The following is a 1,153,433-nucleotide window of genomic DNA, read 5'->3' as shown; positions in this document are numbered from 1 at the left end:
TTGGAATAGTAATTTTTACCCCTTCGCTAGCCAGCACTTTCCCTACTGTTGCACTCTCTGGAGTGGGAATAATAATTTTTACCCCTACGCTATCCAACACTTTACCTACTGTCGCACTCTCTGGAGTGGGAATAGTAATTTTTACCCCTATGCTATCCAATATTTACTGTTTTAGTTAATGCAGTGTATAGTTTATTATTGTTTTTGTATTGGTTATATATATATTTTTTATATTCTTATTTACATTAATGTTGTATGTATGTATTTATAATTTATAAAATGTTTTTAACAATTTATAAGTTATAATATTTAATTGTAAATTTTATTAAGTAAGTATACATATTATAGTTTATATGTGTATGTTTTATTTTTTTTACATTATATGTATTACTTATAATTTTAAACATATTTTTTACTATGTTTATTTTAAATATATGTATTATTTATTTTATTTCACATTATTTTTAAACAGAGATAGTACTTCGATATTCTTGATCTCGATATTTCGGCTCCGATATTTTTGACGTCGATATTTTTGATGTCGATATTCTGTCAGTGATTCCCCTGGCACCATGGTGCCAGGTTATCTGCAGTGAATGCAGAATTGTTTTTGTGCACAACAACAATCCTTATAGGCATATTTCCCTTTCTACGTGTGATGCAAAATGCAGCATACGGAGAAATAAATATATTTCTCCTCGTTACCCCTCACCTGGAAGGAGTGGCATTTCAGCACATTCCAAGGGCTGCCATTTCTGGAGAATCTGGGAATGGGTCAAAAACCATGAGAGTTGCATAAGAACACCCATGCAACATCCATGGAATGCCTTCCCAGGGTAGAATAAGGTAATGCAGAGACTTGTGCTGCATTGCTGTACTCCAGATTTATGGAGCCACTCAGGGCCCCGTGAAGTGGCTTTTCGTACGGTAAACTTCGCGTATGAGCAATTCGTACGGAGAGCCACACAATCACATAGGGTACGGTTCGTACACCCCATGATCGTAGGGGTACGGTTCGTACACCTGCGATCATGGGGTACGGTTCGTACACCCCATGATCTTAGGGGTACAGTTCTTACACCTACGATCATGGGGTGTACGAACCGTACCCCTACGATCATGGGGTGTACGAACCGTACCGGGGGTCTGTTTTGCATGCACTTCGAGTCGAATTCTGCTTTTCCTGACATTTTGAGCTCTCGTAAAAAAAGAGTTGTACGGAGTGTTGACTGGATGAATCGTACTTGCTGGGTCGGAAAATGATGCTACGATCAATACGGACATCGCGTACTGCGCGTTCCGAATGCGATTCGTACGGATAATTGAGTTGTACGGGCTTTGGTATGATTCGGACGGAGAACTGCTTTGGGTACACATCGAACTACATCGTACGTACGGGGACGTTCGAGGATAAGATTCGTACGGGAAAAACGCTCCGTACGGCTATTCGTACATGATTTTACCGAATCGGAATCGGGCCCTTTGTCTTGTTCATAGAATTTAAAACCAACATAATGGCATTATTTTAATATTTCATGACTCTTTCATTGTAATAATGTTATTTTGGGTCTCAATGAAGGCTTAGACTTCGATATTGATACAATCTGACACACCCATAAATAATATATGTGTGATTTTCAAAATAAATGTTTATATATAAGACCTCGGTTGTACTTTGTGTTTTATTTTGACTGGTCTAATCTCCTTCGTCTACAAATAAGCATAGCATAATTTCTAATGCATTAAAATTGTGACTGTTGTTCAGTTGGGGATGCTGTCTAGGACAGTGCAGGGTTGCATGTCAACATTTGGGCTCAAACTCTTCCCTGTGTGATTAATGTATTATTCAGCCATTAAGTACAGGATAGGCACTACTAGTTCAAATGTTGGTAAAAAAGTATTCTGCCGGAGAGCAAAGTATACATTAACTGGCCCTGGTATCACTGACATTTGGTGCCATAGAGTTCAAATACCTTCAAATTTCTTGACCACGACGCAATTCTGTTTACTGTGCAGCAATAATTCTTTGAATTGGAAATGTGGTGCACTCTGTACTGCAGTATTATGGAGCATTTTCCAATCGACCCAAGAAGTCCACGGTAATTAGTTATTGTTGCAGAATTTTCATGAAGCAAGAGGAAAGAGAAGTGGGTTCCAGAGCACATCCATGTAAAAAATAACTCAGAAACACTGCAGCAATAGAGAATGTTCAAAAGTATGGTATGCAAGTGTGTGGAGGTCGGGGCTGAGTAGCAGGGAGACCTTACATGGCAAAGACATTTCTGTGTCAATCAGGGCTTCAGACCTCCGTAATACAACACTACTGGGGCAATATATGAAGCCCTAGTAGTGGAACCATGTTAACTCACAGCTTGCTTGGTTGTGAGCTTCCCACTGGGGATATTATGTTCACTGTATCAGTTCCAGTATATATTATATTAAACAGTGGTTCAGCGTTTCATACATCTTTGATGTGCTGTTCTACTATTGTTTTCAGGTAAAACATTTTAATAAATAATGTATTAGTCTGCAGGGATCCCATACCTAAAATTGTATATAAGTTTGAACATATATCTGCTTTTTACCCGATGCAGAATATACCAATACGTGTGAGGAAATTCATCCCCTTGTTCTAAAGATCCAAGCCTTCTTGCCTTTTATCATCAGATCCAATTTACTAACTAAGGCTCAGAGCTCTATTTGCATAAAAGTCATCATTGATCTTTCCCCTTCGTACCACCCATCAAATCTTTATCAGGTATTCCCTATGGAAATTTAGAGACCAATTTATCAGTTAGCATGCCTTCTTATTTTGGATGCTTATACCTCTGTTTATTCCACCCTTTCAGTCTCTTGTAAATAGATTTTGAACAACTGTCAAGTCAATACACAAGCTTTTGACTTCACAGGTAAGGTCTTATCTATCTAGACCTTTTATATGTCTGGGGTGTATGCACTTGGTACGTAATTCTTCTTTTTTACAATGCTTATTTCACTCCTGTGAGTTATTTCTTGTCTAATTATATCTTTTCTCTCGACCCGGGGTTTCTATTCTTCCATGTATTCTTCACCTTTTGGTATTAGGAATTGAAAATTATTAATATCTTGCAGAAGTGTCCATTTGGATACTGCTAGTCTAGTGGAAAATTCATATTTGGCTTGCACCACCAATTGCTGCCTCATGTATTATGAATGTACTGTAATGTGTTTTTTGATATATCATATATTGTTTTTTAGAAACTCCTTGGTGCTCTCCTGAAGAAGGCAGTTTTCCGGCCGAAACGCACTTAGAGATTGTCACCGATTTACTTGACATTGTTTGAAGATTTTTTGTCAGAAATCTATGACTACGTATATTGATGTGTTTTCTTCTTTTTTATTAACAAATATCCATGTGTGTTGTTTAACTTTTAATCAAATACATTTTAAGAACTTTTTGTGTCTAGGACCAAAATTGTAATTTTTACATTGTTCCCCCTTTTTTTAATACAAAACTGTGACTTTTATGTGAAATTCTGTTTAATTAAATAAACTTTGTTTATCTTATTTGTATTGTTTGTTGAATATCTTGAGGCAGCTGTACATTTGTGTTCATGCTTAACCTGATTTTAGACAGGATTTATGTGGGCTAGTAAAAATATCTGTATTAATACCACTGTATCAGTTCCTACACTTCTGTTCTTCCCTTTCTCTCTTTCTCTGCACATTTCCTTCCCCTTTTATGCCTTAGTATTGCCACTACTGCAGATCTCATGCCATTCGTCTGTGAAACATTGGCGTGCTCGAAGTCTCCTGTTTAACTGCTTCTTTCACCTTTTTATACTTTCCATCCTGCTGTCCTGACACTCCTGAGCATGGAACAGTCTCCCGGTCCCATGGTTGGTGACTGTGGGGACCTTTGGAACTTCGTAAAATCCTCTGACCAAAGACCAAGATCCACTGGAGAGTGTGGCTGCCCGTGGCCCACACAGTGCACCCTGGTAAAAGGGAGGCCACCTTAGTGCCGCATTCTGGCACTTCCTCCAAGGTCTTAACGCACTGGGACACCCCACAGGAGTCCCCCTTGTCCCAGTGGCCGTCCTCTTTGTTCCCCCCGCTGGACACGCTGTCACCCTCCCTACCTCATACCCAGTGTGCCGGCGGCTGGATTTATTTGCAATGTGATGAACTTATTGAAATGTTGATGTGTGTTGCAGGCAGAGTTACAGGGTTATCTGGAGGCTGATTGGTACATAGGGGTACCAGCTCAAGGAGCACAGTAGGTTTGCTCTATGCAAAACCCCAGGATCTTTACGGCAGGACCCTGGATGGAAACATCAGCGCCTCGCCAGTCCTTCAGGCGGTTGTAAGCCTGAACAAAGGGGGCTTGCCTTGCAACCCTCTGCCCCTAAAAAGGGCGTGCATTAAAATTTGGACTGGTGGCCCATGGTATTTAAGGGAGAAAATCCCAAGAAAAATGGTAGCACCGACTGGGTTGGCCAAGGTGCTGGCTGGCTCATCAGTCGGGTGAACAGCTTAGGTGACTCATTGCTGCCTGCCCTTGGACTGCTTGTAAGTTAACCCACCAGGTTGGCATATTACATGTATGAAATTAACCTGCAGCAAACTGTTTTTCAACAAACTTTATGTAGCGTGATTATTTAATGCAGAGTGTACTTACTACCTTACTAGGTTGCTGGGGAGGGTTGATGATATCAATACTATGCCACTAGCATTATCCATTGTACTAGGCCTGTGAGAGACGAGCATAGTATCCAGTGTCTTCCTTTTTCCTTCCCACACCCATGATTTCACGCTTCCTACTGGGGAGAGTGCCCTGGCTCTGAAGTTTTAAATTAAAGGTCCTATGGTCTCCTTAGAGAGGAGGTATGGTGGGTTATCATTGCAGCTCCTGTCACTAAGTTCTCACTATTTACATATCGTGATGGATTGTTAGACTCCCTTTAATGGAATGGCTCAAGCTATTGTGACAATTCAGGACAACTTGCTGGTCAGCAGACAAGTGCAAACCTTCTTCTTAACAAAGTTAATGGAATTAGTGGCAAAACTGCAAATACCTACAGCTGTGTTTAATGATGCTAATGTTGCATCTGGACCCTCTACTTCAAATTCCACTAATAAACCACTCAATCTTGTAGGACCTGGAGCCACTGCCACCTGAATTAACCTATCACCTTCGGAAAAGTATGATGGTGACCCACACTAATTTCCTTGTGGAACGCCATATCCCGGTATAATGTGACAAGCAAACCACCGGTGAACATAGCTAATAAAGAAGAGTTCCCTACTAAAAACATCCACTTCCACATTCCCGTGGCCATTACTATTCCTAAGAGTCTTTGTAAAACATTGACAATGATGAACTATGGTGTTTTAAGTTATTTCATTGAGAAGTCCTTTTGAACATATAAAGAGATCCATCTACAAGACTAAAACTTTCTGAATTCATCTTAGGGATTGATCCATTGATCTCTGTCAATGTACTTTGGGATATTAATTCTAACATAACGATGATGGATAATGGAAAAGCAGAAAGTTTAACCTTACATGTAATTTCCTATCCAGTGTTTCCTTTGGCATTAGGGACAACCTGGCTTAGAACCCATATTGTTTGATTAAATGAGTGGAAGAACAAATAACTCTTAGCTCTGATTATTGTCCTCAACATTATTGTCCTTGAACAGAGATGTCGATTTATCAAACACTGTCGTGCTTTGCCCCACAGGAGAAGTCTGAGATTTCCATTGACCCACAGATATAATCATAATTTGAAAGTGTTCAATAAGAGGTGGGATGATACCATACCATCACTTCATATTTAGGACTGTACCATGTACCTGCTCTCATAGGATAATATACCTCACTGGTGCAAGTATGATGCAGTCTTGAAAGCCGACCTTGAACTAAAACTCACCCAAGAATTCACTCATCTCTCCATCTCCATGCCTGGGGTGTTGATCCAATTTCCTTTATTCACAAAGCAGATGGTGACTTTCAACCCTATGTAGACTACAGACAGGTAAATGCAATCATGATCTGTAACCAATATCCTCTTCCCCTAATTTCAGGTCTATTTATTCAAGTGAAGACTGCCAAGATATTTTCAAAATTAGATGTCCTATGTGCATACATTCTGGTAAGGATGTAGGAAGAAGGTGAATGGAAGATGGCTTCAACACTATGTATTGGCATTATGAATATCTATTCATGCCATTTGGACTATATAATAGAGCAAAAGCCTTTTAGCAGTTTATAAATGATCTCTTTCATGACAGAGACTAAATATGCTAACTGTCATCTATTTCGATGATATCTTAATATTCTCAGACATATTGGAATATCAAAGTGTGATGTACAATTTCAACTCAGCAAGAACTATTTGTATGCTGAGGCAGGGAAGTGTAGCTCATAAACCAACCAGTTATCTTTCTTTCGATTACTTTTGAGAAAGGAATTTGAATGGATCCTGGAAAAGTCGAGGCGCTATTAGAATAGCAACCACCAGCAAGCTTTAAACAGATTGAGAAATTCCTAGCCTCTACTTATTTTTAAAGGCAGTTCATTGAAAACTACTCTCAAATAGTCATACCTATTAGTGAACTTATGAAAAAAATATATCGTTTCAGTGAGTATCAGAAATTGAACATGACTATTAAGCATTAGAGAAAGCATTCATCTGCACACTTATATTATGTCTCCTCCTACTAGGTCTCCTCCTACTTTTCCAACCAACACCTGTTTGTTTACATACACATCTTCAGATCCAAAAAGATCCCTATCACCATTGTTCCCTGCTGTCTACTATCTTATTCAACTTCTACCTGGAGCAATATGCTACTCTACTCTACTCATAGATAACAGCATCAATATTTTACCAGTACGCCGATGGTACGCAACTCTACTTGAAAGTATCATCTACTTCAGACACCCAATTTTTTAAACACAGCCTGCACATCATCTAGACCTGGAATTATTGAGCACCTAGATGAAAATCAACCCAACCAAGAAATAATTCCACTTATTTGCCGAGAACAACAAACAAAAACCAGTACAAACTTGGCTCAATGACATGAGCCTTGATAACACTGAGCTCCAATTTTCACTGAATTCCAAGAAACTTAGATTAAACCTGGACACCAACTTCATTGTCAAGGAACACACTGTCAAAGAAACAAAGATGGACTGGTACCATCGCTCTCTTCTAAAGGAGGTGAAACATATTTTTCCAGAAAACAACTTCAGACCAGCTGTGCAAGTCCTCACACTTTTGCATCTGGAGGAAGGTAAAGCCCTGCTTCCTGAACTTCCAGACTACGCACTGGCACCCTTTGAGGGTATTTGAATGCTGCATTGTGTGAGAAAACAGCGCTTGTTGCAGTGTCCCCTCACTTTTATCCATCCATGTTTGACTGATACTAGTGGCTACTGACCCTGATTATGCCCTGGGTCCTACTAACCAGGGCCAGGGGCAGTGCTCTGTTAAAAGATACATGATAATTGGATATAATTATCATTGGTTCTGACATCCTACCTGTAAGTAAGCATGGGCGGATTTTGCGGATCCACGATTCACGAATTTGCGGATTCATGGATCGTGGATCCGCAAAATCCGCGGATTTTGCGGATCGGCGGATTTGGGGGCGGGGCTTCCTCGAGTGTGTGGGCGGGGCCAAACGGACGGGGCTTCCATGCGAGCGCACATGCCTCTTGTGTGTATAAAAGGTCAGAGACCGATCAGAGCAGCAGATTAAGAGACAGAAGCTCCTGGTCACAGGAACAGCACGGGGATAGCGCTCGTGAAAGTCAAAGATGCAAATGCCTCTGGCCTGCATCACAGCGGATTTTCGATGGTATATTATACTATATTTGGGAAGAAGGCACCCTAAAAGGTCAGAGACCGATCAGAGCAGCACGGGGATAGCGCTCGTGAAAGTCAAAGATGCAAATGCCTCTGGCCTGCATCACAGCGGATTTTCGATGGTATATTTGGGAAGAAGGCACACCTGCCCAGCCTCCACAACGCTCACGATTGTTTTTGGGCTGATGAATGAGTCACTGAATTTAAGCTTCAACTAGGGCACATGCTTTATTGATATCTGCAAGTGTTTCCTGTTGAGGTTTATTTTTTGTGCCAGGACCGTCGTGCCAGAATGAATCCTGCCCTTCATATTTATTCAAGAAGACACCACCGTTTGACACCACCGTTTTTCCCCAACAAAAGTTCAAAGCCTAATTTACGATGGCGCCGGCAAGCTGCCAGCGCCATCCTGAAAAAGTTACTTAATTAGCTTCAACAGGAAGCTCCAACTGATAAAATAAAGCAGGCGCTCGAGCCCCTGCTTTATCTTATCTATTAGAGCTTCCTGTTGAAGCTAATTAAGTAACTATTTGAGGATGGCGCTGGCAGCTTGCCGGCGCCATCGTAAATTAGGCTTTGAACTTTTGACCGCGGAATCCGCCGCTCGCGGATTGCGGATTTTCGGTAAATTCGCGAGAGTTCGCGGACCGCGAATTTACCGAAAATCCGCAAAATCCGCGATCGGAGCGGATTTTGCGCTCATGCTTACCTGTAAGTCCCTAGTATTTGGTAGGGCACGTAGGTTTAGAGGCCCAGTATATTTAATGCACTTAAGTATGCACTGCTGTGTTGACTGCTGCCTTGCAGGCTGCTTTTAAAATACAAATATGCCCAAATTAGACTATGGAATTAAAAGTACTTCCAATGTCTTGGACTACCTTATTTTTACATATTAGTCACCCCTAAGACCAGCCCCGGGGTGCAATGTTAAAAGAAGCAGAGACATCATAAACTATGTTTTATATGTCCTGGAAAGGGAAACACTGCCAACTTCCTGTTTCCCCATTGTAGTACATTACCTCCATAGGCTAGCGTGAAAGCTTTATTTAACATTCTTAAAGTGTATCTTTTGCCAGGAGAGATCTAAAACAATAATTCAAAGTGTCACATTAATAGTTACAATGAACGCAGCAACTTGCCAAGGTTGGATTTATTATAACTATTATAGGAAATAAGTTACAGAACTGTTTTCTTAAAGTTACACAATTCAGCTCTGTAGCAGCTTCTTTTGATTGGCCAACCTTTAACAGACTGAGCCAATCTGACATAATGAGGTGTGAAGTGGTCTGAACTGAGACAAATGAGACACCTGGTGGGAGGAGGTCTGCTGCCTGCTAATGCCAGGACAGGAAGAGGGCAGGGTAGTCAAACTGGTCTTTGTAAGAGAGAAAGACTATGAGGACAAGAACTAGGCCCACTCCCACTTCCTACACCCCTTCCAGATGGGAGCGCTGTAAATAAATTAGTAGAGGGGTTGGTAGGGGAGTGTAGGGACACGCTAGCCACCCTTGTGGGTTATGTTAGCCAGACCTGCACTTCCCAGAGAGATTTTCTCCATTTTGATTTTTGTGGAACAGTGCTTTCTGGGACAAGAAAATGACACACCTCTAAGTAGGGGATCATCACAGAGGGTGACAACCTGCACCCCATTGGTCAGGGGTACCCCCGTCTTGCCAGCCCAGGAACCTGGAGAAATATGGGAGAGCTGTCGAGCAACTCAGATCCTTGACTGTGATATCAGTAGAAAAAGGACTGCCTCGCCGAATCCTGTTCTGCACCACATGATGACTGAAATCATAAGGAGTGCACCTGTGGGACTCACAAGGCTTCACAACAGAAGCATTTGCGTGTCTTAAAAGATAAGAAGTGGACTCCCTTATCAACAACAGGTAGGAAAGTCCTGGAAGGGCTACCTGCAACATCAACAACAAGGACAACTCCAGCTGACAAGCTTCACCTAAATTTTACTTGGATTGACCAGGTGCATTGTGGGAGTTGTAGTCCCAGACCCCAAGAGGCAAACCTGAACTTCTGAACCATTGGCTGGTGCTGTTGACCACTTTCCTGCATTAAGAAACACTTCTTGAAGTAAGTATAAAAGTGTTGCATCGCAAATGGCCTGAATTGTTGACTTTGTCCTAGTCAAGCGTGACCTTTATTAACCCCTCGAAAGCTATTTGTTTTTACGTGCTCGTTTTACTTTTAATCTTTAAAAATTTGATTCTTCCGTTTGCTACATTGAATTTTACTTTGGTTTAATTTTGATCATATTCCTATTTTTATAAATTGTTTTTGGATTTTATTGTGTGTTGTTTCTTACTTATTTACTATTTTGGTGTTTTTAAATACTTTACACACCTGTGTCCTAAATTAAGCCTGCCTGCTCGTGAGCCAAGCTACCAAGGATTAAGGAAGGATTAATTTAATGAGAGTTGACTGGACCTTATTTGGGATTGTGGTGCTATTACCAACTGTAGGTACCTACCTGCTCTACTAATAAACCACCTTCCAACACAGTACATTGCATCCGCAGTCTGAAGAAGTAAGATCATTTTAACCCCATCCTGAAGGAACTTCATGTGGTACCCTTGCCAGCCTACACCATCTTCAAACCCAGATGCATCATTTATAAAGCCATCATAACCAGCACCCCCACTTATCTCACAGTCTTATCTCTGGTTGGTTCTCGCCACACCCCAGCCAGAACAACATCAGACTACAAACAATTGTAAGAAAGAAAAAAACAAGGCAATAGGCCCTTTGCATCTCTGTACCCAAGCTATGGGACAAAATTCCTGTATCCTTCAGGACCGTAAAACACAACTTTAATCCGGAAACAAGCTGAAAATTCACCTTTTTAAAGAACACTTTGTCACAAAGCATTAACTGGTCATATCCAGCTACCTCTCCAAGCAATTATTGATTTTGCACTCATCTTGGATCTTGTTCAGCACTCAACTGCCTTTAGCATACATACATTGTTATATACATATGCCATACTAATTGTTCACAGCCTTTTTTGTAGAAACAGATACTTCCTCTTTTGCAATTGGTGCTATACTGTTCCAAAGATATCCAGAGACTCAAAATCCACCCCATGACCTGTTACTTTAGATCCTTAACAGCACCAGAAAATAATTAGATCATTTTTAATAGAGAGTTGCTTGCCATCAAAAAGCATTTACCTACTGGAGACATTATTTAGAGAGGTCTGAATACTCTGTGGCAGTATGAAATGACCATAATAAATTGAGGATGCCAACGCTAGACATGGAAGTTGGTTCTTGTTCTTATCACCGTTTGCCTACAAAATTATATGTAGACCAGGAATTCAACAAGGCAAGGTTAAATTAATATTTCAAACACAAGATGTTGAGCGGAGTGCTTTTCAAACATTCACCCCATGGCATTATATCTGGGTTAAATCCATCTTTCCTTTGCTCACCATGTCACTCCAGTTTGGACCCATCAATATGGAAATCAGCCTACAATGGAAACATTCAAGCCTGAACTGCCAAGCCAGGCCCTCTCTGGACCGGAAACAAGCATCATCGGACCAGTTTCAGGGCATCACCCCTCATCAGCCAGGCTTGCTTAAATCCAGTAGCACAGTGAACAAAAGACCGACCTCTGGGCATACCCTTGGCCATTAGGGTGACCCTAGCAAACACAATAGGGAGATCAATGGAGTCCTTACATTTTCAAACACTCACCCCAGTCAAGAGATCTGGGTTAAACCCATTGTTCTTATGCCCACCATGCGACCTCAGTTTGGACCCAGCCATAAGCAAATCAGTCTTGACCCTGCTCCCCATGGGAAAAGTCCAATCTGAACTGCCAGGCCAACTACTCCTTTGACCAGAAATCAGCATCCTGGGACCAGTTTAGGGGAATCTTCGACATATGTCACCCCGAGTGGGATGGGTATGCCCAGCCGTGGGTTCCGTGCTTGCCATGCCATTTGAATCAAGCTAGCCTGGCCTATGAGGGGGTTATACCCCAAAAACAGCACCAGGATGCTTGTTTCTGGTCATGGAAGGACCTTGCCTGGCAGTTTGGCCTGGACTGTTCCCATGGGGAGCAAGAGCAAAGATCATATGGCTTGGTCCAAACTGGAATAGCATGGTGAGCAGAAAACAATGATTAAGACCCAGATGTCTGTACTAGGGGTGAATGTTTGACTTTGTTCAGCATTCCATCCATCACTTGTTCTTGCATTTGTCCCTTGAATGGGTCAGGTATGTCCAGACGTGGGTCTAATACTCCCCATGCCACTGGAGTCAAGCTAGCCTGGCTGATAATGGGTGATACCCTGAAACTGGTCCACGGAGGACCTGGCTTGGCAGTTTGAGCTGGACTCTTTCCATGCGGAGCAGTGTCAAAACTAATTTGCATATGGCTGGGTGCAAAGTGGAATAGCACGGTGAGCAAAAAAAAATGGATTTAGGCTCAGATCTCTGTACTGGGGGGTGAATGTTTGATTTTTTTTGGCATTCCGTCAATCAATTGTTCTTTTTGAAATATTATCGCCACAAGGGAAGGAGGTACCACCTGATCCTCTTCTGAGGGTCTTGGCACCACATCAGTCAATGAGGTGCTCTAAAACTATGCTCCCTGAACAAATTTGACAACCGTGGAGGGAAGTTAATACTGGAAAATGGATACAGCAGCATCTGACAAGCAAGAAGCAATGCCGAGGGTTGCTTTTCAAGAACAATAAAGCATTCATTAAAAAAAACAGTTCCAAATAACCCATATCCACCTTTGTTATGCTACTCCCATGTTCATGCCATCTGGGTATAAGGAAGACGTAGGCCCTAATCTAAATTTGGCAACTGGGTTACTCCAGTACAAATGTGACAGATATATAATCTACCTTACAACAACTGTCAAAGGATACAAAACACTAATAATAAGGCAGACAGGATATCTGCCACATTTGTGATTTGGTTACCTGACCCCTAATCTCTAAATCAGGTCCTTAGTTACCAGGATTTTTTAGATGCCCAATATCAAGAATGCTGTCACAGAGTATGTTTCCAACTATGTTGTTGGTTGTCAGAATAACGGCTCTTATATTAAGCCTGATGACATGTTACAAGACTTTCCAATGCCACAACAAACTTGGTCACAGGTATTCATGAACTTTATTGTTGAACTCCTCTGTTCTGAAGGATATACTGTTTTATGGGTTACAAGAGACTGTTTTAGGAAATTAGGGCCAGATGTACGGCCCTTACTTGTTACGACTCGCAAATTGCAAAATACAATGTACAACAGTGTTACAGACACTGTTAGTGATTCCCAATGGAGTCGTAAATTGCATGTCTCATTGATATTCATGAGGCAAGCGCAATTTGCAACCCCATTGGGAATGGCTATCACTCCCAGGGATGGTGGCCTGCTAGAGTCAGCAGACCACCATGTCTGGGATTGCTTTTTACATAAAACAGTTTTTTAAAATAAATGCAGCCTATTTTTCTTAAAGGAAAACGGGATGCATTTTAAAAAAGAAAATTTAAACTTTTCGGTTTCATTTTTCAAGGGTAGGCAATGGTCTCTGGGCCACTGCTGCTCCTAAAAAATATTTTCTCACACACTCACAAATGGGAAGGGTTCCCCTGGGGACCACTTCCCATTTGTGAGTGGTTTACCACCTACTAGAAGTAGGTGGTGAACTGCGAGTGTTTTGGAGTCGCAAAACAATAGTACATGGCAGTGAGTCTCCCTATTAAGAAGGGACTCCCCTTCCTAATAGCAGGAGTCGCAAACGACCAGCAAAATAACATTTGTACATGCCATTACCCTTTTTTGCAGTCGCAAACGGGCTAATCTCCTGTTTGCGAGTGCAAAAAAGGATCGCACATCTGGCCCTTAGTCCTCTATTTTCTTTTTCAAAGCTTACTCGTTTTATTTGGAATTGTCCAATTACATAGTGAAGGGAGTAGTATTGCTCCATGAACTTCCTGAAGTCATTATAACAAATTGGTATATTAGTTCATGTCTAGATTTTGGAATACACTGTTTTAATTATAAGGCATGATCAATTTAAAATGTATTAGCTACCACCCACACACAGATGGGCTGACTGTGAGATTCCAGCTATTGAACAATACCGGTAGTGCTTCGTGTCAGAATGGGTCTTTTGGTCTGCCTGGTTGAAGTTGCTTACAATAATTCACTACAAAGGGGTTTATTTACCAGCCCCTTGCACCACCAGGATGTCACCTTTTCCTATATTAAAAGTGATGCATCAGCAGCGCAAGTGGCTTGTAAATTAACCTCATAGTCTTTCAAATACTCTACTTTCATTTGAACTTATGTATTTCACCCTAGAGTATGACCTTCTGTTTTTGGACCTATCAACAGACTATTGGTAAAGACCTTGCTTCAGTCTCTACTGCACATTCATAAGCCCGCTATCAGATATCTATTGGTAGCTAAGGCCTCCAATAAAAAGCATATGTACACACAATACCTTGATCAACTGATACCAGTGGGGGATTGGGCTGGCTGTCCATCACAAATTGAGCCATTTCAGGTTCTCATTCTAAGATTTCTCCACAATTTGTTTGTTCTTTCCTAATTGGGTTGGTGGATTCTGCAGGAGTTAAGCTTAAATTTCATAAAGAATAAACCATTCACGCAGTATTTCACATTACCAAGATTCAGTCAGCTAAGAAAATTCAAAACACTCAACCTTCTTCAGAAATTAAAGTTTAGGGAAATCCTGAAATTGAGGTTAAATACATACTAAGCTTTAGAATCAGGAAATATCATCTTCTGCATGCAGGTGTTATGATGTAGTAGACAAATCTTGGAAACCAGCGTCCTTAGTGCATGCCCCTAAACTATTTCATTTCAATTTTCCTCACAAACCAGCACCAAAGAACGAATGGGCTTATTTTGTGAAGGAGGGGAGACTAGAAGTGGTACTGTCAAGACCCACCAGAATAGAATCATGGGTTGCAGAGCAAATCACAAGGTTAATGGCAGCTCAGAAACACCAAAGCAGTCAGAAAAGCAGGAGAGTATGGAATACTGATCTATGAAGGCTGGTGCTGGGCCTGAGGGCAAGTCAAAGACAGGGCCAGGTCAATCATAGCTTCAGTATTACATAAGCAAACACTTCTGGGGCAGCATAGAAAGTGCCAATGGTAGAACCATGTTGCTTTGCAACTTCTTTTGTTGTATGGTTCCAAACAGCTGCTTTATAGTGTCAGGATCCCACATATTACAAATTATAAAAAGAATGTGCAATGGACAGGTGACCTACATCATGATAGTTCCACTACTATCGAATTGGATCATAAATGTGCAATAATAGATGACCTGCAACATCCCTTTTCTTTAGCAGCACTAAATTATAGCAAAATATAACATTAACAAAAGAGCCTTAGAAGTACAGGGTGGGACTGAAAATCTCAAAGCAGCCTTGGAAAAATGTTTCTGTCAGTCCCACACACAATGAGTGAGTGTAGTGAGTAAGGTAGATACTTTCTAATAGGTCTTGAGGGGTGGTCCTGAAAAAGAATCTTGGAAAAGTTCAGTCCAAGTGTGCATGTTATTGACCAATATATAAACAGAGTGTTTTACGAATTGACTGATCTTACACCATTATAAGCGTACTGCTATGGACGGACAAGGGAGATTACCAAGGGCTTGATTTAGGGTTTTGCAGATTACTCTATTGCAAATGGGGGAATAGCCCATATACCTCATTACAAGTGCCTTGGGGTACAATGGAATGATGTAAGGCAGATGGGATATCCATCAAAGATATGACAGAGAAACCCATCAGCCAAGCTTTAAATCAAGCCCTAAAATTCCACATCGGACACAGATAGACAGACTGAAAAGTGGAAATGTTATACTTAAAATAACTAAAAACCTTCCAACTGTGACTGTAAGCAGATTAGAATTTAGGCCGCTCTGCAGCACACCATTCCATACTAGGCAGACCCATACGCACACATGCCACCACTATATATATATATATATATATATATATATATATATTATATATATTTCGGTCCACATCCTCCGCAACGCCAGGACACCAAGACAGCGGTGCAGGTCAGGGGCAAAGGTAACCCTGTATCAATATTTCACTCCACAACGCGTAGCAAAACCACGCCAACTGCACTCGCCTCGAAAAGCTAGGGATCACAATTCAGACCAATAGTGCGCTTTCCCAATTATATTTATTCATTCCATTGCAGCATCGTGATACAAATACGGAAAACAACCCAACGCGTTTCGGCGAGGAAACTCGCCTTGGTCACGGGTGGTTTCAAAACAGTGAACAAACAATAAATAAAGTTTCACGTGAGTATGTAACCAAAATAAACAAAGGACTCAGAGCCTCAATGTGTCGGCCATCTTGGAGTGTAGTACGCTTATGTATAGAGAATGGCCAATTCAGTACATCTAACTAGTACATTATATACAGTATGAACATGTTACTATTTACAGTGTGTTCATTAATCCAAAGGACCATTTGACACTGCGTGCAAAATTAAACATTTTTCTGAAAACCTTGCATTTGTATTCTCAGATGGCACCAAATTAACATTATCACCAGTGAGTAGGCATATCTTATTTAGCCTGATAACAACCCTAGTGAGATAAGTGTAATCACAACTCATAAGTAACTCATTCCAAACTCAAGTGAGTTAAGATGCATTGGTTCTGACAATGTGGCATATTCACGAAATTGTTAGCTCAGGACGTGCTACAGCATGATAACAACACAAGTGAGCTATCAGTCTGCATTACAGACTGCGGAGAGAAGCTTAATACACGCCCTGATGATAATGATGCATAATACCATCAGCCTCTATGTTAGACTTGTTACCTCGCAAGTCAATAGTGTCACATGAACTCTGCTAAATTCTGACAGAGTAATGTATTTTAATTTACGAACTAGTTACATGTGGTATATAGTCCCAAGTGAGAGTAGAATAATACAAATATTCGATCCAATTCCAGCATCCATTCCTCAAAACGATTTTTCTCTGCATCTTTACAGTATCAGTGCCTACAGTTGAAACACAAAAACAGGGCGGGGCCCATCAGAATATACATAGTATAAAGCATACGAAGAAGCTCTCAGAATGGCCATGAGTCAACAACTAAGTGAATTAAACAGTGAAAACAAGAACATTAGTTAATAAACTTTACATTAAAAACAGCAGTAGGCACAGTATTGACCTTGGACGCAAAACCTAAACTCAACTAGAACAGCCTATATCCTATTCCCCTAGATGCCATTTCATCTCTTCCTCAGAGTTCAAGCCTCTGGGTATCTGAGTGTCCAGTTCAAGGATATATCTGTTCTCCATTTGTCGCAACTTGCGGATTTTGTCACCACCTCTTTTCATGGCCGGAAGTTTGTCAATTACGAAGAACCTCAACAGATTTCTGTTGCTTTTGTGTAGTTCCTCAAAATGACGTGCAATGGGCGAATTTTGGTCCTTATTCTCAATGGATCTCATGTGTTCCAAGACACGTTTTTTCGCGGCGAACATGGTGCTCCCTACGTACTTCCTAGCACACGGACAAATCAAGACATATACACAATATTCGGACAGGCATGTAAGATGTTTACTGATAGTTTTTTCAACTGCCTCGACTGGGAAAAAGACTTTTTTAATGTTCTGACTATATTTACATGCCTTACATTTCATGCAAGTGTAAAAGCCTTTAATGTCACTAGGTTTAGTTGTGTGCATGCTCACTTCATTTTTGCTTAGTTTGTCACTTAGGGAATGAGCCTTTCTATAGGTCATCTGGGGATTCTCGTTCAAGACATCAATCAAAGTACTTTCAGTCCTAAGTACATTCCAATGGCGTTTAAGAGTATTATGCACTTGCCATGATCTCGAGTGGTAAGTTGAAATGAACCTGACAGCCTCTTGACTGTCAGGGGGTTTAGACTCTTTATCAGAAACTAAGAGAGACTGATGACTGATGGCACTAGCTTTTTTCAGTGCAGCATCTATAATGGAAGATTGATAACCTCTTTCAGCAAAACGCTCTCTCATACACGCACTCTCACACAAAAAATCATCCTCAGTGCTACAATTTCTCCGAGCCCGGAGAAATTCACCAAAGGGAAAACTCTTTATCAGGTTTTTCGGATGTCCACTATCTGCATGCAGTAGGGTGTTACCTGCAGTTTCTTTGCGGTATAGATTAGTAGTCAGTTTCTTCTCACACACCTTCACATGCAGATCCAAGAATACCATACTCTCTGTATTCATGTGACCTTCCAATCTGATATTCTGATCATTACAGTTGAGGTCCCCAATGAAACTCTCTGCTTCGCTCTGTGTGCCTTCCCAAATGATGAACAAATCATCAATGTAACGCAGCCATAACTTCACATGGCTGCGGTACATCTGATGAGTCCTCTCAACTTGCTGCTCCCAGCTTGCCATGAAAAGATTCGCAAAACTGGGAGCAAAGCAAGTTCCCATCGCCGAACCTTGTCGTTGTCTATAATAGACGTCATTGAACACAAAAAAATTGTGTTCCAGGCAAAATCTCATCATTTGGATAATCATTTTAGAATGATCCAGATATGAGATAGATCTAGAACCAAGAAATTTCCAGCATGCTTTAATGCCATCCTCATGCCTAATAGACGTATAGAGACTACACACGTCTAAAGTAATGAGAAGGTAACTCTCCTGCCAAACAAAATCACTGATTTTGTTTATAAAATCTCTGCTGTCCTTGAGGTACGAGGGGACATTTTCAACAAAGGGTCTCAAATAAAAGTCAATGTATCTTGACGTGCTCTCTAAAAGAGAGCCAATCGAAGACACTATTGGCCTGCCCGGAGGGGTAGTAGGGTCTTTGTGTAGCTTTGGCAGTAAATATAAAACAGCTATTCTAGGGTGCCGATTTAACAAAAAAGAATATTCGTCCCATTCGATGATGCCACTAGAGCGCCAATCCTTAAGCATCTCATAGTAAATATTGTTACTTTGTTCAATTACCAATAGGGAAGATATTTCATAGCATTCTTTTACATTCAACTGTCTTAGACCCTCTTTGATATAGTTGTTCACATCCATAATAACAACATTCCCCCCTTTGTCAGATTGACGTATGACAATAGAGGGGTCATCTTCTAATGACTTCAAGGCTAATCTCTCTGCTTTGCTCAAGTTATCATTAGACCAACATTTCCTTTTTGCAAGCTCTTTAAAGTCATTGATAACCAGGGTCTCAAAAGTATCAATGCTACAAGCAGGTAGTGTTGGGTTAAACGTAGACTTGGACTTAAAATGATTTGGACAGTTCAAATCTGTTTTAAAACCCAAAGAGGTTGCTTCATTGGGAGTAATGTCTGGTGTGCCAAACTCCAAATCTCTCATAGCGATTAAAGTTTCCACCTCCTCAATGGTCTCTCTTGCTGGTTCAACATTGGAAACAGTCATAGCTACATTTTTAACCTTGAGCTTATTCCATTTATGCAGTCTCAACTTCCTTGTGAATTTAAACAAGTCTACACGTTCCTGAGAGTAATTGAAATTAGCCGAGGGACAAAAAGAGAGACCAAACTGTAGTACATCATGCTCAACTTTAGATAATATATGAGAGGAGAGGTTTACCACATTACGCCGGTTCATTTTCCCCGTATTTTCTTTTGACCCAGTGTTTCCACTCCCATCGGGGTTGTTGTGGTTCCGCTTGTTCCAGCCGCCTCTCCTGATTGGCTTTTGTTTTTTGGAGTATTTCCTCCAGGATTGCCTCTTCCTCTGCCTTTTCCTCTGTATCCTCTCCCTTGTCCTCGACCCCTGTCTATTTGCCAGCTTTGTTGCTGTATAGTCTGATTCATCATTCTGAATTCCGCCCAAAAATTTGAGGTCTTGTTTGTACTCTTGGGTGCAGTTTTAGGAGCTTGTAGTTGACCATCCTCCGATACGTCACTTTCCTCTACTTCCTCCTCCGATACTGGAGCCCCAGCACTGACTGCATCTATATTTGCTTGAACTCCCTTTCTTTGTAAATTGTCGTATTTACGACCAAAGGTGAATACACGACCTTCCTGGTAGTCAATTTTATCTCTCAGGAACTTTCTTTCTTTTTTTGCCACTATGTCATCTTCATGTCATCTTCATGTTTGATCATTTTGTTATTTATTTCCTCCATTTTCTTTGAGAAATTCTCAGTTGTGTCTTCCTTACTCAATTCCTCTTTTAAATCCATAATCATTTTCAATAATGACATACGTTCTTTCCATGCATGTTTGATTAGGATAGAGAGCATGCGATTTGAACAATCCATTAGATTCTCAGCCCACTCTTCCGCCAATTCAATATCAGGTTCCTCATGTGAGGGAGCAATTAGGATTCGCAATCCTCTGGGAATTCTTTTTTCCTCTTGATACTTCTCAAGGGTGATGGCCTCCCACCACCGTGATATTTCTTTACGTATCAGTTTCTCCAATTTTTGATATTTATTCAAAATTACTTTCCCAGACGACAATGGCTCCTTACTGGTAGAGCCGTTTGCGGTTTGCACAAACATGGTTTGAGCCCTCAGTCTCCTACGTGCCTCTGCATCTTCTTCCATTATTCTTAATCACGTGGGGATCCCCCCTCCAGCCTGCATAAAATATTTGTAATATTAGGAATAGCGCCTACGTTATGGTCACTTGAATACCCTAATCTCGAGGACCTACGCACCAGATCCCAGAATGTAGCTCTGCTGGAAATCGGGCGAAGGAAAGTCGCGTTTGTACTTTTTGTTGCCATTTCGATCAGAGCACCAGGGCAAAACCGATTGTACCCGTACTTTCGCTCAGACGGATAACTACAGTCTTGTGTGATGTTACAACACCCTTTGACTACACCACCGAAAGTAGAAAGTAAACGGGACTCACCCTCCACGGAGCACCAGGAGACTGCAGGCGTGCCCACCTCGTATCTCCCAGGCCCCCAGTGAGCCTAGATCCAGTGGTTGAAAGTCGTAGGGTTATGATAAAGTTTACGAGCTCCTTGCTCAGTGGCAAATACAAAACGCGGTCAACTGGCGGTATATTCAAATTTCGGTCCACATCCTCCGCAACGCCAGGACACCAAGACAGCGGTGCAGGTCAGGGGCAAAGGTAACCCTGTATCAATATTTCACTCCACAACGCGTAGCAAAACCACGCCAACTGCACTCGCCTCGAGAAGCTAGGGATCACAATTCAGACCAATAGTGCACTTTCCCAATTATATTTATTCATTCCATTGCAGCATCGTGATACAAATACGGAAAACAACCCAACGTGTTTCGGCGAGGAAACTCGCCTTGGTCACGGGTGGTTTCAAAACAGTGAACAAACAATAAATAAAGTTTCACTAGAGTATGTAACCAAAATAAACAAAGGACTCAGAGCCTCAATGTGTCGGCCATCTTGGAGTGTAGTACGCTTATGTATAGAGAATGGCCAATTCAGTACATCTAAAAAGTACATTATATACAGTATGAACATGTTACTATTTACAGTGTGTTCATTAATCCAAAGGAACATTTGACACTGCGTGCAAAATTAAACATTTTTCTGAAAACCTTGCATTTGTAATCTCAGATTTCACCAAATTAACATTATCACCAGTGAGTAGGCATATCTTATTTAGCCTGATAACAACCCTAGTGAGATAAGTGTAATCACAACTCATAAGTAACTCATTCCAAACTCAAGTGAGTTAAGATGCATTGGTTCTGACAATGTGGCATATTCACGAAATTGTTAGCTCAGGACGTGCTACAGCATGATAACAACACAAGTGAGCTATCAGTCTGCATTACAGACTGCTGAGAGAAGCTTAATACACGCCCTGATGATAATGATGCATAATACCATCATCCTCTATGTTAGACTTGTTACCTCGCAAGTCAATAGTGTCACATGAACTCTGCTAAATTCTGACAGAGTAATGTATTTTAATTTACGAACTAGTTACATGTGGTATATAGTCCCAAGTGAGAGTAGAATAATACAAATATTCGATCCAATTCCAGCATCCATTCCTCAAAACGATTTTTCTCTGCATCTTTACAGTATCAGTGCCTACAGTTGAAACACAAAAACAGGGCGGGGCCCATCAGAATATACATAGTATAAAGCATACCAAGAAGCTCTCAGAATGGCCATGAGTCAACAACTAAGTGAATTAAACAGTGAAAACAAGAACATTAGTTAATAAACTTTACATTAAAAACAGCAGTAGGCACAGTATTGACCTTGGACGCAAAACCTAAACTCAACTAGAACAGCCTATATCCTATTCCCCTAGATGCCATTTCATCTCTTCCTCAGAGTTCAAGCCTCTGGGCATCAGAGTGTCCAGTCCAAGGATATATCTGTTCTCCATTTGTCGCAACTTGCGGACACATGAGATCCATTGAGAATAAGGACCAAAATTCGCCCATTGCACGTCATTTTGAGGAACTACACAAAAGCAACAGAAATCTGTTGAGGTTCTTCGTAATTGACAAACTTCCGGACATGAAAAGAGGTGGTGACAAAATCCGCAAGTTGCGACAAATGGAGAACAGATATATCCTTGAACTGGACACTCTGATGCCCAGAGGCTTGAACTCTGAGGAAGAGATGAAATGGCATCTAGGGGAATAGGATATAGGCTGTTCTAGTTGAGTTTAGGTTTTGCGTCCAAGGTCAATACTGTGCCTACTGCTGTTTTTAATGTAAAGTTTATTAACTAATGTTCTTGTTTTCACTGTTTAATTCACTTAGTTGTTGACTCATGGCCATTCTGAGAGCTTCTTGGTATGCTTTATACTATGTATATTCTGATGGGCCCCGCCCTGTTTTTGTGTTTCAACTGTAGGCACTGATACTGTAAAGATGCAGAGAAAAATCGTTTTGAGGAATGGATGCTGGAATTGGATCGAATATTTGTATTATTCTACTCTCACTTGGGACTATATACCACATGTAACTAGTTCGTAAATTAAAATACATTACTCTGTCAGAATTTAGCAGAGTTCATGTGACACTATTGACTTGCGAGGTAACAAGTCTAACATAGAGGATGATGGTATTATGCATCATTATCATCAGGGCGTGTATTAAGCTTCTCTCCGCAGTCTGTAATGCAGACTGATAGCTCACTTGTGTTGTTATCATGCTGTAGCACGTCCTGAGCTAACAATTTCGTGAATATGCCACATTGTCAGAACCAATGCATCTTAACTCACTTGAGTTTGGAATGAGTTACTTATGAGTTGTGATTACACTTATCTCACTAGGGTTGTTATCAGGCTAAATAAGATATGCCTACTCACTGGTGATAATGTTAATTTGGTGCCATCTGAGATTACAAATGCAAGGTTTTCAGAAAAATGTTTAATTTTGCACGCAGTGTCAAATGTTCCTTTGGATTAATGAACACACTGTTAATAGTAACATGTTCATACTGTATATAATGTACTAGTTAGATGTACTGAATTGGCCATTCTCTATACATAAGCGTACTACACTCCAAGATGGCTGACACATTGAGGCTCTGAGTCCTTTGTTTATTTTGGTTACATACTCACGTGAAACTTTATTTATTGTTTGTTCACTGTTTTGAAACCACCCGTGACCAAGGCGAGTTTCCTCGCCGAAACGCGTTGGGTTGTTTTCCGTATTTGTATCACGATGCTGCAATTGAATGAATAAATATAATTGGGAAAGCGCACTATTGGTCTGAATTGTGATCCCTAGCTTCTCGAGGCGAGTGCAGTTGGCGTGGTTTTGCTACGCGTTGTGGAGTGAAATATTTATACAGGGTTACCTTTGCCCCTGACCTGCACCGCTGTCTTGGTGTCCTGGCGTTGCGGAGGATGTGGACCGAAATTTGAATATACCGCCAGTTGACCACGTTTGGTATTTGCCACTGAGCAAGGAGCTCGTAAACTTTATCGTAACCCTACGACTTTCAACCACTGGATCTAGGCTCACTGGGGGCCTGGGAGATACGAGGTGGGCACGCCTGCAGTCTCCTGGTGCTCCGTGGAGGGTGAGTCCCGTTTACTTTCTACTTTCGGTGGTGTAGTCAAACGGTGTTGTAACATCACACAAGACTGTAGTTATCCGTCTGAGCGAAAGTACGGGTACAATCGGTTTTGCTCTGGTGCTCTGATTGAAATTATCGAACTGGCAACAAAAAGTACAAACGCGACTTTCCTTCGCCCGATTTCCAGCAGAGCTACATTCTGGGATCTGGTGCGTAGGTCCTCGAGATTAGGGTATTCAAGTGACCATAACGTAGGCGCTATTCCTAATATTACAAATATTTTATGCAGGCTGGAGGGGGGATCCCCACGTGATTAAGAATAATGGAAGAAGATGCAGAGGCACGTAGGAGACTGAGGGCTCAAACCATGTTTGTGCAAACCGCAAACGGCTCTACCAGTAAGGAGCCATTGTCGTCTGGGAAAGTAATTTTGAATAAATATCAAAAATTGGAGAAACTGATACGTAAAGAAATATCACGGTGGTGGGAGGCCATCACCCTTGAGAAGTATCAAGAGGAAAAAAGAATTCCCAGAGGATTGCGAATCCTAATTGCTCCCTCACATGAGGAACCTGATATTGAATTGGCGGAAGTATGGGCTGAGAAACTAATGGATTGTTCAAATCGCATGCTCTCTATCCTAATCAAACATGCATGGAAAGAACGTATGTCATTATTGAAAATGATTATGGATTTAAAAGAGGAATTGAGTAAGGAAGACACAACTGAGAATTTCTCAAAGAAAATGGAGGAAATAAATAACAAAATGATCAAACATGAAGATGACATAGTGGCAAAAAAGAAAGAAAGTTCCTGAGAGATAAAATTGACTACCAGGAAGGTCGTGTATTCACCTTTGGTCGTAAATACGACAATTTACAAAGAAAGGGAGTTCAAGCAAATATAGATGCAGTCAGTGCTGGGGCTCCAGTATCGGAGGAGGAAGTAGAGGAAAGTGACGTATCGGAGGATAGTCAACTACAAGCTCCTAAAACTGCACCCAAGAGTACAAACAAGACCTCAAATTTTTGGGCGGAATTCAGAATGATGAATCAGACTATACAGCAACAAAGCTGGCAAATAGACAGGGGTCGAGGACAAGGGAGAGGATACAGAGGAAAAGGCAGAGGAAGAGGCAATCCTGGAGGAAATACTCCAAAAAACAAAAGCCAATCAGGAGAGGCGGCTGGAACAAGCGGAACCACAACAACCCCGATGGGAGTGGAAACACGGGGTCAAAAGAAAATACGGGGAAAATGAACCGGCGTAATGTGGTAAACCTCTCCTCTCATATATTATCTAAAGTTGAGCATGATGTACTACAGTTTGGTCTCTCTTTTTGTCCCTCGGCTAATTTCAATTACTCTCAGGAACGTGTAGACTTGTTTAAATTCACAAGGAAGTTGAGACTGCATAAATGGAATAAGCTCAAGGTTAAAAATGTAGCTATGACTGTTTCCAATGTTGAACCAGCAAGAGAGACCATTGAGGAGGTGGAAACTTTAATCGCTATGAGAGATTTGGAGTTTGGCACACCAGACATTACTCCCAATGAAGCAACCTCTTTGGGTTTTAAAACAGATTTGAACTGTCCAAATCATTTTAAGTCCAAGTCTACGTTTAACCCAACACTACCTGCTTGTAGCATTGATACTTTTGAGACCCTGGTTATCAATGACTTTAAAGAGCTTGCAAAAAGGAAATGTTGGTCTAATGATAACTTGAGCAAAGCAGAGAGATTAGCCTTGAAGTCATTAGAAGATGACCCCTCTAGTGGAGAGGTGTGGCTCACTGGTTAGAGGCAGCAGACCTGTAAGCAGAGAACGGCCCGGGACCAGGGTTCAATTCCCGACGCGGCAGGGTCTTGTACCAGGGTCAACGGACTCGATAATTCTCGCCTCAGTGCCTACTCTAACCAGGGAACACACTCGGTAACTCTGGGCATTAAGCTTGCCTCATCTCTACAACGGCCCCCCACAGACGCCGGGGATGCCTGGTTTCACCCTGGAGATACCCAGAAAGGGAGCATCTCACAGGGAAAACCAGGACGGGTTCCCCAGCGGTCTACAGCGCCAGGACACTCGGGTAGAGTAACAGTGCGCTTTACAAGTATCCCACATTTACATTTATTGTCATACGTCAATCTGACAAAGGGGGGAATGTTGTTATTATGGATGTGAACAACTATATCAAAGAGGGTCTAAGACAGTTGAATGTAAAAGAATGCTATGAAATATCTTCCCTATTGGTAATTGAACAAAGTAACAATATTTACTATGAGATGCTTAAGGATTGGCGCTCTAGTGGCATCATCGAATGGGACGAATATTCTTTTTTGTTAAATCGGCACCCTAGAATAGCTGTTTTATATTTACTGCCAAAGCTACACAAAGACCCTACTACCCCTCCGGGCAGGCCAATAGTGTCTTCGATTGGCTCTCTTTTAGAGAGCACGTCAAGATACATTGACTTTTATTTGAGACCCTTTGTTGAAAATGTCCCCTCGTACCTCAAGGACAGCAGAGATTTTATAAACAAAATCAGTGATTTTGTTTGGCAGGAGGGTTACCTTCTCATTACTTTAGACGTGTGTAGTCTCTATACGTCTATTAGGCATGAGGATGGCATTAAAGCATGCTGGAAATTTCTTGGTTCTAGATCTATCTCATATCTGGATCATTCTAAAATGATTATCCAAATGATGAGATTTTGCCTGGAACACAATTTTTTTGTGTTCAATGACGTCTATTATAGACAACGACAAGGTTCGGCGATGGGAACTTGCTTTGCTCCCAGTTTTGCGAATCTTTTCATGGCAAGCTGGGAGCAGCAAGTTGAGAGGACTCATCAGATGTACCGCAGCCATGTGAAGTTATGGCTGCGTTACATTGATGATTTGTTCATCATTTGGGAAGGCACACAGAGCGAAGCAGAGAGTTTCATTGGGGACCTCAACTGTAATGATCAGAATATCAGATTGGAAGGTCACATGAATACAGAGAGTATGGTATTCTTGGATCTGCATGTGAAGGTGTGTGAGAAGAAACTGACTACTAATCTATACCGCAAAGAAACTGCAGGTAACACCCTACTGCATGCAGATAGTGGACATCCGAAAAACCTGATAAAGAGTATTCCCTTTGGTGAATTTCTCCGGGCTCGGAGAAATTGTAGCACTGAGGATGATTTTTTGCGTGAGAGTGCGTGTATGAGAGAGCGTTTTGCTGAAAGAGGTTATCAATCTTCCATTATAGATGCTGCACTGAAAAAAGCTAGTGCCATCAGTCATCAGTCTCTCTTAGTTTCTGATAAAGAGTCTAAACCCCCTGACAGTAAAGAGGCTGTCAGGTTCATTTCAACTTACCACTTGAGATCATGGCAAGTGCATAATACTCTTAAACGCCATTGGAATGTACTTAGGACTGAAAGTACTTTGATTGATGTCTTGAACGAGAATCCCCAGATGACCTATAGAAAGGCTCATTCCCTAAGTGACAAACTAAGCAAAAATGAAGTGAGCATGCACACAACTAAACCTAGTGACATTAAAGGCTTTTACACTTGCATGAAATGTAAGGCATGTAAATATAGTCAGAACATTAAAAAAGTCTTTTTCCCAGTCGAGGCAGTTGAAAAAACTATCAGTAAACATCTTACATGCCTGTCCGAATATTGTGTATATGTCTTGATTTGTCCGTGTGCTAGGAAGTACGTAGGGAGCACCATGTTTGCCGCGAAAAAACGTGTCTTGGAACACATGAGATCCATTGACAATAAGGACCAAAATTCGCCCATTGCACGTCATTTTGAGGAACTACACAAAAGCAACAGAAATCTGTTGAGGTTCTTCGTAATTGACAAACTTCCGGCCATGAAAAGAGGTGGTGACAAAATCGGCAAGTTGCGACAAATGGAGAACAGATATATCCTTGAACTGGACACTCCGATGCCCAGAGGCTTGAACTCTGAGGAAGAGATGAAATGGCATCTAGGGGAATAGGATATAGGCTGTTCTAGTTGAGTTTAGGTTTTGCGTCCAAGGTCAATACTGTGCCTACTGCTGTTTTTAATGTAAAGTTTATTAACTAATGTTCTTGTTTTCACTGTTTAATTCACTTAGTTGTTGACTCATGGCCATTCTGAGAGCTTCTTGGTATGCTTTATACTATGTATATTCTGATGGGCAAAATCGTTTTGAGGAATGGATGCTGGAATTGGATCGAATATTTGTATTATTCTACTCTCACTTGGGACTATATACCACATGTAACTAGTTCGTAAATTAAAATACATTACTCTGTCAGAATTTAGCAGAGTTCATGTGACACTATTGGCTTGCGAGGTAACAAGTCTAACATAGAGGATGATGGTATTATGCATCATTATCATCAGGGCGTGTATTAAGCTTCTCTCCGCAGTCTGTAATGCAGACTGATAGCTCACTTGTGTTGTTATCATGCTGTAGCACGTCCTGAGCTAACAATTTCGTGAATATGCCACATTGTCAGAACCAATGCATCTTAACTCACTTGACTTTGGAATGAGTTACTTATGAGTTGTGATTACACTTATCTCACTAGGGTTGTTATCAGGCTAAATAAGATATGCCTACTCACTGGTGATAATGTTAATTTGGTGCCATCTGAGATTACAAATACAAGGTTTTCAGAAAAATGTTTAATTTTGCACGCAGTGTCAAATGTTCCTTTGGATTAATGAACACACTGTAAATAGTAACATGTTCATACTGTATATAATGTACTAGTTAGATGTACTGAATTGGCCATTCTCTATACATAAGCGTACTACACTCCAAGATGGCCGACACATTGAGGCTCTGAGTCCTTTGTTTATTTTGGTTACATACTCACGTGAAACTTTATTTATTGTTTGTTCACTGTTTTGAAACCACCCGTGACCAAGGCGAGTTTCCTCGCCGAAACGCGTTGGGTTGTTTTCCGTATTTGTATCACGATGCTGCAATGGAATGAATAAATATAATTGGGAAAGCGCACTATTGGTCTGAATTGTGATCCCTAGCTTCTCGAGGCGAGTGCAGTTGGCGTGGTTTTGCTAAGCGTTGTGGAGTGAAATATATATATATATATATATATATATATGTATGTATATGACAACTGCACTCGTCCAACATGAACCGGCACTCCCCAATGTCTCAGGGCACCACCGATCCAGTAAAAACTAGCCATCAGGTGAAAAAGATTTATTTATTCAAATTAGATGCATCGCCACCCGCATAACCGTTCGGCCTACTCTGAGGCCTTGGTCACATGACGCTGTAGATGGGACAGACTTATTTAAAGTGCTAGTGCGTGCTTGCGGAAACATATGATTGGTTCATCACAGGTGCCTGATAATGGACATAGAAAACATGATGAAATTATAAAGCGTATATATATATATACTAGCTGTTTGTGGCTATACAATATGTATTTGTGACTATTGTCTCTATGAGTCCCTTGTAGTTGTTGCGCAGCAAGCAAATTGATAGGGTCTGTTCGGCCTTTCAATTAAAAACACGCGCGTATTGTACACACGCGTATTCAAATCCAACATTGTGTATATATAAACACGCACTAATGTTGCAAAGTGAATCAACTTCTCCCCCTCCCTCCACCCACTTCCCGGTCTGCCATCCTGACACCAACTGTCCATCCTAATATATGTAGACTATTGTCTCTATGGGTCCTTTCTTAATGTTGCAAAGTGAACCAACTCCTCCCCTCTCCCTCCACCCACTTCACGGTCTGCCATCCTTACACCAACTGTCCATCCTAATATATGTGTACCATTGTCTCTATGCGTCCCTTGTAGTTGTTGCGCAGCAACCAAATCGAGAGGGTCTGTTCGGCCTTTTGATTAAAAACACGCGCGTATTGGAATCCAACGTTGTGTATATAAAAACACGCAAGTATTCGAATCCAATGTTGTGTCAAAATTTCAAAGCAATCGGTGAAGAACTTTCGGAGATTTGCGATTTTGAACAAACGAACATTCACATTTTTATTTATATAGATATATATGTAATCCCTGAATAGCCCTCATACAATGAGATTAATAGCTATTTTTTAAAATGTGAAGCGTTGATAAATTTTTAATGAGTACCCTATACTTACATGTATTAATTGTGATCCTAACTGAAATGTTTTAGTGTCTTCTGGACTTATATGTTAGTTTCCTAATAATGGGTGTTTTACAATTTCACATGGTTATTGTTTTATATTAGCTGAATTTCATGTAGGGCTCATATATATCATACCTTCTTCCAGTGAAGTCATAGACTGAATATTTCGAAGCGCATGGGAAAGCTCACCAAACTTGCAAAATATATTTGAGCCAATAACTGTTTCTTTTGACATCCATTGGACAGAAGGGTGCAATTGAAACAATTTAGCAACATCCTAGAACAGCTGCTTGGGTAAGCATATTTTCGATCTCCTTCGCATTACTCTTCTGAACTATCCCATTGTTCAGCATTGTCCTATGCCTACATGACTGAAGGAAACTGCGTAATTAATTTCCTGAAATTTGCTGGATTTGTATCTTCTTTCCTACTACAGCACCCTCACCTCATTCTGAGCTGCCCAATGAAAACCAAGTGGTCTGACATTTTTGGTGGTGACAGTGGGTGTCACACTGGAAACATATGGAGTATAATTGCGAAAAGTTTGGAACAGCGAAGGGGATTGAAAGCGTGAGTGTGACGCGACGGCTGGGACATTTGAGGACCGACTCAACCTGTGATGTTACACACAGCGGTGTGTAACATCACAGGTTGACCGGTGTGCTAGTGCAGTTTAAACCTTTTCTGCTAAAGGGTTCACGTCATCCTTCTGTGACTTTGCTGTTGCAGCAACATACTGAGACAAAATGCTGTCTTTAATGAACTGGAGCTGGTTACTTGGAACTTTGTTCAACTTTCCTGAGGGTTTGTATGAGACTCAACTTTTCCTATCGACACATACACTGTAGGAGTCTTAATTTGCCTAGGTTGAGGAAGATTTGTCCCCTGCCATCCCTTAAATCCTTTACTAATTTGACATTACAGCTCTATGCTATCTCATTCGTAATCCTCATGTTTCTTGATCTACAAAATCCCTAAACTTTGGAATTTAAACTAAAATCTGCTGATTCTATCTCATCATTACCTTGTGGGTAAATCATTTGGGTTTGAGACACTTATGATTACAATTGAGTATTACTGACTGTAAGCAGTTACATTTGAAGAAGCAATTAACATATTCCTAGTCCTTATTGGAAAATTGCCCATCCTATGAATATCCATTCCCTTCCAGCATAGATCAAGATCCTTCAGAAGACCAAGTGAGTGTAATAGGTAGCTAGGAGTTAAGACGAAAATTAGATGAAGCAAAGGTTTATGATAAAAATGTGGGCTCAGTGGATGCTACAACAGATTATTCATCTACTTTACTATAATATGACTGAAGCTCCCATTAGAGGAATGATCTGTGGCAACAGAAAACCTATGGTGTTGTCATCCCCCTGCTCCCCCTGGGGGCTACAACCAAACTTTATGAAGCAGAAACCAGACTCCAGGTCTTATGCCTCCCAGAGGTTTTCTCAGCTGAGAAAATGAGTAGTCAGTTGATGGTGAAGTAACGCAAAGGAAAATTAAGATGGGAGGTGAACGTATGCATGTTTGCATGTGAGTGTGTTTATCTATGTACGTAAGTGTGTGTGTTATTAATATAATGTTCCACCTATTTATTTAGAAAACTGCAATGCTAAATCCTGTTGCAAACCATCATATATTTCATACACATGTCAAGTAAATATTTAACATGAAAGTATTTTCAGTTAGATTTGAAACCAAGTCCATTCAACCAAGTGATAGCTCTTCACTTAAACAATGTAGAGCACATTCTGACTATGGTAAAAACACTGGGCCATATTTATCATTATTTCATGCTGCGCTGCATGAAAAGGAGAGGGCAGGAATGCGCCATATCCATTAAGATATGGCACATTTCTTCTCAGTGCCTACGCACAAACTGCTGCTTAGCACCAACGGAAAAGCCCTTTCATTCATCATGGTGCAAGGGTGCCTGCGTTGCAGACAGGATTCTTTTTGAGCAAGAAGGGACATCTTCGTACACCAAACAATCCTCTGAGGATTTTTTCTCATTCTACATGTGCTGAAGAATGATATATCTCTTTGTTATGCCTTGCCTGTGAAGTCTCTGTAAATCTGAGTATGCACCAAGATTCATGGGTGGCTGCGTGGGATCACCCATGATTCCCCAATGCAGTGCCTCCCTGGGGCAGAGTAACACAAGGCAGTCACTTGAGCTACCTTGTGTTATGCCAGATTTACCAAGCGACTCAGTGCCACGCAAGGTGGTCTTGAATGGTCTGGGAATTATCATCTTAGGTTCTAAATTGCCCTTGTGTTAGACTGAGTACTGAAAAACAGACATGAATTCTCATAGTGCATCTGCTTTTCCCATGGAAACATGAGGCAAAATCAGTTAAACCCACTTTGCTATTAACTTACTTACGAAGATTCAAGCTAACAGACTCGCACCCCTCATCCCCACTCCGGTCCATCCTGAGCAGAATGGATTTGTTCCAGCCTGTGACACTTCCGTCAACCTTTGTTGGCGGATTATACTCCTTGGGAATGGCCTCACTTGGGCTGCTTAGTTTTGGATAAAGAGGACATTTGACTCTCTAGAGTGGGATTATCTATTTGCCGCTTTGCCCAGATTTGGGATTGGGACCTTCTTCACTGGGTTAGTCCGACTGTTGTACAAACACCCAACCGTTCAAGTCAAAACGGGTCCCTACATTTCTGAGTCCAGTCCTGTGGGTTGCGGGAATCGGTAGGGCTGCCCCCTATCTCCCCTTCTATTCTCCCGAGCAATGGAACCCCTTGCAACCTATATCCATACTCATGTAGATGTGGGAATTCCCCTAGGAGATGGCACGCATACAATATCTCTATACGCAGACAACATTTTGCTATACGTCAGAGAGCTGCACTCCATCCCTGCCTCTCTGGGTTTGGCGCTGTTGTTATTTGCTACTATATCAGGTTTACGGATCAGAGAGCTAAAGTCTACCCTGTTCCACTTCTCTGTGTCTACCTCAGACCCGGGGTACTCTCTGGGCGGGGTCCCTGTAACTTGGTGTCTTGACACCTTCCGATATTTAGGTATCGGTATATATCGATATAAGGCTGATCTTTTTGATGGCAATATTACTAGAGCTGTGACCGCAATTCTATCCCAGATATCCTTTTGGGGGACTGACCCGCTATCTGTCTCTTGCAAGATTGCCCTCACTTAAATGGTGACCCTGCCTTGACATCTTTATTATTTTTAGACTCTGCCCCTCAACATCCCCCGCTTTTTTCAGCACGTTTGAGAAAATATTTAGGGATTTTATCTGGGGAACATCCAGGCACAGTGTGGTATATAAATAAATAATACCGGATCTAGGTTTTACTGGACATAGTAATAACAGATAGCTCAATAAATAAGAGTCAAGATTCGAGGTAGTAGGAGTTTGCAGGTTTAATACAGCATAAAGGACAGGAACAGGACAACCTGCACAGGAATAGGATGGCAGAGCCCTGCAGGGGGGACAGGGAATGAGCGCGCTAACTTTAATAACAATACACAAGCATATATACTAAAACAGTTGCAATTGCAATACATACAATAGGCGGAGCAGTGGGTGTGGTCAATAGCAGTCGCGAAAGATAAGGGTGAAAGTAGGTGTAACAGGAGGCGTATACATAGACATGTGATGTAAACGTAACAGAATATGTCATAAATGGGGCGGAACCATGGAGGGGGCTACCTAAGGAGCCGGGACCTCTAACCTAATGGTGCGCGCAAACTGACAATGACGTGTTACTAGGAGAAGCTGGGGGCTATGAACTCTGTGCTAGGAGCAGAGACTGAAGTCTAGAGAGTCAGGGCGACATGTACCTAAACAATATCTAGTATCTGATGTTTAGAGAACATGTTGATATAAACTAAGAGTCAGGAGGGGAGAGGCTAACAGACTCTAAGACTGGAGCATGCATTATTCTACATGTAGTACGTGATGAGGAATATTAAATGACCATTAATACAGTATTTCTCTTACATGGAGACGTAAAGGCTAGACTGTGACGGAAACTATTGATGCGATTCAGTAGCTAAGGAATGCAGAGAAGGAGGGCTGGACTGATAACTAGAATCATAACATACTCTTGGCAGACTCAGAGGCAGAGCCAGGCTGAACCGGGCACTGTGAGGCAGGAAGTAAGTGAAGGGTCGAGGATACAGGTGGGGGCTGTATCGCTCCTCAGCGAGGGCTCAGGAGACAGGAGCTGAATCTGGTGTCCAGGCCCTTTTGAGGCCTAGGAACGGGGACTTTACAATGAAATAACGTGCACACTGAGAAACGTGGCAACGTAGCTTTACATAGGCCTAATACTCGTAGCTTTCACGAGAACTGGAAACTGGCATACTAGAGATGGACACAACTGTAATTGCGTCTTTAATCGATCATGGGGAATACATATGCTTATTAATCATGCACATACAACATAAGATGGGGAACACGTAGGGACACAGAACATGGCAAAATTTACTTTTCCACATTCCCTCCTTGTCACTACGTTTCCATCAGGAAACATCAATATTCATGATACCATCTATCATTTCATACAGTATCATTTGCTCGTCTCGAATCTTCTTGGAACGGGATTTAGAACGAGACTTGGGACTAGGAATACAAGAGGTAGCACAAATGCCACAAATCGCAGGGCCACATTGTATACAGAGGCAGCAACTGAATATGATCGCTACTGCAATACCTAGAAAGGACAATACTTTCCATCCCCAGGCGGAAATTATATTCCAGAACCAACCGGACCATGTCCAGGTGCCTGGATCTTGGTGTAACATATGGGCTATTTTATGGAGTCTGGTTATAGCTGAATAAACAGACGGCGTGTTATTAGGAATGAAAATGCAGCAACTAGATCCGATGACTCTACAAGCCCCGCCCCTATCGGCCAGTATGACGTCAAGGACGAGACGATTCTGGAGCACGACAATTCTCATAAAGGATTGTTCTTCGGTTAAGTTACTTAGAGCAGAAGTAGTCTCAATCACTACTGCTTCGAGAGTTCTGGTTAATCTACGTATCAATTTACTATTCACGACAGTACCTAAATAGGGAAATACACCTTTATTGATATCTATGTATTGTTCTAGAGCAGTTTCAGTATAATCGACAATCGGGAAGTCTCTCTTGTGTCTGACATGTACTAGGTGGGAATTCCTATGATAGTCAGGTGGGGCTAGAAAAACTGGTGGCAGTAGGAAGGCAATGTAACAGGTTCCCTCCCAATCGAGGGGCAGACGAACGTATGCGGTCTGACCACAAACAAAATAAGAATGACGTGAAGCTTTAAAAATAGGTTTCCTACTGTCACTATACTTGACAATAGTAGTACAATCACTATGTCCTACATGTACGGAACCATTCTTTCTGACACATAATTCGCCTTTAACTGGTAGTACTGACATAGCAGGTAAGTCTGGAGTAGAATCAGACTGAACATTCAGGACCATGAAATTCGAAGAATAATTACCTAAATTATAAACTTCATTTTCTAGATCTAACCCTGTTCTGTGGGGAAGACCTTGCTTGTCTGGAAAACATGTACTGTTAAGAAAAGACATATCTGTTAAGGATGACGTTAACGTGGACCATGCTCCACACGAACCATTATGGGAAAATGGATAAGGAAAGAGTGGCAGAACTCCCTTCGGTGTCTGGAAAGGGGGGAGTCGACCACACACCCAACAATTAGTGGCATTGCTGGTCTGGTGTGAATAATGTAACATGCGGATAAAGGAATTATTACGCATAGCAAGACGGTAAGATAGTTCATGAGGAGGCAGATCACTAAACGTGTGCTCTACTGTATCATTAGAAGACTTATTTACATGAGAAACTGGAAAACACAAATAAAATGCATAACCTGTGCAGGTAGTCATGAGGCTGAAAAATAATATGAAACTTAGAAAAACGATACATCGGATTGAGTTTTGACTAACTCTCTCACTATGGGGGTCTATTTTATACATGTCAGAAACCGGTCTAACCGTTTCACCTAGGGGAGGACTTAGACAATCAAACTGGCTGACTTATTTTACTAGACCTTAACTTTTGCTTATACTCCTGTTGCGGAGTTTTCTCTAACAGGGAGGGTTCAGTATCATTGTCTTTTGCGGGACAGTCCTTAAGAATAGTACTTTGGCAGTCTTTCAAATCTTCAGGAATGTTCTTGGACACAGTCTTTAAACCATAAAAAATTTTCACATGAGACAGGTGGACCCAGCCCTTCCTGCCTTCCAGCTTGACGGCAGTACGGGTGGCCAAGAGGACCTGTCGTGGCTCTTTCCAACGAGGCTCCAGCGGACTTGAACGATCAAAGTTCCTCACAAGGACCAGATTTCCGGGAACGATTTCATGCGGTGCCACCTCGGTATTGTCTGGAAATGCGGCGGCAACCTGTGAACGACAAGAGTGTAGGGCAGACATCAAGGAAGCTAGGTAATCTGTCAGCATATTACTTGAAACATCTGTAATACTTCGGGGTCTAGGTGTACCCCACATATTAGGGGGGCGGCCGAATACGACCTCATACGGGGACAGACCTGATCTGGAATGTGCGACCATGCGCATATAAAACAAAGCGACTGGCAGAGCTACTAGCCAGTCTACACCTTTCTCTTTACATACTTTGGCAATGCGGATTTTCAGGGTCTGGTTATGTCTCTCTACGAGACCGGCTGCTTCTGGATGGCGTACACAATGGAACTTCCACTGGTACCCTAACAACAGGGAAATGTGTTTCATAAGCTCAGATGAGAATGGCTGGCCGTTATCAGAATATACGACCCTAGGGAGTCCATAACGGGGGAAGAACTCACGAACCAACTGCTTGGCAGTGGTCGCGGCTGTGTAATCTGGGACTGGATATGCTTCTGTCCACCTGGACAAAGCGCATACAACTACAAGGACATACTTGAAACCTCGACATCGCTCCATCTGAATATAATCCATCTGGAGGACTTCAAAAGGGTGGTCAGGGGGCTGGAATCCACCTTGTTCCACCGGGACACTTTTACCTGGATTGAACTGGCAACATATCATACAGGTACGGACTTTCTGCTTGGCTGCAGCTCGTAAATGCTTGTTGAACCAAATGTTCTGGATACTGTCTAACATAGCTTTTTCTCCTAAATGTGCTGGACTATGTGCGGTATTGATAATGACTTGAACCATAGAGTCGGGGAGAAACCATGTGGCTCTACCCTTCGTCAACCATCCCTGATCTGTCTGGACCCCTCCTTGTTCGGACCATTTCTTGATTTCATCGGGAGTAGCATGTAACTGGATATCTATGACATCTTGAGTAGGGTCCTTAACTGTCATGCATGTAGTCGGATCTGGAGTATATGTCTGTGTTGGATTAACTGACATGTCGGGAGTCTGTGCTGTAAGCTTGGCTGTGCGATCTGCTAGATCATTACCTTGAGAAATAATGTCAGTAACTTTCGTATGTGCTTTGCACTTCATGATAGCAATAGATGTCGGTAAATGTATGGCATCTAACAGAGCTTGAATAAGGAGACCATGCTGAATCTTGGTTCCATGAGAAGTCATGAAACCTCTCTCCTGCCAGAGCACTCCGAAGTCGTGTACAACTCCAAATGCGTAGCGTGAATCTGTATAAACATTAACTTTCAGGTTCTTGGCGTGTATGCAGGCTTGTGTCAGAGCAACTAGCTCTGCTGCTTGGGCAGACAGGATGTCAATACGGTGTGTTTCAATAACTTCAGTGTCAGTAGTCACTGCATACGCGGCTACTAGTTCTCCTGTACTTGTTCTCATACATGAACCATCCACATAAAGTGTCAGGTCGGGATCTGGTAATGGAATATCTGTCAGATCTTGTCTTGGCTTAGTCATAATGTTAACTACTTCCACACAGTCGTGTGTGGCAGGATTTGAATTAACTGATGGTAACAGTGTAGCAGGATTTAGAACGTTGCAGCGTCTGATTTCTATGTGTGGCTGGAACAGTGTCAGTTCATAACCTGTTAAACGTGCAATTGTCAAGTGCTGAGTCTGTGTTCGGTTTAAAAGAACTTCCACAGAGTGTGGAACTTGTACTGTCAAGGAATGTCCTAATACTATGGAATCACTTTGTCTGATAGCTAGTGCTGTGGCTGCAACTGACTTAAGGCACGCAGGCAGAGCCTGGGCTACAGGATCTAATGTGCTCGAAAAATAAGCACAGGGCTTGTATTGTCCTGCTTGATCTTGTGTGAGAACAGATAATGCTGTACCTTCACGTTCAGTGACGAAAAGTATAAAAGACTTACTGTAGTTCGGTGTAGCTAGAACTGGAGCTTGGCATAAAACTTTCTTTAACTCATTGAAACTAAGTGTATGTTCAGATGTCCAAGGGAGAACAGTCGATACGGCTGCCTCCTGTGTCGTTAACTGTATCAGTGGTTTGGCTAGAAATGCATACTGAGGAATCCATTGTCTACAATAAGAAGTAAGGCCGATAAAAGCACGTACCTCCTTCTGGGTCTTGGGCTGAGGAAGACTCGCTATTAACTGGATACGGTCTGGTGTCAACTGCCTACCCCACTTGGACAGTAAGTGGCCTAAGTAGATCACTTGCTGGACACAGAATTGAAGCTTTGAAGGGGACACCTTGTGCCCCATCTCGGCGAGAAAATACAAGACTGTAAGTGATGCTTGCTCGCAAGCACGTTCAGAACGGGCTGTGATCAGTAGATCATCGACATACTGGAGCAGGGCAGTGTCAGTTGGCATGTGAATATTGTCTAGTTGTCTCTTAAGTGCTTGACTGTAAATACTAGGACTTTCTGTGAAACCTTGAGGAGCTCGTGTGAACATATAGCTCCTTCCATTTAAACAAAATCCGAAAAGAAACTGGCTGTCTGGATGAATGGGGACACTGAAAAACGCGTTCTTGAGGTCTATGACTGTGAAAAATGAGGCTTCGGAATCAATGGCTGTCAATAGGGAAGAAATATCTGGGACAACTGGGTACTGGGGAATAATACATTTATTGAGCTCTCGTAGGTCAATCACTAATCGATATACTGGGGGTGCATTTGGATCAGTACGTTTCATGACTGGAATGATCGGAGAATTACATACATTGGAGTCAGTTTCTACAACTACTCCTTGAGCCATGAGCTCGTCAATAATTTTGGATAAGGCTGCTACAGCCTCAGGGGGCAATCTGTACTGTCTGATTCGTGGTAACACTACACCTGGCTTGAGAGTCACACGATGGGGTGTGATTTGCATATAACCAACATCAGTTGGACCTTGCGCCCATAGATGCTGCGGAACATTAGACAATCTTGGATCAAAATCTCGTAATACATAGTGACCCTTGAAGTCACGTAAAAACAATCGTATTCCCTCTGGGGAGCAGCAAATAACTGCACCTAATTCTTTCAGTGTCTTAATGCCTAACACATTTTCTGGACATGACTTCGTAAGTAATAGATCAGTAGTGCGGGACAATGGACCTACTTCTAGAGTAACTGGCTTAGATATCTCGTTTACAATAGGCTTTCCTGAAAATCCAAGGGAAACATTTCTAGAGCCTGAGAGCGGAGCCCCTGGAACTTCGGCGTGACTGATGGTCGTCCTACTTGCCCCTGTATCAATCAGAAACTTTCTGTCTTTCCCTAGTACTTGACTATGAACATAGGGACCTTCTTGATCTACAGGAATCTCGATGAGAGGCAAGCCTACCTCCCTCTCTAGGCTGTTTCATGAATACTGTTGGTACTCTGGATACTCTGACTGTGCATACTGGTACATCTGCTGTGTAACATGCTGTGTTGCAGCAATAGGCTGCGGTGCTGTAACTGTCTGTTGTGCATTCTGTGGCTGAGAAGTCTGTGAAACTTGTTCTTGTCTAGGCGGACGTGGTCTTTCTTTAGTCTTACCAATAGCTATATTATGTTTCAGAACTGCACACTCGTTTATAAAATGACCTGGCTGTTTACAATAATTGCATGTCCCTTTAACGGGAGCTGCAGGATGACTGGCTTGAGTCGGACCCCTCTTCTGACTGTCTTGTGGAACAGATTGTGCAACTAGTACTTTCATTTTCGTGTCTTTCATACGTTTTCTCTCGTGATCTTGCTCTTCTCTGATTCTATTCTGGTGGTACTGGAGCATCTGTAACATCTGGGACGGGGTACTAGCTTGCCATGTACTTTCGACTATCAAAACTCGATTCTTAACTTGTGGACTTGAATTCTCGACTAATTTAGTAACAAAAAGATGAGGGTACGACTCGCTACTCGTCTTCAAGCCACTGTTTATAATAAAGCATTTCTCAAATCTAGAATAAAAATCACTAGTGTCTTCATCTTGTTTCTGTTTACAGGCTGAGATTGCATCCCAGTCTTCCTTTTTAGTGGCTAACAATCTGGGCAAAACTTGTATTAACAATTCAGGTAATTCTTTACATTTCTCTCCAAGACCGGTACCTGGTACTCGTATCTTATCTTCAGCTTCTAGAACTGTCCAATCGATCTTTTTCTCTCCCACCTCCCAATCTTTTTCCTTGAGTTTTTCATATACCCCTGCGGGCAACAGGACTTTTAACATTTTAATAATATCTGGATACGTGTATTCTCCCATACGGAGCATGTCTTTTAATTCTCGGTGGAACCCTGCTGGATCTTTGTCGTGACAAGGAATTAATTTCTTCATCTCTAAGAGTTCCATCTTTGTAATCGGGGTGTAAACAAATACTCTTTGCATTTCACCATCTGTTGTCCTGACTGGGTGTACTTCTCGTAACGGATTCTGTCTATCTATGTAAAACGGTTTACTTTCTGGGGGTGAGACATGAACAAAATGCGGGTTCAAAAACATACTATATTTGTGACGCTGTTCTAAAATGACACTAATTAAATCGGTACCTAAACCTTTCCATCTATACTGGAGTAACTCGTTCAGGACATCGTGTAACGGACCTGGATCAGAATGTTGACCCTCATACAGAATAATGAGGTGCTGGACCATATACATACCCACCAGTCGTTGCTCGGCTGGGGGCAGTTTCAGAAACATTTGTGCCACTATTTCGTCTGGAAAAGTGGTAGAATCAGTAATCCATCGGACTGCTGATCGGACTAGTTCTTGTTCATGCATAGTACTTAACTCACTACAACCGATTCGTGATTTCAGAATATGATCGGTAGCTTGAAATACTTGTTCTAGAGAACCTTGTTCTGGTGCTGGATGATGAAAAACTGACTTGTGTTCTAGGCGTAAATGGCGGTCTGGAAATCTAGATTTTCCTACATACGCTATTCTAGCGGGATTCTCGTCGTCTACCTCTTCAGTAGAAGAGTCATTCTCTTTCTCGCTTACTTGTGCTGCTTTACGTTGTTCGTGTAACTTTATTATTTCCTTACGAATTCTCTTGTACATACTCTCTATACTACTGATAGTTCTGTGTTTACCCTCGGCTATATTATCACTCCACCTTGTCAGGATTCTCATTTCGGCCGGATCTTTGGTCGGATAATCTTGTTCCCTTATTAAACAATTAATCAGAAACTTTAATAGCATGAGCTGGATCTCAGCTTTCCTTTGGGACATGGCTTCGCCAATACTTTCTGGATCATTCCCTGTACGGATGAAACGATATATTCTGTCTAGATCTTCTTTCATGTCTGGTAGGGTGTCCAAATACCCGGTCACCCGTCTTACACGTATGGAATATATGACTGTACTATCATCACCTGCGACTGGATCATAGCGGCATTCAGTAAGAGCTCGTCGGATATCTGCAACGGACTTATATTTGGGCGTACGCTGTAACGCACATTCATGTAACTCGACTAACGTTAAACGTTGGTGTGGTGGCGGGGTACCAGGAGGACCTCCTCCTGCGGCCCCTAAACTGGAATCGTCGACTGATACTCTTCGTGCTGGCAGAGTGGCGGGCAATTGTAATGTAGGCTGGACCGGGGGTACCGTGGCAGGTACTCCGGTGTCTGGAGGAGCAGGATTTACATTGTTTACAGGGACTGGCGGAACAGGATTTGCATATTCTGGAACCGTGTCGTCCAAGTAGGACGAGATGAAAATATCAGCTGCGGTCGGTTTGTGACGTAGCTTGGTCGGAACTAATGGTGGCGGAAAATTACTGGATGCCTCCGGGGTCGCTTTCGGCAAGCCCTCGGCAAGAAGAGGATACATACCCTTAATGAGGGCATGCCTCTGTCTGTCTGACTGTTCGGTTTTGACTCGTTCACCTATCTCGATTAATTCCCTTTCTTGGGCTCGTTCTAAGGATTCTCTACTTAATTCTGACTTCCTGATTTCTTTTTCGGTTCTTTTATGAGATTCTTTGCGCCATAACTCGATGGCATCTTTCTGTGACTGTCTGGCTTTCTTTTTCCATAATGCTTCTTCTACTCGCATGATGCACTCGGCATCCCATGTACCCGATACGGGCCATCTATACTTTTCTTCTAACTGTTTGGTATACTCTACCCATAAATCTAGATACAATATGGCACTTATGCCATGCTTCTGATACATAAAATGACCTGGACTGTCCCTAGGCGGGACAGGAACTGCTGCTTCTAGCAGACCTTTTCTAGTTCTTAACTGACGTAGTTTAGAAAACCACGGCATGACTGGACTGTAATCTAGACACAATACAATACAAAATGAACACGATAATTACACCACTCTCATACCACGACATTAAAATACATGAAGAACAATTAAAATAACAGTTCGAACAGAATACTACCTGGAATACGGAAAACAGAATACATGAATCTTCTTGAGAACAGAACTGACTAGAACAGAAACTAGATGCACTGCTGAAACAGTACGAAACTTACCGGTCTCATAAAGAGACACGTCAGGACCCGCATCCACCGGAGTGGACACTTCGTTTTGGGATCTGTGTACCACCAAACCCCACGGACCAGAGACAATTAGATTGACCCTGTCTAGATACTACCCCAGCAACGGTACTCACCGGGCAGCAAGAACGGAAGGCCTCGGACTGGACTGGACTGCTTCGACGCCGGACGGACGAACTTCGGACTTCTGTTACGGGTGGGCCTCCGGATACCTCGGACCTTGGACTCTCGGCTTGGGCTCTGGTCGGGACTCGCCGCGTTCCTCCACCGCCTCGTCTGGATGCTGGACCGCAACCTCCGTCTCCTCCGTGGGCCTGAGGGATGCTTGAAGCAGAAATATCTGCACGTGCACGGTATGGTTCCGTCACGGCTGCAGAGGATCAGGGGGCATACGTGGCTTCACCGGCGCGTGGGGAAAGGGCAAGTCCCTATTCGGGCGCCATTATGTGGTATATAAATAAATAATACCGGATCTAGGTTTTACTGGACATAGTAATAACAGATAGCTCAATAAATAAGAGTCAAGATTCGAGGTAGTAGGAGTTTGCAGGTTTAATACAGCATAAAGGACAGGAACAGGACAACCTGCACAGGAATAGGATGGCAGAGCCCTGCAGGGGGGACAGGGAATGAGCGCGCTAACTTTAATAACAATACACAAGCATATATACTAAAACAGTTGCAATTGCAATACATACAATAGGCGGAGCAGTGGGTGTGGTCAATAGCAGTCGCGAAAGATAAGGGTGAAAGTAGGTGTAACAGGAGGCGTATACATAGACATGTGATGTAAACGTAACAGAATATGTCATAAATGGGGCGGAACCATGGAGGGGGCTACCTAAGGAGCCGGGACCTCTAACCTAATGGTGCGCGCAAACTGACAATGACGTGTTACTAGGAGAAGCTGGGGGCTATGAACTCTGTGCTAGGAGCAGAGACTGAAGTCTAGAGAGTCAGGGCGACATGTACCTAAACAATATCTAGTATCTGATGTTTAGAGAACATGTTGATATAAACTAAGAGTCAGGAGGGGAGAGGCTAACAGACTCTAAGACTGGAGCATGCATTATTCTACATGTAGTACGTGATGAGGAATATTAAATGACCATTAATACAGTATTTCTCTTACATGGAGACATAAAGGCTAGACTGTGACGGAAACTATTGATGCGATTCAGTAGCTAAGGAATGCAGAGAAGGAGGGCTGGACTGATAACTAGAATCATAACATACTCTTGGCAGACTCAGAGGCAGAGCCAGGCTGAACCGGGCACTGTGAGGCAGGAAGTAAGTGAAGGGTCGAGGATACAGGTGGGGGCTGTATCGCTCCTCAGCGAGGGCTCAGGAGACAGGAGCTGAATCTGGTGTCCAGGCCCTTTTGAGGCCTAGGAACGGGGACTTTACAATGAAATAACGTGCACACTGAGAAACGTGGCAACGTAGCTTTACATAGGCCTAATACTCGTAGCTTTCACGAGAACTGGAAACTGGCATACTAGAGATGGACACAACTGTAATTGCGTCTTTAATCGATCATGGGGAATACATATGCATATTAATCATGCACATACAACATAAGATGGGGAACACGTAGGGACACAGAACATGGCAAAATTTACTTTTCCACAACAGTCTCCATTAAAAAGCTCTACTTACCTGCCAGGCAGGGCGGCCTTACTACGCCATACTTTGAATACTATTATCTGGCCTCTTGGATGCAGTGGATCGCCAGGTGGATGACTCCCCGTCATTTGTCAGACACAGCCACTATGCGACCCACCTCTCACTCCTGCACATGTTCTACCCATGCACCCGACCCAGAAGCATGGACTCCCTGTTATTCTCAGTGGCTCACAAATACTACCAATGCTGTCTATTTATCACTCGCCCCACAAAGCTGTACACCCCAACCATTCCTTTGCTAAGGGCACCCAAGGGGGTAAACACCACCAACAGAGTTGCGGGACTGGGACACAGCTAAACTCCAAGACCCCGACAATCTATCCCAGAACGGTGTCCTTTTCCCTTATGCCGAGCATGTAGCAGAGGAGGGCCTGCGCCCAGGGCACTTCTTGCTGCAACGCTCACTCATTGCATCTCTCTCATCCAGATAGGGTAGCCTTTCCACAGAATCTCCTTTCACTCTACGGTCCAATACTTACATGTTATGGGTGAAGGAGGTCACTTGATCAAATGGTTCACAGTGTCAATCCATCAACATGCCGCATTCTCCGTCATCTCTTTGAAATTATGATGGGAGGAATATTTGAGATGTCCCCTCTCTGAATCTGAGTGGACCCCTGCTCTGGAAAGCCCCACTCACATTCCCTGCAACTAGCAATTCCGCCAGATCCAGTTTTTTTATTTTAGATTGTTCATACCTCACCCCGGCCAAAATTAATCACTATTTTCATCTCACAGACTCTGCCTGCCCATATGCCATTCTATCTCTTACACCTGATCAAAAGGGGTAGGAATCACAGGGTTACCTCTCTCTTCCTAGATCTGGAAATAGCTACTGCTAAACACCTAATCACAAAACGGTGAAGCTCACCGATTTCTCCACACGTGATAGCATGGCGTCGCTCTTTACTTAACTGGGCCAGGGTAGAGAATATCGCCTTCGGCAGGGAGGACCTGCTGGGCATCCACAAGTTCCCACTTGCTGACAGCTGGGGGACCATTCTTGCTGTACTACAGAGGATCGATCAAATCCTGTGAATTCTTCTGCAGGGGAGGGGGATCAGATCGCTGAAGAGACATAACTGGCCGAACTCCTCAGATACCGTGCCTTTGTGGAAATGCCGTAGGTAGCTCCACACTTGTGAGCTAATACATACATGCGAGAAAACCACCCCGCACACATGACATGCAACTGGGTAGACAGTTAGTGAAGGGCAGCAGCAGAGTCTCACCACCAGTTCACTTTCCCTTGCTTCGACTTACTTTGTCCTTGTTCTGTTGAATCCCACTCCCACTATTCAGATATGTGACATAAAGCTCCTGGATTCCCATGCATGCTCATGTACTACCTGGCGGCGCCTTTAACACAGCTGACATGGTACATAGGGCCAGATTCATCAAAGGGTTTTGCCCATTCTGTAGTCTATGGGAAAATGTGTTGATGCATATGGCCCATAATCCTTTAATGTAGGCCTGCAGATCTGTTTCCTAGCACACTGGATACTTAATGAATCTTGAACTCACCTTGAATTAGTAGTCTCCTTTGTTAGTATGACATGAATGCTATTGTCATTTCCTTCTGCTGTATTGCTCTAAAATGTCAATAAACCGTTTGCTTTAAAACAGTCTAAATTTTTCTGGAATGTCGTTGTAGTGAGCGCAGACAAAATATGGATGGGATGACTAGGGTTGGGGTGTGTATTGTCATGAACGTGCAGAGGCTCCACCATCCAGGGACAAGCTGGGTGTAGGCAAGTTCACTGCATTACTAGTATATATCCATCAGTATGAAGGTGCCCCATTCCAGTTCCAGTGCGCATAATATCATGTTAGAGCCCTCATTATATTCCGAATGGTATGGTTCCTTTGGCTCTGAAACATAAAGAGTACAGTGTAAGATTCCCTACAATTAGGGGTTGCTCCTTCCCCTCCAACCATTTGTACTGATTAATCTCTGTATCCCAGATTTCCAGGCATAGGGTGTCTATGCTGGCATTGATCCCCCTACCATGGGACTCATTTCCCCCTGCATGATTAAGGTGAGCGGCTGCGAAGTGGGATTCTATATCCGGGGGCTATTTGTCATTAAAAAAGGTGGCTCCAAAGATATCAAGGGCATCCCAGGGACTTATTTGTGCATTGGTGTGGTGGTCTTGTCACCTCCAGAAACCTCTTCTCTATGAAGTTACGTGGCTCAACAATGTCCTCCCCCTTGGTGCCCCTTCTGCACATCCTGTCTACCTCAGATTAGATATCACTAGGTTCGGTGAAGAGATATAGTGAAATGGAGTTGGTCTCATAACCACTGATGTTTACTAGTGCCCTATGGGGTTCTACTCTATGAAGTTGGATTTTCACCTTAATCCTACATAGGTACAGGTAGATTAGGCGTTTTGCTCTTTCAGTGGCTATTTGCTGGGATAGGTAAAGCCTGTCTGCACCTATGGCGTGTGGTATCAATGAACATATATCACATTACTTGTTTGTAGTTTGCGTGCCTATGGTAGTCATTTGTTGATTCCAGGTGATGTGTAGGAGTGCTCTTTTTAGTGCATGAGGCATACCAGCGCCTGGTTCGGTGTAAGTGTATGTGAGATAAGAGAGGTCACAGCACATGCATTGTAGGGATTTAGGCGCAAAATTGACAAGCTTAAGCATACATCTAGTTCCTGAGGGGCTCAAGAAAATACAAAAAGCCATAACTTTTGCCGTCTGCAGAGTCATCTTTGAGTGAGGTGTCTTTCGTTTGGGTGCCCAGAGGTGTCTTACCTTGATGCAGTATAAACAATGTCTTTCAAGAAAGTCAATGAATCTTGTATTGCTTTAGTGACTGTACTTGTGAAAGAAAGTCTTTGAAATATTTGATCGAAGAAATTACAGGGCGTGGCATTGTTGGTGCACTTTCAGCTTGACCAAGGTCCTGTCGGACGAGAGCTGTGGTTTTGTGAATTAATTTGGAAAAAACACATCATTAGGCAGTTATCTGGAAACTCCTGCGTTTACATTTTACCAATGTGCTCAATGGTTTAGCTGTAATCAAAAGATTTCCTCATGGGGTACTGAAAAGGAGATGCTATAGTTTTTAGGAGTAAGGTGAGTGCTAATCCGTTTTGACAGGTGCTAGACTTTCAAGAGAGTTAAACTGTTTTAATGCTGTTGTGTTTTGCTTTACCCCTCTCCTAGCTACTGGGGAGACCATACTATTTTCCTGTGGGCTGTTTCCGTTTAAAGGTGTGATGCTTTGTTTGGGGCAGAAGTGTTCTTTTGAGCTGCATGACTGCATGGAATTGTGAAGGGAAGTGGGTGTTTGGCTTTTACTTTAAATGTTCAGTTAAAACGTGAGTGCCTTTTGGGCCTCAGAAGGTGGCATGGAGTGAGGTGTGTCTCTAATTAATCTAAATTACGGGGCTATGCCCTTCTCTGGATGAGTCAAGGAACTTTGGGCGTTTTTTGAGATACTTTGTTCAGGTTTTTGGACTTGGTTTAATTTTGAGTGAAGGACACTGGAGGTGGTTGGAAGATTGTATGTGGACTCCCGTAGGTACCTGCAGGAAAATGGCTGGGACTGTGTATGTTTGCTGCGTTTTCCCTTTAAGAATCAGGGGTCTCATTGAAACTTTATATGCTCGGCCTGACGGTGGTGGCGCTAATACATTCAATGGATTTTCCTACGGACAGGTGTCATGTGATTGGATTTTCCAGGCTTTTTGTAGGTTTAATATGTTTTTATTGTCACAACTTTAGCACAAATTAGTATGCACATTTTAGATGCTGGAGGTAACCCCTCAATGGCACCAGTACAGAGCATGACTTTAAACAAAAAGGGAAAGGGAAGGGAAGGAAAAAAGAAACAGAAATACCCCCCCCCCCAATAACATCCCCCACCCTTCCCCAGTACCAATAGATGAGTAATGTACAATGTCAAGGGTTCTGAGTGTGTCACTCATTAGGTGCCCTCTTTTCCTCTTCTGAGGCTGAATCAGTGAGTCTTAATAATCACAAGTAGCAAGGGAAGTTTGGCTCTCTAAATTCCTGGGATAACAGCGCTATAAAAGGCCACCAGGTAGTTCTGAATGTGCCGCCCCATGCTGTGTGTATAAGGGTGAGTTTCGCCATCAGCAGGATGCCCAGAAGTGATGCAGCCTGGCCATGTGTGATGGTGTGGTGGAGGACCCTCAAAGCCATATAATGGTCTGGTGAATAACACTGGGCGTAGTTTGTGAAGTAGCGCTACGCGTAGCTACGCGAAATGCACTTCGCACTATGCGAGCCTCGCAAACTGCATAGTGCACTGTGAAAAATGCTGTTCGCACTGACTGCACAGTGCCGGTTGCTTGTCAGCACTGTGCAATCAGTGCAAACTGCATCTTGCACAGTGCAAGCGGTCGTTTTCTGCCGCTCGAGTAGATTTCTATTAGAGCGGCAGCTTTCTTAATGCAAGCGGTCGTGAGCATACGCGACCACTCGCAATGAGAAACCTGACCTCCCCACGTTGAGAAGCTCGCCGGGAGGTTTATTTTCCATGCTCGCGATCGGCAACTTGATGTTGCTGATCGCGAACGAGGAAAAAGTCTCGCCGGAATGTCATTTTGCTTGCTCGCGGCCGCCAACTTGACATTGGGGACCGCGAGCAAGCAAAAAATGACCGCTGCACTACGCTACACTATGCTGCGCATGTTTGCACTGTGCTATGTGCAATTCGCATAGTGCGAAGTAGCGCAAATTTCGCAAACTACGCGAGCGTAGCGTAGTGCTTTGCTCAGGCTTACTGGTGAGCACCCCGAGTGCTATTCCTATCTGACGGCCCCTACGTGATGCGAGGAGATAAGGGAGATAAGTGAGTGGGTTAGGGAGACCCAACAGAGTATACAATGTAAATGGGAGCTGTTTTTTTTAGGATATTACTGCCATCATGGCCATCACTGCCCTCTGTGTGTTGATGAACCTGCCTCCCGATCCTAGTGCTATATCATTTGCCTCGTTTTGGAACTAATGAGGGACCTCCAATCAGGGATAAACCCTGAGGCAGTGGAGAATAACATGGTCTGCCCAAAGTTGGACTTGGGTGAGCGGTCCTGGGTGCTTGCTTTGATACAGTGGCTGGGGGCCCACCCTACTCCCAAATCAGACTATCCGCCCCAGGTGGCGTGGTCAGCCAGCCTCACCCTGGGGGACCAATAGCAGTGAAAGTCCTGGGCCCCCTGCGGGCACCAGGATAGGGAATTCTAGTGCTGACTCCCAGTTGACATAGCATGGCTGTCCGGAAGGCTGGCAGTTGTGGCATGCAAGGAAATGTGACTGAAAGTGATATGAGGGGGATAGGTTGTTTTGGAGGATGGTTTTGTGTGTTTGTACTTTATGATTGTGCTGGGGCACTGCAACCCAAGACAGTCATCCCACCCTGCTGTGGCTGTGGGTCCAGTCCCTGTGGGACTGAGCTCCCTGCCTGTTGCAACAAGTGCCCTGAACCCTGCCAACAACCCGGTGAGGTGGCTGCGGCGGATCTCCTTGAAGCTGATTGTGTGTTGCATGTGCGTTGTTCTGCACTTGACTTGGGGGTGGATGTTCTTGTGGGGCTGTGCCAGTTCTATCCCATTCTATGGTGGTACATTTTTAGTTGGCACCGGTTAGCCATGTGTCCCATTCTGTAACAATAGTGACCCTCTATGACCCTGGTTTGGACCCAGACTCCCTGACTTCAGCCACCAGGACTGAGTGGATACCCTCTGGGGTCCATAAATGGAGTTCCTTTAAGATGGATACCATCTGAACATTTGCGGCTAGCGCGGCCCGCTCAAAGGCAGTCTCCTTGAGCTTATGTTGGACCAGTTTTGTGGCGTCTCTCTGGGCCTGGTCTTGCTTTTCCTTGTCCTTTTCCTGTCTCTTCCTGTAATAGTGTAGTATGTTGGCCTGTATTTTCTGTTATGGTTTGGTGTTTACCCCTACTACACTATGAAATCCAGTCTGGATCTCTGTGGGTAGCCCTCTCTTAAGGATGTTGTAGAAGAATGCGAGTAAGGAACCCGTGTTGGTCCAGGGCTGACCTGTCTACTGCCCCCATCGTTCTCTCATTCTGTCTAAGAATTCTCCTCAGGCTTCATGGTCTCTGCCATTTGTCCTCCTACTTCTGGGTGGTCGGGGAATATCTCCCTTAGAGCTGTCCAGATCTGATGTCTGAAGGAGTTAAATGCAGCCCTGTCATGCTTGGTGTTGATAAGCGTGACTGTGGGCTCTGGAGAACACTGTGTCGGTCTGCTCCATGATAAGGCTGCTGAAGAGGATACTGATGTGTCCTAAACCTATGTTTATACCCACTGTGTTCTTTTCAAAGAAGTCCCTGCTGCACCTTTCTGCAGTAACTGACAAATCCTGGTTTGGGGCAGCTCTGTCGGTTTTGCCCTGACATAGCACTACCATTGTCTCAAGCACTACTGCATGTAGGGGTAGTTTCATTTCAGATCGCCCCTTCCATGTCAAATGCCATCCTTGGCAATGGTCATGTCTTTCGGTTCAAGGGATCCCTCCTCTGGTCAAGGACGATCATACTGGTGGCCCTTCATTTTTGGTCCCGCAGGATAGTAGATGACATAAAGGTCACGTGAAGGCCTCATCCTCTTGTCTGGATACTAATTTCTTTAGGGTGCGTCTGTCTCACCAGCTGTCGGAGGAGCAGTGGAAATCCTCGTCGTCGATCTCCTCGTGCACATATAAGGGTGCAAGGGTGCCTTGCAGCTTCTTCTGTGTCTCAATTGCATTTCCGTTAGGCTTTCCTGACTACTTATCTACTGGTCAGCCCCACTCCTATGCCAATGCCAAGGTTATGTGCACGACTCAGTGAGGGCCTACCTCTCGACTCATCTATATGTAAGGCCCAAGGCCCAGCTCCTACTCCCTCTGGAGGAGAGGGAGTTGTCTCCCTTCCCTTCTGGACTTCCCAGGTGAGAGCAGTCTCTCTCTCTCTCTCTCCATCTTTAATTCTCATATTTTCTCTCACTCCCACTTGGGTTGCCTCCTTCTCCCAGTGCTACGTGCTGTTCTTCTGGGCAATTTATTGGCCTCAACCTCATTTCCCGATGGTTCCTTCATGCAATAGGCCTGCCAGGGTGGAGTGTAGCCTGTGGCTTCCCCTTTGGAGTTGGACTTTGCAAACTGGTGCTACTTTCTTCCACTCTATGGGTTGAATCACTTTCCAGTAGGGCCACAAACCTCTATTTGACCTTGTGGCAGCTGGTGGGATGCTCAGGAGTACATGCTCCCTGTTTGACTCGGACCTGATGGGCTGCTACCGATGGGTGAGGGGTCAAGCCCTGTGGATTTCTGGCACTGGACTTAGCCGGGACTGTCTGCACTCGGGCTGGTGGGAACAGCAATCCTCTTTGCTGCCCAGCGACTTGCTGTCTCTGGGGCGGTGAGCTGCTTCCTTGTCCAGTGGATTGGTTTAACCCAACACCGCAGCAACTGGGATGGCCGGCATCAGCGAAAGCATATCCCTGTCAGAGTATGGTAGGGGAGGTGCAGGTGCCTTGCTTACAGATGTCTTGCTTACACTCTTATAGAGTGGGGCCACCTCAAAGTTGGCCCACAGCTCTAGTAAGGCCTGCCTCTTAGTGTTGTCCTGTTAACCTGGTCTGAATGTGAGTCTTTGAATGTTCTATGGTGTTTGTATTGAACGTTTTCCCCTCAGGCCAGGGAAATGTGCAGTCTTTGGTATGAACATGCCACTCATGGCAGTGTTTCTCTAGTTTCCTAGCATGGGTATGAAACCTCGCTTGCATGTGGCTTAATGGAGCCGCCATGATGGATTGCGGAACTTGTTTTAAGGGTTTTGCAACTTTGGATTGTCTTGAGATTCTTTAATTAATTACAAATTCTACTCTCATTTTGGAGAACAGTGTAAACAGGGTGGTACCAAAAACAATCTCCTGGTTAGGAGCTCTGTAAACAATCAATGCACAGTAATGGACATTTAACACTAAACGATAGACAAATGCAAATGAAATAATGAAAACCTGTAACATAATGAAAATGTTTGTTCAGAGCAGCATAGGTCTTGTAGAAGTAAGCTAGCAGACATTGAAATCTGGTCCGTAAGACAGGATATTATTTAGTTAGATTTTAGACATGCATCACATTACAAAATATAACAGCACCATGATATCAATAAAATGCATAAAACGGAAAAATCTAATTGAGACTTAGAAAGAAAGTTTGACAGAAAAAATTATGATTTTTGTCTAAAATGTAGCCCCCTCCTAGCCCCTACAGCCAAAGGAGAGAGGATGTTCCACGTAGCACACAGAGCTATTTGAGCCTAATAGTCTGTTGCTATAGGCTCAAAGGACAAAAAATGTACACCAATTTGTGCAGAGAAAACGGAGTAACCTGACAATTATCAGCTCTCTGTGGCCAGACACAAGTTATACCTTACTCACTAAGGTCTGAATTTTTTTCCTACCATCCAAATTAGTCCCTATATCTCACCCAGTGGTAGTGGATACCGATTGTCTAATGCCTAGCGGTCCAAGCACAAATGAATAAGCCCATCTTTCACTTCATTTAGACACTGCAGGTTGTGAAAACAGCAGTCCCCAAGAAAAGAAATTTGGCAAAAAAATAAGATCAAGGTGGAAGCCCTATATAACACTCAGGGCCCATATGGGCATTTGTACCATGCCCAAATGTCCATTTGATCCCCCAATAACACCCAGGGATGAGACGTACCTCTGAACCACATCCAAAGTTCCAGGCGATCCCTACTAACACCCAGGGATGAGGCATACCTCTGATCCATGCTAAAAAGGTCCAGGCAACTCCTACCAACACCCGGGGATGGGGTGTACTTCTGATCCACGCTCAAAGGTCCAAGTGATCCCTTACTACCACCCAGGCACAAGGCATACCCTGTGGTCCCACTGAGGTCTTAAAACAGTAGTAGTCCGCCTTCGCCCTCTCTTGCGTGCTGACTAGGGAAAAAGCAAAAAATGATGTCCTAGTTTGCAATATGCCACTTACTGGGACTAAGGATCAGATGTTGTCTGTTACCCCAAGACAGCTGCCTCCAGATAGATCTCCTCGAGCAGAACTTCTATTCAATTATGGCATTTACTGACCGGTCTTTGCACAGATGAATCCATTCAGGCAGGGGTTCTTGTCCTTCTGCAGTAGTCGGGCTCGATAAACCAATCTCTTCTAGCTGGCTCACCAAAATGTTGCTCGAATATGAATTTAGGGTCGGAAATTGGTGACTGAATGGAGCACGTACATAATAAGTACAGCAGTGCGAGGAATGATAAGCACGCAAGGGCAATACCCCTAAAGGACCTAAAACCGGAAGTAGTCGAAATTACCGGTCAAGCAGAAAGTACCAATGACCCACACGATCTGATCGACATAAAACAATTGAGAGGAATAACAAAAAGGTTGAAAACGGACGGGGCGGCAGGCCAGAACAGATTGCCCAATGCACTATTCAAACACGCGCCAGACTTTTGGGCTGATAACCTTGCGCCAATATTTAATCTGATCTACAGTGAGAACAACGTCCCCAAATCTTGGAAAGGGAACATTATCCACCCAATATTCAAACAGGGAGACCACAATAAGCCAGAAAACTACAGACTGATATCACTGATTGATGTTGAGGCCAAACTACACGGATCATGCCTATTACTTCACCTTCAAGATTGGATGGACGAGACAAGTATAATTCCAAAGTTTCAAACGGGTTTTACACAAGGGATGGGTACCTTGACAAACCTGGCCACGTTGGCACTTCTAATTGAAAAAGCAAGTTAAAAAAAACTCGGGGGCATATTAACAAGGACCTCATTAAAATTATCGCCATTTTAGCGGCAGGAAACTGCTGTTAAAACAGCGATAATGGGCTTGCTAATATGCATTATAGAATTCCAATAGAAGCCCAGGTAAGATGTCCTGCACATCTGGAATTTTATAACGCATATTAGCAAATCCATTATCGCCTTTTTAGCGGCAGTTTCCTGCAGCTAAAACGTCGATAATTTTACCAAGGTTCTTGCTAATATGCCCCCTGCTTATTTGCATGTTTTGGCGATTTGAAAGCCGCATTCGACAAAGTAAGTCTCTGGGAAAAATTAAGAGCATGGAGGCTGCCGAGAAAATTACCGGATGCAATAATAGTCCTGCACAGCGAAACCTGGGCTAGAGTGAAACTAGGCGATGGACTTAACACCACCAGCAGTATCCGCACAGAGCATGGGCTAAAACAAGGCTGCGTCCTAGCCCCAAGTCTATTTAATTTATTTATGGCAGATATCAGTAAACACATGCAATCAGCCGACTGCCATCCGCCACATCTAGTCAAGGAGCCAATACCCTTCCTACAGTACGCAGACGATATCGTGGTACTGAGCCAAAGCCCCATCGGGCTACAAAGAGCGAGCAACAACTTAGTCATCTATCTGGACAGAGATTGCTTGGAAACAAATAAAGACAAAACTAAGGTTGTACGTCTTGCAGACCCCAAAAAAACCAAGTGTAAATGGTACATAAAAGGGACTCCAATAGAAGAATAAGTGGCCTACAAACACCTCAGTTTAAACTAGGGCGAGGCTCAACACAGAAAGAACACAAAATGGACTTGAAGGCAAAAGCACAATGGTTAATCTTTGCGTACAGACTCCTGAATAGAAAACTGGGCTGCCCAAGTCATGCACATCTTCTAAAAGTGATGGCAACACAAATTGTACCGAATTTGTCATACACCCTAGTAGTTTGGTGCGGCAAAGAGGGGGAACTGCTAAACGATCTTCAGACAAAGGTCTACAAAGCTGTTTTTTATTTACCAAAGTCCGCTGCTTCAGCTCAGGTCCAACTGGAATTCGGCCTTCAGAATCAAAAATTCCGGAGCATGAGCGGCTTCGTGAATCTATGCCACAAATTTCGGGTCATTGAACAATACATGCTGGAAAGAAATCAAAACCGAGATGAACCAAGGCATTCCACATTCATGGGCAGCATACCTGAGAAAATCATTAGCGAAACTTGACATACAAACAACATGGGACAGCCAGTTAGAGCGGGTAGCTTTGGGTAAATTGGTAAATAAAACATCAAAGAAGAAGTCTTTCCTAGAAGACAAAATAACAACCTCGAAATGCAGACATTGGTGGACCGTGATTAACTCTTACACATCAATAAAGCCTCAGGCATACTTTATACACATTTCAGTATCGAGCTAAAAAAGAGTTTCACAAACTACCGTTTAGGCATGCATGATTCGAAAGATCTACAACCATTCTGGAAAAGCAACCATCAAGCAGCACACTGTCTGTAACGAAACGCTAACACACCTGCTCTGTGCTTGCCCAGCAGTTAAGGATATAAAGAGGGGGCTTTTAAAACCAATTTTTAACTAATTGAATATTCGCACTTGCAGGCAAGCAGTGATACCTTGGCTGGAAGGATCCTCTATAATCCTGGCTGCCGGAGTGTTAAATACCTGGCAAAATTATGGAAACTTTTAAGGCAAGCGGATTTAGAGGCCACGAATAAAGCATGAACAAGGATGGCAGGGGCGTCGCATACATGGTCCACTAGCCTAAGCAGCAAGCGGGAAATTACAAATAATAAATCATAATCCACAGGATAACGGGAGCAACATAGAAAAATGGTTACGTTTGGAATTTAAAATAGACATTTTATCTCAAACAGGATCTAGCTAAAAGTAATCCTGGACATTTCCAGACACTTGAGTACTTCTGAAAGCTTTTAATAGAACCCGCACAGATCGTTTAAACTGTTAGATAACATTTTATGTGTATTATAATGTTATGCAGATTTTAAAATCTTGGTAACCATGACACTGAAAAGTAATATTCAATGGAAGATTAAGTTTAATACTTTTTTAAAGTGTAAATTGTAAAGATTTTAAGTAATCATAGACAATAAACTATTTGACTTGACATTACTTGAATTTATCTTAAGGAAATGAAAAGTCAAGAGGCGTTTGGCAAAAAAGGAACAAGTTTGTTTGATTAAATGCAGTGGCCGGGAGAGTCTCGACAGAATGCTTCTGAGGAAAGTCTCTCTGTGTTCAAAATTTTAGCTGGTTTTATACACAACTTGTGAAGCACCATAAAACGAGTTCTGCATTCTTAAAAGGCATCACAGTCATAAATAAACAAGTTTGGGCATCTGACACAGATAGCTCTTGACCTTGGGGAGAGCTATTGTGGGCCAGTGTGTACATATCCTGATGTCCGGCATGAGCAGCCGTGGCCCGTGCGGGTAAGAGCTGTGGAGTGGTGGGACCAGGTGAGAGGGGATTTTGACGGATGATGATGAGGTCAAATAAGTTATTTTTTAGATTTCCCAGGTCATCATCGTCTGTTGAAATTCCCCCCTACCTGTCCCCACTGCTGATCATGAGGAATGCTTAATCACTACATCTGATATGCATATCGTGCCCTTTTTCTATCTACATGTGGCATCTAGCTTTATGGTATTTTTGAGGCACGCAAGCCTTTGGCCAAATGTGTTTTGCTGGGGCCAATTGCCACAGACCTGTTTGTGGTGAGACTGTCTGTCTGTGGAATCGATCAAGGTAATCCCTGGGTGTTCATTTATCTTTGGGTTAAGAGAGGCCCCCACCTGTGACCTGTTATTCAATCGGCTTGGGTGCAGGTTGCAGGTCCAGCCTGACCACGTATCTCTGGCTCGGGGTGATGGGTAGGTCACCTTGGGTAAATCCCACAGCAATGGTCTGAATTCAATAGAAGTCCTGAGAATATTATGGCAGTCACTGGTGTTATTTTTATCAACATTCTGAATAGCTCATGTGCCGTGCCATAGCGTAAATTGGTATTGTTTTTATCAATATTGACCTAGGGATGCATTCCTAGAGCATGACTTACATTGACAACACTTATACTGGTAGGAACATTGGGCCTAATTATGATGTTGGTCGGACCCTGGGAATCTCTAAGTGCATCCCTTGAGGCAATTGGGATCTTAGAAGTTTACTCTTATGGTTGTTTGGGCACTCAGAAGAAAGTTTGGAAAATTTGAAATACTTTTCCTCCAGAGATTCAGAGCTTCAGCAGGAACGATTGGCAGTTCCACATCATTGAACTGAATTTCAGCTTTGTGTCGGTCAAGGATTCCAGCACCTCTGAAAGTTCTACTCTATGGGGGGAGGCAACAAGAAATCTCCAATACTCCAGCAGAACCAACCTACTTCAAGTATCTTGCCTTTGATTCCACAGCAGTGACTAGAATTTCAGCGGCGACCGCCAATGAAGGATTTTTCGTCTAACTAATTAACAAAGTCCATTTCTGCATTAGGACTCAGAAACTTTTTTTGAACTTTTTAATTTCCAGACTGTTATCAGGACCAATCCACTTGGTGCAGTCAACCAGGGCTCCGTTGCGTTCAGCCTTAGTTTATGCCTAGGTCCGATTCTAACACTCCTATAGACGATCATTGGTGATTTGTGCTTGCTAGTGCTATTTCAACTTAAGACTTTAAAAATTCATAGCTCCGGTTCCCCTTAAAAGATTTTTGTTGTTTTAGTGTCATTTTGTTTATTACATTTTACTCTATTGTTGTAATTGGGAATTGTATTGCTTTGCATTTTGACTTTATACTGTTTTGGTACTGCATACATACTTCACATATAAGTTAAGCCTATCTACTCTTTGCCATGGCTACTAGAGGGTTAAGCCCTTTCTTATTTAGTGACTTTGAGAGTACACCCTGACAAAATGTGTATTTATTCTTTGCAGTCAGAAGTCACACAACACATTTAACATGTTTTTATGCATCTTAAATTGCACCTTTCTCTATGTACATTTTAGGATCTTTGTGATCGAAAATAAAGTTATGATGATGAATAATACAATTTATTACATAGTCTGTTTTGAGAGCAACCACATGCATAACTAATATGTATCCGTCTGCAAAGAGAAATGTGCTCTGTCATGTAGAAAACCTACCATTATACTTTACCTTAGTCACCGCTAGGCATACCCTGAAAGCCAATAGGATTAGGTGATTAATCATTATATGAGGACATTAAATAAAAACAAATATTTCAGTGCAAATCTGCCAAATGGTAATGTCACTGTGGTGCCAAAGTTACATTTTCTATTGACAAGGCCTAATTGAGAATACCATGATATTTTTATATTTTCACATAGCAAAATTGTAGAAACGTGTTTGAACGTGAAACTGACTACTTAACCAGTTTAAGCTTTTTGGGAGGGGAAATAAACTCATTGCAGGACCGGAGGAATAACCATCCTTTCCACGTGAAGATTCAACCAGGAGGCCCAACAGGGTTCTCTCAAACATTTGCCTCTGCCTACAGCATGAGGGGAAGCTGGTCACATAGATGGTGGTTCCTTATTAATATAGGACTGGATCTGAGAGGGATCACAGTGCTCCTGGTAGGGCAGTATTACTTATATCATCTTGAATAGAGGTAAATGGGAAAGTGTACAGCCAAGTGGACCGGGAAGTGTTCAAATTGGTTGGGTTCTATGGGAATTCTGCCAGGACTGAACTTAGTTAATGTCCGATTACTTGCACGTGCATTGGATAAATATTGTACCTCACCATCAACTCTGTGCAATCAAGGCATTAGGAGGCCTAGAAGAAAACAAGTGAAAGAAGGAGAATCGTGACTGATCATCTGGAGAAAGAATCCTGAAGTGCACTTTTTCCCTCTCTCATCCAGGGACTAGAACTGCTCAACAAAGGTCAGCTGGCTGGGCTCCTGTTCACTCAATGAATGGCAAAAAAGGGTGAAATAGTGCTCCATCTTGTGTGGAAAAACCAGATGACCAGTTGGGAGTGGACTGCACTGAATGGATAGACACCTAGAGATCTAAAAGCCTTGCCTGGGGACCTGGCAGTGATGAAAGAGATACGGACGGGCTTTCCCAGCAGCAACAGGAATTGGGACACTTTGTTGCAGAACGAAGCACAAACTGAGAGTCATAGTTCACCTTTGAGTTTGCCACTATAGTCTCACTGTGGAACACTGGATAAAGCTAAAAAAAAGTTGAACATTCCAACAGAGAGGTAACTCAGTGGGCTGTAACAGTTTGCTAGGAACTTTCCCTTGTTTTTCTTTTTGGTCCAAGAGAAACCCCAGAGGATCATTTGTATGCAACTCTCACAGCCTAACGGTGACTTTTACATCCCTTTTGATCTGGATGTACTTTGACATTTCTCTATCTATACCAATTGTTCCAATTATATATTATTTAGCTTTTTTCTGTCATTTTGTCTATAATTGGTTTGGGAATTTTATTGTGCTGCGTCCTTATTATTAATGTTATTTGGTCATGCATGACCATTTCATGCATGCTTCTTGCTGCATATGCCAGAGTTTCCAAAAAATAAGAGAGTTTTTTGGTCAACTGTGTTATGTCCAAATAATATTCTGTTTTATTAAGTTGGTTAGGTGACCCCTCTAAATTAATGACACACTTTCCAGTAAGCAATGCAGCATCCTAAAGGTGTAGATCTATGCTTTCCAGACATCTGCACAGGAATTTTCTATGGGCTCAGTGTTTCTAAAGTACCTCGGACGTCTCAATGTTGACACCAATGGGAAGGAAGTGATACAGGCATTGTAGAAGGTTGTTATTTTACTGCCACTAGCCTCCAAGATGGATCTCTCCAGGGTCAAGTCCTGAAAAGAGAAGTGGGGGGACTAACCAAGTTGGACAGTACGCAAGTAACACTATGGCAAGTGACATTGCACTTGGCATCACAGGAAGTGACATCACAGGAAGTGGCATTACAACCCGTGACTTTATAGGAAGTAATGTCACAAGAAGTGACATCAGATCTTAAGACTTCACACATACGTTTAGCAGGTCTATCATTGGTACATTTGAGCATATTATGAGTTTCCATTCAAACACTCCTGATTTAGGCAGAGGATTCACGCTGTTCTAAGCTAGATACAAAACAATGATCGTTTTGTCAGCATAAAGCTTTCTTTAGCCACGGATTGAACAAACTAACTATACTGCTAGCCTACTCCTACAGACATAATATTCCATATGCAGCACATTTCCTTGCATATGTGATTTCTTTAGCTACCTGCGCTCTCCAGAGATGGGACACTCTCCGATGGAAAGTATGCCTACTCAGCCCCACCCACTAATTAATGTATCTGTGGTGGACACCTTCATTCATTTTACGAGATTGGGCTAATTTTCCACCAATAACCATGACCCAAAGCAAAACAGAAAGGTAAGAAAGAGAGATGGGAAAACAATGATGCAGGCAGAAAAAGGGATGAAAAAAGAACCTGTGAGTATAAGCAAGTGTAGCATAGTGAAAGAAAAGGTTATGGCAACATTGGCATTCATCAATAGAGCCCTAGGAAAAAGTTTGTGGCTCTTCATTTATGATTTTACAAATTACACACTGCCCCCAAAAATGTTACTTCCAGATTTAGCAGCAGGCATCTTTCATGTTCTTATTGTTGGCCTAACTTTATCTAAACCACACTCACAATCACCAGCATAACCTGACAGCCCACCCTGCAATCAATACCACCAGAATACCCACACAAAGAATGGAATATAAATTTCAGTTTAAGAGGTATCAGCTCCAAGTCAAAATAAGTGTAATCCATCCAATATTCAAGGATGAGAAGGAAATTTATTTATTTATTTATTTATAGTCTTGTATCGCGCGTGAATCAGCCCCGAAGGGGTATCTCCGCGCGTGGCTTCTGGGTGAGTTAAACAGAAAACTATAAATCGGAAAAGGTAGAGGGGAGGCTAAATTAATCCTGTGTGAATAGGTAAGTTTTCAGTTTCTTCCTGAAATTGAGAAGGTTAGAAGTTTGTCTTAGCTGGAGGGGGAGGGAATTCCACAGCATTGGACCTTTAAGGGAGGGGGCACGGCCACCCTGTCTTGCTCTGTTTACTTTAGGTACATATAGCAACATAGTGTTGCTGGAGCGTAGAGTGCGTCCAGGAGAGTAGGGAAAGAAAATATCTTTCAGATATTTGGGACCAGACCCGTAGATACATTTATGCATGATGCAGCAGAGTTTAAACTGAACCCGCTGTTGCACTGGGAGCCAGTGAAGGTGGGAAAGGAGGGGGCGGGAAGGGGTACGGGGGGAGCATTCAGGATAAGTCTTGCCGCGGTGTTCTGCACCACCTGCAGTCTGCGAAGTTGTTCCTGGTTGGCGGAAATGAGTAGACTATTACAATAGTCCGCCCGTCCAAGAACTAGTGCCTGAACCAGCGTCTTCCTATGGATGTTTGGTAGGAAAGGGAAGATACGCCGTAGAAGACCAATTGTACGGAAACACGTTCCCGCAACCTGACTGACATGATCTTTCATGATCAGAGTTTGGTCTAGGCGTACCCCCAGGTTTTTGATGGTTTGTTTAGGCGCTGGGACAGGTCCAAGCTCAGGTGGCCACCATTCCGGGGACCAGAGCAGGGTGGCCCCTCCAAACAACATGACCTCAGTTTTGGTCACGTTGCATTGGAGGAAGTTCTGGGCCATCCAACCCAATGGTGATAAAGGTAACTTGCATGAAAAAATCACATGCAATTCCAGTCACAACTAGCACATTCATGAAAATATTGGCCTTCAGAAGTAAATAAGACTAGTTTGCATCAAAAAACTACCCAAGTAGAGAGATGTAGGAACAGAGAGAGACACCACAAACGATGGCCAGTGATCAGAATCTGCACTAAAATATGCTCGCTAATGATAACTTTCCTAGACATATCACACTGCCAACATGGTGCACTGGAGACGGCATACTTGACTTACTTGTTTACAGTCAAATTTACCGTAACCTCATATTGAACAATCCAGTCCTAAGTAAGGGAGCGTGATCTTTCATTTCATACACTTCATAACTCTGAATTGCATCAGTCTTCCAGACCTAAGAGCATCATAACAACAACTTTAACCTGTGTTATTACCTTATGATACAGTACACTGAAAACTTTACAGCATTGCAGCAGTATGGTGGTGTGACAAGGGCAAACAAGAAGACCACCCATACCCTGGCAGAGGAACAGCTTGGCAAACTTTAACACAGCCATATACAGCACCTGTGAATTTTCAGAGCTGCAAAGGAGCAGCTTGTCTTCCTTTCAAGGAAAAAAGCTCTTCACCATTTAGGTGATTGGAACTGGTACATGAGGCACATAATTTCAAATGTTTGGAAGTCATATTTTGTTGTGGGGTGACAAATGTAGATGTGTCTGCACAAAACTGAAATATCTGGGTCAGAGAGGAGCAAGCAGGATTATGCAAGCCAGTCCTTATTTGAAGTGAAATGTGCACAGTTGCAGCATCTCGCTGCCACCCATGCTCCAACCTCATTTACCAGGAATTTAAGACAAAGCATTAACCTTTGATGTAAAACAGGAGGAATAGAAGAAATAAAGAGATGTCAATCTAATGGCTAAAATGAACAATGTGAAAACAAAAAACATGGGATCAATCCCAGCTTCCCAATTTGGCCAAATTGTGTGATCCTAGGCAAATCCCTCTTTTGTGCTTGAATTTATAAGCTGCAATGTTGCACCAATTGTAATGAGAATCTAGGCCACGCATAGGATGCACTTGACACCTGATTTACATGTGGCTTCTGCCTGCCAGCCGCACTCCAACCTCATGTGTCAATAATTAGAGGCAAAACATTAACCCATGATTTGAAATAGGGGAATAAAAGCTATATCATTTAGTGGCTGTGTTGCACAAAGTGAATACAGGAAACCTGTGTGCTGCCCATGACATCGGTATGCCAGGTGGGGGCTGCAGTAATAATTGAGGGATTTGTGTGCCACTGAAAATCCCAAAATAGAATTTGCATCAGGGTTGTGCCAGTACAGTGACACAACCCCAATGTGAAATCTGGGCTTCAACTTACACTTTTACTTTTTTTAATTTCTGCCACAAAGAAATTGGCACAAGGATAAACATAATAGTGAATATATTCTGCTTAATTGGCTGAAAAATCTGATTTTAAAAATATCTTATGGAATTAAGGCACCTGCTGCAGAGAACTTTGAGTTCCCAGTCTATCTGAGGGAATAATAACAATGGTAAGAAAACTTTGGTGGTTATCGCATTTGCTGGAAGGAGCTGTGTTTTGTCTAGTCCCACTTTTGACTCAAAGTAGCAAAGGGCTAGTGTGTTTACGGCAAAGCACATAATGTATCGATTTTTGTTTTATGTAGAACAGTAAGTGGGTTGCTGTTTTTAACTCAAAGATCCTTTTGTTACTTGTGGTTCTATTGTAATATTTCTAATATAGCAGAGTGAGCTATGAATGATGACCTGTGACTCCTACGCCTTGTAACCCTCACTGTCTTATATAACAGTTCCTGTACATTGATATACAAACTTCCATGATTTATTGTCAATTTAATGTGTACTTGTGAATTAAAGCGCGCTGACACCATGCATTAGGATGAGTAGTGCTGTAAGATAATTTAAATATGGTGGCATTTAAATTGTTATTTTGTGTAAATACAGGGAAAGGCCACCACATCTGACATTCCAGATTCAGATGGAAGAATTCTGATTTTTCAAGAGAAACAATGCTTTATTTTGGCTGCCTCCCACTTGAATTTGACACTGCTTCAAATAGATTCTCCAGAATATTTTGTTTCACTCTCCCGCTTTCCCCTTCTAAAATGTTGGCATGGACGATACAGGGACTGAGCAAAGTCAAAAGCGTGCCTCTATTAAATAAATGTGAAAAGATAACAAGGTGTGTACCTTTGTTTGCCCTTCACAGCATTTGCAACTAGGCGCGAGTCTCCAGATAGCTTCCAGCAAGGATACTCAAACAAAGGGAGACCTGCTGGCGGCCCCTTAAATGCGGCCTTTGTTACGGGTCGAGCTGGATTCTGAAAGAAAAAAGACCTCACACCACCTGCACGTTGTTGCACAGATCCAAAACAGACAATGTACAGGTGTTATGTTATGTTATTTTAAGCATTTTGTAAAGCGCAACAGCTGCCCAAGCAACAGGGCGTCCCGGCGCTAGAACCAACATAACCAACTAGGAGGAAGAAGAAGACCTACAGGGGGGGGAAAAGATGAGTTTTGATAGCTTTGCGGAAAGCTAGGAGGTTGTCGATGCAGCGGATGTGGGGGGGGAGGGAATTCCATAACTTGGCTCCTAGCAGTCTGAAGGAACGACCTCCTATGCGACAGAACTTGGTATAGGGGACCTCGACTAAACCTTGCCCTTTAGAGCGAAGGTTGCGTTGGGGGTTGTAGGGTGTGAGCAACGGGCGCAGGGGCTCTGGTCCTTCAAAATTCAGAATTTTAAAAGCAAAAATGAGGGCCTTGAATTGGATGCGAGCTTCCATAGGCAGCCAATGCAGTTTATGGATGGTAGCTTTTACGGAGCACTTTCTGGGTAGGCCAACTATTGCCCTGGCGGCGGAATTCTGAATCCGTTGGAATCTCTTAATTTCAGCTTTATTGGCTCCTAATAGCAGCACACTGGCATAGTCCAGCCTGGCTAGGATGGTCGATTGAACAATCAATTGCCTCGTTTTTGAGTCGAAGAAGCCTAAAATGGGATTAAGGCTTCTCAATAATCCAGTGCAAGTTGCGGCAACTTTCTTAGTATGAGCCTGGAACTTGAGTGTCGAGTCCATCCATACTCCTAGATTTTTTACCAAAGTTTTAGGGAGGGGGGCCGGACCCAATGAGCTGGGCCACCAGAGGTCACTCCAGTTGTTGGTGTTTTTACCCATGAGCAGCACCTCAGTTTTTCCTCCATTAAGTTGGAGGCAATTCGCGGTCATCCAATTGGCCACTGCTGTCAGTCCATCCCTAAATCTAGTGGCATCGGGGGACGGGGCTTCGTTGAGGCTGATGACCAACTGAGTGTCATCAGCATACAATGTCATTGTGAGGTCCCATTTTTTGGCAACTTCCGCCAGAGGTTGCATATACAAGTTAAAAAGTGATGGGCTAAGGGCCGAGCCTTGTGGCACCCCTTGTCCTATGTCTTGGGGTTGGGAAATGAATGGGGGGGCAGATACCTGGAAGGATCTGTTCGAGAGAAACGACCGGAACCATTCTAGTGCCGAATCTGTGACTCCGATGTTTTCCAGGCGTAGAAGTAGGATATCATGGGATACCGTATCAAAGGCCGCGCTGAGGTCGAGCAATATCAGCGCGGCACTTTTACCGGCATCCATGATTTTCCGCAGGTGTTCTGTAGAGGTAAGAAGAGCTGACTCCGTACTGTGACCCGGTCTGAACCCGTGTTGGGAAGGGTCCAGGATGTTGTTTGCCGCCATATGGTTATTAAGCACTTTGTTTGCATGGGCCTCCGCTAGTTTCGCTACCCATGGTAGCAATGATACCGGCCGGTAATTCTCCGGTTTGGAGGGGTCTAGGGTGGGTTTCTTTATAATCGGAGTAATCCAAGCCTGCTTCCAGCAGATGGGTACCGTGGCCGTGGCAAAAGAGAGATTAAGGAGTGAGGTTAAATAAGGGAGGAAAAATTCCAGTTCTCTCTGAAAGTATACTGGCCTCATAGGATCTGCGGGGGCGCCTGATTTTACTTTCCTGCATATTTTAGTTAGATCCTCGCAAAAGATAGCTGGTATGCAGGAGAGCCTAGAGCCGTCTAGAATTACCTTGGGAACATTAATGTCCTCTGGAAGGTTGTGGTTGAAGGAATTATAAATTGTCTTTACTTTTTCCGTGAAAAAGGTGGCTAGCTCTTCACATTGTTGAGTAGAAGTGATGTGAGAAGCGGGTTTGTCTCCATTCTGTAATTTTTTTACGATTTTAAAGATAGTTTTTGTAGGATTGGGGCTTATTTTGATCTCATTCGCGAAAAAGTCTGCGCGGGCTGTGCGTATGGCTTTATGATACGATTTGAGCTGGTCTAGATAAGCATTTTTGTCCTCCAAAGTGTAATTCTTCCTCCATTGACGTTCCGCCCTCTTACATGCTTTCCTCAGATTTTTCAGATTGTCATCGTACCAAGGGTTGGAGGGAGTGTTACGTCCTTTCGTCCACTTAGCCGGTATGATCGCGTCCAGTCCCTTGGTGAGCCAGTCCTGGAAGGCTGCATACGACGTTTCAATGTCGTTACTGCCCTCCAAGTTAAGCTCACCAAGGCTGTCCGCAAGGTTGAGGTGTTGGAGTTTGTGCTGAGGTGCTGCTAAATGTGTCCCGGAATGAGTTCAGAATATTACAGAGTGAGGCCCAAATTATTGGCAGGGTGGACGGTGTCCTTCCTGTGAAAATAGTGGGTGGAAGCCGTCCAACCGCATGTACCCCTGACTTATACCATGGACCTGTCCGTATATAGCCAGAGGGGTTCTGTGGGGACCTTTCCTGAGCAGAAATTCGACATCTCGCTACATTGTTTATAGGTCCTATGTTAGATTCCTAATCATTAACTGTGAAATTCTGTTAAAATAAATAACTCACTTCCCAACAACCGGCAATGGACCACTGACATAATGTAAATAATAACAATTTGTTTTAATACTACAGATTTAGCTAAACCTATCACTGAATTAAAACAAGCATTTGCAATGCAATAGGTCTTGCAGTTGTGAGAGTTTGAGGTATTGGCATTGTAAATGGCAATATCTTTAATTTACGTGTTGGTTTTTAAAACATAAGTAAAAGGCATTGTCATTTACAATGCCAATAGCTTAATCTCTAACAAATGCGAGACCTAGTGCATTGCAAATGTTTGTTTTATACTAATTAGAGGGAGGGAGTAGTCCATCTTGGGGGAATGGGAAACTAGCAGGCTACCTTTTGCTTTGATGATCTGCCCACAGGAGCTATTGCTCATTATGTAATGACTGTGGCAAGTAAGGCTCGGACTTGGTGTAATGAAGATTACCAGTAAGCAACCAGGGCATCATTGTTTATTGTTTTGAACTATGTTTTCAGAAGGAAGCAGTAGTGTGCCACCCAGCACCTTCACGATTGGTTGCCACTGATGCATGCACCCTCATAACGGGTGCGATTTCAGGGTATAAAGATGGTCCACACAAACTCAAACGAAGAATTAGCTGGGGCTAGCGTTGCCACCTGGCTGTGTTTTTTTATCGGCATGACTGTTATACCTGTATGACTGTTAGTACAAAAATGTGGATCACCTAAAGTCAGTATTTTTTCCCTTATCAGTACATGCTTTAAACTATAAATGTAAGAAGAAAACACTTTAAAATGTGTTCAACGGCTGCCTTAATGATCCCTGGTTCATAATGAAAGTAAAGTAAACAATGATTGAAAAAGCCATGTTAAAAATTAATACTGAAGATTTCATGTACATTTATACTGAAGACTCATGGCCGGGCGGGCCTCTGTAGAATCTTAGACGTGAACAGATGGCCGATATTTTTCTCTGGCAAGGTGGCAATCCGAGCTGTGACAAGGCCTCCTCATCTTTCTTTGGGCGGCTGGGCAGAGATAAAGAGAGTGTTGGAAAAGCAGGACTTTTGGGAGATGTCCCACAGAACATTGATCCACTTGACAGCTGCATCCACAGGTGTTTTCAAGGATGGATTTGCAGTATATCGTCTCTGAACCACAGTTCCCAGATTGCCCACGAGCTCTTAAAACGTATTTGCTACTTACACTGATTCAGAACCATAGCTTTCTGCAGGACCAGTTTGTGGGGAAAGTTTAGAATGCCTCAATTTAAAGTAAACTACAACTCCCAAAGGGCCAAGCGGGATATAAGCCAATGAGATCACACAGTCATACATTCTCTCCCAAAAAAGCTTTCCCCCAACATGTCATACTTGCGCGTCACATAATCTTGATCCACGCATACCTTCTTATTTGTTCCCGGCCCGGCACTGGATCCGAGAGAGCGCAACAGGGACGTAACACCCACAATGCAGCTATGCTGCGCCGGGGGCGGGGCTAAGACCGGAGCCACCATCACAGAGGCCTGCTGATGTCGTCACGACCATTCTGCTAGTGATACAGACGCCCCTGACTATGATGACAATGTCCACGGAAGTAAGAGCAAGCCTACAAGTAAGAGGGAAAAATCGAGGGGGGGGCGTCGGGGCACATTGACGGTGCCCGCCCCCTCAGTGATGGAAGCCCTGCGTGTGCCCGGTGAGTGGGGTTGGGAGGGTGTGTGTGTGGCGTTTGTGTGTGTATGTAAGCCATCCGTGTGCGGGGGGGGTGAGTGTGTGCGCGTGGGAATGTGTGTGCGCATGCGTGACTGTTGCTGTGTGTGTGTGCGCGCGAATGAGAGGCGAGAGGCTGCTGAATGTTGAACAGGAGATGTGCACATGCGCGCCCACAAGGTGAAATCCGCCGAGGGAAAGCGCGTGCATATCTCCTGTCCAACATTCCCGCAAACGGGCGACAAAAGGTCTTTCGCTGACGCGAGACCTAAAAATACTCAATATATTGAAGGACTGGCAGAACTATAAATTACTTTGTAATCTCCATTCTCAACTCATTAAACCTTTGTGAGTCACATTTCTGTCAAAATTCTTGATCACCAAGACCCGAGACCATGGGTTACAAACTCGACACTGCAGGGACCTCTGCCATACATAGAACATTTGCTACCTAGATCTTCCAGCAGCTGCTGTTCATGGTAATAACAGGAATCTCATATGACTGGAAGAAAACAACATAACATTTAAGACTTGATTAAGTTATCATGTCTCAATGCAAGCAAATAACAGCTTTTACTGCCAGTTTTCAGCCCCACTAGCATCTCCAGCTGGAAAGATTGAAACCGGCATAATGATGTATGCACTGCCCTCAAACCCATCTAAGAATCAAAGACTCTACATGCATAGTCATGTGCACTCCTGTGCATAGACACACAGGGCACATTTGACCGCATTTGCTAATTCTCCATTGGACTCACAACTGACAGCTATCCACACAAGACAGCAAAGATCAGAACAAAAAACGTCTTATTTCCCTTCAATCACCACATGATGACCCCCAGGCACTGCAATCAGCCTGACAACAAATGAGGAGTTTCCTACTCTCAAATCAAACATTTTGTAACCAAATCCTACACTCTTGCCTTGGCCTTGTATCCTGATGGTGTCCTGTCTTTACTTATGCAAGTATGGGTCCATAACAAAGGGGCTCTGGTTTGAAAACGCAAGTCAAGTGTTTGTAAAGAGAAGGTTAAAGCGGCTCATTTCATGCATAACCAAAGACCATAGGTTTAACAAAAGACACCCCATTTCCAGTGGTGTGACAGAGATAGCATTGCACTGGCGACTTCTTACCTAGGGTTAACAAATGATAGCAGAAAATAATAAAAACAACACATTTTTCTCCATACAAGATTAAAATGAAATGTCTCTCCTTTATTACAAATGCAGAAAATGAAATCATTACTACCAATAAGCAATCAAATTGGTTAGACAATTTTCTGTAAAACCAATCTATGTTTCCACAGTCATTACTGAAAATAAATGATTACATTTTACTCGTCTTGTAAATATTGCATGGGTGTTGTTGCAAAAACATTTTTCTATCATAAATGAAAACTGCTTGCCTGGTTGCATAATATGAAAAACAAAACAATCCATCAACAGATTTCATTTTAAAATGAATAAATGATGTTGCTAGAATTATATGTTTTCTTTTTCTCCTCCAATCTCGCCTTTATTATCATAATATGAATGGCATTTACATGCTTTTGGATGCATTTATCAGTAACCAAGGCTGGTAATGTATTTTAAAAGCACTTTGTCTTGCAGCCTTGTATTAGGGAATTATGGAAGAGCCCTACATAACTAAGCAACTACAAGGTTATCAAAGGAAGTGTTACGGGCATTTCAGTTCAGCAAATTAGAATGTTTTGGAAAGAATATGCTTAATTTTTTGGACCTTATGCAGCACTACAACATCATTGATATTCAGAGCTAAAACCAATAATGTCAATCTCTTATAAAAGAAATAGTAACCCCATTTACAAGGGTGTAATGTCCCAGATCCGCTATTACTTTTGCTCTATATTTGTGATATTTTAATGTTTGTTCTTGGTACCTTTAATGCAACACCTACCTTACAAGGTATTTTTCATGTAATCATTATATAGACATCTTTTTCTGCATTTATGTTTCAGGAGAGGGGTCGGTGCTGGGAGAAAAAGCAATGATTGGTTAATGAAGATGTTGACCTGTGTCGAATGCTATTAGTGATGTGTCGCAGCCTATTCTTTTCTATTCGGTCGAGACAGCAAAGTTAATATTTTCGGTTCCTTCATACATCTATTAGTTCACAAATTGCAGAATGATTTTACTCCAATAAGCAGGAAAAGGGGAATATGTTGATTATATGCATTACAAGATTCTATACTGTGCTGTATTTAGTAGAAAATTAATTATAGACGACTATATATAGTCATCGAAAAACTTAAGACTTAACTGAGTTTAAGCTTAAAACACAAGCCCTTAAACGCAAGGGCTATTGGCGATTAGGGTAACAAGGTCAATTTAACACTGGATCCACAATACATTATTTTATTATTGTTTGTTTCGGCACTGCACGATATATACATATACACGCTTTGAGCCTGATTCACAAAGGTAAACTTACACTTTTGTTTTTGTGTACGTTTACGATTGTAAACTATTCACAAAGGGATTTACGAGTAGTATATTTACGAGTGCTGATTCTCAGCACATTAAAACACCTATCTTTTTGTGTGCGGAGACTCCCCACTTGTAAAGATACTACTCATAAATCCCTTTGTGAGTAGCAGACACTGGTAAACTTACACGTAAATGTACATTTACCTTTCTGAATCAGGCTTTATTACTTCTTTACAAAGTGAACTTAATCTACAAATAGGGAGAAATCAAGGGATTCCGCTTTGTGGACTGTGCTCGTCAGAAAGGTATAGCTTTATCCAAACACATCAATCAGTCTGTATAAGTCAGAACAATGCCCCTTCAAACTTACAGTAACGCAAACATTACGCAAAAAAGTGCAGGAACCCTTGGGTAGTTCCCAAGAATTAGATGGAGAGCAAATCCTTAATATTGAACACTTGTTTACTTCTAGTGCTTATAGTAAACCATATTTTCAACTTTGATATTATTGTAGAAAGAAAAAAAAAGGTATACTTAGTTTCAATATTTTTGTTGACGTATTTTTTGCGGTCGGAGTATTTTTCTATAATAGGATGGTTACCTGATATGTTGAAGTCCGTATTTAGGTGAACGCATGTGAGGAAGAACAGGGGAAAATATGGAGATTCCACAGGGCAATGTGTGGGGGTTCATTCCACAATGGAAATCCCTGAGAATACCGTGCCAAGTGTAGACACAACACACGAAAAAGGTGAATCTCTCTTTAGAGGAGGAGCTGACATGGATTTCAGATTCCCTGAAGGCACACACAAAAGGGAACCATGTCAGAACTCACTCAGACATCTAGTTACTAGCTGAGATGGAAAGGCAAGGAAATTGTGGAAGACAGGGAAGAGGAGTTTGGGTTCATGCAGACACTAGACTGCACAACACAGCTTCAGTAGACATCCTCACCTCGGAGTTATCACTATAACTTCTGAGGTGGATAGGAAGAGTCAGTACTAAAGAACTTTTCTAACATGGACCAGATGTCTGGTAACATGGTATTTAGTTGCTGCGGTTGACTATTTCACATAAATTCCCACCGGTTCATCTGTCACTACACCTTTACTTTTTTCTATCTTTCCCCTAGCAGTTATGACTCTTTTTTAGTTCCCTTTATAGTGTCTTTAGTTCTATACATTTGATTTCCTCTTGGTTCTCTCTTTACTTTTTTGAATTCCTCAATTTGTGACCTTCATCCTGGGGTACAACGCTGGTATCCACAGTCTAAGGGGAGCTCATTACAGAACCATTCCCAATTACGATGGATATGTCTCATTCTAGTCTCTCTTACATTACCCTTAATCCAATGCTGTACTGCATTCTGAACTTTACTGTTTACTTACCTCATTTCTGGTCCTTTTCTCCATGGAAGTCCTTGGTATTAGCTGGGACAAATATTTGGAAGCTTCAATTGAATGAGTCAATTCCACCCTGTTGTACCTGCGATAGGCAAGCCCAGCACAAAGGGGGGTAGCTTGGCTTGAGTGACAAGGCGGTAGAAGGCTGTTGTGTTAAGCCGGCTATGACCAAATAATAACTCCCTGCACACCACACAAAAAGAAGGACACCACACCACTGTTATAGAAAAATACGTTTCGTTTATGTAAAAGTTCTCTGGGTTTGAAGGAAGTTCACTTAGGTAATCACATTCACATTTCTTACATGGGTTTGATTAGCTGTGTACTGGTTTCTCAGGAATAAATAGTTGGACTCTAATAAATAAATATACTGGATAAATATCAGGATTCAATACATTAGAATAAATATCAGCAATGACTGAAATAAATATCAGCAATGACTGGAATAAATATCAGCAATGACTGGAATAAATATCAGCAATGACTGGAATAAATATCAGCAATGACTGGAATAAATATCAGCAATGACTGGACAGTTTCCTAGCAGGTTAGATACTGATCGTTTCACATAAATATCACAGGGTCATTCTGGTATCGCTGCCACCAATTAATCACTTTCAGAGTAAACACATTACGTTTGTCATTCAATGCGGAATGCGTGCTCTTACAGTTTTTGAAGTGTTCACGGGTTCGGGCTCTCTGGGCACAAGATACGCGTGATAATCCCTTAGTTGCACTCACAACTCATTGCGCGTATATCTGGAAGATAAAGGCATAAAATGACTACGGCAATTACACTCCGCGGCCAGCCGGTTCAATGCTACTGCTGCCGGAGGAGTCTGTGCGCTTCTGTCAGCGCAGGTGGGGTTTCCGAAGGCGGCTCCAGTTCACGAGTCTTGGGACCGTCGAACGGGCTGCCGGAGGGGCCAAAACACCTGCGCGCACAGTTCAAAATGAGACCGCATCACAGTTCCACACCAACGCGGCAACTTCAGGGGTAGAGACGGCCCACTTCACTTCGGCGGCGCCGGTAAGCGCTCCAGTCAGTATGGCACTTCTCCCAAGGGCGAAGGGGGGTTCCAGGGGCTCCGCGATCCTCAATCCAAGCTCACTCACGGGGGGGGGTTCCCGCCCACACACCAGCTCCCAAGTCACTCGGGCAGGGCAGAGACAGTAATCTCGCCCAAATGAAGGCCAGCCTTTCCCCGCCCCAGCGCAGCACCTCACCTTCTATCCACAAACAGCGCGTCGACGGCGGTGGGTTCGGAGACGTCCGAACGCCCGCCAGGAGGCACTTAAGTTGAAGGTGGCACTTTTAAGAGTTGCATTTGCGATCTCACCACTGGGGGGCGGGGAGGCTCTAACTATGGCCAAAGTCTCTGAGGGGCAATTGGGCACTCGCTGACCAGGCGCTGAAGGCTAGAGGTCACTGCTCATGCTTCTGACTGGAACGCCAGTCAGGGTCCACGCCAGCAACCTCTGCTGCTCTTCTGCCTGCGCTATCAGCTGCCTCAGGGGGTTAACAGGGCAGGTGTCAATCTGGGGTCAAGTCCTCTTCTTCTGGTGTTCTTTGATCATTCTTCTATATTTTAATGGCCGCCAGGGACTGGGCCTTTTATAGCCAGTGCCCTAGGATGCCAGCACGAGCCAGAAGGTTCTAGAACCTTCCCTGGCTATGTCAATGACATGGCCTTTTCAAGGTATCTTTTTGGTCATTAGGAGCCACCGTACTGGGCTTCCTAAGGCAGCCATTTAGTGTACTTGTAACTCCTGAGGGGATTCCTGTCAGGTTTGCAGGTTACACAAAGTGTGCCAAAACCTTCAAAGGGTCAGAGGTCAGAGGGGCTCCAATGGGAGTCACTCTCATAGGGGACAATGGTGTCCACCATTTTAGGGTTGACAACCCCAGTTGGTTATGCCACCGGTTCCGTCAGGCGCCTTGTACATAGGTGCCAGGAACTTGGTGAGCAACTGGGCATCAAAGAGCATCTAGCCCCATGGGACAATACACAAAAAGGTCCTGGTAGACAAAGAAAAAGCGACAAATTTTAGGAGGCACGGGGGAACAAAATAAATCATAGTGTGAGGGGACTCTCAGAAGCAGACAGGTCTAACACGCGTCCCCCCCAGCTGAAAGTGGGGAGAGCTACCCAACCCCTTGGGAGTTCTCAACACTAAGGCTGAAATACCTGGAGAGACTGTCTGCATTGGCGTGGTCAGCTCCGGGCCGATGTTCCACCCGAAAGTCCATTCCCTGTAGGGAGATAGACCACCTCAACAGTTTTGGGTTTTCCCCCTTCATATGCATGAGCCAACGAAGGGGTCGGTGGTCTGCCTGAACCAGGAAGTGCGAACCAAACAGGTATGGTTGCAGCTTCTTCAGTGCCCAGACCACCGCAAAGGCTTCCCGCTCAATGGTACTCCATCTCTGTTCCCGGGGAAGTAGTCTCCGTGACAGGAAGACCACGGGTTGATCCAGACCCTCTTCATTGAGTTGCGATAGCACCGCCCCAATGCCAATGTCGGATGCGTCTGTCTGGACAATGAATTCCTTTGAGAAATCTGGAGCCTTCAAAATTGGAGCGTTGCACAATGCTTGTTTCAGGGTGTCGAAGGCTCGCTGGCAAGCCTCGGTCCAGATGACTCTCCTGGGTTGCTTCTTGGCCATGAGTTCAGTAAGGGGAGCCACGATAGTGCCATACCCCTTCACGAACCGTCTGTAGTAACCTGTGAGGCCCAGGAAGGCTCGGACCTCAGTCTGGGTCTTGGGGGGTTCCCAGGCCACGATTGCTTCAATCTTTGCCTGAAGGGGTTGCACCGTTCCCCGGCCCACCAAGTGACCTAAGTACACCACCGACCCCTGCCCAATCTGACACTTGCTGGCCTTGATCGTCAGACCAGCTTCTTCCAGGGCCTGGAGAACGTCTTGCAGGTGCTGCAAGTGATCCTCCCACCTGCTACTGAAGACGGCAATGTTGTCCAGGTAAGCAGCAGAGAAGGATTCCTTCCCAGTGAGGATCGTGTTCACCAGTCGCTGGAATGTTGCAGGAGCGTTCTTGAGCCCAAAGGGCATCACACAGAACTGGTAGTGTCCATCAGGTGTGGAGAAGGCTGACCTTTCCTTTGCTCCATCAGTCATGGGAATCTGCCAGTACCCTGCTGTGAGGTCAATGGTACTCAGATATTGGCCAGCTCCCAACCGGTCAATTAGTTCATCCGCCCGAGGGATCGGATGAGCATCGGTCTTCGTGACCGAATTGAGTCCTCGATAGTCCACGCAGAATCGCAATTCTGGCGTGGTGCCAGGTGGTGCAGCTTTGGGAACTAAAACCACCGGGCTAGACCAAGGGCTATTCGAAGGTTCAATGACTCCGAGCTCCAGCATCTTAGCTACTTCGCTTCGGATGCTGGCCTTCACCTTGTCCGACAGCCGGTAAGACTTAGACTTCACAGGTGGGCTGTCACCGGTGTCCACGTCATGAACACACAGATGGGTCTTACCCGGGACAAGGGAGAACAGAGGAGAGAATGACCCCAAGACCTGGCGACATTCCTCCTGCTGCTCCAGAGTTAGGGATGGTGAGAGTTTCACTCCCCCCACTGACCCATCCTTCTCTTGAGACGCAAACAGGTCGGGGAGAGGCTCAGTGTCCTCTTCCTCCGATCCATCAGTCACCATGATTAACATGACTTCGGGCCTCTCATAGTGGGGCTTGAGGCGATTGGCATGCAGCACCCTATGGGGATGCCGTGGGGTCTTGACGTCCACCAGGTAGGTAGACTTGCCCATCTTTTCCAATACCTCATAGGGGCCTGTCCAACGGTCCTGAAGAGCGCTCAGCTCTCCCGGCTCCATCACCCACACCTTCTGCCAGGCTCCAGCTCCACTGGGTGAGCGTTGTGGTCGTACCACGCTTTCATCACTGCCTGGCTGGCTTCCAAGTTGTCAGAAGCTTGCTTCCACAACTTAGCCATTTGGCTCCGGAAGGCCAGCATGTAGCTCACCACATCCTGGGGAACTTTCCATTGAGACTTTTCCCAGTAGTCCCTCACCAGGCTGAGAGGTCCACGTACAGGGTGCCCGTACAAAAGCTCGAAGGGGCTGAAGCCCACTCCCTTCTGCGGCACTTCCCTGTAAGAAAAAAGTAAACAGGGTAGGAGGACGTCCCATTTCCTCCGCAGGCTTTCGGGTAGACTTCTGATCATACCCTTCAACGTCTTGTTGAATCTTTCCACAAGGCCATTGGCCTGTGGGTGATAAGGAGTGGTGAACCGGTAGGTCACTCCACACTCCTTCCACATTGCCCGCATGTATGCTGACATGAAGTTGGTCCCCCTATCAGACACAACTTCCTCGGGGAAACCCACTCGGGTAAAGATCCCCATCAGGGCCTTTGCCACCCACCGGTGCAGTGATGGTTCTCAGAGGAATTGCCTCTGGATACCTTGTGGCATGATCCACCAGTACCAGGATAAACCTGTGACCGGAGGTTGTCGGTGGATCTAGGGGCCCAGCAATGTCGATGCCCACCCTTTCAAAGGGGGTGCCAACGACGGGAAGTGGTTCCAGGGGAGCTTTCAGCTTCATCGCTGTTTTCCCACTGGCTTGGCTTGACACACACGACCGACAGTATGCGTCGGATGCCACCCTCATTCGAGGCCAATAAAAGTGGGGGACAAGCCTGGCAAAGGTCTTGTCCTGACCCAAGTGTCCTGCCAAGGGAATCTCATGAGCCAACTCTAACAGGAAGGCTCGGTAACACTGTGGGACTACCAGGGCCCGTGACAATCCGTGCACTGGCGCCCTGGGTTCACTGTAGAGAAGGCCATCCTCCCAGTAAACATGATAGTTCCCAGACTCGTTACCCGCTGCTTGGGCTTCAGCCTGTTGCCTCAGACCCTCGAGGGAGGGACATTCCCTTTGTCCCTTGCTCAGTTCCTCCCTGGACGGACCTCCCTCCACTCGCCAATCAGCGGGGATAGGTAAGTTCTCCAACGGAACCATGTCCTCCTCCGTGGACTCCGGGTCCACCTCCGCAGGTGGCCTATCCGCCTCACGGGGCACGGACGTCGAGGCAGGCTCCTCCTGTCCTCGACATGCTCCCTCATCAGCAGCTACGGGGCGGGCCATTGTTCCAGACTCCGACCCCTGCGACTTCTCCTCTCGAGCAGTCGCCGACCTGGTACTCACACAGGCCCAATCAGGTGTACCCAGCATCTCAGAATGAGTCCGGTATTCCACCTCCTTCCAAGCATTGTGCTCCATATCATTGCCCAGCAAACAATCGACTGGCACGGCGGGGCTTACGGCGACTCGAAGTGGACCTGCAACCCCTCCCCACTCAAAGGGAACCTCGGCCACAGGATAGTGACCCATTCTGCCGTCAGCCATTGCGGCTGGATGAAGTACGCCTGGCATCACCTGCTCCGAGGACACCAGATGACTCCTTACCATAGTCATACTTGCTCCTGTATCTCACAGAGCTTCCCCTCTATGGCCATTGATGGTGATCCACTGCCCATACTTGGTAGTATTCGCGGGCACCTGGATCTTTGGAACCATCTCCCGATCACCCAGGGACACTAAGGTGACTCCCGCCCACTCCCTTCCCTTACTTAAGGACATCTCCTCCCCGAGCGCTACACTAGCGACTTCCGGGGCCTTTCCTCCAGTGGGAGGGGGTGGTCTCTTTGGGCATTTCGGGTCTCCTTTGTAATGTCCAATACCACCGCACTCAAAGCAATGGACAACCCTTGGCTGCTGACTCTGGCCAGGGTTAGGGTTCTTCTGCGGGTTAGCCTTAGAGTTGGAAAAGGTGTTTTTCCCCTTAAAGTTATTTTGGGGACCTTTGGAGAACTCTTTCTTATTATCTCCCCCCTCTTTCCTCTGGGGAGCGCCCTGTCCGGACTTCTGAGAATCTCCTCCAGTCCCCTTCGTAGACACTCGGGTACTCGCCCAAATGTCCGCCTCCTCAGCAAGCTTACGGGGGCAAGTAAGTTTGCTGTCTACCAGGTGTTGCCTCAGCTCGGGAAGACATTTCTCGAATAGATGCTCCTTGAGGATTAAGTCATACAACCCTTGATAGTCCTCCACCTCACTACCTTGGACCCACCCTTCCAGGGCTTTCTTGGCAAAATCCAGGAAGTCAACCCAATTTTGTGAGCTCAGCTTGTGGCTGCCCCTAAACCTTTGCCGGTATTTCTCGGGGGTCAACCCAAACTTCCTGATGAGCGCCACCTTCATGGCGGGGTAATTAACCTGTTCCTCCCGGTCTAGGGCCAATAGGGCATCCCTACCTGTCGGAGGCATGTACCGGTATAATCCACCACCCCAATGCTTCTCATGGATCCCATGGGCTCTTAAGGAGACCTCATAGGCTGCCAGCCACTTGGCTATGTCGTCTCCAGCGGTATAACTGGCGACTACGTCCTTGGGTAAATGGGGCCTGGGCTCCCTGGCAAATTCCTTTGACTCGACACCCTTCGGAGTGATGTTAGAGGCCTGGAACTCGAGTTCTCGTAGCTTGAACTCGTGTTCCATCCTTTTCCTTTCCATCTCCAGCTTGGACTCATGTTCCAACCTCCTCCCCTCCCTCCTTTCTTCCAACTCCATTTTTGCTATTTCCCACCTTAACAGTCTTTCCTCTCTCCTGTCAGCTAACTCGGTTTCTGACAACCCTCTTGATGACACACTGCTGCCCTCCCGCGAGGTTGCCTTGGGGCTGATTGACATCTCACCCACCCCTGGGGGACATTCCGCAGTCCTATCAATGACAGTACCTCTGTCCGATTCCTCCTCTTCCACCGTTCCCTCCGTGTGTGCTTCCACCCATGCTCGCAGACTAGTACGGAGCTCCTCTCTTTTGGCCCCTCGCCTGACAAACACTCCCCTCTCCTGACAGAAATCCTTGAGCTGGGCCACAGTAGAGGTCTCCAGGTCTGACATTTCGAATTCCATCTTGTCAGTGAAAAGTGTGGACCACCACCCCGAAGTAGGTGACCAGGATAAGAACTTTGAGGGTCACTTCCACCCACCTCCAGGAAAGAATTTGGAAAAAGCAAAATGTTGAATTTGAGGGCCGCTAGGAGAAAACTCCGGGTGTGTACCTGTGGTGCACACTGAATTATTATGGGGTTCAAAACAAGCACGGCTCGCAATCCCACCCGCTGCCACCAATTTTATGTTGGACCTGCGATAGGCAAGCCCAGCACAAAGGGGGGTAGCTTGGCTTGAGTGACATGGCGGTAGAAGGCTGTTGTGTTAAGCCGGCTATGACCAAATAATAACTCCCTGCACACCACACAAAAAGAAGGACACCACACCACTGTTATAGAAAAATACGTTTCGTTTATGTAAAAGTTCTCTGGGTTTGAAGGAAGTTCACTTAGGTAATCACATTCACATTTCTTACATGGGTTTGATTAGCTGTGTACTGGTTTCTCAGGAATAAATAGTTGGACTCTAATAAATAAATATACTGGATAAATATCAGGATTCAATACATTAGAATAAATATCAGCAATGACTGGAATAAATATCAGCAATGACTGGAATAAATATCAGCAATGACTGGAATAAATATCAGCAATGACTGGAATAAATATCAGGAATGACTACAATAAATATCAGCAATGACTGGAATAAATATCAGCAATGACTGGAATAAATATCAGGAATGACTGGAATAAATATCAGCAATGACTAGACAGTTTCCTAGCAGGTTAGATACTGATCGTTTCACATAAATATCACAGGGTCATTCTGGTATCGCTGCCACCAATTAATCACTTTCAGGGTAAACACATTACGTTTGTCATTCAATGCGGAATGCATGCTCTTACTGTTTTTGAAGTGTTCACGGGTTCGGGCTCTCTGGGCACAAGATACGCGTGATAATCCCTTAGTTGCACTCACAACTCATTGCGCGTATATCTGGAAGATAAAGGCATAAAATGACTACGGCAATTACACTCCGCGGCCAGCCGGTTCAATGCTACTGCTGCCGGAGGAGTCTATGCGCTTCTGTCAGCGCAGGTGGGGTTTCCGAAGGCGGCTCCAGTTCACGAGTCTTGGGATCGTCGAACGGGCTGCCGGAGGGGCCAAAACACCTGCGCGCACAGTTCAAAATGAGACCGCATCACAGTTCCACAACAACGCGGCAACTTCTGGGGTAGAGACGGCCCACCTCACTTCGGCGGCGCCGGTAAGCGCTCCAGTCAGTATGGCACTTCTCCCAAGGGCGAAGGGGGGTTCCAGGGGCTCCGCGATCCTCCCTCCGAGCTCACTCACGGGGGGGGGGTTCCCGCCCACACACCAGCTCCCAAGTCACTCGGGCAGGGCAGAGACAGTAATCTCGCCCAAATGAAGGCCAGCCTTTCCCCGCCCCAGCGCAGCACCTCACCTTCTATCCACAAACAGCGCGTCGACGGCGGTGGGTTCGGAGACGTCCGAACGCCCGCCAGGAGGCACTTAAGTTGAAGGTGGCACTTTTAAGAGTTGCAGTTGCGATCTCACCACTGGGGGGCGGGGAGGCTCTAACTATGGCCAAAGTCTCTATGGGGCAATTGGGCACTCGCTGACCAGGCGCTGAAGGCTAGAGGTCACTGCTCACGCTTCTGACTGGAACGCCAGTCAGGGTCCACGCCAGCAACCTCTGCTGCTCTTCTGCCTGCGCTATCAGCTGCCTCAGGGGGTTAACAGGGCAGGTGTCAATCTGGGGTCAAGTCCTCTTCTTCTGGTGTTCTTTGATCATTCTTCTATATTTTAATGGCCGCCAGGGACTGGGCCTTTTATAGCCAGTGCCCTAGGATGCCAGCACGAGCCAGAAGGTTCTAGAACCTTCCCTGGCTATGTCAATGACATGGCCCTTTCAAGGTATCTTTTTGGTCATTAGGAGCCACCGTACTGGGCTTCCTAAGGCAGCCATTTTGTGTACTTGTAACTCCTGAGGGGATTCCTGTCAGGTTTGCAGGTTACACAAAGTGCGCCAAAACCTTCAAAGGGTCAGAGGTCAGAGGGGCTCCAATGGGAGTCACTCTCATAGGGGACAATGGTGTCCACCATTTTAGGGTTGACAACCCCAGTTGGTTATGCCACCGGTTCCGTCAGGCGCCTTGTACATAGGTGCCAGGAACTTGGTGAGCAACTGGGCATCAAAGAGCATCTAGCCCCATGGGACAACACACAAAAAGGTCCTGGTAGACAAAGAAAAAGCGACAAATTTTAGGAGGCACGGGGGAACAAAATAAATCATAGTGTGAGGGGACTCTCAGAAGCAGACAGGTCTAACACACCCGGAGACCAAATCCACTATGTGATATTTCTTCACCCTTGTTCCTGTATAACCCTGATGCTTCCAAGGAGAGTGTTGTTTCCAAGATACTCAGTGCAGTAATTTAGGGACAGATGCACGTGCCGCTACTATGTTAACCTAGAATCTTTCCTCAAAACATCCGAATAAAATGCAATGTTTTGTATTTTTTGTTTTCTATTATTTTACTAACTTCGTCATTTTTTTATTTAATACTTTTCTATTTAGTATGTTGATTTTTTCACATTTATATTTGTTAAGACCTTATGTACACAACAAAAAAACTAATCAAAACAGTTCATATTTACAACAATACATTTCAAAGAATCATCATTCAAACTTTCAAACATACATCTCTCATACCATTACAAACAGCAAAAATATGAAATTTAAATGAGTGCTGGAATAAAAAATATTCACAACAAAGCCATTAAACAATTAATATTTTCAACAAAAGCCTATTTTGTTCCAGTTTATGTGACTTTCTGTATTTGGGCTTCTAAACAGTCTACGCTTTTCGAACTCGCGTTATTTAGGAGTTCTCATCAGGACCATAATCTCTCTCTCATCGGAATAAGGAGGAAGATGAATTGAAAAGGGATTTTGTTAAGCGCGGCTGCTGCCCTAGGGCGTCCAAGCGCTGAGAAGAAAAAAAGATAGTGCCTCATGATACAACAGCTTAGGAGTTAGTCTTATTTAATAAAGAGGAAGGTTTTGAGCTGCTTGCGGAAAGATGACAGAATAGAATTGGATCTTAAGTGTAGAGGGAGTGAGTTCCGCAGTTTGGCGGCATTGGAGGTAAAAGACCTGCCTCCTGCTCTTGATCTCCTAATCCAAGGAGCTACAGCCATGAATGCGTGGGCAGAGCGGAGTTGTTTGCTGGGGTGGTAAGGGGAAAGCAATGGGTGATTAATCTTGGGGCCAGTTTTCCAACAGGCTTGGTGGGAGATGCACATGGCTTTAAATTTGATTCTCTCCCTAACAGGGAGCCAGTGCAAAGTCCTCATCCCGGTTTCTACTGACCCTCTTCGTGGGAGCTGAAGCAGCGTGCGTGCAGAACAATTCTGAATCCGCTGGAGTTTTTGCAGAACGTATTCAGGCGCCCCTAGGTACAAGGCATTACTAAAGTCTAGTCGGGATTGGATTAGGCCTTGTATCACAATTTGCTTGGCTTCAAAGGGTAGGATCGGAAGGATTTTTTTCAGCATCCTGATGATTCCAAAGCAGGTCGCAGATATCTTGGTTGCTTGGGTGTTAAGGGTCAAGGATTTATCCAGCCAAACCCCAAGGCTGTTTATGTTATCTTTTGGGATAGGCAGCGTACCCAGGCTGATGGGCCATAAGAGGTTAATGGTAGACAGCGCTGGGGGGCCGAGTAGCATAAGCTCGGTTTTGTCATTGTTAAGCTTTAGGGACGATGCAGTCATCCAACTTTTGACCTCTTCCATGCAGGTAGTCAAGTTGATCTGCGCCGTTTCACAGTTCTTTTGTGCGAGGGAGACCACCAGCTGAGTATCGTCCGCATATGTGATGATTTTAATACCATATGGGCGAACGATCTCAGCCAGTGGTCTCATGTACACATTAAATAGCCTAGGGCTCAGTGACGAGCCCTGCGGTACCCCACAATCCAGAGGTTTACTTGAGGAGCAAAAGTCTCCATCAAAGACTTGGAATGTCCTTTCGCTCAAAAAGGATTTAAGCCAAGCCAATGCGTCCCTTGATACTCCAAGATTGAAGAGTCGACACAGCAGAGTTTTGTGGCTTACCGTGTCGAACGCAGCACTTAGATCGAGCAGGATGACTGCCACTGATCCCCCTCGATCCAAGATCCGCCTGGTTTCCTCTGTCACGGCCATCAAGGCCGTTTCCGTCCCATGTTTGGGGCGAAACCCCGTCTGTGAGGCATCAAGTAGATGGTTGCTCTCTAGAAACATTGTTAGATGGGAATTAATGTGTTTCTCCAGTTCTCCAGGATTTTGCTCACCCAGGGTAACAGGGAAATGGGGCGGTAGTTGTTAAAGTTAGTGGGGTCAAGGTTAGGCGTTTTCAGAAGTGATCTCACCATAGCTTGTTTCCAAGTAGGTGGGACACTACCTGTTGTTAGAGAGATGTTAAGAAGCTCCAGCAGAGTGAGGAGAATAATTTGGCTGGCTGCAACCATAGTGCATGGAGGGGCAGGGTCACATGGGGAACCTGATTATACTTGTTGTATCAAAGGTTCCAATGTTTCTAAGTCTAGCAAGGGAAAATGACCTAAGGTTATTTGGGAGGAGTCATCAGCTTCCATGGGGAGAAAGGGTCCATTGGTGAGGGGCTCCAAAACTGTGGCTGCAAATGAGGAATAGATTTTATTTATTTTCTGATAGAAAAATTCCGCTAGATCATTGCAGCGGGAGAGTGGATTGTCATTGGGAAGCATAGGTGGGGGAAGCTTGGTAAGACTTTTGACGATTTGGAAAATCTCTCTCGGTTTTGATCTGGCCGTCATGATTTTACCACTGTAGTAGGTAGATTGCGATGATTTTATTTCCAATTTGTAGGCTCTAATAGCCTCCCTGTACGTGACTTTGTCTACAGTGGCATATCCCAGGCGCCACTTTCTTTCAAGCTTCCTGCAGTGTCGCTTTTTCGCTCTAAGCTCCTCTGAGTACCATGGAGCTCTTTCTCGTGGCCTTTTTAAGCTGATTTTTCTAGAGGGGAGTATAGAGTCAAGCGACTTCCGAATCCAGTTATCGAATTCCCTATTATCTGATGAGGGATTCTGGGAAAATTATGGTCTGGAGGCTGCCAAGGAACTAGTCCATTGTTCTAGTGGGAGCCTAGACCAGTTTCTCATCTTTCGCGGAATGGGAGTGCAAAGAACTGGCCTATGAATCGACCAGATAAACGGAATTAAGAAGTGGTCGGTCCATGGAAGCGGAGTGATGGAGCCAGTCCTTGAGATCTGCAAAATTGCTGAATACAGGGTCCAGCAAATGGCCTTTAATGTGCGTTGGGGCTAGAACTAATTGCTCCAGCTGAACTGCAGCCAAACTCGCTATCAGCTCTTTGACCATGTTATCTGAGCTATTGTCAAAGTGAATGTTAAGGTCCCCTAACAACGTGAAATTAGAGGGAGACGAAGCTAATTCTGCTACAAGGGAGGGTAATGCAGTGTGAAATTGGTTCAGTGGACCGGGAGGGCGATAAATAAGGATCCCTTAGAAGCAGTCGTCAGAGGAGAATTTAATAGAAAAGGACAGACTTTCACAGTCAAGAATGGTGTCCAAGGTGCAATGGCACGAGTATTGAGCTTTGTAAATAATTGCAAGTCACCCGCCTTTCCCCTGGGCGCGATCCCTACGTGCAATTTGGTAACCAGGGGGGAGTGCTTGCACTAAATCGGGTTCGGAGTCAGAGGTTAACCATGTTTCAGTTAAAAAGACTGCGTCGGGTGCAAGTTCATCCAACAATAATGAGATTTCCATACTATGCTTTGGCAGAGACCTGCAGTTTAAAAGAAACATTGTAAAATTCTGCAGGTCAATTTTCTGCAGAGCAGTGATGAACCTCGGATTACAGTGTGGGCAAATAGAAGGTAGATCGAGGGGATAATAGAGATGACAGCAACTTGCTTTCGTGGGGGGTCTCAGATTATAAAGGAAGCCGGAGCTGTAGTGCTTCCCCAAGACCGTAGGAGGACCAGGGGTTATGGCCCCTGGTCCCGGACGGTCGCGGACGGGCGCAGACAGGCTTGCCTTAAGCGCGCCTTCGGCGCGCCCGCTGTGTGCGTCCGCTGCGCGGCCGGCGAGAGGTGCTCATTAAGCATGGGCGGATTTTGCGGATCCACGATCCGCGGATTTTGCGGATTTGCGGATCGTGGATCCGCAAAATCGGCGGATTTGCGGATTTGCGGATCCGCGGATTTGCCCTGCTGAATGAGTCACTGCATTTGAGCTTCAACTAGTTTCAGCGACTATGTGTGTGTTACTATGTAATCGCCCCGAGGGCCGCAGGGGTCCCTTGGGTGAGCTGTCCATCATAGTTGGTCAATGGCGGGAAGACGGTGCACACTGCGAGTGTGTGGGGGGGGCTTCCATGCGAGTGCACATGCACAGCTGATTTTCGACGGTAGATTTGGGAAGAAGGCACACCTGCCCAGCCTCGACGACGCTCACGATTGTTTTTGGGCAGATGAATGAGTCACTGCATTTGAGCTTCAACTAGTTTCAGCGACCATGTGTGTGTTACTATGCAATCGCCCCGAGGGCCGCAGGGGTCCCTTGGGTGAGCTGTCCATCATAGTTGGTCAATGGCGGGAAGACGGTGCACACTGCGAGTGTGTGGGGGGGGCTTCCATGCGAGTGCACATGCACAGCTGATTTTCGACTGTAGATTTGGGAAGAAGGCACACCTGCCCAGCCTCGACGACGCTCACGATTGTTTTTGGGCAGATGAATGAGTCACTGCATTTGAGCTTCAACTAGTTTCAGCGACCATGTGTGTGTTACTATGCAATCGCCCCGAGGGGCGCAGGGGTCCCTTGGGTGAGCTGTCCATCATGGTGGGTCAATGGCGGGAAGACGGTGCACACTGCGAGTGTGTGGGGGGGCTTCCATGCGAGTGCACATGCACAGCTGATTTTCGACGGTAGATTTGGGAAGAAGGCACACCTTCCCAGCCTCGACGACGCTCACGATTGTTTTTGGGCAGATGAATGAGTCACTGCATTTGAGCTTCAACTAGTTTCAGCGACCATGTGTGTGTTACTATGCAATCGCCCCGAGGGGCGCAGGGGTCCCTTGGGTGAGCTGTCCATCATGGTGGGTCAATGGCGGGAAGACGGTGCACACTGCGAGTGTGTGGGGGGGGCTTCCATGCGAGTGCACATGCACAGCTGATTTTCGACGGTAGATTTGGGAAGAAGGCACACCTGCCCAGCCTCGACGACGCTCACGATTGTTTTTGGGCAGATGAATGAGTCACTGCATTTGAGCTTCAACTAGTTTCAGCGACCATGTGTGTGTTACTATGCAATCGCCCCGAGGGGTGCAGGGGTCCCTTCAGCTTCCTGGCCACAGGAACAGCACGAGGATTGCGCTCGTGAAAGTCAAGGATGCAAAGGCCTCTATCCAGCACCACAGCTGGTTTTCGACGGTAGATTTGGGAAGAAGGCACACCTGCCTCGACGACGCTCACGATTGTTTTTGGGCAGATGTATGAGTCACTGCATTTGAGCTTCAACTAGTTTCAGCGACCATGTGTGTGTTACTATGCAATCGCCCCGAGGGGTGCAGGGGTCCCTTCAGCTTCCTGGCCACAGGAACAGCACGAGGATTGCGCTCGTGAAAGTCAAGGATGCAAAGGCCTCTATCCAGCATCACAGCTGATTTTCGACGGTAGATTTGGGAAGAAGGCACACCTGCCTCGACGACGCTCACAATTGTTTTAGGGCTGATGAATGAGTCACTGAAGTCACAGGAAGGGCATGTTGTAAATATTTTACGATGGCGCCGGCAAGCTGCCAGCGCCATCCTAAAATAGTTACTAAATTAGCTTCAACAGGAAGCTCTAATAGATAAAATAAAGCAGGTGCTCGAGCACCTGCTTTATTTTATCTATTAGAGCTTCCTGTTGAAGCTAACTTAGTAACTATTTTAGGATGGCGCTGGCAGCTTGCCGGCGCCATCGTAAAATAGTTACAACAGGCCAGCCATGCTTCAACTTTTGCCCCCGGAATCCGCCGCTCGCGGATTTGCGAATTCGCGGTAAATTCGCGGTAGTTCGCGGATCGCGAATTTACCGAAAATTCGCAAAATCCGCAAGCGGAACGGATTTTGTGCTCACCCCTAGTACTCATCATGTGGAGGAGAAGAGGGAGGGGCCGAACATCTATAACGTCAACCCAGCTCTACCCCCAATATGGCGGCGGCGTTTTTCCCAGTCCCAGCGCCTATGCGGCTGAGGGGGAAGTGTGTGGCAAGGAGGTGAGGATTGTGCAAATGAGCAGTTTCAAATCACAGCAACAAATACACGTAATAACATTTAAAAGGTTTCCACAATTTAAAAGCTTTAAAAATAGTTTTCGTACGCAGCTAGTCTCCCGGCTTCCGCCTCAGGAGGTTTCTATCCAATTCTGATAGGCGTGGGGGGTGGGCGATGCTTAAGTAGGTCTGTTGGGGTCGGGAAGTCCCAACAGCTATACCGTCAACCCAGCTCTACCCCCAATATAGCGGCTCCGTTTTTCCCGGTCCCGGCGCCTATTCGGCTGAGGGGGAAGTGTGTGGCAAGGAGGTGAGGATTGTGCAAATGAGCAGTTTCAAATCATAGCAACAAATACACGTAATAACATTTAAAAGGTTTCCACAATTTAAAAGCTTTAAAAATAGTTTTCGTACGCAGCTAGTCTCCCGGCTTCCGCCTCAGGAGGTTTCTATCCAATTCTGATAGGCGCGGGGGGTGGGCGATGCTTAAGTAGTCCTGTTGGGGTCGGGAAGTCCCAACAGCTATACCGTCAACCCAGCTCTACCCCCAATATGGCGGCGGTGTTTTTCCCGGCCCCTATTCGGCTGAGGGGGAAGTGTGTGGCAAGGAGGTGAGGATTGTGCAAATGAGCAGTTTCAAATCACAGCAACAAATACACGTAATAACATTTAAAAGGTTTCCACAATTTAAAAGCTTTAAAAATAGTTTTTGTACGCAGCTAGTCTCCCGCTTCTGCCTCAGGAGGTTTCTATCCAATTCTAGTAGTCCTTACTATCAGCGGTATTAAAGGTTGAAACTGAATGGGACACATCCACCCAGAGGCCAAATTCACTACAGGATCTTTCTTTACCCTTTTCCCTGTTTTAACTCCAGTGCAGTACTTTAGGGACTGCAAGGGTTTTTAGCAGGGCTAACAAGCCCAGAACAGAACCATGTGAAATTTAATTTCTACTGTGGTGATATCAGTCATAAGAATCAACATACCAGTGAACTTTTTAATGAATACACTATTAGGAACATATCATTATCACCATTAATGTCACTAGTTAAAATATTTTCCTTATTATAAGCAATAGCTACAGACAAGAACTGAGGGGTCCATTACGATGGGGGCGGACAAAGTCCGCTCGCCATTGCAATGGAGCCAGGGACTAACCGACTAAGTTGCGGCGGTCCTGCAATGCATATTATGATGCGCCCGCCACACTGGCGGGCGCATCCTGGGCCTATTACATTACGGGTGGAATTGCTGGCTGCTCCCTGGCCCGCAATGCAATAGGAGTGCGCACATCATTGCCATGCACTACATGGCAGGCACCACGTGGTGCCTGCCATGTAGTGCATGGCAATGAGGGGGTACCATAGGTACCACCCTTGTGCACCCCCACGCCCGACACCCTGGTGGCTCGCAACGTGCCCCCAACACCAGACACCGAATGCCTTTCCATGGAGGCAACGCCGCCATGGAAAGGCGAATCTCCGCATTCATGCAGCATAATATGGAGGGCGGTGTCTTGCAGACACCGCCACAATATTGTGACCCTTTTCCGCGGAAAAGCGGCAGACGGTCTTTCTGTCCGCCAGGGACCCCCCAGCCATACTAATATGGCGTGGGTCAATCAGGCATGGATGGCGGACGGATTGCCCCGCTGGGCCAGCAGTGGCTTCCGCCGTTGGCGGGGGCAATCTGCCCGCTACTCTAATGGGCCCCTAAGGTTCCACCCTTGAATAAGACGTCTGTAAATACAAGTCCCCTAGTAAATTTGAAATGCAATACGTCAACAGTTTAAGCTCATGAGCACATAAGTGTTGTTAGATTTGGGGGTCTCTAGTTGGCACAGGTAGGTACTTGTGACAAATAGAGACCCTCGCCTCTAGTCAGTGTAAGGGAGTACACTCCTAAAATAATCCCTGCTCACCCCCTTGGTAGCTTGGCACGAGCAGACAGGCTTATCTCAGAGGCAGTGAGTAAAGCATTTGTGACCACATACAGTAACCCAGCGACAACACTACAGATGGACACCACACAGGTTGTATATCAAAAATAAGTATTCTTTATATAGACTTAACAAAAGACCATAAACGACAAAAATCCACAATACTGTACTGAAAATGGTAGTTTTAGTTTAGTTCTGTTCAGTTCTTAAAATGCGACACTTTAAGTCAATGTACCTTCCGATGCATGACGCTTCCACAAAAAAAGTGTTGCAGCGATGGAAATGCGGCAAAGTTCCGGTGCAAAGAAATAAAAACGTGAAGATCTTCCGGATGCGGCATGCTTCTCCGATGTTGTGAGAAGTCTCAATTCGATGCTTCAGCTGAAGCGGCGACACCCTTGTTCAGCGATGCGACAGCCTCGGCTGCGGCGCTCTTCTCCGACGTTGCGAAACGCTTCCACAAAATGCGACAACTACAGCTGCGACATCCAAGATGCAACGGCAGCAGCTCCGACAGCGGCATGCTTCTCCGTGGATGCGAGGCGCTTCTCTTGATGCAGTGCAATACGACAGCTACAGCGGCAACATCCAAGATGCGACGGCAGCAGCAGAGACGGCGACACGCTTCTTCCTCGTTGCGAGACGCTTCTCTCGATGCGGTGCAATAAGAAAGCTACAGCGGCGACATCCAAGATGCGATGGCAGCAGCAGCGACGGTGCCACATTTCCTCTTTGTTGCGAGACGCTTCTCTTGATGCAGTGCAATATGACAGCTACAGCGGCGTCATCCACGATGCGACGGCGACACGCTTCTTCCTCTTGAGTTGCGCTTCCAGCTCCTTGCGACACACAGTGCCTCAGAAGGCCCAAGACAGCAGCAGGCACATCCCAAGGAACTCTGGGGAGCTGGGGTTTGAAGTCTGTTGTCCCTGAGACTTCAGCCGGAGGCAAGCTCTGTTCCGAGCCCTTGGAGATCCTTACAAGTTGATGAAAGTACACAAAGTCCCATTCTCCTCTCTTTGGCAGTTAGGCAACCACTGCAGGTCAATCCCCCAAGCAGCACTTCAGCTTAGGGATAGTCTCTCCTCAGTTTCTTCATGTTCAACTCCTCAGCAAAGGTTTCTTCTTGTTGTCCAAAAGTGATCTAATTTCTTGGGATCAGGGTCCCAATATTTATACCCAAAATCCTTTGCCCTCTGAGGGCAGAGGGACCATTGCCCAGTCCAAACCAGTTCTGGAGCACTCTGTTTACAAGACTCCTTCTTTCCTTTCATAGTGCAGGGCAGAGGCAGCAGACGCCCCACAGGAGGTGGAGCCAGCTTTGTGGAGGGAAAGCACAGCCCTGGAGCACTTTGTTGACATGATTCCTTCTCTTCTTTCACAGTGCAGGGCAGAGACATCACCCGCACCACAGGGGGTGTTGCCAGCACTGTGGGGGGCAGGCACAGTCCTATTCAGGTCCCAGGTGCAACTCCTCCCACCCATCTAGAATCAGATCTCTCTATTCACCACTGGGCTGACTCATTCTGTCTCCTGGAATTCCCCAGCCCTGTCACTCAAACTCCAGACGAGGAATACACATCCTAGCAGAGGCAGGCCTGGATAGTTAGATAAGAAAATACCTACTTTCTAAAAGTGGTATTTTCAAACACAGAATGTTAAAATCAACTTCACTAAAAGATGTATTTTCTCATTCTGAGTTCAGGCATTCTAAACTCGAATTTCTGCCATGTTCTCTGAGTCAGTTAGGATTATAAAATGCAATAATCTAACTGCCCATTCAGGCCTATGGAAAACAGGTAGCCTTGCAATAGTGAAAAACGAAAATGGCTGTAATTCACTATTAGGACATGCCACACACATCAGGGCTTGTCCTACCTTATACTTACAATGCACCCTGCCCTTGGGCCTACCATAGGGGTGTCTGATATGAAGAAAAGGGAAGGTGTAGGGACTGGCAAGTGGGTGTACTTGCCCAGTCAGCATGACAGTACCAGACTGCACTCAGGCTCTGCAATGGCAGACCTTAGACACATTTTACAAGGCTGCTGCTGTGGGTGGCACAACCAGTGCAGCAAGCCCACCAGCAGCATTTAGATTTACAAGCCCTGGGCACACTCGGTGCACTATACTAGGGTCTGACCGGTAAACCAAACCAGCCAATCATGGAATCACAAATTCAAAAAAAAGGGCCAAGTCCAACAAGTGTTTTGTGGACAATAACACTCATCAGAATAATGTAATTGATGCAATATGATAGTTTAACAGCCTCCGTAGGATGCAGAAATTTTAGTTTTGTTGGAACCCTTACTTGAACTTTTTGTGAAAGTTTTTTTATAAACTAAATTATATTAAAAGAAAACAACTTTTCGGTAGCAGAGCTTTGTGTATAGCACTGTTTGACATTTATTTCCTATATTTCTTGAAAACAAAGGTGGTGGTTCATATACTAAACATCAAACTAGGTATTCAATAGAATTTAGATGTCTGAGGGACTGATTTAGAGTTTGGCAGACAGGTTACTCTGTCATAAACATGACTGTATTACAAGTGGCTTTGGATGTAAAGGTCTTGTATATGGCTGACAGATGATATCCACCATGTGTGGGACAGAGAGACTTACCTGCCAAACTCTAAATAAGGCCCAGTATATTTGATGTCTGCTCTGGTATCAAATAAGAATATAATTATTGAAAATAAAAATCCCCGGAACTGGAATTAAGCCTACTCATCAGGTTGGGAATGAAAAGTAAAAACAACAGTTGATGGAAAGAATGCAGAACAATGTCATACATTCACCCCAGTACAGAGATCTGGGTCTAAAGACATTGTTTATTTGCTCACCATGTAATTCCAGTTTGAACCCAGCAATATGCAAATCAGTCTTGAACCTCTGCCCCATGTGACAGTTTAGCCCGAACTGCCAAGCCAGGTTCCACCTGGACTGGAAACAAGCATCCTAGGACTGCTTTCGGGCTTTCAGCCCTCATCAGCCCTCATCAGCCAGGATAGCTTGATTCCAGTGGCATGGAGAGCACGGGACTCAAGTCTGAGCATACCCGTCCCACTCAGGGTGAAAAAGCAAAAATAACAGTTGATGGACAGAAGGCAGAACAATGTCATATATTCAACCCAGTACAAAGATCTGGGCCCAAATCCATCGTTTTTTTTTCTCACCATGCCATTCCAGTTTGAATCCAGCCATATGCAAATCAGTCTTGACCCTGTGCCCCATGGGAAAAGTCCAGCTCGAACTTCCAAGCCAGGTTCTACCTGGACTGGAAACAAGCATCCTAGGACCAGTTTCGGGCTTTCAGCCCTCATCAGCCAGGATAGCTTGATTCCAGTGGCATGGAGAGCACAGGACTCATGTCTGAGCATACCCGTCCCACTTGGGGTGACAAAAGCAAAAACAACAGTTGATGGACAGAATGCAGAACAAGGTCATACATTCACCCCAGTACACAGAGATCTGGGCCTGAATCCATCGTTTTTTTGCTCACCATTCCATTCCAGTTTGAACCCAGCCATATGCAAATCAGTCTTGACCCTGTGCCCCATGGGAACAGTCCAGCCCGAACTGCCAAGCCAGGTTCTACTTGGACTGCAAACAAGCATCCTAGGACCTGTTTTGGGCTTTCACCCCCATCAGCCAGGATAGCTTGATTCCAGTGGCATGGAGAGCACGGGACTCACGTCTGAGCATACCTCTCCCACTCGGGGTGACAAAAGCAAAAAGAACAGTTGATGGACAGAATGCAGAACAATGTCATACATTCACCCCAGTACAGAGATCTGGGCCTAAATCCATTGTTTCTTTGAGGAACAGGGTCAAGACTGATTTGCATATGGCCATGTCTGAACTGGGGTGGCGTGGTGAGAAAAATAACGATGGATTAAACTCAGATCTGTGACTGAGGGTGAATGTTTTGCCAATGTGCAACATTCCGTCCTTAATCTTGTGTGTTTTGCTGTTCGCCCTATGTGGGAAGGGTATGCCCAGACGTGGTCAAGCTGTTAGGGCTGATGATGGCTGATAGCCATAAACTGGTCCTAGGATGCTTGATTCGGGTCCAGGAAAAATATGGCTTGGCAGTTCGGACTGGAGTGTTCCCATGAGGCACAGGGTCAAGGCTCATTTGCATATGGCCATGCCTGAACTGGGGTGGTGTGGAGTGCAAAAAAACGATGGATTTAGGCCCAGATCTCTGTACTGGGGTGAATGTATGACATTGTTCTGCATTCTGTCCATCAACTGTTGTTTTTGCATTTGTCACTCCAAGTGGGATGGGTATGCTCAGACGTGAGTCCCATGCTCTCCACACCACTGGAGTCAAGCTATCCTGGCTGAAGACGGCTGATAGCCAGAAACCGGTCCTAGGATGCTTGATTCCGGTCCAGGAAAGACATGGCTTGGCAATTCGGGCTGGACTGTTCCCATGAGGCACAGGGTCAAGGCTGATTTGCATATGGCCATGTCTGAACTGGGGTGGTGTGGAGTGCAAAAAACCATGGATTTAGGCCCAGATCTCTGTACTGGGGTGAATGTATGCCATTGTTCTGCATTCTGTCCATCATCTGTTGTTTTTGCATTAACCAAAATACAAGCATAATAATAAAACAAAAAATTAGGTACGACCACCCTCCTCTTTCTTGAGGGAGGGTCATAAATCGGGCAGCTCTTCGCTGTTTCCCTGGAGCCCACATATATCTGGCACACAATGATTGTAAATGTTGAGTTTGTTTACCGGATACCCCCAAGGGTACTGCCCTAAAGAAATACATAACCCTAGGCAGAACATTCATTTTAAGTACATTAGCTCTACCAACTAATGAGAGGTGCAAATTTTCCCACCTCTCGAGTGAGCTCTTAACTCCCCCAATAATATCACCACAATTGACCTCTACAATCTGTTTTACCGGAGTACGTATCTTAATGCCCAGATACGTGGCTTCGCTAACCACTCTAGGATCGTTGCGCAGTATTTGACTTGTACATAGGACTTGGGTTTTGGATGTATTCAGCTTATACCCTGATGGGATCCCAAACTTCTGCGCCTGATATTCTATTTCAGGTACTGCAAGACCTGTATTTGAGGTTATCACTAGCGTACATCAATACACAAAAATGGTCTTGTCGTACACTAACCCCTTCCATGCTCATGACAAGCTCAGCTCGTCATGGCATATACCTCTCAGGTGCTCATGACGAGCTGAGCTCGTCATGACCATACCCGTTTTCATTGCTGTCCAGCACAGCAGGGGAAACTCTCAAGCAGCGATGAGGCTAAAGGATATAATCTTTTTACTCCGTTCTAACATAATAATACAAGGGTTAATATACAGTGCAAACAAAAGGGGTGAGTAGGGACATCATTGTTGTGTGCCTTTAGAGATCAGAAATGGGGTAGTGGCCAAGATGACGGCGGGGTAGGCAGCAACTTGCGGAGCTTCTGCCCATCGCCCACCACTTATAGCATTCCATAGCATTCTCGTGATCCACCGGCCCGGGAATTCACGAGCAGAGTGCCCTCTGGGTCTCCCCCTGCCCTCAGATCCTGTGGGCCCCCCCGCGGCTGCCTGTGACTCGAGAGGAAGGAGAGTGACCGAGATGCACCGGAGCAGGCCTTCAGGCAGGGGCGGCACCTGACGGGGATCGCCAAGGCAAGCTAACTCTACGCGGGCCTGCTCCTCACGCAAGGGTCGAGGCTTTCTGGGCCCGGGAGAGATTGTGACCAGAGGCCCTGGGATTGCCTCTCAATTTGGTAGCGAGGCTGGTGCAGCTGCCCTGGGCTTTGTGAGGTACCCGCGGCGGCCCGGGATACCGCTGAGCCTGCCGCTTCCGCTTCGACCTTGGGCCTGCTGCGGCGGAACCTGGGGGCCTCTCCGCTGTCCCCCGGTGGTAGAGGGGGTGGCCAGCGGGGAAATCGCCAGAGGTCGGGGGACCGCCCAGTTTGGAGCTGTGCCGGGCCCCCGGTGGACTGACGGGGATGGTGCCGGGCCGACCTGCTGAGACTAGAGACTGAGGGGTTCCCTTCGACGGAGTGCGGCGTGCGCACGGTGGGCCTGGAGGTGTGAGCGGAGGCCCGCCGGATCGTGAACCCCGGTGCTGGCAGCAGAACACATCGCCGGAGAGGGGTGGTGCCTGACCCAGAGCCGGGGGTGGTCGCCTTACTTGGCCGGGATCCTCGGTGCTAACGGTGGAATACGGCATCAGTGGGGAGCAACGCCAGGCCCTGGGAGCTGCCTGGTAGCTCGGGCACACGAGGTGAGGAGAGCTGCGGAGGCGCTGGGAGCCCGTGTGCTTAGGGTGAAGCTTGGGGAGCGGAGACGGCTACGTGGGAGAGGGGTGCACCTGGGCTGCCCTGCACCAGATCTGTGGGCCTCACGGAGCTGTCAGTGGATGGGTCATTGGGGATCTGGGGGGCCCGGGTATTGGGCGGTGCTCGAGGGGGCCTCCCCGACCTGAGGCGTATGGCCTTGGCTCCTGGGACATTGGTGGCTAAAAAGGTGGAACCATCTCTGGGATATTGAACTGGCGGAGCTGCGACGGACGTGACGGAGGTGGCCACTTTACGACTGTTGGGGGGGGTCAGGTGACTCGGAGAACCTGCTGACAGGGATTGAGTCTCTCCTGGTGGAGCCTGTCCCCGGGGTCTGGCTGGGGCGCGGACTGCCTGGCTGCTGTCCCCAAATCAGTTGACTGGGGGTGAGTGTTTGTATTGTCAACGCTCCGTCCATCATCCCCTTTGGTTTTTCTTTGTTCGCCCTAAGTTGGCAGGGTATGCTCAGATGTGAGTCCCTTGCTTACTTTGCCACTGGATTCAAGCAAGCCCGGCTGAAGACGGCTGTAATGCCAGAAACCGGTCCTGGGAAGCTTGGTTCCGGTCCAGGGAAGACATGGCTTGGCAGTTCAGGCTGGACTATTCCCATGAGGCACAGGGAGACTGATTTGCATATGGCCATGTCTGAACTGGGGTGGCGGAGTGAGCTAAAGAACGGTGATGGATTCAACCCAGATCAGTTGACTGGGGGTGAGTGTTTGTATTGTCAACGCTCCGTTCATCATCCCCTTTGGTTTTTCTTAGTGCTTCTAAGACAGCAGGGGTGGCCATATTGGTCTCTCGCTCCTTCCCCGGTAGAGTAATACAAAAGGAGGCAGAGATAAAAGGCCGTTTGCTCACATATCAGTTTTCGGTGGGGGGGGGGTGTCTCTGGTCATCGGGTCCATCTATGCCCCTAATGAGGGACAAGTCAAATTCCTCTATACTACCCTACGAGATGCATCTTCTGCCTCTGATCGACACTTGTTGCTTGGGGGGGGACCTCAATCTGGTACTTGACAATGATATGGACTGCTCTTGTCAACGGAGGATGCAGTTGGGTGTTCTCCCATGGGCGGGTCAGACACACATAACTGACTTAGGGCTTTTTGACCTGTGGCGCCATTTCCACCCACGTACCCGCAGCTACACATTCTTCTCCGGGGCCTACAAGACATACGCACGCATAGACTACTTTCTTTGCTCCACTTCTCTTCGGGCCTCTGCGGCTGACGCCGAAATTCTGACCGCGTCACTTTCCGATCATTCACCTGTCTTGGCCACCTTTCGACTGCAGCGTTCCTCTCAGCCCTCAAGACAGTGGCAGCTCCGCAACACTCTGCTGCACCAGCATAAAGTGATTGAGCAAATTCAGGGGGCTATTTCTAACTTTCTGGCCCTTAATTCTAACCAAGACACCTCTCTAGCAGTTCAATGGACGGCCCTGAAGGCCGTCCTTTGGGGGAATTCATCACGATTTCTTCTGCTCAAAATTGGGGGCGAAGCAGCAAAACTGCAGAACTTACGCAAAGGGTGTCGGAGCTCGAACAGTTACACCAGCACCCCGGGGCTTCCCGCGCATGGCGACAGCTATGTATCGAGCGGAAACAACTTGCGGCGTTGGACCAGGACAGAGCTGAATACGCAGCTCCTAGGCTCTGTCATTCCTTTTACACCGGGGGTGACAAATGTGGCCGCCTCCTGCCTAATAAGCTACGAGAACAGCGACAACGTCAAGGAGTGCAACACATCCGAACGGCGGGCGGAGGAACTGTCTCGGATGACGCAGCCATTGCTGAAGCATTCTTGGACTTTTATGCGACCCTGTGCACTGGGGGCTGCCTAGATGCACGCCATATCGCTTAATATCTCGCGACGGCTAGTGGGCCCTCTCTGTCTCAATCCCAGGCCGACTTTTCAGATAGAGCTATCCAAACGGAAGAGGTAATCTCAGCGATATCCCGCCTTAAGCTGGGTAAGTCACCCGGCCCTGATGGACACACGGCCGCGTTCTATAAATCATTCTGCTCCCAATTAGTCCCCATACTGACGGGTCTTTTTAACACCTTCGCGGACGCAGGCGCCATTCCGGGTGAAATGCTGGAAGCCGCGATAGTCATTATCCCAAAGCCAGGGAAGGATAGGATGACTGGCGGGGCATACAGACCTATATCACTTTTGAATATCGACATTAAATTATACACCAGCATTCTGGCGGCCCGCCTGGCGCCATACATGGCCCAAATTGTGGAGCCCGACCAAGCAGGATTTATTCCCCAGAGGCAGACTAGTGATAACACCAAATGTATCCTCCATTTGGTAGAGAAGGCGTCCCGCACACAAGGCGAATATATGCTTCTGGCCATTGACGCCGAAAAGGCCTTTGACAGAGTGCACTGGCCTTCTTTGGAAATGGTTTTGATAGCCGCCGGCCTTGGGGAGAAATTTAGGACACGAATCCTGAATTACTTCCACCTACCCCAGGCAAAAGTTCGCGTCAACAGCCATACGTCCTCCCAGTTTCCCATCGGTAGAGGCACGAGGCAGGGATGCCCCCTGTCGCCTCTCCTTTTCACGCTCTATATGGAGCCTCTCGCACTTAGAATTCGGAAGCACCCTCTTATCACGGGGATTAAGTTTGGGGGGGAACATCCACACTATTAGTCTGTATGCGGACGACATTCTTCTCTCCTTATCGGTGCCAGTCACAGCCCTCCGAGCCCTTTTTGTTGAGCTAGATGCATTTGCGAGGGCATCCGGGTTTAAAATCAATGTAGATAAATCTATGGCGCTAGACCTCTCTCTCTCGCCACACACCCTGAGTTTCTTAAAAGAGGAATATTCAATTCATTGGGCAGACACAACGATCCCGTATCTGGGCATTCAGCTGGCATCGACCCCACAGGCCACTGCTGCTACAAACTATTCCCTCCTCCGCACCCGTATTCGTACGGAGCTTAGGCGATGGAAACATTGCACCATCTCCTGGTTGGGTAGGATCGCGGCCACCAAGATGACGATCCTCCCACAGATCCTATACATTTTTCAAACCCTTCCTCTCAAACCCCTGCTGGGGTGGATTCAGCAGACCCAGGCGGAGCTGTTGTGATTTATTTGGAGTGGTCGCAAGCCACGTTTTCGGCATCAGATTGCGGTCTTACCACCTGAGAAAGGGGGCGTGGGGGTGCCTGACCTCCAAACCTATTTTCACGCTGTTCAGCTGCGTGGAGTGGCAACAGTTGGAGACGGAGAAGCACTGGCTTTTTCAAGACCAGGCTGTCGCGGGTAGACCTTTGCAGGGGATTCCCTTCCTCCGCAAGTCACACCGACCCCCTAACGTGTATGCTTCATACATCACTGGCGTAGCCTTGGAGGTCTGGGATCGTACCAATCTCTCAGCGCAACTGACTACCTTTCCCTCCCCACTGACTCCGTTGTACGGTAACCCGGACTTTCATCCAGGTTCAGATGCCCATGCGTTCCAGGCTTGGCGCTCCTCCCCCTGCAGATCCCTGGGTCACCTCATCGATCTAAACGACATCATTCCTTTTCCGCAAGTTAGGGAGTACTATGGCATTCCCGAATCAGGTCGTCTGGAATATTTACAACTTCGCCACTGGGCTTTACTCCCACAGGTCAAACCGAGTGCGAAACGTTTGTTGACCCCTTACGAGAAGTGGTTAGTAACCAGTACCTCTGAAAGGAAAAACATTTCTGATCTGTATAAAATGCTACTGGCTAACACTGCTTATACACATAATGCAGGTCGCGAGCGTTCGGAGAGGGATCTAGGGAGGTCTCTGTCACACTAGGAATGGGAGCGCATTTACCATCGAGCGCGACACTCTGCTTACCATGCAGGCCTCACGGAGACACTAACAAAAGTTGCCACGTACTGGTACTACACGCCCGAACGCCTCCACAAGTTCGATCCACGTCGAAGCGACCTCTGTTGGAGGGACTGCAGGGAAGTGGGTACCTTGGAGCACGTCATTTGGGGTTGTAGCCTTCTGCGGCCCTACTGGACCTTAAATATTGGATGTAGTAGATTTATACCTCGAGATGCAGCTCCCGCGCTTCCCTTCCTACATCCTACTGGGCTTACCTAATCCTCTGACATACCCACTCAAATCCCAGAAAGGTCGGATGATTGCAATTGCTCTTGGGGCGGCCATACAAAATATACTGGTCAACTGGCGGTCCGCCCAACTCCCCTCACACACAGGTTGGCTTCAGAGACTTTGACTAGTGTTGGGCATGGAGAAACTAACACTTACGTTAGCCGGTAGAGGGTCGTACTTTCCCGAGCTTTGGCGTCCCTTCTTAACTTTGCTGGTGTCAGAATTCAGGGAATTAACATGTCCCCGATATCTGCGATTGCTCCACCTCCCAGATACTCCAATCCCCAGTGCCACTTCCAAGAGAGCCCGCAGAGCTCGCCGTTGAATTCTACGCTATCTTCTTCCCTATGTTTCCCTTTTCTTCTTGATTCCTGGTGGACGAGGGGTGGGTGGGTTAGGGAGGAGACGGGTGGGAGTGGGTGGGGGAGGGAGGAGAGGGGTTGGTTTTTTCAATTGTCTTTTTGTCTCTTTGGTTGAGCCGCTCCATTCTTATTACCAATGGTAACACTGTATTATGCAATTGCTGGTTTCTATACTTTCTCTCACAGGAGCTGAGGGTCTTGGAATTTGCTCGGTTTGTTGTATACTCAATAAAAAGATTTAAACCATAGAGATCAGAATTGTCTCAGAAGAGCGCCCCATTGAGCAGATTTAGCAGTGGGGGAGTGATATAAGGCCTGCAAGGCTTAAATATATCCCTGCCCAAACCCCATCTGCTGTAGGCCCCTCATAAAAAATGCCATGACACACGGTCGAAGGCTTTTTCAGCATTAAGTAAAACCAGCCCTAATTCTCTAGATTCTGCCTGTGCTATATCAAAAAGGGTCACTACTCTGCTTACATGGTCTACCGTCCCCCTTCCTGGTATAAAACCTTGTTGTTTTTTGGATACTAAGGGTGCTATAACTTTTGCCAGCCGTGTAGCCAACATTTTTGCATATATTTTACCATCACAGTTAAGAAGAGGATTTGTGTGAAAACTAAGGTCGGGGACAATCGATATTTGCCCGGCGGTATTGCCTCTGTAACCCACGAATTATTAATCAATGAAGAGGCAGGCGCTGGAGACTGGAAAGCAGGAAACAAGGTTTATTCTCTCCGGAGGAGAACACAACAAAACAGACAGCAGGTATCGTCATGAGGTGCTCTAACTTCATCTCTGAGGCCTGGCCCCTTATATACAGGTTTTATGGCTTTGTTACAGATTACATATTCATGGCAACGCTTTGATGTACGGAAAGACATTCCCGGGATATCCCCCTCGGGCCCGTTCCCACACACATTTACAGTAGAAGTCCCCACCCCGGTCACAACAGGTGATGGTTATCGCGCAGCTGGATATTCCGCCGATTCACGGAATGTGGGGGTTTGGTCGGATCTCATAGGGTGGGGGGCTTTGATCAGCTCGGGGGTCCTTTGATGAGGGAAGCCTTCTACTGTACGGGGAGGGGCAATAAACAGTATCGGCAGAGCTAGGTGTCGGCCTGGGAACGAGGAAGACAAACGGGCACAGGAAAAAGGGGGTTTTGCATCAAAGGATCTGGGACCATGTAAGGGAGGAAGGGAGGTGTCGCGCTGGGAACAGGATGGGGTTCTGAGTCGGGGCTGCGCTGAAGAGGGGCTTATGACCCAAAGCATGTGCGAGCGAGGGGGTTGGTCAGCGTGCAGGCTTGGTGAGGGCGAAGGGCTATGCTGGGGGGCCAGTGGCATGCAAAAGGGATGGTCCTGATCGAAGCACCTAAAATGGCGGGCTCGCACGACAAAGAGTGTGGCATCAGGGGAAAAGGGCAAGATGGCGCAGATAATGTTTACCAAACCGTACTAATTTTCCACAGTCCTCCCTTTAACATATTCAAGACATCTTGCTGGTTCATTTTCTATTCAGGTCTATTATGGTGGGCATAAGGAAAGCAGTAGGAACCCAGATGAAGGAGTCGTAAACATTTCATTTAAGATCTCGAGTTTTAGGAGGCGGGCCTATCGATAAACTTTGATAAACTTGTTTGCAGGAAAGTCACAGTAATGTAATACAAAAATGATTCTGTAGCGAGCAGTGAGTACATTGCATACAGGTTATTATATACGGGCTCCCTATATATTTGGTTGGAGCATAATCAATACAATGGTGGCTGGGAGAGAAACGAGATGTAGCAGAAACGATGATTGGGGGTGTCAATGTTCGAAGTTAATGAGTTCTCAGTACTGTTTGTCGTCCTTTGTTGGCGCTGTGGAGCACCGGCGGTGGAGCTAAGGGTCCAGCTCTATTCTAGGTCCCGTGTTGCAGGGCACGACCTTTTCCTCGCGTTTCTGGTCAAAAAGGTCTTTTTTTTCGCCCTGTGTCTTTCGGAGTCGATAGTCAAGAAAGTTCAGATGGAAGAAGAGTGTACAAATAGTCCATAGGGTAGGTCGGAGAAAAAGGGGATGGAGCAAAGGCCAGATCGGGAACAGACCAGGGGGCGGAGAATTTCCAGGTAGGCGGGCTCATGACTGAGTTCAGAGAGCGGGGACTTTTCGGCACACATTTGAACATTGAGCAGGGGCATCAGGTTAGCCCTTTCCTCTCACTTTGTCGGAAATAGTGCCTCGTCCTGCAGCTCCTTTCTGTCGCGGTCTCGCCTCGGCCAACGTCGCAGGTGTTCCAAGATCTGTAGTCAGGCCACGTGCTCCCACATCCGGTCCTTCTTTCCTCCGACAGTCGTACCCTTAAATGAGTTCGAAAAGACAGTCTTTAGAGAAGTGGTAGAAGAAAGTAATCACATAAGTCTATTTCTCTCCCAGCTCCAGGTAAATGAGAATAGAAACGTCCGTTATATTAGGGTTCACAACTGACATATAAATGATCGATGGCGGGCCTGCTGGATTTACTATGACTTTCCTTTACAACTATTTATTACAGTTACGACAGTTCATCTGATGGAGACCCACCTTCGTAATACGAGCCTGACAAAGCTATACCGTTCTCTAGGGCTTTATATTTATAAAGGGTGCTGTGAGCTATCAACATGATACTAATAGGTACCTTGCTGAGGGACGAACATAGGCTAAACATTTTTCATTCTATCAATGCATCTTGCCTTTCAACTAAACATTTTTCGCTTTCAACAGTGTTCATTGCAATGATTTTCTTCGCTTCGGTCTAATCCTTTAACTTTGTAAAACATCATTCCGGTTCCTATGTAGCCTCTTATGGCCTGATTACTAAATTAGAAAAGACAGGGGTCTAATGGGAAACGACTAGGGACATAGAAAACTGTGGTAAGGGCGTAAGTAGACCCATCTCTTATGACCGGGGGTGAGGGACAGTTTTATAACTCTCGTCTGGGGGCAGCTGATACGAAACAGGGGGCGTTCCTGGAATATGAGGATGTTTCGATCATTTTTTTTACTGTTTGGGTATTGCGACAATTTGGGACGGGGAAGGTCGCGTATTCTGAGGCATTCTATTTCATCATAGGAGCCGTTGACTTGTAGGACCCTTATTACGGGTCAGATTAGGGAACCTCAGTCGTCTTACCTGTCCTTTCCCTCATCGCCAACTCTCGGTTTCGTTAATTTAGCAGAAAGGAGAGGCAATGACACGGTCTCAGGGTGATTGTTTTAAAGACAAGTTTTGTGCAAATACTGGCGGTATTTGAAGCCAATTGGGTGGTGTGCTAGGGGTGGCGGTTTGCCAATTTAGGTGCTAGTCGTTCGGAAGAGTGAGAGTGTGGAGGAGAGAGAGAGAGAGAGAGAGAGAGAGAGAGAGAGAGAGAGAGAGATGTGCAACAATAGGCTAGATAGTACACGTGCAACATAGGGAGCGGCCGTGTATTTAAGATAGATTTATTCAGCGCATTACTCGATACAAGACATCGCAGGTCTGTGTTAGTATTTTGTAAGCATGCGGTTCAGGACGGGCGAGCATTAGGTCGGGTACGGGGGGCATGCGTTGAGAAAAAGGAAAAAGGGGGGCACCATCGTGTCGCCCTCCTTGCATTCTTGGTCCTTTGACCAGTCGAGTCAGCGCTTCAGTCACACACAAACATTCTCTCATAGTTTCATTCACACGCGACGTGTGTCCATTCACGCATCGTGGATTAAGGGTGATCATTTTTCATCGAGTCATACTATTTGTTGGTTTGTTTGTTACATTAGTAGTTTGTGGGTATGCTTAGGTGCCACCTTGCGGCGCTAGTCTGCTTCGTGTATCAGACATGGCAAGGCTTCAGATCTTCGCCATACCTCGGTTGTGATCTCTGAGGTAGCCTGCAGAGGGAGGAAAAAAAGAGGGGAAGGGGACAACATACGAGCATATTAAAAGCACGGGTACGAAAGTCTTTTACTTACCTCATACTCGTCTTATCTCCTTGGGATAGAATCCCCGAGGTTGTGGTTTCTGGAGTCAAAAAGGGGGGGGGGGGCAGTGCGTCCTTATAGGCTGTGAGAAGGAAAACGTTAGGGAATCAGAAGCACTTAGCGCGAAGTTTCTAGTTGGTAGGTGTGTTTAACTATCGGGGTCCTAAAATCTCTTTCAACGTTTGTGATGTTCCAAGGTTTATCAGTTCTCCGGCCAACTCTGTTTCCTAGTACCTTTGAGCGTCGCATCTTTATAATATTCTATCATTCACATCGTTTCACCTTTTACCCATCTTTTACATTACGCCATTTCGTTTTTACCCATCCCAAGAAGTCGGGGTCTTTCTCCATGTGCGAGTCCCGGAGTCAGTCGCATTTTTGACGGCGGAGTGTCGTGTCTCAGATTCGATCCTCCATCCGGGGCTGGGCAACCATCTTCTTTCAACCTTAAAGAGAGAGCAGAGTAGGGTGCACAGAAAGGAACTCTCCCGCCGATCCCCTATTTTAAATAAAGCATGCAATACCCGTTCATAATTTCGAAAACCTTTATTTTGCAAAATCATTTCAGTACATGGATTTATGAGGGTGCAGTCGTATTTGGCCAGACACGGCAATGGCTAAAGTGCGTACAGTGGGGGGTGTTGTTTTGCAGCAATAAAAACATTAGAAAGTTTTATTCATTCATTTGTAGGAAACTAAAACGTCTATCAATTGGCTGGGGGTTCGGGGGCAATTATTTCATGATTTAGAAGCATAGTCAGACTAGTTGAAATCAGATTTCCTATATGCATACCGTGTGCGTGCGTCATAAGCGAGGTTATACATCAGCTATATAAAAAATATAATACATCGTACATTTGTAATCAACATTTTTAACGGGATCCTTTTACATGTTCGTCGAGTGAGCTCTCCTTCTTTCTTGTCAAGTGTACAAAGGATCATATATGTCTCAGAACATCAAGTTTTGTATTAGTAAAAAGGAACACCACGAGGTGTTCGTAAGTCCCTATCGATACCGGCGCCATTTTGGGCGGGGCCGTTTTAGTCCGGAAGTAGCATCAGGGAAAATGTTTCCTACAACCGGCAGTTGGACCAGAGTCCTTTTCGGCAGTTCAAGAATTCATGCTAACAGAAGGAGTGGCTATGTCATGCTTATTTCGCTAGCGATCAAGGCAGTTGTCCCTTACCGGAAGCCTGCAGGAGCCGAGGGCTCCGCCGGGGACCTTTGTAGACTCTTCAAGGCTGCGGAGATGTTGTCGGAGGTGGGGGCTCGTGCCCCGGTGGGCAAGCGCCCGAGTTACATTGCTGGTCAAAGTTACTCTAGCGGCCGAGGCCCGCCTTCCAGCGGACCCAGACGCCATTTTGAGGCCCTGCAGCAGTCCCCTCTCGTCGAGACTGCAAGAGTGGAAGAGACCTTTCTGAGGACAAATAGGGAATGGAACTCTGTGTTGTGGAAGCGGGACGTTCGGCTAGGGTGCAGCTGTGATGCCCCCACTTGGGGGGGCAAGGGAGACTCGTTCGCGCCGTCTCCTTCTCCCGGTGCACTCCAGGCCGCTCTCTTTCATGGGCATGCACGATGGTCTCTCCACACCCTGTGCTCCACAAGGCCCATGCCCAGTGCTACGGAGGTATGGCCACCTGCGACGCACATTCGGTGCTGCGCAAGTATCGGTGCAGTCATTGCATATTCGGTGCTCCAAAAATATGGGCACCATTGCACGTTCGGTGCTGCGCAAGTACTGGGGCACCACCGCCTGGCTGGGGGAGTTCGGCGCTGGGCCGGGGGCTGGGAGACCTCCTATCCATGGAGGTGGGAGAGGCTCGTCCGCGTCGCCTCTTCCTCCCAGCCCAATTTGGACAAATTGTTGTGGAGGTACGTGCAGGACATCCCGCCGCCCAGAGCTGCTGCGGCTGTCACGGAGGGGAAAAGGAAAAGGTGTCTCGTTCTTCTCTGGACCGGGCTTCCTTAGGTTATCGGCTGCAGCCGGACTCAGTTGGCCCCGGTCCCTGGCCATTTGTGGCCGGACCGGGAGGACATGTGGCAGGACTGCCTGCAACTACCCAGGGCCGCTGCGGCCGGACTCCGCTGGCCCCTGCCTCTCCTCCGGCTCCCCCATACGTTAAGATTTCCTGACCAAGTGTTGGCAGCAGGGCCCGCCTTATATGGGTTGCCGCCGGTTGGGCGTAGCCGTAACCCTGCCCTACTTTGGAAGGTTCCAGAATGTGGGGGGGGGGGCGAATGTTCTGTTGACTTTCATTTTCTACAGTTTACCGTTCTTGTTTCTAGCGTTATTGTTTCTTGCTTGTTATGTTAAATAAAAGTTCGTGTTCATCAGTGGCTTACTGATTTCGTTTCCCATTCCTTTCTTTCCAGGTTGTTTCAAGCTAAAATTTCTGTTAACAGAGTTTATGTAACACGGAAGCACGTGCAGAGGGATGACGCAGATTCATACATTACGTACACACAAACTCAGACGGGGAGACAGTAAAAGTATGACACACAAGATCCAAAGACAAACATAAAAACAGTTATTGGCCATAATTATCTTTTTCCGTCTGTTAATTTAGAGCTAGGCTGGGTTCCCGTCTTTACATTGTCCGACCTAGGAAAACTCGAACATGTCGCTGAAATCGTTCTGGCGAAATCTGTGCCATCGGGCATAATCAAACGTGGTGGTTCTATCTGGTCTGTCCATGTGAGTCTGATTCTTCTTTGTCTCGCGCCTTTTCCCTTTCTGTTGGCCTGTTATTCCTGTCGGCCCTCTATTCCCACTCTTGCTCAGCCGAGTCGGGCATTGTGCTTTCCAGTGTCCGACATATCTACAAAAAGCACATTGATCTGGCCCTAAGTCTGGCCGTCCTGTGCGTAGTGTCGGGGGATAACCTTCGGGTCGTGGTGTCCAGGGGTTGTCCTGTCGATATATTCCTCTACCTGCTCTGTCCTCGTCTTTTTTCTGTCGTTGCATTGCCTCTTTTCGCCACATACCGAGACTGTCGAGCATAATAGGCGTTGTCTTATTATTACGAAGGGCTATTTCTAACGTTTCTATTTTATCAAGATCGAAGGATCCTACCAGTGGCCACTGTTTGTCTTGACTTTCTTTGGTATACCTGTGCCACAATTTATTATAGGCTATGGTAACTAATCCATAGTTTATGAACATGTCCTTATTAGGGGTGCCTTCCAGCGGAGCTAGATGATCCACCTCTAATAATCGGTCCGGGCTGAACCAATTATCAATCAGTGGGGAGAAGACAGACATGACGGCTCGCAACGAGGGACAAAAAGTCAGCACTGCCTATCTTATCACTGTGTGCAAAGACTAGACAGAATATTCTATTCTACGTTGTTTGCAGGCAGTGAATACCTCATGAACCAATAACAAATAATAACCAATAAAAAAGAACAACCAATAATAAAGAACAACCAATAATAAAGAACAACCAATAATAAAGAACAACCAATAATAAATAACAACCAATGATAAATAAACTAAAATGAAATCAATGGGGAGAGTAAGCAGGGGCGCAAAAGTCTGCGTCCTCTACCCTTTCACTATCCGTAAAGAGGAATCTGTTATTTCCTGTTTGCAGACAGAGAATCTCCAGAAGACAATCCGTGAACAGTAGTTCGGGGTCAAAGAACCCAGTTAATCAGTGTGGGAGAGGGTATCTCCCGAAAACCGTTAATAAATAATAGAATCAGTGGGGGAGAAAGATAGGCACGACGGGTGCGTTACCTATCCTTCACTGTTTGCAAAAGGGAAAGAGCCTACTGTTTCTCCGTGTGCAGACAGTGAATCTCCAAATAAGTCAAATAAAGAGTAATACTAGTATTTTCTGAACAACCAATACAATTATTTTGCAGTTTGTCGTGTTTACACGACCTTACCCGGACCGTATGGACAGTTTCTCGTCTTCCGAATCCAGCGCCCGTTTGTCCTCTTTTTCTCGTATTTCTCGCGGCACTCCTAATGGTTCCCAGTCAGGACCGTAGATCACTCGAGAGAGGTCTGTTCGGAACTAGTGAAGTTCGGATGATCGGCTGCCAGACGAGGGTCTATTGGGCAAGAGCTCTCCCGATCGTTGCAGTCATTCACTCTGTCGTCGGGACCTCTCCCACTGGATCCACGAGTCGCTGATGGGCCCCACGCTTGGGGCGCCAATTGTGAAAACTAAGGTCGGGGACAATCGATATTTACCCGGCGGTATTGCCTCTGTAACCCACGAATTATTAATCAATGAAGAGGCAGGCGCTGGAGACTGGAAAGCAGGAAACAAGGTTTATTCTCTCCGGAGGAGAACACAACAAAACAGACAGCAGGTATCGTCATGAGGTGCTCTAACTTCATCTCTGAGGCCTGGCCCCTTATATACAGGTTTTATGGCTTTGTTACAGATTACATATTCATGGCAACGCTTTGATGTACGGAAAGACATTCCCGGGATCTCCCCCTCGGGCCCGTTCCCACACACATTTACAGTAGAAGTCCCCACCCCGGTCACAACAGGTGATGGTTATCGCGCAGCTGGATATTCCGCCGATTCACGGAATGTGGGGGTTTGGTCGGATCTCATAGGGTGGGGGGCTTTGATCAGCTCGGGGGTCCTTTGATGAGGGAAGCCTTCTACTGTACGGGGAGGGGCAATAAACAGTATCGGCAGAGCTAGGTGTCGGCCTGGGAACGAGGAAGACAAACGGGCACAGGAAAAAGGGGGTTTTGCATCAAAGGATCTGGGACCATGTAAGGGAGGAAGGGAGGTGTCGCGCTGGGAACAGGATGGGGTTCTGAGTCGGGGCTGCGCTGAAGAGGGGCTTATGACCCAAAGCATGTGCGAGCGAGGGGGTTGGTCAGCGTGCAGGCTTGGTGAGGGCGAAGGGCTATGCTGGGGGGCCAGTGGCATGCAAAAGGGATGGTCCTGATCGAAGCACCTAAAATGGCGGGCTCGCACGACAAAGAGTGTGGCATCAGGGGAAAAGGGCAAGATGGCGCAGATAATGTTTACCAAACCGTACTAATTTTCCACATTTGGGCGATAGAACCCAGGTAGCTCAGACGGCTTCCCCTTTTAAAAAAAAATACAGATAGTAGCCTCAGCCCAGGATTGCGGTATCTCTCCTTTTTGTGCGGTTTGAAAAACCAAAAGCATATCCGATTTAAGGTCTTGGAAAAAAATTCTATACATTTCCAACAGGAGTTTATCTGGTCCTGCAGTTTTTCCTATTGTAAGACTATTAATGGCTTGATCTAATTCATCTAAGGTGATAGGCTCATCCAGCATCTCAACATCCTCCTGCTCCAATTTTCCCCACAGTGAGGATGGGAGCCCCAAATCCATAACAGATCGCCCATTGTCTTGCCCTGTGTACAATTCTGTATAGAAGTTCAAAAAAACCTTGAGAATTCCCTGAGGGTCATACACCATAACCCCAGCCATATTTGTTATCCCACTTATTCTTTCTTCAGCTTCCTTTATACGTAACTTCCGGGCTAAACACCGTCCAGTGGCCTCTCCATATTCATGACATTCTTTTTTAAAGGTTTGATATATTGTAGCAATTTCTTTGCTCCATTCCAGATTTATTTTAGCCTTACACCTCGCTAAGTTAGTTTGTAGTCCTGCAGTAATATATCCTGCAGCTAGCCCACTCGCCAATTTCTCTTCAGCAGTCTTAAGTTCATTATACAGGCCCTGCAAAGCCAACTTAGCTCATTTTTGTTTATAAAACCCATAGCTCTGAGTTTCCCCTTTAAACCTGGCTTTGAATGTGTCCCAAATAACCCCCCAAGACGCAGAGCACCGATTAAACTGAAAGAACTCCTTAAACCAAGCCTTCATATGCTCAATAAAGGCATCATCATGGGTGTGGGAGGTACTTTTGGGTGGGGGAGCATGGCATCGCTAGGACCACTAGTCCTAAAGCCTCATTGCAGGGGGGGGGGGAATTAGGGGGGTGCTTGGGGGGAAGGGTGCTGGTGGGATGAAGGGGCAACTTGGGGTTAAAAAAGGAAAATGATCCACAGCAGCAAGGAAAGGTGTAGAGTTTTGAGAATATCTATGTATGGTTCTGAGCGAGGGATAGTACTAATGCGGAACATATGGCTAAGATAGGCCTTCGAATATGTACATTGAATGTATGAGGGATAAATAACCATAATAAAAGGCAGAGGGTGGCTACAGAGCTACGTGTGATACAGCCAGATGTAGTGTGTCTGCAGGAGAGGCACATTCTGTGGGGGAAATGGAAGATTTTGTCAGAACTGGGTTATGTAGTATTGGCAGCATCACTGCTATCAAATATGCTCAGAAGGGTATCAATTTTAGCAATACCCTCTATCCAAACAATGGGACGAATATTGGTTGATGCACAAGGACCGTGGGCTATTGTGGAATGTAGGGTAGGGGAAGTAACATTTACCCTTTGTACAGTATATGGCACTAACTTTGATGAAGCCCTGATATTTGAATATCTAAAAGCTTGCTACATGTCCCACTCCGCTATTACTCTGTGGCAATTTTAATATAAACATGACTTATAGGATCTCAAATTCTGTGGATATATTTATAAAGGCAGGAAGCCCAGGGTATGTAAGGCCCTATGTCAACTGTTAGTCGACCACAGGTTGATGGATGTCTGGAGTAATCTGCATATGCAAGACCCGAGATATACGTTTTATTGGTATCCACATAATAAGCTTGTACGTCTTGATTACTTTTTTATATCCTCGTTATTATTTACAGGGCTAAAAATGTGTTTGTGTCCTAGGGTTACATCGGATCATGCGCGAGTAGCATTAGAAATTCCGAAATTTGGGGGGGTGCAGCCCTGAGAGCTTTCACTTTTGACAGAAACTATTTGCTGGGTGATGCCTTAATTGAGCATATGAACTCTTGGATAAATAGCAGTATATTTAAATATGTGTGTATGTAGTATTTGTTTAGTCTACAGCTCATAAAAAGGCAGTGGAGCACTGTACAGAGTTGAAAGCAAAGGTACAATCTTTGCCGGGGGATACTGGATTCTGAGAGTGGAGCTGCACTATTTATTGTGCTTCTATGTAGTATTCTTTAATCAGATGTGTCTTTAGCTCATTCCCTAATTAAAGAAGGTTAGGGAAGATTCTATTGAAGATATGGACATGGTTCCAGATTCTGAGTCCATAGAGGGAAAAGACCTGCAACCTATTTCTTTCTTTTGTACCCTTCATTGTATCCATTCTCATCGTGTCTTGGCTGTTGTCGTGTTTTTGAGTCCTATTTAAAATTAATCCGACAATTTGACTTTAATATTGGCTGGCAATCTGCATAACAACTATCTGGAGCTCTGCCCAAAAACTACCTCCCGATATTTCATACTTGATTTTTATATTTCTTTAAACTATTTCTACATACAAATATCAAAGTCTTGACCAGGCTGTATGTTATAAATCAGGCTTCTCATATACAGAGAGACTTATATTAAATTGTTTGCACACGTCATAGGTGATGTACTTGGGTTCTGGGAGGTGATGTCATAGGATTCTGTGGCAGTTAGGATTGTCATTACCAAGGTGTCTGGAGTTTGAGACACAGGTGCTACTGGGAATAAACATAGGAAGAAAAAGAAGTCCCAGAGAGTTGTGTTTTAATTACGACACTTTTTCTGGTAATGAGGATGGGATGCACCAGTAATGAGGATGGGATGCGCCAGGCACCGGACTGAGGTGCAGCTTGATTCTGTCAGTGACACCCCAGTGGATTGGCTCCTGAAATAACTTTTATTATTTTCATCACACTGCTTCGATTTTGTCAGTAAGTGATTATGCATGCTGGTAAGGACTCTATGTTTCTGCGAGGCTAAATTGTTAACTTTAAGTTGTTTAAACTTCGTTCCAAAGATAACTAGCGTGAGCCCCTGAGCACTTCCTTGGGAGTTTAAAAGTAGAGGCCTGTGAGTGAGAGCATTGCGCGCACTGAGAAAGTGATTGGCACGAGCCAGTAGATGTTCTCAGTACAGTAGATGTAGCTCTTCTCGCACGGAAGTTACGAAGGAATGTGTTGATGCAAACCTGAAGCTGACAGCTGATTGCGTGCTGTAGTCTTTATTGAGGAGGGCATCAGTTTTTCTTCTGTTGCTGTGATCAATATGCACCAGCCCACCATGGGAAGAGTCAAGGAGATCACCACGTGTGTATGAGCGCACCCTTCAACGAGAGAAAACCAACGGAAAAAAAACATAATTAAGGCGATCAGCATGTGTGTGAGCAATGAAAGGATACCAACGAAAAAATTAAATAAAAGCATAATCAGGATATCAGTGGGTGTGTGTGAGTGCATCTTCTAATGAAAAAAATAAAGAAAATACACAGTGTGTAACAGTCACACTTATTACAGAATATTGCATTCTTGACCTTTGTGCAAGTATGACGCATAGGATCAATTGCGATTCCAAGTGGACATGAACACATCTAAGCCAAACGTGCTTCTATTACTTGACATACAGCTTTTCCTCCTGTTCTCCAGTGGATTTCTTGAGCGAGTGTTGGCTGTTTCAAGAGTCTCTATGGTACAGCTCCGGTCCAGTTCTTCAAAGCATCACCTACTAGTTTCTTTTATTTGTTAATGTTGTTCAGCAGTACCAGTGTCAACCATCAAATAATGAACATAAGTCAATCAATAACCGTGCCAACTCCCTTCCTGATGCAACAAGGCGATCCACCCATTGAATGGCAGGATTGGATCGGGAGCTTTGAAAACAACATCTTGGCATTGGGGGCACAAACTTTTCACCGATTTTGAAAAAGCAATTTTGATGGGATATTTGGGCACTGAAGGACGGCATGTTTTCAAATGCTTGCACGAAGAATATAAAGATAATGGTAATGTGATAGAGGATGTGTTCAAAGAAGGTAAACTGAAATTACAAAGATTACAAAATTGCTTTGCCAAAGCAATTAACTTGGTTATGAGCTGCCACAAGTTTTACACACAACTGACAACACCATTGGAGCCAAATGATGATTTTGTTGCTAGGGTTGCGGGATCCGGCTGCAAAGTGGAAATTTGGTTGAATGTCTCTGGAAATAATTAGAGACCAACTGAATGTTTAGTGCAGGAGTGATGCAATTCAAGAGAAACTTTTGGCTGCAAGTGACCCCACTCTTAAGGATGCCATAAAAATTGCCAAGATTGTAGAGGGTTCGGAGAAATGCATGAAGGGAATGCAAAAAAGAAAGTCAATCTATCAAACTTTTGTCAAAATAAAAACAGTGAGAGGACAATCAATTAAAAGAGAAGTTCTTCAGCAAATCTACAAAATCTCAAAATGGCTGTTCATGTTACAGGTGCCGTCATTTTTCTCATATGGTTGACTCTAAAAACAGTTTTGCTATTGTTAAGGAGTGCCACTTATGTGGTAAAAAGGGTCACATCAAAGCACTACTAAGGGCAAAGAGTATGTTACAGCTGAAGGTCTGACAATATTGGGTTGGTCTCACCATTATGACCTACACATAATTGTGAATCCACGGGCAACAGAGCAAGTTAGGGTGGTTGATGAAGAGGAATTGGATGCCTTGCTCAGACTCTTTAAAATAGTTTTTGAGAACAGGATTGGTGAAGCTGAAGACTATGAATACAAAATAGTTGTATGGAGAGATGCTGTTCCGGTGAAACACACAGTGAGGAAAGTACCTTTGTCACCCTCGCAGAAGTTAAATCTATTCTTGACAATATGATCAAAGACAAGGTGATTAAACCCATGGAGGTGTCAAAGTGGTTGTCACCAGCTGTTGTAACAAAGAAATCAGATGGCTCTCTTTGGTTTTGTGTGGATTTGCACAGTCTCAACCAAGCTGTGGTTATGGACAGTTCCCGTTGACAAACATCAATCAGGTAATCTTTTAACTGTCAAATTGTAAGTATTTTTCAAAATTAGATCTCAGGAGTGCCTATCAGCAGGTGAAGCAAAAGACACACAATTGATGGACGGAATGCAGAACAAATGAAAACATTCAAACACAGTCAAGAGATCTGGGTCAAATACATTATTCTTTTGCTCACCATGCCACCCCATTTTAGACCTGGCCATATGCAAATCAGCCTTGACCCTGTGCCTCATGGGATCAGTCCAACCTGAACTGCCAAGCCAGGTCTTCCCTGGACCGGAAACAAGCATCCTATGACCGGTTTCAGGGTTTCACCCCTCTTCAGCCAAGATAGCTTGCTTCCAGTAGCACAGTGAGCCCAAGACCCACGTTTGGGCATACCTGGCTCAAGACTGATTTGCATACGGCTGGGTCCAAACTGGAATGGGATGGTGAGAAAAGAAATGATGGATTTGGGCCCAGATCTCTGTACTGGGATGAATGTATGACATTGTTCTGCATTCTGTCCATCAATTGTTCTTTTTGCATTTGTCACCCCGAGTAGGACGGGTATGCCCAGACGTGGGTCCTGTGCTCTCCATTCCACTGGAGTCAAGCTATCCTGGCTGATGAGGGCCCAAAGCCCGAAACTGGTCCTAGGATGCTTGTTTCCAGTTCAGGGAGCACCTTGCCTGGCAATTCGGGCTGGACTGTTCCAATTAGGCACAGCTTCAAGACTGATTTGTACACGGCTGGGTCCAAACTAGAATGGAATGGTGAACAAAAAAATGATAGATTTGGGCCCAGATCTCTGTACTGGGGGGAATGTACCACATTGTTCTGCATTCTGTCCATCAATTGTTATTTTTGCATTTATCACCAGGTGAAATCACATCAACAGTCCAAACGATGGAGGGCGTTTTCCAATTTAACAGGTTGCTGTTAGGGCTCGCTTCAACAGTCAGTGTGTTTCAGAGATTAATGGCAAATTTATTATCTGAGGTGAATAATGTGATCTTCTTCCAATATGACATATTGATCTTTGGAGAAAATGTTGCAGTACTCAATAAGGTGCTGCATGAATTTTTGAACTCTATCGCTATAGAAGGAATGACTCTATGCACAAACAAGTGTCAATTTCTAGTTAAAGAGATTGAGTACCTTGGTCACCTTATCACGGGTGCTATAGTAAACGTTAAAATTCCCATGGACAAGGACAAGTTGAGATGATTTATGGGTCTTTTGGAGTACTATGGAAAGTTTGTGAGAGATTTTACATGCAAATCAAATCCTCTGAATGAGTTACTAAAGTTACTTGAGTCGGGAGTTGCTCAGCAAACTGCTTTCCACCAGCTTAAAATGGATATTTGACATCCAATTTGGTTTGAGGACAATTCTCACAGAGGATGCAAGTGACATTAGGATTGGAGTTGTACTGTCACAAATGCATTATGGAATGGAGAAAACATTTGCTTTTGTTTCTCTCTCATTGTCAGATGCAGAACAAAAACTATTCAGTCATTGAGGGAGAAGCATTGGTTGCTGTCTGGACCACAAAATATTTATGTGTCTGCATTTGGGGTTCGAAAATGTATATTAAGTACTCATCACAAGCCACTGTTGCAAATAGTAGGGCTGAATGGCACGACAAAACGATCAGGTCAGTTAGCGAGGTAAGCTGTAAAATTACAAGAATATTATTCCGAGTTGGAATATTTGCCAGGTTGGAGAAACAAAGTGGTGGATTGTTTGTCAAGATTACCTGGAAATGCAGCTGCTGATTACCTTTTGAATCTGAGGTAGTGGTGGCTGATATAGAAGTTGCAACTAAAGATTTGAAAGGCTGTGAGTCCATGAATGAGTGGATGATGGCTATGGGTGAGGATGCGGTTCTGGAGGCTGTGAGAAAAAATGCTAATGGATGAGATGAGAAGGGAAATCACATTACCTTACGCTGTTAGATCTTTCCATAAAGTTACTCTTGGTGGGGAGTAGACTTGTCATGAGGAGGACAACATTTATATCACCGGCAGCTGTTAGGGAGAAGCTCATAAACTAGTACATGAGGGGCATTTGGGACAAACTTTCACCAACAAGAGGCTTAAAGAGAAATTACGGTGGCCAGAAATGGATACCCATACAAGAGAATAGATTGAAGCATGTGAAATGTGCAATAACTCAAAAAAAATCTGAGGGTTGGATTACAAGTGAGGAGGCATGACCAACATGTAGTTGAGGCTGGTGTTGTATGGGTGAAGCTGTGCTTAGACTTTATAGATCCATTCATGTTCTGTCCTGAGCATGAGAGATATGCTGCAGTATCGGTTGATGTCAGGTGCAGGTAGTTGGAGGTTGTTTTCATGAAATGTATCCATACCAAAGCACCGTTGCAGCATTGGTAGGGATATTTATAAGAGAAGGAATAACTTCTAAAGTAATCACTGACAATGGTACTCAACTTCCTTTGTGTGAGATGCAAATGTTCTCGAATGATTTGGGTATTAAACATGTATGTACCTCACTTCATAACCTCTAAAGCTTTGGGCAGGTTGAGTTGTTGAATCTTTTAGTGAAGATCCACAATGGAATTTGCGTATAAAGCTGGCTTGGATGTGCAGAGGGCTGTCAAAGACATGTTGTGGGTGCACTGCGCAACTATTAATTCTGGTAAAGGCAAGACAAAGTTCGAATTAGTGCTTGCCCGACAGCCTGGAACTGTATTTGTTCCTTCTTGGATGTGTGAAAGTGAAATGAAGTTGGTGGAGAGTTCAAAGGAGACATTATGAGGCCAACAGTTGATTCAGATTGGTGATTGGGTGAAGGTGAAGGTGAAACCTAGTGGTGTGAGTAGTGGTCTGTCTAAATTTAGAGGCCCCTATAAAGTAAGGAAGGTAGGTGGATATTTGGGTAATCTGGAAATTGGTCAGACGGAATCTTGGGAGAGCTGCTCTGTTTCAGAAGGATGGTAAAAGTGTAATGAAACACAGGATGGTTGCTAATAAATTATTATCAACAATTCATGAATCTGTCAGAAGGGTGATGTAGCTAGTTCAGGTTGCTGCACTAAAGAGTACAAGTGTATCTGCTGCTCGAGTGAGCAGACCTCCTGCTTGGTGGGGAGATTACGTGTGGGGTTAGGGTGCTTTCTGTTCTGTTTCTATGAAACAGGATTTCAGAGGTTTATGTGTTGGTTGTGTGCCTAGGTTGTGTTTGTATTGTCACTTTGCCGTTTTGTTCTGTTTTGTTGTTGATTGGAAGGGAGGAAATGTGTTATAATGTGGGCTTATCATTTGCAGAGAGACATTGAAAAGAATGTTACACGTCATGGGTGATGTAGTTGGTTTCTTTGAGGTGATGTTGTGGGTTCCATGGTGGGTAAGATTGTCATTACAAATTTGTCTGGCTTTGAAGACACTGGATGTTCTGCGCCCCATAAGCACAAGAAGAAGACCCAGAGAGTTGTGTTTTAATTACAACACTGTGCTACCGATGTTGATCTAAAAAAGTACACTTTATGGTCAGTCACTTGAGGCGCGTAAATTCCTGTACAGTATGCAAGATAGAATATGGGATTTAGGAATATGAAGTGGCATGCAGCCAGGCTCCAACCAAAATGCTATGTGAAATGATGGACAGGACCTTACATCAGATTGACTGGAAAAGATTGATTTGTAGGACCTTCCATGGGTTTCTGTCTCCCTCGAAAGATGGTACTGATGGTACAGGTTTTCTACTGCAATTTTAAACCATACAGCTGTAAAAACTATGCCCTTGCATCTTGCAGACATTTCTTATCAGACCACTTTCTTGGCTTAACCTGATGAAGAGCCAGTTTTTCCTCTCTGGAACCAGATCTGAAAACCTGTCTGAGTCTTCAAATCAAATCAAATGTATTGGTTCAGCATTACAAAGAAGCCATACAATAAAAACGTGCAACATAAATGTGAATAAAAGGAAACCCAAAATGTGTTGAGTCACACTGGTTCATTCGGCCAAAAACGCTCCCGGACACAGGAAAGCAGAAATGCAGATCTTGCACTGAGATGCAATTATTTAAAAGAGACTTCTGAATCCTTGTAACAGACAAGAAAAAAGTGCTGTGTGCGGTGAAAATGTTGTCTAGATAAAATAGCGAACTAATAAATACTTCATGAATAAATATGAAAGCTGTATAGTATGCTAAAAAAGGATATTACCATGAATTGTACAAAAATGCAACTCTGCGGAATACAAGTAATTGATGAAACTTAAGTGTCTGTACAATAAGTAAAGTAATTCATGCGATTACCAAGAAACATTTTCATCTGACAATGTGCAAAAGCAATTTGAATCAATAGCAGCAATTTATAGAATTAAAAAATTAGAAGTAATCCAGTGTACGACTCGTACTCCAATCAGAAACAACCTAGGACTTTAAAAGCGGAAAAATTGTCAGTACTCTTTGCTCAGAATTTTAAAAAGTAGTGTGTAATGTCATCCGACGGGGTAGCGTTGCAGTCTACCCGCGCTCGGAGGTATTACGTGAGAGCTGGCGCGTGTCGTCGCGCGCTAAGTATAAATAAAGAGGTGTGGCCCGGCTGCAGCAGTGGGGAATACACGGTTAACTAAGCACACAGTGTCTGGGTCTAATTGCGGCCGCCGCGCGAATTATTCAAGCGCTCGCAGCGCACTTCACACTGGCGACGAGGCGGTAACAAGCCCTGATTGCTGCCTTTGTTATACTGATATCCTTGAGTTGCCTGAGCCTTCAATCCAATTGGACGATTAATGGAAGCAAACCACTTATACAGCGTTTATGATTGTATATAGTCGCTGTAATATTCTGTATGAATTCATTTCAAAACGGTCGCTTTCCTGGAGAACAATTGTTTGAAACCTTGTAAATACCTTTACCGAATGTCACTCAACTGTTGTTTTTTGGTTCTTACAAATACACTTGGGACACTTCGCACTATTAGAGTTCTATTTTGTACATTATATATGTTTTATATGTTTTCTTTGAACAATACAAACTTATTTGTCATACAAGTCCTGGTGTCACGAGAGCTCTCTCTCTTTAACATCCCTCTCAAACCCTTAGCTGATATTGCTATTATGCCTTATAGTTATCAATGAATCTCAATATTCTATTCCACTGGAACCGTTGTTTTCTATATATAATGAGCCTTCAATCCAGGCATTGTAGCCACATGGGGAGCCAGCTGAACTGTGCAGGCCTGCTGTTGATCAGTGCAAGCCTGCTGCCTCCGGTGAAGGCCCTGCAGCCCTTGGAAGTGCCTGGGTGGACTAGGAGCCCTCTCTTGACCCCCTCTGTCTGAGCCCACGCACGTTAGTGCCCCATCACCCTAGAGGACGTGGTGTGAAAGTGAAGCCAAGCACCCAAAGAACACAAGGGAGAAGCCCGACTGCACCAACATCACTCTCGGACAGATGGCTGTCGCCACGCCCAGGAGGGAGGCAGTGCAAGTGCCGCGAGGTGTTACCGCATCTGCGTCAGAATGGCGTCGATCCCAGCCATTGAGCCCTTTGTTGTGGACGGTGCCCCCTCATCCCTCGCCCCGCGATGGGGGGACTGGACCAACTGTCTCCAGATCTATTTTGAAGGGGCAGGGCAGAGCCCTACTCCTCCACCTAGGGGCAAAGACATACACAGTATTTACTAAACACTCGTGGAGGCCACACCCAAAACGTATGTGACGCTGCTGAATGCCCTCAATGCGCACTTCAAGCCAATGGTGAACAGAGACTGCGAAAGGTTAATCTTTCGCCAGGCCAAGCAGGAAGCGGAAGAGTCACTGGATGCGTTCCACGGGCGTTTCAAGGAACTGGCCAGCACATGCGGCTTCCAAAGTAAAGTCCACATTTGTAAAGCGCACAATCACCCGTAAGGGTCTCTAGGCGCTGGGGGCCGTCGGGAAGATTAAGCGAGCTATTGCCCAGAGTCACATGGTGCTGGGCTAACCTGCCGCCGGAGCCGGGGATCGAACCGTGATCCCCAGATTCCAGCGTCAGTCGCCCTGGCCGGGGTGCCACACCTCGTCCCTCTTCCAAGACGAACAAGAGGAAATCCGTGGTCAAATAATACAGGGATGGTACTCGTCCAAGCTCAGAGTGCACATCCTTCAGGAGTCAGGCAAATCCTTGGCTAACATCCTCACCCTGGGCCAGTCCAAAGAACTATTGCAGTCCAGAGCATCCCATATGGAGGCTCCCCTCCACCGCCCTATCAAGACGGAACAAGTCAACGTGGTGGAGAAGGCGAACGTGGTGAGACCCAAATCTCACCAAAACCCAGGAACAAGACAGCAAGGCAAGAATAAGGAATGTGGCTACTGTGGAGGCACGCCCGATAGCATGCAGGACTGCCCAGCGAGAGGGAAGCGGTGCACAGTTTGTGGGTGGATGTACCACTTTGCCACAGTATGCAGGTCATCACAGTCCCAGAAATAAGCAGCACAGACAGTGGCCAAAACACAAGATAGTGAAGACATTGATCGTTGACACAGGAGACTAAAGGGTCCATTATGTATTTGTGGTAGACCAACCACAACGGAAGAGACAATGACTTCCAAGGCGCAGACTCAAGATCCACCACCAGGACGTAAGAGCCACCATAGATACAGGGGCCTCGATCGAACTGATGGCTGCCAGTGTATACAACCAACTAAACCCACGCCCACCTTTGCATGAAGCAAAGATTTGGGTATTTGCCTACAGACAGAAGACACCCATCCCACTCCTAGGATGTTTCAAAATGGAGCTTGGCACCAGGACCTCAAGATCCCCACCACGGTGTATGTGACCAAAGAAGGAAGTGGAATGCTGGTAAGCGGACAGACAGCAGAAGAGCTTTAACTGATCTCCTTTGCCCTGGCGGTACAAGAAGAGGATCTAAAGGTCATCATGGAAGAGTTTAAAGACGTCTTCAAGAGCATTGGATGCCTGAAAGGGAAAGAAGTCTCTCTCCACATTGACCCGTCAGTCCAACCGGTAGTGCTGAGGCACATGCGCATTGTGTTCCACCTGTAAAAGAAGGTTGAAGAAGAGCTGGAAGCACTTTTAGAAGCAAGGGGTTATAAAGAAGGTCAGTGGACCTACCCCGTGGGTATCCCGGATCGTAGTACTATGGAAGCCAAAACAGCCAGGGCAGGTCTGCATCTGTGTCGCCATGCGCCTCCCAAACGTCGCTGTAAAAAGGGAACGCCACCTAACCCCTACCATTGACAACATCCTAGGGGAACTGAACGGCGCTGTGTAGTTTTTAAAGATGGACTTGCGGTCCGGCTATCACCAACTGCCCCTACACCCGGACTCTTGATACATCACTACTCTCTCTACACACTTCGACCTCCGGAGATACCGACGCCTCAATTCCGGGATCTCGAGTGCCGCGGAGGTGTTCCAGAACACCATCCGTGAAGTCCTCAGCGGACTCCCGGGGGTTTTGAACATAAGTGACGACCTGTTGGTATATGCATCGTCAATGGAAGATCACCATTGTCGACTTCGCAGTGTTCTCCAAAGGATCAAAGAGTCCGGACTTACCCTGCACAAAGGAAAGTGCCACTTCTTAAAGAACGAGATCAGCTTCTTTGGCTACACGTTTTCCGACAAAGGAGTAGCCCCTGACCCCGACAAGGTGCGAGACGTCCAGGAAGCCCCAGCACCCTCCGACATCTCGGAAGTAAGGAGCTTTCTAGGGATGGTAAACTTCTGTGGGCGCTTTGTCCCAGACTTATCCAACCTCACAAAGCCCCTTAGGGAACTGATGAAGTCCACCACCAAATGGCATCGGGGCCCTGACCAGGAACAAGCTTTTAAAGACAACAAAGCATCCCTTTCGGCAGATACCACGTTGTCATCCTTCAACCCGGCCCGGCCCACCAATGTCGCCCTTGACGCCAGTCCCTACAGGCTAGGAGCAGTGTTTACACAGTTACAAGGCAATGGGGAGTGGGCCCCGATTGCATACGCGAGCCGCTCCCTGATGGACACAGAACATCGCTGCGGGCAGATAGAGCGAGAAGCAATTGTCATCCATTGGGCATGTCTATGTGTATGGCCATCCATTCACGACCTCCACTGACCACAAGCCCCTCATCCCCGTTTCAAGGGTCAGCATCCAAGCCTCCCCTGAGGATTGAAAAATGGATACTTCAACTGTATGGGGATGACTACTGAGTGGAATACAAGCTTGCAGACTACCTATCGATACATCTGAGGACCGCAACTAAAGCAGAAGAAGAGGATGCCAAGGACACTGAAGAATACGTCCGATTCATAGCGGAAAGATCCCGACCACTTCCGATGAGCCTTGAAGCTATCGTGGAAGCCACCCGGAATGATGAATGCCTGCAACTGGCCATTGTCGCAGTTCAAGCAAATGACTGGTGCCCCATTCAGTCCACCATGACCCGACTGACGCCCCAAGCAAAGACCATCCTGGAGTCAATCATGCGGATCAAGGACGAACTTTCGGTCGACAGCAGTGGTTGCCTACTCAGAGGTTGGCGACTGGTGATCCCATCAAGCCTTGCTCAACAAGCCATGGACCTCGCACACAGAGGACACCAAGGCGTGGTAAAAACAAAGAGTCCACTGAGAGCCAAGGTGTGGTTCCTGGGGATGGACATGATGGTCGAGCAGACAGTCAGAACGTGCTCATGGGGCCAGGTATCAGGCCAACCGGATCGTCCTCACCCCGTCATCACTGAGGACAAACCCTGATGGCAATGGGAGTACGTTAGTGTTGACTTTGGGCATCTTCCGGATGGGCGCTACGCCCTTGTGATTATCGATGATTACACAAAGTACCCCTAGATTGAAATCGTTGGAAGTCAAACAGCCACGGATGTGATTACCAAAATGGAGAAAACCATTGCAACTCACGGAATCTTTGAGGTGGTGAGAACGAATAATGATCCACCTTTCCAGGGGCAAGAAATTGCAGACTATCTCAAGGCCTCGGGCATTCAACACCAAAAAGTGACCCCATGCTGACCCCAAGCAAAGGGGAAGTAGAGAGATTCATGCGCACTCTCAAAAAGGTGATACGCATTGCGCACGCTGACGGAGCACCCCTAGAGAGAGCTATCTACAGTTTCCTGGGAGAATACCATCTGACGCCTCATCTCATGACCGAGGCGGCCCCGGGACCAGCAAGCATGGGTCGTGTGGTGCGAGACAGCATCCCTCATCACCCAAACTGGACCTCGCCTCAGATCGACACGGCAAAGGTCCTAGCCAACAGGACCAGTACCAATGACCAAGCCAGCGTTGACCGACGAACAAAAGCATCGACCATTCATGTGAGGTACCCAGGGAGCAAATTCTGGCTTCCCTTTGAACGACGGCCATGGACAGTGATCTGCCGAACAGGCACGATGATGACAGCCCAGAGAGGGACCGAAGAACTCACACGCAATATATCTTTCTTCAAAAAGGTACAGCCGATATTGGACAGTACGGATGCAAGGCCAAGTCAACAGTCCGTGAAAGAAGAGGTGGATGGTGGCCAGGGGATTATCCCCATGGAAGATCAGGACAGATCTGACTGAGGCATCCCATTGCAGTTCGGAACCCCAGACAGAGGACTGCCAGGGTCCTTAGTGAGATCTCCAGAAGGCTGGGTATCGCAGGAAGTTGCCCCGTCCCTACCATCCTCACGGGGAGAACATTCCAGATATGGCCTGAGGAGCAATCCGGCTCCCTCCTCCCGCCTAGCAGGGTTCATGGTGTGATGAGCCAAGGACTCGCAGCGGAAAGTGACTGGTAACAGATCTATATGTTTGATGTTTAGTTTATTGTTTAATAAAGGTTGGAAGGAATGTAATTTCCTCCGGCGGGGCAGAATTGCAGTCTACCCACGCTCGGAGGTATTACGTGAGCGCTGGCGCGTGTCGTCATGTGCTAAGTATAAATAAAGACTATATAACAAGAAGAGGGCCTGACTCTAATCAGTGAGTCCACTAAACCAAAAACCAAACAAGCTGCCAATACTGATGGAAATTTTAAACCACTGAATGAATAGTGCAAGGATAACCAAGCCAAGCACCCATATGCTTATTAATTGCTTTTATTTTCAATATTCAAAAGTTTTCAATTGAAAAACATATAGGGGATATATACATACATATGATACAAAACAAATAAATATCTACTACACATTATTAATTCCAATCATTACCCATTCAATTGTTCAACCATACACTCACACATATTCTAACTACACTCAAACAATCATTACACTTAACATACACCACAAAGTCCTAGTGGGCCAATCTAGATTTTTTTAAAAGAGGCCAAACCACTACCCAAACAAAATATTGCTTAGGGTATTTTAGAGTGTGCACCAGTTTTTCATATGAATTTTATTTTTTTAAACAACACAATTTTTTAACAGTGCCCCATAAGTCTTAATAAAAATAAAAGAACAATTGTTTGTTAGTGGCAACACCCTGAACACTTTAGGGGTTCTCATCAGGACCAGAAACCACTGTGGAGACAAAAAAAGAAAGAAAAACAAATAATCAAGACCTTACTCAAGTTTGTTTTTCGTTTGCGCTCCTTAGCGCCCACCATTGACCACTGCTTACCAATCTATAGTAAAAAGCCACCGCCGTGGACTTCCTAGGTTCTTGATTCACAGTGTATTCTAAAAACAGAAGAAACAGACAAAAACGTCCTGTAGTCAAGAACATTCAAAATCACATATCAGGTATGTCCTTTTGCTGGTGATGTCACTTACTTCCTCACAAAGTATTTCTGATGAGGGTTTAAATGTTCATGAATTCCAAAAAACGCTCTTCGCGCCAACATTCGGGCACCTGGACCAATGGCGATATAAACATGAAAATGTTAAGTCACTCTACCTGCACGTGACTTGTTTGAACAGTAGTTTTCATTCTGGCCAGATCCAACCTAGTACTGGGCATATCTGTTTATTAGGATGTTATCTCGCGAAGTACCCACAGATTCCGCCTCCCCTTGCCGTCATAAACTTGAAGGCTTTCACCCGCTGCGAACAATAAAAATTTACTTTTAGAAAATCCGCTCTTTTCCAAATGAGAACTGCCATCCCTCACAGTGGCCGCAGTTACCGTTCTTACCTTGAACTCCTGATTCCAAGTTCCTCACGCCGCCAATGAACAAATCATTTTAGTATGCTGACAGGAACTGTCACGTCCGTGCCCCGGAAGATAAATCATAAAGACCTCACGTTAAGCGTGTCTGCCGGAAGCGTTGCTCACCGGGTAATGTAGTTTCAAAGGTCATGCCGGAATGATGACCGGTAACTATAAAACGTGGAGCGGAGTGCAGCGCTGGATGAAACCTTTGATCTTTAGTAGTTGGAAATAGCGCGCTGGCAACCACAATTCCTTGAAAGGGTGGCAATTTGTAATAGCCGGACTTCTTGGCCCCTAGTAATTTATACAAGAGTAAGATGTTCAACACATATTTTCAAAAAAAGGTTGTTCATGTTCATGCCAGATCAATATTAGACAATTCAGTGGCCATTCCTTTTACAACACGGCACGGAGTGAAGTGCTTAATGGGACCCTCAATCTATAAGAGATGGAAATAACACACTGGTGACCTCAATTCCTTAGGGGGGCGGCAATATCCAATAGCCGGAGAACATAGCCCCCGACAGTTTATGCGAAATTATGCTGTTAAAAATATCTATAAAAATACATCTTACTGGCTCCGTTTTTTGGGCAATTTAAGTTTTGCCAACAGGTGACTCAAGGATCTAACCTATATAAAAGAAAGGTCGTATACATCAGGCCCATAATAATATTCAAATTCAATTGGATCGAGTAGGGCAATGCCTGCTCGAGACAAGCTTACAAATTGTACAGTTCAGAAAATTCATTCAAACCCGACACGGCCGTGTAGAATTTGAGTATAAGCATGGCTTCTCCTTGCGTTAACTTCAATTCAATGTCCCCACCTCTGGGATCACATTCTACCTTACAGATTAGTGTCCAGAGGATATCTCCTTCTACATGGGAGTTTTTTTTTTTTTTTTTTTAAACCTTTATTAGCGTCAAAAGGATATACAAGTCTAGGCCTACAACCAAATCGGCCGGCCTCAATATGTAAAGCGGTCAGAGGTTCCAAGGCAAACATTACAGACACAATCAGCAAGAATCAGAGGCAATACAATCGTAAAAAGGGGAGAAAACACATAGGAACCAGACGGCCAAGAAACAGGAGCAAAGAAGGTTAATTTTATAATATGGGGATAAGGGGTACGAGAGGCTCACTTTCGATATAGAGGAGTCCGAAGTCCCAAAACCATCCTCAGCGACAATAAGGGGGTATGGGGCCGTAATACAGGAGAGGCAACACAATACACACAGGGAGATAGGGATAATTCAGACACAATCGACACGTGATCATTATAATCTTACATGCCCACCACCCAACATCACAGCCGAGCCAGAACAGAGGGATCGGATATACATTACATCAAAAACTAACCCGTCATAGTGACCTCTAGGAAAAGGGGGGGGCGAGGAAAAAGGGGGGAGAGGGGGTAAAGAGGGGAAGGGGAGAAGGACAAGGCGGAAAAATGATAAAAGGAAATGAAATACAAAAATGAAAGAAGAAGACCACGCTGAAACAGGCGTCCCGTGGCGAGAGTACAGGAGAAAACAGGAGTATCAGCAACAAGGAGGGTACAGCAATCGAGATGAAAAGCAACCGACCCATAAGAGGAGGATCAACGACGCCACACACCCCACCCCGAACATACCATGGGAGGCAAGGACAGACGCGGCATTACTATAAAGAGATACAAAAGGGCCATAGAACTATAAAACAAACAACAAATAGAACCCAACCCACCCATCCCACTCTGCACCCCTGTAGAAGGCTATGGCCTACCCTTCAGACAGCGTGCCTGTCGCCCTAAACCAGAACCCGAAATATAGCAAGAAAAGAAAGAGAGAAGAACGAGACAAAAAGAAACATAAACAGAAATAAAGAAAACAGGAGGGAGGAGCATGAGAACAGAAATCAATACGGTCGGCCGCAGCCCTCCGCCCAACCAGACAATCACAGCAAAAAACAGACCAGGACGACACCATTTCAAGCGCCGTAAAACTTACAGAGAAGGGGACCTCCCACGAAGTCGCACACCAATAATCCACCAGGAGTCGTACATATCACTCCCATCCCTTCCGAACCACAAATCCCACCCACCACATGACAATGTGAAATGAGCTACTCAATACAAGACCAGCACACAATCGAAAAAAATTATGACTACCATGTAGACAAGGGGGGTCAATCGGTCCGCAAGTGAACAAAAGTCCGAGTAGAGAGTTTAAATGCATCAGCAATCGCAGCACGGGTGATGAAGAACAGGAGTTCAGTTTCGCCGTTTGGGAAAGCGAGGGGTTCTCTGCAATAGACAAATGCGTAGCCAGCGATGCAGGTGCAGGCGGCAGTCCACCAATATTTCTAGGCATCCGAGCCGAACAGGGCCGCGGCACAATGTCCAAGTCCCCGGGGTCAGAACCTCGAAAAGCAGGGAGCTCCAAAGTCACTGGCACACAAAATGATCGTCGATCAGCGGCAGCAACACTTGCAGCAGTCGAGGGGGGCGAGGCAATGGAGTCTCTGAAACAAGAGGGGGGCAAGAAGAAACGGTTGCTCAAAATGGCGGCAGATCGTGGCGGGCTCACAGGGACATCGGGGGCCAGGGATGCGCGCAGGGATCTCAGAGCTTCCAGGATATCTTTGACTGTAAGCTCACGCTCACCAGACCGGACCCCCGCGCAATCAGGCAACCCAAGCCCGCCGCCACGAGGCGATACAAGTTTCAGAGGGTCGGCCGCCATTTCGCGAAGTCAGCCCAGTCGCCACCCTCCGCGACTCTCAAAAAACAGTTAAAAAATGTAGGACTTTACAGAGCTCCGGGGGGTTCCCAGCAATGGCAGCCTTGGTGCAGAAAGGAGGTCCGCCCAATGCGGGTCTCCGCCTACACCAGCACCGGCGCCCCCAACAAGCAGAGTCCGGGCACAGAGGTCCAGGGCCGCCGGACACAGCAGCGGCGGGGGGGAACCCCTTCACAGAATCAGTCCCCGGTGCATCTCACCCATATCAGCCTCGCGGCCACCAGGGCAGGCCCGGATCAGGATCGCCGGGATGTTCGCACAACGGCTCTCATCATTGGTTCACTCTCCCGACCGGGGCCGACAGTCGTCGGATCCCACAGGCTAGGTCCCGGTCCAGGTTCCACGGAGGCCCCGGTCTTGCGGAGGGCACAACTTCGGAACCGCTGCACGTCGAAACCTCCGGGCCAAACGGTGAGTGCAAGCGAGGTGTTCCGTCTCCAATTCTCCGATAATGTGTTGTCTCCGGACAGGATATGATACAGGATATACGATCAGGCCGGAGGGCTGCGGGAGCCGAGCTAAAAGGCGACCATTACGCTCGCGAGCTTGGCTCCTCCCTCTACATGGGAGTTTTTGATCCAGTGATTTACCGTGACAAAATGATCTTCTTGGACATCTCCATAACAAAGGAAAATGGCCATCTGGAAACCAACACATATCAAAAACCCACTGCAAAAAAACAATCTATTGAGGTTCGATAGCTTCCATCCTAGACCACTGAGGGAAAATGTACCCTATGGGCAGTACCTAAGACTACGTCATAATTGCAGTAAAATCAGTGACTACCGAACTCAGGCAGCCACTCTAACTGAAGAATTGTCCTTAAGAGGCTATCCAGACCAGATCCTGAAAAAATTTCAAAAAAGAGTGCGTAATCAGCCCAGAGAAGCACTACTCGAAGAAACAACACATACAGTAGATGACATTCCTCTGACGTGTGTTACCACTTACAACACGGCATCTAACTTGATGACAAAGTCAGTCAACATACTTTGGTCCATTTTGAACACAGAAAACCTACATTGGGAGAAACCCCTTTTTTCCTTCAAAAGGTCCCTTTTTTAAAAGATTCACTTGTGAACACACACCCTAGGATCACTACCCAAGAGCCCATACAAACCATCACTATGGCCTGGGGCATGCCCAGTGTGGTGGGCCATTTCAAATGTGGTAGTTGTAGTGTGTGCCACCTCACAAACAACACTAAAACATTGGATCTAGAACCTGGCAAAGTATGGAACCAACGGACACACACAAACTGCAATAGTGAGAACGTGGTGTATCTCATAAAGTGCCCCTGCAACCTGTCGTATGTGGGAATGACCTGCAGGAAAGTTAAAATGAGAATCGGCGAACATCGCAGCACCATAAGATGCAGAAAATCCATGACGAAATTAACAGAACACTTCCTAGAGAAAACCACACTACCAATGATCTCAAATGGACAGTGATTGAGCAGATCAAGTCTGGACCTAGAATCCAACAGCGCTTGTTTGAAAAGGAACAGCGTTGGATTTATAGACATTCGACCAACAGAATTGGGCTTAACGATAACATCCCGTGGAACACAGTCCTCCAACGCTAAGGAATGCATGTTAACCTCTTTGTAGTATCCTTCCATCAGAAATATCCTTGGATTGGCACCCCCCCACTGAACTTACTGTGACTTATCTGGCCCAAAACTAGTTATATTTATTGCGGTTTTTTCACCATATAGGCTCACTGCCCTTCCCTTTGCAACCCTGGGAACCCAGGTCGCCTAGTTTATACATCCGCCCCCTGTCTCTATAGCAACTACGTGGCGTGCTCCCGTGCGTCACATTCCCTTGTGACCTCCCGGCCACGCCCATACCCGGAACTCTCCACTTAATGTCCTGGGGCTTGCCGATCGGGCTACCCTCGAGGATCCTGAGGACAGCGGTTAGGCACAACGGCCTTTTCCGCATTCCGGACGCAGTGAGTAGACGCGCTGAGGTTATGCTGGCAAACCTCGAGATCCTGCCGTTATTTGCCACAATATTGCTTCAGTAAGCGCGCCATTGCATTTAAGCTCACGACCTGTGCTCTCTTTCTTTATCCAGACAGACATGGAATCCCCAGCCTGTCCTCGTTTCCTATGAGGCACAATCTACTTGTTTTTCGAGTAAGCGTTTTTCCTTGATTTCCACATGTCCTCCCTATAGCGATCGCTATTTTTATTGAAAAGCCTACGCTCTGATCAGATTAATTACATACATGAAGCTCACCATTGATTTGTGAGCATTGATATTCCACTGCATGTGAATGCGTGTCAGTGGCATGTTTAATATAATTACACAGGTGCTATTGATAGTGTACATTTGGCACGAGTTTTTATATATGGCACAATGTGTTTAGGATTTGCATACAACCAGTTGTTCGATAAGGTGACAGCAGTGGGCACCACATACATTTGGCACGTGTTTTTATATATGGCACAATATGTTTAGGATTTGCATACAACCAGTTGTTTGATAAGGTGACAGCAGTGGGCACCACGTATATTATCGTAGTTGCACACCATTGCGCACCTCACAGATCGTTGTGATTATGCAATCTACATCAGTGATTGGATTCCCATTTCACCCTAACCATATCAACTTCGGGGGCTAGCATGAAGCACCAGACACCTAGAAAAACCACGTTACAGGCATGTACTTGAATGTTTGTTTCTTGTTGTTTCCTTCCACAGGTTTTAATTTTTCCCTGACTTCAGAATCTGGAAGTTCATCCGCCTGACTGTGACTAACAGTTAGGTCCTGAGGGCCGAGGGTTGGATGCACCTTAGCGTGTGCATACCGCCCAGGTTCTCTTATCACTTTTTGGTCCTGACGAAAACCTGGAAATGTCCAACACAGGTTGAAACATGTAGACCCAAGCACTTCTAACATAGATATAGTCGGTCAATCTAACCCACTCTGATATCTTGATTTGTTTTTATTGTTGTCCAGTACCTTCAGATTAAAGTTTTATTGAAGGCATACTGCGCAAATGTTTAAATCACTTTTTGCACTACACTCACAGAAATTACCCGCTCCACTGTAATTCAGGTGGCGCAGCACACCCGGATGGCACTCGGCTATCCAGGTGGGACCCTGATGATGAAGAATGTCACCAACCAGGTTGGTGAGTGAGGGGTCTTCTAAATAAGGAACATTTTCCTTGTGACTTCATCCCTTCTCCCTTCTCCATTAGGACCACCACCTGTTCCTTTGGTGATACTCCACCTTTTTGTTTATACATATTTGGTCTAGGGGACCAGGAGTACCTCCCTCCACATCGTGGAGAAACCCTTACTCTCTCTTTTTGTTTTTGACATGCTCCTTTTTACGACATGAACTTTGGCTCAATATGATCTTCGCACTATTTGCATGCCTATCCCTTTATAAACTCCAACGATAAGAAATATTTTATGATATTCTCACTTTAACATTATGAACACAGACATAGTTTCTTCGTACTCACACCGACAAGGACAAGCCTCTGTGAACTTTTGCTTCTTGTCCTCTCTTGTCTCCTGTTCTCATGCCGTAGTTTGAGACTTGCACCTATTTTTTAGTATTTTGATCCATTTGGCGCCTGTCTGATAGCCTTTCAAACTTATTACGTCACTTCTTGACAAACCGCTTTACCTCACGTGACCTTCTGCTGCCTCGAGGTTCACGTTTCAGCGTTTCTAATCCGGGACTTTACATTGCCCTCTCGAGAGGTTACTTAAGTACTTCCGTGTCATTACTCACGTGTCCGCATCAGGAGCACGGAGAGAATACAAAGTGGAACACGCACACGTTTGTTCCTGACTTTATTTTTGTACTTTCCCTCGACCATCCGTTGTCTCTTGCTGAACAATAGAGAGTGCCCATAGCTCACTCTATCCCCCTCTTCTCTTATTTCCAGACAGCGCCTCCACGAGAGGAGCGTTCGGCTCCGGTCTAATACCGCCTTCCTTTTCAAATCCTGCTCGGATCTTGCAGCTTTCAATTAATTTCAAAGTAAGTCTACGGCCCTTACAATTTATTTTATTTATTTCTCGCCCACCGGTTGGCCTTATTTTGGGTCAACATTTTACTGATATCAGTCTATCGATCTATATTTTCAGACAGAGCCACGTCAGAGAAGTGATCCGCTCTCTGCCAGGCCTCCTTCTAGCATTGATACGACCGGAGTGTATCCATTCATTGTGCTTGGTAACTACATTTCACCACTCTCCTTTTCACATTTGTTTTCTTAATTCATAGGAACCGCCCTTTTTTTAACTCACCCCCTTATCTCTCCCTTTCTAGAGTACATTAGCCTTCGCAGTACGGTGTTTTTCCCACTTTGTTGCCGTTTTTCCTTGATGAGTCCAAACGCCGTTTAATCCGGGGTTGTTATTATCACCCCCTGATCTGATGAAAGACGTTTCCTTTACTTATTTTTTCTTTACCTATTTAGTGTCACAGTTAATGCCTTCTTGCTGCCGATACATCAGAGTTGGAGACTCATTTAGCCTCTTTTTTCCACCCTTTTCCTTTGCAAATCCTATCTCTTCTCCAGATTTGTCAAAGCACAGTTACATCGCCATTAAGTCTTGGGCCCTGCCAGGTCAGAATTAACACCAGCGGAGCGGTGAGCCCTATTCCCCCCTATTTATTTGTTTATACAATTATTCATCTAATATATAACCCCTTCTTTTTTCATCCCCCTACCAACATTTTTCTAGGGTTCTGTTTCAGATTTTTACTTGTTCCTTTTGCTTCTCATTGTTTCTCACTTCCCCAGACTTCCCAAGAGACTTTTTGTCCCTTCATAGGTACAATCAACCATTTCACTTCAGCTTTTTACAACTGCATGTTTTTAATTTTGTGCATTTCCTCCACTATTTGGTGTGTAGTGTACCTGTTTTGTGCCTGCATTGTCTCAACACAGTTTCATGCCACAATTCACTCGGCCCTTCTCAGTTCCATTTCTTTCCCTTCCTCACAAACACAATGCCTTATAACACCACCTTAGTATGAACGATTTCAAGCACACTGTGATTCTCTCAGGGACCTTGAGGTTCTTTCCTTTTGGCATGGGTATTTGATATTCGCGAATAGTCTCCTTGGAGACAGGATACCATGAACTTTAATACCTGTGTATACTGTTATCTATTCCATCTATGTTCTTTGTATCTCCCCCAGCCCTGAGGAGTCGTGGGAATACAATCTCAAATGCGACGAAACACGTTTCGGCTGGTTCGCTTTAAAGAACATTAAACACTGCATCGCTCATGGACCACTTGAAGAATTGTTTATTTATTTATCCTCAGGCTTTGTTTTTCTTTGCTAATGTATATGTGTCCACTTTGACACATTGTGTTACATCCATTTGTTCTGTGCAAGGGCATACTGTTGCGTCTTTCTAGTGTCTTGGCGTTTGCCAACACACCATTGGGGGTTACAGGACTTATCCCCTCGCCCCATTGCACCACATCCCTATTTGAGAATTATGAAACATATTGCGTCCACAATTGGCAGTGTGCCCTTTCTTATTTCCTGACTAAAAACCCTTTTTAGCATGTAGAGTACCCTTCCTGGGCCAGTTTCACCTGTATTGGGACCTGTGTGGGGTCCTGTGGCTCCGGGTCTGCCGGCTTCCTGCTGGTTCTGGATTGGCTCCAGCTGTGCCTCCTGGGCTTAATGGCTGTTTTGGGCCTGCTCTATGGGGTGTTTTGCTGGGCGCTTCTTGGTTCTGGTGTCCTGGTTTGCTTCTGCCTCCCTTGCTTCACGGGATTTGTTCCTGGTGTGGGCCTGTTTGGGGGCCCCATCCACCCCTCTCTGGTTCGGGTGCGGTTCTGTGGTGCTCTTGCCTCTGTGAGGTCCTCCCTCCTGGCTGCGGGTTGTCTGGGGTTTCCTGCTGCTTGGCCCTCTGCCTTCTCTGCTTCCTCTGGCTTCCGATTTGGCGGTTTCCTCTGTTTCTTTCTGGCCCTCTGTGTGGTCCGGCGGTGGGGTGCTTAGGGTTCCCTGTTCCTCCCTGCCCTTCTGCTTTGGCCTGGGCGCTGCGTAGGCTCCTTCCGGGGTTTGGTTGGGCCTGCGGGTCCTCCTGCGTGGTTGGGTTGCTTGGCTCTGGTCCTGGCTTCCTGGTTCCTTTGGCGTTTGTTGCCCTGGTTTGTGCTGTTTTCTGGACTCCTCTCCGGCGTTGCTGGTGTCGGGCCTTGTGGGCTTTTGGTCTGGGTACTGTGCGCCCTGGGGCTGTTTCTTTTTTCAGCTGCTCCTGCTCTTGCTGCTTCCTTGGCCTGGGTGTGGGGTGCCTGTGTAGTCATCTGCCGTGTTGGCGTCTGTTTTTTTCTGCCCTCTGTGCCTGGAATGGGAGCTGCTGGGTGTTCCCGGTTGCTCTGGACTCCTGTCCTGCATTGTTTTCCCTGCCTTTTGGGGTTGGGGGTTTTTCAGGGGGTTGTGGCTGGTGGCTCTGTCCCCGCCCTTGTTGGGCTTGTTCGTTGTGGGTTTCCGGTCTTGTTGGCCTCCTCTTTGTTGGTCGGCTTTCGGCTGGTGCTTCTGGGAGCGTCTCACGCCTGTGGTCTTTGGGTCGGCCTCCTCTACCCCTGCTGTTCTGGGTTTGGTGGCATTCCTGGTTTGGTTGGTGATCTACTTCACTGTGGGGTTTTTGGCCTCCTGGGATTTTCTGGTGTCTTTTCCCTTCCCTGTCTTTTCTGTTTGGTTGGGGTATTGCTCCTGTTCGGCCCCTGCTTTGGACTCTCTGGGGCCGAGTCGTTCGGGTTGGTGGGGTGGGCCGATTTCTGGCCTTGTTGGTCTGGGTGCTTGTGCCTGTGCTCTGTTGGCTGGTCTTGGCTTCTTTCTTTGGCCTTCTTCAGGCAGTCGCGGTTTTCTCCGTGTCTTTGTGGCTGGCTTGTCCTGTGTGCCTTCCCGTTGGTTCTTGGCTGGGCGTCCGTGTCTGGTGGGTTGCTTGCCGTGTCCTTTGGGTCTTGGTTCTGGTTGCCCTGTCTCCGGGTTCTCTGGTTGGCGGCCTCCTTGTTGGGACCCTGGCCTTCTGTTTTTTGGGTTGTCTCCAGTCCTTATTTTGGACCTGCTGTCCTGTTCTGGGTTGTGGACCGGTTGTTTCCTGTGGTTCCCTTTTCCTCCTTCTCTGTGCTCCCTTGGGTTGCTGCTTTTGTTGTGGTTTCCTGGGTGTGCTTGTGGGTGTAGAAGGCCGGTTTTCTGCTTTGGTATTCTCCAATATGTTAATGAATGGGACGAGGACATAAGGACCTGGGGTAATGTTCTATTACTTACCGGTAATCTTTATTACCCCAGGTCCCATTGTCCTCGTCCCATTCATGTGCCCCTCGACTCTCAGGCGGCCGGCCTTCCTTTCTGGGCTTGGTTGTACAGATAGAATGATGGGTAAGAACTGCTTATGTACTCCCGGTGGGAGGGGCAGTGTTAGGGTCCCAGCATGCCTCTGCTCTTTTTTTCTGTCGGGAGATGGTTATCTCCAATATGTTAATGAATGGGACGAGGACAACTGGACCTGGGGTAATGAAGATTACCTTTAAGTAAAAGAACATTACTCTTTAAGTGCCAGATGGACAATGAACATAGATTAAAGTATAAAAAGAGGTCCCCATTGCCCATCAATTGTACATTACACTTAGCCACTCTAACACATAAACTTTTATCTGGTACATTTGTGTTTGAGCTCTGTTTAATATTCATGCAGGAATCAAGCCTTAATATGTCAAGTTTTATACTGTTTTAGAGGATTTTAATCAAATCTAGCACCCGTTTTCAAATTCCCAAAAATTAATATTAACTTGTGAACAAATGACTTTATAGGTTTAAAACAATTTTTCAGTGTACAATGAAACATATATTCGTCAGGTACACATATATGCTTACTATCACCCAAGAGGATTAAACAGATGGGCCCCAGTCACTTCACACTAGGTCCCTAGACAGTAGGTATATACACTCAGTGGGCCTGATTCACAAAGGTATGTTTGCATATGTAGATTTACTTTGTGTAGATCCACTCCATTACCTACTTGTAAATCTTCTCTATTCTACACCATATTCGAAAGATTAGAGATTTACAGATCGATGTAGAATCCCTATACTCAGATTAGGTGTTAGATTCTCATATTATTGAATTTACGAGTGGAATTTTGCTATTAACAACTTACCTTCCATCTTTTTCTGGTGATCTCTACCACTGGATTGAAGATGTATATGTAGGGAAATATAATTTTATAAAGAATAAATAGAATAAATGTAATGTAAAACAAAAATGTAGAATAATTTTAGACAAGTAATAATAATATAGGACTACTTAAAGAAAAAGATACATAGCACTATTTCCTAGAATTAACTTCATATTAAGTTGTAAATTCATTTGAATATATGATTTTTTAATAGTACTTTTGAACAATACTTTAAAATTAAAATCACCAGCCCTACTAACATTTTTATTTATATTAAAACTGTAACAAAAATAGGTGCCAGTTACTTTGTAATCATTTTAATACTTTTTATACCTTTTATACTAGGTTCAAAATGTGATTTAATTCCAGGTGTTTAGTATATATAAAAATAATTACATTTACCAATAATTATACTTGCATAAATGTTACTAATGTTTTTAAAAATATATATTTTAAAAATAGAATTAATGTAATGTATTGTGCATTATTTCCTAAGGACTATTAGTGCTATAGTTTGCCTTCATTGTTTCTATATGTTCTTTCTGTTTACGGCTTTATTAATTATTAATGATTTGTCCTGACTAGGAATTACTTTTCTTACTTTTGTCTGTGTCTTTTATAATATGAACCTGCACCAAATTGAATTTTATTTATCTTATTTTTCTGATTCTGTATTTGGATATGTTAATCTCTATGACTTGCTTCTCAAATAAAATTCTTTAAAAAAAAAAAAAAGAGAGAGCATATTGCAGTACCAGTGGTTGGCCATGATGGTGCTTAAATTTCGCCAAGCTGGAATAGCTAGAGTACATTTGTGACTATTACGGCTGCAATAGAATTAGAAGTGTATTCCATGAATTGCATTTGTCTTACTCTTACGTGGGTTTGTGTTTTTATTTGCTTGTCCCTCTTTTAACCCCTCCTTAAAGTTTCCTTAACCCCACATAGTCTGCAATAATGACTACCCATTTCCCACCACTCTCCCTTGTCCCGCCCATATTTACTACTTAATTGTACACTTACGTGTGTGGATATCTCTGCCACCAGGGAGGAGAGAGAGCTCCTCCAGGAAATTTTAGAGAGGCAGTGATCTCCCACTGTAGGTTTGTGAATTGCATCTTGTAGTGCATAAATCAGTACTACTAGAGTGCTAATTACATACTCCAAAGTGAATCCTGCTCAATAAGTTCACTGTTAAGGGTGTTAAAGTCCTGTTGGCCAGTCGTTCAATTCATATGCATTAATTATGTTTTCTGGTTTTTTTCCTGAATACTACTTTCTTTTTTTATGTTCAAAATGATTTTATTGAATTTGTTCAGAGAAAAGACACAAAAAGACAAAACAAAAAAAATATATGCCATATCAGTAATAGTACAAGTAAGGAATCAAGAACCGTTACAAATATTAGTCATAAAAAAGTGCAATACAATAAGCAATAATCAATCAAAGGAAAAACCAAAATCAAGGGAGGGAAGGGAGGAGAATATTTCATAGCATAATAAAGTTAAAACAAATTAAAGTTACCAGTAACATAGGAGAAATAATTAGAGCAATACATAAGTAAAACAGTTAACAATAAATAACATGAGTCATAACATTAAATATGAATCAATAGGGGACCAGAAAGATTGATAATAAATAGAATTATGATGAACTCTTTGTAACGACAATTGAGCACCTCTTCTTGTAAAGATAATCTATGACCACCAAGCATGAACTGAAAGAGAAGAAGCATCCTTCCAACAAAAGGTAATTGATTTTAACGCAGCTGAAACCAAAAAATTAAATAACTTTTCCTCTACATCTTCAAGTGGGTGAGTTAAAACAACTGATTTGCAAATTAATAATTTATAAGAGAGCAGGTCATTAATAGGCAAAATTTTCAATATTACATGCCAAACTTCGGACCAAAAGTTCATAATAACAGGACAATCAAATAACATGTGACGCAAAGATCCAGGACTCAATTTACAATGCCAACAAAGATCAGATGGTAATAAACGAGCATGAAATAAACGTAATGGAGTCCATAGGGAGTTATACAAAATATATGCATTAGTTTGATAAAGTAAAACTGGTAACCAACCAGAAATACTATTGGTCCAAATTAATGACCAAGAGTCATTAGAAAGGGAAATGGAAATTTCAGCATTCCAAAAAGTGGAAATTACATCAATGTTGGTGCCCATGGAAGAGGTGAGTTTTTTTATAAAACACAGAAACTGCTTTAGTAGATGTAGAAACAGTATTAAGGTAAATTATAAAATCAGCTGAAAAAGTAGAGGGAATACCATCTGGGAAGGAATCCAAAATGGAGTTACACAAAAATTGGTATTTAAGCAAATCAGACATTGGCAAGCTGAAGTGTAATTGGAGTTGAAGAAAGGGAAGAAAAGCGCCATCAGAAAAAACATCTTTGAGGTAAAGAATGCCTTTGGCAATCCATGAGGACCAAAAAGTGACATTTCTATTCAATTTTATTAGAGCACTGTGCCATAGTGATAAATGTACCGTACAAAGTAGGGGTGAGGCAAAATTAGAATCCAAATCATTAAAAATCAATCTGGATGATTTGATTATGGACGAGTAATGAACAACCTTAGAGGTATGAGACATGGTTAACAGGGAGGGTAGCGGGAAAGGTTTTACAAGTGATTGTTCGATATAATACCAGATAGGAGGCTTGATAAGAGGTGAGGTATTAAACCACAACGAACTTTGTTTTAAAATAAAGGCCTTATGGTACAAATAAAAATCAGGGAGGGCAAAGCCTGCTTGGCATTTAGGCAGTTTCAATTTTTCATAAGCAATACGAGGAGGTTTATTATTCCAAAGAAATTTGGACAACAGTTTATCAATATCTTTATAAAATTTTAGTGGAAATTGAGTGGGAATCATAGCAAGAGAATAAAATATTTTTGGGGCGAGATTCATTTTAATAGATTCCATTCTCCCCCACCAGGAGAGATGAAGGGGAGACCATTTAGAAGTTTTCTGTTTGACATATTGATATATAAAATCATAATTCAATTTTAATGTATCATGTAAGGAGGACGAAAACAAAATGCCACGGTACTTCAATTTGCTTTTTTGCCAAATAATATCAGGTGACGGTAACATATCAGGAGTACAAAGCACGTTCAAAGGGAAAAATTCAGTTTTGCTAACATTCAATTTATACCCTGAGACAGTTGAATATTTCGTAATAATGTCAAGTAAAACCGGAACAGAAGAAATAGGATTACTGATAAACAATAACACATCATCAGCATATGCTAAAGTTTTAATAGTAACATCTTTGATGGTAATCCCCTGAATATCTTCACACCTACGTATGTAATTAAGAAAAGGCTCAATTCCTAATAAAAATAAAAGAGGGGAGAGTGGGCATCCCTGTCGCGTGCCTCTAAAAAGGGGAAATGGAGGAGAAATTTGACCATTAATAAATAATCGGGCAGTGGGAGCAAAATATAAAGCCGAAACCATACGAATAAAAGAGGGACCAAAATTGAAAGACAATAAAGTTTTAAATAAAAACTGCCAATGAATTTTATCAAAGGCTTTTTCTGCGTCCAAAGCAATAACACCTGCCGGGACAAAAAGTGTGGAACTCTGCTCAATGACATGTAATAATGTTCTAGTGTTATTAGCAGAATATCTATTTTTCATAAAACCAGATTGATCTGAATGAATAATAGAATGGAGGACAGGGGCTAATCTAGAGGCAAGGATTTTGGCATAAAGTTTACAATCTTATCAGGTTTAGGGAGGACAATAATTAAGGCTTCCAAAAAAGAGCCCGAGATGGTGCCTGAAGAACCAAAATGTGAAAAAAGTTGGAATAAATGAGGTAACAAATGAGGTTGGAATTCTTTATAAAATTCAGCAGGGATGCCATCAGGACCTGGAGATTTATTCTTCGGGAGCGATTTGATGGCATTCAGAATTTCATCTGTAGTAATAGGGGACTCTAACCCAAGTCTATCTGAAGGAGAAATGTGAGGTAAATGACATGTAGTTAAAAAAGAATCAATTAAGGAGATATCACAAAAATCTGGTTTGCTATATAAGTTTGAATAAAAGTCTAAAAATTCTTGAGCAATATCATTATGGGAGAGTACAACTTTACCCTGAGGGTTCTGAATGGAAGTAATTTGTGTTTTATTTCTTTTAATACTTAAATAATTTGCAAGAAGTTTCCCAGACCTATTGGAATTAAAGCGAAATTTGGCATTGGATTTAGAGAGTTGTATCCCGGCCCTAGTACTAAGTATAGAGTTAAATTCATATCTAAGTTTTTGTAATTTAATTTTATATTGAGGGTCGTTGGAAGTAATAAATAAACGTTCAAATTTTGCTATTTGTTTCTCTAAAAGTTTAATGTTAGAGTTAAATTGTTTATTCTCATGAGCCATGATTGAAATTGTAGCGCCTCTAATGTAAGCTTTAAACGCGTCCCGTCTATTTACTAGAGATGTAGAGTCTTCAGGGTTGAACAAAAAGTAATCTTGAATCGCCTGTAGTAATTTAGGTTTGTGAGTATCATTAAGGACAATGCCAGCATTCATACGCCATCTAGTTTGCTTAGCAAAGGTGGAAGAGACATTCAAAACAAAAGAAATCAGGGCATGGTCTGACATTTCAATAACAGGATTAGTTGCAGATTGAATAAGAGAAAGGGAAAGTAGAAAATAATCAATTCTGGAATGGGAATTATGAGGGTTGGAGAAAAAAGAAAAATATTTATCAGTGGGGAAGTGTAGTCTCCAAATGTCAGCTAATTTGGTGGTATGAAGAAAAGCTTTAAAGGCATGAAAAACCTTGGATGGACGAAATCGGGAGGTAGATAGCCTATCCAACAATGGGTCAACAATAACATTAAAATCCCCTCCAACAATCAATGGAACTTTTCCTAACTTTAGAACTTCGGTAGTAATAGTAGCCCAAAATACGGGATCATCAGCTGTAGGGCCGTAAATATTAAACAAAAAGAAAATAGAGTCATGAATTTTAATTTTGACTATAAGATATCTCCCTTCAGAATCTGAAATCTTACTGAGAATTTGGCAATGTAGTCTCTTAGCAAAGAAAATAGCGACCCCATTCTTTTTACCTTTGGCAGGTGAGGAGACAATAGCATCTACCCATTTTTTATTCATGTACTGTAGAATCTTATCCTCAACATGAGTCTCTTGAACAGAACAAATATCAGCCTTAGAACTACCTAGATAATCTAGAATTTTCGTACGTTTAATTGGGTGTCTCAAACCCTTAACATTAAGAGAAACAATTTTAAAATTATGAATATTAGCCATCAGAACTTAGAGGGAAGGAGAAAAAGGAATCCAAACAAGAAGAAGGGAGAAATAGCCACGTGAAAGAAGTAACTCTATATAGAGAATATGAAAGGGGAAAACAGAAAAGAAAGATAAAGGAACAAACAACAAACATAAATAAGGACAAGGAAACGCACACCCGTTCCACAAGTATGGCCAGGAACCGTTGAAGCCCGTGAATATGAGAATATGCAAAGATGTGACAAGTAAAGTCAGACTAGACAAACTCAAGTATTAGGATCATAAGTATCCATAGATGGAGGAGCTTGCTGATCAAGAAACAGTTGAAGGTCGTCAGGACGTTGAAAAGATTTGGAGACATTGTCTTTCCATACACGCATCGTAGAAGGATCAAAAAGTCCATATTTAAATCCAAGGTGTGGCAGCTGTGGACAAAAGGCAGAAAACTCTTTACGAATAGCAACCGTTTCTTTGGCAAAGTCCTGGTGAATAAAGATTTTGGTTCCATTCATCAATAATGAAGGAATTTCTCTTGCAGCCTTCCGAATGAGAACCAAATGATGATGACGCAGAACGTTAAATATCAATTGCATGGGTTTAGTATGTCTGGGATTCCGATGGGAAGGGACTCTGTGGGCTTTATCGATCTCAAATTTTTCTGTGAATTTAATATTCAAAAGGCCCGGTAGGAGAGATTCAAGATATAAACGACAGTTTGTCCCCTCAACTTCTTCAGGCAAATTAAAAATGCGAAGGTTGTATTGCCTATTACGATTTTCCATGTCCAACAGTTGAGTATGCATTGGAACTATTTTGGCCAATAAAGGCGTGAAAGCGTCAAGTTTATTTTTATTATCCTGAATTTTAATGGCATTGTCAGAAATTTTCATTGACATAGAGGCCATATCTTTACGGACATTTTTGACTTCTGAGGCAATTGTATCAGTATTTAAGCGTAATGCTTTAATTTCCTCCAAAATTAGAGCAAGAGAAGGTTCTGAAGACTCTACCATCTTAGACTTGGCTGGAGGAGGAGAAACCTGCTGCTTCCTTTTATTAGTAGTGGAATTCTTAGAATCCATTCTGAGGTGAAAACAAGTCTCAACAATAGGTGAAGAATGATAAAGACAAGAAAACAGCCTCAAAATGTGAGAAAAATGATGCAAGTATTGAAGAAAACACCAGATATCTCCTCAAAACAACAGGTGCAGCAGCTAAATTAGACTGGAGGCGTGGCTAGGCCCAAGCCAGGCTCTGTCATAAAAATTTCTCCGCCTCCAAGCACTCAGAACCGGTGATACCTGCAGGAAAGACTGGGAGCAGGAACCATGGAGCCACAAATCGCACTTACGCCGAATGAATTCGACCCAAAGTCACTCCACAGGTCGAAAACAGCATAAGCAGGTAATCGTCGGCATTACCGCCGACTTTCTGACACAAAATTCGGCGTTTTTAGGAAAATCGGGCTGAGGGAGTTACGGAGCTCCGGTGGCGGCGGCCATCTTGATTGACGCGCTCGTGCGTCTCCTGAATACTACTTTCGATACCACAAGTTTCATCCTCCCAAGGGTAATGTATGGCAATCTAAATGATGGACAAACCAGTGTCCAGGAATATACATAAACTGTTCACCATAGTTTCCCAATTGCCATCTGCTGTGTTTTCATTGTCTTTATTTTTACGGTCACAGCCCAAAATTATGCAATTTTTTTTTCAGAGTTTTCATTTAATGCATGGTACAAACTATAGGCTGTCCAGGTTTCTCTAAAGAAGTGTTTTTGAAGTGTCTCATGGTGTACATACTGCTTTAAAGACTGTAATCAATAACCTGACCCAAAGGGTTGTCGATTTTGACTCTGAACTCCACTGGGCGACACTGGAAGCCAGGGACATGGTTTCAACACTGGATTTGTAATATCACGTTTCCAAAGGTTGAGGCATAATTTAGCTGCCAGATTTTGTAGTCTTTGGAAATAGTCTGTGACCTTCGTAAAATCCTACTGTAATCTAGCTTGAAGTAATGGACTAATCTCAGCAGTACACACCCCTTCAATTCCACTGAGTGTTCATTTTTCTGGAGCAGGTGCATTTTCCTGGACAAGGATGGTTGTAGATTTACACCTCTGACAGCAATATTAATTTAGGTGCAAAACATTGAACTGTATTAACTATAATTACCCGGTTTCTATAGCTTGGAATGCAGCTGATGGAGGGTGCAGGGCCCAATCTCTCAGGTTATTCTAAACAGTGCTTATTGTGATCATACACACAAAAGGTGATGTGAGGAATATTTTCAATTAGTCTAACACTGTCCATCACTTGGGGTAGCATTCTATACCATTATTCTTTTGCCCACCAAACCACGTCAGATTAGACCTCGCAATATGCAAGTCAGCCTTGATACTGCTCCAACAGGAACAGTCCAAACTAACAAGGTAAATCCTCTTTGAATCAGAATAACAGCAACCCAAGACTAGTTTTGGCCAAAAGAGCTGCTTCAGCAGGGTGCAGCTTGGTTCCAGTGGCATGAAGAGCAAATGACTGACGTCTGGGCATAGCCTTGGCCACTTACATCGTAACAAACACACAAAAGGTGATGGCAGGAAGGCTTGAAATGTGTCTAACCATTGGCAATTACTCGGGGTAGCATTCTATACCATTATTTTTTTGTCCACGATGCCACGTCAGATTGGACCCAGCCATATGCAAGTCAGCCTTGAATCTGTTCCAACAGGAACTGTCAAAACTGCAAGGTAAATCCTCTGAAGTAGAAAACAAGCAACCTATGACTGGTTTTGGCCTAATGTGGCCTCTTCAGCTGGGTGCAGCTTGGTTTCAGTAGCACAATAAGCAAACGACCCACGTCTGGGCCTAACCTTGGCCACTTACCTCGTTATTATTATTATTATTATTATTTAAGAAGCTTATAAAGCGCGCAGCTACCCCCGTCGGGGGTGTCCCGGCGCTGAGAGAGCAAGAATATCACCAGAGGAGTATACCAGGGTCCTGCCTTCCAGCCCATTGTAGCAGAAGCCCTCCTACTCAAGGTTGGGTGAACAGCCAGGTTTTTAATTTGCGTCTGAAAATCTGCTCAGACTCGATGAGCCTAAGGTTCAAAGGGAGGTCATTCCAGAATTTAGCCGCCGTCACACCGAACGTTCTGCCACCACTCCGGGCTAGCCTGAATCTGGGAACAACAAGTAAGCGTAGGTTATTGGACCTTAGGTTTCTTTCAAACTTAGATAGTTTTGAGTCTTTGGCTCGGGTAGGATGGGCCAATTCCATGAATGGCTCGAAAGGCAAGGGTAAGGATTTTATACTGAACTCTGCTCTCAGTGTGGGGGAGAACCAAGGAGCAGATGGGCGAGATCTGAAGGAAGTCATAGGGGCCAGGGGGGAAATAATATCTAGTGCAGAAGAGAGGGCAGAGTTAAATCTCGCTGTTTCCTTGTCCAGGTCTTCCAAAGGATTAAAATGATAATCCAAACAGGGCTTAATGGCCTCACTGGTAACTTTGGACCATTTGCGTCCTATATCTCTGTTACATCAAACACACAAAAGATGATAGTAGGAATGCTTGAAATTTGTCTGACCACTGTCAATCACTCAGGGTACCATTCCAACTCATCATTCTATTGCCCACCATGCCACCTCAGATTAGGCCCTGCATCCATATGCAAATCAGTCTTGGTGGCGCTTCAATAGGAACACTCCAGCACGATCTGCCATCCAAATAATAAGGGTTTTGTGTTTGCTCTTTTTCAGCCAGAATGTTTTTTTTATATAATCTATTGCAAAGTGTAGTCTAAGAAGTTTGTGATATTTGTTTGGCTGCTTTGGCTGACCGATTGGATAGTCATTGGGCATGAGAGTCATAAACATACATTTTGAGGCCTTGAAATGATTATCCAGTAGTTAGTGTAAGGGAAATATGTCAATTTTTGGCAACATGGATTGAAGAGAATAGACCATTTCAACACCACATGTCACGCTCCTGCTGAAGATTTCTCCACTGAGGTGCACTCTTGCTCTTTTTTGGTTGTAGAGGAAGGAGCAAATCCCAGGCAAAACTAGTCCCCTTGTCCATTTGTTGCATATTGTCCATAGACTATCCATGGCTGCTGAGAGGCCAGAGTACCAGAGTGGCTTGCTTACCTTCATCCAAGACATGGAGAGACCTTCCCTGACGTTCACAGTTACATGGGCCAGAAACTCTATTGTATGTTGTGTAGAAGACTTATTTCCTCTATAAATTCCTGTGATAGACTGGTCACCTTTATTCCCGGTTTTGGTGGATAAGGCAAGGCATATGGTAGCAGGACCTCTGCCAAGCAAATTTTATATAAGGTTACTTACAAAGCATGTAAGAAGCAGAGACTTCATTTCTAGTGACATTCTTGCTTCAACAGCCATAAAACCTCCACCGTAAACACTCAATCCACGAAATGCGTTTTCAGACTGATTGTCATTTGGGGCCCATCGGGAGACGGGGAGGGGAAGAACCGACCGGACACAGGTATATAGTGTGTTAAAGGCCGCTTTTATTGGAAACAGGTGCATCCTGAACATACCCCAAACCTTGGCCTTTGCCGCACAAAACTAGGCCTAACTAAATAAACACATATCTGCCAATCCCCCCACCCCCACCCCTAAACATTTCCCCAAACAACCTCATAAACCTCTTTATTATGTACACAAACGCCTGGCTCAATGTTTTATAACCTCTGCCCTATGTACACTCCCTCCCTTCTAACCAGTAAAGTTCCTTCCTCCTATCCTATCCCCCCATTATAACTAGAGAAAGCGCCAACCTCGAGAACACAACCCCAGCACCTGCTCCTAGCGACACACTCTTTACCCTACCACAGAACACACCTGTAACCAACAAAAACCCCTTGCTATCCCCCCCTTAATCCTATCCCTTCACCACAGGGAGGGTGGGTGGGACAAATAACTCCTAACCTAGCCCGGCTGCTGTGTCACTGTCCCAACTACTGGTGACAAGTGACCTAAAATGGCCGCTTATGTATCCCCCTAGCCCAAAAGGAGCCCAAAAGACTGCCACCCAGCCCAACCAGCCCAAAACATACCTTCCTGTGTCCTGCCTTCCTGTACCCCTCCCCTTCCTCCCGGAGCCCCAAATTCCCCGGGGGGGCGAGCCTCCCTCCGGTCGGCCACCCCCCGCAAAGCCCCATTGGGGCCCATCGGGAGACGGGGAGGGGAAGAACCGACCGGACACAGGTATATAGTGTGTTAAAGGCCGCTTTTATTGGAAACAGGTGCATCCTGAACATACCCCAAACCTTGGCCTTTGCCGCACAAAACTAGGCCTAACTAAATAAACACATATCTGCCAATCCCCCCACCCCCACCCCTAAACATTTCCCCAAACAACCTCATAAACCTCTTTATTATGTACACAAACGCCTGGCTCAATGTTTTATAACCTCTGCCCTATGTACACTCCCTCCCTTCTAACCAGTAAAGTTCCTTCCTCCTATCCTATCCCCCCATTATAACTAGAGAAAGCGCCACTCGAAAGCCTTTATTACTTTCGACCCCCCCCCTAGGACCTCTGCACCTTCGGATACCGTCTGACCCCTATCGCCCTGTCTACCGCCTCCTTCAACTGTACTACATAAAGTTCCATCCCGTACCTGGACAAATGTACCCCATCCTCTAAGAAAAAATATATGGCCCCATACTTTAACTCCGGGTGTTCCATTCTTCCCAATCCCTCCTTCTCGCAAAAGGTCCTCATCTCTCTGTTAATCTTCCTCCTAGTTCTATCAATCGCCCCAGGTCTCACAGCCCCCCTCCAGCATCTCCTCGGAATGAACTCTGACCAAATAATGTGACACCCTGCCCACTGTCTCTTGATCTCCAACAGATCCCTCCGCATCTGCTTCACCAAAGCCAAACCCTTACATTGCACCAGGTCGTTCTCACCCAGATGTACCACTAAAACATCCGGGCACACCCCACTCCGAACAATGTTATTTAACACCGGCACCAACTCGTGCCAACGCATACCCCCTTTTCCTCTCCAATGGCACCTAAACAACTGTTCGTCTAGTTCCAGGTTCAAATTCTTGCATTTCTCCCATTCGGCCTTTTCCGCTCTTTTAACAAAAGAATGTCCCACCACATAAATGGACACTGCCGCCACCGTAGGCCCCGCCACTGCACCTGAAAAGAGACACATGTAAGTACCAAGTCCGCACCCCTTCTCATTCCACCGCCACCCCTCGCAACCGGACGTACGTCTTAAAACAATCCGACTTCCAGCGCCCCAACCGCTTAATGTCCTCCTTCCCCCAACCCCGGCGCGCCGCCTCCGTCGCCGCCCCGATACGGAAGGAATGTGTCCCGAAGTCTTTTGGTTCCTCACCCATGGACCGCAGGGCGTGCCGCAGGACCCATAACAACTGCGCGGCCGTCACACGTCCCGCCTCACCCCTGTCAAAAACCTCCGTACCCGCCTCAGTTCCCCCGGCCGCTAACCGCCTTCCCCACGCCACTGGACACACCGCCTCCTTGTCTCCTGGCCCCAGTACCACCCACGTGCCCCTCTCCCTTTGATCGGTTTTGGAACGTCGCAGCCGCACGGCAACCTCCCTGCCCCTGAACTCCACGTCCCCCCACCTGACTCCCGCCTGCCCCTTCAAACCCACCAGCTCTGATACCCTAAAGGCCCCGAAGTACAACCACGACATCAATGTGGAAAACCGCACCGCCTCTTCCTGATCTCTACATACCACCGGCATTCGATTCAACAAGCCCTCCAGCATCGCCTCCGTAATAGGCCGTCTCTGCCGCACCCGGGCCCCTTTCTCTCTCTCCCAACCTTCCAAAAGACGCCCTCCCAATTCCCCCGCCGAGGGAGCATAGCCCCACCAAAGTTTACCCATAAACGCCACTCCCGCCAGTTTGCCCGCAATAGTCACTCTCGCCAAACCTCTGTCCATCAATCCCAACATGAATTGCACCACCTGTTCCTCCCGACGCCACTTGTCCCGCTGCCTTACCGCTCCAAAACGCAGAAACTCCAACCAGGCCTGTTCATAACTCTTCCACGTAGACACCGCCACAGACGACCTCACCAATCGAACGACCCGCGCTCTCCCACTAACCACATCTCCTCCGGCACCTTCGTCTTGACCGCCTCCGCCTCCGTGGCTAGCCCATGGAATCTCCGCCACTGTTGACGAGACAAAGCATCAGCAATGTCATTGTCCACTCCTGGCACATGTTGTGCCCGAAACAAGATATTGTTCTCCAGGCACCTCAACACAAACACGCGCATCAACTTCAGCACCTGAGGTTCTCTCGCAGACTGCCGGTTCACTACCTGCACCACCGACATATTGTCCACCTTGAACAACACGCGCCTATGCGCCAACTCGCGCGCCCACACAGTCACAGCCACCACCAGCGGGAACAACTCCAAAAAAGCAATGCTTCTCCCCCCCGCTTGCCATCGCTCCGGCCACTGTTCCGCGCACCACCGACCCGCCCAGTAGAGTCCAAAACCGCCGACTCCCGCCGCGTCCGACGACATTGTCACGTCCCACTCCCACTCCTCCGGCGGCGCCATGGGAACACCGTTGAACCTCTCCAAGAAAGCCAACCACATGCACAGATCCTCTCGCGCGCCCGCCGGCAACCGTACGTGGTGATGAGGCATCGACAGCCCAGACAACGCCAATCCCAACCGTCGACAAAACGTCCGCCCCGCCCGCACCACTCGGCACGCGAAATTCAGGTGCCCCAGCAAAACCTGTACCTCTCGCACCAACACCTTCCTTTTTGCCAACATGTCCCTCACCAGAACTACCATTGCCGACCTCTTGTCCTCCGGCAGGCGTGCTTCCATGGCCGCTGAATCGAGCTCTATCCCGAGGAACGACAGCACCGTGCTGGGCCCTTGAGTCTTCTCTGGCGCCAAAGGCACCCCTAAGTACTTCATTAAGTCCATAAAACTACACAGCCGCTGCTGGCAGTCCGTTGAACCAGGGGTACCCACCAGGAAGAAATCGTCCAGGTAATGCGTAATCGCCTCAGAGCCTGTGCGCCAGGAAAAAGCCCACTGCAAGAAGGAACTGAATCGCTCGAACAAGGCACATGACACAGAGCACCCCATCGGAAGCGCTCTATCCACGAAAATCAACCCGTCCAGCTGTATTCCCAGCAACTGATGGTCCTCCGGGTGGACCGGCAGCAACCTGAACGCCGATTTCACATCGCATTTTGCCATGAGCGCCCCTCGCCCCGCCGTCGTCACCAGTTTTCGCGCAACGTCCACAGATGAGTATGACACCGACGCCAAGTCTGCCGATATGAAATCGTTCACCGAGGCGCCCTCCGGCCACGAGAGATGTTGAATCAAGCGGAATTGACCCTGCTCCTTCTTCGGGACCACACCAATGGGCGAAATGATCAGATCATCCAAAGGTGCCACCACAAAAGGTCCCGCCATCCTCCCCTCTCTCACCTCTTTAAAAAGCTTCTCCCGGACGATGCCCTTGTGCGCGTTCACAGACTTCAGGTTCTCCGCCCAACGAGCAATCCGCGGACCCTCGTACCCCAACCGGAAACCCTCCCTGAAACCTCGACGCAGCACCGACGCATCATCCGCCCGCGGATACACCTCCAAGAGTGGTTCCAACCGATCCAGCCTAACCGGAGTACGAGCCTTTTCCCAAGGTACTCGCCCCCCCTCTACCCCCCCCTCTCCCCCTGCCGGGTCCAGGAGCCGGGGATTGACCCTGTGAGGGGCCTCCCCAAAGCCCCCAGCAGCGCGATTCGGGATGTCTTTTTCCACACGAGGAGCACTCGTGCCTAAACTTGCACGTCTGCCGGAGGCAGGAACCCCTGTTAAAGTCCCAACAGGGCCCCCCGCTCTGGAAGCTCCCGGCTCCCCCCGGCCCCACCCCCCCACGGGTGGGGCGAGCCGAAAAGGGCGTGGAAGTCAGTGGCAAACCACTGGCCGTGTAAATTGTGCGGCCAAATTTCGCCCCACTCATTGTCTGCTGGTAAAGGTCCGCATCCAACTCCCCCCACTTCGCCTCCGGGTCCGACGCCATACGCGCCCGAAACTCTTCATCGTAATGCGACCACGCATTGCCACCGTAAGTCACCTGCGCCCTCCGTACCACGTCCATGTACTTGAAAAGCGCCACCGCCCGGTCAGGATACTTCTCGCAATAAACGCTCGCATAGATTAAGAATGCCGCTGACCAGTTCTCAATAGTGACCGGCACCCTCGGCCGCCGTGCCAATTCCTGTTCCTCCTCCTTCGACCCTTCTTTTGCCATCAACTCCCTGTGTAGTAACCTAAATATCTCAACATACTCCCCCTTCCAAATCTTTTCCCTGGTCGCCAAAGACAAATGCGCCCCCAACGGCTTCGCCACACCCATGTACGGCAATTTCTTCACCAGAACGTCGCAGCTCTCTTTCCCCCCGACACTCGACGCAGCCTCTCCCCCTGACCCCCCGGCCGTCCCCGCGATCCCCGCCGCCGCGCCCGCAACCGGGCCCTCGCCGCTCCCCGTCGCTCCACCACTCGCTGCCACTAACGCACCGGAGGACTCGCCCGACCCCGCCGAGCCGCAACTCGCTTCAGTACACACGCCGGCATCCATCACATACCTACCCTTCACCAGTCTCACCGTATCCCCACCCTCCGCATCCGTCCCCACTGACACGTGGTGACCTCCAACACCACTACCCCCCGCCTTGCCTCCTTGAGGCGTGCCCAAGCCACTCCCCGACCCCGTACTGGTCTTACCTGGCGTCAAGGCTGGCGTCCTCACCGGATCCCGCCGCCTAACCAGATCCACAGGGGGGGCCGTCACTCGCGGCATCACTTGCCGGGGGCATTCCTGCAAAACACTGGCAACAACATTACAAACCTCCCCGTCCTCCCGCAACTCCCCGTCTTCCTCCGACTCCAACTCCGCACTCACTGCTTCCGCCACAATCCTACCAGGAGACACCCTACTCAACCCTGCTCTGGCCCTACACTCCGTCATCAAGGCCCCCAGATCTACACTCACTCTCCGTCTACCCTCATGTTGGTAAGCAGAAGAAACCGTTGCCTCGTTGCTCCATCCCCGTCCCCCGGCGGCCGGATCGACCCATCGGGAGGGGGGCGCTGGAGATCTGCTTTCCGTCCATCTTCGCTCCGACCACCCCAGGTCCCTCGTTGGAGCGCGACCGCCCGTACTAGGCAGAGCCGGCCCATCCACTCGGCGGGGTGGAGCCGCATGCTGCTCACCCGAGCCCCTCCCCCACTGCTCCTGCCAAGAGAAAAACGGGGAAGTCCAGCAAGCCGGGGCATAACCATCACCACTACCTTCCCAACCGCCTCTCCCCCCCGTCGCAGAATGTCCGCCCCTCCACGCCGGGCGACCCCCCCACCCACTCTCCCCCCACCCCCAGCTTCCCCCCCCGCCCGGGCCGCCCCACTGTCCTCCCCCCACATCCCCCCACCCACCCCACCCACGCAAATCCCCCCTGCTGCTCCCTCCCGCACCCTCCAAACTATACGCACCCCCGCTACGTCCCCCAAAAAACCTCTCCCCACCCCCTTCCTCCCCCACCCCCCGGCGCATCCCCCAACCCCCCACCTGCACCCTCCTACCCCCTTGCGCACCCCCTCCCCCCAGCACCCCCCGACCCCCACCCAGGGATACCAATCCACCACCTATCGGGTTGTCCTGCTCCTCCTCATCGCCCACCACCTCCTGTCCACTCTCACCCCCCACTCCTTCCTCCTCCTCCTCCTCCTCCGTCTCCTCGATGAGCAGCGGTGAAACCCCCCCAACTCCCTCCCAAACACCAAGCCCCGCCTCCCCTGTACCCCCCTGCCCCCCCTCCAACGGCCCTTCGCCCCTTTCCCCCTCCAAACCCCCCCCGTCTTCTACCACCAGCATCCCCAGGCCCCCGGCCCCTCCCCCCTCGCGTCCCTCGCCCACCCCCTCCCTCGCGTCATTGACAGGCCCTACACCCCCGACTACCTCCGCTCCCGCTCCTTCAGGGCCCTCCCCCCCCGCCCCCCCGTCATGTCCGCCCTCCCCCAACCCTACCGCGTCTCCCACAAAGACCAGCGGTGCCTTCCTGCACGGACCGCGCTTCTTCCCCGGAGCCTTCAGGCGCTTCGGCGCCCCAGCCGCCATGAGTCCGCCACCTCGCGCCGCCCTCTTCGTGGCTCCCGCCCCCTCCCCCTTCCGCACACGTGACCGCGGTGGGTCACAGGCCGCCACAGCTGCCGCGGCGCCATCCGCAGCGCGCCGCGGTGGCCTTACCCGTACTCCGGTGCGCAACAGATCGGTCCTCCCGGCCTCTCCCAGCAAGCGAAGAGCCTCCCGCACCCTTGGATCTGTCAGATCGTCCGCCGCCATTTCGCCTGCTCTCCGCGTCCGCCTGCGTCCACCGCGTCACCGACCTCCGCACCAATCAACCAGCGACCAAGTAAGTCAAATACGCTCTCTCTCACCCTACAATCTAAACGTATGCCAAACTAACCGTACCCACCACACAAAACACTATCACCCACAAATAACTCCTAACCTAGCCCGGCTGCTGTGTCACTGTCCCAACTACTGGTGACAAGTGACCTAAAATGGCCGCTTATGTATCCCCCTAGCCCAAAAGGAGCCCAAAAGACTGCCACCCAGCCCAACCAGCCCAAAACATACCTTCCTGTGTCCTGCCTTCCTGTACCCCTCCCCTTCCTCCCGGAGCCCCAAATTCCCCGGGGGGGCGAGCCTCCCTCCGGTCGGCCACCCCCCCGCAAAGCCCCATTGTTTTTAAATACCTTGGATTAGCAGTATGTAATACATCACTATATTGGTTCCCCTGTCTATCAGCTTCGTCGGGGGTTGTAGATGGTTAACCTGAGAGATGAGTGCTCGTGGCAACCAGCATTCATGCAAGGCCTATCGCCGGATCAGCAACAAAACGCATTACAACAGAAAGGAATATTTTATGTAGCACTCCCGTAGCTGTGCGATTAGCTACAACAATCTGGGAAACATGATAGCCGCCCATCAATATACGGTTATGCCGTATACGTCATTTATATAGACACAACAATCGTCTACGATGTATCTGCGACGCACGTTTTGTGCGTAAAACTGCTTACATAAGGGGGTAACAGTTCATCTCAATATACGAACAAAGAAACAAACAATTACACCGGATCGCTCGTACCCTAAAATCAGGAATGTTTTTGTCTGTATATTGCAGATTATTGCAGTGCTGTCGAGAGGTAGACCACGACAAATATAACAAACAAAATGGCTGCCTTAAGCAATGTATATGTATAATGATTACACAGGAACCGTTCTGCTAGTGGGCGAGAATCACGTGCCTGACCAACATAGCAAACACACACGCATATAAATGTTATTCGAATGCTATCGCGCAAGAGTTACAAACTAAAAGCATTGAAATTATTACCCTTTCTGTTGTATGAATGATACCTAAATTGAAATATCCCGTAGCAATATCGCTGTGATTATTACTGTAGTGGAAATGCATACTATTTTTGAACACGAGTTTCGTACATGTACCTGGCACGTCCTCCAGTGGCGATATGAAGAAACACACGTTCAATTTGTCATAATAAATATTGATATCTCTACGATTGCTGGTACTTGATTTCAGAACGGCTGGAAGGAAGGGGCTGCATGGTTGTTGACCAAATCTTGTTTTCAAGAAGAAACGCTGGTCTTCTTTCATGAATTGTCTCGGAGAATTAAAATGATCACAACTTATTTTAATTGGAAACATTTGCAATGATAGAATATCAAAAAAGCTATTTGTCATGTTGAAGAAGGACTGTTGATGGCAGTGTTATCCTGCGTTTCTCAGTGAATACGCTCGGTTAATATGTGAATCTAAAAATACAGCACTGCTGTCATGTTTAGAATCAATATAGGAGGACAGCGTGCTTTATTTTTGAAGAGCTTAACCGATTCTCCATGAGACCATTTCAATTTGTGTTTACTTTTTGCACCCTCTGTAATTGCCACAATCTGTAACCTGCTTTGCATTTAGACATGTCAGCTGTCACTGTGTGAGCCGTAGAAGGAGATAGCAATTTTTAAAAGCAAGTGACAGACATGCTTCTGGTGAGATAAGGAAGGTGTCATTTTTGAATTAATCCCGCATGTGTGGAAAAAGTAAATTGTGAATTGCAGTGTAAAGTGATATCACATTTATTTTGCATTGACTGCAGAATGTCTAAAATGTGTATGAACGTTTGATTTCCTGTGAATGTAGCCAATAGTGTGACATAATTGATTCATTCAATACAAATGGGCCTTGACAGGCTATTTATTGCAGATTAAAAATTCAATGCACAACGCTGCAGGAATCTGCACTTCTCTTGTCTTTACTTTACTTCACAACACCTCGAGATCTCCTGGTGAGGGCTTTGTACATATAATCAAAATCATACCCATTCAATGTGCCTTATTCTATGCTGCTCTGTCGGATATTAATGATTGTTCCTAAACAAGCACGAAGATGTTGAGATTGATAAGCGAAGTGTTACGAAAATAAAAGACGGACCCACGTGGTCGACCTTAAACAGTGTTGTTCCTCGAGCTTGTGAGCCTCGTTTACAAGCCCATTGCACCACTGGTGCCTCGTTTCTTTTGACACACCGCCGGCGCAATGGGCTTGCACATATTTACAAGGCCATGTAAAGGCCATGTAAAGTCATCCTGCATAACTTTTCATGACCTTGTAAACATTGGTCCCTTTCACGCTCTGCCCTAGTGGCATTCTATGGGTGTTACTATGTGTGTTCCCAAGCAATATCCTCGCAGAGGCAGCCCCCAACGGGGGCATGAGAGGCCGGCGCCATAACCAACGCCGAGACCCCGTAACAAGAACCGGTTTTCGGTGCCAAAAAGTGCCCCCAGAGCGGGAAGACACCCGCCCCCCACCACAGCAGCCGCCGGAGTGGCGCCAACCCCCCTAGCCAATGGGGGCCCTGGCGCCATACGAATGGCCCAACGGGGAGGCGAACACTAGCCAGGGCGAGGTATGATAGGGTGAGGATATAAGCTTGGCTCCCTCAGGTAGGCTCCTATCTTTTGGGAGCAGCACCGAGTAAGGAACTTTTGACCCACCCACCCACACCTGAGGAACAGCTATGCCGCAGGGCTGAGGAACAGGCATGACGTTGGCGGAGAACTGATAGAGCGCGCGAGGTCACCCAGCCAATAATTTCGCCGTTTCCGGCTTCGGGCCCATATACTTTCAATTCACAATATTCATTGACCGGGCGACTTCACGGGCTGCTATCAATTTGTGTGAATTCCCTACTGTTATTACTCAACGTACCCGACTTACCATCCACCGACACGGGTACCTATGACCTCAACGGATCAGGGAGCTAGCTGTAAAAGGAAAGGCAGCAAAATACAAACTCAAATGACATTCAATACTGTTGTAAAATGACCACGGACAACTGGAAGTTTTAAAAGCTTTATCTAAAGTTCGTTCTCATTAAGCATAAGATTCACAAGAATAAGGCAATCAATAATCAATATAATGAAAAGTACATAACTATAGAGAAATAAAGTCAGGGTAATCATGGAAATGCTAATATGAGATGCATTCAGGAAACGCTATGAATTTAAGGCAATAGTTCTTTAGACAGTTTAAGTAAGGCCGTCCTAGACCATATCAGGAAATGACAAACTGCAATGCAAAATATGATTTCTAAAAGGTAGGGTAACATGGGAACACGTTATGAAAATATGCAAATGACTTTACGTTTCAATAGTTGCGGCAAAAGCATGGAAAAATCAACATATGCAAGGGTATGTCTTTATTGAAGCAAAAGACAGAAAATAGAAAGGTGCAAGTTTAAAGAACTTAGAGCAGTATTTACCTAGACTGGTGTGGAAACCAAACCCTGGCCACGGGTCAGTTAAGGACAGGAAACCCTCAAGGAAGGATACCCCTCAAAGGACAGCAAGTGCAGAATGGACACCCAGGACAGGACAGGATACCCTCGGATTAGGAATCAGGACAGGACCTCAGGACAGGACAGCAAACCCTCAGGACAGGACCGCTCAGGACAGGACCGCACCCGCAGTTTGGAAGCAACGCCTGCGCTCCACCCTCTCTGCAGCTATCGATCAAGACCCCGATTGGGTCAGCGAACTCCCAGCAAAGTGCTTCGCCAGCACTTTAAGGTTCAGAAGTACCTTAGTCTATGGTCAATTTCGGACAGAGTGCTCCGCAGCTCCATGTATCTTCAGTCACCTATTGAGTACGATGGGTCAGTGACAGGTCAGCTAAACCAGACAAGTCGGACAATTCCCTAGGCGAACCCAGGGTAGATATACAGTTTGGGGACGGTGTACCACCCCCCAATGTTGCAAAGTGTCAGAATCCCTCAATTTGGATTGGTCCTAAGATAGGATTTGGGTAACACACCAATCAGAATACACTATTTGGAGGCCTTATTTACATCTCAGGGCACCGCCTAGCAAGATTGGGGTTCCCATTGGAAAGTTGCGCAGAATACAGGCAAAGAATACATTTTTGCAACATAATAGAACAATATTGTGACGTTGTGGGGCGAAGGTGCTGTTTCCCAGGCTTGCTTCTGGTATCAACCTTCTTTGGCAGCCATTCAATGACAAGATGCCTTTTGTCGAGTCTGCGCACAAGTACCCTCCAAGATGGCTGTCAGCTCAGTCAGACCCCCATTCCCCGCGGTACATGAAAAGTAAGCGAGAACAAATTAATACATAGAAATAACATTATGAAAACACATCACAGGGTTTGTACTTTCAACTTATCACTAAGAAATATACTTATGCAGTCTAAATGTTAGCTACATATAACCAAGTACAAGAGCAGTGGCACGAGCAGTACCACGTTATTGGCAAAGCTATGCATTACGCATGCGCAACTATTTCCCTCCAAATCTGCAAACACATCAGGACACGTGAGTGTTACTGACGCATGCGCAGACACTTACTTTCAAGCAGCGGCCATTTTAAAAGACTCAAATTAATTATTTTAGTAAAACACATAGGCAAGCTTCGGGAAACCTCGTTTAAACATAAAATAAACGTTAGTAAGACGTACAACTTATTATTGGATTACACACGGGCGAGGTTCATGAATAAAGCACGTCGCGATGCGAAGCTTTGCTTCATTAATCCCCTCTTTGATGATATTTACTATCATCACAAAAAATAAATGGAACCAGATGCCAACTTCTCACACCTTATACAGCTCTATTTCTTCCAGCAAACGATTCAATTTCTCTTTCTCATCTTTTGTAGGGTGAGAATTCTTCACCCTTTCGTAGATCTGATTATTTATCTCCTCCAATTCAAGCTCATCCACACTTCTTTTCACCCCTCTTGCATTCACTTCATGCTTTCTGGTATGCTTCCGACATTTGCAACAGACAAATATGAAGAATAGGATGAGACCTATAATTCCAATTGGCATCAGTACCTTGAACAATAAGCTTTTACCTACGCTAGCAAGCCAATGACCTACATTTGAGAGACCATCTACCAGTCTCTTCCAGGCACTGTCAACCTCGAGTGGTTTGAGTTCCTTTGCCAAATTAGTAATGTTTTTCACGTATCTTTTGAGCTGTACACTTTTGTCCGGAATATAAGTGCAACAATGTTGCGCCTTCAACATCCGGCAGACTCCGCCCTCTTTCGCTAATAAGGTATCAAGAGCAAGTCGATTCTGCAAAACCATTGATCTGATCGCAACCATTTCGGTATTGACCAGCAGAAATCCATGAGCTGTGTCGGTAGACAAGACATCCACTATAGTGGACAATTTGCAAATTCTGTGAGTGTTCAGAACCACTCCCACTCCAGGTATCAGTGCACTGAAAATACTACCCATTATTTCACCTACACTTTCTCTTTTACTACGCACTAAGCCATTAGTATTTTCACTGCTTCCAGCAACTCCATTCACATGGTATATTTTCGGGAAGACAATGCCAAAGTAGCAGCTTCCATACCAGTGATCCGTCAATTTGAAATAAGCCTTGTCCCCACAAATATAATAAATTCCAGGAAACACCGGCTCTGACCCATTTTTGAAACCCCAACCTCCAATTACCTTGTAATTATGTTCGCATTCACTGGAACCAATGAAAATGTTATTATAATAGCTAGTCTTCTCGCGGTGAAGACATAGCTTGCCTTTCTTTTCAAAATCCAGCAACAGAGCAGGACCCGCCCCACCAGTTGAGGTGCCTTCCATGTTCTCTGCCCACCTTGGTCTTTTCTGACTTTCGTCATTTGCCTTCTTTTGTATTTTAATTCTCCTTTTCTCTGCCATGTTCAGGAACATCTTTTCCTGCTCACGCAAAGAACAAGTCAAGTTATCTCTGTGTGCGTCACCTATGTCGATATTACCTATAGTCAGAAAGTAGTCTCCCATATATCGTATTACGTCACTTTTGGTATGTACAGAATTCAAGTTCCCACGTATGGGAAGTTCAGAAAAGATCACGTCATTGTTAGGGTAATAGTACTGTAACGGTCCTCTTTTGTAAAATAAACTAGCTAAAATGCTACAGGAGATTCCATATGTCAGCGGCAAGTGATGGTATGTCACGCCTTCAGCTACAGAGGTAGGTAGCTTCATGCAGACATAGCAATCTTCAATTTCCATAGTCTCTACATAGTGTATTAACAAGTTTGCGAAAACATTTAAGTGTGTCTTGTTCTTAACTCCATGATAATGTAGTCCTCCCTCATCTGGTGCTTCTAAGTCTTGTTTTGTTTGTCTCAGTGCTCTCTCATGTCTTGCTACACTCTGTGTTGTCAGCTCCTCACTGTCAGTATTTACACTTTCAGTAGGGACAATATTAGTATTTTTGCTCACAGCAAAGGGAATGAAAATTGTTAGTCCTATCCAAACTAATATCAGGACAACTATACTACATACACATACCTTGCAGCAAGTTTTGCAACAGCTGCGACTAGGTCTACCATTCACGTTTGAATCAGACATTTTGGCTCAGAAGAAGTTTCTCGACCCCTCTTTGTGACTTTACACGAGTAGCTTACTTTGTGCAAATTCACGGTGGCTCGTCTTCTTCTTCGTTAGAGTACTCAGGGACGGGATCTCCGTCCCTTTCGTCAGTTATATCAAGATCTTCAAAGTCTTCCAACACAAGTGTCCATTCAGGTGACTTGTACTTTTTGTTTTGTCTCTTTATTCGATCACTCCTTCTGTTGGAGATACCTTCTTGTTGTTTAGCTATGCGAGCACTTCTCCTTTCTTCTGCACGTTTTTCTTATACCGTTTTTATCCTTAGCCTCAATTTCTTGACAAATCCAGGCTCAATGTGCTTTCTTTTCTTAAGTCTTTTAGTTGGCACTTTGACTTCGTTTTCTTCTCTTGCCCTCTTGTTTTCATTAGTTTGTGGCAATTCTGCTACTTCGTCCCTTCCTACCTCACTAGTTCCAGGACTTGCATCTATTTCTTCTGCCTGGTTATTAATCTGGCCTTGTTCAGGAGAGTCTTGAGTTTGCTCTTCAAATGTCTCTGTTTCTGTTTCCTGAACACGTTCTTCTAATCCTATCTGATCCTGTTCAAGCACTTCGATCTCTGGACTTTCTTCTGCTCGAACTATTACGCTATGTCTAGTCTGTCCCTTCCCGACATCAGGAGTCAGTGGAGGAGTATCAATCACTTGCTCTGTATCCTTCACTTGTTCTGTATCAATCACTTGCTCTGTATCATTCACTTGTTCTGTCCCTGTCTGACCTTCTCCTTCCTCAGTTTTGATGTGAATCTCAAGATCCTGAGGTTCTTCGCCTGTGCCTTGCTTTTCCTCTCTAGTCCACTCTCTACCTTCCCAAAGTCTTTCACTTGTTCGAATGGGGTCTTCAGTGAGATCAATCAATGGTATCCACTCCTCTGGCCATATGCTCGGCAGCTCGTCTTCAGCTACTTCAGGCTCAGCTTCTTGGACCCCTTCAGCAGGCTGGACTCTTGGTAGTTCGTTATCAACTATTCTTGGGCCAACGTCTGCTGATTCTGCAGCTCAACTGGTACTGGGCTGTACGTCGTCAGCTACTTCTGGTCTGGCTCCTGCAGAGTCCTCCGCTGGACGCCCTTCGTCTTCAGGCTCCTCGTCTGGTAATACCTTCTGGGTGTGGCTGGCGTGTATCCAGCGTGGAACCCCTGCACACTTTACCGCTGTGGTACTTACCAGGATCACCTGACGTTTCTCTCCCCACCTTGGCTCCAGGCAGCTCTTCCGAGTATGCTTCTTTATCTTGACCCAATCTCCCGGGACCAGTTTGTGGAGAGGAGCCGTTGGATTGAGGATGGCGTCTTCTCCGATCTGGCGAGAGATAGAACGCACTGGTCACCCAATCTCTTGCAGTATTCAAGTACCAAATCATCAGTAATACTCAACAGTTTGCTTCCTGGCACCCATGCTTGTCTCATCACTCTTCCCATAATGATTTCATGGGGACTTAGGCCTGTCTTGCGGTCAGGAACACTTCTGAGTCCCATCAGGACCAGGGGCAGGGCCTTCACCCAGGTCATCTTAGATGCATCACACAGTTTTGCTAGTCTGTTTTTGATAGTTCCATTTATTTGTTCCACTATTCCAGAAGCCTCTGGACGGTATGCACACTGAAGCATTTGTGATATTCCAAAGGCCTTACAGAGTTCGGCGATCACCTCATTCTGAAAATGTAAGCCTTGATCTGATTCAATAGTGACTGGAACCCCGAACCTAGGTATCAGTTCTTTTAGTAAACACTTAGCAACTGTTTTTGCGTCATTTTGTGGAGTAGGGAAAGCTTCCACCCATTTCGAAAATAAACAGACCATGACAAGGACATATCGCTTCCCTTCACAACGTGGCATGGTGATGAAATCAACTTGGATTCTCACAAAGGGACCCCCTGACCTCCCAAATTTCCCCAGTTCCACCACAGTTTTCTTGCCTGGGTTCATCTTTTGACATGACAGGCACCTCTGGCAGAGGGACTCTGCTACTTTCCTGAACTTTTTACGGTACCAAGTCTGTTGGAACACTAGAATCATGGCGTCCCTACCAATGTGTGATCCTTCATGTATCAATCTCGCCATTGTGCTAAGTAAGTGTCTAGGTAACACAGGCATACCAGTTGGACCTAAGATGACACCATCCACACGTCTTGGTCTACACCCATCTTCCTTCCACTTCTCTCTCTCTTGCTAAGGTGCCGCCTGCTGCCACTCTTTCACTTCATCCCATGTAGGCACTTCTTCAAACACCTGAAGTTGGCAGCTGGTTCCTGTCCCCCCTCATTTTGGATTTACGATATACCGATCTCTGGCGCACCATTGGGCCACTCGATCAGCAAAATCATTTCCCAGTGATACAGTGTCCGTGCTCTTCTTATGAGCAACACATTTTACCACTGCCAGTTCCTTTGGTAACTGGATTGCCTCTAAAAGGTCTTGAACAACTTTTCCATTTCGAATAGGGGTACCTGATGAAGTCAGGAACTCCCTCTGTAGCCATAACTGGCCAAAGTCATGCACAACCCCATAACAGTACTGACTGTCAGTATACACTGTTATGCGTAGGTTTTTCCCAATTTTGCAAGCCTTTATCATAGCAATCAATTCGGCTACTCGTGCAGACTTTATGTCAAATAGATAACCTGCTTCTTCAATTTTGGTTAAGGAGACTACCGCATAGGCAGCACTCAGGCCTCCTTGTTCATGTCTTAGACATGAACCATCCACAAATAATTCCTTGTCATGCACAGGCAATGGTGTTTCTTTTATGTCTGGGCGTGGCTTGGTATTGAATTCTGTTAAATCAATGCAATCATGCTCATCATCCACCCCACCTTCCATATCCATTGGGTCGGGGAGTAAAGTGGCAGGGTTCAAAATACTGCACCTAACAATGTTTACATTTGCAGCACCCACAAGAATCCTCTCGTATTTAGTCAGCCGACTAGGGGTGAGATACTGAGTCTTTGTTCTGGTCAGTAAAATTACCACTCCATGTGGGACATACACAGTTACAGGATGTCCCATGACAATGGACTCACTCTGCTCTAAACTTGCGCAGGTAGCAGCTACCGCTTTCAGACAACCTGGTAATCCAGCAGCCACTGGATCCAGGGTGGCAGAGAAATATGCCACAGTCCTTCTGGTCGTGCCATGTTCTTGAGTTAGGACTGACAACGCGCAATTATCGCGAGTGTCACAGAATAGGGCAAATTCTTTGGAATAGTCTGGCATTCCTAATGCAGGGGCTGTACACAGACAATTTCGCAGTTTGGTGAAGGCTGTTAAGCTTTCATCATCCCATTCTACAATATCTGGTGTTCCTCTCTTGGTCATTTTTATCAAGGGCCTAGCTAGGACTGCAAATCCCAGAATCCACTGTCTGCAGTATCCTATCACTCCCAGGAACATTGTGATCTCTTTCTGAGTACGAGGTAACTGCATCTTTTGAATTATTCTCACTCTTTCCGATGTCACTTTCCTGACACCCTTCTCTATCTGGTGCCCCAGATATTTCACTGATTTTGCACAAAACTGTAATTTGTCAGGGGCCACTTTATGTCCCTTCTCACTCAGATGATTCAGTAGGGCAATGGTGTCGATCACACAATCCCTATGACTTTTAGACGCCACCAAGAGGTCGTCTATGTATTGCACTAGGACAGAGTTTCCAGGTAAGACCAAAGTTTCCAAACATTTTTTCAAGATCTGATTAAAGATAGAGGGGCTCTCTGTGTACCCTTGAGGGACCCGGTTCCAGACATACACGTGACCATTGAAGGCAAATGAGAAAAGAAATTTGCTATCTGGATGCAAGGGAATGGAAAAGAATGCATGACACAGGTCTATCACAGTGAACCACTCAGCATCCCAGGGAATCTGATACAGAATCACTGCTGGGTTCGGGACAATAGGGCAGCAGGGGACTACTATCTTGTTGACTTTTCGTAGGTCCTGCACTACTCTGTACTTGCCACTAGGCTTCTTGATGCCCATAATCGGTGAGTTGCATGGGCTACTCATTACTTCCTGTATGATGTTTCCTTCTAGCAATTTCTGTATTTCCAGAGTGACACCTGCTCTCACTTCTGCATTCATCCTGTAGGGTTTGGTATTGGGGTATACTGCATTGTCCTTGATTGCTATCTGTATGGGGTCCACGTTTTTCATTAACCCTACATCTTTCCCAGTAAAGTCCCATACCTCTGGCTTCACTGCTTCTTGGAGTTCTTTGGGCAAATCCTGCATAGTCATTCGTTTAATTTCTGAGTCAGGTCTGATTAACATTAATTTATAAATGCCGTCTTCATCTGGGGTCTGAATTTCAACACCCTTTGGTGTGCAAAAGATGGTACAGTTCATTTTGCACAGCAAATCACGTCCTAGTAAGTTCACTGGACTGGTGTCGCAAACGACAAATCTATGCATTTCCTTAAAGTTTCCAATTGAGATCTCCATGGGCTTGGTAACAGGAGTACTAATCAATTGATTAGATACACCTACTACTTGGATGGCTTCTCCCGAGAGGGGTAGGTTTGGAACGTCCACTGTTCTCACAGTAGAACGGGTAGCACCAGTGTCCAACAGAAAAGTGACATCGTTTCCGTCAACCTTTCCTTCAATGTATGGTCCGGACTGGTCTACCGGCAAGGAGGCGCCAAGTACGCACTCCTCGTCCTCCCCTCTCAGGCCCCGTCAGTACTGGTCATCACAAAGGAAGGTATCATTTAACAAATACTGCGAAGTTGCTGCATTTCTGTTCTCATTGCTTTCCCAGACTTCTATCTCATCACCCTCTGTGCCTTTTCCCTTATGTACTTGCTTTGGAGCTCGGGGCACCTGAACCGTTTTTACCTGTGGTTGAGTCTTTCTTGGTCTTTCTTTCTGCGTCTGTGGAGTTAAATCAGGTGTTTTGGGGTTATCGTCAGGCAAATAAGGACACTCGTTATGCCAGTGTCCAATTTCTCCGCACTGGTGACAGGGAAATTTCTTCATAGCCTCCTCCCTGCTCATTTTGGGCCGGGGCTTACCTCCTCCCCCACCCCCAGGACTTTGGTTCTGAGTGTTTTTGACCATGTTACTCAACTGTTTTTCCTGCTGTTCTGCGAGCTTCACTTGAGCCCACATGACCTTTTCCTTGAGCGCCTTTTTCCTTTCTGCCATCTCGTCCTCGCAGTACTTTGCGTACCGTAGGACCTCGTCTATCTTTTTGGAGTGCCAACAAATTTTGTTATCTTTTATCCACTGACAAATTTCAGGCTTTAAACCGTTTACAAACCTGTAAATGAAATGCGTCATATCCTTCATCTCGATGTTATCTATACCACTGTATGTTTTAAACACCTGCAACAGCCTTTCATAATAGGAGTGCACTGTCTCGTCTCTCTCCTGCGTTGTTCTATCTATCCTGGTCCAATCAGTTTCCTTTGCGGGCACCTTATTTTTCAAATGCAGCATTACTTGTTCGTATTTTTTCATCACTTCAATCGACGGCTCCCCTGTGTTGGAGTCCCTCGGGTACTCCTCACTAGGCCAGCCTATGGCTATTTTACACTCGGTCCATAGATCTACCGGGACCACAATATCGAAAAATCCATCCAGGTCTTTCCACAAGCATTTTTGCACCTTTACGAACCTTTCCACCTGCCGGTACCAGTCCACTGGCTTTTCGCGCAGTTTCGGGAAATCGTTAGTAAAGGACACAATATCCTGTCTGGACCATGGAACGTGTACATACCTCCCACCTGGTACTTCACGCATGGGGCATAATGTTTCGGGCTTGTCTACTTCTCTCAAAGGGAACTCAGGGGTGGCTTGTCTGGATCGAGCCTCATCTTTCTTTCGTGCCCACCTGCTTCTCCATTTTTCCACGTCTCCCCATTTTTGCAAAACTGCAAGCAACTCTTTAATCTGCAACTTTTTCCCTGACACATTCAAGTTCTCTATATCCTTGTCTGAGAATTCAGCTCTGTAAGGCTTTTGTAAGGGCTTGGATCTTGAAATATCTACCCCCATACTAGCTGCGGTGTCTGTCAGCTTTTCGTGGAGCACTCTGGTACTTCTGGTAAGGCTTTTACACATAAACAGCAACTCTTCTTCAGAGTAGGTGTTTAATCTGTCTAATCCCACATTTCCTGCCATTAATTCCTCTATTTCTACCCTCAGTTTGTAGAGGTCTAAAGGTTTCGTTTGCGGAGTCTGTTTTTCTAATTCACGACTCCAATTTTCAATTTCTTCCGGAGTTACCAAAGAAACACTCCTAGTACCTGACGTTGATTCTAATTTAATTTCTTTCGCATTAAAAGGATTATGCCTCTTCTGCACTCCCTTCCCGGTCTGCTTGTTTGGCAGGTCCAAGAACACAACTTCGGACTCGCACTCACTGGACTGATCGTCTATCAGTAGGGGCTCTTGCCTCGGCGGGGCCATGATTGGGTTCATAACTGGAGGGTTTGGACTTCCTTGATTATTCCCATACAACGGAACCACTGGTCCGATCGTTACCGGAATAGTCAAAGCCTCAGGACTAGCATTTAACTGGGAGATCTTCTGAATTATTTCTGTCCTCTGTCTAGCTATGGCCTCTTGCTCCCTTTCATCTAGTACTCTTCCTAAGGTTCGGTCAGGTATTATCTGTGGGGTCAGGTGAGGGGTAAAACTCGGGGCAGTAGGATGCGTTTCACTTGGTCCTCCACCATAATTTGGTTTTGGGAACAAAGTTCCGGTGCCAAATGACCTGCGCTCCTCCCCATATGGAGGCTGCAAAAAGGGCATTCCTGAACTTAATGGCTTTTCTTCGTTTTCATAAAGAGGTCTGGGGAAAAAGGCTCTTTCACGGGAATATTTTTCCTCCGGGCTCACGGGCATTCTAGGATATATATCTCGTACCTCCGCGGGTCCGGGATTCTCAAAATAGGGCAATCCTGGCCACCTCTGGGGGAGAAGTGTGGCTCAGTGGTTAGAGGCGGCAGACCCGGAATCTGAGATCGACCGTGGACCAGGGTTCGATTCCCTGCCTCGGCGTGTCTCGGGCTCATAAATTCCACGGTCTCGACAATTCTCGCTCCGGTGCCTCCTCGACTCACTGGGTCACACTCTGCGACTCTGGGCAATAGCTTGCTTAATCTCCACATCGGTCCCTCGCGGCGGGATGCCTGGCTTTCACCTTGTGGATACCCTGCCGGGGTTTCTCACAGGGGAATACCAGGACGGGTTCCCTAAGCAAGCGCGGAGATGCCCCAGGGTAAGTCCTGCGCTATATAAGTTTCATACATTTACATTTACATTTACCTCCCCCCCTCATTAGGGATCTGTCTTCCTCCTTAATAGATGGACGCTGGGGATTCTCTCCTACACTGGAAGGTCGGGCTCCCTCATTATAAGGGGGCGGGCTTCGAGTAAAAATGTCATCTAATAATTCATCGTCTGACTCCCCAAGCGCTCCCCAGTGCTTACTCTTTTCTGTCTTTTTCTCTCCCGCAGAAGGGGTACCTGCTGGCATCATGGGAAACAGACCCTCAACAATCATGCTCTGCCTCCACTGTTTCATCCTCTTGTCCCTGGTCTCTTGTTTCAGCCTTGGGTACCACTTGGTCAGACCTTTGTCCAACCGGGGTTTCTCTCTTTCAAAAGCCTCAATCTCCCATTCCTCTAATGCCTCATACTGCGTTAGTCTCGGTCTGGGATGCAATTCATTCATTCGGGTTCTCAAATTAAATAAAATCCTACCATTGAAAGTACCGTCTAACGGAAAAGCCAATATTCCGTCATCTTTTGTGTACTTTACCCAATTTTCCAACCACACACAGGTATTGTACCCTCGGTCAAACATCATGAACGAGGCGGGAGTATTCGGTGGCGGGACAATAACGCCCTCCCTGGACTTAATCGGTTTGTCTGTTTTGAAATAATTCTTTACCCTATTTACAAGGGACATTTTTCTCTTAGTTCCGTACATAATATCGTATCTCTTGGCTTTCCACTGATCCCTTTCAAACCCTTGGCTTCTTGGATCTGGTCTAGTCTCTGGACAATACGAGTGCCACATACGATTTCTACGCTTAACTCTGTTTACAAAGTCACCTCCAATCAAAACGCGCCTTACAATTTCGTGCGACCAATGAGGTGCACGCGTTCAAATAATTTCGGCCAATGGGTGCGCGGCCCCTTCGTGAGACTGTCCTCACGTTCCGGCGCTTCACCCCTCCTTTACAATTCCAGCCCCGCTACCCGCCCGCTGCTTCTACCAATCCCAGCGCGGCACGGAGTGACGTCAGAGACGCTTCACGGCTGACTCCCTCCCTTCACAAGGTAACGGAAACTTTCTTTCTTTCTAAAGTGCTAGTGCTTGGTTATTTAACAACGAATACACATTCGCCACAGTGCTCAAGTGTCTAGACAGAGAAAGAATTATTTACTGCAAGTAAACTACTTCCATTTACTTTTCACGCGCTGCGGGTAGATCTCTTCCGCCTACCCTTCACTCTAGCATCGGTGAACCTGTTATTCCCCTAAACTCATCCACTTCTCCGGGATATATCCGAGTCTAAGGTTTCCCAGCAGACCCCTCTGCTTTCACCCAAGCTCCGAGGAACCTGCTACTCTTCCGATGTGACCCTTACTAGGTTACGCCACTATGGGAATTTTGCCAATGAACCTCGTTACTGACATTTATTCACACATGTATTCAGAAAAACCCTAGTTAGTGCTTCCCGGTTATCCTAACCTGCACCTAACTTTTCCTTAAGCCTGCGACCTCAAGGCAATGGATTCTGTTCACCACTCGCCTTTTCAATTCCCCGGGGAGTTCGGACAACAATGAACGATACGGTTTACAAACGCATGGATTAATACATATAACAATATAAGAACAAGAATAACAATGATAAAACAATTCATGAATTTCAAAAAGCAACACCTTTCAAGAGAGTGATCAGTTCCCTCGGAATGGCCGCTTCTTGTAGCAGCATTAATGTACTAGCAGCTACCGACTTAGCTAGCCTAACTAATCCTGCCTAACCATCCTCTGCTAGCCAGAAAAACTGATAGAGCGCGCGAGGTCACCCAGCCAATAATTTCGCCTTTTCCGGCTTCGGGCCCATATACTTTCAATTCACAATATTCATTGACCGGGCGACTTCACGGGCTGCTATCAATTTGTGTGAATTCCCTACTGTTATTACTCAACGTACCTGACTTACCATCCACCGACACGGGTACCTATGACCTCAACGGATCAGGGAGCTAGCTGTAAAAGGAAAGGCAGCAAAATACAAACTCAAATGACATTCAATACTGTTGTAAAATGACCACGGACAACTGGAAGTTTTAAAAGCTTTATCTAAAGTTCGTTCTCATTAAGCATAAGATTCACAAGAATAAGGCAATCAATAATCAATATAATGAAAAGTACATAACTATAGAGAAATAAAGTCAGGGTAATCATGGAAATGCTAATATGAGATGCAAACAGGAAACGCTATGAATATAAGGCAATAGTTCTTTAGACAGTTTAAGTAAGGCCGTCCTAGACCATATCAGGAAATGACAAACTGCAATGCAAAATATGATTTCTAAAAGGTAGGGTAACATGGGAACACGTTATGAAAATATGCAAATGACTTTACGTTTCAATAGTTGCGGCAAAAGCATGGAAAAATCAACATATGCAAGGGTATGTCTTTATTGAAGCAAAAGACAGAAAATAGAAAGGTGCAAGTTTAAAGAACTTAGAGCAGTATTTACCTAGACTGGTGTGGAAACCAAACCCTGGCCACGGGTCAGTTAAGGACAGGAAACCCTCAAGGAAGGATACCCCTCAAAGGACAGCAAGTGCAGAATGGACACCCAGGACAGGACAGGATACCCTCGGATTAGGAATCAGGACAGGACCTCAGGACAGGACAGCAAACCCTCAGGACAGGACCGCTCAGGACAGGACCGCACCAGCAGTTTGGAAGCAACGCCTGCGCTCCACCCTCTCTGCAGCTATCGATCAAGACCCCGATTGGGTCAGCGAACTCCCAGCAAAGTGCTTCGCCAGCACTTTAAGGTTCAGTAGAACCCTAGTCTATGGTCAATTTCGGACAGAGTGCTCCGCAGCTCTCTGTATCTTCAGTCACCTATTGAGTACGATGGGTCAGTGACAGGTCAGCTAAACCAGACAAGTCGGACAATTCCCTAGGCGAACCCAGGGTAGATATACAGTTTGGGGACGGTGTACCACCCCCCAATGTTGCAAAGTGTCAGAATCCCTCAATTTGGATTGGTCCTAAGATAGGATTTGGGTAACACACCAATCAGAATACACTATTTGGAGGCCTTATTTACATCTCAGGGCACCGCCTAGCAAGATTGGGGTTCCCATGAGAAAGTTGCGCAGAATACAGGCAAAGAATACATTTTTGCAACATAATAGAACAATATCGTGACGTTGCGGGGCGAAGGTGCTGTTTCCCAGGCTTGCTTCTGGTATCAACCTTCTTTGGCAGCCATTCAATGACAAGATGCCTTTTGTCGAGTCTGCGCACAAGTACCCTCCAAGATGGCTGTCAGCTCAGTCAGACCCCCATTCCCCGCGGTACATGAAAAGTAAGCGAGAACAAATTAATACATAGAAATAACATTATGAAAACACATCACAGGGTTTGTGCTTTCAACTTATCACTAAGAAATATACTTATGCAGTCTAAATGTTAGCTACATATAACCAAGTACAAGAGCAGTGGCACGAGCAGTACCACGTTATTGGCAAAGCTATGCATTACGCATGCACAACTATTTCCCTCCAAATCTGCAAACACATCAGGACACGTGAGTGTGACTGACGCATGCGCAGACACTTACTTTCAAGCAGCGGCCATTTTAAAAGACTCAAATTAATTATTTTAGTAAAACACATAGGCAAGCTTCGGGAAACCTCGTTTAAACATAAAATAAACGTTAGTAAGACGTACAACTTATTATTGGATTACACACGGGCGAGGTTCATGAATAAAGCACGTCGCAATGCGAAGCTTTGCTTCATCAGAACGACGGGGAGAATGGTTGGTCCGGAGGCACACCGGAGGGCGGTGTGCTGGGACAGGAACACCCACCTTGGGATGCCGCACGGCTGGGCGAGGGGACCGAAGGACGGCGTGTAGGACCACTCTCTTTAGGATGCCTCATGGCTGGATGAGTCGGCCTACCAAGAGGGAGTAGCAAATGGAGACGGGGCACGCAGCCCAGCCCCCACCGGTTGGCAGGGCACAACAGGAGTCCAACAAGGTATCGAGTTGGGCCTAACTCTGGGACAGCTGCTACATCCCCCTCCCTCGGATGTATGTCGTTACAATGCATGCTTTTTCCACGCATGCCTTTACAACGCAGGTTTTACAACGCAAGTCGTTACAACGACTTGCGTTGGGGGGTGCTGGATAGTGAATAGTTTAATTTACTATTCCAACTCCAGTCCCCGTGGATAGTAGGGAAGGTTTTGGATACTAAATTAAACTATTCCCTACCCTACAGCGCCCTCCAGCGCAAGTCGTTGTAACGACTTGTGTTGTAATTTCTGTGTTGTAAAGGCACTGCATGGAAAAAGTTTCGTTGTAAAGGATGTTTCCCCCATCACTCAGAAGAAAGGGCAAACCCAACCGAACTAACTGTCAGTATAATTTGCGGGGACAAGTAATTTTGCAAATATAATGCGCAATATTATGCTGATTATGATAACGCAAAAACATGACAGACTACGATTGATAGCTTACAGAATGTGGTACTGAGTACCCAAAAGAGATACATGTATTCCTAATAAAAACTGCGGCCAACAAATGACCACCACAAGAAGTGTGTACGTTGGCTTATTAACAAAAAGAGATACAACATGTGAGGAATGCAATTTGTGTGTGCTGCATTCAACAGCATGCATAGAAAGAGGAAAACGAAATCAGTGATTGTTTTCGTGCAGGAAGGTATCCCTTCCTGCACATAAACAATAATCCCCGTAATGCAGGCATTCTTTCAACATGACGCAAGGGTGTGCGATAATTTCAGTTTGTGAGTGCATACAATTTGCACAAATTTAGAATAAGCTCTCAACAAGAATCAATTTTTTACATTGAGGAAATTTCAGTTGATTCCAGTTGAATTCTGAATGAGGTTTCAAACATTCCTGAAATCAACCAGTACAGCCCCCACCTTGGGTATGTATGGCCATCTGAATTCCAAGTTATATGCAGATTAAACCCACAGAACTAGTTGCTGAAAATGGTTTGTAGTTGGTCAGGTGCAATTTCCTTTTGAGAACCACTGTCAATTTTGATCAATATCAGAAATGATCCTTCTATGATGAGCTATCGTGCCACTCTGTTATCATTTCTGTTTTCACAAGATCGCTACTCATTTCTTATTTTATTTTACAATTTCTGATTCAGGAGCCTGATTTCCACCTGCTGCGTACAGAAAAATACAGTTTGTGTGTCTCATCTACAAGAAAATGATGCAGTGCGGCACCGCAAGCCATTTCGCTTTTCCGTGCTGTATCATTTTCAAAGTACAAGGATGCATCTTATTCACAACAATATGACGCATCCCTCTGCTTTACCCTGCACTTGCACAAAATTGGCTACCATGCGCCAGCGCAGGCACCCTTGCGTCATTTTGCAAGGGTGCCTGCACTACAGGGATGATCATTTTTGTGCATGAAGGGAAACCTTGCTGCACAAAAACAATCACTGAGTGCATTTTCCTCTTTCTGTGTGTGATTCAGAATGCAGCACGCACAAAGAAAGAGGAATAAACAGGATGAAATAAAAGTATTTCTTTTTGTTTTATATAGTGCAAACTAGACCCGAGACATTAGGGTATCAGAGCGCTTTACATGAGCACCAGTTTCATTACACACGGACACATTAATTTTTGTTAGGCACGGGGAGATTAAGGGATTTGTCCAGAATCACAGGATGTTGAGCGTCATTGTCGAGACTCAAACCCGGTTCCCCAGTTTAGAGGTCGAGCGCTCTAAAGGTAAGGCCACGTCCTCTCCCCTCCTTGTTGAATAATTTGTATGCCTCTCCTGGGGAGGCGTAGGATTCTGACACCTTATCAGTTTTACAAAATGTAAATCTGGAAATATCTCAAGTTCCATGGATGATGTATGGGAACACCCACAGCAACATGGATGGAATGCCACTTTGACACAGAGTAATGCGTGAAAGGAGCCCATATTTACAAGTCCATGAAAAGTCATGACGAGGCCTTGTAAATATGTGCAAGCCGATTGCACCATTGGTGCTTTTAAAAAAAAAGTGGCACACCTACGACGGAATGGGCTTGTAAATGAGGCCCTTAGTTAGCAGTGTGTCTTCGACTTGTTTTATACACATAAACATAAATATTTCATGTAAAACTGTAAATGTTACTTCTAGTCAAGAGAGGAGGGAAACAGCAATAGGGTTGGACACTTTGGGGCATATTTACAAGGGGTTTGCGCCACCCGAATATCACTTTTTTACCAATAATCCAGTGGCACAATGCCCTGCGTCATATTTACAAATTAAAATTAAGCCACTTTGCATGGCTTAATGCTGTTTTGTAAATATGGTACCTTTTCACACAGTTTTCTGCATGAAAGGGGCGTGCATTGGGTGTTGCTGTGGGTGTTCCAATCCAATACCCATTGCTTTTTGACGCTGCCCTAGATTTCCAAGAATCTGTAAAATTGAGGCAATGCCATGCCAAAGAAGGCATTAGATTGGCAAACTAGGAGAAATACTTTTATTTTTCCTCATTTATGTTTTTTTGTGTGTTCTGCATTCTGCAACACACATAGAACGAACAAAAGGCCTTCCATGCATTCCCTACAACACGGGTATCCTTGCACTATGACGCAAGGGTGTCTGTGTTGACACTAGGCAGCTATTTTTAGCGCCAGTGCAAGGGATTCTAAGTACAGCTCATCCCTGTGTTTTTAAACGACACAGCACAGTACTGCAAAACTTGCCGCAGCTCCATGCTGTGCCATTTTCTTGTGGATATACCCCTTTGTACAGCCAATACAGTTAGCGCAACCCAGACTTCTCCATTCACTGTCTCTCTTGCTTATGTGTGGTGCACCCTCCTTAAGCACACAGAACTTCATCCTCTACTCTCCCTGGCATTGGCTGACCTGAGAAATGAGACGATCCTCTAAATGAGCCTGCCACCCATAGCTTGTAGTTGAGGGATCGATTGACCATGGTCCACCATGAACTCTTAATGGACCGGCTGTCAGAGTGCAGCATTCAGGCCATGGCCTGGAAACTACTGTGCTCCTTCCATACAGAGAGAAATCAAACAGTTGCCGTAGACATGTTTACTTCCAAACCTCTCTCTCTCCCTTGTGGGGTCACACAGGGGTCCTCACTAAGCCCTACACTTTTGAATGTGTATGTCTCATCTTTGGCCCTATTGATTAGAACCTTCGGCTTTCACTTAACTTCTTATGAGGACGATACACAAAGAGTTGTGTCTCTACTGCCGAATCAGGAAATAAAGAGTGGTGAGAAATTCCACAATTGCATGCAGTCGGTAAAGACCTGGATGAGTGAAAGCTATTTAAAGTTAAACTCCAGTAAAACCGAAGTGATCATTTTAGAAACTGCTAATTTTCAGTCACCCAGATGGTGGCCTGAAGAATTTGGTATGTTTGTCAGGAAAGCAAAAGAAACTAGAAGTAGTAATTGATAATGGACACACCTTTGGGGATCAGGTGAACGCAGTCACTTCCTCTACTTTTCTGACTCCCAGGATGATAACAAAAAAAAATACACTTACTACACCAGGAAAGCCAACGAATAGTGATAACCTACCTCATCCTGTCAAAACTCAATTACTGCAATGGTTTATATTTGAATATCCAACAGCAACATAAGAACAAATTGCAATTTTTTCCTCAATTTACATCTGTACAAAAAAAAATCAGAAAGCTCCACTGGCTGCCAATAAGGCAGCGGGTCAGATTTAGATCCCTCTGTATGACCTTCAAGGCTCAGTATGATTGTGGACCAGTCCATCTTAGGCAGTGTTTCAGTTGGTACACTCCCAACAGAACTCTTTGCTCCTTAGGAGCGAAGTCTGTGATTGTGCCTAAATTCAAAAGAGCCAACTGGGGAGGCAGAAGCTTCCTTACCTACACTACTAGGGCATGGAATGAAATTCCTTTCCACATTCGGGCATCCCCAGACCTGCTGTAGTTTAGGAAAGCATTGAAAACTTGGCTGTTTAGCAACTAGTTTGGACCTGGGGTATCTATGTTATCTTGCTATCATGGCTATTTGAGCTAAGCGCCAGGACACCTTGGGGTAACCCTTGTGCTCTATAAATTAATATAACATAACTACATTGCACCTGCTACTGAAGTTGTAGACTGCTGAGTAAAGAGTGATTGATGCCTGCTACTGATGCGCATCGCCGTTGCTCCCACTTGTATATCTTTCAAGTAACCTACTGAGCAATTCTGGCTACCACTAATCACAGCGGTCTCCCACGAATCCTGCACCATTTCTAGGGTCCACCCCTTGTCCCTTCTCGTTTAGTTGTCCCAGGTGTCACTTGGATGTTACTGGGACACTCACTCCTCTTCAACTGGGCCTTCAGTTGTGATACATTGCCACTGCTTTTGCAATAACAGCAACCTGGTCCTGATGAAGGCCTGAACATTTCTACAGACCAAAACACAGTTGAATTTTACAGCGAAAACCTCAGCGCCATTTCTTCATGGATACCCACCTTGATATCCTTTTTGTATCATTGCTTGGGTATCCCGACTATGTACATTTCACCATCACTTGTTTTTTATTGCACCTCCTTGCTTTACAGACTACCTCATGTGTCACTAGCGCCGTCACAACTTTTCACGAGCACTTGTGCACAGTATACTACAGGTTACATGCAATTTAAAGTAACACAGTGTTACCCTCACATGTTTGATTATACAAAACTAAATATAACAAATATATGCATTTACTAAACTACATTCTATGTTATCCAAAAAATGTTTCTTGTCTCCCTGGTTTCTCCTTTGCTCCCAGAAATGAATGTGCTATTTAGAAATTGCCCTCATACTAACACCTTTGGAGACATTGGTGTATGTTACAGACTAAAGAGTGAGACAGGCCAAGGAGCAAAGCTAAGATGTATGTTCCTGTCGGTTCTCCTTTTAGGTCTGTAGTCTGTAATTCTATTCCTCCCTGCCCCATAGGGTCTCAGGAAAAATGAGCAACTGAAACAGGGTGCTGCTTTGCGACGGCATGGCCCACTGACCCAAGCGGAGGCACGGGTGTTCACACGAAAATTGGCAGCTATGGCTAAGTCATGGGCCGTGTCGTGGAAGGAGGAAAAAAGAATACAAGCTTGACGAATTTTACCAGAGCTCTCATTCAGAAAAAGAAATCAAGGTGTTTATAATGTATCCTTGCCTCACTTGACTGGGTCCAATACTTTACGCAACAAAATGCAATGGCAGATGTAAGAATAATGTTAGACCTGGCACCATTGGCGTAGGTCTCCCTTCCACTTTTGCTGTTGTCTCATGTATTTTTGCTGGTGTTAGATGCTTTGGGCACTGTGCCACTGCTATCCAGTGCCACAGTGCAAGTGCTCCCTATTATAAATTAATGTATTAATGAGTGGCTCCATGTTTGTCTATTTGGTTTACTTGTCAGACCCTAGTCTAGTGCACTGAGTGTGCCCAGGGCGTGTAAATCCAAATGCTGCTGGAGGGCCTGCAGAACTGGTTGAGCCACCCACAGAAGCAGCCTTGTAAAATAAGTGTAAGGTCTGCCATTGCAGAACCTGCATGCAGTCTGGTACCGTCATGCTGACTGGGCAAGTGCACCCACTTGCCAGTCCCTAAACCTTCCCTTTTTTCATATCAGTCACCCCCATGATAGGCCCAAGGGCAGGGTGCTTTGTAAGTATAAGGTAGGACAAGCCCAGGTGTGTGTGACATGTCCTCATAGTGAATTACAGCCATTTTTTGTTTTTCACTATTGCAAGGCTACCTGTTCTCCATAGGACAGAATGGACTGTTAGAGTTATTACATTTTATAATCCTAACTGTCTCAGAGAACATGGTAGAAATTCGAGTTTTGTATGCCTGAACTCAGAATAATAAAAAACATCTTTAAGTGAAGTTGGTTTTAATATTCTGTGTTTGCAAATACTTTTAGAAAGTAGGTATTTGCTTGTCTAACCATTAAAACCTGCCTCTGCTGGGTTGCGTATTCCTATGTCTGGTTTTGTGAGTGACAGGGCTGGGGAATTCCAGGATATAGGCCGAGTCACCCGGTGGTGAATAGAGAGATCTGCATCTAGATGGGAGGGAGGGGTTGCACCTGAACCTTGAATAGGGCTGCACCTGTCTTCCACAATGCTGGCTCCCCCCCCTGGGGAACGGCTGATGTCTCTGTCCTGCACACTGAAAGAAGAGAAGGAGTCCTGTAAACAAAGTTCTCCAGGACTGTACTTGCCTTCCACAATGCTGGCTCCACCTCCTGTGGGGCGTCTGATGTGCATGCCCTGCACTGTGAAAGGAAAGGAGAAGTCTGGCAAACAGAGTGCTTCAGAACTAGTTTGGACTGTACAAAGGCCCCTCTCCCCTCAGAGAACAAAGGATTTTGAGGTATAATTATTGGGACCCTGATCCCATGAAATTACATCACTTCGGACTACAAGAGAAAACCTTTACTGAGGAGACAAACCTGAAGAAACTGAGGAGAGACTATTCCCAAGCTGTATTGCTGCTTGGGGGAAAGGAACATTGTGTACTTTGCTTTCAACTTGTGAAGGATCTCCAAGGGCTTGGAAAAGAGCTAGCCTTCTGCTGAAGTCTCTGGGACAACAGACTTCACCACCCAGCTCCCCAGAGTTCTTTGAAAGTGCCCGCTGCTGTTTTGGGCCTTCTGAGGGACTGCGTGTCACAAGGAGCTGGAAAAGCGACTCAACAAGAAGAAGCGGGTCCCTGTCGCTGTTCCTGCCATCGCAACTTCGAAGGAGGGTGTCGCCGCTGGAACTGTCGCACTGCACCACATCGGAGAGAAGCGTGCCACAACGAAGAGGAAGCATGTCGCCGTCGCTGCTGCTGCCATCGCAACTCGAAGGATGCTGTTGCAGCTGAAGTTGTCGCACTGCCCCGCATCAGGAGAAGAATCTCGCAACAAGGTCAGAGCGTGTCGCCATCGCTGTACCTGCAGTCGCAACTCCGAAGGAGGGTGTCGCCGCTGGAACTGTCACATTGCACCGCATCGACCAAGAGCAACTCGCATCCCCGAGAAGTGCGCTGCCGTCAGAGCTGCTGCCGTCGCATCTTGGATGTCACCACTGTAGTTGTCCCATCGAGTGGAAGCTTCACGCATCGTGGGAGAATAGCGTCTCCGCTGGAGCTGTTGTCTTCGCATTGTAAGGGTGTCGCCGCTGCAGTCCACACATCGAACCGAGAACTTCTCGCATCCCCGAGAAGCGTGCCACATCTGGAAGATCTTCATGTCTTTATTTCTTTGTATCTGATCTTTGCCGCATTTCCGATGGCTGCGACATTGCTTGTTGTGGAAGCGCAACGCAACGCAACTTAAGGTACATTGATGCAGAGTGTCGCATCTAAGAACTGAACTGAACTAAGCTGAAATCTATCATTTTAAGGTAATCCTAGTGTGTATTTGTGTCGTTTATGGTCTTGTGGTAACTCTATATAAAGTCTACTTATTTGGGATAGAAAACCTGTGTGGTGTCCATTTGTAGTGTTGTCACTGGGTGACTGAATGTGGTCACAACTGCTTAACTTACAACGCCTCAGAAGTAAAGCCCTTCTGCTCGTGCCAAGCTACCAAGGGGTGAGCAGGGGTTATTTTAGGAGTGTAATCCCCTTATCCTGTCTAGAGGAGATGGTCCCCATTTGTCACAAGTACCTACCTGTGCCAACTAGAGACCCCCAAATCTAACATTGGTAGTCAGCGGTGAGGATTCTAGATTTGCATTTGTGACTCATGTTCAGTGACTGGTGAACACTACTTAGTGAGTGAAGACCATAAGGATACATACTTTTTGGTAGATTCCTTTTTGGACTTTTGTTCTATTTTTGAAAGATGCCTGATTCAGTCGTAGTAGAGAGAGCAGAATCCATAGCCTCTATTGATTTCGAATGGGAAGAAGAGAAGCTAGAAAGCTACAAAGTAAAGCACCTTAAGTATTTTTGCAAGAAATTTAAGGATTCCACTGCTGGGTGCACCAAGAAAGAAGAATTCTACAAGGTGCTGATGGCCATGGTAGAAGCAAGGAAAACCCCTAAAATTGAGGAGGGGAATGACCTGGCAATTGTGCAACAGGGAGAGCCATTGGGCTTAGGAGGAAGGAGAATACCTTCCCCTGCAGGTAGCAATGCTTCTAACAAGAATGTCTCCAGAGGAGTTGGAGGACAGACAGAGAGATCAAGAAGGCATGAAATGGAGAAGACCAAGTTTAAGGTGAATAGGCAGCTGGAATTAGAAAATAGAAGGTTAGATCTTGAGGAAAAGAAAATGCAGTTTGAGCATGAAAAAGTTTTGAGGAGTTGGAGTTTAAAACCAAAAGTTTAGAAGTTACTCCCTCTGGTGGCAGCATACCGTCAGTACATACAGAAAGTAGAGTATATATTCCCAAGGATGTGGTGAAGGAGTTTTATAAAAATTATGATATTGGTCAGTGGTTCAGAGCCTTTGAGGTAGCCATGTCTTCCCACCGGGCCCCTGAGAGAGATTGGGGAGCGGGGTTGTGGGGAAAGTTCCATAGTGAGCGGCTGGATACATTGTTAGACTTGCCTTCTGAAGTCTACAATTCATCCAGCCTCATGAAAGATGCATTGATGTCTAGATATGGGTTGAAACCTGAGCTCTATAGGCAGAGGTTCGGGAAATGCAAAAAGTTAGAAACAGTACTTGGGTTGAATATGTTACTTTCTTTTGCCGAGCTTTGGATGGTTGGGTGAAGGACAGAAAGGTTAATGATTTTCAAGATCTCTTTGATTTGATTGCATGGGAGCACTTGTCTGATAATTGTTTTCCAGAGCTGTGCCAGCATCTGATAGATTGCAAGCTGACTAGCCCTAGGAAGCTTGCTGAGGAGGCGGACCGCTGGATGAGCACCCGGGTCCACAAGGGTCATGTGGGAGACGCAGCCAAAGGTGGGCAGGGTCCCAAGCAGAAGAGTGGGGGGGACAAGGGTAAACAGAAGGAGTTCCGCAAAGTGCCCCAAAGTAGTCCCCAAGGGAACCCCGTGGAAGGTTCCTAGCCTCCCCCTGAGAGAAAGCAAGGGGTCCGACAGGTAGTCCTGTTCCCTAGGGGCCCCTGAAGTATTACAATTGTGGCGACCTGGGTCATAAGGCGAATTATACCAGGTGCCACCAGTTTGGTAAACAAGCACCCACTGGTGCTCCTCTCCGTCAGATGGCTAGTGTAGCCTTGGGGGAGGAGATTGATGTCCAAGGTGGGTGGGGTCCCACGCAGATGACCTTAGTCTCTTTAGGAGACAGTGAGATGGCCTCAGAGGCTCAGCTGCCCAGGAACACTAAGAAATATGGGCAGCGAGTGACTGTCAATGGCCAAAAGGTGGAGGTGTCCCTCATGCATTTTGCCGAGTTGTTAACGGCGATAACACAGAGAGTCATTGTCCTATGGCTCAGGTTCCCTTTGAGTGGGGTGGTCTCTGGTACTCTTAAGGTGACTGTGAGGCCCGCCATGCCTGTTGGGAAATTATTTAGATATCTCCCCTTTGGAAAAGGTGGAGAAAACAACTCCCTTGAAGATGGTTGGACTGCCTGACTGGGCGTGCGTGACCACCCGGTCAATGTCAGTCTGTAGGGATTCTCAAGAGGACCTGGATCCTGAGAGGGAGGCCCAGGAACCTGCCAAAGAGAAAAGTGGCGAGGGGAGCGGGGATCCAGCTCCCAAAGTTCCCACGGCCCAGGAGAAGGTAGAGCCTGAGGGGGATGCCCTGGAGCCTAACTGGGAGCAAGTAGCTGAACTGGGGGACAGCCACGGCCCGTGGAGGGAGTTACGGTGGGGCAGGGAGGCGGGGAGGGGGATTATCCCTATGCCGGTTTTTAGCACCCTCCACCCCGCCCCTCCCCATCCCCGCCTCCCTGCCCCACCATAACCCACTCCACGGGCCGCGGCTGCTGGGGGACCTGCCTGAGCTGACCCATTGGCAGCAAGGAGGAGGCCCCTCCAGGGAGGAATTTTTCAAGGAGCAGAGAGAGTGCCCTTCTCTTGTGGGCTTGCGGCAGGTCACACTTGATTTACTGGGAGAATGGTCTCCTGCATAATGAGCCTAAGGTTGCTGAAACTGGGTCAGCCCATGTGCAGGTGGTACCCCAGAGGTTCAGAGCCTTGCTACTGGGGCTGGCTCCTGATGTGCCGTTAGCAGGACATTTGGGGCAGGAAAAGACCTTTGAGAGGCTTGTCACCCACTTTCATTGGCCCCAAATGCGTAAGAGTTCTGATACTCATTGCAGGACTTGTCAGACTTGCCAGGCAAGTGGAAAGAGTGGGAGGAAGCACAGGGCTCCTTTCCAGCCATTCCCAGTGGTCAGTACCCCCTTTGAGCTGGTGGGGATTGACATTGTGGGGCCACTGGACCCCAAGACAGCCATGGGCAACAGGTTCCTCCCGGTCTTGGTGGACCATGCCACCCGGTACCCGGAAAGCCATACCTCTGAGGATAGTGACGGCCCCCGTGGTGGGACGAGCACTGATGGAAATTTTCTCCCGAGTGGGATTCCCTCGCGAGGTAGTGTCTGACCGGGGCACCAACTTCATTTCCAAGTATATGAAGTCCCTGTTGCAGGAGTGTGGTGTAACTTACAAGTTCACCACTCCTTACTACCCACAAGGAAATGGGTTGGTTGAAATGTTCAACCGGACCCTGAAAGGCATGATAATGGGTCTTAAGGAACCCATGAGGCATAAGTGGGACGTCCTCTTACTGTGCCTACTGTTTGCATACCGGGAGGTGCCACAGAAATCTCTAGGGTTCAGTCCCTTTGAGCTTCCCTATGGATACCCAGTCAGAGGACCTCTGAGCCTGGTTAAGGAAGGCTGGGAGCAATCTCCCAGGAAACCTCCCCAGGATGTATATAGCTCGATGCTGGCCTTCAGGATCCAGACTAGGCGTTTCAGGCAACTCGCTGAGGCGAATCTGGAAGCCATTCAGGAGGAGATGAAGCGATGGTATGACCTGAATGCCATTCTGGTAGAGCTTCAACCTGGACAGAAACTGTGGGTCATGGCCCCAATGGAGCCCTGTGCGCTCCAGGATAAGTGGACCGGACCATTTGAGGATGTGGAGCGCAAGAGTCCGGTTACCTACTTGGTGGACTTGCGGTCTCCTAGGAACCCCTTGAGGGTCCTACATGTCAACCACCTTAAGCCCCAATTAGAGCGGTCTGAAGTGGGTATGCTCTTGGCAACAGATGCTGGGATGTAGGAGGAGACTGAGCCTCTTCCTGACCTCCTGTCAGCCTCAGAGCAAGATGGGTCAGTGGATGGTGTTAACCTCTCTCCCACCCTGACCCATGAGCAACAGAATCACTGCCGCCAGTTGCTGGGACAGTTTTCTGATCTGTTCTCCCTGGTTCCTGGTGTCACAGATTGGTGCGTCCATGATGTGGACACAGGAGACAGCTTACCTGTGAAGCACAAATCTTACGGGGTAACTGACAGGGTAAGGGCTTGCATCAAAGAGGAGGTCTCAAAGATGGTTGCGCTAGAGGTGATTGAGTCCTCCAGCAGTCCTTGGGCCAGCCCAGTGGTCTTGGTCCCGAAGGCTGCAGCACCGGGTGCCACACCTGAACTCCGGTTCTGTGTGGACTACAGATGGCTTAATTCAGTCACAAAAACTGAAGCACACCCTTTCCCCAGGAGCTGATGAGCTCATAGATCAGCTAGTGGTTGCACGGTATCTCAGCAGGTTTGACTTAACATCTGGGTACTGGCAGATCGCCTTGACTGATGGGGCAAAGGAGAGGTCAGCCACACCAGATGGGCATTTCCAGTACCGTGTTATGCCCTTTGGGATGAAGAATGCCCCTGCCACCTTTCAGAGGTTGGTCAACCAAGTGTTGGTTGGACTGGATGAGTTCAGTGCCGCCTACCTGGATGACATCGCAGTGTTCAGTGCCAGTTGGAAGGAACATCTGCGCCACCTCTGGGAAGTGTTCATGGCTCTGCGAAAGGCAGGCCTCATGATCAAGGTGAGTAAGTGCCAGATCGGGCAGGGTTCCGTGGTGTACTTGGGACACAAAGTTGGGAGTAGCCAGGTGGCGCCCCCACAGCCCAAGATTGAAACCATCCTGGCTTGGGAGCCACCCAAAACCCAGACAGAGGTGAGAGCCTTCTTAGGTCTCACAGGGTATTACAGGAGGTTTGTCAAGGGGTATGGAAACATTGTTGCACCCTTGACAGAGCTGACTTCCAAGAAGCAGCCAAGAAAGGTGATCTGGACTGACACCTGTCAGAAAGTTTTTGAGGCCCTGAAAGCTGCCATGTGCATGGCGCCCGTGCTCCTGGCACCCAACTTCTCAAGAGAGTTTATTGTCCAAAGAGATGCTTCAGAGCATGGCGTGGGGGCTGTTCTGTCACAGATTAATGAGAAGGGCCTATATCTGAGGTCTTCAAACTTTTTGATGCTGAGACCCCCTTGTAATACCTTTCTAGGCGTAAGGACCCCCTTCCGACAAAAGTTTCTAGAAACTGGTACTCCTCATCATCAACTTTTGACAACCATAAATGCACCTGTTAGACCTCATCATATCCATCCATCATTCATCCACCCACACTTTCACACATCCATCCATCCACCCTTGTATCCTTCCATTCATACATCCATCATTTAACCATCCACCCTTCCATCCATCCACCCATCATTCATCCACCCACCTTTTCACACATCCATCCATCATTCATCCATGCAACCTTTTATCCATCCATACATCCTTCATCCATCTACCCTTTCATCCTTCCATCCATCCACCCTTTCATCCATCCATCCACCCTTTCATCCATCCATCCACCCTTTCATCCATCCACTCAGCATTCATCCACCCACCTTTTCACACATACATCCATCCTTCAGCCTTACATCCATCCATCCACCCATCATTCATCCATCCACCTTTTCTGTGCCTCTCTTACGGGGGGGATCAGTATCTCTCGGTGTCTTCTTCCTTCTTCTTTCCCGCTCATGGGAGGGCATCTCTGTGCCTCCCTGCTGGCGGCGGGGGACGTGTCACGGGACCCACAGCTCCAGGCGCTCAACATCCATTGAACTCAAAGGGCTACACTACAGCCTGCTCCCCCAGCCCCCCCCCCCCACTCTCCCAGCTCCCCCCCAGCTTGTGTTTGTGAGCCCGGCTGAAACATCTTCAGGGACACACACACAGCCACACCTGAGTACTTGACAGATCTTTAAAAGACCTTTTACTTGTTAATGAGGCGTTGATGTTTTTCAAACCTCGGTGTGAATTAGGCCTCCGCCGTGAGCACCCTCGATCAGCCCAATGCCAGGAACTGCACTCTGCAGAATCTGTGACCCCCTTCCTAGGACTCCACAACCCCCCTGGGGGTCGCGCCCCACAGATTGAAGTCCTCTGGCCTAGATCAACCTGTAGCCTTTATCAGTAGAAGGTTACTACCACCGGAACAGAGGTGGAGTGCTATTGAACGTGAGGCATTTGCTGTGGTCGGGGCACTGAAGAAGCTGAGACCATACATGTTTGGGAATCACTTCCGGGTTCAGACAGACCACAGGCCCATCAGATGGCTGATGCAAATGAGGGATGAGAATCCAAAGATGTTGAGGTGGTCTATTTCCCTACAGGGTATGGACTTTATAGTGGAACACTGCCCTGGTACAGAACACGCCAACGCTGATGGTCTGTCCAGATTTTTCAGCCTTAGTGAAGAGAGCTGTCAGGAGTTAGGGTAGTTCTCCCCACGTTTCAGCTGGAGGGGACACATGTTAGACCTGGCACCATTGGTGTGGGTTTCCCTTCCATTTTTCCTGTTGCCTCATGTATTTTTGCTGGTGTTAGTTGCTTTGGGCACTGTGCCACTGCTATCCAGTGCCACAGTGCAAGTGCTCCCTATTGTAAATTGATGTATTAATCAATTGTTCTGTGTTTGGCTATTTGGTTTACTTGTCAGACCCTAGTCTAGTGCACTGAGTGTGCCCAGGGCGTGTAAATTAAGGGTGGGCGTAGTTCACGAAGTAGCGCAACGCGAAGCTACGCGAAGTGTACTTTGCACTAGGCGAACTTCACATAGCACTACACGAGCTGCGTAGTAGCATGTTCGCACTGTGCAAGATGCATTTTCAATAATTGCACACTGCGAACAAGCATCCGGCACTGTGCAATCATTGAAAACGGCATCTTGCACAGTGCGAGCTGTAGTTTTCTGCCGCTCGAGTAGATTTTTACTCGAGCAGCAGCTTTCTCAACGCGAACTGGTAGTTTCTTGTCGCGAGCATGCACAACCACTCGGAATGAGAAACCTGACCTCCCGGCGTTGAGAGTCTCGCCAGAATGTCATTTTGCTTGCTCGCGGTCGCGAACATGACGTTGAGGACCGTGAACAAGCAAAAAATGACCGATGCACCACGCTACGCTGCACTACACGTGTTCGCACTGTGCTACGTGCAGCTCACGTAGTGCGAAGTTGCGCAAACTTCGCAAACTACGCGAGCATAGCGTAGTGCTTCGCCCAGGGTTAGTGTAAATCCAAATGCTGCGGGTGGGCCTGCAGCCCTGCTTGTGCCACCCACAAAAGCAGCCTTGTAAAATGTGTCTAAGGTCTGCCATTGCAGAGCCTGCATGCAGTCTGGTACTGTCATGCTGACTGGGCAAGTGCACCCATATCAGTCACCCCTATGGTAGGCCCAAGGGCAGGGTGCATTGTAAGTATAAGGTAGGACAAGCCCTGGTGTGTGTGACATGTCCTCATGGTGAATTCCAGGAGACAGGCTGAGTCACCCGGTGGTGAATAGAGAGATCTGCATCTAGATGGGAGGGAGGAGTTGCATCTGAACCTTAAATAGGGCTGTACCTGCCTTCCACAATGCTGGCCCTGGGGAGCGACTGATGTCTCTGCCCTGCACACTGAAAGAAGAGAAGGAGTCCTGTCAACAAAGTGCTCCGGGACTGTACTTGCCTTCCACAATGCTGGCTCCACCTCTGTGGAGCGTCTGATGTGCATGCCGTGCACTGTGAAAGGAAAGGGGTATAAATATTGGGACCCTGAAATTAGATCACTTTAGACTACAAGAAGAAACTTTTACTGAGGAGAGGAACCTGAAGAAACTGAGGAGAGACTATTCCCAAGCTGAAGTGCTGCTTGGGGGATTGGCCTGCAGTGGTTGCCTTACTGCCAAAGGAAGGAGAAAGGAACTTTGGGTACTTTGCTTTCAACTTGTGAAGGATCTCCAAGGGCTTGGAAAAGAACTTGCCTCCCTCTGAAGTCTCTGGGACAACCAACTTCATCCCCCAGCTACCCAGAGTTCTTTGGAAGTGCCTGCTGCTATTTTTAGCCTTCTGAGGGACTGCGTGTCGCAAAGAGCTGGAAACACGACTCAACAAGAAGAAGCGGGTCGCCGGTGCTGTGCCTGCCGTCGCAACTCCGAAGGAGGGTGTCGCCGCTGGAACTGTCGCACTGCACCGAATCAGAGAGAAGCGTGCCGCAACAAAGAGGAAGCGTGTCGCTGTTGCTGCTGCTGCCGTCGCAACTCCGAAGGTAGGTGTCGCCACTTTAGTTGTCGCACTGCACCGCACCAGGAGAAGAATCTCACAAATAGGTTGAAGCGTGTCGCCATTGCTGTACCTGCCGTCGCAACTCCAAAGGAGGGTGTCGCCGCTGGAACTGTTGCATTGCACCGCATCGACCAAGAGCAACTCGCATCCCCGAGAAGCGCGCTGCCGTTGGAGCTGCTGCCGTCGCATCTTGGATGTTGCCGCTGTAGTTGTCGCATCGAGCGGAAGCTTCACGCATCGTGGGAGAAGAGCGTCGCCACTGGAGCTGTTGTCGTCGCATTGTAAGGGTGTCGGCGCTGCAGTCCACGCATCGAACCGAGAACTTCTTGCATCCCAGAGAAGTGTGCCGCATCTGGAAGATCTTCACGTCTTTATTTCTTTGTATCTGAACTTTTCTGCATTTCCCATCACTGCGACATTGCTTGTCGTGGAAGCGCAACGCAACTTAAGGTACATTGACGCAGAGTGTTGCATCTAAGAACTGAACTCAACTAAGCTTAAATCTACCATCTTAAAGTAATTCTAGTGTGTATTTTTGTCGTTTATGGTCTTGTGGTAACTCTATATAAAGTCTACTTATTTTGGATATAAAACCTGTGTGGTGTCCATTTGTAGTGTTGTCACTGGGTTACTGTATGTGGTCACAGCTGCTTAACTTACAACGCCTCGGAAGTAAAGCCCTTCTGCTCGTGCCAACCTACCAAGGGGGTGAGCAGGGGTTATTTTAGGAGTGTAAGCCCCTTATCCTGACTAGAAGAGAGGGTCCCTATTTGTCATAAGTACCTATCTGTGCCAACTAGAGACCCCCAAATCTAACAAATAAGTGTAGAGAATTCATTGATGTTCAAAAGATGAGGGTGCCTGTAACTCAAATACTACCATTTTAATTGATCACTAGTGGTACTTTATTGCGGCCATCAGTGAAAGAATGTGCAATACCGGAATAGAAATGCTATCAAGAGCAAAAACCAAACTTCCCACAACATCACGATAATTCATTAGAACAGTATAACTGAAACTAACAACTTCAACATAACATTAGGATGGAAGACCTTTTGGTCGGGAACATCAGGGGCTGTCACTGTCTCATGAGTGTAACCATTGGATTGAATACCAGAATGCAAAAACCATCAGCGGAGAGTGTCGGCGGTGAAATAAAGCAGGCATCATGCTGCATCATATGACAGAGGTGGTTGGAATGCCGGCAGAGTATAGTAGTTTCCGTCCATTGATGTTAGTTAGCTGAAATCTTTTCCTTCAGGTAAAAATGTCTGTGCTCTACAGCATGCAGAAGTATGCAACATGCCAGTGCAATATTAAAAAAAATCAGAACTTCGGGACTTCAGTCGTGACCTATGCAGATGACACCCAATTGGTCTTTTCTCACAATCCTCACTCTGGCCCCCTTAACCCCCCTCCCCCCAGGCCCCTGGCTTGAGAAGATCGCCTCCTGGATGAATGGGATCAAAACTGAGATCCTGATTCTTGGCAATTGATCCAGCGCCCTTATAGAAAATATGTCCAATCAACACTACCCAACTCCATAATACTCACTATTAATCATAAATCACTCACAAGGCCCATAAACTAACAAGACATATTTTTGAGCAACTGAATCATATGACCTAATTAATAAACCCATTCACAATTTATATACACATTTATATACAACTACAGTATAATGACTTTACTATAGTTTTGTAATTATTGCATTTAATTCGGCCAATTAGGCAAATGGATCTGCTGATGGTAACTAATTTCATGAAATAACAAGGCCAGCTTGTATTTTCAAAAATCTTATTTATTAACTATTTATTAGAAAAAAAATGCATTATATTAGAATCTTTTTATTTAAGCTGCATGGTTTGAGGAATTGCAAATTAGTCAGACAGTTTCAAGCAGAATCAAATAGCATGTTTAAAGAAGAATAAACAGTTTTTTCATCACCAAAACCCTATTTCCCTGTCTAAAACTCACTTTGCCTAAAAGAAATAAAGAGTAAAAGTCATTTAGCCTTATTAATCCTTACGTGCTCCAAAGTGTCCGACAGCACGTCACGCCCTTCTGGATTCGGGAAGCGAGAAGCTGAAGAACCCCCTCCCTCCAAAGGGGTCAGTTTATATACCTTTTCCCCGAACTAATCTAAGTAAAATGAATACTTTTCTCAGCCATCCAAAACTCTGATTGGCTGTCACTTCGTCAGACCACAAAATGTCATTAAATTTTTGAAGCCCAGTTCCGACTCTCTCTTAGAGTCTATTGTCCCTTATTCTCATGTCACGTACCTTCCTCCAATTTGCAACATCTGAAATAGTCAGTCCGTGACTTCCTTAGCTTGACAATCTCTCTGCCGGTTCCTGACCTTGGCCAATCCGACCAAAAGCACGAATAGTTCATTGTTCAATTAAATTTGCATTTTTTCCTTTTAACACGGCAGAAACTTTCCACACTGGGCTCTTGTTTTCTCTGAGCAGGATTTTGCCAACTGCATAAAAGACGTACTAGGCCTCAAGCCTCTTTCTCAGTAACTAGTATATAAACAAACACAAAAGAATAATTAATGCAAGAATTAGAAATCATTCTGTTACCCACCCACCTTTGCTAATTTTTAACCCATTAGTCTAAGTTACCTAGCAGAAGCAAATAAAGCAACAAACAGATTTGTGCAACGTTTAAAACAAAAAGACAAAACATGAGCACACAGAAATAAGCACATGCCATTAATAAAAACAGCCGCATTTAATTCTGACAACACAATAGACAGAATTAGTTTATTATGTTTCACATGCAAGCACTTTGCACACAATTGCACATATATGAGCACACATATTAGTTTCCCGTGTGTAATGATCTGTACATTTTAATCTAGATTGGTTAGTAATTTCACTGCACACTTTATTAATATTATTATTTGTTATGAAAGTTTAACTTTGCGAGCTGAAATAAATATATTTCTAAATCTCGCTCCATCAACTCCCTCATCTGATGATTTTAAAATCACCAAACCACACCCAAAATTTTGCAAAATTTTATCTCATAGATGAACATGTTTGATTTTCACTGTGTTAGTATTTTTAAAGACTTGTCTCATCAGTTTGTCTACAATTCTCATATTGAGTTCTACGAAACTCTTCCAGTTCTATTTCTTTCTCTTGTTCGTTTCTGATCTTGTATATTCTCTTCTTTTCCCTTAGGTATTTTTTTCTCTTGTGTAACATGCAACTAATCTTCAACAACAGTATCACAAAAACTATAACTAATAAAGGTGTCAGTATTTTGCCAAGAATTGAACCACCAATCTCTTGAAACCAAGTTTTGATTGCTTGAAATCTTTTGGACAGACGTTCCGAAAAATCGTCCTCTTCTAAGGGAACAATTTCTGATTGCAACTCAGTGATATTTTTGATATACATCTCAATACCCTGACTCTTATCAGGGATATAAGTACAGCAGTGCTGGACATGTAAAATGCCACAGACTCCTCCTTCTTTTGCTAGCAAAATGTCTAAAGCAAGACGATTCTGCATTACCATAGACCGAATAGCAATGACCTCAGTATCCACTAATTGGAAACCACTAGCTGTGTCAGTTGACAATCTGTCAACAATTGTAGACACTTTTCTGATTCTACCTGCATTCAGGGTTATACCTACTAGAGGTATCACTGCTTCAAAGATGTCTCCCAAAATTTCTGAGAAACTTTCTCTTTTGTATCTGTTCAAATGTTTGCTGATTTCAAATGAACCTTCTGGATTTCTGTCAACATGAAATATATTTGGAAAAACCATTCCTACAAAACACGTCCCATACCTGTGATCTGGGAGTTTGTAGTAAGCTTTATCTCCACAAACAAAATAAATCCCAGGAAATATCGGATCCTTACCACGTTTGAATCCCCAACAATCCCCATGATTTGATAAGTGTCCTCACAATGACTCGCACCCACAAAATAATTGTCAAATAAAGTATTGTCTCTCCTAATACAACATTTACCACTAATTGGTTTATCTATATGTATAGCAGCATTCTCAAAAAATTTGCCATTAAGTTTCTCGTCCTCTTTCTGCCAGAACTTGGATTTGGTCTGTTTAAGCATCTCATTCCTTTTATAAATTGCTCTTCTCTCCTCAACTAAATTCAGGAAAGACTTTTCCTCAGATCTCAATTTACATGTCAAATTATTTCTAAAAGCATACTCATAGGTGAGTTCATTTGTCACAATGAAGAATTCCCTCATCTGTTTAGCTTGTTTGTGCTTATTTAGACTTTTCTCAATTTTCAGGTTTGCAAAAATGTCATCATAATTAGAATAGTAATACTCTAATCGACCTGTTTGATAAAATAAGCTAGCTATCACACTGCAGGTTATGCCATAAGTAAGTAGAAGCATATTATAAGTGACTCCCTCCGAAACAGAAGCAGGCAATTTTACACAGATATAACAATCTTTCACCTCCATGACCTTTTGCATATTCAGCCAAGAGTCTTGAAAAAGTATTGCTAGAAAAGTCACCAATAGATCTATCCTGATGAATCTCAGGATCATGATCAATAACTCTGTTAGTTTTGCCATTTGCACTATGATTATCTTGTTTAACTGAAGCGTTGCTCGTCATGTTGACCTTTTACATTTCCTTATCTATTCCAAAGGGAAAATGACAGCTAGAACTAACCATAATAAAATTATTAAGACCACACAAATTAAAGACATCTTACAGCATCTCTGAAGGATGGAGCATCTTGAACTGTTATTCACAAAAACGTAAGGCATTTCACTAAGTTTTACAAAGAAAAACAAAAATCAAAAATTTAAAATTGTCTAAATTTTCTAAATTCTAACACCCCCCTATTTTAGATATTTTTTTTTTCAGAAAACCCCACCTTCTAACAACTTTTCTTCGACCTTATGTCACAATTTGATTTCCAGCTAACACAATTTCTTCGACCTTGGGTCACCTAACACAATTTCCTCAGCCTTATGCCAAAAACAAAAACCGAAAAATTTAACAGAAAATACTTCAATCGTTGTCACTATTGTCATCTATTTCTTCCTGACTACTACTATTGATTTCCACTACAGGAGGAATAATTATATAAGCCAATTCAGGTGACTTATATTTCTGATTTGGTTTCACAATACTCTTTGCCCTTCTATTAATGACTTCTATTTTCTTTCCTGCCTCACTTTTCTTTTCAGGATCTTTTTGACTTGATATCTCGTTGATTTGCTCCTTTGATTTGTGTATCAATTTGAATTTCAGGCCTTCATTTTCTCCTGGCCAGTTATCACCTTTTCTTGGTAATTTCTTCTTTGGCTCTGTCACATTACACTCCAAGCTCTTTTTCTGAAATTTCTTATTTGAGAATCTTCATCACTCTCATCAGTTTCACTGTCAGAAATTTGAATTCTGGACTCAGGCACTTTTTTACTCAGCAGCTTCACTCCGTTAGGAACATCATCTTTATAGCTGGTACTTGGTAATTCGTTTTCTTCTTCTTCTTCAATTACCTTCAACGTCCCAGTTTCAGAATTCCTAATCCTGCTCTCAGAGCTTCTTTTCTGCTTTTCAATACTCTCCTGGTCTTGATTTACAATTTGATCAGACTCTTCTTCTGCTACTTTTTCTAGCAGATCTTCATCATTTTATGAGTCTTGTATCACAATTTCCAAATCTTTTTTATTCAGCGCTTCATTTCCATTCAAACTCTCCAGATGTTGACTTTCTTGTCGATCTTCAGGATCTGGATTTCTTTCAGGTTCTTCTTCAGAATCTGAATCAGCAGTAGTGTCACTCTCTTCATCAGAATTTTCAGGTGTAGGTACACGAATGGTATGACTTGCGTGTATCCACCTCTTCAAACCTTTGCACTTCACTGCATTTGTAGTGACAAGAATAACTTGTCTTGCTTTCTGCCACCTGGGTACTAGACAGTTTCTTCTTCGATGAACTTTTGTCCTCACCCAATCACCTGGTAACAGATCATGTGCTTGTTCTTTTTCTCCTGTTTGCACTTCAGTTCCCACCTGATTGGACACAGAAGTTACGACGTCAGGCAAATTCCTGCAGTACTCCAAAATGACGCTATCATTAATAGTCATCAACTTTCCTACAGGAATAAATGCCTGTCTCATAACTCTGCCCATGAGAATATCATGTGGGCTTAAACCTGTCATTTTATCAGGTGTACTTCTCAGTGACATCAAAACAAGTGGAAGTGCATCTGTCCACTTCATACCTGTAGCTAGGCACATTTTTCCAATTCTGTTTTTAATAGTTCCATTCACTTGTTCCAGAATACCTGATGCTTCTGGTCTATATGCACAATGAAGCTTCTGTTCTATGTTTAAAGCTCCACAAACCAATTGTAACAATCTAGTTTTCAAAATGTCTTCCACGATCACATTCCACACTCACCGGGAAACCGTACCTTGGTATTAAAAAGCCTTGGTATATGATTGGATTCATCCTTAAATCTGGAGGCACGGGCAACAAAGCTTGAAGAACTGTGCTATGGTATCCTTAGGATGCTTAGAAAAATCCTTTCACTGCTTCCACCACTATCCAGGAGGCTAGTGGTCCAGGCCTTCAAACTCTTTCATTTGGACTACAGAAATTCCCTCTATTTGGGAGCCCCAAAAAGGCCTTAAGGAAACTGCAAGTAGTACAGAATGCAGCGGCTCATATTCTCTACAATGTCCCTAAACATCACTCCGCCTGCCATAGTCTCAAATTTCTGCATTGGCTTCCAGTAGTGGAATGTGTTAAGTTTAAAGAACTCTAGATTGGCAAAAGGGTCTATTTTAAAACCAGGCCGCTCATCGCTTATTCCCTGATTTCCCCTTAGGTCCCTGAGTGAACTTTTCGCTCTTCTAACACCTTCCTTGCCAAATGCCCTTGTATCAGAAGATCGAGATGGGGAGGATGGTCTTTTCGTTTTAATGTTGCAAGGTGTGGAACTCCCTCCCCCCGAGATCAACCACGCTGGAACTCCCATTCTACAAACTACTTAAGACCTTGCTATTTTAGAATAGCCCCCACTGAGGTATTGGAAGAGACGTTTTGCACTGACAGTGCTGGGAGGCCTCCAGGTAGGCATCCGCTATATAAGTGCAATATAGAATAGAATATATTAGAGTTCCTAAAGTGGCACCTCTGAATCAGATGGCGCCAGACAACATTTCTAGTCAATGTATTCTCTTGATGATGCTCTCTCTCTCATTTATGCATCTCATAGACATTCTTCTCATAGAGCAGAGCTGATGTTTTTAATCACTGCTTCACCCAATGTATTCCTGCTATTGAGCACACACAACACTTGTTTGAAAATGATGCTTCAGATGAGCTCAGCAGTCCGTTTTGATTTAGCAGCATGTGTTTCAATAGGTAAGGGAAAAGCTTAGCAGATAGAGGTATAGCCTACCCCCTGTGCCTGGAATTTTTCCTCATTTTATTTTGCTCACAATTACATTTTTTGCCTTGCTCTGGGCCCTATTTTTGATGGAATTAGGTCTCTGTGCACAGTAATGCTGCTATACAGTGCTTTGTCCCTGCCCTTTTTTAGTGCTTTTTCTCTTTGCTTTATGCTTTTTTTCTCGTCAGTGCCCTTTGTTAGCACATTTTCTCTTTTTTGTACCTTTTCTGTTGTGTCACTGACCTTTGTTTGTGCCATTTTCTCTTTTTCACTGCCCTTCATTTTCCCCATCTTTTTTCTCTTCCTTATCTCACTCCTTACCTTTTCCCGCTGTCCCGCTTCTTACTCTCAATGCCCCTCAAACATCGCCCACTACTGTCTGCTTATCTCTCTCCTCCCAGGACTATCTTAATGGTGGCTGCAGCATAGATGGGCCGCTGGCACACTAAAGTAACAAGTCAAGCCCCTCTGTACTTGTATGTGACCAGTCAGCACCAGGAACCCTGGATCTTCTACCACCCATCTCTACCCTGCTGCAACCCTCTGCACCCTTAACTTCGGCTGCCACTCACTGTGCTGCTGCTACACCATATAGTACAGTACCAATGGTTCTTTCTCCTGCTCATCCTGTGAGTTTTCTTGGACACACCTGTATCCCACACTCACAGGTTCCACATAACAGCACTCAAAGGCCCACTCTTGCACACTCAATCACCTCTGCAATCACCTATACAACACTCCACACTCTCATGCATGCTTCTCAACATCAGTTTACTGACACGAAACACAACACAGACATCTGAAACCTGCTGCATGATCACATCCGGACATGCTGTTCTTCAACAAAACCTGGTTAAACCCTGCGGCGACACCAGACATTGCCACAGCAATCACCTCAGTCTACAAGACCACCAGGCAAGACAGACTGCACAAGCCTAGAGGCAGAATTGCCATCGTCCACAGGAACGCCATTATCTGCAACATCGTTGCTGACACTATCTACCAACATGAAAAACTTGTCATTAAAGCTGCACATCACCACCAACTTCACCTTAATTGGCACTGTCATCTACAGTCCACTAGGACTGCACACTAACTTCTCCAACATTATCAAAGAATACATCACACCAGTCATTCACACCAAAAGCAATTACATCCTGCCTGGAGACCTAAATTTCTATGTGGACAGCCTCGCCGGCACTGCCTAAAAAACTCTTCTGTATGAGTGTTTGTATTGTCAACGCTCTGTCCATCATCCCCTTTGGTTTTTCTTTATTCGCCCTAAGTTGGCGGGGTATGCTCAGACGTTAGTCCCTTGCTCACTTTGCCACTGGATTCAAGCAAGCCCGGCTAAAGACAGCTGTAATACCAGAAACCGGTCCCGGGAAGCTTGATTCCGGTCCAGGGAAGACATGTCTTGGCAGTTCGGGCTGGACTGTTCCCATGAGCCACAGGGTCAGACTGATTTGCATATGGCCATGTCTGAACTGGGGTGGCGGAGTGAGCTAAAGAACGGTGATGGATTAAACCCAGATCAGTTGACTGGGGGTGAATGTTTGTATTGTCAAAGCTCCGTCCATCATCCCTTTTGGTTTTTCTTTAAAAAACTCTTCCGGAAGGCCTTGGGAACTTAGGCCTCACCCAAGTTAAAGGATCTATACACTTTGCCTGACACCTCCTGAACCCCATTTTCATGTTTTCTTACAACATCTGAGGCAAAAAGTCCACACTAATCACCTGGACCAACTACGCCCTCAAAAAGTTCAGCATTCTCATCAAGTTCAAACCCACGTGAACTCCTGCTAGAATAGCTCACCACAACTGGAACATGCTGGACAAGGACTGGACCACTGCTCTCAATACATATCAACCCAAACACAGCAGCAACCTACATGAAGTTATCATGAATTTTAATAATTGGAACACCTTCTGTCCTGAAGCCTTGGCCCACGTCAAGCACAACAACACAAGATCCAGACATAAAAAATGTTGGTATATGAAGGAACTCAGATTGATGAAGCACCACTGCAAGCAACTAGTGCAAGGATGAACAATTCACAAATACAACAAAGAGAGGAACAAATTCATGCCCACGCTAAATCACTACCACCGTTTTCAGCCAACTAAATGGACCGCTTTAGTGGGCCAGGTGCAAAGAGAAGTAAGGACATTTTCCCCATTGTGAAAGATTTCGCATCAGGAGTGGCCTCCCCCAACTCAGCCACCCCCTCAAAGGGCTTCTGCAACAACCTCTCTGTGTAGTTCAGCAATAAATCATCACCATATACAGTAACTGCACCCTGCAACGGGACCGATAGAGCGGGTTATTTGTATCCCAACCTCATCCAAAGAGCCAAAATTTACCTCATGGCCCGACATTTCCCACTATGAAGCCATCACCATCGTGAAGTTCTTCCACTCAAGGGCTCTGTCAGACCCTTGCCCCCCCCCGTCCACATCCACACCATAGCAGAGGACTTCTAGCCATCAGCGCTATGCTAGAAACATGTAACAGACCTCCCCTTTTTGAAGAAACCCTCAGTAAACCAACTACAGACCAAATTTCCAGCTTCTTTACCTGAGGAAGGAACTGGAGAAAATCATCAACAAACAACCCACTAATTACCTCAAAGAACACTAACTCCTGGTCACCACCAAGTCCAAATTTAAACCCAACCACAGTACCAAAAGTGCCCTCATCACCACCTTAAAGACATATCCATGATACTGAATGGAGGAGACACAGCAGCCCTCATCCTCCTAGACATCTTTGTGGCGGTTGATAGGGTCTCCCATCCTCATCCAATGCCTGCATGACCTTGGAATTCAAGGTCCCTTGCTCCACTGGATCTGCTCCTTTCTGGCTGGCTGGTCCCAGTTAGTAACCCTGGCCCCCTTCACCTCAGTTGCCCAAGACCTCATCTGCAGAGTCTAACAAGGATCCTCCCTCAGCCTGACCCTCTTCAATGCTTACATGACCATTCCGGCTAGCATCACTTACTCTCACAACATCAACATCCTCTCCTATGACAACAACACATAATTTAACCTATCCCTCACAGACAAGGTGCCCAGCACTCGGAACAAGTTCAAGAAACGCATGACCAAAATAACAGACTGAATGAAGTACAACTGTTTGAAGCTGAACACCAACAAGATCCAAACTGTGATCTTCGGGAAGAGCTTATTACCCTGGAACTTCCCTTTATGCCCGCAGAGCCAGGACCTAGTTTTAGTAAGTGACTTAGCAGGGAAAGACCAGCGATATCTCAGCTTTTACAGCTACCTGACAAGGCAGTACCATTGATTGTATTGCAGTCTCCTCGGATCTGTGTGTTCTATTTAATAACTTTAAGAATATTGTTAATTGTTTTCGTAACCATTCTCCTCTCTACCTGAATCGGGATTTACACTTTAAGTCTGAGTGTGATTGCATTCAGCCAGGTGAGCTGGATTATAAAGAAACCAAAGACCTGAGGATCAAATGAAAGAAAATAGATGCCCCCTCTGTTACGAAAGACAATCTGTTTAGGAGCAAATTTGAGGAAGAAAACATTTTGGGAAAAGAGATGTGCAAAATGAATGCCATTTTGTTTCTTAGATTTATTGACAACATGTTCACACTATGGAGAGGGTCTTGAGATGATCTAACCACACCATTAACTGTGTTGAACCAAGTAAATGAAAGAATTCAATTTACAGATGACATAGATGGGAATACTATCACATTCTTGGATGTTCAAGTTGCTAAGGTACACAAAAAATTGGAAACCAAAATTTTCAGAAAAGTGACCGATAGGAATAATATATTACACTATAACAGCTTTCATCAGAAGGCTTTAAAAACCATTTGCCATATCCACAAATACTCCGAGTGAAAAGGATAGTATCTAATTGTGACACATCGAAGGAACAAATGGAGAAGATGCTCAAAAGATTTGATGAAAGAGGATACCCCAGAAAGGTATTGGAACAAGCCAAGACACGGAGTATGAACAAAACTAGACATAAACTACTTGGAAATACTCAAAAGGGTGAACACAAAAGAATGGTAGTAATTTCTAAATTTTAAATGATGAGTGGCCAATTCTGGAAATCAGTCTTACAACATTGATCTATACTTGCCATGGAACCTAATTTTAAAGGAATCTTTGCGGAGACACCCATCTTAGCATATCAAAGAGGAAAAAGTATCAAGGAAATGCTCACACAGACGAAGTGTAACATCCCAAAAAACTTACGCAAAGGGACAATCCTTTGATACAATTGCAATAACGGTAATAATATTATCAAAGGCACATGGATTACAAGGAACCAAAATTGAACTCAGAGTTTCCTCAATTTGTGATACAAAAAAATGTCATGTATTTACTCAAATGCCCATGTGGGCTAGTGTACATGGGCAATACCGAACGAATTATTAAAACTAGAGTAAATTAACAAAAAAGCAGTATCCGTACTAAAAAACTTGAGGTCGGTAGTAGCTAGTCATTTCGGGGAGAATGGCCACAATGTCAGTCAATTGAAATGTTTGATCTTAGAAATCATTGAGAAAAAGGAAGGCAAGGCCTACAACAACAGACTGCTCCAAAGGGAAAACCTTTGGATTAAATGCCTAGATGCTTTGAAACCTAATGGGCTGTAATGACATCTGTGTTTTTATCAGGGTTACATTTTCGCTCTTCTTCTATAATGGTTTAATGGTCGGCTACATGCCTTATAAAACTAGTAAAGATTTACTTGATTTATTGCCATGAATATCTTGCCACATGAACATAGTCCAAGATGGCCCCCGCTATGAGCGGTGTTAGTTTAACCACAATATGGCTGCTGGTCTAAGTGGAGTAGTCCTTCTTTGCTGGCGAGAGTATTACTAGCTCACGAGAAACCGACCCGATTGTATTTGGACTGCCGGATATTCGGGAGCGCTTTAATGATTACAACACACTAGTAATTGGGGAAACCGGGGGACGCTTGCGTGTTGATAGTACACTGTGAGAGGGACTTTGGTTAAGAATGAGCATGGTTGGACACCAATGACCAAGAATTGATCATAGTGGACACTTATGATTACAAGCTTCTACTCATGTCAACGAGTGATGTTCACTACGCACAAACTGACTGCATGTTTTAGCATACTTTGAGAGGCATTTATGTTCATAACATTGTGTCCAATCAACAATGAGTACACAGATGATGATTTCTTTTAATTCAATGTCGCTTTATGGGCCCAAATAGTCACCACTGTATTAGGAGCTGTGATCCAAGGTAATCCCTTTGGTACATGGAAAGAAGCAAATATAGACCCTATTTATAAGAAAGGGGATAGGAACCCACAGGGCTACCATCCAATCTCTCTCCTTGATTTAACTTAAAAAATATTGGAAAGAGTCTTTTTTTAACAAGATTGGATCATTGGACTGTAAGAAATTCCATCTTGTCCGATGTCCAATATGTCTTCCGTCCATATTTTGGGATTGTAGAACAATGTTTAGACCTTTCATTAATAGGAACATCAAGGCCAGGGAAAGAGCCGCACATATGACTTTTACGAACCTCTTCTGTGCCTTTGACAACATTAACTGATCTAAACTATGGGAAATTCTAGAAGTCATAAAGGTAGAGGAGCCTTTGATTCTTTTCCGTTAAAATCCCTATATGAATACTCCAGTCAGATAAGATATTACCCAAATGGAGAATGCACCTCCATATTTTTGCACTACATTAATGAACTGGAGTGCTTTCTTTTGCAACTAAGAGTGGATGTTCTGCAGGTGGGTAAATGCCCCATTCCAACCTTGCTTTACGCTGATGACGTGGTTTTATTAGGAAGGACTGCAAATGCTCTCCAGATCCTTTTAGATGCTTTTATTAGTTTTCTGAGAAATTTTGATTTAAAAGTTGATTTTAGTAAATCGTTCATAATGACAAGCGGAATGAGAAATCTAAATCTTATTTTATTAGATGAGAGGATGTTGCTAAGATTACAACTTTTAATTACCTGGGTATTGCGTTTGATAGCTCACTGCACTCTGGCCATCTGATACCCATGAGGTCTTAGCAATTTTTGATAGTAACAGAAGCCAACTTTCGTTTTGCCAGCAAGCTCGACCATAGGCCATTGAATGAGATGTTATAAATGTATAAGAGTAAATGTTTACCGGTTCCAATGTATGGGGTGGGTTTATGGGGCTATGCTAATTAAGCATGGGCGGATTTTGCGGATCCACGATTCGCGGATTCAGCGGATTCACGGATCGTGGATCCGCAAAATCCGCGGATTCAGCGGATTTGCGGATTTGGGGGCGGGGCTTCCTCGAGCGTGTGGGCGGGGCCAAACGGACGGGGCTTCCACGCGAGCGCACATGCCTCTTGTGTGTCTAAAAGGTCAGAGACCGATCAGAGCAGCAGATTAAGAGACAGAAGCCCCTGGTCACAGGAACAGCACGGGGGTTGCGCTTGTAAAAGTCAAAGCTCACGTTTTTTTTTGGGCTGCTGAATGAGTCACTGCATTTGCGCTTCAACTAGTTCCAGCGACCAAGTGTGTGTCACTATGCAATCGCGCCGAAGTGCGCAGGGGTCCCTTGAGTGAAATGTCCATCATAGTGGGTAAATGGCGGGAAGACGGTGCACACCTCGAGTGTGTGGGCGGGGCCAAACGGACGGGGCGTCCATGCGAGCATGCCTCTTGTGTGTATAAAAGGTCAGAGACCGATCAGAGCAGCAGATTAATTTTTGGGCTGATGAATGAGTCACTGAATTTAAGCTTCAACTAGGGCACATGCTTTATTGATATTTGCAAGTGTTTCCTGTTGAGGTTTATTTTTTTGTACCAGGACCGTCGTGCCCGAATGAACCCTGCCCTTCATATTTATTCAAGAAGACACCACTGTTGAAGTAATTTACGATGGCGCCGGCAAGCTGCCAGCGCCATCCTGCAAAAGTTACTTAATTAGCTTCAACAGGAAGCTCCAACTGCTAAAATAAAGCAGGCGCTCGAGCCCCTGCTGTATCTTATCTGTTAGAGCTTCATGTTGAAGCTAATTAAGTAACTATTGCAGGATGGGCGCTGGCAGCTTGCCGGCGCCATCGTTAATTAGGCGCGCTTGAACTTTTGACCGCAAAATCCGCTCCGATCGCGGATTGCGGATTTTCGGCAAATCCGCGAGAGTTCGCGGATCGCGGATTTGCCGAAAATCCGCAAAATCCGCGATCGGAGCGGATTTTGCGCTCATGCTTAATGCTAATATGGAAGCAACTCAAAAAGTAAAAAATTTGTTTCTATAAAGACTCCTCTCTGTTTCAAAGAGCATCACCACTTATATTTGCCGTACTGAGCAAAGGGTAAAATATTTATTAGACAATATACAAGTATCCCCTTTGTTTTTTAGGGATCAAGGTTTGGCTTTCTACAGCGGCATTTTTTTTGCTTCAAGTTTAGAAAAATTGCCTAGAACAAAATAATTCATTAAATAATGCATGGCTAATTTACACCAAGAATAGAATGACAGAGCTGGCGTTCCACAATATTTTCTAAACACTGAGATCATTGATAAGCATAGTAAACTCAGGATCAAAACTCTGTTTTAAACTATTGTACTAAGGAAAGAATGAAACAATCACATGATGTGTACTCTGTAGTCAAATGTACCCCTTAATTTCTACCCCTGCCATAGAACCATATTCAACTCTTTTAAGTAAATCGCAATATCATCTTACTCGTTTTTGCCTAAATGCTTTTCATATTTTGGTAGCGTTTCCTTTTCAGGGGGCCGGGCTGCAAATTTGCCCTTGTGACAATACATCCCAGAAAAGCACAATGCCCTTTACACTTTATTACACTTTAAACAGTACCTAGGGTAAGCATTGTACTGCCAATCTTGCTGTCCTCTACTATTAGATCTCATGAAATACTTACAGTGTCTTGATACACAGGACATTAGCTCTACAGTATTACATTGTATCCGTACAGTGCTAAAAAGGAGAAGCTGATATGAACTTTTGATTTGACTAATGTTAAAATGTTTATTCTTGTATGTATTTAAACAATGAATTAGATGAGTTGCTCTGATATTTTTATTGTAACTTTTATGGTATTCTACAGAATAAAATTGATGACTGATTCACTGATTCACTGATTGATATATTACCTACTGGTGGTCCCCAGTAGGTAGTTATAGTTAGGAGCTAGTTTCCATAGGAAAAGCATTTTTGTGACTTGGCTATAGCTTTGACGTTGTTTGACTAATCTGCATTAAATTTTTCCCAAAAAGTGTCACGGTGGGTACTATTGATTAGGAAAGCTTGGGATTGATCTGTGAAATGCAACCGAGAATTTGGGGCACTAAATAAGGTTGCATTTGTAATGTTAATTCCCATAGGAACCTTTTGCCACCTCAACAGCTCGAACCCCTTAATGGATTTACGCCACTCTTGGTAGGGAGGTAGATGCTGGTTCAAGGAAGTGCCTTTGGATTATTTTGAGTACATCTGTTCAGCAGTTTTTAAGAAATTGAAGTATAAAATGATAGTGATATCTCTGGCCGCGAAGGTTTTGCAATGAATTGTGAATGCACGCACCAACGGTAATGCTCTGATTGGCTGGATGCCCCCGGAATAGAAAGCTTACTCATGTTTGCACTGTACACTTTAACTAACTTTAGAAGCTGCTATATTGATATTTAACTTTTGTACTTTACCTTTCTGCCACCTTATTTTTGCATATCACACTTTGATTAACTTTATATGCTGCCATGAATTTATATTGTAGGTACTTCATACCAGTGCCTTCGAGCTTTTTGAGCGACCTATCTTACTCTTGCATTTTGCACTTCGATATAGCTTATGATGCTGCTATGTATATTTGTGAAATCTCGATGTCTCATTTCAATGACGGATAATTCAGCACAAAGTACTTAATGGTTACTTAGGGGCTGATTACGATGGTGGAAGGACTGGAGTCCATCCGCCATCGTGGTGGTACTGGGACCATCCGCAATATATGCGGTGGTTCCGCACACCAAATCAGGATGCGACCACCACCATGTTGGTTGCATTTTGCATTTAACAAAGTTAAAATGGCATGTTGTGCATTTCACTGCACTATGTGGCAGGCACCACACTGTGCCTGCCACTTGGTGCAGTGAAATGTAGGGGGGTACCATGGGTATCCCCCAGTGCACCCACACCTCCCCCAACACCAGGGGGGCTCGCAACAGGCCACCGGAACCAATATCCACCAGCTAGCTGGAGACAGCATTGTGATTTGGTGGACGGTGCCTGCTAGGCAACGCCACCATTTCATGGATGCAGACCGCTCCGCCAGATAATCGGAACTATTGCCTGTGGCGGGTCTGTGGCAGACGGTCTTTGTGTCAGACGCAGTCCGAACGCGATTTTCCCCGCCCTCGTAATGTGGCGGTCTGATTGCAGAAGGACCGCCACCGCATGGCTGGTGGTGTCGGTCCTTCTGCAATCATAATCGGCCCCTTAGTGTCAACTTTGGCAAGTATCTTAGATACGGTTAACATCCTTCCTAGTAAGAAAATGCAATAATATATGAATATATGAATATAAGGTGCCCTGGATATCGACCCCAGGGATAACCTATAGCTAGCAGCTTAGAAGTGCACAAGCAATTTGTGGAATTACTGTAATTTTCTTGCAGCTTTTCAGTGTTAGATTGCATGTCTCTATTTGGGCAATAGTGCAATAATTAATTTGGGCGAGTTGTTACTGATGGTTCAAACAGAAGGTGAAACACTTTGCACCTTAGTAACTATTTAGATGATGTACTGTATATACCTTGACGATAGCTGAATGTTGACAGGTTCAAAAGGCTAAAATATGGAGTGATATCCAGCTTGAACAAATCCACTTGTGTCAGGGGATGATAATATGGAAGATTCATTGGAGATGTGCGCTAAATGTTGTTGGAAGACAGGAGCAAGAGTATCTCTTGTCCTTAACAAGGGAAAGGGGTCAATGTCCCAAGATGTATGGCTGGAAGGCAAATATTCATGTGAATCCAATGATAAATTGATTGTATGCCATGTCATTTGTGTAATTGATAGTTAGACGCATTCCCTTTGGATATGCACAAATAGAGGGTACTTTACCATTGCTTTATACTTTCTCTCCTTCTTCTCCGCCTTCTCCTGACACATAGTGCACATCTACGTTGTCACCATTGGTGTTAAATTAGCATTAAAAAAGATAATGTTTGTTTCTTTATTTTGCAAGTTAGGCAAACACAGAAATACAAACAAGAAATACCCTATTACATGCTTTTTCTTTTTGTATGCATTTCATTTTCAAGGGGGATAATGAAAAAAGAAGTAAAATGGAGGGAAAAAACACAATAGATAATAATCAGCACAAACAGATAAAGGAATATTTAGTGAGTCAACCCTGATCCATACCATGCCACATAGTGTTACATTTCTGTAGTGCCCTAAGGCCTCTAGCCTTAGCCATAGCTTTTTCTCATTCAAAAATCTTGATACAAATGCTCCACCATTCTATTACATTGCACAGCTTTGGAGAAATCCAAACATGGGCTATAGCCAGTCTAGCAGTAACTATTAGTATAGCTATTAGTGCACCCTTTGCCCGATTAGAACTATCCCTGTAGCCCATCATTATCTCTCTGATGGTGAGGGCCCCATCCAATCCAAGACGGTTTCTTAAAATAGGCATGACTTCCTGACCAAAAAATCTCACTAACTTGGAGCACGTAGCAAACATATGAGTAATATTAACACCAAATTCCCCACATTTAGGACAACTCGTCCTATTACTTAAGTGCTGAGTCGTTGTTTGTTCCCATCTAGCTATCTTGTCAGTTATGTAGTACAACATACAAATAATTTTAAATTGTTGGAGTCTTAGCTTAATAGACCATACTGCATCTTCTACTGTAGAAAGTGCAGCCTCAAGAGTTGTAACAGGTATTTCCTCAACCAGAGTTGCACTCCATTTCCCGGCTAAAAGAACAAGAGGATTCAATATATCCTGGCTAAGTAGTCGATACCCAGCAGAGAATGCTTTATCCTGAAGAGATTCATGAAATAAAGCCAATAATTGATGGGGTTCCAACAACTTGAGCCCTTGTAACCTCACGATATAATCCCTAAATTGAAAATACTTATAATAGTGTTGGCGTGGTATGGAAAAAGAATCCTTCAAATCTTGGAAAGTATGAAAGCCATCACCATCATAGAGGTACGCTAGTTTATCTACCCCAAGGCGGGCCCACTGTTTAGTGATACTATCCTGAAATATGTCTGAAAGGAATGGATTATCCCACAGCGGAAACTTGGTAAAATAAGTCAGCAGAGAGTACGTAGTGACTATTTCCCGCCAAACAGTAGCTAAGCCCCTCATTGTCTTGAACCGTACTCTCTTGAAGAAGTTGGGATCATGTATTCATAAAGAAATCTGTAGCTATTCTGGTTTAGTAAAAGTTCATGAGTAAAGTCTTGGCCCTTATTAAAAAGAAGGCTACGAAATCTACTCGTAAGGGAAGCCCAGTAGTACAATTTAAAGTCAAGAAGTGCAAGGCTTCCTTGTTTAAAGAGGTATTTTAAGAATTAATTAGCCCGAGGTGCGCGCCTATATCCCCAGATGAAGCTGCCTACTATCCCATCTAGTTTCTTAAAAATCTAATTTGACAGTTTCAATTGAATAGACCTAAGCAGATAAAGAAACCTAGGAAGGATTGTCATTTTAACAATATTGCATCATCCAATGACACTAATAGGAAGCCTGTGCCAATTCTTACATTTCTTAACAGTCTCAGTTAACAATGCTTCATAATTTAATATAATGATGTTTTGGATCTGAGGGTTGATACAAATGCCAAGATATGTGGCTTCTAGACAATATCCCATTTTAGGGGTATCTGGCTTAAAGTTCAATAAGATCTGAGTCTTATCAATATTTAATTTGTATCCAGAAAAGGGACCAAATCTATCAGCCTCTTGAGTAATTAATTCAAAAGTCCGTGCTGGATCTGTCGAGAAAATTGCGATATCATCCGCATAGGCGTTAAGTTTTAGTTTGTTAAGTCCATAAGAACGTGGTTGAATTCCTTGATTCATCACAAGTACTTGAATAAAAGGTTCAAGATATGGATAAACCACAGGGGAGACAAAGGGCACCCCTGTCGTGTACCCCTATCTATCTGAAAAACCCTGGACTGTAGACCATCATAACTTAATTTAACCTGAGAGGAAAAATAAAGTGCCTTTACCCATATCAAAAAACAATCACAAATTCCCATTGCAGAGAGAGTAGGCCAAAGATAGTCCCATGCCACCCGATCAAATGCTTTGTCCGCGTCCAAAAGTATCATACCTAATTTAACATTAATTTGCTCAGCCAGATCGAATTCCATAATATCAATACTAATGTGGGTCGACGTATTTCTTCCTTTGATAAAGCCATGCTCATGCTATTGCCCAGAAACCAATTTCACCATTAATGGAGAAAAGAGATTAGCCAAAATCTTTGCGAACAATTTGGCACCAACATTAATAAGTGAAATCGGATGGTACGATCCACAAACTGTTGGTGGCTTCCCAACATTAATAAGTGAAATCGGATGGTACGATCCACAAACTGTTGGTGGCTTCGTCTTCTTTAAAATAAAAAACATATTTGTGTTATCCCAGGTGGGTGAATTGCTGAGTGATGCCTCTTATGAATGCCTTCATGAAATCCCATATCATGTGGGGAGACGCAGTGTCAGTATTGAAATGCAGAAATTCAAGTTTACCCATATGCAAAGTATACTCATCATCAGATAGCAAGTAACGTGGAAAAGAAATAGGTTGTCCTATCTTAACAGAAGGTGTCGGTTGAATTATTAATAAAATTGGATTATGGTCTTAGCACAAACCTCCATCTTAGCTGGACTTGGGACTGTGTTACTGACCCAGGCCATATCCAGCGTTGAATATTGCCTGTGTGAACAGGAATAAAATGTAAACCCCGGAGATTCTGGATGCAAAGCCCGCCAAACATCTTGTATGTCATGCAAACATGCAAGTTTCAAAATTGAAGTCAGTACTTTAGGCATCCTTGTGATTGGGCGCCGAGAGGTTGACTTTGAAGTTTGTTTCATGACATATTTAAAATCACCCATAACTATTAAAGTTCCCTGGAATTTGAGTAGAGTTAACATAAGCGTGTTAAAAACCACCGGGTCGTCTGCATTAGGTCCATAAATCACAGCTAAAGCATATTTAATGCCATGGACCTCCAATTGAACAATAACCATAATCCAAAAATGTACTAGCTAGTATAGCCACACCCCTTATTGAAACTGTTTGAGATGAGCAGACAACAAGACTATAGCCAAGTTGATTAAGCAATGTCCAATCCTTGTACGCTATATGAGTTTCAGTTAAAAAGATTAAAGGCCATATGTAGGTAGCCAAATACAGGTCGGTAATGGAGAAATTCGGTCAATTTCACCGTTACTGACTGGTAAATAGGCATGCGCGATGTAGGGAATGATACAGGAAAAAAGAGTCGGTAAAGACCGATTCCTCATTATCAAATCAAAATCTACAGATTCATAAATACCGAAACGGATAATACCGATTCAAATCAAATAGTGAAGCCGGAGCTGTAGATAGGCTTGTGTCCTTCTGTGTCTTTTCTCCCCCAAGTGGCAATACAGCTTCAATAAGTCCGCTCACCATATCAGTTTCTGGTGGATAGGTAGTTGACCCCCTTGGGTTGATTATAATGGAGGCTTTCCCAGAATGTAACACTTTTAGAATGGAGAGACCTACCCATGATGCAGAATGCATTGAGACAGTTTTTTCTGCCCCCTCTTTCTCTGCTCCTCCGACAATAGCGATTTCCGCGGTTCCTGAGCCAGCCAATACTGCGGCTGAGCGGGTGCCAGCACACTCACCCTTCGAGATGTTCCCTTTTGACGGTCCCATTGTCAGTATCCTGAAAGGGCAAGGCAGTCCTACAAGTGAATTACATTATGCCTAAACAAGAAGCCGGCAAGACCGCCCGGGACATCCAGTGGCAAACAGCAATAGCATTAAAAAAGATAAAAGGGAAAAGAGAAAAGAAAAAATTCCTGCCACATACATTTATGTGGTTGTTTGTAATATAAATGGCTTGTGTCCTATTGTTTCTTAATAAAGTTTTTGTTGTTGAGATACACTCTAGACAATATCTCTATGGCCCTGTCGAAGGCTATGGCTGAAACGCATAGGCCATTTTCACCTTGGTGCTACGTAATTACTAAATACATTCAGGACTTGGAGAATTACCTCTTTGGTGGGGCCGATTGCTGCAGAAAGTGTGTATATATGTATATATATATACTTGAAGATGAAAGATCACAAGAAAACAACAGCCAGCCAGGGCAAAAATCTGGATCCCAAAGGATACAATGAGTCACAAAGAAATAAAATATCCAAGAAAGAAGTGACTTAAACAGATAGATTCACCAAAGAACAAAAATATATTTCCACTGCAACGTTTCAGCTTCCGCCTTCCTCAGGTAGTTTCAAGATGGTAAGCTCAGTGGCTGTACAGATGACACAGCTGAATTTTCAAAAAGCATCATGAGTGACGATTCCATTTGGAATGTGGAATCAATGCAGTCCTGAGAGTTCTTGAGATATGCAGTAATCAGGTTGTATTGTCAGTAATGTTTAGTACATCTGGATGCAATGATTTTAAACGGTACATCCAGAAGTTTTCCCTGGAGTCCAGTAGTTCTTCCTTTGAGACATGTTCCACTGGAAAATCTTCAAATCGGATAGTGAATAATCCACAAGGTTAACATGATTGGCTACAGGCTGGTCAATTTTCTTATTAATTATTGCTGATTTGTGGTTCCTGAATCGTGTGCGGAGGTCATTCACTGTTTGGCCTACATATTGTTTTTTCACAACTTTGCCATTGGCACTGAATCACATAAATAATGCATGTTGAGCGACATGTAAGATGCTGCCTTATTGCATAGGCCCTTCTGGTGACATAACTAGTAACTGATGATGTTTGTAAAAGGTATTCACACGTGATGCACCTTTTAGAGTCACAGCAATGAACCCCTGCATTTGTTACAGCTTGCTTGAGTTCAGCTCTCACAATAAGAGATCGTAAATTTGGAGCTCTGCGGTAAGCAATGACTGGCGGTTTTGGAAAAACCTTTTGTAATTTTTCACAAGTGGACAGTAAGGAAATGTTTTTTGCATTATATTTCTGTAGTTGGGAGCTGATGGATGATAGTCAACTACAAATGGAGTTCTGTCACTTTTGTTTCTGGCGTTGGTATTCCAAATAAGTGCTTCCCTGGGTAACTGCAAAGACTTGTCAATTTGTTACTGTATGATATGCAGAGGATAGCCTCGCCTTCTAAATAATGTAGCAAGCTCCTGTAGATGGTCTTTACAGGTTTCCTCATTGCTGCAGGTGCGTCTTATTCTGAGTGCTTGACTGTAGATGATGCTCAGTTTAGTGTGATGAGGGTGACATGAAGTTCAGTTTAGATACAAATGAGCATCTGTAGGCTTGTGGTACAGATCAGTTGTAATTTTGTGTTCATGAATGGTGACTAGCGCATCCAGAAAAAGGAGATGATGCTTCTGTTTTGTATTGCTGCTGGTAAATTTGATGGTAGGATGGATATTATTGATATTAGCTGTAAATCGTTCCAATGTTCTACTTCCTGCATTCCATATTATAAATATGTCATCAATGTATCGTAGCCATACCAGTGGTTTGATGCTAGAAGTAGCAAGTATACTGTTCTCTAGTTTGCCCATGAAGATATTTGCATAGGATGGAGTCATCCGAGTACCCATGGAAGTACTTTGTATCTGCAGATAGTGTTTACCATTGAATGTAAAATTGTTGGATTTAAGGATAACTCTAGCAAAGTTGGTAAGCACATTTGTTGATGGTTTTTTCACAGTTCTTTTACTAAGAGCTTCAGATAACGCCATAAGCCCATCCTCATGTGGTATATTGGTATATAATGATGTAACATCAAATGTAGCCAGAATAGTATCATCATCAAATGTGTAGGTTTGGTTTAATTTTTCAATATTCTGAAGGAAGTGACTGGTATCTTTAACAAATGATGGAAGTTCCTGTACAATGGGCTGGAGGTGCAGGTCAACAAATAAAGATAGTCTCACAGTGGCGGTGTCATTGCCAGAGATGATGGGACTCACAGTGGCGGTGTCATTGCCAGAGATGATGGGACGGCCAGGATTGTTCATTTTGTGAATTTTGGGAAGCATATAAAATCTCCCAGGTCTTGGTTGGGGATGAACAAGTATATCTGCTGTTGTTTCATCAATGAGGTTTAAGCACCTGTACCTTACAACCATGTTTTTAATTTCTTTGTTCAAATCTTCAGTGGGATCAGTTTCTAAAAGTTTGTAAGTGTTGGTATCCATTAGTTGTCTCATTCCTTCCTCAATATAATCACTTACTTTCATGTCAACCACTGCATCACCTTTGTCTGCCGGTTTTATAATGACATCCATTCTCTGTTGAAGGAGGTGGAGAGCTTTTCTTTCTTCTTTGCTAATGTTATCAAAAATCCTTTTAGGTGTTGATTCCTTGATGTGTTTGTTGATGGATAAAATGTATGTATCAAGAACAGGATTTTTTCCACATTGAGGAGTCCATGATTTGGGATGGCGGAACTTCTTAAATGGATCTGGAAGGTAGCTTGGCAGATCAACATTAGAATTATTGTAAAAGTATTCTGCGAGTCTGCATCTTCTCTCGAAGGTTTTTAGGTCTCTCATCATGTTGGCCGTATTATGGTCCTTCGGTACGGGACAGAAATTGAGGCTTTTGCTCAAGAGGTTCAATTCACCTGGTGATAGGAGCCCTCCAGTCAAGTCAATAACTGAATCAGATTACAACAATGTCAAACGCACACAACATGTATCAATTGATTGATGTAGTTTCGTAATCAGTCAGTGTAAATATAAGATCCGACTCCGGTGTTCATAACATCTTGGGTGTTTTATTCATCCAGTATGGAACTTTGTTTTACAACATAACCAGCCGACACGTGTTTCGTCACTATCTGGGTGAACCCGTGACTCTTCAGGGCTGAGGAGTAATCGGATGAGTCTTGTGCAGTCGGACCGGTGATAATTCCAACCCGGTCCTAATCGGGTAAGTAGCTCAAAGACGCTCGAAGTAGTTGCTTCATATGCGTTTCAATGGCGAGGGTTGGTTGGTAAAGTCCGCCGCCGGGTGCGCGGTCGGAAGAGTTGGGAAGCAAATCCGCTAACCCTAACTCAGAACCTGCTATTGAAGATATGGGTGTGGCGGGAAATCACTGCTCGCTCGGGTAACTAAGACGCCTTAGTTATCCGAGCGAGCAGTGATTTCCCGCCACATCCGGGTTGGAATTATCACCGGTCCGACTGCACAAGCCTCATCCGATTACTCCTCAGCCCTGAAGAGTCACGGGTTCACCCCGATAGTGACGAAACACGTGTCGGCTGGTTATGTTGTAAAACAAAGTTCCATACTGGATGAATAAAACACCCAAGATGTTATGAACACCGGAGTCGGATCTTATATTTACACTGACTGATTACGAGACTAAATCAATCAATTGATACATGTTGTGTGCGTTTGACATTGTTGTAATGTATACAGAGGGTTGAGATCTTCTCTCCCTCCTTTCTCTGAGACAAGGGTTAGCTCAGATCAAGCAGCACCAACCAATGACATTCCATGAACTAACACCCTACCACTACCTGTAGAGCGCCATTGCATTTCTGAACTACTCTATAACCCTTCGCTGAACTTTAATAACTGAGTCAGATGTCTGGAAGGGTTGAAGCTGGCTGATGCTATGCAGTCTTTTTTGTCTTATAAATCTTCTGTTCTTTTTATGCTGTTTATTCACAGGGCTTACACTGACATGTACGTGTCTTTAATATACATATTAGGGCAAATGATTATCTAAGGTATTCATAAAAATAATATATTTCTACTTGTAATAAACTTATATTATTTTTAAATATATTTTCGCGAAGTCGCGTCGGGTGCGCGCTTCGTGAGCGCACGGTGCGCGGATCCCAACTGACCTAAAAAAAAAGATTTGATTGGTTCATAACATTTTCCACTGTAACTATTGAAGTACCCCACCAATTTTAATTATTCTCTTTGGAGCACTTGATGAGAGACATCTCTTCTTCATCCAGAGCTGGTTTTGAGATTTTTGGTGCTTTTAAAAAATTGCATTGGTGAAATGGCATCTGGTTCGCAAGCTCCTCATCATTCTTCAGATGAAGATATCTTGGAGGAAGATTCACCCAAGCAGAGGCCTAAATCAGTGGTATGGAATTTTTTCACCTTTACTGCCGGAGAAACAAAGGTCAATGCAAGAAAAGTCACATGCTTGCTGTGTAACAGGTTCCTGTCGCCAGGCAGTGACAATATTTACAACAAGGGGTGGTGAGGGACAGAGTCTCTGAATTAAGCAGAATACTCTCACCCAGTCAAGAGATCTGGGCTAGATCCAACACCGTTTTTTAGCTCATTGCACCATCCCAGTTTCAGAACCTGGCTGTATGCAAATTAGTCTGTCCCTGGCCCAGTGCATCATGGGAACAGGGCATACCAGACTACAAAAGCCAATTCTTACACTGGGACGGAAACAAGCTTCCGGGGACCGGTTTCTGGCATTACAGCCGTCTTCGGCCCGGCTTGCTTGAATCCTGATGGTGCAATGAGCAAGGGACTCATGTCTGAGTATACCCTTCCACGCATAGGGTGGACAAAAATATTTACAACAAGGGGTGGTGAGGGACAGAGTCTCTGAATTAAGCAGAATACTCTCACCCAGTCAAGAGATCTGGGCTAGATCCAACACCGTTTTTTAGCTCATTGCACCATCCCAGTTTCAGAACCTGGCTGTATGCAAATTAGTCTGTCCCTGGCCCAGTGCATCATGGGAACAGGGCAGACCAGACTACAAAAGCCAATTCTTACACTGGGAAGGAAACAAGTTTCCGGGGACCGGTTTCTGGCATTACAGCCGTCTTCGGCCCGGCTTGCTTGAATCCTGATGGTGCAATGAGCAAGGGACTCATGTCTGAGTATACCCTTCCACGCTTAGGGTGGACAAAAATATTTACAACAAGGGGTGGTGAGGGACAGAGTCTCTGAATTAAGCAGAATACTCTCACCCAGTCAAGAGATCTGGGCTAGATCCAACACCGTTTTTTAGCTCATTGCACCATCCCAGATTCAGAACCTGGCTGTATGCAAATTAGTCTGTCCCTGGCCCAGTGCATCATGGGAACAGGGCAGACTAGACTACAAAAGCCAATTCTTACACTGGGAAGGAAACAAGCTTCCGGGGACCGGTTTCTGGCAAGACAGAATTGATTGGTTCATAACATTTTCCACTGTAACTATTGAAGTACCCCACCAATTCTAATTATTCTCTTTGGAGCACTTGATGAGAGACATCTCTTCTTCATCCAGAGCTGGTTTTGAGATTTTTGGTGCTTTTAAAAAATTGCATTGGTGAAATGGCATCTGGTTCGCAAGCTCCTCATCATTCTTCAGATGAAGATATCTTGGAGGAAGATTCACCCAAGCAGAGGCCTAAATCAGTGGTATGGAATTTTTTCACCTTTACTGCCGGAGAAACAAAGGTCAATGCAAGAAAAGTCACATGCTTGCTGTGTAACAGGTTCCTGTCGCCAGGCAGTGACAAGAAATACTCCTGTGGAACAGCGAGTATGTATAAACATCTGCAGACCATTCACCCAAAAAATCTGGCACGAGAAGAAATGAGGCGTGCAGCAAAAAATCCACCACCAGGCATTGCTAGCACCTCTGGAGCATCCACTTCAGCACCACCAGTAGACATTCGCCAAGAATTTGCTTTTCTGCAGCAGCACTGCACTAAGTGCAAAACCATCATCTGTTATGGTGAACAGTCAATGGATGCTATTTGTGCAGCTCAACGGAACCACAAATACAATTTTTTTTAATTTTTAGTTTTTTGGAATGATGTTGAATTCCAAAATCTAACTGTTTACTTGGTTCCTTTTTTGTTCAATTTTTAAAAAAACACCAAAAAAATTAAAACATTGTTCAACAACTACAAAAGAAATAGAAAACACAAAAACTGAAGAAGAAAAAGTTCAGAACTACCTTATCTGGTTTAAAAAATAACTATAATTGCAGGTAATGTCTGAAAGTTTGGTTGAATGAATGTGTAGAGCATGATTGACTGAAAGTATGCATTAGTACTGAATGGTGAATTTATAGGGGCAGATCTATGAGGAAGTGCTGCAGTGTGACACTGTAAGACCTTTAGCTGCACTGCACTGTGGCACTTCTGAAGCACAGAGATGTGACATATTTACATGAATATGTCGCAATTCTTTTCTCCCTCTGCACTAGCACACAAACTGCAGCCATGCAGTGACGCAGGCACCCTTGCACCATGGTGCAAGAATATCTGTGTCGTGGGGAGATTGTTTTTGTGCAGGAAAGGACTACTTCCTGCCCAAAAACAATCACTAAAGGCATTTTCCTCCTTCAATGTGTGCTGTGGAAAAATCGAGGAGAATTGAAAAAATGTCACCTTGATGTGCCTCGCTACACCACCTCTAGGGTGGCGCACCATTCACACTTATCTACAGATTTACACTTTCTTGTAAATCTTGAGATGTGTTATTCCATGGGTGTTGTGTGGGAACAGACACAGCAACACCCGTGGAACGCCCCTTCAACGCAAATTGCTGCATTTGAATGGGTCGTATTTTCAGGGAGCGGAAAAGCCACGCAGGGTGACTTTTCCCCTCCTTGTAAATAGGGAGGAGTCCCCAGCGCCATCATTACATTACAAAAAGTGATGTACTGGTGGCACAGGGGGCTTGTAAATCTGGCCCATAAGTGCTGAGGTTTTGGCAGAGTGATGCAATAAGAACGTAGTGCTGGATGGCTGATTGACAAACTACATGAGACTGACTGGGGGTATCCTAGGCTGGATGAGTACTACTTCAGTATTTAGCGGAGTGTACCAATAGTATGTATCTGCTTAGAAGTTTGTAGGGATTGTGCACAGAATATTGTATGTGTACTTGTGTTGGTACCTAGGTCATTCTATGAGAACATCACTAGTAACTAGAATGATGACTGTGCTGCAAACAGAGTGCTCAGTTAGTTATAAGTGCTTAGGTATTGTCGCAATGAATGAGTCATTCTGCAAGTGCATAGACAGTGACTGGGTTTCTAGAGTGCTAGTAGGTGACAGCAGGATAAGTTTATAAGCGCTTATGTTTCAGCAGAGTTATTAGATAAGGACATGCTTCTGTCAAGATGATTGTACGAGTGGACACATACTCACAGTGTGATTCCAGACAAGCATGACTATTACTTGGACATTTGCAGGACTGACTCAGTAGTCTGCAAAGGGTTAACAGACTACATACATTGTGCACATTTGACTTACCACTGCTTGTCTCAATGCCTGAGTCATTCTGCAAGTGCATAGATAGTGACTGAGTTCCTAGAGTGCTAGTAGTTGACAGCAGGATAAGTTTATAAGCGCTCATGTTTCAGCCCAATTATTAGATAAGGACATGCTTCTGTCAGGATGATTGTAGGAGTGGACACAGACTCACCGTGTAATTCTAGACAAGCATGACTATTACCTGAACTTTTGCAGGACTGACTCAGTAGTCTGCAAGGGTTTAAGGGACCGCATACATTGTGCACATTTGACTGTAACACTGCTTGTCTCAATGCCTGAGTCATTCTGCAACTGCATAGACAGTGACTATGTTCCTAGAGTGCTGGTAGTTGACAGCAGGATATGTTTATACACGCTTATGTTTCAGCAGAGTGATTAGATAAGGACATGCTTCCATATGGATGATTGTAGGAGTGGACACAGACTCACAGTGTGATTCCAGACAAGCATGACTATTACCTTGACTTTTGCAGGACTGACTCAGTAGTCTGCAAGGGGTTAACAGACTGCATACATTGTGCACATTTGACTGTACCACTGCTTGTCTCAATGCCTGAGTCATTCTGCAAGTGCATAGACAGTGAATGGGTTCCTAAAGTGCTAGTAGTTGACAGCAAGGTAAGTTTATAAGCGCTTATGTTTCAGCAGAGTGATTAGATAAGGACATGTTTCTGTCAGGATGATTGTAGGAGTGGACACAGACTCACAGAGTTATTTCAGACAAGCATGACTATTACCTGGACTTTTGCAGGACTGACTCAGTAGTCTGCAAGAGGTTAAGGGACCGCGTAGATTGTGCACATTTCACTGTACCACTGCTTGTCTCAATGCCTGAGTCATTCTTCAAGTGAATAGACAGTGACTGGGTTCCTAGAGTGCTAGTAGTTGACAGCACGATAAGTTTATAAGCGCTTATGTTTCAGCACAGTGATTAGATAAGGACATCCTTCTGTCAGGATGATTGTAGTAGTGGACACAGACTCACAGTGTGATTCCTGACAAGCATGACTATTACCTGGACTTTTGCAGGACTGACTCAGTAGTCTGCAAGGGGTTAAGGGGCTGCATACATTGTGCACATTTGACTGTACCACTGCTTGTCTCAATGCCTGAGTCATTCTGCAAGTGCATAGATAGTGACTGAGTTCCTAGAGTGCTAGTAGTTGACAGCAGGATGAGTTGATAAGCGCTTATGTTTCAGCAGAGGAATTAGATAAGGACATGCTTCTGTCAGGATGATTGAAGAGTGAACACAGACTCACAGTGTGATTCCAGACAAGCATGACTATTACCTGGACTTTTGCAGGACTGACTCAGTAGTCTGCAAGGGGTTAAGGGACCGCATACATTGTGCACATTTGACTGTAACACTGCTTGTCTCAATGCCTGAGTCATTCTGCAATTGCATAGACAGATAATAGGTTCCTAGAGTGCTAGTAGTTGACAACAGGATAAGTTTATAAGGACTTTTGTTTCAGCAAAGGGATTAGATAATGACCTACTTCGGTAAGGATGATTGTAGGAGTGGACATAGACCCACAGTATGATTCCAGACAAGCATGACGATTGTAGGAGTGGACAGAGCTGCTTTAGAGCTGAATAACAGGTCAGCACAGCTGCTTTAGAGCCAGAGAACCAGGTCAGCAGAGCCGTTGTAGAGCCAGAGACCCAGGTCAGCAGAGCTGCTTTAGAGCCTAAGAAGCAGGTCTGCAGAGCTGCTCTAGAACCAGAGACCCAGGTCAGCAGAGCTGCTCTAGAGGCCGAGAACCAGCTCAGCTGAGCTGCTGTAGAGCCAGAGAAACCAGGTAAGCAGAGCTGCTTTAGAGGGAGAGAACCAGGTCAGCAGAACTGCTCTAGAGCCAGAGAACCAGGTCAGCAGAGCTCTTTAAAGGGAGAGAACCAGGTCATCAGAGCTGCTTTAGAGCCAAAGAACCAGGCCAGCAGAGCTGCTCTAAAGCCAGAGAACCAGGTCAGCAGAGCTGCTTTAGAGCCATAGAACCAGGTCAGCAGAGCCGCTTTAAAGCCAGAGAACCAGGCCAGCAGAGCTGCTCTACAGGCAGAGAAACAGGTCAGCAGAGCTGTTTCAGAGGGAGAGAACCAGGTCAGCATAGCTGCTTTAGAGCCAGTGAACCAGGTCAGCAGAGCTGCTCTAGAACCAGAGAAACCAGGTCAGCAGAGCTTCTTTAGAGGGAGAGAACCATGTCAGCAGAGCTGCTCTAGAGGCAGAGAACCAGGTCAGCAGATCTGCTTTAGAGTCAGAGAACCAGGTCAGAAGAGCTGCTCTAGAGCCTAAGAACCAGGCCACCAGAGCTGCTCTAGAGCCAGAGAGCCAGGTCAGCACAGCTGCTGTAGAGCCAGAGAAACCAGGTCAGTAGAGCTGCTTTAGAGCAAGAGAACCATGTCAGCAGAGCTGCTTTAGAGGGAGAGAAACCAGGTCAGCAGAACTGCTTTAGAGCAAGAGAACCAGGTCAGCGAAGCTGCTTTAGAGGGAGAGAACCAGGTCAGCAGAGCTGCTTTAGAGCCAAGGGACCAGGTCAGCAGAGCTGCTGTAGAGCCAGAGAACCAGGTCAGCAGAACTGCTTTAGAGCCATAGAACTGGGTCAGCAGAGCTGCTTTCGAGCCAGAGAACCAGGTCAGCAGAGCTGTTGTAGAGCCAGAGAACCAGATAAGCAGAGCTGCTCTATAGCCTAGGAAATAGGTAAGCAAAGATGCTCTAGAGCCAGAGAACCAGGTCATCAGACCTGCTGTAGAACCAGAGAAACCAGGTCAGCAGAACTGCTTTAGAGGGAGAGAACCAGGTCTGCAGAGCTGCTTTAGAGCCAGAAAACCAATTCAGCAGAGCTGCTTTAGAGCCAGAGAACCAGGTCAGTAGAGCTGCTCTAGCTGACCCTGACTGACTGACACTGACTGATTGACACTGACTGACACTGATTGACTGACTCTGACTAACGATGTCTGACACTGATTGACTGACACAGACTGACTGACACTGACTAACACTGATTGACTGACACTGACTGACTGACAATGACTGACTGACACTGACTGACACTGATTGACTGACACTGACTGACACTGATTGACTGACACTGACTGACTGACACTGACTGACTGACACTGACACTGACTGACACTGACTGACTGACACAGACTGACACTGACTGACACTGGCTGACTACTCTCTACTACTCTCCTACTCACTCTTTACTACTCACTCTCTATTAGTCTCTACTACTCTCTACTACTCACTCTCTACTACGCACTCTCTAGTATTCTCTACTACTCACTCTCTACTACTCGCACTCTACTACTCTCTACTACTCACTCTCTACTACTCTCTACTACTCACTCTCTACTACTCACTCTCTACTACTCTCTAGTAGTGGAGTGGAGTGGTGTGGCTCACTGGTTAGAGGCGGCAGACCCGGAAGCAGAGAACAGCCTGGGACCAGGGTTCAATTCCCGACGCGGCAGGGTCGTGGACCAGGGTCAGCGGACTTGATAATTCTCGCCTCGGTGCCCACTCTAACCAGGGATCACACTTGGCAACTCTGGGCATTAGCTTGCCTCATCTCTACAACAGCCCCCCACATTCGCCGGGGATGCCTGGTTTCACCTTGGAGATACCCAGTAGGGACCATCTCACCGGGATAGCCAGGACGGGTTCCCCAGCGGTCTACAGCGCCACGACGCCTCAGGGCAGCAGTGCGCTTTACAAGACACATACATTTACATTTACTCACTCTACTACTCTTTACTACTCCCTACCACTCACTCTCTAGTACTCTACTACTCACTCTCTACTACTCTCTCTCTTCTACTCACTCTCTACTATTTACTCTACTACTCTCTACTAATCACTCTCTACTACTCTCTCTCTACTACTCTCTCTCTACTATTCACTCTCTACTACTCACTCTCTACTACTCACTTTCTACTACTCTCTACTACTCACTCTACTACTCTCTACTACTCTCCACCACTCACTCTCTACTACTCTACTACTCAGCCTACTACTCTCTCTCTACTACTCTCTACTACTCACTCTCCACTACTCACTCTCTGCTACTCGCTCTCTACTACTCTCTACTACTCACTCTCTACTACTCACTTTCTACTACTCAATTCAATTCAATAAAGTCTTTATTTCAATTACTCATCATAAAAGACAAGTTCATCCAATTGTAAAACCAGTACTCCTTCACTTAAAATACATCATATAAATAGAAAGTGTTATACAAAATTCTTACTCCGATTTCCTCATATGTTTTTAAATCAGTATATACACATAATAAAACAGCATCTTACAATATGATTTGAATAGTTTAAAAAAACTTTGTGCAGACGTACTTTCAATTACAGGTACTTAAAAAAGGAACAAGTTATCTGCCTTAGTAACAGAACAATACAAATCATAGCTCAGACTCATACAAACTACTGATTCTCTACTACTCTACTACTCTCTACTCCTCTCTACAACTCACTCTCTACTACTCTCTCTACTATTCACTCTCAACTACTCTCTACTACTCACTCTACTACTCTCTACTACTCTCCACCACTCATTCTCTACTACTCACTCTCTACTAATTTCTACTACTCTCTCTCTACTACTCATTCTCTACTACTCACTCTCTACTACTCACTCTCTACTACTGTCTCTCTACTACTCACTCCCTACTACTCACTCTCTACTACTCGCTCTCTACTACTCACTCTCTACTACTCTCTACTACTCACTCTCTACTACTCGCTCTCTACTACTCTTTACTGCTCACTCTCCACTACTCACTGTCTACTACTCACGCTCTACTACTCTCTACTACTCACTCTACTACTCACTCTCTACCACTCTCTCTACTACTCACTCTCTACTTCTCACTCTCTGCCACTGTCTCTCTACTACTCACTCTCTACTACTCTTTACTACTCACTCTCTACTACTCACTCTCTACTACTCGCTCTCTACTACTCACTCTCCACTACTTACTCTCTACTACTCGCGCTCTACTACTCTCTACTACTCACTCTATTACTCACTCTCTACTACTCTACTACTCTCTCTACTACTCTCTCTCAACCACTTACTCTCTACTACTTGCTCTCTACTACCCGCTCTCTACTACTCTCTACTACTCACGCTCTACTACTCAATTACTCTCTACTACTCACTCTCTACTACTCTACTACTCTCTCTCTCTACTACTCACTCTCTACTACTCACTCTACTACTCTCTACTACTCACTCTCTGCTACTCTCTCTACTACTCTCTACTATTCACTCTCTACTCTCTATAACTCATTCTCTACTCTCAACCTCTCTACCTCTCTCTACCTCTCTCTACTTCTCTCTAACTCTCTACCTCTACCTCTCTACCTCTTCTTCTCTACCTCTACCTCAACAGCTCTACCTCTACACCTCTAGCCCCACTACCACTCTCTACACCCACACATATGCACATATATGTATACATATATATGCATACAAATATATTTATATATATGGATGTGTATATATACATACATATGAAAACATATATATAATCTGCATATCTATATAAATACAAATATAAATGCATGCATACATTCACATATACATATAGGCATACATATGCATGTAATGTACATGAAAGTTTGAAAAACACTAATAAAAGCAAAACCTAAAAAGCCACCTAATTACAAACAGAATTTCTTTAACGTAAACGAGGGTGAGACCTATTGCCTTTTCAATGCTTGTTTACTTTGGTTCCATCAAGAGGGCATTCCGATATGTCACACATTTGCCATAAATTCTGAGTGTTAGTACTCTAGTTGATCATTAGATATCTGTAGTAAAGCTACTTCTCACCAGGGAAGTCTGCTTCTGGTATTCAAAGTGCATGTTTCAGTCTGCATGTTAGAATTTTTTTAATAAAATAGAAGAGGATTTGAGGAGTCAAAATGTGCCCTAATTTCTTTCTGCAGCACTAATCATAATTTTATGGCAAAATGAAGCCCGTCATTTTGTTCCTTTGCAAATTAAATGTTTTAAGTGTTACCACTTTATTCCAAACAAGATAGCTTCAGGCGTTCGATACTTTTGTCATAAGTAAGACTTTTAGCGCTCTAGTTGTTCTTTAGAACACTCTGGGACATTCTGTCATTGGGCTATACTTGAGCTACACATGGGTGATATTTGTGCTACATTTGGGGTCTTTTGTTTCTGGTGGTCATCTTGGGAGACATATTTGTTATGAAGTTTCCTAATTTGCTCATTTACTACAGTCTCCTCAGTAGGAAATACTTTCAGTTTTTTACTTTGGTTCCATCAAAAAGGCATTCAGATATGTCACACATTTGCCACAAATTCTGAATTTTAGCACTCTAGTTGCTCATGAGATCACTGTAATAAAGCTACTGCTCACCAGGGAAGTCTGCTGCTGGTATTCAAAGTGCATGTTTCAGTCCGCATGTTAGAATTTTTTAATGAAATAGAAGAGGATATGAGAAGTCCAAATGTGCCCTAATTTGTCTTTCTGCAGCACTAATCATAATTTCTATGGCAAAATGAAGCCCCTCATTTTGTTCCTTTGCAAATAAATGTTTTAAGTGTTACAACTTTATTCCAATCAAGATGGCTTTAGGTGTTCCATACTTTTGTCATAAGTAAGACTTTTAGCGATCTAGTTGTGCTTTAGAACACTCTGGGACATTCTGTCATTGGGCTATACATGGGCTACATCTGGGTGATATTTGTGCTACATTTGGGCTCTTTTGTCTCTGGTGGCCATCTTGGGAGACATATTTGTTATGAAGTTTCCTAATTTCCTCATTTACTACAGTCTCCTCAGTAGGAAATACTTTCAGTTTTTTACTTTGGTTCCATCAAGAAGGCATTCAGATGTGTCACACATTTGCCATTAATTCTGAATGTTAGTTCTCTAGTTGCTCATTAGATCTCTGTTGTAAAGCTACTACTCACCAGGGAAGTCTGCTGCTGGTATTCAAAGTGCATGTTTCAGTCTGCATGTTAGAATCTTTTAATGAAATAGAAGAGGATTTGAGAAGTCAAAATGTGCCCTCCTTTTTCTTTCTGCAGCACTAATCATAATTTCTATGGCAAATTGAAGCCCCTCATTTTGTTCCTTTGCAAATTAAATGTTTTAAGTGTTACCACTTTATTCCAATCAGGATGGCTTCAGGTCACTGCATTAGAGAGCCGCAACGGGATGCCTGCTACGGAGCTCCACGCCTCCAAGAAGCCGGCTGTGACCTGTGATCCAAGGACCCGACCCTACGAATGGCGGAACGGACAGTGTCGGACGCGAGGCTGCTGAGCTAGAGCTGCAGCGTTTTCTCCTTTTTTCGCTGCGCCGCCTCCTGCGATGAATGCGGACGGACCCGGAGGAGACGCCTGGACTTTTGGACTGGATTGGAATGAATTTCGGGGAGCTTCCGCGATGTGTGTCACGCTGCTGAGGGTGCTTGCTGACTCAGCCCCCAGCTGCACTTCGCCCCGTTTCTCTGCCGGTACTGCCGGTACTGCTGCTGTTTTATTTCACCTCAGCATCTACTTTATTTTACCTGGGAAAAGCTGGAACGGAGGCGGATTGTCCGCCCGTAAAACAGGCAGACTCTGCTGCTACCACTGCTATTACTGCCCCCGGCTGTCAGATGAATTCTAGTCCTGCGCAGGACTTGGGTGCACAGTGAGTAATACCTGATAAATACCTGCGACCCATGTCCCATTTTTTGGCTTAAATTTGTTAAGGAGGATGCAGAAGTGCAGGGAAGGAGAGGTGTGGCTGTTATATAAGGGGCACAATGGGCAAACCTCAGAAGGAAGGGGAAGAAGAACCCTTAAAACCGAATAAAAACAGAATTGGCTCCCCACCAAAAAACAAAGACTCGTCTCGCTATAGCCAGGAAAGCAGCCCAAAAAGCAGCCAAAGATAGAGATAGAATTAAAGATAAATGTAAAGTGGAGAATTCAGCGGAAGACACTCTACCTGAATCCTCAGATGACGATGGTCAGCTTTCATCCTCCTCATTGAATATCATAGAGTCAAAGAAAACAGCTGCGAACAAAATAAACATTCTAAATGTATCCTTATCCCGTAAGCCAGAAACACCGATAGTGATATCTCCTTCCACAGTTACAGCATCTCCGGATCTATAGGGGAAGAATAAGAATGGATCTGGCGGCATAGGAAGCAAGGAGAAGAAGGATTTTCCTCTTTTTGCTAAGAGAATCACCCCAAAATCGATTCACCATCAAGTTCCGCAGGTTCCTACTTCCCCGGAGAAGCCTTCTACTTCCCTACCGATTAAGGACTTAGGTCTAACTGATGCATCCATGACGCAGCCTCAAGATCAGAGACCGGAATCTTTACTCGTATCTCCAGTGCAATCCTCCCAGACTGTGTTAAAAGATTTGGTAGGCAAAGGAACACCTGGTCAAATCTCTTTTCAAAATCTGAATATGCAAGAGGGTGCACAGGTGTCAGCAGAAGAAGATGTCCAGCTGAGTATCAATAAGAGCTCAAGGGTTTTATATGCAGACCCTGTAGCAAATGAAATGAATCTTTTAGGGTCAGAAGTTAGATATCAACTGGATATCTGTGAGATGTTGAATCTGATTCTGGACGAAATCCGAGAGATAAAACACAACCAACAAGTAGAGATAGCAACTCTTCACTCAGGAATGGATACATTCGAGGAATCTATGTTGGCATTTCCCAGTAGATTACAGGAGGCGGAGGCGAGGATCTCCGTCCTTGAGGACAAGGTAAATCTGGTTGTGGGTGAAGTTAAGGAGGCAGCTAAGAAGAAGGTCTCGTTAGAGCACAAACTTGAAGAGTTAGAAAATCACTCGAGAAAATTGAATCTCAGAATAGTAGGGGTACCGGAGGGAACAGAAGGCTCCGATACTATTCAGTGGGTCACCTCTTTTATTCAACATGCCTGAGTTTGAGGGTGATTTGACTATTACAAGGGCTCATTGGGTACCAGCACAACGTTTCGCAAATTCACCATTTCCTAGAACGATACTCTTAAATTTTGCTGATTTTAGGATCAAGGAGAAGATTTTGTCCAAGGTTTCACATCAACGGCAATTCTCTGTTTCAGAAACAATAAAATGCAGGATTTTCCCGGATATGACTGCGGCGGCTGCCAAAAGGCGAAAAGAGTTTGTTAAAATCTTGCATTTATTCAAAGCCAATGGCGCCCAAGCATCGATTGCACAGCAATCAAAGTTGAAGGTCCTGCTAAAAGGAAAGTTTTATATGTTCACTGATATTGAAGATGCTCAATCCCTCCTTAAAGAGATTTCTTCAGGGTCTAATGGCTGAAAATGTTGAAGGGAAAGAATGTTATTTTCTAATACCTTGGTCCGACTGAGTAGAATTATTTGGAGAGAGTGGGGTGATCCAGGGTTACGGGTCACAACAGGGTGTAATAAGAAGACACCCAATGAAGACAAAAGAGGGAGGAATGTGGGGAGCGTGGATGGGGAGGGGTGGTCCACATTCCGGGGGGGTTCAGGCTGGTGGGGGAAAACGCAGTAAAAAGGAAAATATGCAGTAGGATAAGTAATTGGATATCTAGTAATGGTCGGTACGGAATTTGGAGGACATTTTACAAGTTTCTAGATAAAATATAATTTTTGTGATATCCTGTCCATTAATGCAAATGGGTTACTGAATAAACAGAAGTATGGTGCTCTCTTGAAACGGGTAATAACTTTTAATCCTCAGGTGGTCTTTATCCAGGAGACGCATTTGAAGTCAAATGCCCCGAAGTTGTTTTTACCGAGATATTTCTCTCATGTGTTTTTTTCTTCAGCAGGGATAGCCCAGATGGGAGTATCTATTTATTTTGCAAGGAGTCTTCCATGGGAAATCTTACAGGTTCAAAGAGACTCCAGAGGAAGGTGGCTATGGGTTGCAGCGAAGTTGCTGGGGAAACCATTTAATTTTGTGAATTATTATGGCCCCATCCTCGACAATATCTCGGGCCTGATGGAGATTAGTGAAGTTTTAAGGGGCATTCCAGAGCAGATCAGACTTTAACTATATCCATGATCTGAAGAGGGATACTTCTAATAAGAACAAGAAGCAATTAAAACCTAAGACAAAACGTGTGTTCGAAGCACTTTTGACAGAATATCAATTACGGGAACCCTGGCGCTGTATGAATGCTGATAAGGAGGCCTTTACATGCTACTCTAATCGGTTACATTCGGCATCCAGAATAGATTTTTTTCTGATATCTAGATCACTTCAGATCTCAAGAACTGTGATAGGATGTAACCCGTTTTCTGATCATGGGAGGGTCGAAGTCGAGCTAGTATTAGGAGGAATTGAAGGGGAGCACCCCAGGTTGCAGCTGGATCGCACCTTTCTCCAAAATAAGGACTGGGTTATTGGATTTAAAGAGTGGGTGTTAGAATTTTTTTCTGTGAATAAAGATACAGCTGAGCCCTTTTCTGTATGGGGTGCATTCAAAGCAGCAGCCCGTGGTCAGATCATTGCGTTTACCATTGCTAAGGCAAACGATCGAAAGTTAAAAATATTTGATCTGCAGGCTGCTGCCGAGAAGGAATACGCTTTAAAACTTCATCAGCAGCCGAATCAATGGGACCAGGCTAGACCATTGCTAAGGGATATTTTCACTCTGGAGGAGATAAATAGTTCAAAAGCTTTTCAGCAAAGGGTCTATGAAGATAGTCAACTGGTGGGAAAGCTTTTGGCCAACTCCACCAGAAAGAAGCAGGAGTCATCTAGCATTTTGAAAATTCTAGATCCTCAAGGTGGAATGGAAACTCAGAGTGAAAAAAATTCAAAGATATTCCTGGATCATTATGAGAGAATTTATTCCTCAGAACATCAGGTAGAAGAAGCAATGATTCAGGGATATTTTGATAACTTAGAAATCCCTAAAATCTCAGAAACTCGAAATAATCAAATTGGGCGTGAGATAAGCTCTACTGAAATACATGATAGCATATGGGCAACATCGGGAGCAAAGGCTTCAGGACAGGATGGGTTCCCTATCGAATTTTATAAGGTCTTCATTAAAGAACTCGAGGCACCTCTGAAAAAACGTTTTAATTATATTAGATTAGGTGGTAAGGTTCCTGCAGTATACAAAGAATCCATAATTATAAGCTTCGTCAAAAAGGATAAAAACTCAGAGGATGTGAATTTTTATCGGCCGATTAGCTTACTGAACTCCGACTACAAAATACTTATGAAAATTTGGGCGCAAAGATTTGTCTTCGCGGCTCAGGAGGTAATCCATCAAGACCAGACAGGGTTCATTGCGGGTCGGTATATGGCAGCAAATACTGAATTTTTGATACAGGTATTAGATTATTTTATTATTAATTCGACTTCTGCATGTATATTAATGATTGATGCAGAAAAGGCATTTGATTTGGTTAATTGGTCAGCTTTTTTTTTTCTCTGGGTCACTTTGGATTCCCTGCTCCAATTATTCGAATGATACACAATATTTATGAGGGTGCATCGGCCCAGATAATTATCAATGCTAAGCAGGCTGGGAAGATTAAAATAAATCGTGGAACAAGGCAGGGTTGCCCTTTGTCCCCCTTGCTCTTCATTTTTTTCATTGAACCCTTAGTAACAAAAATAAGGGACAATGTTGCTATTCTTCCCCCCATCATCGGGATGTCTAAGTTAAAATTGTTCACCGATGATATTATCCTCTATTTGGCTCCTGAAAAAGGAATCATCGAGCGCCTTATGGAGGAACTCAAGGACTATGAGAAAATAGGGGGGTATAAGATTAACGAAAAAAAACCGGAAATTCTTACATTAAACACCAGTCTAGATTTTCTTCCGATTTATCTTCAGCCCCAAGCAGCAAAAAGGGTTCCTATTAGATACTTAGGTATCTTTGTGACCAGAGATTATGATAAACTCTTTGCCTTGAATTATATAAAAATGAAGAACAAAATAAAAAATCTGCTAGATCAATGGTGCTTACTTCCTTTGTCATTGATTGGTAGGGTGTCACTGGTCAAGATGTCAGTATTGCCACTACTTATATTTTTGTTCAGTAATATCCCAATTAAAGTCAAAGTTTTTTTTTTTAAAGAACTTGAAACTATGTTGAGAGGATTTATTTGGAACAAGAGTCAAACTTCCGGTGGTTCAACTATCTGTTGATCAAGGTGGTTTGGCTCTTCCCCATTTTAAGACTTATTATGAAGCAGCCTTTTTTGACATTGTGGCAGGATTACTAAGGACTAGACAGACAAGAGATAATTTCTTTCTTGAAAGAATGGTACAGGAAGCTGGTTTTCAAATTCCTATCTTTCTAAAAACTGCAAAGCTCCCCAAGAAATTAAGATACAAGACGATGAAAGGGTATACTTCAAGATTGTTGCTCCTTTTTAAAAAACATGGCTCTGATGGTTTTAATTACTTGAGCTTAACGGAATGTGCCAAAATGGGTCTTAAGATAAGCTCAAATCACTTAAATAACTGGAAACTTTCCGGGTTTTGTGAACTAAGGCATTTATTTGTACAAAATAGGGTAATTAGCTGGCATGAAGTTTTAGCCAGAACAAACAATCCCAGGCGACCCACGTTCTTTGAATATTTGCAGATGGTCTATTTTATTAGAAAGGAGATAGGTGGCGTACCTAATTCTCCCACTGCCTTGATAACAGCCCTGTATGGAGACAAAAATAAAGGCATAGGATTTTGGTATAAAAAGCTTTACTTTTTTAGATCTTCTCCAATAATAGATAGACATTTAGAGAAAATAAGCCTCTCGACACAGTGTATTTTTTCAGATAAGGATTGGGAGGTATTGTGCCATCTGGGAAATAAATTACTCCGGGCAGCTAACTACAAGAGAATGTCCTTTTTATCACGTTGGCTGGCATACTATACTCCGGAGGCCTTGGAGAGAATGTACCCTGAAGTTGAGAATAAGTGTTTTAGATGCAAAGCTATAGACCAGGGAGGATGGTGTCATATTTTCTTTTCCTGCCCAAAGTTGGAATCTTTTTGGAAGGGGATATTCGCAGATATTGAGCTGGCAATTGGTAAAGCATTTTTGCCAGAAGCTGAGGTGGCCCTGTTTGGCATATGTAAAGAGAGGAGCAGGTTTAACAAAACAGAAGAAGTATTTATTTCTATATCTTGTGTAGTTGCTAGGTCCTTGATTCTTCAAAACTGGAAATCCGGGGAGATTTCATCTCAGCTAAAATGTGTAAATAAAATGAGATCATGTAATTTTGAAAGAGCTTATGCAGGTAGGGTGGGAGCCATCACAAGATTTGAAAGAAATTGGAAATATTTTGAGAATTTGGAATTATTGAAGGGTAGATGATGAGGAAGGAGAGGAGAAAGAGAGAGCCGGCTTATTAATGAAAGTATTAGAATTTTTATTCAGAATATTTGCACTTTATTGTATTATTGCAGATTTTAGCTATTTTTGCACAATTTTGCACTAGCACTTTAAAAATTGCACTTTATTAGATTATATTACATTTTGCAGTTGCACTTTTTTGCGGTTTTGCACTTTTGCAGTGGTATTGTTTACCTGAAATTGCGGATTTTGCACAAGGGCTGCTGTAAGTTTCTATCAATCAATCAATCATGCCATTTGTATAGCCCACTACTCACCCGGGAGGGTCTCAAGGCGCTTGGGGGGAGGGGTATGCTACTGCTCGAACAGCCAGGTCTTGAGTTGTTTCCTGAAGGCGAGATGGTCCTGGGTCAGCCGAAGGTGGATGGGGAGGGAGTTCCAAGTCTTGGCAGCCAGGTAAGAGAAGGATCTTCCTCCGGCGGTGGCTCTTCGGATGCGTGGTATGGCTGCGAGAGCGAGGCTGGTGGACCGTAGCTGCCGGGTGGGTGTGTAGAAGGTCAGGCGGTCGTTGAGGTACTTGGGGCCCAGGTAGCGGAGAGACTTGTGTGCGTGGGTGAGGAGCCGGAACGTGATCCTCTTGTCGACGGGGAGCCAGTGCAGGTTCCTCAGGTGGCTGGAGATGGGGCTGCGTCGGGGGACATCCAGGATGAGTCGGGCGGAGGCGTTCTGGATGCGCTGGAGTCTTTTCTGTAGCTTGGCTGTGGTTCCGGCGTAGAGGGTGTTTCCGTAGTCCAGTCGGCTGGTGGCGAGTGCCTGGGTGACAGTCTTCCTGGTCTCGGTCGGGATCCAGCGGAAGATCTTGTGAAGCATACGCAGGGTGTTGAAGCACGATGAGGAGACGGCGTTGACTTGTCTGGTCATCGAGAGGGAGGGGTCCAGGATGAAGCCTAGGTTGTGTGCGTGGTCGGTTGGCTTGGGTGCGGTGCCCAGGGCTGGGGGCCACCAGGAGTCGTCCCAGGCGGAGGGCGAAGATCCCAGGATGAGGACTTCCGACTTGTCCGAGTTCAGTTTCAGGCGGCTGTCCTTCATCCACTCGGCGATGTCTTTCATCCCTTCGTGTAGGCAGGTTCTGGCGGTGTCTGGGTCTCTGGTGAGGGAGAGGATCAGCTGGGTGTCGTCGGCGTAAGAGATGATGTTGAGGTTGTGCTGGCGTGCGATGGCTGCGAGAGGTTTCATGTAGATGTTGAAAAGGGTGGGGCTGAGTGAAGATCCTTGCGGGACGCCGCAGATGACTTCGGTGGCCTCGGAGCGAAACGGGGGGAGGCGGACTCTTTGTATTCTTCCGGCGAGGAATGAGATGATCCACTCCAGTGCCTTCTCTTGGATACCGATGTTGCTGAGGCGCTGGACTAGGGTGCAATGGCAGACCGTGTCGAACGCAGCGGAGAGGTCCAGGAGGATGAGGGCCACTTTTTCCCCCTTGTCGAGCAGGGTCCGGATGTCGTCGGTGGCTGCGATGAGGGCAGTCTCGGTGCTGTGGTTGGCTCTGAAGCCGGACTGCGAGGGGTCGAGGGATCCGTTCGTCTCGAGGAAGGCGGTCAGCTGTCTGTTGACAATCTTCTCGATGACTTTAGCAGGAAAAGGGAGGAGCGAGATGGGGCGGAAGTTTTTGAGATCGGTGGGGTCCGCTGTAGGTTTCTTCAGGAGGGTGCTGATCTCGGTGTGCTTCCAGCTCTCCGGGAAGGTGGCGGTGTTGAAGGAGGCGTTGATGATGTTCCGGAGTTGGGGTGCGATGGTGGAGTCGGCCTTGTTGAAGACGTGGTGTGGGCAGGGGTCGGTCGGTGATCCGGAGTGGATGGTGTTCATCGTGCGGGCAGTGTCTTCGGTGGTCACCGTGGACCAGATGCGAAGGGCGGTGGTGGGGGGCGTTGGGTCGACGGTTGGGTGCGTGGGTGGGGCGCCGAAGCTGTTGTGGATGTCGGCGATCTTGCGGTGGAAGAACGAGGCGAGGGAGTCTCAGAGGTCTTGTGACGGAGTGATGTCGTTGGTGCCGGTGCGGGGGTTGGAGAACTCCTTGACGATAGTAAAGAGCTCTTTGCTGTTGTGGGCGTTGTTGTCCAGTCGTTCCTTCAGGGATTTCTTCTAGGTGGTGCGGATGAGCTGGTGGTGCTTGCGGGTAGCGTGTTTGAGGGCGGTCATGTTGTCGGTGCTCCGGTCGAGGAGCCAGGCTTTCTCGAGGGTGCGGCAGGTCTTCTTGGAGTCCTTGAGGTCGTCGGTGAACCAGGATGCCTTCTTGCTTCTGGGTCTATAAGTGAACCGGCTGTGTCCTTTTTCCTCTTTTTTAATCCTCTCCTTTTACTCCTTTTTTATCTCTTGTTAATTGTCTAAAAATTGTTTAATTGTTAAAATTTGATGTGAAAAATGTCTGTGTTTTTTTATTCTGTACCATAGATTTCCTATTGCTATGTTCAATAAAAAAATAAAAAGATGGCTTCAGGTGTCCCATACTTTTGTCAAGACTTTTAGCGCTCTAGTTGTTCTTTAGAACACTCTGGGACATTCTGTCATTGGACTATACTTGGGCTACAGATGGGTGATATTAGTGCTACATTTGGGCTCTTTTGTCTCTGGTGGCCATCTTGGGAGACATATTTGTTATGAAGTTTCCTAATTTCCTCATTTACTACAGTCTCCTCAGTAGGAAATACTTTCAGTTTTTTACTTTGGTTCCATCAAGAAGGCATTCAGATGTGTCACACATTTGCCTTAAATTCTGAATGTTAGCACTCTAGTTGCTCATTAGATCACTGTAGTAAAGCTACTGCTCACCAGGGAAGTCTGCTGATGGTATTGAAAGTACATGTTTCAGTCTGCATGTCAGAATTTGTTTTAAGGAAATGGATTTGAGAAGTCACTCAAAATGTGCCCTAATATTTCTTTCTGCAGCACTAATCACACTTTCTATGGCAAAATGAACCCCCTAATTTTGTTCCTTTTTAAATTAAATGTTTTAAGAGTTAGCACTTTATTCCAATCAAGATGGCTTTAGGTGTGCTATACGTGTGTCATAAGTAAGGCTGTTAGCACTCTAGTAGTTCTTTAGAACACACTGGGAAGCTGCAGTAGAACACAAAGGAATCAACTGACAGTATATGCCCTTGTTGGATGTACATGTTTTACTGAGAATGTCAGACTTCATTCTCACATGATTGAGAAAGATAATGTGAATTTACAGAAAATATGCTCTCCGTTTAGCTTATAGATCACCTTCCAAACCTCTATAGGAAAAGCATGGTAAAATAGTTTTCTCTCAAACATGATTCATGATATCCCAGCAGAATGCTTTTTCACATGGCAAAATCACCGTAGAACACACCGCAATTCCTAAAATGAGTATGGTACCATCAACAAATGATTTATAATGTAACTAAAGTCTTAAAACCTTTTATTAACTGCAATGCTTTTTAATGAGGTGCTATCATGTATATTGGTCCCAAGATGGCTGCCAACACTTCTTGGATGAAGTGCTGACAGCCAATCAGATCTCACGATGAGATCTGTGGTTAGGCTCTGCCCAGATATATATATATATATTTTTTCCTTTAATATCTAAAAAACCACTGAACAGATTTAGACCATTTAACAAAAAGGCACGTGTCTGAACGAAGGACTACCTCTTTGCCAAATTTGGTGTAATTCCGTTCAGCAGTTCGGGCTATAGCTGCGACTAAAGGTTCCTATGGAAAATTGCATAGGACCCCCATTTTTTCTCTGCCCTCGCTTGACGAATCACCCCGAGACTTTCAGGATAGGAGCTGGCCAAAACATTTGCCATAAATTCTGAATGTTAGTACTCTAGTTGCGCATTAGATCTCTGTTGTGAAGCTACTGCTCACCAGGGAAATCTACTACTGGTATTCAAAGTGCTTGTTTCAGTCTCCATGTTAGAATTTTTTAATGAAATAAAAGAGGATTTGAGTAGTCAAAATGTACCCTAATTGTCTTTCTGCAGCACTAATCATAATTTCTATGGCAAAATGAAGCCCCTCATTTTGTTCCTTTGCAAATTAAATGTTTTAAGTGTTACCACTTTATTCCAATCAAGATGGCTTCAGGTGTTCCTTACTTTTGTCATAAGTAAGACTTTTAGCGATCTAGTTGTTCTTTAGAACATTCTTGGACATTCTGTCATTGGGCTATACTTTGGCTACATCTGGGTGATATTTGTGCTACATTTGGGCTCTTTTGTCTCTGGTGGCCATCTTGGGAGATATATTTTACTATGAAGCTTGCTTATTTCCTCATTTACTACAGTCTCCTCAGTGGGAAATACTTTCAGTTTTTTACTTTGGTTCCATCAAGAAGGCATTCAGATGTGTCATACCTTTGCCATAAATTCTGAATGTTAGTTCTCTAGTTGCTCATTAGATCTCTGTTGTAAAGCTACTGCTCACCAGGGAAGTCTGCTGCTGGTATTCAAAGTGCATGTTTCAGTCTGCATGTTAGAATCTTTTAATGAAATAGAAGAGGATTTGAGAAGTCAAAATGTGCCCTAATTTTTCTTTCTGCAGCACTAATCATAATTTCTATGGCAAATTGAAGCCCCTCATTTTGTTCCTTTGCAAATTAAATGTTTTAAGTGTTACCACTTTATTCCAATCAGGATGGCTTCAGGTCACTGCATTAGAGAGCCGCAACGGGATGCCTGCTACGGAGCTCCACGCCTCCAAGAAGCCGGCTGTGACCTGTGATCCAAGGACCCGCCCTTAGGAATGGCGGAACGGACAGTGTCGGACGCGAGGCTGCTGAGCTAGAGCTGCCCCGTTTTCTCCTTTTTTCGCTGCGCCGCCTCCCGCGGATGAATGCGGACAGACCCGGAGGAGACGCCTGGACTTTTGGACTGGATTGGAATAAATTTCGGGGAGCTTCCGCGATGTGCGGCGTTTGTGTGTCACGCTGCTGAGGGTGCTTGCTGACTCAGCCCCCAGCTGCACTTCGCCCCGTTTCTCTGCCGGTACTGCCGGTACTGCTGCTGTTTTATTTCACCTCAGCATCTACTTTATTTTACCTGGGAAAAGCTGGAACAGAGGCGGATTGTCTGCCAGTAAAACAGGCAGACTCTGCTGCTACCACTGCTATTACTGCCCCCGGCTGTCAGATGAATTCTAGTCCTGCGCAGGACTTGGGTGCACAGTGAGTAATACCTGATAAATACCTGCGACCCATGTCCCATTTTTATTTAAGTGGCTTAAATTTGTTAAGGAGGGTGCAGAAGTGCAGGGAAGGAGAGGTGTGGCTGTTATATAAGGGGCACAATGGGCAAACCTCAGAAGGAAGGGGAAGAAGAACCCTTAAAACCGAATAAAACAGAATTGGCTCCCCGCCAAAAAACAAAGTCTCGTCTCGCTATAGCCAGGAAAGCAGCCCAAAAAGCAGCCAAAGATAGAGATAGAATTAAAGAGAAATGTAAAGTGCAGAATTCAGCGGAAGACACTCTCCCTGAATCCTCAGATGACGATGGTCAGCTTTCATCCTCCTCATTGAATATCATAGAGTCAAAGAAAACAGATGCAAATAAAATAAACATTCTAAATGTATCCTTATCCCCTAAGCCAGAAACACCGATAGTGATATCTCCGTCCACAGTTACAGCATCTCCGGATCTATAGGGGAAGAATAAGAATGGATCTGGCGGCATAGGAAGCAAGGAGAAGAAGGATTTTCCTCTTTTTGCTAAGAGAATCACCCCAAAATCGATTCACCATCAAGTTCCGCAGGTTCCTACTTCCCCGGAGAAGACTTCTACTTCCCTACCGATTAAGGACTTAGGTCCAACTGATGCATCCTTGACGCAGCCTCAAGATCAGAGACCGGAATCTTTACTCGTATCTCCAGTGCAATCCTCCCAGACTGTGTTAAAAGATTTGGTAGGCAAAGGAACACCTGGTCAAATCTCTTTTCAAAATCTGAATATGCAAGAGGGTGCACAGGTGTCAGCAGAAGAAGATGTCCAGCTGAGTATCAATAAGAGCTCAAGGGTTTTATATGCAGACCCTGTAGCAAATGAAATGAATCTTTTAGGGTCAGAAGTTAGATATCAACTGGATATCTGTGAGATGTTGAATCTGATTCTGGACGAAATCCGAGAGATAAAACATAACCAACAAGTAGAGATAGCAACTCTTCACTCAGGAATGGATACATTCGAGGAATCTATGTTGGCATTTCCCAGTAGATTACAGGAGGCGGAGGCGAGGATCTCCGTCCTTGAGGACAAGGTAAATCTGGTTGTGGGTGAAGTTAAGGAGGCAGCTAAGAAGAAGGTCTCGTTAGAGCACAAACTTGAAGAGTTAGAAAATCACTCGAGAAAATCGAATCTCAGAATAGTAGGGGTACCGGAGGGAACAGAAGGCTCCGATACTATTCAGTGGGTCACCTCTTTTATTCAACATGCAGTTCTACCTGAGTTTGAGGGTGATTTGACTATTACAAGGGCTCATCGGGTACCAGCACAACGTTTCACAAATTCACCGTTTCCTAGAACGATACTCTTAAATTTTGCTGATTTTAGGATCAAGGAGAAGATTTTGTCCAAGGTTTCACATCAACGGCAATTCTCTGTTTCAGAAACAATAAAATGCAGGATTTTCCCGGATATGACTGCGGCGGCTGCCAAAAGGCGAAAAGAGTTTGTTAAAATCTTGCATTTATTCAAAGCCAATGGCACCCAAGCATCGATTGCACAGCAATCAAAGTTGAAGGTCCTGCTAAAAGGAAAGATTTATATGTTCACTGATATTGAAGATGCTCAATCCCTCCTTAAAGAGATTTCTTCAGGGTCTAATGTCTGAAAATGTTGAAGGGAAAGAATGTTATTTTCTAATACCTTGGTCCGACTGAGTAGAATTATTTGGAGAGAGTGGGGTGATCCAGGGTTACGGGTCACAACAGGGTGTAATAAGAAGACACCCAATGAAGACAAAAGAGGGAGGAATGTGGGGAGCGTGGATGGGGAGGGGTGGTTCACATTCCGGGGGGGTTCAGGGTGGTGGGGGGAAAACGCAGTAAAAAGGAAAATATGCAGTAGGATAAGTAATTGGATATCTAGTAATGGTCGGTACGGAATTTGGAGGACATTTTACAAGTTTCTAGATAAAATATAATTTTTGTGATATCCTGTCCATTAATGCAAATGGGTTACTGAATAAACAGAAGTATGGTGCTCTCTTGAAATGGGTAATAACTTTTAATCCTCAGGTGGTCTTTATCCAGGAGACGCATTTGAAGTCAAATGCCCCGAAGTTGTTTTTACCGAGATATTTCTCTCATGTGTTTTTTTCTTCAGCAGGGATAGCCCAGAGGGGAGTATCTATTTATTTTGCAAGGAGTCTTCCATGGGAAATCTTACAGGTTCAAAGAGACTCCAGAGGAAGGTGGCTATGGGTTGCAGCGAAGTTGCTGGGGAAACCATTTAATTTTGTGAATTATTATGGCCCCATCCTCGACGATATCTCGGGCCTGATGGAGATTAGTGAAGTTTTAAGGGGCATTCCAGAGCATATCATACTAGGAGGAGACTTTAACTATATCCATGATCTGAAGAGGGATACTTCTAATAAGAACAAGAAGCAATTAAAACCTAAGACAAAACGTGTGTTCGAAGCACTTTTGACAGAATATCAATTACGGGAACCCTGGAGCTGTATGAATGCTGATAAGGAGGCCTTTACATGCTACTCTAATCGGTTACATTCGGCATCCAGAATAGATTTTTTTCTGATATCTAGATCACTTCAGATCTCAAGAACTGTGATAGGATGTAACCTGTTTTCTGATCATGGGAGGGTCGAAGTCGAACTAGTATTAGGAGGAATGGAAGGGAGCACCCCAGGTTGCAGCTGGATCGCACCTTTCTCCAAAATAAGGACTGGGTTACTGGATTTAAAGAGTGGGTGTTAGAATTTTTTTCTGTGAATAAAGATACAGCTGAGCACTTTTCTGTATGGGGTGCATTCAAAGCAGCAGCCCGTGGTCAGATCATTGCGTTTACCATTGCTAAGGCAAACGATCGAAAGTTAAAAATATTTGATCTGCAGGCTGCTGCCGAGAAGGAATACGCTTTAAAACTTCATAAGCAGCCGAATCAATGGGACCAGGCTAGAGCATTGCTAAGGGATTTTTTCACTCTGGAGGAGATAAATAGTTCAAAAGCTTTTCAGCAAAGGGTCTATGAAGATAGTCAACTGGTGGGAAAGCTTTTGGCCAACTCCACCAGAAAGAAGCAGGAGTCATCTAGCATTTTGAAAATTCTAGATCCTCAAGGTGGGATGGAAACTCAGAGTGAAAAAATTTCAAAGATATTCCTGGATCATTATGAGAGAATTTATTCCTCAGAACATCAGGTAGAAGAAGCAATGATTCAGGGATATTTTGATAATCTAGAAATCCCCAAAATCTCTGAAACTCGAAATAATCAAATTGGGCGTGAGATAAGCTCTACTGAAATACACGATAGCATAAGGGCAACATCGGGAGCAAAGGCATCAGGACAGGATGGGTTCCCTATCGAATTTTATAAGGTCTTCATTAAAGAACTCGAGGCACCTCTGAAAAAACGTTTTAATTATATTAGATTAGGTGGTAAGGTTCCTGCAGTATACAAAGAATCCATAATTAAAAGCTTCGTCAAAAAGGATAAAAACTCAGAGGATGTGAATTCTTATAGGCCGATTAGCTTACTGAACTCCGACTACAAAATACTTATGAAAATTTGGGTGCAAAGATTTGTCTTCGGGGCTCAGGAGGTAATCCATCAAGACCAGACGGGGTCCATTGCGGGTCGGTATATGGCAGCAAATACTGATTTTTTGATACAGGCATTAGATTATTTTATTATTAATTCGACTTCTGCATGTATATTAATGATTGATGCAGAAAAGGCATTTGATTTGGTTAATTGGTCAGCTTTTTTTTTCTCTGGGTCACTTTGGATTCCCTGCTCCAATTATTCGAATGATACACAATATTTATGAGGGTGCATCGGCCCAGATAATTATCAATGCTAAGCAGGCTGGGAAGATTAAAATAAATCGTGGAACAAGGCAGGGTTGCCCTTTGTCCCCCTTGCTCTTCACTTTTTTCATTGAACCCTTAGTAACAAAAATAAGTTACAATGTTGCTATTCTTCCCCCCATCATCGGGATGTCTAAGTTAAAATTGTTCACCGATGATATTATCCTCTATTTGGCTCCTGAAAAAGGAATCATCGAGCGCCTTATGGAGGAACTCAAGGACTATGAGAAGATAGGGGGTATAAGATTAACGAGAAAAAAAACGGAAATTCTTACATTAAACACCAGTCTAGATTTTCTTCCGATTTATCTTCAGCCCCAAGCAGCAAAAAGGGTTCCGATTAGATACTTAGGTATCTTTGTGACCGGAGATTATGATAAACTCTTTGCCTTGAATTATATCCTTCCTTTGTCATTGATTGGTAGGGTGTCACCGGTCAAGATGTCAGTATTGCCACTACTTATATTTTTGTTCAGTAATATCCCAATTAAAGTCAAAGTTGTTTTTTTAAAGAACTTGAAACTATGTTGAGAGGATTTATTTGGAACAAGAGTCAAACTTCCGGTGGTTCAACTATCTGTTGATCAAGGTGGTTTGGCTCTTCCCCATTTTAAGACTTATTATGAAGCAGCCTTTTTTGACATTGTGGCAGGATTACTAAGGACTAGACAGACAAGAGATAATTTCTTTCTTGAAAGAATGGTACAGGAAGCTGGTTCTCAAATTCCTATCTTTCTAAAAACTGCAAAGCTCCCCAAGAAATCAAGATACAAGACGATGAAAGGGTATACTTCAAGATTGTTCCTCCTTTTTAAAAAACATGGCTCTGATGGTTTTAATTACTTGAGCTTAACGGAATGTGCCAAAATGGGTCTTAAGATAAGCTCGAATCACTTAAATAACTGGAAACTTTCCGGGTTTTGTGAACTAAGGCATTTATTTGTACAAAATACAAATAGGGTAATTAGCTGGCATGAAGTTTTAGCCAGAACAAACAATCCCAGGCGACCCACGTTCTTTGAATATTTGCAGATGGTCTATTTTATTAGAAAGGAGATAGGTGGCGTCCCTAATTCTCCCACTGCCTTGATAACAGCCCTGTATGGAGACAAAAATAAAGGCATAGGATTTTGGTATAAAAAGCTTTACTTTTTTAGATCTTCTCCAATAATAGATAGACATTTAGAGAAAATAAGCCTCTCGACACAGTGTATTTTTTCAGATAAGGATTGGGAGGTATTGTGCCATCTGGGAAATAAATCACTCCGGGCAGCTAACTACAAGAGAATGTCCTTTTTATCACGTTGGCTGGCATACTATACTCCGGAGGCCTTGGAGAGAATGTACCCTGAAGTTGAGAATAGGTGTTTTAGATGCAAAGCTATAGACCAGGGAGGATGGTGTAATATTTTCTTTTCCTGCCCAAAGTTGGAATCTTTGTGGAAGGGGATATTCGCAGATATTTAGCTGGCAATTGGTAAAGCATTTTTGCCAGAAGCTGAGGTGGCCCTGTTTGGCATATGTAAAGAGAGGAGCAGGTTTAACAAAACAGAAGAAGTATTTATTTCTATATCTTGTGTAGTTGCTAGGTCCTTGATTCTTCAAAACTGGAAATCCGGGGAGATTCCATCTCAGCTGAAATGGTTTAAAAAAGATGAGGAGATCATGTAATTTTGAAAGAGCTTATGCAGGTAGGGTGGGAGCCATCGCAAGATTTGAAAGAAATTGGAAATATTTTGAGAATTTGGAATTATTGAAGGGTAGATGATGAGGAAGGAGAGGAGAAAGAGACAGCCGGCTTATTAATGAAAGTATCAGAATTTGTATTCAGAATATTCGCACTTTATTGTATTATTGCAGATTTTAGCTATTTTTGCACAATTTTGCACTAGCACTTTAAAAATAGCACTTTATTGGATTATATTACATTTTGCAGTTGCACTTTATTGCGGTTTTGCACTTTTGCAGTGGTATTGTTTACCTAAAATTGCGGATTTTGCACAAGGGCTGCTGTAAGTTTCTCTAAGTGAACCGGCTGTGTCCTTATTCATCTTTTTTAATCCTCTCCTTTTACTCCTTTTTTAATCTCTTGTTAATTGTCTAAAAATTGTTTAATTGTTAAAATTTGATGTGAAAAATGTCTGTGTTTTTTTAATCTGTACCATAGATTTCCTATTGCTATGTTAAAAAAAAAAGATGGCTTCAGGTGTCCCATACTTTTGTCATAAGTAAGACTTTTAGCGCTCTAGTTGCTCTTTATAACACTCTGGTACATTTTGTCATTGGGCTATACTTGGGCTACACATGGGTGATATTTGTGCTACATTTGGGCTCTTTTGTCTCTGGTGGCCATCTTGGGAGACGTATTTGTTATGAAGTTTCCTAATTTCCTCATTTACTACAGTCTCCTCAGTAGGAAATACTTTCAGTTTTTTACTTTGTTTCCATCAAGAAGGCATTCAGATGTGTCACGCATTTGCCATAAATTCTGAATGTTAGTACTCTAGTTGCGCATTAGATCTCTGTTGTGAAGCTACTGCTCACCAGGGAAGTCTACTGCTGGTATTCAAAGTGAATGTTTCAGTCTCCATGTTAGAATTTTTTAATGAAATAAAAGAGGATTTGAGAAGTCAAAATGTACCCTAATTTTCTTTCTGCAGCACTAATCATAATTTCAATGGCAAAATGAAGCCCCTCATTTTGTTCCTTTGCAAATTAAATGTTTTAAGTGTTACCACTTTATTCCAATCAAGATGGCTTCAGGTGTTCCATACTTTTGTCATAAGTAAGACTGTTAGTGCTCTAGTTGTTCTTTAGAACACTCTGGGACATTCTGTCATTGGGCTATACTTGGACTACATCAGGGTGATATTTGGCCTCTTTTGTCTCTGGCGGCCATCTTGGGAGACTTATTTGTTATGAAGTTTCCTAATTTCCTCATTTACTACAGTCTCCTCAGTAGGAAATACTTTCAGTTTTTTACTTTGGTTCCATCAAAAATGCATTCAGATGTGTCACACATTTGCCTTAAATTCTGAATGTTAGCACTCTAGTTGCTCACTAGATCACTGTAGTAAAACTACTACTCACCAGGGAAGTCTACTGCTGGTATTCAAAGTGCATGTTTCAGTCTCCATGTTAGAATTTTTTAATGAAATGAAAGAGGATTTGAGAAGTCAAAATGTACCCTAATATTCTTTCTGCAGCACTAATCATAATTTCAATGGCAAAATGAAGCCCCTCATTTTGTTTCTTGGCAAATTAAATGTTTTAAGTGTTACCACTTTATTCCAATCAAGATGGCTTCAGGTGTTCCATACTTGTGTCATAAGTAAGACTGTTAGTGCTCTAGTTGTTCTTTAGAACACTCTGGGACATTCTGTCATTGGGCTATACTTGGACTACATCAGGGTGATATTTGGGCTCTTTTGTCTCTGGCGGCCATCTTGGGAGACTTATTAGTTATGAAGTTTCCTAATTTCCTCATTTACTACAGTCTCCTCAGTAGGAAATACTTTCAGTTTTTTACTTTGGTTCCATCAAAAATGCATTCAGATGTGTCACACATTTGCCTTAAATTCTGAATGTTAGCACTCTAGTTGCTCACTAGATCACTGTAGTAAAACTACTGCTCACCAGGGAGGTCTGCTGGTGGTATTGAAAGAACATGTTTCAGTCTGCATGTCAGAATTTTTTTTCATGAAATGGATTTGAGAAGTCACTCAAAATGTGCCCCAATATTTCTTTCTGCAGAACTAATCATACTTTCTATGGCAAAATGAACCCCCTAATTTTGTTCCTTTTTAAGTTAAATGTTTTAAGAGTTAGCACTTTATTCCAATCAAGATGGCTTTAGGTGTGCTATACTTGTGTCATAAGTAAGGCTGTTAGCACGCTAGTAGTTCTTTAGAACACACTGGGAAGCTGCAGTAGAACAAAAACGAATCAACTGACAGTCTATGCCCTTGTTGGATGTACATGTTTTACTGAGAATGTCAGACTTCATTCTCACATGACTGAGAAAGATAATGTGAATTTACAGAAAATATGCTCTCAGTTTAGCTTATAGATCACCTTCCAAACCTCTATAGGAAAAGCATGGTAAAATAGTTTTCTCTCAAACATGATTCATGATATCCCAGCAGAACGCTTTTTCACATGGTAAAATCACCGTAGAACACACCGCAATTCCTAAAATGAGTATGGTACCATCAACAAATGATTTATAATGTAACTAAAGTCATAAAACCTTCTATTAACTGCAATGCTTTTTAATGAGGTGCTATCATGTATATTGGTCCCAAGATGGCTGCCAACACTTCTTGGATGAAGTGCTGACAGCCAATCAGATCTCACGATGAGATCTGTGGTTAGGCTCTGCCCAGATATATATATATATATATATATATATGTTTTCCTTTAATATCTAAAAAACCACTGAACAGATTTACACCATTTAACAAAAAGGCACGCGTCTGAACCAAGGACTACCTCTTTGCCAAATTTGGTGTAATTCCGTTCAGCAGTTCGGGCTGTAGCTGCGACTAAAGGTTCCTATGGAAAATTGCATAGGACCCCCAATTTTTTCTCTGCCCTCGCTTGACGAATCACCCCGAGACTTTCAGGATCGGATCTGGCCAAAACTTTAGATATGAAGAAACAGCTTTATTGACATGTTTCCTAGCTTTCTCAATCTGTGGACAAAATTGATTGGACCAGTTCCATTTCTGTCTTTGGCATATGTTAAAATAGGCAGGGGCAGTTTGGGGGAAAAGTGACATTAATTCTCCAACGGTGTCCTTCATAAGCATTTCCATACCTACCACAGTCAAACTGCCTAGATCATTGCCACCACAGTGCACAAATATGAGGTCAGGGTGTTGGAGATGCACAAAGGATTTAACCAATGGTATTATTGGTGCCACTTTAATCCTCTCTGTCCAATCCATTTAATGTCTACATTTGGCAAAGCTAAATCATTGTGTATACCTCTGTTTACTGCATACATTTTGCTCCAGAAAATATAGCTGTGTCCCACAATCCACACTCTAAGCAGCTTCTTCAACAAAGGAACGAAATGATTGGCTGTTTGAGAACATTATAGACTGAAAAGTAGGCTGCATGTTTCTGTGTTTTAAAAGCATGTTTCTTATTGATTAATAACAACTATTTGAAAGGAACATTACATAGGATAAGCTGATATTTTGAAAATTCAAGCACAATTGCTGTTTGGATTTGCAACATTGTGTGCTGAACTTATGACCTGTGTGTTCAGTTGAGTGTTCCATGAACTGTTACTATGGTAACAGGCATTAAGCAGAATGGGGGAAGGGTTGAAAGTTACGTCAATTGGAAAGGGTTGAAATGTGTAACCAATAGAAATGTGTTTTAGCATTTGAATTAATGTGGGAAGCAATGTGATTTGATATTTACATGTATATCTGTGCAGAATGAGAGGGAAAGTATGCCATTTTTTGGTTTTGCTAAGGGCAGTGCACTACAGACATTCTGTATAAGAAAATCTGGTGTGTGATTGAGATATTTCTTAATCTACAAATCAATTTATTTGAAAGGTGAGTTATTCATTTGTGAGGTGTTGTATGTGGTGCCTTTGTTTTTAATATGACTACTGTGTTTCTCTTACCTAAGTCCATGGAATAGCCTTGTTTGTCCAGAATCACACTGTGAATCTGTGTGTATTTGGGCAACCATTGTGAGAGAAGAATTTTGTTACATCATGTCTTTGCCGACACATAACTGCTTAAAAACATATCCTGTTTTCAAGTTTTAGTAGTATTAGAAGCCAGTCATTGCTTATGCATTCGCAGAATGAGGCAAGCATACACACTAGAGTGCAGTAGCGAAATGTGTAGAATGTGTGCAGTCACCTTACCCCTTCCAGACTAGTGAGTCTGTTTTGCTAAAGTCCAAGGAATAGTGTTGCTTGTCCAGAATTGCACTGTGAGTCTGTGTGCACTTGCCTGGGATGCCCTGAACCAAGCTTCGGTGTTACGGGATAGTAGGCTTTTTTGGTCCACGATTAATAGCCCTTTCCTTGCCAATGACGAGTTTCCTAAATTGTCAGCGCAGGTCAGTGAAGCCAATTGGGTTTCCCATTTTTCTGGTATTTTTAACCCACCCGGGGGAGATTCTGTCGGCCCTACTATCCCGACGTCTGAAACAGGGATACCTTTGGATATTACCCTATAAGAGGTGGTTACTTCCCTAAGCCAGAGCAAAGGAGGAAAGGCACCGGGACCCGACGGGGTCCCGGTCGACCTGTATAAATCTAACCCCACTCTCTGGTGCCCACTCCTGACCCAGGTGTTTAATGCATCAGTCCTGGAGAATACCCCTCCCACTTTTATTATGGCCTGTGGTAAAAGGGTGAAGTCTGTCATGCCGTTCCATTTTAACAACCATAATATTGAGGTAGTGGATAGGTTCTGCTACCTCGGTGTTACCTTTAATAATAAGGGGACTTGGTCCCAGGAGATCTCAAATGTTAATGGTAGAATGGCCAAAAGCTCATCTGGTATTTTTCGCTTTGCTGCAAAACTAGGGAGCCGTCGTATACCTGATATGGTAGACATTTACAGGCATAGATGTGCGTCTATTGCTCTGTACGGCTCTGGTATTTGGGGTTATAGTCAGCATAGAGTATTGCAAAATACCGAGAATGGGTTTCTTAGAAGATTGCTTTGCCTACCTCCTTCGGCACCTACTGTATTGTGCCACAGTGAGGTCTGTTTGAATTATCTGACTGATCTGATGGGATTAAGACCTCTTATGGTATGGAGGTCAACTTGGGCAAAAGAAGAGACTACTTTTTCCAGGAAAATTATCACCGATTGTTTGAAGTTGGACAAGGCCCTTAAGATTCCTTGGCTAAGCTATGTCTCTTCCACCTTTGGTGATGTATTTAACCTTGACATCATTAAGGATCCTTATTGTGTCGTTACCTTATCAAAAAAGGAACTTAAAGATGTTTTCATTCAAACTAAGTCTGATATGCGTAGGTTAAAGAGTATTGCCATGTCCACCTATGTATTCTATCATACCATTAAACCAGAAGTAAAGGGCATGCCTTTGTATCTAAAATTCATAACTAAACAGTCCCATCAGTTTGTTCTGACACGATTCAGACTTGGTATTGTCCATAACTTAGTTGCCTTCCCTGAGATGAAACATCATAGCCATTCCCCTTGTCCCTGTGACGGTCAGACTAGGCAAAGTACTCTGCATTTCTTGCTTATTTGCCCACTTTATATGCATCTTCGCCGTCTCTATCTTAGACCTATGTTTTTAAGATTTTCAGTGTATACTATTACCCAAGCCATGGAATTGTTATTTGCACTTGACTCTGCAGACATCTGTTTTTTTACTGCTACTTTTTTACTCAAAGCCATTTCTCACAGGAAAAGTCTGGTGTTTTAATTTTCCGTAATCTTTTCATTGCTGAGCTTTTTTTATTCTTATGTTTGTATTGTGTTTTATTGTACGCTTTTGTGATTGTTTTTAATAGTCGAATAAAGCTTGAAAATGAAAATGAATGAATGAGTGCAGTAGTGAAATATCTAGAATGTGTGCAGTCACCTTACCCCTTCCAGACTAGTGAGCCAGTTTTGCTAAAGTCCAAGGAATAGTGTTGCTTGTCTAGAATCACACTGGGAGTCTGTGTGCATTTGGGCAACCATTGTGAGAGAAACATTTGGTTACTTCATGTCTTTGTTGGCACATAACTGTTTAAAAACCTTTCATGTCGTCAAGTTTTAGTAATATTAGAAGACAGTCATTGCTTACGTATTCGCAGAATGAGTCAGGTATTCACACTAGAGTGCAGTAGTGAAATATGTAGAATGTGTGCAGTCACCTTAGCCCTTCCAGCCTAGTGAGTCTGTTTTACTAAAGTCCAAGGAATAGTGTTGCTTGTCTAGAATCGCACTGTGAGTCTGTGTGCATTTGGGCAACCATTGTGAGAGAAGCATTTGGTTACTTCATGTCTTTGCTGACAAATAACTGCTTAAAAACCTACACTGTTGTCGAGTTTTAGTAGTATTAGAAGCCAGTCATTGCTTATGCATTCGCAGAATGAGTCAGGCATTCACACAAAGTGCAGTAGTGAAATATGTAGAATGTGTGCAGTCATCTTACCCCTTCCAGACTAGTGAGTCAGTTTTGCTAAAGTCCAGGGAATAGTGTTGCTTGTCTAGAATCACACTGTGAGTCTGTGTGCTTTTGGGCAACCATTGTGAGAGAAGCATTTGGTTACTTCATGTCTTTGCAGACACATAGCTGGTTAAAAACCTTTCATGTCGTCAAGTTTTAGTAGTATTAGAAGACAGTCATTGCTTACGCATTCGCAGAATGAGTCAGGTATTCACACTAGAGTGCAGTAGTGAAATATGTAGAATGTGTGCAGTCACCTTACCCCTTCCAGATTAGTGAGATTGCTTTTCCACACGGGGAGCTGCATGTCAGCAGCTCCCCTTGTGGAAAAGCAATGCCGGCTCCCGAGGACACGGGGAGCCGGCGGGACCGTGGGGGCATTGGGGCTTCCCTCACGGTCCCCAACGTTGCATATAGGCACTGGGGTATGGGGTCCCCGGGGAGAAAAAAAATTTGTGGTAGGTGCTAAAAAAGTTTTACTGTAAAATTAGGAGTCGCGCTCCCAGTGAGGTGCTCAGCGCGGCCCATTGGTATGAACATGTTGGGTGCGCGACTCCCAGCGCGGCCACCTGGTGTGAACGCGTTGGGTGCGCGACTCCAAAACGTGTTGGGTGCGCGACTCCAAACAAAAAAAATGTAAAGTTTTTTAAATATACATCAAGCTTATGTGTTTAGATCTTGGGTGGCTCTAAAAAGAGCCCTTGTGTTTATTGAGAAATGTTGGTGCCTATAAGTAAGTACCCATGCAGTGTCTAAAGTTGATGAGGAAGACTCTGTTACCCTCATCTGTAAAATGTACACCATCTCTCCTAGAAGATGCCATCCATATTAAAATGCAGATTGTTGTTGTGAATGGACCCCATCGTATAATCTCTGAGATAAGCAGAAACAGCTTTATTGACATGTTTCCTAGCTTTCTCAGTCTGTGGACAAAATTGATTGGGCCAGTTCCATTTCTGTCTTTGACATATGTTAGAATAAGCAGAGGCAGTTTGTGGGAAAAATGACATTAATTCTCCAAAGGTGTCCTTCATAAGCATTTCCATACCTACCTCAGTCAAAATGCCTAGGTCATTGCCACAACAGTGCACACTTATGAGTTCAGGGAGTTGGAGATGCAAAAGTATTTAAACAATGGCATTAGTTGGTGCAATTTTAATCCTCTCTGTCCAATCCATTTAATGTCTACATTTGGCAAAGCTGAATCTTTGTCAATACCTCTGTTTTCTGCATACCTTTTGCTCCAGAAAATATAGCTGTGTCCCACAATCCACACTCTAAGCATCTTGAACGAGGTCTGGATGCACTCAGAAGGTGTCTGTATGTGAAATGGGCAGTTTGAAAACTAAGATTTTTATAAAATAGTGGATAAGATACAGTTTTGAACAAAGAAGAGAAATGATTGGCTGTTTGAGAACATTATAGACTGAAATGTAGGCTTCATATTTCTGTGTTTTAAATGCATGTTTCTGATGGGTTAATAAAAACTATTTGAAAGGAACATTACTTAGGATAAGCTGATATTTTGAAAAGTCAAGCACAATTACTGTTTGGATTTGCAACATTGTGTGCTGAACTTGTGACCTGTGTGTTCAGTTGAGTGTTCCATGAACTGTTACTATGGTAACAGGCATTAAGCAGAATGGGGGTAGGGTTGAAATTTTAGTCAATTGGAAAGGGTTGAAATGTGTAACAAATGTGTGTTAGCATTTGAATTAATGTGGGAAGCAATGTGATTTGATATTTACATGTATATCTGTGCAGAATGAGAGGGAAAGTATGCCATTTTTTGGTTTTGCTAAGGGCAGTGCACTACAGACATTCTGTATAAGAACATCTGGTGTGTGATTGAGATATCTCTTAATCTACAAATCAATTTGAAACGTGAGTTATTCATTTGTGAGGTGCTGTATGTGGTGCCTTTGTTTTTAATAAGACTGCGTTTCTCTTGCTAAAGTTAAGGGAATAGTCTTGCTTGCCTCAAATCACACTGTGAATCTGTGTGCATTTGGGCAACCATTGTGAAAGAAGAATGTGGTTACTTCATGTCTTTGCTGACACATAACTGCTTAAAAACCTATCCTGTTGTCAAGTTTTAGGAGTATTAGAAGCAAGTCATTGCTTATGCATTCGCAGAATGAGTCAGGCATTCACCCTAGAGTGCAGTAGTGAAATATCTAGAATGTGTGCAGTCACCTTACCCCTTCCAGACTAGTGAGTCTGTTTTGCTAAAGTCCAAGGAATAGTGTTGCTTGTCTAGAATCACACTTTGAGTCTGTGTGCATTTGGTTAACCATTATGAGATAAGCATTTGGTTACTTTATATGTTTGCTGACACATAACTGCTTAAAATCCTATCCTGTTGTCAAGTTTTAGTAGTATTAGAAGCCAGTCATTGCTTATGAATTCTTAGAATGAGTCAGACATTCACACTAGGGCGCAGTAGTGAAATATGTAGAATGTGTGCAGTCACCTTTCCCCTTCCAGACTAGTGAGTCTGTTTTGCTAGTCCAAGGAATAGTGTTGCTTGTCTAAAATCACACTGTGAGTCTGTGTGCATTTGGGGAACCATTGTGAGAGAAGCATTCGGTAACTTCATGTCTTTGCTGACACGTAACTGCTTAAAAACCTATCCTGTTGTCAAGTTTTAGTAGTATTTGAAGCCAGTCATTGCTTATGTATTCACAGTATGAGTCAGACATTCACACTAGGGTGCAGTAGTGAAATATGTAGAAGGTGTGCAGTCACCTTACCCCTTACGGACTAGGGAGTCTGTTTTGCTAAAGTCCAAGGAATAGTGTTGCTTGTCTAGAATCACACTGTGAGTCTGTGTGCATTTGGGCAACCATTGTGAGAGAAGCATTTGGTTACTTCATGTCTATGCTGACACATATTTGTTTAAAAACCTATCATGTTGTCATGTTTTAGTAGCATTAGAAGCCAGTCATTGCTTATGCATTCACAGAATGAGTCAGGCATTCACACTAGAGCTCAGTAGTGAAATATGTAGAATGTATGCAGTCACCTTACCCCTTTCAGACCAGTGAGTCTGTTTTGCTAAAGTCAAAGGAATAGTGTTGCTTGTCTAGAATCACACTGTGAGTCTGTGTGCATTTGGGCAATCATTGTGAGAGAAGCATTTGGTTACTTCATGTCTTTGCTGACCCATAACTGCTTAAAAACCTATCACTCCCCTTGCATTTCTCTAGTGACCCATTCAGCAACATGTACTAATCCATTCACTGCGCCAAAACCCAATCACTTATAAATTCACCTAGTCTTTTTGTTTAGTCAGTGCCCAAGTACTCATGCAGTGACCCAGAGCCTTAGCACATAGACTGCTTCAAACCCCTATCCACTGTGCATGTAGTCCTCTAATCACCTACACACTTGTCTGTCAGGCCTTTAAATCCCCAGTCAGTATCCATACACTCCTACAAACACCCTGTCACTTACCTTGCACTCCTCTAGCGACCCTTTCAGCACCATGTACTAATCCATTCACTGTACCGAAACACAACCACTTATAAATTTACCCAGGCTCTCTCCTTGTAGTACTCTAATCATTCAGTCAGTACCCAAGTACTCCTGCAGTGATCCAGGGCCTTAGCACATAGACTGCTTCAAACTCCTATCCACTATGCATGTAGTCCTCTAACCACCTACACACTTGTGTTTCAGGCCTTCAATTCCCCAGTCAGTATCCATACACTCCTGCAAATACCCTGTTACTCACCTTGCACTTCTTTAGTGACACATTCAGCACCATGTACTAATCCATTCACTGCGCCAAACCCCAACCTCTTGTAAATTCACCCAGGCATTCTCCTTGCAGTACTCTAGTATTCATGCAGTAATACAGGCCTTACAACATGGAGTGCTAGAAACCTCTGTCCAATGTGCACACAGTCCTTTAACACCTATACACTTATCTTACACACATTCATTTCCCCAGGTGGTATCCATAGACTCCAGGAAACACCCTTTCACTCCCCTTGCATTCCTCTAGTGATCCATTCAGCACCATGTACTAATCCATTCACTGCCCCAAAACTTAACCGCTTATAAATTCACCCAAGCATTCTCCTTGCAATACTCTAATCATTCAGTCAGTACCCAAGTATTCATGCAGTAATCCAGGCCTTACAACATGTAGTGCTACACACCTCTGTCCAACGAGCATGCAGTCCTTTAACCACCTATACACTTATCTTATACACCTTCATTTCCCCAGGCAGTATCCATGCAGTCCTTTAACCACCTACACACTTATCTTACACACCTTCATTTACCCAGGTGGTATCCATACACTCCAGCAAACACCCTGTCACTCCCCTTGCATTCCTCTAGTGTCCCATTCAGAACAATGTACTAATCCACTCACTGTGTCAAAACTTAACCGCTTACATATTTACCGAAGCATTCTCCTTGCAGTACTCTAATCATTCAGTCAGTACTCATACAGTGATCCAGGCCTTAGCACATGGACCCCTACAAACCTCTGTCCGATGTGCATGCAGTCCTTTAACCACCTATATACTTATCTTACACACATTAATTTCCCCAGGCCATATCCATACACTCCAGCGAACACCCCTTCACTCCCCTTACATTCCTCTAGTGATCCATTCAGCACCATGTACTAATCCATTCACTGCCCCAAAACGTAACCACTTATAAATTCACCCAAGCATTCTCCTTGCAATACTCTAATCATTCAGTCACTACCCAAGTATTCATGCAGTAATCCAGGCCTTAGCACATGGACTCCTACACATCTCTGTTCAATATGCATGCATTCCTCTAACCACATACACACTTATCTTTCACACCTTCATTTCCCCAGCCAGTATCCATACACTCCAGCAAACACCCTGTCACTCCTCTTGCACTCCTCTAGTGACCCATTCAGCACCATGTACTAATGCATTCACTGTGCCAAAACCCAACCACTTATAAATCCACCCAGGCATCCTCCTGGCAGTACTCTAATCATTCAGTCATTACCCAAGTATCCATGCAGTAATCCAGGCCTTACAACATGTAGTGCTACAAACCTCTGTCCAATGTGCATGCAGTTCTTTAACCACCTATACACTTATCTTATACACCTTAATTTCCCCAGGCAGTATCCATGCAGTCCTTTAATCACCTACACACTTATCTCACACACCTTCATTTCCCCAGGCAGTATCCATACACTCCAGCAAATACACTGTAACTCCCCTTGCATTCCTCTAGTGACCCATTTAGCACTATGTACTAATCCATTCACTGTGCCAAAACGTAACCTCTTATAAATTTGCAGTGAACCAGGCCTTAGCACATGGACTCCTACAAACCTCTGTCCAACATGCATGCAATCCCAAAATGTGTTTGTATAGTAATCGAAAAGTATAATTTATAAATTCATTAAAATAAATGTAATTATATTTATTTTTTACAGCTTTTGTTTATCATCATTAAAATAAACTTATCTTGCCTGGAAAAATCAAGAAAGAGAAAAGGACAGAAAAGTACAATTATTTGAATACAATTCAACAACAAGTATTGGATGACCAACATCATTTGGGGAAAAACAATAGGTGTTCCAGTAAGAGGACCAGACAATTCAAAGCCTATAAACAATGTGCACATTGATGAAAGTTCAAAGAATGCTTCAACAACTAAAAAGTATAATAAGGAAAGAAATGTACATAAAAGGAAATCACATTCAAAAGACAATATGTATGATAAAAGGAGAAAAAGTCAGTATTCAGAAATTAGAAAAAAATATTTTACAATAGAGTTGCTTCTAATTTGTTAAAATGTGAAGAAATACAAAAAAGAGCAGTAATTTATAAAGAGAAGAAGGAAATAGAAATTATTGTAGAGAAGGCTTTTGAGTTAAAAAGGAAAATATTCATTTTAGTGTTAAACAGAATTCAATCACCAATCCATTTTATGAAGGCCAAAGTAAGAAGAAAAGAGTAATTAACAGAACTCATTTTTGTGATATTTGTTTGGGTGAATGGAAACACAGTTCAAGTTCAGAGCCCTTCTTTAATAAAGAGAGTTATTTTCAGACCAATAATTTATTGCTTGCTGTTGATACCAGTGGTCGAGCTTATCAGGTTAGAAATGGTTGTCTAATTGACAAAGAGAAGATGGTTCCCAGAAATGCAGAAGAAGTGATAGCTGATGAAGTTCTAGGGAGACGTCCTAAAGCCCGAGTGTATACTCGGGATTGCAGTAATATTTGTAGTATACAACAGGAATCTATTGATATTTTATGCAATTCCTTACGACAATGTGGTACAAAAGTGTTAAACTAAAGATTAAGATGTAGCAAGGATTAGATCCTTGCAGAGTGAGAAAAAAACTGGTTTCCAAGGTCATTCTCTGGCTTGTTTTTCTAGAAAAGTATGTCAAAGTGTTTTTCATCATTTCAGGATGTTAGCAGTACATCATTCTAAAATTCTGAAGTTAGTCAGAAGATTGTATTACGGAAAAAGTCCAGCACTAATGTTAAATGAGTTGAACAGTGATCTTCTGGGTGGGTCAGTATCAGATGTGAAAAAGGTTTGTGAAGAAATTGAGTTTTGTTACTTTGGTCCTGAACAAGAGTGCCGAAACTGACACATTAATAGAAGAAAATGTTGAAGAGAATGTGCAACATACTACTACAAAAATGTTGAAGAACAAATTACAAAGTTTAAGGTGATTTCAGGTGAAAGGCCAAATTATTCTTGTATTTGTTGCCCCCAAACTCACTATAAAAATCAGACTAGGAGTGTTGATCTGTATTTAAAAAGTGAAAAAAATAATGATAAATGGAAGGAATTAGCAATGTATTTGCTGGTAGAGAATTGTTTTGATTTGGGTTTTGATCAGCGTATTTGTAAATATTGTTATAACAAATTAGATGAGAATAAAATGCCCGCTAGACCTGTCCATAATAATCTAGAGTTGGTAACTATTCCTTCAGAACTGATGGATTTAAATATGGATGAGTCTATTCTGATTCAATGTGTGCACCTATTTCAGGCTATTGTTAGTATGGAGCTTAAAATAGGTAAATTGTCTCCTACAGATTTACAGGGAGGATTAAAAGGAAGAGTTGTATATTTACCTCTAGATTTAAGGAAAACTATTTAAACTATTGGTGTAGAGAAAGTAGAAAGTGAACCACTAGTTATTCTAGTTAATGGTGTTCTTACTAAGAGTATGAAAATCTGGCAAGAATTAGTGGATGTTAGGAAAGTGCAAAAGGCAACATTGTATCTGATAAAAAACAATGAGTACTACAAAGATGTGTATGTGGGAGAAGATGAAATAATTTTAGGAGATGATACTGAAACGTCAATTGGTCAAATTGAAAAAGTGGACATGTCCAAAAGTGAAGAAATCTTTGAACATTATAGTGTACATCCGCTTCATTCAAAGTGATGGGCAATACTATTGAATTATTCCACATGAACAAAGCAAACGGAAGTCCCATGAGTGGTTGGGAAAACAGTTTGGAAGCTCGTTGTTTTCCGCAGCTGTTCCCAACAGGAAAAGGTGGATGATATGATCAACGACCTGTGCAGATTCCTGCATCTGAATATCGGACAACAAGATTGTATGCAGAAGATCCAAGATTTGACAATGTATCCCATATATATTTCATCTTTTGTTTGAGAGTGACTTGTCCGGACTTTCATATGCAGTCAACCGCATTTTGAAAACAGTATATCTTCAAAATGTTTCTGCAAAGGAATTTATGGATAAAGTACATCAGAGAGACGATCATTTAGAAACTCAGCTGATTATTTTGATGGCATGTCATCGTGGTACTAATTTATTGGTACCGTAGGCATGGAGAACTTAAATGTATGCTAAGGAACTTAGGAACTCCCACGTGGTTTCTTACCCTAAGCTGTGCTGAATATGCTTGGGATGATTTGCTTGAATTTCTTCGAGAGGCAAATTCTAATGTAAAAAATATTGAATACAAGACACCTGGAGAATTGTGCTCTTTGGATCCTGTTAATGTATGCAGATATTTCAATCATAGATTTGAAGCTATGATGTCTTATATCTGCAATGAAAAGAATCCTCATCTTGGAGAAGTTGTGGATTTCTTTTGGAGAAAGGAGTATCAAGCTAGAGGTGCTCCTCATATACATATGCTGATATGGATCAAGGATGCACACAAATTCAGAACTGATTCGATGATACTGTTTTGTCTTTTATTGAAGAATATGCCACATGTGCTATACCAAAAAGAACAGAAGAAAACAACTCAAAACAACAAGTCTTACAATTCCAAAGTCATCGATGTGGAAAATACTGTGGACGAAAGTACAAGTCTAAGGAAAAGTTTTATACCAAATGTCGTTTTGGATTTCCACGTCCTGTAATATCCGAAGGAAGAGTAAACAGTTTTATGTCAGCTATGAGACATGGCATCACTAGAAAATCTCCAAAAAATACATACAATTTGAGACGAAGTGAAGAATCAAAATACATAAATGAATATAATCCAGTTATTCTCTCAATGTGGAATGCTAATATGGATATTCAGTATGTTGCGGATAATTTCATTGCTATTGCCCGGCATGTGTCAGAAAAGACAGAATTGAAAGAAATGTGGGAAGAAATTTCTCACGAGAAGAGTCTTAGTAAGACATTATACAGTTTCAGTTTGAAGATTTTATCCCAGCAAGAAATTGGAGTGCATGAATGCTCAGATCGGTTATCATCTGCAAGTTTATACTCAAAATCTAGAAGAATTATTTGGGTGAGTCTAGCTCTTGCTGCAATGCAAAATTAAGTACTTAAATCTGTACAAGAAATCGAATATTTAGCAGAAAAAGATCCGGAAAGTACAGATATTGTCAAAACAAACATGTTGGACACATATTATCCAAATAGAAGTCATCATCTTGAGAACATATGTCTCTATGGAGTGCTGCAATACCACACTTTTAAATGGAATACTACAGAAAACATAAATGATGGAAATTATGCAGCGATTGGTTCCTTAGGATGATTGGTAAAACCAAAGGGAAGGAAATATGATTATTCACAGAAAACTGAGTTGTGATTTTCCTGATAAAAGGGAATTTTACTATTTAGGATTTTTGCAACTCTTCAAACTGTGGCGGCGTACAGAACTGCAATTACTTGGAGATTTTCAGAGCTATGAAGATTCCTTTAATGCTTGTAAAGATACCATACAATTACAGTTTTAGCAATTTATCTGAAGATGTTGAATGATGAAATTGATCAAGAAGCTACTATTGCAGCTGAGATTGCTAGAGACAGTTTTTAAGACAGTCAAAGTTATGCTCCACTGAGTCAAGATCCACTAGGACAACCAATTCTTGAAAATGAAATCGCAATTGCCATGAATGAAGTGGAAACAGCAATGCATCAATCTCAAGAAGATATTATGGACTTAGGAAATTTGGAAGAACAACTAAATGTTGAACAGAAAGAAAAATATCAGCAAGTGAGACAACAGATTGACCATGGATTTCTTCATGAAAAAAAGAATGCACATACACATCATTTCAACCTATCCGAGTGTATGTCAGTGGTGAAGCTGGAACTGGAAAAAGTTTCTTAATTAAAGTATTGACCAGTTATCAACAGAAAACAACTGACTCACATTTATCTTGTGTTGTAACTGCTCCAACTGGATTGGCAGCACACAACATTAAAGGAATTACATTACATCGTTTACTTAGGATACCTGTAGAGCATGAAAATACATTGGAATATAATAAACTATCAGGAGTGCAATGAAGTTTCAAGAATGCTAAAAAAAATTAAACTTCTGATTATTGATGAGGTAAGCATGGTCTCAAACATAATGCTTGCTTTTTGTGCATTTAAGAATGCAGCAAATTCTTAAACCAGAGTCTTCTTTGTAGGAAAACATGTAATAGTTTTTGGAGATCTACTGCAACTTACTCCCGTAAACGACAACCAGTATTTAAAACACTTGTGCATGAAAAAACCAGATAGTCTTTGGGAAGTGTTGGAAACATTAACATTTGGTCCTATTTGGAATACAAAGAACTCATTACAAATATGCGACAGTCAAATGATGTTGATTATGGAACTATTCTTCAAGATAAAAGAATGGGAGTACTGACAGAACATGGCACACAAGCTTTGCAAAGTTGGCTACTTACGAATTTGTTTCCAAATGAAAATACAGTTCCTGAAAAAATATATATGAAAATTGCAGAAAATATATCTATAATCTGCGTAATGCCAACACTGCACAAGTGTTCTATATTCAATGAACAATATTTGAACCTAGAAAATGAAGAAATAATAAAAATGGAAGCCATTGATAAAATAGCGCATGAAGGAATCACTATTATTTTGATGGAAAATTGAAAACACAATATGATTCTTTAGAACAATCGATATCTAAAACTGCTAGTTTAGAAAAGAATCTATATGTATGTGTAAACTGTTGGGTAATTTTAAGGGGTAATTTGGATGTAGAATAAAGATTAGTAAATGGAGCAATGTGTAAAGTTGTTGATTTTGGTCATTATCAAAATAGAGATGGAATTGAATTTTCAAAAATCAAATTTAATCAAATTGAAGAAGTAAAACAAATTGGTTGTTGTTCAGTTAATTTTTTGCTTGTCAAAGATTTATATGTCCATAGAAAACAGTTTCCACTTTCTCTGGCATATGCAGTGACTATCCATAAATCTCAAGGATTAAGTGTAGACAGTGCTTTGGTGAACACTGGAAGTACCGTGTTTAAAGAGTGTATGGCATATGTTGCTTTGACCCGAGTCAGAACTTTATCTGGATTGTTTTTGATTGATTTTGATGAGACAAAGGTTACTGCAGATGCAAACTGTGTAAAAGAGTATAATAGGTTGAGAAGAGCGTATGCTCCCGATTTAGGTCAATATCCTGTATTTGAAAAGCGTGTAGTAGGTCGAAAAAGAAGATATGGGAATATTTGTAGTGAAGTTATAGAGAAGGAAAAAATCAAGATAATGTTGAGATTGCAAGCATAAAGAAAAAGGACACTATTGAAGAGATTGTTGGTTATCAGTTTGAAAATAGTTCAGGTATCAACTGCTATGCTAACGTATTGGTCAATGTTGTTTTTTCTAGAAAGTTTGCAACAGCAAATTATGGAGTGTCGTGAACAAAGATTTTGTTCCTCGTTGCATTGTATTTATGAAATATTGAGAACTGATAAAAGTAAAATACAAAGCGTTTCTGATATTCGTAATCTTTTGGATATATGCTCTGGTTCTACACAATTTAGGCAGAATATCCAACAAGATGCTCAAAAATTTCTAATGTATATGCTTGCCGTATTGGAAATGCAGGAATAGAAATTGAAAATCTATTTGGCCTTTATTATAAATGGGACATCAATGTGAAAATTGTATATTTACCCGTAGCACTAACATAGATACTGAAACATTTATATATTTGACATTACCAGACTGTACAACAGTGTCTTTCAACAAACTAGTTGAAGCAGTAAATCAAACCATGTAGTGTAGCCAATGCAAATCAGAAATGTTATCAACATTATTTATTCGAAGATATGGACAATATATATTTTAATGATACTACGTTGGACAGCTGATGGAAGAAAATTGGAAACTTTAATTAAACATTTTTTAGCAAGTCAAGTATCAATATCAGGAAGACCTTTTGTAGCAGTAGCAATTATTTTCCATGATGGTACTTCAACAACATCTGGACATTACACGGACTATTTAAGTAAAGGATGGACATATTGTAATGATGCTCAATTGGTTTTTAAACAACGTTTGTCTAGCGAATTACCAAATTTGTATCTAATATTTTTAAAGCCAAAGTTCTAAGAAGATAATTCAACTTATGAGGAATATGTTAAAAAGTTTTAATACAATTACTATTGGACAATTTCAGTATAAAGGATTTCAGAAATACCATTTGGCCTAGAGGAAAGTTATAAATTCAAATTAAGGACTTTTTCTTGGACATTCTCACAGCTTATATTTTTAAAGAACATCATTTAAAGTATATGAAAATTATAAAGAATTGTACATTTAATTATTAATTCAGTTCTTTGAAATTGAAGAAAAAAATGTTAATAGAAGAAAGCATTTAATATATATGAGATTTGTATTATATGGTATGTTATTGACGATGTTGCTTTTATGGAATGTTGAGAAATAGTTGAGTATATTGTAAATATTTTTACATGCATTTGTTTTTTTAAACAATTTAATAGATTTTTTTTGCCTGCTGTTATGTGATGAGTAACATTGAAATCACTGTTTGTAGTGAATTTCAGTAAAAAAGGCAAATAAAATATTTTATATAATGTTCATATTATGTTGTGTTGTAAAAAAAAGAATATTATGTATTATAACTGATATTTTTCTTTTCTTTCTCAGATCCTAATTCTTAAATATGAAACTTTCAAAAATGTAAATTATAAAAAATAACTGAAAAAAATGTTTAGCATTTTTTCAAATCGACTACTCTCCAGGTAAGATTAACTAAGTATTAAAACTCACAATTGGCTGTTTTTGAACACTGGTGAAGAAAGGGGGGAAGGACTGAGTTGATATGTGTGCTAACATGCTCTGTGGGCGTTTTAAGTTAGGGGATAAAGTCCCCTTGAATTCTTAGGTTCCCTGGGGCCAACTAACCCACCAGATATGTACAAGAAGTACCAGAAAGTTGCATTGCAAAGAGGTGTAAAGTGGGGCATGGCCTTTAACCTCCTCACTGCAACACAGCTCTATGATGTTTAACAGAGGGACATGGTGGGCTAGTAGGATCCAGGGAGTTTCAGGATTAAAGGAGACTTAATTCCTCAACCTAAAACACTCCACAGGGTGTGTTTGCACATGTCACATCAGGCCCCATCCCTTTCCTTCACCACTGTGTAAACACACCCTATGACCTTTTTATGTTGGTAGATTAAGTCAACTTGAATCCTAAGGGTTGTAAGAGTCCAACTAGCTCACTATGTATGTCTAGTAAACACTATAGAACTGTGTTGCACAGAGATGTTAAAAGGGGCACAGCCTAGACCACCTCTCTGCAATACAGCACAGTGGTGCTTACTGGAAGCATGTATTTTATTCACAACAATGATATTATTTAATTGAATAGTCAAGTATCAAAGGAATGGCCTAAACAGAAAAAAACTAGTACAGCTGCAATATTCTATGCAGTGTGTATGCAAACTTCTAATCACCTACATAGAATTGATACACTCTTTGAAATACTCAGTTAGTAACTAAGCAGTCTAGGAAACTTTCTGTCTGTCTCAACCACTTTTCCATTCATCCATCCAGCACTATGTATGTATGTATCCTATCGCTTTGCCAACACCTAAGTACTTATAAATTTATGTTGGACTCTCTTTGCAGTACTGAAATTGCTCTAGTTAAAAGACATATACTTAAGGATGGGCCTAGCCACTAGTACAAGTCAATTTCTTATATACTATGCATGTAAACCTGTGAGAAGCTACAAAGTATTAATACACTCTTCAAAATACCCAGTTAATACCTATGTAGTGTTGGAATCCCTCTGTCATAGGATATGTGACCTGAAAAAAAAAGATTTGATTGGTTCATACCATTTCCCATTGTACCTATTGAAGGACCTCAACCATTTCAATCATTCTTCTTTGCACATCTTTGGAGAGATATTTCTGTGCTTACCTCCTGTCACTCTCATGCAATTTGTCAATCAATCAACTAGCAATATGTTCTTTTTGTAAGAGTCTGCCAATACCTAAACATTTATGGGGCAGATTTAGAAGCATCCTGTACCAACAATATGTCACTTTTTACAACATAGTGATGGCGCCAGACACTCCTTCATTTTTACAAGGAGAGGAAAAGGCACTTTGTGTAGCTTTTCTTCTCCATGTAAATATGATCTCATCATACACACCACTTTGCGTTGAAGGGGCATTCCATAGGTGTTGCTGTGGGTGTTTGCACACATCTTCAGATTTATCATAAATCATAAATCTGGAGATGTGTGTGAATGCTGCACCATCCTCTAGTTGGTGTAGCAAGGCAGAACAAGGAGAATTGTTTTCATTTCTCCTCATTTTTTCTCTTTCAATATATGTTCCATTGCACAACATACATTGAAGGAGAAAAATGCCTTCACTGATTTTTGTGCAGGAAGGTGTGTCTTCCTGCACAATGTGCAGGAAGGTGTGTCTTCCTGCACAAAAACAATCTCCGCACAACACAGATATCCTTGCACCATGGTGCAAGGGTGCCTGTGTCACCGTATGGCTGCAGTTTGTGCAGCAGTGCAGAGGGAAGCATAGACTTACAACATATTTACGTACATATGTTGCATCCATGTGCTTCGGAAGTACCACAGCACAGTGCAGCTAAAGAGCTTACAGTTTCATGCTGCAACACTTCCTTATAGTTCTACACTTATACATTCACCATACACTACTAATGCATTCATTCAGTCAATTGTGCACCACACATACATTCATCCAAACTTTCACACACTATCATACAAATACAGCTTTTCTTTAACCAGAGAAGTTAGTTTTAAAAATAAGGTTTTTGTTGTTTTTTTGTTTTATATTTTGTTGTATTTTTCTAAACGATTTTTTTGTGTGTTTTTTCAAACGAAAAAAAAAAAAGGATGAAAAAAACAGGAAACTTCAACAGACTTCTCTCCATAGGATATTAGTTTGTTGTACTTTACGCAGTGCTGCTTCAGTAGAGCAAATTTAGGGCGTATGTCAGGTGGTGATGGAAATGTAGAACTGCCAGAGGTACCAGGCACTGCAGGTGGAGGGTTCTGTTGTGCTCTCCTGCACTCCTCCCGAGCCAGATTCACTGGATGCAGAGTCTTCAGGTGCTTATACATCGAGGCAGTGCTGCAAGAGTATTTTTTCTCAGCACTATCTCGGGACACGACAAGATCACATATCTTGCAGGTTACTTTGGTGGCGTTCACCTTCTTCTGCCCCTCTGGATAGGTAAAAAACTTCCACACCACCGATACTGGCCTTTGTGGGCGTGGAGCTTCCGATACAAATTCTTCCTCTGAAGAATGTTCTGAGTCCTGTTGTTGCTGTCCTGATGCCATGTTGTCCTTCTTTTGAAAAATACCACGAAAAAAATGATGGTATTAAAGTTCTTCTAAGCAGAGATGTGTCTCCAAAGAAGCTCAAAGTAAAATGATGGAAATAGGTGGGGTCCTTCAATAGTTACAATGGAAATGTTATGGACCAATCAAATCTTTTTTTCAAGTCACATGGGATCCGTGCATCGTGCGCACAGGCAGCATGCACCCAACGTGAATTCGCGAAATTGCATTTAAACATAATATAAGTTTATTACAAGTAAAAATATATTATTTTTATGAATAGCTTAGATAATGTCTTGCCTAATATGTATATTAAAGACAAATACATATAATTTAAGACAATAAACCACGTCCAACACGTATACGACATCACGGGAAGCGCGCGAGCATCGCGTACAGTAATGCGCATGTGTCATGAATGCGCAGGAGCTGGAATCGCGTACCGGTCGCATAGCAATCGCCACAAAAATACGCACCCGTTGCACACCCTATGTGGATCCTTCACAACATTCCTAAAATGGCGGCTAGGTTCCGAACACTGATCGAGAAAGGTACGCTTTGGGTGCACGACTCAAAAAAAAATTTGAAAAAAAAGAAAGAAAGTAATTTAAATATATTACAATAAATATATAAAACAAAAAACACAATATTTGAGTTTCAATATAAAAAAAATCAATTTATATTAAAAATATATAAAATAATAAAAAAAATTAAATATGTAAACATAAACAGTTAAAAAACTAAAAAATCTGTATTAAAAAAATAAATATAACTATTATTACATTAAGAAATGATCATTTAAAAAAAAAAAACAGGTTTCAGACATATTATAGTTAGGAATTTGCATTTAAAAAACCTTAGAAATTCACTGAAAAAAAACATAGGTTTCAGGGCTGTTATAGATAGCTGGACATATCACTTGTACAAAACCATTGAAATTCCTCTGTTACAGTTAGTTCTACTAACTATAACTTGCGCGCCCGCAATCCACTGCTGATGATGTCACATATTACATCATTCATGACATGGTCAGTGACATCACTGATGACATCACTGATGACATCACTGATGACATCATCCACATGACCGTCTGATACACCTCATCACACAGTAGTATAACCTTTAATCACTCAGTATAAAATACAAAGAACCATTTTTGAAACCATTGACACACCAATACAAGTTTCTAAAAACCCACTCAGTGATTCTTAGATCTACACACACATCTAAACACTCACCTATAAATTCACTCATACACGATGTCACAAATCAATAGAACACTATCAAATGCACTTATACACCTATATCGACATTGACACACCAGCACACATCCTACTCACTTATACAGTCATCCTACTCACTTATGCAAACTATTGATCACACTTGCACTTATACAAAGACTAATTCATTTATTTATACAGATAGTAACTCGTACTTAGGGCCCCATTAGGATGACTGGTGGACATTGTCCGCCCGCCACCCTATCGGAGAACGGGACCGCCCACCATAAGGGCGGGTGTCCCGTGGAGGGAATTAGGATGTGCCCGCCACAGTGGCGGGCACATCCTGTAGTTTTAGCATTGTGGCGGGTGGTGCACTCTGCACCGCCCGCCACAATGCTGAAAATGCTTTTATGCATTTGCATATGCAAAGTGGCAGGCACCGCGCGGTGCCTGCCGCTTTGTACATGCAAATGAAGGGGGGTACCATAGGTACCCCTCCTGTGCACCCCCACCTCGGCCTTCACCAGGGGGGCCCACAGGGGCCCCCCAAAGCAAAGACCACCTGCCTTTCCGTGGCGGCATCGCTGCCGCGGAAAGGCACCTATGTAACAGCATCCAAATATGGCTGGCGGTGTCTGATAGACACCGCCCCCATATGAACCCTTTTCTGCCCCGGCCGCAAGGCGACCGGGGCGGAAAAGTGGCGGGCGGTGTTTGCCTCCTCTGCGGTCCCCCCGCCATTGTAATGTGGCGGGGGGAAAAGGGTGGCGGATGGGCATTTCTGTTGGGCGGATCGCCACCGACACCATGGCGGTGGCGATCCGCCCGACATGGTAATGACTCCCTTAGTGTCTTATAAAATCACTATTACAAGTATACATCATCCATACAGTCATTTACACAATCCCTGACTCTTATCTATAGTTATTTATATACAACTGTCAGATACACTGCCTTTTATTTTTTCTACTTTGTTGCACATGTATCACTAAGAGATATATTTGCTAATCAGCACAGTCATAAACATACTCACTCACCCAAACAACTGTTTCCACATGCGCTCTTAACCACATATACCTAGTGAATCAACTATTCACACATCTTTGCCTAGTCACACACCCGCCACCCAATCACACACACATTCACTGGCCCATACAAATATTCACCTAACTAATCAATATCTAATATAAACTTTCATGTAGCTAGTAACCAACTGATGTAGCAATTTACACAACAACAGACAGAGTGATACAGACATTCACACAATTTAGTCACTAACTAACATATTTACTGAGACACTTTAAATTTGTCACTTAAACAGTCATCATACAGCTACTAAATCCTTTATCCAGACACAAATACATCCAATGCAGATTGCTATTTATATAATACATATTTAAATATCAAACCAAACGACATTCACTGGATGATGTCATCAGTGATGTAATTTGAGATGTCATCAGTGATGTCATCAGTGATGTCACTGACCATGTCATGAATGATGTAATATGTGACATCATCAGGAGTGGATTGCGGGCGCCTGAGTTATAGTTAGTAGAACTAACTATACATGTGATATGTGCAGCTAACTATAACAGCCCTGAAACTTATGGTTTTTTCAGTGAATTTCTAAGATTTTTAAATGCTAATTCCTAACTATAACATGTCTGAAGCCTATGTTTTTTTCAGTGAATATATATTTATATATCAAACAAAAAGCGTTGCCCCCTTGGAGATGTCACTCTTGGATGAGTTACCGCTCAGACACCAAGGGCAGTTGCAGTCAAATTAGCCTTCTCACTTCCCTTATACGAATTGCCAAACGCGTTTCGAGAGCGATTGGCAATTCATATGAGGGAAGTGAGAAGGCCAGTTTGACTGCAACTGTAATATGATACTACATTTTTAACAAAACTTATAATATTAAATACGTATGCCAAATACCTACAAATATTATTTTTAATTAAATAAAGAATAATTTCAAAACAAATAAATATTTTTAATCAGAAATTATTTAGAAACAAAAATATTATGTATTATAGAAATTTACTTTTTTTATTTCCTACCCTATAACACAACAGAATTCACAACCCACATCCAGAAAAAACTTCCTTAATTAGCATAATTAATCACCAATTAAAGAAATGTAATTAATTAAAAAAAAATAAAACTTATGAAAATTATTTAACATCCCACACTTTACCCCTATCATCTCCCCAACCCACAGCTAAAATTAAACTGTAGAAAAATTAATTACACAATTAAAACCTATTTTCAACTAAGAAACTAATAGTATTTAACAACTAATTACAAAGTATGTAAAATTAATTTACTCTCCACACTGTACCCCTATAACAAGAAAACCCACACACAAAAAATATAAACAAATACCCTAATTAAATATAAAATAATTATTTAATATTAATGATCAAATAATTTTTCATTAATTACTTCGCACCCGTTACCCCTATAAACCCCAAAAACCCACACCTACACTTGATTGCACAAATTCCATATTTAATTTTCAATGAATTAATTAATATTAGTTTACAACTCATTTTTAATTAATTAAACATAAATTATTTCCCACACTTTACCCCATAAACCCCACAACCCACACCTAAATAAAATCAAACAATTACCATAATTATTTTTCAATGCATTAGTTATTATAAAGTAACTACTAATTATTAATCAGCCAGAAGGACGGTCACCCAGGCCCTTGTCACCAGTAGGATGGACTACGACAACGCAGGAACCACTGCCAAACTCCAGAAAAGGCTTTAACGCATACAGAACGCCTCTGCACGCCTTGTCCTTGACATCCCAAGCCACAGCCACATTACTGCCCACCTGAGAGATCTGCACTGGCTCCCCATCAACAAAAGGATCACTTTCAAGCTCCTCACCCAGGCTCACAAAGCGCTCCATGATGCCAGACCAACATATCTCAACAAACAACTCACCTTATACACTCCCAACCGCCAGCTTTGCTCCGCTGACCTCGCCCTCGGCGCTGTTCCATGCATCCACCGAACGACCAATGGCGGCAGATCTTTTTCCCACTTCGCCGTCAAGACTTGGAACACCCACCCCATCCACCTGCGACAGACCCAGGACCTGCTGACCTTCAGGAGACTTCTCAAGACCTGACTCTTTGAACAATAGCAGCGTCCCCCCCTTAGCGCCATGAGACCCTCGCATGTGAGTAGCGCGCTCTACAAATGCCTGATTGATTGATCAATTGAATCAATTAAACATACATTTCTTCCTAATCTTTACCCCTGTAAACGCCAGCACCTGCACCTAAAATCAATTACACAATTTCCATAATTAATTTTCAATCAATTAATTAATATTGATTAAGAATGAATTATTAATGAATAAAAAATAAATGACTTTCCACCCCTTATCACATAAACCCCACAACCCACACCTAAAATAATCAGACAATTACCATAATCAATTATCAATTAATGATGTAATATAAATTAACAAATAATTATTAATTAATCAAAAATACATTATTTCCTTCCCTTTATCCCTATAAACCATGCAATACGCACCTAAAAATGATTACACAATTACCATAATTCATTATCAATTAATGTATCAATAATAATTAATAACCAATTAACAATTAATTGCATATAAATTACTTCCCACAAGTAACACTATAAAATCTAAATAAATAAATAAATATTAATTTATTATAATTAAATTACTTCCCAACCAATTCCCTTATAAACCCACAACCCGCTACGGAACTCAAAAATGCAACATTTAATTAAAATAAAATTCAGAACTTCTAAAAATGTAACACATATATTTAAAAACATAAACAATACTCATACAAAAAAACTTGACATATTTTTAACCCCTTCGGCGCTGATGACGGAACCGCTCCGTCATCAGCGTCGGTTGAGCTGTGCTGATGACGGAGCGGTTCCGTCACTGCCCGCCCAGCTCGATAGAACGCTCATGCGCGGCGCGAATTCCGCGCCTGCGCTGAAGGTTCTATTGAGCGGGGCGGGCCGTGACGGAACCGCTCCGTCACGAGCACAGCTCAACCGACGCTCGTGACGGAGCGGCTCCGTCACGAGCATGCGGCCGCCGCGCGGCCGCTCAAAACCGTTAGCACTGCGGCGGAATAGCCGCCGCAGTGAAGGTGTTAAAATATAAACTAAAATACATAACATTAATTAAAAAATCGATATTTTAAATAACTATATTTTTGCAATGATATTTCTTACCTTAAATTCGATGATCTTGACCACTATATTCTTGCTGTCGATATTTCTGAATCACGATATTTCCAACTCGATATTTGTGTAAGTTGACATTTCCAACTCAATATTCTGTCTCAACACCACAAAAAGAAGTTGAGTGGCCAGGATAGAGTTTCAAAGGATAGAGTTTCAAAGGGGTGTGCAGACTGATCACACTACTTTAGTCCTGTAGGAACATTACGCATTGCCGGGGCCTACCCATATTTTAATTAGGCTAGAGCTACCACAGGAATAAAATAGATTACAGTAGCACCGCTCTAAACTTATTTTATCTCACTAGCCCAGTGCACTACCCAGCCCATTGCAGCACCGGCCTGACGTGTGTGAGGGTATCACAAAGAAAGACCTTCCTTTCCCTAGGAACTGCACACCCCTTTGAAACTCATTTCGTCCTGGAGATTGTGTGCAGGACCTGCCTAAATATAGCTCCTGGTTCCCCTTTTTTTGTGACAGACTGGCCAGGATAGAGGCTAGGAGTTTGGTCTCCATGTTTAACAACAAGATTGGGCTATATGATTCACAGTTAACAGAGTGTTTACCTTCCTTGAGGAGTGCCTCTATTGTTGCCTTCCAGAGGTCTAGCAGCAGTTCATAACTCTCCCCTCCCTCTTTGAACAGGTTAAGAAGATGAGGTCCCAACAAATTGGAATACTTTATAGAACTCCACCGGAATACTGTTTGGACCTGGTGTTTTCTCACTCGGCTTACCAGCTATAGCCTGAATTTATTCACTGTTAAACAAGTGCTTGGTTTCTAAAAAATATATATAAAGATACAAGTTTATTTTCCTAATTGGTCTCGGAATTATTCTTGAGTGTGTGTCTCATGTATTGCCTCTGTGTGTGACAGCAAATGCTAAGACTACCATCTGATAAGCCTAACACCTCACCTAGACTACCACAAAAAGATTATTCGAATTATCTGATTTCACCTCTACACGCCTATTGAGGACCCACTTGACTCTCTGCACAGTGTACTTCATTTGAATGCACTATATAGAAATCCAGCATTCTACATTTGGTGGTTCAACAATGGGATAGCAGATTTTGGATTTGCTGGAACCACTGTGTCAAATGATTTGATTGGTCTATTTTTTCCAAATTGCTAAAATTACCTGCTTGGGGCTTGGTTAAGATTCTGAAATAAACTATTTAGAAATCTAGAAATCTGTACTTTAGTTAAGACAAAGTCATCAGAGAAAGGCATTTTTGTTTAACTTCATAAAAAGGTCCCAACATTAGTAAAATAATGCCTAAAACCAGTAGCCAGGTTCAGGAGCTTGACCGGACCCCTTCCATGGACCTATGCCAAGCTCATCTGAAATGCCTTTGTAAGAGCTATGGAATCAAACCAAGCAAATGCCCTAACAAGGAATATCTCAGAGAACTGGTAGCTTAGGTTGAGAGAGATCACCCGGAACTGGTAGACCAGTCTGAAGATGAAGACAATATCAATGATGATGGTGTTGAGGATGGACTTGAGCCAGTCCCCTTAAACATAGCTGCGAGTCCCTCCAAAAAAGGCCCTCGTGCTCAAAAGGCTGACCAAGAGACTGAACTTAGAGACCTAGAAATAGAGTAACAAAGGAAAGAGATGGACCTGGGACTGATCTCTGGTGGCAGCATACAAATACATATGGAGGGTGATGACATCACCAAATGGTTGATACACAAAAAGAACACTGGGGGTCTAAAGCAACACTGTGTATGGCTAGCTATCCTTGACTCGAATAAAGCTTACGAGTCGGTGCCCTAATCACCCTAGATAGCCTGAGAAACGAAGTGCAGAATTACAATGGGTCTGTGTGCCAATTTACTCAATACCGATAGCTCATGAGTGGATCACCATCAAAATGAACTTCGTGATCAGTCCTATCATCTGGTTCACCATTATCAAGTGGTTGGTCCCTTGATCATCGAGACCACTTACCCACGGAATTGATAGTGGAGCAAAATTTAGTCCATAGGCACTTATGGACAGACATACAATGGCTGATCATTGATGGTTGTGAAATTAATGAAAACGCAGTGCAAACAAAAAAGGTGGTGAATGTAAAATAGAGTGGGATATCCTAAAAAAACTTTTATTAGGTAAAGGACAAACCCCCTAATTAAAATCAGAACAGTGCAGGCAACAGTGAAAACAAATAACTGTTGTTAAATAAGGCCAACATGTTTCTGCCTAGTGGGGCAAGAAAATCCCCCGGCTTTCTTCAGGGCCTCTGCTCTTGGTATGTTGCTACTGATATTGAAAGTGATATATATCATATATAAAACACAAATATCTTAGGTTGGAACAAATACAACCTGTCGGATACTGAATCTTCCTGATCAGTGGATGTATAAGCACATCTAAAAAGAGATGCAAAAAACAAATAAATCAACATCTACACGATAGATATACTGGACGTAAATGAAAACATGCACCATTCCCACAGTTCCCTGATTGAGGGATTTGGACTTAACAATTAGGAGTATAGAATACGATTCAGGGAGACTCAAAAAACCTCAGAGTCAGTCCTGGTGGAATTTGTCGACTTTTCAGTGAAAACACTAGGTTACTGGTTAACAGGTAACAATGTGAATGACTTTGAGGGGCTTCACAATTTAATTATAAAGGAGCATCTTTTGAGTAATTGTTACAATGAGAAGTTACATCAGCATCTAGTAGGCATAGGTCCACTTTCTCATATAGAGTTGGGGAAGAAGGCAGACCAATTGGTCAAAACAAGGATAACTAAAATTACTACTGGTGGGGGGGGGCAAAAAGAAAGAGTCCGAAATGATCCCCCCAGGAAAAGATGGTGACCAAAAAGATAAAAACAAAAAGAAGTCTTACTCAGGCCCCCCAAAAAACCTGCTCAGGAGGGTCGGTCCCAAAAATCATCACAGCCCAGGGTAAAAACTGGGATCCCAAGAAGGCTTGGTGTTTTAATTGCCAGAAACCTGGATACCAAACTGAAGACCCTACCTGTAAAAATAAAAAGAATGCCTCTACCACACCTGCAGTAAATGCGCTTGTGAGTCTCTAGTTGGGATCAAAGCTGTGCCCTGACCATGTTAAGGTGCGCACTGAGGCAACTCTAGTCTCAGGGAGAGACTAGAGCTACCCTAGTTGCCTGGCCCAGTAACCTGGAGGGTTACAGACAAGAGCCAAATATCAATGGGATTAGGGTGGATGCCCTCGGGCACACTGGGTCCAGTGTCACCATGGTGGCTGGGCCGCTAGTGTTCCCAGATGAATATCACCTAGGACAGACTTATACCGTCCTCAACGCTGATAATCAGGCTAAGGTGCATCCAATGGTCTTGGTGACATTAGATTGGAGAGGAGGTAATGGCCTCAAAAGGGTAGTGGTGTCATCTACTGTCTCTGTACAGTATCTGTTTGGAAATGATTTTGAACACTCAGCATGGGTGGAGGGAAATCCCATGCAGCAATACTGGGAATACCAGAATGTGTGTGTGTGTGTGAAAACAAAAGGGCAAAGCAAAACCCAAGGTAAAAAAAGTGTTGGAGCCTGAAAGGATGGAGCAACATTCCAAGAGAAAATGCAGGAAGACTGGGGCACCAGCTTCAAAACAGGCACCAGATCAAGTCCCCTCTCCTCAGGGAGAAGATTTGTCAGCAGTAGTTGGAACTGGGCCACAGGAGCTTTACACAGCAGAGCTCTTAGGACCAGGGGGACCCTCTAGGGAAGATCTGTGCCAGGGACAAAAAATGTGTCCCACTTTTGAATGCCTGAGACAGCAACCTGCTGCTCAGGAAAAGGGAAGTGTCAGTATTTCACCCTGGACCTATTGGGACTGGGTACCACTGAAAGAGTGGTAGGGCCTCAAACGTTTCCAGAGTTTCTCTTAATATTGGCCCATGACCTTCCCATAGCTGGGCATCTTGGCCAGAGCAAATGATGGAATTGGTTCGTTAACCATTTCTTCTGGACAGGAATGTACCAGAAGGTGAAGGAACTTTGCAAAAACTGTGCCACCTGTCAGGCTAGTGGCAAGACAGGTTGCCACCTGCCACCCCTTAATCCCACTTCCAATGGTTGGGGTACCATGTAAAAGGGTAGGGATTGACGTTGTAGGTCCCCTTGGACCTCCAACAGCATCAGGGAATAGATGTATTCTGGTGGTAGTGGATCATGCCACCAGACACCCTGAGTCACAAACTTCTCCCTGTGGAGCCATAAGCCATCACACAAATTCATTTATTCTTCTCCCACTTCACATAAATATCAAACTTATCCAAAACTCATACCCATAAACACAACCCCAAATGTAAGTAAAGTGCCACAACAGTGCTGAATATATAAATATATAAACTATTTGATAAAAATGAGTTATTGCATATTCAAATGAACATATAAAAACCTCTAGTGATTCACATTCATAGTAAACCATGCAATTAAAAAAAGCATTTCCTAATTCTTTATTGTTAAAAATATATGATATCATAAACATCACGTGCAATAAAAATACATCTAAAAAGGTAAACAAGGAGAAAATACACAAGACAATAATAAATTGCTAATTCATAAAAACTATTCCATACAGGTACAGGATTATAACAGAGTTCCCATCTAGTGTGCCAGTATGTTCTACAAATTTAGCTCTGTATATGCGCCGACTCGTTTTAATGGTTTAGAGCCAGTTCTGATCACCTTCTTCAAGACAACAAAATATTTCTCACAAATCAATGATTTTCATTAATACCAGTATACAAACATATAAATATTGCTATTACCAATCATATATAAACGCACATTACAAATTCATATACATAGGCTCAATTAAAATATCTAATCATTTTATCTATTAGGAAAAAAAAAATATGTATATTTTTGTTGTTGTTAGTTTGACTTTTTAAACTTTGATCAATGATCTTACATATAGAGGCCTATCATCTAATGGCCCTTGTCAAACTCAGGTTTAAGGGATAGCCAGAATACACTGCATGCTTCACTCATCACTTAACTCACGTCTCTACTAACATTTACACTTAAAAGAGTACAGTTAAACATTATTGTATCTTCACCACAATCAGTTACTGTTGTTCCTCAAGCCACATGCTCTTCATACATAATTGGACTTATTGACGGTTGTTCCTCAAGCCACATGCATGCTCTCCATACGTAATTGAACTTATTGTCTTCATCCATAATAATAGTTGAGTATCTTGATTTATCTAAACCCAACTGGGGGACCCCCTACTTCGGTCCTTGTTCTGTCTATTCAGTGTTACTCCAGGTCCGCTGCATTTACATAGACGGCCCATAATATCTGACACATTGAGGGAACTCACTTCCACGCCAAAACGATCTTTAAGGAAGACATAATTATAAATTGTAGCCCATGTTTCCTCTTTACTTATAACTCAATGAAAGCATTACCCAATCATTAGTCCTGGTAGAGATAGTTTACAGTGTTTCTAACTTTATCATAAAATTAGTAGATATGCAAGGATCTCTTTTGGAGTAGTGAACCTCCACATTTCCTGGACAATTCCTACACAAGAACGGGGCTTTTGGTAGCCTGATCAGTCCTCCCAGTGCCAATAAATCATTAGGTATATAATTAGCAAAACAGTCCTATTTTTCAGGATTGAAAAATCTACCTCCAATGTATTGTTATTATTATTTATTAATTCCTGGAGCACAACTCTTCTTTGCTATCTACTTATTCATCTCTCTGCTTAAGACTAGAAAGTGGCCCCCCATCACCTTATTTTTATTTAAACTGTTGCTGTTGCATTAGATGTGGATCGGCTGGGGCGTTGTACTTTTGTAACTTGCTCATACACTTATCTAAAATGTGCAGCAGGTTCTGTTACGCCCTATGTCGTAGCGCAGGCCAACTGTACTGATGTAATTTCCAGGTGCTCACCTACTAGCATTAGCTGTAATTTAGCCTCATCCCTAAATATGAATAATAATGATGGGATCTCTCTGCTCGGGGTCCTAATATTCACCTCACCACTCAGATCCATTCCTCTTACCTCAATGACGGTGTGCCACATACATGCGTCCGCATGTCTTTCTTTTTCTGATTTAATCTGTTTTAGATGCCACCTTGTTTCGGTGTGACGGATTTATGTACCACCAATCATCTATGCTTTTATCATAAAGGGCCAAGGCTTCTTCATACATTCAGCTCCATCTTGTAGTATATTCATCTAATGTCTAAAGCCAGTCTAGTAATTTCTAGGTGCCCACTTTTAAATATCAACGGCCTCGGTAGCATGTACTTTTAACTCAAAGACTTTTTAAACTGTTGACAGACTATTTTGTCTGTTGAAATATGCATCTCATCTACTGTGGAAAAGTGGGTCAGCCGCTTCCATTTAAATTGGGAACATTACAACCTCAGTTCTGTGACAACCAATGTTACACACAAAACCCATAATGTAATTTCTTCTCTGTACCTTAATATTCATATTGGGAACTCAAACTATTCCACCCTACTCGTACTCATTCATACATGTTCAGAGTAGCACCATCTTAATTTGTTTTTCACTACCATGTTAGAGGCTCCGATTTCTTAGAGCAAAAAACTATATTATTGATACCAGTGCCAGACTGTTTTAGTTCCCTCAGATGTGGGACCAGTCGGCCTCGCGCGGACAATCTAACAGGACTGTCACGCTGTAGCTGCTTTTGTAGAACTTTTGCTGTTTTAAAAAATAGTTTTAGAAGGATTGCTCGTTTTTTAACAAATTTTAAAATTGTCTGTGTTGTGGTGTTACATTATTAATACTGACTTCGTGGTTATCTATAATTGTATCCCACGCTCCCCCTTGCCCGTATTGCCTACAAACTTAGAAAGACCCCATATGACTCACCAATCGGGTGAATTTAGCGCTGCCTCACTCCCGACCGCCATTTGAGGTGTGGGCTTAGAAACGCTCCAGGGGCTAGCGCTCTAGTGTTTGTGAGTACCCTTTGCCACACCTCATTTAAAGATCAGTATGTTAGCTCGCAGCGCACGCGCGCAGCGTCGCGCCGGAGGAGCGCCAGAGGAAAGCCCGTCTGTGCCCGTCCGTGCTCTGGACGGGCTTAGGGCCAAGACCGCTGCCGAATTTAGGTATTCCAAGGATGAGCTACTGGCCATAGGTAGGAGTGTGGAGGGAATCTCTCAAAATGCTCTACCACAGTCCTCTGTAATGCTGGATTGTGGGCTGATCAATAGTAGATCCCTGGTAAAACATCACCAGGAAGTGTCAGACTTGCTAAATGACATGGACCTAGATGCCCTATTCATCACGGAGACGGGGACTAGTGTGGACACTTCTGTTGAGTTGGGTTTGTTGTGCCCGGAAGGGTATAAGTTATTCCATAAACCTAGGCCACTGGGTAGAGGAGGGGGGCTTGGAGTGATTTATAAAGACAAGTGGGACTTTTCCCCTTTACAGATTGACGGGATGGCGGGGGTGGAGCTACTGGGGTTCTCCTTGCAAGAACCAAAAGGTAGGATCCTGACTGGATTGCTATGTTATAGACCACCTGGTGCGGATACACAATACCAGGCGCTGTTTGACACTATTGCTGCCCTTGCCCTGTCTCACTCCAGAAGGCTGATTTTGGGAGATTTTAATCTATGGGAAAATGGGTCCTTGGGGTGCCATCTGAGGGGTCTGAAGGACATCTGTGTCAACTGGGGTCTTGATCAGCTGGTACAAAAACCAACTCACTCAGGGGGACATTTCCTAGATATGGTCTTTGCTAACCAGACTGAGACTAAGGTGATTGATATCCTACCTCAGTGCTGGACCGACCACTCCTTAATCCATCTACAGATCTCCATACTCATTGTGGGGAACGGAAGTGAGTGCCAGGTGACTTATAGGAAGGGAAGGAATTGGTCTAAACTACCAAAGGATAAAACAAAGCCTATCTTCATAAGCAACATATCCTACGATCCAGTGGAATCGGTAGACCTGAACTATCAAAAGTACTGTAAACACATCATAAATACCCTGGATACATTTGCCCCTCTGAAAAATATACAAAATAAGAGGAAACCATCTGCTCCCTGGTTTAATGAGGAGCTGAAATCCCTACGCAATGCACGCCGACAGGCAGAAAAGAAATGGCGTAGATGCTATTCAGTGCTGGATAAAAAAACTGCTGAAAATGGAACAGGCAAAATATAAAGGAGCTATTGCCAAAGCTAAGGCACTCTAATGTGGAAAAGTAGATTTTGCCATGTTCTGTGTCCCTACGTGTCCCCCATCTTATGTTATGTGTGCATGATTAATATGCATATGTATTCCCCATGTGCGATTAAAGATGCAATTACAGTTGTGTCCATCTCTAGTATGCCAGTTTCCAGTTCTCGTGAAAGCTACGAGTATTAGGCCTATGTAAAGTTACGTTGCCACGTTTCTCAGTGTGCACGTTATTTCATTGAAAAGTCCCCGTTTCTAGGCCTCAAAAGGGCCCGGACACCAGATTCAGCTCCTGTCTCCTGAACCCTCACTGAGGAGCGATACAGCCCCCACCTGTGTTCCTGACCCTTCACTTACTTCCTGCCTCACAGTGCCCGGCTCGGCCTGGCTCTGCCTCTCAGTCTGCCAAGAGTATGTTATGATTCTAGTTATCAGTCCAGCCCTCCTTCTCTGCATTCCTAAGCTACTGAATCGCATCAATAGTTTCAGTCATCGTCTAGCCTTTACGTCTCCACGTAAGAGAAATACTGTATTAATGGTCATTTAATATTCCTCAACACGCACTACATGTAGAATAATGCATGCACCAGTCTTAGTGTCTGTTAGCCTTTACCCCGATAACTTTTGGATTCTATCAACATGTTCTCCAAACATCAGATACTAGATAGTGTTTAGGTACATGTCGCCCTGACTCTCCAGACTTCAGTCTCTGCTCCTAGCGCAGAAGTCATAGCCCCAGCTTCTCCTAGTAACACGTCATTGTTAGTTTGCGCGCACCATTAGGTTAGAGGTCCCGGCTCCTTAGGTAGCCCCCTCCATGTTTCCGCCCCATTTATGACATATTCTGTTACGTTTACATCACATGTCTATGTATACGCCTCCTGTTACACCCACTTTCACCCTTATCTTTCGCGACTGCTATTGACCACACCCACTGCTCCGCCTATTGTATGTACTGTAATGCAATTGTTTTAGTATATATACTTGTGCACTGTTATTAAATGTTACGCCGATTCCGATCCTGCCCCGGCAGCGCTGCCATTCTATTCCTGTGCAGGTTGTCCTGTTCCTGTCCTTTATGCTGTATTAAACCTGCAAACTCCTACTACCTCGAATCTTGACTCTTATTTATTGAGCTATCTGTTATTACTATATCCAGTCAAAAATAGATCCGGTATTATTTATTTATATACCACATAATGGCGCCCGAATAGGGACTTGCCCTTTCCCCACGCGCCGGTGAAGCCACGTATGCCCCCTGATCCTCTGCAGCCGTGACGGAACCATACCGTGCACGTGCAGATATTTCTGCTTCAAGTATCCCTCAGGCCCACGGAGGAGACGGAGGTTGCGGTCCAGCATCCAGACGAGGCGGTGGAGGAACGCGGCGAGTCCCGACCAGAGCCCAAGCCGAGAGTCCAAGGTCCGAGGTATCCGGAGGCCCACCCGTAACAGAAGTCCGAAGTTCGTCCGTCCGGCGTCAAAGCAGTCCAGTCCAGTCCGAGGCCTTCCGTTCTTGCTGCCCGGTGAGTACCGTTGCTGGGGTAGTATCTAGACAGGGTCAATCTAATTGTCTCTGGTCCGTGGGTTTTGGTGGTACACAGACCCAACACGAAGTGTCCACTCCGGTGGATGCGGGTCCTGACGTGTCTCTTTATGAGACCGGTAAGTGTCGTACTGTTTTAGCAGTGCATCTAGTTTCTGTTCTAGTCCGTTCTGTTCTCGAGAAAATTCATGTATTCTGTTTTCAGTATTCCAGGTAGTATTCTGTTCGAACTGTTATTTTAAATGTTCTTCATGTATTTTAATGTCGTGGTATGAAAGTGGTGTAATTATCGTGTTTATTGTGTATTGTATTGTGTCTAGATTACAGTCCAGTCATGCCTTTGTTTTCCAAACTACGTCAGTTAAGAACTAGAAAAGGTCTGTTAGAAGAAGCAGTTCCTGTCCCGCCTAGGGACAGTCCAGGTCATTTTATGTATCAGAAACATGGCATAAGTGCCATATTATATCTAGATTTATGGGTGGAGTACACCAAAGAGTTAGAAGAAAAGTATAGATGGCCCGTATCAGGTACGTGGAATGCCGAGTGCATCATGCGAGTAGAAGAAGCATTATGGAAAAAGAAAGCCAGACAGTCACAGAAAGATGCCATCGAGTTATGGCGCAAAGAATCTCATAAAAGAACCGAAAAAGAAATCAGAAAGTCAGAATTAAGTAGAGAATCCATAGAAAGAGCCCAAGAAAAGGAATTAATCGAGATAGGTGAACGAGTTAAAACCGAACAGTCAGACAGACAGAGGAATGCCCTCATTAAGGGTATGTATCCTCTTCTTGCCGAGGGCTTGTCAAAAGCAACCCCGGAGGCATCCAGTAATTATCCGCCACCCTTAGTTCCGACCAAGCTACGTCACAAACCGACCGCAGCTGATATTTTTATTTCGTCCTATTTGGACGACACAGTCCCAGAATATGCAAATCCTGTTCCGCCAGCTCCTGTAAATAATGTAAATCCTGCTCCTCCAGACACCGGGGCACCTTTTGCAGTACCTGTTACCGTACCCCCGGTCCAGCCCACATTACAATTTCCCGCCGCGCCAGCACGAAGAGTATCAGTCGACGATTCCGGTATAGGGGCCGCAGGAGGAGGTCCTCCTGGTACCCCGCCACCACACCAACGTGTAACGTTGGTCGAGTTACATGAACGTGCGTTACAGCGTACGCCCAAATATAAGTCAGTTGCAGAAATCCGACGAGCTCTTACTGAATGCCGCTATGATCCAGTCCCAGGCGATGATAGTACGGTTATATATTCCATACGTGTAAGACGGGTGACCGGGTATTTGGACACCCTACCGGATATGAAAGAGGATCTAGACAGAATATATCGTTTCATCCGTACAGGGGATGATCCCGAAAGTATTGGCGAAACCATGTCTCAAAGGAAAGCTGAGATCCAGCTCATGATATTAAAGTTTCTGATTAATTGTTTAATAAGGGAACAAGATTACCCGTCCAAAGATCCGACAGAAATGAGAACCCTGACAAGGTGGAGTGATAATATAGCCGAGGGTAAACACAGAACCATCAGTAGTATAGAGAGTATGTACAAGAAAATTCGTAAGGAAATAATAAGGTTACATGAACAACGTAAAGCAGCACAAGTAAGCGAGAAAGAGAATGACTCTCCTACAGAAGAGGTAGAGGACGAGAATCCCGCCAGAATAGCGTATGTAGGTAGAACTAGACTTTCAGGCCGACATTCACGTCTGGAACACAAGAAAGTCTTTCATCATCCAGCACCAGAACAAGGTTCTCTAGAACAAGTATTTCAAGCTACCGATCACATCCTGAAATCACGAATTGGTTATAGTGAGTTAAGTACTATGCATGAACAAGAACTAGTCCGATCAGCAGTCCGATGGACTACCGATTCTACCACTTTTCCAGACGAAATAGTGGCACAAATGTTTCTGAAACTGCCCCCAGCCGAGCAGCGACTGGTGGGTATGTATATGATCCAGCACCTCATTACATTGTATGAGGGTCAACATTCTGATCCAGGTCCGTTACATGATGTCCTGAACGAGTTACTCCAGTATAGATGGAAAGGTTTAGGTACCGATTTAATTAGTGTCATTCTAGAACAGCGTCATAAATATAGTATGTTTTTGAACCCGCATTTTGTTCATGTCTCACCTCCAGAAAGTAAACCGTTTTACATAGATAGACAGCATCCGCTACGAGAAGTACACCCAGTCAGGACAGCAGATGGTGAAATGCAACGAGTATTTGTTTACACCCCAGTTACCAAGATGGAACTCTTAGAGATGAAGAAATTAATTCCTTGTCATGACAAAGATCCAGCAGGGTTCCACCGAGAATTAAAGGACATGCTCCGTATGGGAGAATACACGTATCCAGATATTATTAAAATGTTAAAAGTCCTATTGCCCGCAGGGGTATACGAAAAACTCAAGGAAAAAGAATGGGAGGTGGGAGAGAAAAAGATCGATTGGGCAGTTCTAGAAGCTGAAGATAAGATACGAGTACCAGGTACCGGTCTTGGAGAGAAATGTAAAGAATTACCAGAACTGTTAATACAAGTTTTACCCAGATTATTAGCCACTAAAAAGGAAGACTGGGATGCAATCTCAGCCTGTAAACAGAAACAAGACGAAGACACTAGTGATTTTTATTCTAGATTTGAAAAATGTTTCATTATAAACAGTGGCTTGAAGACGAGTAGCGAGTCATACCCTCATCTTTTTGTTACTAAATTAGTCGAGAATTCAAGCCCACAAGTTAAGAATCGAGTTTTAAAAGTCGAAAGTACATGGCAAGCTAGTACCCCGTCCCAGATGTTACAGATGCTCCAGTACCACCAGAATAGAATCAGAGAAGAGCAAGAACACGAGAGAAAACGTATGAAAGACACGAAAATGAAAGTACTAGTTACACAATCTGTTCCACAAGACAGTCAGAAGAGGGGTCCGAATCAAGCCAGTCATCCTGCAGCTCCCGTTAAAGGGACATGCAATTATTGTAAACAGCCAGGTCATTTCATAAACGAGTGTGCAGTTCTGAAACATAATATAGCTACTGGTAAGACTAAAGAAAGACCACGTCCGCCGAGACAAGAACAAGTTTCACAGACTTCTCAGCCACAGAATGCATCACAGACAGTTACAGCCCCGCAGCCTATTGCTGCAACACAGCATGTTACACAGCAGATGTATCAGTATGCACAGTCTGAGTATCCAGAGTATCAACAGTATTCATGAAACAGCCTAGAGAGGGAGGTAGGCTTGCCTCTCATCGAGATTCCTGTAGATCAAGAAGGTCCCTATGTTCATAGTCAAGTACTAGGGAAAGACAGAAAGTTTCTGATTGATACAGGGGCAAGTAGGACTACCATAAGTCACGCCGAGGTTCCAGGGGCTCCGCTCTCAGGCTCTAGAAATGTTTCCCTTGGATTTTCAGGAAAGCCTATTGTAAACGAGATATCTAAGCCAGTTACTCTAGACGTAGGTCCATTGTCCCGTACTACTGATCTATTACTTACGAAGTCATGTCCAGAAAATCTGTTAGGCATTAAGACACTGAAAGAATTAGGTGCAGTCATTTGCTGCTCCCCAGAGGGAATACGTTTGTTTTTACGTGACTTCAAGGGTCACTATGTATTACGAGATTTTGATCCAAGATTGTCAAATGTTCCGCAGCATCTATGGGCGCAAGGTCCAACTGATGTTGGTTTCATGCAAATCACACCCCATCGTGTGACTCTCAAACCAGGTGTAGTGTTACCACGAATTAGACAGTACAGATTGCCACCTGAGGCTGTACAGCCTTATCTAAAATTATTGACGAGCTCATTGCTCAAGGAGTAGTTGTAGAAACTGACTCCAATATATGTAATTCTCCGATCATTCCAGTCATGAAACGTACTGATCCAAATGCACCCCCAGTATATCGATTAGTGATTGACCTTCGAGAACTCAATAAATGTATTATTCCCCAGTACCCAGTTGTCCCAGATATCTCTTCCCTATTAACAGCCATTGATTCTGAGGCAATATTCTTTACCGTAATTGACCTCAAGAACGCATTTTTCAGTGTCCCCATTCATCCAGACAGCCAGTACCTTTTCGGTTTTTGTTTAAATGGAAGGAGCTATAAATTCACACGAGCTCCTCAAGGTTTCACAGAAAGTCCTAGCATTTACAGTCAAGCACTTAAGAGACAACTAGACAACATTCACATGCCAACTGACACTGCCCTGCTCCAGTATGTCGATGATCTACTGATCACAGCCCGTTCTGAACGTGCTTGCGAGCGAGCATCACTTACAGTCTTGTATTTTATAGCCGAGATGGGGCACAAGGTGTCCCCTTCGAAGCTTCAATTCTGTGTCCAGCAAGTGATCTACTTAGGCCACTTACTGTCCAAGTGGGGTAGGCAGTTGACACCCGACCGTATCCAGTTAATAGCGAGTCTTCCTCAGCCCAAGACACAGAAGGAGGTACGTGCTTTTATTGGCCTTACTTCTTACTGCAGACAATGGATTCCTCAGTATGCATTTCTAGCCAAGCCACTGATACAGTTAACGACACAGGAGGCAGCCGTATCGACTGTCCTCCCTTGGACATCTGAACATACACTTAGTTTCAATGAGTTAAAGAAAGCTCTATGCCAAGCTCCTGTTCTAGCTACACCGAACTACAGTAAGCCTTTTACACTTTTTGTTACAGAACGTGATGGTACAGCATTATCTGTTCTCACACAAGATCAAGCAGGACAATACAAGCCTTGTGCTTATTTTTCTAGCACACTAGATCCTGTAGCCCAGGCTCTGCCTGCGTGCCTCAAGTCAGTTGCAGCCACAGCACTAGCTATCAGACAAAGTGATTCCATAGTATTAGGACACTCCCTGACAGTACAAGTTCCACACTCCGTGGAAGTTCTTTTAAACCGAACACAGACTCAGCACTTGACAATTGCACGTTTGACAGGTTATGAACTGACACTGTTCCAGCCACACATAGAAATCAGACGCTGCAACGTTCTAAATCCTGCTACACTGTTACCGTCAGTTAATTCAAATTCTGTTACACATGACTGTGTGGAAGTAGTTAACACTATGACTAAGCCGAGCCAAGATCTGACAGATATTCCATTACCAGATCCTGACCTGACACTTTATGTGGATGGTTCATGTATGAGAACAAGTACAGGAGATCTAGTAGCCGCGTATGCAGTGACTACTGACACTGAAGTTATAGAAACACACCGTATTGATACCCTGTCTGCTCAAGCAGCAGAGCTAGTTGCTCTGACACAAGCCTGCATACACGCCAAGAACCTGAAAGTTAATGTTTACACAGATTCACGCTACGCATTTGGAGTTGTACACGACTTTGGAGTGCTCTGGCAGGAGAGAGGTTTCATGACTTCTCATGGAACCAAGATTCAGCATGGTCTCCTTATTCAAGCTCTGTTAGATGCCATACACTTACCGACATCTATTGCTATCATGAAGTGCAAAGCACACACGAAAGTTACTGACACTATTTCCCAGGGTAATGATCTAGCAGATCGTACAGCCAAGCTTACAGCACAGACACCAGGTATACCAGTTAACAAGACACCGACATCCACTCCAGAACAGACTACCTGTATGACAGTTAAGGACCCTACTCAAGATGTCATAGATATCCAGTTACATGCTACTCCCGATGAAATCAAGAAGTGGTCCGAACAAGGAGGGGTCCAGACAGATCAGGGATGGTTGACGAAGGGTAGAGCCACATGGTTTCTCCCCGACTCAATGGTTCAAGTCATTATCAATACCGCACATAGTCCAGCACACTTAGGAGAAAAAGCTATGTTAGACAGTATCCAGAACATTTGGTTCAACAAGCATTTACGAGCTGCAGCCAAGCAGAAAGTCCGTACCTGTATGATATGTTGCCAGTTTAATCCAGGTAAAAGTGTCCCGGTGGAACAAGGTGGATTCCAGCCCCCTGACCACCCTTTTGAAGTCCTCCAGATGGATTATATTCAGATGGAGCGATGTCGAGGTTTCAAGTATGTCCTTGTAGTTGTATGCGCTTTGTCCAGATGGACAGAAGCATATCCAGTCCCAGATTACACAGCCGCGACCACTGCCAAGCAGTTGGTTCGTGAATTCTTCCCCCGCTATGGACTCCCTAGGGTCGTATATTCTGATAACGGCCAGCCATTTTCATCTGAATTGATGAAACACGTTTCCCTTTTGTTAGGGTACCAGTGGAAGTTCCATTGTGTACGCCATCCTGAAGCAGCCGGTCTAGTAGAGAGACATAATCAAACCCTGAAAATCCGCATTGCTAAAGTTTGTAAAGAGAAAGGTGTGGACTGGCTAGTAGCTCTGCCAGTCGCTCTGTTTTATATGCGCATGGTCGCACATTCCAGATCAGGTCTGTCCCCTTATGAGGTCGTATTCGGCCGCCCCCCTAATATGTGGGGTACACCTAGACCCCGAAGTATTACAGATGTTTCAAGTAATATGCTGACAGATTACCTAGCTTCCTTGATGTCTGCCCTACACTCTTGTCGTTCACAGGTTGCCGCCGCATTTCCAGACAATACCGAGGTGGCACCGCATGAAATCGTTCCTGGAAGTCTGGTTCTTGTAAGGAACTTTGATCGTTCAAGTCCGCTGGAGCCTCGCTGGAAGGAGCCAAAGCAGGTCCTCCTGGCCACCCGTACTGCCGTCAAGCTGGAAGGCAGGAAGGGCTGGGTCCATCTGTCTCACGTGAAGAAATTTTATGGACTAAAGACTGTTTCCAAGAACATTTCCGAGGATTTTAAAGACTGCCAAAGTACTATTCTCAAGGACTGTCCCGCAAATGACATTGATACCAAGCCTCCCCTGGTAGAGGAAACTCCGCAGCAGGAGTATAAAAAGAAATTAAGGTCTAGTAAAATAAGTCAGCCAGTTTGATTGTCTAAGTCCTCCCCTAGGTGAAACGGTTAGACAGGTTTCTGACATGTATGAAATAGACCCCCACAGAGAGAGAGTTAGTGAGAACTCTAAAAGTTGCATTATTATTTTATGTTTTCTGCTATATCTCAGCCTTATGCTTACCTGCACGAGTTATGCATTGCATTTATGTTTTCCAGTTTCTCATGTAAATAAGTCTTCTAATACTACGGTAGAGCACACGTTTAGTGATCTGCCTCCTCATGAACTTTCTTATCGTCTTGCTATGCGAAATAATTCCTTTATCCGCATGTTACATTATTCACACCAGACCAGCAATGCCACTAATTGTTGGGTGTGTGGTCGACTCCCCCCTTTCCAGACACCGAAGGGAGTTCTGCCACTCTTTCCTTATCCATTTTCACATAATGGTTCATGTGGAGCATGGTCCACGTTAACGTCATCCTCAATTGATATGTCCTTTCTGAACAGTACATGTTTTCCAGACAAGCAAGGTCTTCCCCATAGAACAGGGTTAGATCTAGAAAATGAAGTTTATAATTTGGGTAATTATTCTTCGAATTTCATGGTCCTGAATGTTCAGTCTGATTCTACTCCAGACTTACCTGCTATGTCAGTATTACCAGTCAAAGGCGAATTATGTGTCAGAAATAATGGTTCCGTACATGTAGGCCATAGTGATTGTACTACTATTGTCAAGTATAGTGACAGTAGGAAATCTATTTTCAAAGCTTCACGTCATTCTTATTTTGTTTGTGGTCAGACCGCATATGTTCGTCTGCCCCTTGATTGGGATGGTACATGTTACATTGCATTCCTTCTGCCACCAGTTTTCCTAGCCCCACCTGACTATCATAGGAATTCCCACCTAGTACATACTAGACACAAGAGAGACCTCCCGATTGTCGATTATACTGAAACTGCTCTAGAACAATACATAGATATCAATAAAGGTGTCTTTCCCTACTTAGGTACTGTCGTGAATAGTAAACTGATACGTAGATTAACCAGAACCCTTGAAGCAGTAGTGATTGAGACTACCTCTGCTCTAGGTAACTTGACCGAAGAGCAATCTTTTATGAGAATTGTCGTGCTCCAAAATCGTCTCGTCCTTGACGTCATACTGGCCGATAGGGGCGGGGCATGTAGAGTCATCGGATCTAGTTGCTGCATTTTCATTCCTAATAACGCGCCGTCTGTTTATTCAGCTATAACCAGACTCCATAAAATTGCCCATCTGTTACATCAAGATCCAGGCACCTGGACATGGTCCGGTTGGTTCTGGAGTATGATTTCTGCCTGGGGATGGAAAGTATTGTCCTTTCTAGGTATTGCAGTAGCGATCATATTCAGTTGCTGCCTCTGTATACAATGTGGCCCTGCGATTTGCGGCATTTGTGCTACCTCTTGTATTCCTAGTCCCAAGTCCCGTCCTAAATCTCGTTCCAAGGAAATTCGAGACGAACAAATGATACTGTATGAAATGATAGATGGTATCATGAATATTGATGTTTCCTGATGGAAACGTAGTGACAAGGAGGGAATGTGGAAAAGTAGATTTTGCCATGTTCTGTGTCCCTACGTGTCCCCCATCTTATGTTATGTGTGCATGATTAATATGCATATGTATTCCCCATGTTCGATTAAAGATGCAATTACAGTTGTGTCCATCTCTAGTATGCCAGTTTCCAGTTCTCGTGAAAGCTACGAGTATTAGGCCTATGTAAAGTTACGTTGCCACGTTTCTCAGTGTGCACGTTATTTCATTTAAAAGTCCCCGTTTCTAGGCCTCAAAAGGGCCCGGACACCAGATTCAGCTCCTGTCTCCTGAACCCTCACTGAGGAGCGATACAGCCCCCACCTGTGTTCCTGACCCTTCACTTACTTCCTGCCTCACAGTGCCCGGCTCGGCCTGGCTCTGCCTCTCAGTCTGCCAAGAGTATGTTATGATTCTAGTTATCAGTCCAGCCCTCCTTCTCTGCATTCCTAAGCTACTGAATCGCATCAATAGTTTCAGTCATCGTCTAGCCTTTACGTCTCCACGTAAGAGAAATACTGTATTAATGGTCATTTAATATTCCTCAACACGCACTACATGTAGAATAATGCATGCACCAGTCTTAGTGTCTGTTAGCCTTTACCCCGATAACTTTTGGATTCTATCAACATGTTCTCCAAACATCAGATACTAGATAGTGTTTAGGTACATGTCGCCCTGACTCTCCAGACTTCAGTCTCTGCTCCTAGCGCAGAAGTCATAGCCCCAGCTTCTCCTAGTAACACGTCATTGTTAGTTTGCGCGCACCATTAGGTTAGAGGTCCCGGCTCCTTAGGTAGCCCCCTCCATGTTTCCGCCCCATTTATGACATATTCTGTTACGTTTACATCACATGTCTATGTATACGCCTCCTGTTACACCCACTTTCACCCTTATCTTTCGCGACTGCTATTGACCACACCCACTGCTCCGCCTATTGTATGTACTGTAATGCAATTGTTTTAGTATATATACTTGTGCACTGTTATTAAATGTTACGCCGATTCCGATCCTGCCCCGGCAGCGCTGCCATTCTATTCCTGTGCAGGTTGTCCTGTTCCTGTCCTTTATGCTGTATTAAACCTGCAAACTCCTACTACCTCGAATCTTGACTCTTATTTATTGAGCTATCTGTTATTACTATATCCAGTCAAAAATAGATCCGGTATTATTTATTTATATACCACACTTCAATGCCAATACTATTCTTCAGTCCCCTAACAGTACTAAAACCCTATTTAATATCATAAGGGTTCTCTCACACCCCACCTGTATGAGTAATAAGGTGGTTGCCACTCAAGAACTATGTGATGAGATTGCATCCCATTTTGAGGGAAAGATTGCTAAAATTGTGGGGGGACTGAAGGAGGAAAGGGCTAGCTGTAAAGAGGCAGTGGCACAGATAGAAGAAGAGGATCCCCTACCAATATTGTCACCATTGGAAAATTTCACCCCTCTTACAGAGGAACTCTTCTTTAGTCTGGCCCATAATGTGTCATCAGGGTCGCCTCTAGACCCCCTTCCGCATAGGATCTGGAAGGAATATGGTCCACAGCTGTTCCCCTGGATGCATCAGATTTGCCGCCAATCCCTCGAGGAAGGCACAGTGTCGGAAGCATGGAAGCAGGCAGTGGTTACCCCCCTGCTTAAAAAGCCTTCACTGGACCCTACTATTCCAGCGCACTTCAGGCTCATATCCCTCCTGCCCTACCCGATAAAAATCGTGGAAAAGGTGGTCAGTAGATCCCTGTCAGGATATCTGGAAGACAACTGTCTACTGGACAAGGACCAATTTGGCTTCCGCCCATGCCACGAACAGAAACTGCATTGGCAACCATGTTGGACACCCTCCGAATGCGAGCCGACAATGGCAACTCCTCAGTCTTGGTGCTGTTGGACATGTCGGCCGCATTCGATACGGTTAGCCATGCAGTTCTGCTAAGTAGGCTGGAAAAACTGGGCGTGAAGGGCAAGGCCCTGAGATGGATTCAATCCTACCTGACAGGCAGACAACAGGTGGTCACCCTAGCACCCTTCACATCCCCCAAGTCCCCAATCAGTCATGGAGTACCCCAGGGCTCCTCGATCAGCCCTATTCTTTTTAATCTTTATTTGCAGCCCCTGATCCCCATGATCAAATCCTATGGAATAGATCTGATAAACTACGCCGATGACACCCAACTGGTGTTCTCCTTAGAAGGAAGACAGGCGGTGACTGTGGAGACCTTTCAGAACTGCATGAGCAGGGTCTCCAGGTGGCTGAAAATAAACTCCCTCCAATTTAACAAGGGTAAGACAGAGGTAGTTTACTGCTCATCAGCTAAATTGAGTCAGCAACCCTCCTATGAGATCAGGCTTGCGCCGGGAGCTGACCCTTGCATCCCAGTCAAGACCGTGCGCAATCTAGGGGTAATGTTTGATGCAGATCTCCAAATGACTTCTCAGACCAATAAAAACCACCAGTGTCTGCTTTGGATTGCTTAAAGCACTCAGACAGATGTTGCCCCTTCTACCTGATGAGTCTAGACCACTAGTAGTTAGGAGTGTCATCCTGGCCAGACTGGACCACGGTAACTCCCTATATCTAGGGGCCCCCTTATACATCTTACAGGGGCTCCAGAGGGTCCAGTCTATAGCGGCCAAGCTGGCACTTAAAAGACCTCGCAGCTCCTCCACTACGTTGGCACTCAGAGATCTACACTGGCTGCCAATCGGGAGTAGAGTTGCTTTTAAGTCCTTATGTATTGTGTATAGAGCCCTGCACAACATGGGACCTATTCCCCTACAGGAAAGGCTCAACTTGTATAAGCCAACCAGGCCCCTGCGTTCCTCTAGCCTGGGTTTGGCAGCAACTACCAGGATCAGGAGATCGAGGATGGGAGGCAGAGCTTTCTGCACTTCCGCATCTAGGCTGTGGAACGTGCTTCCCCAGAACATCAGGCAAATTGACACTCTGCTAGGATTCGGAAAGAGCCTGAAAACATGGCTGTTCGCCAAAGTATAATTCCCCTGATTCTATTTATTAGATCTGGCGGCTGTTTTATATGTCATGACAGCCAGTGTATTGTTGTTCCATCTGACTACTTCCTGTTTGGGCGCCAGGATACCCGTAGGGTGACAGTTGCGCGATACAAATAATAAATACAATACAATACAATACTGTTTTAGTTCCCTCAGATGTGAAATAGATATCTGTACCCCATAATATCATCTATATGGTCTCACTTTTTTTGTATTATGGGGGATCCCAATATCTCAACCTATATCATCCAATATAGTTAAGTGAATGGCTCACACATGGTCCAATGTGACTGTGGCAAGCACCCCAGCCGTACAGTTCTATCAGCACATTTGTCGTTCTCAGTAGATTTGCTAATTTCTAAAGTAGTCAGTTCTTCAAATCGTGATGATCTATATGTAAGTACTAGGGCATTGCATAGGTTTTTATTTCGTTTGAAGGCGAAAAGTGTTTTTTCTAATTGCCTCTTCTCACCCTCATTCAGGTTATTCCAGGTGCTGTTCATAATATTTTTAATTTGGTTGCTCACTGCTGAGAATTGACTAACCTGTTGTTTTTTCATTTGCTATCCATTTTGTTGAACATGCCATCCTGGTTGAAAAATGGGCTCTTTTAAATGTATGGTTTATGAGTCTTTTCGGATAACCTCTGCCTTTCAACTTTTTCTTCAGTGTATCAGAATGTTTGTAAAAGTCTTCTAGCGATGAGCAATCCCTTAGTAATAAAAGAAATTGCCCAAATTGGATAATATACCCTGAGCTCCAGGATGGTATCTCGAGTAACACAGGTGGGTATTTTTCTCAGTAGGTTTTGTGTAAAGTTCCATCTCTAATTGTCCAGAGACATTCCTATTGGAAATATCTAAAACAATTCATTCTAGTTTTACTCCAGTGGGCTGTAAATTTAAGAATAGGGTCACCTACATTTAACCATTCCAAGAATTCTTCTAGAAGAAAATTAAAGGCAACAAGAGAGGACAGTGTCTTTAAACAGAAGAGGAAACTAAGAGAAAATGGTTTAGCTCTAGAATTAACACTGTAAGGAAAGGACTCAATTCGAGGGAGGACTGGATGAATTTACCAACTAATGGCCAGCAGAATCCAAGAGATGTAGGGATAACAAGCATTTATAAACAGCAGTCATGATGCCTATATGACTGGTCGACTGCACCCACAGAAATGTAGGGCTGTGGTGTTTGCCAAAGTCACATTGCACCATGTGAGCCAATAATATTATCCAATATAGGTTGAGATATTGGGGTGTCCGATGATACAAAAGAATGTAAGACCATAAGGATGAGATTATGGGGTACAGTTATCTTTATCAAATCTGAAGGAAATAAAGTAGCCTGATTCTCGTATCAATATTATAGTTACTTGCACTAAGAAATTTAAATATCTAACATGATATTGAACAACAATACAAGATGGTGCTACTCTGAACATGTATAAATGATTAAGAGTAGGGTGGAATGGGGAATGGCTTGGGTTCCCAATACGAATATAAAGGGGCAGAGTATGAAGGAATTTAAGAATGTTGTACGTAACATTGGTTCCCACGAAAGTGCAGTTGTAAAGCTACCAGTATAAATAGAAGCTCCTGACCCACTTATAACAGTAGGGGGGTTATGGAAGAGATGTATATTTTAACGGATCAAATAGTCTGTCAAAAGTTAATTTAGTCTTTGAGTTAAAAGTACATGCTGTAAGGCCGTTGTTGTTTAAAAGTGGGCAGTTAGAAATTACAAGACCAGCGTTAAACATTAGCTGAATATACCACAAGATGGAACTGAATGTATGAAGTATCCTTCGCCCTTAATGATAAAAGAATACATGATTGGTGGTGCGTAAATATGTCACACTGCAAGGAGGGTTGATCAGCCCTGAAACAAGGTGGTGCCTAAAACAAATTAAATCAGAAAAAGGAAAACGTGTGTACACCACACACCTTCATTGACGTAAGAGGAGTGAGGGAGTGAATATAAGGACCCCTGGTCAAAAGATCCATGAATATAAGTCATATTTTGGGAGGAGGCTAAGTGATGGCTAATGCTAGGAGGTGAGCACCTAAGAATTACATCAGTACAGTTGGGCTATGCCACGACATGAAGGGTTACAAAGACCCGGTAGGCATTTTAGATATTTGTAGGAGTAAGTCACAAAAATATGAAGCCCCAGCAGGGCCACAACTAATGCAATAACAGTCACGGCTGATGGAGCTAAGAGCAGTGGAGCGGCGGGCCGTGTGAGAGGGGATTTTGGGAGACGACCAGGAGGGAAATTTAAATAAATAATTACATTGCCCTCGTGGTCGTCTCTCAAAATGCCCCCTCACCCGGCCCGCCACTCTTACCGGCAGTGGCCACGGCTGTGCAAAAGCAACAATTTCAATAAAAATAAGAAAACAGGGGGCAACTTTCTAGATAATCCTAAACAAAGGGATGAATAAGTAGATAACAAGAAGTGTTAAGCACCATGAATCCTGAAAAATAGGACTGTTTTTATAATTAAATACCTAATACTGGTTTATTGGCAGTTGGAGGCCTGATCAGGCTACCATTAGCCCCGTTCTTGTGCAAGAATTGTCAAGGAAATCACAAGGTTTACTACTCCAAAAGAGTTCTTTAAATATCTACTGGAAAAAAGGAGACTCATTTTATGATAAAGGTAGGAACACTGTAAACTATCTATACCAGGACTAATGATTGGCTTACGCTTTGATTAAGTTTGAAGTGAAGAGTAAACGTGGGCTATAATTTATAATTATGTCTTCCTTAGAGATTTATTTGGCAGGTGACATGGGTTCCCGCAATGTGTCAGATATTCTGGACTGTCTATGTAAATGCCACGGACCTGTACTAAAACTGATAAGACAGAAGGAGGACCAAATTAGGGGGCCCCCTGTGCAGTTTAGATAAATAAAGATATTCCACCATTATTATAGATGAAGGCAATGAGACAATTACGTATGGAGAGAGCATGAAGTTTGGGGAACAACAGTAACTGATTATGATGAGGACACAATGATATTTGACTGTACTTGAAGTTTAAATGTTAGTAAAGACATGGGTTAAGTGATGAGTGAAACATGCAGTGTATTCTGGCAATCTGCTAAACCTGAGTGTGACAGGTGGCATTAGATGATAGTTATCTTTATGTAAGATCATTGGCCAAAGTTTGCAAAGTCACACTAACAACAACAAAAATATACATACAATTTCCTAATGGATAGGATGATTAAATATTTTTTATTGAGCTTATGTATATGAATTTGTTATGTATTTTATATATGATTGGTAATAGCAATATTTATATGTTTGTATACAGGTATTAATGATAAGCATTGGTTTTTGAGAAATATGTTGTTGTCTTGAAGAAGATGGCCAGAACTGGCTCTAAATTACTGAAACGCTTCGATGCATATACAGTGCTATATTTGTAGAAAATATTGGCACACTAGTTGGGGACTCTGTTATAATCAGGTGCCTGTCTTGATTATTTGTATTAACCCCTACTGCGCTACCGCGTTTTCCCGCTGTGCACTGATTTTTGAAAATCGCGCTGTTTATGACAAAGCCAGCTCGTCATCCGCGTAGCGCAGGTAACGCCCATGACGAGCTGGCTTTGTCATTAGCGCGGAAGGGGTTAATTAGCAATATATTAAGACAGATTGTACTGTCTTGTGTATTCTCTCCTTGTTTTCCTTTCTGATGTATTTTAATTGCATGTGATGATATCATGTATTTTTAACAATAGAGAATTAGGAGATGTTTGTTTTTAATAGGAGGTTCACTATGAATATGAAACACTGGTTGATTTGATGTGTTTATTGGTATATGCAATAGCTCTTTTTTATTAAATATGTTATATATTCGGCACTGTTGTGGCACTTTACTTAGGTTTGGAGTGGTATGTATGAGGGTTGGATAAGTTTGACATTTATGTGAGTTGGAACAATAATAAATGAATTCTTGTGATGGTTTATGTCTCCAAAGAGAACATTTTCTGACACGGAGCCCTGTGCCTTTGGATTGAAGGGTCCCTCTCATTTGAATTCCTTTGTACCATATACCCTGAAGCCATTCTCTTATGTAACACCACTGAACCTGCAGTGGCCAAGGCCCTCCTCGGTATATTTACTGAGGTTGGCTTTCCTTAGGAGGTAGTATCAGACAGAGGTACCAACTTCATGTCTGCATACTTGAAAACACATGAAGGCTGGGGGGGGGTGAGCTATTGGCTCACTACACCATACCACTTACAAATGGGCTTGTTGAAATATTTAACAAGACCTTAAAGACATGATTGTTGGGCTCCCTGAAAAATTCCAAAGGAGATGAGATGTCCTACTACCCTGCCTGCTTTTTTGCTTACAGAGGGGTGCCACAAAAGGGAGTAAGGTTGCCCCCTTCAAACTTTTGTTTGGACACCCAGTAAGAGGAACCCATTGTCTTTTCAAGGACGGATGAGAGATACCCAGCCAAGAACCAAAACAGGATATTGTGGACTATGTACTTGGCCTTCATTTTAGGAGGGCTAAGTACAGGAAAAAAGCAAACAAAAACCTTGCGGCAAGGCAGGCGCTCCAGAAGCTCTCCTATGACTAAAAGGCTGCCATGGTGGATTTCCACCCAGGGCAGACAGTGTGGGTTTTGGAGCCTTTGAACCCAAAGCCCTCCAGAACAAATGGACTGGGTCCTACCCTATCCTTGAGAGAAAAGGGGAGAAAAGGGGAGGTCAACTACTTAGTTGACCTGGGCACATGTAGAAACCCCAAGAGGGTGATATAAGTAAACCGCCTTAAACCCTACAATAACAGGGCTGATGTGACCAGGAGGCAGAGAGTGCGCCACTTCCTGATCTTCTTTCTCACAACCCTAAAGATGGGTCAGTTGATGGAGTAGTCTTTTCAGACGCTCTCACTGACCAACAGCAGACTGATTGCAGGCAAGTCCTCAACCAGTTTTCTGAGCTCTTTTCATTGATCCCTGGTCAGACTAGCTGGTGTACACATGATGTGGACACTGGTGACAGCCTACCTGTAAAAAACAACATATACAAGCAATCTGACTATGTCAAAAAAAGCATCTAAACTGAGGTAAACAAGATGCTGGAGTTGGGTTCCATCAAACTTCCCTTTGAGAGCCCCTGGGCGAACCCAGTTGTGTTAGTCCCCAAGCCTCCTTCCCAGGGTAGAAATAAAGAAATGAGTTTTTTGTGGGCTGTAGAGGCCTCAATGCAGTCACAAAAACAGATGCGCACTCATCCCCAAGAGCTGATGATCTTATTGACAGGTTAGGAACAGTCACATATCTTATTACCTTTGATGTCACATCAGTGTACTGGCAGATAGGTCTGACCCCTGGAGTCAAAAGAAAATCAGCATTTTCCACTCCAGATGGCCACTTTGGCTTGAGGTATGTCCATGCCACCTTTCAGAAGTTGGTGAACAAAGATGTTGTTGGTTTGGAGGCCTTTATAGCATCCTACCTTGATAATATTGTTGTCTTTAGCTCCACCTGGCCTGATCACCGGATCTTCTTCCTTGAAAGAAGTAATATGCTCAACACCCATTCCAAAAGCCCCAGATTACTCCAAGCAGTTCATAGTGCTGACAGATGCCTCTGAACTTGGGATAGAAGCGGTCCTATCCCAGACCAATGATGATAGTCATGACCAACATGTTGCTTTCATAAGCAGGAGGCGTCTCCTCAGAGAGCAGCACAGGAGTGCCATAGAGAGGGAAGCCTTTGCTGTGGTTTGGTCCCTGAACAATCTGAGGCTATATATATATATATATATTAGTTCTCACTTCCTTCTCCAAACTGATCACGGGCCTCTCTGATGGCTCATGCAAATGAAAGGAGAAACCCCAAACCGTTAAAGCGGTCCATATCCCTACAGGGAATGGACTTTGCAGTGGAACATCGACCTGGGACTGACCATGCTAACACAGATGGCCTTTCCAGGTTTTTCCACATAGATGATGAAGACTCTCTAGAGAAAGGTTAGTTTTCTCCTCTTTCATTTGGGGGAGTCATGTTCCTATATTTCTTGTAGGAAAGTGCCTCTTTTTGCAGACCTAGCCCCTCCTTTGGACTGATGTAATTTTGAACTGTTTGTGCACTGGGTCCCTGCTAACCAAGTGACCAGCACCAGATCTCCTTCCCAAAAACACTCTACCATGATTGATATAACTTCAGCTACCCCAGTAAGTCCCTAGTAAATGGTACTCCTGGTACCTAGGTCATGTGTACTGAAGAGGGTCGTATGGGGCTACAACACTGGTTGGGCTACCCAGGGCACCATACTAAGGCTATACACTATGCAATTTCAGGCAGCGTGAATTGGTGCAGGAAATTCTAAAGAGTTAAACTGGCACGAAGCCCTGTGTGCCATGCCACTGCATAAGTTATAGGTAAGCCAGCCCTACTGCAGGCCTATAGCCTTAAGGCATGGTACATTATACCTTATGTGTGGGCATATTAGCAGGAGCTGATATGCCTCTACAATGTCCATTCCATTTTGTGAGGAACATGTTTATTTTATGCCAAAGTTTAAGGTTTGTACGGCATCAGGGTAAAATGTCAGTGAGATTTATGCAAGTCACCCAATCCTGAATTTCTCTGTGTGTCTAGTTTTTTAACAGGTACTGGTTTCCCTGGATGCTTCCTGAGCTAGGGCGTTGCAGAAAAAGGGTCCCTTTTCAGTTGAAAAATGTGATGTGTCTGTGCTGCGTTTTGGGCTCTTTCCAGTACAGGCACTATGCCTACCCACACAAGTGAGGTACTGTTGGTTTAAGAAGACTTGGAGGAATGCTTGGTGGTTGGAAACTTGCGACTCCCCACAGATTGCAGATGTTTTTCTCACAGAGATGTGAGAACAATGTGTGCTATTCATCAAAGTTTGAGGTTTATAAAGGTTACTGGGTAGGAAAACCTGGTGAGAAACATGCAAGCCAATCCCCACCTTGGGTACCCCTAGGTGTCTTGTTTTCCTTAATGTACAAGTTTGCTAGATTTCCCAAGATGCCCTGAGATGCCATTTGTATCAGGAGATGCAGGGAAATGCTGGGTGGTAGGACATTTGTGGCTCCCTATAGATTCCAGAAGTTTTCCTCACAGAAATGTGAGGTAAAAGTGTGTTTAGTCAAAATTTGATGTTTGCAAAGACTTCTGGGTAAGATAACCTGGTGAGAGCCACAAAAGCTATCCGCCCTTGATTCTCCTTGGTGTTTAATTTTCACACATGTACAGGTTTCTTAGGTTTCACTTTGTATCGCCTGAGCTAGGGCCCAAAATCCACAACTACCAACATTGCAAAAAAAGGGTACATTTTTCAGTGGAAAAATGTGATGTGCCCACGTTGCATTTTGACCTGATTCTGGTCGCCGGAGGTAGGTTACCAACACAATTTGTGCCTTCCAAATGTAAACACGTGTGTAAAGAAAACAACATTTAAAAAAATGCCCTTTGTATCGAATGCTACTTACAAATTCAGAGATGTACAAATGGCCACTGTTCTTAAATTACATATCTTGCATCCATTTCAGAAACACATAGGGCGTCATTTATGAGGCCCCTTGCACCACGGGAGCGTCACTTTTTGTGACATTTCGTGTCGCAGGAACCTGCTCCATATTTACGAGGCAGCACTAAGCCACTTTTTTTGGCTTAATGCTGCCTCATAAATATTGTTCCCTTGAATGCAGTTTTCTGTGTTAAAGGGGCGTGCAATTGGTGTTGCTGAAGGCATTCCCAGCAACATCCATGGCTTTTTGACAATGCCCCAGATTTACAAGAAATTGGAACTTTGAGACAGTGCCAAAACCGTATGATTTCCCAGAATCAATCAATCAATCAATCAATCAGTGGCTCATAAAGAGCGCTACTCACCCGTGAGGGTCTCAAGTAGGGATGGGCACACTTTGCGTAGTCGTGATACGCAAAGCCCTGCAAAGTGGTAAAAAAAAACCAAAAGTTCTGCAAACAAGTGGATTTGTTTGTTCTGCCCGTTCGCAATGCTTTTTTCCTGTTCGCGACCGCTGTTTGAGTGCAAACAAGCAAAAAATTCCAAAAAGCTGCGAATCGCTGAATTTTTGGCAATTCTGCGTTCTCTGCGAAACACCAAATTATCCAAATTACCATGATTCTGCTAGCGGAACAGAATTTACCACCCAATCCTAGTCTCAAGTTGCTGGGAGGTGGGGGAGCAACTCTGGATCAGTTGAAAAGCCAGGTCTTGAGGACGTACCTGAACGTGTGGAGGGTCGGGGAGCATCTGATGTTCACAGGGAGCCCGTTCCAGGTCTTGGCTGTGATGTAGGAGAAGCATCTCCCGCTTGTTCTGTGTCTGCGGATGCAAGGGACCACTACCAGGGCAAGGTGAGTGGAGCAGAAGTTCCTCTTGGGTGCGTGGAAGGATACTCCCTCGTTGAGGTATTTGGGTCCTATGTTGTTGAGGGATTTTTAGGCGTGGGTGAGGAGTTTGAAGGTGATCCTCCTCTCAAAGGCAGCCAGTGGAGGTCTTCTAGGCATTGGGTATGTGTTTGTGACGAGGTGCCCGAGGACGAGCCTAGCCACGGCGTTTGGGATGGCCTGGAGTCTGTGCAGAAGAGTTCTGTTGATTCCGGCATATAGGGCATTTCCGTAGTACAGTCTGCTGGTTATGAGCTCGTGAGTGATGGTCCTTCTGCAATCGGGGGGGATGATGTTCCACAGGGAGTATATCATTTGGTGTTCATCACATAGATGGCAAGTACCTATACCTTTCCCCTAAGTGACTCAGATCAGTTTAAAATCCTTTTGTGAAATGTTAATGACTTGATGAATAGGCATAAGAAAGGGGTAGTAGTCATATATATATGTTAAGATGCCAGCTCCAGAGTTGGTGCTTCTGTAAGAGATTCACTGGGCAGGCATCCCTTTTCTCTGCCTTAATAAGGACAATATGTCTGCCTGGCACACCCAGTCTACACAGTAGCTATTTTGGTCTACAAGAAACCTCAAAGCTGAGAAGGCCTGGTTGGGGCCATTGGGTCTTTTTGTGGGAAATCAAGACACCCATGGTGAGAAATCGTTGCTTCTTCTTAACATGAATGTTCCCCCAAACTTCAGCAACTCGAGTTGAATGTGCTGGGACCCATACTTCTAGAGGCAGACGCCTATAGTAATGTAATTGGTTGGCACTTCAATCATGTAATGGACCAGGTTTTGAGGTAAGTCCTCCCAACCCATGACCTTGGCACAGGCACCAACATTATTGATGCCATTCCTACATGCACTGAAGCTCTAGATACCTAGAGATCAAAACACCCTGCTGATAGACAATAGTCCTTATTGTCAGGAGTGCATGGGCCCCTCTCCTGATTAGTTTGTATATTTGGCCCATTGGGTGAATGGCCAGCAGCACAGCAAGTGGAATATCTGTACAGGCAGCTCACAGGCTATGACTTAAATGGTGACAGTGGCGGGAGGAGGCACTCAAAGAGGCACCTGGGGCAGATTTACGAGTTCTGGTGCATCTTTGCAAATCAGCAGGGATGCACCAGAACAGATGCGACACGCAATTCCCTCCCTGCACCACCACAAATGCGTAGCATTTACAATGCGGCGCATCATGGGGCAGGGATAGGGTGATGCGTGTCGCATCCTATGGCCTAAGGGCCGCACATTTCTGGAGTCGTGTCACACGCACGACGCGGCTACAGCAATGCTCAGGGGCGCCCTATACCTAACATGCAGCATCACTCCTTACGCCTGCTTCAAGCAGGCGCAGGGTTTTGACGCAGCATAGACATAATAGTGACTCAGTGAAATCTTGTAGATTTCACTGCGTCACTTTTACAAGGCGTTCCTGCGATCGAACGCCCACCCTGTGCCGGAACGCCCACGTGAAACCTAACACAGGTTTCATGTGGCGCAGGGCTTTACACCGTGACGCATCTCCCTAGATGTGTCATGTTGTAAATAAGGCGCAACGTGGTGCATGGTTTAGGCCGCCACTGCGTCACAGAAGTGAAGCAATGGCGGTGTAAATGTGGCGCATGGGGCTTGGGGCTTGTAAATCTGGCCCCTGGTATATACACCGATGGGAACTTCAGGACAGAGAGGTTGTACATCTACTCCATGTAGCATCTTTCCTTTATTTAAAGGGGAAAAAATAGCTCATTATCTTCACAGATAGTGCTGTGTAAGGCATACAAGACAGTCATAAGGTACAAAATGTTATAGCCCATAATATACAATCTAAAACAGAACAAAAGAAATCTCTCGACGAGAGATTAAAGAAGCAGAAGAATGCTATATATATAAATGAGAGAGCAACCCATATTCCACCAGTTGGGAGTAAAGTTTACTATGCACTGACTCACAACATAGAAAAGAAACAACTTTTTTATTTTGTATTTCTTTTTTATTGGATAATAAAGACAAGACATTAACATTTCATGGTAAAGTAGCACAGTGCATTCGTACAGTTGTGATCATGTTGTTACAATAGACCAACACCCTCATTACATTATTTACAGTCGTCACTGCTTTATGAACACCTACATTCAAAATATGCTCAATCTTGCGGGGAAGAATCGTTAAACGGTGTAAACAGTATGCCTCTGCTTTTGTTCCATGCCCCCTAATCTTGGTCCACTTTTGTGGGCATCCTCTCCTTTTGTATATCACCCTCTCTGACTGCATGCACCAATCCATATCAGTCTCCCAGTCACGAAACTTGAGCCCAGTGACTCCCTTCCAGTATCTTACTATATTGCGCTTTGTCACCATGCATCCGAGGGAAACCCAGGTCCTCTCTCTTGCCATCAGGTCAGTTGCATCCCATATATTGAGGAGGTACCATTGGGGTGAGACCTCCATTGTCTTCCCGCAGACTGCCCACATTTTCGATGTTATGTGAGGAACTTAAGGCACCAATTTCAACCAGTGCTGCACTGGTATAATATGCTCTGTGTAGGAGCTTAAGTTGAATTAATTTAAACCGGGACTGATTTGCCACTTCTCGGGGGGAATGCCAGTGACTCCTGCGATTCTTCATCCTTCATCCTACTTGAAATAGGTGGTAATTGCGAGTGTTTTGAGACCGCAAGTACATGGGTTTGAGACTCGCTATTTGGAAGGGAACGCCCCTTCCAAATAGTGAGTCTCTAAACACTTTTCTTCGAGTCGCAATTCATTTGCGACTCGCAAAATTTTGTTGGCACATGGCCATGACATGTGCAAGTGGGTCGCTAAAATTGTTCATACATCTGGCCCCTAAAATCCTTGAAACAATTTGGCATTCCGTATAGTGAGTTATTTTCCCTTTGATTCAAAGACACCAGATTATATTTATGCTGCATTAGACGGCAAGACTTATTCTTCTGGAAATTGTATAATTGGCTGCACGATCTGAAGCTGGGAACAGAGCCTCTAGAGCTCCTGGCTATGGACACTGAAAAAGTGTTTGACTAAATAGATTGAAAGTTTCTTCTCCAAGCCTTGTCACACTTTGGTTTTAGCCCAGTTTTCCATAGCTGGATGGAACTCCTATATAGGAATCTGACTGTGATGGTGAAAGTGAACGCAGCACTATCAGACACTTTTACATTGGTGAGTGGTACCTACCCAGGCTATAAATATAGTTGGGCAAATCAACACTTTACAAGGCTGGGCCTTGGGACAGCACGATGCTGACACCTGATGGCACCAAGGCCTCAACTTAGCAAAACCAAAGGGGATGATGGGCGGAGTGTTGAACATTGCAAGTACTCCCCCCCAGTCAACTAATCTGGGTTTAATCCATCATCATTCTTTAGCTCACTCCGCCACCCCAGTTCGGACATGGCCATATGCAAATCAGTCTGACCCTGTGCCTCCTGGGAACAGTCCAGCCCGAACTGCCAAGCCATGTCTTCCCTGGACTGGAAACAAGCATCCTGGGACCGGTTTCGGGTTCATCACATCAGCCAGGCTATTTTGAATCCAGTGGCAAAGTGAACAAGGGACCCACGTCTGGGCATACCCTGCCAACTAAGGGCAAACTTAGCAAAGCCAAAGGGGATGATGGCTGGAGTGTTGAACATTGCAAGCACTCACCACCAATCAACTGATCTGGGTTTTTTCCATCATCATTCTTTAGCTCACTCCGCCACCCCAGTTCAGACATGGCCATATGCAAATCAGTCTGACACTGTGCCTTATGGGAACACTCCAGCCCGAACTGCCAAGCCATGTCTTCCCTGGACCGGAAACAAGCATCCTGGGACCAGTTTCGAGTTCATAACCCTCATAAGCCAGGCTATCTTGAATCCAGTGGCAAAGTGAGCAAGGGACCCACGTCTGGGCATACCCTGCCAACTTAGGGCGAACTTGTCAAAACCAAAGGGGATGATAGACGGAGTGTTGAACATTGCAAGCACTCTCCCCCAGTCAACTGATCTGGTTTAATCCATCATCATTCTTTAGCTCACTCCGCCACCCCAGTTCAGACATGGCCAAATGCAAATCAGTCTGGGCCTGTGCCTCATGGGAACAGTCCAGCCCGAACTGCCAAGCCATGTCTTCCCTGGACCGGAAACACACATGTTTTTTGCTTGTGGATCATAATCTCAACATCTTTCCCAAGGCAATACATCTCTTAAAATCTCGAACAAAGTATAATTATTTTGTTTTTAATTCTTTATTTGCGACTGCATAATATATCACATTATACAAAGATCTTTCCAACAATATACAGCCTTTTATCTTTCCACCCTCAACAGATTAACCAGATTTAGATGATAACTGCTTCACAATACTACTTCTGTAATGTATCGGAGATCACATAAATATTACCAGCACATAGAAGATGCGAGAGTCATGTATGAGGTGATCAGTCCATTGTACCACAGCTGGGTACGTCCAAGTTGTGTAGCATTGAGCCTAAAAAACATAAATCTTAACAGTTTCCCATCCCTCCCCGCTCCCCCACCCCGCTTCGTACGTCTCCTGGTTCCTCTGCTTAAAGGGCAACATTTCGTGGCGCGGAAACAATCTCACCTGGGATATTATGCTCGTATTTTACTGACTAACATGTGTGTTCCTCGGGGTCTATTCCCTATCTGATACCCCCACAACCCTCCTCCACATGATCCGTATCTACGAGTTGTCTGCCTGTGATGTCAGCAGCTCCATTTCCTCTAGCGCAAGCAGCATCCGTTCCCAGTCCTGCGCAATTGGGTATTTTCGCAGTCCCTTCTCTTCCTCTCTATGCAAGACAGTACTCTCCGCTCTGCCCCACCTCAACAGATCTGATCGCCACACTTCCAGGTCCGGAGGTCTAGCAGACTTCCACCTCATGGTTAAAGCTCTGGTTGCCAGCAGCAGTGATAGATCAAGGAACTTCAACTGGGCCTTATGGTGTTTGGGTTGTTTCCGGTGGCCTATCAAACAATATAACGCCTCCTCTGGCACCTGTAGGGCAGTGACTGTACGTAGTATATGACAAACATCCCCCCAGTATCTACGCAAACGTGGGCATGCCCATAGCATGTGAAGGAGGCCGGCTTCGTCTGCCTTGCAGCGGGGACAACAGTGGGGTGAGTCCGGGAACATTCTATGTAGCCTTTGAGGGGTGAGGTACGCCCTATGAAGTACCATAGCCTGTATAAATTTGAACCTAACGTTCCTGGACACCTTCCTGGGATGTTCAAGGATAATCTTCCAGGCTCCATCTGCTATAGCCTCCCCGTGTCCAATGTCCAGGTGTCTCTGAGTGCATTAAGAGATATGGCTGCGTGCTCCCAGATCCCAGTGTAGAGCCATCTCACTAAGTGGCCTCCAGTCCCCATGTAATAGAGTAGGTGTACCAATTTGTGTTGTGTAGGTTTAATCCGTGTCGTATATAGTGTGATACCGTGGCATGCATGATGTATAACCTTGGGGGAGCCCCAGTCAGTTGCAAAAAAGATTCGTGGTCTAACAGCGTGTCATCTCAAAAAAGTCCACCCACCGTGTCTACCCCCACCTCCATCCAGGGTTGCAGTCTACGTTGTGTCAGTCGTCCCTGTGGTGTTAGGATACCCACCAGAGGGATGTTGTCTGCGTAGGGCTTGGTCTCAGATGTGTACGCTAGTGCCTTCCGCCAGCACATCAGGGCTGTGTGCAGGAGAGGATGGCAATCCCGGGGGATCTTGGTCTTAGGTAACAGTAGGGAATGTAGCTCATCACATGCGAGCCGGTCTGTTGTGAAGTCGATCACGTGGAGATTCCTGCCCGCCACCCATCGCGCCAGCCACTGGAGCTGACTGGCGTAGTAGTAACTATGCAGGTCTGGCACTCCAAGGCCTCCCAATCTAGTGCCCAGTTGCAATTTTCGGAGACTGATTCTCCTCCGTCCAGAACCCCAATTAGGGTAATCAGTAACGTGTTTAGTGTATTAAAAATCTGTTGTGAGAGGAGGACCGGCAGGTTTACAAAATAATATAACATGCGTGGGAGCAGGACCATCTTAGAGACGGCAATTCTACCCATGACAGACAGGGGCAAGGACGTCCAAAAGCCCACACTGCTACGGAGACTATTAATGGCCCTCTTGACATTGCCCTCGATCTGGTCCTCGGGTACTCTATAAATATTAATGCCTAAATATTTGAATGTGGTCTGTGCTATTGGAATCTGGTACCCGCCAAATGGAATATGAGGAGGGTGTTGTATTTCCCTAAAATAAAAGCCTATGGATTTTGCAGGGTTAACGGCTAGACCAGACACGGTTTCAAAGCGATCAAAAATATTGACTGTGGTCGAGTGGTCTCCATCCAGGTCCCGAAAATATAATAAGATGTCGTCGGCATATATCGATATTAGGTTATGAGTCCCCCCGATGGAGATTCCCACCCTATCCACACGAGCTCGGAGGGCTATAGCCAGAGGCTCCAACGTCAGGACAAATAAGAGGGGTGACAGCGGGCAGCCCTGTTGGGTGCCTCTGTGGACCGAATAACTGTTCGAGATGTACCTACCGGTACGTGCCCTGGCCGTAGGGTCCGTATACAATAGCCGTATCCATTTTATTAGGGCCTCTGGAAAGCCAAAATGGCATAACACCTCAAACATGAACATCCACGAGAGGGAATTAAATGCCTGCCGGAGGTCTAGCGCGATACAGCCAGCCCGGGGGAGGTCTTGAGGTGTTTGCAGACATGAGGGCATGGAGTCTCCACGTGTTATGGGAGGTACTCCTACCCAGCAGGAATCCACACTGATCCCAGTGTATCCGGGCGGAGAGCTGGGTCTGTATTCTCAGAGCAATAGCCTTGCTGAGTATCTTGTACTCTGTGGGTAGCATCGAGAGGGATCTATAATTAGTCAGCTCAAGGGTATCTCTGCCAGGCTTGGGTATAGACGTGACTAGGGCCTGCATCGTTGAAACAGGTAAATGACCCAACTCATACGATGTCCTATAGATTTTCTCCAACATAGGCACCAGGGTTGCAGAGTAAGTCTGGTAAAAGTCCACTGGTAGCCCATCCATACCCGGTGTCTTACCATGGTTGAGGGATCAGATAGCCATCTGGATTTTCTGTTGCGTGATAGGCCCGTCCATCCTCGTCTGCTCGTCACGATTCAGAGTCGGGAAAGGTAAGTCCTGTAAGAAGTCCAGGATCTCGCTCGTATCATGCGTGGGGAAAGGAGCGTATAGTGCTCTCAGGTGATCACGGAATGCATTGTTAATTTCAGACTGCGTATGTACGACCCTCCCAGACCCATCTCGGAGCTGTATAATTACCGGGGGTTCAGGACTATCCCGTACCAGCCGGGCCAGCAGGGCACCCGACCTGTCCGCCTCAGCTTGTTGACGGCGCAAATATTCTTTATGGTCTATAACTCATGGCGTTTCCAACAGCTCCGCGTGTTCTATATTGCCAGTCTGCAGCTCCCCCTTCCGTCCGGGGTCCGCACTCACTTCCCTCTCCAAGACCTTCAGACGGTCTTCGACCTCGCAAAGCTTCTTGTGAATCTCCTGCCGGGCATCCACCAACTGTCCTATGGCAGCCCTCCGTATCACAGCCTTCATGGCATCCCACACCATTAAATTGGACGTTGCCGTGTCCCAGTTCTTCCGGAAGTAGTTGTCTAGGGTATCCGACAGCGATGCACGGAAGGGACCGTTATCTAACAACAGTGGGTTAAGTCTCCAGGTGGGCACCAGAGACGGCACTCTACCCCAATGCAGGCCGAGTTTCAGTGGTCGGTGGTTGGAAAAGGTTTTAGCTAAGTATTCCGATAGATTGCATCTGGACAAAAGAGAGCTAGAGCACAAGAACCTGTCGAGACGTGTGTGTAGGTTGTGTACTGGGGAGTAGTAGGAGTATTCTTTAAGGGTCGGGTGTAACGCTCGGCACACATCCACGATCCCCCATCCCGTAAGCCAAGTCCGGAAGGATTCCGTCAGTCTATGCACCTCGGTCAACTGAAGGGGAGGGTGTGATCTATCCAGGTCGACATCTAAAACCATGTTCCAGTCCCCACCAAGGATAGAGGGAATATCCGCCCAGTCAGCCAAGGCTCGGCCTACCTTGGCCATATTATTAATATTATTATAATTACATTTGTTAAGCGTGCAGCTACCCGAAGGTTTCCCGGCGCTAAAGAAAAACAAAGAGTGAGTAAGTTTAAGAGAAAATCAGGACACAACTTAAGTATTAAAAAGCCAGGTCTTAATTCCTTTACGGAATGTAAGGTAGCAGCACTCAGATCGTAAAGATTGAGGCATGGAGTTCCATAAGGACGGTGCCAGTAGAGCAAACGAGCGGCCGCCCATTTTAGCTCTATTGACCTGAGGGATCAGAAATTTGTTTTGAGTGGAGGATCTCAGTGTACGGGAGGGGACATAGTGCTGGACTAAAGAGGAAAGATATTTGGGAGCTTTACCCATTTTAATGTGGTGCATTATACAGAGAGCTTTAAATTTTGCTCGGTTCTCAACGGCAACCAGTGCAACTTGCGCAGATGGATAGAGGCCGATGCCCTGGCCGGCAAGTTACAGAGGAGGCGAACTGCCATATTCTGGACCACCTGAAATTTCCTTGTTACCTCCTTACAAGCACCCAGAAGCAGAATGTTCCCGTAGTCCATGCGAGAGGTGACAAGGGCCTGGACCACAATCCTCAGGGTATCAGCTGGGAGCATCCATGTGATTTTTCTCAGCCATCTTATGATGGTAGTACAGGTGGCAGAGACTTTTACAACATGTTGCTTAAATGACAGTTGGTTGTCAAAAGAGACCCCGGGGTTGCGAACTGAGGCTGAAGGGGTAGGAGTGGGACCCATCTGATGAGGCCAATGTTGAGGGCCCCAGAGAGAGGTGAGAGGACCGAATAAAAGTAGCTCAGTTTTATCGCCATTCAATTTTAATTTATGACTGTGCATCCAGTTGGCGATTTGCTCCAACCCGGACCGAAGAGAGGACGTCGGAAGGTCTTTATTGGTAGATAATGAATAAATGATTTGTGTGTCATCTGCGTATGAATATATCGTGAGACCTGCTTGCTCTGCCAAAAAGGCAAGAGGTCTCACGTAGAGATTGAAGAAAAGAGGACTGAGAATAGACCCCTGGGGGACACCGTGAGAGGAAGAAAAGATAGAAGAGACAGACGAAGAAGAAAAGACTTGAAAGGTGCGATTAGAAAGAAAACTAGCAATCCAGGCCAGGGCAGGGCCAGTGATACCCACAGAATTCAGGGTAGACAGCAAGATGGAATGGGAGACGGTGTCAAATGCGGCACTCAAGTCTAACAGAATGAGTGCCACAGTCTCCCCGCTGTCCACCTGTTTTCAGATGGTCTCAGACACACCGAGGAGTGTAGTCTCGGTGGAAAAGCCAGCCCTGAACCCAGATTGAGAGCAAAGTAAGAGATTAGAGGATTCAACGTAAGAAGTAAGAAGAGAGTTAACGTGTTTTTCCAGAACCTTGGAATAGCAGGGAAGTAAAGAAATAGGGCGAAAATTGGAAGGATTATTTGGGTCTGCGTTAGCCTTTTTTATCAATGGAACCACCATCGCATGCTTCCATTCATTAGGGACCGTAGATTCAACCAGAGAAGCATTTAGGAGATTTAGAATGATCTGAAGTATGGCTGGGTCCAGAGTACGCAGTATTTGTGGAGGCATAGAATCAAGGGGAGATCCGGATTTAATTTCCTTAAGATAGTTTTGAAAAAGTGAGAGCGAAATCGGCTCCCAAAAGTGCAGTGAAGGAACAATAATAGTTGGATTGACAGTATCAGTAGGAACAAGATTAGGCAAATGAGACACGGAAGCAGAGAGAACCGTGGGAGTAGCATCGAAAATAGCGTAAATCTTATCTATTTTCTCCAGAAAAAAAGTTGCCAAGGCATTACATTGAGTTGTGTCCAGACTAGGGTCTTTAGGCACAGAAGACATGCCTGAAAGATCTTTTACCACTTTGAACAGGGCCTTTGGCCGATTTTGAGCGTTAAGTATGGTAATATTGGCGTAGTTAGCTCTGGCGGTGTCACAGGCAGAGTGGTAGGCTCGCAAAGCGTCCTTATATCTTATTTTACTAGTCGCACAGTAATTGGAGCGCCAAATGCGTTCCAATTTCTTACAACATGATTTTTCAAGGCGAAGTGCCTCATTAAACCAGGGAGCCGGAGGATGGTGGATCTGTGATTTATTTCTCTGAGTTGGAAGGCATAAGTCTAGGGCTGATGTCAACCAGGAACTGACGACAGACACATCCTTCGTGGTGATGGTAGGGCACGTGGGTTTGAAGGTGTCAAGGTAGGTGTTCAGCTTATCCTTGTCTAGTCGTTTCCAATTCCTGCTGGCCTTATGGGGGTCTAGACCAGTAGAAGAATTGTTGAAAAATCAATAACAAAATGATCGGACCAGATAACAGGAGAGGAAGAGTGATAAGTAATACATTTGAGATTTGAAATAAGGGGATCTAATAAATTACCGGTTTTATGAGTAGGGCCGGAATTAAGTAGGTGGAGATCCAAGGCGGCCAAGTCCAGTAATAAGCGTGTGCTTATGGGGCAGGATGCTTGATTAAAATGAATATTTAGATCTCCCACTATAAGGAGATTAGTGGATTGTAAAATCAGAGGGGCAATAAGCTCAGGAAGAGCAGAGGCCCATGCTGAGGCTGAACCAGGGGGCCGATAAATGAGGATTCCTGTCAGAGTGAAAGAGGGAGAAAGAAGAAGTTTAAAGAGACCTGCTTCGCAACCTGGAAAGTCCAGGTCTTCCCATAAACAGGAAAACTCTCTTTTAAAAATGACAGCAATCCCTCCACCCTCCTTGAGAACACGATTTCTCCCCACAAAGGTGTAGTTGTTGGGGAGGGCCATGGCGATGTCAGGGCCAGAGCTCTCGTTGAGCCATGTTTCTGTGACGAACATGGCTGCTGGGCTGGATGACTCAAGGAGGTCAAAAATATCTCTCCTGTGCCTAGGGAGAGATCGACAATTGATGCTCATAAAATTCAAATCAGGGCATTTCGATTTAGTAAAAGGGACCTGATATATGGTAGACGGAGTGTCCCAGAATGTGGATGAAGAGGAGTCTGTGCCCGAGGGAGCAGAGTCAAGCGTGCGTAAGAGCACATTTAGGACATTTAAGTGGTGCATCAAGACAATTCAGGCTAGGGCCAAAAGAGCAGGGGGATGGTTGGAGACTCAGTAAGGCCACACGTGAATATCTGATATGAGGAGGATCAGAGCACGTGGCCCCTGGTCCCGGCCTGGCGCGAACGGGCGCAGACGGGCAGGACTTTGGCACGACTTCGGCGCGAAGTCGGTGCTCCCGCTGCGCTCGTCCGCTGCGCTCGTCCGCTGCGCTTCCGGCCCAAGGGAACCATTTAAGCTTGTGGGGCGGGAGGGGCCGAGCACTAGACCGCTCGCCGGCTCCTCGCCTCACACAAGATGGCGCCCAAAGTAGTCAGCCCAGCCAGACCTTAATCGTCTGTGGTGGGGGCTACCGCGCTACAAAAGAGGCAGGTAATATATAAAATGTAAGCGCCGAGTGCGCAATGGCAATGAAAGTTATTTTTTTAAAATTCTGGGCGAAAGTAGAAAAATAATCATTTCAAGCATACAATGTATGACAAAAGTTAAAATCAGAACCAGAGCGCAAACATCAGAGATTGTACAAAGCAGAGTCACGGCTTTCCGCCTCAGGACTTACTCACTCGGCTGTCATAAATGTCATAAATGCCATAAATGCCTCCTGTTCAAAATTCAGGGCATAAATGCTGCCAAGAACAAGCAGTGTACCATCTAGTGCCATGTCGCACCCAAATGGTAGCCCCTCTGGAGAAGGCGGAATAAGAAGTAGAGAAAATGGTTACCCTCCATCTTTTCCGCAAAGTGTGGGTTTCGGACACTGTTAAGTGTGATTCCTGTATGAACGTTAGTTGGGCGTGATTGCGTAGAAGGAATGCGTGGATCCTATATCTTTTCTGTATGGCCCCAAGCCCTCACACATTCCAGGTAGCCAGTCTATACTTTCCTATGGTGTCAGCCATACTCAGTCCCAAAGAAAGCGTAAAATAATGCCATGCCCTTCACGGCATCCAGAGTCCTTAACAACCAGGAGACGTACATCTTCCCACCCAAAAACAGAACTATTTTGGTGCAGCTGAGAAACCTCATTGAGCCGAACAAGAAAACCATAAACATAACAAACCAAGCATTGGTGCATGCGCCATTGGGGGGGTGGCCTAGCACTGTTCTAAACATCTCAACCGTTCGTTCCTACACTGCCGGCTCAACGGTGCCGCCAGGGGTGTCAATATCAGGAGGTTAATTCTAGATAGATTCTGGTGGGGCCCAACCAATAAATGTCAGATCTGACATTCATAGTGGGTCTACCCTCTGAGGATACTTTTTATGAAAGTATGTGTATTCCGGTCTTGGGCAGTACAAAGGTATATACCCAGGCCTACAATTATGAAGACAACCAAGGCTATTTCAACAGCAAGATTAAAAAGGTGAACACACAAAATGACAAAAAGTTATTTTCTGATATTTAAGAATTTAATTCTAGTGATAAAACAATTGATCAATAACATATCGACATAACAAAACTGATATATTGAATACACTTAATACATTAAAAAATTATTTTCATTCATCAATTTCTTAAAAACGACATTTGTTCTGATAGATACGCAGATTTACAGATATGGTCTTCCCAGATATTGTTGGGGGGGCTGTTTATCTCTTGAGGGCCCCCACTCTTGGCTGCCGTCAATGCCCATCACCTACATCCACTCCTACACGTCCGTAGGGCTTTCAAAGAAGTGTGTTTTTTTTATCATACACTATCTTGAGGCGAGCCGGGAATAGTAGAGCGTAGCGCAGCTTGGCCTTTTGGAGTTTCTTCTTGACCTCAAAATCAGAGGATTGTTGTTTTTGTACCACATTGGTATAGTCCGGGTACAGAGAGATGCGCCGGTTTTCATATTCTATGAGGGATTTTTCCCGGGCCATCCGAACAAAGTATAAATAATGCTCATATTGTCAACAATGTGAGGAATCAGAGAACAATGATACCCGGAGTTGTCCATTGCAGCTGTAGTCAATTGAAAAAAAGCTTTTAACTCAGGATAATGATTGGGAAGTCTGTTCCTTTGTAGTGCTGCTTTCCAAACACCTAATCCCATTGCAAAGTTTAATTGGTCATATTAGACCGAAGGCCTTAGGGGGCTTATCCCAGCGTTTTGCCTGCCTCCTTCCATTTTTATGACCTTGATTTTTGATGGCATTATGACTCAGTGCACTTTACCACCGCTAATCAGTATTACAGTGCTTGTGCTCTACCCTAAACATGGTAACATTAGCTTAACTCTAATTGGCATATTTAAATTACTTATAAGTCCCTAGTGAATTGCCATACATGTGCCAAGGGCCTATAAATTAAATGCTACTAGTGGGCTGCAGCACTCATTGTGCCTGACATGTAAATAGCCCTGTATCCATGCTTCAGACCTATTATTGTAGAGCCTGTATGAGGAGTTTACACTGCCACTGCGACCTGGCAAGATAAACCTCTTGAAAGGCCCAAACCTTCCCTTCTTTTAACAAATAAATCACCCTTCAAGTAGGCCTTGTATGACCTACAGGGCAGGATGCAGTGTATTTAAAATGTACGACAGCTACTTTTAAGTTTTACATGTCTTGGTATTGGAAAATGCAATTTTTGCGTTTCACTACTGCAAGGCTTCCATCTCCCATAGGATAACATTGAGATTACCTTATTACATCTTTTAAATGTTATTCCCAATTGTGAAGAGATAAACTTTTCAAGCTCGGTGTCACTAGACTCACAATTTAAAATCACAACTTTTTGTGAAGTTCAAATTTAAATTAAAGTTGAGCAAATGTCACTTTTAGACAGTTGGAATTTACTTACTTTTGCCAATTGGTGCCTGCTGCCTGTCTCTGTTCACTCTGGGATGGGTGACAGTTGGGCTTTGTGTATTCCCTCTGGACAACCACACACAAAGAGAGCTTTATGTGTGTCTTGATGCGCCATCCTGTGGGATGGGAGAGAGGAGCTTGGCATTGCCTTACACTTACACCTGAATAGGCTGTGTTCTGTCCCCACAAAAAAACTACATACCCTCCTGTAGTGAGTCTGGAGCCAGATCAGGAAGAGATGACCGCTGTGCACTTCAGAGCTTTCTTTGAAGACTCCCCCACTTCAAAGGCACAACTGGGTATGAGTACTGGACCAAGCTGTGGGTCTGCCCTACCAAGTGGTGCCACCCCAGTCATCAACCCTTGGAAGTGAGGCCAAAGGTGCTTCTACAACCAGAACCCATGCATCCCCATCAGAAAGAGTGCATGTTCGCCTTTGTGTGGGTCGGAGCTGGTGCATCTCTGCCTTTGCATGGTGGAGAACCGGCGGATACTCGTCGAAGAGTGGAACCAGTGCATCACACTGGGAACCAGCACATCTCCTTCATAATCGATGCATCACCGGATATGGGAGCAGTAGCCATGCATCTCTTTTGGAATGGTAAATAGCGCTCAGCACCTTGCTTCTCCTTAGGCGTGGACGTAAGCCTGGCTCAAGGTACTTTGCTTCAGCGCGACCAAGGGGGTCCCTATATCGACCATGCTCCATCGTGGTTGGCCTGAACTTTTAACTTTGTTCCTCTCCAGTGCAATCATATAACTCATTTATACGCATATTGCTTCTAACCACTATTTTACATTTATTCTTTAAAATTCATATCTCAACTTCTACTTGGTGGATTTTTGTCATTTTGATATTGCTTTATTTATAAAATTAAGTTCTATTTTTCTAACCTGGTTTGAAGTCCTTTTGTGGTGTTTTCAGTGTGTTTCTGTGTGAAGAGTTGCACTAATACTTTATACATTGCCTCTAAAGTTAAGTCTGACTGCTCTGTGCCAATCTACCAGAGGGTGAGCACTGGATAATTTAGGGTGTGTTGAGACTTACCTTGACTTGGATTGTGATTCCTGCTTGCATATGGTGCATACCTCTCCCAACCAGAAACCCAATTTCTGAAAGGCCACTTTTCAGTTGCTGATTATTGTATTTAGGCATTACATTGATACAATGAGGTACAACCTATTACCAGACAATGTTAACACATCTTAAAATGACAAAATAGTGACAAGGTTTGCCTTTTTTGCCATGTATTTTAATCAGCTCTGCTGCATAACTTAGTATTCCATTTCTGTATAATGTCAAAGGCCCTGCATACCCATCAATGCTCCACCATGGGCAATATTATTGTAGGGCTATGTAACCTGCTTCAGAATTCATATGGGACATGTTCTTGCTTCAATTAGTTGAGCTCCATAATGTGTTTTAAGTCCAAAGGCAACATTTTTCAAAATGCTCTATATACGATGTCTGTCAGTGTCCACCCTGTCCATTCCCAACTAATTTATTCGAACTTTTCTAATTCTCAAAGACCTCAATGTGCCCGTGAAATAGATCTTTATTGAACAATCCTAGCTCAAAAGGCTATTGAAAAATCATTTTTTTTTTCCTATACACTCCTTTCATTGTCCTAGGTCTTCAGTTTTCTTTAGTGAACGTTTCGATTGCTTTATATGAACACTAAGGGGCATATCATCAAGAAACGGCGTTAAAATTATCGCTGCTTTAGAGGCAGGACACTGCCGCTAAAGCGGCGATAATTGGCTTGATAATATGCCCTTGTGAATTCCCATAGAAGCCCTTGTTCTAGTGTGAACATGGTCTTCTATTGGAATTCTCAAGGGCCTATTTTCAAGCCCATTATCGCCACTATAGCAGCAATTTCCTTTTTAATGCCGTTCTTGATAATATGCCCCCAAACTCTTTATCTCTCACCCTGTTTTGAATATTTGTTGGCGTTTTTTCATCTTACAGCACTTTAAAACCATAAAACGACAATATTAATAAAACGTGAGCCAAAGTACCGGTTAGAATTAGATACTACGGCTTCATCTCTTTTAAATAGCTAACGCTATGTCTTAAGAAAGCTGGGTTAAAGCGCAACTTACACCCCTTTCAGTTCTTTCAACTTTATCCTTATCGCCCGCTGCACTTACGAAACGTGCACATTGGTACCTGCCACATAAAAGCACAAACAATACGTCAAAATATGTAGCACTTAATCATATGCGGGCTACATATTTTTTTGAAATGTTGGAAAAACCAATCTGCTTGTGACAGAAGCTGAATGACTCATCATATGAAATTGTTCACAGCATTACTTCTCCACGACACTGCAAATCTGTGTAGGTATATTGATTATTAGTAGTGCTCTTCTGGGCTGACACAGAGCACAATTTCGTTAGCCCAAGACTTCATGTGAAATGGAACATGATATTGAATCACTGATCAATTTTGCTACACACTTACATCATCAGCTGAGAAGGCATTCTGTATTCATAGGCAGGAACCATCTGTGACATTCAACAGAGATTCAATCAAACTGCTGAGCTGTGGCATGAATTCATGAATAGGTTGCTTTGATTTTGAAGTTATATTTCAAATCACATTCCATTCGGATTTCTTTTTTTATTTTTATTTTAATTTGTGAGGAATTAGGCCAGCGAGGAATGCTATGATATTTTCAGCTGATATAGTCTTAGCTGCTTTAAGAGTAAATGTCTAGATGCTGAGCATAATTATGTTTTTACCCTAAGAAATCTTCAAACCTTTATCCCACATGTAAACCGAAGTTGTTGTTGTATGCTTAGGGGATCTGTAATTCACATACAGAATTAATATGTTTTTCTATAAGTTTCGCCTGAGCCCCGGGCATTCTTTGTTAACCCTGGTCCTAGCAGGACATTATAACCTTCACATAAAAGCTGCAAAACGTGGATTTGTATGTTTTTCTTTTGTTACCTACTGTTAATATGGCGTTTTGTAGTCATGCCTGTCCTCGAAATATTAGAACTTATTTTATCAGCTACGGAAGGATATTAAAACTTTGGGATCAAATCAGAATATTGTTTGATCATACGTTTAGCTGAGTGGTGCAAAACATTGCAATTTGCAGCACAATTTACAAATTCTAATCTATGTCACAAACATTTTGCACTGGTTGAAAAAGGACAAATCAGTTTGAAACACGTTTACAGCGTTTTATGATACGGATGGGAACAGGTGGTATTTGACATCGATTTCACTCTAATGATTTGCTGAACAAGAAGTGGAGAAAACGCAGATACGTAATATCACTATGGGCGCAGAAGGGCACATCGTTGCTGGGGGGATTTTAACTATATTCAGGACCTTACCCTGGTGGACACATCCAATCACACGAAAAAACAACTTAAACTCAAAACAGAGAACATCTTTACTACTATAAAGCAGGATTTTCAACTAATAGAACCTTGGCAGAAAAATCATTCTGAGTTAGCTCAATATACGTGTTACTCACAGCGCTTTAAAATAGCATCACAATTGAATTTTTTTTAAATTATCTCAGGCAAATAGGTGGGGTCGTCTGCTATCTGGGCCAATGTATTCTCTAATCATTCAGCAATATCTATCTTTATAGAGCAGGATACTCTTACTATGGAAAGGCCGAGATGGCAGTTTGATAGGTCTCTGTTAACTAACCAGGTCTGGGTAGCAGACATGAGAACTTTTATAAAGGAGTTTTTTCTTGTCAATCGTAACACGCAAGAAGGCTTTGCAGTATGGGAGGCCTATAAAGCCACGGCACGGGGGCATATTATGTCATATACAGCTAGCCAAAATTGGCAGCAGGCTTTATGCATAAAGGATTTGCAGCTGGATGTGAATAATGCTACAAGGGTTTGTTTTAGGGTGGGGGGCCTTGAGGCCACCAAAAAAGATGAGGAAGGGACACGCAAAATCTAATGGATTTGTTTGTACTCAAGGAAATAAATAATTCAAGGTAATTCTAGCAACAATAGTATGAAGAGAATAATCAGATGGGAACATTTTTGGCCTGGTCTACCCGAATTAAATACAATAAACAAGCAATTAGGAAAACTGAGAACCCCGATACTCACTTGGTATGTCAAGGTGTTTCTGCAGCACAATATTAGAAAATATGAAAATACTTACCCAGGTACACTTTCTGATATGGAACAATATTATAGCTCTATCCATCTGCCCCAACCTCTAAGAACCCATGTGGATGCAATCTTAGCAAACATAACAGTCTCAATTGCGGACAAGCTCTCACTCCTCTTTCATCCACTGTATAACGCTGAGCCATCCATGGAACTGTGGTGCTGCTACATTGTTGCGCTGATGCTGCACACCACCTTTGATGCTGTGCTAGTTTGCTTGCTTTGTGTTGTGACTGAATATCTGAACAACCCATGTACGCTTCCTCCTGTCTACCCAGGAATGCAGCAGCTGATTGAAGATCCTTGACCACCAACTGCTATGGCGGTTTTGAAAGCTGCCTTCAATGCTGTGGACTTGCTCGTTTGTGTTGCGGCTGAACAGGCAGTGTTGGTCCTAATGAGTGATGGGGTGGCGGGGTCGTTGCTGCCACAGATAATACTGCCAGTCAGCTCAGGTGCATGGATTATGTCAGTGCCTCCTATTACAATGTGGATGCGAGTGCTTGGCCTTCCCATTATTCCGTGGTGAGGAGTAGCTGCTGTCAGTGTGGGGAATCGTTAATCAGTTCTGTCACATTGCCTCTCTCGCTTGGGTCTATTTGACCCTGATACTGCTGCCTGGCTACTACCTCCTGCCAACTCCTCGATCCCTGCCAGCTCGTACTGAATATGTTTGGGTGATTTGGGTGGTTTGCATTGCTCCCTTAAAATTTGTGGGGCCATCTGTAAGCCGCAGAGGACATGGCGCTTGTGCCCCTCCCCAGTGCTGGACACTACTGGGGACGCTCATAAATGCAAACTTCTGCACTTTGTTGCAGGAGCAGTACTATAACCAAAATTGGCCATCCGGTGATTGAATTTTTCACCCATTACCCTGCTTCTGCAATTGCTGCTAGTGCTGCTACCGCTGGTACCACTTTCGCATCAGAGGCCTCTCTGGCCAGCAATGTTCTGAACTTCCCCCATCACGATTCAGGAAAAGAATACTGTCATGGAGGGGGAGGTTTTTGGTTCCTTAGTCCTTAATCTCACTCTTGTTGGGTATTAAGCCATCCCAGTTGGATATCCTACAAGGATCTGAAATAACTACTCCCAATGCTGCCAGTGGGGTGGATGCATGTTTTGAGATGTTTTGCCTGTATTTTGCTGTATTTTTAGGTTTGTCTGAGGCTAGAACTTATGGTAATGTTGCAGAGGGGGGACCACCCACTGAGTTCGACTAAGGTTATGACACTGGTGAAGCTGCTGGGGGAGTACTGTCGGCCTTCACAAAATCAGTAATTTGGATGTGGCACATGGGTCAGGACTGCCTGAAGGCTTTGTCCATGAAATATTACTGCAGCTAATAGGCCCCCTTTAATTCTCTTACATACTGGCATGACCTCATACTTAGATAAATCTCACAGCAGTTTGAAGGAAACCCCAATTTAGCAATGGGCGGTTATATCTACAGGAACATAATAAATCTGAAGGAACACCTGAGAGTACAGGGCCTTCAGGAAATATGAAATCTGACTTGAGTTCGGTTGATGATAGAGCTAGCATGATTAAAGGTAATGCATAGACCACACAGTTCATACTAATCTAATAATCTGGACACAGAGGTCGGCCTTTGTGAGAAGGTAAGACCCTGTGGTCCAGGATTCCCAAATCAGATGAACCTTGCTACTACAGTGTCAAGGGAGTGGCAGAGCACTGGTGCATTAGGGAGTGGCAGAGCACTGGTCCCAGGGCAACAATATAGCTGGCTCCCCTGAACGGCCTTGTTTCCATCTTGCATCTGATTCAAACTCATCATGCTGAAACTTCTGTTCATTATGCCGATGTTTGAGCTGACAGTTTGCGATTGCAAAATATGATGACAGATTTAACTGGAAAAGTGACGATGTTGACTTCTCAACTTCAAAACCTTCAGCAGAGGGTGGTTGAGACAGAAGAAGCCAAAACGTATACATCACTGCTAGTCATGGAACATAACACCCAGATCCTGTCCATGTAATCTAAGTTAGATGATCTTGGAAATCGCCTCTGCAGCTTTAAACTCTGGATTCTTCTGGTTCCAGAGGGCAGAGAAGGCAATGACATTCTTCAATTTGTGGTACAACTGCTTCAAAAGGCTTTCCCTGACCTGGCAGATTGAGAATGAGATTGTCAGATCCAACTTGCGCATTGATTCCATTTGTCATCAGGGTCCAAATTTGGTGGCTCAGAGATAAGATCACGCCATATTCCAATCTGCGTTGCAAACTTTCTACTCCTGGTATATGGTTCCTACGTATTAAGAAGGACCGTGTACCTGAACAACATAAGCTTCAGAACCTGGGAACTCAGTTCACACATACCTTCAGAAAATGTTAGGTTGGTTCCTAGCTATCTCACTGTGCTCCATCTGAACCCATAACTCGGGTTCAGCAACCTCAAAAATGTCACTCTTTTATTTCTCAAGGAAATTGTGGACACAGATATCCCTTTTCGTTGTAAACATTTGCATGCCTAAGGTAAACATAAAAAGATATGGATTGGCTCTTTAAACTTTTATTTAAACAATTTTATTATATTCTAGACAGAATGTTTTGTAATTAACAGGCAGAAGAAACAAAACATTGTAACCAGCATTACAAGAATGGTGAAAAAGATAAAGAGTTCAACCATTATATATTTACTATACGATTATTCTCCTACTTTATACTACCTTCACTTTTGAGAGCATAGTGGGAGTCCCCCCTGTCAGATCCCTTTGGATAGCCTAGCCCCAATACCTGAGTATGATGTATCAGGAAGCTGGCGTGTGCAGAAAAGGCTATTGTCTTTTACTGGATAGAAATAGGAGTCAGAAGGACTGCATCCCAGCCCCAGTGATTCATGTTCCAGGACAATCCCAGCAGAAGTGCTCCTCTGCCCAATGCAGTGCAGAGGCTGTTTATATAATAAAAGTTCTGTTTCAATCGTACTGTGTCAAAGGTGCAGAGCTGATGCAATGGTTTGTCTGGAGCCGTAAAGCTGTCTTCAACTCCAACTGCCTCCAAGTACAAGGGTGTTCAAATGCCATGATAATAATGTGTGCCAAGACACAAGTTGCATGCATAATTGTTTATCATTACATTATCGTGTAAGTATCAAATGTGTACAAAAGTTACCAGCAAAAAATTATGTCAAGCTCTCTGACAAGCTATCAATCTCAAAGTGAAACCTATAAGTATCCCACCTTACATGTCGGGTGTAATCAATTCTAGAGAGAGAAAAAGGAGGGCGAGGTCTTCACAGTAGCTCCGCACTGCTAAGTGCAGGGAAGGAAACACATCCTTTTCTTTAAATAACTCACACACTCTAATAGTGTTATTCCTCATCATTGGGTTCACCCTTACTCCTGAAGGTCAGGGTGGGCTAATCGCTCTTCCAGGGAGCTCTTGCAGAGAAAAGACCAGGGGGCTTAACTAGAGATTAAAAATCCATCAACTTCTCCAAGGTATTCATTTATCGGCGGAGTAGTTGAGGAAGCATAACAATATATTAGTCTTGGGTTTTTACAATTTAATGGTCCTATGACCCTACGTCTTACCAACATGCTTCAGCCCTACTCTAAGGCCTAGATAAGTCCATTGCTCTTATCAGGGTAATGTGGGTGTATCTCCCTGGTTCGTGTAGCATATTACACTAGCCTGTAAATCAACAATAAGCATGCAGCCTTGTGAATGCTAAGGCAATAAATATACTTGCCCTCTTATTTTCCCATTGGGGTCCAATTGGAAAAAAATATATGTGCCTCTGTGTGTGTCTGTTTTTGTTGGTCACGCTTGCTTTTTCTGACTTTTTGTGCTATATTATAATCATATTATTAACATTTTTCACCCCTTGCATGCATCTCCCAGTGCAAGCCATTATGGTTGCGCTTAGACATCTCTCATTCTCACCATTACTCCAACGTTCAAGCAGTACTTAATTACATTATGAGCAATACACAGAGCACAGCAAATAGGGCAGCCATTTCATGTATGAATAACACTAGGCAGGCTAGCAATGAGGTAGTAAGAGTACATAGGCTTGTTGACCTTTCAAGAACCTCACATCCAATTTATCCAGACTTTACATACTGTTCCACTCCTAATGGCCACTATTCTAGGATTGACATGAGTTTTACTGTTCAGGGTTTAATTAATAAAGCTAAAGTTGATCTTTGTTCAAAGATGACCCCAGATCATAATCCCTTATTATGAACACTTCACACCACAACCTTATGCAAGAGTTGCGAGCATAGACCTTCCTTTTATTTTTATTGCTGGATTTCAAATATTTTAAAAGAATAAACTCTGAGCTCACTGCTTGCATTCTCTAAATACTAGCTCCTCTGGCCCCCCATGTCGCCTGGGATACTTTAAAGGCATATGGGGTGTGCCACTCAGCAATTTATTTTCCAGCAGAATAAGGATCAAAACAGGCCGAACACGGTCTCAATATTTAGAATTGCAGAGGTGGGACCTCCAGGCAGTTCTGGAAAATAGTCCTAATGAATCTAAGATTAGGGCCGAGCTGATAAAATGCCGGGGCACTCTAGACTGGGTCTAAAGAGATAAAGATGCTGCTGCCTATCTCAATGGCTGTGTTGCTTTATTTAAGTATGGTGAAAATGTGGGGAATGTCTTGGCTAATAAAATCGCTGAGAACAGGTATTTGAATATGGTCTAATGTATTTGTGCTGGCCAAGGAAATAAATATGAACCTCAGAAAATTCGCAGTCAGTTCAGGCATTTTTATCAAGATCTATATACAGAAAACTTGTGAGTTGGGTTTACAGATAATTGAATAACATATTTGTGCATCCAAGGTATCCAAGGTCATCCCTATTACTTCTCCGGAATTGGTGAAAAAAATCTCTCTTGAGGAGATTAGGTGTGCTATTAGATACCTTCCCACTAGCAAGGCTGCATGTGATGATGTGCTCCTGTAGAGTTCTATAAAATCTTTATAAAAATGCTTGTACCATTGTTCCTTATTCAATGAGCAAAACAAACAGATGATATACCTGAATCCTGGATCCATGCTAACATTGTGGTGTTTGTTATAAAGGATAAACCTTCAGTAGAGAGAGGATTTTATCATCCGATATCTTTGATTAATGATAATGCTAAAACCAATGCAAACGTTTGAGCTACTCGACAGCTCCAAGGTCGGACATTCCTTCATTACCATCTAGCGGACACATCCATGAATGCTAGAGAATCCTGTGGGCATATACAGCATATTCAACATTCCAATACGAAGTGGGCACAGCCCAGGTCTGTGCAGAGATGCGATATTACCCTGAGTGGTAAAGGCTAGAATTTAGAGGATAGTGCACCTGTTCCTTACACTTAGTGCCATATCCCCAATGCAAGCAAGAGCTTCACAGAGGCAAAAAATACCAGGTCACCAGACTCTTACAAATGTCTGCATAGATCCTCTGACCAGGAAACAGAGGGGATGCCTCAAGGAAGGAAGGCATGCTGGACCTCTGGGATAGACTGCCCCAGGTGTGTGGGCAAAAAATCAAATAAAAAATATTGTGACACAAAACTATTGTTTCAAGTATATTGTGATGTTAAAAATATCATGGACATGATACAATTAGCATTTTAGGTATTGCACTTATTATAGTTTTGTATCTTTTTGTATTCATTATAATATGTGGTAATGTATATCATTTAAAATGTTTATATTTGTTTAATTTGTAAAAAAAGAAAAGAGCAAAGAAATGTATTATTTATTAGTATACAATTGTTGTTGACTAGGTATATTTTTTATATTAGCTTCATTAACAATATATGGCTTTTAATCATTTTTTTAATTTGACCAATTTTTTTTATATATGATTAGAAAAAGGTAAAGTATATGTTTGAGTAATATTGTTCTTAAGTGTGTTGTACAAAAAGAAATATAATTATTGATATTTTTATGTAATGCAAAGGTTTAATGATAATGCTAATAATTTTTTTATGTAAATTGGTTATTTTTTTATTATATTTTGTTATTCGTGCCATTGTTTACTGTACAAATCATTTTATAAGTGGTATGTTATTTGAATATATATTTATTGTATTTATTATAAAAAATATATTTTCCATTGTAATTATATAGTTTATCATCATGTATTTCTAAGTATAGATTTGATAGTAACTATGAATTTGACTATTTGTATTTAGTATTATTTATTAAATATTATTATAATTTTTTGGGAGTGTTAAAGATATAGGGGCCTATTACAAAGTCAGGGAAACCATCTCAGAAAAGGGACCGACCGACCTCTGGTCGGCGATCCTGCCCGCCTAATCATGATGCAACCGAACACTGTTCGGTTGCATATTCCCATTCCTCTATGGGAGCTCATGTTATGGCTGTAAATTGGCCGTAACAAAAGCTCCCATATTGGAATGGGAATCTGTGTTCATCCCTTCACCGTGGGGTAGGCACCCCATGGTTCCTGCCCAACGTTGTAGGGATGAAAGGGGGATACCATAGGTACCCCCTCGGTTCCAACCTGGAGACCACACAGCCAAGGGGGCCCCTGCTAGGAGCCCCCATACCCGCTTTCCGACAGGCTTTCCATGTCGGCAAGCCTGACATCGAAAGCTTGCCAGATACCGAGTATCTTAATCCCAAGGGTGGTAAGGCCACCCTTTGTAATTACGGGTCGGCCTCCTTTTGGCCGTCGGAAGCCAGTCAGAATGACCAGGCCATTTAGTTTTCAACCACCAGCATTGTAATGCAGCTGTCAGAAAATAAACTGAGATGCAGCCCGGAGCCTTTCTGGGCTGCATCGTAATTGGCCCCATAATGTGTTAAATTTATTGTTTAAAGCTTAAAAACATGTATTTTACATTGGAATGGAACTAGTAATGTAATTGCTTTAGTGTCCAACATTATCCCCTAGTGGGTCACATTGGAATGGCAATAGTAAATCTAACTCTTTAGTGTCCAACACGTTCCCCTAAATGGCTTATAGTTAAGTAGGAATAGTAAATGTCGCCCCTTTAGCATCCAAAACATTTCTCTAAATTGCTTGACTTGAAGTTGGAATTTATATTGTCATCCCTTTAGTGTGAGCCACCTTCCCCTGCATGGTTTAGGTTGGAGTGGGAATTGTAAATGTCACCCAATTAGTGTGCAGCGCCTTCCCCTACATGGCTAAGGTTGCAGTGAGACCTTTATACGTCACCTCTTTAGTGTCCAAAACTTTCCCCTCAATGGGCTACATTGGTGTGCAAATAGTAAATGTTACTACTTTCGTGGGTAACACCTTCCCCTAGATACTTAAGTTGGGAGTGGGAATAGCAATTGCGATCCCTTCAGTATACAACATAACCCCAAAAATGGTTTTTATAGTAGTGGGAGTAGTAAATGTAACTATTACATTTTTCCCATACACTATTATTATTGCCTTTTTATAGCATAATTGACACTTTTTTTAGTTTAAAATTTTCCTTTATTTAGATGTTCATATTTTATTTAATGTACATACACATACATATTTTTAATAACATAAAAACTATTGTTAATTGTTTATTTTTCCAACTTGTTTTACATACTAGTATTCCACACATTTTCCTAAAACACATATAATTATTTTCTTTGTTTTTCATATTTGTTTGAAAAAGAAAACATGTTATATATTGTTTGTAAATTTTTCTCGTATTTGTATTTGTTAACATTTTTCAAAATATGGAAAATCATTTTAACCATATAAATTTGCAATACATACATTTATTATATAAGAAGTTTGATATACGTTTTAAAGTATATTATAAATAGTACTAGATATAAAGTTGATTGTTTTTATATTGCTATTTATTTTATAGTTCATATATTTAAATATAATTCATACCATATTTATTGACATTGTTTATGTCTTTTATAACATTGTTACATATTTTGTAAACTTTTTAAAAACAATTTTAGTTAAAGTTACTTTATGTTCTATATGGTAGTCTTTTCTTTGTTTTCATCTAGAGACCATTTTGTTATGATAAGTCTACTTTTGTTGTCCCTTAGTGTCATTTTTTGTTGTATTGCCCAACAAAAAAGAATAAAACTACCAACAACTAAAAATCGAGCAATCAGTAAACCAAATGAAATCTAAAGTAAGTATACAAACCAGTACATTGTAGGACATGCTACAGTGTAAAGTTACATTCTTTATAGACAACAAAGGTGTACACCATTAAGAAACAGTAGCAAAATCCCTATTATAAAACTCCTCAATACCTACAAAGTAACGCATAAACCTTTGCAAAGGTCCACCTCACCATACCTTAAGAATTTTCAAAAAATATATTAAAAATATATTTTTATACATCAGATGTATAAAATAGAAGTACCATAGAAAGTAAAAAACTGATTAAAACATGTAATAATTAATAAAAAAAACAACACAGAGGAAGAGGTGTGGTGCAGCGGCCAGTGCGGCTGACTCCGGAACACAGAACTCACGGTTCGATCCCCACCAGCGGCAGCAGGTTAGCCCAGCACCATGTGACTCTGAGTAAAAGCTTGTTTTTTCTTCCTGACGGCCCCCAGTGCCTTGAGACCCTTAGGGGTGATTAGTTCAAGCGTAACAAATACCAGGTTATTTATCACATCAACAATCACAAAGCATTGCCTTAGAAATAATCACAAACCAAACCAGGAAAATCCAACACATCGAAATGTAAAATAATACATTGCAATTACAGCACATGCACTAGATGATAAAAATATAATCCACCAAAAAAGCCCCCACAAAAAATAAAAAAGTTAAAAAGTCCAAGGTAAATGCAGTAATCCAAAGTCATAAGGAGCTATAAAAACCCTAAAAAAATGTTTAAAAAGAAATGCCCCAGAAAACTCAGAAAATCAAAGGATATAAAAATTAAAAATATTAATTTACCAGAAGCCAAATTAGTTTCCTTAACCACATTGGTGCTAAGGCAATTCCCGCTGGGTGCTGAAATTTAGATGATCCCATTGTTCATGACAAGGTCAGCTCGTCATAAGCACAGCTCCAGTGTACTGCGTGACGAGCTGACCTTGTCATGAGCATGGAAGGGGTTAAAAAACACAAAAACCTCAGGTATTTGAGAAAAAGTTTGATCCGTGAAAACTAAAAATACCCACTTATACTAACTGCGATGTTCAAATACACCATAAACATATAATTACAAACACAATGACCAACAATTACAATATCTAAAATAACACTACACAACTACCAAATTCTTAGTAGGCCTGATGCACATCACAACCAAACAAAAGAACACAAACTACATCTAACTAACCTACAACATCTAACTAACCCACACAATCAAAATGAACACTGTATATCACTTTGACTAACTCTACCTACATCCCACTACCCCAAAACCATTAAAAAACTTAGAAAAGGTATCCAAAGATCAGCAGCAAATGGGCTTCCACAAATTTCTAGTGTGTCAGTTGGGTTATCCCTCATGCGGCTTGGAAGGTATTGTGCCACCCTTCTACTGTGTTGTTTTTTTTGGCTCCTTGAGCTGTGGTGATGTCATAGACATTCCACCATGGTATTTGGAATATGGGTTGGCATCTGTGTCAGGCGCGATGCAGTCTGCCAACCAAAGTGTCTTCAACAAAGTCCACTAGAGGACTTAGTTTGTGTTTATTTGTTGATAAAAGGTCCTTTTTATAAGTAAGCTGTAAGGGTTTACTACCTCTGTTACAGGGACATAGACTAGTGCTAATAGTTTTTAGGGCTTGGGCCTACGCCACCACGAAGTGGGGGGCGGAGCTTCTGAGCTCTTATGCGTTCAAAAAAAAAAAGAATTCAGAAAGGGGTCCGGCTGGCACATTCCTTAGTTTTTTATGGCATCTGCCTAGTGATTCGTCTTCGCTGTGGTGTCTATTTAGTAGCGTTTACGTGATAGGCTATATGTAATGTACGCGTGCCCGATTTGGCATATTTTCGGCGGTTTCGCGCACGGCAGACTTATTAATCTTAATTAGGAGCTGTCAGAGTGCCCGTGTAATGCAATCCAGATGGTGCGAGCGCGTTCACCATTGCATTGCATACAAAAAAGTCATCTGATCTCTTCAGAGAGTGTCCGCAGGCGCTGTACGGGGCATTTTTTTCCAGGCGCGAGGGGTCTTTGTAAAATCGTAGACTGTGTCCAATGGCTGTCCTGTCCCGCTGCCAGTGCATAGCCCAGCTGCAAGAAATACTAACTGCAAAAGGCAAGACACACGTTACAGATGCGTGCCCGCAGTTTCCCTGGCAGTCTGCCCTCCCATTCTTCCTTTAGAAGGAAGCCTGTGAGGCCACGTGCCCCCCCCCCGGGCTAAATCTGGAAGATGAGCTCACCCCAGGCAGGCCTTGGGTTTGAGTTACAGGCCCGCCGGCTGCTGAGGGCGCCGTCTGGACATTATCCTTGTCAACTGTCTTTCCTCAGCAGCCGCCTGGCCTTAGCGTCCCCATGCTGCGCACGGGATCAAACCCTCTGTTTTGTAGGATTACATTTATTTGGGAGCTTGTGACCGTATGCTGTGTGTTGTCTGCAGATATTCGCAAGTGCCACAGTGTGTGCGTGGGGTCGAGGGGTCAGGGCACACGATTATAGGATATGCATTTCTAAGTGACTTTTTGGATGGAGGATGTGGCGCAGCGCCCACAGCTGCCGATTTTGGAGATTGGGAACCTGGCTTGAATCTCGGCGTCGGCTCAACATCCTGTAATCTTGGGCAAATCACTTAATCTCCCTGTGCCTACCAAAAATAAATGTGTCCTTGTGTAATGTCTATGCTCATGTAAAGCACTCCAATACCTTTGGGTTGAGTTTGCACTGGATAAAACTGCAAACAAAAAGAAAACGGAGCATGTTTGGAGGTGTTAAATAACCAACCATTGGAGGATGGGCTAACACTTCAAACAGTGCGGCAGAACGATGCTTAGGGCCACCAGAAAAATCCAAAGTGATTGGTGAAACTTGATAACAAATAAAACAAACAAGTTATAATACATGTGACACAATTTTTCGTCTACTGACCGCTCTTTAAAAAGGGAAATGAGTAATTTTACAACTAAAAAGTCGCTTTACAGATTTCAATGGAAAGCACTTTAGAACCAGTTTTCTTAAAGATTTCAGCAACCCCCTTTGACACTTTTTTTCTGTGAAATGACAGTGAATTTATTAAATATTTTAATTCCTTCTTCAAGTGAGTAGAGTAGTGAGTAGAGTAGTGAGTAGTGAGTAGAAAGTAGTGAGTAGAGTAGTGAGTAGTGAGTAGAGTAGTGAGTGGAGAGTAGTGAGTAGTGAGTATAGTAGTGAGTAGTGAGTAGAGTAGTGAGTAGTGAGCAGAGTAGTGAGTAGTGAGTGCAGAGTAGTGAGTAGTGAGTAGAGTAGTGAGTAGAGTAGTGAGTAGTGAGTAGAAAGTAGTGAGTAGAGTAGTGAGTAGTGAGTAGAGTAGTGAGTGGAGAGTAGTGAGTAGTGAGTAGAGTAGTGAGTAGTGAGTAGAGTAGTGAGTAGTGAGCAGAGTAGTGAGTAGTGAGTGCAGAGTAGTGAGTAGTGAGTAGAGTAGTGAGTAGAGTAGTGAGTAGAGTAGTGAGTAGAGTGTAGAGTAGTGAGTAGAGTGGTGAGTAGTGAGTGCAGAGTAGTGAGTAGTGAGTAGAGTAGTGAGTAGAGTAGTGAGTAGTGAGTGCAGAGTAGTGAGTAGTGAGTAGAGTAGTGAGTAGTGAGTAGAGTAGTGAGTAGAGTAGTGAGGTGAGTAGAGTAGAGTAGTGAGTAAAGTAGTGAGTGCAGAGTAGTGAGTAGAGAAGTGAGTAGTGAGTAGAGTAGTGAGTAGTGAGTAGAGTAGTGAGTAGTGAGTAGAGTAGTGAGTAGAAAGTAGAGTAGTGAGTAGTGAGTAGAGTAGTGAGTGGAGAGTAGTGAGTAGTGAGTAGAGTAGTGAGTGCAGAGTAGTGAGTGCAGAGTAGTGAGTGCAGAGTAGTGAGTAGTGAGTAGAGTAGTGAGTAGTGAGTAGAGTAGTGAGTAGTGAGTAGAGTAGTGAGTAGAGTAGTGAGTAGAGTAGTGAGTAGAGTAGTGAGTAGTGAGTAGAGTAGTGAGTAGTGAGTGCAGAGTAGTGAGTAGTGAGTAGAGTAGTGAGTAGAGTAGTGAGGTGAGTAGAGTAGAGTAGTGAGTAAAGTAGTGAGTGCAGAGTAGTGAGTAGAGAAGTGAGTAGTGAGTAGAGTAGTGAGTAGTGAGTAGAGTAGTGAGTAGTGAGTAGAGTAGTGAGTAGAAAGTAGAGTAGTGAGTAGTGAGTAGAGTAGTGAGTGGAGAGTAGTGAGTAGTGAGTAGAGTAGTGAGTGCAGAGTAGTGAGTAGTGAGTGCAGAGTAGTGAGTAGTGAGTAGAGTAGTGAGTAGAAAGTAGAGTAGTGAGTAGTGAGTAGAGTAGTGAGTAGAGTAGTGAGTAGTGAGTAGAGTAGGGAGTAGTGAGTGCAGAGTAGTGAGTAGTGAGTAGAGTAGTGAGTAGTGAGTGCAGAGTAGTGAGTGCAGAGTAGTGAGTAGAGTAGTGAGTAGAGTACTGAGTAGAGTAGTGAGTAGTGAGTGCAGAGTAGTGATTAGAGTAGTGAGTAGAATAGTGAGTAGTGAGTGCAGAGTAGTGAGTAGAGTAGAGTAGCGAGTAGGACATCACAGGCAGCAGCTGTGCAAGCTTCTTACACTCACAAGGAGACCACAGGCAGCTGAGGTGCAATCTTCTCCCACTCACAAGAACGACATCACAGGCAGCAGCAGTGCAAGCTTCTTACACTCACAAGGAGACCACAGGCAGCAGATGTGCAAGCTTCTCACACTCACAAGAAGGACATCACAGGCAGTAACAGTGCAATATTCTCACACTCACAAGGAGATCACTGGCAGTACACACCACATGAACACACTCCATAACACATAGCAACAATACATTGGCATTTACAATGCCATTAGCTCAAACTCAAATAAATCCGAGCCCGATTGCATTTCTAATGCTTGTTTTTTATTTCAAAGGCAAACAGTATTTTGCATATTCTACACTTAGGCAGATTGATGGAGATGTCTCCAAATGTTTTGATTAAAGTGGTAGCACCTTCCTTGAATGGCTATGTGTGTGGGTACACTTTGAGTATTATGGCATGCTCTAAGTTGATTATTATTTTATGTGGGCAGTGGTCGCTTGTTTTAATTCTAATTTTGTTTAGTAGATTGTAGCAAGTGCTACTTTGTTTATTAGGCAGCAAGGCATGTATGCAGGGTATATTGGTGTATTGATATTCACCATGTATAGTAAATATCTGAGTGAATATTTTGGGGTACATTTTGAATCCATGTTTGACATTGGCTTAGTCTTAATAAATTTTCTGCTGTGGCAAACATAGGAATCAATTTTTCATTATTTAAATTGTCATATATGAGGAAGAGTTCAATATTGCATGTGGGGGTTAAGTTCTCAGGTATTTAGATGTCTTTGTATCTTCTTGGTGCAGCAGGAAAGTCGCAGGTGGCTGGTGTAGTTTATGCAAGTAAGCATTTTAAAGTGGGTATAGCTGGTAGCTGTCCTGCGATGTGTTCAGGTACCTTAGGGAGTGTATCATTTAACATTTTAGTTGTTGGCTCTTGGGAATTATTGATTGCATCTTTTAAATCTTGAGGTTGCATGCCTTACTTCGATTTTGATTGCATTTGGCCAATCTCCACAGAGGAATGAAGGCCGTCGCAGACTGGATGAAGGACAGCAGACTGAAGCTGAATTCAGACAAAACGGAGGTCCTCATCCTCGGACCCACCCCATCAGCCTGGGATGACTCCTGGTGGCCCACATTGCTAGGCACTGCCCCGGAACCCACCGACCACGCACGCAACCTGGGGGTCATCCTCGACTCCGCCCTTTCCATGACCAAGTAAGTCAACGCCGTCTCCGTGTCCTGCTTCAACATCCTCCGAATGCTTCGCAGGATCTTCAAATGGATCCCCCCCGACACGAGAAAAACCGCCACCCAGGGCCTCGCCACCAGCCGACTCGACTACGAGAACGCCCTCTACTCAGGAACTACAACCAAGCTTCTGAAACGACTACAACAAATCCAGAATGCCTCAGCATGACTGATCCTCGACATCCCCCGACGCAGCCACATCACACCCCATCTGAGAAGCATTCACTGACTCCCCATCAACAAGAGGTTCACCTTCAAACTCCTCATCCACGCACACAAAGTGCTACACAACACTGGACCTACAAACCTCAACGACCGACTCAGCTTCCACACCCGCACCCTCTGCTCTGCCAGCCGCGCCCTCGCCTCAGTTCCTCGTATCCGGAAAACCACCGCCGGCGGCTGATCCTTCTCCTACCTCGCTGCCAAAACCTGGAACGCTCTCCTGGCCTTCAGAAGACTTCTCAAGACCTGGCTCTTCGATCAGTAGCAGCCCCCCTAGCGCCTTGAGACCCTCATGGGTATATAACGCACTTTAGAAATACAGTGATTGATTGATTGATTGATTGATTGATTGGGGAGGTTGTGTTCTCTCACATAATTAACACCATTGTTTATCATGGTAGCCCTTCTGTTACATGAATTTGAGTAGTATTGTGTGCAGTTGAATTCAACATTCTGGGCGCTTGTGTTTTCTCGGCTGTACGTGCAGCCCATGTGCGAGAGTAATTGTTTCCTTTTCTGTGAAATGATATATCTTGCTCTTTCTGTCATTCTGTCTGGAAATATTTTAATAAAATATTTAACAATAGAATACTACTCATTTTAATGTTGCATTGGTAATGTTCATAAAATATTAAGGCAATTGGTGTGCATTTTTCAATTACATATCTGTTGTTGATTGTAATTAAATTTTTTTCACCATTGAAAGTCTTCTAATGTGAATCAGGTATATATTTTAAATGTTTATTTGTTGGCAGTTTGCATAGGTTCAGGGTGTTTAGTTTTATGTATTACTTTTAATGTTTAGGTGACATCTAAAAGTGGTTTGTTTTTGCTTATTTTCATATTTGTTTGAGCGTTGCATTTTCTTGCAGGTTTTATAGGTTGTAGATGGTTTTGTACTGCTTATGTCTCTAATTTTAGGACGTGCATGCAGGAGCTTGCCTCCTGGATGGATAAGAACTGCTTGAAATTAAATGGCAGCAAAACGGAGGTGATGGTGGTGGGAGGCAGTTCCTCAAGCTGGTCGACTGAGTGGTGGCCCCCGGGCCTGGGTCCCACCCCTAAACCTTGCAATGAGGCTAAAAATCTGGGGGTCTGGGTTGACCCGGCTCTTTCTTATAAAGGACACATAAGAAGGGTAGTTGGTAAGTGTTTTGCTGTTCTGAAATCGTTACGTAAAACACTGGACCTTCTACCAACTGGGGCAATAAAGACCATGGTACATGCACTCATTACCTCACGCCTCGACTATGCTAATATTCTCTATCTAGGGGCTACCGTAAAGAGTCTGGGTCGTCTGCAGGTTTTGCAGAATGCCGCAGCACGGCTGATTTCGAACCTGCCCAGGAGGGCAGCCTTTAAGAAGGCTCTCAGCGCATTGCACTGGCTTCCAGTTAAGCAAAGAGTGGTATTCAAGTCCTTATGCATGTGTCCTCGCATCCTCAATAATGCTGGTCCCTCCTATTTGAGTGACCTGATTACCGAATACGTGCCCAGGAGATCGTTGAGGTCTAAAGGAACTGGGCTAGTGGTGATCCCCAACTTTAAGAGAGTCAGGATGGTTGGCCGCTCCTTTAGGGTGAGGGGCGCTCAGGATTGAAACAAGCTCCCACAATACCTTAGGCTGGAAAGCTCTGCGAGCATGTTTAGGAAATCGCCGAAAACCTTTTTATTCGCTAGCAGCGAGAAGTGGATTTACTGAGGAGTCTCTTGTTGCTTCCTTCTCACCCAGCGCGGGGACACGCCGAGATGGCGTAACCATTACGCTCTATAAATGTTTTTTATTATTATATTATTATTATGTAGTACCTACAGATTGGTATATAAATAAATAAAGAGAGTTTGATTAGATTTTTTTATTTTAATGTTTCTTTTAAGTAACTTACTTTCAACTTTGTCACACTTAAAAGTGAAGGCAGTTTTTCATCTTGGTATTTTTCTTAGCAATCTGGCAGAGTGCTGTTCTCTCGCAGCTTTTGAACCTTTATTACGGGTTTGTGGGCCCATAGGACCTCGAAACCTGTGGTGGCAGTACGACCACCACTACCACACTGCGGCCCGCCTGCAGTATTCCGACTGTGGTGGTCATGTAGAACCGGCTTTTGGAGACCCCTCCCCACTAGGAGAATCAAAGCCAGCGGTGCAGGGGACACCTTAGAATCTACGGATTCTTCTTGCATGAATCATACATTACCAAAGAGACCAGGACAACCAGCCGTGGAGGGAGGACAAGTTATTTATTAGCTCGAGCTAAGGACAGGGTCCCAGAATGGTACAAAGACAATTCTATGGAGACTGCTGCTTTACTCCGCAGCCTACACATATTTATAGCACTAGCCATGCCCATTTGCACAGTACAAGTTCCTTATTCAGATAAGTTCCTCATCTGACAAGTTCTTCGTCAGCCTTGTGTGGTGCAATCGTGACCAGGGGAGATCTGTCTCTGATTGCACAATGTACGCAGCCCCGTACTTCCTTGCCCAACTGGTGTGGTCATGGGGCACAGCCTCGTGCTTCTTCTATCAGTTGGTGTGGTCACAGTGCACAGCCTCGTGCTTCCTCTATCAGTTGGTGTGTGGTCACAGTGCACAGCCTCATGCTTCCTCTATCAGTTGGTGTGGTCACAGGGCAGTTGGTCGTGACAGGCTGAGTTGACAACAATGGACAGGATGTGGCTGAGTCTCTGGCACAACTGGGGGGATGAGGCACACAGGAAGCTTCTTGGAATTGGCTCGACCACAAGGAGCGGGGAGGGTTGTGCAAGTTTCAACAGGGACGTGGAAAGCAATTCTTCACCAGGTTGCCAAGAGCATGGCAACACAAAATGGAGTCATGTGGATCATTTTAAAATACATTTCAACAGTCAGACTGCCAAGAGATCCCGCTGGGCCGGCAGTCTGCAATCGACTGCACTATGCTGGCAGTGCTGCTGCCGGCACGGCCAAGCATATTGCAAGCTGCATTTTCATCGCCCTTTTCATGATGGCGATCCTGTATGCCACACTGTGCAGGAAGGTACAGTCAGTGGTCTGTCTACAGCGGTCTGTATTATAGGCTCTTCTATGAGCTTTGTAGACCGCCACAGTCTGACCACCACAACACTGCCCCCAGACCAGGATTTAACTCCTGATCTGGCAGGCAGAAACACCATGGGTTTGATGTTTTGAAATGTATTTTAGTAATTTGTATGTGTTTACAGTTTATTATATGGCTATAAAAATGCAATCTTCTAATAAGATGATTTATTTATTCATGCAGTTTAGTTTCTTTTAATCTAAACTCGATTAATTGTATATTTTCCAATATTTGATTAGATTGTTTGCTGTTTTAGTGTGCTCCATAATGTGTGTATCAATATTGTTGACATTTTGCAGATTTATAGATTTATTTATAGATATCAATATTTTAGATTACAATATTTGAGGTTTCATAATTAGTAGAAATATATATTTGTAACAGCAATATTGTGGTCACCGATATTTGTATTTTTGTTAATTAAGTAAGGATGGCAATTTTTTTGTAAAGATTATTATTTTCTCATATTTTTGGGATTCAATATTGTTTTCACAGATATTACATAATTGATCCCAGCCCCAAAATCCAATCCCTCATCTCTGATTACACCAGCTTGTAGGAGGCCTTATTTTTAAATTACTGTAATGCGATGTGGTAGTAGAAATGAGAGTACGTGTAAGGTCCACATTGGTTCAACTTTTTGGCAATTAATTGGTGTCACACATCTTGCAGTAATGCTCATGAAACATTTATTAGCTGCCTAGAGCAAACTACTTAGAAAAGGGGTCAAAAAAGCCTAACAAAAGTAATCTACAATATATTTTTGAAAGTTGTGACTGAATGAAAATGTTGTCTAAACACTAGAAAAAAAGGCCAGATCAGTTAGTTAAATTATGGTTAGGACAGTTTGAGTTATCTTTCCTGAATGACCCCCGCAATGGATTTGAACCTGTTATGTCTTCTACATCTAGTGTACATCCATATGCGATGAGACATCTTTCTTTTTGACTTGTCAACTGAAATTCTTCAACTGAACGAAGAAACAGTCTTCTTATCATGCTAGACCAAAAAAACTCTGGAACTAGCAGCTTTTGAACTAAAACCTTTAGAAACCATCATGTTATTTTGTGGTTAACTAAGCTAGACATTGATTGTCGTCAATATTTAAACACCTTAACATCCGCAGAATAAAAGACCTTTTAATATATATAATTATGGCATGTAAATAAATGAGCAGCTACCAAGGCCATCATCACCCATAGGACCCTTTGGGGTTTATTCCAATGGCAGTCAGGCGAGCGTCACACCGCCATCACATTGGGAGTGGGACATCCCAACAAGTAGTCAGTGGTCTCACCCTTCAGATCAGGATGCATCCCTTTTTCTATTGTGGCTTGTGATGTGGCCTGGGAAAAGGCTGCAGCACAAGTCATAATAGAAAGAGGGATGTTTTAAAACATCTATGAATCATGTGCCAGGTGCAGCGCATTGGTGTTTGGGGGCACCACATGTGCCCCCCAGGTCACATCTGGGAGGCCTATGGGGGGGACGACCCTGCCAGGGGCCTCGAAAGTTAGTTTCCAGTAGCCTTTCCATGTTGATTGGGCCACCATGAGACGGCTGTCACAAACTGGCATCCTAATCCCTATAGTGGTGCCTCCATAGCACAGTCTCCATTGTAGGGAATGAGGCTCTGACCGCTGCCACAATGGGTTCCTTGAGCCTGTTGGATGCTGTTGTCTTTCCACCCACCCCCCAAATCAGTCCAAATACCGGTATCATAATCCTGTATCATATGGTCTGTAGGTGGCGGTCCGGCCGACATCGTAATCGGGCGCTTAGTGTTTTCTAGTGTCTAGTTCGACCCTCACAAATTTTTTGAGTATTACTTTCTTAGCATTTTCTTCTAGGGAAAGTCTGCATTGATTTCTCATATAAACAGAAAAAAAGTAGATAGAAGGTTCTATACTGTAGTTCAAAATTCCCTTAGATTCCTTCTACCGTTAGTAAGTAAAGAAACAAATATTATAACATTTTAGATGTATTTGTTAGAACTAGGCAACGACTTGTGCCTACTGCCTAAATTTGACACAACTCAATGCTTATGTTCCTTGTAATCGAAAATAGAAGATATTTAAGGGTTGATTCCGATGTAGTTTGGAAGGGCTCCAAATCGGATTCGGGTTTGCCGAAGCAGATCCGGAACCCTTGTTTCTGACCGAATCGTACACACTTCCCAATGACCGATGCCAATGCCTGGGAACCATTAGGGCTGTCCGAATCAGTTCTGAAAGCCATTCGGACAGTTCAAATCTTTCGGAGCTGAATTGTACAGCTCTATGGTCTCGGTTTCTGAGCGAGCAAGTGCGATGACTGATTCACTTGGTTTCTCCAGAACAAATCCGCTGCTGGAACCTGTCTTTGGGAGCCCATAGCAGGCCCCCCTTCATCCACGGCCTTCCGAATGGGGCTCGCAGTGGTACCAAAGGGACCCACCTTTCCAACCATACACAGTGTGGCAGGCCAGGTTGCAAGGTTTTCCCAAGCCACCCCTTTCTTCAATGGGAGCCTGTGTTCTCTTACAGAACACAGGCTCCAATTGAATTCAATGGGAGTCCAGCCGAATCATATCCGGAAGCATCCGGATACATCCAAATCATTCGGTTGGACTCCCCCGATCCGAATCGCACAGAACGCATTCCGGAACCGATTCTGTAGGAATGCTTTCCGAACAACATCGGAATCAGCCCCTAAGCGCTTAAGTACCTCCATCACTCAAAACTATCAGATGACGAGATCCGAACTGAATGCAATACCAAGGCTCTTTGTCGTTTCAAAAGGCAGGGGGAAATTTGAGATTACTTATTTCTTTCTAGTAGTTCTTGGACAGAATGAATCTTCACAAAATATCTGAAACTGTTTATGGAAGCACTTTTGATTAGAGTCCCCTGCAATATTACAAACCTGCATAACATCGTGCCACTATCTAAAAATTCCCCAGTACCCAGCCCTCATGTCCTATTGACATTTTGAATTGTAGGGATTGGGATAAATAGTACAGACGTGGCATTTAAAAAGTGTATGCTTTACAACAGAGACTAAGAACTCAAAACAAAAAACTTGACACATGAACTTGAAACACCCTTTAGGATTAGTAATTCAGAGGAGTCGAGAAATCATTATCTTTGAGGTACTGATGCCAGGAGGTAAAGACAATTAATCTTTAATTCCCATACCTGCAGCCATAATTCTTTGAATAATGATTCTTTCATTCTCATTCTCTTAGTATGTGAAATAGTACAAGTCAAATTGGTCATTTTGAGTATGATGGCAGATGGTAAAGCTTTAAAAGCCTTCATCTATGAACCATGGCAGAAACATCCCACAACTGGCTTTCAGGATTTTGAGAAAAGGATAGAGGTAAGAACTAGGCATGGGGTCACTTTATAGAAGTTGAATTGCTTGTTTGACCCCTCGCCATACCTAGAAGACAAACAGGGCAAAGCAGGTACTATTTTTGTGAGTTGTATATCTCTGTTCTGACATGTGAGTGATCCAGCTCATTAGCTGTGAATTGAGAAATTCTCAGATGTCTGTTGCTGAAGGCTTAGGGCTCATTTAGGAGTTTGTGAATATAATGCAACACAGCAAGTCACCTTGCTGCGCTGCACTGCATGACAAGGAAAGGGCAGGACTGCACTGTATTTCATAGAATACGGCGCATTCCTGCTCTTTCCCATGTGCTGGTGCACAATGGACTGCTTAGCGCTAAATCAGGCACCCTTGCACCATGGTGCAAGATTGTCTTTGTTGCATGGAGGATTGATTTTGTGCAGGAAGGTGTCCTGGGAGGAATGGTCCTCTTTCTATGTGTGCTGCAAAATGCAGCACACGTGAAAGAGGAAGTAATTTTATGCCTCCCCTGGGAAGGTGTAAGATTTTGACACATCCCCAGTTTTACAAGTTCTAGTAAATCTGGGGAAGCGTTAAAATCCATGGAAGTTGCATTGGAACACCCAAGCAACACCAATAGAATGCCTACCCAGGGCAGAGTAACGCAACACTGCTATTTGTGCTGCATTTCGTTATTGCAAAATTTTGAAGCCACCCAGAGCCATGCAAAGTGGCTTTCTGTGGTTTCAAAAATCGAATATATAGGTTAGCTTTGCTCTTGCACCACGCGTCACCAATAGGCCCCTAGTTGTCTACATTTTCAAAACCCTCCTGCATTACCTACCTTCTGCTCCAAGCTTTGTTTCTTTTTTTCATTATTTTTTCAATGTCTTTATGTGAGGTGCAAGCATCAACACACTGCTACCAGGTTCTTCTTTTTTTCAAAACCTCCACCCTCTCAGCACTGCTCTCCACATTATTTGCCCAACCCACTACCATTATGGTGCTGTATTATATATACAGCACACTTTCACTGTGTGGGCCACTGCACACCTTTAAATAAGTGCGGCATTCGTAAACAGCAACAGTGTGTCATACTATAGTGAATGCGCTACCCCCAGGGCAGCCCCGAACTCGTGCTGCCCTGGGGGCAGCACATTCAAGTGAAATACTGAGCGGCTGCTTTAAAAGTCGGTCGGTGTTTCACTGTGCAGGTGGCAACCCACTTGCACTTTTAAGAGGGGAGAGAGAACTCCTAGCAGGCCTGCAAGGGGATGTCTGGGGGTACCTGGGACTTCATCTCCCTGCTCCAAAGGGGTGCCATCATGGTGTGCAGTGGCAGTGCACCACCTTTTTGTGGTGTACTTTCAGTGCGCCCCCTGACAGTTTATTTCCCTTTGCGCCAACGTCCATAATACTGCACAGACGCAGATGCAAAGTGTTTCCCTCATTTGCATGGGTCTATGCCCCCATGCAAATGAGGGAACAACCCCTTGAGATAGAGCTGGCACTACATCTGCACCAGTGCTATCTGTATTACAGAAGGGTCTGCAGTCCCTTCTGTAATACCAAAGTGTCCCTGCTGCGCACAAAGCAGGCTCTCATGACCATTGTGCCCTCGGGGCACTTCCTGTAGTACGGCACCTAGTGTTATTTCTTTTTTTAATTTTTTGTAAATAATCTGTAAGTATGCTTTACTGAGCCACTGGCTTCTTTTCCTTCTATTCCTTTCCACAGAGTTTTTTTTAACATGATGAAACCCATTGAAAGGTTGCCACTGCGCCTGTGTGCACATACAAAAACAAAAATACAAATAAAACTCAACAAAGCCAACACGTTCTCAGGAAAGTCTTATTGGCTTTGCCCCGATTCTTTGCTTTTACTTTTCTGCTGATCCTTCAAAAAAGAAATGAATGTACTCTAAAGTACCCTTTTGTGGCGTTACACATGTGTGATTTTCTTTTATTATCTGCTTAATATTGAAGTACCTCTAGGCTTGTATTGTCTACAAAGAAAAATATTCTGACAACAGGAGGCTTGTAATATATATGGATTTTTTTCAAAAGCAGGAGCCGTTTGAAGCACTTGAAGAATCAAAGCAAGCAATCTCTAGGTAAAAAACATCCCTCTGACACCCGTTCCATTGGCGTGAACAAAAAATCAATAGCAACTGGACCCCCAACTTATTTTAATGGAGCTTCTTCCTGCACTTTCATCTTTATCTGTATTAGTTTCGGGCACCGTTGTAGTTTCTGTGATCAAACGACTGACGAGTATATCAGAACAAGTGTGTTTAGCACTCATATTAAAACCTTTGCTTTTTTACCCGATTTGTGCACCAAATATGACCTTGAATCTCTTGAACTTTTCACCACCAAATGCCTTTTGCCATTAGAATAATTTATTAAAAGATTAGGTATAATTTTCAATCAAATATTCATTATTAACCAGAAGTACACTTTCCCGTGTACATCTATCAGCAAGGTTAACACATGTATATCTACTGTGACTGTAATAGGAGATTGGCTGCAGTATTATGCATTGCTCTCGATGTGTACACATGTATTTATTTAGTAGTGGGTCTTCCTTCAGTCTCCGTGGCTATCCTCTGAACCGAAACCCACCTCCCTTAGAGCAAGAACAACCTGCTTGTGTTAGTGTACACATAAAACAGATCTTGGTTTCAAAAATACTTGTGTTTACCGCACACAAAAAATACACTAAAACATTTATTAGCAGAAAACACCGACAAATATATAAATACACATACATAGTTTCACAGTTCCGAGAAAACAATGTCATGTGCTGTTTCAAACAACTGTACCTGGTACAGCCGCCACACCACACGCATACAAATGTAAAATAACAGTGATTGGAAGTTTGTACATGCTTCCTTCTTTTACAGGCAAGTTGTTCCCAGAATTTCTCTGGACCCCGCGGAGAGGGCAACTGTCAGGGCTGTCAATCCTGGCTGAGAAGGATTGAGGAGGACAATGCCAGCTCTGTGCTCGGGCTCAGACAGCAGACTCAAGCGTTTTCATCTCTCTTCCAGCAGCACTGTGGGACTTTTGTCTTCCTTCACTCTGAAAAGAGAAAGGAACAATTATGTTACAAACATTCCTTCACAAGGGTTTCATTATCTGAGTTATGCTCAGCCAGGGAAGGGAACAGATAGAGAAAAAGAATGTTACAGAGCAGTTTCACAGTAGGCAAAGCCACCCTTCCCCCTCGATTTGATTTTTCATTGAAAGCAGGATTTAGCAAAAAACATACATATTACAGCAAGCAATTAAAATGCACTTTGGGAAAATTGAATGTACCAGCGCTTCATTGGTTTTTAGCACTTCTTTGTATAAGCTGTTACGTGAGAAAAATGTCTTTTTCAAAACTAAAAAGTGAAACATCAGAAAAAATATTAGTTTATCAGAGCAAACGTGCCATTAGCATGAGAGTGTATTTTCATTATATTCTGTGCTTTCACTAATTGCTGTGAATGATGAGCGTTTCTAGGACCTGCGCCATTTTATCTCAGCCTAAAACAACAAATGACATCACAACTGGAGGACTGTTCTGTAGTGTTTCCTTCTGTCTATGCACTTTTGTAGCTCAGTGAATTGATTAAGGCGTACAGGAGTTTCAGGTAAACATCATATATACATACTCATTCAGTTTTTGAGAAATATGATTCAGTCAGTCTCTTCAGTCCACTTCATTGTGCTTTTAGATGTACTGGCTGCAATTTTCCTTTGTGAAAAAGAAGCGGACATGTGCCTCCCTATACACTAACCAGATTTTGAGCCGTGATTTCCTGCAGGTGTCCTGCGGTGCCATAGCAGGTGTGCAATGGGCCCTCCTAACCCCTAGTGGGCAATAAAACAAAGCCATAATGTGCGTGTGGTGGCTTTCTTTCTTCCCTGAACCTTGGTGCTGCTGCACAGAATTGCGGAGTAATGGTACTTGCATTGTAATGGTATGAGGAGTGAAGGTATGCGGAGTGAAAGTTGCGAAGTGAAGGTGTTTTACCGCTGCACATGATACACTAATGGGGGGATTTCGAGGGACGATGCAGAGGAAAAATTAAATAGATATTTAATTTTCCCTCTGCATCATCCCTCGAAATCCCCCCACATGTGGCCTCACCGTTGTTACCTGCACGGACCGCTGCCACACTAATGACAGCCACACACCTTGGCTCGTATTACAGCTAGGGTGCACTTTGCATGTTTGCACCATGGTGCACCTTAAAGCAGGCGCGCAGAGTGCAAACATGGAAAGCACGGCCTATCAGGAAGAATGCGCTGCCCTCTGGGCAGCTGGAACTCAAGCTGCTCCGAGGGCAGCACATTCAAAGAAATACAGAGTAGCTGTTGAAAAGCTGCTCAGTGTTCGTCTGTGCAGGCGGAAACCCAACTGCACTTTTAAAAGTGATTAGAGATCCCCTTGCAGATGGGTGATGTGAGTGACTGCACCCGCCCGCAAGGGGATGTCTGGGGGTCCATAGGAATCCTTTTCATCCCATTAGAGGGCTACATTTAGAAGGCACACTGAAAGTGTGCACCTTTTTTGTGTCTCACTTTCAATGCTCCTTCTAAAAGGCATGCTTGCCTCGGCGCCCATGTCAATAATACGGCGCTGGACCTAAAGGCAATTCCCATGACGGTGCCTGGAAAACAGGCACCAGATTGGGAACAGCAAAAAGTTCCATATTGTGCCCCCCTGAATGTATCCCTATGGTGGGGTGGCCTTGGGTGCCCTGAAGGGCCTCCTTTGTTCCTGAACCCCCAGCCTTGTCATGGCAGGGCTCTGCCATGAAAAGCCTGGCAGTCCAGGAAGTCGTAATATGCGGAGTGGGACTGCGCTAGTCCCTGCTCACCATATTGCATTGTGGGCTCCTGCGCCATCACCAGGGAATGACTGTTCGCTGGCACAGCCAGCAGTCCACCGCTGCAATTACTTTAGAGGTCGTAATACGGTGGACCGCCACTGCTGTGCCACTGCGAGTCTGGAGGTAGGAAAACCGGCAGACACGTAATCAGGCCCTTAGGTCCCTACATGAGGGATTGAATACTCTGTTAGTTACAGGGTAATTCAGTTGGATTTTGAAATCTGGAACTCACTCCTTAATTAACTTAAATCACAACCAGAAAGAACTAACCCTGTGCCCATCTGTAGCAAATATGTATCTGGGAGCGATGCTACCAAACAAAGATAAGGCAGCCACTTTTCATGTAATTCATAGTTTTAGGCCAAAAACATAGATATTAAGCAGCCTTTTCAGTCTGCAGCACCTTCAGACACATCCGAGTCATCTGATCTCATACATATAACAACAAATGTGAATATACAGTCCCAGAAAACAACGAGCTGTTGGCTAGAGGCTGTGGATGGCTGAATGCCTCCCACATCACACGTGGTTACTCATTGTTAGACCTGGGGGTGGTCTTTCCTTAAACTCTTTGCCTTCACCCCTCCTATTTTTCCTGAATTTGTTTTTGTTGGCGAAAGGACTCTGTGCACTTTACCACTGCTAGCCACTGCTAAAGTGCTTGTGCTCTCTCCTCTAAACATGGTATGATTGGCTTACACCTGATAGGCATATTTAAATTACTTATGTGACACTTGTAGAGTGGTATCTCTTATATTCAGGGCCTATAAATTAAAACCTTCTAGAGGGTCTGAAGCACATATTGCGCCACCCACTTAAGCAGCCCCTAAAACATGTCCCAAGTCTACCAGTGCAGCCTGAATGCAGTTTTAAACTGCCATATCGGCATAGCCGTATAACCCCCTTTCCAAGCCTTAAACTCACCTTTCATTGTCTATAAGTCACCCCTAAGTTACGCCCTATCTGCTCAGAGCACACGATGCATTGTAATTAAAAGGTTGGCCATGTACCTTTAAGTTTGACATCTCCTGGCAGTTAAAAACTTTTAAATCCATTTCTCACCAAAGAGAGGCCTACCTCTGATATGATATGATAAAATTATTTATTAAGCGCACGTTCACCAGCGGTTTGTTGGCGCTAAACGGGGGTGCGGAGCAGCGAAAAGTTATTAATTAAAAGACTGGGAGAAGAGCCACGTCTTGAGAGATTTTCTAACCAGTGGATAGGAGGGGATTTGGCGTAGCTCGGGGGGGAGGGTGTTCCAGAACTGAGGTGCCAAGAATGAGAAGCGTAGTCCACCATGTTTTTTCCCTTTGAATGAGCAAGGGGTCAAAAGGTTCAAGCTAGCAGAGCGAAGCACACGAGAGGGAACATAGCGCTAAATTCTGTTGGCGATAAAGGCGGGTCCATGATATGACAAGGCTCTATGGATCAGGCAGCCTAATTTGAAGAGACAGCACTGAGCAACTGGGAGCCAATGGAGACTTTTAAGCAGGGACTTCGCGTGGTGAGATTTGGGTTGGCCGTGAACAAGTCTGGCTGCTTGATTCTGTACCAGTTGTAGCCGGTGTAATTGATTTCGGCGTAGAGAGAGTTTGCGTAATCAATACGTGACATAACTAAGGCCAGGGTGACTTGGATGAGGGCCTCAAAGGAAAGAAATCTACAGATTTTTCGGATCCTGCGTAAATGGAAAAAACAGCTGGAGACTACCGAATTAATCTAGGTCTTCAAGGAAAGGTCGCAGCTGATTGTGACACCAAGACTTTTGACGGAACTTACTGGAGAGGTTAGAAGTCCCATGGAACGGGGCCAAAAGTTAGAGTTCCAAGGATTGGCTGAGGACCTAGTAAGTACTAGCTTAGTTTTATCAGGATTAAGTTTTAACTGGTTAAGATTCATCCAGTTTCTAATGAAGGTCATGGTTGATTGGGGGTTCTCTATTGCGGAGGGTGATGAATCGATAGTAAAGACAAGCTAAAGGTCATCAGCGTAGTTAAAAGTGACTACTTCTCTCTTCCATAAATCTAAGATCAGTGGCAAAATATACAGATTAAAGAGAAGGGGAGAGAGGGAAGAGCCCTGGGGGACCGCACAGAATAGCCTTTTTCTCTCCGAGGTGAAATTGGAAAGGCAGACAGCTTGGTAGCGGTCACTTAGGAAGGAGATGATCCATTTTAGCAGAAGGCCCCGGATGCCGGGGCTCTCACATAGGATAACATTTGGTTGCCTTAATACATTTAATAAGTGCTTACATTTGATTGAGAACATATGAGCATTTCATGTTTGGTGTTTGAGAAATTGTAATTAAATACCCTCTTTAATGGTAAAGTCAGATTTTAAGTTACCATTTTGAAAATGCCACTTTTAGTCACTTTTCTGGGTGAAATTGGTAGTTGGACTTTGCTTATTCCTACCAGACAGCCACACAATACAGGGATTATTTGTGCCTGGATGGGCCATCAAGGATGGGGCAGAGCTAGAAACAGCCAGGATAGGGGAGTCAGGAAATTTCTTGCATCTCAAAAGGAATTCTCTACTTTGAAGAAGGTGCCATGTACAAATATATTAGACCCCAAAGACCCACTATTCAGTTCACTTCCTGTACCCACAGAAGGACTCCCGGAGGACTGCCCGCAGTAATGGCATGCTGTGCACTACACAAGACCCCTTTACTGCACCTGAAAAGACTGCTTTGCTTCCTGGATCCTGCCTTGAACCATCAAAGGCCTGCCATGCTGCTTGAGCCCTGCTTCGTCACTTTAACCCAGGAATACCAGAGTGACTACCAGGGCAAGTTGACTGGCCTCTGATCACAGCCATGGGGATATAAAAGTCTCCAACCATCTTGAACCCGCACCTGCACTCAGACTGAGCAATTTACGGCTAGAAACTGCTCTGACAACCGAGAGAAGACTGGAACAAACCTGATTGTCTATCTGCCCGAGGTGATATGCTGGTTGATCTGACTTTGTGGCAGCTCCCACTACGTACTTCTCCATAACAGCAAATCCTGTTCAATCATCTTTCGGCAAATGAATATCTGTCCTCCTGGAACTCTCTTTCCAGGTTCGTCCAGCTGAAGATTTTCAATTTCCTAAAAACTTACTATGTCTGATTGTAGAAATCTTCACTGTGACTACATCTCGAGTAGTGCTTCCTGATAGTGATGCTTCCTCCTCAGACACTGCCTTCAGCCTTGCCCAGGTGAAAGGTACCTTTGTTGACCAATTTTCTTCAAAATCTTCTATGGCTACATCCCAAATAAGCTATGAGCTTGATAAGGCGTACTGCCTTCAATTATCCCATTATAAATCTCTCACCATTACTATTGAGTTTAAGACACCCCAACAGTGTGTACGATTTACTTTGGAGCATAGGATCCAGAGATGTATCATCATGATTCAACTAGGTACACTCCCTTTAAAGGCTATTACAAGAAAATGAAGTGACCTAGATGAAGTTAGAGGGGTATGTGATGAATGCAAAAACGGACCCAGGATTTAATACATGTTTTATATTTATGCTCGAATACGGAGGTAGTACAGGCTAGAAATCGTTTTTTTTTAAAACCCATTGTTTTTAGATATAACTTCCTCCTCTACAGACCTGATCGCTTTTTGAAATCTACACCGAATGAATCCATTTGTTATAAATTGTACTAATTCATGAAATCTGTTTTACTCATGTTTTAAAAGAGATATTTATAATATGGCTTTAGAAAAATGTTATAAAAAGAGATGGAATGATGTATTTAGCTTAATTGTTGATCTCCAAGTGATCTAAATCAATAAGATAAAATTGGATTCTAAGTCCAAAGGTAAACTCTGGCCAGACCAATCCGACTCAAGCTGTATTGCGGTCAGCCCTATTTTTTTACTTTGACCAGGTCTTTCACAACTATATGTCTGCTATTGACGCTTTGATCTTTTAAGCACTAGTGTTTACCTTAAACTTTAAAAATTCATAACTCCAGTTCTACTGTTTGGGTTTTTGTTGTTATGGTGTCAAATCGTTAATTAAAATGTACTCCATTTTATCGAAATTGGTGTGGGATTTTTCTTGTGTTGTGTTTGCAATTTATTACCGTTTTCTGGTACATATATACTTCACACATTGCTTCTTAATTAAGCCTGCCTGCTTTTGTGCCAGGCTACCAGAGGGTTAAGCAGCTTGCTAGTTTTGTGACTTTAGTGGTTCACCCTGACAGGGTCTGTGGGTGTTGATGAGGAGAGTTAACTCCCCACACAAAAACACAACTCAATTTCTCACTCTCACCATCTATGGTAAGCAAGGGTGTGTGCACAATTGGCACTCAGTGGGCAGACAGGCAGTCATATTGCATGTAATCAATGGGGTAGAAGAGATGAAATGCTGATCTGACATTTATATTGCGTCCTAAATATCATTTACAGAACTACCATCCCATTGCCTGTAGATTCTTTATTATTAACATCAATGAGGCAATACTTTTGTAAACAATATCTCAGAGATAAAATGTGGTCAGATGATATTTAGTCTAAAGTGATCTAGTGGATAGTGTTAAAAACTACTATAGAATGGAGTTCAATTAGAATGAGCTCAAACATTTTTACAATTCAAATCACCAGCACCAAGGGGTGAACACAGAATCATAATATGGGGTTGAGCAATTTAGTCTTGTTCATTCAAGGCAACTACCTTTGAAATACTTCCTATCTCACCCTTGCATGTGCAGAGTGCAAGGCAGGCAAAGGTGTGAGCCATGACCTCACTAGGGCTTGCCCAACCGGATTTGTCCACATTTGAGAACTGAAGAGGGACCTGGGGAATTAATTCACACTCAAAACTTGGCTTATTTTAGCCTAGGGGAGTTGGCTCTTGAAAGGTTGTATAGTTTCTCCTCAAATTGCAAATGTTAGTCTTCCACTTCATATTTGGCTCATAAGGTGTAACTGGCCAACAGTAGACCCTATCTCACTAATTCCATTACCTTACAGTGGCTCTGAGAGATGCTCCACTATTGCTTTCAGGTTGACAGTTTGTTGATAACACCCTGGTAGCTTGACTGTACCTCCGGGATTTGTGATGCAGTTCACTTCTGGGTGAACGCTGCATGGTGTTTATACCCTCATTGTATAGCAGTGCCCCCAGGGACCTTGTTATCCGTTGCTTCTGGGTGACTCATATAACTTATATATATACTGGTTGTTTATCAGTGTCTCTAGGTGTTGAGTTGCTGTTGCTTCTGGCTATAGTCCCTACAAAGTACTGCATGGTGGGCGCCATCTGTCCACACGCCAAGCACTTTATGATGGTTTTAACTTTAGAATATTGACCAAACCTAAATGGTAAGTGTATATGGCTGCATTTCTTCTTACTGCACAATACCTCAAACATATCTTATGCAACAAAGTTTACACCATCTAGTTTGTTCCACTTCTTTGACTTCTCGCACCTCATCCAGCACCTTGCAAAATATGTCAAAATGCATTCAATAAAAACCAGCAACACACTCTGAACTGGTTGTAAAAAACAATGCAAATTGGAGCCTTTTCTGTCCTTGTCAAGGTAATTAAGTACTATAAAAATGCAACAGCACAATATAATCACTGCTTATGAGACTGGAGCCCACGTAATCGCCAGCACAAGCCTCAGCCGTTCATCAGTATGTGCTATGTATGTGATATCAGGAAGGATGAATGAAGCTGGGGGGCTTTCGAAAGCAGTAGATTCAGATACAGAGTTACACCTCCAAGAAAACTGCAGATGCCCAGGGTCCATGTTGAGGCTGATCATTGGCCTGTCCTCCACCACTGCTTAGTTACAGACAGTTGCCTCTTTTGTATGGTGAGGATCAACAGAAAGAGGCAGAAAGGTGCCTGCTGCTGGCCTTTGACTGTCATGCTGAACTTGGAGCCACCATGTTACTGTTGTTGGTCTTTGGCACCTCAACTGGGGCTGGCCCCGGGCTGGGCGGAAAATTCGCTCCAGACATTCTTGGAGTCTGATCCCACCCACACTCCTCTGACAGTGTTTGCGCACATTCCTTTGCCTAAAACTCTGGCCATTCTCAAATCGCCTAAATCAGGGAACCCAGCTGACCCCTGTCTTGCCAGGCAGTTGACAGCTGTGGCGGAGGTAGTTAACCAGAAGTTAATAATATCATTAATTTGTCTCTGCAATCCGCCATGGTTCCTACAGAATGGAAACAGGCTAAACTACTCCGCCTGTTAAAAAAACCTTCATTTAACCCCAACATTTTGGCTAGCTACCGACCAATCTCACTCCTCCCGGCTGTGGCAAAGGTTTGTGAGAAGGCAGTCTACAAACAGCTGTCTGAGTTTGTCTGGCGCTCTCCACCCGGCCCAGTCCCGTTTCGGGGCCTCATACAGTACAGAGACGGCATTGGTCGAGATGAGGGAGGCTATTAGGGAATGCCTAGATTCAGGCGACAGAGCGGCCCTGGTTTTACTGGACCACTCTGCCGCATTTGACACGGTACCTCATCGTCAGCTACTTGCCCGTGTCCAATATCGGAATCGCGGGCCAGGTATGGGATTGGATTGATCCTTTTTGGCTAATAAAACACAGCAAGTGTGGTTGCCGCATTTTTCATCAACACCGAGAAGTATTACCACGGGTTCTTTTATGTCTATGTGACACCACTAATCTAGCTGATACCCAGCTGCTTTTCACATGGAAAAAAGATGATGTTTCCCTGGACTCAGCAAGAAACTGCATGACGGAAGTTTTTAAATGGTTAGCACAGGCCCAACTTAAACGTAACAAGGATAAGTCTGAGGTTCTCCTCTACGTGTCCTTCACACAGAATTTCAGGGATGACCTGTGGCCCGTGGGCTACCCTACACCAAAAACCATGGGTCGCCCAGTTAAAAACCTGGGGGTCTGGTTTTGCGGGGACCTCAGATTCCTAACACAGATCAACAAACTGGCTGGAGTGTGTTTCGGCACATTGAAACTCCTCAAGAAATGTCTGCTGCTATTGCTTAAAGCGGCAAAAGAAATGGTGACGTGGGCTCTCATTCTTTTGCGGCTAGATTATGCCAATGCCCTCTACATCGTCCTCCCCCGCTACCTGCTAAAAAAGTTACAGATCATCCAGAATGCGACCGCTAGAACGCTACTGTGTATTCTGGGTAGCTCAAGCGTTAAGCATTTTCTTCGTGATTTGCACTGGCTTCTGGTTGAGCAGCGCATTCAGTTTAAGTCATTGACCATTGCCCATGGTGCTCTCTACAAATCAGGACCTCCGTATCTCAGGAGGCGCTTCGATTTCTATGTGCCGTCTAGACATCTCCGCTCCACGGGACAATGTATTGCTGTTATTCTACACCACCGCCTCGCCAGAATGGGAGGTAGCTCTCTCTCTGTTAGGACAGCTATGGCCTGGAACAGCCTGCCCTTCGAGCTTAGGAACAACCATGACCTTAGGCTGTTTAAAAAGCTGTTAAAAACCTTGCTCTTTCATTAGTCTTCTTGCCGCTGTACTCTCCTCCGCTCCCCTCTGAACAGGATTTCGCGCCGGGACACTTCCAATTATCCGTGCGCGTTACAAATGGCGGATAACATAACATAACAGTGATCCCAGAGACAGATTACTTCTCTACAAAACAGAGCTGCATAACACGGCTGAGGGTGACAACTGAAGGGAGCTCACAACTGAAGAGAGATAACCCAAAAACTACACTCAGTGCATTTTTTCACGTTGTCTTAATTGAACAGAATTGTATAATCTTGGTCCAAGACTGAAAACTGTTTGCCATCACTAGTTCATAAATTAAATCAGGGGACAATTCAAATACCTAGGACAATGGGGCGAGGGTGTTTTGAGCCACGTATCTATTTATCTTTTGTTGGAGATATTTCAGTTTAAACCCAAAAATGCTACAAACATAACAATTTCAAATCCCAGTATTGCTTTGCAGGTTGTCACCAAAGCAATTAAAAAAGTTTTAGCTGCATGTCAATTGTATTTGCATTTTTGAAGTGCTTCATACCCCATTGTGAGGCACTTAAGTTCATAATCGGACAGTTAGCACGCTGGACCCTGAGAAAATACTGGGGTGAAACTTTATTCTATTTGCCCTGTATCTGTGTTTCAGGGTCGCCTATAGGTGACCAGAGATGTCATTTAATCGGGTATTAGGTCCCAAAGCTTAACAGTATGATGAGCTAGAGATAAGACACACTCAGAATATATTTCCTGCCTATTTTACTCTGCAGATCTCATTCTGAATGTATGGACTTGTGTCTCAAATGTCATGCCTGGCCAAATCTGACAGTTTCAGTCTTAATTCTATATTCAAAAGATCATCATATTTTTGATTTAGAAATACCAGAAGCAAAATAAGCAGTGGGCCCCAACTTAAAATGGTTCATTCATATCATGCATTTTTAAACCTACAGCTAAGACTTACGTCTTTTTTCCATTGTGTTGAAGTTTTCTTTTTTGGAGTATTCAAGCCCTTTGGCAGCTATCTGTTTTTCTGATTCAGGGTACACGAATATATCTGCGTTCCATGTAGGATTCGAACTGATAGTAGAACGTAATGAGCAGTGACAAGATTTTTTATTTTTCATGTGGATGTCAAAACAGAAAGATAGGGAACTCAATGGCAACCACTAGCAAACCAACACTGCAGTTGAAAAAATGTCTGATTTGTTTTGTTATGTTCTTGGGGGCATATTAACAACACATAGCGATAATTATCGCTAAACTCGCTTAGTGTGTTTTTTTCTATCCCTGGATTTTATTGGCATGATTGCACTGCATTAACAACGCTTTGTGCATTGGCGATCAGCGATGGCGGCCAAAAACCCCTTTAACACGAGAAATCTGGAGATAAATGATCAGCGATAATCGCAGAGCTCGCTGATACTGAAATGTGGATTTTACTTCACAATCCACCTCCCATGGGACATAATGCTAAGTCTGCTTTATTGTAGATGTTAAAATCAGGCAATAATGGGGGCTTAGCGCGAGTTCAGGCAACACTTCGCGGGTCCGCTACTGGCTTGTTAATTTGTCGAAGCAGTATCAGCGAGTATTGCAATGCTGTTTTCCTCAGGAATGCCTACTTTGCACCTAATTAGCGATGCAAGCCGAGGCGTTAGGAAATCTGTGGTTAACATGCGCTTATGCATGTTCACGGCACATTGTAAATATTGCAAAAATATGATCACCGCTTTTCAGGCGCTACGCGCCAGAAAAGTGGCAAAATGTCCGTTGTTAATATGCCTCATAGTTTTCTAGTAAACCCGTGTTTTTTTGGGGGGGAAGTGGAGGGGGGGAGTTTTATATATGGCGAACCTTACCCAAAGGTTTCAGGGCACTTTATGTGAGCACCAGTTGCGTTACAGACGGACACAATAATTTTTTGTAAGGCACGGGAGATTACTGTCAAGGCTGGAACTCGGTTCCTTAGCGTCGAGGTCGACGCTCCAGCCATTAGGCCGTATCCTTGTTTTTTACGAACATTTAGATACTTAGGTGCCTATTTATGTATAGAATGTCATAGAATGTATTTGCAAACCTGATTAGAAATGCAACACATTAATTATGTTCTCAGTGATATTCAGTATTTGCGCAATACTCATTGTGATGTGCTGTGCACAGGTTTTGTAATTTTATGTATACATGTATTTTGCTTGTTTTTCGATCAAGCATTCGAGACCTCTTGTATATAGTTTAGTATATACATATATATTATTATATACTTACTTGTGTATGTACTTTGTGGGCTTTGGAGATCATCCCTAGGACTTGTCTGCTTCCGCTTAGATTTAGATATTTTTGCCAGGAGGGGGACTTTAGTCCTGAAAATTTTGACAGGGGGGTCTCAGCGTCCAAAAGTTTGAAGACCTCTGGCTTTGGGACTTTTTTCTTCTATCCAACTGCCTCTATTTAACTGTCTTAATAAAAAAGGACCAGTAGAGGTCACTAAAATACCAGAACTGCTTTCTGCTGAGGGACTTTCTTTTTTCAATTTTTCTGGCAACTGCCTCTATTTAACTTTCTTGATAGAAAAGGACCAGCAGAGTTCAGTAAAATACCAGAATCACTTTAGCATTCGCTAGATTCCAGTCCATTGAAATTGTCTTCCACGAGCACCCGTAGACAATAATATTTTTTTCAAATTTTGTATTTTCAGTGATATGACCATCGAAGGCTCTGATTTTATATTAAAAACAGAGCATTGGATTATACCATTTCCAGCTAAAAGGCAATATTTCTCTCCATGTGTTCCCATACCTTCCGTGTCATGCATTTTGGTGATTGCTTTCCACCATGTTAAAGAACAGTAGATGTTTCACCACCGAGGTTAATGTGCGGCATAGCTAAATACATATAAGGTCCCAAAGGCGAGACCAAATGCACTGCAAATGCTTGGGGACATACTTACCTTTGCCGCCACCGCCGAGAGTCAGTCGGAATCAGCTGCAGGGAGCACCTGGAAGCTCCAATAGCCATCGCCGCCACCGCCAAGAGTCCCAAGGCACCGGACTCCGCGCCGCCGCTCCGGGAGACCACAAATCCCGGCAGGCAACGCGGCGGCGCGTGCAGAGTGACGCGCCTCGCGCCCAGAGAGCGCCAACGTGGGCTTAAAGACCGGCAAACCCCGCGTCGCGGGACGCGAGCGGGACGCCCGGGGCTAAGCCCGGGCAAAGGGCGGGCCCTCTGAGGCCCTCAGAGGTCAACAGTGGTCGGGCGGGCCACCCCACCAACACTTCTGAAAAAGGTTAGTCCCTAAATAGGTCTCCAATAATGGCTGATTGTACCGCTACATGCATAAATGTTGACATCCTTACTCAAGATGCAGAGTCCCCTGTAACATTGTTAACGTCGTTTGAGGCATTGATAGACACTGCATTCAACGAGATTGTTGAGACTGAAAGGAGATTTTCTATGGGTCCATTGAGCATAAATCAACCACATGCCGTGAGCAGTCTCAATGGCAATACCCACACCCATATAAATCCTGAAATAATCGTCGTAAAATCCTCACATCCTATTGTTGAAGTACCAATTGTCTTAGACGATGAGGACACCGTCACGTATATAGCACCAGAAGTGACTCTTGGCCATGCCCCAGAAATAACATCTATTGAGGCTGCTAACAAGGTACCTGGTAAAGTTGCAGCAAAGAGAAAGAGGGGCCCTGCTAAAATAACCTATAATAAACGGAAGCAGTCACTAAGGACTGTCAACCAACCAACTCCACAAAGCATGTGGAATAAGGGGAAGAGACAGAAGTTGGTCCAACACATAGCACCTATACAGGATCAACCGTATCTGGGTGATATGGTCGTTATAAATAACGAGGGGTCAAATCATATATCTATCTCCACCCAGACTGAGCCTCCCCACGGAAGTGACAAACTTAGTCATTATGCTAAATCAGAGGGGAACCTTATCGAGACTATTGCAGAGACAATTTTTAAAAATTTGGAAGGTCAAATGATCAAACAATTTAATAATATTTTTAAAAGACTTGATAAATTGGAGAATTTAATCAAAAACGAGGATGCAAAGAGAAAAGGCATAGCGAACTTGGACAAAATGAGAGTAGAACGTCTGTTAAAAGACCTTGAATCCACTACTCGTGTCACCACCACTGGTGACCACGGTAATATCAGGACAGTGGAACAACAAGCCATTTCTAATCCCACACAGTCTGTTACACCTAAGGCGACTAATAATAAGGGTACAACTGGCAGTAATCTGCCTGATCGTCAAACCAACATTCCCTTATTACCATGTAACCCTATACATGGGAACGTCACTTCATCCAAACCTTCTGTCTCCACTAATGATACAAGCGGAGTATTTATTAATTCCATAAAAAAGGGTATTACAGTGAAGCAGACCACACTAGTACAGAAGGGTCCTGTTAACTCCAGCCAGCACGATAAAAAGATCACGCATGAGGACAATAGACCTAATAAACATCAAGGCCCGGCCCTACATCTCCCACCTGAGGCCTGTCCTTATGTCCTAGTTCTGGCTGGTATCCCACCGCTTAAGGAAGATCAAGGAGAATCATGGGTTCAACTCCACAATAAGTGTATAGACTGGTTAACGAAGCACAAGGGAGTGGGGTATGATATCTCAAAAGAAATCATAACCACACGGCGTGTAACCTGGATCGGTCCCCTTTACAAAAATATCAATGGGGACTGTATTGTAATCAATTTTAGAAACCCGGGCACTGCAAAATTCCTGTTGAACTATAATCCTGGTCGACACGGCCCATCCACTGTGGTGACACCACTACCATTAAAATATTTCTACCGTCCTCCACACAAGATGATGCAACCCCCTCCAGTTTGCCCCTTGCAGAATAGGTTTGGAATCTTCCAGGACCTGGACACATTGGACTGACTGCCCACTAAAAAGACCAAACTACTTCCCGTGTGCCCTGAGGCAGTCCAGTTAAAGGAACCATCTCGAGAGGCGGAACCGTCAACACAGGAGATTTCTCCATCTAGTCCATTATGTGTTCAACAGGGACATGTTACATCTAAATCCGCCTCAAGTACTTACCAGGGTCCCAGTCCGAGGAACAATAAAGATAATAACCTAAGTATCCTCAGTTGGAACATTGCGGGCCTGAAGTCCAAGTTGGGAATTCTTTCATGGAGGGACTGTGTCAATTGTTATGATATATTGATGTTCCAAGAAACTTGGTGTGTGGAGGATCTATTGTTTGAGGGGTATAGCTGTCATAACAGGACTGTCCCGGTCCCTTTGGTTGGTCGTCCTAGTGGTGGATTGTCCATTTGGATAAAAATATGTGCTGGAACTAAAATCGACGCGCTACAGACAAATTGTCCTAGTTTTATGGCACTCTCGTATACCGAGCGGATAAAACTGTGTTTAATCAATTTCTATAATAATGATTTTTTGTCTCAACCTAACCGAAATTTTATTCTCTTATTTGATTTTATTAATGAAATCATGGATGGACAGGTATATGGGAAATTTGATGGCATTTGTTTAGGGGGGGATTTTAATGCACATGTACATCTAAGGAATCCCCCATGTAAAAGAGGAAAAGAACTGTTAGATCTTCTTGCTACTAGTGAACTTGTCAATTGCATGGAACATGTAGGTATGGAAGACTATGCATCCCCATTCCCTACTTTTATTGGACATGGGGGTGGTACAACAATTGATTATGTTTTCGTTTCACATGCCATTGCAAATTCATTAATAAGGGCAGAGGTAGTGTGTGAAATTCACAGTGACCACTATCCAATTGCCATCCATTTATCATTGCCGAAGGGTAAATGTCCAAGACGTGAAATAGGCGCAATGGGTTTGGAAGCTTCGACAGATAAGTTAAGGGTAATCTGGAAGGGAGTGGACAATAAGGGAATCCTGGCAGGAGTATGTAAAAAACATCCAAGTTTGATCCAAGATTGTCTAAGCACAGAGGACCATGGGACCAACGTGGTTAAAGCGTTCTCTGAACTCTGCACCACAATTAAAGGCGAAATTTCCAGACCAGCCTCTAGTAAGGCTGCGGAATCACCTAGATGGTTTGATGCCCCATGCTCAAAAGCAAATAGGATGCTTAGAGCTGCCTTAAAAGCTGAACCGAGGGATATACCACGGGTAAGGTTGCTCAGAGCAGAGTACAAGCGTGCTTTACGTACTAGATCAAATGATCTACTGAAAACCCACTGGGATTCCCTGGCACGATCTGCTGACCTAAAAGATACCACTGGGTTCTGGAAGGAGGTAAAGGAAATAAGATCTATCGGTTCGACCCTGACCGAAATCAATTGCAATATTACTGGTCCCATCTGGGTTGCACATTTTGGTAAAATCTATGCAACACCAGACAATCCTCCTTTACTGTTACCCCCCCCACACCCAATGTCTATTTCCATATCTGAGGTATTTGATGCCATTTTAGAAAGCGCCGGGAATAAAGCGCCTGGATCTGATGGGCTCTCTATAGACCAGTTAAAATGTGAGCCAGATTTTTGGGCCCCATTGCTGTGCAATGTTTTTAACAATTTAACTGAAGGGGAGATCCCGGAAACATGGTCACGTAGTATTATTGTTCCTATTTTTAAAAAGGGCGACAGGCTGGACCCTGGGTGTTACCGCCCAATTTCTTTAATAGATAATACTCTAAAAGTATTGGGGCGGATCTTATTTAAAAGGATAAGAACATGGACCGATGAGAATAACATCCTACATCCGAGCCAGTTCGGGTTCCGTAGCAGCGTCGGAACGGTGGAGCAATGCCTGAACCTGAACCTGATCATGGCAAAATACAATATCGCAAAGAAATCCCCTTTATATTTTGGTTTTATGGATCTGAGCTCGGCTTTTGATTTTGTTAACCGTTCCCGGCTTTGGTCTACCCTTCTTGAATATGGTTTAGATGACCATCTGGTACATTTTTTAGCTTTTTTACATCGTGATCTTAAAGCTTGTGTACGTGTGAATCAAATGGGTGAAGTTTCTGATGATATTAGCATTGGTAGGGGGGTCAGACAAGGGTGTGTGCTGGCCCCTCTCCTGTTTATTTTGTATATCAATAAGCTAAGCAGCACTTTGAGCACCTTAACTAGTGATGTGCCTTACATTAATGGAGTCCCTATACCCACACTTCTTTATGCGGATGATGCGGTCCTGATGGGCCGCACTCCCAAGGCACTCCGTATTTTAATTTCAGGTTTTGTCCTTTTTATGGCCGATTTAGGCCTAACAACTAATTTTAAAAAATCATTAATCATGAGCTGTGGTCCAAAAAATCACAAAATCCCCCAGATCATTTCAGGGTCAAATGTTTTAAAAAGCACCAGCACTTTTCCCTATTTAGGGCTGCTATTCTCAAATAGTGGTACGTGGCATGCACATGTTTCTTATGCCAGGAACAAGTTGGGCAAGTCTATTAATTGTGTAACCTCTTTGAGACAGCCCAACCAAGCTGATGTAATAACTTCCCTGGTCAAGATATACCAAACCCAATGTATGCCAACCGGCACTTACGGCGCTGAGGTTTGGGGTTATACCAACTGCTCCCCTATTCAAATAGAAGAGAATAGATTTTGTCGTAAGGTATTGGGGGGGGTTATCTGTTCTTCAACCTATGTATGCCACAATGAATTAAATATCCCTTACATTGAGGATTTTGTGAAGTCCAGACCAGCACTATTCTGGATAAAGATCTGGAACAACACGGCTGCTACATTAACCCGTGAAATTATTTTGGATTGTTTAAAGTGTGATAGGGGACACCATATACCATGGCTGAAAGCAGTAAAAGAGTGCCTTGTAAGTGTGGGCTTGGCTTCTCTGTTCACATCACCAAACCTAATAAACCGCTCCCATAAAACCATCATTTCAAGGGCATTGTATGACTTATATAGAGAAGAGCGTGATAGAAAGAACCTGACTAAATGCACGGTTGTAAAATATTTGGCCTATTCTGAACCACACGTCAAAAAACCTGGCCCACCGTATAGATACTTGCGTTTGCATCTTGGTAGATGGGTAAGGGGTTTACTGTTTCGCTTCCGAGACGGGAGTATAGTCAATCTATTGAACTTCCCGATGGGATATAATAAACATCTCGAAACCTTAAATTGCCCCTGTAACCCTGACCTGAAGCAAAGTCTTATGCATTTCTTGTTCTTTTGTGGTTTCTATAAAAAATTCACTGCACATTTTCTTATGCCCTACTGTAAGAAAAATGGATTAACTAATTTTAAATTGGCACTCCGGTCCTTTTTGGTATTGGGATCAGATGAAGTCATTTTTAGGATGAGTTGTTTTCTCAAAGCTGCTGTTAGATCGAGAATCACCCTTAATATTGATGTTTAACTATTGCACACTGCACTTTCTATTTTGATACCCTTTTTTATAATGGTTTAATAATGGTTTTAATAATTTTAATAGTGTTTTTAAACAGCGTTTTTAAATAATATTGTAAGATATTCTCTTCTTTTATAAAAAATTAAATGATTTACTATCACGAAGGGACATATGTTGTATAGCTGGGACATTGTAAATGGATTCTGATTTTGCTCGTTTGTTCTCGGATAATTCTCCAATTGCAACTGTTGATGAATGTTTTTAAAAATGTATTGTGTTTTTTCTGTTTGTACTTTTATGGATGTTTTTTTTACTCCGAATAAAGATCTTTTGACTTTTGACTTGACTTGACTGCAAATGCTTGTTTAGTATAATTTCATGCTTTTATGAACATTTCAGTGGGCTGGGGACTGCATTGGGTGGATAGTTTTGTCAAATTTGAAGATGTAGATTTCTCTGCAGTCAACAGCTGTGCTATAGGCACTTGGATTTTGCTATACTGGTGCCATGAACAGATTTTTGTTTTTCAAAAACAATCTATCAAAGAGTAAGTTGGTTAATTAAAAACAAAAAACAAATGACCTTACACTTTTTGAAGTTTACTCTAAGCACATGGAGGTTATTTCATAGTTATCCTGCTTCGGACCATAAGGCAACACCAAACAGAAAGAAATTATGTCAGAGAGTCAGTGCTACACAGGGCGGATGGTCTATGGCTCACTGACCAATGGCACATATCAGCGGGCCGTCAGTTAGGGCCCGATTCACAGAATGAACTTATGACAACATTCTAAAGTTACTACCATTTTGGTATTCACAGAATTTACTTACTACTTTTGGCATTCACAGAATGAACTTACTACTTTTGGTATTCACAGAATGAACTTACTACTTTTGGTATTCACAGAATATACTTACGACTACTAACATTATGTCCGCACCCGGGCCAGAATTTCCGCTTCCGGGCTGGAATTTACGGCTCTGTGGTGGAAATTAAAACTCCGGAGCGGAATATCCGGCTCTGCGTCTGAATTTCCGATTCCGCCCAGAATATACGATCTGTGTCCATTGATCATTTTAGCCAAGGTCAAACACCTGTCCAAGTGCCTACCATCACCCACCATGGATCAGCTGACACACTGCATCCAATCGCAGCCAATAGCTCCATTTTGCCATGATGAATGTTTCAAGTGCCTACCATCCCCCACCATGCTCCAGCTGAAGCCAATTAACACTAATTGACCAGCACCACAAAACACATAAAAGCAGCATACATTGAGGAAACAGGTTCGGACACAGAGAGTTTGTGTTCACAACGCTCACATTGCCAGAGAAAAATGGAACCAATGAGGAGAAAGAAGAACTTTACTGCAGAGGAGACCACCATGCTTGTGGAGTTCATAGTGAGGCACCACAAACGCCTATATGGACTCCCACCCTACTGCACCAGTGGGACACAGAAGGCAGCCCTATGGCAGCAAATTAGCCACTGTAGGACGAAAGGCAGAGGGTGAAGGAGAAGTACTCCAGAATTTAATTAAGCAGGATCCTCCCTGCTGCATACCCTGGACCCCACATCCGTCTCACCCCACTGTAGAAGGATATCCTTACCACAATACACCCCCACTTGGTCCATGGGCTGCCTGTCAGTGACATCCACTATGGGGTACCAGGTAAATGGGATGAAAAGAAAAAGTGCATGAAAAGATTGTCTGTGTTACACTGTCATTGTGAGTAAGGAACTTGTCCAAAGTGTATATAAAAATATAGTCAGAGACCCATGTGTCATCCTCTGTATGTAGCACCACAAGTCCCAGAATCCTTTGCATTAGATATGGCAAATCCCTCCTCCCTTTTGAAAACATGGGCACAGTACTGCTGCCGTACATACACAACCCTGCTAAGTAGCAATTGACAAATATTTGCAGGGATGCGCCAGTACCAATGCGACAGCAAAACAACCCTTGCGCAAACACGGATGTGTCGCATTTACATTGCACTATGACGCAGAGATAGACAGATGTGTGTTGCATCTGATGGCATTAGGGGGTGCTTTGCTGGAGTTGTGTCGCAACTGCAATGCAACTCCAACAATGTCCATGGACTGCCCATACCTAACGTGCTGTGCCACTCCTTACATCTGCTTTAAGCAGCCGTAAGGTTGCATTGCAGCGGCCTCTGAAAAATGACTCAGTGAAATCTTGTAGATTTCACTGCATCACTTTTACGATTCATGTCCCAAAGGAATGCCCACCCTGCCTACATCAAAGCTGGCGCAGGTTCAATGTTGCGCAGGGCTTCACAACGTGACGCTTCACCATAGATGCGTCACGTTGCGAACAATTTGAAATGTATTGTCTGTTGTACACCACCATTGTGTCAAAGAAGTGATGCAACAGCAGTATAAATCTTTATCAATGGGCTTGTAAACCTTGTACATTTTCTAATCCTAACTGACTAAGAGAACATGGTAGAAATTCGAGTTTAGTATGCCTGGACTCAGAATGATAAAATGCCTCTTTTAGTGAAGTTGGTTTTAACATTCTGTGTTTGCAAATGCCACTTTTAGAAAGTAGGTATTTGCTTGCCTAACCTTTCATGCCTGCTCTGCTAAGTTGTGTATTCCTTGTCTGGAGTTTGTGAGTGACAGGGCTGGGGGATTCCAAGAGACAGGATGAGTCTGCCCAGTGGTGAATAGAGAGATATGCATCTAGATGGGAGGGAGGAGTTGCACCTGAACCTTGAATAGGGTTGCGCCTGCCTTCCACAATGCTGGCTCCACCTCCTGGGATGCGGCTGATGTCTCTGCCCTGCACACTGAAAGAAGAGAAGGAGTCCTGTCAACAAAGTGCTCCAGGGCTGTACTTGCCTTCCACAATGCTGGCTCCACCTCCTGTGGGGCGTCTGACCCTGCACTGTGAACGGAAAGGAGAAGTCTGGTAAACAGAGTGCTTCAGAACTGGTTTGGACTGGACAAAGGCCCCTCTCCCCTCAGAGAACAAAGGATTTTGGGGTATAAATATTGGGACCCTGAGCTCAAGAAATTAGATCACTTTTGGAATACAAGAAGAAACCTTTCCTGAGGAGAGGAACCTGAAGAAACTGAGGAGAGACTGTTCCCAAGCTGAAGTGCTGCTTGGGGGATTGGCCTGCAGTGGTTGCCTTACTGCCAAAGGAAGGAGAAAGGAACTTTGTGTACTTTGCTTTCAACATGTGAAGGATCTCCAAGGGCTTGGAAAAGAGCTTGCTTCCTGCTGAAGTCTCAGGGACAACAGACGTCAACCCTCCGCTCTCCAGAGATCTTTTGGAAGTGCCTGCTACTGATTTGGGCCTTCTGAGGAACTGCGTGTTGCAAGGAGCTGGAAGCGCGACGCAACGAGATCGAAGCGTGTCGCTGTCGCTGCTGCTGCCGTCGCACTTCTGAACAAGGGTGTCACTGCTGGAGTTGTCGCACTGCACCACATCGAGAGAAGTATGCCACAACGAAGAGGAAGCGTGTCGCTGCTGCCTGCCGTCGCACTTCTGAACAAGGGCATCTCCGCTGGAGTTGTCGTATTGCACCGCATTGTGAGAAGAGTCTCGCAACAAGGAAGAAGAGTGTCGCCGTCGCTGTTGCTGCCATCGCACTTCTGAACAAGGATGTTGCCGCTGGAACTGTCGCATTGCACCACATCGAGGAAAGCGCTTCGCATCCTGAGAAGAGTGCCGCCGTCAGAGCTGCTGCCGTCGCATTTCTGAATAAGGATGTCGCAGCTGTAGTTGTCGCATTGTGCGGAAGCTTCACACAAATGTGGGAGAAGAGTATCGCAGCTGAAGCTGTTGCCATCGGACTTCTGAACAAGGGTGTCGCCGCTGCAGTCCACACATCGAACCAAGAACTTCTTGCATCCCCGGAGAAGCGCGCCGCATCTGGAAGATCTTCACGTCTTTATTTCTTTGCACTTGAACTTTGCCGCATTTCCCTCACTGCGACATAGCTTGTCGTGGAAGCGCTACGCATCGTAAGGTACATTGACGCAAAGTGTCACATCTTAAGAATTGAACTGAACTAACCTATCACTACCATCTTAAAGTAACAGTATTGTGTAGTTTTGTTGTTTACGGTCTTGTGGTAAATCTATATAAAGTATACTTATTTTGATGTAAAACCCTGTGTGGTGTCCATCTGTAGTATTGCCACCGGGTTACTGTATGTGGTCAAAAATGCTTTACACACTGCCTCTGAGATAACCCTGTCTGCTTATGCCAAGCTACCTAGGGGGTGAGCAGGGGTTATTTTAGGAGTGTAATCCCCTTATCCTGATTAGAGGCAAGGGTCCTTATTTACACAAGTACCTACCTGTGCCAACAAGAGACCCCAAAATCTAACATTCATTACCCACTCTGCCACGCCATTACATCCCCAACATACCACTGCTCCAACCTGCCCCGTCTGCGGCAGTACTTCACAACACTGTTAGCATGCAGAAGATATGGGAAAATCCCTGAAAAGTTCCAAAAGCACATTTCACATCCAGCCAGAGCACAGACAACTGCAGTAGCAGAGGTCCCTGCGTCTACTTGGAGGAATCGACAACGTCCAGAGCAAAGCATTACAACCTCACTAACTGGTAGGTCAAACTGGCCAGGAGTTGCTCAAAATGCATACATTGTCAGGAGACGACAGAGGGACATATTGTGCCCACCTATAAAAGTCAACCAGAGATGAAAAATGTGCTCATTACAATTGGAGTTATCAATGGACTCTCACCTTTATCATATGACATTTGTGAACAGAGAAAGACAAAATATAACATGTCCTGGCTCATCATGCCTTTGTAATTGTGGAACATAACATGTATTTCACCAACAGTCCCAGACCTGGGAATCCAATCCTATAATCGAGTGCCACAACTAGTCAAAAGGGTGACCGCACTATATTGTAATAGTGTCTGTAGACCTAATCAAGAAATCCTATTTGCACAAATATGGTAATGATGAACAAGCAGTGAGATACCAGTCTCAGTAGTATTTTAGTATTGACAATTCATCCACTGTCCAACTCCAAATCTTTCCAATATATATTAAATTGCACAGTACATGCAGCTAGTCATGTACTTCTTACATTGGATGGATTATTTATTGTGCATCAACAAAACACAATAGTGGACCTTACCGCTGGATTCGTAGGCATGACATTGTGATATAGGTTTCATCTAGGTAGTGGGCACATTCTAAGTCATATGTAGGATCACTCTTGACATTATGTATAACACACTTCTGCAACGGTGGTGCCTACAACTGCTTGTGCTCTGCCTTTGTGCCAGAAATTGAGTGCATCACATGTGGCTGCAGAAATGTAAAGTTGGAAAACACACTTATCATTGTAGGTACAATGTGGTCCTCCCAGAATCAAAGACACACACTGACTTCTGCTACAAGGATGGAGGTGACATCTGTTCAGGGACCACACACTGTTCCAGTGCCGGGCAAAGGTAAGTCAACCCTAGAATAATTCTGGCAGAATGCTTATTAATTGGGCCTTTCACCTCCACCATATGTTGTATGTGTTGTACAACACTGTTGTCCTGCATCACGATATGCTCACATATGGCACTTGAACACATGGCAGATCAGACCCTGGTGGCAAATGAGAGGATGTTACATGAACTGACCAAAACACAACAGGCTTGCAACTCAATGATAGGATAAATCCCTAGCAAAATATACATGGTTAAATCATAATGAAATTGGTATGGCTGAGGCACACACTAATGCCAGTTGTGTACCTCTGAGATGGGTGTAGGGACTGCTAAGGTGAATCTTCATGCAGTTACACCTGCAAAATAACTTGGCTGAGGAGCAACACGATAATCCAGTGCAGGCGGGAAGCCTCAAAGCTTCACAGCTCATCCGTAATGTGTGATCGTAACCAAATGTTGTTTTCTGCTTGTCTCCTCTTCTACTGTATTCACATGTATAGGTGAGTGTTTGACATATGAGGTTTGGATGTCTGCTGTACAAGGCACCATCCATTGTCAGCTAAGTAGTACCATGATTTTGGAAATAGAGTATGGGAACAGAGGACACTCAAAGGATGGACATAAGAAATCTGTGTTCTCCCGTTCAAAAATGAGCTGTGTGACCTCATGGGTAGGGAAGCACAAATTAGCAACATCATGTCCCTGACTACTGCACATCTTACACATGAACTCCTTTCTGACTTGTCAACAGACAACATTACACTCATGAAAAATGTTAGTCTAAATGGTAAAGGTGAAATCATTGTAATGCGGAGGAGTCTGGGTCATTTATGCTCTTCCTTGAAATATCAGTAACCTTCTCATACAAGTTTGTCAGTTGATGTGTCATCTTATTGATGTCAGTGCTGCATGGAGGTAACAGCTGGCAAATGCTACATGTGAACAGGTGCCCACATGTAAAGTCCATGAGGTAAACATGCTGCCCATTGTCCTGGATTATCCGCAAATGGTTATTGAGAATGACATGTTGGCTCATAGCTACCATCTGTTGTAATAAAATATGGACATTTATGTCTCATCACAGCTGCTGACAAGATATTACCACTGCAGCGGACAACATCCCGGGGGATGCATGACATCCTGACTGCAGCAGTGAAACCCCTGCGCACTTGTCCTTCAGGTAATTCTGGCATGAGGTGTGTCACTAGTTTAGATCACTAAGCCATGACAGAGTTCGAGATCCCCTTCTGCATGGAATCTACAGTTGTTGTTTACAAAGTGAAATCCAAATCAGGAGTGTCACATGTGCCTGTCTGTCAATTGGTGATGCAGATCATTGAGAATGTTGTCTCTAGCCTCTACAGCGATGTCTACAACATCTATGAGGAGACAGGTTCAGCAGGTTACACCAGGGGGGAACCCGAAGGGACAGAAGTTGTGGCTGGAGCTGGTGATTTTGCTAGTATTTTGTACATCTACGTGTAACACCTCAGTGCTATGGAGTGAGCGGTCATTTGTGGAGGTACCCTAACCAGGTCACATGATCCTCATCTGCTGATGCAAAGTACAGTTAATACAACCCTGGTGTTGCACCACATGTAATAATAGGTCAATCACTAATACAGTTGCAACTTCTGTGTTCCAGATGATGCTGAGTAAGAGGATGACCAGTGCTGGCCGACGGGGAATCAGAGGGGAGAATCCCCATATCCTCCAGGCAGTTATGTCGGCAGCAAGTCATGCTCAAAAGGAGGAGGAAGTTCCTGAGGACGTTGACTTTGTGGATGATGATGACTACATGTCCATCCACTCAGTGGATGACGATTCTGATGTCACGGCATCACATCTTCCGCCAAGCAACGTTTGTCTGCCTCCTCCAAAACAAACAATTCCCTGTCCTCAGCATAGATCAAACCAGCCACCGCTCCCACGCATCCCAACACAGACATCACTCCCTCACAGCCCTCACGTCCAGGACCGACATGGTGGTTCCCCTACCCGCTCTTCCCTACACAGTGTATCCCTGCCATCCTCTCCACCATCTGTGGGAAGTACCAGCCCTGTTGTGGTGCAGGTATCCCCTGTGCACCATTCTCCTGCCCACAGCCTTCCACCTGGCAACCCCCTGGTGTTGGACCTGCTCATCCCATCCATGGCAGACACCTGCAGAGGGGGCCTGCACCTGGCTAGGGTGGCCAGTGGGAGCAGGACTTCTTCCAACAGCAGGCAGATGTGAGGCAGGACATTCGTGCCGTAGGGGCTACCCTATTAGACATGTCCGGGTCCCTGCAGGACATGGTCCAATTCCCTCAGGTGGTGGACAGGGTGAGCCAAATTTGGATAGGATGGATAGAACTTGGCAGGACATGTCCAGGAATATGAGAGACCTGATATCCATCCAAAGGGAAGAGAGCGCAAGACACCATGCCTTGGCCTTGAAGATGATGGCGGGCATGCTGAAAGTGATCCAAAGTCTCCCTTCACGGTCAACACAGGTAGGGGAGCAATCATATCTGCCTGCAGGACAGCACATCCATACACCTGTCCCACCAACTGCACAGCACCACAGCAAAGGTACACATCCACACCAGCACCCTGAACAGGCACCCCACCACCTCCACAACCACAATCACCTCCTGTACAGTCACTCCCACCACCTGCACAACCACCCCCACCCCCTGAACGGTCATCCCTTCAACTCCACAATCACAATCACCCCCTGTACAGTCACTCCCACCACCTAAACAACCAGCACTTGTCCATGCACAGACACCAAATGTGCAGACACCATCTGCCCCTGCACATGTAGATCACCCTGTACAAAACCCACATACACGTAGGCGACAAGCTCAACCTGACCCCTCACAGCGATTATCCCCCCAAATTGCAAAGTCGCAAGCACGATTACCAGTGAGTGACAAGGGGCTCAAGACAAATTGACCACATGAATATGTGTATAGGAAAAATAAAGATCTACAAAAGTAATATTCTGTTGTGTATCATGTCCTGTATATCAATGTAGGTATATGTGTGTGTGTGAGACAGTCGCAAGTGTAACCTATCATTGCAACAAGCTATTATGTGCAGAGCAGATGACTCACCCAATATGTGTCCATATTCGGAACCAGACATTCAAAATGAAGTCAAACAAGTTAAAATAAGTAGAATTCCTCAGAGATATTTATGTAGGAACCGAAAATAACCATCCGTTTGGAAGGGAGAAAGGAAAACAAATGATGATCCTAATGCAGAAGCAGAAGGGAACATGGAGTGGTATGGAGCAAAAAAAGATAGAATATGTCAGGGAGCGTCAGGGAAACCAGTCTATTTACAAGGGGAAAATTAAATTGTTGTCCAGAACAACGTCCCAGTCAAAAAGTCAAGTGTCCTTCTGGTCATCCTCCAGGACCACAATGTCCAAATCCTCAGTGTCTAATGCAGGCACAGGGCTGGCTGGTGCAGGAGCAGTCACCACATGGGATCGTGACACACAAGCAGTTCGGGGGGAAACAGTGTGGGGCAAAGGACAGGGGAAGACATTGACAACGGTATGGGAAGGGATTTGGAAGACAAGAGACGGCATGGCTCTGTCCATGGAATTGACGCTGATGGTGAGGTGGTCCAGAGATCTGGCATTGTGCGTTTCTCCAGACACACTTGTAGCATGATGCGAGCGGACATGTCTGGTTGACCCTCACACATTCAACTCAAGTCCCCTGGCACAGCCACAGGAGGAACAACACCGGGAGGGGTCTGGGGGGGACAGGAGGGATGTGGTGCCTCAGGTCTGGTGCAGATATTGCTTTCTTGTAGGCGGCTACGAGGAGGTGGATAGTTTGCAGGGGATGCAGCTGAAGTCACAGATGGCATGGGGGACTCTAGAGGTATGGAGGGGCTGATGACAGGCCCAGATTGAGTGTTGGCCTGCCCCAGGGACACCTCTTCAGGACCCACTGGTGAAGATTGTGGGGGAGAGTAGCTCTCTACCATATCATGGTCAGAGGTGTCGGGTCCTTCACCCCACCTTCAATGTCCACAGCCTCCACCCGGGGCGTAGCACCAGAGTACTGTTCTTCCTCATTCCAGGTGGGCGCATTCCCCTTGCCTCCTGATGTTGAGGGTCCCTCCTCCTCCTCTTCTTCCTCGCTGGTGGAAAGAGTGTGTAGCCGCCGGAGCACTGATGTCCTCTTGCTCCAGACCTGTTCCTGCAGTTCTTCTATACCACCAGCTGTGCCTGCTGAAATGTAAGCAAAATCCTGATGTGGTGGTTGTTTCATGCAGGACGAGACACATACATAGATGAGCCAAGGTCAGAATTTGCTTTCCTCTGATCACAGTCTACAGTTGTCAGGAGCATCTCTGCTAATCAGCATAGATGCGCCAGAAGAGTTGCAACACATCCCGTGGCGCTCAGTTGGGCAGATGTGTGACGCATCCCCGGTGGAAAAGCGGCACATTGCTGGAGTTGCGTCGCAAGCGCGAATCAGCTACAGCAAGACCCGGGGTACCCTATCTCTAACATGCTGTGTCAATCCTTACGCCTGCTTCAAGGAGGTGCAGGGTTTTGAAGCAGCATGGCCCTAAAAGTAACTGAGTGGAAGCTTGTAGATTTCACTCAGCCACTTTTAGGAGGCATTTCTGTGCCGGAATGCCTACATGTGGTGCAGGGCTTTACAACGTGATGCATCTCCCAGATGCGTCACGTTGTAATTACCCCGCAGCATGGCCCTGGCTTTGCGCCGCCGCTTCGTCACAAAAGTGATGCAACAGCGGTGTAAAAGAGGCGCAAGGGGCTTGTAAATCTGCCCCTCAGTGTTTATGAACTTACATTACATGTATGTTTACTGTCATTTACTGAATTGAGTCTGACATGGACATCTCATGTGTATTTTTGTGGCTTACGCAACTGTATTGGCCAACCTTCAACCTTGTCATTTGTTATATCCTAAGGTTTACATGTATATGTGAATCAGCCTAGGTCCTCCTAGCTGCTCAGCCAGAGTGAGAGATGGTGACGGAATGTTGGTGTGACTGTGATGAATGGAATCCCTGGGTACCTCTCGATCAGAGAGAGCAGAGGGTGAAGCTGGGGGACTTTCTATCTCCATCCCTGTCTGTGCAATGTGGGGTCCCTCAGGGGTCGGCATTAAGCCCGACCCTTTTTAACATCTATGTGACCCCACTTGCCAGACTCATAAGATCTTTTGGGATGGAGGTAGTTTCCCATGCCGACGACACCCAGATCCTCGTCTCTCTCTCCCAGTCGGCCAGTTCGGCTGCCTCCAACTTTAGATCTTGCATGGAGGCAGTCGCTCAATGGATGATTCACAATTCATTGAAATTAAACGGGGAGAAGACGGAGGTCATGGTGTTCGGAGGAAAGGAAGAGACATGGTCGGCGGATTGGTGGCGGGACTCTCTGGGAGCCAGTCCTGTCCCTGCTATATCAGCTAAAAATCTAGGAGTTCTGATTGACCCCACCCTCAGCATGCGCCAACAGGTCAATAGGACAGTCTCAACCTGTTGGGGTATTATCCATGTATTGAGGAAGATCAGACACTATCTCTCTCAGCAGGCCAGAAAACAGATAGTGATTGCACTTATTGGCTCCCGTCTGGACTATTGTAATGCGCTGTATGCAGGACTAAACAAGGGTCTGCTACAGCGTTTACAAGTGGTCCAGAACGTGGCGGCCAAATTTGTTTTAGACCTGCCTAGACGCACCTCGGCCACATCCGCCACAAAATCACTACACTGGGTCCCCATTGAAGACCGGATCCTCTTTAAAATATTGTGCTTGACTTATGGGGCTTTGGCCAGAGGTAGTGCCACTGGGATCGGATCCATCCTGTCTCCCTATAGCCCCTCGAGGAATCTACGCTCTAGCGACAAGTCTCTTTTATCAGTGCCCCGCATTCGTAGAGCTAAATGGGGTGGCAAAGCCTTCTCCACTCTGGCACCTAAGTGGTGGAACGCTCTTCCGGGGGATCTTAAGTCCCTTCCCACCATGCAGTCATTCAGAAAGGCTCTGAAAACTCGGCTTTTTGCGAAGTCATACTCGTAGTTGTGCTCTGTCTTTCTATGTCCTGATCTGTTTTGTTAGGCGCCTTGATGCCTTCGGGTTTTAGTTGCGCACTATAAATTTTTATTTCATTCATGTGTGGATGACAGTTGGAGATGGGCTGAGCAGCTAGGCAGGCTGCTCCTGGTGGGGCTGGCGTAGGAGATATGAGAGCTGGGTTAAGGGCTGTTACATGGCTGATCCTTATTTGATACCACTTGACATGGATTAATAAAGAAAACTTTAAGAATTTAGAACCTGGCTACCAGTCTCTTCACGTACAAAATACAACATATTTTTGGCGACGAGCGGACCTGGACCAAAGCGTACATATGGATTGAATAGAAACCCAGAGACTACAAAGAAACCATTGTAACCAACGCAACTACTAAGAAAAAAGAAAATAACTATAATCTACAATTGGGGCTAGTTGGCGTAACAAATTTGGGGTCACACAGTTGAGGTAACCTTAGCCCAGGGAGCTATGTCAGGTGAGACATGGGATGTCTGTCATTTTTGGTCTACGCTGAGGGTTTGTCAGGGCGCCGTTTTCTTTTAAATTTAAACATGCCACGAGACCAGCTATGCCCGCGCTTGAGCAAACGTTCTGGGTAGCGTGCGCATACTGATCTGCATTGTGATGTGTCCAGTGCTCAGCGATCCTCTGTGACGACGTTACCTTTTCGTTGGATGTTATACTGCCGTCTAATGTTTGGGAGCGTCAACGCCTCTGGAACCACTCGGCACAACGTGATATGCGTGAGGCCACATTAGGTTTGGCAACTACACTGTTGTTTGATGTGTTATTGGTGCTCAATTTTTGCTTGACTCTGCCAACCATTCTGTCTTGTTTTCCTCAATAAAGTTTTTTGAAGGTGTCGAGTGGAAATGCTGACGTTGACTGAAGATATATTGTGGGTGAAACTTTTCCTTTGACTCGTTGCCACGGAATCATCCATTCATATGCTGTCTTTGCTCGAGGGTTTGTCCTGGCAGTGACTTTCTTATCACGTTTTAAGTTATGTTTCCACATGTACCTGCTTTCTGGTTCTACAGGAAGTCAATTCTTCTTTTTCTTGTATTGTGGAAATTGTTGTCAATGCACTGTGTATTGTCTCTGTCTCTGCCAATTTTGGGTGACCTCAATAGAGTTTTTCACGAGTTTCATTTTAGTGCACTAGTTCAGAGCATGGTTTATTCATGGGGTTCCATGGCTCTGTGTATTATATTTCTTTCTGTGTTTTTTTTTAATTTTGTTCCCTTGCTGAGGGGGAGTGCAGCTACAGCACAACTTGGGTGAGAGATCGCTCACCGGCGTGGGGCACAGTTCACTAGTTCTAGTGTTAGTGGACTTGTGTTAGGAATTATTACTATTTTTCAGTTTAGTATGTAGTGATGCCACAGTTTTCCACTGTTTAGCTTGCGACGTCCTAGTCTCCTGGAGGGTGGACATCACATGTTATTCCCAGTTGAGGGTAGTTCTGGTCTTGGTGGATGGTTCCCATCTTCTTATGTTGTGTTGGTAAGTCGCCTTGCGCTGCACTTCTTTTATGTTTGTATGTGTGTAAGTCGCCCTGCGCGTCACATGTTGTCCTGTGTAAGTCGCCCTGCGCTTTAGATGTTGTTGTGTGTAAGTCGCCCTGCACGTCACATGTTGTCCTGTGTAAGTCGCCCCGCGCTTCAGATGTTGTTGTGTGTAAGTCGCCCTGCGCCTCACTGTGTATACCCTCTATGTGGTCCATATTGTGTTACACATGTATTTGTAGTGTTGGTTCACCCTTGTTGTCTGTTTATGGCCTCGGGTGTAAGTTGTGGGGTGTGTGCACCTTTCACTACATTATTTTCTTTTGTGTTTTTGGGAAAGAATGGGGTTATTGCTAGTTTCAAATGTAATATTGCTGTTTTTCCTTCCCAATTTGACATTGTTTGATGGTTTATATCTAATTATTCTTAACAATTTACATGAGGGAGGATGGGGGATTTTGATGCATGTTTTTAATATGTTGTATTATGCCCATCTTTTCTTGTTTGCTTTGTTCTATCTTTGGTGATGTTTTGAATTCATTCTCATCCCTTAGTTATGAACCTTATCACCTTTTTGTGTATAGTTCTTTTCTTTTAAAATTGTAAGTTTTGTTTTCATTTTAAAAGGAAAGGGATAATGTTATATCCTAAGGTTTACATGTACATGTGAATCAGCCTAGGTTCTCCTAGCTGCTCAGCCAGAGTGAGAGATGGTGACGGAATGTTGGTGTGACTGTGATGAATGGAATGCCTGGGTGCCTGAGTGGATGTGTGGATGACAGTTGGAGATGGGCTGAGCAGCTAAGCAGGCTGATCCTGGTGGGGCTGGCGTAGGAGATATGAGAGCTGGGTTAAGAGCTGTTACATGGCTGATCCTTATTTGATACCACTTGACATGGATTAATAAAGAAGACTTTAAGAATTTACAACCTGGCTCCCACGTACAAAGTACAACATCATTCTTGTGATCTGTGTGTCCAGTCACTGCTACATGTGCCAGTTCCAAAACCAGTCCACCAAAGGAGAACATGAAGAGTCCAGATTTATTTGAATTTGGCCATTGATATGGAGTTGCAGCTATTTAACGTCTGGACAAGTGTCATCTGCTTTCTAGCATTGTATGGCACTAGACAAATGACGAATGAGGGTCACACATCCACATCGGGTCTGGGCTACTTCTCTAGCTACATTGTAAGTCTAGCCGTTTGCCGCCCCAACACATCATCGGACAATCTAGTGCCACATATTGGCTTTGTTGACTTAAAAGGTAGTGCAGTACACCGGTGAACAGTGGTGGGTCGTTGTGACAGCTACCTGTAAATGTGAAATGTCAAACAGGCCCCTGAGGCTGAGACATATGTCAGTGGACACACCTTGCAAATTTAGGAACACTTAAGAGTGATGCAAGGATCTGAAAGGCTGTCTTGACTCCATGACACATGATGATCTGTCTCTATTGGAACCCGAAACAAATGCAATGCAAGTCACAGCATTCAATACCCTTCGGCCTGCCATGAGCACACTGGACAGTGTCTGTACAATTGCTCATCCAATGCACACATCAGTTATGATTTCCTTGGTTCAATGGCAGTGGTGCTTTGCAGAGCAGACTTCAATATGAATGCACAAGTGTGTCTCATTTACCCAGTTGTCATAAAGAAACTACAACTCCCAAAATGCACTCTGCCCTGTACAGTCCATATGTCACAGTGTGCCTCCTTAATCTTGGTGACTGCTGCATGGACAAGGAATTGGTGAATGGAAGCATGGGACACACAATGGTACAGCACTCTTTCACTCACATCATACTCCCAGACACATATTGCATATGTTGCACTTACTAGGTCTCTGCTGCTCATGCTCCTCCAGCTGAGCATGGAGGGTCGTCCAAGCTGCACGCAGGACCCTCCTGTACAGTGGGGTGAGGCGAGGACGAAACACATGGTGCTGGGAAGACAGGCCTACCAGCTCCGTAGCCTTGTGGCGGGACCAGCATTTTAGGTCCTCCCAGTGCTTGCGGCATGCCCTAGCACTCCTGGTGTAGACTCCCACTGCACTGCAGTGCTCACCGATGTTGGCCCATAGCCTGGCCCGTGCTGCAGTGCTCAGCTGGTACTCAGGGTCCCCATATAGCTGAGGAAATGTGTCCAGTACCCCCTCTACCAAGATGTCTAATTTCCTTTCTGTGAAAGGGATGCTCTCTCTTCATACTCCTCAGCCATTTTGGGGGAAATAAGTGTGATGAGAGCAGCAGGATGTCTGAGGATCTGATCAGTGATGGAGGATGACTCAGAATGAAGACAAAATGGCTGCCAACTACTTCCTGTGATGTATTTCCTGTCTCCCACTTCCTGTATAACATTGCCTGTATGAAATTATGTGTTCTGGTTTATTTTCGGAGGTTACGGCCCGAAAATTATAGTTTCAGGTTCCAGAGTGTCGGGTCTGCACACGCGCATTACGCTTCAAAAGCCCTGACGTCAGTTATGTGCAATGGCCCGGTTTCCCAGATTCAGAGCTAGCCGAGGTTCCAGAGGTATGTGTAAGCCATGAGTTAAAGCAATGTTGTGCAAAACACAACAGGCTAATATGATCTTGCACACAACTTCTGGGGAGTACAGCAGCACACACCCTGTACGGTTGAGACATCTGAATCGCGACTTCAACAGACCAAAAGTGTGCTCTATGATGGCTCGAGTCCGTATGTGTACCCTATTGTACCAATGCTGAGGTACAGTGTTTGCATGCCTGTAAGGAGTGAGGAGATGTGGGGAGAGTGCATACCCAGCATCACCCAAGGAGGGAAGAAAAGTCAGTTGTTTACATTTCCCTCATTGAATTGCACAGGGCATGATCTATACGTTAGTACATGCAGTGTCTGTTGGGCCATGATTCTTAATGTACAATGGTTAATATTGGGGGGGAGCATGCAGACATTTCAATGACACATTTTAGTGCTTGGTACTTACCCAGTAGCCACATGTTGCCAAATTCTCCAGCAGCCATCCGCCGGGCAAGAGGTGACATGCGGAATATGAAGCTGTCATGGGTACTGCCTGGGAACACTGCATGCACATTAATGAACCTCCCACTGGCATCATAGACAGCTTGCACATTAATGGAATACCATCTGTGTATGTTCCAGAAGATGTGTGCAATGTGGCAGGGTGGCTGAAGGGCACATATGTACAATCAATTGCACCCAGCACACGTGGGAATTGTGCAAGGAGATATAAATCTCTTGCTGCCCTTTGTCTCATGGCCAGTGTATGTGGCATTTGTATGTGGTTGGGGTCTTTAGCAGTGATGCATCGCAGTACCTGATGCAGACACCACGACTGGCTCACCCGGGAAATGCCCACATGGTGACTGGAGACCCTTTCGAAAGACCCAGTGGCAAAGAAATGGAGAGCAGAAAGGATCTTGAGATATGCGGGTATTGAATGTGAGCAGCAGGTCACAGAGTCAAGTTCCTTCTCCCACTTACATACCATATCCAAGATGCCTTCTGGAGGGAATCGGTACCTGGCCCTTCCATCTTGCCTGGTCATTCCAAATAGGTTGATCCTCTGTCTGAAGTTCCTCTCTTCTCTCCTCCTCCTCCTCCTCAAGTAGTTTTGCCACATGGCAAGGGATAGTGCAACAAACACATTCAGTGACATGTTGAAAGGGTTTGTGTGTGTCTGCTCTGTATTTATACATGCTGCAGGGCTAGGATTGGCTGCAGTGTGTCAGCTGATCCATGGTGGGGGATCGCAGGCACTTGGACAAGCGTTTGCCCTTGGCTAAAATGATCAATGGCCACAGATCGTTTATTACGGCCCGGAATCGTAATTACTGCCGCAGAGCCGTAAATTCCAGCCCGGAAGCGGAATATCCGGCCATTGTGCGGATGTAAAGTTAGTAATCCTAAGTCTGTTATGTGAATACCAAAAGTAGTAAGTTCATTCTGTGAATGCCAATAGTAGTAAGTGCATTCTGTGAATACCAAAATGGTAGTAACTTTAGGATTTTATCTTAAGTTCAATCTGTGGATTGGACCCTTAGGATTTCTGTAAACTGAGCCAGCATATTCTTCGTGTCAGAAAAATCATGGTTTCCCTACTTTAAAGAGAGAAGGGGAACAGCAAGGGTACTGCAGATTTTGGTGGAAACTGTTTTTGGCGGTGTTTCCTGTATGCCAAACTCTAAATAAGGGCCTTAGTAACACCACATTTGTTAGTTAAAATGGATGTAGCAATTCAGAATTTTTGTTTCAGTGTATATTTTGCTTTCTGTGTGAATCATTGCGTCTTCGAAATCTATTACTATTTTTTCGGGAGAATAGTATTGTGTTTGGTAGATTATAGATAGGAGTTTCTGATATATTAATACTTTGTTTTGTAAAGGACCAAAGAAAAATGTTATATTAATTTGGATAAGTTGGCCATTTTGGGATCAAATTGAGCTAAAATGGTGGACAATCCTGTTCAGTATTCTGTTTCATTATTAATATCATCTAAGAAAACTCCTTCTATGTTGTTTGTGAAAGTAATGGAAAGTCTTTGTCAGCAAAGTTTTCAGGTGCAGGCATGTCTCGCTTCTCTTCTCTACATACCTTGACTATGGTTATTTCCAGTTTTAGATTAGTTAATTTGGCCAAGTATTTGAAGTGGTATTCTGGGTGAATATTTTTTAATATTTGTTCGAGTTCAAGCTGTTTAGCTGGTTGAGGCATCTAGCCTTGTACCATTATTCGAATTTGTGTCTTAGACAATGAAGGTGGATGATTGTGTTCTCTTATGATTTCAACAGTTTAAATAATGGTGATGGGTCTCCCTTTGCATCCATCATAGTAGTATGTAGTGCACTTACAGCTTTTGCATTCATTTACAGAGTTCTCTTTAAACTAGGTATACTAAACATAGTTTGATATTGGTTTCCCTTTTCGAAATGTTGTGTAACTTAGTTCAGTAGACATATTAAATAGTTTAAATAAAATTAATTTAGTGGGATAGGTTTGTGTATAAATTGATGTTATAATCAATTCATTATTAGTTTAACTAAAAATAGAATTTTTTAATGCACCCATTGTTTGTTTCCATCAATTCAAATCTTCGTTCCTCAATGAAATGTAGAAAATATCTTCTTTTGTAATAGAAGTAGGTAGAATCCTCTTTGGTTGCTGTTTTTGCAGTGGAAATTGGGTCACTGGTTGACTGAGGTGGGTGTCTTGGTCAAGCAAAAACCACAATCCTAGTCAGGGTAAGGCACACGCCAACCCCAAATTAACCTGTGCGCAACCCCCTGGTAGCTTGGCACACAGCAGTCAGGTTTAATTTAGAGGCAATGTATAAAGTATTTGTGCACCACTTCAAACAGTAAAACAGTGAAAACACCTCATAGAAAGATCCCACTTCATGATAGAATGATAGAGCTTAATTAAAAAAATAAAACATGGCCAAAATGACTAAAATCTAATCAGTAGAACCGGAGTTACGAATTGTTAAAGAATAAACTGCAATATAGCGCCTAGAAACACAAAACGCCAGCCGCGACTATCTGGTCACACTGGACCAGGCACCATTGGAGCCGATGAGGGGTGGGTCGGATACAGTCCGAGATTAGTCCCGCTGAAGTTTCACCTTCTCAAGTTTTGTGGCAAGAGTCCTGTTTCTGACGGCGAGGGTCACAATGAGCGAGGAGAGCGTCATAGGCGCCAGTCAGCATGGAGCAAAGAGCAGGCCAAGCATCCCAGATGGGCAGGCTAAAGCTTCACGTTGGTGGGCCTCCGTGTGCTGTCGATGTCGGTGTGCAAAAAGATGGGCCGACAGTGGCTCAAGCTGATTTTCGGTCTGAGTGGTGCAGTTCCGATGTGAGCAGGCCTGTCTGCAGTCTGGAAGGGCCCAAAAGCTTGATTTCAAGAGCTCATGAGCCACACCAAAGGTTCAGGACATAAGAGGCACCACGGGGGGTCAGGAACTCCCTGAAAATGGCTCCAGGAGCTGTTAAGGAGCTTTTTATGTCCCTTAGGCTCAAATCAGGAGCCCAGCAGCTCTGGGGTCCTGTGTTCAAGATGAAGTTGTCAGCCCTGTTCAGCATCCCCAGGCAAGAGGCAGCAGGTCAGCACAGCAGGGCAGCAGTTCCTTCAGAGCAGAAGTCCAGCATACTGGTAGTCCTTGTAGCAGCACAGCAGTCGTTCTTCCGGTTAGAGTGTCCACAGGCCCAGATGTGTACTGAAGTGTTTGTGTCTGAGATTCTTCTTTTATACACAATCATGATTTAGAAGTGGGGAGAAGCTTCTAGAGGCATGCATTTGAAGTGCACAGATACGCTGCCTTCCTTGCCCTGGCTCCAGTCTAACTACAGGAGGTATGCAGCCCTTTGTGAGGAGACAGGATACAGCCTATTGAGGTGTAAGTTATGCTTGGCCTATCTCCTTTCTCCCATCCTGTTAGTGATGGTCCATTCAGTTACACCTAAGCTCCCATTGTGTGTCATTGTATAGGAGGAATACACAAAGCCCAACTGCCAACTACCCCCAGTCATGTGACTAGAGACATGCACCAAATGACTAAGGCAAAAAAAATGCCAATTTTCTAAAAGTGACATTTTCAGAATCATAATTCAAAATCTGACTTTACAATAAGTCAGGATTTAAAACCACAATTCCAGAGAAACCAAACATGAATTAGTTACCTTTTCCCATTTTGGAATTATACTTATAAAATGAAATAAGGCACTTCCAATGTTATCCAATGTTATCCTATAAGAGAGATATGCTTTGCAGTTGTGAGAAATTGATTTGAGTTTTTTCACTACCATAACATGTAAAACTGAATAGTACACGTCCTACCTTTTGAATAAGCTGCACCCTGACCTGTGGGCTGTCCAGAGCCCACCATAGGGGTTATATATATGTATAAAAAAATGAAGGTTAGGGCCTGGCAAAGATTTTAGTTTGCCAGGTCAACTTGGCAGGTTAAAACTGCACACACAGGCTTTGCAATGGCAGGCCTGAGACATGTGTTAAGGGCTACTTAAGGGGGTGGCACACTCAGTGGTGTAGGCCCACTAGTAACATGTAATTCAAAGGCTCTGAGCACATGCATTGCACTTTACTGGGGACTTATAGGTAAATTAAATATTCTAATTGGGTATAAGCCAATTCTGCAACATTTTAAAGAGAGAGCTGAAGAGATCCTTGTGTGTATGCAAAACTTTCTTTCTTTAGTAAGAGCAAACAAAGTTTGAAGACTTGAGAAAAAGTACTTGTGTAGGTATGGAGAAAAATAGTAAGGGAGGCTGAGCGCTGTGGGGAGAGAAGTTGTGAGTCATAGAGTTTTGCACTGAAATTTGTCAGTTGGTGTGTTTTTACGCTGTGATTGGTTGGTGACATAGCCTTAAATCAAAAAAGGGGGGGACGGAAGAGCCTATCTTTAGAGAGGTCCTACTCCTGTGCTCCTCCAGGAACTAACATCAGGATTATCAGATTTGAGAAGTAATTCCTCTGCCAGACTCATGCACATATTTGTACTATTTGACCGGAGTATGTGTCGCTGAGAGATCTATATTTCAGATTGTAATGCCCTCACTCACCTGTAGGGGTGTCATGCTTCATCATTGGGTGCTCTTTGGAGTGACCACTTGTTACTAATGCTATCCTGGTACCTAAGGACCATACAATAGCACCACTGTTTTTACTTAGTCGTAGGGCCCAAACCTGATTAAATAGTTTGCCTATGGGCTCCTGTGCCTATTTTAAATCACTTTTTATACACTGAACTCACCACTCATACTGCCCACCTGCACTCATCATTTACGGCGTCCTCAGATCAAAAGAACTCCCCTAAAGCAGCCACCAGGCCCGTCAGGCATTGCGACGCCGACTTGACGAAGAGCGCCCAATGATGAAGCATGACACCCCAACAGGTATGTGAGGGCATTACGATCTGAATTTTAGATCTCTCAGCGACACATACTCAGGCCAAAATTGCACAAATATGTGTGTCTGTCTGGCAGAGGAACAACTTCTCATATCTGATAGTCCTGGTTGTTGACGTAGCAGTGTCGCACTGGGAGTGGAGCACTAAAAGTGAACTTTGAATTTGGATTTGTTATCAAAAGACTGTGGAAATAATAGCTGGAATTTGATTGGGTTAGCAGAAATTGTATGTATATGGAAACAAAAACATATAATTCAATAAATCATGTTGTTCCAGATTTAAATTGTCATTGTGAAATGTTTTCGAGTGCTTGAAAATTGGTGAGAGGGAATGTTACTATTACAGTACACAAAGGTTAAGAGGCGACTCCTGAGAGTACGCTTGCATACATTATGACTACCAAGCATGGGTTAAATACATGTGCTTGGCTACACCAATGGAGAAGGATTACTGAGAATGGGGGTGCTCTGAGTTTTCCTAGATAGGGGATATTGAACACGAGAATACTCGATCCTTTCAAAGGAAGAGTGCATGAGATGAAGCCACCATCTAGAGCCCTTCAGTATGAAGCATTAATGCTTGGGAGAGGAAAAAGGAAAAATACCAGAGGAGGACTAGCAGGGCAGCAAAGAATTATACAAATACCCAATGGGATGAACAACAGGGATGATGGAGGAAGCTATCATGGAAGGGACTATATTATATCCAGTTCTTACTTCAAAGAATGCTCAGAGGGGACCGGGCACAGATTCCTATAATAAGGAAAAAGGTGAGTCAGTTACTGATACAGAGGATGAAATATTGATACAGATGTTGACTTCGAGACCTCCACCACACATGACCCCAGCAGAGCAGAGTGGTACAAGTGCTAGTGCTAGTTTTATTGTGCTAACCACTCAAATACAGCAGAGTGCATCCCAAATTGAATGACACCTGCAGATATTGTAAATCACCCCAGCAGTAGTGCTTGACCACAAGTTGCTGTTCCAATGATGAATTTACAGCCATGGTGCCCAGTGTAGCCCTGGTACCTGTTATTAGTACTCTGTCTGTAACTCGGGTAATTTCTCCTCTACTTGTAGAAACTAGACCGGATACTCAAATAATTACTGGAGGAGTATCCTCTTCTGGATTTGTCCCTACTTCCCAAAACTCACAGATAGTTGCCTGGAAGACACCGTTAGATGGGGAATGATAGTACTTATAACTCCAGTCTAATCGGAGGAAATAGTTGAGACTGAGGAAGGATATATATCAGCTTGGTTTGAGGAAACAGCAAGATCTGGTATGGCAGAGATAGTGGGGACATCTGAGAAATCAGAGATTGAGAAATAAGGACCTATAAATATCTCACAACTGAAGGTTGAATTGAGAGAATTATTAATAAGGGGGTGCCTAGAGGTGAACACTAGGAGTAGTATCAAAGGAAAGAATACATGCCTGTGCAAAGAAGTTATGAGGAGAGCTGCTTTAACTTGTGATAAAATTAACTGAACTTGCTCAGAACCTTAGGGAGGAAAAAAATGGACAGAAAAAGGGACATGGGGACGACACTAAGCCAAGGGTAGATATAGCGACGTTGGAAAAGACTACAGAGTGCCATCAGTGTCACAGATTGGACACTGGAGACGCGAGTGCCCTTATAACCCTGCAGATCAGGAGCAGCAGGAGGAGGAACTGGTGCAGGAACAGGTGCCTCAGGTGACGAAGACAGCAGTATTAAAGACCAAGTCGATCAAAGGGGGGACCTCAACTCCTCGAGTACAGGTTCCCCAGCCACCAAAGATATCAACAGGGACTCGGACTGTTCGGCAGATGCCCCTTCTTGAAGAAGGTGATGATTGTTACTTGGACCTGTTAGCCTGAGGGTGCCTGAGAGGGGAGGAGGACTGCACTCTTGGGGCTGCCCTGGAGGTAGACCAGAGGGGACCATTCATAGAATCTGATATTGATGGTCACCCTACCACATTTTTGGTTGATACTGGCACTACACGTTCTACTGTGAGATCTGCAGTAGTCCCAAACCTACCCCTCTCAGGACAGACAATCCAAGTTGTAGGTGTTGCCAATAGGAAATTGATGAATCCTTTAACAGAACCGATTCCTGTGAGAATAGGAACGTTCAGAGATAGACATTAATTTGTGGTGTGTGATTCAAGTCCTGTTTGCTTGTTAGGGAGAGATCTCTTATGCAAGCTCAATTGCACCATCTATTGCACCCCCAAGGGAGTGAAATTACAGACTAATGATGATGATGCTACCTTTAAGGTCGCCAATCAGCATGTGTGCATAGAAATGTACCCTGCCTTGACAGTTGAGGAACTTCCTTATGATCTGCGAGACTCAGTTTGCCAGGTGGTGTGGGATTTTACTGGAGAAGACATTGGGTTGATTAAGGGTGTCGAGCCAGTCAAGATTCAGGTCAAGGAGAATGTCGATTTTCCCCAAACACCCCAGTATAATCTGACCCCAGAAACGATTGCAGGGATAAAGCCTGTGATTGAGTCTATGATCAAGCAAGGAATACTGAAGGAAATATTGGGGAGTCCATGTAATTCGCTAATAATGGGATTGCAGAAACCAAGTGGGAAGTTCAGGATTGTACAGGATCTTCGACGGGTGAACAACATAGTTGTTCCATGTTGTCCAGTGGTACCGAATACATCTGTGATCTTATTTCAGATCCCGTGCCAAGCTGAGTGGTTCACTGTGATAGACCTTTGTCAGGCTTTCTTTTCAATACCTTCGCATGAGGAGAGCCAATTTTTATTTGCTTTCAGGCTGGAAAACAGGGTCTTAACATGGTGTTGTATCCCTCAGGGGTACACCGAGAGTCCATCGATATTTAATCAGATTTTGAAAAATAATCTTGAGAGTCTGGGTCAGCCTCAGAACTCTGTTCTCGTCCAGTACATAGACGATCTCCTTGTTGCGTCAGAGACTGAAGATGCGTGCAGGATTGATACCATTGCTCTACTGAACCATTTGGCAAAGAACGGACACAAGGTCTCGCCAAATAAATTACAATACTGTTAAAATGAGGTGCAGTATTTGGGACACAGCATAGAGAAGGGTAAAAGGAAGGTATCACCAGACAGGATCGAGGCAATATTGAAAATGACGGTGCCTTCCACTCAGAGAGAGGTCAGGATGTTCTTAGGGATGGTTGGCTACTGTCGCCAGTGGATTACCAACTTCTCACTGAAGGCGAAGCCTTTGTAGAGACTGACGCACAAGGATGTGAGTGATTCGGTACCATGGGACAACGACTGTATGAAAGCGTTCCTTGAGTTGCGAGAGGATCTTTTTTGTGCTCCGGCCCTGGGAATGCCAGAATACAATAAGTCTTTTTCATTGTTCTTCTGCGAACGAGAGGGTTGTGCATTAGCAGTCTTAGTTCAGGAGCACGGAAGTGTCCATAGACCAGTTGCCTATTTCTCAGCTACTTTATATCCAGTAGCTTCAGCATTGCACGGATGTCTTAAATCCGTTGCTGCAACAGGTGTCAGAATTGAAAGGTGTGAAAGCATTGTTATGGGACATCCATTGACTGTTTTTGTACCACATTCAGTTGAACTTTTGATGACCAGGACCAAGACACAGCACTTGATGAATAACAGGCTCACACGCTACGAGCAGGTTATACTTGCTGCGGAGAATGTGAGCCTTAAGCGGTGCTCTGTTTTGAATCCCGCTACCTTGATGCCGTCGCCAAATACGCTTGATGAAGATTGTGAGGACTAGGATTGTCTTGATGTGACTGAACTTTGCACCAAACCGAGACCTGACATTGTTTATGAGCCATTGCTTGACCCTGATGAAACTTTCTTTGTCGACGGTTCATGTATAGGAGACAGTGTTGGTCAATTGAGAGCAGCATTTGCTGTATGCACCATTTCAGGAGTTGTCAAAGCTGCATGCCTGGAAGGAGTATACTCTGCTCAGGTGGCTGAAGTTATAGATTTGACGTGTGCCTGTTTGGCCGCAAAGGGAATTCGAATTACCATTTATACCGACAGCCCATACGGGTTTGGTGTAGTTCATGACTATGGACAGCTATGGTCTCAGAGAGGGTACATGACTTCATCAGGAACACCAATCGGAATGGAGAATTTGTTAGGCTGCTTTTAGAAGCTTTACAGGAACCTTTGGAAATTGCTGTTGTAAAGTGCACGGCTCATGGTAAAGGAACAGACTTCGTATCACTTGGAAATCGCTATGCGGACGAAGTTGCACGATTCTGCGCTGAGCAAGGTTATTCATTTACTGAACAGGAGATAGAAGGATGCGAGGAAAGAACTGAATTAGACATGATGCTTGCCATGGCCGATACTTGGGATGAGCTCAGATGTATGCAAGAACAAGTGTCCGAACATGAGGAAAATGTGTGGATCAATTTAGGCTGTGTGAAAGGAGATGTGGAGATTTGGGTCTCGTCTGATGGAAGAGCGGTGTTGCCAGATGAGCTGTTGAGTCCGATGGCGAGGCAAATTCATGGGGCAGTTCACTTGGGAAGAGATGCGATGATCAGAGTGTTCAGACAAACGTGGTACAATCCAAAGTTTCGTGCAGTGGCCGAAGCTGTATGTCAAAGGTGTGTTACATTCCAACAAATGAATGTTGGGAAACGAACGGCAGTCACCATGAGTCACATTGGGAGGTCAGGGGGACCGTTCAACAGGATGCAATTGGATTTTATTGAGATGCCCAGATGCAATTACTTGAGGTACATTTTGGTGGTGGTGTCTATGTGTTCTCACGGTGGGTGGAGGCATACCCGACACGCAGGTGCGACACACTTACAGTAGCTAAGCTATTGTTGAGGGAACTAGCGCCTAGGTTCAGGGTCCCAACCTCTTTGGAATCGGACAGAGGAACTCACTTCCATAGTGAGGTCATGAAGATGATTTGTACGGCATTGAACCTTGATCAAAGACTCCATTGTAGTTATCAACCAGAGGCTTCTGGGATAGTGGAGCAGATCAACGGAACTTTGAAAGCTCGGATGGCGAAAGTGTGTTCCTCCACGTCCCTTAAGTGGCCAGATGCCTTGCCTTTGGTGCTGATGAGTATGCGCAGTACACCAGACAGGATAACAGGTCTCTTACCTCATGAAGAACTGATGGGGAGCGCAATGAGGTTACCAGAGGTGCCATCAACAGCTTTGCTGAGTATCACAGATGACCTGATCCTTGATTATTGCAAGGGACTCGCTGATGTCATCCGTTCTGTGTCCCATCAGGTGCAGGCTGCTGTGGTTCCGGCTTCCAGTGATCTCTGCTACGACCTGAGTCCGGGGGACTGGATGTTGGTTTGAAAGCACGTGAGGAAAAGCTGTTTGGATGCTCATTCGAAGGGACCCTACCAAGTCATCCTTATCACGAACACTGCTGTGAAGTGTGGTGGGCTACCGAATTGGGTGCATGCTTCACACACCCGTCGAGTTCCAGCACCCTTGGAAGAAATAGCTCCTCTCCCTGATGAAAATCCAGCTGCAGTGGCAAGGCCACAGCAGGGGACAAGCCCAGCTGTGACAGTGTCTGAAGAGGCTGGTGACTCCGGATCAAGTTGAGGAGTCATAGCGAAAGTGAATTGGAAACAGTCTCCGAAAGGGGAAGTGACTGTGAAAGTGACCCAAAGCCGAACTCAGCTGAAGAGAACAGTGAGCAAAATGAGCGGGTCGAGAGCAGGAGGACCAGCAGAGAGGAGGAACAGTGTCCGGAAAGGCAAAGGCGACTGAACCTGAGGCTGGTTTCTGAAAGAGATCTTGCCCCGGAGTCTGAAGAGTTTGAATCAGACAGAGGAGGGGTAGAGCAAACTCACGAGGGATTAAGATCAAGGCGAAAGAGAGTGCCTTGCCGGTGGTACGCAACCCCTGAGTGGACCTACCCTGTGACTGATGCCAGGCCTACTGAGATCGGGAAGGGTGAGGGCAGTGGCGGTGATCAGTAACAGTCCTAACATCAAGTTGGACGTGTTGGTGTTGGTACCAGGACTCGAGATCAAAGGGGTACTGACCATCACTGTTCCAGATCCTCCAATATTAAGCAGAATTCGTCATTTGATTTTGAGTAGGTTGCTTTTTCCTACATTTGGCCCTGAAGTTTCAGCTCAAGAATCCATTGTTATTTGTCTTGAAATTTTGGAATATGTGCTAGAAGCAGTTGGCTCAAGCTTTCTCATTGATGAATGAGACTGTTGTAAATATTTGCTGTAAATAACCTAGGTCCGAGTGGAAGAAGAAGATATGTAGGGACTTCCCATAGAGGACGGAGAAAGGTAGGGTTGTCTGTTGTTGCTGTAAATAAGGAACTGAAATCGAAGGGGACTTTCAGCCTCTGAGGTGTGGATCGAGTGTTTCAATTGTGAAGAAGGAAGAAAGAGACTTTGAATATTGTTGCAGAACGACTGTTTCGAGAAACAAGTCCTGAGACCATGGAGGCTGGTAACCCGAATGGTAGAGCTAGGTGCATTGTAGGCACACTTGTAGGAGGAGTAATACTCTTCATTGTTTTAGTAGTTGTAGTCTCATTCTTGGCACCACATGAGCGGGCATTAGAGGTCGAGGGTACACCTACACCTACTACTCCTAGCAAAGAAGAGGTAAAGGTAGGACATGACAGAGCTTTGCTGCTAGAAGAAGGTCATAGATTACATGCAGATCTGTCCAAGGGTAATTTCAAGCTTAATGCGTATGCAAAATTGTTGTATGAGTACATTGATGCGATTGATACGAAAGACTGCTATGTGTTTATGCAATTGCCTGCTTATGTAGACGAGGGTATTAGATACCATCATCTCCCATTGACTTATGGAATTGCATGTAGTTTGTTGCTTAGCATATTTTATGGTCGTAATCATTTTGAATATTTCTTTTCAAATTATGATGTAGTGCTTCCTGAAGTACCGGCATATAAGGATTTGAATAAGTATGATTATTATTATAAGTCAGAGGACAGGTTTGGAAAGTATTTTATTCTGACCCAGGAGTTGGTTACAGCTTATGCGCACCAACATAATTTGACGTGCCTGTTATCAGAGACCGAGAAGAAATGTATTGATCAAGTGGAAGATAGATACTGAAAACGAAAACAGTTGCGAGATTCAGGGCAAGGTAAAGTGGATTGGATGGATGAGGAAAGGTTGCACAAGACTAAAAGGAGCTTTGATCCAATAGCTTTAGATGAAGCACAGAAACGGAAGTTGTGCATTCACCGACCACAGACATATTATGAGAACGTCAATGTAGGTCACACCAAGTGTGAGCATACATTCAGTCTAGAGTACTATGCAAAGGACTTTTTACAAGGTGTGGTGTAAGTGATTCCGACGGTGTATTTCGTCTGTTGGAGAAATGCTTATATGCGATTACCTGAGAAGTGGTATGGTACATGCTATTTTGCGATCATTTTCCCTAAGATTTACCATACAGAAGATTTATAGCTATAGAAGGAGGACAACACGTGAGAGTGAAGCGAAGTGAAAGTGCAGGAGCCATAGTTGGAGATGTTTTTAGAGCAATGATACCTATGGTGGGAGTGATTCTAAATGATCTGAAGATCCAAAGGCTGGCAACGGTTGTAGATGAAATATCCATGAATGCAGCTAAGTCCTTAGTGCTGGTCGAGGTTGAGATGTTGTCGATAAGGACTATGGTTATACAAAATCGTCTTGCATTGGACGACCTTCTAGCAAAAGAGGGAGGAGTCTATAAACTTTTGAAGGTTCAAGAAGGTTGTACTTATATATCAGATTATAGCAAGGTTCTGGAGAAATATATAAGCAAGATTACTGCGATTAATTATGAGATTGAGGACTTGACTGAAGAAACTGTTTGGGAAAAGATTGGAAAAGGATTTGGAAAGATTGGTAGTTGGTTTGCCAATCTTGGGGAGGGGATTCTTGGTTATATCTTGAAACCCATAATAATAGTGGTGTGTTGTGTGATTGGATTGTGGGGTTTGATTAGAGCGTACAAGTGGTACAGGTCAAGTCGATTGGAGAGATCAATACGAGTGCAAGAGAGACGTATGGAGAGACTGCAGGACAGTCAGTATCAAAGTCTGAAGAATATGGAAATGCTCAGGAGGGGGAAAATGGCAACAAGCTCTGTCTAAGTCGTTTTTTCCCAAAGAATGGTGTAGGGTGTGATGACACGGGTCATCAAAGGGGGGAACTGAGAGAGCGCCAAGTTATTTCGAAATTCGTAGGGGTGCATTATAGTCCCAAGTAATCAGCACCCGCATATTTAGAGGACCTACTAATGTAGTATAGAGATGTACCATTAGGCTGAAAAACAGCATGAAATATGTTTTTATTAATCAGAGACTAATGGGCTTAATCGAAATGCAGTGTTGCCTAATGCAGAAATGTAACCGCATGAGAAATGTCGTATTGCTAATGAAATGCTGTGAAATATGTGTTTAATACTGAATGAATTAATACAGGCTTTTTAAAATGAAAGCTAGTGCTCACATTGAAAGTAGAATTAACTTGTTATAATAGTAGAATGCAATGTTGTGCTGTGTTAGAAATGCATTTAAAAGTGCAGAGGCCTGAGACATGCTGAAGCCATAGAGGCCTAACTATATTTTCTTTTGTTAGCCTTAGTCGAGAAGGAATGATTTTCTCCTTGGGGAAAGCTGTCCTCAGTAAGATATGAAATTGTAGCTTCGAATGGTTGCAGAAATGTTCCCATGTATTTCAGCTTGGAGGTGCAAGGCCACAAGGCTCGTTAGGTAGAAGAGTCCATTGTTTAGGAGTTAGGATAGTAGGATGGAGGAAAAGCTGCCAAGGAATTTGGGAGTGCAACATTTAGCGAGAAGGTGCCTGAGAGCCAAGGACACACCAACGGACGCTGGATTGAAAGGTGCCATGCTGGAAAACTCCGAAGATCTTCACCTGCCAGAGGGGCGTACCTCTGGGCGTGTCGACTGGTTTGGGGATTTTGTATAAGGGACAGCACCCGAGGGTGGAGAGCAGATTCTGAGAGGGGGTTGACAGAGCAGGATGTAGTAAGCTGTAGAGTGAGCGTCTTGGGAACTTAGGTAGAGTGAGGTGTAGAAGGAGCATCTTAGAACGAGCTCAATGGTAGATTATCTGCTTAGCCAAAAGTGACGGTACTTCTTTGGAAGTCTTCACTGTTGACATCTTACTCTTGTCTGAGGGGAATGTTATGTAGGGATGCCACTTTAGGGTAGAGTAGGGACAGACTAACCATTTCCTTTCCTTCTTGTAAATACAGTCCAGACTTCAAGCTGGGACTGTTCTAGGTTGCTTGATGTTACTCGAGTTAACTTTGCTTTTTATCCTGAGTCATTTAAGGATCTTAGAATTATGTTTGTATTAGTGCCTGTTTATTTTCTTAACCTTTTATTGAGATGTTTGTATGTTCAACTATTTTTGGCTTTGTAATAAATCTTTAAAATTTTCAGTGGTAGTCAGTGGTCCTTTGTGTTCATTTGGATTTATTTGGAAGTGGTTTAAAGTTATCAATGCAAGATCTTTCTTTATACTTCTAGAACAGGGAAAAAGTTCAGTCAACCGGGTTTGGGATTCTAGAGATGGGTGAGAAAAACTAGATTAAAACCCCAGCTTCCTCAAGTCTCTACGTGTTTTGTGCTGTTGGTTGAAAAACATGGCTACTTGGAGTTGATCTTTATGCTCTAGGAGATTTGAAATCAAAACTTTGTGACAAGCCTTACTTAAACTTACTCAATTAAAGTGGTCTCTTTAGCATATACTTGTCATATTGTATTGCACCTTAATAAGGCTGATATGTCATGAGCGCTTCACTGCTATTTCATCTCGACTATTGCACTGACTATTGGCACTTTTCTACTGCTTTCTGTAGCCTAATCTGTCTTCTCTTGAACTGTTAAACTAAGTAACAAACATAGCGAATTAAGCTGTTGCGGCACCTATTTACCAGCTGACATTGTTTATCGCACTGTATAAAATGTTTTCCAGGAAACAACATTTGGCCGCTCATTCCACGCAGCCTGGAAAGATAACTTGCGAAAATCGCACAAAACATTGCATTTAGGGCTCTCTCTGAGCCAATTTACTACGTGGCATGCTAACACTTTCTCAATCTCAATTAGCCAAACGCAAATTAACGAAACTATTTAATGCACTGGAGTAAGCCACATCTTCTTTCTTTCTTGTCTAACCCCCAGTGCGATATAAGGGTGATTGATTATCTAATTAGGTCTTAATTGAATGCAAACATTATACATTTTTCACTAGCTCACGCTAATGCTTTTAGTCCAGAAATCAAAGTCAATTAAATTAAGTTGAATTAGGATTTAGGCAGCCATTGTAATGAAGGAAGCCTTGAATTAGAAAGTATAATGGTATGCAAATGTAAGTATTCGGGTGCTGTTTGTATTATGAACATGTTATAAATTGCTGCACAGAGGAGCTAAGTGCTAATTAAGTAGATGCATAATATTCCAATTTATGTTTACTCAATGATGTCTTCTTTACTTTTAGCTGTAATTTGTTTGGATTTGTTTACCCTCCCAGCTGGTCATACAGCAGGCAAAACAGATCGACCTTTCGAAAAGGGGAGTGAGTGAATGCGTAGGTGAATGAGTGGATGAGTTATAGAGAGAGGTGTTGTTACTCAAAACTGTCAGTGCCCGGAATGCTGGAATTACCGCCCGATATTGCACGAACGCACAGTATTCTTTGTATTTATTGAAAATATAAACACGTTAAATCGTTATACATTCATGTCAAACAAATGATAACTCAGAGACTGAATTTGGAGTCACAAGTACAGGTCCCGCAACAGTTTTAAACTCAAATGTTTTAGGAGCTTCAGAGTATTGCACAAAAATACAACTTTATTAACATTTCATCATGGGCACTAACCGAGATCCTTTGAAAATAGCATCTGTCAGACCTTTGTGTATTCCTTCACTCAGGGTTTCAACTGATTCTTATATGTGTAGGACGTGAAAAGGCACAGTGATGTGATTTCTGGATGGGTTACTACTATTCGCAGATTTAGGAAGAGGACTGACAGAAGTTGGAAAAGGTCGCACATCTGAAGATGTTGTGGTTTGTCAAGTTCACATAATTATTGTGTAAGAACCTTGCTGGCAGATTTCCCCCCAAACGAGTCTTCCAAATGACTATGGCAGCGTAAAGTTACAAATATTTTTCTTCCACAATGCATTGAGGATTTTTTTTATGTTTTCCAATTATAATAAAACTTCGCAGAGTTTGTGCATTAAAAAGAAGAAATTGTGTCGAAAAAAACCTGCTAAAAGAAGGTTTGATGGGGAAAAGCATATTACCATGAGAGTTTTCTTTGAAAAAAGTTTTTTTCATGGGAAACGTCACTAGACAAACCTCACAATCTTCATGAAGTTAAATGGTTTTCAACTTCTATCAGGACTCCTCCAAGACCACAGCAGCAGCATATTCAAAATGAAACAGCATGTGTTCGTTAATGACCATGATTCCGGGTACTCAGGACCACTTTTGGAGCTTGGCGGACAAGATACTCTGCCAAAAATGTAGCAGAGTGACCAGTCCGCCAAACACATGCACTCTTTAGGACGGACCCTATGACATACTTTGTCCTGCTCTGGATTGCCAGGAAAAAACTGGTGGTCCCTAACTATAAGTGCAGGTGTTGTGATTAATAATGTAACATTTAAAATGAGTATTTCATGCTAAGGGTTGCCAGTATTAAGTGTGGTCATTCAAAGTTATTATCAATCATTGCATTTTAAGTACAGGTGACTGTTTTCACAAGATTTGTTGAACTAGATCCCCTTTGGGAGGGGTAGGAATGAGTACACAATATCACCAAAAGTATTTCCAAGATTTCTAGCCCCAGCTTCTATCTTGAGTAGGACTTGGACTGCTCTCCTTCGATATCCTGAGGCAGTCAAACACTACAATTGGTTATTTGGTTCCCAGTGCAGGACAAATGTGGACCCATTTCTCATTCAGGCCACACATCTAATGACCCATTTTCTTACATTGGTGTTCAGGGGCAGGAAACATAGTATACGATTTCATTACACACTAGTAGCATTTGATAAGTCCAGTTTTTCCACACATTAGATAGGCGCTAATTAGCAAATATTAGAGTGCAAGCCTCTGAGAGGGGTTCACAGGTGTGGTTATGTGAACTAAATGTTTGGGGAAGAAATGCCCTCATACACATACATGTCATGTGAAGATTTTGTGGTTAAATGTTTAAACTGTGTTGTTATGACTAGTTTACATTTACAAAGGATGTAATGGTGGGATGGGGCTTTCGTATATTGTTTTTATACAGTTTTTCCTGGCCATAGTTTCCCTTTGAACCCCTCAACGACAGACACTACATCTGCATTAAAAGGGTTGTCTTCTCTAAAGGTTTAGGGACAGCAACTGATACACTCACCACAGATTGAGGTGTAAGGGTGGGCCTGGCTTCTTGGGGTGTGGAAGATGATTAGGGGGTTCCTGGAACTTTCTGCGCTTGTGAAAGGCAGGGCAGGATTCCACAGAGTACAAAGCTAGTCAGCGGAGCGGGACCCCAAGACATTTTCCCACGATGGGGGACCCTGGGAATTTCTCCCATGGTGGGAGACTCTGAGAATTTTTCCCACGGTGGGGGAAAGTGCGAGAAAGTTATGGTTCCCACGGGCCCCGCAGGTTATCTGGTGGAGGTTGGGCTAACCAGGGGTGGCCCCTGAGTAGGGTGGTTAATGAGATAGGAGGTGTAGTGGTAACTCCAAGGCTCCCTAGTTGAATTGAATTGAAGAGGTTCTTCTATAGCGCATGGCTACTCGGAAGCATCCCAGCGCTTGATAATTGAACAGAAGGAATAGAAATGAAAACCTAGAATATCCTGAACCAGCTTATCTATATCTTAGGGAACAGAGCAGTTTTTAACTTTTTCCGAAAGGCGAGCAGGCTGGGCTCTTGACGAAGTGGAAGAGGAAGAGCATTCCACAGCCTGGCCGCATTTCGCGAGAAGAGGCGGTCCCCTGTTCGGGCTCTGTTGGTCCTAGGGATTGTGAGAAGGTTTTGCTGTTTTGAACGAAGGTCCCTAGATGGTGTATATGGTCTGACCATATCATTTAGGATGGGAGGGCCATTCCCATGAAGAGTTTTATGGACCAAACAGAGAGTTTTAAAGTGTACCCACTCCTTTATAGGGAGCCAATGCAAGATCCTAAGTGATGGTGCGGCTGATATACGGTGACTAGTACCAGTGAGTAGCCTTGCTGCGGAGTTCTGGGCGATCTGAAGTTGTCGGGTGACTGAGACGGGGGCGCCTAGATAGAGTGCGTTCCCATAGTCCAGCCTTGATAGAATAAGAGACTGGACTATGGTTTTCTTAGCGGTTTCGGGTAACTGGGGGAGAATTTTTCGAATTGTTTTGGTTAGACCGAAGCAGGTAGCCACTGTCTTTCTTGCCTGGATTTTGAAAGACAATTCCATGTCAAGCCAGAAGCCGAGGCTTTTTATCTCGGATTTTGGAATGGGCCCAGGACCCATACAGGGGGGCCACATGATGGTGTTATTAAAGGTGGCCTTCCTTCCCAGCAACATCAGCTCAGTTTTCCCCCCGTTCAACTTCAGGTGGGACCCATCCATCCATTCCGCAACCGCCTCCAGGCAGCTGCAGAGATTAGTCGCAAGGGGTTCCACCCGGTTTAGGGAGACTACTAGCTGAGTGTCGTCAGCATAGCTTATCAGCTGGATTCCAAAGGGGGCTACAACCTCTGCTAAAGGTGCCATGTACACATTAAACAGTGTGGGGCTAAGGGAAGAACCCTGTGGTACCCCACACTGCAATGGCACAGGGAGGGAGCAGTTGGTTTCCGAGAAAACCTTAAAGACTCTGTCACTAAGAAAGGACCGGAGCCATTCGAGGGCCTTGCCTGTGACTCCGATCCTCTCGAGGCGAGCTAGAAGGACACGGTGGTTAACCGTGTCAAATGCGGCGCTGAGGTCCAGGAGGATGATGGCCGCGCTGCCACCTGCGTCCAAAATCCTCCTGGAGGCCTCGACCACTCTCAGCAAGGCTGTCTCGGTCCCCTGTCCCTTCCGGAATCCTGTTTGAGTGGGGTGTAGCAAATTATAGGTCTCCAAATACGATGCTAGCTGTTTATTCACCCACTTTTCAGTAAGCTTACTGATGCCAGGAAGGAGGGAGATTGGGCGATAGTTTGAGAAATCATCAGGATTGAGGTTTGGTTTTTTCAACAGGGCCTTTACCATGGCTAGCTTCCAGTCTTGTGGTACTATACCAGATTCCAATTCCAGATTGAGCTAGGCGACTGACCCAGTGAAGCTGTGGTGGTGGACTCTGAAGTGTCAGAGTAGGGTAGGTGCCTGCCCATAGAAGCAAAACAATATCATCCTAAAGCTTTGTGTTGGTTTGAACCTGAGGTGGTGGCTGGGGTGGTGCCTGTCCGAGTGACCACTCAGGAGAATCCTGTGGGATTAGACCCCCGGACAAAGGGGGTGTAGGAGCCCAAGTCTGTTTGGGGCTGCATTCTGAGCTGTCTGGGAGAGACAGGATGTTGAGGCTTTGCCTTAGAGGACTCATGCCTGGTGCACTTTAGGTGTACCAACCTTTGAGTACTACCCTGGGGCCCCTTAAGGTGGCAGTTGGGGGTCGCATCCCCCCAGCAAGGCACAACAGGTAAGTATGCCTGCAAAGGTCCAACCAAGGAGCCAGGTGGGGCCCATCTTAAGTGAAGGGGCCCTTTGCTTCAGGCTGATTTGGGAGCCACTTCTATCCTAGCTGTCCCTCTGAGCTGCAGTGGAGCAGGCTATAGAGGGCAGTGCCAGGTGAATTTCTGAGGGTGGTACAAATTTAGGAAGCCAGGTGAGGCCTATTTTAAGTGAAGGGGCCCTGTGCTACAGACTAAGTTGGTCCCACCAGGAAGTCAGGTCGGGCCTATCATAAGTGAAGGGGCCCTGTAGTTCAGGCTTGGTTGGAGCAGCAAGGAAGCTGAGTGGAGCCAATCTTAAGTGAAGGGACACTGTGCTTCAGACTTGCTTGGTGCTGGCCACACAGTGATCTTTAGGGTCTATGGGCTGACTCTTGAGACTCTGCTTGGAAACTTATGAGGGATCAAGGAAGTTGGCCTGGGTGAAGCGAACCAGGATTCAGGGGCTCTCCAAAGGCACTCTGGTGGGTAGAGCTCATCCCTCAGGAAGAAGAGTGCATGGACCCAGCTCTAGCAGCAGAGAACAAAGATAGGGCTCTGGGTGACTGGGGTGGTTTCCACGTTGAGCTACCTAGGTGAGCATGCTTCAGGGGTGTCTAACGAGACAACCTCAGCCCTCCCTAGCACTGCAGTGTTGAGGTAGATCATAGACCTATCTGAGGTCCCACCAGGAAACCAGGCCAAGGTCAAAGTACTGAGGGTGCTTCTCCGTGAGAGAGGGTCCCTAATGTTGTGGTAGTCTCTTTCCGTTAGGGAGGAGAGTCATCTTGAATCTTGAAAGGATGGTGGCAGCTACAGACCCCAGCAGCATGCTGTGGGTGAGGATCAAAGGAGTCTGCATCTTCATGGAGTGGAGAACCAAATGAGAGAGTTTACTGGGTGGAGTAGTCTCCAGAAGGGGACCAGCCAGGGATCCAGGGGATAGGTTCTAGACATCAAGTAGGGAGGCATCATTGCTGAGGCACTATATCCTTGTCCAAATGAGTGTTGAGCATAGTGTTGCATGACACCGGGAAAGGGCAGGCCTAGTCTGCACAGTCCATGTAGACAGTCAGTGACCTAGATGCATCCACTAGAAGAACCAGGAGAATTCATAAAGCAGTTTGGGTTTCTGGTAGGGAGAGATGGTCTCATGACTGGGCGAGGTAGGTGGTCTTAGTGGCTGATGACTAGCATACGGTACCTGGGGTAATTGGCAAGTAGGGTGTTTTGGTCAGAACCTCTTATCACTTGTTATCGCTGAAAAGGCAAAAAACACCCATGCATCGTGGCTATTTGTTCCCTGGAAGAAGCAGCTGGCAGCGGCGTATGTTGTAATGAACGGGGGTGCGCAGCTCAAAAAGTCCAATAGCCCAAGATAGTTAGAGAAAATAACTTCTATAGTCCCAAAAATCTTTTTTTTTAAAAGCATCAGGTATAAACACGCGTATTATTCCCATATAGGGAACTTCCTCAGGGCAGTAAAGTATGGCACAAATACAAACATATTACATATAAATCATGAGACACAGAACTTAAAAAACAAGCACACTTTATAGAAAAAAAACACACAAAAAAACACAACATAGCAAATAGGGACAGAGGAGAAAAAAGGAACAAATATCAAACAATTTAACATATCATCATATATAAACAAAACATCCAAATAATGCAGGTAGGGACAGAAGAAAAGAAAGAAACAGATATCAAACAATTTAACTGCACAAAATAAACAAAACATATCATCATATCAAATCGAGACACCCAGTTTAAGACATTGCTATAAAACTTAAGCAACTGCTTATTCCAACACAGTAACACTGTTGATACGACCCTTTTTTTTAAGCTTTATTTATGATTTTTACAATGCATCACAATACATATCGACAATAATGCACTATAAGAACCGTGCGGTCAAGAAAAAGGGCAACAAAGAAGAGTAATAACATCAACATACTAAAAAAAAAAGAGGCAGAAGGCCGTAATAAATACGCATAGAAGGGCAGATTCCGTTTGGCGCAACATAGCTACCATAATAATCAGTAGTTATTTGGTTGGGAGGCTACAGGACGCTCCTCCGCATATAACAGCAGATTCTCCCTGCAGTATGCCAGGTCTTTAAGCCATTGCATCTCTGTGGGGAGTGCGTTTACTGCCCCATACCCTCACCACTCGTCTCTTAGCAATGAGCAATGCGACTCTGGCTAGTTTTCCCACAGCGCCTTTTAAAAAGGGAAGCAGACCCAACAGGCACACCTGAGGTGAACAACACAAGGTACTACCAATGATTTTTGACAGTGTAGTGGCCACTGCGATCCAGTACATCTGTATCTTGTCACAGGACCAAGCTAGATACCAGAAATCTGCCCTGGAAGTACTGCAACGGGTACACCTATCTGATTCTCGGAGGTCGTATCTAAAAAGCCGATGCGGCGTGTGATAAATTTGGTGGAGAAATTTAAAATGGATGATGCGAAGATTCCCATTAGATGTGAGGGCCCCATTTAAAGTACAGCAATGCTCCCAATCTTCGCTAGAGAGTGGCAGGTTTATGTTTTCATTCCATTTATTCAAACTCTTATTTTCAGGAAATATCCTATCCGCCCAGGCGGCCTGATATAGTTTAGTGACAAGCCAACAGCAATGTATGCAAAGCCATTAATGACAGAGGCTCCGTAGGAAAGGTAGGAAAGTGGACCCGTGATGCTCCTCTCAGCCTATGTAATGTAAAAGTAAATAACAGGGTTTGATATTGGATATATTCTGTATCTGCAGAAGTCAGGAACGAGCCGTTAGGGAATAGATCCTGCATCTTTTCAATGCCCGCCTGAGCCAAAATACGCATGAGACCTTCCTCGTGCGTCACCGAGAGGTCCGCATGGTAAGCAACAGGGAGCAGTGGGGAATAGAAGGGCAATTTACTGGCCAGACGACCTAGTGTTTGTCATGCCGCAATTGTCGAGTTGACAATATTTATTTTGTCCCGGGGGTGAGGCGATGGCTATGAGTAAGGCTAGAGTGTAGTGGAATGGGATGCACATCCCAGTGTTCCACCGCCACATGAGGAATGAAGTCGTGATGCGTAAACCAAAAGTGCGCGTAGTGTGCCTGAGCACATAAATAATATAAATAGAAATCAGGTGCATAAAAGCCCCCATGTTTGTAATCAAGAAGAAGAGTCCTCCAGCTCACTCGCACCTGATTCCCACCCCATGTCAAGCGAAGTAACAACAATTGTAATGTCTTAAAAAAATGTTGAGTAAGGGGGATAGGTATATTATTAAATAAATATAAAAATGTTGACACCACCACCATTTTTATAAGTGCAAGGCGGTCTGCGAGAAAGAGTGGAAGGCAAATCCACTTGTCTATCTGGCATTCTAGCCACGCAATGGCCATACCATAATTCTCCCGAAAGACTATATCTGGATCCCGGTGTACCCAGATTCCCAGATATTTGACTGACTCCGACGCCCATACTAGAGGGAAATTCAATTCATGTGGCTCCGTGCAGACAGTCAAAGGTAGTATCACCAATTTTGATCAGTTTAAAGACAGCCCGGAGAAACGTGCAAATCGAATATATTCGCGCAGTACCGGTGCCAGATGATTTTGAGGCTCACGGATGAAAAGAAGCATGTCGTCCACATAAAGCGAAATGATAAGAGGCCGATGATGGAGATTTAAAGACGCTCGTTTGTGGCATTGTCGAATAAGGCAGGCCAGAGGCTCTAATGTCAAAGCAAATAGTAGCGGCAACAGTGGGCACCCCTGCCGAGTGCCCCTAGTGATGGTAATCAGGCTCGAAGTGTGGCCGCCCACAATAACCCGCGTAGTCGGCCGCGTTCACAGCAGTTTAACCCAATTGATAAAGAAAGGGGAGAAGCTCATGCATTACATGATAAAGAATAAAAAGCCCCATTCAATTGAATCAAACGCCTTGGCAGCGTCTAACATAACAGCCACAGCTGGCAAGTCAGGAGAGAGAGTGTGGAACAGTGCAAATAAAGTACGGAGGTTGTAAGATGTAGAATGCGTGGGTATAAATCCTGATTGGTCGGGGAGGACCAGATTTTGCATCAGCAGTTGAAGGCGTGTGGCCAGAATTTTTGCTAGAATTTTTACATCAGTGTTAATTAAGGAGAGCGGCCTATAGGAGTTGCAGGGCTCAGGAGATTTGTCTTTTTTAATGAGCGTAATAATTAAGGCTTTGCGCAGCGACGGAGGGAGGATACCCGACTCATGATTCTCAGCATACTTCTCCAATAGAAAAGGGGCGAGCTCTTCACCGTAAGCTTTGTAAAATTCAGAGGGCAAGCCGTCCGGGCCTGGTGCCTTCTTGTTGGGAAGAGAAGCAATGGCCGCACGTATATCTTCAACCGCAATAGGGAGACCCAAAAACTCCCTCTGCCCTTCCTACAGCCAAGCAAAAGCCACCTGTGACAAATATGCATCTAATTCCACCCGGTCAGTCTCGCCTTGAGATGTGTACAGTATCTCGTAGGTCTGCCTAAACTGCTCCACAATGTCCGGAATGCTATAATGATCTTGCCCCGACTCATCTGTTATCTTGGTGATGATGTTGTGGCTGAGGCGGCGTTTCATCTTTTGGGATAAGTGATGGCCAGGGCGCTCCCCCTCCCCGTAAGAACGAGCTACATAGCGCTTGCAGATATATCTCATTTCTTCTTCTGCCAACTTCGCGTGCTCAAGCATGGCTTCTTTAAGAGATGCCAGGGTCGATGCGGTGGGAACACATTCATAATCGCGTTCATGTCTAGTGAGCATAGTTTCAACTTTGGCTATCTGACTTTGAATATTTTTCAATATGCCAGCCATCGTACTGATGCATGTGCCCCTAATGGTGGCTTTAAAACCATCCCATAATATTCCAGCACTATCTACCATCCCCGAGATAAAGAGGATCTAGCTGGGATTCTGAGCGGAAACGCCATGTGAAGGGCCGCGTGATTATCGTGGGGATGCATAAAGTGAGTTGGACAGGACAGTGATCAGAGAGCGTGCGCGGCAGATTCTCTACCTCCATCATCCAGCCCACCACCCCGTCCCCCACCAGCCAGTAGTCGAGGCGCGAACAGCTGCCATGCATAGAAGAAATATGTGTGCCAGCAAGTGTATCCACATGTCTATGCCTTCAGATATCTAAAAGGCCAAACTCTTCTAGTCCGGCATTTAACACCTGTGCCGCTTGCGGCAAGTGCCCATCCCTACCACTAGACTTATCCTTCTTGGGGTCTAAGTGTACATTTAGGTCCCCCCCATATGATCCCCCCACCAGGCCAGCTATGCAATAGTGCTAGAAGGGTCTCATATAGCCCAGGGTCATCTATATTTGAACCATAGCAATTAATTATGGTGACCAGTCTCCCCTCCAATGTAGCATGTACAATAGCATATAACCCTTCAGAGTCAGTATGTGTGTGATGGACAGTAAAAGAGAGACCCTTCCGAATAAGTGTAAGAACTCCTCGACTGTAAGAGGAATAAGAGGAGGCAAGACGAAAGCCAGCCCAGCGGGCCCTAATTTGCTGATCTGTGTGACTCGTCAAATGAGTTTCTTGAAGGAGGGCAATGCTGATATCATGCCGGCCTAAGTGAGCCAGCACTTGACGTATTTTTTGGGGTGAGTTTAACCCTCTCACATTCCATGTTAGTCAACGAACAGTCACACCATAACCATGCATAGAAAATAGAAGTATATAGTTTACAGAATCTACCACTTGTCCTGAATGCATATAGAAAAATACAAACAACCATCGATGAAACAAATAGTCTTCCGGCCACACGAACAGCCCGTAATCCCTTCCCTCCCCCGTCCCACTTCAGCAGCCCCAACACGCCAAAGCCATCCCAAACACCCACAAACAGATCCTCAGCAGAGTGCCCAAACAGGGGGGTGCCGAGCATAAACTCCCTCCCGATGTGAGCAGGAGGTGGCGGAGCTATCGCTTGTAGCTGGCCTTAGATGCATCAAGTATATAACCACCCGGTACATGTAGAAGAAACATATTAACACCATATAACTAATGGGTCACTGGCCATCAAAAAGGTTCACTGCCACCAATTCCGGAGCCACCACCCCCTCCATGGGTCCAGAAACCATACACACAATAAAACATCAAAGAGAAAAGGTCAGAAATAATGTACTCTTGCAAATCAGACAAAGCAGCGTCCGCCTTGTGTTGCAGCCACATCTTCATGATCCCCAGTATCATCATCACCTGAGGCCCTTGGGGATCGATTGCGCTGGGTCACAGTCTTTGCAAAGTCCAGAGCTGAGTTTGGGCAGGTGAAAATCTTGTATTTCCTGCTGTCTTCCAGGCGTAACCTGGCAGGGTAGAGCATAGCGTGTAGAATCTGCGCAGCCAGGAGTAATTTCTTTGCAGGCTGGTACTCTCGACGTGCCTCCTGTACTGCCACTGTAAAATCAGGATAAAACGCCAGGGTGTTTCCATCATGCGTGATGTTACCCCTCTCACTGGCAAGGCAAATAATCACATCTCGATCCCTATAGTTTAATGGGCGGGCAATAATGGGGTGAGGCGGGGCACCTGGTGGAGGCCTTGCAGCCAGTGAGCGATGGGCACGCTCCACAATGAAGACCTGCGATAGTTGCTCCCGCCCAAAAAGATCACTGGCGAGCTTCTATATGTAGGTCTCTAGGCAACCTGTATTTGTGGATTCTGGCAGGCCTGTAATTCGCACGTTATTGCGGCGCGATCTGGCTTCCAAATCCTTATTATGGGTCTCTTTATGAGGCTAGTGGCAAAGTACATAAGGAAAACTTGATAGCACATAGTAAATTAGCACAATGTACGTTGAGCCCTAAGGCGTACCAAACCATATATTAAGAAAGTGGTATAAGAACCAGGACTTGCATAGACATGAGGCCTAGAACCTGAAGAACCGCTGGGGCCTCCAGGAACCACTCAAGGTAGTGACACAGGGGACCCACAGGGGACGCGTGCAGTGTGTGAACACAGCCGCGAATCACCATTAACTTCTATGGGGAAAGTCGCGGTTGGAATTTTAAAGACAAAGGACTCTTAGAAGAGGACTTGGAGCAAACCCCTTTAGAACTAGGGTGTTCTAGAGCCAACACCCATGGGAGCACCGGAATGCTCGAGTTACCTCACCCAGGGAAGCCAGGTGCATAGGTGTCTTTTGGTGTCGGGTTTCGTGGTCGTTTTCAATAGTGATCTGCTGCAAAGTGCTGCTGGCGTCCAAGTGGAAAGTGTCCTGTGTGATCCAAGCCTGGATCGAAGATGATAAGAACCTGAAAGAAGAGGGGACAGAGTCTGGGTCACTTGCCAGTGACCAGGGGCACGATAGTCGAATGCCCACCCACCAATGTCGGTGATTTCAGGTGAAGGAGGTGAAGCTTGACTCCTCAGCCACGAGGACCAGGAGGCATCGACGATGACCAGGATCTGGATTCCAGCTATCCCACAAAGGATGTCGAGTGCTGCCGTGTTGGTGCCCATATTGGACCCAACAAGCCTTGGCAACAGCAACCCATGCAGGAATCAAAGAAATGGTTTGGTGCAGACCAGCAAGGTCTGGGGGACCCACCACATAGTGGGGAGTCAGCGCACATCTGGAGCAACTAGGGAAGCCCAAGAAAAAGTAGAGTTGCCTTCAAGGGGACCCACCAGTCAACGGACCAGGGATCGCGAAGGATCCTCGAGCAGAAATGCAAGAAGCGGGCTCACTAGTGTTCCGTGTAGGCCAACAATCTTCGATGCAAATGGTGCTCAGCGCTTGGGCCACAAGTAATCCAAAGCACAACTTCTAGGGATGTCGAAAAGTCAATGAACTAGCAAATGTGCACGGTGTCCAGGAGTTCCGGTCCCACGTCACTCGTGAGGGCTGCAGGTCTGATCCTTGCTGGAGACTCAGGTCTGCCTCTGAGAAGTCTGGTAATCTTCATCCTGTGTTGCAAATACTTCAGAGTCTGTTCTGAGCTTCGGAAATGCAGACTGGCAAGATGCTTTGTTGGTGCCTGCCTGAGCAGGGGAGTCACTCGTCGACCCCAAGGGAGATTCCTCCGTCCTCTAGTCTTTAGTAGAGCGTTGAAGTTCCAGGATTCAGTTTCAGAGTTTCATCCAGATGTCATCTAAAGTCCTGCTGCCAGGGGGCCCTTTATTATACTGAAAAAAGGGGTTGGACATACTCTGGGGACCCACATAGGGGAGGGTTTGGAAAGAGGGATGGCTACACCCATTTCCTTTGTCCAGTTTCAACCCACAGCAGGGGCTGGCAGCACCTGCAACTGGTTTGAACTGGGCTATGCACAGGGACACCAAATGTGCCCCCAGTGCAGATTTTCTGGCACTGTCAGAGTGCACCCACTCAACCCCAATACACTAAAGACTGTCTGGGAGGCGGTTACACCTCCCTGTGACAGGAAACCTATTGTCCAGACCTCCCCTGCCGGAGTTTCGTCCAGCAGCAGGAGGTCAGGCGCGTGTCTGTGGCTGCAACATCCATTTTGTGATGCCAGGGCTCTTTTTAACTATTACAGGGGAGACTAGTGTGTACATGTAACTCCCTCTAGAAGGGGAGAATTCTACCCCTGCCGCCAGGACTGGCAGGGGGTAGGATTCCAAAGTGTTTGACACCAAACACAACATGTTTCCATGCAGCCATTCCAAAGCTAGCATTTACCGCGAGGTTATAATGCACTTAAGAGTATATGGTCTGACTGCATCACAGAACAGCCTCAGAGAATAGATTCCGAAAGCTGCAGAGGGGTCCTGCTCATGCATGGGCACCCTCCCACACAAAACCAAGCACTCTGCCTTCAGGATTGATAAGGCCTGCCATAGGAGTGACTGACAGGTTTATATGTGTCAGTGATTAAAGTTAGATATAGGTAACATATATCATAGTAAGGGGTGCATGCACCACCTTACCCAGGCTGCAGTAGCAGTCCTGTGGTGTCATTTTGGAAGGCTAAAGTCGAAAAACAGTGAAACACCAGCAAAAAGTGGAGGTAACCATAGTAAGCAGATCCTACTCTCCTACAAATACTATCCGAGCTTGCTCCACTACTGATTTTCTTGTATTCATTGGTGCTTGTGCCAAATACCAACTCTTATATGCACATTTTCCTGTAGGCCTACATAGGAATATATTATTTTTTGTGAGAAGTCAACTGCTGCTAAACAACTGCGGTTCACAAGTATTGCTGGCATCTCTTACAAAGTGCTATTAACAAGGGGAAAAATCCTTTACAACGAAACTTTTACAACGCAGTGCTTTTACAACGCAGGTTTTACAACAAAAACCATTACAACGCATTGCGCTGGGGGGCGCTCTAGGATAGGGAATAGGTTTAATTTACTATCCAACACCTTTCCTAGTGTCCACGGGGACTGGAGTTGGAATAGTAAATTAAACTATTCACTATCCAGCACCCCAAAGCGCTATGCGTTGTAAAGGTTTGCGTTGTAAAAACTGCGTTGTAACAGCATGCATGGTAAAAGCATGCGTTGTAACGTCATACATCCATTAACAAGTGATAAATGTTTTGGTAAGAAGATTTATATGGTTCCTTTCACCATTTTATTCTATTTGTCTGCTAATTAGAATTGGTTACTCTGTATTATACATTTTGTATATGATTCCCCTCACTTCTTTCCTCACTTGACAGTATTTTTCCACACCTTATTCACTTATCTTACTCTTCATTTCTCTTGGATTGTCAACAGTATTTTTTCACACCTTATCCATATATTTTACTCTTCATTTCTCTTGGATTGTTCTCGTCTAACCCTACGTTTTTCTGCTTTCTTTGTCTTTTCAGCCGGTCTATTTCACATCTTTTTGAATTGACTTGCTCGAGAGATTTTGACTGTCTATCAATACTAGAGTGTGAAATGTTATTTCCCATTTCAATGAATTCCTTGGTAAATTACAGGGTCGGGTCAACAGTGTTATTGTGTTCGACTAAGCAGTTGCTTAAGGTTTATATCAATGTCTTAAACTGGGTGTCTTGTTTTTATATGATTATATGTTTTGTTTATTTGTGCAGTTAAATTGTTTGAAATCTGTTTCTTTCTTTTCTTCCGTCCCTACCTGCATTATTTGGATGCTTCGTTTATATATGATGATATGTTCTGTTTATGTTGCGCACTTAAATTGTTTGATATTTGTTCCTTTTTTTCTCATCTGTCCCTATTTGCATTAATTGTTTGTGTTTTTTGTGTGCTTTTTGTATAAAGTGTGCTTTTTCTTTAGTCCTGTTTCTCATGATTTATATGTAATATGTTTGTGTTTGTGTCATACTTTTACAGCCCTGAGGAAGTTTCCTATATGGGAATGAAACGCGTTGTCTGGATTGTTTATACCTGATACTTTAAAACAAAAGATTTTTGGAAATAAAGAAGTTATTTTCTCTAACTATCTTGGCCTATTGGACTTTTTGAGCTGTGCACTCCCGTTCATTACAATATTCTCTGATCTGGAGCACAGTGATGTCAATCAACTAATTCATCTGTATTTTTTCACTTTTTGTCTGCATGGTTTTAGACCGTATACCGTGGTGGAGATTCATTAACTATGACTCACCACCAGTTAACTCATGGCAAATTGATTACATGTGTCTACCAACAGTGTACGCCTTTTAAGATAAGGCTGCTTCAGCGCAGCAAGGGTAAGAGGCACTTAGTTGGTTACACATGAGCATGTGTGCACACACATGTGCATGCATGTAAGGGCTGTCCGAGGGAGACTCGTGTTATGCACAGCCCATGTTCTGCACACAGGTAGCTTGACAGAGAAGAGACTCTGTCGGATTGGATACTGACCTGGGTTAGGCCTCATAATTCTAGTGGTGAACACTCATAGGGAAAGTTAGTGTGGTTTACTGTCTTGTCTGCAGTGACACTCCATTGTACACTTATGGGAAGGGCTGCTTTGAATTGCTGTTTTGCTTCCCCTCGAGCTATAGACACCAGAGTCATACAGATTAAGGGCATAACCTGTACAAGATATTCAATTCTTCAAAGTCAACAAACATATCTGTACAGCTTATGGGTCATTTAGGAATGTCATATTTCTCTGTCTCAACTGAGCATCAGAACTCAGGCCTTTTGTCTCCTTGCTGTGCCAAGTTAATTACATTCCTCTTCAGCAGTAGTAACAAAAAAGGCCTTTTCAGAATTGGAAAAGCAGCACGATGTCCTGAGAGATAGAATGAGAAATGTTAAATACTTACTGGACTGTGGCAAGGCACTCTATGTAGGTATCACCACCCAACACCTGAAGAGACTCCAGATGATACAGAACTCAGCTGCCAGACTCAGCCTCGACCTGCCTAAAGGGACCCACATCATCCCCACACCAGGAAGCGCCACTGACTCCCCATTCAGAAGAGATGGCAATTCAATGTGCTGATACAGTCCTGCAAAGCTTGTCACGATCAAGAACCAGCATACATTTATTTATTTATTTATTTATTTTTTACATCAACCACTGCATGCACTTCCCCAACCCTCCAGACACCTGTGCTCTGCCTCCCTCGCTCACACCCCTTGCCTCCGCCGAAGCAACAGTGGAGGACGCTACTTCTCCTACTTCCCCACCAAGTCCTGGTACGACCTTCCCCTTCACCTCCAAACATCATCCTGGCATTCAGAAAGGGACTCAAGATCAGACTTTCAAATGATCTCACCTATAACGGTAAAACGCAAATGCCTGGATAACCTTATGGGTGATTAGCCACACTTTACAAATCCTGTTTGATTGATTAAAATAGTTAACAAAGTAACATGATGAGGGAGATAGGGTCGGACACCAGCTTGTGTGGTTATTAAGCTCTGTAGTAAGCTCAACCTCAATATGTGTGATTTGTGATTTCAAAGGAATGTTAGTGCAAGACAAACCAAAGGTATTTGTACTAGATGTTGCCTGGGAACAATTACTGGCTATATTTACTTCTAATATAACAATGGATTTGACACTATTAAATGGCTTTATATATGTTTGGTACTCAAAATTATGAGATGGGGTGCCACTATCTTAACATGGATCAGCCTCCTGTATATACATCCCCATGCAAGGGTTCATACAAGTCTCACAATATCAGGAAAATGGCTTATCCTGCTTGGCATTAGACAGGGTTACCCCCTGTTACCACTGCTGTTCATCTTGGCCATGGAACCAATGGCTTGCTTGCTGCAAATAAGGGCACGGGAATTGGGTATTGTTTTACTGCATAGGTTTCATGTGGTTTAATTTTTTTTTTTACACAGACCTTATTTGGCTTTACGTGTGCACCATTACATTGTTCAAAATTACTTCATACATGTTGAGTTTTCATTAATACAAATCTCACATTATATACATATCATGTCTTAAACTTGTTACACAGGATATTCAACTGTCAGTGTGCAGAGTCACGCTATTCCATCAGGAACAAATTCCCATATATTCTCATTATAACAATACAGCATAGAATACATGACTAAGGTATGTATGGACTAAAAAACCAATGCAACCCACCTACCCTATCCCACTCATGTAAACCCAACCCATAACAAAACAAAACAGTGGTACTTGTTTGCAGGTATAATGACGCAAGAAAGCCTCATAAAAGTGACGCAGTGAGATCTACAACATTTCAGTGAGTCACTTCTACGATACCACTGAGTCAAAACCTTAGGCCGCTGTGATGTCATGTGGTTTCATTATTTGCCGATGACACCCTGTTAAATCTGCAAGACTCGGAGACTGCCTTACTAGGTGTAATGATATTGCTTACTGATTTTGGTCATGTGTCTGGTCATCAGGTCAATTTGAATAAATTCTACCTGAGCCCATTTTAACAGATCGCTCATGCCTGCCCGTTTGGTGGCACAGAACTCCACTGTTGTCTGAGAAGTAGACACATTTAAATATTTGGGGGTTTAAATATATTATATCACTATACAACATCTCTTGTAATATAGCTGAAGTGCTGACAGGTCCAGACAATTATTGGATTTTTGGTGTAATCATCCTCTATCACCAATGGGACTTTTTGCCATAGCGAAGATTCTATTCTTGCCCCGAATGCCGTACTATGTTGCATGCCTGCTGGTGCTGCTGCCCATCACGTTTTTTGCTGAACTTAATTCCTTGCTTATCTAACTAGAGTGGTAAATGTAATTAAAATTAATAACGTATCTGTCCACCGGCTGGCCGGGTCCAGAGTTTTCTTGGCTCCTGCTCCGGACAAGGAAGCAGGCAGCCTGCCTCTCCTCTCCTATGCCAATCACAATGCTGCAATTGCAGCATTGTGATTGGTCAGGATGGCACCAAGCCAGACACCTATGGAAATGCATTTTCTCCAAATAGGCTGCATTGCAGCCTGCATGGAGAAAGGGCAGAGTGCGCATGACTGGTTTGGGCGTCCCCAGAGGGCCAACCAAACCAGTCATGCTAACTCAGGAGTGGGCACACCAGTCCTACCTGGCCCAGCTCTGCTCATAGAGCAGCCCCGCCCACCCGCTGTCCTGCAAAAAAACATTTCTGCTTTCTCGCAATGCGAGAGCAAAAATATAAAATGGTAGTTTTTACCATTTTAAGTTTCTGCTTCTTGCACTGCGAGAAAGCAGTGCGGCGATGCTCCTCTGCCCTACTGGAGGAGCCGCCCCTGGTCGTTCGCCCACCAAATTTAGAAATGTCAGCCAGCCAAGTGGACAACTTTAAACCTCGTCAGGAACTGCCATCATGGCAGGTTTTGTGAATGTAGTTTAATGGACAGTACTGTTAAAATGACATTATTGTCCCTCAAAAACTTAACATGTTTTTCTTTTTTCAAAAATAAAATCCCAAAGCAGGATTTTGTTTCTCAAAAAAATGAATTTCCCCACAACATGAGAGTTTTCTCCCATGGGTGGGCATCATTTAAATGTTTTTACTGGCCATCACAATGACTTTTTGCACTGCAGTCAGGAAAGTACAAACTGACCAATCGACCACCTACTCTAATTAGGGAGGGCGGTCAAATGACCAAATCTCTGACAGCCCTTACTCTATGGGGCCATCGGAGGACTAAGTCAGCAACGGAGATGCAGTAGTATTCAAAGCCTGACATAGCCTGACATACCTAAAGTCTGCTTGTCTGTCCCTTAGGCAGACCTTCAGTTTGGGAAACTCTAAATTAGCCCCTGGAAATGCCAGTACCCATTCTGCCCACATGGGAGGCCACAAGGGTAATACCTAGACTTCTAGATCAATACAATGAAGTGACTATGGAGGTGGCAAACAAAAATGATAAAGGTGTTAGAAAGAGTATATTTGAGATGTGTAGCAAAACAGAATGTTAGGCTGACTAAAGGAGACAAAACATCCAGATGGGTAGGGGACATTACTAATAAGACATGTAACAATATTACTTCTGACAGAGAGAAAGCAGCTGAATTCCCAGAATACTATGAGACTATTTGTGGTTTCCAGTCCAAGATAGATGACGTAAATACAAACCACTTTCTGAAGGAAACTGAATATCCACCAGTTAGCTACAATTTGACACTAGAAGACCTGTTAATTGTGGAAGCAATACCATAAGCAATCCGCTAATGACAATTGGAAATGAACTCATTCAGATCTGACTTTTTCCAAATACCTGTCGAAACCCTCAACCCCACACTGCTTCAGCTGTTTATAGATACCTAGGATGAGGGCATCATGTCATCATACTTCTGCTATGACTTAGTGGTACTCATTCACAAAAAATGATGGACCACCAAAGCAATGCCAATCTTACCAAACAATATCAGTGTTAAATTCTGAAAATAAGATCTTGGCTATGTTCTTGGCAAACCAACTCCTGGCTTACCTGATACACCCTGAATAAACTGGTATTGTACTGCAAAAAACAACTAAATAAATCAATGGTTGTTACATAACTGCTTAGCAATTCCAATAAATTTGGAACACCCACTTGTTGTATTGTCCATAACGGTATGCAGACAGAATATCGAGTTGAAAATGTCGACTTAGACAAATATCGAGTTGGAAATATCATGATACAGAAATATCAGCATCAAGAATATCGTGGTCAAGAATATCGACTTTAAGGTAATAAATATCGTTTTTAATAATATCAAAATCATTAATATTATTTGCAAAAATATAGTTGTTTAAAATATCGATTTTTTAATTAGTGTTATGTATTTTAGTATGTATTTTAAATTAATGTGATCGATTTCTTTTGTATATGTATTGTTTTTGTTTTTATTATATGTGTTACATTTTTTTTAGTTATCATTTTTTTAATATTTGATTTTGCGTTTTTTAGTTCCGTTGCAGGTTGTGGGTTTATAGGGGGATAGGGTGGGAAGTCATTTAATTATAATAAATTAATGAATATTTTGTATTTAGTAATATTTATATAGTTTAGATTTTATAGTGTTAATTGTGGGAAGTAATGTATTATTAATTAAATATTAATTGGTTGTTAATTAATATGAATTAATTAATTTGTCATTAATTATGGTAATTTATTTTAGGAGCGGGTTGTGGGGTTTATAGGGGTAAAGGGTGGGAAGTAATTTAATTATTTTAACTTAATGATTTTTTTAAATGTATCAATATTTATTTAATTTAGATTTATAGTGCTAATTCTAGGAAGTAATTTATTATTAAGTAATTATTACTTCGTTGTTAATTATTATTAATTAATCGGTAATTAATTATGTTAATTGTGTATTTTGTTAGGAGCGTGTTGTGGGGTTTAGAGGGATAAAGGGTGTGAAGTAATTTATTTTTAATGAATGAATAATTATTTGTTAATTAAGGCTAAATAATCAATTATAATTTAAATATGGCAATTGTGTAATTAATTTTAGATATGAGTTGTGGGGCTTACAGTGGTAAAGGGTGGGAAGTCATTTATTTTTAATTAATTGAGTAGTTGTTAATTGATATTAATTTATTATTTTAAAATTACTTATGGAAATTGTGTAATGATTTGAGGTGTGGGTTGTGGGGTTTATATTGGTAGAGAGTGGAAAGTAATTTATGTTTAATTAATGAATAATTAGTTGATCATTAATATTAATTCATCAATTGATAATTAAGGTAATTGTTTATTTTTTTGTATGTGAGTTTTGGTTTTATAGGGGTAACGTGTGGGGAGTAAATACATTTTTATCTGTTTTCATTTATGTTTTAATTAACATTTCTTTAATTGAAAGTTCAATATTTTAATTATGGAGGTACATTTTTTTCAAACTTAGATGTGTGTTGTGAATTCTGCGGTGTTATAGGGTAGGAAATAAAAAAGATTAGATTGATGTAATAATGAATGATTTGTTCATAAATACATTTTAATTAAAAATAGATATTTGTTTGTAAATTCCTTTTTCATTTCTTTAATATAATATTTCTAGGTATTTGTCATATCTATTTACCAGTATAATATGTTTCTATTGTTTGAATGTTTTAAAAAGCTTTCTATTATTTTATTTTTTTTAAATATTTTGTGTTGGTGATATTTTGTTTGCTTTAAATTTTGAACTGACTGGAGTGGGAATATTAATTATTACCCCTCGAAATTCAACACGTTCCCTATTGTTGCACTAACTGGATTGGAAATAGTATTTTGTCCCCTTCCGCTTTCTAACACTTTCCCTAGTGTTGCACTAACTGGAGTGGGAATAGTATTTTCTACCCCTCCGCTATACAACACTTTCCCTAGCGTTGCACTCACTTGAGTGGAAATAGTCCTTTTTATTCCTCCGCTATCCAACACTTTCCCTTCTGTTACACTAACTGGTGTGGGAATAGTACATTTTACCCCTTCATTGTCCAACACTTTCCACACTATTGCATTCACTGGAGTGGGCACAGTAATTTTTATTCCTCCGTGATCCAACACTTTCCCTACTGTTGCACTCACTGAAGTGGAAAATGTAAGTTTAAAGACTTTTAAATAGTTTCATGTTTTTATTTATGATATATTGTTTTTCTATTAGATTTCATGTTATTGGTGGATATATATATATATATATATATATATATATATGATCAAGGGGACAGGAGCCCCGAAACGCGTAGGTCCATGAACTTACCCTGTACATTAATAAATGCAGCTCTGCTTTGAAATAATAGCTCGTGTTGAGCGCGCTTTTATCTCGAGGATGCTTTGGATTAAAAATGATGCCTACGGCGGCATTCCAGCCGCAAAAGCGCGCCTCCTTTAATGTCTGAGGGCCATCTGGAGACACAGAAAATGCTTCGAAGTCTCCAGGGTATGGAACACCGGCTGGCAATGGAAATAGACTGCGATTAATGCGAGGACCCACTGGAGGGTTGTAATATGGACAGATTTATGCCAAGGGACTGAGCCTACTAAAGGTAACATCATGAGCAAAATAATTCAAATATCACGGACTTCTGTTACCAGCATGCAGCACTTTGCTGTGATTGAATGTGGCCAATTGAAAAGCCTGAGGAAGTCACATGTGATAAACGCTTATTTAATACAATCGGCCCCTTTGCTTGTCCTAGTGCCTGTGATCAAGGGGACAGGAGCCCCGAAACGCGTAGGGCCATGAACTTACCCTGTACATTAATAAATGCAGCTCTGCTTTGAAATAATAGCTCGCGTTGAGCGCGCTTTCATCTCGAGGATGCTTTGGATTAAAAAACAAAATATATATATATATATATATATATAATCTATATTTTATTTATTTATTTATTTGTATATACAATTATAAACAAAATTAAAATGAATAGTTTATTAATTGTTCTAAAGTAAATATATGTATCATGTTTTATATTTCAATGTTTACATTTTTTAAATTACATTTATTTGTTAAAATGTATATTAAATCTAATATATTTTTTAAAGTAACTTTTTTATTTAACCCCTTCGATGCTTGTGACGGAACCATTCCATCATGCCTCACGGTTGAGCTGTGCGGATGACGGAATGGTTCCGTCACAACCAAACCCGCGAATGGAATGTTCAGCACCGGGGGAGAAACGGCACCGCAGGCAAGGTGTTAATATATTTAATATTATTTATTATACATATATTAAAATCGATGCTTGCTCATGTTCGCGGACGACACCCTGATAATATCTAAGACGAGACAGGAGTTGCAGGCTGCCCTGTCTCGTTTTGAGGTGTTTTGCCGTGAACATGAGCTTGTGGTTAATGTGGGGAAAACAAAGTTTATGGTGCTCCATCAAAGCAAAAGTATTTATGAACGATGCTCTATTGGAGCAGACTTATGTCTTCACCTACTTGAGCGATATATTTAGTAGAAAGTTAAGCTGGAAGCCCCAAGTCTATATGTTGGCATTAAAACATGCGCAGCTAGCTGGTGCCCTGATTAAGGAGTATAGGCTCTCCCATATCAAGCCTGTAGCCCCCGTACTAAAAATATATACGACCAAAATTAGCCCAGCCATATTATATGGCACCAAATTATGGGGCTTTGAAAATGTATCCCCTCTTACAATAGCCCAAACCAAGTTTGTGAGATCAATAGTAGGCCTCCCACAATCCTCCCCTTTATTACCACTCTACCTAGACCTGGGCTGCCAAAATATTGAGGACGTAGCGCGATACAGACCACTGGCATTTTGGAGGCGACTCTGGATTACTCCGGAACTCTCCTTGTATGCCAAGGCCCTACTAGAAGTGAGGGGTTTGGGTCGATTACACAAGATCCCATGGTTGAATAATATCAGGTCCTTGATGTTTGGAATGAGGATGAGTAATCTATGGGAAAATTGTGATGTTGTGGAATTTCCTTCGAAGAAGACATACAGGGCAGCCTATTCAGAAATGGTTAAAACCAAGAGATATTCTTCCCATATAAGGCAGTCACTGTCGAGGGAATTCTTTGATATTAAGGACAAGGCCACCTTGGAAGCCTATTGGGATCTTATTACTAAGCCTCGTGACCGGAAACTCTACCATCAGTTTAGAATAGGCACCCAGCCAGTAAGATGCTTTATAAGCAAATGAATCCTGCAATATGTGACAAGTGTACATTCTGCCAGGTCCACAGTGAGAATATAGACCACTTGTTATTTGTCTGTCCTGCATACCATCTGCCTAGGACAAAATGTCTTAAACCGGTTTGTATGGCCATGAACATAAGATCAGCGAAGGAAGCTAGAAGGATTCTTAAGTCAGACACCACTGTCCTTACAGTGATTGGTGCGGCAAAGTTTTTGAGCTGGGCATGGGCCATTCGAAACAAACATGGGGGGCTAAGCAGTATATAGATTAAAGATGATGCTTACTTTGTATGGGTATGACTTATGAATTGATCCACTCTAGTTATCGGAAGGTAGTTATCATGGTTTTTGTAGTGCATCGGATGTTGAAATCAAGATTGTAACGTTGATTTTATATATCTAATTTTACCTTTCAAGATCTTGTTTTAATATGTATATCTATTTATTTATTAATCTATGATGAATTGGAGTTGTAATTATGATTAACACTTTTTTACTTATACGATGTATTTTAAGTAAAGATGTTATGTGAAAGTATATTTGTTTTAAATTATGGATGTTTTGTCTTTTATGATGAATAACCGAAATAAATACTTTATTGAATTGAAAATCGATATTTTATACAACTATATTTTTTATATTAATATATATTTTTTGATATTTTTGTACTTACCAATATAATTATAGGATGTGGATATTTTTGACATCGATATTATAACTTGATATTTGTGTATGGGGACGTTTTGGGTGTCGATATTTTATCAGTGAAATGTCCATAAATATGGAAAAGCATTTGACTCAAAAGAATGGTAAAACCTTTCAGGAGTGCTATGGGCTGTGGGTCATGGTTTAAACTACATTTCAATGCTCATGCTGCTATAATACAGTCCAACGGTTATTGTGCACGTTTACAGTGTGTTGTCAAAGAGATTTGTCTTGCGCAGTGTGACCAGGCAACATTGCAACCTGTTTCACTCCTTTTCATATTGGCAGTTATGCCACCTGGCATGCTGTTTCAGAGATGATCCAAACCTGAAGGGATGTAAATGGAAAAATGGTGTAGAAAATTGTGTATCACTGTACACTAGAGACCATGCAATAACTATAGGAACCAATGGCTTCTGCTGCCTGGGAATTGAAATAGCCTGTAATAAAGCAGAAGCGTGACTGGAACCTACAGGCTCCGCTGCAACAGTTTACAGAGGATATGGCTCACTGGAACAAGCTTCCTTTGCTGATACTTAGAAGGGTCGTGCTTTTAGGAACAGTATTCTTGCCATAATTCCTTCGTATTATGCAAAATGTACCCATACCTATTGAAGGTTGAGGCCATGCTATGAGTACTGTTCTTGGATCTAAATCCCTTTATAAACCAAATAGAACTCTATAACCATCTTAAGAAGGTGGCATAGCTCCACCAAATCTAAGATATGACTCCTCAAGAGCCTACCTATACTTTATTTATGGGGTAATCTACTGACAGGAATGCCTGAATCCAGGTCCTCTCTGGTGACAGCCTGGAAGCACACATCTAGGACAATTGGATGTTATTGGAAACAAGAAAGAAATACCACTGTGGGCAGGAATGGCCATGCAGGTGGCCACCCAATTGGAGAGTAAACACTTCAAATATTAACAAATCAAACATGCTCTCAGATCTTATATGATCTGTTGGAATGAGGTCTACGGCATTCTCCCCCCTTACAGGCAAGAGCTGAAAAGAAAGCAACATACTGTTGCGTTGTACTGGCAATTAAAACAGTAAAACTATCCATCATCGGAATCAGGAGACAGGAGTTTATTCAGGATACAAGAGCACCACCACTGTGCGGGTGAACCTCTACCTGCCTTGAACTGGCCCGCACAATTTAAAAAGAAACATTCTAGAACAGAACAAAATTCTACATCCACTATAATTACTGGTCATAGCACATCTCTTTCCCAAAAATAAGAAAAGATAATTCCATATGGACAAGAATCAGGGCACAGAATGACAACAGATAAAATGTGGTTGGAACGCAAAGTAAAAATGTAACTAAAATGTTAAATCAACACTAACAATACATCACTCAAACAATTACTATGACTACTAATGCACAATCAAAACGGTATGTGAAAATGTATGTTATGAATTCTTTCCAGTGTTCAAGACATTTACTGATTCTTCTGTTGTTGTGCACTTCCATGGATATTTCAAACTTCCTTTAAGATCATTGAGCAGATTTTGAGATTTTGCAGAATCAACAATATTTACTCACTTCACTATTGCACACTTCACCAAAGTTAAGCGCCACCACATTGTCCCTCACTCTCATCGTTTTAACCCTTTCCATGATGCGGGAATTTTCTCGCAGTGCAGGAGTTTTATTGCGTGGGTGGAGTTCGGACAGCCCCCCGGCTGTCCTCTGCACAATCCCACCATGACGTTGGATGGCCGGGGGCCGTCCGACACACGCAAGGGGTTAACTGGACTTAGAAACTTAGATTTGCCTATCTGCAATTCAACTTGGTTTCTCCATATGGACATCTACACTAACATTCTATATCCTTCTCTTCACCATATTCTTTTCTTCAAAATGTCTCTCACACTTAGATTGACAACATCTCCACTTCTCAGGAAGATCCTGCCTCCGATTACCAACTTAACATTTTATCTGAAACCTTTTTGCCGTGAGTTCATTTGTGAACCGCCAGTTGCCCCTTCAAGCACATAAATGGTCAAACATTGGTAATCACATTCAGAATATTACGATGAGACGACAATAATTTACGCTACACTTCTCTTACTCCATGATCCAAAGCCATTGGAACATCTGAATGTATCATTCTCATTATGCAATTAGCAAGGCCGTTTGATTGTGGGGAATGCAGTGTCGTTTTGAGATGTACTATGGAAAGATCTTTCATAAAATCTTGTATCTGACTAGACACAAACTATACTCCATTATCTGTTATGGTCATGGGCATGCTCTCACAAGCAAACACTTCTTTATAAAACTCAATAAGAATGTTGGTGGTGGCTGAGTTCACACAACTCGCAGTGACCCAATATGAAGTGTATTCCACAAGAATAAGTACATATCTTTCTGTGGGAGACAGCAACTCTTAGGGACCCACAATAGCTAAAACCAACTTTGACCATGGTTCCTCTAGGGGATCACCTGGTATATCTCTCACAAACCTGCTTTTGTCATTTCTCATACACAGAATACATAGAATAGAATTCCTCACCACTGGTTCTACCTCTCAATACATGCCTGCTCACTAGCAGCATTTTCAAACCCATACCTTTGTAAGACCTTTTCCTGAATGCCCATCATTGGTAATATTTGTTATTTTACTCCTCAAACTCTTTGGGGGTATCAATCTAGTTCCCCTGAAGAATTCCATCACAGAAATGCACAATTTGCTTCTAATGTTCTAGTATACTTCTAAGAAATCAGATAAATTATTCAAGCTAGGACATCCCACTAATACACTCTTGTATAATTGCTGAAACACTTCATCTAATTGGGCTAACAAGCATCTACATTGAAAGTGGCTTCCCACACTCATAATATATATACATCATTGTGTATAATCCATGACCTCTTCAAAGGCAATCAAAAAAGAGAAGCAGCTGCAGTAGTTGTAACTTCGGGTAGATGTCATACAGTAAAACTGTACTCAGATAATCCTTCTTTTCACCTTCCGATAATTGGCATGCACCCCTCAGAACCTGAACAATCTGACAATGAATGGATGGCTCCACAAAAAAAACTGAAATGATTAATGGCCCATGCACAATTCAAAGACTCCTGCTCAGTAACCAAGTAACTCCTTCTTCTCATATGAGGCAAAAGCAATTACTCACTCCTCTCTATCAGCCTTTTGGAACAGCACAGCTTCTATAACCCTTCAACTAGAGCCAATGGTTTAACCTGTCTTTTTGAGTACTTTAAAATGCCACAGAGCGGGCATCTTTTCTATCCCTGTGTTAATCACTCTAAATGCCATCTCACATTCTGATGAGTTTCGAACAATATTCTGCCTGCTCAAGGAATGAGCGAATCTTGTTCTTGTCACTCTGAGTAGGTGCCTTCAGCACTGAAATTTCCAATGGTTCCTGTCCCTGATATTCTACCACCCACACTTTAAACTTGCACTCTCTTTCATACATTTTTCAATTTGGTAAGAACTTGATACAACACCTTATCATGTTCACCTTTATCCTTTCATTTAAATCATCCTGGAAAAATTGCATATTACTTATATGACCCAAAAAGATACACAACTCTTTTAAAACATGCCCAACCCAAATGGCAAAGAAATTAACCTAAAGCACCCAACAGTATACCAAAAGATATAAATGCTCTGGATTCTTCATGAAGAAGGTTCTGAATATATGCAGCAGATAGATTTAGTATGCTACACAGCTTGGTGCCTCCAGGAAGAGAAAGAGACTGATATATGTGACATGGGTTGGGTTTCAAACCAGATATTATTGTTTCTTATCTTTTTACTTCCTTCCATGGCTGTCAAAACTATTGGCTCAAGTGAACTTGAGTTTTCATGATGACTCCCAAGCTCATTCTGACTCTTCTATCTGTGATATTAAAATAAATGTTGGATTCCATCCACCTTGTGAGCAACTGGTGAGCCCTTTTTTCCAATATCTTATGCTTCAAGTTCCTCAGTAGGCCCAATTCTCCCAAAAACTATTCCTGAAAGTCTTTATAAAATATCACTATCATTACCAAGGGTAAGTACAGACAGTTTTGGATATAATGTGATTTCTAAGTCTGTCTGGTGCTTCAGGACCAGTAAATTGCCACATTGATTGGCTATGTCTACTTTTCCAAAGATTTCGCTGTCTTTGAATTGTATTCCTATCACAGTATAGCCAATAAGATCAATGTGTATGCCCCCATAAACTCTGAAATCGGTATCTGGAGTTAAAAGAGCTATAATATCTCAACCAAATATGCATTTCCAATTCACATCCCCAATTGGAATACAAGGTAAAATTGAGTCAGCTAAAACTGTCACATCCTTTCCACCTAACATTATCTCATATCAGTCATTGTCAGAGGTCAGTGTCCACTTTATCCGTCACCACTTATCTAAGATCATTATTTAACTACAAAATCATTTATTGTCCATCAGATGTTAACTACTGTTGGAACTTTGCCACTCTTAAATAGGGGTGTAACTGCAACAAATGGACGGAATCCTGAATGATTCAAACATTGTCCCCGTCAAGAGATCTGGGTGAATCCATCTTTCTTTTGCCCACTACACCACCCCAGTTTGGACCCAGCCATATGCAAATCAGTCTTGACCATGTGCCTCATGGGAACAGTCCAGTCCGAACTGGCAGTTTGGACTGGACTGTTCCCACAAGGAACAGGGTCAAGACAGATTTGCATATGGCTGGGTCCAAACTGGGATGGTGTGGTGAGAAAAAGAATGATGGATTAAACCCATATCCTTGTGACTGGGGGTGAATGCTTGCATTGTACAGCATTCCGTCCTTCAATTGTTTCTTCTGCATATGTCGCCCTAAGTGGGAAGGGTAGGCCGAGACACCTTGTTACTAGGGGTGAATGTTTGAATTGTCTAGCATTCCGTCCATCAATTGTTTCTTTTGCACTCTTAAATTTGGGGGCAAAATGGCTTAAGTAGCATTATTGTCATAACAATGAACACTAGCTGTCAAAATTTAAATCACTATTAAACCCTTAATTGGTGCTTTCTGAACTACTTCTGCACACCGAACAGCATTCTTCTCCTAATGGTTCCTTATAGGGTAGTTTTTAAATCCCATCATCCATGTTTCCATGTTATCTTTTACCCAATGTGAGAAATGGTCTATTCTTTCTACGATGTCAATAGTGTCTTCGACCGAGGAATTTGTTGCAAGTGGGTTTTCCTATATGAACGGGTCTTTCATACCTCTTACTAATTAATCTCTCATAAGGGATTCTGTCAGCTGTCCAAATACACTAGTATGTACCAACGTTTTCAGGCATTTATTCTTGGTCCAAAACGTCCCTTCATGATCTTTACAGACATTTCATATATGTAGGTTGTCCTTTATTCAATTTTTATTTATATTGAATTTCAGTGGTGGTTTCTCAGTATTTTCCAATCCTTTTCAAATCAGAGCTTATACAGATGTCCAAGCCACACCCAAGATATAAACTGAGTTTTTCTAGCGTTTACATAACATGTTGATTGTTTAAAACACATATTTGATTGAAAAGAAACGTAATGCAGGGAATGTTCTGTCTTTCCCTTTATAGTGTGTCCAATGGACTTAGGTAAGATTGTTTTAAGCTTAGAAAGTCTACGCTTTGTATTCACACTCATATCTCATTCCCCTCTTTCACATTTCATTACCTCCCATACTCACTCTGTCAGGACTGGTTTACAAGACTAATAATGGATTAAAAAAGTAAGAGTGCTGTATTCAAATGTTTTAATAAACACATTTCTGGACACAGCTGGTGATCATTCACCTACTCCTTACTGAATATGATGAAGGGGTAGTCAACTCGTCCAACAGCATAGTCCCCTGTGCAGCCTATAACATTTTGAACTACATCAGATACCTTTGTAGTCCTGCATTCTAAGGTACCTGAAACTTGATGTTTAAAGCAAGATGATGGTGTTGTGCAGCCATTCTTAGCTGACAAGTCTCCCCATGGAAATTGTCCCACTTAATTTGTCCCGGAGCTTTTAACAGACATCGCATTGTATTCTGAGACATGGGATACTGCTATTAACATTATAACTATGGACTCAAAATACCCAATATTGAAGTGCAGCTGAGAAAAAAGGCAAGGTAAGATAAATGTATCTCACATAACAATGGGATACTTTGCAGTTATGAATGTTATTGGTGTGTAGAAAATCTTGTCATTTTTTCACCACTATCTCATGTGCATGGTGACAGCACTCTTGTCACACCTACTTGTCAGTATATTGTGCATTAAATGTTTAAAGCCAGGGGCGTTTGACAGGTGCTATGCCTGGGCTGTAAACTCCACTCCACCCATCGAGTTTGCCGATATTTTTCCACTCTGGGTAGAGCGCGGAGTGCAGAAAAACTCAGCAGCAAAAACAACAGTTGATGGACAGAATGCAGAACAATGTCATACATTCACCCCAGTACAGAGATCTGGGCCTAAATCCATCGTTTTTTTGCACTCCACACCACCCCAGTTCAGACATGGCCATAGGCAAATCAGCCTTGATCCTGTGCCTCATGGGAACAGTCCAGCCCGACCTGCCAAGCCATGTCTTCCCTGGACCGGAATCAAGCATCCTAGGACGGGTTCCTGGCTATCAACCGTCATCAGCCAGGATAGCTTGACTCCAGTGGTGAGGAGAGCACGGGACTCACGTCTGAGCATACCCGTCCCACTCGGGGTGACAAATGCAAAAACAACAGTTGATGGACAGAATGCAGAACAATGTCATACATTCATCCCAGTACAGAGATCGGGCCTAAATCCATTGTTTTTTTGCACACCACACCACCCCAGTTCAGACATGGCCATATGCAAATCAGCCTGGACCCTGTGCCTCATGGGAACAGTCCAGCCCAGAAAAACTGAGCAGAGCATGTCGGGTTGAGTTTTTTCTCTCTTGGGGCTCACCAGTGTTAAGTTGGCGAGTGAGGAAAGTTCTACACTAGACCACTGTCGGAGGGATGGTCGGAAGCAGAAGCGAGGAGGCGTATAGGATCAATATTGTGGCGTTTATTGGTGTTAAACAACACAGCTCAGTAATGATAAAGGTTTCAAAGTCAGGATGAACACAATGCTAATAGGAGGATAAGCCTGTTACAGCACAGGATTGTGGAGTAGAGTGTCCATTCAGGCGTCTTGGTTGGAGGTCGACCTTCCGGGATGTTCAAAGGAACTTCGGATGCTTCTGGGGAGTTTCAGGTTGGGTCCCGGAGTGTACTCCAAAAGAAAGCAAGTAAAGGCAGCGGTCAGTAATGATGCCCTACACGAGCCCGCTAACCATCGCCATACCACGTGCAAAAATGGGTTGAAAAAAGTGAGGGCTAAGGGAAAAATATGAAGGAAGCCATAAGAAAACTTAGGTGTGGATCAGTTGGTTTCTGATGCTAATGCACGCAGAGCTTGCTCGGTAATTCACGTGACTGAGGTGGGTAAGTCTTAGGGGTAAGACCAGTTGTGTGGGAGAGAAGCAACGGTCTTAACCAAAAGAGCAATCAGCACCGCAAAACAGCTCTCCCCGTGTCCCAGTCTCCCTATACCCTGCTCCCCGTGATACCCCTGTGTCCCGTCATGTACCGCTAGAAGCCACAACTCTCCTGAGTTGTGGTGGCTTGTGCGTCCTCCGGGATCCACCAATCCTCTCGTCCAGGTGTCAGGAGCTTCCGGACCCTCTTCTTCTGCGTCTTCCGGTGGGATGGCAGCGTCGATCTTAGGCAGCGTCTCAGCTTCTCTGGTGTTTGTCCCGTCTTCCTGTTCCCGATACTTCCTACCAGCTGACACACAGGATGTGTCACCTACTCACCTTTTCTGCCTTGCTTGACCTTTGTCAGGGGTTGCTTATTGGAGGAATTCAGTATTCGTCCAGCCTCCCTCGGGATGCATTGCTTCCGGGTCACTTTCTTCGTTCCGCGGAACGAGGGAGAAGTCTTTCATTATTTCCGTATTTTCTGATGCCTCGTCGTCTTTGTTAACGTACGGCACCCACACAGGGTTTATTGGGGCTCTGGTATTGGTGATGGGTCCGCACCTGGTGTCTCCCTCACAACCACCTCGCAGAGAGATTTTGCATTGAGGGCGGTCTTGGCAGAGAGCTACTGCTCGCATTGAGAAACCTGCTACTCTCGTTGAGGAATCTGCCGCTTGAGTAGAACATCTACTCGAGGGGCAGAAAAAAGCTGCACCTTCTTTCTCTGCACATGGTGCCGTTTGCCCTGGATAAATACCCGGTGCTAAACATCAGCACAAGCAGCACGACTTACCTCACTCTGCCGCTTGCGGAACTCTGCGCAGCAATTAGGAGTTTTTTTGTCACTTCACAGAGAAGCTCCGCCCAGGCCTACAGGTGACCTGCTATTAATGCTGACTTGTTAGAAAAGAGGGGCAATGTATCAAAGGGTTTTACCCATTTAGTGTTTGATGGAAATTGTGATAGTACCTATTAGATACAATTGGTATGAGTCAGCCATTTTACCAATCCGTGAAAGAATTAAATATTGCCAAAGATCAAATATGATTTTATATTCCTAGATTCTCTACGGTGTATAAGATATTTAGGTCAGGATAAAATATGCTTCTAAACCCAGCATCTTGAATTCTATCACATCAATGAAAGGAAACAAAAGGAAGAAGAAGAAACAATATTTTAGTTGCATCTCTAAACAATTAAACTCAAGAAGAAGAAGAACCGTAGACCAGTCTTTGTTATTGCTACTGTCTACAAACAAAGGTACATTGTTTTGAACCCTTCAGAAAGAAATACAAATCACTCATTCGCTCTTACTTTCCTTTCTTTGAATGGCATTTTAGTTTGGGCAGGTGTTTATCAGTCTTTATATGTTTACTCTGATGAGGTATGTTTCCCATTCAGTTCGGTTTTACCAGTCATTCAAGCTGGCCACCTACTCGACCCAGTCTTCTCGAATCTACAAAATCTGTCAGTCAGTATCCCCTTCCCTCCCCCTGACATGGACTGATAACTATCTTATTTCTATGAATCTGGACCTGGATGGGACCAACCTGAGAGCCCCTCGCCAATTTCTCAGGTGACGTCAATGGCACAAACTGGACGAAACTACCTTGTTATCTACCCTAAATGCTTCACGTCCAGACTGGTCCTCTGACCCAGAGTCCGCCGCAAGATGTTTTAGAGACTGGATCAATAACTCACTTGACCTGTGCATTCCCAAAAAATTGCTAGGGGCCAGGCGTGCACAAACTCACACCTGGTACAATGAAACCCTCCGGGTGGAAAGAAAAAAAATTTAAATTCTGTAGCCGGCGTGGAGGGGTACATATGACGACTTGGTTAAACTCACTTACAGAAAGGCCATAAAAATCTATCATAATTTAGTCCAAAAAACAGAAGCTTCTTTTTATGCAACATCAATTGCTTCCAGACCTAATCCCTCCAAAACCATTTTTTCCCTCGTAAAATATATGCTGCAACACCCCACAGGAACCAGTGCCACTATATCCTCCAACACCCAATGTGACTCACTGTCAACATTTTTTATTAATAAGGTTGAACATATATACAGTGCCCTTGATGCAAAGCAACACCCCTCTGAACCCGTGATAACCCCTATCCCCAATGCACCCCACACCACTTAGAAACTCTGCCCCCGGTGTCACTCGAAGAATTTGCTTTTCTCACTGCCAAAGTCAAATCAGGCTCTCCGACGACCCTGCAAAACCTGAAATCTTTAGAAAATTCTACAACTGCCTTATGATGGAGGGCCGGAAACCTATTAACAACTCCCTTCACTCTGCAGTGATTCCTAAATCCTGGAAACATGCTAAAGTTGTACCGCTACTAAAAAAGCCACTCTGGATTCATCTCTGCCAGAGAATTTCAGGCCTATATCTCTGCTCCCTTATCTTGCAAAGGTTATGGAATCCCACGTCAACAACACTATGAACAAATATCTAGAATCCAATCAGATTCTGGATAGTTCTCAGAATGGGTTCTGTCCTAGACATAGCACAGAATCAGCACTTATGGCAGTCACAGAACAGCTGTGGGCAGCACTAGATGAGGGCAGTACATCAGCACTATTTTTACTCGATCTCAGTGCTGCCTTTGACACGGTCTCACATAAAATCCTTCTCCTATGACTGGAGGAGATCGGAGTCAAAGGCAGGGCCCTGGCCTGGTTTGCTTCGCCTCTATTGGAACATCCCTTCCAGGTTCATGCCCCCCATAGGTCTACTGTTTACCCTCTAAACTGTGGTGTTCCCCAAGGCTCAGCATTGGGCCCTATGTTATTCAACGTCTGCATCCGCCCTTTGGCTCTTTTAGCCAAGGAACGCAACATCAAAATGGCATCCTACGTGGACGACACTCAGCTGGTGTTCACCTTTATTAACAACCCAGTCACTGACCAATTGAAGTTCCACGCGGATGTCCTGGCCATTTCAGAATGGATGACTAACAACTACCTACAGTTGAACTCCGCCAAAACAGAGCTACTCCTAGTAGACCGCGACACTCACAAATCGGACCACCAGTGGTGGCCGGTGTCCTTGGCATCCCCCCACAACCAAAAAACACTGTTAAAGATTTCTCGGGTTCTGATTAACACAACACTCACCTTTGAGCCCTACGCAAAAAAAGTGGCAGGTACATATTTTGGCCTCCTGCATGGCCTTAGTGATTCTGTTTTTTTTTTTACACCCCTACCCGCCAACTGATAGTGCAGTCGGTGGTTCTGTCTTGCCTAGACTATTGCAATGGTCTTCTATTGGGCGCTAATAAAACAGTCACGGCCAGACTTCAATGACTACAAAATGCTGCGGCACGAACTCTCTTGGCTGCACCCAGACACTGCTGTTCCTCCAATCTTCTGCACCGCCTTCACTGGTTGCCCATCAGGCAAATAATCCAGTTCAAAATCTTATGCACTATTGATAAGACTCTGCACGATCTGGGTCCCCAAATCCTGCAGGAGCTCTGCCCCTCCTATGTCCCCAGGAATGCTTTACACTCCGCCGACCAACATCTGCTATGTGTTCCACGAGTTTGCTGTAGCGGAGCTGGGGGGCGCTCCTTCAAATCTCTGGCCCCCGCCCTGTGGAACTCCATCCCTCTGGTTGCCCACAGCACCCACGATCACTGGACATTCAGGAGTCTGATTAAAACCTGGCTCTTTACATCCACTTAACAATATTCTCTCTGCTCCCTGCTCTGCTAGCGCTGGGACGCCCTGTTGCTGGGGCAGCCATGCACGGTACAAGTCACCTTAACATAACATAACATATGCCCTATGTCCCTGGTAGTTAATGGGCGACTCCGACTGTAAATTGCAGGTGAGATGGAGCAGGTTTCAATGCCTAGGCATTGAGATAGAAACTGATAAAAATGAATTCTGAGACAGAAAAACAGAGATGCTGAACTTTAGAGGTGATTGCCACTGTCACTGATGGTAAGGGCCACCATCTTGAAGATGCCCACACTACCCAAGCTTCTTTATATCATACAGGATGCCCAATTCTATATTCCCAACTTCTATTTTGATAGAATAGATACAATTACACAAGCCATCCTCAGGGGACTAGGGCAACCCCCAAATAGCCTTACAGTCCCTTACCCGATAAATGTATAATGCACTACCGGATGTCATGGCATAGTGGTGATCAGCACAGCTACAAAATATCAATGATTGGGGGTTTGCCTAGACTGGAACCTTCTTCTAGGCTTGAGAGGTTGGCCATGGACGTAGACGTTGACTGTTCTATCCCAGCTCGACTACTCTAGAGGCATAAGACAAGGCCACTAGAAGTTTGGCTTGATATGGTCAGGTGAGTGGGCAAACACCACTGTGGAACTGCCATGTGCTACTAGTAGTGAGGAAGCTAGCCAGGCTCCACAGATGGAATTTCATTAGTATATCAATGGTGTGTGACACCCTAAACATGGGGTGGGGGGGCTGGTGGAATCATTTGAAGCTCTGCAGAAAAAAAAAGAATTAGATTACACCCAGCGATACAAATACTTGTAACAACGACATTCCTTACAGGCAGAACAGATAGACTCGGCCTCAGTCCCAAAGGACAGCCCTTCTGGAAAGTTGGATTTTCAGTGAAGAAATAGGCATTTAGGTTGTGTCCAACATATATCACACCATAGTGAACGGTCACTCTGGTGAACCTCAAGGAAGCCTGGAAAAAGGATTTGGATCCCATGGAGGATGTAGATCAGAAGGGGGCCCTAATGCACCTCTGAGAAGTGACGATGAAATCCAAGCAGAGACTGGTCCAACTTAATATCCTCCACAAAATGTATTATAGCAGAAGCCGATTTTATTAAATGGGCAGGGTATCTATCCCACATTGCTTATGATGCAGAGTGGGCAGAGGCACAGTTTTACATACCCACTGCAAATGCCCTAGAATATCTAACTACTGGTAAGACATTGTTAGGGAACTAGAAGCAACCCTGGCAGTGGTCATTCCTGCCACTCTGCCATTATTCCTTCTAGGGAGCTCATGAGAGGTTGACTTCTACTCGTGCTCAGCTACTGTTCTGTTATCAAGGCTTCAGGTTGGTGAAGAGAGACATTGCTATGCACTGGGGTATACAACAACCTCCAACACAACGACAATAGCTCACAGGCATGGACTCATGTATGGAAGCAGAAAGGGTATTGTACAGAGCTATGGGATGACCCAAAAAATTTGATAAAATCTGGTGTGATTGTAGAGCATACTAGTGCCCGGGTTATGGAAGGTGCATCACATAACTGTAATGCCCCAATAACATGAACAACAGGGACAAAACATACCATCCCTTCCGAGGTCAACAGGGTAGGGAGATAGAAACTGTGTGGGAGTGGGATGGGTGGAACCCCGAAAGAGGAGGAACTATAGAGTCTGAAATGGGAGAACTGATAAACTTCATGCAATTGGTTTGAATGTTCTACTATTGCAATTGTCAACTCAGTGAACATGGTAGAGGTTACAATAAACAAGTTTTAAAAAAATTAAATGACAACAAAAAGCAAAACTAATGTGGGTGGAAAATTCCGCTCTGCTGGCTGAGTTTGCAGAGTTTTGCCCAGTCCACGCTACGCGTTTATCACAGAGTTCCGGCAAAATTCACGAGTATCTGGCCAACATTAAGTTAGCGAGTGAGAATTTGCATCCCCTGGTGCAATTCTGAGGCCCTAGAATGCCTCCCGGTGAGATTTCCTCAACGCATGTGGTCATGGCAGGTTGCGACATTCGCATTGAGAAAGCTGCTGCTCGACTTAAAGATCTATTGAATGACAGAAAGAAGCAGAGCTCTCTGGTGCACCGTATGGTACCATTTGCGCGGAACAAATAATAAACAGCACGAGCAGCTTGACATGCCAAATTCTATCCACTCGCAGAACTCTGTGGAATCTCTCTGAGTTTTATGTAACTCTGCAGAATTACATGAAGTTAAACTCTGCAAGCTCTACCCACACCTAAACAAAACACCTAATTTGGATCTCAAAGTCTACAGTGAATTTTTTATGGGTGCCCCGCATCCAGAGAGTTTGGAACTAATACCCAAGGAGCTCCAGATTGTGTTCTAGAATTCCAACTTGCGCGACTTAAAGGGTCTTGCACTAGAAAACCAACCATGTATAGTAATTTTAAATGCATGTATCTCTTGAACCACTTATCGGACTCAAGAAATTCAAAAAGTATTTTCATGGGAGATACCAGTAGGTCCTGATTATATCTGCTGGCAAAGATTTATTGTTTCCTCTGGACCATTCTTGCAGTTGAAGTGGGCTCAATCCTTCAAATGCAAATAACATATAAGCAACAAAGACAATGGTCATGCAGATAACCTCCACGTTTGATTGTCCAACTCAGGATCTGGCTAGTGCTTAGCCCAATTGGGTGTTTAATCTCTGCACAGCCTAACAGCACTGTCATCAGAAGGGAGACAGAGATACCATAATATAAGCAACAGTGCCATCTTCACTGAACCTGAGGCTGCTTGCAATGCAATACCACTAATTGAACCAGATTACATGCTTTCTTTTTCCATGGAGTATATTTTTTATTAATACTTGGAAAAACTTTCTTTTGGTACCTGGCAAAAAAAGAAGAGTCCAGAGGATCACAAATTGCTTTGATCCAAGGCCTAACAAAAATGTCTGAAAAGCCTTTCAGGCAGGATCAGAGGTGCCTTAAGTATAGCTCAGGGACACTTCCTCTAGCAAGCAGGTCAATTAACCAAATACCGACTTGGAAAGCAGTGCTGTATAACTTGTTCTATTACATGAATCTCATCTCATTAATTCATTTAAAGTGTTCAATAACGTCTAACGGATAGCTCATTAGTAATTAGTCATACACACCTCTCTGTATTTCACTGCACCAGATAGAAGCCTCCACTGATTTGACACATTTGTTTAAATATTTTGTTGATAGGACGAGTAAATTGTGGCAATTATATCTGGAAGTTTTTGTACATGTTATGTTAATTGTGCATTATTAACAATGTGCAGAATAGTAATCTATACTCAAATTCATATGTGTACACTGGTGTAATGCTATTGCCTTTGATATTACCTTTTAAAGTGCATTTTTCATATCTTATGGAAACTAGGCCTCAGCAAGGCCTTAATGGCATTTTGAACATCATATCTGTGCTTTATTTGTTATTTCTGCTGCAAGTCATGTTTGTTTATTTCCGAATGATGCTGTTCTTCAATAAGGCTATCTAGCATAGGCTCACTAATTTAACATTTCTATCTGTGCACAGCATTTAATTGATTCAAAATGGCTCACTGTTGCTTTTTAACTAGTTTGCTCTGACATCTGCGGATGATATTATGGCAGGGGGGGCTGAATGAATATTTACGTAGTGGCATAGTACTTCAGTGGCAAGGCTGTACGATGCTCTTTAATCTAATGTTCTGATTTGTGGAAAATGTATTTCTTTTTCTCACACTATGATGGATCCTCACTTTCCATGATTGTCTATGAGAAATGTTCTTACATAAATCCTTGATTTTGGGGGTGAGCCAGAACTCTGATGAGACTTTTCAATGCAACTAGAATGCTGCTCAATGTATCACTGGTTTTGCTGCACATTTGGGACGTACACTATTTTGAATGTTGCCTATTATTCTGTATTTTCCTATTACTAAGAGCCTTCATAGTAATGACTTTATGCATCTGCAGTTTATAATTTCTGTACAGTACCTTTAAAAATGTTTTTAGAAATCTTTATAAATGTCCTAGTTTCTCCCTAGAACACACTGAACTGTTTTATGATATACTGCTTTACACCTTTTCTTTGGAACACATTGCATGATGAAACTGAGGTTTAACACAGACTCTGAAAGGTGTCTTTTGAGGTGCAAGATTTTTGGTGTACACGGCACCCACATTTAGGTAACGATATCTTTTAAAAACGCTGCGCACTAAGCATTTGCTGTTTCTTCAGGATGTGTGGTTTAGTGAGTTACAATAAGATCAAACAACTGTATCGCAGAAAATTCAGTAACTGGTTCCCTGTATTTACAGAGCATCAATATGCTTATGCCTGCACTGGTTTCAAAAGAAGTACAACTAAAAACAATAAATGTCCATTTGTTTCCCACCACTAGACAACCCAGAGGCCTAGCAAGGGCGCGATGGGCCCTAATTGAATCAGGGAAACTTCCCCCATCCCCTGATTTCATAGTAAAAAGAACTACTGTAATTGGGGTGCACAGGATCCAATGCTAGTGCACTATTGATAGGTAATCTCCCAGCCATCGCAGTAAGTTGTAAATTCGGAGGCCAAGAAACAGAACCTAGCAGTTTGCCTGCGAGTTCAACTGCAAAGATGAATCATTCACATTCACAAAGGCACCAGAGGTTCATATTTACAGTTCATTCAATGAGCTTGTTACATGCTGATTCTTTTAAATCAGAAGGAAGCAGAAAAGAATGGCATGGCGAATAAACTGTGTCACCGTTGGAAAGATACATAGAAAACATTATGAATTCTAAACTGTTGGTACTTCCTCAAGGAAATGTAAAATGCCACAGGAATAACTAAGGACTAAGGGTCAGATGTACGGCCTGTCAAATAGTGCCTCACATTTGTGACTCGCAATCTGCGAGGCGCTATTTGGCATGTACAACAGTGTGTTTAACACTGTTTGCGATTTCCAATGGGGTCGCAAATAGAGAGGCTCATGAATATTAATGAGCCTCTGGCAATTTGCGAGTCTATTGGGAATGACAGGCCCTTCCAGGGATTGTGGCCTGCTGGGCTCAGCAGACCACCATGTTTAGGACCCGTATGCACACGCTAAAAAGCATCGTACATCTGAAACTAAATGTTGTAAACTAGCATAATGCGATTAACTGATACCAATGTGTTCTATTACATGTGCATCTTGGTAAAGCTATCCCTGACCAGACGGCTGTTTGTTTTCTCAAAGGCTTACCATTACTGATGGAGCAAAATGTTGTATCAATGCCTTACTGTGCAATGACGGTTTTCTGCATTATTCACGATAATAACCTAAAGTGCATCATCATGGAAAAATAGCCACCGTACCTAATATTGGGTAGAGAAAATGTTAGTCAGGTTCCTTGCGCGCTTGTAGAAGTGCAGACCGAGGTGAATGTTAGCGCATTTATAGAGAGCAGCGTGCTGGAAGATTGTTTGCTTCAGAGTACTATGAGAGTTGTTGAAAGTGAAGGAGCAAATTACATCCTGTGGCAGAGAGAATGACTGGGTACTGGAAAGAGCAGTGTTTAAATGGGTTTTACTGAACTGAACCTGGCCATTTTTGTTCCGAGTCTTCACATTTTTCGTGCACCTAAGGTCAGCTGAGATGTGCACAAAAATGACAGTAATATTCACGGGATTATGGAACCCGCAGTGAAGTGGCAGTGGTTCTGGAAACATTTTCAGAGTGGGGGTACTGCTATCAATGTTACACCACTGAAGTCCTAGGGATTATGAAAAATGCAAGTGTCACACGAAGAAGTGTAGCAAATGTATTCAGCAAGAGGCTTATGAGGGTGCTGCATGTAGCTGGAGGTGCATTTTGAAGCACACTCTTGCAAATATATTACTAAAGAATGGTGTGGTAGTGCAGTGTCAATCCATAAAACAATAAAACGATATAGTTCACAAAGACAATGTGCGGAAATTGAATTTCAGTGAATATTTATCATATACCAACCACCATGTCCAGTCTCTTGATATGTTTTGATCCTATAAAAATCACTGTTTCAATCGCACTTCAGAATGACAAAAATCTTCTTCATTTGTGCTTTGTAAACTGCTGATATATTCTGAAATATTTGGACAGTTCATTTACAGGTAATGACATTTTGTGTGTGTTAGAAAAAAACTAAATCATACAGCCTATCCTTTCACACTCCTTGTACCCCAGCAAGATTTTCACCTAATTCACTTTTAAAAACCTCTCACTTTGCAGTTCGAAAATGAAGAACCAATCTCCATTTTCAAAGAATAATCAGTAATATGTCAGAAGACATAACCTGATATTTAAGCCCTGTCTCTTAAGCACAGCAAACGTTACAAGATTAAAACAAAATTGTAAGTTGTCTATATCGCTCATTCACCTTCTGAAATCCAGCATGGCTCATTTTGAGGGTAAAGCAGCACACAGCGTTCTTGCTTGCAGCGCATATGGGAGCCGGATCACAACACGTTTTTGACTGGCACTAATACTGTCTGTGGTGGAAGTTTCACCACCACATTAAGAAAGCAGATTTTTGAAAATGGTAATACGTGGCCAAAATGTTTATTGTGTTGCATTTTGCATGGTGGCAATGTGTTGTGTTGTTTTTGTGCTGTTATGTAGTATCTCAGAAGGGAAGGGACCATAAAGAAATTACAATTTAATTTTGTTTTCCTCTGTTTTATTGTGTTGTGCACTGTTATGTTTTAATAGTGTTGCTTTGCATTACATAATTTTACTGTATTCTCTCTTTTACTTTAGAGATGGCAACCGATGTTGCCAAATTTTCAGTCAAAAGCAGCACATTTCTTTAACGCTGTGGTGAAAAATAATGTTTTACTGATATCTAAGGAGGAACAATAGTGGAGTTCGAACTCTTCAGCTATGTAAGTCACTAGTTGGCCCACAACTGTGGAACAAACCTGGCTTTTACTGCTCTGCTCATTTTCTGCCAGGCAAACATTTAAAACCACCAATGAAACTATCTTTCACTGAAAATCGCTACCTTGTGGGAGCTTCCAGAGTACTGAGTTTAGAGGTGATCGTAGATATGGTTGCTCCCTCTTGGGAGGGCCTATTGTGGCTTCTTGGAGGTAGTAAACATATACAATATTTTGATGTCTTAAAAATTCATATTTAACAACTGTTATTTTGACATATTTGTGCACACCTAAACCTATTGTCAATAAAGGCAGGCAAACATTTGCAAATTGCACATGAAAATACCTAAACACTATCATACCTGATGTGGTTTAGGGGAAATAATTGATTAGCTACTAAATATATTTTTCTGGAAGAAAAAAATAAATCTAACTTTTAATGTGCAATTGTACCTTTATGGAATATACACATATTGTGAATTGTTTACCATGTAGGTAATCCTCATGAGTAAGTCAAAAAACACATGTGAAAGATATGAATTGTGTAGATTTCCAAACATACTTGTGTAGATTTTCATTTTCCCTGTAAAAGTCAGAAATCAGAACAAATCCTAGGTGATAGTATCTAAATCAAATCAAACTTTCAAAATAACATTTTGAATCAGCCATTTATTTGTATTAGTTTTGGTAACATACTGCTCCAAACATCAATGACCCTTACAGCTACCTATGCAAATGAATCCAAAGAGTAGCGAAATAGAGAAATGTTGAACACAACAGGTTGGTAATGAATGATAAGAGAACATGTTCCCCGGTGTGTGTCCCTTATTACAACAGTGACTTGCTTTTAATCTACGGCTCTATAAAGAGTTCGCAGAGCACCATAGATGTATTCCTTTCACACAAGCTTTATTATTTAACTACGCCACTTACATTGGGCTTCAAAAGCACATTAAAGGTATCTTGTTGTTAAGCAAAAGGTAGGATAAGAAGTCCAGGATTGTACTCAGATGGCACAGACACCACACTTGGGTGGGGATGATTAATGGCATTGAGTCAACATAGGGCACAGGTTTCTAACAACACTTGACATTGGGGAACCATATCAAGTTCTAGTATATTATGTGTTGCAGTGCATCTGATCCTAAAAGGTGTCAATCAGATCCAGCACAGCCAAGGGAGTGGTAGTTTGTTTCACTTCATGGCTGCATTTTACAAACCATGTGATCACGTTCGACCTAGTGTGAGGAGAATTATGGTATCATCAAAGCACTTTTAAATTAGAGGTCCACAATTAGGCATCAGATGCCTGACTTTCATCAATATTACAAAGCATGTTGTGGTTGATGCATATTTCTAGTAATGTATATGCATATATATATAAAACACAGAAAGTACCAGGCCTGAATAAAGTATCTTCTGACAACTTCCAGAGCAATCTACCCACCTGAGCCGTGGTCCTGGCAACTGCTTTTAATGCCATCTTAAACTATTCGGAAGTAGCAGCAAAATGGAGAAGAACCATCATCACAAAAAATGGACATGGGATTATTCTTCTAAGTATAGACTGATCTCGCTGTTAGACGGAGCCTGCAAAATCTATGGAAAACTCTGTCTAAATCACCTCCAGATCTAGGCTGATAAACATAAAAAACTATCATATCTCCAAGCAGGCTCCAGGAAGGAAGTGCAGACAGTAGACCAGACCATGAGGTTTAATTTTACAAGCATCAAGTTCACTGTAAGCAAGTAATCTGCCCTATACATGACCTTCAGCGACATAAAAGTGGAGTTTGATTCAGTAGATGGATCCCTACAATGAGCAACTGCACTTCAAAATGTATAGCAGAGTTACACTGTTAGAGCAAGATACAGACCAAGAGATGAGTGCACCCCAGTGTTTAAAATCGACACAGGCATCCAACATGGATGTTTCCTTGTGTGCGCCCACTTTGTGAGCACCAGGGCACAGTGGTATTATAGAAGGGCTGCAGATGGTTGTGCATCACCTTCTGTAATGCTGATAGCTCTGGCGCACATGTAGCGCCAGTGCTATTATTAGACAGAGTTCCCCCATGATAATGAGGGAACTTCTTTGCCTCTGCACCTGCCTTGTATTATAGACGTGGGGGCAGAGGCAAACATGCAAAAAGATGGCACACTGACAGTGTGCTTTCTGATGAAAGCCCTCTGGAGGGCAGAAAGGGGGTCCAATGGACCACCTCCAGAAACCTCCCTGGGGGTGGGTGCATTCACTCACTGCACATGCCTGCAAGGAAATCTCCCTCCACCTTATAAAGAGCAGGTGGGTTTCCACCTGCACTGTGAAACCCAGAATGCCTTTGAATATTCAATTTCATAGAAAAACTATTTAATGGAACACCATTACTAGGAAACCATCTAATCTAAATGGTTTAATGGAAATTTGCAGGATGAATGGTATTTACCACTTCATAGAAACCAATTCATACTTTCTTTTGGGTATAAATAAAATATTTGCTCATCTTACATTCAGAAACATTTCCTTCAAATGTTTTATTTCAGTCCTTTAATTCAGGTGACATTATTTCAGACTTACATCAGTTAAATTAAACAATTGCTTTGGATGCCTTTAACTTGCTAAACCCTCACCACCCCTAAACACCATCCATCTCTGCTCCCTAAAATGTCCTCCCCAAGCATAAACTACATACATCTATTACCCCCCAACTCCCTGGATCCAGGACACCTAAAAAGCTGTTTCTAACCCTAAGATTCATCCATCCCTGAACCCTAAAGACCCTGTCACCACACCTAACCTCCACCTATCTCCGACCCATAAACTCCACCCATCCCTTAACCCTTAAAGCCCTTTCTATTCCTGAACTCTACCCATCTCCTAACCTAAAAACCCTCTACCCCTAAACTCCACTCATTCCTGAACCCTATAAAACTCTTTAAAAAATCTAACCGCCACTCATCTCTGATCCCCTAAACCCTTGCACCACCCTTAAACTCCACTCATTCCTGAACCCTAAAAATACCCTCACCATCCCTAAAAACCACCCATTCATTACCCCTAAAAAATCTTGCTGCTACAGATAAACTCCACCTATCCCAGAAACCCTCAAAACCCAACATCACCCTAACCTCCACCTATCTCCGACCCATAAACTCCACCCATCCCTTAACCCTTAAAGCCCTTTCTATTCCTGAACTCTACCCATCTCCTAACCTAAAACTCCTGCTACCCCTAAACCCCACTCATTCCTGAACCCTATAAAACTCTTTAAAAATCTAACCGCCACTCATCTCTGATCCCTTAAACCCTTGCACCACCCTTAAACTCCACTCATTCCTGAACCCTAAAAATACCCTCACCATCCCTAAAAACCACCCATTCATTACCCCTAAAAACCCTTGCTGCTACAGATAAACTCCACCTATCCCAGAAACCCTCAAAACCCAACACCACCCAAAACTCCACCAATTGTGAACGCTAAAAACCCTTCACTAACCCATAACTATACCCATCATTGAACCATAAAAATACTCACCAGCCCTAAGCTCCACCCATCTGGAAAACCTAAAAAAGTTCAACTCCCTTGTACACCACCCATTCCTGAACCCTAAAACCCTCATCAGCCCTAAACTCCTCATCCATGAAACCTAAAACTCCCACACCACGATAATCTTCACCCATGCCTGATCCCTAATAACATCACCAAGTCTAAACTCCATTCATCCATGAACCCTAAAAATATCCTTATCGTTCCTAATCATCCATTTTTTAACTCAAAAAGACTCTCACTACCCCACATCGTGTGCTATGCATGGTTGTGGGAGTTTCCTTACAATTATCTTTGCCTTGTAATGTTGCCTTTAATTTTCGATTTATTTGTATTTCCTTAAAATTGTCTATCCTCGAAATTGGTTTCCCATGGTTTGGATTTCTCTAATGTGGTTTCTCAGTTTTCATTTTTCCAGTTTGTGGCTGCCCTTGGGGCACCCCATTCTTTGGAATAAGGAGCACTGTCCCTGTTTGCACCGGGTGCACCTGTTTGAAGGTGCACCATAGCGCAAACAGGGACAGTGACCCTTTTTCCTAATATGGCCCCTGTATTGGCAAGACAACACACCCGTGCACATGTCCTATTGCTATGTTGCTGGTGTCCTAACAAGTCTTTTGCTTACATTGTCCATAATCAACACAACCTTATTTATGTATTTAGTTTTTAAAAATGTATTAATTTATGAGCGGTTTTCAATAGTGTGGACTCAGGATATTAATAATAAGTGTCAGGATATTTACAGGTCCTTTATAAATTAATCTCTTAAAAGAGAGTAATGCCCCACGTCACAGACTGTGAATGTCTGTGAAAATTTGTGAGCAACATGTGAGTTACTGGTGTCAGCTTATGATCTCATTGTAGATGTGAATCCTGTCGGTGTCATCTCACCTAATAACCACCGTGATATGCCCATTTGACCAAACACAGAAAATGGCCTCATCAGTCAGACATGACACCCTCAGCCTGACTCATAAGTTGCATCTTCTAGTACATAAAATAGTACTACAGTTGTTCTACTCATGTACTATAAAATACAATTCGCACACCTACAGCTAGAGAACTACGCCTTTACCTCGCTTATCTTTTCTGTGCAGACATCTTCGCCACAGAGTTGTAGAGCACCACACATGCAGGTATGTGTTTTGGTAGTAACTTTGTGAGGGTCAAGGGGCAGTAGCTGGAAAATGTTGAATACTTACTACTAAATGGAAGTGATTTAGGGAACTCAAATGACCCAATATGTGTTTTTTCACAGTGGAAGTCACGTAAATTCTTCTTGTCACAACATTGCAATCCACTTTCCACATTATGTCTGGGGCATACTACAAAGAGGACATGAGCCCTCTGTAACCCGTAAGGTGTGCATGTTGCCCCATGGCACCTGTAGCACTATTCGACCTCAGTCACTACAATATAAACTGCCAATGAAAACATATATGTAGATTAAAGATGAAGAGTGGAAATAGGGAGATTACATCATCGATGTCTCAGTAGAGTAACCATGTCTCCACAGAAATTTCAGCTATGTCAAATGTGGGCAATTCATAAAAAAGCAAAAGCAACATTGAGGTGGATGATTGTCTGTCCACTGGCTGCCTCGGAAGTAGCTGATGTTGCACAGCTGTTTGCTCTCTTCTTGGTACCTGTTGTTGGTGCGTTACTCAGTGTATGCCGCATATACGTACAATCCACATGTTCTGTAAATAGGGTAAGACAAGTGACAGAGGAAAAGGAGAAAGGGACAAGACACTTGTTGTATTTATTGAGCAGGCACTAGGGATACCTTACACGAACATTTGCCCCAAAATAGGCATGTTTTAGATTGCTAAACTGAGTATTGTATGCATATTTTGCAGAATGTTAAAAAGTAATACACTGTGTGTCACATTTGGCCATTTGCCGGCCTGGTATATCTGGTACATGAAAGTGCAGCTGATAATGATTTTCAGTATGTTATGTCTGGAAAAGTGTAGGCTCCATATTTCCTCATCGATTCAATACTATTTAACTACTGTCACACCACACACTGACATGGGGTTCATACCGAGTGTAAAGTCACCAGCTGCTTGAGAACATAAAGACCTAGAATTCTGGACACTGGGCCTGGTCAGGGACCTGGGTAGGTTAGCATGCTTGGTGTAGGGCTATTTCTATGTTATGATGTAAGGATATATTGTGCAACATGCTAAGCCAAGGATAATCTAGCACCCTACCCTATATGATTACAGTATTACCATAGTATCTCCTGTATGATCAAGAAATCTGAAGCTCAGTTTGAGAGTCTATGCACTCTTTGATGCCCCGTGCAAGTTTGTGGTCAGTTATGTTTCTGTTGCGGCAATATTATTTAATGGGGGTGAAGAGATGGGGAGGGATGGTGCAATGCAACCAAGACATAAACATGTGGATTAACATTTCTCTCTATTTCACAATGCATGCACTCTGCCGGCCAAGTCTTGGTCAGCTGTTTGTTGCACTGTGTTTATTGATATTTTATCTGCAAAGTTGCTTTTAACTTTATTTTAATCGGGGATTTGAACGAGGCACTTACTTGCTTTTGCACACCAGCATTCTCAGGCTTCTTCAACTCCCGCCCCGTACCGCCGTGGCTGACGTGCCCTTTGAGCAGTGGGCGTGACAGTTGTTCCCTGCCTCACGCTACCAGCATTTCCGGGTTCTGTTTTTATAAACGCATGCCGTGGCGGGCGCCCAGCGGACCGAGTCTAGGTCAGCCGTTTGTTGCACTGTGTTGTGTTTATTGATATTTTATCTGCAATCTGCTTTTAACTTTATTTTAATCAGGGACTTGAACGGGGCACTTACTCACTTGCTTTTGCACAGCAGCATTCTCAGGCTTCTTCAACTCCCGCCCGTACCTCCGCGGCTGACATGCCATTTGATCGGTGGGCGTGGCAGTTGTTCCCTGCCTTGTGCTACCGGTATTTCCGGGTTCTGTCTTCATAAACCCATGCCGTGGCAGGCGCGCAGCAGACACGCACAGCGGGTGCACCACTGGCGCTCCAAAGGCAAGCCCTTCTGCACCCGTCTGCGTCAGGATGCTGCCAGACGCCAAACATGCAGCAGATTCTGTAAAAGATTTAGGGCCAGATGTAGGTAGCCAAATACCGGTCGGTAACGGCCAATTTCGGCCGTTACCGATCGGTATTTGGCTTTTGACATATAGGTGGCTCGGATTTTACAGAATCTGTATATTTACCGATTCGGTAAATTTACCACTTCGGTCTTTTTCCGAATCGATTCTGTTAATCCATATGTAGGTGGCACAGTTTGCAGTGCCACAGGCCCTTAGGATTTCTTATTTTACCACCCAATCCTATTGGGTGGTAAAATACCGAATTCCAGTGTACATGCACATCTGTGCATGTACACCTATGCCATGTGACACACAAACATGCCCTTAGGGCATGTATGTGTGCCACATGGCACACAAGCCTGCAATTGGGGTGCTACAGGGTGTCAAAGTGACACCCCGTCCCCCTGCCAGGATTCGGTATTTACCGATTCGGTAAATACCGAATCGGTATTTCCCATTGATTCCTATGCCTACTTCCTATTTACCTACTCTTGAATACCGATTCGGTATGATTCGGTATTTAAGAGTAGGTAAATTGGAATTACCTACATCTGGCCCTTAGTATGGTACTCTGTGGACGTCCCCCTTAAGATCATGAAGGGAATCAGCCCCTGTAACTGCCGGCCCTGTAACTATTTTGAGGGCCCTTTCTGCTGCATATCTTCTGGCTATAACTCCTGGCCATCGGCTGTAACCTTTCCGTCCTGGACTGACCATAAGTCCACTATAAAACTTCTGAGCCTAAATTGTTGTTCATTAGTCAAACATCACTTAGATGTCTATGACTTGCTTTAAGCTGACCTTCCAGATGTCCTCTTTTTGACTGAGACATGATTAACTGATGACATAGTGGTAGAACCTGGCCTGGCTCTCCCCCAGGGATACAGCATTCTGACACTAAACCGAGGTTCCAGGGGGACGGCTTAGCGGTAATATTTAAGTCTGATCTCATATGTTCCTTGGTAAAGTAGCCTGTAGAGGGGTGTGAATGCAGACTTTTTCGGATCTCGCTTCACGCCAACTACACTATGACCGGGCTATTAATCTACTGCCCTCCTGATCCTTCTAGGGAGTTTAGAGCCACTCTCATCGAAGTCCTAAGTCCCCAAGCGATGAAAGCTGCTAACTTCAGTGTCATTGGTGATCTTAATTTACACTTGGATAATTCCCAGGACATAGAAATCACCAAGTTCCTGGCTGATCTGAAGGCGTGCCAGTTGACCCAACGGGTCCAGGGATCCACACATTCTGCAGGCCATTTACTACACTCTATCTTTTCCAACCTGTCCTTCCTTACGGTCCTAACTCCATCACCGGTATGCTGGTTTGATCACTTTCTAGTGACTATGATACTGGCAGGTGTCGAGTCAGTTAAGAGGGCTTCCGAAAAGCTCTGCTTTAAGCTTCCATGGCATAAACTCTATGTCACCTATTTTCACGAGCTTCTTTCCACCACCATGCCTAATATGCCATTGGACCCTATGCTGGCTGATAGTTCTTTTTTGGCCTGTATCTTCCATGCTCTGGACTCCCTGGTTTCTGCCAGGTGGTCCAAGTGTCATGGCACTAAATCTAGTGCATGGTACAACGGCAGGCTGGCATCCCTACGTAAATGCTGTAAAACGATGGAATGTGCCTGGAGAAGTGACTATGATCCTATGTTTAAGGGTTGCTACCAGTTAGCAATTAAGAAATATAATAGGGAAATTCATTCTGAGCGGGCAGCATATTACTCTAATGTGAACAGAAACAGTAGCAACCCTTCTAAAAGTGTCTACTCCATAGTAAAAGACCTTAAAACCGCTGCAGATCTAGCTACACCTTCTGTAGTATCTGATGCCCAGTGTGAGACCCTTGCTTCCTTTTTCCTGGAGAGGGTAGAAACAATATATAGATCCTTCCCTCAACAAGAGGTTCTTAGGGGGCCCGTGTCCAGACCCTCCTCCAGTCATCTGCTGGTTGCTTTTCCCCCTATCCCTCAAGAGGAGTTGGTTCTGCTCTGCCATAAGATTAAAACTGCCTCTCCTGCCGACCCTCTTAAGCAAGATCAATTCGTGAAATCGCTATCTGTGTTTTTATCACCTTTGACTGCCATTTTGGGAGGGAAGAAGGTTAACGGGCTAGTTGTTGTCCCGAATTGCCTACTTAGCAGGAAGCTGGCGAGAGTGCGCACTTAGATGTCTCCTGAGGCTTGAGCCGGGCGGATCAACTTATTTGTGTTTTGTAATTTAACCGTTTTTAAATACTTTGAAACTGTGCTTTAAATTGTTTTAGCAGCAATCTTTGCACAATTCTACTTTGCACTTACCCTCACTTTAGGGGTTGCCGGTACCCAAACGCGACTGCCATTTTGGGAGGGAAGAAGGTTAACGGGCTAGTTGTCCCGAATTGCCTACTTAGCACGAAGCTGGTGCACCTAAAGCAAGCCCATCTGCGCCCGTCCGCACACGGCCAGTGCACAGCGCCAGCCTCGCTGTCCGTTTGGATGCAAAAGTTCCAAGGGCATATTTTTACTCTAGCAGCTCACTTCACAGCCTAAATGCTATGAAGTATAACCCATTATGCATTTGTATTATGCGTGGCCAGAAAGTCCCAAATGAGTATAATACCTGCCCAGGTTGTAAGACGAAATTTTCGATGCTTACTGCTCAACAGGAGAAAGGGGCACAATATATATCAAACGGTAGGAAAGGATGTGGGGCAGGAAAACATTTTGAATGTGTATTATTAAATGCAAGATCCTTAGTCAAACACAGCATTAAAGTTGCATCTAAGGTTGAGGAGGAAGCAATTAAGATTGCATTCATTACTGAGTCATGGACTGACAAAGCTTCTGGGCCAGACTTGGTGAAAGCCACGCCTCCGGGCTACCTGTGCCACACATTAAATAGGCCGGCTAAGAAGGGTGGTGGCCCAGCAGTAATATGTCAAAAAACCTTAAACGCAACTTTTAACCGCTCATCCAATATGGAATGCGAAGCATTAGATTTTTGTTTTTACCTTTCCCACCACTACACTTTTAAAGGTACTCTGGTTTTAGACCGCCTGGTCCCAGAAACCGGTTTACAATGCAAGCCGGTAAGAAAATTAGCTAAGTGCAAGCTCGTATACCATACATGGGGATTTTAACTTCCAATTAGAAGCTGATAATGATCCGGATACATTAAATTTATTAGATCTACTGAGTACCATGGACTTAAAACAACTGATCACTGGTACCAAACATAAAGCAGGGCACACACCCGATGGCATTTCTTCAAATAATGGGCATTTCGTTTTGACGAACACTCTCCCGATGGTCTGGTCAGATCGTAGGGCAGTGCTGTTCGAGGTGACACCTCCAGACCGAGGTACTCTGAAACCAGTTAAGAAACAGACGATCATTAGAACATGGAATCGGGTAAAAGCCAATGAATTTGATGACCAGCTAGCCTCTACTTCTCCTACTCTACCGGCAGATTTAGATGAGGCCACATCTGTCTATATAAACTGGTTAGAAGTAGCCAGTAATAAGTTATCTCCTTTGAAAACCATCCATAATAACAGGGAATGTCCAACGTCACCTTGGTACACCCAGGACCTCAGAGATAAAAAAACTTACCTACAAGCACTTGGAGGAGGGAGTATATTGAGAAAGAAAAAAATTAATATAAGCTAAGTTTAGCACAGTATACAGTATAAGAAGCTACTCCATAAAACAAAACAAGAGTACTTTGCAAATAAAATAAATTCTGCAAAGAACTGTACCAAAGAACTATTCAAAACAGTTACGGCATTAGCACACCCTCCCTCTACTTCCATCACAGCAAGTAAAAAATTGTGTGACAAGATAGCCAATTCTTTTTCAACAAAGTTGATGATATTTTTGCCACATTTATAGGATGTACAAAGAAGACCTCTTTTGCAGATAAGGTAGACCCGAAAATTGAAGAAAATATACTGCTGCAGTTCCGCAAATTTACACCAGTCACAGCCTATGATATTCACACACTCCTGGTGAAAGCCAAATCAGGGTCACCAATGGATCCATGTCCTCCATAATACTAAAACTTGCACCTGAACCAGTCGCATTGACCTTGACGGTCATTGTTAATGCTATGTTTTTAGAAGGTTATTTTCCTAAGGCCTGGAAAGCAGCATCAATACTTCCCCTGCTAAAAAAACCTGATCTGGATCCGAAGGATTCTAACAATTTTAGACCCATATCTAGGCTTCCACACCCTGCTAAAATCTCAGAAAAAATAATGAACACCCAAATCAGTCGGTTTTTGGAGGAGGGACATGTGCTGGACCCTACTCAGTATGGATTTCGGGGGGTCACAGCACAGAGTCTGATCTCCCTAAATCCACTGAAGAAATCAGGACCATTCTGGATCAGGGAGGAAATGCAGCTTTAATTATGCTGGATCTCTCTGCGGCATTTGATACGGTCCATCATGTTTTACTGATGGACCGGCTTCACGAGATTGGAGTAAAAGACATGGCCTGGAAATTGAATAAATCATTCCTAACCAACAGAGTACAGACAGTCACACTTGGAAATTTCACTGCCAAATCTTTCTCCCTTCCTTGTGGAGTCCCTCAGGGATCGTCTATGAGTCCAACTCTTTTTAATATATATGTGTTACAGTTAGCCCCCCTTATTGAGTCCTTTGGGTTCAATCTGACTTCATACCCAGATGATGCTCAGATTGTAGTATCACTGCTTCCAGATGGAACTCAGGAGTTAGCACCCCACTTTCATGACTGCATGACAGCGATGGGTAGCTGGATGGCCCAAAACTGCCTGAAACTTGACTCTAATAAAACAGAGGTGGTACTTTTTGGCAATAATCCTAAATTGTGGACCCCTGCATGGTGGCCAGATTCACTCAGCCCTCTCCCAACTCCCATCAGGAAGGTGAAAAATTTAGGAGTTATAATGGATAACAAACTCTCTTATAGAGATCAAGTGAATGCAGTGGTCTCGGCCACATCGTACACCTTGAAATCATGTGAAAAAATACTGCCTTTTCTTCCTAAAGAAAGTAAAAAAACAGTAATTATGGCTTTAGCTATGTCCAGACTGGATTATTGCAATAGCTTATATGTAAATATCCAGTAAGGGATTATGAAAAAACTTCAACTCTTGCAGAATGCAGCTGCAAGACTGCTTTCTGGCATCTAAAAATATGAATCAATCTCGGCGGAAATTAAAAAGCTACATTGGTTACCTGTCAGAAAGCGAGTTTTGTTTAAGGCCCTATGTGTGGTCCATAAGTCACTTCATGGCATCGGACCAGGTCACCTGATTCAGCGTTTCCATTGGTATGTACCCAGAAGATCTTTGTGTTCCTCAGAAGTGAAATTAGTCTGTGTACCGTTCGTAAACAAAGCTAATTGGGGTGGCAGAAGCTTTTTGGGCGGCGCAGCCAAAGCCTTGAACGCCCTTCTTAGAGGCATGACAAAATTATTGTACTTCAGGTAGGCCTTGGCAACATGGCTATTCAATGCCTACGGTCCAATTTGGATCCCCTCTGTGTTTAAGTTTCAGCAGGACATCTTACATAGCGCCAGGACACCCTCAGGTAACAGTGCGCTCTACAAATGTCAAAAACATTAAAATTAACATTAACATTAATCAGTCACTGCTTATGTCGACGATCCCTAGTGCTTGGAAGCAAGCAAGGTTGAAAAAGCCCACTTGACACTACTAAACCAGAGAACTTCCATCCCATCTATCTCCTACCCTGGGTTTCCAAGATTTTGGAATCCTACATCAATTCCATACTCATAGGTTATCTGGAGGAGAACAACTTACTGGACCCTTCCCAGAATGGCTTTCGGCTGGGTTACAGTACAGAATCAGCCCTCTTGGCTGTGACCAAGCATCTGAGGAGGGTCTTAGACGAGGGTCGTACATCGGCACTGATTTTGTTAGATCTCAGTGCCGCATTCAACACCGTCTCCCACCAGATCTTGTTGCAGAGGTTGGAGGAGGTGGGGATCGTGGGCTCTTCTCTTGAGTGGTTTGTTTTCTTTTTTGCTGATAGGACCTTTCAGGTTGCAGTTCCCCCTTTTGCTTCCAAGACACACACCCTTAAATATGGGGTACTGCAGGGCTCAGCTTTGAGTCCAACGCAAACGACACACAGTTGGTAGTTGCTCTCTCTGAGGACTCAGGACAGGGCTCATGCAAGTTCCAGAGGGATCTAGAGCTTATATATGAGTGGATGACTGCCAACTGTCTTCAATTAAATGCCAACAAGTCCAAGGTCCTGCTGGTCAGGAGAAACACTGAGTTGTGGAGTGAGCATTGGTGGCCTTCCAAGCTGGGCGATGCACCCGTTCCCATACAGGTGGTAAAACATCTGGGTGTGTGGGTAGAAGTCACCCTTAGTTTTCAGACTCAAACAAAGAAAGTAGCAGGAACCTGTTTTGGCATCTTTCGGGGGCTCATACCAGTGCTGAGGTTTTTTGACCCGGCCATGAGGCAGGTAATTGTCCAAACATCTATTCTGTCTAGACTGGACTACGCCAACTCACTCTACTTGGGAGTCAACAAAGTGGAGATCACAAGACTGCAAAGAGTTCAGAACGCTGCTGTCAGAGCCTTGTTAGGTCTGCCCAGGATATGTCCTACCTCCAATGCTATCTGCCGTCTACATTGGCTGCCTGTAGCAAAGCGTATCGAGTTAAGACTCTTTGAATGTCTTTTAAAATCTTGAATTCTTCCTCCCAGACATCTTGGCCAATTGGCTTACACCTCACATTCCCTCCCGCCAACTTCAGTCTTTGGGCTAGCATCTGGCGGTGGTCCCACGGGTGAGGAGGGTGCATGCTGGTGGACGTTCTTTTGGTGTATTGGTGGCTGGACTCTGGAACGCCCTTCCCACCGTCATTCGTAGCATGGAAAACTACTTCGCATTCTGCAGGGCCATCAAAACGCATCTTTTTCCATCATAGACTGTTGTGTGTTGTTTTTTTCTGAGCTGCTGTTTTTGTTTCAGCGCTCCGACGCCCCTTTGCCGGGGCAGCTGTGCGCTATATAAAACTGCATAACATAACATAACATAACATAACATAACATAACATAACATAACATAACATGCATGCATTGACAACTTCCATCAGTGGCTGACTAGGGAAGCATGCTGAGAGGCATGTAGGTCACCATGGTAGGACCTGTAATATCCAGCAAACACCGACATGATGCTGTCATGTGTTGCAATTGGAAAGTAGCACACAAATATGTGAAGCGTCCTCCAGTATGTCATAATTATTGCAAACTGATGTATTGGTGTTGATTGCTATAAAAGTGTGCCTTTTGCCAGGTGGTTAAAGTACCATAAGCAGGCAATCAATGGTACTCAGGACGTGAGAGAAATAGGCAGTGACAAAGAGGTGATCTGCAACCTACTGCGTATGCTACAGTGACTGTGGCATGTTGATGTACTGTTCCACTTGATTGGTGATGCTTCAAAATACCTGATGAAAGACCAAGATTGGCAGTCCTGAGAGATCCCCATACTAATCCACTGAAATAATCTAGTGGTCAGGAAGTGGAGTGCAGCCAAATCCTTGATGTGGGGAGCAGTAGCGGCCCGTATTGGGAGTGCTACTGGGCGCTGACGTGGGGCGGGGGGAGGAGCACGGTGGGGGGTATTAAACTACGGATTATGGCGGATTAGAGGTAAGTAAACAAATAAATTAATAAAATGAATTGTGATGCAGTGCGTGTAGCGAAATGTGTTTCATTTATTCATATGTTTACTTACCTCTAATCAGCCGTAATCCGTAGTTTACTACCCCTCACCCTGCCCCTCCCCCGTGCTACATCAGTGCCCAGCAGCACTCCCACCACCGGCCGCTACTGGTGGGGAATGATAACATGGAAGTAGTAGGTTAGTGAATTTAGTGCCTACTCCCAATCAGGATCACACATGGAGGAAAATTGTATCTTCCCACTACCTCTTTCTCAGACATATCAAGATATCAAGCCATAGAGCGATTGTTTCTGAGCGTATCATCTCATCGTAAGTATATATGTATGTATGTTTGTATAAATGTATGCATGTATATATGCACATATATAAAATTTCTATATCACAAACCTAGCCAAAAGGCAGTGGAGTGCATTACATGGTCAAAGACAAGCATACATTCAGAGAGTAAGAGGAGAGGAGACTGGGTTGTGGACAGTTAATGCAGTGTGATGCAGTGTTATTTAAAGAGGTGAGTCGTCAATACTTTCCTAAATTGGAGCAGTGCAGGGGCAGTCCTGATGCATACGAACATGTTGTTACAGACCCTTGAGGCAGAGATGGAAAGGGCCTGGTATCTTGTTTTTTCTTGTTCACACATCTCACTCAGCATTTCTGATGGTGTCCTAGATGCAGGTATGCCAAGATCCAGCAGAGATGGTGAGCATGTCTTAAGATCAGTGGGGATGCAGGCCCTGATAACCTGTAAATAATGCAGTTGATTTTAAGGATGAGTGGGCCAGTAAGGGAAGCTAATCTGTGGCTGGAGTTCCATCAGGATGGATCTCATATGATCATATTTCTCCAGGTCCTAATGAGGCATGCTGCATCATGTAGCATGCCCCTCAGAAGAGCCAGTGGGTTGTCTCGGAGGCCATGGACTAGGACATTACCAACATCCTAATGCAAGAGTACAAGAGTTTAAACAGCAGATCTGAAGTTGCTTTCTAGAAGAAATGGTTTGACTTTCTTTAAAAGAGAGTGCTGCTACCAGACTGTCTTTGTTTTTTGGCAATGTTTTAATTTGAAAGTGAGGATGGTTGCCAGAATGAATTGAAGTATCTTCTATTTAGTCAAAGTTAGGGTTTGAAGCCATCAAGGTTAATGTTATTGAACCAGGTTTGTACTGTATCTTGTTTATTGTTTCTGGCAAATAACAAGAAGCATGTATTGGTTGGTTTGAACTTCAGCTAAGAGCACAACAGCCATGTATGGATTATGTGACAGGAGTGTTTGGTGATGGAAATCTGAATCAGTAAAGTCATTCAAGTAGAGTTGTGTATCATCTACATATTTATGAACCTCAGTACTGTTAGCTGTGCATTTAACACCAAGCAGCTCCATGTAAAGGCTGCAGACAGTGGACAGTATGCAGCCATTAGGAACACCACATGTGATAGGGACTATTGTGACTTGGAGATTCTCATATGAAGAAACTGGTGTCAGCTGGAATGGTACTAGGAAAACTAGTGAAAACATTTTCAGTAAATACTGTTTGGGATTCCAGGGTGAGAATAAGAGTGGAATGGTTGACTGTGTCGAAGGCAGCAGAGAGGCCTAACATTTTCTGAGGCAGGGTTATCGCCTTCTCTGGTCAGGAGGCCATCATCTAAGATGTGTAAGGTTGTGATCTCCATGTTTCTTGATCTGAAGCCACACTGGTAGTCATGCAGGATGTGGTTAGCATTGATGAGATCTTGGATTTGAACATAGACTGCTCTTTCTTCCTCAAGTAGTTGTTCCTCGGGATGAGGGACAGTGCAAATAGACAGACACCAATATAAAGCAAAAGTAGCCCTGTAATATATGTGATTGAATTATACGTGATTGGTGCTGAATTATAAGAGATAAGTTGATAGTTTCAGATGGCACAGTAGGGAATGGGTGAGGTGCAGATGTGGTCAAGGAAGCATACCCTCGCCGAAATTAGCAAGTGTGAAAATATCTTGAAGTCATTTTTCTGATGAATTTATGAGCACAGTGTATACATTTAGTTGTGTTTTCATATGTGTGAGTGAGGTTTATCTTTACTATTCATTTTTCAATGTTCATGTGGCCAATTCAGTGTTTATATTTGAGATTCATGATATATGCAATAGATTTCCAGTGATAATGATGTCCAATCATGAGCTTTTGTATTGTTTTTTTCTAACCTTTTTGTATGTGTGGCTGTCCGAATAGTTATACCATTGACATTTGTCTCATATTTGTGAGTTGATATCTGGGTAGTGCTTTTCCCTGCCTTAATTCATTTCTGCGTGAACCCACTGCAGTTACTATGAGTGGTCTGGTGTGGTATGTGAAGTATTTCGGGCTGGGTGTTTGTAACTTTCAAAATGGTTAAGCCTGTAGTACTACTTCAGTAGTTTGGTTGTTACTTTTTCAAATTGGACCTGACTTTTGTAGACGTGTTGGCAGATTTGCATAGCCACAGCCCTCCCTCTGCTCTTCCTAGTTTTTCCCCTTATCCCTTCTATTTTGAAGTAGATAATTCCAGTTTTTTAGTCCCTCTCTGTGTACATAACCACATACTTTACCATGTGGAGATCTCCACCCTGACTACAGAGTTTCCCTATGGTAAAGTGTGGGGAAACTTAAAAAAATAAATTTAACTAAAAATCAAATATTACAAATATTATTATATTAATATTTAAGCGCTTAACCGTGGCGGCAATTTCGCCGCAGTGCAGTGGTTTAGCGGAGTGGGCGGGCCGCGTTGGCCAATGGACGTGCGCAGCACTACGGAGCTAGTACTCGCGACGGCCGTTGGCCGACATACGCATGGAAGGGGTTAATGCAAATTCATTGTTTACATTTATTTTAACTGTAAAACAAAATTAAAACAAATATTACAGCACTATTACATTAATTTTGAAATCTGAAATTAATGGAAATATAAAACATTCTTGAAGTTGTCATTTACATTTTCTTCACAACTAATGATAAAAGTATTTTTATATGCAGCATATAGGGAAGTACCCTTAGAAGAGTAAATCCAGGCTCCATTTCAACTGTTCATGGTGAAGTAAGTCTTCACAATCTTGTTCCATCCATCCTGACAAATCAAATCACAATTTCTTGTAGGAATTGTCACATTTTGTTCTTCAATGCTTTCTTCATAAAAACGTCTCACAAAGATTAAGTCATCCCAACCAGAAACTGAGAGGTTTATTTATGCGGTTTCATCTCTTTACAGTGAGTACACTGTAATGTTAATATAAAGGAGCTTTAACGACCTAGTCCTATTGATAAATATTATGGTACTGACACCTTATGACCAATGAGAAACAACAGACTTTTGATTATGAACTTTTGTTTTATTGATTGAATGACATGAGACAGGTAGAAAGTAAGAGTGTGATAAGCAGTAAGTATGTAAGAAAGGATGCATGAGTGAATGTTAGAGTAACTGCGCTTGAGAGAAAGCAATTTTGTCTGAATGAGATGTACAGATCCACGCAAACACACAAGCACTGTTAAGAACATCAATTTCACACACTGCCAATGGCTATAACCCTATAAACTTTACAATATTTATACTTGAAATGAAATATGAATACTTTGCATTCAGAAAACTAAAAGGACCACTCAGGCATGTCAGAGGCTTTTCGTAGCACTTGCAGTGGCAGCTGGTGAAATTTGAAAGGGGTGAGGCGTAAAAGTTTGGGATGAGTGCTCTGTGGAGAGCGAGCTTAGCGAGCGTGGCCAACCGTCAAGGTTAATAAAGCAATTATGAAAGTGTAGTTATGACATCAATAAAGAGATTTCATATGATAACGACTTAGTTAGCTGCTAATTCAGTATAACCAGAGAACTTCATGACAGACATTGACATAACAATGAGGTGAGTCTGTCAATTAAACATTACTGAGGCCTGTGGAAAGGGTAGTGGTCGTCAGAGTATCTCAATCATGCCTGTTATGCTTATTCTACGTTAGACACGTGCACCCTTTTCTCTCCACATCTCATCCATCTGCATATCTAATCATCTTCAGCAGGCAGCCTCCTTTCACTGCTTCCCAAAAGCACTTCCTTGTATCTCCTTCAATTCACAACTAAAAACACAATGCACTGACTTACCTTTAAGCACTGTATTTTCATTTACTTTTACCTTCTCAGTATTTGGGCAACTGGGTATCTCCTATGCAAAAAGTTACATACAATCACAATTGCAACTGGAGTAAGTGACCATTGCTCTGTTTGTTCAGCTGAGAGGCCAAAGATTGGAGGACCAAGTATACTTAACACCTTGGTGACTCACTGACTGGCATTGCGAGAAATTTGCACTGCATTCAGCCTTTTCTCATTTTACCTCACAGTTTATATCACATTAAACTTTAGGTCAGCATATTTTCCCATTTTTATAAAATTCAATGAACCAGAAATATTATTGTCAGTCATGTAAACCCTCACAGTGGATATACCACGGTTTAATAATCAAGTGACACGTATTCCTAAACAGACTATTATACTAGAATTCAGCTGCACAGAAAAAATCAAGAAACTTTTTTTTTGCAAATATCACAGAATTATCACAAACTATGCTCCGCAATTGTAAAAAGAAAAGGATTCTTTTGCCCTAAAAATTGATCATTCAACATATATTAATGATATATTGCCTGTAAACCCAATAAAGCATCCCATGCTTTGATCATGTTCCCATTTATATGCATTTCATTAGTACGAAAGGAGTTGTTGTAGCCAGGATTAGCAGTACAAAATTAAATGTTATTATGCACATTCAAACTTCATCTTCTCTGCCAGCGCATACATATGAAAGATGTGAACATACGTACATAAAAGCTAGGACAATGGATAAACAGAAATGCAATAAAAGGATAGAGTTTGATGAAAACATTGGCATGAACAAGTAAGTCCCTTTGAATGGCAAACTGATGACCCTAAGCTTTCATTGAGGTTTTCTCCACGTTTGTAAGTTAAATACTCTGTCCTTGCAGCCCTACTTTATGTGGCCCTGCACTATTGTTACAACATGTGTAAATAAAGTGGTACCAGAAGCACCGCTCATTAGAGTTGTGCATATGAGTAATCTTTTGCACTGAGACTGTGATGGAGGGTGCCAAAACGGAGGGGAATTACCCGACTACAGGCATGGTTTTCTAGGGTAGTAAGATCCCTCTCGACACTGTGTCCCACTCCCTGGGTAGTTCGGGCATGCAGCAGGGAAGTGGGTGGACAAGTGCCGCAGAGCGTCCTGATACCTGCGCCTCGAGGATTACACGTGACGCCATTGACTACGTTTTGTAAATGTCTCTTCAATAACCTAAGGTGACTTCTTTAGGTCTTCAGTAATGCCTGGTCAGCATGTCGTTGTATATATAGGTATACACAGTCCTACGGTCATCATGCGCATTCAAAGATCAGCTTCTGCGATATAGCATATATGATGCATTGGGTGCATAGGCTGATACGCAGTGCCTTTTGTAAAAGAGGACTCCTGTCAGTGTGCTCTGCCTCTGCTGAGGGCTAAAACAAGGTTGAGGCTCGCTCCGATGCTGGAGCGGGGTAGATATAGTAGCAAATCCACCATAATTGCACAATTAATTAAAACCACTGCAATCATAATTAGAAAAGTAAATAGAATCTGGAATAAAATAGGCAAGTCTTCATTAACTTACAATAATTAAAAGGAGATAAGCAAATATAAATGTCAATAAAAAACGTTCACAATTGGAGCACAAAGCTAAAATTTGATGAGAGCAATTTAAAAGCTTTCTTAATACTAAGGCCCTACATTTTAAAATGCACCCAGTTGATTGCAGGTCAGTGCCATCAAACAAGCTAGATACAACGGCATCCATTTGTTTCCTAATTTTCAAACGTAAAATAAATGGTATTAATTTCCTCGATGGTCGAGGCAAATTCTGACAAATGCACACAATGTTCCTCGTCGCCTGAGAAGCAAATATGACCTTGTGTGTCTTCCTCGACATGTACTCGACTATAGCAAAAACTCAGTGTAGGGAATGAACGAACCAAATCCAATTCTTCTCACTAGTTTGCACTTCCGTTCAAAACACATGGGATGGTGCAAATACTTCGGTGTGCTTTAGAAGTGTATATGCTAAGATTCCTCCACACAATTTTTTTTTTAATTCAGTCCTAATAGAGGGCTTCAAAGAGCTGCAGGTCGCAAATCGACATCAAAGCAGGCAGCTTACAGCCTGATTCATCAAGCTAAATTGCACTTGCAATGGGCAAGATTATCAGAATATTGCCTTTTGAGAGTGCAATTTTTGCATTTGGGATTCATCATCCCAAATGCAAAATTCGCTATTAAAGAATTCGCACATTTGCGAAGAATTGCATTTAAGGAATCTCTATTTGAGATTCCTTAAATGCAATTCATGAATCATTTTAAAATTGCGAAATAGCAATTTTGGGCCGCTATTTCCCGAGAGGTCCGACCTTGTGGTAAATAGCAAAAACTTAGAAAAATGCATTTAAATGCATTTTTCTAAGTTGCATGTTACACACACACATGTCCTTTGGACATGTGTGTGCGCAACACCAATGTAGATTGCATTGCAGGGGTGCTACAGGGTGTCCTTTGGACACCCCTGCACCCTTGAAATCGCATCCTTATTTGCGATTAGCAAATTGCTAATCGCAAATAAGGAATAACTCCCCATTCATTCCTATGGGCCTGTAGGCCCATAGGAATGGATGGGGAGTTATTCCTTAAGGAACATGTAGGAATCGCAATATTTTTTGCAATTCCTACATGAATCCCGTTTTGCAAGTCCTTAATAGCGATTCCTTATGATTCGCTATTAGGGGCTCGCAAAACGGGAGATTGATGAATCAGGCTGCTAATCCCTTGCCACTGCAACAAGGGGCAGATGTATCAAGCCTTTTGCGAATCACAAAGGCCGAAATAGTCGCAAACGGTCTTTTTGCATGTTTTGGCATGCATCAAAAATTCGCAAAATAAGGAATCGCCAAAATTTGCAATTCCTTATTTTGCCATAGCATTTAAGGAATCGCAGAATTAGCGATTCCTTAAATGCTATGTATGTAGCATTTTTTAATTGCGAATTTTGTTTAAGAAATCGCAAATTAACACCAACTTGTAGTTGATGTTAATTTGCGAATTCTTTTAAAAATGCACAATTTGGCATTTTTGAAGGTGGCATGTGACGCACACACATGCCCATAGGGCATGTATGTGCGCCATATGCACACACATGTACATTTCAGGGGTGCAGCAGGGTGTCTTAGAGACACCCCTGCACCCTTGAAATAATTCTCAAATTGCGATTAGCAAATTGCGAATTCGCAATTTGAGAATTATTTCACAATCATTCCTATGGGCCTCCTGACCCATAGGAGTAAATGGGAAATGATTCCTTATTTGGGAATTCGCAAAATGCGAATTCGCAAATAAAGAAGATTAAGGAATCGCAAAAAATTTGTGATTTTTTACATACATTCCATTTTGCTAATTCTAAATAGCGATTCGCAAAGAAACCGCTATTTAGGATTCGCAAAATGGAATCTTGATACATTTGCCCCTAACTTTAAATGTGCATCCTATTTAGGATGAGCAACAGTCTCAAAAGCGAAGGGTCAGCCGCATAACTGGCAATGAATTACTGAAGCCATTTTATAGAGTCGCTGATCTATAACGGTATTAGTGACAAGATGGACTCCTGAGGGACCACTTAGGCAGGGCCGGCCCTAGGCATGGGCAGTGTGGGCAGGCCCAGGGCCCCGCGCCCAGCCGACCAACAAGGGGCCTCGCACTTCTAAAGCTCCTGCCTTGGGCCGCACAGCTGTAATGTAGAGGTGCGAGACCCCAGGCCTCGCAATCATGTGCGTACGCCTCTGGAAATATTAAGTGCAGGGACGCACTTCCCTGGGCCTCGCCACACTGCCATGACTGCGTGGGAGGCACAAGGGTAGGGGCCTCACCCCCTGGGCCTCGCAGCTCTACAACTTAAGTAGTATGCTCGGGGAACAAAGGACCTCTCCCAGGCTAATCAGCTCCTGTGATTGGGGATCATGTCTCACGCTGCCCATACAAAGACACTGCAGGACACCCTAAATCGCGCACTTTCAACCCTTCAAAAGACAAGCGCCTCTCTTTCAGCCCTTGAGGAGCTGTGAAAGAGGTGCTTGTGGACAGCAGACAGGGACGCAGTGCAGCACACGAGGGGTCCCGTGCAAGGCAACTATCTTAGAGCCTTTAGTCACCAGGATGCAAACAGCCTTAAATGAGCACATGAAAGCTATTCAAAGGACCTGTATGCCTGTAAGGTTATTTCAAAGGGCTGTCACAAGGTCAAATCACTAAAAAATAACAAAGAACAAACAGTTGATTAAATTAGTAGAGCCAGAGCCAGGACTGTGACACACTTCTACTGTTGTAAAGGCAATGCACAGGCCCACTGTAATTATGCAGCAGAGGACAGCCAAATTATGCGGCAGGGTTCAATAAATTATGTGGTAAAAATGTATGCAATGTAATGCAGTATATTTGATCATAGTATTACTTAATCCTTCATTGTATGCTTATTAACACTGTCGGTGCACAGTCTGCCTCCATTAGTATCAATTCAACACCCAAACATAGTAACAAGAAAACAATAGGGGACCAGTGAACCTTTGACATGGGCCTTTCATTGGATGGCAACACGTTGCTGGGTTTTTAGTAACTTTTGAACTTTTAGAGCAAGTAACATTTTTTATGGTTAAAATCTGTAGATTATGGAGCAGATGATCGATTATGTGGCAAATGTTGCAAATCCATAATTATGGGAAAACCACCCTGGCCGCACAATTGCTTAGTTTCAGTGGCCCTGGCTATACATTTACCACTTTATTGCATTTAGGTGAATATACCATGTGACTGGGCACTTCTCTCCCAGGTAATATTTAAGGCCCGATTGCGACTTTGGCGTTCCTCCTGTGGAGCGCCACACCAGTGCTCCATGGTAGGACCGCCAAAGCCGTCCCCACATTGCCTGCCGGATTATGACTATAATCCTTGGCAGGCGGATGTGCTGCAGCGGTGTCTTAAAAAAAGGCACCGCCATGGGACTGCCGCTGTACATTCCTGCAGGTAAGGAATGCTCCATGTCATTAATTCCGTCCCGTGCAGGAACTGGGGGTGCAAAGATACAGGGCGGCAGAACGTGCCCCTCCAGCACTCACCCCCATGCACAGAGACACCAGGGGGCCCTGTTAGGGCCCTGTTTGTTGCCTCACCACCACTCTTTTTAATGCAGTCTCACCCCAATGAAATGGATGGCGGTGAGGCAAATCATAATATGCTCGGCGGTGCTGCCGCAACGCCAATATATTGCAGCCTCTGTCAGGTTGCAGCTGTACTGTGGCAGTCCAACTGCCTAAGTCATGATACGGCGGGTAGACTGCTGTAGTCATAATCAGGACCGTAGTCCATGTTGTAATCATACGCTTTCTAGCAGTTTTTAAATGGGGTCAAAATACTCCCAGTGTTGCCAAAAAAGGAGCACAGCAATAATTTAAGAAAAGTGATTGCCCAAGAACACTGAATTTGTTCAGGTGAGAGGCCGGGGTTAAAAAATGTGGCCCCTCGTTCCACATTTACAGCTAGTCCACTGGTCAAGGGGGTGCCCTTCTCAGTGAAATGTCATTCTAGTTATAGTGTTTATTTCCATCATATTTAGTTGAAATGGTAAAGCTGAGATTAGATGTCAAATAACACAGTTCCCTGGCTAAAACATACCCACTGGAGAAGGTCCTGTGGTGGATGTTACTACTAGACACTGCTAGAAACTGATATTTGCTACTGGTGTTTAAAAGCTTAAGCACTTCATTCCATATGAATACCAGTGTTCATTTTCTAAACGTGTCACTCAAAGTTTCCAATAGTGAGTAGTTAAGGCTTAGTCCAGGGCGTGGTAATAGGATCCAAAAATCACATACGGTATGAATAGCAATCCCAATCAATAAACTCAGCCTCCAGCTGAATTATTTTAAGGTGGTTTGTGGCAGAGGCAGAGATTTAAAATGAAGTTCCAAAAATCTTCTATGTGACTTTGCAGTACCTCTGCTACACAAGAAACGGATGTCTCAGCAAACACAATGTGTCTCAAAAGGCACCCGGTGAAAGCAAAATTGGAAATTGGCCACCCTACTATGGCCTCACAGTGCTAGACCATGCCTGTGAGCTCCAGGGGACTGGCCCCCTTCTCCTGGGACTCAGTGATGGGTCATATCTATGTGGCCCAGGAATGGAGACTCTTCTCCTCTGAGACTTGCAGCTAGACTAGACCATTGATGAGAGGCCCAAGTCCATGGGGCCGCCTCTCATGGGCCTTGCAACACCAGCCAGTAGATTTGAGGACTAGGGGATGGGACCCACCATGGAGATGGGACCACCCTCCCCTTGGCCTAGCAGTGCTAGACCACTGCTGGGGACATAGTGGAGTGGGACCACCCCCCCTTGGCCTCACAACACTAGATCATAGATGTGAGGCCCAGGGGAAAGCTCCTACGCACTCTCCTGCTCCTTACAGCTCTGGATCATGGGGAATGTGCAGCAGAGAAAACCCCCATTAACTTGGCTTGCAGTGACAGACCATTGTTGCGAGATGCAGGGAAGAGGCCGCCATTACACTGGACTCCGCTCACCTGGGCCCCGTTGCTCTAGACCGTGGTTGAGAGGCCCAAGGCTGGTGGGGTTGGGAGGGGGCACTCTAGGGTGCGAAGCCATGGTTCAGTGCAGTAAGGCCCAAGGGAGTTGGGCACTGGAGTCCAGGGTGCTTTGGACCATATTTACCAGAATTATGGATGTTGTATATCCATCTTAGGGATCGGGCGGGGTGGGGGGATGAGAGAGGCCCATTTACCTTGCAGTAACCATGATCCATGGCACCATTGCCCACCCACTCACCTACACCTCACAGCCATGGTCCAGCGCTGCAAGTCAGGAGAGGCCTTTACTCCCCTGGACATCACAGCCATGGTCCAGTCTAGGGAGGCCCACCAAAAGAGGAAGGCAGGTTGCTGGATTGCTCTGCTTGTCTTTTAGATGTTTGCACAGCATACTGTAGAGAGTTCCTGCAGGATATCAAACGTTTAACCCTTTTTGCTTGCCAAGGAACTGATTTAGACAAGTAGTCCAATCAATATGCTGTAAAAAACAAACAGTGTAGCCGGTAAGCCTGGAGCAACATAGCCTAGTGGCATTGTCTTAACAATGGCTTTCCTTTACAGCGGTGCAAGAGGGCAGCATTTACTAACATGGTAACTGGGATGGAGTACCTGCACCAAAGGAAGTGCCCTACACCGGCCACTTTATTAAACATTTTCACCTTTGGGTTGCTAAAATTGAGGAATGTAAACAGTGGGAATGAATCACCCCAGAACGAGCAGCACTCACCATAACATCTTTGAGATAATGACCAGTCAGCCCATGAGAGAATGACATTTAAGAAGTTAAAGGTACAGGAAGAACAGGATTTGGCCAAGATCAAACAATTTGGTCAAGTAGGAGAACCAAGATAGCTTGTTTGAAGACTGATAACTTTTCAGTATTCTTTATGTGTTAAAGAGAATAGGAGTCTGATTTAGGACAGGGTGTCATGGAATGAAAACCTCAAAATGATATTTGGTAACCTCCATATATACATCATCTTGGTGAAACCACAAGCACGCTTAGAGTCCTGCAAAGTAATGATGGAAAGCTGACTTCTGTCCCAGTTGGATGCCAAGGGATAGGTTGGGTGGAGCATGTTCTTCACTTTTAGAAGTTAGGGATTGATTCTTGTCATCAAGGGATCCCAGCCATTACCCGATGCTGCAACTGCTAGAGGAGGAAGGGCCCTCCCCTATGGTGTGCTGTGCTGGACCATGGTGGGTACGGTTCAGAAATAGGCTGTCTCTTGTGTGGGCCTCACAGACATTGTCAAGCGCAGCTTGACTTGAGGGGCCCATTCCCAGTCCTATATAAATACAGCATGCACATATATGTATCTAATGCACTAATCTGGAAACAAATTGTTAACATCTGATTGAACTTATACGTTTTGGAGAGACTTAGGCTAAAACTTTCCATCCTGTGTGACTTACATAATGTATGTCCAGTTAATTGAAATGTAAAATATGTGCTTATTCTAATAGTGTTAATATTTATGTTATTGTTTTACTGATATTCTCACCAAGAAAGGCGCTTCCTGCAAAGTCGCTTAAAAATAAACAGTTGATGGCACTTCCTGTGATGTCATGTTCTGTGATTTCACGCTGTATGTAAATTAGGGGGGCCTCACACATTTCCTTTCTGCCCGGGGCCCCAAAAGTCCTAGGACCGGCCCTGCACTTAGGGACCACTTGTAGCAGGGATGGGGTTGAGGCTCAGAGATATGGTTGATAAGAGAGTGGAGGGGTGGTCAATAGAGCCTGAAAGGTGAAGAGAAGGTACGACAGTTAGAGATATATGTTGAAGAAGTACGCACTAAAACTGCAGTACCTGGGCTTCCTTAATGCAGGCTATTTATTTTAATGAGGGGCATAATCTGCATGCATTCTCGGCAGTGAGCTGCTTCAACACACAGCGAGCGAATACATACATCTTAGTTGAGGCAAGCAATGCGTGGAGAAGGTTTCCTTCGGAATCACTTGACAGGCAGCCTCCGATCAATGTGCCAATGTTATTTAATAATGAGGCACACCTTCCACGAAGCACATGAGTGACTCACCATCTGCATGGAACTTGTGATCAACAGCTCGGCACTCAGTCACACCACGTGACTCCTGTGCCAATCTAGACGCTGCTCCCTTGCTGTTTATGTTAGCAAACAGCATGAGAGGAGCATGAGGATTGGCTCAGTTAGGCACTGCCAGCGCTCCTTAGGAAGCTTGGAGACCGTGGCAGCACTCACCAGCGCTCCTACATTGCGCAGGTTGGTGAAGATTCAAGTGCACATGCCGGGCTGGTCAAAGCGAGTCACCGATCTATCCTGACATGCGCAATTCACCCGAAGGATTCGAGCAGCTGACCTGTAAATCATCCAAGCTCCCCACTCCCGCCCACCACGTGACGTCTCCTGTAATAAAAGGCAAACTTTGGCTGATAATGCTGTGCACTACAGCTAAAAAACTGGGGAAAAGGAATCAACACGATTTTTAAACAGTTTCCTACCATCCAGGGGCAACAAAACAAACAGGGGGCTGATGCCCCCATGCCTCAGTAAAGAAACCGCCGCTGATATATATATTTATATGTTTAAAGATAATATATATATTATATTATATTATATTATATTACATTATATTATATTATATTATATTATATTATATTATATTATATTATATTATATTATATTATATTATATTATATTATATTATATTATATTATATTATCTACTGGAAGTCACTAGTTCTAGTTAGGAACTAGTTTCCATAGGAAAAGGGTTTTCTGACTTGCCTATATCTTTGGCGCCAGTTGACGAATCTTTGCAAAAAGTTCCCAAAAAGTGTCAAGTTGAGGCTTGTTGTGCATGGAAAGTTTTGGGGTGATCCGTCAAGCGGGGGCTTAGAAATGTTTACCATGGTAATTTCCATAGAGACTACAGCCTGAACTGCTGGATGGAATTACCAAATATGGCAGAAAGGTAGCTTTTGGTCTAGAATGCGCCATTTTCATTATTTGGTGTAAATCTTTTCAGAAGTTTTCGAGACATTAATAAAACCAAAATTTGTATACCTATGGTTGCAACTAAATTGCAACAATTACACAACAATCTGAAATTTTGTACGCCAACAGGAATGCCATGATTGGCCGGCAGCAAAATGAGCAGAAGGTTAGCAGCTGCCATGTTAAGTAACAGGACGCGGTAACGGGGCCTGAAAATAAAAAACAAAAGTGCTATAAGGGGTTTGGGTAAAGGTTCCCTGATCCCATGAATGGAATGTAGGGGTGTTTGTGTGACACCTTATGCATTTAAAACATTGAAAAGTTGTTTTACCCCATCGTGCGATATTCGCAAATGCACCGTGATGCTCAGCGCTGCTCCTAAGTAACGTCATCAGCTATTTGTGAATAGCACTTAAATAAAGAAATTCACTCAAACACCCACTCATAGACTAACTCAGAGACTCATACACCTCCTCACAGACCCACTCAGGCACTTATACACCCACTAACAGACCCACTCAGAGACTCATGCACCAGCTCACAGATCGTCTCAGAGACACATGAACCCACTCACAGATCCACTCAGACACTCACACACCCACTCAGAGACTCATGTACCCACTTACAGACCTACTCTGACACTCTCACACCCACTCTCAAATCCACTAAGGCACTCATGCACACACTCACAGAACCACTCAGACACTCATGTACCCACTCACAGTCCCACTCAGACATGTACACCCACTCACGTACCCACTCAGACACTAATGCACCCACTTACGGAACCAGTTTTACTCTCTCACATCCACTCCCAGACTTACTCAAAGACTCATGCACTGATTCAGTGACCCACTCAGACAATCATGTACTGACAAGCTGGTTCACACACACATAGAGGCGCTCACAGACCCTCTCAGACACTCTCACACCCACTCATAGACTCACTAAGACACTGATGCACCCATTCACATGCACCAAGTCAAAGACCCACTCAGACAGTCACATACCTACTACCAGACCCTCTAATAGACTCATACACCCACTCACAGAACCACTGAGGCACTCATGTACCCACTCATAGTCACATTCAGACACTCATGCACCCACTCACAGATCTACTTAGACACACTCACACTTTTGAGACAAAATCCTAGTCGTAAAGTTAGGATTTTGTCTCAGTTAAACTTGTTTGTATTAAATTTAATTTAAGTCCAAAATTTAAGATTAACTGAGACAAACTTCTAACTTTAGTATTCCTAAATGCCTTTTGTGAATACCGAAAGACGTAAAGTTAGGATTTTGTCTCAGATTACTTTTTTGAATCGGGCCCTGTGATTTTGCGTCCTGAAAAACAAGGCCACTGTTAACTTGTGGTAGCCATAGCGTCCTGGAGATGTCCATGTGCCATTATCTAAAGAGACCCTCAGATTATCTGGAGGACAATGCTATCTCCTGAGGCAGAAGCTATGGGGATTTTTTGTTTGTTTCCTTCTTGCAAGTTATCAGTCAGGATTATGCAGGACCATGTCCACGAGTGAACTAACATTTGGGAGATTTTCTTTTGAGCTCTGGGATAATCAGATAGTGTTGGGCAGCCTGTGAGCAAGGAGATCGGATGATTATTTAGGACAAAAGAACAGCACATAGTGCAGGGCTGGCATGTCTCGGGTAGATATTAGGCCATTAGGACAATCTTTAGGTTCTGTCAGCAAAAGAGAATGAGCATTTTAAAAAACAACCTGCATTTATCAGTTCCATGAAATTTGGTTCTCTTTATTATTAAATACATTTCATTGAAAGATTCAAACCTGTTGGGATGCTGAAACCCACTGCTACTGGAAGGCTGCCCTGATGATCCTATCACTAAGAGGCTGAGTTGGTCTAAAGTTATCTCCGAGGATCCCGTCACAACCTTCTTGAAGTTCTGCTCCTTTACAATGGGTCCTCAGTCTTCGGAACTCCTCAATCTGAAACAATGAAAACAAAACTTCTCAGCAGCTTTGCCATCCTAAATGAACAGTTCAGAAGCCCAGAAAAATGCTCAGATGCCTAATCATGAAAGAGTGGGGTGAGGCTTTGATGTTGGTAAATTGCGAGGGTCTGTTGCTTCTGTTACAGCTCACAAAAACAATCTTAGAGGTAAAATGATGACCAGAGTTAAAAGGCCTGATAAACCCTTATTAGATTTTGTACATATCAGCAGCAATTGCTCAATGAGAATAATATTCATTAGAAACAAGTTCTGTTTGCTGCCCCTCTAGCATGTTAGACGTGACAGGAAAAATTATAACATGATAGGTGCTACATGGCACTGATATGAGTATGTAATGGAAAGATGCTGACTCAAGACATCAGTGAATAGGGCACCGAAATCTGCAGCAAGCGCTTACACGTCTTCAGGTCTCATTTCAAGTGCTCCGGTAATGTCGATGTGGCCAGCAAGGGGATTTACATGAAAAGCCCCTTTGGGATTATAAAATCCATAGTAACTCCGCAGATTGAAAGTATTTCATCCTGATAGGTTAAGCCCCAAAATCTCATAATCAGACGAACTCCCCCCCCCCCCCCCCGCCCCCCCGCCCCGTCCCACAGAATTACCAATGGCAAAAGGGCCCTGAATTAGAGCAGGGACAATCCTTTTCTCTGTATTCATGTTCTTGTAGGTTTAAATTTCCTATTGACTAGTTTCATAATATCTAGATTGGCTTCTGCCATTTGTTAAAGCTGCACACAGTAGTAAATGGAATCTGGCTTTACACACCTCCCCACCTCAGTGTGCATGCCTCTGAAGAAACTTTGGGGCATATTACCAACAACTAGCGATCATTTTTGTCTCTAACTTGTTTAGAGACAAAAATTATCGCCGCACATCGGCGATTTTTATCGCAGATAAACCTTGCTATTAGCAAGGTTTATCGCAAATGCGATAAAAAACGGCCGCAATGCATGAATATCGCTGAAAAGTCAGCGATATTCATGCATTATCGAGCAAATGCTCTTGCCATGTTATCCACCTCCCATTGATAACATGGTGAAGAACTGCTCAGGGCAGGTGTTAGCTTTTGGAGATATTCGCGCTTAGCGCGAATATCTCCAAAAGTTGGTAATAGGAGATAGCGATGTTAGCGACTGTTTCCAGTCGCTAACATCTTGGCACGCCCACTTTGCATGTCATTAGTGATAAATATCACTGACATGCAAAGCGGGGCCCAAGATGGTCGCTATCTCCTATTAGCTGTCACTAACTGGTGTTAGCGACAGCTTGGTAATAGGGAGATAATTTTATCTCCGCTTTCTTGGCTTTTAAAGCCAAAAAAGCGGAGATAAACCCCTTGATAATATACCCCTTTATTTTACAATAGCAGTTTTACTGTCATGAGGTCAAGTCCTGTGGAAGTTCAAATTAGGCTTCAACCAACGTTTGATTGTGTGGATATGCAGAACTTTAAAAATAATAAAAAATACATGTGGATTAATTTGCATTCCATGCTGAAAGCATTAACAATACACACTGCTAGACTTTATTTCATTAGTTCTGAATGCTCAGGCATCCTGTAATAAGATGGCTGACTGACTTAAAACTGAATGTACCTTACATAAGCCTGGCTTTTTACTGACTGCAACCTCATTCTCTTTGATTTAGTGTCACAACATTCTGTACACGGGAACAGAACATTCAGATGTTAAGTTATCACCATCACCTATAACAACTTCCTCTCTCTAAAAAATCTCAGCTTCTAAAACCATGCTTCTTTTGAATATGTATAGGTACAATACTCCTGCAGCTAAGAACTGCTGGCCCAGTCTCCTGATTAATCCACAAAAGTGGACTTCACCTTTGCCCTTCTACCTACCAATTATTACCAGCCCTTATTAGGAAATCCACCTGTCCTCAACCAACACAATACTTCAAGCAAATATACATGCACTGGGGAAGCAACCTGATGCTACGAATCTGGGACCCTACATGGACCCCTAGACCTGGATCAACTTGTATCCTGTCTCTCACAAAATCGTGGATACTGTCTCAGCATCATAAACAAAAGTGTTGATACGATTAACTACGATAAGATGATTTATGTCACTGGTTGTATTGCCAGACAAACCTGTTCACAATCACACTCCTCTGCACAACTTGAAAATAGTCAGGTTATGTTCCTACCATCAAATAAAAATAAGCATATTCAAGGTGGCGTTCTCTAACCTCTGACAAGTGCAACACATCGCTGGGGTTCCTTATGTTCACATATAGAAGGGACGTGACCCAGCAATTTGAGATGGAATGTCTCTTTCAGGGCAGGTTAAACACTGAAGTGCATTTGATAAGCTCTTGACTCTAATGTCACACAGAGTAAAGCAATAACGAGTTTGCCTGAGCGGAGCCCAAGGAGTGAATCTGTGGAATTCACCAAAATACTCTGTCGGAGTAACTTGAAACTAGGGAATGATTTAAAAGTGTTTCACAGAACGTAAGCTCTATAGTATAAAACATGCCAGCGGCAGGGGCGGCAGGTGGATTTTGAAAGTAGTGGGGCAAAAAATTGTATCCCACTATAATGAGCGAGTGAAGCGAGCGAGCCCGAACTGCAAAAGGAGGGTGCAGGTTTTTTTTCCCTGCAAGACATTTTTTGAATAAATGAGTTCAAATGGTGGCTTTTACACCACATATTTACTGCAAATTATTTCAAACACAGGTCCAAATATAACATTTTAAAGCACAAGTGAGAAGAAAACATTAGAAACATATAAAAAATGTGCCCAATCCTCTAACTGGTCTCCTTGGAAAATCACACCCAACCAAGCACACACAACCAATGGAAACAGGCCCTCTAAACTTTTTCTACCTGTAACAGTCTAAAATCCAATTATTTAAGTACATGAAGGGTCTATTCCATTCGTGGATTAAAGACTTTACCCCTTTACGCCCACAGCCACCTCACCTGCCTTGCTCCAATATGACCAATCCTCTCTTGCCCCTTCGCGTAAAGCTGTCTTGGCCCTCTCCCTCCCTTCCCACCCCAGTTAAAGCTCTTTGACCCCTTCTTCTAACCCCGTATCTGCCTTGAACTCTCCTGCCGGGGGCCACCGGCTATAGAGAGCTGCTGCTGGTTGCATTTCTCTAATACCAGACTCCTGATGGCCTTGTGCAATGTTCCTTTGCTTAGGTGGAATTGGAGCTCCTCTCAAGTGACTGACAACCACATTTTCTTACTGCACCCTAGGAGCCGAAGACACCCTGTGGTATTTTCATGATCTCCACAGAAGCACTGCAAATCCTGTATCAGCACAGCCAGTTTCCAGTTGAGTGGACGACAGGTCTTGTCGTAATTTGTCAGCGATCGGGTTAGCATTTGCTTCAGCTACACAAACGTTCCTTATTAGCTTGACCATGTTTGCTGAGGCCATTTTGTATTCCTGGCTTCCATTTTGAGTGAACGCGCTGCCTCATGGTCAGCATGCCCTTTTGTCCTTTCTCTTTACCGATGACCATTTAATTTGCCCAGCAACTGGCTATTTTTAGCAATGGTCAAGCTTGCGCATGCGTATTCGAGCATTCAAGGTTAATGATCGGTCACTGCTTAGGAATGTTCTCCAAACTGACCAGTGGTGCTAAACTCCTCCCACAAGTTGGCTGTGTTCCAAAAATGCCCTTAAATGTACCTAAATTGTGTAAAGTGTATACCGCCTACATTTTTTAATTCTTGTTAAACTGTATAGAAGAAGCCACGCACCGATGTTCGGGGTGATACTTCTTGCATTACTGAAGGGCGCTGTAGGACTGTACCACCACCCCATGGGGTCTTAATAAACTTGTCTTTTGCATTTCCAGTTTCCGTGCCAACTTCCATTCTACGGTGTCGAGAGTTTTTGCAGAATATGTAGATCTGTCGAAACCCAATACCACATATTGGCGACCACGAGGGGACTCATCGGCGACTCGGATGCCCTAAGGAGTGGTCGCGACAAAGGATTGGAAACTCGCCATGGACACGTACGCTGCCAATGAGTGACTCGAGTCTTGGCACCCACGGTGTTTTTTCCTTTCCTTCCGACCTGACCTTCAAGGTGGCGCCAGTCCTCGACTGAGATCCTGATCGATTGGGTTGTCATGCAGTGACCGTTTGGCCGATTCGATTTAGGAACTTGGCAGTTGGGACCTGGACATTTGAGAATATTTGGTAAGCTTTTGATTGGTAAGGTAGTCTACTGACACTTACTGAGGCTTTTTGGATTTGTTTGAGTTAGCTAACAATTGGATCCATGATTTGGATTATATGTGGAGTGCACCTCACATAGGCAGGTAATGCGGAGATATTTCTCTGACTTTGTATTTGTTTGAACGGCACGCCATGTGTAAAACATATTAAGTGCCATTTTATGTAATATCGCGTTTTTCGTGATATATTTGACATGCCTGTTTTCAGCACACTTCGAGGAATGTGCTGTCTTGGAAAGGGTACCAGTTATCGATTAAATTAGTCACAGCCGGCTCCCCCGGAGGGGACACCTAATCGTGAAATGTACATAAAATTTGGCCTTCCCCCCATTATGTATATACATTATGGCACAAATACACGAAAACTGATCATGAATTGCAATGGCCACTACATAGGTCGTTTGATTTACAAAAGGTTCAATATGTGGAGCAGTGTTTGTTTCAGCGCAGGTCTAGACAGGATATGTTTGATTGTGTGCGTATGTGGGAGAAAGCGGTGCGTGATCGAATGAAGCATGAACAAGCCTTGGCGGACAAAGAGCAACGTAAGGCTGCTCGTGATAAAACTTTACAGCTGCAGGAAAAAGACTTGCAGGAACAGAAAGAGAGGGAGATACGAGAACGTAATTTGCAAGTTAATGGTCAGTTTCCTATTCGACGCCCTCTTTATCCTTTCCTTACTAATGAATCTGATGATTTTTCATTGCTAGATCGTTGCCCGCCTCCGTATGTTCCGCCTACGGCCCCGGATGAGGACTCCGACAAGGATAATCAGAGGGATACTCGTTCTAGGATTAGTGTTGAACGATCTGCGGAATTACGCGGGTTGGCTCGTAAACTTAATGTTAATGTTATTACTATTTCAGCGATTGATGAACTTATGCGTAAATGGTCCGAAAAAGAACAATTGTATTTTCTGGAACATTTTGAAGATGAAGTTGTTGAACGGTTTAGAAAGTATTCATCTGATTTGGAACCTAAGGATATATCAGTTGGTCGTGATAATTTACGTTAAGGTGTTTTTGTTCTTACAGATAGTTTCTTCCAGCATTTGGTTCAGCTAAGGGATGAGACGTTAAGACTACGGGCGGCGAAAAAGACAGCGGGTTCTACTGCGTCTGGATCAACGGCTGAGTCCAAAGAGTGTCCTATCTTTGGAGCAGATAAGAATGCTACAGTTCATATTATGCCTATGCGAGAAGCTGCGCCCTTGTATGTCCCTCCTAAAGGGCAAGGTACAGATGATGATAAGTCGTCTGTGGATGCGAAGGGTTATTTCATATATAACTGGGTTTATACTCCTTGGAATAGAGCGGATGTTATGGCCCTTAAAAATGCTTTGCCTGACCCACGCAAAAATCCGCCAGCTTTCTATGAGGGAGTGAAAGGAGCTATTTCTTCGTGTGTTATGACGTTAGTTGATATTGATCTTTTCTTAGGGTTAATATTGCCTCCTGATATGTGGAGGGCGATTCGTAAGTTTGATGATCGACCGCTTTTAGGTGCAGATTGGAAGGAATTAGCACAAGCTGATTTGGATAGAGAACCCGCATGTAAGCCATGTCAACTAATTTTAGATCTCCCAGTGGCTATTTTGAATAAATTAAAAATGCTTGTTCCCCCTAAAAAGATTGATTGGACGATGTTGGCTTCTTGCAAGCAGAAGCCAGATGAATCGGTCTCTGACTTCTTTTCGCGTTTTGAGGAAGCGTTTCATGATTACAGTGGTCAATTATTAACAGAGGACACGGGCAGGCATTTGTTTGTTGATAAGTATGTGGCTAATCTCCTACCGGAGATTGCAAAGCGTTTAAAGACTAGTGAAAGTTCGTGGACCACTGCAACTCCTGCTTTTTTATTGACTATGGCTCAGTACTATGAACGACAGGAATTGGAGGCTAAGGAAATTAGTGATAAGAAAGCGAAGGATTTGAAGACGAAGGTGATGTTGGCTCAGGTTTACGCTACGCAGTTGAGAGGAAAGGATAGGGGTAGACGTGGGTCGTATGGCACGTCTTCTGCTCGTTCCGATATTTCTGAAGATCAGTGTGCATACTGTAAACAGTTTGGACATTGGCTTTCAGATTGTCCGGTGCTTCGAGAACAGCGTAATCAGCGTGGTCGAGGGAATGGAAGGTCTCGGAATAGTTATTCAGGTTCGAGGAGTGGAGCAAATGATTGTGGTAGGTTTGAAGCTAAGGGTCGTGGTCAGGCTGATCATAATACTTTTGATCGACGGAATCAGTATCAGATAGCTGAGGGTGAGTCTTCTGAGTCTCAGGATAATACGTATGCATAGGATTGCGTAGGATGGGGTGTGGAATCGGTTGAAGTACCAGTAGATCAAAGGGGTCCATATATTTCAGCGCATGTTTTGGGTTCTACTGATCAGTTTCTAGTTGATACGGGAGCTACTCGTAGCCCTCTGTCCAAACACTTGGTTCCAAGGGCTCCCCTGTCTGGCGAAACGATTACATCAATAGGGTTCGATGGAACACCTTCCCTTAGCCCATTGTCTCAGCCCCTTCCATTTCACATTAATAAGTTTACTGCCCCATGACCGTTTTTGTTGTCTCCAAATACACCAGATAATATTGTGGGACTTGATATGATTAAACATTTTCGAGCAACTATACGCTGTGCCCCTGAAGGGGTGCGGGTTATTTTGAGTGAGAATTACCCAGAAATTGAGAGATCGTGCCTCCTTCAGGAGGCCGATGCGTTAGTCTCTCTTCCAAGTACTTTGTGTGCCACTTCTGATACTGATGTAGGACAGATGGTTATCCCTCCCGTACGTATTACTATAAAGGAGGGAGTGTCTTTGCCTCGCGTACCACAGTACAAAATCTCTAGAGAAGGTGAAGTTGCCTTGACGCATATCATAAATAACTTGATTATTGCAGGAGTGGTGGAGGAAGTACCCTATAATGTTTGTAACAGCCCTATTCTTCCGATTCTAAAGAAAGACACAGACACTAAGATTTATCGTTTCATTATTGATTTGAGGGAAGTCAATAAGATAGTGGTGCCCCAATATCCCGTGGTGTCTGATATTACTACCTTACTTACTTTGGTTCCACCTACAGCCACCACCTTCTCTGTTATCGACTTGAAAAACACTTTCTTCTCGATTCCCATTCATCCCGATAGCCGATATCTTTTCGGCTTTACATTAAATACCAAATCATATAGATTTTGTCGGGTTCCTCAAGGCTACACAGAAAGCCCTAGCATTTATAGTCAGGCTTTGAAAAGGCAGCTTGATTCTTTCGAGCTACAGTCTGGTGTGGCTCTTATTCAATATGTTGATGAGATCTTGTTAGCAGCAGACACGCAGGAACAATGTGAGGGGAGTACTCTTTCCCTACTTTCTTTCCTTGCCAAGAATAATCACAAGGTTTCGAGGAAGAAGTTGCAATATTGTAGACCAAAGGTGACCTACCTCGGTCATCTTTTGTCTAAGGAGGGACGTGCATTGACATCAGATCGAGTTCAAGCAATTTTAGATACGCCAGTCCCTTGCACTCAGAAAGATGTTTGTGCTTTCATAGGTCTGACGTCCTTTTGTAGGCAGTGGATATTAGGATTTTCACACATTTTAAAACCTTTGTTAGTATTGTTGTCCAAAACTACACCGACTCCTCTTGAATGGACAGACGAATGTCAGAATGCTTTTGAACAATTGAGACAAGCCCTTTGTTCTGCACCAGTGTTAGGTACACCAGATTATACAAAGATCTTTACATTATACGTACATGAGAAGGATGGGTGTGCATTGTCAGTCTTAGTGCAGACACACGGCGATAAACAGCGACCTTGTGCGTACTTTTCAGCAGTACTTGATCCTGTAGCACAAGGATTACCTGGGTGTTTTCGAGCAGTTGCAGCAACAGCAGTGTCTATACGACAGAGTGAGGGAATAGTTTTGTCACACAAATTGTTGGTGTTAGTGCCCCATGCGGTAGATGCCTTATTGAACCAAACAAAAACACAGCATTTAAGTAGCGCTCGTTTAACAGGATACGAGCTAACGCTGTTGGCGCCACATATTACACTGAAGAGGTGCGCCACTTTGAACCCTGCTACTTTATTGCCATATCCTGTTTCTGAGCCCCAAAAGGAAGAACAACATGATTGTGTTTTTCTGACCGAAGAACCAACAAAGGGTCGTATTGACTTGCAGGATACGCCACTTCCACATGTAGATGGGGAACTGTGGGTTGATGGATCATGTTTAAAGTTGCCAGATGGTAGGACAGTGGTAGAAACAGCACGAATACCGCAAAAATCGGCCCAAGCAGCTGAATTGATAGCTCTAATGAAAGCATGTGAGCTAAGTGCTGGATTATGTTTGAATATTTACACTGATAGTCGTTATGCTTTTGGAGTAGTGCACGATTTTGGCCTATTCTGGAAGGAACGAGGGTTTCTGACTTCGCATGGAGTACAAATCATGCATGGAGAGTTGGTACGTGATCTCCTGAATGCACTATTATGTCCAAAGAAAGTAGCGATAGTCAAATGTAGTGCACATAAGAAGGTGACAGACAAAATAGGACAAGGAAATGCTTTTGCAGATCGCATAGCGAGAGATACTGCAATGTTAAAGAATGTCTATCCTATGTATGTGGTGAAATCGCAGGCTGAGCGATGGCATGATGCTAGAGAAGAAGTATTAAACATACAGAAATCAGCTTCTGAAGAAGAACTTGCAACTTGGGCAACAGAGGGAGTGTTGGATGATGAGGGCTGTTAGCGTAGTAAAGATATGGATAGATGGAAATTGCCTGCCGCTTATTTGCAAGCAATGGTTCGAATGACACATGGGCAGGCACATGTTGGAGCTCTTGCAATTACTAAATTGCTTATACAAGTTTGGGAGCATCCTGAGATTGCCAGCACGGCTAAGAGAGTAGTGCAGACCTGTCTGATATGCTTACAGTACAATCCTGCCAAAGGGACTTATACTCCTAAAGGAGGGTTCGTTCCACCGACTGCACCATTTGAAGTACTACAGATGGATTACATCCAGCTTGAGCGCTGTAGCAATCTCAAGTATGTCTTAGTGGTGGTATGTGCCTTCAGTAAATGGATAGAGGCTTACCCCACGAAAGACAATACAGCATTGACAACAGCAAGGTGTTACTCAAGGAGTACTTCCCGCGATTCGATGTTTGTAAATTTTTGTGGAATGATAATGGTCCCCACTTCGTTGGGAAAATAGTGGAGTACGTCCTGAAAGGATTGGGGATAAAGCAAAAATTCCATGCAGTATTTCACCCGCAGTCAGCAGGTTTGGTGGAGAGATATAACGCTACTTTGATGCTGAAGCTAGCAAAAATCGTGGCATCCACGTCTTTGAAATGGCCGGATGCCCTTAGCATTACTGTCTATTAGATCAGTACCACACTCCCGATCTGGCCTCACACCTTATGAAGTGGTGTTTGGAAGGCCGATGAATGTTTGGGGAGTTCCTAAGCCTCACTTAATACATGGTGTGCCTTGTATAATGATGAACGATTATTTGGCACGATTAATAAATCATTTACTTTCTATTCATCAGCAGGTTCGAGAAGCGCTTCCAGATAACGCTATTGGAGAGGCTCATGATCTCCGTCCTGGGGCCCACGTGATGATCCGATCGTTCGAGAGGTCCAGCACCTTAGAGCCGAGGTGGCGTGGCCCTGAACAAGTGTTGCTGGCGACTTGGACGGCTGTGCGAGTCACGAACAAGAAGCGGTGGGTGCATTCCACTCATTGTCGTCGTGTCTCTCCGGATCTGGTGAATCCTGCTGTGCTGTCTGATTATCGAGATATCTTGGATGCAGAAAAGAGCCCAGCCACTACGCCTAGCGAATCGGAGGGAGCCTTCCCGGAGCACACTGTTTCTGGTGCAGCGAAGTATAATCTACGATCGAGAAAAGCAGTTGTTTTGTGCGAGACTGGTTGAGTTACCGTTCTGAGGTTTGCGAAAACGGAAGCCAAGAATATCAAGGAGGGGGGATCAGTTCTGTTCAGTGTAGCGACACCCGTCTTGAATCTCGGAGAAGAAACCAGCGGCTACCTCGGAGCTCAGCACTCATTTTATTTTTAGTTTTATTTTGAATATTTTGTTTTTGAGACCATGGCACCTAATACGATGAGAAACAAGAAAATTCTTGGTGCTGTGATTTTTGTTTCTACTATAGTGATAATAGCAGTAATAGCCTGGATCGTAGAACGACTGATTCTGGCGAGAGAATATTTACTGCCTACCACTCCAATCCCATCTGAACATTTTAATTTTATTCTGCCTTATCATGAAGAGAGACATAGACAGACTTATTTGAATAACAGCTTCATTCAAATTCTACATCATACCCATAATATGACGAACACTACAAACTGTTGGGTATGTGGAATGTTGCCTGGACATCAAAAGAAAGGAGGAACTCCACTTATTCCTCTTCCGTTCTCTCATAATGGTTCTTGTAATGCTTGGTACACTCTTCTTTTACCTTGAGATGGCCAACAAAAGGTGGACTACTATTCCGACTTAATAAAGTTTGTTACAATGACAGAGATGGTTACCCACAAGTGGAAGGAACTAAATTTGAATGGGAAGAATATCGACCGGACAATGTATCTTCACCTCGTATTTTTACTAATCAAAGAACTGCAAATATGTCTAGTTTATATGTGATCACGGTTATTGATACCAAGGCTGATCTATGTGTAAGAAATAAAGGTACTTTTCCGGTAGGGAAAAGTGAGTGTACTACTACTCTAACATTTGACACACCAAATGGTATCGCCTTTGTAGCCTCACGAAATACTTACTTTATTTGTGGAAATAAGGGCTACCATGTATCATAACGATTTTGTGCTATATCATGTTTTTATATTGAATAGGGTAAAAAGGACATTAGATATTGATGATATTGACCAAACCGACACTTCTTTGCAGCAATATGTAGACTTCAATTTAGGCCTGTTTTCATTTGTAGGTGCTGCCCTAAATAGTAGAAAAATAAGACGGCTAACACGTGTTGTGGAAGCTGTTGCTAATGAAACTGCCTCTGCTTTAGGGAACTTGACTGAGGAGCTCCTGATTACTAGAATTGTAACGCTTCAGAACCAAATGGTTCTGGACGTAGTATTAGCTGATCGCGGGGGTAGTAGTTGCTGTGTATACGTCCCAGATAATTTGCGTTCTGTATATGATGCTATTTCTAAATTACACAAAATTGCTGCTGAAATCCATCCTGAAAATGGGACATGGACATTCTCAAATTGGCTCTGGACTTTGCTTAGTACCTGGGGTTGGAAACTATTGACTATTCTTTGTGTTATCATTGGAATACTCTTCTTCCTTTGTTTATGTATTCAATGTGGCCCTACATTATGCTCTGTATGTATTACTGCTTGCATTCCGTCTAAACGAGCTATTGCCAAAAATAAGCAAATGATTAGCAAAGAAATATTGAACATAATGTTGATTAATACTGATGATGAGTATCCTGATTACTTCCGATATGAGGTAGCTTCAGCTAAATGCTAAAAGGGCCGTCTGTCGTAATTTGTCAGCGATCGGGTTAGCATTTGCTTCAGCTACACGAACTTTCCTTATTAGCTTGACCATGTTTGCGGAGGCCATTTTGTATTCCTGGCTTCCATTTTGAGTGAACGCGCTGCCTCGTGGTCAGCATGCCCTTTTGTCCTTTCTCTTTACCGATGACCATTTAATTTGCCCAGCAACTGGCTATTTTTAGCAATGGTCAAGCTTGCGCATGCGTATTCGAGCATTCAAGGTTAATGATCGGTCACTGCTTAGGAATGTTCTCCAAAGTGACCAGTGGTGCTAAACTCCTCCCACAAGTTGGCTGTGTTCCAAAAATGCCCTTATATGTACCTAAATTGTGTAAAGTGTATACCGCCTACCTTTTTGAATTCTTGTTAAACTGTATAAAAGAAGCCACGTACCGATGTTCGGGGTGATACTTCTTGCATTACCGAAGGGTGCTGTAGGACTGTACCACCACCCCATGGGGTCTTAATAAACTTGTCTTTTGCATTTCCAGTTTCCGTGCCAACTTCCATTCTACGGTGTCGAGAGTTTTTGCAGAATATGTAGATCTGTTGAAACCCAATACCACAGTCTTGTGTGGATGTGAGAATATGAAAATGTCACACATACCAATCTGAAACCTTAGCATCAATTTATAAACAACATCTCCTGCTTAAAAACAAAGGAGCCCAACACACCTACAGCAAAAGTGCACTGCTACCAATAGGAAAATAGTAAAACAGTGCCCTGATAATCGCAGAAACACTGAAATATTTCAAGAAATGATTTAAAATGGTATAAACATACAAAGCACGTCATTACAAAATAGTATACAAATAACTACAGAGTAGATGCAGTTCATGGCAAGTGCATTAGATATAGTTTAATTACCAGTCGTTGTTCTAATATTTGTTGATATTAAATGTTTTGCTTGCTCTTGCATAACATAAAATTGTAGGTAGGCAGTTGTCAACAAGTGGGTATTTTTTATTCAGGGTAAAATGGCATCTGACAACATTTGAGCTTCTCTTCTCGTGACTAGGATCGAACGGTCAATGGAAGCACCCCAGTTGCGGAAAGCTACCATTCTAGTATTTTTTTCTTCATCCAACACAGCTCATAGACGCTATAGAGTTGAACCACACCAAGCGCCCACAGAACTCCACTCTTCACAGAACAAAATACCCCTTCATGACAACATACAACATGATACGCCAACACCCATCAACTCCTCAGAGGTTTACTGTGGACTATAACATGACGCCATACTTTAATTCATCTCAGACACATTGAATCTGGCCAGTGCACATCCCAGTCCTGCCAAATGTGACATAATTACATTGATAATGAGCAGCGTCCTACAAAGCAGACCCTGGACGGAGCCAGCTGGAGTCTCTGTGCCCGATGGCATTAGTGCACAAGGTGGGGTATTGTGGGTGAAGGGGTAATTGTGCCCTGTGGTGTGACTGTGCCTTATGTTAATATTATGCCCAGGTGGTGTCATTGCAAGTGATGAGATGACTGTGCTTGGTGGGGTCATTGTGTCTGACAAGGTGACTGCTCCTAATGGGATCTGATGGGGATGTGTAATGATTATCCGCAATGGCATTACTGTGTTATCTAAGCACTAGACCCAGCATTGTAGGTCTATTGGGTGAAACCTGCATGTCCAGCTTCTATCCTGCTTTATGGCAAGTCACTGTGCTTCTTTTTTATGCTTTCAATGTCTCTCCGTGTCTTGTTCTTGGGGTACCTTCTTTTGCCAGGTATTCAGCCTTTCCGGTGCCAATGCCTTCTTCATGTCTGCACTTTTTTCAGAGTTGGCACATGACTTGTGTATGACTCTCCAGATTTCTGACTCTTTCCTGTGAATTTGGCTAGTCTATTTGCTGCCTTTTCAACCCCCCACACTTTGCCTGTGTCAGGGGAGTCCATGTTCATGCATCTCTGCCTTTGTCCTGTAGGTACAGTTCGCCCTTCCCTGCCTTCGCATAACTGCCAAGTTGTCCAATAGCATGAGCACCACCTTCGCACAGTCCTTGATTTTAGGCCACAAAAGTGTGCATGCAGCGATTGTAATGGCCATGCATGCTCGGTAAAAAAACTACAACCCCACATGACAATGCATCTTGATATTGGCTTGGACGCCTGTGGTGGGGGAAGGTGTCACACATAAAATAGGTCCACATGCATGCCTTGTGTGTTCATTCTTATGCAGCCCGCAAGGCACCTGTCTACAAGCAGCCTTATAGTGTGTGGTTTTACCATGCCCAATGGAGAGTCTGTGTGTGTGAGTGTTTGTTGAGCAGCTGCCACAAGTGCATCACTCCTAGGTATTCCTCCCAGTGCAGCTCTCACGACCCGTCTCGCAGGTTTTGCATTTGCCTTTACAGGAGCCCCAGGGCTCTTAAATTGTATTCTGAAAGCTAGGAAATGTGTTACTGCTGAAGGACTCCGCCCCTTTAATCTTGGAACCCTGGACTAAAACTGGCCGTCTCTGACCCTCACCTCTGAGATGGGCTTCTGTTCTTTTAATGAGGCAGTACCATTACTTTTAGCAGGTCTTCCATACTTTTAATGGGATTGTGCCAGTGTTTCTCAAAAGAACAGCAGTGCATTGTAGACAACTTTGTGCAATGCTGTGGGACTGGACTACCTTGGTTCTTCTCGGCATTGCTGCTGTCTTCTGGAGGGGTGATATTGGTACATCTCAGCAGGAAAATAATACAATCCATTGGAAACATGGTGCCGCTCAGCGGGACAGCTCCACTTTTAATGGGGTGATACCGACATCTCTTTTGCAGAGCTGTTACACTTTAATGGCATTAAAATGGCACTTTTGAGAAGAGCAGAAGGGTGATACCAAAGGCTTCCAGCAGAACGAATGCACATTTAATGGGGCCATACTGATACTTTTCGGCTGAGCTGCTCTACTTTTAATGGGGTGGTAAGATTACCTCTCAGCAGACATGATACACTTTTAATGGGTGGTAAGAATACCTCTCAGCAGAACTGGTATAGGTTTAATGGGATGATACTGACACCACCAAGATGAACTGCTCTACTTTTAATGGGGTGATATACCAATACCTCTCAGAGCTGATACACTTTTAATGGGGGGCACTGGTACTCCTCATCCCGGCTGCTATACTTTTAATTAGTGACACAAGCACCTCTCATCAGGGCATCCTTTTAATGGAATCATAGTATTTTCAGCAGCCGTTGTTCCTTTACTTGGGTGATACCAATTCTTCTCCTGCAGGACTGCTGTCAGCAGGGTGCCATATTTTAGACCCTTGTCACTGGCAACTCCCGAGGTGAGGACTATCTGTACCACTCCCGGGTCACTCACAAGGAGGGACTTTCTGTGGTGATAGTAGCACTTCCCAGCAGGGCAGTGATACCTTCAATGGGATAACACCAGCACTCTTCACTGGTGCACACCATACTTCTATACGTGTCGCGGGTCAGTACTGGTATTTCTCCACAGTGGTACGTGTTATGCAGCTAATACTTACAATATAAGATGCCTAAAGCATCAATAGCACTTTTTTAGGACAGTGATCTTAGTGCAGTTATGTTGCCTTGTGTGTAGCCGGAGGTGCTCACTTTGGCAGTAACAGCTCAGAGCCGTATTTCACAAACTGCCCTTTCCAGAGGTAGACACTGCCTTGCCCCCCAAAGAAGTAATTATAAATACAAGAGCGGCTATCATTGTCTGGGACTCACAGATGAAACTCCAGTTAAAAGAAAGCCATGGACAGCCACAATCAGTGAGCTTGGGCAATGTACCACCCTAAAAGTCGGCAAAGGAGTCACTTTATCCAGAAAAGCGGCCAGCAAACACACAAGTGAACTTACATATGTTTGTAGGCAGTCCTTTAAATTGGTAGATACTGTCAGGTACTGAGTACCTGCCAAGTTTTAATTTGAAATGGAGAGTACCAGCACTTCTCAGCTGGGGTTCACTGCTTTTAATGGGAGAGCACCTGCACTTCGTAGCACTGCTTCCAAGTAGCAAACAGGCACTTTGGGACATTGGGTATGGGCACATCGTTATTTCCATTTAAATCACTGATCATAAAAAGATATATTGATGCATTCAGGACAAGCCACCAGGGTACTTTACACTCAGACCCACCGGAATTATGCGATTCGGGGGCAACAACTTTTTCTGCATAATTATGGATTTGCTACATTTGCCACAAAATCCATCAACTGGCGCATAATCTGCAGATTTTAACAAAAAATGTTGTTTCAAGCTCACACAAGCCAACAGTTACTAAAAAACATGGCGACACGTGTCCCTGTAAAGTGGAAAGCCGGCCCGTGGCAAAGTTTGTTTGGTCCCCTTTCTGCTGCTTATTGCTATAAGTGGGAGTGAATTTGTACTAATAAAGTGAAATATTTTCCCAGACAACGTTACCATGTGTAAAAGTGACAAAATAATAAAATAACACTATCCCATAAAGTGATACAGCATGCTGCACAATGTGCCTTTTCTTGAGGCATAATTTAGTCAGCCCTGCCGCATTATTTGGACCTCCCATGTCAAATAATTCCAGTGGCTCTGCTTATACTGTACATTCCAGGATGGGACGTTTTCATAAGCCTGTGTATGTCACCCTCAGATTCTATATTGTAATGAATCTAAGGTGTCTCATATAGCGCACACTCTGCTCCCCGGAGTAGCACAGTGCTTTACAAAGCCCATTTGAAACATGAGGTGTAACCGGAATCGTTGGCCTCTCGGGAAGTGTAAAGTTAGTGTATTTCTACCAGGCCTTCCCACAAAGCACTCAATCTTGGTGGTAATGCGGCTTTGCACATGGTTGGTAATTAAAAGAAAACACGATGGGAGGACAACTGAGACAGGCCTTCCCGGAGGTGCCTTCTCCCTTCTGTGACTGGGGGACTGCAGCCCAGTCACAGCGTGGGTCTGGGGGCGATACTGACGGGTAGGGGCTAAGGCCTGGAATCAGCGCACGGCTGGAGAGGGCTGTTCCACTAGCACGCAGAGGGAGGGGGTCTGGCTTTGGTATCTCCTCAAAAGTTAGATGGTGGGAGGGCAGTTTGCGGAGAATACATTGATAATCCCCTTTCAAGCCCCCCCCCATCAGGGCCATTAGCTGTATTTCGCAGTCCCAGCTGTTAATGCCCGGTGGTCCGACCCAGCCGGGCCTTAGATAGATGTTAATTTATCTGTACACCAATTTGTCACAGCAGCCAGTTGCTGACAACCCTGAAAACCTAACGGCAGCCGTTGCAGAGTGGAAGGTAAATATGCAATCCAGTCACTCTGACCATAACCAGCCACACCTGGGGAGGCGGAGGACGCCCATGTTTTACTTTTCACTTAAACCTATGTCATGTTTCAGTCGGGTCAGGTCACTCGGCTTGGCGTGTTACTGAGTCAGCGCTCGGTAAATTACTAAATTGAAAAACACAGAAAAAAATAGTCAAACACAGCTACCTCAATTCTACGACCTCTGGAGCACGATATGTTCTCTCGCTCTGACCCTGAGTTGTAACTCGTGACTGCAGAGTGCAGAAGAAAGCTTGGCAATGACGCAGGCAGGCACATCCCAAACAAACTGGAAAATGCTGGATTGACCCCTCCCACATACCCCAGCACACCAATCACTTCAATAAAAAACAACTGTTACTGGGTCTCTCTTGAGAAAGAGGTAGAGGCCACTGCCACACCTCACTACTTTCTCAAAGCCGGACTGGCCTGCCCCCAGCCATTGGAATTAATGTGGAGCTTCTGACTCCTCCCTGGGCTTTACGAATAACGCCCAAATTAAAGTTTGTATTCTGGCAGTGATACACAGATCCTGCCCACCTTTGTGTCGTCACTGCTCTGCTTTCTGGCTCCAGGTCAAAGAAATCTTCGCCCAGCCAAAAGCATGCACAGCAGAGTCAAGAGCCACAATCCTCCACCCCCTCAAATAAAAACCTGTATGTGCCCATGTTCGTTCACCAAGCAGCCAACACAATTTATTTCTAGCTGCTCAGTGTTCCAGCTCACATTTTTTTAATCCCCCAAGGGTGGCAAGACAGCACCCATCTCGCCCATTAACATCAGCCACCCCTGGCCAACAGGGGGGCTCAGCCTAGCACACTTACATTTAGTCCATCGGAAATAAGCACTGTAATCATAATAACGTAATGAAAACTCCTACAATAATGTACTTTATTTCACAAGCTGTGCCCTAAGGAGCAGGTTTTTAAAACTCTTTGCAAACAATATTAGGTGGTATGAGGACTGAATACAAGGGCAAAGAATAATATAGTCATAAAATACTCTTCCCTGTAAACGCAAACTGCAAAAGTTTAAAAATGAAGTCCTACAACGTGAAACTTTGAGGTAAAACTCTAATAATAAAAAAAGGAATTGTTTTATATAGCACTTCATATTACAACTGCATTTTTACGCTATGTATATGACAAACCCTACGATTATTCTATTAACCTACTTGACGGTGCTCAATAGGAAGGACACCATTACCGTTGTTTGCCGTGTCATGCCCTTGGGAGAGATTTCATCTGAATTTCGAAGTTTATAATTTATACCCCCACTAACTGGGGGCTTAGAGGAAAAAACGTTTCTCCGAATGAAGGTCACAATCTTGTTAGTTGTGCTTAGGGATGTGGTTGGAGATGTCGATTGGAGGCAAGTGCAGGGCTGGAGTGCAGGCACTGGGAGATTCGGGAGAAGTGAAAGAATAGTTCTGAGCAGACACTCACCAGCCGGACTCAGTCACTTACTGATGTTGTGAGCCACCCAGCACGTCCCATACAATGTTACACTTTCACCCTCCGGGGCCGGGAGCGGACCAGGAGATATAAATAGATGGTTATGTCAGCACTCGAGGCTGATGAACCCTAACGAGTACTTGGTGTGGTTGTCCCGTTATAGCAGTATCCCCGTGCAAGGCCCAAGTTACCCCCCCCCCAGGGTATTGTCCTGTCACAGCTCCCCCGTTACTTTGGCGACGAGGCAGAAAGATCACCGCCGTGTGCACCCTGCGCACCTCATGTGATTGGCGTAGTGGAGTTCGGCGTGTGGTGCTGGCTGCTTCCCGGTGCGGCCGATCGTCACGGGCGTGAGGCAGCAGGCAGGGAAGCATCGATCTCCTGCTTGTGTGCTGTGCGATCGGAGGGAGCGTGTTCAGGAGCAGCGGGTGAGTGCACTTCCACGCACCCCCAACGACACTCCAGACAGCAGTGGAGTGTGGTGAGGGTCGGCAGAGTGGAGCAGCCAGCTCCTGGGACCTGTGTGTGCGTCTGGGAGGAGGCGCTGAAGCCGGCAGGCACATGTATGGCCAGGGGCCGGGGCGGAAGACCCAGGGAGCGGTGGTGAGTCCACGTGCAGCTGGCAGGGACAGGAGCAACACCAGGAAGGGGGCGGGAAGGAGCCTGTGCTCCTGGACAGTGAGCAGTGGCCCGCAGAAGACTGAAATCAGACAATCAGCGAGAAACAGTGTGTGTGGAAGCATGCTAGAGGCCCTGAGCAGGAGTCACACACACAGGGCAGAAGTGGTGGAGCAGAACAAAGGGGATTCTGTCAGTCCTGAGGCTCAGCCAGCTTCAGCAGCAATACCAGGTGCTATCAGCACAGGGGGGCACCTGTGGAGGAAGTTGAGTCCAGGCACAATGTCTCAACAGGCAAAGAGAGGGAATCAGGTGGTGGTGGCACCATCTTCAACGCATTACTGTCATTCAGCCAATTGGCAGACCTGGCTACAGCAGCGCTGCGCTGGTGTAAATGGATTGGTCAGCTGGAGAACTATATCATTGCGGTCAGAGAAACAAATACAGCTGTCAAGAGGTCCACCATGCTGCATATGGGGGGAGACGAACTATATGAGTGACACTGATGACAGAAATGACTACGACAACGCTGTGAGGATGTTGGACAGGTACTTTAACCCGCAAGTTAATTCTGACTTTAAGCACTTTAAACTATGCCATTCGAAGCAAAGCGAAAAAGAATCTGTTGACATGTTCTATGCACAGCTGCGCAAGCTCGCCAGTTCCTGTACGGGCATCGACAAACAGCTAGATATTAGGGTGCAACTCATCCAGGGCTGTAAGTCGTTGGACCAGAGGAAACTCATCCTAAGACAACCAGGGATATCCCTAGATGACATACTTATCCTTGGAAGGTCTCACGAGTTAGCCAATCCACGTGCCGGGGAGATGGAGTCTGCATTGGTGATAAGATCCAGAGGAAGTGACCAGGGGAGTCATGGCGGCAGTAAAAGAGGAGAAGGTGGAAACCCTTTGGAAAGCTGAGGCAGAGGAGGCGCAGTGAGCCGCTCGAGCAGTAGGGGGTATGGAAGTTGCGGCCTGGAGAATCATCCTGCCTGGGTATGCCCGGCAGACGGCAAGGCGTGCCTCAAATGTGGAAAGTTTGGACACTTTGTGAAGGTATGCAGAGGTACACCCAACGGGTTGGCTCAAAGCAGTAAGCCAAAGACATTTGGAGCTCACAGGCAAGCCGTATATGCAGTGAACAATGAGGAGGAAGGAGAAAGCCAACTGCAATAGATGATACTACCCGAGGACAATGAAGATGATGAAGTGTTTGTCATCTCCTACACCGGACAGAAGAAATCCCGCAAGAGACCGCGGCCTATGTGTCAGATACGCATTGGGTGTAATGAAGTCACAGCCTCAATAGACACGGGGCCTCAGTAAACATTTCCAATGCGGAACAATGTGAGAGACTCAACCCATTCCAATTCTCAAAGGCACCAAAGCGAGAATCTTTACCAATGTGGGAGACACCCCCATTCCACTACAGGGAATGATTGAGGTAGAGGTCACTCATGGGGACCGGTCAGCCACGACCAGGTTTCATGTGACCAAGGACATTGCAAGAAATCTGTTGGGCTGTTACTCGGAGGAGGACTTGCGTCTAGTGATGTTTGCCAAACAAATACACCAGTCTCACGCTGACAAGATCATGGGCGAATTCCCCAGTCTCTTTGAAGGGCTAAGCTGCCTGAAAGTTGTCACGGTGAAACTGCATATAGATAAATCTGTCAAACCAGTGGCAATGAGACATCGCAAAGTGCCTCTTCATCTCTGCCCACTAATGGAAGTAGAACTGGAGAAGCTGGAGAAGGCGGCGATAATTGAGAAGGTGTCCGGTCCCACTCCATGGGTATCAACGCTCGTAATTGCTCCAAAACCATAGCAGCCAGGGCAATACGATTGTGTGTGGATATGAGACTGCCAAATACAGAGATCAGGAGAAAAAGACACATTACCCCGACAATAGATGAAATAGTGGCTGACATCAACGGATCCCAATGGTATTCCAAAGTGGATCTTAACTCTGGCTACCACCAAATCATACTGAATGAAGCAAGCCGTTATATAACTAAGTTCTCCACCCATGTAGGATTGAGACGGTTCAGGGGTCTCAATTTTGGGGTATCGTCTGTGGCCGAAGTATTTCAGGACGCTATCCGGGGAGCGCTATAAGGCCTGGTAGGAGTGCTGGATGTAAGCGATGATGTGATCTTCTCCAAGTCCCTCGAGGAACACCACGAGCTCCTGCGAGCAACGCTTCAACGCCTGGTGGGTCAAAGACTAACACTGCACCGAGACAAGTGTCAATTTTACGCCAATGAGGTAGAGTTTTTCGGATACAGGTTCTCGAAGCAGGGGTTGCAGGTGGATACGGCAAAGGTGAAGGCGATCAGAGCCGCAGCGATCCTGCAAAATCAGACAGAAATGAGAAGCTTCCTTGGGATGGCGAATTACTGAGGCTGCGTTATCCCCCATCTAGTGACTCTGTCGGAACCTTTGAGGGCACTAACAAAAAAAGTGGCTAAGTGGCAGTGGATGAGTGAGGCGGCAAAGGTGTTCCAATATGTAAAAAGAGCCCTCTTACAAGGAGCAACCGTGGCCTATTTCAGACCCGGCCATCCCACAGAGCTGGTGGTGGATGCAAGCCCAGTTACCCTGGGGGCTGTATTGCTGCAACAAGATGGAGCGAAAGAGTGGGTGCCCATTGCGTATGCCAGCCAGGCATTGACGGTGATGGTTATGCACTGATAGAAAGGGAGGCCCTGGCGATAAGGTGGGTGTGTCAGCATTTCAATTTTTACCTGTGCGGACACAAATTCCATGTCGTAACCGACTACAAGCCATTGGTTCCCCTATTCACAGGGACAGCATGGAGCGGACCCCCGAGGATCAAGAGGTGGACCATCCAAATCCAGCATTACAACTTCGAGATGGCCTATCGCCCCGGGGCCAACAATCCGGCAGACTATCTGTCACGACATCCGGTGGCCAGTGATCCATGGCAGGCACCAGAGGCCGATGAGGGAGCCGAGTCGTTTGTCAGGCACTTTACCGGGATCTCGTGCCCTCGATCTTTGTCATTAGAAGAAATCCGGGTCATCGCAGACGAAGATGACTGCCTTGTAGCTGTGAAAGATACGCTCCGAAGCCATGCGTGGAGGATCTTCTTGGACGGAGCATGCAGACATACAAAGGAAGACCGGGAAGCACAGTTGGGGGCATGGATGTGCCAGGAAGAGGTTAGCAAAAGCGGCAATGGACTTATTCTCAGGGGGACAAGAATTGTGATATCGGAGAAGCTATGGAGGTGGACCATTAACCTTGCCCACCAAGGGCATCAAGGTATCGAAAAGACAAAGGCTCACCTGCGCACCAAAGTAGGGTTCCCTGGAATGGATCGTATGGTAGAGGAAAAGGTGAGAAGCTGTCATGAATGCCAGATCACTAGTAGTGACGCGCCAACTCTGCCAGTCATCACTGAACCCCCGGCGACAAAACCATGGAACTCAATTTGTATGGACTTTGGAAGTTTTCCCAATGGGAGACTAACACTCGTCATGATTGACCGCTACTCCAAGTTTCCAGTGGTAGAAGTGGTGAGATCAACAGCATTAGAAAATGTCAAACCCGAGCTGGAAAAAACGTTTGCACTGCTCGGAGCACCGGAAGAACTACAAACTGACAACGGACCACCCTTCCACAGACAAGAGTTTAGAGAATTCCTGGAGCTCCAGAATATTCATCATTGGAAAATAATGCCTCAATGGCCCCAAGCTAATGGGGAGTAGAAAGGCTAATGAAAACAATCAATAAAGCTCTGCGAATGTTGGTTGATTGACGAGATGACTTGGAGGCGTGCTTGTATCAGTTTTTGGGAGCATTTCGGCAGACGCCTCATAGCACCACGGGGTGTGCCCCGAGCGACTTGATCATGAAGCGGGCTGTCAGAGATGTCATACCGGTGAGCGACCAGTGGGTGCCCGGTACCGTTGATAGGGAGGCTGCTCAGGCAAAACAAATGGCTAACAACAACCAGGCCAGCAAGAAGAGGAGAGCTTGCACCGTGGAGTTCAGAAGGGGAGGCAAGGTGATTGTAAAAGACCGGCACCCGGGGGTCGTTGTTCACCTCCTCCTCAGCTTCCAGGGCTCATAAGCAGGGCTCTTGAGTGGCCTGCTGGGCCAGGGTGGAAAACGTCTTGCCTGCTTCAGCTGCCCCCACCAGCTGCTCTATTATGGGCTTAGTAAGGGTGTCGGGCAGAGAGAGGGCCATCCCATCGCAAGACAGCAGCAAGTCTTGAAAGAAAGGCGGCTGGTGGACCAGATCTGCGCTCATGGTGAAGTCCAGCGCCTAGTGAGGTCAGGAAGGGGTGGTAGCAAACCATGCTCGCCCCTGAGAAGGCTGGATCTGGCATCAGGACTTTTATCCACTCCAGTCTCAGGATTGTGTAGCGGCCACGTGGTGCAGGGGTCTCAACAGGTCATGCTGAATCAGGAATACCAAGAGAAAGTAAAGTCTATTGTCTCATCCAAAAACTGCCCCAACACATTGCCCCAGCAGCTCAGTCTCCTGCTCCCAAAGACACAGCTCCCTTGCAGGCCCCTGCCCTGCCTCCAGCAAGTTGAGTGACACTCGGGCAGGGTGAGCCTGCCTTGCACCTCTGCTACAGTGCATTCCAGCCCAGGAAGGGTGAGAGGTGGTGAGGAGGGGCCACAGTGCGAGGGAAGCAGGAGAGAGAGAGGCAGCCCTCGCACTGAGGATTCCTTGTGCGAAGGAGTTCCTCTTACACCAGCTTCTATGGATGTGCTGTGGTTTCCTAGGCAGCCCAGGAACACTTGATTGGCTCTTTCACCCTCTGGACCAATATTGCGGCTCCCTACTCCATAGGTGTGGTTGTACAAGCCTAGTGGGCGTGTGCCAGCAAACTCCGCTATGCAGCATGGGCAGAGTTTTTGTTGAACTCTATGCTTGAATCGGAGCTGAAAAACTCTGTGAACTCCACCCACAGAGCAGAGTTTACCCCACACCCTGGGCTTTTAAGTGGGCCGGGTCCTGCCATTGCTGAGCACCGACAGTGCTAAAAATCAGGTGCTGAGTCGGGTCCCTTCGGGCTCTGCATTTTTGTCCTCACCCTCAGGGTGAAAAAAATTATCTTTACTCAGCAGCAGTGCCACCCTTCACTGCCTTTGATATACCTAAAGAGACGTGTTATATAGTTCTTTGAGTCTCATTATTTCAGAACTGAAGCATTTTTGATATTATATACAAGGAAGTTGTAGTTCTTGCTTATTCATCTTATGCAATTAACACCATTATAAAGCCAACAGTCCGGACTTGTAGGAGGAGTGGCGCTGTCCTGGATGGAGAGCTTTCTTTCCGGCCGTTCCCAAGAAGTCAGGTTGGGCTCCCATATATCCATCTCCAGGGAGCTCACCAGGGGTGTGCCACAGGGCTCATGCCTAAGCCCCACATTATTTAATGTGTATGTGGCCCCCCTGGCCGACTTGGTGAGGTCTTTTGGGTTTACCCCGGTGTCCTACGCTGATGACACCCAACTTCTGTTTCCTTTTAAAACCTTTACCCCTGCACTACAAAAGTCTTTCTCAGAAGGAATGAGGGCAGTATCAACATGGATGGCGGAGAATTGCTTACAGTGCAATGTGGGCAAAACAGAAGTCCTACTGTTTGGGGAGGCGGTGACATTGTGGTCTGATGAATGGTGGCCCGCAGAACTAGGACCAGTACCTATCCCAAAGCAGACTGTTAAAAATCTAGGAGTACTGTTTGATCAAGACCTGACTTTCAAACATCAGGTCGATCAAGTCGCTGGTACATGTTTCAGGATCATTGGTCTATTGAAAAGGGTGGTCCCTTACTTACCGGATAATCACAGGAAGACTCTAGTCCAGGCACTAGTGACCAGTAGATTGGACTACTGCAATGGCCTTCTTTTTTCAACTAATGAAGGCCAAATGAACAAAATGCAAGTAGTCCAAAATACGACGGCAAGGTTAGTCCTCAATGTTCCACCCAGGACCCTCTCCCAACCTCTACTGGATAAACTTCACTGGTTGCCTGTGCGGCAACGCACTAAATTTAAAATACTGTGCACGATTCACAAATGCTTGATAGGTAAGGGCCCCAAATATCTTGCTAAAGTTTTTCAACCCTACATCCCTGGCCGCTCCTTACGATCTAGCAGCCTTCACCTACTACAGGTCCCTAAAATAAGAAAATCTCGCCAGGGAGGCCGGGCCTTGGCACACACTGGACCAGTGCTTTGGAATTCCCTTCCCCCTACATTAAAAATCATCACTAATCACCTTCTTTTTCGTAAAACCCTCAAGACTTTTCTTTTTAGTAGCAGCTAGTCTTTTCACTTGTCTCAGTTACTGTAAACAATCGTGCACAGGACAGTCTCATTCACTGGCAAAAGCGCAGAGATACCCCTTCGGGGGTCTATTCAGGCGCTATAAAAGCACATAAATAAATAAATGGGTGTAAGGTTACTTGTTGTACTATATATCTGGATGCAATTACAGAAGCAGCAAATTACCATTTGGGCAACACACTATGCTGAGCACAGATTTTGAGTTTACATGTTTTCAAGCCACACCCTTAATTACATCGGACACGCCCCTTTGAGAGACTCCCTAGTGTGTTCATCCCACTTAAAGCCCTGTGCACATCTTTAGACTGTATTGCACCATAGAGTGAATGTCAGTTGCTGAGATTAATTCAAGCCGCCTATCTACCTCTTTTTGTAATAGCTTCATGTGTAGCACTAAATGTGAGTGGTTTGTGAGTGGTATGACTAGATGCTGGTCCCATAGCTTACTGTGTAAGCATCAAACTTCCCAGAGGGGACAGGATCTTGCAGTTTAGACTAGATGTTCCATTCAGGGAGGAACACAGATGTGCATATAGCTGGTCTTTGTCTCTAGCGCCACAGTGTAAACACTAAGTTGGACTAGAATACGCCCTAGAATAATCATCATTGACTGAATATTATTCAGTCATTCCAATGATAACGTTTTTGGTTATCTTAGCATTCACTAAATTCACAACATCTATATGTTCATTGATTAATGGACTATTTTCTTAAAATACACTACTTTGAGCTTCATAGTACACAATAGAACTTACTTGTGCCTGGACCTCCGTCCAGGCAAGGTCCTTTCAGACCCTGCGACAGTGCAATTGAGGTTTGTGCCTTCCTCATCCTATTTGTCATTTTTTTTCTTATTCTCTCTTTGTCTATCTCTCTCTTTTATGCACTTTCTCGCACATGGTTTATTTTGTCCATTACTTTTTGCCATTTTCTTCTTCTTTTGCATGTTATTTTCCTGAACTGTGCCTGTTATTTCTAAATTTTACTGCCTATTTTTCTTAGTTTTTCACTGTTTGCTGACTGTGTGTTTGTTGCTTTCACTGCCATGTATGTACTGCCCTGGTTCTTGCTGCTTTTTCTTGGCACTTGCGCTTTACTTGCTTCATTTTGTTCTTTTAACCCTGTGCCAATTTCACTCTGTGCCCTTTTTGCTTTTTGCTTTTCCTTGTTCCTTCTCTGCTCTTTTCCTTTCTGGTCCCTTTTTGCATTCTTTCATCTCCCACACCTCCCCACATACTCTTTAACTCTTCATGAACTCTTCTAATTCTTCCGCTTCCCACTGCCTGCACCCCTCCAGGTGACACCCAATACCCCCTGCTATACTCTCCCTCCCAGGACCTACTTAATGTCAGCCACAGCACAAACACACCCAACAGGATTGCCAGGAGTGCGCCAAAGGTAAGCCCATCTGTGAGCCGTCTGTGCTCAGCACCAATAACCCTGGTCCTTCACCCATCCACTGCTACCCTGCTACAACCCTCCACGCTCTCCTGGCCGCCACTCATCGTGCTGCTGTTGCACTGCCCCACACAACACTGAGAGAACGTTCTTTTGTCCACTCCCTCACAAAAACTCAACTTTCTGGCAAAACACTGCCAACTTCCTGCTCTCAGATACCCACATGTACCAGAGACCACCCACACAACACTCTGATGCATGTTTCTCAATACCAGCTCACTAACCAAACACCCCACAGAGTTCTGGGACCTGCTGCATGGCCACATCCCAAACCTGCTGCTTCTCACGGAAACCTAGCTGAACCCTTCTCCGGCCCCCAACATCATTGCCACCAAGCCCTACCAACTCCTTGACATCACACAGTCTGGGTTAAGACCCAACCACTTCACGGAAACAGCGCTCATCCTCAGCCCAGATGACATTCCCATGACCCTGGGCAGAGAAGACACAATGATACTCATCCACTTGGACCTCTCTGCAGCCCACTGGATTTGTCCCTTCCTGACTAGAAGGTCACAAGCAGTCAGCCTGGCACTCTCCTTGTTGGATGCCCGCAACATCATCTATGGACTCCCAGCATATGGAGCAACTTCATTACCTGCAAGACCAAAGTAGCCGAATAGATGAAGACTAACATCATAAAATACTCCAACAAGACAAAATGTGTTATTCTCAGGTGAACACCTCACTATTGGACTCTATCTGGTGGTCAGCCATACTACGAACCACACCCACCCAAAGCACCCACTCCAAGAACCTTTGGATCATCATCAACAGCAAACTTGACATGACCACCCAAGTCAATGCCATCACAGCCTCCTGCTTCGACACCCTGAACATGCTGAAGAAAACTTTCAAATGTCTATACAGCAGCACCCACAAAACCATTACATACACCCTTGTAACTAGCAAACTGGGAAAGGGAACTCCCTCTACACCAGGATCAAAAACACATCACCAGGTGACTGCAAATTACTCGGAACTCAGCAACCAGAGTCACCTGCAACCTCTCACATAGCACACACATCCTGCCTCACCTCATGGAGCTCTACTGGCTTTTTATACACAGGCCATGCAGTTCAATTTCCTGACTCACACAACATTGACTCAGCATACCTCAATAGTCGCCTCTCCTTTCACAAACCATCCAGACAACTTTGTTAAGACAGACTTCTCATTTCACACATCCCACACATATGCAGAACCAGATCCGAAGGTTTATCCTTCTCCTACTTTGCTCCTAAAGACTGGAATGAGCTACCTCTACAGATCATAGCCTCCTCCTCCTCACTTCTGAGTTCCACAAGAAGCTGAAGACATGGCTCTTCAAATAAACTATCTGAGCATCCCAGGTGAGGCTAGACTTTCTCCTGCCCAGTGCCAGGATACCCTCCCGGGTCATAATGCATTTTACTAATACACATAACATAAAACCATTCACAAATGTACTATCTGCATATAAAATGTAGGAAGATGTCCAACATGATTAATATGTGTTTGAATTTCTGATACATTTCATGGCAAGTAAAGGTATAGTGTATGGCTGTTGGACAAGACCCTTTTTGAAGGGTTATCCCAGAACTTTTGCATGCCTCCTGTATTTTTTCTGACCTGTTGTTACTGGTTAATGACTCTGGGCACTTTACCACTACTGATCAGTGCTAAGGTGCATGTGCTCTCTCTTGTAAACTTGGTAATATAGGACTGCACATGTAAGGCATGTTTAATTTACCCGTTAGTCCCTTGTACAGTGGTATCCTATATACCCAGGGCCTGTAAATTAAATGCTACTAGTGGGCCTGCAGCGCTGCTTACGCCAGCCACTAAAATAGCCTTTCAAACCTGTCTCAGGCCTCTGCCTCTGCCGCTGCAATACTGTCACAGGGACGTGACAAATAAAGAGTTTGCCACATCTGAAACTCCACTTTTATTACATATCTGTCACCCCTAAGGTAGGCCCTAGGTAGCAGTAAGGTCAGGGTGCTGTGTAGGTAAAAGGTATGACATGTGTCTTTGTTGTGTTGCATGTCCTGGTAATGACAAACTGCCTATTCGCATTGCTGTGAGGCTGCTCCTCTCATAGGTTTACATAGGGAATTCCCTGATATGTGCTTCAGTGGTAATTGCTGATATGAAAGGGGTAGTGTGGCCATGTTTGGTATGCTTTGAGCAGTAGTGATCAATCATGCTTATTGGTGACAGCAGATTTGTTATTACTATTTTAGAAATGCCACTTATAGAAGTGAGCATTTCTGTGCGCTTATGACTCTGTGCTCTGACTGGTTGTGTATTCAATGTCTAGTTTAGACTGACAGCAGCAGGGGATGTGCATTCACTTTAGACAGTCACAAGGGGGGTTGAGGTGTGTCCTGCCTTTCCTGGGTGACTCATAGTTGGGATGAATAGACCTGGTCTGCCTTTAGAATGGTGGGAGGAGTGGTCACCTTCACCTGAATGCAGCTGTTTCTACCTTTCACAATGGTGTCTCCGCCCCCCTATAGTTTGTCTGATTCCAGGGCTGGGGATTGAATAGTAGCGTTGTGCACTTCTAACGGTGATTTGAAGTGCCCCAGAACAAAGACGTTTTGTGTATACGTACAGGGGCAGTGACCCCATGATTTAAGACACTGTGTGGGACTGACTAGGAGGAATCGCCATTGGATTTAACTGCTATGAAGTGATGACCTGCTTGCTGCTGGGCTGAAAGAAGGCCTGCCACTCTGCTTGAAAGACCTGTGTGCTGGTTTGCCTGCCTGCGCCCGACATTTGGTGCCTCCAGCTGTTCTCCAGGGGCTTGGCCTCCTGTCCCCTTGCTCTTGTCGTGGGGTTCTGAGCCTGACAGAAGTGAACTCACAAAATAGCACCTGGAATGCGCTTTATGGCCTCTTAGCGTGTGTGTGTGGAGCACTGCTAAAACTAGTGTGTTGCAGGCTGTTTTTCACAACATCCAGCGCACAGTGAGTGCGTGGGCCGGGACAGTGAGCCCAGCTCCAATTTGATGCAAGGGGAAACAACGCTTCATGCAACACATCGCTCGGGGATTTTCAGCACGCCGGGATTTAACCCTCAATGTGAAAAGATGCAGCTTCCTCCCGGCTACGCCAAGGAGGTGTGGCCGCACAAAGGGAAAGCCCAGGAGGAGGGACACAAGCCATTAGGAGGACCTCCACTATAGCAACACCGTAAGTGTGCTGCAGGCCTGACTGGTACTTCGCGTACCCGCCAGGCCTGCAGGGGCACTGATTTTGGTGTTGGAGAAGGGAGCCTGTGTAGAAGGTGCAATGAGCCATGGGGGAGGCCGATGTGGGAGCCTTAACCACAAAAGTATATCGCATTGCGGTAGCTGCACTGCGAGGTCGTGGACAGCCTGCCTTTGTTCCAAAGTGAAGGTCTCCCTGGCAACGTGGGCAGGGCGGGTGCCTCCTCCTTTCGGGTACATACCTGAGGGGTAGTAGTTGAAGTGTTGGGTGGAACCTCGATGGAGGGCCCCGTTTACTTAGAGAATCTTGCTCAAGTTCCCCTTTCTCCACATTACTGTAAAATGAGGATTAGGTGCGCTGAGTTTCCTGTGCCTTGGTTTAGCTGGTGAATGCAATTCTGGGGATGAGATCCCTAACTTTCATATTATCCCTAATACAAGTCCAGAGGCACTTATCCCTGGGTTAAGATGGGAAATCTTTTGTGTTTCAAGCCTGTATTGATGATTGATAGATGTTACTACTGCATTTCATTCCCTGATGTGATGATTGATGTATTGATGATCTACATATGTTACTACTGAATTTCATTCCTTGATATGAGGATTTTTGTTGTGGCCTTGCATTTGTTTTGATTACAGGCATTACTTCAAGGTTCCCCATATATGTGCAGTGATGGTGTTTTTGTAACATGTGCATTCAATAAGTGTTTTTCTTGATTGCACTAACTTGTACTGTTATGACAATTGCCTGGCTGGCAAATGTTTTATGATCTATGTGACGTCATGAAAATTTACCTAGTTAGCAAAGTGATTTATGGTATTTGTGCTCAAAGCTGTTTTATGTACAATGCAAAGTGTATTTCTATATAAACGTGTGTGGAGTCTCTTTTTGTGGTGTCCCTAGTGTGTCACTGGCGTGTGTGTGTTGTACAAATGCTTTACACATTGCCTCTGGGATAAGCCTGACTGCTCTGCCAAGCTATCAAGGGGCTGAGCAGAGGTTAGCTTGGATGTGTTACTTCATTGCCCGGACTAGAGTTGTGGGTCCTGCCTGGCTTAGGTGCATACCCTAGCCAACCAGAAACCCCATTTCTAACAATGGTATTTTAAATAAAGGGAAGTAAGGTTTGTATTAATGGTTTACTCCGTTAATCTGCTTTGTATGTTTCAATTGTTAAGTCGTAGGCAGTAGGTTATGGTACAAGTAAACTAAGCATTAACTTCTAGTCTGAAAGGCTTTGAAAAGAACATGCTGACATCCATCCTGATTATAAAGGGAATTTACTGCGCTTTTCCTTGTGTCTTTCCATTTTGTCACCTCAAACCAGTACTTATATCTTTTTTTCTTGTCTACCTTCTGCACTTCCATTTTAATTTTACATCTATCTTCCATCCTGTTAATCACATCCATTCAGAATATGGAAGGGAACAGAATTCAGTCTATCATGCTGATAGGTCTACTCCCCCCTTTGTTTGCTATAATGTTTTATATATTACATTTTTTAAATATTTTGCTATACACCAAAGACTTTTGTTGTAAAAGTGTGCTAGATAAAAACAATTAAAACAGGGAACCAGAATCATGATCACTTGTTATGTCTAGTCAGGAGAGGTTAAAAAAAAGCCAAGCTGCATTGCTGTTTTGGCCCAACAGTGAACCTTAATTGGTGTACCTTGGTTGGTGACAGTGCAGCTGCCTTCCTCAAATCAGCCAAAGTTACCATGACACAAGTAATATACAAAGCATATGGCCACAGAATGTAGAGCAAGGTGGCAAAAGGATGTTTTGGCTGCTAAGGTACTCAGAGTCTTCCTTGTCACTAGACTGGGGAGCAAGGCCAAAAGTTGATTATACAATGTGAGGTGGGCATGTTTTGGTGATTTTCTTGCAGAATTTGGTTAATTTCTATGAGCTTGGCTTTAAATAACTATGGGGATCTATTTACTACATTTTTGCTCCATGTTTGCATCAGAAAAGTGCCACAAATCGATGCATAATCTTTTTTACCTAATTACTTTCCAGCGGTAAACTTTTTTAGCACTGGAAAGTCAGTTAAAGTAAGGCAAAGCAGGGCATAGTGCTGCTTTGCATTACTTAGCACCAAGGGGGCAAAATATGGGTAGTGCATTCCCATGCACCCATCCAAGCTTTCTAACGCTAAGCCCAACCTACTTAAAAAAGTAGACAGGGTTTAGCCTCAGAAAATAGCACCCATTTCAATAGGCGCCATGAAGGACAAATGCTTTTATTTCTCCATCCTTTCCCAACTTTGCATGTGTGCTTCACTGTACAGCACACATACAAAGTGGGAAAATGTTTAAAGTTAATCTGAGGTTAATTTTGTGTACTGTAAGGCTATCATTCCAGTACAAAACCAATGCTAGACTCACACAGACCCCCCATGCATGGCACACAGCAGCTAATTTCAGCACCATCTCTAGGGAGAGAGGAGGAGTGTGCCGTAATTATATAAATATTGCACTCCTCATTGTAGTGTTGCTACCAGTGGGGTGTACCACTGGAGCACACGCCCCCTCCCACTGTGTGTACACGGTCCACCCCTTGAACGCAGGGGCGCTTGGTTGGGTCCAAGCGTAAGCGTGGACACGCAAAGAGAAAGCAATAAAAGGCCCAGGGAGCTGGGCGTGGCAAGTTAGTTACCGCCACCAACAGTAACTAGAGTGTCCTGTGTCCCAATCATTTAGGCCGAGGCCAGGACACCACACTGGCGACGAGGTGGTCTGCAATCCACCCCACGGCTCTACGGCGTGCCCTTCCGGCACCACCGCGACCCAGGCGTGCTCCGCTGCACCTCGCCGTGCACAGCTGCACGTGGCGTTTTCACCGGGGACCCGGCGCTCCACTCACCGATGCCGGTCTGAGCCTCCATGCCGGTCTGAGCCTCCATCTGCTTCCAGAGCCGCTGTCTCCCTGGTCGCCACCGTCAGGTACCGCCGTGTGCCCCCACTGCTCCGCGCTGCCTTTGGCCCTGGCTGCACCGCTTTACTCGGCCCCGGATCCCTGTCAGCCGATCGGCTCCTTCGCGCATGCGCAGTGTGCTCACGCTCCACACTCCTGGTGCGCAACGCGGCCGCTCGGCATTTCCTCACGCTTCTCGCGTGAGCACGGACCCTGCCAACTCTCCCGCATCTCGCGGATCAACGCCCAAGGCCACTCTTGCCTGCTGGTTTCCATTTCCAAGTGTTTTCAGCCACCCCAGTGCCCTGTGAAGCACATCCTATCACCTGTTGGTCGGTGCCTCTGCCACCATGGCCACCGTACCGCATCTGGAGCCTTTCGCAGTCACGGGAAGCCCCCCCTCTCAAGCTGCCAAGTGGAAGAAGTGGGTTGAACAGCTGGAGAATTATTTTGTCGCAGCCAATATTGCGGTGGGGCGTCAACGCGCGATGCTTTTGCACCTCGGAGGTGAAGCCATCCACGACATCTCCAAGGACGTCACGGAGGGTGCCCCGCCCCACACGTATGCGACCCTGCGAGACGCCATCACGAGGTATTTTGAGCCATTCACTAGTGCTGACTACGAACGCTTTCTGCTGCGCCAAGCTCGCCAACTCCCTGAGGAGTCTGTGGATGTATTCCACGCTCGGCTCAAGAAATTAGCCAGCACGTGCACTCTCCCGGATGCGGCTGATGAGATTCGCGCCCAATTTATACAAGGTTGTGCCTCCCTGAAGCTGAGAGAGAGGGTGCTTGAGACGGACGCGATGCCCATGCGCGACATCCTGGCCATGGGGCGGTCCAAAGAACTATCCAAAGCACGTGCCGCCCACATGGAACCGACCCCAGCAACGACCATCAAGTCGGAGCCCGTGTGTGCCATCAGGTCGCAACCCACAGACGGCCGGGCGAGAAATCCCAAGAAAGGGCGACCGAAACCGAGCCAATCCGCCCACGACCAAGCCTGCATGTGGTGCGGGGGTGCTACCCCCCACAAAGGCGCCTGCCCAGCCCAAGGTAGAATCTGCAGCGCGTGTGGCAAGGCAAATCATTTTGCGAGTGTCTGCTTATCATCCCAGCGGAAGAAGCAGAGTGGCCCGCCCAGGAGAGTACGGCAGGTGGCGCCCGTACAGGACGCATCGAATAGCAGCGACATGGACGACAACGAAGAGGACGCCAGGACGGTCCACGTGGTGCGCATGCTCAATGCCCTAGCAGCCGCGTCATCGTCTGAGCCAATGTGCACTGTCCAGGTGCATGGCCAAGCACTCAGAGCCCTCATCGACACCGGCGCTACGATAAACCTCATGGCTGCCAGCGTCTACCAATGTCTCGAAGACGCCCCCACGCTTCACCCCACGAGAGTACAGGTGTTTGCCTACGGGACCAGGCGGCCGTTGCGCCTGTGTGGAGTGTTCCAGACGACGGTAGCCCACCACTCAACGCAGCTGCCAACAAAAATCTACGTGTCCCAGGAAGGATCAGGCTTCCTCCTTGGTTGCAAGACGGCACGAGAACTCGGACTCATACACTTTGCCCTAACAGTGCAAGCCCAAGGTCTGGACCATCTAGTCCCAGAACACTCCTCGCTGTTCGAAGGCATAGGATGCCTACGTGGCCCCCCCCGTCCGCCTCCACATTGACCAGTCGGTAGCCCCTGTAGCCCTCAGACACAGACGGATCGCCTTTCACCTCCGGCCAAAAGTCGAAGCTGAGCTAAGGATGCTTGAACACGCTGGTATCATCGAACGGGTGACTGGCCCCACACCGTGGGTGTCCCCCATCGTGGTGGCCAAAAAGCCGAAGCAACCCGAAGCTGTGAGAATATGTGTGGACATGCGCCTCCCCAACCTGGCGATTAAGAGGGAACGTCACCTGACACCGACCATTGACGACATCATCGGAGAGCTGGCGGGATCAAAGTGGTTCTCCAAAATGGACCTGCGATCGGGGTACCACCAGATTCCCCTCCATCCGGACTCCCGCCCAATAACAACTTTCTCCACCCATGCAGGCCTGTGTAGGTACACGAGACTTAATTTCGGCATCTCAAGTGCAGCAGAGGTGTTTCAGAACATCATTCACAATGTCCTCCAAGGCCTCGACTGGGTGCTCAACGTGAGCGACGACATCCTGGTACATGCCCCAACACTGGAAGATCACATAGCACGCCTTCAAGCAGTGTTCAACAGGCTAAAAGAGAGAGGGCTAACACTCCACAAGGACAAATGTGAGTTCCTTCGCAGAGACATCAGTTTCTTTGGATATAGGTTCTCCGACCATGGAGTGGGCCCCGACCCGGACAAGGTCAAGGACATCCACGACGCTCCACCTCCCACATCGGTGACAGCCGTCCGCAGCTTTTTAGGCATGGTGACATACTGTGGACGTTTCATAAAAGATCTGTCGGACCTGACAGGGCCCCTCCGCGACCTCACGAAGTCGAATGCCACCTGGGTGTGGGGCCCGGAACAGCAGGAGTCGTTCACAAAAACCAAAGCAGCCCTATCAGCTGATACGACCCTAGCCTACTTCAACCCACAACATGAATCACAACTGCTGGTGGATGCCAGCCCCACTGGCCTAGGAGCAGTCCTATCGCAGCGGCAAGCATGCGGTGAGTGGGCCCCTGTAGCGTACGCCAGCCGCACGCTGAAACCTACCGAACAGCGGTATTCGCAAATTGAACGTGAAGCGATTGCCATCCTATGGGGGTGCCGCCACTTCCATATCTACCTCTATGGACATCCCTTCTCAGTGGTCACCGATCACAAGCCCCTCATACCGCTGTTCCAAGGTTCGTCCTCTCGCCCACCACCGAGGATCAAAAAATGGGTACTGCAACTGCAGGAGTTCCACTTCACCGTAGAATACCAACCAGGCACGCGGAACCCTGCGGACTACCTATCAAGACACGCCCGCCCAGTCACCGAGGCGGAAGCCGCGGAAGCAGCGGCCACGGAAGAGTACGTCCGGCTCATCGTCGAACGGTCAAAGCCGCGTCCAATGTCCCTGGAAGAAGTTGCGAGTGCCACAAAAGACGATGACTGCCTCCAGATCGCGATCCATGCCATTGAGTCCGGCGACTGGAAGGCCCTGCAATGCCCCGCATCATTTCGCACTCTGGACGCCCAAGCCATCCTGAAAGCCCTGTACCAAGTCAAACATGAACTGTCCGTCTCAGCCGAAAGGATGCCTCCTGAGAGGCCCGCGCCTTGTATTGCCCAGCAGCCTCACCCAGCATGCTGCTCGGCTGGCTCACGGATCTCACCAAGGGATCGTCAAATCCAAAAACAGACTCAGGAGCAAATTGTCGTTCCCTGGACTCGACAGAACCGTCGAGGAAGTGGTTCAAAGCTGCCCGGTGTGCCTTGCAACAAGCCTACCAAACCCTCCGGCACCGATAATCACCGAAGATGGGCCAACATCCCCGTGGGTACGAGTGAGTGCAGATTTCGGTAGCCTTCCCGGGGGCAAATACATGCTTGTCGTGGTAGACGATTTCTCCCGCTACCCCGAGGTAGAGATTGTGACGTCGCAGCAGTGGAAGTAATCCCAAAATTCGAAAAAATCCTCGCCACACACGGGATTGTGAAAGAAGTCCGCACGGACAACGGACCCCCGTTCAACGGCAGCGAGTTTACAGAATACCTGCAGAGCCATGGCATCAAACACAAACGGATAACACCAAGATGGCCCCAAGCCAATGGGGAGGTCGAAAGGATAATGAGAACTCTGAACAAGACAATCCAAATTGCAGTAGCTGACGGTCACTGTTTGGAGCTGGCCATATACCAATTCCTCCGTGAATATCGCCAGACCCCACACTGCACTACAGGAATTGCCCCGAACAGACTCTCCTTTAACCGGGCGTTTGCTGACACCATCCCGCACCACCCCATGTGGGAGCTGGCCCCAATCCCCAACAACAGATCCATGGAACAGCGCACCAAGAACAATCAGGAAGCATCCCCAAAACGGAGAGCCGCAGACAGCCCAATTCAAGCTGGAGACACAGTTCTGGTGAAAGACCGCCATCTCGGCGGGAAATTCCGCCTGCCATTCGAGCTGGATCCCTGGAAGGTCACCGAGGTAAACGGGACAATGGTTACGGCCGTCAGAAACGGAGAAGTAGTCACAAGAAACATTTCCTTTTTCAAGCAAGTGCCAGAGAGAAGGCATGACACGGAACAGAATGACTGGCACGTTTGCCCACCGCGTTGACCATCAGGACCGACCACAACAGGCACCACGACCCTCCCAGCAAGTGATCTAATACCGAGCGAGCCTGAAACAGAAAGTCCACCTGAAGTTCCCAGCGCCGCTGGGACCGGAGAGGCAGAAGGAGCACTCCCAGCCACGGCAGAAGATCGCAGCCAAGCCAAATACAGCTTACGCCCGTGCCCCAAGCCTTCCCAGAGATACCGGGACTTTGTGGCCCAGTGCTGGCGGTGAAATGATCCAGATGGGTGACCTCGCCGAGAATGAAGTAAGACTGTACCGTTTTACACATGATAAGTTATAAGTTTTGTCAGTAATTTCAGAGGCTGCACCAGAGACTGTCCAGCAGACTTTGTCAAACATAGCCGAGCTGCTATCACAGCGCCCTCGCTGACCAGAGTGACTTTGGTGTATTACTATGTTTCCTTGTTGTTTTGTTTTATCCCTTGGTAAAGGAGGAATGTAGTGTTGCTACCAGTGGGGTGTACCACTGGAGCACACGCCCCCTCCCACTGTGTGTACACGGTCCACCCCTTGAACGCAGGGGCGCTTGGTTGGGTCCAAGCGTAAGCGTGGACACGCAAAGAGAAAGCAAAAAAAGGCCCAGGGAGCTGGGCGTGGCAAGTTAGTTACCGCCACCAACAGTAACTAGAGTGTCCTGTGTCCCAATCATTTAGGCCGAGGCCAGGACACCACACTCATCTCACACAACGCAGCACAGCTTTTTTTGCCTGCTGTGCTGCGTTGCATGAGATGTTAGTAAGTCTGCCCCTTAGACTCATAAAAGGGCTTGCCATTGTATAAAATCAAAGACAACACAGCAACATACGAATATCCAAACTGAAGTATTTCCCTTGAAAGCTATATACAAGTCTATATACAAGTCTATTCTAGCACTGTTCTAAAATATTTCAAGGCATCAAAAAACCTTTAGAGTTTGACAACAAACCCTTTATCAAAGTCAAAACAATAATTTACTGGTAGAATCCTTTAATGTGCAGTATTAAACCTTTTACTTTAAAAAACCCTGCCGTGACAAGCCAAGCATTGATGGGGAGATGAAGGGAGCAGAATGACCTTTCCTTTGCTTAGAATATGTCAAAGTTTTACCCTTTACGTGAAACCAAATGCACGTAATCAATGTCTGCCTCTGTTCTTCTCCATTTGTTTTCAAACACAAGTTTAAATCTATTTATTTGTATCTGTCTATTTGAAAAAGCTTGAATGTGCGTCATTGCTATGAACCTTAAATAGGGAAACACATAATTTAAGACGAACTGACAAAAAGTCAAACTATATGGAAGGACAAAGATGAAAGTTGCATATAGTGGGCATAGCTACGCTAACGTTGGAGCACTGAAGGGTAGATTTTCAAACATTTTGTGCTGGGTTAGCATCACAAGAGTGACGCTAACCAGCACAACATGTTTTTTTTACCAATTTGCCAGTGCAAAACTTGTTTTACATTGGAAAGTACTCTACAAGTAAAATAAAGCAGCGCAAAGCATTTCTTTGCATCACTTAGCGCCAAAGGGGGTGTTACATTGGTGGTACATGGGTGTTCTCATGCAACCACCCATGCCTTTTGATGCAAAACAATTGTAGACAGGGTTTAACGCCAAAAGTTAACACCACCTGAAAGGAGACATTAAGAGGAGAATTTTTTTCATTTATCCTTTTTCTTCCTACGTTGCATGCGTGCTGCACTGTGCAACACGTATACAAAGTGGGAAAAGTGTTTGAACTTGTTCAAGCATAGTATTTTGTACGGAAAGGGTACCCTTCCTGTTCAAAACCTATGCTAGACTCGGGCACCCACCTTAAACCTATGGCGTTAAGGGGTGTGCCTAAAAGGTGCGTGGCTTTCTCATGGCAGCTGAAATCAGCACCAGCACTAGGGAGAGGGGAGGAGAGAGCCATATCTCTGTCACACAATGCAACACAACATTTTTGCTTGTTGAGCTGCGTTCCGTGACTTCTTTGGAAATCTGCCGCTGAGTCAGTAACACAACATGTATTGAGGGCAGTTAAGTGTCAGTTTCATACAGGGGCAAAGAGCAAACTTGGGGCCAGATTTATCAAAGTGTCACCCAACGCAGTGCAAAAGCCAAAAATGCTGAGCTGCGTTGCGTGACAGTGAGAGATCAGGAGAGTGACATATCTATAGAGATATGGCACTCTTCTCCCCTTTACCTAGTACCGGAAAAGAATGTTGCTGCCGAGTGCCAAGCACACACCTATGCACCATAGTGCAAGGGTATGTGCGTGAGTCTAGCATAGATTCTGTACTGGAAGGGTTCCCTACCTGCGCAAAATACTATACCTAGACAAGTTTGAAAACATTTCCTACTTTGTATGTGTGCTGTATTATTATGCATTATTATATATTATTATGTATTCTTATATAGCGCTCGATTACCCGTAGGCATCTTGGCGCTTGCCTTGGGAACCCGTCCTGGCTTTTCCCTGTGAGATACCCGTACTGGGCATCCCCAGGGTGAAAGCCAGGCATCCCGCCGCAGGAGGGCCGTAGTGGAGATTAAGCAGGCTAATGCTCAGAGCTGCAGAGTGTGTACCCGTGATTCGAGTAGGCACCGAAACGAGAATTATCGAGTCCGTGGATATTTGGGCTCAGGACCCTGCCGCGTCGGGAATTGAACCCTGGTCCCGGGTCTGACCTCTGCTTCAGGTCTGCCTCCTCTAACCAGTGAGCCACACTTCTCCACAAGTACAGTACAGTGCAACACACATGCAAAGTCCGTAAAGAAAGGAGAAATTCAAACATTTCTCCTTTTAATTCCTTGTTTCAAGAGGCGTTCAATTTTTGGTGCAAAATTCTATGTTAGTAGATAGAGTTTTGCATTAAAAGACTGCATTGGAATACACAAGCTAGCACCCGTGAAATGCCCCCTTGACGTGAAGTAATGCCAAGCAGTACTTCATGCTGGTTTGCGTCACTTTCAGACCACTTTCCAGCACCAAACAAGTTTGGCACCCGAAAGTGAATTAATGAAAATTCATTTTGTACTTGTTTGCATCACTTTTGTAATATAAACCCTGCACAAAATGTTAGTAAAACTTGCCCTTGGCTACCAAGGCAAAATGAGAGCATGAATTGGAATACGTTTTTAAATAAACTATCACAGATTCTATGCAAATTTCTACCTGTGTTTGGGAGACTGTTAAAGGATATCGGAATAATATCCAAGTGACACCTTCACTGCAGGGAGGAATGGTGAGGGACCCTTCATAGACCCAGTAATCGCGGAGGAGCGGGTCTGCAAATTAAAGCATAAAACAGATGATTAATCCAATAGAAAACAATAATACACACTGGCAAACTACATTTTGTAGTAGTAAAAGTTGTACTACAGCAGTCCCACACATGTTCTACAAAATGCTATTCACAAACCTATGGCTGAAGACCTTGCCCTAGCTCTCTCGTATCTTTTCTGTGCAGAAATCTCCACCATGGTGGGGAAGATCACTACATATGTAGATATATGTTTTTGTAGTAATTTGTGGGAGAGAAGAGGGGGAGTTGCTGGAAAATGGAGAATACTTTCTACTAAATTAGAGTACTTTAAAGAAATTTAAGGAGGGGCGGGGGAGGGACATGCTAATACAAAAACCTACAAATAGTTATCCACTAACTACACTTCTAAAGTTCTTCAAGCCCAAAAGTTGTACAAACAGGCTCTCTGTACTACAGCCTTGCCTTGATGTAAGTCAAGCAACACACATGGCATACACCATTACTTCAACACACTCTTATAAAAATAATGAAATCAAACAATAGCCCTTGAGAACTAATGTAAAATAAATATATAGAGAGTTAAAATGAAAGATAATTATTAAATCATTATTTTCTTATTTTTAAATGTAATAATACATTTAACATAAAAACATTTTGTAAACTGTTGTCAGAAAAATAAATTAACAAAATGCATACACTTTACAAACATTTTGAAAATATAAAATAAAAATGTTAGTAAGGAAAGAATTGTTTAAATCATGGGTACTCGCAAACATTTGCCCAGGAGCCACAAAGTATGTTCTGTGGTGTGACCGAGGGCCGCACTGATGGCAACATGGCGGTGGTAGGGTGTCTGAGTGGGTCAGGGATTGTGTAAGGAGGTCAAAAAAATATTAAATAACCGTGCAAGCATTTATTTGCATGTTAATAAATGCTTGCTTGATTATTTAACATGTTTTCAGAATATTAGTGCTCAGCAGCTAAACAGCAGCTCATGCTGCTTTTCACCACGGGGGCCGCATGTAAAGGCCAAGAGGGCTGCAAGCAGCCCCTGGGACATATCACTGGTTTCAATTAATCTGATGATTTCTTAATTAAATTAATATATTTAAATTAATGAATTATTTAATGCACATTTCATTTGATGTGTTCATTTCCTGTAACATTATATTGTATAAGTTATATGTTAAAAATGAATAGTTGAAATTAATTTACATTTATATTTTGCCTTAAATGACTTGTAAAACATTAATGATTTTTCCTAAACTTCCCCCATTGGAAACGCTCTTCCACACACAGTGGTTGAGAGCTATAAATATATGTGCAAAGTTACTCTATGTACAAAGATATTATTAGTAACATTACACTGGAAATCCTGTTGTGGGATTCTCGACCCACTGATTTGAGGAGGTGGAAATAGGTAAGTATACATCTAGGAGTAAATCTTCATCGGAAAGCTTGCACCCCACTTGTTAAACCTATATAATAAATGCTATGACTCGGGGCTGTTTCCGGTCGATATTCGCAACGGGGCCATTGTAGTGATCCACAAGCAGGGCCGGACTGGCCATAGCAGGCACCGGGCAATCCCCCGGTGTGTCGCACGGGTGGGGGCCGGTTTTGGGCCCATGGGGGCCGTTTTTGTTACACGGCGTTTTTGAAGCATAGCTGCAAAATCGGCCCTGTACCAAAATCGGCCGAAAACCGCCCCCGGCAAACAGCTCGGCGGCACCTCCAACCCCCCTGAGTAGGGAGGTGGGGGCGAGCCGAGCACTTTGCCAGGGCCGGTTGTGATTCCCAGTCCGGCCCTCTCCACAAGTCAGGTAAGCCATCGGAGAATTGCAAATCGTACCGCCCAATCTCGCTGCTTACGGTGGAAGCGAAAATTCTGGCCAATCATCTAGTCCCGTATCTTAATAATTTAATCCATCCCGATCAATCGTGCTTTATGCCCGGAAGAAATACGGCTAGAAATTTGCATCGTGTACACAGGGTTATGGGCCGATTGGGCACTCTAGAGGAGGAAGCGATCTTGCTATCACTTGATGCCACCATGGCATTCGAAACTATCGAATGGGAATATATTTTTGCTATCCTGGCTCGCATGGGGTTTGGACCCAAACAGATTGGTTGGATCAGGTTATTATATACACAGTCCATAGCGCACGCATGGTTAATAATCATCGCCCCGCCTCTTTTGCCCTCTGTTGGGGCACGCACCAAGTTTGCCCGCTGTCACCGTTCCTCTTTGCCATTGTTTTGGAGCCACTGGCAGGGTGGATAAGGGGGGACCCGGGCATAAGGGGCATTAAATGGACTAGTGACCATGAGGACCAAATATCGCACTAGGCTGACAAAATTTTGCTCTATCTGGCCTCTCCAGCACGCTCCCTATGACGCGTGTTGCACATCTTTGGCGCGCACTTGCGGTATCAGATACATTGGTCCAAATCCCAGATGTATGCACTCTGGGGGGACCCCCCATATAGCCCTAGAGGTTATGACATAGCAGTGGCCTGCACAAGGGTTTCGATATCTGGGCATTTTTATTACTTCAGACGTTAATCTTTTCTAAGGGAGGAATCTGAAGGTGCCCCTGCAGTGATTGAAGTCGGATGTTACACTTTGGAGGTCGCTACCCCTTACTCTTTTGGGACGTGCCTCCCTGTTTAAAATGCTTGCCCTCACGCGCTTTCTTTACACTTTGGAAAACGCCCCTAATCCTGTACCTGACTCCTATTTTCCGTAAATTGAGGAGGTGGTGCTGGGGTTGCTGCGGGAGGGTCGACCTCCATGGATAGCCATATATAAACTCACCATGGGATGGTATGACGTAGGTATAGGACTGCTGGATCTGCTATCAGGTGTCACAGTTGACGGCCATCAACAGATGGGTGTTTTGACCGCACGACGATCCTAATTTCAGTACGGATCATTGGCTTATGGGGAGGGGGGGGTTACAACAGGGTACTTTATACGAATCATCGGATGTTACAGTTGACTAGCCCCACAGCTCATACAGTGGAAGTGTGGCATGGAATCCAGCGAAAGCCAGGGTGGCCTAACCGTCTAACCAAGGCTACTCCGTTGTGGGAAGCGGATATATTGGGTCACCTCAGTATATGCCCAGGGTTTGATAAATGGGACATGATCGGGATCTCTAGGGTAGGAGATATGCGGTTGAAAAGGGAAAAGGCCACATTTGCCGATCTTCAAGCTAAATACCACCTTGCACCATCAGAGACTTTTAGGTATCTCCAAATTAGCCATGCTATTGACTCGTCCCTTCCTAGGGGTGCCCTCCTTTGGAGGATCAACTATTATTAGGTCCAATTGACAGCAAAGCCATCTCCCTAACATATAAAAACTAGTAAATAACCAAACTGACCCAATGTTGAAATTACGGTCGAGCTGGGAACGCGATCTGGGGGAGATTGAAGAGGAGGACAGGAGAGAGGCGCTCGCTTCTCCCGGAGAAGTGGAGATTCCTATGCGACTCAGACTGGCCCAGCTCAAAGTGCTCCACAGTGTCTATTTCAAAGTCAAATTATTGTTTAGCCTGGGTAGGAGACCCGATCCGCTCTGCCTCCGATGATGTAACCAGACCAGCGCATTCACACACATCATCTGGGACTTCCCTTACATACAATAGTATTGGACAGATGTCACCCGACAGCTAGCCAGGGTGTGTGGCAAAGCTATTCAACCATCCCCCAAACTATGTCTCCTCAATATTTGGGAGGCAATTGACCTCTCGCAGGCGGAGCAATCGTGGGCCATGATGGGATGAGCAATTGCCAAACGCTATAGTGCCCAGAAGTGGGGGTTGGGTGCAACGCCACGGGTAAGGGACTGGGAGACTGATATGGACTATGCCATGATTGCTGAAAAAACTGTGTTCAAGGGGAGAGGTTCCCCAAAATGTGGGACCCCAAATGGGGAAAGTGGAACAAATATAGGGGTGATATTTGTATTTCTACCACGGTGGAATTGAGGAGGGAAAGGTGCAGGTTGATGAACAGGCTGGGAGGGACTGTGGTGACCTCCACATTGGGTAGCCAATGATAGGATGTCTTTAAGAGTTGGACCAAATACTAGTTTTCCATTCTTCTTGACCTTGCGAGAATGTAGCAAATATAACAGATGAGACAATCGCTGGGGAGAGTATGTACCCTGGACCCTGAGTATGTTGCGAAGCAATGTCATGATTCTGTTTTGCCTTGCCAAAGTTGAATGTACACTGTCTTGAACCAATGCTTTTTAATATCAATAAAAATAGTTTTAATAAAAAAAAAAACTTCACCGGAAAATAGTGAAGAGCATAGCAGTGCAAAGTTACATAGAGGTGTAGAAGTGAATAAGCAAGTGAGTAAATATTCACATATACATGTATTTTATTTTTTATTTGTATTTTTTTTTGTGGAGTTTTAAATAGCAAGAACCTGAGCCAGTATTGGGTATCAGAGCACTTTATATAGCACCAGTTGCGTTACATGAGGACACATTCATTTTTGTTAGGCACAGGGAGATTGAGTGATTTTCCGAGAATCACAGGATGTTCAGTGTCATTGTCGAGACTCAAACCCGGTTCCCCAGATTCGAGGTCAACCGCCCTAGCTGTTAAGCCAACTCCTCACCCCTTTATCTTTGTAACTAGGACCCTCCACCTCTTGCACATTAGCAATTTTGAACCAGACCGTCTGATGCACACATTTCCTGCACAGGAAACATATTTTGAGTTATTAGCCATGAAAGACCAGAATATTAAGTAAACCCAGACTAAGGGGCTCATTATGATGGAGGATTTTCCGCATTCTCCGGGCCGGCGGAAGCCACCGCCGGCCCGGAGGATGCGGAAAATCCTCTGCGGACCCACCAAAGACCCACCGCCACATTAGAATGGCTGGTGGGTCCTGCTTTCGGTCCGCCGCTTTTCCACCGCGGTTGGCTTACAACCGCGGCGGAAAAGCTGTAACATGGCTGGCGGTGTCTATCAGACACCGCCAGCCATATTAGGATGGCATAAAAGAGATGCTTTTCCACGGCGGATTTTCCGCCGTGGAAAAGCACGTGTAACTTCACTGCGGGGGCCCGTTGCGGGCCCCCTGGGTGAAGGGGGGTGGGGGGTGCACATGGGGGGTACCTATGGTACCCCCCTGCATTTGTATGCAGTAATCGCCAGGCACCGCACGGTGCCTGCCGCTTTCTGCATACAAATGCAATGTATGCATTTTTACCATTGCTGCGGGTGCAGCTTGAAGCCGCACCCGCAGCAATGGTGAAAATAGAGGATGTGATCGCCAGGGTGGCGGTCACATCCTAATTGGACAGGAGGGAACTCCGCAGGCCATGCGGAGGTTCCCTCCTCCACTATGGTCGCGGACGGACTCAAGTCCGTCCGCGATCATAATGAGCCCCTACAATTTTAAATATGGGCCCCACAGTGCAGTAGGACACTACTATACTGGGTTCATGGGGTCATTGTTGGTTCATGGTAGATGACCCTTGTCTGAAAGCAGCCCACTAGCCTGTAGCCCATCAAGGAAAAAGCCAAAGTGGCAGAAAGTTCAGACGGACTCTGAGCACTAGGTGCATGAGAAACAAGAACCACTGATTACGAGAGAGGGGGATTTTTTAAATGTACCTGAATGCTTTTCATTATTTGATGTGATGTGAGTAAAGTAGCTTCCTTGGAGCCTAAGCTTTGAATTGAAAATGGGAAAGTTATCACTTTTCCCCTGTATGTGAAATTGACTGGAGCACACATATAGTGGTCTACAATGTTGAAAGGTTCTTTAATTTAACATATCTTTCTACCAGTTGGAAAAATAGTGACACTGCAAACAAGGCCTGTGGATTGCCAAACAACAGATCATGGTCTCAGCAGCTGTGAACTCACGAGTAACAATGGCATCTGTGACTCCATGCTTCCATCTCTGAAAGTTCATGTTCAGGCATGGGAACAGGTGACCCATCCATCCACATACACACCCCGTCACTCACTCATATAGTGACTCACACAGCCGCTCAGTCACCCATGCAGCCACTGACATACCCACTCATCCACCCATACAACCACTCACTCACCCATTCAGCCACTCCCATACCCACTCACTCACCAATACAACTATTCACACAGCATCTCACTCACCCAAACAGCGGCTCACACACCAACTCACTCACCAGTGCAGTCTACTAACAAAGCCACGCACTCACCCGTACAGCTACCCACACACCCACTTATTCACCTATATAGCTACTCACACACCCACTTATTCACCCATATGGCCACTCACAAACCCACTCACACAATCACGCAGTCACTCAGGCACCCACTCACACACAGATACACACAATCACATAGCCATTCATATAATATTTGTTAGAAATAGTATCACTCATTAGTAGTACAGAGAGTATACTAATTTAACTTTTGTAGTACCTTAGTGTATATGTTTAATACTCATAACCGTTTAGAAAACACTCACAATCACTGGATGATCAGTGATGTAATTTGAGATGTATTCAGTGATGTCATGAGTAATGTTACTGGCCATGTCATGAGTGATGTAATATGTGAGGTCATAAGCAGTGCATTGTAGGGGCATAAGTTATAGTTAGCTCTGGCAACTATAACTGTTGAATTTAAATGTTTTGGTATGAATGAAAACTGAGTCTAACCATAACGTCCTTGTAACCTTTGTTTTTTTCAGTGAATGTCCAAGGTTTTTTTAATGTAATTTCCTAACTTTAACATCCATGTAACCTTTGTTTTTTTTAGTAAACTTTTGAGATTTGTGGAGGTTTGGCATGTGAGTGGCTGTATGGGTGAGTAAGTGGCTCTGTAAATGGCTGGATGGCTGGATGAGTGGTGTGTAAGTGGCTGTGAGCATGACTATATGGGTGAGTGACTGAGTGCATGAGTGGCTGTATGGGTGAGTGAGTGGCTGTTTGAGTGGGGTTTTGGTTAACTGAGTGGTGTGGGAGTAGCTGTGTTGGAGAGTGACTGTTGAGTGGCTGTACGGGTGAGTGAATAGACATGTGAGGGCTTGTATGGAGGTGTGAATGGGTATGTAAGTGATTGTGTGGGTGTGGGAGTGGTTGTATGTTATGTTATGTTATATAAATCTTTTATAGCGCACGGCTACTCCTAGGAGTGTCCCGGCGCTTTTATTGTAGACCTGTAACAGATAACACAACAAGGAAATTAAAAGACCAGACAACAAAAAAGAACATAACTAAAAAGTAAAGAGCCAGGTTTTAAGGCCCTTCTTGAAGGCCCACAGATTGGAAGTACTACGCAGTACCAAGGGAAAAGTATTCCAAAGCTGTGGCGCCAACAGCCTGAAAGACCGGCCCCCAATACGTGCCCTTTTTCCTCGCGGGACCACGGCAAGAAACAGAGACTCAGATCTCAGAGATCGGGCAGGATGGTAAAAGGCTAGCCTCTTTTGGAGATATTTCGCTCCAGAAGCGTGAAGAGCCTTGTGGGCCAAGGTCAAGGTCTTAAAAACTATCCGCTTCCGGATAGGCAGCCAATGAAGTGCCTGCAGGAGGCTGGAGGTTCTAGCTCGTCCGTAAAGGCCAAAAATGGCCCGTGCAGCCGAGTTCTGGACCACCTGCAGCCGTTGCAAGAGATACTCCGGCAGGCCGAGATAAAGGACGTTGGAATAGTCCAATCTCGAGCCAATTAAGGCCTGCACCGTGATCTTCCTATGATCTTCCGAGAGCAAAGGAAGAAACTTCCGGAGCATCCTGAGGAGGCCAAAGCATGTACCTGTTAGACCCAGGATCTGTGATCTCAATGTCAGGCCATTGTCGATCTTAATCCCCAGATTCTTAACTAATTGGTAAGAGACCGCTGGAGGAAACATGTTGACAGGCCACCATTCCTGCCAGACTGGATCCGAGCGACACCCGAAGAAGAGTACCTCAGATTTATCTGAGTTGCACTTGAGGCTGTTAAACTGAAACCAGTTAAAAACAGCCCCAACGCAACCGCGGATACTCTCTCCATCCAAATCTTCTCCTTTCCCACACGTAAAGAGGAGCTGGGTATCATCGGCATAGGATATGATCTGGGCCCCAAAGGAATCTGCCAGTGCCTCCAGAGGGGTCATAAAGATGTTAAATAGAGTCGGGCTCAGCACTGAGCCCTGGGGGACTCCGACTCCCAATGGCGGCATCACGGCAGAGCTAGAAGAGGCCCAGACCGTTTGTCGGCGGCCAGCTGAGAACGATCTGAACCAGCTGAGCACGGTCCCCCTCAGACCGATCTCAAAAAGTCTGGCGAGGAGACCCTCATGGGGGACGGTGTCAAAAGCCGCCGACAAGTCAAGCATCACAAGCATAGCTTTGCCTCCTGAATCCAGTACCTCCTTAATAGCTTCCGACACCTCCAAAAGCGCAGTCTCGGTGCTTACGTTGGCGTGGAAGCCAGATTGGGTGGAATGCAGCAAACTGTGGGATTCTAGAAAGTTGGAGAGCACAATATGCACGTGCTTCTCCAAGATCTTAGAAAGAGCAGGCAGGATAGAAATGGGCCTGTAATTGACCAAAGCCTCAGGATCCAAACCAGGCTTCTTGAGAAGAGGAATGATCATCGCCTGCGGGACCACCCCCCCACTCAAGGAGAGATTCAGAATTGGATTCACCAAAGGATTAATCACTTCCTCCATTTTCGCCAAAAATTTGGCAGGGCACGGGTCAAGAGGCGACCCAGATTTAAGTTTGGCCATAAGTTCCAAAGACGAGGAAGCTGAAAGTGGCGGAAAATCTGCCAGGACCGGACCCAGATAAGCTGTTAGAACTGATTCACCCTCAATGCAGGGAGTTACTCCAGCCACCCTCAGAGGGAAAGAGTCCTGGATCAATTTTATCTTGGTGGTAAAAAAGTTGGCAAGGGCACTTACCCTCGGCTCAGAAGGAGCTGCCTGGGTCGAATTTGTGCGTGGGGCCGTAAATTCCCTCACGATAGTGAAGATCTCTTTGCACGAATTCGAGGCAGTCTCAATCCTCTTTGCAAAATAAACCCTTTTTTCAAGGAGGATGTCACGATGGTAAGCTTTCACAGCCGTCCTATAAGCAAGCTTGGCCACGGAATCATACTGTGAGCGCCAAGCCCTCTCAGCCACCTTGCACTGCCGTCGAGATGCGGCCAGTGCTTCAGTAAACCAAGGGGCAGAAACCCGTTTAGCTGTTTTGCGGGGGGCCAACACAGGGGCAAGATCGTTTAGCCTGTCCGTCAGCCAAGCTTGCAGCGACTCTAAATCCCTTTCCAGGTCTCCTGTCATAGGGCAGGGATGATCCAGACATGCCTGTATCAGTATTTCTGGAGACACCCGATGAAACGCCCTAGGTGCTTGACCCAGCTGCCGAGGAGGAGCAGCACTCGATGGTTTCTTTGTACCTAGCACATGAAATTTGACCAGCCTATGATCCGACCAGAGCACCGGCAAAGGAGCCAGCACCTCTATAAAGGTCGTGGAAAAAACCTGATCCAGGGTATGGCCTTTTTAATGCGTCGGTCCAAAGAGATTAGGGGAAAGGCCTAGAGGAGCCGTAACATCAGTCATTTTCATCGTGTCCGGGTCCAATCCATCGTCCAAATGGAAATTAAAATCCCCGGCCAATACTCAGTTTCGGACCTCAACACCAAAGCAGAGACTACCGACTGGAGCTCTTCAAAAAAGGAGCCTAACGGTCCAGGGGGCCTGTAAATTAGGAGCCCTTTAAAAGATTGATGGGGCGCTAATGCTATGGAGAAAGCAAGAGATTCAGATCCTGTGATAACATCCATAGGGATAGTGGAACATGTGGCGAGTTTATTCACCACAAGTGCCACACCACCGCCCCTCCCCTTCAATCTATCTTGCCTGAAGATATTATAATCAGGGGTAATTGCTATGGCAATATCGGGATTAGAAGACTCCCCTAACCACGTCTCTGTCAACATCAGACAAAGAGGCTTTTCCGTGACCAGGAGATCGTAAATATCCTGGGCGTGTCTGCTCAATGATCTGGTATTCAAGAGTAGGCAAAGATGCTTCACGCTGTCCACCTCCCTGTCAGATATAGTGGCCGGGGCATTGCCTGGCAACCACCCGCAGCCAGGACACCGTCTCTTACCCCTAAATCGACCCGGAAAAATTTTATGACATGAGCACACGACCCTTTGCAGGGATCGGAGTTCCAGCGATGTATAGCGAAACATAGTGGCCGCAGGAGTAGATAAACCAGATGATCCAGCCCAACCCGTCATACCGATCGCCTCTGAGCCGCTGACGGGCGCAGACGGGCTGGACTGTGGCGTGACTCCGGCGTCACTACGACGCGGACGCTGCGCGAAAACGCTGCGCGTAGAAAGATCGCTTTATATGCAGGCCAGCATGTCCTTGTGACAGCTGGTCTGCTAGCCGAAATGGCGCCGCCAGGCATCGGAGAAAATTTCCCCCAATATGGTGGCCAAAGTCAGGAAAGGAACCGGGGAAACCAGGGACCCGCCAAAGCGCGGTGCTACACGATTAAAGTGCAGGTAAGAGGACGGCGCAAGCTAAGAACAAGGTAAAATGCAAAATAACTTCAAATAAAATACCAAACAGGGATAGTTAAAACGCAGTTGCGTAAAACGCTGCTATGCGCTGTAATGCGCTGATGGTATCAGGTCAGGTCACAAATGATTGTAAAAGGGGAGCCCACCTAGAATGCCCTCCTTATATGCAGGCCAGCATGTCCTTGTGACAGCTGGTCTGCTAGCCGAAATGGCGCCGCCAGGCGTCGGAGAAAACTTCCCCAATATGGCGGCCAAAGTCAGGAAAGGAACCGGGGAAACCAGGGACCCGCCAAAGCGCGGTGCTACACGATTATAGTGCAGGTAAGAGGACGGCGCGAGCCAAGAATGAGGTAAAATGCAAAATAACTTCAAATAAAATACCAAACAGGGATAGTTAAAACGCAGTTGCGTAAAACGCTGCTATGTGCTGTAATGCGCTGATGGTATCAGGTCAGGTCACAAATGATTGTATGGGTATGCAAGTGGGTGTATGTGAGGTTGTGAGGGTGTGTGAGACAGTAAGCGAATGGCTCTGTGGATGATGTCATCAGGGATGTCATTTGCGATGTCATCAGTGATGTCAACAACTTGAAAAACTTCATCTTGTATTATGTGTAGTTATCATCTACACACAATAAACACAAGGGCTCTTCTAAGAGCCAACCATTTATCAAACACTGGTGTTTTTTATTTTTAAATTCCTTTTTATAATTATTGATTTTAATTTGCGAATCTGTCACGAATCTCCAAAGCAAATGCACACATTCAATGCACAGAAGCACTTAAAGCATTTCGAACTGTGTGACTGACTATATGTATCTGACTGGATGTGCCAGTGTGTGCATGGGTCTGTGAATGTGTTTTTGAATGCCTGAGTGGGTGCATGAGTGTCTGAGTAGGTTTGTGACTGGATGAGTCAGTTTCTGTGTGGGTCTGTGAGAGGGTGTGTCAGTGTCTGTGAGTGGGTGTGAGAGTCTCTGAGTGGGGCTGTGAGTGGGTGCATGAGTGTCTGAGCAGGTCTGTGAGTAGATGAATCAGTGTCTGTCTGCGTGAATCTGTGAGCGGATGCATATCTGTCTGAGTAGGTATGTGAGTGGGTGCATGAGTGGCTGAGTAGGTCTGTGAGTGGGCGCAAGAGTCTCTGAGTGGGTCTGTGAGTAGGGTGCATAATTGTCTGCATATGTGTGTGGTAGTGGTTGTGTGAGTGCTTGAGTGGTACTCTGCGTGGGTGTATGAGTGTCTGAGTGAGTCATGAGTGGGTGTGTCAGTGTCTGAGTTTGTCTGTGAGTTGGTGCATGAGTGTCTGTCTGTGTGTGTGGCTGCATGTGAGAGTGTCTGTTTTAGTGTCCCAGGGGTGTAAAAGCATCCGTCTGGATGTCAGACTGGGTGTGAGATTGTATGTTTGGGTGACACATTTGGTGTGAGAGTGTCGGTATGGGTGTCAGTGCAGGTGTGTGAGTATATCATTTTTGTTTTGATATGCAGCGCAATTCGCAGAACCGCTGGGGATTTATGGGGATTTATACTGGGGCGGTGCTCAGGCCAACAACAGATCCACATATATCGCATGTGGCAAAAATACTGTTGCCTGGCATTTTACAGCCCCAGGGGCCATTTCCCCATATATAAAATGGTGGCAGCAACTTTTCTGTGAAGTTGAGCCCAGACAATCAGGACTTTGCTTCTGCAAGTGGAGCTGTAGAACCTTCGCGGGTGGATCCACATCTCAAGATATACACATTTAGTTTTCTTTGTTACTATCTCAATACCTACCAAACAGATTTACACCAAATCACAAAAAGGGATTTTTCTGGAGCAAAAGCTAGCTTTCTGCCAAATTTGCTGTAATTCTGTCCAGTGGTTCGAGCTGTAGTTGTGTCTGAAATCTCTATGGGAATTAACTTAGGAAACATACTTTTTCAGACCCTCCCCCTTTTTCTCAGCACCTCCATGCGGGTAAACTGGTGCCTATACAAATTACTATGCTCTGAATGGGCGTTCAAAGATAGACATTTTTACTAAGACACTGTAGATGTTAACATATAATGCCTTAAACCCAATCGAGCGTGGGTGCATCCTATGACTTAATTCAACATATTTGAACAAGATGAGGTAATATCTCTCAAAATCTCACACAATGTACTCAATCATCCCATTTCTTCCAGTTATTATTAAGCCGTAATTTGACAAACTTTATTCCAAATCCTATGAAACACTGACATGGGATGGTGCCCCAATCCTAATTCCCTGTTACGTAAAATCATAATGGCCCCCAATTTAAATCATTACTCTATTATATAGTGCTCCCATCTTGTTATCACCCTCAACTCTTAACAAAAGATGTAACTAAAGAAAATAATATACAATATCTACAATCATGAAGTTCATATCTCATTTGTCTCAATTTTTCAGGGGTAGCTTCAGTCCTAAAATCATGTCCCTCTATATTTTAGATATATTTTTCTAAAAATCACATGTAGCCACGTCTTCCCATTGATAGAGAGTAAAAAAGAACAGTTCCTGTAATCTGCCTCCAATGTATGAACTATATAATTCCAAGCAAAAGCTGGAGGGGTGTGTTTCTTTCAATCAATCTATCCTACCTAGGTGTACCCATAACTCTTCTTCGTTGTTTAATCCCTTTGGGGCCTTGGTTTGTAATTCTATTATATATCGGGCTCAAGGATATGAAGTTTTCAAACCCAGTCGCCACTTTCATCTCTCTGAACCTGATCAAAACAAACAAATGTAAGATGGTCCTGATTCTTGTTATGTTCTAGTTCAAATTGGCGGGCTACGGGATGCTTTGGTCTCTGTTTGTAATTAAGCGCATGTGTTTGAGCACCCTCTTTTTATCTGGATGTACGGTGCTCCCAATGTAGGGCCCGATTCACAATAGTAATCTGAGACAAAATCCGAACTTTACGAGTTTTGGTATTCACAAGAGGCATTTAGAAGTAGCAAAGTTAGGATTCCTAACTTTACTACAACTAAAATGAGAAAAATCCTAACTTTACGACTTTCGTTGTTCACAAAAGGCATTTAATAGTAGTGCAGTTAGGATTCTTAACGCAAAAGTTCACCATATGGAATGCTTTTTTATTAAACTTCTAGGTTGGTGACTTTCTGTGTGCAACACCGAATTGCCAGCTGGCGGTTTGCAGTATAATCTGGTAAGTAGTTTTTGTCCTCTACATATACCAGTGGGAGCGGTGTACTTGAACTCTTCTATTATTGCCCATTCAGGGCTGAATGTATATTTAATAGGAAGAATATATCAATGGCAGTCTATTATTGATGGAATTGCTCTAAATAGGAGATGGACATGCAATAACTTCAACTAGTAGGAACTTTTTGTACTGCCCATTTAGGGCTTTAGGTAACAGAATACATTATCCCATACAAATTTGACATTGTGATATAACACGCCCTCCCATCGCAAGTTGTTAATTATCAATAATAATATTTTTTTGTATTAGTAAACTATGGTGTGCAACACGATTGCTATGTATGGTTTTAAAGGAATATGACAATAATGTGTTTACAACGAAATATAAATAGTTTAGACTGAACTGAAAGTAATGATAAATTCACTAGATCTTGTTTGAAAAGTCGTGGTCATTCTAAGATGGCGGCAACATTTCTGTAAGGGATCACATACTGACTTTGAAATCGCAAGTCCGTCCTCTGTTAAAGTAAAATAGATGATGTTTAAAAAATGTGTGGTGTTGTTTGGCATGCTGACATTGACAAAGGCCTTCATGGGCAAAACACGTTAGTCAGCAAGGGTGAGAAAATAATGCAATTTGATTTGGACTTGAGTGGCTGCTACTGGCTTTGTGACAGCAAGGAATGGCATCTTCAATATATATATTTCCATAGAGAGTATAGACACGACTACAGCCCAAACCTCTGGACAGAATTACATGAAATTTGGCAGAAAGGTAGCTATTGTTCCAGAAAGAACCCTTTTTGTTTTTGGGTGTAATTCCATTCAGGACTTTTTGAGATATTAACTGAGATTCACATTTGTATATCTAGAGACGCAGATCCTCCTTGGATTTGTGAATCCATGTACCAACAGGAAGGCTGTGATTGACTGGTTGCAACCTCAGAGGAAAGTTGTGGACATCATTTAGTTCATCGGGTCTCGGTTCCCAGTAGGGAAAATAAAATTACAAAAACGATCAGGGTAGGGGTACCCCAAACCCCAATTTAAAAATAAACACAGTCACTCTGACCCACACAGCTTTCACATACACACCTACTTGCAAACCCAAACAACCACTCACACACCAACTCACAAACCCCTACTGCCTACCACAAACATACTCACAGACCTGTAGCACCACTCATACACCCACTCACCATCACACACAGGCACTCACACACCTATTAGGAGACCCACACAGCCACTCACAGGCCTATTCTGCCACTCACACAACCACTCGTAAAAACACACACACAGGCACTCACACATCCACTCACACACCCAGACAGCCACTCACAGACCCATAGTGCCACTCACAGAACCAGTCACAGACCCACACAGGCACTCACACACCCATTCACAAGCCCACATAGGAACTCACCCACCCACTCACAGACCAATACAGCCACTCACAAGTCCACTCGCTGGCCCATAAAGCCACTCACACACTCACAGGCCCATACTGCCACTCACACACCTAGTTACTGACCTACACAGCCACTCACACACCAAGTCTCAAAGTTTACTGGTTACAGTTAGTAAATAAAAAAAAAACTCAGAAATTCACTGAAAAAAACAAAGGTTACAGGAAAATTATAGTTAGGGAATATCATTTAAAAACACTTAGAAATTCACTGAAAAAACTATTGGGACGTTATAGTTAAGCTCAGATATCACTCATACAAAACCAGTGAAATTCATCAGTTATAGTTACCTGCGATAACTACATCTTACGCCCCACAATCCACTGCTTATTCTTTCACAATCACTGGATTACAGCATCAATGACGTCTTCAGTGTAGTCATTTGAGATGTCATCAATGATGTCATCAGTGATTGTGTCATGATTGATGTAATATGTGAGGTCATAAGAAGTACATTGTGGGGGCAAAACTTATAGTTAGCTGAGGCAACTTTAACTGCTGAATGTCACTGGTTTTGAGCGAAATCTGCCGCTGGATGGATGGATGGATGGATAGATATATAGATAGATAGATAGATAGATAGATAGATAGATAGATAGATAGATAGATAGATAGATAGATAGATAGATAGATAGATAGATAGATAGATAGATAGATAGATAGATAGATAGATAGATAGATATTATGTGTATATACCATATTATACTTGGCTATAGGGGTTTTCAGCTATCTTTCTTCATCCATTATTCTGTCAGTGTGTCATTCATATTTTTTTCTGCCCACCACAACATAAACTACGGGGCACAGGATCCGTCCTCTTAATTCACTGGCTTACCAGTCTGTGAGTAACGGTATTTTGTTCTTGCACAAACTGCTCTTATACACAAGAAGTGTTTTATCTTGAACAGTTTTACAAACAACATTCACAAGCATTGGGAAAAAGGAAAGTCGGCAGCCAACGTCAAACCTATTGGCTTTTCCAAGGCTTGATTATTAATGTTTTGAGCAGCTTAACTGGAAAGTTAGAAAGTTTGCTATCTTAAATGCGGTATAGCATATGGAGTAATGTGTTTAAAACAGTAACAATATTATTCACAGAATGTCCAAACCAGTAACAAACACGTACCTGGTAATAAAGTGTTGGGGTTAAAGCATGGTATTGTTTTCGACTTCCCCTGAAAGAAAGAGCAGAAGTTAGTCAAAGAGCGTTCACAGGCGCACTCCAAGGCTCTGCGCGTTGCAACATGTCAGTCAGTCCTTGGGATACTCCGAAGGACGCCGTGTGATTTCTCCTTCAAATGACTCATCCCAGTGCTCTGTGACCTCCAAATGATTAGCCATGCATGTGACCTTGCCGTAATAAATCTAATTCTTTGTACAAGCAAGGTCGTTTATAGAAAATGTGTAAACATGCTCTTCTTTTGATTGAAAGATTGTGCATCTAGATTTCAATGGTTCTCTCCACATGTTTGTTTTTGTAATGTATTTATATTTTACCTCAGTAGGGTAACGAAACTAAGGATGAGGGGGCGAAGGGGACCCCGATTGCAACCAGCTTATTACATTAAAGTACTTAAAACCTGCAAACCACATACAATATGACAGCGACAGTTTTAGAGACAAAATTAACTTTTAAATTGGTGATAGATGGATGTGCCTACATTTTATTTATATAACGGTGAGTTGAGGGACTGTGCTTATCTCTGGCCACACAAAGCATAATTCAATGCAGCCCTTAATATATTGTGTTCAGGGGGCTACCACGTGAGGGATGTACAGATACAAATTGTATACTTTAACAGCATTTGACAGTTAAACTGTCATCCTCACTGACTTCACCCATTCATTAAATACGTTTTTCTTCCCATCACCCATGCGTGAGAGTACGTCCAAAAAAGCGCTTACATGTGTGTTGAAGTATTTTGAAGTGCTGCTCAAAGTGCATAATAACCTCTCTGAGGGCAGATTTACAATTCCTGGCGCATCCCTGCAAATCAGCAGGGATGCGGCAGGAAACTTGCGACACGCATTACAATCCTTGTGCCACCACGGATGCACCGCATTTACAATGCGGCGTGCCATGGAGCAAGGAAATGTAGATGCGAGTCGCCGTTGCTGGCGTAAGGTTGGAGCAGTGCTGGAGTCGTGTCGCGGGCGAGACGCAACTCCAGCACTGTTCTAACCCAGACAATCTGCAACATGGTGCATCAAGCCTTACCCCTGCTTCAAGCAGGCGTAAGGTTTTGACGCAGCGGCTTCGGAAAAGTGACGACTGAGTGAAATCTTGTAGATTTCACTCAGGTACTTTTCCGAGGCGTTCCTGCGCCGGAACGCCCACATGAACCCTGACGCAGGTTTCATGTGGCGCAGGGCTTTACAACGTAAGCATCTCCCTAGATGCGTCACGTTGTAAATCCGTTGCAGCATGGAGCTAGCTTTACGCTGCCGCTGCATCCTAAAAGTGATGCAACGGCGGTGCAAAAGTGGCGCACGGCCTGGGTTGCTAGTCATGTAAGGAAGGAATGCTCAATGTACATGTCGTATTTCTTCTGAAATACGTTTAGGCTGCTTATGATGCCAGCAGCAATGAACAATCACAGATTAAAGCCTTTCTATCTGAAATCAAACTGGAAAGCTTACCCTACGAACCCCCATATAACAACCAATTCAGAATCACTTGGATTCCCCCTGAACGTGGACCTCTCTAAAGAACGCAAGCATTGCCAAGAAACGTAAGACTGGCCGGTTCAGAGAACAATGCATCCCAACACGATAAGAACCACCGACTCCATTTGTATTATCCTTCCTTGCAAATCATCATGATTCATACGGAGGTTATGTCCCCTTGTTAGGTGCCCTGTCAGTGTACGCTCGACAAATGCCTTTAAATACGTACATATATGGTTCTCTTTGTGCTGTTGAAATGTGTGATTGCAATGCACTGTAATGTACTGTGACAGGTCTTTCCATCAATGTCATTTCTCACTTCCATCTTTCCTGTTCTGTCTCTAATTTGGCTTCGAGAAGGGGATGAACAAATTAAAATTCCAGTTACACAGTCCACTCAACTTGCCGTGGAAAATTCTCCAGTACTTGGGCGTTCCAAGCTATTCAAATAAAATGAGAGCAAAGAAAGCTGAGGCGCATAAGCTCTTCTCCTTGTACTATATTTTAACAAAAATGAACAAATATATATATGTGTGTGAATATATATATATAGATATATGTATCTATATATATATATACACACAAAAGTTAAACCTTTTTTATAGTTATAACTTAAATGTATAACTTACATACGAATATTACACCTTTTGATTCTACAAGAGGTGATGTGGTTAAAGACCTTGAAATAGATTTGGACCACTTTATTGAACAGCAAGGATTCATATATAGTTTGGTTCGGGGATTTCAATTTTACAGTTTGCCCTATTCCGTCTAAAGAGGTGTGTGGTTTTATGGACATTAGGGTTAATGGCATGGGTCATTTCAAACACTGTGTATATGACTCAGCATTAAATGCACTTTTGTTGAAGCATCATTTATACTTAGTAAACTTTTGTAGCCCACATTGCACAGTGGATTATTATAGAGTAGAGTAGGGTGGTGTATAGTGGAGTGACTTAGATTGGAGTGGCGTAGAGTGGAATAGCGTACAGTGGAGTGGCATGCAATGGAATGGTGTAGAGTGTGTAAAGATGTAGATGTAATGTAGCAGGAATATACATGTGTAAATGGTAATGTTTGGTAGTAGATGTAAATAGTTTAAGTAGTGTTAAAGTTATAAGCCTAAAAAAACTTACATATAGGTTGTGCCACTATAGGCCATGTTAACTTTGTGGTGTCCATTCGGAAACTTCACTGGCTTCCAGTAGTCCAGCGGATACAGTTTAAGGTCTTGTGTACCTCATTTAAAATCCTAAAACAATCAACCCCTAAAATGCTAATGCCTTTGTTGAAGATGTATGTGCCTAGGCGGGCCCTACGTTCAGCTGGCCAGAATCTGGTTGAGATCCCTCGGTTAAAGAGAACTAGAGCCGGTGGACATTCCTTCTGCTTTTTAGCAGCAAAGTTATGGAACACTCTACCAGCCCATATTCGATAAATAAATGAGCTGTATCAATTTAGGAAAGCCATTTAGACCCATCTATTCCCTTAAAATAACTGTGCCCTTTCTGTTTTTAGTTGTGTTTGTTCAGGATTAGCGCCGGGACGCCCCTTTGCTGGGGCAGCTGTGCGCTTTACAAATTTTATAACATAACATACCAAAGCACATGCCAGTGACAAGGCAGAATATGATTGTCTAATGGCTACAAAACGCAAAAGGCAGCCTTGCAGCCATGCACTTTTTAGCACACGTTGGCTGCCTCTGGGTTATGGCCTTAGATATAGGTAAGTAGCAGGTTTCATTGTTGTTTCCTACCTAATACTACTTTATTAAAGTGGTAAGAGGTAATTAAATGTATTTATATTTCAATGGAAAGGGGACGTGTGGCCCTCCTCCCCAGACTGTGATGCACATTTTAATTGGGGGAGACAGATAATTATAGTGGAGGGGGTGTGCAGCCTCCCTTCCAGAGCTTCTAAAAGTCTTGGGGACCAAATCTTTGGGGCCCACCCCCAGTATACGGTTTCCCGTCCCACAAGAGCATGGACAATGAAGACATGTCTGCTCCCACATGGCAGGAGCTTGAAAAAAAATGCTCCTGCTGACGGGAGCAGGCGTGTTTTCATGCTCGTGCTCTTTCAGGCATAGAAGCTCAGCTTGATCCTGCCCAGTGGCAGCAAGGAAGAGAACCTGCTGCTGCAGGGCAGGAGTGCACCCAGGATAGGTTCATGCAGAGAGCTGGCGGGACCAGCGGGGCCCAGGGGATCCTCCCTGTGGCCCCCAACATAGTGTCTTGTGGGTGTCCCTGGTGGGAACCGGGACACACATGTAAGGCCCCAGAAAATATGATCCCCAGGGTCATTATTGGCTTGGAAATGGGGGCTGCTCATCCCCGTCACCTTAAAAAAATAAAGGCTCTGGGAGCTGGGGACCACGAGGTACAAAGCTTCGGGGAAGGGATCCCCTGTCCCTGCACAAATAAAAGAAAGGACTCAGGAGATGGGTTCCTTTTTGACCAAAATTAATGATAAACTGTAAGGGCTTTTTGTTTTAAATCTTTTTCAGCTTGGTGGTTCCCCAGAAATATGGAGGGGCACCAACATGCCTTTTCTAATGTTGTGGAGGGAGGTTGCAGGGTATGGTGCAGCCCACAGCAACATTTAAAAAACAGTAAGTCACCTGGGTCATTAAGTGCATGACACAAGGAGAACTTACCATATTTTTAACACTCTCCTAGCTGGAGCTCTTTGCTAGTCAGCTGGAGCGCAAGGTCCTCTTGTGGATGTCTTTGTGACTGCATTTTCTGGGCTGAAAATGCTAAAAGAAAGGTTCAGTGACATGTTTTTAGAAAAAATAATAATCAAATGAACAAATATTTCTCTATTTATTTTAACATTTTTCACCCACAAAATGTAATAATAAAAACTATCTCACAGGCTTTTAAAAAAATGAAACCCTTATTAAACAATGTTATAATATTTATTATTAATAAACATTGCGATATGTGAATAACTGAAATATAAGTTAGTTCAAAAATATTGATGATTTTTTAGAGAAAGATGATAGATGTGTTTTATATATATTGATATGCTCACCCCTTGAGAAAACCAATTGGCTCTCTTTATATATTTTGGTGTTATGACTCTTGGACAAAATGTGTAAGTCTGCTTAAGTTGAGGCAGGACCTGAGAGGCCAACTGCAGACTTAAGGATATGCAGCAGTGGGTGACTTTACGTATGTTAGTACAATATTACTTTAAGTTAGAAATACACTGAAAAAAACAAAGTCTAAAGTAACAGTATAGTTAGGTGAAAAGTTCAGTTACAATGTAACATTTTAAACTGAGAAAACACAAATATTCACCAGTTATCTCTTGGAACTATAACTCATGCCCTCGCTATGCACAACTAGTTACTGACATATTGCTCATGACATCTTCCATTAGATCATTGATAACATCACTGCAACATTTGAAATTATATCATTGATGACAAAACGGTGCATGGCAGGGGCATGAGTTATAGTTACCTTAGGGACTAGAAAGTTACTTTAATGTTTGTTTTTTCAGTGATAAATGTGTATCTATATATATATATATTCACTGAAAAAACCATAGGTTATAGACCATATATAGTTAGGAATTAGCATTTAAAAAACCTTATTTTACTCACACAAAACCATTGAAATTCCATATATAGTTAGTTGCACTAACTATATATCGCGCACCCGCAATCCACTGCTGATGATGTCACATATTACATCATTCATGACATGGTCAGTGACATCACTGATGACATCACTGATGACATCTCAAATGACATCACTGATGACATCACTGATGACATCATCCAGTGACTGTGTGTTTCTGTAAAGTTTAAATATGTTTTACATATTGAAGAATGAGTAGATGTATAAGTGTCTGGACGAAGGATTTAGTAGGTGCAAGACTGAATGTATGAGTCAGTGATTAAATGTGTCTCACTGAGTGCATGGGTTAGTGACTAAACTGTCTTAATTTGTGCATCATTATGTCTGTTGTTCTGTAAACTGCTGCATGTGTTGATCAGTAGCTATATGATTAACTATATGGGTTATTGATTGATTATCCAAGTATTTGTATGGGAGACTGAGTGTGTGTGTGGCTGGCTGGGAGGTGTGTGACTCTGTGCAGATCAATGTGTACTTGTATCAATGATTGTATAAGAAAGTAAGTATGTGTTAGTATATGTTTGAAAATGTAAGGTGCTCTATGTTTAACTGTATAGACAAGAAAATGGAAGTGTGATTGATTCTTTACAGGACTGACTAGGTGTGTGAGTAACTCCATGGATGAGTGGCAGAGTGTGAGTGTCTGTATAGGTGTATGACTGCATATGATAGTGTTGTAAAGATGAGTGATTGTATGTATGAATGATTGTATGGGTGAATGAGTGAATGTGTGTGTAGACGTAGGAATCAGTGAGTGCGTATGTAGTAACTAGTATTGGTGTGTCAATGGTTTCAAAAATTATACTCTGTATTTAACACTGGGTGAAACAGAGGTTATATTAAAATGTGAGGAGATGCATTGTATTGTCACATGAATGATATCATCAGTGATGTGGTCATTGATGTCAAATGAGATGTCATCAGTGATGTCATCAGTGATGTCATTTGAGATGTCATCAGTGATGTCATCAGTGATGTCACTGACCATGTCATGAATGATGTAATATGTGACATCATCAGCAGTGGATTGCGGGTGCGCGATATATAGTTAGTGCAACTAACTATATATGGAATTTCAATGGTTTTGTGTGAGTAAAATAAGGTTTTTTAAATGCTAATTCCTAACTATATATGGTCTATAACCTATGGTTTTTTCAGTGAATTTTCAAGGTTTTGTAAATGCTAATTCCTAACTATATATGGTCTATAACCTATGGTTTTTTCAGTGAATTTCAATGGTTTTTTAATAGCAAATATCATAAGCTGTCGAATGTCAAGTACGTGGTAAGTGAAAACATTTTCGTGTTTATGCACACTGATCTGCTTTGAATGGTGCCCCCCCCCCCTCATTTCTATTAGGAGTACTCTCTCTTTGCAGATAGTGAAAGGTAGTTAACGCAGGCCTTTGCCCCCGTTGTAATCCGTCGTGCCTGCTTCTCTCTCCATTTGATTGATTGTTATCCAAGTATTTACTGTTTTAGAATTAGTTCTCTTTGGTTCATTCTCTATTTACAAACAAACACAGAGTCGCAATACTCTGTTTAGTCTTTGCAGATAACGAAAAATCGTGTAAAAAAAAGAAAAGGAATCGAGTAAAATCAGTAGGCCACTAATGGGATCTCTTTTTGACCTCGCTAAAATAGAAACATTAGGAACAACCCCTCATGACAAATACAAAACTAGTGAGATGAACTGAACTCCACACAATGATGGCTGCAAAACAGCTCGGCTCCGCCACCCACCCCGCCCAAAATAACGATAAAGAGCGGCTGCCATGATTGGTTGCGGAATGGCCACAACGGAGCTACGAAATGGTGGTGCTCTCATGCTAACCCCAGCTTCAGTCTGAAACATCCAGAAACACTGTAGACTACCAATTCGATCAGTTCCGGTAGCGCCCCAATGTAACCCGGTAGACAAGAACTAGCCCTCCCCTCTTTGACTGATGGTTCTTGTTCCCTGTCCCTTCTGTTGTCATTTAACAGAACTATTTAGCCTGCTGAAAGGGGTTGTGTTTCGACCGCTGGTTGGTGGAGACATTTTGACTATATTCTGGACCTGCGCAGTCGCGTAATGCGTCATATGACGCGCCGCGTTAGCGCATCCGGAAGTCATCCGGGGCGCGCAGCGCGTAACGTAAGCATAACAAGTCATGTGACTTGTTAATAAAACTTTTCATTGGTTCATTTTACTTTTCTTATTCTAATGATGAAAGCCTTGGTCATATCACCTAAAAATTACGCTTTTAATTACTTCCGAACATTATTTTTTCTTAAATATATGTTATAATGTTCCAGGCTAATGTACTTTCCCGGAAATTTTACAACTGTCCTGCAAGTAAAATATATTCTTTTTTCGAGAAAAAGAGCGTTTCTTCGTCCCATGACGGAGCCGTTGAGCAAAAGAGGGTCGACCTGCTGTCTTAGTCGCCGATACGCCTGAATATGAGATTCTTATCGATCACTTTATGTTGCAGGAATAGAAAACACAACAGCCCTTGACCATTTATCTTTACTGCGTTCCTTCGTATTATACCTTTTACCCTTCATGTAATTGGTCTGCTTTATTTCACTTGCCTTTTAATGATTCTAAAACAGTGACTATTATTAAAAACTTTACCAATGTATATACTACTACCATGTTTTCTTTTAAAAACCTTTATTGTGAAAATTTCATTATACAAATACGAGCCTATAACCACGTGGGCCTGCCACGGAGCAAACTGTAATCGTATATGATGAATAGACATTTACACTGTAGAGGAACGTAACGGGCGGGCCATTAGGTTGCAAGAACTAAGGTGTCTAACAGTTACGGAATCGGTGGACGTACATTTTATAATTAAAATACGACAGGGCCAGTTACAATAAAATTATCTAGATATACATTTGCGGGCAAGTACCATGGGTGACGTTAATTCGAATTTTCAACAGTACAGTAATCAATAACACATCAGAACTTAATATCAATAGGGATGTCGAAATATTCAATCAATTCTCGTCCCCGCCCGCCATGTGCTTCAAAACTGCATACGTATCTCGTGATTTCAAGGTTCTGCAACCAGTACACAACAAGGAGTTACGAGTCCCATTTATTCCGGCGCCATTTTGGGCGAGGACGGGCAGGTCCAGGATATAGTCAAAATGTCTCTACCAACCATCGACTATGATGATGTTCATATGCTGTATTTATTAGAGTAACACTCATCTGTCCACATGAAATTAATTTACCACAATCTAAACATGTCATTTTAATCTTTCCAAAGTTCTTCTAAATATTTGGGACCATTTCCCTTGCCTCTGAAGCTCTCAGTGCCACTTCTTTGATGAATGTACTAGCAGGTCAGGGGTTCTCCTCCAAATCTCTCTTTTATGCAGCACTATAATTAATTGGTGCCACCTCTCCATATGACGATGCATGGTATAGTTACCACAACTATATTTTTTTCCGGTTCCTCTGGAGAGGTCATCGTGGCAGATGAAGCGTGTAACGTACCGGGCATTTACCTTTTTTTGCATGTACAGGAAAGGAAAAAAAAATCGAGCGTCCGAGTTCTAAGGTGTCCCAGGGCCATTTTAGTGGACCAGGCCCAAATCCAAAGAACAGGCCGCCATTTTGAGAGTCCTCTTGCAGCCGCCTGTCGCTATAACATCAAGAGCAGCCGAAACTCAGCTGAATGGCAACTGAAACGGTAAATGGGCGCCCCACTACATTTCAGCATTGTAGGATGACCACACCAGTACAGCAACTTGCTAGACATCACCTCGGTGCCATCCGGATCTCGGCGCCCCACTGCAGATGAAGTGCCTCTCAACTATGAAACCACCACGGTGACATCCGGATCTTGGCGCGTTGTGCTGCCTTCGGCCTATTCGCACATCGGTCCGCTACTGACGCCATCTCACAGGCTAATGGGGTGACCCACGCCGAGTTTCAGCATTGTAGGATGACCACACCAACTTGCTAGACATCACCTCGGTGCCATCCGAATCTTGGCATCTCAACGCCTAGTGGTATCTTCCATACAGAAAATATTGTTACGCTGCCTTTGGCCCCATTCGCACATCAGTCCGCAACTTAGACATCACCTCGGTGCCCTCCGGATCTTGGCATCTCAGCGCCTTGTGGTGTCAGTCAGAAAATATTGTTGCGCTGCCTTTGGCCCCATTCGCACATCAGTCCGCTACTGACACCATCTCACAGGCCAATAGGGCGCCCCACGCCGACTTTTACCATTGTACGATGGCCACACCAGTGGCACAACTTGCTAGACATCACCTCGGTGCCATCCGAATCTTGGCATCTCAACGCCTAGTGGTATCTTCCATACAGAAAATCTTGTTACGCTACCTTTGGCCCCATTCGCACATCGGTCCGCAACTTAGACATCACCTCGGTGCCATCCGGATCTTGGCATCTCAGCGCCTTGTGGTGTCTTCTACTCCGAAAATATAGTAGAAAATATTGTTGCGCTGCCTTTGGCCCCATTCACACATCAGTCCGCTACTGACACCATCTCACAGGCCAACAGGGCGCCCCACGCCGACTTTTACCATTGTACGATGGCCACACCAGTGCCACAACTTGCTAGACACCACCTCGGTGCCATCCGGATCTTGGCATCTCAGCGCCTTGTGGTGTCTTCAAATCAGAAAATATTGTTGCGCTGCCTTTGGCCCCATTCACACATCAGTCCGCTACTGACACCATCTCACAGGCCAACGGGGCGCCCCACGCCGACTTTCAACATTGTAGGATGGCCACAGAAGTGCGACAACTTACTAGACACCACCTCGGTGCCATCCGGATCTTGGCGCGTTGTGCTGCCTTCGGCCTATTCGCACATCGGTCCGCTACTGACGCAAACTCACAGGCCAACGGGGCGCCCCACGCCGACTTTCAGCATTGCAGGATGGCCACACCAGTGCGGCAACTTGCTACACACCACCTCGGTGCCATCCGGATCTTGGCATCTCAGCGCCTTGTGGTGTCTTCTACTCCGGAAATATAGTAGAAAATATTGTTGCGCTGCCTTTGGCCCCATTCACACATCAGTCCGCTACTGACACCATCTCACAGGCCAACGGGGCGCCCCACGCCGACTTTCAACATTGTAGGATGGCCACAGAAGTGCGACAACTTACTAGACACCACCTCGGTGCCATCCGGATCTTGGCGCGTTGTGCTGCCTTCGGCCTATTCGCACATCGGTCCGCTACTGACGCAAACTCACAGGCCAACGGGGCGCCCCACGCCGACTTTCAGCATTGTAGGATGGCCACACCAGTGCGGCAACTTGCTACACACCACCTCGGTGCCATCCGGATCTTGGCATCTCAGCGCCTAGTGGTGTCTTCTATTCCGAAAATATTGTTGCGCTGCCTTCGGCCCCATTCACACATCGGTCCGCTACTGACGCCATCTCACAGGCCAACGGGGCGCCCCACGCCGACTTTCAGCATTGTAGGATGGCCACACCAGTGCGGCAACTTACTAGACACCACCTCGGTGCCATCCGGATCTTGGCGCGTTGTGCAGCCTTCGGCCTATTCGCACATCGGTCCGCTACTGACGCAAACTCACAGGCCAACGGGGCGCCCCACGCCGACTTTCAGCATTGTAGGATGGCCACACCAGTGCGGCAACTTACTAGACACCACCTCGGTGCCATCCGGATCTTGGCGCGTTGTGCTGCCTTCGGCCTATTCGCACATCGGTCCGCTACTGACGCAAACTCACAGGCCAACGGGGCGCCCCACGCCGACTTTCAGCATTGTTGGATGGCCACACCAGTGCGGCAACTTACTAGACACCACCTCGGTGCCATCCGGATCTTGGCGCGTTGTGCTGCCTTCGGCCTATTCGCACATCGGTCCGCTACTGACGCAAACTCACAGGCCAACGGGGCGCCCCACGCCGACTTTCAGCATTGTAGGAGGGCCACACCAGTGCTGCAACTTGCTGGACACCACCTCGGTGCCATCCGGATCTTGGCGCGTTGTATTGCCTTCGGCCTATTCGCACATCGGTCCGCTACTGACGCCGCCTCACGTGCCAACGTATTTTCTCCGCATTTTACACCCTATGCCGCATAACAGGTCATGTGACTTGTTTATAAAACTTTTCATTGGTTCATTTTACTTTTGGTTTCCTAATGATGGAAGGCTTGATCATGTGACCTAAAAACAACACTTTTCATTGGATGAAAACTTTTTTTTTTCCCCAAACGATGAAAGCCGCACCTTGTTTCTGGATGTTTCAGACTGAAGCTGGCGTCAGCATGAGAGCACCACCATCTCGTAGCTCAGTCGTGGTCATTCCGCGAGCAATCATGGCAGCCGCTCCCCACCAGAAGCCTGCAGGAGTCGGAGCCCCCAAAACTTTTGATGAATTCTCAAGGCGAAGGGGACGCTTTCGAGAATGGGGTCCAAGACCTAGCAGACAAGCGTCCGATTTCCAAGGTGTCCCAGGGCCATTTCAGTGGACCAGGCCCAAAAAGGAAACAGCCTGCCGCCATTTTGAGAGTCCTGTGACAGCCGCCTATCGCTGCACCGCAAGAGTGGGCGCAACTCAGCTGAATTGCGGCTTTTGACACAGTGGACCAAAAACGGACGGAATGGCAACTGAAACGGTAAAGGGGCGCCCCACTACAGCAGACGAGACTCCACCTGGAGAGGCCCGTTCACGCCGCCTCCCCCGGGGCGCCCCACGCCGTTATTCGGAGCAGCATTGTAGGATACCAAAACCAGTGCGGCAACTTACTGGACATCACCTTGGTGCCATCGTTCTGCTGCCTTGGAACTATTCGCGCAACAGTTTGCTACTGATGACCCACCCCCCGCGACGCCCCATGCCGTTATTTGCTGGGTGGCAACTTACTAGACATCACTTTCGTGTCATCTAGATTTCGGCGCGTTCTGCTGCCTTGGAACTATTCGCACAACAGTTTGCTACTGATGACCCACCCCCCGCGACGCCCCACGCCGGAAATCTGGACGTTGTGCTGCGTTGGGACTATTCGCACAGCCGACCGCTACTTCGTTGTTTTTCCCTAAAAATGTTTATATGTTATTACTATTTTTGTTTTCTTGTATATATTTATAAATTATTAAAGTTTTATAATCTTACTACTTTGTCGGAGTGCTATATATATTTAATGTGACACATAATTGTAAAAACTTTGATGTACAAAGAGTCATCCCTGGAATCTTCCGCTTCAGGCTCGGTCCCCTCCCCAATCACAATACAGGATGGTTTTCAGATAATAGCAACGCTTCTGCTGTGACGGATCTCATCCAGTGTGGGCCTTGATCTACTATAACTCCTTTGAAGAGGGGTGATTCTTTACAGCTGTGGCCATAAACTACATCTGCAGGGCTAGCTGATACCCTAGGACCAGCCTGGACAATCGGACACAGAGGAAAAGGAGTGTCAGAGGGTGCGGTAGTGAATAGGGCGAAAGGGAGGTGTCGGGCGGGCACAGGGTGTGATTCTCAGGGAAGAGCAGCGCAGATGGGGGGAGGTTTATTACCCATTCATAAGACAGAGAGCGGGGGTGACCACTGCCTGGGGGAGATGCTTGCGAGGGTGGGGAGCCATGCTAAGGATCGACAGCGTGCACAGAGTGGGTCTGGTCAAGGCATCTAAAATGGCTGCCATGCACGACAAAAGTGTGGCATTTGAAAAAAGACAAGAAGGCGCAGACAATGTTTTTCAACACTTCCTGATTTCCTTCGAATCGAACGTTAACAGACGTTGGGGCATATTACCAAAGTTAAGCGATATTTATCCCTAACGATGCTTAGCAACGATTTTTTTACCGTCAGAAATTATCGCAGATAAACCTTGCTATTATCAAGGTTTATCGGAAATACGATAAAAAACGACCGCAATGCATTAATATCGCTGAAAACTCAGCGATATTCATGCATTACCGAGCTAATGCTCTTAGCCATGTTATCCACCTCCCATTGGATAACATGGCTAAGAACTGCTCAGGGCAGGTGGTAGCTTTTGGAGATATTCGCGCTTATCTCGAATATTTCCAAAAGTTGATAATAGGAGATAGCGATGTTAGCGACTGTTTCCAGTCGCTAACATCTTGGCATGCCCACTTTGCATGTCATTAGTGATAAATATCACTCACATGCAAAGTGGGGCCCAAGATGGTCGCTATCTTCTACTAGCCATCGCTAACTAGTGTTAGCAACAGCTAGGTAATACACATATAATTTTATCTCCGCGAAACGGAGCGCTGTTACAGATATATATCTTGTTTTTGAACGTTAATTTCTCAAAATGCACTGAAGCACATATATTGAGACCTAGCAAAGGCACATCGGGCTACCAGTCCCTACAATTTTGCCAAGTTTCGTGCTAATCCATTCAGCTGTTCGATCCTACCGAGAGACAAGATGGCGGCCGCTACGGACTGTTTGGAATGTTTACAGACACCGGAGAGCCAATCAGCTTCGCTTCGCAAAGCTCCGTAACGCGAAAAGTACGCGAAGCGGTGCGGTGTTACAGATATATATCTTTTTTTGAACGTTAATTTCTCAAAATCCACTGGAGCACATATATTGAGATCTAGCAAAGGCACATCGGGCTATCAGTCCCTACAATTTTGCCAAGTTTCGTGCAAATCCATTCAGCTGTTCGATTATTATTATTTTTATTTTTTTTTGCCCCGCGGGGCCCTTTTAAAACCTCCACATCAAACCTAGGGGGTCAGCGACAATGTACTATGCCCCCTTATGGTCATTTGCCCCTTCGCTTTGGCCTCCTCTTGTCTCTCGATCCTACCGAGAGACAAGATGGCGGCCGCTACAGACTGTTTGGAATGTTGACAGACGCCGGAGAACCAATCAGCTTCGCTTCACAAAGCTCCGTTGCGCGAAAAGTACGCGTCCTGGGCCGCTGCCCAGTCCGCTGTTACAGATATATATCTTTTTTTAAACGTTAATTTCTCAAAATCCACTGGAGCACATATATTGAGACCTACAAAAGGCACATCGGGCTACCAGTCCCTACAATTTTGCCAAGTTTCGTGCAAATCCATTCAGCCGTTCGGGCTAAAAGTGAGGCCAACCGCCCTATGGAAATTAACATGGGAAAAACGCGTTTTGGGACCCCCCTTTTTTCTCGGCCCCCCCTTGACGAACCCCCCCAAAATTTTCAGGGGCTGCTCAGAAACAAAATGTGCCATTTTCCTGAAAATTTCAGCCAATTCCGTCCACAAACGCCAAAGTTATTAGACATAGAATTTTCAAAAAACCCATAGAGAAAAAATCCTAACTATATATAACTACTGGCGACCGCCAGTAGGTAATATATTATATATATATATATATATATATATATATATATATATATATATATATATATACATATATATATATATATATATATATATATATATATATGTATGTGTGTATATATTTTTATAAACACACACGCACACATATATATATGTGGTTTCCACCTATTGGAGTGGAGCAAGTTCCTTTAAAAAGCACGAACACTGCAGCACTTGTTGTAAGGGGCATCTGAAGAAGGCGGTAATGCTGAAACGCGTCATGCCGCTGCATTAAAAGTGACAAGAAACACAACCTGTGTGTGCTCTGACCTGTTTCCATGGAGAGGAGTCTGGGTCTTGGTTTTTCACACATACACATATATATATGTATATATTACCTACTGGCGGTCGCCAGTAGGTATATATAGTTAGGATTTTTTCTCTATGGGTTTTTTGAAAATTCTATGTCTAATAACTTTGCCGTTTGTGGACGGAATTGGCTGAAATTTTCAGGAAAATGGCACATTTTGTTTCTGAGCAGCCTTTGAAAATTTGGGGGGGGGTTCGTCAAGGGGGGGCCGAGAAAAAAGGGGGGTCCCAAAACGTGTTTTTAACATTGAGTTTTCCATAGGGCGGTTGGCCTCACTTTTAGCCCGAACGGCTGAATGGATTTGCACGAAACTTGGCAAAATTGTAGGGACTGGTAGCCCGATGTGCCTTTTGTAGGTCTCAATATATGTGCTCCAGTGGATTTCGAGAAATTAACGTTTAAAAAAAGATATATATCTGTAACAGCGGACCGGGCAGCGTCCCAGGACGCGTACTTTTCGCGCAACGGAGCTTTGTGAAGCGAAGCTGATTGGTTCTCTGGCGTCTGTCAACATTCCAAAAAGTCCGTAGCGGCCGCCATCTTGTCTCTCGGTAGGATCGAGAGACAAGAGGAGGCCAAAGCGAAGGGGCAAATGACCATAAGGGGGAATAGTAGATCCTCGCTGACCCCCTACGTTTGATGTGGAGGTTTTAAAAGGGCCCCGCGGGGCAAAAAAAAACCAAAATAATAATAATCGAACGGCTGAATGGATTTGCACGAAACTTGGCAAAATATTAGGGACTGGTAGCCCGATGTGCCTTTGCTAGGTCTCAATATATGTGCTCCAGTGGATTTTGAGAAATTAACGTTAAAAAAAATATATATATCTGTAACAGCGCACCGCTTCGCGTACTTTTCGCGTTACGGAGCTTTGCGAAGCGAAGCTGATTGGCTTTCCGGTGTCTGTAAACATTCCAAACAGTACGTAGCGGCTGCCATCTTGTCTCTCGGTAGGATCGAGAGACAAGAGGAGGCCAAAGCGAAGGGGCAAATGACCATAAGGGGGCATAGTAGATCCTCGCTGACCCCCTAGGTTTGATGTGGAGGTTTTAAAAGGGCCCCGCGGGGCAAAAAAAAATAATAATAATAATAATCGAACGGCTGAATGGATTTGCACGAAACTTGGTAAAATATTAGGGACTGGTAGCCCGATGTGCCTTTGCTATGTCTCAATATATGTGCTTCAGTGCATTTTGAGAAATTAACGTTCAAAAACAAGATATATATCTGTAACAGCGCTCCGCTTCGCGGAGATAAAATTATATCTGTATTACCTAGCTGTTGCTAACACCAGTTAGCGACGGCTAGTAGGAGATAGCGACCATCTTGGGTCCCACTTTGCATGTGAGTGATATTTATCACTAATGACATGCAAAGTGGGCATGCCAAGATGTTAGCGACTGGAAACAGTCGCTAACATCGCTATCTCCTATTATCAATTTTTGGAAATATTCGAGATAAGCGCGAATATCTCCAAAAAGTAACAGCTGCCCTGAGCAGTTCTTAGCCATGTTATACAATGGGAGGTGGATAACATGGCTAAGAGCATTAGCTCGGTAATGCATGAATATCGCTGAGTTTTCAGCGATATTAATGCATTGCGGTCGTTTTTTATCGTATTTGCGATAAACCTTGATAATAGCAATGTTTATCTGCGATAATTTCTGACGGTAAAAAAATCTTTGCAATGCATCGTTAGGGATAAATATCGCTTAACTTTGGTAATATGCCCCAACGTCTGTTAACGTTCGATTCGAAGGAAATCAGGAAGTGTTGAAAAACATTGTCTGCGCCATCTTGTCTTTTTTCAAATGCCACACTTTTGTCGTGCACGGCAGCCATTTTAGATGCCTTGACCAGACCCACTCTGTGCACGCTGTCGATCCTTAGCATGGCTCCCCACCCTCGCAAGCATCTCACCCAGGCAGTGGTCACCCCCGCTCTCTGTCTTATGCATGGGTAATAAACCTCCCCCCATCTGCGCTGCTCTTCCCTGAGAATCACACCCTGTGCCCGCCCGACACCTCCCTTTCGCCCTATTCACTACCGCACCCTCTGACACTCCTTTTCCTCTGTGTCCGATTGTCCAGGCCGGTCCTAGGCTATCAGCTAGCCCTGCAGATGTAGTTTATGGCCACAGCTGTAAAGAATCACCCCTCTTCAAAGGAGTTATAGTAGATCAAGGCCCACACTCGATGAGATCCGTCACAGCAGAAGCGTTGCTATTATCTGAAAACCATCCTGTATTGTGATTGGGGAGGGGACCGAGCCTGAAGCGGAAGATTCCAGGGATGACTCTTTGTACATCAAAGTTTTTACAATTATGTGTCACATTAAATATATATAGCACTCCGACAAAGTAGTAAGATTATAAAACTTTAATAATTTATAAATATATACAAGAAAACAAAAATAGTAATAACATATAAACATTTTTAGGGAAAAACAACGAAGTAGCGGTCGGCTGTGCGAATAGTCCCAACGCAGCACAAAGTCCAGATTTCCGGCGGGGGGTGGGTCATCAGTAGCAAACTGTTGTGCGAATAGTTCCAAGGCAGCAGAACGCGCCGAAATCTAGATGACACGAAAGTGATGTCTAGTAAGTTGCCACCCAGCAAATAACGGCGTGGGGCGTCGCGGGGGGTGGGTCATCAGTAGCAAACTGTTGTGCGAATAGTTCCAAGGCAGCAGAACGATGGCACCAAGGTGATGTCCAGTAAGTTGCCGCACTGGTTTTGGTATCCTACAATGCTGCTCCGAATAACGGCGTGGGGCGCCCCGGGGGAGGCGGCGTGAACGGGCCTCTCCAGGTGGAGTCTCATCTGTTTTAGTGGGGCGCCCCTTTACCGTTTCAGTTGCCATTCCGTCCGCTTTTGGTCCACTGTGTCAAAATCCGCCATTCAGCTGAGTTGCGCCCACTCTTGCGGTGCAGCGATAGGCGGCTGCCACAGGACTCTCAAAATGGCGGCAGGCTCTTTCCTTTTTGGGCGTGGTCCACTGAAATGGCCCTGGGACACCTTGGAAATCGGACGCTTGTCTGCTAGGTCTTGGACCCCATTCTCGAAAGCGTCCCCTCCGCCTTGAGAATTCATCAAAAGTTTTGGGGGCCCCGACTCCTACAGGCTTCTGGTGGGGAGCGGCTGCCATGATTGCTCGCGGAATGACCACGACGGAGCTACGAGATGGTGGTGCTCTCATGCTGACGCCAGTTTAGTCTGAAACATCCAGAAACAAGGTGGGGCTTTCATCGTTTGGGGGAAAAAAAAAGTTTTCATCCAATGAAAAGTGTTGTTTTTAGGTCATATGATCAAGCCTTCCATCATTAGGAAACCAAAAGTAAAATGAACCAATGAAAAGTTTTATAAACAAGTCACATGACCTGTTATGCGGCATAGGGTATAAAATGCGGAGAAAATACGTTGGCACGTGAGGCGGCGTCAGTAGCGGACTGATGTGCGAATAGGCCGAAGGCAATACAACGCGCCAAGATCCGGATGGCACCGAGGTGGTGTCCAGCAAGTTGCAGCACTGGTGTGGCCATCCTACAATGCTGAAAGTCGGCGTGGGGCGCCCCGTTGGCCTGTGAGTTTGCGTCAGTAGTGGACCGATGTGCGAATAGGCCGAAGGCAGCACAACGCGCCAAGATCCGGATGGCACCAAGGTGGTGTCTAGTAAGTTGTCGCACTTCTGTGGCCATCCTACAATGTTGAAAGTCGGCGTGGGGCGCCCCGTTGGCCTGTGAGATGGCGTCAGTAGCGGACCGATGTGCGAATGGGGCCAAAGGCAGCGCAACAATATTTTCTGACTGACACCACAAGGCGCTGAGATGCCAAGATCCGGATGGCACAGAGGTGATGTCTAAGTTGCGGACTGATGTGCGAATGGGGCCAAAGGCAGCGTAACAATATTTTTTGTATGGAAGATACCACTAGGCGCTGAGATGCCAAGATCCGGATGGCACCGAGGTGGTGTCTAGCAAGTTGTGGCACTGGTGTGGCCATCGTACAATGGTAAAAGTCGGCGTGGGGCGCCCTGTTGGCCTGTGAGATGGTGTCAGTAGCGGACTGATGTGTGAATGGGGCCAAAGGCAGCGCAACAATATTTTCTACTATATTTTCGGAGTAGAAGACACCACAAGGCGCTGAGATGCCAAGATCCGGATGGCACCGAGGTGATGTGTAAGTTGCGGACGGATGTGCGAATGGGGCCAAAGGCAGCTCAACAATATTTTCTGAAGAGAATACACCACAAGGCGCTGAGATGCCAAGATCCGGATGGCACCGAGGTGATGTCTAAGTTGCGGACCGATGTGCGAATGGGGCCAAAGGTAGCGTAACAAGATTTTCTGTATGGAAGATACCACTAGGCGTTGAGATGCCAAGATTCGGATGGCACCGAGGTGATGTCTAGGAAGTTGTGCCACTGGTGTGGCCATCGTACAATGGTAAAAGTCGGCGTGGGGCGCCCTATTGGCCTGTGAGATGGTGTCAGTAGCGGACTGATGTGCGAATGGGGCCAAAGGCAGCGCAACAATATTTTCTGACTGACACCACAAGGCGCTGAGATGCCAAGATCCGGATGGCATCGAGGTGATGTCTAAGTTGCGGACTGATGTGCGAATGGGGCCAAAGGCAGCGTAACAATATTTTCTGTATGGAAGATACCACTAGGCGTTGAGATGCCAAGATTCGGATGGCACCGAGGTGATGTCTAGCAAGTTGGTGTGGTCATCCTACAATGCTGAAACTCGGCGTGGGTCACCCCATTAGCCTGTGAGATGGCGTCAGTAGCGGACCGATGTGCGAATAGGCCGAAGGCAGCACAACGCGCCAAGATCCGGATGTCACCGTGGTGGTTTCATAGTTGAGAGGCACTTCATCTGCAGTGGGGCGCCGAGATCCGGATGGCACCGAGGTGATGTCTAGCAAGTTGCTGTACTTGTGTGGTCATCCTACAATGCTGAAACTCGGCGTGGGTCGCCCCATTAGCCTGTGAGATAGCTGTTCTTTGGATTTGGGCCTGGTCCACTAAAATGGCCCTGGGACACCTAAGAACTCGAACGCTCGATTTTTTTTTCCTTTCCTGTACATGCAAAAAAAGGTAAATGCCCGGTATGTTACACGCTTCATCTGCCACGATGAACTCTCCAGAGGAACCGAAAAAATATATAGTTGTGGTAACTATACCATGCATCGTCATATGGAGAGGTGGCACCAATTAATTATAGTGCTGCATAAAAGAGAGATTTGGAGGAGAACCCCTGACCTGCTAGTACATTCATCAAAGAAGTGGCACTGAGAGCTTCAGAGGCAAGGGAAACGGTCCCAAATATTTAGAAGAACTTTGGAAAGATTAAAATGACATGTTTAGATTGTGGTAAATTAATTTCATGTGGGCAGATGAGTGTTACTCTAATAAATACAGCATATGAACATCATCATAGTCGATGGTTGGTAGAGACATTTTGACTATATCCTGGACCTGCCCGTCCTCGCCCAAAATGGCGCCGGAATAAATGGGACTCGTAACTCCTTGTTGTGTACTGGTTGCAGAACCTTGAAATCACGAGATACGTATGCAGTTTTGAAGCACATGGCGGGCGGGGACGAGAATTGATTGAATATTTCGACATCCCTATTGATATTAAGTTCTGATGTGTTATTGATTACTGTACTGTTGAAAATTCGAATTAACGTCACCCATGGTACTTGCCCGCAAATGTATATCTAGATAATTTTATTGTAACTGGCCCTGTCGTATTTTAATTATAAAATGTACGTCCACCGATTCCGTAACTGTTAGACACCTTAGTTTTTGCAACCTAATGGCCCGCCCGTTACGTTCCTCTACAGTGTAAATGTCTATTCATCATATACGATTACAGTTTGCTCCGTGGCAGGCCCACGTGGTTATAGGCTCGTATTTGTATAATGAAATTTTCACAATAAAGGTTTTTAAAAGAAAACATGGTAGTAGTGTATACATTGGTAAAGTTTTTAATAATAGTTACTGTTTTAGAATCATTAAAAGGCAAGTGAAATAAAGCAGACCAATTACATGAAGGGTAAAAGGTATAATACGAAGGAACGCAGTAAAGATAAATGGTCAAGGGCTGTTGTGTTTTCTATTCCTGCAACATAAAGTGATCGATAAGAATCTCATATTCAGGCGTATCGGCGACTAAGACAGCAGGTCGACCCTCTTTTGCTCAACGGCTCCGTCATGGGACGAAGAAACGCTCTTTTTCTCGAAAAAAGAATATATTTTACTTGCAGGACAGTTGTAAAATTTCCGGGAAAGTACATTAGCCTGGAACATTATAACATATATTTAAGAGAAAATAATGTTCGGAAGTAATTAAAAGCGTAATTTTTAGGTGATATGACCAAGGCTTTCATCATTAGAATAAGAAAAGTAAAATGAACCAATGAAAAGTTTTATTAACAAGTCACATGACTTGTTATGCTTACGTTACGCGCTGCGCGCCCCGGATGACATCCGGATGCGCTAACGCGGCGCGTCATATGACGCATTACGCGACAACGCAGGTCCAGAATATAGTCAAAATGTCTCCACCAACCAGCGGTCGAAACACAACCCCTTTCAGCAGGCTAAATAGTTCTGTTAAATGACAACAGAAAGGACAGGCAACAAGAACCATCAGTCAAAGAGGGGAGGGCTAGTTCTTCTCTACCGGGTTACATTGGGGCGCTACCGGAACTGATCGAATTGGTAGTCTACAGTGTTTCTGGATGTTTCAGACCGAAGCTGGGGTTAGCATGAGAGCAGCACCATTTCGTAGCTCCGTTGTGGCCATTCCGCAACCAATCATGGCAGCCGCTCTTTATCGTTATTTTGGGCGGGGTGGGTGGCGGAGCCGAGCTGTTTTGCAGCCATCATTGTGTGGAGTTCAGTTCATCTCACTAGTTTTGTATTTGTCATGAGGGGTTGTTCCTAATGTTTCTATTTTAGCGAGGTCAAAAAGAGATCCCATTAGTGGCCTACTGATTTTGCTCGATTCCTTTTCTTTTTTTTTACACGATTTTTCGTTATCTGCAAAGACTAAACAGAGTATTGCGACTCTGTGTTTGTTTGTAAATAGAGAATGAACCAAAGAGAACTAATTCTAAAACAGTAAATACTTGGATAACAATCAATCAAATGGAGAGAGAAGCAGGCACGACGGATTACAACGGGGGCAAAGGCCTGCGTTAACTACCTTTCACTATCTGCAAAGAGAGAGTACTCCTAATAGAAATGAGGGGGGGGGGGCACCATTCAAAGCAGATCAGTGTGCATAAACACGAAAATGTTTTCACTTACCACGTACTTGACATTCGACAGCTTATGATATTTGCTATTAAAAAACCATTGAAATTCACTGAAAAAACCATAGGTTATAGACCATATATAGTTAGGAATTAGCATTTACAAAACCTTGAAAATTCACTGAAAAAACCATAGGTTATACACCATATATAGTTAGGAATTAGCATTTAAAAAACCTTATTTTACTCACACAAAACCATTGAAATTCCATATATAGTTAGTTGCACTAACTATATATCGCGCACCCGCAATCCACTGCTGATCATGTCACATATTACATCATTCATGACATGGTCAGTGACATCACTGATGACATCACTGATGACATCTCAAATGACATCACTGATGAGATCACTGATGACATCTCATTTGACATCAATGACCACATCACTGATGATATCATTCATGTGACAATACAATGCATCTCCTCACGTTTTAATATAACCTCTGTTTCACCCAGTGTTAAATACAGAGTATAATTTTTGAAACCATTGACACACCAATACTAGTTACTACATACGTACTCACTGATTCCTACGTCTACACACACATTCACTCATTCACCCATACAATCATTCATACATACAATCACTCATCTTTACAACACTATCATATGCACTCATACACCTATACAGAGACTTACACTCTGCCACTCATCCATGGAGTTACTCACACACCTAGTCAGTCCTGTAAAGAATCAATCACACTTCCATTTTCTTGTCTATACAGTTAAACATAGAGCACCTTACATTTTCAAACATATACTAACACATACTTACTTTCTTATACAATCATTGATACAAGTACACATTGATCTGCACAGAGTCACACACCTCCCAGCCAGCCACACACACACTCAGTCTCCTATACAAATACTTGGACAATCAATCAATAACCCATATAGTTAATCATATAGCTACTGATCAACACATGCAGCAGTTTACAGAACAACAGACATAATGATGCACAAATTAAGACAGTTTACTCACTAACCCATGCACTCAGTGAGACACATTTAATCACTCACTCATACATTCAGTCATGCACCTACTAAATCCTTCGTCCAGACACTTATACATCTACTCATTCTTCAATATGTAAAACATATTTAAACTTTACAGAAACACACAGTCACTGGATGATGTCATCAGTGATCTCATCAGTGATGTCATTTGAGATGTCATCAGTGATGTCATCAGTGATGTCATTTGAGATGTCATCAGTGATGTCATTTGAGATGTCATCAGTGATGTCATCAGTGATGTCACTGACCATGTCATGAATGATGTAATATGTGACATGATCAGCAGTGGATTGCGGGTGCGCGATATATAGTTAGTGCAACTAACTATATATGGAATTTCAATGGTTTTGTGTGAGTAAAATAAGGTTTTTTAAATGCTAATTCCTAACTATATATGGTGTATAACCTATGGTTTTTTCAGTGAATTTTCAAGGTTTTGTAAATGCTAATTCCTAACTATATATGGTCTATAACCTATGTTTTTTTCAGTGAATATATATATATGTCTGAATAACTGCTCGGGAAAACCGCTTCCCACATGGAACTCCAGCAAGCAGCAAACAAGCAGACACGGACCCAGACTGTGTGCAAAATCTTCTGCGTTTATTTGTTGTCGGCCATAACGCGTTTCACCACCGGAGTGGCTTGATCACATGTATATATATATATATATATATGTGGAAATGTTTGTTGAGTCTTCTCAAAACTTTCCCAAAAACTTCTCACCCACCTCATCTTTTCTGGAAAGTTTCTGGGTGAGCTGCTTAGCAGGGGCCAAGAAAAGGGGGGCAGGGCAAAACACATTTTGCCCATACAATTTTCTATAGGAATTTGCCAGAATGCTACATATTTATTCAGAGAGCATGCTTTTTATCATTTTGTGTAAATACATTTAGTAGTTTTTGAGAAATTAAGGTTCAAAATGTATGTATATTTCAAGCTAAGAAGGATACACAGGCCAACAGAACAAAAGTTAAGTTTTGATTGGCTGCCTCAACATCACCAAAATGTTGCAGAAGCATTTTAGGACTCAGGGGCTCAGTCCCCTGTCCTGAAAAAATAATTTAGGAGGGATACCTGACTCCCTGGGGTAAGAAAACAGATTAATTTTTAAGTGCACTACAGATCAGCATAGGATCCACGCACCTGCAGTAAAAAAATACTAAAAAGAGCAGCCCCGCCCTTAACAAATATCATCCCCGAAGGGTTGCCGCACCCCTCCACAGGCTGTCTAGTGGCTCTGGGGAACCTGGTGCCTGCTGTGTTATTAGTTGAGGAGGGATGTGAGGGTCCCTCCGTGGGATGATTTTGCCCTCTGGGACCCCCATCCCCGGAGTCCACTGATTCTTTTGATGTGGAGAGGGTTGTGGGGCCTTTCCCTGAACTGATTCTGGTCACAGTGACCCATCCCCCAGGGTGTCCGTTTTTTGTGATGGGAAGGCGATCCTCCTGCCTGAGCTTATTTTGGCCCTAGGGGTCTGATACACTAGGTCCCGACACATAACAGTGCCCCAAGGACCCCATGCCGGAGTACAGGTAGGGAAAGGTGAATTGCTCCCATCCATAGGAAGCAGAAAGGCTCCTGCTGGGCAGAAGCTGAAATATTTCACCCTGCCCATGCTCTAGCAGGTGTAAAACAGAAGATTGCTCTTTCTGGATGGAGCACAAGAAGAACCGGCTTCCTCCGGGCAAGAGAAAATAAGACAAGGCAGTTCCCGCTGGCACCAAAGGATGAATGCTGGCAGGGGTGCCGGCAGGGCTGGTGGGAGTTTTGGGCCGTCCCTTGCATCCCCCAATGCCTAATAATTCTGTGAGTCCCCAGGTAGGAATGGGGCACCCACCAACAAAAAAAAAGGTACAGCAATGTGAGAGTGGGCACTCTGCACTGCCAAACATGATATTTGGGACTATGGCACCAAGAAACCCCACAAAAAAGAGGCAACAGGAATATGAAATAAGCGGAGTAGCCACGTGTTTCAAATTCACTGCTTCTGGTGTGGGAGTACCCAATAGTGCTTTTTATACAAACTTTTAGTTCATTGTGGTGCCCGACAAAGGGAAAGAGGCTTAAGGTACCGTTTTTAAAAATGTTGTTGGGGGCTGCAGGCCGTGTAGAAGGTCTCGAGGAACATTTAGAAAGCCTCACAGTAAGTAGTATCTTTATGACTGCAGACTCTCTGAAATATCTTTGTGTCTAGCAAACAATTGTAAACCTACACAAACTTTTACCTTTGTGAATCAGTCCTACGGTTTGTTAAACTAGTTCACAATGTCTTTAAACAAAATAGCGTTAAAATGTATTTGGAAATATACAGATGCAGCCCCATCGGCATTAAATTGTTTTGCACTAGAGAACAAGGCTAAACACCCTAAATCACCAGATTACCATATCTATTTCTAAGATCTTTGCTACACAACTACAAAAGTGTGTCATTCAAAAATGTGTTAATAACTTGTGGACTTATTTTCAAAAAAGTCACACAGCGCAGTAAGGCACCTTGATGCGCTACATGATAGGGAAGAAATGTGCCATTCTTAACATGATGCAGTGCATTACTGTCTTTTGTAACAAGGGAGGTTGTACAAAGTTCCCCTAGATTGAAGCCTGTAACGGAGTCTCTCTCTCAGTGGGGATAGTGGAGGGAAAGGAGGTATGGGAAGCCAACAGGTCCCTTGTCGGAACTAAGAAACCTCATACAACTACAGGACTGGATGACATGTCTCATTCAGTCGTTTGTGATGTTGTTTGCATCATCGGCTTCCTGCTCCTGCGTCAAGCCGGCGCTGCAATGCTTGACGGGTAACAACGTGTGTTACTCTCTGACGGAGATCTTTTGTTCCTTGCCGTGATTTTCTGGTGTGTGAGGTACAAAAACAGGTGAAGTAGTGAGCAAAATGTGGGTTTAAAAAAAGTTGGATAGTCCACTAAGAGACCTTTATTGGTGTGGCTAGCCACTTTGTTAAAAAGTGCAAAGAGGGGTATAGAGGCCCAGGGTAACCATTAGTATGGCCTCATTTCAACCCTCCGACATGGTCAACATGTTTCATGCCCTAAAGGCAATTCTTCAGGACCAGAAAATGCTCATATACTTATTAAGTGCCCTAAGGTGAGCTCAGGAGTATGGTTTATACAACCTGGTTGGTCTATGACTGGAGCTAGCCAAAAGTACTGTCACACCGTCAGACCTAAGGATTAAAAACGAAAAACATCAACATTGTATGCAATTGCTGCTCAGAAATTAAGCGTATTGAGTATCCCAATTTATAATGCAGCACCCAGGCATCAGTGATTCACTCGGTCCTGGGACCGTTAGTTTAGTGTGAATTCGTGCAGGGCGAGAGAGAGAGAGAGAGAATCTCATTACAAAACGGTCCCAAGTAATCTTTGGAACACATGAGAATAGAAATGAAAATAACAATAAAACTAAAGAGTCTTAATCTTTGCAAGAGGTATGTTATTTGTTGGTAATAGCGCCTCTCGTGTCAATAAATAGGTAACTAACATTGAACAGCCAGTGGCCGCCGTGGGGGAAGACATGGGCTTGAAGGGAAGGCTACCAGCAAGGATAACTGCCAGCAGTCGGGGCTTACCATTGCCAATCCTGTCTCAATCTGCGCGGCTGTTTCAGGTGGGGCGTGCGCTAGAGATAGTACCCTGTGAAGACAATCGGCAGGGGAAAGAGAGACAGACAGTCATGCCCAGCTCATGGACAGGGGGAGCATTAGAAAAACGGGATCGCCAGTAGGTCACATGGGGTCCCGTCACGTCAGGCTGTGCCGTTCGGTTGGGCTGGATCCCAGTCCCAGTACGCGACTCTGCCCGTCGGCGCCCGTCGGCGCTGAACGGGTGCGCCGGTGGTCGGGAGTGCGACCAGCGGTCTGGTAAGGCCGTGGGTGTGGAATCAAAGTAGCGGCCCCGGCTGACAGAACAAGCAGAGCCGCAGGACCGGACGGGGGCAGTCACCATTGACCGCAGCCCGGCGGAACACACAGCCCCACGTGGTCTCCTGGGGGGACCGTCACAGATGCAGCAGCGGAGCAGGGTTGAGGGCCCTGATTGCTTACCTTAGCGACGGAGTGTCTGCGCCATTCGTAACCTACCCCCACTCACTCAGGCGTGTAGTGAAACGCGAACCAGCCGGTAGCGCACAATCAGGGCCCTCAACCCTGCTCCGCCGCTGCATCTGTGACGGTCCCCCCAGGAGACCACGTGGGGTTGTGTGTTCCGCCGGGCTGCGGTCAATGGTGACTGCCCCCGTCCGGTCCTGCGGCTCTGCTTGTTCTGTCAGCCGGGGCCGCTACTTTGATTCCACACCCACGGCCTTACCAGACCGCTGGTCGCACTCCCGACTACCGGCGCACCCGTTCGGCGCCGACGGGCGCCGACGGGCAGAGTCGCGGACTGGGACTGGGATCCAGCCCAACCGAACGGCACAGCCTGACGTGACGGGACCCCATGTGACCTACTGGCGATCCCGTTTTTCTAATGCTCCCCCTGTCCATGAGCTGGGCATGACTGTCTGTCTCTCTTTCCCCTGCCGATTGTCTTCACAGGGTACTATCTCTAGCGCACGCCCCACCTGAAACAGCCGCGCAGATTGAGACAGGATTGGCAATGGTAAGCCCCGACTGCTGGCAGTTATCCTTGCTGGTAGCCTTCCCTTCAAGCCCATGTCTTCCCCCACGGCGGCCACTGGCTGTTCAATGTTAGTTACCTATTTATTGACACGAGAGGCGCTATTACCAACAAGTAACATACCTCTTGCAAAGATTAAGACTCTTTAGTTTTATTGTTATTTTCATTTCTATTCTCATGTGTTCCAAAGATTACTTGGGACCGTTTTGTAATGAGAGTCTCTCTCTCTCTCTCTCTCTCTCTCGCCCTGCACGAATTCACACTAAACTAACGGTCCCAGGACCGAGTGAATCACTGATACCTGGGTGCTGCATTATAAATTGGGATACTCAATACGCTTAATTTCTGAGCAGCAATTGCATACAATGTTGATGTTTTTCGTTTTAATCCTTAGGTCTGACGGTGTGACAGTACTTTTGGCTAGCTCCAGTCATAGACCAACCAGGTTGTATAAACCATACTCCTGAGCTCACCTTAGGGCACTTAATAAGTATATGAGCTTTTTCTGGTCCTGAAGAATTGCCTTTAGGGCATGAAACATGTTGACCATGTCGGAGGGTTGAAATGAGGCCATACTAATGGTTACCCTGGGCCTCTATACCCCTCTTTGCACTTTTTAACAAAGTGGCTAGCCACACCAATAAAGGTCTCTTAGTGGACTATCCAACTTTTTTTAAACCCACATTTTGTTCACTACTTCACCTGTTTTTGTACCTCACACACCAGAAAATCACGGCAAGGAACAAAACATCTCCGTCAGAGAGTAACACACGTTGTTACCCATCAAGCATTGCAGCGCCGGCTTGACGCAGGAGCAGGAAGCCGATGATGCAAACAACATCACAAAGGGCTGAATGAGACATGTCATCCAGTCCTGTAGTTGTATGAGGTTTCTTAGTTCCGACAAGGGACCTGTTGGCTTCCCATACCTCCTTTCCCTCCACTATCCCCACTGAGAGAGAGACTCCGTTACAGGCTTCAGTCTAGGGGAACTTTGTACAACCTCCCTTGTTACATGTTCTCTGGACAGGTACACTGGACCCCTCTAAACACTGTCCCCCTTCGTCCCACTCTTTGTTTAAATATACTGCGTGGGTTTCCCCCACGGGACTCTTAGGATACCAAGAGTGACACTATTTCACTTCTTTGGCCCAACTCGCATTGGGGTTCTGTCCCCAGCATTCCGCAATCTGCGGCCTGATCTAAATCTTGATATAACATTGAACCGAGCCACCCTCCGTCCACAATGGAAGATGTACCGGGTCTTAGTTTTGACGACAATGCCATCGACGAAGCCCTCAGGGCAGCACCCACCTTACTCACCTTCTCGGCTGCCGCTGCCTCCGGCGCTACTAACGATGACTGGGTCATACTAACTGATATGAAGAAAGAACTAATAAGGATCACGATACATGGTATAATGATGACCGAATACCTGAGGAGTAAAATCGCCCCACAGGGTCTCATTGTAAACATCATACCCAGACTCTTCTTGGAAGATAAACAGTTTAAGGTCGACTGGGTCCAGGTATCCTGGAAATGCACCAAAGATTTACTCTTCCTTATCGTGCAAACATCCAAACGGCTGTCAGAGGCACTACTAGAGAAAATCACAGCTATAGAAGCTACAATGAGGAGTGCGGTCAACAAAAATACCAAGGCTAACTTTACCACCAAACTAGCTGAGATCAACCAAGAAATGGCAGATCACCATGAATACTTCCTGAAGCAGAAGACAGCCAAACTGCAGAAAGACATTGCAAAATTTGAGAAAGAGAAAGTCTATCCTTACTTAAAGGAGGGCTTCAAGAACAAAAAGACAAGCTACTCCTCGGACGAGAACACAGACAACAATAGCCGACGAGGCTCATCCAGCAGCGATTCCAGTGGAGGATATAACCCTAGGAACAACAGGGCCCCACAGAATCCCAATTGGCAACCAGGATACCAACAAGGACCAGGGTTCCATGGACCCCCACATATGGCACCCCCGTGGCAATACCCCTTCTACCAACAGGGTTCACCACAATTTTTCCCCTCAAACCCGCCACCTTTTCAAGGCAGAGGTTGGGGCAGAGGAAGAGGGCGAAAGCGAGGCGGACAGAAAGGGGTTCAGTGGCAAGATCAACCAACACCACAGACCACGGTAGAAACCAGGAGCACGACCAGGGGAAGAAGAGTCTGACTGTGAACCTCTCGAAAAGAGAACTGACGCCCGCAGAAAATAAAGTTCTAGAAAAGGGACTTGGATTCGTCCCTACTCCCGTCCCTGACAGTTTTCAGGAAATGATTGAAATCAAACAACTTTTCAGGAAGATACGCCTGAGAGCCTTCTTTGACGGCCAACCAGAACAAGACAATCCAGATACAGGACTACGGAAACCCTCCACGTTTACACCCACCGATGGGATGGTCCCCCCTGAGATTCTGGCCTTTGAGAGAGCGGCCCTGACCAGCCTTACCAACAAACCACAATGTCATCAATTCAACAACTTGACCAAGGCCGAGAGACAGGCCTCACAGGCCCTAGGTAATGACAACACAATTGTCATAAAACAAGCGGACAAAGGGGGTGCCACAGTTATCCAAAACTATGTGGAATATGACCTGGAATGTAGAAGACAACTTTCCAACAGTACCCACTACAGACCTCTTAACGTAGACCCTACTAAACGCCTGACAACTACCATCATGAGTCTTGTGTTAGAGGGAGAAACCAATGAATGGTTATCTAAAAAGGAAGCAGAATTCCTCATCACCAATGAACTAGTCACGCCCTACTTCTACACTCTGCCAAAGATTCACAAGGGGGTCACCCCGGTGCCTGGTAGGCCCATCGTGTCTGGTATAGGGTCCCTCCTGGAACCTCTATCCCAATTTTGTGACGCCTTTCTGCAACCTATAGTCAAGAAAATCCCTTCTTTTCTTCAGGATACCAGAGACGTCCTACGCCTCATCGATGACATGGATGGGAGGGAAAATGTCGATCTCATACTAACATTGGACGTAGAAGCCCTCTACACTAATATCCCTCAGCAAGCAACCCTTGAGGCAGTAGAGTCGGCTTTGAGGGGGGAGGAATGGACATCACCCACCCCTATTTCTTTCATCATGGCTCTTGCAAGTATAGCCTTAACAGAGAACTTCTTCAGATATGAATCGCAACTGTACCACCAGATCCGTGGCACTTCCATGGGTTCGACCTTCGCACCGAGCCTGGCCTGTATTTACATGGCCACCTTCGAGGAACATTTCATCTACCAAGCCGACACCAACCCATTCCTCGAACACTTGTCCCTTTGGCGTCGCTACATCGACGACATCCTGATCCTTTGGAAGGGGGATCGGACGAGTTGTGAGGCCTTTTGCTCATGGATCAATCTCCAAAACCCGTTTCTGAAATTTACGGGCACCATCTCTGAAGCATCACTCCCCTTCCTTGACCTTACAATCAGGTTGGACCCCACGGAGATCACCACCACCCTCTACAGGAAAGAGACCGATAGGAACAGTCTTCTCTTATACCAGAGCCACCATACCAGAGCCCTGAGGGATAATTTACCCTTCGGGCAATTCCTTCGGATCCGTAGAAACTGCACATCAGTGACTGATTACAAACGCGAAGCCACTACTTTACAGCACAAACTCCAGGAGAGAGGATACCCTACCAGACTTTTGAAACAATCAGCCAAACGAGCACTCAACAACAATAGAGAAGCACTGTTGGAGACACACTCTAAGCCAGTAGATGATGCCATCACATGTGTAACCACTTACACCAAGAATTCCACCTTCATTAAGAAGACAATCAATTCCCACTGGGGTACTCTGAACTCTGCTGGCTTACACATCCCACGTCCACGCTTTGCCTTCAAAAGAACTGCCAACCTTAAGGATACCCTGACCCATACTCGACCTAAGAAGTCTAGTACTCACCACCAGAACACACTCTGGGATCTACCACCAGTGGTGGGCCATTTCAGATGTGGTATCTGCACTGTCTGTCCACAGTCCATACAAAGCAAAGAGATGACTCTATCACCATCTTTCAGTGGCATATGAACAAACATACCAACTGCAACAGCAGTAGATGCATATACATGCTCACATGCCCCTGCGGCCTCAAATATATAGGCATGACTATGCGCACTGTGAAAACACGTATAATTGAACACAACAGCAACATTCGCTGCTCTAAGACCCACACAAGGCTTTATGAACACTGCAAAGAAGCCGGACACTCAGCAGATAACATGCAATGGGTGGTCCTAGAATGCCATCCATCCATCAGCCAACAAGCACTACACAGACTGGAACAGAGGTGGGTGCATCGATTACAATTAGACACATGTGGATTGAATGACTCCGTCCCTTGGAATCAGCTAGCAAAATAACTTCCATGTCCCTTCTCCATTACTCTGATCCTGCCCAGCCAGGGATGATGTTGCTTTTGGACACCCAATGTAGATAGACTTAACCAATCCCCACACACAACCTGGTGCCCTCACGCATCCCGGTTGGACTCGATCACCCTCGTCCCACATAACCCTCCATAGCATCACCTGCACGAGGGGTCCATGTCAACAACCGGCAGCTGCCCCGCGGACCGTTTTGCCTGGCTCCTCTTGCCGGCACCCCACCAAAACCCCCCCCCCCAAACCCCCTTCCCTCATCTAGGGCAACGCTAATTGTGGGGCGCTACCATATGATTTGGATGGCCTTACCAGCGTTGGGGCGCTCATTGACGTCGCCTTCGCCACCTTCGATTATCTCCCCCAGGGTCCACTGTAAATCCTTGCACCGGGCTGTCCTGCCGTGAGACCACGGAACACAGTCTAATGAGACATGTATGCTTTGAAAAGTTAAACAACTTCACACACTATCCCTTACAGTCAGCCAACCTCTCTCTCTAACATGAGAGGCCCCTGATTGGCTGCCCTGGCACATACGTCACGAGACACGCCCCCCTGACACTCGCAAGCCCGGCATTTAACGGCGAATGGGTGAAAGTGCGCTACCGGCTGGTTCACGTTTCACTACACGCCTGAGTGAGTGGGGGGTAGGTTACGAATGGCGCAGACACTCCGTCGCTAAGGTAAGCAATCAGGGCCCTCAACCCTGCTCCGCCGCTGCATCTGTGACGGTCCCCCCAGGAGACCACGTGGGGCTGTGTGTTCCGCCGGGCTGCGGTCAATGGTGACTGCCCCCGTCCGGTCCTGCGGCTCTGCTTGTTCTGTCAGCCGGGGCCGCTACTTTGATTCCACACCCACGGCCTTACCAGACCGCTGGTCGGACTCCCGACCACCGGCGCACCCGTTCAGCGCCGACGGGCGCCGACGGGCAGAGTCGCGGACTGGGACTGGGATCCAGCCCAACTGAACGGCACAGCCTGACGTGACGGGACCCCATGTGACCTACTGGCGATCCCGTTTTTCTAATGCTCCCCCTGTCCATGAGCTGGGCATGACTGTCTGTCTCTCTTTCCCCTGCCGATTGTCTTCACAGGGTACTATCTCTAGCGCACGCCCCACCTGAAACAGCCGCGCAGATTGAGACAGGATTGGCAATGGTAAGCCCCGACTGCTGGCAGTTATCCTTGCTGGTAGCCTTCCCTTCAAGCCCATGTCTTCCCCCACGGCGGCCACTGGCTGTTCAATGTTAGTTACCTATTTATTGACACGAGAGGCGCTATTACCAACAAGTAACATACCTCTTGCAAAGATTAAGACTCTTTAGTTTTATTGTTATTTTCATTTCTATTCTCATGTGTTCCAAAGATTACTTGGGACCGTTTTGTAATGAGAGTCTCTCTCTCTCTCTCTCTCTCTCTCGCCCTGCACGAATTCACACTAAACTAACGGTCCCAGGACCGAGTGAATCACTGATGCCTGGGTGCTGCATTATAAATTGGGATACTCAATACGCTTAATTTCTGAGCAGCAATTGCATACAATGTTGATGTTTTTCGTTTTTAATCATTAGGTCTGACGGTGTGACAGTACTTTTGGCTAGCTCCAGTCATAGACCAACCAGGTTGTATAAACCATACTCCTGAGCTCACCTTAGGGCACTTAATAAGTATATGAGCACTTTCTGGTCCTGAAGAATTGCCTTTAGGGCATGAAACATGTTGACCATGTCGGAGGGTTGAAATGAGGCCATACTAATGGTTACCCTGGGCCTCTATACCCCTCTTTGCACTTTTTAACAAAGTGGCTAGCCACACCAATAAAGGTCTCTTAGTGGACTATCCAACTTTTTTTAAACCCACATTTTGCTCACTACTTCACCTGTTTTTGTACCTCACACACCAGAAAATCACGGCAAGGAACAAAAGATCTCCGTCAGAGAGTAACACACGTTGTTACCCGTCAAGCATTGCAGCGCCGGCTTGACGCAGGAGCAGGAAGCCGATGATGCAAACAACATCACAAAGGGCTGAATGAGACATGTCATCCAGTCCTGTAGTTGTATGAGGTTTCTTAGTTCCGACAAGGGACCTGTTGGCTTCCCATACCTCCTTTCCCTCCACTATCCCCACTGAGAGAGAGACTCCGTTACAGGCTTCAATCTAGGGGAACTCTGTACAACCTCCCTTGTTACATGTTCTCTGGACAGGTACACTGGACCCCTCTAAACACTGTCCCCCTTCGTCCCCCTCTTTGTTTAAACAGTACTGTATTTTCCCAGCACTGGTGCACAACGTGCTGCCTAGCACCAATCCAGGCACCATTTAACCATGGTGCAAGGGTGCCTGCCAGATAATGGACACTAAACCAACAATTCAATTGTGCATATATGTTTGTTTTTATAGCCCAGCCTTCTCATGTACTTAATTTAATCAGCAAGATTGAAAAGGCTTTTAACAAAACATAATAAATATGCTTAAAATATTACCTGATAATAAATATGTATAATCATGTTATGAAATGTCATAAAGCAAGTCACAGAATTGCCTTGATGCCTTAATAAGGTGAAGAAAATAGGAATTTGAACACAGGTGTCCCATTTTGATCAGTCATTCATAAAGCTTCTGTTGGACCTGGCCTTTGTTGCAGGGTTATACCCAAACATTTTGCCTTCTTCCTCCTATTTTCTGACCTTTGTTTTGTTGACTTTAGGACTCTGGGCACTTTTACAACGGCTAATCAGTGGTAAAGTGCACATGCTCTCTCCTCTAAAATATGGTATGATTGATTTACACCTATTTGGCATATTATATTTACTTGTAAGTCCCTTGTACAGTGGCATACTATATACCCAGGGCCTGGAAATTAAATGCTGCTAGTGGCCCAGCAGATACGAAAAAAAGTGGTCAGAGTCTATTGATTAACAAAAAAGCCCAATGGCTCTTATGAATATTGTCATTTGTAAATTATCAACATTCCATCCACGTAGTGCAAAACATTTTTAATTTAAATTGAAGCACCTTGTTATCTCGATACTTAGTATTATTCAATAAGTACCAGAAATTGTGAAATCAAAATTAAACATTTGTGAAAGAATTGTTTCAATTACTTCATTGAGTCAGACAAGCAATTAAAGACATAAATATCAATTTAGTGCATAGAAAGAACTTTCATGTGTAGTAGAGCATCACACACATTAGCTCCATTATGACATATCGACGCGCTCAAGGTGATGAGGAAAAGAGGTAGTTAGATGGGATGGGTGTGATTGGGTAAAAGGTGGGGACTGGGTAAAGGTTGTTGTGACCATAAAACAATCACAGTGGTATTCAGTACTGCCTTTACAGTCTTATTAAGATCAGTGGTTCCAAGTAGCTCTTTAACATAGGATCTGTATTACTCCATTAGTTCTTCCTATGGTTAGAGAATAGGTATGGTCTACGTTTCGACCCCCGGTTTAAGGGTTGGTTGAAGCCTCATGCTGGGGTCTTCTTCAGGACATTAAAGAACAGGAGCGCCTATGGATAATACAATTAGAATGAATGTATCTGGCCTCTCATAAGAATCATAATTGCACTGGGATAGGGTAGATAAATTGAGATTCTTACTTAGTGTAAGGCCATTCAATGGCCATTAAAGTTGGACCATCCTCGGTTCCTATGTGGACAGATACCTGCAATTGTTTGAAAGAGGGATCAGTGTTACTATCGAGTAACAGAGGAAACCTATCTGCATTTGGATTAACGAGAAATAGCAAAGGGGCACTTACTGGGACATCGTGGCTTTCAAATCAGCATATTTAATGTTTCTGCTTCGTAATGTGTCCAATGGAGACCCTGTGCAGGTGCGCGAACAGATCTCGCAGACCTCTGGGTTCTGGAGGACAAGAACATAGTGAAATAATAAGTCGGAATGTTACTTAAAAAACTCTCATGGCCTAAAACATCATGAGAGGTAGCTCACAAAGTTACACGTCATGTTAATTTAAGAGAAAGGCTGCGGGTCAGTGAACCAAACGAATGTTGGCCTTGAGCCATACTAGGCATGGAAGATGTGTTTAAGAAAAGCTCACTCGTGCGCCGCGGTGTGAACCATTTTTAACAAACCCTCATGTTAAATAAAGCATCCGCTCTGAACCATTTTTAACAAACCCCCATGTTAAATAAAGAATCCGCTCTGGAGAAAGCGGGTCGCAGATCAAACAGATACATGTTCGGTAAATTTAGCCCTTTAAAAAGAATATACCAAACAAATGATGGCCAGAAACCGTGCTAGGCAAGGTGTACACATTAAATAAGTTTAAAAGGCTCACTCGTGCCTCGTGGTCTCAATAATTTTGGTTTATTTTTAAACAGCATCTATGCCCAGATACACCTTGGTGTATGCATCTATTCTGGCATGTTTAATGATTAGACAGCAGTATTCGACTGCTGAGTCGTGCAAATGGGGGTTACTATGGGTCGCAAGCCATCTCTCACCTAAATCCTACTCCGAAGGGTCTGTATCCATCATCGCTGCCGAGCAGTAAATGGTTTGCCTCGAGGTGCCGCCGCTCGATGCTTCCTGGGGGCTCGTCACTGCTAAACCAATCAGGGGAAGGGCTGTCTAGAGGGAGTATCTGAAAAGAGAACCCTCGTGTAGGCATCCCGGTCCCTAGCTTTTATTTTTGTAAAGTAGGTTAATTCCATGGGATGTCATTGCGATTATATAAAAAGGGAGTGTTTAGACTTATATTTACTGGACATATTACAAAAGGCACATGGTGTTTGAAAGGCATGATTTAGTAGGTTTGTTATACGCAGTTAGAACATTGAATACGTTTGTGGAAATCCAAAGATGAACATTCAACATTCAAAACCAATAATGCAAAGTGATGCATATTTCTATAGCATCTAACTATATACGATCATACCCTTTAACTTAGGTAGTGGACATTTTTCATCAAAATATAAAACCAAAAAGTGGATCAGTTGATACACATTCGGACGTAGAGGCAGGCTCTTTTAGCATAACATATCAGTACAATTAGAACTATAAACCCCAGATGTATGACTGGTGTATTGTACTTAGCGTTAGTCCGTTTCGCATGCAAATCTGTACATACATAGAGATTTCATTGTTAAGTGTAATCACATTATTAAACGCAAGAAATAAGCAATATCAGTGTGTACATTTCTGTTAGGTCCACATGATGGATTAATCATGATTAATCAAAGCCATTTGGGAGAAAGTGGCATCCAGTTAATTTAATCCATTTTGGACGGAGTCAAAGGACTGCATCCATTTGCATTCTCTTAAGTTCATAATTAAATTCAGATCACCACCCCTGGGTCCCAAAATGATTTTCTCGATGACTACCCATTTAAGAGATTCTGGTGTGTGAGTTTTTGCCAAGAAATGGTCTACAAGGGGAGCTCCTCTTGTTTGGCATCTTATTCTGCTACAATGTTGCAATACCCGATTTTTAATTTTCTGCTTAGTTTGACCTATGTAGATCAATCCACATGGACTGAAAATGGCGTAAATGACTCCATTACTGTTGCAATTTGTGAGCGTCTTCAGATTGACAGTTACATTGTTATGTGTGATTGTCTTTGTTTCTATGCATAATACACAAGCTTTACAATTGCTGCATTTATAGTTTCCCAATGTGATAGACAAGTTCCACATTGTTTGTATGGTCGGGACTGGTGGGGTGTCAAGCATAGAACGTACCACATAGTCTCTTACGCTTTTGGCTTTTTTGAAAGCATGCATAGGAGGGTCTGGCATTTCGATTACATCTGATATGATCTTCCAATGTTTGTTAACGATCTTGCGTATTTCATTGCTCTTACTGCAGTACGTAGTGACGCAGATCATCCTGTCATCTGGAGGGGTTCGGTTCCTGGGCACCAGCAGAGTTTCTCTATCGCTGAACCACGCTCTCTTACGTGCTCTTTTAACCAGCCTTTTGGGATACCCTCTTTCCAATAGGCGAGAGATGAGTTCATCCGATTCAGTAAAGTAATCCTCCTTCAAGGTGCAATTCCTCCGGATGCGGAGGAATTGCCCGAAGGGCAAGTTGTCTTGCAAGGCCCGGGTGTGATGACTTGTATATCTTAGTAGAGTGTTACGCTCGGTCGATTTTCTGTATAGTGTGGTATATAGCAATCCATCGCGTTCCTTAATGCTAATGTCCAAAAAGTCAATGGACTCACTGCTACAGTTGTTGGTGAATTTAATGTCCTCTGATTGGGTGTTTAGCCATTGGGTAAATGCCTCAAGTTCTTGCTTTTGTCCCGTCCAGATCATCAGAATATCGTCTATATAGCGGCGGTATTTCTCCAGAGCGGATTCTTTATTTAACATGAGGGTTTGTTAAAAATGGTTCAGAGCGGATGCTTTATTTAACATGAGGGTTTGTTAAAAATGGTTCACACCGCGGCGCACGAGTGATCATTTCTTAAACCCGCCTAGTATGGCTCAAGGCCAACATTCGTTTGGTTCACTGACCCGCAGCCTTTCTCTTAAATTAACATGACGTGTAACTTTGTGAGCTACCTCTCATGATGTTTTAGGCCATGAGAGTTTTTTAAGTAACATTCCGACTTATTATTTCACTATGTTCTTGTCCTCCAGAACCCCGAGGGCTGCGAGATCTGTTCGCGCACCTGCACAGGGTCTCCATTGGACACATTACAAAGCAGAAACATTAAATATGCTGATTTGAAAGCCACGATGTCCCAGTAAGTGCCCCTTTGCTATTTCTCGTTAATCCAAATGCAGATAGGTTTCCTCTGTTACTCGATAGTAACACTGATCCCTCTTTCAAACAATTGCAGGTATCTGTCCACATAGGAACCGAGGATGGTCCAACTTTAATGGCCATTGAATGGCCTTACACTAAGTAAGAATCTCAATTTATCTACCCTATCCCAGTGCAATTATGATTCTTATGAGAGGCCAGATACATTCATTCTAATTGTATTATCCATAGGCGTTCCTGTTCTTTAATGTCCTGAAGAAGACCCCAGCATGAGGCTTCAACCAACCCTTAAACCAGGGGTCTAAACGTAGACCATACCTATTCTCTAACCATAGGAAGAACTAATGGAGTAATACAGTTCCTATGTTAAAGAGCTACTTGGAACCACTGATCTTAATAAGACTGTAAAGGCAGTACTGAATACCACTGTGATTGTTTTATGGTCACAACAACCTTTACCCAGTCCCCACCTTTTACCCAATCACACCCATCCCATCTAACTAGCTCTTTTCCTCATCAACTTGAGCGCGTCGATATGTCATAATGGAGCTAATGTGTGTGATGCTCTACTACACATGAAAGTTCTTTCTATGCACTAAATTGATATTTATGTCTTTAATTGCTTGTCTGACTCAATGAAGTAATTGAAACAATTCATTCACAAATGTTTACTTTTGATTTCACAATTTCTGGTACTTATTGAATAATACTAAGTATCGAGATAACAAGGTGCTTTAATTTAAATTAAAAATGTTTTGCACTACGTGGATGGAATGTTGATAATTTACAAATGACAATATTCATAAGAGCCATTGGGCTTTTTTGTTAATCAATAGACTCTGACCACTTTTTTTCGTATCTACTTAACTGACCCAGGTCAGAGAGTTCTTAGGGTATACCCCGTTATAACTCACCACTCTATGTGCAAGAGCTGTCTTACGAGGGTTTTGCTTAACTATACTTGCATTAACGCACAAGGATTAGATTGAGGGTATTATCATGTTTGAATCTGAAACCCTCTCTTATAGTGAAGACCACATTAGAGATCTTATTGGGGGGGAGATTGGGACGGCTTTCCTCTCAACAAACATCACTACAGTTGACTTTTTGCTTAATGAGAAGATCAATAAATTAGAACGGTTAGAGAAAAAACTTGTACGCACCAAACTACACGGCCATCTCCTAACTGGGTACCTCAGAGCGAATGTTATACCTACAGGCCTACAGGTCCGAAACGAACCAGCAATATTCGTGGACAATCCTAAGTTTAAGGAGGGGTTTAGTTTTGTGGCGAATAACTGTTCTCGCCACTGGATGGTCCTTGGGGTCGAGACGGCACGGGACCAGGTGGAACAGCTAACAAAGGAAATTACTGATTTAAAAGCGGAGATCACCAGCCATTCAGCCTTCGCAAGTGCGAAGGAAACGCTCGAACGTCTGAACAAAACTCTTAAAGACTTCGACGTAGAATCACAAAATAAAAAACTTGAAAAATTGGCTAAAGACATTCAATATTATAACAAGAAGAAGACATACCCATACCTGGCAGAGGACTACTTCAAACAAGACAATCAGGGTCGCTTCTTCTACAGAGGAAGAGGAGGCTATAGGGGAGGTCAACGAGGTGGCAGAAGATACACAAACTTTTCCGATTCCTCATACAGTGGGAGCAGTGACAACGAAGGAGCAGAAACTAGTGGCAACTACCAGAACCAAGACCAATGGTATCAACCTCCACAGGACCCCCAGAACAGACAACAACAGCCTTTTTTAGAGGACAGTTCTTGGAGACCCCCCCGAGGGAGGGGTGGTGGTTGGAACAGACGCCCTACCAGGGGTCAGAACCCACAGAACTGGGACGACTCGAGACAACAAGGGTACAGCAACAAACAAGTCAGATTCCAGCAGGACAACCACGGGGAGATCAATACCAGGAGAAAGACCTACCGCTGGTGAACAGAGGAAGCCCAATCATGAATCTATCCAACCAAACACTGTCAGAAGATGAAATACGGATCCTCAACAAGGGCTTATCGTTTGTCCCTACATCTCACGCCAATTTGTTTAATATCAAAACTGAATTAGCTAAATTTTTTCGCAAGATCCGCCTGAGGAATTTCTTTTTGCATAACACACCCAATACAACAAGGGCGTTTACCAACTTACGACCACCTTCTACTTTCACGCCCCACACTGCCACGATTAACCATCGGATTCTAACCTATGAGAGCCTAGTTCTAAAGGATGTGCTCAAGACTTGTGGAAATAAATCCTATGTGAAACACAACATCACAAGGAATGTACGTGCCGCCTTGGAAGACTTGAAGAAAAACAAAACGTTGGTTATTAAACCAGCGGACAAGGGGGGAGCTATAGTCGTAATGAATGTGGAAGACTATAGACAAGAGATACTCTCCCAACTGGAAGATGGAGTCAGTTATCGGCCAATAGCAACTAACCCAACAACAGAAATCAGACGACTAATTCTTGCTATTACGGAGAGAGGAAAAGATGCTGGCTTCCTCACTGAAAAAGAATGTGCATTTCTGAATGTGGACCAACCGCGCATTCCTACCATCTATGTCCTACCCAAGGTCCATAAAAATCGTACTAAACCACCCGGACGTCCGATTATATCGGTCTGTGGTTCCCTCCTGGAGCCATTGTGCAAATATGTGGACATTTTTCTGAAACCTTTGGCAGAGACGACCCCAACCTACCTGAGGGACACCATGCAGGTGATCAATCTTGTGGACCAACGACCCTTTGATAAGAACAATCAATTACTTGTAACTATGGACATAGTGTCACTGTACACGAGTATCCCACAGGGACCAGCTTTAACAACAATACGAAGAGCTTTAGCATCAAGACCTCAACCTGTCGAGGTCCCCACGGAATTTCTAATTGATCTATTGGAGATCGCTATGACAAAGAACTTTTTTATATTCCAGAACAAGTTCTTCATGCAAAGTAAAGGAGTTGCTATGGGGGCAGCATTTGCCCCAGATCTAGCGATACTGTATATGAGTGACTTTGAGCAACACTGTATTCTTTCCCCTCACAATCCCTACATAAATAGAATATCCGAATACCGCCGCTATATAGACGATATTCTGATGATCTGGACGGGACAAACGCAAGAACTTGAGGCATTTACCCAATGGCTAAACACCCAATCAGAGGACATTAAATTCACCAACAACTGTAGCAGTGAGTCCATTGACTTTTTGGACATTAGCATTAAGGAACGCGATGGATTGCTATATACCACACTATACAGAAAATCGACCGAGCGTAACACTCTACTAAGATATACAAGTCATCACACCCGGGCCTTGCAAGACAACTTGCCCTTCGGGCAATTCCTCCGCATCCGGAGGAACTGCACCTTGAAGGACGATTACTTTACTGAATCGGATGAACTCATCTCTCGCCTATTGGAAAGAGGGTATCCCAAAAGGCTGGTTAAAAGAGCACGTAAGAGGGCGTGGTTCAGCGATAGAGAAACTCTGCTGGTGCCCAGGAACCGAACGCCTCCAGATGACAGGATGATCTGCGTCACTACGTACTGCAGTAAGAGCAATGAAATACGCAAGATCGTTAACAAACATTGGAAGATCATATCTGATGTAATCGAAATGCCAGACCCTCCTATGCATGCTTTCAAAAAAAGCCAAAAGCGTAAGAGACTATGTGGTACGTTCTATGCTTGACACCCCACCAGTCCCGACCATACAAACAATGTGGAACTTGCCTATCACATTGGGAAACTATAAATGCAGCAATTGTAAAGCTTGTGTATTATGCATAGAAACAAAGACAATCACACAAAACAATGTAACTGTCAATCTGAAGACGCTCACAAATTGCAACAGCAATGGAGTAATTTACGCCATTTTCTGTCCATGTGGATTGATCTACATAGGTCAAACTAAGCAGAAAATTAAAAATCGGGTATTGCAACATTGTAGCAGAATAAGATGCCAAACAAGAGGAGCTCCCCTTGTAGACCATTTCTTGGCAAAAACTCACACACCAGAATCTCTTAAATGGGTAGTCATCGAGAAAATCATTTTGGGACCCAGTGGTGGTGATCTGAATTCAATTATGAACTTAAGAGAATGCAAATGGATGCAGTCCTTTGACTCCGTCCAAAATGGATTAAATGAACTGGATGCCACTTTCTCCCAAATGGCTTTGATTAATCATGATTAATCCATCATGTGGACCTAACAGAAATGTACACACTGATATTGCTTATTTCTTGCGTTTAATAATGTGATTACACTTAACAATGAAATCTCTATGTATGTACAGATTTGCATGCGAAACGGACTAACGCTAAGTACAATACACCAGTCATACATCTGGGGTTTATAGTTCTAATTGTACTGATATGTAATGCTAAAAGAGCCTGCCTCTACGACCGAATGTGTATCAACTGATCCACTGTTTGGTTTTATATCTTGATGAAAAATGTCCACTACCTAAGTTAAAGGGTATGATCTATATAGTTAGATGCTATGGAAATATGCATCACTTTGCATTATTGGTTTTGAATGTTGAATGTTCATCTTTGGATTTCCACAAACGTATTCAATGTTCTAACTGCGTATAACAAACCTACTAAATCATGCCTTTCAAACACCATGTGCCTTTTGTAATACGTCCAGTAAATATAAGTCTAAACACTCCCTTTTTATATAATCGCAATGACATCCCATGGAATTACCCTACTTTACAAAAATAAAAGCTAGGGACCGGGATGCCTACACGAGGGTTCTCTTTTCAGATACTCCCTCTAGACAGCCCTTCCCCTGATTGGTTTAGCAGTGACGAGCCCCCAGGAAGCATCAAGCAGCGGCACCTCGAGGCAGACCATTTACTGCTCGGCAGCGATGATGGATACAGACCCTTCGGAGTAGGATTTAGGTGAGAGATGGGTTGCGACCCATAGTAACCCCCATTTGCACGACTCAGCAGTCGAATACTGCTGTCTAATCAATAAACATGCCAGAATAGATGCATACACCAAGGTGTATCTGGGCATAGATGCTGTTTAAAAATAAACCAAAATTATTGAGACCACGAGGCACGAGTGAGCCTTTTAAACTTATTTAATGTGTACACCTTGCCTAGCACGGTTTTTGGCCATCATTTGTTTGGTATATTCTTTTTAAAGTGCTAAATTTACCGAACATGTATCTGTTTGATCTGCGACCCGCTTTCTCCAGAGCGGATTCTTTATTTAACATGAGGGTTTGTTAAAAATGGTTCAGAGCGGATGCTTTATTTAACATGAGGGTTTGTTAAAAATGGTTCACACCGCGGCGCACGAGTGAGCTTTTCTTAAACACATCTTCCATGCCTAGTATGGCTCAAGGCCAACATTCGTTTGGTTCACTGACCCGCAGCCTTTCTCTTAAATTAACATGACGTGTAACTTTGTGAGCTACCTCTCATGATGTTTTAGGCCATGAGAGTTTTTTAAGTAACATTCCGACTTATTATTTCACTATGTTCTTGTCCTCCAGAACCCCGAGGGCTGCGAGATCTGTTCGCGCACCTGCACAGGGTCTCCATTGGACACATTACGAAGCAGAAACATTAAATATGCTGATTTGAAAGCCACGATGTCCCAGTAAGTGCCCCTTTGCTATTTCTCGGTAATCCAAATGGAGATAGGTTTCCTCTGTTACTCGATAGTAACACTGATCCCTCTTTCAAACAATTGCAGGTATCTGTCCACGTAGGAACCGAGGATGGTCCAACTTTAATGGCCATTGAATGGCCTTACACTAAGTAAGAATCTCAATTTATCTACCCTATCCCAGTGCAATTATGATTCTTATGAGAGGCCAGATACATTCATTCTAATTGTATTGTCCATAGGCGCTCCTGTTCTTTAATGTCCTGAAGAAGACCCCAGCATGAGGCTTCAACCAACCCTTAAACCGGGGGTCGAAACGTAGACCATACCTATTCTCTAACCATAGGAAGAACTAATGGAGTAATACAGATCCTATGTTAAAGAACTACTTGGAACCACTGATCTTAATAAGACTGTAAAGGCAGTACTGAATACCACTGTGATTGTTTTATGGTCACAACAACCTTTACCCAGTCCCCACCTTTTACCCAATCACACCCATCTCATCTAACTACCTCTTTTCCTCATCACCTTGAGCGCGTCGATATGTCATAATGGAGCTAATGTGTGTGATGCTCTACTACACATGAAAGTTCTTTCTATGCACTAAATTGATATGTATGTCTTTAATTGCTTGTCTGACTCAATGAAGTAATTGAAACAATTCTTTCACAAATGTTTAATTTTGGTTTCACAATTTCTGGTACTTATTGAATAATACTAAGTATCGAGATAACAAGGTGCTTGAATTTAAATTAAAAATGTTTTGCACTACGTGGATGGAATGTTGATAATTTACAAATGACAATATTCATAAGAGCCATTGGGCTTTTTTGTTAATCAATAGACTCTGACCACTTTTTTTCGTATCTACTTAACTGACCCAGGTCAGAGAGTTCTCAGGGTATACCCCGTTATAACTCACCACTCTATGTGCAAGAGCTGTCTTGCGAGGGTTTTGCTTAACTATACTTGCATTAACGCACAAGGATTAGATTGAGGGTATTATCATGTTTGAATCTGAAACCCTCTCTTATAGTGAAGACCACATTAGAGATCTTATTGGGGGGAGATTGGGACGGCTTTCCTCTCAACAAACATCACTACAGTTGACTTTTCGCTTAATGAGATCAATAAATTAGAAAGGTTAGAGAAAAAACTTGTACGCACCAAACTACACGGCCATCTCCTAACTGGGTACCTCAGAGCGAATGTTATACCTACAGGCCTACAGGTCCGAAACGAACCAGCAATATTCGTGGACAATCCTAAGTTTAAGGAGGGGTTTAGTTTTGTGGCGAATAACTGTTCTCGCCACTGGATGGTCCTTGGGGTCGAGACGGCACGGGACCAGGTGGAACAGCTAACAAAGGAAATTATTGATTTAAAAGCGGAGATCACCAGCCATTCAGCCTTCGCAAGTGCGAAGGAAACGCTCGAACGTCTGAACAAAACTCTTAAAGACTTCGACGTAGAATCACAAAATAAAAAACTTGAAGAATTGGCTAAAGACATTCAATATTATAACAAGAAGAAGACATACCCATACCTGACAGAGGACTACTTCAAACAAGACAATCAGGGTCGCTTCTTCTACAGAGGAAGAGGAGGCTATAGGGCAGGTCAACGAGGTGGCAGAAGATACACAAACTTTTCCGATTCCTCATACAGTGGGAGCAGTGACAAAGAAGGAGCAGGAACTAGTGGCAACTACCAGAACCAAGATCAATGGTATCAACCTCCACAGGACCCCCAGAACAGACAACAACAGCCTTTTTTAGAGGACAGTTCTTGGAGACCCCCCCGAGGGAGGGGTGGTGGTTGGAACAGACGCCCTACCAGGGGTCAGAACCCACAGAACTGGGACGACTCGAGACAACAAGGGTACAGCAACAAACAAGTCAGATTCCAGCAGGACAACCACGGGGAGATCAATACCAGGAGAAAAACCTACCGCTGGTGAACAGAGGAAGCCCAATCATGAATCTATCCAACCAAACACTGTCAGAAGATGAAATACAGATCCTCAACAAGGGCTTATCGTTTGTCCCTACATCTCACGCCAATTTGTTTAATATCAAAACTGAATTAGCTAAATTTTTTCGTAAGATCCGCCTGAGGAATTTCTTTTTGCATAACACACCCAATACAACAAGGGCGTTTACCAACTTACGACCACCTTCTACTTTCACGCCCCACACTGCCACGATTAACCATCGGATTCTAACCTATGAGAGCCTAGTTCTAAAGGATGTGCTCAAGACTTGTGGAAATAAATCCTATGTGAAACACAACATCACAAGGAATGAACGTGCCGCCTTGGAAGACTTGACGAAAAACAAAACGTTGGTTATTAAACCAGCGGACAAGGGGGGAGCTATAGTCATAATGAATGTGGAAGACTATAGACAAGAGATACTCTCCCAACTGGAAGATGGAGTCAGTTATCGGCCAATAGCAACTAACCCAACAACAGAAATCAGACGACTAATTCTTGCTATTACGGAGAGAGGAAAAGATGCTGGCTTCCTCACTGAGAAAGAATGTGCATTTCTGAATGTGGACCAACCGCGCATTCCTACCATCTATGTCCTACCCAAGGTCCATAAAAATCGTACTAAACCACCCGGACGTCCGATTATATCGGGCTGTGGTTCCCTCCTGGAGCCATTGTGCAAATATGTGGACATTTTTCTGAAACCTTTGGCAGAGACGACCCCAACCTACCTGAGGGACACCATGCAGGTGATCAATCTTGTGGACCAACGACCCTTTGATAAGAACAATCAATTACTTGTAACTATGGACATAGTGTCACTGTACACGAGTATCCCACAGGGACCAGCTTTAACAACAATACGAAGAGCTTTAGCATCAAGACCTCAACCTGCCGAGGTCCCCACGGAATTTCTAATTGATCTATTAGAGATCGCTATGACAAAGAACTTTTTTATATTCCAGAACAAGTTCTTCATGCAAAGTAAAGGAGTTGCTATGTGGGCAGCATTTGCCCCAGATCTAGCGATACTGTATATGAGTGACTTTGAGCAACACTGTATTCTTTCCCCTCACAATCCCCTTACATAAATAGAATATCCGAATACCGCCGCTATATAGACGATATTCTGATGATCTGGACGGGACAAAAGCAAGAACTTGAGGCATTTACCCAATGGCTAAACACCCAATCAGAGGACATTAAATTCACCAACAACTGTAGCAGTGAGTCGATTGACTTTTTGGACATTAGCATTAAGGAACGCGATGGATTGCTATATACCACACTATACAGAAAATCGACCGAGCGTAACACTCTACTAAGATATACAAGTCATCACACCCGGGCCTTACGGGACAACTTGCCCTTCGGGCAATTCCTCCGCATCCGGAGGAACTGCTCCTTGAAGGACGATTACTTTACTGAATCGGATGAACTCATCTCTCGCCTATTGGAAAGAGGGTATCACAAAAGGCTGGTTAAAAGAGCACGTAAGAGGGCGTGGTTCAGCGATAGAGAAACTCTGCTGGTGCCCAGGAACCGAACGCCTCCAGATGACAGGATGATCTGCGTCACTACGTACTGCAGTAAGAGCAATGAAATACGCAAGATCGTTAACAAACATTGGAAGATCATATCAGATGTAATCGAAATGCCAGACCCTCCTATGCATGCTTTCAAAAAAGCCAAAAGCGTAAAATAGACTATGTGGTACGTTCTATGCTTGACACCCCACCAGTCCCGACCATACAAACAATGTTGAACTTGCCTATCACATTGGGAAACTATAAATGCAGCAATTGTAAAGCTTGTGTATTATGCATAGAAACAAAGACAATCACACATAACAATGTAACTGTCAATCTGAAGACGCTCACAAATTGCAACAGTAATGGAGTCATTTACGCCATTTTCTGTCCATGTGGATTGATCTACATAGGTCAAACTAAGCAGAAAATTAAAAATCGGGTATTGCAACATTGTAGCTGAATAAGATGCCAAACAAGAGGAGCTCCCCTTGTAGACCATTTCTTGGCAAAAACTCACACACCAGAATCTCTTAAATGGGTAGTCATCGAGAAAATCATTTTGGGACCCAGGGGTGGTGATCTGAGTTCAATTATGAACTTAAGAGAATGCAAATGGATGCAGTCCTTTGACTCCGTCCAAAATGGATTAAATTAACTGGATGCCACTTTCTCCCAAATGGCTTTGATTAATCATGATTAATCCATCATGTGGACCTAACAGAAATGTACACACTGATATTGCTTATTTCTTGCGTTTAATAATGTGATTACACTTAACAATGAAATCTCTATGTATGTACAGATTTGCATGCGAAACGGACTAACGCTAAGTACAATACACCAGTCATACATCTGGGGTTTATAGTTCTAATTGTACTGATATGTTATGCTAAAAGAGCCTGCCTCTACGTCCGAATGTGTATCAACTGATCCACTGTTTGGTTTTATATCTTGATGAAAAATGTCCACTACCTAAGTTAAAGGGTATGATCGTATATAGTTAGATGTTATGGAAATATGCATCACTTTGCATTATTGGTTTTGAATGTTGAATGTTCATCTTTGGATTTCCACAAACGTATTCAATGTTCTAACTGCGTATAACAAACCTACTATATCATGCCTTTCAAACACCATGTGCCTTTTGTAATACGTCCAGTAAATATAAGTCTAAACACTCCCTTTTTATATAATCGCAATGACATCCCATGGAATTAACCTACTTTACAAAAATAAAAGCTAGGGACCGGGATGCCTACACGAGGGTTCTCTTTTCAGATACTCCCTCTAGACAGCCCTTCCCCTGATTGGTTTAGCAGTGACGAGCCCCCAGGAAGCATCGAGCGGCGGCACCTCGAGGCAGACCATTTACTGCTCGGCAGCGATGATGGATACCGACCCTTCTGAGTAGGATTTAGGTGAGAGATGGCTTGCGACCCATAGTAACCCCCATTTGCACGACTCAGCAGTCGAATACTGCTGTCTAATCATTAAACATGCCAGAATAGATGCATACACCAAGGTGTATCTGGGCATAGATGCTGTTTAAAAATAAACCAAAATTATTGAGACCACGAGGCACGAGTGAGCCTTTTAAACTTATTTAATGTGTACACCTTGCCTAGCACGGTTTTTGGCCATCATTTGTTTGGTATATTCTTTTTAAAGGGCTAAATTTACCGAACATGTATCTGTTTGAGCTGCGACCCGCTTTCTCCAGAGCGGATACTTTATTTAACATGAGGGTTTGTTAAAAATGGTTCAGAGCGGATGCTTTATTTAACATGAGGGTTTGTTAAAAATGGTTCACACCGCGGCGCACGAGTGAGCTTTTCTTAAACACATCTTCCATGCCTAGTATGGCTCAAGGCCAACATTCGTTTGGTTCACTGACCCGCAGCCTTTCTCTTAAATTAACATGACGTGTAACTTTGTGAGCTACCTCTCATGATGTTTTAGGCCATGAGAGTTTTTTAAGTAACATTCCGACTTATTATTTCACTATGTTCTTGTCCTCCAGAACCCCGAGGGCTGCGAGATCTGTTCGCGCACCTGCACAGGGTCTCCATTGGACACATTACGAAGCAGAAACATTAAATATGCTGATTTGAAAGCCACGATGTCCCAGTAAGTGCCCCTTTGCTATTTCTCGTTAATCCAAATGCAGATAGGTTTCCTCTGTTACTCGATAGTAACACTGATCCCTCTTTCAAACAATTGCAGGTATCTGTCCACATAGGAACCGAGGATGGTCCAACTTTAATGGCCATTGAATGGCCTTACACTAAGTAAGAATCTCAATTTATCTACCCTATCCCAGTGCAATTATGATTCTTATGAGAGGCCAGATACATTCATTCTAATTGTATTATCCATAGGCACTCCTGTTCTTTAATGTCCTGAAGAAGACCCCAGCATGAGGCTTCAACCAACCCTTAAACCGGGGATCGAAACGTAGACCATACCTATTCTCTAACCATAGGAAGAACTAATGGAGTAATACAGATCCTATGTTAAAGAGCTACTTGGAACCACTGATCTTAATAAGACTGTAAAGGCAGTACTGAATACCACTGTGATTTTTTATGGTCACAACAACCTTTACCCAGTCTCCACCTTTTACCCAATCACACCCATCCCATCTAACTACCTCTTTTCCTCATCACCTTGAGCGCGTCGATATGTCATAATGGAGCTAATGTGTGTGATGCTCTACTACACATGAAAGTTCTTTCTATGCACTAAATTGATATTTATGTCTTTAATTGCTTGTCTGACTCAATGAAGTAATTGAAACAATTCTTTCACAAATGATTTGATTTCACAATTTCTGGTACTTATTGAATAATACTAAGTATCGAGATAACAAGGTGCTTCAATTTAAATTAAAAATGTTTTGCACTACGTGGATGGAATGTTGATAATTTACAAATGACAATATTCATAAGAGCCATTGGGCTTTTTGGTTAATCAATAGACTCTGACCACTTTTTTTCGTATCTACTTAACTGACCCAGGTCAGAGAGTTCTTAGGGTATACCCCGTTATAACTCACCACGCTAGTGGCCCAGCAGCACAGCTTGTGCCACTCACAGATGAAGCTTTTCAAACCTGGCTATGGTGCCACTGCAGGGCCTCCGTGAGCAGTCTACTGCCACATTGACTTGACATTTAAAACAAATTACCAAGCCTTAAACTCCCCTTTTAATACATGTAGGTCACCCCTAAGGCAGGTCTTAGGTAGCCCTATGGGCAGGAAGTTGAGTAAGTAAAAGTTAGGAAATGTGCCTTTATTGTGTGGCATGTCCTGGTAGTGACAAACAGCCTATTTTGTTTCTCACTACTGTGAGGCCTACTCCTATCATAGGCTGGCCTTGGGAATTCCCTTAGTTGTGTTTTCAGTGTTCAAAAAGTAGTGTATCCATGTTTTGTATGTTTAGAATGGTAGTGATAAATCCTGCTTACTGGTGTAGTCAGCTTTTTCAGTACTAGTTTAGACATGCCACTTTTAGAAAGTGTGAATTTCTCTGTGCTTATGACTCTTTGTGCATTGTAGCCTGAACGCAATGCATGTATGGGCCTGACTGACAGTTACTCTTTGTGCATATTTCCCAGACAGCCATCACACAGGAAGGGATGGGTATGATAGGGTTGTGCACTTCCAAGGTTTCTTTTGAAGTGCCCCCTTAAACATAGCCGTCTCCATAGGCTAGAATGGGCAGTTAGATTATTACATTCTTATAATCCTAACTGATTCAGGGAACATGGTAGAATAGGGCTGGGCCTTCCCTCTACAATGCTGGCTCCACCTCCTGTGGCTTGTCTGATGTCTCTGCCCTGCACTGTGAAAGGAGAGAAGGAATCTTGTCAACAAAGTGCTCGAGAGCTGTGCCTTACCTCCCCTGTGCTGGCTCCACCTCCTTTGGCTTTTCTGATGTTTCTGCCCTGCACTGTGAAAGTAGAGAAGGAATCTTGTCAACAAAGTGCTCAGGAACTGGTTTGGACTAGGCAGAGTCCTCTCTGCCTTCAGAGAACAAAGGATGTTGGGGTATAACTATTGGGACCCTGATCCCAAGAAATTAGATCACTTCTGGAACAAGAAACCTTTTGCCAGGAAGAAGAACCAAGGAAGATGCAGGAGTTTTCCTGCCCCTCTGCCAGTGTGATATTTGCTGGGTTGGCCTGCAGGGGCTGCTTCATTGCCAAGGAAAGGAGAAGGAACGTTTTAAGGACTTTCATCACCTACAGAATATGCACTGTGCTTGCCTCCTGCTGAAGTCTCAGGGACAAAAGACTTCATCTCCAGCTTCCCTCTGAATTTCCTTCCTGGTAATTCTATTTACAGACATTTGCGTGTCGCTGGGGGCTGGGAGCGTGACGCATCGAGCAGAAGCGTGTCGCCGCCGCAGCTGAAATCATCGCATCGCTGGAGAAGCGAGCCTTCGCCGCATCTCTTTGGAAGCGTGCGTTCATCGAAGCTGCCTGCTGTCGCATCACCAGAGACACGTGACGCCATCAAGAGAGTCGCCATTGCATCACCAGAGAAGCGTGTCGCAGGGCCTGTCACGGCTCCAAAGTACAGCATCGTCGCAAGGCTGCCAGGGCGTCTACGTATCATCATCGCATCACCGCGTCAAGGGCGCCATCTTCTCGCATCGCAAACGGATCGTCGTATAGCATCAAGGCGCCAACTTGCGCAGCGCAACGGGCACGCACGCTGAGAATCTATGCATCAACCCTGCACCGGCAAGGATCACGACGCATCCCCTACTCTGCGCAAGCATTAAGGCACAACGCATCATTTCCCCCGGATCACGGAACCGGCGCATCTCCCCTTTTGCAAGCCTTTTGTTTACTTTGAGTTACGCATCCAGGTACGTAGTTTAGAACTTTGTCGCATTTATCATCAACTTGAACTAGGGAACTTTTATCATCTTTAAAGCAATCTTAAGTGTAGTATTGTGGATTTTTGTCGTTTGTGGTCTTGTGTTAAGCCTATATAAAGAATACTTATTTTTATAAAACCTGTGTTGTGTCCCTCTGTAGTGTTTTCACTGTATTACTGTGTATATTCACAAATGCTTAACACACTGCCTCTGAGATAAGCCTGTCTGCTTGTGCCAAGCTACCAAGGGGGTGAGCATGACAAGCAGAAACGTGACCTTCACATGTCATTCGATTCAAGCACGGGCATGTTAGATGCGCTCCCCCCGCCTTTACTTTTAATTGATTGAATTTTCGGACACATTTCCTTTGAGAATGGGTCTCCACTTTTTAATCAGACATTGTTTTTTGTGCAAGTTAGTTTTAACCAGGCACTGTAAATAATCCCACCACTGACTTTAGATGCACAACTGGGCCCCAGTGCTGATTGTCGCTTCCTCCCATTTTTTCCTCTAGATTAATTGAATTCAAGTTAAGGAACTAACGTGAGATTATTTTCACCGTGTGACCGGTGGTTTGACCACAGCATTCCTAGCAGCATTGACACTGCTCTGGAGGATTTGTTTGGATTTCATCCCCGTTTTGAGTAAGTTTGCCTTTGTTTTACCATGGGCTCATCTAAGTAGTGACCATTGTTTATTTCCAGGCCATCTCTGACAGACACCTTATTCCTTCAGGTGTTCATCACTCTCGCCTACACCTTTTGAAGCTGTTGAAGCCCTATCGTCCCTGACAAAACATTGTGCCTCCTAGGCCTTTCCCCCTACTAGATACGGTAAATATAGAGATTCACCCATGTGTTATGTTCTCGTCTTTAATTCAATCATTGGACTTGAGAAACTCCTTATGTTTACCTTTAGGTGCCCCTCTGCCCTCACTTTCACTTCTGTTCTGAGGAAGACCCCGTCAGTAAGGATTGGAACCAACCTACATGGTTTTAGGGCTCGAAATGTCGACACATCATTGATGCCAGTATCACCAACAGTGCATTTTGCACTGTGATCGCATATTGTACATGGCTATGTAAATGATTGTAATCTATTTGTTATCAACTATACTATGAATACGTTGCATTAAGTAGCATGCCCAACAATTTGATTGTGATGCTTTTGAATATCGCTATAAGTTGGCAGGGTATGCTCAGACTTGAGTCCCTTGCTCATTTTGCCACTGGATTCAAGCAAGCCTGGCTGAAGATGGCTGAAATGCCAGAAATCGGTCCTAGAAAGCTTGTTTCCGGTCCAGGGAAGGCATGGCTTGGCAGTTCAGGGTGGACTGTTCCCATGAGGCACAGGGTCAGACTGATTTGCATATGGCCATGTCTGAACTGGGGTGGCAGAGTGGGCTAAAGAACGGTGATGGATTAAACCCAGATCTGTTGACTGGGTGTGAGTGTTTGATTGGTTCAGATGCTCCGTCCATCACCACCCCTTTTTGCACCACTCCTTTTTGTACCGCTTTGAATATTGTTTCTCACTTGCCTCACTACCTTACTTAAATCACCTTCCACCCTTCCCCCCACCCAGTTGGGCACACCAACGTGATACATGAATGTTCTCTGTAAATTGTTTCCATAAAGAAATGTGCAGAATGTGCTTAGTGTGATTAAATAACACTTTAGTACCAATTATTTTTCTGTTTTATTGTTTTTGATTCGTTTTCACACTGTTTTGATATAATAGTACTGGGACCACCACGTTATGCTGGGTCCATGGGCTGCAGTTGCTCCCCTACCTCTGAATAATATAGATTTTAAACTTTTAGATTTGCTCTTAGCCATTGCAGTCAAAATCATGCTCACAGAATGGAAATCTTTTGATCTCCTGTCATATCACACTTGGTGGGCATGGGTGTCTTATCTTAGAGAAGCTCATACACTTATAGGGGGAAAACAATCTATACCTCCAATTGCTAGCTCTGTATAGAGTTCCCTGGATAACTAAATGGATTTGTCTTCTCGGGGTATCGTGGTTCAGCATACTTTTGGATCCCTTTCTTGATTTTCTCAATATAAGTGTAGCAGATCTCCCATTATAACATCCCCAACACCCCCATCTTTTCCTCCTGTCCTTTCGTCCCTTTCTCCCCCTCTTTCCTACCCCCTTATGTAATACCTCATTTCTCAGGCCATATATATTCTGCCACACATGGCAGTATTGAAATGATTGTTTTTGGCCTGCATTTGTCTCCTCAGTTTTTAAAATTCTCTACTCTGGAATGATAATTACTATTTGGAGGATTTGAATTTATTTGCTTTCTGTAATTATGTATTTTCATGTCATGTGACTATGTTTACTTCATCGTATTCATGTCATGTGACTATGTTTAACTTCTTACATATATTTATCAATTTGGGCATGTATGTATAGCAGTATACTTTGATTGTATATCTTTTTCTCAAAATATAATAATATACTTGAACACACACAAAAATAGTAGACGGTAGTGTGGGTATACTTTACTATGTATGTGAAGTCTAGAGGGGTATGGTTACAGTCTCATACGTCATTAGGCAGGTTACGGATCTTCAGGGGCAGAGGGGCAGTGGGTATTTTTAGGGCTGATTCGAAAGGCGTTGTTTTAATTTTCCATCCATATTCTAAGGTCATTATGATGTTATACTGTGTTGAGCTCCGCAATTTGAGTTGAGTGTCTGTCCTCTTGATATGGAGTGATTGTCCATACTGTTCCATAGTTCTCAACCACGTTTATATTGGTACAAAGATTATTGTTCTGGGATCAATCTCAGGGTCAGTGGTTGATGTAAGTATCCTGGGGACAACCACATTTCCACCCCTCTTCTGAACTTTAAATGCTACTGAATGTTTTGAATCTTGGTGGGCTAATTGCCCCAGAGTCTGGCACCCTGTACAGAGAAATCAGATCCTCCTTTGAATTTTTTTTGTTTTAAGTGGCCTGACGATCCAGTGTGATGTATTCCTATAGGTTCTGTATCGATCCCCCTATTCCTGACCCTGTTCTGGTTAACAAGTTAACTAGCAGCCATCCCATGATGCAGAAACCGTTATCTGATCAAGCCATACCACTGCACAGGAACGTGTTATCTGATTAGGTCATAACGCTTGCCATCTAATTAGACAAGCGATATTCCTCCAGCCCCTGATAAGGCATACGGAGTACTCAAAACAAATCAAACCTATGACAACCTGGGAAAAACCCTGCGGCCATTGTTTTGATTTCACCGAGAACTTCAGCAAAAGAATGTGCTAACGACCAGCTCGTATGACATCCTTATTGACGTATCTATGTCCATCCTTACGTCAATCTCGGCACCTTACAGGTATAAATATTACTGGTATTGCCTTAAGCAAACACACGCGGTGGTGACAAGATCGGAGCAGCCAGACTTGCCGAAGCCCAGAGCAGAGCAGACCCCGCTGGCGCAGCCCCGCCTTCCTGACGCGCTGAGAACGAGACGCTGCCTTTATCCTGCCGAGAAATCCAGCTCCGGCGCTTCCGGGTAGCCCTCGCAGGCAGCCTGGAATATCGAGACCAGAGACGAGAGATACCATCCCTCAACCATCCTAAATTCAGGTACAGAACTGAATAACCCCTTGCAGAGAATTCTTGAGTCAGTCACTTGGCAAAACAAACTTAACTTAAACTGCTACTTTCTATTCCCGCCCACGTATTAGGCTTAGGTCAGGTACACTGGGGTAGGCGTAGTTAGAAACACCAGTTGAGTACGATTAGTCAAATGTATATGTGTATGTATCTATTTTATTCATTTTAAACCTTCATATGGCTTAGAAACCATATAAATGTTTTTACAGTATTATTTTATACTTCTGCTTTTATTGTATGCACTTTACTTAACCATAAGTATTGCGATAATATCGATCCATTTCTCTTGTATGAGAAAAGAGACTGATCAATAAATAACATCTTTTATTGAACACGCCCGTCTCTTCCTTTTCTCTACAATCTGGTGAAACTAAGAATGCACGTACTGACTGAGTAAAATAAGTTGTCTTTTGTTTTCACACGACTCTAGAGATACACTCTTGATTAGGGGAGAGCAAAGTTGTCATGTTCTATGGTTGTCAGAAACTAAATCCCTTCTTGTCTATCCAGGGAGGTTCAACTCCTCCTTGCCTATTCGAGAACGTTTCTAGTGAACTCTAAGCTAGCTGGCAAACCCAAAACTTTAAGTCTAATATCGACAGTAGAAGACCTAGTTAACGTATGGTCTAGGCCTATACTATTGAAGGTATTATTCCAATGCGCAGAGCCTATTGGGATAATAGGAACTACACTACATGGCGCCCAAAACGTTTGGATAGGCGATAAAACTAACGCAAGACATTAGAGTAACTCAGTCGTGCTTTTTTACTCAGACCCCTTTTTTCCCATAATACTCCAAAGACGTCTGGAGTGGGTGAAAGGTCATATCCGCCAGACCTCGCAGGAGGGAACTCCTATGTATGGTTCTTGGTTTAGTCAACGTTGAAGGATACACTGTTCCAAAATATTGTGCATCTAATCTTTGTTTCCATAAGAAACTTGATCTGCAAACAAACGGAATAACCTTCTGGACAGTACAATGTCAGACAGTGAAGGAGAAAGAGAGGCAGCTAGAATAACAGCTGAACTCGTAGCAGCTGATAATGCTATGCAAGATGCAGACCCGGGTATAATAATCATCCCGGTCAACATAAGAAAATCTATAACTTTAAAACTTATAGAAAATGGACTGACACCTAGAGGTGGCACAGTCATATTCGTAATAGAGGCACACGAATATCGGCAGACAGAGGTATTCTATTCATGGATAAACTTTCCAGCAGCTAATGCTGTAACAAAGGTCTTCCACTATTACAAAACAGAGGAACCTCCTGAAGAGTACACTCCTTTCGAGGAGGAGGAAGTACCACTTAAATTTCAAGAGCACCTGCTCTTGTTTAATGGCGCCCTAAAACATAATAATCACATCACCAGGCTCGGTCCGTTAGGTAGACCAGGAGCAACGTGGCCGGTCCTAGCCGGATACACACCACATCCAGACATCGACGGGATGTCTGCAGCAAATCTTTTAATACAACTAAAACAATGAATAAAATTACATAGACAATTAGTCCAATATGTAATGCGGACTTCAACAATCCAACCAGCAATTAAAATTCCACAGCTGACCCCTCCTCAGGGGAACACAAATAAAATTACACCACAGAACATACAGTCCTGCCTAGGTAAAGTACCAGCTAAACGGGAACAAATACCATTCTGGTTAGCACAGAAAATCACCCAAATAGAGGCGGTGTTTCCAGACACCACCCCGTTAGAAAAACACAGGATTCTGACTATCTGTCTTCCAATGGGAATCGCACCACACGTGGAGGACTGTGACACTTGGGGTACAGTCTTTGCTTCCATTTATACAAAAACGCATGGCGTTCCATCCATCTCGGTAATACCAGATGTGCTAAAACAAATTCAAGATGAATACGGTCCAGAACCCGCTTTAACTCTTGGTATGAAATTACTGAAAGACTTCAAACAGGTCTCGGCTATACTATTAGCCAACATAAAGGGAGAAGCACCAAACGTGGCGATCCGCCAGAGGTTAAAAGAAATAGATATAGCAGAACAACCAGCTGAAATTGCCAGAATCATAGAAACATCCTATGAGGAACTAGGTAGAGATAGTTTAGGTGGAATACCAGTAAAACCACAACTGATTGAAAGTCCTGAAAAAGTATTTTTTAATAATAATTTAACATCACAAAAAAAGAGCTGGGATGGAAACAAACAATCCAATCCTAAAGAAAAGAAATTCCAGTCCAGAGGAAGGTCTCCTCGGCGGAGAGAAAGATCTCCAAACCAAGGACACAGGTCTCCCCAAAGTGAGCCCTCTGGGAAAAAATACAACCTTAGAAATAGGGGTAATATAAAAAAGCCTGATAGATATCAAGAAATTGATACACGCCCCTCTCAATCTTTTCAGACTTCCTCGCAGAAATCGGAAAGAAGAGGACGATCAGAACAAAGAGAAGAGCACGTCAAGTCCAAAGACAAGGAACCTGCTCATCTAAAAAAGAAATTACAATTTCCAAAAAAGAAGGTAGCCAGTATTAAAATAGTTAACAATGCCGAGAATACTGAGGATACAACTGAAAAACGGAGAATGGGCTCAGCCAATGCTAGACAGCGCAGCAGAAGTGAGCATTGCTCGCAAAGTCCTTATGAATCATCTGGAGACAGTGGACACGAATGAATATCTTCAAGTGGAAACTGCAGACACCAGAGTTAGCAAACCTCACAAAATATATGAAATAACTTTACGTATAGAAGGGGATAAGACTAGAAAAATAAGGGGACTATTTTGGGATAATCTCTCCAAGGGCTATGACATCCTTCTAGCTGAAAAAGACTGGCCACCAGAGTTTGTCAGGGACTGCCCTCATGGCGAAGAAATAATTATGCCTGCCTTCTCAAATCATATCCCAATTCATAAAAAATACACTTGCAAGAAAGTGGGCAGGAGCTCAAGCTCCTACTTTATATAAAAATCACGTAGGATGGGATGAGGACTCTCCTCCTCACAAAATCCAGTTAAAATCACAACCTACTGCACAAAGACAGTACCCAATTAAGCAAGAAGCTAAAAAACAGGTAAAAGAAATCCTAGATCAACTAGAATACCAGGGGGTGATTGAAACTTGCACCTCACAAATGAACAACCCTTTGTTTCCGGTCTCCAAACCAGACAATTCATATCGTCTAGTTTTGGATTACAGACACCTTAACTCATGTTGCAAAACTTTTGCAGTGCAAAACTCGCATAGTGCTGCACTAATGAATAACATAGTGCGCAAAAAATACAAAACAACATTAGACATCTCTAATGGATTCTTTTGTCAAAACATAGCACCAGAGAGCAGATATTTGTCCGCGTTCTCAATAAATGGCACTCAAAAACAATTCTGTCGGTTAGCCCAGGGGTACAAGAACAGCCCAGGAGTATTCTCAGCGAGAGTAACAGAGTTACTACAAACATATGACGACGAAGCATTATCGTATGTCGACGACATATACCTGACAGATGATGACTTGGATACTCACTTGAAGAGAGTGAACACCATAATACTTGGTTTCACAGCAGAGGGTTACAAATTCAACTTTAAAAAATCTAGAATTGCCCATCTAACAGTCCTGTTCTTAGGATATGAATTATCAAGTGAAGGCAAAAGCCTGGCTGACAATTTCCTAGAGAAATGTGCCGTACTCCAAGCACCTAGAACACTAAAAAACCTACAGTCAATTCTAGGCTTCCTAAATTTCGGAAGAACATACGTTGCAAATTACGCAGAAAGGGTCAAACCCCTTTATGATCTAATAAAACCAGATTTTAAAAGAACCAATTGGACTCAGATACACACAGAAATTCTGAGATCCTTACAAACAGACATGTTAATTAAAACAAAATTAGAAACACGTGATAACACACGCAATCTTGTGATTCGAGTCATCCCAGGAAGATGCGGATTCACATACCTGGCCTCTAATGAGGGAGAAAAGGTACCAATTGCATTCAAATCACACTTGTACACAGAAGCTGAAAAGAAGTTCAGTATTAAAGAAACCATTGTTCATGCAGTTCAAACCGCAATAGCTAGAGAAAAAGATAAAGCTGACGGTAGACGTATCACAGTCAGAACAGCAGAATCAGCCTTTGAGGCATTAACAACACCGTGTAATTTACCCACAACAGCATTGAATCCGGAATGGATACATTGGGTGAATTCAATAACAACGGACAAAGTATACTACTATTTTGATCCAGAATTAAAGGAATTAAAAAATCTAGAATATGAAAGAACATTCCCTCTGCCAATCGACATTCTGCCCTTACGACAATACGCTTGTGTAATCTATACAGACGGACATGCTCAACCCTCCGTTTGGGGAGAACAAGCATACAACCCCACATGTGAGATTACAAAAGAAGTGTGGCGCGGAGGTAAACTAAGACCTCTATTAACAAAAACACACTCAGTAGAAACTAATTCAGAACAACAGACTGAAATTATAGCATTGAAAATGGCGCTAGATAATGCGGATCACGAATTCCCGACACTTATAGTGTCCGATTCATATTACTGCGTCAAATCATATAACAACGATTTGCAGACATGGATTCAAAACGGTTACAAAGATGACACAGGTGCAACAATAAAGCAAAAACTGCTTTGGGAACAAATAGTTCTGTTACAAAAAGAACTACCAAAGACTCACGTGATACATACACTGAGTCATCAACGTGATCGCGTTCACGTTGCAGGGAATTCATTGGCTGAGACAGCCACAGCGGTAGCAACTAAATCGGCTTCCGTAGCTAGAAAAAAGCGTACAATGAAATACATTGACGGTGAAACAGTGCTGGCGGTGAAAACGTCATCAAAAGGCGACTGCTCAGCGCTACCGATCAACTATCCACTCAATTATACATACATAATCGATGCAAACTCCGTTCCTTTTGCTCGAATCCCTGGAGTGGGGGATAGAGTAATTCCAAACATGGACAGGAGAACTTTGTTAATTGTAGACGCACATATAGGCGAGGGTCTTAGTCATCTCAGACTGAAAGATTCTCTGGAAGAACTACAATCAGTGTACTGGTGGCCAGGCATGAGCCTGCAGCATCAAATTTTTGTAAAAAAATGCCCGGACTGCAACAGAGATCGCAGCGGCGAGAGAAACGTTGTATTACCATGGCGTTTCACTCAAGAAGGGCTAAGCAATAATCAATAAGACCAGTGCGAATAAAGCGTCCAATTAACAAACAAAGACTAGTTTCCACTTATAATGTAGACCCCAGCACTGGGCTGACGTCGGGACTGTTATACAAAGATTTGCGAGTCTAAATGGCATATACGCTAGAAGCATGCTACGTTTGACCAATGTTTTCACTCTAGCCCTCAAGCCTGTGGGGAAACATGGCCAAATGAGCATAGCACAGCGGGATTCTTCTCACTTCCTTCCTGAGGGATACAGGATGGTGTAAAGAAAAAACCAAGGCATAAAGCAATCTATAACGGAAAGGATATTAGGTTCGGGAGCTGGGTGGGTCAAACATCTAATAAGTTTCCAACGTAGTCTAAATAACCTGCCAAGAAATTCTCTGAAGGGATTCAGTCCGTACGAATTATTGTTTGGAACTAGGATGTTAGTCTTAGATCTTGACAGTCAGACTTCAGTGGTGAAGGAAAAAAGCTTTGATATCAACGATCGTTTGGCTATTTTGCAGGACTTAAACAAAACATGAAAAGACCTGAGCAACATAAAGTTGAAACAGCAGCCAACAACCACTGAAGACCCACCACCTGTCCCAGCAAGACCTGTCTGGATTCCAAAAGTCGGGGATCTAGTCAGAGAAAAGATCGCGGTAAAGAAGGAATTTGGGCCTTCTTACAGAAAAGCAATTCCTGTCTTGTCTATCAACGGGACAAGATCAGTTGTACTACCGCCGCTTGCTGGTAAAAAGGAGAACCGAGTTGTATCCATCGACCTGGTAAAACCACAATCATGTGGCCGATAACAAACAGTAGGCCAAGTGGACTCCCGATAAGTAGCAGAACACCAAGGTTTGCTACCAATACAGAGGTGCTAACTAAGAGGCTAATCACATTCGAAACGCCTACAGAAGAACAACAAGGACTATGCAACAATGCAATGGAACTTAAACCTCTGAAAACCCAAATAAAAACATTTAGCAGAGACACACCAACCTACAATGAAGTAACAAACGAATATGCAAGAAACAGTAATCCTGAAGCAATTGGAACAATTGACAGAACTGCATCCGGCTACTTCATAAACTTCGATGATTCCTCTGAAGACTTCAGTGAATCAAAAACACAGCCATCAACAAAAATCTTTAAAGATAAGGCTAAAGAACTTTTGAAACAACTGAAAGAAACATATCTGATTTCTCCATGGATTGAATTTTGGGTGGGCTTTGGTGCATTTATCCTCATACTTTGGCTCATCATGGTACTAACTTTGGGACGCTTCATTGAGGGAAAATATGCTAAAATGGACACAGCAAGTCAGAAAATCAACTTGATCCTCAAGCCACACACATCTTCGCACGTCGAGAAAAGAGAACTTTCTTCAGTCAACTTCACAGCCAATCCTATACCGGGTGGGGTAGCATGGGACAATACTGACTACGAAATTTATGGTCCAGTTGAAATCCTGAAATATCCACACCAAATCAAGATCTCATTGAGTGACTTTGTAAAACCAAGCTCATTTGCTGATGATTGGGACTTTGAAAATATAAATGATATGATGTCTGACTTAGTGATGTCTGCTAAATTTACCAAACATGATTATTTGCAGGGTTCGACTAATTATGATAGTATGTACTGTTACAACCATTATGGTAACCATTTTCTACATAAATCAGCACAACCTAGAAATGTTTTAAATTATAATCAATGGGAACATTGTGCAACCCCTCCAAAAGGAAGCTCAAGAACATTTTATGACAAATATTCATACTTTTCAGGTTTTAACACAAGTAATGCTGAAACATTTTATTTTAAATTGTCAAATAAGACAGGGACAAAGACCATGCTTACAAACACGAAATTGATATATTCAGACTCATTTTTTGAACAAATGAATACTTTTGGTTTTGATTATTGGGACAAAAATGTTGAAGTAAAAAGTGTTTGGGGTACAAAAGAATGGCAAGTACAAGGTATAGAATCATTGTTTAGAGCCTGCATGATCCCAGAACAAATTATATTTTTGAATGACACTATTCAACAAACTACCTGTCTTGACCTAGCCAAAATCAAAGACTTAAATAAACCGTCTATTCCAAAGCCAACAATGAACAGCAATAGCTCTACAGATGAAGAGATAGACGTAAACTATGTATTAAACCAAAACAGAACAAATCCTGATTGGAAACAGTGGTTGATCTGGCCCACAGATACTAATAACTGTCAAGACAGATTCCTGAACAAAACACAGGGGTTCAAATTGACCAGGCCAGACCCTAGATATTCCCAAAGACAACACCCAGGGATAATAACCACCTACAGTGTGGGCAAATTATGCCTTCAATGGCTACAAACTTCCACACTGACAGAAATTAAGCAACACCTAACTTTACTTACTGATGGTGCTGACTTGCGTGATTTCATTATGGGACCGCGCAAACAGCGTCAAAAACGTTTCATAGCAGCCTCTGTATATGCAGCTTACAACGAGGCCTGGAAGGTGACTCAAATTGAGACAGCAGAAAGTATACGGGAAATTGACCGTATTAATTTGGAAAAATCACTTTCTGTAGTGGACAATGGGTTAATGACTCTGTCCTCCAGAATTTTTTCTTTGGACAGCATTGTGTCTTCAGCAATCGACATATTATCGCAAGACTTACTGTTGTTACAACACGGTCAGTCTCAATTGCGTTCTATTGTACAGCTTGGCTGGACGTTACAAAATCTGCGTTCAGGCTATGTGCCTTGGCGTTTAATCAACACAACGTCACTATTCAATATCTTTAACCTTACTGATAAACAAATCAGTATGGCACAGAAGGGTGCTGATTATACAATCCTGAGCATTGAGAAACTCGAGAGATTACCAGTGACAATGTCAGAACGACCTGTCAGTGAATGGATAATACATGGGATAATTAATATTCCAATATCAACCTTCAGGTTTCAATACTGCCAAAAATATATACAGGCTGGCATGTACGAAAAATTGGGAAAAGGGTACATTAAGACAACATGGAACTTGCCCTATTCACATGCATGTGTCAGTAATAAAGGACAGAAAGTGTTTCTTAGTGGCAATAATTGTGCAATGTCACTAAGCGGTACACTTCTGTGTAATGGAATTAGTTTGCATGGAGCCTGTGAAGGGAACTCAAATAACCTTTCATGTCACCAGCTAGGCGCACCTGCAACAGAGATAGAACCATTCTTTAAAAGACTCTATAATGGGAGTTACATTCTAATTGTGGATCGCAGATGTTGTAGTCTTATGCCCGGGACTCCTTATCTCGTAACTACGACTGCGAAGGTCATGTGCTGTGGACACTCATTGTTCCCCAGCTCCTTTCCAGACAGGGAGGCAAGGGCATGGCCTAACTTGAAAATTACTTCTATTCGAATAGATACTTTAAGCAGAATGAAAACAGTGCTTCTTCAGACGCCGACCAGGCTCACGTCATCAAAAGAAACGTATGATCTCCTAGTCGCAAGGACGACTGCAGAGATTCACTCATTGTTATCAACTAATTCCCCCATACATTTCGCAGAAATCCTGAATGAAATCTTAAATATTTCTGATACCAGTGGAGTCTCAAAAGTATTTAAGACAGTATTTTCGATCGCATTAACACCATTCAAAGCCATACTGGGTATTTTTCCAGATTTCGTCCATTCGATTTTTGGCGGACTTCCCCTCATTTTAGGACTAATTGCAGGAATCCTATTCTTGGTCCTAATATTTTGTTATGGCAAACCGTGTCACAGACAAAACACCTGCGACAAGGGAAGAAACAATCCGAGCCATTGGATACCGGGACCGGATATCAAAAATCCTGGGACTATCCCGGCTTAGAGACCTGAACATGACTTGGTTTCTTTCATTTCGACCAATGTGGCATCAATGTGTTTTACCTGTATTAAGGTGCATGCTGTGCGGAGAAGAATGCGTGTTGGACACCTGTCTGACGCTACAATCGGATGCGCCAATGGATGCAGAAACATTGTTGAGTCCAATAACGGCTCATGCTTTGTGCTGCCCTCAACGGCTACCAATCCTGATGACGGCATTCGTGGAAACTTCACCACTACGATTAAGGGGTAGTGAAGTTCAAGATGAAAGCAGCATCGATCAGGTACGACCTTCTGTCAGCAATACTAATCAAAACGTCAATGGAGACAATCATGCGCACGAATGAATGGTTACACCTTTTTCCGAGTTAGTGGAACTCTCCCAGGAAGCTGTTGACAGCTTTTTCGACAGTCTAAATGATATGATGTTCTCACCAGAGCAGAAATAGAGACTTTTGAGCAAGCTAGCACACGGTGTTCCCATCACCCTGAATTTGGCCTTCAACTTTAATAATAAAGTAGCATGAACAATTTTCCCACCAGTTCACGGACAGCAATTTTTTTTCAGCAGCCCCAAAATATTTTTACGATTTTTCGGGACACTTATCTTCTGCTTAAAGTAAGAACTATTCTTAGAGAACTAAAATTTCTATTTTTAGATACTTTATAGACATTAGCTGCCCGCTGGTATGTTCATAATTATTTAATTCTGTGATGAAATGTTCTCGAACCTTTTTTCTGTATTAAGAGCCATTTCATGTGTAAATTCTCATATACCAATTAGCAATAATGTATACATATGCGTGATTAATTTAGCATTATTCTACAGCTTGAGTGCATATAATACATGTGACTGTTTTTTCCGTATATTAGATAATTTCGAAATGCATTATATGTATTTTGGGGTGGTAAGGTATACACAATACTCTACAGTATGTTTTACTATGCCTAGATTCGTAAATATGGCCATAGTTAGCGTGGAGTGGGTGTGATGTATTCCTATAGGTTCTGTATCGATCCCCCTATTCCTGACCCTGTTCTGGTTAACAAGTTAACTAGCAGCCATCCCATGATGCAGAAACCGTTATCTGATCAAGCCATACCACGGCACAGGAACGTGTTATCTGATTAGGTCATAACGCTTGCCATCTAATTAGACAAGCGATATTCCTCCAGCCCCTGATAAGGCATACGGAGTTCTCAAAACAAATCAAACCTATGACAACCTGGGAAAAACCCTGCGGCCATTGTTTTGATTTCACCGAGAACTTCAGCAAAAGAATGTGCTAACGACCAGCTCGTATGACATCCTTATTGACATATCTATGTCCATCCTTACGTCAATCTCGGCACCTTACAGGTATAAATATTACCGGTATTGCCTTAAGCAAACACACGCGGTGGTGACGAGATCGGAGCAGCCAGACTTGCCGAAGCCCAGAGCAGAGCAGACCCTGCTGGCGCAGCCCCGCCTTCCTGACGCGCTGAGAACGAGACGCTGCCTTTATCCTGCCGAGAAATCCAGCTCCGGCGCTTCCGGGTAGCCCTCGCAGGCAGCCTGGAATATCGAGACCAGAGACGAGAGATACCATCCCTCAACCATCCTAAATTCCAGGTACAGAACTGAATAACCCCTTGCAGAGAATTCTTGAGTCAGTCACTTCGCAAAACAAACTTAACTTAAACTGCTACTTTCTATTCCCGCCCACGTATTAGGCTTAGGTCAGGTACACTGGGGTAGGCGTAGTTAGAAACACCAGTTGAGTACGATTAGTCAAATGTATATGTGTATGTATCTATTTTATTCATTTTAAACCTTCATATGGCTTAGAAACCATATAAATGTTTTTACAGTATTATTTTATACTTCTGCTTTTATTGTATGCACTTTACTTAACCATAAGTATTGCGATAATATCGATCCATTTCTCTTGTATGAGAAAAGAGACTGATCAATAAATAACATCTTTTATTGAACACGCCCGTCTCTTCCTTTTCTCTACAATCTGGTGAAACTAAGAATGCACGTACTGACTGAGTAAAATAAGTTGTCTTTTGTTTTCACACGACTCTAGAGATACACTCTTGATTAGGGGAGAGCAAAGTTGTCATGTTCTATGGTTGTCAGAAACTTAATCCCTTCTTGTCTATCCAGGGAGGTTCAACTCCTCCTTGCCTATTCGAGAAAGTTTCTAGTGAACTCTGAGCTAGCTGGCAAACCCAAAACTTTAAGTCTAATATCGACAGTAGAAGACCTAGTTAACGTCTGGTCTAGGCCTATACTATTGAAGGTATTATTCCAATGCGCAGAGCCTATTGGGATAATAGGAACTACACTACACCAGGGGGATAACCTGGAGCAGTGTCAGTATCCTATTTTGACTGTGGTAGTGCTGTTAAATAAGTGCTTTGAGCATTAAATCGCAGACATTGGTTCTAACCAGCACATAGGTTGAAAGAAAGCTAACACAGCCTGCCAGATACCTTAGGTTTTGAACCTTTTGTGATAACATTTGAGTCAGTCATGCGGATAGTTGTGTGTTTTTAACCAAATATGACAGTACACAGGCATCTTTCCTTGGCGCAAAGCACTAGAATGTGTCTGTGTTAATCCCTGATTGTCGGGCAGGAAGTTCTAAGGAGATGTGCCCCTCACCTTGTTCACTCTAGACCCCAACGTAAAAGAAGATGCACTCAGCTCTGTGGACCAAAAAACACTTTTTTAATCCTCATCGGCCACCACTTGACATTAATAGTGTTAAGACTCTTGAAACAAGTCAGCAGTGTGAGCCTATAAATATCAGACCCGCAGAGGAGCACAGCTCCACCTTCTTAAGAAACGGGCAGCAGTCGTAGGGAGATCACAGCACACTATTCGCGAATAAACATCAGTCAGATTAATTCATTCCGCAAAATCAATCTCACAGGACAATTATTTATTTTCCTGTTAGTAGTTGTATTAAAAGCCAAAGCCTGTCATCACAAACTGAAACTTGGCATGCACATGCAGTGTTCAGGATTGCTTCAAAGTCAGGGCAGCCACAGAGTGTAAATATACGGAGCTTTTAAAAACATTTGCAAAAATCTACCTTCGCCAAAAGTACGTCCCGCAAGCACAAATACAGGGAAAGCAACTTACTGCAGCTCAGTGTTGGTGCAGGAATACAGTTCATTCGAGGCCACTATCAAATATTAAAAAATACTTCGTTTAAATTTATTATTTCAGCCCGCAGCCAGCTCTGAATAGTTAATTAATCTTAAAATAGATGTGTGCCACCTTCATGAGGTAACCACAAATATAAGGCACATTAACTTTTACTAGTTTGATGAAAAGGCTAAAATACTAGTGACCTCACCAGTCATCTTTTTTTTTTGGATGGTATCATCTTATGTTCATCTAAAATTCTTTCACATGTGTACATATTTGTATGGCAAATTTCTCTTCTGGTATCCCAGTCCCAGCAATAGATGTTCAATTTGTTTGCGGTCCTTACATTTTTCCAAGCGCACTCCCTGGAAACTGCGATAATCATAGGTTTGCCGAAGTATTCCCAGGCCTAAGTACTACACATGCTTAGAAAAAGAGCATTTTCAAATTATAACGTTTTATTTGTTCTCTGGAGGGCAATACATGTATCCCTAGAGAAATCCCTTCCACTGCACCCGTACATTTGTGATTGCCACCACAATTCCCAGGTTTGTGGGCGTTTTTCTATTTTGCAAGGCGTTCTTGCCCTTGAACACCCAACTCCACAGAAGATTTAATTAGTGTAACCTAGAATGTTTTGTTTTACAACCATTTAAATGTGCTTGTATTATTGATTGTAGGTCGTGTTTTATCTAGTTACTCTCTCGTACCCCTCTCCTTACCTCCCAGCTTTCTGCGTTCTCTTCTAATTAATGTTTGGCTCGATGGTTTCTGTATGCACATTCTCTTCCCAATATACAGCACAATACCATTAGATGAAAAAGTACGCTAAAAAAGCAATGTAAATTAAAATAATAAAATTATGATTCTGCCTTCCTCAGAATGTGCCTCACAGACACTGACGTCAGTTATGATAGATAGAGCCCAATTCCAGTGTTTCTGCACTTTGCACTTTTAGCGGGCAGCAAAAAGAGCCCCAAAGGGGTCATTACCCCGAATCCCACCCTGTACGGAGCCCTTTGTGGGCGCGAGGGGAGAGAGACCACAGCCCCCAGAAGTCCTAGCACCTGGAGGCGTAACCACGCCAGCACGCCCCGCTCATAAGCGGCCGCGGGCTCCAGCAGCGCAGGGACCGGCCCGTCCGTGTCCATCTGAGCCCGGAGGAGGCTGGGCTGGGTCACCCCTCATTAATCTAAGACCAGTGCTTTAAATGGGCCGGTACTCACCGGTACTGAGTACCGGCACTTCTAAATTTTCTGCACTTGAGTACCAGAACTTTTTCTTGTCTCAAAGACAGTACCGGTACTCATGGAACAGCAGGCCAACTTAATTTGGCTTCTAAAAAAAGAAACACGACACACAGCTAACGAGTCTGTCCGCTTTTGTGAAGCACTCGAGTGCTAATCTCCCCTTAACATCTCCTAATTGAGCAATGTCCCTCTTCCTGTTGTGCTCTCTAGCCCGGGCTGCTGCAACCTCCTGGACACAGGAGATTCTTTCAGCAGACCTGCACGCTGGGCTATTGTGCTCTGTTGGCCATCCAAACACCTTCGAAAAGTGGCGAAAGCTTTGTTTTTTTAAATTTCTTCATGTGCCCCCTGCTGTCCAGTTCCCTTCAACCCATTTGCAAGGTGGAAACGACTTGGTGCTGGACAGATGAAAGGCCAAATTTGCATCTCACCCCTCTCCCTACTGATAAACACACTGCAGCCATAGCTTGTCAGAGCTTAACTTATAAAGAGGAGAAATAATACACATGCTTTTCCTTTAAAATGTAATTGATCAAGAAAGTTTGTGATATTGTGTTATGTATGTTTGATTTCTATAGCACTTTTCCAATGCTTGTGAGATCCAAGGCACTATTACACTGGAAACAATTTAAGAAGGGGTTTACACTCAATTAAAAGTAAAATATTTATGACATTAGAAAATAATTTTAGTGAACTTTTTTCTTCGTGCCTTTGAAACAATTTCTAACATAACGTGCCACTGAAACGAAATCTTAAATGAAGAGTTGCATTTGGTCATGAGGTTTTAACAATGATTTTAATTGATGGCCCCTTAGCACTACCCGTAGCCCTGCCCCCATGGCTCCACCCCCATAGCCCTACCTGTCCCTAACCCCGCCCATATCTCAATTTGGTGAGTACCTGCACTATTTTTTTCCATTTAAATCACTGTCTAAGACTACGAAGAGATTAAGGTGAGCCAAAATTTGTTATTTCTGTCCAAGATCCAAGGCACTTTTGAATTCATAGACATGAGCAAATGTATTGGGGCTGTATGCTCTACCATGCGGCCCTCGACAAGCATAGACAGCATGCTGGAGAGGGCAGTTAGTATAGCCGCAAACAAAATCGAACAAATTGAAAGGCGACTGTCATTAGATTTGGTGCCTCCACAATGCTGTTTATCTACAGGGGAAACCACAGAAGAGATTACAGGTCACGTCTTAAAATCCAACTCACAGTCTACACTCTTCTGTACCCAGCCATTAAATAACCTCGATAACCACAGCGAGCAACAGAATGTGGGATCTGGTAATGGCAGTGAGAACGGGACTGTTTTAACAACTGAAACTATTATCGGGGTGAAAAGGAAAAGAAAAAGGAAAGTAAACAATCCGACTACTTCGAAGAGGAAACAACCACCCTGTACAACTAACTCCAGAAATGCTATGGATTCAGGGCTGTGGAAATCCTATTAGTGATACTATTATGGATGTTAACCCTAAAAAAAACACTGATATAAACCAGGTTACTGCCTGCTCCATGAGCACACAAACTGACAGTACTTTGGTTTGTTTGGAGGATAACGGACTGGGAAGTGACATAATTAGCTCTGTTAGGAATACTGTTTGTGATCACTTTAAAGATATTTTGGAAAACAAATAATCCTGCCCTTTGGCTACGCTCGGATAACATGGAAATGCCTGTAAATAAGTTGAATTCCCATTAATCCAGTTCACAGAACAGGGCAAATCTCAACCCTGCTGGGATAACCATTGCTAGCCAAGGTCCACAGGTGAAAGTAACAACAGCTAATGCTAATTAATGATTAGAAACCTGTGAGACCTGTTATAAGGTTAAGGGATGCTATTTACCCAAATCTACTGCTAGCATTGGTACATTACATATCGCAGGATAAACTAATCCTATATCAGCTATCACTCAACTTGGCCCCTTAGCTCCAGGAAACAATGTTGCAGCAACAAATTTGGGAAATCCAGGGAAGAGCTAACATAGCGTGTTTAACACAGAAAGTGGTAGGGTGCCCAACACCTTGAACTTGGACCGGGAAGAGGGAAGCAGGGATATTCTCAGCCTCCCTCCAGGTGCCTGCCCATATGTGCTGGTCGTAGCGGGAGTGCCCCCGCTTACAAACGACCTAACAGAATCCTGGTCGCAGTTGAGATATAAATGCGCACATTGGATTAGGGAAACATAAGGGGTTACGGGGAGAAAATTTTAATGATATAATTATGGTATGGAGGGTCTGGTTGGTGGGCAATTCCCCAAAAAATATCAAGGGGATTGTATAGTTATCAATTTTAAAAAACCACCCTTGGTAAAAAGACTGTTATCAACTATGAAGGAAAAAAGTTACTGCACACCCGTCCCTCATTAGCTCACTCCCACTGGGGTATTTTTATATGCCTGATTCAAACATGCTAAACAGGGTACCCCGGGTGGTGACCCAGACGACCACATATAATAGGTTTTCCATTCTGTCTGGCCTTGATGATCAGGACTGACCAGATATTTCCCCCCAGCTAGATGCTATTACCTTGCAGCCGGTAGCCCCAGTATGGCTCGAGTATGGCTTATCAAACTACTGTCGAAAGAGAACCCAATTTAACCATCTTGAGCCGGAACATCGCTGGTCTGGCTTCTAAAATTGATTTAGATGAATGGGTAACAAGAGTCAGAAGATATGATATTTTAATGTTACAAGAAGCATGGGTTACCCGGGAATTATACCAAGAAGGATTCAAATGTTTTTAAAAAACTGCCCCTACCCCGTCAGGCGGGCTTTCCATTTGGATAAATATTTCTGCAGGGGGTGGTGCTCAAGTGTTACCAACTGAGAACGATAATTTCCAGACGCTGATTTATACTAGGGGTGTATCTATTTGTTTTATTAATTTTTATAACAACGATTTTCATACTGCTCCGAATGTTAACTTTAATAATTTATTTAGTTTCCTTTTTGAATTTGCAAAAGCAAAGGCTTTCGGGGAAATTAGCTGGTATATGTGTGGGAGGTGATTTTAATGCAAAGATCTCAAATGTCGACATGCTAGACAAGGAACTGTTTACATATAAACACTCATGCAATAGGGGGATTGAATTGCTGGCCCATCTGTGTTATTCCAACTTAGTTAATGTCATGGAAATTGCGGCGGTACCCCACAAAGATCGAATAATTTTACCAATATACAGAGGGCAAGGCTCTGCCTCCATAATTGATTATGTGTTCATTCCCCCTCTTTTAGTAGATTTCCTAGTAAAAGCTGAGGTAGTACAGACATGTTTAGGTGATCAGAACCCTATTGCTAGTACCCTAAGATTTTCCCCTAGGTCAAACTTTGAGAAAGAATGTGGGGCCAGAAATGTAGTGCCCGCAACTGATAATTTAAGAGTGGTCTGGAGAGGTGTTAATAGCTATGACCTATTTCTTAGAATGGTAAAAACATACATATCCAATACTTATTGATAGATGTCAGACTCCAGGCGATTATAACCACAAGGTAGTTAATACATTTGCCCAACTGTGTGGGGTCATTAAATCTTTGCTAACCAAACCAATAACTGAGCCCAATCGGGGCCCACGTTGGTTTGATGGCGCCTATTCCAGAGCCAACAGAGATCTTCGTAAGGCTTTGTCAACAAAGCCTAGGGATCAAACACTTATAAAATCATTAAGGCACCAATATAAGTCCAAGATAAAACAAAGGCAAGATGCTGTTCTAAAAGAGAGATGGATAACCTCGCATACGCGGCGAAAGTTAATAATGGTACTGGTTTTTGGGCAGCAGTGAAGGACATGAGATCACTGGGCCTCACACTGACTTCGATGAGTTGTACAATCTCCACTGAAGCATGACTATCCCATTTCTCCAAGATTTATGAAGCCACAACAGGGATTGAGGACCCACACAATCATCAAAGACCTGCCAAAATTGAGATAACTGTATCTGAAGTTGAGGAAGCCATACAGCAGAGTCTGGGTAATAAGTCACCGGGGCCTGATGGGCTACCAATAGACCTCATAAATCACAAATCAAAATTTTGGGCACCCCTTTTACTAAATATTTTAATAATTTAACTGCTGTTTAAATTCCCTGCACATGGTCTACTAGTATTATAATCCCTATTTTTAAAAAAGGCGATCGCGCCAACCCTAGCTGTTACAGACCAATCTCCCTGATCGACAATACCTTAAAAATTCTGGGGAGAATCCTGTTTAACAAAAAGTAAGACTTGGGCCGTGGATGAACACATTTTAAATTCCTGACAACTAGGTTTTAGAAGTAAAGTAGACACTGTTGAACAGTGTCTAAACCCTAATGTAATCATTGGTAAACACAGTGTGGCACGGAAATCCCCTATTTATTTGGTATCATAAATTTAAGTTCCGCCTTCGATTTTGTAAACAGGTCACATCTTTTGTCTAATCTTTTAAAATACGGGTTGGACGAAGTTTTAATTCATTTTTAGCGTATTTACATAGGGACTTAAAGGCACGGGTGCGTATTGGCAAAAACGGGGAGGTGTCTGGGGATATCAACGTCGACAGAGGAATCAGGCAGGGGTGCGTACTGGCCCCACTGCTATTTATTCTATAAATTAATGAATTGCATAACTCACTGTCTAAGCTCACAAAGATTAATGGCAGCACACTCCCCACCCTATTATATGCAGACGATGCGGTCTTAATTGGCCGCACCCCAAAAGCACTACGCACTTTAATAAAGGGTTTTGTTGATTTTATGGCGGCTTTAGATCTTCGCACCAATTTTAATAAATCCTTTTTAATGTATTTTAGTCCAAAGAAGCACTTTATCAAATCATTTACCATAGGAAACGAACAACTACTAAGTGTCTGCACCTTTCCCTATTTGGGCATGGTATTTGCAGCTAATGGCCTGTGGACTACTCATATTTCACAAAGTAGAGGCAAATTTGCTAAAGCTATCAACTCTGTATTGTCATTACCTCAACCAAGAAAGGCTGAGGTAGTATTATCCATCATGAACATTTTCAAATTACAATGTATTCCGGTGGCAACCTATGGGGCAGAGGTTTGAGGATACTCAGGTTGTAAGGGTATCCGAACCGAGGAAAATAGATTTTGTAGTAAATTGCTAGGCGCCCCGATCACTGCTTATAAGTATGTTTGTCATGAGGAGCTAAAGTTGACATATATAGAAGACTTCATTAGAGCCCGGCCAGCTATTTTCTGGCTCAAAGTATAGCAGAACCCTGCGGCAACATTAACACAAAGTATAATCTCTGACTGCCTTAATTGCGACAAGGGGATGGACATACCATGGCTCTCGGCTGTACGAGAAAGCCTGTCCAGTGTAAATCTTGAGCACCTCTTTCTAAATCCTAGTGAATTGGGCAGTGTAAATAAAAAATCACTTCAGGGGATGCTATATGAAACGTAAACCATGTCGAGACAGACTGAAGAGATGCCCAAACAGTCAGTAGAGAGGTATATGTCAATAGAGAACATTTTACCCAAACTGCCATCAGGTTATCTCCTGAAGAATATTAATCGATGGGAAAGAGGACTATTGTTTCGGTTAAGAGCGGACACTATGAAATATATGCTTTGTTTTCCGTTAGGGCATAGTACTAAACTTGAGCAAATGACGTGCCCATGCGACATTCATAGTAAGCAAACCATGGTCCACTTTTTATTCTTTTGTAATTTTATCAGGTGTATACCAAACTGTTTTTAATCCAGTTTTTTAAGGAGAGTGCCATCATTGACCATAAAACAGTTTATACTAAAATTCTTAGTCTGGAAGAAGATGTTCTGATTATTCGAGTATGTTGTTTTTGAAAGCAGCTGTTCGTGCACGCACCACTATGGGAGATGAATGTAGGATGAATTTTAGTTTATCTCGGCAAAATATGGTTACAAGTGATTGGTAATAATTAACCTATTTGCACATTCTGCATGCCTCTCTCTTTTTTTTTTCTCTGAGTGCTGTATTCGCATGTATTTTAAAGATTTTTTAAGCATTTTGTAAAATTGATTGATCTGACCTGTGCTTTTATGGACACGATAAATGTATCCGAATAAAGATTTATTGAATTGATATGTTACAACTGCATTGACCTATGGACAATGTTGCTTGCAGAAATGAACATACATGTTTACATTTGAATCGTTAGTTATAGAATATTCTTTTTTGGACACAAATGTCATCCATTTTCCTGCCCTATATAATTACACAAGGGGTGGGGGATTGGGAGGGGTAGTATGTGCACGCAATTATTGTGTGCATGAACAGTTCGAGTGACCCCCAGCATTACCACTGACAGAAAATGGCATGCTGGACGCTTTCTTTCCACTGAGGTAGTGTCTGAGATCACCCTATAATAGGGCAGTACATATAGACTTGAATAGGACGAGCCTGAGCATTAATGGGAATCGTACAGCCAATAGGAGAAACGCGTTGTCCTGGCAGCTATTGTCCATGTCATTCCACCCACCATCGTGGTTGGAAGCAGGACTTGGAAATAGAGAGCCTGAGGTGAGGGCACAATTAACATCAGAAATGCATTATTTAATATGGCGCTTCAGCCCTCTAGTCAGTGCTCTACTGATGGTTAAAGGCCCTCTACCTGAATTATTGGTATGAGCCACGGGCGAGGGCCAATATTGAAGGAGCATGCCTCTAACAACCAGTACAGTCCAAGGCAGAAAGAGTATAATGCTGTTAGAACATTCCTCACTCTTAGGGCAGATTGTTCTACATTATAGAGGCAGAAACAGAAAAACAAACATTTGGAATGTTGAAGCTGGTTTATACCAGCCATTAACGATCCTGAGCCACTCCATTATCTCCAGTGGAGCTTCTAATATTCCAGTATTCTACTTTACGGTGGCTAATTGTCATTTTTAAAACAGACTGTAAATCGATCACACGGTTATCTGCTCTATAATCTGAGTCCCTCCATGTATCCTCCGAATTAGCAAGCTACTGTGTGTGGGTTAGCACTGAGATTGCTTCCAATACGCATGTGTATTATCACTGACTCAACATATCCTGATTCAGTAAAATTCTACCCACTCACAACCGGATATGTGCAAGCAACTGGAAGTGCACAAGCTTCCTGCTAGATAAGAATGCCTTGTGTTTAGTGGGACACATGTAAAAGCATTTGCAATAAGTGTGAAACCACAATTCAATGTCGCTCCTATGTTTGTAAAGCAGGTTCAACACAGCCAGTGTGCTTCGCTCAGTCAAACAATGCCTTACCTTGTACTGGATGTCCTGGAGAATATCCGTAACTGCCTTAAGGCCCAAATGTTCTTTTCCTATCTAATGCAACAGCACGTGAGGAGAAAACAAGAGAGAGGAGAAAAGAGCGGTTAACCACATGAACACTCTGTTGCAAAACTGTACTGCATGACAACAAAAGTGATGAGGCATCCTGCCTGAGAATCTCTGAATGACCTCCCATTGCAGTCTGGCTATGGAGTGGATTATATGTAAAAACAACAATTGATGGACAGAATACAGAACAATGTCATACATTCACCCCCGTACAGAGATATGGGCCTAAATCCATTGTATCTTTGCTAACCATGCCATTCCAGTTTGGACCCAGCCATATCCAAATCAGTCTTGACCCTGCGCCCAATGGGAACAGTCCAGCCCGAACTGCCAGGCCACGTCCTCCCTGGACTGGAAACAAGCATCCTAGGACCGGTTTTGTTGTGCATTCCGTCCATTAATTTTGTGTCTTTTGCTATTGGAGTGGATTATAGGCACAGCCCTCCAGCTGAGATGGACATGAAGCTTTACTGTCGGACAGCTATCGAATAATGAGTACTAGACATTCCTCTTCCTGGTTTTCCTTGAATAAAGTTTGCTGTGTTAATGTCTAGAAACTCCTACTATGCATAATGTATACATCTATTTAAATCTTTGGTTATCATTTATGTGGCAATAGGCAATGCACTCCATTCCTGGTATGCGGCAGTAGCAAAGAGGCACCTCAGGAACGAGCTTGCACATGTCACCACTCTACGAGATTCTACAACCCGTGTGGCAGAGCATTGAGTGGGGTTGGCCAGGCCTTTACTCATGGCCTATAGCTCAACTACTTCGACGCAGTGTAATGATGTCCTCCTTCTGCAGATTATCCAGTAGAATCGACCAGTCCACTAGTCAAGGCACTGGCTCTACTACTGAATGATGTCTAAAGGGGTCCTCTTCCAGGAGAACATTGAGCAGGACTGGTCAGGCCATTCGTCATTATCTAGCTTGACTACTTCAGGTTGATCGGAAGGGGTCATCCTGCAGCTGAGAATGGGTACTGACCAGGAAATATATCATGACCCAAGCTTAACTAATTAAAGTGGTCAATGGGGTCTTCCCCAGAAGAGCATGGAGCGGAACTGACCAGGACATTAGACATGGCCTTGACTCAACTATTTCATTGACGTCCAAACATTTCTTCTTGTTAAATCACACTGACAAGCTACAATGAATGCAAATATAATGCACCAAGGCTGGCTCACAGGTAGAGGAAATGAGACCATAGTAAGCCTGCATTACAAAACGGTGATGTTTACCTGTGGTATATAGGAAAAAATGCAAACTACTATGTAAAGCATATAAATCATGTTGCAACACAGGGCTAGAACATGAGTGGAAACATTCCAAACACTACCTTCCAACTGTGAATGTCAATTCTTTCAATTCAGCTGATTGCCAAAGTGAAGAGAGTCACACACAGAAACAGATGCTTGGGACTGCAGGACCTAAAGCTCAGGAACACTCGCTATTCCTCGGATTACTATCCTTTGAAAAATTGCAAAAACACCTGTTTAAAATCCCAGACAACTACATGACTGAAAAGCATGATGCTATACACAACAAATATTAATATCATGCAGGATGACCCTCTTGAATTTGCTGGAATCAAGTGCTGACTGTCTGTTAGCCAATGTTCCCTTCAAATCTCTCTACCACTACTGGCATCTAAGCTGAGAAGCTGACATCAAACATACACCCGAATCCTGGTCTTTAATCCAATAACTAATTGAACCATATTTCCCTCATCCAGAGCACATACCAACACAACTATAGCCACTTCCTTAATTTTCAACTGCATGTCTTGTGCTGCGAACTGACCAAAAGTTTCATACTGGTACAATGTAAAAAATAAAATAATTAAAAAAAATAATCAGCAAATAAACAAGAAGGAACCATGTAATTCCAAATGCGGGACTCTGGCTAATATGATTGAATATATCATTCAGCTGAGATATATCAACACAATGACTTTTTTTGCTGGAAGTGGTGTTCTACAGGTAAAAGGGCATTGTTGGAAGCCATGACGTTGTAATATCTAGTCCTAATTCCTATGCTAGCACTATGCCCCCTTAAGGATGGATATACAGTAGCGATAAATGCGCTTGTTTTTCCCTCCAAGGAATGCTTGTGACAGGCTTTGTACCCCAATCCTCTCTTCCCCCCTCTGATCTCCCTTTAGGGCAGCAAGTATTTTAACAAAAAAGCAACCCTTTGTGCCTGCTTCATTCAAAGGTGGAGTTTAGGAGCACATTAAGGGGCAGATTACGATGTCAGGCAGAAAGCCTCCTACCGACAGTCGGAATCTCCTCGACCATGTGGGAGCCCTTCCGACCAACTCAGTCGGTTACCAATCCGCCCGCCCAATTATGATGTTCGCAGTAGGAAGGTAAACTGCACAGTCATTCCGAATCGGTTCTGACCGACTCTCTGAGTATTCGTGTCAGTCGGAACCCCATCGTTTACGTCCTCGGGATTATGATGTTGATTTCCAACAGCCTTTCTGCTTCGGCCTGTCTGACACAAAAAAGCTGTTGGAAAGTGACTTTGGGGGCCCCTAGCAGGACCCCCTTCATCCTGCAAACTCCGGTTGGGGGCTGAGGGGGTAACGAAGGGACCCCCCTGTAAAGCCCTGCACTGTGTGGCAGGCACCGTGGGGTGCCTGCGACAGGGTACAGGGTTTTACACACACACCCCATTTCCCCATTGGAGCCTCTGTTACGGCTGGTTGTCGGGTGGAACACGAGCTCCCATAGGAAAAATGAGAATCCGACCGAACAGTGTTCAGTCGCATACTAATGCAGGGGAATCACCAACCGCGAGTCGGTTGGTCCTGATTCTGAGTCGGTGTTGGGCGGAAGCTTCCGCCCACATCCTAATTGGCTCCTATGTCTTCCTCCCTGAAGGAACACGGAGACCATTAAAGAACCTTATAAATGCTGGATTAAACCCTGCGGAGGCCCGTAGGCAGTCGCAATTTCGGGACCCCTTGCAAATATTCTCCTAATACATTTTTAATTTTGGAGATGGCCATCACTACTGTACACGCACATAGTTTTCATCAGATTTTTTTACAAACTGCCAGGTGCCAGAAGATGAGCTTTCAGAGACAAACTGTTATGTGAATCTGATGCAGTGTCTCTGGTTTTTGTACTTCAAGTTGTTAATGAGTACATTACATTAATGCAGTATTTTCTATATAGAGTCTTTAATGTAAAGTTATCGTTACTTTGAGCTTATTCATTTTTTTATCTTTTGGAAACAATTCAAGAAAGCTTGATTGTAATTTTGTTTGAAGATCAAATCAATATTATTTTGATCCATTGTCGCAGGGACCCTAAAAGGAGTGGGGCCCTTAGACCGATGCCTACTTTACCTGTTTGGTAATCCGGAACTCAACCACATGTTAATATTCTATTGAACCCAAAGGCAAAAGCACATTGTAAAATAAATGGGCAAAAGTATGTGCAAAATGAAATTTCATCTTGGGCTATAAGGACACTATATGAAATTAATTTACATGCCTCAACTTCAGCACTAAACAGGAAATTCCACATATGAGGCAAATGTCTTTTACAGCATTCTTGTCAGTCCTTCTGTCTGCCCTTTAAGCAATACAATGTTTATTGTTTCCTGAGTGAATCACTGGGAATATCAGGGTCATCCTCTCAAAGGACAGTGGCCCAATGATGGCACAGTGCAAATAATAATTTACCTTAACTCATCAACAGCTGGAATGGCTAGAATGAATGATGTAGTTAACTAGTGTACTTATGTTGAAACGATTAAATGACGTGGGCCGAGTTCACCATTCAGATAATGAGCTAATTTGCAACAGGTTATCGTGTAGTTCCTATAAATCTATATAGGATCTGCAAGTTTAGACAACATACACTGTAGGACTGGTGTCCGAACTGATTCTAGACACCCCTGCCAGGTATGTTAGCCTATTCACCAGCTAGCTCACAGAGCCACTAAAAACCCCTCTAACCAAGGAGAGAATAGTTCTTGGCAACTATCGAACATGACAAGCCTGATCCCTCAGGACCGTGGAAACAGTGTTACTTTCCGTTCAATCACTCGTGCTCACTTTGTCTCAGAGAGGTACACAGAAGACACAGTGGGGAGGATTTTCAATAAGCATTTATTAAACCTGCGTCATTTTAATGTCAAATAGGTTGGTAGATTTCTACCATTGTGCTAAAACAATGAATACAAGCAAGTATGTAAAATACGTGACAGTAGTAAAATGTGTACTCCTATGATGTGACCCTAACTAGATGTACCTAGCATATATGTAGGTGTAAAAGCCAAGAATACCTCTAGGATAAAGTCAACCCCATTACCTGAAGTGAGAGACTGTGGGTCCCTGTCTTGGTCTTGAGGTGGACACCTCGCAAGGGATGTCAGACCACTGGAGTGTCTGCTCGCAGGAGGCTCAGCGTCGCCTGTTAGTGTGTCGGCATGGAAATCCTTTTCTCCTCTGGCTACCTCAGCAAAATATGATGTATATATATCCAAAGTGGTACTCACTGGGGATATACCTTGCTGTGTCATCTTGCACTGAGATGACGGAAGGAATGACCCTAGTGCATAGTTATTATGCCGGAGATAGTAGGCCTGCTGTCCTGCTGTGATTCTGAGAATTCTAATGCGTAATGAATGAGGCTTAAGCTTTTCAGAGTAAACCCCATGTCATCTTTAGCATTACTGTAACTAGGTAAAAGATCAGTACTAAGAACCGTTATGCAGTGTAATATCAGGGGAATGTAGGTGAAAGGTGCATTCAGTACTTGAGCCGAGATTGGGGTACCTATATGGAACATAACAAGATATGGATCAGAACATACAGATTCACTGCACTACCAGGACAATAAAAATGTCTGCCATCAACGGCAGACTCTCTGAAGTAGACTAATTAGTACCACTGAAAGGTATGTGCCATTCAAGTAAATTTATACTGCTCGACTGGGGTTACTCAGTACAGACTGTCCTGATAACCTCATACCTTGTAAGCAAATTTAGAACCACACTCTGGACTCCGTTCTGAAGGATGTCTGAAGTATACTCACAGTGGGACTGGTTCACAAAGGTAAACATACACTCTTTGTGTTAGCTTACGATTGTTTGGGATTCACAAAGGAATTTGGATGTAGTATCTTTATGAGTGCAGAGTTTCTGCACATAAAAAGATCAGACTGTATCTTTTTATGTGCAGATACTCCTCACTCATAAACATACAACTCATAAATCCCTTTGTGAATAGCAATCAATCGTAAACTTACACAAAAGTGTAAGTTTGCCTTTGTGAATCAGGTACCCTGAAGGTTTAGGTAAACCCTTAAAATTGTGCAGACTAGGGGTGGGCGGAATTTGCGTAATCGTGTTACGCAAATCTCTGCGAAACTGTAAAAAATCTCAGCAAACATGCAGAAATTTTGCGAACATGTGGAATTGCTTGTTCGCAATGCTTTTTTACTGTTCGCAATTGCTTTATGCGTGTTTGGGGGAAATATCTAGTGAACACGCATTTGAGAACGCGAACAAGTACGAGATTTCGCGAAGTCGCGGAATGCAGAATTTTAGGCAATTTCGCGTTCTCCACGGAACGCGAAATTACCCAAATTCTGCAAATTCCATGGGCGGAACGGAATTTACTGCCCAGCCCTAGTGCAGACCCATATATACGAGGCCATGAAAATCCACTCTGGTTGGCTTTTCATGGCCTCGTCGATATGGAGTAAGGTAAACCAGCACAAGCCGCTGTCTTGCCTTACTCTGTGTAAAAAAGACATTCCATGGGTGTTGCGGTGGGTGTTCCCCCACAACACCCTTGGACTTTGATGCTGCCCCAGATTTACAATATCTTGTAAACCTGGGGCAGTGCTAAAACCATGTGCCATCCTAGACGAGGCATAATGAGAAGAAATGTTTACATTATCCTATTTTTTTCTTCATTTTCACAAGTGCTGCAATCTGGATGAAGAAAACACCTCGTGTGATTGTTTTTGTGAAGAAAGGTGCTCCATCCTGCACAAAAATAATCATACCAACAAAACCTCACAGCGTAAGAAGGGGAGTGCCGGGCAGCAGTCTCACCTTGACAAATGTGTGACTACAGGGAACCACTCCTATTCCCTTGTCAGTTCAAGTCTACTTACTGATGGAACTCGATTACTAAAGAGTGTGATTTATTAAACCCTTTGCTATATTAAAATCCTAAATAGTACTGGAGGGTGTCTTGAGTGTGATCTTGATGGTCCTGATAAATGCCGGAGTGACCCAACACTGAGGGCGCAGTCTAATCGGCAGAAACATGTCGACACTTTTACAGTAAGGGGGGGTGAATTGATTCTAATTTTCTCTTTTCACCACCATCCTTCACGTTTTTAACTCTGGCCGGTGGTCCAGGAATAAAATAATACCACGGACACAACCGAGCTAATGTTCACCTTCACGAACTGCACATTCATTGTTGATCACGCTATTTTATGTTTGTATTGTCTTCCCCTCCCCTTTGGTCTGCCCCAGGTGTTGTTCTGCGCAGGGATGTCAGTTAGCAAGCCTGATGATGAAGCATGTCACAGTTTGGAAGTGAGGGCAGTCTTTTTCACAAAGCGCATGCCACTACTAAACCATAGTACACATTCCTACCTCTCTGTTGTGTGAATTGTATTTGTACTGGGGAGGTCGGGGTAGGAATGCAACCTCTCTCCCTTCTTTGTGTGGATTAAACAACACAGAGGTATCTGCATTGGCGCACAGTGGCAAATTGTACGCTGGCACTAGCTGAAAGGACTGAAAGGACAGGAACAAACCGTATCTTGTAAACGTGGTGTATTCCTTGACTTTCGAATTGGTGTGGGGCAGCACTGAAAAATTACTTGAGGCGCTGCCCTACACCAACTCTTATTAAATGAGCCACCTGGTTCCATGCTGGCCACCTACATTTATGTGTCTCTGCAGATAGTCAGACACTGTTTGGATTTTATTGTACTAAGAAAAATCCAAACAACATCTGGCTTCTTGGAGGGACACAGAATTGCAAATCTGTGCCCCAAAGAGCAGGCAACATTGTGGAAATTTTCTAACAATAAGAAAAAATCCAAATAGCATCTTGGTCTTTGGTAGGACTCTTTGAAATTGAAACAGTGTGTGGGAATTGGAAGATAAGGGACTAGGAACAACCTAATCGCTTCATTTCAAATTCCACCTCCATGTTCAATTCTCCATATTGGTGGTGTGGAAGATAGGTTAGGAGGAAGGGAGAGGTGAGGTGGGCTGCTCTGTCTAATCACCTTCTCTTCTCCCTCCAACATAAAAAAGTGGATGGAGCTAATGGGCATGGCTAGAGAGGAGCTGAAGAAAGTATAGCTGCCCTTAGCTCCTTTTCATAGTCCTGACAACCAGTACACATTTTGGATGGACTTGGGAGGACCTGGGAAACACCATCCCACCACCACCACATTGAAAAGCAGGCTGTACCCAGCTACTTCAAAGAAATGCCGGTCCTTTGGGCACCCTGTCATGGTGTATATATCTTAACTCTAGAAAAATAGTTAATATGGCAGGTAGCCATATTGTCTGTGCCCCTCAAGTTTCTCCCTAGATCACTCCTTTCACCCTCTATTCCCAAATTTGGAGTTTTAAGTAATTAATGAGATTCTAAGATGTTCTGTTCTGGAAATGGAAAGCAGGAGAGTTCAACTAAGCACTTTAATAATTGAGTTCCTTTTGATGTGTCATGTAATTAATTTAGTCCCATACTATTGTATATGCAAATTTCTAGACCTCCAAAAGAATTGACGAATATCCCAATTTTACACCAACAATGTAAGTACTTACTTTCAGAAAAAGGGTCTAAAGTGCTGCATGACTTATTTTGATTATCTCTGAATAGCTGATGTTTCAGAACAAACAAATATATATTCTATTAGTTTTTCTTCATTGAAGGATGCAAAAAAAAATTAAATTGCTAATAAGGAAATTCAGAAAACAATGAATTGAATGAAAACCGCATGCAACAACAGCAAGGGATAATACAATAGAAAATGAGAATATTCACCTGGACAAATAACGAAATTATGGCTACTCCATAAGATTTCCCCAGCGCCTCATTAAGATTGTTGTAAAGTGTAGAATTCCAGTGTATGAGGTGGAGCTGGAAGAACAAAGAAAATAAGCAAACTCTCACAATTATATGAGCTAATTGTGGAAATAAAAACACAACATTTTGATAAAATTATGAACCAACTGTATCAGATTTTAGCAGTATTTTGCGTGCTCTGTTGAGAAAACACATACATTTCTAGAAAACCTTCCCAAGCATTAAGAGATGTGTAGCAAATGAAAACGATAAAGCACAAACATATATCCATCATAATTCCTCCTGTGTAGTAAATAGATCCTCGGGTAGATTAGAGTTCCTGGGATCGGAATTGCTTAACAGTTGTCACCAAATTAGTGCCTTCCTCAGGTTTTGTTACTTTTCAGAACTTTACTAACCTGAAAAGATTCTCACCTATCACCATTTTCAGGGGGTTCATGAATAAATTCATGGCCCAGCCCAATACATTTTAGTAGGCCTGGGATTAATGTCTCAATGCATGCAGCATACACACATTACAGCCAGGCAAGAAATGACAGGTGGGTTATGTTGAAGGCTCCCTTGCCTTTGATGTGTTTCTGTTTTTGTTTCGATATCAAATAAAGGGCGGAGTGAAGGGGGAGCCTTTATTACAGTAATTTTATATTTTCTATGACATAGAAAGACCCAAAAAAGTATAATTAAGGCTCCCTTGCCACATGAGCTTCTATTGACATGCAAAAAGAGGATGGTAATAAAGGCAAAGGAACCTTCAATACAGCTTAGCTTTTATGAAATGCAAAATAAGAAAAAATATCCAGATATGGCATCATTTAAGGGAAGCTATTCGTGGTGTAATGAAACTAGCTAGTGCGCAGGGTAACAAGGACCACACAAGGGAACGGGAGAGAGAGAGAGGCTGGAGGGAAATGTGAGAGGGTGGCAAGTGGAGTATCAAGGAGAATACAGGAGAAGGAAGAAAGGAGATTTAGGAGGGCTCAGGCAGGAGAACTGAGGAGGCCCAAGAGAAGGATGAATGGGTGTGTGGGAGATACTAGACAGTGGTGGACAAGGAAGAACACAAAGGGGAACAAGGGAGTGGTTAGAAGCAACAGAGAGGACAAACATAGCGAGACACATTGGGGGAGGGCAGCTGACTAGACAGAGAGGGCTAATACCTCATGCCATACATCGAGAGCACTTGAGTTAAAGGGTACACCCAAACATCCAATACAATTAGCAGTGAAGTAATACTCCACTGAGCTCAGCCAGGACGCGATTAACACAGTTCCAATATATTTCAAAAAGAGGCTCATTGAAGAAAGTGGTTGGAATGAGCAGACCAAAAACTCACTGCATGTAAACTGGAAGCAACAGCGGTACGGTCAAAACCCAGACCTAGAAATCTGAACTTTTCCATAACACTCTAGGGTCCAGATGCATCAAAGGGTTTTGCCCATTCTGTGTCTATGGGAAAATGTGTTCATGTATATGGCCATAGAGGTGTCCCCTGTGTGCAGAATTAGAATAAATATCCATTAAAGGACATTGCTAGGGCCTGCATTAAAAATAAATTCCTTCACTGCACACTCCATCCTCTGGTCCATGTAAACAAGGTGACCCATGATGAATAGCATAATATGGTTAGAGCTGCAATGTTACACAAGATCTCTGATTAGTCTTCAGGAGTAAGCACTCCAGATGCTACGTGGATGCATCCATACAGTATCCTGACGTAGATAACATAAGCCTATAGGATACTAAAAACATTCCTATTCAAAATCATAATATGTATTTCAATTAAAAAGGACATTAACATCTCTGTAGGTGACATCACCATCAAGGGTATGCACCTTTATCCCCAGTGCTTCCTATAGTTATTCTTAAAGTGCCCATCTCTCTTCCCTTGTATCTTCTTTATGGTGATCTATTTATTTCTTGTTTATCTTTTGAGTGTCCAAAAGTTGTTTTGTAAGTGTCTGACCTTTTCTATTTAAAACACTCCTTTAACCTCTGATGTAGCTACATTATAGAAATCATATAAACTAAATGTATGGATAGACACGTATTTTCCATAGAGGTACTGAAATGTTTCTCAGCAAGTACAGAAAGAAAATGCCACTGTCCCTCTGGGGATCCCTCCCAGAATCTAGTTATTTCAGGAAGCCCAGATATATAGAATATTTTCATATGCGTTATCAAGTTTTTTAAGAATGTTCACATTTTCATAACTCTACTATCTTTACCACGGCACTCTTCGGTAATCCATCCAGAATACCTTTGAATGTTCAGCAACCTGCTCTCAAAAGGAGAGCTCTGTTTCACTATGCCTCTTTTTTAAATTTGTCTGTTCAAATTATTATCACTTTTCCTTGAACATCGTTTCATTTCCAACACAAGAGGCGCAGTGAAGGTGTATAGTGACATAGGTGAAAAAAAGTGCACAGGCAAGAAAAGTATTTTCTTAGGAACCTACTGACCTAAAAAATAACACAGCATTAAGAAATACATATTTAATAAACATATAAAATGTGACATGCCTATTAAAATAAACAAAACTACAACAATTACTCAATAATTAATGCACATGTTAGAAATGGGGGTCTCTAGTTGGCAGTAGCGTGCACCCTGTCCAAGAAGGCAACCGTTTTTCTAGTCAGGATAACGGAGTCACACACCCAGATATACCCTGCTCTCACCCTTGGTAGATTGGCACAAATAGTCAGGCTTACATCAGAGGCAATGTGTAAAGTATTTGTAAATAACACACAAAGTAACCCAATGAAAACACTTCAAATAGACAGCACACCAGTTTAGAAAAATAAATCATCTATATCTAAACCAGACAAGACACAAACAACAGAAATCTAAGATATACAACTTAAAATATGACTTTTAAAAGTTTTCTCGCAATTTTGTCCATAGAACTCTATGGAGGTGGTTATTTTACACAAAATCCCTCAAATGCGTCAAAATACACAAAAGGCACAACAGCCACAGAGGAGGGAAGTGGTGAAAAACACAGCAATGCATCGGTTCATGAGGTGATGCGTCAGTTCTGTTGCACATAGGAGAAATGTTGCATTGAATCCAGACTGTAGGAGGAAGCTAAATGTCGAAATCCAAGACAGTTCTGGTCTGCGGTTGATGCGTCAGGAAACTTGTCGCACAGGTGCGATGCATGGAAATCCAGATGCGCTGAAGGTCAATGCAGTGGCAAAAAAATGCACTGTGTCTATTTCTTCAGCTGCAGTTCAACGATGCGTCGATCTTGTCATTCGCACAGCAGGGCCTGCGTCCGAGCCAGTGTGGTGATTTCGGACTTTGGAGGCACGGTGCGCTGAACTTGGGCTGCGGCGGTTTCTTCAGATGTGGACAGGCACTGCATCGATTTATTAGACCGCATGGTGATGTGTGGAGATTTCTCCAGCACGATGGTGCTGTATCCAAAAAACAGGCTCTGAAAGGACGATGCATCAATTTTGATGGTTTCAAGCAGATTTTTGCAGCAGGAACAACCTCCAAGGGCCCTGAAGTGGAATTGGCACACCTTGACAGGTCAGAACTCCCAGCAGTGGAGTTCAGGGATGCTGTAGGTGAAGACTTTGCTTGCTCTGGGACTTCTTAACAGGAGGCAAGCACACAAGACCTTGGAGAATCGTCACAACCAGGATACAAAGCAAAGTCCAGTCCTTATCCTATCCAAAGCAGAAGTAGCAACAACAGGCCAACCCAGCAACGCAACACACAGCAAAGGTGCAGACCTCCTCCTCACAGCTCTACAGCTCTTCTCCTTGGCAAAGGTTCCTCTTGATCCAGAAGTGTTCCAAAAGTCTGGTGTTTAGGTCCAGCACTTATACCACTTTTGGCCTTTGAAGTAGGCATTCTTCAGAAAGTGAACAAGTTCTCGTCCTGCCCGATTTGGCTCCCACACACTCCAGGGCATTGGAGACAGCATTGTGAGAGGCCAGGCACAGCTTTATTCATGTGCAGGTGACAGCTCCTCCCACCACTCTAGCTTAGGAAGGCCCATCAGCCTGGTGATGGGCCAACAGGATATGCATGCCACACCTTAACTCCCATTGTGTGACTGCCTGGAGTCAATGCACAAACAGACCACTGTCAGTCTAAAGAGACGTTGCTTTCACATGCAGGCAGAGGCACAGCATGGTTAAACAAGAACATGCTCACTTTCTATAATTGGCATTTTCAAATACACAATCTAAAAACCACCTTCACTGAAATATGTTTTTTTAAATTCTGACCTCGGGGAGCCCAAACTCCAAATCTCTAGCTGTTCCCAATTGAAAACTACTCTTGTAGAAAATATTATAAGGCAGCTCCAATGATAGCCTATGGGAGAGCTAATTATTGCAATAGTGAAAAACAAAATTGCGAGTGTTTAACTATCAGGACATGTATAACACACCAGCACATGCATTGACTTTCGCATACACTGCATCTGCCCATGAGGGTTCCTTGGGTCTAACTTAGGGATGCCTTACATGTAGTAAAAGGGAAGGTTAGGGCCTGGCAAGTGGGTGCACTTGCCAGGTCGACATGGTAATTTAAAACTGAACTCACCGACACTGTAATAGCAGGCCTGAGACAAGTTTACAGGGCAGCTCATGTGGGTGGCACAACCAGTTCTGCAGACCAACTAGTAGCATTTTACTTACAGGCCCTGTGCACACATAGTGCACTTTACGGGGGACTTACCAGTAAATCAAATATGCCAGTCATGGAGAACCAATCAGTATTACAATTTTCACAGAGAACACTTGCACTTAAGCACTGATCAGCCGTGGCAAAGTGCCCAGAGTACATAAACCAGTAAAAATGACGTCCAATATAACATCAAACATACAGGAGGTAGAAGCAAAAAGACTGGGGACACCACGCCAAGGATGCCAGGTCTAACAGAACATAAATAATAATCAAATCATAATTGTTTTATAAAAATAACATAGCATTAAAAAACATTTAATATAATTCAGCTACTTACCATATTCCCCTAAAAACTCAGCAACCCACAACTAAAATATAGATTACATAATTTAGTATCAAACAATTTATCAATTAAAAAATGATGAATAATTTCTAATTCTTTATAAATTAGTAAAATTCCCACCTTATACACCTACAAACCCAGCATCCCACTACTAATGTATAACTTAAGTACATAGGTAATAAACTATTTCCAAAGTTAGCAATACATTGTATAACTAATTAGTCATTCAAAACTAATTACCAATACATTTTAATGTTTATAACCTTATTAAATTCACACCCTATAGCCCTACAATCCCAACAACCTGCTACTAAAATATAACTTACTATAACTAATATTAAAATTTGATTAAGAAATAAAATGTGAATTGAAATGTGTAATATAATATAACACTAAAAGGTTTGCTTAATTAATAATCAATTAAACTAAATTAAACATGAAAAATAAATTAGCAATAAACTAAGCAATATTATAATCTAAATAACTTCACACGCTTCCCTCTACTAACCCAACAACCAGCTACGCCACTAAAAGTCACAAATAGCATCAAATAAAAAATAGCTTAAAATTACAAATGACATAAAACTAATAAATAATAATCAAAACAAAAATACTATCAACCAAAATTAATATACCCAATTCATTAAAATAATTAGAAAACTTTATTTGTACCATTATATTACTGAAAACAATATTAAAAGCAGCAATATTCTTCAAAACAATATTATGTACAAAAATATTGTTATTCTTAACAATGTTTTTCACAATATTTTGTTCCAATATCTTGGAGTTCTAGTATTTCAAGTGCTTAATGTGAGCCAGTGGTTTCTGGTGCTCAGCACAGGCAGTTAATTGTCAACACTGGCACTTGTGACAGTCTGCCACAAGGTGGCGGTGTTTGAGTAATTTAGAGATGACCACAACAACAGCTAATTTTCAATTCCATATACATTAAAAATGACCATTCCCTGCTTCCCAAGCTATTCTTATAGCTTTGGGGGCCTGGAATAGTCCGAATTGTTACACTTTTAAGATTGTGATGGCTAGTAGTTGTGTTGTTAAAATCTTTGGCAGCATGGCAGGGTAATGTGTGGTGCAAGCTGCAGAGCCCTGGCACTAATTTCTTTTACAAATTAAACACTGAATATTTCAAATTTGATATTTTGTCCAAACACATTACTATCTCTATATTTTACGTACTGGAGTACTTGTCGATTCAGATGGTTAATTAAGAAAAAAAAACTTCTGTCTACCCTTCAGAAGATGTGGTCTCTCTTGAGATAACATGTCTCAGCTGGCCTGCAGCTCCCGTTTAGTTGCATAAATCTTAATTTCAAAATCAGACAATTTTCGGGAAATGATAGCCTAGATATTGGCTCTGTATCTCATTGATGATATTAGATACATGTTTACAGATTTATTCTGTAATGGTACTAACCAGAAAGCATTGAATAACAGCAGGACCATTACATATGTTAACGGGTGTATTATCCACAAAGACCAAAAGCAAACTTCCATTTCTTTCCAGCCTCTGGTGAGAAGCAGGTGAAAAGTGCCATGACGTTCTAACTTAGTGAAGATAGCTGTTCCATCGAGCGGTTCCAATATTTCCAGTATGAGAGTGTATGAGAGTGTAATGAATACCTATTTTGAATAATAAATTAGTAACACCGTGAAGTAAATTTATATGGGTCGAACCAGACACTAAACGGAAATGCCAAAGTACACCATATTATAATGCAATTCCAGGTGCTTCCTAATGCATACATATACTCTCGCTTACCTTATTTTGTTTAATCGTGTATCTTTTGAAAACTAATTCTCGGATGTTATCAGAAACCGTGAAAAAGGGAAAGCGTTCTTTACATATTTGAAATAATGCAAATGTATTGTTCGATTCTGTGAGCGCTGCTGTCCTTTACCCGTTGTGAAAGCGGCTTCTTGGCAGGGACGCAGCCTCATTCTGCTACAATTGTTTGTTTCGGGATGAGTCAGTCAGTTCTCCATAAATACCGGCCTCTGGCTGCTTTGATTGCTGGTTGGGAACATGATGATGCACGACTGTTACTGCGTTTTTGCAACATTTGCACTTTAAATCTCACGGTATAGCTTGGAGGCAGATAAAAAGCTGTTGCTGTGGTCTAAAAGTGGTGACATAATGTTACAAAAATTCCTAAGCAGCCGGATACTGACGTCAAACTAAAACACGTCAAAAGGTTTCTGTTTAGCAAGAGTTTGGGTTTTGGTCCAGGTAGTCACTCGCATCGCCAACTGTTACCGGAAATATGTGAACATCTACCTTAGAAAAGAAAGGCTGTGTTACTCAGTGACCCAGGGACTGTTCACGACTCCCTCAGGCTTTTCCAGTGAGTATAGCACGTGAGCTGCTGGTAGCTCTCCAGCTTCCTGCAAATTCCTCTCCTGTGTGCAGAAAGCCTGCAAAATTAGAAGGTTTTGCTTGGATGAATCAGTATGCGCATAACACAATTGAGAATGTGTATTTGAGGCGAAAATATGTGTATTTTCAGAATTTATAAACTGATGTTTGGAGAAAAATGGTTGAATTAAGTGATAATAAATGTGTTTGGGAGGCGTTTTTCTAATGTCATTGCCTTGATGCTAGGGGCATTGCAGCTAATGCTGTTATGAATTATCCATATAGCCCATTCCCAATAGATAAAGCCTTGTTTTCATTACTGATTTAGACCTTGCCTGATGATCTCATGTGATCGCTGCGGATAATCTTGCATATGTTGGTCACTACGTAATCTTGTTTTATGCAAGCTCTGTTACAACACTAGTGATATTAGTAGCTCATTATGGTTTTCATTAACATAAGTAGATTTTACAACAGAAAAGTTTGGAGACCTTTTGTGTATATGTATCCGTGTGTCTGTGAGGATGCTATGGTCAGGATAGGAAGAGAAGGGAGGACTGAGGCCGAAAAAGGGGCTCATCTTTTCCTACCGCTGGCACTGCCTTTGCGACCCTGGACCTTGCAGGTTGCTAAGGTATAAAGATCCTTTTTTATTTTCTATTATGATTCTTTTACAAACAGCAGAAAGGGAGACAGAGCTTACAGCACACCATGGACAATTGAAATTTGCAGCTGTTGCTCTTTTGTCCAGTCTCAGATGTCATCTTCACAATGCCCTGGCAAGTCCTCCTGGGCATCAAAGTCCATGCAGCACGAGGGCTGATGGTATGCACTCTATAAAATCCTGGTGTACTCAGCAGGCTCATGGTATTCTGGCCTGGGGATGAGTGTGTATGCCTTTACTGCACAGTGTTACGGCAGCAGCCCTGCCAAGTACCACGCATTCAGACATTAGACTAACGCATTTTAATGTGGCGGTTCGCATCACTGCTTTAAAATGCATTAATCAGACTTTTTGACCACTTGAGGTTGAAGCAGGTATGTGGCCACAATCATCGGAGCTTCATTTACAGCAGCGCGGGGTCTGAGTGGTCAATGAGGACTGGGGCAGCCGTTACGGGCTGCACAGTCATCTCCTGCAGCATGGCAGCTTTAAGATGACAGGAGCAAAGTCCTGAAGTCCTCTCCTGGAGCCACGGTCTCTCATCACACTGGAGCCACGGTCTTTCTCATCACAGTCTCCATGTAGTCTGGCACTTCCAGCCTTCCAATGCACTGTCACCCCACCTCAAGCACAGCCAACCTCAGCTGCCAACCGGAGGGTGGCCGTGGTGGGGCAATAACTAGGATAATTAAAAGCAGAGGAGCTGAGTGGGCCCAAGGTGAGGAGGGCTTGGTTCCGAAGAAGCAGGCACTTAAAAGCGTGCCACTCTGGTGCACTTATTTACTCTGTCAGTCTCACTGCTGTGTGTGCAGACCATGCTCACAAAGTACTAGCTACTACAACAGCACAAAAGAAAACATGGTGCCAAGGCCCAAGGATCTACAAAAAAAATCTGAGTTATGTTTTTAATCTCAATTTCCTGCCTGGCCAGGTCCCGAGGAATTAATTGCCACTGCTGCCCCTGCGCCGAGTTGAGTAATTATAGGAGGATACCGGTGTTCGACCTGTCACCTCCTGACCTTGACACTTGTTGCCTGCCCAGCCCCTGTTGAGCGGGTGTCCCCCGGTGTTTGTGTCCAGTCACAGTGTAAGTCTAAGAGCAGGTGCTGGGTGTTTTTAAAACCATTTAGAAAATGGGTTGACTCAATAACAGTCTTGGACCTGGGCTCAGTTCGATACAGAACACTATGGTCCTAAACCTACCTTTATGCAATATAAATCAATTATATCAAATCAAACTTTTGAACTCACGTAGTGTCTGCCCATAGTATTTAAAACATATAAGAGAATAATGTGCAACAGCCAAATATATCCTAAGTAACATAGTCTATTCAATCATAATTGAAAAAGCAGTTGAAATCTTACTGCATTCATTTATTTAAAAACAAAAAAAAATGAATTTTAACAGAAAATTCAGAGTGGATGCACCAAGGGAACGTCCAGAAAAGGTGGGTGCTCAAGTGTGGGGAATGGGAAGGATCCCAGGTGAAAATAAGAGAATTACTTAAAGATAGTTCAGTGATTGGATTGAGATGAATAGCAATCTGGGCAACCTGGCCATACGGTATTAGTAGTTTACATGGTCAATTTACATATATTACACAATCCAAGAGTGTATCATTTTTTAGCACAACATGGATGGGGGGGTTTTGGTCCAGGTTCGATGGGTATGGGTGTCGACGTTTCGACCCGACTTGGGGCACAGAGGGTACTTGGGGCCTCGGACTGCGGGTCTTCTTCAGGACTAGGGTGGGCAATCAACTGGGGAATGTGGTTTCTGTGTTTCACAGCTCAAAAGTTTTAATTTGATATAATTGATTTATATTGCATGAAGGAAGGTTTAGGACCATTGTTTTCTGTATCGGATGTTTTTAAAAGGCACAAGCATGGCTCTCAATATAGCGTTACCATGCCTCTTAGCAGCACCTCTCACCATCATCACTGTGTGAGAGTGTATCCCGACTCACAGCAGCTGTCTGCAGCCAAGGAGGGTGACAGACTCCAAGGGAATACAGAGACCCATGGCCATCGGTCTATATATTCCCAGCTGCAGCACTGTGACTCAGAGACTTGGTAAGTGTTACAAATGTATGCTGCTCACATTATAACTGCTCCTGCTAAGATCGGAGTTCAAGTTTAATATCATGGTTACCCATGCGTTTTTGCAGGTCGATCAGGTTATGAGGGCCCTAGGCTAGTCCCCTTCCATTTCTGGTGCTTTGCCGCAGTATCAAGATCTTCTTAGAGTTTCTCATTGCTCAAATGAGTGTCATTTCTGATATTCATCTCTTTCCCTGGACTTCATTGCTTGATTTTGCTTGTGAGAAAGTGTCACTCATAGTCATTGAAATGTCACTCATAATTACTCTTAAATTTTGAAAATGTCACAAATAGCTATTTGAAACCTTGCCAGCTATGCAGCAGCAAGCACAATTGTGCTCTGAGTGCGCTGCATTTTAAAAGTCCTGTGCAGGAGCGGTTACCTCCCTCGCTCACAGCAAGAAGCTGATCTGGAGCAGAACACATGAGACTGCAGACCCAAGATAAGATGAATCTCATAGCATCCATCAGTGCATCAGTGAAAGTCCAGCAGAAGAAAGGTAAGGCTGGGACCGGACAACAAACAATAGGGAGGACAAGTGAAATATCAATTAGTTTATTTGACAGAAAGGGAGCTGCACCACAGGTAGGAATCCAGCTTAAGTCACCATACATGTCTCTGCGATTAGAACTAGAAATATCCATCAAGAGCACCTCCCATGTGACATTTTTTAGGTAATTTCCATGTTTTTTGAGCTTGTACCTGTAGATTTGCACAGCAAAACTACAAGTTCCACATAGCAACCTTCTGTTGGCCAAAAAACACAAAAAGCTAAAGGGTTCACACACGAAATGATGCTATTTGAACAAAGTCTCTGGTTGCCACATAGTCATTTGCAGTAAAATCCCAAGTCTCTTTGTGCTACAAATCATAGAAAAATTCCAAATCACCTTGGATGATCACATTTTAATCAATTCACACCTAAATTAAAACATTGTAACTGGGAAAATAATTAGTTTCAAGCATGTTCATGTATAGTATTGTTTGAACATTCACAGTGGTTAAGCCGCAAAGACAACTCAAGGTGCCGGAGCCAACCACTGTAAGGACGGACCTCTACTGTCTAATTCGCCTTGGACCGGCCGCAGTGAATTAGCTCGCACACAAATCAAAATATTATAAAGGGGAAAATGGATTGTGTCATTCACATATATGTATCGAATGTTTCAACATTTACATTGGTCAAGCAGCGGCAATGGGCAGAAACTGCCTGCGCCAGCCACTGAAAGCACTGACCCCGCTATCCTAGAACCGGTAGTGCTAAAACCCCACTGCACTTGTAGCCAGCTTGCCCCTGTGTGAGCAGAGCAGACCACTCATCTTCATCACAGTGCAGGAGATACAGAGTAGTTGGGAGAGTGGTGTAAAGACAGCTAATACAAAAAAACTTGGGTAGGTTATTTAGAGTTTGGTCGGTGCTCCGTCCACCCTATTTATTGCACATAGCATGTATGCACTAAATCAGCAAGGCGGGAGAGCCCCCTATAATTGGGAGATGTCCTGAATAGGCTAAACTCTAATACTCAGCCTTACTCACAAGGAACAACGCACATGGGCTTCTTATGAGGCAGCATTTGAAAGAAATTCCCCATAGAATCCAGCACTCAAGATAAAAATTAGAAGTCCACGAATGAGAAATACAAAGACATCGTTTTTAGACCTCGTCCCAATATTATCCTCCTATTCTATTTAAAAGTCTGCAATGTTTCCCTCCTTCTTCTTAATAAAATAACTGCATTAATAGCCAAGATATAGTATCCAGCCCAATGATGACAACCTGCACCAGGCTGGATTTTTTTTATTGCATTCTGGGATTTGTTGTCTTGTTTTTCCCAGTATAAATCTAGAACTTTAGGTCCAAGAATGTAATGTAATGTGATGTAATAGGCTTCTAAAGCGCAGGGCTACCTCTGCAGAGGTGTCCCAGCTCTAGCAGCAGGCTCACACGAGTGTCTGGCTGGCAGGTATGCCTGAGAGAAGAGCCAGGTTTTTAAAGCTCGCCTAAATTCTAGTTCTGATTCCATCCTGCGAAGGTGAACTGACAGGTAGTTCCAGAGTTTTGCTGTTTTTACCACAAAGGACCTGACACCTTGCCGGGATTTGTGGAAGTGTGGAACCCACAGGAGCTGCAGGTGGATGGATCTCAGGAACTGAGCTTGATGATATAGATGCAACCTCTTCCTAAGGTATCTAGGGCCTATATCTCTGGTGACTCTAAAAGCCTAGACTAGTGACTTGAACTATATCCTCCAGATCACTGGGAGCCAGTGAAGCTATCTCAAATGAGGGGAGATATGCTGACAAATGATGCTTCTCCTTCCTACGTCCTCGCAGTCAGGTTGCTTCAATGCCTTTCTGGCTCCCACAGGCACGCGGAGCAGGTGATGGCACTGCTTCCAGTGGGAGCGCAGCAGTGCTAGTGCTCTCCTCTGAAGCGGGTCGCTTCTCTCTTTGCTGCCCCTCTTTGCTCAGGGGAAGAGGGTCCCCCAAAGACTTCATGCATTACACTGGGCCACAAGAGATGGGGTCCGTGGGGCAGTAAAATAAGCACAGTGAAAGGGCTTCATGCACACCCTCTCCCCACAGGTGGTAAATAAACAACTATGTGCCAATCACCGTGCCCTGGCCCACCCTGGGGGGAATTTTAGCAAACACAGCAGTGGTTTTCTTAATTTCTGTTCTCTCTGGGGGCAAACATTTATCGTGATCCACTGAGGGACTAGACAAGGATGTCCATTGTCCCCATTACTATTCTTTATGGCTTTAGGTCCATTGGCAATTTGCCGTACTGGGAGATGAAACGATCAAGAGTATAAGAACATTGGTGAATGAAGTCAAAGCATTTCACTATGAGGATGACATCATGCTAATGCTATCCCAGCCCGAGACCTCTGCCAAGGCAGTGGTAGACTGTAAAATCTGTTTTGCAGGCTTTTCAGGGTACAATATAAATGGGGCAAAATGCTAGGCTTTGCTGATGACTCCCTTCACTACAAAGGCATTCGTGAGCGATGTACCCTTTTAATGATTGACTCGTAAACCAAAGTATTTTGGGAGACTCATTAACAGAGGCCTAAAGGACCCCTGTGGGGCTAAAGTCAAATAATCAAAATGAACTTAGCTCCTAGGCCCAACTAATTATTCACAATGTTACCACACTTTTGCCAGAGAACTATCCTTTGCAATATAGAGAAGAACTTTCTTAGCTTTGTTTGGGGCAGAGACAAACCAAGAATGAAAAGCTCTAAATTATATTCTAACTCATTCGAAGGTTGCTTCATATGCAAAAGTATTGCTGACCCGTCAATTAGCTCACCCGATTTACATGATAAAGACATATCTACACCTCTCTGGTCTTGATTGAACATCAGGTTGTAAATGCAAAGGATGACCTGGCCATATATTGTATGTCTGGCTCAGACATGGAGAATTCTACCATCCCAATCATAGCATCTTCCCAATATGCCTGGGGATCTGTATACAAATGTATGACAGTACACAAGCATATCCACTCTAGGGCACATCTTTGACACAATGCCTTTTCGAGAAATTGGGTTGATGGTTGAGGGGGTGAACCCCCACTCAAACAGCAGCCACAATCCTTGTCAGAGAGAACCACAAAAATCACTAAATTAACCTGTGCATAACCCTCCGTGCATAAGCCTCTGGAAGCTTTGCACAAAAGCAGTCAGACTTCACTTAGAGACAATGTGTAAAATATTATGTAGCAATAAAGTGGAAACAAAACACAGAAAAATCCCACACCAATTTCAAAAAATAAATTAAAAGTTAATAAATTATTTGACATCATAATGACACAAATCCAATCAGTAGAACCAGAGATATGCAATTTCACAGATTTAAGGTTGTGTAGCACCTTGAAGCACAAAGTGCCATTCACAGTTAGTCGTGTAAGTATGGGTAAAAGTCACAAGTTCAGGCTGACCGTGATGCAGAGTGGGCTGGATACCGGGGCCAGGTTATTCCAGCAGAGAGAGTTACCTTCTAAGTCTAGCACTAAGAGTCCAGATCATGATGGAGAAGGACGCGATGAATAGGGAGAGCATCCCAAATGTTCACCGCTGTAATGTGAAAAGCAGACATGGTATAGTGGATGGTCGCCACTGTAGCACAATGATCGTGTCGGGCATAGAGGATGGTCGTTGCTGGAGATTCACGTTGGCAGTTACCACAGGCTGTCAATGCTGTAGCGTGAAGTGCAGACCTTGCATTTCCAGTCGTTGATGGTGGTCACTGCAGCGTGAAAAGTTGGGGTTGCCAGAACATCACGTTGGCAGCCAGAGTGGGTGGCAAAGTGTTGTCGTTAACTAGCCCGTTCACAGTCACAAAGAGTCCTAGAAGTCTTTAATTCATCATTTATTTAAGCAAGAGTTCAACTGATGCCACACAAAGGGTCCAGGACCGGAGGGGCTTCTCCTAGGGATCAGGAACCCTCTTCAGCAGAGCCTAGCAGGGCTCAGGCAGTTCCAGTTACAGGTCCAGGCAGCAGGTCAGCTGGGAAGATGCATAGGGGCCTCTGGTACTTGTTAAGTCCCTGTAGCTCAGGCAGGATCAGTCTTCCTTCTTAGCAAAGATGGCAGGCCTCAAGCAGCAGGTCGTCCTTCTTCTGTAGTATCCACAGGACCAGAAGTGTTTTGAAGAGTGGGTCCAATGGTCTCCTTTCTATGTTTGGTGCCCAACTTTATAGTGGAAACAATGTCTGGATTTTCCCCTATAGAAGTGTTGGGAATTTCCTGCCTACCTGCCCCGGTCCCAGTCATGGTACAATAGGCTCGTGTGTAGTCCTTTGAGTGTTAGTTGGGCCAGTGCCATTGAAGTGTAAGTGGGGTAGGTGACAGCTCTGCCAGAGATGGCCCATCCTGCAGTGCCAACACCTAGAACCTCTATTGTGATGCTGCCCAGAAAGAATACACAAAGGCCAGTTGCCAGCTTCACCTAGTCTTATGACCCATATTTGAGAATTTGGTCTGGCATATGCTGTCCACTATTCTAGTGGGCACCTTGCACCGGTCCAAATGACCCTTATTGATGGTAGGTTTAAAGACAACCTATATAGAAAGCTATCCTAGTGGTAGCCGTGGAGAGCAGCCTTCAGGCTAAGTCTTGAAGGAATGTAAAGCAGCTTGTTTTACCAGTCTATAATCTCATGCATGACCAAATGAAAGGAGAACCACACCAGGTATATATATATATAGTCAAGTCAAAAAATACTTCATTTCGGCTTTGCAGCCATAAAAGCACAATACATTTTACATCCAATAAAATAAAGTAAAATATTACAATAAAAAGGACAATTTAGTGTGAGAATTCAGAGCGACCATTCCTTTGTCAACAAAATATATTAAATCTTTACCTCAGCTTTGGCAGATATAGAATGAGTACCTGCCCCCCCCCCCCAGATGGTAGCGTGAGGTTGTCAGTAAGACCATAATCACTTAATTGAGAATTATAAAACAGTTAAAAAAAAATCAAAACATTTTCAGAATTAGATAAACTTCTTATTAAAAAAAATGTATTTAGAATAATAAACATTAAAAGTTACATTCCTACATAACCAAAGTAAACACAATTACTGTTATCAAATTTTCTGGACAATACCATATGGCAACAAGGGGCAGTAGGAGTAAAGTGTAAGGGGCAACATCATCTATTGCCCAATTCTTTCCCCTTCAAAATTCGTCTACTCATGCACCACATTGCAAAGAGGAATTTCGAGGCGGCAACTACAAATAACGGTGTTGTATATGTATTTATTCTAAACACAGCCCTCTAGTCTCTTTATGAGGCTAGAGGCAAAAGTACATTCAGTAAACCTATTTAGCACACAGTAAATTAGCACAATATATGTTGAGCCCTAGGTCCGTACCAAACCATATACTAAAAAAAGTGGTATAAGAACCACAACTGACAAAAATACAAGGCCTGGAACCTTTAGAACCGCTGGGGCCACCAGGAACCACCCAAGGTAGAGACATAAGGGGACGTCTGCAGTGTCTAAACACAGCCGCGAATCACCATTAACTTCTATGGGGAAAGTCGCGGTTGTATTTTTAAAGATTAAGGACACTTAGAAGAGGACTTCGAGCAAACCCCTTTAGAACTAGGAGGTTCTAGAGTCCACAACCACAGGAGCACCGGAGTACTCGAGTTACCTCACCCAGGTAAGCCGGTGCATAGGTGTCTTTTCGTGTCGGGTTTCGTCATCAATTTCAATGGAGAGCTGCTGCAAAATGCTGTTGGCCTTCAAGTGGAAAGTGTCCGGGTGAATCCAAGGGTGGATCAGAGATGTGAAGAACCTGAAAGCAGGGGACAGAGTCTGAGTCACTTGCCAGTGACCAGGAAGGCAATGAGAAGATGCCCACCGATGTCGGGTGATTTCAGGTGCAGAAGGTGATGCTTGACTCTTCAGCCACGAGGACCAGGAGGCGTCGACAATAACCAGGAGCTGGATTCGAACTATCCCACAAAGGATGTCGAGTGCTGTGGTAACGGTATCCGGATTGGACCCAACAAACCTTGGAAACAACAACCCATGCAGAAAGCAAAGATCGACTTCGGTGCAGGCCAGCAAGGTCTAAGGGACTCACCACTTGGTGGGGAGCCATGGCACATCTGACGCAATCAGGGAAAGCCTAAGAAACAGAAGAGTTACCTTTGTGGGGACCAACCAGTCGACAGACCAGGAATCGCAAAGGGGCCTCAAGCAGAAATACTAGAAGAGGGCCAACAGAACACTCAATCTTCAGTGCAAATGGTGTTCCAGGCTTGGATTACAAGTAGCCCAATGCACATCTTCGGGAAAGCTCGGGAAGTTGATGCACTTGCAAATGTGCATGGTGTCCTGGAGTTCCGGTTCCATGTCACTTGTGAGGGCTGCGGGTCTCAGCTTTGCTGAGATCTCGTGTCGGCCTCTGAGAAGTCTGGAAGTCTGTGTCCTGAGTCGCAACTCGTTCGGGATCCAGCGGGAGCCTTGGAAATGCAGACCGGCAAGATGCTTCTTGGTGCCTGTTTGAACAGGGAAATCACTCCTTGACCCCAAGGCAGATTCTTCCATCTTCTAGTCGAAATAGAATGTCGAAGTTCCAGGATATATGTTGCGGAGTTTTGTCCAGGTGTAATCTGAAGTCCTAAGGACTGGGGTCCCATACTTATACTAAGTTAGGGGGTTCGAGATACTCTGGGGACCCACCTATGGGAGGGCCTGTGTAGAGGGGTGGTTAACTCCTTTCCCTTTGTCCAGTTTCACGCCAGAGCAGAGGCTGCGTGCCCCTGCAACCGGTTTGAACTGGGGTATGCACAGGGACACCAAGTGTGCCCCCAGCACTGTCTGAAAAGCATTCTATGAATGCATCACCCACACTAAAGCCTGTCTGGGAGGTGGCTACACCTCTCTGTGACAGGAAACCTATTGTCCAGGCCTCCCTTGCCGGAGTTTCGTCCAGCAGCAGGAGGTCAGACCCGTGTCTGTGGCATCCATTTTGTGATGCCAGGGCTCTTTTAAACTGTTACTGATCAGACCAGTGTGTACATGTCTCTCCCTCCAGAAAGGTGAAATTCTAACCCCACCGCCAGGAATGGCAGGGGGTAGAATTCCAAAGTGTTTGAACCAAACGCGGCATGTTTCCATGCAGCCATTCCGAATTGGCTGCACCAAATAGGCAAGGCAACAGGTTAATGCTTTGTGTGCTTTTGCCGGTTTCTTCTCTCCTTTTTTGTGGAGAAATTCACTTTTCTGATACACTGGCTCGGGTGCTAAATGGTTGCCTCCTCACCTCGAGGAAATACATTATCAATATAATAAATGACATTCTGTATTTTCTGACTTGGTAAATGGTGCAATGTATATAGTGACTTAAGTTTGGTTAATTGGATATATGTAATATGTGGTTTGTTGATGTTTTCTTGTATTTTTGTAGATAATAATTGATTGCTGCCCAAGTCCTGAGGAGGCCTAAACAATATAGGCTGAAACGCGTCAACTGTATTGTATGTTGGCATCACTAAAAAATAAAACTAAATCAAACAGTTGTTTAAGAGCCACAATCTGAAAGGGGAGTAGAAATGGCTATTTCTTCCCGGCTTCTTTTTGTTTAAATATTGTGATGACCAAGAAGAAGGAATTAGGTTGATAAATATGTGCTATACCTTTCCTTTGTTACAAATAATTGGGCACTGAAGAAAAAAAGTGTCTTCTGTATGTTGTATTTGTGTTTCGTTTTTATTGTAGATACTGTGTATAATGTAAAAAATGTATAAAGATTCAAAAATTATATATATGTAAAAAACAAATGTAGATAGAAAGCAGAAAGGAAATACGAAGAAAAACGTATGTTTTCTACAAAAAAACTGACTGACTAAAAGCAGTTGGAAGAAACATAATTGTGTTTGAGTTCCTTCTTTTTTTAGTTGAATGGATAGTGATTGGATGAACCATGAGAGATTATTGGTTAGATTAGTTCTAGAATTATTGGTTAAAATTTAAGACAGTTAATTCATGGTACCTGTCTGAGCAACTAGACGTAGAGAATTGGTACCATTGGAACCACTATATATAAGTTCAGTTTGTATTCCCGGGTGCCTATATGGTTTAACGGGTAACCCCTTTGATAAGAGGATATTTGATTACACTTTTTTAAGTGTGAGGGTATAATTGTCAATTATTTGTCGAGTAGACTCACGAGTGTGGGTCTCAAGTAAATGTACGGTGGTGTTCATCTTTTTTCTATCTGTGTATTATTATTTGTTTGGGAAATTGTTTTTCATTTTTGTAATATTTTGTGAAGACTTAATCACGTACATGCACCATTCATATAGATAGATATGTCAGAACCTATTACTGTTACCTACAGCGAAGAAGAAATAAGTACATTATTGTCAAAGACTCCATCACTTCTTAGTGGTGATAGAACAATAGCACAGGTTACGAATATAGACAAAATTGAGAAATTGAAACAACTTAAAAAAAATAATATTAGGACGCAGTTACATGCACAGGTACTATCCGAACATCTAAAAAATAATACAATACCAGTTGGCTTACAGGTCAAGAACATTCTGGTCATTTTCAAAACAGATAAGACATATTTAAATAGATTTGGAGGGGTAGGGACGAAATGTTCAATTGACTGGATGGCCCCTTCAGTAGAAACTGCACTTAGATTAAACGAAGAAGAATTGAAAGCAATAGAAGAACTTGAACAGGAAATTTTGGGAGACACAGCTATTAAAGACGCAAAAAAGTTACTTGAGGCGGCTGAAAAAACTATTGCAGATTTTTCCATTCATAACACCAATTTAAAGATTACAAAGGTGGCCAGAGACATCAAAAACTTTAAGGTTGATGAAGTATAGCCTTTTTTGAAAGAAGACTTTTTTACCAACAATAACCCCAATTCTTTAAATTTACAGTACTGTGGTAGGTCTAGAAACAAATTTATCACATTTTCAGATACCTCCTCAGATTCAAGTCAAGGGTCGAATAGCGGATATTACCCCTATCCTCAGTACCAAAGACAGAGACCTCCTTTTTTAAACAGAGGAAGGTTTCTACCATGGGGCGGGGGTGCCAGATGGAGAGGATACAATTATCAGGCGGATCTGTACCCACCACAGGAATTGTACCCACCACAGGGAGTATTCCAACAGGGGGAGCAATACCCGAACCAAGAAGCGGAACCGTTCAGAACACGGAAAAAGACATACAGACGCTAGGACATTCTAATCTGAGCATACAGAGGGAGGAGCCGATCCCTATTTACAATCTTTCTGAATACAATCCTACCAAAGAGGAACTCTCTATTCTAGCAAAGGGACTTACTTTTGTCCCCACTAGGCTACAAAACCAAATAGAGACCAAAATAGAGGTACTTGGCTTCTTGAGAAAGGTTAGATTAAAAGCATACTTTTTAGAACGGGAATGCATTAATCAAACGAACATTAGTGGTTTGAAGAAAAAATCAAGTTTTTTGCCTGAAAGTGTTTTGTTACCTCCTGAAATTTCCATTTTTGAAAACCAAGTATTAAATGATTTGGATGAATACCAGAATAAGGAATGCTTTTATAATGCTAATTGCAGTAAGGGAGAAATGCAAGCTTTAAAAAGCTTATCAACCAATGCTAATATAATGGTCAAACCAGCCGATAAGGGCGGTGGAATTGTCTTGTGGGATACGCTAAAATATGAACAGGAGATCAAGAATCAATTATCTAACCAACAGTTTTACAGACCACTTACTATCAACCCGACACCAATACTCAAAGAACAGATTCTAGCAATTACCATAGAAGGTTTAGATGGGGGTTGGTTGTGTAAAAATGAATTTGACTTTCTTAATAGCAATCAGAGTAAGATCCCTAATATTTATGTACTTCCGAAAGTGCATAAGTCACTTATAAATCCCCCGGGAAGACCTATTGTGGCAGCGTGTGGGTCAATTTTGGAACCACTTGCACAATATGTGGATGGGTTTTTGCTCCCCATAGTCAAAGAGATACCGGCCTATATTCCTGACACTATGGATTTGATATTGAAGGTGGAGGGATTTAATTTCGATCCGGATGTACAATTACTTACCACCTTCGACATCCAATCATTGTATACTAATATACCCCAAGACGAGGCGTTGAGTGTAATGGAATTCGTATTAGAATTACGAGAACGACCCCATCAAGTGCCAAGCAAATTCATTGTGACCTTGGCTAGGCTTTGTCTTAAGAACAATTTCTTTAATTTTAAAGACAGTCTTTTTCTTCAAATTTCTGGAGTAGCCATGGGATGTAGCTTTTCCCCTGAAATAGCAAATCTAGTGATGGCCCAATTTGAAGTAAAATGGATCTATAGCGACACCAACCCATATAAACATCTAGTGGATTTTTGGTGTCGCTATATATTGATGACATCTTTATGATCTGGAGGGGAGACGTGAGTCAACTAAAGGAATTCCACAATTGGCTAAATAATAGAACACAGGAATTTAAGTTCACTATTTCTAGTGACCAAAACCAAATCAACTTCCTTGATGTATATATTAAACACGAAGGAGGGGAACTGATAGTGAGCCTATACACTAAGCCAACAGACTGCAATACATTGTTGCACTTTTCAAGTAATCACCCACGTACATTAAAAGAAAATTTACCCTATGGCTAATTCCTCCGTATACGGAGGAATTGTACCAATAGGGAAGATTACTTCTTTCATGCAAAAATATTGAAAGAAAAATTGGTTACACGTGGATACCCAAAGAGACTTGTTAAAGTTGCACTGAAGAGGGCGTGGTACACTCCTAGAGAAACCCTTTTAACACCAAAAGAGAAGGATGTGAACACGCCACTTACTTGTGTGTTAACATTTGACCCAAGAGCAAATAAAGTGAAGAAAATCATCCAACACAATTGGAGATTGCTAGGGGATCTCAAGATACCTAAACCACTGTTTGCGTTTAAGAAAGGTTCAAATGTCCGCAATCAGTTAGTTCGAGCAACGACACTAAGGAATGTAGCACCGGAAGGAGTCAAGCTCGCGAGCGTAATGGTCGCCTTTTAGCTCGGCTCCATCAGCCCTCCGGCCTGACTCGTATATCCTGCTGCATATCCTGCCCAGAGACGACACATTTCCGAAGAAATAGGAACGCAACATTTCGCTCTTACTCACCGTTTGACCTGGAGGCTCCGGCGAGCTGCGGATCCGAAGTTGTGCCCCCCCAAAGGAGCCGGGGCCTCCGTGGGGATGGGACCGGGGCCTCGCCTATGGGATCCGGCCTGGCGTTGTTGTGACCGTCGGCCCCGGCCGAGAGAGTGAGCTGCTGGTGAGAACCGTTGTGCGAACATCCCGGTGACCCTGATCCGGGCCTGCCTTGGTGGCCGAGAGGCTTGTGAGGGGCGCGGTGCTCCGGGGACTGATCGTGTGAAGGGGTCCCCCTGCCGCTGCTCCGTCCGGTGACCCTGGACCCTCGCGCTCCGACTCTACTCGTGTGGAGCGCCGGCGATAATACAGGCGGGCCCCCGCGTTGAGCGGTTCTCCTTTTTGCACCAAGGCCGCCATTGTTGGGACCCACGGGACATCTGTAAAGGCCCGCATTTGTGAACTGTCCCGAGAGTCGCGGAGGGTGGTGAGGAGGCTGAACTTACAAAATGGCTGCCGACGATCTGGGCTGTAGATCTCCTCGTGATGGCGGACTTAGGTTGCTGGACTGCACGGGGGCCTGGACGTGTGTACGTGAATCTACGATTGGGGACGTTCTTGATGCCTTGCGATCCTGGCACGCGTCCATGGCCCCCGGTGCCCCTGGAAACTCGTTGCGATCCGCCGCCATCTTGGGTGGACGCTTCTTCATGGCCCCCTCTTGTCCCAGTGATGCCGCTGCCTCGCCCCCCTCGGTTGCTACGAGGGTTGCTACCGCTGTTCGTCGACGGGTTTGTAGGCCGATGGCTTTGGAACCTCCTGCTCTTCGATGGTTGGAATTTGGGGACCTGGTTATCGTGCGGAGGCCCGATCCTCCCCGGATGCCTGAGAAAAATGGTGGACTGCTGCCTGTTCCCGCCTTGACGAGGTCGCATTTCTATTTTGCAGGAAAACCCCCGCTTTTCCGAACTGTGGAACTGAACTCCTGTCTTTTACTGCCCGTGTTGCTATTGCTGAGACATTTGAACTACTTATTTGAACTTTTGTTCACTTGCAGATTGATTGACCTCCCTGGTCTACGTCTTGATCGTAATTTCTTTCCATTGTGTGCTTGCCTCGCATCGTGTTGCTCACTTCACATTGTCATGTGGTGGGTGGGAATTGTGGTTAGGAAAGGATTGGGGTGAGATGCACGACTCCCGGTGGATTATTGATGCACGGATTCGTGGCGCAGTTGTTTATATTCATGGCGCTGTGGGAGACCCCCCCCTGTAAGTTATATGGCGCTTGAGATCGTGTCGTTCTGGGTCACACGTAATATGGTTATGGTTAGGCGGAGGCTGTGGCCGACCGTATTTGTTTTTGCCCTCTTGCTCCTCCCTCCCATTTATTTCTTTTGTTTTCATCTCCTTCTTTTTGTCTCTTTATTCCTCTTCTCTCTTTTCTCCACTACATTTCGGGTTCCGGTTTAGGGCGACAGGCACGCTGTTTGGAGGGTAGGCCGTAGCCTTCTGCAGGGGTGCAGGGTGGGATGGGTGGGTTGGGTCTTCTTGGATGTTTTATTTTCCTCAGTTCTATGGCCCTTTTGTGTCTCTTTATTGGAGTGCCGCGTCTGTTCTTGCCTTCCATGGTGTGATTGGGGTGGGGTCTGTAACGTCGCTGTTCTTCTTCTTGTAGTTCTGCTGCTTTCCATCGCGACTCCCATACCCTCCTCGTTGCTGTTGTTCCTGCTCTCTTCTGTATTCCTCGCTACGGGACGCTTGTTTCGGCGCGGCACTCTTCTTTAGTCTGTGTTTTCCTTTCCCTTTCTTCCTTCCCTCTCCTCTCTCCCCCTCCCCCCTTTCTTTCTCACCCAAGGTCAGTATGACGGGCTAGTCTTGGTGCAGTCGCTATTCCAGCCCCTTTGTCCTGGTTCCGATGTGTTATTGGGTGGTGGGGGTGCAAAGTTGATAGTAATTGCATATTGATTTGGATTCGCCGCACCTGTTTTCATACCGATGTATGCAGTGCTGACACTCCTGAACTGCGGCCTTTTACCCCTTTTTTTTTTTTTTTTGCCAATGGTTTGTTTGGGGAATCCGGATTCTTCTATGTTGTCGCTGAGCCTGTCATACTCCTTATTGCTATATTATAAAATTAACCTTCTTTGCTCCTGTTTGCTGGCCGTCTAGATCTTCTTTCCTCCCCCCTTTTTAAGATTGTATTGCTCATGCTCCTTTATGATTGCTTCTGTACTGTTTACTCTGGATTTTTCGACCACTTTTCATATTGTGGCCGGCCAGTTTGGTTGTAGGCCCAGATTTGTATATCCTTTTTGTACAAATAAAGGTTTATAAAAAAAAAAAAAAAAAAAGGAATGTAGCACCTCCTAAAGATACAAGAGATTTACTTGGATTACCCCCAGTGGTGAGACACTACAGGTGCCAAAATTGTGCGGCCTATTGCCTGACAAAAGACTCTAAAGAAGTGACGATTAATGGAAGCATTCATGTACAAAGATCATTTACGAATTGTAATTCAAAAAATATAATATACTGCATAAAGTGCCCCTGTGATAAAGTCTATATTGGGCAAACTACTCAAACGATTAAATCTCGTATCCTACAGCACAAATCCAGAATTAAATGTAGAACAACAGGAGACCCACTGGTGAGCCGCTACCAAACACATAATCATTCTGAAAAAGATATTTACTGGACTGTATTAAGCAGTGTCAGTAATGTACAGAAGGCAGAAAGTGAAAACAAACTTAATCATCTTGAAGCAAGAATGATAGAAAAATATCAAACGTCAAGAACTGGTTTAAATGACAGGGACGAGATCTGGGCTTTACTGTTATAGGTTATAATGATATTTGTTATCCTATAAACTGTGTTAGCTCAATAGGAGTCTGTATTGGTTGCATAATGACTATTATGTAAAGTGTTACATTGCTAGAGTGTACGAGGTGAGGCAACACAATTGGGGATATAAGGTATCTATTCACACTTATAAATTTGTTTTAATGATTTAGTTGTTTTGTTTAATTTGAGTCCAGATTTTGTTCTTCATTCTAGTTTTATTATAAGTTCAATGGCCTGATTAGTTTATAATGCCCCTGGGCGAGGACTAAAGGATTTTTCCTTTTGATTTATGTCTTTTGATCAGGCTTTGGTGACAATAGGCATTTCTATTTGATGCCGACTGCGCTTGGCTGGATATTGGTTAGTCCGTCCTTTATTTCTTGTAAAGGACGAGTGTAGGATCCAGTGAAGTCCTTCCTTTGTTATGGCAGCTCGTGAGTAAGAGAAAGCGATGAGTCCTGCTTTCATTGCATTAGCCCACGGAGCAATGGCTGCGCGTTGCTCGCGGTGATATAAGGGTAATCGACCTTATTCAGACTTATGGACCTCCGTGGTTTGTAGGATTAGCATTCCACGCTGTAACTTGTCTACAGACTGAGTCCGCTTTACAACAGAAGGGAAACAGATTACTCACAGTTGGGACCCTCGGTATGTAAGAGACACGATATACCCTATTTGAGAACAGTCTTACTTTGTTTACCGCACGATGTGCGATGGCTGACATCGGATTGATAGTTCCTTTTTTTTCAATAGAAAGCTGCTTGGTGCAAGCTTGGTGAGGATAATTGAAGAAAGGGCGCATCTTAATCCTACAGCTGGCCCGGCAGGGCATGCTGTATAGAGCGTCCGGGGTCGCTTGGTTAGCCACCGAGACACCCGTGGAGGTAGCGTTGTTACCGCATGTTATTTTAATTCACTGGGGTATTCCTCCTTATGTGCTTTCTTTGATTTTGTGGCACTGGACACGTTTAATTTCGGGTGTTTATAGGAGAAATAAGGTGAATAGGCAAGGCAACAGGTTAATGCTTTGTGTGCTTTTGCCAGTTTCTTCTCTCCTTTTTTGTGGAGAAATTCACTTTTCTGATACACTGGCTCGGGTGCTAAATGGTTGCCTCCTCACCTCGAGGGAATAAATTATCAATATAATAAATGACATTCTGTATTTTCTGACTTGGTAAATGGTGCAATGTATATAGTGACTTAAGTTTGGTTGATTGGATATATGTAATATGTGGTTTGTTGATGTTTTCTGGTATTTTTGTAGATAATAATTGATTGCTGCCCAAGTCCTGAGGAGGCCTAAACAATATAGGCTGAAACGCGTCGACTGTATTGTATGTTGGCATTACTAAAAAATAAAACTAAATCAAACAGTTGTTTAAGAGCCACAATCTGAAAGGGGAGTAGAAATGGCTATTTCTTTCCGGCTTCTTTTTGTTTAAATATTGTGATGACCAAGAAGAAGGAATTAGGTTGATAAATATGTGCTATACCTTTCCTTTGTTACAAATAATTGGGCACTGAAGAAAAAAAGTGTTTTTTGTAGGTTGTATTTGTGTTTCGTTTTTATTGTAGATACTGTGTATAATGTAAAAAATGTATAAAGATTCAAAAATTATATATATGTAAAAAACAAATGTAGATAGAAAGCAGAAAGGAAATACGAAGAAAAACGTATGTTTTCTACAAAAAAACTGACTGACTAAAAGCAGTTTAAAGAAACATAATTGTGTTTGAGTTCCTTCTTTTTTGAGTTGAATGGATAGTGATTGGATGAACCATGAAAGATTATTGGTTAGATTAGTTCTAGAATTATTGGTTAAAATTTAAGACAGTTAATTCATGGTACCTGTCTGAGCAACTAGACGTAGAGAATTGGTACCATTGGCACCACTATATGTTATGTTATGTTTGTATTCCCGGGTGCCTATATGGTTTAACGGGTAACCCCTTTGATGAGAGGATATTTGATTACACTTCTTTAAGTGTGAGGGTATAATTGTCAATTATTTGTCGAGTAGACTCACGAGTGTGGGTCTCAAGTAAATGTATGGTGGTGTTCATCTTTTTTCTATCTGTGTATTATTATTTGTTTGGGAAATTGTTTAACCCCTTTGATAAGAGGCCATTCCAAATTTAGCATTTACCCCGAGGTTATAATGCACTTAAGAGTATATGGTCTGGTTGCATCACAGAACAGCCTCAGAGAATAGATTCCGAAAGCTGCAGAGGGGTCCTGCTCATGCATGGGCACCCAATCACACAAAACCAAGCACTCTGCCTTCAGGATTGATAAAGCTAGCCATAGGAGTGACTTATAGGTCAGTGATTAAAGGTAGATATAGGTAACCAATATCTTAGTAAGGGGTGCATGCACCACCTTACCCAGGCTGCAGTAGCAGACCTGTGGTGCCATTTTTGGAGGCTTCTCAGGGATGGCATAATCCATGCTTCAGCCCCTGGTAGGTCTCTGGGATACCTATGCCCTTAACACCTAAGGTACAATATACTAGGGACTCACAAGGGTAACCCAGTAACCAATCTGGAGGGTACCTAAAGTACATGCAATCAATTTAGAGAGGAAGCAGCTAGGCTGGGGTCCTGAATAGCAGGGCCCCAGCCAGAATAAAGTCGAAAAACAGTGAAACACTAGCAAAAAGTGAGGGTAACCATAGTAAGCAGATCCTACTCTCCTCCACATGAAACAAGCTGCGGGCATCTAATTGTTAGGACAAGAAAATGCTACCTTTTTAAAAGTTGCATTTCCAGATTTGTGGCTTAAAATCCTATTTTACCATTAAAGAAGGTTTTAAATTACATTTCCTCAGACACCAAACATGATTTTCCTTCCTGCTCCCCATCAAAAGTTATCAATCAATAAATGTAATAAGGTAACCCAATTTTATCCTATGGAACAGGAATTTGGGAGTTGTTCACTACCAGGACATGAAAAACTTAAAAGTACATGTCTAACTTTTTAAATACAACATACCCTGATAGATGCGCTGTTTAGAGCCTACTGTAGTTACTAATTTAAATGTATTAAACAGGAAGGTTTATTTGACAGGTCGAAATGGCAGTTTCAAACTGCACACACAGGCTGCACTGTTAGGCTTGGGACATGTTTTAAAAGACTGGGTGACACAATCAGTGTTGTAGGTCCACTAGTAGTTTTTAATTTACAGGCCATGGGTACCTGTAGAACCACTTTACTAAGGAATTACAAGTCAATAAAATGTGGCAATTAGGTGAAAGCCAATTTTACCATGTTTAAAGGAGAGAGCACAGACATGTTGGCCCTGGATAGCAGCAGTAAAATGCATAGAGTCCTAAAAGACAACAAAAATGGGTTTGGAAAACAGGAGGGTTCGAGGCAAAAAGTTTATGGGTGACCCCGCAGAGAGGGCCAAGTTCATCAGATTGGCAACACCAGAAAATTTTGCATGTTGACGATGGGATTATCTTAAATATTTGAAAATTGTTTGAGGACCTTAAGCAGGACTATTGATCAGAAATGGCGGAATAGAGAGTTAATCTATGCACTTCCTGGAAAATTAGGCAAACAGCCCTAGCAACTGATTGACTCCCCAATAGTTGAATATCTTTCAATTAATCTATCAATAAGTCAATCAAGGCATTTGTAAAGTGCAATACTTACCCGTGAGGGTCTCAAGGCGCTAAGGGGTGGGGAAGCTGTTACTGTTCTAAAAGCCAAGTCTTGAGGAGTCTTCTGAAGGTCAGTAGGTCTTGGGTCTGACGTAGGCGGATGGGGAGGGTGTGCCATGCCTTGGCGGCTAGGTAGGAGAATGATCTGCCGCCGGCGGTCACTCTTTGGATGCGGGTACAGTGGCGAGGGCGTGGTCGGCAGATCAGAGCTGGCGGGTGAGGGTGTAGAAGCTGAGTCGGCTGTTGAGGTACGCTGGCCCGGTGTTGTGGAGTGCTTTGTGTGCATTGGGGAGGAGCTTGAAGGTTAACCTCTTGTTGACGGGGAGCCAGTGCAGGTCTCTCAGGTGGGGTGTGATGTGGCTGCAGTGAGAGATGTCGAGGATCAGGCGTGCGGATGCGATCTGGATGCGTTGGAGCCGTTTCAGGAGTTTGGCCAAGGCTCCTGCTTAGAGGGTGTTTCTATAGTCCAGTCTGCTGCTGACGAGGGCCTGGGTGACCGTCCTTCTCGTTTTGGTGGGGATCCACTTGTAGATACTCCGGAGCATGCGGAGAGTGTTGAAGCAGGAGGAGGATACGGCCTTGACCTGCTTTGTCATGGAGAGGGCGGAGTCGATTATGACGGCGGAGTGGAGAAGTGTGGCTCAATGGTTAGAGCGGCAGACCCTGATGCAGAGGTCTAGCCCGGGACCAGGGTTCAATTCCCCGCCTCGGCGGGTCTTGGGCTCAAAAATTCCACGGACCTGATAATTCTCGCCTCGGTGCCTATTCCAATCATGGAGTCCCACTCTGCAACTCTGGGCAATAGCTTGCTTAATCTCCACAAAGGCCCCCACAACGCTAAGGATGCCTGGCCTCCACCTTGGGGGTGCCCAGCAGTGGACACCTCACAGGGAAAGCCAGGATGGGTTCCACAGCGGTATTCATACAAGCGCCTTGAGACCCTTGCGGGTGAGTAGTGCGCTATACAAGTATCAATTTACATTTACCCCTAGGTTGCGTGCTTGGTCGGTGGGTGTTGGAGCCGTTCCTAGTGCGGTCGGCCACCAGGAGTCGTCCCAGGCCGAGGGGGAGGATCCGAGGATCAGGACCTCCGTCTTGTCCGAGTTCAGCTTTAGTCCAGCTTTAGTCCGGCGATGGCCTTCATTCCTTCGTGGAGGTCGGTTTTGGCGGTGTGGGGGTCCTTGGTGAAGGAGAGGAACAGCTGGGTGTCATAAGCATAGGAGATGATGTTGAGGTCGTGCATTCGGGCGATGTGGGCGAGCGGTGCCATGTAGATGTTGAACAGCGTTGGGCTGAGGGATGAGCCCTGGGGTATGCCGCAGATGATCTCGGTGGGTTTGGAGAGGAAGGGGGGAGGCGGACGCTCTGTGTTCTGCCAGAGAGGAAGGAGGTGGTCTAGTCCAGGGCCTTCTCTTGGATCAAGGTGTCGTGGAGGCGTGTTTGTAGTGTGCAGTGGCAGAACGTGATGAAGGCAGTTGACAGGTCTAGGAGGATGAGGGCTGCGGTATCTCCGTTGTCCAGTAGGGCCCTGATGTCATTGGTGGCGGCGATGAGGGCAATTTCGGTACTGTGGTTGCTGCGGAACCCAGACTGGGACGGGTCCAGGATGCTGTTCTCCATGGGGAAGCTGGTTAGTTGTTTGTTGATGGCCTTCTCGATGACCTTCGCCGGGAACGGGAACAGGGAGATGGGTCAGAAGTTCTTGAGGTCCTTGGGGTCCGCCTTGGGTTTCTTGAGTAAGGTGTTGATCTTGGCGTGCTTACAGCTGTCCGGGATGGTTGCTGTCTTGAAGGAAATGTTGATGGCTTTCCGGAGATGGTGTGCACTGGTGGTGCTGGCTTTGTTGAAGGTGTGGTGTGGGCAAGGGTCTGATGGGGATCCGGAGTGGACGGTGTTCATGATCTTGATGGTGTCGTTGTCGTTGATGTTGGTCCAGGAGAGCAGGCGGTTGGTGCGGGTGGTGGTCGTGGGGGAGGAGGTCTCATTGCCAGGACAGTCGTGGCATTGAAGCTGTTGTGGATGTCTGCGATCTTGCGTGGAAGAAGGGGGCCAGAGAGTCGCACAGGTCTTGCGAGGGTGGGATGTTGTTGGTGTTAGAGCTGGGGTTGGAGAGTTCCTTCACGATGTTGAAGAGCTCTTTGCTGTTGTTTAGGTGGTCTTTGAAGGAGGCCCTTTTGGCGGATCTGATGAGGTGGTGGTGTCCGCGGGTGGCATTCTAGTGGGCTGTGTAGCTTTCCGGTGTGCGTTCACGGATCCAGTTCTTCTCTAGGTTTCGGCAGGTTTGTTTGGAGGCCAGGAGGTCTTCAGTGAACCAGCTGGCTTTCTTTCTGGTGTGGCTGTTGGAGGGTTTCTTGAGCGGGGCAAGGGTGTTGGCTCAGTCGTCGATCCACTGTCTGAGGTTGCTGGCTGCGGCGTCGGGGTCGGTCGGAGTCGGTCGGGTCTGTGGGTGGGATCCGGGCAAGGGTGATGATTAGCTGGTCTTCAGTGACTTTGCTCCAGCAGCGACGAGGCATCTATTGGGTGCAGTGGTGCGTGGTGGGTTTGTGGATGGTGAAGTGGATGCAACGGTGGTCGGTCCAGTGGGGTTTGGTGGTGTGGTTGGAGAAGCCGTGGGAGCTTGAGGAGAAGATGGGGTCAAGCGTGTGGCCGGCGGAGTGGGTGGGTGTTGTGACGAGTAGTCTGAGTCTGAGGTTGTCGAGGTTGTCGATCAGGGTGGAAGAGTTGGTGTCGCTGTTGTTCTCGAGGTAGTTCAGGTCCCCGAGGAGGATGTAGTCCGTGGAGGCAAGGGCGTGTGAGCTGACAAAATCAACGATGGAGTCGCTGAACTGTGGTCAGGGTCTGGGGGGTCTGTAGATGAGTGTTCCTCTGAGGGTGGTGTTGGGGTCGGTGTGGATCTGGAAGTGCAGGTGTTCGGCAGTGCTTAGGGTGTTGTCAGTGTTTTTCGAGACTTTGAGAGTGTTCCTGTGGATGATGGCAATTTCTCCTCCTACTCCGTTGGTGTGGTCCTTGCGGGTGATCTTGTAACCTTGCGGGATGGCTATGGCAATGTCGGGTACCAAGGAGGGGTTCAGCCCGGTCTCCGTCAGGAAGGCAACATCTGGGGTGGTTGAGTCGAGTAGGTCCCAGAGTTCGACAGCGTGTTTGCAGGCGGATGCATTTGAGGTAGTTGCGTTCTTTAAAGGTCCGTGGTTTGGCAGGGTGGTTGCTGGATAAGTTGCAGTTCCAGCAGATGAAAGGTCCGTGGGTGTGCTTCGGGGTGGCCAAGAAGCAGGTGTGTGATTGACGGTGTTGAGTTCGTGGTGGGTGCTTGTAATGTAGTGGTGATGGGCATCTTGGCGGTAGCGTGGGCCAGGGGTCCTAGTGCTGGGCTCCGTCCTGGTGCTGGGCTCAGTCCAGGCACAGACGGGCTTGCCTTAGGCATGCCCGCTGCGCGGCCTCCATGTAAGGGGAGTTGGGAGGGTGGAGCAGCTGGGAGGCGGGGGGCAAGTGGAAGAGCAGGGGGGCGGGGCCGCAGGGACATAGCAGCTAGAAGCGCGGGAAAGATCGATTCAAGACTGGGAGGGAGCAGAAGGCAAGTGGGGCACACAACAAACAGGGGAGGAAAAAAGAAGTTAGGCAGGAAATACAGACAAACAAACTAAACAGCTAATACCAGGCAGGGCAGCAAAATGAACAGTGAAGTAACAGCGGAGCACCGAGGCTGTGCAGTGGTGTGGTGAGCGACCTGCCTGCGAGCAGGTCACAGGTCGCTCCTTTCACCGCTGCACTGCCTCCATATAAGGGGAGTTGGGAGGGAGGAGCAGCTGGGAGCAGGGGCATAGCTAGAGCTTGTTGTGCCTGGGGCTATCTCTCAGATTGCCGTCCCTTGGGGGGGTGCTGGGGAAAAAGGACGGTGAGCACTTGAAAGATGTCCGAGAGACAGGTAGTATTGCTGATAATAGTTACCTCGATCATGCAAGTTACATGCACATACATGACACGTTCTTCTTAAAGCAGTCCACATCTTTGATATCCGGTGGACTGATACAATTACTGATGGACACCACTCAAGCCAGTGCCTGAAGCCAGCTAAACTACAGTAGCTAATGGCTGAAAGGGGTAGTCAAAAGTACATTTCTATAAGTCTATCTGTATTTCTTGGTGAATATTTTTGGTTAGTGACGACATGAACTTTTACTAAAGTTGTCTAAAATGGAGAACTAAAAAAGAAATAGTGTGAGATGAAGAATGAAGGAAAAGAGACACATGAAGGAAATAAACGAAAGACCAAAAAGAGGTATAGCTACAGAAAAACAGCGATGAAAAAAGACTGGGAGAAAAGAAAGACAAAAGATGGTGAGATGTAGAAAGAAACGTGAACAAAGATGGTAAATAACAACTTAGAAAAAAGATCAAAAGGAAGAAAGAAAGACAGGGTGAGAAAGAAAAATAGAATGAAAAGTAAACAGAAAGAGAAGAATGTAAGAAAGAATGAGTGAGAAGGCGGAAGAAACAAAGAAGAAAGATGGACACATTCAAGAACAGAAAGAAAAAAACTGTTAAAGAAAGAGAGAAGAGAAGAAAAAGAACCAAACAATCAAAGGAAAAAGTACGTAAAAACGAATGGAAGAAAGAAACTGGAAAGACAAAGTGGAAGATAGAAAGAACGACAAAAGAAAAAATAAAGAAACAAACAAAAAGCGCGAAAGACAAAATGGATGAACGACGGGTAATCCTAGACATTATCTTTGCAATAGAGTGCTGGCTGGCATTCCCTCTGGTCCTCTCTTGTTAAATGACCGTGGGGACCGAAAGTTAATCGTTTCATATTTGTTAAAGTCTGCCCCTCTGTGCTCTAGTGTCTTGCTGAAGCAGCAAAGGAGGATGTAAAGAGGAGCTAATTAGCAACAAGAAGACCCTTATGTGACACCCAAGCTCAGGAGCTTTCCCCGTAACTTTATCACAAGTGGGAGAGGGGGTATTTAGTTAAAGCACTGCACTATTTTCATTTAAATTGTGAAAAGTAAGCACATCTTTAATGCTAAGTCATGTTTCAAAAAAAGGCCCGGTACGTTTTATTTTCCGGTCCATATTGTAACAAAGCAAAGGCAAATATATTTTGATGGCTCCTCCTTATGCATCTCTCCACCTTCTACCTCCTAGGCAGTGCACCAGGCGCTGACCACAGGGGGCGCTGTGTTTGGAAATAATAGCAGTAACTTATGGTTTAAAAGCACCTGCTGGAGAGTTCCTTGTGTGTTCAGTAGTATTCAGGCTACAATAAAAATGTCAAGATAAGTCTGGTGATTAATGTTTCTGCTGGGAGAGATCAGGGTTTTGTCTAGAGGCAGTTTTGACTCATCATAAAGTAACTCAGAGGGTTAGCGTGCGTGCTGCCAAGAACATGTATCATACAGATCACAGAACTGTATTTTATGTGAATTGATCAATGGGCTACTGCTTTGGTCACAGAAATCCTCTCATTGAAACAGCTGCATGCAAAGTTTATGGTATAGGTAAGATTATTATATTTTGCCCAGTATTTCATTATCCTAATGTTGCTACAAAGTTATTTTGGGTAGAAATAAATTCTTATTAGCAAAGTTAACCCAATCACTGTGGTACGTTTTAAATCCTGAGTTTGTGCTTCTACAGTCCAAATACTCTTAAAATGTCTACAAGTATGAGTGATATGTGGTTCCTACACCTTATAATCCTCATTGTCTTATTTGTACTATAATGTGGCACTGGTCGAGCATAAGGCTGGCTTGAAAACCACACATATGTAACACACCTGATAACAAAAGATTGGAAAAGGAAAGTCAAGGACGCAATGCATGGAGTCTGCCTGACGCACTACAGGCCTGGCAACTCTTTGTAAATAAATAAACTAAAAGCATCAATATTTCATGGTGCAATCAAAACCAGGTAACACAATGTAGGTAGGTTTCTCTCACCTCTTTCAATTAGTCTGACTTGAGAATAATAGCTGCCTGCAAGTATAAAAAGCACTGCCCGCCGGCGCCCCCAGGCCAGAATTGACTCCTCACAACGAGAGCTTAACGGTGAAGCGCGTAACGCGTCACTGCTACGTTCTGAGCGCGAGATGAGGGCTGGCCAAAAATGTAATTGGACTCTGAGGCTGGGAAGGGGGGGCAACAACGGTCGGAGGACACTGTGGACACACTAATGCAGCGGGACTTAAGCCGCTCTGCAGCCTGCACTCCTTCTGACCTGCTTTCGGTAACTGCAGGCTGCACAGTGCACACAAACGCGGGACTTAGTCTTGGCAATTTAATTGAAAGCACTGTTGTTGCAGGCGGCCCCGCCGGTGCTTTCAATTAAATTGCCAAAAAGTAAGTCCCGCATTTGTGTGCACTGTCATGTGCAGCCTGTAGTTACCCACAGCAGGTCAAAAGGAGTGCATGCTGAAGCGCGGCTTTGCACTCTTACTACTGGGCCACGAACGGCAGCCGCGGCACTGGAGGCCCCTTAGCGCCACGGCCGCCTTTATAATTTATTTGGGGAGTGGGGACACTGTGTTTGTTCCCAAATAAATTATAAAGGCCGCAACGGACCTCCAGTGCCGAGCCTCAAAAATGGTGCCGCCTGGGGAGGACCGCCCCCCCACCACCCCCCCCTAGCTACGCCACTGCTGGGAGGCCGGAGTGGGGCGGCGAGTGGGAGAGCAGGGGGGCAGGGACGTAGCGGCTAGAAGCGCTTGAAAGAGCGGGTAAAGACGGCGGGGGGAGCAGAAGGCAAATGGGGCCACGACTAACAGGGGAGGAAAAAAGAAGCAAGAAACAAGCAGGAAATACAGACAAGCAAACTAAACAGTTAATACCAGGTTGGGCAGCAAAATGAACAGTGAAGTAACAGTGGAGCACCTAGGCTGTGCAGCGACGTGGGGAGCGACCTGCCTGCGAGCAGGTCGCTCCCCACGTCCCCCTCCACCCCATGTCTTTATACTTGGAAAGCTTTTTGAGGGACGATTTCTGTACTAAATATTCTACACTCCTTGATACTTAACTTTAGCCAGATGTCTCGACCAATCTCCAAAGTTGGTGGGCAAGTAGGTTACAATCTCAATTCCAAGAAGATAACTTAGACCATGTCCTAAAAGACTACTGCTCTGGGGTCCAAGAACTGCACATGAGAGTTATTTTAAAGTTCTCCTCCTCTGGTACTGGTCCCTGGAAAAAACTGTTCAGGGCAAAACTCAACTTGAACTCGGGGTGCTGGCACTGTGGTTTGCTACATATTGACATTGAATACATCCTGTGAGAGTGCTCATCGCTGCTAAGATATTGGCGCCAGCTCTGGGTTAACACGTTTTTGTTCTAAATACACAGCAGAGACTGTCACCATGTATGACATTGGACCTTCTATCAAGAACAGTCCCTATTTAACTGATTTTTTTCAGGCAATACAACAACCAAAAGAGATTACTATAGTCAAGTGGGTTGCCCATAATGCTGGAAAATATATGGTCACTCTTGGAAAGAAATATGCTCATCAGGTGGCCAGATATTGCACACTTAAGAATGAGACATTAATTCAAAGAATGGAGCATGGTTAAGCCAAAGTAATACCAAGGTAAACACAAAAACTGTGAGTTGTTACTTGTTAAGAGATCTTAAGAAGAAGAAGAAGCTTCAGAAGATGAGAAAGAAAATGGGAAATGTTAGGTTACAAGAGAAATGATCAGGATTTATATGTCACTCCTAAATACAAATATGTACTGACATGATTATGCATCCTATGGCAAGGTATTTACACAGTAGTCACAGGCAGGGATAGATTCTCTGAAGTGGATTGGGTGAATTTAAAATGTAGAAATGTTGCTAAGGTTTTCTGTAGACATTGTTTAATTTATCAATAGAATAATCATGAAAGGAAACACCATTAAGTCATATTGATATATCAGGGGTCCATTTACAAGACTCAATCTCAATGAGGTTCTCTAAGTTGGTTGACGCCTACCCACCAAGAGATCAGGCAGTCTGATAGTTGGCAATCTCTTGTTAAAGAAATTAATACCAAGATTTGGCCTGCCAACCTCTATGAGACAGACGGTGATTGTTAGAAGGTGGTTCTGACTATCTGAGCCACCCGGATCTTTCGCTTTTTGAACACCTATTTATTGAGCTTTTACTGTGGGAGAGCCTCATAGGTTGGGACTCACCCACAGTGAACTCATGATGAAAGGGACGGCATGTGTATTTTACCGGGTTGGTTACATGCAGACATGTGTGTACATGCGTGTGCAGAAGTGTAAGGGCTGCTCAGGGGAATTCCTAACATGAGCAGCCCAGGAGCAGCTACAAGTTGAATGGTGTGGCAGGACTTATGCAGAACTGGGTGGTGACATGGAATAGGCTTTCGCAATGGAAAGACACATTTGAGGGAAAGTCAGTGTGCTTTACTGTTTTTATTGTGGAGAAGTGTGGCTCAATGGTTAGAGCGGCAGACCCTGATGCAGAGGTCTGGCCCGGGACCAGGGTTCAATTCCCTCCTCGGCGGGTCTTGGGCTCAATTTCCTCGGACCTGATCATTCTCGCGTCGGTGCCTATTCTAATCATGGGTCCCACTCTGCAACTCTGGGCAATAGCTTGCTTCATCTCCACAACGGCCCCAACAGCGCTGGGATGCCTGGCTTCACCTTGGGGGTGCCCAGGAGTGGACATTTCACAGGGAAAAGCCTTGAAGGGTTTCACAGCACTATGCGTACAGCGCCAGGAAACCCCAGTTGGGGTATAAGTGCGCTTTACAAGTACACATTCATTCATTCAGTCATTTCATTCCATTATTCTCCTATGAGGATGGTGAGCACATGGGCTAGTTTTACTTTCCTAGGGCCTACAAATACCAAACACGCACCAAAGTCCACTGTAACGTATGTGAGAGGAAGTATCCTGCAGAGTCCAAAGTCATATTTGTACTGCTTTTGGGTCATCCAGAAATGTCATATTTCTCTGCGTCAGCTCATAAGCAGTGCCTGGCTGGGGCTGACCCTTCCGGGCTGAATTAATGACCTTCCTCCCCAAGCTGCAGCCTCTGAGACCCAGCCCTGCACAACAAGCCTTCCGATGGCGAAGGCCTCCACTCCAAGACAAGAAGATGGGTGGAGCTACAGGTTCATCCATCAGCAGCTGACACCTGGTGCCAGGCATCAAGCTGCTCTGGAGAGAAGGCAGCGAGGGGGGAAGGGGCTCTCAGAGACCATGTGGCATGAGACCCCAGGACAACGCCATTTTGAATAAATCCAGAGGCCTGGGCAGGAAGGAGGAAGCAGAGTCAGAGAGGTGATGTGCCGCTGTGTGATAGGGCAAACAGAGACATCCTGCCCGCCCCCTCCCAATTCTTTAAAAACAGTCTGCACCGGAAGAGGAGCTCTCTCTGGGTGTGGTCTGCTGAGGACGACTGGTGCTGGAGCCTGGCACCATGGGCAGCTGGAAGAAGAACCTCCAGACTGCCCCAGGACCCTGACTGGTGCCAAAAGGGGAGACCAGGACAAGTGACCAGAAGCCTGGGCCTCTGCACAAGGAGAAGAGATGCCTAGGAAGAGATCCAGGTGAAAGGCTGGTGCAGGGAGTCGATGAAGACCGCTCCCTGAAGCATTCACCCTCCTGGAGAGCAAGAGGGCAATAGGAAGTGCTCCCAGTGGCTGGGGAACGCCACCAGGAGCAAGAAGAGGCACAAATGGTGCAGCTCGATACCCTGGGGGCTGAGATATGCCCCCAGAAGGTAGGCAACCTTTGACCTCTGGAGGGACCGACGACGAAGCACATGGGGCTCTGCCGCTGGTCCTATATGTGCTCTGAGTGGGACAAGTCCCGGGGACTGCCCCCCCAAGAAGAGAAAGTCGGGGAGCGTCATCGTGCTCTCCGTGAGGATCACAGGGGCCTGGGACCCCATCCCCAGGCCCGAAGAGAAGGCGAGGCAGCGGGGGAGTGCCGTCGCACTCCCCCATGGTAGCAGGAAGGCAGGAGGAGTGCCGTCTCACTCCCCTGAATACCTGCTGGATGCTGGGAAGCAGACTTGTATTTGCCCGCAACAGGCAGACCAGAACAGGAGTGCCGGCTCCCGCAGCAGCACAAGAGGGTGCTGGCCAGTCAGGCCTCTCCAATGAGGAGGTACAAGGGGCTTGGGTAGTACTTGGCCCCCGAAGACCAGCCGGAACAGCAGGCGGTGGGCTCCCTGAGCTGCCTCTCTCACCTGGGGGGACGAGTGGGATCGGCACCACAACGTGTCTGGAGATGCGTGTTGGCCCTGGTGGGACCATGCCCCCATGAAGGAGAAGGAGCGGCCGGAGGTGGGCTCCCCGAGCCATGCAGCCCCACCTGTCATGAGGGGTCCGGGTGGGCCCAGGCCCCCAACAGGATTCAAAACGGCGTGAGACCGCCGAAGATGGGAGCGCAGATCTCCTCAAGCGGCAGGGGAGCTGTGCTATGTTATGCTTGGAGCTGGGAAGAAGCACCCATAATGCATTGCAGAGCCTAAACAGGCCTGCATAGAAGTGGCCGTTTTTCTGCGTGTGGTGGCCCCAGGAGGATGGGGTCACCATAGCATGTGTGTCAAGGTACAGGGGGCACTGCAGGAGCAACTCAGTCACCCCAGCACGAAAATGGAAAGTCCCGCTCTAAGTCTCTGGGGACTTAGAAGCATGAACCCTCAAGGGCTCAGCCACCAATTAACATTCCCCTGGGCTGGAACTTTTGTTCTGCAGCTGGGGGGGTGCCTTAAGGGTTGCCTCACTGTGTGGAAGGCTGTGCTAGGGATGTCTGGAGAAGGGCATCCCCTGGAGATGAAGAGGTGTAATTGCACCAGGAATGCATTTACTTATGTTATTTCTTTTAGAGGGACTTAAAGTCACATGTGTTATGTGAAGTACAGGTGTAAGGTGATGTCATAAGCAAAATGGGGTTATGTTGCTGGACATCCCTGCTAGGGTGTCTGGCTGTATTTGCATATTCCTGTGATTTTACCTGTGATGCCTTTTAGAGGCTGTTATTGCAATGCAATATGACGGGTATCATCTATGATAAGTACCTCATTTAAAGTGATGCCCAAACATGTATTCTTGCGACTGCGTTAGGGGAGGAACAACCCAGACTGTGAGCCACAAGATGTAGAGGTGTATACTGTATGGTCAGTATGAGATGCTCAGTCAGGGTTATGTGACCCCAGGGCAGGTGTACCTATTTTTAATGCTTGTTGAGATGATGGGGTGGGTCGCCACTGGGATGGTGCCAGTTGGTAGGGCCCTTGCTCCAGGCTGTGTCAGCCCACTGCATTAGGGGGCAAGATGATGTGCATACATGGGAGTGGTGGTACATGACCCCCTCCTCCCGCCTGCTGGAGGGGTGGAGATGTTGTGCAAGCTCGCAAAGTAATTCCAACAGCTTATGTATATTTGTAAATTGGTGCATAGTTTTAAGTAGTGTGTGTGTTTAATAAATGTACTCTTACTTTTATAAAGCAAAGTACAGACTGGACAATCAATTGTTGAGTGTTATTTCTGCGCACCTGTAATGGCAATTACTAGCCCACACCCCCTCCCTTGAGTAAGCATTAGACTGCTCTGCAACGCTACCCTCTGAGAGTCAGGCGCTACACTAGGGTGTTTGTTTCCCAGTGAAGGACAAGTGTGACATGTTATTTGTGCAGGCCTTACAGATACTGCCTCGTTTTCCAGCAATGAATCACATTTTAACAATGAGATTTTGTAACTGATTTGTGCTGCTCTCCAAACTAATCAGAGGTTTCATTATCTATATTATCCTCAATGTCTGGACTAATTGAGAGGATTAATGGCACCATTAAAAACAAACTGGCCAAAGTATGTGGTTCTACTGATTTGAAGGTGGCCAGATACTCTTCCAGATACTCTTGCTCTTGTTTCGATATGTGTCAGCAGATGTACTCCTAACAAAACGACTGGTCTTTCACTGCATGAATTATTGATAGGCAGACTAATGAGATTGACTTATATTGTCTCAGCTAAACTTATTTAAGGTCCTGATGACATTAATCTAGAAAACTGCAAGGATCTGGCTGACATGGCGATAGCTGTTTCTTACCAGGTGAACTTGGCAACAACACTGACAAACAAAACTATATGGGGCTCATTGAACCCAGGCAACTGGGTTGGTATCAAAAGATATGTTTATAAATATGCCTTGAGGAAAGGTGGCAGGCCCTTATCAAGTTATATTTGTGACTGACACTGCTGTGAAGAGGGATGGAATATCACAAAGGGTCCACACCCCTCACAGAAAAAGAGTGGAGGCAGTGGAAGATGAAGTGGTGCAAACAACCCTGATTCACAAAGTCAAGCTCAAGTTTGCAGTATGCATCTAGAAGAGTGTGAACAAGAACTTGTAAAACAACTTGAAAGTGAAAAACAACTTGAAAGCGAAACTGGTGAAGACAATGAAACAGAAGTTCTTGTTAACGAGTGTGAAGATCCTGGTGAAGGTACCAGCAGAGGTATTCTATTTTAAGGTGAGCATCAGAGTAAAGAAATGTCACAAAGTCAAAATTAAAGGCATGAATGGCTTCAGTTGAAAATTCGAGTCAAAGGAACTCCCAGAGGAAGAAAGTAGTTCATACTGAATTGTCTACTGATATTGTTCGAAGCTCAAGTCCATCAGTTTGTGGAGAAGACTCAGAAGTGGTCACAAGTGAAGAAGAAAGGGCTAAGGTAAACATGTCAATGGAAATAACCTGCAAAAGAAAGTATTGGCAGAGTGAAAGACTAAAGCCAATCAATGAAGAAACTGAAGCAATTGAAACTGGCTCAGAGAACAGTGAAAATGAATCACCAGCTGCATAAAGACCAGCAAGAAATATACTTCCAAATAGAAAGCATGCTTCATGGACTTATTTAGCATTAATATCTGAAGAAAAAGAGTAAGAACCAGAGATCTACATTCCAATAAATCGTTGAAGAAGAAGAACCAACTTGGAAAAATCGCAAAGACTGTTGAAAAATAAAAAAAACAACTGAGAGATTTGTGTTTGATTTAGAAAATAACACTTTTATGACAGGATGTACTAAATGAACTGCAGAGAAAAGAACTCTATTTTGAATTTCATTTTTGTTTTCAAAGATATGTTTATTATTGTTTTAAAGAAAATGTTGGTTGATTTGTTTTGAGGTACATGATTACTTCTGGTCTTAATAGAACTTGGCATATAGCAAATTCTATACAATTATTGGTTTAATCACTTCACTAATGATACTTCAAATTTTAGTTGGTTAATTGTTGTGGTTTCTTTCTCCAGTGGGATATGACACAAAGGATGAATTAATTACAGTACATTATGAAGTTAAATATAACACTTTTACACAAAGGGAAAACTTAGCTAGTGGATGTCATTATAATGTTTATCCTAGAATGTTGAATGAGTACATTAAAAATATGGTTGCTAAAAAATTATCTTCTGCACTTTTCCTCCGACTTGTGCAGTTGAAGGTGCTACCTAGTTACAACTGCCAATGTCTTGGAATTAATTTATCATCCAATGTGTTTGTTTGTGTTTTTAACAAACATTTATTTTTGTCTCCTTTGGTTGTCTTTCAATGTTTCACCAGAAGAGCTGCCTATTTCTGAAGATGAAGATGTGAATAATGGTCTTAAGTATGGTAGGTTTCTAAATACAATTGCACAAACTGAGTAGACAATTAAAAACACTAACTGGGAGTATGTATGTAGTTTAAGTAACAAGGAGCATAAGTTTGTTGAAGAACACAACAGGAGAGTCAAGAAGCTGTAGTAAACAAGTTATATAGTATATACCATCTCCTATGGGGTAGAAATTCAGAACAATAAAGTGTACATCATAATGTGAACTAACAATAATAAATATCAAAAGATGTCTTTTGTATAAAAGTATAAGCAGTTTTATTTTTATTTTATATCTTTTTTTTGGTCTATATCATATATATTTTTACAATTATAATTGATTCAAGATATTGCTGATGTTTCATATACATGTGGTGAGTAATATGTACAACCCCATAGGAGATGGTATATACTATATAACTTGTTTACTACAGCTTCTTTTCTCAAATAATTGTTACACCCTACCTGTAGTGAACGCATTATTAGTAGGGGTCCCCTATATTTCCAAAAAGTACAACAGGAGAGTCACAATTGTGTGAGATTTTGGAGATGAAAGGAGAATAAGAGAGCAGATTGTTAAATTTGCGTTCTAGATTGTAAATAGAGCATGAGATAAAGGGTGAGTTGTATCTGGTGCATCATGAGCCTACAGACATTGAGGAAACTGAGTATGTAGGTGAAAGTGAAAGTGAGAAAAGTTATTTTGTAATTGTTGTAATTGGTGATTTTCTAATGGGTGAAGCGCCAATTCTATGAGGGATCTATTAGCTGTGTGGTAAGACTGATTATTTCAATCTGTCACAAAAATGGGTTGGATCGCAGTATCTTTCTTCAGGGTTTCCAAGAGTCTATCATGCAAGTGAAGTGAATGAAGCAGTTAATCTGAAAATATTGAAACATGGATTTGGAGAGACTCATTTAGATATATTAGGAGCCATTATCATTCCATCTATAGGCATAGCTATTAATGATGTGAACATTAGACATTTGTCTATGCTCAGGGATATGCGTCCATATACCACAGGACCCCTGACCCAAATTAATGTTGAACTAATTGCAATACTGAAAATGATTATGCAAAACCACATTGCACTAAATTTCTTATGTAGGAAATAGGTGTTTGCAAGGTATTGATGGTAAAGTAATGCTGTACCTTCATACATGATAATAGCAAGGTCATGAATGCATATACACAAAATGTTGCTAATGTTTCTCATGAAATTCAAACTTTAGAAAGCATGGTGTGTGTGAAACAGGAGGTACCTGGGTTAGTATAATAGGAAAGGGATTTAGCAAAGTTGGTGAATGGACTGATAATTTGGCAAGGGGAATATTAAAACCAATCCTGACACGTAATAATTTTAATGATTTATGCAATTGTCCTATTTCTCTTATTACATTTTCTTGGTGTCTGTTTTAATTTTGTGCATATAAGGGTGGATGTTTCTAGTCTCTGCCACATAGTTTCAGTCATCAGGGGGCAAGTAGTAGTGGTTCCTAATTCCATATCAATGTGATCCTGCCGGGCTACTTCTGGTGTTGCATCCCCCTCATGGTTTTTAGGTCTAGGGGCTTTTGCTGAATTTTAGTCTTTGCGGCCCCCGGCCCTTTTTCTCTTTACTGCAGTGGCCATATTGCTCTTTGGGAGCCGTTTCATTGCTGCCACCCTTGACGAGGCACTTCGTACGGTGGTGCCGGTCAATTCTGAGTTCTGAGATATGGGTGCTATAGTGATGGTTTCTTCCTTGGCTGTGGCCATGTGTGCTAGCAGTGGCTCGTTTAAAATGTAATTAGACAATACCCACCCTGTGAGTGTCCTTTAGGGTTAGGGGGTTGCAGCGATAGTTGGCGTTCCGTTAGTTCAATTTCATGCGCCAATACTGATGGTGCCGTTGTTAGAAAAGAGTCAAGTGTCCCCACTATGCTTGCACCCACTCGGGGATTTTGGCCCAATCGGTTACTCATTTTAGCTTTTTGTTTTAAGTATGATCAACACTGCCAATATATAATGTCATAGGCGTCGCCACCGTATTGCAAGAAGTGGTGCTGTCAGTATCAGGCAAACACGAAAGTCAAAATTAGTCGGAGGGACACTTTACCTTTGGTCTTCTGAAGGTGTCCCAGCCTCTTACCGGCCCCCTCCTGGCGCGTGTGAAGCGGTGCGCTAAGGTTGCTGGGGGGTGACATTTTAAGCCTCGTGGCTGCAGCAAATGTGGGCAAGACAGCAGGCTCCCTGTGTAGTATGTGGGCTTTCCGGTTGTCAGGGTGTCAATAATGTACAGAGATCAGTGGTAGCAAGAAACAGCAGGAACTCAAACAAACTATCGGGTTCCCCGACTCAGTATTGGAGGAAATCTCCCGAGGCCCACTTCAGACATGAGTTGTTTTATCTGTGACCGATGCGCCACTCGAACCCAATCAGCTGGAACTGTGGGGGGGGAGAGGGAGGGTGTCAGTCTGGCGGGTGCAGGGTACGCATCTCCCAGAGTCCCCAGACAGGTCCTCAGACTTCAAATAACACTCTCAGATGTTTAAAAAAAATTAAAATTGGCCCCAGATCGTTGTTGCGGCATTCATGCACAGGCAGGCAGACAAGTTAGTTGTTGACACAGTGCCAGATACGATAAAGGCACTTTGCCATGCTCCTGCTACTAACACCCTGCCCCCGAGCAGAGGCTGTCACTCCACTACGGTATCGTGCGATCTAGTCTGTTGGTAGCACTCGGAGGTCCAGAGGGCCGGAAATCCCCAGATAAACTACTTGGGCGCGTCGATCTTTAACACACCATGAGGACCCCACTCTCGCAGCCTCCAATGGAATCGCCACCTACCTCCTCCTGAATGACCCTGGTTAGTGCACCAGTATCGGCTGCGGCCCCTCGTAAGTCAATCTTTGTCACACAACAGGAGAATCCAAGTAATGTATAGAACATAGCTTCATGGAATGTGGCTGGTATTGCCCAAAAACTGACTGACACAAATTGGATACAGATATGGCAGGACCAGGAAATAGTTTGCTTCCAAGAAACATGGGCCCCGGTCTAGTATTCTTCAACGGGTTTAGATCCTTTCAGATCCAAGCAACACCATCTAATTCGAGGAGGGCAAAGGGGGGCATCCTGACCTTAATTAGGAATTACTTACCAGCCAAAGCAAAAGTGAATCTACAATCAAACCAAAACGTCTCTGTTTCGGAAATGGAGATACAACAGGAAGGCACATGGGTTTTAATAATTTTCTATAATAACAGATTTGGCGCAAAATTGCAAACGATTGTGGGGGAAGTTGAAAAAGGTATCTCTGACATTGCAAATAGCAATAAGTCCCCTAATATAAACATCATATGGTTAGGTGATTTTAATATACACCCCTATAACCATAATATACTGCCTGTTTGTAGATTAGAGGATACAAGGTGAAATTCCATACAGCACTTTTTACACAATGATTATGGTAACGGCCTAAACAAGTTATTAGCCTACTTAAATATGGAAATAATCTCTGATCCAGACTGCAAAACAGGTATTTTGCCTGAAACTTTCCAACAAAATGGGGCGGGTCAATAATCGACTATATACTCTTGACTGCTCCGCTTATTGTAAGGGTAATCAAGGCAGGCACTTCATTTACGACCTTTAGCGACCACACCATAGTTGTAATGGAACTGAAGACACTAGTATCTGAGAGACAACACTGCAGCACTGTTGAAACACCAATCGTGGTTAGGAAGATTGGGGTACAGCTCAAATGGGCACATATTGATAAAATTAAGTTGGTCCCAAAAATCTTAGAAGAGACACAAAAAGACATACAATTATGGTTAGATCCATAAGCTAAAGCTAGAGAAGTTGTACCAGCTTTTTGTAACATTTTGGAAAATATAAAAACAGCCCTAACAAAAACAAAAGCAATAAAGAGTGATAAAGAAAGGAGTTGGTTCGACCCTGCTTGCACAAAAGCAAGGAAGGCTCTGTTATGTGCCTTAAAGGATAAGCCCAGTAATGATGACCAAATAGGAATGCTGCGGGCAGAATATAAAGCAGCAAGGAAAAGTAGAGAAAAGGAAATTAGGGAGGACTCTGGATAAGGCAGCCAGCTCTGGAAATAGCTTGGATTTCTGAAAGCTGGTAAATGCGCCATATTTGAAGAGCCCTAACGATCCATCATTGGATACAAATGTCGACGAGGAGGCATGGGTATCTTATTTCAAGTATATTTTCTCCCTAAATCCTGTCATAACAACCCCCGATGTAGCAACGCAGGAGACATGGCGTGTGCCCTTATCATTTTCACTCACCGATCAAAGTGGGGCTGGACTCATGAAGTGCGGGAAAGACCCCAGGACCTGACGGGGTCCCAATAGAGTTTTTTTCAAGAAAACCCAGAGTTATGGATCCCACTATTAACTAATGTCTTGAATAGCATAGCCTTGGCAGCTTCCCCTCCGCCCCCCCCCCCCGTGGTCCTCAGGGGTTTTAGTACCTATCTATAAGAAAGGAGATAGCGCAAACCCCAAAAAAAACAGACCAATTTCCCTCCTGGACACAACATCAAAGCTTATGGTCCGCCTTCTCCTCTCTAGACTAGAGGGTTGGGCTAGAGAAAATAAGATCTTATTCCAGGCCCAGTATGGCTTCCAGCGAGGAAGGGGTACTGTGGACCAGTGCTTGAACTTAACACTGATCATAGACAAATATACAAGAATGAAGGAGGGGAAATTATACATGGCTTTCATGGACCTAAGTGCAGCGTTTGACTGCGTGGTCCATGATAAGCTATGGTTTATAATGGCGAAGATGGCGGTCGAACCAGCTATTCTAAATTTTGTTAGGCAGTCGTACGCAAACGCGACGGCATCAGTGTGTTACACCAAAACTGAAGATTGCACACGTTCTTTTAAAATCTCCAGAGGAGTAAGGCAGGATTGCGTACTGGCCCCATTCCTTTTCTCTCTCTGTATAAATGGAGTAGAAAAGGTATACCAGGGGTGTGCCCCTTTTTGAAAATCAAATGCTACCACTGTTGGCTTATGCAGAAAATGCAGTTTTAATCTCCAGAACAGGGAACGGGTTTCAAAGGCTGATAACTGCGTATGTCTCTTTTATGAATTAGCTTGAGTTGAAAGTGAACCAAACTAAGTCTTTTGTATTAATAGCAGGGGCTTCAAAAAAAGAAAAGGTACCGCACTTCTGTGTAGAAATGGAAAAAATTGAGTTAGTGCACTCTTTTCCCTACTTGGGCATACTTTTCGATAAAGACCTGTTGTGGGTAAAACTTATGGAGGGAAGAAAGATGGTGATGGAAAGGGGTATTGTTGCCATAAAATCCTTTGCTAGAAAATTGGGTGCTAAACCCTTAATACCAATAAAAAATATTCACCAGGCCAGAGCTAAGGCAGCAGCAACTTATGGAGCTGGGTTGTGGGGTATGGTTGCATCGACACTACTACAAACCGTTGAGAATATATATTTCAAATCTGTAGTTGGATTACCTCCCTCTTTTACAAATGGTATTTTACACTCGGAACTGAATCTGCCATACATTTGAGACTACACACAGCTAGCCCCACTTTTCCTCTGGCACTCGATCTGGAGGAGAGCTACAGTTCCACTGAAGCAACTAATATTAAGGAGCTGCTTAGAAATATTATAAATAGAGGTAACATTCTGTGTATATTAGCCCATATTCCAGAATTAGGAAGTATAACTACGGAAGACGTAAGTAGCACACATTTTCTCCCATGACAAAACTACCCTGGGATTGAGGAAACAGAAGTAATACGGAAATCAGTGTCAACACAATGATCAGATTACAAGGCAAAGTCAGCCTTTGAAAAATGGGGCATAAGTGTTTGCGTAAAAGGAGCCATCTCGGAGAAATATCCAGATATTCCGATTAGACACACTAATATGATGCAAGCGGAGCCAAGGCTTGTTCACCACACAACGTTTAAAGGATGCCTGGGCCCGCCACCCCAGCATTAATTGTAAATGGGGCAGTGCTGACTACTTTACAGGAGAGAAATCCCCATGAAATTAAGCTTCCCTCCTGCACAGAGCAAGAGCAAATGGCAGACTGGAGTCAGGTATCAGCGGTTCTGAGCTCCAGAAATATTCAACAACCGTAACTAATCTAGCTTGTGCTTGCCATCGATCAAGGCACCGCCCCTAATTTGCTCAAAATTACCTCTTCGAATGTTGCCGGGCCAAAAATGGCAGACCCTCCAGTGGCTTGGCCCTTTATGTCTCAAGAGTTATTAAGGCCCGAACAAGACAATTATAAACTCCCTGCAATTTCTTCCAGGCAATATTCATTCATGACTTATGCACTGCTAATACCAACATTGACTTACTCCTAATCAATGTCGACTTAAATATACATAATGAGGAGAGCAAGTCTTCAGTAGAGGAACTTATCAGGGATATCGAGAAATACATTTTCACATTTCCAGGTCACAAGCTAATCCTCTCTATGGACTTTAATCGGACTTTATTGGGGGAGGAACATTTTATTGCCCATTCTTCTTTGAGGCCGCCAAATTCGGGTACACAGAATTTAAAACAAGATCCACTGGGAAAAATATTGAATTCCTTCTTTTCTAACATCCAGCTAATTTCTTTAACAGGATGTTATCAATTCAGCTTGACATGCAACTGTACCCAATGTTTTTATGGCAGATGCTCCATTTTGGGCCATTCCTACATCTCTCACTCCCTCTTTACTGCTTGTTTGGAATATTCGATTAGGAATAGACAAGAGAGTGACAATTTCCCTGATGTAATTTCCCTGTCCATTATAATGATCTTACCTGTGGTGGGGGTTTCTACTCAGTCACTGATTAAAGGGACCTGTGAACGATTGGATAAGGATGGATTAAAGCTTTTGCAAAACTGCCATGAGTGTCTGGGTCTTCGGGCGGCTTTTGCCTCTTTTGCCTCTCCAAAAGGCTTTGACCTCTTAACACTGTGGCCAATAGTAATTTAATGGCTGCTGAACAAGATTAGCTCAGGTAGGTGTAGCCTAATCCCTCCTACACAACCCAGATCAAGGCATAAGAAATGTTCACTGCAGAATTAATGCATCTAAAAACGAAAGGCAACAGTCAAAAAAAGACATATTTACAGCAAGGGCATGGATTCATTGCTTCAAACTCAATGTTCCCTTCTTCAGATGGAGTACAGGAGGAAGATCTGGGATGCACAAAAGGAACATACAGAATTGCAATGGTCAGTTTTTTACAAGATCTCAAAATCAAAAGATCACAGCAAAATCATGAACTTTATTAATAGGCTTGACCAAAGTCACAGCCTGGAGGTTAAAAATTAAGTAAGTGTCGAAGTCACTATGAAACTAATGCTGATGAGAAGCTCAGAGTATCATCTTTAAGATCCTCCATTGAGTAGTGGTCTTCTTATCCAGTGGGTAATTTCATGATCATTCAAAGTACAAAACTGCTCTCAAAGAAAGGAAGAGCGCACAGAGTTCTTGGACCGAATGGCATTCCAAATGCTTTGCTAAAGGGCGATCTAGACTTCTGGATTTGCTGGATAACTCCGTTCTCTAAAGCAGCTTTTCAAGTATCAACAGTTACGGATTCTTGGAGAGGATCCATTCTTTGCCACTGTTGAAAAATGGTAATCGGGGGTAACCCTCTTGCTACCACCATTTGGCCTAGTTAGATGTGGATGGTAGGCATAGTCTAGAAGTTTATTGGGAGAATTGGAAGACTGGATAGGGGAAAACCATATAATTCCTTTCTATTAGTGAGGATTTAGGAGCAGTTGCAGGACTGTAGACAATACTGTTGTAGATTAATATTTGGCACAGCAGGCTATTCCCAATAAGAGTACTCCATTATTTGCCTGCTTCATAGACTACTCAGTGGCCATCGATAATGATGACGGACATATACTCTGGAACAAACTCTGGGCATTTGGCATTCTGACTCCTTTACCCCAGGCTTCTCTTTCGTTATACACCGATAAGTGGGTGTGAAGAAAAAATTGGGAATGGCCGTGTGGGTGGGGGGGGGATGTCATCAAAGATACACACAAATAGAGGCCTTAAACAGGGTTGTGTTCTGGCCCCTACCCTTTTAAATCTAATTAGAGCGGATATGGTTCAATTCTGGTCACTGCCAGACCACTTACTCACAAAATTCATAATCATCACATTTAATGTCTGCCAATGACAGCGTCTTACTGGATCAGACCTACATTGACTTTTAAAGGGTATTTGACAAATTACCCACATTTAAGGTGAAAAGTAGTCTACTTCTCAATTGATAAGAATCTTACATCATGCTGTTTGGAAAGCTGGCAAATTAAGCACTGAAGAAATGGAACGTGAGCCTTACCACTTTTAGTTATCCTGAAGCAAATAATTACCTGGGTGTATGGCTAACTGAAAAAGAGTCCCCTAAACCGTAAGGGAGCCCTGTGCAGATTACAAGCTAAGCTGTTTAGTCCCATTGTAACTGTGACAAAAGCACAACTTTTGCCTTTTCTGATTCATGGTCCTTACAGGTTTCCACGTAGGATAGCATCAACCCTGGACCAGATTCAATGTAAAGTATATAGGAAACTATTTTGTCTCCCGAATAGAACCTCTAGAGCCCAGGTGTACCTTAAATTCACTACTGAAACAATAACTCGCTTGCAAAGCTGATTTCTTAAAATACTGTCATCTGGTACGCAGGACAAAAGAAGGGTGTCTGAAGTGTGTCTTTGGTTTATTCTTAGTTTGGGAAAAAATTCTCATGCTATTCCCTGGGGGAGCTATCTAAATGGAGCTATGCAAGCCCTAGATATTGCTGACATATGAAACAACAATCCAACAAGATTGCCTTTCAAATCTAAGAGTGCTCAAGTACTAGTATTAAGCCAGGCAGAATAAAAATAAGTTTGAATCATTACCATTGGATTCCTATATCACTCTTCTTTCTCAATACTATTTACAAGCTAACATAGACCACTCAGTGAGGTTACAAATTGTGCGAATGAGATTCCTGCTGTTTCCAATTAAAGAGCCCGACATGTTGTAGTCTTCAGTTACGTATACCTCTCTAGGCTATGTTCTTATAAAAAGGATTCTTTTATCCATCTCTTATGCTGCTGCCGGGCTGTGAGCGGAGAACGAAATGTCCATATCAAATATTAGTGTTCTCGAGCAATTTAAACAGCTGCAAGGAAACAACATTTAATTGTTTGAACACTAAGAATATTTCTGAACTCTGCCGTTATACAAAATTCTTACAAGTCATCTTTAAAAAACATTTAGTTTTACTGGGGAGCAGATTAGTGCATGCTCCTGAGGGTCATATCTTAATCTTTGTCGATCCAGTTTATAATATTTGGTGCTGTATCATATTAAATCTTGTCGTTATTCTATTGCTCTGACTATTCCATATCAGATGAAGGATTGATTTGTATGTACTGCGTGGAATTTTATCATTCACTTTTTCTTATCGTGTTTTAAGGTGTATGCTTTGGTAGGTAACAAGTATAACTAGTCATACTTCGGGAAAAACACGCACATTGAGTCACTTTATATATAATCCTTCTGTTATTGTATGTCTTGCAATTTATTTAATTGCAGTAATAAATTGTAGTCATAAACCGTTTGTCTTTCAGTAAGAATCACCCAAATGTATCACAACCAGGCGCAGTTACAATACAACTGTCAACCGCTCAACCGCAGAATGTTAACCACGGCAATGGAATGCTAAAATGTCACTGCAGTCTCAGCCTAATAATACTATGACACATCTCCTTTATTTACATTTCGTGAATAACAATATAATGTGGCTAAACTAAAATATTGGAACAGATTAATTTCGCCAATTAAATGAATATTAGGGACACCCAGACAACCCTGCAACATCACAGAACTACGAGACACCGAACATGTGGGAAGTATAGGTGAATGGGTCTGGGAAACACATACGGAGGCACAAAGCATCAACATACACAAATACACTCACTATGTAAAAAAAACACTGCCATTAATTTTGTAAATTAGAACCGGACAAGCAAATACAACCCATGCAACTCTACTCATTTCCTTGAATTAAAAGAAAAAAATTATGACAATGCATCACTCACAAATATAATCCCTCAAAACACTAAACTAGGAGTTCTTTTTGGTCTTGCTTCTCTTTCCCTTTGCACTGAGATCCTTGACTCACACTCTTCCTCCCCAAAAGAAATCTTTGTGTTGCATTGTGCTTCAAATAATTAATCGTCTCTCATGAGTAACCATGGGGAATTTGACATTTCGGCATCCTTGGAATTAGAATGAACTTCCCCTTGTTTTTGACGAAGCGCCACCCTCCTCGGGTTCCAGGTTTGCCCATTGTCTAACTTGACTTAATTTCCAGGACCTATGAACATGGATAATCCTTTGCTCACCCCACCTAGTTTGACTTTCACCCACTCACCCACCTGAATAAATTTTGTACAACCGTCTCATTCTGAATCACAGGGTACTTTCCTTATGTGACCTTCCGGCAATCATGTTGGGACCAATTTTGTTCCAGGTTGTCTGCCCCGCATCATTTCAAAAGGGCTTTTCCCTGTACTTGCATGTACTGTGGTATGAAAAGCAAATAGCATTTCTTTGATAGCCATCTGTACTGTTATACCAGCAGTCACAGGTAACTGACTCTTTCACACAACCCATTGTAAGACCCTAACCTCAGGTCTGGGTCAAACTCTTTCCCCAGCAGCGTCACTCGGCTGTCGCCCGCCGCAGCTTTTCCTCCTCTTCCTTATCAGGTTCGTGCCTGGTGCCTACTTCTCCGCTGATCCTGCCTGCCTGACATCCTGCCCTGCGCTACAGCCCTCAGCCCACTTAATTTAATAATTTTTCTCTCCCTCCTCACTCATATTTAATTTAAATTGCTTACACTTATCAAGCTTCTTGCTCATTCCCACCATGCTGCCCCTGTACCCCTCCCCCTCGACAACCCTCTCTACCGACTCCCAGCCTTTCGTCCTGCCCTCCTCCCGTGCTTAATGGCGGCAGCTGCGAGGTCGCACCACTGGCGTGCTGAGGGCACACCTAAGGCAAGCCCGTCTGCGCTTGTCCATGACCCAACCGCGACCAGCACCAGGAATCCTTGATCTCCGACCATCCATCACTATGACACTACCGCCCTCCTCACACTGAACTCCGGAAGAATCAGAGACTGCCAACAGGCCACGCCGAACATAGCCCATGGCCAGTCCTCTTGCCTCCACTGCGGCCTGACATTCAGCACTACCCCGGCCTCCAACACCCCTGACGCCAGAACCAACGACACCCTAAGATTCATCCTACTCAACGTGCGCTCCATGCAGAAACACACCAGAGAGATCTGGAACCTACTCGAATCTTTCTCACCCGGCATCGCCTTTTCACAGAGACCTGGACCAACGCCTCCTCCGCCCCCGACATCAACATCGCCATCCCAGACAGTTACAAGATCCAGAGGAAGGACTGCCCGAACAACCTGGGAGTGGGCCTCGCCATCGCCCACAAGAGCACCCTCCGCCTCACAACATCCAGTGAAACCTTCCCCTCCGCCAAACACCTGCACCTCCAGATCCAGACCAGCCCTAACACCACATTCTGAGGAACCCTCATCTATAGACCTCCCGGCCACCGGACACAATTCACCACCACCATCACTGACCTCATCGCACTCCGTGCCATTGCATCAATAAACTACATACTTTTTGGAGACCTCAACTCCACCATCCTTCGTGACAACCTCACCAACATCGGACTAAACCAACTCGTCACCACACCGATACACACAGCAGGACACACCCTCAACCCAATCTTCGCAGCAGGTGACCACGTTTACTTCAGCCACACAATGCAAACACCATGGAACGACCACTACTTCGTCCACTTCACCGTTGACAAACCCAAAGGCACCAAAACCGGCACCCGCCCACCAGGAAGGAACTGGAACAAAGTTATTGACGAGCAACTGAACTCACCAGAGACAACCATTCCTGGACAGCTGACGCAAACATCGCAGCCAGAAGACTCCACACATGGATCTCCAACTGCGCAGACGACCTCCCCCCACAATGCAACCCTGGTAAACTGCACCCCAGGAAACGTCGCCTGGTTCACCACCGATCTCCAAGAAGCCAGGCGCACCTGCAGACGCCTGGAGAACAACTGGAGGAACACCAAGACAACCGATACCTACCCCACCTACAAGGTTGTCATGATAGACTACCACAACCAAATCCGAACCACCAAAAGGAACTTCATCCATACCAAAATCCTCGCCAAAATCCTCGCCAACTCCAAGGAACTCTTCGGTGTTATCCAGGTATTCACCAATCCACGCAGCAAAGTCACAGACATTATCCCGTCTCAGGACCGCTGCGAAAATCTTGGAGCCTACTTCCACCTCCAGATGAAAACACTCTACAACAACTTCATTAACCACCCACAAGATACCACAGCTGCCCCCCCCAGAGAAACCAGCCAGACCACCATCTCCAACTGGACACCGATCGTGATAGAGGACACCTCCATGACCAAGAAAGGCATCCACTCGGGGACCCCCTCTTACTCCTGCCCCCCACATATTTACCACAGAGCTGCATACACCATCGCACCTGAACTGCAACACACCATCAACACTACCTTCAGAAGAGTGCAGAAGTCAGGCCTCTGCTCAAGAAGCCCACGGCCGACCCCACCGACCTCAAGAACTACCGGCCCATCTCACTCCTCCCCTTCGCAGTCAAAGTAGCAGAGAAAGCAGTCAACAGGGAACTGACATGATTCATCAAAGAGAACGCTGTCCTCAACCCATCCCATCTGAATTCCAAAGCAACCACAGCACAGAGACCGCCCGACTCGCCACCACAGACGACATCCACACCATCCTGGACCAAGGCCACTCCGCACCCCTCATCCTCCTCAATCTGTCTGCAGCCTTCGACACCGTCTCTCACCGCACACTAGTTGCCAGACTACACGGAATACAAGGAACTGCCCTAGACTGGATCCAATCGTTCCTCACGGGAAGAAGCCAAAGGATCAGGCTACTGCTCTTCCAGAGGGGTCATCACTGAGCTCCGCCCTCTTCAACATTTAAATGGCCCCCCTAACAGCCATCATCCGACAACATGGCCTCAACATCGTATCCTATGCCGACGACACCCAGCTCATCCTTCCACCGAGGAATGCAAGACGTCATAGTCTGGATGACCAACAGCTGCCTAAAACTCAACGCCGAGAAGACAAAGGTCCTCGTCCTTGGAAGCACCCCTTCGGCATGGGACAACACCTGATTCACGAACAAACAAGTCAACGCCGTCACCTCCAGCTGTTTCAACACCTTCCGCATCCTTCGCAAGACCTTCAAATAGATCCTCCGAGGCAAGGAAGACAGTCACCCACACACTCATCACCAGCAGACTGGACTATGGAAACACCCTTTATGCCGGGATTAACAAGTCCCTACTTCGCAAAATCCAGACAATACAGAACACTGCGGCCAGACTCGTTCTCTGCACACACACATCAGCCAACCTCTGCAGAAACTCCACTGGCTCCCTGTGGAGTAGAGAGTCGCCTTCAAAATCCTCACTCACACCTACAAATGCCTACACAGCAACGGACCCAAATACCTCAATGACAGAATAAACTTCCACGTACCCAAAAGAAACCTCTGATCTGCCAACCTCTCACTGGCCATAACCCCGCGCATCCACAGAGCCACTGCAAGCAGAAGATTATTCTCTCACATTGCAGCCAAGACCGCGAGCGAACTACCAGCAGACATCAGAAGCTCCCCCTCAACGAAAACACCTTCAGGAAGACTCTCAAGACCTGGCTCTTCGGCTGAACGAATCTGCTTACCCCCACCCCCTCTCAGCTCCTTGAGACCCTCATGGATGAGTTACACGCTTACAAATCCCTGATTGATTGATTGATTTCCTTGTGGATTACACAGTGATGTACAGGCATGTCTCAATCCCAGCTCTTTTTAAAAAAAATTATCCATCTCCTTTGAAGTCAGCTGTGTACTATTGTCAGTGAGGACCCCTTCTAGAAAGCTTTCCCTCCTGAACACTTGGTTCAAAACGTTTATTGTGGATTCAGTGGTAATGGACCTTGTAAAGACCACGTCCACCCATCTTAATCTTGCCTACAACAAAACAGCACTATATCTTTCTTGTTCTGGGAAACCATTGAATGGACCTATGAAATCCAGACAAACTTTCTCCCAAGTGGTGTAAGCATCGGCAACATGCTGGACTCCATTCACTTCGCCTATGTCCTCACGTAACATTTTTCCTGAATCTTTGCATCTATCAAATTTTTCCACCCATTCCTTTTCTTTTGTCTGTCCATACTTGGCCACTAAAACCTCTCATTTATTCTCTTACTTGTCAATGTCTGGCCCAAGTGTCTTTCATTTTCCAACCCGATTAACTTATTCCTAATGGAATCCAGTGGCACAAACCTTTCCCCTCTCAACACTACCCATTCATCTTGTGTGGACAATTCATCTTGGATATTGAAATAAGATCTAAGAACTTCAGGTATGGTACTGTCTCACGTCACCTCTAGTAATTTTCACAAGACCCTTAAGCATTTCATTATGTTGCATGCTCTTGATCCAATCTTTTCTAGAAATGGAGTTACCAAGTCCCTCAGTAATGTCATTAAAACTTGCTATGACATCCTATAATTGTAAGTCAACACACTCCGCATCCTTGTCAGGTAACTTTAAAAGGCACATTGGTCCTCCATCAGGGTATATAATCTATACCACAAGTAAAATCCTGTAACCTCACGATCAAATGCGCCAATCTCACTGAACAACATTTTGCTCCATCAGGTCCTAAAATTTTAAGGAGTGGTTTGTAGTCCATTCTTAATGTGAAAAACACCACCCCACAAAAATACCTGTAAATGGCTGGTGGTCCACGCAGCTGTCAGTGCCTCATGCTCTATCACCAAATAGTTACTCTCTGCATCAGTTAAGGAGTGTGATGTAAAATCTACCATTTTCTCCTCCCTTACATGCATTTGGGTTAAACGGCACCACAGCCCACTGCACTGGCATCCACAGTAAGTATAGTTTGTAAATCTGTTATAAAAGGTACTAAGACTCCCGCCTGTGCTATATTTTTATTGATAAAGGTGAATACATTAGTCTGCCTTTCACCCTAAGTAAACTTCCTCCCTTGCATAGCACCCCCCTCAGGGTTTCAAATTTGTGTGCAAAATCCTGTACAAACTTGGAGTAATACTCCACTAAGCCCATGAAAGATCTTAATTTAACCCTATCATTGGACACTTCCACTTTCCAAATAGCACGAAGCAAATTCTGTTTTGGTTTCATACCATCCCTGGTAAAGTAGTACCCCAAATAGTCCACTTCTTCTACTGCAAACACACACTTTTCACTTTTTTTCTCCAGAATGCTGCTATTGCTTCCCCCAGTGTTCTGTTGTGCTCCTCCTAATCTTTACCTAAAATCAAAATGTTATCTGGAAAAAATATGACTATTTTGACCTTTTGTAAAATTTGTGCGAAGATTCTTTGGTAGGCACTAGCTGCTGAACATAATCCAAAAGAAAGTCTTTTAAATTGAAACATCTTCTCAGATGTTATGAAGGATGTGTACCAGCTTTGAGCATGGATGAAGCTTGGCCTGGTGATAAGCGCTTCATAAATCAAGTTTTGAAAAGTATCCCCCTCCTGACAACATTGACATGATTTCATTCCTGTTTGGGAGTGGGAACCTGGCCAATATCACATTTTTATTTAAGCTTCCCAAGTACACAAACAAGCGAAGTAATCCATCAGGTTTCATGGTAATTACACCTGGTGCAAACCATTCTGCCTCCTCCACTGCCTCTATGACCTTATCATCCAGCAGTTGTTTAATTATTTCTTTCACTTGTGCTCTAGCTGCCACTAGGATTCTCCCTGCTACATGTTTGACAGGTAATAGCATTTTTCTTTAGTTTTATTTCATGCCGAAACCCTGCAGCTTCCCCCAACCTACGTTAAAGAACAGAGTATTTTGGATTAGTGTATCCATTAAATTACTGGCCTGAAAAATCATAACTTACTTTTACTGTCGACCACTCAACTGAGGAAAGTTGACCACATCAATGGAATACTAATATGTCACAGCAGTCTCAACTGAATTGAGACTGCCTAATAATGATATTACATTGATTAGCGAGGTGCAGTATATGTCTAGGTTTTCCTTTTATAATATCAAGTCCAGGAAGCTACCGTTTATACACGGTGTGCTTCTGCTCAGGTACAACAGCCTTGGTTTGGTAATATCATTGGTTTAGCCACTCCCAATGAAATCATTGAAGAGTGAGAATCTTGTAATCACAGGATTCAAGGCTCAAATCCAGAGGCATCTCAATCAATTTTCTGCTGCTCCTCATTCTAATTCTGAGATTCAGTTGTTTATTTTGTTTGTAATATTTATGTGATCTCACTTTTGCTTAAATGTTATTCTCTTTCTCTCTCTCTCTCTTTGTTTACCTAATATGTGTAAACTACACCTTGATTTAGTGAAAACGTTCCCTGTTTTACTAGGGATGCTGTCTTTGTCTTTCCAAATTTTACTGCCCTCTTGTGACATAAAATACTCTCTGATTGTATTCTCCTTATAACTTTCATTGTGAGCATTCATGGCATTGACTCTGGATTGCTTTATTTTTTAATTCTATAATAAAACTCTTTAATTTTGATCTAGAACTCAGTTATTGAGTGGGCCCATTTATGTAATGTATTTAATTGCTGATACTTTGGGAGGTGCCTTAACATGGGACAAATTGCCTCACGATTTTGAGATTCAAAACCGTCTCTGATCCAGTAAATGAAGGAAGTCTGATTGAAGTAAACTTTGGGGTGCCCCAGACTCCGACTCTGCCACAGAGGCCTGCGTGTCTGTAAAATAATACATCCTATCTGATTCAGGTTGTGTCCCTCTTTTGGGAAATGCTGTGCTATTGAAAATCTGAACATTTCAGTCATTAAATATTGGATCTGTGCTTATCCCACTGCTCTTTCAGGGGTCATTCTGTCATGCCAATGCGTTATACTCTACATAGGCATGTAAGTGCATAGATAAAGTGGGAAGCATCACACATTTCAAAGTCTTGCAATCGCATCTTTTTGCCTGAATACGGCTAAGCAGTGAAAAGCCATTAGGCCAGACTTTGTGTTCTGGGAAGAATATTCCTTTTTAAGTTCAGAAGGACTCTGATGTCTCCTTTTTTAATTTCACATAAAAAAAACAGGCTATTAAGAGATGAACCTCAGTAAGGGGTAGAAAAGGATTCCTGTTTTCAATTGAATATTACAGCCATAAAGTATCATGTTTAGTCACTGTCAGCTCTGTCTGTACTGGAGCTGAAATGGTTGGTTGTCCGACCAAGCAGACCCTCAATCTTTCCTGCTTTTCAAGTGATAATCCAGGCATATTGTGCAAGGACCATCCCTCTACTGCAGTCTTATCAACTCTGATCCAAGATGAGATCTCGGGCCAGTAAGCAGTAGAATAAATGTAACCACAAGAATGTACAACTCCCATTTTCTTTAAGTAAAATGGGCCCATGGAATTCTTTTCTTTACAGATACAGCATATATCCCAAAACAGTAGGAAGTAATTACTCAACCCAAACAAAAATGTGACAGTGATCCTCTCTCTAAATCCAGAAATGTTCTGTATTTATATATCACAATGAAACAACATTGAATAGACAATAGTGCCAAAGGTGCGGTGCTGCTGCAATTAGTGATAATTTGATGTCAATTACATAAACTGGTACAAAAGTGGTCCCAGGGTTGCCAGACATTTGTGAAGCAGAGGACACCCAGAATTATTTTGCATAGCTCTCTTTTAAAATTATCAGCAGGCAACCCAAGGTGTGATATTAACGTTTCGACCCAAATGTGTCAATCTGTGGGTCTCATCAGGACATACGCTATCTTTATGTCAATCCTAAGAAACAAATACAAGAGGCCCCCTTGAATATATAAAATATCAAAGCTGTAGAGACAGTAACATTAATATCCAAATATCTCATTCTTGAAAACAAATTCATATTCAATCAGTAGAATAGAGCGCAAATCCCCAATGCTAATTGTCATCATCAATAGCTTGTTATTGAAAGTTAATTGAACCTAATATTGTTTGAATCCATGCTCTGTTCTCTACTACAGGTCATAAGAAAATTCCCAATGTACCGCTGATCAAATTTGCTGTTCCAAACATGGTCAGAGATCTGATGTTTATAGTACTGCTAAGTGTTGCTAGAAAATATCAGTGAAACTTAGTGGCAGCTCCTCCACAAAGGCAGAGCGCCACCCCATTGTTTTTTTTTAGTAGTTTAAGAAAAAAAGTAAAATGATAATAACCCAGTTATTATCCTTTTAGATTTTCCTTTTTCGAGAAGGGCAGCTAAGCTTTGCGACGGAGGCAGGCGTAGCTGACAGAGCAGCCGAGGAGTTGTTTGCCCCCTTTCCTAAGTTTCACATGATTGTTTGGCAGGCCCTCTCAGTCAGGCACACTTTCCCTCTTCTCCACCCAGGCTGCCTGGAGAACATGCGCAGGCCCCCATGCCCCATCTAAGCGCCGAGCCATTGCACTCAGACCAATCACAATGCTGCATTGAAGCATTATGATTGGCTCAGTTGAGCCTGGGTGCTTCCAGGCTGCTTCCTGTTCCTGTCGGCGGGAGTAGAAGAGATGTGACCAGGAGGAGCGGCAAGGAGGACGTGGCAAGCAGGTAAGTTTGATTATTTTTTTATTTCTCACCCTCCCTTCCCCACCACCGTCCCTCCACCCCCAATAGGTGCCGCCCACTGCTGGTGAAAGGCACATTATATTGCCATAGTATATAATTGTGGGGTAGTGCATAACCCAAATGATGGTTGTATCAGTTTAAAAGAAATCTTGCTACTGTATGTGATCTCTACACAATATCCAAAATCCATTTAGCATTCAACTCACACACCCATCTGCCCAGTATTTAAGTATAGTTTATCACTAAGTATTAAGCGTGGAGTACAGACTCAACACCCAATGCCTCAATAAATGGCCACATCACCACTCCAGGCTGGTAATCAAACATATATTCTAGCTGCTAGTGCCATCACTGCAACTCTGCTGACGAAGCAAAAAACAATTTCCTTCTTATTGCAACCAAAGTTTACTATGAAATCGAAAACAAAAGTCAATATACAGACATAAATCATAATCCATTTGCAAGTCTGATTTTGATACAATAAGGAAAACCTCTTTAAGTTAAGGGCAGCTGTGCACATACTTCATGTGGTCCATCAGTAACACTCTGTAAGCGGTCCATCCACCTCCATTCTTTTGTTAAGGGGACTGAAGTGATGTTGAACCCTCTTGAGTCCAGTCACTTCAATCACTTGCCATCTTACATCAACGTCTGTGTGTCCAGCCTCCATGTAGTGTTTGACCATCCACCCTACACCGCTTCTGACTGTGGTGCTGGCATATACTTTGCTTAATGATCTGTGTAGTTTGTCCAAAATACAGTAATTTATTTTTTGTGTTGAAAGTTTTTATTGCATTTTACAATAAAAATACATGAAGAGAGCAAGAATAAGGAGGCAATAAGAAATTGTTAATAAATTCATAAGAGGGTCTATAAGGATAAGAGGTTATAATTGATACATGACATTTGTTGATGGATAAGAGCATATAAATCATATAAAATATATACATAGACATATTGTGAATAAATAATTAAATAAATAAATAGATAAATATTAAAAAGGCAAAGAAGGAGAATGGTGCAGAAAAAAGGGGGAGAGGAGGAAAATGTAAAAAAGGTAACGTGTAAATATGCAGACAACATAAATAAAAAATTGATAAAGCATATATTATTAATTGATGAAATATAAATAGATTAAAGATAAATATGAGACAATGTCTATATATAAGATTATCATAATACTAATAGGGAATTGTGTTATCATAGGAAAATACTCACCTTGCAAAAGTTTAAGATAAGATAGATTTGGAAAAAAATAGAGAGAAGATTATAAAATTTGAAGAATAATATGGAGGGCTGGTGCCAGAGTATGGAAAGGTAGAAAAGAAAAATAGGAGGGGAGAAAAAGTAATGAAAAAAGAATATAAGAAAAGTGAAAGAGACATAGCAAGTAATAATTGGATAGATTTAATATACAAAGATGTAGAGCAATAAGTTAGTCACCTTGAGTGGATGTAGTGATAGGAATAGGAGAGTCAGTAGTATCATCAGTTTTTGCTTTTAGGAAAGCCGACCGGGTCTGGAGAAAAATGTTGGTTTGATCTTGAAGGTTATAAATCGTTCTTTCATATGAAGCCGTGTGTATCATGGCAACTAACCATTTTTACTGTGAAGGCGGAGATGATGATTTCCAGTGATGTAGAATACATAGTTTAGCTGTAGCCAATGCAGTGTAAAAAAGGCGGTGTTGTTGTTTTGAGAGTTTTGGAGAATGACGTAAATCATGGAAAAGAATATTGGCAGATGTGAGTGGTAGATGCAAGGGCATTATGGAATTCAAGGTTTTACCAACATAGTTCCAAAAAGGTTGAATACTTGGGCATTCGTAAATAATGTGGGTTGTGTCACAGCCAGAATTGGAACATCTCCAGCCAGAAGCGTGCAAAAGTAGGCCAGCTTTATGCAATTTGACTGGCGACCAATGCCAAACATGGAGTATTTTAAATAAACAGAATTTAAGACTTGCTTCAAGGACTGCTTTATGCAAACCCTCTAATTTCTGTTCCCATTCAATAGCTGTATAAGAATTTGATAAACGGGATTGTCATTTAAGTTGAAGATTATGAGAGAGGGATTGTGAAAAGAGGTGAAGTGTGAAGGTTTTATAAAGGGCAGAAGTCACTCCTTTATATTTCCCCCATGTATTTAAATTGCATTTCATTATGTTGCATGCTCTTGATCCAATCTTTTCTAGAAATGGAGTTACCAAGTCCCTCAGTAATGTCATTAAAACTTGCTATGACATCCTATAATTGTAAGTCAACACACTCCGCATCCTTGTCAGGTAACTTTAAAAGGCACATTGGTCCTCCATCAGGGTATATAATCTATACCACATGTAAAATCCTGTAACCTCACGATCAAATGCGCCAATCTCACTGAACAACATTCTGCTCCATCAGGTCCTAAAATTTTAAGGAGTGGTTTGTAGTCCATTCTTAATGTGAAAAACACCACCCCACAAAAATACCTGTAAATGGCTGGTGGCCCACGCAGCTGTCAGTGCCTCATGCTCTATCAACAAATAGTTACTCTCTGCATCAGTTAAGGAGTGTGATGTAAAATCTACCATTTTCTCCTCCCTTACATGCATTTGGGTTAAACTGCACCAAAGCCCACTGCACTGGCATCCACAGTAAGTATAGTTTGTAAATCTGTTATAAAAGGTACTAAGACTCCCGCCTGTGCTATATTTTTATTGATAAAGGTGAATACATTAGTCTAAAATACAAAACCTGTGTGGGAGGGTCATTGGTACATTAGTCTGCCTTTCACCCTAAGTAAACTTCCTCCCTTGCATAGCACCCCCCTCAGGGTTTCAAATTTGTGTGCAAAATCCCGTACAAACTTGGAGTATTACTCCACTAAGCCCATGAAAGATCTTAATTTAACCCTATCATTGGACACTTCCACTTTCAAAATAGCACTAAGCAAATTCTGTTTTGGTTTCATACCATCCCTGGTAATGTAGTACCCCAAATAGTCCACTTCTTCTACTGCAAACACACACTTTTCACTTTTTTTCTCCAGAATGCTGCTATTGCTCCCCCCAGTGTTCTGTTGTGCTCCTCCTAATCTTTACCTAAAATCAAAATGTTATCTGGAAAAAATATGACTTTTTTGACCTTTTGTAAAATTTGTGCAAAGATTCTTTGGTAGGCACTAGCTACTGAACATAATCCAAAAGAAAGTCTTTTAAATTGAAACATCTTCTCAGATGTTATGAAGGATGTGTACCAGCTTTGAGCATGGATGAAGCTTGGCCTGGTGATAAGCGCTTCATAAATCAAGTTTTGAAAAGTATCCCCCTCCTGACAACATTGACATGATTTCATTCCTGTTTGGGAGTGGGATCCTGGCCAATATCACATTTTTATTTAAGCTTCCCAAGTACACAAACAAGCGAAGTAATCCATCAGGTTTCATGGTAATTACACCTGGTGCAAACCATTCTGCCTCCTCCACTGCCTCTATGACCTTATCATCCAGCAGTTGTTTGATTATTTCTTTCACTTGTACTCTAGCTGCCACTAGGATTCTCCCTGCTACATGTTTGACAGGTAATAGCATTTTTCTTTAGTTTTATTTCATGCAGAAACCCTGCAGCTTCCCCCAACCTACGTTAAAGAACAGAGTATTTTGGATTAGTGTATCCATTAAATTACTCGCCTGAAAAATCATAACTTACTTTTACTGTCGACCACTCAACTGAGGAAAGTTGACCACATCAATGGAATACTAATATGTCACAGCAGTCTCAACTGAATTGAGACTGCCTAATAATGATATTACATTGATTAGCGAGGTGCAGTATATGTCTAGGTTTTCCTTTTATAATATCAGGTCCAGGAAGCTACCGTGTATACACGGTGTGCTTCTGCTCAGGTACAACAGCCTTGGTTTGGTAATATCATTGGTTTAGCCACTCCCAATGAAATCATTGAAGAGTGAGAATCTTGTAATCACAGGATTCAAGGCTCAAATCCAAAGGCATCACAATCAATTTTCTGCTGCTCCTCATTCTAATTCTGAGATTCAGTTGTTTATTTTGTTTGTAATATTTATGTGATCTCACTTTTGCTTAAATGTTATTCTCTTTCTCTCTCTCTCTCTTTGTTTACCTAATATGAGTAAACTACACCTTGATTTAGTAAAAACGTTCCCTGTTTTACTAGGGATGCTGTCTTTGTCTTTCCAAATTTTACTGCCCTCTTGTGACATAAAATACTCTCTGATTGTATTCTCCCTATAACTTTCATTGAGAGCATTCATGGCATTGACTCTGGATTGCTTTATTTTTTAATTCTATAATAAAACTCTTTAATTTTGATCTAGAACTCAGTTATTGAGTGGGCCCATTTATGTAATGTATTTAATTGCTGATACTTTGGGAGGTGCCTTAACATGGGACATATTGCCTCATGATTTTGAGATTCAAAACCGTCTCTGATCCAGTAAATGAAGGAAGTCTGATTGAAGTAAACTTTGGGGTGCCCCAGACTCCGACTCTGCCACAGAGGCCTGCGTGTCTGTAAAATAATACATCCTATCTGATTCAGGTTGTGTTCCTCTTTTGGGAAATGCTGTGCTATTGAAAATCTGAACATTTCAGTCATTAAATATTGGATCTGTGCTTATCCCACTGCTCTTTCAGGGGTCATTCTGTCATGCCAATGCGTTATACTCTACATAGGCATGTAAGTGCATAGATAAAGTGGGAAGCATCACACATTTCAAAGTCTTGCAATCGCATCTTTTTGCCTGAATACGGCTAAGCAGTGAAAAGCCATTAGGCCAGACTTTGTGTTCTGGGAAGAATATTCCTATTTAAGTTCAGAAGGACTCTGATGTCTCCTTTTTTAATTTCACATAAAAAACAGGCTATTAAGAGATGAACCTCAGTAAGGGGTAGAAAAGGATTCCTGTTTTCAATTGAATATTACAGCCATAAAGTATCATGTTTAGTCACTGTCAGCTCTGTCTGTACTGGAGCTGAAATGGTTGGTTGTCCGACCAAGCAGACCCACAATCTTTCCTGCATTTCAAGTGATAATCCAGGCATATTGTGCAAGGACCATCCCTCTACTGCAGGCTTATCAACTCTGATCCAAGATGAGATCTCGGGCCAGTAAGCAGTAGGATAAATGTAACCACAAGAATGTACAACTCCCATTGTTCTTTAAGTAAAATGGGCCCATGGAATTCTTTTCTTTACAGATACAGCATATATCCCAAAACAGTAGGAAGTAATTACTCAACCCAAACAAAAATGTGAAAGTGATCCTCTCTCTAAATCCAGAAATGTTCTGTATTTATATATCACAATGAAACAACATTGAATAGACAATAGTGCCAAAGGTGCGGTGCTGCTGCAATTAGAGATAATGTGATGTCAATTACATAAACTGGTACAAAAGTGGTCCCAGGGTTGCCAGACATTTGTGAAGCAGAGGACACCCAGAATTATTTTGCATAGCTCTCTTTTAAAATTATCAGCAGGCAACCCAAGGTGTGATATTAACGTTTCGACCCAAATGTGTCAATCTGTGGGTCTCATCAGGACATACGCTATCTTTATGTCAATCCTAAGAAACAAATACAAGAGGCCCCCTAGAATATATAAAATATCAAAGCTGTAGAGACAGTAACATTAATATCCAAATATCTCATTCTTGAAAACAAATTCATATTCAATCAGTAGAATAGAGCGCAAATCCCCAATGCTAATTGTCATCATCAATAGCTTGTTATTGAAAGTTAATGGAACCTAATATTGTTTGAATCCATGCTCTGTTCTCTACTACAGGTCATAAGAAAATTCCCAATGTACCGCTGATCAAATTTGCTGTTCCAAACATGGTCAGAGATCTGATGTTTATAGTACTGCTAAGTGTTGCTAGAAAATATCAGTGAAACTTAGTGGCAGCTCCTCCACAAAGGCAGAGCGCCACCCCATTGTTTTTTTTAGTAGTTTAAGAAAAAAATAAAATGATAATAACCCAGTTATTATCATTTTAGATTTTCCTTTTTCGAGAAGGGCAGCTAAGCTTTGCGACGGAGGCAGGCGTAGCTGACAGAGCAGCCGAGGAGTTGTTTGCCCCCTTTCCTAAGTTTCACATGATTGTTTGGCAGGCCCTCTCAGTCAGGTACACTTTCCCTCTTCTCCACCCAGGCTGCCTGGAGAACATGCTCAGGCCCCCATGCCCCATCTAAGCGCCGAGCCATGGCACTCAGACCAATCACAATGCTGCATTGAAGCATTATGATTGGCTCAGTTGAGCCTGGGTGCTTCCAGGCTGCTTCCTGTTCCTGTCGGCGGGAGTAGAAGAGATGTGACTAGGAGGAGCGGCAAGGAGGACGTGGCAAGCAGGTAAGTTTGATTATTTTTTATTTCTCACCCTCCCTTCCCCACCACCGTCCCTCCACCCCCAATAGGTGCCGCCCACTGCTGGTGAAAGGCACATTATATTGCCATAGTATATAATTGTGGGGTAGTGCATAACCCAAATGATGGTTGTATCAGTTTAAAAGAAATCTTGCTACTGTATGTGATCTCTACACAATATCCGAAATCCATTTAGCCTTCAACTCACACACCCATCTTCCCAGTATTTAAGTATAGTTTATCACTAAGTATTAAGCGTGGAGTACAGAGTCAACACCCAATGCCTCAATAAATGGCCACATCACCACTCCAGGCTGGTAATCAAACATATATTCTAGCTGCTAGTGCCATCACTGCAACTCTGCTGACGAAGCAAAAAACAATTTCCTTCTTATTGCAACCAAAGTTTACTATGAAATCGAAAACAAAAGTCAATATACAGACAGAAATCATAATCCATTTGCAAGTCTGATTTAGATACAATAAGGAAAACCTCTTTAAGTTAAGTGCAGCTGTGCACATACTTCATGTGGTCCATCAGTAACACTCTGTAAGCGGTCCATCCACCTCCATTCTTTTGTTCAGAGTACTGAAGTGATGTTGACCCCTCTTGAGTCCAGTCACTTCAATCACTTGCCATCTTACATCAACGTCTGTGTGTCCAGCCTCCATGTAGTGTTTGACCATCCACCCTACACCGCTTCTGACTGTGGTGCTGGCATATACTTTGCTTAATGATCTGTGTAGTTTGTCCAAAATACAGTAATTTATTTTTTGTGTTGAAAGTTTTTATTGCATTTTACAATAAAAATACATGAAGAGAACAAGAATAAGGAGGCAATAAGAAATTGTTAATACATTCATAAGAGGGTCTATAAGGATAAGAGGTTATAATTGATACATGACATTTGTTGATGGATAAGAGCATATAAATAGTATAAAATATATAAATAGACATATTGTGAATAAATAATTAAATAAATAAATAGATAAATATTAAAAAGGCAAAGAAGGAGAATGGTGCAGAAAAAAAGGGGGAGGGGAGGAAAATGTAAAAAAGGTAACGTGTAAATATGCAGACAACATAAATAATAAATTGATAAAGCATATATTATTAATTGATGAAATATAAATAGATTAAAGATGAATATGAGACAATGTCTATATATAAGATTATCATAATACTAATAGGGAATTGTGTTATCATAGGAAAATACTCACCTTGCAAAAGTTTAAGATAAGATAGATTTGGAAAAAAATAGAGAGAAGATTATAAAATTTGAAGAATAATATGGAGGGCTGGTGCCAGAGTATGGAAAGGTAGAAAAGAAAAATAGGAGGGGAGAAAAAGTAATGAAAAAAGAATATAAGAAAAGTGAAAGAGACATAGCAAGTAATAATAGGATAGATTTAATATACAAAGATGTAGAGCAATAAGTTAGTCACCTTGAGTGGATGTAGTGATAGGAATAGGAGAGTCAGTAGTATCATCAGTTTTTGCTTTTAGGAAAGCCGACCGGGTCTGGAGAAAAATGTTAGTTTGATCTTGAAGGTTATAAATCGTTCTTTCATTACGGAGAGGCACGTGAACACCTATCTCTCTCAACATCTTGAAGCGACGGATGGCCTGGACTATTCTCAATCTGGTTTCAGGCCAAACCACAGCACAGAATCAGCCCTTCAGACAGTGACCAATAACATCAGAATGGCACTGGATGATGGCAGCTCTATGATTCTGGTGCTGTTGGACCTTTCCGCCGCTTTCGATACGGTGTCTCACACGGTGCTTCTTGACCGCCTAGGTGAGGTGGGTGTGGAGGGAGAGGCTCTGACATGGATGAAGAGCTTTTTGACTGGTTGTGTCCAAGAAGTTAGGCTGGGCTCCCACAAATCCACACTAAGGGAGCTCAATAAGGGAGTGCCACAAGGCTCATGCCTTAGTCCTACACTCTTCAATGTGTATGTGGCCCCCCTAGCCAACTTAGCTAGATCTTTCGGGTTCACCCCGGTGTCGTATGCCGACGACACCCAACTCCTTTTCCCTTTTAAAACTCTCACATCTGCAATAAAAAGATCTTTTGCAGATGGCATGAGAGCCATTGCAGACTGGATGTCAACTAACTGTCTGCAGTGTAATGTGGGGAAAACGGAGGTCATGTGTTTTGGACAAGCGGCAACATATTGGTCATCTGACTGGTGGCCCGTGGAGCTAGGTCCTGTCCCCACCCCCAAGAGTTCTGTTAGGAACCTGGGAGTGCTCTTTGATCAGCAACTTACCTTTAAGGGACATGTAAATCAGGTTGCTGGTACCTGCTTCCGGGCTATAGGGATGTTGAGACGAGTCTTCCCCTACATACCAGACCATCACAGAAAAACGCTTGTGCAGGCTCTGGTCATCAGCAGGGTGGATTACTGCAATGGGTTGCTCCTCGGAGCTAACGAGGAGCAACTCAGTAAATTGCAAGTAATCCAAAATACAGCAGCAAGGATTGTCCTGAATGTTCCATCAAGGACCCCGTCCAGTCCCCTGCTGGTGAGACTCCACTAGCTTCCAGTGAGGAAACGAGTCCAATTCAAAACTCTATGCACTATTCATAAGAGTATGATAGGGGAGGGCCCTAAATACATGACCGAAATCTTTCAGTCCTACATCCCTGGGCGACTTCTGCGCTCCAGTCATCAGCAGCTCCTGCAGATACCAAGAGTAAAAAAGGCCAGACAAGGCGGCCGTGCATTAGCTTATGCCGGACCAGCACTCTGGAATTCTCTGCCCCCAGAACTCAGATCTATTTCCAGTCATCTGAGTTTTCGGAAAACTTTAAAAACGTATCTGTATCCTGATAAATAATTGCCTTCCAGCTCATGCACCCTTTTACTGGACACACTCTCAGAATTAGTACACCCTTGTGTTGCAGCAATAGCGCGGAGATACCCCTTCGGGGGTCTAGTCTGGCGCTTTATAAGAATATAAAATAAATAAATAAATAAATATGAAGCCGTGTGTATCATGGCAACTAACCATTTTTACTGTGAGGGCGGAGATGATGATTTCCAGTGATGTAGAATACATATTTTAGCTGTAGCCAATGCAGTGTGAAAAAGGCGGTGTTGTGGTTTTGAGAGTTTTGGAGAATGACGTAAATCATGGAAAAGAATATTGGCAGATGTGAGTGGTAGATGCAAGGGCATTATGGAATTCAAGGTTTTACCAACATAGTTTCAAAAAGGTTGAATACTTGGGCATTCGTAAATAATGTGGGTTGTGTCACAGCCAGAATTGGAACATCTCCAGCAAGAAGCGTGCAAAAGTAGGACAGCTTTATGCAATTTGACTGGCGACCAATGCCAAACATGGAGTATTTTAAATAAACAGAATTTAAGACTTGCTTCACGGACTGCTTTATGCAAACCCTCTAATTTCTGTTCCCATTCAATAGCTGTATAAGAATTTGATAAACGGGATTGCCATTTAAGTTGAAGATTATGAGAGAGGGATTGTGAAAAGAGGTGAAGTGTGAAGGTTTTATAAAGGGCAGAAGTCACTCCTTTATATTTCCCCCATGTATTTAAATTGCATTTCATTATGTTGCATGCTCTTGATCCAATCTTTTCTAGAAATGGAGTTACCAAGTCCCTCAGTAATGTCATTAAAACTTGCTATGACATCCTATAATTGTAAGTCAACACACTCCGCATCCTTGTCAGGTAACTTTAAAAGGCACATTGGTCCTCCATCAGGGTATATAATCTATACCACATGTAAAATCCTGTAACCTCACGATCAAATGCGCCAATCTCACTGAACAACATTTTGCTCCATCAGGTCCTAAAATTTTAAGGAGTGGTTTGTAGTCCATTCTTAATGTGAAAAACACCACCCCACAAAAATACCTGTAAATGGCTGGTGGCCCACGCAGCTGTCAGTGCCTCATGCTCTATCACCAAATAGTTACTCTCTGCATCAGTTAAGGAGTGTGATGTAAAATCTACCATTTTCTCCTCCCTTACATGCATTTGGGTTAAACTGCACCAAAGCCCACTGCACTGGCATCCACAGTAAGTATAGTTTGTAAATCTGTTATAAAAGGTACTAAGACTCCCGCCTGTGCTATATTTTTATTGATAAAGGTGAATACATTAGTCTGCCTTTCACCCTAAGTAAACTTCCTCCCTTGCATAGCACCCCCCTCAGGGTTTCAAATTTGTGTGCAAAATCCCGTACAAACTTGGAGTATTACTCCACTAAGCCCATGAAAGATCTTAATTTAACCCTATCATTGGACACTTCCACTTTCAAAAAGGTATATGAAAGAATGTTGTATAGGAAGATTAAATTCCTCCCTTAGTTGTGAGAAGGGTTTGAAGTCGCCATTATGAAGAAGTTGATCTGGGGAATAGATGCCTGCTGCCTGCCATAGAGGCCAAGATAAAGTCCGACCGTTATTAAGAATACCTGAACTATTCCATAAGGGAGCCTTGCTGTGAATGTGTGGGTTTGAATCTAGCAAACAATGGCCCTTTGCCAGGATGTACGCATAGCTGATAAAATCGGGTTTCTAGGGTCAGAACGACTAGTGCTATCTCCATACAAAAGCTTAAGATCTGAATCCAAGGATAAAAGGTGGCACTCTATATTAACCCATTGTGGGGTATCTTTGGTTTCTGGCAACAAATAGGAAAGGTGAGAGATGTGCATGCTAGGGTATAATGTTCAATGGATGCGAGGCACATTCCTCCATGTACTTGATGAGCTTTCAATTTTGTCATGGCAAGGCGAGGTCTAGCTGAACCCCATATAAAGGTCTTAATCTTGGAATATATAGATCGCAGCGTAGATAAAGGGATCTGGAGGGGAAGCATGCCCCAAATGTAGATGAAAAACAGAAAAGTGCCCATTTTTATAGCTTGGACTCTACCCAAAGAGAGAGCGCCAAAGCCTTCCATTTCTCAAAGTCACCCTGCATTTGAGAAATTAGAGGATATAGATTATTTATAACCATGCCTTCCAAACCCTTATTGACTAGAACTCCTAATTACTTAAGGCGTGAGGATTGCCAATGAAAAGGGAAAAAGTATATAGCTGCTTTTGTAGTTCCATCAGAAATGGGTAGTGCCTCACTTTTATCTCAATTAATTTTAGAAGTTGTCAATGATTTGAAGAAGGGACGGGAGAGACCGGCGGAGATTTTTAAGACTAAGTAGTAAGGTGTCTGCATAAACTCTTCTGCTTGTACCTGGATTAATCGCTGCCATACCTGCTTGAGAGCCCTGGAAATCGCCGGCACTGCTGCCTTCGCCGCTGCTCCACCGCTGCCTGTCACCTCCCCCTGCCGCAGCCTCCCTCCACCAGTGCTGCCGCAGCGCGGGGGAGAGTGGGAGTGAAACTACAACTCCCAGCGGCCTCCGCGACCGGAAGTCGCGTAGAGGCGGAGCACGCCAGGAGGCACTTAAAAACGGGCTACACCTGCTGTGGAGCGGGTGTCTGCATAAACTCTTCTGCTTGTACCTGGATTAATCGCTGCCATACCTGCTTGAGAGCCCTGGAAATCGCCGGCACTGCTGCCTTCGCCGCTGCTCCACCGCTGCCTGTCACCTCCCCCCGCCGCAGCCTCCCTCCACCAGTGCTGCCGCAGCGCGGGGGAGAGTGGGAGTGAAACTACAACTCCCAGCGGCCTCCGCGACCGGAAGTCGCGTAGAGGCGGAGCGCGCCAGGAGGCGCTTAAAAACGGGCTACACCTGCTGTGGAGCGGGTGTCTGCATAAACTCTTCTGCTTGTACCTGGATTAATCGCTGCCATACCTGCTTGAGAGCCCTGGAAATCGCCAGCACTGCTGCCTTCGCCGCTGCTCCACCGCTGCCTGTCGCCTCCCCCCGCCGCAGCCTCCCTCCACCAGTGCTGCCGCAGGGCGGGGGAGAGTGGGAGTGAAACTACAACTCCCAGCGGCCTCCGCGACCGGAAGTCGCGTAGAGGCGGAGCGCGCCAGGAGGCGCTTAAAAACGGGCTAAACCTCCCGCTTCGCGGGAGCGCGCGGGGCTGCGCCGGGCTAAGCCCGGGCAAAGGGCGGGCCCTCTGTGGCCCATCAGGGGAACGAAGAGGCCGGGACGGCCCACCCCCCTGACATCTTCTGCCGCATATATCATCTAAGGTGATCATAGTTGCTTACACATAGCTCAGTCACCGATTAAAGTGTAAATTAAGTATATATTATATCATCCCTAGCTAAAGGATGTCTACTACTAGGAAAACACCAGTGACCACAAGATCTACAACTAGAATCAAAAATGCTCCCAACACGTCACTACCAACTTTAACTTCTATCGATCTTATGCTCCAGAAGACGATTGGCGTAGTGGCAGATGCCATACAAAATACCGAGAGACGTCTTTCAGTAACCCCAGATTTGTGCTTCCCGGATCTTTCACAGCATACAACTAACAATATAAATATTATGGACAACACACTGAACTCTCAAGAGTCAATATTAATGTTATCGTTTACGGGGCTTCCAAGCTCCCAAACCAGAGACAATACTCCATCAGATCTGTTTACACCTCTTTCAGTTAACGGCAGGGATAGCAGTCCCTCCCAGACCAGTAATTACGGAGAGATCGCGAGTTCCCCGCCCACAGTCTCCTTAGCCCCAGGGAATGTACTTGGGGGGGGTTCAATGCCCATAACGCAACTCATCCCTAAAAATAGCTGTGCTACTTCAACTGCAAAGCAGCAACGTAGGAAAAAACATAAAATAAAATCAATAATGAGGAAAACTTATCGCCCAATAATCAAACAGAAATACTCAGTGAAGGACATCTGGTCAAACTTTAGACTGGCTAAATACGCCACAAACATAGCAGCTCCGGCCCTATTACCATCTAGTGAAGGCCCAGATCCATCTCCAAGCAAAAAGTGGCCGGTACATATAAATACCCAGTCATGCCAGACAGACGAGCAACAAACATCGAATAAATCCCTCCTGAGTGAAATAGAAACGCTGGTTAGGTCTCTCCTGTTGCCCATCAATGAGAGAGTCATCAACATTGAGAAGGCATTAGGGAAATTTGAGAGGGCCCAAAATGATGCATCTTCTTGTTTGCTAAAAATATTGAAAGCACCAAAATCAACTTCCACTTTTGTACCAGCAAGCAACTCTCTTGGCTCAAATAGTATTAAAAATGCGCGGGCTAAGAGAGATACACAAAATGCTGCCATTAAACAAGCTTTGCCCAACCACGTGGGTGCTACAGTCCCTACTAACTCAGTAATAAATGCTCATGCAGATGCCAATGCATCTCTCACAGTGGCCAAACTCCCTAATACGTCTCAACCTTGTCCGATACTGAAAATGACGAAAGCGAATGGGCCGCCGAGGGCTCCCCTGTCAAACCAGTTAAAACCCATTCAGAGCCCCCGTGTCATATTAAAACCCCAAATTTGTTTATAAATACAAACATAGTAGGGGATAAACAGTTAAAACCAGCGGCAGCTAAAAGACCTCTTCATATAAATCTCCCTCCTGAATCTAGTATGTACACCATCGTTATGATTGGTGTACCTAAATTAGTTGGTGAGAGAACAGAATCCCAAGTGGAATTAAAAAATAAGGTGAGCCATTGGTTGACCACTCACAGACCGATTCCCCATCATATAAACGGTCATATATCCCATGTGAGGAGGGTAGATTGGGTGGGAACTAGATTTAAATCGACTGAGGGCGACTGTATTGTGGTAAACTTTGGAGATAGTCGTGCGGCTAGTTTCATTAGTAGCTGGAAAAGTGGCATGACAAATAGCCTGATCCATACGATGGATCTAAGCTACTTTTACCCCTCTAATATCTCTGGCCAAAATACAATAAAACCACAGACAACCTACGGTCAGAGGGGGATGCTCGAGCCAATAGCCCACCACCACCTAAGGGAAACTCCCTGGAACAACGGCCAGGTCATGTCAATGGATTCGATACACCAAAGGAAGGAACCATTATGGGAGAGCAGGCCAAAAAAACATTCTTCAATATTCCAAGAGAGAAGGGAGTTACTACCCCACACACAACAACGAGATTATTCATACCCATATCAATTAAATATGCAATATGGGGTTCCCATCTCAAACAGATTTGACACCTTCTATGCTCCAGACTATCTGGATGCAATCGATTGACAAACAGCACACTCGCCCCTTCCCGTCCCTTCTGAACCTTTAAAATGGGTAGTACCTCCGAACATAACAAAGAGCAGTAATCTAGAGAGTGAACCAACTCCCACCCAAGAGTTAGAAGAAACCTGCATAGCAGAATCGCTAGTATATTACCCTAAAATCACACGGGTACAAAATGGGTCTAATTTATTACATCCTACCACCCAAGTGTATAGCCCCGCCTCCAGCGAGACAAATCTTCCGCTCACTAACGGAACCTGGCTGTTCGCTGGATAATCTGTCCCCTCTTATAGGCCCCTGCTCTTTTAGTGTTATGTTTTTCAGCTCTTTTCCTTGGTCTGGAGCTCAAAGCGCCGGGACACTCCTTGGAGTAGCCGTTGCGCTATAAAAGTCCCATTTTAACATTTTAACATAACATAACTAACAGCGAAGAGCTTGCTGATGTAGTGACAGATAGAGGTAATCAAGTTCCATCTATACCCTTAAATACGGCACAGGCAGTAGGACCAGGCTATGCACCACCTAGCATTATAAAACTTCTATCCTGGAATGTAGCTGGCCTGGTTGCTAAGGTAAAGGACCCAATATGGGTTTCATATATAAAGAAATACACCGTTCTGTGCTTTCAAGAAACTTGGTTGGAAGAAGATAATGTACATATCGAGGGCTTTCAGAGCTTTTTTTCACCAGCAGCCCCGTTGAACAGTGGAAGATCAAAGGGGGGTTTGGTTACATACATTAGTCTTTCACTTATCTGCCAGGTCATAAATAGAAAAACTGAAAATAGACATTTCAAAGCTTTGGAGCTTAGGAGGGGTAAAAGGGCAATCACCCTGATTAACTTCTACAACGCAGTATCCCCACAAGGGGAGTGTAACATCCTCCATTTACATAATTTTTTAAAAGCCAAAGCGGCGTGTTTGCCCCGAAATATATTAATCGCTGGTGATTTCAACGCGCATCCATGTGGAAACCCAGCAATGACACCTATTGGCTCCTTAGGTTGCAATAATAGGTCTGGTTTTCACTTTGACCATTCGATGCGTGGTACGCATGTTAACAACTTAATTGACGATAGGAATTTAACAGTTGCTATGTCTATGACGGCGGATTCTTACATCTTTGATGTTCCCACCTATAAAGGTTCGGGCCCTGGATCCTACATAGATCACATTTTACTCTCCAGCGATCTTGTTTATTTAGCCTCTGACTTTCAAATTCAAACAAGTATCCATAGCGACCATAACCCCATCTCCATCGTATTAGGAGGAGGTATTTTTGAACAGCGGAAGTCGCGCAAAGGCTGTGGATCCTTAAAATCAATAAACGGAAACCGCCGATTGAAATGGTCAATGGTGAACAGTGACATTTTGTACAGTGCAATTAACAACAGTTGTGGCCAAGAACTCGGTCTTTGTGTTTCTTCAACCACATCGCCTGAAATGACTTTAAATGCCTTCTCTGTTGTGGTTCAAAGAGTTGGTCAAATGTTAACTATACCAGCGAAGGGTCAGCCTGATTACCAACCCAGATGGTTTGATCAAGCATGTTCAAAGGCCGGGCGAAATCTTAAAAAGGCACTAAAGACTAATCCAAGAGACTTCGCCCTCATTAAGATCTTGAGAGCCAAATACAAAGCATCTATGGCAGCCCGGAAAAGAGAAATTAAAGCACGCACCTGGGAGTCTCCCATTTTAGTTTAATCTTTAAAAGTGATGAGCCACAAACGGAATTTGATTTTAAAACCTCTGAGGAAGCCCGGTTGTGCTTTACAGCTGGGGAGATAGAGTAAGGGATCCAGGGTCTAACCTGCAATAAGGCTCCTGGCCCTGATGGCCTCCCTCCTGATTTATTCAAATCCAATACCCACTTATGGGCTCCTGTTCTTACTGCAGTAATAAATGCTGGAGCACTAATCGGTTGCCCTAAATCTTGGGGGTCCTCAACTATAGTGCCTGTTTTCAAGAAGGGCGAACGAAACAGTGCAGTGTGTTATAGACCTATATCCCTGATTAATTCAGCTGCCAAGGTGGTGGGGAGTATAATTTTAAATAGACTGGTAGCATGGGCAAATGATAACAATATAATGTCGCCAACACAATACGGATTCAGACCAGGCCACTCAACGGTAACCCAATGTCTGAATCTGTATTTAATAAATGGTAAATATACTATGGCCAGAAAAGGGTCCATCCACATGGCCTTTATGGACTTATCGTCCGCCTTTGATTGCGTTGACAGAAGTAGGCTTTGGGAGGTCCTGCAAAAAATGGGGGTAGCGCAAAATTTAATTAATTTTCTGGCTGACCTTCATTCGGACACAAGAGCGAATGTCCGTTTTACCCATGATATGAAAGTAACCAGGGATTTTAGGATAAATCGGGGAGTCAGACAGGGGTATATTTTAGCCCTGTTTCTTTTTAATCTTTATATTAATGAACTGGAGGAGCATTTATTAAAAACAGGTACAGACTTTCCATACATAGGAAGAAAGGGCGTGCCCGTCCTGCTATATGCGGACGACGCCGTCCTAATTTCTAGAACTGCAATTGGCCTTCAAATCTTGTTAGATTCCTTCTTTGTTTTCATGAACTCTCGAGGCCTGAGCATCAACAATTCGAAATCTTTTGTCATGATGACAGGCTCAGGTCCCAGAAAGTTATACCCTCACTCAGTCAATGGTGAAAAAATACCGAGGACCAAGACCTTCTCGTACCTTGGTGTTCTTTTTGACCACAAACTAACATGGGCACCAGCGGTGCAAAAGAAGAAGGGTGAGGTAGTGCGGGCAAATGCAGCAATAACAGACTTTGCAAGGAAAATGGGAAATAGCCGAGTGGCTGCCGTGTTGAAGCTATATCAAGCTAAAAGCACGGCTGTCGCTTGTTACGGGAGCGAAATCTGGGGTTTTGTTCCCCTAGACGATCTTGAGGTTATTGAAAATAACTTCTTAAAACAAGTGCTAAGGGTCCCAAGGGGCACGGCAAATTTCTCCGTCCACGAAGAAGTGGGCATGCCCTATCAAGCGATAGAATAGCTGCAAATCCTCTGCTGTGCTGGCTAAATAGCTGGCTGAATACTGATATACCCCTCACCAGAAATATTCTACACGAAGCACTATTGTGGGATGGGAGGTTCAAGATCCCTTGGATAAGTTATATCAGAAGATGTCTTCTAGAAATGGGCCGGCTAGATCTCTTCCTAGCTCCAGAGACAATAACTCAACCTGATGTAATCTATGTAAAGAATACCTTTATGTCATCTAGGTACCTAGCTAGGGAGGAGAGAGAGCTTAAGAAAAGCAGTGTAAGGTTGCATGTTCTGACAAAAACCTGTATATATATGGAACCCTACCTATCTTGGCCCATGTCTGGTTTCGAACGTTTTTTGTTGACAAGGTTTCGTTTTGACCTGTTTCACCTATTGTTAGCTGTACCAAGTGGGGCCCATAGAGGCCAAGTGTTGCCAGCTTGCGGCTGCGACAATAAGTCTCCGCAAGATCTGGCACACTTCTTATTCATTTGCTCTTATTATATAGTTCCTCGTAAATTGTTTTTAAAACCTCTCCTTATGAAGCTGAATTTTGCACAAATCGGACCAGCACTTTATTACCTTCAAATGCTAAACTGTGACTGCACCATGTTTGTATGTAGCTTTTTAAAACTAGCACTCAAGTTTAGGAAAAGTATGGAAGGTTAATTAATTATGCTACTGATCGGTATATCTTTTTTATCTAAACTGTATATATATACTTTTATAATTAGTTATCGCGCTTGTGCCCGCTGCTTTTGGTAACACTCTTTTTATAATTATACCTTGTGTCAAATGTTAATATTATGAAATGTACTTTTATGATTGTCAAATGCAAACAATCGAATAAAGATATTTGACTTGACTTGACTAAGTAGTATATCATCTGCATATAAATAAGTTTTAGAGTGTCTGATTGGGAGTGGAACACCTGTGATGTCATCAGTTTGTCGGAAAGTAGCAGCTAATGGCTCCATTGCTAAAAGGAAAAGAAGGGATAAAGGGCAGCCTTGATGTGTTCCCCTCCGAATCAGAAATGCATCAGACAAGAAGCCACCACAGATCACTTGGCAGAAGGATTGTCATATAATAAACATGCTTTGGTTATAAATTGATCAAGCGCGTCAAGTGAAAGGGCTGATGCATCATCTGGAAGGTGTTTAACAGACCACAGTGTATGGGCTAACGTACGGAGATGATTCCGAGAGAAGCACCCTGGGACAAAGGATGTATGACGTTACAACGTAGGCTATTACAACGCTTGCCTTTACAACGCGGTTTTTACATCGCAATCCATTACAACGCATAGCGCTTTGGGGTGCTGGATAGTGAATAGTTTAATTTACTATTCCAACTCCAGTCCCCGTGGACATTAGGGAAGGTGTTGGATAGTAAATTAAACTTATTCCCTATCCTAGAGCGCCCCCCAGTGCAATGCATTGTAATGGTTTGCGTTGTAATGACCGCGTTGTAATGGGAGTGCGTTGTAAAAGTTTCGTTGTAACTGTTGTTCACCTGGAACAAATCCTACTTGAGTGTCATGTATTAGGGAAGGTACAACTTTACGGAGGCAGGATGCTAGGATGCTGCCCAATATTTTAATATCTCAGTTTAATAACGAGATGGGAATATAACTACAGCATAGCAAAGGATCTTTACCAGGTTTGGGTAGCACAGCGATAACTGCTTTGTTAGAGAGAGGCCCCAGTGAAGATTCATTATCCGCTTCTTGAAATACAGCATGTAATGTATCAATGACATTGTGTTCTGTCCATCTATAGAATTCAGCAGGGAATCCATCTTCCCCAGGAGCTTTGTGGTAGGGTAGGGTAGCAATGGCTCTGGAAATCTTGTCTTTGGTAATGTCAACTTCAAGTAAAGCTCTACCATCATAAGAGAGACGGGGAAGGTCCACCTTTGTAAGAAAAGTAGATATCTTATCCAAATATATTTGATTGCCTGGGGTATAAAGGGATTGGTAGAAAGAGGCAAATTCATTGACAATATCTTGAGGTCTTGTGAGTATATCACCTTGTGCTGATCGAATAGCCGGAATAGCCATGGATGCCTCTCTTTGATGCCATTGTGCAGCTAACAATCTCCCTGCCCTTTCCCCCTGTTCATAATGTCGCCCCTTCATTCTCTGCAGAGCATCTTCGGCGTTAGATTTAAAAAGGCTGTTTAAGGCCATACATGCTTGCTCTAGTGATTTGCGATTCTGCAAAGTTGGAGTTGATGTGTACAGGCGAGCATAAGATTGAATATCACGCTCTAGTTCTGTTTGCCATGCATATTCTGGGGTTAATCCCAAGCATGTAGTATTGCTCCAGGGTTTAATAATGCCCTGGGGGTTTATGTGTTGGCCTATGAGCTTTTTATTCACAGGCGTGTTTTTTCGGCTTACGTGTATGTTCTCACTATTTAGACTAGTAACTCCATGGCTGTTGAATGAACTCATGTTTCAACTTTTGGGTGTTCCTCACCCCCCCTTTTTCTTAGTCCTGTTGTCTAAGCTGTTCTGTATCTTCTTGAAGTTCCCTAGTTACTTTGGGACTGCTCTTGATGCATGGCTCCTTAATTCAATATTTACACAAATTATTGGTTTTACAGTTAGCCTCTTTTGTTTTTTCTTAAAACTTCCTATCTTTCCTCAACTGAGTATCCATCCCTCTCCCTGAAGAGCAGCATGCTTGAAATGCTTTGGGGATTTTCATTTCAACTGTATTGTAACTAAATTGAGATCAAGAATTACCTTATGCTTATCCACAGGGGAATTGCCAAGAGTACTGAATCAATAGGAACTATATTTGTTTCATCCTATCATAACTGACAGTGATGCCTGGCCCTCAAAACCCCAAGGGATGGGGGGGGGAGGCGGAGAATTGAGTATTTGCAGGACTTATTTGTCACAGTTAGGACCAGTACTGGGTGGCAGTAGGCATGCTTTTAATTATACAAAGCATATAAAGTGAACACAAATCTCAACCGAAAACAACTTTTACAAAGCAGTCATTACAACGCACTACCTTTACAACGCAGTCAATACAACACAACATCCTTTACATCGCATGCCATTACAACGCACCCATTACATCGTATGTCACTACAAAGCAGGTCATTACAACTCATGTCACTACAACCCATACCATTACAATGCAGTATAAGGTAAGTAATGGGGAATAGTACTTTTTAGCCCTACACTATCCAACACTTACTCTACTGTTGCACCCACTGGAGTGGGGATAGTATTTTTATCCCTACACTATCCAACACTTACCTTACTGTTTCCCTAAAAGTAATGTGCGTTGTAATGGTATGCATTGTAATGGTATGCGTTGTAGTGGAATGCGTTGTAAATGTAGTTTCTAAAAATGCGTTGTGATGGCATGCGATGTAAAATTATGCGCTGTAATGGATGTTGCGATGCAAAAAACTGTGTTGTAAAGGCATGCATTGTAAATGTTTGCGTTGTAACATCATACATTTGTCTCAACGAACTCAGGATGTGCTCCAAAACCGAAGGGGCTCATTCATTCTTGTCTAAATTTTTCTGCTTGTTCTTCAGCTTTCCATTAGTTTTAGCACCCCACAGGAATAGCGATAATTTCTGTAAATGGGAAATCTTATAGCTTATTAAAATTAGCAAGCATAAAAGATTTATGGTCTAATAATGGAGGCTGCAGTTGACATCACAGGAGAAGGTGCACCTAAGAAAAAGGTAACACATTTGTAATATCTTTTAAGAAAGGAAACTAATCGGTGTTTCTATGCATCTATATTAATATAGTATCACAAGTTCGGACGGATACCTGTAGATGTGTTCTTTTCTAATAATTACATATACTGATATGATGAATTGTTTGCACAAGTCACTTTTGAACCCTGTATATTGTGATGTACTTGTTTTGTGTGCTTTTATGGGTACCGTTGTACCCGAATAAATTTGATTTGACTGACTTGACTGACTGTAGAGCTTCTAATAGCATTAAAACTATCACTGAGTAGACTCAGCAAGTACTTTGAATCTAAGTAGTAAGTAATTTTGAATAAATACGCTCTTGACCTAGTTCTATTAGTACTAGAATGACTGGCAGATATATTAAGGGAGCCTGAACTTGAAAGAGAAGGCACCCAGACACAACTAAGTAAGTACTAGAAGAATAGCTAAAAATCCTTGAGGACCCAATAAGAAATGAGAAACATATATTCAGACAATAAAACAGTGAGAGACCAATACATTCCGAGGAGACACTTATGATTATTAAAACAACGAGGTATGTTTATTGGCAGATACCCGTACTAAAAGAAGTGCGTTACATAAGGAAAAATCCTCAATTGATGATACCGGCGGGTCAAGAGAAAGTACTGCGCAAAGTGGGGTGTTTAAATATCACTGAGCAAAAGATTCCAAATGCAGTTCAGAAGAAATTTATCAAGCACTCAGTCACAATTACTCTAACAAATGATGATGCAAGTGACAACGCTAATACAGCTACCAACACACGCTCCCTATTTTCTAAAAGCCCATTGTTGTTTTGACTTCAGACAATTTTCTGGGCAAATGGACTCAATATTATGTACTTTTTTAAACCATAGTAGACTCTTTTATTAGAGCTGTTTATTTTTTTGGAGCCTCTGATTTCATCACTCAATAAACAGTGAGCTATATTGCCAGAAGCCCCCCCTTCTTTCTATTTTTCCAATTCAATATTTGTCATTTTATCAGCACTATTTTACAGCGATTGAACAACGATGAGGCACTCCAGATAAAGAAGAGTTGAATATTAACAGCAAGGCTTTCGAACAAAAGGATCAGAACAGGTGGCAGGTGGTGCACATAGAGATTTCACGAATGAAAGAAGCATTTTTCATGTTTTGAAAACATGTTTTCTTCAAAGCTCTTAGGCCCACATGCATCAAGCATTTTTGTAGTCGCAAACCGTGCGATTCCTTAAAATCGGCCGTTTGCGAATGCAAAAGTGCTGTTTGGGATGCATCATGCCATTTTAGAAGTCGCATCTTTTTTACGATTTCTAAAATTGCGTTAGCATATAAGAAATCACAATTTACGCGATTTCTTAAATGCTATGAATCATGACAGAAAAATGTGCGATTTTTAAAATTGGAAGTGCAAATTACCACGAAGTTCAACTTCGTGGTAAATTGCGAAATTGTGTAAAAATGCACAAAAATGCATTTTTTAAACTGTTAAGCTACAGACACACATGTCCTTAGGACATGTGTGTATGTAACTTATGCTGAAAAGTACATTTCATGGGTTCAGGGGGGGGTCATTTTGACCCCCCTCTCCACCCTTGAAATGCATTGATGAATTGCAATTGCACATTGTGAATTCGCAATTCCCATTCATTCCTATGGGCATTTTGGCCCATAGGAATGAATGGGAATTGTGAATTCGCAATTGAAAATTTGCATTTTTTTTGCAAATCGGTAAAAATAGCGATTTTTACCGAATTGCAAAAAAAAAAAAATATATTCATGCATAGGCTTTTGCGAATTCTAAATTGCGAATCGTTATTTTTCGCAATTTAGAACTCGCAAAAGCCGATATTGATGCATGTGGGCCTTAGTGCCATATGAACAAAAAAAACAATGAGTGAAACTAGACATCATGTTGTAACATGAAATTTAATTTTCGGAAAATTAAAGAGCAGGTACTTCCAAATGAAAAAAGCATCATCTAAAGATACGCATTACAAACAGCAACAAACTTCGGCAAAGCCTGACATTTTTTGCCGAAGTTGTGCAAATGTTATTTAATTTAAAGTATACATTTAAGGTAATGTAAAAGTGCAGCCATTTAAAGGTGGTACACCTATGTTTACAAATTAAAAGTAAAAAACGACCGATGATTAAAATTAATTTTAAAAAATCATTATATGAAGGCAGAAATGAAAGAAGAAGTTGGCCCACCAGCCTTGACACTAAAACTGACTACTTTCTATGCGAATGTTCATATCTGCACAAGATAAATGTCATTGCTTACAATGAAGATACCCAATACTGGAAGTGGCCTGTCTCATTGTCCCATGCAGTATACTGCACTGGGAAGAAGAAAAACGAGACTGACACTTGACAGACCAATGAATGAATTAGGCTGACCAAAAGCTCCCTTATCTATATATTAATGTGAATCTCTACCAAAACACGCGACCGAAATATGGGATCTGTTCATATCTAAACTCCCTGATATCAGGTTTTTTAGGTTCTTTTTTTGTAAATTAGAGCTTTGCATTGTGGGTTTTTGTGTACTTTTATAATTTTAATTAATCGAATAAAGTGTTTTTGACTGACTGACTGACAATTGAAACCTGAATAAAACCCAGCTCTACTCCGGCGATTGCAGTGGCTATCCCGGAGGGTTATCGGATCCAAAAGTTGAATAGATCATCCAAGGCGGGGGCATATCTATAATCCATAAAGACTACATCAAAGTCGCCATAGTAGACCAATTTAGCAATGAAACACTGGAAATATTAGTTTTTAGAATTGATCTGCTCTCCCAACATAGCTGGAAAGGTGCCCTGGTCTACCGGCCTCCGGGTCCCCTTTCTAACTTCTCGCTCCAACTCATGGATCGCATTTCTACCAGAAACTATTTGCTCCTAGGTGATTTTTAATGTCCATAGTAAGAACACCACAAACCAAGATACCTCTACTTTCCTGGCAGACTTAACGTCACTGGAATTAAGTAAGATCAACACTAGCTCCACCCATATAGCTGGACATATGCTGGATATTATCCTCAACAAATCCCCCAATATCATCTGTGGAGCTACTTCTCCACTAACCTGGACAGACCACTCACTAATAGAGTTTCACATTAAGGGCCCTGGGATGCCCAATAACTCCCACTCTAAGTCATCTAGGTGGCACAGACAGTGGCACAAACTCACGCCGGAGCATTTTCAAGATATCTTTCCTAGCCAGCAGAATCTTGACCCAGACAACGTTGAGGAATGCCTGGCCGGTTTTAATTCTACTATTAAAGCCACTATAGACCATCTAGAGTGCTGAAGCATTATTCCACCATAGCTAGATGCCCCCAGACAGCATGGTTTTCCCTTAACCTCCGGACAGAAAAGTGCCGCTGTAAAAATTTGGAACAACACTGGAGCCATTCGCACGATTCTCAGGATAAAGAAAGATTTAAACTTGCACTGGCCCAATACCATAAAAATATTAAAATTGCTCACAGAACCCACATAGCGATGCAACTTGAACAGGCAGGGAATGCACCCAAAATTCTTTATCATATCTTAAAAACGTTCACCAATTTCAAGGCATACAATAAGGAAGAAACACCCTCTCAAGCACTGTGCGACAAATTAGTAATACACTTCACTGAGAAAATGTAATTGATTTACAACAAAATTACTCCAGCCGGAAGTCCTTGGACTGACTCCACAGTAAGCCATCCTCTGAGCATAGATAATGCACATAGATTAGACAAATTCAGGACACTTAAGCCCGAGGATTTCGAGGGGCTACTGGAAAACTTAAAATCCGGCTCCCGAATGGACATCATTCCAGCCAAGACCACCACACTGCTCGCCAAACAACTTGCTGCCCGTATTTGTTCTATCCTGAACTGTTCGATAGAAAAAGGTCTCCTCCCTTTAGAATGGAAAGCAGCACCAATTATATCCATGTGTAAAAAATGTAAAGCCCCTATGGAGGATTTATCCAACTATCGCCCCATTTCATTACTACCTCTCCTGAGCAAGGTTCTAGAAAAACACATTAATAAACACCTGTCTGATTTTGACGAAGTTTCAAACTGTTTTGATTCATCCCAGTCGGGCTTCCGACCCAGGCATAGTACGGACACTGCGCTGATTGCGATCACTGACAACATTAGAATGTCACTGGACAACGGACAAGTGGTAGTTCTGGTGTTGCTTGATTTATTGGCAGCTTTCAACATGATTTCCCACCAGATTCTGCTCAAGAGACTTAGGGGAAATCGGCCTCCAAGGGAGTGCTCTGCAATGGCCGACAAGTTTTCTGTCAGACAGAACTCAAACCATAAATCTAGGCCCTTTCCATTCAAAGACGACTAAACTGACTAAGGGAGTATCGCAGGGCTCTTGCTTGAGCCCAACCTTATTTAACATACATGTTGCTCCCTTACCTGGATTACTAAAGAAATTAGGATTTGTTCCTATGTCTTATGCTGATGATACTCAGCTACTACTCTCCTTTGAAGAATCCAAATGCTCAGTCAAATTTCTCAGATGGGATGATGACCATTGCAGGCTGCATGCGAGACAACTTCCTCCAGCTTAATGTGGGTAAACAGAGATCAAGTTGTTTGGGAGGCATCACCGAGATGGTCCCCTGGGTGGTGGCCATGGGAACTGGGTACTACACTGACACCAAAAACAGTGGTAAAAAATATGGTTGTCCGTCTGGAGCAGAAGCTGCCTATGAAGGAACACGCCACATCTATCACTGTAAAGAACAAACGATAGTGCAGCGGAATTAATCTGACTGAAAACATTTTTTTAGAACCGGCAGGAAACGTAAATGAATCCTACAGGGGAGAACTTATTCTCTTTGAACCATTTATCTTGTTAAAGAAACACTCACACCGAACTGAGATCTAGATGCTTTATCTCTATTCTTATATTAGTAAAAAAACACGCATCAAATATCTACATTCACATACACAGAAGTGATACAAAATAATAATAATACAACAGTTATATACATACACATTCAACTTATCTTCTGTCTTCCAGACAGAGTCCTTCTTGCCCAAAATTTCTTAGAGGGCTGCGATAAACAATTCTTTAAAATCACTATGGTTCGCAACCCATATCACCAAGATCACGCTCATCTCAACACCAATTGGGGGAGTAATGCATTTAAACCCCTCTCTAATTTACATGGCATTGCAGATTTCTCTTTTATCAGAGTGAAAGTTGTCTGGGCTTCTATCATCTATCAGTTCGAGGTGTTTCAGCCCATTTATTCAGGGCCACATCTATCACTGTGTCATGTTTTCATGTGCTTTGTCTCATTCAGAAGGTCTTTCTCTTTTTGCCTCTAACTACGCGGACAAAACTGATCCAAGCATTAGTGTTAAGCAGCCTGGACTACAGCAATGCCCTGCTGATCACAGCAAATTAAGTATATTTAAACAGGCTGCAGGCAGTCCAGAATACCGCAGCTTGCCTGGTATCTAATGCCCCTCCTCGAACAGCCTCCTGCCGCCTACTGCAACAGCTTCACTGGCTGCCAGTGCAGATGCAGATTAGGTTCAAGAACTGTTGCATGGTGCACAAATCTCTGAACCGCAAAGGCCCCAATTACCTTGCAGAGAAACTAGCAAAATATTGCCGCCTAGGTTCCCTCCATTTGGGTTCCAAATCTTTCCTAGTGGCTGCCCGCTATAAAAAAAACACGCCTAGGTGGTAAAGCCTTTTTCCACCTGGCACCATCTTGCTGGAATGCTCTCCCGGTACAACTGCGACAATGCTCAGATCACCTAAAGTTTAGAAGGCTTCTGAAAAACGTACTATTTTAACCTGTTCCATGTATGTAGCTGGCTACAGCAATCCATTAGCGCAGAGATACCACTTGGAGGGTGATTCAGGCGCTTTCAACTAAATAAAAATACGATAAAATGTATTATGAATTTTCGGAAATGATGAGTCTGCCAAGAAAGCCAAAGATGTCTCTCGGCCAGACCTAACAAATGTATTGAGTCAAAATGTTAAATAGGAGGGATTCATATCAAGAATTCTGTGCATAATAATGATGAACAGTACTCAAGTTTAAGTCAGATGTCAGTCCGTGTCTTGGTTGCGAGAGATATCTTATTCAACTTTCTTAAACATGTCACCAATCTAGTAGCCAGATTGTGCCTGCAAAAGGTTAAGACCCTCATTATAACTGACCTCTGAATTCTGATGGAGAAGGCAAGACTAGTTACTGGTTCCATCAGAATCATGATATCCACAGGAGCACCACAGGTGTGGTATCAATGGAGACTTTGACTGCTAACAAAATGGGAAATTACTAGGCTAATCAGACCAAGAACTACCGATTCCTCAGTAATTCCTAATTTCTCATGAGATCCTCAGGGTTACACCTGTAGTTCCAATAAGCTTCACCCCTTTGAGTTACCAATTCTCCTAGTGGATTTAACAGGATTAATCCAGACCAGTCATTATGAGGGCCTGTGAGCACGGATCTGAGGTAGTTTGCTTCCATATGCAAGGCATGTTCAAATTCAAACATAAGTGACTCCTACAAACTAGACAGCCATAATAATTACGTTATTCAGTGCACATGTAAAATGCATTGCCCAATGACACAATCAACACAGCATTCAAATTCAATTGTGCATGCTGTATTGGTAAATGCCTGTATTTGTGAGATGAAACCCCTCAAAGCAAGCCACATTAGCCCAGCACACTTCAATGGTGTATTGGTGGGTGCTGTATCAGAGGGTGCCCATGAAAGAGGATGCATACTGCAGGGCAGATTCACTTTTCATTTATGCAATGAAGCAAGGCAACCAGGAAGGGCTAAAATAACCCTAATCTGCACCAGGAATTCCTTTGGTATATATAAAAAGGATATGGAGTATATATTTCGGAGACATCAAAATTATCAATCACTAAACGATCTGGTTTTGTTAAGGTGTCACTTCTCTTTTTGACCCTTGGCTGGGTAGCCATTTCAGAAAACGTACCAAAACCAGACATTTCTGAAAGCTAAACACCCTGGGGGCTCCAGGGAGGTGGGTCTTGCATGGGACGCCCAATGTATTCTTACCTAGAGTCCTCTTCAAACCTCCCTAGATGGCCATAGAGCTGAAGACCAAAAACACAGGTAACCCCTTGCAAAACCAGGTTCTTTTGTGATAGATAATTTTGACGTCTCTACAAGTGAGGTAGCATATTTATCAGGAGACCTGGGGGAATGCTAGGTGGTAGGAAATCTATGCTGGCCCGGTGATGCCACAACTTTCCCGAACAGAAATGAGAGAAAAATGTAATTTTTGTTTTTCTGAATTTGAGGTTTGCAGGGGATTCTGGATAAGAAAAAGTGGCTGACCCACGCAAGACACACCTCCCTGAACTTCCCCGGGTGACTAGTTTTCAGAAATATCTGGGTTTTATAGTTTTTCCTAGATGGCTGCAGAGCCCCGGACCAAAAATGCAAGTGACCCCCTTGCAAAACCAGGTCATTTTGTGATGGATAATTTTGATGTCTCCACAATAGCTTTTGGGCCCTTCTCTGTTGCGGGCACTAGATCTACCCACACAAGTGAAGTACCAATTTTATGGGGTGACTTGGGGGAAAGCTGGAAGTTTGTGGCTCCCTGCAAATTCCAGAATTTTCCATCATAGAAATGATAGGGAAATGTGTTTTCTTAGTAAAATTTGAGGTTTTCAAGGGATTCTGGGTAGCAGGACCTGGTGAGATCCACACAAGTTACCCTATCCTGATTCCCCGACGTATTTTCAAACATGTACAGGTATGCTAGGTTTCCCCAGTTGTCAGCTGACCTAGGGCCCAAAATCCAAAGCTAAAATCCACATTGCAAAAAAATGGTCTGCTTTCAGTGGAAAAATGTGATGTGTCCACATTCCGTTTTGGGCGATTTTCTGCTGCGGGAACTAGGCCTACCTACACAAGCGAGGTACCATTTTCATCGAGAGACTTGGGAGAATGATGGGTGGGTGGATGTTTGCGGCTTCCCACTGATTTCGTAACTTTCCATCACAGACATGTGAGGAAAATGTGTTTTTGTAGACACATTCTGAGGGTAACAGAACCTAGTGAGAGCCACACAAGGCACCCATCCTGTATTCCCCTAGGTGTGTAGTTTTCAAAAAAGTACAGGTGTGCTAGATTTCCCTAGGTGCCAGCTGAGCTAGGGCCCAAAATGCACAGCTAGCCACATTGCTAAAAAAGGGTCAGTTTTCAGTTGGAATACAAAATAGTGAACAAGTGTTACTACCTTTTGTCTTTCTCTGCAGTTGCGCCTTCCAAATGTAAGACAGTGTGTAAGAAAGAAGTCATTTTGAGAAGTACCATCTAATTCACATGTTAGTATGGGTTCCCACACATTCAGAGATGTGCAAATAACCACTGCTTCTAAACTCCATATCTTCTACTCATTCTGGAAATACATACGTTTCCTTTATACCTATTGTTCCCTCTTTATATTTTACCAAATGAATTGCTGTATGCCCGGTACACATTGAAAAACCATTTCAAGGTGCAGCTCAGTTATTGGCTCTGTGTACCACGGGTTCTTGTGACTCTACAAGCCCTGAATATCCCCGCAACCAGAAGGGTCCAGTGGACGTAACAGTATATTGCTTTTGAAAATCTGCCATAGTTAGAGATGAAAATAAAGACACAAATGGCAGTTTTTTTCAAATTTCAATTTTTTTTTATTTCAACTGTTACTTGTTGTAGGAAAACCTTAATGGATCTACACAGATGACCACTCCAGTCAGAATGTTGTCTACTTTTCAGAAATGTATAGCTTTCTGCAATTCACAATGGGTTTCACACCTGTTTCCACCACTAAATGGAAGGAGATTGATAGCACAAAAATTGGTCTCTCTCACAGTAAAATACTAAAATACTTTAGAACAATTGTGTTTTCTGGTTCAAAACCTTCTTTTGTGCCATTTGCAGGAAAATAAAACAGACACTTTGTTCTGCAACACTTTTTTTGCATTTGGCCAGCCAAACAGTCATGCACACTTAGGGCTTGATTCCGATGTCATTAGGAAGCCTCCAGACAGGTTCTGGAACGTGCAAATCTGATTCAGAGCCTATGTTTCCGACTGAATCATCCCTCATTTCGAACAACCAAGTACGATGTGAAGATCTAATCTGATTCGACCGAATCGTTACTGAACCCGGGCCTGTCTGTCCGACTCGTTTGTTGTTGAATCGTCTGGGGAATGGACCCGGATTCCGAACGTGCAAGTATGATGAATGATTTGGACGATTCGGACAGCCGTTATGATTCCTTCTGCCCGGATCAAAAAGGCTCCTGGAATTGGTCTTTGGGGGCCCATAGCAGGCCCCTCCTTAACCGGGGACCTCTGATTCGTGCCAGGAGGGGTATCCATGGGTCCCCCCTTTCAGACCATGCACAGTGTGGCAGGCACCAAGGGGTGCCTGCCACAGGCTGCATGATGATCCCCAACCACCCCTTTTGTCAATGGGAGCCTGTGTACATGTTCAGTACACAGGCTCCAATTGAAGTCAATGGGAGTCCAACCGATTGTATAGGGATGCATTCAAATGCATCATACTTGTTCGGTGGGACTGCCTTGACCCAAATCGCATGGACAGGATTCCGGATATGAGTCGTTCGGTTTGATTTCCACATAAGATCAGAATCGGTCCCTTAGGAGGATGTCACCACTCCTCCCCCCTGCGCAGCCTAACCCCGCCCCACAAAACTGCCCCAACACAGAAAAATAAAATGATAATAACATCTTGTTATTAGCATTTTATTTTTCCTTTTTTGCCATGCTGAAAGGCAGTGAGGCAATGCTCCTCCGCCTTAGCGGAGGAGCCGCCCCTGAATATTGCTATGTTGATGCACATAACAATAATTCAATATCTATCTTACTTATTTGTCAAATGATAAAAATAAATTGCTTTTGTTTCTTGAGTGAGCAGTAAATTGGCAGGGAGTTAATGAATTTTATCTGCGCAGGAATCTCATCTGGAACTTGGTGAGTGTCCAGCAGAAGGAACAGGCAAACAACGTGACAGCAACTGAAGGGAAAGCGACTAGAGAGGTTGTGTTACTGCGTAGGGCTTTAAACACCAAAGAAAGATAGGAATTTTCATACATAACATATGCCCAGCACTGTCACTTAAAATTATGTTGGTTGACAAATCCTAGTTGTACAATGAATACAGAGTAGTAAACCGATGCACTGCAGTTGTCTCACTGTGCCGTAAATAGTCTTACCTCCATGGGGAAAGCTTTGAAGTTAACTGTGTGCTCGGAGCCACGCTGGTTTTCTCTACCCCAGTGAAATCGTACTTCGTGCAATTCAAATTCATGACCACGAGGCAATGGGCCACCTAGTAAAACTAGAAAAAAACAAGTTATTAGTGGTGGTTCTCCCATACACATGCTGAGACTATGACAACAACATCTAAATTGAGCTAAGTGATGGCATTGCTCTTGATCATTAGGCTGGGCAAACATATTTTTACCACGCATATGCCTTTACCAAGTATGCCTTTGCAACAAAATGGTAAGTGTATACACAGACAGACAGACAGACAGACAATAGACAGACAGATAGATAGATAGATAGATAGATAGATAGATAGATAGATAGATAGATAGATAGATAGACAGATAGATAGATAGATAGATAGATGATAGATAGATAGATAGATAGATAGATAGATAGATAGATAGATAGATAGATAGATAGATAGATAGATAGATAGATAGATAGATAGATAGATAGATAGATAGATAAATAGTTATTGTAAGTAGGTAGTTACAGTTAGGACCCAGTTTCCATGGGAAAAGCAATGTTTGTTGTGCTAATAATGTTGGCGCCGTTTGACGAATCTTCACAAATGTTTAAAACTAATATGAAGCTCACTTAAGCTGCTACCTTGAAAGTGATCCATCAAGCATGGGTCGAGAACCAGGTTTTTTTTTTTTAAAAAGAGCGTTTTCTCCATGTTAATTCCCATAGGACCTGTAGATATGGCTGCAGCCCGAACTGCTGAGTGAAAATACACCAAATTTGGGAAGTAAGTAATTGTTGGTTCAGGGATGTGCCTTTTTCATGATTTGGTGGAAATCCGTTCAGTAGTTGTGGAGAAACTAAAATAATTTTCCAGTTGTATATATATATATATATATATATATATATAAGGGCGCGATGGATCCGTGACCCCTCACAATCTCATGCTGAGATCTGATTGGTGCCACCACTTCAAACCAGGAAGTGCTGGCAACCATCTGGTGTCTCTTTTTTTTAAAGAAAAGGGGGCAGGGTTGAAACACCCTGATCCCTAGGCCTCTTGGGGGGGGGTGTCCCCCAGGGAACCCAGGGCCAAAAATGTCTAAGAGGTCTTTAGAAGCCACCTCTATGCAAATGCACCTCATGGTGCACTAATGGTTGAGGGATCAAGTCCACTTTACTCCTGAGAGACTGTGGGGATCAAGAAGCCCTCCTGTAAGTCCTACACAGTGGGATTCCCAATTGCTGGTCAGAGGCCCACTACCTTTCTCCACCACTCTGCAAATGCCATGACTACTTTAAAAAGCAGAAATTCGCTGAAAAAAATAAAAAGTAACAGGAAGGGTATAGTTAGGAATTAGCATTTAAAACACCTTAGAAATTCACTGAAAAAAACAAAGATTTCAAGGATGTTATCGTTAGGAAATGGAATTAAAACAAACCTTAGAAATTCACTTAAAAAACCACAGGTTACAGAGACTTTATAGATAGGCTCAGGTTTCATTCGTACAAAACCATTGAAATTCAGCAGTTGTAGTTGGCTGAGCTAACTATAACTTGCACCCCTGCAATGCACTGCTTATGACCTCACATATTATGTCACTCATGACATGGTCAGTGACATTACTGATGAAAGCTCAAATGACATCACTGATGACATCATCCAGAAAATCACTAACACGCTCACTCACACCCCCATAGAACCTTTCAGAAACCCACTCCCACACAATTCACAAGCCCTTTAACAGACCCATACCAGTACATGCACACACACTCACTAATTCATAAATCTACACACACATCAACTCACTCATCTATACAGCCACTTATCACCTATTCACTCACTAATATAGATACTGACATATCCTCTCATACGCCCATACAGCCACTCACACAGTAAATCAGTCACCCATAGAGCTATTCACACACCTTCTCACTCATCTGTACAGTCAATCAGACAGCTTTTTATTCACCATAGAGATACGCACACCCGCTTACTTATGCATACAGGGCCAAATGTATCAAAGGGTTTTACCCATTCTGTGTCTATGGGAAAATATGTTCATACATATGGCCCACAGATACCAAGATGTACTCACTCACCTATACAGTTACTAACACAGGCACACAATGACCCATGCAGCCCCTTTCACATTTACTCACTCAACCATGCAGTCACTTGTATACTGCATCACTCACCTATACTGCCTTCCACATACCCAGTTACTCACCCATTTACCACTGACACATGCAATCACTAACCCATACAGCCACTGACTCACCCACTCACTCATCCATACAGACAGTCATACACCCCCTCACTGACCCACACAGACACCTGGACACCCATACAGTTACTCAGACAACCAATCACTCACCTATACAGCCACTCATATACCCACTCACACACCGATACAGCCACTTTGACACCAACTGACTGACTGATACAGACATTCACACAACTAGTCACTCACCCATACATTCACTGAGACACCTAGTCACGCTCTTATACATTCAGTCATACAGCCACTGAATCATCCATACAGGCACTCATACAGCCACAGATTCACCAGTACACCTTGGTATATATATTTAACACTCATAAACTGTTGAAAACACTCACAGTCACTGGATGATGTCATCAGTGATGTAATTTGAGATGCCATCAGTGATGTCATGCCCCTGACCTTGTCATGAGTGATGTAATATGTGAGGTGATAAGCCGTGCATATAAATATATATATATATATTCACTGAAAAAAACCTTAGGTTTTAGACATGTTATAGTTAGAAATTAGCATTAAAAAAACTTAGAAATTCACTGAAATAAACATAGGTTTTAGGGGTGTTATAGTTAGCTGGACATTTCACTCGTAAAAAACCATTGAAATTCCTCCATTATAGTTAGTTGTACTAACTAAAATTCGCACACCCATAATCCACTGCTGATGATGTCACATATTACATCATTCATGACATGGTCAGTGACATCACTGATGACATCACTGATGACATCACTGATGACATAATCCCGTGAATGTGGTTTGGTTCGATATTTAAATAAGTATTATATATATAGCAATCTGCTTTGAAGACTGAGTGGATGTATAAGTGTCTGCATCGAGGATTTAGTAAGTTTAAGTAAGTTTAAGTTTAAAATATTTATTAAGCGCAACATACACCTAAACGGTTTCTTGGCGCTAAAGTCGAAGACAACCCACTGAGCGGGGACAGTCACTGAGGCAGCGACTGGAAACAGGACAAACCTAGGGAAAAGCCTGAGGGAATAAAAAGGTCTTCAAGGCTTTGCGGAAAGCGGAGTAGTCAGTGAGGGACCTAAGGTAAAAAGGGAGAGAGTTCCAAAACAAGGGGGCAAGAAAGGAAAATTTCGAGCCACCCTGCTTCTTTTTCCGGAAGCGGGGCACAACTAGGAGGAGTTGGGCTGAGGATCGGAGGTCTCTGCCAGGGACATAGGCCTTGATGGCCGATGATATGAATAGGGGGGCCAGGCCAGTCCTGGCCTGGAACACCACGCAGCCTAGTTTAAACAAGGCACGTTCCCGCACCGGGAGCCAGTGAAGGGTATTCAGGAGAGGGGAGGAGTGGTGGAATTTGGGGAGACCAAAGGCAAGACGGGCAGCCTGGTTTTGCACTAATTGCAATTTACGAAGGCTGTACTGAGGGATACCATTATACAGAATGTTCCCGTAGTCCAGGCGGGACAGGACCAGTGCGGACATAATTAGCTTGAGTGCAGGGAAGGAAAAGAAGCGGGAAATAGAGCGAATGGTGCGGAGAGTAAGGAAACAAGAAGAAACCACAGAGCCAATCTGGGAGTGCATGGTGAGTTGATTGTTGAGCTTGATACCAAGAGTCTTGACAGAGGAAACCGGAGTGGGAGGGGAACCAAAGGAGGGGGGCCAGAAGAGTGAATTCCAGGGACTGGAGCAACCACCCGTCACCACAAGTTCCGTTTTATCGGGATTGAGTTTCAGGTGGTTGAGGTTCATCCAGTCCCTGATGAAAGATAGAGTAGATTGGAAATTAGAAATAGAGTCAGAATTAGAGGAGAGATTGAAGATGAGCTGGAGGTCATCGGCATAATTAAATACCGAGACCTCCAGGTGCTGTAGAGAAAAGATGAGCGGAGCGATGTAAAGATTAAAGAGTAAAGGAGAAAGAGAAGAACCCTGGGGGACACCGCACTGGACCTGGCAGGGGGTAGCTGAAAACTCCCCAAGATGGACCGCCTGGGTCCGGTCCCTCAGAAAGGACGAGAGCCAGATGAGGGCTGATCCTCCTACGCCCGCCGCCTTGACACGGGAAAGCAAGATGGAATGGTCCACCGTGTCAAAGGCGGCGGACAAGTCAAGAAGGACCAGCGCCTGAGGTCTACCGGAGTCCATACCCTCTCTGAGGGTGTCAGATACTGACACCAACACTGACTCGGTTGAGTGCCTTGGCCGAAAACCCGCCTGACAAGGGGCCAACCTCCCATTCTCCTCGGCGAAAGCGCTGAGTGCAGATGTCACATGCCGCTCCAGCACCTTCGCCAAAAAAGGGAGAAGGGAGATGGGGCGATAGTTAGCCATCACAGCAGGGTCGGCTCCCGGCTTCTTCAAGATGGGAACAATAGAAGCGGCTTTCAACGAAGGAGTAACAACCCCTCGGGCTAGTGAATCGTTAAGGAAGCCCAGAGGGGGCGACGGGCAGGCAGTGTAAATCTGCCGTAGAATATGAGCCGGGCAGATATCAGATGGGGAACCGGACTTCATTTTAGGGAGAAGGGACAAGAAGAGTTCTTCAGAAAGTGGAGGAAAGGAAGTAAAGGAGGCTGGGGAGGGGTGAAGGAGGGGGTCAACAAAAGAGGGAGAAGGCGGAGGGATATTGGATTTGATAGTCGTGATTTTATCGACAAAGTACAGGTTCAATGAATCGCAGAGGTTCTGGGAGGGGGGGCGCTTGAGTGTGGTCCGGTCCGAGAACGCCAAATCGTGAGTGATGGTAAAAATCTCCTTAGGTTGATTCTCGGCCGCTAAGATTTTCGCCGAGAAATATGCTTTCTTGGCCTCAATGATTTTTCGCTTATAGGTCCCCAGGAGGTGAACGTAGTGGGTCCTGGTGTTCAGAGAGTAATCCAGTCTCCACTTGCGTTCAGCCCTTCGAACGGTTAGCTTCAATTCCTTCAGCTCGATGTTGAACCACCGATTGGCGTCTTTAGGGCGCCTAATCGAGGTACGCCGGAGAGGAGCTAAACAATCGCTTCCCTCCGTGAGCCATGAATCAATGGCTGAGGCTTGGGCTGCGGAATCTAGTCCTGATAGCAGGGGAAGAGAGGCCAGGAGTGCGGTCGAGAGGTCAGGCAAGTTGACCTTACCCCAGTTACGGGCCCAGGAATTTTTGATGTACATAGGGGACTTAGCTACTAAAAGACTAAGGGAAAACGAAATGATAAAGTGATCGGACCAAGTGCAAGGGGCAATCACCAGCGTGGAGAGGGTACAGTTATTTAGTAGCACTGTGATTGACTGTCTAAGTGACTAATTTAAAGTGTCTCACTAAATATATGGGATAGTGATTAAACTGTGTGAATATCTGTATCACTCTATCTCTTGTTTTGTAACCTACTACATAAGTTGGTTACTAGCTATGTGAAAGTCTAAATTAGTTATTAATTAGTTAAGTGAATATGTGGATGGGATAGTGAATGTGTGTGTGGTTGGGTGGGAGGTGTGTGACTGTCCAAAGATGTGTAAATAGTTGATTTAGTAGGTATATGAGGTTAAGACTGTATGTGGAAACAGTTGTTTGGGTGCGTGAATCTCTTCATGGGTGTGGTGATGAGTAAATATATTTCTCAATTAAACATGTCCAACAAAGTAGAAATATAAAAGGCAGTGTATGTGACAGTTGTATGTAAATAAGTACACATAAGACTCAGTGATTGTATGAGTGACTGTATCGAAAACTGTATACTTGTAATAGTGATTTTATAACACACTAAGTATGAGTTACTATCTATATGAATTAATAAAGTGGTGTTTTTATAAGTATGTAGCTTAGTAAATGTAAGTATGATCAATTGTTTGCATAAGTGAGTAGGATGACTGCATACGTGAATAAGATGTGTGCTGGTGTGTAATGTCGATGTAGGTGTATAAGTATATTTAATAGTGTTCTATTGATCTTTGCTAGCATGTATGAGTGAATATATAGGTAAGTGTTTAGATGTGTGTGTAGATGTAGGAATCACTGAGTGGGTTTTTAGAAACTTGTACTGGCGTGTCAATGGTTTCAAATATGGTACTCCATATTTTATAATGAGTGTTGAAAGGTTATACTAGTGTATGATGAAATGTATCAGATTGTCACGTGGATGATGTAATCAGTGATATCATTTGAGATGTCACCCATGATGTCATCAGTGATGTCACTGACCATGTCATGAATGATGTAATATGTGACATCATCAGCAGTGGATTGCGGGTGCACGAGTGTACTAACTATACTGGAGGAATTTCATTGGTTTTGTACGAGAGAAATGTCCAGCTAACTATAACACCCCTAAAACCTATGTTTTTTTCACTGAATTTCTAAGGTTTTTTAAATGCTAATGCCTAACTATAACATGTCTGAAACCTATGGTTTTTCAGTGAATTCCAAAGGTTTTTTAAATGCTAATTCCTAACTATAACATGTCTGAAACCTATGATTTTTTCCGTGAATTTCAAAGGTTTTGTAAATGACAATTTTTATTTACATTATACATTACATTACAAAATATACTTTCTCAGAATGAATTACTTTAGTTTAAATACTTTGCAAATAGGCAATAGACTTTTAAGTACAGTAGTTACAGTTGTTGCAATGGGCAACACAATTTCAAACACGATGCAACATTGAGCTCAATGGGAATTTCTAGTTAAATGCAATTAGTTACTTTATGGATTACTTTTCTAACCACAGGACTGGATCCGTGATTCAGTCCTGGGACATCTCCTGTAAACAGTTGAGTAAAAGCATTTTGGTTACAGTAGTGATTTTTAAGGAATATTATTGTATTTTAAAAGTTGACAGAAACTTTTTCACATAGAACCACCAATGTTATCCTATGGGAGGAAATTCACTTAGCAGGTAAGTAGTGTTATTGTTACTTTTTCTTATTCAGTGGTGGATCCTGGATCCAACACTGGTGCATCTCCTGTAAACAGTTGAAAGTTTAAGTCATACAGGCAATTTTTAAGGAATATTTGTACTTTGTGAAAATCGACACTGAAACTTTTCTGGTGAAAACCAGACAATGGATTCCTATGGAAGGAAATACAAGTTACTGGTAAGTACGGTTCGAATTACTTTTCAGGGTCAGTGCTGGGCTAAAAGATGCAGCACTAGGTTCTCTCCTGATAGCAGGTGAGTAAATCGGAATTCGTTGTTCGGCTAATTTTAGGTGAATATTTTAAAGTTCCAAAACTCCACAGAATTTCCAAGTGAAACCAGTCAATGTTAGCCTATGGAAGGAAATTCAAGTTACTGGTAAGTATGGTTAGAATTACTTTTCAGGATCTGTACTGGGCTCAAAGATGCGGCACTAAGGTCGCTCCTGATAACAGGTGAGTACATTGGAATTCATAGTTCAACTGATTTTAGAGGAATATTTATAAGTTTCAAAAATCGACACTTAGAATCTTTTTCAGTAAAAAGCAGTGGAGTTTACTGGAAGCACCTTGTGGGCTAGTTGTCCCCCAGGGTCCCTCAGGATTGAAGGGGAATTATTTCCCCAACCTAAAACGCACCACATGGCGTGTTTGCCCACGTCACCTCGGGCCCGACGCCTCCCTTCACAACTGTGTAAACGTGCCCTTTGGCCGTTCTAAGTTGGGAGATTAATTCCCTTTAATCCTGAGGGTCCCTAGGGTCAAACTAGCCCACTAGGTACCTCATATAAGCGCCACAGAGCTGCATTGCAGAGAGGTGTAAAAAGGGGCATGGCCTCTGAACACCTCTCTGCAACGCAGCCCCCTGGCGTATACTGGAGGTTCCTGGTGGGCTAGTTGGCCCCCAGGGATCCCAGTATTCAAGGGGAATTCTTTCCCTGTCTGCAAACGACCCAGGGGGTGCGTTTGCAGAGTGATGCTGGTAGGGGATGGGACCTCCGGCACGATGCTGGTCTTTTTTTTCCTTTTTTTTAAGAGGGGGGGGGGCTATGTGGCCCTCCTTCTTTTCCAATTTTACTGGCCCTGGGTACCCCATCCCCTAGGGATTCACCCCTATTTTTTATATTAAAAATTTGGAAGTGTGCCGTGTGGCCCCCTCCCAAAGCCATAATTGGCCCCGGGGACCCCATCCCCTGGGGCATGGCCATTTTCTTTGTTTTAATTTAAATGGAGGGGGCTGCGTGGACCCCATCCTGAGGCCAATTATGGCCCCAGGGACCCCATCCCCTGGGGCCGGCCTTTCCAATATTTTTTTTTAATATTAATATTTTTAATGGTGGAGGGGGTCCACGTAGCCCCCCTCCCGGGCCACTTATGACCCCAGGGACCCCGTCCCCCGGGGCCTTGGGGACAGTGGGGGGGTCCCTAATCCCCCCACGGTCCTGCCGGCTCCCCGCCTCCTGTGGGAGCCGGCATCGCTTTTCCACATGAGAAGCTGCTAAGATGCAGCTCCCCCTGTAGAAAAGCAATTTGGTTTGAATTTTGAAAGAAAGAGCAGGTTTCCCTACTCTCTCTCTCAAAACTCAAACCAAGTTGGCCACAGGGCTCCTGCCCTGCCATAACAAACTACAGTGTCCCGGGGGTGGGCACCCTGGGACACTGCTGGAGCTGGCCCTGGGGGGTGGTAGTCCCCCGGGCCATGACAAGGCTCCAGGAGGGAGGCCGAGCGGCCCCCCTCCCACAATATACAAAGCCTCGGGGGTGGTGGTCCCCATGGCTCGGGAGTTCTTCACAGACCCCCCAATTTAAATATTCAAAGCCCCGGGGAGGTGGCAGTCCCCGGGGCATGTGGGGGAGCTTGAGCCTCCCCACAGGGTATTTTGTTATTAAAAAACGCCCCGGGTTGGTGGTCCCCGGGGCTAGAGGGGCCTGAGAGCCCCCCCACCTATTTTGACGAAGCCCCCGGGGGTGGCGGTCCCCGGTGCTGGGGGGCCCAGGGGGGCCCCCATTCACATAAAATATTGCCCCCGGGGGCTAATGAACAACAAGGCTCGGGAATCCGCGCTTCGTTTTTTAAAACATTTCGGCCGACATTCTCGCTGGGTGTGCGAATCTCGCAGATTTCTTTTTAAGAAAATGCTTTTTTGGGCCCTGGGGGTCCTTGAGAGCACTCCTGAGCAGGCCTAGGGGGTCAGGGTGTTTCTACCCTGCCCCCTTTTTGCGTTTTGTGAGGTTTTTCTCTGCTTTCTTGTGCCTTGGTTCTACCGAGGCACAAGATGGCTGCCAACACTTCCTGGTTTGGAGTGTTGACAGCCAATTAGCATACAGCTCCAGCTCCTGCTCGGCAGGGTGCGTGGATCCTGCTGTTCGGCCATGGATATATGTGTGATTTTAATTGTGATTTTCTCAAGAACTACTGAACGGATTTACACCATTTAAGCAGAAGCACGACTCTGAACCAAGGTCTATCTCTTTTCCTAATTTGGTGTAATTCCGTTCAGCAGTTCGGGCTGTAGCTGCAACTAAAGGTTCCTAAGGGAAATTGCATGGGGAAAACACGTTTTGGGACCCCCTTTTTTCTCAGGCCCGCTTGACGAATCACCCCTAGACTTTTAGGATAGGAGCGCACCGGAGCGCCCAACCAGTTTTGAAAATTTCGCGAAGATTTGTCAACCGGCGCCACAGTTATTCCAAATAGAATGCTGCGGATTTCCTATGGAAAATAGATCCTAACTATAACTACCTACTGGCGACTGCCAGTAGGTAATATATATATATATATATATATATATATATATATATATATATATATATATTTCGAACCACAGAGTTGCCCTCTTGGAGATGCTACACGCATCGGGGTAATTGCACACAAATCCTCAGGCAGCAGTTAGGTCGGCGGGCTGCTCGCGTTCCAGGTGCCATACGCGTTTCGAGCTCTTGCAGCTCTTGATCACTGGCGGCAAATGAGGAAAGCGGCTAGCCTGGCCGCGGAGATGCTCCGACGCTGTCGAAGCGTTTCCGAAGCACTGGATGTCACGAGTGCTTCGTGGGCATAGGGGGCCTGAACCACAGGAATATATTGGCAGAGGGAAGGCTGACGCTGCTATTGCCTTCCACCTAACAAGGATTATTAATTTTACTATGAGGATAACAGCGGAGCCCACTTGGTTAGAGAACGGACTACTACAACCAGCATGCAGCTGGGGTGACGCCTACCAGGGCGGGACTCTGATTTGTAATAAAATAATTGTTCTTGAAAGCCCGCTGTTTTTCCTCATTTGCCGCCAGTGATCAAGAGCTGCAAGAGCTCGAAACGCGTATGGCACCTGGAACGCGAGCAGCCCGCCGACCTAACTGCTGCCTGAGGATTTGTGTGCAATTACCCCGATGCGTGTAGCATCTCCAAGAGGGCAACTCTGTGGTTCGAATATATATATATATATATATATATATATATATATATATATATATATATATATATATATATATATATATATATATATGATCGAAGATCGAAATTTGGCTCCACATTTGGTACTTACCAGGCTGCTGCATTATGGGAACTGCAGTCCGACTACTTCGCACTGCAGCTGCAACTCGTCAGCGGGTGGAGTCAGCTGACCTCCGTTTACTGGGAGGACCGTTGTATATCAAGTGTGTGAGAAGGAGTGTTCTCGGCCAAAGCTTACGGCATCCGAAGAAGGCAACACGCCGAAATGCATTATGCCACACTTAAGCTGTCAATAAATGTGTTCCCGAATGCTCCCCTGGTGTCCTCTGGCTTTCTTCACGAAGGGGTCGAGTTTTCCATATATATGTATATTACCTACTGGCGGTCGCCAGTAGGTATATATAGTTAGGATTTTTTCTCTATGGGATTTTTGAAAATTCTATGTCTAATAACTTTGGCGTTTGTGGACGGAATTGGCTGAAATTTTCAGGAAAATGGCACATTTTGTTTCTGAGCAGCCCTTGAAAATTTGGGGGGGGTTCGTCAAGGGGGGGCTGAGAAAAAAGGGGGGTCCCAAAACGTGTTTTTAACATTGAGTTTTCCATAGGGCGGTTGGCCTCACTTTTAGCCCGAACGGCTGAATGGATTTGCACGAAACTTGGCAAAATTGTAGGGACTGGTAGCCCGATGTGCCTTTTGTAGGTCTCAATATATGTGCTACAGTGGATTTTGAGAAATTAACGTTTAAAAAAAGATATATATCTGTAACAGCGGACCGGGCAGCGCTCCAGGACGCGTACTTTTCGCGCAACGGAGCTTTGTGAAGCGAAGCTGATTGGTTCTCCGGCGTCTGTCAACATTCCAAACAGTCCATAGCGGCCGCCATCTTGTCTCTCGGTAGGATCGAGAGACAAGAGGAGGCCAAAGCGAAGGGGCAAATGACCATAAGGGGGAATAGTAGATCCTCGCTGACCCCCTACGTTTGATGTGGAGGTTTTAAAAGGGCCCCGCGGGGCAAAAAAAAAAATAATAATAATAATCGAACGGCTGAATGGATTTGCACGAAACTTGGCAAAATATTAGGGACTGGTAGCCCGATGTGCCTTTGCTAGGTCTCAATATATGTGCTCCAGTGGATTTTGAGAAATTAACGTTCAAAAAAAGATATATATCTGTAACAGCGCTCCGCTTCGCGTACTTTTCGCGTTACGGAGCTTTGCGAAGCTGATTGGTTCTCCGGCGTCTGTCAACATTCCAAACAGTCCGTAGCGGCCGCCATCTTGTCTCTCGGTAGGATTGAGAGACAAGAGGAGGTCAAAGCGAAGGGGGAAATGACCATAAGGGGGCATAGTAGATCCTTCCTGACCTCTTAGGTTTGATGTACCATTTTGCCAAGTTTGGTGTAATTCCGTTCAGCCATTCAGGCTGTAGACGTATGTAAATGTCCTATGGAAAATTGCATGGGGAAAACACATTTGAAAGTGTTGAAATTTAGAACCAATTAAAATGTTAGTTTGGTTTTGTATTTGTGTGTGATGAAAGTTAATTGGTTATGTATATATTTCAAATGAGAGGAAACCACAGCCATTTTGTGATACTACTGTCTGAGGTACATTTGTGAGGAATTTTTGGTGGTGAATTTCTGGTGTTTGATTTACACAGTACTAACACTTCTCCTACTTTTAAAAAGGTGAGTTGTTAATTTGTAAGGGGAACTATGTTGTACACTTGAAGATAATTTGAAAAATGTTTTCTGTTATTTATTTGCAGTCCTTCTGTTATACTAAATACTTGATAAAGTTAGTTTTATATTATGTATTACTAAAAACGATAAATGAAAGTGATTATTTTTTTCTGCAATTTACAGCAAGCAATTTCAAAATAAAATGGCTCACAATGAAGAGACCGTGGCAATTTCTTTTGAATTGTCCACTACATTGATTGAAATTGAGAGCACCAATAATGAAATATTGTCACAAGGAGGAGATGACTTGTATGATTCCATTAGATTGATTGAAATGGACAGCACCAATAATGAAATATTGGCACAAGGAGATGACTTGAATGATTCCACTACATTGATTGAAATTGAGAGCACCAATAATGAAATATTGTCACAAGGAGGAGATGACTTGTATGATTCCATTAGATTGATTGAAATGGACAGCACCAATAATGAAATATTGTCACAAGGAGGAGATGACTTGAATGATTCCACTACATTGATTGAAATTGAGAGCACCAATAATGAAATATTGTCACGAGGAGATGACTTGAATGATTCCACTACATTGATTGAAATTGACAGCACCAATAATGAAATATTGTCACAAGGAGGAGATGACTTGAATGATTTTTTTGATCAATCTCTTGATGGCGAATTTATCGAATGTTTGGAGACCATAGAGTTACAAGAATCATCATTGCAGACTTTTCATGAGGACATTGCTGATGAGGACATGTTACTAGTTCTTTCAAATTTAGAAAATTCTGAAGAATAAATTTATATTTAGAAATCAAAAATTGTTTGAGACATTATTCATTTTTATTTTTAATTTATGAGGTTGTAGCGAAGTGATTGTAGTATAAAATGAGACTTATAGTATAGAGTGCAACATTTTTATGTTACATGGTAAGTTTACTCATATTTACTTCCCTTCTGCCACTATATTATCTCCAATGTGTATTTGACATCTCTTCTTCATCTCCGGCCTCCTTTCTCTCACTGTGGGGCATATTATCAAGGGGGTTTATCTCCGCTTTTTTGGCTTTAAAAGCCAAGAAAGCGGAGATAAAATTATCTCCCTATTACCAAGCTGTCGCTAACACCAGTTAGTGACAGCTAATAGGAGATAGCGACCATCTTGGGCCCCGCTTTGCATGTCAGTGATATTTATCACTAATGACATGCAAAGTGGGCGTGCCAAGATGTTAGCAACTGGAAACAGTCGCTAACATCGCTATCTCCTATTACCAACTTTTGGAGATATTCGCGCTAAGCGCGAATATCTCCAAAAGCTAACACCTGCCCTGAGCAGTTCTTCACCATGTTATCCAATGGGAGGTGGATAACATGGCTAAGAGCATTTGCTCGATAATGCATGAATATCGCTGACTTTTCAGCGATATTCATGCATTGCGGCCGTTTTTATCGCATTTGCGATAAACCTTGCTAATAGCAAGGTTTATCTGCGATAAAAATCGCCGATGTGCGGCGATAATTTTTGTCTCTAAACAAGTTAGAGACAAAAATTTTCGCTAGTTGTTGGTAATATGCCCCTGTGTGTCTCCGATGCATCTTATCGCTGCTATTTTGTGTAATTACAGAAGAGAGTAAAATAAAATAGTTCGGAACGTGAAAAGGGGGCAAAGTAGAGTACTCCTCACCCCCTAGGCCTTTTTAGGCGGTCCCAAAAGGATCAGTTTCTGCTTTCCTGAGAGATTATGGTATGAGTTCCATATACCACAATAACTTGCATTACAACATGCAAGATATCTATCTCCTTTTGGAGATATTCGCGCTAAGCGCGAATATCTCCAAAAAGTAACACCTGCCCTGAGCAGTTCTTAGCCATGTTATCCAATGGGAGGTGGATAACATGGCTAAGAGCATTAGCTCGGTAATGCATGAATATCGCTGAGTTTTTAGCGATATTGATGCATTGCGGCCGTTTATTATCGCATTTGCGATAAACCTTGATAATAGCAAGGTTTATCTTCGATAATTTCTGACGATGCTTAGCGGTAAAAAATTCGTTGGTAAGCATCGTTAGCGATAAATATCGCTTAACTTTGGTAATATGCCCCAACGTCTGTTAACGTTCGATTCGAAGGAAATGAGGAAGTGTTGAAAAACATTGTTTGCGCCATCTTGCCTTTTTTGAAATGCCACACTTTTGTGGTGCACGGCAGCCATTTTAGATGTCTTGACCAGACCCACTCTCTGCACGCTGTCGATTCGTAGCATGGCTCCTCACCCTCGCAAGCATCTTCCCCAGGCACTGGTCACCCCCGCTCTCTGTCTTATGCATGGGCAATAAACCTCCCCCCATCTGCGCTGCTCTTCCCTGAGAATCACACTCTGTGCCCGCCCGACACCTCCCTTTCGCCCTATTCACTACCGCACCCTCTGACACTCCTCTTCCTCTGTGTCCGATTGTCCAGGCTATCAGCTAGCCCTGCAGATGTAGTTTATGGCCCCAGCTGTAAAGAATCACCCCTCTTCAAAGGAGTTATAGTAGATCAAGGCCCACACCCGATGAGATCCACACGTGTTCCTACTATCTGAAAACCATCCTGTATTGTGATTGGGGAGGGGACCGAGCCTGAAGCGGAAGATTCCAGGAATGACTCTTGGTACATCAAAGTTTTTACAATTATGTGTCACATTAAAAATATGTAGCACTCCAACAAAGTAGTAGGAATATAAAACTTTAATAACATATAAATATATACAACAAAACAAAAACAGTAAAAACATTTAAACAACGAAGAGACCGTGGCAATTTCTTTTGAATTATCCAATAGATTTATTGAAATTGACAGCACCAATAATGAAATATTCTTGTCAGTAGCGGTCTGTTGTGCGAATAGTTCCAAGGCAGCAGAACGCGCTGAAATCTAGATGGCACGAAAGTGATGTCTAGTAAGTTGCCGCCCAGCAAATAACGGCGTGGGGCGCCGCGGGGGTGAGTGAGTCCAGTAGGCACCACAGCTATTCTTACCGGCATCGCAGAATTACTGCTGGGGACAATGCCTGTGCTGTAGCAGGGTCACAGCAGAAACAAAAAGGATTTTGTTGAAGATGTTGTTGGTTTTAAATTTGAAAACAGTTCTGGTGTCAACTGCTATGCTAATGTAGTGGTTAATGTTTTGTTTTCTCTAGAAAATGTAAAAGAGGGGGAGGCAGTCCAAAGTTCCGTTAAAAGGGCAAAGGAAAGGATCGGTGGTTTGAACTATCAGTGAAAAAGGGGAGGGGGTGCAACAATTTTTCCTACCGGGTCACACTGTGCTTTCACCGGAACTGAGGTCTGCAGGATTCTAGTAATTCAAAGTGAGGCTGGCGCCAGCATGGGAGCGCCGACGTCCCGCGGATACAGTTTCGTCACTCCACGGGCGATCATGGCAGTCATTCCCCATCGGGGGTCGGAGACTCCCGCGGCTCCTCTAGAATCTTCAAGGTCGTGGAGGACTACGGTGGTGGAGTCAAGCAGTGACCGGGCCATTTCTTTATGCTGGGCCCGCTCTTGCCAGGTCGACCGCCATTTTGAGAGTTCGGTAGCTACTGGCGATCGCGGGGTCAAATGAGCGGACGGGCTCCACCCTGCCGGGCGAGACGTTGCAGCATGGCCACAGTGGAAGAACCCTTTTCCGGGCGCCTGGAGCGCTGAGGGTGCAGCTGGGAAGCCTCCACCTGGGGAGGCGGGAGAGGCCTGTTCGCACCGTCTCTCCCTCCCAGTGCACCCCACGGCGTCTCGCTTGAGATTTGTTATGGCCGGACCAGGCGATGAGGACGAGGGGGGGGGGGGGGGTCGGAGGCATGTGCAAGACATCCCCCCCCAGTGTTGTCGCAGCCATTATTCATGAAAGAAGAAGTGTCCCGTCCGTCTTCGGGCCGGGCTTCCGGTAGATGTCGGCCGGACGCCCCTGGCTCTGGCCCCATGAACGGGTTTCTTGGTTTATCGACTGCAGCCGGATCCCGTCGTCCTCGGCCCCCCGACCGTTGGTGGCCGGACCGGAAGAGCATGTGGCGGGAGTACCTGCAACTCTCAAGGGCCACCACGGCCGGACTGGGAGAGAGAGGGGAGGGTTGAGGAGACATTCCCCCCCCTGCAACTGTTCAGCGTTGTAAAGGCAATCCCCTGGCCGGGTCCCGCTGGCCTCGGCCTCTCCTCCGGCTACACCCTATGTTAGGATCTCCTGGCCGAGGCGTGGCAGCAGGACCTGCCTTATATGGGCTGCTCCCGGCTGGGCGTAGCCGCAACCCTGCCCCACCTTGGAAGTTTCCAGAGTGGGGGCGGATGTTCTACTGACTTGCATTTTCCCTAGTCTATCGATTTTTTGGGCGTGGCAGGCGGTGGGACAGCGAGGGGTGATTTGGTTTCTCTTACTGTTTTTCTGGTCTCTCACCACTGGCATATTTTAACGTTTTCTTGTTTCTAGGACATTAATAGGTTTTATCATTACGTTATGTTATCGTTTCTTTGTTCGTTGTTTAATAAAAGTTCATGTTCATCAGTGGCCTACTGATTTTCGTTTTCCTATTCTTTTCTTTCCAGGTTGTTTCATGCTAAAGTTTCTGTTAACAGGATACAGTGATCACTTCGTTATTATTGCATATGTCCTTTTCACTAGGGGTGCTCTCTGGTCGGGCCAGATGACGTATCTCTAGTAAATGATCCGGGTGAAACAGGTGCATCAATCAGTGGGGAGTAGATAGGCATGACAGATTACAACGGGGGAGAAAGGTCCGCATTACGTACCCTTTCACTACTTGCAAAGATTTTCCTATGTTTATTTGCAAACAGGGAATACCTCCAAAAAGAACTAATTCCCAAACAGTCAATGTTCGGACAATCAATCAATCAATGAGGAATGAAATAGGTACGACGTGTTAAAGGCTTGCGTTACCTACCCTTCACTATCTGCAAAGGGAGAGAGAATATTCCTATTCTTCCTCGTTTGCAGGCAGAGAAGATCCTTAAGAGAACCAACTTCGAACAATTCAATGCTCGATTGAAACAATCAACAAGGGGTACTGTGAACACAAATGAACGCCGCTTATGTACATACGCATTGCTATTTTCAACAGGTTGTTCCTAATGTTTCTATTTTAGCGAGGTCAAAAAGAGATCCCATTAGTGGCCTACTGATTTTGTTTGATTCCTTTTGTTTTTTTACACGATTTTTCGCTATCTGCAAAGACTAAACAGAGTATTGTGACTCTGTGCTTGTTTGTAAATAGAGAATGAACCAAAGAGAACAATCAATCAAATGGAGAGAGAAGCAGGCACGACGGATTACAAAGGGGGCAAAGGGCTGCGTTAACTACCCTTCACTATCTGCAAAGAGAGAGTACTCCTAATAGAAATGAGGGGTGGGGGGCAGCATTCAAAGCAGATCAGTGTGCATAAACACGAAAATGTTTTTACTTACCACGTACTTGACATTCGACAGCTTATGATATTTGCTATTAAAAAACCATTGAAATTCACTGAAAAAACCATAGGTTATAGACCATATATAGTTAGGAATTAGCATTTACAAAACCTTGAAAATTCACTGAAAAAACCATAGGTTATAGACCATATATAGTTAGGAATTAGCATTTACAAAACCTTGAAAATTCACTGCAAAAACCATAGGTTAGAGACCATATATAGTTAGCTGGACATTTTATTGACATAAAACCAATGAAATTCCATATATAGTTAGTTGCACTAACTATATATCGCGCACCCGCAATCCACTGCTGATGATGTCACATATTACATCATTCATGACATGGTCAGTGACATCACTGATGACATCACTGATGACATCTCAAATGACATCACTGATGACATCACTGATGACATCTCATTTGACATCAATGACCACATCACTGATGATATCATTCATGTGACAATACAATGCATCTCCTCACATTTTAATATAACCTCTGTTTCACCCAGTGTTAAAAAGAGTATAATTTTTGAAACCATTGACACACCAATACTAGTTACTACATACGCACTCACTGATTGCTACGTCTACACACACCTTCACTCATTCACCCATACTATCATTCATACATACAATCACTCATCTTTACAACACTATCATATGCACTCATACACCTATACAGACACTCACAGTCTGCCACTCATCCATGGAGTTACTCACACACCTAGTCAGTCCTGTAAAGAATCAATGAGACTTCCATTTTCTTGTCTATACAGTTAAACATAGAGCACCTTACATTTTCAAACATATACTAACACATACTTACCTTCTTATACAATCATTGATACAAGTACAGATTGATCTGCACAGAGTCACACACCTCCCAGCTAGCCACACACACACTCAGTCTCCCATACAAATACGTGGGCAATCAATCAATAACCCATATAGTTAATCATATAGCTACTGATCAACACATGCAGCAGTTTACAGAACAACAGACATAATGATGCACAAATTAAGACAGTTTAGTCACTAACCCATGCACTCAGTGAGACACATTTAATCACTCACTCATACATTCAGTCATGCACCTACTAAATCCTTTGTCCAGACACTTATACTTCCACTCATTCTTCAATATGTAAGACACATTTTAACTTTACAGAAACATACAGTCACTGGATGTTGTCATCAGTGATGTCATCAGTGATGTCATCAGTGATGTCATTTGAGATGTCATCAGTGATGTCATCAGTGATGTCACTGACCATGTCATGAATGATGTAATATGTGACATCATCAGCAGTGGATTGCGGGTGCGCGATATATAGTTAGTGCAACTAACTATATATGGAATTTCATTGGTTTTATGTCAATAAAATGTCCAGCTAACTATATATGGTCTCTAACCTATGGTTTTTGCAGTGAATTTTCAAGGTTTTGTAAATGCTAATTCCTAACTATATATGGTCTATAACCTATGGTTTTTTCAGTGAATTTTCAAGGTTTTGTAAATGCTAATTCCTAACTATATATGGTCTATAACCTATGGTTTTTTCAGTGAATATATATATATATATATGTATGTATATATATATATATACTATATTCACTGAAAAGCCAAACTATGCACTGCTTATCACCTCACATATTACATCACTCATGACATGGTCAGTTACATCACTCATGGCATATATGGGTTTCACTTACCTTGTATTAAAGCATGCGTGGTAATGTTATTTGCAAGGTATATGCAATGCATGGTAAAGGCAGGGGTTGTAAATTCATGGGTGGTAATATTATGTAAACTTACACAGAATATGAGAGCCGATCGAAATAGGTGACCTAGGAATTATGGAGCACTCTCCCCCCCTCAGAGAGTGGCACATGTACATCCCCATAGTTTAAGGTGCAGGACAGTGTACATAAAATGTACAAGAACCAGATGTGTGGAAATGGATCACTGTATAATGCCAGAATGGTCAGTCAGTAAGCAGGCATGGTTCCATACACACCGTAACTGTTCTTTATTATATACTAATGAATCACACAAGGGCTTATTTGTTGTTCAACCCCTGACTGCTAAAAGAGATTGGTTAGCTACGGCCTCTGCAGTGTACCACATTTGCCTGTCAATGGATGATGGCTCCTCCCAATAGGTTTTGTAGAATAGAGGAATGGTGTTCACATTTTTGTTTTGCCTTTTACAATAGTTTTCTAACAGCACTAAAACTGCAAAACGTTTTTCTTGGAAAAGAAGCATCACAGTAAAGAATTTTCAAAATTCATTAAAATACTTTTACAATCTAGATCCCTTTTGAATGACAAAAAAAAGTTTGACCAGTGGGCACATAGTGAAAATATTATTGTTTTTTAAAATCATTATGTTAAAGTTTAAGTATTCCCTAACTTGTGAAAGCTAATTGCCCCCCTGAACAGCCCCACAAAAGTAGACCACTGGACTGCGGAAAATTAAACAAACTATAACAAAAAAACTTTAGTCAATAGCCATTTTTTTCACTAGCCTACACTAGTAGTTAATTGGCTGAAGTAGATTTGAGCATATTTGGCTGTGTAACTACTGGATACGATCAGGGCCAGACTGGCCATGGCAGGCACCGGGCGTTTCCCGGTGGGCTGCCATGTTGGGGGCCGGTTTTGGGCCCCACGCGGGCTGTTTTTGTTACAGGAGGTCAGCAATATTGCCCCCATGTAACAAAATCGACTGAAACTGGCCCTCGCAAACAGCTCGGCTGCACAAGACCTCACCCCAGGGGGAGGGGTGGGCGGCCGAGCAGTTTGCCAGGGCCAGTTTTGGTTCCCAGTCTGGCCCTGGATACGATGTAGGTGTATTTTTAGTAAATTGCAACTGTTTTACCCCTTGTAGCACTAATGGCTTACTAGTGGAACTTCAAGAGTTCTACAAGATCAAATCTTTGTGAACTAGGCCCTTTAGAAGTAGGCTAAAGGCAGAGGACAGGCATAGTTGGGAATCTCCATCTGCATCTTAGTAAATTGCATTTAGTAGTACATAAAGTAGTACTAAGCTTTAAGTATGCTTCACATCCTCGGAAATTTCTTTGTGAATTGGTCCCAGTGTTTGTCGTAGAATCCCAATGATGCTGAGGAAATTCATGTGCAAAGGATTTGTTATTTCCACTTTGCAGAAAAATTATTCTGACTGGGAGTCAGCAACATACAGAAGGTCAAAGCACTTTGATTATGAGTTTCCTCGTGTCTGGTGGGTAGTGCTTTGGCAGTCCCGCAGCAGTGCAGTTCAAAGGCCCATATGTGAGCCTTAAAACTGCAGTGCTGAGGGAGCACTAAAGCAGGTTTCTGTACGGCATGGACTGTGCAGTCCTTGCCCTGTAGGAAATGGGGTGCATTCACCATGTGCCCCCCCAAGCATGTATCCCCAGGCCCTGAGGCCACAAGTGGCCCTGTAGGGACACCTTAGTTTCCTCACAGCCACCCTTTTCATGGCGGGCCCACCGCCATGAAAAGGGAAGCAGTGAGGAAAGTCGTAATATGCTTGACGGCGCTGCAACCGCGCTGCAACCGCGCTGCAACGGCACTGCCAGCATATTGTGATCCCCAGACTGCCGTGCCATCGCCAAGGGATCGCGGATCCCCAGTGCTTGTGGCAGTCCCATGGCAGTAGGAGCGTTAGAGTCAGAATACACAGCCAGACCGCCGGGTTAGCACCTCTCTGCCATCACTGTGCCATCATGGATTTGGTGGTCCATGGACAGTCAAACTCAAAATCAGGCCCTTAGCTCTACCTCCACCCTCCCATTCATGAACTTGGGTGTAAAGTACATCCAGTAATGCAGGAGAGGAATAAAAAAAATTCGAATTACCTAAAACGGAGGTAATACTGAGTTTGGACAAAAAAGTTCACCTAGGTCTACATCACAGAAGGCTGTCCAGTGTGTTATGCAGCTACGGGTTGCATTTTGGAGCACATTGTCACAAATATAATAGTAAGGCATGGTGTGCTAGTGCGCAGTCATGTACAAACTGCACATTTTCCTTTGAAATGGTATCTACATTTTCAGAGACATGGAGTTTTACTTATAAAACTATACAGTGCACAAACGATATTCTGTTCAATTCGGTTTTCAGTTATTATAATTTGCGCATCACCAAGTAAAGTGTCTTGATTTCTTTAGGTCATATTAAAATATTTATTTCCATCATATTTCAGACTTACAGAAGAAGGTGCTTCATTTGTGCTTCCCTATCTGTTGGCAGCAAGATTTTGTATTCTGAACATTATGTTAATCCTCTCACTTTGCAGACAGAGAAAGAAAACATTAATCTCCATGTAAAAATAATAAACAGCAATTTATCAGAAGACCGAGCCTGGCATTTGACCTCTCTAGAAAGTTAAAATAGAAAAGTATATTTAATGTTCCTTCACCTTGTGAACTCCAGCCTGATTATTCTGGGGTGGGGGCGGGGGTGGGGGGGAGCATTCTCAGCACCTCTACTTTCAGCGGAAGGAATCTGCCTACTGCTGGCTGTAGTGAACCACAGGGTTTCACTCCAACAGCCCTACCATGTGCTCATGCCTAACAAGCCTCAGGCATCCACCTTAGTTCTTAAAACACTAGAGCGGATTGGGAAGGAGGCTGCCGCCATCTCCATAGTAGCATGAGTGATAGCACCGCTATCCTTATGCTCGTGGCCCCAGCACTCATTTTAAGAGGATAATGGAGGAAGGCTCAACGGGTTTCGACAAAAGTGGACAACAAGCTTAGAATTGTTTCCTGTGCAACATTTTTTTGTCTTAATATTCGCTTTCATAATCCTCGAATGCAATGCAGAGCAATGAGGAAATAGTGTCATTTTATATTAAATACAAAAATAGCTAACACATATTTTTCAAAATAATGTACAAAACAGAGAAAAGTGAGCACTGTAAAAACTTTTATATATTGCTAATTTTTCATTTGACATTTCAGCAGACTGTGTTAGCCATGTGGCTCGCATATTTCTTTATGAGTCAAATCCTTCCTATCCTGATAACCTAAGTGCTGCACCTTGAACAAGAGGTGAGTTGTATCCGGAACAGAGATGACGCATTGCTCTCTCTCTTAGTGGTGACTAGCATATGCTTTGTATGCTGAATTTCTGAGGAGGAAGTGTTTGATTAAACAAGCACGAGCTTTAAGGGTTAGCCAATGCGTTCACAGTTTCATGAGATTTTTGCCAGATGCCATCTGTTAAGGTGGGTGGGCCCTTGTCGTATGTGCCCTCCGGTGGCAATAAACAACCCTAATAACAGAACAAATAGCGCATAGATGTGAAGCATATTTCATTATAAAATAATTCACACATTAACATGAAAGATTTTCATCATATCACCTTACCAGAAAGATTAATTGGAAGCATTTCCTCTTCCTGCTACCAACGTTTTTTTTCATGGAGATTCATATGCTCCTTGCTCTTTAGATGATGTATTTTGATCATTTTTGGCGGTTTATTAGAGAAAACAGGAGTGCCGAATCCGTGTAGGCGCTAAAGAGCGTGTGCACTCGCCTCTTGGGCTACATAGTAACTTTACATGCAGCTCTGCTCATGGAAATTACCTTGGCTATTTTGTAATTGTTCCAAAATCGGCCGAAAACCGCCCCTGGCAAAGGGCTAACCTTTATCTGAATACAATGGCAGAAGCAGCACATTTTTCAGGTGGGACACTATGGTAAGCATAGATTTTTTTAGCTTATGTGTTTTAAGCCATCCCTTTAATTACATCAGCCACACCCCATTGAAAGACCCCCCCCCCCCAGTTTTTTCATCCCACTTAAAGTCTGGGTACTTCTGTCATGTCACTGGGTCTTTGTAGAGCGCTGTATGGGACTTCAGCGCGCTGCCCTGTTTGGGAGGGCACAGGGTGCGTGAGTGGTTGAAGGGTGTGCGGGGGGAACCGGCAGGTGTCGTGTGCGAGTGTTGATGTGGTCAAATTACCGCAGACTCAAAGCCAGCTCAGGGAGTTTTTCTATTACATTTCAAGGATTTTAAAACAATAAATGTAATAATTGAGGCCAAGATTTAGCGTCAGAACTGCCCCACGTTACGTCATGCGCTGTGATTGCACGCAACATGATGTCTAGTGCATCCTGCCTAACTTGGTTAGTCCTCCCACTTCTCTTTTTTAGGATTTGTGCCTTGGAGACAGGCAGCCACGGCCCATGGAGGGAGTTCCGGTGGAGCAGAAAGGCGGGGGAGGGGCAGGGTGGGGGGTGCTAAAAACCGGAATATGGATAATTGGAGGTAAGTAAACAATTTAATAAATAAAACAAATTTCGTAGCGTGCCCTGCATCGCAAAATGCTCATGATCATAATCCAGGGCCAAGACCTGTCACCTAGATCCCGCCATACAAGTATCTTCTCCCACCTTATCATCCCTCCTGCTAAGTTTAACATGAACCTCTTCTGCTATCAACCATTCTTCTACATCTCTATGTCAGTAGTATATCTCAGGGGCACCTTGTTCCATCCAAGTGATGGTCACCCTGCGTCTAACAATAACCAGCGCCAGCTGGAAGAATTTATGTGCCATCTTGTGGCCTTTAGGCCTCCCGATATTCCCCAGTAACCAGCACCACGCGTTAGCATGGCCAATGGTGGAGTAGTACCTGCGAGTTCACTCACCACCCAGATCCTGAAATCCTGTACTGCAAGGCAACCTCAGGCCAGGTGAAGAAAGTCAGCCCAATGAAACCCACATCAGGGGCATTTGTTAGACCGGGATTAAGATATCCACCAAAGAGGCAAGGGGGGTAGGTAAGTGCAGTGCAAAGTCTATAATTGACCAGCTTGAAGTGGTCATTGCTCGATACAGTCTGCACAAGGGCATAGACAAGGCTGGTAATCTTTAACACAATACCAAGCAATCCTCGTCTCTTTTCTCCACTCTTGTAGGTTCCTGCTTTCTCCTTTCGTGATGGTTTTGCAGTCTTGCTCTTCCACTAGGTAAATATCTGTTGCAGGGAAATAGTTACTGGTTCCCTAAAATAAGTGCTGGTGCCCACCACCAGGAACCACAGTCTCAAATTAAGCACTGGGTATGATTACAAGTTTAGTATACCTCAGTGCCACTTAGATGTAGAAGATGATCGGTTAATCAGGCCAAATAATGATTCAAAGATAAAAGATCCTCATTAAAAATTTCAACCAAGTCCCATTTGTAAATCTTGAGAAACCACCAGTTGATCATTAACAAACATAGTTAAGTGCTGGATGTCACTCTCGCTGCAAGGTCACCCCTAAACCTTTTGCATTCACCCCTCCTGTTTTTGGACCCATTTTTGTTACTTTGTAGGCCTCTGTGCACCTTACCACTGTTAAAAAGTGCTAAAGTGTGTTTGCTCTCTCAACATTGTAACATTGGCTTACACCCAACAGGCACATTTCATTTACTATTTCATTTACTTGCAAATCCCTAGCAAAGTAATAATTTTATGTACCTGGGGCCAGTAAAATGTAATCTTACTACTGGGCCTGCAGCACTGATTGTTCCACCCAGTGAAGTAGGCTTTCTAAACATGTATCAGGCCTGTCGTAGCAGCCTGTGTACAGTGTTTAAATTACCAATTCAACTTTGAAAAATAAACTATTTACAAAGCCTTACCCTTCCTTTTTAATATTTGTAAGTCACCCTTAGGGTAGGCCCTAAACAGCCCATGCTGCAGGCTGCAGCGTATTTACAAAGTTGGACCTGTACCTTTAAGTTTTACATGGGCTGGTAGTGATATTTCTAAAAATGCCACGTTTAGAAAGTTGGCATTTTGTTGTCCTAACCATTTGGTGCCTGCAGTCTGTATTCTGAGTTACATGACATCAGATGCTATTTTACTAGTAGTATGTTTACGACTAACGAGACTTTGCACATAAGAAGATAGGACAGTCCTATATTTTATATGCGATGACTCAACAGTCCTAAAGTTACTAATAATAAATTGTTTTGTGAATAGCAAGCAATCATAAACTCACAAAAGTGTGAGTTTACTGGCCTGCAGTGAGTAGTGATGAAAGAGAGCCTTCTGTACCAGGAAGAGCGAACTGAGTGAGTGAGTAATTCTTTATTGTATAGTTAATTCAAACCAAAACAATATTCCAATACACATTCATTGTACCATCATGTTAAAACTTGTAAATATCCCCATTTCTTTAAACATAAAAAATAAAAATTAATGTGAACAGCTGATACACCACCTTTTTTGTTCAGTACGTTAAAATTAGGTTAATTGATTCAATTTACAATATTATGGTTGTTAAAAGGCAGGGGAGGTCCACTGAACGACCTTGTGACCAGTTTCATTGTGTCATGGATTTCTTATAACAGATTAAAGTTTTTATCAGGTGGTAGATTAGTTGCGGGTCGTTTGAGTCCATTCATTTTATTTTTTTATTTTTTTTCAAAAACCTTTATTGGAGTAAGCATAGAAAAGTACAAGAATGGGCCTACAACCTCACAGGCTGGCCGCTAATAACAAGGCACAATGCATGAAATAAAAATGTACACCCGTGGTTAGGCACAGCTCGAGTACAAAGCATTACTCTACAGATATCACAGAACAATTTGCATTTTTATTTTTACAAAAAGAAAAACAAACACTAAAAGGCGAATGCAGATAATTAAGGTCAGCCCAAAGAACGGAGGGGACGGTCCACAATCAGGAGAACACACCCAGAGCCCGGAGGCCCCAATCAAGTCGGGAGGGGGAGGGGGGGGGGCAGCGTGGAGAACCGGAAGTATAAAAAACCTTATGGAAAGGTTCCGGGAACGCTAGTCTAGGGAGAAAGGACAATCTCAGCAGTGTCTACAAGGGGAGGGGCGCAAATACCCCCACGATAATCATTCCACTGGCCCCAAACCTTCGTCCACGCCCTGGGTCTGCCCCTGGCCACATAAACCGTCTTCTCACGAAACATGGACCAGTCCATGTTGTCCTCCCACCTCGAGACTTCAGGGGGCCTGGAAGCGCCCCACAGTTGCGCGACATCCCGCTTCGCAATCATGTAACCAAGGGTAGCCCATCTGGTCTGGGCCACTGAGTAGTCAGTGGGCTCCCACACATTCAACAGACATCGTCGAGGCTCAGGCCGCAGGGCCACATCCGTTACAGCAGTCATCACCTCAAGCACAGCAGTCCAGTAAGCAGCTACAACTGGGCACTCCCAAAGGATATGTAAAAAAGTCGCACTCAAACCACATCCACGCTTACATAGCCCATCCGAAGAAAAGCCCATCGTAACCAGACGCGGACCAGTGACATAGACTCGATGAAGAATCTTAAGTTGAACCAAACGGAGACGGGCGGGAATGGCCACCTCCTTGGGAGAAGAGAGTGCCGACTGCCAATCCTCGTCGTCCAGTACCAACCCATCGTCAACCCAAGCCTCCCGAAGTCGGACCAGTAAGTCCGCCCGATTATGAATCAATTTCTTGTAAATCAGAGAAATAGTGCTATCGGGAAGATGCCCATCAAGGACACGGTCCTCGAGGGGGGAAGATTCAGGCAGGGCCTCATCAGGAACCAAGACTGAGGAGAGGGCGTGCCGGACCTGCAGGTAGCGAAAAAATTCCCTACCACTCAAACCATATTCCGCCTGGAGGGCCTGGAACGACTTCACACAACCGTTCGAGTACACGTCACCCACCTTACAAATCCCAATCACATCCCAGCGGTCGAAACCCTTGGTAGACCAGAGTCCGCCCAAACGTTCCGAGGCATAAAGCGGCGTCGCCAACGTCAATCGATCCTCCCACCCCAAACTCACATTCGCAGCTCGCCATACAGTTACTGCAATCTTGGATGGGCCCACAAGATGGCGCCCGGCCGATCGGGAATAAAGCGCTCTAGCAAAGTCCCCACCCGGAAGCTGGAGTCTATCCATCTCGAATGCAGGATTACGACCCGGGGAAAACATCACGTGATTAATGGCAGACAACTGGGAAGCCCAGTAATATCGCTTGATATCGGGGAGCGCCATGCCCCCGTCATACCAGGGGATGGTGAGCTTTGCCAGTGCGATACGCGGTCGCCCATCCCATATCAATTGCCGTTGAAGACTCTCAATCTCTTGGAAATAGGTCTTAGGAATAGCGTCATAGGAGTTGTGAAGCGCGTAAAGGAATCGCGGCAAGGACATCATTTTAAACAGGGCCGCCCTGCCCAGAGGAGACAAAGGAAGCTTGCGCCAGCGGGCCACATCCAAGCGCAGTCTAAGCAACGGTGGGAGGAGATTACGCTCAAAGCGGAGCGTCGGGTCCAACGTAATAAAAATCCCTAAATACTTGAAACCCGACTGGACCACCTGGATAGGAAGTCTGCTCGGCAAGGGGGGCAAAACCCCCGAAAGAACATATACACAGGACTTGGTCCAGTTAATAACGAGGCCCGAGTTGGCTCCAAAAGAAGCAAGAACGTCAAACAGAACAGACAGAGATTTACGCGGGGAGGTGAGATATAAAAGGATATCGTCCGCGTAAAGCGAAACGCGGTCCTCAAAGTCCGGAGACCAGCGAATCCCCTTGAGAGACGGTTCCCACCGAAGCCAGGCAGCCAATGGTTCCAAGGCGAGAGCAAACAGTAACGGAGACAAGGGGCATCCCTGACGGGTACCCCTGCCAAGGGTGAAAGGAGCCGAGACCCTACCATTCACCACTACTTGCGCCAGAGGTGCCGCGTACAGCAACTGGACCCAACCAATAAACTCAGGGCCAAAACCAAATTTCTCAAGAGCCGCCCAAAGATAAGGCCACTCCACCGTGTCGAAGGCCATGGAAGCATCCAACGATGCCAAAATGGCCGGCTCCGTCAGAAGCCCCGCCCTCGCGATCGCGCCGTGAAGACGACGTAGGTTCAGAGCCGTGTTGCGATGTGGGATAAATCCAGATTGATCCGGATGGACCAAGTCACTAATGACCGTCAAGAGACGGGATGCCAAGAGTTTCGCCAATACCTTGGGTTCAACATTTAGTAGGGATATGGGCCTATATGAGGAACAAAGATCACGTGGTTTACCCTCCTTGGGGATGACAACTATCGTGGCCAGTCTCTGATCATAAGGGAGAATACCCCGTTCCCGGGACTCCAGAAACATGGCGCGGAGATACGGAGCCACCCTATCGGGACGCAACTTGTACAATTCGATTGGCAACCCGTTCGGGCCCAATGCTTTGCCCGAACGGAGGGAACGGATGGCAGTAGCTAACTCATCAACCGTAAAGGGGGAGTCCAACGCCACATGGTCTAAATCAGAAACAACGGGCAGGGCTATATCACGCAACAGAAGGCGAGAGTCAACCACATCCCTCACAGACACAGGGGTATACACCACACGGAAGTACTCGGCAAACCGGTCAACTATCCCAATCGGGTCCGTTACACTCACACCACATGCAGACCGAATCACGGGTACCACACAATTAGCTCTCTCCTTCTTATCCAGCCACGCCAGCAATTTACCCGCTTTATCACCCACATCATACAAACGTCCCTGTTGCTCCCGAAACATCACTTTGGCGGCATCCGTGACCAAGGACTTATAAGCAAATTGTTTCAGACCCAGGGCATGGAGCTTCTCAGGCGTGATACCAGATTCCAAACCCTCCTCCAATTCAGAAATCTCCCCCTCAAGATCAACCACCTCTCTATTCCTCGCTCTCTTAGCCTCAACAATAAGGGAGAGGGCCTGCCCACGAATCACGGTCTTAAAGGCCTCCCAGAGGGACACAGCAGATGAAACCGACCCCTCGTTATCCAGAAAATACGAGTCCAAGGACTTAAGCAAAAGGGTGCGGGTCTCGGGGAAGGTAAGGTACCACGGATTAATGGGAGCCACCCTGCCCACTGCCTCCACCCCAACCTCAAAACGAAGCCAGAGCGGAGAGTGGTCAGAGATACCCCTGGGCATGTGCAGAATCTCACGCACCGCCGGGGTCTGAGCCGCAGGCATCAGGAAATAATCCAGCCGAGACAGACTCCCATGGGCACCAGAGTGAAAGGTGTACTGAAGCTGCGTAGGATGCAAAAGCCTCCAGCAATCCACCAGGCCGAAGGTATCCAAAAAGCCACCCAACCACTGCTGAGCCGCCGGGGTATCCCTAGGGGGGTGGCGATCATGGAGGCCAGAGACTACCGAATTAAAATCACCAGCCAGAAAGAGAGTACTATCAGGAAGGTCCAACAAGACACGGCCCAAATCTGAAAAGGTAGAAGTCTGCAAGCCGGGGGGCACATATACAGTTAATAAGGAGAGGGCACGGCCTTCATATCGACCCACAAGGACAGCAAACCGCCCCCGGTCATCCTGAATAACATCATCAATAGCCAGGGGGAGGGAAGCCCGAATAAGGATACCCACACCCCTGGAACCCGAGGTAAACCCCGAATGTGCTACGAGGCGATAGCCCCACCTATTCATTGCGTGACAAACATTGCCTATCAAATGAGTCTCCTGCAGGAAAACAATGTCAGGGGATAAACGTCGTATACATTTCAACACCACACTTCGTTTGATACGATCACCCAGACCGTTAACGTTCCACGAAACAAATCGCAACCCGCTACCCCCATCCCACCCGATAAAGCCCAAACCCCCCACCAATGAGCATGACCACAAAAAGCAATTCAAATACAGAATAAAGTCGCCTTGAACACAGAACACACAAACAACTAACTTCCCAACCACCCACCCCCCAAATAACAAGAAAACACCCCCCACCCTGCACCCCTGCAAAAAGCTAAAAAGCCCCCCCAACCTGCAGTGTGCCTGTCGCCCAATAACCCCTATTCTACACAAAGACCCCGGAGGAGGAAAGGCTCCGTCCCACCCGCCCCCCGATCAAACCAATGGCGAGAAGAAGACTATACATCAAAACACAAATGAGATAGAGGAACATAGGCATACATCCCCGGACCAGTTATACAAAACAAGGCAGCAGTCAAAGACGAAACGTTCAGCTCTCTACACCACCTTCAGCACCGCCCGGGTGGGCTTCGGACTCAGTCTCAGGAGGACGATTAGGCAGGGAGTCCAGCCAGTCATTCGCAGCATCTGGCCGATCAAAGAAGAAAGTTCGATCATTATACTCTACCCGCAGCCTGGTCGGAAAGAGCATTGCGTAACGCATCCCCAAGTCCCTAAGACGTTTCTTGGCACCACGAAATCCCATACGCTGCTTCTGGACCTGTTGGGAAAAGTCCGGATAAAAGTTCACCGTGGCATTTTCAAAGGCTACCGGGCCCTTCACCCGCGAGGCCTGCAGGATAGCGTCCCGATCTCTGTAGTGGAAAAGCTTTGCAACAATAGGTCTCGGCGGGGCGCCTGGCTTGCCCTGGCCCCCCGGAACACGATGTGCGCGCTCCACTGCGAAAAATTTACTAAGGCCAGACGGAGAAAGGTGATTCTGGATAAGGTCTTCAACCAGGAGATCAACCGAGTGGGGTTCTGGATTCTCCGGCACACCAACCACGCGAACATTACAGCGACGTGCCCTGTTCTCAAAATCCTCCAAGCGCCGGGTCATGAAATCATTCACCCTACGGAGATTGCCAATCTCCGTCTGAATATCAGAGACGTCCGTCGTGAGGCTGGAAGATTTGATATCCAACGACTTCACCTTTTCGTTCGTCTTGGAGAGATCGGCTCGAATCAAATTCACCTCAATTGCCACAGTGTCAAGTTTGTGGGCCAAAGTTTCGTACTGTTGGCCTATGGATTCCCTCATGCCAGAAATGGCGCCCATGATGTCCTGCAAGGAGGGCTCCGTCGACGCATCCGTTACTTGGTCCGACGCAGTAGGACCGGACAGGGCAGCTCCGGGGGACCCCTTAGAGTGGGTATAACGATCCATAACATTAGATTGAACCGGACCCCCGCGCAGAGGTGTCTTCGTCTTGCGCGTCTCTCGGTCCCCTCTGCCCGCCATTTTGAAGATGCGTCACGAGTAATGTCACCAGGGTCGACGGACCGGGCACCAGAAATGGAGGCCCCGGGACCAAAGGACTTCAAGAGGGGTATCACCCGGATAGAGGCAGCCCACTCCAGGAACAGTGCAGCCAAGGGCCAGACAACCTACGTGTGTCCCGGCCGCAGCTCTGGCCCGACCCTCTCACCAATGTCCCAGTCCGAGGCAGAAACGAAACCGAAACTTAAGAGGGGGACTCACAAGACTAATCCCCCTGCCGTTGTTGTTCAACTCCAAGACGGCCACCGAACCTCACCCAGTCCCGGGCGCACTTCGGGGGCGGAGCCCAAAAGTTCAATCGAACATAATTCAGGCACCCGATGTCCAAATCAGTTTCTGAAGGGTCCAGGTGGATCAGCCCAACGTCCTCTATATGAATCCTCGCAAGAAATCAGGATTAAAGCAGGATATTAAGCCGGGAGCGGCGGGGGTCCGGGGAGCGCTGGGCTCACGCGGCCATCTCGGATGCCCGCCAAGCTCCTCCTCCCATTCATTTTAATATAGCAGATCTGCAGGTGAGGATGCCTCTTTCATTAAACTATCTCCTCAACAGATGATGGTGGTAAGAACCTAAGGCTGGGCATATACATCTTAGATGTATAAAGTCCTGTATTGGTGACCCGCATAGGCTGCATGCTTTTGAACCCTGGTACTTCCAGCTGAGAACGTCTGCATTGGAGGTCAGCTTCCCCATACGTAGCTCTAAAAACTTGTTTTTTAGGTAAGGGGAAAAGGCAAGACCCAGATATGCCGCAGGCTCAGGCTTAGTGTAAGAATGTAATTCCATCCAAGAGTGGGCTCCCCAACTTAACATTGCTTTGTCATCTTGTAGCAAGTGCATTTTTGCAGCCTTTTTCGTAATTAGCTGGAATGATGCCAGGGGTAATTTCCGCTGCCAGAGGTCAGCCGTCCAGGCTATTTGTAGTGGAGCTTTTAAATACTTTGCATAGGCGAACTGAGGGTCACTTTGCAAGGCATCCCTGAGCGCCTTATTGATCTCAAGACCATGATTAAGCCAAATTTTGTACCATGTTTTGATTGCCTCATACCTTCTGTATAGTTGTTGTTGTTGCAGCCAAAACTCTAATCGAACCTGGGCTTACTAGGAGTCACGTGGCAGAGAGAATACCCTTTTGTACACTTGTGTTTGAATGTTGTCCAGGATTGCTGCGTTGTTTCCGTGGTGAACAACACTTCTGTATGCAATGGTTGGAAGCAATTTAGCTTTGATGACGTCCAATAATGGGGTAAACAGTGGGCCTTTTACGGTTTTTGATAAGCTACAAAATGCAAATATTGGAGTGTTGCCCTTTATTTTCTATGGTCTCATTCTGCATTGAAAAGGAGAACCTTCGATCCCAATATATACAGAGATATTTGTAGCTGTTCACCACTTTTAGCCTCACGTTGTTGATTGTGAACATCATTTTGGTTATGTAAACTATGAATTATGATCATGACCTTTGTTTTAGGTAGCGCAAACCTTTGTTAACTTTAACTTCAAATTACCACTGTTAAAAAGTGCTAAAGTGCGTTTGCTCTCTCAACATTGTAAAATTGGCTTACACCCAACAGGCACATTTCATTTACTATTTCATTTACTTGCAGATCCCTAGTAAAGTAATAATTTTATGTACTTGGGGCCGGTAAAATGTAATGTTACTGCTGGGCCTGCAGCACTGATTGTTCCACCCAGTGAAGAAGCCTTTCCAAACATGTATCAGGCCTGCAATAGCAGCCTGTGTACAGTGTTTAATTTACCAATTCAACTTTGAAAAAGAAACTATTTACCAAGCCTTACCCTTCCTTTTTAATATCTGTAAGTCACCCTTAGGGTAGGCCCTAAACAGCACATGCTGCAGGCTGCATTCTTTGTTAGATGCTAGGAGCCTTAGGAGTTTACCTGCTCCAAGAGAACCTGGTCTTCCGATTGGCCCTTTCAAAGGGAATTAGTGGGACAAAAAGTCCAGAACCTCCTATTGTGTATTAATTGTGTTTTTCTTAGAATAGTGAAGCAGATTCTGCCCTGACTTGACTAATAGAAGACCTCTCTCAAACTCTGTTGCTTTCCCTTGCCGAGGGCGATGAGGGTGATGAGCTTTACGCTTGAATGCCTGTTTTTTCTCCAGAACCTTAATTTGACTCTTCTTATTCTGACACTTTTTTCTTTAAATTTCCCCGTGCCACTTTTCTCGCATGATTTTCTCATAGAGGGTATGGAAAGTGTTCCAGAAGCTAAAATTAGTGCATATTTTCTGTAAATTCCATGTGAGAATAAAGTCTTACATACTGAGTAAAACATGTACTTCCAACAGCAGCAGCAGCCTGTTAATTGATTCCCCAGTTTTCTACTACAGCCTCCCACAGTGTTCTAATGAACTAGACAGTTAACATTCTTACTTATAACGAAAGTGTGGCACACCTAAAGTCATCTTGATTGAAACAAAGCTCTGAAATGTAAACATTTCTACTAGAAATTAACAAAATGAGGGGCATTGTTTTGTCACAGGAATAATGGTAAGTTCTGTAGAAAGCAAAATTAGGGGCCATTTTCTATGAGTTCTTAAATATCTTACTCATTCATTTCAGCAAAACATTCTGACATGGAGACCGAAACATGTACTTTTAACAGCTGCAGCAGCCTGCCAGTTCACTAACTAGTGATCAACTGCAGCTTTACCACAGTGTTCTAATGAGCAGCTAAAGTGCTAAACTTCTGTATTTATGACAAGAATGTTACACACCAGAAAGCCTTCCATCTTAATGGAATCAAAGCTTGAAAACCGAAAGCATTGCCTTCAGAGTATACTGTAGAACATACACAACAGGGGTATACCCAAATTACCCTCCTATACCTGGGTATGGGACGTACTTTTATACAAGAAGAAAATGTATGAAGGAAAAAATACAAAACAGTTTATGAGTAGAACACATTTAAATACCCTCTCCAAAATGTTTCTTAATGTATGTATCACAATGTATTTACAACACACATACACAATGGCACCTAATCAATGAAGAAGACAGAAAATAACATATACCACAACAGTATATACATCAACATAAACACAGTTATACATTACACAAAAACCCTAGAATATTATTCTCACTAGTGTCCACCCAAGAGTTCTGGGCGACCACTCAGAGGTAGTCCAGGTACAACACCTAAGGCCTGGGGACTTATTTTCCTAGCTCTATTGTGATGCCGCACAATTCCAAAGATAACTGCAGTTCCAAGGACTCCTCCTTAGAAGTGTCGCCGTGACCACGTTTCAGCCTTTTCTTCTTTGGCCTCCTCAGTACAAGGGTAATAAATCAATCTATTGTAATGAAAGATGATGCGTAGTCTGGGTCTTGTAGTTACGCCAAGTATATTTATTCTTAAGTTATAGAAAGATAGTAAGTTCATTAAGTACCTCTTAAGTTGTCCCTTAAGTTGCCCCACCAGGAGCAGCCTCCTGGCTGCTCAGCCCTCCAGATCAACTGACACTCCACTCAAACAAACACACACCAACATTCTACATGACCTCATCTCAAGCTGAGCAGGTGGGCAGAGAACTACTGAAAGGAGAGTGCAGCAGGTAAAGGAAGATTACAACACATCTCCCCCATTATAATATAAAAAACAATTAGAAAGTGTGAAGCTGTTAGACACACGTTAGAGCACAGGAGGATGCATTGAAAGCAGTGAAAAGAAAAGGGACATCACCTCCGATTGCTATGAAGACCATAACAGACAAATGTAAGGAAGTAGTGTAGTGGAACAACAAAAGAGAGAGGAAAGATGCATGAAATAAAACATGCCACCTACCCCTTTTATAACACTATGAAATAAAACATACTACACATCCTACCCCTTTACTCAATATTGTATAGAGATGGTAAAACACACAAATGACAGTAAAAAAAAAAACATGTAATACACCCTACTTTCTGATAAAATAAGGAAAACAAGGAATGCAAGTCAAAAATTTTCAATAAAAAAAAATTACATACTGCGTTTCCATGAACAACACACCACACGGTGTACCTAAACGCCACATGACAGAGCCAACACCCATAAAGAAAAAACTATGGGTAACTGTAAATCCAAAACTAACCAAATAAGATTATTTAGAACTCAAGGCAAACATATGATGGGTCACCCTGCCAACTGCAAATCCAAAACACTGACCCATGAATACTTCGAAACAAAGGCAAGCACACGGCGAGCCACGCCAATCCAAAAGCAACACACCCTGGGCACTCCTTCACCCAAAGGAAAACAAATTATGGGAATAACTAATCCCAAGATAGACAAAAATTTTGGGAAAACATACCCAAAGGAAAACAAATTATGGAAAACGCCATGCCCACGGCAAACATCTGATAGGTTTCTTTAAACCTAAGGTAAACAGATTTTGGGAAACTAAACCCACGGAAAACAAAATATGGATTACTATAACCGACGACAAACTAAAATTAGGGATATCTTATAACCCATGACACACTCGTACAACTGTGAAAAGGAACACACCAGTAGAGGCAAGAGAAATACCACACACATTTACCAATCACCACACCAGAAAACAAGAGACAAAAACTACAAATGACCAGCAAAAATAATAAAGTCTCATGCTCCGGTGAGCTGTTTCAAGTAAGGAATGTTGTAAATACGGGAAGATTCGCGACGTCTTTCATAAAAACAACACCATTCTGATAATGCTCCACATAACATAAAAACAAGCATACAACTGTTACATGCCCCCAAAACAATGTTGTGAAAACCAAAATGTAAACATCACAAGGTAGATAGTAACACAACAAACTAAAACAATAAACGTGGTCACGTGGTCAAGATAGATGAGCGATACCTCACCCGAAAGTCCAATCCAAGTAAAAGAATGAGCGATACCTCACCGGAAAGTCCAGTCCATGTGAAGATGAGCGATACCTCATCCGGAAGTCTATAACTTCGCCCAAAAGTCTAATTAAAGTAATTATTCATCCACAGTCCAGTTGGTGCAGGTTAAATCCAGAGTTCATGCAAGGGACCTGATAGACTTCGTGAACCAAACCGGAAAACAAAAACATTGCGATCTTCATACTTCAATGCTAAACATCGTGGTTCTCAGCACAACAAAAGGATTCTTCCCAATGTGCCAAAATGGCTGCCACAGCGTCGTTCAGCGTCGCTTTCTAAAGGAAATTGGGTACGCTTAGGCGCTGAATATAACGCCGACGTGACGGAGGTAGCCTTCTCAAATCAAACGTCACAAGGGTCAAAGGAGACCTTCATTAACACCACAAAGAATTCCAAAGACGTCATCATTCCTGGCATGCAGGCGAACTGGAAAGAGCTCCTAGGACCAACCGTCACTCACAAGAAAAACGGTGAGTCAGCTAGCACAGAAAGAAACGCTGGCTCGATTTTTAAAGTTAAAGGTCTCTTTAGCTGGCAGAACACGCTGCAAACGCTTCTCTTCTACAGTCAAGACACGCTTTCACTTTCACAATCTATGGTCTCTGGTGGGGCATGTGGACAGCCAGTTTGCTTCTCTAACATGCACTTCTTTAGTTTCTTATGGACAGACAGTTGGCTTCTTTTGCTTGCTCTTCTTCAGTTTCGTATTGACAGTCAGTTAGCTTCTTTTTGCACTCCTTCAGTTCCATATGTATACGCCAATTCAATGTAGATCACGTAAGTTCTCCAACTCGTCGCCAGTATTGTAATGAAAGATGATGCGTAGTCTGGGTCTTGTAGATACGCCAAGTATATTTATTCTTAAGTTATAGAAAGATAGTAAGTTCATTAAGTACCTCTTAAGTTGTCCCTTAAGTTGCCCCACCAGGAGCAGCCTCCTGGCTGCTCAGCCCTCCAGATCAACTGACACTCCACTCAAACAAACACACACCAACATTCTACATGACCTCATCTCAAGCTGAGCAGGTGGGCAGAGAACTACTGAAAGGAGAGTGCAGCAGGTAAAGGAAGATTACAACACAATCATTAAAGCAAGACCGGGACAATAGGCTTGTATCACCAAAATAGCGTCTCAGAGTTCGAGGCAGAATTACCTCCCTCTGTGTGGTGAAAAAACCTCCACGTTCTATCTTAGGTGGGCTTTGTCTATCACAATCGGAGCCAGTCTCCTAAGTCTTCTAGTATTCTCTGTGTAGCAAGGGAAAAGATCTCCTCACTACGCCCGAACTGCGATTTCCTACGTTCGCCGCGGCCGCCAGAGTGCTAAACTCTGTATTTATGATTTGGAGAGCTCTCTCCCACCAGACACCCAAGCCCCATTCGGTGACTAAACACCTACTGTGCACAGCCTTTACTGTGTGCACAGCGCTTGATGGAAAGCCACTCCTTCAAGAAACCCAAGTATCATTTGATGGCCAAGCCCCTACTTTGCACAGCCTTCACCCCGTGCACAAGTCATGACAGAGATAACACTCTCTTCACACAGCCAACCCCCCTATAGGTGGCAAATGTCCTAGAATACACAGCCGTCCCTCTGTGCAGAGCTCTTAAAAGAAACCCCACACTCTTCAAACACTAAAGCCTCTTAAATAGTCCAAGCATGTTGCAAATTAGTTCGTGTTTTACCTCTAGTAGGCTTTAATACTGTGATGTTGAATCCTCCTCATTAAAAAAGTACTGTATTATTCTCATATCAAATCTGTATGTTTGTACAATAAGGTTTGTAGTGAGAAAAAACATTTCTTTTTGGAGTCCTTCTCTGAGCATTACTCCGATGTAGTTGCTGTTCCTTCTGCGGTCTTGCAAAAAATAGGAATCATTTATGTACAGTTTTTTTACTGAGGACTTTTTTTATAGGGCAGGTTAATAAGTTACTATTTGCTTGTGATTATAGCTATTTTAAGGGGTTACTTTCGCTGATATGGTGCGTCTTTGAATAATGAGCATTTTACTACAGGTGGTATCAATAGTTTAGTATCATCACATCTGGTATGACCGGTTTTGGAATTACTGCATCCGGAAGAATCTTGATCAGTTCTCTGCTTATGGTGTAATTTACACAAGGAAAAGGGTCAAGACTGATTTGCATATGGCTGGGTCAAACTGGGGTTGTGTGGTGAGCAAAAGAATGATAGATTTAACCCAGATATTTGTGACAGGGGTGATTGCTTGCATTGTCCAGCATCCTGTCCATCAGTTGTTTCTTTTGCATATGTCACCCTAAGTGGGAGAGGTGAGGCGCCGCGGCCAGGGCAAATGACGCTGGAATCTGGGGACCACGGTTCGATCCCCGGCTCCGGCGGCAGGTTAGCCCAGCACCATGTGACTCTGGGCAATAGCTCGCTTAATCTTCCCGACGGCCCCCAGCGCCTAGAGACCCTTACGGGTGATTGTGCGCTTTACAAATGTGGACTTTAAGGGTATGCCCAGACGTGGGTCCCGTGCTCACCACACCACTGGATTCAAGCTAGCTGGCTGATGAAGGGTGATGCCCTAAAACCGGTCCCAGGATGCTTGTTTCTGGTCCAGGGAGGACCTGGCTTGGCAGTTCGGTCTGGACTGTTCCCACAAGGAACAGGGTCAAGACTGATTTGCATGTGGCTGAGTCCAAACTGGGGTGGTGGGGTGAGCAAAAGAATGATGGATTTAACCCGGATCTTTGTGACTGGGGGTGAGAGTTTGCATTGTCCAGAAATCCGTCATCAGTTGTTTATTTTGTGTAATTTACACAACAGGCAAAATACGAGATGCATTATTTTTCATATATTACAACTAAAGCTGATTTGTTTTTCCACATGGCCCTACAAGGAGGTTGACACTAGCCAATGTTATATTAATGAATGCCCTGCTTTTCTTTTAGAATACATATTTTTCTATTTTCAGAACTGAAATTGTTTCTTGAGAGTATTACATTTGGACCCATAGCTCTTTTTCATAATAACTTCATTCCGCCATACTTCATGCAAAAAATTGAATTTTCCCTGGCAAGACAGTACTCCATAGAGAGTCAGAGGGTAAGGTAGTCAAGACTTGGCTTCAGTGTAAATATTGTCTTCCATATGGTACGCTGAACATATTTATAATGGTCATGTTCAAATAGTTTAAAGGCAATAAGCAAATTCCAAGTAATATTTACCTGATATGAAACACGGAAGACCAACAAAAAAGGAGGTTTGAGCAAATCAGCTTTTAGTTAAAGTGTAGGAAAAATAAAAATGTAAGCAGGAATCTCTTTCTTGCGGTTCACCAATTAAAGTCAGAATCTATTAAAAGCGACCCCAACCCTTATAATTTAATTATATATATGGTAGAAATGTTTATGACCTCATATGAAGGAGACCCATTAGCTTGTCTATAAAATGCATTGATTTGATTGGACACTGTTTGGCTTCGTTCCTACCTGCAATCAATACCATGTGTTACCCACTGTATGACAGGTGTGGATCTAAAGCTTGATCCACTGGGCATAGAAACTGACAACCCTACTTCTCTCATTCTGCTGTGATTCTGAAATAGTCCATTTGGGGTGCTGCAAAAACCTAAGGGAGTATAACCATGCAATCATAAATAACAGTACATAAATTCACAGGACGCATTGGCAAAACCACTTACTACAACAAAACTTCAAAAACTAAAGTTAGTTATGGTTATCTATCACTAGAATTTCTTTCATTGAAATATTGTATTAACTTGTTGCATGCTACCTCAGAAGCAAGCATGTGGATATGAAGGGCAAACAAAAGTGATTTGCTATTTCCGAGGTAATGAGATAGTGTATTCATAGAGAGTCATGAACAGAAGAAACAAAAGTGTTGCAGAATGTTTTTGGGACTGGAGAATGATCATACCACAATCACAAAATGGATTTTAACCAATGGAAACATGGAAAACAGTGAAAAGGCTACATTTGAAGACTGGAATTTGCAAAGTTTGAGGTATAACTACCCCATAAGAAAAGAACTGCTGCTGATGCTGCTGCGAAGCCTGATGTTTCTCTAGGCGGCTGGCTATTTTCCTTGCAATCTTGGGAATGACATGCTGTCAGTCTGAACTCTGATCTTCCCTAAATTGAAGTCTTCCTGAAATTCTTCTGCATATCATCACCTAGTGAAGTTGCCTAGGCTAATACCTTACAGCTGAAGGGTTAGCGAATTTCTGACACGGTGTGCTTTATTTTAATTGAATCTAGGTTCGTATGAAATCTTGAATTGCATATTGAAATGCCAATGTGTATTTTTCCTTCTCTCTCTCTCTCTGCCTCTTGCCAGTTATTGGTTTTTTATGTATTTTGCCAGGATTTGTATTTTCTATTGTGAATTTACCTGTATTCGTTGAAATAACAAAAAGTACTGACAATTCTGTGTTTTTGTGTATTGACCATTTATTTTGAAGATTTAGATAAAGGAGCCTTGATAAATATACTGAGTTTGTCTTTATTGACAAATGTTTTTGACATGTTATGTTTTGACAACTTTTGTTAGACAGGCATTTCTTCATTATAGGTCCTCATGAAGGAAATGCTTTCTGTCTTCTAATTATCTGAGTTCCTGTTAGCTCTTCAAAGAGCACTATGGTTCTTTTTGAAGAGCTAACAGCTCATGATTTGTAAGTGGTTGTAGAGTTTCTATGGGCCCAAACTCTTAGTTTTTGTAAATGATTTATATTGGATGCATACGAAATTTAGCACTGCTTCCGCTGGATCAAGACCTTTGAGACTTAGTCACCCAGTCCTGAAAAACAATAAAAAAAATATGAATGGGCAGGTAGGTATACTATGAACCCGTACCCCTTGAGTGACATCTCAGAGGGACCCCACGAGGGGTCAAAAAGAAAAACAAATAATGTTAGGTGGGTTCTTGCAGTTCTGCAGGACTCCCACTGGAACCAGAGCCCCCCCCCCCCCGTGTGGTCCCAAGGCACTCCCATGGTTGTCATGCAGGACTCCCACTTAATATACCAGGAAAAAAAACAAATAGAGACCCAGGCCAGAAGCAAGCCCTGCAGCCCATTCCCCCACCATGCATGGAGCGGAGTTGGCCACAGCAGGGGTTTGGGTGTCCGAAGATGGTTGGGTGCAGGGCTTGGATGAAGGCCAGGCCCTATGGAAAATCTTCAGCCATTTGTGGTAAGGGTTTGAATGCTAGCAGGGTTCGGCGCAGGTCCAGACCACACCCAGGCCCTGCAACCTTCACCCTGCCACACGCCCAGTGGGTGGTTGATTGTACACATATCATAGTAAAATGTTACATTACATTATAGTATACATCAAAATTCACTGATAAAACCAAGGTGAAAGTGGAGCTATACGTGAGAAAGATGGTAAGATTTTAACTTATGTTAAAAACATTTGACTTTCCCTGAAAATAGTTAATGTTAAAGTGGAGTTATATGTAAGCCTTCTAATAATACGAAACATCATTTTAAAACTGAAGAAAACACTGAAATGCACCAGTTTAACATAAATTGAGGTATTTAAACTGAAGTCTAGCAAAAAGAAGACAACCCTGCTAAAACCTTTAAGAAATTAATCCAGCAGATATTGGCCTGCTGGATTAACTGGCCATTTTGTCAAAAGTCAACTCTGACGAATTATTAGGCATTTTCATCATTAACGTTTTCCAAGATACCTTAGAAAAATTCCACCTAATCTTCACCAAATTATGGTAAATTGTGGTGCCCCTTCCCAGCTAGACTTTGGAAATATCTCAAATAAAGAATAACAAAACTGTTACAGTACATGCAATGTTTCGAAATATCCCTTAGATACAAACCAAGATCCAATTCAAGATTCCCGTCTGTTAAAAAAAAATACAGATATTTAATTGTTTTTTAAATTGCCAGCACTAGCTTGACACAGAATTCACTCTGTTGCACTCCTACCACAAGAATAGACTAATGAGGTATTCCCTGTCAGAGTAAGCTGACATACCTAAATAGGCACAGTCATCGCTCTCTTGTTATTAGGATCAAGCTTTATAAGAAGTTATTCTGCAATCCAAGGGGCACTGCACCTTTTTCTAGGGGAAGCAGCCCAATAATTTTAGCTTCCATGAATAGGTAGGTTTTCAGTTCTTTCTCCAACAGAAGTTTGGCAAAAGAAACTATGCTAGATTGAGAAGCTTCCTGAAGCCTGGTTTCAATGAGATGCATGGTTTTTTCATGTTCATCATCCAGCTGAACAGAAAGCGATATCACTGGATTTCCCCTGATCCTTTTTCACAGGCAATGACATCACAGGATTTCCCTTCATTCATCTGAGCAATAGTTGACAATTCTGGATTTCCCATCACCCATCTGCACAGTAATTTGGTTCACTCCTCTCTGCTTCCAGGAACCATTTAATGGGTGCCACAGCGTGGACATGCAGCGGACATCTACTAGCGTGCCAAAGGTAAGACTATCTTTGCCCTTCCACACCTGGATGCCGCCCAAGGCAAGGAATCCTACTTCTTTTCCTGCCAGCCTGATACCATGCTGTGAGCCGCCATGCCCTCAACCCCGGCCTTTGCTCCGTATGCCACACCATACAACACTGAATGAGCATTCTCCTGCACTTCCTGCGCAATTTCATGCACTTACCCACACTCCCCACACTGACAGCTTCCAAAACCTCACTCTCTGACACTCACACAGTCATGCAACCTACACAACACTCCACACTCACACGCATGCTGCTCAACACCTGCTCAATAACCAAACATGCCACAGAGAGCTAGGACCTGCTGCCTGACAATGCCCCTGACCTACTTTTTCTCATGGAACCCTGCACTGCTACCTAACATCTCCACAGCCACCCGCCCTGGCTGCAAGTTTGCCAGGCAAGACAGACTTCACAAGCCCAAGGTGGAATAGGCATCATCCACAAGAACACCACGAGCTGCACCACATCACAGACACCTGTTGTTCAAGCTCCACCTCACATCAAACTTCACCCTAAGTAAGCAGCCCTCTCATCAACAGACCACTGGCACCGTGCACCAACTTTACCGATACCATCACAGACTTACCTGCACCACTCCCTTTGAAAGCTAGCAATCACATCCTACTCAGAGACCTGAAATTACATATGGAATTTGTGCAGACCCCTACTCAAGAGCACTCTTTGAAGCCCTGGGAAGCTTGGGTCTTGCCAAACAAGTACGGAGACCTTCCAGATTTCTGCACACCTTCTGGACCCTATTTTCACAAACCTCTGCAACATCTGAGTGCGATGAGCCCCCACCAGTTCCCTGGATAGGGCATGCCCTCATCAAGTGCAGCCTCCCTGTCCCAGTCCAACGCATAGGCACCACAGCCAGAGAGTCTGCCAAAACTGGAATAGCATCACTGACAAGGACTGGAAAACCACTACCAACAAACACCGATCTGAACACAGCAACAGCCTCCCCAAAGCCATCAAGAATTTGAAGCATTGGATCACATGTGCCACTCCCTGGTCCCCCTTCAAACACAACATTACAGCAAGATCCAGACCCCAGGCCAGTAGGTTCATGGGGGAACTGAAAGTGATGAAATGCCACTGAAAACAACTGGAGAACAAAAGGAGAATAAGCCAGGGCAATGCAGCCTGGAACATGTTCACATCCACCCGAGAGGCTACCAGCAACTGATCCAAACCACCAAACGCACTGCTCTGGCAGATTGCATTGATGACAGCAACAATAGATGCAAAGAAACCTTTGTGACTTGAAATCGCGCCCTGCCCCTACCTCCTCTTTTACTCTCCCTGAAAGTCCACGCACCTCACAGCGGCCGATTTAGAGCCCTTGGAACGCTGGACTAGGCTCAAATCATTCCAGGCAGGCGCCATATTGGGCGTACCGCAGGTCAGCAGGCTAGTGCTCAGGGCGATTAGGCCCAGCACTACAAAATGCCCCTCCCACCTGGAAGCGCAGCGGACGAGCGCAGCGGGCGTGTCGATGGCGCGCCGGAGGTGCGCTAGAGGTAAGCCCGTCTGCGCTCGTCCGCGCTAGGCAGAGCTCAGAGCCCAGCACCCTGGTAGACATTCACCAGCTTCCCCTCGCTTACTCTAAAGAAGCTTTGCTTCTTATAAGCAAGAACACAGTACCATCTTGTTCTCATTCTATCCCACTCGACGGATCTTCCACTCACTGTCCTCATTGCCCTTTTAAATTTACCACCAATATTCCTAGCTCATCCCCCACCAGGGCTGCCCGCATGGCTCTAGTGAATTGTAGGTCACTTTCAAAACATGCCGAAGAAATCCACAGCCTATTAGAAGATCTCCATCTGGACATTTTGTTCCTGACGGAAACATGGTTAGGACCTGACTCCGATTCAGACATTGTCAGGTCCCTCCCACCAGGCTTCCTCATACATCATTTAGATCACGTAAAAGGCAAGGGAGGAGGAATAGCCATTATCTATAGGGATTCTCTCTCCTGCCGTTTTCAAGGCAGCCCCCTCTCAGAATGTGAAAACGTTTTTTTCACAATTCAAGTGTCCCCGTGGAAATCCCTATCGGGCCTTCTTATATATCGCCCCCTGGGCTCAGTAGGTCAATTTTGCAGCTCACTTGTGGAACACTCATCCATGCTGGCTACTATCCACTCCAATTTCATGATTTTAGGAGACCTCAATCTCCATTTTGATAAAAAGGAAGACAAGTTGGTCTCGGATCTCGTTGCAGACCTTGCGACTTACCAACTCCGCTTGGAAAGTCACCTTCCTACCCATAGGCTGAGTCACCTTTTAGACCCGATCTTTTCCAATGTTTCTAATCTTTCTATCTCCAGTCCATCCCCGATACCATGGTCAGACCACCATCTAGTATCATTTAAGTGGCAGATTCCCACTCCCCCCCTGTCATAGACCCCCACTGAGCAAACCAACATGCCCATGGGCAAAACTGGACCCAGAAACATGGAAGTACAACCTGGAGTGCTCCCTCCCACTGTGTGTCCCTAACCCCATAACAGCTGATTCCGAATTTTCAACGTGGATAGGGAAAACACTGGATATCACTTTACTGAAAAAATCCACGTGCAAACCTAGAAGTAAAAAGTCTTCGCCCTGGTTTACCACAGAAGTACGCCTCCAAAAGAAGCTCTGCAAAAAATCTGAAAGGGCGGGGAGGAAGGACTTCGATCCTTTAAAAAAGCTAGAATATAAACGTATGATGCTTACCTATAAAAAAACTCTCAAAATAGCACAGTCCACGTATTTTGATGACAAAATCAGGTCCTCGGCTAATTCTTCCAGGGAGACATTCCAAATAGTATAAAAACTTGTAAAAATTCCAAACCCTCCTCCCCCGGTGGGCCCTTCGACCAGCCGCTGTAATGAACTAGCCGATTATTTTGATGCCAAAATCAAAAAAATCCTAATTTCTCTCCCCCCCCCGAGTCCCTTGACCTTTCTCTCGAGACTCTCGACCCTCAAGACCTATTGGAACTTCCTTCCCATGTTCAGATGCCCAAATTAGATCGGTTTGCTCCTGTAACCCCTGACAAGCTTTCATCCGTCTTACAATCAATCAAAAGCGGATCCCCCCTGGATCCTGCCCCCCTAAATATCCTAAAATTAGTCTCTCCGACCATACTGCCCTATTTGACCCACCTGATTAATACCTCATTTTACCATGGTATGGTGCCACCTAGTTGGAAAAAGGCCATTGTCAAAGCTTTGATCAAGAAACCTAATCTTGATCCACTAGAATTAAACAACTTCCGCCCAATCTCCCTACTGCCAGGTGTCAGCAAAACTGCAGAAAAGATAATTAATCTTCAGATTTCCGATTACCTGGAGTCGAATGGACTACTTAAATCTTCCCAGATGGGTTTTAGACCGGGCCAAAGTACAGAGACTGCAATGGTTGCTGTGGTCGAAGAAGCCAGAAAGATCCTGGATGAAGGAGGGTCAGTGGCAGTGATCCTTCTGGACCTCAGCGCGGCCTTCGACACCGTGAACCATTCCACTCTGGTTCACAGGCTCAAGGATATGGGAATCTCAGGGGTCGCTCTGTCCTAGCTGAACTCCTTTTTGAGCGAACGGTCCTTCCAGGTGGCAGACGGGAACTCACACTGTGATAAACTGGCCTCTTTTTTTGTGGAGAAAGTGGAAAAAATATATCACGGGTTCGACACACTCCACCAGGATCGAGAAGCCACTGTCTCTGATACATTGGATCATGAGCCTCTGGCTATCTTACCTGAATTGTCGGTTGAGGCTTTTGACAGACTCAGCCTCAAGGTCAAATCAGGTTCCCCGGCGGACCCGCTGAAGCCTGCCTTCATTAATACACTCTCCCCGCTGTGTCGTAATCCCATACTGGATCTCATTAATATGTCCCTGTCTTCTGGAACTGTACCCGCGGCCTGGAAGCAGGCAGTGGTTACCCCCATATTAAAAAAAGCAAATTCTGACCCCCGACTGCCAGAAAATTACCGACCTATCTCCCTGTTGCCGTGGATTGCCAAGGTAACAGAAGCGCATGTCAACTCGGTTCTGTCCGAGCATCTGGCTTGCAACCAGATCTTGGACCCCAGCCAGAATGGATTTAGGTCAGGACACAGTACCGAGACGGCACTACTTTACATCTTGGAACATCTTCGCCAGGTACTTGACATGGGTCATACCGCAGCGCTTATATTATTAGATTTAAGCGCTGCTTTCGATACTGTGTCCCACCAAATACTTATCCAGCGCTTACAGGAGGCGGGAGTGACGGATGTCGCTCTCCAATGGTTCCGGTCCTTTCTGGCTGATCGTACTTTTAAAGTGGCTATACCACCTGGCCAATCCACTACTTACCCCCTGAAGACGGGGGTTCCTCAGGGATCTTCACTGAGCCCGACTATATTTAATCTCTATGTGAAACCGTTGGCTGGTGTCGTCAAACAGTGGGGCCTTACGATGGCCTCATATGCGGACGACACACAGCTAGCGGTGACACTTAGCGGAGACCCCGAGGTAGCAGCTTCGAGATTCCGTGCGGGTCTCTTGGCAGTAGCAAGCTGGCTTCGCACCAACTGCCTCCAGTTGAATGCCACCAAAACGGAGGTATTGGTTCTTGGGAAGCAAGCTGAGCTATGGGGTAATCAGTGGTGGCCGTCAGAGCTTGGTGTCACACCTATTCCAGTGGCTGGAGTGAGAAATCTAGGAGTCTGGGTAGACTCTGCACTTTCCTTCAAGGACCACACCATGAAGGTGGCTGCCACATGTTATGGAATACTGCGTGGTATTAGGCCAGTCTTGAAGTACTTTGATCCCCCTACCAGACAGCTCGTAGTTCAGGCCTCAATACTATCTAGGCTGGACTACGGTAGCTCACTGTTGTTAGGGGTGAATCAAGCGGAGGCCTCTAGGCTCCAAAGAGTACAAAATGCCGCGGCACGAGCCATTGTGGGCCTTCCCAGACACTGTTCGGTGTCGGGCACCATCATGGCCTTGCATTGGCTCCCGGTCAGACAGCGAATCAAGTTCAAGGCGCTGTGTCTGGCCTTCAAAATTTTGAAAACTTCTTCGCCACCGGCACTTGTTACTCTGCTTACACCCTATGTGCCATCGAGATCTTTAAGATCGGAGGGTCTCCATTTGGCTGTCTGCCCACGCTTCAGGTTGAGCAGGATGGGTGGCCGTTCTTTTAGGGTTCTAGCGGCTGGCCTATGGAACTCGCTACCAGTCCACATTCGTGCTCTTGAGGATATGTTTGCCTTCAGGCAGGCCATTAAAACTTTCCTCTTTCCAGTTTCTGGCTAATCTTTTTAGTGTGTTATGTTATAGCATCTGTCAAAGCGCCAGGACGCCCCTTTGCTGGGGCAGCTGTGCGCTCTAGAAATTTTAATAACATAACATAACATAACATAACTTCACTTCCAAAAGAATACCCATACACTGCGGGGTTCCCCATGGCTCGTCGCTGAGCCCAACCCTTTTTAATGTTTACATGTCCACCCTGGAGAAGATCGTCACTGCGTCGGGGATTAAACTACTTAACTACGCAGATGACACCCAGATGGTAGTATCTCTTAGTCAGCAAAACCACCTCTCCCCTGACCTCTACACCTGTCTCGGAGAAATATCAAAATGGATGGATAGATCCCATCTGAAGTTAAACAGCGGAAAAACGGAGATTATGATCTTGGGCAACCCATCCCACTACCGTCCCGAGTCCCTATGGCCCCCTTTTATGGGACCTCCTCCAATTCCCAAGAGTGAAATTAAGAGATTGGGGATTTGGTTGGATGAAGGTCTTACCTTCTCCTCCCAAGCCGGGAAAACAGCAGATACCTGCTATGGTCTCCTATGGACCTCTAGGAAAATATTACCACTGCTGCCTCCCCAATTTCAGAAACTCCTGATCCAAGGTTTAATATTGTCTCGCTTGGACTATGGTAACGCCTTGTACCTTGGAGCCCCCAAAAAAGTGGTCTCACAACTCCAGGTCGTGCAAAACACGGTGGCCAGTCTCCTTACGGGCACGTGTAGTCATTGCTCATCCAAACATTCCCTCAAAGCCCTCCATTGGCTACCTATTCAACAAAGAGTGCATTTTAACGCCTTGTGTACCACACACAAAATTTTGCACAAAAAAGCCCCTCCGATTTTGAATGATCTTATCACCCTCCACACATCCAATAGAGTCCTCCGATCATCCCACCTCCACCTCACTTCAGTTCCCAGAATCAAGAGAGCCCGCTCCGGCGGCCGTCTTTTTTCCTACAACGCTTCCAAATTGTGGAACGCTCTCCCACTGATATTCGGGCTCAACCGAACCTGCTTTCTTTTTTCGTAAACTCCTGAAGACATGGCTGTTTCCCTAACTCACTTCCCCCACACCCACTTCTTCTTTCACTAGCGCTGGGACGCTTACGGGCAGCCATGCACTTTATAAATCTGTAAACATTAAACATTAAACTTTAAACTATGAAAGACTTAACCATTGGCTGTCTCCAACTCTGTCACTTCTTCACAGGACATCAGCAACAATCTCTCTCAATTCTTCAGCAACAAAATCACCATCATTTACAGCAATGTCAGTCTGCAACCGGACCTGACAAATCTTGCCAAATATCTCCTGAATTTATCCAAATAACCAATACTAACCACATGGCCTGTCATCACCCCAGAAGAAACCACTACAACTTTTAAGTCCATCCACTGGGGCCAAATCCGACCCCTGGCCTCGCCATACACACCCCAGAGGACTGTGACTCACCAGGACCATGCTCATATCCCTTCTGAATGTGCCCACCTTCCCAGATACTTGGAAACATGTAGCTGTCCTCCCATTTCTGAAGAAATCCTCTGTGGACCCAACAATGCTTGCCAACTACAGACCGACCTTCCTGCTACCAATCCCAGCCAAAGCTTGGAGAAAATCATCAGCAGACATATACCCAAATACCGCAATAACCACCAACTCCTCAACACCACTCAGACTGGTCTCAGACCCAACCACAGCATGGAAACTGCCCTCATCCCTGCCGCGGATGACATCTACTTTATTCTAGAGACAGGGTTCACCCTCCTGGTCCTCTATGCAGCATTTGACAAAGTCTCCCACCCAATTCTCCTCCAATGTCCACATGACATCAGAACCCAAAGACAAACACTTTGATGAATCTGGTCCTACCTCATTGGAAGGACCCAGTCAGTCAGCACAACTTCACTGCCTTATCTGTGGCCCTGTGCCTAGGGGGGCCCTACATCCCTGTTGTGTTTGTTGGGGGCTCTTTACCTCCTGCAAAGAACTGTCATCATCGACCTAGCTCAACCCACGGGTCACCTTCGCCTCTCCGCTATGTCCATTCTGCCTACTATCTGAGGTCCCACCTGGCGACATCCCTTTAAGTCTTCTTCATAATTGCCAGAAAGCACAGCTGCCCCATCATCACCTTTTGTAGACCGTCCTCCCACTCGAATGGGTCGAAAGATCCAATACATTGCATACTTTTATTTGACTGGCGAAACCTGCAAGGGGACAGGGCTCCCATTCTGATACAGATTAACTTTCTGATCGTGATGCTGCCAGCGACACAACCGCCAGTATGGTGGTACTTAAGGTGGGATCCCGCGCTAGGACATGCATTTTGATACCCTTGGTGGCTGCATCGACAGACCGGGGGGCATCTTGATCGCCAGGGTGCGCGAATTGATGGTACTGGGGAGCAGATATCAGTTTGGTGCTACGACTACGCTGAAACGCTTGGAGAAGATGGAACATAACCTGAAGCAGGACACTATCAAGAATGAAGTCCTCAAAGCCAGGTCCCAATAGAAATATAATTTGCATTTTCGGTATTACGGAAACTGGAAACATGGGAAGACCAGATGCATTTGTGGAGCAGCTCCTCACTGATCTCTTCCATCGCACCAACTTCTCGTATACCTTTGCTGTGGAATGTGCCCACCTCACCCTTGACCCTCGACCTCGCAAGGGCACTCCACCTCGCTTCTTTATAGAATGTCTACTCAATTATAAAGACAGAGACACAGACCTTCGCTTGGCCCAAGAGAGGGGTTCTGTTAGATATGGCCCTTTTAACAGGGTTATCCCCAAACCTTTTGCCTTTTTCCTCCTATTTCTCTGACCCTGATTTGTTGGCTTTAGGATTCTGGGCACTTTACCACTGCTGATCAGTGCTAACGTGCATATGCTCTCTGTATAAATTGTGAACTGATTGGGTATCCATGATTGGCAAATTTGATTTACTGGTAAGTCCCTAGTAAAGTGCACGGAGTGTGCCAGGGCCTGTACATCACATACTCCTAGTGGGCTTGCAGCACTGGTTTTACCACCCACATGAGTAGCCCCGTAAATGGGTCTCAGACCTACCACTGTAGTGTCTGCACGCACAGTTGTAAACTGCCATGTTGCCCTGGCAAGTGCACCCACTCGCCAGGGGCAGACCTTCCCATTCCTTACATGTAAGGCACCCCTAAGGTAGGCCCATGTTAGCCCCATGGGCAAGGTGCAGTGTATGTGAAAGGTAGGACATGTACTAGTGTGTGTAACATTTCCGGATAGTGAAATACTCTGTATTTAATTTTTCACTATGGAGAGGCTATCTGTCCCATAGGCTTATCATTGGGGCAGCGCTGTAAAATTTTACATGTGTAGCTTTCCACAGTTTGGACTGGGTTAGAGACCCTTGCCACAAAGAGAACAATGGAAATTTGGGGTATAAGTGCTACACCTAAAACACCAGGACTTTAGATTACTTCAAGAAACAAGAGGACACTGCCAAGAAGAAGAGCAGAAGGACGGTGTGAGGAGCACCGCCTTTTCTCTGTGAGGGGTGGGTTGGCCTGCTGTTGCTGCTTCTGTTTGTGGTGGAGGAAAAGGACTGACTCATTTTGCCCTATCATGGTATCCTGCTTGTGAGGAATCTCCAAGGGCTTGTTTGTGATGGCCTCCTGTTTCAGGGTTACAAAAGACTTCAAGAAAGCTTGAGAGAGGGGTCCACCTCATTATCAAAGTGCCAGCATTTCACTTTATCCAGACTTCACTCCAATGGTACAGAAGGCCCGCCAAACATTCAATGATGTTAAGAGCCTTCTGCGGTACCAGGTACTCAATACTCTACCCCCCTCACCTAAGAGTTGAACACAATGGTAAAACTTGCATGCAGAAGTAAAAAGTTACCTTCCAAACCCTCCTCCCCCCGTCGGCAACGCCGTAAGGTGCTCAATCCACCACCCCTCAATGGTCGTATTCGCCGGATTGACCTGGCCTAATGTGCTTGACTTATTCATGTCATTAAGTTATACCATATCCTTAATATGGTGCACCATCTATTATCATATTATATCTCTATGTGTATATTGCAATTGTATAACTGCAGGTGATTCTCATCTATCCTCATCTATCCTCCAGGGTTTTATTTCTGAGCAGGTGAGATGTTCACTGAGTTGTTGCCGTCCTCTCATGTTTAACACCACTTTTATCCAATTGGGATTTTTCTGTTTTTTTTTCTCTTTCGTGGGAATCGCTGGATGTATTATTATATGGTGTTGTTGAGGCGTTGGGTTCACAGTGTTTTGTTTCTGTTAATGTTTGATACGACAAATCACATAACCTTTGTATCATCACCTGCAATGTAGCCTTTTCTATACCCTCTATTTTCTCTCTATGCCACTATCTGATATAAATAGGTACCACTTGACATCTCCCTTATTACTTGGACTATATGTGGAATTAAAAAAATTGCCTTCTTCCAGGAGACACATCTCCCCCCAGCGCTGACCCCACCTCTGCTAAAACCAGGAGAATACATTGTTACTTCTCCTGTTATAGTTCGTATTGCCATGGCGCATGCATTCTTATACACAAAAGTGTCACCTCCATGATCCACAACTGCAATTTGGATCCAAACGGCTACTATACTCTCCTCCAGGGTATTCTTGCCAACAAACGTTTTATTGATAAATGTCTATGCCCCAAGCGTAGATGACCCCCACTTTTTTCAGGAACTATTTACCCTTATGGAATGTCTAAAGGCAACCAAGACAGTCTACACAACTTTCACGAATGGATGAAGGTACAGGTTGAATGTTTAAAATTCACCTACACTGCTGACAAAAAAATAATTGGACTTCCTAGACCTTACAGTCTACGTAGCAGACAACATCATCAGAACAAAGACCTTTTTCAAACCAACCACTAAAAACAGCCTCCTTTTTAGGTCGAGGGACCTATAAGCTGTGCAAAGCACAGCTTCCGGTCCGGAGAATTAATGTCATCTAGTGGGGCTTCAGAACCCGCCCCCCTGCTCTGTCTCTCCACCATTGGCTGGCTTCCTAAATGGAGGCCAGCCATTGGAGGAGAGAGCCGTCCCTCCAAAGAAGCTCCGTCTTTTTCGGATTCGGGGCGTGATTTTTTGCATTCTTTAGCCCTGTGACGTCGTCTGTCACTCAGGGCGCAAAAAACACGCCCCCGAATCTGAAAATGGCGGCGCTTTTCTTTAGGCCATTTCACAACAACAGCCGCCCCAAGAAGTCGCAGCCTCCTCCACCTGGCAGTCTCTGTGTGTACACATCGGGCCGTCTCGTTTTCTGTGGGCAGACAGGCATTGGGGTCACCACAGGGAGCCGCGGAGCGCACTCTGCAAAGCCGCCCTGCCGCTCTTATCTTTCGCAGGTCCGGGTCCCCGCTGCGCGTTGCACAAGCCGTGTGATCTGGTGAAGCACCATCTAGCCGAGCGATTTCCATCCATGCCAAAAAAAGCGTGCGCTCTCACAAAGCCATGTATATTTCTTCCCCCCCCCCCTCCGCCCGCCCGCAGCTTTCCTTAGTCCCGCTTCCCCCCCCCTCCCTCCCCACCTCCCTCCCTCCGCCCGCAGCTCTCCGGTAGTCAGCTCTTGCTTTGGGTATGACACCCGTATGGTTGGGCGCTCTAGTGTCTCGGTAGCAATTTCTAAAGACGCCATGAAGGACTGATTATACGCAATGAGAGCGGTACAGATGTGCTGTGTGAGTGGCCATCCCGCGAGGTCAGGGAGAAAAGTTTGCTGGAGGTCACGGAAATCCAAGATATTTGTAAACACAAGGGGCCCAGCCTGGATTTTTTGGAAGGAGCCCATAGACAGAGACCAGTCATTTGCGGTACGAGCCTTTCACTCAGTCAATGCCGCCATTATTTGAAGGGAATCATTTCACAGACCAGTCACACACGCTGCATTTACTGCTTCCTTTGTGGGGTCCGCGTTTCCTAGGAATGCTCTAAAATGCTCATTGTTAATGACGTGTCTGACTGCAGCAACGAGAATGCTACCTCAGAAGTATGTAGTGGAAAATGTTTATAATTTTTGTGCCCGGCGTCCATTGCTGGGCGCAAGTGTAACTTCCCCCATGAGGGGGGGGCTCCTCCTGTTTCATACCTCCACAGGCATCTAGGAAGGGGGGGAGGGGCAAGGGGTATTACAGAGAGATTAAGAGATTGGGTAGGCACATTAGGGGAAACATTTAACGACACAAACAATGGTATCATGCTTTTTTGACAAACTAAAATTGGACTTTTGTGGTCGTGTTTAGTTGTGTTTTCAAGTAAACCGGGAGCGCACATTTACGGGCGTACTCCCCAGTACTGATTTATCAGGTCTTTAAAGTTTCAAAAGTGTAATCACGGTCCAGTCCTGCACTGGTTCTGATGTTCACTTCCACAGACCCGCAAGTCTGCATTCTTAATCCCACAGGAGGTCCGCGCGCACTCACTGCCGAACCTGCTCTTTTTGGGGAAACTTCTCTACTTTTCACACCCGTTCGTGTCCAAGAGGTCTCTGGGCTGCAGCGTCTGTCCGGCTGAATACAGGGTAAGTGTTGGCTTTTAAATATGAATGACACGATGTTATAGCGTTTAATTCTGGTGTTTACCCTGGTTCTAGGCACTACCTCATTTTGGTAGGTAAAAGAATTGTCCGTAGGGAGATTAGCGTCTGGATAACAACTTTTCAATGTGTTGATGAACGTGTCTTCTAATTAACAGGTAGAGTGGGTAAAATGTAAGTAGGGGGACGGAATAAAAGTTCTACATTTGCATTAAAACATGTGATGAAAATGGGTGTTATGCCGTGTGCTAGAGTGTTCCATGGCACACACCTATGTGAATGTGATTTGCCGGAGATCGCACAACTAATCACATAGGGAAGCCGGGATTGGAAGTAATTAAGCAAGCGACGTAAACGTTTTAAATCACAGAATGGATGTTCAACAAACTTCTACCGTGAGCTAAACATGCTAAATGTTTTCTTTAGGCCATTTCACAACAACAGCCGCCCCAAGAAGTCGCAGCCTCCTCCACCTGGCAGTCTCTGTGTGTACACATCGGGCCGTCTCGTTTTCTGTGGGCAGACAGGCATTGGGGTCACCACAGGGAGCCGCGGAGCGCACTCTGCAAAGCCGCCCTGCCGCTCTTATCTTTCGCAGGTCCGGGTCCCCGCTGCGCGTTGCACAAGCCGTGTGATCTGGTGAAGCACCATCTAGCCGAGCGGTTTCCATCCATGCCAAATAAAGCGTGCGCTCTCACAAAGCCATGTATATTTCTTTCCCCCCCTCCCTCTGCCCGCCCGCAGCTTTCCTTAGTCCCGCTTCCCCCCCCCCTCCCTCCCTCCCTCCCTCCGCCCGCAGCTCTCCGGTAGTCAGCTCTTGCTTTGGGTATGACACCCGTATGGTTGGGCGCTCTAGTGTCTCGGTAGCATTTTCTAAAGACGCCATGAAGGACTGATTATACGCAATGAGAGCGGTACAGATGTGCTGTGTGAGTGGCCATCCCGCGAGGTCAGGGAGAAAAGTTTGCAGGAGGTCACGGAAATCCAAGATATTTGTAAACACAAGGGGCCCAGCCTGGATTTATTGGAAGGAGCCCATAGACAGAGACCAGTCATTTGCGGTACGAGCCTTTCACTCAGTCAATGCCGCCATTATTTGAAGGGAATCATTTCACAGACCAGTCACACACGCTGCATTTACTGCTTCCTTTGTGGGGTCCGCGTTTCCTAGGAATGCTCTAAAATGCTCATTGTTAATGACGTGTCTGACTGCAGCAACGAGAATGCTACCTCAGAAGTATGTAGTGGAAAATGTTTATAATTTTTGTGCCCGGCGTCCATTGCTGGGCGCAAGTGTAACTTCCCCCATGAGGGGGGGCTCCTCCTGTTTCATACCTCCACAGGCATCTAGGAAGGGGGGGAGGGGCAAGGGGTATTACAGAGAGATTAAGAGATTGGGTAGGCACATTAGGGGAAACATTTAACGACACAAACAATGGTATCATGCTTTTTTGACAAACTAAAATTGGACTTTTGTGGTCGTGGTTAGTTGTGTTTTCAAGTAAACCGGGAGCGCACATTTACGGGCGTACTCCCCAGTACTGATTTATCAGGTCTTTAAAGTTTCAAAAGTGTAATCACGGTCCAGCCCTGCACTGGTTCTGATGTTCACTTCCACAGACCCGCAAGTCTGCATTCTTAATCCCACAGGAGGTCCGCGCGCACTCACTGCCGAACCTGCTCTTTTTGGGGAAACTTCTCTACTTTTCACGCCCGTTCGTGTCCAAGAGGTCTCTGGGCTGCAGCGTCTGTCCGGCTGAATACAGGGTAAGTGTTGGCTTTTAAATATGAATGACACGATGTTATAGCGTTTAATTCTGGTGTTTACCCTGGTTCTAGGCACTACCTCATTTTGGTAGGTAAATGAATTGTCCGTAGGGAGATTAGCGTCTGGATAACAACTTTTCAATGTGTTGATGAACGTGTCTTCTAATTAACAGGTAGAGTGGGTAAAATGTAAGTAGGGGGACGGAATAAAAGTTCTACATTTGCATTAAAACATGTGATGAAAATGGGTGTTATGCCGTGTGCTAGAGTGTTCCATGGCACACACCTATGTGAATGTGATTTGCCGGAGATCGCACAACTAATCACATAGGGAAGCCGGGATTGGAAGTAATTAAGCAAGCGACGTAAACGTTTTAAATCACAGAATGGATGTTCAACAAACTTCTACCGTGAGCTAAACATGCTAAATGCTGTCAGATTCCGAACAGAAGCGTCTAATGACAGGGTCTGAGGACAGGGTCTGAGTCTGGGGTCTGAATCTGAGGTCTGAATATGAGGTCAGAGTCTGAGGTCTGAATCTGAGGTCAGAGTCTGAGGTCAGAGTCTGAGGTCAGAGTCTGAGGTCAGAGTCTGAGGTCAGAGTCTGAGGTCAGAGTCTGGGGTCAGAGTCTGGGGTCAGAGTCTGGGGTCAGAGTCTGGGGTCAGAGTCTGGGGTCAGAGTCTGGGGTCAGAGGTCAGAGTCTGGGGTCAGAGGTCAGAGTCTGGGGTCAGAGTCTGGGGTCAGAGGTCAGAGTCTGGGGTCTGAGGTCAGAGTCTGGGGTCTGAGGTCAGAGTCTGGGGTCTGAGGTCAGAGTCTGGGGTCTGAGGTCAGAGTCTGGGGTCTGAGGTCAGAGTCTGGGGTCTGAGGTCAGAGTCTAGAGTCTGAGGTCAAATCCACGTCTTCCATTTAAGGCTGGAATATGGCAGTGCGGATGTCCGTCGCATAACAATGGAAGTGGGGCGGGAAGGATGACTGAGGCTAGCCAGTGTTCCTAACCGGGCACCAGCTTTGGGAGGACGGGCAGCTGGATTCCGTCAGGACAGAAGGACATCTCACGTACGGCTAGTCTTCGTAGATGCTTGAAGGGTCCCCCGCTGCTTTCTATGTCAGTCGGGGACCCAATTGAGTTCCCAAGTGTGCTAGACCCTTGTCAGCGATAACCAGGCTTTGCATTCGGTTACTTGTAGCATGCACGGCTAAAGTAGTCCTACCACTGACTGAATTGAATGGGAAAAGCTAGACTGGCTCAGTTATTCGTGGCCCTGTCTGTGTGTGTGCGTGGCTCTGTCTGTGTGTGTGCGTGGCTCTGTCTGTGTGTGTGCGTGGCTCTGTCTGTGTCTGTGTGTGTGCGTGGCTCTGTGTGTGTGTGTGTGTGTGTGTAAATGCAATAGGTCATGCATTTGCAAGCGATTAAGCTATTGGCATTGTAAATGACAATGCAATTTATTTAACGATTAAGCTATTGGCAATGTAAATGACAATGCCATTTATTTATGATTTTAAAAAAAAGGAAGAAAAAAAATGTCATGAGCAATGCCAATAGCTCTACCTTTAATAATGCCGAGACCATTGCATTGTAAATGCTTGTTTACAACTGCTTCCACTCGCACCCACTCAGAGACAATCTACCTTACAGTCAGTTTCTGCGCTTAAAGAGAAATTGCAGCGAGCTAACAGAATACAAGGCACAAGCCAAGGATCTGTGCTCAAAACTATCTAGAAGGGACTACCCAGCCAAAACAGTGGCAAAATGTCAAAAGAGGACAAGGAACCAACCGCGAGAAAGTCTCCTTAAAACAACACCCAAAACTCCCACACAGAACACCTTGACATGCGTCACCGCATACAGCATAGCAAGCAATGCAGTAAAAAAGATAATAAACAAAAACTGGCGCATAATAATATCTGGCTCACTAGATTGGCCAAAACCAAGTTTCGCCAGTAGAAGAACAAGGACCTTCAAAGACATCCTTGTGCACGCACCCCCCAAAAACCTCAAATTAGCAAAACCACCAATACACTACGGAACATGCAACCAGTCACAGGTCACTACTCCTGCACACAGTGCTCAGTATGCAAATTAACTGCCGCTACAAAAGCATACAACTGACACCAGAGCTTAATTGGACAATAAGACACCACAGCAACTGTAACTCAACACACGTTGTCTAAATGATCACCTGTCCTTGCAACCTCAGGTACATCGAAATTACTTTTTGCAAAATAAAACAGAGGATCTCTGAGCATAGGAGTAATGTCAAATGCAAACGTGAAACAACCAAAATGAGCACACACTATATTGAACAGAAACACTCCATTAACGACCTAAAGAATCTGGTTATTGAGACACGACTGGGACAACCCATAATGCAGAGAAAATTCTCTTTGAAAAAGAGCAGAGATGGGTACACCGTCTAAGGACAGACTCATCAGGATTAAACAATAACATTCCCTGGCTCAGCATAAAATAATCCCTGTCTACCTACCACCCCTTTTCTTGGGTGCTGTAATAATTACTGAAAACCACCCCTTCAGTTGACTTTATAGTGATTAGTGCACATATTTATTGTTTGCACTCAATGAAGTATTTAAACTCAACGTCACCTCTATGAACAGCACCAACATATTCGAGCAACAACCCTTAGCATCAGAGTCTTTTTTCACCATTAACCTGAAGCCTAGACCCAAGTAAGTTATTTTTCACTTCTTACTACGGATCAAGCAACATAATGGCCTCCTGTGAGACCTCGCGCCACCTGGGACTGTGACACTAGCACCAGCACAGGTCGTGCAACCTGCAGACGAGGTACGAACACCAATGGACCCCACCACTGAAGACACGTAACGTACTAAAACACTATCGCTAATTGCCAACTTTGTTTAAAATCCCACAGCAGGAGTTTGCGCTGTCAGCTGCCCATTGAAGCCCTATTAGGACTTCACAAGGTATGCAAATTGGAACTTTTTTCACAGCGCTCTTTACTGCTGCCGCACGCGCACAGAGCAGAAGACAATAACTAAGAGCACAGCTCCGAATTACTTGTCATAGAAACCGTCAGCTTCATGTGCATATCTATATGAGTCACTACCACACAGCTAGAGGAGAACTTGATTGCCTTTACCTACTGTAAGAGACTGTGAGTCCCTTTTTTTGCAGAAGATACAGCGTATGAATAATTGCCATTTTCTCCTATATGCTTATCTCTCGTACCACATGTTCAAGTTGAACAAAGATGACCATCATGATGAGACCTATAATTTAAAAAAAACTGTTTTAAATTTTTTTTTACCTTGCACTTATTATCACCACTGCCTGTTTGTCTCCTTTTCTTTTCTCTTTTTTTCATTCTGGGTACTATTGACCTTAAGTTCAGAGTAATTATACTCTGACTAATTCCCCTCAGGAATTGGACAATACCCAATTCCTATATTGTTTTTTAGGTCCTGAAGAAAGCCCCCGACCCCTTAGGGGCACCCAAGGGGGCTGAAACATGTCGACCATTCTGATCACTACTGTAAAAAACAGTGGTTCCCTCCAGGTGGAGGAAGGATACAAAAAAGAGACCCAGTGATGATGCTGTCACGTATCTGATACAGGCGGAGAATCAAGATAAACCGCAACTCTACCTGCCTACGTGAATGAGGGTTTTTTAAGTACTGACGGATAGAACACAGTGAACCCTGGTTGCAGGTACAAGTGATCCATTCCCCTTTGATTTTGACTGACTAATAGGAAGCTGAATGGATCATAGCTCCTTCTACCTCCCTATTTCCCTGATTTGAATAAACATGTCTGGATATCAACCATGTGATACTGGGTGGTAATCTTAATATGTTATACTGTTCGCACATTGATTATACCAGCTCCCAACCCAGTTGTAAACCTCGAGCTCTGGAAGTATTCCAACATTTCATTGACACCTATGCATTACTGGATGTCTGGCGCACCAGATACCCATCTGTCCCGGGATTCACTTTTTATTCCACTCCCCATTCCATCTGGACAAGGTTGGACTACTGGTTCCTCTCCAATAATGTACAAATCTTGACCATACAGGTCACTGTATTGCCGCAGACCTATATGACCACAGCCCAGTTCTTCAGCTACAGGTCCCATAAGTACGTGGCTCAGACTGCACCTAGAGGTTCCACAGGGAGGTATTTCGTGAACCGGTAATCCTTATTGAGGTCCTAGACTCTGTAATTGAGTATTTTGAACACAGGATTAGTTTCAACACAGGCCACCCTCTGGGAGGCCATTAAGGCGTTCATCTGTGGGTATGCATTTCCAAACATACTGGCATCCTTCGTGAAATACACACCCAGTTTCAATGTGTTGAGGCGGAACTGCGGGCTATAGATCATACCTGTGCCTCTGGTGAAGATCCCAAACTACACCACTGTTCTGTTTTGTTGACTGAATTATGTGACCTCACTGATAGGGAGATTGTACACTTCGGAAAACATGCTAGAGCCTGCTGTTATCGGGAAGGGAATGTCCAAGTTGCAACTCACATGACTATTGTGCCCAAAGCAATTAAACAACTATGTTGCAAATACTAGGTGGTGAGGGTGTCCCGGCCAAGTTCCCACAATAATATAAGAGTCTACGATTACCGTAGAGGAAATTGTTCAGGCTGTTGATGCTCTTGATGGGTCTAAAGCACCTGGACTATATGGCCTAACAGGGGCCTTCTATAATGCCTATAAGCAATAATGTGCCCCTAACCTCTTAGAGCTGTATAATGAGTACCTAACCACTGGTACATTACCTCCTTCTTTACGCGTAGCAGTACTTACTCTCATGCTGAAACCGGGTAAGGACCCCTATCTCTGTGCTTCTTATCGACCCCTCTCCCTCTTAAACCTAGATAATAAAATATTATCCAAGGTCCTAGCTACCAGATTATCTCGCTTCCCCTTGTCCAATCCGGCTTCATACCCCATAGGTCTATTTCCCTTAATGTGCATGCCCTGCAATACTTAATATGATCTCCCCGTCTACACCTGCAGGAGTGGCTTTGCTGGATGCTAAAAAAGCATTTGACTTGCTTGAGTGACCCTTTTCAAGAGCAGTCTTGGTCAAGCTGGGTATTCCTGCCACCCTTCATGCCCCTTATCGTGCTTTTATATTCTAGCCAGGCGGTCCGTATGCGAGTAAATGGCTCGTTAACCAATGCATATTCTACTATGAGAGGGACAATTCTTGGGTACCCCTTTTCTCCCCTCCTTTGTATCACTGCAATGAACCCTCTAATCTGTTATATGCAAGAACGTCACTATCACTGGGGCCTTCACTCATGGCCCCCTCTTGCTTTCTTATATACTGACAACATATTGCTCTTCATTCACCACCTATCAGATAACCTTTCTCCACTTATGCAAGAGATTTTCCAATTCAGCAACTGTCTGGGCTCCAGATTAACTGGGCTAAAGCTGAGATTTTTCCCCTCACAGACTCCGCCCAACCCACCCCAGCAGGCTATCCTTTCACATGGGCTGTAGATGGCACCTTGGGTATACAACTCCACAGAGACAAGGACCAAATATTACAGCTCAATTATAGCCTGGCACTAGCTGATCTTGCCACGCAGGTAGACCACTGGATTAGGCCGTCCCTCTCCCTGGTAGGACGCGTGGGCATCAATAAAATTAACCTTTTTTTAAACATTCCTATTTGTCTTACACAGGCTTTTTTCCACTCCTTGCGTAGTCTCCTCCTATGCCTTATCTGGGTCGGAGCCTCCCCTGCATTCGCTGGGATACTCTCACCCTCCCTTATGACCGTGGCATATTTGGGGGTTCCCGATATTTATCTATACTATCTCACAGCCAAAGCCAATTTATACTCATCTGTGGTATCACCCAGATGCTCATATTCCTTATCTGAGCCCTGAGTGGCACCAATTGAATGATCTTCCCCATTCCTCGATCCTACCAAAGTGCATCCCACTGGGATGCCAAAGACATTCAAATTGTGTCCATGACTTTGCTGGGTGTGGCGCTGGCTTCAGCAGATATTGAACGGCAGACCTTTACTCCCCTGTTCTTCCATTACATGATAACCCTTGGCTCCCGCATGAAAGAATAGTGCAGCTCACACTCTGCCATCATAACCTATACACTGTAGGGGATCTCTTCCCTAACGGCCATTTTCTGGAACCATATGTTAACCCTCATCTGTACACCACCTCATACATGGATCACTTTATCTTTTGGAGACTGCACAGCACTCTACAATCCCTCCTCCCTCCTTCCATTCCCCTTTGTCCCCAGATGACTTTCTATCTATGACACTTGTGGTGTCTGACGCAAATGGGGATCGCATGACCTGTAGACTGTACAATCTGTACATCACTATGAAACCTGGCGCTACTATGCATGTACAGGAGATTTGGGCGGAGGAATTGAGAACCCCCTTCACCAATAAAATATGTTCTTATTGCTGTTCACAGATCCAACATATTTCAGTTAACCACAAGCATAAACTGTGTACATTTTACATTTCTCCATCGTATTTATCTCTCTCCCTCAGACATAGCTAAATTTGATACGAAAGGATCTGACAATTGTCTCAAGTGCCTCCCTACGGGAGCAGATTTGAAACACCTAATCTGGACGTGCCATGGTATCTGTGTATAGGGCTTCTGTTTTTACCCATGTCTCTGCTATGACAGATAAAGTGCTCACACCCGATCCCCTTCTGACCCTTTTAGGATACACCAGAGAAATATGGCAATCTATATGCAGACTCACCTCAATTGTCTTTTTATTAGACAAGCGTTAGATCGCGCTCCACTGGGGCAGTAACAAAACTGCCCACCTCTTCAGCCTGGCTTAAAAGTATGACATATTGTGTCAACGTCTACGAAGACTATGCCTTTCTTCAACTTCCTACGTCTCGCCCCAGAGACTTCTGGCAGCCCTTGCACATCTACCTGCACACCCTTGAACATGCTTCTTGAAATTGAAATTAAACTCCCCTTTTCTCCATTTACAGTCTTCTCTCCACTTTATATTCCACCTATCCAATGCACAAATATACACATTGATTACACTGACTTTTGATCTTCTACCCATGCTAATTACGATTATGCTCTTTATTTATCATTGTATTCTTAAGATATGGTCTTACCATGTGTCTCCTAGCAGCTTATTGTTGTTAAATTGTCTGCTAGATTTGAAAATCAGTAAAAAAATCAAAATCAATGAACTGCAAAGCCTGGTCTTTGTTTTCCATTTCTAGCTTGATATGAGTGGCCCTCCATCTGTTTTTCTGAGAGGTAGAACATTAATCACTCAGGGGGTTTGTAAAGCACGCTACTCACCCATGAGGGTCTCAAGGCGCTTGGGTGGGGCAGCTCCGGATCAGTCGAAGAGCCACGTCTTGAGGCTCTTCCTGAAGGTGTGCAGCATGGGGGAGCATCTGATGTTGACAGGGAGTTTGTTCCAGGTCTTTGCTGCGACATAGGAGAAAGCTCTTCCGCCTGCTCTGGTTCAGTGGATGTGTGGGGTCTCTGCAGGGAGAGGTCAGCGGAGCTGAGGTTCCTTTTGAGTACGTGGAAGGATACTCTTTCGTTGAGGTATTTGGGTCTAGCGCTTGTGAACATACCAGAGGGCACGACAACACAGCAGCAAAAGAGAGTTAGATAGAGGAGAACAGCCAGGTTTTAATCTGTTTACGAAATAGCATATGGTTAGAGGTGGACCGAGCTCCTAGAGGGATAGAGTTCCAGAGCTTCGGGGCCATATACCTGAAGGAACGGCCACCAGCTCTACTCCTCCGGATCTTGATTGTACGGGCAAGAAATAAATCCGCCGAACGGAGGGCACACGTGGGGGCGTAGAGGGAGCATAGTTCCTGCAAGATCTGGGGGCCAACACCATGCATAATTTTGTGAGTTAAACATAGGGTTTTGAACTGGATGCGTTGTTTGATAGGCAACCAGTGCAAACGGCGAAGAATAGGTGAGGTATGGCAGGTCTTTGGTAGTGCACACAGGATACGGGCAGCAGCATTCTGGGCTCTTTGTAGCCTATTTATCACTGTCAGGTTAGACCCAAGCATAAGGACATTGCAATAGTCTAGGTGGGATAAGACTAGAGTCTGGACTATAATCTGACGAGTGTGCGGCTCAAAGAAACCGAGAATAGGCTTAAGAGAGCGTAGGCGACCATAACAGGTACCAGCCACTCTCTTGGCATGGATTTTCAGTGAGAGTGAATTGTCCAGCATCACGCCTAGATTTTTAACAGTCTCCTTAGGGGTGGGGGGAAGTCCTAGTGGGGGAGGCCACCAGTGTCTATCCCATTTCTGTGTTTCCTTGCCTATGAGAAGTATCTCAGTTTTAGATGAATTTAACTGGAGATAGTTCTGTGACAGCCAGTTTGAGATAGCCAGAATATCTTCCTGGAATTTAGTTTGGTCAGCCTCTGTATTTTTGGAAAAGGTGAAAATAAGTTGTGTATCGTCCGCATATGATGTTCATTTAATTTTACGTTCCCGAGCCAACATGGCCAGGAAGCGGACATACACATTAAACAATGTGGGGCTAAGCGCAGAGCCCTGCGGGACCCCACATTCCAGGGGGTGCCTGCTGGATGAGTACGGCGGGGCGTGTACCTGGAAGGAACGGTCAGATAGAAATGACGCGAACCAGTCCAGGGCGCTCTCCCTGACTCCGATCTCCCACAGTCTCTCAAGCAGGATCCTGTGGGAGACCGTGTCAAAGGCCGCACTCAAATCCAGCAGAACCAGGGCAGATGTTTCACCCTGGTCCTTCACCTCCCTCAGATGTTCCGTGACAGCCAATAAAGCAGATAGCACGAAATCCGTTTTGAGACTCATCTAAAATTCCATTCGAATCCAAGTCACTGTTGAGGATAGAGTTCACATGGGCCTCCATCACCTTAGTAAGGTAAGGGAGTAAGGAGATAGGTCTGAAGCTATCCGATCTGGCGGGGTCCAGAGAGGGTTTTTTTAAAAGGGGAACAACTTTAGCATGTTTCCAAGATGTGGGGATGACGGCTGACTGAAGCGAGTTGTTAATTAACGCCTGCCCCACCCGCAAGATGGTATCCTGGAGTGCTCTAAACAGCTCAGGTTTAACGGGATCTTCCGGGGAGCTGGACTTCACTTTTTTGGTCAGGAATTCCATCTCTATCTGCTCAATGGGTGGAAAGGATTGCAGTGAGTACATAGGATCATTGGGACCTGTGATAGGACTGGAATTCATATTAGGATCATCCGAATTCAAGGAGTTGTAGATTCCTTTGACTTTGTCAATGAAGAAACATGCTAGCTCTTCACATTGTGGGTCAGACACTATCAGGTTGCCTGAACCTTCCCGGGCCTTAGTCAGGTCTTTTACTAAAGAGAAAATGGTTTTGGGGCGATTGGTACTGGAATTGATAAGATCAGTATAATACTTGGCTTTAGAGGTTTTAAGAAGTTTATGATATGCTTTTGTAGCTGATCTAAAATTGATTTTAGCCAGGTGGTCATATGATCGCCTCCAGAGGCGCTCCAGTAGCTTACATTGCTTTTTTTCATTGCTAGCGCATCGGAGTACCACGGATGGGACTGCACACGCTTAGGTCTTGACCAGTTCATCGGAATGAAGTGATCAAGTGAGTTTTTTATCCACTCCCTGTAGGCTACATCGGCCTCCTCCATGTTGCTAGGCCAAATTGGACGGGAAGTTTTAAGTCTGTCTTCAAACTTGGCATTGTCCAGTTTTTTCCAAGGGCGCTTCCACAGCAGGGGGGGGGGGCTTTTCCCTACAGTTGGCTGGAATCGTGATCGAAATATGGACCGGAAAATGATTGGTCCAACTGAGGGGGTTAGGAGTGGAAATAGAGACTTCCTGGATGTTTGAGAACACCGGATCTAATAAATGGCCGGCCTGGTGCGATGGCCCAATGACTAACTGGTTAAGCTGGCAGGCCTCCAAGTCTCCCAAAAACTTCAGTATAGTGGAAGAATCGCGACACTCAAGATGGAGGTTGAGGTCACCCAATACACTGAAGTTTGCTGATTGTAGGGCCAGCACAGAGATGGTCGAGATCAGTGACTCCTGGAAGGCGCCAGCTGACCCAGGGGGGCGATATATCAAAAGCCCCGTGAAGGTAAAAGTATCGGAGACCCGTATCCTAAATATTGCACTTTCACAGCTGATTATGCTTATGGAACTAATGGGCACATGCATCAATATTGCTTTTTGCGATTCCTTAATTGCGAAAAAAAAGGAATCGCAATTAAGGAATCGCAAAATGCAATGCATCAAGAAATCGCTAAAAGAATTGGGATTTCTTAATATTCCTTAATTGCGAGTCGCAAATTGCGAGTCGCAATTAAGGAATACCTCCCCATTCATTCCTATGGGCCTAGAGGCCCATAGGAATGAATGGGAAGACATTCTCAATTTGCGATTAGCAATTAGCGAATCGCAAATTGAGAATGCGATTTCAACAGTGCAGGGGTGTCCAAAGGACACCCTGTTGCACCCCTGAAATCAATCTGTGCACATATGTTGTGCCCTAAGGGCATGTGTGTGCACAACAGGAAACTTTGAAAAATGCACAAAAGTGCATTTTTCAAAGTTTTCGCAAATTACCATGAGGTTCAACCTCATGGTAATTTGCTCCCCCTAATTGCGAAATCGCAATTTTTTTAAGTTTCATGCATTGCATTTAAGGAATCGCAAAATGCGATTCCTTAAATGCAATCGCAATTTGAGAATTCGCAAATATTTGTGAATTCTCAAAGTGTGAGGGCCTTCACTGTTCAAGCATTCCAAAAGCAGATTTTGCGATCGCAAACGGACGATTTTTGCGATTCTCACCGTTTGCGATCGCAAAATCCTTTGATGCATGTGCCTGTAAGGGTACAGGAATAGTCAATTTTAAAAATCCCTGCCCTTGGGTCTATTCTGTGAGCGTATGAGATAGCCTGGAGGGAGGGCCAGGGCAGAAATGGCCAGGGTGTCATCAGTTAACCACGTTTCTGTCAAAAATAGGAGGTTGGGGGAGTGATCTGTAAGGAACTCGTAAACGTCTTCATGGTGTTTCACTAGTGATCTACAGTTTAGACTTACTATGCTTAAATTTGTAGAGGTCTTAGCCCCTGAGGCTGCTGATACTGGCAGCTGACTGAACTCTGTGGTCTCAAAGCCACATTGGTTGCATGGTGCACAAGGGGAGCCGGGGTACCACAGATGAGCCATGCAGGCAGCCTGTCTCCCAATAGCAGTCAGCTCCTCACGAGCATAGGGGGCCATTCGATAACCTAAAGGCCAAGGGTCTGGGCGACTGGCGACGGACTAGCGCGGACGGGCACAGACGGGCTCGCTTTTGGCGATCCGCCGGCGGCCCGCCGCGCGCGTCCGCTGTGCGGGAGATTATGGGTCTGCCTAAAAAGGCACCGGTCCCGCCTCTGGCGGAAGTGTTACGCCCTCGGGGCCGGGCCAAAGGTCAGGGACGCCCTCCACGCAAGCGGCACAAGCCGTGGTGGACCGGGGCGGCGACCTGATAGAGAGCGAGAAAGGTTGCACAAAGGTAGGCTTTTACACAGATTCAAATAACGTAGTTTTTAAAAGCAGAAACACAATTCAATAAAGTAATTTTAAAACGAAGAACAAAGTGCTGCTGCGGCGCCTAGCATCTCAGGCGCGTCCGCTGCGCGAGAGATTATGGGTCTGCCTAAAAAGGCACCGGTCCTGCCTCTGGCGGAAGTGTTACACCCTCGGGGGCCGGGCCAAAGGTCAGGAACGCCCTCCACGCAAGCGGCACAAGCCGTGGTGGACCGGGGCGGCGACCTGATAGAGAGCGAGAAAGGGTGTACAAAGGTAGGCTTTTACACAGATTCAAATAACGTAGTTTTTAAAAGCAGAAACACAATTCAATAAAGTGATTTTAAAACAAAGAACAAAGTGCTGCTGCGGCGCCTAGCATCTCAACCACATGTCAACCACATCGCTAAATCCACCAGACTGTCGAAGCTCTCACTGAAACCTCTCTTGCCACCATTTAACTTCACCTTGTTGCCCAATCCTAGAAAACCTACCCTCTCTACTATGGAAATGCGAACCTCATCGGGGTCTCTAAGTTTTCTCTCACTCTTTTCAAAGCCCATTCTCCACTCACCAGCTCACCTAATATTTGGCATCTGCAAATCCTTTGCTAGATTCCAGGAGGCCTGAATTAGATGTAATCATGCCTGCATTACAATCAAAGCGTCCACTCTCTTCTCCCAAGCTATCCACTCTCATCTGTAATAGAAGTACAGACATCCTCTTGAATATAATTACCTGAAAAACAATGTGGCCAAATCTCAATTCTTTTTTGAGCAGTCCCCAAACTTTTGAACTCTCTCCCTGCTGATTTGCCTGGCCAAGATGACCTACTAACTTTCCCCAAGAAACTCAAACCTTCCTCTTTATCTGTAATCTGGGGTGGTCTGCATAGTATTCTTCCCTTGCAATGAACCTGATAAATACCTTGCTCTTTTTAATTTTGCTCCCTCACTGTTCGTAACTCGCCCCACTACTTTAATTCTCCCTCACTCATCTGCCCTTTCCCCGACCCTGTTATCCTCCTTCAATCTACTCTGCTATTCTCCAGTCTCTAATCTCTTCTCAGCTATATCCTATCAGTCCTCCTCTCCCATCCTCCTCATCCTCTACCTCTAGCTCACTCTCCACATCTCCATCTTCTTCCACGCTATTCATCATTTCCTGAATCTCATCCCCCTCCCCACCTACCATTTTCTGCACCCTTATTCGTCTTCTACACTCACTTCACCCTGGTCACACTCCTTCCCCCTTTCTTCAACCTTACCCATATTTCCCTTGCCCTTCCTTCCACCTCCAGCATGTTAATCCACCTTCGCATCAATTTTTGCCATCTGCTGCGCAACACCCCATTACATTTCTAATCTCCCCTCTGGCATGCCCCTTTTCCCCAACCCTTCATCACCCTCTGTAACACCCTGATTCTTTTTATCTCCCCTAACCCTTCCCGCCCCTAACTTTGCTGGTTTCAATAATCTTCCTAGGTTGGTTTTCTACTTCACAGATGTTAGATCCGAAACTTGGCACTCGTGTGATTGAATTGTTAAGCCCACTAAGATCTTTTAGAAAAATGCAAGTAACATAAAATAAAATTAAAATAAATAACAGAGAGATGTATTATTCCCGCTCACAAAGTAGGGATGTATAATTTGCACACCTGATCTGCAAATGGTAATGCAATGTGCTATGCAACCTATTTACAGCTAGATCATATCGAAAAATGTTTGTTCGCAGGGAGGCACAACATGCTAAGCTGATCGTTTTTTGCAGCCCCCTTGTAATTGGTAACAAACACAGGATGGTGGCCTGCCACTAAAGGTTTTCCACCATCTCTGATTTGGATTTCAAATTATTTTTATATAGCAATTACTGCTTTAAAGGAACTGGTTCTGCCTTTCCTTTTTCTAGAATTCAGTGTAGGAAAACATTGTGGGGAGCAACTAATAGGCCCTTGGACAATCGCATAGCCCCACTCTCCAACCTCCCACCCCGCTGAGGCTGTTGACAGAATTCACTACAGGGAGGAAACAATCATGAGGATAATCCCACTTAGCCATGTTGTCACCAATGTTATAATTGAAGACCGAATCCTTTTTCATCAAGAATAAAAATAATTTCTCCCACGCGCTGGAGTTTTCTGGAGACATTTCTGGATTTTTACAGTCTGACATCACCAGGGTTGACATGGCAAATCCAATAGGACCAGATGCTGGTAGAAATGGAGAGCCCACCCTACACCTGGGTTCAATCCAGTCCTATTCCTTCCAGCACCAGTCATTCTCTTGGTCCACCACAAGAGTTCTCTCATTGGTGGCGCCAGCTGCTGTTCCTCCATTTAGCAAAAGGCTTTGTCCCTGGCACTGTAAGTGAGGTGGGGAACTGAAAGGAGGGCAGACTTGACATCAGACACATAGGGCCTTATTTATGAGGCCTTGCAACAGTTTTGCACTTCCGTTGCGTCACTTTTTGTGACGCATCGGTGGCGTAAAACATGCCTCCTGTTGCACTCTATTTACAAAGTGACGCATCTAAGCAGAGGCGTCACTTTGTAAACCCCTGCACTACATTATACCTGCGTCAGGTATAATATAAGCAGGGTGAGCGTTCCCACGTAAGTAAGCCTCATAGAAGTGACGCAGTAAAATCTTCCAGATTTCACTGCGCCACTTCTAGGGTGCAAATGCGACAATATCTTACGCCTGCCTCACAGCAGGCGTAAGACTGACGCAAGCCCTTTCACATGGAAACCTTGCTGGAGTTGTATCACTTTTGTGACACACTCCAGCAATGCGTCACTTTTGCGCCATACAGATGCATTAGAAATACTGACGTCTCTGTAACTCCTTGCGACATGATGCGTCATACAGTAAGTATGGCGCAACAAAAATGTCACAAAGAGGGCGCACTGAGAAGTGACGCATCGCTGCTTTCACGCAGCGATGCGTCACTTCTCATAAATGAGGCCCATATCGTTTTATGGATATCCGCTAAACCAATCATTTTATTTGACAGCTTATTTTGGAATATATTTTTAAAACCACTAGTCTGCTCCAATTTACTCTAAAACCACGATTGGTCTTTGGGAAGAAGTACACATTTGTCCCTGAGCTCACTATTTTGCGCTGCAAATTTGCTGAAATAGAGAACTGCAAAGTGACATGTCCCAAATCAAAGCTCAAAAGATTTGTGAATCACAGACATTTACTGAGCTACAATGAGGCATCCGTCATAGAAAATCTCAAAGAATCACAACAACCCTTTCGGATGAGCTGTTACCCCACTTCTAGTAGGTCATGATCAGGACAGTGATTGATGGCCTCTTTGCAGAGTTCAGCACAAACGCCCACAGCGCAGGTGGCGACGTCTTGGATGGCAAGGGTATTATTAAGTACCTTGTGATAAACAAGACAGAGAGCTGCACTCATACCACAGCAGCAAAACAAAAACAAGTGGACTGAGCCAGCAATGCAAGTCCAGGCAAAGTAAATGTGTGTAACTCATGAAGTATGACTGCATCAGCATTACACTTTCTAGGATAATTTGAAATCCGCTCTTCTGGGGATACTGTGATGTATTTATCTGTGGAAAAACTTTTCTGGCTTGAATTAAGGGAAACCAAAGATCACTCATTCTGAAAAGCAATGATTTGAAAACAGTGGCATGATAACCTAAAAAGTACAAAGAGGTGCTAATGTTGAAATGAGAAACATTTAAAAGTCAATAAAATGTCAGAGATTATAGAATATCATATATTTTGGCTCCTTGTTTGCCCATTCCCTGGTTGCTCCAAAATGGATGTCCAAAGAGACTACTGCACTGCAGTGGGCAATTAAACCAAAAAGAGCACTAGCAAGGGTGAAAAACGGCTTTATTCTAGAAATCGACTACATGAAAAATGTAAAAAAAGGTGCGGCTAAATTAAGGCCTGGAACAATGAATTTTGAGAGATTAAAACACAAATGCAACATCTTTTCTCAGCAGAAACAGACGGTCAGCTTAAAAAATAGAGGTTCTTGGACATTTCAGAGCAGAACGTTTGCTAATGCATGCGTCAGCCTGGTGTGTCCCATTGAGAATCCACTGACAACTTCAAGGTCTCCAACCTTTTCTATACTGAGAGCTCCTTTCGTTCAATGAAACGTATTAACAGGTACTAATATTATTAGTGCTGTATAATTTCAATTTTTTTATAGGAATAATATTTCAAACAGGCAAAAACGTCCTTATTTAATAAGCTGGGCTTCACACAGGTGAGCTACTGAGAGTTAGCTGGAGAGCTACAGAAGCTCACAAGCTACTGGTTGGAGACCCCTCCCACACTCTCTCTATTGTGGAGTAAGGCAGCATGAAGCGTGGTAGAGTATCTTGGGAAGGCGGCGGGCCAAGACCAGGATGAATTTATGGACTCTGCAGGCCACCTCTCTATATCTTTTTAAGGGGCTCCCCCACAACCTTTTCCTTCTTGCCTCTTGCTTCTCTTTTTTATTTCTTTGCCATGGTGCGTAATCCTATAGTTCATTGCAGGCATTGAATTCATAGGTAACAGTGGTATGCACAGCAGAGTCCGCACACAAAAGACAGACACACTTTACACTACTGAGTCAATTTTTCTTCTTCTGTTTTTTTCTTTCTTTTCTCTCTAATGTTATACATGAACATTTCAATTGACATGTTGATAATATATAATACGATACTGGTATTAATTATCCATTTCCAAAATAAGAGAGTATTGACGAGCCAGTATTATGCTCCAATCATCACCGTTTCTTTATCCATCCACTTTTTAGTAACTATGGGCCATATGTATCAAGGCCAAATGGGTTCGCAAACGCCGAAATTCGCAGAATTTCGGCGTTTGCAAGTCATTTTCGCAAAATGGTAAGTATGAAAGAATTTGGGTGCAAAATAAGGAATCGCAAAATTTGCCATTCCTTATTTTGCAATTGCATTTAAGGAATCGCAAATTTTGCGATTCCTTAAATGCAATGTATTAAGCAAAAAAAAATCCAAAATGCCCTTAAGGAATCGCAATTTACCACCAACTTCTAGTTGGTGGTAAGTTGCGATTTCCTTGGAACATGCACATTTCAGCATTTTTCAAAGTGCCATGTGACACACATACATGCCCTTAGGGCATGTATGTGCACCACATGTGCACCCATACTTATTTCAGGGTTGCAACAGGGTGTCTTATGGAAACCCCTGCACCCTTGAAATTATTCTCAATTTGCGATTAGCAAATTGCGAATCGCAATTTGAGAATAAATTCCCATTCCTTCCTATTGTCCAGGAGGCCCTTAGAAATGAATGGGAAAGAATTCCTTAATTGTGAATTCGCACTTTGCGAATTCACAATTAAGGAATATCAAGAAATCGCTAAAATATTGCGATTTTCTTGATACATACCAATTAGCGATTCTGAAATAGCGATTTCTTAAAAATCGCTATTACAGAATCGCTAATTGGTATCTTGATGCATATGGCCCTAAGACTATTAGTCCTTTGCCTACAAATTAACTTAATTTTTTTAATGCTGCCACAGCAAGGACAGACTAAAATACTGAGGTGCTGTGATGAACCATGATTTTTTTATACAGATGCTAGAAATAATTGATCAAAATTACTGCTTCAGTATGAAGAAAAATGGTCTTGAAGAAACAAACAACATTTGTTGGGCCCAAACTAGTCCCAACATATGGAAATTTGGTTGTTTAGGAAGTCACGTAGCTGCCTAGCTGCTAGCAGTCTCTCGGCAGGGCTTCCCCTCAGTAAAAATAAAACCAATGTAACGTAGGTGTAAAATAAAATGATTAAAATCATACAGTGAACTTTCAAAAACATACATTTTATAAAAATAATACAGACAAATGTAGAGATATAGCAGCCGGCAATCAATGGCTGAACTACTGTAAATGATACTCACGATGTGTTATAGTATACTTGAGCGAATGAAACGTAGCTCATTCGTGGAATCTGCATTTTTAAAGAATGTAAACATTTCACTGGGAAGCTGTTGAAGGGGGATTTCATGCCAACAATTATCTTGAAAGGCGTACAGAGCTGGTTTCACACTGGTACACAACATCCAGAGGTGATCTGCCCTCTGGCATACTTTAGCCGCCTAAACTAGTTGTTATCACTCAAGTGCCTCATCATAGTACATGTTGATTGCCTGTGATAATGATATTTCTCTATTGGACCTTGGTATGATCATAATGGACTGCACTGAACCTGCTTGTCTTCCCCCGATTAATAAATTATGGTGCATATTCTTTTTTTTAATAATTCTTTTTATTTACCAATCATCGACAGAGGACATACAATACAATGATTTTAGCATGTGCGCACATAGTGGAGACAGACATTCAATCACAAATACATCATTACTGTTTGCTAGATGTTACGGAGTAGGGGCATCTTCGTCTTCGATACTGAGAGATGGGGTACATATATTTCCTCTATAAGTGTTCCAGGGGTTCCAAATTTTGGACCATCTTTGGGGGCATCCCAGAGATATATAGACAATTCTTTTCCCTGCACATGCACCAATCAAGGTCTTTTTTCCAGTCTACAAACGTTGGCGCATGTGCAGCTCCCCAAAGCTGTGCAATGTTTCTTTTTGCTACCATTAGGCCTAGTGTGACCCATTCAGTTTGGTGAGTGTTGAGGTCTGTGAGCTCCCAGATGTTTAGTAGGCAACTACGAGCCTCTGGGCGGAGAGGGACTGTTAGACACTAAGTACTTCATGTATCTTTCGCCAGTAGGCCTGGATATGGTTACAGTCCCAAATTCTATGGAGAAATGTGCCTAACTGATCGCACCCTCTTCTACAGTCCCCCCCTCGGAGACTCCCATATGTAGCAGTTGGGGTCCCGTGATATAGACTCTGTGAAGGATTTTTAACTGCACCAATCTGAGGCGCACTGGGATTGCGACTATTCTTGGGGAAGACGCTGCTTCTTGCCACTCTTCATCATCCATTTCAATCCCGTCACTTACCCATTTTTCCCGTAGTGCGTGTAGGGGGTTTTCCATATTATTTATTAGATTCTTATATATTAAGGAGATGGTCTTTTCGGGCAAATGACCATCCAGTATTCTGTCCTCCGGGGGGAGGCCTCCGGCAAGGAGGATCCCTTTGGAAGAAGCGAATGAAGAGCATGATGGGCTTGCGCATAGCGGAAGTGTTCCGAGTCTATCAATTCATATTGTTGTTGAAGCCTGGTGAAGGGTTTCACCTCGCCCTTGTCCCTCAAGTCTCCGATACGTTAAATCCCGATTAATTCCCATTTATCAAATCCCTTTGAACGCCACAAATCCCCCAGCAGTTGTGAATCCCACAATGGAGTTGCCAGCGTGGGTTTTTGCCCCCACCCCAACGATTTATTCGCCGCATGCCAGATATCAACGGAATGTTTAGTAGGCATCCAATGCAATAAGTTTCAGCACTATATACGATAATATTAGCGTGTTATATCAAAGTTCAGAAACAATAACGCATAAAGAAACCTCCAGATCCAGGGTGTATGTTTCTTGACGAGATTTTCTCTTTATTTTTCACAAACAGATTTGATAGGGGATTGATTCTCAGGCAAAGGGAGGCGTCATGGATATGCCGTCTCAGGACCGTAAAATTCGGGTTCAATACTAATGACGAAATGCATCATTTCTTGTGACACATCTAAGAATTGCGTACATATGCGTGTGCTCTATGATACAATGATCCTTTATATGACTAGTAATTTGCTTGGGATTTATGGGAAATTCACACAGTCTGAGAGATCAGTGCTGGAATGTGAGACTGGTACTGAAATGGCCTTGCATTCTGAGCTTTTGTAACTCATCAAATGTCAAAAACAAAAGTGTTTAGTTTTTAACTATGGTAATTCTTTATTCATATGGATCTCAATGAGTAATGCTGACATTGATTATAAAAACATATTTTGCTAAAGTGTTTCTGACAATACACTATGTAGATATAAAACACGGTCCTTATTAAACTACAAATGTTACAACATGGCCGCCACATTTACTCGTAAGCATACCTCGTGGCTCTGTTCATATGCAAGCAGGCGCCACAATGCAGTCTATTCCTGGTAGGAATTTTTAAAACTGTACTAGTTTGGATGCTTAGGTTTTGGGACTGTGGAGAGGAGCCATGAGGCCGCTCATCCGTGTCAGCAACATCGAAAATAGTTCAAATGTGAATGTTTATTTTAAAGTAGAAATATATTGGGACTGTTCTTATAAAACACTGCATTAATATTTTTGGGCAGTTCTGTCGATACATACTGTGGGGAATTGAAGTGTTTATTATATGTGGTAGGTATAGAACATAGCTCCAAACGGTGCGGCAAACTGTTCCAATATGGCAGCTATATTTACTTGTGGTCTAAGGCCATGTGTATAGACATATACGAGTCACATGGCACTACATTTCCGGGGCGTGGGTTTAAAAAACGTGGAGTTACGTATGCTCAGTTTCGTAGAAAAATCAATGCTGACTACACATGTGGCGGTTATTATGCTGCTGCGAGTAAGCAGTAATGAGATATGGTAATCGTTTACATATGTTTAATCTTTTAAGATTATTGAGTAGGGTTCGGTTAAAATTTGAAATGTCATCTTAAATACAATGTTATAAAGAAGTGATGTGGCTAATTCAGCTACACATTGTGGTTTATTGTATACATAGATAACGAAGTGACATAATTCATGACATACAGATATGTACATACAGATGATATGGGGGTACGTGATTTAAAAGAGGGCCGCAATTGCTACTAAACTGTATAGAGAAACCTATGTTCCATTGATAACGATCAAACGGGACATATGTAAATCGTCTTTAACTTTTGACCTCTAATGTGTGTGATTTACACTCTAAGATCAGGATTTTATAAGCATTTAGTGAGCGAACACATTCATAGTCGCTCGTTCTTAATGAATATCGCACTGCGAATGTAACAGACCATTTTATTCACTTGGACAGGCACCTATCATGACAACACAGAGACAGAGTTATATAGCCTGTTTTTCTGTAAATCTAAGGGCTATAGTGCATTACCATCTTAAATTAATTGTGTTTGCCAGCTTATACATAACGGTTCAAACTTCCACCAAGATGGCCGCTGCTGCTGTATCAATATCTGTATGAAATCGCTGCAGTATGCCTGATTTTACTTAACGTTTTCAGTAGCATCTTTGTACTGTTTCATTGAATAACTATCAGACTTATGGATAGTGCGCACTTATGAATGTGCAGTCACTAGCTAAATTAGTAAATTAGGACTGCTGCAACTAAAAGTTGTATGAAACCTGTGCATTTTGCTCGATTGTTTCTTGACGTTTCCCGTACCATCTAAGCCCAGCCATATTGAATAAGTCTAGACTTATGGACAATGGACATCCTTGAATATGCAGTTATTAGCTGAGTTTGCAATTAAAAGTCTGCTGAGATTAAAAACTACTTAACTCTTTAAGTTTTAACTATTGAATAACATAGCGTGCCTAATCCTGTACTGACTTAACTGGGTTTCTGCTTTTCACTATGGAAGTCATATTTCAAGACTATGATGAGGAATAGGATGTCATACATGTATGATATCTTTGATCTATAGATACAGGATCCAAACTCTAAATCGAGTAATATATGGCTTATTTAGACTAAACACCTTTTTTATATAAAAATAATAATAAAATAATAAAAAATAAAAAAATAAAAAAATGAAAAAATATGTTTGTTTTATATATAGTTGCTAGAAGAGGGCAACCCAATACTCCCCAAGGAACTGGGTAATTAACATTCATAGAAAAATTGCGCCTTGAGGTATTATTTTATCTCATTGAGTCTTTTTATCACATGTCATATATATGTACACTAACTCCAAAGAACATCAGAAAACGTGGTATTTCAATTCAGAACTTTTATATCATATCTGAAATCAATATATTTATTTAGGTTCTTTATAAGTAAGGCAACACAAAAACACTACTACATTCAGTAAATTCCTAGTAGTGTGTTACACCGTTGGTATAATATGTACAAACCATATATACACATAGAATGCTACTGAAAATACAGTCAGCTCAGTCCATCACTCTCTTTTTTACAAATCCTGTTGTTGGTGATTCCTAACCCAAAACGGTGCCTGGGCGTCGACGTTTCGGTCTCTACTGTATAAATCACACCAAGACCATCATCAGGACTACTGTTGCACAAAATATCTACAAAGAAATATATACAATATGTACAATCAGTCTCTTTATATCCACATTCCAATGTCCAATATATTTAATCGTCTGCTGACATTAAACCATCACCTCACCCGGTGTGACAGAATATATAAAAACCACTACCTGGCTTAATACTCACTGAAAAAATATATCCTCTCAAAAATATTCTCTCTGAAGTATTCAGATTCCGCAGTGGTTTTACCACTATTGTAAATTTAGTCCAACTATCGCCCTAAAACCGGTGTAATAAAAACATGAAACAACCAATCAATAGAACCACAGGCCACATCTATTCCACTTATATGGCATCCACCTCGGCTCCCTGCTTGCCTTGATTTCAATCTAAGAGCGTACTTGAAAACGCGAGTCCACAATTCGACTCCGTGTGCATAAAGTATTACCTAAAAGACACAAGCAAGGAGGGCTACCGTCACACTCCTATCTCGTTTACTCTGGGCATCTTCTGTTAACTGAAAGACAGCTGAAAGACAGCGTTTGTACTCACTCGTATGCACCGCCATTGACGGGACCCATCCTCGTCACTTTCACTTCGCGTCTGCTCACAAACGCGCAGGCTACGATAACAATCTTTCCGTGAGGTGCGCGCATGCGCATACGCTCAAAAAACGCTAGAAACTGCAGTGGCCATTTTAGAAGGGGCAATGTTGCCTACTGATTCGTACAACTTTCTATGTATCAAGTGTTCCATCACCACACCAAAACTAAAACAACAATTACTAAAAACATCCAGGAATTCTCTCATCTTAATTTCATAAACCTGCTATTAACATGCTAATAGGCAAGCGTTCCTCACCTAGAGGGACCACTGTTAAACACTATGTACAAAACACTGATCTAAGTTACATCACGTGCGTAAGCAACACAACTGAGACTCAAAGGGTTGCAAGATTGTGCCATTCCACAAATTGATTCAGTCCGTGTTCCACTGTTCTACTCATCCATATCCATTTGTTCTCTTTTAATGTCAGCAGACGATCCACATTGGTCCTTCTTTTTGAACCCTTTACCACTTCCAGCACAAACCACTTCATGTCTTTGGGACCATGTGACTTCTGAATGTAATGCTCTACTAATGGTGCCGTCAGTACCTTACACCTAATTCGTGATTGGTGTTGTGATATTCTCTTCCTAATTTCCTGTGTGGTCTTTCCAATATACATCAGGCCACACGGGCATTCGATACAGTAAATGACATTCCTTGTCATACAATTTGAATGATGTTGCAGCATTACTTGTTTGCCATTCAGAATGCAGGATTTTGTCCTGGCAGTGGTATCACATACAGCACATTGTCCACAAGGGTAATGTCCCACAATGGGGGCCAAACCCCATTGGTTCTGGATAGTGTTCACACATGGTTCCCTGTATGTTTTAACCAAATGATCCCGTAAATTCCTGCCTCTCTTAAAAGCAAAACGGGGAAAGCTCAATTGTGGTTCCAATTTCTGTATTAGATGCCAGTTCTTGGATATAATTCTTTTGATTTGGCTAGACTCTGTCCCAAAGGTAGTGACACACGCTATTGTGTTTTCAGCCTTCTCTTTGGTTGTATTCTCAGTCAATAGTGCTCCACGGTCATAATACCAAGCCCGTTTAAGGGCCCGTTTCACCATTCTGTATGGATATTCTCTGGCGCCTAATTTCAATTGGAGGATTTTAGCTTCTCTGAAATAATCCTCTTTTCGTGTACAATTACGTTTAATTCTTAAAAATTGGCCAAAGGGGAGATTGTCCCTTAAATTCCTGGGGTGATGACTGGAGTATTTCAACAGAGTGTTGCGAGATGTAGGCTTCGTGTACAGATTAACCACTAGACTATCGTTGTCATTGATTACTTGTAAATCTAGGAAATTTATCCGCTCATTGCTATACTCAATCGTAAATTGTAAGTTGTTATTTTGTTCATTGAGCCAAGCATGAAATGATAATAGGTGATCCTCAGAGCCTTCCCAAATCAAACACACATCGTCAATATACCTTAGGTATCGTTTGATATGAGTCTCGAAGGGATTATTATTGTGGATAATTTTATCCTCAAAATCTGCCACGTATAGGTTCGCTATGTCCGGGGCAAAAATTGCCCCCATTGCCACTCCTTTACGTTGGCCAAAGAAGTCTTCCTTAAATAAGAAGTAATTACGCTCAAGGGCTATTTTGGCACATTTAATGACAAATTCCACTGGTACCTGTGTGGGACGTGTCTGGGTTTCTAACACTTTCTCAAGAACTTTTAAAGCCTCATTCTGAGGGATATTAGAGTATAAACTCTCAATATCCATGGTAACTAGGATATTCTTGTCCGGATCAAATGGCATCCCTTCCAGGGCATTTATTACACTGATACTATCTTTAGTGTAAGATTTAGTCAGTGGCACAAAGGGTTTTATAAAATGGTCTACATACTCCGCCAAAGGTTGTAAAATCGACCCACACCCCGCCACAATGGGTCTTCCTGGGGGGTGTGTAGAGTTCTTATGAATTTTGGGGAGTATGTAGAATGCCGGAATAGTGAACTCATTCTTGTTTAGATATTCAAATTCTTTCTGGCTTAGCCACATTCCCTCCAGGCCCTCTTTACTTGTAGCAAGTATTTCTTTCCTTATCATTTCTGTGGGATCTCCTCTTAGTCTGGTGTAATGTAGGTCATTGTTTAGTTGGCGTAAAGCCTCCCTCTCATAATCTACCTTATCCTGTACTATTATGCTGCCCCCTTTATCAGCGGGTTTAATATAGATGTCATCACGTTTAGACAATGCCTGTAGTATCTCATGTTGTTCCCTACTGAAGTTATACTTTACAAACCTCCTCTTATTATTGAAAAGTTGGTCCAGCTCAACCAGAACTGTATTTTCAAACGTTAGTAGCTCTTTAGGCATTAGGTTGTTCGAGGGGTAAAACGTTGAAGGACACCGTAGACCCGTCACATTATGGGACTCATTAATAGTCAAAGTTTTGCTGAAGAAATGTTTCAAGCATAACGTACGGAAAAACCTGTGTATTTCCATCTGTGTTGTAAAATGGTCATTCCTATTGGTGGGCACATATGACAAACCATGGCTCAAGAGTTCTAATTCTTGTCTCGTAAGTTCATGACTAGAGAGATTAAAAATAGGCACCACCTCCAGCATAGGATTCTCAACCTCGTCTGCTACAGTTGTATCCATCTCTCTCACCACTCGTAATAATTGTTCCTGGTTTGTCGGAACCCCGGGGTATATTGATTCCTGTATTGACCCCTGCGTCCTCCCCGTGCTCGTCCCCGTGGTGGTGTCTGGCCCCTCCCTAAAAAACGGCCTCGACCTTGTCCTCTATTGTAGCCTTGGTTAGAACCCCCTGCTCGGTTAGTGCTGTCGTCTGAATTTGACGAAGCTGTATCCGAAAATGTTAATTGTTTAGGAGCCCAATGTGTCTGACCTTGTTGAAAGAACTCTTTCTTGAGGTAGGGATAGGTGCGTTCCTTTGAATAGTACTTTAAATCTTTTTGTAATTTCTCTGTTTTCTTTAGAATGTTATTTTTTAAGAAATCAGCTATCTGCAACTCTAATTTCTTTAGGAACTCCTCAGCATCAGTAACAGTTTGGTCTTCCCTAACTTGTTTTTCCAAATCTGTTATTTCTTGTTTGAGTTTATCAATGTGCTTTAGCGCAGTTTCAATTCCCAGCACCATCCAACTGCGCGAGCACTTGTTGGATACAAAACTAAAACCCAATTTGAAATCCTCGTCTTCCGTAAATATAGCCGGAATATTCCGTACCTGCAATCCCACAGGAATGATGTTATTATTTAAGCAATCCGTAAGAAATTTTGCGTGTAACTCTGTTCTAATTAGTTTCTTCCGCAGTCTTTCTAGATTGTTGCGAATTGTGGTCTGTTGTATGTTATGTGTACTTGTGGTATTCTGAGGTCCCAGTAGGGATGGTCCGCTCGCTATTTTAGCAATGTATTCATCGCTATAAGTGAGAGTCTCTTGTTCTGACATTTACAATTTTAAATGTTCAAATGTCATATACAAAACACAGTAAAATACAATATTAATTACTGAAATCATACAAAAATATTTACAAATTTTTTTACATACACATAATTAAAGAAAACAGTGCAAGCAGACAAACCCAAATATTTGATACAACCACTTTCAAAGCAGGGCCCTTGCAGAACTTGTCTGCGCCAATACAGTTGCTAGAAGAGGGCAACCCAATACTCCCCAAGGAACTGGGTAATTAACATTCATAGAAAAATTGCGCCTTGAGGTATTATTTTATCTCATTGAGTCTTTTTATCACATGTCATATATATGTACACTAACTCCAAAGAACATCAGAAAACGTGGTATTTCAATTCAGAACTTTTATATCATATCTGAAATCAATATATTTATTTAGGTTCTTTATAAGTAAGGCAACACAAAAACACTACTACATTCAGTAAATTCCTAGTAGTGTGTTACACCGTTGGTATAATATGTACAAACCATATATACACATAGAATGCTACTGAAAATACAGTCAGCTCAGTCCATCACTCTCTTTTTTACAAATCCTGTTGTTGGTGATTCCTAACCCAAAACGGTGCCTGGGCGTCGACGTTTCGGTCTCTACTGTATAAATCACACCAAGACCATCATCAGGACTACTGTTGCACAAAATATCTACAAAGAAATATATACAATATGTACAATCAGTCTCTTTATATCCACATTCCAATGTCCAATATATTTAATCGTCTGCTGACATTAAACCATCACCTCACCCGGTGTGACAGAATATATAAAAACCACTACCTGGCTTAATACTCACTGAAAAAATATATCCTCTCAAAAATATTCTCTCTGAAGTATTCAGATTCCGCAGTGGTTTTACCACTATTGTAAATTTAGTCCAACTATCGCCCTAAAACCGGTGTAATAAAAACATGAAACAACCAATCAATAGAACCACAGGCCACATCTATTCCACTTATATGGCATCCACCTCGGCTCCCTGCTTACCTTGATTTCAATCTAAGAGCGTACTTGAAAACGCGAGTCCACAATTCGACTCCGTGTGCATAAAGTATTACCTAAAAGACACAAGCAAGGAGGGCTACCGTCACACTCCTATCTCGTTTACTCTGGGCATCTTCTGTTAACTGAAAGACAGCTGAAAGACAGCGTTTGTACTCACTCGTATGCACCGCCATTGACGGGACCCATCCTCGTCACTTTCACTTCGCGTCTGCTCACAAACGCGCAGGCTAGGATAACAATCTTTCCGTGAGGTGCGCGCATGCGCATACGCTCAAAAAACGCTAGAAACTGCAGTGGCCATTTTAGAAGGGGCAATGTTGCCTACTGATTCGTACAACTTTCTATGTATCAAGTGTTCCATCACCACACCAAAACTAAAACAACAATTACTAAAAACATCCAGGAATTCTCTCATCTTAATTTCATAAACCTGCTATTAACATGCTAATAGGCAAGCGTTCCTCACCTAGAGGGACCACTGTTAAACACTATGTACAAAACACTGATCTAAGTTACATCACGTGCGTAAGCAACACAACTGAGACTCAAAGGGTTGCAAGATTGTGCCATTCCACAAATTGATTCAGTCCGTGTTCCACTGTTCTACTCATCCATATCCATTTGTTCTCTTTTAATGTCAGCAGACGATCCACATTGGTCCTTCTTTTTGAACCCTTTACCACTTCCAGCACAAACCACTTCATGTCTTTGGGACCATGTGACTTCTGAATGTAATGCTCTACTAATGGTGCCGTCAGTACCTTACACCTAATTCGTGATTGGTGTTGTGATATTCTCTTCCTAATTTCCTGTGTGGTCTTTCCAATATACATCAGGCCACACGGGCATTCGATACAGTAAATGACATTCCTTGTCATACAATTTGAATGATGTTGCAGCATTACTTGTTTGCCATTCAGAATGCAGGATTTTGTCCTGGCAGTGGTATCACATACAGCACATTGTCCACATTGTTAATAGCAGGTTTATGAAATTAAGATGAGAGAATTCCTGGATGTTTTTAGTAATTGTTGTTTTAGTTTTGGTGTGGTGATGGAACACTTGATACATAGAAAGTTGTACGAATCAGTAGGCAACATTGCCCCTTCTAAAATGGCCACTGCAGTTTCTAGCGTTTTTTGAGCGTATGCGCGCACCTCACGGAAAGATTGTTATCCTAGCCTGCGCGTTTGTGAGCAGACGCGAAGTGAAAGTGACGAGGATGGGTCCCGTCAATGGCGGTGCATACGAGTGAGTACAAACGCTGTCTTTCAGCTGTCTTTCAGTTAAGGAAGATGCCCAGAGTAAACGAGATAGGAGTGTGACGGTAGCCCTCCTTGCTTGTGTCTTTTAGGTAATACTTTATGCACACGGAGTCGAATTGTGGACTCGCGTTTTCAAGTACGCTCTTAGATTGAAATCAAGGTAAGCAGGGAGCCGAGGTGGATGCCATATAAGTGGAATAGATGTGGCCTGTGGTTCTATTGATTGGTTGTTTCATGTTTTTATTACACCGGTTTTAGGGCGATAGTTGGACTAAATTTACAATAGTGGTAAAACCACTGCGGAATCTGAATACTTCAGAGAGAATATTTTTGAGAGGATATATTTTTTCAGTGAGTATTAAGCCAGGTAGTGGTTTTTATATATTCTGTCACACCGGGTGAGGTGATGGTTTAATGTCAGCAGACGATTAAATATATTGGACATTGGAATGTGGATATAAAGAGACTGATTGTACATATTGTATATATTTCTTTGTAGATATTTTGTGCAACAGTAGTCCTGATGATGGTCTTGGTGTGATTTATACAGTAGAGACGGAAACGTCGACGCCCAGGCACCGTTTTGGGTTAGGAATCACCAACAACAGGATTTGTAAAAAAGAGAGTGATGGACTGAGCTGACTGTATTTTCAGTAGCATTCTATGTGTATATATGGTTTGTACATATTATACCAATGGCGTAACACACTACTAGGAATTTACTGAATGTAGTAGTGTTTTTGTGTTGCCTTACTTATAAAGAACCTAAATAAATATATTGATTTCAGATATGATATAAAAGTTCTGAATTGAAATACCACGTTTTCTGATGTTCTTTGGAGTTAGTGTACATATATATGACATGTGATAAAAAGACTCAATGAGATAAAATAATACCTCAAGGCGCAATTTTTCTATGAATGTTTTATATATAAGCAAATATTTATATTAAATATAAAAAGATGAGATAATATATATATATATATATATATATATATATTTTTGTATTCTACATTTCTACTATTTCAGAGCACTTGACATTTATAGACACCCCATGAGTACTGGATCTGAAACTTTACAACCATTTAAGGAATACATTGTATGCCATACGTTGAAGGTATGGGGTTTTATCATTACCATAAGAATGATCGCATGGAGCCTCCTTTTCCTTGTTGTGACATACTTCACTACTGTTCTTGTGTTTTTTTAACAAATGATGCTAGCTGTCCAACTCGGTGATTATGATCATATAAACACACTTGTAGATAAATATTGACTTTTGAGTGTATTACAACTTGATCTTTGTATGCTCAATGGATGTTGCTTTTAGGCTGTGTTTTGAAGGAAGTAATCATACATATGTTTTCTGTACAAAATGTTTGTAGTAATGTTTGTTTTATTTTGTGTAATTGTTATTGATGGGTTTAGGCTCATTTTTTGAAACTATATCTATATGTATTTTTTAACAGCCCCGAAGTAGTCTCTTGGAAGACGAAACATGCTGGCTATGATCTATGGAATTTTAAAGAAAAATCTGTTTGTGAAAAAGATAAAGAGAAAACCTCATCAAGAAACATACACCCTGGATCTGGACGTTTCTTTATGCGTTATTGTTTCTGAACTCTGATATGACACGCTAATATTATCGTATATAGTGCTGAAACTTATTGCATTGGATGTTGTAGGATTTGTTCCTATTTTTTGGGGAGTATAGAAGGGAGTACTCCCTGGATTCGTGCACTATCTAATACTTAGACACACTATTCATTTGTTGAGTGCGGATTCAATCAGCCTCGACCCTCAGCTTTTTGTTGTTTGGAATGTTTAGTAGGGCCTGTAAGTGTATATCTATCTAGTTTGGAGTAGAGTGGTCGATTATATGTCCCCCCTGGGAGAAGCCACCTATCTATGTTATATCCAGGGTCATCCGGTCGGCTGTATATGCCGTGGTTGATAGCAGCAAGGTGCGCTGCCCAGTAATATTTCTGAATGTCTGGTAGGCTGATGCCTCCGTCATACCAATTGAGTGTAAGTTTATGGAGTGCGATGCGTGGCCTCTTATCCCATGCGAGATCTCTCTGTAACCCTTCAATTTCTCTAAAGTATGAACTTGGGACTGGATCAAGCGCATTCTGCAGTGCATATTAGAACCAGGGCAATGACATCATTTTAAAAAGGGCTGCTTTTCCCAACATCGAGAGGGAAAGCGTCTTCCAATTAGCGATATCTCTATTAAGTCTCTGCAAAGGCGGGGCTAGGTTACGGTTATAATGAAGTGTCTTATCTAGGAAGATGAATATTCCCAAATATTTGAAACCTTCCATGGTGGTATGTATTGGGCAATTTCGCAGTGGCGGTGGTGGGTCTCCCTTGAGGGGGTAGAGGAGTGATTTCTGCCAGTTGATACTAAATTCGGAGTATCTGCCAAATATGACCTGGATATCAAAGACCGCAATCAGAGACCGTTTGGGGATGTAATATTGAGTCATATATCATTCGCGTAGAGGGAAATTCGATCCTACCATTCAGAGGACCACCGCATTCCACGTGTAACTGGATCCCTCTGGATCCATGCAGCAAAAGGTTCCAGGGCTAGAGCACATAACAAGGGAGAGAGAGTGCATCCCTGCCTGGTCCCGTGACTAAGTCGAAACGTGTCTGATTTTTTGTTGTTGGCCACAACCTGTGCTAGAGGCTCACTATAGAGGAGACGAATCCACTGTATAATGCCCGGGCCAAATCCCATCTTCGCGAGCATAGCAAAAAGATAGGGCCATTCCACTGTGTCGGATGCCATGGTGGCATCTAGGGATACTATTATTGCCTGTTCCTACATAGTGGCCGCTCTGCCCAAAACACCATGGACCCTGCGCAGATTCAGAGCTGTGTTTCTGTGGGGCATGAAGCCGGATTGGTCTGGGCGGACTAGACCTCAAATTACTTTAACTAAACGGTTGGCCAATAGATCTTAGGTTCTGCAATGAGGAGAAATATAGGGCGATATGATGCAGTCAGTTCTAGATTTACCTTCCTTACGAATAGTGACAATGGTGGCCACTCTCTCATCTATTGGCAATGCTCCCCGCTCCCGGCTATCTTCGTACATAGTTTTTAAATATGGAGCTAATTTGTCTGGTCGAAGCTTGTAGAGTTTAATAGGAATGCCAGTGGGGCCTAACGCCTTACCGGAGTTCAATGATCTTATCGCTAGTGATATTTCATCATTCGTCAAGGCACTATCAAGAAATTCGCGGTCATCAACCGATAGAGTGGGGAGTGAAATATCCCTCAGCAATGCAGCAGAGTCCTCCTCCGTGTATGGAGCTACAGAGGTATATACGGTGTGAAAGTGGTCAGCAAATTGATTGACTATGGCCTGGGGATCTGTTACGGGAGTCGATTCGGCACCTAAAAGCTCAGGGACTAACCTGTTAGTCCACTCTTTTTAGTCAAGCCAGGCTATGAGTTTCCCAGCTTTATCACCCAATTCGTAAATTTCACCCATCTTATCTCTCCCTATTGTTTTGGCTTTACTGGTCACTAGCACTCTATAGCTATCCTGTTTGAGGCGGAGAGAGTGGATTACCTCGGGTGTAGCTACAATTTCTAGCTCTTGTTCTAGTAGGTGAATTTCCGCTACCACATCTGAGATTTCTTTGTGTCTATCTCTCTTAGTCCCAGATATCAGTGACAGGGCGTGACCCCGGATTACAGTTTTAAAGGCTTCCCATAATGTCTGAGGAGAATCCACTGTTCCCTCATTTTCTTGGAAATAATCATCCATTGCCTCAATCAAGTCTTTACGAATTTTTGGGTCCCGCAGGTACCATGGGTTGATGGGAGCAACTCTCCCCACCTGCCCTCGACCGATGACTAAGTGTACCCATAGGGGGGAGTGGTCGGATATGCCCCTAGCTAAGTGTCTGATCTCATGAATATATAGGATATGTGATGCCGGGACGAGAACATGATCAATGAGGGAAAGGCTATGGTGTGCAGCAGAGTGGAAAGTGTAATGCATGTTTCCTGGGTTATATGTCCTCCACCCATCATCTAGCCCCAAAAATTCCAGACAGTTAGGCATCCAACGTGACGATTGCCCTTGTACCCTGGGAGGGTGGCAATCCAGCGTGCCTGAAATACCAGAATTAAAGTCACCCCCAAGTACTAGTAGCCCATCTCGTATCTCCAATAAAATAGTGCACAAATCCTTAAATGTGGTGACGTGGAGCCCCGGTTGTATGTAGATTGACATTAATGTGATTGTCTGTCACTCCAATAAATCTACCTCATATATGGGTCCATGTGGAGCCGACATTGAAGGGAAATGATTTCTTCATCATTATACCCACACCACGCGAAGTGGATGTGAAACCTGCATGTGCAATCATAATGTAACCCCATCTACACATCGCCTTACAGGAATGCCCCACCAAGTGTGTTTCCTGGGGCAGTACAAAGTCAGGTGCCTGTCTTTTAACATGTTGGAGAACAACACTGCGTTTAATTTTGTCCCCAAGCCCGTTAACATTCCAACTTAATATTTTAACATTTCTGTCCCATTGTGCACACATGAGTTTCGGATAGGAGTCTATGCATTTTAGTGCGAAACCAATGAGAACTGTTGATGTAAGAAGCCTAACAAGAAACCAAAAACAAGGCCTCCCCCAACCACCCCCTTGCTACGTCCCTGCATTATAGGCGTAAAACTGCCCATTAACAACTTGCAGAGTGCCTGTCGCCCTATAGATGTACTAAATGTAGAAAAATGAGGGGCAGCTTGCCCCATTTCCCCGTATCCCCTTCCAAGTTATCTTAATATTGTCCCCAAAGATGAGAGTCATGGTCCGGGGTCGCAGGAGTCAGACTTTCGGAGAAGTCCCACCTTGGCCAGCCACCCCCAGCGGCCCCCTTCACCTTGATCGTAGCCTCAGCTCCTCCCGTACATTCCCCGGTGTAGCATTATCACATCATATCGCCTCCGCCTCCCGGTTAGGAGGCCGGGTCATCGCCACCATGTTGATTGCTCGGGATCTGGCCTGTTCTACTCTCAAGCCAGTTTGACGCCTCTTCAGGGGGTTCGAAGAACTAGGCTCGGCCCTCAGCCTCTACACAAAGGCGTGACGGGAAGAGCATCGCATATTTAAGCCCCCTTTCTCTGAGCTTGTTCTTTACCACCAAGAAGGACCGTCTCTGTTTTTGCACTAATTGTGTGAAGTCAGGGAAGAAGGCAATTACAGCGTTATCTAGGCAGAGTGGCGGGGTCGGCCAGGCAGTCTGCAGGATCGTGTCTCATTCTCCGAAGTTTAAAACTCTCGCCAACATCGGGTGTGGGGGTGCCCCCTGCCGAAGGCGTCCCCCAGGAACCCTGTGTGCTCTTTCTATGACAAAAAATTTGCTGAGGCCTTTGGGTTGCAGGTGTTTAAGGATAAGTTCCTCTACAAACAGGTCCAGAGCCTGCCCCTCTGTCCTTCTCTGGCACACCCAGTATGCAGAGAATATTTCGCCGAAGACTCCCGTCACAGTCATCCCGCTTGAATTCGGCGAATTTGCGAAGGGATTGTAGGTCCTGGATGTCATTATGGATGTGTGAAACATCTTGAACCAGGCTCGTCACTGTAATTTCTACTTGTGTGACTTTCTCATTCAGTTTATTCATGTCAGCATGGATTAGGTTCACGTCAATGGAGAGTGAATCCATCTTGTGGTTCAGGGAAGTCTTTATGCCCGTTATTGCTTCCATGATGTCTTTGAAAATCAATTCTTGAGGCTCACTTGTTGAGTCTTTCTGGGATTTATGGCTGGTGGGGGAATCCTGTGACAAATCCCTAGGGGGTTTATTAGTTTGGATATTCTTTGACCCCTCGGGCCAGTGGCCTTGGCCCTGTCCATTGCTGTGACTGCTTCGGCTGAGAATAGAGCAAATTAGGCGATATGAATCTCTGGGCTGTGAAAGGCAGGGTACTATAGTCGCAAGCCAGTGGATCCACCGGGCCAATGGGCTCTCAGGGCAGCAGGGTGTACAATGTTATTGTGGAAACAGGTAGCTGGCAAGGATAGTAGACAGAATCTGTTCATCCGTCCGGAGTAAAGGTGGGAAGTGTTGGTGCTTGTCGCGCTCCAGTTAATTATCATGGGGCCCTCAGGACCAGCTCAAGGTCACTGCGAAATAAGTGATACCAAAGGGGTGGGCAGTCCGATTAATCTCCGGCACCCTCTTCCAACGCTGCGATCATCAGGTGATAAGAATAGGGGTGGACTCTCAGTGAATATGCCCACTGGTGCGGTTTGCCCTCTTTACCGGCTCAACTGACGTGTCGATCTAGTGCCAGGACCTCCTTCATTTGCACTACTTCCACGCTGCCACTGGGCCCCTGGGGAGATGTTTTCCCATCTGTGAGGGCCGCCGAACTCAGCCCCGCCGCACGCGTAATCCGGTGCAGGCCGTCAAGACTATTACTAGTGACTCCCTCCACTGCCTTTCTGCCAACCTTCAGCCCTTCAGGCCTTGCCACGAGGCTGCTGGAGACCATAATAAAGCGGGACTCACTGTTTAGACAGATACCATCGCTCAGCCTCGGGGGTCCGTGATTACAGTCTCTCGTTCCGAGGGACTTATAATGCCGCATTAATCACCTCCGTCTGTTCCTCTGCAGTGCACCTTATGAGTCCCTCCGCCACTTCTTCCGCGACCCCTATGGGCCGCCGGGTTTAGCCCCGCCTCACAGAGGGTCAGTTCGGATCCCGCATGAGACTCCGCCGCACCTCGCTGCGGTGGCCCTACCTCCTTAGCCTCTCTCTCGGCTATTCTTGGTACGTTAGGCACCGGATTCTTGGTCTCTGCAGGGCCAGAATGTACGGGACTCGCCGTGTGGGCAAGGATATTCGCAGGATCCAGGACACTTCAGCGCTAGATCAGCGCATCATCCGACGCGTGGTAATACATTCTGGGGTCGGATTATACGAGCATATAGACGTAGGGGAGATTCAAGGAAACGGAGCGAAAGATTTAAGCGGTCATCACGATCCGATGCTTGGCCACGCCCTTTATGGTGCATGTTCTTGATGATTATTTATGCTTTTTTTTTTGCTCTTATCATGCTATGGGCAAAGTTGACTGCTAGCATTCCCCTTTGACATGGGGTCTCTAAAGTAATGCACTTTTGAATGATGTGTTTTACATTTTGGCCATAAAACATGGGGGAAACGGCCTTTACCACTAATGCCTTTACCACGCATACCTTTACTACGATGTTTGTAGTAAAGGCATATGTGGTAAAGGTAAATAGAAAAAAAGGGGGGCTTGGGGGGGTCTCCCCCCAAATAAAACAACTCACCAGAAGTCACGTTGGCATCAGCGTCGTTTAAGAGAAATCGGAAAAAAATGCCGTTTTCTCTTAAAGACATATGACGTCACCACGCAAATAAACGAGGAAAAATGTATCCGTGGTAAACGAATTCCGTTGTAACGCATGCGTGGTAAAGGCATGCGTTGCAACGGAATTCGTTGTATCGTCATATATTCAAAACATGGCTGTGAATTTTTACAACTGGGTGATAGATGTGCATAAGTAGGCACATTCCATTGAGAAAATGTGAGAAGTACCTACACCTTTTTACGCACACTTTGTACATCTCCAAGGTGCATCTGTGCAATTAACGTTTTGTTTTGACTAACATATGTAACATATTTTGCACAACCAGCTTTTTAAATTTAGACCATGGTCAAATTTAACATGTTTTTCAATGTAGGCCTGCTTAATGACTGAGTAACTTGGAGAAAATAATTTGTGAATTGAGCAATTTGTCTTTGGTGAAAGTTAATGTAGAATGGAATGCAGGACTATATGGCTCTTTTCAAGAGAAATTGGCATAGATTCCGAAATGCTAACAGGCCTCACCGGGGTCACACCTCTGACTGCTAGATTTGTCATATGGAAGATGTAACAGTGCCTTCATGTAAAATGAGAACAGTGCACGATGCGTTGGAAATGTTTATATATTTTCAGAAGGGCAAGGAGGACTACAGACTCATGTCAAACCTGTGCAAAGTTTATCATGCACATCAGCACAATGTAGTAGAGCAGACAATTAAAACAATGTACACAACAATTAGGACTGATTTTCTGACAGTAAATTTATAAACAATTGCAGCACAACATTTTTTCAACAGCACAAATGAGTAACTAGGCATTGGGATTTGATATTTTATAGGTGTAAATGTCATTCTCATTATCTATTAGTGTCCTGTTCTTCACACATTTCTGAACATAAAAGTGTGGTAATTCCCAAATCCACCTCTGAGTTGCAGTCGACATGGTTTTAGCTACAGCAATAGACTTCTCTGAGATCCAGCCGTAGACACCTGATGTATGGGGTAAGTCGCAGACGGCGGATTGCTGCAGCCTAAAACAGTCCACGGAGCCCCAACCGTGAGCAGGGATAAGCCTGAGGACAGGGACTTCCAAGCCCAACTAGGTCATTTGCCTGCCCTGCGGGCACCAGACTCCCCTCACCTGAACACACCAGCCCGCCACATGCATACCTTTACAGTGGGAGAAATCCCCGCTACATGCAGGGCCTGCCACTGACACCAGGGGTCTACGGCCCAGCATGTTCTAACATCCGCCTGCTCAATTTGCCTGGCCCACATCTGCCTAATGCTTCAGCAGCGCATCTGAGTGGCACAGCTCTCTGACTGGCCTGTATTGCTTCTGCAGAGCCGTGGTCAAATCATTGGTGAATCCAGCTAACCACCCCTTGGTACTATCTCTGGAGCAGCGGTACCCTCACCCTGCATCAGCGCCTCCAGGACCACATCACAACTCTGCAAGGCTCCACAGGAATCATTGGCGCCTGCCCCCTTTTTAGCTGCATCTCTCCTCCTGCCTGATCTGGGTTGTGGTTGTGGACACCCTTCGACCCTCCAGCCACATGGTGATTTTGGGTCCCTTTCTCCTACAGTCATCTCACTTTGTTGCAGATGCACTCTTCCGCTCAGTGGCCTACCCTCCATATTGTGACACCCTGGGCCTTCTGCCCGCCTCAATTCACTGCAAGCTCACTGCACCAGGATCCCAAGGTCGCCTCATTGTCCCCATCCTAAACCAGGGTCCGATTGGTAAGGCAGGCACTCAGGCAATGGCCGAGGGGACGGTATCGAAGTTCTAGCTGTGGGCTGCTTTTTTGGCAGCCTGGGGGCCGATTTGGGCTGTGTCTGGTTTGTTCAGATGTCTCCAGCGGCCCAGTAGGGCCATGAGCGGCCTTTCTGGAGGCAGATGGGCGTCCATGACCTCCCTTTTATCAATGGGCAGAGGTGTCAATCCCTTTCTCTCACTGGGCAGGCCAATTAATGTGTGCCTACTAAGCAGGGGCCCTGAGCAGAAGTGGCCTCACTTGTTTGTAGGTGTTTATAAAACTTCACGAAGCAGTGTTTTGAGGGAAGCCAATATGCACATGTGGGCCCCTTTTTTTTAGTGTGCACAGGCCGATTTCTAATCCCAATCCTAACCCTGTCCTACACAGCACTAAAAGGATGTTAAGAGACAGAATAAATGAACATATCAGGGTGGTCAAACAAGGTGATATGCGCTACCCAGTGGCAGCCCATATGTCATTATGCCTTGCACAAACACCGAGTCACTCATTCCAGTACTTTGGGATTGAACATGTACCCATCCATCCGAGAGGGGGTAATAGGGAATTAGCCCTGCGAAGAAGAGAGGCGATTTGGATAATGACTCTGAAAAGTGTAGAACTGGGTCTTAACATTGACCAGGAGCTACACTATTTTCTAGGCACATGAACAAAACATAACTATACATAATGCAGACTAGCGAAAACAAAAGAATTACTGAGAAAGAAAGTAGCATGGAATGAGGAATATATATGTAATGTGGATGAATCTGTACTAATGACAAACATTGTATTCCTGTAATGAAAATTTTGTGGTTTTATTAACAGAACATAAGTTGATGATATATCTGTATCACTGAACATAAATAGGGCCACTTAATGGCACAAACAATTGTTCTGAGCCCATTTGAGATGGAGAATTCGATATCATTAGTGACTGGCCCAATACAAAACTTAGATGTTAATTGTGACAACCACACAGCACACAAGCACGATGGGAAAGACACGAGAATGGGTCCACAACCGCCACCAATCTGAAGCCCTCACATGTGTAACACGGGGTTTTATCACAAATGAACATAATATGAACTGAAGCAACTAGGGAATGAAATAAAAACGACTGTCACCACTACGTGAGTTTGGTTAAACACCTTCCCAATGAGAATTAAATATAATGAAATTACTGAATGAGAGCACGAAGATTTAGTTGGGATACATATATAATACAGGAATTGCCGGAATTATGTATCTAATAAACTATAAAACGTAATTGTATTTAAGACACAAGAAGAAATATATCAAAACTACGATTATAAGGGATCTATTCACAAACAGGTGTCTCTATGTACCGCAAAATAGACAGTCTAAAATGGCGGCCGGGTTTGCAGTCAAAATCAGTAGACCGGGAATAGGCTAGTGTGCGGGGCCGACAGGAAATGACGCCTGCCAGTTACAGGGCAGCACCTCCTCTTTAAATATATGGCGCCAGTCTTTGGCAACTAACACTGCCTCTTACGCGAAGCAGAAGGGACAAATTTAACTCCCGCGAAGAACTCGACTAAAAGGTAAGACCCGAGAACACAGAGGTCTAGCACTAATCAAACGAGCAAAGGAGCACACGTTTCTGTGTGGAACGGAGGGGGCATTAACGTGCATGGTTAATTTACGGAAGTAAAAGGAGGCTGACCCTAGCAGGTCATTTAACAACAAACGAGTGGGCAACACGGGGACAGATACGAGGGGAGCACTTTACAAAAATCAGGCGAATCAATGTCACTTTCGAATAGGCACATTTGGGGCAAGCAACGGGGAGCACTTTTCGAGAGAAGCAAAGCCTTCCATCTTGCCATAAACGTGAGAGCTCTAGTATGAGCACGCCATATGGGTAGCCACGAGGCTTGATATTTATCTAATATATGATATATACTCGTATATACAAGCAGAGCCTATAGCGCCTGCAAAATACCCAATAGAAACGCTTACAGACATAGCGGTTCTATGAATACAGAAATGTCCAAATGCAAACAACTAAAACTTGACATTATTTACAGCTTGCAGAGAGTGAACCATTATATGGTGTTCACATCAACGAAGCTGGAGCAATAATAACAACGATAGCTATACCAGAACCCCACTGAGGGTTGGAAGTATCACCTCAATCAACGTAAGTAGAATTACGAGTTTTAAAAAATTAAAAAATTAAAATATTGCCTTTGTGAAATTAAGCTGTTCCAAGTAGGACGACCTCAAGTTTATACATTGCTTCAATATTCCCCCTCACAGAACGAACTACAGCAACGGAGAATAGGTATTAAAAGGCATGGTTCTTATATAAGCATGAACCCACGATAATTTACACAAAAATAATCACAATGATAAGAGTATTCATGTCACCCCCAAGATAATGATAAGTACACCCTCACCGGTCTCTCCATACCTCCTAATGGGCTCATACTTACTTTAGATGATGTTAAGAAACACCATACTGTTCACAAATCCTTAACAATACAAATAAGAAGGCACAAAGTGTGGTAATCAACAAGACTGAACATTAGCATGCGTGTAAAGATACAAATGGATTATTGCACCACCACCTTATCTGAACGAGCATTTAATGTTGTTTATGAAATTTGAACGAATGTCGTATTCTATAGTAATGTGTTACAACATTACCATTTTCTTTAAACAGCCTTGAAAAAGTCGGGGGTTACATTCCCCAGAACGACGAAACACGTGTTGGCTGTGACGTCTTCTCCAATAAACAACGACAAAACCCTGAACAAAAGGATTTAGAAATTTATTTGATTGCTGTATGAATTGAATTGTGAAAACACTTGTACTTATCTTTTTAGAATACTATACGTGTGCTAGGGAGTAACAAACGTTTGTGGCATAGCCTAACTAGAAGAGGGAAGTGGTTCTCTTCTCCTTTTAGCACCGTTAAAATCATTGCCCAATTACCTATATATAAGAAAAGTGCACATCTCCCAGTGGCGCCGTTAACCTAGTACAAACTACCACTAGTCTAGAATTCAAACCTGTCCTACACATTGCCTTTTTGAATGTGGGGGCTGAACTACACACAACCTACACCCGTCCCTCGCAAGCGCCTCTCGTAATGCAGTCTGAATATTCAATATGGGGTGCTGCAATCCAAAGCAAAAGAAACTCTCTTTTGAGCAGTCCAGGTCCGCACCACAACACCCCTCGCCTTCTGACTCCCAGGAGGCCCCACCTGAGGACAGTCTAACTGCACACCTGGATGGTGCTGCGGCCATCATGGCAGAGTTCCGGCTTGGGTTCAATTTCCTTAACACCCGCTTTGACACTCTTACAAGTAGATTGGATCAAATGGGTGAAGGCTTAGACAGTAATAGAGACACAACGTTGTGCAAGAAAGGACCATTACATTGACAAGGCTCTACCATATCTCTGTTTCCTCATCATACTTTTGACGTGCAGGAAGCGAGGCATAGGTTCTCCGACATCAAGAACATCTTACGGTAGTAGGGACTCTAATCCTGTTGAGGTCAATGGCCAGTATCGTATTTTTGCCACGGTCTGTAAGAGGCATGGTGCAGGGACTGCGCGGTCCGACGATCGAAGCCTCTCTCTTAGCCCCCTTGTCACCGGGGCCATTCACGACCCTCTGGATTGAACTGTGTCTCTTCAGATGGATCGGACACATTAAAGCCCATCTCCACTGTCTATGCTGTATTTTTCCTTTGCTTATTTTTTCCCCGCATACTTACCATGGCAGCTTTGGCATTCTGTACCAGTTAACAGACTCTCATTGACCAACACCAGGGGTCTACGGGCCCGACCTGTTCTAACATCCGCCTGTTCAATTTGCCTGCCTCACCTCTGCCCGATTCCTCAACGGCAACACCAACTCGGCAATGCAGCAAGCGCAAGGTAAATAGTTTTATTTACTTACTTTACTCGTAGCAGTCCTATGTCTGACTCCACTATCCCCCCACACTGCACTCCCCCGCCCCACTGGCCCGCAGCACTCCCACTGCGAGCCGTCACTGATATATAGTGTTCCTAACAAATGTCACCTTTGAGCCACTATTTGCATATGTGACCTGCTTTCCTCTCAACTGATGGGGTCCCGGCCTATAGAGCATCCTGTGACAGAATTTACCTGCAAGTCCTGGAACATTCATGGTCTTAACAGCCCCAGGAAAGGTAAACAAGTGCTTTCCTATTTGACCCGTTAAACTAGCTTTCCTTCAGAAGACCCATCTCTCACTCAGACACTCATCCACCAATGCTTCCACATGGGGGATGGGGGTGGGGGAGGGTGAGGGGGGGTAATCATTATTTTGCTTACTACAGTTCATACTCCTGTGCAGTTTGTACCATGATCCATAAAAGTATCCTCTTTACACACTGTAATACTTTAATCGACAGAGAAGGGAGGTATGTACACGTCTCTGGCATACTGGCAGGCAAATGTATTCTTTTAGCTAATATACATGGTCCCAAACGAGACCCTCCTTCCTTCTTCCACGAGCTGTCATCACTTATAGGGTGTACTGATGCAGAGCTGGCAATCTTAGGGGACAACTTAAATATGTCCTACAATCCCATATTAGTCTCCATTGGCTCAAATAATAGCGGGAAACCCCAAGCCTGAGCGCCTTTCAAGACATAGTTGACACGGCCAATTGATTGGCACATGGCGTTTGCCTAATGCTGCTGATTCCGCCTACACTTTTTACTCTGCACCCTATGCGGTTTGGACTCATATTGACTACTGACATGTGCCTAAGGATGTGGCCCTAAGGCTATCGGATGTTTCACACCTCCCCTGCACCCCGTCCAACCATGTTCCGGTTCATTTGGTCTTGAATATCCCATATGGGAATGGGCTGTCACAAAAGTGTATGTATCCTGAAAATGCACGCCACAATGTGGTCTTTTGCTCTAAGCTACGAGAGTCCCTAATGGAATATTTCATCCTCAATGCTGGATCAGTTGACAAGCATGCAACTCTCTGGGAGACCTTTAAGGCTAATATACGCGGTGTCTGCATCACCAAGCATGCAGGAATACTTCAAAGCAAAAGAAATTACTTGGGCCGTATAGAACTCGAGCTGCTAGATATTGATCATGAGTCTGCTGTGCTGGGACATGCCGCCCACCTCCACCGGAGATCAGAGCTATTAAATGAATTGAGGGAGCTTGCAGACGAGGTGTCATATTTTGGAAATATACCCTAGCGTGCAGGTATGGAGAGGGTGAACGGCCAGAGCACACAGTAGCGCAATTGCTACATCCCAATCCACTTAATAACCATATCACTGAACTGCTGACCACTGATGGTATGAAAGTGGTTGATAATGATAACATCACTGACGAAGACTCAAAGATTGCAGAATACCTCTTAGAGGTAGCATTGGTTTGGCTGACAGAGGGCCAGCAGCAAATTCTGGCTGCGCCCTTCACTAGTGAGGAAATCGTCCAAGCGATAGATGTGCTGGCTGGTTCTAAAGCCCTGGGCTGAGCGGTCTAAATGGTAGTTTATACAAGGCTTACAAACACATCCTTGCCCCCCATCTTTTGGGGTACTCTGAGTCTGGCTCCCTCCCCCTCAACCTAAGAGAGGCTGTAATAACACAACTGCTCGAATCCGGCAAGGCCCCCCTACCTCTGCATGTGTTACAGGCCACTCTCCCTCCTTAACCATGGCAATAAGATCCCAGCAAAAGTGATATTCACATGCCTTGCACTTTTAATGGAATATGTTATTTTGCCAATTCAAACCATTTTTGTTCCGCATAGACCTACCACCCTTAACCTCTGAATCATCTTTGCAGTGCTGAATCATATCTCACCTAACCTCCCTGTTGCAGTCGCTCTCCTATACACCAAAAAGGCATTTGCTTCCCTTGAGTGATCCTTTCTGAATGCAACCTTGGCCAAACTGGGTCTTCCGAAAGAGTTTATTAATTTGATCATGCTACTACACTCCGGCCATGTAGCCCAGATACGACTTAACAGCTCCCTCTTCAACACATTCCCAGTATTTAGGGGTACATGGCAGGGCTGCCCCTTGTTGCCCCTAGTCTTCATTCATGCACTTGCCCCCAGTCAGACATTTACAGAAGAAACACCTAGGCTGTGACCTCCGGTTTTGGCATGGGCCTCTTTTGATCTCAGTGTATGCAGATGACATACTATTGCTTGTTCGTGACCCTGCTGTTAATCTCACTCCGTTTATCCATGCAGTTATCCACTTGGGGTGCCCCTCAGCCCCTCTATAAACTGGAATAAACCAGCTCTATCTCCACTCACGGATGCCACAGTCCATAGGGCACTGGAATACCCTCTTATCCTGCATTGGAAAAAAGAGATTGTGACCTGACTCAATTACAGACCAGCGATTAACCGGCTCACCAAGCAAGGTGAGTGATGGATTAAATTACCATTATCCATGGCAGGACGAATAGCTATAATTAAGATGGTGATACTCCCATGTTTTTATATTTATTCACAAATATTCCAATCGCCCTTACTAACAACTTTTTTATGACACTGTGGAGCCTCTTCCTCTGTCTGATATGGGCCGGTGTCCGCCCCAGAATCAAATGTGAAGTATTCATGCTCCCATATGAATGGAGGGGGTTTGAGGTGCCAGATTTGTGTCTATATTCTTTAGTTGCACAATGTCACTTCTCGTATTATTGGTACCATCCCAATGCTCGACTACCATACCAGATACCAGAAAGAGCCAAGGATGGTCACCTTCCGCTCTCCTCTATATTGCCCATGGGCCTCCCGATGGATCCCGCTGATATCCACATGCTATCAACCACGAACTGGGCATGGGAAAAATGATGCAGATATTTGGGTGGCAGGATTCTCTACTCCCCAGCCATACCCTTGAAACACAACCCTTGGCTTCCTTTAGCCCAAGTAAAGCTAATACAACGTATGTTACAAAAACATGGCCTACACACTATTTGTGATCTCTTCCTAGACAGGCGCATTATTTTGCATGATACACTTACTAACACTGGTGTTTCCACCACTATGGACCACTTTTTTTTACTGCGACTACACAATAGCTTTCGTGACAGAGTATTCTCAGATCCGATACCGCCTCATGAGTCCCCCTGTCTCTGATTCCTTCCTCCACCAAGAGGTCTCACCTGGTCTCAAGGGTCTATCAAACTTGCTTAACCTTAAAATCTAATGAGGCGAGAGCCCGGGCGGCATGAGAACGTGATTTAGACCATCCACTCTCAGACAAAACATGTTTTTTTTTGCTTTAACAAAACTAAACTTGTCTTGTACATCTATCGTCATAACTTAATACACTACAAATTCCTCCATTGTACTAACACCACCCCACAGGGATTCGTGAAAATTGATACCACAACGATCACATCACTGCCCAAAATGCAGATTCACCATTGATTAAAGCTCCTATCAAAGACATTTGCAAGATTACAACTTGGAATAGATATATAATTTACAATCATACTTAATCGGAAATACACTATTATGTTAGCCCCTAAGTCATAAATAGAATTTTTGAAAGAGGAGGAAAAAGATTAATCAAACACTTCTCCTACAATTGAAACCAAATGCCCAGCCAACATACCTTTTCCCAAGTTAAACATGGGCACTCAAATACTTTGTTCAGTCTTTATTTTATTTGTAAGTATGCCAACAACTATTTCAAACATCCTCCTCACTCTGAACTATTTAATATGAAATATCACAAAAACACTTGCATGCTCCTACCCTTCCATGTGAGCGACGAAACCAATTCAGTAAACCATTACAAAGCCTTGTGCAGGTTAAAAGTAGTGAGTTATGCAGAGTTCCGTATTATGCTATGGAGATACTTTAATACTTCAACGCTCACTATTTCAAATGGCCCCTTTACAGTGGTTAATGTAAGTAGCAACATGAATGACTGACACACTCAGAGGGTATGCCTGGGAGAAATTAGGTCAGACAACGCCCTGCTTGAGATTGTCTCTGTGTTGATCCTCCTAAATATGTTGTGGTCTCTGATACTAACTGCTTAAGTCTGCACTAAACTAGTGTTTTTTTCTTGATGTGTTGGGTTTCATAGATGGTCATGTGTTCTCGCTTCACATGTGTGGCTTGCCTTCCCAGCTGCTATATTCTGGTTATGAGTATTATGATGAAAATCTATGTACGTGGAATCTAACTACAACCAGTACAGGTATGTGGAGATGAGGGATGTGTGTTATATTATGGCACACTCGTCAGAGCATTCAGGTTCATTGAGGTTGATTGTTCTGGCTGTTGAGGTGACTGTATACATCATTCGTCCATTTCTGATACTACTAGACCCCCACTACCTAAGATGTAGCTGTGTAGTAGACCCGCCAAGTATGTTCATGTTTTTATTTTCACCCTCCTCTACTTATCCACTTCAGGTTGATGTCCTTAGCTGGCCACAACTCATAGCACAGAGGATTTTAGATATTATGGTATTTTCTGGAGCCTGAAGACGAGTATCAGAATATGCTGAGGCCCCAGAAATGTCAATATGTTCTCAAGGATAATTGCTAAACTGGTAGAATTGGTTATCTTTTTCATTTCATGTTGGTAATGGCTTTCCTGTAATGTCTTAACATTTTTTGTGAATTGTGTTTTTGTGTGGTGCCAAGGCAATGTTTTTATAGCAGGACTGATGAGGTACTGTGGTCATGTGTGAGGTGTAATGTATCGAAATACCTTGTGGTTTTGTTTGTGATTATATCATCTGACATAATATGGATGTTGTGGTTTGGTGCTGCAAGATGAAGTTCATTTGGAGGAGAGCTTTATATGATGAGAAGTGATTTTATGTATGATATGCTATGGTGTTTAGATTGTACTCAGATATTGCGATGTGTTGTTGCATGGTGTGGGTCTGGTTAGGTAGAAGTTAGTGGTAAGGAGAAGAAAGATGTTAGAGTGTGGTGTTGAGTACCCTGGAATTATATGATGCAATGTAGCAAGGTGTAATGTTGTTAGTGCACCTTGAATTTGGATACTCCCTGCTGTAGGTTATGTTTACAATGTTTCACTGTGGTGTTTTCTTGTGTTCTGATGCAGTGAAATGTGATCTGATTTCATGTGATGGTAATTGGTGTCTCACATAGAAAATCTAAAAAAATGATGGTTGTCAAGAATGCAACCTAGTGCAATCACAAGCGGCTGAAATCAATTGAAGCATTCCTTTCATCACGTTGTTGTTTGTTGCAGTGGGCACCCTAAGGGGCCCATTATGATGTCGGGTGGATTGCCCCCGCCAGGCGCACATGGGCGGTACCTATGGTACCCCCCAGCAGTTCCATGCACAGCATGGCAGGCACCGCGCGGTGCCTGCCATGCTCTGAATGGAAGTGCACAGCATGCTTTCCTGCCATTGTGGTGGGCGGTGCTAAGTGCACCGCCCGCCACAATGGTAGGAATTCAGGATGCGCCCGCCACTGTGGCGGGCGCATCCTTAAGCTGCCGACAGGACCCCCGCCCTTATGGCGGGCGGTCCCTACTACCGCAATGATCCTGGGCGGGCAAGGTCCGCCCGCCATCCTAATGAGGCCCTTAGTGTGGTGGGTATTTCCAAAAGAGGGTCCTGTGTGCAGTGTACCACTGGGCATAAGCTATATCTCACTTAAAAAGCCTAAATAGGTTGTAACTAATCTAGAAATGATTGTGCTTCCGTTTGAGGGTTAATGTGACATGGCAGTTCAGCCTGGATTTTTCCTATTGAAGCAGGATCCATGCTGATTTGCATAAAGCTAGTCTCTTCCTCGAGTGGTATAGTGGTAAAAAACAATAGACTGTAATGTGGTGATCCTCAGTTACTAAGAAATATAAAAGTATTACTTCTGCTGTTGTCCTGTGACTTTGGCCATCTGCCACCTTTATTTGTGCTCTTCTTTACAATAATGAGCTTGTTTTATATTCTGTTTCTTTTGCTAAGCTTAAAAGCCACATATTAATCCATGCCTCTGTATGTGTTTTCCCTTTTTCATTATGAATTACACCACAAGTGTTTCAATTGATATGTGAAAGGAATTTCTGGAAGAGTTTTATATTTTACAGTGTGGTTCAGTTTGTTGGGGTGGACGGTGCTGGAAATGGCTCAAAGTGACCTGACCCTAATGCCTGCTGAAGGGAAACAGAAGAGATTCCTGAATGTAGAGGACATGTGACCGTACTTACATTTACCCTTGTAAATGCATGGAAGGTGCCCTGGAGGAGGCGAGAGCGAAATCAGTTAGATCTGTGAGAAGACTATTACTTCTACCGTCATTGTGAAAGAGGAAATGTTCTTGCTCTTTGGAGTAGAATGTGTTGAGTGGAAGGGTCAGGATCTCACCCTTCCACCCAACGCACACTTATCAGGAGACTTATCTGATACCATGCCGCCTGGAATGTAATCTTGAAATGTGCTCTGAAGAAAAGTCAGAGACTGCAGTTTGCTAGAGAGGGTGAGAGTGAGCTGTCAAGATGCACTTTGTTTACCAAATCTTTAATCTTGGACTAATGTATGCTAACTCGGCCTGGGAGAAATTTTAATTCTGGTGGAGTAATTGGAGAAATTTCAGTAATCATGCGCTACTCTTGTGATGCGAAATTATCGAAATTACACAGCAATGTTAGCTTGAGTAATTAAGAGTAACTTAGGGGTAAAATCATACTGCAAGAGCACAGGAACAAAAAACTAAGAGAGAGCAATCAGCAGCTGGCTACTGCTGTTCTTGTCCTGTAGCATTTAGTGCCATTTTCTTAGCGCACATTTTTTTCTCTGGCTTATTTTGGATGTGAGTGTGCATTTTGAAATAGCGCTAATTACTGGATTAGGCGTTTTACATAATTACGCATATTATGTGTAATTTTAAGGTAATTACGCTACGCCACAGAGAATTATGCCAGTTATGGCCACCTCTAATAGTAACACAGATAAGCATGAACTCTTTGTTGGTTGGGTGCAAACAGCTAAAATGATAGATACCAATTGGAGATGTATCTTCATACTGTCAGTGCATTGGTGTAGGGACAATGTTTTGCTCTGCTAGTAGGAACACCAAACATTTTATGTACAAATTGAGATTCATTGTGTAAAGAATATTTCCTTGATAGACTCCATATTTGCCAGTGAGTAGGTTTGAGTTGTATTAGTACAGCTGAATATATTGTATTTTGTCAAGAAAAGGGGGAAAACACCTCAGTGCTGTACTAATAACATGCAGGTTCGTTGGATTTGATGAGTGCTGGTGTTCTAGGTTGTCAAGATATTGAAGTGGATCAGAGGCCACATTATAGACAGTGTCCTAGGGGTGAAAAGGGCCTATGTGCCTGTAGTCTGTTCCACAGGACACTTGTATTACAGATACGATCATATACGCTTCTCCGGCATCTTCTGTAATACTGACAGCACTTGCACACCTATAGCATCAGCACTATCTCATTTGAAATGAGGGAAACACTTTGCTTCAGCAGCCGTGCCAAATTATAGACATAATTTGGCACAATGTGTGTTTTGCATTAAATTATAGACACAGGCACAGAGGCAAAGAGGCCATCAGGAGGCATACTGACTGTGCACTACAAAAAGGCAGGGTGATCAGCGCACCCAGGGCCGGACTGGCTACCGGGCAATTTGGAATGCTGCTGAGCTGGGGGCAGATTTCGTTCATGGAAAAGTGCTAAACGAAATTCGTTTTGCTTTAATTATTTCAAAGCACATGCAGGTCTCAATGAACGAAATCAGCCCCCACCCAGTGAAATCAGTCCCCAGTTTGGCAGCATTCCAAAATGCCTGGTAGTCAGTCCGGTCCTGAGCGCACCCTCTGGGGGCAGCGCTCTGAGGAGGCTCGGGGGTCTCATGAAACAACGGGTATCATTTTGCAGGCAAGTGTAGTTACTAACTGCATTCACCTTCAGGGAAATTGCGATTCTCCTATTACCATGACCAGAGAATCTGGATTTCATTAAAGACACGGAGGCTCACATTATGCATACAACTTTTAATGTGTCTCCAAGCAGCCGCAAACATCATAATAGAAAGTTTCCATTGAGAACATTCATAACAAATAAACTCCAAGAGCCATCAGAAGACTGCCTCTTTTAAATGAGGAAATTACAGAGAAGTCATAAAACAGCAAAAGGTTCTAAATAAAGTTCATAAAACTGCAACAAGTTCCAAATTTTCGAGTAACTTCAGAGGAGCATAGGATGAGAAATTCCAAACAATTCGGAGTTCAACAAGGATCCAAACATCCCAAGATTTAAGAAGGATTATCTGAAAAAACATAAAAAATGTGTAAGTTTGGGAGTAAAAAAAATTAAACGATAGGAAAGCAACATATCAACAATGAAACATTTCAGCAATGAAAATTTAATAATATATAAGCGGTATTTGATAAAGAAAGACAATTGTAAAGAGTACAGTTCAAACAAATACACTTCACATCCCAGGGAGGGATGGGTGGGATAATGTGAGCCTCCGTGTCTTTAATGAAATCCAGATTCTCTGGTCATGGTAATAGGAGAATCGCAATATCATTACAAGACCGGAGGCTACATTATGCATGTTGGTAGCTTTGTAAAACTACATCAGACATATGTTCTATAGGTTTGCAGTAATGTCGAGCAAAAGTGCTAGCGTTTGACCAATCAGCAGCTTTAAGAATATCATCTAGTTTACCTCCAGACCAAAGTGATTTGCTGGCCATAGCACCTCCTATAGAATGAGCTTGAAATTTACGTAAATTAATACCAGCTAGACCCATAACAGATTTAACCCACCTAGAAATAGAGCTAGAGGAAATAGCTTTATGAGGTTTAACAAAAGAAACCAGTAATTGATTTACGTTTGGAAAACGGAGAGGGGACATTCTGTGTTCATACTCTTGTAAACAATCGACAACACAAAGTTTAGGACAGGAGTCAAAGCGGGGATAGAAGATAGAATCAGACATAGTCTTAGTTCTTCGATAAATTTCAAATTTTACACCAAACATGTTGAAAGATCTATTAGAAATGTCTAATGCTCTAACATCAGAGACCCTTCTACAAGAAATGAGACAGAGAAGAGTAGCGAGTTTGAAAGAGAGCAATTTTCTACTGAGAAAACTGTTGTGAGGCCAAGAAATAAAGAGGTCTAAAATTAAGTTAACATCCCTTGGAGAATCATATTTCGGCTTTGGTTGTCTTCTCAGACGGATGCTCTTCATAACTCTACAAATAATAACATTCTTACCTACCGTTTTACCATTCACCAGAATATGGACAGAAGAAATTGCAGATCTATAGCAATTGATGGTTCTGTAGCTTAGACCTCCATCAAATGTTTCACGTAGGAAATTAACTATGTGGACAATAGGTGCCTCAAGGGGATCCAAGTTTCTTTCCAAGCACCAACGAACCTATGTTCTCCAGATGTTGTTATATCTGTAATGGGTTCCTGGAGACCATGACTCAGAGAGGAGATTTGAAGCCGTTGTCGAAAGTCCTGAGACTTTGTTAGATCTCCTGACACTCTCCAAGCAAGAAGGTTCAAATTCGCTGTCTGTATTAGAGGATGAATTTCGCCATCTACGCCTATTAGTAGATGATCCTGGCACGGGATTAGGAAAGGGGTATCGTAACTCAGTTCCAGAGCTGTTGGGAACCAAGCTTGGGAGGGCCAGAAGGGAGTGACTAGAACAAGGCAGCATTGTTCGACTCTGACTTTCTGTAGAACTCTCTGGATCATCGCGAAGGGGGGAAAGGCATAAGACCTCAGATTGTTCCACGATTGAAGAAATGCATTCACGGCTAGAGCTGCAGGATCGGGCATCCAACTGAAGTATTTTTCGAGTTGGAATGTTAATCTGCTTGCAAAAAGATCTATTTCTAAAGGTCCCCAAACTGTATTGAGCGAATTGAAAATTGAAATGTCGAGTTTCCAATCGCTGTGATCTCTGAGGTATCTCGAGTTCCAGTCTGCAGAAATGTTCGTTTTCCCAGGAAGATATTCCGCTTTCAGGGCAATCTTGTGTTCTAAGCAGAACATCCAAAGTTTTTTCGCCAGATTCGAAAGGTCTGCAGATCTTGTGCCGCCCAGGCGGTTTATATAGGCTACCGCCGACATATTGTCCATCTTCAAAACGACCGATCTCCCTTGTAGGGAGTGTTTGAAACTCATTAAGGCGTAAAGACCAGCGGTGAGTTCCAAATAATTTATGTGTTGGAAAGATTCTTCCCGAGACCACGTTTCACCAGTATTCTGGTCTAGAAGGCAAGCACCCCAGCCATGCAAGCTGGCATCTGATTCCAAAACTAATTCGGGTTTCGTCCCAAAAATCGCTTTTCCGTTCCAGGCTTCTAGATTTTCGAGCCACCAGTTCAGTTCTAGACTGACATCCTTGTCTAACGAAATGAGGTCCTCGTACCAAAGACCGGATCTTAGAGCTCTCCCTTTCACTCTTTGGAGAGCTCGATAGTACAAGGGTCCAGGGAATATCGCTTGGATAGAGGAAGAAAGGAGACCGAGGAGTCTTGCAAGATCCCTGAGGGGAAATTCTTTGAGCTTCAGAACACGACGTATTTCTTTTTTGATTTTCGTAATTATTTTGGAGGGAAGAAGAAGGAGACATTTGGATGTATCCACAGTGAACCCCAAAAACTCCATTGACTTTGAAGGAGCTAAGACAGATTTTTCTATGTTGATTATGAAACCTTAATTTTCTAAAAGGTTCATAACAGTTTCCAGGTCTTGAGAGATTTGAGAGAGTTCTTGAGACATAATTAGAATGTCGTCTAGATAAATGATTAAACGTATTCCTCTTTCTCTCAGAAAGGAGGCAATTGGTCTCATCACCTTGGTAAAGCACCAAGGGGCTGATGAAAGACCGAAAGGAAGGGCCTTGAACTGGAATAAACGATCTTTCCAAATAAATTGTAGGAAGGGTTGGTGAATTTCCGCCATGAGAATGGTGAAATAGGCATCTTTCAGGTCTAGTTTTACTAGCCAATCTCCTTCTAGAGGAAGATCCCTTAAGAGATGAATCCCTTCCATTTTGAAGTGTCGGTACACTAAAAATTTGTTGAGATGTTTTAAGTTTATAACTGGTCTCCACCCTTTGTCTTTATTCTCTACAAGGAAGAGTGTGCTTATGAACCTGAGTTCCTCCATTGGGACTTCCATGATCGCCCCTTTTTTGAGCATGGAAGAGATCTCTTCCTCTATTATACTTTGTTGTTTTGGGGGTATCTGAAAATTCTTTGGAAGAAAGAACTGTTTTGGGGTTTCTGTGAAGTCTATTTTGAAACCTCGGACGGTGTTCAAAACCCAAGAATCTTGAGTGATCTTTTCCCAGTTCTGGAAAAAGAATCTGATTCTCCCTCCCACCTCTGAGGGGAAAGAAAGAGGGGCAGGAGGGGAAAAGGTACTCACTTGGTGTGGTGTCGCTGGAGGATTGTCCGCGAGATCTGTAACCTCTTGAGCGCATGCCACGTCCTCTTTGCGGAAAGAATTGTGAATAGTTGGTTTGTTGGAAGCCTCTTCCAAAGCCTCTTGATCTTGAAGTGGACCTTTGATTATATCGGCCGGAAGAGCGGCCCCTTGTTCCGGCCCGTCCAAAAAGGTTGTTGTTAAAAACCTTACGCATATTCTGCTGTGCCTTATCCAAGGCTGTAAACATGGAAACATATTTTCCCAGATTCTTGATGAGTTCTTCGCCAAAGAGAAGACCTTTCGGATTTTGAGATGTTTCTTTATCAGCCAAATCCGAAAGCTTTGGATTAATCCTAGTTAGGACAACTCTTCGTCTCTCAGCATTCAAGCCTGAATTAGCATTTCCGAGTAGGATTAAGGCTCTTTGACTAAGGACTCTTATTAAATCAGTGTTAAGTGGGGTCCCATTAAGGTGGCTCTCTTCTGGAGCATCTATAATTCTTGCTAGAGGACCAAGGACATCTAGGACACGGTCTTGGCTACCTTTAAGAGACCTCTCCATTCCTTTGCGGGGGTCTCGACCAAGTTTAAAAAGAAATTTGATTAATTCAGGGTCCAAATTAGGGGTTTGGCACACCTTATCGTCAATAGAGGGTCTTGCACACTCGGCCCTCAGGATATTATGAGTATTGCGCTTGAGGGGAAATCTTAACCATTTATTAATGAATTTAGCCATGTGATCGTGGGGCCACCATTCAGAGCTCCTAGGGTGTGTAAGATTAAGGGGTGAAAACATTTCCTCCCCAAGAGGGTCAAGAATGGTATCTTTAGGAACAGAAGAAGAAGAAGACTCCGGAGGGTTGAAGAGGTCTTCCTCATAATCATCATTCAAATCTAGCACGCATTCGTCAGGAGTGCTATCGGAGTTATCATCTCCATAATCATTGTTGAGCACAGGGTCATTAGCACTCAGATTTTGTGTGCCGCTAAGGACACCAGAATATCTTGTGCCGCGAGGGACACCAGAATATCTTGTGCCGCGAGGGACACCATAATAAGTTGTGCCGCGGTGGACACCATGATAAGTTGTGCCGCGAAGGACACCCATTTGGTTTGAGGTGCGAGGACCTCCCAGATATAGCGAGGTGCGAGGACCTCCCACAGTGCTTATAGGGGGTAAGTCTTGTAAATTTTTAATCTTTTTTGTTTTTTTACCCCTTGATTCATAAGAATCTTGAATGACCATCAGTAAATTCATCTTCATTAGGGGAGATGGTCCTTTTTGAAGATAAGACTGTGCTCAAAGGATTGCGCTGGTGTGATTGCGCTTTATTACATTCAACACCAGGGGTAGGGATCGAGGCACCCTCAGAGTCAGAATTAGACATGTTCCCCTTTTAATTTATTTATTTAAATGAAAGCAAGGGGTTTGTTTTATAAAGTAAATGATTCCCCTATATAGTAATGTTATAGACTTGTACTAAGAAAACAACCTGAAATTAGACGAGTCAAAATTCGTAATATGTTAAAGTAATATGTTAAAGTGACTAGATTTAAGAAAGAAATAAACGAAATAAACGAAATTCGGATGAGAAATAGCTCCGTATTTGGGAAGCTGCACAGCTGATAGCGGAGGTCGAGTAACAAACTCGTAGTCTCTCGCGCGCTCAGCCGATGCTTGCCAACCACATGAAGTAAAGGATTATAATAAAGAAAGCACCTTGGCAACGCGCTTATGCGACGTTGTTCCTCACAATGGTCCTTTCCTCTACGCAAAGAAGGATAAAGCCGAGCTTGCATCGAAGCTTTTTTGAAAGAAAACTCGGCAAAATAAACAAGCATGCGAGGGCAAAAAAACGGCGAAATGACATAGCGAAGGAGGCTATTCTTTGAATATCGAAATTTCGTCAATCAAAAGCGTAAGTTAGCACTGAAAACATAATAATCAGTATTTAAATATATAAGCAGCCTAAAATACTTACGTGGCTGAAAGGAAAAAACCATTAGGACAAAGGGATATAAATCACATGAACAGTAATCAATTATAAGCATAGCAGTCAAACATAAAATCGGACCAATGAAAAGGAGGGAAAAGGGGGATTTCCATAAATTGGAAATCAGTATGGATAGAAAAGGGGGGGGAGGGAAGAGGGAATGGTAAACCAGACCCTTGAGATCTCAAACTTCCTTCAAATAAAGTATAATAACAGTAAACAAACAATGTGAAAGGCAAAAAGTAACATGTTACTTATCTGCTCAGAGCCGCATTTAAAAGAGGCAGTCTTCTGATGGCTCTTGGAGTTTATTTGTTATGAATGTTCTCAATGGAACCTTTCTATTATGATGTTTGCGGCTGCTTGGAGACGCATTAAAAGTTGTATGCATAATGTAGCCTCCGGTCTTGTAATGAAATCTCTGTTTGCACTTTTGAAGTGCAGGCAGGTGCCACTTACACAGTGAAAGCCTAGCAGCTACTTCAAGCTGCCACTTCGTCTTTCACTGATGCCCTGCATTCAATGCCGGTCCAAGTTTGCAGCTATCCTGGGGCCAGTGCATTGATGGTAATGGAGTGCACTACCCAGGTCCGCACCACGGTCATCTTGTTAAAGATGCGCTGCAGAGCAGAACGGTCCAGGGAGTCTTTACTATAATATGGCCCCAGGTGTCAGTGTAAGGTCTGAGCTGAGCTTACTGTGATACTTGAAGGAGAGTGGATTAAGGCCTCTGTATTAGAGCTTGGAATACAACTAAACCTGGGCCTCACCTAAACTAGTTTGTTGCTCATCCTCCTGTAAGTCTCTTTCTAAGTGACTCCTCTATGTTCTTTTGCCCTTTAGTAATTCCTCGTTTGCTCATAGTTTACAAGTCATGCAATGAGATGTTTTTCTTAAATTGGTTTCAGAGTCCCATAAGTGAGCCTCACAGATCCTATTTTTTTAATCTCATGCAGTTACTGGGGATTATGTTCTCATTCCTTATGCAGTGAATGAAAAATACTAACAAAAAACATATGCTTATACAGTCTTGTCATCCACGTTTATCGTACTTGACCCATCTGTGACCTTTAACACAACAGTCTGGTGAATGAACCACATGGAAATTCCAATAGTTTTGATGAAAGGACGGCAGAGTAGCAGTGAGGGATTTTCTCTCTCAGGGCTCACCTACACTATTGTCCCATATTTACTCCTTCTGACCTAGCAGATTAGATGGCTGCAACCTCTACACCTTTCACCGGGATATTCAATTAGAGTGCTGAGTCAATCAAAACAATAGCCAGTGCATGGAATGATTCTTTTTAAAATCCTATGACTAAATTTTTAATGTGAAATGTGGTCACTGTTTGACACAAAAGAATATTGCTATGGACATGGACGGTCATTATCTTCTGTAGATATGAGTCTGTCACACATCCCTGTGGTGAGGTTTTAGGGAATAGACCAGATGAAACGTTCAGGATCCTTTTGCATGAAGTAAACTCAATTTACATGTGTGTAAAATGTTCTTTGGCATGGTAATTTAGGGAAGCCCTGAAGACCACCCGGTTCTGAAGGCAGTGCTTAGCTTGTAAAAGAATAAGTACGGGTGCCCCGGCTTCTACACAGAAGCCTGCAGCCTGATGTAATTGAATGTCGAAGTGCTGAATACCACGGCTGCATAACCCTAAATCCACTTCATGCCACTGTAATCCACTACCAGACACGCCTTGCCTGATTATACCACTCTTGCAGGTTCCTTTCATCTCAGTTCCTGCTAATGTAACAGACAGCTGGAGCAGAGAACATCTCTAAATTTGGAGAGTGGCTACTCCATTAGGGAGATAGAGTATTTCACACCATTGCCAACGATGACAACAAGAACTCAATGGTTGCTTGGATCACGCCACCATTTACAGCAGTTTTGTGTCTGTGTAGAATCACGCCATTAACTACAGGAGACAGCTGAGGGTTTGTACTTGGAAAGAGTCTGGAAGATAAAAGCCCTGTCTTTGTAATATTTTAAATACTCATAACTGATAGTAGATTTCAACTGTAAGACCATTAACTCTAGTTATTTTCTTACCTGTTTCTAACAGAGATGGTAAAATGGTTTCTGGCTGTCCACCTAATTGCTCTATACTTCACTACCCTTTTGTCTCCTGTAGCCCTGTTTTCACCGTGTTTTGAGATTCTGATTATATCAATTATGGAGGTAGGTCACTGCTATCTCCATAATTTTCTTGTTAAATGTGATTGTTTTCCCCTGAAAATGCAGTCTTTTCTAGAGCGAATGTTCAGATTCTTCAGTTTTTCCAAACAGAACTTCCATTATTCTCAATTTTTCTCTTTTAAGCGGTTTGTTGTAATTCATCTGGCGCTAGCACTTTTAACATCTTTACCTTGTATCCTGGTTGTAGTTTCTAGAAATATGGACAATGCTCCACAGGTGTCCTCATGAACTGGACCTTGTACTCAAGATATAATCTTCAGTGCTGAACCCAATTCTCTGGATGCTGCCTTTAGAACTAGTAACAGTAGTTCAAAAGTGGCATATTGCTGCAGAAGTGGCCATTAGAGTTTTACACCATTTCTCAAGTTTTCCATTTTGCTTCTTGATTTGTATATTCTTTATTAGTTTTAATGTAGTCATCTTAATACTATTTAAGCTTGTAAAACAGTTGGGGACTCTCTGATTAGGCATCGTGGACCTCTAGGGATCTGCGGGCTGCAGGTTAAGATTCAATGCACTAGAGGACTGAAAAATGAATAAACGTATTTAAAAAACATTAATAGATTTGCAAAAAAGCTAGCTAGATAGATAGATATTCATATACAAGTAGATCAATACATCAATAACACATAAGGTGATTGCATGCTTCTGGATTTATTTTCCAATAATAGCACATACTGGTCACAATGTGTAAATGTGATCATAGCAATTGTACCTGTAAGTGATTCACTAATGAAATATTGGGGGACAAATATAAATTTAGAAAAATAGTTAAAAGAAATTTATAAAAAAATAATACATTAAATAAAAACCTTAATTTACAGCAAAAATGGAAAGCTGGAGTTTGTAAATATGTATCCATACATGCACATATGGGGCTTTATCTAGTACAATTTTATATCTCCTGATTATATTACATAGACTGGTTAAGTTAAAATCAAGATATGTATGCCTCTTATGTATGGATATGTATCTACATTTTTATATATTTTCCTCCCAATGCAGAGTAAAACATTGACTAATCTATGCAAACCTCACCAAACTATCACTTTACGACTCATCCTATTTCTCTGCCCAAATATCCCCAACCTCCACTCTGTGACTCATCCTAAACCACTTTTGCTACTATGAATCCCCAAATTACCCTTTCCAAACACCTTCCTCCTCTATCCATCCTTTAGCCTATTCATCCAACTAACATAGACTCTGACTCACCCCATACCTCTTTTACTACTATTAACTCCCAAATAATCCTTACTATTGAAGTTAGCAATAGAAGCTCTATGCTCATAAAAAGTATAATTTTGTTATTGATATTACGAACACAATATTTATGCCAACCCATAGTTATGAATAAGATTTTCAGACATACAAAAGTTTGCAAGCACATTATCCTCTGAAAGGGAGAACATACTACCACTGGTAAACCACACGAGGATCAGCCTACAAGGGAAAATAAGCAAGGACGTGGCTATGTGAGATCTATTAGATTTCTTGTTGTGGCATGTTGTGGAAAGGAGTGGGATTGTGTGTCATGGAGTGAAGTGGAATTGTGTGGTGTGGAGTGGCACTGAGTGGAGTGAGGTGGAACTGGGTGGTGTGGAGATGAGTGGAATTGTGTGCAGTGAAATTGTGTGCTATAGAGTGGAACTGTGTGGCATGTAGTGGAGTGGAATTTTGTTGTGTTGAGTGAAAATGTGTGGAATGGAGTGACATTGTGTGGAGTGGAGTAGAATTGTATGATGTGCAGTGGAGTGGAACTGTGTGGTGTTCAGTGGAATTGTGTGGAGTGGAGAAGAATTGTGTGGCATGGAGTGCTGTGGAATTTTGTGACATGGAGTGCACTGGAGTAGTGAGGCATGGAGCAGAGCTATGTGGAATTATGAGGTGTGGAATGGAGCGGAGAGAAATTGTGTGGCATGCAGTGGACTGAACTTGTGTAACCTGGGCGGAATTGTGAGGCATGGAGTGGCATGGAGTGAAATTATGTGGAGTTGAGTAGAATTGTGGAGCTTGAATAGGAATTGTGTGATGTGGAGTAGAATGTTGTGGAGTGAAGTAGAATTGTGTGGTGTGGTGTGGAGTGGCATGGAATTGTGGTGTATTTTATTGTGTGTCAAGGAGTGGAGTTGTATTGTGTGGAGTGGAGTGGAATTGTGCAGGGTAGAATTGTGTGGCATGGAGTAGAACTGTGTGGTATAGGGTGGACTGGAATGGAATGGAGTGGAAATGTGTGGTGTGGAGTGGAATTATGTGGTGTGGTGAGGAGTGGAATTTTGTGGTGCGGAGTTGAACTAATTGCCATAGAATTGTGTGGCTTTGAGTGAATTAGAACTAGGTGGCATGTAGTGGTGTTGATTCGAGTGGAATTATTTGCCATGGAGTTGAGTGAAATTGGTTGGCCTGGAGTGGGCTGAAATAGTTTGGAGTGGGGACAAATTATGTGGTGTGGAGTGGAATTGTGTGGCATAGAGTTGAATTGTATGGTGTGGAGTGGAATTTTGTGGAATGGAATTGTGTGGCATGGAGTGGAATAAACATTGTTTAGGGTGGAGTACAATTGTATGGAATTATGTGGTGTGCTATTGTGTGGCATGGAGTGGAATAGTGTGGCAGGGAGTAGCCAAATTATGTGGCAGGATACTGTGTTTCATGGAATTGTCCGGCATGCAGTGGAGTGGAATTGGTTGCCATGGGTTGGAATGAAGTAGAATTGTGGGGAATGGAGTGAAGTAGAATTGTGTGGCGTTGAATTAACTTGTGTGTTCTGGAGCAGAACTGTGTGGAGTGGAAATTGTGTGGTGTGGTGTCGAGTGGAGTGGAATTATGAGCATGGAAAAGAATTGTGTGGCATTGAGTTCCGTGGAATGGTGTGTAACCCTAGGTGTAATTCGCAAAGTAGCACTACGTGTAGCTACGTGAAGTGCACTTCGCACTACGCGTAGCACTACTCGAACTGCCTAGTGCATTGTTCGTCATGATTGCACAGTGCCGAATGCTTATCCACACTGTGCAATCATTAAAAACGGCATCTCGCAAAGGTGGGAGCTGTCGTTTTCTGCCGCTCAAGTAGATTTTTAATCGAGCTGCAGCTTTCTCATCGCGGACTGGTAGTTTCTCATCGCAAGCGGTCACGAGCATACGCGACCACTCGTAATGAGAAACCTGACCTGTCCGCATTGAGAATCTCGCCAGGAGGTTTATTTTCCACGCTCGCGATCGGCAACTTAATGTTGATGATCGCGAATGAGGAAAAAGTCTTGCTGGGATATTATTTTGCTTGCTCGTGGTCGCCAACTTGATGTTGAGGACCGCAAGTAAGCAAAAAATTACTGCTGCACTAGGCTACGCAATGCAACGCATGTTTGCACTGTGCTACGTACAATTCGCATAGTGGAAAGTTACGCAAACTACGCAAGCGTAGCATAGTGCTTTGCCCAGGCCTAATGGGGTGCCATGGGGTGCCATGAAGTGGAGTGGAATTGTTTGGAGTGGAGTAGAATTTGGTGGCATGGAGTGGACTTGTATGGCCTGGAGCTCAATTGTATGGAGTAGAGTGGCATGGAGTGTACTTGTTTGAAGTGGAGAGGAGTGGAATTGTGTGGTGTGGAATTGTGTAGAATGGAGTGTCATGGCATAATGTGGAGTAAAGTGGAATTATGAGAGTGGAATTGTGTAGAGTGGAGTGGAATGGAATGGAAATGTGAGGCATGTAGTCCAATTGTGTGGTGTGGAGTGGAATTGTGTGGGATGGAATTGTGTCCATCACAAAAAATGGGGACCTAGAGCTCATAAAAAGTCCAGCATGCATGCTCCACTGTTAATTCTCAAAAGAAAAAGGTATGCTGCTCCTGATTGGGATATAGAACAAAGGAGAGTAGGTCAGAAAATAGGAGCCAATATAAGGGGAGTATTTCCTTTTTAGAAATGGGGCCCTCACACACCCCTGCTGATGTCATGCTTCATCATCGGGCTTGCCTCACATCAGGCCGGGCTGCAATGCCTTATGGGCACTCTCAAGGGTGCTCTTTATCGGAGATCTTTTTCCAAAGCTGTGATGTGAATTGCATGTTAAGGGCCCTTTGTGTATATTGAGGAAACATAGGTGTCGATGTCGTGATTAGTGACAAAAAAAGGCTAGACAAGTCTCAAATCAGATTTTAATCCATGAGTACGCCTGAGCTATTAAAAACGTGATGCCACCTGTGGGGACAATGACCCCTGGTGACTTATACGGTCAACATGGTTCATGCCATCAATTAGTCAAGATGTGATCTAAGGCAATTCTTCAGGACCATAAAATGTATAACTAATCTACATAGTTACTGGGGCCAAGGATGCAACAAGTAGTGTCCGAACACTAAGTACCCTTTAAGAGTACATGCAGAATGTGAAATCACTGACCCAATGAGGGTGATGTAATCACCTCCTCGAGAGAAACACTGCGATTGAGGGGAATCCAGGAAAGGATCAGCAACTTGTGAAAGAAAGGGATCCAAACAAAAATGTCGAATCAGAAAAAAAAAAACCCTGGCTTAAATGTCAACACAAAAAACTTTAATGAATATGTTCGAGGGCAAACACAATTCTAAATCCAAAACAACGCATTGTTGTCACTGTCTGAAGCTGTAATTCCAGTTCCTGCACATCCATGTCAGTGTCTGACACCTCAGGAAGAGGAAGACATTCATGTGGTAGGTATAGGGTAAATGGGGAGACTGAAAAAGATAATTACGGCGAATGGCGCAGTCTGTAGATGGTATTTGAATAGAAGGAACATTGTGTCATGGTGGCGGCAGCCTGAAGATAGTGTAGGTCTCAGAAACCCCTCTCTAACTCAACAAAGCACTTCTCATGAGCCTGAGGGATGTTATTCTCTCCAGCTATCAATCAACTCAAGATATCAGAGTCACATACAATCAACCCAATGCCAAACCCACCTATTCCTCACTCCACGAAAAAGTGCAATGCCATCAACCACTTCTTCAGTTAAGAAATAAAGAAGATACAACAGCTCATCTACAATACCAAGCCTGCTTGATCTCTCACACCAACTCCTTTCTGTTTAATCCTGCAGTGGTCAGCATTCAAAGCCCTATTTCCTCCAGATCTGTCTGGCATACTCAATTCCCTCAAACCCACTCTTATGAAGATGATGCATATTACTGTCTTTCATCAATGCTCTCTCTGGAGATGCTCTCTTACTCCCACTCACAAATGTTGGTGCCTCTGGAATCTTCCCAGGCTATCAAGACTGGCCAGATCCTTCCACTCCTGAAGAAACCTACACTGGACCCTGACATCCTTTTCAGCTACCAACCCATCACTCAGCTACCATTCATCAGCAAGATCATTCAAAAAGCAGTTCAACTCAAAGATTACATCAATGCTAACCCACTCCTGCATGACTACCATCTCATTTTGCAGTGCAGCGAGCTCCACTATACACATCGTCGATACTGACCTCTTGACCACAGATGAAAATTACTCCTGCCTCCTGTTATTGCTGAATCTCCTAACTCCCTTTGATACAGTTAACTATCTCACCCTCGTGTCGCAAATATGATTCATTGGCAATTGTCCTTCACTGGTTCTCCTCCTGCCTTCCCAACGGACACCAGTTTGTTTACATGGACACATGCAGAGCACAAAAGGTGCATATCTCCCGTGGAATCCCCCACAGTTCCACACTATCTCCTGTCATCTTCAGGCTTTACATGGCGCTACTTAGTGATTTACTCACAGATAACAGCATCAAGATTCACCAACATTCAGATGAATTAAAACTCTATTCAAAAGCCTTATCTCATTCAGACATCCAGTGACTCTAAAGGCTCCTTGCACATTATCCAGATGTGGATTTCCAGTACCTACCTGAAGCTCAACCCAAGCAAGGTAGAATTCCTATTATTTCCCAAGAACAACAAACAAGATACAGTGCAAACCTGCCTCAATGACGTGAACCTTGACAGGTTTAGAACCTCAACTCACACCAAATGCCAAATCACTTGGATTCAGTTCAGTTCAAACCACTTTATTTGGTTACTGAATTCCATAAAAGCACCATACATTAAATCACAATAAATTACATAAAACACATACAGTACACAGTAAAAACACATAGATTACACAATACAATTTCATAACCGATTCTTCAATAACAGGGCGATTTAAGAAACATTAGGTAGGGAATAAGACAAAATGTATGAATTGCATAAAGTCTTCACTATGGTTAAAACAATAAGGGCAATACACCATTACAATAAAAATGATTTCGTGAAAAAATGGCAAGTATTAAAAAGTTGTAACATGGACTTTACAGTATTCTTATACCGTCATAGGGTGCTGGGTTTTTCTAAGTCTCATTGCTGCGACAAGAAAGCTCGCAATATTAAAAATCTCCCATGGATTATTAAGCTTTTGTAAGTGCAATAGAGTGGGTTTAACCTAAATATAGCCTTTCCCTTTTAAGATTGGGACTAAAAACCTCTATTGCAATAATGATCACAAAACATAATAAAGTGCATTGTGTCCTGTATCGAAATATTATCACAGATACAGGGACCTAAATCACACGTCCTGCTCTAGCCTTGTGAATTTCCCAGATAAAAATGAATTAAGTTAAAACAGAATCTCGTTAGAAGCAGATGGTGTAATGGTTTAGTAACAATCCTCAGATAAGGTTCAATCTCAGGGATAGTTTTTAACAGAAAATGGATTTTAACCGTAGGTTTCATTAATTCAATCTGCTCCCTCTCTACCTTCAGCCAATCCAAAAAGTGTATTTTTACCCATGCCAAATCACCTTTAGTTACTTTTTCCGGAAAATTGAAGAAGTATGGACGTCCAAGTTTAGTTAAGATATTCTTGACATAATTCAGCCATGGAATTTTGTTGGCTTGGTCTAGGGTGACACAATCCCTAATTATCTTATGGTTCAGTGTTAATTGGGGGTTAAGCCAGGTTTTAAGCCAGCAGAGCACTGGAGCCTGCCTCATCCTGTCTGTCACATAGCCAACTCCTAGTTCCTGGTGAATTGAAAAAGTGGGAGTGGATTGGGGTACAGACAGGAGGGAGCGAAGGGACTTATTTTCAACTATTTGTGTCTCCTCCATCGGTTTATATCCCCATATTGTTGAGCCATACAATGCAATCATTATACACTTAGAATTATAGATATTAAGCATTGGATTCACCCTGGACATCAACCTCTTCATCAAGGATTACATTGGCAAATACACAAAGACAGTCTGGTACTAGCTCTCTCTTCTAAAGAATATCAAACCATTTCTTCCAGATAATGACCTGGGAACTGCTTGCTGTTCAAGCCCTAGTACTCTTGTTGTGGGCATTCTGCTTGGAGACAGACCTGTGCATTAGGAGAACAGGACGTCAGAATGTAGGGACTGATTCTTTCGACCATGTCAGTACCCATAGGCCCAAATCCAACTATCTCAAATTGCCTCCCCTAAACTGCTAAACTTTTCTGAGTAACAGGTGGGTTTGGCAAACCTAGAACATGAACCTCAAGTCTTTAAAGGAACCATGGAAACAGATCATCTCATTTCAGTCTACCTCATGCATGTCCATAGTAAGCAAAGGAAAGACACAAAGGAAGTGTACAATATATTTATTAAAACTATTACAGTCTATTTTGAAGCAAGAGTACTGCAATTAGTAGACACATACAACTGAGCAATGTAATCAACATTACTAGCAGACTGTATAGAATAAAAAGCCCAAGCATAGCAACTGATATATCTATCTAGGCCTATGTGAGTACAGGGATATATCAGTGATCGCTGGGATTAGCACCAGACCCCATACCTGGGGTGGTTAGTCAGATGGTCTGCATCATTGGTGTAAACTCCTTTTTTGAAAGGCTACTGCCTCCGTTCCAAGACTGGTCTCTCTGCTGGCTCTCTAAGATGCAGAGACATGATTTATATGATAATAACTATTGTGTTAGAAAACTGCAGCAATGCCACTGTGTTATGTCTAAAAATGGTAGGAGATGTTGCTGACCGAGCACAAGAATATAGTACACCATGCTGTTCGAACTTGTACAAAATATTCAGACTAAATCCCAAGCAGTGACACAAAATAACAAATGGTATCTGCAGCATATTTCTACAATAATATCATGTCACAAAAACAAATGCATTATGTGTGGCTGTGTGAGCAAAGGCAGCCTAAAGCTGCTAATATTAGCAACTAAGGGAGAACCAAAAGTGGTCCCAGAAGGGGAAACACTACACTCTTGCATCTGGATGGTGATAATGCCCTACTCCACGGCCTCACAGACCCCACACTGGCACCGCTTTGGTGCATCCTACATGTCACAGCACGTCTCATCCTTGGTCCAAACAAATATGATCACATCAAACCACCTTGATCGAAATCCATTTGCTCCACCTTCAGCCGCACCATCTTCAAAACCAACTGCACCATTTACGAAGCAATCACAACCAGAACTCTTGCTATCTTGCAGACAAGCTCTACATCTCAGGCCTTTCCATCTATGCACCCAGGATCTAGAACAGCAATCCCATATCCATCAGGGCTGCCCAATGATGTTCCAGTTTAGGAAATATTTGAATACTCACCTCTTTAAAGAACACCACATTACAATGCATAACCTTCTATAACTCCGCTTCCTCTCTCATTACTTGCTGGGCTTGAGCTTCCCTTTGCATATGTACAGAGCTGCACTGCCTTATGGCTAATTTCGCGGTAATGAAATTCCATGTACATACCTGCATATGTATATATATAGGTAGATATATTCACTGAAAAAAACATAGGTTTCAGGCACGTTATAGTTAGAAATTAGCATTTAAAAAACCTTAGAAATTCACTGATAAAACCATAAGTTTTAGGGAAAGTTATAGTTAGTTGGACATTTCACTCATACAATACCAGAGAAATTCCCCTGTTATAGTTAGTTCAGCTAACTATAACTCACGCCCCGCAATGCACTGCTGATGACGTCCCATATTACATCACTCATGACATGGTCAGTGACATCACTGATGACATCACTGATGACATCTTAAATGACATCGCTGATGACATCATCCAGTGACTGTGTGTTTCTGTAAAGTTTAAATATGTTTAATACATATAGGGAAAGGCGTATTGAAGAATGAGTGGGTGTAAAAGTGTATGAATGGATGATTTAGTAGGTGCGTGACTGACTGTATAAGTGTGTGATTAAACATGTCTTACTCAATGCATGGGTTAATGACTAAACTGTGTGAATGTCTGTATCAGTCTGTTTGTTGGTGTGTAAGCAGCTGCATGGGTTTGTGAATAGCTACATGAGTGTCTATATGGGTTATTGATTGGTTGTCTGAGTATCTGTATGGGTGCCCGATTGTCTGTAAGGGTAGTTGGGGAGTGTGTGACTATGCATAGATGTGTGAGTGGGTGATTCACGAGGGTATATGGGTTAAAGACTGCATGTGTGAAGGGCTGAATGGGTGGGTGAGTGTGTGTATGGGAGTGTTGATGGGTGAATAGATGTTTTAGTGGTACATGTGTGAGCAACAACATATGTGAAAGGCAGTATATGTGAGTGATGGGATATATAAGTGACTGTATGTGAGAGTGAGTGATTGTGAGAGTGGCTGTATGGAGGAGTGTGTGCTTGTACCAGTGATTGTATAAGAGAGTAAGGATGTGTTAGAATATGTGAGGTGGTGTGTGTATAACTATAGGTGAGTAAATGGGAGTGTGATTGATTCTTTGCATGACTGACTAGGAGTGTGAGTAACTCTATGGATGAGTTGTGGTGTGTGAGTGTCTGTATAGTTGTATGAGTGCATATGATAGTGCTGTATTGATGAGTGACTGCATGTATGAGTGACTGTATGGGTAAATGAGAGGATGTGTGTGTAGACCTAGGAATCAGTGAATGGGTATGTAGTAATTGGTTTTGGTGCATCTATGTTTTCGAAAATGTCTGTATTTAGAGTGGGTGTCTCAGAGGTTATATTAGGGTATGAGGTGGTGCATCGGATTATCAGGTGGATGATGTCATCAGTGATGTCCTTGGGGATGTCAGCACTGATGTCACTGACTATGTCATAAATGATGTAATATGTGAAGTCATCAGCAGTGCATTGCGGGGGCATGAATTATAGTTAGCTCAACTAACTATAACAGCCGAATTTCTCTGGTTTTGCACGAGTAAAATGTCCAACTAACTATAACGTCACTAAAACCTGTGCTGTTTTCAGTGAATTTCTATGGATTTTTAAAATGCTAATTTCTAACTATAACATACCTGAAACCTATAGTTTTTTCAGTGAATTTCAAAGGTTTTGTAAAGGGTCATTTCTAACTATAGCACCCCTGAAACCCATGGTTTTTTCAGTGAATTTCAAAGGTTTTTTAAATGCCAATTTCTAAGTATTCCTACAGAGGTAGGATATGTGCAGAAAGAGAAAGAAAAGCACAGAAAGAAACAAGACAAATGCAGAAAAAAGCAACGGTAGTCCAGAAAGATGAAGAAAGGTGTAGAGGTGCAGAAAGAAGCCTTGTTGCAAAGTCATTCTCTGCCCCCAACTTTTTGCTGACTGGTACTGGTGGTAACTGCCTCTGACTAACCAGGCCCGGAGCCAGTGCTATCCTGAAAGACACTTAGAATACAGTGAAAACACCAATATGCACTAGGGTACACTATGGGTTGGGGTACCACTGTGATTGGCATGACCTCCCCAGTAAGGACCTAGTACATAATAAGGCAGGAGAATTAAAACTACCTCTAAGACAGAGGTGCCGAAAGAGGAAAGAGAAGTGCAGAAAGAAGCAACAGAGGTGCCGAATGAGGCAAAAGAGTTGCAAAAAGAAGCAAGTAAAGTGCAGAAAGAGGCAACAGAGGTGCAGAAAGACGCAAAAGAGGTGCAAAAACAAGCAGGAGAATAGGAGAAGAAGCAAGAGAATTGCTGAAAGAAACACCAGAAGTGCAGAAGGAAGCAAGTGAGGTGCAGAAAGAAGCAAGAGCAGTGCAGAAAGAACCAATAAAGTTGCAAAAAGAGGCAAGAGGGGTGCGAAATGAGGTAGGAGAGGTGCACAAAGAGGCAAAAGAGGTACAGAAAGTAGCAGGAGGGGTGCAGCAAGAAGGAAGTGATGTGCAGAAAGAGGCAAGAGAATTGCTGAAAGAGACAACAGAGGTGTAGAAAGAAGCAAGAGAAGTGCAGAACGAGATGCAAAATGAGGCAAGAGGGGTGCAGAAAAAGGTATGAGGGGTGCACAAAGAGGTACAGAAAGAGGCAGAAGGAGTGCAGACAGAAGGTGGAGAAGTGCAGACAGAAGGAGGAGAAGTGCAGATGGAAGTAACAGAGGTGCTGAAAGAGGCGCAATGGGTGCAGTAAGAGCAAGAGAAGTGTAGAAAGATACAACAGAGGAACAGAAAGAGGCAAGAGAGGTGCAGAAACAGGCGCAAAAAGAGTTAACAAGGGTACAGAAATAGACAAGAGAGATGCAGGAAAAGAAAAGGTGCAGAAAGAGGCACTAGATCTACATTAAAAAGCAACAAAGGTGCTGAAAGAGGAAAGTGAAGTGCAGAAAGAGGCAAAAGATCTGCAGAGAAAAGCAACAGAGGTGCTGAAAGAGGCAATAAAGGTGCAGAAAGAGGAGAGAGAAGTACAGAAAGAAGCGAAAAAGGTGTTCAAAGAGGCAAGAGGGATGCAGAAAGAGGCAATAAAGGTGCAGAAAGAGGAGAGAGAAGTACAGAAAGAAGCGAAAGAGGTGTTCAAAGAGGCAAGAGGGATGCAGAAAGAGGCAAGAGCAGTGCAGAACACCAAGAGAACTGCAGAAAGGAGCAACAGAGGTGCAGAAGGAGGCAAGGGGGTGCAGAAATAGGTAAGAGGGATGCACAAAGTTAGGCAAGAGAGGTACAGAACGAGGCAGGAGAGGTGCAGAAAAAAGGAAGAGAAGTGCAGAAAGAGGCAAGAGAATTGCTGAAAGAAGCAACCAAGCTGTAGAAAGAAGCAAGAGAAGTGCTGAAAGAGGCAAGTGAGGTGCAGAAAGAAACAAAAGTAGTTCAGAAAGAACCAACAGAGATGCAAAAAGAGGCAAGAGGTCTGCAGCAAAAATCATTAGAGCTGCACAATAGAAGTAATCGAGGTGCTGAAAGAGGTGTGAAGGGTGCAGAAAGAGCAAGAGAAGTGTAGAAAGAGGCAACACAGGTACAGAAAGAAGAAAGAGAGGTGCAGAAACAGGCAGGAAAGGTGCAGAAAGAGGAAACAGGGGTGCAGAAGTAGGCAAGAGAGGTACATAAAGAGAAAGGAGGGGAGCAGAAAGAGGCAAGAGGTCTGCAGGAAAGAAAAGCAACAGAGGTGCTGAAAGGGGCAAATGAGGTACAAAAAGAAGCAAGAGAGGTGCAGGAAGAGGCAATAGAAGTGCAGAAAGAAGCAGCAGAGGTGCAGAAAGAGGCAAGAGGGGTGCATAAAGAGGCAAGAGAAGTGCAGAAAGAGGCAACAGAGGTACAGAAAGAGGCAAGAGAGGTGCAGATAGAGAAAAGAGGGGTGCAGAAAGAGGCAAGAGATATGCAGAAAAAAGCAACAGATGTGCTGATAGAGGCAAGTGAGGCGCAGAAAGAGGCAAGCGATTTGCAGAAAAAATAAACAGAGGTGCTGAATGAGGCAAGTGAGGTACAAAAAGAAGCAAGAGCAGTGCAGAAAGAACCAACAGAGGGCCAAAAAGAGGCAAGAGGGGTACAGAAAAAAGTAGGAGGGGTGCACAAAGAGGCAAGAGAGTTACAGAAAGAGGCAAGAGGGATGTAGAAAAAAGGAAGAGAAGTGCAAAAAGAAATAACCAAGGTGCTGAAAGAGGCATGAAGGGTGCAGAAAGAGCAAGAGAAGTGTAGAAAGAGGCAACAGAGGTACAGAAAAAGCAATAGAGGTGCAGAAATAGAAAGGAGGGGTGCAGAAAGAGGCAAACGATATCCAGAAAAAAGCAACAAAGGTGCTGAAAAGAGGCAAGTGAGGTGCAGAAAGAAGCAAGAGAAGTGCAGAAAGAAGGAAGAGAAGTACAGAAAGAAGTAACAGAGGTGCTGAAAGAGGCAAGAGAGGTGCAGAACCAGGCTGGGAAGGTGCAGAAAGAGGGAACAAGGGTGCAGGAAGAGGCAAGCGAGGTGCAGAAAGCAAACCAAGGGGTACAGAGAGAGGCAAGAGATCTGCAGACAAAAGCAACCGAGGTGCTGAAAGGGGCAAGTGAGGTATAGACAGAAGCAAGAGAGGTGCAGAAAGAGGCAATAGAAGTGCAGAAAGAAGCAACAGAGCTGCAGAAAGATGCAAGAGGGGTGCAGAAAGAGGCAAGCCAAATGCAGAAAGAAGCAACATAGGTGCAGAAGGAGGCAAGAGGGGTGCAGAAAGAGGCAAGAGTGGTGCAGAAAGTGGGAAGAGGGGTTTAGAAAGAGGCAATAGAGTTGCACAAAGAGGGAAGGGGGTGCAGAAAGAGGTAAGGGGGTACAGAAAGAAGAAACAGATGTGCTGAAAGAGGCAAGAGAGGTGCAGAAAGAAGCAAATGAACTGCAGAAAGAGGCAACAGTGTTGAAAAACGACACAAGAGAGGTGCGGAAACAAGCAAGAGAATAGCAGAAAGAGGCAAGAGATTTGCTGAAAGAAGCATCAGAGGAGTAGAAAGAAGCAAGAGAATTGCTGAAAGAGGCAAGTGAGGTGCAGAGATAAGCAGGAACAGTGCAGAAATAACCAACAGAGGTGCAGAAAGAGGTAGGAGAGGTGCACAAAGAGGAAAGAGAGGTATAGAAGGAGGCAGGAGGGGTGCAGAAAGAAGGAATTGAAGTGCAGAAAGAGGCAAGAGAATTACTTAAAGAAGCAACAGAGGTGTAGAAAGAAGCAAGAGAAGCGCAGAAAGAGACAAGTGAGGTGCAGAAAGAAGCAAGATCAGTGCAGAAAGAACCAACAGAGGGGCAAAAAGAGGCAAGAGGGGTGCAGAAAAAAGTAGAAGGGGTGCAGAAAGAGGCAAGAGAGGTACAGAAAGAGCAAGAGAAGTACAAAAAGAGGCATTAGAGGCACATGAAAAGGTAAGAGAGGTGCAGAAACAGGCAGGAATGGTGCAGAAAGAGGCAAGAGAGGTCCAGAAAGATAAAGAGGGGTGCAGTAAGAGGCAAGAGATCTCCAGAAAAAAGCAACAGAGGTGCTGGAAGAGGCAAGTGAGGTACAGAAAGGGGAAAGAGATCTGCAAAAGCACAGGTGCTGAAAGAGGTAGGTGAGGTACAGCAAGAAGCAAGTGAGGTGCAGGAGGCAATGGAAGTGCAGAAAGAAGCAACAGAGGTAAAGAAAGAGGCAAGTGAGGTGCATAAAGAGGCAGGAAAGGTGCAGAAAGAGGCAAGAGAGGTGCAGAAATAGAAAAGAGGGGTGCAGAAAGAGACAAGAGTTCTCCAGAAAAAAAGCAACAGATGTGCTGGAAGAGCCTAGTGAGGTACAGAAAGGGGCAAGAGATCTGCAGAGAAAAGCCACAGAGGTGCTGAAAGAGGCAGGTCATGTGCAGAAAGAACCAACAGAGATGCAAAAAGAGGCAAGAGGGGTGCAGAGAAAAGTAGGAGTGCACAAAGAGGCAAGAGAGTTACAGAAAGATGCAAGAGGGATGCAGAAAGAAAGAAGAGAAGTGCAAAAAGAAGTAACTGAGGTGCTGAAAGAGGCGTGAAGGGTGCAGAAAGAGCAAGAGGTGTAGAAAGAGGCATGAAAGGTGCAGAAAGAGGAAACAGGGATGTAGAAGTAGGCAAGAGAGGTACAGAAAGAGAAAGGAGGGGTGCAGAAAGAGGTAAGAGGTCTGTAGAAAAAAAGCATTAGAGGTGCTGAAAGAGGCAAGTGAGGTGCACAAAGGAGCAAGAGATCTGCAGACAAAAGCAACAGAGGTGCTGAAAGGGGCAAGTGAGGTACAGAAAGAAGCAACAGAGGTACAGAAAGAGGCAGGAGGGGTACAGAAAGAGGCAAGCAAAGTGCAGAACGAGGCAACAGAGGTACAGAAAGAGGCAACAGAGGTCCAGGGTCTGGCAGTAAAGGTACAGAAAGAGGAACAGGGGTACAGAAAGAGGCAAGAGAGGTGCAGAAAGAGAAAAGAGGGGTGCAGGATGAGGCAAGATATATGCAGAAAAAAGCAACAGAGGTGCTGAAAGAGGCAAGTTAAGGGCAGAAAGAGGCAAGAGATCTGTAGAAAAAAGCAACAGAGGTACTGAGAGGTAAGAGGGGTGCAGAAAGAGGCAAGAGAAGTACAGAAAGAAGCAAAAGAGGTGTTCAAAGAGGCAAGAGGGACACAGAAAGAGGCATGGGCAGTGCAGAAAGAAGCAACAGAGGTGCAGAAAGAGGCAAGTGTGGTGCAGAAAGAGGGAGGAGAGGTGTGGAAAGAGGCAAGAGAGTTCCACGAAGAGGTAAGAGGGGTGCAGAAAGAGGTAAGATTGGTGCAGAGAGAAGCAAGAAAAGTACATAAAGAAGTAAGAGAAGTACAGAAAGAAGCAGCATAGGTACAGAAAGAAGCAAAAGGGGTGCAGAAAGAGGAAGAGAAGTGCAAAAAAAGAAGCAACAGAGATGCAGAAGGAGGCAAGAGAAGTGCAGAAAGAGGCTAGAGAGTTTCAGAAAGAGGCAAAGGGGGTACAGAAAGAAGCAATAGCAGTGCAGAATGAACCAACAGAGGTTCAGGAGCCAAGAGGGGTACAGAAAGAAGCAAAAGGGGTGTAGAAATTTAGAAGAGAGGTGCGGAAAGAAGCAAGAGCAGTGCAGTAAGAAACAACAGAAGGAGGCAAGAGGGGTATGGAAACAGGTAAAAGAAGTGCATAAAAAAGGAAAAGAGATGCGGAAAGAGGGGTGCTGAAAGAAGTAAGAGAGGTGCACAAAGAGGCAAGAGAGGTACATAAAGAGGAAAGAGGCAAGGTATGTGCAGAAAGAAGCAAGAGAGGTATAGAAAGAGGCAAGGGAAGTGCAGATAGAAGCAACAAACATTCAAAAAGGGGGAAGGGGATAGAGTAAGAGGCAAGAGGTGTGCAGAAAGAAGCTAGAGAACTGCAGAGAGACACAAAAGAAGTACAGAAAGAAGGAACAGAGGTACATAATTCCTATACACTAAATACCAAATACTTTCTATCCAGATAAATTCACTGCACAACATACCACATAAATCCACTACACACAATGTGCATCCACTCCACTCCAAAAAACATTGGTAAAAACATTTACATTTACAACGCCAATAGCTCTAACTCTTGTAAATGCAAAACCTATTACATTGCAAACACTTCTTTAACTAGTAGTCGTGTTTGCAGAGTGGTGGAGAAAGGGTGCTGGGCCTCTGACCAGCCCTCAGGAATTCCGCTCCATAGGACTTACAGGAGGTGCCAGGAGGAATTCTTGCCCCCCAAAGTCCCTCAGGAGTAAATTGGACTTCACCCCCATACCGTAGTCTGCCAGGAGGCGTGTTTGCAGGGTGGTGGAGAAAGGGGGGCATGGCCCCCGAAGACGTCTTAGCAATCCCACTGTGTGGGACTTACTGGAGGTAACAAGAGAGGTAGGTGGCCACAAGGACATCCTTGGGGGCCAACTACCCTCCTATTATGTCCAGTAAGTCCCACACAGCAGCATTGCCAAATTCTCATAGCAGGCCACACCCCCTTTGCCCACCACTCTGCAAACATGCTCCCTGGCTCGCGCTTGGATCGAGATTGAAATCCCCTTCACTTCTGGGGGTCCTTTAGGGGCCAACTAGCCTACCTATTACCTCCAGTAAGCCCCACACAGTGGGATTGCTGAGAGGTGGACACAGGCCATGTACCCTTTCTATGCCATTCTCAAAAGTGCCTCCTGGGATGTTCTAAGTTGGAGGATTAAGTCCCCTTTCTGCCTGAGGGTCCCTGGGGGCCAACTAGCCCTCCTGTTACCTCCAGGAAGCCACATACAGCTGGATTGCTGAGAGTGGTCCGAGGCCACACCCCCTTTTTACACCACTCTGCAAACATGCCTCCTGGTGCACTGTTGCTCGAGGGATGAAGTCCACTTTAGTCTTGAGGTCCTCAGGACACAAGAGGACCTCATCGCCCCAAGCAATGCACCAAGAGGCGTGTTTGTAGAATGGTGTAAAAAGGGGCATGGCCTCGGGCCACCTCTCAGCAATACCACTGTGCGGGGCTTACTGGAGGTACCTGGTGGGCTAGTTGGCACCCAGGGACCCTCAGGAATGAATGGGAATTAATCCACAACTTAGAACGTGCCAGGGGACGCGTTTGCAGAGTCATGCAGGGAGGGTGCTGGGCCTCCGGCAAGTTGCCGGTTTCTTTTTTTTAAATTATTTCATGGGTGGGGGGCTGTGTGGCCCCCCTTCCGGGGGCCACTTCTTTCCCCGGGGGCCCCATCCCCAGGAGCCTGGCCAGCCTTTACTGTTTTGTTTAATTTTGGAGGGAGGCCACATGGCCCCCCTCCTGAGGCCAAATATGGCCCGGGGACCCCATACCCCAGGGCCGGACTTCGTTTTTATTTATTTTTTATTTATTTTTCCCTGGAGGGGGGCGGCAAGGCCCCCCTTCCCTAGGCTATTTCTGGCCCGAGGACCCCATCCTCTGGGGCCTGGCCTCATGTTGGGGACCATGGGTGGAGCCCCAATGCCTCCACGGTCCCTGCTGGCTCCCCGCCTCCTGCAGGTGCCGGCATTGCTTTTGGGCACTGAGAGCTGCTGACATGCAGCTCCCCTTGCCGAAAAGCAATTCTGCTTTGCTTCTTGGAAGCGGGAGCAGGTTTCCTGCTCTCTCTTCCAAGAAGCAAAGCAGAGTTTGCAATGACAGGGCGGGAGCCACACAGCTCCCGCCCTGTCATTTCAAAAGGCAATGTCCTAGGGTGGGCACCCCGGAACATAGCACGAGCCGGCCCTTGGGCGTTGCAGTCCCAAGGGCCATCAAGGGCTCCAGGAGGCCATTTAATATAGTCCCGGGTAGGTGGTAGTCCCTGGGGCTTAGGGGGTGCCCCCTCATTAATAACAGAACCCCCGGTGAGGTGGCAGACCACGGGGCAGCATGAGGGGGTTCATATACACCCCACGTATATATATGTACTGCTTTGGAAGCACATTGCTAATAGACACACAAGCCCCTTTTCCTGTGATTTCAACACCTATTTGACTAAACTGACCTGAGGCTCGAGCAGCCGTAGTGTAGCACTTGAGGAATTATTTCTACCAATTGATGAGGGTGGCCTCAGGGCACCCGACTTTGAGGCCTAATATTTTATTATTTACCAGCACAGCTTTAGCCCATCAAGTACTCCTGAAGTGAAACACATCTGCTACAACCTGTCAATAGAATGGAAGGTGTATTCAACACATTGGCCTAATGATGCTCAGGTGTTGATGAGTCTGTTGCAGGTAATATTCCAATAACTGTGACTCCGCATTGAAAGGAGTGTATTACATGAGAAATGACTCTGAGAGATTTTCCATTTTGCTATTACACTGCAGTTCAAGTGAGTGACCTGGTATGGTGTGTGACTTTTGTAAACGCAGGGTTCTTATTTTGTATAAAGTGCCTCTTAAGTAGATCTGGTTGTAAGATTTGTGGTTTCCCCTTTTGCCTTCCATTTTGAAGAAGATATTTCTTACTTTTGAGTCACTCGCCCTGGGCAGTCCCACATATACTCCACAACAGTAAACCTTGAATTAGAAATCAGTAGACAGGTTACTCCGTCACATGGTGATGGATATCCCGTCTGCAGTATTACAAATACAATTGGATATAACCACTTGAATACAGGGACGGGACATCCACCCGAGTTTGTGATGGAGTAGACTGTCCGTTGAATCGAAATCTGGCATACGTTTTCCAGGGCGAATTAATCTGCACAGGTAGCAGATTATTTTGATCTGAGGAGATAAGGGACATTTATTAATTGACAGTAATTGTACCAATGGGAGAGTGCTATTCTCTGTGATCAGTAATGGCATTGTGAATCAGGCCCTTCGAGTCCTTGGAACGGACTTAAAGATTGTGTAAAGGTTAGCATGAGATGTAGTAAAGGAACGACGCAAATCTAAAATTCGGAAACCGGACAGTAAGGGTGGACAACTGATGCATTACATTCTTTCTGATAGGTTTGGTAAATAGGCAAATACAGATACATTTATATTAATAAAAAGCTCACATTCCAAGTTCCCTCAAGTTTGATGAATACTGTGGAGGAAAAACATACGTTTGACCATATGAAACAAGCTACATGTAAATATGTCAGTAGAAAAAAAATCTGACAAACTCTCATATCTACCTCATTAAGATGATTACAACACCATAATTAAACATAGGTTTAAAATATATATTTGAAACCATTCATATGTAACAAAATACAGCAACTGAATCAAAAATAGAAGGCTATTAACATAAGTAAAAGAAACTAGTGCAACGCTAATTGCTAAATACCCAGAAGCAGTAGTCACTAATTAAGGATTCTATATTAAGATTCAGCCAAGGGCGCTGTGGCCTACCTTTATTACATTTCATAGCACAGAGGGAGCTGCATTTATAGAGAACTAAATGTGTGTGCATCTCCTCTTTCTCATCTAGAAATGTATTGACATGTAAAATATAAATTATTTGCCATGCAGCCCCTTCATGTTGTAACAAACTCACAGATTGGATAAGCAAGGGGGGTTTTCCCTGCACAATTTGCAACAGGAGAAAACTTGGACCAATTGTGCCTTTTAATATCTCTTATTACAAATCTGCGCTCTTCAGAATCAAGGGAGACAACTGCAATTATCACGTTAACTCGCTTTTCCGAATGGTGCAGTAAATCAATAATAGCTCAAATAAGCACCACGCTGCACTGCAAAATCGTGGTGCCTTCAATTTGAATAGGACTCAGAATGAGCCTCTTACATACAGGGACACAAAATGTACTACATTTATTCATTCTTTCGGACTAGCAGGAGTAGGTGTAATATGTGCCTTTTACAATGTACTCAGTGTCTGCTCAGGGTGTCAGCCTTGACTGCTCTTCTACATCCTTTCTCCTTCGCGTGGTGTATTCAGCAGTAGGCAGTGTTATTTCCTTAAAAATAAAATAAAATGGTGATTGGCTCCTTCTTATGTCATCAGTTACCATCCTTGCCATTTGCTTGTCGCTATGTGGATTGCAGGGCTTTCTCTGATTACCCCCATGTTTCTGGTGTCTGGGTACACAGCATCCTGTTACCCTGTGCTATGCTTGTTAGTCCTTATTATAATTATAATTTGTGGAATCACATACCCTCACAAATCACATTGGGCTGCGACCCATAATATGTTAACCACACCTCCATGGTCATTGTTAGAAACGGGTCCCCCGGCCGGCCAATTCTCATGCCAAAGTCAGTCAGGGATCACCATTTCTAAGTCAGGACAAGGGAGTTACACACCAAGATAACTCCTGCTCACCCTCTAGGTAACGTGACGCGAGCAGCAAGGCTAATCTCGGAGGCGATGTGTAAAGCGTTTGCGCGCGCACCCCAGCAACAACACCCTAGGCCCACCACAAAGGAAACTCCACACAAGGTTATATAAAAATAGACTTTGTATTATAATAAAAGCACATTAGATAAAACACACACTCTACAATGTGCCAACAGGCACGGGCAGAATTAACAAGAGATTATGTACAGGACAGGGCCACCTGGACCACTGTCAGGGGTATGAATTTTTAGAACTAATACTTGCAGGTATAACACTTAGCACATAGACATATAATGACTGTAGCACCAAAATAGTAAATGTAGCACACAACCAGTAATCACTGGAAAAGGGTAAATACCTCCTACGCAACCCTAAACACTGTAGGAAAATCACGCAGGGAACTAGGACCTTATTATCAGGACCTATGGAATGAAAACACCATGACCTAAGCATGCCACATTTAGCAAAGGGAAGGAAACCTAAAACAATCCTCTAAGCAGGTCACTTTCAGCAAAGGGAAAGAAACAAACCACATTGCACATGAGGCATTAAAACACATTCAGAGGTGCAGGTAGAACATTTGCGCAGGAATCACATAAGCAAGTAAACCATAAATTGCGCAGGGTGCATATAGCACAACACTAGAACTGTTGCGCAGGCCTACTGGCCTCGCAAGGGCTGGAATGCCCTTAGTCCAAAATGTCAGGGCAGGCTGCGCAGGCAGCAAAGAACAAAACCTAAACGTGGCAACTGTCCACTAAGTGCTGGACAGTTGTAAATACTGATGGGCCAACGATGGAGCCTCATGGGCTCAAGAACAATGGTGGGGCGAAACACAGTGTGGGAGCCACGGGGCTCTAACCAACTCACTGCCCCTCAGAACCTCGCTGGGCTCTAACAAATATAATGTCACTCAAGAGCCTCTCTGGGGCTCCAAAACAAATGTGGTTGATGAGCCTCTCTCAGGGCTCACAGAACAATGGGGGCTTGGAGCCTCGGGGGCTCGAAAATGAAGATATGCCGCCTGAGCCTCGTGGGCTCTGATTACCAAAGAACTGCCCCCTCGAGTCTCTCAGGACCCGTAAACAAATATGGGCGGGAGCCTCGGGGCTCTACACGCAAAGCACTGGCCCTCGAGCCTCTCTGGCTCTCTCACAATTGGGCCGGTCGTTGGAGTCCCTCACGGGGGACTCAGCAGCAAAGGCAAATGCCCAACTAGCCTCTCTGGGCTCGAAACCACTACGCGCCCTACGAGCCTCTCTGGGCGCGAACACAACCGGAGGGGAGGGGCGGGCACCGTCAATGTGCCCCGACGCCCTCCTCCCTTTACTCGCTCTCCCGGCCCCACTCACCGGCTTCTCCTGGGGTGGAGGCCGTCTCCGCTGGACTCCCTCGGGCTTCTCCCTCGTCTCGGAGCTGCGGGGGCCGCGCAGCGATTGGCTGACCTGCCAATCACTTCCGGGTCGTCACAGGCAGCACGGCGGCCCGGCGGGGCTAACAAAGCAGCAAATGCCGGGTGGGCACCGGCTTTCTTGAAGTAAGAAAACAAATCGAGGTGGGCACTCGTAAATTAAATAACGAGCGCAGCAAATTCGGCAAATGCCGGGTGGGCACCGGCTGGGCAACCAGAGCGCTCCCAAGTGCTCTAAAGGCAACGTCAAGCGCTCCCAGCGCTAGCGGGGAAAGTCAAGCACTCCCAGCGCTAGGAATCCAAAATGAAGCGCTTTCAAGCGCTAAAGGCAATAAAAAGCGCTCCCAAGTGCTTAGAGGCAAAAGCAAAAGCTCCAGCAAGGTCTGGAGGCAGGCAGGGGGGCAAGGCTGGGCCCAGAGCCAGCTCACTGGGTCTCCAGGCAGGGAGACAATCCAAGTGGCGCCCTCCTGGCCCCAGCAACAGCAGCAGCTCCTTAAGGATCCTGGAACAGAACAGAACAACTTGTAAGGGGACACAGCCCCTTCTTATACTCATAAATCCTTTGTCGCAGGGTGGGGAGAAACAAGTTGTAGCTGGTTTTGGAGCACCGTTGATGGCCCAACCACCCCTTTCATTCACTGGGGAGACTAGGGTCGTTAGAAGCACCACAGGGGGCGGAGCCAGCATTGTGTGGTGAAAGCCCAGCCCCATCAAGGAACCAGGTGCACCCCTCCCTCACATCACTCAGGCTGATCTCTCCACTCACTCTTGGGCAGACCCATCCAGACTTCCTGGAGCCAGGCTTGCCAGCCAGCTCCAGCCAATCACACTCCAGCACCCTCACTGCACACACACATTAATGTCTAGAAGTGGCCCTTCCCTACGAAAACACATACACGCAGCACATACCATTGCGCAGCATTTTCTCTCACGAGTTCACACATACCAAACTCGATCCTGCACTCCCCACAAATCAGGAACTAACATGGACACACACATTCCCCATGCATTCCTATGGGAGGGCAGGCCAGCCTCACTACATGCACGCACTTTACCCTGGGACACAGGGAAAAAGTGCGCAGAGACCCAAAAATCAATAACACAGATCACATACTAAAAACAAAAAGATTAGGGGTGAACCTGCTAGAAGGGCCAAGTCCAACAGTCATCATACAAGCAGGGGCGTAACACAGGTCCACGCAGGCCCCGCGGTGCGGGGGGGCCTCTAGCTCCAAGGAGCCCCCTCGGCAATGCACTGTGGCCGGAGAGCTCCTGATTGAGCCCGGAGGGGGCCCCTCTAAGTACCGTGCAGGTAGGCCCCCTCACTTTTCGTTACGCCAGTGCATACAAGGCATGAAAATACCATCCATATAGGCTCAAAACAAAAACAGCATCCTCTTAACCATACACCCTACACAGTGTAGCTTACTATATTTGTGGGTAAGGGCATCAGCAACGCACATAGGGCTAATACTTACTATGCAAATTCTACAATACAACACAATACAAGAGGTCATTTCTGCCCTATGTCTCCTAAACTTCATTCCGTACTAATATATACAGAAGCAGGAAATGTTTGCTAAAATAAGTACATACTAAAAAAATGAAATGCAGATGCACTAAAAGTTACATTTCACATTTTCAAATGTTGTTGTTTCTCAGTCTGTTCCCAATCACATGGAGCTCAGGTTAAACGGCATTGTGGCTTGCTCTGAGATGTGCCTTATTGTCCGAGGATTTCCAAACTGTAAGGAAACCAGGAGCTTGAGTTTGAATGAATGAAGAGAGATTATTACTCCAATTACTCAGCAGTACACCACGTCCTAGTCTTCATCACTACAGTTCTTAGTCATCACTACAGTTCTTAGATATGTGAGGTGAGATCGCATCCTGAGACAGATAATCCTTTATTCTACAATGGGGAAGAAGTTTGTTTCTTTCACCCACCTAGCGAATGAGTCCTTCTTCCCTTTCTCTTTCTTTTTGGCTCTGCCCTTTCTCCCATACTACACACCACAATTGCCTCAACTGGCAGGTACCGGGCATCAGCTTACCCAGAACTGCCACTGCCTGTGAGTTTGTGAGTCACAAACAGGAACCCAGTGGTCTGAAACTACCAGGTCCAAATGAAGAAGGAGGGCCATGCTATGTCCAGAAAATGAAAATCCTGATCCCACTCTGAACAGGGATCGGGATGGAACACAGGTAGAAACAAGGGAAACACGTGTTTCTTGGGAGAAACAAGTGGGAAAAAAAGACAAACTTTGGAATAAGCCTTGAGCCAGGTTCAACGAACACTCTGTCAGGAAAATAACTACAGACAATGATGGATGATATTCAATGAACTCAGATTCCCCACCAAATGGGCAAATGTGAAAGCCCCCTCCCTCCCAGAAAATGTATTAAGCAGGGTGTCTGGTCATCATCAATGACCTCTGTCACTAATCTAGAACTTCCTTGAACAATAGGAAATGCCCAATATGCTATGGAACACTCCCATTGCACACTTCTGAGTTTATATTGGCATGCTAATTAGTCACATCAGGAGATTTTGCCAGCTACATTTGCAACATTAAATAATGTGGGCAAATATCTGCACATATTACAGTGTTGTTGAACCCAGAATGAGGGGAAACAAGCTCAGTTAGCACATTGCCGTTCATTCAAAGGTATAAAACTCAAAATGGTGCTCAAATTATGTACTCACCCCGTGATATCACAACTTTTGCAAATGGCATCACTGTAACAAATTTGTTCTGAATTCAAAATGGCCACATTAATGCAATTAGTATAAGAGTAATTATTAAACAAGATAGGAATGCCAAATGTGTCCTAGCATACATTATAAATAGTTTGCAAATGAGATGCATATGTGCCAAATTTTTAATTTTATTTTCTGAAGCTTCATTAATAAATGTAAGTCTATTTTTCTGCTAGTAATATTATTTTTTCAGTTGGATGTTTATCCTGTTTCATTTTCCAAGAAATATTTTGTTCTGTTTTTGAGAAACACATAATTGCTAAATAGGTATGTCAGGACTGTATACATGAAAACTTTCTTAATAAATGATAGGATCAATGTAAAGATACTTGCTAAACACCCACATTTTAATTTGCTACTAGTCTTATTGATCACAAGGAAAGTTGCAAGACACTGTCGGCTGAACTGAGCTTCCACTGTAGGCTTCCTTTCTGAGCTTATCCAAGCGGTGAAAGAATCATGAGCTTGTGTTTGGGTGATAAACAAGAGGAATTGAAAAGATTACCTGCAAGTAATCTTCATTACCTCGTGTTCTAGTCTACCTTGTCATATCCCTTATTGAGTTCTCACCCAGAGGTAGATACACATTTGAAAAAGCCCCTCCCCACCAGATACCAAACATCAACTCACCTAGAACCCTGCAGCATAACAATCAAGAGGACTGTTGGGAGTAACCAACAGAGGAGGCCAGGAGAAGGGAGAAGTAGCAGCAAGAGTACTTTGAAAAGAAGACTAGAACTTATAAGTGAAAGAGGATAGGGAAAAGATGATTTCTGGGGAACATCACAGTCCAAGGACTCCATCTTCAAGGAAAATGGAGACAGCAAGATACTTCTGTACTACACCACATGAATGACTGGAATCAATCAGCTGTGACCTCTACTTAATGTGGGTGTGGAAGCATCATGGTATAGCTGATGATGACGAAGATTGTTGACACCTTAAGTATAATAAGTGTAAGGAGATCCCAACATTAATTGCCAGCCATCGGTCTTCCACCAGAGAAATAGGGAACAAATTTAACAGGAAAGCAATAGTAAATCAATAATGACCAACTCAAAATCTCGTTCCATATACGGTAGCCATAGAGTGTGTGCATTCAATTGTCACCCAATAAAATGTACTCAGAGGCTCTGCATGTGCAGGATATACCCAAATACTCGATCAATCAACATTCAGATTTCATGTTCCTAAAATAATTCAGTGTAACATAAAACAAATTTCATTCAGCATTTGTCACTACCTCTAACCCAAATCATTAAAATCACTGACCGATGATTACACATAAATAACAAGATTATTGTGCTACCTAAGGAATTCATGCAGGAGTATTGTTATTAAACATTCACTCAACCAGCAAATTTTGCTTCAGGTTAATTATTATGTACTGACCAGGTCATTTGTTTTCAAGAAAATGTTTTGTGTAATTTACTTCAGCTGAGCGATTTAGTAAAATATGTCAAGGGACATAAGACAAGCTAACTCCTTAAACAAGATAAAGATAACAAATTCACATGGCTACTAGGCAGAAATAAAATCATTGAAACAAAAATGCTATCAGCTCTGGTTAAATGGGAAAAACTATATGGTAGCACATAAAATGCTGCACAAACATATAACATTTGATGAACAAAAATATTATCCTGGAAACTTAAAATGTCTTTTGATCTGATAAGAGGCACACGGATAGAAATACCAGTGATCTAGTTCAAGCTTTGCGTATCATAGTTAGATTTTCTGTGCATTTAAAGTATAGTAGACAGCTAAAAGCATGCCCCCAGTCAGTCCAGACAAATAATAAAACAAAAGCAAGCAACAGCAAAGCCAACGGACCTCACTTTGCCCATGATTGATAGTTGCAAGCACTAGCTTTGCCAATGTGGCACAAGCATTGTCAAAAACAAAAGATGGGCAGCAATCTCTGAATGCTATTTTTCATACTTCAAGAGGCTGCCACATTGTGTCTGAATACAATGTAACACTGTCTTAAAAGTTCAGAAATGAACATTCCAAGAGGGCACCACTGCTATAATTTGCTATGGCAATGTTTGTTAAAATTGTGATGCAAGAATTGGAAAAACAAATCGCTGCGGGTTGTCACCTTGCAAATATTACATTTTATACTTTTAGGATCACCACCACATTGTGTATGTAAACAGAATAAGGTAAACCCTGTATTCCTACAACAACCAGGGTAATTACAGTAAATTCCAGCAATAAAACAATGGTATTCCTTTATGTTCTACACCAACCTTATTTAAAATATATTTTTGAAAGTGTGTGTAAATTCAATACTATTAGTCAGAAAAAGGTATGTGACACCTGCTTATTTAAATAAAAGTACATTTGTTATCTACGAACCATATATAGCTCGTAAGTTGCAAAATACTTCACAAAAGAATTCTTTAGTGCAGACAATGCAGTATCTCCTAGCATGTTCTAAGACACTAAAAGCACCCTAGGGAAGCGGTGTCACATTTTTTGACCTCGGGGGTTATTTGTCAGGTCTCATCAGGGTATGGCATCCAAATAATGCTCCACAATTTATGTGAACTTAAGGACCTACAAGGTGTGAGCCACTCAAGGACATCAATATTAGGCCTACAACCCCTGAGACAAAAATCTAGATGTACAGACTGGTTCCGTCTTGTATTGCATAATTATAATCCGAATGGAGCTGCTGCACTCTTTTCAACAGGTCGCTACCATATTTGTCAGCCAGCAAGGCAGAACCAGCTGAGTGGAATAGCAGCAAGTGTCTTAGAATATACTAGGAGATACAAGACACACATAAAGGATTTCAACAATTTTCTATTTTTCAAAATCAGGAGCAACCCAAGGATTATTTAGTGTCTTGTTATGTATTGTGTTATATATTTCTGTTCACACTTTGAGCCCTGTGTCATCTGCACTAACATATCTCTGTAAAGTAATATGAGACTTATGAGCTATAAATCTTTCCTAGACAATGAATTTACTGCTATTCAAATAGGCAGGTGTTCTGTACCTTTTTTCTGAGTGATAGTATTGATACTACACACACTTGCTTTTAAATAAGATTGGAGTAGAACGTAATTGAGTCCCACGCGACGAATGTATGATGGAACCGTGCATGCCATTACTACACATGCCTTTATCACATGTGTATCACCACGGATATGCCTTTGACACTCCTGCCTTTACCAAGCAAGTCATTACCATGCATATGCTTTTACCTTTTATAACTTGACATCAAAAATGTAAATATATCACAGGTAAGTGAAAAGTTATAGTTAGCTGGAAATTTTACTCGCATAAAACCATTGGAATTCCCACGTTATAGTTAGTTGGACTCACTATAACTTGCGCGTGCAATGCACTGCTGATGACGTCACATATTACATCACTCATGACATGGTCAGTGACATCACTCATGACATCAGTGGATGTGTGTCTTTCTGTAAAATAAATATGTTTTATATATGTAATTGTAAAAGTTGATGGAAGAATAAATGTTTGAATAAGTGTCTAAATGGATGTCTTTTTTTAAAAAAATTGATTGGTTAACTGGCTTATTAAGTGTATCTTAGTGAATACATAGTGAATACATATATTAGTGAGTAATGTTTAAATATTAAAATATATGTATTAGTGTTTCACTTTGTGTATAAGTGGCTGCATGGGTTGGTGAGTAGCTACACGTGTATGTATATGGGTTATTAGATGTTTTTCTTAGTATCAGTATGAGTGTTTGTATGGTTTGGTGGGGGTATTACTTAGCACATAGATGCATGAATGACTGACTCTCTCTTTGTATGTGTTTTGAAGACAGCATATGTGCAGGACTGTATGGGTGGATGAGTGTGTATATGTGTGTGTTAGTGAGTGAATGACTGTCGAGAAAAGTATAAACCTAATAAACCTAATCAACCGTGCAGGAGAGAACCACATCTGCAGAAAAAAACCTTAATTTTTTTCCTGATTTTTTTCGCTCCAGTTGAGCCGTTTACAATTCCCTGTTTTTTGTTTCTCCCCATAAAAATTACAAAAAAAATATAAAATTGTTCATAAAAGCCAAAAAAAGTAAAAAATGTTCAAAAAAACAAAAAAATATATAAAACAACAAAAAGAATAAAAAAAACAGTTCTTTTTAGAACTACCTCCAATTTATAAAAAAAAAAGCTACATTTTTAAAAAACTCTGTCATTCTTTTTTCTCCAGGGTACGCTCCCCGGTACGCTCCCCGGTGCGCGTACCGGGCGCTCCCCCCTGCGAAAATAAAAAAAATAAAAAAAATGTTTTGCCCCGCGGGACCCTTTTATGGCCCCCACATCAAACCTAGAGGGTCAGGGGGGTCTACCCTGCCCCCTTTTGGTAATTTCCCCTTTGTTTTTGCCACCTCTTGTGTCTCGATCCTACCGAGACACAAGATGGCCGCCGGTCCGGACTGTTTGGAATGTTGACAGACACCCGAGAGCCAATCAGCTTTCCGCTCGCGTACTCGCGTAGCGCGCTGGTATGCGCCCCGGTGCGCGTACCGGGGCGCGCATATAGATATATATATTTTTTTTAACCTAAATTACTCAAAATCCACTGGAGCACATATCTTGAGACATAGCAAAGGCACATCGGGCTACCAGTCCCTACAATTTTGCCAAGTTTGGTGGAAATTCATTCAGCCGTTCGGGCTAAAAGTGAGTCCAACCGCCCTATGGAAATTAACATGGGGAAAACACGTTTTGGGACCCCCCTTTTATCTCGGCCCCCGCTTCACAAATCCCCCCAAACTTTCAGGGAAGGAGCAGAGCGGAGCGGGCCATCTTTTTTGAGAAATTCGTGAAGATTCGTCCACCGGCGCCAAAGTTATTCCCAATAGAATGTTGCGGATTTCCTATGGAAAACAATCCTAACTATAACTACCTACTGGCGACCGCCAGTCGGTAATATAGATATATATATAGATATATATATAGATATATAAAAAATATTTTCCGCAGTGGACGGGGTGCTCCCACACAGCCTCCACTTGCGCACAGAAGGACACAGCACCACGAAGAGGTAATTCTTCAAATCATGAATTTTAATAATTTATTACATAGAACCAAGGTGAAACTGGCCTATGCATTTCAGCCGTAGCCTTCGACAGGGCCATAGAGATATTGTCTAGGGTGTATCTATTTAAAGGGGCACATGCCCCACGCACACCTCAACAACAAAAACATTATAAATAAAAAACAGGACATAAGCCATTTGTATTGAAAACAACTGTAACATGGTGTGCCACAAACGTTTTTCCATCGTTCTCTTTTCTCTTTGTATACTTGTATAATCTTAATTTTCCCTTACCATATTCTTTTGTTTACTATTAGTGCTCATTTCACACTGATGGTGACACCATGGGTCTGTACTATGTGTCAGGAGAAAAAAGAGCTAGAACCTAGTTTCCATAGGAAGGGCATTTTTTGTTTTGCCAATCACTTTAACACCGCTTGACAAATCTTTACAACATTTAAAAAACGTATACTTTGGTTGGTTCAGCTGCTGTGTTTAATGTTTTGGGGTGATCCATCGAGCAGGGGCCGAGAAAAAAGGGAGGGTCCCAAAACATATTTTCTCCATGCATGTTTCCATAGGGATTTTGAACAATACTACAACCCGAACCACTGAATGGAATTACACCAAATTTGGCAGAAAGCTAGATGTTGTTCAAGAAAGTGTGCTTTTTGTGATTTGGTGTAAATTCATTGACTAGTCTTAGAGATAATAAAAAGGACAGAGAGTTGTGCAAGCTGCTGAAGTTCTTGTCATCAACAGGAGACAACAATACAGATAAAGGGCTGGAGGGAGCAGGGACTGAGAGTGACTGGCGATAAAGTGAGGAGCATGGAAAAGAGAGAAATCAGGCAGTGAATTCGTGACAGAAAAAGTGTTAGAGCTACAGACAGAGAAAGGGGAAGGAATATGACATGAACTTTCATCCACTGGTGAATCAGAAATGGTTCCGAAAAAAAGCAAAAAGGAAAATGGTTCCTTATGGTCAGTGGTGGAAGTAAATACTCAATCAATCAAAAAGCAGACTAAAACCTAAATGATCCTAGAGCAGGATAACACAAGACTTGAGAAGACAAGAAAGTCATCCAATTATGAGGAAGATGAAGACCCAAATCCCACTCTATGTATGTGTTACAGTGTGGGTTACAATATCATCTATGGGTCTTTGATTTGGGTTGTGAGTGGTCAGTCAACAAGCACCAAGCATGTGTACCCTCACAAACAAAACTGCAGCAGCGTACAGTTGAGTGTAGTTTGTACTCTATACAGAAAATACAACAAACAAGAGGTTTATGAATGAAGACATATGACAATACTCCATAGAAAAAACAACTTCGGCAACTTTACTGATATTATCACGCAACAGGATACCATTTAGGAGGAATTGAGAGCCATATTATGTACAGTATGGTATTACTCCCAGGGATAAAACTGCCACCTGCTGAGCACATCATTTGCTTATCAGTGGCTGGAATGATGCTAGTGTTAACGTTTTGCCTATGTTTTATCACTCTCATAAAAAGGAATACCATCGGCCAGAAATCAATGTGTGTAATGAAAGGATAGTAACAAGAACTGTGTGGCATAAACATCTCCCTGCTATTGCTTAACTGTGTACTGATCACTACCAGCCCACACTTCAGCCAGCAGCTCATGGCTCTGGTGTTGATACTGCACATTGGCACTATGGTATTCTTTTCAGTGATAAATGCTACTATTTTTAGGCAGTCATGTTACCGCCTAGCGGGGTTAAGCGCATTTGGGAGGAGAACACACATACGGACAGGCCGCTTCGCGGCCGGTGTGTAAGGTATGGATCGGTTTAGCTCGACTTTTCCCCCGGTCATTCGATCACCCCGTGTGAATAACTTATTTTATATTTGGTTTGCCGCGTGGTGGCTGTAGCTTTTATTAGATATTTCTATCTGTTTCTCAGTAGGTGCCGACTTTTGTGAGCGGCTCGTGTTCTTCATTTTGGAAGACATTTTCTACAAAAATATAAGTAAACAATGGCTGGCTACCGACTAACATTCGTGCTCTAGCCCACTGTCTCATTACTGACTGTGTTTCTGGGGTCATTTTTGTTGTCTCATTCCCTAGTGAATTCTTCTTCATTGCTATGATGACATCTAATCAGTAATTAACGTTCTTGATGATTTTACTCGTCATACAACAGTGAGTAAAAACTCTTGTTTGATGGTGTGTTCCTTGGCACTTGTACTCAGGAGACAGACCTCGAGATACCATGAGTGTCTTTTGTGTTTTAGATTTTCCATGATCCTTGATGTCTTGCCCATGGTAATTATTTTTGTTCTTCGTTTTCTGTATTGATTAGTGATTGAAGCACTTTATTTGAGGAGTCCATTCATTTTTGTTCATTTTCCCTTAGAATCTATTGCCCCTTCACCCCCCGTCCTGATGAAGACCCCGTCCTAAGGCTGAAACTGTTGCCTACCATTCTTTGAGGGGTCGAAACATCGACTTTGTTTCTATCCAATCAACGGCTTGCACTAATAATGACTTTACTATATGTAGCAGCGCTGTGAGCGCGTTGTCACAAGAAATATTATGAACAATTGTATTCTGGTATACCTGGCTCACGTCGTGAAGCCAGGGTGAATGTTGTACTGTTTGACAAGTCATTGAGATTTTCGCATATTTAGACTGTACTAAGTTTTATTATCATCTATCCTCACTTTGAACTACCTTCCCTTTTCTCCCACCACTTGGGGCACACTTTAAGTTTATGGTGACCAAGTTCCTCTGCTGCTTTAAAATTTGTTGGGGACTTGTTGCTTTCCTCTCACACTGTGATTAAAACAAGTGTGATCAAGATTTCAGACCATTATTGTTTTCCATTAGTGTATATATGTTTTGTTTGATTGCCTGTGTATATACTGGGACCCCTTTATATATGTATCGTCCTAACACCCAGGTCCCAGTGACTATAGTGGGTTAACCCTTCCTTCTATGTTACCTGTAATGGAAAAACTTGGGGTAATGCACATACTAGTTCTGGTAATTTTACCCTGGCAGAAACTTGGTCCTATTTTGGCATTAATTGGGCAATGGATAATATTTAGCTTATAACATCATCAGCTTTTTCTGCCATTAGTGCTAGTGTTTCCCACGTCCCATTAATATAGAGCTTGCCACAACCGGGTAGAATCAAGAACACACAAATGATTGTGGCCTTTCCCATCAGTAGCCCATTCATAAGAAACATGCCGAGAAGGTTCTAACACAGAGCATCAACACATCACCTGGACTATATTGTTATAGAACCGTTTTTATATTGTAGGAAGACCTACACCTCCCCCCATTCTGATGGAATTTAAAAATACATTTATAAAATGCATATGGGGATTACCGATACCTCGCCTGCAGCAATCCTGCTAACTTGAAATGTATAGTTAGATTTTTTGTATACCTTTACATGTGTAATGTACCGCACTCACATATAAGCCGAGGACAAGGGAGGATGCGAGAACTATTCGTGGCCTAATGGAAGTTCCATTTACCCCTCATCCCTATCGGCTCATGGGGCATTAACCCCTGCTTGTGACAGCCCACTATTCAGCAATACTGATAGGACTGTACACTATAGGAATTAATACATACCACATAGGTATAGGTTATCTTCACCTGTATATACACATTGCACATACTGTGAATCAACATTAGTGAGTGACAGAGGGATCAGACCCCGTCCTGACGAAGAGGCGCTCTGCCTCGAAACATGTTGACGCCACAAGGAGATTAAGCTCGTTGTCAAGCCTATCAGTCTCGGCTACACCTTTTTTAACGATACCAGCTTGTGACTAATAAATAGTTTTTTGCTTTCACAAAGCCAGGTATCATTTTAGATTCACTTTTCCAAACGCCCCTGACCCTACCTACACTCACTCCAACTCACATAGCACTCACAAATATTTAAGGTGCACCAGCGTAGTTGCTAGTCGTAGCACGCCCCGTCCCGCAGCGGAACGGGAAGACCCCGATGATGAAGCATGACACCAAGGGCCCTTTTGGTGTGCGAGGGGTATTTTAACAAACACTGTGTATGCCAACAATATCTGGACTCACAGTTAACTACTTGACGTTGGACCTTTTTGATTATCTGAACCATTTACTGGAGGAGGGTGCGTCCACCTTGGTGCTGATCAGCACCACCTCTTCACTCCCTAATTTTGATTTTTGTTGATTGTGTAAAGTAGACCTTAAAACATTCTCTGATGCTAGTAAGTGTAGCCGTCTCAGACATGATTTTATTACACAAGGGTTTTGGCATAGAAACACTCTAGATCAAGTCAAGAACACATGTAAATCCAACCCCCTCCCCTAAAAATGTAGAACAAGCTCTTCAATTTGGATAGAAGTTTAACTAAGCCCTTGAAACCTACAGGCAGGTTTTCAGTCTGCATATCACAAGAATGATACATTGTAATTGTATGTGTCTTGTAAAGCGCACTGCTGCCCTGAGGCGTCGTGGCGCTGTAGACCGCTGGGGAACCCGTCCTGGCTATCCCTGTGAGATGGTCCCTACTGGGTATCTCCAAGGTGAAACCAGGCATCCCCGGCAAATGTGGGGGGCCATTGTAGAGATGAGGCAAGCTAATGCCCAGAGTTGCCGAGTGTGATCCCTGGTTAGAGTAGGCACTGAGGCGAGAATTATGGAGTCCGCTGACCCTGGTCCACGACCCTGCCGCGTCGGGAATTGAACCCTGGTCCCGTGCCGTTCTCTGCTTCCGGGTCTGCCGCCTCTAACCAGTGAGCCACACCACTCCACACATCTGCATTTCAGAATTATATCATGAGGAAGGATCTTTCAAACTGGATTTTGAGATAAATCTCTAAATCAATCTGCCCAAATTAAGGACGATGTAGTAGACTGAATCCTGACAAACAACCTGCTAGTACAATATAATAAAAATCTGAACGTGGACTGATCTGATCGCAAACCAGTAATACTCACAATTGGATCATTTTCTGACCAGAATCTTTAGTGTTTAAGTAACCTATTAAGCTGTAATAATGACACCCTGAGAGAACATCTAATACATGCACTCTTAGGGTATGGCTGGTAGCCCATCTGCCCACTGGGTCGGCGGTGGCCATTGCCTCCACCCTCCTGGCAGGAGATCATTTGCCATGTTATAGTGGCCAGCCATATATCTCTGCAGCACACACACCAATATCTTTAATAATTCTTCTGTCTGATAGGTGGCACTGTTTTATTTTTATGTGCACCCACAGTGGCCTCTGTCACAGAAATTGCAGCCAGGAGAAGATATTATCAGAAGGTCCAATGTATATATATAATAGCCCTTCCAGTGCAGTGAGATCAGCAAACTTGTATGGGACACACTCCCACAGAGTCTTCTCATGGTGGAACAGGATGAAGCTATGCAATTGGAAACTAAATAATTTCCCACCTCTGAATGAGGCAGGCAAACAGTGAGTAAGGCAGGGTATGGGAACCACTGAATTACAGTAGTTCTCCCACTCCATCAAAGTCAAAATTACACCCAAAGTACCCCAGTGAAGTAAGGAACAATACGCTGTAGGCCGAACAAGCAACCAAGAGACCCCCAGTAACTTTGTGGAAACATTTCCTGCCATAAAAAGAGGTAAAGCGAAATTGAGTAGGAGTTAAAATAGCTGGTTTTAAAAAAGGTAATGATGATGAAAAGGTTATTAAGAACTCTAGTAAGGAAGTGGCAAATATATTAGTCAGGGGTACGCCTGTTAGCCCTAAACAGTCACAGATACGTTTATGAAAGAGGTTTCTTGATGGGAAAAACAGACCTATGAGATAACATTGGAAAGTTTAAAAATTTGACAAAATAACTTCTTAGAATAAAAAAGAACCTTCCAGATTGATAAAACTCCATCTAGAAATGATTCTCAAATATCAGATTGAAATTTTAAAAGAACGTAGAAGGAAGAATAAAAATATATCCCCAAATACTGAATCGGCTTTTCCCGCAAATAGGTAACTCAGTAAATAAGATTGTGACTAACTTAAACCCCAGAGTTTGCCTAGGGGATCCAAGCCCTACAAATATGGTGAATGAATGTCTTAATATGTTAGCCTCAGTTATAACCTAATAACGTGTTACCGACAATGTCAAAGACACTTAACAAGGCCTGATATCTCCCCAGATAAAGTAAACATTATTACAGGATAATAATCATTGACTCATTCCTACTTAAAATACTCGAAAATGTGGTAACACCATACCTCCGATCATACATTGATAGAGACGGGGAACCTCTTAAGAGTCTGACTTTCAGTTTGCAAGCCCAGAAGAGAAATGGAAGCAGTGCTGCTGGATGTGCAGACTAAAATGCTCAACATCATGGATGAGGTGACAGGGTCTCACTTGTGCTGTGGACCTGTCAACTGTCTTTGTACCATGCAATCAATATATACTTAATCAAAGAATGATAAAAGTAATAATTGTGTTGGAAGAATACAATCAATCAATCAATCAGCGAATTTGTATAGCGCGCTACTCACCCGCTAGGGTCTCAAGGTGCTGGGGGAGGGGGAGTTGCTACTGCTCGAACAGCCAGGTCTTGAGTTGTTTCCTGAAGGAGAGATGGTCCTGGGTCCGCCGTAGGTGGGTGGGGAGGGAGTTCCATGGTCTTGGCCGCCAGGTAGGAGAAGGATCTTCCTACGGCGGTGGCTCTGCGAATTTGTGAGAAGGTGCCGAGGGCGAGGCTGGCGGAACGGAGCTGGCGGGTGGGTGTGTAGAATGTCAGGCGGCTGTTGAGGTATTTGGGGCCCATGTTGTGGAGAGCCTTGTGTGCGTGGGTGAGGAGTCTGAATGTGATCCTCTTGCTGACGGGGAGCCAGTGCAGGTCTCTCAAAACCGGCAGAGATGTGGCCGTGACGGGGGATGTCCAGGATGAGTCAGGCAGAAGCGTTCTGTATCCGTTGGAGTCTTTTCTGGAGTTTGGCTGTGGTGCCAGCATAGAGGGTGTTCCTGTAGTCCAGTCGGCTGGTGACGAGGGCCTGGGTGACCGTCTTCCTGGTTTCGGTGGGAATACAACAAATGATTTCAAGGTTTCCTAAGTCAAAGGCAGGCAAAGACATATTTAGTTGTATTGACATCCTATCAAGTTCCCTTCCTTGTTCTTCTATTTAACGTTTATGTTAATCCTCAGCTCCTTGTTGGTGGCCAAACTCAACTACATAAATAACACCAATGTAGTATTCAGACGATTGAAAACAGACTGAAATGTCAGCAACAAAGTTCCAGAGGTATTTGGGCAAATGCAAGACTGGATGATCTAAACTGACTAAGCATCAACAAGGACAAGTAAAATTACCAAGGTAGTGCCTTGGAAGGAGCCCGATATCAATTGAGCGGGCGGCAGGGATCAAGCCAGAGGTTCCGATGCGCGATGGCGGGAATCCCGTCATCGCTCATCGGAACCTCTGGCTTGTAAATGTATCTAACTGATTAAATTCTGTGTCCGGCTGGACACTGTGTAATATAGTGCCTTTGTGATCTAAATTTTATTTTATGTAATGCATTTGTCTTTCTAAGGACCATTGTTACAAGATATAAATGCCTATTTAAGATGGCCTACTGCGCGGCCGCTACAGTCTAGATTTAACATGCACTCTGCTTTCTGGGGCTTCCCTTTGCTGCTAAATGTTTTTAGAAGTTGCTGAGGTAACACTTTTTTTAACACTTTTTATCTGTTTTGGTCAGGGTGTTTTTGTACCATTTTATCAGTCTGTGCTTATGTTCTCTCTCACTAGCATTTGATAATTTTCTCATCATCGGAGTCCTGATGGTGTACACATCTGCCCAACGACATCTTTGTTAATGCTTTTCTTGGTTCAATGTTTGCCAATTTAGGATGGCCTGCTGCGCAGTCGCGCAGTGAATGTGAACTGCAGGAACGCTGCCAGTACATCAAAGCTGCGCCAAAGGCAAGCCCGTTTGCACTCATTTGCACACCGACCGCACAACTCCAGCCATACTGCCTGTTCATTTAGTAAAGCAGCATCGTTCTGCCCTGAGCAGTTGGCAAGTCCAATTACTTATTCAAGTAACCATTTAATGCAAATTGGCAGAGAGTTTTATAAGACTAGTTTTTCTGAGAACCAGGATTGTTTCGACTCAGCGTTGCTTAACTGTAAAATGACACATTTCCGTCTATGCCTTACTCAGAGTATCTAGCATATGGGCTAAATAATGCACCATCATTGTTGAAACACAGTAATGAAATTAATATTCCACTTCTGGTGGAAAATCTGGATTTTTATTTATTACAGAAACTTGGTTGACTGCTGAGTCGAACCCTGATTTAGGCATCGCTTGCACGGATGACTATAATATCATTCATTTACCTCATCCGAGTTGCAGAAGGGGCTGCATGGCAGTCATTTATAAAGTTGGTTGGTGTCTCAATACTTTAAACAACTTTGGCCTGGTTGGGTTTTTAGGCTTTTCTTTTAAACTGTCTTTAGGATTATTTCTGGTATTGTTTGCTATGTCCTCCAGGACCGTCTTCTAATTTTGGCCAGTTCATTGCTGCTTTTAATCCCCTCCAATTGTATCACACTCAGCATTTTGTGTTGGGTGATTTTAATATTTGGGCAGAAGTAGCAGCAGACTCTTCTGCTTTTAGTCTCCCGTTCTCTTTAGACACTCTGGACTTGCAACAATTGGTGTCATGCCCTACTCATGATCATGGGCGCATATAGGACTTAATTTTTGCTACTGAGAGTTTGATGTCTGTAATTTAAACACTGCCTTTAGCACAGCCAGATCATGCCTTAATAAACTTCTGCATTGCGAATCCAGAAAATGTTTCCCTTTCTGGGCATTTGGTGATTAATTCTGGCCCAGTGAAAAAGCTTTCTACACCCCTCTGAACTATTTTTAAGATAGTGCAGGACTTGAGAACTCTGACAGTTATAAGTGATATGTTACAACAGCTCTGGACTCGGTTTTGCTACTAAAAACACAAAATTCAGCATCAGCGACCTTCCATTCTCTGATACATGATACAATGATACATTGAGAGACGCTAAGCGTGTGTTTAAAAATTGGAGAGATCATGGAGAAACAGTAACTAAAGGCAAACTCAAAGTTATATATAAAGCACATCCAAACTTCCAAGGTGGATTGCTTTGCTAAAGAGATCCTGGAAGAACCTAATGCTACAAAAAATATATTTATCCATTCCCTGGTGTATTAGTAAAGCTGTTATCCACTCGCAAAGTTTAGGTGATAATTTAGCTGATTTTGTTCACTTTGCGTGCCGCATCCCAGAACTTTGTTGAGAACTTTGCCGCATTTACCTTCAACTTGAATTAAGAGACTTTTATCATCTTTTAAGTAACCTTTAGTATAGTATTGTGGATTTTTGTCGTTTGTGGTCTTGTGTTTAAGTCTATATAAAGAATACCTATTTTTATAAAACCTGTGTTGTGTCTATCTGTAGTGTTATCACTGTATTACTGTGTATATTTATAAATGCTTAACACAGTGCCTCTGAGATAAGCCTGTCTGCTCGTGCCAAGCTACCAAGGGGGTGAGCAGGGGTTATTAAGGAGAGTAATCCCCTTGTCCTGACTTAGAAGTAAGGGTCCCTATTTGGACAAAGGTGATAACCATTGCCAACTAGAGACCCCCAGATCTAACAGAGTTTTTGTAAAGTCAGATCACAACAATTCCTAGAGAGGGACAAACAATAATGTGAAACTCGAGGAGGAGGTTTCAGTTGGGATTCAGGTTGCGTGATGGGTGTTAAAGCCTGAGGTGATGATTGAGAAGATCTTTTAATTGTCTTTTGAAGCTCACAAAGGAGGGGTTTGTCCTGATAGTTACTGGGAGGAAGTTCCAGATTTTGGTGTCACTCCCCAAAAAAGAGTGTGAGGGCTGTTTGTTTGTGTTTTTGGGGGGTATGAGAAGCATAGTGTTGGAGCTCCTTAAGTTTTTCATTTGTCCTGCCTTTTTGAATTTGGAAGCAATGTAGGCTAGTTTCCCTGTGTGAAGGGCTTTGTGAGTAAGACTGCTAGTTTTCTAGCAGCAACAGGCTTCAATCAGGAGCCACTTTAGGTTGTTCATGATGTGATCATGATATTTGATTCCAGTGACTATCCATGCTGTTGCAATTATTGTGGCTCCTAATGGAGCTTGGTGTGACTTTGCAGTGCCATTAAGTGTGGTGTTTCCATAGTCCAGTCAAGAAAGAACCAAAGCTTGTGTGGTAGCTACAAGATTATTCTACGGGAGTAAAGGATTGCTTTTATGTAGGAGTTTCAGGTTGTACAATGCATTGTTCACTGTATTCTTTATGCGTGGGTTCATGCTCAGACTTGTGTCCAGAGTGATCCCCAGGAGTTTGACAGAATGAGCCGGAGTCGATTTGCAGTTTAGAGCGTCAATGGTATTTATCCATTCTTAGACTTGGGTGGTCTGTCTCTTGTTCGTTAGGAGGAGTATTTCCATCTTGTTTTGGTTTAATTTCAGGTGGTTGTGTAGTAATCAGTTTTAGACTTTAATTAGCGTGTTACTTAGTCATCTTAAGTCCTCTGATGAGGATATTTCTAAATAAAGCTGGGTGTCTTCATTATAAAGATAGTATGGAATGTTAGCTTAAATGAGCATGGTGGTGAGGGGCTTCGTGTAAATATTGAAGAGTATAGGTTACAGCACTGAGCCTTGGGGGACACCCTGAGTTCTGGTGTAGATCTCTGAAATTACATTGTTTATTTTGATTTTGCAAACAGTTATGTCGGTAAGAGGAGAACAAGTTCAAAGACAAGCCATCATCTCTGATCTGTTTATGGAGGGATTTTAGAAGCAACTTGTGGTCAACTGTGTCAAGGTCTGCGGAAAGGTCTAGAAGGATGAGTAGGCAGCATTTACCAGCATCTAGGGATTTGTGAATATCATCTGCTACAGTCAGAATAGCTGTTTCCATACTGCAGTCAGAATAGCTGTTTCCATACTGCAACGCTTCCTGAAACCCAATTGGAATGAGTCAAGAAGATTGCTGGGTTGAGTTGGGAGAGAAAGCTTTTTTCAAGAATGTTTGCCAGAAGGGAAGGTTGGAGATGAGCCTGAAAGTTGTGGGGTCCTCCAGGCCAGCAAATCTGTTTTTAGCACAGGGATGACTTTACCTAGTTTAAGACAGTCTGGCATTACCCCATTTCTCTGGGACCTATTTGTTATCTTATTCCAGAGAAGGGTTAGGGTGTGGTAGAAACTTTTCACTAGGGAGGCCGGGAGAGAGTCTGCAAAATGGGAGGAGAGCTTAGACTTTGCAATCATCTTTGAGATGTCCTCTGTGAGTAGGATGAATATCTTTTAGCTCGTCAGAATTTTGGGGGATCCTAGGATTGGATTACATTCTGTGGGTTTAGGGAGGGGATCAGATGTTTGGTGGGAGCAAAGGGGGGGTGCTGAATTAGGGACAGCTCGATCTTCGTAATTTTAGCGTGATAGAATTTTGAGAAATTGTTGCCGTGTTTTTTGGAGACATGAGTATTCTTTTTTGCTGGTTTATTGGTTTGTTGTTTTATGACATTGAAGAGTTCCATTGGGTGTTTTTTTGCTTTATTTGCAGTAGAATGTGGCTTTTTTTCTACACATTGTGTTTTTTGTAGTTCCTGCTTTCTTTACTACGCTGTTGTAGATGGGTTATCAAAGGATTATTTCTCCAAAGTCTTTCTGCAGATCTAAGTTGCCTGCTTTCAGAGTTTTGGACTATGTTGAACCATGATCTCGAGGGGGTATTTCAGATTATTTGGAGTTTCAGAGGAGCTATTTGCTCTACAATTGCTGTCATCATTGAGTTATAGAGAAGTTCAGTTGTTGAGAGATTATTCGTAGGGGGGAAGTAGAGATGGCATTCTTTCTTCCAGATCAGCTAGGGGAATCTGATTTGCATTTCAAGACCATTGGTTAGTACTCTGAGTGTGAATTGGGGGTATTTTTGCTTGGTTGATTTTTAACAGAATTATGTGGTGATCCGACCAGTCAACTGGAAGGATGTTATCAATATTACTGCTTAGTTGTGGGCTATGATAAAGTCAAGGTTGCACCTCCATTATGCATTTGGCTTTTGCAGTGTTGGATAAGGCATTTACTGAGTAAGAGTTCATTTAAGGATTTGATGACTGTGTCTTTCTCATCATTACAGTGTAGATTGAAGTTAGCTAGGATTATGTTGCTGTCATTGGTTCATGATAAATATAGGTAAATTAACCCTCAATTACACCAGCCAGGAATTCACAAAGGGGTTCCTGTCAGGAGTAAACACATTTACTTGTGATGAGGTCTCAAGGATGGGAATGAAGATGTTCCAAATATAGGTGTCCATTCACAAACTCATCACATTCTCCTTTCGAGCCTGGAGAGAGTTAGAAATGTGCTCCAGTTTAGAATGAAAATGTAAATAGAAACATGAATTGCTTGATGTAATTTTTTGTAAATAATTTCATGTTAAAATTGATAATGAACCCCAATAACTTTCCTTCAATTAAAAATTAAAATACCAGTATTTTATAAATAAATTCTCATTTAAACTAAAATACGCTTATGACCAATTTTACCTCAGTTACTCTGTCAGACATTCACCAAGGGGTTCCTGTCAGGCACAAACCCATTTACTTGAGAGGAGAGATCAATTGGTGGGATTAAGGGTGTTCCAAGACGCCCATTCACAAAGTCATTCACGACCTCCTCACATTCCACTTTCCAGCCTGCCAGGAATATGCTCTAGACTAGTACTTAGGTACATTTGCTGAACTTCATAATAAGTTAAATATTTATTTCAAATAGTTTAAAAATTATTTAAATGTTATTATTTAATTAATTAATTACATTTTTATAAATCACTACCCACACAATTCCACAACAAACCCTGCAACCATAAAAAAACGACATAATAATTTATATATATTTTGTGAACATTTAAATGTAAAGAAAATAGATTGCTTATTTAATAAATTAATCAAAAACAAACTACATAAGCAAAATATAACATTGAAAAACTACTGGAAAGGGCAAATGAGCCTCTTTGTTTGAGAGAAGAAGGATGTCATCCTTCTCATCCTCATAGTCACTAGACTAGAACAGTCAATACAGCCTGAGCCTTCATTCCTTTTTACATCATCATCATCATCATCATTGAGTCATTTACTCCTCTCTTCATTGAACTAGTTACTCCTCTATATGATGGAACACATTTGCATGACTACTAAGGCCTACATATAACAGCTGGTTGATTCTATAATGATGGCAGTGGTCTAAAATACCAAAGGGAGATTACATTAAATGTTACAAGATGAAAATAACTTGTTAACGGTGATTCCTAGTCGACCAATATATGATCCCTCTGTATATATCTGCGAGCTCTGCTGTTAAGTGGCCCCACATCAATCCCTTGCCTTGGTGTTTTTCCTGCACTCTAGACAATGAAGATTTCATTTCTCATGTCCTATACATGGGACATAGAGCACAATTAGGATAGCAGTTGGCCGGATCACCGAATGCTATAGTGCCAGTCAGGAGAACGCCTGACAAGCAGTCGGCGGTCCGACCACCTCAGTTCGGTGCGACCGCAGGGGTGGCAGTTGGAAAGTGCTCATTTACTCAGCGGCTTGTGCTGCGGCCCAAAAAAAAGGGCCACTGCACAAGCCGCTGTGTAAATAACAACTTTGTGCACATCATTGCACTGTGTGCCATGGAGGTGCATGGTGGGACTACATGTGCCTCCTGGGCCACTTTATAGTGGTATTCACAAATAGAGGGACAAAGGGCTTTTATACATAGGGTCCAGCACAGTTGCCCAAATGCAATATGAAAATTAAAGTTGTGCTGTTCCTGAATGATCTAGAATTGAGCAATATACAAAGGACAGTAGGCTACAGAGTCAAAGAGTTGGGAATCCATTTCTTTGGAATGTAATGCCCTCACACACCCAGTTGAGTGTCATACCTCATCATTGGGCTGCTCCTCATCTAGCCGAAGCTGCAATGCCTGATGGGGATCCTGATAAGGGGCTTTTTGGCGGAGATTTTTTTCCAAATATGCGTTTGGTGCCATGGGGGAGAGAGATTTAGTGAGTGTAGATAAATAAGTGGTGTGTGATATTTTTGCGAGTTAAAACAGGATTGGGAGTACCAGCTAAATTAGCTTTAATTGTGGGGTCTCCTACCCTGATTAAAATATAGAGGAAAGGGGCAATGTTAAGTTAATGTCTTAGGTGTGATGCTCTTCCGTGTGGTTGGTCAACATGTTTCTTCGCAATTCTACAAGTCTGGAGGCGATTCGGCAGGACCTAAAGTTAAAAAACTATCTACACTAAGGTGGACTGGAAAACAATAATGAATTATTGTTTGGGATTTAAGCCACCATGACTTACTCTGTCTAATGGTTGGTAGTACTGGTTCTACCCTAATTGGGAGGGCATTACATTCCAAAGAAATGGATTCCCATCTTGTTGACTCTGTAGCCTACTGTACTTTGTATATTGCTCAATTCTAGATCATTCAGGAACAGCACAACTTTAATTTTCATATTCCACTTTACAGTTTCCCTCGATGGAAGAGGGCCCTGTTTGGGCCCCCCAAAATTCCTTTCTGAAAGCCTCATCATGGCGGTCTATCTGCCATGAAAGGACTGTCGGAAACTGGTATCATAATCTTGACAGCTGTGACTGACACTGCACCCCCACTATTCAAGGGATATACAGCCTGATTCATCAAGCTAAATTGCACTCGCAAAGGGCAAGATTCTCAGAATCTTGCCTTTTGCGAGTGCAATTTTTGCATTTGGGATTCATCATCCCAAATGCAAAATTCGCTATTAAAGAATTCGCACATTTGAGAAGAATTGCATTTAAGGAATCTCTATTTGAGATTCCTTAAATGCAATTCATGAATCATTTTAAAATTGCGAAATTGCAATTTTGGGCCGCTATTTACCGAGAGGTCAGACCTCTCGGTAAATAGCAAAAACTTAGAAAAATGCATCTAAGTTGCATGTTACACACACACATGTCCTTTGGACATGTGTGTGCGCAACACCAATGTAGATTACATTATAGGGGTGCTACAGGGTGTCCTTTGGACACCCCTGCACCCTTGAATTCGCATCCTTATTTGCGATTAGCTAATTGCTAATCGCAAATAAGGAATAACGGGTGCCGCTCGAAGTAGCGTGAAGGACTCTGTGTGGGAGGACTTTGTTGTTCTGTGCCTGGTGTTGCTGAGGTCCCCATCGACTGGACTGGACGGCGTGGGAGAGCAGGACTGCGAGTCCCAGGAAGCCTGCGGCTCTGCCATCGGCCGCACCTGCGTGACTCTTCCCCCTGACCCCGCCTCCTCCTCCCAGGGTACCATCTGAATACCGGGAATAAATACACGGAAGGTAACGCGCCACGCGGGATGCGCGCGGGCGGGCGCCAGGCTAAGCCCGGGCAAAGGGTGGGCCGTTTTAGGCCGTTAGAGGCCGGAAGAGACCGGACCGGGCTACTCCCCTAAGACTGGTTATCCGGGAGCCTATCGTTGACCTGCTGATTTGCCCATTGCTTTAACATCTGCAAGTTATATTATGGCCAGTAGGGAAACGAGGAGTAAATCCGCGAATGCGGCCTCAGGTACTATGGACAAATTCCTTTTTAAAATTAATACCACTGCAAGTAATGGCCCCTTGTCATCTGTATACAAATTACAGAGTCTTTATTATAAAAAGTTTTGTTTAAAAAAGTATCCAATACATTATCAAACATAAATTCATCACAAATAGTTAAAAACAAAGAATGCAGTCACAACTGGCAGTGAAGGAACATTATAGACGATCCACACAGAGAGAGTGGGACAACCTACAGCTAAACATAAAAAGAATATTAGACTTAGCAAGGGAAGATGAAATTATTTGTGCCGATGAATATGATTTTTACTAAACACCAATCCGGTTATTCCGGCCATTTATGGTTTGCCAAAAGTACACAAGAGCCTGGAAAATCCCCCTATGAGACCTATTGTCTCTAGTTTAAATTCTATGACCGAACCGCTGAGCATTTATGTGGACAAATTTTTAAGACCTTTGGTGTCAAAACAAAGATCATATATCAAAGACACCACTGAAATGATTAAAAAAATAGAGGGTATTAGATTTGACAAGGAAAGACAATGGTTGGTGTCGCTCGACATCGAATCATTGTATACAAACATACCCCAAACAGCAACAGTGGAAACAATTAAAGAGATACTCAAAGATGAGAATGGAGACTTATCAGAACATTCAGTTTTCTTAGTCGAACTGACAGAAATAATCCTTAAAAACAATATCTTTTTATTTGAAGAGGACCTATACTGTCAGATCAAGGGGACCAGCATGGGGGCTACCTGTGCACCGAGCCTGGCCTGCCTCTATGTTGGTACCTTTGAGGACAGACATATTTATAATGAAGTATGTCCCTTTTATGAGAACATAGAAAACTACTCAAGGTTCATAGATGATATATTTTTCACTTGGAATGGAGAAAAGAGTGAACTATTGGACTTTATTGAGTGGCTAAACTGTGGAGACCCTAACTTGAGGTTTACCTCAACAATAAGCCAGGATGAATGTGCTTTCTTGGACATCAATATTAAGAGTAAAGAAGGTGCTCTCGTTGTGGATCTGTATGTTAAGCCTACAGACCGCAACACTATGCTCCATTACAACAGCGATCACCCGCGGTGCCAAACGGATAATATACCTTTTGGCCAATTTCTGCGGTTACGCAGAAATTGTATTGACAAACAAGATTTTGAAATACACGCGGAGAAACTTAAGAGTAAGTTGCAAAATAGAGGCTACCCTAAGGGGATCATCAAAAAAGCATACAAAAGAGCCAAATTTTATAATAGGGACGCACTTTTTGAAAACAATGACCGTAATAAAGGAGATATGGACAAGATAGTGTTTGTCTCAAATTATTCCGGGATTAGCAACAAAATTAAAAACATAATTAATAGGAACTGGAGCTATTTACAAGATGCCGGCATAGGAACTATAGAAAAACCTCTGTATTCATATAGGAGGAACAGAACAATCAGAAACAAGCTGGTAAAAACATACAGAGAGAAATCAGATAAGAACCAAGTTAGCATCATGACGGGCACCAAAGTAATAGGAACCCACCCATGTAGCTCATGTGTCAATTGCAAACTAATAATGCCAAGCCAGACAATTAGTTTGAATGGTGGAACACATACCCCCAATGAGATGTATAATTGCAAGAGCAAAAATGTAATTTATTTAATTACTTGTCCGTGTGGCTTAGGCTACATCGGCGAAACCGGAAGAGAAGTAAGGGTCCGGCTAAATGAACATCGCTCAGCCATTAGGATTAATAAGTGCAATGCCCCATTAACAGAACATTGGCTGCAGGAAAAACATAGAGTAGAGGACCTAAGGTGGTGCGTTGTGGAAAAAATCACAATGTCCAGAAGAGGGGGAAACTGGGAGAAAAAACGAAAAATGAGAGAACAGTTTTACATGTGTAAATTCAGAACACATACTGAGGGCCTGAACAATCGGGAGGAATGGGAAAGGTTATATCGATAATACTTCCTCGATGGAAAATCAGGGACCTGCACTAAGATGATCTGGAAATATAAATATGAACTAAAGTGTTATTTCTTAGTAATACCCATCGTTTAAGTTAATTTGTTATGGGGCACGTGTAAAATAACAATCTGAATAGAGTGTGAATAATAATAAAATAAATGAAATAACCATACAATACTCTCGTTCTAAACAGAACTTAGCCATTTAACTAGACACTTCGTGAGCCACTAAAAGATGGCGCCGATTGTTGAGCACAACGAGAATCTGGTTTACGTCTAGGAATGGAATGAGTCACATGACTTAGTATTCTCACGTTTGCTCACGTTATTTCACGTTTTTGCAAACGCTCTCAGGCTTTTAACCCCTTCAGTGCTAATGACAAGGGTAACTCGTCATGGAGTTTTCATTGATTTCAATGGAAATTGCATGCGGAGCCATAAAACACCTTAGCATCCAAGTGGTTAAAAAGAAGAAGCGGAGAACAGCCCTGTTAGGAATCAAAATCTTGGACAGATACCGGTGGACGCGGGAGAAAATCGGCAAAACGGTGAGCAAAGGGGTCGGGAATATTAGCGAAAGGCCGAGTCATGTTAAATAGCGTGAGGCAGAGCCGAACACGTAACCGGGTTCAGCTGCTGGAGCCCGTTTATCTTTTCTTTTCTTTACTTTTTATTAAACCATGCACAGATTTAAACGAAAAGAAAGGGAATCCGATCAGTGGTTTAACAATGCGGGAATAATGTACGGTAGTACACTGAATGACCGTATGAATAAGTCGCTCTGCAAATGCGCAGTGAGGGGCCTTTAATGCCTATTAAAAGGTTGCAAACGTAATGCTGTAGGATATATCCACGCAGATTACGTAAGTAGAATGGGTAATAGAGGAGTATTTATTAAAATGGGGTTAAATTGAGAAAATGTCACCAAATATGCAGTATCTGGGGTAAGAGATAGTCATGGCGCACAGTAGGCTGTTCAATTACCTGACATGAACTGATAAACACATAAAAGGCGGTGACCAATCAGTATGTAAAATCAATCGTAAATAGAGATGATAATATATGAACACAACAAAGTGACAGCTAACATCAATATGGGAGTATGAAAAGACCCCCCAAAAAGTAAGAAGGGAAGCGACTAATGCATACCTATACTCTCTCTATAGAGCCGGAACCAGCGAAACCTAAGAATTATAAGGGACAATTGAAAATACCATTTCCTGAAAGAACTCGAGAAAAGGAGGTGAGTGAGGCTTTCCTGTGAGTGATAGGTTGCAAAATAAAGGTGAGAATCCGTGTGACTAAAGGGAATTATTTAAATTTTACAGAATAAATAAAACTCCAAACCATTGAGACAACTAAACAGAAGATTACACCGGTGTGAATACCTGATGAACCTAATGAAGGTGTGTAACGTAACAGGACAATCCAGTAAATAGTCAAAATAATAATAATGGAGGGTGACTCTCATGTAAATTAATTCTCCCCCATAGGACAGAATTGAACGTAACTGCCATGAATAAGAAATGAAAAGTACTGCCAGCAAAATTAAGTACCTTGCGTAGAACATAAGGTATGGCTTTGAAGGATTTGTGTAAGTCCAAAAACCTTATAGCTAGCCGAATAATGCAGCTAATAATAAATTTCTCTCTTGTTGATAGAGCGAGACTTTGATAAGCCGCCAAAAAAGAAGTATTGCTTCATATAGATACCCTAATCAATAAGGGATATCTCCAAGAGGTATACAATCCTATTGATTGTGTGATGCTTATGCTGAGGGAAATGAATGTATGTATGGATGGATGAGCCGATCTGCCCCAGACCGGAGGGATCCCCAAGTGGGTGGGATCTAGGGGCTATCTCAGTTATGTAAGTGCATAGTGGGACCACAAAATGAATATGTACAAACATGAAAAAGAGTAAGAGCAGAGATCAAGTTGTTTATTATATTGTGAATGTACCCTTACACTGGTATTTTCTGCTTACAGATATATGTGTATAACAGAATTGTCCTGAGGAAGGTGGGGCTTACCGCCACAACCACCGAAACGCGTCGACTACCCCGAGGGGGATGTATTAATTGTATATTTTATAATCATATCTTATTATAATCAATGTCTTGGAAAGTGTACTGATCAGTGTATCTGAATACCCATGTATTTGACTAAAAAACTCTTGAAATCTAGGCATCACTGAACAAGACGGAAATTGTTTTTAACTATTTGTGATGAATTTATGTTTGATAATGTATTGGATACTTTTTTAAACAAAACTTTTTATAATAAAGACTCTGAAATTTGTATACAAAATGTATGTTTTTGAGTTTCTACTAGAGCATAGGGTTGAGCAAAAGAGTGAGTGATAACATAATGAGATGAATGAATGAGTTGGTTCCCCATTTGAATCAAGAACCCAGGGAACACCCAATTTCCTTTTTTTTGCATTATTACCCTGTTCCTGTGGGTTTTACCAGAGGGGTACTCTCTTTCCTTTTGAACCATTTAAGTACGGCTTTTTAGCCGGAGAGTGACTGGTGAGATAGTCCTAATTGACATGGACGCTATAAAAACGTTTGGTTTTACTGAGGATCAGTTCTCCAAAATCATAGCCAGCTCAAAAAATACAAATGCAACCATTATTACAGATAGCAATTCTGAAAAGTGGAATGCTTTCTGGAACCTAAAAAAGAAAGTTGTTCGCACCGAGCTGCATTCTGAATTCCTAATAGAATACTGTAGGAAAGGTATCATCCCTATTGGTCTTCAGGTGAAAAATGAACCTGGCCTGTTCGTAAAAGATGAAAAATTCATTGAACGGTGGACTTTAATAGCAAACAGGTGCAGTAGGGACTGGATGCTTTTAATCATCGAAACAGCACAAGAATTCATTTTCGTAGAAAGAAGAGATCTTGACAAAATGGAGATAGAGCTAAAAAATAACTACAGTAATGCCCTTGATGAAGCCAAGAAAAAATTAAGTGAGATAGCTGAAGATGTTGATGGCTATAGGGAGTACTTGATAGGAAAGAAAACTAATAAGTTACAAAAGGATTTAAATAAATATAGTGTGGAATTAGTATATCCCTACACCAAAAAAGATTATTATGACACACCAGTACAAGAAAATAATCAGAGAAAAACCTGGTACCCATATAGACCAAGGGGACAAAGGAAAAATGTGAGTTTCTCGGAATCCTCCTATGCAAGCACTGAATCGGAGGAGGAGACCGGTAGTGACACACGAGGGAGAAAGGATATGAATCAAGGCCAAAGTAGAGATCACCAACCTTTTTTAGGGCAACACCAACAGAGAGGAAACCATGTACCGAGAGGGAGAGGGAGGGGGAATTACCCTCGACAAGCTCCACAATACAGACCTATGTATATGAAAACCCGCAGCCAAAAGGTGTGGGATTAGGTGTGCAGGAATCAGCCCCAATAATAAATGTATCCAAAAAAATCACTCAGTAAAGATGAAGAGAAGGTGCTGAGTTTAGGTTTAGGATATGCCCCTATAGCTAAACCTAATAGTTATGAGATTCAAAAAGATTTAAAAAGTCTATTTAGAAAAGTAAGGCTCAAACAATTCTTTAACAATAGAGAACCAACTGTAAAAGAGAACTTGTCAGGCTTGAAGCCTATATCAATTTGGACTCCATCTAGAGCTATGATAAATAAGAATGTAGAACTCTTTGAGAGGGCAGTGGAAAAAGATATCGAGACCCTGCTTAAAAAAGAGACAAAAATATACAATAATAATTTATCAAAAGACTGTAGGGATGCCCTTAACAATTTAGAGAGATGTGAGAATATAACGATAAAACCGGGGGACAAGGGGGGTAGTATCGTTATTTTGGAGACTGATGATTACAGAGAAAGAATGCAGTCACTACTGGCAGTGAAGGAACATTATAGACGATCCACACAGAGAGAGTGGGACAACCTACAGCTAAACATAAAAAGAATATTAGACTTAGCAAGGGAAGATGAAATTATTTGTGCCGATGAATATGATTTTTTTACTAAACACCAATCCGGTTATTCCGGCCATTTATGGTTTGCCAAAAGTACACAAGAGCCTGGAAAATCCCCCTATGAGACCTATTGTCTCTAGTTTAAATTCTATGACCGAACCGCTGAGCATTTATGTGGACAAATTTTTAAGACCTTTGGTGTCAAAACAAAGACCATATATCAAAGACACCACTGAAATGATTAAAAAAATAGAGGGTATTAGATTTGACAAGGAAAGACAATGGTTGGTGTCGCTCGACATCGAATCATTGTACACAAACATACCCCAAACAGCAACAGTGGAAACAATTAAAGAGATACTCAAAGATGAGAATGGAGACTTATCAGAACATTCAGTTTTCTTAGTCGAACTGACAGAAATAATCCTTAAAAACAATATCTTTTTATTTGAAGAGGACCTATACTGTCAGATCAAGGGGACCAGCATGGGGGCTACCTGTGCACCGAGCCTGGCCTGCCTCTATGTTGGTACCTTTGAGGACAGACATATTTATAATGAAGTATGTCCCTTTTATGAGAACATAGAAAACTACTCAAGGTTCATAGATGATATATTTTTCACTTGGAATGGAGAAAAGAGTGAACTATTGGAATTTATTGAGTGGCTAAACTGTGGAGACCCTAACTTGAGGTTTACCTCAACAATAAGCCAGGATGAATGTGCTTTCTTGGACATCAATATTAAGAGTAAAGAAGGTGCTCTCGTTGTGGATCTGTATGTTAAGCCTACAGACCGCAACACTATGCTCCATTACAACAGCGATCACCCGCGGTGCCAAAAGGATAATATACCTTTTGGCCAATTTCTGCGGTTACGCAGAAATTGTACTGACAAACAAGATTTTGAAATACACGCGGAGAAACTTAAGAGTAAGTTGCAAAATAGAGGCTACCCTAAGGGGATCATCAAAAAAGCATACAAAAGAGCCAAATTTTATAATAGGGACGCACTTTTTGAAAACAATGACCGTAATAAAGGAGAGATGGACAAGATAGTGTTTGTCTCAAATTTTTCCGGGATTAGCAACAAAATTAAAAACATAATTAATAGGAACTGGAGCTATTTACAAGATGCCGGCATAGGAACTATAGAAAAACCTCTGTATTCATATAGGAGGAACAGAACAATCAGAAACAAGCTGGTAAAAACATACAGAGAGAAATCAGATGAGAACCAAGTTAGCATCATGACGTGCACCAAAGTAATAGGAACCCACCCATGTAGCTCATGTGTCAATTGCAAACTAATAATGCCAAGCCAGACAATTAGTTTGAATGGTGGAACACATACCCCCAATGAGATGTATAATTGCAAGAGCAAAAATGTAATTTATTTAATTACTTGTCCGTGTGGCTTAGGCTACATCGGCGAAACCGGAAGAGAAGTAAGGGTCCGGCTAAATGAACATCGCTCAGCCATTAGGATTAATAGGTGCAATGCCCCATTAACAGAACATTGGCTGCAGGAAAAACATAGAGTAGAGGACCTAAGGTGGTGCGTTGTGGAAAAAATCACAATGTCCAGAAGAGGGGGAAACTGGGAGAAAAAACGAAAAATGAGAGAACAGTTTTACATGTGTAAATTCAGAACACATACTGAGGGCCTGAACAATCGGGAGGAATGGGAAAGGTTATATCGATAATACTTCCTCGATGGAAAATCAGGGACCTGCACTAAGATGATCTGGAAATATAAATATGAACTAAAGTGTTATTTCTTAGTAATACCCATCGTTTAAGTTAATTTGTTATGGGGCACGTGTAAAATAACAATCTGAATAGAGTGTGAATAATAATAAAATAAATGAAATAACCATACAATACTCTCGTTCTAAACAGAACTTAGCCATTTAACTAGACACTTCGTGAGCCACTAAAAGATGGCGCCGATTGTTGAGCACAACGAGAATCTGGTTTACGTCTAGGAATGGAATGAGTCACATGACTTAGTATTCTCACGTTTGCTCACGTTATTTCACGTTTTTGCAAACGCTCTCAGGCTTTTAAAAAGAAGAAGCGGAGAACAGCCCTGTTACGAATCAAAATCTTGGACACATACCGGTGGACGCGGGAGAAAATCGGCAAAACGGTGAGCAAAGGGGTCGGGAATATTAGCGAAAGGCCGAGTCATGTTAAATAGCGTGAGGCAGAGCCGAACACGTAACCGGGTTCGGCTGCTGGAGCCCGTTTATCTTTTCTTTTCTTTTCTTTTTATTAAACCATGCACAGACTTAAACGAAAAGAAAGGGAATCCGATCAGTGGTTTAACAATGTGGGAATAATGTACGGTAGTACACTGAATGACCGTATGAATAAGTCGCTCTGCAAATGCGCAGTGAGGGGCCTTTAATGCCTATTAAAAGGTTGCAAACGTAATGCTGTAGGATATATCCACGCAGATTACGTAAGTAGAATGGGTAATAGAGGGGTATTTATTAAAATGGGGTTAAATTGAGAAAATGTCACCAAATATGCAGTATCTGGGGTAAGAGATAGTCATGGCGCACAGTAGGCTGTTCAATTACCTGACATGAATTGATAAACACATAAAAGGCGGTGACCAATCAGTATGTAAAATCAATCGTAAATAGAGATGATAATATATGAACACAAAAAAGTGACAGCTAACATCAATATGGGAGTATGAAAAGACCCCCCAAAAAGTAAGAAGGGAAGCGACTAATGCATACCTATACTCTCTCTATAGAGCCGGAACCAGCGAAACCTAAGAATTATAAGGGACAATTGAAAATACCATTTCCTGAAAGAACTCGAGAAAAGGAGGTGAGTGAGGCTTTCCTGTGAGTGATAGGTTGCAAAAGAAAGGTGAGAATCCGTGTGACTAAAGGGAATTATTTAAATTTTACAGAATAAATAAAACTCCAAACCATTGAGACAACTAAACAGAAGATTACACCGGTGTGAATACCTGATGATCCTAATGAAGGTGTGTAACGTAACAGGACAATCCAGTAAATAGTCAAAATAATAATAATGGAGGGTGACTCTCATGTAAATTAATTCTCCCCCATAGGACAGAATTGAACGTAACTGCCATGAATAAGAAATGAAAAGTACTGCGAGCAAAATTAAGTACCTTGCGTAGAACATAAGGTATGGCTTTGAAGGATTTGTGTAAGTCCAAAAACCTTATAGCTAGCCGAATGATGCAGTTAATAATAAATTTCTCTCTTGTTGATAGAGCGAGACTTTGATAAGCCGCCAAAGAAGAAGTATTGCTTCATATAGATACCCTAATCAATAAGGGATATCTCCAAGAGGTATACAATCCTATTGATTGTGTCATGCTTATGCTGAGGGAAATGAATGTATGTATGGATGGATGAGCCGATCTGCCCCAGACCGGAGGGATCCCCAAGTGGGTGGGATCTAGGGGCTATCTCAGTTATGTAAGTGCATAGTGGGACCACAAAATGAATATGTACAAACATGAAAAAGAGTAAGAGCAGAGATCAAGTTGTTTATTATATTGTGAATGTACCCTTACACTGGTATTTTCTGCTTACAGATATATGTGTATAACAGAATTGTCCTGAGGAAGGTGGGGCTTACCGCCACAACCACCGAAACGCGTCGACTACCCCGAGGGGGATGTATTAATTGTATATTTTATAATCATATCTTATTATAATCAATGTCTTGGAAAGTGTACTGATCAGTGTATCTGAATGCCCATGTATTTGACTAAAAAACTCTTGAAATCTAGGCATCACTGAACAAGACGGAAATTGTTTTTAACTATTTGTGATGAATTTATGTTTGATAATGTATTGGATACTTTTTTAAACAAAACTTTTTATAATAAAGACTCTGAAATTTGTATACAAAATGTATGTTTTTGTGGTTCTACTAGAGCATAGGGTTGAGCAAAAGAGTGAGTGATAACATAATGAGATGAATTAATGAGTTGGTTCCCCATTTGAATCAAGAACCCAGGGAACACCCAATTTCCTTTTTTTTGCATTATTACCCTGTTCCTGTGGGTTTTACCAGAGGGGTACTCTCTTTCCTTTTGAACCCTTGTCATCTGTAACATCAATTGAGGAGGGGCTAGAAAGTAATGGTTTGTGTTCCTTGTCTAGTGTAACCGCTAATACCAGTACTCCAATAATGCTTGATGCCACCCACATGTCTCTGCTGGACAGTATCGACCAAACTATAGAGTCTGTACTGCAACAGATCAGGACACCATCTGCCACGCAGAGGGATAGGGATACACCACGGGTTTTTAGCGACGAGGAGCCCTCACCTGTGGTGGAGTCAGCACAGTCTGGGGCTCAGGGTAGGGATTCCAACTCAATAGAGCAGGCGGGTGTAGATTGGATCCGGTACCTAATTTAAAAAGGAAAAGAACAAGAAAACCTAAAATTGCTAAGAGGGCCAAAACCGACCGTACTTTGCATATGAGGGAAGACAGCTTAAGTTCCTCTGTGCTGCCAACTTCTAGTATTGTTGACCTGGAGGGGCTGGTAACTCCTTCTATTCCCCCTGTACCTGCGGCCCCTGAGCCATTTGTTTTCGGGGGGGTCTCTAATAATAACATGGCGCTTCTAATTACTACGTTTACTGATATCCTCAACAGTTTTTTAAAGCCCCTAGCACTCAAATTAGACTCAATAGAATCGAGACTAATAGCCATGGAAAAATCGAGTGGGAGTACTGAGGTCCAGGTGGGGTTGGGAGAAATTACACGGGGAACACAGGGGCATACTGCCGGAGTATCTTCTTTGTCCACCTCTACTCCGACTGTAGTTGCAACAACCTTGACAGTCCCACCAGGGGAATTTACCAACAACTGCGCTACACTAGAGCGCCAATTCGCCCCTGTACCACCTCCTAGGTTAGCTCCACCGCTTCCCGCATCCAAGTTAGTGCCACCGCTACCAGCTCCCAGGAGATCAAAGCAATTAGCTTCAACCGTTCTACCCACACAGGAGAGACCCTCAAATGGGATGGAAAACGGTGTGAAAAGGCAGGTCGGCCCCAAACCTGGGCACAAGGCAGTACACCTACCTCCTGAGGCGATGGGTTACACCGCAATATTGATGGGTGTACCCGAGCTTGCAAGTGGCGTAATGGAATCATATGAATCCTTGCATAACAAGGTAATTAGCTGGCTAAATATTAATAGACCCTTACCACCGCACTTAAAGGGCGACGTTCTTATGGTCAGAAGGGTCCCATGGGATGGGTACACTACCAAAAAAAGAGCGGGGATTGCATTATTGTCAGTTTTAGGAACCCTCATGTAGTCACATATATCAGTAATTGGCTTGGCAATGCAGGTAACACTACTATCGAGTTGGTTTCCCTCTCATACTATTATCCCAATGTTCCCACACACACTGGGAGGAAGGACGAAGGGTGGACACAGGTGGGCTTTGCTGTAGATGGGACAAGATATAGGCCTAGGCAGAATTTTTTTCCGGCCCGAGTCGATTACGCACATCCCAACAGATATACCTGCCTCGACGAAGTGGATTGACTCTGTAGGGGTGATCCTCTGAATTCTCACAGAACTATTGAGAGTGGATCCCTGAGACAGGGGGAGGTAACTGTTGTGTTGGAGACTCTTAATAACGGGGAGCGGGAGCTATCTCAAGGGAGTATATCGAAGCCCCCCATTGTTCCCGTTAGGGTAATAGGTACTTCACCACAAAACAATTCCGACTGTACCCCAATACTGCCGGATGTCTCTAAGACCACCTTCACCCTGCAGCCCATTTCGGAATCTCCAGTATGTCGCCATACACTTCGATCAGTGGGCGATGTATCGGAGGCTCCATCGGGATTATCTGGAGGGCAGGCACTAAAAACCTCTATTGAGGTTTTGAAGTTCTTGTCCTGGAATGTGGCGGGCATTGTAAATAAAATCCATACAGAGGATTGGGATCTCCTAGAGGAAGGGAGTGATATCTGTCTCTTCCAGGAGACCTGGGCAAGGGATCCCCTGAGTAGAACGGGCTATGCAGTTTTTGAAATCCCGGCTAGTTGGAATGGCAGAGGGAGGCCCTCAGGGGGTTTGGCAGTTTGGGTGGCTTCTCACGTTGGGTGTTCCGCCGAGAACTTTCCCACGTTCTCCCGGGACATCCAGTGTGTGCTCCTCAGATGGCCAAACGCTGTAAATTTAGCTATTGTTAATGTGTACTCCCGCCCTGTTAGTGTGACTTCGGAATCACCTACCCTAGAGGATCTTTCCTCCCTTCTGGGCCAACTTCCTAGTGACTGTAAAATAGTGATGGGTGGTGACTTTAATTGTCACTTTGAACCTTTGAAAGGTCTAAAGGAGGGTGCTATTACCACTGAAGATGACTATTGGGGTGTTCCACCTTGTCAATCCCCTCACCCAAAAATCTGGTCCCCTCTGGCAGTTCAAATCATGTCCCTTACCTTGAACTACGCGCTGAGGGCTTGTAACGGACGGACCCCGTCCGACAGCCCCTCTGTGTGTACTTTCAATAGAAGGGATCATGAATCGAGATTGGACTATATTTTTGTTGATATTTCTTTATGGTCCAAGGTCGAGGATTTCAGGATATTGTCTAGAACAGATAGCGATCAAAACGCACTGTTACTAGACATGAAACACCCTGCTTCTGTTGGCACGGTGCTACTTTCTAGCCCGTGTGACGACCCTGGGATTTTGGTTCTTACTTCCAATAGACGAAGGGTCAAATGGGGGAAAATAATCAGTGCAGAAGATAACATAAGGAGGATTTATGAAGTAGCACTCCCCAAATTTGAAGAATTGGAGGATCTAGTAAATCTCCCATGGCAACCTGATTTTAATGAGCAGCTAGGACACATTCATGAAAAACTGGTGGGTGCTCTAGGTGAGGTTTTTTACCCTGTGGTACCCCCACGGCGTAAAAAGACCAGAACCTCATCTTGGTACAACTCCTCTTGTAAAAAGGCAAAAATAGAACTCATTGCCGCAATTAAAGAAGGTAAAGATAGGGGTAGGGTTGCTGAATTGAGGAGGGAGTATAAGGCGGCCCTGGTACTGGCAAAGTCCGAGTGGGACTGGACCCACTGGCAGGAGCTTTCCCTAGCACTGGAATCCAGGGATCTTAAGAAATGTTGGTCCCTGGTAAATTTTGGCACAGGTGAACCCAAAGCTGCAGTAGAGCCAAACATTGCATCTTCTGTGTGGGAAGAGCATTTTGGTAAACTATATCAAGAGATCGAACAGCTGACAGATGTGGATATCGCCTTTGATGATTTACCCACCTCTGCAGCTGGTATGGAATTTACCCTTGAGGAGGTAGTGGGCCAGATGGAGAAGTTATCAAGGGGGAAGGCCCCGGGACTGGATAGACTGCCTGGTGATCTTTTCAGACACCATCCGGAGATCTGGGGCCCATATTTTCTAATTCTCTTCAATGCCATCTTGGGAGGCATGGGGGTTCCTGGTACTTGGCTGGGGGCAGAGATAGTGCCCATTTTTAAAAAGGGCTCTCCTCTGCTCCCAGCTAACTACATGCCGATCAGCCTCATAGATGTCCCCCAAAAACTCTTTTCCCACCTTATCCTGGACCATCTTATGGACTGGATGGAGGCCAATGAAATCTTGAGCCCTCTTCAGGCTGGCTTCAGGAAAAACACGTCCACCATGGATCAGATCTTCCGCCTCGTCCTCCTGTATTGGAAAACGGTGAGGATAGAGGGGGGAGACTGTACATGGTGTTCGTGGACCTGAGGTCAGCCTTTGACACGGTCCCACGAAAGAAGCTCTGGGAGGTTTTGAAAAAGCTAGGTGTTCCACACAATTACTGCATGCCATAATTAGGCTCCATGACAATAACTACGCACAGGTTAGGTGTGGGAGGGATGGTGCGTTGTCGTCACGGTTTCCTGTTCGCAGAGGGGTGAGGCAGGGTTGCGTTTTGGCGCCAACCCTGTTTTGCCTCTTTGTTAACAATGTTATATCTCACCTGGATAACGTTGACCACAACGACGCCCCCCTCTTGGCAGGCAGGAGGGTGCCAGCTATTATGTTTGCTGACGACACCCTCCTGCTTTCCAAATCCCCGATGGGGATACAAAGGATCCTAGATGGATTTGGTCTCTTCTGTTCACAACATGGTCTTGAGATCAATACTGAGAAGACCAAATTCATGATCTTTAACCCATCCACAAAGACAAGACCAAACCCCACCCTGGGCAAAGCTAGTCTGGAAAGAGTCACAACTTTTCAATACCTGGGGGTAACATTGCATGGGAATCTTTCCTGGGAACCCCAAATAACAAAATCCCGGTTGAAGTTGTGTCAACTCTCAGGTGCAATACTTAAGGCCGTGAACACTTCCACCTTTAAACCTATAAGCCCGGCTTTAGAGCTTTATAAAACTCAAGCCAAGGTAGCTGCATCTTATGGCAGCGAGCTTTGGGGGTATAGAGCGGGGCGTGAATTGGTTAATGTGGAAAATAATTTCCTAAGACGCCTTTTGGTACTCCCTCGCAGTACACCTTTGCTCCCTTTAAGATTAGATGTGGGACTACCTTCCATCGCCATAGAATTGGAGTCTAAGCCATTAAGATTCTGGCACAGGCTATGGACCACCAGTGAACTCGCCCATTACAGGCATGATCTTACCCATGTGATGAGTCTGAATAAACGCGATAGAATCCCATGGTTGGCCTTTGTCAAAAAGGAATTGTATAGGTTGGAACTGCAGGAGCTTTGGGAGGACCCGGAGCATGGTTGTCGAACCATTTCTCACAAAAACCTGGTGCAAATTCACAAGGAATCTAATTTAGCTCTTCACACGTCCGCCACCACCATTGGCACCCTGACTGAACGTTTTCTGGAATTTAAGAATTCCTATGAATTTGAAGATTTTATGGACATTATATACCCCATCCTAGCGAGGAAACTGTTCATACAGTGGAGGCTAGGCACTTTGCCCCTAAAAACCTTCACCTGTAATTGGCTTAAGGGGGGGGGATAGAGTTTGTCCTGGATGTAATATGCATGATGAGGAGGAAATTAATTTTTTTTTCTTCTGCCCGGCCTACATTAAACCCAGGAAATACTGGCTGGTGCCCACATGTGGACCGTCGGAAGCGCCGGAGGGACGCGGCTCTAGTGACTGTGATTGGTTCAAGTCACGGTTACGGACACGTGAACATTTGGCACGGAGTCCTGCGGAGTGACGCTGGTATGTGCTGACATAGCGCACTCCAGGTCCAGTATAATGTGAAAAGACTGAGAATAATAAACCCCTCATATGCCCTGATGAAATCGCCATAAGAAAGAGCGATGAAACATGTCGGCTTGAGGATAAGAAACTGTGTTGGTATATAAGTAACCAATTTTAATTAGTAGTGCTTTGCTGCATCAGAATAAAACGCTATCAGCAAGCAAAGCACCACTACCCAATTTTGTTGTTGGTGTGGTTTGTTTGGGGTTTCGTTACGTGTATTTGTACACTTTTCAATGTTGATCACTACTTGTGTGTTTTTTCTTCACTATTCTCACGTCCGCACCACTCTTCTGTTGAGTGCACGTTTGTCTTTTCACAATAGAGAGAGTCGCCAATGATGAGAAGTGGGTATACCGGGAATCATCAACCGGGAACCCCCTCGGGTTGTTCTACCGTGAAGTACTCTCTCTATCTCTCACACTTTTTCTGTTGGTGAATGATCTGGTCCTGTGTGATTTATTTTTATAATTGAAAAAATACATCCAGACCTTTTTGGTTTATGTTATTGGACATATCCAAGGTAGGATTGATAATTTATACCTCTACCCAGTCTACGCAAAATATGGATGTTGACATGGGTGAGGCACTAATTGTTTGAAGCCTACATGTAGGAACCTGGGATCCAGCTCCTATTTGTCTGTGTATAGAATTCTTAAAACAAGCACTTTGCCTTATATTGTATTTGCAGTGGCTAAATTTATTATGGCTGCGTGGCAGTTAAGGAAAAAACAATTTTCCTCTTAACTGGTGAATTTGTGAATGTTTTTCTCCCCTTCAGAAACATCCCTTTTTTAACTCTATAATCTTTCCTATAGGGCATTTAACCGATTTCCAATTCATTTTTTATACTTGGTACATAATTGAAGTCTACTACCACTGTATTTAAAAAAAAAAAATGTCAGCCACCTTTCAAATGGTGTTGCTAAAATGCATTTATTATCTGTATTTTAAAAATGTAATGCAATTTTAAATGGTGTTGTTAAATTGTTATTTTTGTAATTGCTTGTATGAATCTTTTATGGTCTAAAAGACCGAAATAAAGAAACTTTGGATTGGAATAACTCCCCATTCATTCCTATGGGCCTATAGGCCCATAGGAATGCATGGGGAGTTATTCCTTATTTGCGATTAGCAATTTGCTAATCGCAAATAAGGAACATGTAGGAATCGCAATATTTTTTGCAATTCCTACATGAATACCGTTTTGCAAGTCCTTAATAGCGATTCCTTATGATTCGCTATTAGGGGCTCGGAAAACGGGAGAATGATGAATCAGGCTGTTAATTCCTATTGTTGCCCCGACAGAATCTCAGATCCTGTTGGAGGCAGCAATCTTCCCCCCAACTGCTGAGGCTCCGACCACCTGCACAATAATGCGGCAGTCGGACCAAAGGGATGCCAGTTGGTCGAACCACCACCGCCGGTCTGTCAGTGGCAGTCTGAACTTTATCATGCCCATAGTTCTGGCTTGTGAACAATTTTTTGCTAAAAACAAAGCTGGCTGAAAAAGTCACAAAACATGGAGCCACCGAGCACTATGTACCAGCTTGAAGCATTTAGGCTTGATATTGAAAGTATATGTACCAGGTTTACCATTGGTCATGTTTTATTCCTAAAACATCATTTGATTCAAGTTAACTCAATAGGCGACTGTTTGATGCATGCAGGCATGTATTCTTGAAAAGCGATTGCTAGTGATTTTTTGCCAGTTCAGTCAATAGCAACAATCGCACTGGCCATTTTAGTATAATAAATTAAAGGGCCTACATACTACTTGAAAGTCGCATGCATAGCCTGTAGCCATTGCAAGCTAAGTTCATATGAGATGCGACAAAAGCGTTCTCTTCAACACATTTGACATGTCACATAATCATCATATTGGCATCTCATATCCCACACTACTTCAAATTAAATAGTAGTACAACGTACATATTCCCAACAGAAAACTATATACACTTTGCATGATGGAGAATAACACCAACATCCATCTTGTCAGCATATTTCAGTTCTGTGAACTTCACACCCTCAATCTAGTCTCCAGTGCAATTTGTCTTTATTTACTTCTCCACAACGTATGCCCTGCAATAATTAGCACAGGCTTTCGTAAATTAATCCTCAGTTTCTGCTTGTCTAGCTTCAATATCTATGGGGAAGCACCTCAAAATGTTAAAATTACACTGTTAGTTGTGTTTCTCCTAATTTGAGTTGTCTCCATGTTGTGATAGTGATGGTCAGCTAGAAGTAAACACGTTGGGACTTGTAGGGTCATAAATGTTTGCATTCCTGCATGAGGACAACTTGGCTGTCTAGGGCCAATGCCTGTTTTTCTGACCATCTTGGAGATAGTCTGTTGCTGATGGTCTCCGACTGTCAGAAGTCTGCTGATTATGATCTCAAACTCTTGGATCTGACATGCCTCAGCATTAACATCCACCCCATGGCCTGTCTGTGTATGTGAAGTATTTGAGTATCCTCAATCACACAACGTACTGCCATTACAAATAGTACAAATTCACTTTAACTGGGACAGAACTATCGACTTTGCTAAGTTGTTTCATTTTGTTTTTGAACCAAGGTATTCTATCTATGTGGTTTTGAAACACGTCTTTTGTTAATTCCCGCAAATTGTTACATGTAGAAGCACCACTCAAATTAGTAAACTGCTAATAGTGCAAAAAAGAGCTTCCGGTCTCATCTTCCAGTGACCAATTACAATTACCCTTGATATACATGCACTGGCTGCCTGTGTAGTGGTGTAGCAATGGTGGTCGGCCCCGGGCGGCACGAGTTTTGAGAGCGGCATCACCCCGGCTCTACGTCCACCGCTGGGCGGGAAAGGCAGGGACCACCAGGGGTGGTAGCGTGGCCAGTTACGCCACTGTGCCTGTTAGCAAATACAATTAAAACACAGTTCATATGAGCCTACCACTCGCAGATTTACCCAATGACTAAACTTCACACTTTTTGATTTTCCCTCAGATTTTTCCCTCTGTCACATTCTTGAGCCAGATGGTGCTGCATTGCTTCACCAATCATCGTGAGGGGCACTGGGACAGCCAGTTGCTAAAGTGCATGATCAAACTACCTCTTTCGTGGGCATGTGAGGGACGTGACTGAAAGTGGTGAAATCATTCTTCACATTGATTGGGGGAGGATCTAAAGCCATGCCTGACAAACTATAGTATGCAACATAAAAATAGAAGCCATTAATTATGAATGGTTATGTTTCCCTAGAGTTATGTATGCTTAATTCTAAAGTACAATATTGTATAAATAATCTTTAAAACATTTATGGATTTATGTTTGTTTGCGAATAAAATAATTTCTATAATGGTATTTTGTTTATCATGCTTTTCACCAACACAGTTTATTGCAACGGTCTAATTGAAAAAGTACTTCTTGTCCAACATGTCCTCTGCATTAGCAAACTATTGAGTGTAGGTTGGTATGGCAACTTAAAGTTGAGGTAGAAGTTCCAGTGTACATTTACATACGGACGGCAAATATGTTATCACTCACAATTCCTCACACCACAATCACCCAATGGGGAACTGTTGTAAATGAAAGACGAGGCTGTACAACGAAGTCACGTTGGTTAGGTAGTTTATTTAAGATAGAGCATAAAAACCCGACCAGCAAGACCGGGACCAAACGGGCAATAACCGCCGTTAGGACCGAACACTGGCCACGTAACAGAAGCGGGCAGCACGAGCTTGGCACGAGATGCAAGCTGAGGAGCACGAGCTCGGCATGAGATGTAAGCTGAGGACAGGGAGAATATAACACATCTCCTTTCCTTAAACAGTGGAAAAGGAAAGTGTATTAAAACAACTTAGGCAAGAATGTATATTAAAACATAAAATAAAGATACTGCTTAGAACACGCAGTTTACACTTTAAGAACAAAGAATCCAGCAACACAGGACCATGTAAAATGACATTGCTTAGCACATACATTCCTGTGTAAATTGACATTGTTTAGAACATATACTTTTTCCTTGGGGGACCATGTAACCCCACACCCTTCCTTGGATAAGCGAAAATTACACAAAATCTTTTAAATAAGCAGGAGCAACTCTCTTGCGAATCGGTCTGCAATCTTCTCCAGCAACAATCTTTTTAGTGACAGGCACATGAGTGGTTGGATTTGCCTTTTTCTGGTAAAGAGCTACCCTGCGGAGATTCCAAGTTTGTCCATTCTGTAGTCTTATGTAGTTACCAACCACAGACTTCACTTGGTAAGGTCCTCTAAACTTGTTGAACATATTCTGACTCCCGCCAGGTTTCACCTTTACTAAATCCCCTTCAGCTATGTTAGTGGAAGTATAATTTCCCGGTTTACTATGGCCAGCCTTCTCTACTTTCCCATGTAGCCAAGTAGGAATCAGTTTCGTACCGCAGGCCTCCCTCTCATGAGTTCGAAAGGTGTAGTGGACATGTTGCTGTGAACTGTTGTGCGGTATGCCCATAACATTTCTTTAATCTCCTTCTGCACTGACTGTCCAGAGGCTAAAGCAAGCTGCATAGTGCCCTTTATAAGTCTGTTCACCCTCTCGCACAGTCCGTTCCCTTGTGGGTTGTAAAGCGACGTGCGCAAATGCTTTAAGCCCAAAAACACAAAATAATTCTCCATGATTGCTGAGGTGAGTTGTGTGCCATTATCTGTCAACACTATTGAAGGGATTCCCTCTCGCCTAAAAATCTCATCCAATACCTTAATAGTGGACTCAGCAGTGATGCTCTTCATAAAAGCAACCTCTACCCACCTTGAAGCCGAATCCACCAACACCAAAGCAAACTTCTCTGAATCCAGCAGGTCATGAAAAGGACCTATGAAGTCAATACAGATCTTCTGCCACGCACCATCATCAGAAACGATTTGTCCCATAGTATCCTTACTAGCACGAACCTGTAACCTCTTTTCCGACTCTTTGCACGACTGACATTGTTCAACCCAGCTCTTTACCTGTGCATCAATTCCCGGCCACCAAAAGTCAGCATTAATGCGCTTGCCAGTAAGGGTTTGTCCTAGGTGGCCCTCATGCGCCAAGGCAATGATGCGGGGTCTAAGGGAAACAGGTGGTATGTATTTCTCACCCCGCACAATAATGAACTCAGTTAGTAAAGAAATTTCATCCTGTAACTGGACATAAGGCCTAAGAGCAGGTGAGACCGTACTTTGCCTTGACACCCCTTCCTTACACATCTTAATTAACCCTTCCATTACAAGATCCTTTTTCATTTCCTCCATCCATTCCTCCTTAGATATGGAGGAGGGTAAATCGCTCTCCAGGTCATCTAAAAACGCAACTACACTCTCAGTTACCATCTCTTTAGGCTGTACTTTAGTGTCAGGCAACCTCGATAAGCAGTCTGCAACACTATTGCACCAACCTGGTAGGTATTCCACATTGCATGTAAACTCTTGGACACTGACAGCAAGTCTCGCTAACCGCCCTGAGCAATTCCTAATACCCCCGGGGGCTAGAACCTTCAACAGTGGCTTGTGGTCAGTTCTGAGTGTGAATGTGATCCCCCACAAATACACCCGGAAATACCGAGTAGCCCATGCAGCCGCCAATGCTTCACGCTCTATGACCGAGTAATTTCTTTCAGTCTCAGTCAGGGAACGTGAAGCGAACGCAACAGTGTTCTGTTTACCACCACCTTTTTGTGTAAGGACTGCACCGATCCCAACAGAGCTTGCGTCTACAGTGAGAGTGGTGTGAAACGACTGTACAAAACTTGAGAGAATGTTGGCATCCAAAATACTTTGTTTGATTATTAAAAAAGCATTTCTTTGGTCAGCTCCCCATGTAAAACTTTTCCCTTTCCGCATGATGACTCGCAAGGGTTCTACTTTCTCTGCAAAATTTTTAACGAATTTTGCATAGTACTCCACCATGCCCATAAAAGACCTTAATTTGTCTTTATCATCAGGTTCAGACACATTGCATATTGCGCTTACTAGATCTTTCTTTGGCTGAATCCCAAGGCCAGACACATGATATCCTAAATAATCTACCTCCCCAACAGCAAACACACATTTTTCTTTTCGTAAGGTCAAACCAGCCTTTGAAAGAGCGGTGAGGACTTTGTCTAAAATAACATTATGATCATCAACGTTTAAACCATGAATTAGGATATCGTCTTGGAAAAACACTACTCTCTCAATGTCTTTGAGAACGTCGGTGATGATCCTTTGGAATGCGCTTGCCGCAGAGCAAAGGCCAAAAGGAAGTCTTTTGAATTGGTATGTCCCTTCCGGGGTGATAAACGATGTAAATTGCTTTGAGTCCGGGTGAAGTTTTATCTGGTGGTATGCGCTGCGAAGATCCAACTTCGAAAAAACTTTGCCTCCACCCAAACTTAGAATAATTTCATTTATGTTGGGAAGTGGAAAGTTGTCCATTATCACAGCCTTGTTTAGACTTCTCATGTCCACACAGAAACGCAAAGAATTGTCCGGTTTCTGTGTGATAACTACAGGACTCTGATAGGCGTCAATTCCTAGCCCCGCCCCCTTCGTACATTATGCTTATGAGTTAGCGGAATGTGTCTAACTAATTACTTGCATTTACGCATTTACGTTTATGTTCTCATTATGCAGTTATTCACTTATGCGTGTGATATCGTTTGCAGTGTTCTTAGCTTAGCATGTGTGCCACCATTTTGAATTATTTCTCTCTGCGTGCAAACTGTACTTGCTCATTCCCCCTCCCGTAGGAATAGGAATAGCTCCTCGTGTCAGCATATATGCATTTCTTGGTTTACTGTAGCTGAAGCTCCTGCTAGCGAAACTCCTTATCAGGCCGTTCTCATGCGCTGGGGATGTAGCGGCCTGGCTCTGTGTCCTTGGGAGATGATAACAAGTGTTGCTATTACAGGTGCAGATGCCTCTTGTATGAGGCCATTGTCCACACTCCTGGTGGACCAGTACTTTTCCATTATGGGCGTGTTTACTCTGCCTTCTCGTAATATAATGTATCACCATGATGATGTGAGTCAGTCCTTCTCGGCACACTCTTAGGGGTGAGGTCGATATAGTGCCCTCTCATATGGGAGTTTGTGGCCTAATAAACTTGCTTTGTTTATTCTTCTCCACTGTCCGGCTGACTTATTTTGGGTAACTGTAGGTGAGTGAGGTAAGTCACTGGGGTGGTATTTTAGCCACGCTTATCAGATGGCGCCCGAACAGGGACTCCGCGATTAGGACCTTTCTCACCCGTAAGTGGGTAGCAGAAGGCCGGAGACCCCCTGGTCGGCACGGTGGGCCTGGGTACCCACTTTGATGCCGAGCTTGGTTCTCGCAGCGCTGCCCCACCCTGCTGATCGGAGGAGGTATCGGTCCAAGATCCTACGCCGGAGTCCGGAAGGCGGAACCTTGGAGCTGACCGTGTTGGTCCAGCCAGCCGGAAGTGGAGAACGGTAGAGGTCGGGACCGCGCACGGAAGGTAAGTGGTCCGACCGGTGATTGAGGGGCCGGAGTGCTCCGTGAGACCGGTGTGTCTCTGGTGATTGGAGGAGCCGGTGTGCTTCTGGGGCTAGTGTGCTCCGGGAAACTCAGGGTGCAGATAGCGCTCTGACAGACTTGATGGAGATTGGGGAACGTTGGTTTGTGAAAATCCGACTGGATAGTACTGCGGGTTGGTGAGCGGCTTGCTACGCGAGGATTTTGGGCTCGCCCGAACACCTAATGTGGTGATTTGCGGGAGAGTGCCGGGTCCCGCGCGGTGTGGCGCCTGCCGACTTGTAGTGCTGCCCGGGAAACGGATTGGTTTCCCAGTCTCGGAACAGCGGGTGTGTGCTGTTCAGTCTGCGGTAGGGTCCAGGTTTCCCAGGACTTGGTCGACGGGCCTTGTCCCATTGTGGTAACACGTGTTTTGGTGCGGATTCTATTTGATCGATATATGCATATTGAAGCTGTGAATTTTTATTTTTTTGTGCTGTTGTGTGTTTGTAAGAGAACAAAATGCCGTGCTTTAGTAAATTGCGGTGTTTCGGGTGTTGTGATGAGGTTTCAGATGTGAGATTGGCTAAGAGCCAACCTGCCCCGCAGGAAGGCTCTCCGAATTTCGACATGTACGTCAAGCATGGCTTACCTCCTATTTTGTTTTCCTCTTTGTGGCATAAGTATACAATGGATAATGTGGATTTGCAGTGGCCTTTGCTGGGCTCTTTTGACGCAGAAAAATTAGACTATTTACAAGACAAATTGTTTGCTAGGCGCAGCCGTCAGAGTATGTTTGATTCTTTGCGAATGTGGCAGAAGGAGGCACGAGAACGGCAGATAAGGGAGGAGAAGGTAGCTCAGAAAAGATCGGCACAGACCATGGCGCAGAAGGCGAGGGAACACACTAAGAAAGAGAATGAGCTGCGGATTGAGCGCGCAGATAGGCGTTTTAGGTTATTGGAAAATAAGTGCTATGTGGTAAAGGAAGAGGATATAGACGAGATGGAAGATATTTTGAGCACCCGACCCCCTCCCCCATATGCTCCACAGCCGCTGTACCCCGTGCTCGGAGATTCCGCCCCACAGGCGGTGGTTTCAGTTCCCCAAGTCAGTGCCCCTCCCTTGTCCGGTACACCTGCTTCCTCTGCAGGGGGACCTACTTCCCCTTCTACCACGGCACCCTTGCTCCCTTTCTCGGCGGCGAGCCCTGCGTCTGCTGCGCTATCCCCGGTGTTCTCTGCCGGCCCCGCTATCCCCACTGTTTCTGCCAGCGCCACCCCTCAGAGCGCGTTGCGAACACCTGCTAGAGGAGCGGAGGGAGGACTATTTACTCAGGTACGAAAGTTACTCACACGTGCTACTGTACCCCTAGATGAGAAGACCAGGGTAGCTAATCAAGCTTGTCAATGGGCCAGGAATAATATTTATTCACTAGAGGATATTTGGTCTACTATGAAGGATTATGAGCCTTTGATGCAACAGCATGCTTTGTGGCACATGTCAACGACCCTAATAGCGCTATGGGAGCAGGGATATGGTGGTGTGGCGCCAGCGATTCTCCGCGATATTAAGACAGGGCTAATACTGGAGCAGCGGAAGTGCTCCGTAGTTTGAGGTATTTGTTGGAGTACAGGAATGAGCTAACAGCGACAGGTGAGACCCACTTCCCGGGGATACATCCAATGCGTGAAGTACACCCTATATTTCACCCTGAGGTATCTGAAATAGTAGACCCGACCACCCTGGTAGTGACTAGACCACGTGTAGAGGCTCATTTCCAAGAACAATGGGTGTATACGCCCTGGAAAAGGAGCGAGGTATTAGCTCTGAAGGCGCAGTTACCCGACTCAAGGAAAAATCCAACGGCTTATTACAAAGAATTAACGGAGGCAGCCTCCTCAACAGTAATGACGTTAGCAGATATTGAACTGTTTTTCGGATTATTGGTCCCCGTGGATGTGTGGAGACAGGTGAAGGGCTCGGAACATAGAGAGGAGTTAGGCGGAACTTGGGAAGAATTTACAGATTGGGATAAGGAACGAAAGCCAGGTGAGAAGCCGAAGCCCGAGATACTAGCATTACCCAGGCGTATTATTAAATATATGCATTCACTCATTCCTCCTAAGAAGGTAGATTGGGATAAGTTAACGGCTTGCAAACAGAAAAAGGATGAGGCAGTTTCAGATTTCTTCACTCGTTTTGAAGATGGATTTTAGCAGACAAGATATCTCTCAAGATGGAGGGCTCCGTCTTTTTGTCAACAGATTCGTTACGAATCTGCTGCCAGAAATATCGGCCCGACTGCAAGCGTCAGAGAGTACATGGACAACATCTACCCCCTCAGGAATTTTGAGCATGGCCCAGTATTATGAACATAGAGAGAATGAGAATAAGGACAGGCAAGAAAAGAAGGCGAAAGATTTGAAGACAAAGGTTTTGTTGCAGCAAGTAGCGAAGGGCAGAGGACGGGGAGCCCCGCCCGTGTCAGGTGGTCGAGGAAGTAGCTTCGGAAGGGGAGAGAGAAGAGAGCGTTTGGGACCCAACCAGTGCGCTAACTGTAAACAGGAAGGGCACTGGTGGAAAGATTGTCCACTACTACGGTCCCAGGGTGGACCTGGTAGAGGACGAGGTCGGGGAGATGCGAGTAGAGACACTAGACAGTCCGAGGAGGGCAGGAGACCGGTAGGAAATTATTTTGATGGAGGAAAGGATAGACAGCATTCTCAGAGGGAGGGCGATGACGGCAGGGATAGACAGTTCTACAACGATGCGTACGCCATGGATGATTTCACAGGATTTTCCTATAACTAGGACAGCGTAGGGCAGAGTGAGGGACCTGTTTCTGTGGATGTTGATCAACGTGGGCCTTATGTAACGGCAGACTTGTCGGGATCCCATCAGAAATTTTTATTGGATACAGGTGCTACGAAAAGTTCTGTAGCACGTTCTCAGGTTCCGGGGGCGGCTCTGTCTGGCAAGACTAATATTTCAGTGGGGTTCTCTGGTACCCCGGTGGTTAACCCCATCTCTAAGCCCTTGACACTTACGATTGGCCCCTTCACTGTTGACTCCTCCTTTCTCTTGACTTCGAATTGTGGTGAGAATTTACTGGGTTTGGATTTGTTAAAAAGGTTGCATGCTACGATTTACTGTTCCCCGGATGGTGTGTACCTTACGATGGGTCCTTCTGTCGCGCGTGCGCAGCAATGTTTTTCAAAGGATGAGCCCCTCCCAGTTGAGTTCAGGGAAGTCCCCCCGAGTCTGTGGGCCAGTAGCGATACTGATGTGGGAAAAATGGACATTGCACCGGTGTCCATAAATGTTAAGGTGGGAGCGAAGCTGCCTCGCATACCTCAATACAAGATCTCTAGAGATGGTGAGAGGGCTCTGTTGCAGATTATACAGGATTTGATTGGATCGGGGGTAGTCGAGGAAACGGACTCGAATATCTGTAATAGTCCAATACTTCCGATACTTAAAAGATCCTCAGGTGACGCTGGTGAGAATACACCTGATGTCTATCGTTTTGTGATTGATTTACGCCATGTTAACAAGGTTGTTGAGCCCCAGTACCCAGTGGTTTCTGACATTACTACCATTTTGACTATGATACCCCCCTCAGCTAAATACTTTTCAGTGTTGGACCTTAAGAATGCGTTCTTTAGTATACCTGTACACCCAGATAGCAGGTACCTCTTCGGATTCTCATTGGCTGGCCGCAGTTTTAGATTTTGTAGAATTCCTCAAGGCTATACAGAAAGCCCTAGTATTTACAGCCAAGCATTAAAAGCACAGTTAGATGATTTGGAGCTCCCGCAAGGAAATGTCTTGTTGCAATACGTGGATGATATTCTCATCGCCTCCGATACTAAGGAGGGGTGCCGAGAGTCTACTGTTAAATTGTTACACCATTTGGCTCGTAAGGGACACAAGGTGTCCCTCCCTAAATTCCAATACTGTCGACAGGAGGTCACCTACCTCGGTCACCTCCTATCGAAGGACGGGAGAAGGCTGACACCAGAGCGCGTCAAGGCAATAACTAACATGGCAGTACCTAACACACAGCGAGAGGTGCGCGCGTTCTTGGGCATAACATCGTACTGTCGCCAGTGGATACCTAATTATGCTTTACTAACGAAACCCCTGCTGTATCTGACCACAAAAGAGGTGTGCGAGCCCCTACCTTGGACACCTGAATGCCAAGAAGCGTTTGAGTTGATGAAGACTGCTCTATGTTCTGCACCCGTTTTGGGAACACCCAATTACCAGAAGCCTTTTGTACTCTATGTGCACGAGGCGGAAGGTTGCGCGTTGTCTGTCTTAACACAAGATTTTGGGGGGAAACAGAGACCGTGTGCTTACTTCTCTGCAATGCTCGACAACGTGGCAAGAGCGCTTCCGAGCTGTCTAAGGGCTACAGCGGCTGCTGCAGTCTCGATAAGACAATCGGCAGGGCTCGTACTGGGTTCAGCTCTTACGGTAATGGTACCACATGCAGTGGACATTTTGCTGAACAGAACACAGACGCAGCATTTAACTAGCGCTCGTCTGACTGGTTATGAGATGACACTATTTGCCCCACATGTAACGATAAAAAGATGCGCTACCCTGAATCCAGCCACACTGTTGCCTCTCCCTTCAGATGAGAAAGATGGTGAAGTGCATGACTGCCTGTTCCGAACAGAGGAGGAGACAAAAGGGAGAGTAGATTTGATGGATAAGCCCCTAGATGACCCTGACGGAGAGTTGTATGTCGACGGGTCTTGTTTTAAACTAGCGGACGGTACCACAACAGCAGCATATGCAGTCACGACATTACAAACAGTGGTGGAGACTTCTAGAGTCCCGTACAACTCAGCCCAAGCTGCAGAGATAATAGCGTTGATGCGTGCATGTGAACTGAGTGAAGGATTGGATGTGAACATTTATACTGACAGCCAATACGCCTTTGGCGTGGCTCATAGTTATGGAAGACTTTGGGCAGAGAGGGGATTTTTGACATCACACGGACAACGAATTCAACATGGCCCATTGATATTGCGCCTGCTGACGGCTCTAACGCTTCCCAGACGGCTAGCAGTAATAAAGTGCAGTGCACACAAAGCGGTGGTTGATGACGTAGGGCGGGGAAACGCGTTTGCAGATCAGACAGCTAAAGAAACTGCCAGGAACAGACTCCCGCGGATGTTTGTGGCTGGACCGGCTAGATGGGTACCAGACGTTAACATGTTTGCAGACACTGTACAGAGTGTGCGGAACATACAAGAGAAAGTGACTGAGGAGGAGCTGAAGGAATGGAAGAATGGAAAGGGGCAGTTGGACTCGGATGAGTGTTGGACGGATGTGACAGACAAAAGACGATGGTTGCTCCCAAATGCATATGTCCTCCCAGTGGTGACAATGGCTCATGGACCAGCTCATATAAGTGCCAAGGGAATATGTAAATTATTAGACCCAGTATGGAGTAATAAGAACATTTCCAGGGTGGCCACACGTTTGGTACAACAGTGCATGATTTGTTTACGACACAATCCTGGGAAGGGAACACCCGTCCCTGTGGGTAATTTTGCACCCCCAACATACCCCTTTGAAGTAATACAGATGGATTACATTGAAATGGAAAGAGTGAACAACCTTAAGTATGTACTTGTGGTGGTGTGCGCATTCAGAAGGTGGGTGGAGGCTTTTCCAACAAAAGACTGTACAGCCATGTCGACAGCTAAAATGTTGATTAAGGAATACTTTAGTAGGTTCGGGTTACCTAGAGTGATCTGGAGTGATAACGGTACATCCTTCAATGCTGAACTGATGAAAAATATCTGTAAGGGATTACAAATCTCTCAAAAATTCCACGCAGCCCTACACCCACAGGCTGCGGGTTTAGTTGAAAGATTTAATGGTACACTGAAATTGAAAATGGCCAAAATACAGGAAAGTACTGGGCTACGCTGGCCAGACGCTCTCCCCCTTGCTCTACTCTCCACACGAGTTACAGTAAATTCCAAGACAGGTGTTTCTCCCCACGAAGTTGTATTCGGCAGGCCCGCCAATGTGTGGGGAGTTCCTAGACCTAAATGTTTCTCAGAGATAGAATATCCTATGTTGACAGACTACTTGTATGCTTTGACTAAAGATCTCCATTCTGTTCACCAGCAGGTAGCAGACACACTGAAGCCGCTGCCTGAGGGGCCCGGCCACGGCATCAACCCAGGGGACTGGGTCGTCGTTAAGAAGTACCAGCGGAAGTCCTGTTTGGAGCCCAGGTGGTCTGAGCCACGATTGGTGCTGCTCACCACCCGCACCGCACTTCGAGTGGAGGGTCGAAAGGCGTGGACGCATGCCTCCCACGTAAGGAAAGTTCCACTACCTTTACCCTATGATGCATGGGTAAGAGGTGGCATTGCAGATCACGAAACAGAATCGTTGCCTAAGTACCTCCCCTTTTCTGATGCTGTGTTGATTGGGGAGGAGCACGACGAAAAAGAACGGAAGCCAGCCCTGAGTACGAGTAGCGAGGGTTCTATCGGTCACGGTGCTCAAGCGACCGAAGCCACCTCCTTTCAAAACGACCCACCAATTCTGTTTTCAGACCCCGAAGTGCGAGGGAGCACTCGCTATAACTTGCGGCCCAGGAAAGAGAGGCAAACGCATTGAGCACTGGAAGAAGGGCTGAGATAGGGACTAGGAGTGGACTATAGTCGATAGGTTATTGTAGCAATAGGGATGGACTGCTGAAAGGAGCCCTGGTGCACTTCTGAGACATTGCTTCTGAGACATTGCTGAATGGAACATTACAGTTGTACGTGGGCCCAAGTTCTGTGCTCCTGAGTCACTGCAGTTGTGTGACTCCGTCGAGGGAATAGGGTTTGCGAAGTCGAAAGCCTGCCTATGAGGCTTTAACGGACATAGGGAGAACAGCCCATCGAAGGGTGAAGAACCCCTCTGGCCGGTTTTGGAGTGTCTGAACTTTTAGCAGTGTCCCTAGCTTTTGAACTTTTAGGATATCCCTTGCCCCGTTCTCTAGCAGAAATGTATCCTTTTGGCCGTCCAATACCAGATGAGGAACAGCCTTTTGCTGCCCCTCGCAGACCAGAACAAGATTCACCATGGCGTGCCCTATCACGACAAAGCAAAATTGTGGTTATTGTGGTGCTCATTATTGTCTTTCTGATAATGCTTGGAATACTGTTTTTTCTGGATAAAGCTTACCCCGTCCACAAATTGGTTCCTACCCCTTCTCCCTTACCAGAACATAATATGGTTACTGTTGATTATGGTGAACAATGTATGAGAAAAGGTTACCGTGATAATGTCTTCATAAAAACGCTACATCATGCACACGCTGTATACAATGTGACAGATTGCTGGGTATGTGGGTTGCTTCCTTCTGCAGCATATAAGAAGGACAGGTTATTGGCACTGCAATTGACCCCTGTGAATAGCTGCGTGGGCTGGTATATCTTGATAGGTAGGGTGAAGTTTTTCCAGCAGCCTGACTCTCTCACCCCACGACTCCCCGACAGTAAGTCTACACTGACGATGCGAGTACGCCCTTTGCCTCCCTCATCCCTTGGACGATTATTTACTGATGGACGTTTCGACCAAAAGTTTTTAGAGACTTGCTCGAAAAAGTTGGACAAATTTCTGATACCTAATGACACTGATAAGGTACGAGAGAGTTTTCTACAGTTAAACTCTTCTCTAGCATACCGACGCCCTCCTGCAACAAACAGTAGTGGTCATTCTCTGGTGCCCCTAGCAGTAGTGGGACCCTCGCCTTATTTCTGTATACAGGGTAGAGGTCCGATTAAGGTGGGCGACAGTATTTGTAATGTGACGACATCGATTCGGCTGACCCTTAGTCCTTCGCTTGTCACTCCCCCTAATGTCTACTTTGTATGTGGAGATAACGGGTACCTGTGGTTGCCTGAGGGTTGGGGTGGGACATGTTACCTGGCATATTTACTCCCTCCTGTTTATGTAGCACCTTCGGATTATCATAAGACACATAGGAGGTTTGATGTGGTGCAAGGACAGCGAAAAAGGAGGGATCTTCAAGTTGATGACGTTGATCAGACGGACACCGCTGGACAGCAGTTTAACGATTTTTCTAAAGGCCTGTTGCCATTCTGGGGCCCTATCTTTATTAGTAGGTCCATCAGACGTCTTTCACGGGTTATGGAAAAGGTAGTGAATACTGAAGCTGATATTGCAGCTAATATGTCACTGGAGATGCAGGCTATGAGATTATTTACGATTCAGAATAGAATTGTTCTCGACGTCATCCTGGCAGATAGGGGTGGAGCTTGCCGCGTCATCGGGACGTCTTGCTGCGTGTATATTCCTGACTCCGCCCCGACAGTTAACTTGGCTGTGCAGAAACTTCATAGGTTGGCTGCTGAACTTCATCAAGATACTGGTACCTGGTCCCTACAGACATGGTTGTGGGGTCTTTTCTCTTCCTGGGGTTGGAAAATATTCATGGTCATTATAGGTGTTATAGGTTTCCTACTGTCATGCTGCCTCTGCGTTTACTGCCTTCCCCCTTGTTGCTCCATGTGTGCCAGCAATATGAAAAAGTCTACGAAAAGATTGAAACAATACCCTGTCTCCAATGCTGTTGAGCTTACTGATGCTAATTGGTTGATACTCATTCATGATGATGTTCTGGTTTAAGTATGTCTTTCCAGTTTTGCCCAGCCCATAGATTTTGCTGTAAAGGCCCTCCTTTTGGTTAATAAATGGAAACAAACGTGTTAGCCACAGTCCGCTAAAAGGAGGGTCTGATAGGCGTCAATTCCAAGCCCCGCCCCCTTCGTACATTATGCTTATGAGTTAGCGGAATGTGTCTAACTAATTACTTGCATTTACGCATTTACGTTTATGTTCTCATTATGCAGTTATTCACTTATGCGTGTGATATCGTTTGCAGTGTTCTTAGCTTAGCATGTGTGCCACCATTTTGAATTATTTCTCTCTGCGTGCAAACTGTACTTGCTCATTCCCCCTCCCGTAGGAATAGGAATAACTCCTCGTGTCAGCATATATGCATTTCTTGGTTTACTGTAGCTGAAGCTCCTGCTAGCGAAACTCCTTATCAGGCCGTTCTCATGCGCTGGGGATGTAGCGGCCTGGCTCTGTGTCCTTGGGAGATGATAACAAGTGTTGCTATTACAGGTGCAGATGCCTCTTGTATGAGGCCATTGTCCACACTCCTGGTGGACCAGTACTTTTCCATTATGGGCGTGTTTACTCTGCCTTCTCGTAATATAATGTATCACCATGATGATGTGAGTCAGTCCTTCTCGGCACACTCTTAGGGGTGAGGTCGATATAGGGCCCTCTCATATGGGAGTTTGTGGCCTAATAAACTTGCTTTGTTTATTCTTCTCCACTGTCCGGCTGACTTATTTTGGGTAACTGTAGGTGAGTGAGGTAAGTCACTCGGGTGGTATTTTAGCCACGCTTATCATAACTACAGGACTCAACCATTGCGTGGCCTCTACTGGTTCAATTATCATCTACACACATCACAGGTGGATCTGCTCTTGGGTTCACCCTTATGTTTAACTCGTACTGATGTAACCATCCCAAAATAGCAGGGCCGTGTGGTGACACATAAACCTTCCCTCGAGTGATTCTCCATTTAAACTTAATACTGGCCTCAAAGAACCCAAGAACACCAATGCTCACCCCCTGATAACCTCTCAGAGTGATATCAGATTTGATAAGACTCGACTCTTTGCATGAGGAGTTAAACAAACTCTTTGGAATGATTGTATATAGTGACCCAGTATCCACCATTAGATTTATTACACACCCATTCAACTCAAAATCTGCTTTAGGGCGAGATAAAATAACATTTTCAGTTATCTCTTGGCTCCCTGCAGATGTAATCATCATTACCTCCGCCTCATCATCAGTGGTTTCACTCTCAATCATGGCAACCTTTTTGGAACTATTTGTTCTACACATACGTGCGTAATGTCCTTTCTTTCCACATTTCAAGCAATCTCTAGACAAAGCTGTACAACTTTTTGAATCAGCTAGGTGAAAAGGACTACCACACCTGTTGCAGGAACGTGTGGTCTGTCTAAACCTGTTTGGTTGCCCACTCTTGTTAAACGAGGTTGTGGCCTTTCCCCCTCTATTTGTCTGTCTCCCTTGTATTAAACTAACGCCCTCTGGAACATCTGTTTGCAACGCTGCAATTTCTTGACTGCTGGCGTGCCCATGTTGTATTCTCTTAAGCTCTTTCATGCATCTGTCACTCTCTTCAGCAACCTTAGCAATTGTGATAGCCTCTGTAAGAGTGGGGTTTTGGCTGCCCACAGCTTTTCTTGTGTTTTTTTGCTAAGGCATTGTACAATCAACTGATCACGGATCATTTCGTCCTGTATATTACCAAATTGACACTTTATAGAAAGTTCCCTTAGCCTAGAGACGAACTCATCAATTGTCTCATTTTCTTTTTGAGGAGCAGTGTAAAATTTATGCCTGCGCATCACTACATTTTCTTGCTTAGCAAACCTAGTATATAATCTAAACAAAGCATCTTTATATACATCATCAATATCTAAGGGCGGGCTCGGTAAATACTTAAAAATTCTCTGTCCCTCCTTCCCTAAAGCACCCAGTAACAAAGCTTTTTTTCTAATGGCAGAAAACTTTGTGCCATCCAAGGCTACGATGTAGTTCTTGAATGCCTCACACCAATCATCCCATTCCATGGATGGCTCACCCGGGGCACTCAAGAAAGGGACAGGGGCTTGGATGGTATTGCTTATATTCATAGTGTATACACTGAGCTAAGGTCACAGCAATATAAACAGTTTAAATATTAAGAACAGGAGGAAACATAAATCAGGATTTGAACTTCTGTGTACTGCTGTTGTAGATGTCGAGGTATAACGAATAGAAGTGTGTGTGTCACTGTTGTTTTGATTTGCTGTTGTATGACACACTGTGTGATGAAATTATTTTAAAGTGAGTGTGTCACTGTTGTCAGCATTTCGAAAATTAGTCGTTTCAAATTGATGCTTGTTTTGGTTTTAAATGCACTTCACTTCGAGTGCGCTATCCTTTTCATTAATCGAAAGTACTTCACTTTCTTGAGCGTGTTGCCCTTTTAATTAGTCTCACCCAGTGGTGGGGTACACCGATATTGCCTTTCTATTTAAAGTGTAATTTCCCCTTTAACAGCTATGACGCCGATGCGCTGTTGTCTGCGTTGACGGGCTGAGGGGCTTACAGTTACTGCTCCGTCAGGCTTCACCCAGAGTTATATCCTTCCCCGGTGAGTTATTTTGAACATACCTTCCGATGAGGCTTACAGTACTTCCCTTCTTTATGTGATTTTTCTCACACGATCGCCAGTGTTCTCTTTTGGTCGGGTTTTCCGCTTTTCTCTCTTTCTCCTTTAACGTGTAGTTCGTCAATTTCCGCTTTCTCTTCCTTCGGCTACCCTCCGCCTTCGCCTTTGACTCGAAGTCGCCAAAATGTTGTAAATGAAAGACGAGGCTGTACAACGAAGTCACGTTGGTTAGGTAGTTTATTTAAGATAGAGCATAAAAACCCGACCAGCAAGACCGGGACCAAACGGGCAATAACCGCCGTTAGGACCGAACACTGGCCACGTAACAGAAGCGGGCAGCACGAGCTTGGCACGAGATGCAAGCTGAGGAGCACGAGCTCGGCATGAGATGTAAGCTGAGGACAGGGAGAATATAACAGGAACATTAGCCTGCTCCAAAATATAAATAGACCTATCAAACTGGCAAACGAAGACTCCTTGACCACGGCGGTACCACTGCCAGACTGTAATATACGCTGTCCATTAGACATCAACATTTGAATGACACTCTAACAAGCAATGGCTGAAAAGAGATTACTAAAAGCCCCTCTCCCTGCAAGTAGTATATGCAGTATTTATTTGTAAGTCTGGAGAGACTGCTAATGCTGTCCCTTGCCCAGATCTAAAGTATAACGGAGTAGCCTATAATTGGCACCTAGGTAGAATATAAATTTGACAAAACTGTGAGCTGAATTTTGCATTTATTTTTAATATTACATCTCTGGTCCTATGCGTCTGTCTTCTTCATGCTTCTAAAGTACGAACGTCAGGCAGCACCTTACTCCTGCCCTCATGGTGTGTTTCTTACTATAGGTTTTTATTTGCCAGTGGAGCACGTATAGAGCATCACACACTGGCTAGAAACATTTTCCCTGCTCTAGACGTTATTCTAATGTGTAACGACATGAGAATCACCCGACACGCCATTCTTCTCACCTGATTAGTCTCCGGTTATAAGGCCCTCATTACGAGTGGTCCAGTAATCACTATGAGGCCGGTCACAGGAGTTACTAGCTTCACGGGGATTACAAGTGATGTGGTAATACTGCTTGCAAATGGGGAATAATAGGCGGAAAACAGTGCAAAACCCATGATTCCTAAGTGTTATTTTTCGTTCCAGCAGCTACCGTCTTAATGTCTCTGTGAAGGTGTGGTAAAACTATGCAGTATGGGTGATACCGGATATGGTATCACTGTGCAATACAGCAGGGCCACTTGTAATGAAGGCCTAACAACAGTCAAAGCCAATTTGGTGCTGGTGTTGATCCATGTAATGGTGAGGTTTGGGAACAGCCATGTTAACGATATGATAGGTAAAGTATTCAATGGGAATTTACATAGATATGCGTTTTTGTTATCAAATTGAGTTTCTGTTTCTATTCTTTTCAGTAAAGCTATATTTCAAACCAAATGTTTCTACCAAAGAAATGAATATGCATAGAGTCATTAACTGAATATGCTGGAAAGTCCTGCCTTGTTCAACAAAGAGCAATAAACTGGCATCAATGTGTGATTGTCTTCAGGTGTGACCAATGTGAAAAGGGAAAACAGCTCCTCCCACGGAGAAGTACTTAGGCTGTTATGGAAGAGTGTCCATTGAGAAGAGATATTTGTTCTTGTGCAGCTGGGATTTGTGCTCTGTATGGACGTTTGGAAGAATTGTACCATGTTGTTGTTGGTTTGTTGGGCTCTTGGGATTTCTGAAAATAATAAAGGCTGCATTTCTGCAAGCAGCATGTTATACTCTACATCATAAATTGTTTTAAGTGGTTTATTGTTTGCTGTTAGACCTGGCACGCTTTTGGTAGTGTTTCCCAAAACATTTAGTTTTTCTCACGGGATTTACTGATATTCTTTCAGCGGCTTTAGGGCTCTGGGCACTTCCCACTGTAAATACAGTGTTAAAGTGCATGCACCTTCATACACAGATTAGGAAGTGGTGCTTACCTGATGTTTTCAACCATTGTCTCCTACCGGCCATTGCAGGACTGTGGGTGCGCACTTTCACTTATGAGGTTTTTAAACATGCGTCAAGCCTGCCATTACTTTTCACTGCCACTACGACACCCCTGGGTTAAGTCTTAAGGGTGCGAAGCAAGTGGTAGGTGAAAGGCGGGGCAGGTACACATACGCGTTCCCTGCCCAGGGAGTGAAGAACACCCATATGTGTTTTCAATACCTAGGAGGACTGCTCTTCCGAAAGGTTAACATGGAGGAATGCTTTAAAGTATTTCAAGCTGCAATAGTGGCTTACAGTGGAGCAGCCCCTTAATGTTTCGTATAATTGGATTCACAATGAAAAACCCTCTTCTGTGGTAAAGAGGGATTAGTGATTAATAGCTTAGTAATGCCACTTCTAGAAGGGTATGCCCAGACATAGGTCCCTTGCTTGCTGCGCCACTGAATTCAAGCTAGACTGGCTGATGAGGGGTGATACCCCGAAACCGGTCCCAGGAGGCTTGTTTCCAGTCCAGTCTGGCTTGGCAGTTCCGGTCCGGCCTGGCTTAGCAGTTCCTGCCGGACTCTTCCCATGAGGAGCAGAGTGAAGACTGATTTGCATTTCTGCCTACAATGTATTAATTCTCTACTATGAATTGTTAGATGTTGAATGCTATTATCATTATTGTTCCTGTGATGAATGTTTACAAAAAGGCTCATATGAATGTTTGATTTCTTCAGTATTCCATCTAACATTTGTTGCCGCAGCACTACTTGAAAGTTGGCATTTCTCTGCTCTAAAACTCTTTGTGTGCCCTTTAGTCTGACTCCACTCCAAACTGGAGTCTGAGGGAATACATCTGTGCATTCCTGAGAGACAGCTATAAACATTGGGCATGAAACTGGAATGACATAACTCTGCCATTTGAGGGCTTTGCTGGCTAGATTAAAGGAAGATGTTTTGACACTTGGCCCTTGGGAGCCAGATCATGGCCCCACTAAATATTAAGATCTGAATTCCACGGCCTCATGACAGGAAGGACTAAAACTTAGTGTAGACATCCGTGGTTCAGTTCAAAAGGAAACCCTTTAAACCACCCCCAACTTCAAAGGCACACTGCAGTATAGCTACCGGTGCCGTTATTCAGCAGGGAGGAGATACACTTGTGGGGATGTGGGACTGAAGATTCTGCAACTGCGTTGTGCACACTGCCAGAGGAATCTGTTGTTCACAAGGAGGATTACTGCTATTCGAAGGGACCATGGACCCTTCCTGAATAGTGGCTGGCCTAGGCTGACTACCAGGCTGACTACCTGCTGCTGTGTGGCACCCTGAAGTGTGCTCTTCAAGGCCTTGTTGACTTGTCCCCTATTCTCTTATGGAGGTCTCAGAGACATCAAAGACCTCCTGCGAGAGACCCACACTGTCTACTTGTGACACCTGGAGAGTGGTGCCCTCTTAAGTGCCGACATCGTCTGCTGGATCCCAACTGGTAGCGTGGTGTAAGCATGGAACTATACATTGTGCCTGAAGACCGGATTGCTTTGTGCAGAGCTCCAAAGGTACTGCCTGCATCTAAGGCATATGACCCCTGCATCGTGGGGCCACATCATGCATAAGTGTCTTGTTGGTGGTGAGCAGATTAACTGGTCGCTGGACCCCCCCGTGGCCCACTTCGCCAATCGTGCTGAATTTCTCTCATGTGACACGCCAACTGCATGCTCATTGCGTGCAGTGTCCGATCCACAGGTTGCAACCCTCAGAGGTAAGAGCGTACCCATAGTAGTGCCTCAATCTACCTCGTGCAGCACTGCTGAACTTGCGCATTTGTGTGTGACCGGAAATGTCCGATGCAACATGCTTCAACACACACAAGACATTGAGCCTCATTTCCAGGGAGGTATGGAATTTGAAACTCTTCATTGTGTGTGAACAGAACTGTCTGGTGCAACTCGGATCAATGAGCACAAAACGTTGTGCTTCATTTCCAGGGAGGTACAGAGTTTGCAAATCTTTATTGTGTGTAACCAGAACTGTCTGGTGTGACTTGTATCAACAAGCAGGGAGGTGCAGGTTTGTGTTCCATTGTGCCTGGATTGCCTGGGTGCTACTTTGATTGACGTGTGTCTGACGGAGGGCCTCCTTCTTCCGAGAGGCTCCCCTGCTTTAGCCCCCATTTATCAATTGTTCCTTTTGTGCCAACTGGGCAGCGGAGGCCCTGCCCTCTTCTCACCAACCCGCATTGCCAGGTAGCATTGCCTGGACCAGGCCGGGGTGGTTAGAGTAATTTTCTGGGCTAAGGAATGCTCAGAGAGCAATCAGAAGTGGGTCATGAGACTGCGTAACCCCCCGTGCTTTGCAGCACTGGCTCGTCCTGGAAAGTACAGTGTGGTATCCTTTGATTGAACGACTGTCACCCTAAGCCTGCTTCTGCTCCGCACACTGTGGGTGAACTTCCCAAGCAATGGCCAAACCTATTTTTGTCGACTGCTGTCTAATTTGCCCTGTTATCTACCCCTGCTTTTTTCCATGGGACCCTGACTAAGTGTGACTCTGTCGGCATTTGTCCTAGAATCAGCCGCTAATCATTTAGCCTGCTGCTAATCATTTAGCGCCGGCACACCCCGTTGGGGTAGCTGCGCGCTTTATAAAATACACAATAATAATAATAATAATAATCAGGGGGGAAAGTTTTCTTTAGCTCTAGCCTGTGGGTGTAGGGTAATCGGGGGTTAGCTGAAAGGTGGAGGAGGGCTTTTGCCACAGGGTCTGCATGTGCATTATCAACTGGCCTGCAGGATATCAGTTGCACCGCATTACGGTGCTGTGTGTGCGAGTGCGTTCCATACGGACCTGCCTGACATATGTGGCACCAAAAATCGATGCTGAGTGAGTGTGTGGGAGTTACTGCCTGTGATTCAGTACACTGCAAGGTGGTGTTGCTTTACATGTTGATTCTTGCCAAAAGAATACTGCATTTGACATTAGTTTTTACTTGTGCAGCCTTGGCCCACAGTGCTGTTTAAAACCGTTGTAATTATATGTGTGCATACATCTCTGATATCGTTGTGATCTGGGGTGCACCTTAATAACTGTGTAGTATTGAATTTTAATAATTGCCTGGGTAGGCCTCTTTCTGACAACTCTTTGCACCACATAAGGATGCTGGGAAGGTAAAATAGGATCTTTCTCAAGTGTGCATGGTACTGATCTCAATTTTAACACAGTTGGGCCGAGTACTGCTAGTGATATATCCAAATGTGATTTATGCCAAGAAATACATGCTGTTCATGTTGTGTTAGTTAATGTGTGTGTTGAATAGAAATTTAATTTATTTTGTGAAGTCTCTTTTGTTTTGTTCGGTATATTTATTGAGAATGCTGTGCCACTGCTTTTCACATTGCCTCTGTGATAAGCCTGACTGCTCAATGCCATTTACTCAAGGGTGAGCACAAGTTATACAGTGAGTGTAATCACCCATCCCTAACGGGAGTGGTAGTTTCTGCCTGGCTAGGGCCTCGCCTCAGCCAACGAGAATGTGCCAATTCCAACAGTTGCTCTAATTATTCAAGTCATTGGCAGTCTTTCGTGGACGTGTCAACCTAAGGTGAGCTTTTGCTGGGCTCTTCACAGTTTTCATTGATGCCTGACTTGTTTCTGAATGACTGATGTTTCGTCATTGAATTGATGGGTTTGTCTGTGAAAAGCTGATATGGAGTGAAACCATCACTAGATTGCGAGTATCGGCGTCCCCTGTAAATTCTCCACTTGTCTAGCTTGTCTAAGCAGGACACCGAGGGGCATATTTACAAGCCCCCTTCATCACCGGAAATGCCACTTTTTGTGACACTCAGGCGACGTAGATTACAGAATCATTTCTATGAGGTCATGTAAAGCCACTATGGAGTTATTCCATGGATGTTGAAGTGGGTGTAAACCTGGGGAAGCACCAAATCCTTTCGCAACCCAAGGTGAGGCCTAACGAGGAGAAACTCTGTTATTTTTTTCTTGTTATTTCCTCCTTCTGAGTGTGCTGCATTCTGCAGCACTTATATAAGATGGAAACAACTCCAAGGATTGCTTTTGTGCAGGAATGTGCCCCTTCCTTCACAACAACAATCGTGCTGACAACAAAGTAACCCTTTGCACAATGGTGCAAGGGTGCCTGCCTTGGCGCTAAGCAGCAGAAACGGCGCCAGCGCAGGGGTAAAGGACAGGAAAGTTCTGTATTGCATAAATGCAGTGCACTCTTGCCCTTTCACCGTGGCGTAGGGCAGCACAGCAAGGTGACTTGCTGCACCGCCCTATGCCAAATCCCCTTAAATGAGGGCCCTATGTTTGCAGAGTTTGATGCAGGCATGAGTGGGGCAAATCACACGTTTCCCGCTGGTATGCCCTCAACCAGCAATTACGTGTTCTTTCCCCTGCAATGGGCACAACCACGCAGACAAGGGATACCAGAGCTTTTTCTCTGGTTCCAGGATCAAATCTGCTGACATTTTACACCTGCCCAGAGCAGGCAGAAAGTGTCAGCAGGAAGGCTGATGGGGGTTGGTTTTGTGGTTCAGGAGGTCTGTGCACTCGGCACGGTAGAGAAGTCCATGGGGAACGTTACGTCCATATGGGAACACTGTTACTATCTAGAAATGTCATCCTGGTGCGATGCTACAGCCTCATTGAAGTCACACTACTAGATCTCATGTTCTACAATGCAAAGTTTAGTATGTGTGCATTTTCTCCCTTATAGCACCTTTCGCGTCTTGAAGAAAGACAACATCACGTTTTAAGGTAAAAAATCTGTTGAGTGGTGTTGCCCTTAAAAGAAGTCATCAATAAACCGAATAAACAATATGGCTGACACAACATACCTGACTTCGACTTCAGAACAATCTGTACGGTATGTCCATCGTTCACCACTTCTGAATCACGGCAAACGACGTAGTTTGGGGACAGACGGACATCCAGAAGGGAGGGGTCATACAGCGCTTCTCGAGAGTTCAGGTTAATGGGAGACTGATATTCTCCGTTTGCTTCGGGGAAGAGCAGCCCCCACTCGACTCCTGGAAATAGAAGAAAATAGACAACTCTGAGGCATTTTCACAAGCCACTGCACACGGGACTCTCTTACAATCTACATGAGATTCTGCTGCTGCACCTATTTAAAGTAGCTAAAGTAAAACAATGAGAAATGGCTGCTCAAACTTCTCACATTTTTTTGCACTTGTGGGTGAAGCCTACAGGAGGGAAAATGTTTAATCAGTATTCTTTGACCAGGTCTCAAAAACGTAAATTTAGTCAGTTGGTTTTGCTCCACATTTGGAATTAATGGCTGGGCTGAGATCAAAAAAGATTGCAGGATTACTTCCGTTTTTTACATTAGTAAATATACATGTATTGATTTGCTCAAGTGAATTTTTCTGGTTATCTTCACAGTGACAAATATTTTTCCTTTAGTTGATTTCCCCTACGTCTCGAGGTACAGCGTTAAGTCCCATGTTGATAGACACATGACACCACTTGCTCAGGAAGTGAGTGGAGCCACGGTACTTTAATATTGTGTCCTATGGAGATCACACACAATTGAAGTTAGCCTTTCACCAACTGGATGGCACAGTTGTACCAAATTTTCAGAGGTGCCTCACTCTGGTGGCTACGTGGAAGCGAAACAGTTGTCTTAAGCTGAATCCGGATAAGTCAGAGATTTTTGTCTTTGGAAACTCTTCCCTGCTGCACATTAGATTTCTTTGGCCCACCAGACTAGGGCATCCCCCAATTGCGGCTGTGGTAGCCGAACAAACAGGGAGCAAATTTGTCAAGAACCTGTCCTTTAAGCCGCAAGTATGGCCCTGACAGCAACGCTCTATTTGGTTAAAAAAATCTCTAAATAAGCCTATCCAATTCCTTCCTGTCCATACACAGAAAGACAATGTTCATGCTCTCACCACATACAGACTTGACTATGCCAATGTTCTGCATCGGGGGTGGCTTGTGGAACTGCAAAATGCTACAGAATGCTTAATCTTAGACATCCCTCAAAGGCAATCTATCCGCGGAGATCTCAAGGAAGTGCATTAGTTCCCAATCAGGCAAAGAGTCAAATTTAAAGCCTTAGGGCCCGATTCACAAAAGTAATCTGAGACAAAATCCTAACTTTACGACTTTCGGTATTCACAAAAGGGATTTAGTAGTAGTAAAGTTAGGAATCCTACCTTTACTAAAACGAAATGTCTTTTGTGCATACCGAAAGTCGTAAAGTTAGGATTTTGTCTCAGTTTAGTAGTAGTAAAGTTAGGAATCCTAACTTTACTACTACTAAATGCCTTTTGTGAATACCGAAAGTCATAAAGTTAGGATTTTGTCTCAGATTACTTTTGTGAATCACGCCCTTAATGGTTACTCACCAAGCTCTGCACAATAAAGGCCCAATTTGCATACAGGAAAGGGTTAAAGCTTATTAACATAACAGCACTCCGATCAGCTAACTAGATCCTTTTATGTATTCCTAAGGTCCACTAAGCTAGAGCAGGAGGAAGAGGTTTCTTCATGTGAGCAGCTAGGCAATGACATGTCAGGCCTTAGCTTTTTTTAAGGCGATTGAATTGAATCAGCTTTCAAATCTAGTCTGATGACCTTCCTCTTTAAAGAGATGTAGTTGATTATTTGTTATCTTAGTTTGCTTAGCACGGGACATCCCTTTGGGAGCAGCTGTTCGTGCTTTACACATAGTTCTTCACTCAGTCATTCATGATCCCCTTTCCCTACACCCACAAAAATGTAGGGGATGGGTTTCCCTTCAAATTCCTTCCTAGATAAATATTTACTCCTGGTCTTTACAGGTGTGAATAACACAGTGTGCGCATGTGCCTCGCAAACATATATCATTACACATAATCGTTTGGTTTTAGGTGTTTTTTTGCATCAAAGGTATTCCCACCCAGGAATACCCACTGCTAAATGTTGGGAGCAGATTTACTCCTGCATAATATTAAAAAATATAGGTGTAATATTACTTGTGAATATGTCTACAAACAAGGACGAATTACAAACTTGAATTTTGCAATTGCAAATCATGTCCGGTAAGCAATCAAGTTAAACTTAGGTGTGCAAATGATTTCTGAATCACCCCCAATGGAGCACAAATTCCTTCCTTCGAGAGATTCACTTATTCAAGTGTAAACGCGCCAGAAATCTCTTTCCTACGCCATGAGGGGAACCGCTATTCTACTCCCTCTGCCCACCTCACCTTGAATCCTTCAGTGCCAAGAGGGGAACGGCAGGCACAGCACCATCCATGCCGCAATGAGGGGAACAGCCAGGAGGAGACTATACCTCCCAGGAGGCTCTCTGCGGCACCAGCGGAGGGCGTCACTGCAGGGAGACAGAGGCCCTCAAAGTCAGCGCGGCCCTACCACAGCGCAGGACGCACCAGAAATCTCTCTTTCTACGCCGTGAGGGGAACAGCTGTTCTACTCCCTCTGCCCACCTCACCTTGAATCCTTCAGGGCCATGAGGGGAACTGCAGGCACAGCACCATCCATGCTGCTGTGAGGGGGATGGCCAGGTGGAGACTACACCTCCCAGAAGGCTCTCTGCAGCGCCAGCAGAGGGCGTCCCTGCAAGGCGACAGAGGGCCTCAAAGTCAGCACGGCCCTCCCGCAGCGGGGAACGCGCCAGAAATCTCTTTCCTACACCGTGAGGGGAACGGCTGTTCTACTCCCTCTGCCCACCTCACCTTGAATCCTTCAGCACTGTGAGGGGAACAACAGGCACAGCACCATCCACGTGCTGTGAGGGGAACGGCCAGGTGGAGACTACACCTCCCAGGAGGCTCTCTGCTGCGCCAGCGGAGGGCATCACTGCAGGTCGACGGAGGCCCTCAAAGTCAGCGCGGCCCGTCCTGCACCCATCATCACCAGGAAGAGGCAGGGCAGGGCCACCCCCATTTCATCAGCAAGTGAGGACCTTTGTGCAGGTACTGTTGGCTTAGGGATCTACTTACTTTTATTCCCTTAGATGGTCACAAGCTCAAGAATCGTTCTATTACCTGTATATTTTTAGCATATTTGGCCCTGACATTTCAGGAGTGCCCATATTGACTATATATATATATATATATATATATATATATATTACCTACTGGCGGTCGCCAGTAGGTATATATAGTTAGGATTTTTTCTCTATGGGATTTTTGAAAATTCTATGTCTAATAACTTTGGCGTTTGTGGACGGAATTGGCTGAAATTTTCAGAAAAATGGCACATTTTGTTTCTGAGCAGCCCTTGAAAATTTGGGGGGGGTTCGTCAAGGGGGGCCGAGAAAAAAGGGGGGTCCCAAAACGTGTTTTTAACATTGAGTTTTCCATAGGGAGGTTGGCCTCACTTTTAGCCCGAACGGCTGAATGGATTTGCACGAAACTTGGCAAAATTGTAGGGACTGGTAGCCCGATGTGCCTTTTGTAGGTCTCAATATATGTGCTACAGTGGATTTTGAGAAATTAACGTTTAAAAAAAGATATATATCTGTAACAGCGGACCGGGCAGCGCTCCAGGACGCGTACTTTTCGCGCAACGGAGCTTTGTGAAGCGAAGCTGATTGGTTCTCTGGCGTCTGTAAACATTCCAAACAGTCCGTAGCGGCCGCCATCTTGTCTCTCGGTAGGATCGAGAGAGAAGAGGAGGCCAAAGCGAAGGGGCAAATGACCATAAGGGGGCATAGTAGATCCTCGCTGACCCCCTAGGTTTGATGTGGCGGTTTTAAAAGGGCCCCGCGGGGCAAAAACAAAAAAATAATAATAATAATCGAACGGCTGAATGGATTTGCACGAAACTTGGTAAAATATTAGGGACTGGTAGCCCGATGTGCCTTTGCTAGGTCTCAATATATGTGCTCCAGTGGATTTTGAGAAATTAACGTTCAAAAAAAGATATATATCTGTAATAGCGCTCCGCTTCGTGTACTTTTCGCGTTACGGAGGTTTGCGAAGCTGATTGGTTCTTCGGCGTCTGTAAACATTCCAAACAGTCCGTAGCGGCCGCCATCTTGTCTCTCGGTAGGATCGAGAGACAAGAGGAGGCCAAAGCGAAGGGGCAAATGACCATAAGGGGGCATAGTAGATCGTCCCTGACCCCCTAGGTTTGATGTGGAGGCTTTGAAAGGGTCTCGCAGGGCAAAAAAAAAATATACAGTTTTTTTAATTTTTTTGCGTGGAGTGCGCCCGGTTCGCGAACCGGGAAGCGTTCTGGGGAGCGTACTTTCTTGAAAATTAGTGAAAAAAGTTAGAGTAAAATAATAATTGTGAGTGATCAGATGTAGGGTAGCTCTGAGAAGAGCTTTTGGGTTTATGGTACATTTAGGTACTTATAAGTAGGTACCAATGCACAGTCTTAAATTCAGAGTGAAAATTCTGTTGCCCTCATCTGAGAAGTGAACTCCATCTCCTCTGTAGATATCTTGCATGTAGTAACGCAAGTTATTGTTGTACAGGGAGCCCATTCCATGGTCTCTCATGTAAGCTGAAACACATTTGTTTACATGCTTCCTCGATTTCTCAATTTGTGGACAAAATTGGTTCGACCACCTCCATTTTTGTCTTTGGCATATATTTGAATATACCAAGGCAGTCTGAGGAAAAAGTGCCATCAATTGCTCAAAGGTGTCCTTTAAAAGCATTTCCAGACCTACCCCAGTCAAAGTGCCCAAATCATTACCTCCACAGTGCACAATTAACAGGTCAGGTTTTGGCAAATGCATAAAGGTTTTCACCAATGGTATCAATTGGTGACATTTTAATCCTCTGTGGCCAAACCACTTAATTTCCACATCTTGTAAATTGAGGTTAGGTAAATTCCTGTTTTCAGCGTACCTTTGAGCCCAATAGATATAACTATGTCCAACAATCCAGACAGAAAACATGGCGAGAGAAGGTTCTGCTGCAGTCAGATGAAGTGTGGCAATGAAATGGCAGTTGAAAAAATGAGAGTGTAAAATGAAAAAAACTGAGGAGTTTCTGTGTTAATGAAGCAGTAAGAGTGATTGGTGGATTTTGATTGCTGAAAACAGAAAGTTAGTGTGCATGGATGAGTTCGTTGAAAGATGTATTTTGAGTGGCGAAGAAAAAATCATTAAATGAAAGAATGCTCTGGATATGCAGGTGCACTGAGAGTTCAGAGTTCAATTGCAACATTGTTGTGTGAACTTGGAAACACCAGAGGTTTTGCAAGAGGTGGTTGCTATGCAGAAAAAGCAGAGAGGGGGCAGGGTTTTGCTTTGAAAAAAAGTGAGGGAAGAGTTTTGATTGGTGTGACATGAGAGATATGTGTGAGGAATTACAGCATTTCTGTGCTTTTGATAGCTGCAGACTCTGGAGTGCATACCTTTTGCTCTGCTGAAGACAAATTGGTGTGTTTCTGAGACTGTTTTGAAACTCAAAGTATGAATATATAAAAAAAAAGAAAATCGTTTTTGAGGTAAAGGAATGTTTTAAAAATTTATGTGCGCCATATGCCCCCAAATTTCTTTTTCGGGGGTGCAGCAGGGTGTTCTTGAGACACCCCTGCACCCTCGGAAAAATTCGTAATTTGCGATGAGGTAATTTCTAATCGCAAATTGCACCTTCATTCCTATGGGCCTCCTGCTGCATGGAAATGAATGGGTAATTTGTAATTAGCAAATAGGTCATCGCAAACTAGGAATGGTAAAGAATCGCTATTTATTCCTTAAAGTTCGCTATTTAGGAAATGCAAAAAACTTTGATGATACATATGGCGGTTCATCTCTAACAAGATAAGAAGCATAGGGATAGATTTATGATGACTGGCGCATCACTAGGGATGTGTTAGTCATTCTGTGCCGCTGTTCCGTCACCTATGGTATGCTGCATTTACAATGCAGCGCATCATGGGGCAAAAACAGCACAGATGCGTGACATATCTGTGCCGTAAAGGTGGCGCATTGCTGGAGTTGTATCGCAAGTGTGATGAAGCTCCAGCAAGGCTCAGGGGTGCCCCTGTCGCAGGGTTTCTGTTCTCACACAGAACTGTGGACAGAGGATTGGAACCTCGGCGAATTAAAGTGTCCCAGAACTCACCTTAGTAATCAAAACCCCTTAGCAAGCTAGGTACAGTGTCACATTGGATATAACAAACTCTCAATGTTTAGACAATCCAGAATATGAACTTATAGTACCTCAGGATACGTGGAACTCATGAACAGTCGGTCGTTATATATTTCTTAGAAACCAGAACATGGAGTTAAGAAGAACACATGTGTATTTGAAATGTTTATTTACTAATGCCGTCTTCTCAGGCGTAGTATGTTAGATAATACAAGTACACATATTATCAGTAGCAAAATTACCAGCATAGTTACTAGTACATAAAAAGCGAATGGTGACAGTATGTTAACATGCTGTAAATGAATAAGAGTTAGCAACACTTATAAGCAGCCGCGGGCCGTGGAGGGAGTTACGGTGGGGCAGGGAGGCGGGGAGGGGGAGGGGCAGGGTGGAGAGGGCTCCACCCTGCCCCTCCCCCTCCCCGCCTCCCTGCCCCACCGTAACTCCCTCCACGGCCCGCGGCTGCTTATATCTCACCCTCCCTAATACACATATTATATTATTTGCTAAGAAGGTCTCTTTGTGTTGGTTTAGGGCGTGCCCATACTTTAGTGTCTTAGATTTGAAGGAATCACATCAGCATACACCAGCTCTCTCTTCATGTGAACCGCATCAACTGTTGTGTATGTGTGTTCGGCAAAGCAATATAAAACCCGCCTCATGCCCAGAATTGGCAGAAGTTGCACTTATGTTATGAGTATGAAGTCGTGGAGATCAGACCTCATAACAATTCTGTATCGTGTTGTTCTTGAAACTTCAGCACTCGCTGTACAGATATAGTTTAACAAGCAAAGCAGATAGTAGAGCAAGAACATATTATTCTCATGTAAACCACGATGAACTACTAGGTTGAAAGCTAAAGCAACAACTAAGTGTCGTGTGCAGAAGTTGCAAAAAAGGAAAAATGGCGTTTAAACCGGTAATGAGCCCATGCTAACTTAACACGGTGTAAAGATATCCAGGACCTAGATGACACCTCCCCATGATCCGGAAACGAACTGAATAAGATAATAGAAGTGCCATCTCATGAGAGCAGATTGCAAGTTTATATGTGGACGGTCCGCAAGGTAAAGCATTAAAAACTAGGAAAATTTAATGCTAAAGAAAAATAAAACAGCCAAGTACTTTATCGAGTCTTAAGCCAATAGGCAAGCTAAATAATAAAAACTTGACAAATAAGTCAATGAATTGTCAATGAAATGCTAGTACTCAGCATATCAAACATGAAAAAAGTCTATGACATAACTGTGTATGCAAAATAAGCTGCAACAGCCTCCAATAGGAAGTCACCGTCTTCATCCGAAAAGAGTTCAGCCATCCAATTTAAAAGCGGAAAAGAACATACGTGCTCTCCCAGCACCGGATCCTCTATCACCATCAGAGGACAGCTCGGTGGGTTATCAAGAAAGCTCTGTTCCAAGAAAGACTGTGTTGCCGCCAGTAAATTCCAGGGACCAATTAGTCCATGCATCAATGCCACAGCCATAATCCTTTCGCCAGGACAAACCAACTCGTGAGTAATGATAGGAGTCATCAGCTGATTAAAGTCGACGTCAGGAGAAACCGGTCCGCAGAGACACAAATCAATGGCCCAATCGAAATCACAGGTCAGGCAGTGAAATACAGGCTGGACACAGGTGAAGTAGGAGAATCGAAAAGATAATCCATATGCCGTGCTTAATATCGCCAACGGCATTGTGCCATAATATTCTAGCATGCGATTGCGGAACAGTGTCAGCAGCTGCAGGGCGGGAGCTTGCACAGGAGGGACATCCATATTTAAAAATGTAAAAAAGCACAAGAGCGTCCGCTGGTAATGCAAGTAAAAATGGGAATCCACGAAGCAGAGTGGAAAAAATAGAATGAAAGAAAGCAGGGATGACTCCAAAGATTTTCTCAAATGAAGTCACGAGACCACTGGTAACAACTTTAAAAAAGTGCGCCAGGGCCTTTGTGGAGGACGCGTTAAAGATAGTCCGAACCATCTTGCTGAAATGGAAAGGCAAATCTGTATTGAAAAGGGTCTGCACCTCTGTACGGGTGTTCGCTATGTGAAGCACGAAAGTTTCAAGGGCCGAACTCAAGGCCACCTCTCTCTGAGACAAAAGAGCTCTTATTCTTGCCATGCCGTAGAAATCTGCTCCCAAGGTTGGTATTTGTGGCGAGATTGAAAACTCCCTATGTTCATGTGTGGGAGGAAATAGAACATTTCTGCAGCAAATAACCCGTTCACTTACTGTTACGATAAAAGGAATACTTTTAATTAACCCAGAACAATCTTCATTATTGAGCATCAAATAACTACCATTTTCCAACAACTTGAACGTGGGGATGATAGCAGGAACTGGCGTGCCTTGCAACACGCAAGCCATATTTGGTCGGTGTTTGTTGCATGAACCGTGTAACTGTATGTGCCTACACATTAGTGAATGATGTGGCGTCTCAGTGCATTCCTCTCCATTCAGATAAACTTCTTGATCATCTTTGAAACATCTGTATGTGTATGGAAGCGACCAGACCTCATGAAGAAAAGCACTACCTAAAGGTTCATAACGACCTATTGGTATATATTTCATACAATTTGAAAACTTATATAAAGCAAAAGGCAGCGTTATTAAACCGTGGATAAGGCACGTTGCCAAAAAACCCGCAATCCTCTGCTGATGATGTCACTGAGCATGTCATGAATGATGTAATATGTGACATCATCAGCAGTGGATTACGGGTAATAGTATCTCTAGTTTACTCCCTTATAGCTGTCTTTCTTTTAAAATAAGTGTCTGTTTCCTTCCCTTATACTTACTGTTCTTTTTTTTAAAAAAAAATTTTTGGTTCACTTCCGGTTCGCGTACCGGCGAGCGAACTGGGAAGCGAACTACGAGAAATAGAGGTTGGCACAGTTCCAAATATTGTACCAATTTTTTAATAACGGGGAGGTAGTTCTGAAAAGAACTTTTTTTTATTGTTTTTGTTGTTTTATATTTTTTTTATTATTTTTCTGAACATTTTTTTACTTTTTTTGAATTTTTCTGAACAGTTTTATATTTTTGGGGGTTTTTCTTGGAGGGGGCAATGAAAACGATTCATTGTAAAGGGCTCTACAGGAGCAACAAAACAAAAAAAAAGTATTTATTATTTTGGGCGTTTCGTACAAACTTGCATATGATAGTCAATAGCTCTGTTGATCAGAGTGATGCTTCTTTCTCCGTAGCAAATGAATCCATTGCAATGTACGCAGACGTGTTTTACTTCACCAAATCTCATTTGTATATTTGGCACTATCTCCCTGCCCTCTGGTCCCGTTACTTCCGGTACAACAGATCTTCTGGCCATAATAGGGAGATTATCTAGGTCGTTCCGAAACTGTGCAGCACTGTAGTTGTTAGGATGCCACCTAGTCATATGGCGATGCATTGTGTAGTTTCCGAAACTGTATTTTTTCTCGGTCCCTCTGGACAGTCTATCTTGACATATAAGGCAAGTTACGTATCTTGCATTTACTTTTTTCTGACCTTTGGGAATTTAAAAAAATTGCCAAATGAAGTTTTCTTTCCGGTGAGACGTCCTGGGCTCCTCAGGCAAAAACTGCCTCTCTTCGTGCTCGTCATCCTGTTCCTCTTCTTCCTCTTCTTGTTGAATTATAACTTGAGCAGGTGGTCCACTCTTCCTTGGATGTGGTGGAGGTGGTGGGGAAGCACCAGCTGAAGCTACTAAAGAAGCCATTGCTCACTGGTAACAAAGGGTCTTTCTCTCACAAAGATGAAAGTCAGAGTGAGGAAAGAAGGAGGGATTTTCATCATTTGGGAAAAACAAGAGTTCTCAACCAATGAAAAGTGTTCATTTTATATTATATGACCTAGTCTTACATCATTAGGAAACCAAAAGTGAAATGAACCAATGAAAAGTGTTATTACCAAGTCACATGACCTGCTGTGTTTACGTTAAGCGCTTTGCAGGGCCTCCCGGTTTGCTTCCAGAAACCTGCGCTTTGCGACTCGCTTCGCGTACCAGTTCGCTAACGTAGCACGTCATATGACGTATCACGCGACAACGTGAAACGTCATGCGGACGGGAGGCGTCACGATGTTGTTTTCTAACGCGGCAGTTGCGGTAAAGAAACGTTTACCGGCTCGCGGTCTATTTCGCGGCATCAAGGTCAGCTAACGGGAAGCTTCCCGATTCGCGAAGCGGGAACGAAGAAAAAAAAATATTTAAAAAAAAAAATATTCATAAACATATAAAATATATTTTTGGATTTAAAGAAGAATACATTTTACAGCTACAGATATTAGCTGTTAAAAAACCAATGAAATTCACTGAAAAAACCATAGGTTATAGACCATATATAGTTAGGAATTAGCATTTACAAAACCTTGAAAATTCACTGAAAAAACCATAGGTTATAGACCATATATAGTTAGGAATTAGCATTTACAAAACCTTATTTTACTCACACAAAACCATTGAAATTCCATATATAGTTAGTTGCACTAACTATATATCGCGCACCCGCAATCCACTGCTGATGATGTCACATATTACATCATTCATGACATGGTCAGTGACATCACTGATGACATCACTGATGACATCTCAAATGACATCACTGATGACATCTCATTTGACATCAATGACCACATCACTGATGATATCATTCATGTGACAATACAATGCATCTCCTCACATTTTAATATAACCTCTGTTTCACCCAGTGTTAAATACAGAGTATAATTTTTGAAACCATTGACACACCAATACTAGTTACTACATACGCACTCACTGATTCCTATGTCTACACACACATTCACTCATTCACTCATACAATCATTCATACATACAATCACTCATCTTTACAACACTATCATATGCACTCATACACCTATACAGACACTCACAGTCTGCCACTCATCCATGGAGTTACTCACACACCTAGTCAGTCCTGTAAAGAATCAATGACACTTCCATTTTCTTGTCTATACAGTTAAACATAGAGCACCTTACATTTTCAAACATATACTAACACATACTTACCTTCTTATACAATCATTGATACAAGTACACATTGATCTGCACAGAGTCACACACCTCCCAGCCAGCCACACACACACTCAGTCTCCCATACAAATACTTGGACAATCAATCAGTAACCCATATAGTTAATCATATAGCTACTGATCAACACATGCAGCAGTTTACAGAACAACAGACATAATGATGCACAAATTAAGACAGTTTAGTCACTAACCCATGCACTCAGTGAGACACATTTAATCACTCACTCATACATTCAGTCATGCACCTACTAAATCCTTTGTCCAGACACTTATACTTCCACTCATTCTTCAATATGTAAGACACATTTTAACTTTACAGAAACATACAGTCACTGTATGTTGTCATCAGTGATGTCATCAGTGATGTCATCAGTGATGTCATTTGAGATGTCATCAGTGATGTCATCAGTGATGTCACTGACCATGTCATGAATGATGTAATATGTGACATCATCAGCAGTGGATTGCGGGTGCGCGATATATAGTTAGTGCAACTAACTATATATGGAATTTCAATGGTTTTGTGTGAGTAAAATAAGGTTTTGTAAATGCTAATTCCTAACTATATATGGTCTATAACCTATGGTTTTTTCAGTGAATTTTCAAGGTTTTGTAAATGCTAATTCCTAACTATATATGGTCTATAACCTATGGTTTTTTCAGTGAATATATATATATATATATATATATATATATACATATATATATATATATATATATATATATTACAGTGCAGCGTAAAGGACTACAAATCCCAGCTAAACTCAGTATGACGGCGCATTTAGCACACGCCTACTGTTGGGACTTGAATGAATAAAAAAGCCCAGAATACATCGCTGCACGAACAAGTCTCGCTGATGGCAGCCCCTGATGACGGGAGTGATTCCCAGAAATGCGTCGGGCATTTTAATGATTTGCAAAGTGGGGAGACGCGCTGAATGTGAAGCCGGGAAAGGCAGAGACCTGTCGTGTGCCTCCTAAATGCTAAGGGCAATTTGGTGAACAATCTACAGCACGGCAACCTGGTCGTGGGGAGAGCACCATCAACTGCTGCAACAAGAAACGTCTGACAGCAGTTTGAGGCCGGCGCTTCCAAACTGGTTGGAGGTGTGGCACAGGACTCCTCGATGAAAATCACAGCGCATCGAACCACAACGCAGCCAACTATAGGTTTATATGTGCCTTAATGGTCAGTGACTCTTGTCTTTACTTAAAAGAGAACATTTACAGTGCAGCGTAAAGGACTACAAATCCCAGCTAAACTCAGTATGACGGCGCACTTAGCACACGCCTACTGTTGGGACTTGAATGAATAAAAAAGCCCAGAATACATCGCTGCACGAACAAGTCTCGCTGATGGCAGCCCCTGATGACGGGAGTGATTCCCAGAAATGCGTCGGGCATTTTACTGATTTGCAAAGTGGGGAGACGCGCTGAATGTGAAGCCGGGAAAGGCGGAGACCTGTCGTGTGCCTCCTAAATGCTAAGGGCAATTTGGTGAACAATCTACAGCACGGCAGCCTGGTCGTGGGGAGAGCACCATCAACTGCTGCAACAAGAAAAGTCTGACAGCAGTTTGAGGCCGGCGCTTCCAAACTGGTTGGAGGTGTGGCACAGGACTCCTCGATGAAAATCACAGCGCATCGAACCACAACGCAGCCTACTATAGGTTTATATGTGCCTTAATGGTCAGTGACTCTTGTCTTTACTTAAAAGAGAACATTTACAGTGCAGCGTAAAGGACTACAAATCCCAGCTAAACTCAGTATGACGGCGCACTTAGCACACGCCTACTGTTGGGACTTGAATGAATAAAAAAGCCCAGAATACATCGCTGCACGAACAAGTCTCGCTGATGGCAGCCCCTGATGACGGGAGTGATTCCCAGAAATGCGTCGGGCATTTTAATGATTTGCAAAGTGGGGAGACGCGCTGAATGTGAAGCCGGGAAAGGCGGAGACCTGTCGTGTGCCTCCTAAATGCTAAGGGCAATTTGGTGAACAATCTACAGCACGGCAGCCTGGTCGTAGGGAGAGCACCATCAACTGCTGCAACAAGAAACGTCTGACAGCAGTTTGAGGCCGGCGCTTCCAAACTGGTTGGAGGTGTGGCACAGGACTCCTCGATGAAAATCACAGCGCATCGAACCACAACGCAGCCTACTATAGGTTTATATGTGCCTTAATGGTCAGTGACTCTTGTCTTTACTTAAAAGAGAACATTTACAGTGCAGCGTAAAGGACTACAAATCCCAGCTAAACTCAGTATGACGGCGCACTTAGCACACGCCTACTGTTGGGACTTGAATGAATAAAAAAGCCCAGAATACATCGTTGCACGAACAAGTCTCGCTGATGGCAGCCCCTGATGACGGGAGTGATTCCCAGAAATGCGTCGGGCATTTTAATGATTTGCAAAGTGGGGAGACGCGCTGAATGTGAAGCCGGGAAAGGCGGAGACCTGTCGTGTGCCTCCTAAATGCTAAGGGCAATTTGGTGAACAATATATATATATATATGTATATATATATATATATATATATATATATATATATATATATATATATATATATATATAAAAATCGGGCAAGACTATATTTGTGGAGACAGGACTTTTCAATTGCACATTGTACTTCAGCGTCCCTTTTGTGACCAACTGCACTGTGGATATGATAATCATTTACAGTATAAGTTCTTAGTATTTTTTAAACAGCCCTGAGGAATATTTTAAATTTGTTATTTGTATTGTTTGTTGTAACTGCTCCGTATTTTGCACATTTCATATTGCACTAGTCACTTTATCTTTATTAGAAAATTTGCACTTTACAGGGATCTGAGCAAATAACCCTGAACACCCATAAACTGCTAAAAATGAGTAAGCGGAAATTAATCCCAGGGAAAATTGTGGCAGGAACTTTGAATGCCTTTTTAACGAGGGCTGAATCTTTTCCTCATTAATGAAATTAAATCAACAGAGCGCAGATTATCATTGGAGCCTTACACCTGGCAAAGTAGGCTCTCTCTTACTCCTACCTTTCCTGATGCTCTGTCGGTGTCTAATCAGGACACACTCCTAGACCAGCTGGGCAAATCTCCACTTGCTGTCACAGCAACACTGATTAATTCAGTCTCCTGCACATCTCTGGAGCAGGAACTCAGCCCTGTTAAAACTAAACTGAGAACTAGAGGGCAGAAAGCAAAAACAAAATCTAACCGTATCAATAACTCCCCTGTCGTAAGAAGGAAGAGCCGGGGAACAACGAAGCCAAATAAACCCGTAAAGGGCACATCTGGGAGGGCTGAGTTAGTTGTTCCTACTACAGGTGCCGGTAGTGAGGGAAATTCTACCTCCCCGAATCAGAACAGGGTATGGTTCCCAACTGTCAGTACACTGGAGGGGGACTTTTGGGGCAGGCTTGAAACCATGCTGACTACCCTAATAGACCCCATTCTTCAAAAAATAAGTACAGTAGAAGACAGGATATCTAAATTAGATAGGTTTATGGTTCATACTCCTCCTGATATTCCAACAGTAAGCACAAACATGCCAAACGCTCAAATAGCTAAGGAAGGGGTAAGAGCAGGGCCGAAAGGAGCAGGGTGAGCCCCCAATGTCAGGCTAACGGCAAAAAGCAAGGCGCTAGATAAGAACAGCTCAAATGGTTTGAGGCCCACCAGTATAGACCCTTCAGTCTCTATACAGCAGTCATCTACAAGAATAGGGCCCCCTATGCCTCAGAGGGACAAGAGACCAGAGGGCAGGTCTCTTCGGGTGACGATTCCTCCCACTATTGATCTCCCACCCGAATCCACTTCATATGTAGTGATTTTGAGGAGTGTTCCTGCTCTCCCCATTGGGAAGAGTGAAGATTATGGGCAGCTATTAAATAAAGTAAACCACTGGTTTACACACAACACTACAGTGGGTGTTCATATATCTCAAAACATACTCATGGCCCGCATGGTTAATTGGATTGGGAGTTCGCATAAACAGGGGACAGGTGACTGTATTATCATACATTTTGATAACCCCTTCACTGCAGGCCGTATTCTTTCTAGGGACTGCAGTTTCACCCTCTTAGAGGGCTCTGTCATCAAGGCACTACCTTTGGGCTATTTTTATATGCCACCTTTCAATAGGGACATGACTGTAGATGTCATGGAGTACCCCCTCTCTGCGGGTGACCCAAAAAGACCATACCCTACCCACCAGTCTATTCCCTTGGTCCAACCTCTGCTAGATGTAGATAGGCAACTTGGTACCAGCCAAAGATTGGCATCAAACAACAGATTTGCTGCCTTGACAGGCATGGAGGAATGCGATTGACTGCAGGCCCCGTACTTGCTTGGACCAAGCAGGTCCCACATCCTCAGGATTTAGGGGAGGTAGCTGTGGGGCTCCCAAGGTTGAGTTCGAACAATCTCCTATCCTGGAATATAGTGGGGTTGGCAGCTAAGTTTTAGGACCCAAGATGGGTTATGTTATGCAATTTACAGTAATTAGCCTCCAGGAAACGTGGTCGGTGGATTGTGACCTTTTCCTGGAAGGTCATAAGGCCTTCTTTGTTCCAGCCAGACCATCTATGAGTGGGAAACCAAAGGGAGGATTAGTCACATATATTTCAGTGGCTTTTGATTGGAAATTGCAGGTGATGCTCACTACACACCCAGGAATTCTAGTATTAACGGCCCAAAGGGGGGACATCAACTGGGGAATTGTCAATGTCTACAACTCATTCTCCTCCCCGCTTGAGGCTAGTAATATAACTGCCCTGGGAGTAACTATAAAACAATCCCTGGGCTCCAGCCTTCACAGCCTTTTGGTCGCTGGTGATTCCAATATACATCCCTGTGGTGAGCCACTAACATTGTGCATCTCTGAACTGGGCTGTCCCAGAATGAAGGGTTTTCATTTTTAACATACCGCTCAACAAGAGTTGCTAAATGCCATGACAAATTAACTAGATTTAGTGGCTATAATGGTCTTAACTGACCTGCACACTAACTTTCCCATGCCCACATTTAAAGGACACGGGAGGGGGTCTTTTATTGTTTTTATTTTACTCTTTTCTTTCTTACAATCTTTTATTAACAATTTTAAATTTGTAGAGAGTGAATTTAGTGATCATAACCGCTTAACACTTCATATGACAGGCCCACTGTCAATAAAATATGGGGATGCTCCAAGGAAGGGCCTACTATGACCAACAGATGGGAAGCGCAGACTAAAATGGTCTCAGGTATCCCCAGAAATATTTTATAATGAGGTTAAAAGAGCATGTGCTGATGAATTGTCCCTATGTATAATGGAGCGGTCCTCTCCAAAAGAGATCCTCGGCGCATTTGAGTCTTTTTCAGAAAAAGTGGCTGAGCTATTATCTGCTCCAGCTAGAGGTCAAACCTTGTCTGGTCCCAGATGGTTTGATTCCCATTGCTCTAAAGCAGCCAAGAGGTTGAGGGAAGTCCTGTCATCAAAACCTAAAATTCAATCTGAAGTCTCCATTTGTCGCAGGGAATATAAGGCAGCCCTTGCTAAACGGAAGGGAGCTTTGAAGGAAGAAGCATGGAGGGAGTCGATCGATCCAGCACTCTCAGAAATAGCTCGAAGTTCTGGAGCGTTGTGAATAGGCCCCTGTTTGACCACGAAAGGTGGGGGCCTTGAATCACATATCACTGAGGAGGAGTGGGTACTTTATTTTAAAACTATGTTTGATTGCCCGCCTGAGCATAATTACAGGAAGTCCCAGGACATTAAGGACCCAGAAATAACATTTGAGAGGGATAAGATCCTGAAAGGCATCCCAGGATTACATGTTGGTAAAGCGCCCGGCTCTGACGGGATCCCCCAGATTTATTCAAGTCAGACACCTCCTTTTGGGCGCCGAAACTGGAGTCCGTTTTTAATGCAGCGGCAAAGTATGGTTGTCCCAAGTCCTGGGCAACCTCTACCATAGTTCCTGTTTTTAAAAAAGGCGATAGAAACAGTACCCACTGTTATAGACTTATTCGCGGTGGTAAAAGTGGTAGGACGGGTCTTCCTTCAGAGACTATCATCCTGCGCAGAGGACAATAAGATTCTGTCGGAAGTCCAGTATGGGTTTCGACAGGGACGTGCAACCGTTGCTCAGTGGCTCAATTTATTTTTGATATTGAGCAAATATACTGTTGCTCGCTCTGGGACCATTCATTTTGCCTTCATGGACCTGTCGTCAGCATTTGACTGTGTTAACAGGAACAAGCTTTGGCAGTCCATGAGGGCAATGGGAGTGGAGAATAGTGTTGTTAGTTTTCTTGAGGACCTGCGCTTGTCAACTAAAGCTAATGTCAGGTTCTCACAGGATTTGCAGGTCACAAGGGATTTTAACAATAAAATGGGAGTCCAGCAGGATTGCATTTTGGCCCCTTTGTTATTTATTTTTTATATCAATGAACTGCATAGCGTATTAAGGGCAACAGGAGTTGATTACCCAAGAGTAGGACAGCGATGGATCCCCATCCTGTTATATGCGGATGATCTCGTTCTCATATCCAGGACTGAAGTGGGTTTACAATCGCTTTTATCTTCTATGTCAGAGAGGGATTTGACAATTAATAATTCCAAATCGTATGTCATGCAAGTTGGGCATTCGTGGAAGAAGAATTTCCAATTTAGAGTGGGTGAGTCCAAGATCCCCCGTACAAATGTATTTTCCTATTTAGGGGTTCTGTTTGACGACAAGCTCAAGTGGGGCCCCCTATTACAGAAAAAAGGGGATCTGGTTAGGGTGAAATCAGCAATCTTTAATTTTGCATCTAAAATAGGGAAGAAACCTGCAGGAGCTATGCTGCAAGTGTATCAGGCCAAAAGTCTGGCCATAGCTTCTTATGGCAGTGAAATTTGGGGATACAATATTGCAGAAACCCTCCATATAGCGGAAAATTATTTTATGAAATGCTTACTATGTGTTCCCCGGGGTAAATCTAATTTAGCGGTCCATGAGGAACTGGGGGTTCCCTATGTAAATGATGCACTTTCCCTGCGTCCCCTGATTTTTTGGCCAAAAATGTGGCTGAATAAAGACCTTTCTCTTACCCACCTGATTCTAAGAGATTATATGTCTCTTGACAACTCGGCTCATATTCCGTGGCTGAGTTATATAAAAAAAATCTTTGGTGGGTTAGGGGGAGACTTATTCACCAATCCTGAAGGTATCATAAAGAAAGATGTGGAAGCGACCAAAGTAGTCTTTTTGTCACTAAGGAACATGAAAAGGGAAGCCAAGGTGGTACTGAAACCTAGCATGCGGACGTATATAATGCTTAAAACAACCCCAAGGGCAGAACCTTACCTCATGGGGTCTTTGTCCAAACATGAGAAATTTCTGTTAACTAGGTTTCGGCGGAACCTTTTTCACCCTTTGCTCACCAGAACCAAAGGTTTTAATAGAGGTAAAGAGCTAGCACCCTGCAGGTGCGACGGACAGTCTCCGCAGGATATGCTGCATTTCCTGTTTTTATGTAAACTATATGAATTTCCTCGCAAACACTATCTGGTTCCTATTTTATAAAGAATTCATTTTAGACAGGCTCGTCCAGCACTGGTGTACTTGCAATTACTGAAAGAGGACTGCATATTTTTTATAGTAGGGTTTTTAAAAGCTACTGTTAATTCTAGGAGTTATATGGATGTGTAGAGAGTGTTTCCTCAGGCTTTCCTATCTATTTATCTAACTTTAATTGCTGTTTTGGTTGTCATCTTAACGTATGCACTGTCACTTAAACTGTTTTTATTTCAATGTAACTTTTATGGTTTGAACCAAAAACCGAATAAAGTTTTTATGACTCTGACTGACTAAGTGTAAAAGCCTGCCGACACGACAGACTTTTAAAGAAAGGGCTGGGAATAGCGGAAGAACAGAGTGAGATGGGAGGGATGGAGACGGTTCTATGCAAACGTTTACGGCACCTCAACAAAATAAGAACTTTGAGGAACTAAGATATCTGGCGTACATGGTTTCCCATGTACTCGGAAAATCACCCCAAATTTTATGCGAGTGCTGCGAAAGGAGGTTCACCACAGAAAAGACTTGTTCCCTGTGCTTAAAAAAATAAATCCCTTACACAACTATACCATTCAGAAATCTGCCAAGAATAGACGGAAGGGAGACTTAGAAACCTTCACTATCATATTTTTGAAGACTTGTTTCCTTTTTTAAATACTGAAAGTGTCGTAATTTTAAAATACGAGTAAATGTAATACTACTCTCTAAGACTGACTTATATCTTTGTGAATAGACCCCAATAAATGATCGAACGAAAGCGTTGCTATATTTGAAAGCATCTGCTTGGAGAAGCATTTTAGAAAACGTAGAAGCCCATGAAGCTGTGGCATCGATAAAATGGTCACTTCATTGTGGGGTACTGTATTGTTTTCACTTGGTAGTGTTCAACATATTTAGAGATATTAATAGGTCGAGCTAAACTGTGAATTCATAACCCACTTATGATTCAGTTAGGTAAAATTATCTATTTTAAATATACAGTAAAAAAAGCGAGACCTAAGTTTGCGCAAAAGTACATTTTAATAGAAGCAATTTGAATGGCATAACAGCGCTGCAAGAAGCATATTAAAAAATAAATTATGAACAATTGCAATTAATGTACATTATTACACACTGTTGACTTTACAGTATCCATTTAACGAGATGCCTCGCTAACGATATCTCTCAGTATTGCAAAGATGCCGCCTTCATAAAGAAAAAAGTGATATCCATGCATTTGGATTTGCACTATACACATTTTAGCAGGAAAAGTTTAATGAAATATGATGAAGAAATGAAATACAAGGAAGGACCAGAAATTTGTTTAAAAAAATGTATAATCGTGGCAGAGCCCTCCGTGCACACAACTGGGGGAAAAATGCACTCACAGTACAACAACTATTTCTGCAAGCCATCGTGTGGCTAAAACATTTCAGTTACTGCCAAATCAGTGGCTATCTGTCTGTTATCTAGCATGAAGACATAGGTTACTTGTTTAATAAAAAAAGTGTCTAATTGATGGACCGACCATCCTTCCTGATTCCTACCAAGGTCACCTTCAGCAAAGTATGACTTCGTAGTCAACATCATTGTGACTTTTGGGGCTTGTAGGATTATAGATATGAAGGAGAAAAGTGAATCTGTAACTATTAGAATGCACAGTGCTATTGGTTTAAAAGCTATGACAGTGTGAAGACGACCCGCCTGACATGGGTTTATTGTCAACTATGACCAATTTGCTGAAACGTCTACTGTGATTTTCATGAGCACAGTCTTGTCTGCCACTTCCAGAGCCACTCATGTTATGCAGCAATTGAGGGCCATTTTATGCAGCAGGTATCTAAATCATACAGTAAAGAAATGCACATTATTTGTCAAATTACGTGATTCATAGTTTTGGTACAAAAGTAATGCCCACTGCTATGGAATGTCATGGAAATTTCATATTTTCACTGGAGTGGGGAATACACTTAATCAGTAGATCCGATGTAACGTTATGTGCACAAGCAATTAACGATTTTACCTTCCATGGAAGTACCGACTACTATTTTGGCAGGGTATGCTCAGACGTGAATCCCTTGCTCACTTTGCCACTGGATTCAAGCAAGCCGGGCTGAAGACGGCTGAAATGCCAGAAACCGGTCCTCGGAAGCTTGTTTCCGGTCCAGGGAATGCATGGCAGTTCGAGCTGGACTGTTCCCATGAGGCACAGGGTCAGACTGATTTGCATATAGCCATGTCTGAACTGGGGTGGCAGAGTGGGCTAAAGAACTGTGATGGATTAAACCCAGATCTGTTGACTGGGTGTGAGTGCTTGATTGGTTCAGATGCTCCGTCCATCACCACCCCCTTTTGTACCATTTTGGACTACTATTTTATTAGCACTGTCATTTATAGTTGCCTGACTAACATATACATAGCGTTTTACTTAGATATGTACTTCTCTATGAATGTATGTATACATGGCATGTCTCTTATTATGTAAAGTACAGTTGTGGAACTCAGTTTGAGATTTATTCAAGGATCACGCTCGATAATGCTGTAAAATGATTTGAGAGTGGTCAGTACTTTAAATGCGGAAAAATAAGTTAAGGCACCCACCAAATTGAGCCTTGGACTAGGGTGGTATTTGAGGTGGAGCTAGGAGGGGGGCTAAGAGGATCCATTTGCTAACAAGATTAAGATGTTCTCAGTGCACGTGTGCATGATGATAACGAAATAATTTGCTAACAAGATTAAGATGTTCTCAGTGCACATGTGTGCATGATGATAATGAAACAATTTCTGCTATCTGTATTATTATTTTTGCATGTGCAAAAGTGTATATTTCACAATGTTTTCCAAATTTAAAATGTGTGCAGATTGCTTCTGCACTTATGGCAGATGGACAACATTTGAATATTCACTTTTCCACAATAATGAATACTGTGTGCAGTCTGAGAAAGAAACCTAGACAAGCACATTCCATGATCCAGTTAGTAATGACAGATGCCGCCTCTACTTATCATCTATAATTTTCCTGTTTATTCACTATGGTGGCGCCTTTAAAGTATCTTTTGTAATGTGGGATTAGTCAGTTTAAATGAAAAGTTGTAGAACTCCATGTGGTGAGTAGGAAAATAAGTATTGAGGATTTATTTAACTACTCTATGTTGTTGTTAGCCACCTGACTTCATGGCAAAGTTGAAATTGAATTCATACTTCCTCCTGAGTGTTTTTATTTGTATTTAAAGGGCACAAGAGACCCTTTTAAATATTTACCATTACTATATATAATTATTGTTTAATTTTTCCTTCATTTTGGCATATGACCTTATTAGAGGAAGAATGGTATTTTCCCTTCACAGCCAAGGTAATCAAGAAGGCCATCAACGCCCAACTCTCCGACTTCATCGAAGAAAACCACATCCTGGACACCTCCCAATCTGGTTTCTGAATCAACAACAGCACCAAGACTACACATTTTGCAAGTTCACCATGGACAAAACTAAAGTACTCATGCTGAGACCCACCCCCTTAGCCTGGGATGATTCCTGGCGGCCTGCCACACTAGGAACCCCACCCAACCCTATGGACCACGCACACAACTTTGGCATCATACTGGATTCCTCACTCTCAATGAACCACCTAATCAATGCAGTATCCTAATCCAGCTTCCACATGCTCCGCCTGCTTCGAAAGACATTCAGATGGCTCCCCAAAGAATCCAGAAAGATGGTTACCCGCGCACTTATCACCAGTAGACTGGACTACGGCAACACACTCTATGCGGGCGTCACCCAGAAACAGCTCAGGAAACAACAGAACGTCCAAAACGCAGCAGCCAGACTGGTCCTTGATATTCCCCACCACAGCCACATGGCACAACACCTCCGACAACTCCATTGGCTCTCTATCTATAAGAGAATCACATTCAAGCTCCTCACACATGTCTACAAAGGCCACCAAGACGCAGGACCAGAATACCTGAACCACTGCCTCGCTTTCCACACATCCACCAGACAACTCTGCTCCGTCCAATTTGCTACGCCCTTCGTCCCACGGAACATCAAGACCTGAACCGGAGGAAGATTCTTCTCCTACCTCTCCACCCAGACCTGGAACACCCTGTCCCTCAAACTCAGGCAATCCGCATTGTTGACCCAGTTCAGGAAGGCCCTAAAGCCCTGGCTCTTCAACTGAACCTCCAAAGCCGGAAGGATCAGCAGCCCCCCTTCCCCAGTGCCTTGAGACACTCACATGTGAGTAGCCATGCTTTACAAACCCCTGATTGATTGTATAATTGAATTAATGTTGGAGCTAAGTTACTTCTTCCATTAAGTGTAGCCCCTTAATAGTGATGCATTTGTAACTCATTTTCAATCAAAAATTGCACTTTATAAATCTCCTTTTCCCTCATTCTTTCTTCTGCTCTCTCATGCTTTCCATCAGTCTCTTCCCGACTCCTTTCTTATAGTATATCTCTGATTCCTTATCTGAATCCTCCTATTTTCTACTTAATATTGCTTGTCTTCACCCCTCATTCTTCCTTCTTTCATTGTTTCTCATCTTTGTGTCTCCTTCTTTAGTATCTTCGTTCACTCTTTCGTCTACTCCTCTGCTCATTCCTTTCTCACTATACTTTCAGTTTGTCTCTATTCTTGTTTTTGTCTGCATCACCCTTCAAATGATTTAAAGGTGCACATGCAAAACTAAAGATTAAACATCACAGCCAGACAGCCAGTCAATAATTGTTATCCTCGCAGACTGACTTTCATACACATCATATACCAGAAAGAGCTATCTGCCAGAGAATCAGTGTCAAACAGTGTTAGTCTCGTGACAGAAGTCAAACATCTGGTGGTTGCATTTTGCAGCACTGGTTTGCCACCTTATAGTCATGGCCATTGGAATTCCTGCTATTCTGCGATTTTTTTCTGTATTATAATGGAATTGCCATATTTGCCAAATAAACCACTATCTGCTGCATAATCTGCCGAGTTTATGGAAAAACAAATGTTTCCAGCTTAAACTGATCAAAAGTTAGCAAAAACACAGCAACATGTTCCCCTGCAGTGGAAGGCCCTATACATAGGTTGGCTGGTCAGCTTCGCGTTTCTTATTGCTGTATCTGGGTATTAAACTGGTACTAATATGGTGAAATTGTTTCCTAGACAGTGTTACTATATGTAAAATGTCAAAATAATGAAGTAAAACTATCATATATGTGCCACATTAGGCCGCTTAGTTTGTGTTGTCTTGCCGCATAATTTAGTCACCCCTGCCACACAATTTGGCCTTGCCTGCTGCGTAATTGTAGCTGCACAAAAATATTTAAACTGCACACTAGTGCTGCCACAACCAAACCAATGACACATAATGAAATGCAGAGCCAATTTAAAGCATGAGTGTGACTTTCTTTGGGCACGAGTGTATAATGTTCAAAATAGTTGAAATAAAAGAAATGGTGATGGAAGGAGAGCTTAGGTGATTTCTCACAGACATTTAGGGGTATATTCACTAGAATGTGTGATAACTACTGCAAGAGTAGCGTAACGCAACTTTCAACATCGCAGCCTACCATGGAAAAATAACCCAGTGTCATTGTGGAATTCACAACAAGGCAGAAGCATGCGATAGACAACAGATAACGTAGCAAATGTCCTTGTGAATGACCCTCATTTCAGGCAATCTTACTCCCTAGGCAGCATCTGCTCAGTGGCGGTCACTCTTGACCCTCCATAACCCCATTCTCTTTCTATCTCTTTTGTTTCTTTCTCTGTTTTTTCCTTTTCTTGTCACACAGTTTCCTTCACAAACCTATCTCTTTCGTTTAAGTATTTCTTGGAGAAGACTAAACATGCTGTGGTGTTATGAAAAGTTTCTGGATGTTTGTCTTTAGAAGCTTAGATGTTAAAGCTTTGCATCAGTTTTACTTTCAGTTTTTTTCTGCTATCATGACGGGCAATGATGATGGTGGAAACATTCATCTTTGCAAATAGTGGCAAAAACTTTCTGCTTTTGGTCCCTTAAAATACATTGGCACAATCTAATCATGCCACACACAGACCCCACTAGTATATAAACATGTCTAGCTTAGCTACTCTTATTTCCACTCCTTTCTCTTTTTAAGAGATACTAGGCTGACATACTTGTAAGTATACTTCTGCAGCTTTCCCTTTTCTTTCTTGACTTCCTCTGTCTGAAGCTCCTTGTGTGTATAATTGTGAAACTCATTGTGTTTGTGCACAGATGTAGGATAAATGTGTGTCAAAGTGTGAAGAAAAGTATTTTTGAGAAACCGTGTTGGAGATTTTTACTACGCATGTGTGTGTGTGTGTGTGTGTATAGATGTTTGTGTTGATGAGTAGGCATATTGTTTGTGTGAGTGCTAGGATGTGTGAAGTGCATCTAAGAGACATTGAAAGACAGAGTTTGCAAGAGGCAGTTAAAGAATTGCTACTCATTGCATTCAAGAATTTACTTTGGATATTGTAGCTGTCAACATTTACTTTGCGGAGAGATGTGCAGCACTGCCCTCCATGATCACTCCTTTGTAGCTTTTTAACTTGACTGCTGTGCACTAAAATCCTCTCTTTGGACAGTTTTTAAAAAGAACCTTGAACGAGACCTCTTCAAAACTTCCTACTAAGGTCATATTTAGGGACAGACCAGGCTTTGGTTAGTTTTGTCGTGCTAATGTTCCTTGAGATACACACTTTGGCCCTGATTACGATGTCAGTCGGAGTTGCCTCTGACCCGCACCGTTTAGGTGAGGGAACCTCCCGACTATAGGGGGTTCTGCACACCTGATTGCGATGCGACCGCATATGGTGCGGTCTCAAACTTCCATTTCTCCATGGGAGCCTGTGCGGCGAGCTTAAACTACCTGCAGCACAAGCTTCCATTGAAAAATGGGAGTTTGTGAAAATCCCTGCATCTTGTGGCAGGCAGCTCACAGCGCCTGCCAAATAGTGCAGGGATTTTCAAGGGCAGGCCAATATGAGGAGGGACAAGGGGAAGGGGGCCATGTTAGGGGCCTCAATGTCACTTTCTGAGAACCTTTCTAGGTTGGGAAGGCCAACATGGAAAGGTGAAGGGAAACTGACATCATAATCCCAAAGGCTTAAAAGCTGTTCTTAAGTGATACTGAGGAGGTTCCAAATGACCGGCAGGCTCCCTGAGCCCATCAGAGGGCGTACATCCTAATGTGTCTGTTGAACCATAGCAGTCGATGAGCTTCGGACCACAACCGACAATCCTCAGTTGCAGACCTAACCGCATTGTAATGAGGCCTGTTGGACTTGGCCCTTTTTGGCTAAAGTTCCCTAAACTTTTTGCCTTTCCCCTAGACCTTTTTTCTGACATGATGTTGCCAACTTAGATGCTTTGGGCACTTTACCACTGCTGATCTGTGTCAAAGTGCAAGTGCTCCCTGTATGAAGTGCAATGGTAATTGGTTGTCCACGATTGGTATTTTGTGTCTTACTAGTAAAGTCCCTAGTAAAGTGCACTATGTGTGCCAGGGCTGGTAATACAAATGCTACTAGTGGGCCTGCCGCACTAATTGTGTCACCCACACCAGTAGCCTTAAAGAGAGAACTCAGGCCTGCCACTGCAGTGCCTGCGGGCCGTTTGTTAAACTGCCTTGTTTTCCTGACAAGTGCACCCACCCACCTTACCCTTCCCTTTTTATGCACATCAGACACCCCTATAGTAGGTCCAGGGTACCCGTCTGGGCAGAGTACAGTGTATGTGAAAGGTAGGACATGTACTGAGCGTGTACCATGTCCTGACAGTGAAATACTCTCCATTTAGTTTTTCACTGTTGAAAGGCCATCTTGCCCATAGAACTGAATGGGGAGGCTGTATAAAATGTTTCCAGCCTATCTTCCCATAGGCTGAAGATGGAGAGGTGAAGTTTAGTATGCCTGAACTCACATTGTAATTAACCCTGGGCGGGCAACTTCGCTAAGCCCACGAAGTGGGCGTAGTGTTGCCTACTTCGCCCGTTGCAAAGTAGGCGTAGCAGGCAACACTACGCCCACTCCGTGGGCGTAGCGAAGTTGCCCGCCACCCGCCTCCCTCCCGCCCTCCCTAAATGCTTAAATTAGCTTAAAAATGAATTATAAAACCACTTACCTTGTCCGCTGCGTCCCCGTGGCTCCCTCTCGTCATCGAGCCACCGGTGCCGCCATCTTGGATACTAATGCACATGCGCGGCCGCCCGCGCATTTCTCGCGAGAAATGCGCATGCGCGTGTGGCCGCGCATGCGCATTAGTATCCAAGACGGCGGCGCGATGACGAGAGGCAGCCCCAGGGACGGAGAGGACAAGGTAAGCGGTTTTATATAATTCATTTTTAAGCTAATTTAAGCATTTAGGGAGGGCGGGAGGGAGGCGGGTGGCGCGTAGTGGGGCTACGCGAAGTGCGTGGGTGGGCGTAGTTTTTTGCCCACTTCGTGTAGCTTCGCGAAGCCCCACTACGCCCACTACGCCCAGGGTTAATTGTAATAACACATCGTTTTGTGAAGGTAGTTTTTGTGTTGTGTGTTTAGAAACCCCACTTTTAGAAGTGCCTGTTTTTTTGTGTTCTAACATTTCTGTGTTTCTCTGCCTCATTGTGAACTGACTGCCTGGATTTAAATGTGATAGGATCTGGGGAATGTCTTTACCCTGGGGAGGAGGTGAGACAGCAACAGGCTGACCTGCATCTGGAGTGTAGGGGGGAGGAGTAGACCGTGGAGGTGAAGAGGCCTGGGCTGCCGCCATAAAACAATGGCTCCAACTCCTGCTGAGTGATTGAGAATCCAGACCCCATTAATCAAAGGAAGAAGGTATCACTGGCAAGGAGACACCCAGAACTGGTTTGGACAGGTGTCAGTGCCCCCTTGAACACAAAGACTTCAAAGACATTTAGGGGTATAACTATGAGAGCTGAAGCCCCTGAACTTTGGAATGGATTGATCAAGACTGAAAAGGATTGGAACTACTTCATGGTCAAGAGGAACCTCTGCCAAGGAAGAAACAGCTGAGGAGACTGAAGGAAAGGATTGACCCTTGCTGTGTGTTCTGGGGCTGGCCTGCAATTTGCTGCTTTAACCAAGGAGAGGCTAAGGGAGACGTGTGATGTGTCCCCCTGCTTGAAAAGACTTTGCTGTCTGCTGTGTCCTGAAGTAACTTGTCCCCAAGGGCCCGAGGAGAGCTGGCTCCCTGTTATGGAAACTCAGGAACATAAAAGTTTCCAGAGGTGTCTCAGCTACACTGTGTGCGTGTGCTTTTTGCAGCCTGAGACCTTTGTAAGAACTGCCCCATGATCGTGTGGAATCTATGACATAATATCGACAGACAGAATATCTACATACAAAAATATCGACACAAAAATATCGAAATCAAAAATATCGGAGTCATATCTTCATAAAGGTAAGTACAAAAATATCGAAAAATTAATATCGTAGTACAAAAATATCGAAATTAAAAATATCGTTTTTTTAAATGTATTAATAATAATGTAAAAATAATTTTAAAATACATATAATTTTACAAATATTAAATAAAAACATTAAAACATAATTAAAAAATTAAAACTAATACATATACATTTAAAATAAATTAAAAACTCTACATATAAATTAACACAAAAACTATTAAAACGCATGTATTTACAACGCATGTTTATACAACGCAGGTACCTTTACAACGCATACCATTACAACGTAAGTATTGGTAAGAATATATTTCTTATTTTAATTTAAAAAAATTGAAAATAATATAATTTAATTTAATATAATTTAATGTAATTTTTTTAATTTTATTTAATTGATTTAATTTAAATTTAATTTTCTTTGATTTTTACCCTGTACCGCTGTACCCCAAAAACCCAAAACTGACCCTGAACCCTAAAAATACCCCTGTACCCCAAGAACCCAAAACTGACCCTGAACCCTAAAAATACCCCTTTACCCAAAAACCCAAAACTGACCCTGAACCCTAAAAATACCCTTTTACCCAAAAACCAAAAACTGACCCTGAACCCTAAAAATACCCCTTTACCCAAAAACCCCAAACTCACCCTGAACCCTAAAAATACCCCTTAACCCAAAACTGACCCTGAACCCTAAAAATTTCCCTTTACACAAAAACTGAAAACTGACCCTGAACCCTAAAAAAACCCATTTACCCAAAAACCCAAAACTGACCCTGAACCCTAAAAATACCCCTTTTTCCAAAAACTGAAAACTGACCCTGAACCGTAAAAATACCAAAAACCCAAAACTGACCCTAAACCCTAAAAATACCCCTTTACCCAAAAACTGAAAACTGAGCCTGAACCCTAAAAATACCCCTTTACCCAAAAACTGAAAACTGAGCCAGAACCCTAAAAATACCCCTTTACCCAAAAACTGAAAACTGACCCTGAACCCTAAAAATACCCCTTTACCCAAAAACTGAAAACTGACCCTGAACACTAAAAATACCCCTTTACCCAAAAACTGAAAACTGACCCTGAACCCTAAAAATACCCCTTTACCCAAAAACTGAAAACTGACCCTGAACCCTAAAAATACCCCTTTACCCAAAAACTGAAAACTGACCCTGAACCCTAAAAATACCCCTTTACCCAAAAACTGAAAACTGACCCTGAACCCTAAAAATACCCCTTTACCCAAAAACTGAAAACTGACCCTGAACCCCAAAAATACCCCTTTACCCAAGAACTGAAAACTGACCCTGAACCCTGAAAATACTCCTTTACCCAAAATTAATTAACATTATTTAATTACTAATTAATTATTAATTAACAATAACAATAAAGTTAATATATTAGCACATTAGCTATAATTAATTTAATTTACTAATTAATATTAATTTTACCCACATAATTAATTAACAATAACAAAAAATTATATATATTAAAAAATTACTGTAATTAATGTAATTAACTAATTAATATTAATTAATTACCAATTAATTATTAATTAAAAATATGTACAAAATTATAATAATTAATTAACTAATTAATATTAATTAATTACCAATTAATTAATAATAAAAAATATGTACAAAATTATATTAATTAATTAACTAATTAATATTAATTAATTACCAATTAATTAATAATTAAAAATATGTACAACATTATATTAATTAATTAACTAATTCATAATAATTAATTACCAATTAATTATTAATAACAAATATTTACAAACATATATTAATTAATTAATTATTATTAAATTACTTCCCACCCTATTCCCCTATAAACCCACAACCCGCTCTGATACTAAAACGCAAAATGTAAACAAATTTACACATTTTCAAACATACATTACAAAACATGTTTAACAAACATATAAACAACATAATAAAATACATAACACTAAACAAAATTTCGATATTAGTAAAATTCGATATTAGTAAGATACATACCTTAAAAAACGATATTCTGTCTGTCGATATTTTGGACATCGATATTCTTTACTATCGAAATTAAAACATCGATATTATTGTATATCGATATTTTAATTTCGATATTTTGTCTCACTACCGATCGTGTGCACTCAGAATCCAAGGGAGTCTCAGCAACACTGTGTGCGTGTGCTTCATGCAGCCTGAGACCTTCGTGAGGATTGCCTTGTGATTGTGTGCACCTGGAGTCCAAGTGAGTCTCAGCGATGCTGTGTGCGCATGCTTCGTGCATCCTGAGACCTTCAAGAGGATTGCCCTGTGATCGTGTGCACCTGGAATACAAGTGAGTCTCAGTGACACTGTGTGCGTGTGCTTCATGCAGCCTGAGACCTTTGTGAGGATTGCCCTGTGATTGTGTGCACCCGGAATCCAAGTGAGTCTCATCGACGCTCTGTGCGTGTGCTTTGTGCTGCCTGAGACCTTCGTGAGGATTACCCTGTGATCGTGGGCACCAGGAGTCCAAGTGAGTCTCAGCGACGCTGTGTGCGCATGCTTCGTGCATCCTGAGACCTTCGTGAGGATTGCCCTGTGATCGTGTGCACCTGAAATTCAAGTGAGTCTCAGCGACGCTGTATTTGTGGGCTTTGTGCAGCCTGAGACCTTTGTGAGGATTGCCCTGTGATCTTGGGCACGTGGAGTCCAAGTGAGTCTCAGCGACGTTGTGTGCTTGTGCTTCATGCAACCTGAGACCTTCATGAGGATCGTCCTGTGATCGAGTCCAAGTGAGTCTCAGTGACGCTGTGTGTGTGTACTTTGTGCAGCCTTAGACCTGCGTCATTGCCATCAGCCCGGACCGGCATCCCCAGAGGAGCTGTGCCGCCAGTCCGAGCCTGTCTTTGCCAAGGAGGGACTTCGAACCAAACTGGTCGGGGGGGGCCGTGTTCCACGGCCCAAGATCAACAAAGTCACATAGGAGGCCCAAGTCGCGAGGAGAGGAGAGTGAGCTCGCCCCCCCAGGTAACACTCAGCAAGCATGCATGTGTTGCGCCTGGGGTGGGGTGCGGGCTACAAGAGAAACGCTCTTGGCCTTTCTTCACTTTGCAGCGCGAGCCTCCGCTGTAGTCCGTATTGCGGCCCGTACTTGCCGAGGAGTGGCAGTACCGGGACCGGAGTGTGGAGCTACACTTTGTTTTACATCATACCCATGCTGGGGGACATATTTTGGCAGCAGCTGGCCGCGAGTCAACAGGAGTGGCATAAAGACCGCCCGGAGCACCGTGACTGGTGCCGGAGTACATTATTTTGGCATTACGAACTGCCTGATTGTTGCATTACATCATTTTGGTATTACGAACTGCATGATTGTACATTACGCATTGCATTATTTCCGCATGACGAACTACCTCATTGTTGCATTACGCATTGCATTATTTTGCATTACGAACTGCCTGATTGTTGCATTACGTATTGCATTCTTTTTGCATAATGACCTGCCTGATTGTTACATAATGAACTGCATTATTTTTACATTGCAATGTGCTGGATTCTTGCATTACGAACTGCATAGCATTGCATTAGGACTGCACTGGATCATCTAGAATTGCTCATTAATACTGCAAGAACCTACAAGGGCTTGCAGGCCAAATAACCAGCCAGGTGAAATATTACAAATACGCATATGTTGGATTTTTATCGTGTGGTCTTTTTATATAAACATATACTTGTTTTTTTTATGAAACTCACGTGGAGTCTATTTGTGGTGTCATCATTGAGTTACTGAGAGCGGGGTTGCAAATATTTAAACATTTGCCTTGGAGATAAGCCTGGCTGCTCGTGCCGAGCTACCGAGGGGGTGAGCAGGGGCTATCTGAGAAGGTGTCCTTCCTTTCCCTGACTTAGAAGCAAGGGTCCTGTTGGACTTGGCCCTTTTGGCAGGTTCACCCCTAAACTTTTTTCTTTTAAATGGCACTTTAACACTGTGTCCCAGTGTAAAGTGCATGCGCAGCCTTAGTGCGTGTGGTGAGATTGGCCTGCCCTCCCATAGGAATGCATAGGGGATATGTGTGTCCATGGTAGTTCCTGATCTGTGGGGAGTGCAGGGGCGAGTTTGGTATGTGCGAACTCGTGAGATTAAATGCTGCGTGATAGTGTGCACATATTTATTGTGTCTAGTGTAGAAGTGCCACTTCTAGAAGTTGGCATGTCTGTGCAGTGAATGTGAATTGACTTTCTGGCTTGTGATTGGCTGGAGCTGGCTGGTGTGCCTGGCTCTAAGAGTCAGGAGGGGTCTGCCCGGTGGTGAATGGGGAGATCTGCATGTTGATGGGAGGGAGGTGTGCACCTGGGACCTGAATAGGGCTGGGCCTTCCCCCCACAATACTGGCTCCGCCCCCTGTGGTGCGTCTGATGTCCCTACCCTGTCCTGTGAATAGTGAGAGGGGCTGAGCACAACACAGTGCTCAAGAACCAGTTGTAACTGGTTCTCTCTCCGCCCTGCAGCCTGAGACAAAGGAAAAGGTGTATAAAAAGGGGCTGTGACCCCATGTGAAATGTTCTCTTGCTCCTAACTTGAGGGAGGGCCTGCTGCTGGACACCAGGAGGACCATCACTGGGTACTGCCTCCCTGCTGGAGGGCCCTGTGAGCTGGCCCCTGGGCCCACCCTTTGCTCCCCTGCACTCTGAAAGAGATTTTCCCCTGGGCTTTGGGACTTGGTGCTAAAGCGCCTGGGAAGCGCTTTATTTCTACTTCCACGAGGAGCGCTTTGTTCTGATGCTGAGAAACGCTGTGTTGCTGCCCCAGGACTGCTGGGGGCCTGCGGTGCGAGGCTGCTCCGTGTGGGATTCCCCCGTGCTCTGTTGGTAAAGCAGGAGCCCACCCTGCTCTTGGTGGGGGAGAGCGCTTCGCTGTTTGACTTGCCGCCGCTTATTTTATATTTACTTGCAGGTGCCCACCCTGCATGATGGCCACTTGCTGGTGTTTAGCGGGCAGATGCCCACCCTGCGTCTTTGTTGTAGGTTTGTAATTGCTGTGGGTACCCACCCCGCTTATTGGAAGCTGACGCGGGTGCCTACCCCACTTTTTCATTTGCTTTTACTCTCGAGGGAGCCTACCCCTCATTTTCACTGAGTTCACGGCCGCAGCCCGGGAGGCCGCACCGGAAGTCAGGCGCCTCTCGGCCGGGACATGAGTGGGGCCTGGTGACTTTCCGTTTCCGCTTCCCCCTGCCTGAGGAAGCCGTCCCGCGCCTGTCTGGTCTCCGTGTGGAGAGATACTCCCCGCAGCCGCCGGGACGGAAGAGAGGGAATCCCGACGAGAGATCACCTCCAACGAGGGAAGCCGCCGAGGGGCTGCTGCTGTTGACAGCGGGGCTCCCGTGAGCTGAGGAGAGCCCCGTGGGTGCTACAGTCGGTGGAGAAGTTGGCAGACGGGGACCTGAGGCCCATTGCCAGTGCCTGCCCCGCACCTTGGAGTCCCCGCATTGCCACCGGAGGAAGGAGAGCAGAGACGCACCCCTTGAGAGAGGAGCCGAGTCTCCAAGCAGCTCCGGTGAGTGGGGGACGCTGTTGGGGGACTGTGGGTGCTGGGAATAGCCCCCGAAGTGTCTGTGCTGGGCCCTCCCCCCCAGCGGCACCGCAGATGCGGGCCGCTGCACCTATTGGGCAATTGTTTTATTCCAGAGTCCCTTGGTGGGACTCCCACGTGCACCTGGTTGGTGCTGGTTTATTTCCCAGCTGCCCCACCAGACAGAGGGCAGCTGCACATTTTGGGGCCAATTGATTTCAGGGCACAGTGGTGCCAGTGCTCTGTCCTTGAGCGGCCCCGCCTGCCAGAGGGCCGCTCCAACATTGGTGTTTGTCCTAAGGGCTTCTGAAAGCCCATGCCCCATTTGAGTGTTCCCCAGCTGCCCAGCACATAGTGGGCAGCTGCACCGTTTAGGTTCTTCCTTGTGAGGGGACATGTGCTTTGGACTCAGGAGTGAGGCGCACTCCTTCACCCCAGTCATTCCACAGCTGCCCAGCAAGTAGTGGGCAGCTGCCACATTTTGGTCCAGACTCTTGCGCACTCTTCTTTTGGCTGCCTGCACGGCCTGCCCTGACACTGTTGGACAAAGGATGTTTGAGCCCCACCGAAGGCCAGTTGGCCTAGGGTCAGTACCTACTGTGATTCTGCACAAGATGATGGGTGATTTGTATTTATGTTGGAAATTACCTGATGCCTAATGTGATTTATGCGTAATGTGCAATGCCTTTATGCCTGTGATACCTCTAACTGTGTTTTCATGCTAGGAGGTCGTTTTGCCTAGTATGGTCTATGCTAGCGAGTTTCTGTTTACCTGCGTGATCTATGCCTATGGTGATTAGTCTTGCGTAGTGTATTCCTACCTTTTATCAGTAGTTACTGGTTGTGTCCTACTATTGTTATTTTGCGCTACAATTATTCTATGTTCTAGAAGTGCTATTTCTACTAAGTGCTGATTCTGACAGTGGCCCACGTGGCCCTGTCATGTGTATATAATCCCCTGTAAATACTCCCCAGTGCCAGTGGCACAGTGTATCTATGTGATTATGATCTAATGTGTTTATGGTAATACAAAGGCTATTTTTATATATAACCTTGTATGGAGTTCCTTTTTGTGGTGTGCCTAGTGTGTTGCTGCTGTGAGTGTTGCGCAAACGCTTTACACATTGCCTCCGGGATAAGCTTGACTGCTCGTGCCAAGCTACCAAGGGGGTGAGCAGGGGTTATCTTTGGCGTATAACTCCCTTGCCCAGACTAGAGTGGTGGTCTCTGCCTCGCTTAGGCGCAAGCCTTAGCCAACCAGAGATCCCATTTCTAACAGGTCCCTATTTGGCCTAACAAGGTCCTGTGTCACTTATTTAAAAAAAATCCTTTAGTGAGAGCACCTTAGCCTATATTTAAATATAGCCTTTAGAATGAGTCAATTGCCAAGTACTTTTATTTTCTATTTACATGCAGCATAGGCTAAGGAGACATGCTAACATTGAGCATTTGAAGTGGATGAAGTTTGGAAATCCCTAACCATGGGTGCCCATCACCCTCAGTTACACCACTGAAAGCAAAACACTTGATTCACACTTGATACAATATGCCAAAAGGCAGACTACTTATGTGCTAAGTGATGGTCCTGCTATGGTTGCAGGATGAAGAAGCAACCGACTGCACAGAGGTCATGAATGTTCATATATTAATGCACAAATAGCCATATTCAAAAATATTATTTACATTTAACATGAAAGGTTATAAGGTCAGGAGACAAAGTGGATTAAAAGGCATCAGAGAGCTAATGTTTATGATGCAGAGTTCTGTGTTCAAGTCTTTCACTCTCTTCATTTTCAGGATGTATTCAGGATTCTTTGTGAAACGTAATCGTTTCCAGGAATCTTGTTAGAAACTCCTCGTCGAGTCTCATGATAACGGTAGGGAATAGGATGTCATAAAGGGCAGTTAGAGGAGTGAAGGGGTTTTGTATATAACTTACAGCTGAAAATCCTTGAAGGATAATTCAATGGGTGATGTGGCAGAACAGCAACCTTTGTATAACTGCATTTTTGGTAGATAATGGACCTGAGGTATGAGGAGAAGACGTGATTTGTCTAGGATCACACAATTTGTTGTTGAGTGCAAGTTAGGAGCATAAATCTATAACAGAAATGTCTGGGCCCTTGTCCTCGGTTCTGGTCCGAATGGAAACCTGTGTTTTCTGTTGCAATGAGAATTAAGATATTAGGCATATTCTTTTAGACTGTATTGACCAATAAGTGGGGAGGTAGAATGATAAAAGATGACTATGCTCAAAAACGAACCAAATTACATTCAAGTGGTATGTCACCTCTACAGTTACCTCAAGCTTGAAATCAGGAAATAATCTTATTATTCTTAAATGAAGTATGCTGTAGTTTAATCTTGCTTAACTGTATTTCTAAAAAGAAAAGAAAATGCTTACAGAACGTACAATAGATCTTGTGTTTGACAGACTCCTGAACTTACAAGACAGTTAAAATAAATGTGAACTAATAATAGACGTCATTGACTAACAAATCCACATTTGCATATTTATCACTATTGTTAATGAGATAACCACTTTTTGGCCTTCATATCTTGCTAAGGCGAGGGATATGCTATCATCCTCCTACTCTGTAAATGAATCTCACAATATTACCATGGTTTATATGTAGCGCATCATATCACTGTAAATATCTCAGAAAAAAATGATTTTCTGGAGGGGATGAGAGCCCAACATTGTGAGGGGGACTCTTCAGCATATCCTGTTGGGGTCCCCTTCATGTTTTTGTTACACCACTGCAACTCTCCTGTTGATATTGCACTGTGAGTGTTATCTAAATGTACTTTTGCACCATCATGTGTTTTGCATTTATTGCATGTCTAGACACTTTCTGATGTTGCACCAAAGATGATTTGTCATCAAAATATGAGTTCTCATCCAAAAGTGATTGTGCACTGTTAGACTTAGCATACTTGCTATGGTTTACCCGGTCATTTTGCCTCTCCCTCTTGTATTTTTGATGCTGTGCTGGATTTTCGCTGGCTTAGATGCTTTGGGCACTTTGCCACTGGTGATCAGTGTCAAAGTGCAAGTGATCCCTGTATAACTTATTATTAAGATTGGTAATCCATTATTGGCATATTTGATTTACTGGTAAGTGCCTAGTAAAGTTCACTGAGTGTGCCAGGGTCTGTAAACCAAATGCTATTAGTGGCCCTGAAGCACTGGGTGTGCCACCCACATAAGTAGCCTTTACAAATGTGACTTAGACTTGCCACTGCAGTGTCTGTGTGCAGTTTTTTTACTGCTATGTCGACCTGGCAAGTGCACCCACTTGCCAGGCCCTACATTTCTCTTTATTACATGTGAGACACCACTAAGGTACCCCCATGGGCAGGGTGCAGCGTCTGTGTAATGTAGGGCATATACTGGTGTCTGTGACTTGTCCTGATAGTGAAATACTGCCAATTTAATTTTTCACTATTGAAAGACTATCTGTCCCATAGGCTAACATGGGAGTTACTTTGTAACATATTACACATATAACTTTCCATTGGGACAAGATGAAAAAGTGGAGTTTAGGTTCTCTGAACTCAGAATTTAATAACTCTTCTTTTAAGGGAGATGGTTTTTGAATTGTATGCTTGAAAATCCTACTTTTAGAAAGTAGGCAATTTCTTGTTTAACCATTCTGAGTGCCTCTGCTGGTTTGTGTATTGACTGTCTGGTTTTGGAGTGACAGGGCCTGGGGATGTGCATTCACTGTAGACAGCCACCAGGGAGGGCGGATTAAGGTGTGGTTTGCCTTTCCTGGGTGACTCAGAACTGAGCTTAATAGACCTTGGCTGCATTTAGAGTGGTGGGAGGAGTTTTACTAGAGAGGACAGAACTGGTTTCGACTGGGCTCGTAGACCCTTGCCACAAAGAGGACAAAGACATAATGGGATATAAGTAGTGGACCGTAAACCCCAGAAATTAGATCACTGTCAGACTCAAGAGGAACCTTTTGCCAAGGAGAAGTGCTGAAGAGCTGTAAGGAGGAGTACTGCCCCATTGCTGTGTGTTTTACTGTGTTAGCCTGCAGTGGCTGCTTCTGCCAAGGAAGAGGACAAAGACTGGAACTTTGCTGAGAACCAGCTTGAAGTAGAATCTCCAAGGGCTTGTGTGTGCTGGCCTCCTGTTATGAAGTCTCAGGGACACAGAGATTTCACCACCAGCTCCCCTGAACTCCACTGCTGGGTATCTGACCTGCCAGGAGGTGCCTATTACAGTTGTCGGCCTCTGGAGGTTGTTCCTGATGTTGGAAGCTGGAAAAAACTTAAAACAAACAACAACAACACTCTGACGCCATCAGCGATGCCGCTGTGACACGCGACCTGCACCAAGACCAGGGGCACCGCTCATGAAGCGCACAACACACCGCCCAACCTGCACTGCAGCCCGATGCCCTTTGACGCCTGCAGTTATCCGCCTTCCTGATGCCAGTGATCGCGCCAACGCCATCATCATTAGCAACCGTATCCCATTATCGCAGAGCCAATAACCGCCGAGGGTGACTATATGAGTCTTCAACTTCGTATCGCCTCACAGGAATCGAAGCCTCACCGCCAACCCAACCGTCTTCCCCTGTTCTGGACTCTACACACAGACACAATGCCTCGCCTCGCCCGTGGCAACCAGGGAACCAGCCTCAACCTCGGGACTGACGCTTCATCTTCATGATGCTGAAAATCATCCAAACACTTTGTTCCAAGGTACTGTTGTTTGGAGGTCTATCCTTGCCTGATGCCACACAACTTGCAGTCAGCGCCGTTTTTGGATTATTGCTTGTCATGATGTCGTACCAGCCCCAGGTGGAGCTATTTGTTTCTACAAGTGCTATTTCTTCAAGTAACTGTGCTTAAGTGCTATTTTGATATATGTTTGTTGGATTTTTGTCATTTTGGTCTTGTTTGGTTCAGATAAAGATACTTTGTCTTTCTAAACTGGTGTGGTGTCCATTAGTGGGGTTTTCACTGGATTACTGTGTGTTTGGAGTACAAATACTTCACACATTGTCTTTGGAATAAGCCTGTCTGCTCGTGCCAAGCTAACAAGGCGGTGAGCAGGGGTTATCTAAAGTGTGTATCCCCCTTACCCTGACTAGAAGTAAGGGTCCCTACTTGGACAAATGTACCGCTGCCAATGAGGGACCCCATCTCTAACATGCACCCTAAAGTTTTTTGCATACAAGTGTTATTTTTGCCCCTACAATTCATTCCAAACTCCTGTTGAAGTTGCATTAAGGGTGACTTTGCACCTTAGAGCGTCTTTTGGATAGTTCTGTACTAAACAAGTAGCAGATACATACATAGCTAAACGTGCTTTTGCACCTTACAGGGGGTTTTCATCGACTTCTTATTTTCTGCTCAAATGTTATACCACTACTGGCTGACTTTGCAGTAAGAGTGATCTTGAAACTAAAATCGTTTTTTCACCTAATTTAGTCTTGCACATAGATGTGTTTTTGTTCACCATATATTGAGGGAAATACTGTAAATTGATAATAAATACAGCTGCAGCACAAACTGTCCCTTCAGCTTCAGTTATCCGATCTGCAAATAGTAGCCAATGTTCAGACCTGTTTGGAACACCTGAAAGTAAATTGAGAGACCATCTTGCATTTTGTTTATTGTCATATTACAGCATTTAAAGCAAATAAAACAGATCATTTCTGAGTTAGAAAAGCATGAAGGGGCATATTTAAAAGGGAATGGCAGAGCGTGGCGTTAATCAAACATTGCTAACACCAGGCTCTGCCTATCCGAAAATGCAGGGATGCGCCTTATTCACAAGAATGCGGCACACCCCTGCATTTCCCCTAGCGATGGCGGTAAATCTAGCTTCCTAGCGCCAACGTAGGCACCCTTGCACCTTAGTGCAAGGGTGTCTGCATTCAGGGGAATTATTGTTTATGTGCAGGAAGGTGTCCCTTCCTGCATATAAACAATCCAGAATGTCGAATTGTAACTTCTATGTGTGCTTCATTGTGCAGCACACTTACAAGTTGCAAATCGTCATTTATTTTTTTACACCTTCCTGCACATTAACAATCTTTCATGGCGTTTTGCTGCTTCCATGGGTGCTGCATAATGCAGCACATACAAAAACATAAAAACTGAGGAGAAATAAAGCATTTCTCCTATTTTCGCCATGTTAAGACTAGGTTTTTCCTGGTCTTAATTTTGGTCCTGCCTTTTATTTACGCCACACTTGTAAAGAGGGAGCAGCATCAAATTCAATGGGTGTAATGGCAGAAAGCCCAACTCATCATCCTTTGCCCGCCCTTATAGCGCTAAGTGTAGAGTGATAGGGGGCCTCATTTACAAGGTGGCATTAAGCCACATTAAGGTCTTATTTAGTCCTTTTACGCTTTCTATTTGTAACCAACTCTAAAGTCCACTGTCCCTTTCCCTGGTTGTATACACCTATGCTCATTGACTATGTGATGATTACATTATTTTAATATCATTTTCACAAAACATTGTGCTGCATCGCCAGAAATGCAAAGCCCAAATTGCAGGCACGGAAGCCAAAGAGAAGATGAGAGTTGACAACATTTGTATGAGAGTAGGTGTCATCTCACACAGTCCCAACCTCAAACCTTTAGCAGCTGGTAGAGGGGGTGTTACCATTAGGTTACTCTTGTCTTCTCATTGGCTGTCAAAGAGAGAGTGACTAACTGCAAGGGAGGTTCTTAATGAGCCTGAATAACAGCTGTCTGCGGCAGGAGGAATCTTTATACGGAGTGTGATGATGCCCCTGTCGCTCTTCATCTCCCCTACCTTGGAATGAAGGCAGTGTCATTTCCCTGTTCTGACTCTGCACATACAAGTTTAGGGAATGTGAAGTCAAAGCTGCTCTCAGACTAGGTCCATGCTCCAGCTTGCCACAGACTTCAGCTTACTTTTTTTGGGGGTGTACTAAACCCAACTGCAGTTAGAAAATGTTATATGGAAAGCCTATGTCTGACACACCCTTCACTGTGAAGAGCAGCACCATTATGTCTGGAAACTTGATAGAAATGAATCTGAATATCATTATTTTTGTAATCCTTTTATTGCAATAAAGAAAGATCTTACAGTGGCTAAATGAGCAATAACAGTTTCAAATTCTATTTTCCAAATACATTGCAGCATGCAACATCATAATATACCTTCCTATAACTCTGAGTAATATGGTACAATTTAGGGCAGTTTCCTAAAAGGCTATAAACTCTTAAATAGTGCTTGTGAATCTTCCAATAAGCTTGACTTTCCTCAAAAGTATTGCCAATTCACTCATCCTAAGAGAGTTTTCAGAAAATGGTGTTAAAAAGTTGAATTTTCCAGCACAATTCCTAAAAAGCTATTTAGGATGATAGGAGTTCATAAAATGCACAAGCCATATAATTTGCCTTAGGATTGAGCCACACGCCTTCCAATCATTTCCTTTATGACTCTTGTAAGTAGATTATCTGTCATATTGTGTGACTGAAAACCATCTTGGAAAAGCCTGGGTTGTAAAAATAAAAAAAACATAAAAGTACAATGCTATAGTACAGGAGGCCTAGAGAGCCCTTTCAGGTGGAGCAGTGCTGTCGCCCAGGTAAAGGAGAATTAATAAATCCATACAGCAGATGGGTCAAACTAATCTTATACATTAGGGTCTCAGACAACACTAGTGCAATCATTTTTCTCATAAACATCACCTATTCAGTTTATGATAAGAGATATATTTTGTTAATCCATGCATTTTTTGCTTCTGGGCAAAATAAACTCAATTGCCCTAAACAATAGCTTTTTATTTTCATGACAAAAATAATACCTTTCCTGAAATACCAGCTTTTCATCTTTTGTAAATATATGCCTAATGGCAAAATATTAACAAAATATTAACATTTTCATGTACTATAGGGCGCCCCCACCCCAGACCCGATAGAGGGTCTGTTTTTTAGTTAAACTTAAGAGTGGGCTATAATATTTAGGTTGAAACCTATTAAAAGTTATAAAGCCCCACCGGAAGGGAATTAGCCCTTATCACTAAACATATACGCAGTGATAAACACCTGCACAACCACAAGCTAAAGTGCCATTGAAAAAAAGAAAAGTGAGAAGGAACGAGTTATTTATATTTCTTTCCGAAGAAACCATCACAATATAACTATGTTATACAAGTTAGCAACAAAGAAGACTGGTTTGAGATTATTCTGCTTGAGTTGTGCGGTTTGGCAATGTCAATAAGGTATTGTTTCCTCTTCCTTTTTTTCCTCCAGTTGTTTGTGGTTGGGTTAAAGGTGCAGGGTTTGGAAGAATGTTTTGGGACTGATCTAATTATTGTAAACAGTGTAGAGAGTCTTGGAATATTAAAACCACATTTCACCTTATGGTAGTGTTTAATTATTTCACGGACTGGTGAAATGGCTGGCTCATAAGAATCTTGGCTTATTTGTACTAAACATTTACCCACACACAAAGACTGGGTAAAATCCTTTGACACATTAGCCCCATTTTATAACAAGTCAGTATTGATTGCAGGTCAACTGCCAAATACCCCAGGCTTTCAATGCAAGGTGTAGTGAAAAGTACCAGTGCACAGAGTGCTGTTCCCATGCATGTGGGATAGCGGTGAACATATAACATTACTATTCACATACTAACAGAATTCAAAGCTGCAATGTGCCCCATTGACGTGTGAAACCTTCAGCTAAACCAGGCGTTTTACCTAATCGCACTTTATTGCTGAGGTTTTTGAGTGCGTAGTTGCCGTGATAATAGCACAATTTCAAGTCCCAGAAGAAAATGTGATGTTTGGTAAAAGGTCATGACTGACATAAAGTCAGAAATCTGGTGTATTTTAATCATTTTAAAGGGTTCACAAGGAACTATGTTGTTGACAGTGCTGACCACCACTGCAGTGATATAATATTCAGTAAGGAGTAAGTAAATGACCCCAACTTTGACCAGAAATTTGTTGATTAAAACAGTTGAATATAGACTCTTACTTTTGTAAATCATTAATAATCATGTAAACCAAACTATTAGAGGTAATAAGATGTGAAAGAGGGTATTGAGATGTGAGTTTGAGTGAGAGGGCAATACACATATTTTCTGTGCTTAAAGCAGTCTAACGTAAGTCCATTGGCCTCCTTGCCAATGGGAAGAACTGCAGTACTTCTCCTTTAAATACACCTTCAGTACTTCTCCTTTAAAATAAATATGTGCTTTATAGCATCGCAGCAATAACACATCTTCTAAAAACTGGATAATCATAGCTTTTGTGTATTTTAATGGGTTAGGCTGCTGAAAAAACTTTGGTAAGCAATGATTTCAAAAATTTTGGAAAACATTGAGACAATACGACTGAAATCTACAAAAAAACAAACACTGAAAATAAGACAGGTTAATTAAGAACAAAAAGCTTGTTGGAACAGCCTTGAAGAGTTTTCTGAAGAGCAAGGAAGCATGGCTCTCCTGAGCCCAGGGCCTCATGCCTTCTACTCTTGAGGAACATGACCCCATCTTTTTATGACATTGTTTGGCAATTTTTCATATCCTCTGAGGTTCATTGTTGTTTACATAAAAGAAGTATAGCATTTGCAGATTACCTGGTCACTTCCTTTAGACAGCTATGTGTAGGGTAGATGGAATATAGAATGTTATCCTGCATTTTATACCAGTTGAAATCAAGGCCAGTGCCATGGAAGTAGCCAGTAGCAGTTGATTTTTCATCTGCCTCTTGATTACTAGGATGCTCAGCAATTCATTTTTAAAGGGTCTGATTATGGTCAAAATATTTTACTGTCCTTGCAGTCTAGCAGTTCCTTTTCGCAGTTGTTACTGCTGGACCTGAATTTGAAACGTCAGAGCCTGATATTTTAGGAATCACTGGTCATGACCGAACAATTATTTTGCCTGTGGATCTTAAGGATTTTATGGCAACCTTGTGGTTTGGTTCAGTGCCTTCTAAGGCAGGAGAACCTAGACTCATGATAAGAAACCATAAATCTCTTGTCCAGGTGATATAGGGGGTCATTAGTGTTGTACGTTCTACACTTCTGAAGTCTTTACAAAATCCTATATGTGTTTTGACACCCTCAAATCCCATCATGGGGAAGACCTCAATACCAAGGCATGATGTCTAGCATGGTGCAACATGAAAGAAAAACATGGCGCTGTACTGGAATCAGTATGGGGGAAGGACATAGAGGGTTATTTACAGTTTGAGAGAAGATAGACATTCAGCAAAATAAGGCAAATGCCCTGTTGACTCTATTTATGGTATATACAAATATGAATACTATAAATATATATGTGTGCACACTTAACTGAGGCAGGAGGGACATCCAGCAAATGTTGTCGAATGTTTTGCATCCTCCAAAATAGCTCTCAAACTTTCTTCTGCAGATGCAAGAGAGCAAGCATCCAGACAGAGTACCCTAGAGCTCATCACCTAGACTCTGGGTCAGCTCCATCACTATCACTTCCCTTTACTCAGGCAGCATGTGCAGTCTCCATGGAATAAGGTGCAGATGAAATGTGTCCCTGGAATCATGACTTTGCGACTTATGTTATGGATGCTTCTGTCACTGCAGTCCAAAGAGCAGACTACTAGGGGAGGACTGCATTCTGTTTCTCAATAACTCACAAGAGGCTTTGCCAAAAGCCTTTTGATGAGCACCATCCCATACTTTTCAAGTCTTAAAGTGATGATTGATATTTAGACAGACACACATTTTTGCCAGTGTGTCTCTCTCCCTTCTTAAATAAATCATTGAAGTAACCATTTTTGACTTGAAAACGAATAGTTTTGGTAATGCACTCAATTCTAAAGTGATTGGTGCTTCACTTGCCATTTTGACAGATACAGACATGCACAAACACACAATTGCACGAGCACTCACACACTCTTTGCATGCACAAATTACATGTATTTGCAAAAGCACACATTCTCCCCCTGGGGGTATATTGGCACTGAATAACAGATGCACATTGTTACCTAACTCAATGGTGCTCATTGTATGGACCACAAAAGGGTGAAAGGCTGAGTAGGCAGCCAAGATTACAACACAGATTTCTGCAGACAAAAACACACACACATCCATGAACACACAACACTCACACTCACATGCACATAACATTCATGTACATACATACAATCTTTTATGCACTCACTCTCATGTCTGTAATCACATGCACACACAGATTTTTCATGTGTGCACATTCAGATATGCACACGGATGTAAATCTGCATGCGCAGGCTCCTGAACACATGTACAAATCATATGCAAAACACTTGAGCCCACACACATACCCTTACACTCATGTGCATCAACACTCACAAACTCTTTGCAATCATACATAATGTGTATTTGCACAAGCACTCATTCACCCCTCAGGGTATTTTGCCGCTGAATAAGAGATGTTCATGTTTACCCAACTTATATATTTTATCGACTTCAGAAGGATAAGAGGCTGAGTGGAGCTGCTGAGAGTCAGAAATGCCTGTACACACACTCAAGTAAACAAATACTAACATGCACAACGTCAATTATGTACCCACACACGCACAATCATGTACACATGTGTACATCCACATGCACACAGCCATGCACCCACAATCGCACACTCACTTACACACAAGCTTTCATGAACGCTTTCACTCAGATATGCACATTCTCACTCGTGCATAAGAGGTTTATGTGCATATGCACACTAAGATGCACAAAGACGCTCATGCTCAAATACACTTACCCTCATGTGCGCATTCACACACACTCACATGAACACTCATAAAAAAATCTATACTAATTTTGACTTGCTATAGCAGCATCAGGAAAGATTGAGCAGGATGGATACCTCAGTCAAGCACATGGTTGTCCTGGGTCAGATAAGAGTTTATTTGATACTCTCTCTGACCAAAGCTACTTTGATGAGAGGTAGTGGAAGCCCCGCCTCGCACAGAAGCCTTGTCTGTGACTCTGATCCTCGAAGACAGAGCCCTGTCAATGCACCTCGCTGATTTCAGATCATACCTCAGCCTGACCCCCGAGCGCTGTCACAACCTTAAACTCAGCAGACAGATGAACAGGTGTCCTGAACATACACAACATAACCAGCCATTCACCTACGACATGTTTACCGACCAGCAATACATATTGGGGGCTGTTCCACCATTCCCCCCCGACCCCCGCTCCTCCTACAGCCCTGCCGGCACACAATACATTACACTGCTTGAAAAAATGGACTGAATCCCTAATCCGCCATACAGGGTCCTTAGATTTCTTCAAATATCTTGAACTGGTTGATCAGTCTATAGATGTGTCTCTCAGGGCAGATAGCACAATGATTGAAGATATCCATTCCGAATATGTAGGAGGCATCAGCGTTTCCAATCCATGAAGGGCACACATCTCTGTGACAGCTCGTGAACTCATCCTTCTCAATACATCTGTACCACCTGCAAGGGTTAACCTTATAGCAGTCCCGTCTCCACTCAGTGGAAGAGCAGTGGTGTATTATGACCGGCCCACAAGTGTACATTATTTTGTGAGCATGTATTTCTTGTTAAGGGTTCCTTTTTGATTCCTGGACACCTTCTAGTGTTGATTAAGTATGCAACTTCATAAGCCTTTCATTGCATTTTAATCTAAATTGTTTTACATTGAGTATCAAAAGCCCCAGTTCGCAGCTTCATTTAATTGGGTTGTTCATGTATAAGTGCACATCTACAAGAAAATAAAATTAACATTGAAATCCTTTTAGGTTTTTTATGGGGCTTACCCCATGGTCTCTGCAAAGAAAGATGCTATGTTGGTGTGGTGAAGTCTTACACATGTGCATTATCTGCCCATGTACATATGTATGTGCAGGGTCAACTCTTTTTCATGGTGCAATCTTAAGTAGGTAAATCATTTTGTGGTGGTTGCATGTAGTTGAGCAGGTATATAGGTGGCTATTCTGTAATGTGTGTTCTTATGTAAGGCCTGCTCTTCTCTGTATATGAATTCGGCTCCATTTCTTCTAGTGCATGATTTTGTCACATTGTTCTCCTTAGACTGTTCTCTTGAGTCCTGACTCAGTAATGCACCCCTTCCTTTGAAGATGTTGGTACATTTTCTATCCAGAGAGGTCTGCTCCTTCTTTGAAGTGTTGTTCAGTTAAGAAGAGTTAGTAGCTCGACTTGTCTGTGACAATAGAAGAGCCAGGTCCTTGAGTGTCTAGGTTATTTTTTTTTAACAAGGAATCAGAGCTGCTTTTAAGATGTACTTCGAATGTGGAAATATGTGAATCACCTTGAAATTGTGAAATCTTTCCACGACCACTGTCCCCCACCCTACAATAACCTGAACATAGTCCATTTTGTGGCTCAGAGCAGGATTTTTGCTTGGCAAACATACATCAGAGATACTGGGAGGTGATCATTTTTGATGACATGTGGGTTACTGTACTAGGGCCTGATGTTTGGGGTGATGCTACACTCGTTCAGTGGCCTTTGTCATTTGTAGATAGAAAGCAGATGGTTTGTAATCCTCCCTCCTAGTTAAAGGCTTTCTTAAAGTGCACATTCTTTAGTTCAGTCTTGAGACTGTGGTAGCATGTTTGGATTCTTCTTTCATCTTCTTTCGTATGTGAGCTGCATGGTTTCTAAATGTGTTTTTCACCATGTTTCGTCAGACAGCTTCTATTGCTGGACTGGGATAGATTTATTAGATCATTGGACCTAGGTTGAGAGTAAGCAGGGTGTCACGCCATGAAGGTGATTAAACCAATTGAAGGACTGTGCTGATTCATTATTTTTTTTTTGCACTGGATCACTAGATATCAGAAAAGCTAAATCCACAAAAATGATCCTACATGAACTTATTAGATGGAGTCTGCTTAGCTCACTGGGTATTTTGTTGCACTTTCCTATATGCCACTATTGCCTGAGAAAAGTTAGTATAGCACAGGTACAGGGTCTGGGAAGTCAGTACATAGGCATCTATGAAAAATGCTGACCAAGGAGGATTCAAGGATCCATGAGGTAAACTTGTGCTTATGCAACCCAAGATCAGGGCACACATAATTTCTTAATAATGAAATATTTATTATTCACTAGCTGATAATGATAATAAAAAATTAATTACACAGTCAATGCAAAACCATCTTACCCTTGCCTACGCACACATCTACCCATCAAATGTAATCAGTCTATCCTCCTTTTTACTCACGCTTTTTATCCACCCATTAACTCATTTGCTTATTCTGCCATCCTTTCATCCACGGACATTAATGCACCCCCTCCGCACACATCTACCTACAGATATGAAACCATCGACTTATCCCCGTGTGTTCATCGTCTCTCGCCCAAGCATACATTCTCCGACCCTCCCATACGTCCAACCAGCGCAAAACAATTCACATATCCACACAGACCTTCATTTATACAGGTATGCTGTTATAGAACCCCACCTATCTATTGCTCTATCTTCTATTGTAGACATCCAAAGCCATCATACCATCTATTCAATCGTGTGTAATGTCAGAGAGCCTCCAGTCCATCTGTGCACGTATCTAACATTTACCCCTGTCCACATGTGCCTTATGTGTGTTGCCTCCTTATATGTATGTCTCTATGTGTGTTTGCCATGCATATATTTGCCTCTGATGTGATCTGTGTGTTTATGGGTATTTTCTCATTGTGTCTCCAAACATATCACATAACAACATAAGCCCATTACAGCAAAATCAGATACGCCAAAAACAACCAAGTCCTATTAGCTTTGCCAGTGCTTTTTTAATTTCTGTTTGACTATTCCCAAAAAAGACACGTTTTCCCTACAGCACTGGCTAATATGCATTATGTAACTGTCACGTGCCCCACTTCAGCTATTTCAGAGCACTCTGACTATATGGAAACACTCAACAGTAGAACATATAATAGCGGGATTCAGAAAATGGAGACGTTTTGGTAAACAGCAAGAGCGTTGCGTATCAAAGGATGTGAGCACGACAGCGAGCAAAACATATTTGCTCCCTGGTTCAGAGCCATATTTAAGTTGGCTCAGCATATTTTAAGTGCCACCTGGCAGGTAGAACAGGCTATTCCTGTACAAGTATTTAATAAAGCAGCGTCATTTGATTTTCAAAAAATGCAATATTTCACTATGTACCAGAATTGTAAATTTCTGCACAAGCTGAACTGTGGTTCCCCATAAGGCAGCACAAAACTAATGCATAGGACCATACGGATGATACTAATTTATTTTAAATATCGCTTTAAAGATAAGGAAGATAATGCCAATGTTAAAAAGTGGGAAAAGAGACAAGAAACATCTAGGTTAATACAGGTAATTTATGTGTGTGACTGTGCGGGCACATATTCACTGCACGAACCAGCCTATCTCTGAATTCCCCTTTCCAACTGCAAACGGGAAACTTTCCTCCTCAGTTCTTGCTTTGGCAATAACTTCCCATGTTGCCCACAAGGTCAACACCGACATTATAGCCTCTTCCTTCCTCATCTCAAGAAATGTTAGAAGGAGCGTAAGTGCTTCTTGTCCTCAGGAAGTCTCTAAAGAGGTGTGTTCATTCTCCAGGTATTGATGGGGGGGGGGGGGTGTTAAAGCCAATTCTAGCGGTATTTTTACAGCTTATGATCGTACACACTTGTCAGAGCCCAACGGGCTGGTCTGAGAAGTCAGTGTGTGGGACGGTTTTTAGACTGTTTGTGGGCCTGTCTTATGATCTCCTGATCCCATGAAATTATTGCCTACAGCAAGATCAAATCCAAATCTTCCATACTTTGCAAAATAGCTAGCGAGAGTGTAATTACAAGTTTAAGGCTGCCAGAATTTGCAGACATGGGGGTCCCTAGTTGGCAGAGGTAGGCACCTTTTTCTAAGCAGGAACCCTTCTTCCTAGACATGTTCTGTTAAGGACTCTTTTGCATTACCCACGGTAAGGCCATGGTCATTGTGTGCATGTTCCGGAAGCGCAGCAGACGAGCGCAGGGGGCGCGACGATTGCGTGCCGAAGGCGGGCATAAGGCAAGCTCGTCTGTGCTCGTCCGTGCCGAGACCGGGCTTAGGGCCACCCCCCCTATATCCCAGGCTACAAAACTCAAGCATTACAGCACGGAAACCCTCTTGGGATTAAGACCCCATGGCAGGAACTGCTATCAGTCCCAGTTTCACGCAGAAAACATCCCATTTACCTGTCCCTCCTGTCAATCAACCCTCAAACCTAAGCCGGCCCCAGACCAATCACACGAGTACCGCATGTTCCTGCTCATTTGCAGATCCCTGCACAAACACAGGGCAGAGTTTGCACTACTGCTAGAGGAACGTATGCCAGACATTGTTTTCCTGACGGAAACATGGCTGGCCACAGATTCGGACCCGGCGGTAATCACAGTCCTCCCCCCTGGCTTCCAAATCATTCGGCAGGACCGACCTGAGGGCAGAGGAGGAGGTCTAGCTATTATCTATAAAGACCAATTCCTCTGTCGAGTAATCCCAGAAACCATCCCGGACTGCGAGAGCTTAGCCTTCAGCCTCGAACTCTCCCCTAACATCTGCTTCACAGGTACTCTAATTTACCGCCCCCCAGGCCCTCCCAAGCAATTCCACAATCTCCTTGCTTCGATTGTGGCGGAACGCGTCAGCACTTCCTCGAACTTCACCCTGCTAGGGGATCTTAACTGCCACTTTGACTCCACAACCGATCACATAGCCACCATGCTGGTAGATGACCTAGCAGCGCTGCAGCTAACCCAAATCGTCAGGTCCCCCACTCACGTCAAAGGCCATTTGCTGGACCCTGTGTTCAGCAATTGTGCAGATCTTACATCTAGCCCACCAACCCCCCTTCCATGGACTGACCATTTACTAGTCCCCTTCACCTGGACCACATTCAAACCTCCAACCATTAAACCCACAGTACGAATAGCCAGAGCCTGGTCCCGCCTCCCAGTCGATAAATGGACGACCAAACTCGCTCGCAGCCTTCCCCTCCATAACAAGGATCCCTGCCTAGCCAACCAGACATTTGAAGACTGGATCACCCTATCCCTTGACAACACTCTCCTCAAAAGAAAAACCACTCTGAAACGTTCCCACAAATCCGCACCCTGGTAGTCAGAGGCCCTTAGGGCAAAGAAACGCCTATGCAGGAAAGCTGAAAGGAAATGGCGTTTGGACTTCTCTCCAATGGAAAAAACCCAATACCGAATGCTACTTAAAGAGTACAAACAAGAAATCAAAGTTACTCAAGCGGCATATTTTTCTAATAAAATCATTTTAGCCGAATCAAAACCTAGGGAGATTTTCCAAATAGTAAAAAATCTCACCAAGCTACCACCCAGCCTGCCTGAAACCACATCCTCAGAGCACTGCAACAAGGTGGCAGCCTTTTTCCATCAAAAGGTTGACAAAATCTACTCCTCCTTCCCCCCCTTGGCCGCCCCCGTCACAGCCTCGACTAACACAGCCTTGGCACACCCTTCCCCACAGACTCCCTCTACACTAGATCACTCCCCCCCCCCTAGATCTGGTATCTCTGGAAACTGTAGCCCGGAAAGTCAAATCTGGCTCCCCCAATGACCCAGCTCCACCTGACATTATAATGTCGGCATCTCAGGTCACCCTGCCCATCATAATGGACCTCCTGAATGCCTCCATCTCCTCCGGCACGGTCCCGCCTGGATGGAAACGGGCCATGGTTAAAGCGCTGCTGAAGAAACCCAGTTTGGACCCACTAGACTTCAGCAACTATCGGCCAATCTCCCTACTTCACTGGCTGAGCAAAGTTTTGGAGAAATACATCAACAGCCATCTGGTCACCTTCCTAGAAACCAACCAACTACTAGATCCCACCCAGACAGACTTCCGACCCAAGCACGGAACCGAGACCGCCCTCCTCATGGTCACCGAGGAATCCAGAAAAATCTTGGACCAAGGAGGATCAGTGGCAGTGATCCTCCTTGACCATAGCGCGGCCTTTGACACGGTCAGCCATGACATCTTGCTGAACCGTCTGTCAAATGTTGGTGTCATACACAAGGCTTGGCTATGGTTCGAGTCCTTCCTGAAAGACAGATCCTTTCAGGTATTCGACGGTGAATCAGTGTCCACCAGCAGACCTTTAAGGTGCGGGGTCCCTCAAGGCTCCTCTTTAAGCCCGGCGCTATTCAACATTTATATGAGGCCACTGGCTGAGGTTGTTCGTCCGTATGGAGTTAAGATCATCTCCTACGCGGACGACACCCAGCTGGTGGTCTCACTGGCGCAGGAGGCCAACATTCCCATAAGCGGAGGACTCTGTAAGTGCCTTGAGGAGGTAAAGAGCTGGATGTCTGCCTCATCACTCAAGCTAAACGGGGACAAGCTGGAGCTGATGCTTCTAGGTTCCGCGAACCCAAGCTCCTTCAATTCCCTGTGGCCACCCTGTTTGGGTACCCCTCCAACACCCAAGGACAACATTAGGAGTCTTGGGGTGTGGCTCGACAAAACCCTGTCATTTGACACACAAGCTACCAAACTTTCGGCCACCTGCTTTGGCCTGCTTAAAATGCTCAAAAAAATTCTTCATCTTCTACCCATGGAGGCTAAACAGGAGGCCATCCAGGGTCTGATCCAGTCCCGCCTGGACTTCAATAACGTCCTGTATCTCGCTGCACCAGACTACACACTGCGGAGACTTCAAACAGTGCAGAACTGTGCAGCCCGGACACTGCTCCAGCTCCCACGCAGACAATCCATCAGAGCTGGCCTGACCAGTCTACACTGGCTGCCAGTCCGCCAAAGAATCCACTTCAAAGCCCTGTGTATCGCCCACCAGGCCTTCTGGGACATAGGTCCCATTATCACCCGCGACCTAATCTCTCACTACCATCCTAGCAGAAACCTACGGTCAACCCAGACCTTCATTGCCACCGCACCCAGAATAAAAAGAGCCAGATCAGGCGGTAGGACCTTCGCCCATAACGCCTCCAAGTTGTGGAACGCCCTTCCCCTTCATCTGAGAGCTAACTCCAATCTTACCTCATTCCGGAAACAGCTCAAGACTCTTCTTTTCAACTCCCCACAGTAATTTCCTGGTACTATCCCCGCCTCTGCCTAACCATCTGTTGGTCCCTTAGCGCTTGGACGCCCCCGGGCATCAATCGCGCTCTATAAATCCACTTACAATTACAATTACAATTACAATTACTATTCTTCAAGGACTGATTACTTTTTGTCCTAGCACTATTCCTACAATCGCTTACTAACTGACCAGGCTTCCTGTTCCTATTTTAATTTTTACTTATCAGACCCCTGGCTTTGGGCACTGCTCAGCCCATTTGTGCTCAGCACTTCCCACTGGAGCACTTACTTTGGAAACAAATCCACTTGCTGATATCAAGGTTTCACTAAGTCATAACTTAAGGTGAGATCTCAGCCCAGTGATACTGTGACTACCCATGGCTCGTTCTTGAGCGACCGGCATGGAATATATACCCTTTTCTAGTCTTGTTCTTGCACTATGCTTTTATACTTTCTCGATCATATTAGAACGTATATAAGTGAGAGGGGTCTTGCATTACAATTATAATTTGATTCTTTGTGTTACAATTGTGCCAGGTTTTTACCTAACACTATGACTGGGTGTCCACATGCATTCAGATGTCATTCTTAAGAGGTGTTTGTGCTTTTTCTGGTTCCATCACTTGTCAAAATCTTTAGTGGTTTAAGCATGGCGTTTGTTTATATATATTTACATGTTTATAAGTTATTCTTGTCAAAGTCCTATGCTTTCTGTCTTATGGTGTATAATTGTTTTTTCTTTTCTGAGTTATTATTTTTTGTATTTTGATTTATTGTCCTTTTACATATGATTTTCAGCCCTGTGGAAGTTATCTGAGGAGAACGAAACGCGTTGGTTGAGCTGAAGTTTGTCATTACTATCTGAAAAAATCAATTCAAAATAAAGACTTTACATATTATAAGATTGCCGTGGACTTTTTTTGCCTGGTGCACACCCACTCGAAATCACACTGAGGGCAGAAGAACTTGAAGTCTTTGCTGTTCCTGAGACTTCTTGAACAGAGGGCAAGCTCTACCTCATACCCTTGGGGAACATCATAAAAGTAGATTGCAGAAAGTAAAGCCCAGTACTTTCACTGCCCAAGACAAAAGCAGCCACTGCAGGCTAACACAGCAAAGCACTCAGCAAAGTGGTAGTTCCTCCTCACAGCTTCTCCAGCTCTGCTTCTTTGCAGTCTTCTTCGTCCAAAAGAGTTCTAAAGTTCAGGGGTTTGGGCCCCACTTTTTATAGCCCAAAATCCTTTGTCCTTTCAGGCTGAGAGTGCCTCTGCCCAGCCAGACCAGTTCTGCCATCTCTGGTGTGGTTTTCTGGCAGGAGGTGCAGATGGCACTGTGAGAGGTAGACCAAGCCCATTCAGGTGAAAGGAAATCTCCCCCCCTACTCTAAATGCAGCCCAGGTCTAAGCAGCCAGTTCCTGACCCACCTAGACTATCTGGAGCCACTGCCCCTCTCCAGCCCCTGTCATCCAGAACCCAGACAGTCAATACACAAACCCAGCAGAGGCCTACTGGATGGCTGAGCAAGAAAATACCTACTTTCTAAAAGTGGTATTTTCAAACACAGAATGTAAAAATCACTTTTACTAAAAGATGCATCTTTAGATTCTGAGTTCAGGCATACTAAATTGTATTTCTCCACCTAGTCCCCAGGGGAAGTTATGTGTCCAAGATGTTATAAACAAAGTGCCCACTCTGTCCAATGGGAACAGTTAGCCTTGCAATAGTGAAAAACGGAATTGGCAGTAATTCACTATCAGGACATACCACATACATCAGGGCATGTCCTACCTTTCACATACACTGCACCCTGCCCTCAAGAGTACATTGGGCCTACCTTAGGGGTGACTAACAGGTAGAAAACGGATGGTTTAGCACTTGCCAGGTCAACATGGCAGTTACAAACTGTGCACAGACTCTGCTGTGGCAGGTCTGAGTTACCCTTTTAACCGGCTACTTCTGTGGGTGGCACAACCCGTGCTGCAAGCCCACTTGTAGCATTGGATTTACAGGCCTTGGCACACTCAATGCACTTTACTAGGGACTTACCAGTAAATCCAATATGCCAATAATGGAAACACCTATCCATAACACAATTTACAACAGGAACACTTGCACTTTAACACTGAAGAGCAGTGAGAAAGGACACCGAGACACGAAATCAGCAAAAACCAGGAGGTCAGAAAGCAAAAAGACTGGGAAACACACCAAAAGATGTCAAGTCTAACACAAAGGCCACTTTTGTAGCTATCTAGTTTACTAACAGGGGCCACTTTTATTTTAGGACCTGGCCCAGTCCAAAACAGTACACATCCCGAAATTATTCGGGCAAAGAAGTCATTCAGGATGTAATCCTGTGAGCGCAAAATGTGAACGCACAGCCCTTTTCCATAGAATAAGTCAGCTGAATCACAAAATTCAGCTGATTTCATCAGATGAATCAATTTACGTTACGACCAGCAAGAGGTTCCTGTCTCTGTTGTGTTTCAGTTGTGTTTCAGGTCAGGATTACCTGATCTATCTGAGAACAGATCTATGGTTAAATTCCTGACCTCACAGAACACCACGCTTGTTTTTTCAAGGACAAGTAACTTATTTGAAATATTTCAGATACAATATTGTTTCTCACCTACTGCCTCATGTACTGATCTTACCACTAACAAAATGACCACTAACAAAATAGTCTGTACCTTGACCTTCGCAAAGATGAAGCTATACGTTGTGTCAACCCAGGTTTTAAACACCTCGACCGGAAGAGATATTGTGTTCAAAATTGCCACAACCTCTTTTGGCTGGAGAGGGTTTCTTAGATACAGGATTTTGGGATCTGCATGCAAATATGACATAACTCACCCTGCCCGCTTCATGTTTTCAGACTCTTCCGGTTTAAGTGCGTTTTCTCTAATAGATCTATATACAGTTGTGAACAAAATCTTTTTTTACATTTGATATGATGGGTTCGCCCATTAACACTTAGAAATAATATTTTATTGGAAGCCAGTTTATTGGCATTTTTAAATTATAGAACACCATAGTAAATAAAGAATCTAATGTGACGCCACAGTGTGGCAATTCTAAGTAGAAAGTTAATGTTCAGTATTATACAGTAAACAGTAATCTTAAATGGCTAAATGGTCCAAAATCTTGCCCCAGAGAGAACAATCACATTAAGGGTGCATTGTTATGTAGGCATCCTTCGGTATTCCATCCACATTCCCCAAATCTTCACATATTTCTGTAGACAACTTTGTGCTTCAAAAACTGGTCTCTCAAGGATTCTACAATGGCCAAGTCTTATTGTGGCTCTGCGGCTCCACTACCCCCACTGTTGAACAATAACTCCTGTAGCAATGACAAGGTCTAATTGTATCAGTGCCCGGCTCTAACTGTTTAGGTCCAGGTCATCAAGTATGTTGAGGATTGCCTTCTGAGGGCTAAGGCTGAAGGAATGTCCCAGCACCTATGACAAGACTGCTACTGTCACCTCTCAGAAGTCCTGGGGAGCCCCATGCCTCATATTGTATGGCGGACGTCTTAGTCTTTGCCCCAGCATCTCATACATGCTGGGGAAGATTCTCTACCCATTTGCCGAAATCTATTCATAGTGGAATAAATACGATGTTGATATTTAGAATGTATAAATCTGCACGGGAACAAGCCATTAGGGTGGACCATGAGCCCCCATCTTCCGTGGGACCAAGGTCCACCTCCCATGTATCGTTAGGAGCAGAGATGGTGCCTGGTGTGTGCAGCACTAGGGATTCATACCTTTACAATGGCCCTGATTCACAAAGATCTTCCGCACTCAGGTCAGCAGCTCTGCAGTCATGATGGTATCTCCAAATTTGTGGCCAAATCTTCACACTGCAGTTTCCCATTACAGAGAACACACCACAAGTATTGAGATCCTGCCATGACTGCGGAGCCTCCACCTGAGACCAAAGGCTCTTTGTGAATCAGGGCCTAAATCTTCTTATTTGATGATATAGACATGGTGAAATGTGCTTCTGATGGTTGTATTCTGGGAGGCCTTCAAGTGGTTTAAAAAAAGCCATGAATGCGTGGCAGAGTTATAAGTATTAAAATAATTGGGATTTGAGGAGCCCATATTAATCTTGCAGGGTTGCAAATGATTTCATTTAGTTGCGAGTGGTTACATCCCCTACTGTTGAAATAGCCTAAGTATCTTATCTGTTAGAGTCTCGTAGACCAATGGCCCGAGGCAGGATTGTTCCAACCCACAGTGGTATTTGCCTAGTGAGCTGTTTGTCCGCCACCCCCCCCTGCCCCCCATCATATAACGTCTCAATGTTGGTATAGTTTCCAGGGAGATGTCTGGAGAGGAATACACAAAAGTAAATATGTAGAATGCTTCAATTAATCTCAGCCACTGGTAATTCCTTGAGCTTGCAACCCATATATTTTTTTTGCCCACCGTGCCACCTCATACAGGAACCAGCCATATGCAAATCAGCCTTGGTCCTGCTCCAATAGGAACAGCCCAGCCTGAACTGCCAGACCCAGTCTCCTCTGAACCAGAACACAAACAACCTTAAAGCGGTTGCGGTGTATTTGAGCCTTGTTAGTAGGATGCTTCTTGATTCCGGTGGTACAATAAGCACTTGACCGGTGTCTGGGCATACCCCTCACACTTGGGGGATCACACTGAATAATACAGAAAGGTGATGGGTGGAATACTTAAATGAATATCAGCAGCACATTGCCACCTCAGCTATGAACCAGCCACATGCAAATGAGCCTTAGTCCTGCTCCAGTAGGATCAGTCCAGCCTTTACTGCAAGATGCAACCCCAAAACGACCCAAATAGGCCGAAAATGGTCTAAGGTTGCTTGTGTTACCTTTCAGAGAAAACCTGGCCTGGCCAATTTGCCACACTAATTCTAGCAGCACTTAAGATGTACCTTCCCGACCCAGCACATTCATGTTTTTTTCGTCTACCCGCAGACCACCATCCCTAAGACCAAACAAGGGGCTGCCGCACGATCACAAGGTCCCAGATTTTGCCAATACAGAGGACAAGGGGTGCAACTCACCAGCATGATTCTAAGGCATCTTCAAGGTATGTTGAAGATGGCTGCATGACCAGAGCCTCAGCATATTGCATTTATTATGATTATGAGCTTAGGCCATGTCCCATTGAGAGATTATATTCAAGGAGTTTTGGTAATGGAGGAAGATATGTCATTTGAATGTAGGCAGGAGGCCAGTACAGTATAAAAATGTCAATGATAAAAAACAGGAAGTGGTGAAATAGAGGAGTAACAATGAAGACTTCAGAGCATTGGGCCTAGGATATGTATCTGGAAGGGGTGAGGAAAGTGCACTCTAGCTGATGTTGGTAATCTGATGGGTAAAATTATATAACAGATGAGAAGTGTAGAAGTCAGACCTCTGTCATATCATATGCTGATGATACACAGGTGGTGATCTCAGTATCAAACAACATTGAGGAGACGGCTGACCGCTTTAATTTCTGCATGCTACAGATTAACACATGGATGCAGAAGAATTGCCTCAAATTGAATTGTGATAAGACAGAGGTCTTGCTACTAGGTTCTAACACATCCTTTTGGTCCCCAAGGTGGTGGCCAGCTGATCTGGGCGATTGCCCTGCACCAGTCTCAAAGGTTAGAAATCTGGGGGTAATATTTGACCAAAGACTGACATTTGAAGGTCAAATTAACAAGCTTACGTCCACTTTCTGGGGCATCTTAAAAATTATCAGGAAGATCCGGCCCTTTATACCGGTGGATTCTTTAAAAACGGTAGTCACTGCATTGGCCATTTCCAGATTGGACTACGGAAACGCTTTATACGTGGGACTTCAGGCTCAGCTCCTACTCAGACTCCAACAAATGCAGAACGCAGCGGCAAGATTAATTCTGGATATCCCTAAACATGAACCAGTAGCAAACCGACTCAGGGATCTCCACTGGTTGCCAGTGGGGAAGGGAATTATATTTAAGGCTCAGTCTCTTGCATTTAAGGCATTACACGGGAAAGGGCCTCTTTATCTAAGAACACATCTTAGACAATACACTCCTCCCAGAAACCTAAGATCAGCACAGGCAAACTTACTGGTAGTCCCGAGGTACAAGCAGGTACACTGGGTGGGGAGGAGTTTTATTCTCGGAACTGCTAAGGTATGGAACTCCCTCCCCTTGGAAATTAAAAATAGTAACTCCCTGATGTTGTTCAGAAGTCTGCTGAAACCCTGGCTGTTTAAAAACTAAGAAGTTTAGATAAAATCAAATCAGTTGGAATTTTAGCTTCTAGGTTGTTGCAGCGCCAAGACGCCCTTGGGCATATGCCGGGCTTTACAAAATGTAAAATCAAATCAAATCAGTAGGGTCAGTTGGGCTATCAGCCTATGCTACCAAAGTTTGACTTGGAGCTGTGGGTCCCATTTACGGAGCAGGAATGAGCAGATCAAAGGGTCTAATTATGGCATCAGCCAATTTGTGAATAGGTATGGCTTTATACAAGTGAGTCAAAGGGCATCCAGTGTAACAGAACTGCCTTCCATAGGCTTCGGAACAGACAGAGTAAGAACCCAGCTCCAGGAGAAGAGATGGGCAGAAATAATAACTAGTCACCTGCCCTTAAAATATTTCAACAAGAACTAATTGGGTATGTAAGTGAGAGGTGGCCATGGGACAAACCCACCCAGACATTCCTTTACACAGTATCATTGTCAAACAACTAGGCGGCCTCACAACTGCAGTATAAAATGTAGTCAATGGCTACTACTGAGCCTTGTATGGTCGCCCCATAGAGGAGATGTACCTGTCCAAAGAATAAGCCCAGGACCCCTGGCCCTCGACGATGCCAGCGCACCCGAAGGACTTACGATGCCGCCACCCTCCACGCACTCAACGACGGCCGGAACCCCGCCTGCTACCGAGCCACCCCGAAACGCACCCACGGACCCTTCACCTGCCAAACCTGCAAATTCACCTGCCTCCGAACCTGCACCGCACCCCCCAAGCCGAGCGCCAGCAACAACCACCTCAAGTGCATCCTGGTCAGCACCCGCTCCATCCACAGGCACGCCGTCGAACTCTGGAACCTCCTCGACACAACATCACCAGACGACGCCTTCCTCACCGAAACCTGAATGAATGCCTCCTCAGCCCCCGACATCACCATAGCCATTCCGGATGGCTACAAGATCACCCGGAAGGACCGCGTCAACCAAACGGGAGGAGGCATCGCCATCGTCCACAGAAACACCATCCGCGTCACGACCAACTCCGACGTCACCCTCACCACTGCCGAGCACGTTCACTTCCAGATACACACCGACCCCAAGACCACCCTCAGAGGCACCCTCATCTACAAACCTCCGGGACCACGCACGCAATTCAGCGAAGCCATCGCAGACGTCATCATCCCACACGCCCTCACCTCCTCCGACTACATCCTCCTAGGGTACCTCAACTTCCACCTGGAGAACAACAACGACAGCAACACCACCACCCTGCTGGACAACCTCGCCAACCTCGGACACAAGCAACTGGTAAACACCCCCACCCACTACGCCGGCCACAAGCTTGACCCCGTCTTCTCCTCCAGCAAGCACATCTCCTTCAGCCACTCCACCGGACTACACTGGACAGATCACTCATGCGTCCACTTCAACTTCAGGAGAACCACGACCCACCATCACTCGGAACAGGTTCCCCGTAGAAGCTGGAGCAAGATCACCGCCGACCAGCTCACCACCGCCCTCAGCCAGAACCCACCCACCAACACAACGGACCCCAACGAAGCAGCCCGCAACCTCACACAGTGGCTCACCAACTGCGCCGATGACCTCGCACCACTGAAGAATCCACCCAGCAGACCCGGCAGTAGGAAAGCCTCGTGGTTCACCAACGACCTCAAAAACTCCAAGAAAACCTGCCGCACCCTCGAGAAAGCCTGGCGCCACGACCAGACAGCAGAAAACATGACAGCCCTCAAGAACGCCACCCGCAAACACCACCAGTTGATCCGCAACACCAAGAGGACAACATTCAAAGAACGACTGGACAACAACACCCACAACAGCAAGGAACTCTTCAGCATCGTTAAAGAGCTCTCCAACCCCAGCGCCTGCAACAACGACATCACACCCTCGCAAGATCTCTGCGACTCACTCGCCTCGTTCTTTCACCGCAAGATCGCCGACATACACAACAGCTTCGGCGCACAGACCACGCACCCTACCACCGAACCAGCGCCCCCCACCAAACCCTCCGGACCTGGACCCTTGTCAGCACCGAAGACACCACCCGCCTGATGAACACAATCCACTCCGGCTCCCCTACCGACCCCTGCCCACACCACATCTTCAACAAGCCGACTCCATCATCGCACACCAACTCCGGGACATCATCAACAGCTCCTTCGAATCTGCCACCTTCCCGGAGAGCTGGAAACATGCCGAGCTGAGCGCCCTCCTGAAGAAACCCACCGTGGACCCCACGGACCTCAAGAACTTCCGCCCCATCGCGCTCCTTCCTATTCCTGCCAAAGTCATCGAGAAGACCGTCAACAGACAACTCTCCGCCTTCCTTGAGACCAACGGATACCTCGACCCCTCACAGTCTGGCTTCCGAGCAAACCACAGCACCGAGACCGCCCTCATCGCAGCCACCAACGACATCAGGTCCCTGCTCGACAACGGGGAAACGGCTGCCCTCATCCTCCTAGACCTCTCAGCAGCCTTCGACACCGTCTGCCACCGCACCCTGATACAACGCCTCAGCAACACCGGAATCCAAGGAGCGGCACTGGAGTGGATCATCTCGTTCCTCGCCGGAAGAACCCAGAGAGTCTGCCTCCCCCCGTTCCGATCCACGGCCACCGAAGTCATCTGCGGCGTACCGCAAGGATCCTCACTCAGCCCCACCCTCTTCAACGTCTACATGAGCCCTCTCGCAGCCATCGCATGCCAACACAACCTCAACATCATCTCCTGGGCCGACGACACCCAGCTGATCCTCTCCCTCACCAACAACCCTGCCACCACCAGAGCCAGCCTCCAGGAAGGAATGAAAGACGTCGCGGAATGGATGAAGCTCAGCCGTCTGAAACTGAACTCAGACAAGACGGAAGTCCTCATCCTGGGACCATGCCCTTCTGCCTGGGACAACTCCTGGTGGCCCCCTGCCCTGGGCACCGCACCCAAGCCAATGGACCATGCACGCAACCTGGGCTTCGTCCTGGACTCCTCCCTCACGATGACCAAGCAAGTCAACGCCGTCTCATCCTCCTGCTTCAACACCCTGCGCATGCTCCGAAAGATCTTTCGATGGATCCCCACTGAAACCAGGAAGACGGTCACCCAGGCCCTCGTCACCAGCCGCCTGGACTACGGGAACACCCTCTACGCTGGCATCACTGCCAAACTCCAGAAAAGACTCCAGCGCATACAGAACGCCTCTGCACGACTCATCCTGGGCGTCCTGCGCCACAGCCACATCTCCTCCCATCTGAAAGACCTGCACTGGCTCCCCGTCAGCAAGAGGATCACATTCAGACTCCTCACCCACGCACACAAGGCTCTCCACAACAGGGGCCCGAAATACCTCAACAGCCGCCTCACATTCTACACCCCCACCCGCCAGCTCCGATCCGCTAGCCTCGCCCTCGCTTCCGTCCCACGAATCCGCAGATCCACTGCCGGTGGAAGATCCTTCTCCTACCTGGCGGCCAAGACATGGAACTCCCTCCCCACCCACCTACGGCTGACCCTGGACCATCTCTCCTTCAGGAAACAACTCAAGACCTGGCTGTTCGAGCAGTAGCGACTCTCCCCCCCCCCTCAGCGCCTTGAGACCCTTACGGGTGAGTAGCGCGCTCTACAAATTTACTGATTGATTGATTGAACCCTTTGGCCAGAACAATATAAACAACGTGACAAACACATTGTAGTTCATATCATTGCTGATTCCAGGTTGACAAAAAGTCCCGAGAGCCCTCCAAAATCTGCTTTACAGAGTCATCACCCTGAAGGTAGAGCAATATGGTGGAACATCAGTCATTTTTCAAGGGTGTGCCTCAACCAGTTATTTGAGCAAGATCCGTCCTTGTCCATCCCTTCTAATGTCCATCCATTGGTGTATAACATCTTCCATACTGGTGCAACTGTGCTGTAGGGATGTGGCAGTTTCTTGATGTAGATTGTTTAGCAGGTACAGTTTGAGTGGCAGACACATCCACTGCTGATGTTTCAATACTATCCAAAAACATTTCCATTGGATCCAAGTCATCAAGTTCCATGCATTAGCCATCAGAGGTAATCAGCATTAGTGTTGGATCAATTTAACCAAAAGGATGTCTTACTTTTTCAAGCAGGGTCTCAGAGGTATAAAACAATTCTTTTGGTATTATTGTCAGTAGAGTAATCAGCAGATAAATAGTTGCTCATTTCAAGTGCCAAACATCATGTTTTTCTCAAAAATAACACCATTATCTAAAGAGTACAGTGTCTCTTCCTGGGTCATCTCATCCACAGCCTATGAGCTCTCTGACACACCAGGGGTGGTTTCAAAGTCAGCCATGTGAGCCTGGCAAAAGGTAATTGCGAAAGTGGACATGCCCTCTTGTGCCATATTTTCCCCTACAATTCTAATATTTTGCATCCTGTTTTCATCTTCCAAATAGGTATCTTTCCTCCGCCACTGTTTCTGTTCATAATCAAATAGTACAGCAAGTTTGCCTTCTGCATAGGCTAGGCTATTCTACACTCTGTTGTTCTCAGCCTTTTGTTGAAGCCAGCAATTTGCCTTCTGATTGATTAGATTTCGTTCATAGTCTGCCATGTGCCTCAAATTCATGGAGCCAATGAATGATTTAATCTTAGTCAGTTCCATCATTAGAAATTCAAGAGTAATTTCAGGCATTTTTGGCTGTTTCTTTGTATATCAGCATTTGTTGTTTGTTGGTGACCCCAACAGAAAACAACAGTTGATGTCCTGCCTTTGTGTTGGAGATCAGTGTAGGTTCTGTGCAGTAAGTGTTTCACTGCAATCTATTCCTGCATGTTGCACTCCCATCACATTGCTGGTAGTAATAACAAAAAGCAGAGGGGGCAATAAGGCTATCAGAAGTATGATTTGCCCCTAAGATTACCAAGGCTCATGGCAATGGAACACCAAGTGCTGCTTGAAATGAATGAAATGAAAGAAAATTTATAACGCGCAACTAAAACCCGAAGGCATCAAGGCGCCTATCAAAAAATGAATCACAAAAAGGCAGAGGCAAAACTACGGGTAGGCTTTGGCAAATAGCCGTGTCTTCAGGGCTTTTCTAAAGGATTGAAGGGTGGAAAGGGCCTTAATTTCCGCAGGAAGAGCATTCCACATTTTTGGTGCTATAGTGGAAAAAGCTCTGCCACCCCATTTAACTCTGCGAATACGTGGTACAGATAGCAGCGATTTGTTAGCGGAGCGCAAATTCCTCGAGGGGCTATAGGGGGCCAACAGAGCCCCAATCCCCACTGACCTATTTCTCGCTAAGGCGCCAAAGGTCATGCACAGTATTTTGAAAGAAATCCTGTCCTCAACAGGGAGCTAATGCAACGCCTTCCTCGCAGAGGTGGCTGACGCTCGTTTGGGTAAATCCATCACAAACTTGGCCGCCGCATTTTGGACCATTTGGAGGCGCTGCAGCAGCCCCCTGTTGAGTCCTGCATACAGCGCATTACAATAGTCAAGTCGGGAGCCTATGAGTGCAACCACGACTTGCTTTCTAGCCTGCTGTGATAAGTAGTGTTTGATCTTCCTCAAGATGTGAATTATGCCCCAACAGGTGGAAACAGATCTATTCACCTGCTGACGCATATTGAGGGTAGGGTCGATCAACACTCCTAGATTTTTCGCCAAAGCTGCGGGTACCGGACGTGCTCCCAGTGAGGCCGGCCACCAATTATCCGACCAGATGTCCTCCTTTCCCCCAAACTTCCCCCAAACTTCATTGCTAGACGTCAGCCCTTCTCCACATAGTAAAGCTGGACAGGCATTAGACGCACAGACAATATAATTTAATTGGCAATTTGACACAGTGATACATAGGGAACTATGAGCATCATGTATTCAGAACCTATTAGTTATATTGCACAAACAAAAGGGGAAGATAAACTTATTGCATGCACCATCCACCTGTTAAGGAATACATTTTTGTGATTTTGTGGAAATCCATTTAGCTGTTTTCAAGAAATTAGCATGTAAGAAGGTGATAAAAACTAGAGATATCAGAACCTTTGGTGTCCAAAGTATGCTCTCATTGGTTAATTTAAAGTCGATGGATGGGTTCTAATTGGCTGGACACTACATGGAGAATATGTTGTAGCAGCCATTACATACCTCAGGCGCTCAGGCCGGAATCCTGAAAAAAATGAAATAGCCACATAAGGGGGAGAATGGGCCCAACTATACCCCCCAGCGACATGTGGAGTAGTCGCTTAAGTCAAAGTCTGAAACAAGAAAATATTTTGGGCTAGGTGTACCACAGTACCAGCGCAACACCCCCTGTGTTACAGAGGTAGAGGTAGAGATAATGAGGTACCGCACTACTGCTAAACATAAAAAAAAGAAGGATCTGTTCAAAGCCAACTACTATTGTGCAGGGCGTAAGCATGGAGGTTGGCAGCCTGCAGTGGGATGGGCGCAGAGCCAAACCCCATTGCACACAACCAAAGGTTGTGCATAGCAGGGAAGTTAGGTTCACATACAGAGTTGGACTCAGGGCCTGGCTTGTGCAGTGTGGAGTCGGGCCCCCATGGGGGTTGGTTACCCAATGTGTGATGGGCAAGGGACCTGACCAGAGGCAAAGCCCTGCACCCTACCCATGATGCTCATGGCCAATGGCCCTATGCACTGGGGCTTGGACACATGCGGAGAGTTAGATGCATGGACTAACCAGAGATCAGACCCTTTGGACAATCCAAGAACCACGGTACCAGCACCCAGTACCACTGTACCCAGCAATGCCCGCAGTGAGTTCCCACAGATCTGGTACCATTAAAAAAAGTTGAAAGGATCCGGTCAAAGACCATACTGTATGGCCAACTGCCATTGTGCAAGCTATAGGCCATGTGCAGTGGGGGTTGCTTGTCTGCAGGGTTTGAACTTCAAGTCAAATTAACACTGCTCATGGATGAAGGCCTAGTGCATTATGCGGTTTGGTGCCCACGGGTGATGATGCTGGGCCTGGCCAAAGGCTGTTAACAGCAGGGCATTGGAAGCCATTTCTTCTGCTGCAGAAGGCAAATGGAATACTTATGGAGGGGGTGTTGGACTTAGGTTGCCTGAGGGGGTTGCTCAAGTTTTAAACTTTGAATATAATTACAAAAAAACAGAAATTCACTTAACAAAACCAGGGTTAAGGTGATGTTATAGATAGGTGTTGAAATGAGATAAGAACTAATGTTTGAAAGCTGAAAAACCACTGAAATTCACCAGTTAGACTTTTGTTAACTACAGCAGTTATTGAACTCTGCTAAAATCCATTGAGGTCAATAGATGGATATAAAGATACTAAAGAGTGTCTCCCTTTAAAATGCTTTGCTAGAGGAAAAATGAAAATGACCTTTGTCACGAAGGACACTCAGAAAGGGAGTTGAACTAGCAGTTATTGAACTTGAGGAAGTTCTTTGAACCTTTGGTTTACATGAAAGCAAGCATTAGAGCACTTCAAATGAATGTTAGGGCAGGAAGATGCCTCAGCATCATAATATTTGCTCCATCAACTCTGCTTATGGAATTAGTCTTAACATCTCAACGGATTAACTACATACTAGTTGTGCTTGAGAGAATTACTATGTCCAAAAATCTTAATATTTTCAATTCAAAATACTTTATTTGGTTTTACAGAGATGAAAACCATAAAAGCAACATTGCAGCAATAAAATGGGTCATTTTATAAAACCTATACATTAGCAGTAAACAGGTAACATAAATAATTCATTCAGATATGGATACCAACATGTTAAAAGCGGACACCAATAAAATAGGTACGGGCTCTTTGATCAAATTTTAGATAAAACAATAGCCACGGTATGAGGAACCAATAATTTGGAAATTATTTTCTCATTCTCAAAGCCGATTTTAAAAAAACAACCACAAATAAGGTACATTATGGTTTTAGCCTCTGCAGGAAGCAGAGGGCTGGGCGGACCTGGGTAAAATTCATCTTTTTCAAAAGGGGCTTTAAGAAGAACCTCCGGGGAGCATCATAGTAATGGCAAAGAAACATAAAGTGCATAAAATCCTGTGGAGATGAATCATTGCAGCCACAGGGAGACAGCACCTGGCCTCTATGGCTTCCCTTCGGAACAGCAAGGAGGAGATGGAAGTAATCAAACCTGAATCTAGTTAATAAAAAATGCTCGTGGGAAGAGAGGGGCCACGTAAGATATGGTTTCAGCAAGGGTACAGTTTTAAGCAGCATAAATTTATGTACGCTAGGTTTTGCCAAGTCTGCCCCATCTCTATTACATTTTTGCCATAAAGTAAAAGTCTTTTTTACATACTCCACATCCCCAACGGTAATCGTATCAGGACTTAGAAAAAGGTCCAGGCACCCCAATTCATTAAAACAGGCTTGTAGGTATTTTAACCAGGGGATATTAAGCATATTATCCAAGGACAGAGCTTCTTTTAGTAACTGGTGGGTAAGGGTTAGGTCTTTATTTAACCAGCACTTAAGCCAAAAAAGCAGAGGGCGCATTGCTAAAGTGTCACGATAAATGGGAGCCCGGTTTCTTTATGCGTTATTAAATTTGAAGTTCCTTTGGGTACTCCGAATGCGTGCTTTAGGAAGTTGTTCTCCGCCACCTGGATGCCCTTGGCTGCTACATATCCCCATAGCTCGCTGCCATAACTGCCAATTGCAACGCTTTTCGCCTGGTATATCTTCAGCATTGCGGCAATTGGCGCTTGCCCATTTTGGTTGCAAAGTTGAAGATAGCAGTATTCGCCCGTACAATCTCTCCTCTTTTCCTCTCAACTAGCGCGCCCCAGTTTAGATGGTCATCAAATAGGACACCCAAGTAGGAGAAAGTTGTGGTTATGGGCACTTTCTCATCGTTCACCTTAAAAGGGTAATTACGCTTCGGTCGGGTCCCAACCTGTAGTATGTAGGATTTAGTATTGTTTATGGCTAGATCATGATCAGCCATAAAATGAAAGTGTGTCCTCATGTAACGTAACTGGTGCTATGTAAAGCGCTCTGATAACTGATTCGGTTCGGTTCTAGTTCGCGCTATATAAAACTCTGCAAAAAAAAAAAAAAGACTGCAGACCTCTAGCGGTTCTGGCCAGGAGGACCGCATCGTCCACGTAAAGCAGGACGGGAAGGCCCCTGCTCCCTACGTATGGGAAGTGCACCCCAGTTTCAGTCAGGGTCTTATCCAACTCTTTAATATACAACTTGAAAAGAAAATGGGCCAAGATACAGCCTTGCCTTACTCCCCGATCAACAGTAAAATCCCTTGATACTCCAAGGTCCTGGGAGAATCTCATATTCGCCTTGGTGTCCCTGTGCAGATCCCTCAGGAAGTTAACCAGAGTGGCCTCTACCCTCATAGTGCCCACGGACTGCCACAATTTCCCCCGATTGACGCAGTCAAATGCGGAGGAAAGGTCCATTAACGCCATGTAGATGGTATCCTTACGGGCAACGGTATACTTCCCGAGAATCATGTACAGGTTGAGGCATTGTGCCAGGGTAGAATGCCCTGGGCCAAACCCGTATTGGATATCAGAGATGACCCTGTTTTCTTCTGCCCAGGAGGACAGTCTGTTCAGCACTACTCCACCCATGACCTTAACCACAGAATCAATAAGGCAGATCGGTCTGTAACAACTAGTGCTGTTACGATCTTCCTTCTTGAAAACTGGCATGATCGTGGAGGTACCCCATGACTCTGGGCAACCTGCCGCCACCGCTGCGTTAAGCAGGGCCTTGAGGACCGGGGCCCAGAGAGACTGGTTTGATTTAAAAAGGTCTGGGGGCATGCCATCCGGACCTGGGGACTTGCTCCAAGTCAAACCTGAGATACCTTTCTCAACCTCACACAGCGTAAACGGGGGAAGTGTTTCTTCACTTCCTCCCAACTTGGGGTGTATCTCGGTCGTGGTGCTCTTTAATATGGATCCGAAATGCTTTACCCATTCATATTCTGTAATGTTGGTACCAATGACATCCACCCCTTACCTCTCAAATAGGGGTCTGTTGATTAATCTCCAGAATTTCGAGCTATCACCTAGTATGCTTAACAATCTTAATAAACAATTTCTAGACTTGGCATCTTTGACATAGTTTACCCTGAATTTTTGCCTCTACCTACTGTATTTTTGATGCTGTGATGGAATTCGTCTTTTCTTGCTTAGATGCTTTGGGCACTTTGCCACAGCTGATCAAAGTGCAAGTTTCCCTGTGTAAATTGTTGTTACAATTGGTTCTCCATGATTGGTATATTTGATTTCCTGGTAAGTCCCTACCGAAGTACACTGAAGTGTGCCAGGGCCTGTAAATCAAATGCTTCTTGTGGGCCTGAAGCACTGATTGTGCCACCCACATGAGTAGCTCTGAAAATGTAACTCAGACCTACGACTGCAGTGTCTGTGCGCAGTTGTTAACTGCTATGTCGACTTGGCAAGTGCACCCACTTGCCAAGCCCTAACTTTCCCTTTTCTTACATGTAAGGCACCCCTATGGTAGGCCCAAGTTACCCTCATGGTCAGGGTGCAGTGTATATGAAAGGTAGGACATGTACTGGTGTGTGTGACATGTCCTGATAGGGAAATATTGCCAATTTCGTTTTTCACTATTGAAAGGCTTTCTTGCCCATAGGATAGAATGGGAAATGCTTTGTAACATCTTACAAGCATAACTTCCCATTAGGACAAGATGGAGAACTAAAGTTTAGGCTCTCCGAACTCAGAATGTAATAACACATACTTATTAAAGATGGTTTTAAAATTATGTGTTTGAAAATGGCACTTTTAGAAACTAGGTATTTTCTTGTTTAACCTTTCTGTGTGCCTCTGCCTGTTTGTGTATTGTCTGTCTGATTTTGGAGTGACAGGGGCTTGGGATGTGCATTCACTATACACTGCCACGGTGGGGTTGAGGTGTCTCTGGCCCTTTCTGGGTGACTCAGAGCTGAGCTTAATGGGGATTGGCATTTAAAGTAGCAGGAGGAGATTTCCATGCACCCAAATGGGGCCTGTCTTTCTTGCACAATACTGTCTCCACCCCCTGTGGTCATACTGAACCAGTGAGGACAGACCTAGTTGGGACTGGTTTCAGAGACCCTTGCAAAAAGAGAACAAAGACGTATAAGTATCAGACCTGAAACCCCAGAATGTTAGACTACTTCTGGAATCAAGAGGAACCTTTGCCAAGGAGAAGAGCTGGAGAAACTGGAGGAGGAGTACTGCCACTTTGCTGTGTGCTGTCTGCAGTAGCTGTTTCTGCCAAGGAAAGGACAAGGACTTTGCTGGTTGCTGTGTCCCCTTGCTTGAGGAAGATCTGCAAGGGCTCGAGTAGGGCTTGCCTCCTGTTCTGAAATCTCAGGGACCTAAAGACTTCACCTGCAGCTCTCCTGAACTTCCTTGCTGGGAGTTCTGACCTGCCAAGAGGTGCCGTGACTGTGTTGGGCCTCTGGAGGTTGTTCCTGCTGTTGGGAGCTGGAAAAGCAATGCAACTACAAGAAAATCGATGCATCACTCTTCTTGCGGCAGTTTTCCTGACCCAGCACTGCTGTGCAAGAAGAATTTCCACGCAACGCTGAACCGTTGCTGAAACCAATGTAGCGCCTGCAAGAACCGACACATCGAGGGATCGTGGCTGAAGAAACCGGCGCAGCACTGTTCAACGCCACGCCATTGATTGCCAACCCATCCCGGATTTCCACGCATCATACCTGTGTGGCAAGTTTTCCTGGCGCATCACCCGCGGACCAGAACTGTTTCGGAATCAATGCATTACTTCCCCCTACAGACCGGATACGACGCATCACTTCTCTTACGTGCAACAGAACTGTTGCATCGCCTCCCCATGGTCTCAGGAACTAATGCATCTTTGTTTCTCAACGCTTCCCATCTCTGCGGCTGTTTGGCCTTTTAAATTTAGTCCCAACCACAGGTACTTTGGGAGAAACCACACATCCATAGTTTTCTATGGGCTATCTTGTTTGAAACCTTTTTAAAGTCATATTCTTATTACTTGTAAGTTGGATTTTTGTCGTTTTGGTCTTGTTGAGTTTAAATAAAGAAACCAGGTGTGGTGTCCATTTGTGGTGTTATCACTGTATTACTGTGTGTTTTGAGTACAGATACTTTACACATTGCCTTTGGGATAAGTCTGTCTGTTCGTGCCAAGCTACCCAGGGGGTGAGCAGGGGTTATCTAAAGTGTGTATCCGCCTTACCCTGACTAGAAGCAAGGGTCCCTATTTGGACAAAGGTACCTACCTCTGCTAACTAGAGACCCCCATTTCTAACGACAATCATTTGAGAGTCCTTTATGGAATAACCCACGAATCCAATGAATGCAAAACACATGAGAATCTGTTAATGTAAGCAAATACTAGTTATCTAAGTTATTGCTGGTTCATTAAATTTAATTTCCATGCAAAAACTTGACATTTCAGTCAATTGTTTCTAACACTTAAAATTGGAGGAGCAGGGAACAGGAGCAAGGTATGGTATAAAATCAGATTATAAATTGAATTAATTTGAGGAGGACATTGGTGCATTTTAAGGGGTAATCTGAAATTATTTTATTTTTTAGTTACTAATTACTTTTTAGTGTTCAACTTGGCCGACTGAAAGTAAGAGTGAACTGATAGGAGGGACCTACTTCACCAAGTTTAAACGTGCGGTTAACAGGTTACACACAGATATCTGACAGAGATGCCCTAACACGTTGAGCTTTCTCATTATAAACCATAGCTCATGGGTGATAAGTAGATGTCTGCAGTTAGGGCCACATATATGAAGCATTTTGCAATTGATAATGTCCAATTGGGCAGTTTCTGACTGCAAACATCTTTTTGCATATGTACAAAACACAAATTGTGATTCTTTTACACGTCAAACGCATTGTGTTTGCGATTCAGTATTTGGAGGGAGTGTGTTTAGGGTGTCCCTTTGAAATACCGACTCTGAATGAGACGTATGAATCTTTTGTGACCATATTACGGTTGCAAAACATTAATATTTTACTGGCTTCCTGAAGGAGGTGGTAACCCATTTGTGAATGGAAAAGGGTCCCTAGAGGACCCATTCCACTTTGAAAATGGTAACACATATTTTTTCAGAGCAAGCACTGGTCCCAAGGACCGTTGCCTGCTCTTAAAAAATGTAATCTCCAAGGTTTCATATTTTCTTTTTAAATGAATCCGGTTTTCCGACCGCAATTTCAATATTCAATTGCAATTGAACAGATTAAAGCAACATCAAAAACAGAGAACAAATAACTAGTTGTCTGAAAAAAATGGAAGTGAGTGGATTTGGCATCCCAACACAGTTCACACTGCCCTGAGCATGTATGCAGGAAACCACTACCGGTTGCAATAACACATTCTTCACTACAGGAAAGCTAATATTGGATTATCTCCCCTCCATGCCATACAAATCCATACAATGACTTGTTGACTAAACCTATTAACACAGACAATAAAAACTGACACTGAAAGCGTCTCCTGTCATCACAATTGCACATAAAAATTAGTTACCAGGTAGACTGCTAACATGTTACTTTAAGTCCCCCAAACTTGAGCATTTTATTCTAAGTAACATTCATCTTACAATTATAATATATAACACTTTAACCATGAATATCATAGGACCAGAATGGAATTCACATCAGTAGAAGAATTATTCCTCATGTTACATTTGCGCTTAATAACTAGTGCCATACATAAGAATTATAATGAATTATTTTATGATGTCCGAAAAATAATATTGTTGTCTGAATGTGAACAATCGATTGTACTCAAGTGTGATGAATACCATGCCATAGCACAGAATCTTGAAAGACAGCACTGTAGAACCTTTGAACACACTTGCGTACCCTGTTGTATTACACTGTGTGTCATAATTATAATTTGATCATTGAAATCTAGCATTCTGTGCTGTAATAGCTGTCATGACCATCATGCTTTGTGATGTAAGTAAATATCTTTTTCTACCAGAAAGTGTTGTGATGAAAAAATATATATACTTTAATGGCAGGATCAACTCTGTGAGCAAAATGATTGCATCTACTCCTCAAATGTATATATATATTTTTTTTTCATTCCAGAATTGATCACATTCTAGTGCATAAGACTCATGCCCAAGGTTCCCTCAAATTATTTTCCTCTCTGTGCAGCAGTGCAAGATCTCTGTGCGTTGCAACCAAGGCTGTGTGCACCAAGCATGCGAAAGAAGCTTGCTAGGAATTAACTCTGTGGCAATTACCACTCAAAACATTTGTTTACAATGAGATCGAGAACAAGTGCATTTCACACATATAACTAATTAACAGGGTATTGAGACAGTTTTGCAGTGTGGAGACAGACCATCAACACATTAATTGTATATTCTAGTTGCACCTATACCCCAAGTTTAGAAAAGGACAGGACTCAGATGGTAGCACCATTAGAAGATTTTACTGAATATTCTTGAATGGAGCACTGATCATTTGGTGGGGGAATTTTTGAAGACTATACATGTGAATACACATTTGGCAAGTTGATAATTATATAACACAGTTACATTTTGATGTATGATCTAATGATTATTATCCCGGTTAAGAGGACGTGCGTGGAAGGCCAAATATAGACTGTGGGAAAGGGTGTCTCAGACAAGTCAAGTGCCATCACTAAATGTGTCACACATTTGCTTCTCTCGCTGGACCTTGCCATTCTTCCAGTGCTGAGAAAATCTATCAAGGTTCACTTTGCCATGTAGGAGGTAGGCCTTTGCCCTCATCAGCATAACCAAGTGATTCTCCACCAGTCTAGTTCTTGTTTTAGACTTGAAAGTGTTCAAGAGACTGAATCCTAGTTTACAGACTGCACTCAATGATTGAAATGTTAGAACGTGGCTGCCAAGCCACATAATGCAAAACATACTATTGGTTGGACATTCAAGAGCAGCGATGGGATATGTCAATAGCACTCAATAGCACTCAGCAAACCCGAGAAGGGAAAGATAAATGTAGTTCTTGTATACATTCAGCAACTTGTATGTCTGCTTTAAGTGACAGACAGATGCACCACATAGGGCCTGTACCAAACTAGGCCTGGGTGTTAAAATCTGCTCAGTTCACAGAGTTTGCAGGGTTTTTCCAACTCCGTGCTCTGTAACATAAGAAATTCTCAATTACCCTGTCCTTCCCTATTTCAGTAATTTTGATTGCACTGACCCCAGAATGTAGCAATAAAGGTGATGGCATACCTCAGAGTAGAGGTGGACAAGCCAAGAAATTAATGAGAAGAGCAGGGCCAAGGATTGGCTCTAGCTCTAAATCATTCAACAAACATGTTAGAGTATGATGAGGTGCATTCAAAATTCAAGAAAGTATTTTCTTAACACACAGAAATGTTTCACCTTACAATCCTGGCACTGTCTTAATAGAAATAAATGCTTCTGAACTAGGAGGCAAGTTTATTATCATGTATACATTAGTTTGTGACTTGATTTGTGCTGTAGCTGGAGAAATAATATTGACTTTTAAATCAAAAACAGCAAGGTTTCTGTATAGCGCACATCCTGCACACACATGTTTGAAGGTGGTTTCATGTAATAATTAACAAAATAAAGGTTTGATTAAATAAAATATTTGTGCTCCAAAAATAAACAAAGCGATACAAAAGGGGGATGATGGACGGAACGCTTGAGTAAATCAAACACTCACCCCCAGTCAACTGATCTGGGTTTAATCCATCACCATTCTTTAGCTCACTCAGCCACCCCAGTTCAGACATGGCCATATGCAAATCAGTCTGACCCTGTGCCTCATGGGAACAGTCCAGCCCGAACTGCCAAGCCATGTCTTCCCTGGACCGGAAAAAAGCATCCTGGGACCGGTTTCGGATTCATAATCCTCATCAGCCAGGCTATCTTGAATCCAGTGGCCAAGTGAGCAAGGGACTCACGTCTGAGCATACCCTGCCAACTTAGGGCGAACAAAGCGATACAAAAGGGGGATGATGGACCGAGCGCTTGAGTAAATCAAACACTCACTCCCAGTCAACTGATCTGGGTTTAATCCATCACCATTCTTTAGCTCACTCAGCCACCCCAGTTCAGACATGGCCATATGCAAATCAGTCTGACCCTGTGCCTCATGGGAACAGTCCAGCCCGAACTGCCAAGCCATGTCTTCCCTGGACCGGAAACAAGCATCCTAGGACCGGTTTCGGATTCATAATCCTCATCAGCCAGGCTCTCTTGAATCCAGTGGCCAAGTGAGCAACCCCCTTTTGTACCGCCAAAAATAAACAAGCATTCGCAAAGCCAGGAGGCCCGGTGCTAACCTTTGCATATTAACAATTCTGTTTTTTTTCTGTTTTGGTTTTGCAGATATTTTTGGGGTAATCTGGTGTGCCCTCATCAATCTTAAAAAATTTAAACAACTGGTTAAAAGCTCAAATATTTCTTAGTCCGCAAATAACACACAGTACTAGTTTCCTGGGTCAGAAAAGTACCACCTTTTTTGTGGCTGTACTCCTAAAAAGGCGCCATGTTACAACTCAGTGAAGTCAGCCAATGATACATGCTGGAATAGGTGGAAGAAAAATGTGAATGACACAACAACAGACTATTGGAGGACGCCTGACTAAAAAGCCCTATAACTATGTAACACACATAACTTTTGTAAAATTAAAATGTCTTGGATAACACCAGAGTTAAAAAAGCACAAAAAGCTAATTGATCTGTCGTTTGCTGCTAGCCTCCTTGCTAATGCATTTTTTTAAATGTGTTTGTAAATGTTTTGCTTTTTCATACAGAGGTTCGTTCTGAACCTGAATGGTTTGTTGGTTCAGGTGGTTTGGGGGTATAGAGGAGACAGAGAAAGTGCAACAGAGGTATATGGCCTGAATTGTGTATGTGAAGCAAAATTGTAGGAGAAGGTGAGTAAGGGAACGTTTGTCAGTGTCTATATATTCAATGGAATTATAGTAATGGCACTTGTGTGCTGTACAAAAGCTGAACAACTTTACTCAGGGTACCTGGAATTATGCAGAAGGGGAAATCACCACATTATGTGGCAGGGTTAACTAAATTATGCAGCAAGAATAGCCATACTATGTGGCATATTGCAGCAAATCTTTTCATAGCATACCTTCATTATTTTCAATGTTGTTTTACTCATTGTCTTGGCAATGCTTTCACCTTATTAGTACCAATTTACCAACCAAATAAAGGAATAAGAGACTGAAAGATGACCAGCTAACCTTTGCGAAGGGCCTTTGATGCACACAAACATATGCCACTAAGTTTTTAGTAACTTTTGATTTGTTCAAGCTAGAAACAAATATTTTTGGTTAAGAGCTGCAGATTATATGGCAGATGATGGATTAAGTCTGGAAGGTGAACTTTCCGCGTTACATGGAGCTTGCGGAGTTCCGCAAAACTCCGCTCGGCATTGGGGAGTTTTTTCCCTCACTTGCGTTCGGCAACGTCAAGTTGGCGAGCGAGAACGAGGAAAATCCACTTCCCAGTGAGATTTTTCCTCATTATCGATCGTCAACATCAAGTTGGTGAGCGCGAGTGTGGAAAATCAACCTCCCAACGAGATTTCTCAACGCGGGCGGCCAGATTTCTCATTGAGAAAGGACGTGTATACTCAAGACCGCTCGTGTTGAGAAAACTGCTGCTCAAGTAAAAGTTTACTCGAGCGGCAGAAAGGAAGCAGCGCCCGCATGCTCTGTGCATGGTGACGTTCGTGAAGATTGCACAGTGCGGATAAGCACCTAGCACTGAAAATCACAGCAAACTGCATTTATCTAACGCACATGCAGAACTCTGTGAACTCCGCCCAGGCTTAATTATGTGGCAAATCCATTATTATGCACAAAATAGCAGTGGCCGCAGAATCGCATGATTTCAGTGGCCCTGGCAAAACCTTATACTTCTGCTGATGCATTGTGACATGTGCTTGTGCAAGTCCATCCTGCACCCTTTTAGCCTAGTGATTCATGTGTCACTTAAGAGTGTGTAAAACGTAAAGAAGAAAATCCACAGAGGTAGAACAGTGGAAGTTTATGCTAGAGGTCTTACAGGACAGCTGCATATTTCATAGCTCCTGTGGAAAAGTAGAGTGCCCGACAGAGACAGTGTTGGGACAGAAGTAGTAGTAGATACATTAACCCTTTCCTCTACTTTAGATGAGCTGAAACTGCCACTTGAAAAAACTCCACTCTATGTCCAGCAGAAGCATTATTCAGCAGAGTTATGTTGACACTTTTATTGTTGCATGAAGACTGCTGGACATGCAAGGAAATCTGAAGCACCTTCTTTTAAACCGAAAAGTTATTTTGAACAGAGCACTCCCCCAAACCACAAGGTCAGTGTCAAGTGTGACTGCACAGTGATAAAGCAGGCCTTGATTAAACACGCACAGCAACAAACCAATGCCATAATACAATCTGAGGAATCCGTCATAAGTAATCATTTGAAACAAAGAAAACATTAAAAAGCAGTAAAAAAATGGCAATATTTACCCAGCTCACAGTCCGATTCTAAAACACAACAGTTTTATTATTTTATTTTTAGCAGCCTGGACCAGAGGCTGTTCCATACCTGAATGCATAGCTGGTCAAGGGAGAGAGAAAACATTGCCTGCATTATGGGTACCAGCATATTCACAGTGCACGTTCTAAAATGCAAGTGGAAAGTAGCTCTGATGCTACAGTGTGAATAGGTGTAGTACGACAAGAGCTTACAAGCATACAAAACACCATGGGCTATATTATCAAGACCAGCGTTACAATTATCGCCGCTTTAGAGGCGGAAACTGCAGCTAAAGTGGCGATAATGGGCTTGATAGTATGCCCTTGTGAATTCCCATAGAAGCCCAGGTTCACACCAGAACATGGGGTTCTATGGGAATTCACAAGGGCCTATTATCAAGCCCATTATCGCCGGTTTAGCGGCAGTTTCTTGCTACTAAAGCAGCATAATTTTGAAACAAGAAATCAGTTTCTTGTAATGTGCGCGAGCGATCATCTTACAAACCGAGCGGACTGACTGAAATGCTAAATAAACATTTCTGATGAAAGGGTGCAGACTTCCCACCCCTCCGACACGAAAACCGAAAATGGCATGTATAATCGCTGCTTGCTCCAGACGCTGGCATTCTACAGGACCTAAATTGAAAATACATAATATCTGCTCTCCCTGCATTGTAAATGTGCACTTCACTTCACCACCAAGAAAAAGGACAGTACTTTTCACAGTGCTCCCATTTTAAGGGCGTGTCGGGTGAACGGTCGAAATCTCGTGTGAAGCAGAGACGTGCACGCTTTGTAAGAGTGTGCACGCTCGGAAAAGGCCCTATGCGCGCGCACTTTATAGGGAACCATGCTCATGCATTTAGTCAAATTCAATCATATTCTCGGGTCATTCCCCCAAGGTACTAGCGCTAATGTGGTGGACCACCAAATACCGCAAAACAAGGATATTCTGACCACAGGTGATCAGCGACCGAGTTCTGAAGGAGGAAATGAAAGACCATTATGTCGCATACTTGCAAACAAACACACGAGAAGACACCAGTTGGGAATGCACATTTAAGGCACCTTTAAGGAAGTCATTGAGGTAAATGGATAGGAACCTTAGACCATATCAAGAGGATAAGATAAGTTGACAGGGTACTGTTAGAGGACGATCTAAGGAAGGCGGAGCAGAAACAGAAAGACAATTCCAACAATGTCATAGGCACACATTTTTCCGATTTCAAAATAAGGGAAAAATATACATATCGTACAGATCGTACATATCTATTACACATCTTAACTTGGATGATAAACTATATGCAAAGAAACTGTCAAATAGACAGGGCCGGACTGGCTACCGGGCAGTTGTGTGTGCTGCCGAGCACGGGGGTCATTTCGTTGATGCGGACCTGTGTGTGCAATACGAAATTCGTTTTGCTTTTTTTATTACAAAGCGCACGCAGGTCCCCATCAACGAAATGAGCTCACACCACGGAGAAATCCTCCCCCTACTCGGCAGCACACACAACTGCCCGGTAGCCAGTCCGGCCCTGCAAATAGACTGGAACCACTATTATCCTTACTGACATTTCGACCAAAATGGTTTTATCATGGGTAGGCATGCCCATGATAATATCAGGAGGATAGTCCAGCTGGTCAAGAAGGTGAAAAGGAAAGTGATCCGAGCCCTGCTTCTAAGTTTAGATACAGAAAATATGTTTGACCAGGCTAGACTGGGGCTTCCTGATGCAGGCCTTGTGGTACTTTCAATTTAGCCCCACAAATGATAATGGTGGAATCTTGATCCCCCTACCTTTCAAATTAAAGTAAATGGAACCTTGTCACAATCGCTGGTGTTGAGCTAAGCGATGAGGCAGGGATGCCCATCTTGCCACTCCTGTTTGCTCTTCGTATATAGCTGCAAGCAGTAAAAATCAAGGCCGATGCAGAGAAAGGAGGTGCCCCATTCACGAGCTATGAACACAAGAGACCTCTTTTAGCATATGTAGACCTATTGTCACTGTTGTCAACAGAGACCTTGCTGACTCGCCTTCAGCTCAAACATTTTGAAGAGAATCTAGCTTCAAAATGAATGCGGATAAAACAGAAATCCTTAATGTCCATTTTTCCCAGGAGGAGATTTACATATAAACTAATTTTTACTTGACCACTACTTCCAGGAAATATTTAGCGATATACATAACCCTAGACTCAACCAATCTCTTCAGGACAACTCTCTGTAAATAATGAACTCCCAGAGGGACGATATACATAGATGGTTACAACTCTTTCTCTCTTGGCTGGAGAGAATTATCACTTTTAAGATGATGATTGCGCAGAGACCACTATCTTTCACAGGCCCTCTCAATATCAGTGGGAAGACATTTTATTATAGATGTAAAGAAATTGATAATGCAGTTTATCTGGCAAGAAAGGAGACCACGACTGGGATATCACATTCTTAGATGACCAAACTTGAAAAACTGCCCATTCCTCATGGATTTCCTTCTCTACCATAAGGCAGCTCAGATTAGAGGGATTGAAATCTGGTTCCTGCAGACCTGCAGGCCACAGACAAACACTGGGTCCAAATGGATAGGGCAGTTGTTGGGAGGACTATCTGGGACTTAATCTAGAAGTAAAACCGGGTAGGCCCGAAACTCCTACCGAAGCACTCCAAACCACAACATATTGAAGATTTTGGGCATTTGAGCCAGTGAAATAATGGTGTGATCGTCCCCTCCCCACATACACCTATCCACTTTAACCCACACTTCACACCAGCACTTTGCCCTTGTCTATTTGATAAGCGGCTGCAAGGGAGTGTCCTATTATACTAAACATGTTTGCGAGGCAGGCAATCCTATCATTTCAGACATGTAAACAAATGTTTTGCACAGTGGAGGGACAGCATTTGCACTATACTCCCTGGGATCAGAGACCGCTTGTGTCTGGTAAAAAAGTATCTATCTATGTTTTCCCTAATGTATTCACCCCTCCTAGGTTTTCTTGTATACCTCATGCCAATCCTGTAAAGCGCTCAGATACCTTTGCGGGTCTAGTTCGCGCTCTATAAAACACAAAATAAATAAATACATAAATACGTGCCACTGGGTACTGTACCCCCATCTTCACAGCCACTTGAGAATGAACTGCTACTGAGAATTTGTAAAGGCTGGAGATTTAATTACAAGTCACATCACTGCATTATACAATAGGCTCCTACAGATTGGAATACTATCACCACACCCAGCAAACAACAATGGATGAGAATTGTAGGAAGAAAGAGTGAGGGGAAGGATTTGGATACATTGTGACAGCACCTTAACAACAATACACATAGCATTATGGGGAGGAAGACATACTCCTAGATAAAATTCAGTTAGTACCAATACTATAGTAAGTTAAAAAAAATCTGTTCCCAGGCTAGTGAGTTATGGCTAGAGGATAAAAAATGCGGGATGATTTTAAATGTATCTGGCAGAACTATATTAGGGCCTACTGGAACAGGAACCTGTAAAGTTCTTTTGGCCTAACCTGTTCCTTGTGAAATACCATCAGTATTGCTAGGCTTCAGGGCTGATAATTAGTCTGAGGATAGTAACCAAAATAATAGCCAAGATTGATGTGTAACATCTTGCCTACTTCTTTCCAGAAACTGGCAATATATTGAAAGCTTCAATTATAAATCATGGTATGAGGAATCCATTTAATTGGACGATGTCTCTGATGAATTGTTTAGCCATGGTGGACACAGGTGATATTATCTTTAAAGGACAAAACTGAGACATATTAGAAAATTAATCCATTGTAACTATTATGAATTAATTTCCTTCATAAGGTGGTAATCGAATGAACACATTAATTTATGTTGTATACCATAGTTAAGGGAGAACTGGTAGCGGCTGAATATACCCAAATAGTTTAGAATATGCTGATTTCCCTGGAGAACAAATTAGGCCAGTCAGAGCATATTGCTTGTCATCGTTGTATACAAATGGTCACCAGAAGATTTAGTACTCACTTAAAAGTGTCCTTAAATCTACCATGACTGGCAATGGAAGTGTCATGACACATTCATCATACTTTCACTTGTAGTTCCTATGTGGTAATGTACATTTACCTGCTGTTGGACATACAAATCATCAGATTGGGTCAATGATACAGTCAGATCCTCATGCTCTTTTGGATCTAATTGGGAATGGGCAAGATGTACTTTCTGTAAGAACGTATAAAGAGCACCAATGACTGACCGAGGTTGAATAATGTTTTATTTGAAGCTAATTGGAGTATCAAAATACTTTTAAGGCAGGACATCAGCAGATGCATTCTGAGATCCAGGAATATAATTAATGATTAAGTAATGTTGAGTGAAGAAATATGCCCCTCACGTTTAAATACTATTCCTGCGTTGCAGATTAAAGAGACACTGTAGATTTCTATGGTCAGACCTCAACGGGTCCTCAAGTTCAATTTAAATGATGTCTCCATTATGTGCGAGCTAGTATGATTGCCAAAAAATCTCTTTCTAAGACAGAATAGTTTAATTCTCAGTTGTTCAGCACACAAGAAAAATAGAACATAGGATATTCAAAACTGTCATCGTCCTGGGACTGCAACAAAATTGTTAACACAACTCTCTCAAAGATGACAGTCTTTATGATGAACTACTTGGCAGGATTTGGATTGTGTAAAACAGGAGCTAGAGTGCAAACTGTGTTGTGATTACAGCAAGCCTACTCTGACTGAGTACCCAAAAGAAGCCTTTCCTGAACTATTCTTTCATTAGTGTACATGTGATCTCACAGGTTAAATTTGCAAAGTCAAGAATTAACTGATAGTGAATGATTGTGGTGTCCTTGAATAAATCAGAATTGTATTCAAATATATGACCACAAAATTGGTAAGGACATTGGCAAAGGCATGGTCTATGAATCTCTGAAAGATCGCAGGAGCATTATAATGTTCACACGGCATAACACAATATTCATATTACCCAAATGAATTACAGCAATCTGTCTTCCATGCATCAGTAGGTTTTATTTGTATTAATTGAGGTAAAGAATTGATCTGATTTATGTTGATTCGGGCAAATAATTGAACTGATTGCTGTATTTTCTGTCAGTTAAACTCAGACTGTCGCAAGTCCACCTTTTAGATTTAGGACAAGGGCTCTTAGTTGTGATATTCAAGAAAGTTTGATATTGTCACCTTTATTATTCTACATCTGCATGCTTTCATTCTCGGAATGACACAAAACTGCTTGTCCAACGTTCAAATTCTGCCGCAGCCTCTGAAGATGATCCAGACTCTCCCACCAACTCTCTAGCCATCATTTGCTGGCAGATATCAGCTAGCTACATGAAATGAAGTCTGAGGAAACCTGATGTCTTCCCAGTATCAAACAACATGACAGCTTAAATCTCGTCATCCATATGAGATTTTTCCCTAGTCCATCTGAAATGGTACTCAACCTTGATGGGATGATTGATGCTAAGCCTGAAGAGGCAGGTAACCTATGCAGAGCAAAGATCATCCATCTTGTCACAATTATAAATACCCTGATCCAGTCTAGGCTGGCTAACAGGAATGCCATTTATGTGGCATCCCCAAAACTCTTATTACATCACGTATATCTAGTCCAAATGCAGTGGCTAGGTTACTCACATGTACAGAAAAAAACACACCAATTACACAAGTGGTCAAATAGAGAAAAATCCTTTTCTAGGTTATATTTGTTATGCACAGAGCAGTATGCCTGTACGTTCCAGAACCTTTACCAAGTAAATTCTCTTTTTACAAGCCATTGAGAATATTGTAGTCACCTTATGCTTTTTGCTTAACAGTTCCAAAAAGCTGGACACACAAGGCTTCTATAGCCCAAAAAATCAAAATGAGGTAATTTTTAAACACATTTACAAAGGCACAATAGTCAAATTGACAAGAATCAAAAGTGGCAACAGAGGTAGCCCAAAAAAGCGCTGCTCCTAACAAGAATTTACTAAATATCCTACTTCTAAATCCAGCATTTGTATTTCTTGCACTTGCTGTTGAATGGCTTGAGCCAAACCTTGAGATGGGTCCAAAACTTCACTTTATTTGAGATCCATTGTATATATGGAACTAGAAGCCAAGTCAGCTAGCACCACTAATTCTCAGGTTTCAGAGTGGAGCGAGCCTTCTGTCTTGACTTTAGCATGACCCCTTCCTGTATTCAGAGTACTATCTGTGCAAAGCAAACAATGGGTGGCAATGGTATCCAAAAAGGTCAACAAGAGAACAAACTCTGAAGAGAAAAATCCTCCAGAGGCAGATGAAGTATGAAGAAAAGTACCAGGCAAACAAGCCAAAGACTGAGTCAAAGAATTCGGAATCAGGAGAGTTGCAGTAAAGACTTGCAAAAGATTCTTGAAGCCAAGGAAAATCCTAAGGAAAAACAATACAAAAAATCTCAGGCAGGGAATGAAGAGCGGATCAAATAATACTATTGGCTGTGTCATGGTGCAGTTTTCCCTGAATTGAGAAGACATTTATTCTAAAGAGACAGAATATGGCATCACAGGAAGTACAGGAGCTATACATTATTGCTTTGGGAAGTAGCCAAATTAATCCTCGATATTGATGCTATTTATTGTACTTCCTTAAAGTGTGTGAGAGGTTGCGGTCTGGTGGCTACATTGCATGTAGGAGAGGTGGCATGGTGTGGACGAACAGTGTGTAACTTTTTTGTCTTGAAGATGTAGAGAATGTCTTAATGACAGTCTGTGCATGCAAATTGGCATACATTTTTTCCCTAAAAGTCAAAGCCTATGCAAGCAATATCTGAGGTGAAAAAGATGGTCAAGATCATTTGTTTTATTTCAGGAAGCCATTTACGTAACTTCTGGAATCCTACATTTTGCCTTTGCTGTCCCATAGTTTCCCAGGAAGAGGGAGAGATAGACTATATCATCATTCCCAATCCAAGATGCTGGACACAGTGGAGTATCTCTCTCCACTAACATATGCAATGGCAGAGGGTAGGAAATGCCAGCTCCAGGTACACATTTTTCATAGACTACAATTGAATGACCATTATTGAGATGCGCTTTACTCAAACTCCATTGTAATTCAACTTGCCCCTTTCCTTACGAGTGGTTCCTTGTCCAAACTGTGACTCCAACAATTCCAACAATAAACACTACAAACATATTTCTGACATCAAGTGACTTTCCTAATTTAGACCGTCATAAGACCTCCGATCTCTTCATGCCCAGTCACTAGCATTAGGCCTCCACCAGATCTAATGACAACAGGGTATTATTTTCTCCATCTGCATATTGTCTCCTCTCATGCCTGACTGTTACAAGGAGTATTTTCACCACACCTCAGATAACAAACTTTGACCTACTGATCACTAACCTTTTCCATGCATGCCATGCCACTTCAGTCTCCATAAAGTAATCCCTGTCTCTACCACAATTCCCTGATCTATACTCTCTAATGCACTCACATCTATCTTACCATAAGACTCAAAGCTCAACAGGTGGTAACGCCACTGACTCCTACAGACACTTTGTCAATACAATATAACACAAGAACTTACTCTCTGATCCTGATTACTTCACAGGCCAAGAACACCTACATACTAGCAGGTAATATTCTCTATATATGTGTCTGGCTGCTTGACTGGCCCATCCCAGTCTTCTTACAGAATCACATGTTTTCTCTGGTTACCTTCCATACAAACTATGCTGCTAAGGTAAAATAATGCAAATTATAATCATATTTTGTATATTACCCTTACTAGTTCTCACATTTTGGAACACATCTTAGGACACACAACACCAGTGTTAGGTGGCACATCTCATACCTTAGAATGGCACTGTCTGCATAAATGGTTGAACGGTATCAACAGGGAAAACATCTACAAATGTGGTAACATATAGTATAATCTGTTATAATATTAGCAGCCTTGAAAAATCCTTAGGCCTCAAGACACACATGGCGAAACATGAGTCGGAAAAAGTAACAACAAGCATTGAACCAGGAGTGTACAAACAAGGAGAATAAAATCCAATTAGAAAAGACATCTTCTCTTTAAGTGCAAAATGCTCTCATTTCCTTTTCAATGTGTTAACCTCAAAATCTAAATACCACTTGTTATTACACACTGTTGGAGGTCTTCCATTTATACTGCCTTGTGATTGTCACACTGCTTCACCTCCCAGCACAGTTCACCCCTTATTGTATGTACAGCCGCGTAGCTAGGGGGGTGCGGGGGGGCGGTTCGCCCCAGGCGGCACCTTTTTTGAGGCGGTACCTTTTCTGAGGCGGCCGCGGCCGCACGGGCCGGCACTGACTGTCATAGGCCGAGGCGGCTCAATCCCCTGAGGGACTAAGTGCAGAAGAACTAAAGGCACGCTGTCTGCAGTGTTCACTGAGCCTGGCTGTAAGACTGTAGGTCACAAACCTGTCCTGAAAAACCTACTAAGGTCATATAATAAAATATGTTATAGCAAATATTGGCAAAGGGACCTATTGGCTTTGCAGTTGTTTTAGCCATGCTGCACCAGTCCTAGGGCAAATAATTAAATGTTCGGGAATGCAGTGGCACCTGTTCAGATTATGGGCCTCATGTTTTGGGAAAGTTAAATATCTTTTAGCCACTTGACAGCATTTCCTTGGCTTATAGTGACCTTTTGTTGTATAAATAAACTGAGTCAGGGCATTTGTTGTCTTTCAACTAGTTTTTTTTGGCAAGATTCACAATGCGCTGTGGAAACGTTTCGGCTTTGCAGAGTTCGAGGACGTGTTCACTTTTTCACTTTCACATAAATTAACGTCTTTTGCAACAATGTAAGTAGCATTTATTCTTATTTAATACTAACAAAACGGTTCTATATAAGGTATGCTTCGAAGAAAATGATTTGGCCTTTTTTACCTGTAGGCTGGATTTATGACTGAAAGATACTAGTGTGCAATTGCTGATTCTGGTCAGTCTCTTCCTGTCAAAATACAGCTATTACATGGTAATGTCCCCAAAATGGGGATTAACCATGCAGTCCCGAATACCTGCTCCTTTTCTCTGGGTTATGCCTGATTCATCTGAGGATGGAAAGGTGTCAGACTACAGGAAGACATATGTAAGGCTAATGGTACCTCGTTCCTCAACGGAAGTGGAATGGCCAGTTTGAGAGTGTCCAAACTAGGTATGGCAAGGCTTCCTTAAAATAACATTGTCCATTTTCTTCCTTAAGACGGGTAGACATGTCGGTACCCGCTACTCTGGATTCAGGGAGATCTCTGCACCGTGTTGATTATTCGTCCATACTTATTTCTCATGCAGTAAGGCTGCCTTCGTGCTGGCTCTCAGGTGTGTTCGGCTGATAAGTAATTGGAACCTAGTTTTTGCAGGTATTCTGAGCTGTAGCCCCCCCTGAAGCTTTGTGTGAGATGTAGAAGATCCTGGACTTTATCATATGTTCCACCCAGGAGCTTCAGAACAGGTCAGTGTGGTCTGAGATGCTTAGATGAATGCTCATCCATGGAGCTTTATTTTAGACACTTTGGTGTTGCTACATTTTCTTTATAGGAGCCACTGCATGCACAATGTTTTAATAAACTGGACATGTCCAGTGCCCATGCCAGTCCTTTTGAGGACTCAGCTGGTGCAGCAGAGGTCTACCTGTGTGCGAGAGGGAATACAAAATGGTGTTTTTCCCCACAGAGCTGCTCTGAAAGGAAGGAAGGTCACCTCCATGAGCATTTCTGGCCTTGGTCTCTTTAGTCAGATAGTTCTTGTCCATGTAGAGGAAGGTCTGTGAGGCATAAAGTGATGTGGTAGCAAATCTCTGCATCCTCTGCCAGCCTTCAGTGGATTGTAGAGCCATTTACTGACAGCTGAGGCAGAGGTTGGTATTCCAGGTTAGCCAAATTAGATCAGCCAAGGCCCTTTGTCAGTACTGAAGAACAGCAGGGAGCGAGTCAGGCCCTGGGTGGCCTGAAAGTGGCCCCGTAGACTGATTTATTGTCTCTGTATAATGTGTGCGTGATGTAAAGTACTGTGACATGCTACACTGATATGGGTAGGGCTATCCAACGACTGACATGCATATGAGAGAGGGGCTACGGAGAGATGAGGGGCACTGGTTGAGGGTGGCAGTGAGGGAATTCGAGGAAGTGGTCCTGGGGTGGGGGAACTACAGAGAGATGAAGGGCACTGGTGGAGGGAATCCAAGGAGGTGGTCATGGTGTGGAGCTATGGAGAAATGAGGGGCACTGGTGAAGGGTGGCAGTGAGGGAATCAGAGGAGGTGGTAATGGGGTGGGGGAACTACAGAGAGATGAAGGGCACTGGTGGAGGGAATCCAAGGAGGTGGTCATGGGGTGGAGCTATGAGAGATGAGGGGCACCGGTGAAGGGTGGCAGTGAGGGAATCAGAGAGGGTGGTAATGGGGTGGAGCTACAGGGAGATGAGGGGCTCTGGTGGAGGGGGGCATTGAGGGAATCCATGGAGGAGGCCATGGGTGAGGGGCTTGAGGTAACGGGTTTTTAGAACCCGGTGGTGCCAGGGGATAACACCCGAAGACCTCTGAGTTCTCCCTTGTTCCGGACCACAGAAACACGGAGTCTTCTAGTCGCAGTCAGAGATCAAGTTTTATTGGCAGTTACCAAGTAACATGTGTCCTAGAAGCACAACAACGCGGATCGTGTGTTCTCAGGAGACTGTTCGTTCTTACAGAACCAGCCTTCTCCTTATATACAGAAATAATAGCTGCAAGCAAGAATTCTTGAGTTTATGATGTGGCTGTAAACATATTTCTACAATAATACAAAGAGCGAAGTCATGTAAGCAAGCCCACATTTTAGATGTCCAGTTCGTGATAGATTACCCAGCCAGGCCCGGAACTCCCATCAGATATCGATGAAACGCTAATAAAGAAGGGCACCTCCTAGTCATAAAACTGGCCATAAACAGGGTGCGTGGACAGGTGTGTGTGTGTAGAAAACATGATCTGGATGTAGTGAATGGTTTGTGGTATGTTATGCATTGATGCTATCGTATTCGGCCACTGGGCGAGGAGCTGCCCAAACAGGTTTGGCTGGAGGCAATGGAGTCAGTTGGGACAGGTCAGGGGGAAGTCAAGGAAAGGTGGACGTGTCCTTTTAGATCAGACTCGGCCTTACTTAATTGACTTATCATGAGGGCAAGACACAAGATGGATGCCGTTCACAAAATGGAGTCTAAGGGTTCGGAACGGAAACTACGATTTAAGGGTGTTGGCATCCCTCGATCATGACGCAAATGCATAGGAATGATGTCCTAATTATTACTGGTCTGTTGATACCAAATTCGTCATGGGATATTGATATTTTGTGGCACGGGTATTGGATCTCCATATCGTGATAACAGTAGGGTCCAGAATTTCAGAACCACAGACCCTCCTTTTGCCCTTATGTAAGGCAATAACTCATGTTAATCTGAGTCCAAATCTGTATGAATAAATTCATGGAGATGCTGCTGTAGCATCATTCTGTTGCTCAGTTCGTCCCTTGACACAGGCTTCCTTGTACATGGGGTAGCACAGAGGCCACATAGTGCAGGAGCGCACTGTACACACAGGCAGAACATAAACAGAAGAGCCAAGATCATCCCAATGAAGATCAGTGTTTTCCATCCCCAGGCAGTGATCAGGCCCCAGAACCACCCTAGCAAGGACCAGTCCCCTTTTTCTACGTGAAGGGAACCAGATATTTCATGTAGCTTAGAGATGGCCTGGTACACTGTCGGCGCATTATCAGGGATGAAAATGCAACAACTGGATTGGATCACTCTACACACACCACCACGATCGGCGAGTATGATATCTAGTGCAACTCGGTTCTGAAGGGTCATAAGTCGATCCGACTGAAGCTCAGTTGTGAAGTTGTCAAGGGCTCCGGCTGTTGTAATCACGGCGGATTCAACTATCCTCGATAACTTGCGAATATTCCTGCTGTTCACCATAGGCCCCCAAAATGGCAGAAAACCCTTTGCGAAGTCTGCAAATTCCTGACCCGCGGTGTCGTCTTTACTCACGACACCTCTAGCTGTCCTTGTCCGATGGTAATCTGCTCTGGCCGTGTAGGTGGGAGGCAGCAGAAATGAGATGAAACACGTGCCTGAGAAGTCAGGGGGCAACCATGTATAGGCTTGGTCGTGGCAGACGAAATACGTGCCTTTGGCTGCTAAGAGTATAGGGGAAGGTCGGGAAGCGAACACATATGTTTCCGTGCATATGCTCTTTCCTAATTGTGCTTTGGGATCCCTACCGATACCTTGTAAACATAAGTGACCTCGGTGGGGTACTATCCAAACTGGGCGGGATTTCTTTGCTGTCTGTCCCTTACTCAGGGAAATCCCATTCTTAGTTATGTTCCAACGACTGTATGGAGTGAGTTCATCTTTGGGGATCGTTAGATATGTGTCGAACTCCCTAATCATATTTCTTATCCCTGCCACCAGTGCCTTGTTACTGGAATCGCTCTCAGTGGAACGGGTCGGGTATGGTTCTAGGGCGAATAGGAACATGGTCTGGAAAGCCCATAGAGAACCATAATAACTGAATGGCAGGATGAAGTATGGGATACCCTTATCCGTTGTGTGTGGCATGAGTCCACATATCCAACAGTTCGATGTGTTCATTATGGACTGGTGTTGGTGTAGGAGTTGAATGAATGAGTTATTTACAAATTCGAGTCTTCTGGCAGACTCGTGTTCAGGTAGGGGGGGAAAGGAGTGCGGAGAGAGAGTAGGAGGAGGTGGTGGCCGGGTGTCATTTGAAAAAGTAACTTGGAATACGAATAGAGTATAACCAGTCAAAAACATCGTTATGCTACACAACATTAAAATACATGTTATCAAAAACCTTCTTTTGGCCAGTATAGTGCATAGTTGTCTTTCAATGTTCGTGAATCTGGTAGGTCTCTTTACCCTAGGAAACTCCATCCTCTAGTTGCTGCCCGCGGTGGTAGATTGATTCTGCCAGGGAGTGCGCTCTGTTCAGTCCGGGGTAACCCCCTTGGACCAACCAGAACCGTTGACCTAAACGTCCCCAGTTGCACTCCTCAGACTTCAACCGCAACCCTAGCAGCAGAACCGGATGGCGGTTCGAAAATCAAAAATGAGCAAGTTCCCTGAGAGTGAGAGAGCTGAAAAATCAAAAATAGTTCTTGGGGGAAGGGAAATTCACATTAGTTTGCTTTTTATTAGTCTCTTTGTCTAGACCTTAGATTGTATCGTCGTTTCCCAGGTACGGTGTGGTCTTCAAACAATGTCTCAGGTCTGGTAGTGTCCAACTGCATAGACGGTGGCACAAGTCCTTGTAAAATATGATCACTCTCCTTTTCGGAACCAGTCTCTTTCAAACGTGCATCGCTGAAAGGGATGAAGCGAGGTACGGATTCTGTCTCAGAGTCGGCAAGTCCTTCATTGACCCACGGGTCGTATGGGAGGGGTAGAGGGACCCGTTTACAATGGGTCCCGTGCACCCAGTTCTTTTTGCCTTCCACCCGAACAGCTGATCTCGTGGAAAGAAGTACCAGGTGCGGTCCGGTCCACCTCGGTTGTCCGTTGTTTGTGTGCTGGAAATTCCGCACCAAGACCCACGTGCCGGGTTCGATGGAGTGACCTGGATCATCAGAGGCTGGCGGAGAGGAACTGTGAACCTGTTGGTGTAAAACACGCAATTTAGTTGTTAATTCGCACAAATAGTCAAGCAGTACGGGGTGTTCTATTTCGCTGAGTTTCTTTGGCCTTGGCACGCCCCAGACGTTGGCTGGGCGGCCCAACACTATCTCATGGGGGCTAAGTCCTAATCTGGAATGGACGGTCATACTAGTTGACAAGAGTGCTAGAGGCAAGGCGTCAGGCCATTTAAGACCTGTACTGGCTTGGATCTTGGCTAATTTGAGCTTTAACGTGCCATTGTAGCACTCTACTAATCCAGCTGATTGGGGGTGGTTTGCAGAGTGGAACTTTTGGTGTATGCCTAGACACTCACACACTCTCTTCATCACGCGTCCTACGAATTCACTTCCGTTATCACTCCAGACAATTCTAGGCATACCAAATCTAGGGAAGAACTCTTTGACAAGGGCTTTGGCAGTTGACAAGGCGGTATTGTCCTTAAGGGGGTACGCTTCCACCCACCTGGAGAAGGCGCAAACAACAACGAGCACATACTTCAGATTGTTGCACCTCTCCATGTGGATGAAATCGAGCTGCAAAACCTCGAACGGGTACGTTGGAGGCGCAAAATGACCAGCGGGAGTTGGGGTCCCCTTACCGGGATTGTACTTCAAACACACCATACAGTTTCTGACCACATTCTCTGCATATTTTGGGATATTACTATTCTGCCATACTGGGGCCAATAGTTTACATATTCCTTTCGAACTGATGTGCGCAATTCCGTGAGTCATCGTTACTACTGCAAGTACGTATGCATTAGGTAATAGCCATCGCTGGTGTTCTGACAGTTCGACCCAACAACCATTCGCATCTAATCTACCTTTACTTTCTCTCCATTCATTCACCTCTTTCTCAGTTGCCTCGGCTTGTATAGATTTCACGCTTTCAATGGTGTCCTCACACATTCCCACATCAGTAATCCATCTAGCGGGACCTACAACATACATCCGACTCATTGTGTTCCTTGCAGTCTCTTTCGCAACCTCGTCTGCAAATGCATTCCCGCGGCCAACATCGTCTTGAATCTTTTTGTGTGCACTGCATTTCACAATGGCGACTTGTAGTGGCAAGGTCAGTGACTCGAGGAGCTCATTAACTAGCTGACCATGCTGTATCTTTGCACCATGTGACGTCAGGAATCCACGTTCACGCCACAATCTCCCAAAACTGTGAGCCACACCAAAGGCGTATTGGCAGTCAGTGTACACATTCACTCGCTTTCCTTTCGCTAACACACATGCTCTGGTGAGTGCAATTAGCTCTGCGGCTTGTGCAGAATTGTGGGAAATACGCGCGGTCTCTACAATGGTGTGTAATGTCGTTACGGCATACGCTGCAGTCGTATCACCATTCGGCAATTTGAAACATAAACCATCAACCCATAAAGTATCATTGCATTCAGTAAGGGGAGTGTCCTGTAAGTCTACTCTCCCTTTTGTCTCTTCTTCTGTCCTAAAGCAGCAGTCATGTTTATCAATCTCGTCTGTTTCTGTCGGGATGGGTAGTAGCGTAGCGGGGTTGAGTGTATCACACCTCTTTATGTGGATGTGACTTGCTAACAGTGTAAGTTCGTAACTGGATAGTCGAGCGCTAGTAAGATGTTGTGTCTTCGTCCTATTTAGCAAGATGTCTACTGCATGCGGAACCATAACGATCAGAGTATTATTCATGACTAATCCAGCGTACTGTCGAATGCAGACAGCTGCTGCGGCGGTGGCCCTCAGACAACTTGGTAGTGCCTTAGCCACAGGATCTAGAGTTGCCGAAAAATACGCGCATGGGCGCTGCTTGTCCCCAAAGTGTTGTGTTAGGACTGATAATGCACAACCTTCCTTCTCATGGACGTATAATGTAAAAGGCTTACTGTAGTTGGGGTTTCCCAACACAGGAGCCGAACATAATGCATCACGCAACTCGTGGAAACTCGTCTGACAATCTTCAGACCAGGGCATAGGATTGGGCGTGTCTTTACAGAGTAGTGCCAGCAAGGGTTTAGCTAGTAGTGAGAAATTCGGTATCCATTGTCTACAGTACGATGTAATGCCCAAGAAGGCTAGAACCTCTCTCTGTGTCCTTGGGGCACTCAGTTCTGCAATTGCCTGTATTCTTTCTGGTGTCAGTCTCCTTTCCTCCTTCGACAAGATGTGACCTAGGTAGGTTACCTCTTGTCGGCAAAATTGTAGTTTGGAAAGAGAGACTTTGTGCTTCATGTCACATAAGTGACGCAAAAATGACAACGTGGCTTGTTTGCAAATTTCTTCAGTGTCTGCAGCGATCAGCAGATCATCTACATACTGAATCAGAGTTGAACCATCAAGTAGAACAATCGTGTCCAGTTGTGCTTTCAAGGCCTGACTGAATATTGATGGGCTTTCGCAGTAGCCTTGAGGAGCGCACTTGAAGCGGAAGCTTCGTCCTCCTAAATTGAATCCAAAAATGTCTCTACTCTCCTCAGCAATCGGGATGCTGAAGAAAGCGTTCTTCAGGTCAATCACCGAGAACCAAGCTGCTGAAGCTGGAACCATTGTCAATAAAGCAGTAATGTCGGGGACAACTGGAAACTGTGGAATAACTACCTTATTCACTTTTCTGAGGTCGATCACGAACCTGTACACAGGCGGTTGTGAAGGATCAGTACGTTTTAAGACGGGCAAAACTGGACTGTTACAAACATTACCTGTTGTTTCTTCGATGACATTTTTATCGATCAGATCATAAACAATCGTCAATAACGCTTTTTCGCATTCGCTGGATATTTTATATTGGGGAATACGTGGCAACCTAACGTTGGCTTTCAAAGTTATGACATACGGTGCTATCTCCAAACGACCTACATCATTAGAACCATTAGCCCAAAGTTCGTCAGGAAGTGATGACAATTCAGTTGGAATATTTTCCTTTGAAAAATACATTGGAGAAATGACTTTCTTACCTAAAGTAAGCTGTACTCCCAAGGGGGAACAGTACAAAGTCGCATATAACCTTTTTAGTAAATCCAAACCTAACAAATTTTCACCGCAACCTGTTGTCAAAATGAGGGGTGCTTCTAATTCGCATGGGCCAACAGAAAGTGATATAGGACTAGAGATCGGGTTTCTAACAGGGGCGCCAGAGAAACCTACTGAGACATTCATTTCGCCAGACAAAGGTGCGCCAGGAAGTTTCAAGTGCATAATAGAACTTTTTGTAGCACCAGTATCCAGCAGAAATGGCTCTGACACTCCTGAGCCAATCACCTCGACATAAGGTCCATTCTGATCTACTGGAACTGAAACGACTCCCTCTCTTTGTCAATGGCTGTCCTAGCAATCATTACCCTCATTTTCGTGTTTGGTGTAATAGTCGTCAGCATAGTACTGAGCTGACCTAGACAATGCATTATTCTGTTGGTCAAAGCTGTTCATGGAATTCTGAGGCGGAAAAGAAGTTGTATTCTGGGTGAAATTTCCACGGCCCCTACCTCTAGGGGCATGTTGAACACCTCTTCCCCTTACACCTGAAACGCCGTTTAAGCGTCGCGCAAGAGCCGGACAATTACCTTTAAAGTGACCCTCTTCCTTGCAATACGCACATTGATTCGGGCCATACGGAAGACGCTGATGGGAAAACTCGTTTCCTTGCGCGTTTCTCGAATACTGCTGTTGTTGTTGATAATTCGGCTGACTAGCCATGCGAGGCGGGTAGGCCTGCTGGAGAAGAACCTTAGTTTTTAAATCTTTAGTCTTTTTGTCTACCTTATCTAGCTCGTCTTTGCGCCTATTTTCATAGTACTGGGCTGTTGCTAAAATTTGTGCTGACGTAGAGACAGCCCAAGCACTCTCTGAATCTTTTAGTTTAGTACACAGTTCAGGAAGCAAATTATGTACGAATTTGTCTACAAACAATCTTTGGCCACCCTCGGTAGCCATATCTTGACCACTATGATCGGTGAAAGTCTCCTCAAATCTCGTGAAAAAGTCAGACACATTCTCATCCTTCTTCTGCTTGCACGCAGATAGCTTGTCCCAGTTTACGCGTACTTCAGGCATTATTGTTTTCATGTACGCGATAATCCTACCGGGAAGTTCGGCTATTAACGGCTCAGGTTTAGAACCACCAATTTGTCTAGCATCTATAGCGGTAATATTAGCCCATGAATCACCTAGTTCTTGGTCATGGTCCGTATGACGAATTTTACTCCATAAAGGATGTGGGACAACATTCCCAAACAACATGTCTACATCTGCCAAATTCATTATGCATGATTTTGCAGTCTGCGATAACTCCTTATAATACCCAGTCGGGTTTTTACGGGGATCAGGCAGTGTCTGCTTGAGCGCTAAAACTTCTGATCTTTTCCAGGGGACATGTACCCATACACGCTGGAAATGTGGCAGAATTGGCGGTACTACATTCGCATCGCCTTCCCTCCAAACCGGAGGAACCTCTCCCATGGGGTACTGTCTCGCTCTTTTCCTACCTGATACGTCGTCTTCGTGCAATGATCTAGAGACGTTTCCCTTACTCCTATAAGAGAACAACAACTCTATCGCTTTCTCAACATCTGTACCTATAATCATACCTGCATGGAATTTAAAGCGTGTACGCCATAGTTTGTCCATTGTGCATTTGGGATCATTCGTCTCCAAATCTTCGTACAGATATACACACATCTCTTCGAATACGTATCTCTGAGTGGGTGCATTCCATTGACGGAAAACTTCCATAACAGACTGAACATCATATCTAACAGTATCCGCAATCCATTGGCGTGCTAGTTCATTCAGCACTTTTCTTTCCTCGTAATCAGGCAGTTGACTACGTAACTGTCTATGTTCTGTTTTAGGGGTCGTTTTAGGCGACCCAAAAAAAGGTGAAAGCAGACCAGTGACGGTACCTGTCACTCTTTGTCTAATAGAAGGAGAAGCTTGCGGAGGGGCAAATGCATCAGAAAAGACAGGCTGAGGCGAAGAAGAAATCGAGGCCATAGCAGAGGAAGTTGAAACAGTGGCAGACGTAGTATCATAGGGAACAGTTGGAGCTGTAGGCAAAGTGGTAGAAGTAGATGGAGTATGTAGCAAAGATGGCGGCCCTTGAGAAGGCTGCGCCGGAGAAGTAGAAACCAGCTGAAGAGGAGCTGGCGTTCGTACAAGAGCTGGGTTACGTGCGCCGGGGCGCGGTATAGTAAAATGCTTTGGTGGTGCGGTAGCGTCTAACGCATACGGTGGAGGTGAGCTTAATAAGTGGGACATTAACGGATCTTTCTCGGATCTTTCCTCTTGACCTTGTCCCTTATTTGGTAACATCGGGTAACATTTATCTACTGCTAGTTTCTTGCTCCTAAGTATTTGTTCGCTTTCCTGCTCTTCCTCATTATCTCTGTATGCAACGGCAGCTTGTACCATCGACATACCTCTTTTATTCTTTTTTGCTAATTTTATTTCTTTCTGTTTGGCTTCTTTGCGCCATAAGCGAAAAGAGTCAAACATCGCCGGCCGGGCTTTCTTCTTGAACAATTTGACCTCTAGGTTGTCTAAGATTTCTGAGTCAAAACTACCATATTGGGGCCACTTTAAAACACCATCCTTGCGGGTGTATTTTATCCACACTTCATTATATGTGATGGGACCTACGCCATGCTTCACATAGAGCTCATATGTTGGAGTTCCAATCGGAGGAACCGGACAAGAATCCTCTAATCGGGAGTCCTTACTACAACCAAGACAAAACAAGTTTCCAAGTCTGCTAAAACCAGGCATCTTCGCTCACTAGTCTAGCTTCAAACTTCAAAGGATTATCTGTTACGATATTTCTTGTGAATACACGAGTCCTTCGGCTTTGGGGCTTGCAAGTACCAAATCAAAGCGTATCTCAAGGATACCAAAAACTAAGGATCAAACTAAGGACTGGGAGACGCTCCACTTATACTTAACTGAAGTATTTGAAGATCTGTGACGTCGCTAGAAGACTCTATCGTTTCGCTCTACCAAGGATCACTGGGTCCAAAACAAGGCGATAGTCAGGGCAGCAGTCCTTCGTAGCCGTCGGGACGCGGGGAACCTCGCAGCAAAGACCTTCGAAACCACGTCGACATACAAGGGTCGCTGAAGTGGCTGGCCGTCCTCTGGAATTTTCACACGAAGCTCCTCACGAACATCTGGCTTGGACCGTCGCCGCTTGATACCGCCCCGAGTTGGGCGCCAACTGAGGTAACGGGTTTTTAGAACCCGGTGGTGCCAGGGGATAACACCCGAAGACCTCTGAGTTCTCCCTTGTTCCGGACCACAGAAACACGGAGTCTTCTAGTCGCAGTCAGAGATCAAGTTTTATTGGCAGCTACCAAGTAACATGTGTCCTAGAAGCACGACAACGCGGATCGTGTGTTCTCAGGAGACTGTTCGTTCTTACAGAACCAGCCTTCTCCTTATATACAGAAATAATAGCTGCAAGCAAGAATTCTTGAGTTTATGATGTGGCTGTAAACATATTTCTACAATAATACAAAGAGCGAAGTCATGTAAGCAAGCCCACATTTTAGATGTCCAGTTCGTGATAGATTACCCAGCCAGGCCCGGAACTCCCATCAGATATCGATGAAACGCTAATAAAGAAGGGCACCTCCTAGTCATAAAACTGGCCATAAACAGGGTGCGTGGACAGGTGTGTGTGTGTAGAAAACATGATCTGGATGTAGTGAATGGTTTGTGGTATGTTATACATTGATGCTATCGTATTCGGCCACTGGGCGAGGAGCTGCCCAAACAGGTTTGGCTGGAGGCAATGGAGTCAGTTGGGACAGGTCAGGGGGAAGTCAAGGAAAGGTGGACGTGTCCTTTTAGATCAGACTCGGCCTTACTTAATTGACTTATCATGAGGGCAAGACACAAGATGGATGCCGTTCACAAAATGGAGTCTAAGGGTTCGGAACGGAAACTACGATTTAAGGGTGTTGGCATCCCTCGATCATGACGCAAATGCATAGGAATGATGTCCTAATTATTACCGGTCTGTTGATACCAAATTCGTCATGGGATATTGATATTTTGTGGCACGGGTATTGGATCTCGATATCGTGATAACAGTAGGGTCCAGAATTTCAGAACCACAGGCTTTGGAGCGATGAGGGGCACTGGTGTGAGGGTTGCAGTGAGGGAAGCTGAGGAGGAGGTCATGGGGTGGGGGAGCTACAGAGAAATGAGGGACACTAGTGGTGGGTGGCAGTGAAGGAGTCAGAGGGTGAGGTCATGAGGGGACGGCCTTTCCAGTTTTTGTAACTAAAAAGTTTCAAAAATATACGAAAGAGCGTTTGAATGTTCTTCACAATAATTCCATGATATACATATTTGGATTTGTGTGATTGTGTGATTTGGAGCCAACAAACATACATGACTGCCACACAATGACTCACTTACTGAAATAAAGAGCAGTTAAAACTCAGACCGATATGTAAGAAGGGGACTCATTACATAAAGTGTGTTGAATACTGTATTGAGCAGGATTTTAAAATGGTTGCGCCCAACTGTGGAATTGTTCTGACTCTGCGCAAGTGGTGGGGTGGGACATAGGCCGTTCCGCACGTAGGTCAAAGCAATGATAGATGGGCCCAGACTTTAACAGGGTGTGCCCCTAACACAAATCTCAATTGCCTCAGGCCTATAATATAAATTAATTAGCTGACTCACGGACTCAGGCCGCCACAGTGAGCATGTGCATGTAAGCAGGATTGCTGGGCAAGCCACAGGAGAGTCTGTGAGACACATAGTGGTAACAGTCAGGCAGGCTGACAAATATGTTTAAAAGTATTTTTAAAAATCACACCAGTATAATTAAGCAAGTGGCCCGGGGTGCTGTACGCAGCCCTCTACAACTGCGAGTTCAGATAGTTAACACTTACTTGCACTAGTTAATAGACCAATATAAAACTAGCATTCCAATGATACATGTGAGAAATATCTGTGCCCGAAATTTGACAATGAGGTGAGATTCAAAATTCGAGTCGAGACTTTACCGCACACAATCACAGGACTGTAGATGCAAGGGGCAGCAATCTGATGGATAGCCCCGGGCGCCACAAGCTCTAGCTACGCCCCTGTGTATGTATATAACAAATGAACGGCTTGAATGTGCTTTTTTTGTCTCAAAACACACCATAATAAATGTATTATCTTTTTTCAGTGTGCATGAGCAGACAAACACGGTAAAAGCATCTTCACTGCCTGTAAAGACACAAGCAGTCAGATGGCAACATAGTGCAGTATGGCTACGGACCCTGTTGCATCGTTTGATATTTGCCCCGGTACGGAATCTCGGGTTGCAGAAAGTTACCTGTGTGTCTCCACCCTCTCTCGGGACTGCCCTCATGGCCCATAGTCAGCAGTAACTGTTAGCTTCAGGCTTAATAAAACTGATAACTGTGAGGGGAGGGGTATTATTTCTATTACTTCTTAACTCCATATTATATAATGTGCTTCTAAATTCAGTTCGGCAGCCTGAATACACCTGGTAATTGCAAGAAAGGGAATATTTTCAGTCACTTCTTTCCCTAGGTTTGATGGGACAGTTAATACTTCAAAATAAATTAGCTCACCGTGTCTCATCTAGCACCATTGTCTTAAAGAAAAGCGATACAAACATCCATTTATGAACCTAATGCATTGTGGCAAAGTGAATGTGGCATGACTCACATTGGTCTTTGAAGTATTACCAAGTGATTCACTAAGAGGAGAGGCAATGCACACACCAACCCTATTGGCTATGAGGATCTATCTATAAGTAACTGGCATCAAAAAAGGGTGCTTCCTGTGGTGCAGAACAAGGTGCGGGCCTTTTTTTTATTAAAACGGTGACCACAAAGAACAATGAAGTCTACTCTTTTAACAAGAAACCCAGCGCTGTCCCATACAACGTATTACAGATGCTGGGGCAGTGACGTAACCTGGAGTTCAAGACAGTTCTAGACGCTCCCGAGGGGCATGACGTCACGTGACCTCCCATTGGCCGGTGCTAGTGGTTGCTCGGAATAGTCCCTGATTCTGTCTTCGCCATCCTTTCGCTTGCATGTAGAGTAAATATGGTTACTAAACGACAGTAGCATTCTAGAACCGTGAGGTACGCGTATATACAGCACATTGCTCTTAGCGATTTTTTGGTGACCAAATCGATCTCACATTCTGATACACTTGTGCTAAAATAAGATGCTGCTTTATGCACACTTCCTGAAGGTGTGTAAGGGAAAGCATTAACTTGTTAACATATTTTAGCCTTCCGTACAGGTCGGGAATGTCTACAGGTGTATGCAAAATTAGCTTCACGAATTTCATGAATAGAAGGTCAAAACTGCCTAACAACCTTGTAAAAAACTCTTTTTTTTTTTAACAAGTCAAAGTTCAAACCTGAGAAATGTGCAAACACTTGTCAAGTTTGCATAACTCCACCAGTCGAAACTTTCTTTTCGCAAACCTAGAAACGCACGCCATTGACAATATTTTTTTTTCATGAAATGAACTGAAATGCATCTTAAGTCACTGGACTTAGGGCCCGATTCACAGAACTAACTTAAGACAAAATCTTAAACTTAATACGATTTTGGTATTCACAGATGGCACTTAGGGCCATATTCATCAAGCTTAAATCCGCTCGCAAAGGGCCAGATTCTGAAAATCTGGCCCTTTGCGAGCGGTATTTTTGCATTTGGGATGCATCATCCCAAATGCAAAAATCGCTAATTAAGAATTCGCTAAATTGCGATTCTTTGCATTTAAGGAATCTCAAATTGAGATTCCTTAAATGCAATGCATGAAAGTGAAAAAAATAGCGAATTTGCTATTAGGGCACGCAAATTACCATGAAGGACATCTTCGTGGTAATTTGCAAAAACTTTGAAAAATGCACTAAAGTGCATTTTTCAAAGTTTCATGTTGCGCACACACATGCCCTAAGGTCATGTGTGTGCGCAACATATGTGCACACATCAATTTTAGGGGTGCAACAGGGTGTCCTTTGGACACCCCGGCACCCTTGAAATCGCAATCTCAATTTGCGAATCGCTAATTGCGATTAGCAAATTGAGATAGTCTTTCCATTCATTCCTATGGGCCTCTAGGCCCATAGGAATGAATGGGGAGATATTCCTTAATTGCGACTCACAATTTGTGAGTCGCAATTAGGGAATTATTAGAAATCGCTATTTTTGTAGTGATTTCTTGATGCATAGCATTTTGCTATTCCTTAATAGAGAATCAGTATTTTTCGCTATTAAGGAACAGCAAAATGTGTTCTTGATGAATCTGGGGGTTACTCATTTCGGTATTCACCCAAGTTAGGAGTCCTAACTTTAGCATTCCTAAATGCCTTCTGTGAATACCGACAGTTTTAAAGTTTGGATTTTTCTCAGTTTAGGAGTTTCGGTATTCACAGAAGGCATTTAGGAGTCCTAAAGTTTAGGAGTCCTAACTTTACTACTCCAAAACAGAGAGAAATTCTAACTTTAAGACTTTCGGTATTTACAGAAGGCATTTAGGAGTCCTAAAGTTAGGAGTCTTAACTTAACTACTCCTAAACAGAGAAAAATCCTTACTTTCGGTATTCACAGAAGGCATTTAGGAGTCCTAAAGTTAGGAGTCCTAACTTTAGTACTCCTAAACTGAGAAAAATCCTAACTTTAAGACTTTCGGTATTCATAGAAGGCATTTAGGAGTCCAAAGTTAGGACTCCTACCTTCTGTGAATACCGAAATGAGTAAGTGCCTTCTGTGAATACCAAAATGGTAGTAAGTTTAAGATTTTGCCTTAAATTAGTTCTGTAAATCGGGCCCATGGACTTTATTTAGTTTTCAATGCAAGATGACAAGAACAGATGTCTACTTTTCTGCATATTCATTCATCTGTTATGAAAAGAGAATGCTAAGCTTTTCTCGTGGCTTCATGTTTGGCAATATTTTGAAACATCTAAAGTATAAATTCATAGCCAAATGCAAACACTCTAAAGGTGAGACTTCATTACTTTTGCTAAATGCCCCGGGCACCATCAGACTTATTACAATGGCAGAAATATGATACCGTCGGCACCAAGCAACTATAACAACAACACTAAAAGTGAACTGTTAAGTAAACAGTGTTTAATCGCTTCACAAAGCACACCGCTTAGCTTTACTGTCCAGTGTTCCCCAGGAGGTACCTTGCATACACCGACCTGTGATCAAAGTTGTTTCTTTCAGTAGGTTCATGTTTCCTTCAATTAAATTTAAAAAAAACTACATGTCGGATCCACATTCAGGATCTGACGCAGATACCACCAGCAGCCTGGGCAGAATGCCACCCTGGCTCACTTTGAAAGTTCAATGGCGTCCCCTCAATAGAAGCACCATGCTGAATGACTCGCTGCCCAGATAGTCTGGCACCGAAAATGAAGAAATTTGTTCCAAATGGTAATTAAAAAGATTTATATCGCCTTGTAATAAATTAATGCTTTGTTTCTGAAGTCATAGCTCCCTACCACTGCTTTTAAAATTTAAATATTCCTCCTTTTTAGGTCTCATCTACAGACCTACTGTTTCCCATATAAACTTAGGATGGGATTTGGGTTCGCCTCTTGCTTCTGTGGCATTCTTATCTTTCTCAAATCCCCGATCCACCTTTTAAGGCTTTTCTCACTGTTCTTGCTGTTGTCCCACTCACCCAAGGAGCATTTTGCTCTCACCATTTTTGATTGGATGACATGCATCTTGTCATTGCTGATATTAGGACCTTAAAGGTTTATTTTCTCTCCAGCTCTCTCCTTCTTCTCTCTGCTTCCCTCACCTTCCCAAACCCCGTAGCCTTTTGCACACACTGTGCGATCTCCATCCACCACTAATAGCAGTGGGCAGTCATCTCAACATTGTGTTTTAACCATTCCTAGAGTGCCACCCGTAAGGTGGACATCTGGGATGCTTTATTCAAGTTTTATGAAAAGCATTTCAAGATGGCTACTAATATGTGCAGTATTCCTAGTTTCTTGTGCTTCGATCAATGCAAAATTATCAATTTTTAACCATTTCATAAATGTATAATGAATCAATGCTTCATTTCTGAAGTCATAGCTCCTTACCATTGGAACAATAAAAAGTTATTTTTAAGTTTTCCTAAAATATTACAGGACTGGAGTTAGAATAGTAAATAAGCCCTCTGGACTATTTTGGAGAAAGTTGTTGTTTCCAAAATTAAAAAAAACCCCTGGAGATAGAATAGTACATTTGACCACCCAGGGTCTGACACACCCACTGCTGCCCTGAAAGCACACTTCAAGGCAAGAAACATAAACCTGCTATGTGCATGGCATGAGCAATATTGTAGAAGGTGACTGTAGAGAGAGACTGTAGCACAGCTGGTGTTTTCAAAACTCAGTTCACATTAATTTTTTCTTTAACCATGCTAATATTGCACAATTGTATTATGTCATGGTAATAAAGCACAATTGTATTATTTCAAGGAGTCCTTTTTTTAAACGGAGAGGGAATGTTGGTGATCACAGGTAATGATTCAGCGCTAAACCAGAAGTGGACCTGCGCTAGCATGTTTGATGCAGCTGGTCAATCAGGAATTCATCTGACAGGGATAACGTCCAGCCCACCTTTTAATCGATCCAAATAACTTCGTCCCTCTAACCAGTGGAGAAGTGTGGCTCACTGGTTAGAGGAGGCAGACCTGGAAGCAGAGGTCAGCCCGGGACCAGGGTTCAATTCCCGGCTCGGCGGGTTCTTGAGTCCTAAAATGTCCATGGACTTGACAATTCTCGCTCCGGTGCCTACTCGATTCATGGGTTCACACTCTGCGACTCTGGGCAATAGCTTGCTTAATCTCCACAACGGCCCCTCGCGGCGGGATGCCTGGCTTTAACCTTGCGGATACCCTGCCGGGGTTATCTCACAGGGAAATACCAGAACGGGTTCCCTAAGCAAGCGCTTAGAAACCGCTCGGTGATTTGCGCTATATAACTTCCTGTACATTTACATTTATCAAAACAAACCCCTCCTTCGTGAGCTTCAAAAGAGAATTAAAAGATCTTCTCCTCAATTAGCACCTCGGGCTCTAAAGCCCATCACACAACCTGAATCCCAACTGAAACCTCCTCCTCGAGTTTCACATTTTTGTTTGTTCCTCTCCAGGAATTGCTGTGATCTGACTTTATAAAGACTATGGGCCACATTATCAAGAAAGGGCAATACATTAGCACCGCTTTTATCGGCAGGAAACTGCCGTTAAAGCGGCGATAATGGGCTTGATACTATGCCCTTGTGAATTCCAATAGAAGCCCAGGTTAACACCAGAACCTGGGCTTCTATGGGAATTCACAATTATCAAGCCCATTATCGCCGCTTTTGCTGCTGTTTCCTGCAGATAAAAGCGGCAATAATGTATCACCCTGTTGGACTTGGCCCTTCTGGCAGGTTCACCCCTAATCTTTTTGCTTTTAGTATGTGATCTGTGTTAGTGATTTTGGGTCTCTGCGCACTTTTTCCTTGTGTCCCAGGGTAAAGTGCGTGCGTGTAGTATGGCTGGCCTGCCCTCCCATAGGAATGCATGGGGAATGTGTGTGTCCATGTTAGTTCCTGATGTGTGGGGAGTGCAGGCTCGAGTTTGGTATGTGTGAACTCGTGAGAGTGAATGCTGCGCGATGGTATGTGCAGCTTGTATGCGTCTAGTGGGGAAGTGCCCCTTCTAGACATTGGTGTGTGTGTGCAGTGAGGGTGCTGGAGCGTGATTGGCTGGAGCTGGGTGCCCAGGAGTGAGTGGAGAGATCAGCCTGAGTGATGTGAGGGAGGGCTGCACTTGGTTCCTGATGGGGCTGGGCTTTCCCCACACAATGCTTGCTCCGGCCCCTGTGGTGCGTCTAACGACCCTAGCCTCCCCAGTGAATGAAAGGGGTGGTTGGGCCATCAAGGGTGCTCCAAAACCAGCTGCAGCTGGTTTCCCCCCACCCTGCACCCTGAGACAAAGGATTTATGAGTATAAGAAGGGGCTGTGTCCCCTTACAATTGGTTCTCTGTTCTGTTCTGTTCCAGGATCCTGAGGGAGCTGCTGCTGTTGCTGGGGCCAGGAGGACCGCCACTTGGATTGTCTCCCTGCCTGGAGACCCAGTGAGCTGGCTCTGGGCCCAGCCTTGACCCCCTGCCTGCCTCCAGACCTTTGCTGGAGCTATACTTTGCCAGAGCGCCTGGAGGCGCTTTTATTTGACTTATAGCGCCAGGAGCGCTTTATTTTTGCCCCAGCGCTCAATAGCGCTTTGCTTTGCCTTCTGGCGCCTCGGAGCGCCGAAATTGACTAAGCGCTCAGAGCGCTGTTATTTTTGCCAAGCAGCTGCCACGCCGCATTTGCCCCGTTCTTATATTTTAATTTATCACGAGGGAGCCCACTCCTCGGATAGTGAGACCCCGCCTGCCTGCCTGAAACGAGGCGCCGCGCTGCCCGCGGCGACCCGGAAGTATTAGGGCTGGCCGGCCAATTGCAGCGCGGCCCCGAGACAAGCGACCCAGAAGTCCCGCCCCCGCAGCCGGGCAGCGAGGAGGGAAACGCTGCCAGCGAAGCCCTGGGAGGAGAGAGCCTCCCGCCAGCGAGACAGCCGGTGAGTAGAGTGAAGGGAGGAGGGCGTCGGGGCACATTGCCGGTGCCCGCCCCTCCCCTCTAGTGTGCGGGCCTGGCCGAGCAAGGCCTCCGTTGTGTCTAGAGCCCTGTGAGGGCTCCGGGGGCATCACTGGCTTTCGAGTCCCCCGTGAGGGACTCCAACGTTCCGCCCACAATTGCGACGGAGCCCAGAGAGGCTTCAGGGGCATTTTCTTGTGTGTAGAGCCCCGAGGCTCCCGCCCATATTCGTTACGAGTCCCGAGAGACTCGAGGGGGCGGTTCTTTTGGTAATCAGAGCCCACGAGGCTCAGGCCCAGGCGGCATATCTGCGTTTTCGAGCCCACGAGGCTCCGAGCCCCCCAATTGTTCTGTGAGCCCTGAGAGAGGCTCATCGCCCACAGTTGATTTATGAGCCCCAGACAGGCTCTTGAGTGACATTATATTTGTAAGAGCCCAGCGAGGTTCTTGAGGGGTAGTGAGTTGGTTAGAGCCCCGTGGCTCCCACGCTGTGTTGCCCTCCCCATTGTTCTTGAGCCCACAAGGCTCCAACGTTGGCCCATCATTGATTTACAACTGTCCAGCACTTAGTGGACAGTTGCCACGTTTAGGTTTGTTCTTTGCTGCCTGCGCAGCCTGCCCTGACATTTTGGACTAAGGGCATTTCAACCCTTGCGAGGCCAGTTGGCCTGGGGGACAGTTCTAGTGTTGTGCCACGTAATTCTGGCGCATTGTGATTTATGTGCCATGTGCACCCTTCGCAATTTATGATTTACTTGCTTATGTGATCCCTTTGCTAAATGTGACCTGCTTAGGGGATTGATTTATGTTCTTCCCCTTTGCTAAAAGTAACCTGCTTAGAGGATTGTTTTAGGTTTCCTTCCCTTTGCTAAATGTGACATGCTTAGGTGATGGTGTTTTCCTTCCATAGGTCCTGAGAATAAGGTCCTAGTTCCCTGCGTGATTTTCCTACAGTGTTTAGGGTTGCGTAGGAGGTATTTACCAGTTACCAGGAATACCTGGTTGTGTGCTACATGTACTATTTTTGGTGCTACAGTCATTATATGCTTTATGTGCTGAATATTATTCCTACAAAGTATTATTTCTACAAGTATCATTTCTAAAAAGTGCATACCCCTGGCAGTGGTCCAGGTGGCCCTGTCCTGTACATAATCCCTTGTAAATTCTGCCCGTGTCTGTTGGCACATTGTAAAATGTGTGGTGTTATCTAATGTGTTTTTTTTATTATAATACAAAGGCTTTTTTTTATATAACCTTATGTGGAGTTTCCTTTGTGGTGGACCTAGGGTGTTGTTGCTGGGGTGCGCGTGCAAACGCTTTACACATTGCCTCCGAGATTAGCCTTGCTGCTCGCGCCACGTTACCTAGAGGGTGAGCAGGGGTTATCTTGGCATGTAACTCCCTTGCCCTGACCTTGGAAATGGCGATCCCTGACTGACTTTGGCGTGAGCCTTGGCCGGCCGGGGGTCCCGTTTCTAACACGCCCTTTCTTGATAATATGGCCCTCTATTCTGTGACTTGTAATTAGGGCTCCCGGTTTTCCGTTTTTACGGATTTTTACATATAAATACAGACGGAAAATTATTTTTCCTTTGTCTGTATTTATATGTAGAAACGGCAAAATACGAGTAAATTTTGCTTCAGAGTTGGCGTGCTACGCTCCTGTTGAAGATGCTTGGAACACACTGACCCCCTCCAGTGGCAAAAAGATAGTCTGCATAATCAGCCTTCCCTTGCTGAGTAATCTGAAGTTGTACCTATACAACAACCTTGGAGGAGCGCCCAAGCAGCACCTGCAGCGAATTTTTGACTTAGGCATCACGTTGCATGGCAACAACTCCCCTGTAAACAGCAGGCAATGTAGGGTCGTCAGACGCAGCAAACATCTTGAATCAGCCTTCTTCAATGCTGTTAATACAATTCATGACGCCTGCAGCTCCCACTATAGGTAATCTGAAAGGCTACCCCGAGGCACTATTCATCTGCGTGCAACAAATGTCACCTAATTGACTGCCGATCAGGTCAGGCTTCAGGGCCTATTCCCCTCACCCCCCCCCCTGCACCCCCACCCCCCTGTTGTGTGTCCGCCCCCAGCGAGATAGCCTCCCGGGTTGCCGACCGTTTTATTGCAGCCGCACTTCACAGATGATTGGCGTTTACGCTGCAGGTTAAGTTCTGGGGTTGTACAGTGGGAGGTGTGCCTATGTATTGTGGAGTGGGCGGCATGTACTGGGACGAACAAGGAGGGTATAAGGATCTTTTGCTGGTCAGGTCACTAGGAGAGAAAGTCAAATAATGAAATTCATGTCTGCTGTTACTCTTGGGACCCAAGGCAGTCCGGCATTTTCATCATGAAGTACAGCATCAGCAAGATGCTACCTATATAGCAAGACGAAAGGCTAATAATAAAAGGCCATTCACCTAGCCGCATCATTTTGTAGGCACCCGCATGCTGCATTACACAGATGGATAGTTTAAAAAAAGAAAATTGAAGCAGCAAAAAAGTGTTTTTGAGATGCACCAGCAGTAATTTACTGCCTCTTCCAAGAAAATAAATGCATTTTTTTAAAAAAAGACCACGAATGGGGGGGGGGGAGGGCAGCAACAGGGAGCTAGTGGGAAGGGAGAACCATATGGGTGAGAGCAGGCGCGCAACACCCTTAGGGCACAAATGTCTTCAGGCCCCTCCACCCATCCCCCGTTGTGTGTGTCTGTCCGGGTTGAGACAGCTTCTCGGGCATACATACACAGACAGCTTATCGCAGCTGCACCTGAGTGAATGGTCTTTAAAAGACCATTCACTTGTTAACGAGGTTTTGTTGTTTCTTCACCCCTAGTTAGAGCCCCTGCATCTCCACTCTGCCTATTGCCCCACCCCCCTGAAATTTTTATTAGCACCCCCCTCCCCGAAATTTGACTCTACTTGCGCCTCTGGATCAGGTTTAGGTTGATGTTTCAGCAGGGCTGACTGTTCCTTTCATCCTTCTAGGGAGGGTTTAACTCCGCACCATGGTTGAGTTGCATTAGTAAGTGTGCCTGCTTGATTTTGCTCGTAACAAAGCAACTCAGTCATAAAAATGTCTCATAATTTCACTGAAATTATGAAAATGTCACACATGTCAATCTGGAACCTTGGCAGTTATGGGTTAGTTCACTCCGCTTCCAGTAACGTTCGAGCTAATGTTTAGCATGGGGCTCACTGTCACAACCAGGATTTATGTCCTACAGCCTCCTTCCTGGGTTGGGGGAGCGTGCATTATGTAGTTTATTTCACTTGGGCCCGGGTTCTTGCGCTGGCAAAAGAAGATATAAATCATTATTGGTAGCCAAGTCAGCCGTGCCTTATCCGCGCTCGTTGCTGCTCAATTGGTAATAAGATAATTGCCATCTCCTGCTGACAGTGCTTGTACTACAATGGTAAAGTTTTTAGATGAATGTATTATGTTGACCAAGAACAACCAGGCGCATGCATTGTCAATTTAAATAAATGTGGATAAATACTAGCTGTAGCATCATCTTTTGCTCGTCGCAAAAATAAATGTGGATAAATACAGATAAAATAGACAAAAAATAAATATGGATAAATACAGACGGAAATAGCAAAAAAATAAATACCATAAAACCGGGAGCCCTACTTGTAATCTGTAACCGATGAAACTTCAAAAAAGACTCTACTCTGTAACCTATTTTATCCAACACTGCCTTTGACAATGTTTGACAATGAAATGTTTGTAGAATGCTCTGATACTCCCAGGTCTTGCCAGCACTATAAAAAACCTTTTTATATAAATAAATAAAAGAAACATTTTTTTTCGAAGTTAGACTACTGTCTACCTAAGATTACCTTTAGCTCCCATTTTAGTTTCCCTTTTTGATTTAGTATCTTTTTAAGATGGTAGTTTGAACATGTTTTTCACTAACATGATTAAATGTCACACATGCGTTCATTTTCTTAGACATTGTTGTTCTGTAGTATGCACTGTCAGCTCCAGGGACACATACTAGAAAGCAATGTCCTTGCTTTATTATGTGCTTGTAGGAAACAACTCTTTTCCCCAGACAAACCATCTAGCAGAATAAGATAAGGCGGTTCTTTTATTATTTAAACAGCATCCGTGTTGAATTTGGTAAGAGGCACTTCACACTGTAGTTATCATGGAAGCTACTGTGAGCTGTGACTGAGATGCAGCTCCGGAGGCCCAAATCTTCACCCTAAGAAAGAAGATAGCTGCACAAGCAGAAGTGTGCAGGCCTACATACTCAGATGGGGTGCATGCATTAATGCACTGAGTCCGACTTCCTGCGAAATTAAACCAGGGTATGGGTTTAGGTCATTCCAACAGTGTCTGACAGAAGGGTACTCCCAACATGTTCTTGCTACTATAGCAGTATTAGTGATTGATAGGAGTAATTTTAGAAACAATTAACATGGTTGAATTGTTTGTGTTTTTCACCAGTCTAATAATGCTTATAACAATGATTTGCCTCAGCTGTTTAAAATCCGCAGAACATGTTTTATTTACAAGGATTAGATCTTTTCAATAAGCATTTGAAAATATATATTTTTTTCTGACTCCTTGGGCATGCATAAATGACAAACAAAAGGGTTAGATCTGTTTTCCATAATTCCTTGTGAATTAGAGTGGTAATGTTAGAGGCTACTGACAACATCTGCAACTTTGGAGGTTTATGAGTTTAGAAGCTGTATGTGAGATAGCCAAACCTACATTTACAGATTATATAAGAAGACTCAGGGCCTGATTTATATCCCATAATCCCATAGGATATAATGGGATTTATATTTCGGTGGACGGGATATCTGTCACCGCTGGCCCTCAGTCTCAGTCCTACTGTAGGAATCATATAACAAGACACTGCCTGCTAACATAAGACAGTCATCAAAGTACTGATAGTCAGTGGCCGCTTGTCCATTAGGGGGTTGAGACAGTGCTTGTTTTTCCCTTCAGTTTGAGATTCTCAGAGTGACAGTAGAGAAAAGCATATGCACATTGTGCTTAACAGCATGGACGAGTTATCCTTATTAGCCAAGACATGCACACTTTTTGTATGTTTTTCAACTGTCAGTGTGAGAGTCTGAGCTGCTTACACTTTTAGACTGTGTAAAAAGTATACACACACTACACGTGTCTGGGACAGTGTCCTTGTCCAAGTTGTCATGCACAGTTTGTGTACGTAAAGAGCTGACAGGCAGTGTTCTGTTTGAGTGGAGGTAGGCTTCCAAGCAGGCCTTACAACTCTCAAGCAGAGCACAACCTCTCAGGTCTCTAACCTGTTGCAAGGTATCATGTCACCCTTGTGTGATTATCAGCGTCAGACAAAATGAACCTGCATGCTTCCAATCGCACTGAATACGTGTCCCCAAGCCTCGCAGTGTGAGAAATTCAAATGATGGTACCTACCGGAGGTAGTCAGTACAACAAACATAATTGTCAAACGCTGTGCATGTGGTAGAGAGGGTGTGTGTTTGTACATAGGTGTACAGGTGACAGAGAGAGGGCCTACATGAGTTTGTGTGTGTCTTTATGTATGGTATGCGCTTGTGCAGATATCAGTAGCCTAACTGTAAAAGGTACTTTGAATTTAGTTTCTCCCATAAGACTACCACCACCAGCAATCACTAGCCATCACTGCTGATAGAGCCACGCCTAAAGGCATGGGAAGATTTATATCTATTTTGTGACTACCCAACACTACAAATCTGATGGAACACCCTGGCATCTCACAAGCACAAGTTGATGCGGAGAATCATTCGCTTTTGAACTCTTTTACACAGGTTTTACACCTTGGTTGAGAAGTCCATCAGTACTGGATGACTTTGAAAGAGAAATGGATATAGTGCTGTCAGTTCACTGATTCTGCCCAGTTTGTCAGCTGTATTGAAAACCATCTTTCACTATGGACGTGGGACTCAATTTTAAATAACAAAACAACATCCACTTAACCAATACATCCAATATGGACAACTTAAACAACATTTTGAGTAATCAACAAGACTTCATGACCAAGTATTCTCTGCTAGAATCTCTGAAATTCAAAACTTCCCAAGTGCTAAATCAATTTTTCATAGATGCTGCTATCAAACTTTGGAACTCTCTACCAGCCCACATAAGAATCAATCCTCTTTTCTTTCATCTTGACTTTCCTTACCTACTGTTCATTTTGACTCAAAACTATTTTCAGTTTTTCACCGACCGTGTCCCAGTATGGTCAGGAAATTTCTATTGGCTTGCAAAATCCACATTAATACAAATGGGAAAATGTATTCCATAATTAATAATTAAGAGAAATATAAAAGAAGGCAGAGGTCAGACTCAAAAAGATAGAGGAGCACATTGTAATTTGTGGGCAAATGTCGGTTGTTTCTGCCTGATACAGAAATGTAAAATTGTGAAAAATCATAGCATTTATGAGTTTTTTCCCTGTCCCAATTTCGTCAGTCAAACATTGCGAAATTTGCACGAGGAAAAGAAGTCAGAAAGTGAGAAAATGTATGGTAATCAAATATATAAATACTGACTCAGCAGGTCATCCTTCATTCCTCTAAAGCATGGAATGCTGCAGGATGTGCTATCAAAATTGACTCAAGGCGAAATTACCAATCAACTAGTTAAAGTAACGATATAGTTAGGTAAAATGTTCAGTAAAAACTTAAAATTTTAAAGTTTAAAAACCTGGTTATTTCAAGTAACTATAACTCGTACCGTAAGGTAACTGGAACTTGGGCCGCTGCCATGCACAGTTTTCTCTTCAATAATTTCACAGCAAATGTTGCAGTGATATTATCAATGATGTCATTGAAGATGTCATGAGTGATTTAATATGTAGGGTAATTAGCAGTGCATGGCGAGGGTAGAGTTATAGTTACCTTAGGGCTCAAGTTACTTAAGATAACTATAAGTGGTGAATCTCAGTGGTTTTTAAAGTTTAAATGTTAAGTTGTTACTGAACATTTCACCTGATTATAACGTTACCTAACCTTTGTTTTTTCAGTCAATTTTTAGGGTTTTAGTGACATAAAGTAAAATGTAATTACCATACATAAACCCAACCCCGCCGAGAATGGCATTTTGCCGTGTGCAGTGGGGTGTTGGCTACAAGGTCTGACCTGCAGCCAGGCCCTGTATCCAGCCCCCATAAAGGTAGCCAACCCCACAGAATGCAGGGCCTTTAGCTGTGCCCACCGGGGGTTGACCACAGGACCTGGCCCTGGAGACCCCATCTACCAGGGCCATATAAATGTAAAACTGCCTGAGCCTTAGTAGGCCCTGGGGACACCATCCCTAGGGCCTTTTGTTATCAAGGGGGGCCGTGTGGCCCCCTTCCTCGAGTCTTATTAGTCCCTGGACAGCCCAACCCCCAGAGTAGTTTTTTTATTAAATGGGAAGAGGGCCGCATGGCCCCCATCCTCGAGCTAAATAGGCCCGGGAACCCCATTCCCAAGTGCCATTACTTAAAATAAAGGTGAAGGTGCCCCACAGCCCCACTCCCCAAGCCATTTTTGGCCCCAGGACCCATCCCAGGGGGCTTCGTTACTCACAGGTGGGTGCCCACCCAGAGCACCCACCAAAAACCCGTATAGGGCTAAGGGTGGCTCCAAGGCCCCGGCAACCCCACATCCCTGCATGCAGCTGGAGCCTGTATTGCTCCTGCCTAAAGGTAGCAGCTACTGATGCTGCACCGTTCTGGAAGGAGCAATATTTGTATCTGTTTCCCTGCCCGTATCAGTGCGGGCAGGGAAACATATCAAATGTCTGCTCCCAGCCGGCTGGAGCATTTTCAAAGCTCCGCCCGGCTCGGAGAATGACTTAGTGATTTTTAGCTCTAGAACTGGGCAGAGCTGGCATAGTTTCACTCCGTGGAAGTCAGTGAGGGGGCGGAGTATTGCTCAGCCACCCTTAAAGACCTGCAATCATCTACTGTCCGTCAACTGTCAATGAAAACAATACCCCTGCAGCCCTGCTGAGCTGCGCTCAGCACGCCTACCTTTGCCAGTAGTCTTGGTGGTCATCTTTCTCGATGTCTGGCAGCTTCGGGCAAACAAACGCATAGCTGTGTGATGTGCGGGTTGAATTAAGCAAACCCATTTGCTCTATGTGAAACGCATAGCAAATGCCTGCAGATCCAACTCGCTCCTCCTTGCCTCCCTCCTCCAGAAAAATGACTCTGCTCGCAGAACCAGGGATAAGTACTGCCGCACTCCTCCAAAATAAAAGTCCATGTAGGCTCTTCAAGGCAGCCCTACTCCTGCCAAAGTCTTCCCTGTGAATGCCACGGCCCGTGCATCTGCAAACCTCACATAACCAGAGAAGTTCACTGCATGCAGAGCAGGGGAAGAAGCGAGCAGACAGATTCGCCAGCTCCGATGTCCTTCTACTCAATGCGCATTTCCAGGGCACAGTTGCAACCATTTACAGTGATTGATCAGTATGTGGCAGATGACTGAGCAGGGGGTCTGAGCCCAAGGGCATGATGCCGTAATGAACGGCCAGCTTGGCATGGGATACTTAGGCCAGTTAAGGATGAGTTCTAGACTTGGGATGACAGCATTGAGGCCTCTTGACTGGGAAATGCGCACAACAATTCTTAAAAAACAGTCAAGTGCACAAACATACACACATAAAGAATGGGGCGAGCGGTGCGCACTGGTATACTCCACTCCCTGGGGAAATTTTGTTGGGCAACCTTGGCGCTCCTAGCAGAGCGCGTAGTGACAATACTCTGCAAACTCCGCTGGCAGAGCGGGGTTGCCCACCTACCCGTAGTTTGCTCCTGCTTGGCAGAAGTTTAGAAAAAGCTCTTGCCAAGCGGGAGCAACCACAGGATTCTCCCTACCTGTGTCAGTACGGGCAGGGAAAGTGCTATGTCCTGGGGTGGGCTCCCAAGGATATAGCTAGTGAGCCAACCCCAGGGGATGGGGCCCTCAGGGCCATTAATGGCTCAGGGAGTGGGGCCATGCAGCATCCTCCCCGTAAAAAATACACCGGGCCCCAGAGTATGGGGTCACAGGGGCAGAGAACAGCCCAGGGAGAGGGGCAGCGCGCCCACTCCCCCTCAATAGGACAGCAGTACCCGGATTGGGGTTCTGGGGACCTAAAATGAGAGGAGAGGGAGACCGAATGCCCCCCAACCCTGAAATAATGCTGGGCCCTGGGGTCCACTGGGGCAAACGTGGCCAGGGGAGGGGGGCCAAATCCTGCTCCAAGAGCACATGTAGCGCTATTTCTTAATGCAAAATGCATTCTCGCACCCGTTTTAGATGTGAGGGGGCATTTTGCACTAAGAAAATAGCGCTAAATGCAGGAAGCAAGTAGGGGGAAATGCTACGCCAAGAGCACATTTAGCAAGCATGAGCAGCTGCTCATGCCCCATTTCGAGTTAAGTTGCAGTTAGGGCTATTCATTAGAGCAAAATGCATTCTTGCCCCCTTTTATATGAGGGAAGGTATCTGTGTGTTAAGAAATAGTTTTCAACACGGAATTACTCTTCTTGCATAATTAAGCATAATCTTGAGGAATTCTCTGGTAATTCCACATGATTATGATACACTGAATTATGCAAGTTATGTCCTTCCCTATTTGTGTGCCAAGCTACCAGAGTGGTAAGCACAGATACATTGATTGATTGTTGTGGTTCACAATAAGCACCTATGGGGGTTATCTGGTGGCACTGGACTGGGGCAAAGACAACAATTCAAGCCAACCTCCATGGAGCGCAGGCCGGGGGCAAGAGCCACGCAGGCCCAGTGTACAGAGTAACTTGTTCCTGGTCACAACAGCATGACGTGGGGTTCAGACGAGCGATGCATCGATGTCGAGACCGCAGTTGAGGTGATGCGTCTATCTTCTTAACGCAGTGGCGATGATGCGTTGGGTCTGTTGAGTGTAGCACCGGTTATGAGTGCAGCGGTACTGAATACCAAGCGCCGGGTCAACTCACACTGGGGGGGCATGTGTCGATCTTTTCCACGCAGTGGTGGCAATGCGTTGGTGCGGTAGTTCCAGATGTGATGTGGCTGTTCTGAGTGCAATGCGTTGATTCTACTTCTGGAACAGGGTCAATACATCAGTTCTGCTATACACAGACTGGAGATGCTTCCATTTCTCCAGTGCAAGTATCTGGGCCCACTTCCAGTGAACCATGCACAGGAGCAGGTGTAGAGACTTTGATAGACCGTGCCTGAGCAGCTGAGATCAGTGTACATTGATGGATGCTTGACGGTCGTTCTCAAAGCGGTGATACAATTGGTCCGCCCATGTTTATTTTCAGCTCAGTAGATTGACTCTTGCAAAATAGTATATTAGGTGTCCCAATGACAAGTACATGTAGGTTATGTCCAGTTCTGGGCATTCAGAACGCTGCACCCTGGTGATGGTCTCGCGGACCTTTGTGGCATCTAGAGACTGAAAAGTCAATGGCTCATCCTCTTTAGCTTTCTCCATTACCACAAATGGTGCATCACTCCATTTTATTTGTGCAATTAATGGAGAAATCATATTGGACTGAGGATTCATGAGCCTGTATGTTTAAGAGGACATTATGTCTCCTTAAGATCCTTGAATTGGATGTATTTAATTAATGTTGTTATGATCTTCTTGGGGGCCTATTGTCTTTTGCATTGATATTTTTTGTAAATTTTCTGAATTATTTGTACTATATTTTGAATCATGAAATATTCAAATAATAATTGAGGTAAAACATTACTCCTTCAGTGTAATATATGTTGCTGCTCATTGTTGGTTCATTTGGTTGACCTATAAATTGTTAATTAGAGTACATATGATTCCTTTGGGAACATTCCTTTTTTTGTTTATTTAGTTACCCAGTTCCTTGGGTGAAGATTGGTTTGCCCTCTCACAGTAGAAATGCTTTCTAAAAGTGACATTTCTACAATAGTAATGTTTAATCCAAATTTACTGGTAAAGAGGAATTATCATTACCATTCCAATGATATAAAATATGATACAGCTACTCCTTTCTAATCAGGAATTACAGTCTAAAACTGCATTAATGAATTCCCAATGTTAACCTAGAAGAGGAGCAGGCCTCACATTAGTGAAAAAACAATTAGGTTGTTTGTCACTACCATGACATGCAAAACTTAAATGTACATGTCCTACCTTTTACCTACACAGCACCCTGCCCTAGGGGCTACCTAGGGCCTATCATAGGGGTGGCTTTTGCGTAGTGAAAAGGGAAGTTTAAGTCTTGGCAAAGGGTTTTAAATGCCAAGTCGAAGTGGTAGTAAACTACAAACATAGGCCCTTCAGTGGCAGACCTGAGGTAGGTTTGAATGGCTACTTGCGTGGGTGGCACAATCAGTATTGCAGGCCCATCAGTCTTATTTAATTTACAGGCCCAGGGTATATGGTATACCTCTTTACAAGGGGCTTATAAGTAAACTAAATATGCCAATTATAAACACACCAATTGTACCATTATTAGGGGAGAAGCACATGCACTTTAGTACTGGTAAGCAGAGCAATTGGAAATATTTATTGAGGTCAGCTCAACAGCGAATATCTAAAAAAGGTACTGTAGGATAGATGTATAAACGGGCTCCTCGGGATCATGCTTCGCTCGCCGCCTGGAGGACCCCTGCCATCGCGCCTTTCATACCGAAAACTGATTGAAATGAATTGTACTTGACGGAGTGCGCATGAGCCCCGTGACCTTTGGATCTTGAATCCTTCTGTCTGATTTTCACTGCATTTTGGAACCTGAGGAGCCTGTTTATACATCAATCCTACAGTACCTTTTTTAGATATTCGCTGTTGAGCTGGCCGCAATAAATATTTCCAATTGCTCTGCTTATTTGTTTGTAATATCCACTTTAAGGTGGTTTCTCTCTTGTGTCCCACATATACACCCGGTCGCCCTAATGAAGGTGTGACCCATATTGGGTTAGACACCGAAATGCACGTCGGCCCTGTAAATGTAAATTGATACTTGTATAGCGCACTACTCACCCGCTAGGGTCTCAAGGCGCTTGTACGAATACCGCTGTGGAACCCATCCTGGCTTTCCCTGTGAGGTGTCCACTCCTGAGCACCCCCAAGGTGCTCAGGAGTGGACACCTCCTGAACACCACCTGAACAGCCTTGTGCTTCCTGATCTATCTACAATATTCAACCAAGAGAATGCATGAGAGCCCCCCTCTTTGTTAATACCTACTCTCTGTATAGGATCCTTTACCACCCTGTAATCATATGGATCTATTTGTTGTCAAAATGTTGATGACTGGCTTGAATGTCTGAGTGTGTATGAAATCGTGAATGAGTGCTGGTTATGAATGTTTATATCTGGGACCGTATTTATATTTATATTTATATGTTGAGTGTATATTATCACACATGTCTCTATTCTTGTTTTGCTAATCTTGATTAACTAGATGAATGTCAACAATAAAAGTAAAAATCTATATATTTTGTGAAAAAGTTTTTGTATGTTAGCCCAGTTCTGTTGATTATTGAGTGACCCTAACGGGCACTTGTTATATTATTCATAGACAGGTTGATTTCTTTAAATTGACTTGGCGGGCTCTACTGGGGCCATTTAAGGCCCGCTCCCCTGTTAAAGGATGTTGCCTTTGGCTCAGGCCTTTAACGCTGGAGCGGGCCGTTAATGGCCGTAGAGCCCGCTACAGCTGGCTCTAAGGCTATAACATGATTTGAGACCACATTTAGTAACAGATTTAATCAGATAAAGCTGATTTTTGGTAGACACTGGCTGTTAGATCTGGGGGTCTCTAGTTGGCATTGGTAAGTACCTTTGTCCAAATAGGGACCCTTGCTTCTAGTCAGGGTAAAGGGATACACACTGTAGATATCCCCTGCTCACCCCCTAGGTAGCTTGGCACGAGTAGGCAGGCTTATCCCCAAGGCAATGTGTAATATTTGCACTTAACACACAAAATGACCCCAAAATACACCACAAACTGAGACCACACAGGTAAGTATATATAAAAAATATATCTTTATCTAATTTAGCAATTTAAAACCACTTGCCGTGTAGTTACACGATTTATTCACTCTTCTTGATGGTTGCACTATTTTTCCAAGGAAGCGTTATCACTTTAGTTTCAGTCTCAGTCTCAAATATCACAGTAAGTAAATGTTGTAGGCTAAATGATCTTAGAATCAGCTCCTTGCCGTATCTAGCGCTGTTTAGCTGGAGTGCCTCACCGTGCTGATTGGGAAGCGAAGCCTCGGCTTAGGGGAAACCTCCCAGCTGACCTCGGCCGGTCCCGTCAGCTCTTCGCCCGCTCTCGGCAATCCAGCGAGCGGCGGGGAGCTAGTTTGACACTTGGCTGTTGGGACAGCAGGCCGGGGGTGACAAAAGGCACTCACGGATCCCTCGGCGAGGACGGGTCTTTTCCTGGAAGGTTCTTCCTCGCGTCGCGGCTCCCGGCGTCTTCCGGCGAAGCTTCTTTGGGTTGAACCAATCGGGTCGCGGCTCTGCAGACGAGCCCTCGAAGACACCCGGGAGTCAGCCAATGGCAGTGCGGCTCCCGGGACCAGCCCCTGATGACGCGGAGACCGGCAGCCACTTACAGCGCGGCCTTGATGATGACCCGGCAGCGCTGGGGCCAATCCCAGCGCGGCGTTACTGAGGGGGCTCGTCTCCCTCGACCAATGGAGACGCAGCGGCTTCGATCTCCGTCTCCGCAGCCCCAGCAAGGGACGGCAAGGTCGTCGGCCACTCTCAGGCCCCGGGCAGCGGCGATGAGAAACGGCACAGTGATTTTTAGGGCACAGGTCGCAGCTGGACCGCCCTTACGACCACAAGATCTTCTTGGGAAAAATCACGAAGCAAGGCACCACGATCCTCCGGTCCTCACAGCACGTGTGCCGATGAACACACCGTTCTCTGCCCACGGCCAGCAGTGGAAAATCACGCACTAGGTAAATAAAGCACGATCTTCACGGCGTCTGGTATTTTCTGGGGAACCTTTTGATCCTGGGTTCCAGGACAGGAGGCCAGCTCTTCTCAGGCCCTTGGAGATTCTTTTAGAGACACAGCACACAGCAAAATCTTGGAGTCAAGCAGGCAGGGTCACAGCACACAGCAAAGTCCCCTTCTTCTCTCCTTCAGATGAACAGCAAAACAGGTCAGCCCCAGAGCACACAGCAAGGGCAGTCTTCCTTAGTTTCTTCAGCAGTCCTTCTTCTGGCAGAGGTTCCTCTTGATTGTAGAATCTGAAAATCTGTTGTCAGGGGTCCTTCTCTTATACCCCTAAAAGTCTTTGAAGTCTTTGTGCAAGTGGGCCCTGAGCCCGGTCTAAACCAGTTCTGGGTGCTGCTGGAGTATTTTGTTTTCCTGGCTTCTTCCTTCTTTTCAGAGTGAGGGGCAGGGTCGTCAGCCGCCCAGCAGGAGGTGGAGCCAGCATTGTGGCAGGCAGGCACAGCCCTATTCAATCCCAGGTGCTATCTCCTCCCACCACTCTAGTTGCAGATGCAGTCATTCAACCACGGACTGACTCAGACAACCTCCTGGGGGCTTCCCAGCCCTTGTCACCCTCAAACCAGACAGTCAATCCACAAGCAGGCCCAGGCACACAGAAAGGTCAGACAAGAGAACAGCCACTTTCTAAAAGTGCTGTTCTCAAACACAGAATTTAAAAACAACCTTTCCTAAAATATGTGTTATTAAATTCTGAGTTCAGGGATATCACTCACTTATGTCCTATCTTGTTCCTATGGGAAGATAGTCTGATTGCCATTGGGACCAGCCTCCCCCATGTTAGCCTATGGAGCAAGATAACCTTGCAGCAGTGATCACACAAAATGGCTGCTGTTCACTACCAGAGCATGTGACCTGCACTAGTACATGCTCTAACTTTCATATACACTGCACCCTGCCCAGGGGGGTACCTTGAGCCTTCCATAGGGGTGACCAATGTGCACAAAGAAGGGAAGAGTTAGACCTGGCCAGTGGGGGCACTGACCAGGAGGACATGGCAGTTCACAGACTGCACACAGGCACTGCGGTGGCAGGCCTGAGACACCATTTTAGGGCTACTCATGTGGGTGGCGCAATCAGCGCTGCAGGCCAACTAGAATCATCTTTCATCACCAGCCCTGGCACACACAGTGCACTTTACTAGGGACTTCATGGTGATCAAATATGCCAATCAGGTATACCCAATCAATATGATAATTTACATAGGGAGCACTTACACTCTGGCACTGATCATCAGTGGCAGAGTGTCCAAAGCATCTAAACCAGCAAAAACGAAATCCAGCACAGCATCAAAAATACAGGAGGCAGAGGCAAAAATATAGGGGAAAAACCACGCCAAGGGTGTCAGGTCTAACACTGGCACATTCCAAAAACAGGCAATATGGCGGCATATGTATCAACGGATACATTTGCGATTCTCAAATAGCGATTTTTAGAGCATCGCTATTTCAGAATCGCAAAACGCTATGTATGTAGGATTTGCAAATAATTTTGCGAATCCTACATATTCCTTAATTGCGAATGGCAAATTGCGATTCGCAATTAAGGAATACCTCCCCATTCATTCCCATGGGCCTAGAGGTCTATAGGAAAGAATGGAAAGACATTCTCCATTTGTGATTCTCAATTAGAGAATCGCAAATTGAGAATGCAATTTCAAGGGTGCCAGGGTGTCAAAAGGACACCCTGTCGCACCCCTGAAAGGTACATGTGTGCACATGTGGCTAACATACATGCCCAAAGGGCATGTATGTGCGCCACATGAAACTTTGAAAAATGCTAATAAAGGGCATTTTTCAAAAAAATTGCAAATTACCACTAACTTGAAGTTGGTGGTAATTTGCGATTTCTTAAGGAGAAATAGCACAACTTGGGTGCTTTTTATATTGCATGAAAGGAATCGCAAATTGCTATTCCTTAAATTCTTTCGCAAAATAAGGAATGGCAAATTTAGTGATTCACGATTTTGCAAGGGCCTTTTGGGATGATACATCCCAAAAGGCTGGATCCCATTTGCAAACGGGCCGATTCTGAGAATCGGCCCGTTTGCGAACAGGAAATGGGCTTCATACATATGCCCCATGGTCATTAAACATAACAAAGAACATATGATTAGCAGGTATAGGATAAGCAGTTGCCTTAGGGACAAACGTTTGAAGAACATGATCACTGACACAGGACTGATGACCACACTTGGGGTTAAAGGCTTCTTCAAACAAATGCAAGGAGCGCAGAAATAGTGCTAACGCCTCCAATATGCAACATCTCTCTCTAACAAATCTAGATTGAGTATTTAAATTTATCACATGCAGCACTGACTTTATGATTTTTGGACTTGGCCCTTTCTTCAGGGTCATCCCCAAATGTTTTGCTTTCACCCTCCTGTTTTCTGAACCTGTTTTGTTTGGCTTTTAGGGCTCTGTGCCCTTTGCCACTGCTAATCAGTGTTAAAGGGCTGTGCTCTCTACTTAAAACATGGGAGCATTGGCTTATCCCCAATTGCTATATTTAATTTGCTTGTAAGTCCCTAGTAAAGTTTTACTACATATACCCAGGCCCTGCAAAATAAATGCTACTTGTGGGCCTGCAGCACCGATACTGTCACCCACTTAAGCAGCCCTTTAAATATGCCTAAGGTCTGTCATTACAGCCTGTGTGTGCAGTTTTGAACAGCCATTTCAACCTCGTAAAACAAACCTTTTGCCAGGCCCAAACTTTTCTTTTTCATACATGTAAGTTAGCCCTAGGGTAGGCCCTGGGCAGCCCACAGGGCAGGGAGTCATGAATTCAACAAGTTAGACATATATCTTTTAGTGTTACATGTCCTGGCAGTGAGAAACTCTTAAATTTGTTTTCCACTACTGCAAGGCCTACCTCTCCCACAGGATAACATTGGAGTCACCTTATTACATTTAATAAGTTGCACTTTCAAAACGGGAACAGGTAAACAATTCATTTTTGGTGTCTTTGGAATTGTAATGAAGAATCCTTTCTTATGGTAAAGTCAGATTTTAACTTGCAATTTTGAAAATGGTACTTTTAGAACCTTGGCATTTTCTTGCCTTAGCAATTTAATGCCTGCAGCCTGTCACTGAGTCACATGACTGGGTGTAGCTGACAGTTGGGCATTGTGTTTTCCTCCTAGATAGACACACACAATAGAGGGCATAGATGAGCCTGGATTGTGCCATCACTGGCAGAATGGAATGGTGAGGCTGGGCACAGCCCTACTTACACTTAAATAAGCAACGTTGTTCCTCCGCACAAAGGGTTCCATACCCCCTGTAGTTAGTCTGGAGCCAGGGGAAGCAAGAAGCCTGGGCACTTTCAAGGGAAACATCTAGAAGCTTCTCCCACTTCAAAGGAGGCACCTAGTATAAATATTGGGCCTCAGACACCAACTCTTCTGTACACTTCTGGACTTGTTGAGACTCTGCCAGGATGAAGGACTAATGGCTGCTGAAAAGACTATTGTCTTGCTGGACTGCTCCCTTGTTGGATTTCTGCCCTGCTACCCTGGAAGAGGTGTGGCGCCGCGGCCAGGGCGACTGACTCCGGAATCTGGGGATCCCCGGCACCGGCAGCAGACTAGCCCAGCACCATGTGACTCTGGGCAATAGCTTGCCTAATCTTCCCGACGGCCCCCAGCGCCTAGAGACCCTTACAGGTGATTGTGGGCTTTACAAATGTGGATTATTATTATTACCCTCCTGTCTGAGTCAGAGGATTTGGACCTACACCTGAACCCAGGGCCACCAAAGTGGCTCCTACGGCAAGTCTGCTATCCTCCAGTTCGGAGTAATGGGGACATAACAGGCTCCCAAACACATGAACCAGCACCCAGATCCAACAGGAACCAGTCCCTGACCCACAAGGGGTGCCCCTCAGATCCGGAACTCTTGGTGTGGCCTCAGTGGAACTGATTTGAAGTTTTTGGTCTCTTCGCAACTGTGAATGGGCCTGTTGGTGCCAAAAACCTGTAGCTCGCACTACCTACCAATATAAAGTTCCGTGAACCTGACTCTTGTTGCTACAATATCGACCGTTCATGGGAAACGCAGCTGTGAAGTTCCGGCCTGACTGTTCGTGACAACAACAGTATTTTTGCACTACAGTGGTGACTTTCAGCGAGCTTCCCTGCTCCTCGTGGCCCCCTCCGCCACTAATGGGAATCTTTGCGCTGGACTGAGAAGGTAACTTTTCAGCTGGACTAACCTGATCACTTTATTCAACCCACGCTCCATCGTGGTTGACCTGAACTTGGGGCTTTACCCCAGTCCCGCATGCATGACCAGATAGCTGTGAGTGGCACTTTGGGCTTTTTGGCACTATTTTCCCTCAAATAGTTAAAATGTCATGTCTCTGGTTCTACTGATGTGATTTTTGTCTTTTTGGTCTTGATTTATTTATTAGATTCTGCTATACCTTTTCTAAATTGGTGTTGTGTTTTCACTTTATTACTGTTTGAAGTGCTGCATAAATACTTTTCGCATTGCGTCTAAATTAATCCTGAGTGCTCTCTGCCAGGCTACAAGAGTGTGGAACAGAGGTTGATTTAGGATTTGCTTGTGCCTCACCCTGGCAAGAATTGTGATTGCTCCTTGAGTAGCCCCGCCCCTCCAACCAATAACCCAATTTCTCACAATGATCTATATGTCATGCACAAAAGTGTGGCACTTAGATAACATCAAAATTAGGAGCCTTATGTAATTTAAGATTCTTAGAGAACCACTATCTCATAATTTAAGGAATGCCTCACTAAAGCTAATCAGAGATTTCTGCGTTGTAACAATCAGCAATGCTTAAACAGTCATTTTACCATAACCAGGAAACAGCTAGTAAAAGTGCAAAAGACATGAAATTAATCTAAAGTATCTTCAGTTTTAAAGTATGTTTTAGATTATATTTATGTACGTGAAGGATACAAGTGTAGCACAGTAGAGCAAATATTATCGAAATTCTAAGAATGTTTCTTAAAACCCCGAAATTAAACACAGGGCTTGTACTCAATTCAATTTCAATTTTCAAAGCTTTATTCGATTATTAAAAACAATCACAAAAGCATACAATATAAAAACACACGATACGAACATTACAGTGAGTACAATAACTCAGCAGTATGAGAATTTAAAAGTATTAAAACACCAGACTTTTCCTATGCGAAACGGCTTTAAGTAAAAAGGTAGCGCTTAAAAAACAGATATCTGCAGAATCAAGTGCAAATAACAATTTCAGGGCTTGGGCTGTAGTATACACAGAGGATTTTAAAAACACAGGTCTGAGGTAGTAACGGCGAAGATGCATATAAAGTGGGCAAATAAGCATAAAGTGCAAAGTGCTTTGCCTAGACTGGCCATCACAGGGACAGGGATTGGCTATGTAATTTCATCACTGGGAAGGCCACTAAGTTATGTGCAATACCAAGTCTAAACCTCGTAAGAACAAACTAATGAGATTGCTTGGTTATAAATTTAAGATACATAGGCATGCCCTTGTCTTCCAACCTATTAGAATGATAAAATACATGAGTAGACATGGAGCTACACTTCGCCCTGCGTAGGTCAGATTTAGTTTCAATATAAACATTTGGCACAATGTGGGTCATTGACGATGTCAAGGTTAAAAACATCACTATAGGAAGAAGAGACATAGTTTAACCAGGGGATCTTGAGGGCTTTGTCCAGATTCAGGCAATCTAGGATAATCTGCCTGGTAAAGTCAGTCTCGTCTTTAGCCCAAATTGACCTCCATACCAATAAAGGTCTCAATCCCATCAAATCCGTTAGATAATTCAAGCACACCTCGCTATGACACAATTCAGTGGATGCCGAGGGGGGTAAACAAAGAAGTCTTTTAAGGAACCCATTCTCAGTGACTTGCAGTTCCCTATGCTGACAGTAGCCCCAGGTACCAGAACCATATAGAGCAATAGCCTATAGATATCTAACATATCTGGTATGCGGCGACTCCCTAACTTTGCTGCAAATCGAAAAATTCCAGAGGAACTTTTAGCCATTCTACCGTTGACATTTAAAATCTCTTACGCCCAAGTCCCTTTGTTGTTAAAAGTAACTCCGAGATAGCAGAATCTGTCCACAACCTCAATTTTATGGTTATTAAAATGGAACGGCATTACAGATTTCATCCGTTTACCACAAGCCATAATAAAAGTCTTGGAGTTATTAACTTTCAGTTTTCTCTCGTTAATAAAATTATAAAAAATATTCATTAGTTTCTGAAGCCCATTTGGAGTGCGCGAGAGCAATACCGTGTCATCGGCATAGAGCAGGACTGGTACCGGGTGGCCACCAACCTGGGGAGAGTCTGCCTGTACCTTCTTCAGTTCCGATTCTATAGAATTAATGAAGAGGGAAAATAGCAGGGGGGCCAGTACACAGCCCTGCCTTATGCCTGATTTAACCTTAATTTTCTCTGTCCATTCACCTGCCCGGCCAAAACGTATCTGGGCTGATAACTTATTGTAAAGTCGGGCCAGGAAGTGAATAATTGCTGGAGGGGCACCCATACCCAATAATGTGGACCATAACAAGTTATGGTCCACAAGGTCAAAGGCACTCGAAAGATCAGCGAAGCAGAGAAATAAGGAACCCTGCTTCGCTCTCGTGTACTTTCCAATGAGGAGGTCAAGATTAATGCACTGCTCAGTTGTCCCCAGTCCTTTGCGGAAGCCATATTGGGATTCAGCCAGAATTTTATTTTCCTCTACCCATTCCTCCAGCCTCATCAGGAGAACCCTACTCATAATCTTCAGGGAGGAATTAAGAAGGGAGATAGGGCGGTAGTTCTTGGCCTCTCCTCTATCTCCCTTCTTGTAGATAGGTAGAATTATAGATTCACTCCAAGTAGGTGGTGTACTCTCCAAAACTGAAGCATTAAACACCTGCGTCAGGAGTGGGCTCCAAAGAGTCGGGTTAGATTTATACAGGTCAACCGGGACCCCATCGGGTCCCGGTGCCTTTCCCCCTTTACTCCGATTTATGGAAATAACCACCTCTGATAGGGTAATATCCAAGGGTAACCTCGTTTCAGACATCAGAATAGGAGAGCTGACAAAGTCCTCCCTGGACGGGTTAAAAATTCCAGAAAAGTGGGCAACCCAATTTGCTTCACTGACCTGGGCTGACAGTAAGGGGAACTCTTCATTAGCAAGAAAGGGGCTGTTGACGGTAGACCAAAAAAGCCTACTTTCACGTAAAACCGACGCTTGGTTCAGGGCATCCCAGGCAAGTTCCCTAAGCTCTTGCTTCCTACGTACAAGATTGTTTTTGTAGGTAAGTCTAAGGGATTTAATAGCCTCCCTGTCTCTGGGAAGTTTAGTTAAAACCTGCTTAAGTTCCCGCAGAGATTTGGTACACATGCTATCAAACCAACCCACATTTTGCTTCCTAATTCGGGCTTTAGTATTAGTAAGGAGGGTAAATGTGCCGTCAAGGGAATTTGTTTGAGTAATATTTGGTTAGTTGAAAACTTGCTTGGTAGGATTAACCAATATATCCCATGTGAATTCAAATCATCAACATTAATTAAAACAACAAAAAATATATATAACACATGAGACACGAAAGACGAACACAAAGGTGTAATGAAAAAGACTTTCACCTCATCTATATCTTGTTTTATTTCATATTGATTTTAGATAGGTGTATTTAGGTTTTGTTGAGTCTTTGTTTCAATTAATTTGCTTCTGTACCTCCAAAACCTAAACATTTCTGAATGAACCTCACCTGTATATTATAGCTCTGACCATTGAATTTGATAAATTTCTTTTTCATTACACCTTTGTGTTCGTCTTTCGTGTCTCATGTGTTATATATATTTTTGTTGTTTTAATTAATGTTGATGATTTGAATTCACATGGGATATATTGGTTAATCCTACCAAGCAAGTTTTCAACTAACCAAATATTACTCAAACAAATTCCCTTGACGGCACATTTACCCTCCTATCTAATTACCCAAGCCCTCAAGGGTTGATTGGGTTGCTCACTGTTTGTTTATTAGTATTAGTAAGACACCTTTTTATAACGATGCCAAGTGCCACAAAATTAGTTAAGATGCACCCACAAAAGGCCTCTGAATCTAAACAATTGTAGATTTCAGCGAACCCAACTTCTAGGATTTTAGCTTGCAACTTTTCAGAGTTGTCCAGGCTCCACTTTATACGGATACCATTCTGTCTACAGGGGGTGACATCTTCAATTAACAGATGATCACTGTTGGCTGGTGACCCCCAGGCAGAAATGGACATAGTAATAGCATAGTGGTCGCTACTTCCAAGGTCAACGACAACGGGGACCGTACAAAGTGGAACAAGATGCGTAGAGGCCAATAGGTGGTCAATAACAGAAGCCGAGTTAGGTCCTACAAATGTTGGAGCAGGTTTGCCATCAGCATCTACAGCCGGTGGGTGAATCATAAGATCCATACTTAAGATGAGGGAATTAAGGGAATCACCGTAGGGTGAGTGAACAAAATGTGCCCGATTTTCCCCATTGTCCCCGTCGTATCCACAAATTCTAGTAAATGAATGGGGACAGGTACGAAGGTTGAAATCCCCGCCCCATATGATATTAATTGGTTTGTGGATATCTCTTCGTAAGTTGCTCAAGGCAGAACCCAACTCCTCCACCACCGAAGTATTAGAAGCATCAAACAGGTTATTATAGTGGTTAATCACCATTATTACATGGCCCTTTACATGTTCTAATATTAGGATTTGGGAGTGGTAACCCACAGGGTGGTGAGATTTCATACAGACTGGGAGGTTTACAGACAGCAAAATCACTAACCCCCCTTTAGCCCTACCCATACCTGACCTTAGTGCCGAGTTATTATATGACACAAACCCATCAAGGCTAATGTCAGTAGTTGCCCAGGTCTCTTGCAAGCATAAGATATCAAAGTCGGAGAGGGTCTCACTCCAACCTAGGGACGACGATTGCCTACTCCAACCTGCAACATTCCAACTAGCAAACTTAAAACCAGAGGAACACGGGGAAAGTTTAATGGGCGCTGGTTCAGTGGTAATTAAAGGGTTGTTGGCAACTAGGGGAACCAGTGAAACAGGAAAAACAGCGGGGAGCACCGGGGCAGTGAGGGACGTTACAGGGCTTGGAATAAGAATGGGACTACTGGCAAACGTTACATTAGACCCTTTATCAGAGGAGGGAAGAATGGGGTCTGGGGCTGGGGGCAGTCAGTCTACACCATCCAGTCCATTCAAACAACTAAAACGGTTATAATCATGAAAGGGTGTCAATGGGGGTTGGAAAACAGGTCGTGCTGTATACCCACAATGTCTGCTCCCCCGATCAACCCTCGTCCAATTACCTTGGACTTGGTCATGGTACATATGTATAGGGGGGAAGAAAAAGGACACTGGCAGAGTCCGGATGGTGGATTCAAGTGATCTATTCGACCCGGCACATATGTGAAGAACAGTCCTTGTATCTCGAAAACTCATAATGATACAATCCCCTGTTATTGACTTCCTGGTTTTACCCAGCCAAGGTACCCTTCTCACCATGATAATTTCGTTGTTAAAATGCGCTGGTAGGGGTCTGTTCCAATTAAGCCATTTGATAACTTTGCTTTTAAGTGAACGGAAATTCTCACCTTCACCCGCATCAAGGGGGGGAACCCCGGCCATAACTACCATAAAACCATTAGCCTCGGGGGGAAGGTCAGGTCTCCGGGGTCTGGAAGCAGATTTCTCGAGGAGTTGGGGGGAATACTGTCAGCGAATGTAGCCCCACTGCGGATTGTCACTGGGGGGGCTGGACCTGAGGGTTGAGATGGAGGAATGATAGGTTTACTATGATGGGACGGGGCTAGTTTAGCCATAAGAGGTTGCAAGAGGGGGATAGCAGTAGTCGCCAAGGGAGGTCCCGAGTTAACTAAGGGGGTTTGTGGAGTAGGGTAAGTGGTAGAAGGGGGCTTGGACTCAAAGGATCTACCTTGGGTGGTTACCAATGGTTTCATACTACTTAATGTAGCCTCTAGAATAGTGAGTCTGATCTCCACTTTCTTGATGCTCTCACTGATGGCTTGGTAGTTTGGTCTGCCCTGTTCCCATGATGCACTGGGCCAGGGACAGACTAATTTGCATATAGCCAGGTTCTGAGCTGGGATGGGGCAGTGAGCTAAATAACGGTGATGGATCAAGCCCTGATCTTTGGACTGGGTAAGAGTGGTCTGCTTAATTCAGACACTCTGTTCATCACCACCCCCTTTTCTGAATCGTTTTTGGCCACTATAGGTGTGGCAGGGTATACTCAGACATGAGTCCCTTGCTCACTGCTCCATCAGGATTCAAGCAAGCCGGGCCGACGAGGCTGAAATGCCAGAAACCGGTCCCCGGTAGCTTGTCTCCTTTCTGGTGAAGAATTGGCTTGGTAGTTTGGTCTGCCCTGTTCCCATGATGCACTGGGCCAGGGACAGACTAATTTGCATATAGCCAGGTTCTGAGCTGGGATGGGGCAGTGAGCTAAATAACGGTGATGGATCAAGCCCTGATCTTTGGACTGGGTAAGAGTGGTCTGCTTAATTCAGACACTCTGTTCATCACCACCTCCTTTTCTGAATCGTTTTTGGCCACTATAGGTGTGGCAGGGTATACTCAGACATGAGTCCCTTGCTCACTGCTCCATCAGGATTCAAGCAAGCCGGGCCGACGAGGCTGAAATGCCAGAAACCGGTCCCCGGTAGCTTGTCTCCTTTCTGGTGAAGAATTGGCTTGGTAGTTTGGTCTGCCCTGTTCCCATGATGCACTGGGCCAGGGACAGACTAATTTGTATATAGCCAGGTTCTGAGCTGGGATGGGGCAGTGAGCTAAATAACGGTGATGGATCAAGCCCTGATCTTTGGACTGGGTAACAGTGGTCTGCTTAATTCAGACACTCTGTTCATCACCACCCCCTTTTCTGACTCGTTTTTGGCCACTATAGGTGTGGCAGGGTATACTCAGACATGAGTCCCTTGCTCACTGCTCCATCAGGATTCAAGCAAGCCGGGCAGACGAGGCTGAAATGCCAGAAACCGGTCCCCGGTAGCTTGTCTCCTTTCTGGTGAAGAATTGGCTTGGTAGTTTGGTCTGCCCTGTTCCCATGATGCACTGGGCCAGGGACAGACTAATTTGCATATAGCCAGGTTCTGAGCTGGGATGGGGCAGTGAGCTAAATAACGGTGATGGATCAAGCCCTGATCTTTGGACTGGGTAAGAGTGGTCTGCTTAATTCAGACACTCTGTTCATCACCACCCCCTTTTCTGAATCAGCACAGTCACAAGGCTGCGAGGGCTTGTACTCATAAAAAGAAGCCATTTGTCAGCACTGATTGAGGCTCCGAAAGGACTTATGATGAGAAATAAAATAGGTTTACACTTAAGCAAAGTAGGCTTACTGCTCTGCGAGAGTGAACATTTCAATGATATATGAAGGCATTGTTAGAGTATTAAACCTTTGAGACATACAATGGAAGCAGTCACGGAATTTCATTGTCAGACCTATATAGACTTGAATACTCCCCCGAGACATGCGTCATTTTAAGAATAGGGTGCGACTGTTACAAAAAGGGCTAGATCACGGACAACAGATATCCCAAAAAAAACATTAATGTGATGGATTTAATGAGTTTATCCAGGACGTTTTACATGTGGGGTTTGGCTCCCAAGCTCTGAGGGTGTGCACAGTTACTGTTTGCATGCGGCAGCTCAATATTAGCACCTTTTAATTTTGTCGAGGCTTGTTTTTTTTGTACATCATCAAGTAAATTGCTGTCTCAATCATTTTCAGGTCTCTGCAATGAACATTGTGTCTTAAAGGTGCGTTGCACTGCAAAGCAATGTTTTATCATTCATTTTATAACTTTGTACAGCACAAACCCGACCACTTCATGTGACTCATTGCAGCTGACCATTTGTGACATTTGATAGCGTCTTACAAACAAGCATTGGTAAAGCGGGTATGTCTGGCTCATAACTCAAAAGTGCCTTTTCATTATTTCGTGAGTTTAGGTACTCGTATACAATAAATCATGCATTCTCTCTGTGACATATCCCTGTATGCGTCCATTCTTCTGCCCTCCGACTCATTAATTGCATTGATCCAGTCACACCTCTGCAGTACCGCACAGACACATCCGTGAATCAGTGGAGAGGCACATTGAGTAATAACATGGACCCAAACACGAGAGCCAAGTGTGTCTAGTGTTTTTCTGTAAAAAACGCTATAATTAGTTTAAAGCAACAGACAAACGTGCAGCATCATCCACGTATAAGACTCATATCTACAGCATAAGGAAGTGACTCCCGCAAAGCTTATTACAATATAAGTAGTGTTACATGTTTATTTTGCTGGTTTACTAAAGGGTTACGTAAGTAATTCCATAACTCTAATATGGTAAAGTTGGAAATAAACTATTTGAATGAAGAGCTCGCCATTTTGATTGATTTTCTGGAAAGATATACAAGTTATTTGAATTTAATTAGCACAGTCGTGAGATGGTTGAGAAACTCTGCACCTGGCGGGGGAGGGGTCGCTTCCATGAGAAGGGAACATAGGGGCATATTATCAAGAACAGGCGATAAAATTATCGCCGCTTTATCGGCAGGAAACTGCCACTAAAGCGGCGACAATGGGCTTGATAATATGCCCTTGTGAATTCCCATAGAAGCCCAGGTTCTGGTGTTAACCTGGGCTGCTATGGGAATTCACGAGGACATATTATCAAGCCCATTATTGCCGCTAGCGGCAGTTTCCTGCCAATAAAGCGGCGATAATTTTATCGCCTGTTCTTGATAATATGCCCCATAGATTTGTCTTTTCCGCAGAAAGAAACTAATGTGGCCTCGCTTCTAAACGTGGTGTGCACTTTTTTTCTTTAATGCTATAGAATGGACAAACATTTCAAACAAATTCGCCCTTCCACACCATCTACATACATGGGGGTGTCTTTTATGAGGAACATCAGCAGAACTGCACCAGATTGAATGTCTGAATATGTATTCAAATCTTTTCTGTACTCAGTTCATGCATCTATTTGTTTTAAATATGTCACAAGTGGCAGGAAAGGGACCCATAGTAGTGTGATACGTTCTTCTGGTAAGTAGTGATAAGTGCTAAGTAGTGATAAGTGAGTTCAGTAACAGATGACTCGGACTTGAGCAATTGAATTATGACATTAATGCTAATAGCTCGTCTATGTGATGGACCATCCCGTCTTGCATTTTCCTAACAAAATAATTAGTTTTTATAGGTGTGAGTGATAGAAAAGGCTCTTTAAGATTCTCGAGCTGTTCATCATTATTAGAAATGGGGGTCTCTAGTTGGCAGGTTGTTACCCTGTCCAAGTAGGGACCCTTCTTCCCAGTCAGGATAAGGGGGATAAACTTCTAAAATAACCCCTGTTCAGCCCCTTGGTAGCTTGGCACGAGCAGCCAGGCTTATCTCAGAGGCAGTGTGTAAAGCATTTGCACATAACATACAGTAATACAGTGAACACTGTACAAAAGGACACCACACCAGTTTTAGAAAGATATTCAATATTCTTTCTCTGCAATCAAGATCATAAACGAAAATAATCCAGCATACCGTGATCAAAATATGCAATTTCCAAGAATAACCTCAAAAATACAGTTTTGAAGTCAGTAGCTACATCTGGTGCTACTGCAGTGCTGAACACAACCAAATCCAACAGTTTTGGTTGACGACGTCAATGCGGACCGGCGTCGTGTCAGGAGACTTGTCAACAGCACCTTTTGTTCCGGCCGATTGCAGCAATGTGGGCCGGAGGTTGTTGTTGTCGAGACTGCGGTGTAAAGTGGAGCAGTGCGGCATGCAGTGCCCTCAGGTCGCGGTGCAGTCAGCGGCTCGGTGGCAGTTGTCCAGCAGCATGGGTGAGACCAGGGCTGCGGTGCAGAGTGGGGCGGTGTTTGTCATGGAGCTGATGTCACAGTGCAAGTGGTGGTGTCTGTCAAAGATCGGTGATCAATAGGGCTGGAGTTGGTGAGCCGTGACTCTGGTGTGGGATGGGATGGTGTTTCGTGTAGCTTACGATTGGTGCCCCAAACCACAATGCAGACCGCGGCGGCCATGTCAGCTGGCAACATCATCTTCAGTGAGACCAGGGCGGTGGAGTGAATCGAGGCGATGTGGGGTGTGGTGCCCACCGGTCGTGGTGCAAGCAGCGGCTCGGTGGCGGCGGCGGTCATCATCATCAGAGTGCCCTCTGCGGTGCCTTCAGGTCATGGAACTGTCAGCAGTTTTGGTGACAGCGTCGGGTTGCAGTTTCATTCTGTGGCAACTGAGACACTCTGTACCCAGAGGAAGGTGAAGTCTTTGATGTTTCTGAGACTTCTTGAATGGGGGCATGCTCTACCTCAAGCCCTTGGAGAAACTCAAACCAAGAAGTTGCATAAAGTTCAATCCAGTACTTTTCCGCCCAAGACAGAAGCAGCCACTGCAGGCCAACACAGCAAAGCACATATCAAAGTGGCAGTTCCTCCCCACAGCTTCTCCAGCACTTCCTCTTCGCAGGTTCCTTGATCTAAAAGAGTTCTAAAGACCTTGGGTCAGGGCCCCAATATATATATACCACATTTATTCTTAGTTCTCTTTGTGGCAAGGGTCTCTGAGCCCAGTCCAAACAAGTTATGCTCTCTCTGGTCCAACTTCACTACAGGAGGTGCAGACAGCAGTGTGGAGAGGAGACATGCCTATTCAGGTACTAGTGAAAACTCGCCACTCTAAATGCAGACGAGGCCTATTCAACCCAACTATGAGTCACCCAGGAAAGGCAAGACACACCTTAACCCCCTTGTGGCTATCTACAGTGAATGCACATCCCCAGACCCTGCCACTCCCAAACCAGCAATCAATACACAAACCAGCAGAGGCACATAGAATGGTTAGTCAAGAAAATGCCCACTTTCTAAAAGCAGTATTTTCAAACACATAATATAAAAATCATCTTTACTAAAAAGATGTATTTTTAAATCCTGAGTTCAGGGATAAAAACTATATTTCTCTATCTTGTCCCAATGGAAAGTTAGGCTTGTAAGATGTTACAAGGCAACTCACATGTTAGCCTATGGGACAGATAACCTTGCAATAGTGAAAAACGAAATTGGCAGTGTTTCACTATCAGGACAGGTCACACAAACCAGGACATGTCCTACCTTTCACATTCACTGCACCCTGCCCATCGGCGTGCCTTATATGCAAGAAAAGGGAAGGTTAGGGCAATTTGACATGGCAGTAAAAACTGCGCACAGACACTGCAGTGGTAGGTCTGAGACACTTTCAAGGCTACATGTTTGGGTGGCACAATCAGTGCTGCAGGCCCACTAGCAGCATTTGATTTACAGGCCCGGGGCACACACAGTGCATTTTACTAGGGACTTAGTACTAAATCACATAAGCCAATCATGGACACACTAATCCATAAGGACAATTTACATGGAGAGCATATGCAACTTAGCACTGAACATCAGTGGTAAAGTGCCCGGAGTCCGAAAACCAACAAAAACAGGAGGCCAAAAAGCAAACACTCTGTGGGTACACCCACTAAGAAAGCCAGTCATTTATTAAAAAATGCTTTAAGCAAACAGCACAGAGCATAAAACAAACATTTGCCTCATAATCAAGCAGTGCCAATGATCCTCCATATTTAATAGAAGGCGCTATGAAAGAGTGCATTGGGGCTCAGAACATTGTGCTCTTAGATCGAGGGGGCAAAGAGGGAAGTTGCCACGTACCATCTGTTTATTTCTGTCCTCTGCAGTATTCAGTTGCTTGTTTTCCATAATGGAATGATTTTGTTTGGACAATTTGGTAAAATAAATCGTGAGTGCAAAGAAAACACCCTGTTAAAATAAATATTGATCAAAGTTAATCTTTCAATAAAAATAGGGTCTTCTGTGATGTGAAGACTAGCAACTGCTGATCTGTATTTTATGTTCAGTACGAAGCAAATGACTTTTTTGTATGTACTGTTAATGCATGGAGAAACACATGTTTTTCATGCTTATACTTTTTTTACTCTTGTAACGTTCAGAAAGTTCAGCGAGGAAGCTGTTCTACGGGTTCCAGGGACAAAGAACTGTGGGACGTGTAAGAGAATTCTGTAGCACGCTTCATAAGCCACCCTCTACAGGGACGAGCAACCATGAGTCCTTGTTAAAATGCATTCAACCCTTCTCGTAGCTAGCAGTTTACTTACCATTGCGGAAGTCTCTACTTCTGAGAAGGACAATCTCAGTAAACAGCGGGGTGTTGGGTCAAAGTGGCTCCTGGCCGATCCTGGTTTCATTTATTTGTGCACATACGCAAATACCAACAAATACTTCCCCCAGGTCTAGCATGAGCTAGAGCACTGGATACCATACACATTACAACAAATGAGCGGCCCCTAGCAGTCTACATGAAGCTACATGCACGAAAAAAGGAATGTTAAAAAAATACATGATACTAAAAGAACCTTTGCCCCACAAGAGGAGGCAATGAAGTACACTACTTGATGTGGGGATATTCACATGGTGCATAGGCTAAATGCCATCACTCACATTGAGAAGAGTCAGTGACCCAGTGCCCTATACTGTTTACTGCGGTAGGTGGAAGCGAAATGTGAATGACAACACAACAGACCAATGGATAAAAAGAGATTACTGAAAGCATGTTATGCATATGTATGAATGTTACGCAAGACCTAAAGATATATTAAACACACACAACATTTATAATGCATGGATGAATGTGTAGTGCAGAAAAAATAATAATATATCAGTCTTTGTTGTGGAGATATGTACTGAAAATGAGCTGAAATGGAGTGAAACGTATGAGCTTTGACCCAAAGGAAATTCCACATTGGGTTGGGGGGGGGGCTAAAAGAACGATTGCTGTGGTGTTTGCTGGTTAAGACCTGAGGGGGCACAAGGAGATGTGCAGCCCTTACACCTGACTCTGGTCATAGGAATATTTCTTTGAACATGGACGATGGAATTAATTTAAAATGGCAATGTAAACTTCTACACCCATGCCCCAGAATTCTGCATGCACACGTATCATGCCTTCCCCATGAGGAAATACCAACATTGAGTGGACTCCACAAATATTACTATTATAATCACATTATGAAGAAATAATTAGCACATTATGTTATATTAACTCCTAACATGTATTTATTATGTAATGGGTGCACACGTTAGGCCATGTACAGACTAAGCGGTCGATTAGGATCGCTGATTTCCCGCATCCTCCGGGCCGGCGGAAGCCACCGCCGGCCCGGAGGATGCGGGAAATCCGCTGCGGACCCACCAAAGACCCACCGCCAAATTAGGATGGCTGGTGGGTCTTGGTTTTAGTCCGCCGCTTTTCCGCCGCGGTCGGCTTACAACCGCGGCGGAAAAGCTCTAACATGTCTGGCGGTGTCTATCAGACACCGCCAGGCATATTAGGATGTTTGGAGTACTATGCCTTTACACGGCGGCATTTCCGCCGTGCAAAGGCATACGGACTTTTCTTTGGGGGGCCCGATGCGGGCCCCCAGGGGTGAAGGGAGGGTGGGGGGTGCACATGGGGTTTACCTATGGTACCCCCCTGCCTTTGCGTGTACGAAGCAGCAGGCACCACGCGGTGCCTGCAGCTTCGTGCACGCAAAGGAAAACATGGTTTTCTAACATTGCGGCGTGTGCTGCTTCAAGCAGCACCCGCCGCAATGTTATAAATACAGGATGTGACCGCCAGGGTGGCGGTCACATCCTAATTAGCACGGAGGGACCGCCGCTGCCCCTGCGGACGGTCCCTCCTCCTCTAGGGTAGTAGATGGAAGAAGGTCCGTCCGCCATCCTAATGTGCCCCTAAATGTCCCAGAATACAATTAATTTTCCATATCACAAATAATTGTTTTATGATTACCATCACAGATGTTCCACTGAACCGTAATAAAGCCTTTGTAACAAAAGAGGCTGGAGAATCAGCAGGGTGTATTACACTGTGTTGATGGATGTCCCTCTTACACTTATGAATTGATGACAATTATGAGATATTTGAATGATATTCTATGTGCACTAAAGGTGTGATATGCTAATACTCTAATCACCATGTTTTTGATGTTTAAAATATGGTGCGGTTCGGAATCGGTCAGGAAATCAGAGGAGTCAGCATGGAAGATTAGTGTAGAGTAAATCTGTTAGGCTAGTAGCATGCCCCTGAGTCAGCAGATGGGAAATGACAAGACATACTGTATCAAGTGTAGTATTCTGCTGTGTACTTCAGCTGCATTCTCTTTAATACTGTTTCTAATTTTGTGCAAGGTTGGGCGGAACTCGTGAAGTTTCACTCTGTGGAATTCCCATGGTTACATAAAAACTCCATGAGATTCCACTGAGTTCCTCCAATGGGAAGAAAATATGCATGTGGTACTGCTCACGCTGCAATTTAGCACCAGTAGCGTAAGCAGCGCTGTAAAGTCAGTGCAAACAGCACCATACGGTGTGCAAGAGCATGTGGGCATTCAAGTTGACTTTTGCTTCTCACGCGAGTGGAAAATCTACTTGAGCACTAGCAAATCTATTTGAGACGCAGACCTCTGACCACAACTGCTTGTGACCATCCGCATTAGTAAATAGCGCTAGGAAATGCCAAATCTCACTCGAGTTTGCATTTTGGATCGTCACTGGAAAAAATATTGCAAGTGGCAATTGACGAAATTTGGCATCCTACCACTACGTTTGTGTCTCCCTGAAGTGGTTATTCTGTGGAATACTCTGTTACCAGATACCTATGCTTGGAAGGTCCTCCAATATTATGTATTTATTTATTTATATGTTTATGCATATATTAGATGTAGCCTACCGGACAGTTCAAGGTCCCGATTTGCGAAAGACCTATTGTGTGCTTGCCTTAGAATCAGTAGCTGCCCGTGGTGGGAGTGCTGCCAGATGCTGACGTGAGGCAGGGGAGGGGTAGGGTGGGGGGTAGTAAATTACGGATTACGGCCGATTAGAGGTAAGGAAACATATAAATAAATAAAACAAATTTTATTGCGCTCGCTGCATCGCATTGGGACTTTATTGCGCCACATCCTTCCACTGCCAATATTTAGTGAGTAACTTTTTTATATTTTTAGTTAAGCACTCCAGTAGAGTACATGTGTTTTGCAGCTTTCTAACTCTTGTGTTTCTCATCCCCCATAATACTGGCCAATACTTTGTGTTTTCTCTCTTTCTCTTTGCAGCTCATTCACTCTACTAGGTATTCCCCCACACCTCTGCTCTGAATTGCTGTCTCCCTCGTGTGCTTCTACCCTGCCACCAGTGCTCCTTTCAATTGCACGTGCCTGCTCTCTTTCTCTTGCTTTCCCCCAACCCACTTCATCATCTGCTCTTCCATTCCCCCCCCAATTCTGCCGTTCTTTTTTTAACACATATGTTTTAAATATAATTTTTTTTAGGGCCAGGCAGAGAATTGCTGCAGGTCCAGCACAAAAGCATCGGAGTGCTTGTGATTTCTTTTATCCATAGATTAATCTAAATGGCGCACACTATCTTAAATTAGTCAATAAAAAATCAAATGGCTCCCGCGCAATACTCTGTGTGCTTGCATGCGCAATGATGCCTGCAGAATATTGCAACTACCAATATTGGCCACATCATTGCACGCTTTTCTTTGCTGATACTAAAATAGACTGGCAAAAAGCATTGATTTTTACCAATTCTGTTCAGCATTTCCAAAAAGCATTGGTAAAGCCAGTAGACCCTGAAGGTGAGACCTACTGACTGTACCAATGGAATGCTTTTTTATTTAGCATAGCGCATTTTGTCAACTTTCATTTTACCTTTGTCTGGCAATTATTTTCTTTCACGCCACATTATTTTGGTCAGCTGTAAATCACAGAATTTTGCAGCTTAAAGTCTTAGGCTTAACCTCAGTTTATCTAACCTTAACAAGGTTGAAATGCTCACCTAACATGTAAACCTTTTTCATTATATCAATTCATATAGCCACGGCACCTCAAACAATTACACATTGATTTAGAGATGAGTGGCAATAGAAAATCATTTAATTTGTGGAGTAAGTGCTCAATCCTCCACTGAAGAATTACGCTCCGTGGAGAACCTGGCGGTGTCATTACACCAGCCCAAGGATAATTATAGCGAATGTTCTTTTCGAAGATTCTCCACCAGAAGAGATTCCTCTGCTAAAGGCTTTAACTCTTCCACCACCAAATGGACGAGTTTCCAAGTGCCCAGTTCTAAATCAGGCCCTTCAACAGTAGTAGAGAGAAAGGGGGAGAGATAAAGTATATCTGTGTGTATGTGTGTGAGTTTTCTTTACACAAAACCCACAAATGTTGGTATTTCAGTCGTTGTTTTTGTGTATTTCCTGTCTGTATTGTCAAGGTGATGAAATATTTTCCCTTACAGTCCCAGTAAATGCAAAGGTTTGTGGGTGCTTGTCACAACCTATTTACACACTTGCAAATTTTCTTCAGCACATAAGGTATGCGCGCAAATTGTGTATGAAAAAACACAAAGACGGCTTACGAATTGAACTGTGTTATGACTTTGTGAACATTCCTACTATCCCAGTAACACACCCTTGTCTCTGCTGGGAGCATTCATATTCCCAACTACTAATATTATTAAAGGGCTGCAGGAAACTGGCACTACTTGCAGATTTTCCTCACTATCAAATACAATCTGCTGAGATAAATGCACTCACATCCTGATACTGTGAACCAGGACCTGCCCTTTATCCAAACAGATGACGCTTTTTGTGCATCTAATCGTAAACTAGATGAGAAAAATGTGTGGTGAATTCCTCTTTGGATGTGTGCTGCATTTGTTGCACACGTTCTGCATTTCTTACAGTAACCCAAAGTGCTGAATGACAAAAATAAAACAATTTTGAAGTAAATGGACTGAAATTCAAGAAACAAATAATGTGTTCATTTGCAATCTGCTCTGTCAAAGTTCTAAATGTTAATTCTTAAGAAAGTCTGTTGAATGCAAACTTAAAGAGCTGCTTGGGGTCGTAATGAAACTAATAAACTACTGTAATAACTGAGATTCTTATGTATGGCTACTTCAAGCATTCGTTTATTCCTAACAGGGGTTGAGAAGCACTTGTGTGTGCAACACAGGGTTTGAGAAGCACTCCTTTGCGCATAACAGGGTTGAGCAGACACCTTACATGGGTTAAAAACATATCCATCCCTTCCAGAAAGCATCATTAACAGCGTGAAGTGTGCTTCTGCCAACATTACAACACAACACACAGGAAGGGAGTGGAAAGGATTGGGAAATGTCCGTCAGGAGCTGTGCCACCTCACAGTCACACTCCAAAGCCCTTCAATTGTTCCTCGTCAGAAACGTTAAAAAATGTGCAGGGTGAGGGGGGGGGGAGCTCTGCAGCCAGGTGGGCAGAAAGAGGATTTGATTAACCAAGCTGGATTTTCTGCAATCGTGTCCTCGCGAAGGGACCCCAAAATAAACTGTAGGCGTGGAAGAAGAGTCACGCGCCAGTGGCGCCACCTTTAAAGTGCTGACTAAACACCTCAATGTTTTCTTATTAATATTTTTCATGTCGCAATTTATTTTTTAATACGCTCTCCTTTTGCCAAAGTGGAATGTTCCATTTTTCTTAAATAATTACTAATTTCCCAGGCGAAGGAAGGGGACGATGCCAAGCGCAGTCCTTACATGGGATTTCGAAATAAGGAGAGCTGTCAGCGCACCCCGAGGGTGGCATTGCGAGCAAAGCAAACACAGACTCGGCCACTCACGCAGGAAAGTCATGTTACTTTTATTGCGGAGGCAGGAGCCGCACCAGAGGCACCCGCGAAGATGAGCCAGCCAGACCCGTGCAGGCAGCCGCGCACCAGCCTCTCTCAGACTGGCTCCGAGAGTTTGTGGGCAAACACCACCTGTAACTTTTAAAAGGAGCGCCGTGTACAGTAAACAACTGTCCGGGCTTGACATGTTTTCAAATGTTACACGCATGAAGCTGTGAATCCTGTAACGTACCTTCCTGGAGCTGCACGCTATGTAAATCCGTTCAACTGTTGTGTAACCAAGCCAAAGAATACACCGAGTTTCCTTGTAATTGCCCCAGCACACAGAGAAGGCACGCTACAGTGCTTAGACAACAAACAGAAAAGAACTCATGTGTGAGACGGTCAGTCTGCACATTTCAGTCTCTAATAAATAGTAATTTGAACCCCCCCTTTGCCATAGCAGCCTCCATCCACTTTTCCAGATTTCTCAATAACAGGGTAAAGAACGCTGACAGCAACGCGGCTGCGGTACATCGTCCTACCTTCCTCATAGCCCCATTCTAAATCCTCCTTCACGGAATTGGACCCGGAGTCTTCAATGAAACTTTTGTCAGCCATCTGCTGCCTCTGTGCGCCGAGAGTTCCCTTCGGTGCCAGGCTCTGGGGATTCAGTTCAACGAGAGGCGGTGACGGTGTCTTTTCGGACCCGACCCGTTTAGCTCCCCGATGAAGTGAGCCTCTCCGCGTCTCGTCCGGAGGCAGGTACGGTCTGAGCTGTTCGCCTCCCCAGCTGTGCATGCTTTTATGTGACAGCCAGTGGGAGGGTGCGTGTCCTGGATCTACAGTATGCTATACAGTAAGCGCGTCCCTCCCTTTTCCTCTTGCTTGTTTTTATCCCGGCGGGTGAGAGCAAGGAACTTCAGAATTAAACAATGACTGAACCACTAACGCGCAGCATGTCATGAGAACCACCAAAGCAAACAAATAAACCGGGCAGAAACACTATAGTGACGTGTTGCTGCTAATACACTTTACTGTGGAGATTTGATGAAGTGTTTTCATTTACTGGCTATGCAGCCTACCAAATTCAAGTCAGCCTATTGAATTAACATTCTCATGTCCGTCAATCAGTCAAATTAATTTGTTTCTATGAAATCATCTTGTAGGAATATTGAGGATTCACATATTAAAAGAAAGATCAATCAATCAGGCGTTTGTTAAGCGTGACTACTCACCCGTGAGGGTCTTGAGGCGCTGTGGGTGGGGGGTGCAGGTTCTATTCCATTAAGGAGGGGGTCTGTTGAACAGCCAGGTTTTGAGGTTTCTTGTGAAGATGGGGAGCGATGTTGTCTGTCTGAGGTGGAGTGGAAGGTCATTCCAGGCACTGTCCGCGAGGAAGGAGAAGGAGGGGGTTCCCGACCTGGTCTTTCTGGTGCGGGGGACCACGGCATAGGAGAGCTGGGCTGATTGAAGGGTCCTTTGGGGTGTGTGGAATTTGAGGCAGCTGTTCAGGTATGCTGGTCCGGTGTCATGGAGGGTATGGATGAATATCTTGAAGGTGACTCTAGCCTCAATGGGGAGGCAGTGGAGTGTGCGCCGGTGCAGGGAGATGTGGCAGTGTCTGGATGTTCTGTAGCTTGGGGGTGAGGTTTTTGTTTATTCTGGCATAGAGTGCGTTGCCGTAGTCGAGTCTGCTGATGGCCAGGGCATGCATGACGGTCTTGTTTAAAATGTATTGCAAATTAAATTCTTTATGATAGGGACATAATGTTCAGCATTTAGCCTCAAACGCTTGGTGACTTCTTTGTAGGGGTGGGCAATAAAATGTGCTACCCTGGCGGAGTTTGCAAAGTTTTGTCCACTCTGCGTTACGCATGTAACTCGGAGTTCCGGCAAAACTCCACCAACTACCAACCACCAAGTAGAGGAGTTTTTTTCCCATGTGCCTCACCAACGTTAAGTTGGTGAGCGCAATTGAGAGTTTGCGTCCTCTAGTGCGATTTTTGGGTGTGGTACGCCACTGACGAGATTTTCTCAACACGGGCAGTCATGGCAAGTCAGGACCGTTCGCGTTAAGAAAGCTGACGCTTCAGTATAAAATCTGCTTGAGCGGCAGAAAGTAGCAGCGCCCTCTGGCGTGCTGTGTGGTGCCGTTCTCACTGATCTTATAGTGCAGAACAAGCTCCCAGCACCAAAGTCCACTGTGCGAAATTCCACAAGTTCCGCTCTCCCCTACTTCTTTGTAAGTAGACAATGGCTTTTTTCTGTAAGGCATTATTAAATCTTGCAACTGAGATCACAATATCAAAACTTTTCACTGCAAATAAAGTGCTCAGTGCTTCAAATCTAAATAGCACTCCATGCTTTTTAAAGATTGAGCGAATAGTTTGTTTTCTTATCTCTATAAAAAGTAGACGATCAAGAAACAAATGGGGTATATTATTTTGAACTTCAAGGCCACATAAGCAATAACCTTTATGATAGCTAATCTTCTTCCAAATTGTCTTCCAAAACTCTGGGATTCTCCAAATAGATCAATACCAATGCAGATCAGTAGTATTCATTTTCAAATTCTCTTTTCTGGGACTTTTTCAGAGGTAGGGAAATATCCCTATATCTCCTGAATTTTCATTTTGAATGCATTACAGATTTTTTAGATAGCAAGTACATCTTGTCTTTCCGTTGACTAACCTCTCTGACCAAGTCACTAAGAAGGGTTTTTATCTTTGCCACTGAAGTTTGTTTGTCTTCATTGGAAACATCAAACGTTAGCTGAGAATTAGGGTAAAAGTTAGCAATTTAACATGAGAGTTAATCTGGAAGATTCAGGGTGCCCCTCACCATTTTGACAGATCATTTTTCATATTTCTCATTTTTTGCAAGAGAACATAAGAACCTCAGGGCATGTGATTTACCTAAAAATGTCCCAAGAAGTCAAAACCAGTTCAAGCCTTAATGTTTGTGCCATTGAATTTGGAGGGACACTAAAAAGCTTCTTTAACCCCTTCGATGCTGATCAGCTACGGCGCTCGTGTGCTGATGATGAGCTGGGCTCGTCATGTAACGCGTTTTTTTGCATTTTCCAGCACACAGCGAGAAAATGCACCGCATCGATGCGGTTAAGCACATCCTTTCCATGCTGTCCCATCTTACTCGGCTATTAAGACACAATATTTCAGCCCCATATAGAGCCTGCAGAAGGAGTTGACCTAGAATTTCTCTGTTTAAAGGAATTGCTGATAATCCACTATTCGAACCTTTTTAAGGCATTAACCTTGCCCATTAATTAGGTTTTTAAAACGAATAGATGTTTGTCTCATTTCACATTATTTGCAAAGGCAAGTACATTTACCTGTTCCAAGGGAACGCTGTTAAGAAACCAAGAAAACTTCTCAGTTTCTTTTTGAGAAAATTAAGGTCTTGGTATTTTCTATGTTGTTTATAAGTTTATTTATCTCACAATAAGTATGTAGACCATTGAGTTTTTGCTACAGGCCGACATGGGGCGTAGTCCATAAAGGCAAGATCGTTGGCATACATGTGGCACAGGACATGGAATCCTCCCATTTTAGGGGAGAAAGATTTAATTTCCAGAAGATTCCTTCGAAGGTGAGAAATGAAAGGACTAGGAAGAAGGGGAAAACAGCCTTTGCACCGCATCAATTACCATGCAGTGTCTTTACCACACAACTTTTACCATGCATGCATTTTCCACGTGTGCATTTTTTGAGGCTTTTTGCCACGCATACAATTACCACGCATGGCAAATATATTTAAGGTAAGTATATATATGTGTGTGTGTTTGTGTGTATAAATACGCAGAAAACCTGATACTTGTATCTTTGCTTCACAGTTGCTACGATGTTACTTCCCTTTTGTTACCATCTGTAAGACAAGACCTATTAAAAACAATTAAAACCGAAGTGCTGCCACTTCCAAATCATCTGCAAAGTACATGTGGACCATGATAGAAATATTGTTATGAACATAAATTATACACATCAACAGCTACATGAGTCATCCCAGGTGTATAGCTAACTCCTCATCTGTTTTGAGACCTGTTGACGTCAAGGTGTTAACCTGAATAATGTATCTTGATTCCAGGCATCATAGGTTCTGTACTCCGTTACCTCCTCTGATATTAGTTCCAACAAAGTCCATCACCATCATCTCGAGTTTTGTAGTGTCACTGACATGGTATTTTTGAAAATGACCAGCCACGGGATACTGCCTGTCATTATGTGCAATTGCATTGATGTGCTCAAGTACATGTTTTTTCACTTTGTGGACCGTGCTTCCAATGTAAAACTTATAACAACTGCCCCATATTAATATGAGCCAAAATGGTAACTATCATTATAGGATGTACCAAAGTCGGGGCCTTTATTTATTAATGTAATTTGAGATATCTTCAGGGATGTCATCAGTGATGTCACTGACCATGTCATAACTGATGTAATATGTGAGGTGATAAACAGTGCATTGAGGGGAGTAAGTTATAGATTGCACAGGTGTTAGAACTGGGGGTCTCTAGTTGGCTGAGGTAGGTACCTTAGTCCAAATAGGGACCCTTGCTTCTATGTCAGGGAAAGGAAGGACATCTTCTTAGATAGCCCCTGCTCACCCCCTTGGTAGCCTGGCATGAGCAGCCAGGCTTATCTCCAAGGCAAATGTGTAAAGTATTTGTAACCACGCTCTCAGTAACCCAGTGATGGCACCACAAATGAACTCAACACGAGTTTCATAAAAACAATGATATGTTTATAAAAAAGATATTGATGAGACCACACGATAAAAATCCAACATATGCGTATTCGTAATATTTCACCTTGCCGGTTATTACGCCAGCAAGCCCTTGTAGGTTCTTGCAGTATTAATGAGCAATTCTCGATGATCCAATGCAGTACTAATGCAATGCTATGCAGATCCTAATGCAAGAATCAGGCACTTTGTAATGTAAAAATAATGCAGTTTATTATGCAATAATCAGGCATTTCGTAATGCCAAAATAATGCAATTCGTAATGGCAAAATAATGCAATTCGTAATGCAACAATCAGGCAGTTCGTAATTCAAAAATAATGCAATGCGTAATGCAACAATCAGGCAGTTCGTAATGCAAAAATAATGCAACAATTAGGCAGTTCGTTATGCAAAAATAATTCAATGCGTAATGCAACAATCAGGCAGTTCGTAATGCCAACAATAATGTACACCAGTACTGATCACTGCTCTGGACAGTCTCTATGCCACTCTTACTGACTCGAGGTCAGCTACTGCCAAAATATGCCCCCAACACGGGTATGGTGGAAAACAAGGTGAAGCTCAACACTCCGGCCCCGGTACTGCCACTCCTCGGCAAGTACGGGCCGCAATACGAACTTGAGGGGAGGCTCTTGCTGCAAAGATGGGACAGGCCAAGAGCGTTTCTCTCATACCCGCACCCTGTCCCAGGCGCGACACACACACGCTCGCTGAGTGTTACCTGGGGGTACGATCTCACTCTCCTCTTCTCGCGGCTTGGGCCTCCAATGCGACTTCATTGATCTTGGGCAGTGGAACACAGACCCCCGATGTGATGGTTTGAGGTCTCTCCTATACATTCACTATCTAACCTATTCTTACAGATACTAACATATACTTACTCTCTTATACAATCACTGAAACAAGCAGACACTCATTTATACAGCCACTCTCACAATTACTCCATCTTACATATAGTCCTTTATATACTCCAACACTCACATATACTGCCTTTCACATATGTAGTTACCCACACATATACTACTGAGACATACATTTACTCACCAACACACTGATACACACACTCACTCATCTATACAGCTATTTCCACACACACCATTGAACAAATACACCCAGTAAATTATCCACTTACACATGTAGGCAGAAAGTCACACCCCCCCACCCCCCCCCCCACACACAAACACTGAGGCGACCATACAGATACTCATACAACCAATAAGTAACCCATATAGACAGTTATGTACCTACTCATCAACACATGCAGCAGCTTACACAGCAACAGAGAGAATGATACAGACATTTACACAGTTTAGTCAGTAACCCATGCATTCAGTAAGACAAAATTAATCACTCATTTATACAGTCATTCACACACCTAATAAATCCTCCACCCAGACACGTATACACCAACTCATTCTTCAATACACCTTGGCATTAACATATGTAAATATTTAAAATTTAGAGGAGCACACATTCACTGGATGATGTCATCAGTGATGTCATTTGAGATGTCATCAGTGATGTCAACAGTGATGTCACTGACCATGTCATGAGTAATGTAATATGTGACGTCATCAGCAGTGCATTGCGGGGGCGTGAGTTATAGTTAGCTCTACTAACGATAACGTTCGAATTTCTCTGGTTTTGTACGAGTGAAATGTCCAGCTAACTATAACGTCCCTAAAACCTATGTTTTTTTCAGTGAATATATATATATACTTCCTAGATGAGGGTGCAGGTGTGTTGCCTTAACGTCAGGGGTGCCACTGATCCAGTGCTTCTGCAATTGTGCTATCATATACAAGCGTCTCGGTTCCCACTCTGAACAACGACAAATCAACGCGTTTCGGTTGCCAGTCCCAACCTTGGTCATAATCATGCTCCATATTGTTTTTACAACATGCATATATCATAAACATACCCACAGTGCATTGCGTAGGCATTGACAGAAAACAAAATATCCTCTGTACAACATGAGTGTCATCTTCTATGGTGCAAACAAGTATATGTTAATACATTAAAAGCATACATTGTAATACATGCATCAGGATTATGGCTTTGCCTCTAATCATAATTGCTACCTCAATTCATATCACATTTTATTTGTTTGTTTGTACCATCAAAACATATATAAATTACGCTTCGTTATTGGGAAGGGTGGGGGGTGGGCAAGGAGGTGGCGGGGTAGGGGGAGGGGGAGAGATGAGGAGGGGGAAGGGTTTGGTGGAGGGGTTAAAAGGGGTCAAAAAATCCACACTTCAAAATGGTAGACAAATGGATAATGTAAATGTATTGCGACTTATATAGCGCACGTATCACCCGAAGGTATCAAGGCGCTTGCTTAGGGAACCCGTCCTGGTATTCCCCTGTGACATACCCCGGCAGGGTATCCACAAGGTGAAAGCCAGGCATCCCGCCGCGAGGGGCCGTAGTGGAGATTAAGCAAGCTATTGCCCAGAGTCGCAGAGTGTGACCCCGTGAGTCGAGTAGGCACCGGAGCGAGAATTGTCGAGTCCGTGGAATTTTTGAGCCCGAGACCCGCCGAGGCGGGGAATTGAACCCTGGTCAAGGACCGATCTCAGCTTCCGGGTCTGCCGCCTCTAACCCCTGAGCCACGCTTCTCCATAAGAGATATTATATGGTGTTTAGAACGTTAGATGGGCCAAGTCTTATGGAAATACTAGTTGATTGGTATGTCTATGAATAGAGATCTTCGAATATGCTCGCTAAATGTCTCTGGCTTGAATAATTTTAATAAAAGAAGAAGAGTAGCGGCCGAGTTGCGCCATGTTGCCGCAGATGTGGTTTGCTTACAAGAAACCCATCTTCCATGGAATAAACATCAAGTACTAGCTGAATTGGGATTTAGTATTTTAGTTTCCTCACAGCAATCCGGTATGACGCGGGGGGTAGCTATTTTAGCTAAAAAAGATTTGGTTGTGATACGCCGGAAAGCAACAGACACAAATGGAAGGTGGGCGATGGTTGAGTGTGTGGGACAACATGGCAATTTCACAATATGCAATATTTATGGCTCTAATACTGATGATTCTGGGGTGTTGGATCGAGTACATGATGAATTGGCAACATGGGCCACCCCCCTGATTATTTGTGGGGATATGAACATTAGTTTAACAAAATATGAAATTGATGGGGGGATGAAGATTTATAAAGGTAGGAAGCCGCAGGTGTGCAGGGCTCTCCTTAATTTGTTAAAGGATTATGGATTGGTGGATGTTTGGAGTGCCCTGTATCCAGCGGACCCTGGCTTTACTTATTATTCCTATCCCCACCAGAAAAAGGTTAGATTGGACTATTTTTTTGTGGAAGTACCTCATCTATCTGAGGTAAAGATGTATAGGTACCCCAACATTTCGTCAGATCATACACCTATTGTTCTTTCAGTTCGAGGGTGGGGGTCTCCCGTTGCACCAAGGAAATTCACTTTTGATCGAAAATTATGCTATAATGAAGAATTTATAGTTTATATGAAGAAGTGGATAGGAGAATTTCTTAAAACGAATCTAAATTCGGCCTCAGTTAATATTGTTTGGGACACATTTAAGGCCTGCTTTAGGGGAGAGGTTTTAAGCTTTGGGCTTGCTCGGCAAAAAAAGTTAAAAACAGAGATGGAGAAGCTATATAGGGGATTGCAAGTGGCAGAGGAGGTTTTAACGAGAGGAATAGCTGCCCAGGGAGATGTGAAAGTATTAGAGGCAGAGGTGGCAAAACAAAGAGTAAAGATACTGAGTATATGGGATAACGAAAATGCCAGGAAGTACTTGGCGCATCCCAAGATCTACCATGAGTATGGCGAAGCCATTGGACGACCCTTGGCATTGAAATTACGTATGAAGGAGGCTAGTCGGAATATATCTGCTATGAAAGATAAAACAGGGATTCAAAAAACGGGGCCTCAAAATATATTGGCAATTTTTCATGACTTCTACTCAGAATTGTATAAAACAGAACAAATCAATGCGGAGGAAATTGATCTGACTTCTTTAGGACCAATTGTTAAATTAGACCCATTAATGGTTGATCTACTGGAGGCCCCGCTAACAAAGGAGGAGGTAGCTCTTTCTGTTAAAACTTTGGCAATGGGTAAAGCAGCAGGGCCCGATCAATTACCAGGGGAAATATATACGTTTTTTTTTTAGGAACTTAAAGAACTGATGTTAGCTACATTTAGAGCTGCCCAAGAAGGAACACCACCGAAATCATGGGACGAAGCCATTATTGTCGTTTTTAGCAAGAAAGGAAAGGAGATAGATCAGCCGGGTTCTTATCGCCCTATATCACTGTTAAACTGTGATGGAAAGATCTATTCCAAAATCCTAGCAAATCGGATATCAAAAGTCATTACCTCATTAGTATCTGAAGATCAACATGGATTTATTCCAGGGAGAGGAACAGTAGCACATATCAATAAAGTTATTACTTTGTTTGATATAGCAGAGGTAGAGAAACGCCGCCTAGGGCTGATATTACTTGATGCTGAAAAAGCATTTGATCGAGTAGAATGGAATTATCTATGGATGCTGATGGAGAACATGGGGTTTCCAAATAAGTTTATGATAGCAGTACAAACGCTTTATGTGGCACCGAATGCTAGGATTGCGGCAATGGGTATGACTTCTGATGTAGTGCAGATAACTAGAGGAACGAGGCAGGGATGCCCCTGCTCGCCTCTTTTATTCGCGCTATATATAAATCCTTTTATTGGTATGTTAAAAAGCAGTGAGGCGATTAAACCTTTTTTTGTCCACAGTATCCCTCATACAGTGTTTGCCTTTGCAGATGATATTGCAGTGACTACAGAAGACCCGGCTACTGCAGTGGTAGAAATTGAACGGTTAGCTAAGATTTTTGGCCAACTGTCTGGCTACAAGTTAAATGCAGCAAAGACACAGTTAGTGTGCTCTCTAGCAGTGAAGGTTGATGATCCCAGAGTAGTTGTGGAAGCAACTTACTTGGGGGTCAAGATAAGGGCAGCTATGGAGGAGGTAGTCTTAGCCAACTGGGTTTCGCTATATAGAAATATAGCGGAATCTTTAGAGAAGTGGGGGAGACTACATTTTACCTTAATTGGGAGAACTAATATACTGAAAATGAATATACTACCAAGGGTTTTATACCTTTTCAGATCTATACCACTAGAGATATTGCCGGCTCAAATACAAAAACTACAGGCATTGTGTGCTATATTTATATGGAACCCTGGTAAACCACGGAGAGCTATGCGGCTTATGACGCTACCAAAAGATAGAGGGGGACTATCGGTCCCTGACTTTCTATTGTACTATTATGCCTGCTTTTTGCAAAAGATGTATATTTTACTGATGGGAGGTGAAGAGGGAAGCAATGCAATAACATCGAGTCTAAATATCTTGACGTATCACTTGACCCTGGGAATAACAGCAAATCGGAGTCTCTTTAGGGAGATAGAATGGAGCTACTACAAAAAAACGAAATTTAAGACGGTAGCAGCAGTTAGCAAAGTTTGGAAGAAAGTACGTAAATTAATTGGTCTTGGAAATATAACGTATTATACCCCAATAAATGCGAAAAAACTGCTCCCGACTATTTGCCAAGACAGTGTGGTGAAGTCTTGGCAGGTCAAAGGGATTGAGACGCTAGGGGATCTGTATGATCAAATGGGTAATCTTAAGCAGTTTTCTTCATTGACACGGGTCTATGGTATACCTCAAACACAGTTTTTCAAATATTTGCAAATTAGGGATTATTTAGTTAAAAAGCATATCAAATTAATATCGAACCCTTTGATGGAGGCTCTAAAGGCTCATAGTAGAATTGGTGGATTATATAAAATCCTAAATTCAAGTAAGAAGGATGACCTGGAAAAACATATGGTATATTGGGTGGAAACCCTTGGGGAGAACGAAATAGATATAGCAATAGAGGAAGCAATTGGAAGAGCAAGGGAAGCATTTATGTCAGCAAATTTACAAGTACAATACTATAAAACTGTCTTTAGGTTATACTATACACCGGCACGTATGAAGAAATGGGGTATTAAGTATGATGGTAAATGTTTTAGATGTGCTTCACCCGAAGCAGATATAGATCATATTTTTTATACTTGCGATAAACTGCTTCCCTTCATACAAGCTATGGAATTTTTTTTTATCAGATGTGTTAGAAACACCTGTTCGGATAACCATTGCATTGATGTTGCTAGGGATGGGTCAAGAGGTTTCCAAGGGGGGCAGCTTATAAAAGTTCAGATATTTTTTGTTTGTAGCAATGGCTGTAGCTCGTTTATGTATAGCTGGTGACTGGCTTTGCCAGGAACCTCCAAGATTGGAGGTGTGGAGGGCCAAGTTATACAGAATTGCAAGTTTGGAATTTGGTCTATATTCATTGAAGGGGGCAAAAAAACGCAAATTGGGTCTTATGATCTGGGAACAATTTTTGACTCATTTGAATAATTAATGATGATTTATTTTGTTTTTGTAATACAAAGATTGATGTATATGGAATAATAACTGTAGTAGTAATGCAGTAATGCACTATACCAGCAACACTACTGTTTAATGTTAAAAAGACCTACAGCTATGTCTTTTAGGGTTAATTTTTTTTCTTTTTTTTTTGATGGGGAAGGTTCATGATATGACCCAGTGTGATAGGCGGATTAAATAATATATGATTACTGTGTAAAAACCATATAAGGAAAGTATGTATTGCTAAATGTCTACCATGTTTTGGAAGTGTGGAACTAAAATAAATAAAAAAAATAAAAATAAAAAAAACATAAATAAATTATTTCATATATCAATAAATTCAATTGATTATTTGGAGGCCCACACTTTGACAATTCAGTTAATCTCCAAATTCCCAGATATTATCATCTATGGTCATTTTGTAGTTGCAATACCTAAAGTATGCACAAAACATGTAATTGACAGCACTGGAATACTGTCTAAATGGACAAGTAATTCAACACACACTTATAGAACAGCATGCACAGGAAAAATGTACATTCCGTCCCATTGTAAGTAGGCTGATATATATTGCCTACTGGCGGTCGCCAGTAGGTAGTTATAGTTAGGAACTAGGTTCCATAGGAAAAGCTTTTTTTTGATTTGCCAATATCCATGGCATCATTTGATGAATCTTCGCAAAATTTTCAAAACTAATGGGGCGGTCAGGTCAGCTGCTGTATTGAAAATGTTGGGTGATTAGTCAAGTGGGGGCTGAGAAAAAGGGGCCTCCAAAGTGCGTTTTCTTCATGTTAATTTCATAGGAAACTGTTGAAGCAGCTACAGCCCAATGTAATTACACCAAATTTGGCAAAAAGGTAGCTCTTAGTCCAGAGTGCACTCTTTTTGTTAAATGGTGCAAATCCGTTCATTAGTGCCTGAGAAATTAAAAAATTTCTAATTTATAGAAATATGGCTGCGGAATATCCGCAAATCCTACTGATCTCGTGCATGAGATCTGATTGGCTGCCAACACTTCAAATCAGGAAGTGTTGGCAGCCATCTTGTGAAGTGGTTGAACTGAGTCGCAAGAAAAAAGGTAAACAAAATGTTAAAAAACAAGAAAAGGGGGCAGGGTAGAAACACCCTGACCCCCTAAGCCGACTCAGCCCAAAAATGCATTAAAAAAAAAAAATAGGTGGAATTTGCGTTGGATCCACCAATCCGGCTAAGGCGTGCTTAATTTTCTTTAAGCCCTTGGGTGGGCCAGGTACCGGGGGCAGTGATTAAAATACATTCAGGGGCATATGTATATAACTTTCTACTGGTGGTTGCCAGTAGGTAGTTATAGGTTGGACCATGTTGCCATAGGAGAAGCATTTTTTGACTTGCCTATAACTTTGACACCATTTGAGAAATCTTCTTGAAATTATCCCAAAATGTGTTCTGGTGATTCTGGTTGTGCATGGATAGTTTCAGGTAGAGGAGGGCGGAACTCAAAGATTCATACTACCTGGAATTTAGGGGAGTCTTATAACAACTCTGTGGGATTTTGCAGAGTTCAGCACATTCTAATGAATTTGTAGAGGACTGGCTGGCTTGCACACACAACACTCATGCATACTCTCCCAACAGCCGCACACACGTGACTTGAAAAAGAAAGCATATCTGAGCAATGTGCTGATCCCAGAGGGGACCCACCAGTGATTTATTATGAGCAAGTCTCCAGACCGAATTAATAATCAGCCATATATTACAGGAATGACTGCAAACAAGCCTGACGGCATATGCATATTTCACAGACTCTCAGGGTAGGAGAAGATACAATACAACATGAGCCTGAGATTAGTTTCAGGCAAATATTGTTAAAGTAATCACAAGGGGTAAACAAAAAACTCAGAAATAACTATTTTGGATATTTTACTGTTATTGTTTCTCGTACTACAGTAGAATCTGTATGGTGATTCCGTACCTCTATGATGCCTCGAAACACTTCCTGGGAGGTCGCATGAATGCTATGGAGTTTGCTGTGCACTGCCCTCCTCCAGCAGACACCTCAGCCAGCAGATGCAAGAGACCGAGCGGCATGATCCACAGCCCTCTCCAGAGCAGCATCAGTGCCACCGGGGAGAGCCCTGCAGCTTCCAGGTAGAAGATCCCAAGGAGGGAGAGCCCAGGAAGGGAGGGAGATTCCAGGAGTAGACAAAAAGCCTGGTTTGTCCCTGATCCTGGAGGAGAATGGCTGCAATGCCTGCGGGTAGTGTTTTTATGTTGATGCTCTGACTGCCCCTAGTTCTTCCCAGCCATGAATCACTTCCCGGTGCCAGGAAATTTGAATTTCTAACCTCTCCTGTAGCAGCCTGCATGTGACATCAGCACTTGTAAACAGTATGTGCCTACATCTATCTTAGTCTCTCCTCATTTGATGATTACAAGGATTGGAATGCATCCCATGGCCAAGGTCAATTTTTGCACCTTTATTCAGAGTGCACACATTCTCAAGCATGCGTGTGCATGCTCCCAGAATGAGTGAGCGCCTGTCAACTTGGCTACACAGCAGATAGCACAGTTTTTGCCATTCTCCAAGCAGAGCATGGAGTGGAGAAAACTCTGCCGGTGGAGCGGAGTTTGCCGCGCACCCTAAGTTGTGGGGTGATCCGTGAACTAGGGGCTGAGAAAATGGGGGAGGGCAAAAAAAGTGTATTTTCCATGTTAATTCCCAAACGGATTCAGAACACAACTACACCCCAAACTGCTGAATGGAATGACACCAAATTTGGCAGAATGATAACTTGTGATACAGAAAGCACGCTTTTTGGTATTTGGTGTAAATCCATATAGTAAGTTTAGAGCTATTAACAAAAACACAAATTTGGATATCTACAGGCGTGGATCCTTCAGAAATAATGCCGAACTCGTGCAGAGATCTGTAGAGCTCTTATTGGCTGCAACCACTTCAACCAGGAAGTGTTGGCAGCCATCTTGGGACTAAGCTTCAGCTAAGTCGCAAAATCAAACTTAAAAAGGAAGAAAAGGGGGCTGGGTAAGTATACCCTTTCCCCCTAGCCTCGGTCCTGGGGTGCCGCAGACCAGCAGTGCAAAAAAGCATTTTTGTTAATTTACAGCAAAATTCGCAAATACTTGTGGCTATCACCGTAAAGTAAAAAAAAACAAGTGCAGTCTCCCATGTGTGTTTTTAATTTAAACCCCTTGGTGGGCCAGGTCCCAGGGGCATACAGAGTTTAATTAATAAAATGGAGGGGCACATGGTGCCCTCCTCCAAGGGCTTTATTTATGCCCCAGGGACCACCACCTCCCTGGTGCTAATGTAACTATTAATCGGGGGCGCATGGACCCAGCTGTACCCCAGAGACCACAAGGAAGTATAAAAAAATGAAATAAGAGGGGTCCGTGGAACCCACCCAGGCCCAGTGGTCGCCTTCAGCATAAAAAAAAGGCTGGGCCCCAGGGGATAGAGATGCTGGGTCCAAATTAGCCCCGGGAGGAGGGTCCCTCCCATAAATTAAAACAATTCTATTAAAAAAATAGCCAGACCCCAGGGGATGGAGTCTCTGGGGCTGAAATTGGCCTCGGAGGGTGGCCATGTGGCCCACCTTCTCCATTTCAAAAAGCACTGGTCCCGGGGATTGGGTCCCTGAGTCCAAAATCGCCCAAGAGAAGGGAGGACATGCAGCCTCCTTTCCTAAAAAAAATAAAAAATGGCAAGTTGCGGAGGCACCACCCCCTTTTACCTCCACTCTGCAAACGCACCTCCTTGTGCACTCTTAATTGGGGGATGAAGTCTACTTGGCTCCAGAGGGTCCTTGGGGGCTAACAAGCCCTTCTGTTATTTCCAGTAAGTCCCATACAGAGGGATTGCTGAGACATCTTCAGAGACCACACCCCATTTCTCTATCACCCTGCAAACGCACCTCCTGGCACACTGCTGTTTGGGGGATGATGTCCTCTTGGATGCTGAGTGTCCTTTAGTTCCAACAAGCCCTCCTCATACCTCTAGTACGCCCCACACAGCGAGAATCCTCAGTGGCCATGCCCCCTTTCTCCACCACTCTGCAAACTCGCCTCCTGGCGTACAACTGGTTGGACGATGGAGTCTCTTTGGATGCTGAGGTTCCTTGAAGGCCCTCTAATAAAAGAGAGAGGGACCCCAGACCCAAAGGGATAGGGTACCACAACTGACTTTAGTCAAAAAAGAGATTCCCTTTAGGTACCTTATTATCGAGATAACAATCCTCACGCTCACACAGAACATAACATAAACATATCTTTAGGGATATACATTAACAACTTAGTAGAAAACTATGAAAGCAATGCAACAGATATATACACATATAAAAATTGTAATTCTGCACTTTTTATTCATATACAGCTAAAACTCAATAAAAATTGGGAGACAGACATTAAACAAGGAACATAATACACAGTAAATCACTAAAATTCCTATTTGTAAAAAAGGAGGCACAAAACAGAAAATTAATTCAGCCAATAGGTCAAAATTATCTCTAGTTTATGTACAATGTGTTTCTCTTTTGGCATCGACGCGTTTCGGTGGATGTATATATTTAGCCACCTTCATCAGGATAACATACAATGTCGCCCCAATAGTTCTGAAATCCAAACAACATATATTTAAAAGCAGAATTAATCGAATCAAATTGTTCTCACAGACATAAAAAATGATAAAATATATAGAACACTGAATGCATTGCTAACACAGTAGACACCTTATAACATATACATAACTATTTCAGTCCAACATATTAGGAACTTTCATGACCTCACATTAACATATACAACAAGTTACATAAAAAGATATTTGCAAACAGTATTATGGCAGTCGCCAAATATCACATTATCATGTGTTGCAGCATAAACTTAAGGGTTTAAAAATTAATACATAGCAAGATGATTAGACCCGCATCAGTTTTGTAATCCCATTTTGTATAAAAACCACTATTTCTTTATGCTCATGTTCTTAGGCCACAAACGTCTTTAGATAGTTCATAGGAGTCAGAACGGGCATAGCGGGATCCAACTACATGAGTGCATTTAATAGTATGCATCTTATTAATAACCAATATTTAGAAGAGACATACCTCTGTATCAGCTTATGAGAGAACTCGTATGACCAAGGGGTATAGACCTCCTTTATAAAAAATTTCGTCCCGCAAGAATCGAAAGTACGTTTAAAAATGGACCGAGCTAATCCATCTGAAAAAAATAATATAATATGGCAAGGCGCAATTAGAGTAAACCACACCGCCTTCGAGTGATAAAGACAAGAAATAAATCTGAAATATACCTAACACTCTTATCCAAACGAAATCGTTTTGGGATATCTAGGGAGAAAAACATGCGACTTCCTTGACTCTTCCACAATTCTATTCAAATAAAAAAGGAAAGGACATATCTTAATTCTCCATGCATTACAACGATATAGTCAATATTGGGAAGCGTGGGCGTATTACTTACATCCTTTGGAAATGCTCAATTGTTGATAATATGCAGAATATTCGGAAATATCGTTAAGGTAAATTCCGATCCAAACGGCAGTTGTTGCACGAGTATTTAACCTAGGAAATGTATATATATATCTTTAATATATCGCACGTAGGTGGAGACATACACCTATGCTCAAAATAACCCTCAAGAGATATTACTTACACGTCGGGCATTCACTGTTTTTAAATGGCGCACGCGGTAGAGCTCCGACTCCAACTGGCAAAAATAACAAGCCTTCAATCATGTAATTTAAGCCGCTGATTCTGTAATGATAAGTTAACCCAGTTTCAGCGATACTGAATACTGAAAAAATATCAGCGTCATGACAAAATACCCATATTGGGACAGAATAGTGTCACCCCAGTTATCGAGCCACTTTACTTACATGTTAGGTGGTTTCAATAAAAAAGGAGTCGGATATTCCTGAAAGCGGAAGGCTCTCGCCTACGAGAGAAATTTTTTGTATATTTAAGTATAAGTAATGCCGAAAAAGCACGGAGTTACTGCAAAGCGTCTGAATCTAGGAATCTACGGGGGTGCGACTCACCTTCGAGACAAAAGATAAGTTCTTTCCGCGTGCAGTCCCGGTTTTCTCACAACGATCAACAGTGTTGGTTTGTGATGACCCGGTATAAATACCCGCGCTTACTACGTGGGAAACGCCTACTTCCCGTTCTGGAAGTACAGCCCATACATCTCCATAGAGATAGGACTCTGTTTTAGGAGTCCCAGAAGGGCGAAACTAGCATGTAAAATCAGAAATGTATGCGCCCTTGTAAAGGTGGAATTACATAATAGAAAGGGCGGAATATGATTCCAGTAAGGCGGGGTACAACAATATAATAATTGTATCGTTGTTATACATATATATTGCTAGCTACGATCACACACGTGTACGAATTCGTCCACATATATAAAAAATGTTTTACATCAAATTATATTGTGGATCTGATATAATCATTATTCATGTTAATATTATTACAATAGAGGGTTATGCAGGAAACACCACACAAAGGGGGGTGAACCTAAACCACTAGTTAGCTCCAACAATACGGTCCCATTCTTCACGTGAGTTAAGTCCTTTTCTCACTGTATTGAGGTATGAGATATACCATTGTTCTCTATGTTTGCGAACAGTCACAATGTTGCCTCCCCTCTTGCCAATCCTGACTCTCTCTAAGATGAACCATCCAAAATCACGTTCAGTGTGTTTGTGTTGTAGAAAATGTGCAACAACTGGCGCAGTAATCTTTTTAGTTTTGATAGCAGACCTATGTTCTTGTAGTCTCTTCCTGTTTCCCCGACATAACATAGTCCACATGGGCACGTTAAAAGATAAATGACATTTTTGCTTCTGCAATTATTGTGAGTCTTACATTTTACAGTCATACCATTGCATGTATTTTCTGATGCAGTAATACATTGGTCACAGATATTACACGTACCGCATTTAGAGGTTCCAACAACCTTAGTGTTATCTAATGTCCTCTGGCGGTCAACTGTATCTTCTTTGTAGGTATGAACTAACAAATCACGTACGTTTTTGTTTTTCTTAAATGCAAAAAGAGGTCTTTCTAACGTAGTGTCTTCATCGTGATTTAAAATGTGCCAATGCTTGTTGACCACATTTTTAATTTGATTACTTTTGTTCGAAAATTTACTCACAAACACCACTTTATTTAATGGGCCTTTTTCTTTTTTGGTGTTCTGAATAAGGGCGTCACGGTCGTAAAATCTCGCTCTTTTCAGAGAGTGAGATAACAATTTCTTGGGGTAGCCCCTATCTTTGAACTTGTTTTTGAGATTCTCAGCATGTTTGTAGTAGTCATTAATATCTGTACAATTTCTCCTTAGGCGGAGAAATTGGCTAAAAGGAATACTCTCTGAGGTACTGGGTTTTTAAGAACCGGCACAGAACCGGTAACCCAGCGGTGCCAGGGGATCAACACCCAGAGACCTCGGGTTCTCCTGAGTCAGACCCACAGAAACTCGGAGTCTTCCAGGTGAAGTCAAAGATTAGTTTATTGGCTGCAACCAAGGTGACAGGGTCCTAGAAGTACAATACGAGTATATTCAGGAGACTACACACTTTCACGAAGTTAGGCTTCCCTTCTTATACATAATATTCAGCCTTGGGCAAAACATTCCTTGGATTCGTGGCATTTCATTTATGGTTACTGATTACAAAAGAAAAGCAGAGTCATGATGACATGTACATATTTCACGTCGTGCTGCCCATAACAAATCATCCGGCAAGGCCCAACATTTCATCAGATATCGCTAGACCCCTAATAAAAATAGTCACCTCCCCATCATAAAGGAAGTGAAGGAAAGGAGTGGAGAAAGATGTGAGCGAGATATGGCAGGTGTGCGCGCTGAAATGGTTTTATGGCTGGTTGGGCCTAGATGCTATCTTGCTCGGCCACTGGGAGGGAACTGACCTAACGAGTTCGGCCTGGGGCAATGGTTCTAACTTGTACTGGGGTCAGGGAGAAGTCGATTAAGGAGTATGTGTCCTTGTGGAATCAAATTCAACTGGATTAAGGCCTATGTAAAGGGCAACATGCAGCTAAGGGTTTAGAAGGTAAAAGACGATTTCGAGGTGAAATCGTCACTCGAATATGCCGAAAATACATGTACTTGATGTACTCGTCATTCTCGGTCTTCTGATACCAAATTCGTCCTATTTCGACGAAGTTTTTATTCTCGAGTCCAGTACTAGAATATGAATCCAGATTTTTCAGAACCACAGACCCTCCTTTTGCCCTTACATAGGCAATTAATCTATCCTCATGTTAATCTGAGTCCAGATCTATATTCCTAAAGTCGTTGAGATGTTGCTGCAACATCATTCTAGTGCTGAGCTCATGTCTTGACACAGGTTTCCTTACACATGATGTAACACAGAGGCCACATATTGCAGGAGCACACTGTATGCATAGACAGAACAGGAAAAGAATGGCTAAGACCATCCCGAAGACCATCAGAATTTTCCATCCCCAGGCAGATATCAGTTCCCAGAACCATCCCATTAATGACCAATCTCCTTTTTCCACATGAATAGATTCGGAAATCTTATGTAGTTTGGAGATGGCCCCGTACACTGTCGGAGCATTATCTGGAATAAAAATGCAACAACTGGACTGGATCAATTTGCATACTCCACCTCGGTCCGCCAGTATTACATCCAAAGCGACCCGGTTCTGAAGGGTCATCAATCGATCCGACTGGAGCTCAGCAGTCAGGTTACTAAGGGCACCAGCAGTTTCAATCACGGTGGATTCAACTACCCTTGTCAATTGCCTTATGTTTCTGCTGTTAGCCATGGCTCCCCAGAACGGCAGGACACCCATTGCAAAGTCACCAAATTCTTGACCTGCAGTGTCTTCTTTACTCAGAACACCTCTAACTACCCTTGTCCGATGGTAATCCGCCGCTGCTGTGTAGGTGGGAGGTAACAGGAATGAAACAAAACATGAGCCCGAGAAGTCAGGGGGCAACCATGTATAGGCTCTATCATGGCAGATAAAATAAGTACCCTTAGCGGCTAAAAAGGCAGGGGAAGTCTGAGATCCAAAAACGTACGTTTCTGTACAGACACTCTTCCCTAGCTGAGCTCTGGGATTCCTACCAATACCTTGCAGACACAGGTGACCTTGATGGGGTACGATCCAGATAGGAGACGATCTCCTGGCTTGCTGTTTCTCACTTAATGTAATGCCATATCCGGTCACATTCCAACCTACATATGCAAGTATCTCATCATCCGGGGTATCTTCGTAAGAAGTTACTTCCTTGATCATGTCAACTATACCCTTGACTAGGGCGCTAGTCTTGAGGTTGTCTTTTACAGAACGTAGGGGTTGGATTTCTCGTGCATATATGAACATTGTCCTATATTCCCATACTGACCCATTGTGACTAAATGGCAGGACCAAATAGGGGATACCTTTATCCGTGGTGTGGGGCATGAGACCACACACCCAACAGTTGGTTGTGTTCATTACAAGTTGGTGTTGGTGTAATAACTGAACGAAGGAGTTATTAATGAACTCTAATCTCCTATTTGATTCGTGGTCAGGCAAAGGGTGGAAAGAATGAGAGGAAACAGTAGGAGGAGGTATGGGTGATGTAGTGGGCGCAAATGTCACATGAAAAGAGAATAAAACATAGCTTATCAAAAAGACCATTACGCTAAATAGCATAAAAATACACATTATTATAAAATTTTTCTTCCTTATTGTTTTCAAAAGTCTCTGCTTAAAGTTCATTTGTTTGGCAGGCCTCTCCACATCAGGAAACTCCATCCTCTCTAAGGTGCTGCCCGCGGCGGTAGGTTGTTTCTGCTAAAGGATGCTTCCGTCAGTCTAGGGCAGCTCCCTTGGACCAACTGGAACCAGCGACCTATCGTCGTTAGCTGCACCCAAAAGTCTTTAATCAACCGCGACCCTAGCAGCGGAACCCGGATGGCGATTCAAAGAAAAACAAAAATAAGCAAGTTACCTAGATGGGAGAATCTGCACTTTCAAAAATAGGATTTGGGGAAAAAACACATTTTTTATTAGTCCACAGGTTTTTCTCTCGGATCATAAAATAAATCACGTTTACTTTAGTCTGTTTTTCTTGGTCGCAATTTGTAGCGTCTTTTCCCGGGTACTGTCTGGTCCAGAAATAGTAGCTCAGGTTCCACAGAGTTCAATTGTTCTGATGGTGGCGCAGTGTCTTGAAAAACGTTCCCACTTTTACAATCAGGATTAGCTTCTTTTACACGTTCATCAGTTGTGCGCTCTGAGTCAGTGCCTCCTGTCCGGACCCATTGGTCATGTGGCAGAGGGAAGGGTATTTTCTTACAATGGATCCCGTGGACCCAATTGGCCTTCCCCTCCACCCTAACAGCCGACCTTGTAGACAGGAGGACGAGGTGAGGCCCGGTCCATCTGGGCTGGTCGTTTCTTGTTCTTTGGAAGTTTCTGACAAGCACCCAGGAACCGGGGTCAATGAAGTGACCCGGTGTCTCAGAGACCGGAGGCAAGGTGTTGTGGACCTGTTGATATAAAACACGCAATTTAGCCGTCAATTCATACAAATAGTCAAGCAGAATGGGGTGTTGCAGCTCGCTAAACTTCGTGGGCCTAGGCACTCCCCATATGTTGGCTGGCCGACCAAAGATTATTTCATAGGGGCTGAGTTTCACTCGCGAATGCACAGTCATTCTGGTGGATAGGAGTGCTAAGGGTAGAGCGTCAGGCCATTTAAGACCTGTGCTCGCTTGGATTTTGGCCAATTTAAGTTTAAGCGTGCCATTGTAACATTCCACTAATCCAGCTGATTGGGGGTGATTTGCAGCATGGAACTTCTGCCTAATGCCTAGCCCTTCAGACACTCTTTTCATCACACAACCCACAAATTCACTTCCGTTGTCAGACCAGACCATTCTAGGCATTCCGAACCTGGGGAAGAACTCTTTCACAAGGGCTTTCGCTGTGGACAAGGCAGTATTGTCCCTTAGGGGATAGGCTTCTACCCATCTTGAGAAGGCACAAACAACCACGAGCACGTATTTTAAGTTGTTGCACCTCTCCATGTGTATGAAATCTAGCTGCAAAACCTCGAACGGATACGTAGGAGGTGCAAAATGACCAGCTGGAGTTGGGGTTCCCCTACCAGGATTGTGTTTCAGACATACCAGGCAATTCTTGACAACATTTTCTGGACACTTGGGAATCCCTGCATTCTTCCACACTGGGGCCAACAACTCGTAAATCCCTTTCGCGCTGATATGGGCCATCCCATGAGCCATTGTAACCACTGCAGGCACATATGCATCGGGTAACAACCATCTCGGTTGCTTTGTCGATTCAATCCAACAACCATTCGCATCCATTCTCCCTGTACTTTCCCTCCACATGCTTAACTCTTTCTCCGTGGCCTCGGCTTGGATGGACTTCACACTTTCTATCGTGTCTTCACATATTCCAACATCACCAGTCCGTCTTTCTGGGCTCACAACATACATTCGGCTCATCATATTCTTTGCAGTTCCCTTAGCAGTTTCATCAGCAAATGCATTTCCACGACCAACATCATCAGTCACTTTCTTGTGAGCACTACATTTCACGATCGCTACTTTCAGGGGCAACGTCAGTGATTCAAGAAGCTCATTCACCAACTGACCATGCTGAATCTTAGCTCCATGCGAAGTCAGGAACCCACGTTCTCTCCACAATCGTCCAAAACTGTGAGCCACTCCAAAAGCATACTGACTGTCGGTATAGACAGTCACTTTCATTCCTTTGGATAACACACATGCTCTCGTCAGTGCCATGAGTTCAGCGGCTTGAGCTGAACCATGTGGTATTCGCGCAGTTTCAATGATTGTGTGCAAAGTTGTGACAGCATATGCTGTAGTCACATTACCATTTGGGAGTTTAAAGCATGAACCATCCACCCATAATGTACCATCACATTCGGCAAGAGGAGTGTCGAATAAATCAACTCTCCCTTTCGTCTCTTCCTCTGTTCTGAGGAAACAATCGTGCTGTTCTGAAGCATCCGATTACTCTGTAATTGGTAACAATGTGGCTATGTTCAAGGTACTGCACCTTTTTATGTGCACATGGCTTGCTAGTAGCGTCAATTCATAACTGGACAGTCGAGCACTAGTTAAGTGCTGTGTCTTGGTCCTATTTAACAACGTGTCTACTGCATGCGGGACCATCACGATTAGTGTATTATTCATTACTAGACCTGCAGACTGTCGAATAGAAACAGCTGCTGCTGCTGTGGCCCTTAAACAACTTGGCAATGCTCGTGCTACCGGATCCAAAGTTGACGAAAAATAGGCGCATGGCCGCTGTCTATCTCCGTATAACTGAGTCAGTACAGACAATGCACAGCCCTCCTTCTCGTGGACATATAATGTGAAAGGTTTACTGTAGTTGGGGTTACCTAACACAGGGGCCGAACATAATGCTGTGCGTAATTCGAAAAAACTTTTCTGACACTCATCAGACCAAGGAATGGGATTGGGTGTATTTGTACACGTTAGTGCCAATAAGGGTTTGGCTAATAACGAAAAATTTGGAATCCACTGTCTACAGTACGATGTAATGCCCAAGAAAGCGCGTACTTCTCTCTGCGTTCTTGGCACATGCAATTTTGCTATTGCCTGAATTCTTTCTGGGGTCAGTTTCCTCCCCTCCTTCGATAAGAGATGACCTAAGTATGTCACCTCTTGTCAGCAATATTGAAGCTTGGAAAGTGACACCTTGTGATGCAGATCACATAGGTGACGCAGTAATGCCAACGTGGCCATTTTACATATTTTCTCAGTATCCGCAGCGATGAGCAAATCGTCCACGTACTGTACGAGAGTGGAACCTTTGGGCAAACCCATTGTGTCAAGCTGACTTTTCAGAGCTTGACTGTATATTGAGGGGCTTTCGCAGTAGCCTTGAGGGGCGCGTTTAAAGCGGAAACTGCGACCACCTAAACTAAAGGAAAAAATATCCCTGCTTTCCTCGGCAATCGGGACACTGAAGAAAGCATTCTTCAGGTCAATCACCGAAAACCAGGTGGCAGAGGCTGGAATCATAGTCAATAATGTTGTAATGTCGGGGACAACTGGGAATTGTGGCACCACTATCTTATTTACTTCTCTAAGATCAATCACGAGTCTATACACAGGTGGCTGAGAAGGGTCAGTTCGTTTTAAAACAGGCAGAACAGGACTATTGCAAACATTGCCTCGTGTTTCTTCAATTACGTCTTTTTCAATCAACTCGTAAACAATCGCTAGCAAAGCTTTTTCGCCCTCATTGGATATTCTGTATTGGGGAATTCGTGGCATTTTGACATTCGACTTCAATGTTACAACATACGGTGGAATTTCTAAAAGACCTACATCATTCGGACCAGTAGCCCAAAGAATATCTGGGAGAAGTGCCAATTCTGCTGGAAGTGCATTTCTCGACAAATACATGGGAGAAACCACTTTCTTACCTAAAGTAAGTTGTACTCCTGAGGGGGAACAGTACAAAGTCGCATACAATCTTTTTAGCAAATCTAATCCTAGCAAATTTTCACCACAACCTGTTGTCAAAATAAGGGGTGCTTCGAATTCACAAGGACCAACAGAAAGAGATAAAGGGTCAGAAATCGGATTTCTAACCGGGGCGCCAGAAAAACCTACGGAAACGTTCATTTCGCCAGACAAAGGTGCGCCAGGGAGTTTGGAGTGCATAATAGAACTCTTTGTAGCACCAGTATCCAACAGAAAAGGTTCTGACACACCCGATGTAATCACCTCAACGTAAGGTCCACTCTGATCTACTGGAACTGAAACAATTCCCTCTCCTTGTCTTAGGCTGTCCTAGCAATCATTACTCTCCCACTGCTCATTTTCTGTGTAATACTCGTCAACGTAGTATTGAGCTGTCCTGTCAGATACGTTATTTTGCTGGTCAAACCTGTTCATAGAGTTTTGTGGTGGAAGGGGACGTGCGTCCTGAGGGGTGTTTCCACGCCCTCTACCTCTAGGCGCTTGCTGACTACCACGACCTCTTACGCCAGAAATTCCATTTGCACGTTGTGGTAGGGCAGGACAGTCATATTTGTAATGACCCTCTTGTTTGCAGTATAAACACTGATTGGGACCTACGCGGTTTTGATTGTAATCGAATCTTTGCAAGTTTCTCTGAGGCTGCTGAAAAGTGTTCTGGTAGTTATTCTGACCATTATTATTTTTATTACCACCACCACGTGGCGGATAGGCTTGCTGTAGTAAAACCTTTGTTTTGAGTTCTCTAGTTTTCTTTTCTACTTTATCTTTCTCATCTTTGTCTCTATTCTCGTAGTACTGTGCGGTGGCTAATATCTGGGCTGACGATGAGACTGCCCAAGAACTTTCCGAATCTTTCAATTTCCTACACAAGTCTGGAAGTAGGTTGTGCACAAATTTATCGACAAACAATCTCTGACCACCTTCTGTGGTCATATCTTGACCGCTGTGGTCAATGAATGTTTCTTCAAATCTGGTGAAGAAATCTGAAACAGTTTCTTCTTTCTTTTGCTTGCATGCAGATAACTTATCCCAATTTACGCGTATTGCAGGCATTATCGTTTTCATGTAATCTACTATTCTACCAGGTAGTTCCGCTATCAGAGGCTCAGGCTTAGCACCACCAACTTGTCGTGCATCTGCAGCAGTAATATTAACCCACGTGTCACCTAATTCCTGGTCATGATCTACATGGCGAATTTTTCCCCATAAAGGCTGTGGAACAACGTTCCCGAATAACATATCGATATCGGCCAAATTCATTATACATGACCCAGCAGTTTGCGACAATTCTTTATAGTACCCTGCAGGATTTTTACGCGGATCTGGTAGTGTTTGTTTGAGTGCTAAAACTTCAGCTCGCTTCCATGGGACATGTACCCATACGCGGTGAAAGTGGGGCAGGACAGGTGGGACAGCTGTCGCGTCACCCTCTCTCCATTGTGGGGGAACTTCTCTCATAGGGTATTGTCGTGCCTTTTTCCTACTAGATGCACTGGATTCCGATGGTGACCCAGAACTGCTTCCCTTACTTCGATATGAAAATAGCATTTCAACTGCTTTTTCCACATCGGGACCTACAATCATACCCTCTCCAAATTTAAATCGTACACGACACATCTCTTGTGGGATGCATTCTTGATCATTGTCTTCTAAATCTTCGCCAGGAAAGACACACATCTGTTCGAACACATATCTCTGTGTCGCTGCTTCCCATTGATGGAAAACTTCCATGACAGACTGTACATCATATTTTGCAGTGTCCAGGACCCATTTCCGAGCTAAACTATTCAGGGAATCTCTCTCTTGATAATCAGGCAGTTGACTTCGCAACTGTCTTCTACCTATGTTAGGGGTCGTAGCAGGCGACCCGAAAAGAGGTAAAAGAAGATTAGTAACAGTGCTGGCCATTTTCTGCCGAAGGGAAGGTGAAACTGAAGGACAAACAGATGAAAAAACGGGGTGAGATAAGGCGAGGGTAGAGATGGCAGAAGAGGTATCAGGAATAATAGATGTGGTACTAGGCAAAATCGTAGAGGGGGCATTAGGAGATGTAGAAAGTACAGTAGGCAAAATCGTAGAAAACACAGGTGAAACAGAAGTGGTCGGTGGGCCTGGAGGAGGCTGCACCGAAGAAGTAGGAGCCAGCTGAAGAACAGCTGGTGGGTGCTGTGGAAGAGCCGGAGGCGCGGCTTGTGCAACTAAAGGTTGCGGGGGTGCTGTGGCATTCTGCGCATAGGGGGGTGGTGAAGTTAATAATTGCGACATTAATTGGTCTTTTTCACGCTCTTTTGCTGTCCCTTGCTGAAGAGACGGCAAAACTGGATAACACTTATCTATTGCCATTTTACGTTGCCTGTGCAACTGCTCATTTATCTGCTCTTCCTCATTATCTTTAAACTGCACGGCAGCTTGCATTACTGAAAGTCCCCCTTCTCTCTTATTTTTCTTAGCTAATTTAATTTCTTTTTGTTTGGCTTCTTTGCGCCATAAGCGGAAAGAGTCAAACATCGCCGGCCGGGCTTTCTTTTTGAAGAGTTTAACTTCAAGGTTGTCTAAGATTTCAGAATCAAAGCTACCATATTGGGGCCACTTTAAAACACCATCTTTCCTAGTGTATTTAATCCATACCTCGTTGTAAACGATGGGGCCTACCCCATGTTTAACGTATAGCTCGTAAGTCGGAGTTCCAACTGGAGGAACCGGACATGAGTCCTCCAATCGGGAGTCCCTATTATTACTACCAAGACAAAACCAATTCCCGAGTCTAAGACTAGGCATCCTCGCTCTCTAGTCTAGTTCCAAAACTTCAAAGGATTTATCGATTACGATATTTCTCGTGAATACACGAGTCCTTCGGTTATGGTGCTTGCAAGTACCAATAAAAACCTTTTGTATCTCCAAGATACCACAAAGTAAGTCCAACTAAGGACTGGGAGACGCTCCACTTATACTTAACTGAAAAATATCGATGGCTTCACCAGAAGACTCGTCTCAGCGTTTCGCTCTACCGAAAATTTCAAGGGTCCAACATCAGGGCGATAGCCAGGTCAGCAGTCCTTGTAGCCGTCTGGAAGCGGGGAACCTCGCAGTAAAGACCTTCGGACCACGTCGACATGCAGGGGTCGATGAGGTGGTGGGCCCTCCTCCGGAATTTTCACACGAAGCTCCTCACGATCTTCAGGCTGATTGGTACCACTGGAATCGAGCCCCACGTTGGGCGCCAATTGAGGTACTGGGTTTTTAAGAACCGGCACAGAACCGGTAACCCAGCGGTGCCAGGGGATCAACACCCAGAGACCTCGGGTTCTCCTGAGTCAGACCCACAGAAACTCGGAGTCTTCCAGGTGAAGTCAAAGATTAGTTTATTGGCTGCAACCAAGGTGACAGGGTCCTAGAAGTACAATACGAGTATATTCAGGAGACTGCACACTTTCACGAAGTTAGGCTTCCCTTCTTATACATAATATTCAGCCTTGGGCAAAACATTCCTTGGATTCGTGGCATTTCATTTATGGTTACTGATTACAAAAGAAAAGCAGAGTCATGATGACATGTACATATTTCACGTCGTGCTGCCCATAACAAATCATCCGGCAAGGCCCAACATTTCATCAGATATCGCTAGACCCCTAATAAAAATAGTCACCTCCCCATCATAAAGGAAGTGAAGGAAAGGAGTGGAGAAAGATGTGAGCGAGATATGGCAGGTGTGCGCGCTGAAATGGTTTTATGGCTGGTTGGGCCTAGATGCTATCTTGCTCGGCCACTGGGAGGGAACTGACCTAACGAGTTCGGCCTGGGGCAATGGTTCTAACTTGTACTGGGGTCAGGGAGAAGTCGATTAAGGAGTATGTGTCCTTGTGGAATCAAATTCAACTGGATTAAGGCCTATGTAAAGGGCAACATGCAGCTAAGGGTTTAGAAGGTAAAAGACGATTTCGAGGTGAAATCGTCACTCGAATATGCCAAAAATACATGTACTTGATGTACTCGTCATTCTTGTTCTTCTGATACCAAATTCGTCCTATTTCGACGAAGTTTTTATTCTCGAGTCCAGTACTAGAATATGAATCCAGATTTTTCAGAACCACATCTCCCTCTGGGATTTGGGGTGAAAACTTGAGTAATGAAGGAGAGTATTTTTAGCCATAGGTTTGGTATACAGATCAACTGATAGTGTTCCATTTGAGCTTCTGATTGTGATATCAAGGAAATCCACCTTTGTAATACTGTAGGTAGATGTAAATCTGAGATTTGGGTCCCCCATATTGATCCAACTTAAAAATTCATCCAGTAATGGTATGGGTCCTTGCCAGATGAAAAAAATATCATCGATGTAGCGGTACCAGCCCGCTACATTCTCAAAAAATGGGGCCATCTCATTATCTATATGTCTGGCTTCAAAATTACCTACATAAAGGCAGGCCAGACTCGGGGCACAGGTGGCCCCCATGCTGGTCCCCTTAAGTTGCCTAAAGTAGTCATTTTTAAATAGGAAAACGTTATTGGTCAAAATCAATCTAACGCAATCAATGATGAAGTCCTTGTTAGCTCCGCCAAGATCTTGGTTGGCAAGAAGAGAGTCAATAACCTCAACTGTATCCATCTGGGGTATATTGGTGTAAAGAGACTCAATGTCTAGAGTCACCAGACACTGAGTCTCTTCACAGAAAGTAAGCCCTCCGTCATCGAGATAATGTGAGCAGAGTCCCTTACATATGATTTAAGTTTGCATACTAGAGGTCTTAAAAAATGATCCACGTATTTACTTATGGGTTCTAAAAGTGAGTCAATGCTGCTCACTATGGGTCTCATGGGGGGATCCAATCTGTCTTTATGTATTTTTGGCAGGCCATAAATGGCCGGTATTTTAGGTTCCAGATTGTTCAAGAATTTAAATTCATCCTCACAGATGTATCCATCCTCTTTTGCATGCATTAAAAGAGCTAGGCATTCACGAGCAATTTCTCTAAGGCAACCTTCATTTGTACGGACATAGTGTTCCCTGACCTCTAACAACTTAAGCATCCTTTCTTCATAATTAACAGTATCAAAAATAACAACTCCACCACCCTTATCTGCAGGTTTTATGGTAAGTGAGATGTCATTTTTCAGTCTATCAAGGGCTTCTTTCTCAACTTTAGATATGTTAAAAGAGTGAGGTTTGTTATCCTTCTCAAGTAGTTTATGTATTCCACTTTCAACAGCTATCTCAAATGACTCTATATTTTTGCTCACCATACTCAATGTGGGGGTGAATGTAGATTTGGGTTTCATTCCCGAAATATTTTCCTGAACCCTACATTCTCTATTCTCAAAAAATCTTTTTAACCTTATTTTTCTAAAAAATGAGCGAAGATCTTTTTCTAATTGAAATTTATCAAGGGTTGTAGATGGTACAAAACTGAACCCTCTACTCAAGATCTCTATTTCTGCATCGTTCAGTGTTTTGCTGGACAAGTTAATTACAGGTAATCTGCTGGTCTCCAGTATCTTTAGTTCCGAGTGCTGATATACTCCTGTTGTGGAGGTGCTCGGTTGTACTGTTGGCGGCCCGATTGAATTGGCCCTGCCCCTGATTCCCATTGTATCTCTGGGCCCTCCTTGGGCGTGATTCTAAAAAATGGCTCTGATCACGTCCATTTCTACCCTGCTCATCACTTTGGCCCTCCTCTTCTTCACCACTGGAGCCTGATGACTCGGAAAAAGTCACCTGCTTGTTGCCACCTCTTGAATAGATTTGTCTATTTTGTGGGCTGTCCCAGTTTCCATCACTTTTAGTTTGGAAATAGTTTTCTCTTAAATAAGGATAAGCTCTTTCTTCAGAGTAGTTTTCAATATCTTTCTTAAGTTTATTTGTTTTTTTATTTAGCAGATAGTCACTATAGCCCTCCACATCCCTATTAATGTCAGCTAATTTCTTTTTCGCTTCTTCTAATGCCGGACTATTCTTGAGCTCTGTTTCTAGTTTGTCTATTTCCTCCTGTTCTAAAATTATTAGGCCCTGAGCAGTTTCAATAATTAAGAGCATCCAGTCTCTACTGCATCGGTTAGAGATGAGTGCCCATGTCTCAAGGAATTTTCTATTTTCTGTAAATAGACCATGTTCATTACGGACCAGTAGGCCAATAGGGATTGTTCCAGATTTAACATATTCCACTAGGAAATCTGCATGAGCCTCTGTTCGGATCAACTTTTTCTTAAGATTTAATAATTTGCCCCAGTGCTCACCTTTACCTGAGACAACAGTAATTTTATTGCCATTTTTTGTATTGATAATACGTTGTAGCTGGTCATCGCTAAACCCAAAAGTTTTAATTTGATCCATAGCCACTGTAGGTATTTTCATATACCTTATCACTAGAACTTGAAGCTCTCCAGCCACCAAGGGCCATGCACAGACACTCTAATAAAAGAGAGAGGGACCCCAGACCCAAAGGGATAGGGTACCACAACTGACTTTATTGAGTTTTAGCTGTATATGAATAAAAAGTGCAGAATTACAATTTTTATATGTGTATATATCTGTTGCATTGCTTTCATAGTTTTCTACTAAGTTGTTAATGTATATGCCTAAAGAGATGTTTATGTTATGTTCTGTGTGAGCGTGAGGATTGTTATCTCTAATAAGGTACCTAAAGGGAATCTCTTTTTTGACTAAAGTTCCTTGAAGGCCAACAAGCCCTTCTGTCACCTCAAGTAAGTCCCATACAGCAGGATTGCTGAGACGTCTTCAGAGGCCATGCCCTATTTCTCTACCATCCTGCAAACTCGCCTCCTGGCATACTGCTGTTTGAGGTATGAAGTCTTCTTGGATGCTGAGGGTCCTCTTACCTCCAGTAAGTCCCACACAACGCGATTGCTCAGAGCACTTCAGAGGCCACAACTCCTTTCTCCACCACTCTGCAAATGTGCATCCTGGTACACAACTGGTTGGGCGATGAAGTCTCCTTGGATGCTGAGGGGCCTTGGAGGCCAACAAGTCCTTCAGTCACCTTAAGTAAGTCTCACACAGCATGATTGCTGAGAGGACTTCAGAGGCCGTGCCCCCTTTCTGCACCACTCTGCGAATGCATCTCCGGGTACACTGCTGGTTAGGGTAGGAAGTCCCCATGGATGCTGAGGGTCCTTGAGGGCCAAGCACCCCCCCTGTTATCCCCAGTAAGTCCCACACAGTGCGTTTGCTGTGTGCTGGTCAGAGGCCCCATCCCCTTTTTCCACCACTCTGCAAACACGTCTTCTGGTACACTACAGGTTGGGTGATAAAGGCCCCTTGAATGTTGGCAGTCTTTGGGGGCTAAGGACCCCTCCTGTTACCTTCAGTAAGCCCCCCACAGCTGGTTCCTGAGATCTGGTCGGAGGCCGTTCCCCCTTTCCCCATTGCTCTGCAAATGCGACTACCAGTTAAAAATCCATAGAAATTCACTTAAAATCCAAAGGTTACAGGGACATTATAGTTAGGAAAGAGAAGTTGAAAAACCTTAGAAATTCACTGATTAGGTAACAGGGACGTTATAGTTAGGAAATAGAATTAAAAAAAAACTTAGAAATTCACTGCAAAAAACTAACATTACAGGGACATTATAGTTAAGCTCAGATGTCACTTGTACAAAACCATAGAACTTCAGTATTTATAGTTGCTTGAGCTAACAAGAACTTACGTCCCTGCAATGTAGTGCTTATGACCTCACATATTACATCACTCATGACATGGTCAGTGACATGACTGATGACATCACTGATGACATCTCAAATTACATCATTGATGACATCATCCACAGAACCACTCACACACCCACTCACTCCCCCATACAAGCTCTCAAATGCCCACTCACAAACCTACACAACCATTCACATACCCATTCACAGGCCCATACCAGTACTCCTAACCCACTCACTCCTCCATAGAGCCACTCACACACTCGCTCATGCAGCCACTCACACAGCCATTTGCTCACCCATACAGCCACTCACACAACCAGTCATTCACCCATACAGCCAGTCACTTAGCCACACACTCACCCATACAGCTACTGACACACCCACCTATTTACCTACACAGCTACTGACACACCCTTTCACTCATTCAACAATACATCTACTAGCCCACCAACTCACTTAGCCAAACACCCACTCAAACAGCCACTCACTCATCCATACAGCCACTTACACACCTAGTCCCTCACTCATGCACCCATTCAGACACCGCTCACTCATCCATACAGTCACTACACACCCACTTACTCAGCCACAGAGCCACTCACACCGCCACTCACTCACCCATATAGCCACTGACACACCCACCCACTCATTCAACAATACAGCCTTTTACACAGAAACTCACTCACCCACTCACTTATACACCTACAGCCACTCAGTGGAGAAGTGTGGCTCAATGATTAGAGTGGCAGACCCTGATGCAGAGGTCTAGCCCGGGACCAGGGTTCAATTCTCCGCCTCGGCGGGTCTTGGGTTCAAAAATTCCACAGACCTGAAAATTCTCGCCTCGGTGCCTATTCCAATCATGGAGTCCCACTCTGCAACTCTGAGCAATAGCTTGCTTAATCTCCACAACGGCCCCCACAACGCTAAGGATGCCTGGCCTCCACCTTGGGGGTGCCCAGGAGTGGACACCTCACAGGGAAAGCCAGGATCGGTTCCACAGCGGTATTCGTACAAGCGCCTTGAGACCCTTGCGGGTGAGTAGTGCGCTATACAAGTATCAATTTACATTTACATTTTACATTTACTCACACACACATACGCACAAGGGTACATAGTCACCCAGCCACTCACACAATATATGTTAGAAGTAGTATCACTCAGTAGTAGTGCACCTTGTACACTAATTTAACTTTTGTAGTAGGTTAATATATATGTTTAACGATAATAAACCCTTAGAAAATACTAACACTCACAAGATGATGTCATCAGTGATGTCATTTGAGAAGTCATTAGTGATGTCATCAGGGGCGTCACTGACCATGTAATGAGTGATGTAATATGTGAGGTTGTAAGCAGTGCATTGCGGGGTCAATTGGAGAGTGAAAACCGCGCCGCCACCGGACGAGGAGGAACCGTGTTGTGCCATTTGGAGAACCGGGGAGATTCCAGTCTCGGTGAGTGCCGCGCGTGCAAACTCCCTTTGTAATAAAACTTTTGACAGCTGAGCCTCAGTCCCGAAGTGTGGTCCTGTCCCTGCAGACCCCCGTAAGTTCCTCCAAGTAAGGTGTGTACGCGAGTACAGGCACAACTGTGAGAATGTCCAGCATCGATGAGAGAGAGAGAGGGATGCGGTGGACATATTTAAAAGCATCTCAGAAGCCCCAATAAGAACAGAAGGAGCTACAATGACAACTGCCAATACCATAAATCTGAAAATCTGATTCCAGCAATTAGAAAAAGCCCAGGAAAGAGAGATCCGAAAGTGGTGGGAAGTGACTTCTCTCCAACGTTATGTGGAGTGTAATAGAATTCCCAGGGGGCTCCGCATATTCACAGTACCATCATATGAAAATCCGGATCCACAATTGTTGAATGACTGGGCGGCGTATTCAGCAGACTCTGCCAGAGGGATGGTACAGATGCTCATTAAATACGCTTGGAGTGACAGAGACAAAGCTCTGGCAGAAATTCAAAGGCTGGAAGATACAATCAGTAAAGACAAAGATACCAAATCCAGCGAAGATCTGCGCAAGACCATGATGAAAAGACTCAAGGAATATGAGTCTGGGATCAAAAAAGGAAAGCAATCCATGTTCCAACGAGATGAACAGGATTATCTAACATTTGCGCGAAAATTTGACGCCACAAGAAAAAGGATGGCGCAAGGTACCCAGAACAACAAAACACCCATGCACACTCAAATAATAGATAAACAGTATTGTCAGTGTCGACATGTATAAGGCAGAGGAGACAAAAGCCTGCAAAGATAAACAACAGTAATTGTATTAGAAGACTCAGGCATTGGTGTGTAGTGTCTTTAATGTTCTAACACGAAAACCAGCCGACACGTGTTTAGTCGCGTGTGGGACAATCTGCCCGCGACTCTTCAGGGCTGTACTAAGTAGATTGGAGTAGAAAGGTCGCTCTGTCGGTGATAATTCCGACCCGACAGGGCCCTGGACCGGATGTGAACTGTCTGGTTATAACCAACTTCTAGCAGCGAAGTGTCAGTATTGGGTGCACACGGTCAATCGTGAGGTAAGACACTTCAAGTATTGCAGTGTTTTATAAAGGGATATGGTAGTCTAACGTATTACAAATCGGATGGATCCACCACATGGTGTGAGCGCGTAGATCATAAGTCCAAACAAGGGTGCTAAAGACAAAATAAAACGAAGGAGACGTTGATTGTTAGATGGGTGCGTCTGTAAACTGCCTCTCGTTCTGTGTACCGGGTGTGGTCACCACCATATCCCTTTATAAAACACTGCAATACTTGAAGTGTCTTACCTCACGATTGACCATGTGCACCCAATACGGACACTTCGCTGCTAGAAGTTGGTTATAACCAGGCGGTTCACATCCGGTCCAGGGCCCTGTCAGGTCAGAATTATCACCGACAGAGCAACCTTTCTACTCCAATCTACTGAAGAATCGCGGGCAGATTGTCCCACGCGCGACGAAACACGTGTCGGCTGGTTTTCGTGTTAGAACATTAAAGACACTACACACCAACGCCTGAGTCTTTGAATACAATTACTGTTGTTTATCTTTGCAGGCTTTTGTCTCCACTGCTTATACATGTTGACACTGACATTACTGTTTATCTATTATTTGAGTGTGCATGGGTGTTTTGTTGTTCTACGTATGCAATGTTAGCCCAGGCTGGCACTTCATTAAGGGGTTATAGGGCTCATCCCCTCACCCTTTTGCACCTCAATCCCACAGAGAATTACTACTTAAGATAGCGCAAACACACAGCAGTGCGCCCTTTTCCTAGAACCTGACTAAAAACCCTTCTTCTGATCCATAGCAAGGTACCCAGAATACTGCCAATAGAGACACCTCGGAATCAGAGGCAGAAGTCTCAGACGGGGAATCAACAAGCGGCAGAGAACTGAGGGGGCAGATAAAACATCTTCTGCTCCTTTTTTAGAGAGTACCAGATAATGAAGGAGACACGACAACGGCCATTACAGAAGCCACATCTACCTCAAAACAGGAACAAAACAAAAAAAGAAACGCAAAACGAGGCAAAGGAAATCAGGGAAATGCAATGGGAGCTACCCCAATGGTTACTCACAGCAGAGGCAGGAGAGGACGATGGTAGTAAATGACAACACAATTATTAACCTTTCTGAGAGAAAACTTACATCAGATGAAGAGCGGGTGCTCAGGAAGGGTCTGACCTTTTGTCCCACAGCCAAGTTCGACCCAGTTCAAACACATATAGACCTATTTAAATATGTTCGGAAATTAAAACTTCAAAAAATATTTGCCTTGAATCCCGAAAACACAGCAACAACTAATCAAGAGAGGAATGATGATAACGATCAATCGGGACTAAGAGACAATGATCTTGACACGCTCATGACAGCTCAGATACTGGCTGGTATGGAGGACATTCCAAACTCAATCGAAGCAATAAGAGCTGAGGGGATCTGACAGGAAAGAGATCCAAGCAATCTGAAGAAGAAATCAAAAGTCCTACCACAAACCCCTCATTATGCAGTGGATGTCTTCAATGATGCAGTCCTATTTGACCTACAAAAACTGGCAACTAAAACAACTGAAATGGATATGAAGAACTCTAACATCACCAGGAAGGAATGGGAAGCCATAAAGTCCTTGAGGCCCGATCAAAATATCGAAATAAAACCCTCGGACAAGGGTGGAAATATAGTTGTTTTTAATAAAGAAAAGTACAAACAAGAAGCTATGAAACAACTATTGAACAAGGACTGCTATGAAACAATTTCAAGAACAGATTATGTTAAATGTACTTTGAAATACCAGGGTCTGTTGGAAGGTTGGAGGGATAAAGGGATGATAAATACAAATGAATTTGACTATTTGAGATGTGAGAACCCAGTGATCCCTACCTTCTATCACCTTCCAAAGGTGCATAAAGATGCAAAGAACCCCCAGGAAAGCAGATAGTTTTTTCAATAGGAAGCCTTCTGGAAAATACATCCAGGTTCACAGACACCTATCTGGCCAATTCGTAAAAGTTCTATCCTCATACGTGAGAGATACACAGGACTTCCTCAGATTAATTGACAACATCACATGGGAATCAGACATGCTTCTGATAACCCTGGATGTTGCCAATTTATACGCATGTATAGGCCATGAGGACGGCATCTCAGCTGTGAGTTGGTTTTTAGGCAGTAAACCACTCAAATATCATCAACATAATTGTATGCTTCTGACAATGACGGAATTCTGTCTTGAAAATAACATCTTCCTATTTGCAGGGATCTTGTATAGGCAGATACGTGGGACGGCCATGGGCACGTGCTTCACCCCCGGCTGCGCGAACCTGTTCGTTGGCTGGTGGGAGAAGCACGTGGCCTGGGGCCGGGCCAATGAAAGATGGCTGGACAAAATTATGATCTGGGCCAGAAACATTGACGATCTCTTTGTTGTTTGGCGTGGCGACAGGGCCTCGGTTGAGGAGTATGTCTCCACGCTAAACAACAATGAGCTCAACCTCAAATTCACCAGCACTATAAGCAACACTTCGGTGAATTATCTGGACCTAGAGGTCTATGTGGCAGGAAATACACTGCAAACTAAACTCTACAGAAAGCCCACGGCAGGCAACGCTGTATTACATGCAGCAAGCCACCTGTTGGATTCCACCCAGCCCGTGCACTGCAGGAATGTAGTATGCACCAGTCCCCTTCCCCTGCCCACTGACCACTCGCAAGATAACCACTATGAGTGCGCCAATGAACCTGAAAAGAGGGTGGTATTGTGAGGAGACACCAAGTCTCCCACCCTTATATAACGATAGGACACAGCTCCCTCCTCCACGCTTCTGCACCTATGTAAAGCAAAAAACAAAAGACACACCCTTCATATGTATATATATCACACTTGCTACCCCAGAATCAGTAACCATGTCCTGCCACAACAATCCCAAAACCTCTTACCGGTGGATAGTGCAGGCTCAGCTTCGTGAAGGCACTGGGCACAGGAGTAGAAAAAAGGCAATTCAAGATAACGTCTCTTGAATCACGTGTTTATATATACAGTGTCCTTCGTGTCGTGGTCATATAAAACTACGAGGGGAAAAAGGACTTATGACAATCATTGTCATGCACCGGAAAAAACCCCTTCGTCTTCTTTACAAATATCAAATGGGAAAGGGACAGGTAGTGATTCACTCGGAATACCGAGAATTCCAGCATTTGAAAACAGAGCCCTTCGCCGAATGACCCAAAACGTCACTTCCGCTTACAACGATGCGAAGAGGCGTCTAAGTAAGGACGCGCTGAAACGAAGCTAACGCTCCGAAGACACCAAAGCGTCCCACTACACGAACACCTCCTAAAAGGGCACAAAACTCCAAATAACCTAAGCGAACAAGAGCCCCCGAACGCTCAAGCCATATAACAAAAGCTGGAATAAGTATAAGGAGGTAGGGGAAATGTAAATGAACACGGGCGTGGAACTATCTAACTAAGGCAGGGAAAGGAAAAACAAGTCAGGGGAAGCAAAGGCAGGGCAAAAACTCATCTCACGAGCCCGTGAGGAAAGAGGGGAGAGAAAATCCAGGACAGCAGGCAACAACCAGCAAACAGCAACCAGGAGACCAGGAAACCAGAATCCACACAATGGCGATATCAAGCAAGGAAGTAAATGTAGGACCAACCTTTATCCCACTGCCAGCAGGTCATGTGATGTCAGTACATGGTCACTGAGAGAGGACTAGCCCCGGATCCTAACAGTACCCCCCCCGATGACCCTCCCCACCGGGCGGGGTTTCAAGGGATGTTGTCTATGGAACATTCAAACCAGACGTGGTGCATGCACCCCCCCAGCTGGTTCCCAAGTCCTATCCTCCGGTTTGTATCCCTTCCAGTCCACCAGATAGAAAAGGCGACCCCTGACACGCTTGGAATCTAGGATAGCCTGGATCTCAAATTCCTCCTGTCCATCAACTACCAAAGTCAGAGGAGGGGGCAATACCTGAACCGAGGGTATGTAGGGTTTCAACAATGATGTGTGAAACACAGGATGCACCCCATAGTCATGTGGCAACCTGAGCTTCATAGCCACCGGATTAATCACCTGTGTCACTGGAAAGGGACCCACGAACCGAGGCTGCAACTTGCGTGATCCCTGCAGTCTCAGATTACGAGACGCCAGCCACACTAGATCACCCACCCTATATGAGGGAGCTGGGACCCGATGTTTATCCACCTGTACTTTCATAGCAGCCTTAGCGTCCAGTAGGCTTTCCCTGGCCAGACCCCAGATGTCCCTCAATCGCCCACACACATCATCTACGGCCGGCACGCGTCCCGTGGGTTGAATAGATACAGCTCTAGGATGATACCCAAGTGAACAATAAAAAGGTGTCATACCCAATGCGGAATGCAGACTGTTGTTATAGGCAAACTCCGCAATGGGTAAAGCAGTCACCCAATCGCATGACAAAGATGTAACCAGACACCTCAAGTATTGCTCCATCGTCTGATTGGTTCGCTCAGTCTGCCCATCAGACTGAGGATGGTATGCCGAAGACATTCGTATCTTCGTCTTGAGCACCAAACAAAGCTCAGTCCAGAAATGAGACACGAACTGTGCTCCCCTGTCTGATATTATCTCAGCCAGTAAACCATGTAACCGCACAACCGAGGACATGAAAACCACAGCCATCTCCTTTGCCGTAGGGATTTTGGAAAGCGGAATAAAATGCGCCATTTTGGTGAATAAATCCACCACCACCAATATGGCGGTATATCCAGACACAGATGGTAAATCGGTCACAAAATCCATACTTATGGTGTGCCAAAGAGCAGGAGGAACCTCCAAGGGTTGCAGAAGCCCAGAGGGCTTACAGTGCGAAGGCTTGCTGATGGCACATATTGGACAAGCACGCACATATTCCTGAATATCACCGGTCATGGACTCCCACCAAAACCACCTCATGCACAAGTCCTTCGTTTTCCGTGTCCCCGGATGCGCCACCAAGGCAGAGGAATGACACCACTCCAAAACCGCTTCCCTCAGTACGGGGGGAATGAACAATCTACTCTCATGATACAATAAGCCCTCCTTTACTACGACCTGGGGCAATGACAACCAAGGAGCCAGATCCAACTGATTCAGCTGCTCTCTCACCAATGCAGGAAAGTCATCCATAGTCAAAGCCCCTATAATCCTTTCTCCTTCAATCATTGCCCTGCCTTCACTCAAGGAGCCTTCTTCCCCAGGATCAACATGGATCAGAGAAAGAGCATCAGACTTGATCTGCTGAGCTGCAGGTCTATAGGTGATAATAAAGTCATATTCATTAAAGAATAGGACCCACCGCATTTGTCGAGGTGTTAACGCCCTAGCAGAACGAAAAAACTCTAAATTTTTGTGGTCAGTATAGATGGTAATAACATGCCGAGCACCCCATAAATAATGGCGCCACTCCTCGAAAGCCAATTTTACCGCCAATAATTCTCTTTCTGCCACGGTATAGTTACGTTCCGCCGGCAACAAGGTTTTAGAGAAAAAGGCAATGGGGTGCATATGGCCAGTGGCTTCATCTCGTTGGGATAACACCCCACCCACCGCACACATAGAAGCATCAGTTTCTACATAGAACGGCAGGGCAGGATCAGGATGCACCAACACAGGTGCCGATGTAAACTGCTTCAACAATAATCGAAAAGCGTCCTGAGCCTCACTGGTCCAATCAAAGGGTACACCCTTCCTCAGGAGGCGGGTCATGGGTGCTACGATATCGGAGAAACGAGATATAAACCGCCGATAAAAATTGGCGAACCCTAGGAGCACCTGAATCTGCTTCACTGTAGTCGGTACAGGCCAGGTCACAATAGCCTGTATCTTTTTTGGGTCCATCCGAATGCCTCCTGCCGAGATTATGAACCCCAAGAACTCCACCTCAGGGGTACTAAACTGACACTTCTCCAATTTAGCGTACAATTGATGTTCCTGCAATTTCCGTAACACTTGTAACACGTGTTCAGTATGCTCTGCCCCAATCTCGGAGTAGACGAGAATATTGTCCAAATAGACGATAACTGTTCGGTCCAGATATTCACTGAGGACCTCATTGATAAAAAACTGGAACGCCGCTGGCGCATTACACAAGCCAAACGGCATTACAGTGTACTCAAACAGGCCATACTTGGTTTTAAATGCCGTCTTCCACTCATCTCCGGGTCGAACTCTTACAAGATGGTAAGCGCCCGCAAGTCCAGTTTGGTAAACACCGTTGCCTTATGGAGCTGGTCCAGTAACACGGAGATGAGTGGAAGAGGGTACCTGTTCTTTACTGTAGCCGTATTCAATGTCCTATAATCCACGCAAGCCCTCAATGACCCTTCCTACTTAGGAATGAAAAATATAGCCGATGACACAGGCGAGGAGGAGGGACGGATGAAACCCAACTGCAACATCTCATCGATGTATTCCTTCAGATGTAACTCTTCGGGTTCCGACAGTGCATAAATGCGGCTACATGGCAACGGAACCCCTGGCACCAAATCGATCTTACAATCGTAAGACCGATGTGGAGGAAGACCTTGAGCACATCCTTTGTCAAAAACATCCTTAAAGGCCGAATAAGGTGGTGGAACAGGTCTCACGTCCGTCACAGCACAAGACAAAGGTTTAATCTGCTTCCCAGCCACCTTGCAACAGTTCTTCAGGCAATGCACTGAATCTAATGTCACCAGTCTCTGCACCCAGTCAATCCTAGGGTTATGCTTCTGCAACCACGGAACCCCCAACACCAAACCGAAAGAAGGGGCATCAATCAAATCGAAGCTTACTACTTCAGTATGCCCATTCTCACACAACAAGCGTAGAGGAACGGTCTGGCGGGAGAAGAAAGTATGTATCACAATCAAAATAACAGACTAACATGTTCACTTCTCAAATTCCATATTCCACTATTCTAATTCACCACTAATCCTTTTGGGTTCCAGAGTAGTGTGCTACTCGCCAATAAAGCATCTCAACACCCAGAGTTACAAGCGCTATATAAATGCAAACCTTTTTCCCTTCTCTACCCCTCCTCATCCCTTCTCAATCCAAATAACTGACTAACATATCCACCACTAAATTACTATCTTGTATCACCATGCTACTTGCACTTTCAAAACCCTATCAGGGGTAGCAACCGCTATATTAATACAAACCTCGTTCCCTCTTCTATCCCGCCACCTACCCTTCTCTACCTAAATAACTGGATAACATATCCACTACTCAAATTATTTCATATTTCACTATACTAATTTTCAACACTAATCCTTTATGGGTTCTGGAGTAGCGTGCTACTCGCCAGAAAAGCGCTTCATTGCCCATCAGGGGTAACAAGTGCTATATGAATGCAAACCTTTTCTTCCCCTTTTATCCCTCCTCTATCCGTCTCACTCCAAATAACTGACTAATATCCAACCACTGAAATTACTTTCATATTTCACCATACTAATTCACCACTAATCCTTTATGGGCTTCCGGAGTAGCGTGCTTCAACCCCCATCAGGGGTAGCAAGCGCTATATAATGACAAACCTTTTTTCCTCCTATATCCTTCTGCTATCATTCCAAATCCAAATACCTGACTAACCTATCCACCTCTTAAAATGTACTTGCATGTTTCGCTATACTAATTCAACACTAATCCTCTATGGGTCCCGGAGTAGCGTGCTACTCGCCGAAAAAGCGATTTAACGCCTCATCAGGGGTAGTAAGCGATATATAAATGCAATTACAATACAATACAATACAATAACATTTAGAAATATTTGGGTAATAATGTGGTTTCCACACAACCCAAAAGCACCCTAAGGCATTGTTTATGAGTTCCTAACGGTAGAGGCACACTATTCTATTGCATGAGCAGGGTTGGAGCACAAATCAAATTTCAAAGCAATCATAAGGGTAAGTAATTGTTAGAAGGTTTGAAGTAGAAGTTCACCTAACACATTTATTGTCCTTCCCGTATTTTTCAATGTGCAGTTGGTACCGTGAAAGGATGAGTAAATCGAACACCCAGGGCAACGGACGTGTGTTATGTCCTATTGAACTTTATCAAGGCTGCAATGTAACATAATTGAAGAGTACATTACAATCTATATTTTCATACAGGGAAATTACAGTGTGATATCATTGCTTTACTGAGAAACAAAGTATGAATACACAGAATAATAAGTCAGATTCAAATATAATATCATTTTCAGACTGAACCAAGAACTGAAGATGCAATAAACAGGGACAGCCAATCGATATATCTAAAACCAAATATAATGGAGAGAGATCATGAATAGTTTTTAGAAGTAGAAGCATAGGTTGCATGAATCATTGTGGAAAATAAGAAGATGGAAAGTACAAGCAAGACCTCTGACCTTCTGCTCAGGGAACTCTGCTGTCCTCCCCAGCAGCTCCATTGTTGCGCCTCAGCCGCTGCGCCTACACCTCTCTGCCTGGTAGGTGTTCCAGGTCCTCTTCCACCCGCAGGCTCCTGCCTGTGCCTCATCCCTGGTGGTCCAGTGGGAGAGCCTTGCTCTTCTGCTGGCCCGGTGGCCAGCCTTCCGTTTGTCTGTCTTTTGTTCTGCTATTGTGCCTGTTTTTCCTTTTTTTTATTACTGTGCCTCGTTGTGTCGTGTGTTTTTTTAAAAATGTGTATTGTGCCTGTTTTTCGCTGCCCTTCTCCCACCACTGCTACCCGCCTTGGGCCCTCCCCCCTGCCAGTTGCCGCTCCCATCGCCCAGCTGCCTTTCCCTTCCCTGTTCCCTATTTAATGACGGCTGTTGCCTGGGCGATTGGGTAATACCTCTGACCTCCTGGTCAGGGACCTCTGCTCTCTGCCCCATCAGCCCTGTCATTGCGTCGCTGCCGCAGGCCACTACGCCTCTCTGCCTGGTAGGTGTTCGAGGCCCTCCTCGACCCGGAGGCTCCTGCCTGTGCCTCATTCCTTGTGGTCCAGTGGGAGAGCCTTGCTCTTCTGCTGGTCTGCTCAGCCAGCCTTCCCTGTTTGTCTGTCTTTTGTTTGTCTCTTGTTCATTATTGTGCCTGTTTGCCTCTTTTCCTGTTTTGTATTACTGTGCCTCGTTTTGTCCTTTGTCTCATCTTATTTGCATTGTTCCAGTTTTATGCTGTCCTTTTCCCGCTGTTGCTGCCTCCTCATCTCCTCCCCCTGCCTGTTCCCACCTCCGAGCTGTGTCTACCTCCCCTGATCCCTATCTAATGGTAGACGCTGCGCGGCCGAGCACAGCGGGTGCGCTGCTGGCACTCCAAAGGCAAGCCCGTCTGTGCCCGTCTGTGACCCGACCGTGACCAGTGCCAGGGACCCTGGTCCCAGAGGATCCACTGCTATGACTCAAATGCCCTCACGTGCTCAACCGCGGAAGGAACAGTAACTGCCAGCTGTGCACACCAAACACCACCCACGGGCAATTCTCCTGCAGACACTGCCGATGAACCTTCTCCAACGTCCGCACTCCATGGCCACTGCCCTCCCGCCGGATGCCAGCACACATGAAGCCCTGAGCTGCATCCTCCCCAACGTGCTCTCCCTGCACAGACATGCAATGGAAATCTGGGACCTCCTCAACACCCTCTCGCCAGATGTTGCTTTCTTCATGGAAACCTGGACCAACCCCACCTCCGCCCCCAACATCGCTACCGCCATCGTGACAGATACAAGATCCAGAGGAAGGTCCGCCCCAACCACCCTGAAGGGGTCATCATTTACAAGAACTCCCTCCGATTCACCACCTCCAGCACAAACAACTCCTTGTCCCCCACAAAACACCTCCATTTCCAGATCCAGACCAGTCCCAGAACGACGCTACGCGGCACCCTCGCCTACAGACCTCCCAGACCTTGAACCGCATTCCCCATAACAATCACCGACCTCATCGCACCTCATGTAATCGCCTCCATGGACTACATACTGCTCGGAGACCTCAACTTCCACCTCAACAACCTCAACGACCCCAACTCCTTAGCCCTCCTGGACAAACTCGCCAACATTGGACTGAGACAGCTCATCCCCACCCCCACCCAAAAGGCAGGACACACCCTAATCCCCCTCTTTGCAGGAGGTAACAACATTCACTACAGCCACACCACACAACCCCTCTAGACTGACCACCACTGCGTACACTTCTGTTTCAACAAAGCCACCACTCACAAATCCATACCACTCCTGCCGCGAAGGAACTGGAGCAAGGTCATAGAGAAGCACCTCAACTCCACCCTCAACCATGATCCCCTCCCACCTCAACCAGCACCAACTCTGCAGCCAAAGAACTACACAGATGGATCACCAACTGCACAGACAAGCTCGCCCCCCTCCACAACCCTGATAGACAATGCCCAATGAAGGCCACCTAGTTAACCACTGAACTCCAAGAATCAGACGCACCTCTAGACATCTCAAGAAGCGATGGAGAAACTGCAAAACTACGGAAGACCAGACCACCTATAAGAACGCCATGACAGAATACCACCAACTCATCAGATCCACCAAAAGCACCTTCATTCAGAACAAAATCCTCCTAACTTCAGCAACTCAAAGGAACTCTTTAGCATCAGCCAGGAATTCCCCAAATTCCCCAGGGAAGCCACAGACGTCACACCCTCCCAGGACCTTTGCAACAAACTCGGCTCCTACTTCCATCTGAAAATCAAGTCCTTCTACAACAACTTCAGCGAACAGACACCAGGCACCGAAACCACTCCCTCCTCCAGCAATGACAGCCAGCCTACCATTCCGCCTGGACCCTGGTAACCACCAAAGACACCACCATGACCATGAAAAGCATTCACTCAGGAGCCCTCACAAACCCCTGCCCGCCGCACATCTACCACAGAGCCGCCATAGCACCCAAGCTACGACGCACCATCAACGCCTCCTTCGAATCCAGCATATTCCCGGATGACTGGAAACATGTAGAAGTCAAGCCCCTCTTCAAGAAACCCTCAGCGGAACCGACAAACTTACAAAAAACTACCAACCCATCTCTTTCCCCCCCTTCGCTGCCAAAGTCACTGAGAAGATCATCAACGTCCAGCTGACGAAGTTCATCAAAGAGAACTCTATCCTCTACCCTTCCAAATCCAGATTGCACAGCGTCCACAGCACCAAAACCACCCTCCTAGCCTCCACAGATAACATCTGCATGCTCCTCGACCAAGGCCACACCGCTGCCCTTATCCTATTAGACCTCTCCGGAGCCTTCGACACTGTCTCCCACCGCACTCTACCACCAGACTCCATGACGCCGACATACAGGGAACCACCCTCGACTGGCTCTGCTTCTTCCTCACCAGCAGAACACAAAGAATCAGACTCCCGCCCTTCCTCTCCAAACCCTCAGAGATCAACTGCAAAGTACCCTAACGGTCATCGCTCAGTCTCACGTTTTTCAACATGTACATGGCCCCCCTCGCCACCATCGTCAGACAGCTTCGACTCAGCATAGTATACTACGCCGAAGACACACAGCTCATCTTCTCCCTCACAAAGGAACCGGACACCACCAGACTCAGCTTACAGGAAGGAATTAAAGACGATGCATCCTGGATGAGCAGCAGCTGTCGGAAGCTCAACTCAGAGAAGACAGAAGTCCTCCTCCTCGAGCCCACCCCCTCAGCATGGGAATAACCTGGTGGCTCACCACCCTCGGCAACCCCGCCACCCCCACGGACCACGCCTGGAACCTCGCATCATACTCGACTCATCCCTCACCATGACCCGGCAGATCAACGCCATCATCTCCACCTGCTTCAACAACCTTTCCATCCTTCGCAAGACCTTCAAATGGATCCCCCCAAATCCAGAAAGAACATAACCCACACATTCAAATCAAGCAGACTGGACTGCGGAAACGCAGTCCATGCTGAAATCAACAAATCACTGCCATGCAAACTCCAGACCATCCAGAATGCCACAGCGAGAATCGTCCTTGGTATCCCATGACATGAACACAGCACCCAACACCTGCAAAACCACCACTGGCTCCCGGTCGAGAAGAGAGTAACCTTCAAGCTACTCATACACACCTATAAATCCCTCCAAAACACTGACCCAAATACCTGAAGGACAGAATCTCATTCCACTTACCTAAGAGAAACCTCCCTCCGGCGACCTCGCCCTCGTCGAAACCCCGTGCATCCGCAGAGTCAGAGCAGGTGGAAGAGCCTTCTCCTACATCGCAGCAAATACCTGGGACTATGGCCAGGAATTGGAACAGTATGGACAGAACTACCTTCCTGAACACATTGGCAAACACAGTCCCTGTCACCCAGCCATCCATCACTGCCAGTAATGAAACCCTCACTGCATGGTTAACAGCAGCTAGCAATGAACATGCCCTCTTAGGACAGTGAGATCTGCAAGGTACCACAAAGCCCAGATATGGTTCTCTGCTGATCTAAAAACACAAAAATTAGCCCACCGTCAATCCGAAAGGAGCTGGAGATGTAGCTATTCTCCTGATGAAAGAGAGATCTATTTAGCCCAACTTAACCCCTTGCATGCTGATGACAGCCCCCATCCGTCATGCACTATGGTGCTCGTGTGCTGATGACGGCTGGGGGCCAACATAAACCCTGCCACTCGCGATTTTGCAGCACAGGGGGAAAATCGCTGTAGCATGGAAGGGGTTAAGCTATACAAAAAAATCAAACTCTTCAGCCAAGGCTTCTTCAAAAATCCTGAGTTCTTCTAATAGGTTAAAAGAAATATTTTCTATTATCAAGAATTATCAAATCCGGGCAGAATCACAGTAAAACCATTTACATCTCAAGCACTGTGTAACTCTCTCAACACTTTTTTTAATTGATACAATTGCCTCAATTAAAGCCAGCATTCCAATCTGTGGTATCCCCAAGGCACCTCCATCTAAGCTGAAAAATACCCATTCCCTTGAACAGTTCCCAGCGATAGATAGCCTGGTATTTCTGGACCTACTGTCCAAAGTAAAATTAGGGTCCCCTACTAATAGCTGTCCAACCCACGTTTAAAAAAAATATTTTTTTCTTACTCCCCAGGCCTACCCTTTTCCTTCTCAATGAGTCACTGGCCCAGAGCATCGTCCTGAGAGCCTTAAAAGAAGCGATTATTGTTCCCCTTCTTAAGAAACCAGGGGCTGACCCTCACACTGACTAACTTTTGCCCAATCTCATTACTCCCCTACCTGGCCAAGGTATTAAAATCCTATATGGCAAAATGCCTATATGCCTTCATCGAACAATCTGAATACCTCAACCTCCACCAAGCAGGATTTCCGCAAGCTCATTCAACAGAGGCAGTAATATTGACCGTCCTGGACACACTTCGAAAAGAAACAGATAAAGGATCTCCCTAGGCCTTGGTGCTGATGGACCTGTCTGCAGCATTTGACAAGGTCGATCACAGCATTTTGATTGATCGTGTTCGAGACGCTGGCCTCCAGGGCTCAGCTCTTAACTGGATAGGGTCGTTCTTGGAAAACTGATCCCAATCAGTCTACCTATCCCAGTTCACAGCACCTAAAATTAGTATAACATGCAGAGTACCCCAGGGTTCCTCGTTATCACCTCATCTGTTCAATCTATTTCTCCTGCTATTGATTCAGTCTTTAAAAGAAAGGAAGGTATGTACGTTCAATTATACGGACGATCTACAATTAATGTTCACCATTATTAATACTCCTGAATCTGTGTCTGAATTCCAAACCACTATGCTGCACATCTGTGATTGGATGAATAGCAACCATTTAAAACTCAATCCAGACAGGACCGAACTTATCCGGATAGGAGGTACTCAGAACCCATGGTGCTCACATTTTTGGTCAACTGAGTTGGGTTCCCCTTTCATCCCATCCTTCTCAGCTAAACGTTTAGGGCTAATAATTAACAGCGACCTTACCATGAAAACCCAGATTGCAACGGCTACATCGACCTGCTTCCTTCAGCTAAGAAAGATAAGGAAGATCATTAGACTCTTTACTAGGGAAGCACTGATTCAGGCTGTCCTAGCCATGGTGATATCACATTTAGATTATGAAAATTCTCTTTACTTTGGCATTTCATCATACCTCACCAAGAGATTGCAACTGGTGCAGAACCAGGCAGCTAGATTGATTTTCCAGCAACCTAGATGGCAACACTCCTCAACACTAATGAGGAAGTTAAATTGGCTTCCCATCCCACGATGATCAGCTTTCAAAGTTGGCTACCTGATCTTTAAGTCCTTGTATGGCCCAGCCAAAAATTCATTTCCAGCCTGATTCAAAGGCATATACCTACTCGCAACCTGCGTTCATCTCACATGAACCTCTTGGCCACATCCTCTGCACACCTTCAGGAAGAGCCTCAGGATCTGGCTCTTCTCTGACTCGGAGCTGCACCCCCCACCTTCTCTAGTGCCTTGAGACCCTCATGGCTGAGTAGCGCGCTTCACAATTCCCTGACTGATTGATTACAATTGGACACAAATCCCTAAAATAGTGGAAAACGTTAACTGTGTAAGGAGTATGGTCAGATTATAGTCCAAAGTGTATCAATAGGATATTACTCATCAATACCAACAGTGGAAAGGTAGTTAATATATCTGACAGTTGGTACCTGAGAAGCTTCATCAGTCACAGAGCTGAGGCCAAGGTTGATAAGATTATTCAAGATATAGTGCATTAATTCAGTGTATAGTAACCACTGACACCTGAACCGCAAAAATTAAGATAAAAAGCACTCCTGTATGTAATGAGAGTAAGGATACAGTGAAAGACTGTCACCCAGTAATGAAAGGTTAAGAAGGTTAGAGCATCCATATTGGTGGTGAGAAATGTATGAACACAGTAACCAGTTATCATCACATTCTCTATAGCTCTTGCGATGGTGATTACCGAGAGTAAAGTAGCCTAATGTAGCTCCGCAAGTAAAGAGTGTGCAGTTGGAAGCATAGTGAGTAAAAAATAAGTAAGATGCTGAAAAGTATGACATCGACTATTTTTAGGTCTCGCGCCTAGCGTTGCAGTGCGCAGCACTGTGAGACCTCATGTAGGGGCTTCTAAAAGCTGACCACACGCTCGTGCGTGTGCTTTTGTTTTTGTCGGCTGCAATTGGCTTTTGTGTGCATTTAAAAAAAAATACAGCACGTAATTGGGCAAAAGCGGGCGCATGTCCCCCCTTTGCTCCGCCCACGTCCCATTGGTGTCTGTTACGCACAGCAGCGGCACAGGCAACAGTCTCCCTCGCCCCCTCTCCTCTGTGGAGCGCGCACCCCACTGGTTTTGATTCCCGCCCCCGCTCCACTGTGGTGCGCGCGCACCACTGGTTTTCATTCCGTGCTTTTTTTTCTTTTGAAGTTGCATCAGTGCAGGTTAGAAAAATATTTTTGGAACCAATCCTTCATGTGTGTTCTGTTTAGCTTCAGGCATTTCAGCACGGAAGGGGCCGGGGAGGTGCTGCTGGAGCCATGTGACACCATACATCCTAAGTACTAGGGCGCAGTATGCTAAAGAGTGGTATTTACACAAGTCTAATTTTCCTGTTTTGTTGCCAAGCTATCAATACCACACATCTTTTCCACAAGTTATTCTCATGGAAATAAATACATAATTCAGCAACCAACTGAATGTCATAACGCATGAATAAGTCTATCTGTCGTGCCTCGCGCTTACATAAGGCAAGTGCACGTTTATGTTAAAGGGCGTTTAGAGAACACCTGTTATTTACAGGCCTGCCCCCCCCCCCCCCCTGTAGTAGAGCTGCACGAAACGCTATAGTAGCCGGAGAAAGCCTCTTACAAACGCGAGGTGTACCCCAGAGGGACAGGACAGCGGCCACCCTGGGCACGTGTGACACCTAATTACACAGGACAAGCTCGACATCATATGGAGACAAGAGAATGCCCGAGTCCGGCCCTCCAAGCCTTATCCCTTTACTTGAAAATGTTAACCTTTCTCTTCATCTGACATCTACGTAACATCAAAGCGCCTCAACAGGGTTCTATAAATAAAACGTAGGCACGTTTCGACCACAGTGAGCTTTACTGTGAACTGGACACAAACATATCACAAAAACTGCCAGTTTTTGTGAGCAAAACTTCCTGGGGTCTTGTCCAAGACATACAATAAGCTCACCCATATTAAAATACCAGTATCTGCCGGGCAGCGCTCTATGAAGCTATTAACCAATTGGATTTACAATTTTATACAGATTATATAACAGAAGATTTTTTGGGGGTGACCAAAGCATTATTCCACTCAATCTAATCTGCAGCCGCCAGCAACATTACAATTCAGTCTAAATTAAAAAGACAGCACAAGAATGGGGCGTGGACGGTTTATAGGGACAGTGGTCTCTTTGTTACTCCTTGACAATGGGGCTGTCTGTTCCTTTTTTCCCGCATTACAATAGGTTATATCACTGTGCTGCAAAGCTATTAAAAGTGATCGTTTTTAAACAAAAACTAAGTAAGATTCCTATACCCCAGCCCTGATATAAATACCATTAGTAGACCGAGAAAGTCAGTTGTCGACTGTATCATAAAAGTGCCCTAGATTCTTATAATAAATGGAGCAACGGTGTTGGCTAATGAATCAAACACGAGAGAAAGTATTTGTACAGGGCATATATTGAACTGTGTACTTGAAAGCACTCTCATACCTGGTAAGAAAGAAAACAAGCATTTGCAATGCAATAGGTCTCGCATTTACGCAAGTTTAAGCTATTGCCAATGTAAATGACAATGCCTTTTATTTACATTTTAAAACCAAACATAAATAAAAGTCATTGTCATTTACAATGCCTATAGCTCAAACTTACATAAATGCGAGACCTATTGCATTGCAAATGCTTGTTTGTTGTTGCAAAGTTGCTGTTGGGTTTGTATTAAAAACCTGGAAAATATTGTGAAAGGCGAGAAAGGCAAAGACTGGTATGGGCCAAGACGCCCAAGAGCAAAGAATGGATTATAACTTACTAGTGATAATCCATGAGTCGAAACAATGAGGTTAGAGGTTATGTTGATTGTCAGAAGGCCCGTCAGTATCGGTGGTGTAGTGAAGGGTCAATACTGGTAGAAAATGAACAATAATAAGGAGGAAAAGGCAATCAGAAATTTCCAGCATGAACGTGGTACATGATAGATGCTATCCACTATCTACCCACTTGTGCCATATAAAGGAACAGGAACGTTGGCCAGAAGAATAGTTGAGCTCATGGGGAGCTGTGATAGGCCAATAAAATCGAAGGCACTCATATTGACAGAGCAGTGCATAGAGGAAAGAGGAAAAAGAGAAGGAATAAAGGCTGCCTATGCATGAAAGTGTCCTGAATAAGTCAGGCAGCATTCCATATTCTGCTGTTGAGGAAATAAACATGAGCACCTCAAAGGAACGCAAAAGAATACCAAATGCCTGCATGAATACGGTGTATTAATACGAACAAATGAAGCACGGAGGAGTTGTGTCTGTAGAAAGGGGGAAACTGTGGCCAAATCAATGAACATGAGAGACCATTTGCTTGTCCACAAGTTCATCGACTAGAAAGCCCCCAGAGGTGGTATATCTTTCTGTCAGCCTTGCGGGCTGCAATTTATTCATAGCACCATTCAGAAGTGGACATGTTGCATAGGAGATTACTTATAGTCAATGAGGGATCTGATAAATAGGCTGTAGCAACACATTTCCTAGAATGTTCTCATAGTGACAACCCATTTGAAGTTTGTGTATATGTGTAAGGTTACAATGAATTCTAGAATTGTGGGAGGTTTCTGTAAGCACTTCAGTGCATTTAAAACACATGTGCATTATTTACAGCGTATAGTAAAATAAATCTACACTTGAATGCACATCAGTATACAGTCATAGAACTACTACAATTGAAACAAATGTGCAATGATATGTTAAAGTATATTTTCCTGGCTTAAGCTAACTAGGCCTCAGTTTTGTCTCAACACCATCTTGTCCAAAATGGATGCTGTATCTTGTTTATTCTTTGTTTACATTTCTGCCTGACACCTACATGCAAAGAGATATCCATTTGCTTATTTCTGAAAGACACAGTTTTTGAAGAGGGCCTCAACCTTTAGTAACATTTTTCCAAAGACCTTCTGCTTGCACGAGGTATTACATTCCTTCGTAATTGTTTACTGTTGTTTATGTAATTAGTTTGTTCTGATACCTGAGGATTATTACGATTCACAATACTGTAAAATGATTTGTTGAAAATTTTCTTCTTTTCTCACACCATGTTTAATTTGCAGTTTCAATGATTTGTTATAGAGATATAGAGAACATGGCGATATACACCCTTGAATTTGGGGGTGAGCTAGAGGCTCTAGGGATGCTGTAAGATTCCTTACTGGTTTTGCTGCCCATCTGGTTCTTAGCCTAATGTTTGATGTTGCCCATTATTCTGTCTATTGTTCCTAATATTAAGAGCCTTTATGGTAATGACTTTATGCATTTACATGAGATTATTGCTGCATCTGAAGTTGACTATTTTTGGATTGTACCTTTGAATTTATCAATAAACGTTCATGGTTTTTCTAAATTCCGCTCTAGAAATTACTTTTTGAGCCAATCCTTTTCTTACTGACTTTATTTTTTAATTCTGTTTTGAAGCTTGTCTCTGGGACACATTGCATCATGATTTGAGGTTAACACCATCCCTGATCCATCAAACATCCGGATCCAGTACTGAATCATTGATTTTCTAGGGGCACTGCATGCCTTCAGTTTTTGGTAGCAGAGAATGGATCTAGAGATAAAGGCTGAGTCCAGGGACTATTTTTGTCGCTATCCATGGACTCAATTTTACTGCATTCTTAAGGTCACCATGTGGATTAATTGCTAACTCCTGGTATTCCAGTGATGTTCCTGAGCAAAGGACTGTCGGTATTAGTACAGTGGGATCATTCTTAGGATTGAGTGCATTTAGTCTGCTAGGGAGGCACTGTGGGTTTTGTAGTTGAGAGTGTGGGATTTTGCTTTTGTCATGTATTGTTACACTGTGTGTGAGTTCTTTGGTTTTGTTCTGTTGTTTTTTGGGGGTGTATGACGTTACAACGCATACTTTTACAACGCCTACCTTTACATCGCAGTTTTTACAACGCATACCATTACAACGCATAATGCTTTTGGGCGCTGGATAGTGAATAGTTTAATTTACTATTCCAACTCCAGTCCCCGTGGATAGTAGGGAAGGTCATTGGATAGTAAATTAACCTATTCCCTATCCTAGAGCGCCCCCAAGCGCTATGCGTTGTAATAGTTTGCGTTGTAAAAGTTGCGTTGTAATGGTAGTTCGTTGTAAAAGTTTCGTTGTAAAGGCTGTATACCGTTTTTTGGTTCTGTTTGTGGTTTGATTAATATGATTTTTATGTATTTATCATATTTGTAAAGTTTTTAGTTTTGTTATTTGTTGGTTAAGCTAATTGGATTCATTGTAATCCAAGATCTCAAGATATTGTTGAACTTGTTTGCAAAGTGGTAGTGTGATTTGTGAGGTGCCACATTCACAGTGGTTAGGGATTTTACTGACTTAACCCAAAAATTTCTTTCAGGTTTTTTGGGCTTTAATCTGGGTTGGTGCTACTTACTCTTATCTACACAAGAGTAAATACACTAATCAGAGGTGGTTTACCACTGGACGGGAGTCTGCTTTAGTGTGAAGTCGTCATTGAAATTTTCTGTGAAGATACTAGTCTTATTTCTATTGATTGTGAGATTTATTTCATTTACTTTTCTGATTTTCTCCTGCTTTGGTTGAGCAGACAAGATGTACTTAGTTTTATGAGTATGTTTAGTAGCAAAAGCATTGTATTGTTTTTCCTCTTTATAGACCTGTTGCACTACAATTCGCTAACTCACAATGATTGTCGCTCTAGTGTTGTTGAGACATCATCACAAGTCATGATGTCATTAGTTGGTTGCTGCTGTAGCCGTGCTGTGATTGGTTGACCTTTGTGGTCGCCATCTTTTGATAGGTTGTTTCTCGCTTATTTCATGAGGTTTTTAGTTCATTTTGAGTGAAATCATGTGTGCTGTATTCAAAAAGCCTACATTTCCCAGTGTATCTGTTATGGAGGGACAGAACCTTCCTCATTAAGATTCTCCTGCATTCAAAAAGTTGACGGATATTGGACTTTATGCGTGCATGTGGTTAAAAGGCTAACATGCATGGTGAAAAGGGCATTACATTTCCTTGAAGGGTACCATCAATACTAGAAAGCTTGATTTTCTGAGACACACAATGTGTGAGAGAAAGTTGCAACCTAGACCTACACAATTTCAAGCATTGAATGAATGGGATTGAATGTCCATAGAGAAAGAGAGCAAGAAAATCAAGAGCCAATTTAACTGCTCTTACCTGATTTCTCTGATGCAGACGGCCCGTTGCATCGCAGACGCCCTCCCCCTACACTTGGGAGATTATGTGGAGTTGATCGGCACCAGGGGCGTGCGAGGCCGATGAGCGGAACAGCCCTATACGAGACACTGCGCAGATGGGATACATACTCGGAACTGGAGGCCTGCCGGGAACGGAGCTGTGACGTGGAACACTGCGGCCGTAATGTGAGGTGAGCTAAAGGCCACACAGTCATAAGCCCGTGTTAGGTTCGGTTTGCCCGCTTGCTGTCTGGGGCTCCCAGCCACTGCTCCGCTGGGTTTGTTGACGCTGCCAGCCTCGTGTAACCATGGGACGAAAGGATCCTAAACAGCGGACTCTTCTGTTCGACAAGGTCCCTGATGCCACTTCTAGCGACCAGGCAGAGTCGGCTGAGGGAGCGCAGCATGAGGATGATGTTGAAGATTCTGCCTCACTCACTGCGGCGATGCTCCGGGAGATGCAGGCTGGCTTCAGGGCCCTTGATGGTAGATTTGATGCGTTGGATCAGCGTCTGGCGGACATGGGTACGAAGATTCAAGTTCACGACCGTCGGATAGACGTGGTGGAGGCTAGAGTCTCAGACATAGAAGATGGAGCAACGCAATCTCAGAAACGACTAGAAAGAGTGGAACGAATTCTGAAAGAAGTTGCGATAAAGAAAGAAAATTTAGAATCCTGCAGCCGACGGAACAATGTACGCATTATTGGCGTGCCTGAAACTACGGCCATGGGTCGAATGAATATATTTGTGGAGCAACTACTATCGGATCTACCTTCACTCAGGGGTTCATGAAGGAGCGGGCACACAGGTCATTGGGTCCTCGCCCCAGGCCTGGGCAGCCTCCGAGGCCCATCATCGCCAGGCTTATGAACTTCAGGGACAGAGACGCCACACTTCGATCGGCCCGCGAGAGGGGTGAGGTCCAATGGCAAGGGGTGCAAACTCTCTATTTTCACAGACTTCACTGTCATGGTTCAAGGGGCATGTTGCAAATTTAACGGAGTGAAAGCTACGTTGAGGAACTTGGGCCTGAGATACGGTATGCTATATCGACCAGACTAAAGGTAGATGTGGACAGCAGGTCACGCATCTTTGATACCCCGACCGAGGCACAGAAGTTCTGCCAAGAATACAAGAACAATAAAAATGGAGCGGCGGCGGCTACACGTGTTCCATCCCCCCCCCCACAGCGGATCTGAGGCCAGTATGGAACTCTTCTCCAATCCTGGGACTGGTTGATTCATTTAGTTTATTTGAGGGCGTTGTTATGTAATTACCATAGAGAAAACTTCTCCCATTCGTTATTACAGTATTCAGTTTTGCCCGGCCGGCATGGCGTTGCTGCGTCTCATGGTGAACACCGAGGTTTGTTTGTTCAAAATGTCAAGTTTACGGTGTATGTTTGAGATAACTGTATTAATATGCTTGTTGGACTTGCACCGTCAGTTGGTATATGGGGAAGGGAACCGCCCCCCAAGGGACAGGGTGCGGCTGGGTGGTGGAAGGTGGGGGGGGAGATTTGCAGTTTTTTCACAGGTTATTAGAACTTTTTACACAAAGTACTGGTACATGGCATTGGGTTGGTTTTGCTGAGGTCTTGTTTGTTGTAATACCAACCATATGGTCTTTCCGGGCTCTCTCTGATGTCTTGAAATATCAGGGGGTTGAATAACACACGCAAGAGAAGACAGGTCCTTAATTATGTTGCTAGACATAACATAGATATACTCTGCATACAAGAGACTCATTTGTCCAACTCAGACGCTCCACCCATGGCTGCCAGCTGGGGATTTTCATAGATTCATCCATAAGAGGGTTCCTTTCTCTCTGCACAAGGCAGTGACCGATGGAGAAGGCCACTTGCTGATAGTAGTTTGCTCTTTGATGGGACATAATGTGGCTCTTGTGGGCATATACGGCCCAAATGTTGACTCACCTGAATTCTATCATGCGCTACAGATGCACCTTTTAGCACTGGTTCCTTGTTTATTGATGTTGGGGGTGATTTTAATTTGTTGATGGAACCCGTCAGAGATAGTACCTCCTCCGCACCAGACACCAAGCGCCGTTCACGCAGGGCGTTACAGGACATCTGTCAACACTTTTCACTGGTGGACATTGAACTCGTGCATCACCCACACCATGCATCCTATACACATTTTTCTGGGTTCCACAACACCTGGATCAGAATAGACTACTGGTTGGTCTCGCCAGGAGTGGCTGGTTGGCTCGGTGGGTTGGAGACACTGCCTCGGACGCTTTCAGACCACTCACCAGTCCTGCTATGACTTAACATTCCGAGACCCAGGGGTTATGAAAGGCAATGGCGCTTCCCTGGGAGGTCACTTCAGGATGAGGTGTTTCTTCAGGAAGTCAGGGAAGCCATTGAGATATACTTTGAAATAAATACAGGGTCGGTGGATACCTGGGCAGTGCTGTGGGAAGGTTTTAAGGCCTATATTAAGGGGGGGTGCATAGCGAAGAGTCCCGGGGTCCTGAGGGCCTTGCGATCCACTTTGAACCGCATTGAGCAAGACATTGCAGCCTTAGACTTGGAATTGACAGAGAGGGGGTCAGAGGCCAGCGAGACTCGGCGATTGGCCTTGATGTTGGAGTTTCGGGGGACTGCTGAACGGGAACTATTGTTCCTCAGTAAGCAACACATTGCCAGAAGGTATGGAGAGGGGGAATGGCCCGGTAAGATTTTGGCGCACACACTTCGCCCTCCGCGAGACAGGGCCTATATTACTGAAATCAAGGACCCGAGTGACCCGGTGATTCATTCCACCCCAGATATCTGTGACACCTTCCTTCTATATACCTCTAGAATTGATGGGGACCTCCGTGAACAAGGAGAGTACCTTGCTGAAATCGCTTTGGTTTATCTTGAGAGGCATATGCAGGACTTGCTTGCTCTTCCCATATCTACGGATAGCGTATTGGAGGCGATAGATGCGCGTAAAGGTTCATCTGCACCAGGCCTAGACGGGTTTTCGGCTGATTCAAAACTTATAGAGATTTACTGGTGCCGCGGTTAATAGAGGTGTATGCGGAGGCTCTCGAATCTGGTATCCTCCCTCCAACTTTCAGGGAGGCTGTTATTATCCTTCTCCCTAAGCCTGGTAAAGACCCTACACTTTGCGGCTCCTATCAGCCACTGTCCCTGCTTAATCTCGATTGCAAAATACTGGCCAAAGTTATCGCCATCAGTTTATCTTTATTGATGGAATATATCATTTCTCCTGCACAATCTGGCTTCATCCCCAATAGGTCCACTTCGCTCAATATGCGTACCGTATTCACAGTATTGCATAGGATCGACCCCAATACGCCCGCTGCCGCGGTGCTTCTTGACGCTGAAAAGGCGTTTGATTCTATTGAATGGCCCTTTTTTATTTCTGTGATGCGCCGCATGGGTATGCCCGAGTGTTTCGTCTCTACAGTTTTGCTGCTATATACTGAACCCATAGATAGATTGCGCCTGAATGGTACTATCTCCCAGCCATTTCGTTTGTCACGTGGCACCCGTCAGGGTTGTCCCCTGTCCCCATTGCTTTTTATATTAGCGATGGACCCGCTGGTTTGACATTTACAGGAAAAACATTTACATCGTGGGCTGCAGTTTCGTACGGGCCCTCTGTTGGTGTCTCTGTATGCTGACAACACTATTTTATATGTTCAACAGCCACAAACTAACTTGGATCCCCTTATAAGGGAAATTATTCAGTTTGGCAGGTTTTCGGGTCTGAGTGTTAACTGGCACAAGTCTGTGATTTTTCCATTAACGGCCAGCACGGTTGCATGGGAAGGTGAGTTTCCTCTGGAATGGTGCAGCGATGCTGTTAGGTATCTCGGGGTATATGTACACTTAGATACAGCCACCATCATTAGATTAAACTATGGTCACTCAATGAACTCACTCGAATCGCAGTCGAGAGAGGTGGGTTCGACTGCCTTTGTCAATGGCGGGTAGAGTGGCCATTATTAAAATGGTGGTACTCTCGAGATTCTTATATTTGTTTAACACATCCCCATCCCTCTCACCCAGGTTTATTTTTTGCAGCTGCGACAACTTTTGTTACGGCTTGTATGGGGTGGTAAGAGACCACGGGTAAGTTGACAGACCTTGACACTACCGTATGAGCGGGGCGGGTTTGGGGTTCCGGACATGTGCCTATACTATCTGACGGCGCAGTTATGTTATTGCTATTATTGGTATCACCCAGACACACGTGTCCCCTATTGGAAACCGGAGGCGGATCTGGTGTTTCCGCAGAATTTATCCTCAGTATTGCCTAAAGGGTTCCAGAGGGACCCACAGGATATTCAGACGGTATACACCACATGTTGGGCATGGGAGAAGCTATGTAGACTGCTGGGTTTGGATCTATTGTATTCCCCAGCATTGCCTCTTCCGAATCCCATGTTGCTCCCAATAACTGGTGAAATTCTAGTGCAGCGCACACTGGCTAAGTTTCAAATTCGCACGGTGGGTGATCTGTTCCCTGATAACAATATTTTTTCGGTCTCAGAGGAGGCCCGATTCCAAGATTGCTCCTTTATGGATGTTTTTGTGCTGCGCCGCATACTTTCCATGTTACGGGCTACCTTTCCTTCTTTTCCGGTGGCGCCCGATCAGGCTGCTCCTCTGACGTTTGTTATAGAGAGCCAAACTGGTGCTCATTTCATTTCCAAACTGTACAAACAATGTATAATGGAGCGTTCGCTCCGCATGGGAGCAAGACTTGGGGCACCCTCTAACAGACGACCAATGGGAGCACTGCTGCAGGGTGATGAGAGAGGTGTCCCTGAATAGTAGACATAAATTGCTTCATTTCAAGTTTCTCTGCAGGATGTACCATACCCCGGCTTGGTCCCACAAGATTGATCCAACTAGGTTTCACCAATGCCAGAAATGTTCAGCTCCACAAGCCGACTTTGCCCATCTTTCATGGACTTGTTCTAAGTTGCAGCAATACTGGGTACTGATACATGAAACTTTGGGCGCCATGCTTGCTATGACACTGGTTCCTACACCGGAAATTGCATTATTGGGATACATGGTAAACTTTCCCAAAAAAGTCAGGAAATTCGCAGCTCTGGGGTTCCTGTTGGCCAAGCGAGAGGTGGCGCTACTGTGGGGTAGGAGAAGGGTTTCTACACTTCGGGCATGGCTTCGCAGCCTAGCGTTTTGTAACACGAACTGCAAGGAATATGCTACTCTAGTGCCCAGTTCCTCACAACCAGTGGATATATGGGGTCCGTACAGAGCATATATTGCCAAGAAACGTAGAGAGACTGACATGCAGGTCAAAAATGGTATTGTCTCCGAAGGAGTAGGTTAGGGCCGGATGTATCAAACTGTTGTTATAGACAATTTTTTCTTTTGAGCTGGGTGTTGCTTCCCCCATACTGAAGTGCGAGGGTTGGTTGGGGCTTGCTGGACTGTGATAGTTACTGACAGTGACCCATGGAAGGGGTGAGGGCAGAACTTGGTTTTCATTCTTGGTTCAAATGCCTACTGTTGCCATAGTTATAACATGTGATATATGTTGCATACCATGGAGATATGTTGACACAATTGCTATGTACCACTGTGACCATTACGTATTGCTAAGTATGTGTAAAACTGAAAATAAAGATTTAAAAATATGTATATATATATATATATATGTAACGAACAAGCTCCTTCATAGAAAGAGGAAAGGCCACACTTGAAGAGATTCTTGGGAGCGCTTTAATGTACTGCCCACACAGAGAAAATTCTGACACCCATGGTGGCGGATGCATTTCGGCGGTGTCTGCCTCTTCAGCGCCGGGTGAAAGTGTTTTGCAGAAGGGGTGTGAGCGAAGGTTTAAAATGTCCAGCCTTCCCCTCATTTGCGGACAGCAGCCCCTCCCACCTCAAAATTGTCTTGATGCATATACTTCCTGTGGTCAACTAGAGCCCCAGCGCCTACAGGTACCAGCATGCAGCAGCAAAATTCTGGTAAGTACCGCATATGGAGTGGGAGAGCCAATGAAGCTGCAAAGTTCGAGAATAGCCCCCTCAGAGTTCAAAACACGCATGGGCAGCGGCGCTTCCTTAAGTCCCCAAACTGCTTCAACCACTTGTCACCGGAATCCTTTCTGGCGGGGACTTGGTGAATACCAAGCCCGACGTGCTGCACAGTGGCATCATCACAGTCGTACTTCTTCCAGTGATTTGTGGTGGGCCCTGTAAATCCCGGTATCCCAGAGAGAAAGCAACTGCGAACAGTGTCCAGCAGAAACAGAGCCTCTTGCAAAAGCGGGAGCCTTTGATGCGCGTCGCTGGTGACCACGCAGGTATGTGTAACGAACAAGCTCCTTCACAGAAAGAGGAAAGGCCACACTTGAGGAGATTCTTGGAAGCGCTTTAATGTACTGCCCACACAGAGAAAATTCTGACACCCATGGTGGCGGATGCATTTCGGCGGTGTCTGCCTCTTCAGCGCCGGGTGAAAGTGTTTTGCAGAAGGGGTGTGAGCGAAGGTTTAAAATGTCCAGCCTTCCCCTCATTCGCGGACAGCAGCCCCTCCCACCTCAAAATTGTCTTGATGCATATACTTCCTGTGGTCAACTAGAGCCCCAGCGACTACAGGTACCAGCATGCAGCAGCAAAATTCTGGTAAGTACCGCATATGGAGTGGGAGAGCCAATGAAGCTGCAAAGTTCGAGAATAGCCCCCTCAGAGTTCAAAACACGCATGGGCAGCGGCGCTTCCTCAAGTCCCCAAACCGCTTCAACCACTTGTCACCGGAATCCTTTCTGGCGGGGACTTGGTGAATACCAAGCCCGACGTGCTGCACAGTGGCATCATCACCGTCGTACTTCTTCCAGTGATTTGTGGTGGGCCCTGTAAATCCCGGTATCCCGGAGAGAAAGCAACTGCGAACAGTGTCCAGCAGAAACAGAGCCTCTTGCAAAAGCGGGAGCCTTTGATGCGCGTCGCTGGTGACCACGCAGGTATGTGTAACGAACAAGCTCCTTCACAGAAAGAGGAAAGGCCACACTTGAGGAGATTCTTGGAAGCGCTTTAATGTACTGCCCACACAGAGAAAATTCTGACACCCATGGTGGCGGATGCCTTTCGGCGGTGTCTGCATCTTCAGCGCCGGGTGAAAGTGTTTTGCAGAAGGGGTGTGAGCGAAGGTTTAAAATGTCCAGCCTTCCCCTCATTCGCGGACAGCAGCCCCTCCCACCTCAAAATTGTCTTGATGCATATACTTCCTGTGGTCAACTAGAGCCCCAGCGCCTACCGGTACCAGCATGCAGCAGCAAAATTCTGGTAAGTACCGCATATGGAGTGGGAGAGCCAATGAAGCTGCAAAGTTCGAGAATAGCCCCCTCAGAGTTCAAAACACGCATGGGCAGCGGCGCTTCCTTAAGTCCCCAAACCGCTTCAACCACTTGTCACCGGAATCCTTTCTGGCGGGGACTTGGTGAATACCAAGCCCGACGTGCTGCCCAGTGGCATCATCAGCGTCGTACTTCTTCCAGTGATTTGTGGTGGGCCCTGTAAATCCCGGTATCCCGGAGAGAAAGCAACTGCGAACAGTGTCCAGCAGAAACAGAGCCTCTTGCAAAAGCGGGAGCCTTTGATGCGCGTCGCTGGTGACCACGCAGGTATGTGTAACGAACAAGCTCCTTCACAGAAATATATTATATATATTATATATATATATATATATATATATATATACAATTCAGATGAATTGAGAAACTTGAACAAAGAAGCATCAAGGTGTGCAAATGAGGCTCATGATAGACTTGAACATTTAGCTGTAGAATTTGGAGTTGGTATAAGCAGAACAAAGAGCTTGCGAAAAATTACAAAATGGAATTCAGTGAAGTAAAAATAGCGGACATGGGTCTAATGATTTTGCAAGCTCATATTAAAAATGTATTTGAGCACATAAAGGATTGGGTGGAGTTGAGAAAATATAGGGACAAGCAGAAGAAAAAGGATAGTACTAACAAGAAGAACATTGGACCCAATATGTTTCCTGGCAGATGGCCCCTTGTTTACCATCCTGACAAAGTAAATTACTGGTAAAGGGACAATCTGCCAGATTTATAAATGACTTCCAAGCTGGAGGTCTTTTATAAAGTATTGCTAGGAACAGCCGTCATGGTGGTTCCTGTCAGTGCATTACGCCGTTTGGTGCAGGGCTGCAGCAACATGACCGAGCCCTGAACCTAATAATATTCTTTTTTTATTATCAGAAAGAAAATCCCAACATGGAATTTTCTTTTTGAAGGTAAAGCAACCAGGCTCTCCTTGCCATGGGAATCCTCCCCCAGGCCGACACAAGAGCCAGCAAGGGTTCCACCAAATAATGCTCAAGCTGATTTGGTTATGCAGAAATACAGAGCAATGATAGAGCATTTAAAAACTGAAGGTACCAGAGAAAGAAACGAATTGAGCAAAAATAATGAGAGCGGCACAAGAGCCAAAGAGGCAGTGCATGCTTGTTATCAGGGGTCCATGCAGGTGTATACTAAGCACATACAGTGGCATTGAAGAGTTTGAAAGAGAAGGCATTTGTGGATTCATATCGCTTTTGTTTTGAGCTTGGGTTCGAAGCATACCTCTCATATTGAGTGTGGTGTGCTGGCAAACTATGATTATTGAGGAGATACTGAAGTGTGCCAATTACTGTAGTAACTGTAATAACACAAAGCTGCCTGAACTTTCCTGTATGAATGGAAAACAAGGAATTCAAGGAGTGGGAAAGAGGAATAATATGGTGCAGGCAAAGGGTAGTTGTAGCGGGTTTATGAACATTCTGGAATGAATGTGAATGTCGATTTTCTGAAGAAGAGCACTGCTTGTCACATTTGCAGGAGCATTGGGTACTGGAAGTGCGAATGTAGACAGCACCCAGATCAAATGCAAAATTATTTTGTTTCCCAGATGCAGCAAAATACAAATCAGATTAAAATGCAGTTTTCTATACCAGCCCAACAGACTCCTATGCAGAATGTGCAAAATCAAGAGCAGTCTCATATGAACATGCCCATAGCTCCAGTGTTGCAGGAAAACATGACACACACGATGCCATATATTCCAGGGTATCAGCACAATCCATTGATTCTGAGCAATGATTTTCCTCTTGTGACAAATGTCCAATGATGGTGAAGAGGGAGAAGGATTGAATGCTTGGTACAGTTCTAGAGGTAGGCCAGAATGGCCAATACATAGATGATGAGGAAAAGGCCACCTCATATAATCTTTGATTGATTCTGGGACTATCTGCTCCATGGGTCATTCCATGGTGTTCTAAAACCAACCCCTCTTGGGAATAGAAGTCCAATATTTAGGAATCAGCAATAAACAGGTTATTTATCAGGTCACAGCTGATGTTCCAGTAAAAATCAGGTCAATGGAGAACAGTCACAAATGTATATTGTGTGATTCAAATCCTGTTAATTTATTTGGCAGAGTCTTGCTTTGCTAAATGGACTTGTGTGATTTATTGCACACCGGAAAGTATTGCAATTGAAACTCAAGATTAGGATAAAGTATGCAAAAAAAAATCACAAAAATCGAGAGTTTAATTGATCTTAGTTTTTACAAAACATGGTCTGCCTCTTGAAAAAGAAGAGGTGTGGGATTTAACAGGGAAAGAGCGAGGACTGTAAAATAGTCCAAAACCAGTTGAGATACAAATCAAACCATACAGAGTTGATCCCAGAATTCAACAAGATAAACTTTCACAAGAAGTAGAGGATGGAATTAAGCCTGTCATAGAGAAATGTAGAGCAGGACATTCTACGAGAGGTGCTTGGTGGTCCTTGCAACTCTTCTGTGATGAGAATTAAAACACAAAGTGGTAAATTTACCAAATTGTAGTCCCATGCTGTCTGGTGGTACAAAATCTTGCTGTAATATTGTTCCAAATTTCTGCAGATCCAGAATGGTACATAGTGATTGACTTGTGGCACGCATGTATGCCATTCCTCTAGCCAATAGCTTTTTGCAGTTTGATTCCAAAACAACTTTCTCATTAGGTATTGGATCCCACAAGAGTATATAGGAAGTCCCTTAAAATGTAGTCAGATTCCAAAGAAAGACTTTGGAAAGTTTGCAGCTACCCACCATCTCAGTGCTAGAGCAGTATATTGATGACCTACTGGTGGCATTCAAGACAAAAGATTTATTTAGGTGACAACATTGAAATGGAAAGCTGAAAAAGGGGCAAGAAAAGTGTTCATTGAATGTGTTTCAGGAATTCTGAAGATGAATCCTTCAACTACACAGAAGGAAATGATGATGTTTTTTGGAAATAGACAGTGGATTGAAGTCTTTTCCCTGATTGTGCCTTTAGTGAAACATACTCAAAATGATATCAAACATCTGATACCATTTGATGGCAAATGCATGAAGGCCCTCCAGGAACTTAGAGAAAGCCTTTGTAGTGTACCCACTCTTGGACTGCTAATTATGAGAAGAAATGTTTCCTAGTCTGCCATGAAAAAAGACAGGTGCGTGCTATCCATGTTAGTGCAAGAGCAGTTAAGTAATGAGGCCTGTTGCTCATGTCCCTGCTACATTTGATTAAGTAGCTGTAGCTCTTTCTGGTTGTTTGAAAGTGGTTGCAGCTGCTTGCCTTGCAATAAATTCAAGGAATTGTCTTGAATCATGCACTCATGGTGTTTGTCCCTCAGTCAGTTGAGATTTTGCTGACTCAAACTCAACATTTGACAAATAGCTGACTCACAAGGTGTGAGCGAACAATACTGTCATCTGAAAACATTTCAATTAAGAGGTGCAATACCTCAAGTCCTTCAACGCTGCTGCCAATTCAATACAATTTTGAATACGATGATGAAGATTCTGACCATGTTTGTGTGAATGCAATAGAATTATGTGCAAAGCTAAAACCAGGTATCAAAGAATATAATTTGAGAGACCATCAAGGAATGCTGAAATCAGCCTATGAAGTCTGTTCCATTTGGGAAATCATTGAAACATCATACTTGTCATAATTTCAGCACAAGTGGCAGAGCTGGTTGCCCTGATAAGACCTTGCTGCCCAGCAATAGAATTCAGTAATATGATTTACACAGACAGGCTGTACAGATTTGGAGTGGTAAATGATTATGGGTAATTGTGGTCACAAAGGGGCTTCATCACACTGTCTGGTACTCCCATTAGAATGACAAATATATATTTTAGACTTTTTAGAAGCAATACAACAAGCAAGAGAATCATCAGTGGTGAAATGCGTAGCCCGTAAGTCTGGTAATGACATAATCACAATGAGCAACAAATATGGCGATCAAGTGGCAAAGTATTGCGCTCTTGAAAATGCAACTGTAAAGCCATAATTAGCAAAAATTAATACAAGAATCAGAACCATGTGAAACTGATGTAAAGACTGATGATAATGTAAATAGTAGCAGTAGTTTCCTGTTAATTCCAATACAAACAACATCAATTGAACTCAGGTAAGTGCAAGAAGAAGTACCAGAAGATGAAAAAAAGATTTGAATTAACTGGTTTTAAGAGAGATCATAATAATCTGTGCATAACTTCAGATCATCAATATGTTTTGCCAGATTCTGTGCTATAGTCAATGACCAGATTTCTGGACAGACACACTCACATAGGCAGAGATTGAATAATTTCAACATGTAGGAAATATTAGCACAATAGAAAGTTCAGAAGTGTAGCAGTAGAGTTGTGTCAATGAAGCATTACTTGCCAGAGAAATAATCATGGTAAGCAAACAGTATTGTGACAAGTCATATATGCAAATGTGAGAGCCCATTTTTTACCAAGTGTTTTATTGGGATTTTACATTGAACAATAGCAGATGAGTGAATAGCCCTTACAACATACAGAATAGCATCAAAACAGAAAGGCAACTGCTGGATAATGTAAGACGTAAGGGCACTGGAGGAGCAGATGAATATTGTGAGATAAAAGTCAAGGAGATACACCTAAACTGGAGTCAGTAGTGGCATATTCATAAACCAGGAGAGAACGAAAAAGCAGAGAAGGGCGGAAAGGGGCATGATAGGACCAGGGCTAACAGACGTGGTTGTGTCCACATTGGTATTATTGCAGGGGGATCCCCAGGGGAGAAGGAAGTTGAGGGTGGGTAGGTCCAGCGTTAACCAGGTGAGTGGAGTGCAAGGAGGAACAAAGGGACAGAAGTAATGATTAGGGGGCCGACCTCTTAAATATTGTGAAGGTTTGCTTGGCTGGCAAAGCGTGCCTTCACCGCGATAAGAGCTTCCCATGCTTGAATATGCCCATGGCACAAGCTTCCCCAAGTGTTTATATCAGGGGGTTTCTTTACTTCCCAGAGTTTTGCATGGATCTTGCACCAATATGTGGAGAAGGTGGAGCATGACCACAACTAGTGTTGAAGATCTGCTGAGAGTGTGTGGCACCACGGACAGCTGAGATAAAGGGCAGTAAAGGAGCTCTTCAGGTGTTTAATAGGCCCTGCGGAGAATAGTGAACTGGATTATTTTGAAACTGGTATTGCGAGCGACCCAGTGTGAGAATCCTAGTGCCCTGTCCCATTCAGTATTATGAAGAGTTCTCCCAATGTCAGCTTCCCGTTTGTTTCTTAGCTATGTAGGCAAGCCCATAGCATGCTCTCTTATTGCCTTGTAAAGCCACATTATAAGATGACAGCCTGTTCTCATGTGTAGTAGAGCCTTTATAACTGAGTGGGTTTGGAGCTCCAAATCTATTATAGACCAAAGGGTGCAAAATTTGTGGCAAAGTCGATTATTTATTAGGTAGTGATCCCTGGGGAGAGCAAAATAATCTATAAATTGGTTGAGAGAGAGAGGAGGTGGCCATCTGCAAATAGGTCATCACCAGTGGATAGGGAGCAGACGAGTCAGGGTGCTAAGTCTGCTGAAAAATTAAAACTAGGGGGCGTGGAAGGTCCCATAGGAGGAATGCTGGGGCACATGGAGGGACATGGCGGGTGATGCAAGTTACTGTCCTGATGCATTTGAGAGCAATTATGACATGTAACGACTGTGGAGTCAGAAGAGCTGTCTGATGCAATAGAAATACCTAGAGCACTGAAGATGGAGAAGGGGACCTGAGCCCATACTGACTTCGACTATGTTGCATTGTGCGAGCCACCGTGAGACCCGCTGGAACTGGGCTGCCAAATTGTAGCAACACACAGCAAAGAAGTAAGGTTTCATGATATTGCAATTTTTTACTATAACATGTAGCAAAAGCACATTTACTTTGTAAAAACTGCCCTCACCCACAACATATTGTGGCATGCTTTATCTTAGGGGTGCTGCGACGCCTCAGCGCAAGCCAACGCTTGAGGCGGAGCAATAGGGTGGGGGAGACAATGCAAGCAAGTAAAGAAAGCAATAAAGAATCCAACTGAAAAGTGCAGATAGTGAATATTAAAACTAAGGGATATCTTAACAACAATTTTATTCCTGAATTCCCTTGTCAGGGTTAAAAAGGTAATTCATACCCTAGGATGGTGGTGAAGTGAGTGTTTTATGCACCCTGCACCCCTCCGTTCTACATAAAGGTCGACATGTTTCTGCCGGAATCTGTATCTCTACCGGCTTTCATCAGGACTGTCGGATCCCTATGCTAGGTTCCCTTCATGCCCCTAGCATATCAATATACTTAAGGTTACTCCACCTGTATTATGTGGTGTGGTCCAGTGCACATACTCTTATTTAAGGTCTGTAAGTTGAGAGAAATAAAAATACAAGTGAAGCGAGTTCGTGCGACAATGAACAGACGAACAAAGATAGTGATTCAAGTAACTGAAGTGTTATATATGCCAACTTTATTGTTACTAAAACATTTTGGTGTGATGCGGGAGTTGCATAAATTCCTTCTTTCCCCGCACATGGAGGTACATGGATTTTCTGTTCAGCAGCCTCCTTTTGGAAATCCTGTCTCCTTTCCTCAACTGAATTCAAAAACACTTTCTCTTCTTCACACAATATCCATGTTAGATTATTCTACTGTGCCTTACCTAAATCTATTGACTTGTCACCCATAAACTGTGTATCTTGACTACTAAGTACTGGATTCATGGTCTTTCGAAAAGGAAGTTCTGAAAATACTACATCTAAGTTTAAATAATAATACTGAAGCTTACCTGTTTTATAAAACAAGCTTGTTAATATACTACATGAAATACCATATGTGAAAGGTAAGTGGTGGTATGTGACACCTTCTGATACTGAAGCTGGTAATTTCATACATACATAACAATCACTAATCTCCATTGTATCTACGTATTGGAATAACAACTTTGTGAAGACATATAAAGATGTGTCATTATCTGATACTGTGTGATGTACATCTATCTCATCTGCTGCTTCTAATTCTACCCTATCTCTTCTTAATGTAGCTATCTTTCCACTATTAACTTTTCATTCTTTCTGTTAGCTATCATCAAATAAGGCACCGCTACTGTTAGAAATATCCATAGAGTGATTACTAACAAAATGCTACATATACAAGCTCTACAACATCTTTCAGTGCAACTTCATTTTGGTTGTTCAGTAACCCTGTTTTTAGCCATTTTAGTCTAAGAAGATTTCTCTTCTATTTATTTTCAAGTTCAAACTCTGGGTTTCAAGGAGGCCTCATGTTCCCTTCATCAATCTGTGCAGCATTTATTTCTTTAACTGTCTCTTCGCTCAAATCTAAATTTTCAAACTCTACCAATATTATGTAAGCCCACTCAGGACTCTTGAATGTATTGTTCAAAATACTCATTCTTGGACTTCTTTGAGTGTTTTTCACAATTGACTAGTAACCTCATTTACTTGTTCAGGTCTTTCATTTGTTTTTCTCAGATACTATTTTAATCTTTTGACTCCACCTGCACACTTCACTGCTGTAGTAGTGACCAGTAAGACTTGTTGTGGTTCATCCTACCTGGGTGCTAAGCACATTTTTCTGGTGTGTTTCTTCACTAGCACCCAGTCTCCAGGATTCAAATCATGTGCTTGTGCTGGCTGCCTGGCAATTGCGTCTTGTCCAACCTGATGATAGACAGATTGCAGTAGGTCAGCCAATTCTTTGCAATAATACAATTCCAGAGCATCAGTTATATTCATTATTTGTGACCAGGAATAATTGCTTGTCTCATTGCTCTTCCCATGAGTATTTCATGGAGTCTCAATTCTGTCTTTCTGTCAGGAATACTTCGGAGTCCCCTCAACACAAGAGGCAATGCATCTGGCCATTTCAGTGATGTGGTTGCACACACGTTGCTTAACCTTGATTTGATTGTGCCATTCAATTGCTCAACCACTCCAGAAGCCTCTGGGCGGTATGCAAAGTGCAGTTTTTGCTCAATTTTAAATTCTTCACAGATTAGACAAATTATTTCATTATTAAAATGAGGTTCTCTGTCTGATTCCAAAGTGACTGGAAAACCAAAAAGAAGTAGCAACTCCCTCAACAGTAGTTTGGTAACTGTGATGCTGTCATTTCTCCTCGTGGAGTATGCTTCCCGCATCGTGAAAACAAGCACAATATGACAAGCACATACTTCATTCCGTTACTTGGATGCAACTCTATGAAATCTACCTGTAAACTTGTGAATGGTCCTTCTGCCGTTTGATTTTTTTCCCCAACTGACCACTGTCTTCCTGCCTGGATTTTGCTGTTGACAAATTAAGCTTCTCTGGCAAAGGCTCTCTGCAACCGCCCTAAACCTTGGATTGTACCAATTTTGTCTGAATAGTCTAATCATGGCATTCCTACCAACATGTATGTCTTCAAGATACATTCTTGGCTTTTGGGCGAGTAAACAGTCTCGTATGACTGGTCTGTCATCAGTGTACTCCCATACCTCCTCCTCTGTTCTCCTTTCACAACCTGATTTTATCCAGTTTTCCTCTCTCTTACCTCTACTTCATCCTGTAACTGTCTCACCTCATCCCTTGTTTCTAAGGGTGAGAAAAACATACTTTGGCAGCTGATTTCACTTGTTTACATTTTTCTGTTTAGTGCCATGTTATTTCTTGTACAATATTGAGCAATCTGGTCAGCTTGTCTATTACCTGCCGTCACATAGTCATTTCCTGACTGGTGAGCATCACACTTGACCACTGTTATTTCTTTTGGCAATTGTATTGCTCCCAATAATTCTTTAACATTTTTACCGTTTCTGATAGGGGATGCTGAAGAAGTCAGAAATCCCCTCTGCATCCATAACTGTCCAAAATCATGCACAACCCCAAAACCATATTGACTGTCCCTGAATATGATTATTTTCCAATTTTTCCCAATATTGCATGCCTTTCTTAAGGCCACCAATTCAGCTACTTGTGCAGACTTGACTCTCAGAAAACAGGATGCTTCAACAACCCCAGATACTTTGCATACAGCATATGCTGCATTGAGTTCTCCTCCCTCCAGTCTAAGGCATGAGCCATCTACAAATAATTAGTGATCTGGGTCTTTCAGAGGTCCTTCGTTTATATCAGGGTGGGGCTTGGTGCACATCTCAGTCACATCCAAGCAATCATGATCTACCTCATCTTTCACTTCTTCACAGCGTGGGTCTGGTAATAGTGTGGCTGGATTTACCATTGTACACCTGATTACTGTATATATGTGGATGATTGTCGCACACTCTCCTTAACTTTAAACTCTTTTTAGACGGTATGTGTGCTGCTCTGCATTAATACCTGCTAAGTATTGAACAACTATGAATTATGGCCTAACACCACATGGGCTATTAGGGCTGCAGTGCGCACTACTTAAATGAAAAAATTCAGAACAATTATAAGGTATTCAAAACATTTGACCAATGTTATACCATGTCATAACATTTATTTTTAAATCATCTTCAAATCATGAACATAAACATATTATGATTTTAAATTTCAAGCTTCAAACATATACATCCATATTTACAAATTTGTCAGAACCACCACCCAATGCATTTCGGGACATCTTTGTCCCTTCGTCAGGGGTTCCAGTAGTCAACTGTAAAAGTAACAAGGAAACAATATGAAACGATGCCTACTCGCAAACAATGATATCAATCATCACAATACAGCAGCATTAAATGTATACTGCAACGTTCACATGGATATTATTATTATGTCCACACTACATATGTTTCCACTTATAATCTAAAACACAACATGTATAATCAACGACGTGAAAGAACTCATGCTTAAACAGTGCCCAGCCACCAAAAGTGCCAACGTGAGAAAAACATACCTCGCAAATATTTGAAGACTTATTTCTGAAATGAAAGTATCCAAAACATCACTTCAACCAATCACGAAAAAAATGATAAAAAATGAATCACCAATGTTATACTGATTGACTGCTCACCTTTTTAAACCAGTACTACCACTTAGTCCAAACAGCCAATCTCGTGGTCAGATGCTGACTCTACAAAAATGCAATGACTGAAATCAGTAACACAATCCTCAAGCTAACAGTTCATGATGCCTGTAGTCGCCGCCAGTTGCTTACCTCTATTATAACAGTAAATCCCAACAAGAGTCCGTATATTTAATCCTCGGTACCTACAAAAAACGTAAAGGTAACATAAATACCTTTATGATATTAACCGCTCGTTGTCTTTACCGAAATAAAACCCTCCTCGCATACCTTTTTCATGCGCCGAGTGCCTTTCAAACTCATCCGCCTAGCTGTCTGATGCACTTCCGTGTCATCGTTAACAGCTTATAACGATCCCTTCCGGTCGGACTCCCATCCTAAACATTGACGACAGACTATACCTGACTACAACAGAAGAGTTGTAGAACTACAAAAAGTCCACTCGAACCCGCGATTGTAATATCACTAAAAGTGCCTTTATATACATCAATCATTATTTCAAAACCACCGCGTTTTCAACGGACAGTCATCACTGATGACAAAAGCGAAATGCTCGCCGACCACTAGTGTGTTTCAAATCAACAAAAACTTTATCAAACAATACGAGACCCAATGTGTGAATGTACCAAAAAGACGTGACAAGACAACAAGAGTGACATGAAGAAAATGAATAGTTTAAAAAGGATGAATTAGTGAAATGAAGTGAAATAAAATAAACTAAATGAATCCCTGCCTGCTATTTACACCTAAACAAGAATAAACATGAATTGACCTGCCTGCTATTTACAACTTTTGCTTCCACGATCTGTATACATCGATTTCAAACCCTTTAGTTTAGATTGCAATATGTAGTGTTATCATGTGATTTTATCGGATTCCTTAAGGCAAACTGAGGCTGTCCTCCTGCCCTAACTATTAAAGGAAACAACTGAATTCAAATTTGTCATTGAGCCCCCCTGGGGTCAAAGTTTGTAGTTTTTTGATCCAGAAAGCCTCTCTCTGGAGGAGTGCCTGGTCATTGTCTCTACCTGCATGCCGAACTACTGCTTCGATGATCTGACACTTCATCTGCGCGATGGTGTGTCTCTGTTCGATCCAATGTACTGCCAATGGAGACGTGCGATTTTGATTCCGTATCCTACTCTTATGCTCTGATATTCGTGTTTTGAATTTCCTTGTGGTTTTACCAACATATAATAGCCCACATGGACATTTAATAGAGTAAACAACGAATTCAGTGTTGCAGTCCGACGTGTGATATAATGGGATTTTTTCACCAGTTCTAGGATGTAGTAATGTGGTCCCTAATATCATATTGTTGCAGTTGTTGCAATTCCAACATTTCATAGTGCCCCGAAATGAGCCACTTTTTAGTTTGGCTTTTGCTGGTTTTGTTAGAAATTCTTTTAGATTTTGCGCTCTTGAATATGCGCATAATGGTTTTTCGCTGAACAAATTACCAAAATCTGGTTCAACTTCCAACAGTTCCCATCTGTGCAGTAGGATCTTTTTAATGTCCCTCGAGGCAGATGAATACTTTGAAACGAAAATCATCCGGTTCGTGCTCGTTTTTTCTTTTTTAGTCAATAGCGAGCTTCTTGTCATGTTGTTTACTTTTCTCAATTGACTGTCAAGTATGGGTTCTGGATATCCTCTTTGCATGTACCTTGCCTTTTGTTGATTTAAGGAAGCTGCACAATCAGTTTCGTTCGAAGAGATACGTTTGATCCTCATGAATTACTAAACAAGGGCACTTCTTTTGTGAGTACATATCACACTACAGATTTGGAGACTGAAGTTTCGTTTTTTAAATTTATGAGACTGTTGAGATTGCGCCACTTCTTCACTAATGTTTGCCCAAATGTCACACCACAAGAAACCATCATTTTTAAACCAAAAAGTAAATTTCAAGCCCCAGTGTCTCATAACACGCTAGATAATTTTGAAACTTTGGTGAAAATTGATCTGAATAAATTGAAATACAAAAGACAGTTGAGAAACATGACTCGTGCAGAATATAGCACGCTACAAAAATTATCACAGGACAAATCTATCACTTTCCAGAAGGCTGACAAAGGAGGAGGGCTTGTCATGATGGATGGTGACTTCTACATGAAGAAAGGGACTGAACATGTCACGGATGAAAACACGTACCTAAAGTTGGGTCAAGATCCTACCAGTGAAATCACTCAAATCCTCGATAAGATTCTTGAGCAAGCAGTACAACTTAATTGGATTGACGAAAAAACTAGGAAATATCTACAGCAAATTCACCCAAGACGCCCTAGGATTTATTTCCTACCTAAGATTCATAAAAATCTTCAGGATCCGCCATTCCGACCCATTGTATCTGGCTGTGGGTCAATTTTTGAAAATCCAGGGAGATACATTGATCATTTTCTTCAGTCTTTTGTGCAGAAATGGTCAACCTACATTGAAGATACTTCTGACTTTTTGAGGTGTTTAACAGCGATCCCTAAAACTCAGGAACATTGGATACTATGCACGATAGATGTCGTGGCATTATATACATCTATTCCACATCAGTCTGGTTTGGAAGCAGTCGAATGGGCACTTCTTCAAGAAGAAGGAACAGACAGCCAGAAATGTTTTGTGTTACAGCTACTGGAGTTTTGCCTTATGAACAGTTACTTTGAGTGGCAAGATGTCTTCTACAATCAGATGAACGGGACATCTATGGGTTTTCCAGGGGCACCCATGTATGCTAATACCTTCATGGCGAAATTTGAACATGACCACATAATGTTCGATTCACAATGGCAAGAAGGTCTTGTGTTCTTTCGACGTTATATCGACGACATTTTTTTAATTTGGCGTCTATCTGAAGATTCACTCATGAGTAACATCACTCGTCTTAACCAAATAGATCCGAGGATACAATTTACTTCTACGATTCATCATGATGAAATTTCATTTCTGGATGTTGTGGTAAAATTGAAGGAGCAAACCTTAGAAACTAAGCTGTTTAAGAAACCAACTGACAGAAATAATGCATTGTTATATACCAGCTTCCATCCAAAAAATCTAATTGACAATTTACCCACATCTCAATTCATGAGGATCAAACGTATCTCTTCGAACGAAACTGATTGTGCAGCATCCTTAAATCAACAAAAGGCAAGGTACATGCAAAGAGGATATCCAGAACCCATACTTGACAGTCAATTGAGAAAAGTAAACAACATGACAAGAAGCTCGCTATTGACTAAAAAAGAAAAAACGAGCACGAACCGGATGATTTTCGTTTCAAAGTATTCATCTGCCTCGAGGGACATTAAAAAGATCCTACTGCACAGATGGGAACTGTTGGAAGTTGAACCAGATTTTGGTAATTTGTTCAGCGAAAAACCATTATGCGCATATTCAAGAGCGCAAAATCTAAAAGAATTTCTAACAAAACCAGCAAAAGCCAAACTAAAAAGTGGCTCATTTCGGGGCACTATGAAATGTTGGAATTGCAACAACTGCAACAATATGATATTAGGGACCACATTACTACATCCTAGAACTGGTGAAAAAATCCCATTATATCACACGTCGGACTGCAACACTGAATTCGTTGTTTACTCTATTAAATGTCCATGTGGGCTATTATATGTTGGTAAAACCACAAGGAAATTCAAAACACGAATATCAGAGCATAAGAGTAGGATACGGAATCAAAATCGCACGTCTCCATTGGCAGTACATTGGATCGAACAGAGACACACCATCGCGCAGATGAAGTGTCAGATCATCGAAGCAGTAGTTCGGCATGCAGGTAGAGACAATGACCAGGCACTCCTCCAGAGAGAGGCTTTCTGGATCAAAAAACTACAAACTTTGACCCCAGGGGGGCTCAATGACAAATTTGAATTCAGTTGTTTCCTTTAATAGTTAGGGCAGGAGGACAGCCTCAGTTTGCCTTAAGGAATCCGATAAAATCACATGATAACACTACATATTGCAATCTAAACTAAAGGGTTTGAAATCGATGTATACAGATCGTGGAAGCAAAAGTTGTAAATAGCAGGCAGGTCAATCCATGTTTATTCTTGTTTAGGTGTAAATAGCAGGCAGGGATTCATTTAGTTTATTTTATTTCACTTCATTTCACTAATTCATCCTTTTTAAACTATTCATTTTCTTCATGTCACTCTTGTTGTCTTGTCACGTCTTTTTGGTACATTCACACATTGGGTCTCGTATTGTTTGATAAAGTTTTTGTTGATTTGAAACACACTAGTGGTCGGCGAGCATTTCGCTTTTGTCATCAGTGATGACTGTCCGTTGAAAACGCGGTGGTTTTGAAATAATGATTGATGTATATAAAGGCACTTTTAGTGATATTACAATCGCGGGTTCGAGTGGACTTTTTGTAGTTCTACAACTCTTCTGTTGTAGTCAGGTATAGTCTGCCGTCAATGTTTAGGATGGGAGTCCGACCGGAAGGGATCGTTATAAGCTGTTAACGATGACACGGAAGTGCATCAGACAGCTAGGCGGATGAGTTTGAAAGGCACTCGGCGCATGAAAAAGGTATGCGAGGAGGGTTTTATTTCGGTAAAGACAACGAGCGGTTAATATCATAAAGGTATTTATGTTACCTTTACGTTTTTTGTAGGTACCGAGGATTAAATATACGGACTCTTGTTGGGATTTACTGTTATAATAGAGGTAAGCAACTGGCGGCGACTACAGGCATCACGAACTGTTAGCTTGAGGATTGTGTTACTGATTTCAGTCATTGCATTTTTGTAGAGTCAGCATCTGACCACGAGATTGGCTGTTTGGACTAAGTGGTAGTACTGGTTTAAAAAGGTGAGCAGTCAATCAGTATAACATTGGTGATTCATTTTTTATCATTTTTTTCGTGATTGGTTGAAGTGATGTTTTGGATACTTTCATTTCAGAAATAAGTCTTCAAATATTTGCGAGGTATGTTTTTCTCACGTTGGCACTTTTGGTGGCTGGGCACTGTTTAAGCATGAGTTCTTTCACGTCGTTGATTATACATGTTGTGTTTTAGATTATAAGTGGAAACATATGTAGTGTGGACATAATAATAATATCCATGTGAACGTTGCAGTATACATTTAATGCTGCTGTATTGTGATGATTGATATCATTGTTTGCGAGTAGGCATCGTTTCATATTGTTTCCTTGTTACTTTTACAGTTGACTACTGGAACCCCTGACGAAGGGACAAAGATGTCCCGAAATGCATTGGGTGGTGGTTCTGACAAATTTGTAAATATGGATGTATATGTTTGAAGCTTGAAATTTAAAATCATAATATGTTTATGTTCATGATTTGAAGATGATTTAAAAATAAATGTTATGACATGGTATAACATTGGTCAAATGTTTTGAATACCTTATAATTGTTCTGAATTTTTTCATTTAAGTAGTGCGCACTGCAGCCCTAATAGCCCATGTGGTGTTAGGCCATAATTCACACCTGATTACTGTAACATTTTCTGCTCCAAGAATCACTCTTTCATACTTAGTCATCCGACATGGGGTAAAGTGTTGTGTTCGAGTTATTGTTAAAAGGATCTCGTCTGAATGTGGGACATAGACTTTAACTGGATGTACCATCACAATTGACTCACTTTGCTCCAGACTCATACAGGTAGCAGCTACTGCTTTTAAGCAGCCAAGTAAAGCTGAAGTCACAGGATCCAAAGTAGCAGAAAAATATGCTACTCGACGTCGGCTTATTCCATGCCTTTGTGTCAAGACTGAAAGTGCGCAACTTTCTCTCTCACAACAGAATAGTGTAAACGCTTTGGCATAATCAGGCATACCTAAAGCCGGGGCCTCACACAGACAATTTTGCAACTTCACAAATGCTTCCACACATTCATCGCTCCAGACAATTGGATCCTTCACTCTTTTTCATGTCATCTGAATCAATGGCTTACCAGCAGGGAAACCCCAACAATCCACTGCCGACAATATCCAACCACTCTGAGAAACATTCTTATCTCATTTGCGTTTGTGGTAACTGCATTTGCTTGGTCATTTTAATTCTTGCTGGGGTCACTTTTCTCACTTCTATTTCAATCTTGTGGCCTAAATATCTAACTTCTGTTCGACAAAACTGCAACTTTTCTGGTGACACTTTGTGTCCGTTTTGGAAAAAGAGTGGCCCCTTAGCACCGACAAGGGAGTAGGGCACTGATTCCGTGAAAAGAAGAGAGTCCCTTGGGGTAGAACCTTTTCAAGAAACGACCTTAATATGCACACATCACACACTTCTCTCAAATGAGTCTCAAATTCATATCTCCTTTCATTTGACCATATATAATAGGGAAAGCAACATATACACAAGTTATGTAAAAAAATATATCACATATGTTTATTGTTTGTTGATACACATAATATTATGATTAAAAAAGACACATAAATAATACAATTCATAACCAAAGGCAATTAAAAAGGAGTAAGATAAAAAGCCTAAAAAATAATAGGCATAAAAACAACAAGAGTGAAAGACTAATAGTTAGACAGAAAGGTTTAGTCTGTACAATATACATCTCCGTCACAAAATAAAATGCAACACTGGGAATATGCCATCAATACTTTAGCCTTCTTTCACCAGTATTTCCAGACAGGATTGTGTATCAAAAATTGTGGCGTCGACGCGTTTCGAAGGTATTATATCTTATTAGTCCATCTTTATCAAGACATCTATTTTGTGCACTCTCTCTTGTATTTGTAGGTTTCCATGCAAACACCTGTTTCACTGGGCGAGACCTCTCCACTAGCACCTTTTGTCCATCTGTGCATAGGGGTGAATAACAGTCATCCAAACATATACGGACCGTTTTAATATGGGGACTTCAGGTTTAGAGATAATGAACTCCTCTAGTTGAGTTATACGGTCTTATATAGGATATGGCTTATTCTTGTTTTGAAAAAGTCAATCTGAGGTAAACAGCATATGTAGATCATACGCGGATGCTCTATTCTGTAAATATCATCTTCGATGGTATAAAAAAGGTTCCTTGTTGTCAGGCAACCGTTCTCAAGTGGCCCTTTTCCTATTGATTGGGGTCCAGAGTTTGCCGTTATGTCGCCTCACTGGTCGACCATCTACGCCCCCGGGTAAAGTACCCGCAATAGAATCAGTACCACTTGACACTAATGGGTAAAGTACTTTGACTGAATCACACTCACTGGCTTGATCATCAGATATTACTACTTCCTTTCTAGGATTACTTAAATGAGTTGTTACAGCTTGGGGGCAATTTATTTTATCTCCATATAATGGAATAACAGGACCTATAGTCACTGGTAAGTCAATACTTCAGGGCTCAAATGTAATTAACCTATTTTCTGTATTAATTCTTCCCTATTTTTACTTCATGCCTCTCTTTCTCTGTCTTGAAGCACCCTATTTACCGAGGTATCATGTAAAATTTGTGGAAATAAGGGTGTTCCCATTACTGGTGCACTTGGGGCGACTCTACTGGGTCCTTTCTGATACGGTGGAGAGTTTTTGGTTGAAATGTCCTCCAACAATTCATCATCTGACTCACCATAATCCTGTCACATTCATGTGTTTTGTTTTCTCCTTACACTTGCTCCCTGATTGTTTCTCAGCCATTAACACTGGATATAAACCTTTTGATACCATATCTCTCCTCCATTGCTTCATCTGACCTTACCTTGACTCACGTAAATATCGAGGAAAAGGTCCTAAATCTCTCCCACTCCTGTTTCTCTCTCGTTCAAATGATTCAGTCTCCCACTCTTCGTACTGAGTTAACTTAGGTCTTGGTTCCAATTAATTCATTCTTATTCTCAAATTCGGAAGAATTCTTCCATTAAACGTACCATTTTCTGGGAAAGCTAAAACTCCATCACCTTTGGTATATTCTATCCAATTCTCCAAACACACACAAGTATGATATCCTCTTTCCATCATCATTAAAGAGGCAGGCGTTTACGCCGGTGGAATAGGAATTCCCTCTCTAGTCAACACACATTTATATTTCTTAAAGAAATTCTTAATTGCCTTTATTGATGACATCTCTCATTTTCCTCCATACATTTTTGAAACACGATGTTTAAAAGAATACTGTACAAACTCTTGAAGTCTCCTGTCAGTATGATCCACACCTGCATTCAAATCAGAATCTGACATATCATTTTCTTTTTAACCAATGCTAACACATTTTCTTTCTAATGTCCAATTAAAACTCAGGCTTTCACTGTTTAATTAGCCAATACTAGTGACCAACGCAAGTGCGGCCTTTTTGTGTCATCAGTTTCACTCCTTTCTACTGACCCCTCCTTTACAATTTGCTTCTGTCTCACGCCCGCTGCATCAATCAATCCCAGCGCGGCCCCCTGTGATGTCAGTACTGTTTTGGAGACTGACCCTCCCTTCACAAGGTAATACGAGAACTTATTTTCTCTTCTTTCCTTAAAATTAAAATCTGTTAGTAACAACATAAAAACATTTGCTGCTCTGCCTGGTCCACTAAAACAAAGGATAGATCTTCGATTTAGTCTGGAGTCTCAGAATTGCTCCTTCTCTTACTACAAGTAAAAACCTCTGTTTACCCTTCATTTAAACTCGAGAGAACCTGTTACTATTTCAGTGTTACCCTCACTAGCTGATACAAGACCAAAGTTTCACCAGCGAACCTTCCGCTATCAGTCAATCTCGACTCTTATACAAAATAGTCCCTAAATTTAACACTGCCATCCCTGCGTAGCTTCTCAGTGCTATTCCAACAGACGAGTAACCTCAATGCAGTGTGGCTTCTATCACCACCGGCTATTGATTCCCCGGGAATTTTTCCAGACGACATTTAACAAGACGCTAACTCATTTTGTTAAACATAAATCAATAATCAAAAATCAATATTTATCGCCAAGCTAGTCAAAAATAACCATGGCTCTGCTACCAGAAAACGGATCCAGCAGCGTACCAACAACAGATACTCCAATACCATATACTCACCTGGGCCCATAAACACACACAATTTGAGTAAACAGCTGGAGTCAAGGTTTATTATTTTTCATACTTCAAGATTGAATATTCCTTATTCCTAACCAACCTTTCACTGATCAAAAAGTTCTTTCCTCTGGTCGATAGACCATTAGTTGAACTAGTTGATGGTGAAAATTATAACTTAATTCTAGCCTTTATACATTAAAGTAAATAACCACAGACTCTGGAAAGTTTTAAGTCTTTATCTACATTTTTTGCATGTGAACCACTTCAAAGTACAGCACATTCACCAATATTCATAGGAGAGAAGATTCAATTAATCATATCATCAGCACATACTTCAAACTTGCAATGACTTATGCTCAGAAAGGAGATGACAGAGAGAAAAGAGCATCTGCATATTCACGAAATGTATATTTACCTAGGATGGTGTGAAGACCAATACCCAAGCCAAAGGGCTGGTAAGGGTCCCCCAGGATAGATCAAGAGACAAAGACTTCAGGACAGGATAGATGACCTCTCTAGCACCGACGGTCACTTCGCACCCCTCTCTGACACTCTCTTCCTCCTCGAGATTCTTCCGTGATCTTCTTACTAATCCTAATAATTTAGGATATTAAGGTCCACATTCAGTCCTTCATCAGCATCACTCGCTACTCCGACAGCATCCCGCACTCTGCAGCAATGACGTCTCTTTAACTAGCTAAAAACTACCTCAATTATACCTTTTCGTTCCTCATGTACAACCCATTAATGTTTCAATATCGTAAAAATACTAACTCTGATTGGTCAGGCAAGGGAGGGAAGATCATCACACCATGCTTACATATCATTCTTTTCAGTTAGCCCATTGTTAATAAACCAAGCCCCTTAATTTTCATTCATGTTTTATTTTCCCACCCGCATTAACATTACATCCGATACAAATGTTTAACTTTCATATGTGGTCTTATTAATTCGGGTCTTGTACTGCCTGTTCTCAGGCTTCAGGCAAAAACAACAGGTGATGGACAGAATGCAGAACATTGTCATACATTCACCCCAGTACAGAGATCTGGGCCTAATTCCATCGTTTTTTTGCACTCCACACCAACCCAGGTCAGACATGGCCATATGCAAATCAACCTTGACCCTGTGCCTCATGGGAACAGTCCAGCCCGAACTGCCAAGCCATGTCTTTCCTGGACCGGAATTAAGCATCCAAGGACCGGTTTCTGGCTATCAGCCGTCATCAGCCTGGATAGCTTGACTCCAGTGGTGTGGAAAGCATGGGACTCACGTCTGAGCATACCCATCCCACTCGGGGCAACTAAGGCAAAAACAACAGGTGATGGACAGAATGGAGAATATTGTCATACATTCACCCCAGTACAGAGATCTGGGCCTAATTCCATCGTTTTTTTGCACTCCACACCTCCCCAGGTCAGACATGGCCATATGCAAATCAGCCTTGACCCTGTGCCTCATGGGAACAGTCCAGCCCGAACTGCCAAGCCATGTCTTTCCTGGACCGGAATCAAGCATCCAAGGACCGGTTTCTGGCTATCAGCCATCATCAGCCTGGATAGCTTGACTCCAGTGGTGTGGAAAGTATGGGACTCACGTCTGAGAATACCCATCCCACTCGGGGCGACAAAGGCAAAAACAACAGGTGATGGACAGAATGCAGAAGATTGTCACACATTCACCCCAGTACAGAGATCTGGGCCTAATTCCATCTTTTTTTTGCACTCCACACCACCCCAGGTCAGACATGGCCATATGTAAATCAGCCTTGACCCTGTGCCTCATGGGAACAGTCCAGCCCGAACTGTCAAGCCATGTCTTTCCTGGACCGGAATCAAGCATCCAAGGACCGGTTTCTGGCTATCAGCCGTCATCAGCCTGGATAGCTTGACTCCAGTGGTGTGGAAAGCATGGGACTCACGTCTGAGCATACCCATCCCACTCGGGGCGACAAAGGCAAAAACAACAGGTGATGGACAGAATGCAGAACATTGTCATTCATTCACCCCAGTACAGAGACCTGGGCCTAATTCCATCGTTTTTTTGCACTCCACACCACCCCAGGGCCATATGCAAATCAGCCTTGACCCTGTGCCTCATGGGAACAGTCCAGCCCGAACTGCCAAGCCATGTCTTTCCTGGACCGGAATCAAGCATCCAAGGACCGGTTTCTGTCTATCAGCCGTCATCAGCCTGGATAGCTTGACTCCAGTGGTGTGGAAAGCATGGGACTCACGTCTGAGCATACCCATCCCACTCGGGGCAACAAAGGCAAAAACAACAGGTGATGGGCAGAATGCAGAACATTGTCATACATTCACCCCAGTACAGAGATCTGGGCCTAATTCCATCGTTTTTTTTGCACTCCACACCACCCCAGGTCAGACATGGACATATGCAAATCAGCCTTGACCCTGTGCCTCATGGGAACAGTCCAGCCGAACTGCCAAGCCATGTCTTTCCTGGACCGGAATCAAGCATCCGTGTAAATGTAAATGTAAATGTACATGTATTTATATAGCGCAAATCACCGACACGGTATCTAAGCGCTTGCTTAGGGAACCCGTCCTGGTATTCCCCTGTGAGATACCCCGGCAGGGTATCCACAAGGTGAAAGCCAGGCATCCCGCCGCGAGGGGCCGCAGTGGAGATTAAGCAAGCTATTGCCCAGAGTCACAGAGTGTGACCCCGTGAGTCGAGTAGGCACCGGAGCGAGAATTGTCGAGTCCGTGGAATTTTTGAGCCCGAGACCCGCCGAGGCGGGGAATCGAACCCTGGTCCACGGCCGATCTCAGTTTCCGGGTCTGCCGTCTCTAACCACTGAGCCACGCTTCTCCATGGACCGGTTTCTGGCTATCAGCCGTCATCAGCCTGGATAGCTTGACTCCAGTGGTGTGGAAAGCATGGGACTCACGTCTGAGCATACCCATCCCACTCGGGGCGACAAAGGCAAAAACAACAGGTGATGGACAGAATGCAGAACATTGTCATACATTCACCCCAGTACAGATATCTGGGCCTAATTCCATAGTTTTTTGCACTCCACACCACCCCAGGTCAGACACGGCCATATGCAAATCAGCCTTGACCCTGTGCCTCATGGGAACAGTCCAGCCCGAACTGCCAAGCCATGTCTTTCCTGGACCGGAGTCAAGCATCCAAGGACCGGTTTCTGGCTATCAGCCGTCATCAGCCTGGATAGCTTGACTCCAGTGGTGTGGAAAGCATGGGACTCACGTCTGAGCATACCCATCCCACTTGGGGCGACAAAGGCAAAAACAACAGGTGATGGACAGAATGCAGAACATTGTCATTCATTCACCCCAGTACAGAGATCTGGGCCTAATTCCATCGTTTTTTTGCACTCCACACCACCCCAGGTCAGACATGGCCATATGCAAATCAGCCTTGCTCCTGTGCCTCATGGGAACAGTCCAGCCCGAACTGCCAAGCCATGTCTTTCCTGGACCGGAGTCAAGCATCCAAGGACCGGTTTCTGGCTATCAGCCGTCATCAGCCTGGATAGCTTGACTCCAGTGGTGTGAAAAGCATGGGACTCACAACTGAGCATACCCATCCCACTTGGGGCGACAAAGGCAAAAACAACAGGTGATGGACAGAATGCAGAACATTGTCATACATTCACCCCAGTACAGAGATCTGGGCCTAATTCCATCGTTTATTTTGCACTCCACACCACCCCAGGTCAGACATGGCCATATGCAAATCAGCCTTGACCCTGTGCCTCATGGGAACAGGTAAACACAAGAGAGAGTACTCCACTATCACCAGGGAACAGGGTACAGTGACAACTTAGTCAAAGGGAAATCCCTGGGTGTACGTTAAAGCAAGTACGTGTTGCGTTGCTCTATAAGTTCTATCCAGTCATGCACATTATTCGTCTACAGACCTCAAGGGAAAAGTATATAAAAAATAAAAATAGATTTCCACACTAAAAATGAACGTTCACAGTCTTTTTATTGTTCTAAAACGTGAAGACTACTCTTCACACAAACATGGGTTAAAATTTCAAAGAAAACTCTTTGAACAAATACCATAAAATTACATAGATAGTTAATAGCAAATCATAACATACATGATCAAAAAACAATATCACATTCATTAGAATTATATAACACGAGATAAAAAGGGAAGATAATCAATACAAGTACAATACAAAAATACAATTGGATCCTTTTCACAAACCCCCTACCACTGTGACCTTAAGATTCTCCCGCCACTGTTTTTCTAGATCCACTGGTCTTTCTTTTATATTGGTGGTGAAGTAAACAGTAACAATCATATATGAATATCTGTTACTTCCTTGACCTTGTTTGGATTCTAATACAGTAAAAATGCGTCGACGCGGTTCGGTGTTATATCACTTGATGTTGTAACACCTTCATCAGAACATGCCGTCTCTTTTGGGTCACCGGCTTCTAGACTTATTGTTAAAAATCTCCTGTGGGTATTATAGGAGTCCCCCAGGGAAAACAGCCGTCGGGGAAACCTCCTTCAGACGATCACTGTTGTTCTAGGTTTTGATATACCTCACGGATGATATAGCTCCTCAAGTACACAAGGTCTCTCCCTTGTTTTATGGTCTGGTGGGCGTAGATCCACTCCTCTCTTTGGTTTGTATAACTATCTTTGTAGGAATTAAAATGTTCTCATGAACGGGCATATGTCTGTATATCTTGGCTTGGGAACTGGATATGTTCTGCTCGAGATTCTGGTATCGCCTCTGCCACGTTCCTCAACGTGGCAGATGTGATACCAGAATCTTGAGCAGAACATATCCAGTTCCCATGCCAAGATATACAGACATATGCCCGTTCATGAGAACATTTTAATTCCTACAAAGATAGTTATACAAACCAAAGAGAGGAGTGGATCTACGCCCACCAGACCAGAGAGGAGTGGATCTACGCCCACCAGACCATAAAACAAGGGAGAGACCTTGTGTACTTGAGGAGCTATATCATCCGTGAGGTATATCAAAACCTAGAACAACAGTGATTGTCTGGAGGAGGTTTCCCCGACGGCTGTTTTCCCTGGGGGACTCCTATAATACCCACAGGAGATTTTTAACAATAAGTCTAGAAGCCGGTGACCCCAAAGAGATGGCATGTTCTGGTGAAGGTGTTACAACATCAAGTGATATAACACCGAAACGCGTCGACACATTTTTACTGTATTAGAATCCAAACAAGGTCAAGGAAGTAACAGATATTCATATATTATTGTTACTGTTTACTGCACCACCAATATAAAAGAAAGACCAGTGGATCTAAAAAAACAGTGGCGGGAGAATCTTAAGGCCACAGTGGTAGGGGGTTTGTGAAAAGGATCCAATTGTATTTTTGTATTGTACTTGTATTGATTATCTTCCCTTTTTATCTCGTGTTATATAATTCTAATGAATGTGATATTGTTTTTTGATCATGTATGTGTGGAAAAGTAAATTTTGCCATGTTCTGTGTCCCTACGTGTCATCCATCATATGTTATGTGTGCATGATTAGATATGCATATGTATTCCCTATGTTCGATTAAAGACGCAATTACAGTTGTGTCCACCTCTAGTATGCCAGTTTCCAGTTCTCGTGAATACTACGAATATCAGGCCTATGTAAAGTTACGTTGCCACGTTTCTCAGTGTGCACGTTATTTCATTGTAAAGTCCCCGTTTCTAGGCCTCAGAAGGGCCTGGACATCAGATTCAGCTCCTGTCTCCTGAAGCCTCGCTGAGGAGCGATACAGCCCCCACCTGTATCCTCGACCCTTCACTTACTTCCTGCCTCACAGTGCCCGGCTCACCCTGGCTCTGCCTCTGAGTCTGCCAAGAGTATGTTATGATTCCAGTTATCAGTTCAGTCCTCCTTCTCTGCATTCCTAAAGCTACTGAATCGCATCAATAGTTTCCGTCATTGTCTAGCCTTCACGTCTCCATGTAAGAGAAATACTGCATTTAATGGTCATTTAATATTCTTCATCACGCACTACATGTAGAATAATGCATGGTCCAGTCTTAGTGTCTGTTAGCCTTTCCCCTCCTGACTTCTAGTTTATATCAACATGTTCTCTAAACATCAGATACTAGATACTGTTTAGGTACATGTCACCCTGACTCTCCAGACTTCAGTCTCTGCTCCTAGCACAGAGTTCGAAGCCCCCAGCTTCTCCTAGTAACACGTCATTGCCAGTTTGCGCGCACCATCAGGTTAGAGGTCCCGGCTCCTCAGGTAGCCCCCTCCATGGTTTCCGCCCCATTCATGACATATTCTGTTACGTCTGCATCACATGTCTATGTATACGCCTCTGTTACACCTCTTTTCACCCTTATCTTTCGCGACTGCTACGCGTCACGCCTGTTGCTCCACCCACTGCTACGCCCATTGCAATGTAATGCTATGTGTTTGCAATATGTATATATGCCCATGTACTGTTATTAAAAAGTGATCCCCTTGTCCCGATCCTGACCCCGGCAGCGCTGCTGGGCCCTGCCATCCTATTCCTATGCAGGTTGTCCTGTTCCTGTCCTTTATGCTGTAATAAACCTGCGAAACTCCTACTACCTCGAATCTTGACTCTTATTTATTGAGCTACCTGTTATTCATTTATTCATTAAAAAATAGATCCGGTATTATTTATTTATATACCACATAATGGCGCCCGAATAGGGACTTGCCCTTTCCCCACGCGTCGGTGAAGCCACGCCGACCCCCTGACCCTCTGCAGTCGTGACGGAACTCTTCTGCGCACCGGCAGATATTTCTGCTTCAAGTATCCCTCAGGCCCACGGAGGAGACGGAGGAGGCGGTCCAGCATCCAGACGAGACGGTGGAGGAACGCGGCGAGTCCCGACCAGAGCCCAAGCCGAGAGTCCAAGGTTCGAGGTATCCGGAGGCCCACCCGTAACAGAAGTCCGAAGTTCGTCCGTCCGACGTCGAAGCTGTCCAGTCCAGTCCGAGGCCTTCCGTTCTTGCTGCCCGGTGAGTACCGTTACTGGGGTAGTATCTAGACAGGGTCAATTTGATTGACTCTGGTCCGTGGGTTGGTGGTACACAGACCCACAAACGAAGTGTCCACTTCGGTGGATGCGGGTCCTGACGTGTCTCTTTATGAGACCGGTAAGTTTCGTACTGTTTCAGCAGTGCATCTAGTTTCTGTTCCAGTCAGTTCTGTTCTCGAGAAAATTCATGTATTCTGTGTCCCGTATTCCAGGTAGTATTCTGTTCGAACTGTTATTTTTAAATGTTCTTCATGTATTTTAATGTCGTGGTATGAATGGGGAATAAGTATCGTGTTCATTGTGTATTGTATTGTGTCTAGATTACAGTCCAGTCATGCCCTTGTTTTCTAAGTTACGTCAGTTAAAAACTAGAAAGGGTCTGCTGGAAGCAGCAGTTCCTGTCCCGCCTAGGGACAGTCCAGGTCATTTTATGTATCAGAAGCATGGCATAAGTGCCATACTATATCTAGATTTAGGGGTAGAGTATACCAAACAGTTAGAAGAAAAGTATAGATGGCCCGTATCGGGTACATGGGATGCCGAGTGCATCATGCGAGTAGAAGAGGCATTATGGAAAAAGAAAGCCAGACAGTCACAGAAAGATGCCATCGAGTTATGGCGCAAAGAAGCTCATAAAAGAACCGAAAAAGAAATCAGAAAGTCAGAATTAAGTAGAGAATCCTTAGAACGAGCACAAGAAAAAGAACTAATCGAGATAGGTGAACAAGTTAAAGCCGAACAGTCAGACAGACAGAGGCATGCTCTTATTAGGGGTATGTATCCTCTCCTTGCCGAGGGCTTGCCAAAAGCGACCCCAGAGGCATCCAGTAATTTCCCGCCACCACTAGTTCCGACCAAGCTACGTCACAAACCGACCGCAGCTGATATTTTTATTTCGTCCTATTTGGACGACACAGTACCAGAATATGCAAATCCTGTTCGCGCTCCGCCAGTCCCTGTAAATCAGGCACTTCCTGTTTCTCCAGACACCGGGGTACCCCTTGCAGTACCTGTTACGGTCCCCCAGGTCCAGCCCGCCATACCAGTTCAGCCCGCATTTCAATTTCCTGCCACACTAGTACGAAGAGGATCAGTCGACGACTCTAGTTTAGGGGCCGCAGGGGGAGGTACTCCTCAAACCCCGCCGCCACACAAGCGTTTAACGACAGCCGAATTACATATGCAAGCGTCACAGCGTACGCCCAGACATCAGTCTGTAGCAGAAATAAGAAAATCCCTTGCCGAATGCGGCTATGATCCAGTCCCAGGCGAGGATAATATGGTTTTATATTCATTCCGCGTAAGAAAGGTGACCGAGTATCTAGTCACCTTACCGAATATGAAAGAAGATCTAGACAGAATATATCGTTTCATCCGTACAGGGGATGATCCAGAAAGCATTGGCGAGGCCATGTCTCAAAGGAAAGCTGAGACCCAGCTCATGATATTAAAGTTTCTGATCAATTGTCTAATAAGAGAACAAGATACCCGTCTAAAGATCCGGCTGAAATGAAAACCCTGACAAGGTGGAGTGATAATATAGCCGAGGGTAAGCACAAGACCGTCGGTGCTATGGAGAGTATGTACAAGAAAATCCGTAAAGAAATAATAAAGTTACACGAACAGCGTAAAGCAGCACAAGTAAGCGAGAAAGAAAGTAACTCTGATCCTGAAGAGGTTGAGGACGAGAATCCCGACAGAATAGCGTATGTAGGAAAATCTAGATTTCCAGATCGCCATTTACGCCTAGAACACAAGTCTACTTTCCATCATCCAGGACCAGAACAAGGTTCTCTAGAACAAGTGTTTCAAGCTACTGATCACATTCTGAAATCACGAATCGGTTACAGTGAGTTAAGTACCATGCATGAACAAGAACTAGCCCGATCAGCAGTCCGATGGACTACTGATTCTACCACTTTTCCAGATGAAATAGTGGCACAAATGTTTCTGAAAATGCCCCCAGCCGAGCAACGACTGGCGGGTATGTATATGATTCAGCACCTCATTACATTGTATGAGGGTCAACACTCTGATCCAGGCCCGTTACACGATATCCTGAACGAGTTACTCCAGTATAGATGGAAAGGTTTAGGTACCGATTTAATTAGTGTCATTCTAGAACAGCGTCACAAATATAGAACGTTTCTGAACCCGCATTTTGTTCATGTCCCACCCCCAGAAAGTAAACCATTTTACATGGAGAGACAGAATCCGTTACGAGAAGTCCATCCAGTTAGAGGAACGGGTGGCGAACTAGAACGAGTGTTTGTTTACACTCCGATTACAAAGATGGAACTCTTAGAGATGAAGAAATTAATTCCCTGTCATGATAAAGATCCAGCAGGGTTCCATAGAGAATTAAAAGACATGCTCCGTATGGGAGAATACACGTATCCAGATATAATTAAAATGTTAAAGGTCCTGTTGCCCGCAGGGGTGTATGAAAAGCTCAAGGAAAAAGAATGGGAGGTGGGAGAGAAGAAGATCGATTGGGCAGTTCTAGAAGCCGAAGACAAGGCACGAGTACCAGGTACCGGTCTTGGAGCGAAATGTAAAGAATTACCGGAATTATTAATACAAGTTTTACCTAGGTTATTGACAACTAGAAAAGAAGACTGGGATGCAATCTCAGCCTGTAAACAGAAACAAGACGAAGACATTAGTGATTTTTATTCTAGATTTGAGAAATGTTTTAGCATCAACAGTGGCCTCAAGACAAGTAGTGAGTCATACCCTCATCTTTTTGTTACTAAATTAGTCGAGAATTCAAGTCCACAAATTAAAAAACGAGTTTTGAAAGTCGAAAGCACCTGGCAAGCTAATACCCTGTCCCAGATGTTGCAGATGCTCCAATACCACCAGAATAGGATCAGGGAAGAACAAGAACACGAGAGAAAACGTATGAAAGACACGAAAATGAAAGTACTAGTTGCACAATCTGTTCCTCAAGACAGTCAGAAGAGGGGTCCGAATCAAGCCAGTCATCCTGCAGCTCCCGTTAAAGGGAACTGCAATTATTGTAAACAGCCAGGTCATTTTATAAACGAGTGTGCAGTTCTGAAACATAACATAGCCACTGGTAAGACTAAAGAAAGACCACGTCCGCCTAGACACGAACAAGTTTCACAGACTCCTCAGCCACAGAATGCACAACAGACAGTTACTGTACCGCAGCCTATTGCTGCAACACAGCACGTTACACAGCAAATGTATCAGTATGCACAGTCTGAGTATCCAGAGTACCAGCCATATTCATGAAACAGCCTAGAGAGGGAGGTAGGCTTGCCTCTCATCGAGATACCTGTAGATCAAGAAGGTCCCTATGTTCACAGTCAAGTATTAGGGAAAGACAGAAAGTTTTTGATTGATACAGGGGCAAGTAGGACCACCATCAGTCACGCCGAAGTTCCAGGGGCTCCGCTCTCAGGCTCAAGAAATGTTTCCCTTGGATTTTCAGGAAAACCCATTGTAAATGAAATATCAAAGCCAGTTACTCTAGAAGTAGGTCCATTGTCCCGTACTACTGATTTGTTACTTACTAAGTCATGTCCAGAAAACCTATTAGGCATTAAAACACTGAAAGAGTTAGGTGCAGTTATATGCTGTTCCCCAGAGGGAATACGTCTGTTCCTGCGTGACTTTAAGGGTCACTATGTGTTACGAGATTTTGATCCGAGATTGTCTAATGTTCCGCAGCATCTATGGGCGCAAGGTCCAACTGATGTTGGTTATATGCAAATCACACCCCATCGTGTGACTCTCAAGCCAGGTGTGGTGTTACCACGAATCAGACAGTACAGATTGCCACCTGAGGCTGTAGCAGCCTTATCCAGAATTATTGACGAGCTCATGGCTCAAGGAGTGGTTGTAGAAACTGACTCCAATGTATGCAATTCTCCGATCATTCCAGTCATGAAACGTACTGATCCAAATGCACCCCCAGTATATCGGTTAGTGATTGACCTACGAGAACTTAATAAATGTATTATTCCTCAGTACCCAGTCATTCCAGATATCTCTTCCCTATTGACAGCCATTGATTCCGAAGCCATGTTCTTTACTGTAATCGACCTTAAGAACGCGTTTTTCAGTGTCCCCATTCATCCAGACAGCCAGTTCCTTTTCGGATTTTGTTTAAATGGAAGGAGCTATATGTTCACACGAGCTCCTCAAGGTTTCACAGAAAGTCCTAGTATTTATAGTCAAGCACTTAAGAGACAACTAGACAACATTCACATGCCAACTGACACTGCCCTGCTCCAGTATGTCGATGATCTCTTGATCACAGCCCGTTCTGAACGTGCTTGCGAGCGAGCATCCCTTACAGTCTTGTATTTCCTAGCCGAGATGGGGCACAAGGTGTCCCCTTCTAAGCTTCAATTCTGTGTCCAGCAAGTGGTCTACTTAGGACACTTACTGTCCAAGAGGGGTAGGCAGTTGACACCAGACCGTATTCAGTTAATAGCGAGTCTTCCTCAGCCCAAGACCCAGAAGGAGGTACGTGCTTTTATCGGCCTCACTTCTTACTGCCGACAATGGATTCCTCAGTATGCATTTCTAGCCAAGCCACTGATACAGTTAACGACACAGGAGGCAGCCGTATCGACTGTACTCCCTTGGACATCTGAACATACACTTAGTTTCAATGAGTTAAAGAAAGCCCTATGCCAAGCTCCAGTTCTAGCTACCCCGAACTACAGTAAGCCTTTTACACTTTTCGTCACTGAACGCGAAGGTACAGCATTATCTGTTCTCACACAAGATCAAGCAGGACAATACAAGCCATGTGCTTATTTTTCGAGCACATTAGATCCTGTAGCCCAGGCTCTGCCTGCGTGCCTCAAGTCAGTTGCAGCCACAGCACTAGCTATCAGACAAAGTGATTCCATAGTATTAGGACACTCCCTGACAGTACAAGTTCCACACTCCGTGGAAGTTCTTTTAAACCGAACACAGACTCAGCACTTGACAATTGCACGTTTAACAGGTTATGAATTGACACTGTTCCAGCCACACATAGAAATCAGACGCTGCAACGTTTTAAATCCTGCTACATTGTTACCATCAGTTACTTCGAATTCTGCCACACATGACTGCGTGGAAGTAGTTAACATTACGACAAAGCCAAGACAAGATCTGACAGATATTCCGTTACCAGACCCCGACCTGACACTTTACGTGGATGGTTCATGTATGAGAACAAGTACAGGAGAACTAGTCGCCGCGTATGCAGTGACTACCGACACCGAAGTTATTGAGACACACCGTATTGACACCCTGTCCGCTCAAGCAGCAGAGCTAGTTGCTCTGACACAAGCCTGCATACACGCCAAGAACTTGAAAGTTAATGTTTACACAGATTCACGCTACGCATTTGGAGTCGTACACGACTTCGGAGTGCTCTGGCAAGAGAGAGGTTTCATGACTTCTCATGGAACCAAGATTCAGCATGGTCTCCTTATTCAAGCTCTGTTAGATGCCATACATTTACCGACATCTATCGCTATCATGAAGTGCAAAGCACATACGAAAGTTACTGACATTATTTCTCAAGGTAACGATCTAGCAGATCGCACAGCCAAGCTTACAGCACAGACTCCAGACATTCCAGTTATTCCGACACAGACACACACTCCAGATCCGACTACATGCATGACAGTTAAGGACCCTACACAAGATGTCATAGATATCCAGTTACATGCTACTCCTGAAGAAATCAAGAAATGGTCCGAACAAGGAGGGGTCCAGACAGATCAAGGATGGTTAACGAAGGGTAGAGCCACATGGTTTCTCCCCGACTCTATGGTTCAAGTCATTATTAATACTGCACATAGTCCAGCACATTTAGGAGAAAAAGCTATGTTAGACAGTATCCAGAACATTTGGTTCAACAAGCATTTACGAGCTGCAGCCAAGCAGAAAGTCCGTACCTGTATGATATGTTGTCAGTTTAATCCAGGTAAAAGTGTCCCGGTGGAACAAGGTGGATTCCAGCCCCCTGACCACCCTTTTGAAGTCCTCCAGATGGATTACATTCAGATGGAGCGATGTCGAGGTTTCAAGTATGTCCTTGTAGTTGTATGCGCTTTGTCCAGGTGGACAGAAGCATATCCAGTCCCAGATTACACAGCCGCGACCACTGCCAAGCAGTTGGTTCGTGAGTTCTTCCCCCGTTATGGACTCCCTAGAGTCGTATATTCTGACAACGGCCAGCCATTCTCATCTGAGTTGATGAAGCATGTTTCCCTTTTGTTAGGGTACCAGTGGAAGTTTCATTGTGTACGCCATCCTGAAGCAGCCGGTCTCGTAGAGAGACATAACCAGACTCTGAAAATCCGTATTGCAAAAGTATGTAAAGAGAAAGGTGTGGACTGGCTAGTAGCTCTGCCAGTCGCTTTGTTCTATATGCGCATGGTCGCACATTCCAGATCAGGTCTGTCCCCGTATGAGGTCGTATTCGGCCGCCCCCCTAACATGTGGGGTACTCCTAGACCCCGAAGTATTACCGATGTTTCAAGTAATATGCTGACAGATTACCTAGCTTCCTTGATGTCTGCCCTCAACTCTTGTCGTTCACAGGTTGCCGCCGCATTTCCAGACAATACCGAGGTGGCACCGCATGAAATCGTTCCAGGATCCATGGTTCTTGTCCGCAATTTTGACCGCTCAGGTCCGCTGGAGCCACGCTGGAAGGAGCCCCGACAGGTCCTCCTCGCCACCCGTACAGCCGTGAAGTTGGAAGGTCGCAAAGGCTGGGTGCACCTTTCACATATAAAGAAGTTTTATGGACTGAAACCCGTCTCAAAGAACATTTCCCAGGATTTGAAGGATTGCCAAAATATTGTTCTCAAGGACTGTCCCGCAAAAGACATTGCTACAAACCCTCCCCTGTTAGAGAAAACTCCGCAACAGGAGTATAAGTTGAAACTCCGGTCTAGTAAAATAAGTCAGCCAGTTTGATTGTCTAAGTCCTCCCCTAGGTGAAACGGTTAGACTGTTTCTGACATGTATAAAATAGACCCCCATAGTGAGAGAGTTAGTCAAAACTCAATTCGATGTATCGTTTTTCTATGTTTCATATTATTTCTCAGCATTATGATTTCCTGCACCAGTTACGCATTTTACCTGTATTTCCCAGTTCTTCATGTAAATAAGTCTGCTAATGCTACCGTAGAGCACACGTTTAGTGATCTACCTCCTCATGAACTCTCTTACCGCCTCGCTATGCGAAATAATTCTTTCATCCGCATGTTACATTATTCACACCAGACCAGCAATGCCACTAATTGTTGGGTGTGTGGTCGACTCCCCCCTTTCCAGACGCCGAAGGGAGTTCTGCCACTTTTTCCTTATCCTTTTTCACATAATGGTTCGTGTGGAGCATGGTCCACGTTAACGTCATCCCCAACAGATATGTCTTTTCTTAACAGTACATGTTTTCCAGACAAGCAAGGTCTTCCCCACAGAACCGGGTTAGATCTAGAAAATGAAGTGTATAATTTAGGTAATTATTCTTCGAATTTCATGGTCTTGAATGTTCAGTCTGATACTACTCCAGACTTACCTGCTATTTCAGTACTACCAGTTAAAGGCGAATTATGTGTCCGAAATAATGGTTCCGTACACGTAGGACATAGTGATTGTACTACTATTGTCAAGTATAGTGACAGTGGGAAATCTATTTTCAAAGCTTCACGTCATTCTTATTTTATTTGTGGTCAAACTGCATATGTTCGTCTGCCCCTCGATTGGGAGGGAACCTGTTACATTGCCTTCCTACTGCCACCAGTTTTCCTAGCCCCATCTGATTATCATAGAAACACACATCTAGTACACATTAGACATAGAAGGGAGTCCCCCATTGTCGATTATACTGAAACTGCCCTAGAACAGTATACAGATTTCAACAGAGGTTTCTTTTTCTTTATAGGACCTATCCAGAATAGTAAGCTAATCCGTAGGTTAACCAGAACCCTCGAAGCTGTAGTAAATGAGACTGCCTCTGCTCTAGGTAACTTAACCGAAGAGCAATCTGCTATGAGATTTGTCGTTTTACAGAATCGTCTCGTCCTTGACGTCATACTGGCCGATAGGGGCGGGGCCTGTAGAGTCATCGGATCTAGTTGCTGCATTTTCATTCCAAATAACGCGCCGTCTGTTTATTCAGCTATAACCAGACTCCATAAAATTGCCCATCTGTTACACCAAGATCCAGGCACCTGGACATGGTCCGGTTGGTTCTGGAATATAATTTCCGCCTGGGGATGGAATGTATTGTCCTTTCTAGGTATTGCAGTAGCGATCATATTCAGCTGCTGCCTCTGTATACAATGTGGCCCTGCGATTTGCGGCATTTGTGCTACATCATGTATTCCTAGTCCCAAGCCCCGTTCTAGATCCCGTTCCAGGATAATTCGAGACGAGCAAATGATACTGTATGAAATGATAGATGGTATCATGAATATTGATGTTTCCTGATGGAAACGTAGTGACAAGGAGGGAATGTGGAAAAGTAAATTTTGCCATGTTCTGTGTCCCTACGTGTCATCCATCATATGTTATGTGTGCATGATTAGATATGCATATGTATTCCCTATGTTCGATTAAAGACGCAATTACAGTTGTGTCCACCTCTAGTATGCCAGTTTCCAGTTCTCGTGAATACTACGAATATCAGGCCTATGTAAAGTTACGTTGCCACGTTTCTCAGTGTGCACGTTATTTCATTGTAAAGTCCCCGTTTCTAGGCCTCAGAAGGGCCTGGACATCAGATTCAGCTCCTGTCTCCTGAAGCCTCGCTGAGGAGCGATACAGCCCCCACCTGTATCCTCGACCCTTCACTTACTTCCTGCCTCACAGTGCCCGGCTCACCCTGGCTCTGCCTCTGAGTCTGCCAAGAGTATGTTATGATTCCAGTTATCAGTTCAGTCCTCCTTCTCTGCATTCCTAAAGCTACTGAATCGCATCAATAGTTTCCGTCATTGTCTAGCCTTCACGTCTCCATGTAAGAGAAATACTGCATTTAATGGTCATTTAATATTCTTCATCACGCACTACATGTAGAATAATGCATGGTCCAGTCTTAGTGTCTGTTAGCCTTTCCCCTCCTGACTTCTAGTTTATATCAACATGTTCTCTAAACATCAGATACTAGATACTGTTTAGGTACATGTCACCCTGACTCTCCAGACTTCAGTCTCTGCTCCTAGCACAGAGTTCGAAGCCCCCAGCTTCTCCTAGTAACACGTCATTGCCAGTTTGCGCGCACCATCAGGTTAGAGGTCCCGGCTCCTCAGGTAGCCCCCTCCATGGTTTCCGCCCCATTCATGACATATTCTGTTACGTCTGCATCACATGTCTATGTATACGCCTCTGTTACACCTCTTTTCACCCTTATCTTTCGCGACTGCTACGCGTCACGCCTGTTGCTCCACCCACTGCTACGCCCATTGCAATGTAATGCTATGTGTTTGCAATATGTATATATGCCCATGTACTGTTATTAAAAAGTGATCCCCTTGTCCCGATCCTGACCCCGGCAGCGCTGCTGGGCCCTGCCATCCTATTCCTATGCAGGTTGTCCTGTTCCTGTCCTTTATGCTGTAATAAACCTGCGAAACTCCTACTACCTCGAATCTTGACTCTTATTTATTGAGCTACCTGTTATTCATTTATTCATTAAAAAATAGATCCGGTATTATTTATTTATATACCACATATGTTATGATTTGCTATTAACTGTCTATGTAATTTTATGGTATTTGTTCAAAGAGTTTTCTTTGAAATTTTGACCCATGTTTGTGTGAAGAGGAGTCTTCACGTTTTAGAACAATAAAAAGACTGTGAACGTTCAATTTTAGTGTGGAAATCTATTTTTATTTTTCATATACTTTTCCCTTGAGGTCTGTAGACGAATAATGTGCATGACTGGATAGAACTTATAGAGCAACGCAACACGTACTTGCCTCATGGGAACAGTCCAGCCCGAACTGCCAAGCCATGTCTTTCCTGGACCGGAATCAAGCATCCATGGACCGGTTTCTGGCTATCAGCCGTCATCAGCCTGGATAGCTTGACTCCAGTGGTGTTCTCAGGCTTCAGGCAGACTGTGGCCTTGCACGCTTCTTGAACCACACGTCAACCTTCCGGGCTGACTCCCACTTGCCATGCGCAAATCTCATGTGGCACGGCTCACTCCAGACATCCCCAAGAGGCCCAAATGCCACTGGTAAGAAAGTCAGAAAGACAGATGTTACTTTCAAGAATAAATGGTTTCACTGCATACCACCCATCTCTACTCTAACCCCTTTACTCAGTAATAAGTCCCCCGCATTAGTAAAATAGCTCCATTTTGTTCCAAGCAAGCAGATGCAAAGTATGTGAGTCTTCAAGACCCCATATTAGTATCTTAGGCCCATGCATAAGAATTTCCAGACAAGCGACAGCTCGTCTTACTGCGTAGATGCAAGTGACGCATGCGCAATAAAGATTTCCCGTTTGCAGCCATTTTAGAAAGCCACTCAAATTATTCATGTTAGAAAACACATACGCAAGCTTCACTATCCCTCGCTATTATGTGGTGCGTATTAGTTTTACACAATACATAATTAATAACATGTTAGGGAATTAAATGAGAGGATTGCTTCTGAGCAAGTCTCTTTTCTACAAGTCCTTGCTCCATCAATACTGTTTTCGAAGAGGGCATAAAGCATTAGTAACATTTTTCCAAGGACCTTCCGCTTACACGTGGTATTGCATTCATTCACAATGGTTCGCTGTTGTTTATATAACTAGTTTGTTCTGACACCTGCATACAGCATTAGATCAGAAGGCCTGAATCAATATTCATGTAGTTGGTTAGTGCTAACGTGATAGGGTTTTATGACAATTCACAATACTGTAAAATCATTTGTTGAGCATGTAATTCTTTGCTCACAACATGCTGACTTTGCGTTTTCAACGCTTTGCCTTCTACTTGGAATGCTGCCACATTTCTTACTGATTTTGCTGTACATTTGAGATTAAGGGCCCAATTTATATCTTGGCAGTCTGGCCGTCCATCCAACTGCCACAGTGGAGGTGTAAATCTGGCCATCGGCCATACAGAGTAACTCGAATAGGAGAAGTGCCAACAGTCTTGGCGGAGGTAGATCCGTCCTACTAGCGGTTCTACCACACAGAGAGAGATCAATCATCTCCTGTCGGATGACGTTCCATTGTCATTGGTGTGGCGGTATTCCGCCCGCCAAATATATATATATTAACCCTGTGCATAGTGTGCGTAGTGGGGCTGCGCAAAGCTACGCAAAGTGGGCGAGAAACTACACCCACCTGCGCACTTCGCGTAGCCCCACTAGGCGCCACATGCCCCCCTCCCCTACATGCCTAATTTAATTAAATGGGCCCAAAAAAATAAATAAAATGCTCGCGAGAAATGCGCATGCGCGGCCACCCGCGCATGCGCATTGATTAGTAGACGGCGCAGTGATAGAGCAGAGGGAGCCCCGGGACGCCGCGGACAAGGTAAGTGCAATTTATTTATTTTTTGGGGCCCATTTTATTAATTTATGTATGTTTGGGAGGGCGGGAGGTAGGTGGGTGGCGGACAACTTCGCTACGCCCAAGGAGTGGGCGTAGTGTTGCCTGCTTCGCCTACTTTGCAAAGGGTGAAGTAGGCAACACTACGCCCACTTCGTGGGCGTAGCGAAGTTGCCCGCCCAGGGTTAATATATATATATATATATATATTCACTGAAAAAACCATAGGTTATAGACCATATATAGTTAGGAATTAGCATTTACAAAACCTTGAAAATTCACTGAAAAAACCATAGGTTATAGACCATATATCGTTAGGAATTAGCATTTAAAAAACCTTATTTTACCCACACAAAACCATTGAAATTCCATATATAGTTAGTTGCACTAACTATATATCGCGCACCCGCAATCCACTGCTGATGATGTCACATATTACATCATTCATGACATGGTCAGTGACATCACTGATGACATCACTGATGACATCTCAAATGACATCACTGATGACATGACTGATAACAACATCCAGTGATTTTTTGTTTCTGTAAAGTTTAAATATGTCTTACATATTGAAGAATGAGTGGATGTGTAAGTGTCTGGACGAAGGATTTAGTAGGTGCATGACTGACTGTATGACTGAGTGATTAAATGTGTCTCACTGAGTGCATGGGTTAGTGACTAAACTGTCTTAATTTGTGCATCATTATGTCTGTTGTTCTATAAACTGCTGCATGTGTTGATCAGTAGCTATATGAGTAACTATATGGGTTATTGATTGATTGCCCAAGTATTTGTATGGGAGACTGAGTGTGTGTGTGGCTGGCTGGGAGGTGTATGACTCTGTGCAGATCAATGTGTACTTGTATCAATGATTGTATAAGAAGGTAAGTATGTGTTAGTATATGTTTGAAAATGTAAGGTGCTCTATGTTTAACTGTATAGACAAGAAAATGGAAGTGTCATTGATTCTTTACAGGACTGACTAGGTGTGTGAGTAACTCCATGGATGAGTGGCAGATTGTGAGTGTCTGTATAGGTGTATGAGTGCATATGATAGTGTTGTAAAGATGAGTGATTGTATGTATGAATGACTGTATGGGTGAATGAGTGAAGGTGTGTGTAGACGTAGGAATCAGTGAGTGCGTATGTAGTAACTAGTATTGGTGTGTCAATGGTTTCAAAAATTATACTCTGTATTTAACACTGGGTGAAACAGAGGTTATATTAAAATGTGAGGAGATGCATTGTATTGTCACATGAATGATATCATCAGTGATGTGGTCATTGATGTCAAATGAGATGTCATCAGTGATGTCATCAGTGATGTCATTTGAGATGTCATCAGTGATGTCATCAGTGATGTCACTGACCATGTCATGAATGATGTAATATGTGACATCATCAGCAGTGGATTGCGGGTGCGCGATATATAGTTAGTGCAACTAACTATATATGGAATTTCAATGGTTTTGTGTGGGTAAAATAAGGTTTTTTAAATGCTAATTCCTAACGATATATGGTCTATAACCTATAGTTTTTTCAGTGAATTTTCAAGGTTTTGTAAATGCTAATTCCTAACTATATATGGTCTATAACCTATGGTTTTTTCAGTGAATTTTCAAGGTTTTGTAAATGCTAATTCCTAACTATATATGGTCTATAACCTATGGTTTTTTCAGTGAATTTCAATGGTTTTTTAATAGCAAATATCATAAGCTGTCGAATGTCAAGTACGTGGTAAGTAAAAACATTTTCGTGTTTATGCACACTGATCTGCTTTGAATGCTGCCCCCCCCCCCTCATTTCTATTAGGAGTACTCTCTCTTTGCAGATAGTGAAAGGTAGTTAACGCAGGCCTTTGCCCCCGTTGTAATACGTCGTGCCTGCTTCTCTCTCCATTTGATTGATTGTTATCCAAGCATTTACTGTTTTAGAATTGGTTCTCTTTGGTTCATTCTCTATTTACAAACAAACACAGAGTCGCAATACTCTGTTTAGTCTTTGCAGATAACGAAAAATCGTGTAAAAAAACTAAAGGAATCGAGCAAAATCAGTAGGCCACTAATGGGATCTCTTTTTGACCTCGCTAAAATAGAAACATTAAGAACAACCCCTCATGACAAATACGAAACTAGTGAGATGAACTGAACTCCACACCATGATGGCTGCAATACAGCTCGGCTCCGCCACCCACCCCGCCCAAAATAACGATAAAGAGCGGCTGCCATGATTGCTCGCGGAATGGCCACGACGGAGCTACGAAATGGTGGTGCTCTCATGCTAACGCCAGCTTCAATCTGAAACATCCAGAAACACTGTAGACTACCAATTCGATCAGTTCCGGTAGCGCCCCAATGTAACCCGGTAGAGAAGAACTAGCCCTCCCCTCTTTGACTGATGGTTCTTGTTGCCTGTCCCTTCTGTTGTCATTTAACAGAACTATTTAGCCTGCTGAAAGGGGTTGTGTTCCGACCGCTGGTTGGTGGAGACATTTTGACTATATTCTGGACCTGCGTTGTCGCGTAATGCGTCATATGACGCGCCGCGTTAGCGCATCCGGAAGTCATCCGGGGCGCGACGCGCAGCGCGTAACGTAAGCATAACAGGTCATGTGACTTGTTAATAAAACTTTTCATTGGTTCATTTTACTTTTCTTATTCTAATGATGAAAGGCTTGGTCATATGACCTAAAAATTACGCTTTTTATTACTTCCGAACATTATTTTTTCTTAAATATATGTTATAATGTTCCAGGCTAATGTACTTTCCCGGAAAATTTACAACTGTCCTGCAAGTAAAATATATTCTTTTTTCGAGAAAAAGGGCATTTTTTCGTCCCATGAAGGAGCCGTTGAGCAAAAGAGGGTCGACCTGCTGTCTTAGTCGCCGATACGCCTGAATATGAGATTCTTATCGATCACTTTATGTTGCAGGAGTAGAAAACACAACAGCCCTTGACCATTTATCTTTACTGCGTTCCTGCGTATTATACCTTTTACCCTTCATGTAATTGGTCTGCTTTATTTCACTTGCCTTTTAATGATTCTAAAACAGTGACTATTATTAAAAACTTTACCAATGTATATACTACTACCATGTTTTCTTTTAAAAACCTTTATTGTGAAAATTTCATTATACAAATACGAGCCTATAACCACGTGGGCCGGCCACGGAGCAAACTGTAATCGTATATGATGAGTAGACATTTACACTGTAGAGGAACGTAACGGGAGGGCCATTAGGTTGCAAGAACTAAGGTGTCTAACAGTTGCGGAATCGGTGGACGTACATTTTATAATTAAAATACGACAGGGCCAGTTACAATAAAATTATCTAGATATACATTTGCGGGCAAGTACCATGCGTGACGTTAATTCGAACTTTCAATAGTACAGTAATCAATAACACATCAGAACTTAATATCAATAGGGATGTCGAAATACTCAATCAATTCTCGTCCCCGCCCGCCATGTGCTTCAAAACTGCTTACGTATCTCGTGATTTCAAGGTTCTGCAACCAGTACACAACAAGGAGTTACGAGTCCCATTTATTCCGGCGCCATTTTGGGCGAGGACGGGCAGGTCCAGGATATAGTCAAAATGTCTCTACCAACCATCGACTATGATGATGTTCATATGCTGTATTTATAGAGTAACACTCATCTGTCCACATGAAATTAATTTGCCACAATCTAAACATGTCATTTTAATCTTTCCAAAGTTCTTCTAAATATTTGGGACCGTTTCCCTTGCCTCTGATGCTGTCAGTGCCACTTCTTTGATGAATGTACTGGCAGGTCGGGGGTTCTCCTCCAAATCTCTCTTTTATGCAGCACTATAATTAATTGGTGCCACCTCTCCATATGACGATGCATGGTATAGTTACCATAACTATATTTTTTTCGGTTCCTCTGGAGAGTACATCGTGGCAGATGAAGCGTATAACGTACCGGGCATTTACCTTTTTTTGCATGTAGAGGAAAGGAAAAAAAAATCGAACGTCCGAGTTCTAAGGTGTCCCAGGGCCATTTTAGTGGACCAGGCCCAAATCCAAAGAACAGGCCGCCATTTTGAGAGTCCTGTTGCAGCCGCCTGTCGCTGTAGCATCAAGAGCGGCCAAAACTCAGCTGAATGGCAACTGAAACGGTAAAGGGGCGCCCCACTACAGCAGACGAGCCTCCACCTAGGAAGGCCCGTTCACGCCGCCTCCCCCCCCCCTTTCTTGCACCCCACGCCGTTATTCGGAGCAGTATTGTAGGATGGCCACACCAGTGCAGCAACTTGCTAGACACCACCTCGGTGGTAACCGAATCTCAGCGCCTTGTGGTGTCTTCTATTCAGAAAACATTGTTGTGCTGCCTTCGACCTATTCGCCGCAAGTGCGCACGCAACTCAGCTGCATAGCTTGCTAGACACCACCTCGGTGCTAACCGAATCTCAGCGCCTTGTGGTGTCTTCTATTCCAAAAATATTGTTACGCTGCCTTTGGCCCCATTCGCACATCGGTCCGCTACTGCCGCCATCTCACAGGCCAACGGGGCGCCCCACGCCGACTTTCAGCATTGTAGGATGGCCACACCAGTGCACCTTACTAGACACCACCTCGGTGCCATCCGGATCTTGGCATCTCAGCGCCTTGTGGTGTCTTCTATTCAGAAAATATTGTTGCGCTGCCTTTGGCCCCATTCGCACATCGGTCCGCTACTGACGCCATCTCACAGGCTAATGGGGCGCCCCACGCCGAGTTTCAGCATTGTAGGATGGCCACACCAGTACAGCAACTTGCTAGACATCACCTCGGTGCCATCCGGATCTTGGCATCTCAGCGCCTTGTGGTGTCTTCTATTCCGAAAATATTGTTGCGCTGCCTTTGGCCCCATTCGCACATCGGTCCGCTACTGACGCCATCTCACAGGCCAACGGGGCGCCCCACGCCGACTTTCTTTATTGTAGGATGGCCACACCAGTGCGGCAACTTACTAGACACCACCTCGGTGCCATCCGGATCTTGGCGCATTGTGGTGCCTTCGGCCTATTCGCACATCGGTCCGCTACTGACGCGAACTCACAGGCCAACGGGGCGCCCCACGCCGACTTTCAGCATTGTAGGATGGCCACACCAGTGCTGCAACTTGCTGGACACCACCTCGGTGCCATCCGGATCTTGGCGCGTTGTGTTGCCTTCGGCCTATTCGCACATCGGTCTGCTACTGACGCCGCCTCACGTGCCAACGTATTTTCTCCGCATTTTATACCCTATGCCGCATAACAGGTCATGTGACTTGTTTATAAAACTTTTCATTGGTTCATTTTACTTTTGGTTTCCTAATGATGGAAGGCTAGATCATATGACCTAAAAATAACACTTTTCATTGGATGAAAACTTTTTTTTTTCCCAAACGATGAAAGCCCCACCTTGTTTCTGGATGTTTCACACTGAAGCTGGCGTCACCATGAAAGCACCACCATCTCGTGGCTCCGTCGTGGTCATTCCGCGAGCAATCATGGCAGCCGCTCCCCACCAGAAGCCTGCAGGAGTTGGGGGCCCCCAAAACTTTTGTTGAATCCTCAAGGCGGAGGGGACGCTTTCGAGAATGGGGTCCAAGACCTAGCAGACAAGCGTCCGATTTCCAAGGTGTCCCAGGGCCATTTCAGTGGACCAGGCCCAAAAAGAAAAGAGCCTGCCGCCATTTTGAGAGTCCTGTGGCAGCCGCCTATCGCTGCACCGCAAGAGTGGGCGCAACTCAGCTGAATTGCGGCTTTTGACCCAGTGTACCAAAAGCGGACGGAATGGCAACTGAAACGGTAAAGGGGCGCCCCACTACAACAGACGAGACTCCACCTGGAGAGGCCCGTTCACGCCGCCTCCCCCCCCCCCCGGGGCGCCCCACGCCGTTATTCGGAGCAGCATTGTAGGATACCAAAACCAGTGCGGCAACTTACTGGACATCACCTTGGTGCCATCGTTCTGCTGCCTTGGAACTATTCGCACAACAGTTTGCTACTGATGACCCACCCCCCGCGACGCCCCACGCCGGATGCCGAAATCAGTGCGGCACCCAGGCAACATCACCTGGGTGCCGTCCAGAAATCTGGACGTTGTGCTGCGTTGGGACTATTCGCACAGCCGACCGCTACTTCGTTGTTTTTCCCTAAAAATGTTTATATGTTTTTACTGTTTTTGTTTTGTTGTATATATTTATAAGTTATTAAAGTTTTATAATCTTACTACTTTGTTGGAGTGCTATATATTTTTAATGTGACACATAATTGTAAAAACTTTGATGTGCAAAGAGTCATCCCTGGAATCTTCCGCTTCAGGCTCGGTCCCCTCCCCAATCACAATACAGGATGGTTTTCAGATATTAGGAACGCGTGTGCTGTGACGGATCTCATCGAGTGTGGGCCTTGATCTACTATAACTCCTTTGAAGAGGGGTGATTCTTTACAGCTGGGGCCATAAACTACATCTGCAGGGCTAGCTGATAGCCTAGGACCGGCCTGGACAATCGGACACAGAGGAAAAGGAGTGTCAGAGGGTGCGGTAGTGAATAGGGCGAAAGGGAGGTGTCGGGCGGGCACAGGGTGTGATTCTCAGGGAAGAGCAGCGCAGATGGGGGGAGGTTTATTACCCATGCATAAGACAGAGAACGAGGGTGACCAGTGCCTGGGGGAGATGCTTGCGAGGGTGGGGAGCCATGCTAAGGATCGACAGCGTGCAGAGAGTGGGTCTGGTCAAGGCATCTAAAATGACTGCCGTGCACGACAAAAGTGTGGCATTTGAAAAAAGGCAAGATGGCCCAGACAATGTTTTTCAACACTTCCTGATTTCCTTCGAATCGAACGTTAACAGACGTTGGGGCATATTACCAAAGTTAAGCGATATTTATCCCTAACGATGCTAAGCAACGAATTTTTTACCGCTAAGCATCGTCAGAAATTATCGCAGATAAACCTTGCTATTATCAAGGTTTATCGCAAATGCCATAAAAAACGACCGCAATGCATTAATATCGCTGAAAACTCAGCGATATTCATGCATTACCGAGCTAATGCTCTTAGCCATGTTATCCACCTCCCATTGGATAACATGGCTAAGAACTGCTCAGGGCAGGTGGTAGCTTTTGGAGATATTCGCGCTTAGCGCGAATATCTCCAAAAGTTGGTAATAGGAGATAGCGATGTTAGCGACTGTTTCCAGTCGCTAACATCTTGGCATGCCCACTTTGCATGTCATTAGTGATAAATATCACTGACATGCAAAGTGGGGCCCAAGATGGTCGCTATCTCCTACTAGCGGTCGCTAACTGGTGTTAGCAACAGCTAGGTAATACAGAGATAATTTTATCTCCGCGAAGCGGAGCGCTGTTACAGATATATATCTTTTTTTGAACGTTAATTTCTCAAAATCCACTGAAGCACATATATTGAGACCTAGCAAAGGCACATCGAGCTACCAGTCCCTACAATTTTGCCAAGTTTCGTGCAAATCCATTCAGCCGTTCGATTATTATTATTATTTATTTTTTTGCCCCGCGGGGCCCTTTTAAAACCTCCACATCAAACCTAGGGGGTCAGGGAGGATCTACTATGCCCCCTTATGGTCATTTGCCCCTTCGCTTTGGCCTCCTCTTGTCTCTCGATCCTACCGAGAGACAAGATGGCGGCCGCTACGGACTGTTTGGAATGTTTACAGACGCCGGAGAACCAATCAGCTTCGCAAAGCTCCGTTACGCGAAAAGTACGCGAAGCGGAGCGCTGTTACAGATATATATCTTTTTTTGAACGTTAATTTCTCAAAATCCACTGGAGCACATATATTGAGACCTAGCAAAGGCACATCGGGCTACCAGTCCCTACAATTTTGCCAAGTTTCGTGCAAATCCATTCAGCCGTTCGATTATTATTATTTTTTTTTTTTTGCCCCGCGGGGCCCTTTTAAAACCTCCACATCAAACCTAGAGGGTCAGGGAGGATCTACTATGCCCCCTTATGGTCATTTGCCCCTTCGCTTTGGCCTCCTCTTGTCTCTCGATCCTACCGAGAGACAAGATGGCGGCCGCTACGGACTGTTTGGAATGTTTACAGACGCCGGAGAACCAATCAGCTTCGCTTCACAAAGCTCCGTAACGCGTAAAGTCCGCGAACCGGAGCGCTGCCTGGTCCGCTGTTACAGATATATATCTTTTTTTGAACGTTAATTTCTCAAAATCCACTGGAGCACATATATTGAGACCTAGCAAAGGCACATCGGGCTACCAGTCCCTACAATTTTGCCAAGTTTCGTGCAAATCCATTCAGCCGTTCGGGCTAAAAGTGAGGCCAACCGCCCTATGGAAAACTCAATGTTAAAAACACGTTTTGGGACCCCCCTTTTTTCTCGGCCCCCCCTTGACGAACCCCCCCCCAAATTTTCAGGGGCTGCTCAGAAACAAAATGTTCCATTTTCCTGAAAATTTCAGCCAATTCCGTCCACAAACGCCAAAGTTATTAGACATAGAATTTTCAAAAATCCCATAGAGAAAAAATCCTAACTATATATACCTACTGGCGACCGCCAGTAGGTAATATATATATACATACATTACCTACTGGCGGTCGCCAGTAGGTATATATAGTTAGGATTTTTTTCCTATGGGATTTTTATATAAATATATATATGTATATAAACCACCTTGCACCAGCACTTCTGGGTCGACTCTTTGTTACTGGATACTTTGGTGAATTCCTTCTTTTGCCTAGAAGTGACAATGTTCGGAATATATATATACATATACACATACACATACACATATACATATATATATATATATATATATATATATATATATATATATATATATATTACCTACTGGCAGTCGCCAGTAGGTATATATAGTTAGGATTTTTTTGAATAGGGATTTCTGAAAATTCTATGTTGAATAACTTTGGCGTTGATGGACGGAATTGGCTGACATTTTCAGGAAAATGGCACATTTTGTTTCTGAGCGTCCCCTGAAAGTTTGGGGGGGTTTCGTCAAGCGGGGGCCGAGAAAAAAGGGGGGTCCCAAAACGTGTTTTTAACATTGAGTTTTCCATAGGGCGGTTGGACTCACTTTTAGCTCGAACGGCTGAATGGATTTCCACAAAACTTGGCAAAATTGTAGGGACTGGTAGCCCGATGTGCCTTTGCTATGTCTCAAGATATATGCTCCAGTGGTTTTTACGAAAATTAACTTTGAAAAAGATATATTGGGCTACATTGGGCTATATATATGTTAGAGCCCAAATGTAGCCCAATGTAGCCCAATGTAGCCCAATGTAGCCCAAAGATGGCCACCAGAGACAAAAAAAACAAATGTAGCCCAAATATCAGCCAGATGTAGCCCAACTATAGCCCAGTGACAGAATGTCCCAGAGTGTTCTAAAGAACAACTAGAGCGCTAACAGTCTTACTTATGACAAAAGTATGGCACACCTGAAGTCATCTTGATTGGAATAGTGTTAACACTTAAAACATTTAATTTGCAAAGGAACAAAATGAGGGGGTTCATTTTGCCATAGAAATTATGATTAGTGCTGAAAAAAGAAACATTAGGGCACATTTTGAGTGACTTCTCAAATCCTCTTATATTTCATTAAAAAAATTCTGATATGCAGTCTCCCAAGATGGCCACCACAGACAAAAGAGCCCAAATGAAGCCCAAATATCAGCCAGATGTAGCCCAACTATAGCCCAATGACAGAATGTCCCAGAGTGTTCTAAAGGACAACTAGAACGCTAACAGTCTTACTTATGACAAAAGTATGGCACACCTGAAGTCATCTTGATTGGAATAAATTGGTAACACTTAATACATTTAATTTGAAAAGGAACAAAATGAGGGGTTTCATTTTGCCATAGAAATGTTATATATATATATATATATCACTGAAAAAACCATAGGTTATAGACCATATATAGTTAGGAATTAGCATTTACAAAACCTTGAAAATTCACTGAAAAAACCATAGGTTATAGACCATATATAGTTAGGAATTAGCATTTACAAAACCTTATTTTACTCACACAAAACCATTGAAATTCGCATATATAGTTAGTTGCACTAACTATATATCGCGCACCCGCAATCCACTGCTGATCATGTCACATATTACATCATTCATGACATGGTCAGTGACATCACTGATGACATCACTGATGACATCTCAAATGACATCACTGATGACATCTCATATGATGACATCACTGATGACATCTCAAATGACATCACTGATGACATCACTGATGACATCACTGATGACATCTCACATTTTGTTTCTGAGCGTCCCCTGAAAGTTTGGGGGGGTTTCGTCAAGCGGGGGCCGAGAAAAAAGGGGGGTCCCAAAACGTGTTTTTAACATTGAGTTTTCCATAGGGCGGTTGGACTCACTTTTAGCTCGAACGGCTGAATGGATTTCCACAAAACTTGGCAAAATTGTAGGGACTGGTAGCCCGATGTGCCTTTGCTATGTCTCAAGATATATGCTCCAGTGGTTTTTACGGAAATTAACTTTGAAAAAGATATATTGGGCTACATTGGGCTATATATATGTTAGAGCCCAAATGTAGCCCAATGTAGCCCAATGTAGCCCAATGTAGCCCAATGTAGCCCAAAGATGGCCACCAGAGACAAAAAAAACAAATGTAGCCCAAATATCAGCCAGATGTAGCCCAACTATAGCCCAATGACAGAATGTCCCAGAGTGTTCTAAAGAACAACTAGAACGCTAACAGTCTTACTTATGACAAAAGTATGGCACACCTGAAGTCATCTTGATTAGAATAAAGTGGTAACACTTAATACATTTAATTTGAAAAGGAACAAAATGAGGGGTTTCATTTTGCCATAGAAATGTTATATATATATATATATATATTACTGAAAAAACCATAGGTTATAGACCATATATAGTTAGGAATTAGCATTTACAAAACCTTGAAAATTCACTGAAAAACCATAGGTTATAGACCATATATAGTTAGGAATTAGCATTTACAAAACCTTATTTTACTCACACAAAACCATTGAAATTCGCATATATAGTTAGTTGCACTAACTATATATCGCGCACCCGCAATCCACTGCTGATCATGTCACATATTACATCATTCATGACATGGTCAGTGACATCACTGATGACATCACTGATGACATCTCAAATGACATCACTGATGACATCACTGATGACATCTCAAATGATGACATCACTGATGACATCTCAAATGACATCACTGATGACATCACTGATGACATCACTGATGACATCTCAAATGACATCACTGATGACATCACTGATGACATCTCATTTGACATTACTGATCACATCACTGATGACATCATTCATGTGATAATACGATGAACCTCTTCAGACTCTAATATAACCTTAGATACACTCAGTGTAAACAGACACTCACAGACTGTCACTCATCCATGGAGTTACTCACACACCTAGTCAGTCATGCAAAGAATCAATCACACCTCCATTTCCTCAACTATACAGTTATACACACCTTACTTATTCAAACATATACTAACACATATTTACTCTCTTATACAATCCCTGATACAAGTTCACAAGGATGTGAGCAACAAGGACCCCCTGGTACAGATACGTATCCTGGGACAGGGTAAATAATGTATGTAAATTAACACTCCCAGGCATAAAATACAACAGTAACACAATAGAGTGAACAAACAAACTACTAGGGTATCAAAAAATATACATTTTTAATTCGAAATAAAATACAATTAATAGCAATCAATACATTGATAAAAATTAGTAAAAATGCTAGACTGATATATAAGGATTCACAAAACAATCAAATTTAAGAATCAAATTTAGGGATCAAAAGAGATTAGGTGGTATCCGGTCGACGCGTTTCAACATGAAAATGTCTTCATCAGGACATTTACCATCCAATTTCTGCAACAAAGGTAACAACAGAATTTCAATGGTATTACTCTAGTAGTTATAAGTATGTTACACATTTCTATCGGTTATATATATGTTTGCTATAATTCTTGATATACCGCTCATTATATATAGAGAACACCTATGTATATACTAATCGATAGTGCATTCATGTCATTGACCAAATTCATATTTATGATAAAAATAGAACTTCATGCATATTCCTATTACTTAAAACGTTAGTATGATAGCGGGTGATTCACACTCCCTTAGGGTACAATGATTATAGCTTACTAAATTAGCTAGATGTATATTCTCCATTTACTACATTGCATGTAATGCACATGAACAACTTAATTCTTTTCTTTTATACAAGTCTTTTTTAGCCCAACAAGAATCCCAATCAAATTGGATTCAAAAAGGATAGAAAAATAGAAAAAAGGGAGGGAATAGGATGATAGGAAAGAGATGACCGCCACAATTTAACCATATGTGCCTGGCCTGTCCATGAATTATAACTAATATGCTGGTTAGGGTACTATGCCTGGGGATGTTTATAGCACTCACAGGTGCACTGACTTAACTGAATAGATTATATACATCTTGGTATCTTACCTAAGATTAGAATCATGAACTCTGTGTACAGTTTCCTCTGTGGTTCTAGCTGAGCGCTTTATCAACAGAATCCAGAGGTCCTTTATATCAATCAAGTATCACAACTTTAAAATGTTTTATTCAATAAAATCCTAATTTTAGGGAGAAAAAAGGGGGGACTTGTTAGCGCAAATTAGAATTACCCTACTAATCTCAAATACGTGCTGAGCTGTCAGTTTTAAATACCACTCACCAAGCTATAACTAAGCCGATCATATCCGGTCGCTGGATACACTTTTAAAAACTGCGAGAAAATGTGGTATTCTTCTGCTGTGCTCATAAGTTCCTATGAGGCAATGAGGAGCAACCCGTTAGTCCCCGAAGTGACATACATTTAAACAGGTACACTAGTGCGCGCTAAAACCAGCAAGTCTTTTAAATGCATGTTAACATACCCCTAATCTCGTTACATAGTATCATGCCTCATGCCTCAAACCTCTTACCTATTTATTTCTTTTTCCGTGCCTATTATTGTTCGCGCTGTTCCCAAATGCGTGCGTTTTTCTGTCTTAGTCCCGTCTGGCGGTTCGTGGCAGATACTCTTATTATATATTATTTATATGACAGACACTCGCCACTCCTAAAAATACAAGCGGAGGGTCTTAGTGTTTGTAAGGCTCAAGTTAAAACGGGTTTAAACTAATTCTAACGCACGCTTACCTGTAGTTTCCCCGATGGAAAGAAATGATATAAATCCTGCCGGTTGGTCAGGAATACACCGGAAAGCGACCCCAGTCGGTGAGACGCATGTGTTTGTCTGCCTTAATCCAGTCTCTATGGTACGGCGGTAGGGAACTTTTCTTAATACACGCTCGCTACTCTGAAATTGTAAATGAAGGATCTTAACGTCTATGCAATAGAAAAAACGAATTCTAAATAGATCTTAACTAACCCTTCCACGCATATGCTTACCTGGAGTTTACACGATGAAAAGACGAATGGTATGAAATCCCGCCGGTCGGTCAGGAATACGAGTAAAAGCAGCCCCAGTAGGTGGATAGGACCTTCTTATATAAGGCAGCGTATCATTGGTTCTGGACGTCATTGACATTCTTAAAGGGGAAAGCCACGAATGGTTCTGAAAATTTTATTAACATCCTTAAAAGGGGAAAACCACAATTGCTGAGGTATGTATAGAGAGTGATTTAATGGCATTATTAAACTCTCTATTGTGGGGAATTCCGTGGCATTTATCATAAAATAGCATTCTGCCAAGGTAATTCATTGTTGAGGCCATGGCTAAATGTCTTAAGAGAAAATATCCAAAAAACCTCACGTTTTTTTCTTATTTTCTCTCCTCCTTTTGTGTCAGGTGTCCGAATCTTCTCCAAAATGCGCCACCGTATGTCAGATGGAGCATGTTTGAATTCCAGGAAATGTGAGACAAGAGGGGCAGTATGTTTCCGAGTGTTTATTGCTGACCTATGTTCAGTCAGTCGGGTTTTAATTTTTCTCGAAGACTTTGGATATTTTCTCTTAAGACATTTAGCCATGGCCTCAACAATGAATTACCTTGGCAGAATGCTATTTTATGATAAATGCCACGGAATTCCCCACAATAGAGAGTTTAATAATGCCATTAAATCACTCTCTATACATACCTCAGCAATTGTGGTTTTCCCCTTTTAAGGATGTTAATAAAATTTTCAGAACCATTCGTGGCTTTCCCCTTTAAGAATGTCAATGACGTCCAGAACCAATGATACGCTGCCTTATATAAGAAGGTCCTATCCACCTACTGGGGCTGCTTTTACTCGTATTCCTGACCGACCGGCGGGATTTCATACCATTCGTCTTTTCATCGTGTAAACTCCAGGTAAGCATATGCGTGGAAGGGTTAGTTAAGATCTATTTAGAATTCGTTTTTTCTATTGCATAGACGTTAAGATCCTTCATTTACAATTTCAGAGTAGCGAGCGTGTATTAAGAAAAGTTCCCTACCGCCGTACCATAGAGACTGGATTAAGGCAGACAAACACATGCGTCTCACCGACTGGGGTCGCTTTCCGGTGTATTCCTGACCAACCGGCAGGATTTATATCATTTCTTTCCATCGGGGAAACTACAGGTAAGCGTGCGTTAGAATTAGTTTAAACCCGTTTTAACTTGAGCCTTACAAACACTAAGACCCTCCGCTTGTATTTTTAGGAGTGGCGAGTGTCTGTCATATAAATAATATATAATAAGAGTATCTGCCACGAACCGCCAGACGGGACTAAGACAGAAAAACGCACGCATTTGGGAACAGCGCGAACAATAATAGGCACGGAAAAAGAAATAAATAGGTAAGAGGTTTGAGGCATGAGGCATGATACTATGTAACGAGATTAGGGGTATGTTAACATGCATTTAAAAGACTTGCTGGTTTTAGCGCGCACTAGTGTACCTGTTTAAATGTATGTCACTTCGGGGACTAACGGGTTGCTCCTCATTGCCTCATAGGAACTTATGAGCACAGCAGAAGAATACCACATTTTCTCGCAGTTTTTAAAAGTGTATCCAGCGACCGGATATGATCGGCTTAGTTATAGCTTGGTGAGTGGTATTTAAAACTGACAGCTCAGCACGTATTTGAGATTAGTAGGGTAATTCTAATTTGCGCTAACAAGTCCCCCCTTTTTTCTCCCTAAAATTAGGATTTTATTGAATAAAACATTTTAAAGTTGTGATACTTGATTGATATAAAGGACCTCTGGATTCTGTTGATAAAGCGCTCAGCTAGAACCACAGAGGAAACTGTACACAGAGTTCATGATTCTAATCTTAGGTAAGATACCAAGATGTATATAATCTATTCAGTTAAGTCAGTGCACCTGTGAGTGCTATAAACATCCCCAGGCATAGTACCCTAACCAGTATATTAGTTATAATTCATGGACAGGCCAGGCACACATGGTTAAATTGTGGCGGTCATCTCTTTCCTATCATCCTATTCCCTCCCTTTTTTCTATTTTTCTATCCTTTTTGAATCCAATTTGATTGGGATTCTTGTTGGGCTAAAAAAGACTTGTATAAAAGAAAAGAATTAAGTTGTTCATGTGCATTACATGCAATGTAGTAAATGGAGAATATACATCTAGCTAATTTAGTAAGCTATAATCATTGTACCCTAAGGGAGTGTGAATCACCCACTATCATACTAACGTTTTAAGTAATAGGAATATGCATGAAGTTCTATTTTTATCATAAATATGAATTTGGTCAATGACATGAATGCACTATCGATTAGTATATACATAGGTGTTCTCTATATATAATGAGCGGTACATCAAGAATTATAGCAAACATATATATAACCGATAGAAATGTGTAACATACTTATAACTACTAGAGTAATACCATTGAAATTCTGTTGTTACCTTTGTTGCAGAAATTGGATGGTAAATGTCCTGATGAAGACATTTTCATGTTGAAACGCGTCGACCGGATACCACCTAATCTCTTTTGATCCCTAAATTTGATTCTTAAATTTGATTGTTTTGTGAATCCTTATATATCAGTCTAGCATTTTTACTAATTTTTATCAATGTATTGATTGCTATTAATTGTATTTTATTTCGAATTAAAAATGTATATTTTTTGATACCCTAGTAGTTTGTTTGTTCACTCTATTGTGTTACTGTTGTATTTTATGCCTGGGAGTGTTAATTTACATACACAAGTTCACAAGGATCCATACAGCCACTCACACATTCACTGGCTCTTATGCACAGTTATTTATATATGTCAACTCTCACATGTACTGTGTTTTACATATGTACTTACTTTGACATGTAGCACTGAGATATCCATTCACTCACCAATACACTCATGCACACAGTCAACCGCCCATACAGCTGTTTCCACATGCACTTTTGAACCCATACATCTAGTGAATCAACTGCTCACACATCTATGCACAGAGTCATACACCTCCCAGCCACCCACACACACACTCAGTCTCCCATACAAATACTTGGGCAACCAATCAATAACCCATATAGTTACTCATATAGCAACTGATCAACACATGCAGCAGTTTACAGAACAACAGACATAATGATGCACAAATTAAGACAGTTTAGTCACTAACCCATGCACTCAGTGAGACACATTTAATCACTCACTCATACAGTCAGTCATGCACCTACTAAATCCTTCATCCAGACACTTATACATCCACTCATTCTTCAATATGTAAGACATATTTTAACTTTACAGAAACATACAGTCACTGGATGTTGTCATCAGTGATGTCATCAGTGATGTCATTTGAGATGTCATCAGTGATGTCATCAGTGATGTCACTGACCATGTCATGAATGATGTAATATGTGACTTGATCAGCAGTGGATTGCGGGTGCGCGATATATAGTTAGTGCAACTAACTATAAATGCGAATTTCAATGGTTTTGTGTGAGTAAAATAAGGTTTTGTAAATGCTAATTCCTAACTATATATGGTCTATAACCTATGGTTTTTTCAGTGAATATATATATATATATATATATCAATCAGAGGATTCCCGTTCGCTTGAATGCAGGGTAACACACTCCAAGAACGGACACGGACCACACTTCAGTGCTTCTTGGTGTTTATTCAGTGCTAGTGGACGCCATGACGCGTTTCGGCCCCTCCCTTGGGCCTTGATCACATGCAGAGGTATACATTGGCTTAAATACATATGGTATGTTCGTGACATTGAGTTTCCAAGCATTTCATTCATAGACATAAAAGCGTTCTTTTATACATTTCAGATTTTTACTTTGTATAAAAAAAGAAAAGATCAGCGCTCAGATTCTCTGTGCTTAATTGATTAGTACAAAATTAGATATAAGTTCTCAATTCTATTTTGTCAATAATTTATAATAGATACAGGCCCATAAAATCACATTAAAAAGCCGCATATTACAAAATGACACAGAGTTACGTCCTATATATAAAAGAGCCAATGTGCAAATGTAAAGTGTTTAAGTGCAGAAAAGTGCTGTGTGCAAAGTGCAAAAAGAGGTATATGTTTTTCGCAAATTATTTTGTGCAAGTTATTTTTTACTAGTTCACAATAAGTTAGTATCTCGACATGGGTTTGTCATTGCAAATGCGAAAATTAACATATATATTGTTATATCTGTATATATGTACTATTGGCCCTTCTTTCATTTATTTTATGTGACTCATATATATATATATATATATATATATATATATATATATATATATATATATATATATATATATATATACATATA

The 1,153,433-nt window shown here is 43.8% G+C and overlaps 1 protein-coding gene across 1 annotated transcript; it reads right to left on the bottom strand.

The window, feature by feature from the left end:
- Positions 1–337,805: 337,805 nt before the first annotated feature.
- Positions 337,806–1,036,229, bottom strand: CA8 (carbonic anhydrase 8 (inactive)). The gene is made up of 9 exons (XM_078685647.1): positions 1,035,944–1,036,229; positions 893,775–893,966; positions 693,997–694,121; positions 601,691–601,786; positions 593,563–593,625; positions 516,180–516,228; positions 499,776–499,888; positions 459,104–459,262; positions 337,806–338,173 (listed from the first exon to the last, which is right to left on the bottom strand). Exons 1-8 carry the CDS (start codon positions 1,036,197–1,036,199, stop codon positions 459,128–459,130), a joined length of 1,029 nt encoding a protein of 342 aa, XP_078541773.1. The 5' UTR covers positions 1,036,200–1,036,229; the 3' UTR covers positions 337,806–338,173; positions 459,104–459,127.
- Positions 1,036,230–1,153,433: the final 117,204 nt, after the last annotated feature.

This window comes from Lissotriton helveticus, chromosome 4_1 (genome assembly GCF_964261635.1).
Source record: "Lissotriton helveticus chromosome 4_1, aLisHel1.1, whole genome shotgun sequence".
NCBI lineage: Eukaryota > Metazoa > Chordata > Amphibia > Caudata > Salamandridae > Lissotriton > Lissotriton helveticus.
Note: the sequence above shows the minus strand (reverse complement) of the source record. Positions and strands in the feature narration are given on the sequence as shown.

Excerpts from the sequence above, each read along its gene's own strand:
- CA8 (XM_078685647.1), bottom strand. The coding sequence starts at position 1,036,199 with ATGCACAGCTGGGGAGGCGAACAGCTCAGACCGTACCTGCCTCCGGAC. Across the intron at positions 893,967-1,035,943 it reads AGAATGGGGCTATGAGGAAG|GAGTCGAGTGGGGGCTGCTC; the intron begins GTAGGACGATGT and ends TTCTATTTCCAG. Across the intron at positions 694,122-893,774 it reads TGTTCTGAAGTCGAAGTCAG|TTTTACTAGGTGGCCCATTG; the intron begins GTATGTTGTGTC and ends GTTTTTTTCTAG.